We start from the raw sequence: 1,153,433 nt of genomic DNA, 5'->3' as shown, positions 1-1,153,433 counted from the left end.
TATTTATTTTATATGTACTTCTAAAATGCATGCTACTTAAGGGGAAGGGACTTTTGTTTTTGTCTTTGTGACCACAGCATCTGACACATGGCAGGTGGGTGATAAATGCTAGTTAGTCAATCTAACCATACTCCTTCATTTCATAGATGAGGCAACTGAGATCCACCAACTTTTAAAGTTGGTGCTTTGCCGATCAATCACTCAGGCTATATTAAATAGCAGAGCAATATTGAATGTAAATTTCTTGTGACTGCAAGTTCAGAATTAATACTGCCTTCTAAAATGCTTTCTTCTAATGTTACCACATTTGTTATTGTACAGGAGTCACCGACTTTTCATAAGTCCATTTGAGGTCTTCCTGGCAAAGATGGAGTGATTTGCCATGTCCTCCTCCAGTTCATTTTACAGATGAGGAAACTGAGGCAAACAGGATTAAATTACTTGCCGAGGTACACACAGCCACTTGTGTTTGAGGCTGAATATGAACTCAGATCTTACTGACTCCTGGGCCAGGACTCTATTCACCATATCACAGAGCTGCCCTATTACACATCAAAAAAATTTAAAGGGAGAAAGGGAAGATTTCTTTCTTTTATTATGATCTTTCCTTAGTGGGACATTCCTAGAGCTTTCCTATTTGAGATTTCTTTCAGAATTTCACTTCTAATCTAAATAAATTTCAGAAGTTATTTGTTCTTTCTTGAATAATATCCAGGTTTTCATGCTGATCATTACGTTCAGAGCCCCAAGATTCTTAAATTCTCTCTCCTTGACTGTTTTTCCAGGTCACTTTTCAAAAACTCCTTTAGAACCTAAACACAAAAAGACTAAAAAAAAAAAACAAAAACCGCTCATCCCCACATTTCCATGTACATAGCACAATATAAAAAAAGAATTCAATATAAAACCATGAATTTTCACTTAACACTCTTTACTTCTCTCTCTCTCTCTCTCTCTCTCTCTCTCTCTCTCTCTCTCTCTCTCTCTCTCTCTCTCTCTCTCTCTCTCTCTCTCTCTCTCTCTCTCTCTCTCTCCCTCTCTCCCTCTCTCTCCCTCTCCCTACTTCTATTTTTTAGATCTTTCTTGAGGTGAATGCCATCTTCCTTCAAAGGTCCCTTACAGCTGATTCGAGCATTTGTAATACTCAAAATGACTGGGTTGTTCAAAGTTGTTGTCAAAGCAATACTGGTATTAGTGTTCAATGTTCTTTTGGTTCTTTCTGCTTATTTCATTCTTCACTACTTCATGCATGTATTTCCATATTTTTTTAAAAGATAACTGAGCTGAACATTTCTTCTAGGACAGTAGAATTCCATCACAACCATATACCACAACTTGTCTAGCTATTTCACAACTTGGTTAGCCATTTCCCAACTGACAAACATCCCAGCAATTTCTACTTCTCTGCCACCACAAAAAGAGCTGTAATATTTTAGAACATATAAGCTCTTTTCCTTTCCCCCTAATTATCTTGGGAAACAGCCCTGTTGGATCAAAGGAAATAGTCAGTTTTATAACTCTGAGGATAATTCCAGATCAGTCTCCAGGCCAGTTGGATCAGTTCATCGTTCTACTAAGAGTGAATCCAATTTTTCTATATCCCTTCCAACATTTGTTGCTTTCCCTTTCTATCATTTCTGCCAATCAGATAGGTATGAGATATCTCTCAAAGTTTTTAAAATCTGCATTTGTCTAATCAATTAGTGATTTAGAACACCTTTTCATTTTCAAAGTGTTGAATTACATGACTATTTATAATTTTGATTACTTCACTGAAAAACTGCTGGCCACATATTTGACTATTTACAAATTGGGGAATGACTTGTGTTCTTATAATTTTGAAAAATTCTTTATATATGTGAAATATTAATGTAATTGATTATATTTTACACTTCACAATGCTCTCTTATCTATTCATAAAATGTTCTCCTCCATGATTTTCTAATTTTCTTATATCTTCCTTTATATTTAGAGCATATGTCCATTTTGTATCCATTTCACCAAATGCTAAATGGTGTAAGATATTGGTGAATGCCCAATTTCTTCCAGATTGCTCTCTGGTTTCCCCAACAATCTTTATCAAATAATAAATTCTTATCCTAAAATCTTACATTTTTACATTTGTCAAACACAAGATTATTATAATCATTTGTTACTGTGTATTATATGTCTTCTCTATTCCATTTGCCTACCTATTTCTTAGTCAGCATTAGATAGTTTTAAAGATTACTATCTTTTAGTATAGTTTAAGATCTGGCATTGCTAAAGTTTTTTCCTTTACTTTTTTTTTCATTAATTTCTTTGATATTGTTGATCTTTTATTCTTCCAAATGAATGCTATTATTTTTTTCTAGTTCAGTAAAATAATTTTTTGACAATTTAATTGGATAAATAGATTCATTTAGGAAAAGTTGTCATTTTCATTGTAATGGCTCTGCATAGTCATGAACAATTAATATTTTCCCAAATATTTAAACCTGACTTTATTTCTATAAAAAGTGCTTTTATAATTATATTCATGTAGTTCCTAGGTTTGTTTTGTTTGTAATTATCTAGTTATTTGAAATAGGGCATCTTTTACTCTTTTCTTGCAAGATTTTGCTGATAATATACAGAAATGTTGATGGCTTAGTTTATTTTATAACCTGCCACTTTGCTGAAATTGTTTCTACTAATTTTTTAATTGACTCTCTAGAATTTTCCAAATATATCATCATATCATCTGCAAAAAGAATTAGTTTCTTACCTCACTGCTCATTTTGATTCCTTCAATATTTTTCTTCTCTTACTATCATTGCTAGTATTTCTAATAAAATACTGAATAATCCTGATATTAGTGGGCATCCTTATTTCATTTCTGATTTGTAATGGGGAGCTATCACAAATAATGTTTGATAAAGTATCAAACTGTGCATATCCTTTGATCCAGCCATGTTACTACTGGGCTTATATTCCAAAGAGATCTTAAAGAAGAGAAAGGGACCTGTATCTGCAACTATGTGGCAGCCCTCTTTGTAGTGGCCAGAAACAGGAAATTGAATGGATGCCCATCAATTGGAAAATAGCTGAATAAGTTGTGGAATATGAATGTCATGGAATAGTATTGTTTTGTAAAAAATGACCAGCAGGAGAATTTCAGAAAGGCCTGGAGAGACTTACTTGAGTTTGATGCTGAGTGAAATAAGCAGGAGAATCAGAAGATCATTATATACTTCAACAACAATTTTTATAATGTACCATGTACTACTGAGAAAAAGATGTATTCCTTTCTAATCTCATTCAACTTTCTTCAGACAGCTATCATATCTAGCTTATCTAAGATTCTATTTACTTCCCCAACTTCTCATTTATTTTTTGGTTAGATTTATATAATTTTGAGAGGCGAGGGTTCAAGCTCCCACTATCATATTATTACTATCTATTTTTATTTATAATTCATTTAACTTCTCCTTAAAAAATTTAGATGTTATAGCTCTTGGTGTATGTAAGTCAAAGTATTAATATTGCTTCATTTTCTATGGCACCTTTTTCATAATTTGGTTTCTCTGGGGTAGAAAAGTCACTTGATTACTTGGTCTGGCACAATTTTAAAGGTTTTGCTGACATAGAAGTGTGGAGATAAATAGAGGAATAGGCAGCCAGCCACATTGGTTGGAAATTGTCCAGTCATTATATAAAAGGAACGACTCACCATAAGGTTGACCTTAAGGCGATAAATACACTGTGCATTTTTTTTTTTTTTTTTTTTTAATGTTTAGCTGAGGCAATCAGGGTTGTGACTTGCCCAGGGTCACACAGCTAGGAAGTGATAAGTGTCTGAAACCACATTTGTACTCAGGTCCTCCTGACTTCAGGGTTGGTGCTCTATCCACTTGTACCATCTAGTTGCCCCTACATTGTGCATTTTTTGAGACAAAAACTAATAAATTTAGTTTTAAAAGTATATTTCTTAGATATCTAACATCACAACATATTTTCTATTAAAGAACATATATTTTTATTTCATAATTTACCTATAGGTACATGAAAAGTATAAAAATAGGCAAAGATTATTTTCAATGCCACTTCTCCCTCTATGTTTATTTTTCTTTTACAAATAACCAGAAGAAAGTTATTTCTGAACAGAAATTATAGACAAAGAAGTCTTTCACTAACTCAGGAATCAAAGATTCCTATAAGGCAACACATTTCACATTTCTAGAAAAACCAAAGAATCTTTGCCAGAAGAACAACTCCCAAAAGCAAACAAAGTATTTTTTAAAAATCAGTACAAGATACTTTATTTTTAAGACCACAAAATGCTAGTCATTTTTCTTCACATAATGCAAGTCTTAAAACTGAATATCTTCAAAATTTCACAAAATTGTAAAAGTAAACTTATTTTATAATCAAGTTATTTTAATGAATTTTCATTTATAGTTAAAAAGCAATTACTCTTGATAATCATATATATTTTCCCATGATTTAATTGATAGAAATAAATCCCTTAATATATGTATACATTTAAATCTATTTCTTCTAAATAAAAAGTAACATATATAATAAGCTTACTAATACTAAAATAAAACAAGTTTAGACTTTGGGATATTTTTAACAAACCACAATTTTTTTTTTCTATGTATGTTTTGCATTTACTCTACCACCTAAATAGTTTCTCAACTACCACCTGAGTATACATAAACAAATGTGTCAAAAATTATATTTTTACTTCAAGAGGGCCATGTACAATAGGTTCCTCCACCTCTTTCCATTCATTTTCCTTCTACTTCTTTTCAGTTTGACTCCCAAACTCACTAGTCAACTACAACTGATTTCTCACTAGGAATCTCTTAATTGCTAAATTTAATAGTCTCTTCTCTACTATCAATCACCCTTCCCTGACCACTCTGCAGCAGTTTCAATAACCATCTTATCTTTGGTACTTTTTTTCCCCCAAGGATTCATGATGCTAGCTCTCTTCTTACCTAACTGCTCCTTCTGTCTCCTTGACTGATCTTTATTCAAGTCATGCCCATTAAATGTGTACCATAGATGGCTCAGTCCTGGGATCTTCTCTTTTCAATTTTTAATTGAGGTGATCTTAAATGAGGTCATTTTATCATTTCAAACAGATTTAATTAAATATCACTAGACTAAAAATTTTAAGACCTTATCTGGCCCTAATCTCTTTGTTGATTTCTAATCTTTCATCTCCAACTATTTATTGGACATCTCAAACTGGAAGTTCTTTAGAAATCTTTAAATGCAATATTTTCAAAAGTGAACTCATGCATAAAGTAATTAGGACTCCTAATTAACATTGATGAAAACATTTTTAATAAAATATTAGCACAGAATCAACAGTAATATATCACAAAATTATGCATTATGACCAGGCTGGATTTATACTGGAAACATAGGGCTGATTCAATAGTAGTAGAAAAACTATAAGCATAATTGACATATTCAGAACCAAAACAAGAAAAATCATGATTGTATCAATAGTTAGGCTTCTGTCAAAATATAACATCTATTCTGGTTAAGAAATACTACAAAGGGGGTAGCTAGCTCTGAAGTCAGGAGGACCCGAGTTTAAATCTGGCCTCAAACACTTAACATTTCACACTTCCTAGCTATGTGACCCTGGGCAAGTCATTTAAACCCAACTGCCTCAGTGTAACAAAAAAAAAAAAAAAATACTACAAAGCATGTGAATAAATTGAGCTTTCCTTAATATGTAAAAGCAAATACTAGAATTATCTATAATGGGATAAACTAGAAGCCTTTCAAATAAGATTGGAGATAAGGCAAAGATGCCTGTTAATATCATTATTTTTCAAAGGGCTAGTAATGCTAGCTAAACTAGTAAGACAAGAAAAAGCAATTCAGATAATAAAGTAGGCAAAGAGGAGGAAAAGCATCACTTTTGCATATGATACTTAGATATCCCTAATGTCTGCTAAAAAACTAATCTAATCAATAATTTCAGCAAAGTTGCAAGAAATAAAATAAATGCAAACAAATCACCAACATTTCTATATATTGACGACAAAATTCAACAGAATGAAATTTAAAACTATTTTGGCAAACATAAAATACTTGTATCTGCCAAGACACATACACAAAGGAATTATATGAATACTATCATAAAATAGCCTTTATACACATACACACACGAGAAAACATCTAAATTATTAAAGAAATATTAAGTGTTTGATGGATAGATCAAGAAAAAAAATCCAAAAACAATACTATCCAAATCAATTAACTTGGTGACACTATCAAAGGACTATTTTGTAAAGCTAGAAAAAAAAAATACCAAAAGTTACCTAGAAGAACAAAAAAGGGAATTTAAAAAAAAAAAAAAAAAAAAAAAAAAAGGAAGGAGCACTGCCATACTAGATTTAAAACATTAAAACCATGCCCACAAAGTCATAATTACCAAAATAATCTGGTACTAAATAAGATCTTGATCAACTGAACAGATTAAATACATATAAAAAAAAAAAAAAAAAAAAAAAAAAAAGGAAATGAGCATAGTAACCTAATATTTAATAAACCCAAAGATCCCAGTTAACAGGACAAGAACTCACTATCTGACAAAAACTGTTGGGAAAAATAGTATGGCAGAAACTAGGCACTGACAAACACCTAATGCCCTATACATCAAGATAAGGTTGAAATGAGTTCATGATTTAGATATAAATCATTAAATTTATTTACCAGATTAGAAGAACAAAGGACAGTTTACCTCTCAAATCTGAGGAGAAGGAAGGAATTTATGGCCAAAGAACTACAGTACATTATGAAATACAAAATGGATAATTTTGATTATATTAAGTTAAAAAGTTTTCATAGAAACAAAACCAATACAGATAAGATTAGAAGGGAAACACAAAACTGGGGGAAAATGTTTACATCCCAGAGCTCTGTCAAAGACTTCATTTCTAAAATATATAAAGAAGTGACTCAAATTTATAAGAATACAAGCCATTCTCCAACTGATAAATGATCAAAGGATATGAACAATTTTCAGATGAAGATATTAAAACCATCTCTCGTCATGTGACAAAATGCTCTAAATCACTATTGATCAGAGAAATGCAAATTAAGATAATTCTGGAGATGTAAGTACAAATCATTTCACACCATACCATGACAACTTCCAAATAGTTTCATGATTTAAATATAAAGAATAACATCAGAAACAAATTAAAAGAGCATGGAGAAAATTACCCGCAAGATCTATGGATAAGGGAAGAGTTTATGATCAAACAAGAAAAAGAGAAGTTCACAGAAACAGACAATTTTCATATAAAATTAAAAAAAGGTTTTGCATAAAATAAAATTATTTTCTTCATTTAAGAAGAGCAGGTGTAACTGCCAGGAGAGCATGTTACATACACCTTAGGATATACTTCATATCCTAAAGAGCAGGAAATGGTGGGAAGGGGACTTTCTTCACCAAGTTTGCTGATAAAAATCTCATTTCTAAAATGTAAAAGGAAACACTCAAATTTATAAGAATAAAAACCATTTCCCAATAAATAAATGGTCAAAGCAGATCAACAGGCAAATTTCAGAAGAAACAATACAAGCTGTTAGTAACCATACACTGCCCCACCAAATACTCAAAATCAGTAATAATTAAAGAAATGAAAATTAAAACAACTCAGGTAGTACCAACTCATCTGGTTTTTTAAATTAATTTTTATAATTATAACATTTTCTTTGACAGTACATATGCATAGGTATTTTTTTTTTTTTTTACACAACATTATCCTTTGTACTCCCTTCTGTTCCGAATTTTTCCCCTCCTTCCCTCCACCCCCTCCCCTAGATGGCAAGCATTCCCATACATATTAAATATCTTATAGTATATCCTAGGTACAATATATATGTGCAGAACCGAATTTTGTTGTTGTTGTTGTTGCAAAGGAAGGATTGTATTCGGACCAACTCATCTGTTAACAAATTAGCAATGATGAGAAAAAAGGAAAATGAAAATGCTGAAAGAATTACAGGAAAACAGAGATATTAACACACTTTTGATAAGAGCTATGAAATTGGTCTAGTTAGGACAGGAAGAAATTTATACCTATGCTCCATAAGCTATTAAACTATCCAATACCACTGAAAGATTCACAACCCAAAGAGATTTCTTAAAAAGATCAAAATGCACAAAAATTTTTATAGCAGCTCCTTTTGTGGTAGCAAAGAATTAGAAGCTGAGGGGGTGCCCATAAAGGTGAATTCAGAGAAACTCAGGAAGATTTGCATGAATTCATGTAAAGTGAAGTGAATAGAACCAGGAGAACAATTTACATAATGACAACAATATAGTAAAGGCAAATAATTTTGAAAGCATTAGGAACACTGATCAATGTGACGTCTAACCACATGATAAAACATGCTATCTACCTGTAGACAGAGAGGAAAGGAACTCAGAGTAGAACATGAGGAGTAAATTAAAGAAAAAACCTTTTTTCTTAGGAAAAGGAGAAAAAGGAGGGAAAGAAGATAGATTTTTAAAACTGTTTTTCAGGAAGCTAGGTAGGCACACAAGTAAATAGGATAGAAAAAATTCAAGCTCAAAATAAAATAAAAATTTTAAAAAGAAAATATTAAATACATATATTTGTGACTATACATTTCTAAGCATTCTCCTATTGGAAGTGTGGCAATAATTTAGACACCTCCCTAAGTTAAGACAACAAATCATGTCCTGATTATAGTCACTTATTTATTATATATTTCCAAGTTCTTACCTGCTGCTTGTTGCCTTTTCTAGTTAACATGACAAATGGCATCGTGTCGCCAGCCTCAGTCTCTCCTTCCCCGCCACCCAGTGGTGGGCCCTTCCTTAGTTGGCTTTTGAGGTGCAGTGGAATAGCGACATCTAGCTGGTGTACTTTAACAGACTCACCACTTCGTTGCTTAGAGAAAGAAAGTGACAGGCAGGAGATAAAGATGCTTAAATTTATAAAGTAATTCTGGGCAGTTTTCTTTTGTAAAACATAAAATAATTCAATAAGTATTTAGGTATGAAGGAAATAGAGATGAATGAAATGTCTGATGTGTAAGATTAATGGCCAAATTGGTTCAAGAAAGACAGCATGCCATAATGGGTAAGGCTAGACTTAAGCTGGGAAGAATCAGGTTTAAAACTTGCTTGACACCAAACTACCTTAAATAAGCCATTTAAATGAGCAAATGAAACCTCAGGTTACTCACTAAGACTATCCAGTCAACTGCTCATAGGTTGTGAAACAAACTTCAACACCAATGAAATAAGATTCTAGATATAGTGTGATTATTCCTATTTTTGCATATTTCGTAGACTACATTTAAAAAAGACTATTTTTACGAGGCTAGATGATATAATGGATAGGATGCTGACCCTGGAATCAGGAAGACACATGGCTGAATTTAGTTTCAGACTGACTGACTGACTGACTGAGTAAACCATCCACTCTGTTTCCTATACTGTAAAAGAGGATGGTAATAGCAGCTACCTCTTAGCATTGTTGTGAGGATCAAATAAGATGTAACTGTAAAACACTTAGCAAAACACTGGCACATAATAAGCACTACATAAATATTAGCTATTATTATATATCCTAGGCAATAAAGTAGGTCACAAAATCCAAATAAAAATTGTTTTATTATAGTTTTGATAAGCAATCTTTTAAGGTATGTCAAATTCCAAAAGGCATTCAAATTTACCTAAGAGCTGTTTCCCTCATTAGTTTCCAAAAATTTTTTCTATTCTGAATTCAAGCTTTTATAATTTTTAGATTTATTTTTTAAGTCAAGAACTTATCATTAAGAATTAGAAAACAGGGGTAGCTAGGTAGCATAGTAGATAGAATATCAGCCCTAAAGTCAGGAGGACCGGAGTTCAGATGTGGCCTCAGACACTTAACACTTCCTGGCTGTGTGACTTTGGGCGAGTCACTTAACCTCAATTGCCTCAGCAACCAAAAACAAATAAATAAATAAATTAGAAAACAAATAGGAAGGGTGCACAAAGGCTAACTATAGTTAAAAGAAGAAATTATTTTCAACAGTTTTAAACATATAATAAGTTTTGATATTTCAATTCACAATAAAATACTGAAAATAAAAGCTAATTAAACTTATATTCTAGATAAAAAGCATTCAGAAACACTAGAGAAATATTCTTTAAGATTTTAAATAAAAAGAATGAAAAGAAATTGAAAAAAGGTCAATTTTATGACCAAGAAAATAAATAAAATGTTTGGACAAGAATTTTAGGCAAGATTTCTTCATAAAACAAATGACAATCTCTAAAATAGGTCTGATTCTACATAATATATATATATATATATATATATATATATATATATATATATATATATATATATATAAAATATATATATGCATAGCATTGAAAGTGCTCTTTCCACAAAGAGCATATAGGAGTAAATTTTTCCCCCCAGTATAGAAATGGTATCTTAATATATTAAGTAATAAATGCACTTTTAAAAAAAGGGAAAATGCACCCCCTTCATGGCAAGAACCATTATGTTTTCAATGTATTAACTTATAATTTGATAGAGTGTATTAATTTACCATGTGACCAAAAGTATGTACTTGAGACTCAGTCCATAAATGCAATGTCTTAGAAATAAGGAGTTCTATTTTAATAGAAGTATATACAGTTTGCACTAAAAGTATGTATTGATAGATAATATTTTAATGCAGACTTCAAGGAAACTGACCTTACTAGCAACAAAGAAGGTGAATTTTTTTCTTTTTCTTTTTTCTTTCTTTTCTTTTTTGCTGAGGCAATTGGGTTTAAGTGACTTGCCTAGGCTCACACAGCTAGGAAATATTAAGTGCCTAAGGCCACATTTGAACTCAGGGCCTTCCTGACTTCAGGGCTGGTGCTCTAACCACAGCACCACCTAGTTGCCCTGAATTTTTTTCATTAATATGCGTACTTATGTAATTTAATCACATCACAAAAAGACAAGTTCTCCAATTATTAGTGTCACTATTTAATGAAAATTATTGTTTCTGCAAAGTCTGACTACGAAGATTCTTGATGAAGTACTACCTAGTATACTGAAAATACACTGCTCGCCCACATTCTTAAATTTGACATTTTTCCCTAGCTCATTTCAAATGAATGATTGGATTGGGAACAGTGTTAAAAATAATATCAGAATAGAACACAAAGTCTACTACAGATAGATGTTTAACTATATTCTATGATCCATTATTCAATGATGTGAATGTATTTAGTATTTAAGTATTTAGACATAAGATGATTTTACTTGCAGTGGGCAATCTTACATTAAACTACATTGTACTATGCAACATCCAATAATCTGAATGTACTTTTATTTTTTTAGGTATTTAGATAATAGGTTAATTTTATTCATACTAGAATTTCTTAGAAAAACAAAGCTAAAGTTAATACCTGAAGATTTTCCAGCATCATTTTATCTAGAGCCTGAATGAAGTCTTCATCCTCTGCACATGGGACATGTTTAAGTCCACCTCCTTTAATCATTACCTCCTTAGAGAAAACATAAAATTATAAATTTCAAATGTAAACTGCTAGATAGAAGAGGGTCATTTTAACTTATCTTGTATAGTGTTTAGAATAGCGCAATGAATAAGTGGGCATTTTATAATATTTTTCAATAAAGTTACGGGAAAAAGAACTGCATTATAAAGAAATGCTTAGCTGGCTATTACAGTACAATTGTTCATATTTTCTGAAAGGATCTGAAAGAACACAATTACACATCATAAATGCACACAGAACTCCCATGTCTAGCATTGAAATATCATGGAAAAGGATGGTGATTTACAAAGGCAAATTTCTCAGCAATACATACAGTGTTCTCTTCATCAGTTTCATTTTCCTTATTGGAATCTGTAAGGTAATCTGTATTCTCCTCCTCTTCTTCCTCTCCATCATCATCATCATTGTCAGAACCCTCCTAAAATTGTTTTTTAAAAATTATTTTTTAAGGTTAATACCATGGCATACCTGAATACAATTGTAAGGAGCCAACAGTGAACACTGATGTTATTCATGCTTTACAAATCTGATTTCCAACAGTTCTGAATAATCGATTATTGTCTTTGAGTTTCATTAAGCCTACTATGTAGACTGCTTACAATGGTAATGCAATGTTAGCTGGCAACATTTACTGAATACCAGTAGTTGAAAACTGACTTCATTATCTTCCATTGATCTAAACAATACAAAGATCCTTTGTAGGGCTTCCTCCTTGTTTTCAATAAAAAACAAGTTCTGTGAACTTCCTACAATTTTTTCTCCTGTGAAATTAATCTGAAAATGGGCTGATTTCTACATGGCATTACAATGGCAAAACATTTAAGACCCCATGATTTTGCTCAAGAAAGCAATTTGGTGTTCTAATCTATTATTTATCAGATTGAAACTATCAAAGTGATGCTAGAAAATCTCTCAGTTTTAGAGTGATTAAAAAAAAAAAAAAACTTAGCCAAATTAACACACCCCCTAAAGCAATCACATCAAAATATGATTTTTATCTTAGAATTTTTGCTATTAAAGATTTGAAAAGGAAGAAAGTAATTTGTAAATATGAATTAATTTACATATGCACAAGTACTGGCCAGGATAAGAACTTCACTGGGGTCATTCAGAACTGACAATGTCACATCCATAGTGAAAAAGGGCAGACTAAGCAACTTTACTTAACTCTAACAAATTTGTTATATATTTTTACTACATACAATAAATAATTTATAAAAAGTCCCAAAAATATTGCATGTAATGTCAGTCATAGTCAATATACTACATGGAAAGGAAGGAACATATTTGGAAAGGAATGTGATATAAAAACAAAATGCATCAATATGAATAAATTTGGAAAAAAAGACATTGTAGTGTATATTCAGGATTATACCAAAAATGTTAAAATAAAAATGTAATATCTGCCCCAACAAGTTCAGAGACCTATCTTCCTTCACCCCCAGCAATGCACTGAAATCTAGACAGACTCTTCTTAGGGAATAATTCCTGGCCTAAAAATGAAATCTTATTCAGTGATCATTTTTATATGCATACTACATACTACATACATAAACAACTAATTTTAAAAGTCATACTCAGGACCTGCAGGTAGAATATGATGAAGAAAATTCTTTTTTGGGTGAAAACTGGATTTGAGCACACTTCTGAGCAGGTAAAAATTGTTTTAGTTTACCCAATCATAGCTCTTCCTATTTTATTATTTCCTTCTCCTCCCTTTATATTATCTTCTGTAGTTCATGAGGAAGGTGATCATACTTGGTCAGTAGACGAGGGAGATGAAGCATTCTTTCTCTGTTTTCCTTTCTAGTGCCAAAGCTCCAGCATATTTATACATATATTTTATTTATCCAGAAAAAAATACCTTATGTGTCATTCTAAGTTTTTATCGTAAATCAAGTTTGCATCCTTAGAGTGATAGCTAAATACTAAATCACTCCCAAAATTATGAATTTATATACAGGATGCATTTTCAGAGAAGAAATAATGTAAGAATGCAAAACATCTTCACATAAAAACAAAGCAGCAAAATGCCCATTTATTACACTATCAATTACAGAAATGTTTTGCATAGCTATAAAATTTTAACTGGCTAATTAACTGCTTCTATTTCAAAGGAGTACTTGCACTAAAGAAAGAAAAAGTCAGAAATGAGATAAAGTTTTAAAATGATATTTATACTTGCTATAAATTAGTAAAGGTTCATGAAAACCCTAAAGGAATGGGCCACTGTATACTTTTGTATAATCACTTCTTTTAATTATAAAGCACCATATTAAAGATATGCTTCAAATTATGCAAAAGTCTTATATTACCTTACACATGTACAAACATAGATGGAAGGTCTTTATCATTTAACAGTAGAAAAATTAAGAGCCTTGGGTAGCCACCTCTGTTTTATTATGGTGGTCTTGTTGTCATTTATTTACTACTGACTTATTTCTAACAAAAGAAAAAAAAATCTAGCAAAAGAAGAGATTATTAAATTACTATTTATTAATTATTAAAGTATGAATGAATTTCAAATGACAAATACTATTAGATCTTTAACAAGATTATTAGGATCAGATTTAGTTCTGGAATAAATGTTACAATAAATTAAGTGTACTATAAAGGGACAGAAGAAGAAAAGGTCTATTATTTTTTCTTTAAAATTGATAGGATTTCATTAATGATATTTTTAATCACTTTAAAAGCTCTATAAAGGGAATATAAACTAATTTTTAAAAGATAGAAAGTATGGGAAATGTAACAAACTTTTGTCACCTTGGACATAGGCTTGGTCTATATATGCTACACTTCAACAAATGTACCTTTTACAAACTTGGCTATAAATAAAAGTGTTATCACCTCTTCCTCAGGTTCATTTACTTCACTTTCATTTCCAGATTGTTCTTCTGTCTCAGCTCCTCCTTCTTCCTCCTCTTCATCTTCTTCAAGGTTTTCTCCTTCTGTCATGGAATCTTTTGAATCTTTGTCATTCATAAGACCTTAAAATTTAAGAAATAAAACATAAATATGAGACAATTTTCAGGAAGTACTTCAAGCAAAAACATATAAAATATATTAAAAGAAGTTTAAGAAATATTTTGCATACATGAAATTCTTGTGTCTCCTCTATACTGCCATAGAAAAGGAAATATCCTGTAAATCTCTACAAAGTAATGTTAAATTGATCTTTTAACTATAATATATATTTTATATATAATATATATACATATATGTATGTACACATATATGACTATAATTTTTTATTTTAGTATGTGAATAAAAGAGATTAGAAGATTTAGAGCTGGTTTAGCAAAGAAGAAAACATGGGCTCTGTTAGGATTACAAGATGATAACTCAGATTGTCTAAACAATTCTCTAACTCAGAGTTCACACCTTTAAGGGAGTTTACACCTTTAAAAAGGAGTTCTGAAAAGGAGCAAATTCATTGGTTGAAGGAGTTCCCACAAGCGCCTGGGTTCTCACAAGCCCATTCTCTGTGAGGATAAAAGAAGGCAACATTGAGTCTGAAGAGTCAGTCTAGACTGGGGTATAGTTTGGACGACAGTTTGGAAGGAGAGAGTCTAGACTGGGAGAAGAACAAGATTCCCGGGAGAACTTCAGGGAAGCTTGAGAAGATTCAGAGCCAGGATTCAGGAAGAAGATTTGAGATTCTACCTTCGCTCTGGCTGGAGGCTCCAGAAGTCTCCCAAGAAACCTGCTCACAGAGGAAAAGATTATACAGAAAAGAAACTTCCTCCCAGAGAAGGATTACAGTTGAGAGTCGACAGGACATTTAGAGGTTCAATCCCCACTTTTGTCACACACTGCCTATCATCCTGGGCAAGTCATTTAACCTTTCAAAGTTGTAAGAGCAGCTAGGTGGCACAGAGGATAAAGCACCAGGCTTGAAGTCAGCAGGAGTCAAATTCAAATCTGGTCTCAGACTCTTAACACTTCCTACCTGTGTGACCCTGGGCAAGTCACTTAACCTCAAATGCCTCAGCAAAAAAAAAAGTCAAGGTTGTAGAAAAGATGGTGATATGCACTGGAAGAGGGAGTACCTCAACATAAGTCCCCATGTTAATAAAATCAAAGCTCTTATCAAAGGTTAAAGGAGGAAGGAACGAGGAAAAAACTAACAGGCAGGAAAGCAAGAGAAAAGAAGCTTCAAGTGCAAGTCATTAAGATAATTTCCTAACATGCTACAATTTTTTTTTAGATTCCCAGACGCCTCAAACACAAAATTAGAAATCATGAACAGATCCTCAGTTGCTAGTAAATTCAACCTTAGTACTATATAAATACAAATAGTTGGTGATGATAAAGTTGAGATTCCAGAAGAGAAAGAAGGCCACAAGTTTTGTTCATGGGATAAACCATCTTTACACTTCTTCTTCCTCTCTCTCTTTCTCCCCTTTTTAATAAAAAAAATATCCTACAGTCAATCTGATTCCAGTTTTTCCCACATCTTGTTATTTGTCAATGCGATGCAAATTTTACAACTTCCAAACTTTTCACATTACATTCTCATATTACCTCTCCAATTTTCCCATATTTGTCAAACATATTCTCTGCTCATGTCAATCTCTTAACTGTCCTATCACCACTGTCCCTGAGGTCATTGCTGTTTCTGTACGTTTTCTTATATTGTTCTTTAATTCTTTCAATGCAGTCCTGCCTCATCAATTCCTTGTGACCTACCATAATGCCATTTTGTCTACAAAGATGTGCCTGACAATCTAACAATCATTGCTCTTCTTCTCATTGAACTCATGGATCATGCAGTATGTGCCACACAACTTTCTACTGAGCACTTTTTTGTGTATTTCTCTAATTCGTGAACATTTTACTCATCTCCCCTAGTTAACTGTCAATATCCTCTAACAACTTTAGGGCAGAGATCTTGTCTAGTGCAGTACTTCTATATTTCCATAGTGACTCATACATGGTACATAAATACTGGATAATATATATTAGCAGAAAGGGAAGGAAGCATTTTTAGAGATTAGCTAATTTAGTTTTGTAACTACTAAAGGAAACTGAAGTCTAGAGAGGCTAAGTTGCTCAAGATTCAATAAGAATATGTGAGAAAAATTCAACAAATGACTTTTGCCTCACTGCCTTTTCCCACATCCTACATGGCTCCTCATTTAAGATGAATACTGTAGAAAACACTGCAACAAATACTGTTATATAGCAAAACAATTTCCATCATTATTTAGAATTTACCGAAATAACTACCTTAAATTCATTACAAATTTTTCTCTAAACATTATTTTCACAGGAAAATTTAAGAGACAGCTTATTAAATTACATGACTTTTATGTCCTTCCTCTTTGATACCAGATAGTTATTAGAACAATGATTTTATGCATACTAGTATTTTTGGGAGTAGAATCAATGATAGTCCTATAATGTTAGGACATTATAATAGGTGATTCTAAAAATGCATATGGTAAATACTAAAAAGTGATAATAACCACTGCTATTGAAATTCAGATACAGGTGAAATATTCTTGGACTGAAATGGTTAAGGCAAAGACTTCTCAGAGAAAGGACTTGGCCTGGCCTTTAATTAGTTTAGGTGAACCAAAATTTCGAATTGAAAAGATGGATTGGGACCCATTAGTGTACTTAGTATAGACTGTAGACAATGAAGATACACTGAAGATTCTTGACCTAAAAAATAAAAGGATCAAAGTGATACAAAGGAAAATTAATGCTAGAGATGGTAGTTAAAAATGGAGCAGAGAACAGAAACGGAAGATAAATAAATCATTAAGATCATGTTAGAACAGCTAAGATATAACTGGCCAGGAATCAAATTAGGGCGGAAAGGAAGGGACAGAAGCAAGAGATATTATGACAAAAATAATCAAGGTTAGGCAACTAGCAAGTGAAGAACAAAGAAGAAAATGAAATTCAATGGTGAACCAAACCTGACGTTTTCCAACCTGCTTTGAAATATTAAATGTGCCCCAATTATTGTGCCAAAAATATACATTATGTTTTCTATTAAAAAGATTACATAAGAATGCTTCTCATGAATGGTTATATTTCTAGTCTTAACAAGGAATTAAAAATATCTTTAAATGTAACTGCTTATAGCACCCTACTCTAACCCCAACTGTTAATGCTCTCTGTCACATGACAAATTATAAGATTTACTTACTGGTGAACATGTTGCACATTGCTAATAAAATGTTAAGTTTTCTAAGAATAAGATTAATTTTATTCTTGTCTTCCTATTCAAAAGGTCTAGCCAGAACCCTGTTCAAAGTGCCTTTCTTTAACTGAATTGAAAAAGCATAATTAAGATATTTGCATGTGGCACTATGCTAAGCACTGTAACAAAACAAACAAACAAACAAACAAAAAACCTTCTTAAAGAAGTTCCCATTCAAAATGGACAATTTAAAACAAAATATTTAAAAGATAAAAAATAAATAAAGAAAAAATAAATAGTTCTATGATTTTTTAAACTCTTCATATGCATTTTTTTGAGTGTTAAAACAACCTAATGAGCTAACTGAGGAATTGCTATACCTATTTTAACATACTAAACCCCTAGGAAGATAATAGCTAGATTAAGAAAAACAAAGATGTAAAAACTGGGCATTTGGGGGCATATATACCCAAGCACAAGTAAATAAAGTAAATACAAAGCTGCTGATTATTTTAACAACTAGCAAATGTTGTCATTTCCCCAAAAATCTTCAGTCACTCCCCATTGCTAATAAGATAAAATACAAATTCCTCATTCTGAAATTTTAGTCCCTTTACAATTAGGTTCCAATCTAGCTTTTCATCTTCATTTTACACTCCAACCTTTCACAATTTCAGACATTCCAAGCATATGCTGGTCTTCAATCTAATATGCAATCCATTTTGCTTGAATTCTATAGCTCTACCACTTAAAATCTTTTGGACCAAACATATATAAAAAGTTAAAAAAATTTTCTTTATCATATTTCTTCTTTGTATTAATATTTGTATAGATACACCCTTGTCACTCCATCCCAATTAACTGTAAATCTCATGAGTTCAGGGCCTTTAACCTTCATTTCTGTATCCCTAGCATCTGGAAAAGTGCCTAGTGAATAGCATGTGCTTAAGACTTACAAAACGTATAGAATATGGTACACAATAAAAATGTCATAAAAAGAAACAAAGTCAAGTTTTTTCACCCTTAGCAAATTGAATGAAAAAAGAGTTAATTTTTTTATCTGCATAAATAATTGTCTTACACATAAACATTTATCTGCTACAATAAATAAAAACATGAATTTTTAAGAATAGCATTATTATTGCAATTGCTTGGTGTAAAAATTCCTCTTAGAACTTATGAAAGTAAAGATAATAACAATTTATCAAAGAAAAGAAGTAGAAAACTTAAAAGATAATTTTAAGAATGGGATTATCATATAGAATCTATGTGAACTTGTAAATAATAAATATAACACTTGCTCAGTTAGTAGAACCTTAAATATTTTTCTCAATATCAGACACAATGGACTCAGGAGTTCTGCATAAAGAAACAGAGTTTACTATCAAGAACAAGCAAAAACAGCTTAAGAGAATAAAAATTAGTCTCTTCTTCACTATAAAAAGTAATTTTTTAAGGGATTTCTCCATGTGCAATAAAGGAAAAATACCAAATGACTTCAAGAATGAATTTCTTAGCAAGGTATCCTTTCTACTACCAGAACAAAAAAGGTTGTGACACTTGGCAAGGACTGAAAATCAGTAGACCTGTAACAGAATTTGAGATTTATTCTAATATTTGACAGTCCTAATTTAGCAAATTTAAATTTCCATCATACGATGAACTAGTTGGTCCTCTATATGGAGTGATAAGAAATAAAAAAACACAGTTTTAAAGTATTGTTATATGATAGAAACAAAATCTGTTTCATTCTCTCTGAGAATTTTAATGTGTCAAGGTCTATATTTAATTTCTCCTTATTCAAATAACTAATTAACAAAGAGCCCTTCTTGTAGAGTTTACAAACATGTTATTCAACTACAACAATACTAGAAAACAGACCCATCTAATAAATGAATCACAAAACAAAAAAATTAATTTCTCCTATATTCCCCTTGGTAAAGCAAACATTCCACAATAATGCATAGAAAGAAGCATTCTGACAAAGGAAATATATGAATGGTTCAAAATAATACTAAGCTCTTCTAGAAATTAATAATATTTATAAAGGAGATATGGTGGGAAGGGACAAAATGGTATAGGACTGTACTTTTACTGAAGAAGTGAACAAGTTCTCTCTACCAATGCTAACTGGCAGATACTTTTTAACTTGCATTCTTGTACTGTTGCTTGGGTTACTTACAAATTAAGTTATCTGCCTAGGATAAAAGCCAGTAGGTCTCAGGGTTGGTGTATGAATTCAGATTACCCTAATTTGAAGGCCAATTCTCTATCTAATATGCTACAATGTCTCTAATAAGCAAATAAAACTGAAGAATATAGATAAATTTAAAAAAATATTAAATAAGCAACCAAACATATGCAATGTTCATAAAGAAATGTGTTTTTCTTTATCAACATTTTCTAGAAATCCCTCAAGGTTATGGTCTTCTGAATTGTTATTAACTGAAATGAATGGAACCCCAATAAAGCATGCCTAACAACATTATACAACTCAGAATCACAATCATATCCCCCCCGATTTTCTTACCTAATTTTATTAAGAATTCTCGTTCCAAGTCTTGTACTTGTCTGATGGACTCTTCCAGAGAATTACAAAGTTTGATCTTTGGTCTCAACAGTTCTAATGTATCACTGATCATATAATCTATGTCAATAGGAAAAGGATGGTCTTTTGTCCAAACCTCCAAATTTTTCTTCCACCAAACATATCGCTAGTAACAAGAATATTAGGCTATGAGACACTGATAGCAGAGTTTAATTATAAATACAAGATAATTGAAAGTAAAAAACAAAATGTATACCATGAATCTATAGTTTACTTTTCATTACTATGAAATTAAAAGAAAAATTCTAGTTTGAAGTATAGTTAAAACATTATTAATACAGTGATCAGATTTAAAATTACAGCCTATTTGATAAAAGTTTTTTATTTTGTCTAGGATGTTTTGGTACTGAAAAGTCAATTAAAATATCAAAAAGGTGAAGAATTAAATGTTTAAATATTCATAATTCAAAAATAACAAAGAAAAGTCTACATGAACACAGTATAATAGGCACTAAAAAGCTCAAATTCCTTTCACAAATCAAATCATAATTCTACAGCCTCCTTTTCAGGGAATGAACAAATAGCTTTCATTTCTGGCCTAATTCCCCCAATTATTTCATTTATTTCACTTCTCCTAGATAGTTCTCTCTCCTTCTATGTTTTTGTCTTTAATATAATCAACTTTTAAAGATGTGTCTATTTTTCCTTGCTTAAGGTCAGATTTTGTTTGTTTCTTCTCTTTCCTGAGCCAGAGGTATCAATTTCAGAATACGAATGGGAACGACACTGCTAAAAGACTTTTCCTCCATCATACTACTAGTTGAAATGGTTTATTATTCTTGACATTTTGTAACAGAACTGAAATCTAAATTGTGACAGCTGTATTTTCACTTTTTAATAATACTAATCCTGATAAACAAAAAAAAAAAGTATTAAAAAAAATCCCTTCTGAATGCCCATCAACCGAAGAATGAAATATATGATTATGATGCAAAATTAACTGGAATATACTAACCAACTGAATGAATGACAGGGTAATAGGTAGTAGTTACAATTACTTCTAAAAATGACCACATTTATATTTTTAGAATATCTTATTAAAGAGAATTCTAGATTCTATTGCAAAATAAATTTGAAATTAGAGCAACTATCAATTCATATCATAAGAAGATCTATAGAAACCAAAGGAAAAATTTTATCACTTACATGCTATTATAATGGAAATTCTAATAAGGTATAGATAAAACTACAAATACAATATTTGCATATTTTTGTAAATCCACACAGATATGTGAAGATAACAGCAAAAAATAAGGAAAAATCAACACACTTTTCTGCAATGCATGTATAATTGAGTTTAAAGTATCAATTTATTGTGAGTACTAGAAAGTCATAATTTGTTTATGGTTAGCAATATATTCACTGATACATAAAACTAGCATTTTATCTGGTGTCTACCTGAAAATAAACGAGGAAACAATCAAGCTTTCGTTTGCTGGAGCCTCTGTCAAAGTACTGGCCACAGGTATCCAGAATAGTGCATACTAGCCTAATTCTGAAGAGATGTTCAGGAGGATCCAATGGACTTGGAGTACCATCAGAATTAACACCAAATGATGTAAAAGAATAGAGAGTTCTAAAAATAACTGCTGATTCCACCATGCGATAATTATAAAGTTCCCCCAAGAACTTGGCACTGCTGATCCGTCTCTGGTTAAATTTAGGCTGGTTTACCTTAAAAAACAAAAGCAGAAAACATTTAATATATAAGAAACATATTATGTTTGTAAACAAATGAAATTACACATAGCTTCAAAATTCAAAAAGCTGAATTACTGGCAGAGCACTATAAAGGGGGAAAGATTTCCTTATTGCTCCTATCTACTCCTCCCAAGTCTGTTCATTTTGCGGGAAAAGTATTATTTCCTAGGAAACTACAATTATGATGCTCTGGCACTGCTTAAATTATTAGAAGTATAAGAGCACAAAAGAAAGTTATAGCATCCAGGTAAAATTAAACTCATTCCAATTTCTAGAAATTAAAAAATGGCATCCTTTCTCCTAATTACTTTATATAGTTCCTCTGTAATCTAAAGGAACTTAAAATTATAAGGAAAAATGTTAAACAAAGTTCCTGAAAATATTTACCAATATTCATAAGTCTTTAAAAGTCATTACAGTGCTTTTTATGGAATGAACTTCTAATTTTTCTTCTTCCACTAATGTAGTTTCTAACCAGGTCATAAAATATAATTATCTTAAAAGAATAACCTGAAACTCAGAGAAGATTCGTGAACACATAGCTATAGAGTCAAAATCTGAATATGACCTCAAATCTTCCTCATTTCAAACATATTACATTGTGTTCCCTTGTAATGATATTAATCTGATTAAATAGGTAAAAGATATAAACACAGGGGATGGGGAAAAAATAATTCTAAATTAGAAACATTATAATAAAAATAGTAATTACAAAGAGAAATCACTTGATAACAAAAGCTTGCCATTACTTAAGAAGTTAAATCAAAATTCTATTTTTAAATTGTATAACTAAAGGATTTTTATTTTAATTTTCCCACATGAACACATTTTGGAGGCTTTCAGAAATATGCCTTTACCTCCATTCCTAGTCGAATATCTTCTAATACTCCATCCACAACATGAATTCCAACATCTTCCTGGTAAAGTACTAATCCTGCTAAGAGGTTGGCTACACAATGAATACTATTATATTTCACATTCCAGATGTTTATCATACAACAAATAACATAGTCTTTCACTTCTGGATCCTGCCAGGGCAGCTTTCGCATCTGCCTTAGTACCTAAATAAGAAATATTTGGTTTAAATTAATTGTAAAATTTAATACTCAGTGTTAATTATCTCATTTTGATTAACACAAAACAATTTTAATTTTCCATTATGGATCAATATCATTCTGAAGAATTACTGTACTTTTAAAAGGACTGCTTCTTCTACCGAATCATGCTTCTTCCTGACGACCACACAAATATCCACTTAAAAAGTAGGGGGATGGAGGGAAATGCAGAAGAGACTGCATAGTAAGTGGAATGAGTTTCTTCAGCACTTCCAGCTTTAGCTGTTTGAGAAATATCTTATAACAAAGTAATCACTACTTTCAGTTTACTATTATTTATAATAATAATAACAATAATAGTTATCATTCAGAATTATCATTCATATCACAATTTAATATGTGCCATGCAATGTCCTAAATGCTTTACAAATATTATGGCATAGTATCCAATAATTGGGGGAATCACTGTACTATTAGCACCCCCATTTTGTGGATGAGGAAACTGGGGAAAAGGTTAAGTAACTAGTCTAGGATCATAAAACTAGGAAGTTTCTGTATCAGATATAAATTTCTAGTTAATAACAAGAACATTTATTTGCAATTTTCTTTAATCTTTAATATCTTAACAATATGAATTCTAAAATAGCTTTCAGTGTCTGACATTAAGCACTACCATTGCTCCAACCATTAATATTCCCTTCCTTTTTTATTTTGAACATTAAAAATACTGACTAACTTTCAAAAACTTTGCAACATTCCCACATCATTATTTTCCCAGAAAGTTCAAATATTAATGTTTTAAACCTTTTTTTCATAAGATTGCTAAGTAACTATTATTATGGATAATAATTCATATCTATGTGTAACTGAATATGATGTGTTAGTTTTGTTAAACTGCCTTTTTTTCCTTTTTTCTTTTTTTAATCTGTTACAATGCTGAGAAGTGACATAAGGAGGGATATAACTAGAAATGAATGATGTGAAAACAAAAGTTAAACCAAAACTTTCCTATTTCTGTCAAGGTCAATGCCAACCAAGTGTTTCAGGTTTATAACCTTAGTTTTATCCTCAACTCTTTACTTTCTTTCATTCTACTTATCCAAGTAGTTGTCAAATCTTGACACATCTATCTTCAAAGAAGTACTACTGTTTTTCAGTTGGGATAATGAAATAATTCAGTTGCTCTTTCTGTGTGGACTCCACTTCATCCTATACCGTGGGCAAATTACTCTCATGCTCAGATTTGACCAAGTTACTCCTCTTTTCAATCAAAGATTCCTACTGCCTTTGTTTTTAAAGCCTTTCATAAGACCTGACTCCAGACTATCATAAGCCTCACTGCACATTACTCTCCTACATTCTGGAAAAAAAAAAAAAAAAAAAGTTATAAAGGCCTTTCTCTGTTCACTACATATATCGGCTCCATCTCCTATCTCTGCTTTGGTACTGCTGTCTCACATATTTAGAATACACTTCCTACAGACATCTGTCTTGGAGAGTATGGACCTTCCTCTAAAACATACCTCAAATATTATATACTACATGAAATCTTTGTTTATGTCTAACTGTCCACCCTCCCAAACTATCTTGTATTTAGCTACTTTGTATCCACTTATATTTATTCTTTCTAATTTATTGTATATATTTATATTATTTCCCCCATTAGAATGTAAACTCCTCAAGAGTAGGGATTGTTTCTACTTTTGTACTTCTATTTGCCATTGGCCATTGGAAAGTGAATAGTGATCAATTTTTCTTAGTTATTATTTATTATCTTAGTTTTTTTGGTTCTCCAAACTTAATTTTCTTTCTTTCTGCTAAATATTTCAAAACTTCTCAACAAAAGTTTAAAAAATTTTTAAAAATAATATTGGCCAGTATTTATTCCTAAAAAACTCTGTTATCGGTGAAAATAATGTCAGAAACTCAGCATAGACCATCTCACACCCCATGCCAAAATAAGTCAAAATGGGTACATGATTTAGGCATATAGGATGATACTACAAGCAAATTAGGAGAACAAAGGATAATTTGCCTATCAGACCTCTGGAGAAGGAAGAAATTTATGGCCAAAGAAGAACTAGAGAACATTATGAAAAGTAAAATGGAGAATTTTGATTACATTAAGTTAAAAGGTTTTTGCACAAACAAAACCAATACAAACAAGATTATAAGGGGAGCATAAAGTTAGGAAATAATTTTTACAGCCAGTGTTTCTGATAAAGGCAAGCCATTTCTAGTCATATAAAAAGTGCTCTAAATCACTATTGATTAGAGAAATGCAAATTAAGTCAACTTGGAGGTACTACATTACACCTCTCAAATTGGCTAAGATGACTAGAAAAGATAATGATAAAATGTTGGAGGGAATGTGAGAAAATTGGGACACTAATATACTGCTGAATGATCTAATGATTCTGGAGAGCAATTTGGAACTCTGCCCTAAGTGCTATAAAACTGTGCATACCCTTTGATCCAGCAGTACCATTACAGGTCTGTATCCCAAAAGATCATAAAAAAGGTCCCATAATGTGCCAAAATATTTGTGGCAGTTCTTTTTGTGGTGACAAAGAATTATAAAATGAGTAAGTGCCCATCAACTGGAAAATGGCTGAATAAGTTCTAATTTATGAAAGTAAAGAAATGTTACTGTTCTATAAAAATATAATGAACAAGCTGACTTTAGGAAGGCCTGGAAAGATTTACATGAACTAATGCTGAACCTAATTAGTTCAAAACAAGCAAAACCAGCAACAGCAAGACTATGTGAAGATCAACTGTCACAGACTTGATTCTTCTTAGCAGTTCAGTGATCCAAAGTAATCCCAATAAACTTTGGATAGAAAACTGCCATTTGCAACCAGAGAGAGAACTATGGAGACTGAATGTAAATCAACATATGCTATGTTAATACTTTTTTCCTTTTATTTCTTTTTTTTCTCTTGTGGTTTTTCCCTTTTGTTCTGATTTTTCTCTACCAATATGATTCATAAGGAAATATGTAAAAAAAAGTTAATGTACACAAATAATCAAAAGAACAAACAAAAAAACCCACCAGTTTTTACACATAATGGGGAAAATAAGAATTAGAAAAACTATCTGAAAAGTTTTAATTTTTAAGTATTACTGAAACAAGGTTTTTATGGATGTCTACATATCAGTAACAATAACAGCATCAAGACCAAAACAACAACAACAACAACAACAACAACAACAACAACAACAACAACAACAACCCAATATCATAAAATATCTTCAAATACTACCATAAGCCAGATGTTAAAATAAAATTTTAAAAAAATTAAATTTCTTGATTAGGACAATGCTAGAAACAAAACAACATCCTAAAACTTAAATATACATTCTCATGTTACTCTGCTCAAAGTATCAATTTAAAAAACCATCAAATTGAGCCCAAAACATTGTATTGCCACAGAGGAGAAAGCAAAGATCTCTAGTAATGAATGATTTTACAAGGATTTACCTTCTCAGTAGTAACCTTGGAGAGGTCCTTGTAAAGGAGCTTACGTATATATTCCTGGAGAGGAGGACGCTTCTTCTTCACAGTTTTTTCTGCTGGAGGCGGATTGCAATAATAATATGCATTCTCAACCATTGTAACATATCTTGCATCAAGATGCATTGCTTGTTTCTTTCTCATCATTTGTTCCTTGAAAAAAAAAAAAGTACACTTAAATCTTAATCATATAATCTCAGAATGGGAAGTAGAAATCATTTAGTTCATAATTGAACAGGAATCTCCTCTACAACATTTTTAAATAGTCATCTAGATTATGCTTAAAGACCTCATGTGATGAGGAATTTACTATCTCCTTTTTAGAAACCTGTTATAATTTTCCACATATCTTTGAGAAATAGGAAGGTGATTCTTACAAAAATCAGTTTTTTAACAGTTCATTAAAACTCCATGTCTTTATCAAATGAATTTGTATCATAAGAAATTATCTCCTCAACTTTGTAGTTCTGCAATTCATACTCTAAAGGTAGTACTTTACATTAATCCTGATTGAGACCAATGTTTTAGCTTCCTGATTATTTTTTTAAATTTTGTTTTGCAGAATAGGATCTACAAATGCTCAAAATAAAACAATCATTCCTCAACATTGTACTAATAGGAAATAAGAACTTAAGTTGTCTCTCAAAACAAGAAGTCTCTTATGAAATAAGGTTAATTACTTTGTCCTGAGATGATTAAAATTCGCAAAAGCAGTTTTTAAAAATAGAATCACATGGAGTTGGGTGGTATAGCAATGTGGATACAATCATTCTGGAGAGCAATGTGGACTTATGCCCAAAAGGCTATCAAACTGTGCACATGTTTTGATCTAACAGTGTCTTTACAGGGTCCATATCTGAAAGAGATAATAAAAAAAGGGAAAGGACCTACATGTGCAAAAATATTTGTAGCAGCAAGGAACTGGAAACTGAGTGGATGCCCCTCATAAGCAGAATAAGTTATGGTATATGAATGTTATAGAATATTATTGCTGTATAAGAAATGATTAGTAGGCTGATTTCAGAAAGGCCTGGAGAGACTTGCATGAACTAATGCTAAGTAAAGCAAGAAAATACTGTACATAGCAATGACAAGATTATGCAGATGACCAATTGTAATAGATTTGGCTCTTTTCAAAAATGAGGTGATTCAGGCTAATCCAATATACTTGTGATGGAGAGAGCCATCTGCATCCAGAAAGAGGACGATGGGGACTGAATGCAGGTAACAACATAGTATTTTCACCTTTTTTGTTGTCTGCTTGCTTTTTTTTTTCTTTCTCATTTTTTTCTCCTTTTTGATCTGATTTTTCTTGTGCAGCATAATAAATGTGGAAATATATTTAGAAGAACTGCACGTGTTTAACCTATACTGGATAACTTGATGTCTAGGGAAGGGGCTGAGAGGGGACGGGAAAGAGAAAAATTTGGAACACAAGGTTTTGCAAGAGTGAATGTTGAAAACTGTCTTTGCATGTATCTTGAAAGTAAAAAGCTATTACAAAAAAAAAAAAAAACTCACAAAAATCAAGAAAATCTAAATCATATGCAAAATTAGATGAAAAACCTAATGTCTCCTAATTTAAAAAAAGAGAGAGAGAGAAAACTGGAAAACTACAGCCTGAGATGAGCTGAAACATTTGCATATTGAAGTAGAAAAAGCTAATTCATATTGGATTACCTGAACTGGATAAACTGAAAGGCAAAATGCTTTCCAATTGCAAAAGGCAGCATTTCTCAAATAAAGATAAAATATGGTGATTCCTAGCATACCAAAAGAATATGCTTGTGATCTAAAAGAACCAAGATATCTTGGACCAACCCTGATAATTATTTTGACTTAAAACAAAGATTTCTTCCCCTTACCAAAAGAACACTGGTTCTCAGGTGAGACTCGGGAGATCTGAAAAGAAACCTTCCACAAGTTTCCAACAGGGTACATGCCATTTCAATATGGTGGTGGGAAAAGTCTGATAGAAGCATCTGTGAAAACACATTGTTATTTTTAATATTTTCCAATAAACTGAGCAATTTTAAAATTCTGTGCATTAAAAAAACCTATTTTAAAATTTTTAATTTTTAATCTTTAAACTTAAAATTTTAACCTTAGATTTTCTCACTGAATAATGTATAATAATAGTTGAAAGGAAAAGATAAAAAGAATAACATATTTCCTTTTTTAATAGGTTACAATGTTATTATTTATTTCTATATTTATTCTGAGATTATACATAAATGAACACTAGCAGCCTGCCTTATTATTTATTTTTACACAGCACTTTAAAGTTTTTATTTCCAAATAAATCCATCAAATCAAAAAGAATGATTATAACACTAACCTTTAAACAATGTAGAGTATCATTTTTAGTGAACATTTTAAACTTTGTAAGCTCTCCAATAAATCGAACAGTTTTGTTTTTTGTTTCAATATTGATTTGGTCTTTTTTTCGTACCTATACAGAAAGAAGAAAAAGAAATGTCTAACAGTTTGAAATGTGAATTTCTTCTGGCAGAAAAAAAGTCATTAACTGCTGTGGTCTCTCCAGTTTAAAAAAAAATTATAAATTCTTATTTTCTGATGTATGTTGGATATGCTTAATTTGTAGTTATTTACATGTTGTCTCACTCATTACACAGTGAGCTTGTAAGAGCAAAGATTATTTTCTGAATTTCTCTGACTCTCCAGTTTTAGCATGGTGCCTAGCACATAATAATTGCTGTTTGGAGATTGATATGCACTTATTAAGCTCCGACTATATGTGCCAGGCACCATGGTAGGCATTTTGCAGTAGTGCAAAAGGTAATAAGGGTCTAAGTAAGAGGCAATATAGTGATACAGATAAGAGCATTCCATCTTGAGATGGGAAAACCTAAATTCAAAATAGGCCTCAGACACTTACTAGATATGTGACCACAGGCAAGTCAGTTAACCTCTGTCTGCCTCAGTTTCCTCATCTGTAAAATGGGGATAATAGTATACCGTATCTCATAGAGTTTTTATAAGTCTCAAGTGAGATAATTACAAAGTAATTGGCACAATGCCTGGCACAGAGTGGCACTTAAAGATTTATTCTCTTCTCTTCTCCAATCCCCCAGCTTATGTGGCAGCTGTGTGAGCAGAAAAAAGGAGTTAGTCGTAAGATACTATGGAAGTAGAAACAGCAGATCTCATTGGATATTTGACAGGAAAGGAAGCTAAGAAACCAAATATAACAACTAGATTACATGGAAAGAGCTCAAGAGAGAGGAGAATCACATAAGAAATGTCTGACATGATAAAATGTTATCACAACAGAGAAATCTGAATAGTTTATAGAGAAAATTTTTAAAAAATTAACCTTTATAAGAAGAAATAATCTAACATCAGGTAAAGTTGATCAGATGCTTGAGGAATTCGGTTTTTCTAGGGTCTTTTATTATTGCTTCTCCTTTACTGATTGTCCATTTCATCACTCTCTTTATGTGGTCATTATTCCCTTGTCAGGGATGCATAATTACTGAATCTCAGGATTTGAAGTTGGAAATGATCTTAAAAATCACTTAGCCAAGTCCACCATTTTATAGATGAGAAAACTAATGGTGAGAAAATTTAAATGATTTTTCTAAGGTCACAAAAGCATCAAATGTGATAAAAACTGATTTTTCTTTTTCTTTCTCCTACATCACTTCTACTAGTTAGAATAGCAATTCCTGAGATATGAAGACCAAGTTAGCACCCTGGATACCTTAGAATCAGCCAGAGTCAGAATAAGCAAAAGTCCTTGGTCTTTATTCTTGGTTTTTAGGGGTAGAAGTGAAGGGAGTGGACACAGGATCTCTGAGACCTTCTTCTTCATCTTCTACCACTAAAGTGAGTCTGGCTCGTCTTATTCCACCCCCCTAGTCCTTTCCATAGTTCTCTGTATACACCAAAAGACTGAACCAGCACAGAACAGTGGGAAGGGCCATTTTCCAAGCATATGCTAATAGAGTATTGGCCAATTGGTAATTAGCCTTAAGTGCTTGGTTGTCTGACCTCAGTGCATCAACTCAGAGTTTCAGCCCTTTACACTGAGAAAACAGAGGAGTTTAAAGAGGGCAGCACCCACCAGGTGTAGCATCAGCTTAACTGTTACACTTAGAAGTTTTCCCTATAAAGATATTTGGAAAATTTAAAAGAGAAATATCTGAAATACATGGTAAAAATATGAGTGAAAAATGAAGTGGTGACACACTCAGAGTTTGAGAGTCTATGGAGTTTCTAATGCCTTTAAAAACTGAGTCCTGGGAACACTATGACTCCAGATATCTTAGCCACTTGTTGACATAAACATATAATGGAGCTACAAAGAATTCTGGGGCATATATTATAATCATGATCAGAATCATGGAGTCTGTCTTCAACCAACAGAGAAACTTTGCAGGGAGATAGCCCAAGATCTTGGAATTGGCAGGGAATACACTAAATGCCAACATTTCAGAAGATCCATCCATTACATTATTTAACACATAATAATTTAAGAATTTCTCAGGTTGAGTTAAGCAAAAGCTGTGTTATCTGAAAGATAATATTATATCAAAGAGATCATTAGATTTTCAAACTAAGCTTGTAGACACTATGAAATAAGTAGTAAAAATACATACATGAAATCTGAAATCTCCCTTCAGCATCGAACAAAGATCCTCTGCAACATCTGACATGCAAGGATGTAATGTAGCAACCAATCTTGCATAAAATGGTAATAAATCCAATCTGTAAAAATTATATATAGCATGTAATAAAAGAAAGGACATATCAGAATTAATTTCCTTAAATATTTCCTTATATGTTCACATAATTGTGATGAATATAAAAAGGAATAAATTAACTACATGTCAGCAAGTGCCACAAAAAAAAAGTAAATAATTTATAGAAATTTTTAAAAAGTCAGTCCTCTTTACATTTAAACACTCAAAGTTCTTTTGTGAAAGTTATAATGCTCTGTGGCATATATTTACAAATTTATTGAAAACATATTCAAAATTATTAATGACCTTAATGAAAAAAATACATAAAATCTTGAAAGTCTTAATATTTATCACTTAACTACTGGATGACTATATAGCCACCACTAGTTCTCAGATAACCAAACACTGCAGTAAAGAATAGACTAGAAAGCTTATCAATAGCAACACTTAAAGCTATTCAAGTTACTTATTTGGCAAGCTCAATTATCTGAAACATGGCTGAAAAACAGGAAGAAACAAAAGTCCTCTAAAGTATATATACTTTCAAACTGAGCATAAGCATTGCTTTTTTTGGTCTAACTGCACTTACTAATTAGAAGGGAGGATAGTGGGAAGATTGAGGCAAGTGAAAGGTCTATCAATGGAAAATGATAGTGACATTCAAAACAAAAACATTCCTCTTCCTTCAGCCAAAAGTCATGTGAGAAGACAAAATGTATATTAATTCATTAAAGTTTCTTTATTAACTGAGAAATTCTCATTTTGAGCCTGTTTCTCTTGCTTTATATACTGTTCGCATAAATTTTTTTCACTAATTGCCTGTCTCATAGCATATCAGATGGAGCAAAGCTGAAGCTGCACACTAATAAGAAATGACTAAAAATAAAGTGGGTAAAAGAGAAAAAAAATTATTTTTAAAAGCAAGAACAAAACTATAAGCCAATTACATTAAATTATGTTCATAGTGTAAGGCCTGAGTCATCAAAGGTTTACTTTTATCTTCTGTCTTTCTTTCTTAACTCCACTGTCTTAATCATTCTTAACTACTTATGCTTCGCATTGACTTCTTTGCATTTTGTTTTCCTGAGTCAGCTCACTGCCATTTTTACTTTGGATATCCTACCCATTGCTACTGCTTTTTGCTACAGACCTAGCTCAAACACAATTTATATTTCAAGACTTTTTGAAGGCTAGTCCAGCACTCTGACTCTCTGATAATATAATTAATGCTTTCAGCTTTGAAGAAAGGCTGAGAGAGTTCTCTTAAGTTTTACATTTGTGCACAGCTCACTGTCTTGAAGGGACTGCCACACATTATATATCCACATTAAAGGTTTTCTGGGCAAAGATTCTGAAGTAGATTGTCATTTCCTTTTCCAGCTCATCTTACAGATGAAGAAACTTCCTAACTCCAAGCCAAGCACTCCATCTACCACCTAGCTGCCCCAAAATATGGTTTCTCTGTTTTATCTCTTAATTAGGTATATTTTTGCTTTGTCTGAAATCACTGTTTTGTTTTTTTTTGTTGGAACACAATTTCTATTGAATCCACCAAGTTATTTCCAAGCAAATAGATATCATCTAAATCTGAAACTGATGCTTTCCCTTCCTCCTTTCCCCCAAAAAGCATTCCGTGTGTAAAAAAAATTAATGCTGTTAATGTATGTGTTTAATGCATTAATATACATGTTTAATGCATTCAGTATCTTCACAAGCTTTAAGTCTATTTTAGCTGTTTTACATTGCAAGTTTATAGAAAGCACAGTGTTTCATTTCATCTATAATATGTAATATGAGCTATCATAAATTATTGTAAATGTATAAATTATAAAAATACTGTTATGAATATGATAAATATAATCTTATAGTCTCATATTCTACGGGAATTTTTCATGAAAAATAGAAATCAGAAAATGCAATCTCAAAACATTTTTAAAAGATTAATTTCATAATTTTATAGGACAAAGTAACTCGGTATTTCATTAACAAGTAAAACATACTTGTTAAATTATCAAAGGTTTTCAGTTGTTCCAGTTAGTTTCCTAATGGATTTTTCCTTAGTTAATTAATCAAAAAACATGTATTTATATTTTCAAGGTTGGAAGGAGTTAACTAGCTATAGTTAATGATTATTTAGTTAATAAACATATACATAAAACTACAGAAAAAAAAAATCAAGCAATAGATTTTAGTAGGTCTGATGAGTTTATAAGTAAGAAGAAAAGGAGACGTATATTTACAATTATCTTCCATTCAATCATCTCCCTAAAACTATGTGAAGTTCCTTTAGGATATAAAAGCTACTAATTTTATCTCCATTCAAAATACCTAACAAAAAACAAATGTAAAAGTACATTATTACAATTCAATTAAAGAACACAAAGGAGTTGTTTTTTTTTTTTTTTGAAGAAAACAAGCAAGGATGATGTTTAATAAGTGAAATATGATAAAGAAAAGGCAGGAGTCAAAAACTATGAAACTGGCATTCAAAAGGCTCTCTTGGTTAACTTTAGATAGAAATTTTAAAATTTCTAATGCACTAGCACCATCAAGTGGCAAATATCTAGTATAAAAATGTCACTTCGGGTATTACTATTAGATGTCCAGGGTTTTTTTTTTTTTTTTTTTTTTTTTTTTTTTTTTTTGGTTGGTTTTCTTAACTAGGTGTTACAGATGGCACAGTTTATAAAGTGCTGGGCCTAGAATCAGGAAGACCTGAGTTCCAATACAACCTCAGACACTTACCAGCTGTATGATACTGGGCAAGTCACTTAACCCTGTTTGCCTCAATTTTCTCATCTGTAAAATGAGCTGGAAAAGGAAATGGCAAACCACTGCAGTATCTTTGCCAAGAAAACCCCAATTTGAGTTCAATAGAGTTGAATAGACTGAAATGACAACAACAACAATTTTAATATTTCCAAAACATAGATATGCAAGTAGAAAAACTTGCCAACATAAAAAATGCAGAGGACTCCCCTGAAATTTGGCTGGTAAAAGTGTTCAAGTACAAAGAAAGGAAACTTTCTGGTTCTACTTCTGAAGGGAACATGATATGTAATGGAAAAACTCTTTGATACATAACTGCTAACCTTGAATCTCCTGGTTATAAAATAATCAAACAAATAATAGGTAGTCATATTTACTAAATGACTTCACAAGGTACAAATCTGCTGTTTGAATAGATCTATAAAACAATTTAAAAAAAAATCTCAACAGGAATTTTTCTTATTTCACTAAATATGTCCCAATGTTATGTACAAAAATTTCAACATTAAAAAATTTAAATGTCAAGTTTTCTCCCTCCCTCCCTAAAATATGCAATGTTATATCAATTATACATGTAAAACCATGCAAAACTTTTCCACATAAGCAATACTACAAAAAAAACAACAACAAAAAAAAAAAAACCCAATAAGAAAAGTAAAGAAAAATTAAAAAGTATGCTTTAAACTGCATCCAGAGTTCATCAATTCTTTCTCTTGAGGCAGACGGCATTTCTTTATCATGAGTCCTTTGTAATATTCTTAAATCATTATATTGATCAGGGTAGCCAAGTTTTTCACAGTGGATCACTTTTGCAATATTGCTGTTATGGTGGTACAATATTTTCCTAGTTCTGGTCAGTTCATTTTGAACCAATCGGTTCACACAAATCTTCCCAGGTTTTTCTGAAATCATCTCTCTCATCATTGTTTATTGTCTTTATTTATGTGAAAAGTGTTTTCTACTTGTGATCAAAGACTTTGACTTGGCTCTGTCTTGACAGGAAGTCCCAAGTAATATGTTGTCTGCAATTATTTCAGATGGAATTTCTCTTTCTCTTCCTGTTGGATTTTGTTGGTAGTATACTGAAATACTGATGATTTGTGTAGGATCTTTTTATATTCTGCAAGTTTACTAAGGTTGATAATTGTTTCAGGTAATTTTTAGTTGATTTTTAAAAAAAATTTAAGTATACCATTATATATGCAAAAAGTGATAGGTTTGCTTCCTCATTGCCTCTTTTTATTCCATCACTTTTTTTCTGTTTTTGTCATATTGCTTTGGCTAGCATTTTTAGTACAATACTGTATTTGTACATATGATAATGGACATTTATCCCTAATCTTGTTGGAAAGACTTCAATTTTTTCACTGTTAAAAGTAATACTTGCTCTTAGTTTTAGATAGATACTATTTAACAAGGGCTCCATAGCTTCCTATATTTTTAAATGTTTTTAATCGGAAGGATATTTGTATTTGTTGAAGGGTTTTCCTGCATCTCATCATATAATCATTTTTTGTTGTTGTTTTTGTTATTGTCGTGGTCAATCATGTTAGTTTTCCCAATAATGAACTACACCTGCATTTCCAGTATAAATCTCGGCAGTTCATAATGTATGATCTTTGTGATATATATATTGCTATATCCACCATGCTAGTATTCTTTATAAAATTTTTGCAGAAATATTTATTAGGTAAATTGGTCTATAGTTTTCTCTGTTTTTGCTTTCTCGTTTCTATATTAAAATCATAGAGTGCCAGTCTCAGGTCAGGAAAAAAACCTATTTTTTAAAAGTACAAATCTGGTCTTAGATACTTCCGAGGAAGGCAAAAACATGATCCCTGCCCTCAAGGAGCTCACAATCCAATGAAGGTATTGTCATGTCAAAAAATACAGCTGAAAGATATTTAAAAGTGGAAAAGGGAGGGCAGCTAGGTGGTGCAATGTAATCAAATTAACCTATAGTTCATCTATTTTATTGGCTCTGCCCACTCCCTGTAAGACCAGGTCAGTTTTGCATATTAATTCAAGAGTTTATTGTTGTTTCTTAACTTCCCATTTTGATAAGCTCTTTTCCATTTTAGTGTTTAATTGGGGATTTGTTCTTTTTCTTATTTTTTTCAGTGACATCTCCAATTCTTTGATTTACTCTTTCTTTCATTAATGTAGGTATTTAAAGATATAAATTTCCCTCCAAGTACTGCTTTGGCTGCATTGCATAAATTTTTAAATATTGTCTCGTTATTCTCTTTAAAGAAATTATTGTTTTTAAGTTTTATTCTTTGACTCATTCTCTAGGGCTAGGTTATTTTGTTTTTAATTTTTAATCTTTACTTCCACAGTCCTTTCATGAATATAATTTTTATTGCATTTTATTGTCTCAGAAAGATGCACTTAATAATTCTGCTTTTCTTCCTTTTGTTACAAAGTTTTTATCCCCTACTATATGGACAATTTGGGCAGGGTGAAGGTGCCCTGTATAGCTAAAAAAAGAGATATGCTTGCTGTTTCCATTCAGTTTTCTCCAGAGGTCTAGCATATCTAACTTTTCTAATTTTCTATTTATCTCAACTTCTTTCTTGTTTATTTTATGGTTATAACTACCTAAGTCTGAAAGACTAAGATTAGGACCCTGTGCTAGTATAGTTTTACTGTCTATTTTCTTCTGTAATTCAGTTAATTTTTCTTGTAACAATTTGGATGCTATGCCATTTGGTGCATATATTTAGTATTGCTATTATTTTACTGACTAACAGTACCTCTTAAAGAAATATGTATTTTCCTAGCTTATCCCTCTTAATGAAGTTAATTTTTGCTTTTCCCAAGTCTGAGATGAGGATTGCTACCAGTTGCCTTTTTTACTTCAGCTAAAGCGCAATAGATTCTGCTCCAGGCCCTCTTTTAACTCTGTGTCTCTTTGTTTCAAGTGTGTTTCTCATTAATATAGTATTGCATTCTGGTTTCTAATTAAATTCAGCTACCTGCTTCCATTTTATGGATCAGTTCATCCCATTCACATTCAGTTATGAGTATTTCCCTCTCTTTTTATATTCTCTTTTCTTTTTATCCTGCCCTCCTCTAAAGTACTTCTGATTCCTGTTTTCATTTATCTGTCCTCTCTTTTATCACCCTCTCCCACTACCCCTTCTCCCAAATAGGATAAGATAGATTTCTATTACCAATTGAGAATGCAATTAATTAAGAATACTTAAATGGACTATTTCACAGACTAAAAATAAAGCAATTTTTACATAATGTGAATCTGCCTGTAGACAAGGAGAAGGGAAGACAGGGCAAGGAAAGTACTTTTCACCTTTGGAGAATAAGGGACAGCATACAATTCAACGACAAAGAGAGGTTGGCAACAGAGAAGCAAGAGTAGTAGAAGGAACACATGAGGGCTAGGGACAGCCATGTGGAAGCCTGGCCAGAACCAAGCGGAATACACAGGTGACAGACATATGGGAGCTAGAACACAGATAGAAGGACAGCAGACACACAGGGCCAGACACAGACATATAGTAGCCAAGCATGATTAAAACACAGACATGTCAAACCTGATGTGCAAATGGAGTGAAGGGGGCAAAGCTCTCCTTTCTCAGTGCCAGAAAACTCAAGCCAAGATTCAATATGCCTGAAAGTTTTTGTTTTGAGATCTTTCAGGTGGTAATCAGCGAATTCTTCCAATTTCTATTTTATTCTCTCATTCTAGGATAACAAAGTAGTTCTCCTTGACAATTTATTAAAATATGATGTCTAGGAATTCTCAGATGATGAAATTGAACTTCCAAATCACTACTGATCAGAGAAATGCAAATTAAGACAACTCTGAGATACCACTACACACCTGTCAGATTGGCTAAGATGACAGGAACAAATAATGATTAATGTTGGAGGGGATGTGGGAAAGCTGGGACACTGATACATTGTTGGTGGACTTATGAATACATCCAGCCATTCTGGAGAGCAATTTGGAACTATGCCCAAAAAGTTATCAAACTGTGCATACCCTTTGACCCAGCATTGCTGTTATTGGGCTTATATCCCAAAGAAATACTAAAGAGCGGAAAGGGACCTGTATGTGCCAAAATGTTTGTGGCAGCTCTTTTTGTTGTAGCTAGAAACTGGAAGTTGAATGGATGTTCATCAATTGGAGAATGGTTGGGTAAATTGTGGTATATGAAGGTTATGGAATATTATTGCTCTGTAAGAAATGACCAGCAGGAGGAATACAGAGAGGCTTGGAGAGACTTACATCAACTGTTGCTGAGTGAAATGAGCAGAACCAGAAGATCACTATACACTTCAACAACAATACTGTATGAGGATGTATTCTGATGGAAGTGGAAATCTTCAACATAAAGAAGATCCAACTCACTTCCAGTTGATCAATGATGGACAGAAATAACTACACCCAGAGAAGGAACACTGGGAAGTGAATGTAAATTGTTAGCACTAATGTCTATCTACCCAGGTTACTTATACCTTCGGAAGCTAATAATTAATGTGCAACAAGAAAATGGTATTTACACACATATATTGAATCTAGGTTATATTGTAACACATGTAAAATGTATGGGATTACCTGTCATCGGGGGGAAGGAGTGGAGGGAGGGAGGGGATAATTTGGAAAAATGAATATTAAAAAAAAAAAAAAGAAAAAGAAAAAAAAAGAAATATGATGTCTAGGCTATTTCTTTTATCATAGCTTTCAAGGTAGTCCAATAATTCTAATCTTTCCCTGATCTATTTTCCAGGGCAGATTTTTTCTTCCAATGAGATATTTTATTCTATTTTTATATATTCTTGTGACTTTGTTTTATTGTTTGTTTCATGGACTCACCAGTTTCCACCTGTCTAATTCTAATTTTTAAGGTATTATTTTCCTCAGTAAGCTTTTGTTCCTCCCTTTCCCATTTGGCCAATTCTGTTTTCTAAGGAATTCAATGTGAATTTTTGTACTTTTTTTCTATTTGGTTAATTTTTTTCTTAAGGAATTAAAAAAAAAATATATTATTTTTCTTGCTTTTTTTAAAACCAAACTGTTAAATGACCTTTCATGATTTTCTTCCTTTGCTCTCATTTCTTAACTTACTTTTTCCTTCACTTCTCATTTGATTTTGAAAATCATATTTTAGATCTTCCAGCAATCCATATGTGGCTTATGTCTAATATTTTCTTTAAGTCTTTGCTTAGAGCTCTTTTGATTTCATTGTCTTCTTCTGAGGTTGTGCCTTGATCTTTTCTTTCACTAGAGTAACTTAGTAAGGTCAGATTCCTTTTCTGTTGTCTACTCATTTTCCCATTCTATTTCTTTCAAACTTTATTTTAAAATTAGTTTCCAGTTTTTGAAGAGAGTGAAGGAAAGAAAGGACACTGTCTGAAGTTGTAGGGTTTTTTTTTTTGTTTGTTTGTTTGTTTTTTTGTACTGCTATTTTAGAACTCGTTCTGGGGGGAGGGAAGGTTTGGAAGTTTTCAGTGCTTCCACAGTGGTGTAATATCCAAGGAGAGGTGTGGTCATTGTTCTTCTGATCTCCATTATGGTCCCTAACCAAGAAAGGCTTCTAATCCTTTAAGATTTTACTCAATATTGCTCCTCAGGCCTGTATTCCTTTAGAATCAAATATATTAGAGCCAAGTCCCACAAGGCTTCCACTACTCCCTTGAGGCGTAACATATCTTTTTTTGCCCTTGAATTATGATCCAAAAGTGGGTTTAGGCAACTGAGTTGTCAAAGAACTCCAACATCTGATCCTGAGTCCAGTGTTAGCCCAGGGGTCCCTTGGAATCTTTCTGACCAATTACCAAGTCTCCTTCCCATCTTTTGCTTAAGAGTTCCCAAAGCTGCTGTTATTTCTGTTGCTACCTATCACCTAGTCTTTCCACTGGTGTTTTATTCACACTGGCTTCAAGATGAGCCTCCACTTCTGTGTTACAAATCTCTCTTTTCCAATCTCCCAAACTGCCTGGGGCTGGAAGAATGTTTCACTAAGATCTTTTACTGGTTCTGTCACTCCTAATTTTGATTTGAGGAATTATTTTAAAGTTGTTTGGAGGGAAATGTAGGGAGAGCTCAACTGATTGCTTTTTTCTATTTCATTATCTTAGCTATATAGCCCAGAAGTTCCCCAAACTGAGGTTTATAGCTGTTTGAAAAATCTCAGACTTGATGAGATGAAACACACTACAGGTAGAACGTATGATTTTGTAATTACTTATTTACCTCCTAAAAAAGAACATTTTTGAAAGACAGTACCCAAACTTAGATCACAGAATTCTAACAATGAAAGACCTCTTAAAGATGATTCATTTCAATATTCATTTGATAATGGCAGAAACTGAGGTCCATTTACCAAACCATTTTCCTTTGTCCCAATCATCTTCTCAATCTACTACCCAAAACAGAAGCCTTTTCTCTAGTTTTAACAAGTAGGCCCTGAAGACCCTATTTCTTGTTGAGTGAAGAGGTCACCTTTATCATTCTTCTGAAAGATAGTTCATATACCCAACCTTCCTCTTCCTAAGCTCTCCAGTTCTGATAATATGATCAAATAATCTCTGTTACTGCTCCTGGAAAGGGATGTGCCAATCTACTATAAAGTCTCACTTGCTAACTCTGTAACTCTCTGGAACAAAGGGTCCCTTCTTTGGCAATCACTTTCCTATATGTCCTTCCTTACTTGAATGTAACCTCTTCAGGGCAGAAGGACTGTCTACTTTTGTATTTACATCCCATTACTTTACACAATGATCAGCAGAAACTAAGCACTTCATAAATTAATTCATTCATACACTAATTAGTGGGTAAACTAATACTAGAGGAAGTATGCCATAATGGCAAAAAAATACTGAACTTGGAATCAGGATAGAGTTAAGGGTCTGAATCTTGCCTTTTATATTTACTCATTGTATAACTGAGAGCAAAGTCACTTATATTCTATGAACTTCAGTTTCTACATTGGTAAAATGAGAATAAAACTTGAAATACCTAACTCATGGGGCTCCTTAGAAGAAAGAAAATTATTATTCCTAGCAAAAATCTATAGCTATCTATTACTTCCATATATGCAAATATAAGAATTTTAGACATAATCAAAAGATTAAAGATTAGTTCAAATATAATCAAATGTATATGTAAATAACATAAGTGCATTCGTATAAACTAGGTCTCTCACTTTTTCAATGCTCAAAGAATAAACTGATTCCAACTGTTTCCAACAAGATCTCATATGAAAATTTAAAACTATGACTGAATAATAAGTAATGAGAATTTAGAACTCCATTCCATCTAAGTAAAAAATTTGTGGAGAAAAAAAAAAAGTAAAAAAGTTGTTTTTGGAGTTATCAAATCTCAAAATATGCTACAAAGCAGTTAATTGTCAAAAAGTATCTGGTGCTGATCAAAGTAGGAAAATTGAATACACTAGATGAAGCTTAAAAATAAATACATCGAGGGAGAAAAATTTGGGCCACAAGGTTTTGCAAGGGTGAAAGTTGAAAACTATCTTTGCATGTATTTTGAAAAGTAAAAGTTATTATTACAAAAACAAATACACCTATTAATGTGGTAGTATTATTCCATAAGCTTCATAACATAATTCAACAAGATTAATTCCTTAATTCCAGCTTAGGAAAGCTGGGGAAAATTTTGAAAAACAAAAAACAGATTTAGATCAGTTTTTTCACTTTATTTTATAATAAATTCCAAATGAATTAAAGGTCAATATTAAAAGTCCTATGAGAAAATTAGGGCTTCACTCACAATTTTGGAAAAGAAAAAAATTTATAGCCAGACAAAAGTTAAGAGTCAGAAGAAATGATACATTAAGATTAGAAAACGTTTATAATAACAAAATCAATATGGCTAGTTAGGGGAAAAAAATGAAATGGGGAGACATGAAAACTAATTTTTGATAATTTTAATTATTAATAAAGTAGTTTTCTCTTATTTAACCTCTAAATCTTTCTCAATTTCAAACCAGTACTCCCAGTTATCATCAATCTAATCACTGTCAAGTTGCAACCCAACAGATAGTTAAAGACACTTTATCACCCCTCCCTGAAATCCTTCTCTTCTCCAACCTAAACATCCTCAGTTCTTTCAACCAATTCCATATAGCATGATCTCAAGATTCTTCCCTACTTTGGCTATAGTATACTAGTTATTCTTCATTTTTTATCAATGTCCTATCTAAATGTGGCACCTGGGGGTACTGAAGATACATAACAAGACATACATTTTCAGATACCATTAATGAGGAAATTTGTTTCGCTTGACTATGCGTATTCATTGCAAAGAATTTGTTTTTCTTCCAATATTTAACAAAAAAACAATAAGAATCACATATAATCAAGACATCTTAAAGTAACATACTAAATTTATTATTGAATCTAATAGCTGAATACAGAGGAACAGCAAACTATACAAAGAGATTTACAACTTCCCAATATAAATCTTTTTCTTTTTTACTTTATGTGTGAAAATGTCTGAATTATTTGGAGCTGTTATACCCAGAACTTTTAAATATGAAACTCTAAAAATAAGGAAATTATGGCACTTAGAATTAAACACAACATTTCAGGTGTGCTCCTGATATTACATATCTCTAAATGGAGAATAAGACTGCATAGCTTTAATAACTGCCATATCATACTGCTGATTTGTCTTGAGCTGACTGTCTAGAAACTTTCCTCCTCTAAGACCCCTATATTTATGTGGGTTTAATCAGGGATTCTTTTTTTTTTAATTTTTTATTTCATATTTATTTTATTTTAAATTCACAGAAAACAAACATTTCCATGACACTACAATAAAAAGATGACTACACATGGCACTACAAAACTACTGTATACAACTTGCTATTTCCTCCACATATACAACAAAGTAGTTATCATGTAATGTTTTTCCCCTTTTCCTCCCACCTAATAAAAAAAATAATAAAATTTGTTACAGTGGCATTATATGTAATTTCAAAAAAATAAAAACTCATCAAAAACCATTTGTAAGCTATAATAAATAAATTAGGAGTGGCTAGATAAATTAAGACATTAATATAATAGATTATTCCTCATTCCTTTCTAGACTGAAGCCAGTACCTTCTTTATCTTTCCCCAGAAACTTCTTTTTCTTGGAAGTTCACTATAACCCTGTAATTCACACATTAAAATTAGCCCCTTTCTCTGTGGCTTCTCCCTCTCCTAGAACACCCACTGAGAGAGCATTTCCAGGGCAACCAAGTCTCATTCCTCTCCCATCAACTATTTCTTTGAATTTTCTGTGCCATTCAACTACTCTGAATACTTTAGTCTCCCTAAATTCCTTTTTTTGTGAACTCTTTGCCCTTTAGAAGGTAACCTCCCAGAGGACAAGGGCTGTCTTTGTGCTTATATGTGAGTTTCTGTGCTTAAACACAAGGTTGCTAAACCAAGAATTCTCAACTAAGATCCATTAACTTATGTCAATTAATTGCTTTCCTTTGTAAACCTATGTATTATATGCACTTAAAAACATTCTGAGAAAGTATTCATATATTTTACCAGACTTTGAAAGAGGTCTGTGACGCAAAAATAAAGTTAACAATACCTAGCTTAAGCAGACATTTTTGCCTATTCACTACGGTTTTTGTATTCATATATGTGTATGTGTATATATGCACATGCACTGCCTATACCACTATGCTTTTATATTAGTATTTCATTACCTAACTTTACTTCTATTTTCTTCTTATGCCTTTTTAAAAATCTAAATTTGATTTGATTGCCAAGTTCTCTGAATATATACATGAATCTCTTTAAAAAAAAACAACAACAAAAAACCTCATCCTTTCCTTCTGCTTTAGAAATGTTTTGTTTTGTGATTCCAAAATGCACATATTTCCTTACATATGTTGTATTAATTATTATAATGGGATAAAAGAATATCTTGACACATCCTAAATAACTATTTTGAATATAAAATGTTCCATCCCAAATTAACAACATCCACTATTTTAACAGATTAAGTTTTTAATAATTTCAAAATTTATCTTTCACTAAACATTATTGTTTGGTTACTGAGTTTTTAAAAAATTCTTAATATAAAATATCTCTGCACCAATGAAGAAGACTAACTCTTCTGCCACTATCAATAACAAGTAATACATGACAGTAATTTCATCCCTAAAGGAAAAAAAAAATTTTGTTTCAATTATATTCATGGTGAGGCAAAAGAAGTCCATTAATATGATTACCCCACAACTAAATGCAAGCACACTTCAAAGAAAATGTTATTATACTTCCTTGCAATAATACACAATCTTAAGAAAAATTTTAGGGGGGGGGGAAGAACTCCAATAAGGAATATGACAAAAGTATCAAGAAATTAGACAATAAGTACAAATAGAAACTGATTCACCTATAGTTATCAGTTTGATAAATGATTTGCATAGAATGTCTACTGGATGTATGTGTGTATATATACACTATTCACTATTCAAGATGTTATGAAGCATTTAATCTGGACTCTGGTAAAAAGCTATAGAGTAAAAGCAAAACGGCTATTTATCACTCACTATTACACTAATTGAGAACAAAGACAAAAATACAGATTACAGTTTTTAATAAACATACATTACTTTCCTTTAAATACTTTATCTTAAAATCACAGATAAATCCCTGGAGAAACTTTTTAACTTCTTTAGTAAAAACCATATGTAAGTGAAAAATTTTAAGGTGACTCTTAAAAATAAGGCAAATAATAAAACACATTAAAGAGTCAACACGAAAGCCTGAAGACTTGATAAATTCAATACACAGGAGTAGTATTTGGAAGAAAAATGAGAATTCAGAACATAATTCACCCTTAAGATTATTGAAACAACAAAAAAAGAACTTATCAAATTATTTTATTTTGTTATATCTACCTTTGTCTAGGAACTATGAAGAGTGCTCGAACCAGTTTCCTTCTATTTGCTTTTGTGTTCATATTCATGCAAAAATCCATTGCTGCCTACAGGGGAAAAAAAAAAAATCAAACTTTTTTCTTTTAAAACCTTATTTTAAATACAAAGAGCAGAAACCCAACCTACTACAAGGTTTCCAATGTTACATGTTTCACAAAGTTGATAAAATAAAAGTATTAAAAGCATATAAAAAACAATAAGGCCTTATACAGATGGCTCTTTGGAAGCATCTCTTAATGCCTTAAGGAGAAATGTAGATGATAGGAAAAAAAATAAGATATCAATAAATATCTAAATAAATCCTAAGAACAGGAAAAAAAAAAAAAGATTCCACAGGCCCACTGTAGTTCCAGGATATAATCCCTCCCCATGAAAATATAAACATAAATATATAATTTAGAAATTTAGCAGCCAACTAAAGTAAAAAGGGGCTTGTTGAGAATTTTAATCCTTTAATTATTATTTACCCAGGTAGTAAATAATAAATGTGAAAAATAAAATATGATGATATGAAAAATATGAAAATATGAAAAAAAGATGATGTCTAGCAAATAATTATAGGAAAAATCATAACAGTGATGTGAACTCAAAACCAGCTTATTCTGTCCCCCTAGTCAGGAAATGTTAGAGATCAGTTTTCCTAGACTGTCTTGTTAGCATACAATTATGTGAAGCTGCAACTCTTAATTTCATCCAGCTTCTACTGTTAATAAGTCTTAATTCATCTACCCAGGCCCCAAGCTCAAAGATGGTCTTGATTAGAATACCTTTAGATGAGTCTGGGACCTTGACCCAAGATTCCACTTAGATTCCTCCATAGCCCTCTCCCCAACTCCTCCCACATTCCTCCACTAATATCAACCCTGTCCCTCCTCCTCCTCCTATCCCCTGAGACTTTTAAGGTTCTTGAATGTGGAAACAAGTTGTTTAATCACCTATGATTATGCCTCCCCAGTCTTATTTGGTTAAGTCCGTAACCATGAGCTATTGCAAATCTACCAGTGATAAATGTTTGACCTTCATATTATGCTCTCCCAAATCAATTTCATATTTCCACTTCATTGGTATTCAACATATGAGAGTTAAATAGTAATTAAGATTTAGGAAGTTTAGAATATATGTAGTTTGGAAAAACTTATCATGAATCACAAAAAGTATAGAGAATGAAAGGTATATCTACTAAAAATAAGGGGGAAATGTACTCAGAATATTAATCACAGAAACTCAGTAGCTGAAAGGATTCTAGACAATGGAAACTTGGTAGCTCAAAATTCTACTAGATTACAATCCTGCAGTGTAGTTTTATCTCTCAATAAATCTACTTCTCTATAACATTTCCCCAAATATCTGTTATGAGTTCTAACATAGCTGAAAATATGAAAAGCTAGAAAAGGTATATTTAAAAAGTCTAAAAAAAAAAAAAAAAAAACCTGATAGATTTAGGGTTTTTAAAAAGGATTATAGCCACAAGCTATATTAAAGTAAAATTAACAAAGCAGTTTCCTCACAATTACCTGTAAGATATGTTGTTCAAAGATACTGTTTACAAATAAGAAAACAGAGGCCCCAAAATTATTTGCCCAAAGTCACATACATCTAGGTAGTGGAGAAAAAATTAGAATTCAAGTCTTCTGACTTCTTATTAGTACAATAATTGTTTCAGTACACTATGATGCCCCCAGATACTTCAACGGTCAAACTCACAGTGGTTTTCAAAAGTTCACATGTTTAATTCATTAACTTTATCAGACATGGAAACCTTAGTGTTTCAGACTGAGGGAGGGCTCTCAAATTTCTATGGTGTATGAAAAACCTCTATTCTCTTCATTGGTTCATGGTAAACTTAAAAACAATTCAAAAAGTAGGTCTTTGTTACAATAGTTTCTCATACTTTTTGAAACTCTTGACAATTTTCAATCAAAGTAAACTTCAGAAAAGTATAAAGGAAAGGAAAGCTAATAATTAGGGGAAAAAACCTGAAGAAGTCAAGTCAAAATGAGTACACTGTCCAATTCCCAGCTTCTTAAAACTATAGATCACTACTCTAAATGGGATCTTGTAACTGAATGTGGAGGTCACAAAAATATGATTTACTCTCAGTAAATGTTAGATTTGTATATCTATTTTATGTACCTATGTACCCAAATTCACATAAAAATTTCTCAGGCAAAAAGGGGTCACATGTGGAAAAAATTTAAGAAGCCCTGGTCTAATTTATCTGCATTTATCTAGAGGAAAAGGAAAAATAGCTGCCTTCTTTTACACTCAATCTCACATAGACATGGAAAACATAAAGGCTACTGCTGTATTTGCAGGAACTATGCAGGAGAGATTTCACATCTCCAGCCATATTATTCATATTATATTTTAAATTTTAATTTGGCTTCTTAAAACTGCAATTCCTATTCCTTCCATTAGACAGCTGAATTTAAAAAAATAAAATAAAATAAAAAGTGATCCCTGGCCTTAATTATGCTGTAATTAAATATAAAAACAATACAGCAATAAAGAAAATGTTGCAATCTTAGAGAACACTGTTTTTAAAAGTTAAAACAGTCACAATTTGAAAGGCTTCCCAGTACTCCCTCCCTACAAAAGAGATAATGGATTGTATAATCAGGTCATCTTGGTGCTAGTCTGAGTTCTGATATGAAGAACTTGGCCAACTGACTTAACCTCTTCTTCATTCAAAAAATAAATGCTGAAACTTCTCACAAACACTACTAGTTTAAGAAACTATGAAATGTCAACGTTCCACAACTATTTTCGGTCTCCCTCTCCCTATAGGTCATTGCTAGGATTAATGAAGCCATGGGAGACAAAGATGAGGTAGAACATGTTAACAATGATTCACTCTCCATAGTGTCACCCAGAATTTATTGGTGGCCAATAGCAGGAGCTTTTAATATCTGAGTCAGAATAATGTCACCTAACTGTAACAGTATGATTCTGCAATTCATCCAAAGCGCTATTTCTAGCATAATAAAATAAAGACAACTCTCCTTTAAGGTTTGGCTATAAGGAGGACTTAGTGAAAAAGAAAGAGCTCCAAATATACAAAAAATTCCCACTGGAAATGTAGCCTTTAAAAATCACAAAATCTGTTAAGAGACAAGTACTAATATAGAATCAATCTTTTTTTCAGTGGCTTTTACCACCATATTAAGTATAGGAAAAGGATTTTTTAAGAAATCACAAATTGTAAGTTTTTAGACTAAGTAGCTCTAAAGTAGACAGATATAATTTCTGTGGCATTCCAAAATCTATTAAATTATATAAAGCTAGTCAAATGTTAACAAATTCAATCAGTTATTTGAAGACACAATGAAAGATAAAAACTAATAAACACAATTCCACAAATGTATTGTACTGACAAACTCACTTTCTAGGCCTCTTAGTACATCATGTAAGAAAATATTTATATTTACATACACTACTAATCACAGATCATGATACTAGAGCTTATCTTCATGAACAGAGGTAGATAAAATTAACCATACCTTGTCTATGAGATCTCGATTGACACAATTCGGCAACTGTTGCAGGAAAGCATCTACTATGAGCTTTAGATGAGACCCAGTACTGGCTTCCTCATCTTCTTGTTCTAATTAAAAATTATTATTATAAAACATGCTTTTAAAAAACACAAAATATGAAAGAATACATACAAATTTGGTGTAAGAAATATCAAGTTTTAGGATTATTTTCTTAATCACTGAAAAGATTAATCAAGCCTTTTCTAATACGTGACCTTAGAAGTTCTAAATATCCCAAAGATTCTATAAATACCTCATTTCCGGTTTCAAATTCCAGCCTGCCCCATCCTGTATACAGTACATATACATACACATAAATGTACACACATATTATTAGAAAAAATATTTTTAATTTTAAAAATCAAAAGATTGATAAACTGCAAGATGTCAACCTGATAAAAAAAATTTAGAAATTACAGAATAAATTAATGTTTGTTATCACTAAATATAAAGTATTCAACCACAAAAAAATCTTTTGTGAAGAATTATTAAACTATATTTTTATGTTATGGCAATATTATTTTTGTTAGGTGGAATTTCTTTAAACTTATCATACTGAAAATTAAATTTTCAATTTAAGATTCATGCTTCCAAAGCTTTTATATTGTGATTAATTTTTGTGCTTTCTGAATGTTAACTGACCTTGACTGAAATGCAAGTAAAAGTAATGAAAATTCTTCAAGAACATTAAAGCAAAGTTTTGCAGAAAATAAATGTTCATTAATGTCTTTGCCATGCCAGAATAAAAAGAATGAGAAAAATGCATAGAAAATGTAGTACAACCATACAATAAACAATAGCAGTTTTTAAATTACATGCCATCCTTTTTGGTTCCGGTACTCAACTAATTTTAAGAATTTCAAATTTTAGTTTTCAACCTGATTTTTATTAGATTTGTGATGAACAGAATAAATTTTATCCAAAAATGTTTTAAAATAATTTTATTTTAAATACTAAATCAAAATAATTTCAATTGGTAGAGTTTTAACAATGCCAAATAACTATAAGAAACTATTTAACAATGTCAATGTTACTCAGTTTCACTCCCAGCATTATATTCATACCATCAGAACAAGAAGCAATTAAGTTCATTTTCAAATATTCATTAATAAAGCTGCAACTATTTAAAGTAATTGAAAATACATACCAATTCTTTTAAAGTAACAAATAACTTTACCCATTGACTGAACTGTACACAGGTTGTGCTTAACAATCAACTCTCCAAGTTCATGAAATTTTAACAATCAGCTCTCTTGAGCCAGCTCCAACATATCAATGGCTATAATTAAGGACAGATTTGAAAAAATACACTCCTCATAAGAATCTTATAATTTGAAATGAGTATGGTTTCATGATCAAGAATGAAACAATATCAATTTATAAATTCTATAATAAGTTTTGTAAAACAACTGCAGCAAAAGGAAAACATTTTACATTTTTTTAATGGAAAAAAAAGTCATCAAAATCAACAAATATAATGATTTATTTTTGTCTCAGTTTTTTTGCACACCACCATTTCCATTCGACAACAAATGTTTTTGGAAGAACAAGTAACTACAAAATCCCAAGAAAACTAACAAGTACAGAGGAGTTCAGAGCCACTGGTCAAGGTCAAGCCATGACCATAGAGGTTGACAATCTTTCACAGCTGGCATACTAAGTCTTCATGTATTAACTCATTTATGAGGCAATTGAGAGTTTTAAGTCCTACCTTTTGTGCTAGGACCCCTAAGTAGAATTATGGAAGGAACCTCTTATGGGAATATGCCCCCAAACCTCTTAATGGAACAAATGAAGAGTGAAAATTGAGGATCTTCTGTACTATTCAATTTCTATAATCCAACCCTAAAAAAAACAGTCCTAAAGACTTATTTATATGTACGCATAAGGTTATCAACCAATACCTTAGCAAATAACAAACATGGCTGGGATCAAATGACAACCTATCCAGCAGACAAATAGAACATGGATTATATACCCAAAAGGTAGGACGGACATACTTAGGGGAGATGAGAGTATTAGGCCATGCAATGAAAAATTAAATTAAATTAAACTAAATAAATAAATAAGGTAAGGATACCAAAGATAAACTCTGCCTACTCAATTTTACAGTTACTCAAAATCATCTTAAAAGTCATAGGTTACTGATCCCTGCCATGCATCATTGAAAGTCTACATACATACTATGAAAAACTTAAATTTATTGAAACAAAAAGTAGAAAGCTTACTTCTCTTTAAGTTTTCAAAAACAAAAACCCAAGAACATATCAAGTGGTTACCATTAAAAATTACTAGGTTCAAATGTAAATGTAATGCAGTAGAACATCATTATGACTCTGTCATATTTGACTTAATAATGAAATTACCTAAATCCAATTAAAAAAATTTACATTCAATTCTATTAACAATCTCAAGATATAACCATTTATGCATTTACATCTAAAAAAGTTTAAAAGATTATTAACAAAAAAAATTTATAAGCAATTAATATATTATCAATGAAAATGTATCATTTTATCTTAGTGAAATACATGTAACAGTCACAGGAGTACTATATTCCTTATCTCTTTTCAAGGACAGAAAATACTACTTGGCAGGCATTTTAAAAAATGAAATAATAACATTAGTTTTAGGTAGTACTTTGAGATTTGTAAAATGATTTGTATATGTTGATTTTTACAACTCTATGAAGCAGGTGCTATTATTACTTCCATTTTGCATATGAGAAAATTTGGGCTAAAATAGGTTGAGTGACTTAAGTCAGGGTCCCAGAATGGCACATTAAGTGTCGAAGGTCAAATGTGAATTTATTTCTTCCTGACTCCACATGCAAAAGTTTAACACTATCACTTAGCTGCTCCCATAAATAAAGGGGAAAACAAAAAAGTAAGCTCCCCATATCTCACTATCTAGTATAAACACTGTCCTCTTCCAGATTAAGTAGAAAAGAGCACTGATTTCTTCCATCCTTTCTCCAGACTTGCAAGAGTGCTTACTCCTTCCTGAGCACATATTCAATGCTCCATTCTTACCATCTAATTCATGTCAGGATAGTGTACAACTAAGTTATTACTGTCAATAACGAATCCCTTCAAATACTGTCATTTTTCAAATTTGCACAATATATTTCTATTGTGCTAGAATTAATTATCATGTTTTATAAAATTATAATTTCTAATAGTACAAATTCAAATATATGTGACAATTTTAGGGAACTGAATTAATACTTTCTTTATATTAGCTGATAATATTAGGTAGGACATTTTTAAATGTTAGCCAGTATGAAGATATGGCATCATGGATCTCATAGTGACCAAAGACTTACTTTCAATTTTCAATTATACAATTGCATTAAAAGTATTCCAGAAAAACATATCATAAATATGTTAGAAAACATAGAAATTAAAGTCAAGATCACAGAGAACCAGTGTAGCTTTATTAAAAAATAAACAAAAAAACCCAAACATCAGTACAGATAAATCTAACTTCATAACTGACAAGGTTACTAGATTAATAGAGAATACAGGAGCCATGGTTGACTTAAGATTTAGCAAAGCATTTGACAAAATATTACATACTGTTTTTATGAAAACAAGAGATATTGACTAGTGTATAGAGATTTATTTAGCCACAGGGTAACAGGAAAGATATCTAAGCAGATGAACATGAAGCATAATTTGTTAAGAGTTTATAAACAGGAAAGCTGGATCCTTAAGTCAAGTTTCAAAGCAGAACAGCAGCTTGGGGCCCTTCCCTACAACTTCCAACATTGTACTCCTTGTTTCAACTGGCAAATCACAAATGGATTGGAGACTGCAAGCCCCAAGTAAACTAGATATCTAAAGTTCTCCAACATCACATCACTAAACACATTTTGAGTTTCCCAAGTATAAAATAGGGGAGACAAGGCAGTAATTTATTATGAAAAGGAGCTGGGAATCTTAGTGGATACCAAGCTCAATGAATCAATTAAGACTAACTATGTGACAGTAAGAGGTACCTTAACTAGATTTGGGAGGTGATGGTCCTTCTGTACTCTGCCTTGGTTAGACCACATCTGGAGTACTGTGGGTCAGTACTTGGTATTGCTATAAGAAGAACATTGCTCTTCCCTGGATGCTCTGCAGCTTATAAAAAGGATGATGAAGGACATCAACTGCAAGCCATATATGAGGATCAGTGAAGAAACTAGGGATGTTCATTCTGGAGAAGAGAAGACTGTAGGTATAGGGTAGGTAGGGAGAGGCAAGCAAACAGGGGAATGATAGCTGTCTTAAAGCAACTGATGAGTTACCAAAGAAGAGGAATTAGACTTGTTCAGTTTGGTTCCAAAGGGGAAAAGGTAGAACAATGGATTTAAGTTGCAAAGAGGAAAATTTAGACTTGATACTTCCTAACAAATAGTAACACAAAAGTGGAATGGCTTGCCTAGGGAGATGGTGGGCTGTCCCTCCCTATAATTCTTCTGCCAAAGATTAGATCCCCACTCCAATACAGATTTTATTTGGCTGCCAAAATAATATTTCTAAAGTACATACCTGCCCATGTAAGACCCCTACATAATGAAATCCAATGATTCCTGATAAGCTCCAGGATAAAAAATTAAAACCTTTGGTTTAGAATTTAAAGCTCTTCATAACTTTGCCCTTTTAAACCTTTACAATCTTCTGACATTTTAATTGCCTCCATGTATTCACTGATGAACCTACTGTATTCTACTTAAAAAAACACAAGACTTTGCACTAGCTATTGCCTTCCCACCAGCAGTGCCAGGAATGCTCCACTCCCTCATCTCCAAATCTCAATTTCCCTGGGTTCCATCAAGATTCATTTCACATCTTACCTTCTGTAGGAGACATTTCCCAGTCCTTGTGGATACTAATATCTTCTGATCTCAAAGAGTGAGACATAATATCCTTATCTATTCTGTGTATCTCTTATATGTACCTAGTTATTTACATGATGTCTCCCCAGATTTTTGAAGGCAAGGACTATTTTTGCTTTTCCTTTTATACCTAGCACTTAGCAAACACCTGGTACATAGCGAGCACTTAATAAATACTCGTTGAATGATTCCTATTCAGGTACAAATTGTATTCAATGGCCTCTAAGGAGCCTTCAAATTCAGATTCTCTAAGTTAAAATGCCAACACTAACATAATAATGTGTATCTTCGCTATATATCTATCCAACTTAAGAATCATGTTCAAATAAATTTATGGCTAATTTGTAAATATTGGAAGCATGCAATTAAATTAAGTTCAGTATTTGGGGAATGCTGTCAAGCAGTGAAAAAGTAAAATGTCAATTAATTATAAAGTCCTCATTTTCCCATCTACTTCAATGATTAATATCAATAATTTGCATTCATGCAGACATATACAGCATTTTTATTATAAAGATCAATTCCCCCAAAGTAATCACCTAATAACTTTAGAACACAGGGTCAATAGCTGTAAGTTTCTAGTATCTCATATGCTAATAAAAGGGGTTTATGTACAAAAATATTCAAAAATTAAATCTAAATGTTTTACAAAAATTATGCTTTACCTTGTTCATCAAGAAGTTTCTTTGTAAGGTCTTCTGCTTCATCACCACCCTCTAATTCCAAAGTATCATCATTAATTTCCAGGTTCTCCAACTCAAGTTCCAAATCATCTGTATTTGACACATCTTTATTATCCTTAGGTTCCTTTGACTCTATTTCAAGAGACAGCAAAAGGATCTTTGAATTGTGTGTTACTAATTTCAGGTGTGCTGTGTAAAATAGGGACAGGGATGATCAAGACTGGACCTGTGATTTCATTGGTACAGAGAATTCCCTTTTAAGAAAACTCCTTCTACCAATACAGGTACAATGCATTCTCTGCAACTTAAAGTCTTAGAGAGTTGCCTAGAAAATGGAAGGATTAAGTGATGTGCTCGGAATCACAGAATCACTAGTTATCAGAGGTTGGACTTGAGAGATCTTCCTGGCTCAAAAGTCAGCTCTCTACCCACTATACCACACTGCCTCTCATGTAAATAGACAAGAATTTGATTTAAGTTATTTCATTTCACTTCTAACACTTAAAAAATATTCGTGTTCTAAAAACTTTTGCTACCACAAATCTGAAAAGTTTTTTAACATGATGATATTATAATTAGACCATCATAACACTTCACAAGTATACTTAACATTCCAGAAAAAAAGGTATTAATAAAAAGCTAGTTCTGTCTGAAAAGCAAATCAACCAATCAACAAGTATTTTTAAGTGCCTATCATGTTCCAGGCACTGGACTAGGCACTAGGGGATAAAAGTGCAAGGGAAAAATCAGACTGTTGTATGCCTTCATTAAAATTTCAGAGATGTTATTAAATGTGTGTTTATGAGTGTAAGTTAAAAAATATATATATTGGTTATCTACTATATACCCTTCTATTAGATAATATAAGGGATAAAAAATAATGTAGCTGAGGGGAGGTTTTGCAGGAAAAGAATAATTCCTGTTTTGGACATGTTGAGTTTAAGATGTCTTTAGCACATCTAGTTCCAAGATGTTCCTTAAGACAACTGGACATGTGGGACTGAAGGTCAGGAGAGAAATGTAGACTAAATAATGAGAACAGAGAATTTCCTGCTTGGAAATTACTAAAGCTGATAAGATTACTAAGTGAAATAATAATGAAGGAGAAGAGTAGGGGGTTTCAGACACTAATGGTTAACAGGCCTGGATAAAGTTCCCACACAGGAGTGTAAGGAGAGTCAGACAGGAAAGAGGAGAAACCAAAGGATAAGAACAGTGTTGAAAATTTAAAAGATAGTATCAAAGATAAGACAGTAATGAGCAGTGTCAAAGCCTGAAGAAAGGTCAAGAAAGATGAGAAAAGACCATTTGACTTGGCAATTAAGAGACCAGTTTCTGTGGAAAGAGGAAATTGGAAGCCAGTCCACTAATTATTTAGAAAAAAGAGAAAATACTCCACATTATTGCATTTTTGTAGACCTAGGATTTGGAAAGCAATTTGGAATTGTGTAATCAGTGATTACAATGACCATGCCCTTTGATCCCAAGATTCACACCATAAGGGGATCACTGATAAATAGCAGCCATATAACTCAGAGTACACAGCAACACATTTTTTTTTTTTTAACATGGCCAATTTGGAAATTTTCTTTTTATTATACATGTTTGTAACATGGGTTTTGTTTTTCTTTTTTTCTCATAGTGGGGATGGGTGGTAAAGGATTGGTTCATTTGAGGAAAAAATAATTTAATTAATTCATTAGTTTTGTTATACCCAACAAAATATTAATAATAGTACTTCTTGTGGTAGCAAACAATGGGAACAAATTAAATACCCATCAACTGGAGAGTGACTAAATATGCTATGGGTACATAAATGGAATGCAATGTTACTAAATTCCAAAAAGTGAAATGTGATATATTTACAGATGCATAGATAGATTTATTTGAGTGAAGTAAAGCCAAAAAAAATAATATAAACAGTAATTACCACATAGAATGGAAGAACCACAAAGAGACAAAAGTGAATGCTACTAATTACAAAAGAAAAAAAGAAAATGTTTAAAAAAAGAAAAAAAAAATTTCCTTTGCCAAGTGACACTTTTTGACCTAAGACAGGGATTAAAAAGGAAATAACAGTAAAAGACATCTTAGTTTTATGAGATGAGCCCCAGAGAAGAGAGCTCTGAGAAAACACTCCCAACTCTACTCTTTAGCAGAAATAAGAGGTCCACAGGAGTAAAAGACTGTATTTATTTTCAGAGTTTTTTTCCTGACATATTAATATTATTGATTAGTTTTACCAATATTTTTCCCTTCTCCTTTTTATTTCTTTAAAAAAAAAAAAAAAAAAAAAAAAAGGAAAGTAAGTAATGCTACCCAACATAACTAGTCTTCTTCTCAACATTAAGCCATAAAAGGGAAATGTATGATTAAGCTACAGGAAATGAACAGAAGAAGGGAGTTTTCTTTTTTGTTTTAAATAGTATTTTAAAATTTCTTCCCAATTACATGTAAAGACAATTTTAACACTTTTTTGAGTTCCAAATTTTCTCCCTCCCTCCCCTCTTCTCTAAGATGGCAAAAAATTTGATATAAGTAATAAATATATGTAATCATGTAAAACATTTTCACATTAAGTCAGCTTGTAAAAGAAAAAAATGAAAAGGGGAAAAAGAGGGAGGAAAAAAAGCATGAAAAAATTTAAATTGACAACAGTATGTTTTAATCTATATTCAGACTCCATCAGTTCTTTCTTTACATGTAGACTGAATTTTCCATCATGAGTCTTTAGACACCATCTTGAGTCATTGTATTGTTGAGAAGAATTAAGTCATCACAGCTGATCATCACATAATGTTGCTATTACTGTGTACAATATTCTTCTGTTTCTGCTCACTTCACTCTGCATCAGTCCATGTAAGTCCAGGTTCTTCTGAAATCCTTCTGCTTGTCATTTCTTATAGCACAAAAATATTCCATTACATTCATATACCACAACTTGTTCAGCCATTTTCCAATTATTTGGCACCCCTTTGATTACCAATTCTTTGTCAAAAGAGTTTTCCCCCCCTTAACAGGTGGCAGATTGTCTTTAGAGGCAACAGAAAAGGCACCAGTAAAAAGAGACTGAAAACTATTAGTTAAAAGTGTGGATAACAGAGAAGGCAATTTGCTGAAAAAAGCAAAGATGGAAGAGGATCAAGAATATATGCAGAGGATTGATTTCCTTTGCCAAGTGACACTTTTAATCTAACACGGGGATGAAGGAGGTAACAGTAGTAAAAGATATCTTAGTGTTATGAGATGAAGAGAAAGAGGAGAGCTTTGAGTGAATGGCCTCAATTTTTGAGGAGAAAGGTTGGCTTTCAAATGAGAGGATAAGGGGAGAGAATTTCTTAGAAAATCTGATAGGGCAGAGAAAAGTCATTGCAGAAGTAGAATAGTGAATCAATTAGAAAGGTATAAAAAAATTGCCTTGGTGCAATAATAATGAAGGCCTATTTAAAGATTATGTAACAAAAATTTGTAGTGGACCCAGTCACCATATTTTCAGAGTTTTCTCCAAATTCATTCATCAACATATGAATAGCAACAAAGACAGCTGACGGAGAGGAAATAATCCAAAATTGGGTTTTCCACAAAGGCACTATTGATAGGATGAGGGGATAAGTCATTTAAAAGAAGATGGTATACAGCTGAATTGGTACACCAAGATATCAAGATATGGTAAGGAACAGAGCACACTCAGTGAAGGGTTAATGGTCAGGAGAGAACTGAGGGTGAAAGAAAGAGAAATCACAGTGAGAAAGAAGAACAGGGATAGGGATAATAAAATAAAAAGAAATAGAGCTACATAAAAGATTATGATCTGATAAAGGAATATTATTAGCATTCATAAACACTTGGAGATTGAGCATATTGCTGTGTAGAATAAAGTGGAGGTGTAGAGTAGGTCATGGGAAAAGAGTAAATTATTTATTTTTATTTTTATTTTTAATTTTCAATTCAGGGACCAAAACATTCTTTTTTTTTTTTTTAACTTTATAATCATCTACATGTTTTCGTTTTTATTTGTGAAAGTGAAATGAGTAAATTGTGAAACTGTGAAATCAAGGTTCTTGAGGTACTGCTATATGTATATTGAAGGGTGTGTGGGAAGGAGTTGGGGAGAAAAAGACCTTGAGGCAGGTGCTGATCTCACAGAGTAAGGAAAGAGAGTATAGGCGGTCAGAATGTAACACCTACCAGAATCCCGATGGCTTGATAAATACTGACTGAGAAAACCCCAGTAGTGTAAAGAGAATGCTCTGAATAGACAATGGAAAACAAAAGGTGTTCTGGGAACCTCATCAAGCTGGAGAGTTAAAGAGTATCTCATTCTAAAGAATATCGTTAGTGATAATTCTCATTATCAAGAGCTAGCCAGGTTTCAATGAGTCCCAGAAGTGAGAAAGAAAAATGAAAGCAAATTTGTTAACTATGGAACAAGCAAACCAGAGTATGCTGGAAGTGGAAAGGAAGGTTTCTACAATAACAGCCAAGGATTTAGAATCACTGGAATAGAGCATGACAGGGAAGGAATATGCCAGTCATTGAAGAGTGAATACTGGCAGATTATCAGTGACTACCAACCTTGTGGTGATATTCAGATCTGTGAACCTCAGGAGGTCTGATTCCCAAGTGGGAAGGAATTCCCCATAACAGAAAGACAGAAGACAGCAATATGAGGTCAATCTGATCTAGAAACTATTTCCAGAACATTGGAAAAAGACTGGGAGCCAAGGCAAAAGCCAGAGTTTAGACCCAGGGCTGAAGGATACCTTGACAGTAAAACTCAGAAGAGGCCATAAGATACCTGGACAGCTGAATTTGGGAGGGATTGCAATATTTCCTGGAAAATCTCAGGGGGAAAGGACAAAGGTCACAGGAAGACTGAAGAACTATAAAGCATTGCCTGAGAAATCACAGGGGAAATAGAGGCCACAAGTAGATTGGCTAGATCCTGAGTAACAGCTTCCTGAGAAGTTGTGGAATGAAAAGAGAAGTATAAAAACACAGAACTGGAACTGAAGAAGGCACTTGTAAGGGACAGAAAAGAAACTGGAATACCCTGAATGGGATGGGAGGGGGGGGGGGGAAGGGAGAGAAGAGGAAAGGGAGAATGAATATGTATATATGCATGCCCGCGCATGAGAGAGAGAGAGAGAGAGAGAGAGAGAGAGAGAGAGAGAGAGAGAGAGAGAGAGAGAGAGAGAGAGAGAGAGTGAGTGTGTGTGTGTGTACTGCAGGAATAAGGGGAAATAAAACTGATAAAACATGAAGCCAAATAATAGGGACCTTTATCTTCTTTTTTTATTTGTCATATTACAACAATGTAAACAAAAAGAATCACCACCACAAAACAACTGAAAATTGATGCTGTAAAACTATAGAGAATATGCTTGATCCCTAAAGAAGAGCTAATGAGAAGACATCTCATTTCTTCTTTGAGGGTAGGGGAATCCCATGAGTATAGAATACCAAATATAGTGTCGAATTTTGTTCAATATACACCAAATATAGTGTAAGAGTTTTTCAATATACAGAGCACTTTTGTCAATTTTCCCCCTCTCTTTTGTAAAATATGTTTTTTGTTATAAAATGAAAACGGGATGAAGGGAGAGCCACAGTCCATATAACAATGAAATAACAAAAATTTATTTTTAAAAATAGCATCAAAGAATCATGCATAAAATTACATTTAAGAGCTATTGTAGTAAAAACAAACAAAACCCCCCAATAATAGTATAGAAGATATAGAGAGATCAAGTGGTAAGGCATTTCAGTAGATTAACGTGATGATGCTTGATTACTTAAGGAGGTGAAGAAAGAGTACATTTCAAGCAAGGTAGCACAGAGCCTACCCAAATGCAAGGAAAAAGGAGATGGAATATCAAGTATGGAGAATAGCAAAGAGGCCAGTTTGGCTAAAACTGAATGAAGAAGAACAATGTGAATAAAATAAAGCCAAGATTGCAAAGGGCTTTAAAAGCTTGACAAAATATTCATTTTATCCTGAAGACAATAGGGAACTCCTAAAATTTCTTGAACTAGTAACAAGATCAGATCACTGCTTAAAGAATTTCAGTTTGTCAGTTGTCAATCAGTTCAGTAACTAGTCACTATGAATCCTCTGTGCTTCAGAAAAGCTACAGAACAATGGGAATAAGAGTAGAAAAGTTGCTGGAATCAGATTATCAATGGTCTTGTAAATCAAGAAAATTTAGATGGGTAAAAAGTAACAACCTAAGAGTTATTAATAGGTTGCTATAAGTTCTGATCTTTCTTCTTCAATTTAAGGATTTGATGCTTTTGCCTATCACTGAAAACAAACTTTTGGTAGTGTCCATAAGAGTAGGCAAGAAGGAGATATATCTATTCAACTCAGATCAAGAATGCAGTACCACTAAAATGAAAATGATTGAAAGAGCTACATAACACTTTAACAAAAGGTGTTTTTTCAGTGTCATAATTCATTGCCATATTACCTCTCCAATCCCAATGGTCTCAAGAAAAAGAGACAAACAAAATTCAATAAAAGTCATATTTATATTATTATCGCATAGTAATATATAAATATGGTTATGGTAACCCAGTTTAGAATGTAAAAAAAAAATTCTTAAAGTCTTAAAAATCAGAAAAACTATTAGCCAACAAATATTTTAGAAAGTGACCTTGGGCAAAGAATATACTTTACAATTACAAAAACCAGAAACAGAAGAGTATGTTACTCTTCACTGAAATTTAGTATTTGGTAACTTTAAAAGCTGACAAAACTTAAGAGTCTCATAATGATATATCATAAAGATAATATTAATTCAAAGTTCAATATAATGTAATTTTTGTACTTAAAGTTTTCACAAAAGCACAGTGGTAATTTTCATTCACTATGATCCCTTTGTAATCATATTCCAATGGATGAGGCAACATGAAATGTTTTCCATATTGTTCAAGGAAAAACAGCCTCTCCTCTGGCCCTCCTTATCCTCACCCTGCTATCTGCTTTAAAAAAAAAAAAAAAAAAAAAAAAAAAAAAAAAAAAAAAAAAAATCACCAACAAAACTAAATAAAAAATAATGTAAAATTCTAAGATTTTGTTAATAAAATGCTAAGAATGAGAAACATTCTATGACATATTCCTCCTAGAAAAGAAATGTAAACAATGACATATTGATACCACTAAGTACTTTAAGGATATCTGCCCAATCACAAAGCAAACAAATCTCAAACATCACAATTCACTGAACCACAAAGTAACAATTTTTAAAATGTTGCTGAAAAGTCTGTCAAGGAAATTCAAACAGTATATCACAATCTACCGGCAAATCTCAAAACCTTTACAAAGAAATATCCACATTGTGCATCTATCACTTTGCAGTTTGTTACAAGCTCTAGGGGAATCACAGGATTCCCTGAATTCCCAGAAACAGTAATTTCTATTTCCAGACAAAACAAGGATTGTATAAATACATAATGACCCTTCTTAGCTTTGAGAATCAAGAAGTAATTCCTCACAAAAAGACTGAAGACTCCTCATACACAAGTATGATACTAAAAAAAAGCCTTGAGTTTAAATATAATAAGTTTATATACCATCTGTCACATTTTGAAGAACCATTCTTAGCAGAATCTTATATGTATTCATTAAGTCTTAATAAATACAATCACCAATTGGAGTATGTTCAAACCAATATGCTATTACCAAAAATCACAGTGTATTATGATCACCTCAACTAAATGACCTAGCTAACAAAATTTATCCCTATCACTTCAAAAATCTTAAAATTAACAAAATGATCTTAATTATAATTAAAATAACCCCAGGCAAAATATTTTCTGAAACAGATTTCTGTATATTTTAAAATTTATTTGTAATATTACCTTTGGAATCTTCTTTATTAGAGTCTTTGCTCTGATATGTTCTTTCATTGTCTTTAAACAAAATGGCTGGAACAAAAGCCTTCAAATCAATAAGGTTCTCATAAAAATTTCGAGCATCTTCATCCTCCCATATACCACCTTCTAAGTCATACTCTCCAGGTTTACCAGGTGTAAAGATATCAATTCCAGGGCCATGCTCTACAAACAAAGCACATATAGTTAGCACCACTGTATACATATTGAATGTAACAAAAAATGAGAATTTGTTTTACTCAATAAGCATTTTCATTTGAAAGCTGTTAAAATCATAACCAGAACATGCTAAGAAATATCCAAATTAATATCTCTTACTTAAGTTAAAGAAAAAAAAAAAAAAAAAAAGAACCAAACTTTTATAAGACCACCTTTTATTTTAAACAACAAAATCTGGGCATTTTTAAAAAGTTCAAAAACTTGTTTAAAACACTGGAAAGAAATACATAGTGTAAAAAAATGAAATGGGAGGCATAAGTAGTTTTTTTTTTAAACCAGTTTGCAAGTTTGAGAATTAAAAAAAAAAAAATTAGAAAGCTATGTGATATATTGGGTCTATACGAAAAACTTCTATGTCCTTTAGCAAACACCTTATAACATCTCTTCTTTACTGCTATAATATCTAATATCAACAGAACTAATCACATAGTTAATAGTCTTTATAACAAATGCCTATGTACTATTACTACCTCAATAAAAATGTTCCTTAAATGATGGAGTCTGTATTTCCAAATAGAATATTGATAATATCAATAATGTCCAGAATAAATACATGATTTGAGTCTTAAATATCACACTATTAAAAACTTAAGATGTAATTTATATGCCCTTCATAGTTGTAGGTAGAAGACAGATTTTTGCTCAAACAAGTGATAGAAGTAATGTAACAACAACCAAAAAGAAAAAAAAAAAAAAAAAAAAAAAAAAAAAGGCCACATTCTGCACAAATAAAATTAATGCCTTTATGTTAAGAAAGGAATTAGTAAAATGGAAAAGTCTTTGTATTAAATTTCTTGGAAGAGTTAAATATCCCAGATATTAAACACTTTTCTATTTTATTTATGTGTGTGGTTAACAGATGTAATTTTTTATTTTGAGGGTTTCTTTAGGCGCATCCAAGAAATGCTGGCACATCATCCCTATCAGTTTCTTTCGTGTAATTATTATTTGTATGACTTCTTTGGCTCCCTCATTATTCAGAATCATATAAGTCTCGATTTGGTTCTGTGCCTTTTATTTATGTTCATGAACAGAATATTATGTTTACTGCATTAAAGTCTTTAAAGGAGGTACTTACTATTTCTGCCTTTTTATACTTATTTGTAGTTATCTCTATGCTCTATTACCTGTTTTTGTAAAACTCTGATGCACTGTTGAGAAAAATGCATAATCTTTAGCAAGTTCTTTTTAAAAAATGCTCTAAGTCTCTTGAACTGTAATTTCTCCAGAAATCTGTCCAATTCTACATTTCCAATTTTGTTTTTCTTTCAGAAGATTTACTGAAAACTGATGGAAGGGAAAAAGCCTTGGGCTACCATTGCATAACTATGTCTTCTTGTATTTCAGTTTTTAGTTTTTTCCTCTATTTATTTAAATGCTAAGGCATTTAGGGCATATAAGTTTAATGATGATATTGATTTGTTGTCTGTATGCTTCCTTTCAACAAATGTAGTTTTTACATTTATCTTTCTATGATGAAAAAAATTTTTTTTTGCTTTTTCCAGTAAGAATGATTAAAACTGCTCTTTGATATGGAGTAAATTATTTTTTCCCCAGTTATATGTCAAGAAAAATTTTAGCTTTCAGTTTTACAAGATTCTGAGTTCCAAATTTTTCTCCACTCTTGTGAAAATGACATGCAGTTTAATGTAGTTTATATATGTACTATCATGTAAAATATATTTTCCTATTAGTCATAGTTGTAAAAGAAGACAGGTCAAAAAGGAAAAAAAAAAAACAGGAAAGAATAAAATATGCTTAAATCTGAATTCAGAGTCCATCAGTTCTTTTATCAGGATACAGCACTTTTCTTCATGAGTTCTTTACATTTTTTTTTTTTTTTGGATAATTGTTTTGCCGAGAAGAGCTGAATCATTCATAGTTATTCATCACATAAAGATACTGACACTGAGTACAATGTTTTCCTTGCTCTACTGATTTCACTAAACATCAGTTCATACATGTCTTCCCAAGTTTTTCTGAAATCTGTCGGTTCAACATTTCTTAGTACACAATAGTATTCCATTACTTTCATATATCACAGATTGTTCAGCTATTCCCCAATTGATGTGTATCCTCTCAATTTCCAATATTCTGCCACAAAGAAAAGGACTGAATAAATATTTTTGCATATATAGGTTCTTTTCCATTTTTAATGATCTCTTTGGAATAAATACCTAAGAGTGATATTGCTGAATCAAAAGATATTCACAGTTTGGCTGCCCTTTGGACAAAGTTCCAAATTGCTCCACAGAATGGCTAAATCAGTTCACAACTCCACTACCAATGCATTAGTGTCCCAAAGTTCCCACAACCTCTCGAATCTTTATTACTTTCCTTTTTTGTCATATTAGCCAATCAGATATGTGTGAGGAAGTATCTCAGAGTTGTTTTAATTTGCATTTATCTAATCAAAAATGATTCAGAGTACTTTTTCATATGCCAATAGGTAATTTTGATACAGAATAAATTTTGTTGAAAGTTCTCATATTTGTTCTATGTCTATAACATTTTAAGTATGTACTTGTAAACAACAGATTATGCTATTTCTTATGTAATCTGCCATTCTTTCATTTAATTATTTAATTCATTAAGATTTAAAGTTATAAAAGTTAAGTTTTCCTCCATTTGTTTCTAATACTAGGGTTATTTTTTCCTGAATTGAAATCTGTTTTTGTTTTTCTGTCTTTACATATAGCACTTTACCTTTTTACTAACTTTAGCTTAATAGACACAAAGAACTGAATTATTGGAGAAACTAGAGTTAAAGAGTTTTAGTATCTTCTAAACAAGATTTCTAAAGAATATAGGTAAATCTTAGAACATAAAAAAAATAAATAACTTATCATATATTAGAGCCCAACTTCTTAAACACCAGTTCATGACCCCATATAAGATCTTGTAACTGATTGGGAAGGAGGGGTGGTCACAAAATTATGATTTATTATCAGTAACTGTTTGATTTGTATGTCTACTTTATATACTTATATACCTGAAATTATGAGGGTCACCAGAAAAGGGAAAAAGTTTAAGAAGCCCTATATTATAACACAGAGATAGTTTAAATAAATATTAAAAAGGTAAACAGAGTAAACACATCTTTTAAAGGCCATGACATAATACAAATAATCATCAGTTCAGAAACACAAACAAAAAAAAGAAAAGGAATATGGCTTCCCATATTCCTAGCTATGTAAACAAAAGAAAATTAAATAAACACATGATAAGGTAAAGGACTTCCAAGAATTCCTCAAATGGACATGGGACCATAATAGAAGTCCACAAATGGTTTAATGTAGAAATAAGAATTGTAAAAACAGAATTTATAGCCCACACAGCAAAACTAATTTGTAGCCAAATCTCACAAAAGAAACAAAAGAAAATAAATGACTGGTAATACAAACACATAGAAGTGAAAGATAACCTAAAAGATGAAAAAAATATGATAATCATGCAAGCAAAACAATTAATTAAAAGAACTAAAGTTTTTCAAGAGAATATAACAAATCAAAAAAATCTAAGCACCATAACAAAAGTAATAGTACTAGAAAAATGATCAGGCCTTTTGAGTACTCAAAACAAAGGAACAATTCAAAGAATTCAGATTGCCTCTTTTCTTTTTTTTTTTTCTTAAAAAGTCTTTTCTGTATATAACATGTATACATGTAGTCTTTAAATTAAACAATTCCCAGGACAAACAAATAAATTTTTCAAGCATTCTGGAGAAGAACCTCCAATATAAAGGAAAGGAAATCTGAAAGACATAAGATTGTTTTGAATGCATCAGAAACCTCAGAATGAAATGGTTCCAAAGAGCAAAGGAGCTCGAGATGCTCCTCAAGATGTCATCATAAGCATAATTATTAATAAAAGCTTTATTTTTTAAAATTTAAAATATTTTAAATTTTAAAATATTTATCAATAAAAAAGACACATGAAACATTTTTAGGAAGAAAACCAAATGAGAATAATGATTTAATTTTTAAACACCCTAGACAACAGAAATACAAGAAAGGTACATAAATATAATAATAATAATAAAACAATAGTGACAAAAACTATTATCGATCATTTAGAAGTATCTCTCTAAAAAAGGACTAAAGATGGAAATAATCAATATTGGAAAAATCAAGGAAAAATAGTACCCTTGTACACTGTTGAGTATCTTTCCTTTTGTCCTTAAATATTTTTTGTTCTATGGGGTAGCTCTCTGGAAGGAGGAAAGGTATTAGTGAAAATTCTGATGAAGGAAAAAAAATAAATAAATCAATAAAAATCCGTTCTAGGGGGAAGAGAATGCAGTTTAGATAAATGACTAGTGAAGTTTTAAAAAGCCATTGTAGTGAAGTCAAAAAAGCTAATTCTAAAAACCTACCTCAAAAAAAAAAAATTCAAATGGGGTCATTAGCCCCAAAATAATTCTTGGAAGACTTCTAAAAATCAAATAAAAGAGACTAAGGAAAAATTAGGGAGGAAAAAATAAGAACAATCCAAGAAAATTGCAAAAAGTCAATCAAATGGAAAAAGAGATCAAAAAAAACTTAAAGTAATTCTTGAAAACTAGAATTGGGCAATGGAAAGCTAATGACAAAACACCAGTAAATAAAATTAAATCTAAAGAATAAAAAAAAAAAAAATAGAAGTGAAACATCTTATTAGCAAAAACAACTGATCTGGAGGATAAATCAAGAGACAATATAAGAACTGTTGGATTACTTGAAAGTTATGACCAAAAACGTATTAGTACACTGTAAGAAATTATTAAGGAAAATTGTCCTGAAATTCCAGAATGAAAGGGTAAATAAATAAATAATAATCATAATAATAATAATAAAAAAAAATCCAAACATTACCACCTGGAAAAAGATCCCAGGATGAAAATTTAGAGGAATATCATAATCAATTTTCAAAGCTCCCAGATTAAGGACAAAATACTATAAGTCACAAGAAATCACATAAAACCTAGCAGCTAGGTTTTGGAAAATAATATTTTGAAGAGAGGGAAAGAGGAAGAAGACAGGCAGGCAGGCAGGCTGGAAGGAAAGAGGGATGGAAGAAGGAAGACAGGGAGGGAGGAAGAAAGAAAAAAGGTTATTCAATGAACTGAAAAACTTTCAAATATTTGTGACAAAAAAAAAACCCAACTCAATGTAAAATTCGACATAAAAAGATTCAGAAGAAATATAAGGTAAACATGAATGACTAATTATAAGGGATTTACGAAGGTGAAACTATTCTTATATGTGGAAATATCAGTATTCTTAAGACTGTCATCATTACTTGGGTAGTTTAAAAGAAAGGCTTAAGCTGAGGTAAAATGGGTTAATTCTTTAAAAACTGGGTAGAGAGAAGTAAAAAAGATGAAATTATCTCATCCAAATGAGGTATGAAAGGAAGAACTAATGTAGAAGTGGGAGAAGAGGCCTGGTAGTGCTAGAACCTTCCTTTCACTGGAAACTGTGTAAAAGAAGAAATGATATAAGCATCCTAGAAGGCATAAAAGATTACTAAATTTATAAAGAAATAAGAAGACAAGAGTTATTGCTATTATTTATCCTTGTTCTCAAAGAGGATCATGACACCAAGATATACAAATGAAGTGGATTTAAATAAAAGAGGGCTGTATAAAAATCAGCAACCTCACTGTCCTTCAAAGCCATCTGGGTCTAAGGACAAGATATATGTCAGGACTATAGGATATGGCCCTGAATGCAATGGGAGTGCTCGGGATTTGAAAATTAAGGTCTTTTAACAGGTCTCAGTTTAACTGAGTTTGACAATCACAGTTTGGATTGATCTAGCCCAATCAATGATTAAAGCTAGGTAAGAAAAGAGTCGCAGAATAGTCTCCTTTACATAGTTTAAAAAAAAAAAAAAAAAAGGAAGGGGGAGGGAAAAGATCCTTAGGGTTTTTAGCTGTATGACCCAGGGAAAGGTCACTTAAATCTATTTGCCTCCATTTTCTCATTTGTAAAATGAAATGGAGAAAATGAAAACCATTCTAGCATCTTTGTCATGAACACTAGAAATGGGGAAAAATAAGGAAGGGGTAAGTAGATTAGGGCAAGGAACTGATTATAAGTAAATTAAAATGTGGATAGGTAAACAAGGCCAGAAGGATAAATAGTGAGGAAAAACAGGATGGAGGGAAATATACAACTAGCAATTATAACTTTGAATGCAATAAATTTATCCACAAAGAAAAATGGGTTAAAAATCAGAATCTGATAATACATCATTTGCAAAAAACATAACTAAATATGAGAGCTACATAGAGTCAAAGTAGAGTACAATTTACTGTGTTCAGCTGATGTAAAAGAAACAGGGGTAGTAATCAGGATATCAATATTAAAAGTAAAAAGGATTTAATTAAGAAATAAACAGGAAAAAAATTAAAAAAAAAAAAAAAAGAAATATACAGGGAAACTACACTATGAGTTACCAATACTATTTAATGTTGTTTTAGAAATGCTAGCAATAGCAATAAATGAAAAAGAAATTAAAGCAATCAGAATGGTAAATGAGATAATAAACTATCTTTTTTGAGCAGATATGATCATATGCATAAAAAATCCTAAAGATTAAAAATTAATTAAAACAATAATTTTTAGCAAAGTAGTATTATGTAAAAGAATTCCACATAAATCATCAGCATTTTTACATATCACCAGTAAAATCCTGCAAGAAGAAATAGTAAGAGATAATCTACTTAAAATATGGTAGAGGTAATTAAATCTTTTTTTTTTTTTTTTTCCTCTGAGGCTGGGGTCACACAGCTAGGAAGTGTTAAGTGTCTGAGATCAAATTTGAACTCAGGTCCTCCTGAATTCAGGGCTGGTGCTCTATCCACTGCGCCACCTAGCCGCTCCGAGGTAATTAAATAAATCTTAAAGCATATTTGCCAAAACAGACCCGGTAACAGTATGACCATAATTATAAAATTCATTTTATCCAAATAAAATCAAAGTTAAGTAACTGGAGAAATATTATTTGTTCATGGATAGGTAAAGCCAATACAATAGAAATGACACTTTAACTTAACCCATTTACTCACTGTTATTTCAATTAGCAAATAAATAAAGTTTACTGAGTCAAAACAAAAGTTACTTGAAAGAACAAAGTATGAACAATTTCGAAGAAATTAAATAAAAAGGTGTAAAGGAAGAATATTTGGCAGTATCGGACCTCACTATATGTTACAAGGCAGTAAATTACAAAACTACCTGGTTCTCTCTAAGAAACAGAAGAGTAGATTAGTGGAACAAAGTAGACATATGATACACTGTAGTAAAGGATCATGGTAACCTTGTGTCTGAGAAGTATAAAGATAAAGTTCTAGATGAGAATTCATTATTTGGTAAAAATTGTTGGGAAAGCAGGAAAGCAATTTGGCAGAAATTGACCATAGACCAATATCTTACACCATGTACCAAACTAAGGTCAAAATGCACACATGATAGATATAAAGAAAAATATCACAAGAAAATTAGAAGACCATGGAACATATTACTTATCAGATTTATGGATAGGTGAACGACTTATGAACAAACAAGAAATGGAGAGCACAGTGAAGTGCAAAATGGATAATTTCAATTATATTAATGAAAAATGCTTGTACAAATAAAACCAATGTAGTCAATATTAGAAGAAAAACTGAAAATTGAGAATACATTCCAAAGACAATACCTTAGATCTCATTTTTCAAATATATAAAGAACTTTTGTCAAATTTATAAGAATGAGTCTTTCCTCAGTTAATAAATGGTCAAGGGATATGAATAGGTAGTTTTTTTAATGAAGAAATCAAAACTATATATAGTCATATAAAAAAATCTCTAAACCATTATTGGTGAGAGAAATATAAATTAAAATAACTCGGAGACATCATCTTACAAGTTTCATATTCATTAAAATGATAGATGTCTTTCAATTAGGATAGCTAAGCAAATTGTAATGATAGAATACTACTATGCTAAAAGAAATGATGAGCTGGTTGATTTTAGAAAAGACATGGACCTATGAAAGATGTTAATCACCTCCAGAGAAAAAACTGATATGGTTTTGCATATACATATGTGTATGTATATATGTATACAGGTGTGTGTATACACACATACATATAAAAATAAAAAATATATATATTTGTGTTTAATTGTAGTCTTCTCTAGGGCAGAGTAGGGAGAGAGAAAAAAAAAATTAAAAGTGCCCCCCAGAAAACAAAAGAAAATTAAAAGGAAGCTTAGAAAAGCTGGATAGCTGAAAAAAAAAAAATGTATAGTATTTAGTAAACATAAATGGAAATGGAAACTTATGGTACTTTATACTGCATCCTCTATGTTCTGTTATATACTTGGAAATTTTTTTTTTCACTTTGCATTTAAGTTTTAAATGAATAAACAATTTCTTAATATTTTGTCAAGTTCAGAACAAAATATTTTAAATTTTAAAACAAGAAAAATTTAAAAGTATATGTCACATATTTAATACAGAAATCATCCACTTATCTAAAATGATCAGAGAATGAGCTGTTAGGAATTTTTATTTGGTATTTGTTAAAGTAGTAATCTTTTTAAAACACACTATTGAATTTCCTGACTTAGAATACAGAATATTTAATATAATTAAATTTTTCTTGATCAGCTCAAATTCATTTACTGTATTTTTTACACATATTACAAGTATTCATTGTTCAATAATATTCATTGATAAAAAAGGATGTATTAAAGGGCTAAGGTGTATGGAGTTGTTTGCCTGGTAGCAAGTAATAACAAACTATAGTGCCATTCTAGAAGTATGTTACTACTATGGTGCCGGAAAATTCTCAGGGATTATCAATTGATTATTATATTATTACTAAATGCACCTAAACTGCTATACCATTCTGATTTTTTCTTTTCTTTTCCTTTCTGATCAGTTTAAGGTCTCAAATCTTATCCCCTCTATCACTTCTGCAAAAACACTGTTACTACTTCTCTCTTCATATGCTTTCCCCTCCATTTATCTCTTCTATCATTCCCCCAAATTCTTCATGCTGCCATTAATGCTGCCTAGTTTTCAATCACTGAAACAAATGTGCTCCTCCTTTTAGTAAACCAATCATATTATTTTGTGTAATTTAGATTTTTCATCAAAGACAGAACCTCAAGTTCTCTTCTTTATTTCTGGATTTGGACCCATCCTGTACAAGAACCGAGACTAAAAACTTACTCCTACTCTATCTGATATAGAATACTGAGTGATAAAATAAAATAACAATGACAATTTTTTATCATTCAAAGGACCAATATATCAAAGTATGAATTTTTATATTAACTGCTTATTTAATAACATTAACTCTATGGCAAAATTCACATCTACATTAACAAGGCCATTTGGCAACTGTTAACTATAGATGTGTTTTAACAATAATTTATATGAAAAGATTTCTTCTAATAAAATTGAAAATGTAAATTTTGGTGTGAAAGAAGTAATTTTTTTTAAAACTCCTAGAAGTTTCAATTTGTGATCTCTTATTTTGAATAGCTCTCCCAGAATTCATTTTCTATTTTTCTTTTCCACTTAGTCTTAATATTTTATTACATCCACTGGAATTAACAACATGTTTTTCAGTGCCAAGTCTTTTGTTTGAATTCAATAAATTTTGTTATTAAAAAAGATCACCATTACAATATAGTTTATGACCAATATTCTATCAGGAATATTATAATGCTCACATTTAAAACCTCCCCTGAGGCTAGGGTTAAGTGACTTACCCAGGGTCACATAGCTAGGAAGTGTTTAAAATGTCTGAGACCAGATTTGAATTCAGGTCCTCCTGAATTCAAGGCTGGTGCTCTATCCACTACACCCCCTAGCTGCCCCTAAAACCTGTAATTTTTGAAATTTCCATTTGACTTTCATATATTATTAGTTATCAACTCTTGTCCTTTCCACAACAATAATATTTTGTGCCCTTCTCCACTGGTACCACCCAATTACCAAAGACAAAAAAATTACAGTATCACTAACAATATAGTAAAGTCAGAAATAAGATTCAGTTTTAAAAGAACTCATTTGCCCTAAATCCAGTTTTGGATAATGCTGAGTTTGAGAAACTGTTGTGAAGTTTCTTTATATCAAGTGAAAAAACAACTACAAAATGACCAGAAAGACTCAAACATTTTTGACAATGACTAATTACATATTAAATCTAATTATGGGAACCATTAAATGGAACCACTGGTTCTGAAGTCAGGAGGACCTACTTGAATTCAAATCTGACCTCAGACATTTACCACTTATTAGCTACGTGAACCTAGGCAACTAACTTAATCCCAACTGCCTCATTGCCCTCCTCACACCCACTCTCAACAAAAACCTAGTTATGGAACAGAAACAATTTAAAGAGAGCTTCGTAGTAGTGAATGTTAAGATAATTATCATCAATATTCAAGTACTTAAGGAACAACAATTCATTTTTCACAACTGTCTTCAAAAAGTCACAAAAATATATCACTTTATTTAAAATTTCTAGCTTTCCCATTTATTCTTAAATTCTACTTTCCTCACTTATCATTACTAAATCCCATAAAACATTAATGAATACAGGGAATTAAAGAAAACAAGAAGGCAGGCCGGAAATTGATCTGGAGAAGCTAACAATCAAAGCTTCAAGTAGTATTTTATACTTGAGACTGAAAAGAGAATTCAAACATCTTGAACTCCCCCATTAGGTTACTTAGTAACATTCTGATACTAAACTACATGATTCTTTTTAAATTCCCATAACAACCCCCCATCTCACACACACACACACACACACACACACACACACACACACACACACACACACACACACACACTTTTTTCTATTGTTTTTTCTCAATTCTAATAATGTCCTAAATCCTTCCTGAATCTGTATCTAATACTACCCATTAATATTAGTACACTAATATTAACAATTATCAGGTATTATATAAATTTAACAATACTAAAAGTCAATTTTTAGCAGTAGCCTATCTAAGCTTTCAAGCATCAACCCAGAAACAACTTTTTTCCCTAGTGTAAGACAGTAAATTCAAAGTACCATCTTTCCTCAGTGAAGAAATGGAGGAAAAAATTTAAGTATATGGATCATTTAATCTCTCTAAGTCTTAATTTCCTTATTTATAGAATAATAGATTAATTAATCTTTCTGAATCCAAGAAATCTTGAATTTGAGAGATCTAGAAAATAAGACAAATAGCCTATTGGTGAGTTTATAATGTGATTCAGAAAAATTCAGATAGATCAATGAACTAGTCCAACTCCTTTATTATACAGATAAGGAAGATAAGATCTGAAGGGATTATTCAATATTACAAAGCATGGAAACTAGAACCAGATTTCTGAATCCCAAACCAATTTACTTTGCACTATACCATCCTGTCAGTTCTCAACTGTATCAAGTTTTAATACTATTCACTATAGGAAAAACTCTGAAAAAGAAAAAACTAGGGATAATTTTCATTTGTAGCCAATAAACAACATTAATCCTAAAGAAAAATTAGTAATAAATAAATAGGTGTCAAAATTTGTTTATTATGATAGCTTACCCTCTGGTGTTGGTTTGTCCTGAGGAAGATCAGGCATATTTTCATCCAAAAGGTCTGCTAAAGACTGAGAATTTGCCAGTAATTTCTGATAAGACATAGCAAATTCTTCATACTGCTTATGTCGATCTTCACTCAGCTCCCCTTTAGAATGTAGAATACGTCTATAAACAAAGAATGAAGTAGTCTGTTAAACTTATCAAAACATGTTTGATCAAGAATTATATAAAACTGAAATTAAATTAATTCGTGACAATTTAAAATGTAGACACAAAAATTAGGTATCACAAACACTGGTAACAATATTTTAAGATTCAATCTACAATTAATCTTTATATTCAAAAATTGTTAAAAATGTTATCTTAATGTTGATTTCCTTAAAGAATGATAAAATAAGTAATTTTAATTTTTTCACTTAAGTTTTTAAAAAGTTTTTCCAATTACACATAAAGTTAGTTTTCGACATTCATTTTCACAAAGTTTTGAGTTCCAAATTTTTCTCCCTTCCCATTCCCTAAAACTGCAAGCAATCTGATAAGGGTTATACATGTACAATCATGTTAAATCAGAACAAAAAGGAAAAACCATGAAAAAGAAAAAAAAGAAAGAAAAAATTCATTTCAGAAATGAAAACTTTTAGAGGAAACCTACCATAGTAATTTAAATCCATAGTATTCTTAAAATATTCAACATCTTAATTATATACTAATTGATTCTATATTAAACATCTAGATTAATCACAGCTGATTTTTTAAAAAATGGCTTCCAAAAGCTACTCCTCAAAAGTAGTCAAAATATTAGAAGAACTAACTTCTCAAAAGAATTCTAAAACATTAACAACTCTATAAAATGTTGCAAAATACTAAAAGAAATGCAAATCGAAACAACCATTAGGCTTCAGTTTGTACCCATCAAATCAATGATGGAGGTATTGTGGGAAGATAGACATAATGTGGGCACATGGTTTCCATTTGAAAAATACCTTGGAATTATGCAACTAAAGCAACTATGAAACAAACTCCAAGGAAGTCATAGAAGGAAAGAAGGAAGGAAAGAAAGAAGGAAGGAGGGAGGGAGGAAAGGAAGAAGGAAAAAAAGAAAGAAGGGAAGGAGCAAGGAAAAAGGAAGGATGTAGAGAAGGAACTGTTAAGTGCAGACCATGTTAAAAAGCACTATCCTAAACAAAATACGAATATCATTTAATTTAATCCTTATATTTATATAATACTATTTCACTTATATTACTTATTTATATAATATTTACATGACATTTTATATTTCATTTAATCCTCTAATCCTTCCAACAACCCAGGAAGGTAGATGTTAGTACTGGCCCCATTTCACAGTTAAGGAAACTGAAGACAACTGACATTTAGTGGCTTGTCCAAGGTCTACTTACGTATCTAACCAGTGTCTACACCAGAACTCGGGTCGTCCTGACCAGATCTATAGCTCTATTCACCACTCTGCTTCCTCTAGCAGCAATTTTTGTGGGAGCAAAAAAACTTAGAAACAATGTAGATGCCCAATGATTTCAATCATTGAAAAATTTATGAATGTAATATAATTGTGCTGTTAGAAAATAACAAAAGGGATGATTTTAGGAAAAATTGAGACAATTCAAATGAAATGATACAAGAAGTCAAGAAACATTTTTAAGCACTAACTACAGACCAGATACTATACCAAGGGCTGATCTAAATGAACAACGTATACAAAAACAACTTTAAAACTTTTAACATTTCTGATCAATGCAAAAGCCCACTACTATTTCAGAGAACCAATACTGTGGATATAAAGGAAAACTTCTGGATGGCACAGGTACTTAATAAATGCTGACATTGACTGGAGTTCAAATTTGGCCTCAAACCTACCCTAATCATGTCACTTGACTTCAGCCTATTTCAAATTTCCTCAACCATAAAAAAGAAGCTAATACTAGCACCTCTCTCTCAGGACTCATGTAAAATGAGATAACATGAGTTAATATTTGTAAAAGCACTTAGCAAAGTGCCTATACCATATCAAGTGCTTAATATATGCTTGCTTCCTTTTTTTTTTCTTTTTCTTTCTGAGAGGTGACAAGATTCAAGAGGACAGATTGAGAGTTAAAAAAAAATATATGGTCAGTGCAAGAATTTATTTTATATGTTTATATGTAATAGGAGTTTTATTTTTATTTTTTCTCTAACAGGAAGAAAAAGGTGGAAGAAAATAGATCTTTGTTAAATAAAAAATAGAATTAAAAAAAAAAACAAAAAACAAGTACAGCCCCAAAGAAGAGTTCTGGGAAGACAATGTCTATTACTTGGCAAAGGTAAGAAGTGTTCCAAAGGTGTAGAGCACTTCACATATTTTCAGATTTTTTAAAGATGTATTAATCATCTTAATGTTTTTTCACTTAAAATTTTTCTTCAAAAAAAATTGTTGTACGGGATAGTTCTCTGGGAAAGGAAGAAAAGGGGACACAGAGAGAAATTTAGATAGTATAAAACCAAAAGATATCAATAAATTTATTTTTAAAAATATTACATGGCTTCTCATCCTTCTTTAATGTCCTAGTCTCATACCTCATTGTGGCATGAACACATCTTAAATTCTCAAAGAATATGCTAGTAAACACAACTTCCAGAAGCTAGATAGCTCAGCAGAATACCAGGCCTGCAGTCAGGAAAAACTGTGTTCAAATAGTTTCAGACACTGCTAGATATGTGATCTGTGGCAACTGATTTAACCGCTTTTTGCCTCTAAAATAGGCATAAGGATAGCATTTACCTCTTAGGACTGTTAAAAAGGTCAAATGAGATAATATTTGTAAAGTACTTTGCATAGTAAGTACAAAATAGGTGATATATAAGTTGTAGCTATTATTATTATTATTATCATGGAAATGATACTAAAATGGAAAGGTTTCAAGCAAGATCTAGGTGACAGATGAGTGGCCCATCACTAGCTTAATTCTGAAAGTTTTATTCCCAAAATGGTCAAAATGATGAACAGTTAGACCAGCAACTCTAAGAGACATTCAAAAAGTTTACAATTTGTACAAGTAAGAATATCCACACCAACTAAAATAAAAAGCATCTAACTTTCTGGCTTCCTCCAACTACTATCCAGTACAATATATTGAAGTACTAATCTATCCATTAATTTGTCTGAACTCTCAAGAAATGCAAATTTTACTAAGTAACACAAAAGAAACCTAAGCAATACAAAAGAAAATCTTTCCCAAAAAAATCACATATTATAAAGGCCTATTAAAATTATTTCTGCCACAGGTGGTTAAGATTTGTCTATGGCTGAACCTAATTATACAATCTAACGGTGCTATAAGATGTCTGCTATGAAAAAGGAAATCTAAGCAAAAAAGTTAATCATGTTTCATAACTAAGTATTTTCAAAAGCAATTTGTTTTTAAAGTACATATTTTTATCATTGGAGTTTTCAAAATGTTCTCAATAAAGTTATTAGCTTAATTTTCTTTTATTTTCAAACCTAGGCTACTAAAGTTAATTATGAGTTATTATGATTTTTATCAATTAAAAGAGCTTACTGATAGCATGATTTATTTGTTATTTAACTATACATATTCACTAATCTGTTACCTTCTTAGGCTACCCAAAATTGTACCTTTTTACTGTCTGAATATTTAAGTAAGGGTCAGGGTATTTTAACACAAAACATATAAGAGCACAAAATCAAAACTGGATCCTAATGTAACTATTATAACCAAGTATGGCCCCAGAGAAGAAATATGAGAAGATATCATCCCCTGCTTTTTTGAAGAGGCTGGGAACTATGGTCATAAAACATTAGCCTTTTTCAATGTGAGTTAACTGTTGAATGGGGATTTTTTGAATTCCACTGGTTTTTGAGGATGGAGAAAAAGTAGAGATATTTTTGGGAAATACAGGTAATATTAAAAATGATCATTAAAATCCCTCTATCTCCTAATTCAAAAACATACTTTTCCTTAATAAATCCTGAGATTTAGAGCCTATTATAAGGATGAAATTAATATTTTTTAATGTAATAATACCCAATTATTATTTCTGCTTTAGAAAATTCTCGAACACTGTAAAGAAGACTAGCCAAACAAGGATATGTAAATATAATAGAATTCTATTTCACCACAAGAAACTATAAGTACATTTGTATGAAATGAGACAGGATAGAATCAAATTAATAATATACATAATAATTACAATAACAAATGAAAACAATACTAGAAAAAAAGAACTTCAATTAACTGAAATGATTAATTTTGGCCTAAGAGTTATGTTGAAACATATGTCCCTTCTCTCAATAGAAAGGAGTATTACAGGTATTGAATATCACACACTCTATCAGATAGTTTATTTTGTTCATTTTTGCTTAAGCCTTTGGTACAAATGAGGCAGTGATCAAAAATGATAAAAAGGAATTATCAAATGTGTCAAATTAAAACAACCTGCAACTTTTATTTCTTCAAGAAGTCCTCACATTCTTGCTTTATAAAGGAATATAACAGGCACATCCAGTTTGACAAGATATATTCTACTTTCTGATTTTTTTAGGCACGAGCAGAAACAAGATGACTCCAAATTTATCAAAATAATCAAAGTTAACACTTTAGATGAAAATGAAGTTTTTTTTTAATGTCTAACTTCTTGTTTTTAATTCTTACTCAGCCTTTTGCTCTTAATAGAGTAAAATTTGTTTTCCATTTATTTAGATATCACACATATTTTCCATATCCCAGCTCTCCTATTAATTAAAATCAACAATCAAACCAAACTTCAAAAAACTTGAAGAGAAGCCAGTTAAAAACTAATGTGCTCAGTTCTCAGAGAATTGTTTTATTTCTTAAATGAACTTTTAACACTTTACAGTAAAGGCTCACTTGACAAAGTATGCCGACACAAAGAGCTTGAGAAGGAAGAACTGTTGGAAAAGTATCTCAAGGAAGCTTTCCAATTTACTGAATAAACATTTTCTTGGTGCCCACTAAGCACTTAACACTTTGGTAATGGGAGCACATAAGTAGTAGGTCTAATCCTACTGGAGTTTTTTAGTTTTTAGTAAAAATGAAATAATTATTCAATTTTTTTGAATTTAATTATATTATTGATCAACTAAATAACTGTACGATAGAATGACAAAGGCAGCAAATATATCCTTTCCATGGCAGCATATCATGTACAGAGCAATTCTTGATTTGTTTCTTGCTACCTGTAAGATTTCTGGATAAGCCACTTATTCTCTTGTATCTCATTTTCCTCAGCTATAAAATAAAACCTCTCAAAGCATCTCTCAGTTGTAAATATCATACATTTTTAGAGAATAGTAAGGGCAACACATACCTATAAGTACAAGGGAAGTCAATTTCAATCTAAAAATAAATTAAATTTTTATCTTAATTATAATTTTTCAGGACTATATATAACATAAAACAAAGTCATACAGTATTGGTGCCATTTCACTTGACGTGCAATAAAAATGCAAAATCAAATGATCTTCTATGATATAATATGCTCACTATTTGACCTCCTCTTCTACCTCACCTTCAATTTTAAGAGACTATGACTGAATTCATCAGAGATTATTCTGTACAGATTGCAATCCTTATATACCATAATCAAGTTACTAATGAGTTTATATGCCCCAAAAAATGCATTCTCTAATATAGCCTCTCAAAACTCAGCTAACTTAGATCTTTCATAACAGCTATCAGCAAACCTATATATAAAATTACAGGACCTGAGTTTAAACTCCACTGAACAATCTTCAAGATTGTAGTATTTCCATAGCTCAACAAGGCATCGATTTAGGACTTCAGTGAAAAAACTTATATAATCTGAGAGCAAGCAAGGAGGAGGCAGCATGTGATCTTTAGAATTGCAAGCTAACTTACATATAACAGAACTATTCTCATTTCTCTCTTAATAAGCCTATCTAAAATAAACAATATAGTCCTTAATTCTCAAATATATATATATTACAAAGATAATTCTATTCAAACTGTTCAGTTTATTCTTTTATTTGATCTATTTTGGTCTAATAAGAATATCATATTTATTAAGTAACAGTTTGTAGCAAATTCTTTATGAAACTTTTAAAAAGCTAAATAATGGCACTGAAAGAAAGGTTCATGAAAGACCTTCTACTTCAGACTAATAGACAAGATTACCGATAAAATTTAGAAGATAAAAATATTTAAGAGTTGGCAAAACTCTTGATTGCAAAAATCATCACCCTGTGGCCAATCTTATGCTAAATCCCTATTACTAGAATGAGCTAATACCTGAAACCTTTCCAACCTGATAGAAACTGCTGGAGCTATAAGATACTGGCACATCTTATAACCCGCAATCATCAAAACAGCGAGGCTTCGGAGTAGGCCTTAATAGAGCTAAAACATGTAAAAAAGTAACAGAAAGATTAAGACAGAAAAGTGAAAGGTACTAGAGAAAGCAAACAAAGCATAAAGAAAAAAAAAAGCGGAGGGGGGCATTAAAGCTCAGCTTCACTTCATTGGGGGGGGGTCCTCAGAATGTGGGAGTTTCAAAATTATGATTATCAGTAAATGTTTTACTTGCCTACCTATTTTATATAATTGTATACTTTGGTAAAATAAGATCTCAAGTGAAACAAATTTAAGAAGCCTGGCATTAGAGAATATAAGAATTTCAGTTCTTAATAAAGCTAAAAATATGAAACGAAAGATTTTGCCAAAACTATATTATGTTGGTCGTTGATTAGACAAACTCTTATAAAAAGAAAACCCTGGCAAGAAGATGGAAAATTCATTTTAGTTGTGACCTTATTAGTACAAAACACAGTAATAATTCTGAAAGAACTAGGCAGGGAATCTTTAAAAACAAAACAAAACAAAACAAAAAACCCTATTGCTTTTAGTTCTCTTTTTCCTCATTTCTCCAGAAATTTCTTTTAGAAATATTCTAATCCTTTTTGCCTCCATTTTAAAAGTAATTTGACTATAGCAATAAATGTCTTCCATTAGCAACATGGCAGTAGGAAAAATAAAGGATAGTGATGTTGTTTTTGCCTAAACAAAATGAAATTGTCATAGCAATCCATTAAAACTGTTCACTTTAAAATTTGATATATTAAAGCAGAAATTATTTCAAAGACTCTTTTAAATAACTTCCAAAAATGGTTTTTCACATATTCTCACATATCTTTTCTTTTTTCTTTCTTTCTTTCTTTTTTTTTTTTTTTTTTTGAGGCTGGGGTTAAGTGACTTGCCCACGGTCACACAGCTAGGAAGTGCTAAGTGTCTGAGACCAGATTTGAACTCGGGTCTTCCTGAATTCAGGGCTAGTGCTCTATCCACTGCGCCACCTAGCTGTCCCCTCCCAGTATCTTTTCAAACATACATATTTTATAATTATTATTTAATTATATGAATTAATTGTGTTAGGACAGCGATATTTTTGTCCTAGTAGTGATTAAAATCCCCCATATTTCAATTATTCAAATGACAAAATACATTTAGGCCTACTATGTTTGCCAAAAATATGAGATGAAAGAATTATTTATAGAATCAACAAGACAGAATTAAGAGAATTACAAGTTTTTCTACTCAGAAATTACTTAAAAAAATTTTTTTTCCAGTAAAAGTGAAAAATGTGTCCTTTAGTCTATTCTATTCAACTCTTATTAGTTCAAATTACTGACTAGTATTCTGACTTAGCCTACTAAAAATCCCCAGGCCTGAAGTTAACAGTAATGATACAAAGTGGAAGACAGTCAAGTATTATTCCAAGAGCTATATACTATCTATTTTCTAATGTTATGATTCTAACTACCCATGTGAACAAAGTAACTAAAAGTATTACAAGATGAAATATGGGCTGGATAAGAGTACCATCTGGTGAATTTACACATGATTCAACAGTCAAAGAATATGAAGATCAACATAAAGTTGTCTCTGGTAAAGTGCCACTAGGCTTTGTCCTTGGACCTAGCCAGTTTCCTACTTTCTTAAAGACAACCATAGAAAGTGTAATTACAAAAATCTATTGGTAGCACAGAACCAGAAGGGTGAATTAATACAATAGGAAGAAAGTTAATGCTACAGGACAATGCATTGAATTCACACCAACAATATTAAATTTAGGAAGAATTTGTGTAGAATGTTATACTTAGTTACAAAAAAAGTTAATTACATACCAAATTCAGGGTATGAGAAACCTAGATTAGATTGTTCATGTGGGGAAAAAAAGCTTTTATTTTTGACTCTTTAATGAGTGAAGAGTATATTACAGCTTCAGCTCATGTAATTAAACACATTAATCCAGAATATCCAGAATCCAAAACAAAAAGATACAAGGTATAATAATAGTCTGCACTGATGAACAGACATCTGGAATACTGTGCTAAGCTCCAAGAATATTTTAATGAATGGCAGTGTGAAGGATGGGGAAGAGGAAGGTGAGGAAAAGTAACCAATATGATAAGGGATCTGGAAACCATGTCCTAAGAAGAACAAGAAATGTTTGAGCTGGAAGAGAACAAAGAAGACATAAAAGCTATCTTCAAAAAACTAAAGGATTATTACTCTGACAAAGGATGAAATTTGTTTTGGGATGTACTAGAAAAAAGATGTCCATTTAAGTGTCCAAAGATGGACTGGACTATTGCCTTACAGATCACGTTCTCTATCAATGGAGTTATATAAGTAAAGATTAAATGACCCATTTTGTCAGGAAATGGGAATGATGAGGATAACTTCTAGGTCCCTTTCTTCCTAACAGTTCTAACAATTTTCTTTCCCTAAATTAATATCGTATGCCAATAGAAAGGATAATAAAAATGTAAAAGCAAGCACAACCAGAACAGAATAACTAGTATATTCCTGTTCAATATCTATATGTGTGTGTGTGTATATATATATATATATATATATATGTATATATATATATATATATATATATATATATATATATATATATATATATATATATATATATATATATATATATATATATATATAAAATGAATTTTGGACTCAGTGCCTTGACACCTAGAAAATAAAAACTAATTTCAATAATACTTATAGAGCAACATAGGATTTTGGAAGCATTGTGTCAGCACTCGAACCCAATGAGAACTTTTTCCAAAAATGATCTTTCATGCGTCTCTATATACAATTATAACAAATCTTATTGAATCGCATTCTAGTGGATAGTTTTAGAAACTTGGTTCCAATTTTCTCACTCTCAAATCCTCTAGTTGTGTGACCCTGGGCAAATCATTTAACTTCTCTGGGCTCTTCCCAATGTAAAATGGGGATAATAATAACACCAATCTCACAAGGTTGTGGTAAGGATTAAATGACAAATATGTTAAGGGGTTTACAGATCTTAAAGTACTGTATAAGCTGGAACAGTTTTGTGACCACAGCACTAATTACAGTACACTGCATATAGAAGGCACTTAATAAATGTGTTTTAAAGCGAATTTATTCATTGTTAAAAATCAATTTGTGGCTTATGTGGCCTCATTTTCTCCCATTCTTTAATATGAAAATTTGCATTTAGGTTCAAAATAATATAAGATGTAAGCTGTCACTAAATGAAATATAGCAATTATCTCTGATAAGGATCTGACATTCAAAAAAATTAGACAACTGACAGAAATTTAAAGGATAAAAAGTCATCCAAGAGATAAGTGAGTGATTAAAGGATATTAACAAGTTCTCAGAGATTTGCAAACTATTTTTACAACTATGTGAAAGAAGGCTCCAAAACACTAATAGTAACATAACCAATAAAATAGCAATTATGACAAAGAGAGGAATAATCAATGCTGTAGATGTTGCAGAAAGACAGGCACTTTGATGCACTGTTGGCAGAACTGTAAATGGGTCTAACCCCTAAGAAAAGAAATTTGGAAAGCAAAGTAACTCAAAATGTCCATAATCTTATACCTAGAGATTCCATCACTAGATATTTACCTCAAAAAATAAATGATAAAACAAAGATATCAAATACACCAAAATATTTATAGTATCACTTTTTTTTTTTTAAATAACAGCAAAGAACTGAAAACAAAGTCCATCAAATCAGAGGAATAACTAATTGAGGTGAGTTGTCATACATGAATATGATGGAATATTACTACACTGTAAGAAAACATGAATATAATGAATACAGGAAAACAAGGGAAGATTTCTATGAACCCATGCAAAATGAAGTTACGTAAAACCAGAAAAATAATATAGACAAAAACTTACAACAATGTAAATGAAAAGAAAAAAACAAAAACCAACAAGATTAAACTATAAATACCAAGTTTGACACCACAAAGAAGGCATCTTTCTCTTCTTCCTTGCAAAGGCTAAAGTCTATTGCTATGACACACTGAACATATTATACTTTTTTAGAAAATCCATTAGTTTGGTTAAAATGTCTCCCCCCTCCCCCTTTTCATTCTTTGCTATAGGGAATGACTCCCTGGGAGAAGAATGAAGGGGGCAGAATAGGCAATATAGGTGAAACAAAAAGTAAAGATATCAATTAAAATTAAAAAAAAAAAAAAAACTAATTAATATAAAATGTGACAATCAATGTCATTCAAATTTAACGTACTTAGTACAATAAAAATCTATATATGCATTTTGAGTTTCCTCTCAATATCTACAAAAGCCCGAATGTTCAAAGGCAATTGCTCATAGGATCACAGATTAAAGCGAGAAAGAATTTTTGGAGGAGTACTCAGTCAAATGACTTCTTTTTAGATGTAAGGATACTGAAAACCTGAAAGGCTAGTTAAGTGATTTGACTAAATTCATATGGGTAGCAAGTGGCAGAGGTTGAATCTGAACTGGTCTGCTGCTATTAAATTGATTGAAGCCTTATTTCTAAAAATACTTTGTATTTTCTTTAGCAACTACAGACAGCCCAAAACTTTCACTTCTATCCTGGCTTTCTTTGCAGTCCCTTTCTCATTAAAAGCACTCAACTATATCTCTTGTGCTAGTTCAGTGGCCTCCCTGGTCTATCCACAGGACCACTTAAAATCATAATTCCTACTACTGCAAACAATGGCGAGGATAGGAAAAGCCCTTCTTCCTCAATAATCACTTCATTGACAACTCCTTTCTTGCCTCTCCCACCAAAAAATCATTGTAGCTACACTGTCCACAGGTCATAGCTTGTTAATATTTTATAGCTCTGGGTATTGATGAGTCCAAACTTTGAAGTTTGGACCCAAATTAAAGACTTTCCTGTATATATCAGGAGGTATAAGTATTATATATTCTATTGGTTCTCCAGGATAATTTCCTTGGGATTTGGGAGGCTCCTCGAATACAGATGTCTACAAGGAATTTGCCTAGCAAATTAAGGAGTTTTTCCAAATCAGTGTCAAGGCACTGAGTCCAAAATTCATAAACCTGAACTACCTCTGTTCAGTTAAGCAATTATTCTGATTCCTTTTTATTGTGCCAGTATCTGACACTGACATGGATAATACAAAATAAAATAATTCAAGTAAATCTATATTATCAAGTGCAGTTAGGAGAAAGGGAAAAGGATATACAAAGAAAAATAAGAGCAAATAAATAACAGTTAAAGTGACAGAGAATGAAATGCTATTTCCAAATTTAAATGAGGGATTCCAAACTGAATAGAAATGGAAAAAATTAGTCACAAAGTAGAAACCACAATACTCGCCAGACTCTAAAACAAACAAAATCTCCTATAGTTTTATATTCAAACATGAGTTCTTTAAAAAAAGCTTAACATTTGGAAAATTTACTGATATTTTAAGGAATCACCTGCAAACATCCACAAGTTTTTTTTTTTCAGTGACATTGTGATTTAATATTTAAGTATGTGCTCCAAAATAAATTCTCAATTCCTGAGAAACATTTGAAAATCACCTGTTTTGTCTCTCAATATTCTGTAGCTCCCTGTGGTCCCTTTTGAGGTGTTTGGTCAAAGATGTAAAGTATTCTTTTAACAGGTTCTGGAAAGGCTGTTGCTTCTCTGGACTGATTATTTCACTAGGAGGAAAACTCAAATTAAACTTCTCTGCAGCACCTTTCACTTTCCTTGGTACCAATCCAGCAATATCATCCCCACAATGCCGGCAAAAGCTAATCACCACAGACACATGAGTGTGGGATTCACGGTCAGCATTAATAATGTTTTTCAGTTGTTCATAGATTAAGGACAGACCTTCTTTGTCAGTGAAAATCCCCACTATGGTCAATTCTGCAATGAAACGCAAGTCAGTTCTTAGTTTGGTAATGTTAGGAGTTTTCTCCTCTTTTCTTGCTTCAAAATGTTTTTTCCAAACCTGAAGCAGAGATGGGGCGAAGTCAGCATAGCGCTGGTGAAAGAGAGAGCACAAGTGCACAGCACAGTTCACATCAGAAATTTTTAGCTTAGCTTCCACAATAGAAGCAACAGCTTCTGCAATGTATTTGCTTAAATTGAGGCCATTAAAATCATGGGACAAGGAGTCTCTCTGTTGCTCCGTAATAGTTTTCAATTTCTTGACAAAAGCTGTATTTTTCTTCAAACTTGAGTCCAATCTGCTAAAGAAATTCTCCTCTGGTCGGTTGTCTGGTGCATTTTGGTTTTTGCTTCGAAGTTCCTTCCTTGCTTGATGTCGTTCCCATGCTTCCTGATGAAGCTGATGGGATTCTTCTTTCTCTCTACATAAAAAGAAAAAATATTTTACATTTGAGTGAGTAATTTATAAATTGTACATCATAAAAACAACACTCCCTTAATTCAAGGCCAGAAGCCAAAGCAAAAATTACTGAAATAAAATGGTAGCTTTATTTAACAAAAGCACTTGCATTAATGTTGATATTCTTTCCAAAAATGTAAATGTTAACTTTCACTATTTTGAATAATTTGAGAATTCTCTTATTTGATCAAATAGAGAACATATTCCTTTTACCTGCTAATAGCATTAATTTTGGGTGATAAGGCACTGTAAGGAACTTAATTAAATTCAAATTGATCTTAAGTTGGAAAAGTGAATAGTTAAAGCTAGGGGCAATTAAAAGACAAAATATCTCTGAAGGAAAACACTTGGCTTCAGTGGTTGGATTAGATAACCTTTAAATTCTTTTTAATCTATAATTCTATGCCTAGGTTTGGTAAAAATTGACAAGACTATTTTCCTCCACAAAGTTCTATTTCAATGCCTTTTCATGGCATAATTAGGTTCCTAAAGGCTGTGTAAGCCAAGTAGAAGATCTGTCTAATGAGAATTAACAGTGTTTTTCAAAAAATTCACAAAAATCTTCAATAAAATAAGATAAAGGCTAAGCCAACAATACAATACTATCATCAAAAAGTAATAAACTATTATTTAGATCCCATATGACCCCTGAGACACAGTTTCTTCATCCATAAAATTAAGTAGTATGGACCAGAGAATCTCTAATGTCCTTTCCAGATATAAATTCTATGATCAAATAATACGCTTAAGAAGTGAAACAGCATAAGGCAACATATCCCTTGTTAAATACAGAATTTTTTAAATTTGCTTTTCACATGAGTTGAAGACATTTATACTCTCAAGAGAATTTTTGAAAAACTAAGGCTATGTGCCATTAATAATACAAAGAAAACTGAAATACAAAATTCAGGAAACCCTTGAGATTCAAGAATTTGAATATTCTTAGACTAACTACTGCTGCTTTGAGTCCAGGGGCTAAGATGTGTTTAGAAAAAGTGCTAAGTTTCCTGCTCAAGAAAAGTTCTAAAGGTTTCTATTTTATAGAATTAGAAAAATTAAAAGATTAGCAGAAAATGAACTGTTTTACAAGTGTACAATTGTCCTCAACAGTTTTTCCTAACACTTGTCTATATTCAGAGTTCTCTACAATTTGTAATCTGGAAGCTTCTCCTAGTACTACCTTTCTCCTCCCACTAGATAATCTTTCCTTAAATCTCAAAAATGCTGAATTCTTTTAGTCTTCCCCAATTCTGTCTTTGGACCTCTTCTCCCAGTAATCCCACTCATTCACATGGCTTCATTTATCACCTATATGTGCCTACTGCACATATATACCTAGATATCTCACTTGAAATTCAAACTCAACAGGTCCAAACCCAAGTTATCTTTTTCTTTAAACCAGCTCTTTCTAATGACTTTATGATTTTCATAAGTGTTGATGCTGAAAGTAGACACTTTCAGTAACCTCAAAGTAAACCACTGACTTTTCCCTTCTTTGTTCTAAGATCCATTCAAATACCAATTCCAGCTCTGGCTACAAACCTCACCTCTCTATTTCCACAGCTATGAGCCTAGTTCAGAGTTTTTGATTATTTTCTATTGGTCTGATTAGAATAGCTTCAAAACAGCTTTTTCTACTCTCCTATCCATTTACATAGCATTATTAGGATAACATTTGTTAAGCATAAATATCTGGTCATGTCAATCCCCTACTCTAGAATCTACAGGGTTCCTTACTGCTTACCATTCAATTTCTTTTGCTTAACATTCAAAGAACTTCACATCTAACTTCCCATGCTTATCTTACATTACTTTTCCACAAAGGCTATACTCCAACCAAATACATTAACTCTGCCTCATCAAAGTTCTACTGTAGTAATATGTGCCCACTTATATATGATAACTGGTAACAAACTTTCCACTAACAATTCCCATAGCATTCCATTTAGAAATTAATACTCACATATTAGTATCATAATAACCCCCTACTTTAAGCAACTTGAAAACAGGGACCATTATAGTATATGAATTTTATATCTCCCCGAATCTAGCCAAGTATTGTAGATGTTTGTTTTCTGTTTTTCACTGATTTTGAAATTGGGAAAACTACTCTAAAAAGTCAATTTATTTTAATTAGAAAAGAGATGAATACAGTATCATACAACTTATATAGTAAGTTTCACCTTACTGTCCTATACAAAACACTATTCACTGTGACTTGGAATATATTAACTGAATAGATTCATACTTAAGAACAGAGTAAGAAACGATGATTTGTCAAATATGGCCCCAATTCAAAAGATGAAGTCAAAGCTTACAGTTAAGAAAAAAATTTCATTTTAATGACTTTAAACCTTGCTATTTCCCCCCAAAACAAGATTAAAAAACACCCGTGAACACAATTATATTTCTACAGTCCATTACTCTCTAAGATCCCTTGCTGTTCTGAATCTCTGATTCTATATAGAATAAATAAGACACTCCTTACTTCAGTTGGGCAGCTGCTTCTTCTTGCTGACGTTTCTCCCGCTCTTCTTGCTTCTTTCTCTCTTCCTCTTCAAGCTTCTTCTTTTCTTCCTCTTCTCGTCTCTTTAATTCTTCCTCAGCTTTCATCTTCTCTTCCTCTTTTTTCTTTCGCTCCTTATCCTCTTTTTTTCGTTTATCTTCCTCCAACTTTTTTTTCTTATCCTCAGGCACTTTAACTACATCTCTCTTAGTGGTAAGTTTGACATCATCTTTTGTTTTTTCCCTGCTATTTACTGATCTCCTTTCACTGCACTCTTTTTCTTTGTTATTTAATAAAGATTCTTTTTCTTCCATATTTGCTGGCTTTTTACGCTCAGCTGGCATTATGTTATCCAGGACAATCTGCAAAAATACAAAAATATTAGTGTTTTGAGTCTGTTAATGTAATGCCTTTTTCTTAACAATTTGTAGCATGATTATTTCCTAAAAAGGAATTATAATAAGTTTATTAAAATTTTAAATAAATATTACTCAATGTAAAACTAAAATGCAAGTAATAATTTTGGCCTATCACTAATACTTTTACCTGCCTTTCAGAGTTTTAAAATATTTTTCTTCATGCAAACATTTCATAAACCTTGACAAAAGTGGCTTACACACTATTCCTCAAAAGCTTGTTATACTTCCAGGAAAAAAGTACAGATGATTTGTCCAGCATTATAAAGAACCATGAAAAGACTACAAGATTCCCACCTTTTACTTCACTAATGTGACCAATAGATGATAGTAACTACTACAAGAAAAATTAATCTGAGTAAAACATTAAAACCAAATTTCTCCAAGCATCACAATAAACTTTTCATAAGACAGAATAATTTTTCCAGTTGGTATTAACCAGTGGATCATAACCTGGGATCTATGAACTTTAAAAAAAAAAAGTATTAGTAACTGTATTTCAATATAATTGGTTTTCCTTTATAATTCTATTTTTTCATACATTTAAAAACAATTGAGAAGGTGTCCAAGACACAAAAAGGGTTAAGAATTTGTTTTAAATGCTTCAAAGAGGAGAGGAGGCTGAAATAACTATAATGTGATGGCAAAAATCTATCCATAAGATATACTTGTAACACTGAAAAACAGCTTGGTATAATAAAGAGATAGCCTTAGAATCAGGAAAAATAAGGAAAACTTTAGGAAACCCTAAGTGCAAATTCTGCCCAGGACAAATAATGGCTGTGTGACCCTAGACAAGTCAATCCTTCAGTGCCCAGGCAACCATTCTTCAAAGTGGAAGCCAATTTCAGGTGCCTGTTTTTATATACATGGGGGGGAAAATGCCAAGATATATTTAAGGAAAAATATTACTAGTTTTCTTAAAATGTGCCTTAAAAGTGGCAAATAGAATTTTAAAAATGTTTTAAATACAGATTAAACAAGGAATAATGCAAATTGTTTATCAAATAACATATTTTCAATAAATGCTTATATTAACTTTGTTCTTCGTGAATTATTTCAGCTAGGGCCACCTGAAATAAATGTACTGTCAGATATATTTGTTTCTCCATACTTTTCTCATTCTTTCCTTTTCCTTCCAATTTTCTTGGTCCATATAATCTAACAAAGCTAAGTCTTCTAAATCCAGAATCATAATTTATTGTTTTGGGTTTTTTTCTTTTCAATACACATGCAAAGTAAATATACCAAATATTTGGAAATGCAGTTATCAATTCTTAATACTTCCAGTTTCACAGACATTTTAATGGGTGGTTCTAATACATTGTCCTAAAAGCATAGGATATTCAAGGCTCTAACAAATAAAACTAAAACATAAGTTCTGAATATGATTCCTAAGTGTATAATAAATGAAACTCAATTAGCAGAAACTTTTGTGCTTTGCTTCAATAAAATGTATGGTCTGACACCTGAGTGTTAGACTGAAGCAGCGAATATAAGACTATTTAAGAGCTGCATTTAGTTCATGCCAAAATATTTTAAAGATATTACTATTTCTACACTATTCAAACGATTAGAAATACCCTCTAACCTTTTGGATAGATCTTTTGTTAAGGATTTAAGAGGATGACAAAGGCAACAATTGTAAGCGTTAGAACATATTGGATACTGCACCAATGAAGAAACATTTACACAATCTCCTGATTATGGATCAATTATTATTATGAAGTAAAAAGCAACATAGTGTTTATCAGTATTTATTCATTCTAATTTTACAACCAACAGATACTACTTGATAACTATTTGAGAACAACTACCACAATTTTTGGATGATGAGCAAAGTACAGACACATTACAAATTTAGCATGTTAAGTTATAAAGATTAAATCTAGAGGTTATTTTTCTTCTTAAAAAACAATAAAATCTATCAATTACAAAAATAAATTCTATCAGTGGCATTTATAAAAGAGAAATGGTTTATGCTTTAATAGCTTTGCAAACTGTATGCACATTTGTACAGTATTAGAAAAAGAAGTTTGTCTCTTCAATCTTTAATCTCAAAAACATGGAACCAATCCTCTATATGCCTGGAAAGCACCACTCAAGACTGGTTTGCTTTTGTGTATATCCTCAGGGATTAACACAGTTGTAGGTATGTAATAACCATTTAATAAACACTTTTTCATTCATTGATCCTAGTACTGGAAGTTAATATTCAGAATGAGTCATTAGCAAATTTACCTACCATAAAAAGTTCATCTAAAAGTACAATTACCTATATAAGCCTATGGCCTACAGAATTTTTTTAAAAACAAAAAAGTTCAACCAAAGTCTTATTGTAACTGGAAGGGATCTTGGTAATCAACTAAACTTCAATTTTAGTCCAAGAGACAGATCCAGGGAAGTGAAAAGATGCTTAAAACCAATTAAAGGTGCCATACCAGAACTAGAACTTGTCTCTTCTCACTATATTCATTTGTCTACCACGTTTAGAAAGCTAAGTAAAAAAAAAAGCCCACTTGATTCAAACCAAGTATTGCTTTAACATTTTAGCTTCTAAGTTCAACTGTGCACTACATTACTTTTGATATAATACTGAAATTCTTTATTTTAAAATTCCATAATTCACTACTTTTATCAGGTATAAATGCTGGAAAAGCTTAAAATAAGTATTATAAATAATTGAGGTAGAAAAGTTAAATCCTTTTATTGAAACAAAAGAAAGATCCTGAAAATAAAATTGCATTGTCTGAGAGCTCTCCATTCACAAAGTCAGTTCAGAGCAGCAAAAAAAAGCATTGAAATTAGAACCGAGTTCAATTTCTCATTGTGCTTGTAATACTTGTGTGACTTTGTACATATTACTTAACTTGGGGCCTCAGTTTCCTTAGAAAGGGTTGAATTAAATGATTGTTCTACCTTGAAATCTCTGATTCCGGCAGTTGGTACCTTCTTTCTAATAAAGTATTTGAAAAAGCAAGATTTCCATTTGTTGTGAGAAGGCAACCTTAAGTAATGAAAAAGGCACTGGTCTGCAATCAGAAGACCCGAGTTCAAGTCCCACTCAGAGATACTTACTAGCTAGTTGTGTACCCCTGGGCAATGTCACTTAACCTCTCTATGCCTGGGTTTCCTCATCTGTAAAATGTGAATAATAATTTTTACATGAGGAAAGCACTTCAAAATATTAAAACGCTGTAACAAAGTAAGCTATTATCAGCCATGAGTAGGGAAGTCTTGAAAAAATCTTATCAATTAACTTTTGGAAGCTGTTACTTAGATAACATTCCCCCAATAGCACCACACCTTAGGAAGAATAAATCAAATATGAAAAGTATCATTTTCCTTTTAAAAGCTAATACATGGATTATAGATTAAAATATGAAATTATTAATCCACATTCTAAATCAATAAGAGAATATTGGTTTGTTCTTTGTACCCTTGTTTTTCAAACTTGCAGAATCTAAGAGTACTATTGAACACAAACCTAACAAATCAGCTTCTTGTCCATAATTTTTATGTTTTAAAGAATAACAGTCGGCAAAAGTTTATTCAAAAGGGATTCTGTGTGTGTGTATGTGTGCCAAGTTTCACCAGCATGCACTGAAACATGAGGGTCTGTAGAGGTAGAATGATCTAAACTAAGTTAACCAAAAATTCCAACACTTAGAAGAAAAAAGCCGTAATAGATAAAAAGAAGGATGAGTCCATTGGATTTACTTTCGATTCCGAGAGTTATTAAGTATGGCTCACGTTTTCCCCCTCATAGGCCAATGCCTATGGGGCAAAAAGGCTAAAAGATAAAGGCAGTAAAAGACTCTTCTGGGACAGGCAACTTGGCTGGTCTGCTGTGACAGATCCGAAGCCCACAAGTCCCGTGCAGCCCTTGGGAGGATAGGGGGGAAAGGATCTGGAGGAAGTTAAACCCAAATGTCACTTCCCCAGGAACCTCCAAACCCCCGGTCCCAGTCCCACCCCCACGCTGGTTCTGCACAGCCCCGGATCCCGGCTCTCCCGCTCCTCACCGAGCTCAGTCCCGGCAAACTTTCCTTCCCTTCCCCACTCTCCCCAAACGCGGATTTACTCGTGGCCCCGGGCTCCCGGCCCCAGGACATACGCACCTCCGCCCGCTCACACGTTCGCTGCACACCTCATGCTCACCCCGCCACCGATGCTCCTCGAAGCACCACCCGCCCCCAGCTACCCACCCCCCCAAAAAAACCGAAAATCGCCCTTCAACTCTCTCCCCAACCAGATCCACGCCCCCTAACTCCCTCGGACCTCTCCATCTCCAGCCCTCGGCCCGGCCCAAGCTCCGAGGGACACGCACCCCCTCCCTCCCCTCCTCCAGTGGGCGGGGGCCGGGAGAGGGAGACCCCGTCGCCTCCGTCCCCCGCCTCGGTCCCCACAGGGAGCTAAGGTATGGAAGGGGGGGAGGCGCCTCATTCGCGTCCCTCCCTCCCCCCCAGTCGCCCGCCCCAGGGAGCTGGGAGGGTAGGTTTCGCTCCCTCTACCCCGCGACTCCTGCCTCAGGGGCTGAGGACGAATGTGGAGAGGGAAGAGGTTCCGTTCCCGGCACTCACCTCTCGCCTGTTGTCAACATCAGCCCCGGGTTTCCCAGCACCAACTCCACCGCTCCTGCTCTCCTCTCTCCCCTCCCCCCCCTCACCTATCTCCCCGACGAGGACCCGCCTTCCCCTCAGCTCCCCCTCCCTCCCCCCGCCCGCTGGCCCTCCCGCCCGCCACTCACCAACGCGGACCCGAGCTGCGGGTGGGGGCGGGGCGGAGGGAGGTGGAAGGAAGAAGCTGTCCGCGTGATTGCCTGAACGAAAGTCTCCCGACCCGCCAGCTTGCGGGTGGTTGCTTACCACCCGCTCCTCGGTTCCGGGATGGCGATCCCCAGGTTCTCTACGGAAATACGAACTACCCCACCCTGACAAGTTCAGACCCCTGGCTGGGAGGGGGAGATAAGTGGGATTTTCAAACAGGCGGTATCAAGGACAGCTTTCGCTACCTCTCTCCACCCACCACCACCTCTTCAATGCGGGGCCCCAGCAAAGGAAAGGAGGAGCGTTCGGACAGCCAGGAGACAGGAAGTGGGTTGGTCACCAGGAAAGGGAGAGAGCAGGAAAAAGAAATGCGCAGGCGCAACTTCAATAAGGAGGGAGTGGGAACTGGGACATGAGGCCCTAGGTGGGAGGGGCTAAAACCAGTACGGTAGCATATTGGGGACAAAATTAACGTAGCTCGACGGGAACTTGAGGGTTAAACTTTGAAAAGGCAAAGTTTAGTGACAGTGGTAAACGAAGCATTTGGACTATGGGGTTGAAGCCATCCTTTGGAACATTGCAGATTTTGTAACAGATTTAACCATCTCTCGATTCGAAGGGAAAAGGGGTAATGAAAATAAAAGATGTTCGCCAAAAAAAAAAAAAAAATCCTCCAGGCTTCCTAATGGGAGCCTCAACTCTCTTGCCATTCTTGGAAAGAACCAAGTTCAGTAGGTTTATGAACAAACACTTCCCAGGAGAACTCCTGGTCCTATTGAATATGCCCACGTCACTCCCTAACTTTTGGAAACATTGACATCACCTAACCAGGCTCGCGTAGACATCAAGAAAGGAACACCTGCGTGATGGAGTGCTTTACGAAGGACCTTTCTCCGTTTTCAGTTCTTACTTCCCAAGGGGGGGTTCAGCCTTTTGCGTTTTGCATTATCGCGTTTAATTTCCCAACAAATCTTTCTTCTTAAAAGCGTAGATAAGTGATCACATTCTTCGATCGAAAATGAGAACATTAGGTGGAAGAGGAAAGGAAGACATTGGTCTATATCCGCTGTCCAATGTCCCACCAACTATGCTGCTTTTGGACTTCTTAGGATCTTTCCATCTTTAAGAAATTCGTCCGGAGGAAATCGCATCCTGCAAATCTGAGTACTCACTCTACCTCTCGCCTCTGACTGACTACGGGAAGGAGGAGGCTCATCATGGGCTTGTGCTCCTTCTGGATGTGCAGCTTCCTTGCGCGCACCCCCCAGTCAGTTGTGAATTCCTTAAGCACAGCCCAGGTGTGCAGATATTTGTATCCTCATCATTTAACACAGTGCCTTACATACTGTAAGTGCTTAATGTTTGCGGAGTGGCAATAATTATACTAAAAACTTTCCTGGGTAATATACTTTACAGGAAGTGTCTATGTCTGAACAAAATATCACATTTTAACTTAATAACTTTATGACCTCAAGGTACTTAGATTCACTGACTTTACAGAACTAAGGTAAAGAATCAGTGCTTCAAGACTGAATGAAGAAAAATATGGGGAGATTTAGGGGAACTGATACAGAATAAAGTAAAAAGAAGCAGAAAAGCAATACACCTAATGATTACTGTAATACAAATGTAAAATGCAACTGAACGCCAAACAATTAACAGGCTTAGATTGAAGAATTGAAAAAAAAAAAAAAAAAGCCTTTTTTCGATAAAAAAGTGAGGGAATATATATGTTTGCATATCGTCTTCCCCATTAGGTTGTTAGCTCCTTGAGAGCAGGAATAGTTTTTTTTTTTTCTTTTTGGGGGGTTTTCCTGGCGCTTGTTACACTGACAGCACACATTAGGAATTTAATAAATGTTAATTTATTATTCTACATTCAAACTCTCTCACCTTTTAATATTCGAACTTACAGCTAGAATGTAGAAAGTAAGTGATAGTGAGGAATCCAGGATCATTCCGGGCTATAAGTCTGAATAACTGGAAAGATGATGTTGTCTTCTTCTATGTTGATAAGGAAGATAGGAAAAGAGCAAGGTTTACAGAGGCAGATAATGAGTTCATTTTAGACATATTGAGGTAACTACTGGGCATACAGTTTAAGATGTCTAAAAGACAATTGGAGATTCAAGATTAAAAGAGAATGAAGATAGAGGGAAAAAATAGGATTTAGCAACTAAGACATCATTAGTAACTTTGGAGAGAGCAGTTTCAGCGAATGAGAAGCTCAAAAGGAAGGTTGTGTAGAATTAAGGAGAGAAAAAAAATGGAGTCATCTATTATAGACAGTTTTAACAAAGATCCTTAAGTTACAAAGGGCAGAAGAGATTTAGGACCATAGTAAAGAATGGAAGCATCAAATTAGATCTTTTTCAAAATAGGGGAGACATGGTCATGGTTGTAGGCAGTAGAAAATGAGCAAGTTGACAGGGAGAAATTGAATATAGGTGAAAGTGGGTATCACATAGAAAGTACTCTGTTAGAGAAAACGATGGAATGGAATTATTTAAAGTAGTATAGGAGATAGTCTTGGTAAAAAATAAGACCACTTAATCATATGAGATAGGGTTGAGGGAGGAAAGAATGGCAAAAAGCACCTGAGTGATAGGGGAGAAGGAAGGAGTCCATGGTGAATAGTCTCAATTTTTTTTTTCTATAAAATATAAGGCTTGGTTCTCAGCTGAAAGTGGAAGGAGTAATAGCCACGGGAATTTTGAGGAGGGATAAAGAGGTTGGGAAGAATTACTGTGGAGGGTAGAATAGTAGGTTGATAAGAGAGATATGATAGGATTGCCCAGTTAACTTCATATAAAACCAGTCAGAATTGTGAGATTTTCTTCATCTTCTTTCAGGTGAGAGTGGTCCGAAGCTGAAACTTAGCCAGGTGTAAGTAGTACTATAATAAGGGACCTAGAAATTTAAGTGAGGAGGACAAAGTGGAATTCAATTGGCTCACAAAAGAGCCAAGATGGGGGAAAAAAAGAAAGAATGGTTAGTGCAGAGAAGATAGCCTGAGAGATAATTGAAGAGAGCACTAGTAATTGGACTTTGTCCTCTGTGTGGATAAAAGTAATGTTTTGGACAGAAAGTCAGAGAACAGGTGAAAAGCCAATGATTATAATTGAAGAAGGAGATTTCAGAGGCCTTGAAATAGACAACATTTGGAGGCAATAGTAAAATTTAAGAGTATGACCATATTGTGTGGCTGAGGTAAAGTAGAAAAAGAGTAGCTCATGGGAAGTAAATAGTACAAATATTGCATATATTGTCAAAAGAAGTAGTTGTATTAGTTTTGATGAAACGTTTTGTGGTTTCTTTTAAAATCTTTCTTGCAAAGGCTGGCTCCAAAGGAAGAAGGATGGAAATTAGAAAAAAAAATGTTTAAAAAAAGAGGAATCAACAAAGGAAAGGTTTTTGTGATCATTAGGGAAGTGTCGGTGATAATTTATACCCAAGTTAAGCAACAGTATATTAAAATAGAGGCTGGAGACTGGGAGCCTAGGACACTAGCAATCAATCAATAAACATTAAATACTATAAGCCAGAAACAGTGCTTAACTAAGTTCTTTATAAATAAATCTCTCATTTGATCCTCCCTCCAACCCTTGGAGATTATTATTATATAAGTTATTATTATTATTCCCATTTAATAGTTGAGAAAACTGAGTCAGGCAAAGGTTAAGTGACTTGACCAGATCACAGAACATTTATTGTGGGATTTGAACTCAGGGCTTCTTTGCTCTAGGCCTAGCACGCTATACATTGTATCACCTAACTGTCACTAGAGGTGATAAATATTATGGAGGAAAATGAGGGTGATCTACAAGTGGCAAAGTCTGAAGACAGATCAGGATTTGGGAAAAAAAAAAAGGCAGTGGCTTAGATTTGACAAGAGAACATTGGTAACTTTGGAAAGAGCTGTTTCAGTTAAATGTTGAGGTTGAAAACCAGACTACCTAGAAGAAAGAACAATACAAAGAAAGGAAGTTGAAGAGGCACTCATTAAAATTGTCCTTCCCAAGGAGTTTAATCATGAAAAGATTTTTTTTTTTTGGGAGGGGGACAGAATATGGCAGATGTGATTATGTTTATAGGCATTAGGAAAATAGCCAGTGGATAGGGACAAGATAAAGATTAGTGAGAAATTTAAATGACTAATACAGTAATAAATTTTGAATGATTGAATATACATAACCTATGTTAAATTGTTTACTGTCAACTGAGGAAAGAGGAAGTGAGGGAGGTAGAGAGAAAGAAAATTTGGAACTCAAAACATTTTAATTATATTAAAATTGTCTTTACAGTTAACTGAGGGAAAATAAAATATTGTTTTTTTAAAGTGAGAATAGTTGATAAAGGGGAAATCTGTGAACAGAATGAGGTCACTTGCTCATGTAGATAAATTTGCCTTAGCAAGGCAAGAAGTAGGACAACCATGCTGTACATTTGTCAAGTGAAGGAACAGATAATGGCAGAAGGTATCTAATGATGTGAGAGAAAGGAAGAAGAGTGAGCTCTTGACAGATGAATCTTGCATTTAGTCCTGGTTGTCTTCCTTAGCACAACTTTTGCTTTCCAGAGTTGAATCACCCCTAATGGCTTAGTTCATTTTTCGAAATCTCTTTGCTCCCAACAGGTGTCATCAGATTGTTTATTTGCTATGTAAATGCAGTTCCTCCTAACTCCCAGCAGAGGTCTGAGGTAGAGCTCCTTTAGGAGGTGTATTTCAAACAAGGAAAATCTCCCAAATCGTTTCTGTCATAGAAAAATTTTATTTTTTATTTTATTAATCACTGGAGATCGTCTTCATCAGTAAGAGGGAAAATTCAGGAGTTCTATCTGACAAAAACCATCTCTACCCGCCCCCCCCCCCCATGATTCTAGTGATTTAAATCCAGAATGGGGAATTACACCTGTCAGATACAGATTCAGATTCAGTGGCTATACAAACCTTGCCATAAGGACAAAGGATTTTAGATCCAAAAGTGACATTAGAGACTCAGGAAGAATGCCTTAGAAGGCATTTATAACAAAACTATTGTAAATGATGGAAACTAGATGAATTTAGGCATCATTGATTTATGAAAATTAGCTAGACTAACCTTTTCAGTTAGTTGCTTTTGTTGTTCAGTCATTTTCAGTTGTGTCTTTTTGTGAGTTTTTGTCACTTTTTGTGACCCCATATGGGGTTTTACATGGCAGATATTGCTGTGAGCTGCCATTTCCTTCTCCAGCTCCATTTACAGCTGAGAAAACTGAGACAAAAAGGGTCAAGTGACTAAACTGGGGCAGACAGCTAATACATTTCTGAGGCCATATTGGAAGTCTGAAAAATGAGTCTTCCTAACTCCAAGATAGACACTCTATCCACTGCATCACCTAGTTGTTCTTCATCTTACCTATAAGGTAATTAAGGCTTTGAAAGTTGACTTGTCTAGAATTACATAGGCAAATAAATAGCAAAGCCAGAATTCAAATCTACTTTCTTTGACATTAAATCTAGTGTTCTTACATTGTACTAGGTCCTTTCTCTTCTTGACATCTAAGAGGAGCCACTTCCGACCAAAGGAATGTTCCTCATTTGTTCAGGAGAACATGCTTCAAGTCTCTCCTCACTTCAACAGAATATTCTTTTTTTTTTTCTCTTTCTCTTTCCTTTTTTTTATTTTATTTAGAATTTTTTTCACAGTATATATGCATGAGTAATTTTTAAAAATAATATTATCCCTTGTATTCATTTTTCCAAATTATCCCCTCCTTCCCTCCATTACCCCCCCCATGACAGGCAATCCCACACATTTTACATGTGTTACAATAAAACCTAGATACAATATATGTGTGTAAATACCATTTTTCTTGTTGCACATTAAGTATTAGATTCCGAAGGTATAAGTAACCTGGGTAGATAGACAGTAGTGCTAACAATTTACATTCACTTCCCAGTGTTCCTTCTCTGGGTGTAGTTATTTCTGTCCATCATTGATCAACTGGAAGTGAATTGGATCTTTATGTTGAAGATATCCACTTCCATCAGAATATATCTTCATATAGCATTGAAGTATACAGCGATCTTCTGGTTCTGCTCATTTCACTCAGCATCAGTTGATGTAAGTCTCTCCAAGCCTCTCTGTATTCCTCCTGCTGGTCATTTCTTACAGAACAATAGTATTCCATAACCTTCATATACCATAATTTACCCAACCATTCTCCAATTGATGGACATCCATTCATTTTCCAGTATCTAGCCACTATGAAAAGAGCTGCCACAAACATTTTGGCACATACATTCCCTTCTTTAGTATTTCTTTGGGATATAAGCCAGCAGTAGCACTGCCGGATCAAAGGGTATGCACAGTTTGATAACTTTTTGGGCATAGTTCCAAATTGTTCTCCAGAATGGCTGGATTCTTTCACAACTCCACCAACAATGCATCACTGTCCCAGCTTTCCCACATCCCCTCCAACATTCATCATTATTTGTTCCTGTCATCTTAGCCAATCTGACAGGTGTGTAGTGGTATCTCAGAGTTGTCTTAATTTGCATTTCTCTGATCAGTAGTGATTTGGAACACTCTTTCATATGAGTGGATATAGTTTCAATTTCATCATCTGAGAATTGTCTGTTCATATCCTTTGACCATTTATCAATTGGAGAATGGTTTGATTTCTTTAAATTAGGGTCAGTTCTCTATATATTTTGGAAATGAGACCTTTGTCAGAACTTTTAACTTTAAAAATATTTTCCCAATTTGTTACTTCCCTTCTAATCTTGTTTGCATTAGTATTGTTTGTACAGAAACTTTTTATTTTGATGTAATCAAAATCTTCTATTTTGTGATCAATAATGATCTCTAGTTCTCCTCTGGTCATAAATTCCTTCCTCCTCCACATGTCTGAGAGGTAGACTATCCTCTGTTCCTCTAAACTATTTATGATCTCATTCTTTATGCCTAAATTATGGACCCATTTTGATCTTATCTTGGTACATGGTGTTAAGTGTGGATCCATATCTAGTTTTTGCCATACTAATTTCCAGCTTTCCCAACAGCTTTTTTTTCAAATAATGAATTTTTATCCCAAATGTTGGTATCTTTGGGTTTGTCAAACACTAAATTGCTGTAGTTGTACCCTTTTTTGTCCTTTGTACCTAATCTGTTCCACTGATCAACTGGTCTATTTCTTTGCCAATACCAAATGCTTTTGGTGACTGCTGCTATATAATATAGCTTTAGGTCAGGTATACCTAGACCACCTTCATCTGACTTTTTTTTCATTAATTCCCTTGAAATTCTTGACCTTTTATTCTTCCATATGAATTTTGTTGTTATTTTTTCTAGGTCATTAAAATAGTTTCTTGGGAGTCTGATTGGTATAGCACTAAAAAAATAGATTAGTTTTGGGAGTATTGTCATCTTTATTATATTCGCTCAGCCTATCTATGATGCTACCTAATTTCTAAAAGAGAAATAGAACTCAAAATATACAATGAAGTATCTATTTTTTGAACAGACGCAGTTAACATAAAAATTTATTTTGCTTGACTATTCATACTTGCATCAGGGATTTTGTTTTTCTTTCTCAATTATTAGGACAGTCCAAAAGTGTATTTTGGTTGCTTAAAAATGTAATTTAAAAAAAGAAATCCTCTTATTATTTCTTATAACACACTAGTATTTCATCCCATTTATATACCACAACTATTTCAGGCATTCCCCAGTTTATGAACAAACCCTCAGTTTCCAATTCTTTGCTACTTCCAAAAGAACTACAAATATTTTTATGCTGGGGTTTGTTTTGCTTAGAACTAATTTCTTTCTTAAAGAACTATCTTATTTTTGTTCCCTCCATATCTTTTTTCCCTTCTATTATCCTGTTGAATAAAATATATTTCTCTACCAATATATATTTGTCTATTCTTCCCTTCTTTTATCAGTTCAGATCAAAATGAGGTTAACAGTCACATATTCCACACACCTCTTGATTCTTATTAGTCTAGACTTTTACTTGTATATCTCAGTTATGTCAGATAGTTTTCTCTAACTTTCATTTTTCCTTCCTAATGTATTCCTCTTCTTCTCTCCTCCTTCCTTCCCTCTTTCCTTCCCTCCCTCCTTCCTTCCTTCCTTCCTTCTTTCTCTCCCTCCCTCCCTCCCTCCCTCCCTCCTTTCTTCCTTCCTTCCTTCCTTCCTTCCTTCCTTCCTTCCTTCCTTCCTTCCTTCCTTCCTTCCTTCCTTCCTTCCTTCCTTCCTTCCTTCCTTCCTTCCTTCCTTCCTTCCTTCCTTCCTTCCTTCTTCTCTTCCTTCCTTCCTTCCTTCCTCTCTTCCTTCCTTCCTTCTTTCCTTCTTCCTCTTCTTTCTTCTTCTTCTTTTTTTTTTTTTTTTTGGTAAAGCAGCTGAAACTCAGGTTCACAATCTAGTGAGTGTTAAGTTTCTGAGCCCAGATTCAGCGTCAGATCCTTCTAAGTCCAGGACCAGTGTTCCATCCATTATGCCATCTCCCCCCCTTCCTTTCTTATTTTAAGATAATCAAAACTCTTTCTTGTTCTCTGACTTAAGGACCTCTGTCTATTTAGATATCCTCATCTCCTGAAGATGAGAGAATTTGAGGGTACACAAGTGTTGTCTACCTATATTAGAATATAGTTTATCCTTTATGATTGGTTATTCCTTTTTGCTTCTATTGTTTATCCTTCATCATAGGAAAAAAGACCATGACAACAGGGAGATGATGTCATGACATGCAAGTGAATTAGATTTAAATGAGGGAAGGCTATACAAGGACATCTTCCTTACTTTCCTATTCAGAACCATCTGGGTCCAGTGGCAAGATGTAGATCAGGATGACTGAGAGATGATCCTTTTTTTTTTTTTTTTAATCCTTTTTTTAAACTAAGTTTTTTTAAAATAACTTTTTATTATTAACAGAACATATTGCCTGGGTAATTTTTTACATTACCGCTTGCACTCACTTCTGTTCCCACTTTTCCCTTCCCTCCCTCCACCCCCTCCCCTAGATGGCAAACAGTCTTATACATGTAAAATATGTCATAGTATATCCTAGATACAATATATGTGTGCAGAACCAAACAGTTCTCTTGTTACACAGGGAGAATTGGATTCAGAAGGTAAAAATAACCTGGGAAGAAAAACAAAAATGCAAACAGTTTACACTTATTTCCCAGTGTTCCTTTTCTGGGTATAGTCCATCATTGATCAATTGGAGCTAAATTAGAACTTCTCTTTGTCGAAGATATCCACTTCCATCAGAATACATCCTCATGCAGTATTGTTGTTGAAGTGTATAATGATCTCCTGGTTCTGCTCATTTCACTCAGCAACAGTTCATGTAAGACTCTCCAAGCCTCTCTGTATTCATCTTGCTGGTCATTTCTTTTTCTTTTTCTTTCTTTCTTTTTTTTTTTTTTTAATAATAATCATTTTTATATACCAGATATTAGCATGGGTAATTTTACAACATTGACAATTGCCAAACCTTTTGTTTCAACTTTTCCCCTCCTTCCCCCCCCCCCCAGATGGCAGGTTGACCAATACATGTTAAATATGTTAAAGTATAAATTAAATACAATATATGTATACATGTCCAAACAGTTGTTTTGCTGTACAAAAAGAATTGGACTTTGAAGTAATATACAATTAGCCTATGAAAGAAATCCAAAATGCAGGCAGACAAAAATAGAGGGATTGGGAATTCTATGTAGTGGTTCACAGTCATCTCCCAGAGTTCTTTTGCTGGGTGTAGCTGGTTCAGTTCATTATTGCTCTATTGGAACTGATATGGTTCATCTCATTGTTGAAAATGGCCACATCCATCAAAATTGATCATCATATAGTATTGTTGAAGTATACAACCATCTCCTGGTCCTGCTCATTTCACTCAGCATCAGTTCATGTAAGTTTCTCCAGGCCTTTCTGAAATTATCCTACTGGTCATTTCTTACAGAACAATAATATTCCATAACATTCATATACCACAATTTACCCAACCATTGATTCATTTTTTCAGTTTCTAGCCACTATAAAAAGGGCTGACACAAACATTTTGGCACATACAGGTCCCTTTCCCTTCTTTAGTATTCCTTTGGAATATAAGCCCAGGAGCAGCACTGCTGGATCAAAGGGTATGCACAGTTTGATAACTTTTTGGGCATAATTCCAGATTGCTCTCCAGAATGGTTGTATTCATTCACAACTGCACTAGCAATGAATCAATGTCCCATAAACTAAGCTTTTTAAGAGTTCTCAGTTTGACTGAGGTAATACTCACTCAGTGACCCTTGTAATAAATGAGGCAGAAAATGGCCTCTTTTACATATATCCAAACACACACACACCCCTACATATCTAGAAGGGGAAGACCCTCAAGGTTTCTAGCCAGCACAGAAACTCCATCATGTCCGAAACAGAATTTATTTTCTCCCTTCTACTGAGTCTCTATCCCAGTTCATTTCCTCTTCTAAATTTTCCTATTATTTTTGAAGACATTACCATCTTCCCAATCACTCAGGCTCAAAAATTTACCAGCATTCTCAGCTCTCCTATATTTCTTTTGACTCTGTGTTTATCCTTCAGTGTTTCAGATATTCTTAAAAATCCTCCATTCATTAAAAGTTCATTTCTTCCCATGGGATTATATTTGTTTTTTCTGACTAAGTTTTTTTTTCCCTACAAACTTATATCTTTGCCTTCTGAGTGTTGTTTTCTAAACTCTAGGCTCTTTTATAGTGATTGTTACTAAATATTTTATGCAAGGAAGTCTGTACTGTAATTTGACCATGTAGATTACATGTGTCCATAGCCTGTCTAGATGTCATTTATAAGGCGTGATAAATAAGTATCTCTTGAATCTGTGCCCACTTTTTTCCCCAAGGGACACATTGATTCCTGCCAAGAGAAGAAGAGGAGGTTAGGCCAGAGAACTGCTGCTCTTCCTTCTTCAGAGAGAGGGAATTATATATCTAACCTCCTAAATATTATTACTTTAGAGGAAATAATTTTTAGGTTTAAGTTGTTCTTAATGGAAAAGGAATGCTTCAAGTTATATATCCAAGGTTTGACTCCCTTCCCACAAAGTTAGACAAAGACCACAAAATTACCATAGTAAATGGCAAATAAGCTCATTTATCCAAGCCAATAGCAAATAGAAATCAGAGATAGAAAGCATAGATAAGGAAAAATATATGTATGTATATGTACATATTAGACAATATATAAACTCTTCCATTGTAAACAATATTAACTCAACCAAGAGAGGGAACATTGAAAATCTCATCCATAGGGAAATTATCTAAAATCTCTAGTGAAATAAGCTAAAGATAAGGCTATAATTGAAATTATAATTTTATATGTCAGTATCTTCTTTGAGTCTTTCTCTCCTTCCAGGGTCCTGAAGACTGTGGAATTGAGTATCTTCTGGAACAGCTAGGTTGCTAGAGAAAGCTAGTGAAATAGCTAGGTCTGGAAACAGGAAGAGCAGAATTGAAATTCAGCCTCAGACTTACTTACTAGCTATATGACTTTAGTCATTTAATCTTTCTCTGCCTCAATTAACCCAATTTAAAATGGGGATAACAATAGCACCTATATCCTAAGGTTATTGTGAAGATTAGATGTGATAATATTTATAAAGATCTAAGCACAGTGCCTGGGCACATAGTAGGCTTACTATAAATTCTTATTTTATCTCTCCCTCCATGGCTGGAAACCCAAAGACCAAAGATCTCTTTTTCCAAGCCCTCACCTCTATTGCTCCTACAGATATGAAACATAGAATGATCAGTCTTCACCAATGAAGAGTGTTATTATGTAAATAAATTTTAGAACATAGGTTACATATGTGAATCCTTACTGTGTCTCCTTAGTATGTGAATTCTTTTTTTTTTCTAATACCTTACTTTCTTTGTGTGTGTCTGTGTGTGTCTGTGTGTGTGTTTGTATGTATTTTTTCCCTTTGATCTTGAATCTCTAGTTATAATGGCTCTTGACTACAATGATCCTATGAGTTTTCATTTTAAGATTTCTTTCAGGAGGCAACTAGTGGATTCTTTTTCCTTTATTTCTTGAAATTAACAGCTAGGTTCTCTCTCTCCCCTCTCTCTTTCTCTTCTCTCTTTCTCTCTTTGTTGGTCATGTCATTCATGTAATCTGATGATTATTAAATTATCTTTTCTTAATTTGCTTTCCAGGTCAGTTTTTTTCAGTTTTGGGATTCTGTTTTAATATTTCTGATTGTCCCATGAAGTCATTAACCTCTATTTAGTTTTCAGGCAGTTCATTGTTTGAACAAAGCTTTGTACTTACTATTCTGAGCTGTTAAGTGCTTTTCCAATTTTTCCTTCCCTAACTCAGTTCTTTTCCAATTTTTTCCTCTGGCACTCTCATATCATTCATGCATTTAATCATTCATGCATTTATTTTAACAAATACCTTTCATTTGTAAATTTATTTTAAAACATTTTTTACTCTTCTTTCATATCTTTTAAGAATATTTGTGTGTCCATGTATGCATGATGCTTCTGTGTCTTTGATCTCTCTGGTTTGTTCTTTCCTGATATTAAGTGAATGAGTACTGGAAAGGAAATGAAGTAAATTATAACCTTGTGAACTTGAAAAGGTAAGAAGACCCAACAACAATCAGAGATAGTCTCAGCAGTCTAGGGAAGACAGATTTTAGGCAACTACTTGCTAGACCCAGCTCAATAGCAAATGTTCTCAGTAGTTAGGATTCTGTGTCCTGCAAGTAAGAGAATGATTCATCCATCAGCTGTGCTATGCTCAGAAGTGAACTTATTGGATATTTTATAACAGGCAAAAATCTGAATCCTCTTTTCCAGAGAACCTAATAGTGTATGTGTGTGAGGAGAGGTATGTTCCAAATTCTTTCCTTCAGAAACAGATCTTTGTAAAAGATAATTAATGATAAACTGTTAAGTGAAACTGAGGATATAGGAAATGATGATTAATAAGGGGAGGAACACATCAGATAGCACAAAGCTTTTTAAATAGTGGGTCTCAACCCCATATGCAGTTGAATAATTGAATGTGGGGATGATGAAATCATGATTTATTATCATTAAATGTTTGGTTTGTATACATATTTTATATATCTATTTAGCTGGGATCATGTAAAAATTTCTTGGGTGAAAAGGGGTCTTTAGGGGGAGTTAGGGGGCACAGTGTATAGAGCACTAGCCCTGAAATCAGGAAGACCTGATCAAATTTGGCATCAGACATTTAACATTGCCTAGCTGTGTGACCTTGGGCAAGTGACTTGACCCAAATTGCCTCAGAGAGAGAGGAAGGAAGGAAGGAAGGAAGGAAGGAAGGAAGGAAGGAAGGAAGGAAGGAAGGAAGGAAGGAAGGAAGGAAGGAAGGAAGGAAGAAAGAAAGAAAGAAAGAAAGAAAGAAAGAAAGAAAGAAAGAAAGAAAGAAAGAAAGAAAGAAAGAAAGAAAGAAAGAAAGAAAGAAAGAAAGAAAGAAAGAAAGAAAGAAAGAAAGGAAGGAAGGAGGAGAAGGGAGGAAGGAGGAGAAGGGAGGAAGGAGGAGAAGGGAGGAAGGAAGGAAGGAAGGAAAGGAAGGAAGGAAGGAAGGAAGGAAGGAAGGAAGGAAGGAAGGAAGGAAGAAATGAGAAAAGAAGAAAGGAGGGAGGGAAGAAAGGAAAAAAGAAAGAAATGAGGAAAGAAGAAAGGAGGGAGGGAAGAAAGGAAGAAAGAAAGAAATGAGGAAAGAAGAAAGGAGGGAGGGAAGAAAGGAAGAAAGAAAGAAATGAGGAAAGAAGAAAGCAGGGAGGGAAGAAAGGAACAAAGAAAGAAATGAGGAAAGAAGAAAGGAGGGAGGGAAGAAAGGAAGAAAGAAAGAAATGAGGAAAGAAGAAAGGAGGGAGGGAAGAAAGGAAGAAAGAAAGAAATGAGGAAAGAAGAAAGGAGGGAGGGAAGAAAGGAAGAAAGAAAGAAATGAGGAAAGAAGAAAGGAGGGAGGGAAGAAAGGAAGAAATGAAGAACGAGAAAGAAAGAAAAAGAAAAGGTTTTTTGGCAGAAAAAGTTTAAGAGACCCTTGAATAGGGAATCATGAATAACAACAGAGAAAAGCCCCAAGCCCTTAGGATAGCTCCTAGGTTAAGAAAAGGCTAGAGGAGAGTAACTAGCTGTTGGCCTGCCAGGATGAGTGCAGGTTGAGACCTTGTACTGGGGTACTATTATCTCTTCCATCATGTAGCATAATGCCTTGCAAATAATAGGTGCATAATAATTATTTATTAATAAATGAAAGAATGTCTATCATGCACAAAAAAGAGGTAAGTATTATGTGTCTGAGGTTTATTTTCCGAGATGAAGTTAGAGTATCCTCCTTCTTTCCCCCCAAAAGCCCAGAAGTAGTTGAAAAATGTCTTAGGGTCATTTGAAATGCAGTGTTAGAAAAGGGAGTCCTCTGTCACTAAAGACAGATTCTTCAATACTGAATTCAACTGTATTTTGGGTACAAAATAGGAGAGACAAGTTACTTCAAACAGTATCTCAATGCTAGTACAAGATAAGGAGTTTGAATTCCAATAGGCACTGGACAAAATTGAAGGGTTTTGATTAGTGAGTTGATATAATCATATCTTGGCTTTAGGAGGGTTAGTCTGACAGCAGTGTGTACACAACTTCAATTATTCCATTTTAGGAAACCTAACAATTTTTATCTTCCTTTTCTATTTCTCTCCTTAGTTCCAGAAATACATATTTAACTGTCTTCCAAATCCGATCTCAGTATACTGTCCCCTCCCACTACTCTCCCACCTTTGATTTTACTGCCTCGGTACCTCTTCTGACATTACCTAGTTTCATTCACTTTACTAATTTTCTATTACATGAAATCTTTTAAAATCACTTTCCCCTATCTAGATAGTTCAGTGGATAAATCAGTGGGCTTGGAGTCATGAAAACCTAAGTTCAAATCCAGCTTCCAACCCTTACTATCTGTGTGATGATTGTCAAGTTGTTTAACCTCTTTTTGACTCAATTTTCTCAACTAAAATAGGGACAACTTTTTTTTTTTTTTTTTTTTTTTTTGCAAAAAATGGGGATCTACTTTCTATTTTTTGGGAAAATCACATAGGGAAATATTTGTAAAGCACTTAGCACAATGCCTAGAAGATAGCAAGTGTTATATAAATGCTATTATTATTATTAATTAGTCTAATCCCAACTTCATAACCTTCTTCTTCTAAACCACTCTATACATGTCATCATCTTAACCTTCCTAAAGCACAGTTTAGTAACTGTCCTATTAAAAAATCTCCAGTGATTTTCCTTTTTTTTTTTTTTTTTTTTTTTTTTTTTGCTGAGGCAAATGTTAAGTGACTTGCTCAGAGTCACATAGCTAGGAAGTGTTAAGTGTCTGAAACCAGATTTGAATTTAGGTCTTCCTGACTTCAGGGCTGGTAGTTGATCCACTTCACCCCCTAGCTGCCCCTGGCTTTTCTTTATTTATCTATAAAATAAAGCTTAGATTCCTTTACCTAATATTCAAGTCTTTTTGTGATTTTTTTCCTTTCCTAATTGTCCTCAACTTCTCACTTTAATTATTGAGTCCTCAGTTTGTTATTGATTTTCTTCTTCACTTAGAAGAGACAAAAAGGATTTCTTGTTGTCTGTTAACAATTAACTGCTGTGACCATTTAAAATGTCAACACAGAACCCCACATGACTAGACAAAAGTAACACTTGTATGTGAAATGAGGGCAGTTCACCATGGGTTGAGAGTGTAGAAATAGATATATTTCATTTCAGGAAATATCAGTCCATTCTATTGATTCTCTGACTTCAGGGTGCCCAACAGATCCAAAAGTGAAACAATACCTCAGGGATTTTGGGGTTCTTCAGATAAAGACCCCAATACCTTTTGTTGATGAAATATTGTCTAAAAATGGATAGATTAATATGTTTCCTGCTTAGCTATTACTTGGATATGGCTGGGATCAGGAGTAGTGTCTTGGGGCAGGTTTCTTTTCCCAAAAAGAGTGGATTACCAGACTTGGTGGTGTTTGAAACTTATACCTTTTTTTTTTTTTTTTTTTTTTTTTTTTTTTTTTTTTTTGAGCAATGGAAATTATCAGAAAAAAAGGCTGTTTTGTGAATGCAAAATATACTTTGGAGCAGTGGTCCTCAAACTTTTTAAATAGGGGGCCAGTTCACTGTCCCTCAGACTGTGGGAGGGCCGGCCTATAGTAAAAACAAAAGCTCACACTCTGTCTCAGCCCCTCAGCCCATTTGCCATAACGGGACGGATAATAAACTTCCTTAGTGGCTGCATCTGGCCCATGGGCCATAGTTTGAGAACCCCTGCTTTGGAGTATGGAGTGTGGGGGCATAGGACTAAATTGATGGGTGCCTGGATGTCAGAAGGGTGGGAATAAATAAACCTTTCTGGTCTGAACTGGCAAGTTCACTATTATCTCCTTTATTGAAAAAGTTTAAAATATATTGTCCTAGACAACTCAACTGTATAGTCTATAAACTTACAATTACAGTCCTCTCTTCAGAGTTTATTTTGCTTTCTAGCTGATTCCTTCTCTTCAGTCAGTCTTCATTTTCTTTTCTTTATTAGCTAATCTGTGGCAAGGTGAAAAGGATGCTGACTCAGGGATGGGGAGTTCAAATATTGCCTCTGATATTTAGTAGCTGTGTGACCTTCTGCTAGCTTACCTTCCTTAAGCTCAGGTTTCTTCATCAGTAAAAGGAGGTTAGTTGAGATGGTTTCTAGATCTAGGATTCAGATTAAATTTACAAAAGGGAAAAAAATCATTTTCTAGGCTACCTTTTTAATTGTCTTCCCATAAAAGCTAGCATTTATACAATTTTAAGATCTGTAAAGAACTTTGCATATATTATCTTATTTAAATCCCGTGAGATTATTATTTTTAATCATTAATATCGTTTTTACAAGTGAAAATAATTGTATCATTTTATAAGAAAAAACTTGGCGAGAAGGTTTAATGGCTTGCCTAGGGTCACACAATTAAGGCCTGAGGTCCAACCTAGACTGAGATCTCTCCACAACCATCTGGCTCCTTTACCTCCGATCTTCTTTTACTATTCTTTCCCTTTTCTCCGGGGGCCGAATGTGGGTAATGGGAGGAAGGAAGTCTTGTGGCTTTTTGTTTGGGGCTGAAGAAGTGGTACAGCTGGTGAGAAAGGAGGGCGAAAGAAATGAAAAGTTCACATTCCACTGGCCAAAGAGGAGAGGGCTGACAGGTTTTGTTTTGCTTTATTCTAAAAGAAAACCAAACATTCTTGGCGGAGAAAGTTCCGCCCACTTTTTCCCTCCCCTCCAGCTTCTACACAGAGTTGGTTCCTGGGGGAGGCGGGGCAGGGGCGGGCCTTCTCGGGGGGGGGGGCGGTCTCGTATGAGCCAATCAGGATCGGGGGCGGTGTCGGGGGCGGAGCTTCTTGGCCCAGGGACCCTCACATGGATTGCGCTTTAGCACACCTAGGGGTTCCGAGTCGCCGCTAGGCTAATTGGTCTCCCTCCAGGTCTGGCGGCTGGCTTCAGGACCATGGCCTACTCTGTCGCCGCAGTCGTCGCGAGGCGGAACCTCGGGTGGATCCCTCGACACCTTCTCCGCCGCGGCTACCAGACCGAGCGAGGCGTCTACGGCTACCGGCCGAAGCAGCGGGAGAACGGGGAGCCCCGGGGAGGCCCAGCGCGTCCAGCAGGTTTGTGGGACTGAGACCGGGAGGGGGGAGCGGGGTCGTTCCGGCTGTGGCTCCGCCTGCCCACACCCCCTCGGGCTGCTCGCCGGCCTTCCCGTTCTTCTCGGCTCTTACAGGGCGGTCTTGGAGCGAGGCGAGGCTCAGGGATGTGTCTTTGGATCAGGCTCCAGTCCCCTTCTCGTGCCAAAGGTTGGCGTGCAAAACGGGCGCGCCCGGAGCAACAGGGCCTAGTTGTCCGGCTATGGGGGAGCGTCTGAGGAGCCTGCAGCTGGGAAAGTACTCAGCACTGGAGGGAGGCGAAACCAAGGGAAGGAGAGATGCGGGCTTTGGGGAATCCTCAAAAACAGAAGAAAACAAAGACCTTCGTTTCCTAAGGTTTTGGGTTCCAAGACTTTGGGAACGTGGTCTAGGAGTGGGGGGAATCAGTGCCCAGAGGCCCCCGAGATCCGGATTGGGTGCCCTCGGGATGAATGAGGCCTCCGGGAGCAGGCTGATTTAGAAGGCTTCTGCAATGACTTGATGTTGCAGGGGCTGGAGTCAAGAAAGCCTCAGACACTGGCTGTGTGACCCTGCCTAAGTCACTTAGTCACTGTTTGCCTCAGTTTTCCCATCTGTAAAATGAGCTGGAGAAGGGAATGGCAAACCACTCCAGTATCTTTGGCAAGAAAACGAGGTCACGAAGAATCGGACACAACTGAAAATCGACTCAGCAACAACTTGGGATCAAAGGACAACGTGTATTCAAATTTTGGCTCCATCACTGGTGGACCTTTGAGCAGATCACTTAAGTCGGTGTCTTCATATAATAGAGGGTTTTGGAATAAATAGCTTCTAATCCTTTCTTCCCTTACACTTCTATCCTCCCGTGTTATTTTGTGTCTTACTAGATAGAGCATTGGACTTGGAATCAGGAAAAACTAAGTTCAAACCCTGCTTCAGACCCTCTTAGCAGTGTGACCCTGGGCAGGTGACTTAACCTTTATCTGCCTCAGTTTCTTCATCTATAAAATAGGGAAAACAGCACCCATTCAAAGAGTTTTTCTGAAGTTCAAATGAAATCATATTGGTAAAGAACTCTGCAAACCTTTAAGCTCTATAGAAACATTAGCTATTATTATTAATCTCATGCTTAGGATTAATGTAAATTTTCCCCCCTGCATTTCATACCCACATTTCAAATAGTTTCAGTGAATTTGTATTGTAAAGAAACTTGTACTAGATAATGAAATGCTCTAGAAACTCTGCCCCCTCTTTTGGATCCAAGTATCTTAGGGTGTCTCAAAAGTCTTAATACAATTTTTTTTTAGCTTCAATAGCTTGACATATATTTATTTATGTGTATGTCTATATACCATGTATACCATGTTACAAAAATCCTACATTTGGAACAAAAGGGGGTGCTAGAGAACATCTGTTCCAATCTGGATATTTTAAAATTCCTTCCACTAATTGTGAACTCATTCAGTCATTCCATAGCACAATTTGGAACTATGCCCTAAACGACTGTAAAAACCATTCATACTCTTTGACCTACCAATATCACTACTAGGCATATATTCCAAAAAAGATTTTTTTAAAAAAAGGAAATAGACCTATAACTACAAAAATATTTATAGCAACTTTTTTCTCAAGGTAATGAATTAGAAATTGAGGGGATGCCTATTAGCTGAAGAATGGCTGAACAAATTGTGGTATGTAATTATGGATAGAATATTCTTGTTCTATGGAAAACAATGAGCAGAATGCTCTCAGAAAAACCTGGAAAGTCCTCCATGAATTTGAGCAAAGTAAGATGTGCTATGTACAAAGTAACAACAATATTGTTAGATGATCAGCTGTGAATGACTTTATTATTATCAGTAATAAAATGATCCAAGACAACTCTAAATGATATATGATAAAAAATGCTATCCATATCCAGAGAATGAAATGATTGTTTCTGTAAACAGATTGAAGTATACTTTTAAAAAAAACATTTTTCCTTGAGTTTTTTTTTAGGGTAGGGGAAAATCTATATTTTCTTTCACAACAAGACTTGAGAAAATATTTTCCATAATATCACATGTGCCTTCTCAATGGGGGAGAGGAAAAAAGGGGAGAGAATCTGGAACTCAAGTTTTAAAAACAAATGTTTAAAAATGTTTTACAAGTAACTGAGAAAAAATAAAATATTAAAGTAAAAAAAATTCCCTCCACTGATGTAAATATGTAACTTGTCTATAATTTATAGTCATAGAGAATACCTTGGGGCATCAAGAATTCCAGTTTGGCTGGAACTTGGACTTCATAAAGGGGAATAATATGCTTATTAGCTTGGAAAGATAGGTAGGATCCAAATTGTGAAGATCATAAAATGCCAAAGTGAGGAGATAAAGGGGAGACACTGAAACTTCTTGTGCAAAGGAATGATATGATCAGATCTGTACCTTCGGAATACCAGTTTGGTTGCTGTATGGAAGATTGGGGAAGGAAAGACTGAATGCATCAGAAACAATTAGGCCATTGCAATAGTGTCTGTGAGAAGTGTGGGCTGGACTAGAATGGATGTGTAATTAAAGAGAAGAGGATCAAGAGTTCTTAAGGAGGCATAATGGACAAGACTTGGCAAGTGCCTAAAAATGGGGGCAAGGAGGTGAGTAAGAGGGTAAAGTCCACTATGATTCCTAGATTTAAAGTCAGTTGAAGTACTTTACTTAGGAAAGTAATGATACCCTGGACAGAGTAGAAGACCTGATATATAGAAGGCACTTAAATGCTTGTTGACCTGAGTAATGTTAAATAGTAGGAAATAAAATAGTAGGAAAGAAGAACTATACGATGATATTTCTGTTTTCAAGCAGTATAGAGTAGTCCAAAAAGTATTTCATTAAGTCAGTGAAGTAGTAAATTAACTGAGGCAGCACCTGTATCCCTGTCCTCTTACAATAAATCCTGCCTCCTTTCCTGAGCACTGAACCCATTTTAAAAACATTTGTTCTTATATATAGGGGAACAAAAGAAGGGGAGCAACTTCCCTACCTCCTTCCCTACCTACTTTCTTTCATTGAGTTTGATATATTGTATACTTGCAGATTTTAAAATGTGCCATTGGAAATCATAATTGCAACCTTGTATGATAGTGTGTGATAACTTTGAAAGATTGTGAGGGAAGGAATCAGTACTATGTATCATAGACTTTGGCTGATGTTACTTGTTTTTAAGATGAGTAACTTTCTTTACTTTCTCTATCTCTTCTTATTTTTAATGAAGTATTTTCATACTTTGTTAAAAAAAAGATAAAAGCTTAAAGTGCTGCTTTTCCTCAAAAAACATCTCTTATTGCAGTTTTCTTTAAAAAATATTCCTACTTGGAACTGCAACTTTTTCTATTAATTCTTATCCCTATTTGGATAATTACTATTTTGTGACTTAAATCTTCAAAAACAAAGAGTTTTTAAAGACAGAGGGATTATGTTACTATAAATGAACTTTTCAGACATAAATAGCATGGAGATAGGGAAAATATAGCTTGAACAGGGAAATCATATGAATTTAAATCTTTCTTTTCATAGATGATGAAAATGAGGCTTAGTGACTTAACTAAGGTCACATAGCTAATAAGTGTTTGAGGTAAGATTTAAGGTTGTCTTCTTGAGACCAAGCCAGCACTCTGAAAAATAATGTTACCTACTTCCTAACCCCCCCAAATAATAATAATAATAATAATTATTATTATAGCTAATATTAATGTAATGCCTACTCTCAGGCACAGCCATCGGATGGAGTATGGCCTTCATGGCCATAGGAATTCCTTTACTTCTTCCCTTTTCCTATCCCTTCTTACCTTTAGCCAGTTGCTTAGTCTATTATACTCTTTCTCAGATTCATTAGGTGAGACTTTAGTTTTCTGGGTGGGTTTCCTCCCATCCTGATACCCCAACCCAATTCTTCCATATTCTTCTTCATTCTTTCATCAAACTCTTATTAAGAACCTGCTGTGTGTAAGGCATTTTATTAGGCCTGAAGATATATGGGAGGGAAGGGGAGAGGAGGGATACAATTTCTGCCCTCAGGGAGTTTATATTTGAATATGTCATCATGGATAAGTATTTTACAAGAGTAGGGTATGGTTGGAAATCAATGAAGCATCTAAAAAGATTGCCTTAGAAATATTTAAAAGGGAGAGAACACTTTGAGTGGGAGGGAAACTGAAATTTCACAAGATGTACTTCAACTGACTTTAAAGAGATATAAGACAGAGAAGCAGATATAAAGATATAGTGCTGTATTTGATAGCCAAGAATCATGTGTAAAAACAAACTGGTCTTAACTCTAAAAATACCCAAGAATTCACACAGGTTATCACAATTACAATTTAACTCCAAAAATTATCTGAGCTCATATTAGGATTAATTCTAAGAAATAAAATAAAATAAAAAACAGGACTGACAGCAGTCATAAGCAAAAATTTTATTTTGTTAGGAGAAACTAGACACATGTACCAGAGCTTTCTTTAGATGGAGATCTACTTTAGTAAGGCCAAATCTTAATACAAATACCAATTACAATCCAGTGAGCTGTAGCCCTGACAATGAGTGGTAACAACAACAATGAAAAAAGTTTGATTCATAGCAGGACTTCATGACCAGAACATGTGTCTTGTAGGTGCTTGTCTGAGCTCAGGGACCTTTTGGGGTTTGTGTGAAACGAGCCTGCGATTTTGCGGCTTGTTTAGCCTAGAGTTTATTCATAGAATGAGTGCAAAGATTGTCATTATGCCAAGTTCAAGATACAGCTTGTTTGCTGCTAGTCCTTAGCTCTAGAAAACAGGGTGTTTCCTCATAGTAAAAACAGAGGGATGGTCTTGGCAGGGGGATCCTTCCAGAATATAGATAGTTTGGAGACATCTGGAATATAGTGTATGAAGAAGTATATCAAATCAGGTTCAAGCCAGTTCATGAAGGAGCTTGAAGATCAAACTAAGAATTTTGTGTATTTTCTTCTAAGCAGTAGAAAAACTATTAATATTTTTGAGCAGAGACAAAATTTGTGACTTAGGAAAATATTTTGGCTATAGGTTGGAGAAAGGATTGGTGCAGGATGATATTAGGATCAGGGAGACCAATTGGGAGGGGGATATTATAATAGTACAGATGAGACTGTTACAAGTGCCTGAAATAAAATGGTAGCTATGTGAATGGATAGACTTTGGAGATACTTTGGAAATACAAGAGATAGTACTCGGGAACTGATTCGTTTGGGTGGCAAGAGATAAGGGAAAAGGGAGACTAGAGAATGAGAGAGGACTCCAAGGCTGTGAATTCTGGATGACTGAAAAATTGAAGGTACCATTGACAGAAGTTTCAATTCAAAGGTGAGTTGAAGGGGAAAGATCACAAATTTCAGTTTGCATTTATTGAATTTTAGATGCTGACAGTGTGCTAAGATTACATGTATCAGGTAACATAATGGATAAGAATAAGCACTTCTGTAATAGTGCCTTCTCAGTGGTAAACACTTTAAAAATGTCAATTGAATCCTCCCAGCAATCCTTTAAGATAAGTGACTTTATTATCCCCATTTTACAGTTGAGGAAAAGGAAGAAGGCAGAGGTTATGTGACTTTCCCCAGGATCACACAACTATCTGAGGCTCTCTACTGTCTTTGTTGAATTATGTGGCTGCTTCCAAGTTGCAGGAGGAGCTCAAGGGACAATCTGAGCTGAATATATAGGTATAGATGGAACTGTAGATAATAGATTTGGGAGTCATCTGTGAGGAGATGATATTTGAACTTGTAAAAAGAGATAAGACCAACCATTCCCTACGTAACTATTAACTGTCTAGTGTACAAAGAGAAAAGATGAAATAGATCCTTTATTCTATAGGGGAAATAACATTTACACAGAGAAGTTATTATAGAAGACATATAAATTAAAAAAAAAATACAGGGAGGCCTAACAGATACAGGCAATACTAACAACAGAGGTGGTATGGAAAAGGGATAAGAAAAGATCTCATATGAGAAGTAGTGCTTGAGTTCAGCCTTGCAGGCAGTTGGAATTTTGAGAGGCAGAGATATGGAGGGAGGACTTTCTAGGCTTGGGAATGACTTCAAGAAAGAAACAGGAGAACGTTGTGGCTAGGAAAAATGAAATAAATAAGTCAGTTTTGCTGGAATGTAGAGTTTCTGATAAGATAGTCATAGGAAATTAATCTATAAAGATAGGTTGGAACCAGATTATGAAGAGCTTTAAATGTCATTTTTCTGGGTTTTTTTAGAGTCAAAAAAATTACTGAATTAAAAATTACCTTTTTAAAAATTATTTTTTTCAATTAATAAGCATTTATTTTTCTCCCTCCTATCTTCTATCTACCCACAACTGAAAAAAAGAAAATAGAAAACTCTTATAGCAAATGTTTCTTGTGCAGAGGAATGACATAGAAAGAAAAAAAGATCACAGCAGGAAAAAAGAGGCACCAAGGAGAAAGAAACTTAGGATAAATCCATAATTGTTAATTTTTTTCTTTAATTGATTTTAAGCTCAAGAACTATCAAAAAAACAGAATCAAAAGCCACAGAATGAAAAAATCTTGCACAAACCTTTACCATTATAAATGCTTTCATCATTATGATTATTAGAACCAAATTAAATGCCAACAAAAAATGTTTGCTTTGTGTCCCTTTTCAAATCAGTCTAGAATTCTACTAAATTTGATTTTTCTTTCTTTTCATATTCACTAATGTAAAGGTAGCTAGCATGTGGAAAATGTAGCAGCTAGTGCTGCTTTCTCTTCTTTTCTCTCTCTTTCCTTGTTTTGTGAGAGGTAAGGGAAAAGAAGGCAAGCCATTATAGCTGCAACTGCAGCTGATATGCCAATGGGGGAAAAACATTTCCAACAAGCACAGTGCAAGGATCACTATTGGAAGGAAGAAGAAAAAAGACAAAATATTCACAAATGTGGGAATATTTCACATGTCATGATCTTGACCAATAAGATAAAAAAACAAGTTTAATTAATGATAAGAGACAGAGGGTAAAGCTAAATGGGAATTTGTTTTCCATTGCTGAATGAGAACAGCAAAACTATAGAAATGGACAAGAGACTAAGGATGTAACCTATAGGACTTTTCTATTAAAAATTTCCATTAAAATTAATTCTGTTTGCCTTCTTGAATCTTTTAGGAGAACTGAGATCAAACCATTTTGGAGGGTGGGAGCTGGGAGAAATAAAGCAACAATATTTCTCTGGATGTATCACATATTCTCTAGCTCACGTCATCATCATTATTATCAAGAGATTGGGATATTGACCCTTCTACATTCATTACTATTATAAATGCTTATTGTTATGATTAAAAAGAGAGGTATTTATATCACGGAGCAACTTAGAATCATTGGAAAGGCTATACAGAACACAGCCTACTTTGGAAACCGTGGAATGTCTATTAATTGGGAAATAATAAGTTATATGAATGTAGTTAATGCTATAAAAAGGAAAAAGGTGAGAAACCTGGGAAGTCTTATGTGAACTCATGCAGAGGGGAATGAGCAGAAGCAGGAGAACAATTCATACAATAACAGAAATATTGTAAAAACCAAACAGCTAAAGACTTGGAAACTTTGATCAACTCAATGACCAATCACAATTCTAGATCACAAAATAGAAAATTTTGATTACATCAAATTAAAAAGCCTTTGTACAAACAAAACTAATGCAAATAAAATTAGAAGGGAAGCAACAAACTGGGAAAACATTTTTGCTCTTGCTAAAAATGCCCATCTTCTGACACAAAGATAAGAAACCCAAAGTATAGTTTGAGACATTTTTTGAATATGACCAATACAGGGATTTGTTTTGCTTGACTATATGTTAAACATATGTTTGTAAAAGGTATTTTGTTTTTCTTCCTTTCTGAAAAAAGAGGTAGGAGTGGGGCGAAAGAAAGAGAAATGGATTTTCATTGAATTAAAACAAAATTTAGTCTAGAAAAAGAATATAGTTTACTATCTTCCTATTTAGTGTTGGAGCCAGTTTATTATCCATCTGTAGTGGTTTATTTAAGATACATATGAATAGACTACCTCAGTATGTTGCCTATACAATGCCATTCTTCACATCTTCTAAAATAAACTTTTTGAATCTTCAGTATCTAATATAGTGTTTATAATAAGGGCTGTGGATTAAGTGATTCATTTCTTGACTTTCCTTTGTTAAGCCAAACAAATGAGTAGTCTTATTCTGGTGCTGAATGTAATCAATGCAATATCATTCATAAACAAAAGCCCCTAAAGGACTTCACCATCCATTTGGAAGCTCTCTTTCATTTGGACTCCATGAAAAATGACATAAGGGGTAAATACTTTTATTTTATGCCTTATTTGATATTGTTAATCAGAGAATTTTTGACAAGTTTTTTGGAATTGCATTTATTTAGGAATCATGTGTGATCTTAACTTATGTGTGAATACCTTGATGTAGAGAGCCTTTAAAACCCATTTACTATTCTGGGTCAAATTCTTATTTGTAATCAGTAAGCATGGGGGAGGGAAGATATCTCATTTGTGTGATTGTAAAGATGTGACCTGTTATACAAAATCTGAGGGAAGAATCTGGCTTTTCCTTAAGATTACCCATGATCCAAAAAAAAAAAGACAATAATACCCATGATCTTTGTGGAGATCTTTCTCAAAAAATTACCTTTTTAAAAAGGTAATAGGTCTGTATGTTTATAGTTACTATCTTTTGTGACTAATAATGTGTTTACCCAGACTTGTAATATAATCCTCTAGGCAAATCTTTTAAGACTATACATGGCAGATGACATGTCTTGGTGGAGGGAATTTACACCCTTTATTGGGGTGTAAATTTACTGAGGAATAAGTATATGAGACAGCTCAATAAGGTGGCTCAGTCTCGGCAATAAGAGTTGAGAAAGAGATGAAAGGAATTAGAGTAGGTAATGAGGAAACCAAACTATCACTCTTTGCAGATGATATGATGGTATACTTAGAGAATCCCAGAGATTCTATTAAAAAGCTATTAGAAATAATTTACAACTTTAGCAAAGTTGCAGGATACAAAATAAATCCACATAAATCATCAGCATTTTTATACATCACCAACAAAATCTAACAGCAAGAGATACAAAGAGAAATTCAAAATAACTGTCAATAGCATAAAATATTTAGGAATCTAGCTACCAAAGGAAAGTCAGGAATTATATGAGCAAAATTACAAAACACTTTCCATACAAATAAAGTCAGATTTAAATAATTGGAAAGATATTAAGTGCCTTTGGATAGGGCAAGCGAAAATAATAAAGATGACAATACTCCCTAAACTAATCTATTTATTTGGTGCCATACCAATCAGACTCCCAAGAAACTATTTTAATGACCTAGAAAAAATAACCACAAAATTCATATGGAAGAACAAAAGGTCAAGAATTTCAAGGGAATTAATGCAAAAAAAATCAAATTAAGGTGGCCTAGTTGTACCTGATCTAAAACTATATTATAAAGCAGCAGTTACCAAAACCATTTGGTATTGGCTAAGAAATAGATTAGTTGATCAATGGAAGAGGCTAGGTTCACAAGACAGAATAGTCAATAACTATAGCAATCTTGTATTTGACAAACCCAGAGATCCTAACTTTTGGGATAAGAATTCACTGTTTGACAAAAACTGCTGGGAAAATTGGAAATTAGTATGGCAGAAACTAGGCATGGACCCACACTTAACACCATATACCAAGATAAAATCAAAATGGGTCCATGATTTAGGCATAAAGAATAAGATCATAAACAAATTAGAGGAACATAGGATAGTTTACTTCTCAGACTTGTGGAGGAGGAAGGAGTTTGTGACCAAAGAAGAACTAGAGATCATTATTGATCACAAAATAGAAAATTTTGATTACATCAAATTAAAAAGCCTTTGTACAAACAAAACTAATGCAAATAAAATTAGAAGGGAAGCAACAAACTGGGAAAACATTTTTTACAGTTAAAGGTTCTGATAAAGGCCTCATTTCCAAAATATATAGAGAATTGACTCTAATTTATAAGAAATTAAGCCATTCTCCAATTGATAAATGATCAAAGGATATGAACAGACAATTTTCAGATGATGAAATTGAAACTATTTCCACTCATATTAAAGAGTGTTCCAAATCACTATTGATCAGAGAAATGCAAATTAAGAAACTACACACCTGTCAGATTGGCTAAGATGACAGGAAAAAATAATGATGAATGTTGGAAGGGAAAACTGGGACATTGATGCATTGCTGGTGGAGTTGTGAACGAATCCAACCATTCTGGAGAGCAATCTGGAATTATGCCCCAAAAGTTATCAAACTGTGCATACCCTTTGATGCAGCAGTGTTAATACTGGGCTTATATTCCGAAGAAAACTTAAAGAAGGGAAAGGGGCCTGTATGTGCAAGAATGTTTGTGGCAGCCCTTTTTGTAGTGGCTAGAAACTGGAAAATGAATGGATGCCTATCAATTGGAGAATGGTTGGGTAAATTATGATGTATGAATGTTATGGAATATTATTGTTCTGTAAGAAATGACCAGCAGGATGAATACAGAGAGGCTTGGAGAGAGTTACATGAACTGATGCTAAGTGAAAGAGCAGAACCATGAGATCATTATACACTTCAACAACAATACTGTATGAGGATGTATTCTGATGGAAGTGGATATCTTCGACAAAGAGAAGATCTAATTCAGTTCCAATTGATCAATGATGGACAGAATCAGCTACACCTAGAAAAGGAACACTGGGAAATGAGTGTAAATTGTTTGCACTTTTGTTTTTTTTTTCTACATTATTTTTACCTTCTGAATCCAATTCTCCCTGTGCAACAAGAGAACTGTTCAGTTCTGCACACATATATTGTATCTAGGATATATTATAATATATCTAACATGTATAAGACTCTTGCCATCTAGCTGAGGGGGGTAGAGGGAAGGAAGGGAAAAGTCAGAACAGAAGTGAGTGCAAGGCATAATGTTGTAAAAAATTACCTAGGCATATGTTCTATCAATAAAAAAGTTATAATAAAAAATATAAAAAAATAAGGTGGCTCAGTGGTTAAAGCACAGACCTGGAATCAGAAAGACTTGAGTTCAGATATGGCTTTAGATACTTAATAGGTCTGTGACTTTGATCAAGTCTCTTAACTTCTATTTACCTAAGTTTCTTCATCAGTAAAATGGGACAGTAATAGTACCTATCTCCCAGAATTGTGAGGATAAGCCCTTTGTAAACTTTTTTTTTCCTTTGCAATATTTTTACTTTTTATTTTATTTTTATTTTTATAGCTTTTTATTTACAAGATATATGCATTTTTCAGCATTGATAATTGCAAAACCTTTTGTTCCACTTTTCCCCCTCCTTCCCCTCCCCCCTCCCCCAGATGGTAGGTAGACCAATAAATGTTAAATATGTTAAAGTATATGTTAAATACAATATATGTAAACATGTCCATTCAGTTATTTTGATGCACAAGAAGCACTGGACTTTGAAATAATGTACAATTAACCTGTGAAGGAAATCAAAAATGCAGGCGGACAAAAATAGAGGGATTGGGAGTTCTATGAAGTGATTCATACTCATTTTCCAGAGTTCTTTTGCTGGGTGTAGATGGTTCAATACATTACTGCTCTATTGGAACTGATCTGGTTCATCTCATTGTTGAAGAGGACCACGTCCATCAGAATTGATCATCATGTAGTATTGTTGTTGAAGTATATAATGATTTACTAGTCCTGCTCATTTCACTCAGCATCACTTCATGTACGTCTTTCCAGGCCTTTCTGAAATCATCCTGCTGGTCATTTCTTACAGAACAATAATATTCCATAACATTCGTATACCACAATTTATTCAGCCATTCTCCAGTTGATGGGCATCCACTCAGTTTCCAGATTCCTAGCCACTACAAAGAGGGCTGCCACAAACATTCTTGCACATACAGGCCCCTTTCCCTTCTTTAAGTTTTCTTCGGAATATAAGCCCAGTATTAACATTGCTCGATCAAAGGATATGCACAGTTTGATAACTTTTTTGAGCATAGTTCCAAATCACTCTCCAGAATGGCTGGATATATTCACAACTCCACCAACAATTCATCAGTATTCCAGTTTTCCCGCATCCCCTCCAACATTCATCATTATCTTTTCTTGTTATCTTAGACAATCTGACAGGTGTATAGTGGTATCTCAGAGTTGTCTTAATTTGCATTTCTCTGATCAACAATGATTTGGAACACCTTTTCATATGACTAGAAAGTTTCAATTTCTTCATCTGAGTATTGCCTGTTCATATCCTTTGACCATTTATCAATTGGAGAATGGCTTAATTTCTTATAAATTAGAGTCAATTCTCTATATATTTTGGAAATGAGGCCTTTATCAGAACCTTTAACTGTAAAAATGTTTTCCCAGTTTGTTGCTTCCCTTCTAATTTTGTTTGCATTAGTTTTGTTTGTACAAAGGCTTTTTAATTTGATGTAATCAAAATTTTCTATTTTGTGATCAATAATGATCTCTAGTTCTTCTTTGGTCACAAACTCCTTCCTCCTCCACAAGACTGAGAGGTAAACTATCCTATGTTCCTCTAATTTGTTTATGATCTTATTCTTTATGCCTAAATCATGGACCCATTTTGATCTTATCTTGGCATATGGTGTTAAGTGTGGGTCAATGCCTAGTTTCTGCCATACTAATTTCCAATTTTCCCAGCAGTTTTTGTCAAACAGTGAATTCTTATTCTAAAAGTTAGGGTCTTGGGGTTTGGCAAACACTAGATTATTAAAGTTATTAACTATTTTGTCCTTTGAACCTAATTTATTCTACTGATCAACTAATCTATTTCTTAGCCAATACCAAATGATTTTGGTAACTGCTGCTTTGTAATATAATTTTAGATCTGGTACAGCTAGGCTACCTTCATTTGCTTTTTTTTTTATTAGTTCCCTTGAAATTCTTGACTTTTTGTTCTTCAAGATGACCTTTGCAAACTTTAAAGTTCTATATAAATACTAGCTATTATTATTGTAATCATTATTATTGTTATTATTATCCTAAACTGACCTGTTTATAAGCTGGATTCTCAATCTTGTTTCATTCTGGCCATTTTCCTGGCATGCCAGCACTCTGAGATTATAGCTGATGCTATTGGAATCCTAGAAATTATGCTGTACTTATTGGTATGATTGGTAAGCATTCACTATATCTAGCTGACTCCATGTTGTAACTGTGCTTCACCTTGACCACTGCCAGTCTACTATAAGCCTCTTCCTCTTCCATTTTCTTGTTCTAGGAACCATAATAGGCTTTACCTAACATCTCTGTGACTTTCTGGACAAAAACATCCTTTTTTACCCACCATTCCTTTATATATTGTTTTCCTCTACTAGAATGCAAGCTATTTGAGAGGCAGCTAGGTGGCACAGTGGATAGAGCACTAGCCCTGAAGGCAGAAAGACCTGAGTTCAAATTTGATTTCAGACATTTACCATGTCCTAGCTATGTGATCCTGGACGAGTCACTTAACCACAATTACCTCAGGGGGGAAAAAAAAAGTAAGCTATTTGAGAACAGGAACTATGTTTATGTATTTGTATAGTTACTATGTAGAGGGACTTAACTTTCTATTTATTTATTATATATCCTACAATTTTTAAATTATTTGAACAGAATCCCCCTCTTTCAAATATTTTTAAGATTGGTCCTACAATGCTTTTAAAATTATCATTCTCAGGAAAGATTTCTTCTATAAAAGATCTGATATGTTTTAGTTGTTTTCCCCCATCTTTTTGTCTTCTATTACTAAGATTTGGATCACTTTTTAAAATATAAACTATTTAACTGGATTCCACAATCTTGACAATAGGCATTTGGATACTATTATTTGTTTTGTCCTGTGCAGATTATTTGGCCAAACTCTTTTTGAGTAAACTTTGACCAAATTGACTAGCATTGTTGATTACTGGCATTTCTTATTCTCAAATTTGTTTGTTCATATCAAAGAGATCTTTCTAGATCTTTGCTATGGCATTCAAGGTGGGGAATCTCTGTTTTCTCTATAAGCTTCATAATAAAACATAACAGGAAATCAACATTACATTTTATTTATAGTCTGTTATTGTGCTACTCCTTCGTGGCAGATCATTTGTGTCTTTATTTTGTTAATAAATATAACTATAAGTCATATGTTGTTAGGACACAGGGCTAAAAAGATAAAGGCATGATTTCACTGTATTTTCTTCCTTTCATGGTCAAAACCTCATCTATACACCCTGCCAGCTGTCTTTAAAAAATACCCCTATTCTTTAGTCATGAAAGGGATTAGATTAGCAAAATGTGAAGTATAAGCAATATTAGTGATTCTGTCTAGATATCCTATTGACAATGCATTAACTTTCTAATCACAGATAAAGGCTGCCCTTCAAATTTACAGTATTCCAGCAGTTTTAAGTTTTATTTGAAATTGCACTGAAATTCTTTTGAACACCAGGCATATGTAAAATAAAAAGGATGTGTGTGTGTGTGTATAATAGAATAGAAGTGGAAAGGGGTAAAATTATATTTGTGATCTTATTCTAATGCCCTTCATTAAACATCACTGTATTGTTGACTAAGATGAAATTATTCTGACTTCCATCAAGACTTTGAATTACTCCCAAAATTTGCCTTGACTTAAAAACATAGTTGACTACAATTATGACACCCTCTTATGTAATGATGTTTTCACTGATTAAACTTTGATCTGGAAAGTTTGTGTACCTTGTACCTAACTATTAGTAATGTCATGTCCTTTGGCTCTAAGTGAACCTAATTTTCAAACAAACTTTGATATGTTAAAAATTTCAAATTCAGAATGGGGTGGAGAAAGCATGGATTTAATTCTTTACAGTATTTTTTAAACAAGATTTGGGATAAAATTTAGGCTGAAAATTAGAGGTGTAAAAGAGAAATAGATAAAAATTGCTATTTTGTGGTAACTGCTTTTAAAAGAAACACTGAATATGTATGTATGTGGGATATATGCAATATGCACAATGTAGAAAAGGAGGGATATTTTGCATGATAGGAATATTTTGGTAACATAAGATAAAAATTTGACAATTATTTCCCTAAAATGTAACAATATGGATCACAATTACTGATTTTTTTTTTCTTGAAAACAAATGTCTCTAAGAATCAGGCTATCAATTTTTTTTAGATTCTTGTTACCTTTCCAGATTATTGAAATAGCCATTTAATTGGTCTAATCCAGTCTTCTCTTTCCAATCCTTTCATTTGGTGGTTCAATTAATCTTCTGAAGCATGTTTGACTATGCCACTACTATGTTCAAGAGCTTTCAGAGGCTACTATTTTGCTCCCTGTTGTCTTGAGGATGAAAATATACACTTCTCTGTTTACTATTTAAAAGCCCTTCATATTTTGGCTCCTCTTCCTGGGCTTATTGCCTATTACTCCTTTTTCCTCTGGACATCTAGACCAAACTGAGCAACTTGTTCATGCACAACATTCAACTCCCCATCTTTGCCTTGGCTTTTGCAGAGACTGTTTCCCATACGTCTTCACCTCTGCCTCTTAGAATTCTAACTTCCTTTTAAAATGTATTCAAGTTCAGAGACAAGAGACCTTTTCTGATTTTCTAGCTTCTAGTGCTTTGTATGACTACATATTACAAAATAATATTAGGGCAATGGTGCTATTGACAAAAACTGAGCAAGAAAACTTATCAGTTAATTCGGAACTAGTGCATTTCACTAAATTCCCTTTCTCCCTTGCCAAAAAAAAGATATAGTCATTTTCTATGAGGTACCCTCCAAGAGCATTCCAGGAGAAATTCTGTTTCTTAAGAATAGTATTAATGTTGTTACTGAACAAAGGTAAGGAGCCCTTCAGTGACCCACTTAAGAGTAGTACCCTCTTTCTTAAAAAGTTGCCTGGATTAGGTTTAAGAGAAGAAAGAAATATTGCTTCAATTATGGAAATATCTATTAGTTCACCTTTGACTATCTGGAAAAGAGACTCATTAAAGGGAAAAATCAAAGTGGGATTGAGTGATTTTTAGGAAAGTGATTTTGCAAGGATATGCTGAAAATTATTTAACTATAGTTCTGTTTAATGAAGCAAAATTATAATTGTTTCCCACCTGGACTCTGTAACTTCTTTTTTAACTCTTATGTAATGTTGCCTTCTGTTAGGGAAAACTATAAATTGGAACTCATATGGCTTGATTAAAGAGACTTCCAGAGACATGCAGGGACTCTGTCACTTTGGGCTTTTCTTTGTATAAGCAGAAGTATAATCTAAATAAGTTCTAGGTAATGCAGTGGTTAGAATGTGGTGTCTGGAGTTGGAAAGATTTGCCTTCCTGAATTTAAATGTGACCCTAGGAAAGTCACTTTACTATTTTTCTCCAAATATCTCATCTGTAAAAGGTGCTAGAGAAGGAAATGGCAAACCAGCCCACTGTCTTTGTCAAGAAAATCCCAAGAGGGGTCACAAAGAGTTGGACTCTCCTGAAAATTGCTAAACAACAAATGAAAAATGAGTTCTAAAAATTGTTTCTAGAAGGCCTATATAGGCTGTAAGGTGGTATGCTGAATAGGGTGCTTCATCCTGAAGTCAGAAAGACCTAAGTTAATTTTCAGTCTTAGATATTTACTAGCTGTGTGACCCTGGGCATGTCACTTTACCCCTTTCTGCTTCACTTTCCTCACCTTAAAATGGAGATAATAATTGCACCAATTTCCTAGAGTTGTATTTAGTAAGTACACAGTTTAGTAGCTCCTCCATGTCTCAGTGCAGGCTCTGCACATATTTGCCCTAAAGATGAACCTAAGCCTAAAGATGTGACAAACTTTAGACAAAGACCAGTGTATAACCTTGAGGCACCAGGCCAGTTCTTTTTTTTTTATTAAAGTTTTTTTTAATTTTAAAAACATATGCATAGATAATTTTCAACATTCACCCTTGCAAAATTTTGTGTTTCAAATTATTCTCTCCTTTATCCTCATCTTCTCCCCTAGATGATGAATAATCCAATTTGTTAAACATGTGCAATTCTTCTATACATATTTCTACAATTATCACATTGCACAAGAAAAATCAGATCAATAAGGGGAAAATGAGAAAAAAAACCAAAATACAAGCAAGCAACAAATGAAAATACTGTGTTGTGACCCACACTTAGTCCCCATAGTCCTCTTTCTGGGTTCAAATGGCTCTCTTCCTCACAAGACCATTAGAACCGCAGGCCATTTCTTTAAGGTCAAAATATCTTGAGTAATTTGTCTTCAAAAACCTAGCCAATTCCCTGAAAAAAAATCAACTTGCTAGAGCCTCATTGAGTAGGCTGGCTACCCCTTACCCCTCCCCCCAATGCAGATATCCAGGATGGTTTGAAAGTCTTCTTGGCTGGCACTGATTCTTCTTTGTCTAGTCATGCATAAGTCCTTTAAGGCAGAATCTCTTTGGAATCTCACCCATGGAGAGAATGCTCTGCCTGGGACATTCCCAACTGGGACTCTGAAAGCTATGACCCAAGGATTCCCCAGCTATTTGAGTCAGGAATTGCTAATTCCCCAAATTGGTGATGTTTTATTTCAATATTGTTACTTCTATTTCTATCTTTGCAATCGTGCTTATCACAATATTACTATTGTGTTGTTGTAATTGTACTGTTCCATTTTTATTGTAATCATTAAACTATCTTAAGCTAAAAATGGTGACATATTGTAGGAGTGAATCCCAAACCTCATAATCCCTTAATCAGACAAGCTGCTGTGGGGATCAAATGAGATATTATTTGTAAAGTGCTGAGTACACTGCTTGGCAAATAATAGATGTTAATAAATGCTTGTTTCCTTACTTTCTTGTGCTTCTTGTGCATTTTCTTCCATACCCTGAATGTACTTTGTAGCTGTTTAGACTTATACATTTCTATGGCTTCCTACCCCAGAATGAGAGCTTCTTGAGGGCAGGGATTATTTTGTCTTTTTATACCCAATTCTATCATACTTGGCATGTAGTAAATGCTTAATAAGTGATTACCTGATTGACTAGTTAGCATCTCTTCCCCTTCCTTTTTTATTTATCAGTTTTGGAAATGACATTAAAATAAAAACTTTACCTTTCATTACTTAAGCTATCTCAGTTTAATAAAATCCAATGCATTTAATTAAGGTTTTGAAAAGAAGCATAGCAAAGGAGCTAGATAACTGGTCTTGGAGTCAGCCAGTCCTGAGATAAAGTCCTGTCTCTGATATACATGCTAGACAAATCATTTACCCTTTCAGTGTTCCAGGCATCTATGATATGTTGGAGGAGGAGAGTTTCCATTTCAATGGTTTCCCACATCAATGAAATCACTAAAAAGAAACAATAATAAAGTTTAGTTATAGAGAAAATTGGAAAAGAAACTGTTAATGTCAAACATAGGTAGAACCATTGCCTTTTTTAATAAATCAAATGACAATTATTTTTTAAATTTAATTTTATTGATATCTTTCATTTTTATATCTTCAAAATTTTTCCCACCATCCTCCCCCACTCCACACTCCAGATTGTTTTGTGGTGGTTGTTATTATTTTATTTACATTGCTGTAGTTTTTTTTTTCATGTATTGTTTCTTGGCCTAACATATATCACTCAACCAATTTATGAAGCATTTCTCTGTATTTATCACATTAATCATGTATCTTTTCATGTTTCACTGTATATATCATATTTTGTCATTTCTTGGTTGGTTGGTTGTTATTCTTAGTTCTCAAAGAAGACCAAAATGACACGATTATTTTAGAATCAAATTATGGTATGTCAAACTGTGGCAGATTAGACCAATATGAGCTTCAAATGCTGTACCTTAGAAAGAGCACAAATAGTCCATGTGAACATTTGGGATGGATTCTCTAAATTTGCACAACTCAAATTTCTTTTGAGTTATTTTGGTGATTCTTTACATGGTGCTTTCTTTGATGTGGGTATTCCATGCTGGGAAGTCCTGTGCCAAGGTTTCCCATGTCAGACTTTACTGCAAAGAATGCAACTCCAATGAATTGGCCAACCTTATTAGAATGCCCATTAGAATGGGCAAATATATATTTGCCCAAAAGACTATTTTAGAGAGAACTCACACTAGATAAGCACTCACATAAGACACTCTCAAGGTCTCTCTAAAGAATTTTCTTATTTCATACAGCACATTAATATACATCATTTCTTCCATTTCACAGTGTGATAGAATAGACTGACAGAGCTCAGGTGAAAAATTCCATTACATTCATGTAACACAATTTATTTAAACGTTTCCCAGTTGATGAGCATAAACTTTGTTACCACTTTCTGCTGCCACAAAAAGGTGTTATTATAATTATTTTGGTCTATATTGGGACATTTTATCAAAGATTTCCTTGGGATAAATGCCTCGTAATGGAATCTTGGCTCAAAGAATGTGGAAATTTTAGTCACTTTATTTGCATAATTCTAAATGGATTTCCAAAATTGTTTTATTGATTCACAGTTCCACCAACAATGTGCCTATATTCCCACAGTCGCTTCAACACTGATTATTCCTATATTTTTATTATCCTTGCCAATTTGTTGAGTATATTGTGAAAGTTTAGGATTATTTTGATTTGTACATTTGTATTATTAGTGATTTAGAACATTCTTTCATATGGTTATTAATAGCTTACAGTTCTTTTGAGAATTAATTGGTCATATTCTTTGACCATTTACTGAAGTTCTGGTCAATTTTTAAGGGCCTTAAAATTTGTGTATAATGCTATATCTTCTGTTTTCAGACAATCTTTAATAAGCTATGTTTTTTTCCTTTTATATTAGTTGATCATGGTCTTGCCCGTTTGGTCACAGCGTACTGTGAACATGGCCATAAAGCTGCCAAAATCAACCCTCTTTTTGCTGGTCAATCTGTGATGGAGAATGTATCTGAAATCCAAAGTCTTGTTGAGACTCTTCAGGGACCCTTCAATACCACAGGTAAAGTTCAATAGTAGTCATTGTTGGGCCGAGAGGCTCGTCAGCCTAGTATACTCATCCATCAATCTTCCATTTCATATCTATGCAGTTCATACTCTGCTTATTGAAACCAAAACATGAAATGGAGCTTTCAAAGGTAGTATTTGGGGAGGGAAGTCAAAACACTCTTTTATTCTAATAGAATCTTCTGGTGACAGTACTTCTTCATCTGAATTAAGATGGACTTCTTAGTACATATTTTGTGCTCATTCACCTTTCCTAAGTAAGTGGTGTTGAGTCAATGGAATGCAATACAGATTGCATTTTGAGGAATGATTTGATTTCTATTTTGGTTCACATGTTTTTGCCTACCTTACCATATTTTAAAACATTCTGGAGTGACACCCATCAATCAAAAGCAACAGCTGGTGATGTGTATTGGGTTAAAAACAGACACATTTATCAATATGATTGACACACTATTAAATCCATAAAAACTTATGATTTTATTGAGATAGAATTTAAAAAGTAAGGGAGAAAAGAGCCCAGGACAGAATTTTGTGGAAGACCCACAGTTAGAAGACATACTATGGATGTTGAACCAGTAAATTAGATGCAGAAGGAATTTTCAGACAGGTAGGAGTAGAGGCTGAAAAAATTAGCATCATGAGAAATTAGAGGAGAGAGTTCTGAATGAAATTTCTGAATGAAAAGAAAGGTGATCACGAGTGTTATGGCAACAGATAGGTCAAGAAGTATGAGAAGTGAGAAAAAAACTTATTAGATTTGTCAATTAAGAGATAATTGATGACTTTGTAGAGAGCAGTTTCAGTTGAATGGCAAATGCCAAAGCCAGTTTGCAAGGGTTAAGGAGTGAGAGGAGAGGAAGTAAAGGAAACCCCCATCGACAACTAAAATGATAAATATGATAAATCATAAATGATATGGCAGAATTCTAAATAGAAATATATAAGTTTGGGAAAGAATAGGTTTAGTGATAAAAAAATGATGAGCTTTTTTGGGGGGGACATGTTGAGTTTGAGATAAGGAAAGGACACAACCAGGTGAAAAGCATGCAACTGATAAGAGTTTGTAGAGGGAAAAGAGAAGAGGGTCTTGGACAATCTTAGTGAGAGCAATTAGGGCTGGCTATATAGACATGGGAGCTGAGGGTTTAGGGATAATTGAACTCATGATACCACTAAGGGCAAAAATTAAGAAGGGGAAGAGCTCATCCCACTCTGTGAAGTGGAATATAGATGATGAAGCAAGAAAAGGAGTAGGAAGACAGATGGTGGGAGAACCAGGGAAGAGCAAGATAATAGAATGCAAGAAAAGAGTAAGTTTCCAGGAGAAGAGGTTGAGTAGAAATATTAAAAGCAATTGAGATTTTTTAAAAAGTCAAGAAGGATAAAGACCAAGGGAAAAGCCATTGTATTTAGCAGTTAGGAAAGCATTGATAACCTTGGACAGAAAAATCTTAAATTATTAGCAACCTTGGATAGAAAGTCTTAATAATAAGCATTTTACTCAGAAGTTTGATTTCAAGTAGTTGAAGAGTTAGTGGTTTGTGAGGAAGTGGAACAGGAACATATAAAATTAAGAAGTCTTTCTTGAGACTTTCCAGTAAAAGGAAAGAGGGATATAAGTTGACATTAAGGGAACTTAGGTCCTAGTGAAGCAACTGAGTGAATCATAATAAAGAGTCAATCAGAGTCCACTTGAATTTGGGCACAATAAATTTGTAAAGGACCTAATTTTCATGTTCCTCTTCAATCATTCAGCAGCATAGGAATAGAAATAGGTGGTGTCAGAAGCCCAGAGTTAATAACTGGCAAGATGGAATGGTAGGAGAGAAGGAACCAAGGAATTCAAGGATAGAGGACAATGTCTAGTTGAATTTAGCAGTAATAAAAACTTTGAAGACAGGTCAGTTAGATTAGATTGGAAGAACATAAAGGGTTAGAAGCCAAGGAAATAATGGAGGAGGAGGAATGATCTACTGGGAGTGACCTTGCAAAAATAACTTTTATGGCATATGAGGGGTCAGCAGCCTATAAATAGGGACTCATTAATTTAAAGCCTGTAAATAATAGATATAAACATATTAGATCAATGCCAGGGTTCTGATCATTACGCTAATAGTGATGTATATGGATTTGTGTTACTCAATAAGAAGTCATAGTTAATAAGAGGTTTACAAATTGAAAAGAGATAATAATTCATCAATTAAATATATGCACAGCATCACTGCAAATTAAGACATCTGTAATAAACTAAAACTCCAACAATTTAAGAAAAATAAGTTAGATGTAACATTAATGTGATAGTATTTATGTAACTTGTGTAAATGAAAGGTATGAAGTATCCTAATATATTGATAATTGTATATGCATACTGATTACAAATTTAACAAGGACTAGAAAAGATTTAAGGTAATGTAATTCATTGAATTTTTTCCTACAATTGTTTAAATTCATTTTAAAATTACATTGTAAATGTATTGTTTTGATATTTAAACACATGATTCGCTGACTACATATCCATCAAGACCAATTTTTACAATACTATGCTTAATTATGTAAGCATTAAATTTGTGGAAATTCCTGCTGAAGACAAAATAATTCTGTGGGCTACCATAATAGCATTTTGATGAGTTCCATTACATTTTATTGAAAAACTTGAATTCTTCATTTAAAATAATAAACTTAAAGTGGAAATATAAAAATCTTAAACATTAACAAGTAAATGTTTATTCTAGCACTGGAGAAATATAGACTTTCTTTTACCACTATAACCTCTAACCACCAGGTTTTTAGTTTCACAAAGCTGGCATCTATTAAATTCTATTCACTTCAACAAATTGTACCTGTTGTATTCTAAGCTAAGAACTATACAAATAAGAGATTTTTATCAATGTTTTAGTAAAATCTAGTGTGCTTTGAAAGTTTATAAAATGGTTTTGAAAATTGAAGTTATTGTTATACAATATGCTTTAATTTGTAAAAATTATTCTCTTTATCACTTTTGATTTTTGCTTTAGGCTTACTGAGCATGGGGAAGGAGGAAGCGTCTCTGGAAGAAGTATTGGCTTATCTTAACCATATCTACTGTGGGCAGATTTCTATTGAAACAACCCAGCTGCAGAGTCAGGAGGAGAAAGACTGGTTTTCAAGAAGATTTGAGGAATTAAAAAAGGAGACCTTCACTACAGAAGAACGAAAACATCTGTCACGACTAATGCTGGAATCTCAGGTACAAAATGTCAGTGTGGAAATAGATATCTATGGTAAGATAAGATATCTATGGGTATTTATGGGTATATTGGAACAATGTAACTCATCTAATGCAGAAATATATAAATCTGTGATTAAATCAGTTGAAGAGAAGAAATTAAGTTTCTGTATTGATTTAACCCATGGTTTCTGGATTTTTTAAAAAGTGTATATGCGTGCACGTGCGCGCGCGCGCGCGTGTGTGTGTGTGTGTGTGTGTGTGTGTGTGTACTTAGAATGGTGTCAAAAAAACAATATACTAAATACTACACTTGTTTTAAAAGTTCCCCTACTTTTCTATGCTTCCTTCTAAGTTTTCTTTTGTTCTCTTCTGTGTATTTTTCTCCTCCCTTAGAGGGGCAACAATTAAACACAAATGTACACATACACACATATACAAACATATATGTATATGTATATATGTGTGTATATATGTTGCGTACATTTCTGTTTATAGTTTCTTTTTCTGGAAGTGGACAGCATCTTCCTTCATGAGTACTTAACAGTAACAACATTTTATAAGAAATATGGCAGAGGGATATATATGTACAGTGATTTAAAGGAAAACAACACTGAAATTCAGAATATGACTGATGATAATTTCCATCTCTTGACAAAGAAGTGGCAGTCTATGGTGTGGAATGAAGAATACATTCTAAACCATGGTTCAATATGTTTTGGGTTTTTTTTTTTGCTACATTTCTTTGTTATAAGTCCAGGTTCTCTTGCAAGGTAGAAGAATTATGAAAATGATAATAATATTTTTAAATGTCAATAAGACAAAGGAAAGAAAAGTATAGATATGACAGAGAAAAAAGCAACTCTAAACTTCTAAAACATCTTTTTCTAGTAAACTATATTTTTCTCTTCCATAGAAGGTAGTAGATACTGTGGAAAGATGGAACATAAACATGATATATAGTACCTGATCTCAAGAAGTTCTGTCTGTAAGCTTTTCAATTGTGTAGATGCTTTAGTGTGACTAAAATAGCTGATCTTCTGTTTTCCAGGAGTTTGACCATTTTTTGGCCACCAAATTTGCCACAGTAAAGAGATATGGTGGTGAAGGGGCAGAAAGCATGATGGGTTTTTTCCATGAGTTGTTAAAGACGGCAGCCTACAGTGGTGTGACAGATGTTATTATTGGAATGCCCCACCGAGGGAGGCTAAATTTATTGACTGGCCTTCTACAATTCCCGCCAGAAGTAAGACAAATACTCTTCCTATCTTTTTGCTAACATTGATTAACCTATCCTTTTTTAGATTGAAATGTCTATGCTTTGTCTTGAAAATCCAAATAGGCATGTATCAACTAGTGAAAAAAACTACATTCTGTTCTCAGTATTCAAGCCAAGTTACCTTTTATTTTCCTATACATTTGTTTTTCTTTGAGGGTATTTTGAAGCTTTGTTTCTCACAGGGATATTAAAATTAAATAGATGAATTCTAAACATATGCCATACAAAAAAAATCTCACATCCATTCATTGGTAAATAGTGTTTTTTTATCATATTTTAATCACCTTAATAATAAATACCTTTTAATACAAGAAGTTTTGTGATTTTTTTTTTACTGCGTCTAATTTATCTGCTTTAGAATTTTCTCAGAAAACTTTAGTATAAAGATTTAAATAGAAAGGGACATGACAAAAGTCTTAGGTTAATAAGTTTTATCCAATATTAAATTTCACTGGTTTTTCTATGACATATAATTGAAGGTAATTGACTTTAATAAGGATGACTAAGTGGCACAGTGGATACCAGGCCTAGAGTCAGGAAGAACTGAGTTCAGATCTGGCTGACTTTGGACAAGTCATTTTACTCTGTTTGCCTCCTTTCTCTACTTATAAAATGATATGAAAAAGGAAGTGGCAAATCACTCCATTGTCTTTTTCAGGAAACCCCAAATGGGGTCAAGAAGAGTTGGACAAAATTAAAAAATAACTGAACAATAAAAACTTTGATACCTTTATTAATTTAGTTTTTTTTAAATCCATGAAGCTATGCAATAGAAATTGTCTTAAAAGCTCTATAATATATTGTGACAAAGATTTTCTTCAGAAAAAAGAGACTTTTCTTAGAAGATTTTTTTTTTCATTTTAATTCTAATTTCCTGTACTCCCTATCCAGGAAACATGAAGAAACATAAACATATCCCTTATTTTATTGAGACTGATTCTCTACTAGCATTCACAGTTTTTCAGGGAGAAATGCTACTAAAATGAGGGGGAAAAGTTGAAATACTAGTATGAGCAATTATTAGTCTCAAATATACATTTAAATTCCTAGGGTCCCTTATAGTTCTGGTGATAGAGATTTCTTTGCTTTCTCCCACATCTTATCTTGGCTCATATAGTGGTGTCTCTTTCTTTCTTTTTTTACCTTTTACTCTTTCCTTCTCCTTCCTCCCCTCCAAATTAATGCTCATCTTCATGGTCCTATACTCCTCAGTTTGTTGCATCAAATCCTCCAGTATTGTGTAGCCATCTACAATATGGGTTTCAAAAACATCAGTTTTTTGTCTTCTTTCACTTTCACTTTTCCTTTTCTATCCTTTCCCAGTTACCCTCTAAACCTGTTATCTGGTATATTACTTGACACTAAATGTAATTTTATTCTTCTGTGAAAAGTAGAAAAAGAGGCAAATATCCCAGCCCTTGCTAGTTGTCTCTGATATAGAGTAGTTAATCCCAGTCTGTGGACCAAGGACTCCTGAACTATTAGGAAATAACATATTTACCCCAAGAATTGTCCTTTTAATCTTTTTTAGCTCTAATATGGATTATGAATATCAGTACTACTGTTATCACAGAAATCCCTGAATTGTTTTGATATTATAAATATTCAAGGGTTCCTCTCTGATATAGAGTGCCAATTATCTAGTGGTTAAATCCTACAGATTGGGATTGTGACTCTTGTCACTCAATTATTTAAGTACAACTACTTAAATATTTATGCCTCAATTTTCCTAATTGCAAGAGGTTGATGATTAATCCTTTCTCTCAACTGTAAATTTTTAATCCCACTTCGAAAGTAATCTTTGTTTTGCACAGGTCTAGTGAAGTTATTTCCTTAGTCAAAAACTTTGAGTGACTGCTCATTACCTTCCAGATAATATAACTTTCTTCCTCTGTCATTTAAGTACCTTCACATTTGAGTCCTAATCTAGCTTTCTAATATTTTTATATTTTTTTCATAAACTCTATTCTGTAGTCAGTCTCACTTTTTCTTAATTCATAGATTTTAATTTAAGAAAATTATTTCCTGCCTAAGTGGGGATTAAGATCTGATGAGTTCTTTTGCTTTTCAAAATTATTAAAGCAAAATTCTTAAAATTTGAATGCTTTCTCTTTGTTCCTTCGCTGGTGTCTACAAAAATTCACAGATGTCTTCATTCTTAAAAACCCTTCACTTGATTCTAACATCCTCTCAAGGCATTGTCTCATAGGTCTCCTTCCTTTCAGTCAAACTCTTAGAAAAAGTTATCTACTCCTTATTTTCTGTCTTATCTTTGACCCCATTGAAATCAAGCTCTTGACCTCATCACTCAATTGAAGCTGTCTGTCCAAGGTTCTTAATTATTCTTCATTGCCAAATTTCTTGGTCTTTTTCTCAATCCTTTTTAACCTCTGTAGCATTTGATGCTATTGACCCTCTATCCTCCTAGATACTCTCTTATCTCTGGGTTTTTGTGATACTGCTCTCTCCATATCATTATGGGAATGATATGATCCCTATATCATAAATTCATTAGACAATTCTAAATGAATGTTCACCTGTGAGTAGGCACCTGAAACTCAACATGTCCAAAAGTAGAACTCATTACCTGTTGCTTAATTCTTCCAAATTTTACTATGGAAATTTTTCCAAGTGGTACCAAGATAGAACTGATAAAAATCTGGGGCAGGAGTCGGGAAGAGCTGAGTTCAAATATGGCTCCAATCATATACTAGCTATGAACCAGAGCAAATCACTTAAACTCTGTTTGCCTTGGTTTTCTTAACTGTAAAATAGAATCAATAACAGCATCTTCTTTACAGGGCAGTTGGAGGATCAAATGAGATAATATTTGTAAAGCACTTAGCACAGTGCCAGGCACAGAGTAGGGGCTAATACAAATGATTCTTCCCTTCCTTCCTTTTCCCATTTACTTTGATGCTTTTTTGTGTATATTTTATATTTACTTTTCCCAAGTCAAAGATATCTTGATATGTACATTATTAAGAGGCTTCTATTTAAATATATTGATTTAAAATTTGGCTTTGAATATTTACAAATTGTTCTCAGCAGTGAACAGGTGAATTTGAATGCCCATTTTAACATCTGCCTACAAAGCGTCTTATGTATATAATGTATACAAATAGTCCAAAGCTGCCAAAACTTTTAAATTGAATAAAATTTCTTACTTCCTTGATTTTCTACTGTGATAAAAGTACAATTTTCTCTTTGTTCATTTGTTTCAACTACTGTACTTTGTTTACCCTATACAGCTCATGTTTCGGAAGATGCGTGGCTTAAGTGAATTCCCAGAGAGCATCTCTGCTACTGGAGATGTCCTTTCTCATTTGACTTCTTCTGTGGATCTTGATTTTGGGTCTCATCGACCTCTTCATGTTACAATGCTGCCCAATCCCTCACACCTTGAAGCTGTCAACCCTGTTGCTGTAGGTAAAACTCGTGGGAGACAGCAGTCACAGTTAGATGGTGACTACTCTACGGACAGCTCTGCTCAGCCAGGGGACAAAGTCATATGTCTGCAGGTATTTTAACATTTTATTTTGGAAGTGGATGGGCAGAGATCTAAAGAACTAGAAAAGTAGAATACTATGTTTAATGGGCTTGGATGGTGATTGATGACTGCTATCTTTTTGGAAAGAATTCTTCCTGGTCATTTAAACCTATCAGCACCAAATCTGAAAGCCAGACTTGCAAGAAACTAGTCCTGGTTCCCTGGAGGGATCTTTTAGCTGGATTTTTCTCATCACAAGTCTTTGGAATTTGTGGGTAGTCGAAGAGAGCCATCTTTGATGCTTTCAAGAAGTACAGATTACATTGTTTCCCTGAAAGTTAAATCTACATGCTTTTCCGAAGTCTGAAAGTCTTCTGGCAAAATGGTGGTTAGTTTATTTATTTATTTATTTTAAATAAGACTAACAGCATCAAAGCAAATTCAGTCATAACATTATACTGTGCTTCTTCCCCCCTCCCTTTTCATGTGGCCCAAGGAAAAAATATACTTTAGAGTAACCTTCATTTTTGTAATTTCAGGGACACAGTTAAGTTTCATTTATCATAGAATCTGTGAGACTTAATGATTAGAATTGAATTAAGAAGATTAAATGTTTTTGTTTATTTTGATCAAGAGGCTTTCAAATCTAAAGTTGATTGCTTGAGAAATCAATTTTAAAGTTGAATTCTAATAGATCTGGCTCCAGAAGTTTGTTAAATAATAAGCAATTTTGAAAATTATGGTTATGATTTTTTTCCAATCCAAAGGAGAGGCAAATTGGGGTATTGACAAATAGAAATTGAAGCAATCAGGTAAATTAATCAAATTACATGGAAGCAAAATATTCAGCTCATTGCTTCTGGTATAGTGATAGAGAATTGACATAATTAACAGTTTTGTTTCTGAGCCCAATCTTGCCATTACTGTTAGTTGTATGATTATGGATTCCTCTAAGATTTAATCTCCTCATCTGTAAAGTAGGGTACCACTTTAAGATTGTGGAGACCAGATAATTAAAAGTGTTTTGGTAACCGTAACAGATGTAAGTTAACAAAATTACTTAAGTAACCATGTTATTGACACTTGAGTGAAAATTGACTGTTAGAAATATGGAAAATGAATGGGCTGCCTGAGTTTGGTTAAGAAAAATAACATAGGGGCAGCTAGATGGCGCAGTGGACAGAGCACCAGCTCTGCAGTCATGAGGACCTGAGTTCAATTCTAGTCTCAGACACTTAACACTTCCTAGCTGTGTGACCCTGGGCAAGTCACTTAACAGTGAAAAAAAAGAAAAATAATGGGGTCAAAAAAGAAAAATAATGTCAATTCAAAGAACAGATGACAAATTAAATTGAATACCAACATTCTATTATTTCTTTTTTGTTTTTGTGTTATCTACATTTACAAATATATTACCCATGTTCTGTAACCAAGGGACTATCCCTTTTAACAGAGAATGAAAAAACAAAGAAGAAAAAAAGCATTTCAGTAAAACAGGTCAACATAACAGCAATATCTGATAGTATATGCAATATTCCTTTACCTTTTTTGCAGGGATGTTTCAAGGAATCAATAAAACATACTATTTCTATTAAACTGTAAGCAAAAAAAAATAGTCATTCAAATTTTCCTAGTGGATAATAGTAAAAAACATTATAATTTTAATATTTGAAATTTGTAAATATCATACTATTTAATATTTTATTATATTCAATATAAATTACATTTATAATATTATAGTTTTACAGTCTGTCAGATACTTTGCTTATATTATTTCGTTGAATCCTCCTAATAATTGTAAATGGTAGACACCAATGTTGGAATTAGCCCTTTTTTATAGATGAAGGAACTGAAGCTCTCAGATTTAAGTGATCTATCCATAGTCTTTCTGTGAATAAGAGACAAGATTTGAAGGTTGATCTCTGAAAACAGTATGTGTATGTATAAAATCTCACTTGACCTCTCACAAGAAAAACTAAAGCTTAGCAAGTGACTAATGTTTGAGGCTAACTTGCCTCATATATCTCCTCTTTCCAAATGTTTCTAATTCTATTTTAATTTTATATTTCTTGACTTGTTTTAACTGTATTATGTAACTTTGACTTCTTCAGAAGTCTCTCAACTGGAAATCTGTAGCATTATAGCTAAATCTTCTGACACTGCTGTTTTCTTTTTGCCCTTTGCTTATCTTCTTTTGAAAACTGTGGCATGTGTGTGTGTTGAGGAGGACAGGTTGAGATAAACTTGAAAAAATATCTTTAGAACAGAAAATACTTGCATATTTTTATGCTAAGAATCATAAGAGCATGACAAAATGATGGAAATTTAGAAACAGATGTTTCATATTCTCTTAGTAGATAAAATGAATAATCACTTCTGTTTATGTGTTTTTAAAAATAAGTCCCAGTGAATAGCAGTCTGATTCATTTTCCCATTATTGAATTCCCTTTTACTCCATTATCCTGAAAGAACAGTATCCAGCTGTGAGGAAGAAAAGCAGCTTCTTGGCCTGTGTGTCAGGAGATTAAGATGCTGGGTGCCTAAGAAGGCATCTATTCAGAGAGGAGAGTGACTGGTTACAAGCATTGTTTTTCCAGTGTTATTTAGGAGTATCAGAAAGAGAAAAGGCTCCTATCCCTGATTGGAGAGTGAAGGATCCTTAGTTGTTGTTGGTTTTCCCTAGGCCATTTTGTAGGTATGAAGTTAGCAAATGGAGAGTAGATTATTCAGACGGAAGAGAGGATTTGGTCAAAATAAGAAGTTTGAGAGTAGACAAAGAGATCGAAGGCCAGAAAGCACCACATGGCTCTTGACTTTGGGTCTTTTGTGTCATTATAAGTTGTACAGCAATGATTCTTTAATGTGTATTTGCTACTCCATTATCTTCATATAGTCTATACTAGTATCAAAAACAAAGTTACTATTAAGGCACATGTTTTAGTAGCTATTTGTAAATAGATTCACCTCTAAGTGATTTTTCTCCCATTTAAAATATCTAGGATTCCTTTTTTAAACATTGAACTGAATACCAAAAAATCCAGCAATTCCATAATCACAGCAAAACACACAAGGAGGATTTTTATACGAAATGATTAATCTCCATTTCATACTGAATGCTTTAAAACAAATTCTAAGTGGAGAGCTGATTTGATGCTTATATTTCCCCTAGAACTTCTATTCTCTTTTTTCTTTTGTCCATAAGATGACAATGGTTTTCCTATATCCAGAGTCCTTCCTTTGGTTTAGATCTATCTAGGACCCCATCTTCAGACAATTGTTTCAGAGAATATTTCGAGAATATCCAAGATTAAAATTTGGATGATTGCCATTCTTTCCCAAAATCCATTCTATCACCTTTCCTGTTTCCTAGTTTTTCATCCCAATCCACCTTCTGATGATCAAAATTTATAATGGTTCTGGTCTTTTTTTTGAAAGATTTGAGCAATCTAGAGAAGTAATGTGCTATATTCCATGTGATTTTTATTTCAGCATTAAAGGTTTTCAGATCTGTAATTTTTTCAATGCAAGTATTTCCTCTACTCATACAGATTGCAGTCCTCAGTAATAGAATAACTGGTATTTAAGAGTTGCTTTAACTAAAAAATTTCTTATCCTGTAGAAACAGAACCTCTTGTTAGAGGCAGCTCTGATTCAGTGAACACATACTTTTTGTTAATAAAAGGAGGTTCGTAGTATAGATAGGATAATCAACAAAGATATCTCAACCCTAAACATGGATATATGCCATGATTTTTACTGATCTCTCTCATTTCCATAAGCCGGAGAGCAGGGTTTGATGACTCATATAGTCTTGGGAAATTCACCAATACCTAAAGGCCTTGACTCTATATGGGTGGAGCTTTGTATACAATCTTTCCGGGACTAGAAAATCACTTTAGTATGACCTGGAAGCTCCATGGAAAGCTAACTCAGGGGAAGAGTATCTTGAGCCTTGGCCACCAGCACTAATTAAGTCCTAAGGACAGATTATTTCATTTCAAGGAAAATCTAGCCTAAATTATGTTGTAAGGTGAGAAGGAATCCTGATAGATAGTGGTCTTATCAACTCATTACACTTAGGTGTGGTAAATCTTGGACAAAAGATAAAGAGCTCCTTTTTGGAAAACTATAATCTAGGATTTGCTAGAATTTTCACTTCTATAGCAGAAACTTTAAGAACCCAAGGTCACTTCTATGCTACAATGAAGTATTAGAATAGGACTTCATGAAGAGGGTGAGGTTGATCATTAAATACGGGTGAGGTTGATCATTAAATACTTAAATTTTTTTTTCATAGCTTCTTATTCCTCTCATCAATCTTATTGCTACTATCCTCTCAATTATTTGCTTTCCCTTTACTTCTCCCACTGCTATGTTCATAGTACCAGTTGCAAGATAGGGAAAACTAGATGTCATCTATATGCATCTGATGTGAAAGAATGTTGGAGGTAGAAAGTAAGGAAAAGGAGTCTGAATGTTGTTGCTTTTAAAATACTGTCTAGTATGTTCCTTTTTGTCTTTCAAACTGTTCTATGCCTTCTCCAATAGGAACTCATGTGTCATTGTAAGCTCTGGAATATGTGTTTGAATGAGTAGGATGCTTTGTATAAACAGTGATGTAGAGGCAGAGAGAATGCATCAAGTGGTAATGACTCCTGGGAAACACCTTTTGGTCATAGCTTAATTATTGTGGAAAAATCTTATAACAATTAGATTTTTTTTTAACATTACTGTTTAAAAAACAAAAACAAACTCTATTATCTCCTCTGATGCTTAAATCTATTATGTTCCTTTTTTCCCCAAAAAATTTAGGTTCATGGTGATGCTTCTTTCTGTGGTCAAGGGATTGTTCCTGAAACCTTTACCCTCTCTAATCTCCCACATTTCAGAATTGGTGGAAGTATCCATCTAATTGTTAATAACCAGCTGGGTTACACCACTCCTGCAGAAAGAGGAAGGTCTTCCCTGTATTGTAGTGACATTGGTAGGTACTAGAAGGTGGCCGAGTCGATCATGGTGTTTGTATAGAGACTTGTAAAGCATTATTTCCGTGGGTATGTGATCTCTTCAATGTGTCTGCACTCTTCAGAAGGATATAGCTCCTGTTCTAATCACACTTCCTCATCTTGTGTAGTTCTTGGCTTTTTCCCCTACATCTCTATTGAAGACCTATCTCTCTTACATTTTTTGAATCTTCATTCTAGTAAGGAGTTCTTAAATATTTTTATATCAGGGACCCTTTGGCACTCTGGTAAAGTTTATGGATCCCTTTTCAGAATAATGTTTTTAAATACACAAAACAAAACATAAAAGATTACAAAGGAAATAAATTATGTTGAACTAAAAAATGTGATTTTTTTTTCCCATTTGTTTATGAACTTTCCCTAAAAGAGTCAACTCTCTAAGAGGTCTGTGTAGTCCAAATTAGGAAGTTCTGCTCTAGATGTTCTGAAATTTTGTGGATATCAGTACAAGAGTCAAGCTGTCCATCTATTATTTCTATTATACATTTTCTTTAGTATATCTGCTAAATGACTGGTCCTCCCTTTTTGATCATATACTTAACTTACAAAAAATATATTATAATTATCATGATTTAATCTACTTTATGCCCACCATCCATCTGTCCATTGTCCTTTTAAGTCACCTTAATTTTAGTTCTTGAGTGAGTACAGTATTCCATAATTCATAGTCATAATATCTCCAAAACATATTTCTGTTTAAAAGTTGTATGTGGGCATACACACATACACACACACACACACACACACACACATATATCAGAGAGCAACTTGGGATCACTATAATTGCTGCACACTTCTACTACAATTTGGTGTGGTCCTTTTTTTTCTATTCAATTTTGGATGTATCCAACTCCAATTCCAGTAGTCTAGATATTGCTACAATATATTTTGTACTGACACTAAGTTCAAAAGTTTGTCCACATATATCAGAATTTGGGCAATAGGTATTTATTAGGTCTCTTCATCCTTCCTTTTCTATTTTTTTAAGACATGGCACAATGGCCCACAGAAGTACTGTTAAGTTGACATTTGGCTTGAAAACTGAGAATATTTTTGAATCTATTATATAATTTTATATTCTCAGATAATGAGGAGAAACTTTAGTGTTTTGAAGCTGCCATTCACATAATGAGTTGAAACATCTTGATTAACTTTGAATATAATTGATCTGTGACTATATTAAACTTCAATCTCTTGCTCATTAGACTGTGAAGTCCTTGAAAAAATAAACAATGCTTAATCTTTCTCTGTATCCTAGTGCTTAGCACATAGTAGTCACTTATAAAATATTTATTGATTGGTGACTGAAAAAATATTTCTTCCATATTTGATACTACCTAGCCTGATTAATCTTGCCACACTCTCCTTCAGGTAAGATTGTTGGCTGTGCTGTCATCCATGTCAATGGAGATGATCCTGAGGAAGTGGTCCGTGCCACCCGCCTGGCTGTGGAATACCAGCGCCAGTTTCGCAAGGATGTAATTGTAGATTTATTGTGCTACCGGCAATGGGGTCACAATGAATTGGATGAACCCTTTTTCACCAATCCCATGATGTATAAGATCATTAGGTAAGATGATTAGGAATGTTCATTTAATATCCCCCATTGAAATACATCTAGCCTTCTATGTATTCTTTTTGTTTGTTTGTTTGTTTTGCTAAGGCAATTGGGGTTAAGTGACTTGCCCAGGATCACACAGCTAGGAAGTGTTAAGTGTCTGAGGCCATATTTGAACTCAGGTCCTCCTGAATTCAGGGCTAGTGCTCTATCCACTGTGCCACCTAGCTGCCCCCCAAAATCTATTTTTATATGTGGCATAGATTTGTGTAAGTTTGAAGAGGGCATATTGAAGTAATCTAAACTCATAGTCTTACTAGTTTATTAATTTTGCAATTCAATTAGTTTTTCTTTTAAGTATTCAGATATCTTTATTTTAGTACATGCATATTTAGCAATGGTATTGTTTCATTGAGTATGATGTTTTTAAGTATAATAAAATTTTCTTATTTGTCTTTCTAGTCAGTTTTTATTGTTGTCTCTTACAAGTCACGATTCCCATTCTTGTTTTGTTATTTATTTATTTATTTATTTTTTTGGTATTCATGTGAAGCATTGTAGGTTTGAATCTAGCCTGTAATTGTTAATTTATACAAATCTTCATTTTATATGTTACTTTGCAAGAAATTGTTGGGATTTATTTTCTAATCCACTTATTAGTCTTCCATTTTATGGGTATGGCTAGCCCACTAATATTCAAACTTATCACTGTATTTGTATTCCTCTCAGCCAACCTTGTTTCACTCTGTCTCTGTCTTTCTCTCTGTGTCTCTATCTCTGTCTCTCTCCTCTCTCTCTCTCTGTCTCTCTATCTCATTAAAAACAACAACAATAACACTAAATATCTAGTCTATAGATCTTGCTCTAAAAATCAAACAAAAGATCTAGCTGTAGGTAGCTAGCTATAGCAACCTAAATCTCTGCCATATATAGTTCTTTCCAAAGCACAGCTGAAGACATACATCTTTTTTATCTCTTGTTCAATATAGTATTAGATAACTTTATTCTATTTTACTATTATAATATTTTTATACTTTTCTTACCTAACTCAGATAACTGTGGTTAATGAGCTCCATTTCCTATTATGTCTCACATACTTGAAACTTTTTCAATTTTTTAAAATTTCATCTGTATTTCAAGAAATATTAAGACACTTTATCCTATTCTCTTGTCTTTCTCTACAATATTTTTGCCTATTTATTTGGATTAATGGTGTCAAACTCAAATAGAAATAAGGGCCATTTAACTATACATAAAGATTCCTGCAGGCTACATATTGACTTAGAAAACTACATATTAACATTATCTATGTTCCACTGTATTTTTATGTATTTTTTGTCTAATATCTTTCAATTACATTCTTTTAAGGCATTTGGGGTTAAGTGACTTGCCCAGGGTCAAACAATCACTAAGTTTCTGAAGTGAGAATTTGGGTCCTCCTGACTTCAGGGACAGTGCTCAATCCACAGTGCCACCTAGCTGCCTCTCTTTCAATTACATTTTAATCTGGATCAGGCCTATGTGCAGTGGGCTATGCGTTTGATGCTTCTCATCTAAACTTGTAACTGTTTTTTTGGTTGTCATGATGATACAGAGGAGTCACAATCATTTCCTTTTACTATGTTAATATTGACCCATTAGCTGAATCCTTTAAAAATATTTGAATTTTTCCTCCTTTTCCTTTTGTCTACTGAGTTTGTAACTAAAAAAAAAAAAAAAAAAAAAAAAAAAAACTGATCTCAACTCAGATTATTGCAATTAATGCTTAAAATCATAAATTACATTAAAAATCCATCTTTCTTCTCCCCCCTAGGAATATTAGTTGTCTTTTAGGATCAATTATCTTATATAGTACTAGTGATTTTTCCTTTGTTTTTCAACATATTATATTCCAACCTATTCTTTACTCTTTATTGTTCAAACTGCCATCTCTCAGTATGTGCACTATCTACCTATTTCCATAAATAACTTTTTTTGTTTAAATCTAAACATTATGAGTTTGGCCATTATATTTTTGAGTGACTGAACTCTAAAGTGACTAAACCAACTGGTTGTTGAACCATTATCCTGATAGTTCTTAGGTGTCCAGGAAATTTTCTCATAATATTTCATTTAGGCTCCTTGATCTATGAACAAGTATGATCACAGCAATGCCTGTTTTGTGTAGACTAGGCTAGCTTTCCTTTATAGAGGTGAAGAGGATATTTTTTCTTGGAATCATGATTACTTTGGTTTCTTTGTCAAAGACACAACCTATGGGAACTTGGTGTTGAATTTTTAAATTTCTTCTACCTTGTGATTTTCTGACTTGGTGTAGAATGTTACCATAATGAATACAGAGACAGAGGAGAGTAGCTTCATCCAACTTTAAATCTTAAATATAGTTGTTTTTATTGCATAATTATGGTTCATGAGTCTCTTTGAATTCTAATACTTTCTAATTTTCTAATACTTGATCTGAGGTTGTTTGACATGACTTTGTGATTAAATTCATTGTTGAAATGGGGTGTCTCTGTGTGAGTGCATGCATGTGTGTGTATGTGAGAAATGGTACAGAAGAAAGGGAGCTTTTGACAATTAGATAGCCAGATACAGAAGCATAACATCCTGTAGCTATAACTGCAATTGTTAGGAACACTTAAAGAGCTCTCTCAATGGGGTAAAAAGTTTCACTAAACTGTAGGCTAGCCCAGTGCATATTTAAAGAACTTGATTGGGTCTATTGAGATACAACACAATTAAGTATTCCCTGGATGTTATTAATAGATTTTGTAAAAGCTGAATGACAATGTAAAAATTGTAAAGAAAAAAGAAATTATTTTTATATATTCAGCAATTAGAAGCAGAGATTAATGTACTTTTGATTTTTAAGAACTATGGTCTGAAGATAACAGAATGACTTTTGGATCTAGTTTATGCATAATTTTATACTTGATTTACTTGATTTTACATGATTTTACTTGGATGAAGGACTAATAAGCTGCAAGTGTAATCTCTGACTTGAACCAGAGGTTTTATTGGAAAATGTGTCAAACCTTGCTGAGATTAGGTTCTATGGCTAAAGGATAGGAGCTAGAATGAGGATGAGGATTGGGATGCCCTGCTTGAAGTCCCTGGACCTGTCTTTTTTTCCCCTAAGGAATGCCTTCCTCCACGAAGGAGTCGAAGAGCGCGTGGGCTTTCAGAACTAATAAAATTGGGGTATCATTAGAGAATTTCAAACAACAAACTTTTAAATCATTAGCAACGTATGGTCTAATAGATTTTGTTAGTTGCAGAGTTCCATCAGTTTACAGAGAAAGGATTTACAGAGGATTTGTACCTGCAAAGTCAGCTGAAAAAATTAGAACAGGTAGATTGAATATAGATGTTTATCCCTCTTGAGGTGGCTTATACAGAGAGTTTTTCATACTTGGCCCTGAAGATGAATTTCCTCTTCAGTAAGTTCTCTTAGTGGAGAAAATCAAGGGAAGGGTGGGAGGGAAAATTTTCTAAAGATGTGGGTTTGATAGACTAGCCTTTTGCCCCACTCCCAATGACACCCCCTCTTTCTTCCCTGGCAAAACTTGGGTACAGTTAAATTCCACCTTTTGGGTTCAACTGTATTGAATCATGGCAGGCTTTATCCATGGATCTTCCTAACTAATCTGCTATAGAGGCCTGGACAGTATTGATGAAGTTTGAGCAAGAGATTGAAGTAGTCTCTATATGCTCTGGCCACACAAATACATGTTTTTGAGAATGATAAGAGGTAACATTCTGCCTTCTACCATGTTAGGTGAGTGGAAGGTGATGATATTTTTCTTCACAGAAAATTTTTATTATGACTTTGAAATAGGAGTTAATAATAAAAAGATTGATGGGTCAGCCTATGGGAATGATCATAATATTAAATCAGGATATCTGGACCAGATCCTAGACCAAACACTAAAGATTCTTCTGCCCAACCTAAATTTAGTATACCCCCCAAAACCTTTATTCCCCTTTAATACTACCCTTTCTTACTTGGTCATTTTTTAGTCATCTAAGTCTTTATACATAGAATTTAGGGACTGGTAAATAAGTTTCCTTAAAACAAGAACCAAAATTCTCCTAGGGATTGGGTTTTTGTACCTATAGAATCACAAAAGAGTAGGAGGTCTTATTCCAGCCACTGTGATTTGGAAATGGAAATGCACCAAGTAGAGAATATTGAACAAGTCTTAATGTACCTTTAAGTTTTAATTACTTCAAAAGCTTAAAATTGTGCTCAGAATTTTGCAACATACTAAATATAAAGAAATAGTGATTACTAGTAGCTCCACCCCAGTTTCTATTAAAATAAACTTAATAAAGAAGTTCCCAAAGGAACATCTCTAAGTAATGATAAATGTAAAACCCTTTGTTTGAGTATAAGTATGTAAAGGCTTCTCAATATATTATGGGCATGGGTATTACAGGTTCCCAGAAATTAGTGCTTGTACAGCTATTTAGTTTCTTTGTCAGCTATTTTCAGTCTTAAAGATGTTACATCTTCCTATATATCTTATTGTGATTCTAAGCCACTGTGGAAGTTCTTGTTATGTGATCATTTTTTCTTTTAAAGATTTTTAAAGTAGATTATGGTGTTGTTTTCCTTCAATTAATTTCACTTTGCTTTCTTTTACCCTGTAAATTTGCTTATTAGTGATATATATATATATATATGTAACATATATATAATATATAATAATATGTAATGGGATTTATTGGTGTTTCTTTTCTTAGATAATGGCTTCTATGAATTGCTGGTTCTATCTTCTGTGTTTATATCTTCTGTTTTGTATTTGGTATTTCTGTGGTTCCAGACTTGTCAGAACAGAGTATTCTTTTAGTCTCATTAAAATTGCTTTTTTTTTTTTATAAGACGAGAGATTCAAGACATGAAGTCAAAAGAGTCTCTTCCCTCATTTTATCTTGCTATTACTTCCAGGCAGCTTCTTCTATTCCTCTGAATGTTAGCCTCTCTGGTCTCACTTGGGGGTTAAGTCTTAATTTCTATGAGAGACAGATGTAAGGCTATGAGGCACAAGGACAAAAATTTACCTTTTTGTTTATTTACAGAATTTTAGAATTGTATATGGATTTCAGTAACCATCCAGTCCAATTAATACTGACAAAAGAATTCCCATTACTACACACATGGCAAATGATTTTCCCGCTAAGATTTCTTCTGTGAAGGTTTCCCTTCTTTCCACTCTTTGTTATTATTTTATCTATCACCTCAACCATATTGCTGAAATTTGTCCTGATGACTTTCTTAGAGAATTCTGCTACTTTTGTTACTTTTCCTTGCTTTCATCTTCCATGTATAAATTGTTAAAATTCTACTTTATCAATTAGTTCTGGTTTATATATACCCATTTCTTTAAACAGTTCACTTTTCTCCCTCTTACTGGAATGATTTCTACATGGTTTTTCAGAATTTCATTCCTTGAGTAACATTTCTGTAAATATCAGTCTTCTAAAATGTGCATGTCATATTATGAGCAGCTTTTCTCTATTTCCTTATTATGAACTATACAGTGGAGTAGTCACCTGTTCCTGTTTTTATTTCAGCTACTTTTTTAATCAAAATAATATGTCCTTTTGGGGCATCCTAAGGATGAAATTTTTTAAGGATGAAATTATCTTTAATGATGATATTTTGACAAGTAAAAGACTTGTCAGTTGCTTTTAGGAATCAGAGAGTATTACCTCCCAGCTGCTTACCTCAGCGGGGGGGTCAACTGGTTTCTCACCTTTACCAGAAGTCTCTGCTCTGATTATCCCAATCAGAGAGCTACCTCTTTAGAGATTCCACCACAGAGCACCCCAGTTACTCAAGTATGCGGCAACAAGTCTTTATTCTAACTCTTTACATAGTATTCCCTAACGTTCCCTCTAGCCTTCCCTTCTGGCGTTCTTCCTTCCCTTCTGGAGTTCCCATCTTTCTTCCTTGGAGTTCCCTCGAGTTCCCTCCTCTCACCTTCTGCAACCTCCTTTTTAATAGTCCCCAGGTCACATGACTGAGAGTGCACAAGTTTGAGCATGATCAGCAAGAGCAAGGAGGCAATTATTATTTCATTGATTTAGGGGACTCCTGAATGAGTAAATTCCACTTACCAATGCAAACCTGCAACTTTTTCTTCTCTTCAAGTGTTAGAGAATTCCTCAGGACACTGAAAGATTAAATGACTTTCCTTGGATTACATAGCTAAAAATGTATTAAAGGCAGGTTTTGAACTTAGATCTTCCTAGCTCTGAAATGGACCCTTTCCAATGCTTGTTGACTTGACTATCCTACTTTGTAATAAAAGACACTATTTTTATTTATCAAAAAAGTTAAAGATGACTAAATCTTTCAAAAATATAGCAACTAAGTTTTATTTTAAAGTTATCTCTACCTGTAACGTGCTGTCATCTCCAGAAGCTGCCGATCGCTCTCTGGGAGGAGATCTGCTCTGTCAACTCAAATCTCTTGGATAGATTCTTCTTCCTGTAGAGAACCGTTGTCTCCAGATAGTTGCTGTTAACTCTTGTCCAGAGAAGTGACTTCCCTTCCTGCAGAGAGCCGCCCGTCAAGCCTGATGTAGAGCAGAGACTCTTTCTATCTTTGGAGTGCTGTCCTCTTTTATCCTCCCAGAGAATGGGCGTGGGATAATGCAAGGGCTTCTGGGAAGAAGTACTCCAACCAATGAACTTGCTCCTCTTAAGCATGCAAGCTCTTCTCCAGGAAAGGCCAGAACTAAAGAATTGTCAAGTACCAACTTAGCATTTAGTAAGAACCTAACATCTCCCCCTTTCTTTTGATTTAGAACATAGGGTGGTCATGACCTTGAAACATAAATCCATCAGTAGGGGAGGCATTACACATAATTACATAGATTACATAAATCCATAGTAACACAGTAACATGATCAAATAACATGATCAAATAATCATAAATTGAAAATTTATAAATGTCCATAAGTCCATTGTCCATTAGTCTCATCTTGTGTTAGGAAGTCCAATGATTCCTTCTGGTTTTAAAGTTCTTTAACAGTCTTCTTATTAGCCGTGCTCTTTCAGTGTCAGATGTTTCTTAGATTTTATCCTTTGTTTTGAGGTCTTTCTCTTTTTTTGTCTCTCTCTGATGGACAAGGCGAATATGACTCGTTGGCACCCATTTGATTCCTTCTATTTACCACTTTCTAAATCTCTTCTCATCATCTGGCAATTACATTGGAGTTGTTTGCACTGGACACAGCCCTGTTGGTTTAAAAGACCTGTATTCTCCCCAAGTGTAATCCATTTTTGCAATCTGATTTCAAATTTCAAATGTCTTTGAAATGCTAGGACATACTTTAAAAAAAAAAAACTCTCCTCATAAACATTCATAGTCAATACAACAAATTCCCACACTGACCATGTCTAAAAGTGTTTGTTTCTTCATTTTTTTAAGTTCATCACTTCTCTGCCAGAAGGGAGAGGCAAATTGATACAATGCCTCTGCCCCTGCAACAATATCATTTCTCTTTTTATTTCTCTTTGCCTTAATCAAATTTCCTTACCGTGTTTTTTTTCTTTGTTATTAATTTTTATAATTATAACATTTTCTTTGACAGTACATATGCATAGGTAAATTTTTTTTTTTACAACATTATCCCTTGTACTCCCTTCTGTTCTGAGTTTTTCCCCTCCTTCCCTCCACCCCCTCCCCTAGATGGCAGGCATTCCCATACATATTAAATATCTTATAGTATATCCTAGGTACAATATATATGTGCAGAACCGAATTTTGTTGTTGTTGCTGTTGCAAAGGAAGGATTGTATTCGGAAGGTAAAAATAATCTGGGAAGAGAAACAAAACAAAACAAAACAAAAAAACAATGCTCACAGTTTACACTAATTTCCCAGTGTTCCTTTTCTGGATGTAGCTGATTCTGTCCATCATTGATCAATTGGAATTGGATTAGCTCTTCTCTATGTTGAAGATATCCACTTCCATCAGAATACATCCTCATACAGTATCATTGTTGAAGTGTATAATGATCCCCTAGTTCTGCTCATTTCACTCAGCATCAGTTGATGTAAGTCTCTCCAAGCCTCTCTGTATTCCTCCTGTTGGTCATTTCTTACAGAACAAGAATATTCCATAACATTCATATACCATAATTTACCCAACCATTCTCCAATTGATGGACATCCATTCATTTTCCATCTTTACCATGTTTTACCTCTCAATTTTCCTAGATTATCTTACATGAATGTATATTCTAAAAATGCAAAGCTTTTTCATTATCTATTTTGTTTCCTTGGACTAGAGCACACCCTGCTGTCAGAAATTCCATCCTACCAAGTTTCCATGTAGAGGTCAAATTTGTCTCCTGACATTAGAATTAAAATTAGAATATTCACTAACCATACTTTGTGCATTAAAGCATTGATTGCATTAATGCTTATAAGATGCATTAATTAAAGATGTATAAAATTTGAGGCCATGGGATTTATTGGTGTTTCTTTTCTTAGATAATGGCTTCTATGAATTGCTGGTTCTATCCTCTGTGTTTATTTCTTCTGTTTTGTATTTGGTATTTCTGTGGTGTAGACTTGAGTAGAGTATTCTTTTAGTATCACTAAAAACTGTTTTTTTTTTTTTTTTTTTTTTTTTTTTTTTTAGTAAGGTGAGAGATTCAAAACATGAAATCAAGATAGTCTCTCCCCTTAATTTATCCTGCTGCTAATTCCAGGCAGCTCCTTCTATTCCTCTGAATGTTTGCCTCTTTGGTCTAACTTGGGAGATAAGTCTTAATTTCTATGAGAGACAGATTTAAGGCTACAAAACACAAGGACAAAAGATGAAATCCAATTACTTGAAATTACTTAATACACACCTTATTTCACCTTGGTACCATTCCTCAAAGCCTTCTTTTCATGGGCTCTCAGATCATCCTTGGGAAGTGAACCTTAATTTATTTACCACAGAGAAGCAATGAATTATCATATAAGATGAAATGTAAGGTCTACATACTTTTGTTTTAATTTGTCACTCTTCTACAGAACCTTCTCTATATTTCCTTGGATTGTAACTTCTCTGCATCCTTAAATCTCAATCAGCCACTATTTGTGAAGCATGCACAATATGCCAAGCATCATGCTCTGGGGATACAATGAGTGAAACAATTCTTACTGGCAAGGACCTTATTTATATCCTTCTAATGGACAGAAGGTGGGAAAGTGGGGAGTGGGGCAAAGAAGGGGGAGTGACTACAGGTGTGTAAGTAAGTATGTATGTATATATACACAAAGAATAAAGTGAATAAATACAAATATGTACACAGAATTAAATATAAGCCAGTGTGGGAGGAAGGCCTCAAATAGGTGAAGGGTCTTGTAAGGGTCTTGTCATGGAATAGATGGTGAAATTAGCTATTGCTTATATCATCTATTCTTTTAAATAGAAGGAAGACAATTAAGCTGACAGTGAATTAACTGGGGGGGTTGGGGGGTGTAGAATCATTTTCCCTGGAGACATTAAGAAGAGGATGGATGCTTTCCCCTCAGAGTTATTTTTCAAGGTCCTATTAAGATCATATTAAGGAATTCACTAGCAGATCCTTAGGGTTCCTATCATCCATTCGGTTTTAGATGAATACTTTGAGTGCTTCCTCTCTCTCTGATTCCTAAATATTAAGCAACTGACAAGTCTGTGACTTTATTAAAGATAATTTCATCCTTAAATAGGTAGGACACCCCAAAGATATATATGCTATTTTGACTAAAAAAGTAGCTGAAGTAAAAATGGGACCTTAGGGATAGGTGACTACTCCATTGTATAGTTCATAATAGTGTAGAGAAAAGCTGCTCACATTATATTTTGAGAAGATGGACATAAAAGGGTTCTGAGTAAGGACAGAAGGATCCAATATGCCATATCATATTTGTTTCTTAAAATAGCAACATTTAGGAATATAAAACTTGGACTCTAATCCATATTAATTTATATATTTATTACTTATTTGTTTATCTATTCATTTCTTTCCTATTATATAAGCACAATTGGATTCTAGGTAAACAAGCTAGGTTATTCCTACAAATAACCACCAAAATCTTAAAAAAGATTTTAATTAACATTTTTTTTAGTTTCACATCATTCAAACTTCCCCCGTATACCTCCCTCTCCTTTTCCCTTGTAACAAAGAATCTTTTAAAAGGTAGAAGAGAACATATTAGTAATACCTATCAACATATCCAAAATATCTGACACCTAATATTTTTGACATACATTCTAATTCTTCAAAAAAAATGAAAGAAGGTATTTTCACATTTTTTCTTTGGTCTTAAGGTTGTTCTTCATAGTTTTGCAACATTTATTTTCATTTTTTGAACCACTGAAAATTTACCAGCCCTCAGGAATAAAAAAACAAAACAAAACTATTCAATCTCCCTCCAAGATATATTTAGAAATAGTAAGGTAAGTATAAATGCTTTTTTTGTTGCTTGTCTGGCAGAAGGGATTTATCCTGGTGAGAGCTATTTATAATTTTAGAGGCTTTCAAACTTGCTTATTCTTTTAATTTTTTTTTTTATCTCCTGAACAGATCACGAAAGAGCATCCCAGATACTTATGCAGAGACCCTTATTGCCCATGGACTTATGACCCAGGATGAAGTGTCTGAAATAAAGACCTCTTACTATTCTAAGCTAAGTGATCACCTGGCTAATATGACACTTTATAGCCCGCCTGCTACTAATCTGCAAGCCCATTGGCGGGGTCTAGTGGAACCTTCTGCCAGGATCACCACCTGGGACACTGGAGTACCCACTGATCTGTTGAGATTTGTCGGAGGAAAGTCTGTGGAAGTCCCTGAGGAACTTCAGTTGCACAGTCACCTTCTAAAGACCCATGTTCAGGTAGGTTTTTATCACTGAGCATTTATATGTCTGACCACTGTTTCATTTACTTTGTTCAGCTCATGTAGAGAATCTGTACTATTCATTTTTGAATAATTATCTTAGTTCACATTAAATCCACATCTTGCCTATCCCTTTTCTCTACTTTGATTCTGGAGATAGCACAATCAATTCTGGTGGGGGTTTAAATTAAACATAACCCATTTTTATTTGATTAGGCACATAAAAATTAAAAACAACCCATACAAAAAAGAGAAAAATGGCTTGATATATTTCTATATATTTATGATTAAATTTGTAATTATTGAATTTTCTGTAGACTTGAGAATTGAAATACAAAAATTATAGAAGGCTATTATTAATAGAAATATTTAAGATCAAACTGATGAAGCTAAATGTGATCCATTTCATTTTTTTTCTACTCCCCCTCCCTTAATATGCAGTCCAGGATAGAGAAAATAAAGGAAGGAATGAAGTTAGACTGGGCCACTGCAGAAGCTCTAGCCTTGGGCTCATTACTTGCTCAAGGTAAGACACATCTCTGGTTTATTGCTCAGTTCATTAAAACAAAGAGTATTTTCTTGTAAAATTTTATCTCTCTGATATATCCTTTTTTTCATTGACTGGAAGAATTAATTGAAATGTAAAAAATATATAAAATTCACTTCACTACTTGACAAATTGACCCAAAGACAGCAAAAACAGAAGACAGTATTAGAGAGCCTTTAAAGAAAAAGCAATCAGAGCTAAAAAATCTAGTGCTGAGACAATTTTTTAAAGTTCAGTTGCATTTATTGTCAATTATCAAACCATTATTCTATCATCCACCATCATCCTCCCTCAAAAAGAGAAAAATCAAACACTTGTAACAAATAAATATAGTTAAGTAAAACAAATTCCCATGTTGGTTATGCCTAAAAGTAATATTTAATTTTTTTGAAAGATCATTTTACAAAATGTATAGAATGTGTGATTAAGATTTATACTCATACTTCTGAACCATGTTTATATGTCTCTGTACGTATGACCATATCTCAGTTTTTTTTTAGCTGAGGCAATTGGGGTTAAGTGACTTGCCCAGGGTCACACAGATAGGAAGTGTTAAAAGTGTCTGAGGTCAGATTTGAACTCAGGTCCTCCTGACTTCAGGGCTGATGCTCTATCTACTGTGCTACCTAGCTGCTCCTATATTACAATTTTTTAATAGGCACACCTAGTATGTTGACTTAAAAAGGATTATGAAACTCAGTCTGTCTGCTAATATATTAACTATTTAGCATCATAATTCTTTATCTCTAAGAATAATATTCATGGACTTCTGATCTTATTTTGTCTTTTCTTTCTTGCTCAAGGTTTTAATGTTCGTCTGAGTGGACAAGATGTTGGTCGTGGAACCTTCAGCCAGAGACATGCAATGATTGTTTGCCAGAAAACAGATGACACATATATCCCTCTGAACCATATGGATCCTAATCAGAAGGGTTTCTTAGAAGTATGATGTTTCAGTTATCTGGTCCAATGATAAGCTTATAAACAGCAAATGGAGAAAATAGGGCACAAGAAAGGATGGTTCAAATTTTCCAAGTTTATAATCAAAAGGACATGTTCTGATAGCTAAAGAAATTTATACAATAAATTCTTTTATACAAAGAACTCAAAATTTATACAATATGTATATACAATCTGGTCTGGAATGTTGACAACCATTTACCATTTTGGGAGTCCACCTTAGCTATCTTGAAATCACTTCTAAAAGTCCAATTTTTACCTCAAACCTTTCCTTTTCAGTTTGTAATCAAGTAGTTCTTTGTAAGCACTCAGTATGAATTAGATATCTGTTTCCTTGGAGGAGTTGATAATTACATATGTCTTTGTAGAGACTGGCAAAAATGACATGCAAAGAAATGTACTATGCATTTTGGAAGTAATAGAAATAGATGCTATAACCTCTGTCTTTATTAGGGATTATTAGGTGAGGCAACATACATACATTATGGTGGTAATAATAAATACCAGGCTATGTAGCTTATGCTTCTTCTTCCTCCTAAAAGGAAAGAAAGCTGTCCAAGAGATTTCATTGGTTTGGGGTTTAAGGCTTGAGCCATGATTTTCCCATTGCCTAAGCATGAAAGAGGCCAGTCCATGAGGAGTTATTTAGTCCCATGCCTGGTATATTGTAGATGCTTAGCAAATGTTTATTGGGTTGACTTGAGTTAGTGAAAACTGGGTGGTATCCCATAGCTGTACAATTGCAACCTGCTGACTATATTTGCCTGACCAAACATATTTCTGTAAATAGATGAAGGGGACATGATTGTCCAAATTAGAGCTTGATCCTTGCTGGGTATCCTTTACATTCTTATAACTAAGGAAACTTCCTTCCTTAACTATTAGATGATCTTTGAATTTTGCTTTCTATTCCAATCTCAAACTTGGAACTACTAGATCTTCCTAAATCAGGCCTGCCCCATCAACAGACATGATGTATAGTTGTTTATGTTATTAGGTTATATATGTTATTAGGCTCCTACTTAGTATGTGAGCATATTAAATGCTAAGGATACAAATTCAAGTGGAACAATTTCTGTCCTCAGGGAGCTTATAGTCAGAATAGACATGTACTATTTATAGCCATATACAAAAATAATAGATACCAGAATCTCAAGATTACATAAGGCTTCGTGTCAAATGTGGCTCTTGAGCTAAGTCTGAAGAGATATCTAAGTGAAACATGACACAATACAAATTAAATTTAGAATTGTCTAGGCAATATAAGACATGAGATGTTATTAAATAGGTAAGACTTCCTGGAAGAAGTACATCTTGAACAGATTCTTTTTATGATGGACCCTTGCCATAAAAACCCTTCTCCCCCAACTACGAGCATTCTCAATGAACTTGAAAATTCCAAATACCAGTTCGATGTTACAACTGTAGATATCTAATGAAGAGTAGTCTTTTGTTTTATGATTTACCCGACTTTGTTATAATTATAGTAGCTTGAAAGCTTATGTACAGTGCTTATCCTTGTACAAAGCAGATAATATACCCCTTTACTTCTTATCTTCTTTCTTTCTCCCTTAACCTACTAAACAGCAACTTCCTTAAGTGAGAATAGTTTGAGGAAGCATGCAAAAAAAGCCTTTCTTTTGAGCTTCTCAGATGGTTCCTGTCTTTTATAATATTCTGAGGAAAATGCTTCACTCCTGACCTGTATGGCCATGTGTCTCTTATCTCCTCCTTTTATGTTATTTTTGCCAAATTAGGTGAGCAATAGTCCTCTGTCAGAAGAGGCTGTACTGGGGTTTGAATATGGAATGAGCATCGAGAGTCCCAAGTTACTGCCTATTTGGGAGGCTCAGTTTGGTGACTTCTTCAATGGAGCCCAGATTATATTTGACACATTCATCTCTGGAGGTTAGTAGTAACATTGGCTACTACCTGCTGGATATATGGCATTTTGCCAAGCACTAGCAGGAAATTTTTTGGATTATTAAAATGGATATACTTTTATTTTGTAAATACTATTTCCTGGAGCAGAAAATAGTACTATAGACTATTCATACTTCCCCATGCCCTGTTGTCATTTTCTATATTTAGGATTAAGGAGTTCATGTATCAGATGGTTGAGGATTGCTTTTAAATCCTTTATTGGTTAATCCTTCTATATATTATTCCATATTTCTTGCATTTGCTTATAACTTGGATGTGACTAAGGCATTATATTTCATAATATTGCCTTTCTTTGCTTTATACTATAATCAGCCCTTTATTATCCACTCTAGTGGAGATTTATACTAATATAAATAATTGAAAACTGCAAAAAATTGACTCCATGGTTTTAAGGCTATGATCAGCCACCTACCTAAGGAATTCTATAGCATATCCAAGCATATTAATTCATGAAAAAATGAGAATTCTCCATAGAGAGAATTAGAGCCTCGGTTTCTTCATCTGTAAAATGAAAGGGTTAGACTATGTCACTTCTAGGGCTCCTCCCAACTCTAAAGCCTGTGATACTATAAAATGCTCTCCTATAGTACTAGTCTGTTGCCCAGATATATTAGTCCTTGTGGCATAATTCCTGCATCCATTTACCTCAATGCCCCAAGAAAGTTTTTGTTAACCTTATTAATTTTAAGGATTTAGCAACTGAAATCTGTTGTGAGAATTATCTCCAGTCTCCTGATAACATGGTGATTGGCAATACCACTGAGTTATCATATCATAGTCACTCCCCATGTTTCTCATGGATAGTCTCCCCAGCTTTGGGAGGATGGAGGTAGTTCTGACTGCGAATCTAATGGGTAACAATTTCTGAGATATATGTATTTAAATAGTAATGTGGATAATTAGAAATTGATTATTTAGATTAATATACGTAGTAGGTATAATTACACAACATGTATTCTAATATGCATATACATGTATTTATATATAAACATTTTGTCTAAACTTGTAATTTCATCAGTGTATGGATCTCCTATTGAGAAACTTTCTCTACCAATGTGGATGGGCACCTTCCTTTGCAACATAACCTCAATTACCAGGGGTGCCAAAAGGTCCATCTAGGATTATATAGTCAGTCTGTGTCAGAAACTGAGCTTAACTCTAGGTCTTCCTATCTCAGGCCAGTTCTTTGTACACTCTATCTCTCGTATCTGCATATGCCATATAAATATTGGGGATACTTGACAAGAATCACCTGAAATTGACAGACATATGTGGCTTATCATTGGATTACTGGAAGGAATATTTTAATTGATGAAATCACAAATCCATGTGGGTGATGAGATGTCATCTACCTGCCACCAATATTTAAAGTAGATGACAAAAAAATAAAAGTGTCTAACCCTGTTTTAGGCATCTAGATAAAACAATAGAATAGTTCTTAGCCTGGAATCAGAAAGATCAGGCTCAAACGGTTATTAACTGAGTGATCTTGGGCAAGTCACTTAACTTCTATCTGCCTCATTTGACTTATCTGTATAATGGGGATACAAAAATGAAATTGTTATGAAGATCAAACAAATTAAAGTATGCAATATATACCAGTTAGTATTTTAGCATTTTGCAAACCTTAAAGTACTATATAAATTTCAGCTGTTAGTTACACTAATGTTTTAGGTTCTTTCTACTTAAGAACTTGGTTTAAGAACTATGTGTGTATTTCCTAGTGGTGGAATAATCTTCCTTGTTCCAGAAGCAAGCTTGTTTAACTTTGGATTTTGTTTAGTAGTTAACTAGGCTCAGTTCCCATTCGCTTTCCTGCTTGGGGTTGTTAGCTGATATCTCTACCAATGAGACTATTTTTATTAAGCTGCCACAGGACTGAGTACATTTAATAAATTAAACTAGACTGCTATATAAATTGCAGTTTTAATGAACTAAAATAATATTGATTTCTGGGAATTGAGGGGATGGTAGCATTTGTTCCATTAGTCACATCCATATGCACGTTGTTCTGCCAAGTCCAGTTCTCCTTTCCTGTATCTTTCACAGGTGAATCCAAATGGCTTCTTCAGAGTGGGATTGTAATTCTCCTTCCACATGGTTATGATGGGGCTGGACCAGACCATTCTTCCTGTAGAATGGAGCGTTTCCTACAGGTAGGTTTGAATGTGGATAACTGTCAAAAACAACAACAATAACAAAAACCCAAACAAACAAACCAAAGACCCAAATTTCAGGAGCTGCTTTTTCTCATAAGAATTTTTTGTTTCAATTTTGAAAACTGTTGAGTGCTGACAAGTTCTGCAGACTGAAAATTAATGTCACCTACCTCTACCAGAGAGGTGCAGAGAGAGACATGTTTTCAGGCATCACTAAGTGGGAATTTATTTTGCTTGAACTGTGCATTTTTATGATGAGAGTTATATTTTTTCATTTTTTTCATCATTGTAAAATTAGAGAGGGTCAATGAGAAGAGATTAAATTAAATGCATGTAAAATAAGTATTTTTAAATAATATATGAACATATAAGTAAGCAGAATGTCAAAATTATAATAAATGCTCTATATAATTTAATATAAAAGGGGGTTAATATGAGGTTGTTTTGAACAAGGTAGGGTCACTTCCTGCTGATGGCTTAAGAGACCTAGTGCAGATGAATACTTAGCCAGGGATGATTCTGAGATTCATTGGATTAGGATCTCTCTTGGTATTGTTGCAGTTTGAATACCTTTAATTCAATGTGCAAAGCAAGATTTTCAGACTTCTTTGGTTGATTGGTTAAAATGACCCAAATCACATTTCCCTTGCTCAGGCTGCTTTTCAGCCATGGCTGAAAACTAGAGTAAGGCAGCTGAAGAAAATAGACCACAAATATAATAGTTCATATTTGTGAAGCACTTGAAGGTTTACAAGACTCTTTTTTTAGATATATGAAAATATGATAAATATGGAAAGTCCAACTTTTACAAACACATACTTTTTGTCATTGCATAATTTTTTTCCTAATATTTTTGGACTGATTACTATTCTAACAACCTTTATTAAACTCACACTTTACTGAAGATTTTCTTCATTTGGTTAAAGATACATATTATTAATAGAAGTGATCTGTGGTAATCCATAGCAATTCAAAAAGCAGCTTACTCCCAAATTAAGCACTTTGCTTTCCTTTTTTCAGTTAACAAACTTTTCCCTACCTCCCCCCTTTGCTTTGAAGGGAAAAAAAAAGAAAAACCAAACCCTTAGTCAAGCAAAACAAATTCCTACACATTGGCCATATCCAAATATGTATCTCGTATCTATCAACTCTCTCAGGAGGTAGACAGCATTCATCACTGAGGGTTTTTTTTGTTTGTTTGTTTTTTGGGTTTTTTTTTTTTTTAATAGGAGTTTGTCTTTGCATTGATCAGAGTTCTTAAGTCTTTCAAAGTTTTCCTTTTGTAATATTATTATTATAGTACAAAATTGTTCTTCTGGTTCTGCTCATTTTACTCTGCACCAGTTCATACAGATTTTCCCAGGTGAAATCATTATTTTTATCATTTCTTATGGCGCAATAGTATTCTATTATATTCATATGCTATAATCTATATTCTAATTGGTGGGTGCTCCTTTAATTTCCAGTTCTTTACTACCACAAAAAGAGGTTTTATAAATATTTTATGCATATGCATTCTTCTTTCTTTGATCTCTTTGAAGCATAGATCTAGTAATGCTACCTTAGTTAAGAAGTAAGCACAATTTAGTAACTTTGGGGGGCAAAGTATCCTAATTCACAGTTCCATTAAAATCCTGTTAATGTGCATGGTTTCTTCTTACACCCCACCATCATTTGTCATCTTTCTTTTTTGTTAACTTTGCTGATCTGATTCTTTGAATTGTTTTAATAGTCATTTTTCTAATTTTTAGTGATTTAGAACTTTTTTTTTTTCATATGGCCATTGACTGTTATTTTGGATTTATTTCCTTGCAAATTGCTTGGGCTTATCATGTGACCATTTACAGTTGGAGAATAAGACCCCTTTCTTTTGAGTCAGGAGACTATGTTCAAATCTTGCTTTTGGTACTATTTCTATGACATTGGAAAAGTCACTTAAATTCCTCATCTCTAAAATAAAGATGTTGGAGTTGATGACTTCCCAGGTTCCTTTCCCCCTCACATCTATGATACTATGATATAACCTCTGCCTTTCATTTATGCTTGTCCCATAAAAGAAAAGTGAAATTTAAAGAGAAAAGCCCTTAAAGAATTGTAACATACTTTCTTTATAAAAACTGTCACCATTTGAATGTTAGTAGAGCAGGATGGGTATTTAGTTAATTTTCAAAATGACCAATAACTTTGAAATGTTTGCTTTTAAGACTTTCATTTCTTTCAAGTTTCATTTTTTTTGGTTGAGAACAATTAGTTGGGCAATCCACCTTAATTTATAATGTCTTTTCATAGGATTGGAGATAAAGTGAAACTTCAGTAAAATGCTCTTAACATTTTAGCCAAGCAATTGTCGGTGGCAATTGCCAGAATTCACTAAGTGCCAAACATTTCATTGTTGGCTTTAAAATTGTAAGTCAAGGTAGTTAGAAGAAAGAAAAATGGAATGAGGTGGGGAGAGACAACTGGATAGAGGACAAATGGTTAATGCTCTCTCATTTTCATGTCATTACATCAGAACTAATTTCAAGTGACCATTTAACAACAGGGAAATTTTTTTCCCTCTCATTCTTATTCTCCTTCTTCCTCCTCCAAGGCAGAGGGTGACTAAATGGGAGGAAAAAATGAGAATGAGTACATTAGTGTGTGTGGGGGGGAGTATATGGTGTATGTGTCAAGAGTGAGGAGGTGGGTAGGGGAGAGGGTGTCTTTTTTTTTTTTTTTCAAAGATAAAGTATGTCCTGTTAATAATGCTCTTGCTGTCAGTCCATTACATACATATATATTTATATATATATATGTAATTTTTTTTTTTTTTTTTGCTTCTTAGTTACTAGATGACCTAAAGATTGGAAACTATATTAGACTTTAGCTTTCCTAAATGTATACTAGCATCTGGGATAATCTGAAGGATTATGTACAATGTAGGGCTTTGTTTGAAGGAGGTGAACTTAATTATTAAAATTATCCTTATGATTCAAGTTCTTAAGTTCTTTCCTATTTAACACTTTATATTTACATGCTTTAAACTAGTGGTCTCTCCTATAAGTTTCCTGCAGTAATAAGGAAAGCTCCCAGAATATCTCCATATTTGATTATAATTTGCTTTTATAGACCAGATATGCTATTCTTAAGTCTTAGGCAATTTTTTTTTCCCTTAGGCAATTGGGGTTAAGTGACTTGCCCAGGGTCACATAGCTAGGAAATGTGTCTGAGGTTAGATTTGAACTCAGGTCCTCCTGACTTCACAGCTGGTGCTCTATCCACTGAGCCACCTACCTGCCCCATTCTTAGGCAGTTTTAAAGTTTAATTAGATTTATGTTATCTTTTGTGTATTTTCCACTTTTATTTTTTGTCCTCTTGTAATTCATGCTGTCTTAGATTCTCCACACTAGAAGTAAAACAGGAAAGAGGAGGTAGTTACACAGATCTAGAGGGAGATAGAAAAGGACTATAAAGAATTTTAATTGAAGCAGTGAATGCTTTGGGGCTATATTTTGAAAACCAGTTCTTTAGGCCAACATCAGCTTCTCTTTTCAGGGATCATTCCATATTATGGAAGAAAAAAAGAAATATTATTTTCCTCCCTTTTTAAAATGGAATTTGTAGTTGAAAATATTGATGGGGGCAGCTAGGTGGGCACAGTGGATAGAGCACCAGCCTTGAATTCAGGAGGACCCAAGTTCAAATCTGGTCTCAGACACTTAACACTTCCTAGCTGTGTGACCCTGGGCAAGTCACTTAACCCCAGCCTCAGGGGAAAAAAAATTTAAAAAAAAAAAGAAAAAGAAAATATTGATGGAGCAGTTTTTCATTTTACCATTTTCTTTTTTTTTTTTTTTTCCTTCACTTCTCAGATGTGTGACAGTGTGGAAGAAGGCGTGGATGGAGATAATGTCAACATGTTTGTGGTGCACCCGACTACCCCAGCCCAATATTTTCACTTGCTCCGAAGACAGATGATTCGGAACTTCAGGAAACCCCTCATTGTTGCATCTCCAAAAATACTACTTAGATTCCCTGTAAGTAGGAAAAACCTAGCAAACACAGTCTCCATTATTTCTTTACACTTATTGGCACACTTCCATTATTTTCTTTCCCAAAGTTAATTCATTTTCTTAAGGATTTCTAAAGCTCTCTGGAATTGTCCAGCTGATTTCATTTCTTTACATAAGTACAGAAATATACTTAGTTCTCAATTATTTGTGATGATGGAGAAGATCAGTCTGGATAAAATTAGAGTGATTAGTTAACTAGTAGGTTAGTTGGTTAACTATCTTAAGAAACTGCTTGCAAAATTCTAGTTCATGCATATATGAAGAAGTTCATTGATCTATTGATTTTTAATATTCTAGTAGTAGACTTGGAATATATTGAAGTAAGTAGGTGTTATGCAACACTTTTAGATGAGTTTATAGGGTTTATATGGGAAACAAACTATTTAAATAGAATCTTGTTTTAATAAGCAGAGATGTCATAAAAAAGGAAGGCTATTTTTCTATAAATTCACATTCATGTGCAAATTGATATCTCTTTCACCACTCAGAGGTAAGTGAATTCTGAACAGGGTATTGTTGTTTAAGCCAACAAATTTCTAATTGAGTAGAAAATCAAGTGTAGTTGAAAATTTCAAACAGTATCAAGGATAGTGTTTTTGTTCAAAGCCAGCACATAAGATAGACTGGACCATTTGCTTCTGTATTCAATATATTCTCTTTTATTTATAAGCCTCCTAGTTCTCTGAAAGCATCACACCTTTTCCCAGGATTTGCCATGGAATCAACAGGAAGGAATACTGCAATAGTGCTTATGAGGAGAGGTGGCAGGAGATGGGAAAGAAGTGGCAGCTATAGATAATTTTTTCCCTAGTTTTGGGAGTAAAGCTGATACTTATATGCCACCATTGATGTGACCCACACTTGAATTATTTTATTAATAATCATGATACACTTAAGTCCTTCCTACATTTTTTCACCCAGAGACCCTGTGCCTAACCAAATGCTCTTTCAGATATTTGGTTAAGATTAGGATAATGTTATTTAGCTAGAGAAGAATGCAAAGCTCATTAGATCATTAAGGAATCAAATTCCCTGCCTACTGAAATATTGTGGAAAGGTCATGCCAGAGATACTTCGCATAAAACAGAGAAGATTCTTCTTAGATCTTCCCATGGCTACTGGTACAGTAATGAAATCTATTGGAAGATGAAGTTAATTTGTGAGTAATTGTGCTGCTATTTCCAACATATAGGAAGGGTACTATTTAGCTAGTTTATTTAGTGGGAAGGAAAGCTAATTAACATTATGTTGATGGGCATAAGAGTGACTATTATTATACTGTTGTTTTTGGATTATACAGATTATCTGTTAAGGGAAAAATACTTCTTGGTAAGCCTTTAGAAAGTAGAGAAGAGCCCAGATCCAGAGTTCTTCTGGGCTAATTATTTTCTTTTCTTGTTTATGTTCTATGTATTCCACCCTGAGGGGTAGATGGGAATGGAACAATTTGGTTATTCTTGGCACCTTTCTTGGAAGTGGATGGGGTTCAACCACCACAACTGAGAGTTTGTGGTAGTATAGCTAGAGCTTAGGTTGTATATGTGACAACTTTACTAATGGTGCTGTTTTGAGTACTCCAGTTTGTTACATAACTCTTTTCTTAGTAGAAATACTTTTAACTATGTGGTCATGTTTGGGTCATAGACATTTTATTGTAGAATATTCATATATTTAGAAGTTTGCCAGAGCTAGCTAAAAGCAGTTCAGAAACCACTTGCCAGTGAGCATTTATACATTGGAAATCAACAAATGCTGTAAATCAAGGTTTAATTGATTGTTTTGTTGATTACCTAGAATTAAGAAAGAGATGGACAAAATATTAATAATGCAGATTAAATATAAAAGTATGTAATGTTTACATTAACCACCAACACTACCTCTGGAGAGCCAGATAGATGTTAAACATTTCCCAGCACAATATCACTTATATTCTTTTAGCTGGCTAAGATTTCATTTTAACTTATATCTCATGGATTAGAAAATTCAAATCTTCTTTAGATCAAAAGCATCTTAGTTTATTCTAACATAACTTATATTGCTGTTTTTTTCTTCTTCAGGCAGCTGTGTCAAGTTTTCAAGAAATGGCACCAGGGACAACATTCAAGCCTGTCATTGGTGATTCTTCTGTAGATCCCAAAAAGTAATTTGATTTCTATTATCTATAAAGTATTTTAATGAGCAGAAAAACCAGTAGAGGATAAGAAATTCAGAGTTACTGAGGTTTGGCAACAGGGTGTGTGTGTGTATGTGTGTGTGTGCGCGCACGTGTGCATGCACGCACGTGCATTGTTGTATTTTGTTTTAAATTTATTGTGAAAAAGAAATCTATTATCCTAAAAGAGTCTGCTAGCAAAAGAAATGAGAAAATTTCTCCTTTTTTACTATTACCATTTGCAGGAACAGGCATTTTAGAAAAATTAATTAATTAAAATAAAGAGCAAAATTATGATTTAACCCTTTTATAACACTAGCATTGTCAGAAAGGATGAACATCTTTGTTATAATCTAATGGCTTGAAGTTGGTCTTTTGTTTTATACAATTGTAATATTTTCTAGGCCAAGAATAATAATGTGTTATACTATTATTCTATTGTAATTTCACTTTTGTAAAACATGGAACAAATACAAGAGTTTTTCTAATTTAGGGGCTTTGGGAGAAGGGGGATATATATATATATATATACACCTATTTACATAAACATGATAAGTAAATGTGTATCATAAACATTTTATTAAATTATTATTATTATTCTGTCATTTGTCAAAAATGCTTATATAGTAAGTATTGGAGCTACAAACAGAAAAACAAGACAGTTCACATTCTAATAGCTAGCTATTAATAGCTTTTGTACTAGTATTTTGTACTGATACTTTTGCTAAGTACTAGCTTTTTGAGTAATTTTAATAAGGACATTTTGTTTTTTAAGAACAAAGTACTTATAAATACTTTAATAAATTCTCTTTGCTTTAAAGATATGTACCTTTCATAGCTTGCACTGAAGTTGCCATCCCACATCCCTTCCCCACTTTCTTGTAGGAATAGAAAGTAAAAGTCAGACTCATCTGTGGACATAAGCAAGAATAGATAATCTAGATCAAAGATTTTTAATTTCTGTTGTGTCCAAGACTGCTTTGACTTCAGTGAAGCCTATGGATCCTCTCTCAGAATAATGGTTTTAAATTCATACAATAAAAAACAGAATTATAAAGAAAACCAATTACCTTGAAATAAATTTGTAATTTTTTTTTCCTATTTAATTACTTGAATCACCTGAAATCTGAACTCCCTAATTGAGAACGCTGTTCTAGATAGAATCTGGTCTCTTAGCTCTCATTATTACTTACTAATGTATTAACTATTAGAAGTCAGGCCTCAAAAGTGTTTCTTACAAACACCTTCCATGATGATAAGAGATTCAACGCTGTATCCTGCTGTCTAAAGAGCTCCCAATTTCTGCCCCAATTTCTGCCCTTTTCCACACTTGTGCTCTATTGCCAACTCCACAGCTGGAAACACACTTGAGACAAGTTCTGCCTTTCCTACTACACTTATCCACAGCCCCCAGCCAGCTTTCAGCCTCCTTTGTCACAAAACCTAGTGCTCTTCTGTCCCTTTTCTATTACTATCACAATGCATGAGGTAGAGAGGTGAAGAATAATGGACAACAACTTGTACCTCCTGCTTCCAGCTAGGCAGCATCCTAGTCATCTGATGTATGGTTCTTTTAATACAGCAGGTAATCATTTCCTGGAGGAGGGAAAATTTTAAATAATGAAGACTAAAAATACAGCTGAGTATATGATAAGCGAGCCCATTTGAATGCTATCATATTGTTTTATTAGTTAAATATTTAAAACTTTTTTCTTCCTCTGAAGAGATATTATTGGTTTATACTTTAATCTGTAGTTAAGAAGCACTTATTTAATATTTATTATGTACCAGGTACTGTGTTAAGTGCTGGGGATGCAAAGAAAGACAAAAATAGTGGCTATGTTTAGGGGACTCACAGTCTCCTGCAAAAACAATCTGTAAACAGCTATGTTCAAATAAGATATACTGGAAGTAATTCTAGAGGAATATCTTCTGTAGTAAATCTTAAATTGTTGGGAGAATTTTAAAATTTAAAACATAAAGATGTACACAATGATAACAATAACATGAATCAAATGAACATGGATAGATAGCAACTGTCTATGCTAATAGTAAATATTAGCACCAAACTCTTGAAGGGAAGTCACACAAGTCTTCTTTCTGTTAACTGATAAACTTTTTTGAGGTAGGGAAGAGAATATATTTTGTAGAAGGTTTTTCTTTAGTGTTTTGGGGAAGTATCTGCTGCGTCAAACAAATTATGTCAACACCTTTCACAAAAACAAAAACAAACCAAAAAAACACAACCCAACAACAGTAAAATTTAGAGAAAATATACATATATTTATTTACATATATAGAAATGAATTTTTTCTTTTGTGCTCCTTTCTCCCCACTTACCCTTTTTCTCTTTCTACCCAACAGTGTTAAGAGCATAATTTTCTGCTCTGGTAAACATTTCTATGCTCTGATGAAGCAAAGAGAAACTTTAGGGAAGAAGAAAGATGAGGCTGCTATCATCCGAATAGAAGAACTCTGCCCATTCCCACTGGAAGCATTACAACAAGAGTTGAGCAAATACAAAAATGCCAAAGGTAAAGCCTCTTGGGAGAGCAGATTTGCAGGAAAAGCTGTCTGACTTCAAGTAATTTTCTTTCCCTTGTATACCCCTTTATGCCCCTTTATTTTTATGTCCAAATGAATATGAACCTTTCTAGGACCTCTCACAAGTATTTCCTGTTTGCCTAGATCCCTAAATTATATAAAGTACTTTCAATTTTCTACTTAAATTATATTTGCTAGAAATGTGATGGCGAATTTAAGCATTTTATCTTTCTCATACAGAAAACTTACTTTTTCAAAATTGTAACATTAGGTTATGGCTATACTTGCCTATATTTGTGACACGATGGCAGTAGAATTAAAACATAATAACATCTTGCCAAATTTTCTATTTTTTCTTCAAGCCTCCCACACCACCCTCTCTCCACTCCCTTTAAGCAGAAAACTATCTCTTACTTTACTGAGGAAAAGAGGCTATTTGCCAAGAACCCCCTTGTTAACTAACCTATTTCTCAAAATTCCATTACATTTTTCAAAATTCTCTACTCCTTTGCTACACACAGCTAAGGCCAACCTTTCCACTTTTAATTCCCTCTTTTTTGCCATTTCTGGAAGATTTCCCTTTCGATGTACCCCTTTCCCCTTCACTTTCAATGTCTTCATATTTACTGGACCCTTCCATGTTGCCTATAGACACACCCAGGTTGTCATCATTCATTTAAAAAATGGCACACTATCCCTTCAAACTATCATCCCTTTTTTTTTTTTGTCTGATTCCAAAATATCATTGTATATGGAACTGCCAATGAAAAACCCTAAAAGCATATATCAGCAACTCTTGCAATTTGAATTTTAGAACATTGAGCCAGACACTAAGAGGTTAAATGACATATCTATTCTCACATTACTAGTCTAAAAGTAGCACTTGAATCTAGATGTTCTTGACTCTAAGACTGACCTTCTATTCAAATACCATACTATTTGTATTAGCCTATCCCTTTACTCCCTTACATAGTCAATTCCCTAGAAAAAGACTTGTAAGTCTTCCATTCTGGATGACTTCTCTAAAGTATTTTATACTATTGACTACCTCTTGGATACTTTTCTTCCTCAGCTCTCAAGATACTACTCTCATCTGATTGTTCTCCTACCTATCTGAACCCTATTGCCCAATTTCCTTTTCTGTGATGTCCTTCTAATCATGAGTGTCCCTTCAAAGCTTTTTGTGGGCCGCCTCCTTGACTCTTTCATTCTCTTTTGGTGATCCTTAACTTCCATAGTTTCAATTATCATCTAGTGAAATATTCCCAAATTTATATACTTAGTTTTAATTGCATTTCTAAAATCTAATTGTAAATGTCATCTTCGCCCAGACTTCTCAAAGATAGCTTAACATGCTCAAAATTGATCTGTCTAAATCTGTCCTTCCAAACATCCTTATTTCTATTTAAGGGAACAATCATCCTTCTAGCCACTCCAGCTCCTTGGAGTCATCCTTAGCTCCTAGCATGGTGCCTGATACATAGTAAATGCTGAACAATTTTCTGTTGATTCATTCTTTAAATGATTCTTGACTCCTTTCCCATAATTAGTCTCTCCTGTCCATTCACATCACTATCTGCCTGTTTTAAATGCTCCTCAATCCCACCTCACACAGCTCTACCCAGGATTATGGCAGTAACCTTTCAAAATGTTCTTCATCCATCCACCAGAATATCTTCCTAAAGCACATATCAGTTCTCTGCTCTAGCATCTTCAGTCATTTTCTATTGCCTCTATAATTAAATTCATCAGCTTAGCCTTTAAAGCTCTCTGCTGTGCAGAATCTATTTTTCTTAAAATAATAGCTTTTTATTTTCAAAATATATGTAAAGATACTTTTCAACGTTCACGTTTACAAAATCTCATGTTCCAAATTTTTTCTCCCTCTTTTCCCCATTCCCTTCCCTAGTAATCCAATATGTTAAACATGTGCAATTCTTCTATACATATTCCCATACTTATGTGCAGAATCTTTAAATTTCTGTTTCAACTTAACTTGACAAACTTATTTCCTACTATTCTACTATGCACACTGTGAACTCTGGCCCATCTGATCTTTTTCTGTGCCTTGACTTGGTGTTCCTCTTCCTGCTTCTTACCTTTTCATAGCCTATCCAATGTAACTAAAATGTATTCCCTCTTTCTCCCTAAATCTTTAGCTTTTTCAAGGTTCTTCTTTTTTTTTTCAAGGTTCTTTTTAGGAGTTACCTCCTTCAGGAAACCTTTCCTGACCCACTCAAACCTCTCTACCCTCTGACTAAGATGCTGGTGTTCTTTCCATTCTCAAATAAATTTTGCATTTAATTACTGATTTATATATTGAATCCTCTAGTAGAATGTTGTTCTTTGAGGGCAATAACTGTAGCAAGAGTTGTTTTGTATCCTCAGTGCCTGGCATATCATCTTCCCCATGGTTAATGAATAAATTGAACACAGCCAAAAAAAATTATTTTCTAAAAAATAGTCATGAAACAACAAAAGAGATGTCACAACGTTCATGAACTTTACTTGTTAGAGAAACCTTTATTCTCTCCCTCAATTCTCTTTACTCTATGCAATTCAAATTAGTTGTACTATCCAGTGTCTAGGTCCTCAGAAAAGGGGAAAGAGATTGTTTCAAGCTGCAGTGAGAAGCTGTGTCTTACAGGTTGACAAAGAGGAGAGACAGAGAGGGACACAGACAGAGACAGACAGAAAGAGATAGGAGACATACACATAGAGATACATATATACACAGAAAGAACAACAACTCAAAAAGCTTTGCTGTAATAGAGCACCAACTTTGGCAACAGTTGAACTGTGTGTATTTTTTTATTGTCTGCTTCTGGGATCTTGTTGGGCAAGTAAATTACTGGTTTTCTCAGGGCCTTAATTTCTTTGTAAAGTGAGGAGTGAGGACTAAATGGCTTAGAAACTCCCATCTAGCTATATATAGATCTATATATATAGATCTATATATAGTTATATATAGATCTATATAGATCTATATATATATCTATATATAGATCTATATATATAGATCTATAATCCCAAACTCAAGAAGCTGAGACCACTTAAGAATGGGAACAGTAGTCCTTCATAACCATTGAGGGCATTATTATTTGCAATGAAGTTTGTAATGAGCCAACAAAAGATGACCAATGATGTCCAGTTCACCCTCTTTAATAAGTGGATAATACATTTTATAAAGATTTCCATTAAAATGATTAAAATAAGTGTTGGTGATTAAATGAGTACTCAGCAATCCAAGAAACTTGTCTGTCAAGAAAGAGCTTGGCAGTTCCAGTTAACTGAGTTTTTTCTGTAGTGCTATTGCACTATATAATAAGGACCGCTGTTAACTTTTCAGCATCACACAAGCAATAGCGTATCATTTTAGAAAGGGATGCATGTTTGTGGACATGATGAATTGATGGGAAGCTCTTTCCCTTGCAGATTTTATTTGGAGCCAAGAAGAGCCACAAAATATGGGTCCCTGGTTTTTTATCTCCCCAAGATTTGAAAAACAATTAGCCTGTAAGGTAAGGCTTTTGGATTTTGCTTTATTTTGCTCTGTATTTCTAGAGTATCTAGAAAGAAATTTAATTATTATTCACCATTTAAACTGTTTCTTAATATGTATATTTACAGATTCCAAGAAGCAAACTGGCATTAAAGATAGCTGACCTTGGAGTTAGAAAGATCTGGCTAGAACTCCTATTCCGCACACGTTCTGGCCTGTGTGGTGCTAAACAAAGTATTTATCTTTCAGTGCTTCTGGCAATTCTCCCAAGTTACAGAGCAGGGGCCAGTCTGTGGTGGTATTGGGAGTTTTCTCCCTGGAAATTCTCTCTGCCAACAAAATTACAGAGCTGCTCCTCCAAAAGAATTTCACACAGGCTAATCATTCTTTCAAACTAGAGGACTATAGAGTCATTTATCAAGCTATTTATGTGTGTATATTGGCAACATATCCGTAAACTCTCTGCTGCCTCTATTGTGTGATTGCTCAGGATTTCTTGATCCAGAAATAGGGTTCCTGAGCGCTATGGGAGCAAGGTGATCTAGGTGAACTGAATGACAATCTGTATTATAAATTGTGCTTGACTTTTGTACTTTAACAGCAGAGAAATGGGGAAACCAACAACTTTACTGCTTGAGGGCTGGCTTTAAGACTAGTACATGTCTAAGACCAAACTGCCTATCTCTCTATCTATCCATCCATCTATCTATCTATCTATTCTGAGGGAAATTAGAAATTTAAAAAATTAAAAATCTTCATTCTGTTCTGACAAGTTATTACTACATAATTATAGTATAGTATATACTCTATATGCAAATATAGCACATACTACATATGTGGCATAGTATATATAGTATGGTAAATATAGAGTAATTATAACTAATACTAATTATTAAAGGATTTTTAGCTTGGTTGGTACACATGTATTTTTAAGTCTAAAGTGAAATTTATTTATTTTTTGTTGAAGCAATTAGGGTCAAGTGACTTGTCGTTCACACAGCTAGGAAGTGTTAAGTGTCTGAGGTCAGATTTGAACTCAGGTCCTTCTGAGTCTAGGGCTAGTGCTCTATCCCTTGTACCATTTAATTGCCCCTGAAGTAAAATTTAAGGAGTACCAAACTTAAAACCAGACTCAAAACATTTACACACACAAAAGTACATATATATATATATCTTTATATATATATACATATGTGTGTATCCAGATTTGAACTCAGATATTAATACATACACATGCAAATACCTGTACACACACACACACACACACACAGAAACACATATATGGGTAGGTGCACATATATCCAGTAGCTAAGTGGCACAGTGGAGGGAGTGTTGGACCTGAGTTCAAATCCATCATCAGACACCTACTTGTTGTGTGAACTTGGACATTCTGTTGGTCACAGGTTCCTCGTTGTAAAATGAGCATTAGTAATAGCACGAACTCCCAGCACTGTTGTGAGGATGCTTGGCACAGCACCTGGTACATAGTAAGCACTATATAAATGTTAGCTATTGTTATGATTATTATATAATGTGAATGAATGAGTACAATTTAAGGATAAACAAGTGAGAACAAGTAGAATAAGAATATTGGCTCAGACCAATATTCAGAACCTGGATTCAAATCCTGCCTATAACTCTTGTCCTTTGGGTGACTTTGGATTTGCCACTAATCCTTGGATTTCAGAAATGAAGGGTCTGGACATTAGTGGCCTATGAGGTCCCTTCTAGCCTGTGCTAATATTAATGACATTGATCTAAAATAAAACAAATGAATCTAAAATATGCTTTTTTCTTTACTCTAATCACAGCTCCGTTTGGTGAGCCGGCCTTCTTTACCAGCACCGGCTGTAGGAATTGGAACCATACACCTGCAGCAGCAGGAAGAAATCCTCACCAAGACCTTTGCTTGAGGCCTTTTTCTGAAGAAATGCTACTTCCTTTTAGAAACTGCCTTAAAAAGAAGGGTCTCTTTTTCTAATTCAAGTTCCAGCTTCCAGGCTGTCATTTTCTCAGAAGTGGGACCTTACAAGGGCAGATGTTTGTCAACAGAGAAAACAGGATGGATATGTTTGTATATGAACTTTTTTTTGAGTACTTAATTTGTTTACAGTGACTATTCTATTTTGGCCTGGGATACACTCAAGCAAAGTTGAGAATCAAGACCTTTTCCCCCTGATTATCCCCCAAACTACTTTTATCCTAATTTTCGGAGCACGAATATGCATAGGATCAGTGATTTCATCAGTATTCCAGTCTGTCACTTAATAGAGAAGTCCTGGGGAGTTACTTGAAATATATAGGATGTCCTCAAAGTTTAAGTGCAATTTTAAGCTTTAAGACCTTAAACTATTAATTTTTTAATAACTTAAAACTGCACCAAATCTTTTGGGGACACATGAATAGAAATTGATATACTGGGTAAATGACCTGATCAAAACCACAGCTAATAAGTTTTAGAGACAGCATTTGAAATCCAGTCTACCTGATAGCAAGGCTAACACACTGTCCTTAACACCAAGTTGCCTCTACAGTTTTCTAGATATTACAAACAAAATGTTTTTGTGCTTGAGTCACAGAATATATTATCTGGATTCTCCATTTCACTTGTTTATTGTAGGCTTAGCTAAGTTTCATTGCTTTTTGCCTTTTTTTTCTTCCCACAAGCCTTCTGACGACTACTAATAGCTTTGGACTCCAGTGTGCACTAGAATCTGGGATGCTTTCTGTTAAAGGTATTTTTAAAAATGTTTCATCCAAGTGCTTCAGAAAAGCTAGGTTGGTCCTAATTAATATTCTTAAAGATTGGGGTGCTTTATTTGTCCAGTTATAGTTATCCTTTTAAATTAAAGGGTTTGTGATCTGTAAGCTACAATAATATTGCTTTTCCGATGGGTGGTTTGGGTGCTTCGAAGAAAATGACCTCTTATCAGAAAATGGCCTCTTATCAGAGCATTTCTCTTTCAAATTGTAATATTTGGAGAACCACTAAGAGGATATCAGTGCTTTGACTAAATTATCTTTAGGAGCTATTCATGAGGGAATAGTGGCTTTTTGGGTAGGGTATATTAAAAGTACTATTTTCTTTGATGGAGAAAGCTTCCTGATCCAAGACTCTCAAGGACTATTAGAGGTCATTGTCCTCTGAAGAATTCTGAAATGATATCTTGTACTAGAGGATTAACTAAGGTTCAGTCCAGTGCTGCCGGAACTAATTACAAACCCTTTCATAATAGAAGTTTTCATTGCTCCTGAGTACCTGTACTTCCATTACTGTTAACTAGCCACCCCAGAGGTATTAGAAAGATGAAAGGAACCTATTCCATATGTACTTTTTCTTCTTCTTCTTCTTCTTTTTTTTTTTGGCATATAATTAATAGGTACAGGTAAATTATGCTTAGATTTTCCTGCTTTGGCCACAGGTTTATCATTAATTATTATTTGCAACATCTAATAAGTGTATGTATTGATCTAATATAATCTTGTATACAATTGTAGTACAGATTTTCCTTTTATTCATTTACTCCTTAATGTTCCTTCTCTATGTAAAGACATAATTGTGCCAGTTATAAGTTGCTAAAATTTCAAAGGTCATTGTAAGGTGAGGCTTGTTATTACTGAGTTCCAATTTTAACTGGAGAAAATTAAAGCTATAACACCATCTGATCTTTTCAAATGTCTGCAGTTTTTGAGCAAAATGGAATGATTATTTAACCTATAAATATGATCAAATTAAGCCACTTTAATTAAGCAGCTTTCCCAACTTTCAATTTTATAAATTAATCAATCCCTCTTCATTTCAGGTCTCTATAAGTTCAACTGTGAAACATTAAAAAAAAATCACTTTTTTTTTTGCCATCTTGACCTTGCTTATTTCCAGTTATATTTTGGATATCCATGCAAGAAAAATGTCTAAAGAGTTTCAAATAAAATAGGTTTCTTTTTAATTAAACATTTATTTCATTTTCTTTCTAGGTATGTGAAGAATTTTAAGATAATTCTAAAATGCTTAAAATAAGCTATCTCATGCATTCCTTATTGTATTTATGTATGAGTTGAAGAAAAATTCAAATTTGCCAAAAAGCATTAAAATTGGTTTACAGCTAGCCTCTTGGGGTTTGGGGAAAAAATCATAAAAGAACTGTTGTTTGAATTGCAAAAATTAATCATGTAAAGCTGTTTACCAAAACCATTTTGTTCAGTGAATAAAAAAAAAAAAATCTTAAGTTCACAACTGTGAGAATTCTTAAGTTTGAATGAAATTAAATCTTTTACTTAAGATGTTGACCTTGTTTTCAGTTGTCACAAAGATACCTAAAAATCTCTCATAAATACTTTTTTAGACTCACTATATTTCATTATTTTTCAATTACATGTAAAAACAATTTTTAGCGTTTGGTTTTTTTAAATTTTGAATCCTAAATTCTCTCACCCATTTTCTTCCTTTGAGAATGGCAGGCAATTTGATAAATATTACATGTAAAGTAATGCAACACATATTTCTATATTAATAATGTCATGGGAAAAAAATCAGACCAAAAAACCTTCCCAGAAAAGTAAAATTTTAAAAGTATGCTCTACTCTGCATTCAGACTCCATCAGTTCTTTCTCTGGAACAGCATCATAAATACTTCTGTAAGGACTTCTAAAATTTTTAAAATAATGTGCATAATCATCTCCTAAATATTCCCTAAGCTATCTGGAACCATTTGCTTTTCTGTCTTCTCTTTGCTCCCAATACAGTCCTCAATTATATAAGAACACCTCTTTTTCAAGGTACTTTGCATTTGGTAGCAAATTAAGTCTTTTTCTTATCTATTTTTCTGCTATCAACCAGTAATATTATTTTAAGTTTTTAGCCCATTTCCATATTGTTAGTGATGTTTAGGATGTATATTGATGGGAAATTTAAAGTTCTTATAATTCCCTGTTCAACGATGAAATACTTTAGATAAATAGCTTGCAGAGGTATGGTGAAATGTATGCCTTTAGTTAAATTAAACAGATTTAGCTGGGGATCTTCTTAGTAGCTTTGCAAATCTATTTCAAGCCATCAGTTGCTATTTTCATTAAACATCTACTCTGTTCCAAGGATTGTGCTTGGTATTCCTAAATCCAATGAAAAAATAATGCTGGAGTGCATATTATACTTGAAAGAAATGTTCAGACCTAAAACGTGTGGGTTGTTTAGAGTGGACTAGTATCTTTTGTTGTGAGGGCTGAGTTCAATCTTTTTTAGGTTTAACTCATCTGTTTTTGGTATCCACCTATTATCCAACTCTCAGCTGTGACTCAAAGAAACTGTAGAATTCCTGTTGACCACACCCCAGTAAAGCTGTCTCAGAAAGTAACTTAATGACCTCAAATCCTTCAGTGAGTTAAATGAATGTCTACCCCAAGCAAAGTGAAGACTTCCCCTGGTGGAATTGAACAGATGAGAATCATTTATTTGTTCCAATGGCCATGAAGATGGCTAAAACAGGTGTTGTGCAGTACTTAAGAGCTTGGTCAGATAGCAAAGATACCAAGGTCATTCACTGCATTGTGGGCCATTGCCAGTGACCTTGACTTATATTCTGCCATTGGACATCAATGACTCAGTCTGACAACTGTGCAACTCTACCTTACTTAAATCTAATAAATCTACTCGCAAGACATCATCCATCATTGGGATATTTATCCCAATACCATGATGTCATAGGTTTTTTGAAAATGAAGGATGAACAACAACAGTTTTTTCGGTGTTCATAAATGTTGTTCTAGTTGAAATGAATATGATTCAGTTGGTTTGCTGAAGACAAACCATACAATTTTGTAATGATGATTGGTGATTCACAAAAAAGAATTCAGTGTTTTAGAATCTGTCTGTAGCTTTGAGCCTAGGCTACTTTCCCAAGGTATTGAGACTATGGTTCAGGAAAAACAAAAAAAAAAAAACAAAAAAAAAAACTTTATCAACCTTGTGCTTCTCTCTATGTTGTTCTGTTCTGTCTGATACTTCTCTCTCATCAAAGTAACAACAGGACTCAAGTTGGGGTTACTAGCAAAGAGTGAAGGCTCCTCTTCACAGGAACCTGCAGCTATAGCCTTATTCTTTCTCCAGTACAGTCATAGTCTGGGAGCTATGCTGTCTGAGAAAAAGGCTCTTTTTTTTTTTTTCTTTTTTTAATTTTTTAAGAATAGCTTTTTATTTTCAAAATACATGCAAAGATAGTTAACAACATTTATCCTTGCAAAACTCCGTTACAAATTTTTCTCTCTCCCTTCCCACTGCCCCACTCCCCCAGACAAGTAATTCAATATAAGTTAGACATGTGTACTTTTTTTTGTGTTTTGTTTATCATGCTGCACAAGAAAAATCAGATCAAAAAGGTAAAAAAACAAGAAAAATAAAGCAAGCAAACAATAATAAATAAGGTGAAAATACTATGTTGTGATCCATATTCAGTTCCCACAAGCCTCTTTCTGGATCAGATGGCTGTCTCCATAACAAGTCAATTGGAACTGGCCTGAATCACCTCATTGTTGAAAATATCTAAGATGATCAGAGTTAATCATAACATAATCTTGTTGCTGTGTACAATGTTCTTTTGGTTCTACTCTACTCAGCATCAGTTCATGTAAATCCTTCCAGGCCTTTCTGAAGTCATCCTGCTGATTGTTTCTTATAAAACAATAATATTCCATTATATTCATGTATCATAACTTATTCAGCCATTCCCTAACTGAGGGGCATCAGTTTCCAGTTCCTTGTTCCTACAAAAAGGGCTGCTACAAACATTTTAGCACATGTGGGTCCTTTTTCTTTTTTTATGATCTCTTTGGGATAGAGAACCAGTAGAGACACTGCTAGACTCCACTGTATTAATGTGTATGCACGGTTTCATAGGGCAACTCTTTTCTCTTGGAACTTGATCTGATTAATTCAACAACAACTGTCTCTTGTGTGTACAAGCTGAAAGAGTCTGGAAAATCTAGATACACATTCAGCCTTAGATAACTGACTAGCTGTTTGTAATCCTGGACAAATTACTTAACTTCTTTGACCCCTCAGTTTCTCCATGAAGATAACTGCACCAACCAACTATACCCAGCAAGAGAACACTGGGAAATGAGTGTGGACCACAATATAGCATTTACACTCTTTCTGTTATTGTTTGTTTGCATTTTTGTTTTTCTTCCCAGGCTATTTTTACCTTCTTTCTAAATCCTATTTTTCTCGTGTAGCAAGACAATTGTATAAATGTGTATACATATATTGTATTTAACATATACTTTAACATATTTAGCATGTATGGAATTACCTGCTATCTAGGGAGGGGGTGGAAGGAAGGAGAGGAAAAGTTGGAACAGAAGTTTTTGCAAGGGTCAATGTTGAAAAATTACCCATGCATATGTTTTGTTACTAAAAAGCTATAATAAAAAAGAAAGAAAAATAAAAAGCTTTAATAAAGAAAAAAATTTAAAAATAAAAAATAAAGTTATATGCAATGACTATGGATATTCATTAAAAAAAAAGATAACTGCACCTATCTCATACAGCTATTAAGAAGATGAAGTAAGATCATATATGCAAGGTACTTAGCAAATCTTAAATTTCCGTGTAAATGTGAGCTATTATTATTAATAATAAAATTTTGATAGGACAAAGTCTCTATGGACCTTATAATCAGTAGAGGAATGTGAAACATCATTTTAGTAGAAAATAATATATAACATGTACAATAGAATGATGTCAGTAAAATGCTATTTGAGGTTCAAGGTGGTCTGGAAGCTTCCTGAAAAAAGTGGTTAATTAGACTAGGTTTTAAGGGATAAATAGGAATTGTACAGGAAGAGGATCTCATGGCTAATAGTGGCTTATAGCATTAAAGGATGGCAAGGGGCAATATCCTGATAAAGAAAAATTGGGTCCAGGTCTGACTATGTCATCTTTATATTAATAAATTCTAGTGGTTATCTATTACTTTCAGGATCAAAAATAAAAATCCTCTGACATAACTTATAAAAAAGTCAAAGTCTTTTATAACATGTCCCTCTCTATCTTTACATTTTTTCCTACCTTGCCTAACTGAAATCCTTCCCCTTACCACACAAATACATACTATGCAATCTAATGATACTGCCTTGTTGCACAAGAAAATCTATCACCCTACTTTAAGTATTTTCACAGGCTGGCCTCCATACCTGAAATTTTCTTCCTCTTCCTGTCTTCTTCCTGGTCTTCAAGTATCAACTAAAATTCCATCTTCTATAAGAAGCCTTTCCCAATCCCACTTAATTCCAGTGCCTGAAATCATTAATATGTCTATATCATGCTTGTTGTCCATAGTTGTTTGAATTTATCTCTCCCCACCCTCCCCAATTAGATTATGGACTTCTTGAGTCTCTTTTTGTATCTCCAGTTTGCTCTTAGGACAGTTCCTCCTTCCCTTCTTTTGTCTTTCTGTCCACATAGGGTATTATACCCTTACCTGCAGGTGCTCTAAAAAAGCATTTTTTCTCTTTTTATACCTATGAACCCTCTCAAGATGTCTTGGGTTTACTGTTTAGATTTCTTTCTTAAAGACTGGGCCTTAAGCCAAAATCAATCTGATTCTAATTGGCTTCCAATAGATCCTAGGCCAAGCCCCATTTGGTTATTTTTGCTTTGGTCAGAAACCCTAAGAGTCTTCCCCTCCTAGATGCATTTATTCATTTAGATTTTTTTTTTTTTTTGGTAGATGAAAGATGGCATTTTTTTGCTTTAACTGCTACCTAGCTTTAATCACTTAAAGGGTGCAGCCTCAATCAAACTAGGTTTTTTTAAGACCACAAATTAAAAAGGCCAAGGTTTTCCCCTCATTCAGAGCCATCTCCAGTCGTTCTGATCTCGATCTGGCCACTGAACCCAGATGGCTCTGAAGGGAAAGTGAGACAGGTGACTTCTGCCCTCCTCACTTAAATCCAATTCACTTGCTTGTCAGGTCATCACCTTCCTGATGCCATGGTCCTCTTCCAGAAGGAAGGACAAACAACAACAGTAGCACAGAACGCGGCGAATAGCAGGCACTTCCTAGTGCTTAATGCCTTACAGTGATGGTGGGTACCAGTATGAGGACTATCGCTCCCTTGCAAGGGCTTTGTAGGGAGACCCCCATAAATAAAGACAGCTCAAGGAGATGAACAACAAATCGCCAGGCGAAACATTTGTAAAAGGATGACTTGGCCAAAATTGCCTTTTTTATCACAAAAAAACTATGGCTGTGCCCCCATTCCCTGGAGCGGATTCTACCGGGTGGCACTCTGGGTCAGCCAGGGAGGCCTTTTTTTAGTTCTCTTGCAAGGTTAAATTCTGATTCCAAAGTCCTCGGGGCCTTTTTTTTTTGGGGGGCCTTTAGAAAAAGATAACTTTTCAGACACTTTTAAAACCCAGAAAAACCCAATGTCAGCATTTAACCTCGGATCCTTCTGCTAGCTCTGCGGAGCCGGGGGCGATGGGGGTAAGAGTTCAGGCCCTTTCTTGGTGAAGAAGTCAGTCCTATAGGTGCCTGGTCATCACGATGTCAATAAGGAGCCCGTGTGTCTACGACTCTTCTACGGTGGTCGCTGCGGCATTTTAAGACCTAATAAAAAAAGAGCTGGGCGTGCGCGGACCCTATTCGGCAGGGGAAGATATCGGATATGAAGAAGTGGAGGAGGGGCGCGAGAGGAAGAGTTGATCTGAAAACTCTTCTAATTACCGACTGTGACCATGGCAATCAGAGAGACAAGGGGAGCTGCGGCGCTGGCGGCCTCAGCGACCCCCGGAGCCAATCCCAGCCTACCCCTTTAAAAATGGGCGGGTCCGGGGGCGGGGGGAGGTGAGGCCCGTCATGTGACGAAATGCAACCTATCGGCTTCGGGGGGGTGCGGCGAGTGGGTGGAGCCGGCGCGGGTCTCGGCCGGTCGGAGCAAGTCGGGATCTGAGGCCGAAGCTTTGGGACCGGCGGAGGAGGAAGGCGGCGCCGTAAGGCCGCTTGCTCTCCGCTGGGTGCTCCCAGGCGCCGCCATGGGCAGTAAGTACGGGCCCCTTGGGAGGGCCTCCTTGCAGCGAGGTCCGCAACTCGGAGGTGTCCGGGCCGGGAATGGAGGGTCCTGCGCCCGACGGGACGCGGTGGCCCGACCCCGGCCCCACGCCGGCCGCCGGGCTCTCCTGAGCTTGCGGTAGCTACGGGCCGGGACGAACTGGGGAGGCGTGGCGGGCGGCGCCAGCGGCGCAGGATGCCTCTCCGGGCCGCGGCCGTGCCCGCTCCCTAGGGGAATTGGGGTGGCGGATGGCAGGGCTTGGGAAAGGGGCCCTGGTCCGAGGTCGGCAGCCGAGCGGCCTGGAGGGGCCCACCTGGGAAGCTGAGAGGGGCGGCGGTGACCTCGGGCTGGAGGGCAGGATGGCAGCCACTGGCCGGGAGAGGGCCCTACGGCACTGACACGGGGAGGGGGCGTTCCGAGCTGGGGCTCAGGTACCGAGAAAAGGAAACCTGGCAGGAGCCTCCTAACTCTATTTCTTGCGGCTCCTTAGCAGCGGGTCACTCAGTCAGCACATTAGAGGGTGAAAAGCTCCCCGAGTCACGTATGAAGTCCTAGGGCTGCTGATACCAGACTCCGAGAAAGGAGCACAAGGAAGTTATTTCTCAAGTGACAACATTTATTTAATGTTGCCTCGGTGTTTAATAAGGTCCTTGAGTTCAGCTACTATGTTTTCTATATTTTTTTACCTCCCATAGAACCAAAACTACCGCAAACACTAAATATTTGACATTGATTGAATGGTATATCCACCGCAAACTTTACTAGTTTCTGCATGTTACAAAGTAAACTATGTAAGGACGCCAGGAGAAGGACAGTAGAATTTGCATTTATGCTTTACAGAGATACACACTAATGCTAAATAATGTGGATATGTGAAAAGGAAAAAGTATGGGCATATGGAGTGGTTTCCTGAGCAGAGTCTCTCTCTCTCTCTCTTTTTTTTTTTAATGTAAAAGAAAACTTTAAAAAAAATTTATCTGTGGTTCACATTTATATGCTAGTCCAACATGATACCTAGGTAACAAACATTTTCTCCTCTGAGACTTTACTGTGTCTTCCACCAATGAGTTAAGTGCTATAAAACTTGAAGATTGGGCTTGTAAAATTATATGAAAAAACTCTCCCAGTCATATTTAATTCCTAACTACAGAATATGGTTTTATGGCAAATACAAAATAAGCTAAGGAATGTGTTGAGAATACAGGTTCCAAAGCAGAGAAGGGAAATTATACATATTACTTAAGGTTTTATATGTTTCTGTACATTTTAGAATTGTATAACTGTAATAGAGATTGAGAGTTCCCCCTCTTTAGTTTAAGCATACTTAGAAAACTTTGCTTCATTTATCCTTAGATAACTTAAAAATATATAGAGAAAAGAAAATTCTAGTATTCCCCAGTTTTAGAGTCCTTGGAATGTCAGCCCTTCTAGTAAATTGTACAGATAAATTCTTAAATTCATTGATAACTTCTTCTACATTATGTTCCCTTTCATGTTATCCCATCTTTATCACTGAGGCTTCCCTTGTTACAAAGAAACCAGCAAAATTAGCAACATCTGTCTGTCTGTCTGTCTATGAGTCTCCTGAATAAATGTAATAGGGGAATCCACGGGAACTGATAAGTAGGGAGAAGAGTGCCCTGGGTTATACCTTTACAAAAAGAGTAAGTTAGGGATAATGATTCAATTTTTAAAAAGCAGCCAAAGGAGAAGTTCTGTGAAAAAACAGTCACAAAACTCACAGCAAGAGAATATTCAAGATAGTGGTCAGAAGAATCAAATGCTACAGTGAAGTCTAAAAGATCAGGGAATGAGAAAAACCATCACATTTGTCCATTAACCTGGGAGAGAGTGGTGTGGTTCAACAGCTTTTTCTAGGAATTTATGAGACAGAAGAGGTAGGATGTTAGCTTAGGTTGAGAGAATGATGAGAGTTAAGTGGAAGGAGGGGTGTGTGTGCGTGTGTGTGTGTGTGTGTGTATGTGTATGCGCATGCGCATGTACAGGAAGCTTGTGTACAGGCATTTAAGGATTAATTTTCTAAAAGTAACTTAATGAGAGGATGTTTGCTACATGGTTGGCATTTTAAATTACTAGTAAGCAATATAATAAACACATCTTTGACAAAGTTGGGATAAAAGTTCCCTTTCATTTAGCTTGCTGGGATTAAGTGGTGGCACAGACCGGTATTACTCTAATTATTTTTATTCATTAGTTTAAGAAAAGTAATAAAATTACTTATTTCTTACACTTGAAAATCAAAAGAAACATTTTCATTCTGTTCTCACTGCTGCTATCTGGTTGCTGTAAATGTCTGACATCATCTTTTGAAATATAAAATATATTTCAGTCACAAATGTTTTGTAGGTATTTTGTGTCTAGAGTACTGTATTAGGCCCTGGGAAACGTATAGTATTTAGTTACTACATAGCCTGTCTTTATCAAACTTCTTTTTAAGTAGGGGAATGGTTGAATTAGAGAAGATTTTTTTAAAGCAGGCAATAGTTTATGTGAAAGTCATTTACGGGTAACAGAATAGTTCGACAAACATTTATTAAATGCCTGCTTAGTATTAGGTAATATAAATACAAACAGAGATATGACACAGTTCTCTTCTCAAAGACCTTTTACAATGGAAGTACAAGTATCCCAATAACTATAATATAAAGGCAAGTGAGAGAAAATCTTATAAAACTTTTACTTGACCCTATAATCTTATTAAATAAATATCCCCTGCCCTTCTTTCCATTCACAACCAAACTCCTAGCAGAATTTTTAGAAAGGAGCTATCATTTGGGAAGGAAGAAAGGGACATCAGTAGCTAGCAATTTTGGCAAGGATGGGAAGGGAGTGGGAATTCTAATTCAGATCTGGCAGGAGCAAAGGTGAAGGAATGGAAGTAAGCACAGCAGGATAGTTCTTGCAAGTAAACTATAGAAAGGGGTATAACTTGAGATATGACAACAGTAATTTGGAGCCAAGTTGTGGAACACTTTGAAGAATACTTTTAAGCAGGAGAGTACCATACTCAGATTATTTTGGCAGCAGAGTGGAAGATGAATTGGAAAGAAGAAATCCTAGAATCTGGGAGATCAGTTAGGAACCTATTATAATTTAAGTGATGAGAGAAAGAGATCCTGAAAGATAGTGGTGTTTGTGAAATAATAGTAATAATAATAATAATAATAATAATTACTAGTATCTAGCATTTAAGGCTTTACGAAGTACTTTTATAGATATCTCATTTGATTCTCACAGTGACCCTGGGAAATAGGTATAACACCAATAGATAAGAACACTGAAGTAGGCAGAAATTTAATGAAATAATAATAATCTGAAGCTGGATTTGAAGTCAAGTCTTCCTGACTCCAGGTCCGATGCTTTAGCTACTACTTAGCACCACTTGTTCCAAGAAAGGAGAGGAAGTGAGAGATGAGAGAGATGGTGGGACTAGAACAAGTATTGGCACTTGGCTTATGGAAAAAAAGAAAAGAGTTGGATGACTCTGGGCATAATAAATGACATAAACAAATTTATGCAGAACAACATATATTCTAATAAAATTATAAAAATCTGCTTTACTGAACATCTTTTAGCCTTCTAGTTTTCTGTTGAAAGAAAAGATATATCTAAACAAATACTTTCAAACTGTATAAATACTGCCTTTAAAAGTACTGACATTAAATCTTTAGTTAGAGATTGAAACAATAATATTTTAAAAGAATGGGGCATTATTAATAACTCTTAATAGCATTGGGGAAATGGTTACTTGGAAGCTACTTACTTAAACTTAGTTGTGTTGATAGTTTCTCAACTGTCATAGAAGTAACTAGCTAATATTTCTGATGCCTATTTATGAGTTATAGAAAAAGTGCAAAATGCTATAAAGCTAAATTCTGGCTGTGGTGAAAGTGATTCCATTTCATTAACTAATGCTTATATTTGTAAGCAACAATAATACTTGAAAGTACTTTACAAAATCAATTTCATTTAATTATCTTTTCCCTCAGAATAGTCAAAATAAAATCTACACAGGGCCTTTAGTTTATAAATGGAAAAATCTTTGTCCAAGTTTAGAACTGTTCCGTCAGATTTCATATGACTATTTATTTATTTGTCTTTAGTAAATTTAATGTACATTACTTCATAAATCATGTTGGAAAAGAAATCAGAGCAAAAGGTTTTTGGGAGATATTAAAGGAGAGATTAAAAAAGAAAAAAGGAGTAAAGATTGCATATGTTGATTTACATTCATTCTCCATAGTTCTTTTTCTAGATACAAATGGCATTTTCTATCCAAATTCTATTGGAATTGTTTTGGATCACTGAACCACTGAGAAGAACCAAGTCTTTCATAGTTGATCATCACGCATTCTTATTGTTATTGTGTACAATGTATTCTTGGTTCTGCTTGTTTCACTCAGCATCAGTTCATGTAAATCTTTCCAGGCCTTTCTAAAATCAGCTTGCTCATAATTTTTTATAGAACAATAATATTCTATTATCTTCATATATCACAACTTGCTTAGCCATCCCCCAATTGATGGCTATCTACTCATTTTCCAATTCTTTGCTATTACAAAAAGCTGCTACAAACATTTTTGTACATGTGGGTTCCTTTTACTCCTTTAACATTTCCTTGGGACACAGACCCAGTAATGGCACTGACAATGTTCACAGGGAATGCACAATTTTATAGCCCTTTGGGTATAGTTTCATATTGCTCTCTAGAATGGTTGGATCATTTCCCAATTCCACCAACAATGCATTAATGTCCCAGTTTTCCCGCATCCCCTCCAACATTTATCATTATCTTTTCCTGTCATTTTAACCAATCTGAGCTGTGAGATGATACCTCAGAGTTCTTTTAATTTGCATTTCTCTATAATCAACAATGATTTAGAGCATTTTTTCACATAACTATAGATGGCTTTAATTTTGTTACTTGAAAACTGCCTGTTCATATCATTTGAGCATTTATCAAGTGAGGAATGACTTGTATTCTTATAAATTTGACATAATTCTTTATATATTTCAGAAATGAGACCTTTATCAGAATCAGCTGTAAAGATTTTTTTCCTAGCTTTGTACTTCCCTTTTAATCTTGTTTTTATTGTTTTGTTTGTGCAAAACTTTTCAATTTAATGTAATTAAAGCTGTCCATTTTGCCTTTCATAATATTATCTAGTTCTTCTTTGGTCATAAATTCCTCCCTTCTCCAAAGATCTGATAGTTCATACAACTTTTAAAAATGAGATGAGAAAAAAGCAACATTGAATTGCTTATACACTTTTTTTTTCTGCTTCTAATATCTAAAGCCTTATCTTTGCATTTATATTGGGGACAATTGAACAGAGAAGCTTTTGTTAACTTGTGTTGCAGACCACGACAGTAATATCTAACATTTTGTTTCAGTAATATCTAACATTTTGTTTCAATGATAAGCCAAAAGAAAAGACAGATGGCTTTTGCTTGCTGTCTTCAGAGCAAATTCAGTCATTAATTTATAAGTTGGAAATAATCATGAACTGATGGTGAAAGATTAAACCTTTGACATTTGGATTTAGAGAATGCTTATATTTAATTCTGTATAAAACTATAACTTCTATTTAAAAAAAAACACTGAAAGATACTGTAAAACTGTAATATACTCATAGAGTCATTCTTTTCTTTTAACAGTTAAATTTTTAGAAGTTATAAAACCCTTCTGCGCGGTTTTGCCAGAAATTCAGAAACCTGAAAGAAAGGTAAGTATATCTTTGCTACAATAGAGGATATTTGTATTTCTTGTCCCAATTTTTTAAGCTGTTGGTCAGTATTCCTTTTTTCTTACTATTTTGTGCTACTGTTTGCCCTAGTTTAATTAACCTTGATGATACATGTTCCTAAAATTATCAGTTCATGTTCTACTCAGGTAGAAAAAAAAGGCTGAAATGTAGACTAATTTAGATAAGTCTAGGCAGATTATCTTATGATTTTAAAAACTATTAAATTTTATTTAAAGTCATACAATTTTTACAAAACAAATGAGGCCTTTTCCCTTGGTAATGGGTAGCATTTGACAATATAAAAATTTATTAAAATACCTATTCTTTTTCTCTCTGAGACTGGTCTCTCTGTGTCATCAAGTCTGGAAGTGCAATACCCATTCACAGGACCAATCCCATTGAAAATTGGTTTTGGTGGTGGTTCATCCCTCTTTAGGTAGCTTGTTCTTGGGAGCTCACCATATTGGTAATGGATTTTTTTGTGTGAATGCCTGAGTAGCTTATTCCACTACAGCTCAGAATTCCTCAACCTGTCCAGCAACCTCAGCTTCCTCAATAGCAGGGATGTACCACTATACCCAGTCTATAAATGTTTATTCATCCTACTTTGGTTTTCCCATGAATAATAACTGGTAAATTATTTATCTTCTAAAGGAAATGTACTGTAAAATTTTTTTTAACAAGGCATAAAATAATAATGCTTACATGTAAAAATAGCTGGAGTTTAGAAATTCATGATTATCAATCTGGTATTCAAGCTATGATGGCTGAGTTTTATGGTTAAGGTAATGAAGTCTGCTATGTTTTTAAGATTTCAACGTATTGATATTCCAATAATTATTTTGTTTAGAAAACATAGCTTTGAAATTTTTCAGTTAAGTTGCAGGTGCAATAACAGTAATGTTAGGTGGAAAAGAAAACTGATATAATGATCCTAAATTGTAGCATTATTTAGTTAGATGACTATTGGCTTTAGTTTCTTTCATGCAAATAATGATAAAATATCTCATGTTGTATTAATGGCCCTTTTTAAGTGTGAGGAAAAGTTAAGCTTTGGTAAAAAAAATTTTTTTTGAATCACTGTCCAATAATTTGTTTAAAAAAAGGACTAAGGAAAATTATAAATAGGAATATTTTACTATAATTTTGCAAGTTTTTCTACTCTGACCTAAATTATTTTAAATTGGTTTCATAAATAGGATAACAGGATATCTCATTTGGAAGGCATCATTCATTTCAATGTGTAGTAGGATCTCTTCCACAGAAGGATTGGAAATATCAATTAAAGTGAACATAAAGATTATTAAAGTTAAGGAGCCAGAGTAGACAACTGGCAAAAGATAACAAAAAAATTTCTAGAAAATATGTTAAGAAAAAATTGTCCTCCCAGTGATCATAAAAAAATTCTATAGATTATGATCATAGGAATCACAGAGTCTAGTCTAACTCCCTCAGGAAAAAAAACAAAACAATTTGTCCATGTTTAAATAAACTGTTTGTCCATATTGAGTTCCTTAAAAATGATTTTTTATATTGGCTCTTATATGTTAAATTTTCTGTTAAGTTTGGATTTAAATTGATAGAAAATCCAGAAAATCTGAAAGTTTGTTGAATGTCCAATTTTTTTCCACTCAAAATTATAGATATCTATAGATTCAAAAAATATAGATATAGATTTTGTTGGATATGATATTTTTTGGCCACAGACCAAGTTCTTTTGATCATTGATTCTAGGACCTGTAGTTCTTTATTGTGGATACTGCTAAGTCTTGTGCAATTCTAATTGTAGCTTGAATGTCTTTGAATTTTTTTTTCTTATTTCTTGCAAAATTTTATCTTTGATCTGCAGGTTTTGAAATTTGACAGTATTTCTTCTGTGTGTTTTCCACAAGCATCTCTTTGAGGTGGTGATCAGTGGATTTTTTTCTATTTCTCTGTTCTATCACTGTAGAACCTTTTTTTTTTTTTGGAAATATTTCCTGCATTATGGATTATGGTGTTCAGGTTCTCTTTTTGGTCAGAACTTTCTGGCCAATAATTCTTATATTTTTTTCTTCTTGATCTGTTGTTTTTCTTATAAGATATTTCACAGTCTGTTCTATTTTCTCTCTTTCTCTCTCTCTCTTTTTTTTTTTTTTTTTTTTTTTTTTTTTTGCTGAAGCAATTGGGGTTAAGTGACTTGCCCGGGTCCCACAGCTAGGAAGTGTTAAGTGTCTGAAGTCAGGTCCTCCTGACTTCAAGGCTGGTGCTCTATCCATTGGACCACCTAGCTGCTCCAATTTTCTCATTCTTTATCAAATGTTTTGCTGTTTCTTGGTCCTTTATAGCTTCCCTGGCTTCCCCTTGCCTGGTTCTAAGTTTCAAAGCATTATTTTCATCTTTGAGACTCTGTACCTACCTTTCTAGTTAGCTAATTTTTTTCCTATAATCTTGTTTTTCTTGGATGGTTTTTATTTTTATTATTTTAGTTTTTTCTCAATGTCTCTCATTTGATTTTTAAATTTTTTTTTAAGTTCTCCTATAAATTCTCTTTGGGTAGAGAGCCATTCTACCCTTTGGAGTAGAAGCTTTTTTTTTTTTTTTTTTTTTTTTTAAACTAAAGTATCCTCCTCTGAAGATGAACTTTGGTCTTCCCTGTTCTCATATGTTTCTATGGTGGGGTTCTTTATTCTTTGTCAGTTCATTTAAAAAAAATAAGAGGTATTAGTGTAAGCATCTCAAATCGTGGGATAGGGGGATGATGCCTCAAGTTTCCCTTCATCTCTGTTCTGATTAAGAACCTCAAACTAAGAGCTCCACCTTCTTGCAAGTACCCACAGCCCGCAGCTTCCTTGTCCCAATGCCTGAGCTCACCAGGTGTTGGTACCTTCTCTCCTAGGGCTCGGAGTCTCAGCAATGTAGCTGAGCCTGGCATTCCTAATCAACTACGGTTCACTCAGTCCTCCCAGACAGAAGTCTCTGTGGTTCTTCTTGCTGAGGCTCCCCCCACACCTGGCTAGCCCAGCGGTCCCCATTTGATGTTTGTGGAGCTAGCCTGGAGGTGTTTGCACTTCAGACAGATTAATCAGCATCCTAGGGTCTTCAGATCTTCTTGGATTGTATCTGGCAGACCTCTGTTCTGGCCCTAGTCTTCTTGATTTTTCACCTGCTTATGTTTGCCTTGAGGTACATATTTGTTTTGTTTGTGGAGAGCTTGAAATCTACCAACCTACTTTGCCATCTTCCCCTTCATCCTTTTTAATTTTTTCATTTTTAGTGTAGTTACTATATCTCTGTTTATATGTTGTTATTTTGGTTATATTTATTTTACATTACATCCATTAATTTCCTTGTTCTTTTGCTTCTTTGAATTCATTTTTTTATTACCCCACATTGAAATTTTCACACAGCATAGTTTTTTTAAACCATTTTATAGTTGATTGACATCTACCACAAAAAAAAAAAAAGGGCTGTCATGAGCATTTTGCTAAACTCTGAACTCTTGTAGACTATGTCAGTGAATCAGCAGCCCTAGGCAAGTCCTACTAAACTGAAAATTTTCCAAGGACTAATTTGGTAATCCAACTGTGTGTCTGATTCTGAGAACTAGCCTTGCTAAAAAAGTGAAGCTCATCATAGGATTTTATTTAAGGTGAAGAGTTTCTAGGCTATACCACCTGTTTTAATCTTTTAGAAAAGATAAAGAGAGGTTGAAATCAAATTTGGAAAGGACTTCAACAGCTGTCAGCCCATTCTAAACCCCTACCTCTGTAACATACTTATCCAGCTTTTGTTTGAAGACAGGAAGGGTGAGAAATTTCTATTACATCCCAAGGCAGCATATTCCACTTCTGGATAATTCTAATTGTTAGGAAATGTTTCATTACACTAAGTCTAAATTGAATTTTTGTAATTTCCACCCATTGCTCCTATTTCTGCCATATATGGGTGGGCCAAATAAGTATAACCCACGTTCTATGTGATAACCTTTCAATCATTTGATGATAGTACTCATGTCCTCTTTTGGCTTCTTTAAGGTTCTTTTCTAGGTTAAATACTCCTATTTTCTTCAGTCAGTCCTCATATAACATACTTTCAGCACCTTTCTTCATCCTGCTTGGTCTATTCTTGACATTGTCTGTCTGTCAATTTCCTTGTCAAAATGAGATGTTTGGAACTGAATACAGTATCCTAGATGTGGTCTGATGAGACCAGGACTATTGCCTCTCTTAATATATCCTGTCACCATATTAGATATATTGGCTCTCATGTCACACTTAATGAGTCATTAAGCTTACTGAGGCAGTGGAAGGTTAGTGAAGGAATTACTCTGATGAAACCAAGCAAAGAGTTTTGAGCAGAAAGGGTTGTTAGAGGTTATTGAATTCAGCCTCCTTATTTTGCAGATGAAAAAACTGGGGTCTAGGAAGGGCAAGTAATTTGCTCATGATCATACAACTAGTAAATGTCTGAGATAGGTCTTTTTTTTTTTTCTCAATAGTATTTTATTTTTCCAAATACATGTAAAGATAATTTTCAACATTCATTTTTGTAAGACATTGTGTTCCAAATTTTTCTCTCTCTTATCTCCCACCTCCCGAAAATAGTAAACAATAGGATATAAGTTAAATGTGCATAGCCCATCTGAAAGGTAGGAAGGTAACTGAGTTGACTTAATTTACATTTCAGAAATACGTTTAAAACCTAGATATTCCTGATTCCAAGTTCTATATCCAATGCACCAAGCTGCTTCAGTTATAGCTCTGAAGTATGTTTAAAATATCTTAGAAAACTTAGGCTTCTAATTTATATCAATTCATTCATTATATTAATCACATCAATTCACTGGCCTTGCATTAGCAAGAATGAGTGAGATTGTTTAATATTTGTTCAATTTTTGGTAAAATTCATTGATAATTGGGCTTGAAGAGATGTTTTATGATTCATGTTAAATTGAAAGGTAAATTATGGCATAGAATGTATTTACACATGGATACAATAAATGGTAGTTGAAATAAATTATTATGAAAATTAATTATGTATTAGCAAAAATTTCTCCGTTTTTATTCATTTTAGCACTATGTTTTGTTTTACAGATTCAATTTAGAGAGAAGGTATTATGGACTGCTATAACCTTGTTCCTTTTCTTAGTATGTTGTCAGGTATGTAATTCTAATATTATATTTAATTGGTGATTGGTGATATTGGGTTAAAATCTTGGGTTGGATAGAATTTAAACAATGTCTTTCAATTAAAGAATCAAATTTAAGTTCTATATTTTTGAGTCAAAAGCATATTTTCAATAAATTTAAGTATTGAAAATTTATCAAATTAAAATTTTGAATAACTGAAAATAACCTTTTAAAATGTCATAAAATTTTTTTAATTGTCTTAAAACTTTTAAAAATATCTTAAAACTGGATTCATAAATATATTGAAACTTTGAGATACATAAAGGAATACAACTTTTTATATAATGAAAATGAAAAACAGTTCCTGTTTCCATGGAACTTACTTACTGGGGCTGAGGTAATAACATATGCAATACAAGTAAATAAAAGATAATTTGAAAAGAGAAGGAGCCCTAGTCACCAAGAAGATCAGAGAATGCTTCCTCTTACTCTACATATTATTAGTATCTGAGCTGAGCTTCAAAGAAGCCAAGGATTCTATGAAGAATATTTTAGGCATCTAAGACAATAAAAGAAGAATTTATTTTTTGTCTTTGAATCCCTGCCACCTCACACAGTGGTTTCTTTATTAAATTGAGAGAAAAGAGGGGGCAGCTAGAAGGCACATAAAGACCACCAATCCTGGAGTCAGGAAGACCTGAGTTCAAATCTAGCTTTAAACATTTAACATTTACTAGCTGTGTGACCCTCGGCAAGTCATTTAACCCCAGTTGCCTTGAAACAAACAAATAAGTAAATGAAAACTGAAGAGGTTAACTTTTATAGCTAGAATGCTCAGGGTGCAGTTGATAATAAAGTAGGTTTCAAATCTATGCTGGTAAAAGATTTTAAGTTATATAAATGAAAAAACTTTTCAAAAGCAATGTCACAGATGAGTAAGCCTTTGACATCATAAACTTACAGGTCCAGCCAGATATTAAAGTTTCAAGAATTTGCTTTTCTAAAGGAATAATTTTCTGATTGCCTTCATTCTAGATCAGGAAATTTCATTTTCTAGGATTGTTCTTCTGTACTCCTATAAAAAGCAGTTTTATCTTTGAGTTTGGGTTAGATTTATATAACACATTTTTACTATGTATTTAAATACTTCCTTTTATCTTATAGATACCGCTATTTGGAATCATGTCATCAGATTCCGCAGATCCTTTCTACTGGATGAGAGTTATTCTTGCTTCTAACAGAGGTTTGTGGTTCCATTGTTTCTCTTATTTATTTTTCCTTTCTGCTTCTGGTCATGAATTTTGGTCTAACCCCTTAAATGAAAGTGTCCAGTGGATTAGTTCTTGAAATACTTCTATTTGATATTACTGGTAAAGAATATATAACTTCTTAAGACTATCTTTGATAGCCTTTAACAAAAAAGAAGTTGGAATAGTGCCATCAGATTAGTACAGTAACAATCAAGTGAACATTGTTTTTGCCAAATTGACTAGGATCTAATTCTAGTATTCCAATGGATCTATGATTTCAGTGATGTTGATATTAGCAATAAAGATTGAAAAAATCCATTATTTTCTATCCATAAATTCCTAATATATTCACCCAGTTGGTCTTAGGAAACTGTTATGTTCCACAACATATAGTCATAGGACATCCCCAGAAGATATTGATATTAGAAAAACTCAGCCTTTTTTCTTTTTTTAATGAATAATTTATTTTGATTTTTAGTTCCAAATTTTCTCCCTCTCTCCATCCCATTTCCATCTATTGAATGTGCAAGAAATGTAATGTCCATTACACATATGAAGTCATTCAAAACATTTCCATGTAAATCATATTGCAAAAAAATTTAAGAAAAATAAAGTGGGAAAAATATGCTTCAGTCTGTATTCAGAGTTCATTAGTTCTCTGGAAGTGATTGAGCATTTTTTTCATTATGAGTTCTTTGGAATTGTTCTATATCATTGTATTGCTGAGAATATTAAAGTCATTCGTATTTGATCATCCTTGTAATATTGCCATTATTTTGTACATTGTTCTGGTTCCCTTTGCATTAATTCATTAGATTTCTCTGAAACCATCATAGTCTTCGTTTCTTTTAGCATAATTGTTGTATACTATAACTTGGTTAGCCATTTCCCAATTAATGGGTAAATCCTTAGTTTATAATTCTTTGTTGCTATAAAAAGAGCTGCTATAAATATTTTTGTATATATGGATTCTTCCAAAAAAATTTATAATATGCAGATTTAGTATGTTTTTTTTAGTATAATTTTATCACTCTTTGAACATAGTTCCAAATTGTTCTCTCAAGTGGTTGGACCAGTTCACAATGCTACCAGTAGTGTGTTAAGTGTCCCTATTTTTCCACACTCATCATTTGTCATTTTTCTTTTTTGTCATGTTAACCAATTTAATAACTGTGAAGTTGTAGCTCAGAATTGTTTTAATTTGCATTTCTCTAACTTAGTGAATTAGTGATATTTATTAATATTTATTAATTTATTTATTAATAACTTTGATTTCTTTTTGTGAAAATGTCCTATTCACATTCTTTGATTATAAACTACTGAGCACTTTTTTTTTTTTTTCAAAGACAAGCCTGGGGCTATTAAAATCATTTTTTTATTTCAAAAAGGCAGTCCAGCTCATTCTCTTTTTCCCATTTAATCCTGGCCCTTCTCATTATTCTTTTGTAATGTTTGTTCAGTATACATGTTGACAAATTAATTCTTTATTTTCTGTCTAATTGTATATCCTAATCTGGACAATTGACATTTCTTAGCTACTTGACTTCTTTTGGTCCTATAAGAATAGTTAGGTCAAATTCTTTTGAATGATGATAAAGCTCACCAAGGATGTTTTGCTTTGTTTTAGAGCTTCATGCATGCAGTTCTACAATTAGGATCTTCTGGACAAATTAATGCTCTGTAAGGGTTCCCCCTTTTCCAAGAGAATTCCCACAGAATTCTGTGACTATTGTGAACAATTTATATCTTCTTGTTTGATATAGTATTCTGAAGTTTGTTGAATAAGGTTCTCTCTATTAGATCTTTCAGGAAATCTTGCATAATTTTGATATACATGTGGAAGATATGATGGGTAAAGGAAAGTCTTTAAGGCAGTGTTTTCTTCCACGAAATCAAATACTTTTTATAATTAACAAAGAAGCTTGGTGAGATTTCATATTCTCTATTTTTCAGTCAAAGCTGTATGATAAATCTGTGGTCTACTGTTAAATGTCATTTGTGAAAGTCTGCTTATTTTCTCACGTTACTTTCATTAAAAATGCCTTGGATATGTATGTATTCTCACAAAAATTTCTTTATTGATGAGAAAGACATAGGGACTAGTAGTTGTTGATACTCTTTACATCTGCCTTTTTCAGTAAGAACAATAAATTTTTTTTTTTTCCACCTTTGGTTCTTACTTAAATATTTTGAGAATACATCTCCCAGTATTCTCAAAATTGTATTTGTATTTATTTTGGGTTTCTCTGTATATTCTTGGTCAAGTTTAGCTGATTGTTTCATCTTTGTTTCCTTAAGTGTCATTCCCTCTACAGGAATATCCAAGGCCATAGTGTCAAAATCCAAACATAGAATTTCCATTTTTCCATCCTTCATCTGTTTATTTTTCTCTACTGAGTTAATGTTAAATGTTCTCAGGATGACTTTTTTATTTAGGTAAATCACTAAACTTTTCTAAGTATTTTTCCTTTCATTGCTTCCCACTATTTTAAGAAGTATTATTCTTAAAATTTTCCACCATCCTTCCCTGTTTGCTTTTTACAAATTAACATATATTCCAAGTCATTACTACCTTTGGTTGCTTTACTACTTGTCAAGGAAGTTATTTTGACTGAGGCAAGGTTCGTTCAGTCACCTTCTTATGACGGTGTATTTATATCAATTTAAACTCATTTACAAAGATGAAAAATGAAGTAGCCTTTCCCCTAAAGTAGCTTACATTCTATAGCTGCCCCCTTTATCATATTATTCTAACAGCAAATTATCAAACCAGAAAGACCCATGTAAGACTGAAGGGCATTTGTTATTTTTCATTGTTTTTTTTAAAGTTTTGGGGGCAAGGAATCACCAAATCATTAGTTTACTAGTGATGCGCCTCTCTGTACTCTGCTTTCCTGGTCCTCAAAAAAAAAATATGGTCTGTTGCTAACACTACTCAGAATCTTTCCAGAATGGTATAAACTGCCAGATTTCCCTCAGCTAGCTTCGCCAGTGTCATTTATACAACAAAATGAAATATATAAATAGCATTTTATGGAGACAGTCACAACTCCAGCAATCACCTAGGCCTAAGAGCTCTGGAAGTGGCAGAACCTCCCATATACCTGTGCTTCTGTTTTCAGCTCAATCCTCAAAACCTCATTAAAGAGCTGTGTTTCCTCTGGAAAAGGGGCCAACCAATTTTTATACACAGGGTAGGTAAACCAACTTAGTTAAGATAACAGGCCATCCTGAGGGAGACACAGAAGACTGCCAGGCAGATGAAGTCACCACTACAACTTTAATCCTAATAGAGATGACCTAGACCCCTGAATCCAAGAGCCTTGGGTATAGCAAGATTTGCAGCACACATAAATCATTTTGGGTAGCTATCCCTGTGGAGATGGAGCCTGGCAGCTGCTCTTGCAAGTATGACAGCCACAACTCCTAACAATCTAGAAAAGTCCTTGACCATGTTTAATGGTTTAACATTAGAAACTGATTATGTTTTATTAGGGGAAGGGCATTAAAGAAGAGAAGCTAACATCTTTGCTTTTCCGTCTGACTTATAGCTGAAATAGTCCTAGGTGTTGCCTCCCTCATCTTTGAGAGCAGGAGCTGCCTTTTTTTTTTTTTTTTTTTTTCTATTTGCAATCCCAGGACTTAGCACTGTCCTTTGCACACAGGAAGCACCTAATATGTGTTTTATTCATTTATTCAACAAAGTAATATTTTGATGCTTCTTAAGGTGTTGGAGGTGACCCTAGGTTCTTGGAGATTGTAGAGTACATGTTTTGTATAGATCCTGACAAGCCAGTAAGATTTTGAGTGTGTGCAAGCAACATTCAGAGACCCAGTCTACCTAGACACAGAGAGGGCTATACCACCAAAAAAATTAAAACACAAATGGCAGCTTTTTGGGCTATAATTTATGTAATTATCTACTGATGTATAAAGGAATTCTGATCTGCATCTATAAAGACATGCTATATTGAGGAATCATTATCGTCATCATTGTCATCGTCATTACCATCATCATCATCATCAACATATATAGAGTTCTTGTAATGTGCCAGGCATTGTGCTAAACACTTTATAGTTATTATCTCATATGAAGCTTACAACAACCCTAGGAGGAAGGGGCTATTATTATCCCTTTTTACAAGTGAGGAAACTGAGGGAAATAGCATTTAAGTGACTTATCTAGTTAGTAAGTATTAGAGGCAGAATTTATATATATATACATATATATATAACATTTTTCAGAGTGCTTTATGATCATTTTGATTTAGTACATGAATAATGTGTAGAATATAACTTTTAAGAAATGAAATTGTATTCTTATCTAAAGAAATTCTTGAGCATTGACTTAAGTAAATCAAATACTATTAAATTGTGTAATAATGAAAATCATTCTGTGCTTTTTCTCTCTCCTCCATCACCACAAAGGAACTTTAATGGAATTGGGTATCTCTCCAATTGTAACATCTGGTTTGATCATGCAGTTGTTAGCTGGAGCTAAAATCATTGAAGTAGGAGATACTCCAAAAGATCGAGCTCTGTTCAATGGAGCCCAGAAATGTGAGTATTAAAGCTAAGAGATGTCAAGCTTAAATTTGAGGACATTTATGTTAATGGTTTTCTTACAGAATTTTTCTGTGTTAATGAGTGACATTCTCTCTCCTCTTTGTCTTCTTTTTTAAAAATCAGTATTTGGTATGATTATTACTATTGGGCAAGCCATTGTGTATGTCATGACTGGAATGTATGGAGATCCTGCTGAAATGGGTGCTGGAATCTGTTTACTTATAATCATCCAGGTAAGATCTTATTTCTTCATATCAAAATAACAAATCAGTTTGATAATTTTCTTTTCTTTTTATTTCCTTTTCAGGCCAGTGAGTCTTATCTCACAAGAAAATTTAAATAGACTTATACTATATATACCTAATCCATAGATTAAAAAAAAAGATAATTTGGGATGATATGGAGGGGGAAGTTGGTATACTACTTCTACTCTAGTATGTCTCTTAATAACTTTGGATAATTATAATTTAAGATTGTTCAGTTTTTTTGTTTGAAACGGCTTTTAAAAGCTATCTAGAAGTTTATATAGATTGTAATTCTTTTCCTACATGTGAATGTCAGTTTTCTACCTATGCCTTATAAATAATACTGATAATTTAGCTGATTTTTACAGGTTTAGGCTGCATACTTAATGTTAATATAGCATAGTGGAATTAATCTCAAATATCCCAGACATCAGAAATTTGAATGAGAATTTTTAAAATATAATTTATTAATTTTATAATTATAATTTTTTTGACAGTACATATGCATTTTTACATTATCCTTTGTATTCACTTTTCCAAATTTTCTACTCCCTCCCCTATATGACGGGCAATCCCATATATATTAAATGTGTTACAGGATAGGATGAGAATTTTCTAATGGATCACCAGTGTCTTAGATTTCCCCTCTTTTATTTATCTGATTAAGACCAAATCTTTTCTTATTTTAGGATATGGTATAAGATACATCCGTTTCTATAAAGACAGAAGGTTGAATTTTTTTTCATATTTTAAAATATAGACAATTAGTCAATTTCTTTAAAACTCAGTGGAGAAAATAGACTACATAAGAAACTATTTTGATGTCTTTTTAGGGCTCTTTATGCTTTCCCCTAATGTTTAAGATATTTGATTAAATGATTTAGAAATCAGTGTAATTTTTTGTTCCATTGGATTATTTCTTTTGTAGGAAGCAGTGTTTTGGAAAAATGTTTGTTTTATTTTAATTGATACTCAAATTGAACTGATCTCAACAATTTATTTAATTTACCTGTAATTTTAGTGAAGTTTTTGTAGAGTGTTGTAGAAATATGAAGACAACATTTAGAATTTTCTGCTTACTGGGTTGAATAGCTTAAATAATAATTCATTTTGTAGTTGAGATTCTTTAAGTTGTTTTAAAATAATTATAGTCAGTACTGAGATATGTAATAAGAATTGTATTTTAAGATTGGCAGAAACATAATTTTAAAATAGAGAAAATAGAGAAGTTTACAAATGTTATATTTATTTATTTAAAATATTGTTGATATTGCATTTGTATTAATTTTTTTTCTCATTGATAGTAGAGAAAAAAATAAGTAAATATTTGGATGGCTTGGGGTTACAGTTGTGACATAGTTAAAAATCTGGATTATAATAGACACAAAATTGGATCAGGGTATTTTTACACATAAAGCAAATGTAACTTTTGAAAAGTATGTGCTTTTGTTGGCCATAATGGCTATGTTAGGGTTAGGCAATTACCATAGTAGCAGAATCTCGTGGCTAATGATGACTTTCTTTGTGTCATTCTTAAAACTTTTCCTCCTCCACCTCTGCCTCATCTTCCTCTTCCTCCTCCTCATCTTCCTCCTTCTCCTCCTCTTCTCTCCTCCTCCCTTCTCTCTTCCCTTCTCCCCATTTTTTCTTTCCTCCCCCCTCCTCTTTTTTCCTCTCTTCTCCCTTTCCTCTCTCCTTTTCTAGTCTTTCCCCTTTCCCCTTTCACTTCCCTCCTCCCTCCTCCTTTTTCATTCTTCCTTCTTTCTCCTTCCTCCTGCTTCTTTTTTCCTTCTTTTTCCTTCTCTCTTTCTTTCTCTCTTTCTTTCTCTCTTTCTTTCTTCCTTCCTTTCTCTCTTTCTTTCTCTCTTTCTTTCTTCCTTCCTTTCTCTTTTTCTTTCTTTCTTTCTTTCTTTCTTTCTTTCTTTCTTTCTTTCTTTCTTTCTTTCTTTCTTTCTTTCTTTCTTTCTTTCTTTCTTTCTTTCTTTCTTTCTTTCTTTCTTTCTTTCTTTCTTTCTTCTTCCTTCCTTCCTTCCTTCCTTCCTTCCTTCCTTCCTTCCTTCCTTCCTTCCTTCCTTCCTTCCTTCCTTCCTTCTTCCTTTCTGCCTTCCCTTCCTTCCCTTCCTTCCCTTCCTTCCTTCCTTCCTTCCCTTCCTTCCTTCCTTCCTTCCTTCCTTCCTTCCTTCCTTCCTTCCTTCCTTCCTTCCTTCCTTCCTTCCTTCCTTCCTTCCTTCCTTCCTTCCTTCCTTCCTTCCTTCCTTCCTTCCTTCCTTCCTTCCTTCCTTCCTTCCTTCTTTCCTTCCTTCCTTCCTTCCTTCTTTCCATTCTTTCTTCCTTCCTTTTTTCTTCTTCCTTCTTGCAGCCTCTTATCTCACTTTTAGACTATTTGAATAACCTTCATATTGGTCAAAAGAAGAGGACTATGTAGAGTTGAGGTGATTCATCAAAGAGTCAAGATGCAGAGGATCAAAATAGAGAAGGAGAAGAAAAAGGAGAAGAAAAAGCTGACACATCTACAATGTGTCAGACACTGTCTAAGCATTTCACTCATTTGAGAAAGACAGTGTAGTCATTGAAGGAATGATAATCCGGGGAAGGAAGGAAGGAGAAAGAAAAGGAAGGAAGGAAAGAAAGAAGGTATTTGCAAAGCACCTACTATTTCCCAGGCACTTTACAAGTATCTCATTTGATTCTCACAAAATCCCTGGGAGGAAGATTCTATTATTCCCATTTTATAGTTGAGGAAACCGAGGCAAATAGGCTGATTGACTTGTTCAGGGTCATACAGCTGGTAATGTCTTAGATTGGGTTGGAATTCAGATCTTCTTGGTTCCAGGCCCAGTACTTTGGCCACCTTGCTTAGATGGAAAAATTGGAGGTCATAGCTTAGCTGTTGTAAGGATTGTTGCAAGGTGGAAGAAAGAGAAATGGAATGACAACAGATTATATTAAAAAAAGAAATTTCAGAGTTTATGAACATGAAAATTGAATACTTGTGGAAGGTGGCATGGCCATTTCTGTGTAGCTGAAATGGGGCAGAAAACAAGATCAGGAGAAATGAATGAATCAAAGGACTTGGAAGTGAGGTTGTTTGGAGAAGTATTTGTATGGATTTTTTAAGTCTTCTAGTAAAAGAGCAGGAATTAGGGAAGAGAGAAAATATAAACTAGGTTCTGAATTCAATGAGTGAGGGAGAGCCACAGAGATCAACAGATAAAACTAGTAGAATCCTGATTGGGTGACATCTATTTGTTTATTTGGAGAGAATCTCTATCATTTGCAAAATAATTAATCAAATCATAGTTCATGGCTTAACAGAATGTGAACAACATATAAAGATTTCAGAGAAACATTGATGAGACAGTCAGTAAACATTTAGTAAGTAAACATTTATGTTATTGGACCAAGACCCCATGTGAATTGATATGTAAGGAAAACAACATATAGACTACTTAAGTGGAAACTTAGGAGAAAAATACATTAAAAATTGTGTAGTTATAATCAAGATTGGCCGTAAGGAAGAGATGAGAAAATACATCTTACTAGGGAGATCTGGGAATAGGGGGGTATGCAATATCACATGTCACATGGGCTTTGAAGAATTGGTTGATTTTTTGCACAAATTTGGGGGGACACTGGGTTTTATGAATTTTTTTTTTTCTATTTTCATTAACCTTTGTTACAAGAGAAAACTTAACTAGGTAGGGAGAAAATATATAGTCAGAAAAATAGTAGACATCAGTACCACTATTTAAAAAACAAACAAACAAACAAATCACAAACAATTTTACCTTTACTCTGCCATCATTTTTAGCTACTCACTGATATCTCTTTTTCCTTTCACATCCAATCTCCTGAATCTATATTCATAGCTTTGCTCCCTCCATTTCTCAATCCTTTTTAGTCAGTTTTCCAACACTCACTCCCTGATATTTGCTTCTGACAATGCCCAAGAAATTGTTTGAATTCATCTTCCTTCTTCCCCTCACCCTGCTCCCCCCCATCCTAAAATAAGCAAGACAAAATCAACAAATCCAAAACTCATAAACAAGTGGAATGTAGTGGAGGAAGAAGACATAAATGGTTGTGTGTGCAGTCTTATGTAGTCTTACATTTTGTTATTTACAGAAGTTTCCATATCAAAAATTCCCCAACAGTGATTTCATTACAGTACTCATGATTGTCAATTTGGTTGCAAAAATATTATTTAAAGTTCTTTCCTTTAGTTTTCTAGCAATCTTCTTGCTACTTAATATTTTCTTCTTCTATGTAGTTGCAAACAGTGAATTACATTGTTCTTTTTGTTTGTTTTTTCCCCACTCTGCACCACTAGATCCTTATAATTCTTCACTTGAAAACATGATACTGTGGGAAGATGTGGCTTCAGGAATCAGAGGACCTGGCTTCAGATCCTGCTTTTGTCACTCTTTGTGTGACTGTGGCAAGTCATTTGGCTTCTCTCATCTTCCGTTTTCTCATCTGCCAAAGGGGGATTAGATGAGATAACCTTTAACGGTCCCGTTTAGTTAAAAATTTATGACTTTGTCATTTCTTCACCCTTTCACAAAGTCACAGATCATGTATACTCTTTACTTTCATTTCCTTACCTTAACACTCTTAACCCCAAGTGATCTTCTTGGCCCTTCCTATCACTTGAAATTTTTCTTTTGGAACATCTAGGTGGTGTAGTTCATAGAGCACTGGCCCTAGAGTTAGGAGCTCCTGAGTTCAAATCTAACCTCAAACACTTGACAATTGCCAACTGTGTAACCTTAGACAAGTCAGTTAACCTTCCATCCAAAAAAAATCTTTAAAAAGAAAAAGAAAAGAAATTTCTCTTTCCAAATTTTTTAGTGATCTTAGTTGATAAATCTAATGAACTTTTCTCAGTCCTTAATCAGTGTGAACAATGTAGCTTTTAATATTGGTGACCAACATCTATTTCCTTAAATTTTATTCTCCATTACTTTTTGTAACATGGCTCTCTTTTGATTCAATGTATCTGGCCATTCTTATCTCAGTTTTCTTTATTCGATCTTCATTTTGTTGGTAACACATAGTCCTATCCCAAATTATACTTTCTACCTTGGTGATCTCATTAGCTTTTCCTAGTTCATTTCTCTTTAAGCAAATGACTCCTAAATTTGCACTATCTCTAATCTCTTTTCTGTTCTTTTGTTCTTGTTGCCCACTAGATATCTCTACTTGGAATTTGCTTTTTAAATCTGTTTTCCACACTGTTACCATGATGCTATTCCTAAAAGGTAGATTTGATAACATCATTCCTTTACTTAGGTTGCCATTGATTAGGATTTCTTAATTTATTTTGTATATGAACTCCTTTTTGTAGTCTAGTGAAAGCTATGGATCCCTTCTCAGAATCATATTTTTAGACTATTGATACAAATGTTAAATTTCAGTTCGAGATTAGTAAAAATGAAGAAGTAATTTTTTTTCCCCTTCCAAGTTCATAGATAGTCTCAAGACCAGAAGTATCTAGGCTCAGATCCAAATATTGGCGCTGCAGCTTTAAGCAAGAACCCTAGACTAGGGCCAACATAGATTGCTAGAGAGGTTTCTCATCCAAGAGTTTCCTATATCTATGAAATCACAGGTCAGAGACTATAGTTTTAGAGCTAGAAGGGACATTTAAAAGGCCATTGAATTCAAGTCTCCTACTTTAGAGATAATAAAACTGAGACACAGAGAAGTTAAGTGATTTGCCTAATATCACACAACTTTCTGAGCTGGAATTAGATCCCAAATACTCTTGAACAATATCAAGAACAATGTCCTGTCAACTACTGATTTCTGTCCAATTTCATGTTTTTATTCATCTTCTCAGAAATCTTTAGTAGCCCCCAACTGCCTCTAGCATATGATATAAGCTTCTCAACTTGGCATGGAAGTCACTCCACATTTTTACTGTACCTTTTCAGCTCATTTCTCTTATTTTCTTTCACATGTTCTAGTTCAATTGGCCTACTTGCTATTCCTCATGCTCAGTTCCATCTCTGCAATCAGCTATCCTCCCAGCTCTGCTGAGTACTTCCTCTTCACTTCCAACTCTTAGAATTCCTAGTATTAAGTCAGGAGGATCTATATTCAAATGTGGCCTTAGATACTTAACACTTCCTAGATATGTGACCCTAGGCAAGTCACTTAATCCCATTTGCCTCAGCCAAAAAAAAAAAAAAAAAAAAAATTCCTAGCTAGTTCCAATGAGAAGGGAGCCTTGTCTTGACTCCTCTTTCCCAATTGTTAGTGCTTCTTCACCCTTGAAATAACTTTGTAGGACTTTGTATGTATGCTGTGCTCATTCCCCTTTCCCCTCCCCAACCCTAAGTTTAGTTTAACTTCCTTGAGGGAAAGGCCATTTTCTTTTTGTCTAGGATACTAAGTAAATGTCCACTGAATTCAGTGCTCCAATAGAGCTTGTGCTCCAATAGAATATGAGCTCATTTTATTGAGGATAGAGTCTATTTCTTTTGTCTTTATATCCATAGGGACAGCCCGATGATGTGTACTGTATAGTTAATAGAAAGAGATTAACAAGTGTATGTTGAATGGAATTGAATTCATGAAATAAAAACTGCCTGGTGAAGTGAAAGTAATGGAAACCTTGTAAGAAAGTAATAATGTCTACTTAGAATTTGTAATTATCAAAGAAGGATTTCTCAGGAAGGATTTTAGAATTTAGGCTTTAGGAAAGTATATTGGGAAATGTTTGTATAAAAATGCTAAGATCAGTGACTCTAAAAGGGGGAAGGATGGCTAAATATAAGCATGTAATTAGCATAATTTGTACAATGTAATTTCATATAATAATAGTAAAGAAAAAAAAAAGAAAAGGGGAGACATACAAAAAGACTGATATGACTGCCTAGGAAACTGACCTCATTAAAAAAGATGTACAGAAGATAAAAAAAGATGGGCACATTCCTAAGGTTAGCTATAAAAAAAAGAGCGGCTTGGAACTATAAAGATAGTGTTAGGAAAATGGAACAAGCTAAATAACTTAGTTTGTGGGGAAAAAAAAGTCTAAAAGCTATAAATAAGACTTTTTTAAAAGCTTGGTTTATAGCAAGAGAGGATAGCATTATTGCTTAGGGCATATGATGGTAATATTAACATTAGAAGAGACTTAAAACTGCAACAATAAGTGATAGGAAGTAGAATAATATCATTCCTTATTTTGTTTCTATTTTGTCTTCAGAGATGGAGCTTAGCTCTGGAAAAGACACAACAAATGTGGCAAAGTCTGAATTGAAGCCCCAGATAAATGAGGATAAGGTTAACAATAGTGTCTTTAAAAGAAAATTTTCTAGATCCAGATAAATCATACTCCAGAACTTTTAGTTATGATTATGCAAATCCTGTAGCTAATCTTTGAATATTCAGACTCCAGAAGGAGAAATTGTGCCAAAGATTTGAACAAAGCATATGTTGTAATTTTATAAAGGAGGAAAAATATTTGTACATTCTAGAACCAGTAGATTAGTGAAATTGACTTTTTGGTTTCCAACAAAGTTTGAAATTGAGAATTAACTTGTAGTTTTTTTTAACATGAAAAAATTAATAGTGATCAGTATGTAATAGTAATAGTGGTAGTAATAGCTGGAATGTATGTAGCATTTTAAGGTTTGAAAAAAGCTTTACCTTGTCATCTTAGTTGATTCTTACAACATCCCTGTGTGATATATGTTACTATCATCTTCATTATTATTATTATTATGAGTAAACTAAGACTGAGAAAGGTTTTTTGTTTTTTGTTGAGTTATCCATCTAAGTATCTAAAACTGGATTTGAACTTCTTCCCTAACCCTCAACTCCAGCAATCTATCTATTGTGCTACCTAATAATCTTATATGAAAATCAGTATGAATTCACTGAAAAACTATCATACCAAACTTGCCAGATTTAAAAAAAAATCTTTCTCAAAGGTAGAGACTAGTGGATCATAGAATATCATTTACATAACATTTTAAGTGCTTTACGTAGATTACCTGATTGAACACAAGAATGCTATTAGAGTTTATGGGGCTTTAGCATTTAGAATAGTCTCCCATGATATATTTGTAGTTTGTATGATAACGGCATGCTTATGCCTAAAGAGTTTTGATGAAAATTAATGTTGACTCCAAAGAATGTTAATTGCATGGTCCTGGGATTCTTATTTTTTGACTCTTGTCTCCTTAGGTTTTTTGTGTTGTTTTGTTTTTTATGATTTAGGCAAAGACTTAGAAGATATATTTATCATGTTTTTAGAAAACAGAAAAGTTGATCAAAATTATATAAAATCCTAAAATTTAGGAAGCTAAGGTGGAATGATTAATAAGATGAAATAAAGGGGACCCATTTTAAAGTCCTGGATTTAGGTGTATAAAAACAGGATGAGGGAAACTGGCTTTAATAGCAATTCATGCGGGGCAAAAAAGGTCAAAGATTACTCTGTATGACTTAAGTGTAATGTGGTTACAAGTTAGCATACTGTACAGTATTTAGAATAAGGGAGGTAATAATCTCACTATGTGCATTTCTAGAGACTTAAAAGAAATTGGAATTTTTTTTTAAAAGAGGTGATAAATTTGTTTGAGTTTTAAACAACACATATGGGATAGTTGAAAGAAATGGGAATATTTAAGCTGGAAAAGAGAAGACCTGCATATGGAGGAAGATATAAGATGATAGCTATATTCAAGTATTAGACAAGTTATTATATGGAAAGGAACTAATTTGTTCTTCGTAGTGTCAATGAAACCAGAACAAGGTTTCTCAACCTGAAGATTGTGAACTTGATTTTTTAAAAAACATTTTTGATAGCTGTATTTCAATATAATCGGTTTCCTTTGTAATCTTAAGTATTTTATTTTATTCACTTAAAAATCATTATTCTGAGAAAAGGTGGTCACTTCTAACCTTCACCACAGTGCCAAAGGTTTCTATGACACAAAACTAGATGGCAAATGAATAGAAATTACAGTGAAATAGATGCAGCTCTGTATAAGGAAGCATTTTAATAGGATGTCTTATAGAAAAAGTAAAATTTTCATAATGGAGAATGTTTAAGCTGAAGTTGGATACTTTCTAGAAGGAAATTCCTATATTGGATGAAACGTTCAAGATTATCTTCCATATCCCTTCCAAATCCTAGATTCTTTGGTTTTATGAATACAGAAAAAGCACCAGGAACAGCCATCAGGCTCTCTTTGCATTCTTTGTCTGGATTATTTAAATTTCCCCCCCACTTGAAATGCAGAAGCTTAATTTTCAGAGATTCCTTAGTTTAGAATTAGTTTAGAGGTTAGTACTCTTGTGATTTTATTATTTTTCCTCATTTGCAAAATGGGAAAATACCTGTCTTATTTCAACCTTATCTTTACAGGGCTTTTGAAAATTTGGAAGTCTTAAGTTTTAAATCTGAAGTTATCTTATGTTATTTGTTATTATAAATAAACTGAATTTGAGAAAAGGATGCATGTAAAATAGATGATTTAAATTCCTAAGAGGAAAAATAACAACTTATCTTTTTCCTGTATCTTCCCATTTTCTCCACAACTCTAAAAAATATATATAGCACAGTACTAATAATAGTAGGTACTTAGTAAACATTCTTTGATGTTAAATATTTGAGAGGTGGTCAGAGGCCTATAATTTCATTGCTGTATTTAACTTTGATGAGGAAATTTCTGATAGAGATTTGTTACTTGTTGATGATGCCTTGTCTGTAGAAGTGCCTGGGATGATGAGAAGTTGAGTGTCTTTGCTAGAACCACATTGCTATTAATGGTTAGAGATTTGAACTAGGTCTTTCTAATTCTATACTTACCTTTAAATCTGCTACACCAGATTGTCTCTTATGATAAGTTAGGAACAAATAGTAATCCTGGTTCAGATAGCTTGTTATATTTACTCATGTCAACAAACATTCAATACCATTGGATATATACAGAGTGTACCATGATGTATGCTGAAGGAGATATAAAGAATAGGTGATGGCGTTTATGTAAATTTGGTTGATGTAAATATTTTAGCAAATAAAATCTCAATAAAATTATTAAAGATTTCTGTTGCTCATTTAGTGCCAAAATTGTTTTATTTTGTTGTTTTTTTAAACTAGAAAAGAGACTCATATAAATTCCCATAGGTCTTTCCCTGTTTACATCCTTTGTTTTTGGTCTTTTAAAATTTTGAACATTAAGTCATTTTTGATCATTGAAATGGCTTGTTGAGAGAGAGAAAGACAGCATTTAAGGTAACTGTCTTTAAATGGCTTTGTAGTCCCCTCCTGTACCCTGCAAGAAGCTGGATAATAGAGAGTGAGTAGAAGACTTGAGAGCATGGAGCAAAGAAAATTGCATTTGACTGCCTACTGAAAAAGATTTTAATTCAGGTTTAAAGATACCTAAGATAAGCAGACATTATTCCCAACTCTTAAATGGGTAACCAGTGTTGGAGAAGAACTGATAAGTTCTATTACAAAGGCTTTGTCATTTGGGACATGTGAGATTAATTTTAAAGAGTAAATTGCTTTAAAATTTATGCATATTTTTAAAGAAGTGTCTTTCAAAAAAAATCCTAAGCATTTTTAATGTCTCATAACTGAAATTAGTAAATGTGGAGAGAAAATGGGTTCAATATTATCAAAGATACAGTGCAACAAAATGTGTAAATTTAAAAATTCCTATTTGATATTATTAGAGTTTTTTGGATGTTCCAGATACTCTAATGTTCAGAAAAATCAACTGGGGAGTTAGTCTCTGATGAGTCAAAACCTAATTCTAAAGCTGAACATGGGCCTATTAATATTTCAACAATTAGGTTTTAATATTAATCATGCCTGTACTTTGAAAATAGTCAATAGTATTCATCTTTTCTTCCCTTTTCTTGACTTTCTTGATTTTATTCTTGCTTCAGCTTACTTGCATTTCTTTCCCCACAGTTGTTTGTTGCTGGTTTGATTGTGCTGCTGTTAGATGAGCTGCTACAGAAGGGTTACGGCTTGGGGTCTGGTATTTCCCTCTTTATTGCCACCAACATCTGTGAAACCATTGTCTGGAAGGCCTTTAGCCCCACTACCATTAACACTGGCAGAGGTACATTGCTCAGGGACTGCAACTGCACGAGTTTTGCTGGATGTGTGCTGTAAATTATAACAGAGTATAGCAGTACATGCCTATGGACGTATTGGTTTGATGTCCTGATTAAAAAAGATGCTTGACTATCCAAAAAATCAAGAAGCAGATACTTCTGGAATGTAAAATATTAAATCAAGAAAAATTAGATGAAAATTTTATCCTCTGATCACTTGAAAATTCAGTGGTTGCAAGCAGATTTTTTTGTTTTATTTTGGCATTTGTTTTGTAATCTTTCTTAAACCCTTACTATAGGAATCTGGATTTCTGGGCTAGAATCTTTTATATATTAAGAAGTTGGCTAATTTCAGAATTCTCAGGGACATAAAAATGTGATGGATTGAATATTTTGAAATAATGACTATTGTGTTCATTATGTAATCAAGGAGCACTAATACTTTTGCTGTACTTCTAACTGGCTATGAATAGCAGCTGAAATTTCAAATATTTCTTTCTGTCTTCCCCTCCCCCCTCCATTTCTCCTCAACCCCCTTCAAATGCCAGTCCAAGTCCTTACTAGTTCAGTACTTGAATTCTGACCCTAATCTTAAGCAAATAGAAATGCTGGGTTTTTTGTTGTTTTGGGGGAATATTGGAGAAGTGAGGTGATAATTTAATATATTAATGTATATTTTTATTTATTTTGCTTTGCTGCTTCCTTCTTTCTAAGACACATTATCCCTTCCCTTCTCTCAGCAAACATTTAGTAATTAAGGAATCATTTTGTTTTATTCTATTTTTGAGTTAGCCTCAAAAATACCTTTAGTAAAATTTCAGATTTTATACTCAAACAGTTAAATTTGCCACTTTTATTTAAATGTTTCCTTGAAGAACTGGCTGTTTTACAAGAAAAACATTGAGAAATTTGTGTCATATTTTATATAAAAAATTGGAAATTGAAACTTACTTGTTTTGACCTTTTAAGGTAACATTGGATGATGAGTCTATGGTTAATTTTCATTTTGCTTCACCTAGGTACTGAATTTGAAGGTGCTGTCATAGCTCTGTTTCACTTATTGGCTACCAGAACAGACAAAGTCCGTGCTTTAAGGGAGGCTTTCTATCGTCAGAATTTGCCCAATCTCATGAACCTCATCGCTACAGTTTTTGTGTTTGCTGTTGTCATATATTTTCAGGTAAGTATATATTTCTCTAAGTGGGATATTGCATATTTTCTTTGAATAAGGAGAGTCAGTGTGGCATAGTGAATAAAGAGCCAGACTTGAGGACAGGAAGACCTGTCATAGAGTGATTATGTGACCCTGGAAAACATTTAACATCTCAGTGGTCCTGGGAACTTTCATAATTCTCCAGTAGAGAGAAGATGCCATTAATAAAAGGAATTTCTTCATCAAGAACTTCCCTATACCAATGACATTAGAGATCAGGTCCCAAAAGTGGAAAGAGTCAGTTCTTAGTCTATAAAGTTTATCTTAGATTATAAAATTCTAAATTTAGGGGCAGCTAGGTGGCGCAGTAGATAGAGCACCAGCCTTGAAGTCAGGAGGACCTGAGTTCAAATCTGGTCTCAGACACTTAACACTTCCTAGCTGTGTGACCCTGGGCAAGTCACTTAACCCCAGCCTCTGAAAAAGAAAAATAAAATAAAATAAAATTCTAAATTTTACTTAGAAAAATGTCCAAAATCTTTTTTACTGTTCCCAAATCTGATGTTATAGAAATCATTCTCCCTTTTCTAGCTTATAATTTTGAATCTTAAAACATTTGTGACAAGGTGGATTAAAAAAACATAAAGCTTAAATTGTTTGGGGAAGACTTGAAATGTTCATAACAGCATTGCACTTTCAATGATTGATGACCTGTGACTTCTTAAAGTTGTGTAGTTTTGTGAATTTTTTCCTTGATAACTGATTTTTAATTTAACTTTTACCTCAATTTTTAATTTCATTTTAGGGATTTCGTGTTGACTTGCCCATCAAGTCTGCTCGATATCGTGGACAATACAGTAGCTATCCCATCAAGCTCTTCTATACCTCCAACATTCCCATCATTCTTCAGTCTGCCTTGGTTTCTAACTTATATGTTATATCCCAGATGCTATCTGTTCGATTTAGTGGCAACTTTTTAGTTAATTTATTAGGACAGTGGGCTGTAAGTATTCTCTTATTTATGTTAAGTACTTTAAAGTTTAATCATTGACTTTAATCTTTTGGAGTGAGTTCTTGAAAGAATAGATGTTACTATAAATGTCAAATTCACCAACCCCTGTCAGAGTTTTTTACTTCAAAAAACCTGTTATATGTTACTTTTAATGCAGATTTTATTTTTGTCCTTAACAGAAAGAACTGTTTAGTATGTTTGAGCTAATGAAATAAGCAAGCAAAAATGAATACCTGTTTTGTAATCTTACTTCAAAATCTCACCTTTTATAACAAGGATCTCATGAAAAATTACTTGTGCAGAAGTATTGGCAATGGTTTGAAATGATTATGGTTCATTTTTTATAGTTTCATTTAAGTATTGCTGCCAGAATAGCAGTGAGGTAGGATGTAATTCTAATGCCTTCAAAAGAAAGTATGATTAATTAGGGTACCTTACTTTTGAGGCTTGCAGACAATAGTAAAGACATTTTTCTAGAAATAGAATCCAGTAATTTTAATATATTGGGTCCTTTATTAATAAGCTGAGAAGCCTCCATGTCACTGCATTTATTAAAGCATTGAAGGATTCATGTGTTTTTGCAGATTAGAAATCTAAAGACTTGTCCTTTTTGTTTCTGTTTTGTTTGGGGTATTTATCTTAAACTTACACACTGAAAGGTTTAAATTCCTTTGTGTGCAGGGGGGGTGGTAGTGATGAGGCAATATATCTATAACAGTAAAACATTAACTGTCCCAAATGTTGTAGCAGAATATGAAATTCCAGCATTTCTCCAATTACCAAGTAATATGAGTCTTATTATAACTATGATCTTTGATATGTGGTAAAATTCCATTGCTTTTTTTTTTTTATTGTATGTAATTTCCTTAGTATTAACTCCAGTAATTCATTCCTGTATGTGGTTTTTTTTTTTTTTTTTTTTGTTTAGTTTTGTTTTGTTTTACTGATGATTATTTCTTTAACTAAAATCTGTGACATTTAGTATTTAAAGCAAAATGTAGCCTCTTGTAAATGTATGTATATTGGTAAGAATGAATGTATTAATGGATCTTAAATAAGATAGCTCAATTGAGGAGAACAGATTAGTTCTTTCAACACAGAGAATTCAGTTCCTTTTATTGATTATATTATTGTGAGCTAATATATTTCCAAGTTACCTCATGGATTGTTCTTGTATAGATACTTGACTACACTTTTTTTCTAGTGTTAGTAAAAGGAAAGTAAAAGGTTTGTTTTCAAAATCCTCTGGATTTGCTAATTCTTGTTGTATGACATAATACTATATCACAAGAGGAGGAATGTCTCTTCTGGATGGATATATTTAATGGTATTAGGGAAGAGCAAAGAATTGTAGAATCAGGTAGATTAATCACTGTATGCAGAAATTTAGTCATACACTGTAATAAATTGTCCTGCCACATAAAGTATTGGTATTTACTAACAAACTTTGAGCTTCAGTTGGTCTTTTATATTTCCCATTGGTTTCATCATCATTTCAATCTTTTTACCTTTTATATGTGCTTATTAAAAATAAGATTTAATTTTTTTGGAAGTCATTGCAGGAAAATTCTAAATTTTCTGTCATCTTAAACCACATAGGGCATGTATTATTACAGTGATTATTTTTCCATAGTTAGGTACTTTCAACTATTGAGCTATAGTTTGCATCTGAATGTTTCAGTTATATATCGCTGTATCTAATTTATAATAGTTCACCCAGTAAATGAAGATGGGAACATGTTCTTCAAAGAGAAACTTGAGATTCTTAGATGAGAAACTGGAATAGTGTACACAGTGATTTTCATAACCCTTTTTAAATGAATATATCATATGGATTGCATATGAAAATAGATTTTTAGAAGCTTATTTTATATATTTTCAGTTCCAAATTCTCTCCTGCTCTTTCCTCCCCCATCTATTAAAAACACAAGAAAAACAAAGCTTATTTTAAAACTATGCTTAATTATAAATAACAAATTCTCACATTAACTATATCCAGAAATAAAAGAAAGAGGGAAAGAAAACATACTTCAGTCTGCATCAGTCTCTCCTATCTGGGAGGCAGATTGCATGTTTCATCATGAGTCCTTGGTAATTGTGATTGATCGTTGTGTTGACTAGAGTTCCCAAGTCTTTAACAGTCGATTGGTTTGACAGTATTGTTGTTACTGTGTAAATTGTTCTCCTGTTTCTGCTTATTACACTTTATTAGTACATACAAGCTTTTCCAGGTTTTCATGAAAACAGATTTTTTTTTTAGCCTTTGTAGCATTATTAAATAAAAATCCTTTGAAGAGTTGGCAAACGTCTTTAGAAAATTGAAGAAATCTTAAGAGAGTTTCAATTTCACCATTTACTTGCTTTTACTCATTTTCTCTAGGATGTCAGTGGAGGAGGTCCTGCACGCTCCTACCCAGTTGGAGGCCTTTGTTATTATCTTTCTCCTCCAGAGTCTATGGGTGCCATATTTGAAGACCCTGTCCATGTGGTTGTTTACATCATCTTTATGCTGGGATCTTGTGCATTTTTCTCTAAAACATGGATAGAGGTGTCTGGCTCCTCAGCCAAAGATGTAGGTATTTGGATGATTCTTTAAAACTTTTTGAAGTTTCTAAAATGTCTGCCAGGCTCTGACATTTGCTTTAAACGAATCTTTCTTATATCCTATAGGTATCTGATTAAATTATATTTTATATGTTGGCAGGTAGCTAAGCAGCTTAAAGAACAGCAAATGGTGATGAGAGGTCACCGAGACACTTCTATGGTTCATGAACTTAACAGGTAAAGCCAGTTAAAGACACTTAACCATTCAAGATTATTTTTGGATTATTTCACTTGGACAGAAATTTCTGTGTTCTATTCTCTCTCTGTTCACAGTCATGTTTTAAGTATTTACACTGTCTTTTTCCTTTATTTCCTAAAAAACAACTGAAAAGGAACAAAAATGCAAATAGCTGGAGATCACAAACATCTTAGATGATTTCTCTCATTTGCAGATGTATTCTGCCTGTTCTTCTCATAGTACTATGCACGTAGCAGGTGCTCAACAAATATTTGATAAATTAATTTAAATATTGTATGTCAGAGTATTAATTGATGAATCAAAAATCCTTAGTTTTGGTGTTAATTTTGCCACTAACTAGCTTTGTTACCTTGGGCAAATTACTTAACCTAGAATTCAGTTTCTTAATCTAGACAAAAAATTTAACCAGAGATTTGTAAAGCCCTGAAATTTTATTTGATCCAGTTTTCTTATGTAAGATATGAAGATGACAATTCGTGCACTAAAAATGAGTATAATGGGGGCAGCAAGGTGGTGCAGTGGCTAAAGCACCAGCCCTGAATTCAGGAGGACCCAAGTTCAAATCTGGTCTCAGACACCTAACATTTAGCTGTGTGACCCTGGGCAAGTCACTTAACCCCAGCCTCAGGGGGGAAAAAATGAGTATAATGCACATAAAAGACTTTGTAATCTAGCATAAAGCATTATGTGACTATAATCTGATAGAATTAATAGTAATATGTGAGTTTAAGAAATTAATGAAACATTTTGAAAATTCCCTTAACAACCACAAGATTTAGCTAATGTAACTAGATAGAAACTAAATACCTTGTTTCCACTACACTATACAAATGTTGGTTGCTAATTTATCATAATAGCCACCTTCTTTCTCTCCTTGACCCACCTAAGCTTCTTAACATTTTGAGGTCAATGGTTTTGCTTTTAAGAAAATTCTAATAGTCTCAGAAATATATTCGATTACTACCTGAAAGATTTGCTGTTTTTTTTTTGTGAGAAGTTTCTTTGTATTTATGTTTCTTTCATGATAGTCTTATGTTGGTAAAGCTACAACACATAAGAAATTATAGCTAATGCAGCTTTCCATTTTCTTCTTCACTGGTTGACAAAGGGCTTTTTTTCCCCCAGGTATATCCCCACAGCAGCTGCCTTCGGTGGTTTGTGCATTGGTGCCCTCTCAGTGTTAGCTGACTTCTTGGGGGCTATTGGTTCAGGCACTGGAATTCTGCTCGCAGTCACAATTATTTACCAATATTTTGAAATATTTGTTAAGGAGCAGGCTGAAGTTGGAGGAGTTGGTGCTTTGTTTTTCTAAATGCTCAAATATTTCATTATTCATGTGAAAAGGAAAATATTTTGACACATCATTGTGGTCAGATAATGCTGTGGTTTCTCCTTCCCCCTTCTTGTTTTAAAGTGCTAACTGCCCCATTTGTTTAATGGGTGATGAGCTATGCCTGTGAGCAGCATTAGTACCAGCTGCCTTAAAACTAAAGTTTACATTATTTGTTCAAAATATACCAATCTTCTCTATCTAGTGTTCCCTATAATGCTGGAAACTAGTGTATCTACCTTGTTTTGAATCATTATGATGAAATGTATCAGTTTGATATTGGTAGACACTTTTGCATACAACACTCAAGAATAGTAAATATTTCCCCAACTTGTGTTTTCAAATAAATGCAGTTCAAATTGCCACTTTCCAGTACTTTTGAGCTTATTTAATGAGTTCCTGAATACATTTATATCTAATCTATATATTTAGATGAATTACTTTTTGTACTTTTTAAACTCACAGTATCCACCTCACTTTCCCTCTCCTTATCTTCTTCCCCATCCACATGTACCCCCTTTTAATTGGCATGGTTTTATTGGATTTTGTTTTTTGGTTTCTGTCAAGATAACCACTTCTCAGCTCTGAAAATGGAAAAATATATAAACCAAAACATAATTCTGTCATTTTAAGCTACTGAGCCAAGTGTTTCCCCTTTGTATAATCCTTTCCAGTTTCTGATTCTTTCTCCTCTTTTCTGTGACAGCCTGTCCTGTCTTACTGTGTTGGCCATATCTTATTTCATTAAGTCACTTGAGAAAACTTTCAAGATGCTGTGCCCTAATTTTTCTTGTTTGTTTTAATTCCCAAAGGAAAGTTAACATTGTTTGAAGTTCAGGGGGAGGAGGGAGGGAAGAGGTGGAAAATGAGTAATTCATGCTAAGAATTTATGTATGTTGTTGCACTTTATAGCAGCAGCATGTAAACATTAGACAATAAACTTTTATTTAATAAATCTGACTCATTTTTTTTTTTTAAAAAGAAAACAAAGTACTCTTGTGATAAGTTTTTTGAAATAACATGTAGGATCGAATGCTTATGAATTTATGCTGAAAGGCATTATTTCAGTAAGTAAAAAAACCCAAGTTATTATGCTTAGAATTTTAATTTTGAAACATTGAAAAGGAAGATGATTAAATTTAAAGGAAGTTCAAGTTTACGTGATGAAAATAAAAGGTGAAGGAAAACTGTGTCACAAGAATAGTAGTTTCCATTTTTGATTAATTATCAGTATCATGCCCACAGTAAGGACTTTATAAATATTTATTGATCTTGAGTTGAAAGAGTTCTAAGATTTAAGGGTAAACTAAATTTTTTTCAAAATCATTTTGAAGTTTTTTTTTTCCAGAGCCCCATTTTGCTTCACCTTTACAAAGTATGAAGGATAGAAAATATTTTACTATTTATAATAGTTTTTGTATTTAGTCAGCAATAACAATCTTTTTTTTTTTTTTTTTTTAAATATAATAAAGGTACTGAGGGCAGCTAGGTGGCTCAGTGGATAGAGCACCAGTCCTGAAGTCAGGAAGACCTGAGTTCAAATTTGAGTTCAGATACTTGAACACTTCCTAGCTATGTGACCCTGGGCAAGTCACTTAACCCCATTTGTGTCATATATAGTAAAGGTACTGTTTTATTTAAGAACAAAAAACCAATTTGACCAGTAATACCTGAGGACTACTACTATTGGTGATTTGTGGAACAAATTTGTATATGCCATTGTCAGAAGAAATTGGAAAGAATTTCTGCTGGTTATCCCTAGGCAGGAAAATGATTGACTTTGGGGCATAAGTGCTATTTTAATCATTTTCAGCAACTGAAATTATGATTTTCTTAGGAAAAAAAAAGTACGAAATGGAAACTAAATGTTTGCCTAAGAAGATTCTGCTGACAAAAGCTTTTTGGACCACAGCATAAAATACAGTGATCTTCATCAGAGATATAGGTTGTGTTGAAAGCCTAGAAACTGGTTGATCTCAAACAACTAATACATATTCAGCACTCAACTTCTCTGTCTCTCTGTCAAAACCCCCATAGGCCAAGGGTGTAGTATGGGAGGCCCTCAGTGTTACCCCAGGGACAGTATGGAAGAAGGCAGTAATGAATCCTCTGCTTAAGAAGACCCAGTATCTCTAATGCCACTAAGATCAAATACAATTTCCTTTGTTTGGACCATATATAAAACTTCAAATCTGTTTCCAGCCCGCATTATCCAGAGTTACTAGACATTTCCCTATATCTACAATTCAGTCAAACTGACCTACTTGCTGTTCTTTTATATGATAATCTCTCTCCTGTCTTTGTGCCTTTGCATAGACTGTTCCTTTAATTACTCCCTCCTCACCCTCTACTCTTAATTCCCCAGCTTCTTTCAAGTGAAGCAATTGGATTAAGTGACTTGTCTAGGGTCATGCAGCTAATGTCAAGTGTCTGAGGATGGATTTGAACTCTGGTCTTCCTGACTCCAGAACTTGTGCTCTATCTGATGTGCCCACCTACTTGCCCCTCCTATACTTTTTCTAGGCTTAAGCACCTTTCTTGATCATCACTCTCCTCCCCTTCATATTCTTCCTCCATATTTTTATTTATTTTGTATATATTATATGCTTACTTTATATGTGTATGAGTTGTTCCCCCAGCAGAATGTAAGCTCTTCAAGGGCAGGGATTGTTTCATTTTTGGCATTGTCTTATTCCCCAATGTCTGGCACATATAGTTAATAAATGTTTGTTGATTTTTAAAAATACTCCTATATATAGTACGGATAATAAATGAACTCAACACAGTTAAAACCATCTTAATTGCGAAGACAAACAGGATTTCATGAGTGTCACGGAAAAAGTAGGATATGCCTTATTAGGAAGAGGGCAATTGTTTGAGAGTGGAAGGGTGGAGGTGTATGTATATTCTATAGTATTATTGTATGTGAAGATACTATTTAAGTTACTGCACACAAGAAAGGTATTTACCTGTGTGAAAATCTATCAGTCTAAGAAGAGACACATGGTAGAAGTCATTAAAAGCCCCATGAAAAGAAAGTTAGAAACAGTTTAATAGCAGGAATATACTAATTTGTCAGTCCAGCTAGAAAGATTCTTGATCTTCATTTATGTCTGGATGTGTTTCGATTTAGAGGCAAGAACTGCTGAACCCTTAATGGGGAAAGAAACCCAAGGAACTCCTCCATAGGAGCTCCTGGAATGTGGCCTGAGATTATATGGCCCTGCTGTTGCTTGGGTCTCTTGTGTCTGTTTTTTCCTATTGTTAGGTGAAGGAGACTGAAGATGGATGTTACCACCTTGTGATCTTCACAAGTTCAGGAGAGTAAGCCAGCAGAAATCTGGGAGTTGGAATCCATGCTCAGATTTGCTGAAAGTAAGCTTAGGAAGAGTGAAGTGCTGAGTGACTTGCCTGGCTCAACCCAGTGTCATCAATAAGCATTTACTAAGCTGCTATTCTGTGCCAGGCAGTGTGCTAAGTGCTGAGGATACAAAGTAAAGGACAAAAAAAAAAAAACAAACAAAACAAAAAAAACCCCAAACCAGTTCTAGCTCTCAAGGAACTCAAAATTTAATGAGAGGGAAAGCATGCAAACAGTTATGTACAAACATGATTGCAGACTCATCTAGTAGCTGTGCTTGCATGTAGAAGTGAATTTACTGGGATCCATGCTAGGATCCATGTCAAAAGTTCAAACCACTCTTCACTTGGAGTGTAGTGGCAAATGGGAGGGTGTGCCACCAGCTGTTAAGCGAATTGCTTGTACTTCTATTCTAAGTATGCCTTTGTTAAAGCTTATTGATGATAATTGGTTAGCATGGGTGCTAACATTGGGGAGGGCATGCCAGAATCAGGGCTTGAGCTGATAACATTAAAGAAATATCTCATCAGATTACCTATAGGATCCTAACAGGGCAATTTAGTCACACTTCTCTGGAGGAGAAGTCTAGCATCACTACAAATACAAAATGCAAACTCTATAGGAGTTTAGAAATCTGGAGTATCATTGGGGAAAGAATCATGATAAATAAGATGTGCTGAGCTTTAAAAGAAGAGGAAGAAACTGGGAGGGGAGGCTGTTCCAGATGAAAATAAAAGGAAGAAAAACAAAAAGGCAGAAATAGGTTGTTTTTTAAGGACATCAAGGAAAGCAGCTTGATTGGGTGGCTTCTCATCTCTTTCCTTCAACCAAAAAATATTTTTGAGTCCTTATTCTATGCAACCCCATTTGACCTAGGATTACAAAGTACCTTCTAATTGATCAACTCTTAGTCATTAAACTGCATGCCTCTTAAGTGACTCTTGGCTGAGATCTCACAAATAATAAAGGGCTATGTGGGTCTACGACGCCATGAGTCATTCAACATTCTCTCACCAAGATGCTTTGGATTCTGCCTTGTAGCCCAAGGGCAAAGTAGGAACAAAAACATATTTCTTTCACTGGTCCCCATTCAGCAAATTCAACTGTATTCAAAACCTTGGAGTCAGTTATGACATTACCCACATATCTCTCACATTGGAGCACTCATCAATAATTCATCTAGCTGAAGCAATTTATCTTGCTACAATCTTCTGAGGAGTCTCTTCCAGCCTCTGAAAGGGGTCTCTTCTACCTCTGTCAGTGTCTCATCTACCTACTCAAGGTGTGCTGGAATCAGTTCCTGTCAGCCCATACCAGCTCATAAAAGGCATTTGCTAAATTTGCAGCATGAGTATTTACATTTCAGAAATCAGCAAAAGAAAATATTAGTAATACAGATTAAACTAAAGTATGTTATGTAGGGAAGCTAGACAGCAAGTGGATAGAACACTGGCCCTAGAAGCAGGAGGATCTGAATTCAAATCCATCTTCAGACATTTACTAGCTACATGATGCTGGATAAGTCATTTGACACTGATTGCCTAAAAAAAATAAAAAAGGAGGAAGAGAGGAAGGAAAAAAGGAAAAGAAAAAGAAAAGTTTGCTGTATGTGTATTTCCCCCAGGGATCTATCAGCAAATATCTACCAGCAAACCACTTCATCTTGACTATTATGGCCTCACCCTAGTAAAGCTGGTCAGTACCACCTAATAACTATTGTTACAACTTTATAAGGTTGTAACATCTCCAAATTCTTCTCTCCAAACTTAGATTTATCGTCAGCATGCAGGTAAGTTATTGAAATGTGTGCTAGATTAATTCAATGCATTTAAGTTCATTTAAATGTATTTAATGCATATAAATGTAATGACACCCTAACTTTTCTCTAAAACAAAGGTCCTCTTCTCTCCACCCCCACATCATTATTTCCATGATACTATTTGCTTGTTATGGAACATAATAATCTCTGAAAAACTGAAGTTATAGGATGTCTTAAAGAATTATGGAGAGGGGCAATTAGATAGTTTACATTCTTGGAAGCCATGCAAAATAATGAAATCTACAGAAAGGACATTGGGTGGGAGCTCTATGGGACAAGTGGAAGGACATGGACAAGAGCTATGTGATATCAGAAGGGATGAGTAGATTGCAATTTGTACCACTAAGTGGTACATACATATGTACTATGTGCTAGGCACTTTGTTATCTTATTTAATTCTTAAAATAGCCTTGAGATAAATGCTGCTATTACCTTCTTTTTAGAGAGAAGGAAGCAGGCAAACAGATTAAAAGACATATCCAGTGTCTTCCTTGCTAGATAATAGTGTTCTACTGTGCCACCTGCCTACCTAGCTCCCTGCCACTGGGGAGGAGGGGGGCGGTAATTTATATCAACGATACCACAGAGCCACTGCAGTACTGTAATATTTGTCTCATAACAACTAGAAAATCTTCTACCTTTCTCTACATTTATGATTAATTTGTATAATATGAAGATTATTTTTATCTTTAAAGATCTTTAAAAAAACACTCATGAAACTGAACTAAGTGGTTCATTAAGAACATATCTAATTTCTTCCTATGAAATTGTTCTAGTTGAATACTCAATTTCCTATTGTGTCAGTTTGGCTACTTTATATTTTTTATCTCTGGGAAAGGCTTTAGTTTAAAAAGGATAAGGTCTCCCACTGCATCTAGGATCATTTCTAGTTGTCCTGATATGTATCTTGCCATTCAATCTAGATGACTCTGAAGGAGGAAGGGAGGCTAGGGACTTTGCTGCTGATAAAGAGTAATATTAAGTTTCAAATACAATTCACTGGCAAGTCACAACATCACCTTCTTGATGTCATTGGTCCTTTTTGAGAACAAAGGAGAAAAAACAACAAATATTCACTTAAGTTTTGTAATACAGTCCACTATTAGATCACTTGATTGAGTGGATTAGGAAATTGGAAAATTGGAAATTATTGTTTTCATCAGGCCTTATAATGAAATCACAGATGATTTCCTTAAATTGTTTAACTCCCAAACTTTGGTGATCACCAGATTCTCCTCTTGTACTTATAGTGATAAGTATACTGTACAGTAGATTAAGTATATTTCCTGATTATATTAGTAATCTCTCTTGTATTTTTGTTGTGAGGGCTCCTTTCAAATTTAAATTTTAAAGTTTGCATATGGTTTTACATACACACGTATATATATACACATACATACATATGCACACACACACATATAGTGTGTGTCCTATGTTATAAGATAAATGTTGTCCTTCATTCTTTTTTCTTTTTGGTCTGGACTTATAATTTCATTGGGTATAGGGAACTCCCACTTAAACATAATTTATAGTTTTAGAGTCACCTTGGGTAGTGAAAGATTAAGTGATTTGTCCAAGATTACATAAGTGTGTCTGAGGTAGGACTTAAACTCATGTTTTTAATGTCAAAGATGACTCTCTATGTGCTATAACATTCTACCTCTGAGTTTTATTTTAACATTATTTTATTTTTTGGCATCTCTTGCATTAAAGGTATTCTGAAGGAATTTTATCCCTTGTGAAGAATCCTTTGAGTTAGGTGATTCAGAATATTTCTTGGGTTATCGTGGATTCAAATCAGGACTGAATCCCCCATTAATCTCCATACCATACCATGCCAAATAACATGATTCCAAAAACATAAAGCATTAAAAAAAACAAAACAAACAAAAAAAAAAACCACACAAAACAAAACAGTGGGATAAGTAACAAATAAATAAGGTATGAAATATTCCCTTTAGGGGCAGCTAGGTGGCACACTGTGGATAGAGCATCAGCCCTGAAGTCAGAAGACTGAGTTCAAATTCTGAACCTCAGGCATTTAACACTTCCTGGCTGTGTGACCCTGGGCAAGTCACTTAACCCCAATTGCCTCAGCAAAAAAAAAAAAAAAAAAAAAAAAAAAAAAAAAAAATATATATATATATATATATATATATATATATGTTATTATATTATATATTAATAGTATTATATTACTTTAATATATATATAGTTTATATATATATATTAGCCTAGTACCCATACATAAATGTGCTTCATTCTCTGGCCCTCAAGCTGTAAACAGCCAATTCCCTCCATTTAATGTTCAATGTCTTATCTGTGAGCAGAGCTTAGCACATTGCCTATTGATATAAGTAGGCACTTTATAAAAGTAGTAGCCAGATTAAACTCACTCCAACTGTGTGTTGAGACTTAAAGAGCGTGAGACTTCTATCCTACTTAGTTTTTCTTCAGTCAACAAGCTAGAGAATACTGATTTTGGGAGCCTTGAAAAACCATTGAAGCCTCCTGCCTCAGTTCTTGTAGTCATCATAATGACTGACAAGCTGCTGTGATTGGATCTAGTTCACATACTTCTATATATTGCTGCTTATTCTGCTATTATCCACCTCTAACACTTAACCAGATTATCAGAGCTTTTAAAACCACATTTCAGAGCCCCTTTATTTAAATTCCATGCAGGGGGTATCACTATTCTATGTTTACAAGGCCAGAGTTTTTGGAAATTTAGTCTAGAAAATTTTCCCCAATCATTTTGATTCCCTTGACTCTAAGAATTGTAAGACGTGGAGTCCATGCAAATGCTCTTTATTCCTGGATCTTTTATATTTTTAAATGTCATTATTGTGTCACAAAGGTATCCTGGATGGGAATCATATCTATATCCCCATGGCAGTGGGGATGAAGGCTAAGGCAATGTTTCTTTATCTTTTAGAAATGAAGTAGTTCTGGCCATTAGGGGCTTCAGAAAACTCTGGTCTTTGTAATGGGGACAGTAAGCTAGTTATATATGTAGATAGTTATCATGACTGCCTATGAATTCCTGCAGGCCAAAGCAGTGGAGGTATGCAATGGGGCTAGTGACTCTTGGAATCTGGAATCATGGGTAATGGCAGTTAGTTTAGTACTTGGAGTTCAAACTTGAACTCCTATATATGAATATATATGAAAATATAGGGTTGGACACATATAGTTAACTAAATGAACAAGGGGTAGTGTTTTGATAGTACTGAGGTCATTTAGGTGGGGCTGAGTTTTTATATCCATTTTACTAGAAGAGTTCCCCTAGTGAAATCTGGATTATCCACCTAGAAAATTATCTATGGCAGTTTAAAAATCCCTCATATAGAACCTGGCACATGATAAGCATTAATAAGTGCTTGTTGTGTTGATCAACTGGCTTCCAGAATATCTGGGGTCCTTTAACTTTACTTGCTTCTTAATAGTTTCTTATTAAGTTAGGAGCAAGACCTGTGATTTCACTGATATAAGGGAACTTCCAGGTTAAGAAAGCTTCTTTTCTTAATGCAAGTTAGTACCTTCCCTGCAAATTTTATGTCTTAGAGAATTACTTAAAACATGGGAACTTTCCTTTCTGAAGTATAGTTCATAGACAGAGAAACTGTTTGCTGTCAATGTAGAGAGAGATTTGAAACAAAAAAGGAAACAGACCACATGATTTAGGTGGAGAAAGTACCATTAGATTGTGTCTCACCTTTCTGGCTTCTCTGATTTGCTAATCTAATAATTTTTTTTTTTCCCTCCTTGGTTTCAGAATTAGAGATTCCTTAGGAATCATAATTACAAAGTCTCAAGAGTTGGAAAAGACCTTAAAGATCATCTGGTCTAATCCATGCCTAATGTTTCCCTTTCATAATATAATTGACACAGTGCAGCCATAATTGGAAATTTCATCAATGGGGGTAAATCCATTTGAGAGGTGATCTGGGAGAAAACAAACTGCATGGGTAATGCAAAATCAGTGTATACAATCTGTTTATCAGTCTTGCTAATAATCCCAGGCATCCTGGGTTGGTTGTCTATACAGATAATTTACCCCAGAGGTTGCAATAATATAACCCCAGAGCTATACCTTAAGAATGAGATGTGAGGTTGGGAGAAGATGGGGAGGTTGCTTCCTTTAAATAAGCCTCTGTGGGAAGGAGGCATGCTTCCTCCTTATTGTGGTTTCTCTCTCCTTTGTGCTCCTTTATACAACCAAAATGGGGATAAATGAATGCATCCTTTGGAGAGGAAATACTTCTTCCCAGATTCTAAAAATTGGGATCACCCCTAACTCTTGTTGGGGATTTTCTGTAACTCTACCAAAAGTAGTCACCAGTGAGATACCCAACAATTCTTAAGGTAGCCTATTTCATTTCTTTAATTATTAAGGCATTTAGAACATTTGTCCCAACATCAAGCCTTAATTTGCCTTTTTGTAACTTTTACCTGTCACTCTGGTTCTGTACTCTTATCAAGATGAACCTTAATCTTATTCCTCTTTCACATGACAGCCCTTCAAACACTTGAAAATGAGTTAACATATTTCTTTTATATCTCCTTCTCCATTCTAAATAGCTTTGGTTTCTTCTACTGATGCTTGAGACCCTTCACCATTCTGGTTGCCCTTCTTCAGCCTCTAATTAGCTTATCAATGGTCTTCCTAAAATATGCCCTTATATGAATACAGTACCAGGAAGAGAAGAGTAGGACCATCACTTTTCTATCCCTAAATATTATGCCTGTCAATGTGACATAAGATCACCTTAGATTTTGGATCCTCCATATCATATTGCTGATTCCTGTTGAACTTGCATCAAACTTCCCAGCAGTTTTCCAGATAAAATGTTATATAGCCATTTTGTATCTCTGAAACAGATTTTTGAAATTTACATTTCAGCTTAATAGTTTTAGTTCAACTCTGTAGCTTATTAAGATTTTTGTTAAATGTTTTGCTTTTTTGGATCTGTCATTCAGTTTTAGTTCTCAGTTTGGTTCTCTGTGAATTTGATTAGCATGTCATCTATGTCTTTATCCAAGTCATCATTTAAATACTTAAATAACATATGCTCAAACATCTCTCTCAGATACAACACAAGAGATCTCTTTATAAATTGATAGTAAGCCATTAAGGAGTATTTTTTGGGTTTGGTCACTCAATTTCAAATCCATCAATTGCACTGCATCTCTCCCTCTTTCCCACCAAAATTTGTGTAATGCTTTTTCACAATTATTAACCTGGGCTAAAAAATGGTCCCTAAAATCCATGTGACTCCTTTCTCTTCAGTTTTAGGGAGTTCATTTTAGAGAAAAAGTTGTGAATTCAGTCACAATCACTCAAAGGCCCCAATTAGGAAAATTCCTAACATTTTTTTAAAAAGATTGAACTCTTAACTGTATATTTATACCTGTGTTTAGTTAACCCCTGACTCCTTTGTTATTGAAGCAAAATTGATTATACTAGCAACATTTGAGTGACAGAACTGCAGATTATAAAATGTTGTCTGTTGATAAGAATTGGAAAGCAAAGTTGGAGAGAGTTGATCTTTTTTGGGGACTTCCTTTACCTCAAGATAACTGGAGAGCCTATGATACACCTATCTTTGCTCCTCATGGATATGCTGGAAAATGCCCCATTTGCTCTAAGCTCCAACTATCAAAATGAATGGGATTTTAACTAATTGGATAATTTATAGGTGGCACAAAGAAGACAGCCAAGTTTTTTCAGTTTATCCAAACATGATTCTTATGCAATGTAAATAGAGTCTGGAGGACTTTTCCTACACTTATTCTAAGATCTATGATATTAATTGGTTGGATACTTTTTCACTTAGTTTTAAGTTAGGATTGAATAATCATTTAGCTCATCCTTACCTTTGATTAAATTGATCAAATACTGATAAAGTAGATGAAATTTACAGCACTTCCTTAATCTACCAATTTGATAAGCTTTTTTTTTTTTAACTTTTCCTGATTTTTTTGTTACTGCCTTTTTTTTTTTTTTTTAAACTGCTTACTAACCATACCATTAATAATGTGTTCTAGAATTTTTCCAGAAGGCAAAGTCAATCACATTGGCCTACAGTTTTCAGCCTTCGTTGTCTTCTTTTTTCCCCCACTGGCCACAATATTGACATTAGTTCATTAATTACACATGCCATTTTTCTATTATTCTGGGATAGCATTCATTTAGGACTAGTGACTTGACCAAGGATAGGTAGGTACTCTTATCTCCTTAATTATTTTGGATATGAATTCCCTATTGTCACTTTTTTTTTCCCTTATAGAGTCCAGAGAATATTTTCCACTGTCAAAGAAAATAGAAGCAAAACAGGAGAGGCATTCCTTGCTCTTTCTTTTCCTTTATTATGATCCCATGCACCCAGCGGTGTGCTGGGAAATATTTAAAAATTTGGTCTCAAAAGACTAAGACACATGGTTAAGTTTAATCTGAATTATTAACATTTTCTCATTCACTTTTCCTAAGTCTAGACCACCAACAAAAAAATAAATCAAATCCTGATTTAGTTTAAAATTTTTTAAAAAGTCAACATCCTAATAAAATAAGGAAAATTTCCCCCAACAGGTACATTTCTCTATGCCAATCCCACAAAATGTCACCAATAGGAAAGAGAATTCACATAGGAAAACACATATGGCCTAAGAACTTATGTCTAGGGAACTTGTCTCCAGGGAAATTAAAATTCTTATGGTGGCATCCCACTGGACTACCCTTCTACAACTAATACTATTGTTACTTTTCCCATAAATCTATTTTCTATTGGCTGGTGGTGTTATTGGCTTGCAGACAATATTCTGTTGGGCTCTTCTTGAGAGCTCTAAAGCTTCTGTTGCCGTCTCCTTTCAGGATCCATGATCTACCTACTGAATCAAACAGACCCTAGCATCAGTGGAGACTACCACTTACTTCCCCTACTCCTCTGCCCTTTGCCTGTCACCTATTTCATTCTGATTACTTTTAGGGAGTGGGAGAGGAAAGGAGGGTTGTGGGATGGGTGATGACTAGGCACGATGGTATAGCCTGGGCTTTTTGGATAAGACGACTCCCTGCCTCAGCACCGAGAACGTGGGCCATCCTAGGTGTATTGGGACTTAGGCCTTGAGTGTGGGGACTCACACTACTCTGGTTGGGATCTCATAGGAAAAGAAATGTTGGTTATCTACCTGACCTATCTTCACAGGTCAAGCAGTCTTAATATGTGCCCAAGTCAGGGATTTGAATTGAAGCCACCCATGGTACATTAAGTGAAGATCAGCACAAGAAGGCCAAGATGGGATCCTGAGGTCTTTCTATACTCTAGGTGAGTTCTTCTCCAACATAGCCCAGCCCAGCTCTACTCCCTCTTCTGATGGACGATACCTCAGCAGCAGTGTCCCATGTCTCCTATGTTACCCCAAATATCTTTTGTCCCAAAGTGTTTCCCTAACCTCTGCTTGCAAACTGGCTGTGTCTACAAAAATTGATTCTCAGGTCTTTTTTTGTATTAGCCACAGGGATCAGAAGCACTGATGATGGCTGCCCTAAGAAGGCCCCTTAGTACCCAGAGAGACCTCCTAACTTGTTATCAATGGGTACAGCTACCCCAAGTGTTACATGAAAGACAACCTCTCAGATGTAGAAAGAGCTCTAACTTGTGAATCAGGAAACTTGAGCTAGTGTTTGCTTTCCTACTTAATTCTCCTCCTCAGTTTTTTCCTCAACAATAAGAGGACTGATGGAAATAATCTTAGCTCCTTTCCAGCTCTAACATTATCTCAAAATTCTGGATGCTTTTTTTTGTCCCCTCAATCATAGACTGGAAGTATTTTGGGGAAAAAAGTATTTTATTTCTTATATATTACCCCCATCCCTCACATATACAGGATGGTGTTATGCATAGAGTAGGCATTAAACACCATAAAGTTTTATCACTGACAAATTTGTTTATTGATTGTCTACCATTTGCACAATCACTGTGATAGGAGCCAAGTAAGATGCAAAGATTGCTATCATTAAGGATCTTGTGATGTAGTGGAAGAAATAAAGCATGCATAGATAACCTAATCAGAAAGAGAGCAGGTGAGAAACATTAAATGAGACACAAAGTGCAATGAAAATTGAGGTAAGAAAGATTGCTTCTAGATGGCACTATCTTAGGGAAGCTTTAAGGTTATAAAGAAAGATGGGGTGAGTTTCAATAGGAAGTGATGGAGAAAAGAGCACTTCAGGAGAAAAGAGTATGGAAGAAGACAAGAACAGTCATTCAACAGTCAATAAGCATGTATTAAATGTATATTAAATGCCAAGTACTGAGCTAAATGTTGGGGATACAAAGAAAGACAAAAGATAGTACAGCTAATGGCAGAGATAAAATGAAAATTACTACAGAAGACATATGCACACAAGATATAGACAGAATAAATTAAAGATAAAATAAAGAGGAAACATGAAGGGGAGGGATTAGAAAAGAGTTCTAGTAAAAATGAGATTTTTAGCTAGTTTTTGAAAGAAACCAGGAAGTAATGATATGAAGGGACAATATTCCAGACATCAGAAACAGGAAGTAAAAATATCAAATTCAGACTTTTTGTGTGGTCTTTCTGTACAAACCAGCAAGGCCAGTGTGTATGGACCAGAGTACATGGCAGACAGTAAGATGTAAGAAAATTGGAAAAGGGAGGACAACATTCATGTTGTGAGTTTTTATATCAAATAAACAAGAGTAACATATTTGATCCTGGAGGGGATAGGGAGCTAATGGAATTATTAAGTAGAGGTAGTGATATGATCAGATCTATACTTTATGAAAACTAATTTGACAGCTGAATGGATGAACTGTGAGTGAGGAGATACTGGAGGCAGAGAGGTCAGGTGTGAAGTAATTAGGGTCTGTACAGGGTGGTAGTAATGTCAAGGTGGAAAGGGCCATATGTGAAATGAAAGTAAACAACAGGACTTGGTAACAGATATCTAAGTGAGTTAAAAGTGAGGAGTCAAAGATGATATCTAGGTTTAGATATCCTGGGTGACTGGAAGGTTCATAGACAATAATACCAAATTAAAAAGGCACCATTTTTGGGGGGAAAGATTAAGTTCAGTTTCATATATGTCGAGTTTAAGATGTTTATAGGAAATCCAGTTTCAGATGGATTTAGACATAACAGTGGATGGATTTTATTCAAAACTAGTTGACTATAAATGGCTTTTAGGTTTCTATATTTGTGTACTCCTTATTGAAAAATTTCAAGTGAGCCTAATACTTCATTGATAATACAATTTCATCAACACTGTGTGCATTCTATATTGCCTTTATTTTATGAAAAAGCTAATTTAAAATCTACATTAACTATGTTAATACAAAGACCAACCATGAAAGATTGGCTTCATTTATAAAAACATAGAGGTGAGTCTTGGTGAGTTTCAGAATTTCAGGAATGGCACTTCAAAGGGTTTTGCATTGGCATGTTTCAATGCCAAAGCATAAGAATAGACTCTGGCATCCACCTTGAGATGTTCATCAGCTACCAGGTCTACAGAAGACAAACAAAACTAGTGAGAATATAGACAGACAACTGTCCCACCCCATCATATTACTATTCCCAAAACTATACAAAACACTAAGCCTGGGAAGATGTTTAAGCGATTGAACAATTGAAGAGAGGACGAACATTGGTTCTCCAAAGGTTATAAGGATCTACAGTCCGATGGCATCTGTTTCCCTTGCTTTTGTTAAATTTTTTAAAAAAGTAAATCCTCTATAAATATGTTTCATAAGAATTATTACATAGATCTGGGCATATCAGACAGACCTCAGACACTTCATGGATTTACATAACCATCATTCTACCTTGGGCCTTCATTGCCCCCCTCTTAGATTTATTGCAAGAGTCACTAATTGGTTTTCTTGCTTTTAGTCTCTTCCCTTTCAATACTTCCTCTAAAAAGATGCCAAATTAATAAGACACCGCAGTGACTTTGTTACTATCCTGTTGAAAAAATGTTAGTGGCTCACTCTTCCTTTAGAATAAAATACAAATTTCACAGCTCAAAATTTAGATGCCCTTCCAATTGGCTTTTATCTACCTTTCTATACTTATTTCATTATTATTATCTTTACCTTTATTATTATTCTTATTATTATTATAAGTTCCAAATGGGCCAAGTCTACCTCTTCCCCATCTCCCATCAGGCTAGCTTCCATGTCAGGAAAAGTAATCTTTAGTTTTAGATGTCAACTCCTAAGTAAAGTCTTTCCTGATTACTGATCAATCCTTTTTAAATTACTCTGTATTTACTTATCTATGACAAAGCATTCAATGTCTTCAAGGTGACAGCCTGCTTCATTTCCCCCCCCATACATCTTCCTTGGTGCCTTATACACAGTAGGAACCTTAATAATGTTTGTTGAGTTGAATGATTCTGACTGGACCAAAGAGCAAGATTGCATATTATCTAAGTTAGGAATTCATCATCTTTCATTGCTAGAGCATCTTTTTTTTTGTTTGTTTGTTTTGTTTTGTTTTGTTTTGTTTGATCTAATGAATAAACTTATGGCTGAGACAGAATTTTCTTAAACTTACTCATAGAAGTATGAGGAGTATGGAGTATTACTGCATTAGGCATTGCTTATGGAGAATTATTTTATTTGAGGATGATCGCCTTTTAAATTTTATGTTTCATTTCCTCAGCTTTCTGTTTAAAAATAGGTTGCATGCCCTCTCCTATTTTTATATAAGGGCCCCATCCATAAGTTGCTTTGGAAAAGAAGGCCTTTCACTCCAACCTATATGGCAGAAGACCATTTTATGTTTGAATATCCAGTGAAGCAACAAAGAATTCAGAACCTTTAGGCTTAATAGTAAATATAAAAATCAATTACAAGTGGAAAAGATGTCCTTGATTAAGGTTTACCTTAAAAGAGAACTATCACAAATCTCACTGAGACAAAAATCATATAAAGAACAAGAAAGAAAACTACATATTTACTACATATCAAAGGTATTCTTTGAACCCATGAAAAACTGGGAGTCATAAATGCTGACTTGAATTTCTTCAAATAAAATATTTTTTCTTAAGTCTTTATTAAATCTTTCAGGAACAAATTAAGGGCTTTTGGGAAGTGGTTGAATAACAAAATTGCAAGTCGGAAAAGACCTCAGTGGCCTTCTAGTACAACTTATTGGAGGATTTTCTTAATTTTTATAAGACATTCAATATCATCTGTACAGAGTAATCCAATTCAATAAACATTTACTAAGCACCTACTATGCATCAGCACTGTGCTAAGTACTGGAGATACAAAAAGAGGGGAAAAAACAGTCTGCCCTAGAATTTATAACCTAATAGGGGAGACAACATGGAAATAAATTTAAATAAAGCAAGTTGTATATAGAATAAATAGTAATAATTAAAAGAGGGGAAGCATTTGGCTAAAGAAGAGAATCTGTGATTTTGTATAATGGGGGAATGATGAGGGTGTTGTCTAGCTCCAGAGTGGGCACCTGTTTCTCACTCCAAGTATATAGCTAGCCAAACGTCTGAAATCCTTAGCCTGATTGCTTTAATTAAGTGATAACTGGGAAATTCCAAAGCCATTTCTAGTTCAATTAAAGTTTTTTAAAAGTATAGAAATGGGAAGTCTTTGTAAATAGTGCCACAATGAGTTCCACACATACCTTTTATTGTTTTTCTTTAAAAAACAAAACCAAAAACAAACCAGGAAAAGTGAAACAAATTTAAAGAATGACATAAGAGCACTTAAAGGATGTAAGTTTAAAAAATTTTTTAAAAAAGAATATTCCACCTTAAAAAAAAAAGTTGATAGAAATAAAAAGTATGCATCTAGATATTATGTAATTCAATCAATATGAACATAAATTTATAGCTGAGAAGGACCTTAGGAATCATTTAGTCTCACCTTTACATTTTACAGATAAAGAAACTGAAGTACAGAGGGAATAAATGACTTTCCTGAGATCACAGACAGGAAGTGGTAGAGGTATGATTTGAACCCAACTCTGACTAAATATTCTACTACTCCCAAGCACTGAATTGGGCTAACTTCTCTGATTTTATAAACAAAGAACCAAGAATGTCCATCCATCCATCTGGGAATGGGAGTGGGAACACACATAGGTCCTTTCAATATAGCTGACAAAAAAAATCCACATGTGGCCAGTGTAGGATGTGTCTGCTGACAGGAATTCAGATTAAAGTTATTTTTGTTTTTGTTTGTTTTGTTTTTTAAAGAAAAAGGATCATACAATTAATTATACTATCCTATCTATGCAAAGGGTTCCAAAAATATTGATGCTCTGTTTCAAAGGAAAACAAGAAATGATGGTTAAGTGTAGTTATCAGATTACTATACATTTGACTTAAAAGAAGCTATACAAAGAAATTTTGAGATTCATGTTCAATAGACCCAGGTGTTTGAAAGAGGAGAATCCAGGGATATAAGCACAATTAGCTGGAAGTAAGAGTATCTTACCATCAATTCTCTTCAGTAGATCATTCTTTGGTAAAGAAACTACTTCCACAAATTCTTAAAAAAAAAAAAAAAAAAAAAAAAAATACATATATAAAAAGTAAACTCAAAAGAAGCAATAATTATACATATATATACATATATATATATAAATATGTATATATATTATATATATATGTATATATACACACACACATACCTATATAGCAACAATTAGGATAATGTAATAAAATGACTATACTTAGGCATGAGTAATCACTGGGAAATAACATACCTCCATCTCCTGGAAAAAAAAAGAACCCAAAAATCAGATTTTAAAAAAAATTAATAAAAACTATAGTGATACATTAGAAGATAATTTGGCAGAATTTGCCAAGGAGGAATTTAACAAGGGTCTCTATATTTATGATGGTATCTCATATCAGATCTTCCTAAATAACTCCTAAATAAGTATTTTCTGCAATGTGTCTCTACAAAAATAGTTAAATAAGCATTAATTAGTTAATTGAAATGGTGGTTGCTGAAATGCTATTACTATACCTGAACCAGAGAGATTGAAAAATCAAATATGAGTTAATAAATATGAATTTGCAATATGGTAAATAAACATATGTATTTTAGAGATAATGAGCTACACAAGACTGTAATATTTAAATACTAAACAAACAAACAAAAAATCTTTTCTAGAAAGAGAATCACAGGACAAGAACTTCCTAACTCCTCAGTGAAAGCTAATATCTGGAGCAAATGGAAGTGCAGCTTCTTATAGGAATTTTAAAGAGCTGAAACCAGTATCTATCTTATAACATGTGTAATTAAATTAGATTAAGTGAACAGAGACTAGGAAAACATTTCTAAATATTTATAATCCCCAATGTCCTGTGACTAAAATGGACTTTATTCTATAAAGAAATTTTGTATATATTATGAAACTGAAAATATGCAAAATGTGAAGTTGGTCAGATGACAACTAAAAACAATAAATATATTAAGATATGAGAGTTGTCTAAAATATTTTTATAAGATTTTATTCTTTTAAATGATTTGAAGCAGCTGGCATATTTCAGAGTTTAGTACTGTTCTATACATCACTTTAAAAATACATAAAAACTCACCAAGCTTTGGTTTAGGTCGTACATTTTCAGCATCATCTCCATTGATCATCACAGTCACTATATGTGTGGTACAATTTGACAAACCTGGGTCCAAGCATACAGCTAAGGAGGAAGAAGCAATGGGTTACATCATCATCATTATCATCTTCTTCCAAATGGCCCACCTCCTAAAATTTCAGTCATGATAGAACCCTTGAAACAATATTTCACTAGTATTTATAAGCAACTCTGGAAACAGTTATTTACTATGTTAGCCATAGTAAGTAGCAATAATTCTTGCCATTAGTGAAATGAAACTGTCTTCTGGTAGACTTTAGTGAAGAGTGTGAATGAGCAAAACATTTCACATTATATTTATATGCACAGTATATGGTTGTATTACTATGAAGTGGCTGCAGAAACTTGCACTAATAATGTGATCAAGGTATAAAATTTACTTCAGTAGAGTTGGGGTTGGTACCTTTAAATTAGGATGAGAAGGGAAAGACTGGCTAAAACCATGAGGCAAAAATATCCTTGAGTTTATCTGATTAAATCTTATCCTATACTGGTGAACAAATACAAACAGCAACAGTTGGAAAAAAACAAAACCCACTTTTGAAAGTTTTAGTATGCTGGCAAGTCTCTGTGAAGAACCAATGAGAAGGTAAAATTGATAGAATGGTTAAAGGGAAATGGAAAAGTCTCCCACCAATTTTCCAAGTTTTATTTGCTCTGTGAGACAGCCCTTCCCCAACTATCTATCTGTTTAGATATACTTATGGATCCTACTGGTTACACATTTATTTATAGAAAGCAGTTAATTTGTTCTGAGAATTTCTTTAATAATGAGCTTTTCTATTTGAATCTCTTTTTTAAAATTTTAAATTATTTAATTTAAATTTAATTTTAAATGTATTTAAAAAAATTTTTTTAAAAAATTAAGTTTAGTTAAATTTTGAGGTTAAAAAAAAAAAAAAAACAACCAACCCAAAACAAAAAACCTGTTCCTAAACATTTCAGAGATGATAACACAACACAAACCTGGAGAACATTCAGCAACATCACCTTTATAACCAGTTTCTTCCTCAAGCTCTCGAAGAGCAGCTGTCTCTGGGCTTTCATTGTCATCTATGAGACCTGTCAATTAAATTTTTGTTCATATAAAATTTCAGTTTCTAGGAGAACCTCTGATCCTTCCCATGTAATCCTTGGTATAGGGACTTGGGAGGGAGGGATAGCTCAGGTCTAGTCCTTGGATAGAAAGGAAAAGAAAAAAGTATGGTTTGACTAAGTTCCTATACATATCATCTGTTTACTTGAGTTTGCTTATTTCTCCTGAATAGTAATATACTCCATGGAGTCAGCAAAGCCTACTGGCAAAATCAACGAGCTAGTGGTTAAAAAGATGCGGATTCCACTCTTGGTTCTGACACTATTTTACCTTAAACACAGATATGTTGTGAACTGTCTGTTTCCTCATCTGCAAAACAGAAACTGCACTATCTGTCCTGCCTTTCTCCCTTATTGGGATATGGTAAGGGATCCTACAGGAGAGCCAATATGGCTGCCACCTGTAAGGGAGAAGAGAAGATAATGAGCTAAGAGGGTTGGTGAACATAAGAGCACCTCTATGGGATATGAAGGAATGAAATTTAGTTTAGAATAAAAGCATCAGGAGACATCTGGGACTAAGCAGGAACTAAACAATGAACAGAACCTGAATTTATACCCTCCTTCACTCATATTAACTTGGAGTATGAAAAAAATTTGCACTAAACAGAAAAAAAATGGGTATTAGAGAAAGTAATAACACCTGAAGAATCATGTTACTTTGTTGTTTCCCAATTTCTGAAATATAACTTGATTCAATTCAGTAAGTTTTTATTAAGTGGAAGACATTATTTCTAGGCACCAGAGGAATAGAGACAAAATGAAAAAAATAATTTTAGCCTAAAAGAAGCTTAGATTCTATAGAAGAGAGAATGTGATCCAGAGATAACCTTCAAATTTACAATATCATGTGCATTCCTTTAAACAAATAATAAAAAAATTAAAAACAAAAACCCAATTTTCAAAAGAAAAAACATCCTAAAGAACTATTTACTTTCTCACTAGAGAAATGCAAATTAAAAGTTTAAGGTACCAGCTTCCTTATAGCAATTTGACTCAGCAAAAAGAATAAATGAATAAATTTTAAAATTAATTGCTTGGGGGAAGGGGGGGAACTAACACTACTGGTAAAGAAAGCTAGGAACTGATTTTCTGGAAAATAATTTGGGAACATGAGTTAAAAAAAAAAAAAAATACCCAACTGAACCTTCCTTTTGACCCAGGAATGTCACTATTACAAACTATAGCTAATGAATATTATTAAATGAGGAAACAAAAAGACCAAATTAAATAGCAAGAAGCTATTATAATATTTAAGGCTCTATAATAAAACTGGAAACAACTCACTTATTCAACAAATGGAAACAGTTGTATAGAGTGAGATGTGCTATTAAAATGTCAAAAGAACTCCATGGATGGCTATGAAAAGTCCTAAATGGAATGATAGAGAGGAAGAATGTAGATTTGAGAATACAAATAATTATATACTGTGAGGGATAGAAAATCCTATCCAAAAACAACTACTCAAAGATCACTCATAGAAAAGCAGAATTATTTATTAGAATCTCGAGAAGCGGACCCCATCCTGGTCTGTGAGCCAAATTCACAGCAGAAGAGGGTCACTCCCTTGAAAATGTTCACAACTTTTATACATTTCAGACAAAGAACCTCCAAAATCTCACCCTCCATAAAACCTTATTCCCCTATTTAGTCAGTGGAATGCAGTGGAAAAGGTGATATACAACCTTTGGTCACTTAATGCCCTATTTGGACAATGGAATACTGCCTAGGCCTTCACATGACTGGGGCCTATAGGCCTGATTTAACAGTCTCTGATCAATGTGTACGTAATCTGTAAGTTCTTCACCATATCTCCACACATATACAAAGAAAAAAAGAACAAAATCTGATAATGTGTAATAGAATAAAAAGACCAGATGGGGACAAAGAAACGAACAACACATTATGTTGTTAAAAGTTAACAAATCTTCTTCCTCAATGGATGAGTGAGATAAACAACTAAAGCTCTTAATAACAGAATAAAGAACATTAAAAGAATTTATTAAACAAGCTAAAATGAAAAGTTTAATCCAAGTCAATAATGCTACCTTTCTATAATAAATTATAGAAGTATCTTTATTCTCCCTGATGTTCCAGAAACTGGAATGAGTAGTCTAGGTGTTACTAGGATGAAGCCAGGGTGAAGAGAAGGAAAGACACAAATCAAGTTTAAATGAGAAAATAAGAAAAATATGGATAAGGAGAATAGCAATAGGCTAGAAAGGATGTATTAAGTGGGGAAGTTGTGAAGATTATTACCTAGAAGGAATGCAGGAATCATATACCTTACCTTGATGATGGGCTGGAGGCACTCAAGTACCTTCCTACAGGTGGCAGTGTGGTTCTGCTTCCCACTTGCCTCCTGGACACACAAATATTCTAGTTTTGCCACAATGAGGCCAACAAAGAACTTCTCATCAATAGCTAATTAATTCCTGTGAAACAATAATACAGTCCTTTTCTTTTGATTACTCACCTGCTGGGAACTCTAAGCAGTAGCCTCCCATTGGGGGTCTGAACTGCTTCACCAGGACAATGCATTCATAATGAAGAGTTCTTTGTAATACTGGGATAATTGCCACACCTACCACCAGGAAAGAAAAAGGACAAGTGCCTATGAAAAATGTTACCTACAACTTTTCACCAATATTAATTTGTAAAACTGGTTAATTACTCTTGCTTTGTTTAGGTACCTTGCCCATTCGTGTCTCAAAAGAAATTTAGCAGAGTGGCTTTTAATAAAAGAATTGATTTAGTTTCCCCCTCCTTTTCTAAGTCTTTTGACCCCCTTGAATATTCTGTCAATAAATGTTCTCATTTATTGTTCATTCATTAGATTTCATATCCGGTTAATTTATTTTAAAGAATATTTTATCATATTTCACTTTTTCTCATCTAGGAAAATATAAACATAATCTTGACTGACAATTTATGAAGATTTTTTCCCCTACATTTGTCCTGATTCCCTGATTATTTGTCCTACAGTTTAGCCAAAACATTTTCTGTTAAATTAAACTTTGAATTTCATGAGTATTCTATGAGAATCTTACCCTCCCTTCCTATTAATTCTAGGTAATTTTCTTGAAATAGAATATTTAGGCTTTCTGTTTCTCTGAAATAACTAGAATTCCCATAAAATCTCTTAGCAATCCATATTCCAACTCAATTTCCTTGATATGCAAAGTTCTTGTATCATGTTCTTCCAATCTTCTTGTCTTTCGATTCTGTTCACTAGATTTTTCTCCTAACTCTACCTTTCATAATCATCTGTTACATTCAGAGAACCTATCTTTTCCATTGTATATTCTAAATTTTCCATTCTGTTATTAAAATTTAAAATAGTTTAAAATTTTGCCTCATGTTTTCTTTTACTTTTTTACTGTTCTTCACATTCATTCTTTTGGTATTTCCTTTACATTTTAGGGGCATCTAGGATAATATATGGTAGATCTTTTCTCTTCCTGGGGATTTTCAAGACAAATTTATTTTCTGCCTTAGTATTTGGTCCAACATACTGGCTTTTTTTTTTTTTTTTGCAATTGTTCACTTTTACATGACATTTGGCTGGCTTTTCTATAACATGCTTATTTTTAAGTAAAACTTATGAAAAAATATGATTTAATTATTTCCAGTACGGTGATTGAGAAACGGTGCCACGATCACCAGAAATGGTGGTAGAAGGAAGAACAAGTTTTGGAAGGAAGATTAAGTTCTTTTTTGGACATGTGTAGTCTGAGCCATTCAAAAGACAGGTAGTTGGTTACATGGGAATAGAATGGAGCTATAATACATAGATTTGGGATCTTGTACATGGAAGTGATGACTGCAGTCATAAGAGACAGGACATAGGCAGAAAAAAAAAAGAGTCAAAGATAGGCTGTGGGCATTCAGACTATGGTTGGAGGGAGAACACTGAAAGAAACTGAAGAATAGTCAGATAGAGATTTGTTCTCATACCATCAGCAGAAAGGCCTTCTTTCCTAGTGGTGCGTTTCACAGTTTCCCAAGTTCTGTTAGGAGAGGAAGGGGAAGAAAAAACAAACAAACAAAAATATTACAGTTGAAATCAGTAAATTAGCTGTATACTAGTCAGTTTTGCTGTTGCAAAACATGCATTTTTATCTGGAATGGTGGTCAAGAAAACCAGAAAGAGGCTTAGTTTTTCAGAGACACCTTGCAATTATGAAGTTGCCTTTTGAAAATAACCAAAGTCATTCCTACCAAGTTTAGTGAAACAGCTGATGATTCATGTGATACTTGAGATCAAGGGTTCTTAACCTAGAATCCATGAACTTCCCCCCCCAATATTGTGATAATTATATTCCAATATAATTTATTTCCTTTGTAATTTCCTATTTTTCATGCATTTAAAAGGATAATTATGAGAAGAGGTCCAAAGTTTTTAATTAGACTGCCCAGGAAGTCCCAGACACACAAAAAAAGGTTAAGAACCCCTGCTTTTGCTGCTAATTTAAATAGCACGCCTGCTGGCTGTTATGGCCAGAAAGTTTCATATCATTCACAGCCCAGAGGGCATTTAATTAGGGTCGTAGTTTATGTGTGAATCATGCTTTTCCGTTCACAAGCAATGGTGATGAGTAAGGATTTTGGTTTTGGACGGAAGTGACATTATAGAAATATTAAAGTCTCCTTGAAAATTCTGTTTGCCTACCTCTAGGAAAATATCTAAGAGAACTTTCTGAAGGACAGATATGAGATAGTATGATTCAGTTTAAAAACCATGCCTGAATCTATCACTTTGGTAGATAAAAATTCTTCACTTGCTACACATAAACACTGCATAAATAGGTCTCTAATTCAAAAAAATGAAGTGACTTGGAAAGGATTTATTTCTGACTTTAACCCTGATGAATAATTTGATGACCATGCACTTGCCTTGAGTTCTATGTAACATAATTATCTTTTATTTTTCTTCTTAGTAAGAACAGAAATTGTTACACAGAAAACTCAGGTACTAAAATAGTCATGCAAAGGGGAAAATTATGTCTTTACCATCACAAGTTTACCCTTTAATGGTCTCTCTTAAAATGAAGGCAACTCCAAGAAAGTCAACCCAGGAGCTGAATATAAAAAGCCAGATGGCCTAGGGATCACTCCCAATAGAAATAAGGCCCCAGGAATTTAGAATATTAATAGGGACCCTTTATATTATTGTGAGAGGAGTAAAAGACATATAGTTCTGTAGGGGCAGTCAGTTTCTCCATTTAAAAAAATACTTCTACCTCTATGTGCCTGTTGTCTGGTGCCTTGTAGCAGAAGACAAATCAGTCAAAGAGATCTAAAGAAGAGGCTACAAAATCATAGCACTGAAGTGAAAACCATGCATGATCAATCAACAATAAAAATAGGCTGCTCCCAACATTTTCATATTCCTGTTAGTAGGAAAAGAAAAGCCAACCACACAAAAATCTTTGGTAAAAGTAAATAGCAAGGGTTGCAACAGAAAAAAAAAAAAACAAAACCAAAAAAACCTTTGATACAGCTCTCACTGCTGCCTCCTAAGGTCAGTCTTAAATAGACTGAAGAAGAAGGTGCTAGGAAAAGCACTGAGGACTCCAGCCCAAATGCTCTAGGAATAAGGGGAAACAAGAGGGATAGTGTCATTTCAGCAATAACAATAAAGCAAACAAGCAATTACGAATGTATCTATGCCTGATAAACCAGTCTCCTTGTGATTAATAAAGAGACTAGAGTAAGAATGCCTGTGTAAGTAAAAAATTCATACCCGGAAAAATTTTGGAAGCTTGATTATATCTTAACTTAAATTTTCAACTAGTTTTTGGAGAGAAAAGTCAAGAAAATATTCAGTAGCCCAAAAAGCAGGAAAACTTGCTCCAGTTTCAAGTTCAGTTTGTTCTTCTATAAGATTATAAGTTATCTTTCAGCTGAAAAACAAACCAAAAAAAATTCTAGGATGCTAAGAATCCTGCTGTCTATGTTCTTTGTTAGAGCAGAGCTCTACTGTCTCTTTTCCCACCTTGTAACTATCATGAGATGTAGGGAAGGGCAACTTTGTAAGTTGTAAATATTTCCAGACAGAGTAGCAATGAAGAAGTATTTGTCAACATTAATTATGTCTCAAAAATTATAATTTGTCCCCTGTCTTTTTTTTTTTTTTGAGATAAGTAGGGTCAAATCACTTGCCCAGGGTCACATTAGTGAATGTCCAAAGCCACATTTGAGGTCTACCCTATCCCCTTTTTTCAAAAGATGCAAAAGAAGAGATTGTTCTTATCTTGGTCTTAACTTCCCTTGATGTGACTATGTATGCTCATAGTTTGGAAAAAGAAAAAGGGAACAAAAAAATCTTTTAAGTCCTTACATTTAGTTTTAAAAGTATTTAATACAATTTTTAACAAGGATTAAGATAAATAAATGCTTGTTGATCTTGATCTTGTTAAAAAGCACAAACTAGGCAACAGGTACTAGGCTCTGAAGGTAGAAAAAACAAAAGAATGAAACAATCCCTACTCTCAGGCAGTTTAATGTGTTAGAAAATGGATGATATGGTACAAAGTTCTGAGACCTTTTGCAGAAGTTTCACTACTTGGTAGAAAGAAACTGTAATTTTGAATGCAAGGAATTATACATTATAAGCATTTCACTAAATTTTCAAAAATTTTAATTTAGAATTGGTATAATTTTTTAAACTTAGTCTAAGATGATGATACTATTAGTTTAGACAGCACCAAACTTAACATTTTAAAATTTTACTATTTAAATGCTATTTTATGCTATAATAACAGAGAATAAAGTGAGATGTGAACTCAATAACTATTGTATGCTTTTAGAAGCTAAACATATCATTAAAATGATGTGATGACCAAATTACCTCTTATTCTAATATAAAAACACATTATAATGAGATAAGTATTTACAGATTTGTCATGAATAGAGATTCTTAGAATATAAGGACTGAACATTTCTTCAGTAGGAAAAAAAATTTTTTTTTACCTTGTTTTACCAGTGGGATCCATATAAGTTGTTTGTTCAAGCTTGACCCATTTTCCTTCTGTAATCAACTAAAAGGAGGTAAGAATAGCATATAGGAAAATTTCAAACCAAACAATATTTTATTGGGACAAAAAGGCTTCTTCTGATCACTTTTCATAGAAAGCCATTATAACCCTAAGAATACATCTTCTGAACAACTTTCTACTTATGAGTTTAAAGATTGTTATATAAGCTTAGATTTTAAGACAAAAATAGCATTATTTCTTGGGGGACCACTAAGAAGTTGGGAAAAAATGATAAGAAAGGTTCTGAATTTTGGGGCTTGGTATTTTTTTTTTAAAAATGTTCTTAAAAACAAAGAGCTGGGAAAGTTATATTGGAATGCTGATTATGGGCATACAACGATTTTTTACTGCCCACATATTTCACTTTGGAATTAAGATTATAAAAATCTAATTTAATTCTGTTATATTTTAAACTAAGGTGGTAATCTAGGTATAAACATAAGACATTTTTAGAGGAAAAAAGGCATTCTGGGAGGATACTAGATTCAGAGTTTTCAGATGGTTTCAAATTTATATACTAGAAACTTTCCAAAAGAAAACATTTGAAAAACAACAACAAAACAACCCTTCCCTCCAAACTCTCCTACCCCCCACCCAAAACACCTACTTACCCACACAAAAAACAAAGAACATTAACCATGTTGTTGGAATTCAGAGCTAAATCTGATAACTACTTTAGATCTTGAGTGTTCTAAAAACTGTAAACAGGGTTAAATAGGTTATCTACTTGACTCATTCTCACATTTAATCTTATCATTTAGAGAATGAGGGTAATGCAGGGATATGCTTATATGTTTCATTATTAATTGATAAAATTTCATTATTTCTTTTAACTTAAGTTTAAAAGCCCCATCTTCAGTTTTTCAAATACTTTCTTCCAACAGTAGTGATATCTTTATATTAAATCCCTTAAAGTTACTGAATATAATTTTAAACAATGAAATCAATACTTATTTACAATATTTTAGTTGTGAGAAAGATCATTTTATAGTCTTATTCTAAATGCAGATGACCTCTCTTTACTTCTGAGAATAGTCTTATACTATTTAATTTATTCACGATGACAATTTAACATTCTGTAAGCTTTTCTCAGATCCTCAATTTTAATAATTTCTATCCAGATTAATCCAGACAGAATTTTCTTTAATATTTCTTCAGAAAACAGTTAAGACAGAAGAAAAACCTTGTATTGGTCAACCTGCCACCTGGGGGTGGGGGTGGGAAGGAGGGGAAAAATTGGAACAAAAGGCTTGGCAATTGTCAATGCTGTAGAATTACCCATGGTAAATAAAAACTATAATTAAAAAAAAAAATCAATCATACTGAACCATGAAAAAAAGAATAAAGAGGTATTTCAAAGAATGACAATTACATCACTAATTCTTAGCTTTTCTCTTTTAAAAAGAGACAATAATTTACACAGACTCTAGGAAAAGCTACAAGGGTAATATAGGAATTATGGGCGGTTTTTTAAGTCTTATAACTCAGTAGATAGTATCCAAATTGATACTAAACTCTTAGGTTACTTTACTTAAAATGCATTCAGTCTATTACTAAAAAGAATTGAGAATTCTACTTTATCTGCCAAAAGATTCCAGAGGTTTATTTCATTTTTAGTTACTTATAGGGACAACTAATAGCAGGCATTCTACTGTTTTCATATTAATGCAACATTCGAGTTTTTTTAAAAAAATCTCTTTGGAATTCTATCTTCATGCATTAGGGCTAACCATTTAAAATACTTTTTTTTAAAAGTACAGCAATTAATATGGAAGTGAAGAAAAAAAGTTTTGTACCTCTTCTGTTAGGATAGACTCTTTGGTAACTTTATGAGAATCCACAGGTGCTTTGTTTTCCATTTTCACAATATGTGGTCCTTGCTGTCTTCTAGTAAGTTCACTCTATAACAAAACAATATTTCTTTAGGCTAAAGTTAGTTCAATTTTAGACCATCTCCTTTAAATTCTTTCTCCTCATTCAACGGCAAGGAAATTGCTAAAAGAATTACTCTTAAAACTACTGGAAAACTAATGATTGGCAGTTTAGAAAGAAGATAAAGACACAATTATGTTACCCAAATATAAGTACCAGACTGATAGCAGCAGATTACATAATATAAGTGAACTCAAAATTACTGAGAGAGATCTGATTTCTAGATTAGGAAAGCTTGCTATATAGTATAAACTCAACCTTTCTAGTTTAGTCTTAAGTTTCTTGCCAGGCCATTTTTTTTTTTTTTTTTTTTGGCTGAGGCAAATGGGGCTAAGTGACTTGCCCAAGGTCTGGGCAATGTTAAGTGTCTAAGAGCCTGACTTCAGGGCTGGTGCTCTATCCATTGTACTACCTAGCCACCCCATTTTTTAAATCGTTGTTGGCAGCAATTTATAGGACTGCCCAGTCAGATGATTTCTTAAAATTGCCAATTTTCCTGGAATTGATGTGATTAAAAAAAAATTAAACACCTAGACTGTTAATTACTTAAAAAAATGTTTATGGCAGATTTTATTGTAGTTTATTCTTATTGGGAATTAACTGATTCCCCAAAATTTTCTAAGTAAAGCATTCTTTCTGTCCAAATTATTCATATGCCTGAACAGCTATAATGTAATGTTCCACTTGCAAAAACAAAAAATTAATCCTCAACAGATAAGACAATTTTTTTCAAGAATAAGAACTCCCTTTTAAAAAAGCTGAACATGTCTATTTCAATTTCAAATAAATATTGATAATCAGCATTCAGCATTGAGAAGTGAGTAGCATTAAGAAAACGAGAGCTTTAACAGATATTATCCTAAAGTCTTTTAATTAGATTCTCTCATGTAGGTGGCTACTCCACCTTCTTCAGGAATGTAATCTATGTCAAGTCCTAGCTAGTGGAAAAATATAGGATATGGGCTGGCTAACTAAATATATCTACCCAGATAGTAATAGTTTTAGTAAGTTCAGATGTTAACTCATTACTAAAGAATTAGTAGGTGAAAAGTTTATTTTTAGTAATCGCTATTTAAAAGTAGAGTGTAGAGGGATTGTAATTTGTGGTTAATACATATACATCCAAATGAATCAAAAACATTTAAGTGATTCCAGATAATTTATTAATTATGGAACAGAAAAACTTGAATGTATAACTGATTGGAGATTTTGATTAAAAACATTTTGTCTGCTATATAAGCATTAACACAGGATAATAGGTGAGACTGAAATACTAAGAGAAGGAAAACTCAGAAGGAGAACCATTATGCACACATATCTGGATGATTACAATGCATCTATAGATTTAAGTCAGTTGGTCAGAAGTAGTGAAAAGAATAGTAGCTGCTCTGTTGAATTTTATAAGACAAAAAGCACACAATATATCGGCAAGTTCAGATGCTTTATAGACTAAAGCAGAGATTCTTACTTTTTTTTTTTTTCTATTCATGACCCTTTTTGCTTATGAAATTTTTATGTGGCCCTAGATATATAAAATCAGAGATTTACTGATTAAAAAAATCATAATTTCATAGCCTCCACATTTGGTTTCAAGACTGCATAGGGAGTTGCAAACCAGTTTTAGAAGCTGGGGACTTTTACACTAGTTTAGGCTTTTAACAAATCCTTGCAGGACTGTCTCATATAGGTAACATATAATTAAGGTTTTCAAGTCCAGATAAATGAAGGCAGAGTATCCCTGTCTGCCCCCCAAATAAGATCCTGACTTTTCTTTCTGAAAGGACTAGTTTTAAAGAAAACACAGACCTTGAATTTTTTTTTTTTAGTGAATATATCCACCCATGCACCACTTTGTTTTTATTGCTAAGTTTTTGGGACCTTTTCCAATGTCCTCATACATTTAGATCAAGACTTAAAATTTATTCAAGAAGTATTAAAATTTCTATATTGGGGGGAAGGATTGTGGGAAGATGGTGGAACTCGAAATTTCCAAGTGCTCCAGATTTCCCCCAAAAGAAAATTGCAGCTGGTACAAACACCACCACCAATAAAAAAGAGCAGGAAACAGAAAAAGAATGAACTCAATCAGAGAAAAGTTCCTATAGGAATAGGGAAGACTGATGTTCATTTTCAGAGGAGGATACTGAAGTTTAAAAAAGCCAAAAAACAAAACAAAACAAGCAAACAAAAAACCCAAACCCAAAGAGTAATGTTAAATGACAATTTAAAGAGAACTCAAAAAAGACTTTAAAAATCAAATAAGAGAGATTGAGGAAAAATTAAAAAAAAAAAAAAATACAACAACAAACAACAATCCAAAACCCAAAACAATGTAAAAACACTCCAAAAAAAACCAAGAACATTGTGAAAAGAAAGTTAACCAACTAGAAAAGGAAATCCAGAGTCTTAAAGCAAAAAAATGATTCTCTGAAAATAAGAACTGAGCAAAGGGAACCCATTGAAGTTACAAGAGAGTAAGACATAATAAAAAAAAAAATACAAAGAATGGAAAAATGGAAAAGAATGTGAAACATAGGAAAAACAACAGATCTGGAGAACATCAAAAAGAGAAAATATAAGAACAATTGGACTACCTGAAAGCTATGATCAAAAAAAGAATTTGGACACAATAATATGAGAAATAAAGCTATCCTAAAATGATAAAAGTAGAAATAGATGAACATATCTCCAGGAGATCCTACAAGGAAAACGGAAATATCATTGCTAAATTTCAAAATCCCCAGGTCAAGAAGAAAATTTTATAAACAACAACAAAAAAACAATTCATATATGCTGGAGCCATAATAACAATCACACAGAATTTATTAATGCCAACAATAAAAGACCACAGGTCCTGGAATACCACATAGTGACAATCAAAAGAACTAGGGCTGTGGCTGAAAATACTATATTAAGCAAAATATTTAATTTTCTAAAATGAGCATTTAACAGTCTCAAACATAAATTCAAAAGAAAATTTGACACTTAAGAACTGATATCAAAGACTAATTTTAAGGAACTCAATAAGGACAAATTGTGTCTTATATGTGGAAATGTAAATAATATGTTTAAGACTGACATTAGTAATTGGGTAGTCCAGAAGAAAGATTGGTATGATCTGACTCTAAAAAGCAAAACTATCTTTAAGAAAAGATACAATAGTAAACATGCTATATGGATGAGGTATTATAGTAAGAACCAACACAAATTAATTAGATGGAGGAAGAGGGCTGGTAGTTCTGAAAACCTACTTACATTGGGAATAAATTAAAGAGGAAACAATACATACACAAAACAATAAGAGACCCTTCAAAATTTGTAAAGAAATAAGGAGGGAGGGAATTGGATAAGGTGGAGTATAGAAGAGTGTGAAAATCAAAGGAAATGGAATAATTATGTGTAGATTAATTAAGGATAAAGAGGGAGGAAAAGAGTGAAACAATAAAAAGGGGAGAATAAAGTGGGTAGATTAACAGGAATGGAATAAGCAAAGAGGAAAAGATAAGGGAAGGAGATCCAAGGAAAGAATAGTAATAGCAAGAAAAGTTAACGGGTAGAAGAATTAAGAGAGATAGGAAATAAGAGATAAACACAAACAAAACAATGATAAGAAGTAGAATTAATTAGAAAAAGGAATAAAGGAATAAGCAAAGAGGAAAAGATAAGGGAAGGAGATCCAAGGAGAGGATAGTAATAGCAAGAAAAGTTAACAGATAGAAGAATTAATAGAGATAGGAAATAAGAGATAAACACAAACAAAACAATGATAAGAAATAGAAAAAATAGTAAGGATAGTAATCATTGATCTTAGACAAAGTAAAAAAAAAAAAAATTCAACCAAGAAGGAAATCTATATTATTGTCAGCCATATTAATATTATTTTAGATTGTATGTATGTGTGTATATATGTATATGTTATGTGTGTATGTGGATATGTACACACACAAATATATTTGTGCTTAAACTGCAGCCTGCTTGGGGGGGAGGAAAGGAAAAAAAAAAAGAATAAAATAAAAAGTGCACCACAGAGAACAAAAGAAAATCTACAAGGAAGCAAAGAAAAGATGTACTGTTATGAATACAGTGTCTTCTATTATTATATATGCTTTTTTGAAATTGAATTTGCTACATATTTTAAATCCTCCCTAATGTTTTTTTTTGTTTGTTTTTCTGTCTTCCTTTTTTCCTACTTTGTTTTTTCATTTGAGTTTTAAGTAAATAAATAAATACCACATATACACAAAGTAGATAAAAAGGTATTTATAAGGAGAGGGCAGGAGAATCAAAGTAGCTTTCTCTAGGAGGTGGCACTTGGGCTGGGCTTGGAAATAAACAGGATTCTAAGAGGAGGAGTACATTTCAGGCACCTCCTCTCTGAAGCTTTCTGTGATTATTCTTCTTACAATCATCTTTCTTCATAGGGAGGAATACATTTTGTAGAAAGGCATGGGGATGGGAAATGGCCAATTTGTCTGGAACATAAAGGGCTTTAAGTAATAATAGTAATGAACCTTGGAAAGACTAAAGCCAGATTGTGAAGAATTTTGAAAACCAGAATAGTGCATATTTTATTCTGTAAACAAGAGGGAGGTACTCAACCTTCTTGACAAAGAGAGTAGCACAGCCAGATTTATAAAGATTTGATTTAGGAATATCATCTCAACAGCTGTGTGGAAGGCATATTAGAACAATCAAGAATTTCTTCTCATCTTTTTTGGCTTCCATATAGCTTATTTCATAGATCCTCTCACTGATTAAATTTTCATATTCTTTCCAACTCCATAGGGAGAAAAAACCTTACAATTAGTTAAAACTATAATTTTTAGTTTCTTTTATCTGGGAGACTTACTTAGGCTATTTGAGAGGTGATAAGTGCTTAAGCTAACTAAAATAGATCTGTGTGGCAAGCCACATATAGATGGATTTGAATTTGGCAACTGAATGGATCAATTGAATGAAGGAGGAAGACTCATGATGATTCTGAGATTGCCAAATTCATTGATCAGAAGGACAGTATTATCTTCAACAGAAATGAAAGAGAAATGGTTTTGGAGGAAAAGTTCAAGAACTTTATTTTGCTATGCCCAAAGAGCTATAAAACTGTGCATATCCTTTGACCCAGCAGTGTCTCTGCTAGGTCTGTATCCCAAAGAGATCATAAAAAAGGGGAGAGGACCCACATGTGCAAAAATGTTTGTGGCAGCCGTTTTTGTGGTGGCAAGAAACTGGAAATTGAGTGGATAACCCTCAGCGGGGAATAGCTGAATAAATTATGGTATATGAATGTTATGGAATATTATTGTTCTATATGCAATGACCAGCAGGATGATTTCAGAGAGAGGCCTGGAGAGACTTACATGAGCTAATGCTAAGAACCAGGATATCACTGTACACAGCAACGTGATTATATATGACTAATTCTGCTGAATATGGCTCTTTTCAACAATGAGATTCAGGCCAGTTCTAATAGATTTGTGATGGAGAGAGCCATCTGCACACAGAGAGAAGACTGCGGGGTACTAAGTGTGGAACAAAACACAGTGTTTTCACTTTTTTGTTGTTGTTTGCTTTCATTTTCTTTCCCATTTTCCCCAATTTTGATCAGATTTTTCTTGTGCAGCATGACAATTGTGGAAATAGGTAGAGAAGAACTGCACATGTTTAACATATATTGGATTACTTGCTATCTAAGGGAGGAGATGGGAGGGAGAAAAAATTTGGTTTTGCATGGGTAAATATTTAAAACTATGTATATGTTTTGAAAATAAAAGGCTTTAAAAATAAAATTTTAAAAATTCTATTTTGGGCATGTCGAGTTTGAAAGGCTTTTGGAATATCCAACTGGATAGCTATATATAAGAGACCTGATGTTCAAGAGAGGGGTAACCTGTGCATTGAAGATAACGAACCCCTGGGATCCAGTGATATCATCATGAGAATGCAGATATAAATGGGCTTAATACAATTTAACCTGACAATTATTGAATTCTATTTTGTATTGGAGTACTGTGGGAAACCACAACTCTACCATTAGCAAGTATGATTTTTTTGGGGAATATTCTCACATATAGGATATTTTAAATCTGAAATCTTATTAGTCAATCTAGATGACTATTCCCAGTGGAAAATACTCCCTAGTACAAATAGAACTCCAACTATATCAAGAAACAAGTTGAGTTTGGGGATTAGAGGTATCAATGGCAACAGGGCAAGAAGGATAAGAAAAATCACTAAACTTTTATTTGTGATTTCCCAGAAGCTAAAGTTTTTCTTCCTTGTAGTAACCTGATAGTGGAGAGAAGACAGAAAATTCTAAGGTGCTAAGACTTGGTTCAGGAACAATTTCCTTGTCTCCACACTCAAAAATATAGCTGATTAGTATAGATACTGAATTGTTAAAAACTCATTTTCAGAGCTCTGCTCTATAATAATTTATACAATTGGGATTATAAAAAGCATTACCTAAATCCTTTTTATGCTCTCCAATTTAAAAACTGCTTTATTGAATGTCTGGGCTAAGTCCATTTATACAGTACTTTAGTGTTTATAAAATGTCATTATTAACCTAGTGAAGTATAGATAGTGTATTATTAATATTGCTATCCTCATTTTACAGAAAAGAAAATGGAGTTAACTGATTTGGCTTGATCACATGTTGGAGCTTTCCTAGAACCTTTTTTCCTCCTGACATACTGATATATACTTTTAATAGCATAGGATAGGGTTCAACATTATTACTGACTATGGAACATATAATCTGGTTGTTAAGATAAGTAACAATATAGTAGAGGAAAAACATAGAAAGCTTTAGGTGCTATGAATGCCAGATGAGTAGTGTAGACAATTAAATGCCATAAAAGTTTGAAGAAAGATCATTTTAATATCAAATAATCAGAGAAAGCTTCAGAGAAGATATGAGAAATGAAGTGATCAGGAATTAAACAGGTGAGGTGAAAGGCATGAACAAAGACTAAGAGCCACTAACATGCTAAAGTTTGTTTATGGGAAAAGCAAACCAGTCAAACTAGAAGAGTGGGGTCAAGTTTGGATGTGGCAGGAAGTAGTTGTAAAAGACTGAAATTTTTTTATACTATAGGGAATTAGTTTTTGAGAAGCAAGATGAAATAAAGTGTTATTTTAGGAAATTAATTCTGATATGTGATAGATTCTCCCTACTAGAAAATGTTTTCAGACTAGCAAGCCTTAAAATCTTATTCTCTTGGGAAGAAATAAGGAGAATAGAGGAATTTATTCATGTATTTCATTAGTACTACTGAATCATGAGTCTTTGTTAGACCAATGTAGAATTTAGAATCAAAACACTGGGTATGAATTCTGATACCACGTGACCTTAAACTTAAGCAAATAATTTCATTCTCCAAGCTTCAGTTTCCACATCAAGGTACAGTACCTGTGATTTTGCTAGTGCCAGAACTTCTGGAAAAAAGGAAAGCACCAATTCTTAGAGGTGACTAGAGTAGGCCTTAAACTTTTTCTACTTGCAACCTCCTTTCACTTGAGAAATTTTTACATGATTTGAATCTGAGTCAAGGTGTTTCTGGCAGTGTTTAGGTATGTGTAGTGCAAAGCGCACATGTATATTCAGAACTAAGACTGTAGTGAAGCTCATATTCATTACATGTTTGAGTTTGAATTTTTGGTCATTTCCTTCCTTTTACTGTTATCAAATTTTTCTTGACCCCCACATTCAATTACTTGACCCCATACGGATAGAAACCCACAGTTTAAGAAGCTTTGGTCAGACTTTGAAGTGACTTGAGAGTCACAATGACTTCCTCCTTATAGATGTCTTCACTAACATGAGCATAATACTTTACGTAAATGTAATTTTTTATACAATATTTTACAAAACTTACAAGTTAAAAATACATAATTAAAGAGTAACATACACAAAATGATGAGTAGTTTAGCAGACAGACTCTAACAATTTGAAGAATAATGCTAAGGGTTTTTTTTTTTTTGTTTTTTTTTTAAGAATCCCTAAGGTTGGAAATTAAGAAAAGCTTTTATTGAAAATGAAATGTTTAGACAAAACTTAAAAAAATACAAAATTGTATATAATAGCTATATAACTTGATATATTCTATCACCTAATGAGCAAAAATATACTTTTTGTGTATGAAATGACTTTATTCATAGAGAAATAGAGGAAACTACAAAAATTAGTGTCTGAAAATAAGAAGCCAAAATTTGTGAAACATAAATGTTCACAGCTATTTATTTGTCTTATTTCAGTTTAGGAAAGTTTAGCTAAATTCCTGTGTCTAGACTTTTAGATTCATTCTGGTCCATTGGTGAGACTTGCTTGGGAGCTCTGCTCATTTTCCAATAAACTTAAGGTTACAATGTATTAATTAATCCTAAGAGGAGCAAAATCCCAGGGGGATCGAAATAGGCATTTTGCAGTCAATGAACAATACAATAAAAGAAGACCTGGCTATTATCATATACCATCATCCAATTCTGGGGAAGAAAAAGAGATTTAGGATAGAAACAAAATTATGTTTTAAATCTTATGATATGCCTATCCTTTTGAGAAAAGAAGATAATTCATCACTTATTTAGTCAGACTTAATCTAATTGGGTCACTTCATATACTGACCTTAATGAATTGCATTTTTTTTTTTTGGTGGGGGGATGGAATCCATCATCAACAAAGCTACTGACCTCAAAGAATACTCCACAACTCATTTCTGTTCACATTTCTGTTTAACTGAATGATCAGTAAGCAATTCAAAAAGACAAGCTTATATAATATGTTCATATTTCAGATACTGAAGTGTAGAATGCAGAAGAAAAATGTCAATTTAAGAAAGCTAAGTCATACAACTTAATATATTCTATCTATAGCCTAATGAGCAAAAATATACTTATTTGTGTATCAAATGTCATTCTCTTAACTATTTTTCAATTTGACTAACAATTTAAATGCCAAAGATCTGGGGTTCAACCTTACCAACAGAATTGTGATAACTGATCATGTTATTGAATCAGAAGATCAAGCTTATGATCTACCTGAACTTTATTAGCAAGACATTTGATAAGAAATTTCAAAATATTCTTTCTTCCCAGCATCTAAAACAAAATAAAACACCTTAATTTTATTTTCAGAGACACATTTTCTCCCTCCCTTTCATCTTTTCTTCTCTTTCCCTAATAGAGAAAGCAAGAAAAACAAACCCATCATTTATAGTTAAGCAAAATAAATTACTATATTGGTTACATTAAAACAAAAAAAAAAAAAAAAAAAAAAAAAAAAAACCAACAGCAACAACAACAAAACCCTCTGAATCTGCTACACTTTGAGTCAGTGTTCCTGTATCTGGAAGTAGACAACATATCAAACTATTATTTTAGAGAATCTAGAAAAGTATGGAATAAGTTATAATAAAAATTAAATTGATTAAAAACTGGTTGAACAGCAGGATTTAAATAAAACCAACAAGATAATATTACGTACTTACTACATCCAGGAACTGTGTTAAGAATTGGGAAATATGAAATTTTAAAGTATTTTCCCTCAAGGATCTTACCTTCTAATGAGAGAGCTAACATGTACCTATGTCTTGCATTAGCTACTAAGATAATTAGGAATGTTCTCATGAAGCAAGTGAGTCTTGAAGGAAACCAGATATTCCAGGATACAGAGGTAAAGAGAACATTATCATGAAATGGGAGACAGTTTAAAAAAATGAAAAAAGGAGATAAGTTTGTGTGAGGAACAGTAACTATATCAGTAGGTCTATGGCTCTGTAGAGAATGAAGGGGACTATTGTATAAAAATATTAGGGAAAAAAAGTAGGAAGTAGCCAGATCACAAAGAACTTTAAATGCCTAATAGAGAAACTTCTATTTGATCCTAAAAGGATAACAGAAAGCCACCAAAGTTTGAGTGAGGAGTAACATAGTCAGAACTATGCTGTAGCACAACAGCAAGATTTGTGTGATGATCAATTATGATGGACTTTGTTCTTCTCAGTGATCCAAGCAATCCCAATAAACTTTGGATGGAAAACGTCATCCACATCCAGAGAAAGAACTATGGAGATGGAATGTAAATCAATACATATATACTATGTCCACTTTTTTTCTTATAGTTTTCCCCCTTTGTTCTGATTTTCTCTCCCAACATGAAGGAAATATATATATTTTAAAAGTATCTGTATAATTAAAAAAATTTACATGTAAATAACCTTTTATTAATAATGATAAAAAAGCCATTTGCAATCTGGAGGGGAAAAAGAACTATGCTGTAAAAAAAAAAATTCCTTTGACAGCTATGTGGTAGATTAGAATGAGGAGAAAGCAAGAGGAAGGGAACCAAATGGGAGACTTTCAACAGTCTTAAAAGTCCAGGTGAAAACTGTAACTGTTTCAATGTCAACTTGGCAAGAGGTCTCTAGTGGAGTGTCCACTGGCTATCTTACTTGGTTCTGTGCTATTTAACATTTTTATCAATGGCTCAAGGTCAGAGATGGCATGCTCTTCAAATTTGCAGTCAGGGAGGGAAAGTTAATATAATAGATGGAATTCAGGATCCAAAATGATCTTGACTGGCTAGAGCATTAAGCTGAATTAGATGAAATGATATATGGATAACCTATGGATACACCTAGGTTAAAAAAAAAAAAATCAACTTGGCAGGTATTGAATGAGATATGGTTAGGCAGTAATAAAAAAATAAATAAATAAATAAACCCAGAAGTTTTAGTGTACTATAAATTCAGTGAGTTAGCAGTGTGATGTGGCAAGCAAAGCATCTAATGAAATCTTCATCTATATCAAAAGCTTTAGTTTCTGGGAATAATAAGGTAATAGTCATTCTGATCTCTACCCTGCTCATACCAATCTTTTGGAATATTGTATTTAGCTCTGGGAGCCAGTTGAAGAAAAGCATTGGTAAGCTGGGAGTGTCAGAGGAGTAGCTGCAGGAACTGGGATGTTTAGCTAAGAGAAGAATAAGGGGACATATGATGGCTATGTTTGTGAATGTGAAAGGCTACTGTATCAAAGAGGGTTAAATATGTTTGTTCTGATCCCAGAGGACACAAATTAGAGCAATGGCTAGAAGTTACAAAGGTGGCCTTGATGTCAGGAAAACCTTATAGCAATGAGAGCTACCTATGAGCAGCAGGGACTGCTTTGAGACTTTACCCATACCAGAAAGCCCTTTTAAAATAGAGGCTGGATGACCACCCATTGGGTAGGTTATAGTGGGAGCCCTTAATAGAGTACAACAGCAGCAACAATAATTAGTATTTTATGGTGCTTTAAGGTTTGTAAAGCATTGTGCAGGTCATCTTGATTTAACACTCAAAACAACTCTGTGAATTAGGTTCTGTTTTTATCCCCATACTATGAGAAGGAAAATAAATGGAGAAGGATGATATGACTAACTAGCTCAGGGTCACTGGGATGGAATTTTAATTTCAGCTCTTTCAGTTTACAAGTAAGGAAGCTGAGATGCAGTGAGGTAAAATGATTGGTCCAAGACTATAAAGATAGTAAACAGCAGAGCTGGGATTCAAATGCAGGTCTTTCAAAACAAAATTGAGTATACTTTCATAATACTAAGTTACTAGGCAATTTTTTTTCTATTAAAGTTTTTTTAAATGGTTTTTTTTTTGGTGAGTTGATTGGGTCTAAGGATCACACAGCTAATAAGTGTTAACTGCCTGGGGCTGGATTTGAATTCAAGTTCTCCTGACTTTAGGACCCATATAGTATCTACAACACCATCTAGCTGCCTTGTTAATTGTTACTTATTGGGGGAAGTGCATGGAAGGAAAAAGTTAAGGACAAACCCTCTCCCCAGCAGAATATAGGAATATTTGATAAAGAATAGTTCATTAGCTCAGTCTGTCCCGAAAAAACAAGTATTTTGTTAACATACTAGTGAGAGATGATTTAATTATAAAGATGACAGAACATCAATGGTAGTGATTTGTAAAATAAGTATACTACTGTAATATGGACAGATGAAAACTGTGTACTACATTAGCACTGCTTGAGTTTGAATGCAAAGCAGGCAGAGTGGATAAAGTATTGGTTTTGGGAGTATACACCTTTCTTTAAATTTCAGTTCTGAAATTTGTGGCCCATGACAAATAATTAATATCCCTGGGCCTTAATTCTTTCATCTGCAAAAAGAGAACTGTCCCTTTCAGTAGATTTAATAATAATAAACAGGGATAATAACATTTCCTGGTTCAAAAGTCATCCAATACAATAAAGTATTTATTGAAAAGTTTGATGAACAGATTACGTTTCACTTTTATCTTAAGAATGTCTCTTCCACATACTAACTTTTCAAAAGCATAGTTTCAAGCACTTTACATCACATCCTTATTCAATAAAATTAATAACTCCTTACTACCTTTCAGATCAAATATAAACAACTTTGTTTAGAATTCTTCATAATATGGCACATTATTTCCACACATTCTACAACCGAGGTATACTGGCTACTTATTTTTCATATATGACACTTATTCTATTTCATGCCCTTTGCACTGGCCAACCTCCCTGCCTAGAAAACTCCTCCCCTCATTTCTCTTAGAATTCCCGGTTCTCTTCAAGACAGCCCAAGTGCCATCTTCCAAGGTCTCAACCAAATGCTGGTCACATGATATCCACGAGGTAGGTACTTGCTTTGAGGACTGAGTCTATTTTAGATTTTTCTTTGTATCCCTGCTATATAGCAAAATATACTTAATCTGTGGCAAGCATTTGATAAATACCTTCTGATTAAGATAATATAAATATAATTTTAAGAAAAGGTATAAATCATGTCAGTCATATTATGATAGGAAAAAAGACTTAGGGGCTCAAAAATATCATAGAACAGGAAACGTAGGCTCAGGAAGGACTGATTTGTCCAATATCACACAAAAAGTAATGAAGTCCCTTGGCCCCAATTGAACTATTATTCCTACATATTTGATAGACTACATTCATTATTACTTAAAATTGATTGCCAATTAATACTCCAAAGTAACAGATAAAGGATATAGAGACATTTTAAGAAACCCACATAATCACCAAACTGTGAATGTTAGTTTAATACATTAGCCTCTGGTTAACTTCTTAGTCATTTGAAATCTGATTAATTAAAATTTATTCTTTATACTCTTGATGTATGTAAAACACTCCTCTGTAGTCCAATATTATTAGCTTTAAATTAAAAGTTTTCACTTTTATTTAAATTAAAAACTTTAAAAACTTAATAAAACTACTATTCATTCACTCCAGTATTTACTGAGTAACTTTCACATTGTAAGGGAGAGAGGTAAGGGAAATGGAGGAATTGGAATTTCTAAACAAATGAGATATAATGATAATGTGCCAAGAGAGTTCATAACAATGAATTCATTTCCAAATTTTTAGTGTAGCAGAAATCTTTAGTTTCTGGAGAGGCTCCCCATGCCCAAAAGTTACCTTTTCTAAATCCAGTCAAATCGCGATTTTAAAGTTTTTATTTTGTTTCCATAGTTTTAAAATGACATTATTCCTAATTCACATAAAATAGTTTTTTTTCGGGGGGGGGGGGGGAGTATATGTAAAGTGCCGGTTCCTACTCACAAAATAGAATCGCGCTTCCTCTGTTCCCAAAAACATGGAAAAGCTGCGCCAAGTGACACAGTTGTAAAGCGCCTGGAACAGTTCCCGGCACCAGGGAAGCACAGGATAACGTTAGTTTATCGGAAATCTGAGTCACCCATACAGAACTTCCCAGAAGGAGGCATCCGAGCCGGCAGACTGCTTTTCAGTTCTGCATCCCTGAGGCCGTGCTCCCAGTCACACTATTTAGCAGTAAAATCTAAAGCGTAAAAGGAGCCCAAACTGAGTGCAGTAAATGGCTCGGGGATGGTGGTTCAGAGTGCAAGGACGGTGAGGGCTGCAATAAGAAACGAGCCTCTTCCCTCAGCATCAGCTTTTCCGGAGATCCCGAGATGTCCCAACCCGAAGGAGAACCTCACACTAGCGAATAGAAGCGAGCACTTTAAAGGGCATCCCCCCCCTACTCCGCTCCCACCGAGCCCCTTCCTGCCCAAGCTGCGGCAAGCTTCGAGATGGGCACGCACACCCACCCGCTTGGGACCCCCGGAGACGGCTCCGCGCACAGATTGGTCGGGAGGGAAAAGAATTACCTGCCCCGAGCTGTCGGGCGCTGGCAAGAGCGTCTCGGTGGGGAGGGGACGGTTGGAAAACGGCGGCGGGAGCAGAGGCTGCAGATGCCAGCGTCCGAGTCACAGCCACCTCTGGCCGTGAATGGAAGACTATGAGCGCGGGCTGCCTTTTCGGCACCCGTACAAACCTGTCTTTGCCACGGGGGGCCGGGTAGCTCGATGCTTTTCCTTCCGGGTCACGGTGATACCGAAGGACGCCAACTAGATTGTAAGTCTCTTAATCTTTTGCTCCCTCTTCAGCTTCTAGTAAAGCCTCCGACTGAAGTTGCCTGACCTTCCTTGGCCTCTAAAAGCGACGACACACCCCGGTCCCTTCCACTCCACGTGCTGCTTCCATAGCCTTTCTCTTCCTTCCCCACTTCCTCCCCGCTCCGCGTCACTGGACCGGAAAAGTGTTTCAACAAAACTGTCCGGTTGGCTTTTTGGGACTCCCGAGAGGATCGTTCCGGGCGGAAGGAGCCGAAGTGAGAAAATCCGGAGGCGGCGGCGGCGGCGGCGGAGAAAGCAGCAACATGAAGAAGGAGCAAGTGCTCCACTGCCAGTTCTCTGCTTGGTACCCGCTATTCAGGAGCCTCACCATCAAGAGGTGAGACGGGACGGGGGACGGGCAGGGACCTCAGCCTTTTCGCTATCTCCTTCTTCTCCCCACGCCCCCTAAGCGACGGAGAAGCTTCTCTCCCGGGGAGGGGAGAAACCTGACTTGGCTTCTGGTTAGGGCCAGATTTGGGGAGTGTGGAGGAGGGTGTGGGGAGGAAGGCCGCAGTGTTTTGTGTGAAAGATTAACGTCCCCAGACCTTGAGAAGCGTTTTGTCAGCTGTACAAGTGATGGGGCCTACACGGTGCAGCAGCCCCTTGCCCTCCCTCATCTACCTCGCTGAGGCCTGTGTCTGCCTTCGCGCCCTCGTCTGTAGTGCACTGGAAGTCAGCATTCCTAGTTCTCTCCCAAGCTTTGGCCTTCCGTGACTCAGTAAACGTGAGATAATAAAACTTGGCCGGCCGTCCTCCCGGGGCCCAGTAACATCATCTTGTAAAACCCAGAGCTAGCCAGGACCGAATTAGGGGGGTGGGGAGGGGGAGGGAAAGGACTCGCTTAAGGGAGAAATGGAACAGTCGTGGTTTTTCCGACTTCCAAAGCAAGAAACCTTTCCCAGGCTTTGCACGGTGGCTTACCTGCTTGTTCTTCCATTCCTCTGATGGCTCTCGCATTTTACAGACTTAGAGAATTTTAGGTTTGAAAGAGACTATCCAGTATTTGGTGGAGATGCGCTATCTACATTTATAGTCCTGCTCCGCATCAGGCATTATGCAAAGTGCTGGGCGTGGAAATTAACCAAAGACGTTGTCCTTTGTTAGGGGCTGGCTTCTTATTGCTATACAAGTTCACCTATAAGTAAGTAATGAATATATACAAAGTAAATGGAAGAGAGACCCACTGCTGGGAGAACCAGGAGAGGCCTCTGGGGGAAGGTGGCGCTCGAACCGAACCTTGAATGAGCCACACTACGTGTCACTCTTGCTCTGTAAGCTTCTGTTGCCTCCAGGATAAATTATAAATGCTTTTAAGATCCCATCACAGTTTGTGAAAAAGGGCTAGGATGGAGCTTTAGGACACCTTCCCTTAGAGAGAAGGACAGGGAGGATCAGTTGGCAGGAGGCAGAGAGCCCTATCACAAGACTGGAAAAGGATATGTGAACATAACCAGGCAGTAAAATTCAGCCTTCCCACCTTAGGTCAGGAATTGTTCACAAAGTTCTTCCACTAGAACAAATTTCCTCTTTTCCTTTTTTTTCCCCCTGAATATTTTATTTTTTCCTTCTACTTACATCTAAAAACAATTTTTAACATTCATTTTTAAAAATTTTAAGTTCCAGATTCTCTCCTCTCCTCCCTTTTTCCCTCCTTGAAATGGTAACAAAACAAAACAAAACAAAAAAGTAAAACCCTCACAAAAAAAGTGAAAAATAGTATGTTTTAATGAGCATCCAGACTCTGTAAGTTCCTTCTTTATAGCTGGATAGCATTTTCATGCTGTGCCCTTTGGAATTGTCGTGGATCATTGTATTGTTGAAAATAGCTAAACCATTCACAATTGATCATAGTACAGTATTCTTGTTACTAGGTATACCATTCTCCTGGTTCTCACATAAGGCCAGGTTTTTCTGAAAGCATTTTGTTCACAATAGTATTATACCACAATTACATACAGAACAATCAATTGTTCTGCTATTCTGTACTTGGTTGCTATCCATTCCTTCGGCATCCCTCAATGACCAATTCTTGGTCACAAGAAAAAAAGCTGCTTATAAATATTTTTGTACAAACAGGTCTTCTACTTCTCCACCCCCTCTTTTTGGAAAAAAATGGATCAAGGGATATGCACAATTTTCTAGCTCTTTGGGCAGAGTCCAAATTGATTTCCAAAATGGTTGGATCAGTTTACAACTCTGTCAACAGTATCACAATTTTCTCACATTTTCTTCAGTATTTATCATTTTCCTTTCCTATTAGCCAAATTGTTAGGTGTGAGATAGTACTTCAGAGTTATTTTAATTCGCATTTCTCTAATCTGTAGTAATGAATATTTTTTCATATGACTGTCTATAGATAGCTTTGATTTCTTTGCCTGAAAACTGCTTGTTCATATCTTTTAATCTTTTACCAATTAGATAAATTACTTATATTCTTATAAATTTGATTCAGTTTTCAAAATATTTGAGGAATGAAGCCTTTATCAGAGATACTTGCTATAAAAATAATTTCTACTTTCCTTCCAATCTTGGTTACATTGGTTTTGTTTGTACAAACCCTACTAAATTTAATATAATTAGAATTATCCATTTTACATCTTGTAATGCTCTCTATCTTTTGGTCCCAAATTTTTTTCTTATCCATTGATCTGACAGGTAAACTATTCAATACTCCCTAATTTGCCTTTGGTTTTACCCTTTAATGTCTAAATCGTGAGGCAAACTATACCTAGTTTCTGCCATGCTGTTTTCTAGTTTTGCCAGAAGTTTTTATCAAATAATGAGTTCTTGTCCTCAAAGCTTGGATCTCTGAGTTTAACAAAAACTAGATTAATATTGTCAATTACTGTTATGTATTATGTGTCTAAATCTATTCCACTGATCCACCATTCCATTGTTTAGCCTGGACCAGAGAGTTTTGATGATTACCACTTTATAATACAGTTTTAGATCTGGTATGGTTAGACCACCTTCCTTCATATTTTTTCATTAATTTCCTTGATATTCTTGATTCTTTTTTCTTTTGATGAATTTTAATTCTAAAAAACATTTTGGATAGTTTTATTCATATAGCACTGAATAAGTAATCTTTTCTTTTATTAATAGAGTGACTAGAATGATAGATGGGGGAATGTTGTATATATGTAGATGACTTAGATTTTCTGTAAAGCATATAATAGTCTTATATTCTTTTGGCTATGAGTAAAGGAGTAAAGATGGATTTTGAATTGGTTGAATTACCTAACTCATAAAGTAATCATTAATTATTTGATACCATCTTGGAAGAGGATTTTTTGGTCAGTGTTCCAAAGATTTGTGCTTGGTCCTGTGCCATTTAATGTTTTATACCTGCCATTTGACTAAAGGTATAGGTGACTTGCTTATCAAATTTGAAGATGATGCAAAGATAGGGGGGGGATAGCTGACAATGAATGTCAGACCTAGAATTCAAAAATTTCTTAGGAGGTTAGAATGTTGAGTTAAATCTTCTCAGATAACATTTAAATAATGATAAGAAAACTTCATAAAAGTCCTTCTCGATGTCTGATTTAAAAAAAAAAATCAATGTTATTTTCTTATGAGTTATGGATTCTCTATCTATTCTGCCACTTTCTGTTGAGAAAACAGAAAAAAACAAAACCTGTCACAAATATGTATAGTCATGCAAAATAAATTCTGGCATTAACCATGTTGAAAGAAAGGGAGGAAAGAAGAAAAAAAAAATGTTTTAAGACGCATTGTGAATCAGACTTTCCATCTGGAAGTGAATAGCATGTTTCATCATTAGGCAGTTGGAAATGGAATAGCCTTTCTAATATTTTTAATATTTATTACAAGAGAATAGAATTCCATCACATTCACATAGTTTAATTTATTCAGACATTCTTTGATGGGCATCTGATGTCAATTTATTGTTAGATTAATAGAATGGAAGCTAAGACATTGTAACATGCTATAAGGTTTTGGGTAAGGTTCTGGTGACAGATTGTTGTGAACACAGCCTCCTCAGTCAATATTTATCAAGTACATATTATATGCCAAGCACTTTGCTTAGGAAAAAAAAAAAAAGAGGCAAAAGACAAGTCTCTGCCATTAAAGAATTCATAATCTAATGGTGGCTACAACAATCAAACAGATAATTTATGTTCAGGATAAAGAGGAAATAATTAAGAATGACTAATTCTTGAATGAAGAAAGATTGGAAAAAGCTTTCTTTAGAAGACTGGATTTTAGTTGGAATTTAAAGGGAGCCAGGGAACCCAGTAAGCATAAATGAGGAAGAAGAGCATTCCAGGTATGGGGACTAGCCAGAGAAAATGTCTAGAGCCCAGAGATGGGAATGTCTGGTTTGTAGGATAGCAAGGAGACCCTGTCTGTGGTGGAAGTGAGGAGTAGGAAGATTGGAAAGATTTGGAGGGAGAAGATTGTTTGGTTATGAAGGGCTTTGAATGCCTAATAGGATTTTGTATTTGATCCTGGAAATGAAAGGGAGCCCCGGGAAACCTTTGAGTAAGTGGTGATATGGTTGGACCTTAGTTTTAGGATTATCACTCTAATAGCTTAATGGAGAATGGATTTAAGTGGGGATTACTTTAAGGTAGGCAGACTCACCAATTGTAATCTAGGCTAGAAGTGAGAGGGTTTGCATCAAAGTGATAATAGTGTCTGTAGAAAAGAAGGTGTATTCAAGTGATAAAATTGACTGGCCTTCACCCGAGATAGAGGGGGAGATAGAAGGGGAGATTTGGAAAGAAAGAATGGTTCTGTTTTAGATTGGTTCTTTTCAAATTGGTTCTGTTTATTTTCAGATATCTACTTGACATTTTGTTTGAGATCTCTAAAAGGCAATAGGAGATGTGAGGTTAGAGGTTGCAAAGAGGTTAGCACAGAAAAGGTAGATATGAGAATTGTTCACGTAAGAGATGATAATTAAAATTAAAGTTAGTGGCGCTAACATGATCATCAAATGAAGTAGTATAAGGAAGAAGAGAAGAGAAGAAAAGAGAACCCAAGATCCTAAAGGATGCTGATGATTAGAGGATATGATGTGAATGAGGATACAGCAAAAGAAAGTGAAAAGGTTCGGTTAGATGGGTAGGAAGAAAACCAGGAAAGATTGATATCCTGAAAAGATAGTATCAAGGAGGACAGGGTGATTGAAGGAAGATCAAGCAGAATGAGAATTGAGAAAAAGCCATTAAATTTGTTAGTCAAGAGATCATCAGAACTTTGGGGAGAGCAGTTTTGAAAGAATGACAATAGAAAAAGTAGAGGCGTTTGGCATATAGATGGCCTCTTTAAGAAGCTTAGCCACAAATGGCAGAAAAGATATATCTTTGTAGGTAGAAGGATCAAATGAAAATCTAGTTCCGTACAGAATTATTACCAATATCTTGATGACTAGTGAATTTTTTAGCTATGAAACATTTAACAACAACACAACTGTTCTCAGTCATGTGTACCAAAGGACCACATTTCATTTGTTCATCCCATACACAAAACAAACATTTGCCAAAAGACCACTATGAAGTTAATTTCTTGCTTCAATAAATATTGAAGAGAATGAGGTGGTGGAGAAATTTTGCAGTATACTCATTAAGATCTTCAACCTTATACCGGTACCCAGGGACTTCTATGATGATCATAGACAGCGAAAATAGGACTTGGAAATATGACTCAGGAATAAGAAGAGAAAAAAAAAACTTGCATATGCCACGTTACTATTAAGCTAAGCTTGATCATCATAATTTTACTTGTTGAGTTGCAAGTGTTCTGTCCACTTTGTTGTAGTTACTCTTCCTGGATCTTTTTGAGTAGTCAAGGACTCATTGTCAGTAGACTGTACTTGGAAATGAATTTTTTGGCCTTGGCAACAGCATAACAATTATTGACATTAATGTAGTGTTTTAGCATTTACAAACAAAGTGTTTCAAATTATCCTGTTTTATCTGATAGTGGCATTATACTTTCTGGTAAGATTGTTGAATATTGTTCACCCTTGTGCTAATTCTGCTATGTATCAAATACAGTATCTGTTATACTTTGCAATTTCTTAAAGTCCTGTTATGAATATTGTGCTCACATGTATTAGCATGTTTGGATTACTGCTTTCATAATTTTGTTTTATTTTGGATTAGGTAGTTGTGGTAATTAATATTCATGCTTATTAGAATAATATTAGAATAAATATTTAAAATGCTATATATATGATATATTATATACCATATGTGTGTGTGTGTGTGTGTGTGTATACACACAAATATCTTTTGCTTCATTAAACGTGACAGGGATGAATAATCCTCCAAAAACCATTGTTTATCTAAATGCATATTATGTTTATTTATCTTTCTAAATACTACCTTTCCCTTTCTTTTTTTTAAAGTGTCATTCTTCCACTGCCTCAGAATGTGAAGGATTATTTACTTGATGATGGAACTCTGGTGGTCTCAGGAAGGTAAAATATAACAGAACTTGCTTTTCAAAATTATCTTAAAATATTAGAAAGAGCAAAATCTTGATATTTTCCACTTCAAGATTTAACTTAATCTTGCTTCATTACTATATTGTCACTGTCGGGCTTTCACTGTTGGTTGTTTCTTCTTAAGAGCTATTCCTTCTTACTCTGTACTCTGTTCTTCCCCTTATCGGTACTCAGACAGCAACTTTCACTTTATTTCATTGAACAATATTTATTTCCCCTGTTTTCCTAATTATTAATTGTGTGACTTTGGTTTAGTTTCTCTATAAATTGAGGCTAGTAGTACCTTGCCAGCTTAAATTTATTGAAATTCTTTCAATCTGTGTGAACTTAGACTGTATGGCCACTGGCTTGTTGCCCATTGCAGTTTTGTTCCATACATTTTCTTCTGATTTAGGTAAAAGGAGAATATTAATCATTTCCTTCCTATTTTCGATCTTTGATGAGATGTGGTATGCAAAAGCAAGATAAAAGTTGGAGACTTATTAGTTTTGATAAAGCTCCTAATGTTTCTAATATATTAGAAATATATCAAAATTAGTTATTTCAAATAGAATTGGTTTTCCCTCATATATTTGATGATTGGCCCTTCAGGCAATATACATCTTAGTTGTATTTCTATGTGGTTTCTTCAGACTCTTATTAACTTGAAAATGATAGTAGCAAAACCTCATTAGCTGCAGAAGATATAGTGAAGTTTTAGGATGAGAGGTAATTCTTAATTTATTGGGTTTTTTTTAAAGAGTTTAATTTTATTATCTTCAAGCATAATACATATTGTAAACTAGGAAACAAAATGACTCAATAAGTAAAATGAACATTAAAAAAATGATGTGCCAAAGTTGAAAGCATAAAGAATTCTTACTTTCTAGAGCCCTTAGGAAAGATACTAATTTTATATTAGATTTATCTTAGAAAATATAGGAATTAATATAAAAAATTATTTTAGAATTTTTTCTCCCCCCCCACACAAAAAAGAGCTCCTTATGCTAAGAATTTTAGTATGATAAATGTTCAGGTATAGGGTTGTTATTGTTGTTGTTTTCTACATTTAGAATCTTTTGGGATAACTTTATTAATTTGGATCATACAAACTTTGAAAGAATGAAAATACTTCACAAATGAGGTGTTCTAGTCCTTAATAAATTAAATCATAATTTAAAAATACCATTATTATTAAGTAAGCTCTCCAGAGTGTTCTTAATTTCAGTTTCTTGGGGTAATTGCCTTTTTTCCCCCCACCTAGTGTAGTTCTCCACAATATTTTACTTAAGTCTCAGTAATATTTATCTTATCAATAAAATAATCATCTCTAAAAAGATGAAATTTTGGCATGGAGTCATACTCTGTGGATCAGTACAAAGTTAAAAGAACACATAAAATAATTAAAATCGAGAATTTATTTATGTTTTTATGTTATTATTTATATAATAAATGAAGTTAAAGTATTTATTAAACTCTTATTATGTGCCAATCAGCCTAAGTATCAAGTATGTAAATAGAAAAGTAGGATCCTCAAAGTTCTTCTATTCAGATTGGGGAGACAAGACACAGAATATATCAGATGCCCTTCAGGATAGATTGCAGGAGATAGAAGTTTGTAAGGTCATATAGATTTGTATAGGTCTTATAGAAAGAAGTACGTTGGTATGTGTGGAGGGTGAAGCAAGAGGGAGGGAGCATAGTAAAGCCTAATGGGCTCTAGGATATCTTGGTAGAGCATATAGGATGCGAAGTGTATAGAAACTGCATGCTAATTTCATTTGCCATGTGTTAAAAATAAAAATTAAAGTAATATAGAGTTATAGATACAAATAAACATAGAGTAGTTAGAGAATTGTACTTAATTAAGATTCTTATTATCACTGGACATCTTCTGAGAACAAAAGCTATATGCTCTTATTAAGAAAGCCAGATCATTTCCCTCCTTTGCCCTCGCCTGTGTACCAATCCCAAAACAATCTATGGACCCAGCAAGAGCTGCTACTCTGCGGTGCCAAGACCTTCACTTTCCCCCACTCCTCCCCATCTCCCTTTTATTGTAAATTATATTAATGTATTTTGTTTTCACATGGTAAAATATTAATATGTAATATTTTATATCCAGATTATATCATTCCCAGATTACCTACCTATTTTGTGAACTTTGTTGAAACAATGTAAGCCAGATGTGTCAAACTAATAATACAATGACTCAACTGAAAATGCATGTAATATTCCACATTTGTAGTCTTCCTCTACCTTTTTTTTTTTAAATAAATATTATATATTTTTAACATTTAAAACATTATTTGTGAGTTCTGAATTCTTTTTCTTCCTCTTACCTTTCTCTTTCCTATTATAAAGGCAAGAAATGTACTATCAATTTGCATATGAAATCATGCAAAACATATTTCTCTTAATCATGTTGGGAAAAAAAACAAGAAAAATAAAGTGAAAAATTAAGTTTCAATATACATCTAGACTACAGTTTTTACTCTGGATGTGGATAACTTTTTCATCATAAGTCCCTTGGAATTGTCTTGGATCACTGTATTGCTGAGATTAACTAAGTCATTCACAGTTGATCATAGTGAAGTATTGCTTTTACTGTGTATAGTATTCTCCTGGTTGTGGTCACTTTGCATTGTTCATCTAGATTTTTCCAGGTTATTCTGAAAGTATCCTGCTCATCATTTCTTATTGCATAATAGTATTACATCACAATCATATACTACAGCTTGTTCAGTCATTCTTCAATTGATGAATATTGTAATATTCTTCTCTAAAATTTAATGTTTTCTGGGAGCAGGTTTCTTGGGGGCTTCTGGAGGTAGCCTTCCTTTCAGTTCAGAAATCACCCCAAATGCAGTCAGGAGTTAAAATCCAAATCCTTTATTGTTTCCTTCAAAGTCTTATCTCCTTGTTTACTTCAAAGTCTTATCTCCTTCACTTGGCACTTGGCTAGTTTTCTGGAGGTCTTCCAGATCTTGGTTTCAGTGTTCTCCACAGGACAGCCTGCTACCACTTCTCTGTCTTCCTTAGTTCTGCCTGACTTGATATATGCTTTCTTAAAGGTGTGAATCTTGTAGAACTCTGGTAAGTACTAAATACATAATCATTGTCTCTATCAATTCCACTTAGTAATTCCACTTAGTACCTTGTTTCAAATTCTGGCCCATAACATCTCCTGTTTTCTTTTGTTTTTAGAACATAGGTGGTCATAACCTCCCTGACTTCTTAAGGAGGTGAGAACTGCAAAAAAGGAGGTGATCACACCTTCCCTGATTGCTCAAAAAAAGGGGTGATAATACCATAAAAAGAGGTGATCACTCCCTCCCTAACATCTCAGGAAGGGAGATGAAAACATCAAAGGAAATGGGAAATCAAATTATTAGCTGGTTTCTGAAGGAGCTCACTCCAACAGGTATACATAAATTTAATCAATATGGGAGGTATTACAAACATATAATTACATAAATTACATAAGCACATAGTAACACAGGCTAGTAGTGATGTAATAAATAACATGAATCAACATGAGCAATTATATATGTCCATAAGTCCTAGAAATAGTCCAAAGGAATCTATTGTCCATTACTTCATGTGCCAGGAATCCAATAATTCCTGCAAATTTTAAAGTCCTGCAATAATCTCATTTTATGTTAGGGAATCCAATGATTCCTGCAGATTTTGTTCTTAGGTCTTCTCCTTTGTTTCAATGTTTTTCTTTTTTTCTGTCTCTCTCCAGGTGCTCCTTGACACCCCTCTGATTCCTTCTCCATTTGTAGAGATACAAACAAACCCTTTCTCCCAAGCAGTTAACCTATCTAGTCCCTTCTATTTACCACTTTCTAAATCTCTTCTCATCATCTGACAATTACAGAAGCTGCTCACACTGGACACTGCCCTTCTGTTGAGTTAAAAAGCCTGTATTCTCCCCACTTGTAATCCCTTTCTCCCATCTGAGTGCTTTTTGGCTGATTGATCACATCAGAGTCCTGACCTTCTAAAGCAGTGGTCCTCAAACTTTTTAAATAGGGGGCCAGTTCACTGTCCCTCAGACTGTTGGAGGGCCAGACTATAATAAAAACAAAAACTTACACTGTGTCTCTGCCCCTCAGCCCATTTGCCATAACCCGATGGGCCGCATAAATGTCCTCAGAGGACTACATCTGACCCTCGGGCCGTAGTTTGAGAACCCCTGTTCTAAAGACTCTGGGTGTAAACTCATCTGCCATCATGCCCCACCTGTCTTTTGATTGATATCTTGAAGTTGGGCCCTGCCTCTCATTTCCATGGGTCATTCTATATTCTGAGGCCCAGTGGAAGCCCTCCTTCTTTATTGTCTCTTTCAAAGTCTTATCTCCTTCACTTGGGGCTCAGCTAGTTTTCTGGAGGCCTCCGGGTCTTGGTTTCAGTGTTCTCCACAGGACAGCCTGCTACCACTTCTCTCTCTTCCTTACTTCTGCCTGACTGCCTTCGCTGGCTTCTGAATCTCCTCAACTGAATCCTGGTTGAGGCTCCTAGCTTTTAAGTTCTGGCCCATAACAGAATATTCCCTTAATTGCTAATCCTTTTCCACAATAAAAAGAGCTGCTATAAATATTTTTGTACAGTATTTTTGTCTTTTTCTTTTATCTCTTTGGTATACAGACCTAGTAGTGCCAAACTATTTCAGAATTTTTTTTTTTTACTTAATGGAAAGTTATTTTTTTTCTTTCTTATCTTACTCCATTCAATAAAAGAAAAACAATTCTACCATATACATAGTTCAGCAAATGTCTTCACTTGTGGGGTAATTAATCTGTTCTTTATGCAAATATATTTATATACACATATATTTATGTGTCTTTATGCTCCTTATATCAATCAATATACTTTCAATAATATATGCATATATACATATATGTAAAAATACACATATATACACACATGTGTTTCATTCTGTATCCTAAATCTTTCACTTTTATGTCAAGAGATGGATAGTATGTGTCATGATTGATCTTTTGGGCTAATACATATTTGTTGTATTGATCATATTTCTTTTACAGCTTTCAAGATTGCTTGTCTTTAGATTGTTGTCATTGTTTCAATATTTTCCCCTCAGTTTGCTTGTTTTATTCTTCATTAGTTGATAGTCTTTAAAATTGTTAACTTTTATAATAGTTATTAATTTTAGTCTAAATTGTTTATTATCTGATTCTGTTTACTCTGAATCACTTCATACTTGTCTTTGCTTTTTAAAAATAATTTATTTCCCAATTTTTAAAATCACAATAATTTTCCATCATGTTCATCTACTTATTCCATATTTCCTTAATTGATGAGTATTCATTTAGTTTTTTGTTTTTATTTGCTACCACTGAAAAGAGATAATGTTTATATATATTTTTGTACATTTAGGACTTTTCAGATTTCTTTGTTCTCTTTTGGATATGGGTTTAGCAGTGTTTTAACTGGGTCCAAAGGCATTCTCATTTTAGTAACTTTTTGTGAATAAATCCAAATTGCTTTTCAGAATGGCTGTACTCATTTTTTAGGTCCACTAACAGTACATTAAAGTACCTATTTTCCTATAAGTACTTCAATATTTATCATTTTCCTTTTGTTTCATTTTTGCCAATCTGATGCGACCTGATATGTGGGACTTTAAAATTACTTTAATTTGCACTTCTCTAATTTGTAGCAATTTGAAGCATTTTTTTTCCTTCATGGTTACAGAGATTCTGGATTTCTTCCCTGCTTATTCATATATACTTAGCCATTTATCAATTATGGAGTGGTTCTTTTTCTTATAAATTTGAGTCATTTCCTTGAATTTTAGAAGTGAAACCTTTATCAAATAAACTTAATATGAAGATTCTTTCCCAATAAATTATTTCCTCTTTCATCTTAGATTTATTGAATTTATGAACTTTACTCCTGTCTATAACGCTGATAGGTAATTTTTGTCATGTTTGTTTGGTTTGTTTATGATCTGACTTTTTATATCTAGGTCCTGTACCCATTTGAAGTTTGTCTTTATATAAAGTTGAGATATTGGTCTAACTAAATCTAAGTTTTTTTTTATTTTTAATTTATTTTTAAATTTTATTTATTTATTTACAAGATAAATGCATAAGTAATTTTTTAGCATTGACAATTGCAAAACCTTTTGTTCCAATTTTTCTCCTCCTTCCCCCCCTACCTCCTCCCCCAGATGGCAGGTAGACCAATACATGTTAAATATGTTAAAGTATATGTATACATATCCATACAGTTATTTTGCTGCACAAGAAGACTCGGTCTAAGTTCTTTTATAATACTGTTTAGTTTCTTTTTATTAAATAAGAATTTCTTTTGAATTAGCAAGTAATTTTTTTCTCTACTTACAACCTTCCACTAAAAAAAAAAAGAAAGAAAAAAAGTATTGTAACAAATATGTGTAGTCAGACAAAACAAATTCCCATATTGGCTCCTATCAGTTTTGTTTATAAGAGAAATTAAATATGAGCTGTAAGCTTATGAGAGAAGACAAGGATAAAAATAATTAAGATTTAGGAAGTACTTGCACTGTAGTGATAGCATCTATACTGGATATGGATGCATCCATCAAAAAAAAAAATGAGCATATACATTTTTATTTCAGCTGGTCTTGAGGCAATGTTAGAATTCTTTCTCTACCCTAAGTATAGCATCAATTTCATTGAAAGTCTTTATATTGTAGGGGTAAGGAGGAAAAAGAAGGATGTCATTATTTCTCTAGTAATTAAAGAAAAAAAAAAGAAAGGAAAAAGCATTAATGTGGAAGATTCAAAAAGCTTTTTTCTCCTTCAGTTAATTACATAATTTAGATAGGCAATTTTACTACCTTTTCTTTTTCCTTCCTTTCCCTTGCCAGGATTTGTACAATTATTTCCTTTTATAGAGTAGAGAAACCTTCATAGAGGCAGGGCTCTTCTTGTGACAATTCATTATACAGTCTTTGGAATGACTATTAAAAAAAAACAAACAATAAAAATGTCGGGGTGCTGAAGGTGCATTATAGAACTTATTCAAACTGCTTATCACCTTCACTGTTCAAATTTTAAAATCCTGAATCAAGTGGAAAAATAAAGCCAAATCCATTCCATTTCCTTTCTTTCTCTCTCTCTCTCTCTCTCTCTCTCTCTCTCTCTCTCTATCCTTCCCATTCTTTTTCTTTCACCCAAACCTATCCTACTTTTGGCCAAAAAAAAAATTAAAAAATTAAAAAATCCATTTAAAATAGACAGTGTAGGGCTCAGTTTCATCATACTTTTGATCCACATCTTTCTGATCTACATCTGCTGGGAGTACAGAGAAGACCACCAGGATGAAGCCTTAAATATAAACTGAATATATACAGATTCTTACAGATGTCAGGTTCATACTTCATGATTGAGTTGAAAACAATTTCATGGATACTAAAGGATTCCATACTTAAGGAAGATATTGGAAAAAGAGGTTCTGGCCACCTAAACCTTTCCTTGTTAATGGTAATAATTTGATTGTCATGGTGCTGATAGCTTATTTCCAGAAAAGAGCTGGATGCAGCAATTGGAGCATCTCTTGCTCAAAGCCTAGAATAGTATGACATGTCCTCACTCTCAACTGTGGCAGTGAAACTATAGTTTCTCATGGTCATGATTTTTGTGAGGTATTCCATCTGTCCATGACCAGTAAGATTCAAATGGATAATGCCTTGAGGAAGGGAATAAGCACAGTGTAGAGAACATAATACCAGTGATAAGACTGGAGACTTAAGAGATAGCATAATGTGGATAGCAATATATAAGACTGTGGTACTGAAGATTTTTGACATGATCTGTGCTGTCTTTTTATTTTTAGGTTTGTCTAGAAGAGGGAATGGATACGTGAACATCATAGAGTTCTTTTCAGGGAATACATGGTGCCTACTCTAGAAAGTTTGGTGCAATCTCCTCCCTGTGTCCTCCCAGTTGGTGACAATGCCATGTTGACCAGGCTACTTTGGGGCCTGAGTACCTCTTTTGTTCTGGCCTTATCACCCACATAGCTGTCTTTTTAGCCTAATCCCATCATCATACCCTGATTTCTGGTATGTCGTAACAGTGGAGGGGAAGCTACCTTCAGGGGCAGCATCTTCACAAAATTAGCTTTGTACATTCACATCTTCTTTCTTCATTGAGGGCAACAACAATGAAGTTTGAAGTGTTAAGTTTAAACCTTTCATATAGAAAAGACTCTTAAATATTAAGAGTCCTAGAGTGGAATGAACTGAGGAGGAGAGTTTATAAATGCTAAGGAGAGTAGCTCATAACTTATTGCTCATGAATGGATTACATAGAAAGAGGCCAGAGGAGGAAGAAAAGGTAGGGAAGAATAAAAAAGAAGTTATGGTATGAGGGGAGCCAAAAGAGCATAATGTTACAAAAACCCCTGAGAAGAATAAAGATTATCAAAGGAAAAGCATGAAAGAAGAGAATTTGGTAGGGTGGAGGCTATTGGAGAATTTTTGAGGGAGAAATTTCAGTAGCGTGATAAAGATGGAATCCAAATCCCAAAGAAGTAAAGATTAAATAGGTAATATAATAGTAATAAATTATTCACTAAAGACATTTGGCAGTAAAAGGGAGGAAAGAGATGAGGGAAAGTCTTTAAATGGAAGATTGTATCTTTGGATCCTTCTCAATGACTAGCATGTACCCTGCATGCAGTTGGTATTCAGTAGATATCTTTTGATAATAATATTAATTTTTTACTTTGACATATTTAAAAAGTATTTCTTTAAAGTAGTATCATATTTTTCAGCTTATCTATCAAGTGCCTATGTGTTAGACATTGCGATGAATTTCGGGGAAATAAAGACCATGAAACCAAAGCAGCTTTTGCCTTCAAGGAGTTCACATTTTGTTGGAGGAAGTCATATACATACAAGGAGTACAAAATAGATACAAAATCTAAATCATTCTAAGATGGGAACTAATATTCCTTCACATTCTATTCAGTTATTGATATACTTTGTCACAACCATCTTGGTGCTGCCTTCCATCTATAATTTCATCCAAGGAAAAATTTAACACTTTGGGCAAACTGTGACATTCTTTAGCTCAACATTAGTCACTTTTTCAATGGGCATACAAAAGTTTGTTTTTTTTTTTTTGTTTTTTTTTTGTTTTTTTTTTTGCTAAACACATGTGTTTAATTCTCTAGGGATGATCCACCAACACATTCTCAACCAGACAGTGACAATGAGGGAGAAGAAATACAGGTTAGTTAGCACAAAATAATAGCAGTAGTTTTTGTAATATGCATGATTTCTGAAATTGTTTTTGATAGATATGAGATAATAAATATGAATTTCTATAGAAATATAGATTTTTACTATTGTTATCTATGATTTAAAATTAGTAATTGAAGTTGAATTGAGGAAATGAAGAAAATTTCAGCTGAAAATATTTTGGATGATATGTGTTAGAACAAGTTGTTTCAATTGCAGATATAATTTTGAGGTAGCTGTCCTGTATTTTGGAAGCCAAACTTTATTCAAATTAGTTTCTTTTATTCTTTCTTTCTCTTCAGTGGTCAGATGATGAGAACACAACAACACTTACGGTAAGGCCAATTTTCTAAGACTTAATTTTCTAAATTTAATAAACCTAGTAATATTTCATTTTTTCATCAGAGATTTATTGAACACCAAATGTGTGCAAGGTCCTAGAAAAAATTTCAGTGGAAGAACTACTTTATTGTTCATTTGCTACAATATATTTTGCTAACCTACTATTTGAAAAGTTTTAACTCAACTGTTTCTGAATTCCTACTCACTTGTATTTCCAGCTTTTCAGCAACATAAAAATTCCTTAATTGGAATCATAAAAAAATATTTTTCAAACACTTATTATCTCTCTTCTAGTACTCCCTTTAGTGGAACAGTGGAAAAATAAAGAAAAAAAAAAAGAAATTCTTACAACAAATATATATATATATATATATATATATATATATATATATATATATATAGTAGAAAAAAACATTTCCATGTTATCCATGTCCAAAAATAAATCTTTCATTCTGCTTAAGTCCATAAAGGAAGTAGGTGGCATGCTTCATCTTTAGTCTTTTAGATTGTATAATTTATGATTTCTGAACACATTTTTAAAGTCTTTATAATTGTTTTTCTGTATAATATCATCATTATCTACACTTTTCTCTTAGCTCTACTTTATTTTACATCAGTTCATAAAAATCTTCGCATTTCTTCTGTAACTATCCATTTTATCTTTTTTTTAAAGTAAGTTTTTATCAATGTATTTTGTATTTTTGTCATCATAATATTCTCTGATATCTTTGCCAGAGATATATATGCCAACCCATATAACATCATGTTTTTTAAGACAAAAAATATGAAAAAAATCAGCTTAACTAATCAGTACATCAATATTGAAAATAAAACAAAGTATGATATTTATGAACCTCTTACCCTCAGCAAAGGGGCATGATGGGATGGCTTTTTATATATCTGCTTTCAAGTTATGCTTATTTCTTATAATTTTGCAACATTCACTTGGATTTTTTATTTTTTTTGACCTGGGGACCTGAAGGGGGATGGGAAGGTTTTCTATTTACATTGTTATAGTCATGGTATATATTGTCTTTTTGGCTCTGCTTACTTCACTGTGAGTCAATTTAAGTACATCTTTCCAAATGTGTAGTTATCACTTCCATCATTTCTCACAGATAATAGTCTATTACACTTTTTATATTATAATTTGTTTAGCCATTCCCCAGTTGATAAATATATCTATTTAGTTTCCAGTTCTTTGCTATGGAAAAAGTACTGTTATATATGGGAACCTTCTTCTTTTCCTTTTCGGGGTATAAATCTAGTAATAAAGTCTTTGGATCATTTATGGCATTTCAGCCATTTTATTTGTATAAATCGAAACTGCTTTCTGGAGTGATTGTGTTGATTCAGCAGCAAAGTACTTAGTAGTGTGTGTACCTGTCTTTCCATTATCCCTCCAACATTGACTATTCCCATATTTTATTGTCTTTGTCAGATTGCAATGTATGAGGTGAAATCTCAGGGTTGTTTTGATCTCTTTTATTTCTGATTTAGAGTATTCTTTCATGTGGTTATTAATAGTCTGGAAATCTTTTTGAAAATTGTTCATATTCTTATAATTGGGAAATGGTATGTAACTGCTAATTGTTTGTTTCTTGAATAACCAAATCAGAGAAATTTGATACAAATATTTTCTCCATTTGACTACTTCCCCTTCTAGCTACATTAATTTTATTCTTACTGAAACTTTTTCATTTCATGTAGTCAAACTTATCTATTTTATCATTTGTAATTATCTTATTCCTTGTTTGATTAAAAACACATCTTCAGTCTGCAGTTGTGAGAAGAGTAAAAGTAAGAGCTACTTCTCTTCTAATTTTTTAATAGTATAATTGAATGTATTGTGGAATATGACATAAGATGTTGATCTTAGACTAATTTCTGCTAGAATGCTTTCTTATTCTCCTAGTAGTTTAGTAGTTTTTATCAAATAGATCTTTTCTAAATAATTACTGTTTTCTGGATTATTGAACACTGAGGCTGTTCAGTTCTATTATTAATTCTCTAAATTTCCAGTATGTGCCATTGACTTTGTTAATTTTTGTATTTTAAACCATACCCAGTTAATTTTAATGAACACTGCTTCATATTATAGTTTGAGATCTAGTACTATTTCTCTTGATATTTTATCTCTTTTGCAAAATGAATTTTATTATTGTATCAAATTCTGTAAAGTTTATCATTTATAATTTGGTATATAAGTATAATATCATTTCTAGCACAGTAATATTCTATTTTATATATATGTTATAATTTGTTTAGTTCTTCCTCAATAGATAAGCACTCCCTCAATAGATAAGCACTCCCTCAATTTTTAGCTCTTGGTCATTATAAATAAAAATAACTACTATAGATATTTTTGTGCATATGGATCCCTTCTGTCTGTCTTTGATTTCTTTGGATTATAAGACCTAATAATGGTTTGGCTAGATAAAAAGGTATGCACATTTTGATAACTTTCTAGCAGAGTTCCAAATTACTTTTGAGAATAGCCAAACTAATTCATAGTTCTACCAGCAGTATATTAGTATATTACCAGCTGAGCATATATACTACTCTTCTAATCCCTTTGTTTCATGGGTTGGTGTGGTACTTGGAGATTTTTGTAAGAAAGTTTAAATATTGCAAACCTGAATTAATATTAGACGCTAATAATTTTTAGTATTTTTACCTTTATGGATTGGTGGCTTTTAACCTGAGGCTTTTTTTTTTTTTTTTTTTTGGTATTTGGAACAACTCATTATTTCTTAGACAAATCTTTTCATTCAGGCTTATTGACTTTATCTGCCCAGTCAATTACACAGTAATGATCAGCTAAGTCCCCTCTTTAAGACTGTGAATTCTGAAAACTAATACATATCTTTTGGTAGGATAAAGACACTCTAGTGGAAGGCTACGAGACAGTATCCCTAGAATTTTCCAGAAAATTAACAAATAGTTACAGAAAAGAGAGCTGGCTTCTCTTTCTCTAGATAAAAGGCAGATCTCCTACATCAGTATATTGGATTAAGGGAGAACTTCCCAGGTTGTTTTTGTAGATCTTTATCCCTTGCAATCTTCCGCTGGCTAAGCTAGTTGTTGTCATGTGTGATGGACAGTTCATTTAATGGGTCTTATATCATAAGGAATAATCTCTCATTCAGTAATGTTGAGGAGTTACTCCAGGAACTGAAGGAAACTTATAATGAGCCACAAGATTAAATGGCTTAGGAAGAGTTAAGAGATAAGAAACTTGATCTTACTTCTCAATATACTTATCCTGGTTGAATGACTTAGATTTCTCCAACTTGTTGTAGATTAGAAAAATTGGGAAGGGCTATCTCCAGTCATCCTGATCTATTTCTGGCCAGTGGACCAGCTAGGTCTAGAGGGGAAAATGAGACAGGTGACCTTGCACAAGCCTCCCTCACTTAAATCCAATTCACTTGCATGGCATGGCATCACCTTCCTGATGTCATGGTCCTCTTCAAGAAGGAAAGATAAACTACAAATCTATAACTAATATTAGTTAAAACAGTGAAGCACCCCAGGAGATGAACAGGAGGTAGCATGTGCCAGGTGAATTAAACCATTGCTATCTGTTAGATTCTTACTAAGTGCTAATGAGATAATGAGATGATAGGTTCTTAGTAAGTGCTGCCTAGGTACTTAACAGTTCTCTAGTTCTGGCCTTTAAGGGGAGTTTTACCCCTTTGAACTTCTGGGGAGGAGCTTAATGTTTAAAAGGAGCAAGTTCATTGGTAGAAGTAATCTTCCCACAAGCCCTCGTGTTATCCCACACCCATTCTCTGGGAGCATAAAAGAGGGCGGCACTCTGGAGGAGGAGTCTACTCTAGGTCAGAGTTGGCAGATCCCTACAGGAAGAAGAATCTGGCCGAGAGATTGAGTTGAGACAGCAGATCTCTTCCCAGAGAGAGATCAGCAGTCTTTGGAGACAACAGAACATTACAGCTGGGATTCTTTATCAGATTTCATTGTCTGTATCTCAAACTTCTGAGTATCTTTAAACAACATTTGAGATAACGATTAGCACATCTTAGGCAAATCTGGACCTAGTTATTCCAAATTGTAAACCCAAGTAAGAACCTAATAGCTATCACCTTAACAATTACTTCCCCTCTTAGTCCCAATGAAGAGAGCCTTGGCCCAATAACCAAGAATAGCAATGTTTCCTCGATCAAGCACAATACTGTTTCTAGTCCTTATCAACAAGGGGGAACAATCTTAAGGAGAAGGAGCCCAGTATATTTGTCATGTCATATACTAACTGCCATGAGTGAACTGGTATCAAAGCGTCTATACTCTTCAAGAGCCACAAAAAGTGAATATTCAGAAAAGAGAGTTTTAACCAACCAAGTCTTTGGCACTCTCAAATGGTGCAATGACAAAAAGAAATGGAATTTTATCAGTAAAAATGTCATTTAAAAGATACACTACCCATTGTTGGTGGAGTTGTAAACTATTCCAACCATTATGGATAGCAATTTGAAATCATGTTCAAAGGGCTATAAAACAAGCATGCAAGGGTACACGAATAATTTATAAGTACATACCTTTGATTCCAACAACATTGAATCCCAAAGAGAGCAATAAAAAGGAAAAAAGAACCTATTGAAGCAAAAATATTTATAGTAGATCATTTTGTGGTGGCGAAGAAATGGAAATTGAAGGGAGGTCCATCAAGGGAAGAATAGCTAAAGAAGTTATAGTTTATGATTGTGATGGAATACTACTGTTATAAGAAATGGTAGCATAAGTAACTGGGAAAGACTTGGTTGCTTCGACTAAGACAAGTCCAAAGGACCCACCTACAAAAAAAAATAATTGATGGAAGTCTGAGTGCAGATTGAATCATACTTTTTTTTTATTATTAATTTTATAATTATAACATTTTTTGACAGTACATATGCATAGGTAATTTTTTATAACATTATCCCTTGTACTCCCTTCTATTCCGAATTGATATAATATTGTTTGCCTTCTCAAGAGATGCAGGGAGAAAGGAGGGAGAGAATTTGGAACTTGAAATCCTAAAAAATGAATGTTAAAATAGTTTTACATGTAATTAGGAAACATTTAAATAAATATGTATATGAAAATATTATTTAAAAGAAAGGTAGTGGTACTAGATAACCTCTAATGCCGCTTCCAGTTCTAAATCTATGATCCTATAATTCATTCCAAGGGTCAATATAATCTAGAGCATCAGCCACGCCCAACCTAATCTATGTGGATGGCAAGTATGACCAAAAATTAGAGTAAAATATTTGACCTTTTTGCCTGTTTGTTACTCTAAAGGACAGAGTCATCAGAATACTTTCCTATTTATAGCTACGAGGATGGGAAGCTTACTAAAGCCATATGCATTTATAATTCTGTAGAATAATTGTCAGAAGAGATTTATCCCACATTCCATCTCTCCTATCATGCAATTGGTTCTCTTTAGAAAAATTGTCATGATCACAGAACTTTTAAATTCCAAAACCCTTCAGAATTTTTTTATTCTTTTCCTGACACTCAGCTTTCTAGACAAGTTGTTTGTGGTGATGATACTTGCTAAATTGAACTTTAGGGAATATCCAATTAGATGTGGACATGAAAAGATAATCAGTGAGAAGTGGTATTCCAAGCTCATAAAGTCTATGTAAATACCAGCTCCTGCCATTCAGTTTATATTAAACCCTGATATCTTTTAGAGCAGGGGTTCTCAAACTAGGGCCCTCGGGCCAGATTCGGCCTGCTGAAGACATTTATGCGGCCCACCTGGTTATGGCAAATGGGCTGAGGAGCGGAGACAGAGTGTGAGTTTTTGTTTTTACCATAGTCCGGCCCTCCAACAGTCTGAGGGACAGTAAACTGGCCCCCTATTTAAAAAGTTTGAGGATGACTTTTAGAGCTTCATAAATTCTGTCTTTTAAGATAGTCTGCACCTATGGTATGATCCTTCATCATGAATTGATCTGCCTTTTCCTCTAACATATGCATATTAATAAATGTTTATAAATCATCTATTGTGGGGGGTAAAACATGTGAAAAGGAGTCCCTGCTCTCAAGGAGCTTACAGTATAATGAAGCAAAACAAAACAAAAAAATAAAAAACAGACTCAAAACTGGTGGAGGGAAAAGGCACATGGGTATGGAGGTGTAGTAGAGAAGTCAAAGGATTTCAATCAAATAGTAAATAAAGGGGGAAGAGATGTTGACATGGCTGCCCTTAAACCTTAAATAGAGAACTTGCCCTCTAGTTAGAGGGCAAAAGGTACTGATGAAGTATGAGGACCAGAGTTAATTGATCTTGCCAGAATGAGGCAAGGAATGTGTTATAGAAGTCAAAGGAATGTCATGGGTGGAAAAGAGAGAGATGGCTGTCCAGGACACCCTCTCTTTAAATGGACATTTAAGCATTAGCACCCCTTAATTGGTGGAACCTTTCAGACCTGACGTGAACAGTGAATTTGGAGTTCAGAGGGCTTGAGTTCATATCCTGCTTCTTACTATTTGCTTGATTTTGGAGAAAATAATAATTTCTCTGTGACTCAGCTTCCTTATCTGCCAAATAGAAAAATTAGGCTAAATGATATTTAGTTTCCTTTTTAGTTCTAATTGTATGCTCCTATGAGTTCCTGAGACATATAATAGGCCAGTAACATATACTTATGGCCCCCTTTAAAGGGGTGACCTTGGTATATTGAAGAATCCCCAAATCACAAAACATGTTTCTCAGCTTTTTAACTCATTCAGTGCCTATCACTGATTTGTTGAAATATTTAAAAGTATTTCATTGGATATTGGATGCTGAAGATATGTTTGATGAATTTAACAGTTTATCTTAACCTTATCCACATTATTTTTCATAAGTAGTACAGACTAATGGATTTATCTTGTGTTACAGTGGGTAAGACTTTCATAGATTAATGCCTAATACCATATCTTTGTGTGTTTTTATCTCATGAATTGACTTCAGGGAAGAAAATAACAAATAAATAATAAATAGAATAAAGAACTACTTGGGAGGCCCACTTGTTTTGATTGAAAAATCAGTCTTCAGTAAAATTCTGTATCCCCATATATATCCTCCTCAGAGGGATCTAAAGTGAATTGCACTCTCTTTCTGGCTAGGTAGTTGAGCAGCTACATGGCTCTGTTTAAAATCTTAAGTGCAATCACTTGAAACTTTTGTGGTTACATATGCAATATGATGTCTTTGGTACATTTGGCCCTATAAAGTACATGCTCTTAGTGCTCTCCCAAGAGTATGTTATGTTTGATATTTATTTGATAAATTCTTGAGGTATAGCTGTATCTGTCTTCATGTTGTTTCTAGGATGGAAGGTTAGCTCCTTGAAGATTTGTCTTTGCAGCTTTAACACTTGGCACAGTGCTTAGCATGTGATAAATACTTAATAATGCTTATTGATTGATTGATATACCAAGCAGGAGTCTTTCTGACAAAGTAAACATAGGTAATTATGTTAATGTTTTATGTGTGCCATCCTTCCAAGGCTATTCCCCTAGTTTCACTCTCGTTTTCTAGTTGGGTTTCTAAAGAGTGACACTCTTTAGAACTTTTAGAACTCTAGATTCTAAGGATATCTTGTGGGATTTTCACTTTTAATACTATAGCTCAGGAGGCTCTGTTCCTATGCATCCCATCAGTAATCAGCTGAGAGACACCCTTAATTCTTAGCTAGTATATTTACTAAGATGGCATAATAGGAATGGTAAATACAAAACATTTTCTTCATAAACTGGTAAATTCTTCCATAAACAAATCTAGTGTCTGTGGGAAGAGAGTACCCAGTAATAGAGTAATGGAGGAACACATGTAGGGGTTATGACCAAAATAGCTCATACTTTTGGAGTTGCAGGGGGCTTGGGAACCCTTTTTCTCTTTCTGTGGGATCCTTATAGAGGTCATTCTATATGCAGCTTATTTTCTGAAAAGGTTATTCCATAGATTCCTAGGGTCTTCCCTCTCCAGCATGAATTTCAGTTAGCAGCTCTTGAATTCTCTTAAATATGTAGCTAGCTCTCTTTTCTGTTCTCAGAAGAGGTCTTGCTCTCAATCTTGCCTTATATTCTCTTGAATTACTATGTAGTTCCTGGATAGAATGGCTCATTCAGGTGAGTAACTCTTGAAAGTAGATGTGTTCTACTAGATGTTATGTGGAGAGAAGTGTTCAGGGAAGGGAAACCTTCTTTCCTTTAAGCTTCTGTCTTACACTCACAAGAACTTCTTCCAAGGCAAACTACTTAAAGGCCCTGAAATGTGGCCCATTTTGAGCCTAATTAATGGAGCTGTCCCTTCTGACTCATCAGAGAGAGGTGTTCAGACTTTGTAAAGCAATCACTATTTGTTAAAACTTTGTTAACACATTAATATCTCATTTCCTTTCATAAGAATCTTTTCTTTCTAATCACCCTGCTACCCTCCACCATGGGTTTTTACAAATTTTAAGAGCACAAATCACTTGATTATATCATATACTTTTTATATGTAAAATGAATAAAAGTACAGACAGTTCTCACTTTATGTAAATTTGCAAGGTTGCATTTGAACTTAACTTTTCCTGACTCTAGAGCCAGTGTTCTTTCTACTGTGCCATCTAGCTGCCCTCTAATTTATTTTAAATAAGCATACATTTAAACTTCTTATTTATTTATTACATCTGGTCACTGTATCTGTAATATCATTGTGATACCATTTGTTTCTTTTCTCTTTTTTTCTTATCCAAATGTTTTTCTCCCTCAGGTTTACATTTTTACACAGCACATATCTTTTTGACATATGTTCCTGGCTTTTGTTTTTGTTTTTTAATCTCAGTCATGCTGTCTCATCTAAGCTGCAAGTGCAGTGGTCATTAGTGGACTGGTCCTCTTGCTTATTGGTATGAAAGCTTGGATGCATTATTTTTGGCCTGGGCTGATTGACCCTCCTTAAACATCTTGGCAGTCCTCTGCTCTCAAATGCTTACCATACTGCTTCAAGACCTAGTTCAGGTATTCCCATATATTTTGTGGTCCTACTGAAGCTCAAAATTATTGAATTCAAATGCATGACCAGCCTCAAGGGATTTTAGGCATGCATCACCATCTTTAGTGTAGACTATGATTTTGTTTATTCTTTTGTCTATAATTTTTTTAAAAGTTGTTTTTCTTTTCTTTTTCTTTTTTTTAAAATAGTTTTTATTGAAGTCCAATGTTTTTTATGTCACATTTTCTACATTATCTTTTCTCCCTTCCTCTCCCAGAGAGCCATTCTATAAACCCAAGAGTATTAAAGACAAAAAAATGAAAACAAGAAAAAGGAGAGGAAACATTAGCACCATGAATCAATACATGAATAATGTTCCTTCATTGCCATATTCTAATTTTGAGAGTCATCCTTGCAAGTCTCACTTGACAGTTAAAAAGTTGTTTTGATTTTATTTTTTAAATACCCTGCTGTATGCCCGGCACCATTTTAGATGCTGGAGATACAAAAAAAGGTTCCTTGTGTTGGGATCTTGGTTTCACAGTGTTCATTTACGTACAAAACATCTGAGTGTCCATGATGTTCTTTTTAGTTATTTTTTTCTGGTGAATTACTGAACACCATCATTGCTTTTGTTTCTTCATATTTATCATTCTTTGCAGGGTCTAGAAGTCTATCAAAGCTATTTGTGTTGTTTAGAAAATTTGCATTTGGACATAATTTCTTTTTTCCTCTCTCTCCCACCCCCAATCCATTTTAAAGTCTTCTAGATTAAAGCAGTTAGTGACCAGGCCACATTATTATCTTGTCAGATAAAATTTGCCTCTCTCTATATAAGCTCATTATATTGGTGCCTTAATCCAAGAAAAGTCCAAAAAAGCCAAATCCTTTAATCTGAACATCATCTTCGTCAGCAATTTAATTGTCAAAACCATCTTTCTTGTCCAGAGTACATCCTTTCAATCATTACTAATGATGAAAACATTACCTCTGTTCTCAGATCTTTCAGTTTTCTGCCTAGGGCTTTACAATTCTTAGAGAGTCTTTGGATATTCATTCTGATCATCGTTTTATCTTCATAATAAATTTCCCAAAGCTAATAGTAGTTTTTATAGATAAATTTTATAGATAAAATATTTGGCTTTTTTTTTTAAAAAAGCATTCTAGATGCATTTCTCAGGAAGAGAACATTTCCATCTCCCTATAGTCCACATGGATTTGGCTTTGCCAGTCTTATACTTGTATCACACAGGTGTAGAAGTGTATTTAGTAGTAATTAAAAATTTCCTGATAATTAGAAACCCATGGGTAACTGACTTTTTGTATGGCTTGATAAGATTTTTAGATTCTGGTTTGCTTATGAGGTATGAAGAGAGGCTTATACAATTGCAGGAGAAGTTGGAAGAACATATGGATTAGGATTCTAGTTGTGTCAATTACCACCTTTGTGATTTGGGGGCTTGTCTCTTATATGTAAAATAAAGGACAAGGAATGCATTTGTGATTTCATTTCCTTGATATAGGGAATTTTCAGGTGAGGAAACTACCAGTACAGGCTTGACACATTGTCTGCAAGGTGAAGATCTAGAGAGCTGCAAGATACACTGAGTGGTTAAGTTAGCTCCAGAGTCACACAACCTGTATGGCCCAGAAGTAGGACTTATTGGTGCTTGTCCTGGCTATTAGACCACTCCTCTGTCTACTGTTTTACGCTGCGTCTTATGGGATAGAATGAACATATTAAACTAAGTAGTTTTTCTTTCTATATTCAAGACCAGTGATCTTATTTAAGAACTTCCTGAAGCAACCAGAGAATCCTGTTCATAAGACCTGGACTTTTCTGGTTTGCTATGATCAGAGGAGGAAAAGTTATTGTTTTTTTGTATACATTGTTTAAAATTCCATATGTGTATTACTTTTGTGTAATATAGTTAATAACAAATAATAGTTATATCTCTATTAGAGAAATGTAGAACATTATTTTGGGATTTTTTCAGTTATATGTAAAAACAATTTTTAATATTTGTTTTTTAACATTTTGAGTTCCAAATTCTCTTCCCCCCTCCCTTCCCACTTCTCTCCTTGATGTGACAGTATATAATGTTATAGTATATATGTATACATATATATTATATGCATATAATATATATGTGATGTTATAATATATAAAACATTTCCATCTATTTCTTCTTCTTTTTTTTTTTTTTTCAATCTTTTGCTTTTCTCTTGTTGTTTCTTGATGTCTCATGAATTCATTACCTTTCACTTGCCCAGTTATAATTTTTAAGGATTTCTTTTTTTCAGTGAGCTCTGAGAAATCATAAGCATTCTTTTTTATCCTAAAACTGTGATCAAGGTTCCTCTTTGCTTGGGGCTGAATATTTTAGTGTACTTTACTGTTCCTTTTCACTCTGGAACCATGACCCAGAATTGCATGTAGGCAATGCAAAGGGTCCCCTGTAATCACTTTCTAACCAGTTGTCCAACTGCTGTCTGTGGTCTGTGGGCTGAGAGATCTGGAAGCTGCCACTGCTGATTCAAATGCCCCCAATACCTCCTTAGTTGGACTGTACTCCACTCTCACCATGGTGCAACAGACCTTTCTTGCCAAGCTTGAGTTGTCTTTGGATGAAAAATTTTTCTACTCTATCCTTTTGTCAGTTCTGCCCTGGAAAGGCATTTTGAGGAGTTATTTAAAGTTATTTGGGAGAGCTTAGGTAAGTCTCTGTTTTTACTCTTCCATGTTGACTTCCAGAACCTGCCTTGGTTTTTTAAAGTACAAGAATCACATATAACTTTGAGGTGTCACAAATGAATTATGGACTTAATATTAATATAGATCATTCTAGAAACTCATCCCTTCTTGATTTGCTAATAAATAAATGAAATTATTTTGACATATAGAAGTAATTTAAAAAATTTTTTAAAATATAGGTGTTGAGCATGAATGGTAGGTATAAAAGTCAGGAATCTAATTTAAAGTACCTGGGCAGAAGGAATAGTCTATAAACTAAAAGTTGAGTCTTTGGTTTCCCTTCACTAGAAATCCGTAAGAAAAAATTCATGGTGACCTGTTGGGTATGTTATAAAGAGAAGGATTGTATTAGATAGCTTCTAAGGTCCTTTTCAGCACTGAACATAAAGACTGTAGAGAAAGAAAAAGATGCTGCTGTGGTCTAATGATCAAGAATAGTAGAAACAGAAGGAAAGACATCTGTATTAACTTTCTAATTGCTCTCTTATCTAGTCATGAGTCATCTTTCTTAAAATCTGTTTCTGTGTGTGTGATAAATATTTTAGTTTCTCTAGCCATTAATTCTTTTAATATATTTCTTTGCTCCTTATTACTGCTTCCTACAGTTAGTTTACTTTTAAATTTTGTTGAAAATTTATTGAAATTAAATTTTGGGAGGATCATAACAGCCAAGCACAAAATGAGTAATTAGATGTTTGGTTTCATATCTGATTATGTATTTTTAAAATACTTTTGAATTCCATGATGAATTAAAAAAAAAAATATATATATATATATATATTTATATATATTTAGTTTTTTTGGTAAACGAGAAAAAACAGTTTTCCACAAGGGGGCAGCAATTGTAAAGCAAGCAAATTGTATGGTTATTTCTGTGGACCTTCTGCCTTAAATCATGTGTCTTCCCTTCCCCTATCCCTCACTTCCATCATTTTTTTTTAATGGCCTATTTACTGTTTTACGAGTTGATTTCCATATAGCCCCCTTTGTTGCTGACATAAAATATAAATACAAGGTGCAGCAGTAGCATCCGTCAACTTAATGTTCTTAAGGTGTTTGAAGCACATGTTTAATTGAGGTGAAACCTTAGAATATTTTATAATCTCTTGAGCATGTAAAGTATGTATTTTAAAAGCAAATAGCCAAAGAACATTTTAGCTTTTGACTAAGGTGCTATTTTTGATTTTTGTTTATAAAAATCTCTTCTGAAAATAGCAGTGTTTAAATACCATACTAACGCATCTTTTATTACTCATTTTTATAAAGTCTTTTGGAATTTATCCAAGGTGTGGATTTTTTTCCTCAAATGTAGGGTTTTATTTGAGTGGTTTTGAACATTCTGATGGCTAGCTTTCCCCAGCCCTTTGAAACATATGTGGTATTACATAAATCATTTCCCATTTTTAAAAAAAGAATTTTGGATGTACATATAAACAAATTTGTTAAGAGGTAGCAAAGTCTTTTTTTCTCAATTCAAAGATTTCTAATAAGTTTTTTTTTTTTTGCTTTGAATTAAATATTGCATGTTGATTTTTTTTCCATCAGTATTTTGCTAAGTGTTTCTAATCTTCTTTCTCTTATTCCAGAGTGTATCTTCATCATTGATTTTATTTAGTTTAATTAAAATTGATAATCAAGTGTTTTAAATTCCCTTTTTAATATCTGTTATTACCTTACTCTTAATACTTCTTATAGATTTAATGTGAATGACATGGCAAATTTATTCTTTTTCTTTAGGCACCAGAGTTTCCTGAGTTTGACATTAAAGTTCAAGAAGCCATTAATTCCCTGGGGGGTAGTGTATTTCCAAAACTTAACTGGAGTGCACCAAGGGTAAGACTATAGATTTTGGTTTTCATTGTTTAACATTCCTTATTTTATTATCTTCCATCTCCCAACTCCTGCCATTTTGCTACTTTGGTCTATCAGCTTTCTAACTCTAGGTACTTATGATCATTTCTCTGTTTAATATCTTTTTTTTTTTTTCCCTTTTCATTTGTTTGGGGTTTCATATTGCTTTGAGTCCATCATATATTATATAGCATAAGTTCTGCCAAGAAAGAGTTTCAAATTTTGTTTTCAAACTATGTTGGAATTCATAAGAATAGTTTCTGCCCTTTTTAAATCCTTAGCCATCTAGTTCATTGTATCGGGATATGTTTTTCCTTGAAAACAATAGAATTAAAATATCACAGATCTTAGGAAGAAAGGAATTTAAAGAGTGAGTTTTCTTTTAATAATTCTTAAGACTTAAGCAGATTGTCATTGTAGTTATAAAAGTTTATGAATGGATTTTTTTTTTTTTTTTTAATGTGAGCAGGCTTGTTTATTAATTAAAACTCATTAAAAATAGAATTTGTTGGGGGGAAAAAAGTGCCTTGCACTCTGATTGACTTAGTAGGCAATTGCCTTAGGAATGTGAAGCTTTGCAGTGTCAATTCTGCATCACCTTTGGTTTTTCCATGATGTTGGGAAATTAGGCTGCTCTGGCCATTTTTTCCTGACTGTAAAAAGACAATCGTATTTCTTTATTAATTAAAGGTTTTTTGTTTCTTTAAAAAAACAAATCTAGACATTTTGGTCACTTTATAATGACTTCCATTCCCCATTGTCCTCATCCTAATAAAATTTTCCCTTATAATAAACTACAGTTAAAGCAAATTGACAAATCAACACATTGACATTGTCTAGAAATATATACTTCATTCCATGTTTATAGATGTGCTTCATAATATGTAAATATTTATATTGTAATGCCAGAGAAACTGAGACAAGACAGAGATTAGAGTTTTTAATATTTTAATAGTGGAGAATTTGGACTAGCCACAGCCAGCCAGCTGAATAGGACTCTTGTCTCAAAGCATCCAGCATCCAGCAATTAATTCCAGAGACTTTTATAGGGCTCCAGCTATCAGGGAAATAAAGTTAATGGTAGGCAGACCACTGGGTGAGTGGAAATTTCAGGAAAGGTTATAATTCAGTTCTGACAGATGGAGATTAGGAAGCAAGTCTAGGGCAATAATAATGAGTGATACCCAAGCATTTGAGATAAGCCATCTGGAGTTTTATGACTTCTTGGGAATGTGAGCGTAGCCAGAGTTTTGAGGCCCCAATTCTTTCCGTCCCAGTGGGGCAAGGAAAGAGGGTAGCCACAATATTTTATTCAGGGTATAGCATAGTAATTCAGGGAAACTGAAATATTACAATATAAGTGAAATTATTCTAGCAGTGACATGAAGTATATGGAAGTATGAGGTTAAAAGTAGAAATAGGTGACTTTTGCAGTTATGTTAAGTGGGTAGAATTATGAGCCTGTATTGTGGTGATGGAAGTCAGATGTTGTAGAAACAGAATTAATGGTTTGATAACTTATTGGTTATGAAAGTGAGTTAGGATGAATCGACACATTGGGAAACATGCATAAGCAAATTATGTGCAATCAGAAAATATTAGCACAGTGAAGTCACTAGAATTAAAAGGGAGGGAGAAGCTTCTTGCAGAAACTGGGATTTTATCTGGGGCTTGAAGGAGGTTCTTTTTAAACCAGAAGCTAGCGATATTGGCCAGAGGCAGGAGATGGATTGTTGTGTGTGGAGTGTAAAAAGACTAGAAAGATAGGGGAAAGACCAGGTCATGAAGGGCTTTTAATGCCAAATATCAGATTTTATATTTGATCCTTAGGTGCTAATGATCTACTGGAATTTCTTAAATGGTGTACCTATAGTCAGACTTGCCTTTGGGAAGATCACTTTGGTAGCCAAGTAGAGGATGAACTGAAATAGGGAGAGACTTGAAAGGTGGAGAAACCAACTATCAGGCCTTTGCAGTCACCTACATCTGACAAGGTGAGAAAGGTGTACCAGAGTTGAAAGGTTATCTGATAGTGTTTTCATTTATCTATAGTAATACTTCAGGTAGTACAGAAAGTTGAGAGTTGATTATATTTGGAAACTGATTATTTTTTGTAATTCTCCTTTCCAAAATAAATATTTGCTATGTATTAAGACTCAGCACCTTGATAATCTTTTTTTTTTTTTTTCCATTTTTATTAAAGCTTTTTATTTACAAAACATATACATGGCTAATTTTTCAACATTAACCCCCACGCCCCCTCCACTAGGTGGCAGGTAGTCCAATACATGTTAAATATGTTAAAATATATGTTAAATCATACACACACACACACACACACACACACACACAGTTATCTTGCTGCACAAGAAAATTGAATCTAGAGAAAAAAACACCTGTGAAGGAAAACAAAATGCAAGCAAACATCAACAGAAAGCGTGAAAATGCTATTTGTAGTCCACACTCAGTTCCCATAGGCCTCTCTCTAGGTGTATATGGCTTTCTTCTTCACTGAACAATTGGGACTGGTTTGAATTATCTCATTGTTGAAGAGAGCCATGTCCATCAGAATTGATCATCATATAATCTTGATGTTGCTGTGTATAATGATCCCCTCATTCTCCTAATTTCTCTTACCAGTTCATGTAAGTCTCTCCAGGCCTCTCTGAAATCATCCTGTGGGTCATTTCTTAAAAACAATAATATTCTATAACATTCATATATCACAATTTATTCAGCCATTCTCCAATTGATGGGGCATCCAGTTTCTAGTCACTACAAAAAGGGCTGCCACAAACATTTTTGCAGAACCTTGATAATCTAATGGTCTTTAATTTTTAGATTGTTTTGCTAGCTTTATGTCTATTCTGTTATTTTTTCCTGAACATGTCCAGTAGACATTTATGGATTTCTGAGGTCCAAATGGAGCATTCTTTGTACCTTAGATTGTTCCATTTGCTTCTATGGAGCAATTAGAACTGGTATCCTAAATGTTATAATTCTTGCTCCAAGTATTTTAGCCACTGTTACATAGGGATAAAAGAGAATATAAAGAATTCTCTTTCCTTTGGAGGGAGGGACACTTGGAGTTTGACAGCCCATCTTCTGCAACTCATTTAGATCCCCTGGGATTTAATGTGCTCTCTTTTTATTTTAAAAACAACCTAAATGACCTAACAGTGGGAGTGTTTAGGTCACATTTGCTGAGGTTTTCTAAAATGTTTTTGTGACATAATTTTCGTTGAAAGGCCTCCTTATTAGCATATCTTAATACCTAGAAAAAGCTTTCTAGAGATAATTGCTGCAATTCAGTTCTTTAGAAATATTGAAATTAATTAAGAAAGCAATGACTAAAATCTGCCATCTAGTTTAGTGATCTTAACTTTCTTCATTTTGAAGTGTGATATATATTGATGATTGGGTATAGGCTTGAGTTTTATTTATAGCAACTAACAGAAATTTGTACTAAATGTGTTTGATTTTCTAGGATGCCTACTGGATAGCCATGAATAGTTCTCTGAAGTGTAAAACCCTCAGTGACATCTTTCTACTTTTCAAGAGTTCTGATTTTATTACTCATGACTTTACTCAACCGTAAGTAGGGTTGTGGTTCTAACACATGCCTTATTATTCTTCAGGTGAAATCCTATTACAGTAAGTCCTACTTTTACAAATAACAGTTCTATATGTAATAAAGCTATCTTATCTGCCTTGAGAAAGAGATATACTAAACTTATAATTTCATCGATGTCAATCTAAACATTTTTAATGCCTACTATGTGCCATACTATACTATACACTGGATATACCAAGAAAGGGAAAAAAAAACAAGTCAAGAAGCTTATGATCTAATGGACAAGACAATACACAAAAGAAAGGTGAAAACTGAGATGTGTGGGGAAAAGGGAAGTCACTCTGCAGGGCAGGATGGAGAAGTCCTGAGAAGTGCCCTTAGTGTAGAGAATTCCTACATAAGAAAACTCTTTTTTGCTTGTCTTTTGTCTAAAGACAGCATGGGGCTTGACCCACTAAGTAAGTTCTTGATCTTATTGACTGTCTGCCCATCTACCTCTACTAAAGTAAGATTATACTGTCTTTTCAGTATTTAATCTGAATAGTTAAGTGACTTATCCTGGGTCACATACTCAAGAAATGGAACTTGAATCTAGGTCTTCTCGATCTAAAGCCAGACACTTACATGTCTCATGGATAGTCTTTTAAAATCATGCATTGTTGTTCTTGTTTAGATTAAATACATGCAGCTAATATTCCTGTATACTAAAGATTTTCTGTGGTTGCTTTGGAACAGTCTATAGTTAAGAATCCTGATTTTGCCCTATTTGTATTATAAAGATTGAGGTAATTGCTGTGTTGAGCTCTTGACACGTTTGTCCTACCTTCATATTGCAGTTATTCTCTAGTTCCCTTTAATCTCTCCAAGTCTTGAGTAAAATTTAGCTAACCCTATGTACATAAAGTACCAAACAATCCCAGTCTTGGAGCACATGGGAGAGAGAAAAATGGAGCTAGATATGTGTATACCTCACTTTTCTGCCTACTCAATTAAAAGTGCCTGATTTCTTTTGCTGATTCACTCCATAAAACCTCAACAGCTATGTTTCATCTTTGGGACTTGTATCATGGGTGTTTTATTTTTTTAGAAATGTATTCATTTTAAGAAAAACCATTGTAGCAATAGGCTATGATATTTTTCATAAGGGAATTTTACTTCTGTTAGTGCTCCTAATGTATTTCATCTGATCCAACAAGTACTAAAGTATCTGCTATGTGCAAGAAACTATGCTGAGTGCTGGAGCTACAAAAATGTTGGGAAAACTGTCTACCACTAAAAACCATATGTTTTACTAGGAGTATATAGCATGTAAACAGATATGTATATATGTAATACTTTGAGAAAGGGGTTATACTAAGAGAAGGAAGAGAATCATGAAAGGCTTCCTAAAAGAGATAACACATGAACCGAGTTTTGAAAGAATCCAAAGAATCTTGGAATTGAAAGGGAAGAAGGGGTGAATTGTAGTCATTGAGTGGCAAAGAGCCTGGAGGAGGGAGATGACATGCTTAGTTTAGGAACCAGTAAGTAAGTCAGTTTGGCTGAACATAGAGGTGTATGTATTTTTGACATTTGGTTCTTTTAACATTATATTTATGTTTATATGATTTTTCTTAAGAATTTTATAGCTTTTGCTTTAAATCTGATAAAGCAGCATTTTTATTCCAGGAAATATGTTCACTATAAAAAAAAAAATCTTGATTTGGTAATTCTTTGTAATGCTTAAATGACATCTTAACTCTTCAATTGGCCTTTAAATGAATTGTTGGAATTGTTCTTTAACTGTTACTTTTTTAGTACCTGTAATTTGAATGGAGACAGAGCATTAAACTTATAGTCAAGGGAAACTTGGGTTTAATTTTTGCCCCTGACATTTATTAGATATGTGACCATGGGCAACTCATTTAGTTCTTCTGTGAGCTTCCATTTCCTCATCTAGAATACCTTCTTTCCTCCTTTGCAAACAAAGTATAGCCATTATTGATTATCCAAGATTAAGTGATCGATATTATATTAAATATATTAAGTACTACAATTGCATCTTCATCTCTTTTTTGACTATATATCATATATATATATATATATATATATATACATATATGTATGTATGTATTTCAATTGCTATTGTGGTAGAATTAGAAGGGAGAGGAAGTGAAATCAGTTGTTAAACCTGAAACTATAAATTATATGGATATTTACATATAGAATGTCAGCTGTCATAAATGATTAGGAGTTGGCTATGGCAAGTACATAGTTCAGGTTTTGTAAGGCTAGCTACCTAGTTATTCTCTGCTACTAATTGTTTTTAAATAACAGAAATAGATATTGATGATGCCTTCAGTACTTTGATTCTAGTAAGCAACATTTGTTTTAAGTTTGTGGTACAAAATTTTATATATATGTGTGTGTGTGTATATATATATATGTATATATGTATGTATATGTATATATGCTTAGCACCATATTTCAGTGGTGACCCTGAGGGAAATGATTTTTAGAAATTTCTCTTAAAGTGCAATCCATGTCTCACTGTTTCAGTGCTTATGATACCTTGTGCAGGATATTGAAAACTGTATTTTAACTGCATTTTTAAACCAGCTGTAAGTCATATGGCAAGAAGCTTACTGATAAATAATTGTCTTAATTTTCATAAAATATGTTACTATGAAAATACGTACTTACTAAAAATGCTCAATAACGTGGCTAATAGGTTATAATTGTCTTAATTTCCATAAGATATGTTACTATGAAAATACATAATTATTTAAAATGCTCAATAATGTGGTTAAGAGGTTATGATTGTATTAATTTCCATAAGATATGTTACTGTGAAAATACATATTAAAAATGATCAATAATATGGCTAACAGGTTATTTTAGTACACAGAATTCTATTATTTGCTCTATTAAGTAATAAGGAGATGTTTCGTTATGATATGATAATCAAGAACCTATATATTAATTGATTATAAGTTGTTTATTAAAACTATAATCATAATTAGTATTTTTCAACTTTAAAATATTTTGCAAATATTAACTAGGCATTGGTATAGTTGAGTGCTTTAGTGATAGGGATGAAGAGAACAGAATTGAAAAACTAAATGATTTACATAATTTAAAAGGTGGGATTCTGATATCTTGAAAGTGAGAGTTCAGGTCCCAGATGTGATTCTAATTGATTGACTGCTGTTCCCAGTGCTTATTCCTCTTCTTTAAGGAAAAATTGCAAAATGCTACATATTATAAAGTTGTTTTTTATGTGGTAAGAAAATTTCTCAGCAAAGAATGTCTACCCATAGAATATTGTTAGTGTTTTCACTGTAATTGGATCCTTGAAGTATTTTTTGATGTCTGTTTAATTCTGTTTGACTTTGCAAGTGTGAATCATACATCTTCTTGAATACCACTGAGGAATCTCTGGGCATCAATGATTAATACCTTCTAATGAAGGCACAAGGCAAGCCACAAAGCCACAAGGCTTAGACTTGTTTAAGTTGAGAAAGCATTTTGGTGAAATCAGCCAGGTAGAAATAAAAGAAAGGAGGAAAGGATTTGTGAGTGCCTTGTAGTAAATGAGTATTGACTGATAATGTATACCTCTTCTGTGCTTTTGGTCAAAATCTTGTTGCTAAAAATCATGAGCACCTACCATGTTTCTCTAAATTCTAGAGTGTTGGGGAATTTCTAATATATTCAGAAAAGCATTTGCTGACAATTTTTCATAGAATTTCATAGTCCTTTTTTTAATTGAAAACAGACTATTCTCCTACTTCTCAATTTTTTGTCCTGTTTTCAAATGGATTGAGTATTGTGAGCTTTATATTTCTAATGTGTTGAATTGTAGGTTTACTATATTTGTATCTAAGGATCCTTTTAATATTTGCTTTTATTCTATATATTATGTAACATTATCTAATCATAGTTTTGTTACTTTTTTGGAGAGTTAATAACAGGCTAGATTAAATACAATTATCTTGCCAAGAACCTTGAGTTTATAATTTGGAAAAAGGATTTTCTAGACTTTTAAAACTATTGAATCTTATGATTTTAAGTCATTTCTTATTTGAAAACAGCATTTGTTGGCCTTTTTCTTAACAACTAAAAATTTACATTCAATTCAAAATGCATTTATTAAATACCAAATAGCTTTAAGTCCTTATGCTAGGCTTTGGAGACTTCCTCAGTATTTCTGCTTTTTTGCCCTTAAATTGTATATTTTAGCATTGAGCGTATAACCTAATGATAATGTAAATATTTATTGAATATTTGTTATTAATTTATATTTGTATGTCAAAATTGGCAGATGTCTTCAAATGAAATAAATAAATTTCTTTTTTGAAAAGAATATTGATCTTTTTTCATTGGAAGTTATATACTAGTCTTTCTGGGGAACAAAATGAATCAAAGCAATTATGGAAGTTCATTTGTTGTAATGCTGCTTTCAAAGATAACACATAGCAAGCCTTAAGGATGGCTGCTCAGGTTCTTATTATTATGTGGCTTTTAGACTTTTCTGGAATTTATATTTAAAGCTTTTCCTTGCCTTTCTGAGACCAAAGCTGAATTTTATAATCTTAGCTTATAGAAGTAGAAATTGAACTCTTCCTACTTTGTTAATTTCCCTTGGCTTAGTTAAGAGTTGAGCATAGATTTATTGGATTTTTTTTTTCCATTGCCATTGCATTTTTAAAAACCTTATACTAGTTTTTTATGTTCAATAATTAATCCAGATGTAATTAATTCACCTTACTTTACAAGGCATTTTATTTTATCTTTCAGGAAAATTATGCTAGAAGTATTGTAATTTCTGATAGACTTTCTTTTTTGTGTGAACAAAATATCAACAGAATTAAATAATATTTAGCCAGTAAAATACCGAGTGTAATATAAACATTGTTAAAAACTTATTTTCTTTTGATGAACCAGAAGGACCATTTTGGAAAGGTCTTTATTTAATAACAACCTGTTGCATGTATGGTTTATTCCCTTTGGATTTTTCTGCCGCTGATAACCTATGCGTTCCAAAATAGTCCAAAATATTGGAAACTTATGACCTGTGGAAACATTGTTTTGTTTACAATTAAAAACGAAGATTTATTAACCTAAAAGTTCTATTATCATTTACTTCAATTGGTATTTCAAGTCCTTTCCAGTTTCAATGTACATTATACTTCTTCAGATACCCTGCCCTATAGGAGCTGAATTGATCTTCTTGCTGCTCTTCATGTATAGCAGACCTTCCATTTCCATGCCTTTGCATGCAAAAAGATGTGCTTCTCCACATCTGCAATATATTTCCTCACATTTGTTGCTTAGAATCCCTGATGTCCTTCAAGGCTTCTGGGCTAAGTCTACTATGAGGTCCTTTCTCTTTCCCTCTTCATAGAAGCTTTCCTTTAATAGTGTCTTTTTTCTTTAGTAAGGTTAGTCTGTTAAACTCTTCAGTGGCTTTAACCTGCTAGTCAATGGCTTACTCATATCTCATGGCATATTCCTTTAATGGTTTCTTCCAAATCCCTTTCTGTGGTAACCCTATTGCTGTCTCAAATCTGTTTCATATTTACCACTCTTGGTGCCTATTTTGTCTATAACCTCTTCTAAATAAATGTATTTTTTGGCTAAGGGGGGAAAAAATTCTGTTGGCCACTTTCCTCATCATCCAGCATGCTTTCCCCAGTTACTTTGTATCTTTTTGTCTCCTGCAAGGAGTATAAGCTCCTTGAGGGCAGGAATGGTTTCTTGTCTGCCCTTATATGTGCAGTAACTAGCACAATAGCTGGCATGTAGTAGGGATAAATAGAGAATTCTAGCATCTTCTCTTAGAGAATGGCTTAGATTATTGAAAAAGGTTATGTTTCTTGCTCAGGTTCACCTAGCCAATAGGTGAACTTTAAGGCTGTGCTTTACAGGCTTACCTTCTGTGTGCTTTAACATGGTGCCTTGGCACAAAGTAGGAATTTATTAAATGCTTACTAATTAATTATGATTTACCAAACCAAGCCTTGAAAGTACCAGAGAGAAGCATTTAGGTGTGAGTGCAAATAGCTGAAGTGAAGATCTCTCATAACCATGGATTAAAGTAGATTAAACCTATAAGCCTAAATTTCAGTTTCTTGAAAATCATGTGGTGAGGGGGGGAAAGAAAATTTATAACCTGTCAACATTCCAGTTCCTAATCAGAGAACACAACCTATATAGCCAATCAGAATGTATATGAGGGGTACTGAGGGTGGGTCTGGGTTTTTTTTTCTTGGGGTACCTTGTATAAAAGTTGCAAGTGAGCACTGGGGGGGCGGCTCTCTCCTGGTTCCAAACACATCTTTTTTGCTTGGAGTCTGGATGATGGCCCGGCCGTCACGAGGTTCTAATAAAGCTTTTGTTCTATACTTTAAGACTCCCTTGAGAGTTTAATTTTGGATAAAATTGTCCCACACAGGTGGGAAACTTTACAGGGAAATAATTTCCTTCTCTGCCAGGGAATGCCTGTGTTGCTTAGGTAAACAAATAGAAGAACAAACAATTTAAAAAAAAAAAGAAAAGAAAACCTTTATACTAAGGATATTATGTGGAATTTTCCAAGTTTAGAGGAAAAATTTATAAATCTATGCCTTGATTTCTTCTTGCATTAGATCTTTGGTTTAACCCATATGTGAAAGGATGTCTATTACAGTGTCTCCCAAGTAACCACTTGAAAGTCTGCCTGAAGACCTTCAAAGAGAGGCAACCCACCACTAGACGTTTTTTAATATCATTGTATTGGTGAGAATAGCTAAGTCATTCACAATTGATCTTCTTACAATAGTACTGTTACTATGTATATAGTAAATTTCACTTTGCCTCAGCTCATGTAAGTTTTTCAAGGTTTTTCTGAGAACATCTGCTTATTTCTTATAGCACAATAGTATTCCATTACAGTCACATAGTATAAATTGTTCAGCCATTCCCTAGTTGAAGGGCATCTCCTCAATTTCCAATTCTTTGCCACCCAGATAAGAGCTGCTACAAATACTTTTGTACAAATAGGTCTTTTTTCTTTTTGTTTTTAATCTCTCTTTGAATACATTAATATTGGTATTGCTAGGTTGGAGAGAATGTGTGGTTTTATAATTCTTTGGACATAGCTGATAAAAATTTTTATGATTTGCTTCTAATTCTGCCCTCTGGGATTAAACAGAATGAGGAAAATCCTTCCACACTTCAGCCATTTAGGTATTTGAAGACAGCTGTCATTTTCCTTTTGAATCTTCTCTTCTCCATGCTGATCTGCCCTACTTCCTTCACTTTATCTCATATGACACAGACTGAAGACTTTACTGGTTGCCTTCCTTTGTAAATTCTAATTTTTTTCAATTTCCTTTTTTAAACTGTTGCACCCAGAACCAAACATAGTTTTACAGATGAGGTGAAGACTTCAGCTTTCTCATAATATCAGCCTCACATAATAACAGTTTTTTGGTTAACACATCACCCTGTTTGCTCATACATAATGAGATTGTAGGTCACTGAAACATCCAGATCTTGAAGGAGGTATATATACTTCTAAGAAAGTAAGATGCTTCCAAGAATTACTCCTATCCTAAAATGGAATATTGTAAGTTTTGATCACTAAAATTTGTTTGGCAGAGATTAATGACTCTTTTGAGATACTAAAAAGATAATTTCTATACTGGGTATGAACTTAAATTATATGATCTTATAGTTCTTTACAGATCTTAAGATCCTTTGATTCCCTGTGTACTATCATAGGAAACAACTCCTTGTTCTCATTACAATTATTACTGAGTAAGTTTACCTCCTAAAGAAAATTACAACATAGTTGAGATAATAAAATATATATAAATAAATGTTTGCTTTAAAAAAATAATAGATGATATGCAATGATAAATTTTTTAATAGTTATGTGTCCAATCAGATTTCTGGTTATTTTATTAATATTTCAACAAAATATTACTCTCTTAATTGATAAATTTAGTATGTCAGCTTATATAAAGTGGCAGCAAGCAAAATAAAGTAGAAATACTTTTCTTTTAAAGGTTTATTCACTGTACTGATGATTCCCCAGACCCTTGTATGGAATATGAGGTAAGGAAAGCCTTCCTTTTTCTTGATATACCAGTGTCTGGTACTTGGTAAATAATGAAAAAAATGTTTATTGAATTGAATTTGTTGGAAGTGATTTCAGCATCAAAGTAAAATTTAATGCCTTTTTTTTTTTTTTAAAGAAATGAGAACTTAGAATTCTACTTCTTCATGTGTATTATTCTACTCACTGTTACATAAAACAGTATCTGTGTCAGTGTGACACCTCAGATTTATCACTCTGAATCTTTCTTCTGAAATCATGATAAAAGAATTTGATTGTAATCAAATAAGTACATTAATAAGGTATAGATACTAATATTTTACAGGTTTACTAGTATTTTTTAAATATTAATTATACTAATAACTTCAACTTCGTGAACAAAGCTTTTAACTAATAAAAGTTTTTATTTTAGCATGTCTTATTGGATTGGGCAATTAAGGCATATAGTTCAAAACTGTATAATTATTTATTAGGCCATTAAGCACCTACTGAATGATAATGGCTCTGATGATAAAAGTTATTTTTCATTTTTTACTAATTTCTTCTTTCATCTTCCAGATTTTAATAGGTCATTGCATTGTTAAGATTTTGCTAGCATATTTTATTCTTAAGCTTGGGCAGAAATATGGCAGTATCTTGTTGGAACATCAAAATTGAAATAATAATAATAATAATAATAATAATGATAACTAGCATTTATATAATATCTACTAGGTGCCATAGTGTGGTACATGAGATGTACTTTATAAATATTCTCATTTATTCCTTGTGGTAACCTTGGAAGTGAGGTGCTATTATTATCTCCATTTCACAGATGAGGAAACTGAGACAGGCAGAAGTGGGCAGACTTGCCCACATTCATATAGCTAGTAAGAGTCTGAACCTGGATTTAAACTCAAATCTTCCTGACACCAGGTGCAGTGTTATATCACTGCACTTTCTATAGTATTTATAATTTAGACTTTTAAGGATTTTTGTTATTCAATGTATTAAGGACTTTGGAAATGCTGTTTAAATGGTCATTCAGGTTTTTACTTTTAATGTTTTAACATGTCAGTTATTGATATACATAGGAACTTCTGTGACCTGATATTTTTATATTTTAAAATTAGACAACTTATTTTTCCTTTGAATATGTTATTTATTATTATGCTATATCAGCATCATGTATGCTAATAATATAGTATAAAATATTATATATGCTATGTGCATTATAATCAGAATGTGTATTTTCCAAAGCATATTTTAAAAATGTAACAATGTTTAAGACTTCATTGTCAGTGTAATCTACAAGATTTTTTTTCTTCTTTTATTTCTTCTTTTTACTTCTTCCTGAATCAGTCTTTTTGATAGATACTGAAGACTCACACGCTCATATTATTAACTTTTTTTTTTTTTTTTTTTTTTTTTTTGGAGAAAAAGAGTTAATAGATGCTAGATATGACGTGATGAACTAATATAACATTATAGAATTATAGAAAATGAAGTAGATTACATTATAACAAACAAGAAAAGAATTGTAATTGGCATGGAAATTATCTTTGAATCACCTTGTTTATGGTTTGACCATTGACTTGTCAAATCTAGAACTGAATGAACAAAAACAAGAAGAAAAAAGAGGAAAATTGGTAGAATAACAAGAACAGGTACAAGCCCACATCTAGAAAACATACCTGACCAAATCCTAATTGGGAAAGTCAAAAAAAAAAAAAAAATCACACTAAGTCTTTTTTTCCCACCCAGGTTAACATAGGGAAATAGACATTAGGAAGGTCTTTGGACATGGAAAGGGAGTTTGATCAGAAACTTGAGTAGTAGTTCTACACTGTAAAGGACTTTGTCCTAAAACAAGAGGAAATTCCAGATTCAATGCAGAGCAGCTTATACTTATACATAATGTAGAAATGGGTGCCAGTTGGTATATCTATCACTGCTTACCTATTTTTGGATCACAGATCTAAGGCAGATGCCCTGTGATGGCAGGGCATAGGGTTGGCATTACAGGCAAAAGAGTACTCATAGGTCTTGAATTAGTTACCTAAAGAGGAACAAGTCCTGAAGCAAGCATCAAGTAGGTCAGGGTCTCAATTCTAGCTTCAAGATCAGTCCTCAGTGAAATAATTAGGGCAGATTCTTTGAGCCAGTAGAACTCCTCTACTGGGTAGTAGTGGCTGAGTTCAGCAACATTCTATTAGAATTTCAAATAGGCTTGTTTGTCACAAACCAAAACCTAGGTGGAAAATTTTTTTTTTAAATAATAAGCTTTTTATTTTTCAAAATAGATACAAAGATAATTTTCAACATTCACCATTGTGTTCCAAATTTTTCTCCCTCCCCACCTTTCCATTCCCTAGACAGCAAGTAACCCAATATAGGTTAAACACGTGTAATTCTTTTAAAAATACTTCCACATTTATCATCTTGCACAAGAAAAATCAAATCAAAAGGGAAAAAAAATGAGAGGGGAAAAAAAAAGAAAGCAAACAACAATAAAAACAGTGAAAATATTATGTTGTGATCTATAGTCAGTCCCTCATAGACCTCTTTGTAGATGCAGATGGCTTTCTCTATCACAAATTGTTTGGAACTGGCCTGAATCATCAGGTAAAAGTGTTGAAACCTTAGCTTGGGGGGCATTTATTGGACTTTGCCTTAGATCAAATGAGCATTGAAAGTTTGTGGGTCCCAATGGTGAGCTGTTCCTTTGATCCTGAAATAACACATCTCTCAATACCTCATGAAAGCAGCAATAAGATAAGGTCAGATCCCCACTGTTGCTCCAGAAATGTGCAGAGGTTTGCCTTCAAAAAAAATAAAGTCCAATAAAAAATAAACAAATAGTAAAATCTAAAGTTAGGGAGTAGGCTAGAAGAATAACCAAAAAAAGTATGAAAAACTTATCATGATGACAGAGAGCTTTAAGACAAAATCTAAGAAGAAAAATTAAGATTCCAAAATATCTACATGCAAAGTCCCAAAGAAAACACAGTTTGGGCACAGTCTTAAAGGAACACATCTTAGAAATTAGAATGGACTAAATAGAAGCTAGTGACTCCATAAGAGAAGAAGAAATAGTAAAACAAAGTCAAAAGAATGGAAAAAATAGAAGAAAATAAAAATTATCCTGTGAGAAAAATAACTGACCTGGAAAATAAGTTGAAGAGAAAATAAGAATCAAAAGGATTGTCTAAATGCTTTGACTATTAAAAAGTCTTAGACATCGTATTTCAAGAAATCTTAAAAGAAAATTCCCAGCTCTCTTAGAAATAGAGAGCAAAATGGAAATAGGAAGAATCTACTGATCATCACTTGAAAGAAACCACAAAATGAAAACTCCCAGAAATATTATAGCCAAAATTCAGAGCTTCTGGGTCAAAAAAAATTAAAAAAATAAAAATGCTGGAAGCATCTAGAAAGCCAGAAAGCCAAAGTTTAAATACTGAGTGGCTACAATGAGGATCACAAACTGTTTATATCTATCAGCATAAAAGAGTGAAGAGTTTAGAATATGGCATTCCAGAATATAAAGAATATGAGCCTAAAGCCAAGGATAACTTAAGCAGCAAAACTAAGTATAATGCCACCGGGGGAGGGGGAAGGAGGAAGAGAGAATGGATCTTTAATGAAATAGAAGACTTTCAAAGCATTCATGATAAAAAGACCAGAGCTGCAAAGAAACTTTGAGGTACAAACTCAGCAAACAAGAGAAACATAACGTGATTGTGAACAAGCAATCACAATGGACTAAACTTGGATAAACTGCTGACATTCTAATATAAGGTGATACAAGTGTCCCCTTTGGTATCTTGGTTCATAGAGTTAATCTAATTAGCATGAGAGTGGTTCTTTTTCTTGATCTTAAAAAAGAAAAATGCAAAGGAAGAAAATACTGGGAGAAGAGAGGAGGAAGATTAGAGATATTTGTCTCATATAATAAGGCTGCTCAACTAGAACTCTATGTAAACAAGAAGGATGCAAAAAGGGCTTGACTTTTCTTTTTTATCCTCATCCAAACTGGTTAGAGAAGCAAAGAACATAGACAAAGGTGGGGACAGATATACATTTCACTCTATAGGAAAATAGAAACAAATGGGGAAAGTGGAAAAGGGAAAATTAGAGAGGGTGTAGATTAATAGAGAAATGAGTTACAATTAAAACACTCTTAAATAAAAATGTACAAAAGATGCATAACTCTTTTTGCAGTGGCAAATAGTTTGAAGCCGAGGGCATACTTATCAATTGGAAAATGGCTGGAAAATTTGCACTATATCAATGTGATTAAATACTATTGTGCTATGAGAATGATAAAGATTTCAGAGAAACCTGGGAATACTTATTTAAATGATGCAGTGAATTGAGTGGAACAAAAAGAACAATTTATACAGTGACAATAATGTAAAGATAAACAACTCAGAAAGACTTAGGAGCTCTGAAAATTATAATGACCAATCACAAATCTAGAGAAATCAAGATGAAATATGTTTCCTATCTTTTGAGAGGTAAAAGACTTGAGTAAAGAGCAAGGCTGATTTTTTTTTTTTTTTTTTTTGACAAGGCTAATGAGAAAATTAGTTTTACTTTACATGCTTGTAATAGGAGTTTTATTTTTTCTTTATTTTTCAATGGAAAGGGGGAGTGGAAGAGAAGGACTTTTGTTGATAAAAGTAAAATTTTTTTTTAAAAAGAAAAAATAACAATGACAAAAACATAAGGCATACAATTAAAACTGAGTTATTTTTTTCCTGAGTAATTTTAAACCAGCTGTTGTATTGCCATTCAAAAAATGGAAAATAAGCAACAAAAAAATTGTACTGACACTGATTGCAATCAATCTTATGCAGAAGTTTAACCTGCATAAGTTAATTGCCACAAGAGACCAAAAGAAACAGAAATCACCTAAGAACATCTGATTTACTTGTCAGAGTAAGTTGCCGTCAAAGAAATATCAATTTAGTGTGTAGACCTATTTTTATTTTTTGACAACCCGTTTGTATCTTGACTTTTTTTTTAAATAATAGACAGTTATGAGTAATATTGCCTTATAAAGCAAGAAAAAAGCAATGGAGGATAAAGCTAGTTTAAAGGAAGCTTGTTAAGATAGCCAAAGTCATCCTAAGGACTGATTGAAATTGAAAGGAGGGCAACAAATAGAAAAAAAGTGTGGACCAAATATGCAAAAATCATTATAACAATTTTTTTCTCTTAACACATAAATCCATCATATTTGAATCATAGCCTCACACTCTTTGTTTTTGATGTTAGAAATGTAGAAATAGCACTAAAGAAAACAAAAGTGGGAAAGCAATCTGATTGGACCACATATATGTAGCTTGTGGGTGACACAATTATGAGATATATAAGAGGTAGTTAATCAAGGTAGTTGAAGGAAGAGAGGTTTTGGAAGGCATGGAAAAAACCTTGTACCTCAATAGTATTGAAAAAATATAACCAAGAGAATATCATTTATTATGGGCCTATATGCTGACCCTTCCTCCCTTTTATATAGAATCTTTTTGAAAATCATCTTCCTACATCACTGTAATGGAAGAGATGCATGCAGCAGAGTCCAGGTACAAGAAACATTCTCTGCAGATGATGAGATTCTTTAGATGTTAATATTTGTGGATGCCTTTATAGTTATTAAATTAAAATCTGTGATGTTACAGAGTGTCCTGAAAGAGAACTGTGAGCATTCAAGAGTTTGACCATTGATAAAGACCCAGGGGATTGAGTATTACCCAGATTAAAGCATGCATTTTAATGAAAAACTTAAAAGAGCATGTCTGTCCGTTTGCATACCTGGGACAGATTTTACAGGTAAATAACAAGACCTAGAATTGAATAGGTGAATAAGGATAAATTGCTTTTGGAAAATTGTTTAAAAAAATTATAAAAAAAAATACCCCTAAACTTCCCATGAAAATGAAGGCTCCCTCCTTTTTAAAATACCATCATTTTACTCTTGTTGCTTTATGACAACAAAACATGTTATAACAAAGTCTCTAAAACATTAAAGGTGATTTTCACAGAGAGAAATGAAAAGGCACGTGGACATAATGAAGAACTTTGAAGAATAACTGGAATTCATTACCATGTAATGATAGGAAGAGAAGATGTACTAGCTTTTTGACAAGAGCAAGGGATGATAGGCACCAGGTTCTTCACTGATATCTTTGTGATGTCAAGAGAAAGCAAGAAGGATCTCCAACACTTTTAGTGGCTCCTCTGTGGTGAACTTAGGGGGGGACAGGTGAGAATTACACAAAATGAGTTCTAGTCTGCATTGTCCAAGAAAGTTTCAAATCAAAAAGATCGCAGATTCATTTGAGCAAATGATACTTTTAATTTTAATTGTCAAAACTTTAAAAGCTAAAGATTGGGTTTGTTTTGTTTTGGTTTTGATTGAGAAAAGGTTTCATCCTTTTGCTATTTTTAAAAATAACTTCCTTGAAAATAATCTTATAAATTATCTTGTGTCTTTCATAGTACCTAGAATGGTACCAGATATACAGGAAAGACTCAGTAAACATTCATTAAGTGAAGAATCACAGATTCTGACTTGGAAAGGACTTCAAAATAGCATTTAGGACATCCTGAACAAGAATATGCAGTAGCATCCCTGACAAATAATAATCATTCAACTTCTGTTTGAAGGCATTTAGTTTAGGGAAACCTATGCTATTCTACTTTTGGAAAGCTCTTAATTTTAATGATTTCTCTTAATTCAAGACTAAATCTGCCTCTTAAATTTTCACCAGCTACTTTACTTTAAATTTTAGACCTTTGGGCCAAAAATAAATAAATAAATCTAATTCTTTTTCTATATAATGACCTTCCAAATACATAAAGATCATTATCCTCTACCATGTTTTCTCTGATCAGACATCAAGTATTTTTAAAATCCATACTGACTCTTCCTTCAGCAATTTCTTAGATGTCATAGTGACTAGTAGCCCTCTTGCAACCCAGGTTTCTTTCTGGATGTGCTATGACTTTTCAGTGTCTTTTTTAGAAAAAAATGTGGAATCTAATACTGAACACAGGTCTCTAGATGTGATCCAACAGTATCCTATCTCCTGAAGGCATTACTTTTCTTACTTCAGCATAGGATCACATTAGCTTTTCTGGCTGCATTATCACATGCTAATACATCCTGACTTTGGCATCCATTAAAGGTCTCAGGTCTTTTTTCACATTCTAGTCATACTTTACACATCTTATAATGATACTTTTTTTTAAGTCAAGTATGAGGCAGTTTATTTCCTTATCAGGTTTCAAGTCTGTTTAAATTATTAATTAGGCCTTTTGTTCTGGCTCATTGTAATCTTTTTATCAAGATTTAGAGGGGCTCATTTCTAGGTTAGTGAAAGATTGGTGAATTTTCTAGCTATAGCAACTCCGTAAGACTAAGGTCCATGCCATTGGAAGAGTAATACATACACTACTGAAATTAAAATTCAAATATTCAAGTATCATGATCATTATTATTTTTGGTATTAGTTTGATGGGAATGAATAGCTTCTTTGACATTGCAGTTCCATGACTTATTGCCATTTTATTTGCCTGGTGAAATTGTTGTTTGGCTAAATGTGATTTCTACATGATTGTAAAGACCTTTCTTGACAAAGACTAGTACATGGTTGTTATAATCTCTTGCTAATCATTACAATTTTACTTTTTTTTTTTTTTTTTTTTTTTTTTACAAATTAGTGTATTTCATTCAATGTTCTGATCAGAAAACTGGAAGATGGAAAAAGGATTATTGTAAATGTTGATTAGTATTTTTGTGTCCCTTGAACTCAGTCCCAAAGTTTATCATTGTGTTATGTTAATAATAACAGTTCACATTTAAGTAACACATTAAAGTTTGCAAAAAATTTTATCTGTGTTATCTTATTTAAACCTCATAGCAATTCTGTGAAGTTGGCTTAGGGACATTCCTCCCATTTTAGATATAAACATTGTGGGGCTCAGAGAGATTAAGTGACTCACTTATAATCATAGTCATTCAATATCAGAAAAAGGGTGAGTTTTTTTTGTTGTTGCCATTTGAGCCTTAGGTAAGATAATTTTGTTTACTTTTTTAAAAAAAGTTTTCATTGATATCTCTTGTTTTTATGTCATCTATATTTCCCAATTCATCCCTGGTACTTTCCCTTTCAGAGAGTCATTCTTTTTTTTTTTTTTTTTTTTCCCTGAGGCTGGGGTTAAGTGACTTGCCCAGGGTCACACAGCTAGGAAATGTTAAGTGTCTGAGACAAGACTTGAACTTGCGTCCTACTGAATTTAGGGCTGGTGCTTTATCCACTGCACCACCTAGCTGCCCCTAGAGAGTCATTCTTTACAACAAAGAATAAAAAAAGAAAAGCTGTTAAGCAAAATATCCAAGAAAATGAAGATATCTGACATTAGTCCATAATATTATGACATTATTTTCAGTTGTCTTATTTTTTTCCCTTCCATTTTTGATGGTGTCATCCTATATATTATTTTCCTGGTTCTGCATTTTACCATATTTATCATATTCATAATTTCTTAAAGTACAATAACACATATGTAGCAGAATTTAAGTCATTCCCTATTTGATAAGAATCTGTTTTGTTTCTATTTATATATGTAGGCAAACTCCTAGACTAGTATTTTATTGTTGACTTTCTAAATTTTTTTTTTTTTTGGTACCAAACCATAAAAATTCATGATAAGTATGATATCTACAGTGTTTGAGGTAGAGCCTGTGAACAGTTTTCCTAAATTTTGAGGTGAGGGAGCATCAGATGTTGTGGAGAAAATGTTTTCCATTTGTGATGGGGGGGCGCATTTTTCATATTACTTATATAATGTTTTAATAATCTTTTCCCATTTTTACTAAATGATCTGACAGGCAGTTTGATATTCTGGACAGAGAACTTGCCTTAGAGCTAGTAAGACCATGGTTCAAATCCTGCCTCTGGCACATATTGATTGATTTTATGATCCAGGACAAGTCACTTAATCCCCCAGTACCCTCAGCAATTTTCTGTATTAAAATTGCAAAAAAGGTATCATTCTGCATTGATAGGGTATCATTCTGCATTGATAGAGGTAGTTCCCTATATCAGTCACAGGTCAAGTCCCTTGTCGCAGGAAAAGACCATAATACTATCCTATACATCCCATGTCAAGAATATCATGATTCTTTGGATAATACCACTCTTCGACCCTATATATATTCATACAAAGGTAAACATTTGTAATTCCTCTTCACCTTTTCTTATATGATGACACATTTTTCTTCTCTTGGCAGCTTGTTCTTCGAAAATGGTGTGAATTAATTCCTGGGGCAGAATTTAGGTGTTTTGTCAAGGAAAATAAGCTTATTGGTGAGAACACTTTTTGATTTTTTTTTTTTTTTTCAATAAAATGACTTTAAAAAACCAAACTTTTTGTGTAATAAGTTACATGTAACTATAGAATTGGGAGTTGAAAGGTTAATTAAGTTAAAGGATTGGAGTTAAAATATTATAAGTAATTACAGATTTTGAGGCATTTGATACATTTTTATTATTTTTTAATTAGAAAATTCCCTGTCCTTACTCTTTGACCATTTATTGATTGAGGCTTTTACTCTTATGGATTTTAATGTTACTTGTTTATTTTGGAAATGAGAGATTTATCAGAAATTTGCTGCAAAGATTCCCCCCACCCCCAATTATTTGTTTCCCTTCAAATTATATCTCATTTGATTTTTGTTTACCCTGCCCCAGGCTTTCTCATACTATAAATACACTCTGTCTCCATAACCCTTTCTCTAATTTTTAGGTAATACCCAGAACCAGTATTTAAGGAAAATACCCAACATGTTAACAATCTCATTTGATTGCATTTTGTGGCAGGGCTAATTAATGGTTTAAAAATATTTCTTATGTCACTTAAAACCTATCTCCCTACAATTTGGATTCTTGGAATCCCAAAGTTAGAAGGGATCTCAACTATGGTCAAATCCAGTATCTTTTCAAAACTTAAGTCCTTTCTACCATCTTCTCAACAAATATACATTTATTCAGCCTTTGCTTGGAGTCCTCCATGGCAGAAAACTCACCTTCCACATCAAAAGTCTGTTCCACATTTTGGCATCTTAAATAATTGTTCTTTGTTTTGAGAATAAACTTAAATACCATTCATTTGTACTAGTTCTGCTCTTTGAAAGCAGTACTGAAATCTCAGTATGATGTAGCAGTAACTTAAATGGCTACAATTTAAAGATATACATTGGTTCTAGTTCTACTCTCATGAATTGCACAGGATAAGTATAATTCTTCTTTACCTTGACATTCCTTCATATATTTGAATAATAAGAAAGCAGCAGCAATAATAACAATATTAGTTGACAATCAGATGGCACTTAAAAAAATTCACAAAGTAAATCTTGTGGTATATATTGGTATTACAAGTATTATTGTCTTGGAAATGACAAAATTGAGGCATAGAGAAGTTAAATATTTTTCCCAATGTCACACAACTAATAAATATCATCCAGGTTGGGATTCTATTTCCTGTTTCTCTTGCTTCTTAAGTTCAGAATTCTGTCCACTATGCCCCAATGCCTTTAAGGTCCAAGATTCTAGTAAGAAAAATGATATCAACTTCCAGGAACAATGCAACCAAAGGAATAGTTGGTCTAGTACAGTCAAGGTTAAAGAAAACTTTATGGAGAGGCAAGCTATTGATTACATTGATGAATTGGTTTTACACAAAATATTAACTTTGTGCTTAAATAATCAGTTCCCATCTTACTTTGTTGAAGGTTCTGTAATTGAGGACTCTAACAGATACATTTTTTCCTAGCTTCATAAAGATAATCAGAGAAGTTAACTTTTTAAATTTTAAAAAATACTTCAAACAGACATAATATTCTTATCTTGAATATTCTTCTGTAATTAAATAATGGAAAAGTACAAATAACACATGTTTGTTAGCCTACTCTTTAAGTTATTTTTGAAATTCCATTTAGTCAACTTCATCCTGCTAAAAGCCTAATTGAATAGAATAATAATAATTCTTTTAAAAATCCAAAAGCAGTTTATTTGTGACAAACAGTAAAGCATCCTCTAGCCCCTCAGCTATACAGGTATACAGGTGCTTAATAAATGTATGATGAAAAAAGTACTTTATTGCCTGGTATATTCTCAGGTATCAGCATTCCCAGTTTTAACTTTTTCATGTCATGGTTTCCTTCAGCATACCACACTTGCTCTGATTTATCAGTGTTCTCTTAAAAAATAAAATCTAAAATATAGCACATTTCAGTGGGATTTAGTGGAAAGAGTATTGGATTCAAATCTAGCCACTGACATTTACTTTTTTTGCATTGCTTCTTGGTGTCAGCAAGAGTTTCTCTAATATTACTAGTTGCAGACCAGTTGCTGAAGGAAATGGAAGGAAATTTCACTCTGGGACTTCCCCACATAATAATAGTTAACATTTATAAAGCATCTACACTGTTTCAGGTACTGTGCAAAGTGCTTTACAATTATTATCTTGTTTGATTCTCCCAACAACCTTGGGAGATAGATGATCTTGCTATGCCCATTTTATAGATGGGGAAACTGAGGCAAAAAGAAGTTAAGGATTTGTAGAGTTACATAGTTAATAATTGTTGAAGCCTTATTCAAAAATGCATTCTCCTAGGATGGCGGCAAGATGTAACACTCATTTTTATTTATTTATTTTTTTGCCAGCCTTAGGAGAGAAATTCAGGAAGTTAACTCTTAGATGCTAAAAATCTACTTTTTAGATACCCTGTTTTATAAAAATTCTCCTGCTTTATAAAATTAAAACTGTAGAGCTAAGTGTTCACCAACTAGATATTGTAATGACATTTTTACCAGGTCAGTTCTCTATAGAACTTACCTCGTATCCCATACCTGTCATATGAAGTGATTGGTGTAGAGACTTAGACTAGAGATATATACAAGATATATTAAGATGCATACCAAGAGAAAACCTGTTACTTTGAATACATGATCAAATCACTAATGGTTCAGGAATCTAAAGTGCATTGATATTGGCTAATGCCAGACAATAACTTTCTCTAACAGTAGATTTCTTTTCAAAGAAGACTTATTCCAGTTTTCTGAGGTTGAATTAAGGTCTAAATTTATATTTTGTAAATGAATACTCATGTAGAAAATATTACAGGAGTCCATCTAAAAGCGCTGGTGATGTACAGCAGAAGGGCCAGATTATCATATCCTTGTTGGCTGATCCACCTCTTCTGGAAGATGTCTTTATGACTCCAAGCTCTGCACTCTATCCACTGCACCACCTAGTTGTACTCTGTCCTGATGCAACAAAACCAAAAATGAAATAGTATCTGCCTCCAGGTTCATATTTTAATGAGTGAGAACTAACGTGTATCTGTATGTGTGAGTATGTAAAACATGTTATATAGACAAAATGAATTCAAGAAAGTTTTGGGAGGGAGTACATTAGCATTTGAGGATGGGGGGTGGCTCAGAAAAGGCTTTATGTAGAAAGTTTAACTGATTCTTGGAGGAAATCAAAGGCTGCTAGTGTAGATGCTCAAGACTGGAGATGAGATGTGTGTGCAGAACCATGAGCTGGCTAGTATGTCTGGATTACACAGTGAGTAGAGCAGAGTAATATTTGTGAAGTTTGGAAGGAGCAAGATTGTGAAAGAAAGTGCCCACATAGAGGAGTTTAATATACTCAACAGGAAGTCTTTGTTTTCAGATCTCATCTGTAACTCCAGTTGTACAATTTTGATAACTCATTTAATCTTTTGAGCCTCAGTTTCCTTATCTGTGAAATTGAGAATAAAAAGTATAGCTGCCTACTTTATAGGGATTGTATGAGACTTGAGTGAGGTAATACCTGACTTTAGACACTGAATAGCTGTGTGACTCTGGGTAAGAGTTAAGTAGACTTTGGTTAGGATCATATATCATCAATATCAAGTTTTGTTTTTTTAACCAAATGTAATAATACCTAGAATAATAATACCTAGAAAAGAGCTAGGAGTAGTTGGATTTTACATAGTACTTATCACATCTATATTGATTTCAACATCAATGCAAGTAAAGAAGATAATGACATTTATTTTTCAGTCTTATAATAGCAAGAATTTAGATTCAGGACTTACAACACAAAATACTCTGCTTAATGTTGAAAAATTGAAACAGTAAGCCATTTTATTTCACTTTTAGCATATTAAGTTGTGCCCCTGGTTACACTCCAGTGCAATTTGGGGGAGGTCTGAACAGATTGCAGTATATTAGTTAAAGAGTGTATGCTGTAATACTCTAAGGAATGATGGACAATGAAAATTCAGAGAAACTTTGGAAGATGAATATGAAACAGCACCAGGAAAATTATGTCCATGAAGCCACAATAATATAGAAAGATGTCAGTCTTCTCCCCATCAGTGTGTAAATGAACTCTAGAATACTGAAGGAAAAATTCATCTACCCCATCTTTGTAAAAAGGTAATAGATTGTCAGTGTGGAATGAAGTACATGCTGTCAGGCATGACTAATGTGGTATTTTGTTCTGTTTAGCAATACTTTGTTATATAGCAGTCTTTATGGACAAGAGGTAGCATTGGAAAGTGATAAAAATAAAATTGGTATAAAGACAGGAAAAAGACTAGAAGGTGCATGAAGAAAATTTGGAAAGGTATTTTAAAGAAAGAAATCCCTAAGAAGAAGAGATGGAAAATTTGAAGATGAAGTTATGTTGGATGTGGAAAATAAATTTTAGGGCATGAAAATAAAATACACATTGGAGTGTGGGTAATTAGGAAAAAAGATATATCAAATACCATGTGACCCCAAAGTCTTAGTGGAGTTTTCAACTATTAAAGCTTTAAGACTTTTTGGTATAATGTATTGGTCAACCTGCCACCTTGGGGGGGAGGGGAAAAATTGGAACAAAAGGTTTGGTAATTGTCAATGCTGTAAAATTACCCATGAATATATCTGGTAAATAAAAATTATAATTAATAATAATAAAAAAAGACTTTTGGTATATCTTTCACTTAAGAGAGCTGAATTATAAAGATGGAAAAGCATGGTAAAGGAAAAATGAGAAGTTTTTGGAATATGACATATGAAGAGGAAAATTTAAATCTTTCCCATGAAGAAAGAGGAAAGAAAAGCTATTTTAATTTTTACAAGATTATTGAGAAATCAAAAAATTCTAATGAATGTTGCTTTCTTACTCTGAAATTTTTAGAAACTTCCTGTCCAACATTCCCACTCTGATATTCGAAGCTTTTTACAGGTTGTCCCTATTCTACTTTTATAACTTTATCATCCTTAGCTTTCTTTCATGTACCTATACTTCTGCTAAATTCTGTTACTAGCTATAATCCAGATAGGCCTCTTTGCCTAAAATTGCCTTTTTTTCTCTTCTTCTTCTTTCTCTTTTTAAATTATAGCTTTTTATTTACAATTTATATGCATGGGTAATATTACAACACTGACAATTGCCAAGCCTTTTGTTCCAATTTTTCCCCTCCTTCCCCTGATCCCCCTCCTCCAGATGGCAGGTTGACCAATACATGTTACATATGTTAATTACAATATATGTGTACATGTCCAAACAGTTATTTTGCTGTACAAAAAGAATCGGACTTTGAAATAGTGTACCATTAGCCTGTGAAGGAAATCAAAACTGCAGGTGGACAAAATTAGGGGTATGGGGAATTCTATGTAGTAGTTATCTTTTCTTTACTAGGAATTATCTCTCTGATTTTTACCCATCTTTCAAATCTAAGTACATGATATCTCTTTCCCTTGTACTTGATACCTCCCTTTTTGTGTTACAGACATTTGGGTGTATCATCATCAGTTTTCTATTTACTTTTGCCTATCTCCAGGTTATTTCTTCCAAGAAAAACTTAAAAGTCTTGAAGATCCAGTGTCCTGGTCTTAATATTTTCTAGAATGTCTTGAATGTAGTGGTCATTTGATAAGTACTTGCTAAATGTTTGAAAGTATAATTCATAAAAGTAAAGTTTAAAAGTTTGATTTTGTAAAAAAATTTTGGTAATAAGCATCATTCTTAAAATTAGATTTTTTTCTATAGATATTAAGTAAAAATAATATTTTTTCTTAATATTTTACTATAAAAAGATAAAATATTTTCAAAAATAAAATTATATATTCACTTGTAGGATTTAGTATAAAAATGCACTTGTCATATTCTTGTACAACTGTTAAATTATAGTAAAAGGGCAGAAAAGTTCATTTATTGGGCCCACTTTAATGTTTGATACATATAAAATATCTGTTTCTAAGTGAAATTTTATTTTATTTGAAAAGAATTTTATGTCAAATATTTTCTTGGCAGGTATATCCCAGAGGGACTATACACAATACTATGATCACATTTCAAAACAAAATGAAGAGATCTGTAGATCCATACAGGATTTTTTCAAGAAACACATACAATATAAATTTTTAGATGAAGACTGTGAGTATCTGTTATTTTCATAATAGAAAAATGTTTTACTTTTTTATATGTTATGAGACCTTTATATCATTGTGTGATTTAGGTGCTTTTGCTGTCACAGACTCTCAGTGTTGAAAGAGAGCTCAGAAGCCACCTTGTACTATGACACCCACTTATGAATTCCTTTAAAAACATACCCAACAAGTCATCTTCCCTTTTAGTAAGGGGGAACTGAAGTATCTAATTCCTGTCCAGGCTACTCCCTCTGCCCAGATACTGCCCACATACTCCAGATTGTATGGGCATGCCTCCAAAAAAACCCTCTACTTATCAAACCCAGAGTAGATCGAGATTTCTTTTATATTGAATATTTCATTCTTTAATATTTCTGAAGTCTGTTTGTACTTTATGGTAGTTTAGATCTTTATTTTTTATATAATTTGTATTTCTCTTACCACCTTAAATGAGATTGTAAGCTTTTATTAACTTAGATAAGCTTTAAGACCTAAAGCCACATTAAGACTTTTGGGATATCTCGTATATTCCATAATATAAAACAAGTACATATTCATTTATTTGAAGAAAGCAAGGTAGATTGGCAGTGTTTATGCTATTAAATATACATCTTAGTGCAGAACTTAGTATCAGTTTATCATTTAAATTAATACATATTTAAGAATCAAAGAATACACTTTTCCTGTTTTTGTTCATACTTTCTCTACTTGCCAAAGTTAGTTTCTCTGCTACTGCTGTGATGATAAATTACATTAATCCTTCCCTGAACGTGGGTAGAATTTATTTTTTTTTCCACCTCCAGATATTACTCATATCACTCCCCAATCAAATAAATGGGTGCCTATTCCAAGAGTACTGTTTGGTTAGTATCAAATTGGAATCTTCCCCATAGCCTGTGATGTGTATAAGGGACAAATTGAATATGGTAAAATTAGTGTTTTTCATGAAACTATAAATTCTAAAGTATGATAGATGAAAAGTCAGAAAAAAAGGAAATGATAGTCATAACAAGGAAGTGTATTTTGATTCTTATAACATTTAGTTTTAAGGTTTTAAAGGGAAAAAAATATTCTCAAGATCGAGGAATTTTTGCACTATTTCACTATTTGGTTGAATAATGTTTAGAATTTATTTTGTTTTTAAATGTAATTTTTTACCATTTAAACCTGACTTTATTTCTTTAAATTGTATTTTGCATAAAGATTAATTTGGGCTGTTTCTTTTTTTTTCTTTTTTTCTTTTTTTTTTTTTTTTTTTTTTTACAGTTGTATTTGATGTATACCGAGATAGTATGGTAAGTTAATAATTTATTGTGATTTGGAATCAAGATTATCCTTACAGGTAGATAGGGTAATGTATTTTGGGCAAAAAGAACTTCCATATTGAAATATCTCTATCACCAATCTGCCTCAGTGCTTGAAATATTAGTATTAGATATTTCCTTTTGTGGGTCATGAAGTCTTTTCATTTTTCAGAGTCTTTTACTACAAAACTCATTATCATTAAAAATCTTAGTAAGAATTAGTTTAACACCTGGCCAAAGAGATATTTTTCTTTCCTTCCCTCACAAGAGGCCTGATCCTATTTAAAGTGATTTGATATATCTGAAAATATGCTCAACAAGGTAAGTAATATTTAAGCCAATATAAATCATTAAGCCTTTTTTTTTTTTTTTCTAGAATGAAGTTTATACATTTTGTTTTCAGTTAAGTAAAATATAGTCTTAGTATAATTTGAGTTATTTATACCTTTGAACTCATTTAAAATTAAGCAAGTCCGGGTCCCATCATGGACCCTTAGCAATCTTTCTAATTGAAATCTTGCTAGTTTGGGACAAAGAGAGAGTGCTTCAGATAGAAAACTGTGGTACAGATAAGGGCAGCGTATTATTTTTAAAGGTCAAGATAGATAATTATGATAGAGGCTATGGAGACAAAGTAGTATCTGGATCAGAATCAGGATTAAAAACCAAGATCAATAAAAGCCAAAGGAAGAGTAGGGAGTTGTGGACTAGGGAAGGGGTCAGGAGACAAGAAAGAGTGAGGTGAGTAGTTTTTATGCAAAAGAAACTATAGGTCATTTGGAGAATTAGTTGTTTTGAACATACTACATTTAATATTCTACCAGTAGGTTCCTATACCCTAGAGAGATGATGAGGCCCTGCTAACCTTGCTTTTTAGTCTTCTCAAATTGGCTTCAGCCAAAGAACCTCTTTGTTATTGTCTGTGGCACCAACTGTCTCTAAGCATATGTATTGAGAGGAGTTGTATTTCATAACTGTTGTGTGTTAATGCAATGTTCGATGTGCAAAGCTTTTAAATGGAAAACTAACCACTTTTTAAAAAAATTTCTGCGTTGGTTTCAATTTTAAGTCGTAAGATCTTTTCATAAGCATTTAGGTAAAAGTTTATGCAATGTTGTCATATTATGATAAGCATCTATACAATCAATCTGTAATCACTTATTAAATGTTTACTACATTTAGGTAGGTCACTGTGCTAGGTAATGAGGAAACAGGTCTTTAAAAGGAAGCTTACATTTTATTTATATGCCATATATTCATTTGGATAGATACAAACTAAATATAAGATATTTTCAGAGGTGGGGAGGGAGTACCTGGGGGAATCAGAAAAAAATGCTATCTCAAATACAGCATGGAGATGAGAGATGGGTTGATAGGAAAAGTTAGGAGGTCTGTAGAGCTGGGTTATATAGTACATGGAAAGGAATATTGCAAAAGCAGGAATGGGGTAAAAAGGAAGGAACCAAGATTGACAGATCTTGAATTGTCATATAAAGAAAGAGATCTTGAATTGTCATATAAAGAACTTTTTTTGATCCTGGAGGGTAATGGAAGCCATTGCAATTTATTAAATAAGTGGATTTTCATTATCAGGATTGCCCTTTAGGAATGCCATTTTTAAAAAATATATATTTCAGAAAAATTACTTTGGCAGTTGAATAAAGGATAGATTGAAGTCAGTAGACTGATGAGTGAATTAGGGATGTGTGAAAGGATTGCCCAACAACAGTGAATACCCAGTTGAGGTTACATAAGAGAAATTTATAGTGGATCCATTCAGCAGAATTTCATAATTTTCTTCACCTTTGTTCAGCAGTATATGCATAGGAAGAAAGTCAGTGTGTGAAAGGAGTGCTCCAAGGCCTAGGCTTAGCAGAGCAAAATTGGCTAATTGATAAAGGAACAAGGGATTCCAGAGGGCAATATATATATTTTAAGTGGCCTGTTGAGGGGTCATGATGAGGAATGGAAAAGGGTTAAGAGATAATGACTTTAAGAGAGAACTGAAAAATTAGGGGTTAAAGGTCACAGGCCAGGTAAAGAACAGGTTTTGGAGTTGGAAGGCAGAGAGAAAAAGGTAGAGTGACAATAAGTTGTGATCAAATAAGGCAATTTTAGAGCTTGTGAACATGGAAGTAGTATATTTTGGGGTGATAATCAAGAGGATGAGAGTGTTTGTGTATGGATGGGATAGGGTGGAGGAGTAGGTCATATGAAATGAGTAAGTTAGAGAACTGAAGTTATGGTGATAGAATCTAATATGAAACAAGAATTAGGGAGAAGACATAGATTGTGGGCCAGGTGCTGAACTTATTGGGAAAAGAAGGGAACTGTCTTGGAGGTTAATAGACAACAATTGCCAGCATTTTGATTAGATGATAGTTATAGATTGAATTAATCTAAAATGAGAAAAGTTTAAAGGGAAAGTTTACAGAGAAAACCTAGAAATGGTCATAAGGAGTAAGGGGTTTTCCACTTTTCTCATTTGAGCCTGTGAGTTGAAGGGTAATGAATGGTAAAAGTGGAGCTAGTAGTGGAAAGAGTGGCCAGAAAGGCTATTTTAGGGGGGCTAATTTGTAATGAGAGTCAGAAGATAGAATGGGAAATGCAAAGATTTAAGATGAAAGCAACCCCAATAGGCATCAGATGTCTATAGAACAGACATTCCAAAGAGCACAGGGAAAGTGTGGGTGGCTTTATTGTGGGATGATGAAGGTTTGAGGGAGGTAAGAATAAAGGATCTGACTATGGGATTGGGATAATAGGGTTTGAAAGGTGAAAGGTGAACAATCACTAGTTCAGAATTACTGGAATGAGAATGATTTGGAACAGTTTCTTGGAGAATAGGATAATTAATCAGGTAAGAGAGAAGTAGAAGTATAACTTTGATACAATGAAATTAAGAAACACAAATTAATAATGGATCTAATCACAATGGTTTTATGATTTTCTTCAATTCTGTTTAGCAGCATTTGAATGGGAGGAAGATGGTTGGACCAATCCAGAATTGAGTTTGCCAGCTGAATGTATATACGTGGGGTGCAGGAGGAGAAGGAGTTACGAATGATCTCAAGGTTATGAACCTGGGTGGCTAGAGGGATGATGGTACCCTCAGTAGTATTAGGGAAGTTTGGGAGAGGGACAGGTTTTTGAGTTTTGTTTTGGATGTGTTAAGTTTGAGATATCTACTGGATGTGCATTTCTGGTGTTGAGAAACTATTGTTTAGGAGAAAATCTAGAGCAGGATATATAGATCCAAGAGTCATTTGCATAGAAATAGTTAAATTCATGGCAACTGATGAAGTCACCAAGCAAGAAACTTCCTTGAGTTTCATCTACATATTGGAGGCATCATATGTATGATCATCTAGTAATAGACAATTAGAAGCATTAGTTAGACAAGGAGAATGATAGATTTTATTGATAAGGCATTTATTATGTGCTACTATGCTAAGAGCAGAGTATACAAATCCAAATAAGCAAGATAATCCTTACTTTTAAGAACCTTATATTCTAAAGGGGTAGATAACACCTAAAGGGGAATCAAGAAGTAGAAGTACTAAATGTCAAAGAAACCCAGAATAGAGAGAATTTATAATAGAAAGGATGATTAACAGTGTCAGAGATTACAGACTAAAGGATATTATATAGAGAGACCTTTAGAAGTGGTAATTAAGAAAATTATCTGAAACTTTGGAGAAAGCAGTTTTAAGTGAAATTAGAAACCAGATTGCAAAGAATTGAGAAATAAATGTGAGAAGAGAAAGTAGTGGTAGTGAGTATAAGCAGCTTTTTTTCCTAGAAATTTAGCCTAGAAATGGAAGAAAGTTAAAGCTTAGAGGGATAATAAGGTCTAATGAGGTTTTTGTGGGGTTTATTGTTGTTTTTTAAGAATGCAGAATACTCTACATTTGTGGACAGTGGAAAAGGAACCAATTTAAAGGGACAGATTGAAGCTTAAGGATAAAGAAGGATGAATGTGAAGGGTTGTAAGAGGAGAAAGCCTAAGACAGAGCATTAGTTGGTAAAACAAAGAAAGAGAGGTCAAATAGCCATGAGAAGTAAGAGAGAACAATGTCATGGAAGCTAAGCGAGCAGAGGTATTTAGGATGAGAGAGGTCTTCAATTCAACAAGAATCTGTTAACCACCAAATATGTCCAAAGCATAGAATCAAAAGACAGGATCAGAAGCTTCAGAAAGACCAGATAAAATGAAGAATGAAAAAAAAGCAATTAAGATGAACAGTTGAAATCGTTTGTAGCTTCATAGAAGAGTCAATTAAATTTTGGATAGGAAGCCAAAATATAAAGGGTTGAGAAGCAAAGAAGTTAAGACAAGTTTTCCTGGGAGTCAGGTTAAAAAATGTAGATAGGGATAATAGTTTAAAATGAGATGGAATAATAAGAAGTTTAGACGAGATTAAGAAATTTCTATCTTTTTGATCATAGCAGTTTTGCTCCCAATAAAATATAAAGTCCTTGAGGCAGGGATTTATGTTATTTTCTTTATATCCTAGTTATGTTGCTTGGTATCTTGTATATAGTAGATGCTTGATAAATGCTTGTTCATTGAATGAACCAAGTATCTCCCTAAACAGTGTGTTCCATTTTGAGGCATCTCTTAACTATTAAGCAACTTTTTATTATAATGAGCTGAAATCTGCCTCGTTACTTTAACCCATCATTCCTAGTTCTCTGCTCAGGTGCCAAGCAGAAAAGTCTACTCCATCTTCCACATGAAATTCTTTCAGTTGTTTGAAGATATCTATCATATTATTTACTCCTCTTCTCTAAATATCCCTATTTCTTCAGATGTGACCTTGAGTGAGTCTTAAATCCGTCTAAGTCTTAGTTTCCCCATCTGTAAAATGAGGGGTTGGACCAGATAATGAGATCCCTTCTAGCTCTATCTTAATGATCTATGGTAGGTAGTAGGTATGGCCTATTGGGCTGAATATCATAAGATGAAGAAATGTATGTAAAGTCTTAGATTGTCTTATTTTTCTTATAATTTTTACTTATTTTTATTATTATTATTGTTATTGTTATTATTATTATTTTTTACTAATACTTTTGCTTTTCTTCTGGTTCTTTTTTTTCCTACTTTCAAAGATTGGGTGATATCTAAGGTTCTATCTTTGGCTCTCTTTTATTCTCTTTATCATCCTTGGAGATCTCACTCACTTGCATGGCTTTATTTGTCATATATATGAAAGTCTGTACCTCCATTTCCAGTCTCATCCCTGAGCTTCATACCAGAATTACTAATTCTTTGATGAATATTTCTACTTTTTGATCCATTGACTGTTCAAATACAACATGCTCAGAACAAAGATTATCATTCTCTCCCAAAATTCCTATTTTTTACTTTGCCATAATTTTTTTTAATCTTTATTTTATTTTGTGAGGCAATTGGGGTTAAGTGACTTGCTCAGAGTCACATAGCTAGTAAGTGTAAAGTATCTGAGACTGAATTTGAACTCTGAACTGAATTTAAGGGCCAGTGCTCTATTCATTGCGTCATCTAGCTGCCCCTTTCCCATTACTTTTAATGGTACCATTAGTCACCCATTTGCAAAACCTTGTTATTCTCTTTAACTTTGCCCTTTCACATCTGTTCAGCTGGCAAATGTGGTCAGTTCTCCACAGCATCTTTCGTATATCTATATATTTTTATTTTTTTTTATTTTTATTTTATTTTATTTTTTTTTTTTTTTTTGAGCCTAACAGTGTTAGCTGTTGGGATTACAAAGAGGAGACTCAAAATGTTCCCATCCTCCAAGAAACTAACATGCCAATGAATGGTTATGATATGCATATTTAAATTAGTATAGTAGATCAAATGGGTGGCATCTGGGTGCTGGGCCAAGGGGTCAGGAAAACTTCTTAAGTTCTGTTCAGGTCTGGCTTCAGATATAGTAGTTGTGTGATCTTGGGCAAGTCACTTTACCCTATTTTTTCCTTTTTTTTTTTTTTTTTTTTTTTTGATTAGAAGGAAGTGATATGGTTATACCTCCTTTCTAACAAATTTCTTCCTCTCTGCAATTCCTGTTTCACATTATTTGTCTTAACACCTTAATTTTACAGATGTATGTCACATTGCTCCATACCACATAAATGCAATACATTACAACCACATTGATCCAGCTATGGTCTTCTTTGCTCATGATCTTCCACCTCTGTGCCTTTGTTTTTATTGTACCCGATAGTAAAAATGCTTCCTTTATCTTAGTCTCCTACCCAGCTTTCAAGAGCCAATTCAAATGCCACTTCCATAAAGCTTTTTCAAACTGCCACTTCTCCTTTTTGCTTCTCTCATTCAGAAGCAATTTTTTCCTTATGTTTTTGTCACAATCTGTTCTGTTTTATTACTTGTGTCCATGTAATATCTTCCCTACCAAATTTTAAGTTTTATGAAAGGGTAATTTGTAATTTATCTCCTCTAATTTTAAACATGGGAATTTCTGTATAGTAGATATTTAATAAATGATTCTTTTTGAACCAATAAGACTAATTTCTTAAAACTGTTCTTAGGGCCAGCTAGGTGACATTATGGATAGAGCACCAGCCCTGACATCAGGAGGACCTGAGTTCAATTCTGGTCTCAGACACTTAATACTTCCTAGCTGTGTGACCCTGGGCAAGTCACTTAACCCCAACTGCCTCAGCAAAAAAATTTAAAAAAAAAAACAAAACCTGTTCTTAAACAGAATGAAACACTATATAAAATGCAAAATTATGTTTTATATATTATAGGTTATTGTAGAGGTTCTGTGAAAGAAAAGATTGATCATAGCTAAGTAGTTAGAGAAGGCTTCTCTGTTTTCAAGTGGGATTTGAGCTGATACTTAAAAGTTTTATAGATTTGGAACAGTTGGAAGGAAAAGAGGGGGTTTTCAAAGATATGTAAATAAGATAAATAAAAGCCCAAAGATTATAATGAATTTGGTGTGTTGATGAAGCAGTGAGACTTCTAGCCTGTTTATAATAGAAGTAATTTTGAGGGAATAGTGGGGAAAAAAATGCCTTCTCTTCTCTATTTATCCTAATCCTACTCATCCTTTAAACTTTAGCCTAAATCCTTTTTACTGCAGGATGCTACTGCTGATTACTTAGTACTGATTACCTTCCTTTTTGTAGAACTCTTATAGCAATTTTGATGTGTACAATATAATTTTTCAGTTTATACAATGTCTATGCCTTGTGTTTTATATAGTAGTGAGAATAAATCCCCCTAATTAGCATAATAAATAGATGAGAATCATCTATTAGAGGGCCTTCAAAACAACTTTAGGATTTTAGACTTGATGGTAGGAATTAGGAGACATTCAGTTTTTGAGTGATATTGAGAGGGGGGTGATGGAATTAAAACATTATTTAAAGAAGATTAATCCTTCTGTAGGGTAGATTGCCCGAAGACAATTCCCAGTGTGTTTTATACCCAGAGAGTACATGTGAAAATATTTCAAATCTCTATTCAAAGAAAATTGCAGAAAGTTAACCTTTAAGTTTTTATGCTTGATTAAAAGTGGTTCACTGTTTTTTTTTTTTTTTTTTTTTTTTTTAAATTGAGGTTATGACCTTTGAATCAAGAAACAAATCTGCCAGTCATCAATGCTATCTTTGGTATTTAGATTGGCTTATCTTCTGGCATTATTTTTGCAATGTGACATTCTTTTTTATAGATCTCAGTAATGTTACAGAGCTAATTAAATAGAATAGTTATTACAACAGGTAGGTAACAGGCAAGATGGTTGATTATTCCAGGCCATTTGTTTTGTATTTTTTTATATAGATTGCTACTTGTTTTCTTACATTTGATACCTAAAGTATGAGGAAGACATTTTACTAATAACTCAGATAGCCATAACATTGTTCTATACAACTAAATACTGATAAACTTCAAAAATAAGTCTGATTCTTCCGTACTGAGCATATATAGAAATTGTGTGTTAGAGGTATAGATTTACTAGAGAATGCCTTTTGTAGGAGTGGAGCAGTAATAAGAATTTGGTCCAACCGATGTAATGGACAGCCACCCATGAGAATGTCTGTTTTATTGTTTCTTAGGAGATTTTCCTTAACTTGTTCCTGTCATATTTGGTAATTAACTCAGCAGTTTACCATTTAAAACTTTCAAAGATGATCAGGAATGGGGAAAATATAATAAGAGAGTAGCCAATGTTTATTGATAAACACAATATGAACTACACACTAAAAAATTGAATTAAATTATCTAAATTAATAAGAAATACCAATAAATCAAAAATACAAAAGAAAAAAAGAAATTTTTACTATATAATATATGTTTCCGTAATCTAATCTATTACCCTTAGTTCCTTGATTGGCTTTCTCAGGTTTATCCAGTTTTCTGTCATTCAATTCTCTGTGAAAGAACAGTGGAGAGACCTTTGGAGCTGCAAATGGATTACAGGATATTAATAACAGTGAATTAAGCTTTAAAAGCACCCCAAAATATCAGAGCTATATGACCAATAAAGGAGGTGAGGTGAGCTGATCACATTGCAAGAATAAGGAGTAGATAGGCAGACTATGCTTTAACACATTTTACAATAAGGTTGCCAATTTGTCAGTTGAACCTCCTAGAGGATTTCATTTCCGAAGAGAATTGAAGATGTAAATAAGTTTTGATTCTCACATATAGAATAAATACCCACAGCAACCAAATTATACATCCTTCAGAGTACTAAGTATATATAGCTATGTTCTATTAGGACTATACCCAGAACTTGTATTCAATAATCTATATATTTACTTTTCCTCGTTGACACGTTTTACCTCAAATTAAACTTCTTTTTAGCCTATTTCAGAAATATTTCTTCTTTGAGTCCAGGAATCTACTAACAAAAATCTTTATCTTCTTCAAAATCAGAGGACTCTGCCATTTCCTTCTGTTGGATTTTATTTCCCTCATTTAGACAAGAGCAAATCTTATCACACAAAACCAACCTAAAGACCATCTACTCATATAGATTACATATCTTCAGATATTAATGTTCATGATTATATATGTGACCAACACCCTGAAGCCAACCTTTTGGTAATGAGTCTCCCCTGATTTATCCTTCCTGCTCCTTGGGTTACAAACACAAAATCCATTGCTAAGCTTATTCTTGAATCTTTTCCTGCTTAGCAGATTCTGTCAGGTCAAACTTTTAGAACATGGGGCTACCAATACACCATAGTGAAAATCAGTTTTCTTTGTTGGGAGTATAACTTCCATGGAGTATATATGTTGATAAGCAGAATTGTTACACTTCCATGTATGAAGAATACCCTCACTTTTTGTAACAAACTCTTGGTGTTATAAAAGATGGAGAACCCTTTCGTAGAATAAACAATCACTCTCCTTTCTGCCAGATTTTCCTGAGACATTCTTGATACTGCTTCTTATCATGGGGTGTTTTGGTTGGGCTTCTTTATAAGATGTTTTTTTTTCCCCTTTTCTTTTAGGGTTTGGACCTAAAACTTAAAATTAGTTGCAAGAGGCAGGAAAAAAAAAAAAAAAAAAGTTTTTCAAGGTCCTTTTTTTATACTACTATCAAAAATGACATTTTTCTTTGAACTCTATAGTCATGGGATCAAAGGTATCTCAGGGACCATCTAATCCTAGTTCCCCCATTTTGTGGTTGAGGTGAGCCCATCACCACAGCTCAGTGAGGTGAAATAACTTCCTAAAGCTGCAGGGTTAGCATTGTATTACATGTAGGATTTGAACCTAGGATTTCTGACTAGAGTCAGTACTCTTTCTTCTATACCATTCTTTCATTTTTATTTAGTCAAATGGACTTTCATAAAAATATAACTTTTTTTAGCCAAGATAAAGAAGTCATTTGAAAAGTATTAAAATGTTTTAAAGCCATCTTTTGCTTTAAATTCATCTGTAATTATTAATATATTTGGTAAATTTCTTCTGGAAAAAAAAGGTATATGAAAAAAGGACATTCTGATTCACTGACTTCTGCAAATTAAGGCAGATTATAGACTTTAGTAAATGCTGTATAGCTTTGTTATTTATTAACTTTTAGTATCTCAATATTCTCTCTGCTGTAGGGCAAAGTGTGGCTAATTGATTTTAATCCATTTGGTGAAGTAACAGACTCACTACTATTCACATGGGAGGAATTAATATCTGGAAAAAACTTAAAAGGTGAACAAAATGAAGGAGAGGCTCTGGAACAGGTAAGAAGTTTTACAACAACAATAATCTAGGAGATATTCTTTTAAGTGATTAAGTGCTTGCCTAAATTATCCTTGGTTATTTTTGTGTGATATCCTCTACATCTTGTGTAATCAAATAAACTTAATTAACCATAACCTTGGAAAAGCTTTAGTCTAAAGTAAATGCTATAAGTACTTATTCACTAGACACAAATAAGAAGGGATGCTTGCCAGGTAAGTAATGAGAAATTTTTCTTTCACCATTTATATGGAATAATTATTAATTTGAATACATGTATTTATTTACTTTAGACATTGTTTTTCATGAATTAAGGATTTGAATAATTATTTGAAATGTATGATTTCACATCATAAATGTTTCCTGTTTCTCTCTTGTTCTTGAAATATTTGTAGATTTCTTCCCATACACATCTTTTATTTTATCTCAGCCAAGCTCTTCTAATCTTTTTTTTATCAACTGCTCATAAAATGTTTTAGAACGTACCACAAAACCTGAGCTCAAAGTAGTAAAAAGATATATCTTAATTTCTCTTTCTATAGTTGTTCAGAACAGAAAAATATTCCATTTTTTCTTGTCTTTCCCTTCAGTTTTGAGAAATTGCATGAAGAAGAATATAAGAGAATCATTCATGAGAGCACTCACTTAAGAGATTCAAATTTATGCCCTTGTGATCTTCTAAGGTGAAAGATTGTTGTATTCCATCATTTTTCTTTTTAGCTTTTGTCTCTCAGGAACTGCATCTCCGTATCACCAATAAAGGTGTCACAGGCATTTCAAGTTCAAACTGGATAAATCTCCTCCCTCTTCCCCCAAATCCAGCTTTTTTAATATTTCTGTGAAGGGTACCACTAGGCCAACTTCACAGCTTCTGAGTCAGCATGGCTCTTCATTAACTTCACATATCCAATCAACTGCTTTGTTTGATTTTTTTCATCCACTTTCTTGAGAATCAGTTCCTTTTTTTCCATTTGTGCAACCATCTCACTAGGTTAAGCCCTCGTCATATCTCTACTGAACTGTTGTAATAGAGTCTGCCTTAAGGAGGGAAGGAAATAAACATTTATTAAGCATCTCCTATGTGCCATTCACTATGCTAAGTGATTTACAGATATATGTTTTATCTTCACAACAACCCTGTGAGATAGGTACTATTTTGATCTCCTTTGTACATTTGAGGGAACTGAGGCAGAAAGAGGTTCACTGATCTAGTAGGTGTCAGACACCAGCTTTGAGCTCAGGTTTTCCTGCTTCCAGAGCCTGGCCCTCTATCCACTGGGCCAATCAGTTGTCTCTGTTCTTCAGAAGCATGGACTTGAGGGAAGTCAGAGGATTCAGTAGGTAGAGATGAGGAAGAAGAGCATTCTAGTTACTTGGGATAGCCAGAGAAATGCCTGGACTTGAAAGAGAAAGTTTCTTGTCAGATGATCAGAGTCACTGCATAGAAAAGTTCAAAGTGAGGAGTAAGAAGTAAGAAAACAAGGCTGTCAGAGCTCTAGGTTAAGGAGGTCTTTCAACACCACAAACAGGATTTTGTATTTGATCTTGTAGGTAATTGGAAACCATTGAGGTTTACTGTGTCAAGGATGACATGGTCAGATAGATGCTTTAGGGAAATTGAATTGGAGTAGGGATACACTTTAGGTGCAAGGTGATGGGGTTCTGCACTAGAGGGATGGCAGCTTCAGAGGAGAGAAGGGGGGTATTAGGAAGATGTTGCAAAGGTGAACTGGGCAGGTTTTCATAACCAGTGGGATATTCATAATCTCAGTGCCATGTGTTCTAAAAAGAATTTTAAAATCTAAAGACCTAGCAGAGGAGATTAAAATCATGTGGAAATAGAATGAAATGTATTTCATTCCTGTTGTTCAGTTTGCTATCACCTCTAGGGCTTTACTATAGTATGTATGCTTAAGTGAACTTATGAAAGGTGAGCTACAATAACCATTTAGCCACAGCTGTTTTGTATAACTTTCCAGTAGTTAGAAGAAGTTATATCAAATGAGCATAGCAGTATAATAGCTTGCTCTATGACTGTTATCTCTATGAACCCTGTTTTTAAAAAAAATGAGAAAAATGAGGTAATAATTATGCCATTTATTTTTAGAATGGTTTAAAATGCTTTTTTAAAGCTTTTACACATATGCATCTCTCCACCCATTTTCTCACTAGAATTCGTGTCATATTTCCATCTTCCAGCTTCCCTTTTCTAAAGGCATCAGACAATTAACAGTCATGTATTTAGTTAGCCTCTTCTCTGTGTTAGTACTGTGCAAAGCTCTAGAGATGCAGACTAAAGTAAAGCTATCCCTCCTTCCAAAGAGCCCACATTCCAAAAAGAAAACAGTCTGCACCACAGATACATAAAAAGCATCTACATAAACAGTCAACATTTGGTAAGACATGACTATGTAACAATTGCTATACTAGATGCCAAGGATACAAAAAGCAAAGCAAACCAACCCCTGGCCTCTAGGAGCTCCTTGGTTAGTCAGGGAAAACATGAACCTATATAGGTTTGAGTATGCAAGATAGATTGAAGGGGATATTTTTTAGATGGTACAAGCAGCTGGGGTACAAGGGAGTAGATGCAGATCAAGAAAGTCCTGATAGAGACAGTGGCACTTGAGCTAACTCTTTGATGAAAAAAGATCAAAGGAATGTACCTGACTATGGAGGACTGTCAGTGCAAAAGGCTCAGATGTGAAGAGACAGTACTAGACTTAAAAGTAGGTTGGAGCCCAGTTATGAAGGGCTTTAAACAACACTCTGGGGATTTGGATCCTAGGGGTTATGGGGAAATACTGGAGCTTATTGAGCAGGAGAAACACTTATACTTTAGGAAAAATCAATTTGCCAGCTTTGTGAAAAATTGATTAGGTGGATACCTAAGGGAGAAAAATTGGAATTGGAGTTCTGAGGTCTTTCAAAGTTGTTTTCTTTTATATTATTATAGTCATTGTGGCATTTGAACTCCTGCTTATTTCACAATATCCCAATTCATATAACCCCAAATTTTCTGAATCTTGACTATTTGCAGTTTTTAGGTGCTGTGATTTTTTTATTACATTTGTATCCAGAATTTGTTTAGCCATTTCCCAATTGATGGGCACCCACTTTATTTCTAGTACTTTGTTCCAAAAAAAAAAAAAAAAAAAAAAGAAAGTTGCTATAAATACTTTGTACATGTACATCTTTGTTTCTTTTTGGAAGTAATAATGCAATTCCTCCTCTCCGTCTCCTAGAAGGCCTCCCCCAGCCCCAATGCCACCTTATACAAGTATTCCTCAGGCCCCAGTTACTCTTTATTTTGTATATAGTTATATTTGTATTATGTTGCAGAAAATCACATAATTTTTCTCAGCTTCACTTTCTTCAGCTGTAAAAATGGGGGTGATAATTATACCCATCTCATAGGGTTGGTACAAGGAATCAAATTAAATAATATATGTAAAATGATTTGTAAAACTCACAATGGTATTAAGTAAGGGGATTATACTGGGTAATTGCTAATGTTACTTTTTCAGCCATAGTAGCCTGTGATGTTACATAAAAAGAGAAAATGGATTCCTTGGAATCCTTTTTATTTCAGAGTTTGATTTTCTCTTGCTCTTAATATGACATACTTTAAGATGGAAGACAATGAGGTACTAAACTTAAGATGATTACAAGATTACTAGTTTAGGAGGCTGGAATAAAAGTGGTACCATTGAAAGAAACTGGGATGGAAAGATTGATTTTTTTTTTTTTTTTTTTTTTTTTTAATTTTTTTTTGGAGGGAAGGGAAGGCTTGAACTGTTTTTTTTTTTTTATGAAATGAATGAACTGAACAATACAAATAGAGCCTTGTCTTGGCACTTGAATTTGCAATATTTGTATAATCTTTTCTTTTTAAAGGATTCTCCAGCTTTTCGTTGCACAAACAGTGAAGTTACAGTACAACCGAGTCCCTATCTGAGTTACCGGCTACCTAAAGATTTTGTAGACCTCTCCACTGGTGAAGATGCTCATAAACTAATAGATTTTCTAAAATTGGTAAAGTAAATAAGTTTTAAGCAAAAATTTTTTGTTTTCAAATCTGCTTTAAAAATGGTCATATAATGCATAACTTTTTAGATTGTTATTAAGTATCTAATTTAGTAAATTTTGTGATTCATATTTTAGTGCTAAGCAAATAGAAACAAGCTTTCTCTTCCCATTCAGCTCAAGGGAGAATTTATCTAATGAATGTTAAATGTTCCTTTCATTTGAATGCTCTGCTCTCAGATTAATTTTTCACAATACTTGCACTGCATATGTAAACAAATATATAATATACAAATAAATTCTAATGTTAGGTTGTCAGTAACTCTATATACTTACCATTGTTACTAAAGAGCATTTTTTATGTCCAAGAAATGAAAAATGGAAAGAAACAAGCTTGATTTGCCCAGGAACCAAAGCAATAAGATAGTACCATTTTTTTCCATGACAATTCCTAACTATATACAAAGCCAAAGTCTCTAGGAGTGGGTGTTCATTTGCAGAAAGAATTAATTGAATGCTATAGAAATCCTCATTAAAATGTACTTTTTAATGTATTGTTTGTTTCCTTCTACAGAAAAGAAATCAACAAGAAGATGACTGAGAAGAACCATAAAGTTGAAGATTTAAGTAAAGAGAAAATCATTGAGGCTACTTCCCAAGGCTGCATAACTTCCTACCAATCTAAAGAAAAAAAAAAACAATTGCTTTTTGTATTCATGTATTCATCTAGAAAAAAATGGAGAGACTTTGTTACCATATCAAAATAGCATAATAAATAGAGAACTTCAACATAGGAAAACTATTTTGTTCTGATGATATGAAATATTTTTATGATCTAATTGGTCTTTTTTGACTGAGCCTGTCAAGTCAAATTAAGCTAAGCTTCTTGCCGCAGTAGTTCTGTACCCAGTAGGTAGGTGGATAAACTTGTGATATTGTTATGCAATATTGAATGCAGACAAATTCGCCTTTTCTTTTTGGAAATAATCCCAGTTTGCTGTATAATTCTCTTCCTTCTTCCTTCCCTCCCTTTCTTCCTTCCTTCCTTCCTTCCTTCCTTTTTTTTTTTTCCTTCTTTCCTCCCTTCTTTCGTTCCTTTCTTCCTTGTTTCCCTCTCTCACTCCCTTCTTTGTATCATCTTGATGTTCATTTTTTTGAATCTAGCAAATCTCCCATTTCACCAAATTATCATTTTTTTTAATCTTCATTTTAATATAGCAAAATCAAATTATGATATAAAGTTAACTATCATTTGGGAAAGATATTCTCTGATTTTGTTTTAAGAATTATGCGATTTCAGTTCTCCTACTGGATAAACCCTTATCTGAAAGTATATTTGTTATTTTGGGAACTGAGGTTTATTATTTCAGTGCTTCATTGACCTGAATGCCACAGCAAAAGCCCATCAAAGTGAGTGCTTCCTATTTTCTCAGAGCACATCTTATACTTAATTTTGTTAAAAACACAAAAAATGGAGGTGGAGAGACTAGAGAGAGTTGGAAAGAGAAAAAAAGTAAATATTGTCATTCCCCTGCCTTCAACCCTCATACTCACAAGACTCTGTGATTTGAGGCAAAGAATGTCACCCTTAATACTTTAGACAGCTGTCTAGAACTATATAGGTTTAGTGAACTGGTGAAGAGAGTCTCCATATCCATATCCAGAATATAATAAATGAAATTCCAGGCCCTCTTCCATCCCCTCTTTGTAGTGCATTGCCTTAAGAGAACAGTGCACAGCCTCATTCCTAGGATGGAAAGACAGTGTGGTAGATAGAAGGCATCATTCCTGTCTGCTCATTCCAGATCTGATTTATCCTGTTTTGCTTTTACATTGTGAATCGTTATCACTTTCAGGTTATTGCCTTTGCTAGTTCTTTGTAACCAATAGATGTTGGTTAGTAAGTAAAAGAACATACCAGATGTTCTTTTCTGTTTGTTTAAATTGCCCCAAAAGCTATGTTAATTCAAAGAATGAGAAATTTGGTGTGCACAAGATCAGACTATATTTTGAATAAGAGTTAGAATTCTTGTTCGTTTAAAAATTTGTACTATTCTTATTCCTTTTACAAGTAAAGAAGCTTTTGTTTTTTTGGTGCCCTAGCAAAGTGCTGAAAATCTCTCACTATGAGGTTGAATTACCTGGAGTCAAAAGATCCTGTTAAGACCAGACAGATGCTTTCAAGAACCATGAGATAATGTACCCCTTAAAATCAAAGCTCCCAAATCAATTGGAGGTAGGAATTTCCTGTGGAAACTAGGCAGTTTTCCCAGAGCTGGGAGGAATTTTTCTAATCCAGGTCCATTCTTCCCACCAAAGATGAGGGGGACACAGTTCTATTACATCATTACTAAGTCTGAAAGCCTCATGACATGGGTACTACTTCCAAAGATACAGATAGAAACCTCTTCAAAAATCTTAGGAGTTGTAATCAAAAACCTTACCATTTTAATCATCCAGAGATGAGCCTTTCTCTTCTTGGCTCAAGCTAGTCCTTGGATGACTGACATAGAATCCATCATAGGGGCTTTCCTCAAACTCCTAGGGAGGGTCTTGCCAGAACTTGCATTGCTGGTAGAGTTCCAAAAAGCTAGGGTCATCTGACTCTGGAGGAAGCAGCAAAGGAAGACTTTATTAAAGAAAAGAAATATAGTCAACCTGAACAAATTGTCATAGCTACTACACCTAACATTTCATAATATTTCTTTAACATAATTTTAATTTCAAACAGTTCTATGTAATTTCCAAATAATATAGCCTTATAAATTCACTGAATGTTAGTTCTGGAAGATATTTTAAGTCATTTGCTTTGGTCCCCTAATTTTACAGAGAGAAAAACTGAGAATTAGAATGGGAGTCCAAGTTTGGACCAGAATGTGGAACCTCTCTGACTGAAGGGCTTTTTTTTTTTTTTTTTTGCACTATCAGGATGCTATTTTCAAAGATTATCTCTTAAATGGAAAATTGACCTAAGCATAAAAATATTTTGTCCTTTAAACGCCTACTAGCTCCCAAAAATGATAACTCTATTCTTCAGTCATTTACAAATCAGTTTCAAACTGGATAAATTTGAAAAACAATGTATTTTGACTCTGCCCAGTACCCTCTAGGAATTTACTGCCCTATAACTGTCCCCAGTCTCTAATTATGATCATAGAGACAAACATACTCATATATGCATCATTCATACCCAAACTAAGTTTTTTGGGTTTTTTTTTAGCACCTAATTGGAGGGGACCCATTTCCTTTGCCCTCAGACTATATGGCTAGAGAGTTCTGCAACTCCCAACCTTTCTCTTCCCCTCAGAGTTTTGTAGATTTTTTTTCTAGGATAAGCGCACTAATTCCCAAGCTGCCTAGGACAAGGGTGTGCCCAGGATGAACAAATGATAACAGTTCATATCCCTAAGGGAGTAAGTATTCTTGCTAGCCAAACAAAGCTAGCCAAACAGATCCTAATGGGAAGATTACTAAAGCTACTGCAGGGAGATTTGTCAAGGGGAAAGATTTTGCCCTTTGGGAAGAAGCATTTTACAGATCTCATAGCTCAGAAGAAGTTAAGAATCCTGAGCCCTAGTCCTCCTTTGCAAGGCAGGACATTGACAAAATGCTTCTTTCTTCATCCTGGCTTTTCAGTCATAAATTGGGAATGACAGTAGTAGTAGGAAGGAAGTTGGATTTGGAGTCAGCGAAGTTAGGTTTGAATATAGGATGTCACCTTGGACAAGTCTGTTAACCTCTTTGGGCCGCAATTTCTTCATCTGTGAAATCAGCGTTGTTCTACATTACCTTTCATCTCTTCTGATTTTCATAACTCTTGAGAGTCTGAGCAGCTAAAACCCTTGGAGGCTTAGAATTTTAGATTATACTTTTTGTCATTTTAAATAGCATCATACCCTAATTTTTTGCAGTGCTCTGGGCCTGTGCTTAAATTAATTATGATTACATTTCAATACCTCTTTTTTTGCCCCAGTAATCTTATAAGATTGAGGAGACGCAGCTGCATCTTTATCAGACATGTTGGAATAAAGTGTTTATCCATGTAGGTGATAGTATGTAAGACAGCTTTCTGTTTTGATTTTATTTTTGATTAAAAAATGTTGATTCTTCTTAGAGACATGTTTCTATGCTAATTTGGGTCTTGGTGGCTTGTTTACCTAATATAAAACCTCATGTGAGTCTAGTAAAGGTTTTTTGTTTTGTTTCTTTTTAATTATAAAACCTTATGGTGTGCTTTTAGAAAAGAACAAATGTTATTTGTGTATACATTTCAAATAGGATTTAAATTTATTATTATTAATAAATACAAACTTTTAAAAAATTTAAAGGGACACATTCTTTTCAAAGAAATATGGGGAAAAATATTTTTTTACTTTATTCTTTGATATGCCTATTCTTATATTCTCATCTATTCTTGATAGCTGGAGACAGCATAGTATAATGTAAAGAAAACTATTTTGAACTAACTAGAAATTTGAGCTCATTACCTAGTTACTGATTCTTTGTAGTGAACTGGACAAAATCATTAGGCTTTTTGAAATCCCAATTTTCCCCATCTGTAAGTGACTGAGGACCAGATGATATTACAGAACATTTCTCGTTCTGAATTCTAATGTCTGAAATTTAGCCTCGACTTTAATAATATGGGCACATATTCCTGCACAAATATTTAGCTTTTGCCCTTTTAGTTGTCCTTGATCTTAATAATTTCATTTAGAAGTGGAAATAATAGTTTATATTTTAAGAAATACAATTATTGATTCACATTTTCTTAAAGGACTTGTATCTGAAGCATTATAGGGACAAGTTTTTCTAAATAGTTGTCCATTATCACTTCATTTGTAGGTGTGTCTCAGCTCAAAGGTATATAGATTTTTAATGTGAACTAAGTAATCCTACAGTCACAGAGTACATAATTATTCATTATATATGCAAATTATCAAGATGTCCAGAACAGCAGTTTCTCATAGGTATGTTAAAAGCAGAGCTTCAAGCAAGCAGTAGTTGCATTAGGTTTTTTCTATTAAACTATTCATTCATAATCTTAGTGTTGGAAGGAACTTGAGAGTTCATCTAATTTAAATTTTGTTGTCCTTCCTTTTAGAAGAGGAACAAAATGACATCACTATGTTAGAATTGAGTTACAGTGTGTCCCACTATAGCTAATCAGACCAATACAGGCTTAGCATACTCTCTCACAGGTTGGACACAACTGTAAATTGATAATCCATAATTTTACACGAAATTTTATTCTCACAAAAGTATGGAAGACCAGAATATCTGTGTTCATCTATTCTTTATGCAAGACAGTATAGTGCCAGGTGGGATATATATATATATATATATATATATATATATGTGTGTGTGTGTGTGTGTGTGTGTGTGTAGTTATTATTATTATTTTTTACCTTGAACTCTGTTTACAGAGCAGAGGATGTTAATATTTTTAAACTCCAGAAGCAGAAATAAAGTTTTTTAATATAGTTATTTTCATTAAGTGCTTGGATCTTCTTTTGGATTTCTTTTCCTGTGTTTTGCATTTGCTCTTTTTCTCCTCAAGTGTTTTGGGATATAATGAAACTAGATGGAAAATCATATTCTACTAAATAGTACTGAAATGATTAGCCAAAGTACCATTGACAAGAGATGAGCTTGCATATTGATCTCACTGACAAACTTGTTACATTAGGTAAAATGTTAATTGTTTTAGCTGCTAATTTCCAACTTTTAGAACTAGCACTCATATTACTTTCTTCATTCCTTTCCTGCCTGCTACCCCTCCTGTTTAGGTTTAAAACAATTTATATATATACACTGTGTAATTGCATGGTCAACAAATACTAATTGGGTGCTCATTCAAATGCTTTTCATACAACTATTTCACATATTAGGAGTGTCTGATTAAGGGATTATATGGTTCAGATTTGCTCCTGCAATAAGTCACTATATTTAGCATAATAAGATAGTTTAATGATTAATAAGATAGTTTGATTACAACAAAAGTTAAATGGCACAATTATAACAATAATAATGTTACAAAGATAAGCAAAATAGCAAAGAGAAAAATAAAAAATAATATTGAAAGAAAAACATTATCAATTTGTTTCCTCAAATATCTGAGTCAAATAAATTGGGAATCCAGAGTCACAGTTTTCAGTGTCCCAATTGGGAAATTCCTAGGCGGAGCTCTGTCTTCATGTATGAGATTCCAAAGACACTGACTTTATACAAAGAAGGCTTTCAAACTATGCAGGACACCTGCATTGGGGAGAAAGAGGGTAGCCAGCCTCCTCAATGAGGCTCTTTTCAGTAAACCGGCTAGATTCCTGAAGATAAATTACTTAAGATATTTTGACCTTAAAGAACTGGCCTGAGGCTTCAAAGTTATATACACTGGTCTTCATCTGAAGTCTATCACCTCTCCAGACTTAAGTTCATCTTTAGGGCAAATACGGGCAGAGCCTGCCCTGAGACATGGAGGAACTTCTATAGTATGTATTTACCAATCATTTGGCCTCAAGGTCCGATATGTTGACATGTTTGTGCAGAGGGATCTAAATAAAACATCATACCTATGGTGATTAGTATCAAAAGTGATTAAGAGGCTTCGATTAATTTGCTGGCAACTATATGAGTTGTTCATATATTCGATGTTCATTGAGAGCTCTTTGATTTTTCTCTAATAATTGTAAAAGTTTATGAGAAGTTAGACTGGAGATCAAAGGTTCCAGCAATAGATATACATAGGATAGAGGCAATGGTTTGGGTGCCCAAGACAAAATACATCAGCATATCAGGGAAAAAGTACAAAAAAAAAGTACACCCTGCCAGTGGAGGACGTTTACCTTTTGTAGACAACCAGCAAAAGGAGTAGTTTGCCCCACAGAATTTAAGTCAGTTTGATTATTAGACAAAAGGCTTAGATGCTGATTAGATACTTCATATTGTGAAAACAGATTTGAGATAAAGAGTAAGATCACAGAGATTAGAGGAATGGTTCAGAGGACAGGGCTCCAACTGTTGAATAGAAGTCCTTTATCAGAAAAAATATGATCAGCTAAAATACAATGGGTTGATTATATTGATATACTAACCATTAATATGCAGTAGAACAAAATATGAATACAATACAATTGGAATAATATGAAAGTGACATATAGTAGCAGATCTTATCTGAAAGTGAATTATTAATATATATATATATATATATATATATATATATATATATATATATATATATGACACTCTAATACAGTAGGGATTTTCTACTTTGGTACTTATTCAATGATCCTTCAAATTATTAGAAAATAAGCCTTGTCATAATTGAACATCTCCTTCAATAGTCTTTGAGCATTCTCCTTTTGTATTAAACTAATGTGTTCTGAAGGGAACATTGTGTCCAACTAGATACATTCTATGATTTGACAAATGGCAAACTGAATTGTTAGTGGTATATCCTTTTTCAGTAATATTTACCCAAATCTTGACCCAATGTTTTTCACCCTAAGTCCCAAATACATTATAACAAGGGACCCACTCAGACACTGGATAGTTTGTTGTCTATTCACCAATCAGTTCCAGTTCCTCCCCAAATCAATGGAACCCAAAGTCCTTTGAGAGCAGAGGCAATAATCTCATCTTCTGAAACTACTTCCTACTGAGAATGAGCATAGAGCTGGGTCATCCTACAGGATCCCATTTTGGGGGGATGGTATGCTGGAATGATTGAAGCATCCAGTGGATTGATTCAGACCCCCAAAGCTGATCAATACAACTGTAACTGACCAAAATCTAGAATAAAAACAAATCTAACAGAGGTTAGAATAGTATGAAATAGGAAAACTAGTCCATAAGGACTGCTATAAAGATGTAAAGGCTGATATAGGTTGGCCAGCAACTTTTCATGTTTGTATCATAGGACACACAATACAAATGTTAAAGATGTTTCAGCTTTAGTTTCAATAAACAGTAAAATAGGTCTCAGACAATTGTGTTAATTGTTCTTGCATTATTTTGGAAACCTTTAAGGGCCTTATTTCCTATAGACACAAACATCTAGTAACAGATGACTATTCATTTACCTAGTTTTTTAGGATATAATGACTACATATATTCAGACTGAAAACAGCAGAGTATTACAATTGAATTTTGCTCAAGGTTTCTGTTGACCATTTGCTCTGATTACAGAAATTTGCTATAGGAGGAAAAAACAAGGGGATGATTATATTGAAAAAACAAAAAACTGGTCCTTCAGCCTGGGAACACACACATGACAGGATAAAGCACTCTTAGCTCAATTTGATAACCAACTATAATAATTCCACCTTAGGAATAATTAGGTGGATTCTTATTCAAAGAAACAACTGGGAAACTGAGTCAGAAAGCTCCCACCTTTAGTGGAGGCCAAGGTTTTCCTCCCCACTCTTGTCCAGAAACCGACCTCTACTTCTAACAGTTCAAGATCATATTCATGGTATTTTTCTCAAGTGGATTACTGACTTAATAATTCATCAATCATTCCCAAATTTAAGACTCCAAACAATATTAGTTACAGTACCAAGAGATTTCATCTCAATAGCAAGTTTCATCAATCAGAGGCTGGTGAAAAACAAAACCTACAAATCATTGTATATAACCTAACACATGTGCTTGCAAGACACAGTCAAAACTAAGTGCAGAGATATATTTATTAAACAAGGAGACCATTATGCACTTAAATAAATATTAAATAATTTTGCTGAAGACAGATGAAAACCTTGGTAAAAAAAATCATTTTCAGAGAATTTATAGTTCTAATAGAGCTCTTAAAAGTTTCTTGCTTATGTAGTTTAATCTTTGATACAGCATCACAAATGATTTGCCTTAAAACAGCCATAAACTTGAAAAAATAAAACAACAAATATTCCTTTATTAATACTGTGCAAACGTAAGCTATTCTTTTAAACAATAAAAGTAACTAATGTTAAAGGAATCTCATTTAATCAGCAGGGGGTTCAAAGCAGGGGAAGTGTTCTAGGATACATCCTCCTTTCTGTAAAGGGTTAGGGAGGAAAGGCTATTCCAGTTGATCCAAATCAGGTAATTCTCAAGCCCCAATTACAGATAATTTCAAAAAAAAAAAAATCAAAAGTTTTCAGTAATGATAGCCAAATTGATACCTATATTTTCTTTCTTATATAGAAATTTCATATTCCATATCAATTTATAATCCAATACATGTTAGTTAGTATATACATATAGTTTTATGTTTTTAAAATCATAACTTCACAAAACAAAACTTATACCTTATACAAACATGAGGCTTCATTAGATTTGCTATCAGAGAAAACCTTGCTTAAATAGAGATTTAAATTTCCAGTAGTAATGTATTTCAGTATTTGTGCACAAATTTCTAAGATTTTGTGCCTAAAATAAACAAATTCACAATTTTAGCACATACCAGTTAATAGTGGTTATTTCATACAATTATAATAGTAAGAGATTTCATCACATAAAATGCACAACTCATTTTGATATCTAAGAGGATGGTCTTCCAGATAAAGATTTCTTTAAATTTTACCCTCACTTTTCCATACACAATATTTACCAATCTTAGCTAGTTTTAAACATTTTTTAAACAAAATTTTTGTTACACTCTAAATTTCAGTTCTGCAATTTTAGAAAGAACCATTAATTTTTGATTCTTTTTCCCAACCCACATAATTTTTTTTCTCTTTCCTCTATGAATCAGAAAAAGAGTAATTTCATGATAATGCAAACTAGGCTGGTTTTTGCCATGTTTTAAAAAACAGCCAACAGTTTTTCTGATTCCAGAATTCCCAAATTTTCAGATTCTTTTTATTTAGCGCATGCTCTTCTCATTCCAACACACTAACTTCCTTACTCTAGTGTGATCCTTCTCTTATCCTTCCCTTAACTTGCTTTTCACCATCATAACTACATTCACTTTTTTTTTTTTCACCTAAAGATATCTTCTCTATGCATTGTGTGATTTGAGGAAGCAGATTGGTCAATGACTCCTTCAATCCTTACAGAGGCCTGTTTTTTTTATCCTACTATTTCTGCTAAACTATTGTAAAGCATATTTCCTCATCACTGAGCATCAATTTCTTTTTTTTTTTCTTTTCTTTCTCTCTCTTTTTGTTTCTCTTTCTTTCTTTCTTCCTTTCTTTCTCTTTCTTTCTTTCTTTCTTTCTTTCTTTCTTTCTTTCTTTCTTTCTTTCTTTCTTTCTTTCTTTCTTTCTTTCTTTCTTTCTTTCTCTTTCTTTCTTTCTTTCTTTCTTTCTTTCTTTCTTTCTTTCTTTCTTTCTCTTTCTTTCTTTCTTTCTTTCTTTCTTTCTTTCTTTCTTTCTTTCTTTCTTTCTTTCTCTTTCTTTCTTTCTTTCTTTCTTTCTTTCTTTCTTTCTTTCTTTCTTTCTTTCTTTCTTTCTTTCTTTCTTTCTTTCTTTCTTTCTTTCTTTCTTTCTTTCTTTCTTTCTTTCTTTCTTTCTTTCTTTCTTTCTTTCTTTCTTTCTTTCTTTCTTTCTTTCTTTCTTTCTTTCTTTCTTTCTTTCTTTCTTTCTTTTTCTTTCTTCCTTTCTTTCTTTCTTCACTTTAAGAATCAAGTTCACCTTAAGAACTTGATTGCAAGTCCTGTTTGTGTTGCCAATTTGTCTGATTAAGAAATTATGAGGTTTGCATTAGCTTCTGCAATAACTCACCAATCTAAGCTTAATAAGATAGTTTCATGATTAAAATATAAGTGGAATAGTACAATTACAACAACAAAACAATATGACAATATCAAAGAGGGAAAAAAAGGAAAAAAATAATATTGAGAGAAAAATATTACTAATTCGAGGAAGCACCAAACTCCAGAGTCAAATAACTGGGGAATAGCAGGTCACTGTTTTCAAGATCCCCATTGGGAATGTTGGAGGCAGAGCTTCCTCTCCATGGCTGAGATTCCAAAGAGATTCCTATTTAAAGAACTTATATATGACTTTAGACAAAGAAGGCTCACTGTCAACCAGCAAGACTTTCAAACTATCCTGGACACCTGCATTGGGGGATGGGGGGAGAGGGAATAACCAACTCCCTCTATGAGGCTCTCTCCAGTTTGCTTTCAGTGAACTGGCTAAATTTTTTTTTTTTAAATTTTTTTTTTATTCATTTTTCCAAATTATCCCCTCCCTCCCTCCACTCCCTCCCCCCGATGGCAGGCAATCCCATACATTTTACATGTGTTACAATATAACCTAGATACAATATATGTGTGTAAATACCATTTTCTTGTTGCACATTAATTATTAGCTTCCGAAGGTATAAGTAACCTGGGTAGATAGACAGTAGTGCTAACAATTTACATTCGCTTCCCAGTGTTCCTTCTCTGGGTGTAGTTATTTCTGTCCATCATTGATCAGCTGGAAGTGAGTTGGATCTTCTTTATGTTGAAGATTTCCACTTCCATCAGAATACATCCTCATACAGTATTGTTATTGAAGTGTATAGTGATCTTCTGGTTCTGCTCATTTCACTCAGCATCAGTTGATGTAAGTCTCTCCAAGCCTCTCTGTATTCCTCCTGCTGGTCATTTCTTACAGAGCAATAATATTCCATAACCTTCATATACCACAATTTACCCAACCATTCTCCAATGGATGGACATCCATTCAACTTCCGAACTGGCTAAATTCTTGAAGATGAATTACTCAAAATGTTTTGACCTTAAAGAATTGGCCTGGGGCCACAAGGTTATACACTGGTCTTTGTCTGAAGTCTATCTCATCTCCAGGTTTAGGTTCATCTTTAGAGCAAATATGTGCAGAGCCTGAACTGAGATATGGAGAAACTTCTATAGTATGTATTTACCAATCAGAATGGGGATAGGGATTGGACCTATGATTTCACTTCTATAGTCAACTTTCAGCTGAGGAAGCTCTTTTTGCCAGGGCTGGTTGGCACTTCAGCAGCTTAAGAGTGAGGAGAATTGCTTGGAACACACTGAAATATTTAGTGACTACCAGGGTTACACAGCCAGCATATATGCTAGATGCAACTTGAACTCAAATCTTCTTGCCTTTGAAGCCAAAATTCTATCCACCATACCATTATGTTTGTCTGCTTTCATGTAATAACTAATTATAAATGCAATTTATGTCATTACATGATACAGATAGGTATGATAGATAGCAGATGTTCCACAAAACAGGATGACGTGAATAAAAATTATGATTGCTAATTGATATGATGCTCTAGTTTCCCAAAGATGACATTACATTTATTTTTCTAAACATTCTATGAAATACCTACCATACTGAAAGTATTAACTACATATAAATAGTTTAAAGCTGACTTTACTTTGTAGATGGTTATGAACAACTTTTGTATAGTCTTAAAACATATAGGGAAAGAGAAATAGCACCAGAGGGAACCAGTTTGTGTGATCATTACAGTTAGATCCAGAAGGGACTCTAGTGGTTCTCTAGTCCAATTTCTTCATTATTCAGATTTTTTAAAAAACTGAAGATTAGAGACAAAATGACTTTCCTAAATTTAAACTTTTGGTCACTTAGATCAAACCTAAGTCTTCTGATTTCAAGTTCAGTGTACTTTATACTACAACATGCTCTAGGGTTCATCTCTGCCCTCACCACATCATGTGGAAGTGTTTCAGTTATAACTTCACCCTGACCCTAAGGTCATAGAATCACATAGATTTATTTTTTTTTTAATTTTCAATCAATGAAATCAACAATAATCTACCTCACCTTCCTACTTCTCCATTTCCCCCACTGAAAAAGAAAGGAAAACAAAGCCCTTGTAACAAGTAGGTTAGATAGATTTATAGCTATAGGAGAACTTAGACATTTAGACCAAACCTCTCTCAACAAATGAGGAAACTGAGGTATCCAGAGGTGAAGTAATTTGCCAGAGTTTTTTTTTTTTTTAAAGGAACCCAATCCAGATCATTTGACTATAAATCCAGCACAGAATATTTTCAACTGTGTCAGTGAAATGAATGAATGTGGAGGGATAGCTGGAGGCATAATGGGAGTGAAATGTTAAAACATGGTACTGGTGGGCTCTGATTGCTATGACGATGAGCTTAGGATCACATGTTTTGGGTTTTTTTTTTAAATGATCATGAGATATAAGATACAAATAGCTTCTTCATAAAATGTAATTATATTTGAGCTACAAATATTTTTAATTTTCCTAATTACTGCTTTTGTTAGTCTCTTTATAGTACAAAAGCTATCATACCTTTTTTTGTCAACAGTGTGAAAACTGATGTGATTTAAAATATATTGTCTAACTACCACAATTTTTTTCCTTTCATATTTCAGACTTGTTTAATGTATAAGGATACAGGATCATATATTTATAGACTAACTATTCAAATAAAGAATTGGAATTCAAAGTTGTGAGTTTTTTAAAAAAATATTCTTATTATATTTGGGGTATTCAGCTCCTTTCCCACCTCTTTTTTATTAAAACTTAGTATTTGAAATTTTTGAGATTCAACTTCTTTTTATAACCTATTTGTCAAAAGCAAGTGTAAAATCAGAATCATGTAATAAATACTTAAAGCAGTACCTTTTGCAGGGGGTTAGAATAGACATTTGAACATAGACGGATGAAAAAATAAATAAAACTTGAGGCAGAATTGGGGTCTTCTTGGGACAACCCTGAGAAGACATGAACAAAGACCCCAGAAGAGGATTAACCTGTGAGAAGTGCAACTCCAAGCTAGCTTAGCACAAATAGCAGGTGGGGAACCCTGAGGCTAGCTGGGTTTGGCTGCAGCCTCAGCTGGAATCACAGGAACTTTCACCTCCCAGAAAGCATAGGGAGTTGGGGTTTTGAGTGCCGGGAGCTGATTAGGATCACCAGGCCTAGTTCTGCTGAAGAGTTGTGGCCTGGGTGAGAAGGAACCAGGACAACCTGGTGAGGGCAGAAGCTATGGGGCAGGGACACTGCTGGCTGCAGTTGCTTGCAGGAGGATGGCGCTTTCAGATAAGATAAGAGAATTGAAGTGAAATTAGAGGCACTATCTCTCTCTCCCCCTCCCCCAGAATTAAAGGTGCTTACATTAATAGATCTCATTTTTTAAAAAATGAATAGGTAAAGAACAAACCCAACCATAGAAGCTTACTGTAAGAACAGGGAATACCAAGGTTCTTTCTTCAGAAAGAAGAAGAAAGAAAAAAAGGAGGAAGAGGAGGAGATAATTTGGATGCAGGGGAGAAGTTAAGCAGTTAAAAAAGGAGATACAGAGTCTTAAAGAAGAAAATAATTCTTTGGAAATTTGAATTGGGCAAGGGAAAACCAGTGAAGCCAAAAGAGACCAAGAAATTACAAAACTAAATATAAATAATGAAAAAACAGAACAAAATATGAAACATAAGAAAATACCATATCTGGAGAACAGATCAAGAAGAGAAAATATAAAGAATAACAAAACTGCCTAAAAGCTGTGATCAAAAAAAGAACCTTGCTACAATAATGCAAGAAAAAATTTTTAAAAATAGTCCTAGAGTGATACAACATGAGGGAAAGATAGAAATAGAAAAAAATCCCCTCATTGTCACCTCAAAGGTATCCTACATTAAAAACATATAAGAATATTATTGCTAAAATTTGAAACCTCCAGATCAAAGAGAAAATTCTATAAGAAACAAACAAACAAAACAAATGTTGGAGTTACAGTTAGAATTGTACAGGATTTATCAGCAGCTACAATTAAAGATTACAGGCCCTGGAATCATATATATTAACAATAAAAAGCTATATATATCCAGCAAAACTAATCATAATATTGAATTAAAATAAAATAGACATTCAATGAACTCATAGACCTGAATGCAATAGAAATTTTACACATAAGAGCCAACACAAAAGATTATTGTCAAAGGGATTCAACAATAGCAAATTGTTTTTGTTTTTTACATGGAAATGTATACCATTAGTTTGACATTAGTAATTGAGTAGCTCAAAGAAAGATTGGGGGTGAGCTGGTATGATCTGATTCTAAAAAGCAAAACTGTCTAGGAAAAGGTAACAATAGTAATTATGTTATGAATGTGGTGCAGAGGAAAAACTGACACAGAGGAATTAGATGGGGGTAGAGGGATGGGAGTAGGTTAAATAGGGATCTATCTATCTATCTATATATACATGCACATATATAGGGAACCAAACATATATACATATATATGTACACACACACACACAAATACATAACAAGATTCAGAAGAATTTATTAGAAAAAAAGTAGATAGGGTTAGTAATCACTGATCTCAGACAAAGCTAAACTTAAAGATGAAATCAAGTAAGAAATCTTACATTATGTCAGCCACATTAATATTGTTTTAGATAGGTTTACATATGTGTAAATGCTTATATATGTATGTACATGCATGTAAGCATATAAGTATATATCAATATATGTATATATCTGAGTGTGGATGTGGGTGTGAATATATATTTTTGCCAATTTAGTAAATGTGAGGTGAAAACTCAGAACTGTTTTGATTTTCATTTCTTTATGTGAGTGATTTGGAACAGTATTTTTGTTAGTTTTCTTTTTTTTTTTTCTTTTCTTTTTTTTTTTTTTAGAATCATTTCTATACTCCATCCATTTTTCCATTGGAGAATGATTTTTGGTGTCATTTTGCATGGCTTTTCTATAAATCTTGGATACCAGACCTTTATAAATATTTTATGCAAATAGCTTAAAATATATTTCATTGCTTTATAGTCATTTCTCTTTTAATTGTTTATTACCATTACTTAAAGCTACTATTGTTTTATCTTATGTGAGTTGAAACACCAAAGAGCAACCAATGAATTGACAGTGTATTCTTCATTGTACTGCTTTCTTGACCGAAAATTTAGCAGCCATGGCTAAAAACCATCTAACCAGTTATTTCAGCCAACCTGTTCAAAACAATACCACAGATCTACTGTTAACTCTATAAGCTGTGCACACTTTTTTTTTCTGTTAACATTAAGTAAGAAACATTGAGACAATGATAAAGGAAAAGAAATTATCATTGTGAGGTCATGTGTTTGTCCTTGAATGAATGCATCTGCCTCTTGAAGCAGATTTGTATCCCCTGAGCCCTGCACAAACAGGATGGTGATTCTCCTGCATGTAATAAGCCCTTGGCCCATCATGTTAAAAATTTTTTTTAATAATATAAAATATGGGGGCAGCTAGGTGGCGCAGTGGATAGAGCACTAGCCTTGAATTCAGGAGGACCGAGTTCAAATGTGGTCTCAGACACTTAACACTTCCAGGCTGTGTGACCCTGGGCAAGTCACTTAACCCCAGCCTCAGGGGGAAAAAAATAATATAAAATATTCTTGCTTTGAATTTTTACCTACATTAATTTGGGCAAGTGAACTAACTTATTCTTTGGGCCTTAGCTTTCTTTCTTTTTCTTTTTATAATAATAGCTTTTTATTTTTCAAAATACATGCAAAGATAGTCTTGCAAAACCTTGTGTTCCAAATTTTTTTCTCTCCCTCCTCCTTTTCCCCTCCCTTTCCCTTATTCAGCAGGTAATCAATATTGGTTAAACATGCATTACATTAAATATTTTAAAATTCAAAATGAAAACTGGGGCTTTTTAAAAAAATTAAATTGCACTTTTTCCAATCAGTGAAAATTTGCACCCTTTGTTCCCCAATGAGAAAGGAAAAAACCCACTACAAACATATATAATTAAGTAAAACAGATTCTTGAATTGGTATCTGGATCTTTGATTTTTATTGATATAGGGAAATACCCCTTACCATCACAGAACAACAAACTACTTTGGAACTTGCAGACTTGGTTTCATGGACATACTGAGAAGTTAAGTAATTTGCCCACTATCACACAGCTAGTATGTCTGTTTTGAATACATGTCTTCCTGACTCTGAGGCTATTTTTCTATGGACCATAATACTTCCTGTTAGCCTCATCATGGTACCTTTAAAGACATTACTGCTCTAGCCACTGTACTACTTGTCTGTCCTCTCAACTTTTTTTTCAGTAATAAGCCATCTACCTCTAATAACTTCATAGAAATTAATATTTCTTATTTAAGGTGTTTCACAAACAATTTCTTCAGCTAGTAGGAGCAAGATAAGATATATTTCTTTATCTCAGAAAATGTGTTTCTCCTGTGTGATTGAAGGGTAATAACAGAAATCTTTGCTGCAAGAATCCATTGATATTTAGAAATAATTCTCTTGGCAAATGCTAATTTTTTTCAACTGCAAAGATTAAGTTACCTAATCATTCTAAGCCAGTTTGATCTAAACTGTATAATACTGGCTGTAAATCAAGAAATGTATGGTGTATGTTTTTTTTAGATATGCTTTAATTGGGTCCCTGTTAAGTGACTATCTCAAGCTATAAAATTATAAGGCAAGTACAGATTTGTTTACATATTCAAGGAACAGTGATTTGTTTGCTCAAAGATCCTTCCATATCTATGACATATCCACAACAGAATAGCCAAAGGAGATTATCATTTGATATAAATGTGTACTCTAATGGTAAATCTTAACCATGTTTCTCTGCCTTTTCTCACCTCTTGTAGATCCCAGTTTTGAACTCTAGTTCCCATAATTCAGTTCAATTAAATACCTGTTACCATATACATGTACCATGTTACATGTAAATACTATGCAAGGCACTAGGAATTCAAAAGCAGAAACAAAATGGGTTCCCATTTTCAAGAGTTTATCTTTAATTGAAAAGCTTAGTGTTCACGGACAGTTAAATATAAGGTAATTTTAGGAAACAAAAGTATGAACAAGTACAGGTTCAAGACAGCCTTGACAATAATATAACATCAGAGCTAAGCTTTGAAGTATTTTCAGAGGCAGTATTGAGTAGGAAAGAGTATTTCCAGTTTATGAGTGGGGGTGCTTTGCAAAAATATATGACATTTCATGTATAATCCTTTTCTGTTCTAGAGTCTAGACCTGAAATGTTGGTTTGGGGGGCATATGCAGTTCAGATTGGCAAGAACATAAAGTATGAGAATGTGCATAAATCTGAAAGTGAATATTGGAGTCAAATTGGGAAGGATCCTAAATACTAATCTGAGAAGTTTATATTTTAACCTAATGGTTTTAGAGAAACATTGAAAGTTTTTAATAGAAGAGTGACCTGTGATTTGACCTGTGTTTTAAGATTACTTTGGTAGGATAGATTGGTGGGAGTATACTTTGAGCTGGAAACTAATAATTAGGATACTATTTACAAAAATGTAGGCAAGAAGTGAGGAAGGCCTTAGCTAGGATAATGGCTATGTGAATAGAGAAAAGGGGATAGATAGAAGAAGAGACACAGTAGTAGAGTTGATGGATTGGCAATTGGTTGGATATGAGATTATAGATTTTCATTGTCACTTTCCTGTAAATAGCCCTTGGCTTAATTACATGGTAGAGCATTGTTGGTTGGACTTCCATTCAATACCAAGAACAAAATGATGTTGATTCTGGTATATTCTCCACCCTCCATCACACACACCCCAAAAAAGATTAACCCACCATATAAGCAACTAAGAAGACAAAAACAACAGCAGGAAAACCAGAAGGGATCACAAACAAAAAAACTTTGGAAGTTTCATGCAGAAATGTATTATATGCCTAAAAAAGAAAAACAAGCTCCATGTGCAATGGAGATTCACAGTTTCACATACAATCCTTTCATATTCTAGAATGTATGTAGGGATGTTAATTTTGATTAGTTATTTTGTAAGCTCAAAATTTTAAAAACAATTGAGGTGATACAGAAGAACAAGAATTCATACTCCTTTGCCACTTTCCTACTTTCAATTTTTAAAGAACTTCACAATCTTTGTCTTCTTTCTGTTCTTCCTCTCGCTCAGTCCCTCCACTTAATTCTTTCCATTTTTATTTTTCTCTTGGTCTTTTGGTAAGATAGCTTTGTTCTCCATAGTTCACTCTTCCCATGTGGTTTTTCTCCCAAGAATTTTAATTAAAGTGGGTCCCCTTCTTGCTAAGTAATCAGCTTTCATGGATGGGGTGTGTGTTCGGCCCCAGACTTTACTAAAGGCTTCTGCAGATGCCCGTGTTTCACAGCTCACATGGGTTCAGTTCTGTTTCCCTTTGTGTTCAGAATTGAAGAGCAGTTTTGGATAAACAAGGTCACCTCTAGAATAGCAGTAGCAGAGCCTGGCGGCTGGCATGATTCCCTACTGTATGGCATGTAAGTAGACAGCTGGAGCTCACGCCCAACTTTTGTATCTCATTTTGGAGGGGGTGGGTGTGTGGGTGGGAGGGAGTCACTTAAAAATCCCTTTCACTGATAGATTTCCTCTTTTAAAATGCTTTAGTCCCAGTGGGCTGATAAAAATGTTTATTGCTGTTTCCCACGCTTACCAACATTATAATTATAATGGATTTGGCCCTAGTATCAGGAGCTTATTATATAGTGCAGTTCAATTTCATAGAATTTAAGGGCCAGAAGGAATCTAAGCTTCCTCACAAAGATCACACAGAACTTCTAGTCCTGTCTTTGATTGGATGAAAATATAATGTCTCAAACCTGCCTTTGTTCTATTCCTTTTTCTTGGGAATTTGTTTTCTTTTTCTCATACTTGAGTTGAGACCATAAGACATATACTAGGTTTATTTTGTTGGTTCTTTCAAATACTATTATGCCAGAGCATTTCTCTCAGTCCCATGAAGAGAGAACTATTTTACAGTCCAGTGTGGAAGCAAAATGAACATAAATAAAACTATGGAAAAGAATTGCAGGGAGATGGCTGAATAAAAGGTTGAACCTGGTCTCAGTATCCCCCTTACTATATCAAAATAGCAAGAGTTGCATCCCTCCAAATCCTCCAAAAAACAAAAGAAAAGAAAAAGAAAAAAATCTACCACAAGGCTGGTATTCCTATAGGGGGGAAAGAAAGGAAAACAAATTGGCTTCTCTGGTTCTCAGGGCTGATGTCACTACTGTTCCTGCTGTAATTTTCCAGTGTAGCAAGGATTCGATTAGATTTTCTACCCTTCAGTGGTTGGAAGTTTATGAATTCAACCCAAGCAATCCGAATTAGAGAGAGCAGAGAGACTTTGGATGGGAGAGGGAGCCCCCAGGGTTCGACCTACTCAGGGGGACTAGAAGGAGAGAGTCTTCCTACAAAAAAGGCTAAATAAAAAACTGAGTATAAAACTAGTTTCTCTACCCTGCCTAAGCACCCCAAACAGCTAAACAAATGAAACAAACAATAAACAAATGAAAAGGGGAGAAAACCAAACAACAAAAAAGGAAATAACTAGAAAGGCTTTTAGACAACATGGACGAGAAGTTGGATTTAAATCTAACTCTCCTCCATCATCCTCCCCTCCCCACCCCCCATCACTTTAAGTAATATTGTCTTGGTTTTTTGTCTGGGATTACACAGGCAGGAAGAGTGAAGTTTCTGAGGTCATATTTGAACTCAGGTCCTCCTGACTTCAGGGTTGGTGCTCTATCCACGGCACCACCTAGTTGCCCCTGAGTGATTTTTTAAAAAGGCTTTCATACCATAACTAAATGTTATAGAGTGAAAGATAATTTATTTGGAAATCTCTAATGGGAGAAAAACTGCAATATTCCAATATCCCTCAAATGATAATGGAGCAACTGCAAGAGAATCTATAATGGCTCAGAAAAGCATTAGAAGAAATGACAATTCAAGTTGTTAAAGAGTAAATATAAAATCAGTTAAATACAAATGTCAGAGAAACTTTCAAAAACAGTAGATTCCCTTAAAATAATTAAAAAACCTTAGAACTAAAAAATACAGAGGTGGAAGAAAAAATTGACAAATATAAGCATGATGAGATTACATAGAATATGTGAGTGTTCTATAAGGCAAAGCAACTAAACTAGAATGTAAAAACTTGATCTAAGGGGCAGAGATATGAAAGCTTCAAAACCTTATTTCAGGAAATCACACAATAAAATTCCCAAAAGTCCTGAAAATACAGTACAGTCTGGGCAAGTAAAATCCACAGAGAAGCATCCCAAGTTTAACTCATCAAAATATATCATAAACAAGTTTTAGAACTCAAAGTTAAGCAGTAAATCTTTCAAGATAGAAGAAACTCTTTAGATATTAAGGAAAAAACAGTCCCAAAGCTATTTCATGTTTCCCAAAGATTGAAGAAAAAAATTGAAATCTGCTGTTTTGAAAAATAAACTGGCTTGAAGCAAAAAAAAAAAAAAAAAAAAAAGCATTTCTTCTATGTTGATCTTAATCAACAATGCAGAGAAAGTTAGACTGTCAGCAAAAGGGGATATTTTGACTTTCCATCAGAAAAAAATCAAGAGTGACATACTGAGGAAAGGTAAAGTGAATAATTGCTCACCAATCAGAATTCATGGTCATGGGAGCAGTAACTCATTTCTGGACTTACATGGAGGCTACAGATGCAGGTTCTATGACATGGAGACGATCAGAATGTTTGGGAGCCAAAAAAAATTAGTTGTCATTTGCATTAAGAGAAGCATAGTTTCCACGCAATAGTCTCACCATACTCTATTCATCTTCTATCTGCATTACTGTAGTTACTATGGTTTTAGAAGGATATTGGTAAATTAAATGAAGTTTCTTAGAAAATCTGTGAGATAGCTTTGAGAAGAAAAGACTCAAACTGCTAGTCTGAGTTTTTTTTTAAAGCAAGCAAAACCATATTGTTCTTATCAAAAAATTAAAAAGAATTCACAACAATTATTGTATGCATATGGAGTAGCTTTGTATGTTAGAATATGAGTTCTTTCAGGGCAAGGACTACATTTTTCATTTTCCTTGTATCTCAGTGCTTAGCAAATGCTTATAATAAATTTTAATAATTGTTTGCTGATTGGTTATCAAAAATTGTTTTTGTGCAATCACATGTCAGTGAAATTACTATTATATTAAATGGATGAATGTGTTTAAAAACATAAAATATCCAGACTAACAACTAGATTATTTAAATTACTCAATATAAAAAAAAAATGGGAATAATCCATAAATGAATTCCCAGAGGAAAAATAAGCCAAGATCAGATGGAGTTACAAGTGAATTCTATCAAATATCCAAAGAAAAAGTAATATATATATATATATATATATATATATATATATATACACACACACACATAAGTATATAAACTATTTGCAAAAATAGGAAAAGAAGGAATCATTTTTATTGTTTATTGTTAAATATTGTTAAATATACTCAATAACTTTTTTAGGGCAAGAAAAGGAAAAAAATGAACTATAGACCAATATATCTTATTAATATCAATGAAAAATATTTTTTCTTATTTTCATATTATTTATTTATTTTTAACATTCATTAAAAACATTTGAGTTGCATGTTCTCGCTTCCTTCCATTTCAACTTTCCCACACTCCTTTTTTTTTTTTTTTTGCTGAGCCAATGAGCCAATTAGGGTTAAGTGACTTGCCCAGGGTCACACAACTAGGATGTGTTAAGTGTCTGAGGCCAGATTTGAATTCAGGTCCTCCTGACTCCAGGTCTGGTGCTCCATGCACTACACTACCAAGCTATAGCTGGTAAGGAGGTAAGCAATATGCTATCAATCAGACATGTGAAGTGGTATCAAAGTCATGCAAAACATAGTAGCCATGTGCAAAAATATTTTTTAAAGGAGCAGGTTACAACTAAAAAGTTTTATGTATGTGTATGCACATTTAGATTGGATTGGATTTTATAACATTTTATATATATATATATATATATAACTTTGTATTATACGCATATATATTTGGATATATAAAAATTTAAAGATATGCACTCACAATCTTCAGATTGGATTTAGACCAAAAATTCAATATTAGTTTAGTATTAGCAAAACTATGTAGACAGACCACATTAATTTTTTAAAAATCACACATTTTTATCAATTGATACAGAAAAAAAACCTGACAAAACAAAAAACTTTTTTTTTTCTTTTTAAGATAAAAGTTCCATAATTAAATATCCCAGAGTTATAGTGAGACTCCTCTCTTTCTTGTAGCCATCTTTGCCAATCCAGATCCTGAGAAGTAGGGCAAAGATTGAACAGCAGCCTGAGGCCATGCTTTTTATTGTAGCATTTATGTATTTCCTAGTCAGTTAAGAAATATAAAACTGTGCTGCTGTTTTTATTAGGTTACTATCTTTTTAAAAATTAATTTTATAATTATAAAATTTTTTGAGAGTATATATGCATGAGTAATTTTTTTATAACATTATCCCTTGTATTCATTTTTCCAAAATTTCCCCTCCCTCCCTCTACTCCCTCCCCTAGATGACAGGCAATCCCATACATTTTACATGTGTTACAGTATAACCTAGATACAATGTACGTGTGTAAATCCAATTTTCTTATTGCATGTTAAGTATTGGATTCCGAAGGTATAAGTAACCTGGGTAGGTAGACAGTAGTGCTAATATTTTACATTCACTTCCCAGTGTTCCTTCTCTGGGTGTAGTTGTTTCTGTCCATCATTGATCAACTGGAAGTGAGTTGGATCTTCTTTATGTTGAAGATATCCACTTCCATCAGAATACATCCTCATACAGCATTGAAGTGTACAGCGATCTTCTGGTTCTATTCATTTCACTCAATATCAGTTGATGTAAGTCTCTCCAAGCCTCTCTGTATTCCTCCTGCTGATCATTTCTTACAGAGCAATAATATTCCATAACCTTCATATACCATAATTTACCCAACCATTCTCCAATTGATGGACATCCATTCATTATCCAGTTTCTAGCCACTACGAAAAGAGCTGCCGCAAACATTTTGGCACATACACATCCTTTTCCCCTCTTTAGTATTTCTTTGGGATATAAGCCCAGCAGTAGCACTGCTGGATCAAAGGGTATGCACAGTTTGATAACTTTTTGGGCATAGTTCCAGATTGCTCTCCAGAATGGCCGGATTCTTTCACAACTCCACCACCAATGCATCAGTGCCCCAGTTTTCCCACATCCCCTCCAACATTTATCATTATTTGTTCCTGTCATCTTAGCCAATCTGAAAGGTAGTGGTATCTCAGAGTTGTCTTAATTTGCATTACTCTGATCAGTAGTGATTTGGAACACTTTCATATGAATGGATATAGTTTCAATTTCATCATCTGAGAATTGTCTGTTCATATCCTTTGACCATTTATCAATTGGAGAATGGTTTGATTTCTTATAAATTAGGGTCAGTTCTCTATATATTTTGGAAATGAGACCTTTATCAGAACCTTTAACTGTAAAAATATTTTCCAAATTTGTTACTTCCCTTCTAATCTTGCTTGCATTAGTATTGTTTGTACAGAAACTTTTTAGTTTGATGTAATCAAAATCTTCAATTTTGTGTTCAATAATGATCTCTAGTTCTCCTCTGGTCATAAATTCCTTCCTCCTCCACAGGTCTAAGAAGTAGACTATTCTCTGTTCCTAATCTATTTATGATCTCATTCTTTATGCCTAAATCATGGACCCATTTTGATCTTATCTTGGTATATGGTGTTAAGTGTGGATCCATATCTAATTTCTGCCATACTAATTTCCAGTTTTCCCAACAGTTTTTTTCAAAAAATGAATTTTTATCCCAAATGTTGGTATCTTTGGGTTTGTCAAACATTAGATTTGTATATATAGATGTACCTTTTTTTGTCCTTTGTATCTAATCTGTTCCACTGATCGACTAGTCTATTTCTTAGACAATAACAAATGGTTTTGGTGACTGCTGCTATATAATATAGCTTTAGATCAGGTACACCTAGACCACCTTCATCTGACTTTTTTTTCAATAATTCCCCTGAAATTCTCGACCTTTTATTCTTCCATATGAATTTTATTGTTATTTTTTCTAGATCATTAAAATAGTTTGTTGGGAGTCTGACTGGTATAGCACTAAATAAATAGATTAGTTTGGGGAGTATTGTCATCTTTATTATATTCGCTCGGCCTATCCACAAACACTGAATGTCTTTCCAATTATTTAAATCTGACTTTATTTTTGTGGCAAGTGTTTTGTAATTTTGCTCATATAATTCCTGACTTTTCTTTGGTAGATGGATTCCCAAATATTTTATACTCTCAATATTTGTTTGGAATGGAATTTCTCTTTGTATCTCTTGCTGTTGCATTTTGTTGGTGATGTATAAAAATGCTGAGGATTTATGTGGATTTATTTTGTATCCAGCAACTTTGCTAAAGTTGTAAATTATTTATAATAACCTTTTATTAGAATCTCTGGGGTTTTCTAAGTATACCATCATATCATCTGCAAAGAGTGACAGTTTGATTTCCTCATTACCTACACTTATACCTTTAATCTCTTTCTCGGCTCTTATTGCCGAGGCTAGCATTTTTAATACAATATTGAATAGTAATGGTGATAGTGGGCAACCTTGTTTCACTCCTGATCTTACTGGGAAAAGTTCCAGTTTATCTCCATTATATATTATGCTTACTGATGGTCTTAAATATATGCTCCTGATTATTCTAAGGAATAGTCCATTTATTTCTATATTCTCAAGCGTTTTTAGTAGGAATGGATGTTGGATTTTATCAAATGCTTTTTCTGCATCTATTGAGATGATCATATGGTTTTTATTAATTTGATTATTAATATGGTCAATAATACTAATAATTTTCCTAATATTAAACCAGCCCTGCATTCCTGGTATAAATCCTACTTGATCATAGTGTATTATCCTGGGGATGATTTTCTGAAGTCTTTTTGCTAATATCTTATTTAAAAATTTAGCATCAATATTCATTAAGGAAATTGGTCTATAGTTTTCTTTCTCAGTTTTCGATCGACCTGGTTTAGGTATCAGTACCATGTCTGTGTCATAAAAGGAGTTTGGTAGGACTCCTTCATCCCCTATTTTTTCAAATAGTTTATATAACATTGGGGCTAATAATTCTTTAAATGTTTGGTAGAATTCATATATAAATCCATCTGGTCCTGGGGATTTTTTCCTGGGGAGTTAATTAATAGCTTGTGCTATTTCTTTTTCTTAAATGGGACTATTTAAGCAATTTATCTCCTCCTCTGTTAATCTAGGAAGCCTATATTTTTGGAGGAAGTCATCCATTTCACTTAACTTATCAAATTTATTGGCATAAAGTTGGGCAAAGTAACTCCTTATTTCTCTAATTTCCTCTTCATTGGTGGAAAGATCCCCTTTTTCATTTGTAAAACTAACAATTTGATTTTCCTCTTTCCTTTTTCTGATCAGATTTTCCAAAGAATTATCTATTTATTGGCTTTTTAATAAAACCAACTCTTGGTTTTATTTATTAATTCAATAGTTTTTTTACTTTTAATATTATTGATTTCTCCTTTTAATTTTAGTATTTCAAGTTTGATTTTTGGTTGGTTGTTTTTAATTTGGTCTTTTTCTAGCTTTTTAAGTTGCAGGCCCAATTCTTTAATCTTCTCTTTCTCTATTTTGTTCAAATAAGCTTCTAAAGATATAAAATTTCCCCTTATTACCGCTTTAGCTGCATCCCACAAATTTTGGTATGATGTCTCATCATTGTCATTATCTTGGGTGAAATTATTAATTGTTTCTGTAATTTACTGTTTCACCCAGTCATTCTTTAAGATGATATTATTCATTTTCCAATTACTTTTTGGTCTATTTACCCCTAACTTCTTCTTGAATGTAGTTTTTATTGCATTGTGATCTGAGAAGAAGGCATTTATTATTTCTTCCTTTCTGCATTTAATTTTGAGATCTTTATGTCCTAATATATGGTCAATTTTTGTATAGGTTACAAGAACTGCTGAGAAGAAAGTATACTCCTTTCTATCACCATTAAGATTTCTCCAAAGGTCTATCATACCTAGTTTTTCTAATATTCTATTTACCTTTTTAATTTTTTTTATTTGTTTTGTGGTTTGATTTGTCTAATTCTGAGAGTGCAAGGTTGAGATCTCCCACTATTATAGTTTTGCTGTCTATTTCTTCTTGCAACTCTCTTAACTTTTCCTTTAGGAAGTTAGATGCTATACCATTTGGTGCATATATGTTTAGTATTGATATGCTTCATTGTTTATGCTACCTTTTAGCAGGACATAGTTTCCTTCCTTATCTCTTTTAATTAGATCAATTTCTGTTTTTGCTTGATCTGAGATAAGGATGGCAACCCCTGCTTTTTTTGGCTTTACCTGAAGCATGATAGAATCTGCTCCAACCTTTTACCTTTACTCTGTATGTATCTCCTTGCTTTAAGTGTGTTTCCTGTGAACAACATATTGTAGGGTTCTGACTTTTGATCCAGTCTGCTATCCACCTCCGTTTGATGGGAGAGTTCATCCCATTCACATTTACAGTTAAAATTACTAATTCTGTATTTCCTGCCATCATATTATCCCCAGATTATGCTTTTTTTCCCCTTGACCCCCCTGAACCCCTTCCCCAATATTTAATTTATAGACCCCACTTGTGATGCGCAGCCCTCCCTTTTTAGTATCCCTCCCCCTCCTTTTAAGTCCCTTCCCCTTCCTTGTACCCTTCCCTTATTCCCCTTTTCCTTTTCCATTTTACTCTCTCCCTTTTAATGAGGTGAGAGAGAATTCTCTGAAAAACAAATATGTCAATTATTTACTCTTTGAGCCTACTCTGATGAGAGTAAGATTCACACACTGATTCTCCCCCTCTCTAAATTCCCTCAGATGTGGTAGATTTTCTATGTCTCTTCCTGGGATGTAGTTACCCTCTTTTTATCACTCCTTCCCCTTTTTCTGATACTATCCCCTTCCCTTTACTACTTCCTTTTTTAATATTATATCAGTAAGATCAAATTATCCATGCGGACTTTCTGTATATCACAACATAGATACAATTTTCAAGAGTTCTTTTTACCTTTTTCTGCTTCTCTTCAGTCTTGTGGATGTAGATCAATTTTTTTGTTTAAGTCTGATTTTTTTCTTAGAAACAAATGGAATTCCTCTGTTTCATTAAATGACCATCTTCTTTCATGGAAGAAAATGCTAAACTTAGCTGGGTAGTTTATTCTTGGTTGCAGTCCTAGTTCTTTTGCCTTTCAGAATATCAGGTTCCAGGCCCTTCGATCCTTTAATGTGGAGGCAGCCAGCTCTTGAGTGACCCTTATTGTGGCACCTTGATATTTGAATTGCTTTTTCCTTGCTGCTTGCAATATTTTTTCCTTTGTTTGATAGTTCTGCAGTTTAGCTACAATGTTCCGTGGAGTTCTTTTATTAGGGTCTTTTTCAGAAGGTGTTCAATGAATTCTTTCAACACCTATTTTCCCTTTTGTTTCTATTATCTCTGGACAGTTCTCTTTGATGATTTCCTATAAAATAGGCTCTTTTTTTGATCATAGTTTTTGGGAAGTCCAATGATCCTCAGATTATCTCTCCTAGATCTATTTTCCAGGTCTATAGATTTTCCCAGTAAGTATTTGATGTTATTCTCCAGCTTTTCTTTTTTCTTTTTTCTTTTTTTTTTGTTTTGTTTGACTGATTCTTGGATTCTCAATGAATCATTCATTTCCATTTGTTCTGTCATGATTTTTAATGAGTTATTTTCTTCATTCACATTTTTTAGTTCTTTTTATATATGCCCAATTGAGTTTTTAAATGAATTATTTTGCTCTGTTGAATTTTTTTCCATTTCACTGATTTTTTAGTGAGTTATTTTCTTTTTCCAATTCAGAAATCCTACTTTCTTGAGAATTTTTTATCTTTTACAATTCAGAAATCCTACTTTCTTGAGAATTTTTAACCTTTTCTAATTCATAAATTTTGTTTCCCTGCATCTCCTGTGAATTCTTTATTTTTTTCAACTCAAATTTCAGGACATTGTTATTCTCTATCATATCTTCTCTTTCCTTTCCCCATTTTTCTTCAAACTCTCTTAACTTTTTAATAGTCTCTTCTAGGAGAGAGTTATGTGATGGGGCCAGGTATCATTCCCCTTTAGGGTGTTATCTGGAGACTCTCTGTTGTTAGCCTCCTTGGGGTTGGATACCCGCTCTTTCTCTGTATAGTAGGTGTCAATCATTCTCTTCAGCTTCTTACTCATTGTTAAAAATCTATTGGGGTTTGCCCTTGGGGTAAGAAGTTTATTTATTTATTTACCAGCTTCCTCCCAGATGGAGGTAGAATGCAATAACCCTGTGACTGGGTTAAGAAAGAGCTCTGGGAGAGAGTTCCCCTCCCTCCTCCCCAGAAATGCTCAGAGGTGATTAGTATGGCCGCACTGTGAGGAGTACCCAGTGAACGATCCCACTGTGTGGCCTAGTGACTGCCCTGAGGTTTAAGGCTGAAAGTCACAAACCCCAGCCAATGCCTCCTGTGGGGCCGTGGATATCAGCAGCTGGCGTGAAAATCCCTTGTGCTCAAATTGAAAGTGTCTACCTGGAAACTGAGGTCCCTACTTCAAAGGTTCCGCTTCTCTGGGAGTTCTGCTTCTCTGGGAATTCCTCAGCTGCTAGAATTCCACTGCCTCAGGCTGAGCCCTGCACTATGTGGATTAGAGGCTGCCTCGGGCTGTGTCCCCTGCTGTTCAGGCTCTTAACTACCCCAAGGAGAAGCCCCAGGCAGCAGAAGGCGGCTGTACAGCCATGCAGAGATCTGTTAGGTCACTTCTGGATTGGGGTGGTTTTAGGATCTGGCTTTATATTTTAAAGTGGCTTGATTTCTCTTCTGATACTGCTGTTTTATAAGCAGAGTAGAGCTATAAGCCTGTGCCAGATTCCTCTATCTCAGTGGCTTCTCTGATCCCAGAGTTCTCCCCAGCCCAATCAGCACAGTGTGTTAGCACCTAACCTTGTCTGTGCTGGCTTTTTTTTTTTTTCTTCCCCTCAGAACCAACCTTTTCTGTTGAAATTCCAGATTCTCTTCAGCTGGTAAGTTGTGCTTCTAATCCTTGTGGTTTTTATCAGTCCAGCATTATTTTTGAGGCTGATTTAACTAGTTGGTAATGAAGGAAGAAGGGAGCTTACAAATTCATGTGTATCTTCTCCGCCATCTTGGCTCCGCCCAGGTTACTATCTTTGTGACACTGATAATGACAATATGGAAAAGATGTTCCAAATGATAAATAATTATAAAGATACAAATTAAAGCAACTTTGAAGTTTTACTTTGTACCCACTGGGTTGACAAAGATGATGAAAAAAGAAGACAATTTTTGGAGGAGCTTTGGTTAAACAGGATACTTGAGCGTATTATTGGTAATGTTGTATTCAGATCCAGTCATTCTGGGAAATAATTTAGAACTATACCCTAAAAATCATTATATTGTGCATACCCTAAGATCTAGAGATTATACTACCTGAAAAAGATCAATGAAAAAGGAGATACTCATTTAAAAATATCTATACTAGTTCTGTTTATTGTAGCAAAGAACCATTAGATTTAGAATTAAAGAATTAAAAGATTTAAGTTTGAATTCTAGTCCTTATGCTTACTAGTTATGTGGTTATATATACACACAAGTTATTAATCTCTCTGAACCACTGTTTCCTTTCCTCTAAAAATGAATTAATGCTATCTGTGCTACTTTCCTTATAGGTTATGAAAAAATGCTTTGTAAATCCTCAAAGCTGAATATAAATGTGAAGGTATTAGGTGTCCCTGAAACATAGTTGTTTGGAGCTAATTCTAAATGTTCCCTTTAGTCCTTTGCCAAATAGGTTACCTGGGAATTAGTCTGAGCAGGTACAGGCTGGTTTTACATTTTTCTTTAGATTTCCTAAGAAAGAAATAAACCAGTCTTCTTTAATCTCATTAATTGTTTCCACAAACCACAAAAAAGATAAAGGAGGAAGAAAAATAATAGCTTCCAAATTCCTTTTACTCTGATTTGGAAATTAGTTTTTAAAATTTGAGGTGAATAAAGTGAGTTTTTGATGCCCAGTGTGGTGGAGCATAGGGATAAAAATCAAAGGAGCAATAGTGACAAGATGTCTGAAGGATGACTTTATGTCCATGGAAACTTTTGCAAACACTAACAAGCCAGGGATAATGTAAGAAAAGCCATGTCAGAATCCTGGAATATTTTCTCCCAAACTGTCACCTGAAACTTACTTTTTTAAATGGGCACTATACTTTGCTTTTCCCTATTTTTCTTCCCTCCTTCATAAGGAGTAGCCATACAGATGAAGAAATAGAAGATTTTATATGTATGTATATATATATATATATATATATATATATATATATATATATATATATACACATATATATATATATACACATATATATATATGTATGCACATATATACATGAATGTGTATATATATATGTATATATATATATGTATGCATAGTAGATAACTTATTCCTGATTGCAGAGGGATCGTACATTAATCAGTATTTGAAGAGGAATTCAAACCCATTTCTTCTCTCAGTTTAGTTTTACCATTGTCTTTAAGCAAAATAAACAAAAAAAAAATCAACTTTTTAAAAATAGCAGTCACAAAGATGAATGATTTGGAAAAAAAAGTAGAATCAAGTAGAAATCAAGTAGAAAAATGAACTAACTTAATTTTCAATGAATGAGTATATATAGAAAATAAAAAGGAATAAGGAGATGGGACATCAAAACCTGATTGCTTGCATGATGTCATGGGTTGTGGCCAAGAGCTCATTTTTAAAACCATATTGAGAAACTGGAAATTGCAGGAATGCCCCATTAATTGGGGAATGGCTGAACAAGTTGTGGTACAGTCATGGTGGAATATCACAGTACCATAAGAAATGATGAGCTCAGTAATTTTAGGAAACATGGAAAGATTTACATAAAATAATAATCAAAATATGTAGAACCAAGAACATTGTATACAGTAAAAGCAATATTAAACATGACTTTGAGTAAATAAGGTATTTTGCCTGTGGCATTTTATTAAAGTTTTTCTAGGTTTATATCAACCATTTCCCACAAAAGATGAGAAAATATGACCCAGATATATTGGTAACTATGATGTTTTGATTATTCCAATTTTTGTCGTATTTAGTAAACGTTTTATGTTTAAGAGTTAACACTCTGGAAATTTTTGGATCATGTGACAAACAAGGTGGTGGACTAGGCACTTTTTTTTGACTCTTTATTTCAAAATTCTGCAAAACAAGAATTAGGCCCAAGAGATACAACTATTTCAGCTGTCTCAGTCTTGGAAATCAACAAATAACACTTCAATGATCTAGGAATCCAGTAGTTTAGAATCCTTTCCAAACTACAGCTCTAGACCCCTAATTGATGTATTCATTTGTTTGTTTGCCAATCAGTCAGGTAACATGAATGGTCCATTAGAAAGACATTTTTATTAAAATAGCAATGATTGTTTTAGAAGGGAGAGCCTAAGCATAGTAATTAGCTACTTCTTTGTCTGAGTCTGTATCTGTCATGATTAACACCCTAATTTCCTTTTATTGTTCCCATTATTTCCTCAGTCTTTCAAAAACTGTCTCTTCCTTCACTATGATTTGTAACTTTCTGTCCACTTATGTTTTGATCTATGTATTTTTCTTTATTCTCACCTCTCCCAATGAGACTGGTGAATTATTCTTACTCTTCTATTAGGTGTGGGTTAAAGCTGGGAGTTAAGGAGTACATGGAGAGGAAAAAGTCTAGAGACTTGTTTCCTCAACCTTATTTTAGTCATAGGATCAGTTCAGTGATGTAGGAGACAGAATGTGAGCCCCTGAATTCAAAACCAACTTCCGACACTTTTATGACCCTGAGTAAGACGCTTAACCTGTTTGCCTCAGTTTCTCATCTGTAAAATGAGGTGGAGAAGGAAATGTCAAAATCCTCAAATATGTCTGCAAAGAAATCCCAAATGGAGTCACAGAGAGTGTGACTTACTGAACATCACCATCAACAAGAACAAGAACATTTTAAAATTGGAAGGGAAAATTTAAGTCATCTAGTTCACATCTTTCACTTTGTAGAAGAGGAAACTATGACCTAGAAAATTTGTCCAAGGTCAGAAAGTATTGAGTGGGAAAGCAAGTGGAATATGAGTCCATTTTGATGAGATCCTGGTTTACCAGGGGGAAGGGGCTAGCAAAAATAGCCTGACATATTGATAAAATTACTTCCATAGGCAAGCAGGGAAGGGCATTGATGGGGATTAGTTTAGTCTTATAGACCTACGCTCTATGGAAGTCCTGGGCAGCCCTACTCTGCTATGTTCAGTCAGAAATCCGAATTGTATCTAACCCTTGAAATTAAATTTCCCCTACAAATCTGTCTATGGTCCACACCATCTTTGCTGAATCCTTTTTGAGTTATAGCTTGCAATGGCACTTTTTCTTGTGGTGTCTTTCCCCTCTCCCTTTCCCCATGACTCATGGTGTCTTAATCCTTCTTATAGATAACTTTAATTATTTTACATTGTCAAATCCATTTTAGTATTTAATCTGTCAGATAAGGGCATACTCCAATGGGGTATTCCCTTTCTCTTGGATCATTGTGAGTTCCAGTAGGAAATTTGTCTTTTCCATTGTTAATTGTTAAATGCTCTCCTGTCTCTATTTCATATTTTCCATTTCTGGTTTTTATTGTATTGTGCCGAAACAGATGTGAGAAAAGACCCAATGGAATTTGTTGTGGAGACTTATTATTGAAACATGAGCATGGCTGCAAGGATCCAAGCAAGTCTTAATGGAGGAAGCATCTAGTTTATAAGGAGTAAGAACTGCTATAATATAGCTGATATTGCTATAAGCAACAGTTGTACAGAAGAAAAAAGCCAGCCTTTAGTTTCTTATCTGGGAATTACCAGAATGTCCTTAGGCCTCATGCTGCCCCAAGATGTTCCAGGGAGTTAAAAAAGAGGAGAGTGATAGAAAATAACCCCTGAAGGCCTAAAAGAAGTGGGGAAGCTTACTGCCAGCAGGGGGATTGGGCATGAGATGTTGAGTTTGTGCTCATCCATTGTGCACAAGGGGTGCACAATGGGTAGAGACTTATCAGGGATTTTTGCACAGGGCCAAGAGAGGATGTCTCATGTTGTCCTTGAGGACAGGTGTCATGAGGGTTATGGTGAAATAGAAGCTTTCCTTTCAGGCCCTTGGGGTTTCTCTGTATTTTAAGTTATCTAAGCTCCCAGGGTTAGGCAGTGGTTAGTTTAAATGTTGGGGTGGCACTTCAGTATCTCTTCATTTTGTCTATAACCTCTTCTCCTGAATAAGTCTACTTTTTGCCAAAGAAAATAGCCATTGTACACAGGAACCCAAGCATTTGGTGTTGAACCCTGAACCCATCATTCAGTTAGGAATTGTTCTCCTTAATCATATTACTTACTACCTATGATTCTAAATCCAACTCACTTTCCAATATGTCATGATGAGTCTTTTTTCATTTACTTAAAATTAATCTCTAATTTCATTATCTTCCCTCTGCAAACGTTTTTTTTTTTTTACTAGAGCTGCTGGGATTCAGCAAAATCAATTTTTTTGAGTATTAATCTTTAATTTCTTTCCTAAAAATGTTGTTGAATAAAGCAGACTAGCAGAAGAAAGGAAAGCAGAGGGTTAAATAATCTCTATACATTCATTAATCTGCCTTTAAAAAGCAGAAGCCCTACACTCTGTGTCCCATCTGCCTCACCTAATTTAATCTTCTTCCTTTGTTCCATTTCAAAATCCTTTGCCAAGATTTTTTTTTTCTGTTGTTGAAATCATGGCTCTCTGAAGCACTTCTTCAGAAATCAATGACTTTTTTGTTTGGATTCTTGATTCCAAAGCATTGTCTTTGAACTGACAGTTTTTGTTCTAACCACATCCTGATTCCCCTTTGCTACTTGGACTTTTCACCTAATTGATATCTAATTGGCTCTGACTTCCTCAGTCCCACTTTCCAGGCTATTCTTAACAATTGCTCAGTTAGATAGATGCCAGGCTAAATGTTCTTCTTTACCTCCACATCCCTTAAAGGCATCTAAACACAGAACCTTCTAGTAGTACCTCCTGCTTTTTATTATTTATTTTTCTTGGGACAATGCCTTCTTACACATTCATCATTATCACTGCTATTTTATATTTGTTCAGTAAGTCCAGCCACACAAATTAGCCTTGAGTTATGGAACAAAGGAACTAAGGCTAAAAGATTACTGGGAACTAGAATGAGTCATATTTTCAATTCAATAAGTAATTACTGATTGACTGCTATTTAGAGTGTTGATGCTTACTATCCTCAGATTCCATGAAATTCTAGTTGGGCAGAAAATTTAATGTCTGAGTTTTAGTAGAGAGTTGGCTTACATGATCTTTAAGGGTCATCTAACATTAAGTCTAGAGTGATCTTTAAGATATATTGTTTATCAACAGATATGTATTGAGTTCCTACTATATATAAGGCTTTATGCTAGGCTCTGTAGTATCACCTTAAAGGAAGAGCTTATTCAGTTGTATGCAACTCTTCATGAGCTATTTGAGTTTGGGGTTTTGTTTTGTTTTTTGGCAAAGATACTGGAGTGATTTGCTATTACCTTCTCCAGCTCGTTTTACAGATGAGTAACTAAGGCAAACAGGATTAAATAATATGTTCAGAGTCACACAGTGTTTAAGTTTGTATTTAAATTCAGGAAGATGAAATGTACTGACTTCAGAAGACCCTGCACACTACTTACAGCACTACCTAGCTGCATCCAAGAGAAAGGCAGATATCACCTTAATAATTCAAGGTAGCAAATATTAAACATTGACTGTGTATGGAGCACTTTATTGATTCCTGTGATATTCTACTGGGAACCCCCTCCTCAAGTTAATATCAATCTATTAGCTCTTTGGGACAGTTTGTTTAACTTACTCTGAATCTACTTTTAATTGTAATGTCTTATGATCCCATCTTTCCCAGAATAGCACCAGCAATTTCATTAATTTTTTGGTTGACACATAGGCCTATGGGGTGAGTAGCATATTGAAAATTGTCTTAATGAGCTAAATAATATACTTAGTTTATGGACATAAAGAGAGGTAACATGACACAGAGCTAGGTATACCTAGATTCACATTCTGCTTCTGACCCATCTTGGTTGTGTGATCTTGGTCAAATCAATTAACCTCTTGGCAACTCTCTCAGATTATAAATTGCAGAGAAGGTATCAACCTGCAATGGGCAAGGAGCTCTGTCCTCTGGGAGCTTCCTATAATAATGAAATCAAAAGTCTAATATTTATCACGTCCCTTTTATAATTCACCCCACAATATACTTTTCCTATTTTCTGTTTAAAAACATTGGTGCTCATATGTTAAGAAGTTTTTGGTAAATGTTTGTTCAGAATGATAGATGGTATATTTGTTCCTTTGATTTCTTTTATCCAGAGATGCTATATTTTTATCCTATGTTATATAGTTGGCCCCTGTATGCTATTAATTTGTAAAAAAACAAACTTGTTGATTTATGTATAGAAATTTCTATATGAATTATAGAGCATCTGAATTATTTATATATATATATTACGTTGCATTATATAATGTTTCTAAAAAGATATATATATATATATATACACATGCTATATATATAAACTCTCTCTGTATAAATATGTACACATACACACATACTTATACACATAATCAATTGATATGTTGGCCAGATCAAAGAGGAGAGAATTTATGGAGGTCAATGTGTGTATATCAGATTATTGAAGTGGGATTTATGCCTAACTTGACTAGGGTACATGGTTCCATCTACCTTTCAATCCTGAGTCTTTGAAGACATTTTGTCTGATACATTGACAGTCAGAATCCATAAAGATATTGGCAGAAAGAAGAGTTAAATCTAGTAAGATAAATAAGGACATCAAATTAGAAAGGATCAGGATGTCTTATGCTTTGGTCTATGTCTGTTTCTTTATTCTCTGATCTTCAGACAAGACTTGGTGGTAATGGAAAGAATGCTCTGCATGGAATCAGAAAGACCTGAATTTAGAGCCTGCCTCAGATTCCTAGTCACTTCACCTCGGCCTCAGTTTCCTCCTCTGTAAAATGGGGATAATAATAGCACTTATCTCCCAGTTGTGAGGATCAAATGAGATTTTATTTGCAATGAGATTATATAGTATTTAACAGAGCACCTGGCATGTAATTCTTTATAAATGTCAGCAATTATTACTATCGATTCTAATAAGATCAATAAAGAATACATTTGTATCATTAAGAGGTACATAATATAGTAAGTCTTTCTCTGATGCTTTATCTCTTGTGTGTGTGTGTGTGTGTGTGTGTGTGTGTGTGTGTGTGTATAAAGCAATAGGGTAGGTGACTTGCCCAGGTCACAGAGCTAGTGAGTGTTGTGTCTGAGGCTGTATTTGAACTCAGGTCCTTCTGACTTGAGGGCTTGTACTCTTTCCCCTGCATCATCTGGCTGCCCCCCCATTTGGTACTTTTATATTGACATGAACCTGCATTTTTAAAGTCTATGCCAAAGGAGAGAAAGTTCTGGCCCATCTGGCTATGGGTTGTGCATTTGTTGCCCAAGGACCAGTACCTGCTTCAGTTCAGGGTGATTCATAATCAGGCTGACTTCAGGTTCAGCCATAGCAACTTTTAAAGGATTTCTTGTAAATCTTGTAAATTAGAGCAGCAAGAACCTTAGATCTCCTCTGAGTCAATTCCTTTAAGGCCACACAAATAAGTAATAGGAACAAAATTGGAACTCAACTCCATTAACCTCAAATATGGCCTCATCAGTATGAGTTGGGGAAGTTTGGTCAGAATAATTGGTTTGAAAACAATCTGGCACTTTTAGTGGATGGCAAAGTTAATAGAAGTCACCATGGTAGCTAAAAAAAGTTAATACTATTCTAACACAATGGTGTTGTGTTTGTCTTTGTCACACCACATTTATAGCTCAGATTCAGTTATAGATGCCACATTTTAAAAAGAAAGTTGATTTCTCTTAATGATTTCATCAATTTCTACAGACAAAACTATGATCTCTGTGCAGATGATACCACACACATACACAGATACACACACATACAACATATCTGTATTTATATATCATGGATGTGTGTTATTTCTCTCCTGAGTTCCAATCCAATTTACATCTCCATTTCTAGCTATTTCTACTCAGAAGTCTCTTAGGTATCTCAAATTCAACATGTTCAAAATAAAATCCATAAATTCACTTTTCCTTCTGACTTCTCTATGTCAGAGTACCATAATTTTTCAAAATTACCCACGTCTGCAATCTCACAATCATCTTTGATTTTTCAATCTCACCAATCAACTTGTTGGTTCTGCCTCTGAAGTTTCACATCTGTCTGCTGGTTATGATATTCTTTGAAATTTTCTTTTTTAGGTGTTCCTCTTTGTCTTTACTCTTTCTGGCTTTGATCTGAGCAAATTTTAATTGTGATTTGTTGAGTTATAATCCAGAATTTTTTTTTAAAGATCATAGTTTTCAGGATGACCAATCATTCTTAAATATCTCCTTAACATTTTTTTTCCCTCAGGCCAGTTCTATTTTATGTCAGATTACATTTTCCCCTATTTTTCAGTCTTTTGATTTTGTGGGTTTTTTAAAAATTTGATATTTTTGTTGTTTGTGCAGTCACTGATTTCTGTTTGATCTATTCTAATTTTAGGGAGTCCCATTTCTTGAGTAAGGTTTACTTTTAAGCTGTATATTGTTCTTTCAATTCATTTCTAAGTAGTTCTTTCATTTTTTAATCAATTGCTTCAGTACATTAAAGGTGGCTCTGGTGATAGAATCCAATCTGAATGCTCAAAAGTAGATTGAAAGAGCTACTGTCTCTTCCCTTCAGAAAAAGAGTTCCCATCCCCTCTCCTGCTATCCTATGTCTCCTGCACACAGTGGAAGTGACTAAATGAGATACTGAGTTTTGTGATCACATCATTAATGAAGAATATTGCAAAAGGGTATCTGTTATTGTACACTCATTTTAGTCTTGTCTGACTTCATGATCATCTGGGATCTTCTTGGCAAAGATATTGTCAGTGTCGCAGTGGGGATTCTTGGTCAAGCGCGAGCAGGGCTAGATGGTCTCAGAGTTTCTATCTAACTAATGTTCTAGTTCTACAATGGCCTATCCATTCGACTTTAACATTTTTCTCTTGCACTTACTTCCTTATTTTTACTCACATGGCTACAGCTTTAGTTAATAGGATATAGATTTTGCACTAGTGAAGAATTAGGGACCATCTGAACCAGGTCTTCTTACTCCAAATCCCAAATATTTTCCACTGTATCACCCTGTGTCCAATGTTTTGGCCTTCATTACTTGGACTATTTTAACACCCCGATAACTGCCCCCCACTTCTTATTTCTCCAATTCATTTATCTAACAGCTATCAGAATAATCTTAAAGCAGAGACAAGTCAACCAAATCATTCTCCTGTAACAGTAACTTCTAGAATGAAATATAAATTTTGTAACCTAGATTTAAAAACTTTTGACAACTGATTCTAATGTACTTTTCTAGCCTTATTTCAAAGTTTTCTTTTTTCTTCTCTCTGTTATTTTATTTTCCTGCCAAAGTAATACAAATCTCCTCTTCTGAGTGCTCACAGAGGTGGTCCCCTATACCTGGACCAAATTCCTTCCTCATCTTGATCTTAGAATCATTGTCCTTCAGAACTCAGTTCAGTTATCACGTGCTCTATGAGGCCTTCCTTAATCCTTCCTTCAATTTTCCCTGAGCACATTCTGTATATGTCTTCTATGCTGACACCCTACTTTTTATTAAATAGCTTTTTGTGCTCTCTTCCTCTCAGTGTCAGTCAAGGAAGAAGCACTTGATAAATACCTACTATGTGCTAAAGCACTATGATAGGCAGTTACAAGTACAAAAAAATAAAACCATCTCTGCATGGATTATGTCATCTTAACAATCATTACATTCTTAATGTACCTTTGTTGGGTTAACTAAATCAAATAAAAGGAATCAATCTAAGAAACAACAATATGAGCTAATGACAAATACACAGAGGTAGAGATAAAGAGGTCAGAAAAAGAGACCAAGCAGACTGTGATGTGTTGCTGGGGACAGTGGGAGAAAGGTCAACAGCTTTTCTTGGAATCCTGGAGCCAGCTCAGTAGTTGTTTTTTGCAACTTAAAAAATTTTTCTAGCTAGACTAAATGTTTCTATTCTGGAAAAAAACACTGGAGATCCTAGGGACAAAGTTAAACTGTTTCCTTATCGTAGTGTCTTTTAATCCTTTTTCTTTTGAGTAAGTAATTCCTTAGGACATTTTCCTAAACCAAGGGGTATGATAAATCCTCAAATGAATTTCTGATCTTAAGTTGAGTGACTGGGAAAGCAATGGGGGTTCAGGCAGTTCAAAACAGAAAAGAATAAAGAAGAGTCAAACAGAGCTGAAAAGAATTTAGAAGTTAACAAAAAGATTCTCAGCTGAGGTAAAAAGTCAGAACTGATCTCAGTAGAGGCAGCTATACTTCCTGACTGAGGGGAAGAGGTGTTATTCATTGTCGGTGACTGAGAGGAACCTAAATAAGAATATGGGGTTTCACAGCTATTGGCTAAGTAGGCTGATAAAAAACTGGGGTCCTCTCTTTTAGGAAAAATTTAGTAGCTAGAAGACTAATTGAAGGTGGCTCTGGAAATAGAATTTCAGCTGAAAACCATAGTTGTTGCCTAGGAAAAGGCTGAAAGAGAAGGCTGTGTAGAGTCGTAACTGCCCTACATCTCCCACCCCAAGGTACACAGTAAATAATAGAAGTACCTAAATGGGACAGTGAAAGAATTATGACCACATTATCCATAGTGAATGGATATTCATTTAATCTGAATAGAACTAGAATGCATAAAATACATGGAAGGGAACAATAAAGAAGAGTGATTGGTGGGGAGCAAAAGTCTAAGAGAGGGCAGAATAAGTGGGCAGAATCTGTTCTGCTTTGATTGTGCTAAATGTAAGGCTGCACCCTCCAAGAGAATACTGTGATACTGAAGAAAGAAGGGTCCATGACACCTTGGTTTTTAATAGGTTTTATTAGGGTTATTTGGGGGAGCTTACTCATAAGAGGTAAGTCCTGGGCAGTAATAGGATGAAGTAATACGTATCCCTACAGCAATCCCAGGTGAGGTCAGGCCAGGTATTATATAGAAGCAGACCAAAGGCAGATGTCAGAGGTGACCCAGGATTCCAGGCAAGTTCTCCCATGGGAGAGTTGGAGCTTTTTTTGCTGTTTACTTTCATTCAAGTGAGTTTACATTCTTCCTTGGAGCCATAAGTCAAGTTCCCTCACTCTGGCTACTACTGTATCCCTCATGACCCACTTATACATTTTTTCCCATAATATCTTCTACAAGGCCGCATGATTGGTGCACCAGTGGTTTCATTAACACAGAGGAATCAGAGGATCTTATCAAAGAACTACATTGGAAATACAACTCACAACAGCAATATAAGCACAACTAGAAAAAAACAATATGATCAATAAGAGAATTAGCACAATTATTACATTTTTTCACCCATCCTACCCCTACTGCCTAGGAAGGCAATAGAATAATTAATGGCATTTGTTGATTAGTGAGAGAACTGGTTTCTAAACTTAACTTATTACAGGTTAACTGAATTTTTGAGCTAAGAAAAGACAAATTAAAAAGGCTTGGGCAATTTTATAACATATTGAGTGTGATACAGAATACAACCAACTATAAAATTGAATTAGAATGTTTTGATTTTCTCAATTTCCCCTTTTTTAAAAAAATAGGAGACATCATAATTTTCTCTGACTGGTCAATGAAAAAACAACAAGAATGGTTAATTATAGTATAAGCCATCTAAAGCCATAGACTAAATTCACATGACAACAATATAACTAAGCAAACTCAATATAAATATATAATAAACTAAAAAACCCAAATGACCATTTAACCGCTGCAAAAAAGTTGGTGAAGGACTTAAAAATATTTTAGACTACCTGGAGCTTATGTTTTCTGTATTATCATTTTTATTATATCTGTTTATCTGAATGAGGTGATTTTTTTTGGGAGGGAATTGAGGATTAATAAATTAAAATTACACTCCAATACTTCTGTGGCAGTCTAAAAAGTGCTTGATGTGGAATCAGGTACCCATCTGGATTAAAAATCTAGTCTCAGATACTTGCTAAGGAAGTCACTTAATTACTAACTGCCAAAGTTTCATCATCTATAAAGTAAAAATGATAATAATAGTACTTCAGTCCTAGAGTTATTGTAAGGTTCAAAGACAGTATTTGTATATAATATATTTTTATATTAAATCTATTTATAGAAGTGCTTTTCAGTATTTAAAGTAGTAAATGTCATCATTATTAATTTTCTTAATGTGAGTAATCCCTCCAAAATGGCAGATTACAACCAATTGATGATGCCTTCTTATCCTATATAACTCTTGGTCCATATAATGTAATGAATCCTCCACCAAAACACACCTAATTTTCTGGGGACTTTTATCCATATCACTTGATATTATTTGAATACTACAGTAATGTATGGGCTAGCTATGTGTTATCTCTTGCTGTATACATATAATTGGATTACATTTATATGCTGATTTGTTATTTAGTTTTACCATGCTGTCATATATAGCATTTTCATTTTTTATTTTTTAAAGTTTTACATTTTAAACAACATTTAAAAACATCAAAGGCATGTATAGGCAGAAATGAAGATGATCCAGTTATATATATATATATATATAGAGAGAGAGAGAGAGAGAGAGAAAGAGGTAACAAATGGCTAGTCCATGTACTACTTTGGTACTTAAATAATATCAAGTAATCTAGAAAAAGGTCCCAGAACAATATAGCAGTTTAAAGTTTGCAAAATACTTTACAAATATCTCATTTGATCCTCACAACAATCTGGGAAAATTGACTATTATGTGATAATAGTCAAAGAAATTGATTATTATCACATCCATTTAACAGTTGAGGAAACTGAGGCAGAAAACGGTTTAGTGAATTGGCTAGGGTCGCATAGCTAAGTTTGGAACTCAACTTTTCCTGCCTAGAAACCCAGCTTTCTATTCATTATATCACTTGGCTGCCTCTGGGTAGCAAGACCACTTGAGGTTTGAGCTTGCTAAAGCAAATCATCTGTTACTCTGTTGGTCACCTTAGTGGCTGCAGAATTAAACAAGATCATGGTTTGTGAAATTTTCCACGAGCCACTGAGAGCTTATTAAGAGAGATAATCCTCCCTCTGTGCTTCCCATGAGAACCTCAGGATGTACAACTGGCTTTTTAATCTTCTTAATTAAAACAATAGAAAGAGCATGTGTGGTAAAGTGAGAATTCTGCCTTTGGAATTCAAGGAGCAAGCTTCAAAGTCTGCTTCTCTATTATTACCTATATGATCTTGGGAAAAGTCATTTAACTTCAACAGTAAAATGAATGAGTTGGACTATAAAGGCATCATAGCTGATCTCATTTTTCTCAACTGTAAAATGAGAGCATAAAGTCCTCCCCACATTAAATGCGTTCCTATTTAAGCATATGGTTATTCTCTGAGCCCAAAGGTAAGTACAACTACAATCCCAACATGAAATTCAAACATGATAGCTGACAGAACTTGCTGAATTTATATATTTTTATCAACTTTTCATATAGTTTTTTAAAAAATGAAAACATTTGAATCCCTTCTTTAACAAATTGAAATATTTTTCCTCCTAATTGTGATATTTGTGGTGGGTTACCAAGTTTCTTCCTGATTTGTAATTTTCCAAATCTAGTAGAAACTAAAACATTTGTGCTTTGAACTAGTCCTGATATATTTAAATACAGTAATCATTTAATCAAATGGCCGGGAAATGGTAAAGATTTTATTGAAAACCTTGGAGGAGTTTGCCACAAGATGGCAGCATGAATTTGATGGCTGTTGGAATGACTAGATTAAAAATGAAAATACACTTATTATTCACTCATCCATTAATACCTACAGTGTATGGCATATGTGTGTACATCTGTCATCTGTTATATATGTTTATTTCCATATGCATACATTAGGATCTTTGTGAGTCTTTTAAGGTCTAGGACCATGTTTTCTGTTATCATGAGTTAGTATAAAAACTACTGAATTTGAAGTCAGTAATATGGATTCAAATCCTATCTCTGCCACTTGATAATTATGTGATCATCAGCAAATCACATAAGTTCTTTGTAACTCAATTTCTCTTTCTGTAAGATGAGGACAATAATAACTGCCTGAAAAATCACAAATTCTGCTTACTTGTGCTCTATAATGTTTGAGGTTCCTCCCCCCACTATGTCCTATCCACTATGTTCAGGTCTAAGACTATTAGATGGGGCTTAGTGCCAAGAACACTGGATTTGAAGCCAGAAGATCTGGAATGAAATTTCAGCTATGTTACTTATTGCTTTTTAATAGGGGGTTGAGAACTGACTGGCCTTCTGGGATTTATAGATTAGAAAAACTTGGACTTCCAGCCCTGAGAGACTGTTGTAACTTTGATCTTGATGTTGGATTTGAATTATGCCCAGAGGTAAGTGTTAAAAAATGGAGATGCATTTCAAAATGAGAAAAGAAATGGAGAGGAAGAAGCTAATATTACATTGGGGGAGCAGCAGCAGTTGGGATTGGAGTAGCCTCAGTTCTTTGCCCAGGATAATGAGCTGTGTTAAGAAGAGTGGCTGCCAATGGACTATAAGTGATCAGAGAGAAAGAGAGAAGATCTGACCTGTCAGGGAGGAGAGAAATTGTGGAGATCTTTCAAACCTCTGAAGGGATCTGGGAACAAAGAATGGGGTCTGAAGCTGCTATTTACAATTGCCCCTTAAGGTCTGAGGAAAGTTCCAAAAGTTCTACCCTTTCCCTAACTTCGCTTTCTAGTTCCTGCCTGATAAGACTTTTTTTAAAAGTTTTTTTCTTCTTTATTTTTTATTTATACTGTTGTCTTCATCCTGGTTTTGCTGAAAACATCCATAGTCAATCATGAAAACCTGCATTAGTTCATGCTGAATAAAGTGGAATGAAAGACTCCAAGAGTTAGCTGAAAATATGCAGAATTTAAACAGGGAAGAGATATAACCCAATCTAAATGTTTCTTAAAAGGTGCTTCTATTGTTGTGATTTTATTAATAACTTTTTATCTAATATAAACTCAATAACAATAATAGAGAAAGCAGCTTTTCAGGCCCGAGGGCTATTATATTCCCTCTAGGCTGAGTGAGTTAATTATAACAAGGTGTGTCTGGTTAAAACTCTTAACATCTGTGTGTGTGTGTGTGTGTGTGTGTGTGTGTGTGTGTGACACAAAGACAGAGAGACCAAGACAGACAGACCCAGAGAGACAGAGGCAAAGACATAGAGACAGATATGATTTGATCACATGAAAGAAGAGACCAACATCTTTCACTAATTCATTCTTAGGAATTGGGAATTGAAAAAGCAACAACAATTAATGTTTCTTTTCTAAATAAGTAATAGATTAATTTTTCATGTTCATCCAGCTGAACTACCTTCTAAAATACACCAAAAAGGGATTTTTAAAATAACATTCATTAAGACAAATTAATACATCTTTTTTTGCTAATTTATTTAAAAATTCTAAAATAAACCTTTTTTAAAAAAAAGTTAAAATGTTTAAACTGCCACTTTGGGAGACACGGTTGTTGACTTCCTAACAATAGACATTGGTATCTCAGAAGGTAGCTTTGTAGATAAGGTTCTGGGCTTTGGGTGAGGAAGAGCTACATTCAAGCTCTCTGATACTTATTAAAAGTGTGACTTTGGAAAAGCCTTTTAACCTCTCTCTGTCTCAGTTCTCTCTGTAAAATGAGGAGGATGGACTTAAAAGTTCCCTTTAAGTTCTAAATCTATGGACCTATAATTTAGATCTTCTTATAGCTGGAAGGTAACTACAGCAACACATGGTGGTTGCCCATTGCATAAATTACTCCTATGTGCATGTATTTAGACCTGTTTGTGTTTCATTTTCTATCTGTAAAAGGAGAACATTTAAGTAGATAACCTTTCAAGGTTCTCGCAGATCTAAATATGAGAACTCATAGGTAAAATCAAGCTGTAGGGAAGCACCAGGCAAATATATCATAATTCTAATTGGAGGGCTGGGAGGTGTAGCATGAAATGCCTTCCAAAGCTTTCCTTTATAGAGGATTCAGAACTTTAATTCTCCATTTCCTACTAGCAGTACTACTTGGTTTCTCTTGAGGCTACATCAAACATGAAGCAAATAGCCTGCTTCCTCTTCTGTGGGTTTCACCCTCATATCTCTATCTTTCCAAAGTTAAAACTCTAAAGAAAAATTTAAAAGAACAAAAAAATGACAATAACAAAATCTGACCAAGAATCCCCTCTATAACACTTTTTATAAACAATCACCTAGCATCCTATTACAGATCTTCAACTACATCTTAAGGTAGCCTACTCTGCTTTTAGATATCTTTGACTATTATTATTATTATTATTATTTTTAATCTAAGCCTAAAATTTGCTTTTTGCAATTTCCAGCCATTACTTAAAGACTGCAGTTCCATCTGGTTCTGAGTCTTCTCTTCTCTGGATTAATTTACTGCCCCTAATTCCCCCATTCCCCTCAATTTCTTTAATTGATCTTCAAATGGCATTACCTAGAAGTCTTTCATCATCCTGGTTATTGCCACCAGGGCATTCTCCAGCCTGTCAACATTCTTCCTAAAATGAGGTACTCAGAACAGAATATAGTTCTGTGGAATTGAAGTTTAGAGAGAAAAGCCTATGTAGGGCAGAGGACATCAGGATAATTACTTCTCTAGCCCTGAGATTATACTACAAGTACCCCTTCCACATCTCAACTTTTCCCATGATGATTTTGATATTTCTCAACTCAGCATAAAAAATTAAATGGGAATTTGGGGGGAGTTTTGTAGATGGTGCAGATGATACACAAACGTTAGCAGAAAAAGTTTAGAAACACAGAAATGCATAATGTATATATATATATATATATATATATATATATGTAAATTTTATAGTAAAGTATCACAAATACCTTTTAAAAGAAAAGAAAAAATTCAGACTTCTTCTCTGATACAAAGGGAGGGATAAAACATTTATGTGGATCATCTAGATCATGGGGACACCCTATGCCTAAAATTTTGAAGGGATAACTGTATAGACCTCTAAGGTTCCTTCCAATCCTAAATTTATAATCTAATAATCAAATAAATTCTATGCTTCTCAAAGCAAGCTAACATTATATTAAATTTTGGAGGCACATATTTGTGCTTTTTATATCTATATTGAGTCCACTAGAACCTCCAGATCATTTTCCAATAGATTATGGTAGAGTCAAGCTTCCCATTATGGATTGTGGCTGAAAGGGACCTTAGAGGTCCTTTAATCCAGCTTCCTTATTTTATAGATGAGAAATAAGGCCTGGAGAAGTCAAATGACTTGCCTAGAATCACATAGTTAATGGGTGTTTTACTCTTGTGAAGGTAATTTCTTGATGACAAATGCAAAACTTTGCATTTATTCCTACAAAATTTCATCTTATTACATATGACTCAGTATTACAAACTGTCAGATTCTTTTTTGGACCTTGCCTCTTATTCACTTGAGGAAATAACACTACTTTTTAAACTTTATTTTTTTAAATAATAGGTTTTTATTTTTCAAAATACATGAAAAGATAGTTTTTAACATTCATCCTTGCAAAACCTCGTGTTCCAAATTTTTCTCCCTCCCTCTTCCTCTGCCCCTTCTCCCAGACCTCAAATAATTTAATATTGGTTAGATGTGTAATTCTTCTGTACATATTTCTTCATTCATCATGCTGCACAAGAAAAATCAATCAAAAAGGGAAAAAATGAGAGGAAAAAAACCAACCAAGCAAACAACAACAACAAAGGTGAAAATATTATGTTGTGATCCACATTCAGTCCTCATAGTCCCCTCTTTGGATGCTAATGGATTTCTCCATTACAAGTCTATTGAAATTTGCCAGAATCACCTCATTGTTGAGAAGAGTCAAGTCCATCGCAGTTGGTCATCACATAATCTTATTGTTCCTGTGTACACTGTTCTGTTGGTTCTACTCACTTCACTTAGCATCAGTTCATGTCTCTCCAACTCTTTCTGAAATCATCCTGCTGATCATTTCTTATAGAACAATAATATTCCATAACTTTCATTTACCATAGCTTATTCAATCATTTCCCAACAAATGGGCATCTACTCAGTTTGCAATTCCTTGACACTACAAAAGAGACTGTTACACAATTAACACTTCTTTATCTATGTCCCAAGAGATTGCACTATATTTTATTTACTGAAATATCAAATTTTTTTCTTTTACATGTTTTTTCAACAGCAAGATTTCATTCTGAAATAGATCAAAATAGATAGCTATGATCAATTGACTAAAATTGCTACCAAATTGGAAGACAGGATATAGAATATTTGTAATGTATTAAAGTCAAAGGAGTGGACCAGATTACTCATTATGTCCATTAATTGCTGTGTTAACTATTCTACATCATTGTACATTAAAAAATATGCCATCCAGATCTCTATCCAAACTTTTGATGAAAACTGGAAACAGCACAAAATTAATCAGAGGTTCCTTGGGAACCCTACTAGAAATTTTCCAAATTGATATTGAATCGCAAATGAATATTCTTTGCAGTTCCAAATCTATTATTGTTGCTATTATACAGTCCACATTTCTTCATCTTTTTTCCTTCCAAGAATAGCATGATGAACACATTTATCTGCTTTGCTAAAACTTAGGTAAATTCTATTTCTTCCTACCAATTGTTTCACTAGAACTCTGTCCAAAAGGAAATGAAATCAGTCTGACATGGCTTTATCTTGATGAAATAATTCTATGATCATTATTTCCTTTTTTTTCAATGTATACTTCAGTAAAAGATCTGTGATTGCAGGATATATTAGTAAATGTTTAACAACTAGCTCTCTGAAAATGACTGGATGCGCTTAAGTTTAATCTTCATTATTACTATTTTCCTAATTACTTTCTGAAATCCAAACAGTTAATAAAAAATAATCATGACTTGATTTGTAGAGTTTGCTATTTTCCAAGGTGTAAATGCTCACAGTGAAAATTTAACAACTGGTTCTCAGGAATACAGGCTGATTCTAGCAACACCCCTGTGTGATTTCATCATCATGGGAAATTTCCTTTATGGGAAGTCCTGCAAAAATTTCCAGGGAGAATTTCCTGGGGACACATAATAAGACCCAAGTATGACCTTAAGCTATCTTATAAATATTAGCTATCATTATCATTATTCTTGAATCAAATTCTATAGTATACATTATATCATGCTTCTACTTTAAAATTTCCACTAATCATTCCTTTAATGATAAATTCTAGAACATTTCCAGGCATCGAAGTAAAGCTCCCTGATCTATAGTTTTCATTAACTTTTTTTGAAATTGAGGCATTTGCCATTCTCTGGTACTGTGGAGTGTCTCCCATTTTATGTAATCTTTCACAGTTTACTGAGAGTAGCACAGTAATGACTATTAGCAATCTTTTCAATACTCTGAGATGTAGTTTTTATCTGGGGCCAGTGAACTCTTCAACTCTTTGAACTCTTCAAAGACAGTGAGACTTCAAGGACTCACAGTATCTTCCTACTTATTTGAATATCATTTCCTTATTAGTCACATTTATTTTCTCCTTTCCTTTCCAAATATCATTATTTTTGGCAGATATAGATAACAAAGACTCTTACTACTTTCCTACTTATTTGAGTATCATTTCCCTATTACTCATAGTAATTCTCTCTTTTCTTGTCCAAATATCATTCTCCTTAGGAGAGAGCGAGAGCAGAAGAAAAGGAAGAATTGAACAGTTCAATAGTTGAATCTTCCTTGCATTATTCTGGATGTTTATTCCATCCACTTTTCAACTTGGCATTTAAAGTCTTTCATGACCAGCCTCCAGCTTACCTTTCCATGTTCATTGCATCATATTGCAAGCTCCCTGAGGAAAAGGACTTGTTTTTACTCTTTTTTGTATCCTCATTGCTCAACAGTGCCTGGACCGGAGTAGGCACTCAATAAATGTTAATTGATGATTAATTCATTGATTGTATACCATTACCCTTCACAGAGGAAATATTTCTCCTAAGCTGGCTCAACAATCTCCAGCTTTACCTTGTCTGTCCCATATGTTCAATACATTTTCTTCATCTTTCCCTCTGAGAATTGTTGTCTTTTTTTAAGTCCTTTTGCCATCTTTTATAGAAAGTATTTCCTCATTTTTTAAGTTATTAGCACTTGTATGTTGTTTACCTGTTGTATCCCTTTAGTAGAATACAAACACTCTGAGGATGGGGACTATTTTCTATTTGGTCTTTATAGGCCTAGCATCAATAAGAGCATCTGACATCTGTTATTAAGATGCCTTTGATAAAGAAAATCTGCATGTCCACTAAAATATTTATGGCAGAACCTTTTGTGATAGCAAAGAATTGGAAGCAAAGTAAATACCTATTAAATAGGGAGTGGCTAAACAAAGTGCCGTACATGAATGCAATGAGATATTATTGTGCTTAAGAATGATAAATGTGATGGCTGGGGGGGCATGGAAAGATCTATATGAAATAATATAAAATGAAGTAACCAACACCAAGAAAACAACTACACAATGAGTTCAACTATGTAAATGAAAACGACTATACACAATAAAATCCAAAGTGATTTTGCAAAATTATAAAGAATAAGAATGATTTGAAAGAAGAGATAAGAAAAGATACTCCCAACCCATGCCTCTGTAGAGGTGGGAGGTCCACAAGTATTGTACATTTCACATATTTTCAAATTTTTTTTCAATGTGATAATTAATTACAATAACTTTTCCTTTTTTATCTCTACAAGTACCATTTATGTATTGGATGATTCTTTGGCGGCAGGGGGGAAGATAATGGAAGAAATTATGATAATGTTTAAAAAAAGACATCAATAAAAACTTAAAAAAAGAGAGAAAACAGAGAGAGAGACATACATACACACACACACACACACACACACACACACACACACAGAGGAGAGAGAGCACTTGACATATTTAGACACTTAACAAATACTGTTTTCATTGGATCAGATAGGAATCCTACCTTGACCAGCAGCCCATCATTTATATTTCAGTCATGATACAGGAATCAATTCTATTTTGAGTATGATACTGAAATACTCCAAATCTCCAGACTTGTCTATGGGGAGAAGAGCAGCTGAGTTAGACAAGCCTGAAGTTATACCATACAGTACTTCTCCTGTCTCTGAGCACTTAGAGGATTGAAGGATATTTAGGTTTTATAGAGTTGTCATTCCCTTCACACTGGAAAATTGAATTATTGTCTTTCTCAATTAGATGTTAAACTTCAGAGCAACCAGATTATTGAGAAATTATGTGGGAGGCAACTTTTTAAAGTCTTTAGAAGACAACTGAAGATAAGGAAATACAGTAAAAATAAAATTGGATTTTGTTTTTTTGGAGGGGATGGGGCAAGGGTGGTGTGGGAGGATAAATAAAGATGTAGTTAATCCTGTTTCCAGGTAGCTAAGTAAATATTTGCAAAGCACCTACTGCTTCTCTGGATCTGAGGCAAGTGCTCACTGGTTCTATTATAACTGGAAGAGTTCTTATCTCTATCTTCAAGCTGGCACTGGGAAACTGAAGTGGCTAAAACTGAGTGGGACATTTTAGGCATGACTGAAGTCATTGGCTGAGTGAGAGATTGAACTGGCTGGAAGTTTCTAGCTGAAAATTATTGAATAACATACACATAAATTACCAGAATATTTGTGGGAATTTATTATTTTTATGGGATATAACAGTAAAAATTATAACAACAACAAACGCTTAGAAGGCACAGTGGATAGAGTGACAGATTTGGAATCAAGAGCATCTGAGATCAAATCTGGCCTCAAACACATAGTAGCTCTGTGACCCTTGGCAAATCACTTAAGGTCTCTCAGTTTCCTCAATTGTAAAATGGGACTAATGACAGCACCTACCTTGCAGAATTTTTGTGAAGACCAAATAAGAAAATACTTATAAAGGGCTTTGCAAACCTTGAAATTCCATATATTAAAAATAACACTATGTAGCCCTTATTATGTGCCAACCACTGTCCTAAGCACTTTACAAATATTATCTCATTTGATACTGATAAGAACCCTAAAAGGTAGGTGTTGTGGTCCCCATTTTATAGATGAGGAAGCTGAAGCAGACAGAGGTTAAGCAACTTGTCCAGGCTTATACAGCAAATATCTGAAGCTGAATTAAAAATCTGGTATCCCTGACTCCTGGCCTGGTGCTTCATCCATTGTGCCATCTACCTGCAGATATATCCTAGCTCTGATTGATGATATTTGTATTATATGTTACTACAGGTGGCCAGGGGGCTTAGTGGATAGAGTTTTGGGCATGGAGTCAGGAAGATCAAAGTTACTATCTATTTCCAGATATTTAACTAGCTGTGTGATCCTGGGCAAGTCACTTACTGGTTCCTTGCCTCATTTCTTCAATGGTAAAATGGAGACAATAATAACACCCACAACTCAGGAGTGTGATGATCATATGAGATAATATTTGCCAAGGGTCCAGCAGAACACTTGGCACATAGTAGGCACTTAATAAATGCTTGCTCTCATACATCTTTCCCATACTTTGTGATTCTATTCTCTTTTCTTTCTCTTCAGATCTTGCCCTGCAAACTCTTCCTTTCCTTCCAAACCTGAGATAGAAGTTGCATGAAAACAGATATTAACTCACAATAAGAAGGAATTTCACAACAAAGTGATATTGAAACAAAACAGTATGTTTAAAAAAAGATGCTGTTGGGAAGCCTCCAGTCCTTGGAGATCTCCAAATAGAGGCAGGATTCATCCTTTCAACAACATTTATTATGGGACTGTGGTATGCATAGCACGTTGCAAGTTTAGACAAAGCAGTTTTGCCCTCATAGAACTTAAACACCAGGGGAGGAATAAGATGCAAACATAAGACTATAGAAGAAGCAAAATAATTAATGCTGCTGTAGTACAATCTATGTCTGGATAAATATATGTGACATGAATTTTGAAAAGAACTCTGGAAAAAAGAAGAAAATATCATAATTAAGGGAAGATATTTCTCCTGTTACCCAATTCAGCTTAACTTGGCAAACAGATAACTGAAGGTATGAACATCATCTCTATGTCTAGTTACTCTCTGCAAGATGATGCCCACTTATGCCAGCAGAAGTGGATTCTGATTTACTAATCCAGAAAGGGATGCTGTTACAGAGAAACCCAGATTATAGGACATGTTCTTTTTATATTTATTTGTGATGCTTCTGTCCCTTGGGACAGGTGAGTGACACAATGGATATAGGGGAGAGAGGAAGTTGGAAAAGACCTGGATTTCTTAACTATGTCATCCTGGGCAAGTCACTTAACCCACAGTTTCCTCATCTGTAAAATGACCTGGAAAAGGAAAGGGCAAACCACTCCAATATCTTTGATAAGAATATCTCTTTTTAAAGTGGGGAGGGGTCATGAAAAATCAGATGCAATTTAAATAACTGAACAATAACACACTTGTCCCTATCTCTCCCCTACCTCAGGGCTTCTTAAAGTTTTTCCACTCACGACCTTACTTTTCCTGAGAATTTTTTATGTGATCTCAGATATATAGGCATGTAAAAAGGTATACAAATCAAACATTTACTGATAAGAGACAAGAATTTCAGGATCCCCACTTTTAGTTATGATACTCAGTGAGGGGTTGTGAATGACAGTTTAAGAAGCGAGCTCTAGCTCACAGCATTTGTCCAGAGACTGTTTTAGGAAAAAGTAACTGAAGGACTACAGTGTTCACTATCTGGGGTGGGAACTAGCTACATTGTAACATGATGCTTTAGGGAAATTTTTGGCTTTAGAACACAAAACATAGAAGTGTAGATTTGAAGCTGGAGGAGAACATAGGAGAACTAGTCTACCTTGATTTTACAGCTGAGATTACTGAGGTCCAGAGAGTGACCAGTTCATGGTCATGCAGATAATAAATGGTGGAGACACAGTACTCCAAATACACACCCACCCAGTGTATTTCTGCAGCATGTTGCTTCTCAGAAACATTTTGTACCATCTGCATTTGTATTTTCTTACTACCTCAGTGTTCACCATTTGAAGTAAACGTTTGACTTTACCACAAACATTGAGATCTAAGTGATTCTTAGTTGAATTGAAATTAGGGTAGTTTCCAACTGGTAGGGACTGAATCAGAAGGAGTAATGAATCCCCAGCCCAGAAAAGATTCTCTGACTAATAGGGAAAGCAGTACTGGTTGGACTGCCCACACCCCTATTACAACACTAATATTATACCAGAAAGTAACAAATGCATGGCAAAACAAGGTATTCTGAGAGGTAGGAGAAAGTTGTGAGGAAGGGGTGGGATCTGATATGAGGGACCTCTTGCCCAGGTTACTTCAGAGAAGATTCATACTTCTGGTAAGGAGTAAACATTGATTTCAGAGGATCCTTTTAATTTCTTAATTGGAAATTTTATGGTTCTATTGTGAGATATGTATAATGAAAATGTTCTCAGCAAGGGTCATCGCTCAATTTTAAGGTAATTTAAAGCAAAGCTTCTTAAACTGTGGGTCACCACCCCATATGGTAATTGAATATGGGAGTAGTGAAAATTTTGGCAATAATAAAAGGTATCAAATATGCTGCCAAGTTTTAATCCTTTGTAACAAGCACATCAATCTCATTAGTCTGCAAATATGCTTTCATTAATAAAATTATATATATACCAAAGAATTGTTTTAAAATAAATTTCTTTATGATTTAATGTCAGTAAATGTTTGATTTGTATGTTTTATACAAAGTTTCTCGAAAAGAGGTCACGAGTGGAAAAAGGTTAAGAAGTCCCAATTTAAAGAGTGTTAAATATGAACTGTGGTTTATATTGTCACACAAAATATTTGAAGGTAATTTATTGTGATAAGGAGGTAATTATACAAAAGGCAGATTATTACCATTGTTGGTCATCCTCTGTGATTGTTGGCAGGATCTTTTAAGTTTTAACAGGTGATTAGAATAAACATCCTGTCCAGATTTTAAAGTTACATTTTTAAAAAGCTCTATAAGTTGTATCTTCCACAGCCTATTTATATTATTAAACCAGAATATCTATTTTAGTCCTTTTTTACTGCCATTCATTTTTGCCTCCCAAGCAAGCCATTTCCTTACTTCCAAGGTTGGATGTCGTTTTGTCAGATAGAGCTCATTCCAATGATGAGGTCTAAATTAGCCCTCTGGATGCTTAAAAGTCAAAATTTAGTGTGAAAAGTTTCTAGTGCTGGCTGTCAGAGGTGGGACCTTTAGTGGAATTTGTGACTCATAGTCAACTAGAGACCAGAAGCTTAATTTGTACCTATGGGACTCCTAATTACACAAGCCCTGAATATCTGCTAAGCTGGGAAACCCAGCACTTAAACTTCATTTTGACTAACCTGAGAAACACATGTTTCTGACAGGGTACCAGGGTACCGGAACACCTGTTTGGGAAAATGTCAACTTCCTAGTCTAAGAAGCTATTTATACTGACAATGCTCTGGGCATGAAATCCCAATTATGTCACTGGGTTCTTTGTAGGTCTACCCATCGCAAAACAACACTCAGGGTTGAGTTTTTGAAAGTGGATATAAAATTTATACCATTGTAACTGATAATCTCTGAATTTGAGCTAAGAAGGACAGAATGGTGGCATCCACTAGCAATTTGTGCCAATACTTGTGGAATAATCTCCACCTACCCCCAGAACATATGTGTGTATGTATGATACACACACACACATACACATACATATATTCTAGTTATGACACAAATTTTACAATCATCATAAACTGTTTTATTTTGTTATAGGCAGACATATAAAGGATTCCATGATATATCTGAGGTTTCATGCCCAGAATATTGATCCAGGGATGCTGCACACAGTTATTCGTCATAGAATATACAGTCTCTAAAAATTTAAATTAAATTAAAATAAAAAAGTAAAAATTAAATTAAAATTAAAGGTCACTGAAGAGGTACATGGTGGTCATCCCTGGGTTCCAACATATTATGAAGGAAGAGCTGTGTGAGAGAAGTGCTATAAAAGATATTTATCTTTCTACTGATATATCTATCAATCAATGTGTCTACTGAGGTACATATCTAAATACTGCCATATCTATTCATCTATCAAAGTATTTATTGATATATCTATCTATCAATGTGTCTATCAATGTATCTATCTATCTCTGTACTTAAGTATACACTTATAATCCTGAAAAAAAATTGGAGAGAGAATTTGATTTGAATTGAGATCTTAATGTTGGCCCTAAGTATTTCACAATTTAGGATAACAACAACAATAGTATTATAGGATTTAGGGCTAACCTAGCTACTAGAAGTGTCAAACACACAGTCTGAAATATTCCTGAACCAGATTAAAATGTTATTAGGATCTTTTTTTTTAACAAAACAAATAAAAATACAATAGAATTTAAATAATGTTAATATGTGAGGTTTTAAATGACAAACAGACCTCCAGAAAAGCCTGGAGAGACTTACATGAACTGATGCTGAGTGAAATGAGCAGGACCAGGAGATCATTATATACTTCAACAACAATATTGTATGATGATCAGTTCTGATGGACGTGGCCCTCTTCAACAATGAGATGAACCAAATAAGTTCCAATAGAGCAGTAATGAACTGAACCAGCTACACCCAGCGAAAGAACTCTGGGAGATGACTATGAGCCACTACATAGAATTAATTCCCAATCCCTCTATTTTTGATCTCCTGTATTTTGGATTTCCTTCACAGGCTAATTGTACACTATTTCAAAGCCCGATTCTTTTTATACAGCAAAATAACTGTTTGGACATGTATACATATATTGTATTTAATTTATACTTTAACATATTTAACATGTATTAGTCAACTTGCCATCTGGGGGAGGGGGATGGAGGGAAGGAGGGGGAAAAATTGGAACAAAAGGCTTGGCAATTATCAGTGCTGTAAAATTACCCATGCATATATCTGGTAAATAAAAAGCTATAATTAAAAAATAATAATAAATTTTTAAATGATCACAAAAAAAGTGAGGTTTTGGCAGGGATTCCTACATGCAGTCAAAGGACTTCCTCTGTTGCATACAATCCATATCATCTTGGCAAGTCATTTAACCTCTTTAGATTGAAGCTTTGTCATCCACAAAATGACCAAATCACACTCACTGTTCTCAGAGATTCCTTTTGGCTCAAGGTGAATGATTCTGTAAAGCTAAGAGAGAGGAAATAATTTGTCTTGGGTCACACAGAGTCCAGGTTTGTACTTAGAAAAAGTCAGTATGGCAAAATAGATAAAGCATTGAACTTGAACCAGGAAGATATGGGCATGAAATATGTTTTAGACCTTAAAGAATTATGTGACCCTGGCCAAATCATTTAACTTCTGTGATTCAGTTTCCTTATTTGTAAAAAGGAGGATAATAATGGCTTTGGTGAAACAGATTTAAAAAGTGGGAAGGAAATCTGTCAAGCTTTCTATAAAAGATTATTTCTCCCTTCATGATAATAGAATCACCACCACTTGTATTCTAAATTTATAGCTCCTTACATGCTTTATGAGGAAGACCCTAGAGAAAACTAAAGATGAAAGGGTAATGATTCTTAACTTAGAACCTAGGAAATTGCTTTTTTTTCCTAATTTGATAAATATATTTCATAATAATTGAGTTCATGTATGATACTATATATTTTATTTTGTATATTTGAAAACATTATTCTGATAAGAAAGAGGTCTGTAGGCTTTATAAGACTGACAAAGGGGGTAGACATAATACCAAAAGTTTTAAGGATCCCTGGGCTAGACCAGATATCCAAAGAAGGTCATGATGGAAATAATTCATTTTGGAAGGCGATAAAGGACTTATTATTAAGTAATCTGAAAATTTGATGATACCAAATGTTTGAGAAAAAACTTTACTATTATTATCCTGGGAAAAAAAGACAATTGAAAGAATATCAGTAATTATTATCACAATATCCTACTTTCCCCATATCTATAAAATCTTTATGAATACATCTCTAAGCCATCTTCAATGAAGGCATGAAAAAGGAGCAGATAACTTTTTTGTAAATGACATTGTAAATGATCAACAGATAATATTTTTACTATCACATAATTAATGGCAATGTGTAGAAATATGATATTCTATTGTATTTATTGTTTGTAGACCCTAAAAAAAAGATTTTGGGGCAGCTAGATGATGCAGTGGAAAGAATATTGGCTCTGAAGTCAGGAGTACCTAGGTTCAAATCCAGCCTCAGACACTTACTATCTGTGTGACCCTAATCCCAATTGCCTCACAAAAACCCCAACCAAACAAAAAGCATTTGACTCAGGAAAATAAGATACCACTTTAAAGGCTCTAAAAATGTGCTTTTTATGCATATGTTCATATCATGCAAGACTCTTTGAAAGATACAATAGTTGAGATGAATTTCTTTGATAATTCTTTGATTATTAATATCAAGTCAGTCATAAAACAGGGACATAACAAATTCATCAAAGTTGTTTGCCACTTTTGGAGGATGTATGCTGCAAAGTCCAAATGAGTGAGATTCCCTATTGATGGTCAAGTTCTTCAGTTGTTCCTCTTTTGAAGGTAACACTCTACAGATTATATCAATATACAAAACGTTAAAGGAACTCATAAATGAATTCTCTAATCATTCAAAGTAATTCACTCTAATTATGTATACAAGAAAGCCAAATCATCAAGAATGTTTATTATATAGATTATAGAATCATATGATCATTTGAACACTAATATTCATCCAGTATCCAAAATATAGTAACTAAAGCAATTAGAGGTACTAAAAATCATGAAACATGAAAGTTTATTGATGGAATTGGAAATGATATTGGAAGGTTGGGTGGAATGAGGATGGTGTTGGTTTTGTTTGGGTTGAAAAAAAGCAGAATTAGGAGCTATTGGCATAAGTTGGCAAGAAGTAGATTATTAGCTTGACATATATATATATATATATATATATATATATATATATATTTTTTTTTTTTTTTTAGAACATACCTATGCATTTAGAACTCTCAAGAAAATGGAAGGGGGCTGTTTCTGAAAGTGTTATGTTTCATCTGGAGGTTTTAACTGATGATTGTATGTAGAAGATAATTCCTTTTGTAGAAGGATTATGCGTAGAAGGAAAATTCCTTTTCAGGTACAAATTGGATCAGAAAATTTTTGGGATCGCCTTTGATTCTGAGAGATTATGCTTCCCTTGGTCTTCCTTCAGGAGAAAGCCCTGCCTTTTTTTTTTTTTTTTTAAACAAGTCAAAAAAGTAAGTTTAGAAATAGAATATAGAAAACTGTTTAGGAATGTAAAGTAAGGAAGATATTTTTAAGGAGAAGAATGGAGTGGGGCTTTTTTGTCTTTCTTTAAGGAAATTTTGAAAGATAGTTGAAACTATTAAAAAGAGACTAGTAACTTGAGATTATTCTTCTATAACAGTGCTTGTCACAGAGAACCTTAATAACAAGTAGTTTACTCCTTTCTATATATTCTTTATTATTATTATTCTTTATTAAAGCTTTTTATTTTTCAAAACATAAGCATGGATAATTCTTCAACATTAACCCTTGCAAAATCTTGTTTTCCAATTCCCACCCCTCTTTCCCCTTACCTCCTCCCCTAGATGGCAAGTAGTCCAATAAATAAATATGGTAGAAATATATGTTAAATCCAATATATGCTTATATATTCATACAATTATCTTGCTGTACAATAAAAATCAAATCAAACTGGAAAAAATGAGAAAGAAAATAAAATGCAAGCAACAACAAAAAGAGTGAAAATTCTATGTTGTGAACCACACTCAGTCCCCACAGTCCTCTCTCTGGGTGTAGATGGCTCTCTCCATCACAAGACCATTGGAACTGGTCTGAATCGTCTCATTATTGAAGAGAGCCACATCCATTAGTATTGATCTTCATATAATTTTGTTTTTGCTGTGTACAATGATATCCTGGTTCTGCTCATTTCACTCAGCATCAGTTCATGTAACTTTCTCCAGGCCTTTCTGAAATCATCCTGTTAGTCATTTTTTACAGAAAATGATATTCCATAACATTCTTATACCATAACTTATTCAGCCATTCTCCAATTGATGGGTATCCCTCAGTTTCCAGTTTCTTGCCACTACAAAAAGGGCTGCCACAAACATTATTGCACATGTGGATCTCTTTCCTTCCTTTAAGATCCTTTGGGATATAAACCCAATAGAAACCCTGCCTTTCTATATATTCTTGCAAAAGAATTTATTGACAGTGTTTGGCACACAAAAGTACCTAATGAATGTTTGTTGACTGATTTTGGAAAATTGGTCATACGATGAGGTGGGTGGTATTGTCTTAGGAAGTATCTACACAGTCAGTAGAAAGTGGAAATGAATGGTAAACATTTGGATGACTTGAAACCAGAATATGACTTTTTTTTCCCTAGAGGATTCTACTCCAAACTAGAGCAGATCCCACCTAGGAACTTCAACATCTAACATACATCCCAGGAGCTCCCTTAGAATTGTTTTGACCTCCAGACCGTAGAAGAGCAGGATATTTGTCTCCTGCCATGTCCTTTTGCTATCACACTACCTTAAAGTCACATAATTCACTCTTAGTCCTCTGAGTTGTTGTGAGAATCAAACTACCTAATACTTATAAAGTATGTAGCATTGTACTTGGCATATAGTAGGAGCTTAATAAATGTTTCTTCCCTTCCCCCTTTCCCATGTGCAGTTAGTTGACTTAAGGAGGGATGGAAAAGTTGTGCTATGTGGTTGCTGGTGAGTAATACTGGAGACTTGGCAGAGCTAGGTTTGGAGAACACAGAATGAGTTATTTGGGCCACACACCAGTGTGTGTTATTTCATTTTCCAAAAAGGGGAAAAATGAAGATATTACTTTTACTTGAGGATTAATCATTTTCCACACCAAAGTCAAACTTTGTGGGGCATGATTAATACATGAAAAAGAAAAACAAAGCCCAGCTGGTAAGAGAATGAAGAGAGAAGTTACTTTATTTTAGACTTTGAAAAATGAAAATAGTTTTGATAAAGATAAAATGGTGGGTTTCTTACAGCCCAGGAAGAAAAAGCAAATATGTGATGGCAAGGTCTAGTTTCAATTGTTTTTGTTTTCCTAGGGAATTTTTTTATAGGAAAGAAGCTGGGGAATTGGGAAGACCAAATCTGCGACTGCATTATTTCTGGGGACTCTCAATATGGCAGCTCTCTCTAGTCACACAGAATGGAAATTTAGCTATAATTTTATGGCCTTAGAGAATTCCCTGGGGTGCAAGAAGTTAAGCTTTTTCACTTATGGTCAGTATATGTTAGAGGGAGGCCTTGAACCTAATCCTTCTTGACTGCAAGGACAGATACTATGCAGAGATATATAGTAAAGAGAGACAGCATATGTAAAGCATTTTATAAATCTTAAAGTAGATAAGTATACTATAAAAGTGTCCCCTGTTTACACCACTCTCACTTCATCTTCCAAATCTTTGTTTATGTATTCCCTAGTGGCAATATACTTTTTATTGCCTCACTAAACCCAACAGAGTCTTCAAGGCCCAGTTCAATTCTCATTTTCTCCATTGAATCAAGGTTTCTTTCTTTCTGATTTTTCTCTCTTTCTCTCTTTCTTCATCTCCCTCCCTCTCTCTCTCCTTCCTTCTCTCCCCTCTCTCCCTCCCTTCTCTCCCTCCCTTCTTTCCCTCTCTTCTCTCCCTTCCTCCCTTCTCTCCCTCCCCCCCCCTCTCTCTTTCTTTCTTCCTTTCTATTTATTTCTCTTTTATTTAGTATTTTTATTTCTCCCAATTACATATAAAATGATTTTTTTACATTTGTTTTTAAAACTTTAAGTTCAAGATTCTCTCCTTTCTTCCGCACACTTTCCACACTGAGAGGACACATATGAAGTTATGTAAAAAAATTACCATAAAAGTCACGTTGCAAAGAAACTGTAGATTTCCCCCCCCAAAAAAAAAACCCACAAGAAAAATTAAGTTAAAAAATGTATGTTTCAATCTATATTCAGATACAATCAGTTCTTTCTCTGGTTATAGATAGCATTTTTCATTATTTTTCATCATAGCTCCTTATAATAGTCTTGGATCATTGTATTGCTGAGAATAGCAAAGTCATTCATAGGTGACCACCCCACAACATTGCTTTTACTATGTACATAGAACATTTTACTTTACTTAAGTTCATGGAGGACTTTCAAGGTTTTTCCTGAGAGCATTCTGCTCATCATTTCCCTTTGAACAATAATTATCCATCATAATCACATGGCACAATTTATTCAGCCATTCCTCAATTGATGGGTATCCCTTCAATGTTCAATTCTTTGCCTTGAGAAAAGAGCTGATATAATTTTGTACATATAAGTCCTCTTCCTTTGTTTAAATCTCTTTTGGAATTTATGCCTATTAGTAGTATTGTAGGGCAAAAGAATATGCATGCTATAATAGTCCTTTGGGCACAGTTTATATCTTTTGATCATCTACCAAGTGGGATATCTTATTTTTTATAAATTTGACTCAGTTCCCTCTACATTTGAGAAATGAGTCCTTCATCAGAGAGAAAATTTCTTTTCCCAATTTTTATTGCTAACTGTATTTCCCACTAGTTTATCCTGTTCTCTTTCCTTTCATCCTGTCCTTCCTCAAAAGCATTTTGCTTCTTGTTAGGTTCTTACTAAATGCTAATGAGATAATGAGATGATAAGTTCTTACTAAGTGCTAAGTCGGTACTTGACAATTCTCTAGTTCCGGCCTTTACTGGGAGTTTTACTTCTGTGACCTCCTGTGGAGGAGCTTGCATGCTTAGGAGGAGCAAGTTCATTGGTTGAAGTAATTTTCCCCAGAAGCCCTTGCGTTATCCCACAGCCATTCTCTGGGAGGATAAAAAAGGATGTCACTCAAGAGATAGAGAGAGTCTTGTCTTGGCCAGACTTAAGGCAGCTCTCTGGAGGAAGAAGAAGTCTCTCCTCTAGACCAGAGAGCGATCGGCAGTTTCTGGAGATGACAGCACGTTACAAATTGGCGCCCAACATGGGGCAAGGACTTTTGCTTATCCTGACAAGGACTTATTCTGAGCCCTTCAGAGGAGCTAGACCGGACCATTGCAGCTTCTGACCACCATTCTCCCAATATGCCTTTTCTTATATCAACCTCTGCCATTCTCATGTCTCTTTCTCCTTCTACTTTGTTGTAGGGCAAGATAGATTTCTATACCCATATTGGGCATGTATGCTATTTCCTTTTTGAGCCAATTCTGATGAGAGTAAACTTTACTTACTCCTCCTTCCCTCCTCCTTTTCCCCTTCAATGTAAAAGTTTTTTTCTTGCCTCTTTTATGGCAAATAATTTATGTCCTTCCACCTCTATCTTTCCCTTTCTCCCAGTACATTCCTCTCTAATCCATTAATTTTGTTTTTTAGATACTATCCCTTCATATTCAACTTACATTTGTGTCCTCTGTCTATATATACTCTTAACTGTCATAATAATGAGAAAGTTCTTATGAGTTACAAATATCATTCTCCCATGTAGAAATGTAAACAAATAAATCTTATTAAATCCCTTATGATTTCTCTTTTCTGATTATCTCCTTATACTTTTCCTGAATCCAGTACTTGAAAATCTAATTTTCTATTCAGTTTTGAGCTTTTCATCACAAATGCTTGAAAGTTCTTTATTTCCTTGAATATCCATCTTTTCTCCTGAAGTATTGTATTCATTTTTGCTGGGTAGGTGATTCTTGGTTGTAATCCTACATCCATTGCTCTCTGTAATATCATATTCTAGGGCCTTCTATTTTTTAATGTAGAAGCTGCTAAATCTTGTGTTGTGCTGATTGTGATTCCACAATTAAATTGTTTCTTTCTAGATACTTGCAATATTTTCTCCTAGACAAGGAAGTTCTGGAATTTGGCTATAATATTCCTAGCAGTTTTCATGTTGGGATCTCTGCAAGAAGGTGATTGATAGATTCTTTAAATTTCATTTTTTATTCTCTGGTTCTAGAATAGCAGGATAATTTTCCTTGATAAGTTATTGAAAGATGATGTCTAGACTCTTTTTTGATGATAGCTTTCAAATAGATCAATAATTTTAAAATTATCTCTTCTGGATCTATTTTCCAGGTCAATTTTTCTTCTAATGAGATATTTTACATTGTTTTCTATGTTTTTATTCTTTTGCTTTTCTTTTATTGTTTTTTGATTTCTCATAAAGTCATTAGCTTCCATTTGCTCAATTCTAATTCTTAAGGAATCATTTTCCTCAGTGAACTATTGTATATCCATTCTCATTTGGCCAGTTTTGCTTTTTTTAAGGCATTCTTCTCTTCATTAGCTTTTTGTATTTCCTTTTGCATCACTCTCATTTCTCTTCCTAATTTTTCCCCTTTCTCTCTTACTAGGTTTTCAAAATCCCCTTTGAGCTCTTCCCTGGCCCAAGACCAGTACTCATTTTTCTTGGAGGCTTTGTATGTAGGAGCTTTGACTTTGTTATCTTCTTCTTTTGAAGAAATTTTGATCCTTATCACCACAGTAACTTCCTATGGTCAGAATCTTTTTCTGTTGTTTGCTTATTCCCCCAGCCTGTTACTCTGCTTTAAGCCTTTGTTAAAGTAGGGATCTTTCCTGCTGACCTTCCAAGTTGTCTTTGGTATCTTTGGGTTGAGAAGTCTGGAAACTGCCAGTGTTGTCACTGATTCAGAGGCCCCAAAGTTTGTTCCTACTTTGCAGGGGCCCTGGGATCGGGCTGGGGCTGTGATAGTACAGACTGTGCTAGACTCCAATACTAGTATGACAGACCTTTCCTGCTCTCTTTCTAAGTTGTCTTCAACTGGAAAATTGTTCTGATCCATCTTTTTGCATGTGCTGGTCCTCTAACATTTGTTTAGAGTCATTATTTAAAAATATTTGGAGGGGTTTGGGCAAGAGCTTGGCTGAGTCCCTACTTTTGCTCTGCCATTTTAATTCCACCCTCTCCATTGAATCTATATTGATCTCTATTCAAATTTTTATAATATTGAAAATTTATTTTATAATATTTATAATATTGAACCTATTTATATAATACTCTGATAGATCTATGATCTCAATGATGTGCACATTTCCTTTATCTCTAAAAATTTAATCCATTCACATATTAATGGTGTAAAATTCTTGTTTGCATGTTCCTGCAAATCTCCCAAGGATCTACTCAAAAATCTAGAGGCCTTCCTCCTGTTATTTTAATGTTTTGTGGATTCTAGTATAACTCTTGGGCTACCCATCTGTTTCCCCCTTGATTTCACTACATGATTAGTCCATTGCCTTTTCCAGTCATAATTCAACATATATTTATTATGCTCTGATTACAGGCAAATCACAGTTCTGGAGTCTAGATTTACAAAGATAGAACCAAACAGTGCCTTGCCCTTAATTTCCTACTCTACACATCTGTGTGTAGAGTGTGATGTCTTTTATGTTACTTCTTAAAAGTAAGTCATCATTGGTAATAGTCTGCAGCCCACCTACAGTTACCATGTGTGACTGTATTTCTATTGCTATTTTCGTCACTTGCAATTTTAATTCTTGTGAGATGGTGGTTTTTCATGATTTATAGCCATGTAAAATTTCTGGGAAAATACCAGTGTCAAAAAAAATCAGATTTTGCCTCAGGAAACAATTTAGGATCATTGGAATGTCTTACAATTTCCCAAATATGCTTTACCACATTTTTTTACTGTCCAATTTAAGATCTTCTGGAATCCTCATGCAAGATGAATGTGCTGATTGACCATTAAATAAGGATTTTACAAAGTAGTTTTTTAGGGTCACCAGGATTTTTTTAATAAAAAAATTGGTGATATACTAGACATAAAGATTTCATAAATAGATGCATAAATTGTTTGTTTTATGTTTTTCAAAAAATAAATGCACAGAATTTTTAAATAAAGGAAATATTTATAGAAATCTTGATTCTCTGTGGATGGGGAGTTCTTGTTTGCAGGTGATAGAGTGTTGATTTCATCAAACACAAAGACATTGCATAAATTCCCAGAAAAGAACTGTAATCTGAAATGATTATAGAAAGACTGACTTGTTCATCTACTTGTTAGAAAAACACAGTGGATAAAGAATACCTATTATTTAGATTTCAACCAACATTTGGATGGATACTTTGTGTAGCTTGTTCAGTAATATGTATATCTAGAATATATACTGAACAGACAAAGAATTAGGTCCAGAATTGAAAAGGAAGAGAATGGGATGGATGACTTTAGGAAAAGTACAAAACTTTCTTTTATTGACCTTAAGATTTCCATAAAAGCAAAGCTTATCTATATTAATTTAATACTGGTGTTTGCTAAATGACGGAAGATTTGGAACATCTTTGCCTGCAAGGAACTAAAGATGAGTATAACACAGAAGGCAATGGAAAGGTTTTTGATGGGTATAAATAAGTTGCAACATATAGCCAGTGAAGATCTCTGAAAAAAAGGAATGATGATATTATCAAAAAATGAAATTATTTTTAAAAAGTTGACTGATCATTTTGCTAGAACAAAAGATGACAATAATCCATTTATATTTTTCAAATTTTGGGAGAAAGTGAGGAAGACCTTAAGGGAATGGATGGACTTGGAGTTCTGAATTTTTGGAAGAACCTGGACAAGAATCACACAGGAATGAATGAGAGGTTGTAATCTGTATTTGAGAAGAACTCCTAAATTGAATAGATCACAGATCCATTTGAGTATTTGGGAGAGAGCAGATACATTTTCTTTTTAAAAGATAATCAATAAAGGTAATTTGAACAAAATATGCAGATTGATAGGGAGCCTAAAATGTGATATCCTAAATAATGAGTAGGTCACAGACTGAATCAATAAAAGTTATGTTAAAGATTATGTTAATAAAGCAACAATACATCAAAATTTAAAAGATTCAGCTAAAAAATCCTTATAGAAAACTATATATTCCTTAATATTTACTAGCAAAAGAGAAAAAGGGAGGACTGATGAATCGAGGACAGAATTTTTAAAACTAGAAAATAAATTTAAAATCCTCAAACAAAAACCCAATAACTTTTTAAAGCCAAAGATAAGGGTTTATATATATATATATATATATATGTATATATATAAATATATGTATATACATATAAATATATATATGTGCATAAAGTTGAACTAATAAAAGGGCAAGTTTTTGGAAAATGTTCACTAAAATTGATCAATCATTAGCTAGTAGCAGAAACAACTGTATTCAATCTAAGAAAATATAGTATGGGAAAATAAATTAGGACACTCATTGATTTTCCATTACTTAGTTTATGAAATAACAGAAGAAAAGGAGTAGGAAAGAGAGAAAACTATGTTTGGAGATCTTAAACAAAGTGTTGAAAAAGCCTATCAGGTTTGGTGGAATTAAAATTCATGTTTATTATCCTTTGAAAGACACATTAAGAATGAGTTAGGGTAACTCAGATGTATGACATTTGGCAGTTGAAGAAGGAACCAGTCATGCAAGAAGAATCCACTGCTTGAGAGAGAAGCAATCTTTCTTTTTAGGTAGCAAGAGGAAGATTTTTTCTACCCTTTCTAATCCCAGTGGCCATCATATGCTGGACATTTTGCATCATAATTATTAATCCAGTAGGAGCTTTTACTCAGTAGGGAGTGATCAGAAAGTCAAGGTACAAAAAATGCTGAAGATGTAATTCCCTGAGTACAGAGAAGAGAGACTGCTGTGAATTACTTGAGAGTTAAGCCTGTGAGTCAAATATCACACTGGATAGAAAAAGATACTGGAAAACCCAGACTTGTTGAAGAAAAATATTATAGCCAAGAGCACTGTAGATGTCACAGGAAGACAAAGGACAAGACATTGAAGTCTTGCAGTGTCAAAGGGATGAGGTCTCTTGGACACATGAGTTCCCTAATGAGTGTATCTTTTACCAATGTATTCTGTGTAGATATCCAATCTTCCTATTTACTCACTCTTTGTGTGGGAAAGTATTCTGTGGGTTTATAGATAAATTGTTTCATAGCTAACTTTTCTTATTCTGTCATCTCAGTAAATTCTTTTGCTTTAAGCTAACTATACCTAGTTGCTGACTATTAAAGGCAAGTGTGACAGTAGGGCCTTGTGAACCTTTAGCTTTAGGGATATAGAGTACCTTGAACCTGAGGCAGTGTTCTCCAGGGAAACCAGAGGTTGGTCTGAGTGTGTGGAGTTGAGGAGGTAGTCAGAGAATATGCTACATATAATATAAACAAAATGAACAAAATGAAAGGCTTAAGCAACCCAATTTCAGAAAGAGAAATTGAAAAAGCCATAAATGAATTTCCATGACAAAAAAACTATAGGAATAGATGGACTTAAAAATTAATTTTATTAAATACTGCCCTATCAAGTTCCTTCTATGAGATCAATAAGATTCTAATACCCAGTCCACAGAATAAAGTACTAATAGCAAAAAGGAAAATTCTTTCCTTGGAATCTTTAGGGCAGTTCCCTGGCTGAAATCAGAAATAACCAAGCCCAAGTTAACTTGCATTCTCTTCCAAGGCTTCAGAACCATAACTCTGGAGAGTTTTAAGTGTATCTCATTGGAATTCCTTGGCTGAGTCAGATAGCAGTCAGGCTTGAGTTTTCCCAAGCTTGTGGCTGGAATTCTGAACCTAGGTAAAAAGAGAGCAGCCTCAGGATGTTCCTGGTGGGTCCAGCTCAGCACTTTTAGCCAAATAACAGCTTGAGCCTGGTCCATTTCCAACAGTGACAGCAGCCAGCCTTAGCCGAATAGACTAGAAAAGAGAAAATGAGAGATAAAAGCAGAAAAAAAACGTAGAGACAGAGATGAAAGACAGAGACAGAGATAGAGATAAACAGAGGCAGAGAGCAAGACACATACACAGAGCAACAGAGCACAACCTAAGAGCATTCCAGGTGGAGCCCATAGCAGAGAGAGCTCCTAGAATCCTATGTCAAGAGGGAGTCCACAGGTAGATCACAGCACCAGAGCATCTATGAGCCTTTGAAAGAGTGGCCTAGTCTTTCTCACTATACCCAGCACCAACTAATCTACCTTACCATTCACTTGCAGATCCTAACTAGAGCACATGTAAATTATGTAAATAATTTCATAATGTAAATTATGAAAGCTGTAGAGAATGGTTGAAATGACAAGTTTTGTGGGTGATCTTTTTATGATTAGTTCTTTTTGGTTATATCTGACTCTTCATTACCTGATTTCAGATAATCTTAAGAAGATACTGGAGTGCTTGCTATTTCCTTCTAATGGAGTGCTCATTTTACAGATGAAGAAACTGAGGTAAACAAGTTTAAATAATCAGGATCATGCAGCTTGTAAGTTGTCCAAAACCAGATTTAAACTCATGAAGATGAGACTTTCTGATTCCAAGCTCAATGTTCTATTCACTGAGCCACCTACTTGGGTGATCTTAGGAGAAGACAAATATTGTAAGGATAGGAAATTATGCTGGGGAGAAGAGGATGTAGGAGAGAAAAATCACTATTGCATAGATCAACACCTCAAACATATATTCAACATAACCAAATGAATGGATAACCTAAGTATCAAAGTTCATGCCATAAACAAATTAGAGGAACAAGGAAATCTTGTTCTTGGATCTATAGTTAGAGAAAGAGTTCATGACTAAGCACATGATAGAGAAGAATAGAGATCTTGGAAGGTCTGTGGGGAAACAAGTATACTAATGTATTGTTTGTTAGTAGAACTGTTAATTGATCCAGCCATTTTGGAAATCAATTTGGAACCAGAAAGTTACTAAACTGTGCAAAACCTTTGATCTTATATCATTATTAAGCCAATGCTACAATATATGGAAAATTTATAGCAACCCTTTTTTGGTAGTAGCCAAAAAGGGAAACTAAGAAGGTATTTTTTATAATGGAGAATGAACAAATATATTGTAGTGTATGAATCTAATGGAATATTATTGTACCACAATATCTGTACAACTTCAGAGGAAACTGGGAAGGTGTCTATAAATTGATGCAAAATAAAGTGAGCAGAAACAGAACAATTATACAATAACAATAGCATAGAGAAAAGCAATTCTGAAAGACTACTCAATTCTAATCACTGCAACATAACCTGGGCAAAATCGTTAATATAATTGTTAATGTAATGACAGAAAATTGTTCATATCATTTTTAATATGGACTGCATCAATCTCTTGTTGCTGTTGTTTGTCCTTGGTTCTGGAATATGACCATAACATCAGATAATGTCATGACACACAAATAAATAGAATTTAAATGAGAGAGGGCTGTGCAAGATTACCAGTCTCACTTTCTCTCCAGACCTGGAGTCTGGGGCCAGGGGCCAGATATAGATTAGGATGACTTAACCTCTTAGTCATTCTAACAATGTCAAAATTCTGGTAATGTTCTGACATTCCTACACTTAAGATAATAAGACAGGTTGCTCTTAAGCCACCTTAAGCTTCCATCTTGGAATCTTCAAGCCCCTACCTCAGAATCTTTCCTGCTAAACAAAATCAGCTCAAGCCAGATTACTTCAGTGACATTCTTTAAACTTCAGTTTAAAGAATGTTTAAACTTTAAATTCTTCAGTGACAATCCTCTGTTAGGATTCATGGAATGAAGGACAAAACAGTCAGAAGGAAGTGGTTTTTCTTGCTCAGATTATTGGGGAAAGAGGTGGAAGAAAGGAATTGGGGGTGGCTGGGATCTTGTGATCAAGCTTTGCTATCATGTGCTGCCTTCTCTTGCTTTCCTTTTAAGGGGATACAAGACTTTTTCATGGCCCTCAAGTTTGGGAAACCTACTAATCATCCCCCAGGGTGATAGTTTTGCTATCTTGTTATCTCAATTAAAGACACTTTATTCCTCAAATCAAGATTTGGATTTATTTCAAAACTAGACAAACTTAAAAGAATGAAGAGGAAATGTGCCACTCATCTCCTGACAGAGAGGTGATGATCTTAAAATAACAGAGGAAGACTCACGTTTTAAAATATGGCTAGTGTTGAAATTCTTTTTGCTGCTAATTTATGGCTGTACTGAAGGATTTTTTAAAAATGCATTATGTAGAGGTGGATAGTGGGAGTGATAGATTAATAAAAAGTACTTGCTAATTAAAAAGGGAAAAAAAAGAGACTAACAAGCATTTTCTGGGCATGCTCAGATCACTTCATTTGGACCTATGTGGGTGGGGTAGCCTCTGATTGATTGTGCAGCTGAAAAGGACAATTTTTAAAATGGCCAGACAGAGATATCTTCCTTTCCCCCAAATGCTCCTTCCTTCGGTCTCCAGAGGTTGAACATGACAGTTTATCCGTATGTGTGCACCATGAGCTGAACTGTTGAGAAGGAAGGGATTTTCTTATTTTTCTTAGATGTGAGAAGTGAGCCTGGGGGTGTTTGTCTTGCTCTGTTCCATTTGTCCTTTTCAGTTTTAGGTATTAGAGGTGATCCCTACTGCTCTGGGAATTTTATCCATGGTGATTTTAGAGAAAGAATTGAAGGTGGGATGTTGCTGTAAGATCTCCTAGCAGGGATGCCCAATGATGTAAGGTTACCTGTTCCAAGGTGGTTTTGGACTTGGAAATTGGGACTGTGCTATATAGTAAAGCTGCTTAAATTGTGGGTTGCCAGCCTATATGAAGTCTCCTAACTAAATGTAGGGGTCATGAAATTATGTTTTATTATTAGTAAATGTTTGATTTGTATGCCTTTTTTATGTACTAATATTGCCTGGGGTCACTTAAAATTTCTTGAGTTAAAACCTAGTGGAAAAAGCAAGTGGAAAAAGTTTAAGATGTCCTTCTATATAGAAACTGACCGAAAATAATTCTCTTCCTCTCCCTAGAGACTGAGGTAGCATGGAGAGAGAGAGATTATATCTCCTTTGTGTTGTGGAGTAAGTTTGCATAGTTGTGATTATACTCTTTGAAGTGAATATTCCTTTGTGAAATCTAATTTGGTTGTTTGTGACTTAATGGAATTAGAGAATAGGGGACCATTCTTACAATGGGGGAATGCCATTTGTGGGGGCTGAAGCAATTTCAGAGCCTAGACATCCCTAGATCTACTTAAGGATGTAAGAGAATTCTGGGGGAGGTGAAATATAATCTAAGGGCCTTCAGGCAGTGAGGGCCAAGATAGTCTGTTACAAAATTTAAAGAAAGAAAGAAAGAAATCAGATCAAAAGCAATAGATTCTATCTAAAATCAAGATCTAACCATATTTGTATAGTGAACATTCCTTTATATGGGGGCGTGGGTAATAAAAGATTACTTTTTCTGCCAAATAGCTCATTCCTCTATTCCTATTGTATAGGACATGAACAAGAGATAGTGGGAAGCTTTTGGGGGGATGATAATCTTTGTGAGAAAGAGCACCTAAGGACATAGTATCTTCTGTTTGAACAAGTCTAAGTAAATTCCCAAACCATAGGATGAGATGGATTCAAAATTCAAAAGTGAATTCTATCAAACATTCTAAGAACAATTGAGTCAATTAAGAAGAATTAAGAAAAGAAGGTGGCTTTTTATTTTCACAGACTCTTTCCTACCATTTACCTGACACACAGTAATTACTTAATAAATGTTAATTATCTGCTTGCCTGCATGTAGACTATCATCTACCTCCTGTAGTTTTTAGGAGATGAAAGTGCAATATTGTAATAGGAAAGGTATTCTGAAAGGAAGGCAAGATAGTTGAGGTCTTCAGTGTGCTGCCTAAAAGCTTAGAGCATTCTCTAGTCTCCAGAAAAAATTTACCTAGGTAAAAGGTAATCTAAGAAGTTATATCCTAGAAGCCAAGATGGTGAAGAGAATCCAGGGAGTTGCCTGAGATCCTCAGTTTCCCTCAGAAACAACATTAATTCTAGCCTCTAAATGGATTCTGGACTAACAGAACCCATAAAAAAGATGGAGTGAAACAATTTTCTAGTTTAAGATAATTAAGAAGAACTTCAGGAAAGGTCTGTCTCACTTGGGTAAAAGGGGAGCACAACCCAACACAGTATTTGGCCAAGCTAAAAGAAGGCTCTTTGAAAGGAAACTTTCAAATTTTCTTGATAAAAAGTTATCTTATGAAAAATGTTCTAAATCAACATTGATTAGAGCAAATTAAAACAAAAATTAAAAACACACATCAGATTAGCTAATATGACAAAGAAGGAAAATGATAAATGTTGAGAATATGTGGAAAAGTTGGTCCACTAATGCATTATTGTGGAGTTGTAAAGTGATCCAATTATTCTGGAGAGCAATTTGGAACTATGTCCAAAAGGCAATAAAACTGTGCATACTATTTGATCCAGAAATACTACTATTGGGTTTGTATTCCAAAGAGAAGAAAGAAAAGGGGGAAAGGATAATTTGTTCAAAAATATCTATAGCAGCTCTTTTTTATAGTGGCAGAATTGAAAATTGAGGGAATGTCCATAGGGGAATGGCTGGACAAGGTATGGTATAAAAATGTAAAAGAATACTATTTTTATATAAGAAATGATGAACACACAGATTCAGAAAAACCTGCAACAAATTACATGAACTGAGGTTGAAGGAAGTAAGCAGAATTAGAAGAACCTCATACACAGTAACAGCAACATTGCACAATGATTAAACTCGGAATGACTTAGCTCTTCTCAGCAATGCAATGATACAAGACAATTCCAAGGGACTCATGCTGACCTCATTCAGAGAAAGAACTAGAGAGTCTGAATACAGATTGAAACATTCTATTTTCATATTTTTGTCTTCTCATGGTTTTTCCTTTTCATTCTGATTCTTCTTTCACAGCATGAATAATGTGGAAATATGTTTAACATGATTGTACAATTATATATATAACCTATATCAGATTGCTTGGTATCTTGGAGGAAGGGAGAAAAATTTGGAACTCAAAATCTTACAAAGATGGATATTGAAAATTATCTTTGCATATAATTGGAAAAAATAAAATGCTAATAGGTTAAAATATATTTTATTTATTTCTGCTCTAAATAATATAATTTCTTTAAAAATAATTTTACCTTTGAATCATTTCTTTTATAATTCTTTTACACACATGTTTCTTCTTCTGTCTTATTAATATAATTTGTGCCTAAGCCATGTCTTCTTATCTTGAATTGGTATTTAATTCCAGCCTCAAAGTTGATATGATAAATTGATAAGTCTCAGGCAGCATGCTTTAATAATTAATAGAAAATTGCATGATAGGACAAATTGGAGTTATAAGATTTGTATATTAGTGTACAGGCCTGGATTCTTCTTCCTTTCATTGTCTTTAAATTTGAGCTTCCTATTTGCCATGTATTTATATTTCTAGCAGAGTGAGCCCTCAGAAGAGCATTTTGGCTGCTTAGAACTGATCCTCTCATTTAGGATGGTAGAGACAAATGAAAAGACATAGAAAGTAATGGAAGTCTGTGAAAGGTGGCTGTATGGCCCCAAGTAATCTGCTTAAATGTTAGTGACTGAAGCCAAAACAAAGATTGGCTCACGCCACATGGATGCCACCAAAGACAATTGAGCCAGACTTTTCATTATTCAGTCATTTTTCCTTGGGAGCATTGGAGCACTAGTCTCAAAGTTCAGGGCCACCTATTTCAAGTATCTTACAGAAAAAGCACACACAGAGGTTAGGTGGCTCAAGATACAAGAAAAGAGTATGGAAGAGGCACAGTTAATTTCAACAGGTAGAGATAATAAAAGACTGGAATTTTAATATAGGAAGTAGCTTTTCTATCTAGAGGGGAAAGAATGATGTTATCTAAAGTTTCATTTACAAATTTATATTTGGGACATTTATAAAAATATCACCCAGGGCCAAATCTTATAAAACTATGGGGAAAAATTCCTATAATGCCTCAGCAGCATATATTCAGCCATTGGACAATGGCCAGGTCCTAGATGAAGTAGCTAGAAGTGGCCAAGTGAAAAATTATAGCCTTCTAGAGGGAAAGCCAAGCTGTTCCTAGCTACATTTTTTCTCTGTGTTCCATCTTCAGGACCGTTATCCTGGAGATAATATAGCTTATATACTAACATCTGTTACAGAGGATGAAATACAGAAATTTTATGAAGAATTTGACAAGAAATCAGGTTCTGAAGCCAATTCTCAAAGAGGGCTTACAAACATGTTTTGAGATGAAACAAATGTGTTGCCTCTCAAGGGTATTTAGGACAATACTCATTCAGGCTTACAAGTTACGATATAATTATTAGGAAAATCAATCTCATTACTGTATACAATTGACTCATATACTCTGTTTTCTGAGAATTTTTCTTAGTTATAACTTGAAGTTTAAGTCTTTGCTTTTGAAAAAAAGAAAAGAAAGGGATGAATAAAAGAAAAGAGAAATCAACAATGATTTATTGTGGTTTTTCAGTTATTTTATTTATGTCTGACTCTTCATGACCCCATTTGGAGTTTTCTTGGCAAAGATGCTGGAATGGTTTATCATTTCCTTCTCCAGCTCATTTTGCAGAGAAGGAAACTGAGGAAAACAGGAATAACTGACTTGCTTGGGGTCACATGGCTGGTAAGTGTTTCAAGATGTTTTGAAACTCAAGAAGATGAGTCTTCCTGACTTCAGGCCTGACAATCTGTTGTGCCATCTTGTTTCCCTAAACAGCAATGATAACTAACATTTATATAGCACTTAACTTGTATAGATACTCTGCTAAATACCTTACAGTTATTATCTCATTCGATTCTCACAACTCTAGGAGATAGGTGCTATTATTAGTCACATTTTACAAATGAGGATAAAAAAGTCAGCGATTAAGTGACTTGCTCATACAGTTAATAAGTATTTGAAGACAAATTTGAATTCAGGTATTCCTCAATACAGGCTCTGCTCTCTGTTCACTACACCACTTAGCTGACTAAAAGAATACATACTGTGTGGCACTTGGTGATTCAAAAAAGTGAACACAAGAGAAGATATCTAAAACATATTAAAAATATGGTTTGGATTAAAAACTGAAAGAGACCAAAGGGTTGTAGACTATTGAGAAACCTAATGCTTGTATAATGTATCACAAATAATGTCCTTTAGAAGAGAATAAGAAGGGACTGAATGTGTTGACCATATAATGTGAAAAATAAAATCAACCTATATCTTAGCAGGTGGAGAAGAATAATCATTCAATAAATGAATCAGAAAGCATTTAGCAAGCACTGTTTATATGCTCAAAACCAGTGAGACTGAATAGTCAAGAAAGATTGCTTAGTGGCAAACATCAGTAATTGGGGAAATGGTGGTACCCTTAACAAAAATAATGAAGTTAGGAAAGATGATGGAGTTTGGGGTTTAAAGATAAGAAGTTCAGTTTTAGATATGTTGATTTTCAAATGTTTGGATTCGATATGTTGACTTTGAAGTGGACAGTTCATCAGGTAGTTGGTGACACATCACTGAAGCTCAGAGGAGAGATGAGAATTGTATATGTAGATTTTAGTCATGCATAGAGATGATAACTGGGGCCATGGAACTTGATGAATGCACTAACAAAATTTTCCAATGAAAAACTCCACATTGTTCTCAGACAAATTGAAGTTTAGTCATACCTTTCATATCTTGTACTTGTGAAGCTGACTGTCAAACCACTTGTAAGAATTAATTCCTATTAAATTTCTTTTTACTGAATTCAGATCAATGCTCAAATCTGTCAAGATATTTTTTACTTCTGACTGTCACTTAATTTGACAGCTATTTTTACCTGTTTCATGTCATTTGAAAATTTGTCAATTGTCAAATTGTCAAGGCACTGATAAAAATGTTAATGGTCCCAGGTTAAGCACAGAGATTTGTGGTACCCTACTGTATACATTCTTCAAGTTAACATAGAATCACTAATGTTCTCTTTTGTGGATGCCCATTTAACCAGCTCCAAAACCTATCTAATTGTATTTGTTGTCTCATCCTCATCTTTCTGCCTTTTCCATGAGTATAATATTTGCTAAAATCTAAGTAAGCTATATCTAAAGGATTCCACTAATCTACATGTCTAGTAACTGTTAAGAAAGGAAATAATCTTACTCTGGCATAACCTGGTCTTGATATCTCTTTGTCACACACACACACAGATATGAAAAAAATAGGTATATTTCCTTTTATAGTTGTTAACATTCTCAAAGCAATTTTGATGACATTGGCTGAGAGTAACTTGTAGCAGCAATAAGGATGATGAGAGACAACCATGCTTGAAAATATCCCCTAGGAACAACTAGGAACTTGGGAAGAACACTGAATTCCACTATCTTCTAAGAGAAACAAGGGAATACAGAAGGAGAAAATCCTGCTTGTTCAACATTATGACATGAAATTTACATAACCTTTAAGACATAGTTTTCCAATCATTCTTTTGTTTTCCCCTTCCTCTCAGTAAAATTTTCTTTCTTGAATTCTCCATACTGCAGAGCCTAGCAATGAAAGTTTGTGCCAGAATATAGATGGTATCACGAAGTGGTTTCTTCTCCTACAAATTTGGGGACTATCAAATGGAAAAATGAGTGAATCTGGGCTCCCTGAGAGCCTGACGCAACAATTACTTATGGAAAATCACAAATCAAGAAAAATCCTAATATTAAGTAATCCAAAAAGGAACTCAAAAGACATGTGGTAGGTTTAATAGACTCTAGCCAATATTGCATTAGAGAGGTGGCACAAAATAGTTCATCCAAAAAGAAATATGAATGGAAAAGAAAATGATCCAGTCATGTAACAAGAATGAAAAACAATAGAGTGACGTATTCTTTGCTATATTAGTGCCCTTAATATATTAAAAACTCCAGAAGACCTTGAGTACATTGGATGGATTCTTTATGGAGAAGTTAGAGAAATACTAATACTGAGAATCCCCAGGATAAGCACAGTGATGTGGCACAGTGGAAAAAGTCAAAGAAGCTGGATTTGAATTTGACTCTGTCATTTAGTTGCCTGTGAGGCCCTGATTGAGTCACTTAATTTCTCTAGAACTCAGTTTTCCCATCTGGAAAATGAGGCAGGTTTGACTAGATGATCTAGATGAATGATAAACAGAGGTATGATGGGAAATGTTTAACATGGCTTGCTAAGAAAAAACACACACATATACACGAGACCTTTTTAAATTTAATTCACATTTTCTCCATCACTTTCTTAAGTCTGAACAATTAACAAAACAATAAATCAAAACCTGATTTGTTTAATACCAAGGTATAGATGCCCACACTGAAAACTCTCACTGGGGTATATGAGCTAGCTCTAGTACACTACTGCTTCTAAGGTTTCTTCCATATTCTTATGATTGCATAATGCCATGGAAGGAATGCCCATGCTGATAAAAGCACTTGGGTTAGTAATGCAACGTACAGATGTAATCAGTACATATGCAATCTAAGAGTTCTGTTTTCTTCATTTTGCATAATGTCATATTGATTTTTGTCTAATTTTCATCTTTATTTTTCTTCATTGCAGAATAGCGTTGCTTCATTATGTTGGGGCTCCACAATTTATTCACTATTCCCTCAACAGTTGGAAGACATGACTTCTTATAGTTTTTAACAGTCGATAAATAACACAGCTGTAAACATCACTATACAGGTAGCTCTTTTAGAAAAAAATTTTCTTTGGATTCACTTAGATGTATGTTGAACCCTTTTCCAACCCTCAAATTCTGTTATTTTATGAGCTTATTACCAAGAGTGGGATAGCAAGGTCAATGGCAGGATTATTTTCATGACTTGGTGTTGATTGCCTTAAGGTACTATAGAAAGATAATACCACTGTGTATTGCTATCAGCAGTATATGAATATGTCCTTTTCTCTAGAATCCTGTCATCTTTATTTGTTTTGTTTCGTTTTATTTTTTGCCAATTTGTGGGTACATGATAGGTACTCTAGTTTATGTGGAATATTGTGTAAATTTCTTGTGCTCCAGGTCTTTTCTGAGTTAACTATTTTAGTAACAGAATTGTTATTGTTGCTATGATGATTGAATCAAAAACAGAATTTTTGTTGTTTAGTCAGTTTTCAATTGTACTCAATTCTTCATGATCCCATTTGGGATTTTTTTGACAAAAATACTGGAGTAGTTTGTCATTTCCTTCTCCAACTCATTTTACAGATGAGGAAACTAAGACAGAGTTAAATAATTTGCCCAGGGTCACACAGCTAGAGACCGAGACCAGTTCTGAATTCAGGAAAATGAATCTTCCTGACTCCAGGCTTGGCACTCTGTCTATTGTGCCACCTAACTACCCCAAAATAGAATTAGGTAATATTAACTTATATTCTCCAGATATTTCCTTCACAGCACTTCTGTATTTCAGAAAAGACAGTGGGAGTTTTCTCTTTGAAGGATCTATCTAGGCTATACAAGATTTTTCACAAGACTAGCTTGACCACAAGAGCAGAGTGTTGTGATGTTATGGTTAAAGTGTTAACAGGAACTTGAATGCTCTTTTTAAAGGTGGGGGTGGGGCTTGGGGTGATGAAGGAAGACCACTTCAAAAGCAAGTTAGACATTTGCTTCCTCTTCTAGCACAAGTTCCTGGGGTGGAGAGAGCTAGTTAAAAACAAAAAGCAAAAAGTCACTTCTCTTCTTTCCCCCTGAAATATATACATTTCAAACCTGTGCTGAACTCAAACTTTAGAGATGTAGACACCTTGTCAAGAAATCTCTCCACAATAGGAAAATTTCATGCATTCAATTTTGCCTGGCACTAGGGAAACTGCTTTCTTTTGCCTCAAGGATCAGTCTAGATCCAATTTCAGATGGAGTAAGCCTCCAGTTTTGTTTTTAGCATGAAGAAGAGGTTAAGACAGAAAATAACCCAGCTTTAAAGCAAGATTTTGATTTGGAAATATATACACACATGCACACATATGTAATATATGTACACTACATATGTGTACATATCTCTACATGGCACACACACATATATATATCTATACACATATACACACATAGACATTATGATTGCAATATAGCTTAAAATTACATAAAGACTTAGGACAAACTGTATGTAACACAAATTTGTCAGGACCTAATTTTTTTCCCCATGTAGAAATCTCCCAATTTAGAAGCTCTCTCTTTGATATAGATTTGAAACTCATCTGTAATTTATAATCTTATAGTTTCCAGACATTTATAATCTATATAAAATTGCTTCCTTTTTTAGAGAGGAAGAAGGTAAGGGAGGGAGAAAAAAATGTGGAAATCAAATTTTAAAAAAAGGAAATTAAATGTGAAATTACATGTAACTGGGAAAAGTACTCTTTTGAAAGGGAAAAAAAAAGTTGCCAGAAACCAAAGTTGCCAGGACTTCTATTAACTCCTGAGGCTCACAATAGTCTTGTTATAGGTCTTGGTCATAAGCCTGGATGTACTGGGGAAGGACTTAAACCCCACTCTCTTTTAGACTTCAAGACTAACCCTTTATTTAGCAATCCAACAGATTCTTGGGGAATGTGAGTTTACTGAACTCAGAGGAAACATATCAGAACACAGGTTTACGATCCTGAAAAATGGAGATTCTAGCTCCTTCTGAAGGACCTGAAAAAATAGTAAATAATAATACTATAATGTAGAATAGTTTCTCATTTTTTAGAATATTTAGAATCAATTATAATATACCATGCTTTGAAAAGAGACATTGCTCTATGGAGGTACGTTTTTTATTTCTTCAGTTTACTAAGGATGAAACAAATTTGTGCTAATTATACACATAGAAATTTTAGAGCATTCATGCCTATGACATTGATTATTATTTTAACTAGAAGTCCTTGAAAATGTGAAATGAAACACACACACACACATACACACACACACGATTAGACTATTGTCTAACATATGGTAATCTCTCTCAATAAAACCAGTTTGTGAGGGGGTGTTCTGACAGAATGCCAAGCCAATCCTTTGACAAATTTTCCATATAATGTTAGGTGGAAAAAAGCTCTCTGCCTTTATGGATGCAGAGAGATTTTCCTAGTGGCCATAGTGATAAGTAAAGTTGGGAACTATTACAAAAGCCAATAAAATCATGAAAAGGGTAGTAAATATATCCATTAAGATCAGGAATTGTTTCACCAAAATATGAACACATTCAGAAACTGTGGATTTTATGACAAGCTTATTGAATTTATGGGAGATCTGGAGGGGATACAAAAATAATATCTCACAATTTCTACATAGGACTCTACCTAACACATCTCAAAAATATTGCTTTCAATCATCTTTAAGGAATTTGGGGAAGATGATTTCACAATAATAGTTCATGATCAATATTTTCCAGTGAATCTCAATTGGTAAAGTCAAGATTTTTTTCCTAATGTCTAAGAATGACATGTGTACTTGATTAAGAAAACCAATTGTTCTATATTAGTCCAAAGCATCCTAGCATTTGATTCCTTTCCCTCCAAACAAAAAGCAGCTGTAAGTATCTATGTTTTATACTCACATCCCTCCCCTTCCTCTTTTATCTTGTAGAAAGAAAATCACATTTACTGATAAAACAATCGCTTATATTTTTATTATTATTATTTATTTTATTTTAAAATAGAACTTATAACACAATATATTGTAATAGAATATAATTATATATTATACTATACATAATATAATTATAAAATAATATTATTATTATTTTTATGTCATGTTTTTGAGGGGAAGGGGGTTAGTGGAATCTACTATTGATTGATTCATTGTCTCTATTTTTCTAGATGAAACTTCTTAACCTCAGCACTTTCAGTCTAATGAACTACTCCCCAAATCGCCTCTGTCTCTCCCCCACCTCCCACATAGGGAAGATTCATCAATATCTATGTTGAAGAATATCTTTGCTGCAATCTAAATCCCTTTCTTTTTTTGCTGACCTCACAAGTGGAAACAAAAGCCAGTTTTAATTTACAATGTAGAAGTACTCCCTGATTTCAGAAAAAAACGAAAAAACTAGAAAGGCTTACATAAAATGAAGTGAAGTGAAGTGAGCAGAACCAAGAGAACATTATATGCTTTAATAGCAACATTGTTCAATAATCAATTATAAATGACTTATCTCTTCTCAGAAATACAATGATCTAAGACAGTTCTGAGGAACTCATGATGAAAAATGTGATCCATATAGAAAGGCTGATGCATACTGAATATAGATGAAATCATACTATTTTCACTTTATTTTTTTCATGTTTTTTCTTTTACAACATGACTAATATAGAAATATGTTTTACATGATTGCACATATATAAGTTGTACCAAATTGTCTTCCATCTTAAGAAGGGGGAACATGAATGAGGGAGGAAGAAAATTTTGAACTCAAAAAATTTTTTTAAAAGTTAAAATTTGTCTTTACATGTAATTGTAAAAACAAGATATTGTTTTTTTTTAAAAAGTATTCCCTGATGACCTATAGACCTACAGGCCATTGTCTGGATGGGTTTGAATGTCCTTATAGGGAAGACAGGTGGCACAGTAGATAGAGAAGTAGGCCTGGAGTCAAGAATAACTGATTTCAAAGATAGCTTTAGATACTAGCTGCATGACTCTGGGCAAGTCATTTAACCCTGTTTGCTTCAGTTTCCTACTTTGTAGAATGAGCTGGAGAAGGAAAGGGTAAACCACTCCAGGATCTTTGCCAAGAAAACCCCAATAGAGTTGAATAGGACTGAAATGACTGAACAAACACAACAAAATATGGAGTTGGCTATACTTCAGGAACAATTGGGGTAAACTCTTTGAATTTCATCTGCTCATCTTGAATGTATGTGGCTTATAGAAAAGCAAACAGCATAATGGAGGCAATGATTGGCACTTAGGATTCTAAGGCCCTTTCCATTCAAGTTTCATTTGTTCTCTAGATTGGCTTTATCGTTTCCTCTTCCTGTGTCTGGTCTCATGGTCTCTCTCTTTAGATTTTTCCCCATCCCTATCCTTTTTTTCCCCCTCATTAAGTCAAGTGATGACATTTTATGAACTAAAAATCAGGGCACACAATTGACTTTATCTTGCAGCCACAATTGTGAAATGTTTTCTATTTATCTGTATTTCAGATTTTAACTGATCTAGCTCAATTTCTCCTTTTAAATCAGTGTAGTTTTGTAGTTAACATGTCCATTTCTCTTTATAAATATAACTTGAAACCTACATATATTTAAACTACGGAAAGAGTTATAATTATCAGGGTAACAAATGGGAAGTGTCTAGTTACACAGATCAGAAGTTGCCCCTCTATCTACCCTTCCTTTGCATTGATGTTTCTAGGAAAACATGACTGATTCAAGCACAAGGAATATCCTAGAGAGAAGATAGCTTAGAGATCATTTCCAGCCTATCAATTAATTTTCTGTAGGATGAAACTGGGATCCAGAGACTTTTAGTGACTTATTCAAAACCTTATCAGTGGTATGAAAGTTAGGACTAGAACTGAGTTCTCTTAGTTCCCAGATGGAACTGTGCTGGATGTTTAATAACCAGCTTTTCAGGGGGGAATGACAACAAAAACAAGCTATGCTGCACATAGCTATTTGCAAAAGAATTCATGTTCTATTACAAGTTCTCAAAAAAAATGCCCTTGATATATTAACAGATTATTCTCATAAGGATTTTATAAGATGAAAAATTGAGCTAATAAAATTGTTTCAGAAAAAGTTTAAGTAAAGCAAATATTTTTCTTTACTTAAACACTTTAGAAAATAATTGACAAAAATAATCACAGATGGATTATTCAAAATCCAAGCACTGCTAAGTGGCACAATGGATAGAGTGCTAGACTTACAGTCTCCAAGACCTGAGTTCAAATCCTGCCAAAAACACTTATGAGTTGTCCCTTGACCTCTCTCAGCTTCAGTTTCCTTATTTATAAAATGGTGATAATAATAGTACTGAAATTACAATAGCACCCACCCATGGGATAAAATGAGATGAAATTTGCAAATGTTAGAGTAATATATAAATGTTAGCTGTTATTGTTAAAATGTGGGTAGTGTGTACATGTTAAGATTGTACAAGATTATTTAAGAGATATCACAGATTACATCGTTTCATGGTCTTTTACCAAAATCAATCAAATAATAAAAGTAGGGATAACATTGCCAAAGTGTTTACCACTGTAATGGATGAAATCTATCATAGGGATTAAATGGAAGAAGGATTTCCATAGATAGTGAAGCCCTCAGTTTACTTCTATTTACTGATACTTTTTTTCATTACATCCAGTTCAGGAATGCTAAGAGTTTCCCAAATGGAACCACTTAAAAGTATCCTAACAACTCACAAATGAAAAATGAGGTGGATAAAGAATGTTTGTTGTCTAGATTGCGAAATTCAGTTGTATGGACAGCACTTGGTTGGATTGGTTCATCAGTATATATGTTTTGGATTACAGCAATGAGCTCAGCCCAGAATTAAATAGAAGGAAGATATGGACTAGATTACATTGGAGAACATGTTTAGGAACTTCAGCAATTCCAAGTATCTCCCTGAAATAAAGGTCCATTTTTTTAAAACACCAATATTCTGGTAATATTCTGGTTCTAATACTGTCAATCATGAAATGTTAGGTTCTTACTAAGTGCTAATGAGATAATAAGATGATAGGTTCTTACTAAGTGCTAAGTTGGTACTTAACAATTCTCTAGTCCACACCTTTTGATTCCAGCTTTCAGGGGAGTTTTACCCCTTTGAACTTCTGGGGAGGAATTTGCATGTTTAAAAGGCCACAGGTAACCCTAGAAAACTTCTAAATTTAGTTCTCTATACCATTAATTTTCTAATTTTTGACAAAGATGCACTGGTTCCGGCAGACAGGTTTTATAACCCACCAGAAGGGCAGTGTCCAGTGCGAGCAGCTCCACTGTCCTTAAATAATCACCAGGTGATGTGGAAAGACCCAGAAAGTGGTGAATGGAAGGGACCAGATAGGTTAACTGCTTGGGGGAAAGGGTTTGCTTGTATTTCTTCAGAAGGAGAAGGAATCAGATAGGTGCCAACGAGTCATATTCGCCTTGTCCATCAGAGAGAGACAGAAAAAGAGAAAGACCTCAAAACAAAGGAGAAAATCTAAGAAACATCTGTCATTGAAAGAGCATGGCTAATAAGAAGACTGTTAAAGAACTTTAAAACCAGCAGGAATCATTGGATTTCCTAACACAAGATGAGACTAATGGACAATGGACTTATGGACTTTTATAAATACTCAATTTATGATTATTTGATCATGTTATTTGTTACATACTTCTAGCATGTATTATGTTACTATGTTACTATGTGTTTATGTAATCTATGTAATTATGTGTAATGCCTCCCATATTGATGGATTTATGTTTCAAGGTCATGACCACCCTATGTTCTAAATCATAAGAAAGGGGGAGATGTTAGGTCTTACTAAGTGCTAATGAGATAGTGAGATGATAGATTATTACTAAGTGCTAAGTTGGTACTTAACAATTCTCTAGTCCACACCTTTTGGTTCCGGCTTTTAAGGGGAATTTTACCTCTTTGAACTTCTGAGGAGGAGCTTGCATGTTTAAAAGGAGCAAGTTCATTGGTAGAAGTAATTTTCCCACAAGCCCTTGCATTCTCACACACCCATTCTCTGGGAGGATAAAAGAAGACACCATTGAGCAAGGAGAGAGTCGACTCTGGGCCAGAGTTGGGACTGTGGCCTGGAGGAACAATTCTGGATTGGGTCAAGGAGAAGATATCCTGTGGATTCTCAAGTCCAGCAAACCCATACTTTTTGGAGGGGAAGAAGAGGACAGAGAAAAAGATTCACAGAGAAAAAAAACCTTCTCCCAGAGAAGGATTACAACAGGACCTTTACATTTTGGTGTCCACAATGTGGAGCAAGGACTTTTGCTTATCCTGACAAGGACTGATTCTGAGCCCTTCAGAAGAGCTAGCTCGGACCTACTTAGTTGCCAAGAGAATGGCCTCTTTGGGTTATAGACATTAAGGATTGTTTCTATTCTATCCCTCTAGATAAGGAGGATATGAAAAGATTTGCTTTTTCAGTGCTTAGTGTTAATTTGGCTGAGCCTTATAAAAGATATGAATGGACAGTTTTGCCACAGGGAATGAAAAACAGCCCTACTATGTGCCAAATGTATGTTGCTGCTGCTCTTGCTCCAGTAAGAAAAGCATTTCCAAAAGTAATATTGTTACATTATATGGATAATAATTTGGGATGTGCACCTGAGGAACAAATGTTAGAAGCATGCCTACAAAAAACCATGAAAACACTAAAGTACTACAAACTGCATATAGCTACAGAAAAAATTCAAAGACATGCTCCTTTTCAATATTTAGGATATGAAGTATATCCTAAGACACTCACGATACAAAAGCTTTCTTTAAGAACAGAGAAGTTGAACACCTTAAATGATTTCCAAAAATTAATAGGAGATATCCAATGGATGCGTCCAGTGTTAGGCTTAACTATCTATCAATTGCAACCATTATATGACATTTTAAGAGGAGATAGTGCTTTAAATTCACCACGCCAGCTTACAAAAGAAGCACATGAGGCTTTGAGAGAAGTTGAACTGGCTTTATCCAATGTGGTTGAAAGAGTCACTCAAAAACCCTTGGAAATATCAGTTTTTGCTATAAAAGAGGTACCCACAGCAGTCTTTCATCAAGGAGACAGTGTGATTGAATGGGTGAACCTCCCAGCACAGCCAGAACAAAGCCTTACTCCTTACCCAGTGCTTGTGGCTAGAATTTTATTAAAGGCCATTAAGAGAGTAGTCCAATTATCTGGGATAAGTCCTGGAAAAATATACACATTCTATACTCATGCACAAATTAATGTATGCTGTGAGACCATCCCAGAATGGCAGATTTTATTGGCCACAGCTCCAAATTTTGCACATGGATCTCCATTAAAGATAATCCGGCTACTACATAATTGGCGATGGATTTTTGAAGAAAAGGTTTCTAAGATTCCTCTTAAAGGACCAACAATCTTTACAGATGCCTCCAAAGAAAATATTTGTGCTGTATACTCTCATGATTTAACCATAAAGAGAGTAGTCAGGACTCCTTTTCAGTCCACTCAGCAGAATGAACTGTTTGCTATCATGCTAGCTCTTACTTGTTACCCAGGAGACGTAAATATAATTACTGATTCAGCCTATTCAGTAGGTGTAGTACAAAGAATTGCCACAGCCCAAATAAAATTTGCAGCCTCTAATATTTATCAGCTCTTTAAGGAACTTTAAGAGCAAGTGAGAAAGCATCCAGGCAAGATTTATATCTTGCATGTCCACTCACATAGTGGACTTCCAGGTCCTATTTTTGATGGAAATTCAAAGGCAGATAGCCTTTTAACTATGTTAGCCAGTACTCCTTTATTTCAGGAAGCACAAGAATCTCATTCTAAATATCATCAAGCTGCTCGAGCTTTATGTTTACAATTTGGAAAACAAGAGAGGAAGCTAGGAGCATAGTAAAAAGCTGTACAGCTTGCCCTCCTTTCCACACTCCTACAATGAAACATCACAGTCTCCAAGAACTTAGAATTGCAGATCGAAAGTACATAAATGCACACTTTGTTTTCTGATCTTTGCTCTGCTCCCTCCTTTCCTCCCAGTGCTTATCACACTGCCTGGTACATAGTAGACAATAAATACTTAAATATTTAATGATGGATTGAGAGGTGCCTAGTATGCTAAAGGTAGCTGCATTTCAGGCTTGTAGGGTCACATATTTAGAATTGGATGAACTTTAAAGGTCATCTCATCAACTTCCTCATTTTACAGTTAAGGAAACTAATTACCGACAATGATTATATGTAAGACATGGCTTAAGTGAGGTCATCTGAGAGATGTAGGATGTGAAATACTGGTGAGCCACTCATAGCAAGAATGAAAGGTGACAGATAGAATGCTTACATATTGCAATTATAACCACATAATGTCAAAACACCCATAATCTGGAATTATACCTAAAGAATTATAAAACTGTCTATATCTTTTGGCCCAGCTATACCATTACTAGATCTATTTCCAAAAATGATCAGGGAAAAAGGAAAAGAACCTATATATTCTAAAATATTTATAGCAGCTCTCTTCATGGTGTCAGAGAGCTGGAAATTACAGGGATGCCTATCAATTGGGGAATGGCTGAACAAGTTGTGGTATATGACTGTGATGGAATATTACTATGCTGTAACAAAGAATTAGCTCAATAATTTTAGAAAAACATGGAGAAATATGCATGAAATAATGAAGAATGAAAAGAGCAGAAAACCAAGAGAACATTGTATATAGTAAAAGCAATATTGTTTTTAAGAATAAATTTGAACAGATAAGTCATTTTGACTATTATAAATACCCAAATTAATTATAAAGGACATACAAAGGAAGATAGTGTCTGCATCCAGATAAACAACTTGTACATATACACACACAGAGAGACATACACAGACACAGACACAATACTATCTTTAGGGTGAAGAGGTGTGTGGCAAGGCAAGGAAAAAAAGAAATTTGCAATGATAACTTTACTATATATTCAAAAGGAATGGCAAGTTGTAAATAAAAGAGTTGCAGTTTAATTTGCAATCATCTGTTAAAAATCATACTATGTTATGGAAATGTTCATTCTATAAATTAAAAATAAAAATACAAGATCAATGAAAAGACGTTTATAGCATTGGGTAGATAGCTCATGGAGAACTTATGGGAATTCAGGGAACATAGAAAGAAAGACATGGGCTGGATTACCTCAGAAAAAATGTACAGCAACTCCACAACCTCAAATCCATCCCTGAAACAAAGGTCTAACTTTGTAAACATGGGCTTTGAGGTTCAGCTTCTATTTCTATCACTGCCTATATGACCATGAACAAGACATTTAACTTTCCTAAGCCTGAATTTTCTCCTCTATAAAATGAGAAGGTTAATCTAGGTGATCCCTAAATTATTTGGGGCTCAAAATCTATGATTTATGCTAAGCTGCACTTATTTTTTTTAACTTAAAGAAAAGTAAACAAAAAACAAGGACATTCATTTTCAAGTCATCTTGTGAAAGGCTCAGGGAACAGTTTTTCTTTAGTGCAGGAATCAAATCAGTGCCTTTGTTCTAATTAGCAACCTATTTTAACCAAAAGAAAAAAAATGAGAATATTCAGGGATTTCACTTGTGGCAACCACGGACATAAATGATTAATCATAGAATTTTAGTACTTGGAAGGAATGTTGATTATTACCCTAGGTCACCGTATTGTATAGGTAAGAAAAGTATGTTCACATAACTGTAAAGTGGCAGAGCCAGCTCTCAGGTACAAGTTTCTAACACTTGGTCTTGGATCTATTGATTTTTTAAAAAAATTAAGCAAAAGTGTTTTTCTATTAACAAACATTTATTTTCTCCCCCTCAATAATACATACAACAGGAAAGTAAATTAAAACCTCCCCACTGGTGAACAAATATGCATAATCAAACAAAACAAATTTCTGCACTGGCCCTGAATAACAACATATGTCTCATTATGCATATTGAGTCTATCAACCCTCCATAAGTGGGTAGCATATTTCATCATCTGTTCTTTGGAGTCATAGTTTTCCAAGGCCCAGAATACCATATTTAGATGGAATATTTCATTATTATTTTATTAGCTAAATTCACCTGTATTCTACAACTCATTATCACAATCTTACATTCTGGCCTTTAACTGCAACTTTCCTAAGTGGATAATCACTCTAGTTGTATACCCTTGATTGGAAGCTCCTTGAGTTTCCAAACACAATAAAATCTACTGATGTAGAAATTCCCCATATGACTGCTTTCTGATGGTGGTTTGAATCACAGTAAAACCAATCCTAAAAAATGACATTTCATACTGCACTCCTGGAGAATCAGATAAATGAACTAAGTTTCTTTGTATGAAATTCATTCTCATTCCAATACTTTTTCTGTCCAGAACAGGGAAGACTGATGATCACTGTTCTTGTAAAATGGTTTGGCTTTTTCTAAATGTCATTTGAGATTTTTTATAAGTTAACACATGAACACTCTCCATCCCTCTTTTTTTTTATTAGGTCCAAGTTCAGAATTCACTACTTTTTTTTTCAGCTCATTGACTGTTATTCTCCCTAAACACCAATCTACTCTCTTTCCCCTCCAAAACATAGGTACTATGTTTTCTGATATACAGGCCACATTTTTATTTATAACAATCCATAATTATTTATCTTTTACATGTTTACAAGATGAAATGAATGAATCATTGCCAGCTGCTTATCATATGCTATATTATATTGCAATCTAATCATGCAGAGTATTCATCTTGTTTCATTAATAACTGAATTGTAGGTTCCTTAAAGGCAAAGGCTAAATCTTCCAGGATCTAGAAATCAAGAAGACTTGAGTTCTAATCCCACCTTAAATATTTACAGAATTCTCAATTACAAAATATGAGGTTGGATTTAATGGCTACTAAAGTCCTTTTCAACTCTAAAATCTCTGATCCTCTGATCTATGATTTTTTATATCTTTGTATCAACATAGTTCCTGATACACAGTAGGCATTGCAACAACCATCTATTTATTATTATTTATAATTTATAAACCTTAAGAATACATTTTATCAATGTAGTCCCCTCATCAAGACAAATATAACTCAATTATTCCTTGTTAGATAGTATTCACGAGTTACTTTTACCACAAAACTTTATCTGGTAGCCATACTTCTGATGATAAGCTTGTCTAAATTTAGTTATGATAGGCTGACTATTTGTACATTTTATCCACTTCTCATGTTACATGTGGCAATTTACCCCTTAACCACTTTTTGACAAAAGAGTTTTAATTTTTCCAAGAAGTATCTTAAAGCCTTAATGGAAATGTGTTAATCCACATGCCTTAAGTGTCAACTGGTCTGGAGAAAAATTAGGCAACAGATTTAGGGGAAATTCAATATTTCTTTGCTTCTCCTTTTAAATTCCCTATAGTAAGTTTTCACTGGAATCTGTGACTGAACACTGAGTATATTAGTTGAAGGCAGATATTGTATTCTCTTAACCTAGTAAAATGGAGTAAGGATTAAGGAATAGAGACTTCATTTTATTTCACTTGAAAATAAATAAAGTCAATTTTCTTTAGAGTTAACTCCAGGAGTTAAAAGAAGAGGGAGAAGCAGAATTATTCTTAGAGATGTTTTGGAACCTAGACTAACTCAAGTTGGGAGGTCTTCCCCTTCTTCTCTGTTTGACTTAAAAATCTTCATGTTCTGGCCCAATCTTTCCAACTTTGGTATAAATTACAGACCTTTCTGCATTCTGTTGGTCCAGCCAGCCAGATCTTCTTGTTCCTCTTCTTATGTAACATCATGTCTCTTATCTTTCTACTTTTGCACTGGCTGTCCTCCATCTCTGGTAGACTTTCACTCATTATCTCCACATTTTAAGATTTATTGTTTCTTTCAAAATTCTGCTTAAAGTGTCATCTTTGTTGATGTACCCAGCTGCTGTTTTTCTTCTAACCAACGTATCTACTTTCTATGTATTTATATAGGTATGTATTGTCTTCATGAGTAAAACATAAGTTCTTTGGGGGCAGGAACCAATTTATATCTCCACCACCTAGCACAATGTTTGACACATGGTAGTAGTCACTTAACTGCTTGAAATTGATTAATCAATTCATTTTAATGTTTTTACTTTATGTTAGGCAATAAAGAGTAACTTTTCTGCATTGTCATAAGGGAGGAAGAAGGCTAAAACTCATAGGAAGAATTCATCTCATGCATTCAGTATCCTGATCACTGTAGTGATGAGAGTTAGGAAAGGGGGAACCCCTTTTGGATCCGTGCAAGGATAGTCCTGTGATGGTACAGAGTCCCCTGTAAAGGAATTTACAGGCCCAAAAACCTAGACTGATAAAAAGGTTTATTGTAGGGATTTGGAAGTAAAGTTTAGTTAGTAAAGTTGAGGGTAGAGATAAAGGGGCATCAGAATAAGTCCAGTGGGCAGAAACCCTTGACATGACTGACATAAGGATGCCATGCTTAGGACTTCTGCAAAGTATGAACTCCAAAATAGCCTCTTTTATAATGCGGGCTCTTGGTGATCTTAAAGGTGGGTTGAGTCCCAGGCTCCTGGTGGGTTTTTAGATAAGGAAGAAACTGTTTGTGGGGGTTGGGGAAACCTAAGCAGATAGTGGGGAGCTAGGAAAACCCAAGCCAGCTCAGATCCGGTAGGGACTGGGGAAAGCCAGGATGTCTTAAAAGGACCTCAACCCCCATCAGTAGCAGGAAAGAGAAGGGGGGCTAAAATATTCAGGCTAATCACTCTGATTTATAGTACAGAAATGAATCTTTGAGGTCCACTGATTACCATAACTACCTCTAGTCACTGTCATACTAATGAGTGAATGGCACAGTATAAAGTGGAGTTACAGTGAGGGTACTTTTCAATGGGCCTTTACTAACTTTTATTAATATATATGTGTATATGTGTGTGTATATGTGCATGTATATATATAGATATAGATATAGATATATAGATATATAGATATATATAGATATATAGACATATAGACATACATATAGATAGTACAAAAATGTACTGCTCTCTTTGGCTTATTAGTATTCATTTTGTGCCATCTCAAATTTCATGTAAATATTTGAAATCTTCAGGTAGTTGGCAAAAAGGAGCATGAAACTTTCAAACCATCTCTAATTCATGAAGCAAAGTTGTAGATTTATGAGCTAGCCAACAAATGAATCAATAATCAAGAATTTATTAAGTGCTTACCATATGTCATGCACAATTCTAGGTCCATCAAGAATATAAATACAAAAATGAAATAATCTCTATGCTTGCTCTTCCATGATTCCACACTAGGGATATCTATTTAAAAATGACAGGATAGGAGCTAACTGAAAAGACATGGTTAGATTGACATAAATGTATCCCATTAACTAAAATAAAAATTCAAAGCACATGCTCCACTGAAGGAGGATAATGGGGACATTTTATGATGTAAAGAATAGTTTTCTTCTTCTTTTCCTTCTCTTTATCATCCCCATCCTCCTCCTCTTCTTCCTTCTCCTTCTCCTTTTTCTTCTTGGGAGCATGTGCTTTGAATTTTTTGGCATGTAGTAAGATTTGGACAGGGATTGGGCCTGCAATTTCATTGGTATAAGGAATGCCTAGATGAGGAAATTCCTTTTACCAATGCAAGTTGGCATCTTCTCTGCAATTTACAGTCTTAGTTGCCTGGAAAACAGAAAGGTTGTGACCTGCTCAGAATTACATAGCCATTTTATTTCAGATGTCGGAATTCAATGCAAGTCTTTCTTGTTCTTATGTTCTTATGTGAACTTTATCTACTATACTGCCTTGTTGGCACATAATAAATACTTAATGAATGCTTTTGACTTATCTATTGATTGATAATGGAAAAATAGATGGTAGAGAGCCTTATAGGTAAATAAACATCTAATTAACTCAACATTTCAATAAATGACATATATCTAATTAAAATCAGAGCAATTTACATCCCTGTAACTCTCCAAATTTTTGTAAGACATGCAATGAACACATCCATCCATTCATTCTGCAAATATTTTGCATGGTCCTTTCTTTGTTTAAGGTCCTCCTGAACTAGACCTTGTGAGGAATACAAAAATATAGAAGAAGAAAAAGGTGAAGAAGAAGAAGGAAGAGGAGAAAAACGAGAAGAGGAGGGCAATGAGAATGAGGAGAAAAAGAAGAAAACTATTCTTTATATCACAAGATGTCCTCATTATTCTCCTTCAGTGTAGCATGTGCTTTGAGTTTTAATTTTGGTTAATGGGATACATTTATGTCAGTCTAACCATGTCTTTTCATTTAGCTTCCATCTATTTTGTGACCAATGACAATTTTTTAAAAAATGGTTATCCCTAGTGTATGATCATGGAAGAGCAAGGGTAGAGATCGTTTCATTTTTTTGTATTTGCATCCTTATTAAACATAGTATTGTGCCTGACACATGATATCTCCTTTCCTTCAAAAATTTATGACATGTCCATAACTCTATGAATATAAGACAGTATGTGATATGCCACACATGATCGAAGATGGGATAATGAGTGACAATGCTTCTGGTGCTCCTACTGTATCTGTCAGTTCATATTTTACATATTGGGGAGCAATTGCAAGTTGATGGTTTATTATGGGATCTCTTTTGCCACAAAGAGGCTTTGGTGAGAGTGGAGGAAGGAGGGAGAGAATGACTGTTACTTTCTTCTAACTGGCTGATAAATTCTTGCTACAAAATTTTTATAATTTTGTTCCCCCAAGGAAAGTGAGAGATTTAAAGAGTAGGTTGGTAGTGATAGTAATTCAGCATGGAAAATACTATGAAATGAGTAGGAAGATGAAGCTTCAAATATGGTCTGTTCATTTATATATAAAAGACAAAGTGAATGAAGGAGAGCTCTTGGTCAGATTTCAGCCTGCATTTGAATGAACACCCCATGGAGTTTATTAAAAAATATGTATAATTGGAGCTGATAGTAAGCTGAGACCAAAGTTGAAAAGGAGGAAGAGAACAGACTGGATTGCTTCAAATTTCTCATGAAAGTAAAGACTCATCTTTTCAATATGAATACAAATTAGAATCATCAGCATTACCTTTGAAAATGAAAAATGAATATCATGTGGACAGCAATGGAAAGATGCATTGTGGATGTGCGTAAGCTGCAACAACAACAACAAAAAAAAACAAGGAAGAACTCCAAAAAAGAGCTAGGTGATTCAGTGAATTTCAAAGCATTGGATTTAACGTCAGGAAATTTTCAATTCAAATTCTCTCAACTACTTGCCAGCTGTGGGATCCTGGGCAAATCACTAAGCTTTCTGTCTTGATTCAATTTTCCCCTCCCAAACAAATTCTTTTGTGATAACAAACTAGGCTATGTTTTATCTCAATTCTTACCTAATTTTAATCACTGGGTGAGTGTTAGACAAACTGAGACCTGAGAAAGATTTTAGTTTAAAAAGGCCAAGGTTACCCTCTGTATCTTGGACCATTGCTGCATATTTTGTCCTGCCACTGGATTCTGATAACTTTGGAGGAGAGAGTGAGGCTGGTAACTTTGTTTAGCACTGACTTACTTAAATCCAATTCACTTGTAAGTGAAGACATCACACTCATAACGTCACTGGGCCTCTTTGAGAGCAAAGGATGAACAAAAGTTTGTAAATCAGGGATAATATCACACAGATAATATCTCATATAAACCTCACAGGGCTGTTTTGAGCATCAAATGAAATAATATATGTAGAGGAATTTGTGAACATTAAAGTGTTAGATAAATAAATGACAGCCATTATTTTTAAAAAGAGTGAAAAAAGTCATTCAGAAATCATATGGCAGGGGCAGTTAGGTGGCACAGTGGATAGAGCACCAGTCCTGAAGTCAGGAGGACCTGAGTTCAAAGCTGATCTCAGAAACTTAACACTTCCTAGCTGTGTGACCCTGGGAAGTCACTTAACCCCAACTGGCTCAGCAAAAAAAAAAAAAAAAAAAAAAAAAAAAAAAAAAAAAAAAAAAAAAGAAGAAGAAAAAGAAACAGAAATCATATGGCAGGAAGAAAAGATGGCTTAGCTATATGTCAAGAGCAAATATGACACTGGTTGTATTCAACTCATGTGTGGGGAGAAATTGAGGAAGATCTTCATGACATTGGATATCTCTATGACAAATTTTGGGGAGAACATGGAGATAAGGGCTACATGAGGATAGGTAAAATTGGGTTGAATTTTCATCGTTGTAGGAAACTCCTTAATCAGGGACCCATTTACATATCTGAATATCTTTTATAATGGCTCCTCAAATTTTGTCTCTCTTTGTTTCTAGAATACTAAGTTATGTTCATTAGAAAATTCTCTCTTCTTGCTTTAATCAGTGCTCACTCTTCTGACTGAACTATTTAAAGAAAATTATTTTCAGGTCTCTAATACATTAAGTACTGGAGAATCAGATTCTAGAGATGAGACAAAAAACAAAAAACCAAAACAAACAAACAAAAAAACCAAACTTGGTTAGCCAAATGCACTACAAGAGAAAAAAAAATTGAATGGAGTGAATATTAAGGCTAAGACTAAAAAAGTGATGAAATCAGTTTTTCACCTATTCCCTACCATTGGGTCTTATGACTTGAATCTCTTTGGGTTATGTTTCTCTAACATTTACCATGATTAGAGTGCAAGCTTCTTAAAACTAGGAAGAGACTGTTTTATTCTTTGTATTTGTATTCCCAGAATTTATAATATTTTATGGCATGTAGTAGATGCTTAATACCTTCTTGTTTATTTAGTAATTAAAAAACTGGATTTTCCCCCATGCTACTGTCAGTATAACCTCTTACTTCAAGCTAGATCATTCTTTAGTTTTGATTCTGCCATTCCTCTCACTAATATCTTTGCATTTACTAGTTGAGCTGAATTGATAGACACACTCTTGAGCCAATTAACAATGGATAACTTTTCTTGTTCAAGGTGAAAATCTAACCACTTTTAAAAATCATAGTGACAAGTCATTGACCTGTGTTGTGCCCTTTCCTCACAGTGTGACTCTTAAAAAACTTAAGTTTATAAATGAAAATTACATGGGCATTCAATAATATGGACCTTTTCATTTTCTTTTTTTTAAATTTTCTTTATTTATAAATTTTTTGACAGTATATATGCATGAGTAATTTTTTTATAACATTATCCCTTGTATTCATTTTTCCAAATTTTCCCCTCCCTCCCCTTGATGACAGGCATTCCCATACATTTTACATGTGTTAAAATATAACCTAGATACAATATATGTGTGTAAATACCATTTTCTTGTTGCACATTAAGTATTAGATTCCGAAGGTATAAGTAACCTGGGTAGATAGACAGTAGTGCTAACAATTTACATTCACTTCCCAGTGTTCCTTCTCTGGGTGTAGTTGTTTCTGTCCATCATTGATCAACTGGAAGTGAGTTGGATCTTCTTTATGTTGAAGATATCCACTTCCATCAGAATACATCTTCATCATATTTTCATTTTCAAACTAAAGCAAGTATATGATTATATACCCTACCCGCTTGATATATGGGTACATTTGAAATATTAAAAGAAAACAAAAGTTCCTGAGCAAAATAAAAGGTAATCTCTTGAAATTTTGTGGAATGCTTAAAGAGTTATAAAATTGGCTATACTCTTTGAACCAGCAAAGCCATTATTAGATTTATTTCCAAGATAATTAGGGGAAGAAGAACCTATATATTCTAAAATAGCTCTCTTTCTGGTGATTAAGAACTGGAAATTGCAAAGATGCCCATCAATTGGAGAATGGCTAAAAAAGTTGTGGTATATGATTGTGATGGAATACCAATGTGTTGTAAAAAAATATGAGCTCAGTGATCTTGGGAAAACACGGAAAGACTTTTGTGAAATAATGAAGAGTGAAATGAGCAGAAATAAGAAATTATTGCATACAGTAAAAGCTATATTATTTTTAGAATGACTTTGAGGAGGGAAAGGGACTCAACGGTGCAAAAATGTTTGTGGCAGCCCTTTTCGTAGTGGCTAGAAATTGGAAATTGAATGGATGCCTATCAACTGGAGAATGACTGAATAAATTATGGTATGTAAGTGTTATGGAAAATTATTGTTCTGTAAGAAATGACCAACAGGATGATTTCAGAAAGGCCTGGAGAGACTTAGATGAACTGATGCTAAGAGAAACAAGCAGAACCAGGAAATCATTGTGCATGGCAACAAGAAGACTATATGATGATCAATTCTGATGGAGGTGGTTCTCTTCAACAATAAATTGATTCAGACCAGTTCCAGTTATTCAGTAATGAAGAGAAGCCATCTACATCCAGGAAGAGGACTGTGAGAACTAAATGTAAACCACAACATAGCATTTTCACTCTTTCTGTTGTTGTTTGCTTGCATTTTTGTTTTCCTTCTCATGTTTTTTTTTCTTTCTAGATCCTATTTTTCTTGTGCAGCAAGATAACTGTATGAATATGTATGCATATATTGGATTTAACATATATTTTAACATGTATTAGAATACTTGTCATCTGGGGAGGGGGGAAAGGAGGGGAAAATTTGGAACAGAAGGTTTTACAAAGATCAGTGTTAAATAATTACCCATATATATGTTTTGTAAATAAAAAGCTATAACAATAATAATAATAATAAAAAGAATGACTTTGAACAAATAAAGGACATATGAAAATGATGAATTGGTTGATTTTAAAAATACGGAAAGACAGACTTCTGAAGGAAGATGCTATACATAGGTGGCAAGTGGAAATAAGCATAATATGTTCTTACATATATGTGTATGTTTTATAGTTGTCTATCTATATGTATGTATGTATATATATATATATATATATAATTGTGCTTAAATGTGTGTATAGGTATATATATCTATATATCTATCTATCTATCTATCTATCTATACACACACATACACATACACATACACACACACACACACACACACACACACACACACACACACATATATATATATATCTTCATACTTAATTGTAACCTTCTTTGTGGGGAGGAGGAGACGGGCAAGGAGAAGCCATTAAAGTAATAAGAAACCAAGAAATAATAAAACAAATAAAAAGAAGGAAAAATAGAAGATTGTGAAACATAAGAAAAATAGCTGATCTGAAGAACAAAGAACAAAAAAAAATAAGACTAATAGGACTAGCTGAAAGGCATGATTAAAAAAAGAAGCTTGATATAATAATACAAGAAATAATTAAAGAAAATTTCCTGTACTTCTGGGGGTGGAGCCAAGATGGTGGAGTAAAGCCAGGAAGCTGCTTGAGCTTTCCAAGTTTCCCACAAAAACCATATGAAGTCAAGCCTCTGAACAGAGTCTGATGAAATGAAACCACTCTTCAACTCAAGATAAACTGGAATCATTTCAAGAAGTCACAGTGGGGTGAAAAGGATGTTGAGCCCATCTCAGAAAGACACTGGAAAGCTGATGAGAAAATCTTCATCACAGCAAATTAACAATTAAGACCTCTGAATACAATCCTTCCTTTGCAACAACAACAACAAAATTTGGTTCTGCACATATATATTGTACCTAGGATATACCATAAGATATTTAATATGTATGGGAATGCCTGCCATCTAGGGGAGAGGGTGGAGGGAAGGAGGGGAAAAATTCGGAACAGAAGGGAGTACAATAGATAATGTTGTAAAAAAAAATTACCTATGCATAAAACAAAACAAAAAAAAAACAATATAGTTAATATTTCTAAAAAAACAAACAAACAAACAAAAACAAAAAAGAACAATTAAGACCTTCAGTTCTAGCTCAATAGAGGAGTAAATCAATGGGGCAGCTTTCAGTCCCAGATCAGAAGGCAAACTCTGGGAAACCAGGCTGTTTTCTGAAAAGAGCAGGAAAAGCCACCTCCTGCAAACACAAGGGACTCCTGTGCTCAAAGCCAAGGCTCAGAGCTGCATAAGAAGCTTGGGACAGTGCCCCCTTTAACCAGAAGCAAGTGTAAAAGGTAAAAAAAAAAAAAGAAAGAAAATAATCAAGAAACAGAAAAGAACCTTGACCATAGAAAGCTACTATGGTGATAGGGCAGACCAAAGTAACAATTCAGATGAGGACAAAATGTCCACAGAAGAAGTCTCAGAGTGATATGAATTGGTTGTAAGCCCAAAGAGGCTTCTTGGAAGTGCTCATAAAAGACTTTAAAAGGTAAATAAGAGAAGTAGAAGAAAAAAAACGAGAAAGGAAATGAGAGGTATGCATGAGATAATCAAGAGCTTGAAAAAGGAAGAAAACAAATTGTCAGAAGAAAACAACTCCATAAACAGTAGAATTAACCAAATGGAAAAAAGAAATACAAAATTTAACTGAAGAAAATCACACATTAAAAAAAAAACAAAAACTAGGGCAAATGGAAGCTGATGACTTTGTGAGACAGCAAAAATCAGTCAAACTAAAACAAATGAAAAAATGGAAGAAAAAGTGAGTTACCTCATTGGAAAAACAGCCAACCTGGAAAATAGATCCAAAAGAGACAATTTAAAAATTATTGGGCTGCCTGAAGCGTATGGCCAAAAAAAGAGCCTGGATGGCATTCCTCAAGAGATCATTAAGGAAAACTGCTCCAATATTCTAGAAACAGAGAGAGAAATGCTCTGAAAGAATCTATTGATCATCTTTGGAAAGAGATCAAACAAAGAAAACCCCAAGGGACACCATTGAAAAACTCCAGAACTATAATCTCAAGGGAAAAAATACTACAAGCTGCCAGATAGAAAATTCAAATATCAAGGAGCTACAGTCAGGATTAACAAGGATCTGGTAATTTCTACAATAAAGGATTGAAGGGTCTGGAATACCATGTTGTGGATTACAATGACGAATTAACTACCCAGCTAAACTCAGCATCACCTTTCAGAGGAGTCAATGGAACTTCAATGAAATGAGACTTTCATTCATTTCTATTGAAAAAAAAAATAGAACTAAACAGAAAACTAAATCTACAAACATAGGACTCAAGAGAAGCATAGAAAGAAAAATACATGTTATTTAAAGGTTAAAATGTTTACATCCTTAGATGGGAAAACAATAACAATAATTCTTGAGAACTATATCTGTCACTGGGGCAGAGAGAGAAGGTATCACATGGATTGAGGATATGGTTGTATATGGACTCTGATGACATCAAAGAAAAAAGCATTAAGGGGTGGGAAAAGGTCTATACTGGAAAAAGTGGAAAGGGAGGGATAAAGGGCAATTAGTTCACATGAAGAGGTGCAAAAGACGTATTATAATTGAGGGGGAAAAGGGAGGGAGATGAGCATTTTCTGAAGCTTGATATCATCAGTTTTGGCTCTAAGAGGAATAATTTAATCATTCAGTTGGACATAGAAATTTATTTAACCCTATAAAAAAGTAGGAGGAGAAAGAGGAAAGAAAAGGGAGGGACAGGATAGAAGGGAGAGCAGAAACACTAGGGAAAAAGGTAAAAGAAGAGAGGAAGAGATGATAGAAAATAAGATAGATAGAAAATAAGATAGTGGGTAGAGTGGGTTAAAAAAAACCCTGGCTGTGTGACCCTGGGCAAATCACTTAACTCCAACTGCCTCAGCAAAAAACAAAACAAAACAAAATATTACTAGGAGAAGAGGGGAGGGGTGATAGGAGATAGTGGGTGGGGTGGGTAAAAAAAAAAAGAGAGCATGACTAAGGACAGAGTGGAAAAAAAGAACAAAGGTATATATAGGGGAGAAAATAGGATGGAGGGAAATACAGAGCAACTAATCATAATTGTGAATATAAATGGGATAAACTCTCCCATGAAATAAAAGCAAATAGCAGAATGAATTTAAAAACAGAATCCTATAATTTATTGTTTACAAGAAACATATTTTATTCAGAGAGACATATATGGAGTAAAAGTAAAAGGCTGGAACAGAATTTAATATGCTTCAGCTGAAGTTAAAAAAAAAAAGAAGGGGTAGCAATTCTGCTCTCAGATAAAGCAAAAGTAAAAAATAGATCATATTAAAAGAGATAAGAAAAGAAAGGACACTATAAACAATGAAGTAGTAACAATACTAAATGTATATGGACCAAGAGGTAGAGCAACCACATTCCTAGAGAAGATTTTAAAACCAGTTTACAGAAAGAAATAGATAGCAAAACTATACCTCAACTTTCTTGTTTCAGAATCTGATAAATCTAACCACAAAATAAACAAGAAAGAAACTAGGAATGCTAATAGAATCTTAGAAAAACTACATATCATAGATCTCTGGAGAAAATTGAATAGGGACAGAAAGAAATACACCATTTTCTCAGCAGTACATTTTACCTACACAAAAACTGACCATATATTAGGCCATAAAACCTTACAGTTAGATGGGAAAAGGCAGAAATAGTAAATGCTTCTTTTTCAGACCATAATGCAATAAAAATTATATTCAATAAAGGGCCAGGGAACAACAGACTAAAAACCAATTGGAAATTACATAACCTAATTCTGAAAAATGAATGAGTCAAACAACAAATCATGGAAACAATCCATAATTTCATTCAAAAGAATGACAATGAAACAAGAAACCAAAATCTATGGAATGCAGCCAACGTAATTCTTAGGGAAAATTTTATATTTCTAAATAGCTATGTGAATAAAGTATGATTGTGCCTGGAACTAAAAAAACTAGGAAAAAAACCCAAATTAATCCCCAATTAAATACCAAATTACAAATTCTGAAACTCAAAAGAGAGATTAATAAAATTGAAACTAAGAAAACTATTGAACTAATAAATAAAATTAAAAGTTGGTTTTATGGAAAAGCCAACAAAATAGATAAACCTTTGTTTAATTTGATTAGAAAAAGGGGAAAAAAAACTAAATGCTCGGTATCAAAAATGAAAAGGGTAAACTTACCACCAATGACAAAGAAATTAAAGCAACAATTAGGAGCTATTTTGCCCTGTTTAAGAGCAGTAAGTCTGACAATCTAACTGAAATGGATGAATGTTTACAAAAATATATAATTTGACAATACTAATACAAGAGGAAATAAATTAATAAATTACTTAAATAGTCCCATTTTTGAAAAAATAAATTGAACAAGCCATTAATGAACTCACTAAGGAAAAAACCTCATAAGCCAGGTGGATTTGCAAGTGAATTCTACCAAACATTTAAAGAACAATTAATTCCAGTACTATGTAAACTATTTGGAAAAATAGGTAAAGAAAGAGTCTTGTCAATTTCCTTTTATGACGTAAATATAGTACTGATACCTAAACCAGGAAGAGCCAAAACAGAGAAAGAAAATTAGACCAAAAAAAAAAAAAAAAAGAAAGAAAATTACAGACCAATCTCCCTAATGAATATTGATGCAAAAAATTTATTTTATTCTAATTTTTATTAAGGCTTTTTATTTTCAAAACTTATGCTTGGATAATTTTTCAACATTAACCCTTACAAAACCTTATGTTTCAATTTTTATCCCCCCTTCTCCCAACCTCTTCTCTAGATGGCATGTAATCCACTATATGTTAAACATGGTAAAAATATATGTTAAGTCCACTATATGCATACATATTTATACAATAATCTTGCTGCACAGAAAAATCAAATCAAAAAAGAAAAAAATGAGAAAGAAAATAAAATGCAAGGAAACAACAACAATAAGAGTGAAAATGCTATGTTGTGATCCACACTCAGTTCCCACAATCCTCTCTTTGGGTGTAAATGGTTCTCTTCATAACAAGATCATTGGAACTGGCCTGAATCATCTAATTGGTGAAAAGAGCTATGTCAATCAGAATCGATCATCATATAATCTTGTTGTTGCTGGATACTATGATCTCCTGGTTCTGCTTATTTTACTTAGCATCAGTTCATGTAAGTCTCTCCAGGATTCTCTGAAATCATCCTTGTGATCATTTCTTATAGAACAATAATATTCCACAATATTCATATACCATAATTTATTCAGCTATTTTCCAATTGATAGGCATCCATTCAATTTCCACTTTCTTGCCACTACAAAAAAAGGGCTGCCACAAACATTTTTGCACATGTGGATCTCTTTCCCTCCTTTAAGATCTTTTTTGGGATACAAGACCAGTAGAAATACTGCTGGATCAAAGGGTATACACATTTTGATAGCCCTTTGGGCATAGTTCCAAATTGCTCTCTAGAATAGTTGCATCAAGTCACAACTCCACCAGCAATGTATTAGTGTCTCAGTTTTCCCACATTCTCTTCAACATTCGTCATTATCTTTTTCTGTCATCTTAGCCAATCTGAGAGGTATATAGTGGTACCTCAGACTTGTCTTAATTTGCATTTCTCTGATCACTAGTAATTTGGAACATCTTTTCATATGATTAGAGATGGTTTTAATTTCTTCATCTGAAAATTGTCTGTTCATATTCTTTGATAGAAAAATTTTAAATAAAATATTAGCAAAGATTACAACAACTTACCAGCAGGATAATACACTATGAACAAGTGTGATTTATACCAGGAATGCAGGGCTGATTCAATATTGGGAAAACTATTACCATAATTGAATATATCAATAACAAAATGAACAGAAACCATATGATAATATGATGCAGATCAATAAATCTCAAGAGATGCAGAAAAAGCTTTTGACAAAATACAGCACCCATTACTATTAAAAACACTAAAGAGCATAGGGATAAAAGGAGTTTTCCTTAAAATAATAAGCAATATCTATCCAAAACCAACAGTAAGCATTATTTGTAATGAAGAGAAGCTGGATGCATTCCCAATAAGATCAGGGGTGAAACAAGGATGCCCATTATCACCACTATTATTCAACATTGTACTAGAAATATTGGCTTTAGCAATAAGAAATTAAAGGAATTAGAATAGGCAATGAGGAAATAAAACTATCACGCTTTGCAGATATGATGATATGCTTAGAGAATCCCAGAAAATCATCCAAAAACCGACTGGAAACAATTAACAACTTTAGCAAAGTTGCAGGATATAAAACAAACCCATACAAGTCATCATCATTTCTATATATTACTGATAAAGCCCATCAGCAAGAGATAGAAAGAGAAATTCAATTTAAAATTAGTGTCTACAAAATAAAATACTTGGGGACCAACCTGTCAAGACAAACCCAAGAATTATATGAACACGATTACAAAACACTTTTCATACAAATCAAGTCAGATCTAAACAATTGGAAAAATACAATTTGTTCATGGGTAAGCATAGCTAATATAATAAAAATGACAGTTCTGCCCAAATTGGTTTACTTGTTCTGTACCATATCACTCAAACTGCCAAAATTATTTTATGGTATCAGAAAAAATAATAACATAATTCATCTGGAAGAACAAAAGTTCAAGAATATCAAGGGAATTAATGAAAAAAATACAAAGGATGGTGGCTTAGCAGTACCAAATCTAAAACTATATTATAAAGCAGCAGTCATCAAAACTATTTCATAGTGGCTAAGAAATAGAGGGATGGTTCAGTGGAATAATTAAATAAACAGGACACAATAATCAAGGCCTATTCTAATTTAGTTTTTGATAAACCCTCAAACTCCAGCTTCTGGAATAAGAACTCATTATTTGACAAAAATTGCTGGAAAAACTGGAAAATAATGTCAGAATCTCAGCATAGACCTACATCTTATACCCCTTATCAAAATAAGGTCAAAATATCCATGATTTGGGTATAAAGGTATAAAGTATGGGGTATGGTATAAAGGATACCATAAACAAATTAGGAGAACAAAGAATAATTTATTTATCAGTTCTTTGTCGAAGGGAGCAATTTATGACCAAAGAATGAGAGAACATTATGAAAGGCAAAGTAGACAACTCTGATTACATTAAATTAAAAATGTTTTGCACAAATAAAAGCAAGAGAAACAAGATTAATAGGAAAGTACAAAGCTGGGAAAAAATCTTTACAGCCAATGTTTCTGATAAAGGTCTCATTTCTAAAATATGTAAAGAATGGTGTTAAATTTATAAGAATAAGTCATCCTCAACTGATAAATGGTCAAAGGATATGAACAGACAATTTTCAAATAGTGAAATTAAAGCCATCTATAGTTATATAAAAAATGCTCTAAATCACTATTGATTAGAGAAATGCAAATTAAAACAACTCTGAGGTATCACCTCAAACCTTCCAGATTGTCTAAAATGACAGGAAAAGATAATAAGTGTTGGAGGGGATGTGGGAAAACTGGGAGAGGTCGTGAAATGATCCAACCATTCTGGAGAGCAATCTGGAATTATGCCCAAAGGGCTATAAAACTGCATATCCTTTGACCCAGCAGTGCCATTACTGGGTTTGTATTCCAAAGAAATCATAAAGGAGGGAAAAGGGCTCACATATGCAAAAATGTTGATAGCAGTTCTATTTATGATAGCAAAAAATTGGAAAATGAGTCGATGCCCATAAATTGGGGAATGATGATTGTGGTATATGAACAAGTTGTGGTATATGAAGGTAATGGAATATTATTGTTCTATAAAAATGATGGACAAGCTGATTTTATAGAAAGGCCTGAAAAAATTTACATGGACTGATGCTGAGTGAAATAAGCAAAATCAGGAATACATTGTACACAATAATAGGAAGAATGTTTGAGGATTAACTGTGAAAGACTTGGTTCTTCTCAGTAATTAAGTGATCCAAAGCAGTCTTAATAGACTATGGACAGAAAATATCATTAGTTTCTAGGAAAAGAATGAAGGAAACTGAATGTAAATCAGCATATCTTATGTTCATTTTTTTTGTAATTTTTATCTTTCCCATGGTTTTTCCCTTTTGCTTTGATTTTTTCCCCACCATTACTAATAAAGCAAGATGTATTAAAAACAAAACAAAACAAACAACTTTGCACTCTCCCAAAGTAAGATGTAAAGGATCAGATTAAATCTTAGTGTTTTACCCAAAATGTCTATTTCTCTTATTCTTTGACTTATTGATGCCATCTACACCTAGAATAGTATTAGAAAATTTCTATATATGTATCATAGCCCACATCCAAGTTTCTCCAAATGTGGGCAATAGTATCATCATCTGTTATATAGGAATTTATGTGGAATAAAAAACTACCTTTTGAGACAGAATATTTGCATTCAAACCCTGCTATTGACAATATTTTTGGGATCCTGTAAGTCACAGGATTGTGGATTCCCACTCCCCCTTTTTTTCTGAGGCAACTGGGGTTAAGTGACTTGCCCAGGCTCCACACTTCCTAGTGTTAAGTGTCTGAGGCTACATTTGAACTCAGATCCTTCTGACTTCAAGGCTGGTGCTCTAACTACTGTGCCACCTAGCTGTCCCAGATTCCTAATTTTTTTTTTATCTGTAAAACAAGACTATTGGGTGGTGTCCTGTGAGAGCCATCATAGTTCTACATTTCTAATTCAATGAAACTAATAAAAGGTGTCATTCATTTAAGATAATATCCATTCCTTTGGAGGATTTTGGTACTGAAAGGGTGAACATATATACATTTTTATAAAACAATAAAGAACAAATTTAAAGAAAAAAAAAGAAAATTGCTCTGAAATTTTAAAACAAGAGATGAAAATAGAAATAGAAAAAAGTCCACTGACCACCCCTTGAAAAAAAAACCTAGGATGGAAACCTACCCAATTTTTAAAACCTCCAGGTTAAGCAGAAAATATTATGAGCAACCAAGAAAAAAAATTCAAATATGGTGGAAATGCAATTGGAATCATGCAAAAGCTAGCATTGACTACCTTAAAAAAATTGAGGTTTTAGAACACTATATTGAAGAGCAAAAGAACTGAGATTGTGGCTAAAAATATCAAACCTTGAAAATTTAAGTATAATCCTGAATGAAAAAAATATTCAATGAATTGGCATACCTTCAGGATTTTGTCACAGAAAGACCAAAACATAATAGAAAATTTGACATTCAAGATTCAGGAGAAATATAAGGTAAACACCAAACACCAATGACAAAGGACTCGATAAGGACAAAATGTTTACTTTTTATAAGTAAAAATGTAAACTGTATGTCCAAGTTTGTTATTAGTAATTGGGTGGATCAAAAGAAAGATTGAGGTAGAGCTTAGCATGATGTGATTCTAAAAAAGCAAAATGGTGTAGGAAAAGGTAAAAAAGAGTAATTATCTCATACAAATGAGATGCAAGAGGGATGACTAATATAGAGAAATTAGATGAGGAAGAAGACTTTGCAGTTTTGGAAACTTACATCAGATATGAGTTTAATATATACATTTAGAAGGATATAAAAGACTTCCAAATTCATAAAGAAATAAGAGAATTAGGGAAAAAGATAAGGGAAGTGTAGAAGAGTATGTAGATTAATGAGAATGGGATAAAGAGAGAACAACATATACATATATGTATGCATGTATATATGGGTGTATATATATATATACATATATATATATATATATATGTATGTATAAATGTCTTTTAAATCAGAAAGAAACAAGAGAGCAAGGGAATAGGATGAGGAGAGATAATAAAAGAGGCATCCTTGGAGGGGGCAATATATTAAAGAATATATTAAAGCAAGGTAGCAGAGGAATGAGAAGGGTTGGAATAGAATATGAAGGTTAGTGGGGAAAATAGGAAGGAGAAAAATATACAAGTAATTGTAGCTTAGAATGTGAAGAGGATGAATTTACTTATAAATGAAAACTGAAATCAGACAAAATGTGAATTCAACAAAATGTTGCTTTTAGGATGAGAGATACAAAGACACAAACATAAAATAAAGATCAGGAATAGAATTTATTATATAAAAATGAAGTGGAAGTAATCGTGTTCTCACACAAAATTAAAGCTAATAGATTTAATCAAAAGAGAAAAATAAGGAAGCTACATTATATGTCAGTCATATTAATACATATTGTTTTAGGTTACTTAAAATAGACAGTATAAAAAAATCTATTAATATACCTGACAAAACTGACACAGGAACTATACAAATATAAACAATAAAACACCTTTGATACAAATAAAGTTAGGTCTAAATAATTGAAATAATATTTATAGTTCATGGGTAAATACATCTAATGTAATAAGAATGACTTACTAACATTAAAAATTATCTTACTGAGTTAGAAAAAATAACAACAGAGTGCATTTGGAAGAACAAAGGGTTGAGAACTTCAAGGAAACTGGGGGAAAACATGTGAAGGAACTAGAGGAACTAGATTGAGTAGTATCAGATCTTAAGCCATATTATAAAGTGAGAGCATTGTTGAAATATAAAGTGAATGATTTTGATTATTTTAAATTAAAATTTTCTTGTACACATAAGAAAATATATACAGCCAAGAATGAAAGGAATGCAGAAAATTAGGGAAAATCTTTCATAGACAATCCCATACATAAAATTTACTTGGATTGAAATATTGCTATGGAATAGGAAATGATGAAATAAAGAAAGATTTAGACTTATGAAAGAATATGTTATCTACCTTCAGAGAAACAGATGAAAAGCAGAAAAATCATAGTATAGTTTTACATACATTTTTAAGAAAGAGAGAGAGAGAGAGAGAGAGAGAGAGAGAGAGAGAGAGAAAGAGAGAGAAACACACAGAGACATAGACACACACACACCACAGACACACAAAGAGAGAGATAGTATCCATCCACGCTTACTTATAGCCTTATGGGGGATGAAATGGGGAAATGAAGTAAAAAAAGCATAGCACAAAACAAACGAAAACCTGCAAGGAAGTAAGAAAAGATGAATAGCTTTGAAAATAATGTGTACTACTTATTATATGTTTTCTTAAAATATAAATTTGTTGCTTTATATTGCAACCTTTCATATTCTGCTTATTTTGTTTTTAAGTTTAAAATAAATTTTAAGAAAAAACTTAAGAAAAAAAATTATGAACTTGATGATTTAGGAAAATTTTAACTTACACAAAATAATGAAGAGCAAAATGAGCAGAACCAAGAGAATATTGTATATTGTAACAACAATTTGTTTTGAGAACAATTTTGAACAATTAAGTCATTTTGACTGTTATAAATACTCAAATTAATTATAAAGGACCTATAAAGAAAGATGCTATCTGCAACCCAAGAAAGGAATAATATGGTTATATTTTTATACGTATATATATATATGTATATGCATATATATGTATATATAATATACATATATGGATATATACACATATTTGTGTTTAATTTAACATAAGCAAAATTATCCATTTTACAATGCAACAATGCTTTCACTTTGTAATATGGTTTAAGGATACTACTGAATGTATTTTCTTCACATCTTTTCCCCCTGATTTCCTTAGAGTTCTGGACCCTCTTTAGGATGGGGTAGGGGGAGAGGAACAAGAAAAAATGATTTGCATGATAACTTTATTCTATATTTAAAGAAAAAGTAAGTTATGCATAATAGACTCAGTTTCACATGCAATAAATACTCTTTTATCTATTCTATTTTGTTATGGAAATATTTGGTTTATTAAGTTCGGAATAAAAAAACCTAATGCTTTAAATTATTTAATTTTTATATTTATTTATTTAAAACTAAATACAAAATAGAAAAATAAAAAATAGAAAATTAAAATTAAAAAAAAATCCCTCAAAATAAAACATTGTAATGTGCCCAGCAGAACATCAGGGAGGATTTGAATTATGTAACAATACATTTCCATGTCAAGAAAGATATATAAATGATATATTCATGACTGTTCCTCTTTTCTTTGGTTCCTTGTAAGTTATTCTTTTGTTCTCCACTGTGCACTTTTTATTTTATTCTTTTTTCACCTTTCATCCCCCACTTTCCTCAAATACACATATATGTACATGCATACATATATTCATACTCCACAGTCATACACATATCTATATATACACATATCTACATGCATACATACATATACACATATATGTATACACATGCATTTATACATGCATAAACATATATCTAAAATAATATCAATATGGCTGACATATAATATAGCTTTCTTTCTTGATGGAATTTTAAAATTTGACTTTGAGATTAATGATTACTAGTCCTATTTTTTTCCTAATAAGTTATAAATTAAATTTTTAAAAAGAAAATTTGGGGGCAAAGACAGGTAAGAATAATAAAGGATAAGAGCACATGGTTGGGTCATGACTTGTGTTAGTAAGAGAGTACTCACATAGATGAAGTCACAAATCCATTGAAATATTAAAAGATTACCTGTCAAAGAAAAATCTTTATTTAAACTATGAGGAGTTATTGAAGATTTTTGAATGGGAGAATTTTTGCATCTTACACTATGAACAATAATTATAGCAGGTTTCATTCCAATGCTGGTCTTCTCAGTATAGATGCTAATTTGGTAACAATAATTTATATCAAGAACCTCATGAAGTAAGGAGATCGGTTTGAAGTAACTCCATTTTGTAGAGTAAAAAAGTATCTACATAGAGATAGGGACTGGATCAATGATTTCATTCCCTCCTTCAATGCAAACCCCTCCATCAAATAATCTTAGAGAGTTGGCTGGAGCAAAGCTTCTTAAACTGTGAGTTGTGATCCCATATGTGACTAAATATGGGGGTCATAAAATTATGATTTATTATCAGTATATATTTGATTTGTATATTTATTTTATGGAACTATCTACCTGGGGTCATCTAAAAATTTCTCAGGAGAGAAGGTTTTGAGAATGGAAAAATTTTAAAAAGTCCTAGGCTAGAACACTGTGAAATTAAATGACTCTCCCGGGGTCATACAACCAGTATATCTGAGGTAGAACTTGAACTTAGGCCTTCCTGATTTCAAGAAGCAGCTCTTTAACCATTATACCACACTGCCTTTCATTGAAATGCTATTCCTAAATGGAACTAAAAATAGAAGGAATTCTATTTGGTTCATCTTATGTAAATGGATGTAATAAGGGTTTATGAGTTGTGATAGTAAAATAAAAATAAATCCTCCTCAAGATGTTGTACTTTCCCTTTTACTCTTTCCCAGCAGCCTGTTGTTTCAGGATTTTGGAGGGGTAAAGAAGAGAATGGGTATTTCAGAGCATATCACACCTGAAGAGATATTTTGGCAATAGAATTGACAAAGAAGACAATGACTCTTCATCTTGTTAAGTATCTCACAAATTCCAGCTGCTGGGTTTTTTTGTTTTTTTTTTTTTGTTTTTTTTAGAATGAGAATTTTCCACACATAGGAAGGAATATTATCACCAAATTTCAAAACCTCCACATCAAAGAGAAAATTTTGCAAGAAACAAGAAAAAAATTCAAATATTTTTGAGCTACAATTAGAATTGAATAGGACTTAGCAGCAGCAACAAAATAAAAATAAAATAGAATGAGAGTTTTCCTCTCACACCCATTCATAGAATAATAAAACTTTAGGATTTCTGCTAGCATGGTTCACAGTGCCTGAGTTATATCAGAATTTGGGGATCCTTGTACCTCTTGCCGTGGGGGAAGGAGGTAAAACTGATTTGTCCGATGTCACCCAACAAGTTAAGTGGCTGATGGAGTCCCTGGAGAGACAGCTCCAGTGTACCATTCACTGCATGTCCCTACGGGGCTACCATTAATTTCAGGGTGAGTCAGAGGCTTACACAGCACATTGAGAATAATGGAAGGTATGGCTATCTTTCCAAACTCTCAGTAGTCTGGTTGGGGAAAGAGAGAGGAAGTTTTTGTTCATGATGTCATTCCAATCAGAATGTGTCCAGACGCCCAAATATTTGATTTGTGCCTGGTTGCTAAGAGACCTCCCACTGGGACACAGATGCCTGCGGGCAGGAGGGCGGTATTGGCAATGCTACAGATTTCTGCCAATTTATTTTGAAACCAGAAAACCTGGAACTTCAGCCTCCTCAAGGCAACCATGGGGATAGGAGAGATCTGAATCAGCCAAATAATAGAAGAAAAAAAAAGCCCACTGACCTTCTGTCAGGAAAGTATAGGAACATTTGAGACAGAATTATTATATTGGGATTATTTGTTTAAATGTGGAAATGCACTGGAACTGGACCCAAGGAGCTGGAGTTTTGTGCTTGGTAATAAAATGAAAATCTTTGAAACACAGTCAGAGATGTTGATGTCAGATTGTAAAGTTCTAATTGGGCGTTGTAAAAGCTGCTCTGCTTTAAAGTCAGAATGACATGCCCAGCTTTTTTGGGGGGTCTTAATTGCTAGTGACTTAAGCCCTTTAGGGGAATAGGTCGAACAAAACCATGTTCCTTATTGATAAACCTGTAAAGGAGTGTGTGTACAACAAAGCTGGAGAAAGCCAATTCTTATATTTTTCTTCTTCTTCCCTTCCCTTCCCTTCCCTTCCCTTCCCTTCCCTTCCCTTCCCTTCCCTTCCCTTCCCTTCCCTTCCCTTCCCTTCCCTTCCCTTCCCTTCCCTTCCCTTCCCTTCCCTTCCCTTCCCTTCCCTTCCCTTCCCTTCCCTTCCCTTCCCTTTCCTTTCCTTTCCTTTCCTTCCCTTCCCTTCCCTTCCCTTCCCTTTTTCCTTCCTTTCTTTTTTTTTACTTCCCAACAACAACAAAAACAAACAAACGAAAAAAAAGTCTCTCATTATAGCAAACTTAAAAAGCTTTCTCAATAATTTAATTATTAATTAATTTTTTCTGAGCACCCAGTATGGACTAGCAGAATGGAATAGCATTTCTAGAGAGTTGTGATGTTCAAGACATGAAAATAAGATACACAACCTTTCCCTCCTCGTGTATTTTATGTGTTTTCTGGGATTACACACACACACACACACACACACACACACACACACACACACACACACACACACATATATATGTTTGTAAGCATGTTGCAAAAAAAGGTTCTGCAGGAGATTTCTAGATTGGATTTGAGGGTTAGTCTTCTTTAATCATTCTCTTAATTTATCCTTAATTGATCATGACCCTAGAGTTTAGGATGATGAAGTCCTTCATAGATTTGTAGATGCAAAGAAATGAAAGGGGGACTGTGGACAGACAGGATGATAAGCTTTCCATTCTCAAGTAATCAGGGAAGGCTTTCTGGAGGGATATTTCTTATTAAAATTAAAGAGAGAGAGAGAGAGAGAGAGAGAGAGAGAGAGAGAGAGAGAGAGAGAGAGAGAGAGAGAGAGAGAGAGAGAGAGAGAGAATCTTGTGACTATGTGATGGGAGAATATTCCCAAAGTAAGAAAATAACTTGAAAGAAGATACTTTAGACCGGAGAGTTTTGGAATACCACCTTGCATTATGTGGTATTTTCATAGTAAGAATTTAATAACTATTTTTGGACTTGAACCAGTCAAATAAAAGGAAGTTTGATTGGACTGGAGAGTGAAGGGAGAGGTTAGATTGGTGGAACACCTTGAAATTCAGAATGAGTAGCTTGAATGTTAAGAACAGTTAAGGAGCCACCAAAGAGCCAAAGCAAATAGTAAAGATGATTTTGGAAGGTGATTTCTATATTGCAGTCTAGAAAAGTGAGAGACTCTCACAACAGAGAGAAATCAGAGAAATTGCACTTTTAAACTCCAGCTTTGAAACTATGTGGCAAAGAAATAGAAATTTGGATCTTTTCTTCTTCAGCTAATCTTAGCCAAGACAAGCAAAATATCAATTGTTTGCTCTCAGTTGTGATGTCACAAAGTTGCATCATGATGTCACAGGCAGGATTTCTCAGGAACCTCCCCGGGAATAGTGGTTCACGTTTTCGAATACAAATGTCTCTAGCAATGAGAAACATTGGCAGGGGAAGGGAGGAGATGAATCCAAGCAAGATAAATGCGGCAGACTGAGGGCCAAATTCTAGATGGAGATTTTGAATATTTCACAGGATATTTAGCCAAAATCTGTCTCTTGGTTTTTCATAATGATAGATGACAAAGCCTGTATTAAAAATAGATCTCCTTGCAATGTTGTTTCTGGCTGGTAAAGCTATAGGCGTGATTCCTGACTGGGGAAGTTAATGGGAGTGGGGTAAACCCAGGGCAGGAAAGCCTTGGACCCCCCCCCCCCAGAGAAAGAGAATTATTAGATAACAGCTTCTGGAGCTCAGTGGAACTTGGATCCAGACTTCTGAGTATTCTTCTTTTTTATCTCTAGTGCTTAAGTAAATTTAATTAAGAGCAAGGCTCAAGATATGACTAGTCAAATAAATAAATAAATAAATATACATATATATGTATATATACATATATATTTTTTTTCTGGGATGTATTAACTGAAGGCCAGCTATTCTATCAGGGTGAATGCCTGCATGTTGGTGTTAAAAACACTCCAAACTATCAGTCCCAGTTTATAGCTACCTGGAGTTCAATTTAATTTAATTCGATGCAACAAATAAATGTTAAATGTCTATTGTGTTTATATCAGCAATCTATGTTCTGGGAGAGCTAGTCCTCTGCATTCAAAGCACTTAAATTTTATTAGTGAGATAAGGTAAATGACTAGAAAACATTATACTCATGTATAGTGCACATAATACTATAAATGAGGGTTGATGCTTTTGAAAGATATAAAACAAATTTTGTGAGATCAGAATAGGGAAAAACTTGCCACTTCTTGGGAAGGAAAGATTTGCATTTGGACTAGATTTTATAAGATGAGTAGGTATCTAGTAAGTAGAAAAAGATCATTGTAGGCATAAAAATAATGTGAGCTCTATTTGAAATTTTCTTAGTAAAGACACTGGAGTGGTTTTCCATTTTCTTCTCCAACTCATTTTAGAGATGAGGAAACTGAGGCAAGCTTAGCCAGGATCATGGAGCTAGTAAGTGTCTGAGGCAATATTTGCCTTTAGGTCCTATTTACTCCAGGACTAATTAGGGCATCACCCAGCTGTCCTAAATGTCTTGGAATTAGAGTTAGAGGGCATCTTCAAGGTCACCCAGTCCTTTTTGCAGTTGAAGAAAGTGAAATTCTTGAAGATTAAGTCATATGTTCAGGGTGACACAGGTAATAAATGTCAGGGTCATGAATTAAACCCAGGAACTTTAAATTTCAAATCTCATACTCTTTCCATGTCAAAGATCTAACAGTTTTTAGGTCCTTTTGAAGGCTTTTTGATTTGTCAATAGGGAGGTGATGAAGATTTCTGAGCAGAGAAATAGCATGATCAAATTTGTGATAAGAAAAATCAGTTTGGCAACACGAAGGGTTATTGGAGGGTGGGAAGAACAGAGAGAGGAAGACTTAATAGGAGACTATTATAATTGTCTGGATCTTGGTGATGAGAGCTTGTGGTAGGATGCTGACTGTGGCAATTGATATGAAAGATTGTATGGAGATAGGCAACTGATTGGCTATGATGTAAGAGAAGGAATAATAATTACTCATGTTTAAATAGCACTTTAAATGCATTAACTCATTTGATCTTCACAAACAAGTTTGTAAAGTAAATACTGTTATTATCTTCATTTTACTGATAAATTCTTAAAAAGGATGATAGAGTGTGAGTGCCTTGACAAGTCTACATAGCAAGTATTTGAGAAAGGATTTGAATCTTGCTTTTTCACTACATGGTAAATGCTTTAATCCCAAATCCCGCACTGTCTTTTAGTCACCAATGCCAAACCAAACCAGATGAATGATAGTGCCTTGGGTGGAAAGTATAAAATTAGTAAAAGAATAGATTAGAGAAAAAGAAAGAGAAAAAAATTCCTGTGTGTTTTCCTGTAGACAGAAAGACAGATTTGGAATTCTGAAAGAGTCAGGGCTAGAGATATGGATTAAAGACTACCTATGTATAGATAAGAGTTGAAACTATTGTAGAAAATGAAATTGCCTAGGGAGAGAGAAGAGAAAATCCAAATATAGACTTTTAGGGAACTTAAGGTACTGGAAAGAAGCCTAGGGAGACATATGAAATGTTTAGGAAGGAAGGAGAATCCTTGTGGGATGTATGAGATTATGATTGTTTAACTGTTTGCTTAATTCTTATGACATTGAAGGAAGCATGGGATTATGGCCTAAGAATGCACAAGATTGCAATATGTAAAAATGATTTCTCTGTTGTTTTGATATAATCAGAAGACCGATCAGAACACTAATTGTGATCCAGGTTTTCTCTGAGTCTTGAACCTATGCTAAAGTATAATGACAAAAATTTTTACCTCTAAAATTTTTGTTTTGTAGTAAATATATTCTGGCAGCCGTTACCTAGCACTTGAACTCATAGAGCAGATGTTTCTCCCATAAAATTATCGCTATTTGAGCAACGTTTAGAAGAACATGCAACAGAATAGGCTCAAGGTGTAGGGTAGGAAAATCAGTGTTAGGAAGGAAAAGTCCTAATGTGTGCCTGGAAGAAAGGATGAGTGGGTGATTGTGTTAAGAAGGTTTTTTGTGAATTTGCGCAGAGAGTTGAGGGAGCTCCAGATGGATCTTCTTAGTAAAGCAGATTCAATTTTCATATTCATTCATGTGCTACAAATGTGGTGGTGGGGATGCAGCTGGAGACTTAAGAGAAGGAAACTTGGACCAGTTGTGGTGAGGAATGAGATAAATCGTTGACAAGAGTAGAAGTAGAAAGATCAGTGAAGGCCCAGCCAAGGTTGTACACAACAAATTTGTGTAGTGGAAATCAGCTCAAAGGGATAGAAGTCCTGGGTTCAAATTCTGGTCTTAACACAATCTCTGCGATCTCAAATAAGTTACTTAATCTTTATGGGATGCACTTTTCTCCTTTATAAAATAAGGGGTTTGGGCTGGATGGCCTCTGACATCTCCAGCTTTAGATATGGAAAGTCATTCCCTTGTTTTTGTGACAGCCTCTCTTCATTATACAAGTGCTCTCTTTTCTGATACTCTCATATTTTTGTATTCTTCCAGTAGCCTTCCTTACCAGTAATCTACACATCTATTACATGCAACTTTGCTGATTGATGTTTCTGTGCCTATGACATCACAGCTGGGGAATCAATCAGACCTGGCTGAGCAAAATGTTGCCCTTTCCTTTATCCCATTCCTTCCTTAAACTTCACCTCCGTAGATCTGTTGTGACTTGTTGTAGGATGTCATAGGTAGGTTGGTCTAATATGTGGAGTGCATACTTACCCCAAGCAAAAGGATCAGCAGGCATATGTTATGGAGCAGACAAGACATCAACTCTCTCCCTATCAGCAGGAGTGACTGGAAAGTTGGAACAGAGAGCATCAAGGTCAAAAAATATACTGTTCAACAGGACGATACATTGCACCCAAAGCCTGGACCTTAGATAACTTGTCTCCTTCTCAACTCAGATTGGATGCTTGTCAATTATGAAAACCTGAATAGTATGCAGTTTTCCCACTACAGATTCTAGCTTAATCCTTGCTCCCCTCCTCATGCATGTCAGTATCTCCAATTAAGTCACATAGGCCAAATAAAGATTGTGTTCTTTTGTACATTGGTCTGCCTGATTTTTCTGAAAATTTCCCCTTAAGTTTCAACACAATAGGCTTTCTTAGTTTTGTTTGAATGAGAGAGGAGTAGGATTGAATGATGGGGGCCTATGGAGAGAGAATGGAATTTTAATTCCATTCTGTTCATTCTGTAAAAGGGTGAGAGGCATATGGGACCAGACAGGGCCACAGGAAAGGATTAATATTAAGGACTCAGAGAAGTATTGGAAAGCTTATGAACTGATACAAATGAAATAAGAACCAGGAGAACAACAAACAAAACTTATTGTTTGTCCCAACACTTTTGGTAGCGCCTCATGGGGCTCTCTTGGCAAAGATAGTGGAATGGTTTGTCCTTTCCTTCTCAAGTGGATTAAGGCGAAAGAGGTTAAGTGATTTCCCACCCACAAGGCTAAGGAGCATCTGAGGTCACATTTGAACTTAGATCTTGCTGTGCTCACCAGGCCAACCAGCTGCCACTAATATGTACAACTTAAACGATGTAAATGGAAGAATAAAAAAAAAACTCTTCAGTGAGCTGTCCATAAAAAAAGAGAAGAGGTAATTCACTTTCCTTCCCTCATTGGAGAGATTGGGGAAAAGTATGGGTGAAGAACATTACAAATGCTAATTATTTTCTTTCTCCCCCCTTCTTTTGAATTTTATTTTATTTTATTTTTTAACAAGGAATGATGCAGATGAGAGCAATATATTCAGGTTTGGGGATAATGGGAAAAGATAGCAACAAAAGTTAAAAATCTATATTAAAAACAATAAACAATAGGATTGGGTGGAAACTGAGAGCCAAATGCTAACCAAAGTCATGGAAAGAGTTGAGAAATTTATGGGAGCAGCATTTCAGTGATCAAACACACACTCCAGAAAAAGTAAAGCTAAATTAATCTTTTCTTTCAGATTTGTTTTTACTTTCCTATTTAGGTTTTTTTTTTTGATAGATTTTTTTCCTCTCACATTTCCTCTGTTTTTAGCACAACATAGAAAAGTAGAAAAATAGTAATGGTCCGGAACAGCACTTTGGTATTTGAAAGAACCGTTTTGTTTTGTTTTTTACTGAAAAGCTATAAATCATTTGACTTTAATGGAAAATTGTTCTCAGCCTGTATGTCTTATTTAAGTATTAAAATAGATGCATGCTTTTAGTTACTATTGAAGAGGTTCAATATTAGAAGAGTTAATATTTATTTCATCTAATGCTTTTCTTCCAAGGACACCAACCATACTTGAGGTTGTTATTGCATCCATTCTCATATGTTATCATTATTTAAAGGGCCAAAAAAATCCTCAGTTAAGAAACGAATATCAGATGCTAGTCAAGAAGTTAGGTCTCTTGATATCAAATTAAAGAAACATTTATTGAGCACCTATCAGTACCTCCAATACAAAGAGACAACAATTTAACAGCCCTCCCCGACTTCAAGGATCTTAAATTCTACCAAAGGATAACCACAGACACACAAGAGGCCCTGATCCCAGGGCTATGCTCAAGGAGATTTATGTAGATATTTGGTGAAACTACCTCTGGAAGTTCATGTTGAAGTGGTGGAATGGAGGAGCTTAATTCTCCATTTCAGATCATATGCAAATATTAAGCGACCTTTCTGTTCACTTACTATGTGTGTGTGGGGAAAGTCTTTTGTTTGACTGCTAAGTTAGAACTGAGGCCCCAGTGAAGAAATTCTTTTTCCTTCCTGTTGGTCACTAGGTGTTAGAATGACTGTCTTTCTCTCGTGAAGGGGGTGGAAGATAAAGATGCAACCTCCTCTTCTGTTTTACTGGCCAACTGGTGTAGACTCTTGTCACTGGACTTCTGCAACACTGATCTTTTCAAAGCTCAAAAGGTCCTGGACCAAGGAGAGAAGGAGCAAAAAGGAGATTGCCTAGTTATAGACCCAGGCTTGCCTGGAAGGCCAGGTGCTCATGGTGGGAATTTGGGGAACACTGTGGTGTTTATGTTTTTGCTATATCTGCTCCATGAATATTCCTTTATAAAATTGAATTGATTTTAACAAGTTAATCAATGCTGTTGAAAAGAGAGCAGTTGTTTAAATTGATGGTGATTTGCTAACCAAGTTGTTGGTACTAAAGCATCCAAGCTAACTGGTGATTAGCATATGGGTTCAGCTGATAATATTCAAAGAAACCCATAACTCTTCTGTGGCATTCCCAGAACCTTGAGGGGACTTTTGAGGCAAGTAACAAGCCTCTGTGGGCCTAATTTTCCTGTGAGTTAGTAGGAGAACCACCAGATTCTAGTTGGAGTCAGGTAAGTAGTACAGAGGGATAGAGCTAAGTCAGGAAGACCAAAATTCAAAATCAACCTCAGACACTTCAGAGCCATGAGATCTTGGGCAATAAGATCTTTGGAAAATTACCTCAGTTTTTTCATTTTTAAAATGGGGCTAATGATATTGCCTATCTCATGGGATTGTTGCAAAGATCAAATAAGAAAAATGTATTAGTCAATTTGAGAAGTGCTTTTGAAGTGCTACAAAAATGCTAGCCATTGTTACATTGCTTACATAAACATCAAGTAATTTTAAGAGCAACTTTAACAACTTGGGGGTCAGGAAAGTTCTAAATAAGGTATCATCTGAACTGTGCTTTTAAGAAAGCTAAGGATTTTATGAGGTAAAGTTGAGGAGAGAGAGCATTTCAAGTATAAGTGAGAGTTTCTGCAAAGGCATAAATGAGGGAAACAGAGTGTTCTACACTAGGAAGGGTAAGTAGTCCAATTTGATTGAAATGCAAAATACATGAGAGAAGTTATGTAAAATCTCCCTGCAAAAATAATTTGGAACCAAATTGTGAAGACTTTAAGCATTAGGCAGAATGTTCCTTGTAAACATAAAAAACCCCAGCTATTAGTGTTATTTCTCATTGTTGTGGCTGCTACTATTGTTATCTTGGAAGTGATAGGGAGCTATTGAAGGTTTTTGGTCATGGGAGTTATGTGAGTCAGACCTTTGTTTTGGGAATATTGATTTTGGAGCTAGAGAAAATAAGATTTAGTAAGATCAGTTAAGTGCCTACCCGATAGTCCAGAGGTAACAAAGATATGAAGTAGGATAGTAAGCTTCTGAATGGGAAGAAGAGGGTGGATGTGAGAGACGTTTTATTGGATATAGAAAATGAACAAGAACAAAGAATCAGAGATGAATCTGAGACTCCTAACCTGGGTGATCTGGAAAGATGTTGATAACTGCTACAGAAAAAGATTTTTAGGAAAAGGGCTTTTGTACTCTTCCCAAAATACCCCTTATATTTGTATTCTGTGAAGAGTCCTATTAACTGGAAACATTCACAGTGATGCTTCATGTAAGTTCATTAAAACAAAACAAAACTCTATCTAACCTGTCTCCCCATGCATTTCACTGAAGCCTTTGTATAAAAGCTTAGGCGTGCATGTCATCCTTGTCAAGTTTGCCAACAGACTCTTTGGATTGGCTTATGTTTTCTGAAATGGGGCACCTGCAGAGTTATTAACTTACTAAGCAGCTATTCATCCAATCTCATGGCATGGGGGTTATGGCTTTATTGACTGTCAATTGGTGTGGAGGAAAAATTCCCTAAGTTGAGTCTGATGAGGAACTGTTGTTTTGTTTTGTTTTTTATAGAGAAACACAAACTTTATTTAAAATTACATTTAAAGTTTAAAGTTATTAAATAAATTCCAATGAAAAATATGAAAGAGTACATGAAGTCTTCATTCTAGAGAGAATCCTGACTCTGACTTGTGACCTGCCTGAGCAGAAGTGAGTGTTTTCTTTTCTAAAAGGCAGTGGGTCAAAAACTAATTTATGTTTTTATATAAAAAAATTTTACTTAGTGCCCATGGAAGACTGGCATTTGTAGGGAAGGCAGGCAGCTGGAGATCTCTCCCTTGCTTCCTGCTGCAACAGCCTCAGGTTCTTTCAAGGTTTGAAGGTCTCCAGCCAATTTTTCAGTGTGAATTAGATAAATTGTGTTCCTCTGCTGCCATTTTATTCATTCTTCTGCCTTGGAATGACAACAGGGACTCCTGGGATGGTGGGTGGACTGTGTTGGTGAACTCGGGTTAATGAGATTATCTTTGGAGCTTTCCCTAAAGTTATGGACCCTAAACTTTATTTTGTTGTTATTTTTATTGTTGGCAGATAGGTGGCTCCGTGGATAGAGCATTGTCCTCGGAAACAGGAAGACTCATGTTGATGAATTCAAATCCTGCCTCAGATACCTTTTATCTGTGTGATCCTAGGCATGTTACTTAACTCAGTTTGCCTCAGTTTTCTCAGAAGCTGGAGAAGGAAATGCAAACTACTCCAGTATCTTTAGCAAGAAAACCTCAACTGAGGTCATTAAGAATCAGATACAACTGAAAGGAAATTGTCTTTGGATTGAAAGTTATGTCTATAGATTTAGTGATTCTTTAATGGACAGTAATTACACTCTAAGACAAGTCATCTAAAATTGGGAGAGGAGGATTAAAAAAAAAATTTAACATTGTTGCACTGGAAATTTCTTCATTTTCAAAGTGCATGATATCTCTGGAGTTATTCCTATTACTAGAAATTGTTAGACTTTGAAAAAGTTTGGAGCATAAAAAAAAAAATCAAAAGAAAAAGAATGTTTTACACTTGGAAGATTGCATTGTGGGAGTTCACAGAATTATAAAATTTGAAATTTGGAAGGGACATCACTCATCACCTAGTCTAATCCATACAAGAAAGAAAGCTCTATTATAATATAGATGACAAGTGGCCATCCATCTTCTCCTTGAAGACCTCCAAGGAGGCACAGCCTCCTATCTTTTGGGGAGGCCCATTCTTCCACACTAATTTTTATGAAGTTTTTCCTAATCTCAAATCTGATTTCGCTTCTCTGCAACTTTTCCCCACTGTTGTGAGTTCTATTCTCTGTAATCTAGCAGAGCTACTCTGCCCTTCCCCTTTACTTGATAACTTCAAAAATTTCAATATGATTATCAGGTTCCCTGGGGCAGGCAAAGTTGCACTTAGCTTGGAGTCAAGAGAATTTGAGTTCAAACCTTAGTTCAGGTTTGACTTGTGTGACCCTATCTGCTTCCTCATCTGCAAAGTGAGCTGAAAAGGAAATGGCAAGCCACTTCAGCATCTTTGCCCAAAAAACCCCAAATGCCATCACTGGAGACTTAGACATGGGTGAAATAATGTAACAATGACAACTGAGTTGTGAAAGCCAGAAAACTGAATACAATATTCCGGATATAAGCTGATTAGGGCAAAATTTGGTGGGAATTTATATATATATATATATATATATATATATATATGATAGTCAGTATCAGACTATCCTATAGCCATTCCTCTATATACTATTATTATATATGCTTTGTTTATCAATATTTACCATTAAAATATCTTAGTATTTTTATGAAAATAGTTTTGACATCATGAATCTTCTGAAATGGCTTTGGGGACTTCCAGAAGTTGGGACCATATTGGGAGAACCACTATTGAAGCCCATTGATTCTTTTGAATACTGACTGTAACTGAGGCAGCTAGGTGGCACAGTGAACAGAATGCTATACCTGGAGTTAGGAAGATCTGTATTCAAAACCAGCCAGAAATACTAATTTTGCAACCCTGGTGATCATCTAATCCTGGTTGTTTCAGTTTCCTCATCTATGATGAGGATGTATGAAAGGATATAATAATAGCACTATCTTCCAGGGTTTTGTAAGAATCAATTGAGATAATATTTGTAAATCACCTAGCATAGTGCCTGGTACCCAGTAGATACTATACAAATGTTAACTATTATTTTTATGTCAGATTCAACATTTCGTTTAAAAGGTTTTTTTATACTAATATAGTTTTTATTTTTTCAAAGTATGTGCAAAGATAGTTTTCAATACTCACCTTTGCAAAACCTTGTTTCAACTTTTTCTACCTTCCTTCCTATCTCCCTCTCCCATACTATAGCAAGTAATCCAATATAGGTTAAACATGTGCAATTCTTCTAAACACATTTCCTTATTTATCATAGTGCACAGGAAAAATCAGATCAAAAGAGGGAAAAATGAGAGAGAAAAAACAAGCAAGCAATACATGTTAACTATTATTAAAATTATTGTTATTTCAATGTGTTAGTTATCCATTCCAGATTTTTGTAATTTGAAAAATTGGTGAATCTAAGTCCTTGATAAAATATCAGACAACACTGAGCTAAATGCATATCCCTGGGATATTCCTGGAGAATTTCTGTCAAGTTGACACTGAAACATTAACATTTCTTTGAATCTGCCAGTCCAGAAGTTCTAATTCTATCTAATTGTATTTAACACCTAATTCTTATTTTCATTCTTTTCCATAAGAACAGTATGATATTTAATTTTGCTAAAATCTAGATGAACTTTATCTCTGTATTCCTTATCTCTTAGTTTAGCCTTCCTGTGTGAAGTAAATTATATTAATTTAGCATAACCTAATGATGAAGCTTCTTGATGAAGCCATGTTGACTCTTTATAATCACCAATTCTCTTTTCACATGCTCAACAACTACTTTTTCAGTGTTCCATTCTAGAATTTCCCCCAGAACCACAGTCAAGGCCACTGGCCTGTGTTTTGTATAACTTGTTTTCTTCCTTTAAAAAAACTGGGATAATATTTATTCTTTCTCAAGCTTGTAGTTTTCTCTCACTTTTGAGGATGTTTCATATATCCTGACATGGCTCAGAAATTACACGTGCCAATTCTATTATGGAATAAATATGTAGTTCATCATGCCCAAGTCACTTGAATTTATCAAGCAATTAAGCTCATATTGATTCCTTTTTTAAAAACCTATCTTCAATATCAGCTTTCTATTAATCATTTTTAATGCTTTCATTTTTCTCTCCTTTGTAGAGAAAACTAGAAAAATAAGGATCAAATATCTTTAATGCCCATTATCATTTTCCAATCCTATTTTGGATCTTCCTCTTTCACCTAATACAACTAGAAAATCTCACTTTTTCCTGTTGTTCCCAATAAGCTTCTCTTGCCAGCCTTAGCTCGTTGTGAGATTTAGCAATGCTGACATTTTTTTTAAAACAGGATCATGTCAAACTCTTAAAATTTGCCCTATATGCTATCCGGTCTTGCTTCTATCTTCTATTCATTTCTTTTAAATGTCTCAGTTGGCTAGTACCCACATTAATCTCTTCTGACAAATCTCATTTTTCTTTCTCCTTGGGGTTTTCCCACCATTGTGTCTTTAGAATTTCATTCATGAACAACTTCCAGTCTTCCTGGGCTAACTTTCCCTTGTAAATATTTTAGTCTATTGATTCTTCTCTTTCAAAAAAAATCCTTTGAAATTTGTTTTCTAGAATGGAGTATATCATATTATACTCTCTTGTATCCCAGTTTGAGGGAATGATTGTTCAACTCAGGATTTCCATTATTTCTACTTGAGCAACTAATTTTTCCTCCTTGGTTAGAAGCAGAAACAGAATTTCTCCTGGGTTTGATTGCCTTCATCCATTAGATTGGAAACTCAAAATTGCCAATAGAAAAAAAGATGATGTGGAGGGGAGGTCAGATCAATTTCCTTTTGCAATTATTAGAGGATGTTGTAGTTGCTTATTTAGGCCTAATTTCATAGAGATAATCAATACAAAATTAATGATGTTTTAATACAGTGTCCAACTTGGGAGGAGAAATATAGTTCTTCCCTGGAGAACTGTAATCAGGAAGGTATAATGCCTTCTTGAGGAAGGTGTACTGCTATCTCTATACTTGGCTTTCAACTTTTAGTGGTATATTATATCATACCTGTTTCTTGGTGCCCCTATCTTAGGCTTGCATATCTATTCCCTTCTGAAGGTAGAGTCATTCCCACTGATTATTCTCGGTTTTGCTACCCCTTCCCAGCTGAATTTTCTCAGGGCCTCCTTTTGTCCAACACAGCATGTTACTCTGTAAAATGTGAAATGATCTTAATTTTTGATAAATGTATCTGTGCATGTTGCCAAATGCATGTCATAAAGTCATTTAGGGTAGGATCTAATAAGAATTTACAAGAGTCTACTGCAATGTCAAATGTTAAAGAGGAGAAGTCTAGACTGGAATATAAAATCTTAGCATTTAAGATAGTTTAATATAAACTGAGACATTTACCTCAGATTGTAACCATACATGAGTCTCTTAGCAGTTTGAAAGTAAAAAAATATACAAAGCTGTAATTGGTGATTTAGTGGTCATTATGATGAACAATTTTAGCCTTGACTCAGCCCACTGATTCCCTCATTTTTCTTCATTAAAACAGACTACATAATGCAAAACATTTTAACCATTTTCTCATCTGAGTCTGCCAAGTTACCTTATTTTTTAGTTTTTAAAGCGAGTTCATCAACAGGTGAAAACAATCCAAATGTTATTAAAATAGAATTGATGGCAAGGTAAATGTAATATTTTCTTATGGATAGATTCTATATTTGAACAATCATTTGTTTACAAGAAGAGAACTGAGTGGTGGGATAGTCCAATCACTTCTGCCAACAGCTCTTGCTCTATAAGAACTAAAACCCACAGTAACAAAACAGTGTAGGCTTCCTTTGGGACATAGGAAGAGTTTCATTCCTAGAACTCTGAAAACAGTACTTGGTTTTCTGTGGAGCTCATTTATTTATTCTGGGGATCCTTAAACTTAGTAGTCACTAAAAATCTTAGTCTCTCCCTTTGTAACAGTGCTGCAAGGAGTCTTGGTTGCTAATTTTGACTCAGGTAGAATGAGTTTTGCTACTAGAAGCCTATCTGGAAACATTAACCACTTTAATAGACTTCTTCTCCCTGAGGCTTTACAGCTTACACAGATAGGATCCAAGGGACTTGAGCTGCCGAAGCTAAAGCTTTTAGCAAGTAGACAAGTAGCAACCCTCACAAAACTATTCCTTTGACCTTGTAAAGTCTTATTTAAAGAGCTCCTCATGGATGGGTAGGGAAAAGTGCTTTGGCCAAAATGTTTAATTAGATGGCCCCATGTAGACACACCCAAAGCTTAGAACCTGTTCCAACCTGAAGGGCAAGAGTAGCAAAGAGAAAAACATCTTTAACCAGTTCCCTTCTAAGTGATACCCTTCAGTTCCACCAAATGGGTTGGTGGCTGTTATGCAGACTTCTCTCACAAAAGCTACAAAATGCATGAGTTAATTGACATCATAGACTTTGTACTTAAGTTGCCTAATCATCACAATCCTGCAACATTATTCACTTACTTTTCTCTCATGATAATGAATAACAACTTTAAGCTTGTGGGATCAACAGAAATATTGTCAATTGAAAATTCTTTTCTAATTTTTTTATTATTATTTTTGAAGTTTTTAAAATTCTGATTTTGATAGCAACAAATCTGAGTACTTCCATATATAAAGAAAACCAAGAAAAGAAGATTGTACTTGAAATTATGAATTTCCATCTTAAAAAAGGAACATGATTAATTCAATGCATTATTTCTAAACCACTCCCACTTGTCTGCCTCCTTTTAAGAACCATATTCTATTTTCTTGTATTCATTTTATAAAATGTTACATTTTTTTCTTTTTCTCCCTTCCTTCCTTATCTTCCTTCCTGCCTTTCTCTCCCCCTCTCTCTTTCTCTCTCCATTCCTTATGTTCCCTTTCCTTTTTGTCTTTCTTTCTTCCTTCCTTTCTTCCTCCCTCTCTCCTTCCCTCCCCTTCTTCCTTCCTCCTTCTTTCTTTTTTCCTTCTCTCTCTCTTTCTTTTTTTCCTTCTCTCCCTCTTCTTTTTCCTTCTCTCCCTCTTCTTTTTCCTTCTTTCTCTCTTTTCTCTCTCTCTCTCTTTCTCTCTCTCTTTCTTTCTTTCTTTCTTTCTTTCTTTCTTTCTTTCTTTCTTTCTTTCTTTCTATATTTCTTTCTTTCTTTCTTTCTGTCTTTCTTTCTTTCTGTCTTTCTTTCTTCCTCCCTCCCTTCCTTCCTTCCTTCCTCCCTTCCTTCCTTCCTTCCTTCCCCCCTTCCTTCCTTCCTTCCTTCCTCCCTTCTTTCCTCCCTCCCTCCCTCCCTCCTTCCCTCCCTCCCTCCCTTCCTCCCTTTCTCCCTCTCTTCCTCCCTTCTTCCCTCCCTTCCTCCCTTCCTCCCTCCCTTCCTTCCTCTCTCCCTCCCTCCCTTCCTCTCTCCCTCCCTCCCTCCCTCCCTTCCTTCCTTCCTTCCTTCCTTCCTTCCTTCCTTCCTTCCTTCCTTCCTTCCTTCCTTCCTTCCTTCCTTCCTTCCTTCCTTCCTTCCTTCCTTCCTCCTCCTTTTCTTCCTTTTCTCATAAAACCACAAAGCTCCTCTTCATCCCAAATTCCACCTCTCCAATAAAAAAACAAAACCAAATCCTTGTAATGATAAGTAACTCAAGCAAAACAAACATACACACTGATCATATCTCAAAATTTGTATTTCATTCTGCATCTTGAAACTCCTATATCTCTCTAAGGTGGTGAGGAACATCATCGGTCCAGAATAGACTTTTTTGTCTAGTGGCAAATGTTAGCAGGTTGAGTAGGTTCTTTCAGGCTACTTTAAAAAAAAAAAAAAAGATAAATGGATTAAAAAGATTCAAGATTGAGAAGATGACCAGTAAATAAATTTCTTTATAACTATAACCTAAGTCCACCTCAAATATGAGCTCTTAAAAGCTATACCCAAGTTCAAGGTATACATTGGGTACCATATATTCAAAATCACAATTTGAAAACTCTCATTCATAGTCTGTTGCTGGGGGGGGTTAAGATGGGGAACATTGTCAGAGACAAAACCCCCAGAAATTCCAAAGAAAAGCATTTAATGCTACAGATTAGCAAGGTAAAAAAAATTTACTTTATAAAAAACCAAACAAAAATAAAAACAATAAAAATCCCCAATCATCAAGGAAAACACTCTTCTATAGATATTTATACCATTGATGAAAAAAGGAATATGTATAGCACATATAACTCAAGCACTGAGGTCTCTTTGCCATCTAAAACAATCCACACTGCCTCTTGTTGCTTTCTAGTAGAGCTATTGATTTCATTAACTAGACTCTTCCTCAATGTCATTTTCCCCTCTCTCCTCACCTATGGAGAAGTCAAATAATATGTCAATTATACACAGGTAATCATACAAAATTTATTTCCATATTAGCCATATGGCAAAACAAAACAAACAAGAAAAAACAAGAAACATAAAGAAAATGAAAAACATATGCTTCAATCTAAATTCAAAATTCATTCATTTTCTTTCTGGAGATAGATAGCATTTTTTCATCATAGATCCCATGAAATTGTCTTGGATCACTGTCTTGATCAGAGTGGCTATGTGTTTCACGGTTCATCCTTATCACAATGTTGCTGCTACTGTGTACAATGTTCTTTTTTTTTCTGTTCACTTCACTTTGAATCAGTTCATATAAATCTTCCCTGGTTCTGAAACCATTCTGATCGCCATTTCTTATAGCACAATAGTATTTCATCATAAACATTTAAAACAACTTGTTCAGCCATTTCCTAATTAATGGACATCTCCTCAATTTCCATTCTTTGTCACCACAAAGAGATTCATTATAAGTTTTTTTTTATGTATAAGTCCTTTTCTTTTTTCTTTGACTTCTTTGGGAAATAGATCTAGTAGTGGTATGATAAGGTCAAAGAGTATTCACATTTTTAGGGTCCTTTTGGTACTTGAGTTACCTAATTGTTTTTCCATAATGGTTAAACCAGTTCATGACTCCACCAAGAATACATTAGTGTTCCTATTTTTACACATTCCCTCCTGTATTTTTGAATTTTTTCCTGTCATGTTAGGCCTTCTAATAGATATGAGATAATACCTGAGTTGTTTTAGTTTGTATTTCTCAATATAGAATATTATTTTCATGTGACTATTGACATACTTGTTTTCTTTGTCTGAAAACTGCCTAATCCTACCTTTGACTATCAATTGAAGAATGCCTCATTTTTTTTTTATAAATGTGTCTGTTTCCTATATATTTGAGAAATGAAGTCCTTATTTAAAAAAAAAATTACTATATAAATACCTCCTTCCAGTTTCCTGCTCTTCTTCTAATTTTGGCTGCATAAATTTGTGTAAAAGTTTTTTTTAATTTCATGTAATCAAATTATCAATTTTACTTCTCATGACCTTTTCTATCTCTTGTTTATTCATAAACTCTTCCTTTATTCATAGATTTGACAAGTAAATTTTCCAAGCTCTTCTAATTTAGCTATACATTACTTTTCATGTTTAAATTATTTACCCATGTTAACCTTATTATGGTATACAATTTGAGATGGTTACCTAAACATAGTGTTTGGTATGTTAGTTTCCAATTTTCCCAGCAATATTTTTAATGAAATGGCAAGCTCTTGCCCCACAAAGTTGGATCTAAGGGGCAGCCAGGTGGCGCAGTAGATAGAGCACCAGTCCTGAAGTCAGGAGGACCTGAGTTCAAATCTGTTTTCAGACCCTTTATGCTGCCCAGCTGGATGACCCCGGGGAAGTCACTTACCCACAATTGCCTATGGAGGAAAAATGGGATTTAGAAGAAAGGTTGTGATAAGTAGTGATTGCTAACTTTTACATTGCTGTTTCTTTGATGATCCTCCTTTATACCTTCCTTAAGAAATTATAAAAGGATTAAGAAAAAAGTGATTGGAACAAGCTGACCAAGCATGTTAGTCACCAAGCATTTAATAAGCACTTATTATGTGACATGGGGTAGCTATGTAGTACAGTGGATAGAGCACTGGGTTTGGAATCAGGAAGATTCATCTTTATGAGTTTGTCTAGCCTTAGATCCTGGGCAAATCTCTTTTCCTCAGTTTCCTCATCTGGCAACATGAATTGGAGAAGGAAATGGCAAATCATTGTTCTATCTTTGCTAAGAAAGTCCCTCAAATGAGATTATGAGATGTCAAATACAACTGAAATGACTGAATATGACATAACATGATGTGACATGCCTGTGCAAAGCATTGGGAACACAAAAACATTCTTTCCTTCAGGGTTTAATTGTCTCTTCTCCCTCTACCCATCAGGCAATAGCCTTCTACTTGACTTGAAAACTAATACTATTTGTTTGGTGCCCCATTATTTCCTAGTTATCATCTCTTACAATCTTTCTATGTCCTATGTCTTCATCTAAGTTTTTATTTTGCTTTGATGTTAAAAGATAAAATGGCTATCCTTGCTCAACCTCCATTTGTGCCTTTGAACCCATCCTATTTTCCCTAGAGGCTTTCCTCCACTGATTATCTTCAACCTCTTTCTTTTTTTTTTCTGGCTTCTTTCTCATTTTCTAAAGCACATTCAGGTTTCCTTTATGCTATCCTAAATAAAACAAAACGTCTTTCTCTTCATCCTGCCATTTTATCAAGCTATTATCCTAGATCTCTCCTCCCTTTTGCCACAAATCTTCTAGAAACAACAATCTAAACTGGTTGCCTTCATTTTCTCACCACACCCCTATTCCTCAATGCCTTGAAAATACTTGCTTACTGACCGATTACTACTCTACTAAAATTGCTTTCTCCAAAGTCACCTCTTAATTGTAAAATGAATGACTTTTTTCAATTTTTGTCTTCCTTAGTCTTTCTGCTATCTTTAACACTGCTGCACACTTTCTGCTTCTAAATGTTCTCCAATCTTGACTTTGGTGACACTATTCTTTCTTGGATCTTTTTGTAATTGTCTGATATCCTTTTTTTGTCTACTATGTTTTTTCCATGCTGCTCCAACTACCAAAGTTCCTGAATTTTTTCATCTTTTTACATTTTCTCTTGGTGATATTATCCACAATACTTTTTAAAGTTTCACAAGGCCCAGGTATCAAAAGGAGAAAGGTATAATCACTTTGTATGAGAAGTACCTTCATGACATAAAGGACATGGGTATATTAGGAACTTCTTATTTATCTGGTTTGTTTGCTCACACTTATTGTAATTCGAGGCTTTAATATGTGACAATCTTCAAATGGTTATATCAAGCTCCTCTTACAAGCACTCAGGCTCACAAAGCATTCCACACAGAAAAAAAATTATTTACATGGAAAAGATTCAGAAAGAATTTGTACTATATCCCATTGAGAGGTTTCTCTTTGGCTTCTTCCTTCTGTCTGACTCTCCCTTTTCTAACCTCAGACACCTATATAGTCTCTGTGACTTATCTACTGTCCTGGGTGGCTCTGCACTGAGGGATAAGCTCAAGGTGACTCCTTTCTGTTGCTCATCCCCTCTAGTGACTCAATTATTGAAGTAGTTTCACTCAGGCAGCTGTCTATTCCTTTGAGGCTTCCATTCCTGGAAGGTGCTGTAACCTTTTATTGTCATGATAGTTATCCTCTGTCCCCCAAAGTTGTTGCTTACTATATTTTCAGAATCTAACTCCCTCAAACAACCTCCCAGTGAAAGGAATGATCACATTGATAGCTCAGGCAACAGTTGTAGCAACTTATTTGCTTTCTGCAATGGGGAGGGGAGGAGAATATTCCTAGAATATTTGAAACTTTCTATTCTTTTACACCAGAGTTTCAAACTGCATTTTTATACACAAACTATTTTCTCTTTTATTTATATGCATATTTCTTATTTGCCCTGTTTGATGAAATCTATCTCCTACTTCTAGGCAATGTAGATTGAATCTGTTCAACTTTTCTTCTTCTTCCTCTACTAGTAAGTCATGCAGCTTATATTTATTAAGTACCCACTTCCAAGCACACATAGGGTTATAGAAAAATTTTGTTTTGTCTTAATTTTTTTATTAGGAATTTTATACACTAGCAAACTTTTTAGTATAGAAATATATTATTTATATATTATGTACATAATATATAAATATATTATAGTTTAAAAGAAATATGTTTAATATCTCATAAAATCATCTTGTTTGTGCCTCCACTGAGTCTTGTATTTCCTTCTTAATTTTAATTAATGTTTTGTGGAGATCTTTCCTTTTCTTCTTTTCTTTTGCTTGTGTCACTAACTCTTGTCACTTCCCAAAGAAAAGCCCCCTTTTGTAACAAGAAAGATAAAACAAAACAATATATTGACCATTTCAAAATATGTTTCTTTTTGCACCTCCAAGTTAAGAAGTTGGTGACTTGCTTCATTGCCAACCTTAGAGGATCATAGATTTAGAATTAGAAAGGATTTTTAGAAGCCAACAGGCTTGATACTCTTTTTTCACAGAGTTACTTGAAGCTTAGAAATATTAACTGACTATTTAAGGTAAAAATTAAAAAAAAAAAGAAAGAAATAAGAGTCAGGAATAAGAGCCAGGTTCTCTGCTTCCAAGACCTGTTTCATGGTCCCATTTTGGAACCTGTTTAAGTGTTGCTATTCCGTAATGAATGATCAGGGTTTTGGGTCTTTCAATGTTGTTTTCCTTAGTATTACTGATGTTTTAAAATAATTGTAAGTAAGAATCACTTAATTCTTTGTACTAATATTCTCAGAACCTAACATTGTATCTGGAACTTTGTAGGCATTTAATAAATATTTGTTGATTGATTGATTTTGCTCGTTTCACTGCATTAGGTTGTAAGTTTCTCTGAAATCATGAAGCAGCTAGATGGCACTATGGATACTGGACTTGTACCTGAATACTGGACCTGGAGTCAGGAAGACCTGGGTTCAAATGCACTGTCAGATATTTATTGGAAATATCTGTTTGACTCTGGGTAAATAATTTAGGTTCAATTTCTTTATCAGCAAAATGGGAATGATAATAGCTCCTAACTCTCAGGGTTGTTGTGATGATTAAATGGATCAATATTCAACATCATAATTTTTTAAATATAAAAGTCATATTTCACTATATTAAGAAGCCACTATATGTTTAGCCATTCCCCCAATCTTTTTCCCCTTAGTTTTTTTGTAACTACAAAAGCTGCTAATGTAACAAGTTGTCTTTCTGTTTGCTTTAGTACCTCGCTAGAATTATGCACACTGCATCTTGAAAGAAGAGACAGAGAAAAAATGATCCTAGGGACACCGGCATCGATGATTCAGAGAGGGACATTCCTACCATAATGTTGAAATTTCATTTCACTACTACAAATAATTATGGATAATTATGTCTGAACTTGGAATGAGTGGTAGGTATTCTCTTGAAGAAACAACAGAATTGAACATGGAACAATTGTTAGTTTCTTGAGAAAGGAGCATGACAAGGCTTATCTATTTAACTTATATGCAGAGTACACCATGTAAAATGCCAGGTTGTATGAATCAAAAACCAGAATTAAGAATCCAAGAGAAATATCAACAGTTTCAAACATGCAGATTATACAACTTTAATGATAGAAAGTGAAGGAAAATTAAGAAGCCCCTTGATAAGGATGAAAGAGGAAAGTATAAAATCTGGCTTGAAGCTTAACTGATTCTATCACTTCCTGGCAAATAGAGGGAAACAAAAATGAAGCAGTATCAGATTTTATATTCTTGTGCTCAAAGTTCATTGCAGACAGAGACTGCTGCCATGAAATTAAAAGACATTCAGGTGCAGATAGGTGGTACAGTAGCTAGTATACTGGTGCTGGAATTAGGAGGAACTGAGTTCAAATCTATCCTTAGACACTCGATATTTACTAGCTATGTGACCCTGGCAAGTCACTTAACTCCAATTGCCTCCCCAAACCAAACCAAAACAAAAAGTTCATCGAAAGGAAAGATGTGGCAAATCTGGATAGCATACTGAAAAGCAGAGACATAAACCTGTTGGCAAAGGTCCATGTAACCAAAATTAGAGCTTTTCAAGTAGCAATGTATGGCTGTAAAAATTGGGCTATAGGAAAGTGGAGTGCTACAGAATCGATGTTTTTGCATTATGGTGCTAGAGAAGACTTTTGAGAATCCTTTAGATAGTAAGGAGGTAAAATCATGTCAAATACTGAAGATGAAGCTTAAATACTTTGGTCACACAGTAAGATAAGACTTAATGTTGGGAAAGATTGAAGGCAAAAAGAGAAGGAAAACAGTAGAGGATAAGGTGAATAGGTAGTGTCATGAGAACAATGAACATGAGCTTAGAAAGATTTTGAGAATACTGGAGGATAGAAGGATCTCGTGGGCTATGGTCCATTTGGGTCATGAAGAGATAGATATAACTGAATGACTCCTCAACAACAAACAACAAAATTCTCTTGAAGTTAGAGAGCCAGTTTGCTCCCTCAGCAAGGGAAGGGAAGGAAGGGAGGCTTCCCAGAGGTGGGAAGAAGTGGCAAACGTGAAAGGAAGTTCCAAATTCTGAGTTGCATTACTAGAGTTATAAAGCAGGAAGTATTTTATTTTCTATCAGACAGGGAAAACTCTGACTTCTTTCTCCCTTGCCAGAGACAGCTCAATCACAGAGAAAGAATTGCCTCAGAAAATGGTTTTAGCCTAGTCTGAGAAAAACACTAGACATAGGTCTTCGGGGATCACCAGGAAAGTTAGAAAGATGCACAATCACAGCCCCTGACCACATCTGCTGGAGCAACAGATTAAGTAATTTATCTATTTGGTCTTTTAAATGACTATCAATATAGATTTCTGAGAGATAGTGTTCACTGGAAGCTATCTACTTTTTTTTCTCCTAAAAAGCTTTATTTAGGGTTCCATTTTGTCTTTTGAATAAATTGTGTGTTTGCAAGGAAAGTGAAGTCAGCACTTGGGGTGTTGTCTGGTTGAGATTTTCTAGGTGGAGGTTATGACCTAATCCCCTAAAGCATAATCCCCTTTATATATTGTGATAGCCTTGTACACAAGGGTTATTATTACTATAATCTACTCTAATATCTCTCTCTCTCTCTCTCTCTCTCTCTCTCTCTCTCTCTCTCTCTCTCTCTCTCTCTCTCTCTCTCTCTCTGTATGTATGTATGCGCGTGTGTGTGTCTCTGTCTCTCTTCATTAGTCCAGGAAACTACAAGTAATAAAATTCCTTCTATCAATGCAATACAATTCTTTTTCAATTCAAGCATCAGGTATGGTTGAGGGAAAGGGAGAAAATAAGAGGGGAAGTGACTTACCAGGGCCCATATAACCACATGGTCATCATGCTACCTCTTATTATATAATAGGATAAAATATGCCTTTAGTATGGCACTTAACATCCAAACAATCTGGTTCCAACTGATCTTTTTGTACTTAAAAACAAAAACAAATTCCCTTCATATTCTCTACATTCTTCCAAACTAGACTTCTTCCTTATCTCCTATGTTCTCTTGTCTTCCTTTACTTGTGAGGGTCTTTGCCCACATCCAGAATGCATTCTTGAATTCTGTTGAAATATTTCTCTAAGAAAAAAAAAAAAAAAGAAATATTTTCCTAACTTCTAAGCCTGAGTCAGGTACCATGTCTTATATTTAATCTTTCCTGATTACTTACCCCCAAATAACTATGATTTTTCCCTTCTATTTCTCTAGTATATCTTTTCTATATATCTCTTGATTCATATCTTACATTATACATATCTTAGTATATGCCATATTTAAAAATAGATTTCAAGCTCTTTGAAGGCAGGAACTATGTCATTACTTTCATTTTTTGCATTCTTAATATTAGCCCACTGCCTTATACATAGGATCATAGTGCTTAGGGGGTTCTTAGAGATATAGTCCAATGCCTGCTTCATCTGATCTTACAGAGTAAGGAAACTGAAACTCAATTTATTAAGTGTGATTTGCCCAATGTGAAACAATGTTTAGCAGTATTGCCAAAAGTTGGTTCCAGTTCCTCTAATTTTGGTAGGAACTTAATATTTATTTGTTGAACTGAATTTCAATGATTTAGTTAAGTGGGCAAAGAACTTCTGGGAGACAGAATTCTAATTAGTACGTGTATGTTTGGCCGGAAGGGGGGAATATAAAGAGTATAGTAAAGGCAGAGTTTTGGCAGCTAGTCCTTTTCTTTCAAGAATAAACTGGGCCCAACTATTATGAACCTATTGAGTAAATCATCAAATGCCCTGAGAAATAGTTCAGTCTTAACTGGTACAAAAGTAAATGATGAAGAGTTTTGATTTGCAAAAGTTTAAACAGTCTCAGAGACTTGGATCTCTTCTATATCCAAATGTCACATTCCAAGGTACAGATCTTCCATTTTGAAAGGTAATGAGAAATGTACTGTTGGCTAGTGAATGAAAAATAAACATAGCATTAAGAACAAGGTTTAATTTATCTTTTCACATGTCTCAAAATCCTCTTTAGTTTTCCTACTCCTTCCCTTCTTTCTCCCCTTACTCTCTTTTTCCTCCCCAAACCTTGTGTCTGATTTTCTAAAGCCTTAAAAATCCACTTAAAGTGTTAGTTGATGAAAAATGATTTGTATATTTATATTTGAGCTGAAAAATCCTCTTAGAAAAGGAAACATTTTCAGGACTCAATATTTATTCAATTGTAGAATTTTCGGCCCAGATGGGGAAGAGAGATTGGTGATTTTTTTTTTTTTTTTGAAGAAAGAGGAGAGGTTTCAGGGTTAAACTCAAATATAAGTGATCATTTATTTTATCTCTTCTCAAGACAGCTCGATGGTAGAGAACATTTCAGCTCAAATCAGTAATATGTCTTATGGCGTTTTTCTTCTAAGAAACTCTAGATGTCTTAGCTTTGTCCTCCCAGAAATTCATCCTCAGGCATTTAAACACAAGCATTCGTATAACAGAAAAGGAAATAAACCTTTCTTCCTCTGGTGTCAGCTGAGGTCAAATTTTCCTTTGGACAAACCACTTTATTAGCTAAACTGTGAGATAAATTGATTACTGGGCAAGATGGGTGAAATTATGCAAGTAGTTGCCTTTATTCTCAGATTTAGGGTTATCCTACATTTTACACCACTTTACTTTTCATAGTAAATGAACTCAAAGGCGTGTAAGGTATCCCATGGTTCTTCCCTCTTTCCCATTATAGTGTTGCTCTTATTGTTCCTGGCAAACTCTGTTAGACATTTAATAAATGATTGTTTTTTAATGTATGGAGGTAAGTATTAGAGATGAGCAATGTCTGTGTGTTACATGGTGGTAGGAAGTAATTGCCTATAGGAAGGAGGGGAAAAAGAAAGAGATAACTAGGGTGGGAAAAGGAGGAAGTATGGAAATAGGAAAGTGAATGGGAGAGAAAAAGAGAATAAAGAAGAGATAAATAGAAAGAAGAAAGACAAGAAAGATGTAGAAAGTGACAGAGGACATAGATAGTCTACTTTTGATTTCACTGAGACAAAGTATTTGTGACAAGTAAAGGATGGAGTAGTTATTTGTTTATTTGTTTGTTTTTGTTTTTGTTTTTGTTTTGTTTTGTTTTGTTTTTGCCCCCTGAGGCAATTAGGATTAAGTGATTTGCCCAGGGTCACACAGCTAGACCTTGTTAAATGTCTGAGACCAGATTTAAACTTAGGTCCTCCCGACTTCAAGGCTGGTGTTCTATCCACTGTACCACCTAACTGCCCTTGAAGTAGTTTTTCAAAGTCTTTATTTTATGAAGTAATAATGACTGTTTGCCTGGGAGATTGGTCATGCTGGCAGTATGAAGGGAATGAGCAGTACTTCAACCCAGAAAGCTGGATCTTTTGAAAAACATTACTGAACTGCTCTAGCCAGGCTGGTCAGTTGATCCCTATCTGTAGGGCCAGATATGTTTATCCTGTCCTTTCTCAGCATCTAATGAATTGATGCTTAGTGCAGGATGGAAATCACACACACATATATAATATCTCTCCTTTAAAGCCCAACTCAAATGTCTTCTCCATGAAGCCTTTCTAAATCTCTCCAAGTCAATGATGATCTTTTCATTCTAGGTTCTTATATATCACTTTGTACTCATCTGATGAAAATATAATGTAAGTTGTATATATGTATGTATAGGTATATATGTCATTTTTCTGCTGTTGTTAGTCATTCAGTCAAATCAGACTCTTGTTAACCCCATGAACCCCATCATGCTTGAAGTCTGTCCAAGTTCATAGTTGTGTTAATGACACAATCTAGTCATCTCATTGTCTGCTGTCCCCTTCTCTTTTTGACTTCATTCTTTCCCAACATCAGGGTCTTTTCCAATGAGTCCCATTTTCTCATCATGTGGCCAAAGTAATTAAGCTTCAGTTTTAGTATTTGGCCTTCCAATGAATAGTCTGAATTCATTTACTTAAATATTGATTAATTTTACCTCTTTGTGGTCCAAGGAAATCTCAAAAGTCATCTCCACACCAAGATTTCAAGTGTATGGGAGCATCCAGCTTTCCTTATAGTCCAACCTTCACAGACATATGTTGCTGCTAGGAAAAACCTTAGTTTGACCACATGTCTTTGTTATCAGGGTGTCAGCTCTGCTTTTTAGCATGCTGTCTAGATTTATCATATATTTTCTTCCAAGGTGCAAGCACCTTTTAATTTCATGACTGCAGTCATTTTCTGCAGTGATCTTTGAGCCCAAGAATATAAAATCTGGTACTGCTTCTATTTCTTCTTCCCCTATTTGCTAGGAAGTGATGGGACAAATTGCCAAGATTTTAGGTATTTTGTCCTAACTAGGATTACATTCAAAGAATCCCAGACGCTTTTTTTTTTATTAGTTTTTATAATTATAACATTTTTTGACAGTACATATGCATAGGTAATATTTTTTTTTTTTACATTATCTCTTGTACTCCCTTCTGTTCCGAATTTTTCCCCTCCTTTCCTCCACCCCCTCCCCTAGATGGCAGGCATTCCCATACATATTAAATATGTTATAGTATATCCTAGGTACAATATATATGTGTAGAACCAAATTTTGTTGTTGTTGTTGTTGCAAAGGAAGAATTGTATTCGTAAGGTAAAAATAATCTGGGGAGAAAAACAAAAAATGCTCACAGTTACACTCATTTCCCAGTGTTCCTTTTCTGGGTGTAGCTGATTCTGAACATCATTGATCAATTGGAATTGGATTAGCTCTTCTCTATGTTGAAGATGACCACTTCCATCAGAATACATCCTCATACAGTATCATTGTTGAAGTGTATAATGATCTCCTAGTTCTGCTCGTTTCACTCAGCAAGAATCCCAGAATCTTAGTTAAGAAGGACATTACAGAGTATCTAATTCTATGCATACTTGAATAGGAATTCCCTCATGACACTGGTAACAAATGATCATCCAATTTCACCTCAAAATCCTAGAGTGGGGAGGGAATGTAGGGAACCCACTGTCTCCTGAGAAAGCCTCTTCCACTTTTGGATAGGTCTGTCAGATGTTTTTCAATATGTCAAGTCTAAATTTGCCTACTCCAAGTTCTGTCCCTTGTGTCCAAGGAGAACAAGTCAGAACAATCAGGATTACTGCATGAACATGTCCCCCTTATGGATGAGGTTTTTGCTGAGAAATGAAATCATAGCGAGGAAGGCTGTTGCTTAGCCCTATCACTCATAACAGCAATAAGAACAATTACTACAACTATAACTAAAACTACTACCATGGCTATCTGTAGGAAGCTTGGTGATATGAAGAAAAATAAATCCCTTTCCTAAGTAACTTAAAATCCATCATGGGATATAAGACATGTACACGAATAACTTCATTTTAGGATACAATTAAGTGCAAAATAAAGGTCAGAAAAAGTGATATGAGAGTTTTAAGGAGGGAGGTATTACTTGTAGCAGTGGGAATAATGAAAGACTTCATGGATGAGGTGATGAGGTAACCTTGAAGGAAGATTTTCTTAGATGTGGGGGAAGGGTGGAGGATAGGAGATAAGTTCTAAGATATGGCCTGTACAAATGCAAGGAGATGAGTGAGAACAAGATGAGATGAAATGGCTAGTATTTTAGGTTAGCTGGACAGGACAGTGTGTGATAATATATTGCTCTTCAGCCAGCCTCTACGTTTCTTACCCTGGGCTCTGATTGATGAATCTTATTTTCCCCAGTTCTAGGCAGACCATATCATTTCCCAGCCATCTCCCTGCCTTGGGTCCTACCCCATCCTATCTTTTTGAACTTTTAACATTGAGAACAGTAATCATATCAACTTAACCATTCTTGGTGGGCACTTATTCAACTTCAATCATCATTCATCTTGACTTCTTTATCAAAACATTTCCTTCCAGTTAAGTGTTATCTTTCACTATAGAACTGCTCTATTAGAACTGGACCAGAATCAGCCTCTAAGTTGTGGGTTAGCTGGCTACCACAGACTAGAGACAAGATATTCAGGTATCAAACAGAAGTTGAATTAATTTCAAAGAGAGGAAAACATTTACAAGGGGAAGTCCTCCTGAGGAGGAGGGCTTACCATGCTGGGGTAAAGTCAGGGCTTATATACATGAAAAACCACAAGTGGACTGGACCATGACATAATCATTCTTAGGTCTTGAGTAGTGATTCTCAAGGTATTTTCATGCATGGACAATGCAGGCATTCTTAGGAACAGTCTCCAAACTGTCTTACAAGCACAGAATAAGAGATAGTGTGGCAGTACCTCGTTTGGTTCAGATTGTGAGTATGTTAAGAGATGTGGTGGATCAGTTGCTTCTGGCTCTCAGGTTCCTTGGGAAAATGGGGAACTTCTTCAGTGAACACCTGGTGATTGTCAAAGCAATCAAAATACTTTACCAGAGGGTAAGGTCATCTAGAGTGCAAAGGATTGTTATGCCAAGCTCAGGGCATAGTCTGCTTGGGTATCTCTAAAATATTTTTACAGATATTTACCAAATGCCCCCCAGCAGTACCTGTTTTGCTTAATTGTATTTTTATCCTCAGTGCTTAGCACAGTGCTTGGCACAGAGAAAGTGCTTGATAAACGCTTTTTATTTATCCATTTGGCTGGAAAATCATTCTGCATCGAGATTAAGATAGGCCTTTAATGTCAATCTTAAGAATTTGTCTTTCATTTTGCATGCAATTCTGAACATTTTTAAAGGAGGTGATAGACAAGGTCAACTCTGTATATATGAAAGATTACTCTCACAGAAGTGGAAAAGGGAGATTAGACAGGTGAGCTGGTGGCAGAAAGCCTAGTTAGGAAGTTTAGCAGTAGTAGTAGTAGAGTGATAATAAGGATCTGAACTAGGATGATGGCAGGTATGAGCTGGGGAAGAGGGGGTTAGATGAGGAGGATAATGGGAGAGATATTGCAAATGTCAAATGAAAAGAATTTGCGGGACTGGGAGTGTCCTGGGGTGGTAGTGGGGGAGGGGAGGAGTCAAAGGTGGTCTCAAGGAATTTTAAAGCCTGTGTGATTTGGAGAATGGTGGACTTTGAGTAGCAATAGGGAAAGACCAGGGAGGACCAGGTTTGGGAATGAGGAGAATAAGTTCCATTTTGGAAATGTTTGGGGTGACATAGTGAATATTCTGAGTAAAAACTTATAGCAGATAGTTGAAAATACAGAACTAGAACTCAGGGGTGTAAGATTATTTGATGGGAGATTTTTTTTGGAAAGGGAGGGGAAAATGAGAATCTTAATGTAGTAATTGCAGATTATCAGGCAATGAAGCGGCTTTCTGCTAAGTGGGCATGAAAGAGGAATAGATCAGATCCAGAAAGTGTACTGCAGAGATAGCATGATAAGTTGAAACATCTATTCTAACTTTTGAGGCAGGGATATCTCACCTTAAATCCATCTTTGCCCGTTACTTGTACTTTTCATATCTCCTTCCCCCATGCACGCGCACACACACACACACACACACACACACACACACACACACACACACACACATATTCGAGGAGGACTGCCTAGCAAAGTCTCCGATAGGAAAAAAAAAATTGCAACACTCGACTTGAGCTGACTGTTGCGTAGCCAGGGAAATCCCAGCAATTGGGACGGAAGATGGATGTTTGGGGACACGTGGAAGGGGAAGAGAGGGGCTGGGGTGTCTATCCTACTCACGATCTTGAGCTTTTTGTAATTTTCCTGGCTTCTGTCAAAGCAGCTGGTGTTGAGGAGGTGTTGGGGGTGGGCAGAAGGTTGAAGGGAAGCCGGAGTGGGCAGGGATGGGGGAAGACTCGCACGTGACAACTACTCCATACAGGGTTCTGGGCTGCGGTAGAGCATTACCGTATGCCCATTCCCGGGCCACCCCTCCTCTGTCTTCCTCATTCACCTCCTTGCACCCAGCAGCATTATGCCTGAAGTCTTGCTCTTTAGAAAGCCTGGCAAGGCTCTTCTTTTTGCCCCTCAAAACTCTGCTCCAATACTCTTAATGTCTATCTCCTCCAGCTCCCCTCACTAGCGTCCCTCCCCCCACCCCCTCCTCATTATTTGACGTGCGCGCGTTTTTGGTGCAATGCGAATTATCTCTAGTCGCTCAGTCTGGAGGGATTTTGACAGCCGGGGAAAGCCGGGAGCCGGCTCAGTCTGGGCTGTGGAGTCGAACGCCCACTTACACCTTCTCCACCATCACTTCCTCCTTCTCCTCCCATTGCTATAACAACGAGCTACAGCCTGCAAACCACAAAGTGATACTGATACAAGCCAAACAACCACCACCGCCACCAGCAGCAGCCGCCGCAGCAGCAGCTACAGCCCCAACCAAAAGACCCGGGTGGAAGGGAAGGGGAGGGCAGGGGAGCCGTGTGGGTGTGTGCGCGTGTGTGCCTCCCTGTCACTCAGTCCCTGCCCGGCCCTTCGCCTCCCTCGCATAGCACACGCACTGTGCGTGCCCACCCTCTCCGCCTCCTGGGTGCCAACTTCCAGGGCACTTAAGCAGGCGGACACTCGCTGCTCCTCCTTCTCTTTTCCCTGTGACTGAGAATAGAAACTCCCATCTCTTCTCAGCCGGTGTTTCCCCCCCACAAAATAAATCTTCCTACAGAACATCCCTTTTAGCGGGTCCCCCACCCAGGGCTTTTCTGAAGAAATGAAATAGAGCAGGGTTTCCCTCTCGTGCCTCTGAACCCCTTTATTGCCCTCCCCACTCTAAGGAGTATCAGAGTAGCCGGGACAGGAAGCTCGGAGCCCCTCCGGGCCCGGGGAGACCTGGGTGGGGGGAATTCCCCCCTCTGGTTGGGACCATTGTAATTGGTGGGTTTTTTGCAGGGGGAGGAGGGCAGGGCAGGGCGTCTAAACCCAAGCTCTGCGGAGTAAAGACATCCCCGAAGGCAGCAAACCAGAAAGAGAAAGGGAGGGGAGAGTGGGAAGAAGGAGGGAGGGAACCAGCGAGGGAGCGAGGGAGGGAGAGAGGGAGGAGGAAAAGGAGGCAAGAAAAGTAGCTGAAAGTGGGGGTCTGCAGCAGGCGGTAAAGGAGCCGTTTGAGCAGCGGCAACGGAGACGGCGGCGGCGGCGGCAGCGGCGGCGGCAGGAAGTCTGTGCCAGAGAGGAGCAGAAATAAGAGACCCTGAGAGACTGAGGCAGAAAGAGTGAAAGAGGAAACTGCAGAAGAGGAAGCACCGCTGCAGTTGAAAGTCTTTTTCTGGTTCCCTCTCTGAGCATCTCCCTCGCACGCACGCACGCCGGCAGCAGCGGCAGCAGCAGCAGAAGCGGCGCCCGAGGTGCTGGTATTGGCGGTGGTAGTGGAGGAGGAGGGGGGCTAGTCTGCTCTCCATCCATTCAGGACCTGCACATTTCACCTCCACGCCCGCTCTCCTCGAGCCCCTCGCCTCCCCTCCCTTTTTGATTCCATAGCCCTACGCACTCCCTTCTCCAGCCCCGCCGCACCACCCCCACTCTCCCTCTCGGTCGTCCCTCCACCTCCCCCAGACACTCGGCTGCCATGGCCCGGGAGAACGGGGAGAGCAGCTCCTCTTGGAAAAAACAAGCCGAGGACATCAAGAAGATTTTCGAGTTCAAGGAGACCCTGGGAACGTAAGTAGGGACTGGAAGGAGGGAAAAGGGTGGAGGCGGCGGCCGTGGCCGTGGCTGTGGGTACGGTGGCGGCTCCCACTGCTATGCACCGAGCCGGGATCGCAGTGTCCTCATTGTCCCGCTCGAAGCTCTGCAGATTCTCCCTCCAACACCCAGACGTGTGTGTCCGTGCTCCGGGAGCCCGGCATACGTTCCCACCCAGGGCTGTGGTGTGAGCTCGTGGCTTTCAGAGAATAGCTCACCCAGAGGTTGATTCCCTCCTCCCCCTCCTAATTTCTATCCATCTTGGTGCCCAGGTCTGAATGTGGTGAATATTTACATTATGCGTACATTGAATATTTACACAGTGTGTTTGTACCTATATCAATGGATATGCTGTCCAAAACACAAAGAGTTCGAGAATGATAGGATTTTGTAATGTCACTTATTTAGATAATACATGTGTAAAGTAAATGTTTACATGTACATGACATAATTGACAAACACAACAGCTAGTTATTTATACAGCAAGTACTGGGTGTGCTTGAATATACTCATGTTTATAGCATCAGATAATTCTACTGTGATCAGGGTCACATGTGGGCAGATCTTTACGTCTATGTGTATCTATGTAGATTATAGTATGCAGAGACACTTGTTTATCTCAGTAGCTCCTAGCAGTGTCACTGGCAGTTCAGTTTGACTTCTATGTTATATCCTAAAGCTGACGGACACAATTAAAAAGAGCATAAATAATTGGAAGACACTGGATGTTTTTCCCCCCCAGCATTTTATGTAGTTTAACCGTTGCTGATGCATCTTTCATCTTAGTTAATATTGGAGGGGTTTGTTTGGGGAATCAGATTGTTTGAAAGAGATAATAGCAAAGGGGAACTGCACAAAGTGCAAAGGCTAATATGAACAAAAGTTATCTTCTTCCCCTTAAATTTCTACATTGCATGCATGTGTGTATGTGTGTGTTTGTCTATGGAAAGCATGAGTCTTGGTTGTTGTAGAAGAAGCATAGCTATTAAGAGAGGCAAGAAAAGAGGGAGTCTGGAACTGTCATGTTGATCAATCAGCTTGTTCTTTGATGCTCTGTTTTTTTTTTTTTGTTTTTTTTTGGCAGTTTGAGTTTGAATATGACTTGCCTTCAAGCATAGCCAGTGTCTAGAGCAGCTACATATATTTCTTATTAGCAGAGGACAAAATGAAAAGAAGTTGTGAGATATTTTCATATCAAGTACTTTAGATTCTAATTCCAGCATCTATCTCCCTGATGCTTCTTCAGAGAAGATTGTCATATGCATTAAGTGTGGTGGTGGAGAAAGAGCAAGTTTTGATTGGGTTTGAATCCTGATTCTCTCTACCATTTAACTAAATGGTATGATTTCAAATGACTTATTTTAATCCCAACACATCTTAGTTTTGTTACCTTTAAAATGGTGATAATAATAGTTGTCCTACCTGTCTTAAAGTGCCAGAAAAATCAAATTGGATGATAAGAGGGGTATTCAAAAAGTCACAATGCAGTTTTTCAGCCCTTAAAGCTTGAAATTGCACTGACTTCTTGAACAACTTTTTTTCTTTTTGACCTGTAAAACATTACTTAAATTGTATAGACTATATAAATGCAAAACATGGTAATAATAGCAAACACTATTATTATTATCATTATTGTTAGGCAAGCATATATTTCTGCTTTTAGGTCTACTTAAAAATAAAAGAACTTGGGCTTTGATGGAAAGGGGAGCTTTTTGCTGTGAGAAATGAGCAGTAGTGGACTAGTTTGGTTAAAAAACTTTTGAAAATACTTTTGAGGTTTATTCAGGTGCTTCTGTTCTAACTCAGCTACTCAGATTACTGGGTAATAAAAAGCTTGCCATTGCTTGTCATCCTAGGTATGTGATTTTTGGGCTTCAAGAGGATGGATTTGGAAAGAGTGAAATCATAGTAGGAGGGTCCATTCATTAAAGTGGCATGTTTGCTCTTCTCAGTGTGATTTGTTCCTCAATTCATTCCTCAAACCTGCCACTTCTATAGCTTACTCTAATTTTCCCAGATAGGTTAATGTAGTTTACTTTAGCTGACTTTTTTTTTTTTATTGGTAGGTGAACATGGTATCTTCATCTCTGCAATGGCTAAAAGCTGCTGAAGATTAACCCAGGTGTTTCACTGGGTTACAGTGAACAGACTTCCTCTGTTGCTGTTGCTGCTGCTGTAGATCTGTTGCATGTGATTCCATCTTTATGCTAGAATGAAGTTTATATTCAGTAGCTAAAGAAAGTCAAAGAGCCCTACATGAGCAACTTCTAGGACCTATGACATTTTAAGAAAGCTCTCTACATGGATCTCCATTGTAGATGCTAAAGAATTGAGTTTTTAGAAAGAAAAAAAATGGACTTCGAGAGGCATGGTAGAGTCGGGAATAGAGAGTCTGATTAGGAGGAAAGACTTGCAACCAAATCCTACCCCTCAGTTAATTTCTATCAGAGGAACCCTAGATAAATAACTTCCCCTCTCTGTCTGAGTTTCCTCAGTAAGAAGTTGGGTCCAATGGTTCCTTTCAATTCTCAGGCTATGAGCCTATAATCCTTTGGAAGAATATTTGCATCAAGTTCCCCTCGAGGACTAGCATGATGGAGACATGAGTTTCAATTCTATTTCCATTCTATATCCTAACAATGATAAGAACAATTAAAGAACAGGAGTCTATTAATGCCAATAATCTAGAAAGTCTTGGACTTCCTCCCTCCCTCCCTCCCTCCCTCCCTCCCTCCCTTCCTTCCTTCCTTCCTTCCTTCCTTCCTTCCTTCCTTCCTTCCTTCCTTCCTTCCTTCCTTCCTTCCTTCCTTCCTTCCTTCCTTCCTTCCTTCCTTCCTTCCTTCCTTCCTTCCTTCCTTCCTTCCTTCTTGGCTGCACTTTCATAATATTTCTGGGAGAGTTGAATGGCCATTATCTATTGTCCCTTTTTGCCACTCCTACATTTTTATTGAAAAGCACAGATTACTATGAAGATACCTACCTGACCTAAATAATTCAAAGAAAAGATGAGAACTTGCCATTCTAACTTTTATATTCAACTTTATAGCTGACTGAGCCAGCTTACATCCTTTGTGAAGCTGAGCATTGAATGACAGAGGGCAAAGAGGAGAGCCATAAGTCCATTTAGTTAAATTGAGGTTCATTTTTAAAGGGGGCATAGGGAAAGGGCTTGATGTTTTTTGGTATATGTCACATACAGTTGGAGCTGAAGGATGAACAGAAACTGAATAAGATAAGGGTAGTCTAGCAAAAAAGGGTCTAGAAGAAAACTTGGGTGGATTCTGGAATTTGTTGATGATTATACAGTGAGTCAGGACTTATGTCAAATATTTCAAAACCTTTCATGTTTCAGGTTAACCTCCTTTAAGATGAGGATCATAACACTTAGCTACCTTAGGGAATAAGGTAGTGATATTTATTAATATTTATTTATTTGTGGAATGTTTCTAGAGTCCTGGCACAATATGAAAGTATATCAATATGATAAAACAGTAAGCCAGGAGTAGCATTTATTTATGTGTGTGTATTTGCCAAATCTGCTATCAGTCAGCTGCAGAGATCTCTTAACAGCTTCTGAAAAAAACACTAGAATCTATTATTTGGAGCCATATAGATATAGAAAAAAACATTGGTAGTTTGCCTAGTAAGAACTCCTTATTCATTAAAGTCAGCATCATCATTGCCATTTATAACACACACAAGTTTAGAGAAAAAAGATACCAGTAATGGCCATATCCCACACAATCCTTTTCTGCAATTTAAGATATATTTTCAGTTAGAAAGTGATGGTTCCTAGTAATAGTATTACTTTTTGCAGTTTTTAGTGTAGACTCAAAAAACAAATTGAGGAGACATTGTAATGAAAATTTGGTTAACTGGGCAATATACTGTGGTCTAATAGGAAGGGACAGTAGCTAGGTGTAGAAATGAGAGAAAGCTGGGTTCTTATCTTGATTCTACAATGACAATGTGTGACTATAGGTGAATCTTCTCTGGACCTTTGAGTCCTCACAAAAAAAAGATTAATTGTTTTCAAGGACCTTTTCAGCTATAATGTGTGTGTGTGTGTGTGTGTGTGTGTGTGTGTGTGTGTGTGTATGACTTACTTTTGCTGTAAATACAGCATGCTTTGGCGATTTCTTTAACAGCCCAGTTGCAGAATGAAATTGACTCAGACCAGTGAGTTCTCTCTTATGGACATGCTTATATGCCCTGCTAGTGGCAGAGTGAAACTATCAATAAGACTATGAAAATTCATCCTTCTTAACGGCACTAGTACTGGCCACAAACTTTTTCAGTCAAGGGACACCTGCTGAATGATATGCATAAAAAAGTAGAAATAAAAATTTTAGCATAAGGGGTTGTCTTGCTTGCTGATATCATATTGATGTAACTCATCAGAAAAATTCTAGTTGCATCCACTCACTGTGTGATAATTCATCTGTAAAGCAAATGGGAGAATTGCCTGAACCTGATTGGAGTGTGGAGTGGGGGAATTGAAGAGGGAGGGAGGCAATACAAAGTTTTTGGCAAATCTGGCAGACTACTACAATAGTTATTTACCCTGGAATCATTCAGCATTTCAAGGTCATTGAGGGCCTTTTGAAGTGTTATTTCAAGAGGAAGCACTTTCAATTATTCATTTTCTGTTTTCTGAGATGTGATATGAATTCAGTCATTCAATATTATTGAACAAGTGTTTACTGGATGCCTCTTATGCCCAGTCATTGTCTGATGGTTTTGTACACACCTTAGTTATTTATGGATCTTTTAATTTTGGAGATGTATTATTTCAAAGCTATTGAAAAGAATTTCCCTTCGAAGTACCCATTATTGTCAGTACCTCCTTTCCTTAGATGGACTTTCCTGTGTTTTATAGTGTTTTAAATGAGATCATGTATACAAAGTACTTTGTAAACCTTAAAACCTCATATAAATGTTAGCTATTTTACTAAATATTACTATTACTTTGTGCAGAATAGCCTTTTTTCATTCTCTGATGCCAAGAAATTCTGCGCTGTTTATTTGGACGAAGGTATTTTAAATGCGCTCTTTTCTGTGACTGAGGGGAAATCATTGTGTTTTTGATATGTCCCACAAAGGATTGAAATGTTTGCAGCAGGAAAGATTGTTTTGCTACCATTGAAAATGCCTTCACTTGCCTGCAGGGATGAATGTGGGGGGAGCTGTGTCACTTGCTACACTAGCATACAACTCTTCCAACTGATTTGGGAATTTAATTCCCAAAGGTTAAATAGAAACAACACAAATATAAATATGGCTACTTTTTCTTCTTCTTGATAATATGTATTTGAAATGAATGCCAAAAAACAGCCCCCAAAACAAAAACTTCCTACTGAAGAAAACAAACAGTCTCTTTTGTGCATATTTGTGGAACTCTGGGAAAAAGAACAGATCCTGTCGAGATGTAGTTTTCTCTGACAGTGACTAAAATGAGCTGTTATCTTGAAAAATTTGTGCAGTTAGATTTAGGACCTTAACACACTGAAAATGTTTGCATTTGTGTGGGTGGTTACTTCTATAAGGTCAGGGGAGAATCTTAAGGGTTAATTTGGTGAATTTTTTTCTATGACTATGTCCACAAAGCCCCTTAATCTCTCCTTTCCCCAAACAAATCTTCTTAAATCCCCATCAATCTTTCTCCTCCTCCTTCTCTGTGGAAGATTAGTCTCATATTAGAGGTAGTGGATGTAACCTTATTGGTCAATCTTTGCAGCCCCTGGCAGTCAAAACTGCTCACAAAGCATAGCAAAGACCCATGACAAGTGGAAGTTCTTGTCTTCCCCCTCATTTAGATTTAGAGAATTTATTTCCAATTCTTTAAATGAAGAGAGACATTCTTGTGGAATAAGGGCATTAGTTTCTTGTGTGTAGAATCTATGAATCCACTTTTTACTCTTGATTCCAGTTGCACAATTTGATGTCCATAGGGTGGCTAAAAACAAAGGACATCTTGATCCAGAAATAAATACTAACAAGATACTTTGATTCCAAATAATGTACTAGTATGTTGATTTTATGTTCTGATGATCTAAGGAAGTGCTGTCAGATTCATATGCAACCCACACTAAAAGATTCCTTATATACATGTTGTGTTAGAAAGCCAAGTAAGATCATTATCTATCTTCTATTTTATTTTTATTTGTTAAATACTTTTCAATTACATTTTAATCTGGTTCTGGCCATATAGAAATACATACACAAATTTTTAATATTTGCATATTGATTATCCAGTTTGGTTATTAAATAGACTCCACTAAAATTAGCCAAAACCCAGACTAGATATTATGGCATAGTAGAAAGGATCATGCCTAAGAATTCAGAGCATCTGGTCTCAAATTCTATCTCTCATAGCCACTCCCTTTATGAAAGTATATGAAAATTTTTTACCCTCCCTGGACTTCAGTTTCCTCCTAAATCAAATGAGAAAGCTAGATTAGATGGCTACTTTCTCTATGACTTAAAAATGAAAATTACAGGCCACATTACTTTATGTTCTACCAGGCCAAATAGTCTGCAATAATCATTTACAGTTTTGACTTCTTTCCTGATATCTCAACAGACTGGAAAAGATGTAGAATCCTTCTCATTGATTTCAAACAACAAAGAATCACTCCTTACAGAATCAAATGAAATAATATGTGCAAAGTACTACATAAATACCAGTTATTGGTATTATTTATTTTTATTCTACAGAGCAGCCAGTTGATGCAGTGGATAGAGGCCTGGAATTAGGAAAACCTGAGTTCGAATATGGACAAACAAGTCTCTTAACCGCAATTGCCTCAGTTTCCTCATTAGTAAAATGAAAGACTATTCTAATATCTTTGCCAAGAATATCCCAAATGAGGTTGCAAAGAGTCAGATATCGCTGAACAAGAAGAATAGCATTTTTATTTTGGCTGCAAATGAGTAGTAGCAGGTAGGTGCAGAAGTGGGGGAAAAGATTATCATATGTTGGAAGTGGATTTAGAGGGATTGAAGGGACACCGAAGTTAGACTGGGAATACTTTACCTTGAAAGCAAAATCAGACTTCTGAAACCAGAAACATTCTTCAGTCAGTTAAGAACACATGTTGAATATTCAATGAATATAGGCCATTCAGCAGAACAGTTGTATTCGAAGAGTGTCAAGCATTTACCATGCTGTGTGCAAGCATGTGCTCCATTTAGGTAGTCTAGTATTAACAAAAGAACCCATAGTCTAAAACTTTCCAAATGCTCTATTCTGTTTTAATGTGGCCTATTTTGTCAGCTATTACAGGCTTATGACCTGGCCTCCATTCTCTCTATACCTATACTGGCTTCCAAGGCTGTTTTTCTTTTTGCCCTGTCTATAAGAATTTATACAAGAATGTTTTAAAATAACTTTTATTCCAAACTAAGTAGTCGTCAACAAAAACAAACATTCAAATAAAGGCATTTAAAAAACTATAAACTCCAAACTATTTATATGTATATAAATTTTAACAAAACAATAAGTAATATCTCCTCCTGAGTCTTCTGCTGATTTCTTTGTCTTTTGCACATTTAGTAGATGTTGTTACTATTTAAAAAGTATATTTCAAGTGAATATTTATGTTCTAATCTTTCTCCCCTCTGTGCCACTTCCTATGCTTTTCAATACCCTTTGTTGTCTTCATATTTGTCATTTCTTATGGCACAATAATATTCCATTGCATTAATATATTCGAGCATTCCCCATTCCCCACTTTTTCAATTTTTATATTATTAACAAATATTTTATGAATATTTTCCTTTTAGTAATGTTATGAGGGAAAAGTACTAGTTTGAGGTGTTATTGGATAAAAGTTTTGTAAATGCATCTTTCTTAACTGTAATTAAAGTAATACAGGATCATGGAATTAGAGTTGAAAGATGCCTTAAAGGCCATAATCTGATCCTTATTTTGTATAAATGCAGAAACTGAGGCACAGAGCAATTAAGTGACTTGACCAAAGTCACACCAGTATCCAGCATTTCAAGTCAGGACCTCCAAATTCAATTCCATTACACATAATGCACAACCACTTTGTCTCCCTTGGTACCACTATGCCTCCCCTTCTCAAATTAAATACCTCTCCCCTCTATTCAACATTCTTTTAATGTTTTCTCTTCTTCCTTCATGATCTATCATGTTTTAAATAGTTATTTAACTCATTTTTAATAACTTCATATTGTGATTTTTTTAATGATTTTTACTAAAATATGCCATATCCATTTTGTATGCTAGAATACATTAAAATAATGTCATATACACAGATGGAATTATTTTTATTTTATATTTTTATTCTTTTTAAAATATCCCAAATGATTGATTAGTTTTATATAATTTTGTAAGGTAAGTATAGTAAATATAGGTTACTTATGGATTTATGGACTTCATGAATTTGCAATCTTTGGCCTATATTTTTCTTCTGCATCCTTTTAAAATAACAAACTGCTGTTATTTTGTTTCAGTGTTCATTAGCATCTTTGTTAGAGGGTACACAGAGGGAAAATGCCATTCAGATCTGGAATCAGTCAAAATTTCTTCTGGTTCAGAAGGCCTATCCCTAGTTTCCTTGACAAAAAACAATAGAGAGTTATTATCCTCAATCTGAGACTCAGGGAGGCTGTGATTTTTCCTAAGTTATACAGGTAGTTAGGATCAGGATACCAAAGTAAAATTTCATTTATTTAAAAATTTTTCTTTTGGTTGACCCTATATTCAAGAAATGAAAGGAAATGTTTTTCCCCCTCTTTTCCTTAGCTTTCTTTTTCTATCCCTTGTTTTTTCTCATTCATCATTGAAAGGTTCTTTGCTTTTGGGCTCCAGAGCTAAGGCTAGTACTATTCATGCTATCATTTAATCATATGATAGGCCAAATAAATGGTCATATTATTGGCCAACCTGAGAACAAAACCATTCTTATAATATTATTTTTATGAGAAAACCTTTCCTCGATTCTAAACACCTAACTTAAAAATGATTGAATCTTTTGGAACACAATCCCATTCCTAAAATGGGTTCTGTCTGTACATTGCAGTAATGTGCAACTCAGATTACTTTTGCTTAGAACAGCATAATTATCTGATGAGACAATTTACCATCATGGTTAGGATAAATGATTTGCCTCTTTAGCCCCTTCAATTCCATCAGCTTCAGGAGGATGAAGAGGTTCTGTATGTAATGGCTTTAATGAACCAGATGGTAGTGAAAGAGTATTGATTAACCTTTGTAAAAATAGATTGCTGTTCTTAGGAGGTGGGATTATAGTCTTTAAAAATCTTGTTTCTATGAATTTAAGTGACTCTTTTGGAGCAGCTAGGTGGTGCAATGGAGTCAGGAGGATCTGAGTTCAAATTTGAGACTAGTTGGGTGACCCTAGGTAGTCATTTACCCTCCCTCCCTCCTTTGCTTCTGTCCCTCACCCACCCAAAATGACTCTTGTTGTATGGCCAGGGGATTGCATGATTTGTCGGTAATAAGAGCACAAATCTAGACTTAGCTTACACAATCATATTCACACACATTTTGATGTATCAAGTTTTGTGATGGATTTTATCCGTTTTTTTTTTCAGGTATTTCAAGTTGTTATATATTCACACTTTGCTGTTAAAAATGAGGATTTACTTCTGAATAATTGAGTAGGTTCCATTTAAGTAATATGCCTTTTGACCAAAGAAATTTCTTGATAAAATTAAACTAACTGTTCAATCAATCTTATGCAGTCTAGCCAAGAGTGACTTAGGCTGTACAGATTTTTTTTTATTAGTAGAGGTTTCTGATTCATCTTCTGTCGAATCTGTCATTATGAATAATCTGTCATTGGTCCTACCAAGCAGGCAATGGCCTGAGAACCTAATAGGAACATAATAATAACCAGGCAGTTTGCTTGATATTCTTAAGTTGTAGGGTTTGTTGGTGGTCTATGATTGGAATGTACTTATGAGAAAAAGGAAGAGAAGAAGATCAAGAGTCATTGTGAGTGATTGCTAAGAAAAGCTTTCACAGTTGCTGAAAGTTGGGGCAAGGATTAGCAGAAAGATAATTTGTGTCAAGGAACAAATTTTCTGGGTATAAAGATAGACTGAATTAAATCTTTGCTGATGACCAAGATGATGAGGAAGGAGGAAAGCGTGACCCTTTCTCCTTTTTCTCCCTCTCTAGGGAGGAGCTAAATGTATGTATGTACTATTGATTTCCTCTTCCATTCTCATCTGAGCTATATGAGAGGTAGTCAAGGTTTGGAAGCTCTATTCTTTTCCAGATGTTTTCTTTTTGTCTTAAATTGTTACTCTGTGAGAAAGTTAGTTGACCAAAACTTAGTTTGTTGGATGTGTTGATTAATTCAAGATAATATTAAGAGGAACAAGAGGAATTCTCTTTTCAGAAATGAAATCTTGTCCAATAAGACTGGATTGGGAGGAGCTAGAGATTCAGAGTCCAAGAGAGGAATCTAGCTTTATCTTCTATGCTCTAATCCCAACTCTATGAGACTAGAACCTATGTCTTTTTTTTTTCCTTTTTGTAAAAAAAATATGGTGATCCAGAAATGGTGGCTGTGGGGAAAAGAAAGATTACCATCTTCAAGGTCAGAAAGGTGTAAAGTGTCTGGATTACCTCAGTACATTTCAAAGGCATAAGGAGAAACAATGGCATTTGTAGCCCTGCTACAGAGTATTCACTGTGCCTAGGTATAAAGCTTTTCTACCACCATCTGAATGAGCTGTCTCCTAGAAGTTAGACACATATTAGGCTGGATGGGCAGTAGCTCTTTCACAGGCTTGATCATTGCCCCTATCTAGGTTATCATCAATATCATTATCAGCAGCAGCAGCAGAGGTGGTGGTGGGAGCGGTTTATTCATGATACCTCTTGTGTGAAGACTTGCCAAAACCTTTTCAGGGATCCTCATCCACTTTTGGTGTCCACCTGTGACTCAATTCTCACCTTGGACTCCCAGAAGCTATAACATGTACAGCAGCCATACCCAGTAAAAGTCTTGGCAGATGGGCTATGAGGGTAACTGATGTGTCTTAAACCAGTCAATGAGTTAGGGGGATATTTACCTCAATCATGTGAAGACTGCCTCAATGGGCAAATGAGAACAGTTTATTTATTCCAGTAGTCATGAAGGTGATTAAATAGGTGTTCAGAGCTTGATCAGACATCAAAGACACCAATGCCCTTTATTGTATCCTGCACCTCTATGAGTTGTCTTAGCTTTGTCCTGACACTTTGATGATTCTGGAAGAGAGAGTGAGACTGATGACTTTAGTAGTCTGCCTCATTTAAATCTAATTCATGCTTGAATCAAGATATTACCTAGTGATGTCAGCAGTTCTCTTCAAAAATGAAGGATGAACAATAACATTCATCCTTATGAAATGTCAGGATTGGGCTAGATTCTGAAAGGAATTTTACACAAGTTATGGCTCCTCTTAAATATAACTTACATGAAAAAGACAGAGGAAGGAGATAAAATAGAAAATATTTTTTTGTGTGTATCTGTGTGTGCTTGTTTGTGTGTCTGTCTGTGTGTTCGTGTATCACTTAAGTAAACCATAACCCCTTGACTTTATCAGTGGAGAGAACTCTTGGTGGAGAACATTTCTACCAATACAGATAAGTACCTTCTTTCTTACCTACCATGTTCATTTCTTATTGTTAGATAAAATATATTAAAAATATAAATTAAAAATATATTTTATTAATATATTTTGCTCTTGTACCAATTACTTATGTAGTCCCCTTCCTGTATTATTTGTGCTTTATGTTACAACAAGGAAAACCAGCCAAAATCAATCAACCCAATATAGTGACTGGTGATACATTAAATATTATGTAATTATAGTCCCCTGTCTTTCTAATAGATGAAGAAGGTTTTTTGTTTTTGTTTTTGTTTTTTGTTTTGTTTTGTTTTGTTTTTACATTTTAGCATCTGTTCTCTGGGACCAAGATTGGTAATTATAGAGTTCTATTTCCTTTTAGATTTGTTTCTATTTGCATTATTGAAGTCACTGCCTATACCATTCTCTTGGTTCTGATTTTTTCCCCTCTTTGTATCAGTTCATATAAGTTTTACCAGTTATTTCTGAATATCTCATATTTATCATTTATTGCGCTATAATATTCCTTATGTTTCTATACCATAATTTATTCCATAACTTCCCCTTCAGTGGGCACCAACTTGGTTTCTAGTCATTTGATGTCACATGAAGAATTGTTCTGAATAATTTAGTATATATGGGGCCTTTCTGTTTTCACTCTTCTTGGAGTGCATGCCCAGTAGGAAGATTATGTGGTCAAATGGAATAAACATAAAATAATTTTTCTGGCATGATACCAAAATGTTTTCCAGAAGACTTAGACTAATTCAGAGTTCCACTATTTCTTGGTAGATTTGACTGGACATAAGACACAAGGAAAGAATTTGAAAATAACTAGGAGAAATGTGGCCCAAAGTATGAAAGCATGAGAGCCTGAAATATTCAGCAGTACCAAATGTATTTTAGTAATTTTTGCCTCATGTTATATAAAAAGATACTCTTCTATTGCAAAAACAATTCCTTTTCTTTCCAAGTCATTCATTTATTTTCAAAACATAAAACCATTAACTTCCCTCCTTTTTATGACTTAGCTTTGTCCTGAGTCATCTCATTCCAGACATCTACCATTTTGGTAACTTTATGAGTGCATTACTGTTTGTAATATTGTTATTATGATTACCAGTCCAGAGAACTCTGACAAGCAACTGCACAACAATAGCATTATGAAGAAATCAAAGCCTATTAACAATAGTAATAATCTTCATAATACCTAGAAAATAAATGATGTTAGTGGTTTTCTTGTTTCACTCATAATTTCTTTCCTATTTCTTTTCCCCTTCTATAATTTCCTTGATAAGTCTCCTAAAATGAACAATGAATATAGAGGGGAAGAGAGATATTTTGTATAAGATGAAAACCAGGAATTCTGTGAAATAAGTCTTCCTTTCTGTTCTTGTTATCTCTTTCTTTTGTCATTCCACACTTTATATACCATTGTGTGCTAAATAGGTGAAAGATGACTTCAGCAAGACCAAGACTTTGCAATTCTTGTAAATTTATATTGTGCTTTTTCTGTGTATGTGATTAGTTACTCACTTGATTGTCCTTGAGGACTGGAACTATATCTAAATTATATTAATTTATATTTCTAGCTCTCAGTAGCTAGTACAAGGCATTGAATTAGAGTAAGAAATATTTTTATTTTTCTCCCCCATTTTCCTAAAAAAACTACCAAAATGTTATACTAAAAGTCTTCCAGAATCTCTCAGCAAGGAAATCAGTTTTATTCAATGGTAGAGTAGAGATGTATGTATGTCTGTCTACATGTGTGATTTTAAAAGTGTTGAGAAAACTCTACCTACCTTGATTTCTCTAAATAGTTCCCATACCACAAAATCTTAAGCAGTAGAGGGAACTTCAAAGGTCACTTGAAGCATGAATCCTCTTTATAACATCCTTGACAAGAGAGAATACAACTCCCTTTCTCCTTTTTTAAGACTTCCAATAGCAGGGAACTCATTACTTTTTGAGAGAACTTATTCCATTTGGGGGCATATTCTACACTGCTGCCTAACAATCCACAATTGGAAATTGATTGCTTTGTGAATGATCATAATATCCTGTATTGTAAAAAGGAACAAAAGGGATGGTTTCAGAGAAACCCCGGAAGACTTGTATGTACTTATACGATGAAATAGAGTAGAATCAGAGCAGCATATTCTATAAGATAAACAAATTTAAAAGACTTAAGAACTCTCATTGATACAAAGCCCAACTATGACTCCAGAAGACTGATGATAAAGAATGATACCTGATAGATTCAAGGTGTAAATTAAGACATATACTTTTTTAAAAAACGTGGCTAATATGGAAATTTATTTTTCTTTACATATGTAGATGTTACAAGCATTCATTGAGAGAACTATGCTTATTAATTGAAAAAAATAAAATGAAAATAAACAAAAAGAAATAAGAGGTTTTGTCTTCATTTGTCATAGATTTGTCAATGGGTTTTAAGGAGGGAGGGAAGAAATATCATGAAGTCGCTGGGTGCCTTAAAGAAGAGGTAATATTTGTATAATATAGGAAAGGGGGAAAGGGAGGAAGGGATATTGAAAGGGAAAATTCTTGACTTAAAAGACAAATAACTTCTTTTTCTATTTTAGTTTTGGTCACACTTTGGCATAGTTGTAAATATATTCAACTTTTAGAAATAATAATAACACAATGTAACCAATAATATTTTAAATAGTATTATTTAATACTTTAAAGTTTAGAAAGTGATTTACAGATATTATTTTGTGTCAAAAGAATTTGTTGGAAAAATATGCTTTTATCTCCATTTTACAGAGGCAGTAACAAAATGTGACTTACCCAGAATCATATTGCTAGGAAGTATCTGAGGTGGAAATTGAATTTGAATTTTCTCAACTCTGAGACCTACTCTTTTGCCCTTCTGGTTCCAAAATAAAACTTAGTGTACTTTTGGATTAGCTGGGTCCCTTTACCAAGCTATTAGTGGGAATAATCAAAACTTATCTGTATTTAGTTATGTCCACAAGCACTTCGGTTTAGTTCCCTTCCTCTTTGGGACTGTCACTTCCAGATTATTCAGACTGATCCTGCCTTAGCTATTATTGCTAATTGAGACATATTTACCTCCTTTCATCATTCTATCTTAAAACAGTGTTCCTTCGGTTTTGTTTTTCTTTTTGGAACCCTCTTCAATTTTTCTGAACACAGAAACTAAAACTCTGGGTGTGGCCACAGTTTCAAACTGAGTTCCTTTTCTTTGGAAGATGTGATAGGATTGTACTATCACATCGTACCACCTCCAGGAAAGGTTGATCACCTGACAGTTCATTAGATTGACTCAGCTTTTGATGCTCAGCATCTTTTCATCTCCCTTAGTTGCTTCTCTCATTTGATTGGAGGGCTCCAGGGCAGAGCAATAAACTCTTCTCAAAACCTTCCTTTATAGATGGCTCAGAACTTTCCAAGTAGCTCTTCATTTTCTATCAGTAACTCTTCTTGGGTGCCTAGCATATAGTAGGTGCTTAATGTCTGTTAAAATTTATTGCATAGGCTCATTTGATAGAGAAATTTCTGAAGCTCCCAGAACTTCCCCTTTCCTCACTCAGATTTCCCCAAATCAGACTTACCAAATTCTTCCCTATTTTCCTGTCTAAATTCATAGACCTACCTTGTTTCTGCCCCTCTCCTCCATTCCCAAATATTAGAAATAGACTGAATCTGTTACTTTAATGACATAGGAAACTCTCAGGTGAGTCATTGATAGAAAATGAAGAGTTACTTGGAAAGTTCTGAGCTGTATGCACTCTTAATAGTTGCACCACTAGCTCTTGCCTCATCATGTCAGGGTAGAATTTTTCTTTACTTTTTTAGTTTCTTTCTTTCTCTTTTTAAAATAGCATTTTGCTTTTTTCAATTGCATATAAATTTTTAACATTCATTTTTAAAAATTGAGTTCCAGGTTTTTCTTCCTTCCATCCCTCCTCCTTAAAATGGTAGCTAATTGTATATAATTTATATATGTGCAGTCATGTGAAATGTATCTCCACATTAGTCATAGTGTGAAAAACAGACCAAAAAGGAAAAAAAAAGAAAATAGTGAAAATAGTATGCTCTGATCGGCATTCAGACTTCATCAGTTATTTTTCTGGATGTGGATAGTATTTTCCATAATGAATCCTTTGAAATTGTCTTGGATGATTATATTACTATGAAGAGCTAGGTCATTCGTAGTTGATCATCATATAATGTTGCTATTACTTTAGACAATCTTTTCCTGGTTCATCTCATTTCATTTTGCATCAATTCCTACAAGTTTTTACAGGATGTTTTGGAATCTGCCTGCTCATCACTTCTTATAGCACAATATTTCAGTACTTTCATATACCAATTTAGTATCTTTCTTTTGAATACTTTCAAGAGTGCCACACATTACACATTTTAAAAACAAATTGCCATAATTTTCCTCCTTAGGAGCAAGTATGTTTTCATTTCTTCTGCCTGTATTGATGTAGTGATGGGACCAGTTGCCAGCCTTAGTTTTTCTGTTAAGCTTGAATCCAACTTTTAAACTCTTCCCTTTCTCATCTAGAAACTTCTTAACTTTTCTTCACCTTCTGCAATTAGAATGCTATCATCTGTATACCTAAGATTGTTGTTGGCATTTCTCCTAGTAATTTTAATTCTCTTTTTTGATTCATCCAACTTAGCATTTAAGTTATATAAATATGGTGACAATATGTAGCCTTGTGGTACTCCTTTTCTGAATTTAAATCAATCAGTTGTTCTACTTTTGGTTCTAACTATTGCTTCTTGGCCTGCATATAGGTTCCTGTGATGACAAATAAGATGATCTAGTCCTCTCATCTCTTTGAGAACTTGCCACATTTTATTGTGATCTATACAGGTTTTAGTGCAGTGAATGAATATGGTTTTCTAGAATTCCCTGGCTTTCTCCATAATCTAATGAATATTGGCAATTTGTTCTTTAGTTCTTCTGCTTCCTTGAAAATCAGCCTGTTCTTCTTTAATACTTGGTTCACATATTCTGATGGTTAGCTTGCAAAATCTTAAGATAATCTTGCTGGTGGGTGAATTTGAATAATTTGAGTAATTTGAATATTTCTGCACACTGCCCTTCTTTAGGAGTGAGATGTAAACTGATCTTTTCAATCCAATGGCCACTGTTGTGTTTTCCAAATTTGCTAGTATATTAAGCAGCACTTTAACAGCATTATCTTTTAGGGTTTTAAGTAGCTCAGCTAGAATTCCTTCACCTTTATTAGCCTTGTTGTTAGCAATGTTTCACATAATTTTCTAGAATGGCTGGCTCTAGATGAATAATCATATCATTGTGGTTAGCAGTGATGTAAAATATACATATATATATATATATATATTATTTTTTTTTCTGAGGTTATTGGGGTTAAGTGACTTGTCCATGGTCACACAACTAGGAAGTTTTAAGTGTCTGAGATCAAATTTGAACTCAGGTCCTCCTGATTTCAAGGCTGGTGCTCTATTCACTGTGTCACCTAGCTCCCCCTTGCTATCTGTTCTTAATCTATTCGCTTCTAAATCCCTATCATTTTTGTCCTTTATCATGCCCTTTTTTGCATGAAACTTTCCCTTGATATCTCTAATTTTTTTTACTTATTCTGTTGTTTTCTTCTATTTCTTGTACTTGTCCTCTGCTCTTTCCTAGTAATATATTAGAAACCACCTGATCTGAGGGGCTCATTTAACAATCTTTTGTTCTTGGTATTTTCTTGGCAAAGATACTGGAGTAGTTTGCCATTTTCTTCTCCATTAGACCACCTTTTATATGTTCATTTTGGTTTTCCCTGCATAGCGCAGTTCATCATTTAATTGAGTAAATGCAAGCTCCTCTGCCACAAGAAGGCAATGATCAAGGGGACTTATGAAATCTTAGCCTAGAAATTGTTACCAGTTAAGTACTTTCTCTAATCTCAGCACATTTGACAGTTTAAATCCAATTTACCTTATGTGAACCACCATGTCTTAGTGATGTAACCGAGAAGGAAGTAATTATAGAATTTTAAAGTAGGAAAGTACCTTAAAATAATTTGATCCAATATCCCACAGGAAAGGAAATTGAGGTCTAGAATGATTTGCCCCAGGAAACATAGTTAGTGGTAGAATTGCGCCTATAATTCAGATCTTTTGCCTTCAGTCATAGGTTGTCAATCTTGGGACATTGTCTTTAGGGTGGTTTCATTTATTTATTGCCCATTTCCCCTGAGCCCACTGTTGTCGTTTTCCTTTTGCAATTATAATATTTGAGAGAAGTTTACCCAAAAAGATGTCATCATGAGATGTGTGGTCTACTTGTGTAGGCCAAATTTGTTATTTTTCAAAAAAGTCAATAAAAAGTTGTCATTATTTTGTAACTAAATATTTTAAAAGTTTCTTTATATTTCTAATAAATGGAAGATAATAAAAATAGTCCAATAAAATTTTATAATTATGAATATTCATTCTATTATGAAGTATATATCAACAGGGAAAGTGAATTAATCCATTCAATAATCATCCTTGATTTTTTTCCCCCAAACTTCTGTTTTTTCCATCCAACTCTTCAAGATGATCTTTTCATTTGTTATAGTTAACTTTTTTAACAATGAAAACATTTAGGAACCATGTCTTATATTGATTTAGCTTCCAGATATATGAACCAAGATGTCTAAAATCCATCCTGAGATTCCAATTTTAAGTTAAGTTGATTATGAAGATAGTACTTGACACATTCCTTTGAACTCTTGGGTCATTTTATGAGTATCTATGGTGGGAATAAATTTTATTACCTTAAGATAGTAGGAAAAAAAGTTTTTTAACTTAGCATAACTGATTCCATTTTATTTTCAGCTTCATTTTGTAACTGAGCTGTTTTTAGTAAGTTTTTGTTTATTAAGTTGTTTACTGAGTGGTTTTTCTATGAGCTCCTTTTCAATAATAAGATAAGTACCTGTGTGGTATGATATATTCTACAATATATGTACATTTTTAAACAACTGATAAGCATATGAGGACCTTCTGATAAAATAGACCACCAATGAAAAAATATTATAAACAACTTTAGAAGTAATTCTGAAGTAAATTACCAATCCCATCAAACTATTGTATGTAAAACAATTTAGGAACACCCACAGCTAAAGGGATAAAAAGCCCTCCTGAGACCCAGGCTTAAGTCTGCTTCTAGGGCACAACTGCATCTGTTGCCTGCCTTACCTATCTATACTTGAGTCTTATGTCTCTTTCCCTTCCCCTCTCCCAACCCAATCCCATTTTGGCTTGAGGATAGGGTTGATTGAATGAGACTTGCAGATGATCACTTCTAGCTGGGTAGAAGCAATCTTGTTCAGTCTAGTAAGAAAAAAAATCTATCCAAACCTCTAAAACTTCATAGTGGTGAGGTGTGTGCTAGTTACATCATCATTCTTTCATTTGTGATTTTTCTGAAGTTATCTGGCCTTATCTCTCAACAAGAAAGCTGAAATTTCAAACACTTGTATGATATTGAACAATTAATAATCTTAGTGTAATGGGGGTTGACCAATGAGAAGTCAATCTTCAGGATTAAACTGGGAGGGCTTTGCCTGAAGCTATCCCTCCTGGTCATGTTTGATGACTTCCAGATAGGGGAGCTTTTTCATCTTGGAATTGAGTGTGCCTATAAAAGATCCCCAATTTCATCTCTCTCTCTCTCTCTCTCTCTCTCATCCTAATTCCTTCTGCTAGAAGTTAAATTGAATCCCTATTTTTAAATTTTTTGCTTATTTCATTGTCACTTTTTTTTTTGATTTGCCTATTTAGTTAGAAGCCTACAAGAACTTATTTATTTATTTTTTTCTCAATAGGATTTCCTTTTTCCAATTACATGTAAAGATAGCTTTCAGTATTCATTTTTGTAAGATTTTGAGTTCCAAACTCAAACCATTTTTAAAAACAATTTTGACGTGTTAATAGTATTCTGTAAATGGTTCATTTTCTTGCTTACAGTGTCATTCAAATGAGGTAAATTTGGGTGTGGATTTAATTGAATTCCATCTGTGGCCACAGTGTAGCTTTGGTAACAAGGAGAACTGGTTAAGAGAATGGTGATGAATCAGAGTAAATTCCTCATCACACATACAAACAATTCCAAGACATATAATGACAGTCTGGAAATCTGTTGTCTCTGTATAGGAAAGGCAAGATCATTTTCCTGTTTTTGATGATTAATATAAAGGAAGAGAATGTCAGGGCTGACCTGTGGTATTTGGTGCACAAAGTTGGAAAGGAGAAAATAAAAAAAAAAGATTTTTCATTACAATGTTGTAAAATAGTCTACAGAATTGCCTTGGCCCAGAAGAAAGAGAAGCATTTTTCTATTGGTCATTCTTTGTACTTTTTATAGTCTACGGGTCTGTTCCATGAGGTCTCCTGGGGCTCTTTTGGCAAATAGTGGGTGGGGAGAATTCTCTCTGGCCTAGTTTAGGTCAAAATTCTCTTCCTCAAGTCTGACCCTGACAGAGTGATTAATATAAAATAGGGTCTGCTTCAAATTAAGAGGCATAATGATTTTAGATATAAAATGTAACATTTGAAGAAATCAGTTACACTTGTAGCCATTTTTATTTAATAATTACTTAAGTAGTTTGACAACAGAAAGGAGGCCAAAAAAACCCCTCTTAAGTTTATAGAGTAGAAAAACAGAAGTACTGCTGTTTTTCATTTGATTGTTGTTCTTGTAAAACAATGATTTTTATTGTGATGCACCATCTAAGCTAATATGGTTTTAAGAAAATTTCTCAGCCAAAGTTCCCAATAGCCAGTAATGGCATAATTGTCCAATTTATGTTGCTCCTTTGTCTCTGTTAGCCCTGAAATTAATGATGTAGAATTTAAATAACAGCAAAAATGTGTCGGGTGCCTTTGAGGTGCGAAGTAACAAATACATTTCTTTACTTGGTCCAGCCTAGCTCCCTTCTTTTGCCCTTTGGGTTTGCAAATGGAAAAAAAAAGTTCAATTATGTCTCATTCTTCATGACCTCATCTTACAAAGAATTAAAAAAAATATTTTTTCTATATTATTTTAAAATAATAGTCAGTCTTCACCTCTATATTTACTATTTAAACTGAAGGATATATTTATTCCTGTTTAAAAAAAAGCCACTAACACTAGAGATCATTGAGATAAATGGAACTTTCTTTAAAATAGGTAGTTTCTATCTAAAACTAAGAACAAACATCTGTAATGGAGAGAAGTCAGAAGCCTTTACAATGAGATTAAAGGTGAAGCAAAGGTGTCCATTATCCCCATCACTATTCAATATTATTCTAGACATGTTAGCTATGGCAATAAAACAAGAAAAAGAAATTGAAATAACTATATTTTTGACAAGATGATATGATGGTTCATCTAGAGAGCCCTAGCATAAAGAAAACTGATGAAAATAATTAACATCAGTAAAGTAGCAGGATATCCAATAAAACCATACAAAACATCAGCAGTTCTATATATCATTATCAAAACCCATTTGAAAGATGAACAGAAATTTCATTTAAAATAATATGGATAAGATGAAATCTTTGGAAGTCTATTTGCCAAGATATACATGGGGACTATATGATCATAATTTCAAAGCTCTCTTCACACAAATAAACTGAAGGATGCAATAACTAAACATATTGAAAAGAAAACCTCAGAATATGGTAGTCAATAAAATCTTTTATAAATGACAAAAAAGTATGAGAGCCTTGGTAAATACTTTATCATAAGACCAGTCATTTTGTCAAATTAATGTGGGCTATTCGATGAAACAGGTGGACATAAAACAGGTGATTTAGGGTTTGACTTGAGGGACATGAGTTAACTTTTGGCTTAGGAGTTTTCATATTCTTGTTCTTGGCACTAGCACATTCATTTGGAGTTGGAATACATTTACCCTTGTATTAGCCAGGTACAGATTTCTAACCATAGTAGTTTGCTAAGAACAACTGCTCTTTTTACTCTGTCTTATTTGTTAATATGACCAAGTGTTTTTATTCATTCCTAAAATAAGCCAATTGTGTTGTGAGCACAAGGCTTATTAATCATATGTACCACTCCTGGCTTTTTGAGTACTTAGGATTTACCATGAACATGATGTCCAAGTGAAGAGTTTAAAAACATGCACACACGCATATCCACACAACTTAATCATGACTTATGGGATGTATTCTTTGCACATTTATGCCATTATCTAGGCTATTTTTCACTCTTTATGAACTATGTATTAATTTGGGTATAATAAAGCCTTTATCTGGAGCTATAAAGGAGGCAAGATTTTTAATCATCAGAAAAAAATTATTTTAACTACAAAATCACTACCAAAATAACTACCAAATCACTTTGCTAATCCCATTTAATCATGCTTTCATTCATGCTTCTTTATAGGTAAGGGTAAGTAAGGCAGACTAAGTTGTTATTCCAGCCAATACTTTGGATAGTATGACTATGTTTCTTTCCATTTTTTCCTTTAATCTTATTTTGTCAAAAGTTTTGACTAAGGAAGTAAATTACTTTTAGATTTTTTAAAAATTAAATTTAAAATAATTGTTAAAAATTAAATTTTAAAAATGTTGGTTAACAATTTATTTTTTCTCTTTTTTCCTTCCCTATAAGAAAAAAAGAAAAAAAAACAAATTATTTGTAATAGTTATGCATAATCATGCAAAATAAATTCCTGTATTGATAAAGAGCAAAAAAAATATGTCTCATTCTATGCCCCTGAATCCATTTCTTCTCTCTATCTGGCGCTGGGTAGCCTGCTTTATCACAAGTCTGCGGGAACTGTGGTTGGTAATTGCATTAATCTTAGGATTGTTTGTTTTCACAGTGTTTTTGTTATTTTATCAATTGGTTTCCCATTGTCGAGAAGAATGTTTGATTTTGAAAATTTGTTTAGACTCTTTGGAGTTCTTAAGACCATAGTCTTAAGTGAAATAACTTGAATTCATTCAGGAGGACACATTGATCATTTTCTTTTCCATTTTACTTGTTATATTCAATGTATTGCATCTACGTTTATGTACATATGGCAGATGGCTCATTAAGGTGGAAGCTATGGTTGGTTCTACTATGTGATTATTTTGCAGAGATATGAAATTCATGCAACTAAAGTAGAGATTTAGCAGTTATGTGGTTAAGCTTAAATATCAACTACCTGACCTCTCTCCCCTCTTTCCCACTTTTTATTACACTGTGAAAACAATAGACAAGTTGCTCTCAATCAAACAAATCTCAAGGATACAAAGATAGGTTTGAAAGCAACTCTTGAAGATATGTCATAGAATCAAAAAAAATGTTAGATCTGGAAAGATATCTTAGAGACCATCTAGTCCCATTTCCTTATTTTCCAGATGAAGGAAATGAAACCATTGAGGTGACTTGATTTGTCTGAGATCACTCAGTTAATTAGTAAGTGGAAGATGGTGGAAATCATTCTCCTGCCCTTGACTCAAAACTCAGGGCTCTTTCTATGGCTTCATATAACTGTGGTGTTGTCTACTGTTATCTAACTTTCTGACTCTTTGTGATCCTATTTTGGGTTTTCTTGCAAAGATATGGGAGTAGTTTGCCATTTTCTTCTCCAGCTTATTTTATAGGTGAAGAAACAAACTGAGGCAAACAGGTTTAAGCGACTGTCACATAGCTGTGAAGAATCTGAGGCTAGGTTTGAACATAGAAAGATGAGTCTTCTTGATTCTAGGTCAGGTACTCTATATTTGTTGCTCTGTAATATCACTGTGTATTTAGCCTTACATCCCTATACCTTCTATTTTAATCTAGAGTGCTGTATAATGATTCTTGATGATCAGAGTAAAGATACTAATAGGAGGCAAGATTTTTAATCATCAGAAAAAAATTATTTTTAACTACAATGTGTTAACATGACTGAGCCAATGTAGACAGATTAAATGTTCTTTTAGTGCACTCTACTTACTGTATAGAAAATGTAATAATAAGATTTTCAGCAACAAGGATTGAAACATAAAGGGCTTTCTGGTTAACCTCAAGTTAACCAGAAATGTAAATTAAGTGGAACATCAGTAAAGTGACAGAAATGTTATGTTCTTTTATGCTACAATCTAGTTACTTGGCTTTTTAGACCTAGACATGAACCATGACTTTAGCAGAATCACTGAAAAACTTAACTATCTTAATTTCAAAGGCCTTTTTTAAAAACTGTTTTTAAAGAACACATTTTAAACACTTTCAAATAATTTAAAATTATTCATAAATTCAAAATATGACTATCAAAAATACCCAAAGTAACTATAAAGGACATATGAAGAAAGATGCTATTTGCATCCAGAGGAAGAACTGATAAATAGAAGTATATAATATTTACATTTATATATATATATTATTTTTATAATATAATAATTTTACAAATATATTGCCTCTTTGTGTCTAATGGTAGCCATTTCTAAAGAGGGAAGGGAGAAGAAAAGAATGATGGAAATACATGATAATTTTGTTGTATATTTGAAATGAATAGCAAGTTGTGTACAGTAGATTTGCAGTTTCATGTACAGTCTTACTTTTTTATTGTACTATGCTATGGAAATGCTTCTTTTATTCCATAAAGTAAAAAAAAAAGCCCAAAAAAGTGCTGTTGTAAGAGTTCTGAGCCATTCATAACCATCCTTAATCATTCTTGCTAATTGGAGCTGTTTATATGATAGTCATTGAAGGTGACCAAACCAGATGATCTCAGTCACTAGGCTGTGGTTTTGGGTTGGAATTACTTGCTTCTATAGACTGTAGTAATTTTTGGATTTGTGTGTTGTGCCTTGCAGATGAAGCACAATTATAGTAGTACTTTCAAAATGTTGTTTCCTTGTTTAAAAAAAAAGTTTCTCATGACAGAAATAATCTTGGCAAAAAATGGGATTAAAACTGGAGAACATTTTAGTTAGGGAATTGGTACAGAATCATAAATCAGATCCTGAATAAAATCACTCATTTGATAGTGGACTGAGAGGGTGACAGTCCAGGGTGTTGTCAAGTTGAATTTAATGAGATGTCCTCAGCTCTGTCTTTATTTTTCTTGGAGTTTATGTCACCCTGACAGCATTAACTCCGGGTTTCATTACAACTGTCAACATTATGTCTTCTTGGACTTAAAAAAATACTTGAAATTTCATTTTCTGTCACTGTCATTTTCCTGTCTATTAAAAAAAGTATTTGCTAGGAGATGGGGGGAAAAGGAGAAAATTATTTCCACAATAAGAAATGTAAATATTTGGGGATCTGCTGGGAGAAAATTCTTATTTACTATTCTCTAACCCTACCCCCTAAATTTCAGGGTTCTAGAAACAGTATAAGGAATTCACCAAAGAGCTTCATCCTCCCAAGAGTGATTTATGATTGTTGCTGTTGTCAAGGAAATGTGTACTTCTCTAGATCACTGAGATAAAAACTGATCACTTACCTTTTTATGAAAACATATTATGCATTTTTCTTAAGTAAACACCATAAAATAATTTCTAGTTGCTGACACTTAGAACCGAGACCCATAGAAATTGTGATCTTGCTGGCCCAAGAAAAAATATTAAGTTTGCTTCTATGTTGCTTCTACTTTCCTATAATCTTGTTGCTTTGGGGGCCCTTTTCACAGGCTTACATTCTCAATTGTTAGTTCTACACTGTATGGCCTTTTTTTGCTGCTAGTGACAGTTCTTGCTAGGAGCAAGACATCTTAAGAAGTTTCTAGTTCAATAGCAATCTCTCCTCGGGAGAATGGTTCTGTCTTTTAGAGAAAAAATGTTGGCTAACATTTATATAGTCTTTAAGTTTTGCCATAATTACACGTATATGTATACATAGATATACATGCAAATACATGTGTATCTTTGAATATATATATATATATATATATATATATATATATATATATATATATATATATATATATATACACACACACACACACTCATGTGTGTGTGCGCGCGCGCATGTGTATGTCTTATTTGAGCCTGTGAGAGAGAATCAACTATTCTCCCCATTTTCCAGAGGAGAAAACTGAGACTAGGAGAGGTTAACTATCCCACTCAGGATGACACATCTAGTAGATACATAGGCAGAATTTGAACAAAAGTCCTGACTCCAATTCCAGTGTACTCTTGGGGTTGACTTTTGGTGTAGGAAGCAGCCCAAGGGACCTTGCTTATCCTTAGAATATTTCTAAATTCTATTATTCTAATTCTAAATCCTTTATTAGTATAGAAACAACTTAGGTCAAATGCAGTGGATAGAGTACTGGATTTAGAGGGAAAGGATCTGGATTTGAATCTGAGCTCTTGAAGTTTGAGTTATATGACTTTGGCCAAGTGGATTTCAATTCTGAGCCTATTTTCTCATTTGTCAAAGGCAATGGCTGAACTTGGTGATCTCATATCCCTGTTAATTCTAAATCCACTTTTTCTTTTTCCCATTTCTATCTCCTAGTTTCTATAATTTAAAAAAATAAACAGTAGCAAGGGAAACTGGTTGATGTTAGGCACAGGGATTGAAATTGAATGGAAGTGTTCTTGGAACACACTATTATTATATGCCTTTCTTCCCCCAGAAAAAAGTCCTGGATATGGCTATTGACTCCTTTGTCAAGAGCTATTAAGAAAGAGGAGGACGTTAACTATTATAATTTCAGAGCTTAAAAAACTTATTTGATGGGCATCACAAATTAATACATTATTAAGAATATACCATTGGAAGGATTCTGAGCACAATTCATAACCAATTCTATGATTTGCCCAGAGCTAAAGGTTCTAACAAATTTTTTTTAAAGCAGGGTAACAACATAAAGAATGGATCTGTTATGGAAAAAAAAAATCACACTGCTAGAAGTCATGAGACAATGCTTAAATGTGATTTTGTTATCATAGCCCCAGAGTCCCATTAGTGCTATTTCAAAAAGTCTGATGCAGAAGGAAGATAGTTGATTAAAAAAAAAAAAAAAATTGGAGACTGGTGGAAGGGTGTGGTTTTCAGTTGAAATAATAAAGTGTTTTCATTAAATTTGCATAATTTATATACCGGACTGATCATGGCAAACTACTTCCAATATCTTCACCAAGAAAACCTCCAGTGGAATTATGGAAGGTTGGACATGACTGAAATGACTCAACAATAAGTAAATATGGCTTGTGTTTTACCCCACTCAGAGTCGATACTGTTTGTTAACTTTTGTGTTCCAAATGCATCCCATTATATTGATTGTGAGCTCCTTGAAGACTGGGATTGCCTTTTGCTCCTTTTTATATTCCCATCTCTTAGGACAGAGCTTGATGTTTAATAGATGCTTTTTGTGTTGTTTTGTTTTGTTTTTTGACAGACAATTATTTTAGTAATTTATTAAGTGCTTACTGTGTGCTAGCAATCATGTGAGATATTGGGAATAAAAATACAAAAATTCAAACAGCTCCTGCTCTTAAGGAGCTTGCAACACACACACACACAGATGAATATAACGTACATGCAAAATAATTTTGGGAGAAAATACAACAGACTTGGAGGTATTGGGAAAAGTAGCCTATAGGAGGCAGTATTTGAGCTGAATCATGAGGAGGAAGGGGGTTTCAAGAGGCACAGCTGAAGAAGTTTAGTATTCCCATGAAAGAAGGAGTGAGGGAACGTAATATGAATTTATAAAGTGCCCACAAAATGCAAGCTTATGCAAAGGCATAGAGGAGATGGAATGTTGTGTAGTAAAAATTTTAGTAGGGCTGGTTTGAAACTAGAAATACACAGAACATGAGCTGTAGTAATGTGGAACCAGTCTGAAAAATTAGGCTGGAGGGAAAGAAAGGAAAAAAAAAACAAAACAATAAGTGTCCATTATGCACTCAGAGATGTGCTAAGCACTTTACAAATATTATTTCATTTGATCTTCATATCAACCTGGAAGGTAAGTGCTATTGTTATCCCCATTTTACTAAGGAGGAAACTGAGGCAAAGATTATGCTGCTAGTAAGTAACTGGAGAAAGAATTGATCTTCCAGGTGCAGCACTTTATCAACTGCTCTGCTTAGGTATTAAATATAAAATGGAGGAGACTGTATCCTATTTTGGGGCTAATAGGGAAGGACATTAGGAATATTTGTTTAGATGATGGATTGAAACGTGTAGAGGCCGGAGGCAAAAAGCCTTACTAAGGAAATAATGACAGGTGTCTGTTTAAACATTTAAGGCCCCCTACTTTCTCTGATTTGGGGAGAATATCATTTCCTGAGGATGGATAAATGAAAGCACTCCTTCTTTAATCCCCTTAAAATCAGCAGCATAAAATTTAAAAGTTGAAAAGGACCTTAGAAAAATCTGTATTCAGCTACTGATTCTTTTTTTTATAGTTTTTATTTACCAGATATATGCATGAGTAATTTTACAACGTTGACAATTGCCAAACCTTTTGTTCCAATTTTTCCCCTCCTCCCCCCCAGATGGCAGTTTGACCAATACATGTTAAATATGTTAGAGTATAAATTAAATACAATCTATGTATACATGTCCAAACAGTTGTTTTGCTGTACAAAAAGAATCGGACTTTGAAATAGTGTACAATTAGCCTGTGAAGGAAATCCAAAATGCAGGCGGACAAAATTAGAGGGATTGGGAATTCTGTGTAGTGGTTCATAATCATCTCCCAGAGATCTTTTTCAGCTACTAATTCTAATACTAACTATATTGGGGAAGTCAGTTAACTTATTTGAACTTGTTTCCTTTTTTTGTAAAGAAGATGGGAATAAATTTATTTGCATGCTTAATTTTATGGTATTATGCTATGTAAAGCATAAGAGCTTTGTAAACCTATATAAATATGGGATTATTATTATTATTTAGATTATTATTATTATCTAGTTTAGCACTTGGAAATCATTTAAGAGTAAAATGCTCTTTTTTGATAATATTCTTAGACTACAACTTTTTGTGGAGCCACATTATTTACATATTACATATAAAATATGTTTTATATATAGTCAATATATATGTTGGAAATATTTTGCTCTAATTTAATCTATTTTGTTTTATACATTTTTATTATATTTTAAAATTTAAATAAATTAATTCAACAGAATAGAAAACCAGATAATCATTATTTGTTGTCTTTGGAAAGCCCTTTAGCAGCAATGCAAGGTGCTCCATGAAACAGTTAGATGGCTCAGTGAAAAGTATAATGGACTTGGAGTCAGGAAGACCTGAGGTAAAATTTGACCTTAGATGCTCTCTTGCTGTGTGACCCCATTTGCCTTAATCCACTGGAGAAGGAAATGGCAAAGCATTCCAGCATCATTGCTAACAAAATTCCATGGATGATATGGATGTGAGATGGTTCATGTATCACAAAGAGTCAGACAGGATTTAACAGCAAGGCCTTTCACAGTCTTAACTCATTAGCACATTAGTACAGTGAGTTTATTGGATTAGATGATTTTCACCCTGGAGAGCAGAAGAGCTTGACTCTGGTGGGTAAGTTTTGGGATTTTAAAGAGTAGAGGTAGGAGGAAGAAGATAGCAAGGCAGAGGAAGGCAGGAAACAGAAGAGAGGTTAATAGTCTGCCTTTGGTTAGTGGATCCTAGACCAACTGATAGTCACCTCCCAATCTAATGATTCATTATACTCCCTAAAGTATTCCTGAAGTCAGCCAACCTAAACTTTTCTACATTTGTTCTTAAAGGAGGATTGGCTTCTGAGCTGCTCACTCCTAATCTAGGACAACTGTACATTTTACTGATGAAAAACTGGAATTGAGGAAGGTTAAGAGACTTTTTAGGATCACTCAGCTAGTTAATGGCATATTGGAATACAAGTCTTTTTTTTTTTATTATCACTACAACACACTGCTTGTCACTCACAGAAAGCTGTCATGGAAGAGAATGAAGGGGAAGCATCCATACAAATGAAAGAATTGTCCCATTTCTCAATAGCTATGTGTGCCTCCTTCAGAATAGATGGGAGAGATAGTGTGGAACAGCAATGAGTGAGACTTATTGAGTAACTGGATGTCCATGTTAAGAGTGAGGAAAAGCTCTTCACAGCTGAATTTGCAATAGCATGTGGGAGTTGATGGAACGGAGTCTCATATATATATATAGGAGAAAGATTACTTTGAATCTGCTTATTAGAATAGTTTTGTGTGGGCAGGTAAATAGCAAATATAGCTTTTATGTTTCAAATGGAGAAACTGAGGTTTGAAGGAGCAAGTTACTTTTCTGAATAATACAGTTGAAACAAAGTAATTTTATTTAGGTTAGAGTGGGAATTTGACCTAATTATAATAACCCTTATAGCACTGGCATAAGAATTAGACCTTGCTTCCCTTTCCACATACAGCACATATAATTCTGCTGATTCTCTTGGAAGCTCAAGGGCCAGTTTTAGTAACGTGCCCTTTTCCTGGCTGGACAACATCCAGTTATCTCAGGCAAGTGTGAATGTCTGTGGGTTTGAAAGTTTTATTTATAAGGAAATCATCTCTTTCAACACTGATGTCCTTGTCATCTGGTGATTGTCCAAAGCCTTTTTCTTTTTTGGTAAGGTGATTGAGAAGGTGATGAAAGAAACACCAGCTCTAGGTTGTCATCCATAGTCTTCTGATTTTCTGGTAGCATTTTCAATTGGTAGAGGTCAGAATCAGAAGATGGTTGTGGAGAAGGTTACAGTTGTTTAAGATCCATCTTGAGCTATGAATGGTTGACCATTTCCCATACTGATCTTTTTATCTGTATCAGTGATATAAGATAACTAAATCTAAAATCTAAATCTAAATTTAAATGAGAGCTCTATAGGTAGCCACTGTAACTATATACAAATAGGATCTGATTAATGCAAATAATGAATCCCATAAAGTGACTATTATTTAACTCTTATTAAGTGATGTTATAGTTATATATAAAGTTATAATTAGTTGTAATTATAATTATATATAAAATATAGCTATTGCTTCTAATCCAGTGCATGTATGTGGTGTAAATTAAATAATTCAGCTACTTCACAGGATTCCTTATTTGTTAGTATTTGATTAGTAATGAGATTTTGTTTATTTGAAACCAATAAAACATGATTTTGGCAGAACATGTCTTGATAGCCAAGTGGGTTCCATAGTAGTTTTCACTAATTATAATGAACAAAAATCATAATGTCTTAGGTTTGTAGATAGGAGATTAGAAATCAATTGTGTGATGGTATGGAATACAGCCTGTTTCATAGTGACTCCACTTCTTATATTTGGGGTGTTAACAAGAAAAAAAAAGCTGAAACAGGATATCACATTCCTTTAAATTCAACAAATTCAATAAACACACTAATAGTTTCCTATGTGTCATGCACTGTATTAGGTGGTGAGGATAAAAATATGGAAACAACACTGTTCTTACTGCCAGAAAACTTGCAGTTTAACAGCATGCCCACAAATAAATACAAAACAAAGTAGAATATGAAAAGGACAAATGATGGAGCCAGAAAATCAGTCAATCAATAAGCATGTAACTCCCTACTAGGTGCCAGGTACTGTGTGAAGTGCTGGAGATACACTGACAAAAGTGAAACAGCTCTTATTCCTAATGGCCTTATATTCTAATGGGGTAGATGATATATATATAAGTATATATAGACCATATATAAAATGAATAAAGAATAATCTGAGAACAGAGAGCGCCAAAAAACAATGTACCATAAGAAATAAGAAAAGGATATATGATTCCTTTTATTAAAGGAAAATCAAGAAATGTTCCATGGGAGTGATAGCTCCTGAGTTGAGACTTAAAATGAGAGGCACTTCATCAGGAGATTGAATTTAGGACATAGCCTCTTTGAATACAAAAAGTGAGAGGAAAGGGCAACATTTAGGGACTAGCTAGACTAATTTGGTGGAAATAGAGTTTGCAAAAGAGACTAGTGCTAATTAAGATATGTTGATGATGGATTGAAGGAATTTACAAGCCAGGCTGAAAAATGTATATTTTGTCTTAAAGATAATAATAAAGATTATCAAAATGTGGTCCAGAGAATCCTAGGAAATCTCTGAAACCTTTCAGAGAGTCTACAAATTCAAAATTCATTTTTATTTCTAATATGATAAATATCTATAAGTGTAATCCACATAAGCAAAAACTCTTTAGACAGCTCTTCAATAATGTTTAATAGCATAAAGGGATACCAAGAACAAAAGTTTGAGAACCATTCTTATAGATGATAGGGATCCACTGAAGGCATATGAGCAGGGGAATAAAAAGATCAAACTTGTGTATTAATAAGTTTATTTTGGTAGCTGTGTGAAAGATGGATTAAAGGGAAGAGTCTGCTGGAAGATTAATGATTAGGTTATTATAACAGTCCCGATGAGAGGTGACAAGAGCCTGAACTAAGGTGGATATAATGTGAGTGGAAAGAAGGGAAAATAGATGTCAGACCAGGCAGACAGAAACATTTATTAAGCACTTATTATGAGCAAAATGAAAGACAATGTTAGCCATCAAAGACCTTACAGTTAAATGGGAAAGATAATAAATAAACAAAAATTGAAAGCAGAAGAGAGAGAGAGATATTCATCTGATGACCATGGTTGCAAAATCCTGAGTCAGAAGCAGTGCTGAAAAGATAATGAAATATGGTTTATTTATGAGTATGACCTCCTCAAAATGGAGACCTCTGAAAGAACCCATGAGTAAGACAGTGAAGATTGGAAGGAGGGATGTTCTAAAGTGAAAAGGCAGCTAAGTTATAGTGGTGAAATCTTGAAAGTCAGTAGCAGAGTTGTGAAAAGAATGAAGGAGTTGGTCTTGATCACTTCCAAAAATAGAGACCTTGGGAGGAAAAAAAGAATTAATAGTACCTTGCAACTGATTGGATATGGGAGGTGAGTGAGAGGGTAGTGTCAGAGAGCAAACTGAAATTTTGAGCCTGGAAGATGACTTATCTCCATTAGCAAACCAAAGCTTGCCCACCTCAGGCATTTTCTCATTTTAATAAAAATGGGAAAGTCTCCTCTGCTTCTACTTTACATATAAGGAAACTGAGGCAATGGTTCATAAAACTCATTAGTAGTCCTAGCCAGGACTACAATCTAGGTTGTACTAATTTACTCATTTCCAAACTATTTCTACTCCATTAAATTTAATACAGAGTTCTTCATTATTTGAGTCAACCAAAATACTGTGCTATGGGTAGTTGACTTTGAATGAAAGGGTACATTTGTGGGGTTTGTAATAACGCAGAGGCTTAATAGAGATAACGAATTCTGAGGCTCTTTTCTCATCCATTAATTAACAGCACCAAATGAATGTCTATTGGGGTGCTGAGTACTCTATTGGGCAAATTTAGGCATAAGGCCAGGAGCTGTTCTCAATGAATAGATTGACCTAATTTCTGCCCATTGACCCACTGACTGCTTTTAAAGTGGTATTGATGGGGGCTTGATCTTTCCCTCCATCTCCATTTCCTCCCAACTATTTTGTCTTCAGATTGTGACAATTTCTGAAGATTGTAGCTCCCAGACTCCTTTGTGCCCCAAGAGGATTTTGGATGCTTAGTTAGCTAGGCTCCAACACTGACCACATTTCACTCTCCCTCAAGAGAGCTTCCCTGGCTGAAAATTGGAGTAGAGTCTATACTCTTTTAGCTTAGTCAGGCTATTTTTTTGTCTACTGATACGTGTTTCTCCGTAAAGTAGAGGCTGACAAGTAATGAAATACAGTTCAGTACCATTTACTTGCATGTAGAATGCACAATTCTTATCTTTACCGACTGGCTTGTTTAAAGTTCCAACTAAATCCCTGTGTTCTATAGGAGGTCTTTCCCAATTTATTTTACTTTTTAAAATTTAATTTAATTGTATACATTTGTTTGTTGTCTTCTGCTGTAGATCTTGAGCTCCTCGAGTGCAAGTATTATCTTTTGTTCCTTTCTTGCTTAGCACTATGCCTGGTGCTTAATAAATGTTTTACTTAATAGCTACAGTTTATATAGCACTTTAAAATTTCCAAAATATTTTAAATGTATTGTTTTATTTGATCCTCAAAACAACCTTATGAGATACATGTTATTTTTCCCATTTTATAGGAGAGGAAACTGAGGCTGAGAAAGAGTAAATCAGAATGGTCAAACATGCATCTATGGATGCATGGGATCCATGACACTCCCAAGTGTCCTGAAGGCTACTCAATGGCATATGGGATGTCAGGGAGAAGACAGAAGGAGAAGAAACCCACAAGTAAATTAATATTCTGGACATTTGTTGCAGGGAAATCTTGAAGTAATTCTTGGTTTGTTATCAAATATAAAATTAGTAAATATTAAAAAATAAATAACAACACAATATAATATAATGTTAATATGTGGTGGGCCAGATTCTAGGGGTGGGCCAGATTCAACTACGTGGCACAGAAAATTGTATGTCAGGCCTGACTAATCTTTTTGATAGGTTCAAATCTTTCTTTAGATACTAGCTATGAGACTGGGAAAGTCGGTTAATCTTGTTTACCTCAGTTTTTTCATCTGTAAAATGACCTGGAGAAAGAAATGATCCTCAAGGGGGATCACAAAGTCATACATGACTGAGACAATTGAATAATAATAAAGGGTGGGCTTTTAGAGATTCTTAAATATGCTTTAGTGGCTCCTGGGTTTTTGTTGTTATTGTTGTTGTTGAGTTTGACCTCTTTAGATAACTAACTTGTCCAGATAGTAAATATAAGAACTGGGATTTTAATCCGGGTTTTATGACTTCAGAGTCAGAAATTCTAGATTCACATATCAGATCCTCATTATGGGTCATAGTCTCCAAATTCAGTATGACCTGGTACTCTTGATGTTCAATGTTTTCCCAGTTTGGGCTGTCATATGTCTAGTAGGGCTTTTTGATGGATTCTTTTTGTGGCTAGTCCATCAAAGACCAGCTTGAATATCTTGGGATAGCAGGGGCATTCGACTCTAACATCACCCTTTATTTTAGATCTTTGTTCCATGTTCCAAGGATACATGTCATCACGTATGTAGCCATTTCTTCTCCTGCTACCTCTTATGTTCCAGTGTCCTGAGAGCTATTTAATGGCATCTGGGATGTGAAGAAGACAGGTAGAATGAGGAGAGACCTATAAGTAGATGAATATTCTGGACATTGGTCCCAGGGAAATCTTGAAGCAGTTATTGGTTTGTTATCAAATAAAAAAAAGAAAATGTATCAGATGAACAATCTCGAAAAATGTACATTCAGTATAGTGTTTTAGCATGAATATAATTTTACTTCAGATATAATCCAGTTTGCTTTTTTTTTTACTTTCTTAATTCTTTTGCCAGTTTTCCAAATGCATTTGGAAATTTGTGTTGACCTTTTTTTTTTTTTTTTTTTCATTCCATTTAAAGTAGTGAATATTTTCCTGTCACTTCTTGAACTGACATGAATAAAATATTCCTTTTTCAGGATGGTAATTTTCCAATGTGCCTCTTAAAAAACATGTTGGTTGGCTTTAGATGCCTACTAAAATTTTCCTGTTGTGCAGAGACTTGAAATTCTTTCCCTCCAAAGGCCTCATTAATTTAGTATAAATGGGACTAGTTTAAATGTCTGATCCCCATTCTTTTCATGCTTAGACCAGATCTATATATCACAATGGAAAGTGGAGAGATGGTGATTTAACATTGAGTTAAGACCATAGAAACTGCCAGTTCCCATGACTAAAGACTCAAAAATGGATTTCTCTCCATGAATAATTTGATTTGACTCTAAGATTTATACCTCATAAATTCAACTTTAAACAGAAACTCAATGTGTTAAATGATTCTATATCAACAATAGCTCTTATTTAAAACAAATATATGTTAAAATATTAATGGATGATTAATATGAATAATACAAGGAATATAAAGCAGTAACCCTAAATATTATAATAGTAAAAAAAAATAGAATTTGATTTCAAAGTATTTAAGGAAGCTTCTTTTTTTAATTAAAGCTTTTTATGTTGAAAACATATGCATGGATAATTTTTAACATTAACCTTGCAAGACCTTGTGTGCCAATTCCCTTCTCTTTCCCTCACCTCCTCCCCTAGGTGACAAGTGATCCAATATATATTAAACATGGTAAAATATATGTTAAATTAAGGAAGTTTCTAATAGCAAAAAATAACAACACAAGGTTTTCCTTTACATAAAAATTGCAGTGATTATAGCAACGTTCTTATAATGTGAAATGTTAGAGTTATGCAATCTTATGGCCTACATATGTTCCAGAAATCACAGAATCTTGAAAGTTGGAAGGGACCTTGGAGGTTAACTAATTTAGTTGGTATCTTATTAGGAATCCCCAAGAAATCATCTGACCTTTAGTTGAATACCTGGAGTCAGAGAGATTTGACTGATTTATAAAGTAGTCTATTTTCCTTCTCGATTATTGTAATAATCAGAAAGGTTTTCTTTGTATAGTACCAAAATCTGCCTCTCACTCCCACTTTTTGGATCACAAGATTTCATGTAGGAACAGATCGTTGAGATCCTGTAGCCCAAGTCTAATTTTCCATATGAGGATATTGAGATCTGGATAGATGAAGTGACTTTTTAGACTCATAATCTAGTGCTTTTTCTGCAGCATCTTGCTCTTCTCTTCAAGCTCTTTCCCACAAATCCAAACAGAATAAAGCAAATCTTTCTTATGAGAGAGACTTACTCATTCTAAGGCTTCTTTGGGTTAAATATTTCTAGTTCTTTCAACCCAACATCACATGGTAATGATCTCCAGTTTTCTTCCTGTCCTGGTCACATTTCTGTGTGTCAACTCCAGTATCTCAGTGTTCTATCTAAAACTGGGTGCGCAGAACTGAAAAAAAAAATAGATTAGACGTGATCTGCCTGCTATTAGTAAGTACTAATCAACTTCCTTAGATGTGGACACACTATTTCTATTGATGCAACCGTCACCTTTTTCTGCCATTCCCTTGAGCTGTAGTTCCTGATGTTTCCTTCCTTTCACTGCCAAATTCCTAGAAATTGTTATGTACACTCATTGCCTCCACTTCCTCATTTCTCATTCACTTTCAGAGCCTCGAAATATGGCTTCTGACTCTGCTATTAAATGAAACTGTGCTCTCCAAGGTTATCAACCATCTCCTAATTGGTATTATCTTTTTCCTCAGTTCTTAACTTTCATAATTTCTCTGAAGCTTTTGATAATGTTGACCTCTCTCCTATCTGTCCATTCCAGTCATCTCTGTTGGATCATAATTCATATTATAATCCAAATCCACAAGGCAGATAGATGGTAATGTAGTAGATAAAGCAAAGGAAGACCTGATTTGACTTCAGATACTTATTTGCTGTGTGATGCTGGACAAATCAGTTAACTTTTGTTTTCTTCAGTTTCCCAATCTATAAAATGGTAATATTACTAGCACCTACTCCCCAGGGTTCTTATGAGGATCAAATGAGATAATATTTGTCAAAATGCTTAACCTAGTGCCTAGCACATAGGATAAACTTTAAATGCTTATTTCCTTCCCTCTCATGTTTCATATACTATTCTCTTTGTCCATATACCTTTCTTTTATTATTATGAACTAAGCAATCATCAACAAACATGGATATTGTAGTGAAAAGAACAGAGTGATTGCTTACAAAACAGTAAACTTATGTATTTTAAGTGTGCCCCAAAGGGCTTAGTGCAGTTTTATGCTACTAAGCTAGCTGCTAAGTTTAATAAGTAAGTAATAAAATCTCCCCATTCATGTACTCTTATGAAATTTTTGTTTTCTTCTCCATATTTTAAATTGTTTCATTGGTATTTTTTTCTTTTTTTTGGTAATTGTTATTTTCCATTCTCACTCAACCCCCATCCACCATTAAATCCCTCCATTGTAACAAATAAGTAATGTCATGTAAAACAAATCAACATTTAGATCATATCTGAAAATGTTATGGGCGATGGTCTTCATCATCAGTCTTCTAAACTCATGTTTGGCCACTGCATTAATCTGAAATCTAAATTCTTTCAATAATTCTTTCAAATTCTTTCAATTCCTTTCCTCTGCATTATTGTGGTCATCATGTAATCTTATGGTTCTGTTCATTTCACTCTGCATGAATTGCATTAGTTTATGAAAATCTTTGGTTTTTCTGAATTCATCATCCCATTTTGGAGACTGGAAAACTGAGGCAAAGTGGAGCGTGTCCTTTCCATATATTTTCAGTAATTTTTTTTTATTTCTAGTTTTTGGAGAATTTTCTTCCCTTCCCCAAAATAGTCCATGTTTAATTTTAGATGAAAGATTCATCCATAGAAATTCTGAGTATTTGACAGGCCCCAGAACTATAGACAACTGCTTAGTGATGGTAGAAGAATGGTTTTTTTTTTCTTTCCATGAATATTGTCTATTTTGTTTTGCTTACTTGTCTTTATATTTGCTACTTCTCTTTTTTCCTTTTATTGTGAAATTTAAAAGTTAAAGAAGTGATCCCCTAATTCTCAAGTGTCTCAGTGAAAGAATTACATTCTTTATTACATAGAAATTTATCTTAAGTACATAGAACACTATATAATTTCCTCTCCACAAATGCTTAGAAATAGAAAAAATAAATAAAGAGTTCCATTTAAATTTGACTTCCTTCATCCCAATTTTAGAATCTCCTCTCAAACAAATAGTACACAAATGGATGGGATTCTCTATGCCTTAAAACCTAATTCATATATTAAATAAAGCTTCCCTGATGTACTAATTGGAATGACCCTTTCAGACTTCCCATAGCACTTGGAACTTATATATCATTAGAAAATATAGATTTTTGTGTATAGGCCATATAGACCTACTAGAGCACAAATTTCATGATCACAAGGGCTTTTGTAATTTTTATATGTCCTCCAATGCCACACATACAATTAGTTCTTAATGCTTGTATCTTGTTCCCTGGCTTTCTCTACGATCAAATATGAATTCCTTTGACATTTAAAGTTTAGCAGTGTCTGGCATATAGTTAGCTTTTTGATGGACTAACTGACTTGAATTGTCATTATTTCCTGTAAGAGGACAGGAACTCTCTTTATTCTTGTAGTCTTGCTTTTTTTGGTTATCCCAATCACAGCTGAATACCCTTTTAACTGATATTAAAAAAACAATTATAACTTTGATTTAATCATGATCAATATTTGCATCACCCAAGCATTCTGACTCATCCCTAGCTTTGTCATTGTAGGTTTCCCAGATGTAAAAGCTAGTCTCCCAAGTCACCCCTTCACAAGATAGAGTTTCCTGTGTCTTTTCTAGAGCACAAGGTTATTCATGTTAGTTGCTCTTATTGATCCTTGTAGTTGTTTTCCAGTGTTTAGGGTTTTAACTGGACTGTCATCTTTTGAAATTGAATTATAGTCTTAGGAAGAAATGGATGTAATGCAACATCCTTATGGCTGGTAGGCAGCTGTGTTTATATAATTTTCAGGCAAATTAACTCTCATCTCCTCTATTGTCCACAGTCACACTCACCTGCGCTATCCATAATCTCAGTGTTAATTAACCTTTACAAAGAAGTGTATTAAGAGGATTATTTTACAAAATGAATTTTAGTGTGAGTACTTTCTGAAGTTCTAAAAGTCTTAAAAATAACATTTTTTACATAACCTTTCCTTTTTGATCAGGGTAATATCTCTAGTCTGAATGATAGATTGTCACCTGAAACAACTACTACCCTGAAGACTATGGTCCTAGGTAAAGAGTTGAGTAAAGTGTACCGGATCAGTATCAGAGTTATTCTTTTATTATTAGACCACAGCATGAGTATAAGAGATAATTTATATTGATTGGCTTTCTAAAAATAGTATCTTATTCTTTCAAATCCATGCAAAAATAATTTTCAACATTCACATTTGCAAAATCTTCTTTTCCAAATTTTTCTTCCTCTCTTCCCTCCTTCTTCCTCTCCTAGAGAGCAAGTAATCTGATATAGTTAATCATGTATATATTTTCTAAATATATTTCCAGTCATCTTTCTGCACAAGAACAATCAGATCTAAAGAGGAAAAAACATGAGAAAGAAAAAAAAAACAAGCAAACAAACAATAACAACAAAAAGCAAAAATACTATTCTTTGATCCACATTCAGTTTTCACAGTTTCTCTCTCTGGATACGAATGGCTTTTTCCATCATAAGTCCATTGGAGGGGGAAGCTAGGTGGCGCAGTGGATAGAGCACCAGCCCTGAATTCAGGAGGACCTGAGTTCAAATGTGACCTCAGACACTTAATACTTCCTAGCTGTGTGACCCTGGGCAAGTCATTTAACCCCAATTGCCTCAGGAAAAAAAAAAAAAAAGAAAAGTCCATTGGAATTGCCTTGAATATTGATTGACTTTTAAAAGGGATTTTTTAAAATTAATTTTATAATTATAAAAAATTTTGACAGTATATATACATGAGTAATTTTTTTTATAACATTATCCCTTGTATTCATTTCTCCAAATTTTCCCCTCCCTCCCTCTACTCCCTTCCCTAGATGACAGGCAATCCCATACATTTTACATGTGTTACAGTATAACCTAGATACAATATATGTGTGTAAATCCCATTTTCTTATTGCACGTTAAGTATTGGATTCGGAAGGTATAAGTAACCTGGGTAGATAGACAGTAGTGCTAACAGTTTACATTCACTTCCCAGTGTTCCTTTTCTGGGTGTAGTTGTTTCTGTCCATCATTGATCCACTGGAAGTGAGTTGGATCGTCTTTATGTTGAACATATCCACTTGCATCAGAATACATCCTCATACAGTATCATTGTTGAAGTGTATAGTGATCTCCTGGTTCTGCTCCTTTCACTCAGCATCAGTTCATGTAAGTCTCTCCAAGCCTCTCTGTATTCATCTGGCTGGTTATTTCTTACAGAGCAATAATATTCCATAAAATTCATATACCATAATTTACCCAACCATTCTCCAGTTGATGGACATCCACTCATCTTCCAGTTTCTAGCCACTACAAAAAGAGCTGCCACAAACATTTTGGCACACACAGGTCCCTTTCCCCTCCTCAGTATTTCTTTGGGATATAAGCCCAGTAGTAGCACTGCTGGATCACAGTTTGATAACTTTTTGGGCAAAGTTCCAAATTGCTCTCCAGAATGGTTGGATTCTTTCACAACTCCACCAATAATGCATCAGTGTCCCAGTTTTCCCACAGCCCCTCCAACATTCGTCATTATCTGTTCCTGTCATCTTAGCCAATCTGACAGGTGTGTAGTGGTATCTCAGAGTTGTCTTAATTTGCATTTCTCTGATCAATAGTGATTTGGAACACTTTAATATGAGTGGATATAGTTTCAATTTCATCATCTGAGAATTGTCTGTTCATAACCTTTGACCATTTATCAATTGGAGAATGGTTTGATTTCTTATAAATTAGGGTCAGTTTTCTATATATTTTGGAAATGAGACCTTTATCAGAACCTTTTAAAAGGGATTTTTTACTTAAAAATAAATTAAGAATCTACAAACAGTTTCCCCAATAATTACAGAAAATATTATCCCTAATCTCAATGCTGCTAACTTTTTTTGAGGCTCAAAACAGCTCAGTTCCTATTTATCACTAGTCCCAACAAGTTCATGTCCAAAGGTGGGATCACTGCCACATGAGTCCTTGATTCAGCTTTCATTGTCATGGCATGGGTCCAAAAAATTTCTCCTTGCTCCTTATGACATTGATGCTGGACTAGGAGTGGTAACTCTTAGCCTAGAGAATTCTCTTCCTGCACCTACATCAAAAAAGAAGAAGCAAAAAAGCAAGAATAGAGAACTGTTCCTGGATCATGTGGCCTGACAATGGAAGAAGACTCCAAGACCTTTTCCCTTACCTCACAGTCTCTCACCAGATTATTTGAGTGTAAGAGTTTACTATACTCCTCCAAATATGGCAAAGAGGTCCTGTAAAATAACTTTCAAGACTTTAAAAGATTTACAATTCTGACTACATAACCATTCCAAAAATGTCTCCTCCCATCCTTATGGTTAGCCAACCACAAGAAATCACAAAATGTCTATTCATGCTCCATGGTTCCTCTGTATTTTCCATCAGTATGACATCAATAGTTTCAGGATTTAGTGCTGCTTTGTAGTTCCTGCTGGTGCTGCTCTTACTTGAGTGCACAGTTCTTGTCATAGTTTACCTGTGACAGAATCCCCACTTGGAACACCAGGTCCTTAGTCTCAGCCTTTTCATAACTGAATCAGTGATTCCTGTAGAAAAAGGTTGTCAAGACAAATGAAATCTAATATGTGTGATTCCAAATGACTGAATTAAAGTATCCAGGGATTCACTGATAGCTATTATTGCCAATTATACTTATTTAATGGACGGTTAATTATATGCTCAGAGTACAGATCCATGGGACCTGAAAACCACTAACCCCCAATATAATTTTAAGGAACTTTGTATAGTCTTTAGTTTCATTTGCAGGATGGAAACCATGGAATTTTACAGAGGGCACAAGGGAAAGGCAAAGATGTACACGTCAAAGAACTAATAGCAGAAGGGGAAGAACTACATCAGGTAATATCATAAACTGACAAGCAAATACTAGGGGATTTACCTGGAATATACAGAAGGAGCAGGAACTAACCAGATAGGACTAGAGCTATAATTGATGTCACAGCTTAAGTAAATAAGAGTAATAAAGCTGAGCCAGAAATTCTTCTATCAATAACCAGTTAATTTCCTGAGCTGCAAACTCTAGCTAATGATGTTGTTTGCTATCTGAAGCAAATGATGGCAATACTAACATTTTCTTATGACATGCCTATCATGACAAAATTTTCAGGCAGTATAACTATATACTCAAGCACACAGAAGTAAGGATGAAATCCAGGCCTGGAAAAACTTTGATTAAATCCTTTTGATTAAATCACCATGCCAGAGATTCCCCTTCTATAAAACTTTCTTTAGAATGGTAATTTAAAAACCTATATTTTAAAAATAATTCTAATGATTACCTGGATTGAGGTTGATTTCTATTTCCCTCTTTTTTCTATTTTATGAGAGATATTGAAGAAGTTGGGAAATGTGATGTGATATAAAATCACAGATTTGAAATCAAAGAACCTGTCTTCAGACTTTGGCTTTGCTGTTTAATAACTAATTTACTCCCAATCACTGTCTATTTATTTTATATCTACAATTAGTGAACATGTTGTACTTTTAAAAAAATAGAATAATATAGAACAGAATATATGAGAATAATATAATATATTTAATACATTGAATAATATATGACCCAGCTAGGTGGGTCAGACAACAGAGGACCTCCAGTCAGAAGATCTGAGTTAAAATCTTTCCTCAGAAACTTACTAGCTGTGTGGCCCTGAACAAGTCATTTAACTAAGTCTCAATCTCTTCATCTATAAAATGGGTGTAATAATAGAATTTGCATTCTAGAATTGTTATGAGAATCAAATGAGTTTATATATATAAAATGTTTTGTAAATCTTTGATGCTATATAAATGTTAATGGTGATGGTGGTGGTGGTGCTCATAATGATGATGCTTCTAGTAGATACTTAGTGGATTCCTATTTCTATTCCTCAGTACCTAGCATAATACCTAGTACATAGTGCTTACTGAATGCTTATTGATGGACTTGTGACTTTGAGCAAGTCATTCTACCTCGCTGATTTTTGGTTTCCTTGTCTTTAAAATGAGAGGATTATGTTAGATAGCATCCGATGTCCTTCTCAACTCTAAATCTCTGTTCCTGAGAATTGTAATAAAGTTGTGTCTCTTTAGAAACCTTAGGGAATTCTTTTTTTTTCTGAATAATAGTTTTTCCCCCCCCAGCAACTAAGGGTTAATCTTTGAATTCCCAGATCTTTAATTTTAACCCCACCTCGCTTTTAGAATGATGGCTTTTCTAAATGTATTACTTTGACAGAGTATAACATTTTTTTTAATCATTAAAAGAATATCATTAGGAATATATGTTATCTTGGCCTGTCTAGCTACAGTTTGAGAGACAAATGAAGATATCTTCAAAGACTGGGCTGATCCTAGAAAAACTTGTTTTCTTGAAAATGTCCCTGACATCAGTCTGCTCTTTATTTATGTGCCTATTTCTTTTTAAAAATGGCACGGATCAGTCACATCTAGCTATATGACCTCATAGGCAGCATAACTTGGCTGGTTTGTTGAAAAACTAATCAGCAAGTCAAAACCTGGAGCAGCTTTGTCCCCAGTGATTTTCTATGCCTTCAAAAACAACAACATTCTTCTCCTCATTGTGGCCATTGGTATCTCCTACTTGTCAGCACCATTCAAAACATTGTCTGATTTTTGCATCACTAACATAATTGACTCCCCTTTGTCAGCTTATACCAACTCTTCTTTCTTGTTATTTGTTTGTGGTGTGTGAAAGAAAAGTGCTCCTCACTACTGTAGGGATTTGTGCTAGAATACTTTAAGGTGAAATTCTTCCTCAAAAGGTGATGCTTTTCAGACATGATAACAGTTTACAATGTACTCTTGTCTCTCCTCAATGACTGACTAGGAAGGGAATTTCTTTGATATGAGTAACATTAAAAATCACATCTTTTATGTAATAAAAGATTTAACGTCTTGCAGAGTGTTTATATTATTTATCAACTACCTCATGGAGCCTCTTCTGTGGGAACATTTCATATTCTAGAAAATAAAAAACAAATATGACAATACCCTAGTACATCATTTGAATCAATTATATCTGACTATATTTGCAAATATATACTGGATAACCATTTATTATATATAAAACCACATATGTATTTATGTTATATAACATATAACTATATTATATATAAAAATATATGCTATATAACTGATTATATTTGCATATATATCATATGACCATATTGTATAAATTATATATTTATATTACATATATATAGAAAACATATACTATATAATATATTAGATATAATAATGCACATAATACGTGATATAATAACAACATATTCTATATAACATATATAAATATATAATATGTATATAATGGTTATATTTGAATCAGTAAATAACACTCAGGATTGTAAAAATGGCTAATAATCCTACTCCCTATTCCATCTTCCTCAGGATGAGTAAGTTATGCAGTTGTATAATAATAGAATGGCTTTGAATTCTGTTGTTTGTCCTTTGTTCTCAAAGAGGACCAGGATATCAGGGAGGTGATGCTATGATGCCATGATAAATCCAAGTGAATTGGATTTATGTGAGGAAGGGATTTGCAAGGTTGCTTGTCTCACTTTTCCTTTCAGAAATATCTGGAGCCAGTGGCCAGATTTAGATTAGGATAACTGAGTTCTAATCATGCTTCCGTCACTTACTACCTGTCTAGTAAATGGGCAGATCACTTGACTTAGCCTCAGTTTTCTCATCGTTAAAATGGGGATAACAACAGTACCTGTCTCACATAGTTATTATGAGGGTCAGATAAGGTAATTTTTGTGCTTTGCAAATCTTAAAATGCTATATGCTAGAGATAAAAGTAATTATTATTTTGATATTTTTAGGCAAACCTGTGGTTTTAAAGAAAGGCAATGTGGCAAAGTGGAAAGAGTAATCAACTCCCACTAATTCTGCCATTAACTGATTATGTGACCCAGGAAATGGGTCACATTATGTAACAAGTTAACATAAAGTGGTTAGTTTATGAACCAACTAATCCATGAATCAATAAAGATTTTTAAAGTCTTGGGAAGTGCCAAGAAGATAAAAAGAATAACCAAAAAAACCAAACCAAAACAAACCAACCAACATCCAAACCAAATTCTGGCTGTAAGGAATGTTGATGGATTGTTTGCCCTTGAGTAGTTTCAGTTCCTCTCTCTTTGAAGTGAAAGGATTATAGAAAATGACATCTGAGGTCCTTTCTAACTCTAAATCTATATCCTTATGATCCTATATCTGAGTAATACAGTAGTTCTGTCTCTTTGAAACTTCTAGGGAATTCTTTGTTCTGCATAATAGGAGTTTATATCCCAAAAGAGGATACAAAACATATATAAAGGATTGCAAACAATCTACATGGAGAGAATAGCTGGAAGGTAATTTTAAGAAAAGGCAGTGCTATGAGGAGACCTAGAAAGCTTCCTGTGGAAGGTGGTATTTGAGGCAAGTCTTGTCTAAAAGGATGAGGTGAGGAGGGAGAACATTTATTTCATTTATACCTAAAAGATATAGGGAAAAGGTATAAAGGATAGGTACTGCAAAGTTAGGGAGATGGGAGATGTCTCATCATGGGTGAAAAAGAACAAATAGACAACTATAGATCAGAGAATGGATGAAGGGGAATTATATGTAAGACTGGAAAGAGTAGGAAGGGGCCACTTTTTAAAGAGCTTTAAATACCAAGTAGAGGAGTTTTTATTTGATCCTAGATTTGAGAGGGAGCACCTGGAGTTTGGTGAATGGGGGGAGGGGAGAAAAGCAATTTTACAAGGGCAAACCTGCATATTTGAAAAATCACTTTGGCAACTGCATGCAGTGTGGATTGGAAGAGGGAACAGATTTAAGAAGGAGGACAAATTAGGAGGTTTTCGCAATTGTTTAGTCAAGAGGTGATGAGATCGCAACCTAGGGAGTGACTGTTCAAGGCTAAGGGAACTAAATGAAATCTGTATTCTTCAGTTCTGACATTTAGGAATCCTCTCTTTTCTCTGGAGATACAAAAATCCATAGAGGTCTCTTTATTCATCCATGATTTACCTTGTACTTCTTAAAAAATAGGTAACATCTGCCCCTGGGGCTCAGAAGAACATGGAGGGGGAGAGTAAGGCTCACTGAACCTTAGGGCTGTTGTCATTACTGCTCAGAAGCTTTTTAAAACAGGTTGGGATCCGTTTCCTTGGAATGAATATATTTCTCCTAAGAGTTAAGTATCACGTAGAAGAAAAAAAGAATTTTGTAGACTTGTGGATTCCTGGAGAAAAAGAAAAGGGATAGATTGTTTCATAAATCAAGTAAGATATAGTATAGTTAGATAATGAGGGAAATCTATAATTTATTTTTCAGCACAGAGATCCATACACAACTGATATTTTGTTTTTAGTAAGACAGCCATGAAAGACCTCCAGGGAAGGCTAAATTCTGATCTTTAGGCCTTGAAAAGTGTACAAACAGTTTAGAATCCCTTCCCATTCCTTCACTCAAATTCCTAGCACTATTTTTAGCCAGTTCTCTGCCCTGTTTCTAGGCTTATATTAATGGGCAGTGACAGTTTCTGGGGACACTAAACCTGTGGAGATGGGGTACTTGTGGACTGGCTGTGTGTCTGTGACACATCCAGAATGTTCCCATTGATGATTAACGTCTCTTTTTTGAAGATCTGAATTCTCAATGAAGTATGCTATCGAAAAAGTTAAAATTACATATTTTATCAGATTGATTTCAACTAACATATACATTTCTTACATCAACATAGCCCTTTGTTGATTCATTGAGCATTTGGGCCATTTTGTTTGCTGACATATCTCCCCTGGGATGGGCTGACTTCATCTCTTGGTACTCTATTTGTTGTTTTCTTATTCCATGAGTAATTTCTCATTCCAGGCTCTAGCTGTCTGCTTGGTACAGTGCCAGAATCTTCAACTTGAAAGTTTCTGGCTTTAGTAAGAATTTAAACTTTATCAACATGATTAAGACAGTCGGCTATCTGGAAGTTCATGCTAAGAGTATCATCTTGTGCGGTCTTGAGTGTGTGTGTGTGTGTGTGTGTGTGTGTGTGTGTGTGTGTGAACGGGGTTACATAACTTGTCCAGAGTTCAGAGCTGATAAGTGTCAAGTATTTGAGCTTGTATTTGAACTCAGGTCCTCCTGATGTCCGGACTGGTGCTCTTAAGCACTGAGTCACCTAGCTGCCTCCATGTTGTGAAGTCTTGCAGGAGTATCTCTGCCTTACTAAGAATCAGATTCTTTCTGGCTTACCCAATTCTGGCTGTACAATTGGGATAAGTCACTAATTTTATCTGAGCCCATTTCCTTCTCTATAAATTAGAGTAACATACATGTATTCATGACCCCACAGGAACATTCTGAAGAAAATACCTTTAAATTCTTAAGGCACTGTGCAATTTGAGATGCTGTTATTATTTGTTCTTTTTTTTTTTTAAATCTTTATGATGGAGTTCAAATAGAAATGGTCCAAGTTGCTATTCTGTTTAATAAAATGTTCTGTAGGGTTTTTGTATAGGTGGGAAGAATAACTATTTTCTTGTAAATGAATAAAATGATTGTGATATAAGATCATCTATGAATTCAATGAAAGCATCTTTGAGAAAATTCTACTGACAGACAGGAGGATTGTGGTATGACATGTTCCCAAATGACTTTGATTTCTTGGAATTTGAATATCTAATAGAGTTTTATCATCATCATTATTATTGGGCAAAAAAAACATTTGGTCTAATTCATTCTTTGGTGGTTCCTGAGAGAAAGAGAAAAGTACTTTGTAGGGTTATGGTGTAAATATTGATGTTTTGTTGACTTGCCAAACTATTTACTTTAACTTCCCAAGTTTATACCCTGTTTTGATAAGAAATATTTTTATGTAAGATAAACCCTTTTCTTCCAGTCAATTGTAATATCCTTATTCTGCTGCTTGAAGCTACCCTTGAAAGAAGGAGGTCTATTCTTACAATGAAAGAAAATAATCCTGATATCTTATGGAATTTCAGCAAAAATAGAACTTTTAGAGGTATATGATACTAAATATAAATATATATGTTTGCTTTATTTATATGTATTATTTCTTTTGTTGAAACATGTAAATCACTTAACTTTTCTATGCTTCAGTCTCTTTATCCATAAAATGAGGAAGTTGTACTAAATGACCTACAAGGTTTTGGCTCTATGATTCTACCATCCTATGTACAGTGATATTTGTATCAGCTGGGACAAAGAAAAATAACTAAGTAATTGGCCTGTAATAAACTTTTTTACATCATTGAAATATTAATATAATGTAATTTTGCTAAAAATTATTTTACATTATTTGATGAGATAGTAAGATTTTTGTACATATTCAGTTCTTTGAAATAAATATATATATTTTTATCAAAGTGGATATTAAACACACCTTTAATAAACAATTTATTTGTCTAAGCCTCTCTTTGATGATAACCCTTCCATTTTCAATGGGTCTCAAATCACATAACTTCTGGCCAACAAAGTATGTTTACCTCTGCCTTTTTGATAAACTTTTCAACCTTTCATGCAAAGTCATGATGAAATATCCTTTCTTCCTTTGACAATTTCTATAATTTTACAGTTATTCTATTTTTTAGTTTATCAACATATTTAGATCAACTGGAAGTAAAAGAAATCCTCAAACTTGGATCTGATAAAGATGCCCAGATTTTATACATTTATTTAGACTTTGGCAATAGTTTTGGCAAAAAACTTAAATGAAAAAGTGAGTTTCATCAGTTAAAAAAAATCTGTTTTCATAATCTTCAATCTTCAAGTCTTTGTGTGGCCTTTCCAATGACAGTAGTTTTTTTCTTAATAACAATTGTTGGCAGATTTTTGAAAAACTGGTCTTACAATTCTTTCTATTTCAAGAAACCTATTCAACAATTTCAAGAAACCTCCTGTAGAGGAATCAGTAACAGCCTGTCCACAGATGCCAGGTCTTTTTGAATGCCTTTGCTTTTTTCCTGAGAATTAATCGGGCTATTTCACAGCAACAGTCTTGTCAGTTGTTGGTGCTGTTTTTGTTTTCAATCATATCTTCCTTTGTGTTTCTATGGCATTGATCCTGTTTCACTGTGGGTTTGAATGATCCTTGACTTCTCCACACCAAAAGCCACTGTGATAGCTCTAAGAATTGTTGAAGTGTGCTTTTAATGTTTTTGTGCATTTCCTTGGAGTAATATCTATCCTTAAAACCCATAGATTTGAAAACACAACAAAAGAGCAATAAAATACGTGTTTAGTATGAAATACAATTCTTCACCAACTTAAAACAAACTAATAGTAAAGAAACCCATGCAGTCTGCATTCATGTATTCCAAGAAAATGCAGTAGAGGTATATATGCATGGCTTTTGCTGTAACAAAATGAAACCATATCAAAATTATTGCTTGTCCCAAGTTATTCACACACTGCTTTAGTTACCAAGTGAGCTAATTTGGATGCCTAGAAGAAGTTAATGTATCACCTGGCTCGATAATATGCCAATTTATTATAGTATAAGCATTCTGAGGATGCAGATTGCACCTTACATAAAGTGTGTGTCTCAGTCATGCCCCACCCATGGTAGACAATAAACATTTATTAAATTGAACTGGCTGACCAGTTTATTTACCCTGGATCACACATCCTCAATGAGTGTCAGCCTTTCTTCCTCTCTAGATTATACTCTAGGAAATGACAAGCCACTCGAGTGTCTTTGCCAAGAAAACCTCAAATGGGGTCATGAAGAGTCAAACGGGACTGAAATAAGTTATGCTTGGAAGGAGTTGCTTTTATATACAAAGGGTCTTTCATTTTAGTTTTTAAGTTTAGGTAGCACCAGCATTGGGCAAAACTAAGAAGCTCTTTGATGTCTTCACCAGGGTAGTTCTAATCTCCCTTTGCTTCTTGACAGTACTTCTTTTACTGTCCTGTGTCCTCATGCTATTTCAATATTTCAGAAATCACTTTCTTAAATTCATTTATATTATGGCATAAAGTCATACTAAAGTTACTTTTATTCCACCATAGACTTACTTTTTAAAAACAAGTCTATTTTTCTCAATTATATGTAAACACATTTTTTTAGCATTCATTGTTTAAAAATTTCAAGTTCCATGTTCTCATGCCCTCCCTTTCTCCTTTCCCTTCCTTAAGAAGGAAAGCAATTTGATTATACATATGTAATGATATAAAACATTTCCATATTAGCCATGTTGCAAAAGAAAACATAAAAAACCTACTCCATAACAATAAAGAAAAAAATTAAAGTATGATTGATTCCAAGCAGCATTCAGACCCCATAAGTTCTTTCTCTGGAGGTATACCACTATAGACTTTTCAAGGTATTTTGCTTCTCTGAGTCTCAGTTTATTCAACTGTAAAATGAGAATAATAGGAACATCTAGCTTATAGATTTGTGATTATCAGTTATATATATATGTGTATGTGTATACATATATATATATATATATATATAAGATATGTATGTATATATTTGCAAACATAAAACACTATATAATAGGTAAGCTATGTTTTTAACCTCTTCAAGGAATGTTTGGATTTTTCACTTAGAATCAAATTTTATGGGAAAAGTATGATGCTCCTACAATGGAATCACTGCATTTTCTAGTCCATGGGGATCCATTGTGGAGGGCCTAGGTTTTTCCTGTTTGGCAAGCCAAGGGGTCAGGTAAACCTCTGAGAGAGAAATTTTTCTCAGTCAGAAGAGTTCAAGGGAATGGTCCCAGGAGACCATATGCCATTTGAACTGAGTTCCTGAGCCAAATCCCTCCTCTTCCATCTAGGGTTGAGAGATAATCAAAAGTAGTCTGTCCCCTGAGAGTCCCTTTAGGGGAGACAGCCAGAAACATCAACAGCAATCTATATGTGCAGTACATATAATAACCAAATGACAAACCAATTCAGGCAAAATGTAAAGCTGAGGACTACCTTGTGGAGGAGAAATCCTGGAGGGCAGGATCCCCAGAGAATGACTAGAAGCTATCGAACTTAGATTTGACAGTGGGTTTTTGTTGTTCAATCCTGTCTGAGTTTTGTGACCCTGTTTGGGTTTTCTTGGCAGAGATACTACAGTGGTTTGCCATTTCCTTCTCCAGCTCATTTTACAGACGAGGAACCAAGGCAAACAGAGTTAAGTAGCTTGCCCAGTATCATACAACTAGTAAGTGTCTGAGGCCAGATTGGAACTTAGGAAGACGAGTCTTCATGGCTCCAGGCCCAACTGGTGCCCTATCCATTGGGCTACCATGTTGACCAGACTGGTGGAATTCTCCCACAATTAAACACTTAGAGTGGAAGACTAAATGCTTGTTCTCTGGGTGTGATAAGTTATTAAGATGCTATAGAGAATGGTGTGAGGAAGATTGTTCTTTTATATTAATATATTGTAAAGCTCTTTGAGAGGAGAGAATATTTCCTTCTTTGTATTTATGTCTCCATCACATAGCTTCTGTCTGGCACATAGCAGGTACTTAAGAATTGATTGCTAATTGAATAAATACTGGGCAGAGTTTATATGTGGCAGTGAGAAGTACTTCCTCCCTTCCATATCTCCACCTTTTAGTGCAGTGGCCACAGATGATTAGATCTCAGTACTGAGCTGCAAGGAAGCTGTGATCCTGCTGTGTCATTGATCTGAGTTGATTCAGCCCTCTTTGGGTAACTTGTTGGGTCTCCAATCCCAGAGGCTTATTATATTCGTGCCAGACTTAGTCCTGACACCCAATCAGCTTTAGCCCTTTTGTAGTTTATAATTCCCAGATCCCAAGCAGTCATCAGCCTAAGTTTTGACACTGGATGAGAAGAGGCTATATTATCATATAACTTTGGTACAAATATCAACATAGAAACATTACACACATTAGCCTTTTGATTTGATTTTTATTAATGATTTATTTTTTTCCTAAGTGCAAATTTTTATATGTGATAAGATTAAAAGACTAAAATGAATACTACAGGGACCATTAGATTCAATTCAGAGGGTCTGGGTTTAAAAATCTGACTGCCCTCTACTATCAGTGCAAGAAAGAAGTTAGCATAGAAAACGTCTTAGGTACATTTTGAAGTTTTCTTTGGGTCATGGAACCAGAGAAGAGCTTAGATTATTTTAGTTTGTATGATGGCATTGGGGATAAGCATTAAACTTTTAAATTAACTCTATGGTACCTGATGGGTACCATACAGTTTTCTCTGATAAAATTGGAAATGAAGTCTTTCTGTTCTACCTACATTTTGTATAGAATTATTGAGATAAAGCTGACTAGAGTGAAGCAGACATTTGGACTGTGATATTTTTTTCTTAACAGAAAGTAATAGAAAGGTCCCTAAAAAGTCATATAATTATTTTCTTTACAAATATTTTTATTGATGCTTTTTGTTTTTCATCACAGTCATTTCTGGAAAAAGCTGTCTTCACTCCCCACCCATCCTATTCCATTCTTTCCAGATTGAACCCTGCCTGGTAACAAAGAAAAACAATTAAGCAAAGCTTCCCAACTCACTGATTACATCTGACAGTATAAAAATTATTCTGCTCTATTAGTCCTCTGCCTCTCTGCTATAAGGAAGGAGACCTGTTTCATTATCTGTTCTCTAGGGCTATTACTGTTTTTTTTCAATTAAGAAGCCATTTATTTTTCCTTGAATTTCAAAAATAATTAGAAACAGTAATGTATAAAATAAACTCATAGCTTTTCAGCCATTTTCAGTCATGTCTGACTCTTTGGGACCCCTTCTGGGCAAAGATACTGAAATGATTTGCCATTTTCTTTTCCAGCTCATCTTTACAAATTAGGAAATCAAGGCAAACAATGAGGCAAAGTGATTTACCCAAGATCACACAACTAGTAAGTGTCTGAGGACAGATTTGAACTTAGGAAGAAGAATCTTCCTGATTCAGAGCCCAGTACTCTATCCATTTTGCCAACTAGCTGTTGTATCCCTTTGTCACTTTTCTTGAAATGCAGTTGTATTAATATTTGGGTAAAGAAACGAAGTCAACAAGTATTTATAAATATCTGGCACTGTGATAACTACTGGAAGCCAAACTGGTCATTCAAAAGATGATTAACAGTTGGAGTATATGCTCTTATGAATATCTCCTCTTTTTAAAGACACAATTTTGCCCAGATTAGCTAGGCAATTGTCTTCTTTCTGTAATGAATTTGTATAGAAACAGCTCTGCTTCTCATTCCCTTTCTTCTACTCCATAATTAATTCATATCTACATCTAAGTCAGCTGTAAAATTTGAGGATTCCTTTCATATGTACCTAACAGGATCTCATTTCCATTAATTTTGAATTTCTTTTGAAAAAAAAAAGGCTTGTTTGTTCACCATGATTTTCTCTATAAATCTACATCTAGCCTCCCAGCTTGAAGTCAATTACCCTTTAGATGTTTACAGATTTTTCACTATGTTCCATTATTGCAGTCAGATCCAGCTTTCAGATCGTTAATTTCTCATTTTTTCATTTATTTTTGAAGATTAGTGCCACATTATGCCAAAGCTTTTCTAGTTTATTGATAATATTTGAATACTCTGTGATTTTTCTGAAATAATCAAAATGACTTTAAAATCTGTTTGTCAATTCTCCTTTCTTCAAATACAGGATAGTCAGGCATGTTAATATCTAGAGTTACAAGAATTCAAGGACCCAGAGTCAAGAAATGAATTCAAATCCAGCCCCAGTCACACTGATCCTAGGGAAATCACTTAACCTCTTTTTGCCTCAGTTTCCTCATCTATAAAATGGGAATAATGATAGCACCTACCTCCCAGAATGATATGAGTATTACATGAGAGAATATTTGTAAAGTGCTTAAAACAGTGTCTGGACCATAGTAGGTACTTTATAAATGTTAGATGTTGTTTATAAAAGATTTAGAATAGTTCCTGGATATAGTAAATATTGAAGTATTTATTCAGCTCCTCTTCTTACTTATTCCTCTGTACTCTAGTCTTTATTATTTCTAATTCCTGCAAATTTCTGTCCCCCTTCTTAAAAACAGAATTAAGACCTTACTTTAGAATTACTAAAATCTATCTAGTCTTTCTCCCTATATAGTATTTGTAAATATGTAGTTGCATTGTGATCATCATTCAAGTTGACATTTATAAATGTTTACAGAAATATATAAAGTTTACTTCCTAAAACAAGAAAGACTGTGAAGTTGATAGAATAAATATTATTTCCCTATCTCAGAGGTAAAATTTGAATTCAGTTCCTCTGCAGTCACTGCTGTTTTCTTCTGCTATATCATACTGCCTCTTCTAGTAACATTCATTGACTGTATATAAAGTGTTATAAAGGATACCAATGGATAGCAAGTAGAAAAGAATATACTCTCTGTCCTGGCAAAGCCTGACAAAATATTATTATGATACACACTGACATTGATGTGAAGTAGTAAATTTGCAGTCTCTGTCAGTCTTATTTTAGATGGACATCATTGTAGATTTAACTGCTTATGGAAAAGTTAGAATTTGCAAATCTTTGCCTCCAAGGAGCTTTTTCATATACATGCATTTTAAATAGAATAACAAAATCAATATTTTGTCACCAACTGTGAAAAATGTCTTGTTTTCTGGATTGCCATGTACATAATTAAGTAGATAAATAGATAAAATGCAATAAACAAAGAAAGTAGTTCCTGAAATCAAAGAGAATATATTCAAGAGAGGAAGTTAACACATAAAGGAAACTGAAAGGGGATTGGAGTTGGGGTGGGGGACAGGAAGGAAGATGCTCAAGTGATGAGTGAATCCTGGTTCTGGAGTAGATAAGGTGAAAGCTATCAAAGCTAGGTATCCCAGGGGTGGAGTTCAAAATTTAGGGAGGGGAAGGGGACTGATAGAAATAATGACTGATGTGGTGGTTGCACTTAGAAAAAAAAAGCAAGCATAATATAGAAAGTAATGGCACTATATGAGACTTCCTCAGAACTCTCAGAGACAGATTTGCAGTGGGATACTATTAACAAACCTAAAATTCTCTATGTGTTTGTTAGTAGCAATTTGATTTAAAATAATCCTATTACCCCAATAGAATCAAATTGGCACCCTCAGATTTGGTGAAGTTTAAGCTATAACATGGCTATCAACATATAGAATTATCTTACATCCTTGAAAATGTTTCTTTTGGAAAGATTGAGAGTAATTTCAGAGCAGAAACAGATTTCTAAGTACTAAGGGGAGTGCTTTTTTCCTCCCTTTTTGGCAGTGGTGAGGAGAACTAAAGCTATTTGTATTGATCACCAACCATGATCATTGTTTTCAGCTATGTGAAACTATCAGCTGCCATTTTAAAAATTATTCTTATTTTTTTTCTTTCACACTGTACTTTCCCAGAAAGTTCCTCCCTTCTCTGCCATGGATGGCTTTGCTGTTAGCCACCAGAGCAACAACCCTTTCTAGATTTTGTGCCAGAAATAAGCCTCATTTGGGTGTGTCTGAATGGTTTGTTGGTGTACACCCTAGACTTCTGCTGCCAGTGGTGTGCAACTTTAGGCTGTGGAAACATACCTAAGTTTATTCCTTTAAGATGAAAAAAAAAATTGTCCAGAATGGATTTTTTTTTCAGAGTGGATTTTTATTTAAAATGATGTTATGTTAGCTAACATCAGGGTAGTGGACAGCATGATCTCGAAAATTTCCTTCCCTGCCTGATTTTTAGCGAATGAGATATAGGGGGAAAGGAAGGGAGGGAGGAGAAGAGGAAAAGAGAGTGAGCAGGAAGAATTGGAAGAGGGAGGAAAAGAAGGGGTAAAGAGAAGCTGAAGGAGGAGAGAGGAAGGAAAGAAGGAAGGAGAGAGAGAATGAAAGAGAGAGATTAAGGCACAGAAACATCTAAAGAGAGAGAGAGAGAGAGAGAGAGAGAGAGAGAGAGAGAGAGAGAGAGAGAGAGAGAGAGAGAGAGAGAGAGAGAGAGAGAGAGAGAGAGAATATCACAGAGACAGTGGGAGATGTTTGAACAGCGTTTCACTGTCATTTATTTGGGGAGAGCCAAGAATTTTTCCATGGATGTCACTGTGCCAGAGAAAACAGGTTCCAAAGAAAGAAAACATAGGCGGTGCTCAAGGTGGCAGTGAGTTGTTTAAAGTGGCCTGGATCCATTTTGCTTGTTGCTCTATGTACAGTGGTACCAGAGCAGGTGGCCCTGGGGCTTCTGAGAGGAAATAAGGGACAGGAGGAGCTTTGGGGAGATTTCAGAGGTGGGAGAAACTATAGAGATCATCTGGTCCAAGTTCTCATTTTGCAGATGGCTTGGACACTTGCCTGAAAACTTAGGCTGAGTTGGTTGCGAATGCCAAATTAGTTCTGCACCCTGATCTTTTCATAAATGAAACTCCTGGCTGGGTCTCATAGCTTATATTGCTTGAGAAGTAGTTCTAGGCTAAGCAGACATGGATAAACTCCAGTGTAGTGGCTAGAAGAGCAAGGAAGTCTGTTATTCTAATGTTTAAAAATCCCCAAATCTCCTACAAGATTGCACAAAGTTCTGGGGGTGCAGCAGTGAACTGGTTGTTAGATAGCCACTGAGTAGTTATTCATAGCCTTTGACCTAAGAGAACAGTTGAAATTTTCATGTGATCAGAAGAAACACATACTTGCAAAATTACAAAGCTGAATTGAGGGGAAAGGCAAATCAGAAGTTTAAAGTGCTTTAAATTAACAAAGGAAGACTTCCTGGAGGAAGTCCAATATTACTGGTTCTGGTGGCTGAGTTGACCTTGGCCTATTATTGCTATAATGATTTGATAATTCACTATAGCATGATATTGGGTTGACCTTTGAATCAGAAAGTTCTGCCTCCAACATAAAGTTCTGAGACCCTAAGCCAAAAAAAAAAAATCACTGGACAAATTTCTAAGACTTACTATTTCTAACTTGGCATCTGTAGACTTGTTTCTTTGTTTTCAATATTTAACTGTATTTCAATATAATTGGTTTTCTTTGTATTTTATACATTAAAACATTATTTATTCTGAGGAGTTCCTAGACCTTGCCAAAGTGTCTAAAAAAGGGCTAAGACCATAATTGCAGAGGAATTGGTGCTTCACATCAAATAGAGGGAGTTTCACCACTTGGAAGTTCCTATAACTATATAATCATACTAATAAGAATGGTTGCTCAACTGGGGTAAAGTCTCAAGCCATTTGAATGTTGCTTTCAGTGGATAGCCACTAGGCACCCAAGTAAGTGCCATTTCATTGCATAGAGATTTCTCACCATTTGGGCAGGAGTGAGGTATTGCTACTTTGGGTGTGGCGCTGTGACAATTCATTGCTCATAAAGAGCTTCAAAACAGATTTTCCCTTTCTTTAACCTTTTCTGCTCTTTCTCTTTCTGACCCAGAATTTAAGCGATGCAAAGGCGATTTTTGTCAGTTCCATCCCACTGCCTTTAGGTACAGTTTAAATTAAATCATTCCAGGCAGATGAAAATCCAATCTGCTCTTTAAAACCCTGAGAGAAAATTTCATAAAATATTGAAAAAGGAGTCTTTTCCCCAAGAATTTAATAGTCATGATCTTATTATTTGTCTCCTTTGGTAAATTAAATAGTAGGCAAACGCGTTCCCCCTCTTTTAATGATAAAGCAACTAAGTTTAGTGAGATGAAACACCTTAGTCCAGATCACTTTCTAGGGTATTTGTTGATGTCTAGTCCTCATTTATTTGTAAAAATGAGAGTTGGGCACTGTTAAGAGCAACTACCTGGCTGATGGATATTATAAGAGCTCTGGAGTCAGGAAGACCAGAGTTCAAATCCAGCCTCAGACACTTCCAAGTTGCATGACCTTAACCCTGTTTGTCTCAGTTTCCTCACCTGTAAAATGAACTGGAGAAAGAAATGGCAAACCATTCTAGTATCTCCGCCAAGAAAAGCCCAAATGGGTCACACAACTGATTAACAAACAACAAATTCCCAGGACTAAATGCTGGGACCCTACTCTGGTCCTTCTTCACTACAACATGTGGTCTTTCCTTGTACATGAATATTTTCCAAATTTGCTGTGAAATTTGGGACAAGCAACCAGACATTCAAAGTTATTACATGATTTTTCCACAGCTTTTCTCTCCTATAACATGCATGGAACACATTAAAAAGTGAGTCAAATTCATGGTTTTTCTTATATGTACGATCAGCTAACTCCCCATTGTGCCTTACTAATGCAGAAGGAGGCCAAAAAATGAGTCAGTGTCAGATTAAGAACAAAACAAAACAAAACAAAACAAAACAACACCAAAACCGATACTACAGTTTCTAATGTATCTGATCTAAACTAAATAGGTTGGAAAAAATCTGGCTTTTTGCCTCTGTGAAATTTCATTTTGTTATTGTTGGTAACTTAATCCTGTTTCTTACAATAAATGTAAGAAATTTTTATTATAGGTATTTCACCTGAAAAAATTAACCTGAATATACTTCATTTTCTTAGTAAATTCAAAGAAAAATGAAGATTAAACATGTCCCACAGTTTATAGTCTTTTTTCCCCCTCCCAGTAAATACACAATATTGGATAGAATTATTTTTCTTTTCCATCCCCAACGAAAAATTGTCTCTCTCCCACTTTGATTTTAAAATCTGAAAGTGGTTAAGATTTTGATCTCTGAGCATTTAAATTTCAATGAAATAGCAGCATTTTGCTATTATTGAAATTAATTATGATTATTATGACTGTAGTAATACTTCATTAAGAGCTGTTTAGGGTGTTGTGGCTAAATGAATTTTCTTGATAGCTAAAGTATATCCATTTAATTATTGTATGTTTCTACCAAAATTAACTGCTTTTGATGGAAAAATGCCCCCAAATGCACTACATATTTATTTGTATTAGTAAATAGGCTATAAAGAGACAAATTAATGTGGGTGGCTTTTTTTTTTTTTGAAGGAGTGAGATGGCTTAGCATTATCATCATGAACATCAGTTATTGTAATGTGATAAAATAATGCTGTTGAAGTATTTGGGGAAATCAAAGGGCTCCAGAATGATGTGCATTTTTAGCTTATGCTTCTTTTGTCCGTTCCTTCCTGCCAGAATACATGCTGTTAGCAGCCTTTCTCTAACCTCCTGTGACTATAACCTAAAAACTAAAAGTTGCCAAAAAATAGCAGAAACCAAGTTTGATTTTATACTTTTATTTTGTAGCAAAATTGATTCTGAGTAAAGTGCATGTGCTCTGTGAATCCCCTATTATCTTCCCTGTTCAGAGGCCTGTGGACTTAATTTTGGATTTTTGGTTATATTTCCAAAGATTGCATCTTTGGAGGAAGGAAGAAAGGAAGGAAGGAAGGAGGAAGGAAGATAAGGAAGGAAAGAGGAAGGGAGTAGAAAGGGAAGAAAGGAAATAAGCATTTATGATATAAAACACTGTGTGCCAGGCACTGTGCTAAATGCTAGAATAAAATACAAGCAAAAAAAGATAGTCCTTTCCTTTGAGGAGCCTATATTCTAAATGGGAAAGGGAAAGGCCACACAAAAAAGGGAGCTGAAAAAGGACCTTGTTTTTGCTGAGTGCCTGATTTTGAGTCCAGAAATCCAGAAACAGATTTCTCTTTTGGGAGAAGGGATGAAGGCTTGTGACTCTTTGCAATATGGAATCCCAAGAAAGAATTCACAAAGTGGGAAAAGGTTGAATTGAATTGAATTCTATTTTATTGAATATTCACTCATGTTATTATTTAATTTTTCATTGAGGACAGGGGCCATACCTTATCCTTCTTTTGCATTGCTATAGTACCTAATACACTGCCTCATACATAGTAGTCATCAATAAATTTATTTGTTGATAGGATTACTAGCCGACTTTTTAATATAGTGACTCACTGTGATGATGAGATGACCCTAAATTCTGAAAGGTTATGTTAGGCATGTACATCTTGGGTAGATTCTACTAAGCTAAAGAGATCATTAGAGCTTTTTTGTCTTTTGTTCTAGAAGGGGACCATGACATCAGGGAGATGTTGCCATAACGTGTGAGTGAATTGGATTTAAATGAGGGTGGGCTAGGCAAGGTCACCTGCCTCACTTTTTTCTCTGGAACCATCTGGGTCCAATGTCCAGATATACATTAGAACAATTGAAAATGACCTAGATTCTGTGGAAGACATTGTTTTTTTTTTGTTTGTTTGTTTTTTAAACTAAGGTCTTTAACAGATCTCAGTTTGACTGAGGCAACTGTCCATTCAGTAATTAAGAAGAAAAGTCATCAAGTTTAGATATGGCAATGTTCCAGCTAAGTCTGGGTAAACTCATCCCCAGGTTAACCACCACAAAACAGCAGCAAGTCATGATACTGTCTTCTAAGGCATGAAGAGGTTGTATGTTATAAGGGTAGAAGAAATTCATATGCTGGTGAAAGCATGAGTCTTTTGAAGTAAGTTTTGTCCTAATATAATATGAAAGTTATATTCTTTTCCCTCAGTAGAATTGTTAACTAATTCACTTAATGAGAGAGAAACAAGCCCCATTCGTAAACTTTAGCAGGATTTCCATCTGTATAACAATGTGACAACTTCCTTCTATTTATTTTTTATTTTTTGGAATGTACTGTTAATGAAATAATTACACAATGATCATAAAATAATTCAGTGGTTCTAAGTGTATCTCTATTATTTCTAGAATATTATCACATAATGAATACCATCATGTGGAAACAAATTCTTTCTTATAAATGGCTACTGCATTTGAAACCCAGTATGCCAATTGAATCAAAGTACTTAACCAACTTGAAAGAGAAGCTTAGATCTTACTTATTACCTAGCAAAAACACCTACTATAAAGTCCTAAAGTATTTCAGATCACAGAAATGATTTATCAAGTGGAACAAACATTTTGGTGTAAACAATTTTCTCCATGTGTCTATAAAACTCACAAATTAGGGAACTGGGTAGACAAAATATTCCTTATTTTCAGCAAAGCATTTGATATTATGTCTCATGTAATTCTTGTAAACAAGATGGAAAGATGTAGAGTGGATAATGATAGGCTGAATCCTTGAACTCTTTGATGGGTGAATGCCATCTGAAAGGAAGGGATCCAGTAGAATGTTTCAGGAGTCTGTAGTTGGTCTGGTGTTATTTGACATTTTTATCAATGACTTGATTGAAAGCATAGGTGACAAGACACCCTTACCCGATTCGCAAATATCACAAGATGGGAGGGATAGATGCCACACTGAAAGATAAATTTGGGATTCAAAAAGACTTTTACAATCATGAACATTAAGTTAAAAATAATAAGATGAAATGTAATGGGGATAAAGGTAAAGTCTTACACGAGTTTAAAAAAATCACCCTTACAAGTAGCATATAGATGGTAGGAACTTACATGAAAATGTTGGTGTGGGAGGCCTAAGGGATGTTTCAGGAAGAGAAACACCTCTGGTGCGAGGGCTTACTGAATCCTGTTCATTCACTTTGATGTCCACATTTTTTACCTAGCTCTCCCCTGTGGCCTGAAGAAGCTGTAGTGTAGTGGCCAGATCTCATAAACCACTACATTGAGGCAGATGGGCTAACCCTATTGAGGGTAACCCACAGACCTCAAACCTATTAGAGAGGTAGGGGGTTGTCTACCCCAAGCATGTGAAGACTTCCTCTCGAATGGACAGATGAGAACTATTTGTTCCAATGGTCTTGAAGGTGATTGAAGCAGGTGCTGTGGAGTGCTTAGAGATGGGTCTAGGAGACAACCCAGTCATCTATTGCATTTTGACTTTTTGTTTTGCTACTGGATTTCAATCACTCTGGGAGAGAGAGTGAGGCTGAAAACTTTATGCAATACTATCTCACGTAAATCTAGTTCACTTGCAAGTCAAGACATCACTTTGTGATCTCTTTGGTTCTTTTCAAGGACGAAGGATGGACACCAACATGAAGAAGACCTGAGAGATCATTAATTAACAGGGTAATAATAGTCTTAAAATTATATTAGGAGACATAGAATGTCCAGGGATAATGCAGTGACAGACCATGTCAAGAGCAATACATTGAGTTCTTTGCAACATATTTTAGGAAGAACATTGCTAAGCTCCCAAGTATCCAGATGAAGGCAACTAAATGACAAAAGACTTCAAGTTCCTACTAACATGAGGATTGCTTGAAGGACCTAAGGATGTTTAGCCCAGAGGAGAGAAGACTTAAGAAGATTACTATGTTGCTATATGGAAGAGATATTAGACTTTTTCTGCTTAGGATCAGCCCAAGGAGTAGAGCTAGAAGCAATGGGTAAAAGATTGAAAGATGTGACCTGAAGGTTAACATGTAAGAAAAAAATTAAATTATTTCAGCTATTCAAGGAATAGCAAATTGAACATAATAAGATTTTACAGTTTCATGTGTACAATCATCTTTTTAAATTAAATTATGTTATGGAAAAGCTTGTTTTATTCCATAAATTAAAAATAAAATAAAGAAAAATTAAAGAAAAAACTCAATGGACAACTTTGTATGTGTACACACACACACACACACACACACACACACACATACTCATAGTTTCTGTCTCTGTCTCTGTTTCTATCTCTCACTCTTGCTTTCTCTCACTCTTTCTCCCTCTCTCTGTCAGTGGGTTTTGCTGTAGAGGGAATTCTTATTCAGATATAGGCTGAACAAAGTCTCTGGAGTTCTTTCCAAATCTGATATTCCATCTGAACAACACTCTGGGATCTCCAATATTCTACATACATACATGCATGAGAACAGGGACTGCTTTTTAGCTTTCTTTTTACCTCCATTGGTTAGCATGGTGCCTAATACACAGTACTCACTTGATGAATATCAACTGACTGACTAACAACAATTTATAGGCTACTGGCCTGAAGCCACTCCAATAAAATCAGAGTCTGGACTTCTATATGCACATCTTAGATACATACACGCAAAGCTAACTAATTTTACAGGAAAGTTTAAGGTGAAAAAACAACAGGATATGGAAAATAGTTTTCATAGAAATATCACATTAAACTGGGATGGTCAGAGAAAGGTTCAGGAACGAGATGGACCTGGAGCTCACCTTTAAAAACTAGGTAGAATTTTAATTGACAGAGAGTAGGGTGGTGGCTATTCTGAGAAAATATACAGGGACTGATGAATGACCCAGAATGAAGGCAAGACAAGATACATCTCAGAGATAGCCAGACACCAGTTTGCCTGCACTGAAGAGTTCATGTAAAGCAGGGGTGGGGAACCTTTTTTCTGCATGGGCCATTTGGATATTTATATCATCATTCCCTGGCCAAACAAAATTATCAACTTAAAGAACTAAAGCAGTGGGAGGGTGTTTTACACACTTTAAACTCAACATCATTTGTGTTTACTTTAGCAAGTGATTTTGCCTGCCTTATCTGTCCTAAGGAGCCTGAAGTTCCCTACCCTGGATCATTGAGAAAATGGCTGGAAAACTAGTTTGAAGCTTAGAACCTTTGAATTTTCAGGTTAGAAGAGTTTGCAATTGGTTTCTGTCCCCTTAAATCAAAAGAAGTCAAAGCATAATCCTATCTCACAACAACAATAGTTCATTGCCTGTGGTTTATAGAAGAGGAAGTTGAAAGAATGCTTAAAGTGTGAAGCAGTGTCCCTGACTAGGAAGTTTTAACCTTTTTCTTAACAATGCACATGTATAATTTCACAATATGCATCTGCCAGAATTTTTCAGTTGGCTGAGAAATGTGGCTTCAGAGTTACTAATTTTCATAATGTCTTGCACATGTGTGTTGGCTTGATTGAATTACTGATTTCTTCCACCTGTGCAACCTTGGGCAAAATCTCTTAAGTTTTCTTAGTTTAGTGTTAGCTTCTTCATTTATAAAATTTGGGGTTGGAAGATCCCTTCCAGCCCTGTACCCTCCTACAATCTGTTCTCATTGAGCTTCCTCTTATGGTAGATCACATGCACTGGGTATGTATTACTTAATTATAATTACGGTTTTTTTTTGTATTTATAATACCATCTATTTTTGCTTGTCCCAATATTGATATCTCCTTTATTATATTTATCAACTAAATTCTGATATGGAAATGATGATAATGGCTAAGATTGGTGATTTAGAAAACCAGTTTTAATTGATGCCATGTAACTGAGGAACTACATACATACATATATATACATATATATAAACACACATATTTGGACATATATATATATGTATATATATATGTCCAAATATGTGTGTTTATATATATGTATATATATATATATATATATATATATATATATATATATATATAATACACATACATGAGAAATATCTATTTGCATATATATATATGTATATGTATATTCTGCTACAGGACATCTACTTTAATTTCTTGTCTCTCTTCCAGAATTTTATTCTCTTTTTCTTTTCTTAAAAAAATTATTTTATGTTATCATCAAATTTATTAAAACTGATACATACTTCCCTTTCCCATTTCTTTCTTTAAAGATTGGCATGGATCTAGGGCTGAAAGGGATTTGAGAATTTAGCTGGTTTAACTCCCTCTTTCTATAGATGAAAAGCTGAAAAAGCCATCAAAGGTGGAATTTCAACTCTGGTCCCTGATTCTAGAATCAAGGCCTTTTCCACTGTTCCATATTGCCTCCAAAATACCCACCTACTCTACTTAGGGCATTTTAAGAATTCTAAACAATTTATTCCATCTTTGTTCTCCTGTCTGACATTTAAAAAATGTAGACCTTTAAAATAGGAATACTTTTTTAAAATTAATAATTTTTATTTACCAGATATATGCATAGGTAATTTTACATTGACAATTGCCAAACCCCTTGTTTCAATTTTTTCCCCTCCTTCCCCACCCCCAGATGGCAGGTTGGCCAATACATGTCAAATATGCTAGAGTATAAATTAAATACAATATATGTATACATGACCCAACAGTTGTTTTGCTGTACAAAAAGAATCGGACTTTGAAATAGTGTACAATTAGCCTGTGAAGGAAATCCAAAATGCAGGCGGACAAAATTAGAGGGATTGGAAATTCTATTTAGTGGTTCATAATCATCTCCTAGAGTTCTTTTGCTGGGTTTAGCTGGTTCAGTTCATTACTGCTCTGAAATAGGAATACTTCTATTAGGAAGTATAGGAAACTTCTACTGAGATCATCATCATCATGATAATAGTCGATATTTATATTTATACAGTGCTTACCATATGCCAGGAATTGTGCTAAATGCTTTACAATTAATATCTCATTTGATCCTCACAACAACCCCAAGATATAGGCATTATTGTTACCCCCATTTTACAGTTAGGGAAACTGAGGCAAATAAGGATTAAGTGTTGTGCCCAAGATCATTCAGCTATTAAGTGTCTGAGACTGGACTCTGAGTCTTTCCTGACTTCAGGTTCAGTACTCTATCCTGGGGACTGAAATGATGTGACTTATCCAGGGTCAAAGAGCCAGTGTCGTTCAGAGGAAGGGTCTTTCTGAGTTGGGATCCTGCTCTCTATCTACTATGGGATGCCTGGAAACATTTTCTACCTATTACTTTGTATCACTAACAAAAGAAATATTAATGTTTAAAAGTAATAATGTGCTTAAGTTTTATGAAAAAGTAAAATTTTAAAAGATACTTCTAAGTAATGATTGTTCCTTTCTTTTGTTCAACTATGAAGTCTTGGTATATTTGTTGTTATTTTCAGTCATATCTGACTGGTGACCATTTGTGGAGTTTTCTTGGTAAATACCTTAGTTATTTAAGTCATAGATAGAAACTGAGATCAATTCTCAGCACTCTCAGCATGTTGATTAACAATTTATTTAGAAAATGCTATATGGTTCTAACGTGGAACCAAGACTTTTCCTGTGTGCACTGAGTTAATTTTTAATATATGATCCATTCTGTTTCAGTCATAATTTTATTTATTTATTTTTTTTTTTTGATGACCCAATTGGGGTTAAGTTACTTGTTGGTTACATGGCTAGTAAGTGTCAAGTATCTGAGGCTGGATTTGAATTCAGGTTTTCCTGACTCTAAGCCAGTGCTCTATCAATGGCACCGTCTAGCTGTCTCTTTACTGGTATATTGAGGATAGTTTCCTGAATGCATATATCATATATGCATTTTATATATATATATACATATGTATATGTATATATATACATATGTATATGAATATATATGTGTATATATATATATATATATATATATATATATATATATATATATATATATATATATATATATATATATATATATATATCTTTCTGGGAATACGTTTTAAGCATTTGGGGAGAAGAGTAGGAGATTACATGAGAAAATGAAGACCAAGAAACAAGTTTACAGGATAATAATTGCAAAAATAATAATTATAATTATATATAATAGTAATAATGACTCATGGGCTCAATAGATTGAAACTTATGGATCCTTGGAGGCCCACTAATTTAATCCCCTTATTTGATAGATAAGGAAACTGAGGCCTGGGGAGATTAAAGCTCTTATTCCAATTAGTAAACACCATTGAAACCTAAAAACTCTGACTCCAAAACTATTATTATTCCCCCTTAGCATTTTGCAAAAATGCTTCCCCAAGTGCTAGACACACTGCTGAGATGTCCCTTACTCACTAGGAGAATTTGAACAGTAAGTTTTACACTCTATCTTTGCAAGAGATTAGGTCACCTATTTGGCATATGTTATATAATTACCTATGTGGGAAATATTTGTTGTATTAATAAGGTCTTTGATCCTTCTCTGTATAATATGTTATGCTACACAACTGTGTGCAAAAACAAAAATGCCCTCAGACAAGGAAAAATGAGAAAATATGACTGCCTTTCTACATAAATAAGACTGTTATGGAACATCTGTATGCATGAATGTATGAGCATTCATACCAGAAAAGCTGAGCTGATATGGTTTAGATCTTTGGTGGCAAAGCTCTTAACTAGGATGATCTTTTCTTTCCTTAATCTAATGTCCTTTGTTGGTCATTAAATCTTTGTGGGTCATTAAAATCTTCCTAATCTTGCCCCTGTCTTTCCAGGTAAGTTCAACATTATTTCCCATTTTAATGTCTCCTCTGCCTCCTAGCCACACTGACCTTCTTGCTGTCCTGCACCCTCCATCTTTGTGCCTCTGCAGGAGTTGTTCTTCTGCGCCAGGAATGTTCTCCCTTTTCATCTTGGAATCCCTAACTACTTTCACAGCTCAGCTCGTGCCACCTCCTACAAGATTTCCCTATCCTGAAATGACTTTCTTTGTGTCTACTTTCTATCTATTTCATATTTACATAACTGGCATTTAGTAATAGCTTGCATTTATATAGCACTTCTTGGTTTGTGAAGTACTTTGCAAAATATGATTTTAGTTGATCCTCACAACCTTGGTACTATTATCAGTCCCCCATTTTATAGACAAGGAAACTGAGGCTGGGAAGTCAAAGACTTGGTCAGGGTCACACAATGAGGTAGGATTAAAATAAGGTTTTCCTAGCTCCTGACTCCTGCCCTCTATTCATTTTATCTTCTGGTTGACACAAATACAGCTATTATAGGAGGCAGCCTGGGAGTCAGAAATAACTATATTCAAGTGGTGCCTTTGAAATATACTGCCTGTATGAGCTGAGCTAAGTCATTTGATGTCTCAGTGACCCAGTCAACTAATTCTTAAAGATTAGAAGTTGAAGATCCTGTCCTGATCATCACTGGTGAGGAAGTGATTGCCTGGAAATTCTAACTCTGAAATCGCACGTCCAGTTAAAATAATGTTGTATTATTTTTTTCCTCCACATTTTCCTCTAATAGAATATAAGTTTTTTGAGACCAGGACTTTTTTCAGTTTTGTTTTTGTTTCTCTGAAACAGTGTTTAATAAATGGTAGGCACTTGACAAAATCTCTGTTGAATTGAACCATAGCTTTAGAACTATCAGTGCTTCTTGTAAAGGGGCAAATGGAGATTAAGCAGGAAAATTTAATGGATTGTCAACTAATGGTTTAGTGAATACAGCTAACAGCTATCTGGGATCCTTTCCCTTTGGGATTAAATTTCAGGATATAGAATAAAGGTTAGCCATAAGGAAGGATTTCCTAATCCAAGTTTTCTGACATACTCAAAAACATTTCTTCTAGGAGACTATAGAATACCCTTCCCTGATGTGGATGAAGGACAGGTTGGTTATATTTCCATTAAATAGGGTTTTGATATGGATGCCTTTAGTGGCAGGGAGATTGAATTGAGAGACCTTTGCCAGTTTTGAAATCCTATTATTTCTGAATTACATTATTTTCCTTATTAATCTTTCCCTTCCCCTACCACTACCCAATAAACATCCCTTGTAACAAAAAGTAATTTTCAAAAAAGGATGGGAAAAGGCAGTTCAGAAAAAACAATTGTATATCTATTGAGTCTCAAAGTGTATACAATATTCCACACCCCATGAAAAGAAGGCAGGAGAATATATTTTCTCATTTTTTCTTCATTATTAATCTTCATATTATTATAATGACCTCTTGGTCACTATAATTAATGTTTTTTTTTCTTTTCTTTTTTTCTTTGAAGGTGTTTCTTTAAAGAATGTCAGAATTCATCTATCTTCTACTTTCCCGATGATCTCATGGCGATAATTCTAAAATAGAATTGGGGCAGTTTTCACATTTGATAGTGTACTGAGTCTGAAAGCTTTTTTGGCCATTATAAAGTCTGAATGAATCTATGCTTATGAAAGCACTAACTTTCGACTTTGCTGAAAGAGGTACAAGAACTGCAGGCTCCCTAAAGGGTTCCTGCTATCTAGAAGTCAACTTATATATGGACCTTGTCAGACTTTTAGTTAATTCTTTTTCGGAGCTTACCCAAATTTGGTATTCCCTTTTAAAATCTGGATTTCACCTAGCTACTCAAAAGATGGTCAGGCTCCACAGTGGAAGGGTAATCCCACTGCAAAGAGGATGGGGAAAATCTTATCATGGTCCAAGGGATTAGAAATTCCTGTTTGAAGACAGAAACCCTTAATTTATCTTATTGTGACTTCCTCCTGCAGAGAACCAGCTGTTTCTTAATACGATTTTTGGTGCTGGGGCAGATGGGACCAGACTTACTTGATATTGGCTTTCTGGGGAATAAGCACCAGGTGCAAGATCAGATAGCATCTCTACCAGACTCTGAATTGCCCTCTTTAAGATACACATCGTTGAGAGATCAGCAAAGTGCAGAGAAACCCCTGACTCTCCCAGCAGGAAGTGTTCTCTTTTCTTACCTCAGCTACCCTTATGCTTAACACTTTCCTGCAGACTTGACTGATTATTCCCCTTAGTACCAGGTACCCTGTTGCAGACTGCAGGACCTAATTACCAACATTTCTCTTGCCTTGATTCCAGGCTCCAGGTGCCTCATTTTTTTTTCATCTTGGAAATGTTTTTCCTCTCCATCCTCAAAGTTGTTTATTCAAGAAGAAAATCTTGAGTTTCTTTGCAGTTTTCCAATTTTTTTCCTTTGGCTGATAACTCCCAATTCTATAATTTTCTAGTGTATCAATCAGAGCAGCAAAGGCAGATTTTCCCAGCAAATTTTTCCCTGAAGGGGAAAATTCAAGGGACTGAGACATTAAATTTGTTTGGATTAAATTTGATTTCAAGATCTTAAGTGGGAGGCATATGTTCTTTTTTATTTCCTTGCCTGATGCTGTGTTTATTAGTATTCAGTAATGCCTTCTTTCTCTGTCCCTTCTCTTTTTTCTTCTTTTTTTTCCCACCTTCCTTCTCTCCCTTTCTTCTTCTTTTTTTTTGGCCATTTTCACTAAAGGATTATAGATTTAGAGCTGGAAGAGACCTTAGAGATCATATTTTACAGATGAGGAAACTGAATCCCTGAGAAGTAAAGCGATTTGACCAAGATTATACAAATAGTCAGAAACAGAATTAGGATTTGAACTGGAGTCCTCCAATTCTGCAACTAGAACTCTTCTTTTCCCAACATAATACTTATTCTCTTTGATCCTTTTGATGTTGTCAACTTTTCATACTGAATATTCTTCTTATAGCTTCAAAATTACTTTTCTTTTTCTCCATCACTGGCTACTTATCTTTTCTTTCTTAGTTCCCTAATGTGTTATTTCCAAGAAAATGTCCTGGATATGTAGTCTTTGTTTTAGGGTATGGCAACGTGGAGGAGAATGGGCTTCTTCCTTCCTTCATTGTCCCTATGCCTCAGCTTGTGGTTCTTGGTAGGATGTGGGTCAGCTTCCCTCAGCCTCTACCCCACAGTCCAGTCAGGGCTTGAATGACCCTGTTCCAGAACAACTGCATACTCTATAGGACTGTCCTTGTGCCAGCACATAATCTCTCTCTCTCAGCTGAATTGGCCCCAGGAAAAGCATTTAGTTCATTATTTAATCTCATTCATAAAATGAGGACAACCATATTTGTCCTAACCATCTCATTGGCTCTTTCCAGGGAAATGCTCTGTAAACTGTGAAGTGCCACATAAATGTGAATTATTATAGTTATTGTGATTATGCATTGAGTAATGTGCTAAATGCTATCAGGGACACAAGAATTTTGGAACATGATTCCTGGTATACAAGGAATTTATAGGATTTTCCCCTTGTTTCCCAGTCTCTGCCACTCCATTCAAATTGCAGCCTTTCTTCTTGTCCTCAGTACCTGGGACTTTCTTCTGATATGTGTTTTTTATTCCTCCATCTGGACTCTTTTGATTCCTAAAGTCTTTTGGAGCAAATTGCCTTTCTCCCTGCCAGCTTCAAGCTGCTTTGCCTGGTTCTAGGTTTTTCTCCTCACAAAGACTTTCCTCTAATTCTTGATTCTCTAATGTGACCTGGAGAACCAGAACTGTTTTTAAAAATATAAATCAGTTATTATTAATAGTTTACACACTTTGCCTCAAAAGTCTCCAATTTCTAAGTAGATGTATTAACTGCAGACAGGCTTTTAAATGTCTTTTAGGGAGGGTAGTGAACCAATTTATGAAGGAACACTTAATAGTTATAATAATAATGACAGTACATATTTATATATTTACCTAGCTCAAACTGGTAAATGATTTTAATTATGATTTTTAAGTTACACAAGTTTTTTTTCAGAGAGGTCTGCTAATGTTAACCCACTTGACAGAAGAGATTAAAAAATATAGCTTTCTATGTCTTGAATTCTGATCCAAGCAACAAATTAATTGGAGAGTTGAAAATGCCCTTCAGTTTTCAGAGCTGAGTTCTGGATCCATGGTCAGAATTTATTGCACATTCTATGAGTGAAGCATATCGCTCTGCTATGGAGAGATTTGGGAGAAATAGAAGATGTTCATCCTGCATTTGTGAATGTTGGAGAGGGCAGTACCCGGGGTGGTGCTAGTTAGGGAGTGTGATTGCAGGTGAGCTGAGATTGTCTCTATACGCCTCCTCAAATTTATCATTTACTATATTGCTATTTGAGCATTCTGGGCTTTAATTGTGAATATTTCCCAGAGCTTTGTCCCCTAGGTCCCTCTCTCTGTACGTTCTCTTGGTGACATGATTCATTCTCATGAGTTTACTTGTTGTCATGCTGATGATTCCCATAACTGTAACTAACTCAAATTTCTATCTATCAAGAGCTAGAATCTTATATCACCAACTGATAAATGGTCATTTCAAAATGGTTATCCTGGAGATATCTTATACTTAACATTTCTAAAACAGAACTCCTTATCTTTCTCCTTTACCACCACCCCTTCCCCTTCCCTTTTCCAGTCTTCTATAATCCTTCTCAAGTTAGAAAGCTACTTCCTTATTTCAAGTCTTTATCTCTTCCCACTAGATTATGGCAGTGGATTCCTAAAGCCCATGGAGAATAATTGACACACCTCTCAAAGAGCAGACAAAGACGTCTCCATTTTCTCACACTAATTCCCAACACCTGTACAATTACAAAATTCTCTTTTCTATAGCTTACATTTCAAAAAGTTGTCCTACATTACCTCTCAGAGGATTCCACTGATTCTAATCTTTCCAGAACTAGCAGGAGTTTCTGTTTCCACAATCAAAAGAGATCTTTTCTTTGATAGAGGGCAATGAATTATCTCAACTTTTCCCCAGGTTCATTTCTTTTTTTAATTTAAATTTCAGTTTTTTGATTAAGCATTTTGTTTCTCACCTATCCCTTCCCTGATCTGAGGAAGGGGGGGGGGAAGGAAATTTCTGCAACAAGTATGCATACTCAAGCAAACAAATCACTATATTAGATGTGGCCAAAAATATGTGTCTCATTCTTGATATTTAGGTCATCACCTCTTTATCAAGGTAGCAGCCTTTATTGTTAGTTTGTTCTCTGAAATCATTATGTTCTTGAGTCTTTCAAAGCTTTTATTTCTACAGTGATGTTGTTAAAGTATAAATTGTTCTAATTCTGTTCACTTCACACCCCATCAGTACTTATATCTCTGCCTTCCTTATGTCACTCAAATATTTCATTATATTCCTATGTCATAATTTGTTCAGACATTCCCTAGGTGATAGATACTGCTTTCCTTCTTCCAGTTATTTGTCATCTTCCACTGGGAGCTTTTAAGGATCATGACAGTCATAGCTTCAGTGTCCCAAATGATTGTTTAGTGATGTCAGAAGCAAACTCGAAGGTCCTGAGATGGGATTGCATTTACTTCCTGGCCTCTGCTTCTACTTTATGTCCCTTTTGGATTCTGGCACAGGACGTAGGAAGAAAAATTGATTTTTTTTCCATGTTGTATTCTGGGCCCTCTGCAATCTAGATTCACATGTATATTTCCAATTGCATTCAATACTACTCCTATTCATATATTCCATGTTCCCATTAACTTAGGTGGTTCAATATTCCTCAATCATGCCTTTCCATTTTCCCACTTAGAATTCTTCCCTGGATCTGCAAAAGCTTTCCCCTGTGTTTCTTCACATAGTAAAATCTTGTTTTCTTTCAGGGCCTGGCCCATGTATCCTTCAATGCTCCTCTTACCTAGATGTTTCCCATCTGAAAACCACCTGGGATTATTGTGAGATTCCAATGAAATGTTTGTAAATTGCTTTGAAAACTTTTAAGTTCTGTTTAAATGCTGGATGTTACTTTTGGATCTTCCTGACTCCAAGTTAAGCATGTTTCTCTCATGTCACTCCATTTCCTTGGGGAGAAAAGAAAAGTGATGAAATGGAGAGGATTTAAATTAAATTAAATCATTTAGAACATAAAACAAAATCAGATTCAGTAGAAATGGCTTAGTGGGAAGGATAGAAGATAGGAGACTGAGTTTTAGCTCTAGATATCTCAGAGATGGAATAGTTCCAAATAAAAATGATGTCTTATGCTGATTTGGGGCAGCTGGGCAACACCATAGTGCATAGTGCACTGGGGTGGGAATCAGGAAGACTGATCTTTATGAGTTCAAATCTAGCCTCAGACACTTATTAGCTGTGTGACCCTGGATAAGTTGCTTAATCCTGCCTGCCTCAGTTTCCTCATCTATAAAATGAGCTGGAAAAGGAAATGGCAAACCACTCTAGTATTTTTGTAAAAAGTCCCCAAATGGGGTTACAAAATAAAAAAAAAATGCCTGAAAATGATTGAATGATAGTAACAACTTGTGCTGGTTATTTGTTGAAAGGAAAGTGAAGATACAGGTAAATTATAATATTGGAATTTGTTACTGTTCAATGAGTCTTCAGCTTAGTTCAAGAAATATACTGGAGCTTTTGTTTCTAGTTCCTTTTGGAGACATATTTACTCTTGGGATATTTGGTTCAATTCCTCCCTAATAAAGGAGAAAGCTATGTTCTGTTCTTACTGATCCATCCTTAGTCACCATGGATGACTTCATTTCTAAGGAGAAAGTAGTAAGCATTTCCAGAAACCTCTGGAAAAATTTCTGTGGAATTGGCTAAAGAAGTATTTGAATGCTGTAGCCAGGGGACTCTTCCCACCCCCAACCTTTTCCAGAGGAGTTTTTTCCTCTTCTCTTCTCTCCTTTCTTCTTTTCTTTTCTTTTTTTTAAATAACTGGCAGGATAGAATGCTGACAGTGAAATTTCATGGGATATTCTCTTCCCTGATGGAAGTAGGGGAGGGGTTTGTAATTGAGCTTTGAGGTTATTGAGTCATTTGTTGAGAAAGCCTGTCCCTGTTGTAGCTAGATAGAAAAAGTGTGTTTAAACTGTAGGTGGTTCAAGTGACATGTTGTAGCACCCTTATAAATGTGTCACATGGATTAATTTCAAGTTTCTCAAGTGTTTACTGAAATTTAAAACAATGATTCAGGAAGCGGAGATCCTTTCTTTTTGCTTTAGCCCTAGCCATTCTTGGAAAAACAATCCTGATTTGAGAAGTGCCAAAAACAATCCTTATTTAAGAGGCCCCATGCTTCTTTACCATCTGTCACATGAGGTAGATTGGCTTATGATTTCTAACACTCTTGGTTAAAGTGCAGATTTGGCTGTTTTCTAGACCATATATTCCTATTCCAAGCCATTCTTTTTTCAAGTAGTCAATCTCACTTCAAAAAACTCCTAACTCTCCTAACATATAGGCTGCGTTGTCCATAAAAGTTTCCAAATAAGCAGTTTTCTTTGTGACAATGTCCATATGTCTGTTGTGACTTGCTGTTTCATTAATTGGTAAATTTGTGATTTTTTTTTTTTTTGAGATTTTTGTCAACTAACATTAGGTTGCTCTTATACTCAGAGTTAGTTAGAATTTCCCTGTTGTTTGGATAGTTTCTGGAAATATTGCCCCTGAACTGTAAATTTCACTTGGCAGCTTCTGAAAGGAGAGAAATGGTGGTTATACGATTAATAAGGCTAGGCACTAGACCTGTGCTTTTATTGCTTAGAGGAAATTTTAAAGTGAGAAATTCCTATTAAAGTCAGCCTAGTCTTACAAATATACTGAAGGCACAGAAAGGGTAAGTGCTTAGACTGTCACACAGCAATTTTGTATCACAGGCTGGATTTGAAGTCCCTTGTTTTAAGGTTAGGTTTCTATCCATTGTTACCCTAGATCTACATATTTAAAATGCCACCATAAATATGAAAAATGAGTTCCTCATAGAGGCAATATCCACTTCTTTCCCCTATTTTTGCCTTTCTTCATATTTTCCTATCTCCCTATACAAGCATAGTTTCTAGTTTTAGTATCCCAAAAAAATTCTTTTGTAATTAACCTTGAAAAATTTTTTTCCGTAAGTCCTCTTATTGGTTGGCTTTCAGTCCCTTGAGAACTTTCTTCTTAGTTTCTCTAATGTTCGGTCAACATTTTTACTCTTGTTTAGAAAATAGGACATTAATGGGAATACCAGGAAAAAAGTGGAACTTTTTCATTTCTTTTTTTCCCTTTTGAAATTCTGCTAAGAATCTAGTCTTTCTGTCCAGTAGATTTTTTTTTTCATTGAAAATTTTTTAAGTTTCTAGCACTGAGCCATTCATCACATCTTAGAATACTGCATCGATTTAGGGACCATGCCATGAATCTTTATCTACTATTGTTGGGACAAAGCTTCATTACCACCTCATTTTACAGATGAGAACACTGAAAATCGAAAATCACTTTATTAAGGTCACATGAGTAATCATGAGAGGGCTGAGTTTGGGATCTTTAGGACTGTTATTTTATTTTTGAAATTTGCTTCTGGTGGTTGACAATGTCCCCAAATGAGGAAGAGACAGATTATTGTTTATTATGTCTTTCATTAATATTTAGTGCATGCTCACAAAGTGGGTAGCCATTATGAGGGCTAATTAGAAACCAGAGAGTTTCATTATTGTTCTAGAACTCTTGGTCAGTATATTCTTGTGAACTTTTTTGCAATAAATTAAGCAGGAATTTAGATTGAATTGAAAAAAAAATTGAAATATAGATCATGGGATCCTTTATCTTTTGTTTATTGAGTTGGTTTGTTTTTATTTTTTTATTTTATTTTATTTATAATTTTTGTGACAGTATATATGCATGAGTAATTTTTAAAATAATATTATCCCTTGTATTCATTTTTCCAAATTATCCCCTCCCTCCCTCTACTCCCTCCCCTAGATGACAGGCAATCCCATACATTTTACATGTGTTACAATATAACCTAGATATAATATATGTGTGTAAATCCCATTTTCTTGTTGCACATTAAGTATTAGATTCCGAAGGTGTAAGTAACCTGGGTAGATAAATAGTAGTGCTAACAATTTACATTCACTTCCCAGTATTCCTTCTCTGGGTGTAGTTGTCTCTGTCCATCATTGATCAACTGGAAGTGAGTTGGATCTTCTTTATGTTGAAGATATCCACTTCCATCAGAATACATCTTCATACAACATTGAAGTGTACAGCGATCTTCTGGTTCTATTCATTTCACTCAGCATCAGTTGATATAAGTCTCTCCAAGCCTCTCTGTATTCCTCCTGCTGGTCATTTCTTACAGAGCAATAATATTCCATAACCTTCATATACCATAATTTACCCAACCATTCTCCAATTGATGGATATCCATTCATTTTCCAGTTTCTAGCCACTATGAAAAGGGCTGCCACAAACATTTTGGCACATACAGGTCCCTTTCCCCTCCTCAGTATTTCTTTGGGATATAAGCCCAATAGCAGCAATGCTGGATCAAAAGGTATGCACAGTTTGATAACTTTTTGGGCATAGTTCCAAATTGCTCTCCAGAATGGTTGGATTCTTTCACAACTCCACCAACAATGTATTAGTGTGTCAGTTTCCCCACATCCCCTCCAACATTCATCATTATTTGTTTCTGTCATCTTAGCCAATCTGACAGGTGTGTAGTGGTATCTCAGAGTTGTCTTAATTTGCATTTCTGTGATCAGTAGTGATTTGGAACACTCATATGAAAGAGTGGATATAATTTCAATGTCATCGTCTGACAATTGTCTGTTCATATCCTTTGACCATTTATCAATTGGAGAATGGTTTGATTTCTTATAAATTAGGGTCAGTTCTCTATATAGTTTGGAAATGAGACCTTTATCAGAACCTTTAACTGTAAAACTATTTTCCCAATTTGTTACTTCCCTTCTAATCTTGTTTGCATTAGTATTGTTTGTACAAAAACTTTTTAGTTTGATGTAATCAAAATCTTCTATTCTGTGATCGATAATGATCTCTAGTTCTCCTCTGGTCATAAATTCCTTCCTCCTCCACAGGTCTGAGAGGTAGACTATTCTCTGTTCCTATAATCTATTTATTATCTCATTCTTTATGCCTAAATCATGGACCCATTTTGATCTTATCTTGATATATGGTGTTAAGTGTGGATCCATATCTAATTTCTGCCATACTAATTTCCAGTTTTCCCAACAGTTTTTTTCAAATAATGAATTTTTATACCTAATGTTGGTATCTTTGGATACCAACTAGATTGCTATAGATGTACCCTTTTTTGTCCTTTGTACCTAATCTGTTCACTGATCGACTGGTCTATTTTTTCTAGGTCATTAAAATAGTTCCTTGGGAGTCTGATTGGTATAGCACTAAATAAATAGATTAGTTTGGGGAGTATTGTCATCTTTATTATATTTGTTCGGCCTATTCAAGAGCACTGAATGTCTTTCCAATTATTTAAATCTGACTTTATTTTTGTGGCAAGTGTTTTGTAATTTTGCATATATAATTCCTGACTATTCTTTGGTAGATGGATTCCCAAATATTTTATACTCTCAACATTTGTTTGGAATGGAATTTCTCTTTGTATCTCTTGCTATTGCATTTTGTTGGTGATATATAAAAATGCTGAGGATTTATGTGTATTTATTTTGTATCCTGCAACTTTGCTAAAATTCTGAATTATTTCTAATAGCTTTTTAGCAGAGTCTTTGGGGTTCTCTAAGTATACCACTATGTCATCTGCAAAGAGTGATAGTTTGATTTCCTCATTTCCTACTCTAATTCCTTGAATCTGTTTCTCGGCTCTTATTGCCGAGGCTAGCGTTTCTAGTACTATATTGAATAGTAATGGTGATAGTGGGCAACCTTGTTTCATTCCTGATCTTACTGGGGAAGGTTCCAGTTTATCTCTATTGCATATTATGCTTACTGACAGTCGTAAATATATGCTCCTGATTATTCTAAGGAATATTCCATTTATTCCTATACTCTCAAGCATTTTTAGTAGGAATGGATGTTGGATTTTATCAAATGCTTTTTCTACATCTATTGAGATGATCATATGGTTTTTATTAATTTGATTATTAATATGGTCAATTATACTAATAGTTTTCCTAATATTAAACCAGCCCTGCATTCCTGGTATAAATCCTACTTGATCATAGTGTATTATCCTGGGGATGATTTTCTGAATTCTTTTTGCTAATATCTTATTTAAAATTTTAGTATCAATATTCATTAAGGAAATTGGTCTATAATTTTCTTTCTCAGTTTTCAATCGACCTGGTTTAGGTATCAGTACCATGTCTGTGTCATAAAAAGAGTTTGGTAGGACTGCTTCATCCCCTATTTTTTCAAATAGTTTATATAACATTGGGGCTAATTGTTCTTTAAATGTTTGGTAGAATTCACATGTAAATCCATCTGGTCCTGGGGATTTTTTCCTGGGGAGTTGATTAATAGCTTGTTCTATTTCTTTTTCTGAAATGGGACTATTTAAGCAATTTATCTCCTCCTCTGTTAATCTAGGAAGCCTATATTTTTGGAGGAAGTCATCCATTTCACTTAAGTTATCAAATTTATTGGCATAAAGTTGGGAAAAGTAACTCCTTATTATTTCTCTAATTTCCTCTTCATTGGTGGAAAGATCCCCCTTTTCATATATAAGACTAACAATTTGATTTTCCTCTTTCCTTTTTCTGATCAGATTTACCAAAGGTTTATCTATTTTATTGGCTTTTTCATAAAACCAACTCTTGGTTTTATTTATTAATTCAATAGTTTTTTTTTTTACTTTTAATATTATTGATTTTTCCTTTTAATTTTTGTATTTCAAGTTTGATTTTTGGTTGGGGGTTTTTAATTTGGTCTTTTTCTAGATTTTAAAGTTGCAGGCCCAATTCATTAATCTTCTCTTTCTCTATTTTGTTCAAATAAACCTCTAAAGATATAAAATTTCCCCTTATTACCACTTTTGCTGCATCCCACAGATTTTGGTATGATGTCTCATCATTGTCATTATCTTGGGTGAAATTATTAATTGTTTCTATAATTTGATGTTTCACCCAGTCATTCTTTAAAATGAGATTATTCAGTTTCCAATTACTTTTTGGTCTAGTTACCCCTAACTTCTTACTGAATATAGCTTTTATTGCATTGTGATCTGAGAAGAAGGCATTTATTATTTATTCCTTTCTGCATTTAATTTTGAGATCTTTATGTCCTAATATATGGTCAATTTTTGTATAGGATCCATGAACTGCTGAGAAGAAAGTATATTCCTTTCTATCGCCATTCAGTTTTCTCCAAAGGTCTATCATACCTAGTTTTTCTAATGTTCTATTTACCTTTTTAATTTCTTTCTTATTTGTTTTGTGGTTTGATTTGTCTAATTCTGAGAGTGCAAGGTTGAGATCTCCCACTATTATAGTTTTGCTGTCTATTTCTTCTTGCAACTCTCTTAACTTTTCCTTTAGAAAGTTAGATGCTATACTACTTGGTGCATATATGTTTAGTATTGATATGGCTTCATTGTTTATGCTACCTTTTAGCAGGATATAGTTTCCTTCCTTATCTCTTTTTATTAGATCAACTTCTACTTTTGCTTGATCTGAGATAAGGATGGCTACCCCTGCTTTTTTTGGCTTTACCTGAAGCATAATAGATTCTGCTCCAACCTTTTACCTTTATTCTGTATGTATCTCCCTGCTTTAAGTGTGTTTCCTGTAAACATCATATTGTAGGGTTCTGACTTTTGATCTAGTCTGCTATCCATCTCCGTTTGATGGGAGAGTTCATCCCATTCACATTTACAGTTAAAATTACTAATTCTGTATTTCCTGCCATCATATTATTCCCATCATATTATGCTTTTTCCCTTGACCCCCCTGAACCCCTTCCCCAATATTTAATTTATAGACCCCACTTGTGACTCACAGCCCTCCATTTTTTAGTATCCCTTCCCCCTCCTTCCAAGTCTCTTCCCTTATTCCCCTTTTCCTTTTTCCTTTTCCTCTTACCCCTTTTAATGAGGTGAGAGATAATTTTCTGAAAAACAAATATATCAATTATTTACTCTTTGAGCCTATTCTGATGAGAGTAAGATTCACATAATGTTTCTCCCCCTCTCGAAATTCCCTCAGATATGATATATTTTCTATGCCTCTTCCTGGGATGTAGTTTCCCTCTTTTTATCACTCTTTCCCCTTTTTCTGATACTATTCCCTTCCCTTTACTACTCCCCCCTTTTTTTTATATCAGTAAAATCAAATTATCCATACGGACTTTCTATATAGTCACAACAGAGACACATTTCTCAAGAGTTCTTTTTACCTTTTTCTGTTTCTCTTCAGTCTTGTGGATGTTATTCTCCAGCTTTTCATTTTTTTTTTTGTTTTGTTTGACTGATTCTTGGGTTCTCAATGAATCATTCATTTCTATTTGTTCCATCCTGATTTTTAATGAGTTATTTTCTTCATTCACAGTTTTTAGTTCTTTTTGTATATGCCCAATTGAGTTTTTAAATGAATTATTTTGCTCTATTGAATTTTTTTCCATTTCCCTAATTTTTAAAAGAGATTTATTTTCTTTTTTCAATTCAGAAATCCTACTTTCCTGTGATTTTTTAAAATCTTTTCTAATTCACAAATTTTGTTTCCCTGCATTTCCTGTGAATTCTTTATTTTTTCCAACTCAAATTTCAGAACATTGTTATTCTCTATCATAGCTTCTCTTTCCTTTCCCCATTTTTCTTCAAACTCTCTTAACTTTTTAATAGTGTCTTCTAGGAGAGAGTTATGTGATGGGGGGCAGGTATCATTCCCCTTTAGGCTGTTATCTGCTGACTCTCTGCTATTAACTTCCTTGGGGTTGGATACCCGCTCTTTCTCTGTGTAGAAGGAATCAATGGTTCACTTTAGCTTTTTACTCATGGTTAAAAATCTTTTGGGGTCTATCCTTGGGGTAAGAAGTTTATTTATTTATTTCTTTACCAGCTTCCTCCCAGACTGGATGGATGCAGCGGCTCCTGTGCCTGAGCTAGGAGAGAGCTCTGGGAGAGAGTTCCCCTCCCCCTCCCTGGAAGTGCCTCAGAGGTGATTAGTATGACTGTGCTGTGAGGGTTGCCCAGTGAAGGACCCCTCTGTGTGTCCTAGAGACTTCCCTGAGGTTTAAGACTGAACAGTAAAGGCGACACAAAGCCCAGCCAATGTGTCCCGTGGGGCGTGGATATCAGCAGCTGATGTAAAAAGCCCCTGTGCTCAAACTGGAAGTGTCTGCCCAGAAACCGGGGTCCCTATTTCAAAGGTTCCGCTTCTCTGGGAATTTCGAGGCTGACTTCCACAGCCTTCAGCCAAGCCAGGCCCTATGTGAATTAGATGTTGCCTTGGGCTGTGTCCCTGCTGTTCAAGCTCTTAACTACCCCAAGATGAAGCCCCAGGCAGCAGAAAGCGGCTGCACAGCCTTGACAAGATCTGTTAGGTCACTTCTGGATTTGGGTGGTTCTAATATCTGGCTTTATATTTTAAAGTGTCTTGATTTCTCTTCTGAACTGCTGTTTTATAAGCAGAGAAGAGCTAACAGCCTGTGCCAGATTCTTCTATCTCAGTGGCTTCTCTGATCCCAGAGTTCTCCCCAACTGATCAGCGCAGTATGCTAGCACCTAACCCTGTCTGTGCTGGCCTTTTTTCTTCCTCCCCTGGGAACCGACCTTTTCTGTTGAAACTCCAGATTCTCTTCAGCTGGTAAGTCGTGCTTCCAGTCCTTGTGGTTTCTATCAGTCCAAGGTTATTTTTGAGGCTGATTTAACTAATTGGTAATGAGGGAAGAAGGGAGCTTACAGAATCACGTGTATCTTCTCCGCCATCTTGGCTCCGCCCCAAGTTGGTTTGTTTTTAACACATTTTTTTTTTTTTTTTTTTTTTTTTATGACCAGAGGTTTTTGGTGTAATAATCACAGAATTTCAGTGGTGTAAAAGACTTCAGGAAGCATTTGGTCTAACCCTCACCCAAGCAAAATTTCTCTCTACAATATATCAGACCTTTGCTTTGAGGGGATCTCTCTAGCTCCTGAGCTTCTTTTAGATAGCTCTTATTGTTACTGGGTGTATAGGATGTTCCAGAATGACTGGCACCTCTGGTATGAGAGTTTTCTGAACCCTTTGCCCTTTTTAGGGCTTCTCCAGCCTTTGGTGTCCACCCAACTCTTGCCTGTTGCTTCAAGAAGCTATAGCAGCCATCGTGGCCACACCTTGGCAAACTTGTGGCAGAAGGGCTAAGTCGGGTTTCAGTCTTTAACCATTTGGTGAGTTAGGCTGATATCTACCCAGCATGGGAAGACTTCCCTACTTGAATGGGCAGCTGAGAACAAGTTGTCCTAAGGCCATGAAGGTGGTTGAAGCAGGTGCACAGCATTCAGAGTCATCTCAAATCATCTTGACTTTTGTATTCAGTAGACTTCAAAACTCTGGAATAGAGTATGATTTCATGCAACTCCACCTTACCTAACTCCAGTTCATGCACACATCTAGATATCACTGTGATATCTTTGATCCCCTTTGAAAAAGGGCAATTTTGACAGCTTTCCCTCCCTCATACCCAAGCTAAAATACCTCCCTGCAACTTGTATTTATTATTCCTAGTCCTAATATCGATATATATATATATATATATATATATATATACATATATATATATACATATATATGTATATGTATATATGTATTCCTGATTGAAACATATGCTAAATGAAACAGAAGTGCATTTTTTTTTTTGAAATACTTTTTAGTTTTCAGTTTAAGTATAGGAATCTATTAAGTGATTAAAAACATGGAAAACATGTTTTTATTTTAGCTAAGATAGTCTTGAGAAGGTTAATTTTGTTAACACTTTGGTTTGAGTTTTTTGAAGTCTCATGCAAGCTCTCCCCTCTAATATGAAATCTGATCTAAATTAGAGGAAAGATTGGACTAGATCATATGATGATAGGATTTAGAGTTGAAAGGGACCTTGGCAATTACCCAGCCCAACACGTTAATTGAGACAATTGAGGTCTGGAGGAATGGAGGGATGTATACAAGGTCATCAAGGTAATAAATAGCAGATCTAAACAAGGCAAACTAACTCCAGATCTAATGTTATCCAATTACCTCCTTGGGGCTTTTTCTATGATGCTTTGTTTGACTAGAGAGCATATCTACATCACTCCTTGTTATTGTCTTTGAATGACATTAGATGTCTATGCATTATTTAGCTTTGCCTTTCTTCACTAAATTTCCCTATGGTTGTCTTTTGATTTAGTCTTTTAAAAGTTTCCTTTCGCATTTTCAACTACTTTTTCTTTATGTTTGGCTTCCTATACATAGAGATGGCCAGTGGGAAACTTTCTGAAATAAAACTAATAGCACATGATTGCAGGCAATTATAGTCAAGTTCCTTTTTTCTGTGATTTAGTGAGAGAATCTAAAAATGAACTTTCTGGAAAAAAAACATAAATCTTTAATTTGCCAAAAGAAAACCTGATTTCTTTTGAATAGTAGGGAGAACATAAAACATCATTTTTATTCCTTTTTATTAATTGGGATGTACACAAAGCTGAATCAAATATAAAATAGGCCCATAAGCATTATTCATAACCTCAGGAGCCACTTGCATTTTTGAGTTTCTATTTAAAAAATAATTGAATGTAATTGGGATTCAATAGCCCTTTCTTTTAAACATGTACAAAAACATGTCCATTAGAATTCTGGTTTTTTGTTTGTATTTTTTTTTTAGTCATCTGTCTAAAAAATGCCTACCTTCATTCAGGGAATATTATATATTTAAAATGTTCCTGTTCTTTTTGATTATAGAGGTTATTTTGGATGGTAGTCCTGAGTTTCTTTTTTGTTTGTTATTATTTTATTATTATTGGCTGTTTAGGAGAAATTTTCAGTTGTATTTTGGGAATAGGAAAACTGTACTTCATCTAGTTGTCTGAAAGGAAATTATAAAAATATGTGAATTCATTCAAAAAGGGCCAAATTTTAGTGATCATGAGTGGTGGTAGAAGTCCTTGGTCTTAGTTTCTAGAAGTAGATCCAATCCTATATCTTTTCCTGAAGGTGTTTTCTGATTATGTCTAAAAAAGCTGTTACTTTTCTCAGGAATATTGATATTTTACCAAAGTTTAAATTCTGAAAAGTACTTAAAAACTGAAAGAAATGAATTTGCAATGATGAAATTTCAGGCTGGTGTAGAAAATATTTTTGGACATTTCCCAGTGCCCTACAAATTATCCTATGTAGGTGTGATGTGGCTGGTAGCAATTCCTGCTGGAAGAACATTTGGTGTTTAGAATTGGACCAGAAATCTGACCAAGTTGCAAGTTTTTCAGGTATTTCATGAATAGACTTAAATAATTCAATTCAGGAAACATTAACTACTATATGCTAGACACTGGACTCAATGTTGGAATTAGTAATGGGAACTGAAAAATGACAAAACTCTCAAGAAATTTGTAGTGGGGAATGGGAACAAAACAATACATTTACACAAGGTAGAAGATACGGGGAAAAAAAAGAGAGATCTTAAGAAAATCCTTTAGGAGTATTTGAGGAGGAATGGAACAGTTTCCGCTGGTACAATGTAAGTGGGTTTCATGGAAGAGCTGTCTAATTGGATTGAGCCTTATGGGTAGCAAAGCATTCTGATAGATAGGTTGAGAAAATAAATGTATTCTGGACAGTTTAGGGGCATAGATAGCATGGAAATGAAGGAAGGCAGGTCAAGATTGGGGTACCACTACCAGTTTGCCTAGAATAGCCTGTGAGGAGGAGTAATGTGAAATTAACCTGCTAAGCTTACTGAAATAGGTTGGAGAAGAGCTGGAGAAGAGCCAGATTGTAGGGCACCTTAAATTGCAAGATGAGTTGGGTATCATTCAAGCCTTTATTGAGCATCCTCACTCCACACAGCTACTAAATGGTGAAATAGATGGAGCACTGCATTTGGAGTCAAAAAGATCTGAATTCAAATCTTGCCTCATACACTTAGCTTCTGTTTGCCTCCATTTCCTCATCTGTAAATTGGGGATACTATTAGTATTAGCATTGTTGTGAGAAAAAAATATGTATAAACTGTTTTGTAAATCTTGGAGAATGATATAAGTGCTGCCTAGTATTATCATTCCAGACAACATCCTAGATTTAGAATTGGAAGAGATTGTAAATTAAATGGAAGGAAGGATCCTTTTCCATTTAATTTAGAAGTCATTTAATCTAATCCAGTCTTTTTACCAATGTGGGGCGGGGGGGGGGGGGGAACTGAGGCCAGTGGAAATTGTGACTTGCCTAAAGTCACACAAACAGTAAACAAATGCCAGGCACAAGGTTTGTGCTTGTTTCCTACAGACCTTAGTTGTGGTTCCTCTGCTGAATATCAGAAGATTCTGAAAGGCCTTAGTCTTTAAATTCTATTTTCTTTATTGGCTTAATAAATTTTATTTTTCCACTGACCTTTCCCTACTTTCTTTTTTATATAAAATCTTTTTTTAAGGAAAAGGGTGGAAACTTCAGTTTTTCCACATAAATTTTTTAAATGCAGAGCATATACAAGACAGAAAACCAAAAAAAAAAAAATTGGAGGGGAAAAGCTTATGACAAGCGCCCTTGAAAACAGAGCATATATATCAGGTATCCAAAGTATCCCAAGCTAACTTATTTAGTTTGAGGCAGGAAATTTTCCCAAAGACTTGTTGGGTTTTTTTAGACTTGCCCTTAATGATTGTATTCATTAAATTTGTTCTGTTTTCATGTAAAATGTATGGGATTGCCTGTCATCGGGGGGAGGGAGGGGGGGTAATTTGGAAAAATGAATACAAAAATAAAAAAATAAATAAATAAAAAAATTTGTTCTGTTTTCAGTAATAAAAGGAATAAAATCCCTTTCTTTTTATGTAATAGTCATAAATCATGTCTTGACAGAAAAAAATGTGACATTACTTATTTTTATTTTCAGTGGAACTCAACTGCCAGTTTTGTTATCATCTTGCCTTATTGTAGTTTTCAGGAATAAAGTTTACATATATATATGCACACACACACACACACACACACACACACACACACACACACACACACACATATATATATATATGTATATATATATATATATATATATATATATATATATATATATTTTTTTTTTTTGGAGAATCCTTTCAAAGGTGAATGAAAGGTACAGCTGTAACACCATCCATAGTCATCTTGTTGGCATTCTGTCAAGGGTGAATGGTAACATTTTGAATAGTATCATTTCTTTAGAGTAATGAAAGGAAACAATTCTGTTTTAGAGACTGTTGTTATTGTGGATGTCATTGTTGATTTCTGAGGCTGTTTACTACGTCTTAACAGATGTTCTGCAAATAGGAAGCTTGCTCTTTATTTGTGTATTATGCTCCCCATATATTGTGCTGACATTCTCGGAACTTGAGGTTTTTCAAGTACATATGATAGCCATGGACATAAATTTTGCCCTTTTGTACATCCTGGCCCTTTGCCTTGATTTTCTGTGCCAGTGTTTCCCAGCCTTTCTGGAGTCTGGTCATCTTATAAATGTTGGTTTGATTTCATTTCGGCTCATTTTAGCTCTCCTTATAAAAGTGCTGTATGCCATGTAATTTTTTTTTTTTTTTTTTTTTTAGTTAACTCATATTTTGAAATGTCTGTATTTGGCGTCCTTTTAGAGATTTATGACTTTGGAGATGATTGGAGCCAGTAAAATTAGGACTCAGTAGCCTAAAGTCTAAGTAGCCAATGAAAATATATTGGTTGACCCAGTACCACTAGGTCTAATAGACATTTTTTGCGAGTCATATTTTCCTGGCTAACTTGTTCCAATTCATTAGTTCATTTAGTTTTCAAAGATTTGGTCTTATGAAAGGTACTTAATTGTTTATGTTAATCCAATGCCATATTCCTCCTGGAAAGTCAGCAAAGTATCAAGAGGTGGCTAGGATTTTTCCTTTGTAAAAATGTGACTACCTCATTTATGAGCTTGAGGAGGACAGACAAGCTTTTTGGTAATATGACAGCTCAAATCTAAAGTTAGAACTTCAAAGATCACAATCCTACTACCCGGGATTCTCTTTCATCAGTGTTGTCCTTTTTTTTTAATTTTGCAGAATTGTCCTCAATTTCTAGCATACAATTGTTTGGAGAGAAATTAGATCAGCAGTCCAGGAATGATTTAAATTTTCTATTAAAATATCCAAAAATCCAATGAAAAGTTTTCAAATAATCTGGAATATCATGTTCTGTTCTAGAAAAGACATTGATGAGCTAGAGTAGATCCAGAGGAGTATGATCCACATCATTTTAAAATAAAAAGAAAGAAAGAAAAACCTAGAAACCATTCTATATAAGAGTTGACTTAAAGAGCAGGGGAAAAGAAGACTTAAGTGGAACATTATACTTGCTGGGCAGGCTCTATTCAGCTTACTCTTTGAAGTTAGGTTAGGTATTACACAAAATAAGACATTGATTCAACAGTTAACAAATAAAAGAGTATTCAACAAGAATGTAGCAGTACTTGGTATGGGTAGATTCATCCCTCCCAGGTCTTCTCCTTTCCTTGACCTTATAGTTCACACATGGCAGACATGGTGACTTGAGCAACATTGGGACTTTGTGCCAAGACTAAAGACTTGATTCTTCAGTGTGGGATTTATTAAAACTTGTGACTTAGAAAACTAAACAACTGGTGACCTCTGGGTCACCAATCAACTTTAGAGCTATGTCAAGAGAAGGGCAGCTGGAGTCTTAGTTCCTTAAGCCGGTCATATTGAGGGCACAGCTTAGTCACTTTTAGGGGACAAAACTAGCCTAATCCATATGAAGGAGGCAGAATCCTGGTAGATAAGGATGGATCCTATCACAGATGTCTTTATATATTTAAAGGACTGTCATGTTGATGAGGGATTATACATGCTTTGTTTGGACCCAGGGGGTTGAATGCAAAATAATGAGAGAGCTGCAGAGTTGAAGATTTTAACTTGATATAAGGAAAAACTCCCTAAGAAATAGATATATCCACAAATATAATCCTCTTGCCTCCAGAAAGAATGGATTTAATGGAAGTCCTTAAAAAGATGCTGGATGATTTTATTAGGGGTATTACACAGCAATGGTGACAAATTTAAGTAGAAAGGAGGGACTATGGATCCATTAGGATCTTCCTGGTTCACATATTGCCTTAGTTTTAAAATATAATATCATCTGTGCTTTATTGTATTTTTATTTTGTTGAATATTTCCCAATTACATTTTAATTTGGTTCAGACTGCACTTGGTGTGTTGTGGGTCAAATATGAAGGGAGTATACTTGACAACTGATGTAGGATTGCTTAATGAGGCATAGTAGGTTGGATGGTTCTGTCCCTATCATTCTAGAAAACTAAAATTATTTTCTTTCTCTTCCCTTCTTCCTCTCCTTTTATGGCATTTTGTTGTAATGCTCAATCAACAAATGTCTACTAAGCCTAACTATATGAAGTATTTGTTTTTATAGAGTTTGTACTCTATCTGGAGGAAGCATGTATCTGTATAAATAAATATATTATCTACCTAATACCCAACTTAGTGGAGTGAAAGAAGTATGACCACGTGGAGAAGAAGTCAAGAAAGTCCTTGTGGAAGAATGGCACCTTAGTTGAGTTTTGAAGGAAACTGGTAATTCTAAGAGGTAGAATTGAGAATGGCATTCTTTCTTAGATGAGGAATTGGTCTATGCAAAGGCAGAGATAGAAGATGGAATGTTGTATATGAAGAATAGGAAGTAGCTTAGTCCAATGAAATGCAGATAGCATGGAAGAAAGAAACTTTGAAAGCATTGAAAGATTAATATTCAAGATATTTGCAAAAGAAACTACCAAATGTATATTTTAAAATAATATCTAATATCACTACTACAGAAAAACATGCCTACTTTTTCAGCTGTATATAATTTCTGTGATCGTCATTCCAAAGGTATATTGAAAATATAAGAAGGTAATAGAAAATTTTTCACAAGTAATTTCCTATAATGAACCATATCTTTAGGGTCACAGAATTGATTAAAAGGTATATAGAAAAATACTAACTACTGCTCTTTGTTTTATAAACTATAAAAAAGCATTTGACTCGGTAGAACAAAGCGTCACTTTAAAGATTTGTCTCATTCATATAAAAGCTGCAATCATGATGAAAATGTCAATGAGTGATCCTAAAACAAGAAAACTTAAACTGGCCAAAGATATTCACTGATCTCATGGAAATTATACACAGGGAACAGGGATATTCTGTAGACAGTGAAATCTTTTGTATTCTCCTATTAGTGAATAATATTACCTGAAGAATCCCTTACTGAGATCTGTAAGCAGTTGAAAGATCAACTTGGAAATCCATATTGGCAGAAATAAATGGATGAAGAATATCGGTTGTTCAGATCATGACATATAGTTGGATGGATATCCAAGTAATATATCATATATCATTTCCCATCAATTTCCATCCAACTTAGACAAGCTTTGAATGAAAACAATAAGCTGAACCCATAATTTAATAGGAGGAAGAATCACCATTTTGCATCTGGGAAATTGAGTAGCAGTTCCAGCATTTTCCAAGATTCTCTAAGACACAAAGCTGGCACAAAACAAAACAAAGTTAAAAAAAAAAAAGAGCCAATAATGCTATCAGACAGCAAACTATGAAACAGCACAATCTCTGAAGAACTGACATTATAGGTGACTCAGAGAACAATGGAGAGATACATGGGGAATGTAAAAAAAACCCTGCAGTATGTTATCAGTAATGGCACATGCAAGAAATGTTGTAAAATGTCATTTAGGGAACAGATGAATAAAAGAATAGATGGGTGGAATGTGTATAAAGAGCAAAAGATTACCAATGAATAGGCCATGCTCTGCTGTTGCCCATGGAAGATTAATACCCTGGAATGAAGCCTCCAACTTATTGTCTAGAGCCTTTAAAGAACACTCAGGGGAACACCTTAGAGGGAGTACTCACATCAGTAAGATTACAGATCCATTGTAGAATTGATTTATTGCATACAATATGACCTGTACTACCTGAGGGAATATCTACAATGAGCAAAACAAAGTGAAGATCTGGCATCTATCAGATTACCTGAATTAGAGCAGGCAGCCAATTCAGGTACCTTTTTCCTTATCAGTCAAGCCCCATTTACCTCATTAACTGTCTTCAAAGCAAAGATGATCTATTTAATTCCACACATGTAGGTAGAATAGTTTAGTTGAAGAAATACTGGATTGCAAAATAGGAGAGCTGGCTTAGGTTCTGTATTTCAGATTCATAGATTTGTTGTTTGTGGGAGTCAGAAATAATCTAGTGTAACTGTCTCCCATTGCCGATGTGGAAAATGAGACTTAAAGAGGTCCTATGACCACACAACCTCCTCTTTCTCTGAGATTTTTCCATTGCTTATGTGTAAAATCTAAACCTCATCAAGGTTTTATTTACTCATCTCTAAAATGAGGAGTTTAGAGGATATTAAAGGCCTCTTTCAGCTCTGAGTTGTTATCTAATAATGCTTCTTTTATCTAACTCATTAGATTGTTTGGAGGAGAGTTCTTTACATACCTTCTACCATCTTGGGTTTGATTCAAGTTCAGAAGTGAATGACTAGATTGCTAATTAGGGGGTTATATGACAGGGTAAGAGTTGAAAGCAAGGGATCATTCCTATCTCAAGTTATAGAAACCAAATCCAAAAGAAAGTTTGTCCTCATTATTCTGTAAGTGCCAGTAGTGAATTATACCACTTAACTAGAGAAGCATTATGGATAGAACTGTTCTTGAAGACCATAGAACCTGATTTCAAGTCTGGTGAATGGGGGATTCTGGGCACATCACTGAATTTCTCTATGTTCTAGGCAGTGGAAATTATAAATTATAGAAAAAAGACTGCATTGGTAGGAAATAGTTCTTTACCAATGAAATCACAAGTTCAGACCATATCCCATTTATCTCTTAATTCAAGGACAGGTAACAGGTTCTTGAATAATCCTTTGGATTTGTCAGAGCACTGTTTTTACTAGAATGGCTAGCAAGGGTCATTACTTCTTGGACCCACAAAATCACAGATTTTCAAAGTTAGAAAGGACTTGAGACTAATTAGTCCAATCCATCCCTGAACAAGAATCTTTTCTCAAATTGCCATGTAGCCTTTTCTTCAGGACCTTCAGAAAAAAATACCTGAGGAGCTTATATTCTACTCCAAGGTTGATACAAATCATAACCCTCCCATGACTTTCTATTCTGTTAGGTGGTTACATCTTCCATTAATCCTCCACAAGGGGCCCACTCAATATATTTAAGAGATTCTAGATCTTGTGGCATTGCTTGGATAGGCTTACCTTTGGTTTTCACTCCTTACTACACGACATGACTTTTTTCTCTCTGATATTTCTCTGATTATATGCTTAATGTTATTTTTGTTACACAATTCTTTCTTGATACTATGTATTTGTCCTACTTCCATGATGTGTCTCTTCACTGCTTTAGTCATTATTCATTGGGATTTGATGAGTTGTATCCATTAAGCACTCATGTAAATTCTCCCATTGCATTCAAGTTTGTCCCTTTGCAACTTCTAATAGAAGCTCTAATAATCAGAGTAATGTATGAAAACCAGGCAGCAACAGAAGAAAAGAGGTAGGGATTTTTCTTTACCTAGATTGCTAATCATTAATGGTCATCCCAATTGACTATAACCAGTTCTGTTATTTGCAGATTCACCAATGACACTGGTTTATTCTTTGACTACACTTTCCTCACCTGTAAAGTATGTCTGTCCTATATAGCAGCAGATTTTATTTTTATAGGTTCATCAGTTTCCTCTTCCTTACAGGGCTATTGTGAAGAACAACTACAGAAAAGAATGTAAAGGGGCTTTGAAATCTATAAATGTAAGGGATGGTTGTAGTTGTCTAATCTCCATGTATTCTGTTTTTATGCAACTCGCCTCTGTTTCCTCTGAAAGATTTTGTGGATGGGAGTCTAGAAAGAGTATGTGTTTTGGCCTTCCTGGCCAAAGATGGGTTTCCATGGTAGCTACAGTGGGATGTTTACACTAGCAGAGTGCTACATCTGGCTCAGACAAACAATAGCTGCCAAGCAAAGAAATTCATTTAGCATGGGTAGATTTGCTTCTTCAGTTGCATTTTCAGGTTTCTAACAGGCTCACTTGGTTTTGAAAACTTTGTGGGGCAAACTCAGGATCTTAGTTACTGGACTCTATTTCGTATTTCAAACTTCCGCTTTTTCTCTGACATACAGAATGACAGATGTGCACAGAAAAGAGGGAGAGAAAAAGAACTACATTTCATAGATGCCATATTTAGGAATGTAGTAAATAACAGGCATCCAGAATTGGTGATCCACCCTCATTCGTGTTATTCTTCTCCTGGAAACTAAATAAAGTAACCAAGTATAGTTGACAAATTGCTATTTGGAGGTAGTATTAAGTGGGGAAAACCTCAGATTCAGTAGTACCTATGAGTAAGGAAAAGGGACCTCCTGTTGGAGGTTGGGGATGGGGCAGGAAAATTATCAGCTACAATTAGTACTTAAAGAATCTTGCAAAAAAGACTCGTCTTTTTTTTTTTTTTTTTTTTTTTCCTGAGGCTGCTGTCTTAAGCCAGGCACCTGCAATTGGTTAGCAGTTATCTATTCTAATGTGCCTCAGGAAATAAAAACAGCCTTGTTTTGTTATCAGAGCATTTGTGGAGATGGGTTACATTATAGTTCTCCAATTTGTGCTTAGTATTATGCATTGTTTTGTTTTCATTCACGGTGGACTGTGGTAAAATGACTTTTACCCGAAATTATTATAGGACTCATGAGCAATGTTGACGAACCAAATTATTTGATGTGGGATTCATGACATCAATAACCAGTAGCTTAAAGGACATTCTGTTATAAAATGAAATCCAAGCTCCGGATGGGAACACATGAATATCTATTGTAAAGGAGTTTTCCAAAGAGATATTGGTTGTAAAAAATTTATTTTCTTGGATGTCAGACTTACACGGGCCTTTGGGGGAAGAGAATATTTTGTGTGTATATGTAGTGAGCCCATAAGATGTCTTTTCTAGCATTAGTCTTTCAAAAATACTAATTATTTAAAATGATTGATCTGATTATAGTTTTCTGATACTTATATGGTATACTTCCAATATAAAAGGAAAATGACAAATCTGTCAAATTGTTTCAGAAGTTTAATTTGACAAATAATTTCCCTTCTCTCAACTTTGCCTGCCCACCTTTGGGTTATTTCCTTGCCTTTCAGGAAGGGAATGACTGATTTGTGAAGTCAGGTGGGGATCAGTGCTGCAATTACTTTCACAAGGCAGAAGATGGCTCTTTGGGAGGAAAAGAGGGAAAGTTTTTGGCTCTGGTTTGGAACCAGAGAAGATAAATGTACCACATGAGGAGTGTTATCTAAAATAAGCATACTAAAGATCACAGATGATAGATTTAGAGCTGGAAGGGACCTAGAGGTTATTAAATCTGGTTACTGACTTTACAGCAGGTTTACAGCTTCAGAGAGGTTACATCATTTGCCCAGGTCACATAGCTATAGTAGTAAATTCTGGAGGTGGCATTTGAACCCAATTCCTTCCTGACTGCAAGCCCAGAATTCTCTTCACTAAATCAGTGATGCCCAATATTTTTTAATTCAACATTTCAATAACAAAAACATTGTGACCTCCAGTGAAATTTAATATACAACTTGTTTTGTTCTTCAATTATTTACTGCTATAAGGCACTATTAAATAATTTTTTGTACAAACCCCTTCGACTATCATCATGATTTCTCCAGGGGTTTGAGAAAATGAAGTGGGAACTATTGCATTTTGCCATGTTATTTATCATAGCTATTCAAATAGATCCAGGAGAAAGGTCATGGTAGGAAGTAAAAATAAACTTGACTCTTCTCTTGTTCTTCCCTTTCCTTATCATTCTGTTCAGATAAGTCATCTCCTAGAACAAGATATCCTCTAGTTTGATAGACTTTTGAGTAAGGAGTGGCCAGATTATATACATGAAATTAGTCCCTGTCTTTTTCATTCATCCCTTTCCCATTATCTTATTTCTTTTGAATCAGGGATGCTTTTCAGAAAACTGGGGGATGAATTGTCAATTGTCCTCAGATGGTAACATTATTTGAAAGTAGAGACTATAACTCATCTACATTTTTCATCTCCATATAACATCCTATTAACATGCACAGTAAAAATAGGCAGTGAATATTCACAAAAAATAAAGTGAATAGAAACAGAATAATGAACATTAACTGTTCGTCTGACATTCGTCTGACATTCTAGTGTGTGGCAAATAGAAGCAAGACAAGCAATTGGGCAGGAAAGGGAGAGTAACAGAACTATAGTGTGGAAGGTATTTTGAACCATTTGGAGAAGACAAACAGTAGTAGTGGAAAGCAGTACTTTTAGACATCTTTGAAGTCCTGCTCTACCACATACAGATAAATTCAAAGGTAGTTGTATTATATAGTTGTAAAATACTTTTGTCCCTGAGGAGAAAAAGCAAAACTATCTAAAATGCCTATTGGGCTGAAAAACACTTAGTTTTCTAGGAAACAAGAGGATAAAGTATCCAGTTTTCTTTTTTTAAGTGGTCTTAGAAAAGATATAGAAATTTCAGTATCACAAATAAAGTTTACTGAATACTAAGTCATTTTCCATGTGTCCTTATGGTCCTGATTGTTTTCTGCTGTGTGCCAGAAACATTGTGCTTCTGTTAGGTAAGGGCTTACAAAGGTGGCTTCATCTACATAATATTTTTCTGTTTGTTTTACAAGACTCTAGTATCCATTTGGGAAATAAAATGAACATTTTTTCATAAACAAATTATTCTATCATAATAGCTCACCACATATATCCTGAATAATTTTTCCAGAAGAGGATAATATAATAAAACATTTTTGAAAAAAATTGATGATGCTATAATATCATTCAGTTTTTGGAATTCATCTTCAAAACAAGTGCCTTTTGGTTTACATAATGTTTTATTTTATTTAGAGAACAAATTAGTAGAAATAAGTTTTAGGAAATTTGGAAAATACATTCTAAATTATTCTTTCATGAAATGATGGAGTATCATTTCTTTCAGGGCTTTACAATTCCAGATGGATTTTTTTTCCCCATTTGCTTACATTGGTTTTGTTGTTGTTATTGTTGTTGTTGGCCAATTATTGTTCTTTAATATACAACACTTTCTTTAATGCACACAGATTTAAATTGTTCTTTTTAAACTCTGGGAATAACAATGTTATGGTTTATAGCTTAACATTTATTTTAGTCGAACTCCAAGATGTGGCTACATGAAACAAAAAAAATCCAGATACTTGAACATATTAAGATAACTGATGGAATGCTTTGGTTTCATCAAAACATTTAGCATTATATGGACATAGTCACTATCTTGATGACTACATTTGTCTACTGGCTAAAGAAATAATTTTTAGTTTGAGTGCCTTTGAAATCTCTTGTTTTTTGAATTTGTTTTGTTTTTGCATTTTTCTAATGACTCTGCTTTTTTCCTTTTATATTAAACACAAAATCCCAATCCTCAAACCAAAGGAAGAAACATAAAAATATATGTCTAAGATCTATGATACATTGTGTGTCACAGAAGTACTGTTGCAGGCTTAAAGGTTAATTAGTTTAAGAGTTATTTTAATAGTTAATAGCAATTAAATGTTAAAACTGCTTTAAAACTTTTGAGATACCCAATCTTAAGTTCTCTTTTGTATCCAATATAATATCTGAATGAATTATTGAATTAGATTGGGGGTGTTATAGTAACTCATGGGACTTGAATTCCCTTGAGGAGTAATATGGAACAAATAGCTAATATTTAAGGCCATATTAATGAAACCCTGAGCTGGTATAGCTGAAGTAAATTTGGGATGATTATGACACTATTAGGAAAATCAGAAAATGGAACTTTAGCTAGGAAAGTTAGAGAAAGTTAGAGTATATATATATACTGACCTGTTGCATATTTCCTAGTCCTACCTGATGTGGTTCACGTTGTGCAATTTGTCTAATTTATTCACACCCATTGTAGGATGGCCATGAAGGAATGGCTCTGACTGAATTAACCATTTTTATTTATTTTTTTGCCATTGAGGATAAAAGAAATCCACTCCTGTGCTGTGTAAAAACTTTATCCCTGACTTTCCATTGCAGCCATTCTTTGCCTCCTTCCCTTTATTTCTCATGTGTCTGTGTCTCTGTATATTTTCCTACTTTGTTTTCCAATTTGTTTATTATTAGGCCTAGTGTTTTTGTATTACAAAATAGATTGTAAGGTTTACAAAGTACAAATGAAGGATCCATTGATTGATTTTTAATTATTTGTTTGCTTTGTTCTCATTTTTTGCCAAGTCTGTCACCATATCAAGTAGAAGACAGTAGAGAGAAAAAGTTAACAAAAAGGAAGATCACTGATTTTTTTTTATTAAACAAAAAAACAAAATCAACAATGAAATCCCTATCATCTATCTATCTATAGGTGTGTGTGTGTGTATATATATGTATATATACATATATATGTGTGTGTGTGTTTGTGTGTGTGTGTGTACATATGTATATGTATGCATGCAGTGTGGGTAATTCAGCAAATAAAAGATCCTAATATAAGAAAGTACATTTGTTCTCATGGATAACTTGAAGAGAGAGGATTAACTACTTGACTTTTGGCTCTAGAAACATAAATCATATTGAAAAAGAAGGGAACAAGTAAAAGAGATGGTAGAATGGCATTGTGCTATTCTGTAGTTACACTCATATGAGGAAATTCCAGAACAAAAAAGAGAAAAATCTGGCAAAGAATTTGGGTGAAGATCATTAGAGAAACAGACATGATTCATTTTGAGAATCTAGGAAAGATCACTTTCATAAAAAGGAATTATAGAGGAAGTTCTGGAAACATCATGAAGTTGACATAATACTCTAGTGAGGGGGATGCCAATTAGGCAGATTTTTAATGGAGCTTTCTTCCTGATAAAAGAAAAGTGACCAATAAATTAGTAGATTACTTTAATGATTAATTTATTATTTAAAAGGAAGAGAAAATGATGAGGGGAATTAATTCTATTTTGGATCAAATTCTAATCAATGATGAACTGTTTGTTGCAATTGAAATAATAGGAACTTTGGGAATAAGTGATCACTGTATCATAGAGCTTTTATTAGAGAAGATAAAAACATACACTATGCATATGCAATATAATATGTATACTAGATTTAAGATAGATTGCAATGTGCTCAAAGAAAAGACAGGGAGGACTTAATAGGCTAATTTTTTTTTGCAGGGGAAATTAGTCCAAAGGGAAAGAATGAAATACTGAGGTGATAAGCAGAAATTCTTTGGATGAAGAGAAAAAGAGAAGCTACCTAGAGAGACCAGTATAGCTTAATTGTATAGAGAGCTCATAGACAAACCTCTTTTTTCAAATATATAGAAGATAGAAGGATGGGCAAGTAACTGAGAATGAATAAAAAAAATTAGCCTAGTATTATATAAAAAGTATCAGAATTTCTAACCAGAGTTAACAAAAAATGGCAAAAAAGACACCAAAAAGAGTTTTGATAATCTTTTAAGTTAGGGGACAAGAGGAGAAGGAAAGAAGGGATTAAACCAATTTTTGTGGGGGGTAGATGAAATCACAAGGAAAGAAGAAAATGAAAAGTTTAAAAATTTCTTTTTTTTTTACTTTTCTTTCAAGGAGAATGATCTTTGAACTGGAAAGTTAAACAAAAATTAGTAGGAGTGGAAACCCAAGATAACTGAGAAAACAGTACTTACTACTTCAATGAGTTCAAATCACCAGGCCCAGACTAATGGCACTATTGGGTTCTAAATAACTTGTAAAAAGAACTGAAGAACTGTCAGTGACCTTTGCACACTATTAGAGAACAGGGAAAATTCTACAAGACTGATAATGATAAATGTCTTGAATTTTTTAAGGGGAGATTTACGATGGATTGGCCTGGACCTCAATTATTTCTGACAAAATTCTAGTACATTAAAGGGATGGTTTGTGAGAAACTAGAAAGAGAAATTTTGATCATTGAACTAGAATAGATTATTCAATAATGGGTCATATGCTCTACGTTATTATTAATAAGAGAAATGCATATTTAAAAAACTTTGAGATACCATTTCATACCTATCAGATTGGCTAAAATGATAGAAAGGGAAAATGACAAATATTGGAGATAGGGAATCTTAATGAACTGTTAGTGTAACTATGAACTGATCCAACTATTTTAGAGAACAATCTGAAATTGTGTCCAAAGAGTTATAAAACTGTACCCCGAGAAATACCCCTAGTTAGTCTATTTCCCAAAGTGACCAGTGAAAAAGAAAAATAATCTATGTTTTAAATTTTTTATAGCAGTTTTCTTTGTGGTGGCAAAAAACTGGAAATTGAAGGGATTTCCATAAATTCAGGGATGATTAAGTATGTTGTGGTATATGATTGTGATAGAATACTACTGTGCTGTTAGAAATGATGAGCAAGTTAGTTTCAAAAAATATAGAAAGACCTATATGACGTATTAAAGGGTAAAATGAGCAGAACCAAGAGAACATTGTATATTCTAGCAGCATTATTGTTCAAGGAGTAACTGTGAATGACCAAAGTATTCTGAGTTAGATGAATATCAAAATCAAATATATAGGACCTATAAAGGAAGATGCTATTCACTTCTAGAGAAAGAATTGATATATAGAAATATATATTATATGGTTTGCACACAAACACATATATGTTCAAAAGTTAGTGTGGTTTTGGAAGGAAAAAGAGAAACAGCTTGGAACTCAGAATATAACAAAAAAATAGGTCATTCTAGACTAATTCTTTTTTCCCCCTTTCTTTTATTCCTCAAGATACTCAGTTGAGTAGAGAAAAGTTATAGACTTAATGTGCTTTGATTTTGACAAAGTCTCTTATGATATTCTTGAGGACAAGATAAAAAGAAACATAAGCTAAATACTAGCATATTTTGGGGGATAGGAGGATGATTCAGAATTAGTTGAATAGCTGGGCCCAAAGACTAGTAATAAATGTCAACTTATGTCAACTTCAGAAAAAGTCTTTAGTGAAGTACCTTAAGGATCTATGCTTGATTTTGTACTATTTAATACTGTTTTTCAGTAATAAATAATATACTTATCAAATTTGCAGATAGCACAAAGCTGAGAGGAATAGCTACTGTGTTTGTACTTGGGATACAAAATTATTGGGCTGTATCAAGTTTAAGATGTGTATGTGTGAGTAAACATCAGGTTTTCTGACAAATCTAGGATTTTGGTAGACCACAAGTTCACTAGAAATGGCTGCCAAAAATGTAATGCAATAATATTCTATGAAGAGAAGCATAGTGTGAACTAAGAAAGCACCAGTACTATGCCCTGGTCATATCAACTTTGAATATTATCTTAATCCTGGGTACCACATTTCAGGAAGAAAACTGATATGGTGGTGTGTGTCTCTGAGGGGGCAATTAGGATGGTAAAGGTTTAATCAAGTCTTGTAAGAATCACTGGAAGGAAACAGGAATTGAGAAGATTTGGAGGGGATATGGTAGCTGATGTTTGGTATTGTAAAGACTTTGATGGGCAAAAGGATTTTAAATGTCTTCCACTTGGGCCCAGAGTACAGAATTAGGAGCCATCCGTGGAGGTCTGGGAGAAACAGATTTTGATTTCTTATAAGGGAAAAATTCCAAGAAATAGAATATTGGGAAGGAATGGGTGATTCTCTCTACTGGTCTTCATGCAAAAGGCTAATGAATCATTTGTCAAGTATGTTGTAGGAGGGATTCTTATCAGAGGATGGTTTGCTCTGAGGTATCACCTTATATCTATCAAATTGACTAATATGACAAAAAGGGAGAATACTGAATGTTGGGGATGTGGAAAAACTGGAGCTAGAGAAGAAAATGGAAAGTCATTTCAGTATCTTTCTTAAGAAAACCCTTAAAGGGATCACAAAGAGAGAGAACTGATATTATTTGAATAGATTGGAGGATAGTTTCACTTTCTTTCATTTTTTAAAAATTCAAGTCTTGTACAAAATGACTGTGGAAATATTTTACAGTTACACATGTATAACCTATATTTTATTGCTAACTATCTCAGGGAGGAGGAAGAATAGGAAGGGAGGGATAGACTTTAGGATGCAAAACTTTAAATAAAAATATTAAAAGTAATGTAATAGTAAAAAGAATCAATAAAATATTTTTAAAATAAAAAAATAAGCTTGATCTTTTCAAATATGAATTCTGTAATTTCTCAGGGCATCTCTGTGAGAGAACAGGGGTGGATTAAAAAGAAAACTAAGTATATTGAGATCTAGTTAACAAATTTATTTTAAAAAATTAATTAGTTTAATTTTTACAAAAATTTTATACATAGGTAATTTTTCAGCATTGACAATTGCAAAACCTTTTGTTCCAACTTTTCCCTTCCTTTCCCCATCCCTTCCCCCAGATGGCAGATTGACCAATATATGTTAAATATGGTTAACAAATTTATTAACAAAATAAATTCGCAGATCCAGATTAAGAATTCCTTTCTTTTGTGGTGACAATGAATTGTAAATTGATGGGAGGCCTGTCAATTGGGGAATGAATTAGCTGTGGCATGTGAATGTAATGGAACACTATTGTGCTATGAGAAATAATGAGCAGGAAAATATTAGAAAAACCTGGAAAGACTTAAATGGACTAATAGTGAGTGAAGTAAGCAGAACCAGGAGAATATTGTACAGAAAAACATCAACAGTGTCTAAGGATCAACTATGACAGACTTGGCTCTTCCCAGCAATACAGTGATCCAAGTTAATTACACAAGACTTGTGAGGGAAAATACTATCTATACCCAGAGAAAGAACTATGGAATACCAATAGCAATACTAATAAAATATACTGAATACCAATAAAAGCATACTATTTTCAGTTTTCAAAATTTGTGTTTTCTCCTTTTTTCTTTCTCATGGCTTTTCCCTTGTTTTCTGATTCTTCTAATTAATATGGAAATATGTTTTAAAAAAGTATACACGAATGGCTTATATTGGATTGCTTCTTGTCTTGGGGATGAGAGAGGAAAGAAGAAAAATTTGTTGCTTGAAATCTTACAAAGAGGAATGTTGAAATGTCTTCATGTATAATTGGAAATAATACTATTAAATAAAAAACTATCAAATAAAACAAACAAAATCAAGAGATGGGAGAAAGCTATATAAAGTTGTTAATCGAGACTTTATTCTCAATTTTGTCCAACTTTTTGAATATTAGTACCATCTGTTAGAGGAAAACTGAATGGGGGAAGCAGTATGCAGCAGAGCTCAACAGTCATGAGAGAGAGCTACCCACAATCTTGCCAAGATGCAGGGGCAGAGGAGAACTAATGAGAGAAGAATTGATTACCCAAGAGTATTCATGCAGATGAGTGAGCCCCAGGCTTTCCCCTTTCTGGGGTTCTATCCAGATTAATACTGTAAATTATAGGAATGGTATAAGATCTTGGGAGAGAAGGCAGCTTTCCATAGGAGAGATATTTTCAGTCTTTCTACTCTTAAGGGTGAATAATTTCTGTGCTTTTTATCTTATAACTAAAACTTAAACTTAGCAACTTATTTTATGATCTGTGCCCTCATCAGCCTGGATGTTGATAAAGGAAATTGGTAGCTCCCTTTGGGATAATTCTAGATACTGAATTTCCTTGGTTTCTCTTGGTTAGGGATGAGAAGTCAAAGAAGTTAGAAGTACCCAAAACATACCTATATCCATCATCTGGGGAGGGAGTTTCTGATAGATTCCATACAAATGAGTAAACTGATCCTCAAAGAGTTTTAATGACTCACTACATGCAAGTTAATGGTATTCTGAACTTAAATCTAGGTCTCAACTCCAATACTAAAATATTCCATATTATATCTTCTTGTATAGTTTTGAGGAGGTAGGTCACTTTTGAGTTACCTCCAAGTCTCCATCATCAGACTTGACAGGCCACAACTTAAAAAATGAAGGTTTTGTAAGCTACCTACCACATTTGAGCAGTCCTGGATACTTTCAAACTTCTCAGGATGTAATAAAAGCTTTACTTTCTAGATTTGATATTCACTGCAGTGGAATGCATAATGCATGCTGTGATGAAGAGACCACATTTTTTTTTAATCTAGAGGAGATAGTTACTGATATTTATAGAGCATCTTATTGCCGAAGAGCTCAAGGTGCTGGAAATAAACATTTACTCCATTAATTCTCACAGCATCCCTTGGGGTGAGGTGGAGTGGACATACTATCTATTGCTTTTCTTATCAATTCTTCTTCCAGCTTCCCTCTTCTACTTTAATTTTTTAAAAAAAAAAGAATGTATAACTGATATGGAATAATATAGAGAAAACAAGAAGGAATAATAAATCATTATTTCAGTCACATAGCATGTAGAGTACCAGAATTGCATTTCTATTCAAGCAGCAGGTGTTTACCTTTTTTCCAACTAAGAGACTCCCCCCCAATCTCACTTTTCGCTTCTTCTTCTCTCCTGCCCCTCCTATTCTTCCTTCCCATCTCCAGGGGAAAATGTTTGGATAGTAGAATTTTTTTTCCTTCTTAGCAAAATAACGGGGCTTCTCTTTTGGCAGAAACATTTTTCCAGATTACATGTGATCAAAAGAGAATGATGGAGAAGAGTTAACAAATTTCCCCCTCATACGGATTATACATGAGTTCATATATTTGCTCAGTTAAGATATTTGATCATCAAGGAGGTGCAAGGTAATATAAAGTGTACTTGATTCCAAGAGTGAAATAGTCAAAATGTTTTCTGCTACAAAAAATACAATTCTGTTCAACTGCAGCATTCCATGAAATATGATAAAGAAAGCAATAAGTACGTTTAGACTTCTGAATGAAAATAGAAGAAAATATGATAAAGGGTTCAGTTTGTTCATCACAAATATCTTAGTGGGTAGGGAAAATCATAGAATCATAAAAGTAGAGAATTTAGAAATTAGGAAAGGATTTTAGAAATCATCTAGGTTGGAGGACTTAAATCTTTTTCATTTGTGTTTCACAAAGCCTTTTGGAAACTGGCAAAGCTTATAAGAGACTTCTCAGAATACCGTTTTTAAACAATAGCAGGAAATACTAAATTTTAGTTAAAGGTTAATGAAAAACATGATATAAATTTCCTCCCCCAATTATTAGTATAGTGCCTGGCATATAGTAAACAATTAATAAATGGTTTGTTCACTTGATTCTCCGAAATCTATCTGTGGACTTCAGGTTAAAAACCCATGATCTAGTCCAACATTCATTTTTAAATAGGGAGAAACTGAAGTCCAGGCAGGCTAAATGTGTAAACACTTCCAATGTCACCTAGAATAGGACTGGGTTTTAGGAAATTTCAGATGAGAGGCTCTCCAGCTTTGGAGAAATTCCAAGCTATAATTCTTGAGGGCATTCTAGCACAAAGGGAGAGAAAAACAAATGTGAAAAATATATACTTTCTTCTTTCTGTTCTTAATTTTTGTTAGGTTTTTGGGTTTTATAAAATGGTACTCCATTGTACCCAGTTCCTCCTGCTTGTTTTCTCTCTTGGCTGACTTCCATTCCTGTGCTGGCTATGTATGATGGTCAGAGAGAGAGCCTTTAAGATCCAAGTTTCTAGGGAATCTCACCTTCTGCTAATGGCTTAGCCACAGAACAACTCTGATTTTGTACCAGCTTAAGATCCAGAACTTTGGAATCTCCACTCATCTACTTCTCTTACCTGAAGTGGTTTAAAATAGGAACAGCAGAAGTACTAGACCAGCTAAAATTTTTAGACATTGAGCTTTTATGACCATTCCAAGACATCAGCTCTTCAACTGCTTATTTTTCTTTATAACCATTCCCTCGTTCCTCTATTTCCTGATTTTATTGTCTCTTATTTACTCCCCTTTTTTTCAGTTAATAATAGGAATTTATTCTCAACACAATTTTCCAATTTTATCACCTAAGAATCATGACATTATAGCATTAGATATCAAAGGCAATTAAGAGATCTTTTGATACCAGGTATGTTACCCTGGCATCCTTGAACTTTTTTCCCCCCAGTGGTTAATAATTAGCATTTATATGCTTCAAGATTTTCAAAAGAGTTCATAAATATTATAAAATGAAATAACAATTGTAAAGTGTTTAGTACAGTACCTAGCACAAAATATTGTTCAGTTATTTCAGTCACATGTTACTATTGGGTTTTCTTGGCAAAAATACTGGAATGGTTTGTCATTTCTACTCCAGCTCAGTTTACAAATGAAGAAACTGAGGGAAACTGGTTCAAGTGACTTGTCAGAATCACACAACTAGTAAGTGTCTGAGGTCAGATTTGAACTTGGGTTCTATTAACTTCAGAGTCAGTACAGTAGCCAGTGAGTCACCTAGCTGCCCCAGCATAATATAAAAATTAGTTGTTATTGTTATACTTACAACAACTCTGGGGAGGAGGTGTTGTTATTACCCTTCATATTATAGATTAAGAAGATGAGGCAGGCAGAAGTTCATTGATCAGTACAGTGTCTGAGGGCACATTTGAACTTGGTCAGAGTTCAAAAGCAAGTCCAATGCTTTATCCACTATGTCACCTAGATGCCTCTGATCTTGTGTTTTTAATTTTTTTGAATTGTGTGTTTGAATATTTTAGTTTTCTTTTTTATCCTATGTATTTTATTTTATGCATAAAACACTATTCTGAGAAAGGGTCCAAAGATTCTATAAGATAGCCAAAGAAGTCTTCGACACAGAAAAGAGTAAGAACTCTTGATCTAGAATAATTTCAATTTTCCCAAGAAGCTACCAGAAACTTCAGGGAATTTTCTTGCTTTAGTTGAATTATCTTGTTTCCAGTGGGAGTTAAATAGTCAGTCACAAAAGCAGTAAGTGAAGAGCTGAGCTTTGAACTAATGTTCTCTGATACCAGATGTGTCATTAGTGAAGGGAAAAGACAAATGAAGGAATATTTTGATTGGAATAAGACCCAAAGAACAAAGCATGAAATAATGACCTTTAGGGGGAAATTATTTCTACAATAGTCATCCCACCTTCTTGCCCAAGGGATAACAAAGATGAGAGATGGAGAGTTGTCATTATCCTGCACTCTAATTATAGAGAGCCAAAGTTCTTGGAAACATAAGGAAAGTCAGAGTTTCTGGCAGCCAAATTCACTTATTCTTCCAAGATATCCCTGTGAAGGTTCAGTGCCAGCTTCAGCTCTGCTGAGAGATGTCACTCAGAGAAACCAGTTTGAGGGAATATGAATTCTGTTACAAGGGGACCACTGTCCACCATGAAAATAAAGGCTGGCTCTCTTAATGACGCTCCTACAGTCTTTCCCCAGGTCTCCAATATGAAAAACATTTTCCAGGAAATGACACATAGAGTGAAGCCCTGGCATGTGGTATTCTTGAGCTGTTTTCCAGGCTTTGAACATGTGTCAAGAGATTTTCAGTAGAAAGCATATTTTGTAGCTGCTTTGTCGGTAACATAATGATTTCCAGCATCTTTCCTATGCCCATTTGAGGGTAGCATGGGGATGTGGTGTTAGGGAGTGGATATTAACTTATTTTTGGTGACTAGACAAATCATTTTTCTTAGTAATGTCTTCCTTCCTTTACTCCATTTTTTTCTTTTAAATCATTTATTATCATCCGGTGTAGAGATGCTTTTCAGATTTATGTGCTGTGAGAAGGGAAGATGGACCCCTGTGAAAGTAATATTATAATCTTTTGCACATTTTTAGTGCTCCCCATGTAGGCATTTCTAAGATAGAATGAAAACAAGCCTGAAATAGTATCAGCAAGTGTAACAGAGATGTGAAGCGTATTTTTAGCAAATATGGCTAAAGCAGATTATTGCTATGAAATTGAAATGGGAGGAAAGGCAAAATACTGGATGAGGGTTCAGGATCATATCAACCTCTCCACTGTCCAGTAAGAGCTGCAAGATTGATATGATCCACAGAGGTTAATTCCTGCCAGGGGCTGATTCTTGAAGTACTTGTGACTTACTGAAGGGTTTCTTTCTCTGCTGGCTCTCCCATTCTTTGCTCAGCTACATTGGAAATCAGTTGTTAGGGAAGTGGGTAAGTCATAGCGATTTGTGAATCTGATGGAAGATACAGTAGGCAGTTCCAGGTTCTAGAGATTAGGCTGCTTGTTTATAATTTAAATTATATTACACATACTAGGATTGATTAAGTGGCTCTGGTAAAGTGTAGAAAAAATGCTGAATTCTGGCATAGGACTTGGGTTCCAATTCTGCACATTACTTGTGTGACTTTGGTCTTTTAACCCCATTGGTCCTCAGTTTCCTCAGTTGTAAAATGAAAGAGTTGGACTAAATTACTTCTGAAGTCCATTTTAACTCTATCCCTGTAACTTAATTATAGAAAATCAATTTAAAGTCTTTGAGTTAAACATAATGGAAAGTTAAGTTATATAAGAACTTTGGGAGTCTAGAGCTAGATTTATTCCTGAAAATCCTGTGTTATCATAGCCAGATAATTTAAGTTCTGGGTTCTTATTCCTCACCTGCAAAATGGGTATAGTAATCCTTCCTTGGCATTTCTCTTTCAGGGATTTATAAGTTTATAGGATTTAGAACTAAGAAAAAAAAACCCTGAGTTCAGTTAGACCATCTGATTAATTTTACATATCAGCAAATGGAAGTCCTGTTACAATACAGATGAGATGTCAGTTAAGGATATGTTGAAACTTTTGGGGAAAGAAGATTCTAATATATATATATATAGTTTATCTGATTGGTTTTCTTATTAACTTGGGTTTGAGGAAGTCACAGTATACTAAAAAAAGACCCAGATACAAATCCTATTTCTGGCTAATGCTGACTTGTGATCCTAGCCACATCATTTCATTTCTTGGTTCCTTGGAAAATTCTCTAAAACTATAAATTGAAGATCAGGTCCAGATTTATATTGGTAGAAGACATTTCCTCCCCTGGAGGTTCCCTAGTCCAGGGCTTCTTAAACGTTTTCCACTCACAACTCCTTTTTTGTCCAAGAGATTTTATGAAACCCTGGCTTTATAGGTATATAAAATCAGTATACAAATCAAACATTTACTGATAATAATTTTATGACCTCCACATTCAGTTACGAGACCCCCATATGAAGCTGTGACCCTCAGTTTAAGAAACTGGGTCCCAGTCCAGTGATATTATTATTCTGGTTTAAAAACAAATTTGGATTTAACATATTATAGGTATATAAATAACAGTTACTTAATAAGAGAATATCAGCAGAATTCAGGATAAGATGGGTCTTTTTTGAGGTATTCTCAAAGTCTGTCTCTGTGCTTTGATGCTTTCCCTTGTTGGTGAACAATAGGGACATAATCAAAATCAGGCATGTGCTAAGTAACCAGAGCTTGAGACCAGTGGTTCCAATAGCAAAAGTGGTGAGCCTAGCTTACTCTTGTTATCCAGAGACAAAGAAAGAGAATCAGGCACCCTGCCAGGTATTTCCTGTCCTCTATGAACAAATGCCTGTATGAAGGCATAAACCATGGCTTCCCATTCCCTGATTTGATCATTTGGTCAAAAGATATTTTTAAAGGAAGAAATCTAAACTATCAATAAAGATGGAAAAAGTACTTCTAGTAATTAATAATTAGAAATATGCAAATTTAAACAATTCTGATGTACTGGGTATTTATACCCATTAGACTGATGAACATGGCAAAAAAATGGAAATTATTGGCAGAACTGTAAGAAAACAGGCACAATAATGAACTGTTGGTGATGGGAACTATCTAGTCCAGGCATTGTGAAAAGTGATTTGGAACTCTTCCCCTAAAGTCATTCAACTGTTCATATCTCTGACCTAGTGATACTAGTGATACCTAGTGATACTCCAAAGAAAAGAGGAAAAGGAACCATACATACCAAAAATATTTATAGTAAATCTTTTTGCTATAGCAAATAACTGGAAGATAAAAGAGTATTCATTAAATGGGGTATGGCTAAGCTAATTTTGTATAGCCAGGAGCTCAAGTCCTTTTCCAAAAGACTCTTCATCAGTGGAGATTAATTACTTGAAACTCAGTACTTCCTTGGGCAGAGTTAGTCAGGACTTGGGGGGAAAAGATTCTTATTCTTTTGGCTTCCAGCTTTGAGAGAAGAAACACATGGATCCAGATTCTTTACAGGCAGAATTTCCTGAAGGGAGAAAGATTCTGAGAAGAAGGATCTAGCACCATGATCATGTCCCTATCCTCATTATACCACCCTAAAGACTTCAGGGCATTTCCTGTTGGTTGAGCTGAGATAATCTTGCTTCCAGTGGAAGAGGACAATTATTTTATGTTTTATACAATTTTTATATCTTTCCTTTCTTTTTAACTTTTCTGGTTTTTTGTTTGTTATCAACTTGGAGAAAGAAATGGGTTGCTTATTCAATTTTTGTAACTTGCATTTGGTGGGAAGAAGTCAAACCCTGGAAATCTTTGTCTCTTTCTGTCTCTGTTTTTTGCCTCTTTCTGTCTTTTTGTATCTTTCGCTTGGAGTTATTCCTTTCTCAATAAAGGTAGTGAGCAGAAGCATAGCTTGAACCTAAAAATTATTTATTCTTTGAACTTAAATATTTAGGCAGAGACAGCCAAACTTCTGGTATCCACTAACTGAAGAGAGCAGAATGGCCACCTTCATGACCAATCCCCTGTTTTCTTCCTCTTAGAAATAAAATATTCCTAGAAGAATAGAGATTCATGCCTCCTTGGGAGCCTTATCTAGACAAATTCATGTGAACACAACCTGCACACATGATATGACTATAATAGAATATTATTTTACCATAAGAATGATTAAATGGGTGGTTTCAGAGGAACCTGGGGAAAAGTTGTATAAGCTGATGACTTAGAAAAAGGAGTAGAATTTGGAGAACAATTTATTTAATAATAACATTGTAAACACTTAAGAACTCTGATCAATGAAATGAATAAAGACATTTTCTCATTCAGGGTTCTCTATATTGAGAACAACAACCAAACACAATTCCAGAGAACCTGTGATGAAACATAATACCCACCTCTTGACAGAGGAAGGGAAATAAATTTTCCTGGACATAGTCAATGGTAATTTATTATGCTTGATTATCTTGTTTAAATTGCTTTTTTTTTCCTCACTGGGAGCAAGGTTAATGGGGAAAAAAAGGGAGGAAGGGATAAGGTTGAAAAAATAATATAAAAGTAAAAAATAAAAGAAAGAAAAAGAGGAGCATTGAAACACATTTTTGAAATGCACAGTAAAGAACAGAAGGAAGGCCAGAAGGAATAACAGATAAGCAGAACAGCTTTTGAGAAATATGTTGAATTTATTATGTACTTAAAAAGGAAAGCAACTTCTCCATTACAGTTTTGAAGTTTCATGTCCATCCTTCTCTTTCTGTTCTACTGTATTGTTGTTAAAATTCAGACCAAAAGAAAAATGGGAAAAAATAAACCATGGGTTAAAAATACTTTAGAAGAAGATCCCAGATAGCTAGGTTAATTTATATGTGAGGGAGTGCCATAATGAGGTAACCATCCAAGGAAAAGCTGAGTACAGGTGCCCTCTGAGTTCAGACTTGTCTTCCTCTGCTAAGTGTCATATACTTTAGAAGTCTTACAAATGTGCTCTATATCTGTAATTGAGAATGGCATGGCTGGGGGGGGGCAGCTAGGTGGCGCAGTGGATAGAGCATCAGCCCTGAATTCAGGAGGACCTGAGTTCAAATTTGATCTCAGACACTTAACACTTCCTAGCTGTGTGACCCTGGGCAAGTCACTTAACCCCAGCCTGGAGGGGGGGGGAGAGAAAAAGAAAAGAAAGAGAATGGCATGGCTGGTCTAATCAATATGGCCAGTGTAAGCAGAACTCAACAGTCTTCTCTACATAGCATTTCAGGCATGATTGCCAGCTGAGGGGTACAGTGGGAAAGAGCTCCACATGTGGAGTTAGGAAAACCTCAGACATTGTGATTTCTGTTTGTTTCACTTGTAAAATCAGCATGATAATAGCACCTATCTCCCAGTTTTATTTTGAAGATCAAATGAGATAATATTTGTTAAGCACTTAGCACAATGCATGACACAATAAATGTGTTTTTTTACTTGCCAAAATGCTTATGCCAAGTTCTGCCAAATTGATTGGCACCCTTATAATTGGTATTATATAATCAGCCAATCCTTGCAAGGTCTATGATGATGCAATAGTAACTCTTATTAATAAACTGCATTTGAGTTGAGGAAGGTACTTTCCTAATAACAAGCCTGTGATTGCGTGTGACTCATTTATTATCCCAATTTTACTGAAACTTGGAGAGGTAGTGTAGAGCAGTGGATAAAAAGCTGGTCTTCATCTGAGCGGGAAGCCCTGGTTCAAGTCTGCCTCTGACATTCACTTGACCCTGAATAAGGGATTTAAGCCCCTCACTCTTTTTTTTTCCCCCTGAAGCAATTGGGGTTAAGTGACTTGACCAGGGTCACACAGTGGTTAAGGCCAAATTTGAACTCGGGTCCTCCTGACTTCAGGGCTGTTGATCTAACCACTGCACCACCTAGCTACCCCCCAAGTCCCTCACTCTTTTAGACCAACAGTGTTAAACTCAAATTGAAAAGAGTGGAAAGAGCTATAATGTAATAAGAATCCCTACAACCTGCATATTGACTTAATTTTAAATTAATTTTATCTATTATTTAAATTATTTATTATTTGTTAATTAATTTATCCTATTACATATTAATTATTATTGATTTAATTATTATTTAAATTAATTTTAATTTTTAAAATTAAATTTAAATTAATTTTAAAATGTAGTATCACTGAGAGCTGCTAGTGATACAGAGGATAGAGTGCTGATCCTCAAGTCAGAAGGACCTGAGTTAAAATCCAAGTTCAGACACTTAACTCTTACTACTTGTGTGACCCTGGGCAAGTCACTTAATGTTAATTTCCTTGTGAAAAAAGTAATATTATCAACATTTTAAATTTATTTTGTTAAATATTTACCAATTACATTTTAATCTGGTTGGGGCCAAGGTGGGATGCTTATTTGACATCTCTGCTCTAAGCAATTCTCTAAGACCAGAAGCTGTAGAAAAAGTGCTGACCAGCATTCATTGAGGAAGTTTCTTCAAATAGGAATTTCTTAGATCAGTCAAATTCCTGAGCCCTCTCCTATTCCTGTCCCTATCCTAGAGTGGATAATTTACTTGCACATGACCACACAAATGATAAGTTTCTGGGACCTCTATGATTTGAACTCAGATCTTGAGTCCCTAATCCCTGTGATCTTTCTAGGGGCATGGACACCCCTATTTTCTGGGTCTCTCCTGCCAAAGTTACTGAAATTCAGGCCCGAAGACATTAAGCTGGGACTGACATCATTGTGGACAGCTTTTAGACACAGCACATTCCTATAAACCAACGTGTATAAGGTGAAATCCTAAAGAAACCACTGTGACTATTTTCAACTGTTTGGACATGTTCTATGTCATCAGTAGAAATGGTGAATGAGTAGGTAAAGACAACAGAATTAAAGGATGGATCTCTTTTAAGCATAGCTGAGTAAATGGAGAAATGAAATGTTAATTGGCAAAAAGTGGGGATTGTCTGTCAACCTCTGGATTCCTCACTGCATATTTATACAATTGTGTCTTAGTAAGTGGGCCATAATTTTCAGAATACTTAAAACAGTTGTGCCTTCTTTTAACAGGTTCGGCTTTATGGAATCTATATTTATAAAACAGGGATACTAAGGGCTAATTATTCATACTGCAATAATCTTCCTTTACAAAGGAATTTAAAGGTTCTTTTAAATAATAAGTCTCCTTTATTTCATAATTCAATTTATAAAAATTGGATTTGTACAAACCTTTTCAGACACTCATAAATTATCTAAACTGAGAAATATTTGTATCTTTAACCTTTAATGATGTGTGAGTAATCAGTTTTCTCATTTTATATAGATTATTTTTTTTTCATTAATTTTTATTTTTTATTGAAAAAAAGAAAAAAGTTACAAAATTATATTAGACTAAATTCCTTCTAACAGATAGTATTTCTCTCTCTCTCTCTCTCTCTCTCTCTCTCTCTCTCTATATATATATATATATATATATATATATATATCTCCCAGACTACTGTTATACTGTGTGTACTGCATATATATATATATGTGTGTGTATGTATATATATATATATATATATATATATATATATTCTGATTTATGATATGTGTGTGTGGTTTGGCTTTGATTTTATAGGATTAATAGAAATGATTATTTAATATCATTAACTATGTAGTGACTACAATCAGGTAATCTGAGGCCATCCTAATAACATACACATCAGAAGCAAAAATCTTGATTCTAAAAATAACTACAGTTTTTTTCTTTTAGGACTAAGAAACTGAACTAATATGTAGATGACAAGATGATTGTCACTTTGCTCAAAAGACAGGACTTAATGTTCCATTGGACCTTTGGCAGTACCCAGCAAATGTCAGTGATGTCACAATTTGAAAATCTGACTTTTCTGCAAAGAAATTGGCTCTACTGTAAGAACTACCTCCTTCGTGTATTACTCATCAGTTTGATGAGTTGAAGGATTCATGGCCTCTCATTTCTTGAATTTAAAATCTGCCATCCTGGAATTTCAAATCTTTTCCTTCTTTTAGTGAGTGTGAGACTAGGAAAGGATCCATTGGCTTATTTAGTTTGCCATGGAAGTCTTATAAAAATCTTGTTGAACACTTCCTTTCCTTCCTTGCAGAAATAGAGGAATTATGGGTGAGGAATGGTATATATAATGAGAAATGCAATTTCTTTGTGGATTGCTTTTGCTTAACTTTTTCTCATTGGTATAATGAGAAACAATATAGTGAATAAATAGCTGACTTCAGGTCCAAGAAGGCCTGGGTTCAAGTCTTCTCTTCTGGATATGTGACCCTACCAGGGATTCTCAAACTACGGCTCTCAGGCCAGATGCCGCCTGCCATTTATGCAAATGGACTGAGGGGCGGAGACAGAGTGTGAAGTTTTGTTTTTACTATAGTCCGGCCCTCCAACAGTCTGAGGGACAGTGAACTGGCCCCTATTTTAAAAAGTTTGAAGACCACTACCCTACACCCTAGACAATTACTTTGTTAGCCTTTCAAGACCATAGCTTGAGAGAAGGTGTTGACCTAAATTAGTAGAGAAAATTCTCTCCTGGGAGCTCCCTATTCCTTTAAAGGAGGTTCATTGGGTGGGTGATGTAGAATATCCAAAAATGATTATGATATATGAATAAAAAGGTTAATACATTTTTAAATTTCGTGTCCAAATAAATAATAAAAGACCACAGTTACTAAGTAGGCAAGTTTCTATTGGGTGATTGAGACTTTCTATAAGTCCTCATTTGCCAGTGTGAGCCTTGAGCAAGATATACACAAGACCAAAAGCCCTGCTCTGTGAGTTTTGCATCCTTCTAATTCTTGCCTTCTCCTTCTCACTTCTGGAAATACCTACTGTGTCATTTTATTGAAACTTGCTTTAAAATCATTTCCTCTGAGGAACTAGTAACTGAGAACAGATTAAGTGTTACCCTTCTCAAAGGTATTTGCATTAAACAAGGAAAAGAAGGCGCTTCAGAGTTCAATCTTGGTGTTATTAAAGAGTAAAAGAGGACTGTTATCATTTTTTTCTAGTATCATCTAGACATTTTTGCCTAATCTCCTGAAGTCACAGTGAAATCACCTTTCCCCTACTCTGCTGACAGATAAGGTTAGTCCTGTCAGTCATTCCTGAAAGCTCTGTCCAGTGGTTTGCTCTACTATAATCTGCTCAGCTTCTGTTGAAAAAAATCATCAAATACTAGCCAACACTCTGCATATTTAAGGATTAAGCAAGGGTCAGGATATTTCTTATTAAAATTAAAAAAACCCTGATTTTCATTTAGATTATTAGACATTAGACATTTGGATTATTTAGATAAGAGCAGGTTTGGAATGAATCTTAATGAGTCTGTCTTAGTTATTGGCTTTCTTAGAGTGGCTAACCAGGCTTTTTCTTTTTTCCTTTCTTCTCTCAAAATACAGGACATAAGAAGAATCTTATTATTTGAGTCTTTATACGATTTTGGATATTTTTTCCCACACCTTGATTTTTATCATCCTTTCAGTCATTTCCACTCCTTTGCATATTTTAATTTCTGTACATATTGTCTCTCTCAATAAGATGCAAGCTTCCTGAGGGCAGGGTCTATTTCATTTTTGTCTTTGTATCTTCAGCAGATAACATAATGAGAGGAACATAGAAATCATTTAACACACGCTTACTGATTGCCTGTTTATTTCAGGAATATCATGTGAAGTTGGCTCAGACTGATTATTTCTGGAGAAATTATTTAACAGAAAAACTTGGCCCTATGAAAATAGATATGCCCATAATCCTATTGGTGCCAGAAACTTAGACACCTATGCAGCAGCCTTCTGGTATTCAGAGGAACAGCAATGTGTGGTTGGATAGGATATTCCCCAACTAGATAACAGAGGACAACTGTAGAAGATGGAGTGGGATGTGCTCCAGGTTCTGGAGATCTTGATGGACAGGGGAAAACGTTACTGGGGCGATAGGCTTTTTGAACTGAGAATGGCACTGTATAGATGAGTTAACCCATTCCCTTCATTTAAAAAAAAAGAAATTAAAATCTAGGACAGCAAAAAATCTTGCTTGAGGTCATATGTATTTAGACCCCTTGACTGTCCTGATTTTTTTTTAAATGTCATGTCACTTCTCCTGGTTTCTGGTGATAATTAAGAAGTTTTACTGAGCTTAAACATTTGTATTCCTTTAAATTAATGCCGTTCCTTTCCTCTCTGATAAAACTACTATCCTCAGAATACAAGATCTGTCAAGGAAGGAATCATTAGTTGGGACAGAGAGCTGTTAATAGTGGCACATTGGGTGTTTTGCTATTATCTCTGTTGAGACAAAGAATGGGAGATAGCCATTTCAAAATTAATTGGTAGTGGTGGTGGTGGTAGAGAGGGAGAGGTGATAACTGTTGTGAAACAGCTGTTCTCCTTAAAGCTGTCATCAAACTTGTAGTGAGCATATTTTAATGCCATGTATCTAATTGTTTGAGTCCTGGCCTGCTAGATTTATCCATTTAGAGGAAGTTTTTAAAAATTAAATTACATTTTTAGGGGCTTACATTTTGAACTGTGAGTTGCTTTTTTCTCTCTCTACCCAGTATTAGAGGTCACTATTTGACATACACAATCTACATACACATAAGTATGTATACAAATACATATACACATACATATATGAATGTAATACCACACTTTGCTTACTTCCATTTATCAGTTCTTTCTCTGGAGGCAGATTGCACTTTCCTTTATAGATCCTTTGTACTTGATTTGAATATTTATAAAACTCAGAATAACTTGGTTTTTCAGTTATTCTTAGTAAATATTGCTATTACTGTATACAATATTCTCTTGATTCTGTACATTTCAGTTTATTATTTCCATATTTTTACTAAAATCACCCTGTTATTATTTTTACAGCATTATTGGATGGATACAGTAGTCTATCACATTCATATGCCACATTTTGTTTAGCCATTCCCCAATTAGTGGGCATCCCCTCAATTTCTAGTTTTTTGTCACTACAAAGAGGGCTGCCATAAATATTTTGAGAACATATAGATTCTTTTCTTTTTTTCCCTGATCACTTTGGGAAATAGACCTAATAATTGTATTGCTGGGTCAAAGGGTATTCACGGTTTTATAACTCTTTGGGCAGTATTTCAGATTGCCTTCCATGGTGATTGGATCAATTCATAGTTCTGCAGTATATTAGTGTCCCCGTTTTTTACAAGAGAAAATTTTGAGGGCATTGAAGGCACACATAAAATATGGGTCTCTCTGAGGTACAGAAGGTCCTTATTTTATCCTTTTAAAAAAAGCACTCTGAGCCTTTGTGATGGAGAGATATGACTATTCATGTTTCAAATACAGAATGGAAAGCAATAGGTAGCAGAATGCTTCTATGTAATTGTAGACACTTTGGAAATGTTTATTAATTGGAATAGGCAGCAGCAAATCATTTTTCATGGCCCTCACGGCACTGATCCAGATTCTTTGAACAGCAACATTGTCACCTAAAAGACAGAATTTGTTACTGAGAGAAAATACCTTCAATTCTTGGTGAAGTAATAGATACAGATTTATGAAATTTATCATTCTGGGCAAAGCAATAGCCAAAGGGAGGACAAAGGTTAAGCTTTCTAGTGGAAGGAGTGAGAAAATGACCTTTTATAGTGGATTCAGAAATGATAAAATGCATTATTTTATGACACGAAATGACAATTGTATCCTTAAAGCTATGATAATGGGGAAGGGGAGAAAGACATTTTGAACTTAATTCCTCTCTAAAGTATGTGTGAAGAAGTCCATTCCATTATATACATGTCTGGAACAATATAAGCAATAAATGCTCTCCCTGTTTTTCTCCTCCTCGCTCTTTTTCCCTTCCCTCTATACTACCTACCTGCCCCAAACTTAGATTATAACCATGACCATGGTTGCTGGTATTCATGGTCCAAAGAATTCATCAGAATGCGTAAGGGGATTGTATCAGTGAGGGCCCTACTCAGATTAAGTAACTTGAATTTGTGGTGGACCCAGTTGACATTTCATGGATTTCTCCAGCATCTTGGGAATGGCAGCAGAGAAGATGGATAGTGGCAAATGACTCAGGATTGAAATTAGCAGCACATAAATGAGAAAATATTTCCTGAAGGCTAGCAACCTTCATTGGATTGTTAGGACTTTCATGTTTAGCATTTTGAATTCAGACTTTGGAAGAAAATCAATATTTTCCTCTATTAGATTCAGTCCCTGTCTGTTTCCTGGCTTACCCATAGGGATGATCTATGTATCTGAAATACATTTTCATAAACCATGTTGATTGTATTATTTTGGTAATGGAAAAATCATACACTTGGGGATTGCATAAGTACATAGGGGAAAAAACCACAACAGTTGGAAAATTCATAGGCTCTTTTGATTTCTTATTGCGGAAGGGTTAATTAGATCTTTTAGTACGAAGAATGATGAATATGACATCAGCCATCTTATATCTCTGTTTTACAGTTACACATTTTTATGAGTATGGTAGGTAGAAAAAAGGATTAAAGGTTAGCAGCTAACAAGATCATCTTTGCTTTTTATTGGAAGCATCTAATTTGAGGTTTATGAGAACAAAAAGAGTATAGATTTTCTTTTTAGTATGTGTGGTAAAGTGGGGAGATAGTGAAAGCAGCTGATCTAATATTAAAATGATAAAATCATGATACAATGATAAAATCCCCTCTTTGTCTTAACATATGGGGAATAGGAAAAAACAGCAATAATGCATGTCTTTTTATTTAATAATTTTATTTACCAGATATCTGCATGGGTAATTTTACAACATTGACAATTGCCAAACCTTTTTTTCTAATTTTTCCCCTCCTTTCCCCCCGGCCCAGATGGCAGGTCGACCAATACATGTTAAATATGTTAAAGTATAAGTTAGATAAAATATATGTATACATGTCCAAACAGTTGTTTTGCTGTACAGAAAGAATCGGACTTTGAAATAGTGTACAATTAGCCTGTGAAGGAAATAAAAAATGCAGGCAGACAAAGACAGAGGGACTGGGAATTCCATGTAGTGGTTCCTAGTCATCTCTTAGAGTTCTTTCGCTGGGCATAACTGGTTCAGTTCATTACTGCTGTATTGGAACTGATTATGACATCCATCATAATTGATCATCACATAGTATTGTTGTTGAAGTATATAATAATCTCTTGGTCCTGCTCATTTCACTCAGCATCAGTTCATGTAAGTCTCTCCAGGCCTCTCTGAAATCATCCTGCTGGTCATTTCATACAGAACAATAATATTCCATTTCATTTATATACCACAATTTATTCAGCCATTCTCCAATTGATGGGCATCCACTCAGTTTCCAGTTTCTTGTCACTACAAAAAGGGCTGCCACAAACATTTTTGCACATGCAGGTCCTTTTCCCTTCTTTAAGATCTCTTTGGGATATAAGCCCAGTAGTAACACTGCTGGGTCAAAGGGTATGCACAGTTTGATAACTTTTTGAGCATAGTTCCAAATTGCTCTCCAGAATGGCTGGATATATTCACAATTCCACCAACAATGTATCGGTGTCCCTGTTTTCCCACATCCCCTCCAATATTGTGAATAATGCATGCCTTTGAATGTAGATCAAACGTAGTTGATCTTCAGTACATATCTACTGCAATATGGTATAATTGAAAATGACCTGGATTAGGATACTTGAGATTTCAGCCAGTTTCCTTTCTCATTATAACCAAGTGGTTAAGGTACTTGTGAAATACTTTTTGAATGGATTACTGCTCTTTAAAATGGTTGGCCACAACATATTTTATCACTGCCTGTGTGACCTTAATGTCCCTGATCTCAGTTTCCTTTTCTGTAAAATGAGGGGATTTAATTGGATGGCCTCTAAGATATCTGATAGCTCTAAATCTGTGATTTTATGATCCTTTGCATAATGTATTCAAATGGTGTTTATCAGTTCACTCTCAGTTCTAGTACCCTCTACATAGGAAGGATGAATACTATAAGAACATTTAACTCAGTTACTAAAAATTCTCAATTTATTGTAAAAGCAGCTCATTCATGGCCAAGTTGTAATCTTCTGTAAGTATGCATTTGAATTATTTGATTTCCCTTGATTTTTGGTATCTAAGAAATATATACTTTTGTTAAGAAAAGCATAATTAAGAAGGTAAACTTATTTACCTCCCTCCAGAGGAAAATAAAGCTCTAGAGGATTACAAAACTAAATATAACTGCCTGGGATTATCTAATATTTTGGATTATATACTTTACCTCTATTTTTCATTAGTGTGGTTCATGCCAAACTTTGTTGCCAAGTGAATATCTTGGACCTAAAATTCCTTTTTGGCTTGAAGAAGATTTATTCCTGGAGTTCAAAGTCCTGTTCATCAAAATCCTTAATTAGGTTTAAATAAATTTATGATCATTAACATAATAGACTAAAAGGTTAGTCTCATTCTCTGACAAGCTCAACCAAAAGCAAATTCTGTAGCAAAAAAGTGAGCAAAAGACTCACTTTAGAGTCTCATGGATTTGTCAGAACACAAAATTGCTGCCTCAGTTAAATTCTGGCTTTTATTAAAAATAAAAATGTTGTCAATGTATTTATAGTTTCTAATTGTCAGTAATTATTTTTCTAAAACATCTCCAGATGGAGTCAAGTAGTCTTTTTTTGTTTGTTTCATTATTTTTTTTCAGAGTATCATGTGAACTAATAACCTTATGCCAATTTAGGATGGAAGGATTAAACTAATTCTTGATCACCTCTTGAGACTATTCTAAGTGATGTCAAGGAATATTTCCAGTTCACTCTCACACTGGCAAAGCTTTGCCAGTTATCTAAATACCTTTCTATTTATTTTACATATCTTTATTTTGTTAAAATCAAAGGCAGATTTCCTAATTTAGTAAACAAAATATTGAGCCATCCAGGAAAACCACATAAGTTTAGATGTCTTTGCTGCTGTTTTGTTGTATAAGTTTATCAAAGAATTTTGTGTAGATTTCCATAAATTCTTATTTTGATGAAAAGGAAAAACGTACAAATATTAGAACATACAAAAAACTTGATCCAATAAGTTATTTGTTTATATATTCATTCATTCATTTGTTTATTTTTTTATCAGATTTCAAGTGATTTCAAGGGTATAGAGCAGTAGTTCTCAAACTTTTTAAATAGGGGGCCACTGTGCCATGGTGACTCTTTCTAAAAAATATTTTCTGGTAATGAAATCTAGTTGTAGCTGAATTTGCTTTCTGGTTTCAGCTTCTATCTCCCTCTCAGAGTTCTAGGTATACCTTTGGAGGGTTGAGATGTCTGTTCTGTAATAATGTCGGCTAATATTTGAATTCTGGGAATGTTTCTCCCACTGTTAGCCAGTAGGAACAGAATTCCAGTTTTCCTTTAAGGTCATTGCAATGGTTAAGGAAAGACTTAACAAGATCTTAATATACTAGAGACTGAAGAGGAGAGAAAGAAATGAAGGTGAAAGATGTGGAGGTGGATCAGAAAAAAACTTAGCATAATAGAAAGACAACAAATACTAAATAGCATAGAAAAACTAATAATAACTTCCCCCCATCCCATAATTGATATGTATATAAATTCTGTCAAGCATAGAGTACTGACTGGATCTGGAGCTGTGGATACAAATTTGACTTCAGACATTTACTAGTTATGTAACCTTTTGCTGCTTCAGTTTCTTTAATTGTAAAATGGGCATAGTAATAGGACTTACCTTCCAGGGCTGTTGGAGTAATTAAATGAGATAATATTTGCAAAGTGTCTAGCACATAGTAGGCACTTAATTAAAGGCATGTTTCTTCTTTCCTTCTTTCTACCACAATTTTTTATGTTTGTCAACAGGATCTAAAATAAGGCTTCATTGTAGACAACTGTGTAATATAGTTGTCCTAAATGTTAATAGATTAATTGCCATTTGCAGAATGTTTCTATCACACCTGCAACCTGTTATTGAAATTTTAACATGTATTAGGAGTTTATAAAGACCTTGAATAAATACATTGATTAAACTGTAAAGTGGAAATGGGTGAAGAGAAGCTCGAAAATTGGGAATGGCGAGACTGAAACATGTCTAGATTCACCAAACAAATTTGGGGAGGGAAGGAAAAGGATGAAAGAGGGCAGCATGGGCAGTGAATTGGTGTAGTAGATAGAACCGCCAGGCTTGGGGACATGGAGAATCATCTTTTTGAGGTGTGAAATCTGGCCTCAGACATTCAGTAGCTGGATGACCTTGGGCAAGTCACTTAACCCTGTTTACCAAGGAAATGGCAAAAACGATATATACAAATATCAAATCATACAAATAGCCTGACTTCGGTGTTATTGGGCTATCTGTCTATCTAATTCCAATATCTTTATCAAGAAAACGCTAAATGGAGTCATGAAAAGTTGGATAAGATTAAATCAACATTACACTAACAATAAAGACCATGAGAAAGAATTATGAGTTAGGAGAGAAACCAATAGGAATGAGAGAGAAAAGGAATTTTTGTCAGAATGGTAGAAATTTCTGTGAAAGCTAGGAATCAGTAGACCCAGAGTACAGAAACTCAAAACATGGTCCTGACAGGGTAGAATCCTGAAAAGCACGACCTAAAGGATTTGGCTCCTCATTGACTAGAGGAGGGGGAGGTTGGAATATCATAACAAATAAAACAGAACAAAAACCCACAGCCAACTAAATTAACAACCGTGACAAAACAACTGAACAAAGACAAGAGTTCTTGGATGTATTCAGAAAAAGGGATCTGGGAAAGCAATGGGATGGATTCTAGGAGTACTTGTTTATGAGTAAAATTAAAAAAATACTGAATTTGGAGCCAGTCCCTCTAACACTACCTGTCCAATATCCTAATATTGGAAATCCCTTTACTTCTCTCACTTTCCCTTTCCCCATCTATAAAATGACTGGGCCTGGACTAGTTGATCTCAGAGGACTTTTCTAGCCCTGAACTGATAATCTCCTAATCTATGATGCTAATTCTAATTAATACTTATCTCCAAAATTAAGGATTACAGGATCCAATTGATTTTCTTTGCTTATAAGTGCCTACCTACATGTAATTTGCACGTGTGAACTGTAAAATATGTTTTAAAAACTCCTGGAAAATGATTTCAGACTGTATTAACAGTGTGCTTATAATAATAGTTAACATTTATATAGGGCTTTAAGATTTGCAAAGTGCATTACAAATAAATCTCATTGAACATATGCACTAAGGAGGGTGAGTACTTTCTCAAAGCTAGATGTTTCAAGAAGCTCCCAAATTCTTGGGTGCTTACAGTATAGAAGGTAGGTATTTTTGTCACATGTTCCTACATAGAGACTAGCATAGTGCCTTTTAGACAGTAAAGTAGTTCTTTAACATTTATTTGTTGAATTAATGGGGCTATTCCCATTAGTTCTTTCTTGATTTCTGAATTCAGGGGTACCATAAATTAGTCAGTAAGCATCCATTAAATGCTTAATGTGCTCCAGACATTCTACTGAACAATGAAAGGTAAACTCATGGTCTCGACCCCTCAGAGAGATCACAACTTAATGGGAAATATAGCATGCAGATAATTGTATCTTTATAAAATAGACAAAATGTAAATGGAAGGTAATCTTAGGAAGAGGCACTAATAGTAGTGGGGGTGTAAGGTGAGGGGGAAAACTGCTATCTAGTTTTTTTTATTTTTATTAAAGATTTTTATTTTCAAAACATATGCCTAGATAATTTTTCAACATTGACCCTTACAAAAATGTGAGTTCCAAATTTTCCCCTCCTTCCCCCTACCTCCTCCCCTAAATGGCAAGTAATCTAATATATGTTAAACAAACATGTTAAACATGTTAAAATATATGTTAAGTCCAATATATGTATACATATTTATGCAATAATCTTGCTGAACAAGAAAGATTGGGTCAAAAAAAAAGAAAAAGAAAATAAAATGTAAGCAAACAATAACAAAAAGTGTGAGAATGCTATGCTTTGGTCCACACCCAGTTCCCACATTTCTCTCTCTGGGTGTAGATGGCTCTTTTTATCACTGAACAATTGGAATTGGTTTGAATCATTTCATTGTTGAAAAGAGTCACGTCCATCAGAATTGATCATTGTATATTCTTGTTGTTGCCATGTATAATGATCTCCTGGTCCTGCTCATTTCACTCAGCATCAGTTCATATAGGTCTTCCCAGGCTTTTCTGAAATCATCCTCCTGATCATTTCTTACAGAATAATAGTATTCCATAGCATTCATATACTATAATTCAGTCATTCTCCAATTTATAGGCATCTACTTAGTTTCCATTTCTGGCCACTACAAACAGTGCTGCTACAGATATTTTTGCACATACAGGTCCTTTTCCCTTCTTTAAGGTTTCTTTGGGATATAAGTCCAGTAGTAACACTGCTGGATCAAAGGGTATGCACAATTTGATAACTTTTTAAACATAGTTCCAAATCATTCTCCATAATGTCTGGACTTGTTCACAACTCCACCAACTATGTATCAGTGTCTCAGTTTTCCCACATCCCCTCCAACATTCATCATTATCTTTTCCTGTCATCTTAACCAATCTGAGAGGTGTGTAGTGGTATCTCAGAGTTGTCTTAATTTGCATTTCTTTGATCAATAGTGATTTAGAGCACCTTTTCATATAACTAGAAATGGTTTTAATTTCTTCATCTAAAAATTGTTCATATCTTTTGACCATTTATCAATTGGAGAATGGCTTTTATTCTTATACATTTGAGTCAATTCTCTATATATTTTAGAAATGAGGCCTTTATCAGAACCCTTAAATGTGAAAATGTTTTCCCAATTTATTGCTTCCAAATCTTGTCTATATTAGAAAAATCTGCTATCAAGAAATGATTGTGTATAGTCAATATTCTAATCAAAGACCTATGTTTAAAGAACATTCAGAGAAACTTTGAACAGAGCATAGAATACTTGAGGATTTTATTATCTGAGATAATGTTCTCCAAGAATTATATTTATTTCTTTATTTCTTTTGATTAGTGAATAAGGATAAGCAGATGGGAAAAAAAGACAGAATCTCCTGAGCCCTTAGTACAGCTTTGGGTCATTAAAAATGTGTGCAGAGAAATTTTTTTGAAGGACTATTTTTCTTTTCTTAACATTTTTCAAACTGTGGTTCAGTTTTATTTTTGTTTGTTTTTGGTAGTTTTAATAGTAATTTAAGTATTTATTGTAAAATACTAAAAGAAGGTAAAACTGTTGGTTGTAGCATTGTTTTCTTTCAAGAATTAGCTAACAAAAGGACTTTAAGAAAAAAAAAACTCTTTCATAATAGGATGCTGTTGGTGAGCATCATTTTGTTGTGCTACAGGTGAAGAAATGACATTCACTCACAGAATATTTCCCCCTTTCTTTTGGACTCTTAGTGTAGTGCTTTTCTGTTTCTTTTTAAATTTTAATTAATAGATAAAAGCAAGAGACACAAAGAAAAGAGCCAGTAAGGTAAAGATTGCAAGATAGATTCTTTTATGTATTGTGTTCTCTTTAGCAATTTTGACGCTTGCAGGCAACCCAGATATGGTTATTTAGTGAGCAACTAATAACTTGAGCTATGTAAGAATATTTCTATAAGCCTTATTTCTCTTCCTGTAGTTTATATTCTCTTTTATACTGATGATAATCTTTCTGGCATTATCTTTGCTGCCTGAAATCTATTCCTACATCCATATTTCATGATTTTCTTACCTTCCAGTTGTTTCTCGAAAAAAAAAAAAGTGATGTGTCAGTGCTGATAGTAAAATCAAAAACTTCCATGTAGGTGGCTCTGAGGCATTCTGATTATTATTCACTACCTCTCTTCCTCCCAAGGGTCCTTTTCAAGTCCCTTAAAAGAGGAAATTGATGTCTGGGGTGGTGGTATCCTATAGAGGTTCATAGTCAGACTGAAGCCAGAACACAAACGAAGAGGATATTTTCTCAATTGACTCAGTAAAAGTATACTTTAAATGGGAGTTTTTCACTTTGGTGCGAGCAGATTCAGAAAATAGAACAATAATTCCTTGGTCTGACAAGATGATTTTTTGCTTTTCTGTGTTTAAGGGAAAACCTATTTCAAAGGAAGATAAGGATGAATTAGGAGCAATGTAACAGAACATATCATGTCTGTTAGGGGTTAGTGCCCATTGTTATAACTTCTTCCTTTGCTTTCTTGAGAAAAGTTGATTTGTCCCTCTGTCTGGTATAGGAAACTGAGTCACAAAGGGATAGGGCAAAAGGATTTACACAGGATCATCCAGTAACTTTAGTGACAAAGTCAGGATGAAATGATTCTTTTTTTTTAATACTTGGAAGAATAAATTTTTAGTGGAGCAAAAAGGATAGTGGCCCTTACTCTTTCCTCTATTACCCTAGGATTAGTGATCATCATAGTTCAATGTTTAGTTCTCACATTTAAACATCAGTAAAGATAGATGATCTATCCAGAATTACCTGAAGTGTATCTGTTGGACTTCAGAGACATATTGCTTCACATCTGGGAATGATCCTGGGATACCTTCTAGTAATAACCAAAATGTAGCTGTAGGTTACTTACTCAGGGATTGAAAACTTGTATGGGATGGAATATTTTCCATAAATCCAAAATTATTCCAAAATAATTTCCATAATTTCTCCTATTTTTTTTCCATTGCATAGCTGATGGACATTGTGGCATAATGAAAAGTAGTCTAGGCTTGGAGTCAGAAGATCAATGTGTAAATTATGCCCAATAGCTGTATGAAATTTGATAATAGCTCAGTTTTTTTCATCTTAAAAATAGTAGTAATACCTATACCAAAGCTTCTTAAACTGTGAATCACAACCCCAAATGTGGTCATGTAACTGAATGAGAAAGTTGTGAAATTCTGACTTATTATCAGTAAATTTTTGATTTGTATACTTATTTTATATATCTATCCACTCAGTTTTACATAAAAAGTTTTTAGGCAAAAAGAGGTCATGAGTGGTAAAAGTTTAAGGAGCCCTTGCTCATATTGTCTATCCTATAGAGTTGTTTATGAAGAAAGTACTTGATAAACCGTAAAATGTTCAACAAATGGGAGTTCTTTAATCTTCTAAACAGAACTCTGACTGTAGGGACACATGGCAATTGGTTTAGTTAATTAGCCAATGCATCTTCTTTCTAGGAAGGTATATTATTTATGCAGCCATTAAAACTCAGAAGTTTTTAGAAACTTCTTAAAACCATTCTCCAATTGATAAATGGTCAAAGGATATGAACAGACAATTCTCAGATGATGAAATTGAAACTATATCCACTCATATGAAAGAGTGTTCCAAATCACTACTGATCAGAGAAATGCAAATTAAGACAACTCTGAGATACCACTACACACCTGTCAGATTGGCTAAGATGACAGGAAAAGATAATGATGAATGTTGGAGGGGATGTGGGAAAACTGGAACACCAATACATTGTTGGTGGAGTTGTGAAAGAATCCAACCATTCCGGAGAGCAATCTGGAATTATGCCCCAAAAGTTATCAAACTGTGCATACCCTTTGATCCGGCAGTACTACTACTAGGCTTATATCCTAAAGAAATACTAAAGAGGGGAAAGGAACCTGCATGTGCCAAGATGTTTGTGGCAGCTCTTTTTGTAGTGGCTAAAAACTGGAAGATGAATGGATGTCCATCAATTGGAGAATGGTTCGGTAAATTATGGTATATGAAGGTTATGGAATATTATTGCTCTGTAAGAAATGACCAGCAGGAGGAATACAGAGAGGCTTGGAGAGACTTACATCAACTGATGCTGAGTGAAATGATCAGAACCAGAAGAAGATCACTATATATTTCAACAACAATGCTGTATGAAGATATATTCTGATGGAAGTGGAAATCTTCAACATAAAGAAGATCCAACTCACTTCCAGTTGATCAATGATGGACAGAAACAACTACACCCAGAGAAGGAACACTGGGAATTGAATGTAAACTGTTAGCACTACTGTCTATCTACCCAGGTTACTTATACCTTCAGAATCCAATTCTTACTGTGCAACAAGAAAATTGGATTTACACACATATATTGTATCTAGGTTATACTGTAACACACGTAAAATGTATGGGATTGCCTGTCATCTAGAGGAGGGAGCAGAGGGAGGGAGGGGAAGATTTGGAAAAATGAATATAAGGGATGTTATAAAAAATTACTCATGCATATATACTGTCAAAAATTTATAATTATAAAAATTAATAAAAAAGAAACTTCTTAACAATTACATGGGTAGTGTGTATATATATATATGTATATATATATATATATATATATATATATATATATATATATATATCCACTTGAAAGCCCAATTGTAAACTCTTGTATTTAAAAACATACTCTTGGGAACTCAGGGTAGAATAGTGGAGAAGGGAAAGTTATTATTTGTTTAGCCAATGGTGATATAAAATGGTAACATGACATGGAATATGAAGTTGGAGCCTGGGCCCAGCTCTGACACTTATTAGTTATAACTTCTTCAGATTGATTTTCAATAAAATGGGAGAGTTAGACTATGTGATCTGACAAAATGGTATTCTTCAGATCTAAAATTTCACCATTCTGTTTTTCTGCAATCTCATTCTATGAATCAGCAAATAATTAGTAATATATATATATATATATATATATATATATAAAATGTGTGTATATATATATATATATATATACACACACACACATATATATATACATACACACGCATATATATATACATACGTACACACACACACACACACACACACATATATATATATATATATATATATATATGTGTGTGTGTATTGGAAAGTTTCCCAGGTTTATCTTTGGAAGATATATATATATATATATATATATATATATATATATATATATATATATATATATATTGATACCAATGTTGCAGAAGATACTCTGCTAAGTAATATTGTGTACATAACATGGTTCCAAGAGATTATTAATTAGTAAACTAGTGATTGTACTTTTCCCAGGCCAGGAGTTACCTCAGGGAAGATGTCACCAAAGCTAAATATTTGTTAAGTAAAGGTTTTTGGTCTTTTTCATAATTTATATAAATCATTTAGTTTTCAATAATTTTTATGTATTTTAGTCAACATTTATCAAGCATCTACATTCTAGGCACTGTGCTAAGATACTGGTGATACAAAGAAAAGCAAAATATAGTGTCTGTCCTCAGGTATCTTACAAAGAAATAAAGGCAATGTATAAAAGGGAGAGAGGGAAAGAGTACTTGCCATGGAAGCATGATGAATTCTTGAGGAGTGCACAGGGTGGGAAAGGAAAAGTTGGCTGGAATCCTTCCTTAAATGGAGGTTCTAGGAAGAGAATTCTTTGTTTTATAGTTTGAGGAAATGAGGGACTCTGGGGGCAGAGGACACTGTGTACATATGTCTATATGTATGAGTTCTAGGACTGATATAACCTTGATGGATGAAAAGGTTAAAAAAAAAAAAAGGAGTTAAGAATATTTAGACAATTGATCCAAATGGAATTTAGGGAAAGAAAACAAGTTCAAATCCCAGGCATGGCAATAAGCGTAATTTATATAATTTTGCTATATGATTTTCCTACTCTTTTTTAAGGACTGTCTCCACATCTCACCAGACTAGAAGTACTAGGGCAGTCATGGCCTGATTCTATTTGTTTACCTTTCTGACCTTAGATTGTTTGCCCCTCTTTAGATAACCTGATACTTCTCTTTCCCTCCCCTGTGCCAGGGGTTTAACACAGCAATACTGAATTTCATGTCTATACCTGATCATTTTTTTCCCATTGCAGATCAAAACTCTAGAGTTGAATATGTTTGTAAACCTCAGCTGACCCTGCAGCCTTTCATTACTACTCTCAGATTACCAACTTTTTTATTGAATTGTTCTTTTTAAAATGGTATCTTGAATTTATCGTACATGAATACATCAGAGACAAAAGAAATTCATTGGATTAGTAATTTTTGTTTTCATTTTTGTCCAGAGCCCGTGATTTCATTGCTACAAAGAGTTTCATCCTAATTAATTCAGATTAGCAACTGTTCTACATTTTATAGTCTTAGAGCTGCCTGGGTTGCTGAAAATAACAGCCAGAGGCAGGATTTGAACTCAGCTGCTTTCTCCCTGGTGCATCATTCCTTATAAATGTTTCTAGTCTAGTCTGTCTTCCAAGTTCTAGTCACTAGATACTTCACAGAATCATAGAATTTCATTGTTGTAAGTGAATATCTAGTCTAAAACCTCCTACCTTCTCCATTGTAATAACTGACAAGAAGTCATCCAGACTGAAGACTCCCCATTTGCACTTGAATTTCCTGTCACGTCAAACTTACTTTGTGTAAAATTGGTGTTGTTATTATTTCCCCCGAATTGGCTTCTATTCCTGCCTTTGCTTGTCTTATCAAATCCTAGTTGCATAGTCTTGAAACATTAGAGTAATCTTTGATTCTTTCCCTCCCTGGATTCACATGACCAGTCATCAAATCCTATTCATTCTTCTGCACTGTCTCTAACTTTAACCTCTTCCTTTCCATTTTCATTACAACTGCCCTACTTATCTCCTCACTTTTGGGTTACTTCTATAGCCTCCAAACTGATTTTCCATTCTCTGATTTCCTTTACCTTGATCTGTACTTTCTTTTTGTCTTTTCCTTTAAAACCTAGTTAAAATGCCTTTTTTTTTTTCCAGAATCTTTATCTAATACCTTCAACCCCTTGCTGCATTGGTAAATACTTTGATATGTTGCTTTATTTGTATCTCCACTAGGTATTTAAGTATTATTTTGTACTGCAGTGTATATGAGACAAACACCTTTTATCAACTTACTGAGTGGAAGGATCGTGTCTGATCCACATTTCATATCTCTGCCAGTGTGATTATTAGCACAGTATTCTACACCAAAAATGGCTTTAAAATATTGAACTTATATAAAAGAAAAAACTTATATGAAAGAAAAAAAAAGCTAGTCAGAGTTTGACTAGCTTGCTAGATATTGAACTTCATTCCTGGGTCCTTTTCTTCCCTCCTTTTCTTCTTAGAATTTGGTACTGAGCAATTCCAATAGTCTTGGGATGGAAAAGTCCATCCGCATCCAGAGACAGAACTGTGGAGACTGAATGTAGTCAGAAGGATAGTATTTTCATCTGCGTTTGTTTGCTTTTTCTTTTCTATGTTTTCCCCCTTTTGGCCCTTTTTATTTCTTGCACAACATGACAAATATGGAAATATGTTTAAAACGATTGCACATATTTAACTAATATCAGGTTGCTGTCTTGGGGAGGAGAGAGGTAAGAGAAGGAAGGAAAAAAAATTTGGAACACCAAGTCTTACAAAAAATGAGGGTTGAAAACTATGTTTTTGGAAAAATAACTGTATTGAGGGAAAAAAGAATTTGGTCCCCGGCTTTTCAGAGCTTTCCTTTGACCAGTTCTTTTCATCATTTCTCTTCCTAATAAATTCTGGGTGGCAGGCTGCTCAAGGTGCTTGCTTTCCATGGAGTTTTTTTCTTTTTCTCTATGAACTCCTGGGATTTCACCCTGTGCTCTTGCTTCATTCAAATCATGATGTAGCCAGGTGGCTGCATTTAATGTATTTAAATACATTCAATGATATGTGTGAGCCAAAAAAGAACTCTTGGGAGATGGGTTTGCAGCAGTGTAGAGGGTGTGTATCTCCAGCAGTCTGGCAAGCTTTGTTGCTTTTAACTAGGGAAGGAAGGAAGGAGGGAGGGAGAAAGGAAGGAGAGAGGGAGAAAAAAACAGCTGAGTATAGATACTTATGAGATAATGTAAGCAAGAGTGTGCAGTGGATAGGGAAAATAGGAAGAAAATTGGGGGGATAAAGGTCTTATCCAACAGAGGTAATTAAAAGCAGAAATTTATCTCTATCTTCCCTTTATACTTTATGGGGGGAAAAGTTAGATACTGAAATTAATTATAAAGAAGAGACCAAATCTTCATCTAATGATATTACTACACTTGTTGTCTGCTTAAATGTCATTTTCCTCCTTCATCATTTTTTGTATTAACTCTCTGTTGTAGCCTTCAAAATAGTTTCCTATTCTCTGGTTTCTACAGTCTGATCTGACTTAGTGACCTTCATGTGCTACTCTGCAGAGTAATGTGTATGAAGATGATGGGGTTGGCCTATATAAGTGTTTCTCTAAACAACTAATCCTTTGGTAAGCAAAATAATTGTATTAAACATAGTGGGTATTGTTTAAAATCTACTGGAGGATTGGTAGTTACTGTTTGGGGTATAGGATTGGATTTAATCATTGGAACAACTATGAGAAAACAAAGTAACCCCATTTCCAGATCAGATATGGGAATGTTTACAATGGAAATCCTGAGAATGGCTGAAAAAAAAACTATCTTTACACACAGAAATGGCCTGGAACTCTATGAGAGCCTGTCCTCTGGAACTCTTATGGTATAAAAGCAGAAGGAATCCCATTTTAGACAATATCTACTTCTGTCAATGTTATATAGCCCACTTTCTTGCAGCTCAGTCAGTAGGTCAACAGCTATTGATTTCTTACTGATTTTTAAGATTCTGTAGTATATTATAAAAATTATATTTAACTGGAAAATATATGAGAAATATATAACAGAAAGAGCTTTGGATGAAAAAACTTGGGAGACATGAGTGTGAATTCTAGATCAGATATGGACTATGAGCTAGCTCAAAGGATTAGGAAGAAAGTACTTTAGTAAACCTGACAGTATTATATATGTGATCTATTTTACCACCATCCCCACCACCACTACTGAAGTCCTGGGCTTGGAATCAGGAAGATCTAACTAGAATTCTAATTCAGAAATTTACAAGAGGTATGACCCTGAACAATTCATTTTATGTTGCTGTCTGTTTTTTCTTCTGAAAAATGAAAGAAATGGATTCTAAAATTTCTTCCAGCTTTAAAGTTATGATCATAATAGAAAAAGAACAAGATAAATGATGATTAAATGATATTTAGAAAGTTGTCTCCATCTTAAGATATTTATAATCCAATAGAAAGATTCATATCAAATTTCTAGTCTAATCTTTTTTTCTCACAATTTTGCATGGAATTATTTAATAAATGTTGATTCTGAACAAATCATAGATGTACTTTAATAAAGCAAGAAAAAAGTTTGTGCTCCTCACAAATTACCCTTTGTATAAGAAGAGATGAAGGAACAGTCTGGTAATTTTCTCAATATATATGCAGAACTAGTAGAATGCTCCCTCCTTGAAGATAGATGCTTTAATTTAAAAAAAAAAAATTATACCCAGGACAGTACCTGGAATATACAGAGACATAAATACTTGGTTAATGTTGAATGTCAATATTTTTAAACTAGATAAAGTTTCATCCACATCAGATATGTATGAAAGCATTTCAGTTAGTGTTTCTTTTGGAAAGAGTTTAAGACAGAACTTTAAATAGTTTAAATTAGTAGCATAATCTTAAATAAAAAGGCTACCGATGGCTTACATAGATATTCCTGTGGGTTGCATTTTGATTAATTTTAAAATGTAATATTATCTATGCTTTATTGTGTTTTTATTTCTGTAAAAATATTTCCAAATTGCATCATAATTTTATATGGGTTACATTTAGGATAGTTGTGGTTATGTATGGCCATGGACTACATGTTTGGTACCTCTGATTAAGAACACTTAAATTTATCTCCATAGATATAGAGAATTAGACCATTATCTTAATTTTCTTTTACATCTCACTTTTTTTTAATGGACAGGATTCAGATCCTTTCAGCTGAGCACAGCTGAGCAAAAGTCTTTGAAGCTAACCACAGAGGAAAATAAGTTTCTACTAGGGAAACTTTTTGCTTTCCTCATTTTATGAAAGAGTTACATCTCTTTCATTTGTCTGGCAAATATTGCTCTTCCGTTTAAAGACTTAGTTCTTTATCTTCTTCCTTTCCTACTGTCCTTATTTCTTTTCTTTTTTCACTTCATTAATTTGTAGGTTATCAGTTGCATAGACTCAAGAAAGTGGAAATATATAGCAGCTAGGAAGACCTTAGGGTTATGGAGAAATCTGTGGCTAAGGAAAAAGAGAGACTAGCAATCCTATGGATATACTAGCTTCAGTCTGAAATCTTTGCACCACAAATGTCCTTTTAGGAAATGCCATTTGGGAATAATAGATTGACTTTATTTCTAATATTCTTTTGCCCAATGCAGCACTATCTTCCCTTGCTACCAGATTGCAGAAACTTTCAGAGGGCATCAGAGTAATGGCCTAAATTTAATCTATAGCACATAAACTAACAAGCTGCAGGCTAAAAGTGAGTGTTATTTATAGCAGACTGAACATGATAGATAGAGACATGTTGATTTCCATGAGGGCAGAGACCGCCTCTTAATGATCTTTGTGACTCCTCTAGGTTTAATTATCCCTCCTCTCCATTGCTTAGTATAATGATGTACATGAAGTAGGTAGTCCAATGAATGATTTAGCTGGAATTGTTTAATATTCTGGAAAGACCATGAATTCAGAGGTAGAAGAGACCTTGAGATTATTTAGCCTAAACTTATTTTGCTGATGAGAAAAGTAATCTCAGAGAAAATGAGAATTCTTACCTTTGATCACATTGTTCTAAGATACAGAACCAGGATTTGAGAATAAGTCCCATGACTCCTAATCTATCTTCTTACTACTGAACTTGGAATATAATATTATATACAGAAGTATTTATACAATTTTTAGTTTATTTATAGGATCATCATAGGTCTTCAAAGCTGAAGGAGAAGAAATTTAAGAGGGAACATCTGGGATCAATGGTTAAGGAATTTATTTCTCAAGTTAAAAAATTATTAAAAAGATAGCATATTTCAAGTTTCCCAAGAGTATGTATACAGGATTTAGGGAATACTCTTCTGAAATGGAAAATCAGCTCTGAAATCCACTGGATTCAGGTTTTGAAGCAAAATTCATTTATAGCTGGAAGAGTTCCCTTAATCCAACTTCCCATTTTACAGATGAGAATAGTGGGACTCAGAGAAGTTAGTGATTTCCATGAAATGGAATTTGATCAGCTCTCTTTCTAGTAGACCTAGCATGTTTTCTTGATACTTTTCTTCTCATACTAAAGGCCACCTTGAAATCATCAGTGAAGAAGGAAAATAAAAGTTAGAAGGAAAACATAATATAATGGATAAAGTATATCTGAGGCTATGGAGGAAATGAAGGGTGTTTTATGGAGGAGGTTGTCCTTCTGACCAGTTTGTTGGTTTGTTGTTTGGGAAAAACAAAAAATTAGATAATTAGCTAATTCTGCCAGGGTTTTGAGATTTATAGAGTTTATTATTCCAGGGGATACTGCATAAGGAAGAAGTATTTCAAGATGTCTGGTCTTTTTAAGCAGTCCAAGTGGTGATCACAGTGTTCCTATTACCCAGGGTTTTAGTGTCTATTGGAGGAATGTACTGCAGATAAACATTCTTTCTTATCTAAGTTCTAGAAAGGGACTTTTTTTCACAGTGAAAGATAGCAAACTAAAGGGTATTGCATAGCAGTAGAAAGTAACATGGTACCAGGGTATGGCTTAAGGAAACTGTTTATAGAAATTGAGTATAATTGGAGAGGAGGAATCAGTAAGTCAGAAATGTTTATTGTGGAGCCACTATTTGCTGAACTCTGTATTAGGCTTGTTCTATGAATGCATGTTATCATTTCCTTGAGTGGTATGCAAACCCTATGCTGAAAACAATGATTAGGGACAAGCTTTTGTCTCATTTTTCTGGACATGATCCATAAACATCCAACTTCTCTTGGACGCAGATTTCTGTAGAGACAATTTCTCTACTGTAGAAAAAATGCATCAAAAATGCCTTTTCTTTCAGAATGTTTTGCATAGTGAAATATGAGATCTCAATTTCTGGGTGAACTTCTTGAGATGTAGAACCCAGAACCAAACACAGTCTTCTTTTTGTGGTTTGACCAAGACAGGGTATAGCAGAACTGTCTCCCTATAGATTTTAGCTCTCCCTCATACATTTGCACTGGGTATGTTCCTAGAATGCTCTATTCACTCACTGCTTTCTTTTAATTTCCTTGACTTTCTTCAATATCCAGTTCAAATCCTGCTTACTATAAGGGGTCTTTCATGATACCCTCAGCTGTTATAGTATCCCCCCTCAGACTGTGTGTGTTATTTTATACATAAATTGCTATTTATATGTTGTCTTTCTCCATTAGAATGTGAGCTATTTGAGGGCAGAGACTGTTACTGTCTTTCTGTCCCTAGGAGTTAGTTGAATATTTGAATGTAGTAAGAGCTTGATAAATGCTTATTGACTGATCTTGCTCAATGAACTTTAGCAAAATTTTGGTAAAAATATATTTGATTATTTAATTTTGCTCCAAAATATTTCTCTATGTTGTTTATGATATAACTAAATCCAAATGAAACATCCAGGAACCATGACTAATATTTGACAGATTATCAATTTGTAATATTATTACATGCCCTGTTTTTCAATCAGCTGTGGACCTTAAACTTACATTCAAATAATGGGATATTTTCAAGGAGTATCATCTTAAGATCTATCCAAGAACTGGGAATTTCTGAAATAACTAGGTCCAAATATCTGGTTGTTTATCCACTAACAGGCCAGGGCAAGGTATAGCATTGAAAATACAAAATCGTAATGGTAATAATGATAGTGAAAACTATAGAAATGAATAGTAAAATGACAGCTAGATGGCACAGTAGATTGATGGAGTCAGGAAGACCTGAGTTCAAAATCTACTCTTAGATTGTGACGCTGAGTGAGAAGTTTTACTTCTATCTAAGTTTCCTTAAATGTAAAGTAGTGTAGCAATTACACCTATATCACAACGTTGTTGTGAGAATTGAATGAGATAATATTTGTAAGGTTGTTTGCAAATCTGAAAGTGTGATATAAATGTTAGCTACTGTTGTTGCTGCTTGCTGCTACTATTACTATTACTACTGCTATGACTACTGCTGCTACTACTTCTACTACTACTATTATTACTATTGCAGTTACTGTTACTACAGCTACTAATACTACTATTACTGTTGCTGCTACTATTACTACTGCTACTCCTCCTCCTATTGCTACTATTACTACTACTACTACTACTACTACTACTACAATTACTCTTACTACTGCTACTAAATACTGCTACTATTGCTACTAAACAATGCTACGATTACTGCTATTACTATTGCTGCTGCTGCTACTCCTATTATTACTACTACTGCTAATGCTGCTACTATTACTACTGCTATGACTAATTGCTGCTACTACTACTGCTGCTACTATTACTACTACTACTATTATTTCTCTTTCTCCTCATCCTACTATTAGTACTACTACTACTACTGCTCCTAAATACTGCTATAACTACTGTTATTACTATTGTTGCTGCTACTACTACTACTATTATAACTACTGCTATGACTAACTGCTGCTGCTACTACAACTACTACTACTACTATTACTATTACTACTATTTCTCTTCCTCCTCATCCTACTATTACTACTACTACTACCACTACCACTATTATTCTTCCTCCTCCTTCTCTTCGTACTATTACTATTACTACTACCAATAATACTATTACTACTACAACTATTACTATTACTACTACTATTACTACTATTATTCTTCCTCCTAGTCCTACTACTATTACTACTACTATTACCACTATTACTATTACCACTGCTACTAAATACTGCTATGACTACTGATATTACGATTGCTGCTGCTACTATTACTATTATTACTACTGCTGCTATTATTATTACTGCTACTAATGCTACACTATGACTATTATTACTACTGCTATTACTATTATTACTCCTCATCCTACTATTACTACTACTACTACTGTTATTCCTCCTCATCCTACTACTATTACTATTACTACTACTACCAATATTATTACTACTACTACTACTATTACTATTACTATGACTACTACTACTACTACTACTATTACTATTACTACTACTATCACTACTATTGCTACTACTACTACCACTACCACTAGTACTACCACCATTACCAACTACAGGAAGAGATAATTATTGATATGTGTTCATAAGCAGGCTTTCATCCTCCTTAACTATAGAGCTACTTGGGAAATCAAGGCTTCTACATATACATCTATTTCTACATATACACCATACCAGATCTCTTTATCTCTAATTGAAATGAAGTGGTTTGAACCTTCAATAGACCTTGCTGAAAACGGCTTCTTTTGGAATATGTTGTCTTTGATCTCTTTTTTAGTTCCTAGGTTTCTTTTTTGCCCAATGTGGCTTCAATCCAGCAGACACCTTCATTAGTTCTCCATCTCATTCAAATGCAATCAGTCAATGTTCCAAAGACTTGCTTCATGAGAATGCTCACAATGAGATTATATATTCTGAGCCCAAGCATCATGGGGAATATAGCTCTTCACCCTACCTATTATAATTGTATAGAACCAACTGGTGTTCTATAATGTTGTTTTTCCAAATTGAGTGAATAATACTAGCAAATAAGTGGTTCTTATGTTGCTGTTCAGTCATTTTTCATTGTGTTTGACTCCTCAGGACCCCATTTGGGGTCTTCTTGGCAGGTATAGAGTGCTTTTGTCATTTCTTTCTCTAGCTCATTTTAGATGAGGGCAAACCAAGTTAAGTGACTTGGATAAGTTCACATAGCAAATAAAATCTGAGGCTACGTTTGAATTCAGGAAGATGAGTCTTCTCTTTATCCATTTTGCTATCTAGCTTCTCTTGCACTATACTTTTCCCTCCCTTGAACTTGTGATTTTCAGGTTTAGAGGCAGTTCCCTGTGAGGGAATTCCTGTCATTGAGTCACTTCTAGTCTTAGTTGCCTGAGGCACATAGAGTCAAAATGATTTACCAGTAGTCTCAGAACCAATAGATAGATTTGAATCCAAATCTTTCTGACTTCCAGACCAATTTTATAATTATTATGTCACACTGCCTCTAATGGAATGTAATGACATAAATATCAAAATCATTTACTATATTTTGTCAATACCTTCAATTCAAAAACAGCTGTAGTGTAACCTGTATACTTCAACACTATTCCAGCAATGTATTCAATTTCACTAATGCAGAGGGAAAAAATGATTTAAAATTTTTCTCTTAATGATTTTCACCTAAGTAGCTTTCTGTGCCTTGGGGTTTTGAAGATGATCAGTGCTACTGTATAATGTAGTTGTATGATGGACTTGGTTGTTTTTCACAGATGGTTGAGGGTTGCTAAATAGCCAGGTAAATTGGGACCTAATCCCCTAAACTGAGATAATCAAGTTATGAATATAAATAGGAAAAATAGCCTTTGCATATGTTTCTTTGTATTAATTGTATCTTTTTCAGCTGATACTCTTCAGTCTGAAAAGAACTAGAGAAATTGTAGGCAAGTGAAAATTAGGGTAATCCCTGAATGTAATCCTGAGTGCATCTTCATAAAGGAGTAGTAGAAATAATACCGGATTTGAAGAAGGAAGACCCAAATTCAAATTGCATCTCTGATAACCACTTGCATGATGTTGGACAAGTCACAACTTAAGTTTCTGCCCTACTAAAAAGATGGAATTGGATCTTTAAGTTTCTTTTAGTTCTACATCCCGTGATAATAATAATGGCTAATATTATTTAACTCTTTAAGGTTTCCAAAGCACTTTACATATATTGTTTCATTTGATTTAATCCTCACAAAAACCTTGAACAGAGTAATATTATCCTCACTTTATAGATAGGAATCTGAGGCTGAAAGAGATTTAGGGGCTTGCCCTAGATCACACAAGTATTAAGTGTATGAGGCAGTATTGGAACTCAAATATTTTAGATTTTACACCTGAAAATCTATTAGACTACTTAGCAGCCTGCCCTATGATACCTAGAACTATAGGTCATGAATAAGATTTTTGATATTCAAGAATGATTATTTTGGAGTGCCTATCTTTAACTCCCTATTATGAATTCAGGAGTTATTTACATTCTGAACCAACCACATGTAACTAGAATTGCATTACCTCATTGAATTGGCCAGAATCTTCAGTTATCTATTCTCCTTGGCAATATTTTCTTTGGCATAGATACTATAGTAGGTGCACAAATGTATTTACAGTATCATAGTTCTTTATACTCAGTGAAGAACTCTTCCGTGCCCTTTGCCCAGCTGAGCAATGTCATTTACCCATGCAGATGAAGTGGTCTGCGTGAAATCTCTCCAATCACCCTGCAATTCAAGGTAAGCAGCTCGGTGGAGATTCAGGCTAATGATCTGAAATTAATTGAAGAAAAATATGCTGGATGTGGTGGGAAGGGAAATTCAGAGGTTTGACATTTTCTAGATTACGAGGCATTCCTTGTGTGTAGAAGGCTTTGGGAAATGAATGCAAATTCATGCAGATCTCCTGTCATGACAAATGGTGAAAAGCCTTAATTCAGCAGTGTGTACACATTAAAAAATATTCCTTACAAGAGCATTTCTGTTCTGAAAGAGAGGGAAGGTCTGTGTATGGTTGGAATTTGCAGAGATAGAGAGAGACAGAGACAGAGAGAGACAGAGACACACACACATACACAGAGAAAGCCAGAGACAGAGAGAGAGACAGACAGACACAGAGAGACAGACAGACACAGAGAGACAGACAGACAGACACAGAGAGATAGAGAGAAACAGAGAGAGACAGAGAGATAGAGAGAAACAGAGAGAGACAGAGAGAGAGAAGAGACAGAGACAGAGAGAATAGAGGATTGTTGTTAAAGAGGATTGTGTTCTAAATTCAGGCCCTTTCTCCTCAGTACAATCAACTCTTGCTCATCTACTTCATTATAATACTTATTTAATTGTTTTTATGGGTAAATAAGCCTGACAGATTTCCCCAACAAGGCAATATATAAATTTCTTGAGTTTAGGGCTGTTTTCTACTTTAAAAATATACAACAATACATATATATGTAAATATATAATCACACATGCATAAATATACACACACACACATATATGTAAACATAGTGTGAGATGCTGTTAACCTTTCCCTCAGTTTCCCCAACTGTAAAGAAGGGATACTAATAGCACCTAACTCCCAGGGTTATTGTGAGAATGAAATTAGATAATTTTAAAGTGTTTAACACATTGCCTGGCATATAGAAAGTGCTATATGTATTTTAGTTATTATTAATTATTTAAAACATTATTCTGTTTTAAAAGTTCATGTATGACATTCACTTTTTTCCTCTTTGAAATTGGATTGTTAATGCTATTTCTTATTCTAATATTTTGAGTATTTTATATTTTTATAAATATATTTTATTTCATTTAAATTATAAGACATGAGGACACAAAACATAGTAATATATAAACAAAAAATTACTCAAAGGAATTTAGGGTTTTTAATAGATGACAAAGAGAGTTCATACCACAAAAAAGGTACTTATGTACAAATCCCTAAGGTAACTTTGATAATAACTTTCAAAATTTACCAACCCCACAATTTTTTTACACTATTCTCTGCCAGACATAGAGATATAATAAAAGCAAGAGCCTTTTATGCATTTGGATTATGTATATCATCTTTGAGAATTTTCATCACTGGATGATGAAGAACAGGTTGATGACTTTTGGAGTCACAATAACTCTTAAAGTCTCTCTACTAGGTTATAAAACAGTTGGCATCTGAATTGGTTAGTCCATACTGATGAAATCTCAGATTATTTTACTAGTAAAGGGTAATGTTTTCTACAACTTATTTCATGTAAATGAGTGTTAAAATTGACAAATGGGTTTTGACTGGCTGCCTTACACTTTGACTGGACCAGAATAACTCCTTTGTGCACTTCACTACCTTCATCTATTACAAGAGAAGTAAAGCAGGATTATGTAGAGAAGGAAGGCTGTAGTAATAATTGTAATGAAGGCAACAATCTAGTTCTTATTCTTCGATTTCCCACAGACCATTTATAAAAGTAAAGTCTGTAGGCAACTATAGAATAAGAAGACAAAAAAGAATATAAAATTGGAGATATTCTAAACCACTAGTCTTAGATTTAGGCTAGCCCATTATATTGTGCTTACAGAGATCTCTGTAATAATAAATAAAAATAAAAAATGAGTTGGAAAGAGGAGAGACATATTGTGACCTATTCAGAGTAGAGTTAGCAGAATCAGGAAACAACGTATACAATGACTACAGACATGATAGAGTAGTGTGATATATATTTTGGTGACTTATGTTCCTGGAAGAGTTTTAATCATTGGTCTGTGCTGCAAAGTACCTGAGATCTTGGGCATAGAGAACACCAAATGGAGAACACTTGGTAATGGTGCCTCTGTCACTAGATTACCTATTTATGAGTGTTTTTGGCAACATCACCTTATTCTGTGCCTTAGGTCATGAGTCTCTCTAAACTGAGGAAAAATTGAGTTCATTTTTTGGTGACATTTTTAAACATAATATATTCTGTACTTATTGTCATATCTAAGAATGGGAAAAATAAGCATTAATTAAATACCATATATCCAATACTACTTTAAAAATGTTATCTCATTTAATCTTCAAAACAACCTTGGAAAATAAGTGCTACTGTTATTCATACTCTATATTTGAGGAAACAGAAATTAAGCAACTTGCCCAAATTGACATAACTCTTATAAGTGTCTGAGGCCAAATTTGAATTCAAGTCATCCTGACTCCTAGTCCAATGCTCTAACTGTTGCACCATCCAGAGATGCCTCTAAAATATTATTTTGGTTGCTTAAATAAATATTCCTGAGTATCCAATGTCACAACTTGTTTTCCTGCTTTTTTTAGAGCTTTCTTCTAGGGGTAGGCTCATTATAAAGATTAAAGTAGCTTATGAGATTTATTAAACACCCAAGGACAGTTGTCATCATGATGGCAAATTTGGCAATTTGTTTATTTTAGAGGGGAAAAAACCCTCAACATTTTGCTGGCTCAGACGATTTCAAATTGTACAGAGAACATGAGGGGGAAAAACTAAACAGAATTGAGCAAATATTGACCCTTTTCATAATAACTGGACTAAAAAAAATAGACTTTGTTTAACTTTGCTTTTCTTTTATTTTTTCCCTTGAGTGTAATTTAAATACTTCAGTGGAAGAGACTGGCTGATGTTGAGCTCATATGGACATCATATTGACCTGGCAGAAGTCTGACATTATTACTTCCCTTAATATAAATGAGAAAGATCAGAGCAAAGCTTTACTTCTGATAGGCATTCCTTCTGAAACCAGATGGTTTCTAGTTGTAATTTCCTAGCCCAAACTATTCTATAAATTAGTCATAAAAAAAATAAATTGGTCCCCACCCCCTTGCAGGCTTAACACATGCTCCAAGTATATAGCCTGTTGTGTTAGCTAAACCATTGTCTACTGTGAAGCTGTCCTAGCTATTGACTGTATTTTCATTGAAGTCCTATTGCCTTTGGATGGGCATGCTGCTGACTCCCTGAAAACCCTGTCAATCATTTCTTTTGCACTTACTCTGTGTCTAGCACTGTGCTAGACAATGTACTGGCTTGGAAATCACATGTCATACTGAGGTTCTGGGATGAGAGGGATTGTATATAAATACCTAGTTTGTAATAAAGAAAGAAAAAAAAAACATTATATTATTATAGCCCGGGACTTTTTGCCTCTATTATATGTTGAAATCACTAGTTAGGTAAATCATATAATAAGCTGGCATAGTAGGACAAGATCATTAGAGAACAACAGATATGAAATAAAAGTCCAAATAATAAGCTTGGATGGGTTGTGCATATGTTTTCTTTTTTTAAAATTTTTACAAAAATTTTATGCATAAGTAATTTTCCAGCATTGAAATTGCAAAACCTTTTGTTTCAACTTTTCCCCTTCTTTCCCCCACCCCTTCCCCCCACCCATGGCAGGTTGACAAATACATGTTAAATATGTGAAACTATAAGTTAAATACAATATATGTATACATGTCCAAACAGTTGTTTTGCTGTACAAAAAGAATCGGACTTTGAAACAGTGTACAATTAGCCTGTGAAGGAAATAAAAAATGCAGGCAGGCAAAAATAGAGGGATTGGGAATTCTATGTAGTGGTTCATAGTCATCTCCCAGAGTTCTTTCCCTGGGTGCAGCTGGTTCAGTTCATTATTGCTCTCTTGGAACTGATTTGGTTCATCTCATTGTTGAAGATGGCCACGTCCATCAAAATTGATCATCATATAATATTGTTGTTGAAGTATACAATGATCTCCTGCTACTGCTAATATCACTCAGCATCACCATGTAAGTTTCTCCAGGCCTTTCTGTATTCATCCTGTTGGTCATTTATTACAGAACAATGATATTCCATAATATTCACATATCACAATTTATTCAGCCAATCTCCAATTGATGAGCATCCACTCAGTTTCCAGTTCCTGGCCACTACAAAGAGGGCTGCCACAAACGTTCTGTGCATATGTTTTCAAATAAAACATTTCATTTTACTTAGTCATTCTAATTGAGAAAGATATACTGTTTGCTTACAATATTATACATTGATTATTTACTAGCATTTACAAATAAAAAATCATTTGTCCAGGAAAGCACAGTTTTAATACAATTAGCCATTTAATCATACCACTTCAATTATGAAGCAAATGAACAATGAAATGTATCAGAGATGTTGAAGATCAGAGGGAAAGCCAAATATTTATGTATGTATTATATATGTCACTCATAGACACAGAATTTAAGCTTTGGGTTCACATGGTTCAAATTCAGTCCGAAAGGATTCTTAATAATCGTATTCATTGGGTGGTATCCCAACCATCCAAATAATTGCACTTCATTTTGGCACCACTCAGGGTTTACCTTAGGAATATCAGATATCGTTGTTCAGTTTTTTGGGTTTTAAATGCTAGATTTAAGTCAGAGGATATGTTTGTATTATTTTATTCTTTGTGATTTGTGACTTTGGCTGCCATTAGCTTTCCTGGATCTCCATTTTCTCATATTAAAATAAAAGTTTGAAGTAGAAAAATTCTTAAATCCCTTCTTGCTCCAAATTTATGAACCTATGATGATTTAGCTTGTGTCCATCTCTATAATCCAGCCATCAAAATTCATTTGTTAAGCACCTACTGTATGCCACAAACTTTTAGGCAGTAAGGGTAAAAATATAAAAGCAAAACAGTTCCTTTCCTTAAGGAGCATAATTCTACTAGATGAATGTCATTCATAAATAAGTAAATACATGATAATACAAACAAAATAAATATGAAGCAGTGGTGGGAATGGGGTAATAAAGATTGGGTTAATCAGCAAAGGTAGCTTGAAGGAGGTCTTTGAGTAGAGTTTTTTTTTTTTAAAGGAACTGGTTATTCCAAGAAGTGGAAAAGGAGGAAAACATTATCAGTCTGTGCAAATTTGTGGAGTCAGAAAATTGAATGGTATATACAGAAATAACAAATAGGCTTGTTGGCTAGAGTATAGCATGCTTGAGGAGGGGTGAGGTATAAATAGCTTGGAAAGATGGGCTGAGCCAGATTATGATGGGCTTGTCAAACAGGGGAATTTGTGTAAGTATCCAAGGGATAATTGAGAGCCTCTGAAGATTCTTGATTCTTGGCCAGACCTGTGCTTTAGGATTATCAAATTGTCAGCAATATGGAGGATAGATGGGATAAGGGGAAATACTATCTAGGAGATTATTGTGATATCCAGGTGAAAGGTAATGAAGGCTCAAACTGGGGCAAAAAAAAAATATAGAATTTTACTCCTATCTTATCTACTTAATTCCTGTGTAATTTTAGGCAAGTCCTTTTCCTTCTGGATGACCTTTGAGGTCCCAAACAATTCCATATTTATGATCACAGTATTTCGAAGACCTACTATTTTTACTTGTATCTACTAAAGCTGTCAGTAAACATCAAGCACATGTTATATGCCAGACACTGTGTTTAATACTGAGGATATACAGAAAGGCCAAAGACAGTCCCTGGTGCAGGGAGCATCCATAAGGAAAGTAAAGGGTTTGATAATGGCTGTGGTTCCAAACTTGAATCACCTGGTTGCCAATTCTATGGTATTAAGCCTTTCCTAATTGAGTTAGTCTGGTCTTCAAACAACAGATCACTTGAAGCTCATGGAGGAAGCTTTTCCAGATTGGTAGAACTGTTAGAATTTGTTCTGTACTTGGCAAAACTTTCAAGAATCCATAATCATCTCTATGACACAATGAAGCAATGGTTTAAGACTTTTAATTAGGGGAGGCATGTGTGGGGGATAAGGAGAATTTAGTAAATGGAACTATGACCTTAAAGTCAAGAAAACCTGAATTTCAATCTTCTCCCAGATGTTTATCAGCTCTGTGACCCTGGCTAACTTCTCAGCCTCAGTTTCCTCATCTGTAAAACAGGAATAACAATAGCATATATCTCACAAGACTGCATTGAGGATTAAATGAGCTAACATATGAAATGCTTTGTAAACCTTAAAATACTCTATAGATGTGAGTTATTTTTATTATCTTTTATACTAATATGGCATATAATATAAAATAGAAATGTCTAAATTTGTAAACCTTAAAGCACTCTATAGATGTGAGTTATTTTTATTATCTTTTATACTAATATGGCATATAATATAAAATAGAAATGTCTAAATATTCACATGATGATATCTAATTTTATTATAACAAAAATTCATACCTAACTGCATTATCATTTAGTTCATATGTCTTTATATTGTCCATAAAGATACTGTGAAATATTTTGATAAATGCCTTTATGAAATCCAGGTTTCTACTCTACCAGTTAAAAAGGAAAATGATGTCAATCTGAGACAACTTGATTTTAATGAACTTATACTGGATTCTAGTGATTTCTATTTCCTCTTCCCCTCTCCCCCTCCCCCTCTCCTTCTTCCCCTCCCCTCTTCTCCCCCTTCCCTTATCCCTTTCTCCCTTTCCCCCTCCTCCTCTCTCCCCCTCCTCCTCTCTCCCCCTCCTCCTCTCTCCCCCTCTTCCTCTCTTCCTCTCTCCCTCTCCCTCTCTCTTTTAACTAAAGGCTCACAAACTAATTATATAATTTCCCAGAAACTAAAACTTAACCTATAGTTTTTAGAGTCTACATTCTTTCCTTTTTTGAAGATTTGGACAATATTTTCCTCACATTTGACTTTGTAGTGACTCTCCCATCATATGTGGTTTATTATTGAATACTGAACATGGTTCAGCAATCACATCTGCAAGGCTGTGTCTTCTTCCCCCAAGTATTTAAGCAAGGTTATCAAAACAGATGAAGATAGCTGCATATTCTTTTATTTTCTCATAACTCACCTCAGATTTCATTGACCCATTCACCAATTTTGTTCTTTTTTTCCAAATCTGATGATCATTTCCTATGTGAGAAAGAAAAATCAGGGAAGAAATATTCTTTTAAGACATTTCTCCATGGTAGAAATTATTAGGCCCTTATTATGTATAAAAAACCTGAGATATGAATAGCACAGGTGAAAATAAAATTTGAGACATTGTACAAGTTATCTTTTCTATAAATTACAGCTATCCCTTTTACATCAAGACTTTCACTGTTGCAATTTAGATATATCTTGGGTAGGCATTAAGAAATTAAATGGAAATTTTGGGGAAGTTTTACAGAAGCCACAGATGACATATGAAGGCCAACAGATGACCAAAAAAAAGTTTAGAAACTCAAATGCATAAAATCTATCCATAGTATTATATAATCACAATCTAACTTGAGTTATAATACCATAATAATTCAGACTTCTTGTCTGTTGGAAAGGAGGGCCAAAAATTTTAATGCAGATTTTCCATATTGTAAGGATGCCGTAATTTGGATGTGAAAGGGATAATGATTCTCGAAATTTGCTTTAGCAGGTGATAAGACCATAGAAGTAGAGTTGGAAGAGACCCAGTCATGATGGAGGTGGCAAAGGTTTTAAGCTATAATTAATTCAAATTCACTAATACTTTTGAAACACCTTTTAAATGTTTTATCTGATTTCAAAAAGTATATTTAAAAAGCTTATATTATAGTCTGAGTATCCAGTGTATAGAATATTTATCTCAAAATCCTCTTTTGCTGATTTCTCAAATAATAAAAAATGAGATGTAATGAGCCTCATCTCGATTTCTCATTAAATAACCATGCAGTGCTTTGTGGTGAGGAGTGTGAGAGGGTGGCTTATGGCGTTTGCTGATTGTTGACAAACAAAAAGACAACCTCATGTAAGCAATGTCACAATTGAACATTGTGAATGATGTGAAAAGTGGAAAAACCCCCGCTCAGCTAACATACACATAGATACACAATATAGACTTCCTCTAGGGGGAATTGTTAAGTAGCATAATGAAAGTGTGCTGCTTTTTTTCTAGCTGAAGACTATTAAATATGGATGAGTAGAAGATGAAATGGCATTTCCTCCATATTACATAAAGATAAATAAACTCTATTTATCACATGTTGCATGGAGTCATGACTTTTAAAAAACTGAAACAACTTAAATACCAACACGATTGTAAACACGGGGTGAGTGGAGAGAGAGAGAGAGAGAGAGAGAGAGGGAGGGAGGGGACACACACAGAGACAGAGACAGACAAAAACAACACACACAAAGACAGATAGACACACAGACACGCAGAGACAGACATAGAGACACACACAGAGACACAGAGACAGACAGACATAAAACACACACACACAGAGACAGACAGAGAGATTGATTAAGATTGTCTGCTAAATATTTGGTTTCCAAGGAAACTTTATTTTCCTGAGAAGGCTTTTAATATTGATTCAAGAACAATTGTCAGTACACAATGGAAATACTCTCTCTCCTTTGTAAAAAAAAAAAAAATACAGGTGAACAAATAGTTGGGATCTAATGTAGATTAGCTTAAAAAATAGTGTTCACCAATAGTTTGCTAAATCTCGCTTAATTTTTTTTTTAACCACCATCACATCTACATCTCTTGAATTTGTTTTCTTTGCTACCTTTGTTAGGTCTTCATCACTTCCTTCTAGATTACTACAGTGACTTCCTAATTTGTCTCCTTGCCTCAAGTTTCTCACCACTTCAGTCCAATCTCCACACAACTGCCAAAATAATTTTCCATAAGTGCAATCCTGGATGTGTCAACCCTTTACTTAATCAACTCTAGTAGCTGCCTATTGTGTCTGGAATGAAATACAAACTCTTCTGTTTAGCTTTTAAAGCCCTTTATACACTTGTTGCAGCTGACTTTTCCAACCTTCTTGTACATCATACGTTATTTCTCCTCCCACATTCTGAGAACCAGCCAAAATGGCTTTCTCAGTGTTCTTCAAATATAACATTCCATTTTCTTTGTGCCTTTGCATTAGCTGTCCTCCATATCTAGAATACCCTCCCTCCTCACTTCCACCTCCTAGAATTCCTTTCTTCCTTCAAGACCACTTCAAACTCCACCTTCCACTTGAAGCTTTTCTTGAACCCTTTAATGGCCAGTACTTTTCTTCTCAAATATTTCATACTAATTACTTTGTGTTTATTTGTAAACAGTTTCTTTTTATGTATTCTGTAGATACTTGTAAAAAATACTCTCTCTTTAAGGTATTGCCCTTTTATAGCAGTTTGTGACTAAGTGAAGACTCGATCTGTTCAGAAGCCTAAGAGAAGCAATCTTTCTAATATAGATTTTTGAGAAAATTGTTTTTAGAATGGACAAACTATAGTATACTTCTGAGATAGGAAAATAAGCACAGCTATATGATAAAGGAATAATCATTATTTATATGAATGTTGATAGTAAGTGAACATTTTGTTATCTGTGAGCAAAGGTGAGATTGCTAGAGATGAAGAAAAAGAAGGAAACATTTCCAACTTCATTAATTAAGTTTGAGTCTGAAAGTAATGGATATCATAGCTGTTGTTGAGGACATCATACCCAGGGATGTATTAGTCAAGTACAGCATGAATTAACTCAGTTTAGCAGGGGAAGCATCTGTTCAATACAGAAGCTAATTTAGTCAAGGAATTTTCATGGACAGTTCGTGAGACAAGAAGAGTACATTAAAATTTATAATTCCAGAGTTGTGAATTACTCTGAATATTTTCATCACACATGTGCCTCACTGATAGATTTTTGTAGCTTCACCCTCATTCTCTTTTACAGATATGCAATGCATTGGGGTGATCTGAGTTTGTGTGTGGATTGCCATATTTCTATTACTTCTATATTTGCTTTCAAATTTGAGTATCTAGAAAATTATTTTGCTTTACTCCTACATAACCTTTCGTTATGTTTAAGATCATTAAATGGATTTTTATCCTTGGAGGCTCCAAAGTTGAAGTACTGAGTGTATTTTTCCCACAATAGGATTACCCTTATTGTGTCTGAGTGAGAGTCCGAATATAGTATGTGATGGTGGTCCTTTTCTGAGAACTTAGTACTTTCAGGATGAGTATGAGTGCAGGTTGGAGTAATGAACAAGCCCAGAGAATGAGTAGATATCCACACATACCATCTGTGAGAGAAATAATCATTATAGTAACAGTGACCACCCCATATACTTGTTAAGTGTGCTCTATGCTCTTTTAGAGAGCAAACTTGTAAGTTAGGATTGTCATCCCTTATATTTATATCCCTAGGACATGGCATAATACCTGCCACTTAAGTGCTTTGTAAATGTTTGCTGATTAATTGTTTAAATCAAATGCTAGAAATCTGGTGTTTTGATAGGTTGTTGCTCTAATAAATCATTTTTGAAAGTGTTAAATGAGTCTTTACAGCACATTAGAGAAAACTAGAGTCAATAAGAGTTTGTTCATTAGTCCTCAGGGGATGCAGGCTGGGCAGAAGTTCCCATATATTTTATGCCAAGCTACTTTTTTAAACATGTGAACTAATTTTTGTGCCCCATGCCGCTTCTTTCCTTTTTGTTTTTTTTATTATTTTATTTTGTTTTTTATTAATTTTTATAATTATAACATTTTCTTTGACAGTACATATGCATAGGTAATTTTTTTTACAACAGTATCCCTTGTACTCCCTTCTGTTCTGAGTTTTTTCCCCTCCTTCCCTCCACCCCCTCCTCTAGATGGCAGGCATTCCCATATATATTAAATTTCTTATATTATATGCTTGGTACAATATATATGTACAGAACCGAATTTTGTTGTTGTTGTTGCAAAGGAAGGATTGTATTTGCAAGGTAAAAATAATCTGGGAAGAAAAACAAAACAAAACAAAACAAAACAAAAAAAAACCGCTCAGTTTACACTCATTTCCCAGTGTTCCTTTTCTGGATGTAGCTGATTCTGTCCATCATTGATCAATTGGAATTGGATTAGCTCTTCTCTATGTTGAAGATATCCACTTCCATCAGAATACATCCTCATACAGTATCATTGTTGAAGTGTATAATGATCCCCTAGTTCTGCTCGGTTCACCCAGCATCAGTTGATGTAAGTCTCTCCAAGCCTCTCTGTATTCCTCCTGTTGGTCATTTCTTACAGAACAATAATATTCCATAACATTCAATTACCATAATTTACCCAACCATTCTCCAATTGATGGACATCCATTCATCTTCCAGCTTCTAGCCACTATGAAAAGGGCTGCCACAAACATGTTGGCACATACAGGTCCCTTTCCCTTCTTTAGTATTTCCTTGGGATATAAGCCCAGTAGTAGTATGGTTGGATCAAAGGGTATGCACAGTTTGATAACTTTTTGGGCATAATTCCAGATTGCTCTCCAGAATGGTTGGATTCTTTCACAACTCCACCAACAATGCATCAGTGTCCCAGTTTTCCCACAGCCCCTCCAACATTCATTGTTATTTGTTCCTGTCATCTTAGCCAATCTGACAGGTGTGTAGTGGTATCTCAGAGTTGTCTTAATTTGCATTTCTCTGATCAATAGTGATTTGGAACACTCTTTCATATGAGTGGAAACAGTTTTAATTTCATCATCTGAAAATTGTCTGTTCATATCCTTTGACCATTTATCGATTGGAGAATGGCTTGATTTCTTACAGATTAAAGTCAATTCTCTGCATATTTTGGAGATGAGGCCTTTATCAGAACCTTTAACTGTAAAAATGTTTTCCCAATTTGTTACTTCCCTTCTAATCTTGTTTGCATTAGTTTTGTTTGTGCAGAAACTTTTTAATTTGGTATAATCAAAATTTTCTATTTTGTGATCAATAATGGTCTCTAGTTCTCCCTTGGACACAAACTCCTTCCTCCTCCACAAGTCTGAGAGGTAAACCACCCCATGTTCCTCCAATTTATTTATGATTTCGTTCTTTATGCCTAAATCTTGGACCCATTTTGATCTTACCTTAGTATGTGGTGTTAAATGTGGGTCCATGCCTAGTTTCTGCCATACTAATTTCCAGTTTTCCCACCAGTTTTTGTCAAATAATGAATTCTTATCCCCAAATTTGGGATCTTTGGGTTTGTCAAACACTAGATTGCTAATTTTATTCACTATCTTGCCCTGTGAACCTAACTTATGCCACTGATCAACTAGTCTATTTCTTAGCCAATACCAAATGGTTTTGGTGACTGCTGCTTTATAATATAGTTCTAGAGCAGGTACAGCTAGACCACCTTTATTTAATTTTTTTTTTCGTTACTTCCCTTAAAATTCTCAACCTTTTGTTGTTCCATATGAATTCTGTTGTTATTTTTTCTAGGTCATTAAAATAGTTTCTTGGGAGTCTGATTGGTATAGCACTAAATAAATAGATTAGTTTGGGGAGTATTGTCATCTTTATTATATTCGCTCGGCCTATCCAAGAACACTGAATGTCTTTCCAGTTATTTAAATCTGACTTTATTTTTGTGGCAAGTGTTTTGTAATTTTGCTCATATAATTCCTGACTTTCCTTTTGTAGATATATTCCCAAATATTTTATACTATCTACCGTTATTTTGAATGGAATTTCTCTTTGTATCTCTTGCTGTTGGATTGTGTTGGTAAAGTATAAAAATGCTGAGGATTTATGTGGATTTATTTTGTATCCTGCAACCTTTTTGTACTGTAATTGTGGTTTCCTTTATGTCTTGGTATTAATGACTGGGGAATTAAATAAGATGAGAAACCTAAAAATCAGCAGCCTAAAGGGATTCTAGAGAAGAGAATGAGCATAAGGTCCAGCATGGATGATTTTGAACTAAATGGTCAAACTGAAAATTTTCTGTGTGGCTATTCCCAAGGAGTCAGAGTAGGCTATTCAGTACCTTTGTCAGTACAAAAGTTATTGCAGGGCCAATATATGGCAAATAATTATGGTTATCCACTTCCTAGTGTGGTGCCAGAAACCCAGAAAACAATGATTCATTGTTTATTAATGATTATTTATCAACAAATATTTATCAAGGATTAATTGATTACAAAATGGAAGCATATAGAAGCAATGATCAGTCTGCTCCAACTCCAGCTTCCCAGAGTTTGGTAGGACTTCAGTATATGTCAAGAACCATAAAGAAAATCCAGGCTTCCTAAATCAGTACATTGAAATGTCTGTCAAAACTAATCTGTAGTTTTTGTATCATTCTGGAAAAAACCATTCAAGGGATTCAGTGATTCTGGGGTGAAATGCCAGTAGAAGCACCGGACTGAAAGCCAACCAGCAGAAATGAGGAATGGGTCAAACAAACAGGACACTAGGATTATTAGGAGGAAAAATATGGGCAAGTATGTCAGAGCATGGTTCTCTTTTGAGAGAGAGATGGATGATGTTGGCAGGTTGCATCTTAGGGAGCCGTCTCCAAGGACAGGGCCCTCTCTAAAGCTTCTTAAATTGTGGTTCACATCTCCATATGGTATCCTGTAATTGAATGTGGGGGTCATGAAATTATGACTTTTTATCAGTAAATGTTTGGTTTGTATACCTATTGTATATACCTATATACCCAGGGTCATATAAAAATTTATCCAAGTGGAAAAAGTTTAAGAAGCCCTGTTCTATTGAACAAAATAGAATTCAGAGAATCAGATTTAAAATTAGAAGGGGCTTCAAAAGCCACTTATTCCAGCTCTTTCATTTTATGGTTGAGGAAACTGAAGCCCAGGACTCTTTGTGCCTTGTGCTCAGTTGCCAAACTAGTAAGTGTCCAAGGTAGGGTTGAATCTCATCCTCTGACCCCGATACCCTTTTCCTTGTTCTGTACTGTGTTAACTTCCCCTATATGGTTGGTCTACCTTGACTCCTGTCCCAGAGGGTTTAGTTGTCCAAATTTTTCCTCTTTAAGGTATTTTCAACTATAAAATAGCCAGTCACAAATCATAGATCTTGAAGTTAGCATTAAAGTGACCCTGGTCTAGGAAAGAAAATAGGCAGTGGTGAAAAAATTGTGGTCCTGAAAGGTTCTAGGGATTAATGAGATAATACTCTGGAGGTAGAAGAAGTTAAGACATCTGGTCTGTACCCAGTTAGGGAAAGAGTAGAAGCATGAAGGAGCACAGCTGGTCTCAAACCCTATTAAGTTATATAATCCTTTCACCCACCTCTCTTAATTATTCCATTTACCTCTGGACCTTTGTGGCAGGAGTTTTTCATACATTATACTGACATTAACATGATTTTTCCTATTTTGGACATTGGTGAACAAATGTTTTTCTATGGAAGCCTGTTACATTTCAGAAGAAAGAATGCAATATTGGGAATTGGGAGACAAGTTTTAATGCTAGTAGTGATATCATCTAGCTTATGATCCAGTTTATAACTTATACTGCATCATTGTCTTTTCTGCGTCTATTTCCTCATCTCTAAAATGAGGGCCTTTGAATAGATGATCCCCAAAGTTCTTCAGCTCTAAATTCTTTGAAAGCCAACTTGTCAATTGGGTATTTAAATATTCAGTAAGTTGGACTCTCCAGCATCTCTGTCCAACTCAGCTATATCTTCTTTCTTTTTGATAAGTTTATAGCTGCAAAAGCAGCATGGAGAGTAATACCAGTATTAGTAAATATCTAATTCCCTTTCTCCATGGTGGTTTCTCATCTGTATGCAGAACACTTGCTTATAACATATTGTCTGGGAGCAAAGTCTAATTGTTGAGAGCCCTGTGAAAAATGATAAGCATAATGACTTACAGCATCTACCATTGTGAATAACAGAAGAGCAGGAGAAGCGAAAATGAATTCTAAGAATTAGGACAAAGCAAAAGAATGAAACTTCACAGAATATAAAGACGTGGTGCACTGGATGCTTTCGGGATTCTTTCCCAACATTCAGATGTACAAATATATAATGAGGAGTAATTACTGTCACCTGAAATTTCTTTTTTTTCCTCCTCTTATGTCCTTTATTAATGCCATTTCATCAGAATAAATCATAAACTGAATTATTTCTTCCCAAACTGGCAATGTGCCAGTTCCACCATAACTTTGAAAATAGTCACAAAATTATAGACCTAGAGCTGGAGAGATTTTTGAGGGCTATCTGAGTTTTCAAATCGTTTAACTGAGATTGTGACGTATCTAACATTTCAGTGGTAGTAAATTCCAAGGTTTTAAGGTCTCTGATTCCCAAGTTGGGTGACCTCTCCACATAGCACAAGAATGGTATTTTAATAAGTAGATTTTCTTATTTTTTAATTTCAAGGTAAAAGACAGAGTAGATAAAGAGATAGTCAGGAGGATCTGAATTCAGGTCTAGCCTCTGACACAGTGACTGTGTGTCTTTAGTCAAGTCATTTTCTTAATTTCTCTAAGTGGTAGCAAATATAGACTTGCCTTAGTCGAAGGAGTTTGCTCACCAGAGAGTTCCCTATTCTAGTGAAATCACAGATTTAGTCATTGGCCTAATGACAAGGAATTATAATTTCAGAATCTGAGAGAGCTTGCAATTTTAATTTCTAAAAGTCTGTCTTTCAAGTAAAATACTATATCCAGTGCCATAACTGACATTTCTCAGTTAATTTTTGATTTTCACCTGAAAACTTAATTTTCTTTTTAGTAGATTAACTTACAGTTAAATCCTTCCCAGGATTTAGAAAGAGAATGTCTGACTTCCCTGTTCTTAATTTCCTTTTGTCTCCATTTTAATAACTAGAGGTGTTTTTTTTTTTTTGCCCCTGTACCTTTGGAGGAATTTTTGACATTTCAGGCATGTTGGTTATGGGATCTTCCATCTAGATCTGTACCTTAAAAGTCATGTAGTTTAATGCCCTCATTTTACAGATGGTAAAACTGAGTTTTAGAGAGAGAAAATGATTTGCCCAGTATCACATAGATAGTAAAAAGAAGAGGAAGAATTCAAACTTAGATACTTTAATTCCATATTCTTTCCATCTCACTGGGTGGCCTCCCATGATAAGTTGAAATGAATATATATTTAGCTCTTCTGACTTTGTTTCCAAAACTGACTTCCTCTCTTGCTTCATCATTATTTTGTTGTTGTCGTTCACTTATTACAGTTGACTGTCTGTGACTCCAATTGGGATTTTCTTGGCAAAGACACTGAAATGGTTTGCCATTTCCTTTCCTACTCATTTTACAGATGAGGAAACTCAGACAAACAGATTGAAGTGACTTGCCCAAAGTCCCACAGCTAGTGTGTGAGGCCAGATTTGAACTAATGTAGGTGAGTCTTCCTGATTCTAGTCCTGGTACTCTTCATCATTATATATAATGATGAACTATTTGGTTTAATCTGTTCTTAACTCTACATTCACAAAATTCAGAGCTGGGAATCAAAGAAAAACTCAGATACAGAAAGGTAAGTGGTTTATCTAAAATCACGTAGTGCCTTCTACTACCTGACTGTTATCCTCTGTCCTGGCTGTTTTCCTGACTGGGAGATTAATTTCCCAGAAGTACCCCATATTCAAGGGAAAGTTGCCTGATTTTCCATCATTAGGAATTTAGTAGAAATAAATCCTCTGTTAGGAAAGGGTTTGAACTAAATGATATCTGAATTTTCTTCTAAAGATTGGCAGTCTTTAATTATTGGCTTTAAAGGAGTAGTAATCTAAAGTTCTATGGTAGCAGGGTAGATAGAATGCTTAGTCTGACATCAGGAAGATCTGAGTTAAAATTTAGCCTCAAATACTTACTAGTTGTATGATTTGGGGCAAGTCACTCAACCTTTATCTGTCTCCATTTTTTCAACTGCAAAATGTATATAATAATAGTGCTGGCCTCCCAGATTAGTGGATTGAATAAGATAATTTTTGTAAAGAGTCTAGCACAATGTCTGACATATAAAGGTGCTTTATAAATGGTCATTTCCTTTTCTGCCCCCTTTCCCTTATGATTTTATGTATTTTCTTTATGCTGTGTAAAAAGTGATCAATGATTGTCCAATGCCAAGACTTCATAAATTAATTCTTGTTATCTTTGGGTTTACTATTTTATATCCCCAATTTCATTGTCTTTACTTTCCTCTTAACATATATTAATCTATTCCCTCTCCTTTAACCTTTCCCAGTATCTACCCCAGCCTCTCCTACTAAGGGGAAAAATAAAGGCAACATTTAGGTTCATCATTTCCCTCATTTTAATATATACAGGAGAATGATCCATGCTTTTATAGACATCACTTAAAATGTGAAATATAGTATGTGACTGAGGCTGTGAATGCAAAGACAAAACCAAAAATATCACTATTCTTGGAATTTACCTTCTATTGAGAGGGTATACCATTGCCAGAGATAAATAAACACAATACAATTTGAGGAGGGAGAAAACTGCAGCAACCAGAGACATCTGGAAAGGCATCATGTAAGAGTGTCACTTGAAGGAAAATGATCTAAAATAAGTCTAGAAAGATAAACTGCTGTTGAAATACACGGGAGAGCTGTTGTAATACACTGGAGCCACCTGACAGTGGCTATTAGAGATCGAACCGAAAATGGATCTCTCTTGTGAGAGGATAAGACAAGGAGACTGAGAAGGAGTTGCTGTTCTCTGATCTCTCTGACTGAGAAGCCGTTGTGTTGTCTGACCTCTCTCCTCCTCTTTCTGCCTCCAATTTATCTCATTCCCAGTCTGAGACACCTGTGTCAGAAAAGGCTGCCCTGAAGCTCCTTCAGTTGTTATGGTTCACAGCTGTGGAGGCTCTTGGAGAATTGACCTGTCCCTTAACAAACTGGATTTGGTTTAGTGAAGTTATTTAAGTGTGCCATAGTAACACATTATCATTTTGTCAGAGGTAAGAGGGAGCTACTTGAAGTTCTTGAGGACAGGAGTGACACAGAACTGCAAATTGGGAAGATGGTGCTGGCAGTTTTGTAGGGAATAGTTTGGAGAAGAGAGAGACAAATTAAGAGGATCTTGCAGTAGCAGAGATGACATATGATGAGGGTCTGGATTACGGTGGTAAAAGTACGAATGGGAAATGGGATATGGATTTAAAAGATATGGTGGAAGTAGATTTTTTTAAAAACTTAGTGACTTGATGTAGGAAGGAAGGAGAGTAAAGAATTGAAGATGACTTATGAATGTGGGGTATGGAAGGATGGTGATATCTTCAAAAGAAACAAGGCAGTTTTCATAACGAGCAATATTTTCAACGTGGTGAGTCTGAAATCTCTCCTGGAAATACAGGTAGAGTATTGCCACAATACAATCAGTTGATTATCTGACACTGGAGCTCATGAAATCAGAATTTCAGAACCATAGAATTTTAAAGATGGAAGATATTAGAGATTTTCTGGAACAATATCTTCATTTGGCAAATTAATTGAGTCTCAGAAAGGTTAAATTACTTCTCCTCTGTCACATGGCTAGTTAGTGGCAAAATCATGATGACTTCCTCTCAGTTTATTGCTCTTCCTGTTAAAATTTGCATGATATTGTATGAGATGCTTCATCAGGGATATGACATACACTGGGGTCTTTCATTCTCCTTTTATTTGCAGTTCATCTTTCTTAAAGAAGCATGTCAGTTTACTTGTTTGTGTTAATTATTCTTGAGATAGAAAAAGTACTATTTTTCAGCAGCTATCACACAGACTATAAGAAACAGAGATAGACTTGCTTTGAATTATGGTGGGTTGATGTGTTCAGTTATAAAAAAAAAGTAGAGAAAAATTCAATATAAATTGTTCTTGGTGTTTAGATGCCAGGAAAGATGCCAGGGATTCTTTAGTTCTAAAATTTCTATGATGAATCCAGATGAGTGTTGAGACATATTGATTTGTTCCTGTAAGTAAAGTCATGAGAGGGATGGGGACAGGAGTCTGCTTTGCTACTAGTCAGTGAGATACCTGATTTGATGAAGAACATTTGTTCATTCAGGTCTTTTGCCTGAAATGTTTCATATCAATGAACATATCTATGAACAACTTATGTATATATACATAATAAATGGGAAAAATGGGTGAATAATTATTGGTCATTTTGTTTACTGTTTGTGGCTTTAGTGGATTTTGATGATTTTAGTATACATTTTAATAGTTTTCTCTGGTAAATACAGAAAATATAGGCAACCACTGGACCTGAGGGGAAACCTCTTCTGATGAAAGAGGAACAGTATCTAAAGCACAATGTAAACATAAGGCCTGAGCCAAGTCTGGAATTAGAATTTGTCCACAATGTCAAATTTAAGAAGCAATTGGGAGTTCTGAACCAGAGAAGTCTGAATGGAAATCCAGAGGTGTACTGAGAGCCTGGTATAGGATAATTCTCTACCTTTGTTTTGATGGACTGACATGATCACTTACTTTGGGGGCTCATCAGCTAATATCCTCGTTCCTTCATCTCCAGTCATGTTAGTGAAGTGTTTGGTTTGGACACCAACCACTCAAAAGACAATTCGGGGAAGTGTAAATGAATTAATATTTAGATCCTGAGATCATAGATTTAGAGATAGAAGGAATCTCAGAGATGTGCATTGTCTATACCCTCTTCATCTTACAAATGAAGAAATTGAATCCCAGAGAGACTGTAATTTTCCTAAGATCACATAGGTAGGAAAAGTCAATGTTAATATCTGAATTCAATTCTCTTGACTCTGAAGTCAATGCTCTTTCAATTTTACCATGAAATGAAGGAAGACAGTCTTATTCTCATTCCCTGCTAGCATTTTCAGATAAAGGATACAGTGGAAAGAATCCTGACTCTAGGGACAAAGAAGCTGAGATCAAATCCTACTTCTGTTGCTTATGACTTGTATAACTTTGGACAAGTCCCCCTTTCTATTGTACTCAATTGTAAAATGAAGCATTAGGTTAAATAGCTTCTGATAGCTATTATTCTAGAAGTCAATGAAGATTGGTGGTTCTTTCATCATGAAAAATGCTATTCATACTTAGAGAAAGAACTGATGAATTTGAATGCATATTGAAGCATATCACTTTTACTTCCTTTATCTTAAATATTTTTTCTTTTGGTCTGTTTTTTTCTTTCACAACATGACATATGAAAACATGTTTTAAGGGATTACACATATAAAATCTTTATCAAATTGCTTATCATCTCAGGGAAGGAAGAATTGAAGGAGTCAGGGAGAAAATTTATAAGTCAAATTTTAGAAAAATGAATGTAAACATTTGTCTTTACACGTAATTGGAAAAAATAAAACGTTATTTTAAACATAAAGATGGGTGGTTCTGAATTCTTGGGCTTAAAAGACTAGTAAGTAGGAATTGGATATCCATTGGGTATACCATATATGGAGAAGGTTATAGACTAAATTGCTCAAGGTTCTAATTAGTTTACTGGTGTGAAGGTGCCTCTGTTCATGTTTTCTCCCAGGTGATGTATCTTAGTTGACTATATCAGGGGAGGTAAGAAATAAAGTTTATTATGGCCCAGATAGTCCCTTGAGATGTTAGATGCCTCTTCTAGTAGTGTTTCCCAAGTGGTTATCACAAATGCATCAAATATGGTTTCAAAAGGTGTTCAAGTAAAACTGACAAACTTTCTGTTCTCATAGTTGAGGATTCCATTTTTAATTGTTTTTAATGAGTAAGGTTTTGTGGATTGGTAAAAATTTGAGGTGTAAATTGGGCATGGGGATCATTTTAACTAGTGGTGGAAATCTCTCAAGGTGTACTTCCTCCCTCCCTTCCTATACATTGCCATTCCCTTGAGGCCTTGTTTTTTTGTTGTTTGTTATTTTCAGTCATGTCCAACTCTTTGTGACTCCATTTGGAGTTTTTTTGGCAAAGATACTGGAAAGGTTTGCCATTTTCTTTTCCAGCTCATTTTATAGGTAAGGAAACTGAGACCAACAGGATTAAATGGATTACCCAGGGTTACACAGCTAGTAAGTGTCTGAAGCTGAATTTGGACTCAGAAAGATGAGTATTCCTGACTGCGGGTCCTGCACTCTATCTACTGTACCACCTAGCTGCTCCATTAGATGAATGCGAAGTGGTACTAATGGTTAATAGTAACATTATTCACCAAGATAACGTAATTTCATTTTCATAGTAGTTTTTTTTTTTTTTTTTGGTTACTTTATGTACCATTAATTTAGAGCTGGAAGACAATTTAGAGTTCATCTAGATTTGACACCCTCATTTTATAGATTAGTGTACTAAAGATTTGGATTATGTCTTGCCCAGAGTTACAGAAGGAGGTTGTTCTGATATATCAGAAGACTGAATCCTGCTAACATATTGATTAGTGACTATAAATGCTTAGAATTTTAGATATTGTAATTAGCCAATTAAGTTTAGATATTGTAATTAGCCAATTAAGTGGTTATTGGGGGCAGAAAACTCTTCAGATCATCATACTCCATACCACTTAATATTTCTCAGAATGACTAAGATGACAGGAAAGAATAATGATAAATGTTCGAGGGGATGTAGGATAACTGCGACACTGATGCATTGTTGGTGGAATTGTGAAATGATCCAACCATTCTGGAGAGCAATTGGGAATTATGCCCAAAGGACTATAAAACTATAAAAATCCTTTGATCCAACCTACTACTAGGTCTATATCCTAAGGAAATTATAAAGGAGGAAAAATGATCCACATGTACAAAAATGTTTGTAGTGGCAAGGAATTGCAAATTGAGTAGATGCCCATCAGTTGGGGAATGACTGAATAAATTATGGTATATGAATGTAATGGAATATTATTGTTCTATAAGAAATGATGAGCAGGCTGATTTCAGTAAAGCCTCTAAAGACTTATATAAATTGATGAGTGAAGTGAGCAGAACTAAGAAAACATTGTACTTAGTAACAACAAAATTATATAAGGATCAACTATGATGGACTTGGGTGTTTTCAACAATGTGGTGATTCAAGTCAATTCCAATAGACTTGGGATAGAAAACGCCAATCAAATACAGAGAAACAACTGTGGATTAGAGCCTAGTATTTTCACATTTCTTTTTTTTGGTTGTAATTTGTTTACTTGCTTTTTTTTTCTTTCTCATAATATTTTCTGTTTTCATAAGATTTTTCTTCCACAATATGACAAATATGGAAATATGGTTAAAAGGATTATACATGTATAACCTCTATCATATTGCTTGCTATCTTGTGGAAGGGGAAGATGAGAGGGAAATATTTGGAACATAAAGTTTTACAAAAAGGAATGCCGAGAACTAACTGTACATGTATTTTCAAAAAATAAAATACTATTTTTAACAAATCATCCTAACCCAGTGCTATGATGTACAGTTGGGTCTAGTTTTGCCCATTATATCCCAGATTGTAGAAGCATTCCTTCTGTCAATAGCCATAGCGCAGTATCAAAGGGGAGAATCGCTGTGTTCCTTATCATGATCATCTGTTTTGCCGGAAGAGAGACAGAGATATTCTGGAGGGCTAGCCATGTGTTTCTGTGCTTTAATAAAAATCTTCTCTATTCAGAGATACAACTTGTTCCAGAGAAGTTGAGCAGCAATACAGCTTAACCATGAAGCTCCTGGATTCATAGATCAGTTTTTTCTCATGAGCTGAGATGGATGGCACGTCTGTAAGGTGATAGGAGTATACAGTGGCTAATGCATTCACCCACATTAGCTGCCTTTGTGATGAACCATGCCATGGCCAAATGGTCACTCATATCCCTCTGAAATGTTAGCTCCTTAAAGGCAATGACTGCCATTTTTTACTTTTATATTCCAAGTGCCCAACATACAATAATGCACAATATGACTATTTGGGAAATAGAAGAGCTTGTGAATTGAATTTGAAGATTAAATTAGTCCTATTAATCAGAAAATGAATCATAATGAGATATGTGAGCAGTTTGAAAAAAGAAAGAATGAATAGATGAGGGACAATATAAAGGGTAAAATTTAAATACACTCAGGTTATAGAGATTATAATACCACAGATTTAGAACTAGGAGGAATTTTAGAATCCATTCACTTAATTTTACAGGTGAGGAAACTGAAGCACAGGGAAATTAAGTTACTTGCCTATGATCATACAGCTAATAAGTATCTGAGGACTGTGAACTGAAAGAAAATTCTCTTATAGGTTATTAATATATCTCTGTGTATATATACTATTTAGGAGAATAAGGACTGAAAAGAAAATCATCTTATTTTAAAATGACCAAGAAATATAGTTTTAAAAAGACTAAATACAATTCAGTTCAGCTTTGAAAATTATATTAATGTGACATATAAGGATCATGGACTCTCTAGGAAGGACCTAAAAGATCATCTTGTTCAATCTAGCTCACGTTAAAGATGAGCGAACTGGGACTCAGATTGTTTATTTATTTTCCTATTTGGTAGCAATTTGATATTGAATCCTTCATAGAGGCTTGAGTTTCTTGATGCCCACTTTATTATTCAGGGCTTTTGCAGAACTGCACAGAAATCAGAAACTATAGTCAGTAAAAAAAAGTTATTAAGTCCTTATTATGTACTAGGTATTGTATTAGGTTATAGTGGTTATAGGATTGTTTCCATCCCTGAAAAACAACTTTGAATTTAGAATTTTTATGGAATTTTTATCCTCTTAACTTCCTTTACCTCAAAGACCTCAAATAACAATAAACATGTCCCTTGTACCCAGCCCACTCCTTTATCTGGTATGAATTGTTTGTGATAGGAAACTGTCTTTCAAAATACTTTAGTGGTCCTCAAACTGTTTGGTCTCAAGATCTTTTTACATTCTTAAAATGATTAATGGTGTCTCCCCTTTCCCAAGACCTTTTGTCAATATGTCTTATCTCTATTGATATTTGCTTATTTTTAGAAATTCCAGTGATTATGAAACTAGTTTTGGACTTGCAGATCCCTTGAAAGAGGCTCAGGGATTCCCAGAGATTGCTGGAGACCATGATTTGAGAATCACTGAAATTGTTTGTTCTTCTGGGATAATGATGTTGAGCCTTTTTTTTTTTTTCAGATTTCAAGCCTTTTTTTTTTTAAGGAAGGAATAGGATTTAATTCCATAATTATGTTTTCAAATGTTTAACATATTGAATAAGAGAGAATTTAAAATGTAGTTAATAGATCTATATAAACATTCTGGTTACTGTGCATTTTACCCAGATAAGGAAAATTTACAAGCCAAACTGAGAGAAATTGGAATTATTATTATCAAGATGGGATGAAATAAAATACATTCCATTTCCATCAGTTGTGACAGAGCAGAGATAAAGAGAAATCATATGTGAACAGAAAAAAATAATCTCATGAATTTCTTTTGCTTGATAGAAATTGACTGTTTTAAAGAGGACAATGCATTTTTATTTTAGCACAAAATATTTTTTAAAAAAGTAAACACTTTAGAGAAGCATATACGTATATATGCCCACATACACATATACACACATGTACTGTTTGAACTGAAAATGGCATGTTTTATGACGTTACAGGAAAATAATTTTTATGTTTTTTCATGTTGATGGAAGTTTCACTCACTTATTTCAAATAAGAGTTCCTCAGAGGTGAAATTTGATGGTTTAATTCATCACATTTGATTATAAATCTGTTTTCCTGACCAGAAAATTTAAACTTTTGGGCTTTCTCATTGGATAACACTAAAGAAAGTGGCAAGTAGTTGGCACAGTGATAACACCTTCCTAGCTGTGTGATCCTGGCCAAATCACTTAATCTCTTTCTGCTTCATTTTCCTCAACTGTAAAATGAGGATAATAAATAGCACCTATCTCAAGGGTTTTTGTGAAGATTAAATACAATAAAATTGTAAAGTGATTAGTACTGTGGGTAGCATATAGAGATACTATATAAATGGTAGCTATTATTGTTATTTTGATATAATATGCTTTTCTGGAAAAGGGACATCTTTATTTACAGTTTTTTCAGTTCTAACTACTAGACTGCTAGGTGACATAATAGCTAGAAGACCAAGCCTGGGGTTAGGAAGATTCATCTTTCTGAATTCAAATCCAGCCTCATTCTTTTTTTTTTTTTCATATCTAATAGTTTTTATTTACCAGATATTTGCATAGGTAATTTTACAACAATTCCCTCCTTCCCCCTCCCAGATGGCAGCTTGACCAATACATGTTAAATATGTTAGAGTATAAATTAAATACTATATATATATATATATATATATATATATATATATATATATATATATATATATAAAACCAAACAGTTGTTTTGCTGAACAAAAAGAATTGGACTTTGAAATAGCGTAGATTTAGCCTATGAAGGAAATCCAAAATGCAGGCGGACAAAATTAGAGGGATTGGAAATTCTATGTAATGGTTCATAGTCATCTCCCAGAGTTCTTTCTCTGGGTGTAGCTGGTTCAGTTCATTACTGCTCTGTTGGAACTGATTTGGTTCATCTCATTATTGGAGAGGGCCTCATCCATCAGAATTGATCATCATACAGTATTGTTGTTGAAGTATATAATGATCTCCTGGTCCTGCTTATTGCACTCAGCATCAGTTCATGTAAGTCTCTCCAGGCCTTTCTGAAATCATCCTGTTGGTCATTTCTTACAGAACAATAATATTCCATAATATTCATATACCACAATTTATTCAGCCATTCTCCAATTGATGGGCATCCATGTACTTTCCAGTTTCTTGCCAACACAAAGAGGGCTGCCACAAACATTCTTGCACACACAGGTCCCTTTCCCTTCTTTAAGATCTCTTTGGGTTACAAGCCCAGTAGCAACACTCCAGCCTCATTCTTTAGCTATATGACTTTGGCCATGTTACTTAATTTTTTTTGCCTCAGTTTTCTCATATGCAAAATGAGCTGGAGAATGAAATGGCAAATCACTTCAGTATTTCTGTCAAGAAAATCCCAAATGGGATCACACAGAGAATCAGATATGACTGAAAAATGACTTAACAACAACAAAAAGCTACTAAGACATCTCAACAATCCATTCATAAGCGTCTCCTCTTCTCTATTTAAGTGACTCTTAAGTTTGGAATTTTCCCTTAGGATCCACATAACAGAACTTGATAGGGTTTTGCTTGGATTACTAGCTTTGATGAAATCCAGCTTGTATAGGCTTTTCCTTGAGAATTATAAATGTTCTTAGTTTGTATACTGAATTATTGGACAAAGTCTATAGTGGTGCCAGGAAACTTTTTTTCCCCTTAAGGCTACTGGCTTCGTTCTTTGGCATAGATCTGTTGTGTTAATTATGAATTAGGTTTGCATCTCTGAAAAGCCTCGGGACATATAGGATCATAGAATTTGGAATTGAAAGGGATCTCAGAGTTCATTTAATCCTATATTCAGGTTTTATAGATGAGGAAACTGAAGTCACTTAGAGTAACTTAGGAATAGTTTTGAGTCTGGGAAGGACCTTAAAGGTCAATTAGTCCAACCTTCCTTATTTCACAAATGAAAAAAATGATGACTACCAAGAGCACATAGGTGCTACCATATTTGCCAGTTAATAAATATTCAAGTTGCTGAAATGATGTCTGGCCAGCTCAAAGTGAAGAGACAATTTGGTATTACATGTTAAATTGGATTAGTGTAGAAACCTAGCTAATTCATGTAAAATAAAGACAAAAATAAAACCAAAACTTTTGTGAGCTTTTATGCAGATTGAATTTACTGATCCTGTTGAGCAGACACTTAGGAAATTCTTCATCAATTTGTATTGTTGCCCCCATTGTAAATTATAAATGTCCTGAGAACAGCAATTTCTTTTCTGATAATTCCCAAAGTTAGAATTCTGCTTTTGTCAGTCAGTGTCACAAACATTTATTGATTTATAAACTTCAAATATTTATTGAATCATACATAATGGCCAATTATTTTGGCTCCTTGGCTATCAATATTTCCTTCTCTAGCTCCTTTTACAGATGAGGAAACTGAGGCAAACAGTGACTTTGTCCAGGGTCACACAGCTAGGAAATGTTTGAGGTTGGATCTGAACTCTAGAAGAAGAGTCTTTCTGGCTCTAGGTCCAATGCTGTAATCTATTGTGCTCATCTAACTGCCTCAGTAAAATGTGATGTTTACATAAATTCATAAAATAACTGGTTTATGACTACAACAAGTCATTTATCTTCTCAGTGGTTTAGGCAACTTTCTAAGACTCTCACTTGTAAAAGAGGTACCCATCTCCATTGATGGAGAGAGTTTCCTCCCTGACAGTTCCTTTTATCTGAGAAATCACAGTTCCAGCCCTATCTCTGTCCAAGCACATACAGAAACACAAATAAATCGCTGTGTTGCCAAATCGAGGCCATGTCTGACTCGTTTTAATGAATAAAGATAATATATAATTGTCCCTTTAATTATATGTGAATGTGTGCTGAACAGTTTAAACTGTTCTCTTAAATAGGTTAAATCTACCTTCTTCCATTCACTCATCTTTGAGGATTCTACTCCATTATAGCTAGGGGCACAGTGGTTAGAGTGCTCTTCTTTGATCCAGAAAGTCCCAAGTTTAAATGTTGCCTGAGATACTTAATCTGGATGTCATTTAACCTCTGCCTTTACTCAACTATAAAATAGGGCTAATATCAGTACTTAATTCTCTGGGTTGTTGTGAGGAACAGATAAGATATTTGTAAAGTACTTTTGCAAATTTCAAAGCCAAATAGCATCTGCTCTGCATTTTTCAATTATTCTCACCTGTCCTTTAAACTTTTCATGGTTTTACATTTGGAATTACTGCCTGGTTAGTTTAAAAAAGGTCATTTTTATACTATGCAATGATAGAATTTAATTGTGCTCAATACAGAAAATAAAGTTAATAAAATAATACAATTAATTTGCATGTTAAAATTTCTTTTTAAAAAGCATGGGAAAAGCAACTGTCCATTAACAGCTTACTCTGAAATAAGAAACCTAATAACTTCAGTTCTTTTGGTCTTTTCTTGTTTGAGAATATCTTAGTTCATCCAAGAGCCTTACTCAGTTCTTGCCTCTTTCTTTCTATGATGACTAAAGGAAAAAAGACAAATAGGATGTTACATTTTCTATACCCCTTTCTCCCTTCCCAATTAGTTCTCTCTGGGAAAATATAATTTCTTTTTAACTGGTTACTTCTCTATCTATAGCTGTGTGTGCTTGGTTTTAAGGTTAACTTCAAATTTTGGTATATTTTCTGATCAATATTTCATTATACAAACTGTAATTTCATTTAGTAACAGCTAATTCCAAAGTATGATTTAAATTCAAATCAAACCATCTTCCTCTTGAAAAATGGTTATAAAAATTGTATTGTCATTTTACTTTTAGTTATAGATATTTCAGTCTTCTTTCTCCCCCTCCCTCTCACCTGCTGTTCTTGAAGAGGACCATGATAACGGGAAGTGAATATGTACAATCATACAAAACAAGTTTGTGAATTAGCATTGTTAAAAAAAAGAGAGAAGATAAGTGTCAATCTGTACTCTGAGTCCATTGATTTTTTTTATCTAGAAATGGATAGCATTCTTTTTTTTTTTTTTTTTTTTTTTTTTTGATAGCATTCTTCATCATGAATCCTTTGGAATTTTGGTGGATCATTGTGCTGATCAGAGTTAATAAATCTTTCAAAGTTGATTATTTTTACAATATTGTTGTGACTGTGCTAATTATCTCTTGGTTTTTCTCATTTCCCTTTGTATCAATTCATATATGTCTTCCAAGGTTTTTCTGAAACCACCCTCTTCATAATTTCTTACAACATTACTACATTGTAGTAGTAGTAGTCCATTAAATTCATATTCTTTGACTTGTTCAGCCTATCAGTGGGAATGCCCTCAATTTCTTATTCTTTATCATCACAATTTTTAAAAAATCTATTTGGGGTATTGACCTAAGTATTTCTGGGTCAAAGGATATAAACAATTTAATAGCTTTCAGGACAGTTCCAAATTGCTTTGCAGAATGATTGGGCTAATTCACAGGTTCACTAACCTTTTGTTTGTGAATCTATTTTTTTCCACAGCTTCTCCAGCATTTATCATTGTCCCTTTTTTACATCTTAGTAAATCTGGTTGTAAGGTATTATTTTGATGTGCATTTCTAATTATAGTGAATTTGATTATTTTTCAGATGGCTATTAACATTTCTTACTCTGAAAACTGCCTATTCATAACCCTTGACCATTTATTAATTAGGGAATGATTCTTAATCCAACTTTGACTTAGTTGCCTATACATTTTAGAAATAAGAGACAATGATGTTTTTAATTATACTCTCAAACAACTTTTGTTAAAAGTTGAGAACCATTAATAATAGGAAGTTACTTGTTCTAAGAAATCTCCAGGTTTAGCTTTCTATAATTTTGGGGCTTTTCATGCCATTAACTTGTTCTTTGTTTTCTTCCTAATGAGGGTTGAGGGCTATTTCTTCCCCATTATTAGCATCATTAGTAATATGAACTTGGTAATAAATTTTGTTAATTTTTTACTAAATTAATCCAGTATGCAATATAATGTACCATTATGGCAGTAATGTCAAATTTGAAAGTAAATAGATCCCTGTAATGACATGTTGATGAATAATACATTTACACACATGTTGCAAATCACAAATTAAGAATATCTATGTTGTTTTATATTTTTTAATTTATTTTGTTAAACATTCCCTGGTTATACTTCAATCTGGTTTGATGGTATTTGGGACTTTGTGGTTGATTTGAATTAATCACCTCTGCTTATGATATCAAAGAGTAGCAAACTAATGTTTACTTACTACCCATTGAAAAGCTTATCCCAGTTATTAGAGATGAAATGACAAAAACAAAACATTTCAGGCCCTCAAAGAAATTTATTGATGAGAAATAGTATGTGCACACACAGAAAACTAAATGCAAACTATTTAGAGGTTCTTTTATTATTTTAATAAGAAAAGTTTATTTTTCCCCAATAATAATTTTAGCAAAGTAATTTTTAGCATTCATTTTTTACAAGATATTGAATTCCAAATTTTTCTCTCTCCTTCCTTTCCCTCCCCATTATTAAAATGGTAAGCAATTTGATATAGGTTATACGTGTGCTATCATGTAAAATGTATTTCTACACTAGTCAAAGTTGTGAAAGAATACACAGATCAAAGTAAAAAAAAAAACAAACATAAGAATTAAGTGAGTGGAAAAAAATCATTCAATCTGCATTCAGAGTCTATCAGTTCTTTATCTGGATGTGGACAACATATTCCTCTATGAGTCCTTTACACTTGTTTTGGATCATTATGCTTATTTGACTTTGTATCAGTTCATATAATTCTTTCCAGGTTTTTCTGAAATTTGCTTGTTCATAATTTTTTATTGCACAATAGTATTGCATTACATTTACATACCACAACTTGTTGAGCCATTCTCCAGTTGATGGGCAGCTCCTTGATTTGAAATTCTTCGCTACCATGAAAAGGGATGCTATTAACATGTTTGTACATATAAGTCCTTTTCCCTTTTTGATGTTTTTGGAATGCAGATTCAGTAGGGTCAAAGGACATGCATAATTCGTGTACCCTTTGAGCATAGTTCCAAATTGCTCTCCATAATGGTTAGATCGGTTTACAACTCTCTACCAACAATGCATTATTGTCCCAATTTTCCCACATTTTCTTCAACATTTATCATTTTCATTTTTTGTCATCTTAACTAATCTGATAGGTGTGAGATGGTACTTTAGAGTTATTTTAATTTGAATTTCTGTGATAAAAAGTAATTTAGAGCACTACTTCATATGCCTACAGATAGATTTGATTTCTTCACCTGAAATTGTCTATTTATATGCTTTGACCACTTATCAACCAGGAAATAGCTTGGATTCTTTTAAACAATTACTCAATTTTCTATACATTTGAGAAATGAAGTTTTTATCAGAGATACTTGACCATTGCCTATTTGCCCAGGGCAATGCTGAAGTACATGAAGTTTTTCAGAGCTAGTGTTTGTCACTCCCCTGGCTAGGCTGAGGCATATAACAAGTCCTGGTCTTAGTCTGGAGTTTTGTTTTGTTTTTTCAGTTGTATCTGACTTTTTGTGACCCCATATGGAATTTTCTTAGTAAAGATGTTGGTATGGTTTGTCAGTTCCTTTTTAAAATAATTTTACAGATAAGGAAACTGAGACTAATAGGATTGCGTGACCCACCCAGGGTAGCACAGTATTAAGTTCCTAAGGACAGATTTGAACTCAGGAAGATGAGTCAGTAATCATCTTCTGCTTTAATACAAACTATAATATAAAATTGGAAGTAGATACTTAGTAATTTTTGTATTAGTAAATAGACTTGTTGCAGAAAGTAGCACTTGAACTGAGTTTTGAAAGAAGCTAGAGAAGCTAGGTGATAGAGCATTGGTCTGGAAATCAGGAAGACTCATCTTTCTGAATTCAAATATGGCCTCAGACACTTATTAGCTATATGAGCCTGGGCAAATCACTTTACCCTATTTGCCTCAGTTTCCTCGTTTGTCAAGTTAGCTGGAGAAGGAAATTGCAAACCTCTGTAATATCTTTGCCAAGAATACTGTACATGGGGTCTCAGAGAGTCAATGATTCAACAACAGCAACAACAAAGGGAATTGGAGGGGGAGAGAACATTCTTGGTGGAAGTACAGTTTGTTCAAGATGGAGGGAATGTGATATACTAGAAGCAGCAATTAGGCTGGAATGTAACGAGTATGAAGTAGAATAATGTTCAGTAAGTCTGGAGAAGGAGGCTGAAGTTAGATTGTAAGTAAGGATGAGGATGATCACTAGTATTTATAGAGCATTTTTAAGACTTGCAAAGAATTATATTTGTTGTATCATTTGGTCCCAGGAGGGGAAATACTATCATTACCCTCACTGGGAAGATGAAAAAACTTAGGCAGATAGGTCAGACAGCTTGGCCACCATCACAGTGCTAATAAATGTTTTTTTCCTGGATGTAAGAGGGAATCCCTGGAGCTTTAATAGCAGAAGAATGACCTGGAAATTGAATTCTCCAAAAGATAAACCTATCCAGATGTCTGGGATGTGAAAAAAGTTATCTTTGTTGGTTAGTCATTTTCAGTCATATCTGACTCTTCTGGACCTCTTTTTGGGTCTTCTTAGTGATATTGCAATGGTCTGCCATTCTATTCTCCAGTGTGAAAGAATTAGAATTCTTCTCTTCCAGAAGAAAAGAACTTGCTCCTTTTCTTTAGCTCTTCTACCAAATTTCCACTTCTTATTTAAGTACTAATAGAATCAAAGATTCATAGAATACAGAATTGGAAAGGATTCTGGGAATTATCCAGACCAGAGATTCTTAATCTTTTTGGCCTCTCTGGCATTGTGGTGAAGAAGGTTGTTAATCATTTCTCAGAATAATATTGTTCATATATAACATAAAATACTATACATAACTGAATTGAAATATAGTCAACTAGTATTTATGAAATACCTATTAGGGACTGAGCTATATTTTGACTACAGTTATCAAAGTAATTTTTTTTTTAAAGTGAGTGGATTCCAGGTTAATAACCTGAAGTAGATCAACTTTTCCATTCCACAGATTATGAAATGGAGACCTTGAAAAGCCAAATAATTAAGTCACTCAAGATAACACAGGTCATAAACAGGATTTGAACCCTGTTCCTCCTGACTTGGAATTTTGAATGAAATAACAATAGTTTTAGATCTTTATAAGTCTTAACTTAAAGAGATAAATGGTTTATTCTACAAAATATAGCTAAGCAAAGTTTGATGATTGCCAACTGAGTTTATTGGCTTTTATATTTAGAGGCAGACCTAGATTTTCCTTAGAGGGAAAGAAATATCTAGTCTTTAAAAACTTTACTGCTTTTTTTAGATGCAGAAAATGTTTTAATTATTTTAAATTATTTTATTTGACCTTTCTCATATTTTCTCATGAAGATTTCACTTAGGTGTAAATTCTAAGTTGCTATTTTAATGGTTTAATTCAGAATTCAAATAAATCCTGTCACAACTTAAAAATTACAGTTCTTAGAACATTGGGATTTCTATTAGATGTGTTATTTCATTCATCTTTTTTCTCTAATATTATACTTTCCCCAAATATAATGAAATAAAAAAAATCAACTCTACTTCCCTATCTCCTACCAACTTGCTTATTTAATAGATTGAGTAGTGGGAGGAGGAAATTTTTGACAAATTTGTTGTTTGCAAGTAAGCCACATAAAGTGTGATGACAGGATTATTTAAAGTATTGTAGGAATCCAGGCAATTTAGTATATGATTTAATTTATCTCTGGTTGGACCTAAAGAACTTGATTGCTTCAGGGGGGAACTCATAGTTCTTTATGCATAAGATTGAATAGAAATGAAGAATATAGTAAGAAAAATGAGGTAATTTGCTATTTTACTTAGCATTAACTACAACTTTATTAAATTATTGTGTGTATTTTTTTGATTCAAAGTATGAGAAAAGTGGAAAACATTGGCAAGAGTTAAAAGGGGAATCCCAAAGATAATACATATAGTTATGTATGGAAAGTGAGGAGATTGGATTCATTGGCTATTTAAAATATTTTCCATGTGATTCCATTATTCTGAAATTGAACTTAGTGCAACCTACTTTGGTGTAATCTATTTCTGAGTTTATTTTCACCAGTTTAAAGAACATGAGTGTTCTGGAACTGTAGGCTTTTCTTCAAAACATTCCCATGATTCTATATTAACAATGATAATTTATGCCAATAAATTTGTTTTTTTTTTAATTTTTAAGATTGGGTAGCTACTACAAAAGATAAGACTTTAAAAGGATTTATGAAAGGAGTGATTCAAGAGCTTCTCCACTTATTTGAGCTAATATCTGTCACTCTATTATTGTTATTTGCCTTCAAATACAGGATGGGTGATAAGGTGAGTTAGAGAAAGCAGATAGGTCACGGGACTAAAAAAACCCACCTTGGACATTTCTTTTCACTCTGGCTCTCCAATTTTTTATCAGTAAAAAGAGAGGTTTGGAAATGATAGTCTGTAAACCCTTTCTTCATCTGCATGATCTGTTGCTTCTTCTGCCTGGGAGAGCAATGCCAGATTCTTTTGGCAATGACATTTGACCTTCTGAGCTTTGGACAAATTTCAATTTGAGCAATTTCTCTTTTAGTCTTCCCCATTAAAAAGCATCATTGCTCAGGGGCCAGAATGATTTTTCTAAAGTGTCCCCTATTCCACTCAATAAACTCCAGTGATTTCTTATTATTTCTTTGATCAAATATAAAATACTCTGGCATGAAAAAATCTTTATAATCTGGTCCATTCTCATCTTTCTATTTATTACTCATACCCATGTAATATACATATATATTTATATTACTCATCTTCATTAAAGTTTAGTGTAAATATTTAAGACAGGCTGATCCAAATACCAAATTTATTTCTTTATACTTATTGGCACATATTCCTATCATGTCTCTCCTCTTTATTCTTCCTTTTAGTTTCCCTGGTTTCCTTCAAGTCTTAAAATCCTATCTCCTACAGACAGTTCTTTCCCAGAAAGGGGTGTTGCTGGTGCCTTTCCTTCTGAGAATATATTCTATTAAATCTGAGTTTTTCTTGTATAAACTTAGGTTCGATTATTTTTTCACTTAAATGTGAAATATTTTCACTAAAATATGAGCTCCTTAATGACGGGAATTTTTTTTGCCCTTCTTTGTATGTCTAGTAGTTTGCACAGTGCTTGATCTATAGCAAGGGTTTAAATGATGCTTGATTAAATTTAAAAGAAGTATTCTACATATGCCAATCAATTAACCACTACTAATATTTGAACTTACAAATATTTACAATGTCATTATAGTCTTATATTTCTCAGAGAATTTACTGTTTTTATGTTTTCTATGGTTGGATTCCAGACACAGTGAAAAGGTTTATTGTTACTTTCTAGCTGACTAAAGGAGCCCCAGAAGTTTTGAGAGGATCCAGTGTTCTTGTTTATTTTCTGTTTTAAATTTTTTTCTGGATTTTTAAAAATGCTTTTCAAAAGTGAATCAGTATTAAAGCAAACATTCAGCAGAGGTGGACAAGAAATAGTAGTATAGGAGATTCAAACGTATTGTTTCAAAGACAAGAACATTCAAATAATATGTCTTTCTCTGTGGATGTATTTGTTTGTATATATTTCTTTCCATAAAGAACTGGGAAGGAACTCACTTCCAGTTGATCAATGATGGACAGAAATAACTATACCCAGAGAAGGAACACTGGGAAGCGAATGTAAATTGTTAGCACTAATGTCTGTCTGCCCAGGTTACTTATACCTTCGGAAGCTAATAATTAATGTGCAACAAGAAAATGGTATTTACACACATATATTGTATCTAGGTTATATTGTAACACATGTAAAATGTATGGGATTACCTGCCATCGGGGGGAGGGAGTGGAGGGAGGGAGGGGATAATTTCGAAAAATGAATTAAAAAAAAAAAAGAACTGGGAAGGATGGGATGAAGTGCTTAATTTAGAATGAAAAATAATTAAAACTAAAACCAGACATTAGGCTTGAAAGAATCATTGTAAAACACAAGTATGTTTTCTGTTTTTTTCATGTTTCTAAATTCCTTTTCTCTCCTTTGTTTTTCTTGACAGTGGTGCATTTTCTGAAGTGGTTTTAGCCCAAGAAAAAGCAACTGAAAAACTCTTTGCAGTAAAATGTATCCCAAAGAAGGCACTAAAAGGCAAGGAAAGCAGCATAGAGAATGAAATTGCTGTTCTGAGAAAGTAAGTACTGTAGAATTCCATCTCTTTGATCCCTTTGGATTGCTGGAATTACATGGTTGATCTCTGAGACGGAGAATACCTGTGTTAAGGATGTAGTTTGGGTTTAGCATCAAAAAAATTGAGATTGGTGTAGGTACCAAATGTTGGGATTCAATCTTGTGAAGAATTCATACTGGCCATCCTCTTTGGCAAAAGGTGGGTTTAGTTAGAAGAGGTTACAGACAAAATAAAGACATTCAATAGATACCAGGAGTGGTAATTACGAAATAGAGTTGGGAGAGTATATAGTTAGCAAGGAAAGGGGTTTTTAACAATTAATGATGGAAAGTACAAGTTCCTGAGTGAAACTTAAAATTAACCAGGAGAAAGAAAACATTCCATGAAGCTGGTGTATATACCCTTAGTTGGCAGGTTAAATCCTAAAAGAGCTATTTAGCACCCTAAAAGAGTTAGTTAGGTATAAGGAGAAAAGAATAGAAGCATGGTGGGTGATGAGAGGAGAGATACCAGGTGGCATAGGGAAGGAGGGAGAGGAAAGACATCACAAAACAGAGTACTGTGGGTGGGCTATAACCTAAAAGAGATTCAACAAAGATGGCATCAGCTATCGACAGATTTACAAGGGAAATTCAACCTTAGGGGTTTGACATGGAATTTTCACATATACATGTAACAATATTATCACAATTGAAGAAATGATAAATAATGAAAAATTCAAAATCAAGCCAGATTAAAGGATAAACAATGAAGAAAAAATACCCAAAGAACAATGTGTATGTTTGTGTATATGTGTATGTGTGTGTATACATACATACAGAGAGACAGAAAACAAAAGGGTAGAAGGATATAAATGAGTCATGACAACTCTTTTATACTGTTTTGTTTAAATCTTCTGGGGAAGTTCACTTTGGTTTAGGCTTGTTCACTTTGTGTTTCTGTTTGCTATGATAAGAGAAAACATATTGGTTAACAAAAGACTTAGCATTCTGACTGCTCAACAATATAACTGTCAAAATGCTATCACTTGCTATCTCTGAATATCCCCTCTTCCCTAGCATTTTTTATTATTAATGAAACCAAGGGTAGGGAAACTAATTTCATTGACACAAACCAATACTGACTTCTTAAGTCCACATCTGGGTAGATACCAAATGGAAACTTATTTACTTTATTTATTCCCCAAACCAATTACTGACTCAAGCAAAAATTTAAGTGATATGCTTGATTTAACAGAGAGACAACCAGGTTCTGAATTCAGGGCAGGTGCTTATGGTAATATTGACCCTCTAAATACTCTATCTAGGATGGTACAAAATACTCGGAAGCAGCCTCTTTCTCATCATCATGAAGATCATTGGCCATATCCAAATATGTACTACTTGCTTTTTCAGTTCCTGCCACTGGGAAATGAATCACTTAAATATATGTTGATATCCTTAAATTTTTCATTAAAATATCATCTTCCAATTTCATTATAGTATACTTAAAATGGTTTGTTTGACCAAATTATCTTCTAAACAGTTATTTAATTTAGACTTCCATAGGTCTTTGGTAGAGAACTCAGACACCCTAGAAACCAAACAAATAAACAAAAAACCCTATGAGCAATTTGTTCTCTAATATGGAACTGACATACCAAATGTTTATTCTTTGAGTCAATAAAGGTCAGAACATGTTATACTGTCATGATTAACATACTGTACAGTCTCATACTTAAGGCAGCTGAGTGTAATTCAAAGGCTGCTTTTAACCAAGAAGAAAAAACATGCTTATCCATAATAAATGTAGGGAGGTCTCAATGTGTTTTGGGTAGCTAGAACATTTATTTTAAATTTGCTTTTTAGGAATTGACTGATTTTCTCTAAGAGTAGATCTCCAAATCCAGCAACTTTGTCATTATTTAATTTTTAGTAATTTTTTATTTTCATATCACATTCATTTCTGACTATATGCCTCCTGCCCTCCCACTTTTAATAACAGAAAAAAAGTAGGGCAGCTAGTTGGTGTAGTGTAAAGAGAACACCAGCCCTGAAGTCAGAAGAAACTGAGTTCAAATCTGATCTCAGACACTTAGCACTTCCTGGCTGTGCGACCTTGGGCAAATCACCCCAATTGCCTCAGGGAAAAAAAAAACAACTGAAAAATAGCAAAGAAAAGGAAGTTCAGCAAGCCTAATCAATATATCAATCAAATCTGATTCTATTTAGAATGTTTCACAATACAGTCTCTTACTTCAGTGAAGAAGTATTTTCTCCTCTCTTCTTCAGGGTCATGCTTGGTCATTATAACAGTATTAAAATAAATAGCATTCAGTTTTGGGAAGGGTGAAATTATTTTTTTCCATTTATAGGAAGTCACTGTGCTTACTATTTTCCTGAAAACCCAGTAACTTTTATTGGTTTTCATAAATAGAAGCACCTTTAAATTTTCATACCATTTTTCTCCAAAAAGAAGAGTATTATTACAATATAGTAATTTGTTTCTCTAACCCCTGTCAAAACCTGGTGTAAGAGGGTGGAGAAATGGGGAAATAGAAAGAGGGTAGGAAAGGGGAAATAGTGTCAGGCAACGGAATAAGCTTATTGTGTTGTATTAGACTTTGGCTAAAGGGAAGTTTTGAGCCAGGGCTTCTTAACCTTTTTTGTACCAAGGATCCTTTTAGCAATCTGCTGAAGGCTATGGAGCCTTTCCTAGAATAATATTTTTGAATTCACAAAACATATAAGATTATAAAGGAAACCACAAATTAGTAGAAATAAAGATGAAAGTTTTCTTGGACATCCACCCTCTCTCAGATCTATCCAGATCATCCCAAGGTCTTTGGATCTATGTTAAGAAGTCCTCCTATTTGGGGACATGAACATCTTGCTTCCATTCCTGCTTCTATTTGGTTTAACTGACACCCGTAGTTTGTCCTAACCCTTAATGATGAGGTTCTCGGTAATGGGTGCAGTTGGCAGAGAGGGAGTAGAACATTAATGGAATTGCTCCTTGGGGCAGGAACAGAAGGTCACAAATAAAGATCAATTTGATCTGATAGTCTTACCCTCTGGAGAGGTTATGGGTGGCCCCACCTTGCTATGTTTGGTCATTCCCAATTTTTTATCAAAATTTTTGTTTTGATCTTTTTCTATCACAATGTATTACTGCTGTAAATAGTTTTGTATAGATAATATTATGCCTCTTCTTCCACAGAACTCATATTGATTTTTCCCGTCTTCAATCATATTTGCTCAGAGTTGTTTTAATTTATATTTATGTAATATTAGCTATTTTGTTTATTTTTATAGTCAAAGATAATTACTTTCCTCTTCTAGAAAAGTTGCCTTTTAATAACCTTTAGTCACTTCCTAGTGGAAAATGGTTTTTAATTTTAGTGATTTATTAATTTCCCTTAGATTTCAAATATTATACTTTGATCAGAGATGTTTAAAAAATATTTTTTCACAGTCCATTTTTCTTCTTATTCTAGTTGCAATACTTTTATTTCTGCAAAATCTTTTTATTTTATATAATTAAGAGAATCTATTTTGTCTTTTATAATAGCCTCTGTCACAACTTACTAAGACTTCCTTCCTCCTCCCCTATCCACAGTTGGGAAAAATATAATTTTCTATTTTTCTTTAAATTATTCTGATGTGACTCTACATTTATATTGTTCATCCCCTTGCAACTTTTTAAGTTATTATGCAGTATTCCCAGGAGATCCTGATGAATAATAAATTCTTTTCCCAATGATTTATATACTTGGGCTTATTGAATCATATTCTTCTACTATGTGTTTGCTTCTAACTTTTAGTTGTCTAATATGTTCCACTTTCCATTTGTTCTACAATTGGCTTTAATCACTAGTGTGTTCTGAGTAAACAATGGGATTATCCTTGTATCTAGCTATACATGACTCTTCTTTGCCAATGCTTATTCCTTTAATTTCTGTTTTTCTTATTATGATAGGCAGTACATTTAGAATTATATCAAACAATGAATAATAGGAGTCATCCTCATTTCATTTTAGTATGGTGCAGTGGAGAAAGAGTGATGGATTTGGGGTCAATGGACTCACAATCAGTCTCACCTCTGTCAATATCTTTGTGACCTTTAGCAACCAGACCTCTAACTCCAAAGAAATGCTCTGTTCTTTCTTAGATAACTTGATTTTTTTTGTGAGTTAAATTTAAGGTCATCTCTTGGGGCATCCTGAGGATTTTCAATAATTCTGATACACAGAAGTTGTCTTGTCTGAGTTCTTTTTAAAAGCGTTTTAATTTTAAAATATATGCATGGATAATTTTTGAACATTGACCCTTGAATAGCCTTGTGTTTCATATTTTCTCTTCCTTTCTCCCAGCCCACCCCTAGATGGCAAGCGATCCATTATATGTTATACATGCTAAAATATATGTTAAATCCAATATGTGTAAATATATTTATACAATTCTCTTGCACAATAAAAATCAAATCAAAAAGGAAAGTAAATGAGTAAGACAACAAAATGCAAGTGAACAACAACAAAAAGAGTAAGAATGTTATGTTGTGATCCACATTCAGTTCTTACAGTCCTCTCTCTGGGTGTAGATGGCTCTCTTCATCACAAGATCATTGGAAATGGTATCAGTCATCTCATTGTTGGAAAGAGTCAAGTTTATCAGAATTGATCATCCTATAATATTAATGTTGTCATGTACAATGATCTCCTGGTTCTGCTCATTTCACTTATCATCAGTTCATGTAAGTCTCTCCAGGCCTCTCTAAAATCATCCTGCTGATCATTTCTTATAAAACAATAATATTCCATAACATTCATATGCCATAACTTATTCAGCCATTATTTAACTGATAGGCATCCATTCAGTTTTCAGTTTCTTGCCACTACAAAAAGGGCTGCCACAAACATTTTTTCACATGTGGGTCCCTTTCCCTCCTTTAAGATCTCTTTGTGATATAGGCCCACTAGAAAGACTGTTGGATCAAAGGATATGCACAGTTTGATAATTTTTTTGAGCATAGTTCCAAATTGATCTTCAGAATGGCTGGATCTATTCATAGTTCCACCAACAATATATTAGTGTCCCAGTTTTCTCACATCCCCTCCAACATTCATCATTATCTTTTTCTTGTCATTTTAACCAATCTGAGAGGTGTGTAGTGGTGTCTTGTATGAGTTCTTGAAATATAGTATCTTTGCTTTTGATTTCTTTTCTCAGAGAACAGAATTCTTACCTTGATTTGCTGAGATGTTATCTACCTGCTTTACCTTCAACTATAAGGATCTCAATTCTTCCAATTGTATTGTTTTAAATTTTAGTTTCATTATTTGTATGCCACTTTTGCAATTTTGTTTTCAATTTGGCCTATCCTATTGTAATATTGGAGAAACTGAGGTAAGACAGAGATTAGGGTTTTAAATATTTTCATAGTGGAATATTTGGGCTAACAAAGCCAACCAACTGAACAGAACTCTTGTCTCAAAGCATCCAGCACTCAGCAAGCAATTCCAGAGTCTTTTATAGGGCTCTAGTTATCAGAGAAAAAAAGGCAAGGGGGGGGCAGAACACTGGTGAGAGAATTTCCATGAAGGAACATAACTTTTTTAATTCTGACAGGTTGGGGGTCAAGAAGGCGGTTAAGCAAGAGACAGAAATCTGGGCCAAAAAGATAGTGAGTACCATCTAAGCAGTTGAGATAAGCCATCTGGAGTTTTATGACTCTTTGGAATGTGAGAGTGGCCAGAGCTTCAAGACCCCAATTTGTTCAATCCAAATGAGGCAAGGAAGGGCAACAATTCCACTCAGGGCATATTGATTCAGGGAAACTGAGGAATATCACTATTCCTCCAGTAATTAACTAACTTAGTAAGCTTTTCATTTATTTATTTAGCCCCATGTTCACCTTTTTATTTTTGTTCTGTTTCTTATTGTCTTACTGCAGTGTTCTTTTCTTTCATAGAACTTTTCTACTTTATTTTTACTCAATAATATTTCTTCATTGCAGTGCAGATTTTTCTCTTATTTTTAAAGTTTTTTCTTTTCCTTATAAGGGTTTCTTCTCCTTTCTCTTCTTTGCTATTCTTTTTATTTATTATGTTATTTATTTTTTTAGGTTACAAAGGGGAACTGACTTTATTTATTACCATTCATTTAGCCATATTACCAGAACTCTTCTGTCAATCTTTAAAGGAATGAATAGCAAATACATGACTTCTGAACGATAAATAGGAAGAAACATTTTCTGCATCAGTTTTTTTTTAGTCCACTCCAAATTGTTTCTATGTGAGTCAAGAGGCATTTAACACATAGAAAGGAAGGTGTTAGGAGCAAGAGCTACCTGGGGCAAGTGCGGCTAGTTTTTCCTTAAGAGGTATTGAAACTGTTCTCAGGGCTAAATGCTTGAACCATTGGCATAACTTCCTAGAAACTTGAATACAAAAGCTAACCTGTGATAAATCAGGAGCTCTTCTTTCTAACCTGATTCCTTTATACCCCAGCTTCTTAAACTGTGGTTCCCTCACCCATATGAGATCTCATACCTTAATGTGGGGATTATGAAATTGTGACTTGTCAATAAATATTTGATTTGATTTGTATACTTATTTTATATACGCACCTGGGGTCATATAAAAATTCTTGTGTGAAAAGGAGTCATGAATAGAAAAACATTTGAGAAGACCTGTAGTTTATACTGCCATAACAAATACATAGTCAGGGAAGCAATGACCAGTTGAATTGATACTGTATCCTTGCTTCATATCACTATTGCCAAGAAAATCTCTTTTTATTAATGGCTAGAATGTTTCCTAGTATTTCATTTTGTTCTAACATCAAACCTGAATCATCAGATTGATGTGAATCAGCCTAGTTAGAGGTAAAAGAATATGAACTTGTATGTTTCTTTAGCACTGATGTGAAATCAAGTTATAAGTACTTTTTTATATTTTTTGTAACTAAATATCCTTAGGATTTAGTTTATTTTGGTCTTGGATAGATTTGTCATACTCTGAATGCTGTTTTTTTAAGCAAATAATGTTATAGTGAAGTTACAGTCAATTTCTCATCCAATTATAGCTATTTGAATGGTTGCCCATCCTCCTACATTGCTGAAATGTGAGAGATTTACTTGTTTCACTGTGAATAATGTACTCTACTTAGATGTTGCTAATGCAACCTTAGGATGTCTTTGTATGCTCTGAAAATAGTCCCCAAATGAATTTTTTATTGGTTAAGTAGATATTAGAGCACAGAAAGAAAAAAAATGGTGATAAGTATTGTGGCAGGCTGTTGCTATGCAGCAGATATCCAGGAGATTGGCTTTTGCATTCTATGAGCTCAGGCTATATGATTAGGTGTTCAGGATGCTGGTTGGTTCTCACAGTCCTGTGACCCAGGCACCGCATGTACTGTGAACTTCAGTGTGAGGTCCCTTGGGCTAGGTTTTGAAGCTGATAAGTCTGGTTACATTATTTACTTAGAATTAATTTGTCCAGTACTTTGCCTCTAAGGTACTATATAAAGCAATTTTCAGCAAGTTAAAAGGGAACTATGAAGCATAGGGGCAGGGGAGGAGATACATGGGTTCATAGAGCTGGAAAGATTCTTAGAGAACACTTCAGAACTCATTATACTGAGGGGGAGGCTGAGGTCTTGAGGGGTTAAAAGGGAAAGTTCTATACTTATCAAGCTACCTCTCTTTGTAATACAGTCTCAATTGCATACTCTGTTGGGTTTGCTCTTTTAAAAATATAGTTGAAGTTTAATTTGGTAGAGCTGTCAGTCACAGTGAAATGATCTGAGTCTGCTTAGTGTTTTTCTAGTTTTGACTCTCAGAGTATGAAAATTTTCTTTGTTGTATGTTAGCACCATTCACAGGTGTGTGCATATGCCCACAAAAGGAGACCCCAACTTTTAGTCCTGATCAATAAAATTGTCTATTTCATTTAACTTTTTGAAATTTTGTTTTCTTTTCAAATCACCTTTATTTTCAAATATGTCCTTTCTTCTGGTTCTTCTCAGAGAATCATTTTTTTTTGTCTTTCTTTTTTATTATTTTTCATAGTTTTTATTTACCAGATATATGCAGATATATGCATTTTATAGCATTGACAATTGCCAAACCTTTTGTTCTAATTTTTTGCCTCCTTCACCCCTCCCAAGATGGCAGGTTGACCAATACATGTTAAATATGTTAAAGTATAAATTAAATACAATATATGTATACATGTCCAAACAGTTATTTTGCAGTACAAAAAGAATCGGACTTTGGAATAGTGTACAATTAACCTGTGAAGGAAATCCAAAATGCAGGTGGACAAAAATAGAGGGATTGGGAATTCTATGTAGTGGTTTATAGTCATTTCCCAGAGTTCTTTCGCTGGGTGTAGCTGGTTCAATTCATTACTGTTCTATTGGAATTGGTTTGGTTCATCTCATTGTTAAAGATGGCCACCTCCATCTGAATTGATCATCATATGATATTGTTGTTGAAGTATATAATGATCTCTTGGTCCTGCTCATTTCACTCAGCATCAGATCACGTAAGTCTCAGAGAATCATTTCAAGTAACAAGGGGGAAGAGAAAGACAATAAGTATTTGTAAAATGCCTGACATTGTGTTAAACACTTTTCCAAAACTCTAATTTGATCCTCATAAAAACCCTGAAAGGTTATGATCCTCATTCTCTACACATGGGAAAACTGAGGCAAACAAGTTAAGTAACTTGCTCACACAACTATTAAGTACCTAAAGTCAGATTTGAACTAAATTTTTCCTGACATCAGTTCCATTGCTTTTCCATTGCACCATCAGCTACTATTAACAAGGAAGCAAAAGAGTTCAGCAAAATCATTTCATACATCAGCTAAATCTGACAATGTATTTAATATTTTATACTTGTGGTTCCTCACCTCTGTCAAGTACAGAAGAAGGCAGCACATTTTTCACCTTTTATTTGGGACTAGGTTTGATTATAATTAGTTATAATTACAGTGTTCACTTTCATTTGTTGTTATTTGTTCATTTTATATTGTTGTCATAATGGTTTGTATTGTTTTCCTATTTCTATTTATCTAACATTGCATCTGTTCATATATGTCTTCTCATTTCTATATTTGTGATGATCATTTTAGACAGTACAATAACTACCATCATGGCAATCATAGCACATAGTAGGCACTTGATATAATTTATTAATTGATATCCAAATGTGGGTGGTTAGTAACATTTATTTTTTTGTTTGAATTTAAAAATTATCACAACTATAAACAATTCAATGTACAAAAACAAGAGAGTATATTGTATAAGAAACTGAATATTTTAAAATATGCATATATGTATAAAATTTTAAATAACATAAAGAATTACACAATTGGAGAAATATAAATTAGATGAAAGGCTTGTGTTTGGGCCATGCCAAAATAACAAAAATGTATTACTATCTAAACTAATTTATAGATATACTGCCATACCAGATGGTTTGACCAACAAACCAACCAGTTTTTCATGTGAAAGCACATAAAAATTATAGCTTTTTTCATCCTGGAAATTAATCTTCAATTAATTGCATCAGTTTTTGTTTTTAACAATTATGTCACACTATTGATTCATGAGCTTTCTGTCCAAAAGCAAAATAAATGTTGAATTAATCCTTCCTTTTCTCTGTCATCTTTATCATTGACCAATCTACTCTGAGCAGCCTTCTGATCTTGTTCTTATTTGCAAATATAGCTTTAAAAATACTTTTTTGTTTTTTTATGTTTCACGTATGGTGTATTATACTGAGTTTGAACATTCCTGAGCATTTGAGTATTATTCTCTTTTTTCCCCAAAATTAACAATATGATCTTTTTTTAAAAATTACTTTATTTAAACTTAAATACAAAATTTTAAAAAAAGCCAACTACATAGCAGAACCTGAGAAGATTCAAAATATAAAGAAATAACTTACTTTTTTCATGAAAGCCTATATAATAAATACTCCACATTGTGTTCATTTTCTTTGTTTCCTTGCAGGTTTTCTTTTGTTCTCTGCAATGCACTTTTTTACTTTGTTATTATTATTATTATTATTATTATTATTATTATTATTATTATTATTATTATTATTTGTTTTAGTTCTGGGGCTCTCCTCCCTGCCAAGGTTATAATCAAGCACAGATCTGACCATTACTCTTATAGGATTATGCTGTTCTTTTATATTCATCTTCAATTACTTATCCCTCCTTCTTCTTAAATCCATATTTTTAAAGTCTAAATTACTTGATGACTTCCCTATGCCACCACATCCATCTCTGATAAGTATGTCATGGGTTTTCACTTTCCAGCCATCTGCTCTCACAAAGTCTATTATATAGACTATGCCTAGCATTCTTCTCTTTATTGATCATGAACTCTTAAGATGCCAAAACCAGTGCTTTCTAATGTTTTTTAATTCACCTACTTTGTCCTGCACCACACTAGTACATGAAGAAAAGCTCAGGTTTTAATGTTTGTGTGTGGCGCTCTATTTGGTGCAGTACAGAGGAAGGCAGACCAATCGGATCCTTGTCTTTGTGGAACATAAAATCCATGTCAGCCTGGATGTTTGTTTAAGTTATTTAACCATAACATTGTAATTATCTTTTCCTCTAAATTCTCCCAGTTTGGACAATGAGTTCCCAAGAATTATTTTGAGACCATCACCCAAAAAAAGGATTTTGATTTAGGACCATTTATTTTTGACTCTAGTTTTGACGTTTACTTGTTTTGATGGCATTCTCATCTGGAACATATGTAGAACTTTTCCAAAGCTCTATTGAGAAGAGAATCCTACTGAGCAATTTTGATTTACTGTTTTCCTATATTTGGAGTATATGGCTGCCGTATATGAGAAGTAACAATAGCCTGGGTTTTGTTTGGAATCAGACTGGGTTTGGAATCAATCTGGTTCAAAGACTATATTTTAGCACTTTTATTTATCCTCATCTGATAGCATGCCTGATATTACCTTAGGTAATTATATCACAGGATTGTTTTGGGGTTCAAATGGGATAGGATCATAGGAAACAACCAACAAGGTAGAAGAGTAGAAATTTTCTTCTATCCTCATGACTTCTTAAAAATAAGTTACTTGTGAGAGAAATTATAATTATTTCCACAGGCTCAGACCTTAAGAATGCTAGAAAAGGTAATAAATGAACAACAGAGAAGGCTAATCCCCAATATGCACAATAAGTGCCCCCCCACATACTTTTGTCAGAGTAGCACAATAATACTTATATATACTTGGGCTGTGAGATCTATTCAACAATTAGATTATTGCTATTATAATCTTTTCTGGCATATCCCACTACTCTTGCCCTCAGACCATCATCTCTCACAATGAGCAATAGAATTCAACTCTGCTTCTTTTGCCAATCCCTCCTTAAGGAGGCTATGGAAATATAGGAAACTTTTCCCAGGGTAGCACTTAGCCAGAGGACTAAAGAATAGAGGGAATTGGCACAAAGCACCAGTGTGTTTATAGAAATGGGTAGCACCAGGCCTGATGGAAAGGGGATGACATACTGAGTAACTAAAGGGAGTTGGCAGAAAGAGCCTGAAGTGCTATTAAAATTATTCCCTGAGGCAAGCAGAGAAGAGTACTGATGGGGATCAGTTCAATTTTGTAGTCCCACTCTCTGTGGAGTTTGTGGAAAAACCCACCTTGTTCTAGTCAGTCAGAAATCCAACTCAAACCCCTGAAGTTAAATTTCCCCTATAAATCTGTCTGTGGCCCATGCCATCTTAAAAAATATATATATATTTTTTGCTGAGGCAATTGGGGATAAGTGACTTGCCCAAGGTCACACAGCTAGGAAGTGTTGAGTGTCTGAAGGCAGATTTGAACTCGGGTCTTCCTGACTTCAGGAGTGGTGCTCTATTCATTATGCCACCTAGTTGCCCTGGCCCATGCCATCTTTGCAGAATCCTCTTTGGGTGAGTCAGTCATGGTGTTTTCTGCCTTGTGGGATCTTTCCCCTCCTCTTTTATTCATGCTTTATATTGTCTTTCCTCTTACCACCCCCCCTTGCCTCATAGTATCTTTCTCCTTCTTATAGCTAACTTTTTTGGGGTACTAAATTCTTCTATATATTTAGCCTGTCAGGTAAGGGTATAAGTTCCATCTCATGGAATTATTTCCTTTTTCCTGGTTAATTGTGAGTTCCATTAGGGAACTTGTCCTTCCTATTATTAATTGTTAAACTCCTTTGCTTGCTAACTGTATATTCTCCGAATTCTATTTCATATTTATTATTCCTGGGGCCTATTTGACCTATTCATTTTGTTTGTAACCTCTTCTCCTAAATAAATTTGCCTTTTGCCAAAAACAATAGCCATTGTGAATTCTTCACGTTACTGAACACCAACATTTGGTGCCTACCTATATCATCTCATCTTTTTATGCTGTACCTCAAATGTATCATTTAATGGGAACCCAGAAAGTCTGAAACACAAAAGAGATACTGACTGAAGCTAGCCCTGTTTGTCCAGAAGTCACTTGGAGTAGAGACTGAGGGATAAAAGGCGAATTTCTCAGCACGGGAGGAAATTGGGACAATGTTATGGACTGCTCCTCCATTGAAAAGAAAAAATTCAGAAAGTCAGCAATATCAGAGGCAATAGAATAAATAACAGACTGAAATTATCCAAGATTTCTTGAAGAAAACTCAGTTAAAAACCTTTAACACAAGTAGATTTTTTTTTTTGGTCCTTCATTCTTGAAGAGCACATGGCATCAGGGAGGTGATGTCAGGACATGTCAATGAATTGGATTTAAGTGAGTGAGGGCTGTGCAAGGACGCCAACATTACTCTTTTCTCTGGAGCCATCTGGGTACAGATCAGGACTGAAGATGACCCTGGGTGCATTGGGAAACCTTGGTTTTTTTTAAGCTAAAGTCTTTAACTGGTTCCAGTTTGACTTAGGCAACACTCAAATCAGTGATTAAAGCTAGGTAAGATTTGAGGCAAAGAATAGCCTCTTTTATGTAGTTAAAAAAATTTCAATTGAGAGAGGAAGACCCTTATGGTGTCTGACCAAAGCAGAAATACAGAAAAAATTGAGGTTTTATCAATCAAAAACATTACATTCTTTTGGGCAAAGCACCCACAAGTTAGGGTTTGATACCCTAAGTGTACAGAAGGGAAAGGAACAAAAGAGAAAAGGAAAGGGAAGAAAGAGAGAGAAAAAAACCCAGAAATCATGAACAGATAAACCAACAGGGAAGATGCTAATAATAGGTGGGGAGATAGCCTCTAGAATATCTAAATGACTCCAAATATTTCTGAATAAATATCACATGACCAAGGAAAACCAAAATTCAGCTAAGGAGAAGTAGAGGACCCTGTGAAGAATCCTAAAATCACATGGGACCACAGCAGGATGATCTCAAATAGTTCAAGATAAATCAAATCATGCAAGGAGAATTTGTGGCCTGCACATGAGGAGTAATAGATAAAAGAGAAAAAAAAAAAACTTGAATCCATGGTATTAACTCTTAGCAAAGAAACAAATGCTAATGTATAGAAGCAAAATACAATCTGAAAGGGGAGAAGAGGAAAGCAATAATGTTAAAAGAAAATGTAATTTTTATGTAAGACCTTCCTGAGTTCATATCTGGCCTCAGACACTTATTAACCATGTGACCCTGAGCAAATCACTTAACCCTGTTTGCCTAAGTTCCTTCTTCTATAAAATGAGATGGAGAAGTAAATGACAAACCATGCTAGTATTTTTGCCAACAAAACCTCAAATGAAATCATAAATAGTCGAATGTGACTGAAACAACTGAACAACAATAATAAATATATTGCTCTTGAAGATGGAATGGGGAACTGGGAAAGGAGTAAGCATTAATCAGGTACCTATTAGTGACCAAACACTATGCAAAGCATAGAACAAGTTATGGCTTAGACCTCCCACAAAAAGACAATAAATTTTTAAAAATGAACACTATAATGAAAGAAATAATACGAGTAATATATCAAGTTGCAAAGGGACCATAGAGGATATCTAGCTAGATCTTCCATTTTACAAGTTAGAAAACTGAGATCCAGAGAAATTAAGTGACTTTTCCAAAGTCATACAGGTAATAAGTAGCAGATCTGGGATTTGAACTCAGGTCTTGTAACTCTTTAAGTGTTCTTTCCACTGAATTACACTATATATAAAGTCTTTAGCCAGTCTCAAAGTGCCATACAAATACCAGTTATCATTATTATTGCATCATTATTTTGACTTATTCATTACTTAGATTAGTAACACTCAAAATTTTAATGACTTTGCAATATTGAGTTGTTATTATTATGATGATTCCCAACCTTATTCTATAGTGTATATTGGGCATTAGTCAAGGATTAATGGGAGTAACTATCAGGTAAACAAATATACCAGCATTACATGTTTCCTTCTCCAAGGGAACTACTAGAGATTTCCTGTTCAGATTTCATAGAACAGATTAAAAATGATTCATTCAGTTAATGTCCCATTTGTATTTACTCTTTCTGTAAACCAGGGTGATTTATAGATGAGGAAGTACTTAGTCTGACTTTCAATTTGTCTCAGAGTTCTCTTCTCTCTAGCTAGTTCCATGATTGAAGATTAGAGGGCTCCAAAGCAGAAAAATTCTAACTTTCCATTATATGCCATTCAAAACCCATTCCTTTTCTACCCATCTAGTTTTAGACATTATTCTCTGCCATGTACTTTCTGGTTCAGAGAAACTGTTCTATTTGCTGTTCTTCACCTGAAGACCCTTCATTTTCCTTCTCCGTGTATGTGTTTCCATTGACTTTTCCCTTTATTGGAAATGCTCTCCTATTCCAACTCAACTTCTTAACAATACTAGCTTCTTTCCAAATTCAGCTCAATCCTACCTTCTGCAGTGGGCATTTTCTTATCCTTCTTGTATTTTGTACTGAAAACATTTTGTGACTATTGACAGAATTGAACATAAGATTCTGCTTCTCCCTCTACTACAGAGGTACCTTGGCGCAAGCATGATACCTTCAGTATAGAGAAATAAATTGTGGAGGTAGCTCTCCAATTTTTGCTTTTCTTTGAATCTTCTGAACTCACATAATTCCTGGAACCTGGTATGTGTTTAATAAATAATGCTTATTGACTTGAGGGAGAGTACCTTAAACGATAGAGCTATTTAACAATGCTTTGGATTGCTTTATAGACTAGTGAGATAACTAAATGATACAGTGAATAGAGTTAGATTTGGAGTCAGAAAGACTCTTTTTGAGTTCAAATCTAGCCTCAAATATTTCCTAGTTTTGTGACCCTTGGCAAGTCACTTAACCCTGTTCACTTCAGTTTCCTCATCTATAAAAAGAGCTAGAGAGAGAAATGGCAAACCATTCCAGTATCTCTGCCAAAAAAACCCTAAATTGAGTCACAAAGAATCTGACATGACTGAAATGACAAACACTATAAAATGGTGAGCTCCCTATCATTGGAAGTGCTCAAAGTGCCAGGGGTGCTATAGAAGGGATTTTTGCAAAAGACTGGTCCAGAGGTTAGATTAGATGAACTTTAAGATCTAATCCAACTCTTAAGATTTTTGTGATCTAAAAGTCTACAATAGTTTAAAATCCTCTTAGGTACCATAGGCATTCCCTAACTAACTGCCAATTACCCCAAAATAGCAAAAGCTTTAACACCAGTTATTCTACAATCCAAACAAATTTTCCACAAATGAATTGTAATTTGAGGATGGGCCACTTGCTTCAGTTCTCAATGAGAAAACAGCTGGTTGCATTAAGTAATAGCTTTGAGAGAGAAGCTTTTATGTAGATTAATTTATTTAAATCTGGCTTGTTTCTGCTCTTAGATTTTATTCTGATGACAAAAGCCCAACCCCATTTAGTTGTTTAGATCAGTGCCAAGCACTAGTTTATTGTGTTTTTTATAAAAATGTGTGCCTCTAGAAATTAATTTATTTAGTCTCTCAATGATTAAAAATGAGACAAGCTGGTCAAGCTGTACTAAGGTTCCCTTAAGCATCCAGATAGCCCTTCAGGATTTGTTTTGCCCAAAGAGAAAGACTTAAAATAAGGTGCCCCATCTCTAGAATGAGAGAAGTCAAAAGTAACAAACAGGAAGCATTTATAGGAAAAGAGCAATAAGTAATAAGGATTTGGGACACTATATATTTGCATAGAGTTTTATTGTATTGTATACAAGCAATTTTTTTAAAAATAGTACTTTGTTTTAGTTACATGTAAAGATAGTTTTTGACATTCATTTTGTAAGATTTTGAGTCCCAAATATTTTTCTTCCTGCCTTGTGAACAATTTGATATAGGTTATATGTTAAATATTTCGGGAGGGGGGCAGGTTAGTTATATAGGGCAATCATCCTGAGTTCAAATGTAGCCTCAGATGTTTACTACCTGTTTGTCCCTGGGCAACTCATTTAATCCTGCCTGTGTCAGTTTTTTTCATCTATAAAATTATCTAGAGAAGGAAATGGCAAACACTTCAGTATCTTTGACCAAAACCAAAACAAACTACAAAAAAAAAAAAAAAGCAAAAAACAAAACAAAAACAAACAAACAAACAAAAAATGAGATCATGAAGAATCCATACAACTGAAAACAATTAGATAATGACAAAAACATTGGGAATGGGGCAGTCCAGCTGCAAAGCCAGCTATATTATTTCTAAGCATATTATTTGCTGCTCATTCTTCTATAGTATCAGAAAGAATTGAAATTCATTGTTACTATTCTTATCACTCAGTATATGATACAATGCTACTTTGAAGATTTTTATAGCAATTGGGGGCACTTGCAGAAATACCTTCATACTTAGTGTTTATTTTCCTGATATGGTTTTTATCACTTAATCTAGATCTACTCTTGAGGACTTTAGTGCTTGCAGAGAGATTGTTGGTGTTTTCAATTCCTGTAACAATTTTTCTGAGTATTTTTCTTTTTCTTTCCCCACTAAAATGTAATTTATCAACGATCCACTAAGATGATTCCAATAATACCACTCCAGCCAACAGAAACATGTGCAGCTCTTACAGCAGAGAATCATAAATAATCAGGATATTGAAACAATACTGATCTATGTTACATGGGAGATTAAATTATAAGGTTTTTGGGGAAACTGAAATTTCCTAATATAAAGAAGATAAGACATGTTTCATCTTGGAAAATATTCTTAGGGGAAAAAAGTATTTCAGCAATACAAGTCTTTCCTACTCCTTTCCCCTTACTAGTTGAGATCTAAATGATTTGTTCTCTATAATACTGATATTATTTTGTCATGGGTAGCTATATAATTTTTTATTGAAATATCATTCGTGACTAAATAAATTATCTTAATCTGTGATGATATTGATATATATATATATATATATTAAGATAATTTATTTAGTCACGAATGATACTATATATATATATATATATATATCACTTGATAAATCAATTTCAAATTCTTCAAATATTATTTTTTTTACTAAGGATGATTTAAAATATTATTTATCATATTTTAGTCATATAATTGTATATCCTTAAAAGTTAGCTTTTAAAGTTGCCTAAAATGGGGCAGCTAGGTGGTGCAGTGGGTAGAGCACTAGCCCTGAATTCAGGAGGACCCCAGTTCAAATCTGGTCTCAGATACTTAACACTTCCTAGCTGTGTGACCCAGGGCAAGTCACTTAACCCCAGCCTCAGGAAAAATAAATAAATAAATGAATGAATGAATGAAGTTGCCCAAAAGATTTGTAGAAAAGTCTTAGATGAGCCAAACATATGATGATGTAGAACCAGGATTTGGAAATGTCTTGTAAATTTCTATGGCCTAGAAAAGCTGGTGAACTTTCAAAGTTTTATCCTTTTGGATTTAACTAAAAGTATCTCTTCCCCTCCCTCTCTTTTTAAATGATTTTTTTTTATTTTTTAAGTATAGCTTTTTATTTACAAGACATATGCATGGGTAATTTTACAGCACTGACAATTGCCAAGCCCTTTGTTCCAATTTTTCCCCTCCTTCCCCTCACTCCCCTCCCCCAGATGGCAAGTTGACCAATACATGTTACATATGTTAAAGTACAAATTAAATACAATATATGTATACATGTCCAAATAGTTATTTTGCTGTACAAAAAGAATCGGACTTTGAAATAGTGTACAATTAACCTGTGAAGGAAATAAAAAATGCAGGCGGACAAAAATAGAGGGATTGAGAATTCTATGTAGTGGTTCATAGTCCTCTCCCAGAGTTCTTTCGCTGGGTGTAACTGGTTCAGTTCATTACTGCTCTATTGGAACTGATTTGGTTCATCTCACTGTTGAAGATGGCCACGTCCATCAGAATTGATCATCATACAGTATTGTTGTTGAAGTATATAATGATCTCCTGGTCCTGCTCATTAAATGAAATTTTAAAATGTCACTATGATCTGAACCTGTTTTATATGTCCTATAGAAAGCCAAACACTTAATGTGTATGTTTATGTAACAAGAACAGTGTCAAAAGAGATGCATAGGCATCTTTTCTTATTGAAATATATCGTCAATAAATGAAACAGATTTTCCAGGTAATATAACATTTCCTTAGGTTTTTGTTACTTTTCCTCTAAAGAATTTAAAATACTTTTAAAAGTTATTTAAAATTTAAATTTAAAATTATTTCACTTATCCTCACTGAATTTTAAAAATCAGCCAACCAGATTTTATTAACCATGAATCAGGTTCAGAGAATCAGGTTTCATTCCATTAGAGTGGAAGGGACCTCACTGGAGGCCAATAGGGTCAGCTACACTCCCAAAAAAGCCAGAGCCAAATTAAAATGTAATTGGGAAATACTTAACAAAGTAAGTCAAAAAAGAATAAAACATATTTGTAGTTGGTTTCTATTAGTCAGTTAATATCTGACTCCTTGAAACCCAGTTGGGATTTTCTTGGTATACTGGTACAGTTTGACATTTCCTTCTCCAGCTCATTTTACAGATGAGGAACCTGAGGGAAACAGGGCTAAGTGACATGCCAGGGTCACACAGTGTCTCAGGAAAGATTTGAACCCAGAATGATAAGTATTCCTGACTTCAGGTTTGGAATTTTTTCGCCATACCAAAGGACTCGTATCTGCTAGATTATTCTTTGACACTGCTATTGACTTCAAATGAAACTAGTCTCATTATATTATCAGGCAGTTGCAAAGTAGTGGAAAGAGTCAGAAGACCTAATTTAAGTCCCAACTCTGCCATTTGCTCAGTCAATCTTTTATACCTCTCTAAATCTGTTTTCCCAGATCTAAATTGGGGATAGCAATGATGATACCATTTACCTTACAGAATGGTAATGTAACTTTTGTAAAACATAAGGTACTATTATCATTTATATAATCAAGGTCAATTATCATTTTATATAATCAAGACAACAGGGTAACCTGAATTCAAGTCCTGAAATATAACAGCTGTGTGACCTAACTTCCCTCTGTGCATTAAGCAGCTCTCTAAAATTTTAAGTTACCTTAAAGAAGGTACCACTCTATATTGTAGAGAGAATTCTTCACTAGAAGCTCTCTATTCTGATGAAATCATAAATATAGGAAAACAAAATGAAAGAAAAGGGTAGAATCATGAAATATTAGAGTTTGGCAGTCCCTTGGAGATGATTTAGGCTGTCCTCCCTAATTCATTTTGTAGATGAAAGAAATGATGAACAAGAAACAAAGTGGTCACTTGTTCCAAGTTCCAGATTAGTTTTTAGTAAAGCTGAGATCAGAACCCTTACTTCTTGATTCCCACTTTGAACTCAGTTCACTAAACATTCATTAAATACCTACTTTATGCAAAGTTCAGGGAGGAGGGCAGGAGAAATTAAAAATAAAAGACTACAGAAGTGCAAAAAAAACTTATAAGATGTTTAATGCTTCAAGATAGAATATATTGAAAACAAAGAAAGAGTCCATACAAAACATAGAAGGAAAATTGAAGAGGAAAAGATCACTTTGGAATAAGAGGTTTGAGAGAGCTTCACAGAGGAGTTGGGTTTTAAACTAGATTTTAAAGGAAGAAGGAATTTCAGGGAATAGAAATATGGAAGGAGTGTGTTCTAGATTTGGAAAATGGCATGTATACAAAGAACAGGGGAAGGCAGGGAACTCTACGGAAAATCTAATGGGAAGTATTAAATGTGTGGAGGGGAACAGAATAAAATATCTGAAAGCCTTGAGTGGCAAAGTTGAGGTGTTTTTGTTTTGTTTTGTTTTTGCAGTGAGGCTCTACTAAAATCTATAAGCAAGGGAGATGATCATGCCTTTGTATAAGGATTACTTTGGGAAATGATGCATGATAGGTTGGTGGGAGGAGGAGTGGTGGCAAGGAGATTGTCTAGGAGTCCATTGCATCAAACTAGGTGAAAGGTAATAAGGACCTGAACTAAGGTAATGGATATTTGAATAGAATGGAGGCAGATGATGCAAGAAGATATTGTGGGGGTAGAAGCTACAAGATTTGGCAGCTGTTGGCATGTGGGAGTTTAAGGAAGAAGAGTCAAAGGATATTTTTGATATCTTTTTTAGGATATCTTAAGTTTGAGTAAGTGGGAAAATGCAGATTGCATCAATTGAAATAGAAAAAATCAAATGAAAGTCAGATTTTGGAGGGAAAATGACAAAATTGGTTTTGGACATATTGAGTTTTGGGTGAAAGTAGAGTTGTAAAACAGGAAAGAAATATGACATTGGAGATCAGGATTAAGGGTGGAGAAGTGGAGGAAGAGTTCAACTGCTTATTAAACACCTACTATTAAGCATCTAGCCAGACACTATGCCAAGCTCTTGACAAATAGTATTTCTTTTGATCCCAACAACACCACTGGGGAGATAGATGTTATTATCCCCATTTTGCATTTGAGGAAACTGAGACAGACAGAAACTAAGTTACTTACTCAAGGATACATAGTTAGTAAGTGCCTAAGATAGGATTTGAATTTGTGTCTTCCTGTACCACTGAATTACCTCCAGGTTGTATATAGAAATTATGACAGCTAGCATTTTCATAGCATTGATTTCCAAAGTACTTTACACATATTATCTCATTTTTCCCTTGCATCTCTGTGAAGAAGTGTTTATTATTGTTTTTATATTATAACTGACAAAATTGAGGCTGAGAGGGTTTTAGTAACTTGTTATGTGTCTGAGATGGAATTTGGATTTTGGTCTTCTCTACTCCAAGTCTAGCTTTCTATCCACTGTGTCACCTGACTGCCTCTAATGCAATGTCTATGCAGAATTAGGAATTATCAGCTACAGGTAATAATGGAAATTAAATGGGTAAACCATTGCTCTCTTCATTACATCATTCTCCTCCTCATAAGAGTGCCATTGGTAGAATGCAAAAAGCATAACTTTTCCTGGTCTTTAAAGGTCCCATGGCACACTTTGGCAAGAGCATTTGGCCCAGTAGCTTGGCCAAATTCCAATACGGGAAATTGCATTTGGTTTTAGAAATTCCCTTGACAATTTCAATTAGATGTGCTGTTCTTTCTAACTTCCTCTCTCTAGCCATGATGCAGTGCTGTTGTGGCTCCTTTGATTACTATCATGTGTTCTGCCTGGGGTGGTTCCATATTAGGATCAGGGTGTATAAAAGCAGGAAGGTTAATTATTATAGGTTGTGTTCAGAACTAAATATTAGAAATACTTGATTTTAATCTGACATGAGACGGATGACGATTCAGTCAGTTCTTTGTCAGCAAAATAATAATTCCTAGTCTTACAATCTAAAGTTACAAGCTAGTTTGATCTTGCTTCTGAGACTTGGCCCTTTGCCTGAGTATGGCTCCTTGTACATTCTGATATGTGCAAGGCCTGATGCCAGGTCCTGGTGTTTGACACTTTGCTCAGAAGTTACTCTAACAAGGACAATCAATCAAAAAGCATTTATTAAGTACTTACTATGTGCCAGACATTCACATTTATTAAGCACTTACTATGTGGCAGACATTCTTAGTTTATATCTTCATGAGATTTCCCAAGAAGGCTACTGTATTAGTGATGAATCTAATATAAAAAGATGTCATATTTAAAAAGGAACAAACAATTACTATTATCAACTAATTTTCTATACATTGCCATATGAGTCTTTTCAAGTTAAACCCTCTGACAATCTGCATATAGTGGATAGAGCAGCGGGTCTAGGGTTAGGAAGACCTGAATTCAAATATGACCTCAGATACTCAGATGAGATCCTGGGCAAGGCACTTAATCTCTCTGTGCCTCAGTTTCCTAATCTATAAAATGAAAATAATAGTTCCTTCTTTCTAGGATTGTTGTGAGGATCACATGAGATAATAATTATAAAGTGCTTACATGATGCTTGGCACATAATGCCATATAAATATTAGCGATTATCAGTACACAGATATTTCCATTGAAAATTTGAATTTTCTCTGCCCCTCCCTGCAATTTAGTATTGTAATTATAAATAAGTCAAAAGATTCCCCCCATATACAGAGGGCAGTTATTACACCACCAGCTGGGGAGAAGACATATGTAGACAACATGTGTTGTGAAGGAACACGCATAGGGTGGGCATATGCAAAAGAAAACTTATAGCCAGGAAGCATGTATGATAAAGACAACTCATGTCTCCAACTTTTTCTGCTAACTCCCATGCAGAATTTTTGGGTGAGCTGACTTTTTTCTTCCCTAGAAGGCATCTACATTGAGCTGCCCTCTGCTGAGATTCTTTGCTATGTGTTCCCCTCTCCATAAAAATAGGGATGGAAGTTCAACTTTTTATCCTATAGCACTGGATTCAACAGTATTTCAATCTTTTGGGAAATATAAGTCAGTTGGCTGCACCAATTTGGTCACAAATATTTAGACCAGTGGTCCTCAAACTTTTTAAATAGGGGGCCAGTTCACTGTCCCTCAGACTGTTGGAGAGCTGGACTGTAGTAAAAACAAAAGCTCACATGCTGTCTCCACCCCTCAGCCCATTTGCCATAACCTGGCAGGCCGAATAAACGTCCTCAGCAGGCCGCATCTGGCCTGCAGGGCCATAATTTTAGAACCCCTGATTTAGGGACTGACTTTTGAACTGTTTCTGATTTGCTTGCTATTCTCTGATCCCAAACTACTCCCTTTTGGTGACAAAATCACTTGCAACTTCTTTCCATTCCTGTCATGCCCCTTGAAGCATTGGATATTTCAAATCAAATGAAATTCAGTCCTCTCCTCTGCATCCCCTATAGAATCAATCCATATTTTGTTCAGGAAAAGCCAAATTGATCAAATTGCATTGTTACTCTATCCAGACCTGAGCAAAGTAATTCGACACAGATGATAGACAGTGAATCTAAATCATGCTAAAATATAGAACTAATGTGATGCACTGAAATTTTTTTTTTAATTTTTTATTTTATTTTATAATTATAACATTTTTGACAGTACATATGCATGGGTAATTTTTTACAACATTATCCCTTGCACTTACTTCTATTCAGATTTTTTCCCTTCCTCCCCCAACCCCCTCCCCCAGATGGCAAGCAGTCTTATATATGTTAAATATATTACAGTATAATTTAGATACAATATATGTGTGTAGAACCGAATTTTTTGTTGCACAGGAAGAATTGGATTCAGAAGGTAAAAATAACAGTTTACATTCATTTCCCAGTGTTCCTTTTCTGGATGTAGCTGATTCTGTCCATCATTAATCAATTGGAATTGGATTAGTTCTTCTCTATGTTGAAGAAATCCACTTCCATCAGCATACATCCTCGTACAGTATCATTGTTGAAGTGTATAATGATCTTCTGGTTCTGCTCGTTTCACTCAGCATCAGTTGATGTAAGTCTCTCCAAGCCTCTCTGTATTTCTCCTGTTGGTCATTTCTTATGGAACAATAATATTCCATAACATTCATATACCATAGTTTACCCAACCATTCTCCAATTGATGGACATCCATTCATCTTCCAGCTTCTAGCCACTATGAAAAGGGCTGCCACAAACATTTTGGCACATACAGGACCCTTTCCCTTCTCTAGTAGTTCCTTGGGGTATAAGCCCAGTAGTAGTATGGCTGGGTCAAAGGGTATGCACATTTTGATAACTTTTTGGGCATAGTTCCAGATTGCTCTCCAGAATGGTTGGATTCTTTCACAACTCCACCAACAATGCATCAGTGTCCCAGTTTTCCCACAGCCCCTCCAACATTCATCGTTATTTGTTCCTGTCATCTTAGCCAATCTGACAGGTGTGTAATGATACCTCAGAGTTGTCTTAATTTGCATTTCTCTGATCAGTAGTGATTTGGAACACTCTTTCATATGAGTGGAAATAGTTTTAATTTCATCATCTGAAAATTGTCTGTTCATATCCTTTGACCATTTATCAATTGGAGAATGGCTTGATTTCTTATAAATTAAAGTCAATTCTCTGTATATTTTGGAGATGAGGCCTTTATCAGAACCTTTAACTGTAAAAATATTTTCCCAATTTGTTACTTCCCTTCTAATCTTGTTTGCATTAGTTTTGTTTGGATGCACTGAAATTTTAAGGATTGAAATTCCTTAAGGATGAGAGTAAGTGGTGGCAGCCTTACATAGGCAAGAATTCTGGATGCTTATTTGTATATACATTTGTGTTTCCTTTTATGTGAACATAGGTCCCTTCCTCTTTGATTCAGAATTTGGCACCATGTATACTTGTTAGTGGATCTTGTAGCCCCTATTTTATTGTGATTTTTCTTTGTGGTTGTTATAATGCAGTTTCTTATTCATGAACCTTGTATGGGTTCATTCTATTTGTGTACATGGGCATACAACAGGGTAGAGCCAATGAGAAGTTTTTCCTACAGTATATGCTTACACTCCAAGCATGCTTGAGCTAGAATATATTTGTATGTATGTCTGTTGTGGACTTGTCTTCTCTTTTTACATCCTCTGTGGAAGGTTATTGAAATGGGCTGCTAATTTGACTTTGATTAACAGCATATCTGGATGAGTGTTTAATGAAACACCTTCCTGAAGAAAAATGTAGCTTTTTTTTTTTTTTTTTTTTTTTTTACTTTTCAAGGCATTAAAGTGTGTGTATGTGTGTGATTGTGTTGATTCAGAGAGTAGAAATCATGGTTTTCAAGCCCTTAGGCCATTTATTTTGGGAAAAACAAAATGGACAAGATAATATAGTTTCTTTATTTAGGATGAAGTTGGGAGGAAAAATCCCAATTACAACAACTTAAAAGCAAAGAGGTTTCTTTTCATCATAAAGACTAAATGGCATTGGATTATAGAATGAAAGCTTCACAGAGGAAACTGAGCTTATAGGGAGCTATTTACCCCAAGAAATATCTCGAATATTTCCTCAATAGCTGTGCTGGTGTGATTGCTAAACAGATGGATCTCGCAAGACTGCAAAGCTTTCAGAGAATATTTACACAAATTCCTTCATACTAGGAGAGAAAAATCCAATCCAGGATTCACATTTTAGTTGCTTTTTCCAAGGAAAGTTTCACTTATAAAAAGACCTAAAGGTACAAGAGCCTTGTTATGTAAAAGAAATCCACCAATAATCAAGAATAACAAGGAGATTTTATGTAAGAAGGCCTTTCATTCTGTATAATGTCAAGTGCTGTGGTTTACAATAAAATCTCATTAGTCCAAACCCCAGTAATTCAAGGTACTGAATGGGTTGGTTTATATTTGTGCCTGCTGAGCAAATGAGTCCCTGTTAACAAGATTACAGGGAACTATATGATGACACACTTTTTAAGTAACCTTAAAACTGCTTTTATAAGAACTATTTGCCTACAAATAATAGGAAAAATAAAATGCTGATCTATTTATTAAATATATCTGGCAGGATCACCTGCTTGGTCACACTTACATTGTACAAGTTCATAGTTTTGTATGTATTTGAGCAAATAAAATTGTTTGCTTCAAGACTTCAAGGATCTGAATTTTTATATTTCCTCACTGAAGAGGGCCCCAACATTTTTATAACTTAATAGATGGGCAGCTAGGTGACTCAATGAATGGAGTGTCTGGGTTCAAATCTTCCAAAGTTCTGCTCTGGTCTCAGACACTTAATTTTATGTGCCTCAGTTTTCTCATCTGTAAAAATGAGCTGGAGAAGAAAATGACAAACTGCTCCAGTATTTTTTCCAGAAGAACCACAAATGGGTTTCATAAAGAGTCAACAATAACTGAACATAGTATAAAACAGATATTGTTCTTTGTAAGTTGCTAGAGTAAAGAATCTAGGGGCAGCTAGGTGGCGCAGTGGATAGAGTACCAGCCTTGAATTCAGGAGGACCAGAGTTCAAATGTGGTCTCAGACACTTACCACTTCCTAGCTGTGTGACCCTAGGCAAGTCACTTAACCCCAGCCTCAAAAAAAAAAAAAAAAAAAAAAAAAAAAAAAAAATCTAGTACCTGTCAGAAAATTTGTTGGTCAGAGGGATTTTGGAAGTCAATTAATTTTAGGAACAAACAGAAAGGGATCTTCAATGTCATTGAACCTAACTCCCTCATTTTATAGATAAGAAAGCTTATGGGACTCAAATTTAGAGCTCCTGACTTTAAATCTAGATCTTACCACTCTGCTTCACTGTATGGTGGCCTTCTTTGACTAGTTCTGGGATATTAGTCATGGACCCCGTCATCAAACCCACAACCCAAAACCTTCCAGCTTGGTACAATGTGCTGCAGACTGTGCACCATTGGTTTAGCCTTCATGAACCTGATATCACCTCCATGAATGAGAAAGCATCAGAATAAGACTTGATCAAAAAATAAAATTACATTTTCTTTTAAATATTTAATAATTTAGACTTTTCAATTAGCTCTTCTAGAATTACTTTTGATTACTAAGTTTAAAATCTGTTTAACATCACATTAGACACATTAGACCTCAAAGAATCTTCCATCTTCCTCAAAAATCTCACTCTATCTACTTAATGTGATTAGGAGTATGATGAGGAAGAAGGAAGGAGAAGATGGGATAGCCTAAGTTATTTTGATTAGCAGATCCTAAAATAGGTTGGGAAGCTATGCTTCTTCAAGGTTGAAAGTGGAAGGCTGGTAAACATCAGTCTTGTCTGATCCCACCGGACAATTCCCGACTCTTAAACCTGACTCAGGTGTGGGCTTCTCTGATCACATCTCTGGATTATCGGGTTCTGTCCTGGTGGTCCTGTTCCTCATCAACCATTGATTGCACCTGTTTCATTGGGAATCCCTTGTCTTGCCTTGTTCTTTTCCAGATCTGACCTGAAATAACCTTTTCCTTTCTTGCCTCTCTGCCCACTTTTCAATCTGTGGATCAGTGATAAAAACAATAGCCCCAATACTTCAGCTGGACAACTCAATAAATAACCATTTATTAGGCAAAACATTCATGTGCCAAGCACTGTGCTAAGAACTAAGAAACTGCATTCTGTACCTTTATAGCTCTGGCTAAATTTCATTTACCAGCATCTGCCTAGGAAATCTTTGAAGAGTAATGATGTCATTTTAAGTCTTCAAAGCCTGCTTTTCCATTTACCCTCATAAGATTCCAGGAAATACCTGGTTTTCTGGGTTTGTGGGGGAGTATGACATGAGCCTTCGAACTAATGGTCCTCTAGATTTCTAATGTTCTGCTTATTACACTAAACCACATTTCCTCCCTTCTATAAAACTGAAGTACTCCCTTCTTTGAGGAATCCTCAGAGCACTTTGTAAATATGACCTTATGAGTCACAACAAATGCCCTTGTGAAATGACTAGTTCATTTCCATCTGAAAAATATGAAAGCTGGACCAGATATTTAGAAACTAGCATATGTCACAAATTGACTTGTTTACAGAATTAATTCAGGAACCAAGGAGTAGATATTAATTCTTGGAAGGAATGTGTAGCATTCTTTAAAAATATGGAACACATAAACGTGTGTGGTATGTCAGAGAGAAATCTTTATTTCTAAAAAGATTCTAGTAGTAGAAAATTATTTTTGTTGGGAAAAATAGTATCTCACCTGTAAAATTAGGGGTTGTAATAAATGATTCTAGGATCCCTCAAACTCTACATTGGTTATTATTCTTTATTACCACTTACATGCTCCTCAACCTCTTTAGTGTGGCTTTCCTTCTTACCATGTTACTGAAAATGTTCTCTCAAAAGTTGCCAGTGCTTCCCCAGTTAATTCCCAATTCAGTAGCATTTTCACAATACTCATCCTTTCTTTGGAGCAACTTACTCCTTGAAATCTCTTTTCTCTTTAACATTGCTCTTGCTCACAGTGATTCTCTTCTTTCTTTGCTGGATGCTCCTTTTCTACTTAGACTAGTTTTTCCTTCTTGAAACCCATAAATGTGTGCATTTGGCCAAAGATGTGCTAGTAAATGTTTAACAATGCTCTTCAAGGGAAAAAAGTATCTAGGACACAGTTGTATTTATTTTAAAATGTATTTTGTTAATATTTTATTTTCCCCTAGTTACATATAAAAACAATTATTAACATTCATCTTCTAAAATTTTGAGTTCCAAGTCTTTTCCTTTCCTTCTTTTCCTCCCCTGTCATTGAGAAGGCAGTTAATTTGATATAGGTTATACATGTACAGTAATGTAAAACACATTTCCATAATTAATTGTAAAAGAAAATGCAGACCCAGGGAAAATTCCCAAGAAAAGAAAAGATTTAAAAAAAAAAAAGTATGCTACAATTCTCATTTTGACTTTCTTTTTCTGGAAATGGATAATACTTTTTATCATACGTCCTCTGGAATTGTATTAAAATCATTGTATTGCTGAGAATAGCAAAGTTATTCACAGTTGATTATCATACAATGATGCTGTTACTGTGTCCCATATTCTCCTGGTTTTGCTCATTTTACTTTGTATCAGTTCATTTAAGTCTTTCCAGGTTTTTCTGAGAGTATCCTGCTTGTATGCCATACTTTTAAGTTTAATCTGCATTATTTTCTTCATCCCTTTAAGGCTAGACAATCAACAATACAACAAATCAAATTATGATTTTAGTGGTTTCTTATTTCTAAGGTGCTTATAATAAATATTTAGCAATTGGCACACTAAACAATAAGAACTGCATATTCTTGGACTATGTTCCCCAAAGAATTGTCCTCTGGCTTTTTCTTTTCCCAAATCTATTTCCACTTTCAGTTATCCCTGTTAATCATACAATTACTATTCTGAGTCTTCTGTCTGGAGACTTTCCCCAGAACTCCCATTCTATTCTATTTCCTTACTAGACATTGTAAAGTTAGAACTCCGGATGCCTGCTAGATATAATGTCCTGGATGTTCTACCAGCACTTCAATCTCACAAAGTCTAAAACTGAGTTATTCATCTTTCATCTTAAACCATTTCAAAACCCTAACTTCCCTGTTTGTTTTCTGGTCTATTATTCACCAAGTCACCTAGGTTGAAGACTTCAATTATTCTTGCAACTTTCTTCTGTTTTGCCCCTGAATACTTATCACTTACCAAATCTTGTCAATTCTTGCTTTAAAGTATTTTTACACTCAATCATTCTTTCCATTTGTATGACTAGCACCTTATTTCAGTATCCAATTATCTCATGTCTGGATTATTGATCTCCCTACCTTTGATATTTCCCTATTCTAATTTATCTTTCTTCTAGATGAATCTGCCTCTATAATTTCTTTGGCTATGTAATTCTGACATCTAAGACCTTCAATAATTATCCATTTTCTAGTAAATAAAATCCAGTCTCCTTTACCTATCATTCAAAGTCTCCCGTGATTTGGCTCACATCTACCTTATTGCTACGTCAAACTGGACCATTCATCATTCTCGCTATATATTTTTAAAATCATTTAAAAAAAAATTATTACTATTTCCATTTTTACATTGCCCCAAATTTTCCCCTATCTATTCTTATATCCATACCAGAGTGTCATTCCTTATAATGAAGACTCTTTCCCACATATATTTTTCTAGCTCTGAACTTTTGTTTATACCTTTATCTATGCCCCAAATACTTCTTCATTCCCTCTATTTTCTATTGAAATTCTATTCATACTCTGAGGCTAGTTAAAATTCTATCTCTACCCTGGAAGCCTTCCCTGAGAATCTTGACCCACAACAAAACCTCCCTCCTCTAAATTCTCCTTGTTCTCTGTAACATTCATGTTACCTCATCCTAGATTGCTAACTTCTCACATGCAATCTTCCGGAGGGCAGTGACTGTCTCATCTTTGTCTTTATATGACCAGCATCTAACACAGGATTTGACATATAATAGGTGCTTAATAAAAACTTGTTGATTTCTTCCTCTTATCAATTCCTCTGGAGGAGAGAAATATGTATTGCATGCCCACTATATACAAGGCACAGTATTAGATTTGTCTTCCTCCGTATGTGTCATTGTTGCATACATATATACTTAGTATATGTGTGATTAGGGCAACTAGGTAGCACAGTGGATAGAGCACTGTGCCTAGAATCAGGAGAACCTGATTTCAAATCTAGCCTCAGATACTTACTAGATGTGTGACCCTGGGCAAATCACTTAACCGTGTTGCCTCAGTTTCCTCATTTGTAAAATGAGCTAGAGAAGGAAATGGCAAATTATTCCAGTATCTTTGCCAAGAAAACCCCAAATAGGTTCCCAAAGGATAAGACACTATCAGAAGTGACTAAGCAACAATAAATATATAAGATGAATGAATGATCAAATGAATAAATAACTTTGGGCTGAGCTACAAAGGAAAGAAACCTCTCTACAGATCTTTGCTAATTGAGGCTTCCAGTTTTAGAAAAGACTTTTAATTTTCTCTAGTACTGAAGCAGATCTACATATAAAGACACAGTGTCTAAGAAGAAATTTGTTGGTTTTCTTATCCTAATCTAGAATTGCACAATGGCAGGTTAGCTAAGCACATCATCTAATCCTTTTCCACTCAAATAAGTTTAGAAATACCCTTCCTTTGTGGGCTAGACCTCTGGGGCTTGTTATTTAAAATGGTTTAAGTTAAAATCTGCTTGTCAAAATGATCTAGGACATTTCATAATATGCTTTTTCTGAGTAGGAAATATAGAACCTAGGGACAATGAATCTAAAGTAAGCTGAGGGTGTTTTCTTGAAAACACAGCTTCCCTCAGAGCCTTGAGTCTACCAATGTTGATCTGCCATCACCTTGGCTACCTAAATGTGAGTTCAATGTTTGTGAACCTGGATGGAGGTAGGGAATTAACTCATGTTTAAGCTTCTCTGAGAATTGAGAGTACAGTAGGAAATTTAATTTGTATACAGAAGCCTCAGTGTTCAAAGAGGAACAATTAGCTTGATCAAGTTTCACTTTATGCAGGCAAACCTTAAAGTAAATTGTCCTTGACAGATTATGTCATCGACTTCTCCCCCATAAGGGTAAAAAGCAAATCCTGGAGTACTGGGTTGAAGGCTAGTTCCACAAAGAAGAAGATGGAGTTAGATTCAGACCTGATAAATATTTAATGATGCTGTGGGCTATGAATTCTTCTAGGTATTAGTGGAGAGACATATTAATTTATATTAGATATCTTTATTCTTGTTCTTAATAGGAGATGATTCAGAAGTGATTCTCAAAAGATGTGGATGGGCTAGAATTAGAGGAGAGAGAAAAGAAATTAATATTCATTTATCTTGGAGAAAATTAAGGGAAAATTCATCATAGTCTTTGTTAGTAAAAGCAAGATAATTTAATGGAAGAATATTGAAGTGAAGACAAGAGAAATCTGGGTTCAGATTTCAGCTCTGCTAGTTATTGTGTGACCCTGGGAAATGTCTCTGAGTCTCAGTTATCTCATATGTAAAATGAGGTAATTACCTGATGATACTTCATATGAAGGCTCACAGCACTATTGTAAAGAAATCGTTGTAAGCTTTAAGACACAGTATAAAAGTATCATCCATCAATGAAGGATTATTAATTATCTTTTATGTGCCTATATTGTACAGGGCACCCTTTTTAAAGCACATAAATAGTTAATAAAATTTTATTATATATAAATTATATATATTATATATACAAATAGTTAATAAAATACTATTAGTTTATGGGGGAGAACTGGGTTTGGAATTAGGAAGATATCTTCCTGAGTTCAAATGTGACTTCAGGCACTGTATGGGTAAGCCTGGGCAAGTTACTTAACTCTGTTTGCCTTGGTTTTCTATCTGTAAAATGAGCTGGAAAAGGAAATGGCAAATCCCTGAAGTATCTTTGCCAAGAAAAGCAAAAATATCATGAAGAATCAGATATGACTGTATGAATAATTTTAATTAGAGAAAGAACTTCCTGAGGAGATTGGTTAAGCAATAGAATGAAAGATCATATTGGGGGAGGGTATGTCTCTTCTGAAGGTCTCCAGAAAAGATCCTATTAAATGGTTTGAATGTACTCTACAGAGGCAGAAGAGTGGATTTAATGACTTCTCAAGGTTTCTTTTCATCTAATTTTATAGTTATATAATTAATTATTTCCTTGGTACTTAATGTTTATATCTGAAAATAATGAGAGCTTTCTATTAAGATGCTTATGGATATCTTTTTAATGTGTCCACTCACTTTGGAATTTTATGACTGTGATTCTGGGTAGCTAAATTTGCCCTAGTCACCGTGGTAGGTAGGTAGCATGAGATATAGTCTTATGATCCACTCTGGCAAGGAGCAGGAGGAAAGAAGATAAGAACTAAAATATCCTTCCTGGGAAGTTCCCTCAAAACTGAGTCATTTTCATTGGAAATAATTGCCAATTTGAATCTCCACAATCTCACAGTCTCCCCTGGGCTCACCATGTGAACTAAATTGCTAAAGCCAAAAGATTCTTGAGTAAAGTTTATATTTTCTTCACCAGCTGCTTAGCTATGTGCTGGTACCTCAGGTTTTCTGGACATTTCAAGTGGAAAATAATGAGCACAGGACTAGGAAGTGCAATAGCAGGAAGGTGGTTTTGTGAAAAAAAAAAAAAATAACTTCTCTCTTCTCTCTGTACTCCAAAGATAAAAGGTGAATGTGGCAAATGTCTGAGTTGGGGATGTGATTAAGCTCAACAGAACCACAAATGTCCACAGACTCTCTTCCTCAGGAGAAAACTGGCTCAAACAGCTGTTTCACTCAGTAGATCCCCAAAGGCAGATGCCTTACTCTTCAACCTTCTTAGAGACAGCTAGGTGGTATCTAACAGAGCCTGGAGTTGGAGTGAGGAAGCAACTAAGTTCAAATTTTGTCTCAGATCTTTAATACCTGTGTGACTTTGGGCAATTTGCTTAACCTCTGTTTGCTTCGATTTCCTCTTCTGTAGAATTGGGAGAATAATATCACACAATTCAATTATTGTTGAGTTGTTGAGAGGATCAAATAAGTTACCATAAGTAAAACACTTCTATAAAGTTTGAAATGCTATATAAACATTAGATATTCTTCTAAAAGTGTTATACATATGATAATTATTGTTAATTTATTAGTATTCAAAGTATTATGCATTATTCAAATTCATTAAACGTATATATGCAATTTTATATAATATGTAATAATTAGATATTATAATACATAATATACTACATGTTTGTCATATGTAAACATGCCATATATAATTGTATATTATAGATAATCATCTTTTATATGTGGTTATGTATGATACATTTAATAAAATCAAATGTAATATTATGTTATTAAAATCTACATGGCTATCACATGAATCTAGAACTTCTGTGCTCCCTTTCTCTGATTCATCTAATTAACATCATCCTTCATTCTCAAGGATCACATTACTAACTGTATGGCTACCCATGTTTAGGAATTTTTATTTATTCATTTAAAAAGTATTTATTGAATGCTTATAAATGTGCTGATGACCCATAGTGTTTTTCATACTCCACATATTTAGTGTGTATCTGTATGTGTAACTGTAGTCACTCTTTGCAGGACTTAATATTATTTCTGTCTCTGCTTCTTCAGTTTTAGAGGATAGCAAACAACAAATATTGTCAGAAATTCTGCAGAAATTCTGCAGGTAGACCACTCTTCTAGTTGTTTAGGATGATAATTAAATGCAAATATTGGTGGAGATGTGAACTGATCCAGGCATTCTGGAGAGCAGTTTTATAGCCTGTGTGTGATCCAGCAATGATAGTTCTGTATCCCAAAGAGATCATAAAAGAGAGAAAAGGACCCTTATGTATAAAAAATGTTTGTAGCATTTTGTTTCTGTGGTGTCAAGGAATTGGAAATTGAAAGGATGCTTATCAATAGGGGAATGGCTGAATACTTATGGCATATGAATATAATGAAATATTATTGTTCTATAAGAAATAATGAGCAGGCTGATTTCAGAAGTCTTGAAAGAGTCACCTGAACGGATGCTGAGTAGAGTGAGCAGAACAAGGAGAACATTATATATAGTAATAACAAAATTGTGTAATGATCAACTATAATAGACCTAGCTCTTCTCAGCAATACAGCAAAACAATTCCAATATACTTGGAATGGAAAATGTCATTTTCATCCAGAAAAAGAACTATGATGACTGAATGCAGATTGAAGCATATTATTTTCACTTTCTTTCTTTCCTATCTTTTAAATGACTATATATATATATATAAAACCTATATCAGATTGCTTGATATCTTGGGGAGAGGGGAGGTTAAGAAGGGGGAGGAATTTGGAACTCAAAATTTTACAAAGATGAATGTTGAAAACTATCTTTACATGTAATTGGAAAAATAATATCCTATTAAGTAAAAAATTAAATGCACATAATATTAATACAAAGTAGAACATTATGAGTGTCTTACAAAGGTCCAGAAAAATAGTAACTATGCATTGTACTGAATTGAAATGAACCTAAACATTGAACAAAGGAGATATCCGTTCTCCCATACCTCATTAATCCATATACTGTGATTCCTTCTTAGTCACCAATGCAATGCTATCGCCTACTGAAGAAAATTTTAATTCTTCAGTCTGGTCCTCAAGGTCCTTCATATTCCATGAATCTTATATTTCCTTTCTCATGTTATTTCCCCCCATACAGTGTTCACTCTAGTCCAGTGGGACTACACTAAAATTTTTTACTACTCTTCCATGTGTCTGTTATGACTCTTATCTCTCATTTCATTAGTTGCCAAAACATTGCATAAATAAGAATTCCTCAAAAGACCCAATACAGTACATTTTTTAAAAATCTGCAAAGCAAAGAAAATAAAGATAAGATAAACATTTTTATTCTTAAGTAAAATTATAAAATCTTTTTAGTGCATGTCAATTGACTTGCTTGGTCTTTTTAATGTAAATTTCATACTCGTCCTTCAATCCTAATTTAAATACTACTTTTCCCAAGAAGCATTCTCTGTTGTTGCCTATTCAGAACAAGTTTCCCCTTATAGTTCATATAAGACTTTGTTTTGTTCCTCTTTGATGGATTTTTAGAATGTTATGATTTTTATTACTATTAAAATTAGAAATTATAAATAAAATTTTATTACTATTATTCCTCTCCCTCCTCCTATTACCATCACCGTCACCATCCACCATCACCACTATTATGAAGAATTTTTATGTTTTCTCCGTTATTATATGTGAGCCATAGGGTCAGAATTAGTTGTGGATTTAAAGTTGAAATGGATCTCAGAGTTCATCTAGTCCAGCTCACACTTTTATAGATAAGCAACCTGAGGCCCAGAGAGTTGAAAATTGACACAAATAGTAAGTGGTAGAATCAAGATCTTAACCCAAGACCTCTGACTTCAAATCTAAAGTTCTTTTGTATCTTTTAAATTTTCTATGGGATGAAATAGAGGTTGTCTTCTATACAAAACATTTTGAGCCAAGGGTCCCTGTTTTCCCACAATTGTAGCACCTTGACAAGAACTGCCTTTGGAGATTTTCTCACAGAAAACTCCAGGTAGAGCCAAAGACAGAAAATGATCTCTTTTGCATCAAGCCTGAAATGTTTGCCTTTATACTAGGAGGAAGGGCTCGGGACCATCTATTATAATAGGTGCTCATTACAATATTAATAATTATATTATAGGCATTGTAGTGGACAAAGTGTTTGGTCCTGAGTCAGGAACATTATAATTCCTTAGATTTTGAGGGACCCTGAGCAAGCCACTTGATCCTCTTTGCTTCAGTTTACTCTAGGATCTTTGCCAAGAAAACTCCAAATAGGATCACAGTGATATGTACATAACTATAACAAGTGAACAACAGCAACAAAAATATTTGTTAAATGTACCTGATATACCCTCCCCATCAGTTTTTTATAATTCTTCAATTATAATTAAATTATAATTCAGTTACAGTTAGAATCTTGGAGGCCATCTACCTGATCCCAAAACAAATTTCATATATATATATATTTTTTTCTTTCTTTCTATCTCTGTCTGTCTGTCTATCTATCTATCTATCTATCTATCTATCTATCTATCTATCTATCTATCTATCTGCCTATCTGCCTATCTGCTAGGTGACACTGTGGATAGAATGCTGGGATTAGGGTCAGGAAGTTAAACTTTAGTTATGGGCTAGACAATGGGTTAAGTGCCAGACATATTTAAAAGTGGGAGGGGAGGGGAACAGGGGCTGTTACCATTGCCCTTACCCTCAAGGACCTCATGTTCTAATGGAGAAGACAGCATTTAAATAGCTTTGTACACTCATACATTTACATATATATACACATACATATACACATATACACACACATATATATACACACAGACATGTAAATGTAGATGCATAGCACACATATTTAATAACTTGCATATATATAGGGATTTGCAAAACTCTATACATATGTTAACTTTGATAATTTTATATCATTTGACATATATGTATATAATTTATGAGTATATTCATATTTAATTGTTTATTACACATTTAAGCATGTTTATATGCATAAACACACATATATGGATATATAAATACACATAGATATCTTCAGAAGGTATTTTCAGAGAGAAGGCACTAGAAGGAAGGATAAGAAACCATCTCTTATAGAAAAGGTAAGATTTGAACTGATCTTCAAAGGAGGTTGAAAGATTCCCATTAACATTGAACTTGCCAAGCAGAATATTCTAATTTTTTGGACCTCCTTGTACTTCTACCTTGTGTGAATTGATAGTTCTATTCCCTCATGACTTTTCCAGGATCTCTCATAGGCTGCTCTTTCTTTTTAGTTCTTCTTCAAACTGTTTTTTCCAGGCTCTACGGAACCATTGTACTTTGGTGTTAGGTAACAGATTTGCTTCCCCCTCCCACTGCTAAATGAATCAGTGTTTTCAGATGAATTAATTGGTGTGAAAAGAGAGTTTCCTTTTTAGGAAAAAAAATAACAAATTCATGAAACAATCCCAGATAAAAGCCTTTCAAGAGCATGTTATCCTCATCTCCCCCTCAGAGTGGATGACTTGCCTACAAATTATTAGTCTAGAATGGGGTTGATTGAGTTTTAATGGTGTGGTCAAGGCTGAACATGGGAAAAATTATGAATTAGGTAAAATTTGTCCATGACTTTCTCCCATCTCCTTTAAAATACCATTTCCCAAACTCACAAATTATAGGTCATAATAAATATCAGAAATCACAGGAGCTAAGGCTGAATGGAATCTTGAAAATCAAGAATAAAAGAATCCTCTCATCAGAAAAGATCCGTAAGGTTGTGGAAAAGAATAAGGAAAAAGGAAGGGAATAAGCATTTATTAAGAATCCTACTATGTTCTAGGCACTTTACAAATATTATCTCAATACAAACTATAGCATCAAACAACAGAAATTCCTAAAATAAAATACCACATAAGAGATCATTCAGCCTTTGTTTGAAGACTGGTAGCATATAAGGAACTCATTGCATCCAGGTTCCTGATTATTGTGAATAAGGTCACACTATTTGACCTATATATCCATTAAGCTGGAATAAATTTCTACATTTCACATAATTTTATTTTTGAAGAATATGAATTTTCTAATAAAATACTGAATTATTAAAAAACTAAACAAGATAAAACAAAAAAACAAAGAATATGAATTCAAATACATGTTGGTGATTTCAAAATATATGATATGCACTAATTAAGACCTAGAATCACCTCCTGAAATTTGTTGTTTCACTTTTAGACATTTCTACATCTTTCACCATTTGCTCCTGTTCTGCCATATGGGGTCAAATAGAACAAATCTCACCCTTTTCCCACAAGATACTTAAAAATATTAGATAGCTCTTATGTACCCATTCTAGAGGTAGCTTAAATTCATTGAGTCTCAGTTTCCTTGTGTGTAAAATGTAAACTATAGTTCATAATATTTGAACTTTTTCAGTTTTGGGAAGAAAGCACTTAGCAACTCTTAAAATGCTTATGTAAATGTGAGTGCTATATAAATGTGAGTTATTATTAATTATGTTAAGTTCTCTTCTAGCATCATAATTTTATCATTTTGTATCTTACAAATGTCTGTCCCATCTGTAGTGCAACTGCTCTCATTTATCTTCTTAGATGGAATCTTGTAAGGAAGGACAGAGTGTGCAAATATACCTCACTGGGTTAAGATTCAACAAGATAAAAAGAGTTGGGAGGGTGAATCCATTTTAATACTACTTGAAATAAATCTCTGAAAGTTAAGGTACAGATAAAAATATGATCAGATGCATAGACTGATCAAACAAAATGACATGTGAAAGTATCACCTCGAACTGGGGATATACTAGAGACAATTTGAACCTGCTTTCAAGAGTTAGTTGTTAAATTTACAGTGCTTATACTTACACCTTGGAAATTGTAAAATGCAACAAATCAGGACTTGTTTTATAGTTTCATTGATTGTATAAACTCAAGAAAGTGTTGAAGAAAATATTAATAATGCATATTCAACTTATAAGTGTATCATGCATCCTTTTTTTCCCCTTCTGAGAGGACTGTGTGTTAAATTGGGAGTGTTTGGCTATAGGTATCTCACTCTTACTAGAAATTTAAATTGGACTTAAGTCTCCAAGAATTTCCTTCTTTGAGAAGGAGTTTTGGTACTAGACAAACAACATGTTTAATCTTAGTGAGTATTTTTTTAATTTAAGGCTTAAAGAAACTGAGGAATCTGTCATTTTGTCTTGTGGTCTGGCAGAAAAGTAGCAGCAAAACCCTTTCTACTTTACTGTACAAGATGAAGATAATTAATTTGCTGTCCTGTGATGTGTCAGGAAGAAACAAAAGCCCAGTTTTTCAGCAAGAAAAGGAAAGAAAGGGAGATGAGGGTAGGGGGGAGGGAAGAAAAGAGAGAAAGAGGGGAGAAAAAAAAGAGAGAAGAGAGGGAGACAGAAATATAGAGAGACAGGAATACACACACAGAGGAGAAGGGGAGAGACAGAGATATACATACAAAGAGGAGATAGATAGAGGGACCCTCATTCAGAGAAGAGGAAAGGTAAGAAGGAATAGAGGGAAAGAAGAAAGAGGCGAGTGGAAAGGAGAGAGAGGAAAGGAAAGAGAACATTTCAATTTTAAGCATCTCTTTTGTGTAAATTTCTTCATCGGGAACAAACTGCAAAAGATAATCCAAAATTGTTTGCTTTTTGAATAAATTTGACCTTTTCCTTGCAGATGGTAATAGGCTGCTTGACAAGACAATACTGAGTGACCAGTACTTTAATTTCTATGATTTGCTTATGATTCTCTTCACTTGGAGAAAATTGAACCATTTCATGAAAATGGCAATGGTGCTAGAGAAAGTACACAGTAGAACTGCCAGTTGGTGAGATTTGGTTAAACTCATTTCTAGTACCTTCCTCTTGTTCCTCAAGATTCTGCTGCCATATCTCATAGAGGACTAGGGGAAGCCTGTAGTCTTTGAGGCCGGCCTTTTCCAAACAGCAGGTAGCTTCAGATAGCAATACAACCTCCTCAGATTCTCCAGTGGGAACTCAGCAGGAAATTGAATTTGTTAGTCATCACTATTCCTTAGAAGCAAAGACTTTAAAGACAAAAAACCTTTCCTAGTAATATATGTTCCTAATCACTCAACCATTTTTTTCCCTCTCAGGCCAGAGCATCCTGTTAAAATAGGATAGTTATCAGTGTTCTGGCTTAAAGCTCTCCTTTTTAAATGTGCTTTTCCTATATAGTAAAAACTGATAGTAAACTTTTCATTTGACTTCTTGGCTAATCAGATCTTTGTGAGAATTGGGAGGGATCTCAGAGCAGTGGATGAATATTCCCTCTCCTCTCCATTTACAGATGACTTTCTTCAATGTTGAAGTAGGTTAAAATACCAAATACCAGGATCAACTGCCGGTCTTTGAAAATTTTGGTCATCAACAGTAAAAATCAAAAGACTAGTTGTCCATCCCCCAGAAAACCTTTCAAAAGACTGATGAGTGTGTTATGATTTCTTTTGTGGTGTTTTATAGTTTACTTTCAAAAAATATTATACTAAAATTTCACTGTACCACCTTTCACTGTGATGGGTAGAGGGCCTGCTCTGTCTTAGACCCTATGTGGAGATTTAATTGGAGAAATGCAAAAGATGATTAATGTAAAGGGTCTCACTTATAAACATAATGCCACAGCTTGAACAATGAATGAGAAGAGGATAATAGGAAGAAACTATTTGTTCAAAAATTTTCTCCCTGACAGAGAAGGATACTTTTTTTAAAAATCAATTTATCAAATATTTATTTTTTAAATTTATATTATATGTATCATATTATATACTAAATTTATTTTTAATTTATAGAATAAAACAAGCATTTTCATAACATAGTAGAATAGGAAAAAAGATGCTGTACATGAAATTGCAAATTTATTTATTGATACATATGCCTTTTCTTCTTCCTTTATATATGTCCATATATATGCTTATATATATATATGTATTTTAATAATGTATTTATTTTCCTTTTCAGATATTTATGTGTGGATATATATGTACATATATATATATTCATATTACTTTTCCTCTTCAGTTATATGTATATATATATATATGTATGCATATGTGTATTATATATAAATAGATATAAACACACATACACATATAAGTGAAGAAATAATATTTTATATACACATATTCAGCTTATCTCAGATGTTTTCTTTATTTGTTTCTTTTCTTTTTAATTTATGGAATAAAACAAGCCTTTCCATAAATAGCAGAATGGTGGGGGGAAGATGATTGTACATGATACTATAAATCTATTATATATAATTTGCCATTCATTTTACATATATAATAAAGTTATGTAAATTTATTTTCTTCCCTCCCTCCAGAGGTAGACATGTAATATATAAAATTATTCTATGCCTACTTCTATTTATCAATTCTTTCTCTGGATACAGATAGTGAGCTTCATAGAGGAAGGTATTGTTCTGAACCTTGGAGCTACATTGATATAAAACAGCAAATTTCTTTAAGGAACCCTATAATATAGCTGTAAGAATGAGATATCTCCCTTCCCCCAAGTCCCTTATATTTTAAATTGAGAAATTATTATGTTCATAGATGCCAAATGGAGGAAACTGAGATGGTGAAATAGGGAAAGAGAATTCTTAAGAAGGGCTGTGAGGTCAGTCCTGAGAGAAATTAGTTAAGATTTTTGTGGAAGAAATTGTATCTAAGATGGGCTTTAGAAGATGAAGGCTTGATTGGCAATAACAAATTGATAAATGTGTGAGAGAATATTTTAGGTATGGAAAATAGCTTTCAGAATGAAAAAATAGAATATGGATCACAACATAGTATTTTCACCTTTTTATTTTGCTTGTTAATTTTTTTTCTTTCTCATTTTTCCCCTTTTGATCTGATTTTTCTTATGCAGCATGATAAATGTGGAAATATATTTAAAAGAATTGTACATTTAACCTGTATTGGATTAGTTGTTATCTAAGGGAACTGAGGAGAAGGGAGAGGGAGAAAAACAATTGGAACACAAGTTTTACAAGGGTGAATGTTAAAAACAATCTTTGCATATATTTTGAAAATAAAAAAAAACTGTTATCAAAAAAAAAAATGAAAAAGATGTATCCAACAGTCACTCTCAGTGTTGTCTCCCACTATTAGGTATAATGCACATTAGGGGCAGGTCTGTTTTTGCTTTTGCACTTGTATTCCCAGTTCTTAGGATAGTTCTGGATATATGGCAAGGATTTAATAAATGCTTTTCATTTATTCATTCAGAATAGATTGTCTAGGAATAAATCATTCCTTTTTGGTTGGAGAGTGTGTGTTTGAAGGAGAGTACCATGGACTGATGCTGACTGGAGCGAGATTGTCTTAAATGCCTAGCTAAGAGTTTGGGAATTATGCAGTATGAGTAGGAATGGATGGCCTATGATTTACCTCATCACGCAGACTGCCTGCACTGATAAGATGAGAGACAGTATTTGTGGGGGAGATTAGGGATTGGGAAGGTTTGTTGCCATTACATATTTCTGAAAAAGGTAGTGGTATTGAAGGTAGATTTATGCATTAGAAAGATTATTTGCTATTGAAAGGAAGGGTAGATTATAGAGGAGGAAAACTTGGCATTAGAGAAAGTGACTTACAATAGTTTGGGTAAAAGCTTTAATTATGATAGTGCTTGCATAAATGCAAGAAATATTTTGGAGATTGTACTGATAAAACTTATAATAAAGTTATTGGATGAGGAAGTGAGAGAGGGGGAAAGTTAAGAATCCTTTTGAGGTTTTGAATTTAAATGAGTAGGGGAAGAGTAGTGGCAGCAATGAATATTATGAATGAAAAGTTAGGGGGGGTTAGGAAAAATGGGAGGTTTATTTTGGGATTAGAATCTGAGATATTGGGAAGATATCCAGATAGAGATATCCTATAGGTGTTAGAGATATAAAGTAAGTGAGATTATATAAGAAGGGGGGGAAAGAAAGGAAGGAAAGAAGAAAAAATAATATATACTTTGTTTGCTCCAACATGAAAATCCTGCACCTGCACTGTTTTTTTTTTCCTCTTCTAATTCTAAAAGGAAGGAATGGACTCTTTCCATACGTATACTTTTGGAGATGGTTTTCATGGATATCTGGGGTCACTTGGTAGTCAATCTTCTGGGGTTGAATCTCTGCACTTAGTTGGGCTGGTCCTTAGGATCTGAACAGGCTGTTATTACTGAAATCATACATGAAAACTTTCTACTTAGTAAGAATGAGCTTTTACTTTGCTAGCATGTGCATCGGGCACTTCAGATCATTACCACCCCATGATGTCTCTTAGGGCAGTAGTAGAATTCAATAGTGAATTGAAGAAACATAACTATTAAAATTTAAGAGAAGATGCATTTATAAAAGACATCCTGCTAGATGTATTAGAACGGTAGAACTAGAAGGGATCTTAGAGATTATCTATAACTTTGTGTTGCTGTTCAGTCATTTTCATTTGTGTCTAAGTCGTTATGACCCCTTTTAGGGTTTTCTTGGAAAAGATATGGAAGTGGTTTGCCATTTCCTTCTTCAGTTTATCTTTCAGATGAGAAAACTGAGACAAACAAGGTTAAGAGAATTCTGTGATCTTTTGTCTAATTAGGGTCTGAGGACAGATGAATTCAGGACCTCCTGCCTCCTGGCTCAGTATTCTATCCACTGTGTTACCTACCTGTCCTGTAAGGATACAAGGAAATGCTTATTAGCAGATGGAAAAAAGGATAGAGCATGGTATCTATGGATGCCAAGTTGAAGATAAAGGATACTCATAGGAAAGTTTATGTAAATCAGGGAATTACTCAAGACTGAGTCTACTGCATTTACTATAGCCCAAGAATCAGGTACATCATCCCACTTACTTGCCTCAAATATATACTCAAATAAAATCTCATGTCTTTTTTCAGTTTAACTGCTACCAATGTTCCTATTTTGTACAGGTGATTTAAAATATGTAAATATATTTATACACATTTGTGTATCTATCATTGTGTCTATGTATCTATTATCTATCATCTGCCTTTTTCAAGTCTGCATACTTTTTTTTGGTTAAATTTCTATTCTTTATTTGTATTTTCTGAATTGTAAAGATTTGGGATTTTTTTTGAATATCGAATATCTTAAATTGTATAATCACTATGACTTCCCTCACTGTTAATATCATAGAGCACCCTACTAGATATAGGGGATGGTTAAACTACTTTATTTTGTGGTTGACAAAACAGACTCAGAAAGTTTAAGTGATTTGTCTTTGCATAGGTGGCAAGTTAAAGAATAGGATTCAAACTCAAGGTCCTGAGGTCTTCAAGTTTGGCATGATAAGCCTTCTTTGGGGAATAAGGTTTTTTTTTTCCTTTTAAAAAAGTTCAAACTAAACACTAACACAAAAATTCTGAATAAAATAAGCATTTCCATATATAAAGCAATATAGAAAAAGAGGGGTTGAACAGAATCTGAGTCTATTTTATACGTGAGTCTATTTTATATGCACTGATTTTCCTTTTATGTATACAATAAAGCCAATATGTATCTTTTTTAACCTATATTATTTCCTTCTGACCTACCTTCAATTCTCTTCTATGCATAAAAGAAATGATTTAAAGATCTACTTTTTTCTTTTCTTTTTTTTTTTTTGACAAACCAATCACTAGCTTTGTTTTCTCTTATGCCTTCCCATCCCCAAACTGAAAAAAAGAAAAGAAAAGAAAAAAAAGCCTCATAACAAATGTATATAGTCAAACAAAACCTCCCATTGGGCATGGCAAAAAAGCATACATTATTTTGCACATTGAATCCATGCCCTCTGTGTCAAGAGGTAGATGCTATGCTTCATTATTGATCCTTGGCAGCTGTGGCTGGTCATTTGATCAGATTTCTTTGTCTTACAAAGTTGTTTCACTTAATAATATTGCCATATAACTTGTTCCCTTGCTTATGCTCACTTCACTCTGCATCATTTCATATAATTTCCCCTAAATATCACTGAAACTATCCTTTTTGTAATTTTTCATGGTGAAATAATATTCTGTGATATTCTAATACTACCATTTGTGGAGCCAATTCCCAATTAAAAGGAAATGGGGCTAGCTTGGCATTACTTGTTCTTAATGAATCCCTGTGGGACCCTAATGATATCTAAATCCTCCTTTAGTTTCTTATAAACCAAGTATTTAATAATCCTTCCTTGATTTTTGCTGATGATTAACATTAGGCTTACTGTTATATAGTTTCTAGATGCTAGTCCTTTTTTCTCTTTTTGAAGATCAATTTTTTTCATTTTCTTTTCCTCTATGATTTATCAGATATTATTGACTGTTTCAGTGATCATTTTACATGTTTCTTTAATCTATTTAGTAAAGCACTTATACATTCATTTAGTAATTTATTCAAAGATACTTTCTTAAGCCCCTACAATAGATAGTAAACTGAGGTGTACAGAGAGATAGATATGTAATTGGGAAATCTTTTTTCTTATATCAAATTTAAGTTGTGGTGCATGGGAAGTAGATCTTGAGACCTTACTCTGTGGTGAGGAAGGACAGAAACCCAAGCTTCCTCTCATTGACTGACTAGGGTGGAAATTGAGGCAAAGAATCTCCTCTTCTTTCATCTAGTCCAAAAAAGCATCTAAATAAATAAATCTGAGAGGTAATGCAACCAATACAAGTATTTATAAGCAAAAATAGGATAATGGTAAGGGGAATCCAGAATGTTGAAATTCATCTGTCTTGGAGATTTGAGCTAAGTTCATGACTAAGAATGTTTCCTCACTATTTCCTAATATCTTTTGTGTTTCACTTTCTTCTCTATGTTTGGGCTACTCTGACCACTTTGAAGATCTCTCTGCTGAAGTTGGAAATGAAACTGGAATTAAGCAATTCTGCCTTTTCTTTATTATCTGCTAATATTATCTTATCTTTCTCAAGAAGTGGGGCTGAACCTTTCTAACTCTTTTTGCTTTGACTATAGCACCTTCCTCCTTTAAAATCCCTTTCCCTTCTTAGCAGTTGTCTCCAGTTTCATTCATTATAAGTTCAGGCTCCCTGACGCAATTCTTACTGGGAGTATGGCATCTTGTCTTAATATTTAATAACATTTTACCTCTTTTAACCTTTTATATTGGGTGAAGTTTTGTACTATCTCCTTTCTTTCAAAAATGATTATGAAGTTATGTGTGTGTATATGTGTGTATGTGTGCTTGAAAGGCGACCTGTCTTCTAATTGTTATTATAAAAGATGATCTCACCTGAAAAGGTATCTTAGCATTTCTGTTGAAGGGAGTATTTCTTCATTCAGTCAAGCCAGCATTTGTGTGATTTAAGGATAGGGAAAAAAACCTTCAAATGCCACACAAGCCACCCAACAAACACAAGCATCTAAAGATGTGGCAACCAGTCACATTAAAGGAGTTTATTTCCCAATCACACTTAAAATTAATGGGTGTGAGCTTTCTTTGTAGGAGCTGCTCCTTTTTAAAATCATGTTTGGGAAATAGTGATCTTAATCACCTTTTTTTCTTTAAGCTTTGCCAATAATCATTGGCCCTTATCTCTCCTAAACTTCTTCAAACAACAGAAAAAGAATATTAATAACTTACATTCATATAACTCTTTTAAGATTTGCAAAGTATTTATAACTATCTCATTTTACTGCCACAACAATCCTATGAAGATTTTACATAGATGGAAAGTGAGACTGAAAAATGTTTAATGATTTACCCAGGTGATGTACCCCCAACAGCTCCCTCCCCCAGACTAGCACTTTCTCTGTTTTGTCATTGAGCTACCTCTGGAGCCAGTGACCTTAAAAGGGTCATTTTCTTCCTTTTTACTTCTGGTTTTAATGTTTGAGGATTTGTTGAACACTGGAAAATGCATTTGTTGTAATGGAAATATTTCCCTAAGGAAAATTAAAGGTTAATTTAAATAATAGGCATCTTGTTCCTTGGGGAATATAAAGGGATTTTCAGAGAGATTTCTTAGCTCCTACAGGGTGTTACAATATCAATAAAGCTTTGCCCCTTGGCTAAGGAGATGGTTTCAGGCCCGCAAATTCTTTTGAAACACTTTTCAACTCAGTCTGTGACAACAAACTTTTGGGGTCCCCTATCCCAATCTCAACAGCAGCCCAAAGTAGGAAGATTTTTTTTAAGAGCATGCTTCTCTTTCATTTGACCTGGATTCTGCAGTGACCAATTTCTCCGCATGTGAATGACTAAAGATTGTGGATGAAGATGACTATAGGATGGATGCCATAGTTAACATCATTCCCATTTTATAGATAAGTAAACTGATGCTTTGAAAGGTTAATTGTTCATAGTCACACAGAAGTAGTACATTTCAGAAATAGGATTTATTCCAGATCTTTAGGACTCCAAACTTAACACTCTATATGATAATAATAATAATAACAGCTAACATTTATATACCATATACTATGTGCTCTCATATCAAATACTATACTATACTATACTCTCTCTGTCTCTGTCTCTCTCTTTGTCTTTCTGTTTCTCTCTCTCTCTCTCTCACATATATATATATATATATATATATATATATATATATATATATATATATATATATATATATATATATATATATATTGTGTGTGTGGTGTGTGTGTATGTGTGTCTTTTTCATGAGGCAGTTGGGGTTCAGTGACTTTTCTAGGATCACACAGCTAATAAGTGTTGTGTCTGAGGCCAAATTTGAACTCATGTCCTCCTGATTTTTTTTTACTTCAGGGACAGTGCTCTATCCCACTGCAACAGCTAGCTGCATCTACAAATATCTCATTAGATTCTTCCTACAGCTCTAGGATGCAGGTTCTATTATTATTCCCATTTTACAGAGAAGAATATCAAGACAAGCAGAGCTTTAGTCACTTACTTACAACTAGTGAAAGTCTGAGGTTAAATTTGAACTCAAGCTTTCATGATTCCTTGTCCAGCGCTCTAGCCACCATGTTACCTATCTGCCCCTAAACATGATTTCATCTTCCTCTAAAGAAGATGCCCCAAAGACCCAACCCATGTTTTGTGTCCTGGGGATGAAAGGGTGTTTGGGATGTTATTCATCTTACTTGCTTGAGGGTGTGGGAGCAAGCCTTGGGGAGACCAGAGCAGTGGTAGATAAAGCATATCATCTCCCTAGGTCTCAGTTTCCTCATCTGTAAAATAAGTTTGTTGGACACGATCAGCCTTGACCTTTCCAAGTGAAACCAGCAGGCATTTATTAAACACCTATTTTATGCCAGGCAGCTCTCAGTTTCTGATCCTTTAGTTTTAACTGATTCCTTTATTTGACCTTAATTACTTGGGAAACAATGAGAAAGTGAACTTTGTGAGAGCTTAACTCAACAAACACATTTCCATTAGTGATCCCTGATTTTGAACTTCACCCTGAAGGGTCTGCTGCCCAGCCCTTCAGTTCAGGACTGCTTGCGTGCTTCTTTGTGGCCATTCTGACAATGTTGCAAACTGATTTCTTTACTTGTTCAGCACGGTCTGTAAACAGGAAGTGAGGGGTTTTCCTTTCTGTCACAGAGGAAAGACTACAATGTTGCTTTTCTCTTCCATCATACCATAAAGAAGGAAAGATTAGGGACTCAAAAAAACAAAAACAAAAACAAAACAAAACAAACAAATAAACAAAAAAACTCCAAACTTCAAAAACTGACTTTCTTGGGAACAACTTGATATTCAAACTCTCCTATCTTTGATATCTCCCTGAAATGTCAATCACTTTGCCAGCCCTAACCTAGATCCTCTGTACTTGCTCAAATCTTTCTCCCTCATAAAGCCTTCCATCATTCTGCCTGATTAGATATACCTCTATCCTTTCACAACCAAAGTCTTTGTAGTTTTGCTTATAAAAAAGTTTTATTCTCTTTTATATGATTTGTATACTTAGTTTATTCCTTTCATAACACTGTAAGCTTCTTGAAGGCAGTTACCATGTCTTACTTATTGTTGTATTTCTCAATTAATTTCTGCTACAGTACTTGGGCAGCTAGATGGTACAGTAGAAAAAGTGCCAGATCTGTAGTCAGAAAGACTCATCTCCCTGTGTTCAAATCTGGCCTTTAAAACTTTCTAGCTGTGTCACTCTGGACAAGTTACTTGTCCCTGTTTGCCTCAGTTTCCCCATCTGTAAAATGAATTGGAAAAGACAATGGTAAACCATTTCAACATCTTGCCAAGAAAACTCCAAATGAGGTTATGAAGATGTAAACACAACTCAACTACCGAACAACAATAGCACTTTCCCACAGTATAGGTGAATAATTCCTTGTTTTTGTAATGAATGACTGTAGTATAGATTCAAAAGTGCTGAATTTGGAATGAGATGACTCAAATTTGCAGCCTTACTCTGATGCTTATTTCCTGTGTGACCCTTGACAAGTCAGTTCATCTCTAGAGGGTTCATTTTCTTAAGTAGCAAAGTGAAGAATTTAGACTAGATATCTAAGGGAACTTCCAGACCTAAATCTCTTTTCCTAGACTGGTAAGGTGACTTTCAGCTCTAAACACATGGTGCTGAGATCCTTTAAAGTTTGTGATAAAACTTGTTTAGGAGTTGCATAGGCTTGGGAGAGATTGCTACCTGCATCAAGGGAGTACCCAAATTGATGAAAGCACAGGATGCTCAGAATATCAGAAAAAAAGAATAAATGGATATTGACAAAGCAAGAGAAACATTAGAGTCTGCATTCGTTCTCCTAAAAGAAGCTAAGGGGGAACCCAGAGCTCCTCTACAAAGTGTGTCTACTGTTTGAAGTACCATTAGTGTCTCACTTCCTTTCTTTAATCATTATGTCTACTGGTGGGGGGTTTACTGCCTGCTCTGCAAGTATCAAAGGTGAAAGGAAATTGATCAGTTAGTGCAAACTTATGCTGATTGGACAACTTTTCATCAGTTTTTAGTTAATTTCTTAGAAATTTAGCTTCTTGAGCCATTTACACCCAGAGAGAGGACTGTGGGAACTAAGTGTGGATCACAACACAACCTTTCCACTCTTTTTGTTATTTGCTTGCATTTTAATTTTTCCTCATTTTTTTCCTTTTTGATCTGATTTTTTTTTGTGCAGCAAGATAATTGTATAAATATGTATCCATATTTTGGATTTAACATATATTTTACCCTGCTTAACGTATATTGGATTACTTGCCATCTAGGAGAGGGGTTGGAGAGAAAAGGAGGAAATAGGAACATAAGATTTTGCAAGGGTTAATGTTGAAAAATTATCTATGTATATGTTTTAAAAATAAAAAGCTTTAATTTTAAAAAAATTGAACTCCTCATACCTGAAATGATTTTCTTAACTGTCAAAATCTTATAGAAAATTTCTAAATAGAGCAGAATAGAAATATAAAAATAAAGCTTGAATGGATTGATAGTCTGTATATCTTATCTCTATAATTTACATTATGTTAGTACGTCTACAGGGAAAAAAAGCATCCTTTAGTAGTAACTGCTAGTGTCTACAGAGCTCTTGAAGGTTTGCAAAATGGTTTACATATCTTATCTCATTTGACTCTTATGCAAAAGTGAATTGTTATGCCCATTTTACAGATGAAGAAAATGAAAGTCGAAGATGAGTGACTTGCTCACAACTAATTCCTGAGGCAGGATTTGAACCAGGATCTTCCTGATTTCAAATCCAGTACTCTACCTGCTGAGCCACCTCACTGCTCTATAAAATAGAATGAATAACAAAAAGAAAAACAGGTTAGGTTGGAGGTGTTAACATATGAAATTTGTGGGCTGAGTACAAGCCCTTGCAGGGAACCTTCAATTTTAGGCTGAAATGCCCAAACTCTTAAACTATGGGTCATGACCCCATGGGGAATTGCATAATTGAATGTGGGGTCACAAAATAATGGCTTATCATCTGTAAATGTTTGACTTGAATATTTATTTTATATATCTATATACTTGGGGGGGTATAAAAATTTCTCCAGTAAAAAGGGCTAATAAGTGAAAAAAAGTTTAAGAAGCTGTGGACTACAGAACATGGACTCAAATATTGACTCTCATTTATTTTCTGTGTGATTTGGGGAAAATCAGGTGGCCTTAGTTTTGTCATCTTAAGGAGGGAAAAATGGTTTCTACAGGTTCTTTTAGTGCTTAATCTAATTCCTATGAGTCCTAAAAGTATGTCATGAGGCTGAAGAATACCCTACTAAAAATGGGATCTTTTTAAAGGTTCTCAGATCTTCTGTCTTCCCTGAAAAATTAAGAATAATAATCCTACTCTCAAGGTGGAATTTTCATTGCATTTCCCATTAGAATCCAGTCTGGGAAGTGGAACAGGAAGAAAAGACTTAGGAGAGAGGAGAAAGAATCAGTATTACATGGTATCTAAAAGCTCTCTTTATCCTGGGGTTGTCTGCTTCTCTTTAGAGATTTAGCTGTAGACTTCTCCAGCTAATCTTCAGCAAATTAACTGTTTAATGAACATCATGTAAATGACACCCTAGATGGATAATGCCTAAACATAGCAAGTCTATTCTTATTACATTTACAAAGATTAAATTATTTTAATATGTGTGATAAAATCTCTGCATTTCACAAATTTATAGAAGCCTAAAAAAGTCAGTAGGGGACAAAGAAAATACTAGGAACCTCCAAAATATACCATACTATTGCTGTCTGGTCATTATAACAGAATATTCATATATCCTGTAAAAATAGATAAGTATCACTCCAAAAATTAAGGGTTGGGAACTTCTGACTTCTGAAAATCTTTTTATTCAGTATGTCTCATTGACCAACAATAAACATTTGTTGTCATCAGTTCACCTGAATCCAACAAATACTTAGTAAGTACCTACTATTTACTTATAAGAGGTTATGTTTGAGATTAGGCATGCAAAGCAAAAATGATCTAAAATGGTCTCAAGAGTTTACCTTCTATTTGGGAGGTGGTATTTGTGGTAAGCTATAACACGGACACAGAAGAATAAGTGCCATGCACACATACATATATAATATAAATATCCAGTACACATCCATATGTACACATATATAAATTAAATACACATTAATTTAATGGTATGGGGGTGAGAGATTTGTCAACTAAGGTGATCACTTACTTAGCACTACTGTTGTCTTTATATTTTTGGAGTGATTTGATCCCTTCACATAATCTTCCTGGGTTCTAAAATTATATCCTTGGAAATAATAGGTCCTTAAATATGGACCTAACCACAATGCCTAATATGTGACTTATTGATATAAGACAAACCATGGAATAAACCAAAGAATAATCAACATTCCATTTCATAACTCCCCCATCCCCAAATTAAGAAAATCCATATTTGTCCTTTGTGAGGACTTATATTAAGATGCCATGCTAACAAGTTAATAATTGCAACCCTCTTTTTATATAATCATGATTTTGAAATTGTGTGGTTCCTATCTTTTTTTTAGACAACTAGAATAAATTTATTTGAAGACTTACAAAGTGATTATATAATGTCTAAGGCATTCCCTTTATTTATTTAGTCATTTATTCTTTCTTTGTTTTGAGACTGAGTCATTCTATTTCACCTAAGCTGGAAGAGCAGCATCCACTCATAAAACCAATTCCACTGCTGATTGGCATGGATGGAAGGGAAGTAAGCATTAAGTGCCTACTATATGAGTAGTTCCTCTCTTTAACATCAAATTCAAAAATGACACTTGACCCTAATTTGCTTAACTAAAAACCCTTTTAGTCAAGAATTATAATGTCTATTATCTGTTATGGGCCAGAATTATTGGTCAATTTCAACCAACAATCATGTAAATAATGTAAGAAAAGTGAAATGCTATTTAAAAAAATCTCAGATCATGTTTTAGCCTCTTCCTGTAGGATGTGTGACCTTAACTAGTACTATATATGCAAAGTAAACTTCTTTTTTATTTTAAAAATATTCTTAAATCCTTGTCCTGAGCTCTTGCTGTTTATATATTTAAGGGGAGGCAAGTTTTAAATTTTATTTTGAGATATTGAAATTTGATTGACCCATCTTCAAGAATAAACTCAATTTTTCAGTTAGAGAAGGATCATTTGGAATGAAGTTTGAACGGAGTCTCTTACACAGGATAAAAGTGATTTCCCCCTCTTTCAAGAAGAGAGTTTTTTTCTTTTTAAATCTATTATATATATTTTAACATTTTTAACATTTGAGTTTTGAATTCTCTCTCCCTCTTACCTAATTCTCCTCCATTATAAAGAAAATTATGCAAAACATTTCCATATTAGCAAATGGTTGATATGCAAGAAAAAGAAAATGAAAAAGAAAGGCTTCAATTTGCCTTCAGATTTTATCAATTCTTTCTTTGAAGATAGATACTATTTTTCATTAGAAGTCCTTTAGAGTCATTATATTGATCAGAACAGCTAAATCATTTATAGCTGATTAGCATGTAATATTGCTGTTACTGTGTACCATGTTCTCTTAGTTCTGCTTACTTCATATAAGATTATAGTTCATATAAGATTTCTCGGATTTTTCTGAAACCATCCTGAAAAAGTCCTTTTGTAACTTGGACCTTTATTGTGCATAAAAGTGAAAAAAATCTGTGAGGACTCAAAAGTATAGAAAAATCTCTCTACATGTGGGTAAAATTTGAGTTCAAGTTTTTAATAACATAATTGAGGAGAATAAGAAGTATAATGGAGCAGAGTTATGAAGAGATGAATTCAGTTCTATTTCTGAGAAATAGTTGCTCTGATATCTTGTTTATTTAACTTCTTAGTGCCTCAGTTAACTCTTTTAAACTCTGTTATACAAGAACTGCCAATCTACATGGATAGAGGGAATGCCCATGCCAATTGATCAGTCAATATTTATTAAGTATCTACTATTTGCCAGGCACTGTGCTAACCCAAGGACACAAAGTTAATAAAGACAGCCCTTACCTGTAAGTGGTTTTCAATCAAAGTGAGAAAATAACATTCAAAAGGAAGATGAAAATCAGGGAGATAAGGGAATGAAAAGGGACATGAGAAGTCCCAAATTAATGTAGCCAAAGAAAAAAGTTCTGGATTCTCTCCTTAACTGGAAACTTTGGAGTTCATGGTTCCACCCTTTAATCAGAGGGACTGAGAATGATGGGTTGGAGTATTCAAGCTGATAAATCCTGTAGGATAATGACATTTTCTTAATAATGAGCTCTCAATGGCATGCTGGAAATATGAAAGAAGTCCCCAAATCATGTAGCCAGGTGAAAAATAAAAAGAATGAAATCACAAATCTAAACTCTTCTCTGCCCATCCCCTAAAATGGAGGACAATAAGTAATAAAATAATTACTTGATATTAGCAATGTTCAGTACTTTCTTCTCTCTCCCACATATTTGTAGTCTAGAAGGAAGCCTTTTAAGAAGAAAATTTCTTTTGGTTTTCTTTTTTTTACCTAAGGAAGATGCAAAAAATAAACAAAAGAAAAGAAAGACAGATATTAGAAATTCATTTTTGGCTGATATTTTACATCTGAGAGGCATTCATTTCTAGCTGGGAAAAGTCCTTAGTAAGATAATTGAAACAGAAAGTTAGACAGTGTCAGCCAAGCTCAGTCAGGTTCAGCCCCTCATAGTATAACTTTAGTATTCAGCTTGATGAGCTATGATAAACTTCTGGTATGTCGGTGGCCAAATATGACTAATGCCCATTCCAATGTCACCTTTGGACCTTTAAAAAAATTCTGCCTTTTTAATTTAACTATACCTCTGTTCGCATTCATGTACACAAATATTTGAGAATTGAGCACAAACGAGTATAGTTTTAAGCTTTTAAAATTCAATATATACCCTGCTTATACTAGCAGATATGATTTTCTGTAAACTAGGTGCCTTCTCTATAAAGTGGATATAGTAATTACTCTTTACTATTTCCTTCTCATAGTGTTATTCTGAGAATGAAATATGATCTCATATGTAAAGCATCTGGTTAACTGCAAAGTGCCATAAAATGCCATTTTAAATAATTATTATTCTTCCATACCAGCTATCTATTTGGCATTCAGCATGGGCACAGGCATGAGAAGAATACCAGATGTGACCACTACATTGAAAAGAATGGTAATCATATGAGTGGGAGAAAAAAAAATGACCAGCTTAGGCAAGGGGTAAATGAGGACTGACTTCCCAGTCTCCTCTGCAAAGAGTCCTTACAGATGTTGCTGTGATAACAGCCTCCAGTTAGTGTCACTCACCTCATAAGAATGCTACAAAGAAAAAATAGTTCAAGTATTATTATCTCCATTTTATAGATGAAGAAAATAAAACTCAAATCCAGTTTTAGATGCTTACTGAGTGACCTTAAGCAAGTCACTTACTTGCTTCAGTTTCCTCATCTATGAATTAGGGTAAAATATCAAATTTGTAAAGTAGTATCACATATCTCCCAGAATTGTTGTGAAGCTAAAATATGTTAATAATTGTGAAGTGCTTAGCACAGTGCCTGATACATAGTAAGTGCTATTATTATTATTAATGCCTTCTTGGGCTTAGATAGCAAGTGAACATCAGAAACTCTCTTCTTCTAACTATAAGCCCAAAGCTCTTTTCACTTCAAAAAGGACAGGAGGAAGTTTAATAATTTGTTTCTCTTCTCATCTAAGAGAGAAAACAGAGGGAAATTTAATAGTTTCTTTCCCATCTCAGCTAAGAGAGGAAGGCAGAGAGAGGCTTAGTAGTTACTTTTTGTAGCTCGCACCATCCCCCACTCCTTCAAGTTAAGGTAGATGATCTCCACTGAGAAGAATGAATTGTCAGGTTGAATAAAAGAGAGGCCATCTGAAACATAGCTTGAGAGGAAGCATTCATTAAGAAAGGATGAATGGAGGAAAAAAAAAAAGTTTTTCTTTCTTCACTTTTCTCGTTGACCTTTGGATTCTCCTCTGTAATCTATCCAATTTATATTATTTGTGTATTTGTCACACCTCTTAAGCAGCAGGGACTGCCTTTCTTTAAAATACAGAACCTGGATTGCTGGATTTATCTTGGAAGATAATTAATCTGTGTTTGAGTTGAATTAAATCTTCCAGGTAAATAAATAATTGGAATGTAAATCCTAAGGGTGATGGATGTTGTCCACAGGAAACTGGCATCACTTAGCAGTACCAAAGATCCCAGTCTCTGATAAACAATCAGATGAAGAATAGAAACAAGGCAGGTTTGTTGTCCCCCTGGCAATACTTGCCAATGGGAGGCTGGATATTTGGTTTCTGCTTGACTGAGTTTCTGCCCCACCCAAGATTGAAGGTTTGAGAGTGCCACTGCTGATAGAATCATCTTGTTTGGTTTCTCTGTGGAAAGTTCTCCTTTATGACTCTCAAAAGCGGTTATTTTGGCTAGTTAAGGAGTAACTTAAAGGATGCTCCCTAATTATCCACATCTTACTTGTTCTATGAAAACAGGGACCAGTTAGTTTTCCACCTACACATTTTGTAGGAAGGATTGTGGGAATTAGTGAAAGGACACTTTCAAAGAGCTCCAGATTCAGTCACTCAGCAAGCAAGCACACAGTAAGCATCAACTATGTGCTCGTAACTGGGCTGCATGTCACATGTTATATGTTTTATATTACAAAGAGGGGAATAACGCCCATATTTATGTGGTACTTTAAGGGTTAAATGCTTGAGATAATGAATGCAAGAAAATTCTTTCCAGTTTTACAGATGAGAGACAGAGTGAGGATGGGAATAGAGCACAGCCTTGAAAGAAATTTAATTAAGACTTGGGTTCAAATGCTCCTTCAGATATATACCGCCAGGACCCTGGACAAGGCATTATGAAAGCTTCATGCATCTTCCTTAAGAATAGAAATTTATACACAGAAGGGAGTTTTCTTTTTGGAATTTCCTTAAACCTTTGAAATCTTAGATTAAGCAGGTTTTGGGATGTGAGTGGACAAAACCTGTGAGCTTCTGACCCCCAAACAAATGAGCTTTCTATTACTCCACACAGCTTCTGAGCTAGAAAGTCACATAAGATATCAATCCTGCTCTTAACATGATTTCAATGGGGTTCTTTGTCAGAAAGCCACACAACTATGAAGACTGTTTTATTCATTTGTGACTTGACAAAATATGCATGATGTATTTTTTTATTATTGGTTTTGGTCAGACCTATTATTTTCTTAAATGCAGCTAAGTGAAGAAATGGATAAGAGTTCACACCTCCTAGATTCAGGAGGTTCTTCTGTGAGTTCAAATCTGGCCTTAGACATTTACTAACTGTGTAACCTTGGGCAGTCATTTAACCTTATTTGCCTTAGTTCCATATTTGAAAAAAAAATAAACTAGAGAAGGAAATGGCAAAACACTCCACTATCTTTGCCAAGAAAACCTCGGATGGGGTCATGAAGAGTCAGGCACAACTGAAAAATAACTGAACAAATATTCTGGCTCCAACTTTGTAGCATTTTACTTTCTTTATCCCCTCATGCATTTTAATTTAATTCTATTAAGAAGGCAGCTTGATACAAAGGAAAGAACAGCAAATTTGCAAGTGAAGCACTGAATTCTGGTTTCAAACTCATTTTCCTAATTATTATCTATGAGACTGGTCAAATCACTTAATATTTCTGTGTACCAGTGTCTTATCTGTAAAATGAGGTGAGTGAGCTAAAAAGCCTCTAAAGTACTTTCTATGTCTAAATGTGATGATTCTATTCTGAAAATTATATAATTCAACTAATATTAAGTGTCTCTCATGTTTAGAGTGCTATGCTACCTACTGCTCTCAACACAGATAACGCTGAAACACAATATTATGGCATGAGTACATGAAAGGGCTACATAAACGAACATTAAGTGCTCTCTAAGGTGGAATCTTACTAGAAAGGGAGGGATTCTTGGGGGACATGACATTGGGCAAAGGCTTTGACAAACAAATGGGAATTTAATAGGTGAAAAGAGAGGCTACTCCAAGCAAGTGAATGCAAGTCTAGAGTCTCACAAAAGAATAGTTTGACTGGAAAATTAACTATGGGGTGGGGAGAATTATAAAATAAAGAAAAGGAGCACCAGCCTATGGGATGCCAGGCATTGTATTATTTACTGAATAGGCAAAAATTTTCAGCAGAGTAATGTGGCTATTTCTATGTGTAATAACATCAATCTGAAAACAGAATGGAGTAAGCATTGGAAAGAGGAGAATAAGAGGTAGGAAAACCTGTTAGGCATTAGTTTAGAGGTGATTTTAGTTAGATAAACATTAGATGACACTAGTTTAAATAACTATAACAGTATGGTGGTGGAGGGATTCAGGAAGACAATAGAAAGATATAGTATGGAGGTGGAGTCCTTAGGACTTTGTAAATGACAGGGTTGAGAGCTTAGGGAAGAATCAAAGATAACCCTAAAGTTTCGGCAATATTTTATTTAGTTCCTCCTGAACACTAAGGCATTGTGAGAATGATGAAAATAAGTACTATGCAGTCCCTGCCTGGAGGAAATATACAATTTTTGTGGGGATGAATAATCCAATGACAATGGAAGGTCAGAACTGGGCATATATGCAAGGGACTTAGGTGGAGGTGTGAGCTTTCAATGGCCAATATTCTATTGTACAACATGAATGTCTATGTACAGTGAGAGAAATATAAACAAAATTGTGAGAGTTAAGAGGAAGATTATGTCTGACTTCCTTGTTTCTGTCAGAAGTATCACCATCCTTCCTGTCACCTGGATTTGAAACCTTAGAGACAATTCTTTTAATAACTGATTAGTTGCCAACTCTTGTCTTTTTTCTCTTATCCATCCCCTTCTTTTCACTCAAACAACTACCATATTAGATTAAGACCTTAAAATCTTACTTAAATTGTTACTGCTTTTTTTTTTGGAATTCTGTCATTTTAAAATTAATTTTTATAATTATAAATTTTTTGACAGTATACATGCATGAGTAATTTTTTATAACATTAACCCTTGTATTCATTTTTCCAATTTTTCCCCTCCCTCCCCTAGATGACAGGCAATCCCATACATTTTACATGTGTTACAGTATAACCTAGATACAACATATGTGTGTAAATCCAATTTTCTTGTTGCATGTTAAGTATTGGATTCTGAAGGTATAAATAACCTGGGTAGATAGACATTAGTGCTAACAGTTTACATTCAATTCCCAGTGTTCCTTCTCTGGGTGTAGTTGTTTCTGTCCATCATTGATCAACTAGAAGTGAGTTGGATCTTCTTTATTTTGAAGATAACCACTTCCATCAGAATATGTCCTCATACAGTATTGTTGTTGAAGTGTATAGTGATCTTCTGGTTCTGCTCATTTCACTCAGCATCATTCATGTAAGTCTCTCCAAACCTTTATGAATTCATCCTGCTGGTCATTTCTTACAGAGCAATAATATTCCATAACCTTCAGATACCATAATTTACCCAACCATTCTCCAATTGATGGACATCCATTCATCTTCCAGTTTCTAGCCACTACAAAAAGAGCTGCCACAAACATTTTGGCACAAACAGGTCCCTTTCCCCTCTTTAGCATTTCTTTGGGATATAAGCCCAGTAGTAGCACTGCTGGATCAAAGGGTATGCACAGTTTGATAACTTTTTGGGAATAGTTCCAAATTGCTCTCCAGAATGGTTGAATTCTTTCACAACTCCACCAACAATGTATTAGTGTCCCAGTTTTTCCACATTCCCTCCAACCTTGATCATTATTTGTTCCTGTCATCTTAGCCAATCTGAAAGGTGTGTAGTGGTATCTCAGAGTTGTCTTAATTTGCATTACTCTGATCAGTAGTGATTTGGAACACTCATATGAGTGGATATTGTTTCACTTTCATCATCTGAGAATTGTCTGTTCATATCCTTTGACCATTTATCAATTGGAGAATGGTTTGATTTCTTATAAATTAGGGTCAGTTCTCTATATATTTTGGAAATGAGACCTTTATCAGAACCTTTAACTGTAAAAATATTTTCCCAATTTGTTACTTCCCTTCTAATCTTGTTTGCATTAGTATTGTTTGTACAAAAACTTTTTAGTTTGATATAATCAAAATCTTCTATTTTGTGATCAAAAATGATCTCTAGTTCTCCTCTGGTCATAAATTCCTTCCTCCTCCACAAGTCTGAGAGATAGACTATCCTCTGTTCCTCTAATGTTATGATCTCATTCTTTATGCCTAAATCATGGACCCATTTTGATCTTATCTTGGTATATGGTGTTAAGTGTGGATCCATATCTAAATTCTGCCATACTAATTTCCAGTTTTCCCAACAGTTTTTTTCAAATAATGAATTTTTATCCCAAATGTTGGTATCTTTGGGTTTGTCAAACACTAGATTGCAATAGATGTACCCATTTTTGTCCTTTGTACCTAATCTGTTCCATTGATCAACTGGACTATTTCTTAGCCAGTACCAAATGGTTTTGGTGACTGCTGCTATATAATAAAGCTTTAGATCAGGTACACCTAGACCACCTTCATCTGACTTTTTTTTTTCATTAGTTCTCTTGCAATTCTCGACCTTTTATTCTTCCATATGAATTTAGTTGTTTTTTCTAGGTCATTAAAATAGTTTCTTGGGAGTCTGATTGGTATAGCACTAAATAAATAGATTAGTTCAGGGAGTATTGTCATCTTTATTATATTCTCTCGGCCTATCCACGAACACTGTATGTCTTTTCAATTATTTAAATCTGACTTTATTTTTGTGGCAAGTGTTTTGTAATTTTGCTCATATAATTCCTGACTTTTCTTTGGTAGATATATTCCCAAATATTTTATACTCTCGACATTTGTTTGGAATGGAATTTCTCTTTGTATGTCTTGCTGTTGCATTTTGTTGGTGATGTGTAAAAATGCTGAGGATTTATTGTGGATTTATTTTGTGCCCAGCAACTTTGCTAAAGTTGTGAATTATTTCTAATAACTTTTTATTAGAATCTCTGGGGTTTTCTAAGGATAGCATCATATCATCTGCAAAGAATGACAGTTTGATTTCCTCATTACCTATTTTTATTCCTTTAATCTCTTTCTTGACTCTTATTGCCGAGGCTACCATTTCTAATAAAATATTGAATAGTAATGGTGATAGTGGACAACCTTGTTTCACTACTGATCTTACTGGGAAAGGTTTCAGTTTATCTCCATTACATATGATGTTTACTGAAGGTTTTAAATATATGCTTGTTATTATTCTAAGGAATAGCCCATTTATTCCTATACTCTCAAGCGTTTTTAGTAGGAATGGATGTTGGATTTTATCAAATGCTTTTTCTGCATCTATTGAGATGATCATATGGTTTTTATTAATTTGATTATTAATATGGTCAATTATACTAACAGTTTTCCTAATATTAAACCAGCCCTGCATTCCTGGTATAAATCCTACTTGATCATAGTGTATTATCCTGGGGATGATTTTCTGAATTCTTTTTGCTAATATCTTATTTAAGATTTTAGCATCAATATTCATTAAGGAAATTGGTCTATAGTTTTCTTCTCAGTTTTCGATCTACCTGATTTAGGTATCAGTATCATGTCTGTATCATAAAAGGAGTTTGGTCGGACTCCTTCATCCCCTATTTTTAAAATAGTTTATATAACATTGGGGCTAATTGTTCTTTAAATGTTTGGTAGAATTCACATGTAAATCCATCTGGTCCTGGGGAGTTGATTAATAGCTTGTTCTATTTCTTTTTCTGAAATGGGACTATTTAAGCAATTTATCTCCTCTGTTAATCTAGGAAGCCTATATTTTTGGAGGAAGTCATCCATTTCACTTAAGTTACCAAATTTATTGGCATAAAGTTGGACAAAGTAACTCCTTATTATTTCTCTAATTTCCTCTTCATTAGTGGAAAGATCCCCCTTTTCATTTGTAAGACTAACAATTTGATTTTCCTCTTTCCTTTTTCTGATCAGATTTACCAAAGGTTTATCTATTTTATTGGCTTTTTCATAAAACCAACTCTTGGTTTTATTTATTAATTCAATAGTTTTTTTTTTTGTTTCAATATTATTGATTTCTCCTTTTAATTTTAGTATTTCAAGTTTAGTATTTGGTTGGGGGTTTTTAATTTGGTCTTTTTCTAGATTTTTAAGTTGCAGGCCCAATTCATTGATCTTCTCTTTCTCAATTTTATTCAAGTAAGCTTCTAAAGATATAAAATTTCCCCTTATTACCACTTTAGCTGCATCCCACAAATTTTGATATGATGTCTCATCGTTGTAATTATCTTGGGTGAAATTATTAATTGTTTCTATAATTTGCTGTTTCACCCAGTCATTCTTTAAGATGAGATTATTCAGTTTCCAATTACTTTTTGGTCTGTTTACCCCTAACTTCTTATTGAATGTAGTTTTTATTGCATTGTAATCTGAGAAGAAGGCATTTACTATTTCGGCCTTCCTGCATTTAATTTTGAGATCTTTATGTCCTAATGTATGGTCAGTTTTTGTATAGGTTCCATGAACTGCTGAGAAAAAAGTATACTCCCTTCTATCACCATTCAGTTTTCTCCAAAGGTCTATCATACCTAGTTTTTCTAATATTCTATTTACCTTTTTAATTTCTTTCTTATTTGCTTTGTGGTTTGATTTGTCTAATTCTGAGAGTGCAAGGTTGAGATCTCCCACTATTATAGTTTTGCTGTCTATTTCTTCTTGCAACTCTCTTAACTTTTCCTTTAGGAAGTTAGATGCTATACCACTTGGTGCATATATGTTTAGTATTGATATGGCTTCATTGTCTATGCTACCTTTTAGCAGGATATAGTTTCCTTCCTTATCTCTTTTAATTAGATCAATTTCTGCTTTTGCTTGATCTGAGATAAGGATGGCAACCCCTGCTCTTTTGGCTTTACCTGATGCATAATAGATTCTGCTTCAACCTTTTACCTTTACTCTGTATGTATCTCCCTGCTTTAAGTGTGTTTCCTGTAAACAGCATATTATAGGGTTCTGACTTTTCATCCAGTCTGCTATCCGTCTCCGTTTAATGGGAGAGTTCATCCCATTCACTTTTACAGTTAAAATTACTAATTCTGTATTTCTTGCCATCATATTATCCCCAGATTATGTTTTTTTATCCCTTGACCCCCCCTGAACCCCTTCCTCAATATTTAATTTATAGACCTCACTTGTGATGCACAGCCTTCCCTTTTTAGTATCCCTCTCCCCTACTTTTAAGTTTCCTTTTCCCTTTTCCTCTCCCTCCCTTTAATGAGGTGAGAGAGGATTCTCTGAAAAACAAATATGTCAATTATTTACTCTTTGAGCCTACTCTGATGAGAGTAAGATTGACACAATGTTTCTCCCCCTCTCTAAATTCCCTCAGATGTAGTAGATTTTCTATGCCTCTTCCTGGGATGTAGTTTCCCTCTTTTTATCTCTCCTTCCCCTTTTTCTGATACTATCCCCTTCCCTTTACTACTTCCCTTTTTTTAAATATTATATCAGTAAAATCAAATTATCCATGCGGACTTTCTGTATATCCACAACAGAGATACAGTTCTCAAGAGTTCTTTTTACCTTTTTCTGCTTCTCTTCAGTCTTGTGCATGTAGATAAATTTTTTTGTTTAAGTCTGGTTTTTTTCTTAGAAACAAATGGAATTCCTCTGTTTCATTAAATGAGCATCTTCTTCCATGGAAGAAAATGCTAAACTTATCTGGGTAGTTTATTCTTGGTTGCAATCCTTGTTCTTTTGCCTTTCAGAATATCAGGTTCCAGGCCCTTTGATCCTTTAATGTGGAGGCAACCAGATCTTGTGTCACCCTTATTGTAGCACCTTGATATTTGAATTGTCTTTTCCTTGCTGCTTGCAATATTTTTCCTTAGTTTGGTAGTTCTGCAGCTTAGCCACAATGTTCCATGGAGTTCTTTTTTTTAGGGTCTTTTTCAGAAAGTGTTTGATGAATTCTTTCAACGCCTATTTCCCCTTCTGTTTCTATTATCTCTGGACAGTTCTCTTTGATGATTTCCTGTGAAATAGAATCTAGGCTCTTTTTTTTGATCATAGTTTTCGGGAAGTACAATGATCCTCAGATTATCTCCTAGATCTATTTTCCAGATCTATAGATTTTCCCAGTAAGTATTTGATGTTATTCTCCAGCTTTTCTTTTTTTTTGTTTTGTTTGACTGATTCTTGGGTTCTCAATGAATCATTCATTTCTATTTGTTCCATCCTGATTTTAATGAGTTATTTTCTTCATTCACATTTTTAGTTCTTTTTGTATATGCCCAATTGAGTTTTTAAATGAATTATTTTGCTGTGTTGAAATTTTTTCCATTTCACTAAATTTTTTTTAGTGAGTTTTTTTTCCAATTCAGAAATCCTTCTTTCTTGAGATTTTCTTCTTTTCCAATTCAGAAATCCTACTTTCCTGTGATTTTTTTAACCTGTACTAATTCACAAATTTTGTTTCCTTGCACCTCCTGTGAATTCTTTATTTTTTCCAACTCAAATTTCAGGACATTGTTATTCTCTATCATAGCTTCTCTTTCCTTTCCCCATTTTTCTTCAAACTCTCTTAACTTTTTAGTAGTCTCTTCTAGGAGAGAGTTATGTGATGGGGGGCAGATATCATTCCCCTTTATGGTGTTATCTAGAGACTCTCTGCTGTTAGCTTCCTGGGGGTTGGATACCTGCTCTTTCTCTGTGTAGAAGGTGTCAATCATTCTCTTCAGCTTCTTACTCATTATTAAAAAATCTGTTGGGGTAAGAAGTTTATTTACTTATTTACCAGCTTCCTCCCAGACCTGAAGTAGAATGCAACAACCCTGTGCCTGAGGTAAAAGAGAGCTCTGGGAGAAAGTTCCCCTCCCTCTTCCCCGGAAATGCCTCAGAGGTGGTTAGTATGGTTGCGCTGTGAGGAGTGCCCAGTGAAGGACTCCGCTGTGTGGCCTAGCGACTGCCCTGAGGTTTAAGGCTGAACAGTGAAAGCATCACAAACCCTAGCCAATGGATATCAGCAGCTGATGTGAAAAGCCCCTGTGCTCAAACCAGAAGTGTCTGCCTGGAAACTGCAATCCCTACTACAAAGGTTCTGCTTCTGTGGGAATTCCACTGCTGCTAGAATTCCACTGCCTTAGGCTGAGCCCCCCCCACTATGTGGATTAGAAGCTGCCTTGGGCTGTGTCCCCGCTGTTCAGGCTCTCAACTACCCCAAGGAGTAGCCCCGGCAGCAGAAGGTGGCTGCACAGCCGTGCAGAGATTGGTGTTAGGTTGCTTCTGGATTGGGGTGGATTAAGGATCTGATTTTATGTTTTAAAGTGGCTTGATTTCTCTTCTGAACTGCTATTTATAAGCAGAGAAGTGACAGATTCCTCTATCTCAGTGGCTTGTCTGATCCCAGAGTTCTCCCCAGCCTGATTGGCACAATGTGCTAGCACCCAGTCCAACCCTGTCTGTGCTGTCCTTTTTTATTCCTCCCCTTGGAACCGACCTTTTCTGTTGAAATTTCAGATTCTCTTCAGCTGGTAAATTGTGCTTCTAATCCTTGTGGTTTTTTTCAGTCCAGCATTATTTTTGAGGCTGATTTAACTAATTGGCAATGAGGGAAGAAGGGAGCTTACAAATCCACATGTATCTTCTCTGCCATCTTGGCTCCGCCCCCCCCTCCTTAAATTGTTATTGTCAATCAGTTTGTGTTATCCCATTTGGAGTTTTCTTGGTAGAGATACTGGATTGGTTTGCCATTTCCTTCTCAAGTTCATACTATGATGAGAAAACTAAGGCCAATAGAGTTAAGTAACTTACCTAGGTCATACAGCTAGTAGGTACTTCAGGCCAGATGTGAACTTAGGAAAATGAGTTTTTCTGACTCCAGAACAATCTATCTACTGCCTTTCAGTGGTCTCTTAATTGGGGGCTTCTAGACCCCCCTTTAATCCATTCCCTGCTCAGTAGCTAGAATAATCTTCCTGAACTACAGATCTAGCCAAGGCTGTCTCTTTGCATATATTCCAATGACTTCCTATTGCCTCTGGGATAAAATTCTCAATTTAGCATTTACATTTTTGAACAAAATTACTCCAGCCTACCTTTCCAGATTTGCTTCACATGATTCCCCTTTATTCTTATGTTTCAACAAGACTATCTTATACTTTCTTTCTTGAACCTGGTATTCCAGATTCCATATTTTTGTACTGACAGTGTCCCCATGACTAAAATGTCATTTCTCCTTACTTTCAACTCTCAGAATCCCTAGAATTCATCTTTCTTCAGTACTCACCTCAAGTATTACTTCTTAAGAGACACCTTTCCTGATTTTTAAAATTAATATTCTTATACTCTTTAATTGGGGAGAGAGGGGGGAGTTGAAAGAGGAAGGTTTGAATGGAATTGGAACCACATCTGTTATTTGCCTGTTGAGAAAATTCCCTTTATTGATAAGCATCAGCCCTGTAGTTTTTAGTCTTAGAAAGAAATTTGGGACTACTGCAAAGCCAGGATTTCTTAGAGAATTCAAACCTAGGTCATTCTGATCCTGAGGACTATTAAGTATGTCATGCTACTTCTTCCGCAAAATCATCTTGTGGTTATCTATTTATTGTTTTCCTCAGTAAAATGCAATTTCCCTTAGAACAAAGATGTTTTGTGATTGTATATTGCCATTTTCAATGCCTTATATGCTGTCTAGTATGCAATAAATGCTAAGAAGCTAAATGACTTTCTTACTGATTTAAATTGTCTGAATGCTTTTAGAATATAGAGAGCTTTAGGCTTAGGAGCTTCAACGTCAGTAGGCATTTGAAGGATTTTGATATTTTTATTGCTGATCTTTGGGAAAGGAATAAGTTTTAAAAAGCTTATTTATTATCTCTTGGGTGATACTTTGACAACTATAGTTCTTTTTTCTAGAAGCATTTTGTTAGTATAGCAAGTTACAAGCAATGCTCCTGTCCCCAATTTACCTCCATTTCTGCAGTAATATATTGGTTCTAGTAGGTATGAGATTGTGTATAGATGGCATAGATTTCAAATGAGACTACTTTATGGAATCAGGGTAATCCACATACTTATATGTCTTAAATGAAATTGTTGAAGTTTATTCTGTGCTTTGTATGATCTCTGGCCATTTGAAATGCAGCGTGCTCTAGTGATAAGAGTTAGAAAAACATAGGTTTCTTTGTGGTCTTAATTGGAATATTGGATTGCTTTTGTGGCTTACAACAAGCATCTGAATGGCTATGTGGCTTGTTTCCACCATATGCATAATAACTGCCTTTTATTTGGCTCATTGAAATTTTCTTGCTAGAGATACTTGGAGGCATGTAGGTATTCTATTATTCACTACATTTCCTTGATGAGATAACTGAGGCTTAGAGAAACTCTGCCATCTTCTTGAAAGAGGAAAGTCTTTTAAGCTCTCTGGCCTCAGTTTTCTCATTTTTAAAAAGGATTTGCCAATCATTTAAGTAATGGCTGACCCAGTTGTGGGGGCATAAATATAGTAAAATAATATGGTTCTTTAAGAAGTAATGAAACACAGTTCAAGAAAAACTTTATGATATTTTGATGAACTCCATCAGAATTAAGTAAGCAGGGCAACAGTTTACATAATAACAATGACATTGTAAAGATAATAGTTTTAATTTAAGAACTCTAATGAATGCAATGGACAATCATGGTTCTAAAGGACTGATAATAAATGATACCTGATGCTCACTTTCTGACAGAGAGAAATGATTGACTCAGAATCCAGAATGAAACATTTTTAAGGATGTTGCTAATGTGGGAATTTATTTTGTTCAATTATGCAATATGACTGTGTTAGTTTTTTTTTTTTTTTTTTCAGTAGTGGTGGTGATGAGTTGGAAGATTAAAAAAATAAATTTTTATTAAAAACAAAAAAATTTAAAAAATAAAAATTCAAAGATAAGTATGGTACATTCTCAGACATAGCCAATATGAATATTTGCTTTTCTTTGCTCAATTTATTTATTACAAGTTTGTTTGGAGGAGTAAACATTAGGAAATGACTGATGGAAGAGGAAAGGGGAAAGGAGAGGAGAGAGAGAGAGAGAGAAGCATTGATAAAACATTTTTAGAAAGCTTTCTACAAATCAAATGAGTGGTTTGGATTAGATAAATTCTGAAGTCTTTTTCAGCTCTCAGTCTCTAAAATTGAAACTCTGCCTAGTCATGTAGGCAAGTCTCAATGATCTGCAAATGTCTAATTTACTTTGGTTATTTCTCAAATCTGTCCCCTCTCCAATTCATCCTTTATAGAGCTGCCAAGTTATATTTCTAAAACATCCGTCTGATCCTTTCATTTCCATGTTCAAGAAGCTCCAAAGGGTTCCATTTTGCCCCTATGATCAAATATGAGCTATGCTGAATATGTAATGCCTTTTACAACCTGACTTTAGCATAATTTTTTAGGTTTATATACAATGATCCTCTTCCTGTATTCTTTAGTCCAGTCAAACTGATATTCATGGTGTTTCTCGTTTTCTCATCTCTGAACCTTTGTATATGACTGGAATATACTCTCTCGTTCTGTCTTCTAGCATCCTTGTTTCCTTCAAATGCCACCTTTTTTGGAAGCCTTTCCCAATCTCCCTAGGCTTTCATCCCCTGTTACATAGTACCCTCATCCCCACATGTTCTTCTATACCAATTAAGGTCAAACATCTGGGTAGATTATAAACTAGCAGAGATTGAGTAGGGTTTTTTCTTTTTTTTCTTTTTAATTCTTTTTTGCACAGTGCCTAGCACATAATAATGCCTCCCTCTTGAAATCAACTTGTATTTACTTTTTGTGAGTATATGCTCTCCTTCTTCCCCTCCCCAATGTATTGGTCTTGAGGGCCTCATTTTCATTTTTCCTTCTCAGTGCCTAGCACCATTCTTGGACCCTTAGGAGATACTTGAAAATGCTTCTTAATTACTTGATTCAAATCCAATTAATTCTAACCCAATCCCTGCCCTCAAGGAGTTTATAATCTCATTAAATATCTAAAACCTTAATTGGTGTATTAGAATATATGTAGTGTATAAGAGTTATTATTTAATAAGGTCTATGTTTAAGGGATGAGGGCTAGCTGAAATAGAAATAGGTATACCACCAACTAAATTTCAAAGCCAAATTTAAATAAATCACCCATTTCTTAATTCCATCCTATTATTGAAAATAAATTTCTAAAGCTGTTTAATATACAGACTTCTAAATTCTAGTAGCTAAGTGGCTCTTGAGAAATTTTATGAACTTTTTAATATGAGATATTTCAGGTACACCTTTGAAACTCATTATATTATATGTGTTTTCCTTAGGAAACTTAGTTTTCCTGCATCTTTGAATAAATGTTGTCTCACATGAATGGATAAAACATTTTAAGTAAAAATCTGACCTCTGTATTTATTCAATGGATCTGAAATAAAAAAACAAAATAAAACAAAACCAAATTTGAGAATAATCCAGATACATCATTGAGCTTCCTTTCCAAATACAATCCTTTGACTCTTAAACACATCAGCATTTGTAACAGAAGCTCAACATTCCAGAGGATTTGTTTAAGTAAAGAAGGCAAATATTTTTTTTAAAGAACTTGAGAAAGTGTACCATTCATCTAAACTAATGCTTAGCTTACTAGTTGTACAGTTTATGTGAAGAGGTAGAAGTCTGGCCATTTAAAAATTACACTATTTATTTCCCAAAACAAAATTAAGTGTCTGGATCTGTTGTACAAATATAAAAATTGGGGCATATAGAATCTGCCTGTTGTGCTAGCATTAATCAAAGTGGAATGAGAGCTAAGAATGCTTTTAATTACCTTATCAATTACTTTATTTGATCCTTTACATTGCCAAATATCTTTGTACAAAATAGTATTTATGAATGCAAAACTAGACTATTTATTTGAGGATTTATATAATCTCTCAATTTTCTCCCTCCCAAACTATGCTTCTAACTTTCTGGACCTCAACATTATGCCTCAACTGCAGTCTAATTCTGGAACCTCTCTCAGCACTCTTTCTTTATTCCATCCTTCAATCCATGTGATCTTCCTATTCTGGAATATTCTTCTACTCTAAGAGCCCTCTTCTCATTTTTCCCAGTGGTGAGTTCCTTCAGGGTCCTCCATTTTGAGGAAGAGCCTAATCCAACCAACTTTCATTCTTTTTCTGGTTGTGTTTTTTATTTTCCATACTTCAATACAATGTCCAGATACTGATTACTTTCTCCTTTCCTCACCTCCCCCCAGTTTTCAATTCCATTTTATATGATTTTTCCCCTTTTAGACTGTAAAGTCAATGAGAATATGGACTACCTTCTTTTTTGCTTGTATTTGTATGCCCAGCACTTAGCTGGCTTTTCCTGAGGCATTTGTATTATTTTCTGGTCCCTTGCAGTAATGACCACAGACAGCAGGTAACCCACCCCTCAGCAGTGATGATTCCTTGACTCTTCTAAAGCTGTGGGCGTACCCCACCCCTATTAAATGTAAGAGAGAAAGGGAACTGGGATCACTAGCAAGAGGGTGGTAAGTTGTTTGGATTCAATCTGGTCTCTTTGGCCATCTCCACTCCTCATTAATCCAGTTTCACAAACTTGCCTTTATTGGCCAATCTATTGACTAATCAGTTGACAAGTATGTTATAAGCATTTATCATATGCCAGATACTGGAACTACAAAGATTTAAAAAAAAAAATGGTCTTACTATTTATTTGTGGGAGAAAGCATGTACCTATATAAGAAAACATAAACAAAATATAGAAATAAATACTGGAGCTATAGTTTAATTGATAAAGGGAATCCCTAAATGAAGCAGCTCCATCTACCAATACAGGTCAAGATGTCTACAATTTTTAATTTATTTATCCAAAATCATATAAACAATGTATGTCAGAGGAAGGACTTAAATCCAGGTTTCCTGACTTCTAGACTGAATCTCTATCCATATAACATTGTGCATGTATGTGCATATATGTATATAATATATACATATACATATATATATATATACATACACGTGTACATATTGAAATATATAAAAATAAATCTATAAATTAAATTTGGTGGGGGAGGGGAAGGTAACAGCAGCTAGGTCTCTGAGGAAAGACCTTAGGTAGAGAAAGATAAAGCTTTAGTTGATCCTTAAAGAAGCTATATATGCAAATAAGTAGAGATAAAGGGAGAGCTGCCTTCCCAGCTTGGGGAACAGCCAGTGATAAAAGTTTGGAGGTGGGAAATTAAGTGTCATATGTAGGGAACAGCTAAAAGACCAGGTGTCTGAACTGGTGAAGGAGGGTAATATGTAACAAGATTGGAAAAATGAGTGAAAGCCAAGTTGCAAAGGACGTCAAATGCCAACTAAAAGAATTAGTAATTAATTTTAGAGGTGATAATTTATCCCCAAAGTGATCAGATACCAGGGAAATGATTCATGCTAACAAAATTCAAAACAGGCTAGTTCATAAACTAGATCTAATTTATTAATTTCCAATTATCAGGGAGGATAATAGATACCCCAGGGCACTATCTTGTGGTGAGGAGATCCACTCAGGAGACCAAATTATAGTCTTGTTTAGTGATCCTAATACTACTGGAGTAAAGGGAGATGGATATTCTTAAATATATATATATATATATATATATATATATATATATATATATATATATATATATATATATATATATATTTCTATTAAGCTGTATTTGTTTATTGAATTCCCTTTCTTCATCCTAGGGATATTTCTGTCTAGTTAAATGATACAAAGAGGGCACCCTCTTCTGGACAGGACTTGAGATACACCCACCTCCCTCCCTCCCTCCCTCCCTCCCTCCCTCCCTCCCTCCCTTCCTTCCTTCCTTCCTTCCTTCCTTCCTTCCTTCCTTCCTTCCTTCCTTCCTTCCTTCCCTCCTTCCTTCCTTCCCTCCCTCCCTCCCTCCCTTCCCTCCCTTCCCTCCCTCCCTCCCTCCCTCCCTCCCTCCCTCCCTCCCTCCCTCCCTCCCTCCCTCCCTCCCTCCCTCCCTCCCTCCCTTCCCTCCCTTCCCTCCCTCCCTCCCTCCCTCCCTCCCTCCCTCCCTCCCTCCCTTCCTTCCTTCCTTCCTTCCTTCCTTCCTTCCTTCCTTCCTTCCTTCCTTCCTTCCTTCCTTCCTTCCTTCCTTCCTTCCTTCCTTCCTTCCTTCCTTCCTTCCTTCCTTCCTTCCTTCCTTCCTTCCTTCCTTCCCTCCCTCCCTCCCTCCCTCCCTCCCTCCCTCCCTCCCTTCCCTCCCTTCCTCCCTCCCTCCCTCCCTTCCTTCCTTCCTTCCTTCCTTCCTTCCTTCCTTCCTTCCTTCCTTCCTTCCTTCCTTCCTTCCTTCCTTCCTTCCTTCCTTCCTTCCTTCCTTCCTTTTTTCCTTCTCTTTCTCTCCCTCCCCCCTTGTTTTCCCCATTTGTTAGCAGAGCCTTCTGACATTATAATGCCAATTCATGTTATAATTTCCAAGATCACGGCTTCCCTTAGGTTAGTCGTATTTTTGATTTGTATCTAATAACAAAGACTTTCCTGTCACCACCTGATGAGACTTTAAGGAAGCACTTAGGGACTTGAGGGACTTTAAAGGAGGACCAGTTTAATGTGTAATAGATATATAGATCATCTCTGAAGGTGGGGTTACTTCATTTAAGAAGTTATGGATAATCTCATCCATTTTATGTTTATTCTTATTAGATTCAATTTTTTTAAATGACATTTTCTTAGATTATGTCCAAGTTCTGGGGAAAGATCCAATTTGGAGTGTGAAGTTGTCCTGGGATTTCACATCAGGTAGATAGTTGTTCATGACCCACCTTATTCTTAGTGCATATTTTTATGCATATTTTTCTGAAGTTCTTGCTTCTGGAAGCAGCATGCAAGGAAAAGAAGTGTATTTGTGTGTGTGTGTGTGTGTGTGTGTGTGTGTGTGTGTGTGTGTGTGTGTGTGTGTATGGATGTGCATAGATGAACAATCGGTCTAGTCTTTCATGACTTATCATTTCTCTAGATTTCTCAACTTCTTTTTGTAGGAATTTTGGAAATTTCCCTCCTTTACTGTGATGATCAAATTACAACAACCAGCCTCTTAGATACCAGACAGTAAGATGTTAAAAAAAAATAGGAAAGGTCTCAAAGTTGTTATATGGTCTTTGGTCCAATTAGTTCTTGATCCATATAGAGATAAATGCACATGTATGTATGTTTATACACACACAAACATACACATACATATAAAAAGAACATAGGATTCTATATCCTATCAAGTGTCCTAAGTCTCTGTTCTCCATTCCTGAGACTCCCTAACTAAAGGCCACCCATTAAAGTGAGTGGAATAAGGGCTCTTAGTGTGAGTTCAGGGATTTTTAAAATAAGGAAATTTCAGTTTCACCTATTTGCTACAGTTTTTACATTTGGTAGCAAATTCCTCTCCAAATGAGTAATTACATGGTATCCCAGTGTCTCCTTTAGAGGGGGGGAAAGAAGAATACTTACATAGAAAAATTACAGGTACAAAGGAGTTTATTAAGAGATAATTTTTACAATTGGTTGAAAGTAGAGAGTTCTAGAATCCTTTAAATCTGCAAACCAAAGGAGAGTGATAATACTGTAAGTCTCTCACTATGGTTTGCTGTTTTTTCCTAATGTGTAGGAAAAGTATTATCTCTAACATTTGTTCCAGATACTCTTTTTTTTTTTTTTTTTTTTTTTTTTTTTTTGGTGGGCAATAGTGATAGTGTTGCAAGATGGTGTTGAGGAGCAAGGGTTTATCTATTAACTTCACTTCTAAATCGATACCTTGAGATCTTTAAATAGTATAATTGGTTATGGATCAGGAGGATATGAGATTGTGGGATATGAGACTTAAAGTCAACTCTGCAAACAATTTTATCCGTGATTCCAAATGCTATGGGGCTGTTTGAGCCCACGTGGACATTTATCTTTGAATATTTTTACTGGGGAAATAATGGGAGGTCTTCTTAGCTTGTTTGAAGGGTAAACATTATAGTAGCCAGTTCTAAATTCCCCAGCCAGTGATGGTATGATGGCATCTCTGTAGGATCAGAAGCCTCTGATAGGTAGTAGTTATGGCTTTTTTTTTAACCTTGGGACTTTACATGTGAAATGCTAACTCAGATTTTATAATAGCAAGGAAGAAATATATTTCTGGTGTTCAAAGCTCTTAACAAGGCCTTAATTATTAATATAGCCATGCAAGAATGTGGTTATACATGTATATTTTCTATAGAAAGCAATAGGAATTCGTTGATATTTCCCAAAAGAAAGCTAGCACTTGTAGTTCCAGAATTCAAGGAGGCAAACATATCATTATACACATAAAGGAAGGATCAAAACATAAGCCAGACACTATGAAATGAATTGTGACAGTAATATTTGAGTAGGCCCCAAATCATTCCCTAGCTCAGAACAAAACTTGCTTCCCTGGCTAGCATGGACCCTCCCCCCCTTATAATGTGTCTTCCTTTATTGAGATTTTAACTCCTTTAAGTCAGAGACTGTCCTATATTCTTTCATGGGTGTTTCCAGTGCCATTCATTTGCTCATGGAAATTGAGATTCTAAAACATGAGGATGAGGAGGAAATTCATTCCAGGCATGAGAGGCAGACTGTGAAAAGTCAAAAGAAAATCTAGCATCATATACAAAGAGTAAGAAGCTTGGCTAGACTGTAACACTGCAAAGGAGTAATGTGTAATAAGCCTCAAAAAGTAGATAAAAGCTAGACTGTAAAGGATATTAGATGTCAAACAGAAATGATTGTATTTTATACAAAAGGTATAGGGAATTACTGGAACTTCATGAGCAAAGAAGTGACATGGGGGAAGTGTTGATTTGGCAGCTGTGTGGAGGATTGATTAAAGAGGGAAGATACTTGGTTAATAAACTTGCTTTTGATTTCTGAAAAAAAAAATGGAATGTGTTTATTATTAAAGGAATGGGCATCTAGGTGACTCAATGGATAAAGTTCAGGGATTGGAACCAAACTCATTTTCCAGAGTTGAAATCCAGCATCCTATTCTTACCAAATGTGTGACCTTAGACAAAGCACATAACCTTGTTTGCCTCAGTTTCCTCATCTGTAAAATAAGCTGGAAAAGGAAATGGCAAATTACTCCAGTGTTTTCACTAAGAAAATCCCAAAAGGATCACAGAGTGCTGGATATAACTAAAACATGACTTAACAAAATTACTAAAAGAATAGTTATTACCTAACCAAAAAAAAAATGGTGGCTGCATTTGTTACTTCATTTGTACTTGGAAAAAAGAATAGTGCTCTAATTAAATGTTTAATAAGTATTTAATAATATTAAGAAAATAGTCCTGGTAAGAGGTCATGAATCTGAACTAGAGTGGGACTAGAGTCTTAAGCCATAGACCACATCTCCTCCAAGATTAAAAACAAAAAAAAAGCCCTTGTTTTGAAGGAGAGTATAATACACTATACAAGTCTGGGAAATGTAGTCCTTTTTATTTTGTTTGCATTTGTTATAGTTTATTTTATGATGTGATCATCTTTATTGTACATATTGCTACATATTGGCTCAAAAATGTAGGAGAGATGAGGAAAAATGACTATAGATTTATCTTTCAAATCTAGTGTGGTGTATATCTTGTCTTCTCAAGGGCAGTGACCATGACTTACCTTTTATACCCAGTGCTTAGTACATGTATCAGGAACATAGTAAGTACCTATAAATGCTTGTTGACTGGCAGGTCTTAATAATTTAATATTTTAAATGTCTTTAATGTGCCAGGTATATTTGGGGCATAAAGTTTAAAGTTATTCAAAGATTCTGTGGAAATGTCAATGTATACATAGTATACATAGAAGTAAAAAAAAAAAATATGTCTAGGGATCTAGATGGTGCAGCAGGTAGAGGACTGAGTCTAGAAAAAGAAAACCTGAGTTCAAAGCCCAACTCAAATATTACTGACTTTATGCCTCATGACCAATAATATAGCCTCTGTCTGCCTTAGTTTCCTCAACTATAAAATAAGAATAATAATTTCATCTATTTGTCAAATGAGATAAAATTTGCAAAGTATTTATTTAGCACAGTGTCTGGCATATAGGAGACAATAGATAAATGTTTAACTTTTGTTGTTGTTAATCTCATTTGTGCGGCTCTTCCCTCAAACATTAGATTATCATCCTAGGTAGCTCATAAGTGCAGAGCTAATGGACCTTCCTTAATTTCTCTTAACATTTCAAGGTTACTTATGTAGTATGAGGATCAAATGAGATAATAATATAACATATCTTGTAAACTTTAAAATGGTATGTAAATAATATGATGATAAAGATGGTGCTAGTCATTTTATAGCATCTCTTTCACTTTTGCCATGTCATCAGTCTATATTTTCTACCATAAATTTCTTCCTATCATCCTATATAATAATAATAATATTTATGTGGTGCTTACTGTGAACCAGACACTGTATTAAGCTTTTTATAAATATTATCTCAGTTGATCCTCATAACGACTCTGCCAGGTAATTAATATTACTTTTCCCCCATTTTACAGAGGAGGAAATTAAGTCAGACAGAAGTTATATGTCTTGCTTAGGGTCACCTAAGCAGTAAGTGTCTGAGTTCACATTTGAATTTGTTTCTCCTTACTTTAGGCATGACAGTCTATCCATTGCTCCACCTTGTTGCCCTCGGGGTTGGCAAACTGATTTATTGCCCCCTTTTATATGGCCTATCATGTAAAAATATTTTTTACATTTAAAAATACAATACAATAGATTGGATACACTTCCGGCCAAGATGGCGGCGTGGAGGCAGACAGCTGCTTGAGCTCCTCGTTTTCTCTCAGAACTTACTTCATGACAAGCCTCTGACTTAATGCTCGACCCAGAAAGAAATCCACAAATTATCACCAAGAGAAGACATCCTTGAAAGTCGCCAGAAAAGGTCTGTGTTTGTTCGGGGGAGGGTCAATCAGACTGGGCGCAGACTGAGGGCAGACAGCCAGAGCAAGACAGGCAGCTCACACAGCTCAGACATGAGGAGGAGGGGTGTGATCTCTGCCGTTTCTGCGAAAGGGCTTTTGCCCCAGTGTGGATGCTCCGTCTTGGCAGCAAGCCAGGAGCAGCAGAGAGGGTGTAAACACCGGAGGTGAAGATTAAAACCCCAGAAAGCCAGCGTCTCTCAGAGCCCGGCCACCCCCAACCCCCACCTGGACTGACTCGGTGCGTTCTCAGAGCCTCAGAGCGCAGACTCAGTACAGTCATTGCTGTTCTGTTAGTGGCTCTCTGCTGCCCTACCCCCAGTCTGTAGAGGAAGCCCATTAATAACATCCAGCCCTATCCCCCGCAAAACAGACCAATTGTTTCTCTTGTCAGTTTGTTTTCTTTGATTCCTACTCTGACAAAATGAACAAAAAATTCAAAAGGGCTCTAACCATTGACAGCTTCTGTGTGGAGAGGGAGCAGACTTCAAATGCTGAGGAGACTAGGAACAGAATGTCCCCAGATGTATCCCCTGGGAGGGATATAAGCTGCTCCTCAATACAAAAGAACCTCATAGAGGAAATCAAAAAGGCTCTCACAAGAGAGCTGGAAGAGAAATGGGAAAAGGAAAGGGAAGCTTGGCAAGAGAGCCTGGAGAAGTCATCCCATGCATTCAAAGACAGAATGGATAAAGAAATCAAATCATTGAGAAACAAGATTAGTGAGCTGGAAAAGGTAAACAACTCCAAGGAAAACAGGATTAGTGAGCTGGAAAAGGTAAACAACTCCAAGGAAAACAGGATTAGAGAGCTGGAAAAAGAAATCAGCTCTCTAAAAAATAAAATGGATAAAATGGAAAAAAATTCCATAGAAGATAAAAACTCAATTGGACAATTACAAAGAGATATAAAAAAAGTGAGTGAAGAAAATACATCATTGAAAATTAGACTGGAACAAGTAGAAATGAATGACTCAAGGAGAACCCAAGAGGGAGTCAACCAAAACCAGAGAAATGAAACAATTGAAAAGACTGTCAAGTACCTTACCAGAAAGACAACAGACCTGGAAAACAGATCCAGGAGAGACAATTTGAGAATAATCAGACTCCCTGAAAAATGGGAGGAAAAAAAGAGCTTGGACACCATTTTCGAGGAAATTATCAAAGAGAACTGCCCAGACGTTTTGGAAACAGAGGGTAAAATAGACATTGAGAAAATTCATCGATCACCTACTGAAAGGGACCCTAAAATCAAAACGCCAAGAAATATAGTGGCCAAGTTCAAGAACCATCAGACAAAGGAAAAGATATTAGAAGCTGCTAGAAAAAAACAATTCAGATATGGAGGATCCACAATAAGGATAACACAGGATCTAGCAGCATCCACATTAAAAGAACGCAGGGCCTGGAACATGATATTCCAAAAGGCTAAGGAACTTGGTATGCAGCAGAATAACTTACCCAGCAAGAATGAGCATCGTTTTCCAGGGAAGAAGATGGACATTTAACGAAATAAATGAATTCCATCTATTTTTGATGAAAAAACCAGACCTACATAAGAGGTTTGATCTTCAAATACAGAACTCAAGAGACTTCTAAAAAAGGTAAAAAGAAATCTTGAGAACTATACTTCTGTCAAAAAAATATGTAAAGAACATATGTACAATTTGTCTTAGAAACTAGAGGTGGAAAGGAGATTATATCATAAAAAAGTATAAAGTGGTGGTACTACATCTCATGAAGAGGCAAAGGTAGCCTATTATATCTGAGAGAAAGAAAGGAGGGAGATGAACATAGCGTGTATCAATAGACATATTCGATTTATGGTGAAACTTCTTCCACTTCATTGAAAAGTGAAAGGGAAGGAGTAAGCTAAGGGGAAGGGAATACAGTAATTTCGAGGAAAAGGGGTAAAATAAGGGGAGGATCTTTAAGGTGGGGGAGGGATCCTAAAAAGGGAGGGCTGTGAAAAGCAAGTGGTGTTTACCAGTTTAATACTGGATAGGAGGGTAAAAGGGAAGGAAAGGGGAAAAGCATAAGCAGGGGTTAATAGGATGGCAAGCAATATAGAATTAGTCCTTCTAACCATAAATGTGAATGGGGCAAACTGCCTCATAAAGAGGAAGCAGTTAGCAGACTGGATTAAAAGTCAGAATCCTACTATATGTTGTTTACAGGAAACACACCTGAAACAGGGTGAGACATTCAAACTAAAAGTAAAAGGGTGGAGCAGAATCTATTATGCTTCAGGCAAAACCAAAAAAGCAGGAGTAGCCATCCTCATCTCAGATCAAGCAAAAACAAAAATTGATCTAATTAAAAGAGATAAGGAAGGGCATTATATCCTGCTAAAGGGAAGCATCAATAGTGAAGCAGTATCAATATTAAACATGTATGCACCAAGTGATGCAGCATCTAAATTCTTAAAAGAGAAATTAAGAGAGCTGCAAGAGGAAATAGATAGCAAAACTATAATAGCGGGAGATCTCAACCTTGCACTATCAGAATTAGATAAATCAAACCACAAAATAAATAAGAAAGAAGTCAAAGAGGTAAATAGAATACTAGAAAAGTTTGATATGATAGATCTTTGGCGAAAGCTAAATGGAGACAGAAAGGAATATACTTTCTTCTCAGCAGTTCATGGAACCTATACAAAAATTGATCATATACTAGGGCATAAAAACCTCAAAATCAAATGCAGTAAGGCAGAAATAGTAAATGCATCCTTTTCAGACCATAATGCAATCAAAATAACATTTAATAAAAAGCCAGGGGAAAATAGACCAAAAAATAATTGGAAACTAAATAATCTTATACTAAAGAATGATTGGGTAAAACAGCAAATCATAGACATAATTAATAACTTCACCCAAGAAAATGACAATAATGAGACAGCATACCAAAATGTGTGGGATACAGCCAAAGCAGTAATTAGGGGAAGTTTTATATCTCTACAGGCCTACCTGCATAAAATAGAGAAAGAGAGGGCCAACGAATTGGGTTTACAACTAAAATTGCTAGAAAAGGAACAAATTAAAAACCCCCAGACAAACACAAAACTTGAAATTCAAAAAATAAAAGGTGAGATTAATAAAATTGAAAGTAAAAAAAACTATTGAATTAATTAATAAAACTAAGAGTTGGTTTTATGAAAAAACCAACAAAATAGACAAACCCTTAGTAAACCTGATTAAAAAAAAGGAAAGAGAAAAAGCAAATTGATAGTCTTGAAAATGAAAAGGGTGAACTCACCACTAATGAAGAGGAAATTAGAACAATAGTTAGGAGCTACTTTGCTCAACTTTATACTGATAAATTCGATAACTTAAATGAAATGGAAGAATACCTTCAAAAATATAGCTTGCCCAGATTAACAGAGGAAGAAGTAAGTAGTCTAAATAGTCCCATCTCAGAAAAAGAAATAGACCAAGCTATTAACCAACTTCCTAAGAAAAAGTCCCCAGGACCAGATGGATTTACAGGTGAATTCTACCAAACATTTAAAGAACAACTAACTCCAATTCTATGTAAACTATTTGAAAAAATAGGGATTGAAGGAGTCCTACCAAATTTATGACACAGACATGGTACTGATACCTAAACCAGGTAGATCGAAAACTGAGAAAGAAAACTATAGACCAATTTCCTTAATGAATATTGATGCTAAAATCTTAAATAAGATATTAGCAAATAGACTTCAGAAAATCATCCCCAGGATAATACACTATGACCAAGTGGGATTTGTACCAGGAATGCAGGGCTGGTTTAATATTAGGAAAACTATTAGTATAATTGACCATATTAATAATCAAATTAATAAAAACCATATGATCATCTCAATAGATGCAGAAAAGGCATTTGATAAAATCCAACATCCATTCCTACTAAAAATGCTTGAGAGTATAGGAATAAATGGACTATTCCTTAAAATAATAAGGAGCATATATTTAAAACCTTCAGTAAACATCATATGTAATGGTGACAAACTAGAACCTTTCCCTGTAAGATCAGGAGTGAAACAAGGTTGCCCACTGTCACCATTACTATTCAATATAGTACTAGAAACTCTAGCCTTGGCAATAAGAGCCGAGAAAGAGATCCAAGGAATTAGAGTAGGAAATGAAGAAATCAAATTGTCACTTTTCGCAGATGACATGATGGTATACTTAGAGAACCCCAAAGACTCTGCTAAAAAGCTATTAGAAATAATTCAGAATTTTAGCAAAGTCGCAGGATACAAAATAAATCCACATAAATCCTCAGGATTTTTATACATTACCAACACAATCCAACAGCAAGAGATACAAAGAGAAATTCCATTCAAAATAACAGTCGATAGTATCAAATATTTGGGAATATATCTACCAAAGGAGAGTCAGGAATTATATGAGCAAAATTACAAAACACTTGCCACAAAAATAAAGTCAGATTTAAATAATTGGAAAGACATTCAATGTTCTTGGATAGGCCGAGCGAATATAATAAAGATGACAATACTCCCCAAACTAATCTATTTATTTAGTGCTATACCAATCAGACTCCCAAGAAACTATTTTAATGACCTAGAAAAAATAACAACAAAATTCATATGGAAGAATAAAAGGTCGAGAATTGCAAGGGAACTAATGAAAAAAAAGTCAGAGGAAGGTAGTCTAAGTGTACCTGATTTAAAGCTATATTATAAAGCAACAGTCACCAAAACCATTTGGTATTGGCTAAGAAATAGACTAGTTGATCAGTGGCATAGGTTAGGTTCACAGGACAAGATAGTGAATAAAAATAGCAATCTAATCTTTGACAAACCCAAAGATCCCAAATTTTGGGATAAGAATTCATTATTTGACAAAAACTGCTGGGAAAACTGGAAATTAGTATGGCAGAAACTAGGCATGGACCCACATTTAACACCAAATACTAAGATTAGATCAAAATGGGTCCAAGATTTAGGCATAAAGAACGAAATCATAAATAAATTGGAGGAACATGGGATGGTTTACCTCTCAGACTTGTGGAGGAGGAAGGAGTTTGTGTCCAAGGGAGAACTAGAGACCATTATTGATCACAAAATAGAACATTTTGATTACACCAAATTAAAAAGTTTCTGCACAAACAAAACTAATGCAAACAAGATTAGAAGGGAAGTAACAAATTGGGAAAAAATTTTTACAGTTAAAGGTTCTGATAAAGGCCTCATCTCCAAAATATACAGAGAATTGACTTTAATTTATAAGAAATCAAGCCATTCTCCAATTGATAAATGGTCAAAGGATATGAACAGACAATTTTCAGATGATGAAATTAAAACTATTTCCACTCATATGAAAGAGTGTTCCAAATCACTATTGATCAGAGAAATGCAAATTAAGACAGCTCTGAGGTATCATTACACACCTGTCAGATTGGCTAAGATGACAGGAACAAATAACGATGAATGTTGGAGGGGCTGTGGGAAAACTGGGACACTGATGCATTGTTGGTGGAATTGTGAAAGAATCCAACCATTCTGGAGAGCAATCTGGAATTATGCCCAAAAAGTTATCAAAATGTGCATACCCTTTGACCCAGCCATACTACTACTGGGCTTATACCCCAAGGAACTACTAGAGAAGGGAAAGGGTCCTGTATGTGCCAAAATGTTTGTGGCAGCCCTTTTCATAGTGGCTAGAAGCTGGAAGATGAATGGATGTCCATCAATTGGAGAATGGTTGGGTAAACTATGGTATATGAATGTTATGGAATATTATTGTTCTATAAGAAATGACCAACAGGAGAAATACAGAGAGGCTTGGAGAGACTTACATCAACTGATGCTGAGTGAAACGAGCAGAACCAGAAGATCATTATACACTTCAACAATGATACTGTACGAGGATGTATGCTGATGGAAGTGGATATCTTCAACATAGAGAAGAACTAATCCAATTCCAATTGATTAATGATGGACAGAACCAGCTACATCCAGAAAAGGAACACTGGGAAATGAATGTAAACTGTTATTTTTACCTTCTGAATCCAATTCTTCCTGTGCAACAAAAATTCGGTTCTACACACATATATTGTATCTAAATTATACTGTAATATATTTAACATATATAAGACTGCTTGCCATCTGGGGGAGGGGGTTGGGGGAGGAAGGGAAAAAATCTGAATAGAAGTAAGTGCAAGGGATAATGTTGTAAAAAATTACCCATGCATATGTACTGTCAAAAAATGTTATAATTATAAAATAAAATAAAAAATTTAAAAAAAAATACAATACAATAAAAGTTAATTTTAAATTATAAAAATCCGTATTTGCCTTGTGGGCTTTTATTTCATTTCACTGCTTTATATCACATAATTATTTTTGATATGCTGCAGTGTGCATATCACTTACTACCTTTTGCCTTTTCATTACCCTTTGGATCAATCAGGCAGTCAACTAGAATTTTATAAGTACTTACTAAGTGCCAGATATTGTGATAAGCTCTAAATATATAAAAACCAAAACAATCCTTTCTTTAGGGAGCTTGTGGTGCTTTTATGACTGGCAGAAACTTGAAATCCTTAAGAATTTCTTTTCAGTTCCTTTAAAAACAGTTGAATCCTCTTTCCTCCTCCTATTCAATTCTAATGCCAGCAGATTGTCCATTTGCAGTGTCTGATCTAGATACTTATGCTTATGAACTAATTGGTTGTGTATCTCATCATATAACAGGGTCTGGACAAATGGCGTTCTTGATCCACTTGATTTTTCCTGTGTGGGTGGTCAGTTGCTTCCCAGCGGTCATAGATGTCATTTAGGGCTCTCTGAAGCATTCCAGGACTTGGTGCAATCAGCACAATTTTAACTGCCGAGAGAGGCATCTGGAGGGCATCTTTTAGGAAATTTCTCCTTGATTTGGACTCTGAACTGCATTTGAACTGATCTTTCAATTCCTTATATATGACTTTCCATTGGCTATTCTTCAAACCTAAATTTTACTAATTTTACTTCTTTATCCTGATACAATGAATTTCTTTCCTTCTTCAAGATATGACTCAAACACCATCTTGTACATCACAACATGCAGCCTGCAAGTGCAAGTGTAACCTGAACCAGATGTATTTGGGAACTATTTAGCATAAGTAATGAAAAGTACAACAAAGATAATATTAATATATGGTTTTTAAGTTGATCTGCAACCTGCAGGAATCCTTAGGTACAATTTAGTGGCCCTGGTTTGTCTCTGAGCTAAAGCCTTTACTGATTCCCCCAGTTGTTAATGTGCTCTAACACATATGGTCTTGTATTTAATTACTTTGCATTTGTTTCCTTTATATTTATTCTGAAGAGATTTGCATATGTACTAGTTGCCTAACCCATTAGAACATAAACTCCTTGGAATAGAGGTTATTAATTCTTTGTATTTCTCTCTCCAGCACCTATTACAACTCACAGCAGATGCTTAATAAATGCTTGTTGATTAACTGATCTCCATGACAGCTGCCAGAACCTTTAGGGAACAAACATCTGCCTGTCATGCATTGGTTGATATTAATAATACTAAAACCGTAGTTCTGCAACAAGGTGATCTATATCACTTTATATTTCAAACATAATTTTGACCTTGCTAGAGGAGAAGATTTAAGATATCTTTTAATTCTACCAAATTAGATGCTTTTTTTGCATGATCAACAAACAATAAACATGGTAGGATGATGTGCTTTCTACATCTTTTCAAAAAAGTTTCTGGTAAGTCTGTGATCATTTGTGGCACAACAATTGCCAGGGTTTGTCCATTCCTATCTAAAAATGTCATCAAGGATGCCTTCCATATATGTATAGATTTCTCTCATGAAATTGTATATAAGTGGGAAAATAGGCATTTAGTTCAAAAGTTAATCATGTTTTCTCTATTGTTCTATTTGGACTGGGTGGGTGTAGGAAGGGTAATAAAAAGGCCCAAAACTGAGTTGAAACCTTTCCTCATTCTCCCAAATGTTAATATGCGCTCTCTCTCTCTTATGAACTTATATTTAATTGTTTTGTATTTGTTTCCTTTATATTTATTCTGAAGAGATTTGAATATGTGCTAGTTGCCTAACCCATTAGAATATAAATTCCTTGAGAATAGAGATTATTAATTCTTTGAGTTGAAGATAAGAATCAGTTCCTTAATAGCCTCACAGTGCTATTACCATCACAACTCTTATTGGCACTTGATCCAATTAAGCTACTTTTCTCACCTTATTTTGGTTGTTTCTTTGTTTTGGTTGTTTTTAAGGACTGTTTTTGCTGGACTGTGTTAAGTTGGTATAGTATTATCCCCATTTCACAAATGAGAAAGTAGAGGTTAGGTTCCTTATTCAAAGTCATAAAGCTTGTGAGCAGCAATATCTAGATCTCCTGATAATTAGTGTAGTACTTTCTGTACTTATTCTGTATTTATGAAGCTCAGGCTTAAGGGGTATTTCATCTTTGCAAAAAAAAGTTATTTTTTCAATCATCTTTCAGTCTTGTGAATGTGTGTGCTATCTTACCAAAGATATTGTTTGCCATTTCCTTCTCCGATTCATGTTATAGATGAAGAAACTGAGGCAAACAGGGTCAATGACTTGCTTAGGATAACATAGATAATAAGTGTCTGAGGCTGGATTTGAATGAAGGTGGTTCTTCCTGACTCCATTCCCAGTCCTCTATCCACTGTGCTATCTGCTTTAAAAAGTAGTGTGTGTGTGTGTGTGTGTGTGTGTGTGTGTGAGAGAGAGAGAGAGAGAGAGAGAGAGAGAGAGAGAGAGAGAGAGAGAGAGAGAGAGAGAGAGAGAGAGAGAGAGAGAGATGATCTTCTATAATGTAGAATAGGGAGGGAAGGAAGGAGGTACATCAGAATTTAAAATACAACAAAAAATTAAATTAACTTTAAAAAGAAGTTTATTAATGCTTATTTACCATGATCCTATTATTTTATGAATGAGGACATTAACTCTCAAAAAAGTAAACTGGCTTTTCCAAAACCATAGCATTTGAATTCTAAGTTCATTGATCTTCTCACTACTACATATTTCTTCTCCTAAAACAGGTTTAAATTGAAATCAGGGAAACATTTATCTTCATCTAGGAAATCTCCACTGTGGTTTCTAAAAGAAAGACATTCAAATTCATTTCTACCTACCTGCTTTGCTTTTGTGAACCAAACAAAATGAGCTCAGGCTCCTCGCCCTTTAAATTTTTTAAAAATGTTTTTGGTATATTGTATTTATTGTCTTAGGTACTCACACCTATGTGCTAAGTAAGTGTAGTTTGTGACAAAACCATTTGTATAGCTTTTTCCCTCTCAGCAATTATCCCTGTTTTATCAGTAGAACACAAGGTTTATTGAAACCTATCACCTCCCAGTAAAAATGTCATCTGTTAAGGTGAACAGGAAGATACACATTTTCACAGACACAAGTGGACAGAAGACAATTAGAACTGAATTACTAATTGAAAAAAAAATCTGATGTGCAGAATAATCACTGAGTGATTCCATTGAGTGCTTTTTTTGCCCATTTGGGGCAATAGAACATACATCTTTTCTTTTTTTTTTAATAAAGCTTTTTATTTTTCAAAGCATATACAAAGATAATTTTCAACATTCACTCTTGAAAAATCTTGTAAATTTTTCTCCCTCTCTCTCCATAGATAGCAAATAATCCAATATAAGTTAAACATGTCCAATTCTTCTAAATATATTTTTACATTTATCATGTACAAGAAAAATCAGATCAAAAAGGGAAAAATGAGAAAGAAAGAAAAAACAAACAAGCTAGCAAACAACAACAAAAAGATGAAAGTACTCTGGTGTGATTCACATTCAGTCCCATAGTCCCCTCTCTGGATGCAGTTGGCTCTCTCCATCACAAGTCTATTAGAATTGGCCTGAAACACTTCATTGTTGAAAAGAGCCCCATTCATTACAGTTGATCATCACATAGACTTCTTGTTGCTATGTACAATATTCTTTTGTTTCTACTCATTTAACTTAGCATCAATTCATGCAAGTCTCTTCAGGTCTCTCTGAAATCCTCCTACTGATTGTTTCTTATAGGACAATAATATTTCATAACATTCATATACCATAACTTGCTCAACCATTTCACCACTGATGGGCATCTACTCAGTTTCCAGTTCCTTGCTCCTACCAAAAGGGCTGCCACAAACATTTTTGCACATGTGGGTCCTTCCCGCCTTTTTATGGTCTTTCTTTATGACCCAGTAGAGACACTGCTGGATCAAAGGATATGCAGAGTTTGATAGACCTTTGGGCATATTTCCAAATTAATCACAGTTTTTCTGGTCCCATCAAAATGAAAAGGGATCAATTATGGGACTGGCAATGGATCACCTTCTAAGGAAAAGTTCATGTAAATTCAAAGTAGGTCTTCATCAGAAGTAGGGTCACCAGGGAGACAATGTAATATGGTGACAAGAGTTAGATGACCTCATCCCAAATTCTTAGTGACATTGGGCAAATTCAAGTTATCTGTGCCTCAAATTCTTTATTGATGAAATGAAGGGTTTGGAATAGATGACTTCTAGCTCTAGACAGATGATCATCAACCATCTGCCTAGAGATACTAGGGGTCACATAGGAATGAGGACTGGACCTGAATTCAGGAAAATTTGAATTTAGATCTGGCCTGACATATTTACTTAAAGCTATGTGAACATGAAGCCATTCAGCTTTGGTCTGCTTCAGTTTCTTCGAGAGTAAAATGAAAATAGTAATAGCTTCTAACAATATCAGGGTTGCTGTGAGATGGTATTTTCAAAGGGTTTAGCACAGTGTTGAACACATTTGGAGGCACTTAATAAATGTTTGTTTTCTTCTTACTAAGAAATAGAAAAGTTTTGAAATGATTTCTAATAAAAGGAGGACCCACATTTATAAAGTAATACATCTTTTATACTTGTGTTCAATACACCATTCCCCCACTTAAAAGCAATGATCTGTTATTTTTACAAGTATTATATGTTTATATTGATATAATAGTTGACACATATATTGTCTTTTAAAAAAGCTTAAATTATGTTCTCTTTTTCTTCCAATATTCCTGTGAAGTAAATAAGTACTTCTGATACTAATATACCCATTTCTCAGAGCCTCAAAGAAAATGCAAATTTAGGGCAATTAATGACTTGCCCAAGAGACAGTCACATAGCTAGTTATGATCAGAAGCTGATGTTTCAGATTTCCAGTCCAGACTTCTTTCTACCATACATCCTTATCCCATGGCAGTTCATTTCTCAGAGTCTTTGTTTCCTCCTCTATAAAATGGTTGCATTGCTTCCTGCAAGGTATGTTGGGAAGACAACTTATTATAATTGTAAATCACTTTTTAAAGATGTGGTACTAATATTTGTTGATTATACCTGAGAACTTTCTAGCATATTTATCTCTTGTCTTTAAACCCAGTTTATTAGAGATAGAAAAAATGTGTACCGTGCTTTATATAATCTGCAAAGAGTTACATAACTGTGGGTTTTTACAAATTAATCTCAGCTTTGGAGAAAAACATGAACCACTATTTATACTATTCAGATAAGAATTTGGTGGCATTTGACTGATGAAGAAACCTGTGCCATAGAATTAGTGTGTGGTTTTTTTTTACCTCTAAAAAAGCAATTTTTTCACTGCTGGGAAATGAGTAATTTATTTTGAAGCATAAAGAACATTATTGCTCCCACATTTTTTTAGTTATTGAAATAGGGGCTGTTATTTTCAATCACCTGAGCTTTCACGTCACTGACTCATCAGCCACAAAAATATAAAGCAGGCAAATAACAAAGGTAGAAATATGAATAAAAGTTAGTTGTCAAGCAATGTTATTTGTAGTTGTTCAGGTCCTGTTCTTTTAAAAACAAAAATCAACCTGACATGAAGGATATGTCATTCCAAACCATTAATTTTGTTTTATAACAGCAATAATCTAATTAAAGTATCTTATTGTATAGTTTTGTTTAGTTAAAATATAACATTTCATTTTTTGGCATGTTATTTGTTGCTTGCCATTTCTACTTTCTGATTCTTTCTTAAGGAAAGTATTAATTTTATATAGACATGAAATTTCTGTGAAGCTCATGTCCTTCTTATTCATTCTTAGCTCCTTATTAATCATATTTTCCAAGACATCCTTTTCTTTTTTGCCATTTTTTTCAAAGCCTATTTTTACATCATTGAGTATCAAAATCTATGCTTATTTAGTTTGAAGTGTCTGGGTAAACTCTTCAGATAATCAAATCTAATACAATCCAAAATCTATATGAAGAACCTTATATGTGCCAGACACTATGCTAAGAGCTAATAAACAACTATTTAATAATAATAATAGTAAAAGTTAATAAAAAGATAGTCTCTACCCTCAAAGAATTTAAAATCTAAAGGAGGAGACAATGTACAAAAGGAGAGGGGAGAAGAGGGACAGACACCAGGGGGTATCCAGCCCTGTAAAACCAGACGGAACAGCAGTGAACTGAATTGAGAGTCCAGTTTCTGCTCTCACAGCAAACACTGAGAGGAATTGGGTATTGTTGCCCTCCAAATAGAGGGAAAAGGAGTTGAGGGACATACTGTCAATCAAGACTTTAGTTAATAGCATGGTGAGGTATTTAGAGGTGATGAGCTTTTCCATGGAGCTCAAATCATACAGAGCAGCAGATGTAAAATGAAGTTAATTTTATTGCCTCTTTATTTTCATTGATAAATTAAGGGATCCAGTATATAGAGTGTGGGAGCTGAAGTCAGGAGAACTTGAGTTCAAATTCTGTACTTAGTGTGTGATCCTAGGCAAATCAATTGACTTTTTCCTTAGTTGTAAACAGATTAATAACACTTCTTATCTCCAGGGTTGTTGTTGATAAAAAGTGCTTAGCAAGGTCTAATTCAGGACCTCATTATTTTGATTGGTGATTGATTATTCTAGCCAACTATTTCAGGACTAGGATTAGCTATGTTCAACTTTACTACCTACTTACTCTCCAATTATGTTCTCTACAGCCTTACCAAATATTCTGCCATTATTTGGCATCCTTCTCCATCTTCCCCTACCCTATCCCAACCTGTTTTCTTCTTTCTTCCTCTTAGCCTGTAAACAATAATTAAATCAGTTTACCATTTCTAAAGAGTGGCCATAATGATCTCCTACTCTGTATGCACTTATAATCCAATGAAAGTATAGGCCAAAATTATCTTCCTTGGCTTCCATTTTCTTTAATTGTTGTAACCCCCAAGTAGAATATAATTTCCTTGGGAACTTTTGTATTTGTATTTCTAGTGCCTAACAGTGCCTGCCACATAATAGGAGCTTAATTAAATGTGTGTTGATTGATTTGTTCATGAAGTTTGTATTTGTAGTTTTAATACCTACTACATAGTAGGGGCTTAATAAAAGCTTGTTGATTGATTAGTTGATAGAACTTTTTAAAATTTGTATTCTAGTGTTTTTCACATAGTAGGATCTTAATCAGTGCTTGTTGATTGATTGGTTGATAACTTTTGTATTTGTATTTCATAGTAGAATCTTAATAAATGCTTGTTGATTGATTAGTTGATAGAGCTATTTTTCACTGTGATTCCAATAAACAAATAATTTATGAGAAGTATCAATATGATATTGACTTGTTTGCTGCACGAAAGCCAGTACTTTCTTTATGAAAAATTTAAGGGCAGCAAAGGGAAATTATGATCCTGATTTTCAGCTCTCTGACTGCTATGGCAATCAACCCTTAGAATGGATAAATTTGAGAACTCAGCATATTTTTGGGCATGCCTACAAATGCATCAGATGTCTTCAATAAAAGACTACAGATATCAATGTATACTTATCAAAAAAAAATCCATAATCTCTATTGATTATTAGCTTTTCACAGTTGTCATACCTGATTGGTGACCTGAAAAAACTTCCCTCCCTCCATTTTTTCTTTTCAGAAACAAAATGTCCTATTATTTGTCACCTTTGCAGATCCAATTGGTCTTCCTCATTAGAGCATTGAAATCAGAACTGAATCTGACCTTATTAAATAAAAAACCCATCTTGAGGTTGTATTTTTTTTCTCCCACTGCTCTGATGTCAATTGCTTTACCATTAAGTCAAACTCTCAATATAGTGAGTAGAAACCATTACTTTTGAGTGAAACAGTTGCCATGGTTTCTAGCCTTTAGTAGAAGTAGTTGGGCATTAGTGATCTTACAAAGAATACCTGCTATTATCTACCTTTCTATCTACTGTTTCTCTTCTTTGCTGCTTTTTATCATCATTCTGCTCCCTTATTAGTTAGTATTCTGTTTTTACAGAATTATTATCCCAATTACTTTCAATTATTACCCAGACAGTAGTTCTGAAATATGTAGAGATATGTGTGCATGTATATATAAATATATATGTATATTGCATATATATATATATGTATACATATACATATATATATATGTATGTATATATACACATGTATACACACACATTACCAGATCTGATCGCTTTTCTAAGTTTCGGACCCTCATCTTTAACTGCTCACAGGATAGTTCTTCCTGGATGTTCTAGCCACTTCTCAAAATTGTGTCTGGAAATATAATCAAATTTTATCCCACGCTACCTCACTATTTTTGTCAGTCACTCATATCTAAAACCTTGGAGTTATATTTGACCCTTTTCTCTTCCTCACCTCATGCCCAATTGGTTACCAAGTTCACTCAGTTTTTCCTCCAAAATTTCCTCTAAGAAATCCCTTCTACTTACTACATAATGCTATCACCCAGCCGTAAGGCCCATAACTATCCAGCTGGACTCCCAATTGTTTGTTCCAAAAGTCAGCTACATGACTGTGAGATTAGCATTGTTTTTGCTTGGATCTATCTGGTCATGTCACAATACTCCAGTGAATATCTTCTATGTTTAAACATACTTTAAAGTTCCTGGAACTTAATTTCTGACCTCTCTTACCTCTCTAGACTTTTCATATGCCTTCCCCACATGTTTACTGACATTGGGATAAGAATTGATAGTAGAGAGTAAGAGATATGAGAGTAGGAATGATACAAAGACCAAGGTCCCAGTGGAAACAAGGGCACAAGGAGATGCAAGGGTTCTCAAACTATGGCCCATGGCCCACCGAGGACGTTTATGTGGCCCACCAGGTTATGGCAAATGGATTGAGGGGCGGAGACAGTATAAGTTTTTGTTTTTACTATAGTCCGGCCCTCCCACAGTCTGAGGGACAGTGAACTGGCCCCCTATTTAAAAAGTTTGAGGACCACTGAAGAGGGTTTCAGCTTTCATGAAGAAGAGGGCCACCTTGTGCTTTGAGGCAAAAGGGAAGAAGGAAGGAATGGGTGAAAAAATAGAAAGACCTTGAGATTTGGAGGATGGAGGATGAAGAACCTCATAGAGATGGGCTCAATCTTTTTCAGTCAAGGATGAAGTGATTTATCCACGGTGTCAGTGGCATTTAGGATTTTAAGGAGAGAGAAGTGAAATTGCAATAGGAAATAGGGTAGGGATTCAATCATAATTTAATAGTAGAATATCTATACAAGAGGGAAAGTCCAGTTAAAGGTAAGTTGTATTTGTCTGTATTGGCTCTAGGCAGGATTTTTAAAATATAGCTGTTCTTAGCAGCTAACAATAGGAGACCTTCCTATTGGATATCACCCAGGGTTCACAAATAGCAAAAAGACAAGGGTGCAAGGTTATCAAGAGTGGAGGATAGTTCTTTATGAAATATCACAAAAGAGATAATGGACTGGGGAAATAAGGAGGGATCAAAATACTGGCGATCACAGTGAGTATGAAGATGAAAATTAAGTTGGCTGAAGATCCAGTTTCCATACCTTCTTGTTATAACATAAGCTCCTTGTAATTAGGGAATGTCCCATTCACTTATTTGTATCACCAGAGCTTAATAAATTCTTATTGATCTTTTGCTATGTAACCTCAAGCAAGATAAGTAAACTTTCAGAGTCTCAGTTCTTTGTTATAAAGAGATTCTAATACTCATGCTTGCCTACCTTATAGGATTGTTCTAAAACAAGTGCTTTATTGATCCTAACATTGTAGAAATATTATTTTTCTAAATCATTTCAAATTTCCAATTGGTGCCTGTGCAGTTTTGTTCTTACAGGTTGTTACTATTTTCTTGATTTCCAGTTGGAAGGACCAGAAAGTTATGGTAAGAAATGTGCTGGAGGCTGAAGGAAACTGTCATTCATTTCTCCTCCCAAATGATTTCCATTCAGATCATTAGAGATTGCAAAGGCCAGGCTTTAGTGACTGATTAGATTTGGAAAGTGATAGCTGACCCTTGTATGCATCAATCAGTAAATCAAGATTCATTAAGTACCCATCTGTGCTGTGTGTTGTATAAAAGCAAATTAAACAGACACACTTGCTGCTCACTAGTATCTCACAATCTGAGCAATCTCATGAAGTTATCCAAAGAATGCTTCTTGAATCCAGTGCAATTGAATAAGCATTGATTAAATATAGACTACATAAATTATTGCCAAGTGTTGTGATATAAAGAAATGTAGAACACAACCTCTACCTTCAAGGAGTTTGTAATCTAAAGATCAGATAAAATATTCACAAGTTAAAAATGCTACAAAATAAGATCATAGACTCAGAGCAGGAGGGGACCGTCAGGGCTATCTAATCAAACCCTTTCAATTTAAACATGAGGAAGAAGATTCCCAGTGTTAGGATTCCCAAGTTAGATTGCTAAAGTCACACAGGTAGTGAGTGGTAATACTAGGATTTAAACTCAGATCTTCCAGTTCAGGGATTCTTAAACTTTTGTGTATGTGTCATAAGCTTCTTTACCTTCCAGTGATCCTTGTGAATTCCATCAAAAAATGTTTTGAAATGCATAAAATAAAACACATGGGATTGTCAAGAAAAACAATTATGTCAAAATATAGTAATCAAAATGTAAAAACTAATAAGTTTATGGACCCCAGGTTAAGAATCCCTACCTGAAACTCAGTCCAGAACTCTTTTTATAAAACCCCAAGTGAATAAAAGAAATAAAAAATAACATGAGATTTCAAAATAGAAGGAGAGAAATTCTTACTGGAAAAGAAAGGGTAAGGGAAGAAAACATGTTTTTGAGCCAAGTTGCAAAGGAGAAATGAGTTAGGGAGAGCCTATAATCTGGAGGTTTAGCACCCAGAAGCTATTAAATGTCTGAGGCTGGATTTGAATTCAGGAAGATGAGTCTTCCTGATTGCAAGTCCAGGACTCTATTCACTGAGCCAGCTTTTTAGGGAATACTGAAGACAAATAAAATCTGCTTTTGTCTTCTGTCTGATAGTGGTTTTACACTTTTATTTTTCAAAATATGGCATATATTACTTATCAGAAGAGAACTGCAGTATAAGATACCATATCAAATTCTTTTGGCCAAGCTGCCCTGGGGTGGTTAAATGACCAGTCTCATCCACTCACTTGCCAATTATATAAGTAAAATTCCACATGAGACTTTTTCTTCTCATTACCATTACATGACTTGATATGTTCCTGAAGATATATATAAAGATATATAAATTATAAATATAAGATAAATAAAAATAAACAAAAGTATAAAGACATATATATAAAAGATATATAAAGATGACTTGATTGCATGAATGAATGAATGATAAAATATTAATTTGACATTTTTTGTGCTAAGTATTGGGGATATACATGTAAATAAGACAATCCCTGACCTCAAGGAGTTTTCCTTATAGAGAAGGAAGATACCACATAAAAATGAGCAAAGGAAGGAATATTTAAATGTTGGCCTGGTGTGGAAACAATTGGGAGGAGATGTAGGCCTGGCTGAAGTATAGACAGCATAGTGTAACTGATAAGCTGGCAAGTCTATTTTCCCTTCCTCCAAATCTCCTCTTCCCAATTTTATGAAGTTAAAAATATTACATAATTAAATATTTAATCCTTTGGCTTAAGGCCTATTAAAATGCACATATCCTTTGGAGAGATAATGCATTCCACTGTTTAATTCAGTAAATTAGTCGATTACTTGTTAGCATGAGTGATTTATGATACTTTATTGAGAGAGGATTTGAAGGGTTAGTAGATAGTGACACTTAGGGAAGTCAAAATGGCAAGGTTGGGAATTCTAAGGAACCCGGAATTTATGTGGATAGCTAGATAAATAGAGCCAGACAGACAAGGAGACAGAGGCACACACTGTGAAAGAGTGAGAGACAGAGAGAGAGACAGAGAGACAGAGACACACACACAGAGAGAGAGAGAAGAGAGAGAGACAGAGAGAGACAGAGAGAGACAGAGAGACAGAGAGACAGAGAGACAGAGACAGGCAGGCCTGGGACTTTCTATGAAAAATCTTGAAACCTTTAAAATTCTCTTCCTTGATTGGCCCAGCATAGCCTTAGAAGCCTGTCTTGGAAATCAGAATTCTAGAACTTCATGCACAAAGTAGATAGAGGTATCCAGCTATTAGTATCACACAGGTATTTTTTATTTCTTGAATCTAGCAGACTAAGTACTTTGACTGCCTTGTGTCAGGATACCCTTTCCTAACAAATCCTTTAAGGAGAGAACTTTTCTTTTGGTTAATAAATAATGTGGATTGTTTTTTGAAATGAGATTCTAAGCTTTTACTTCATCTGAGGTAAATGCCTAGAAAGGAATACTTGCCTTTAGTGTCTGGAATAAGATCTCTCAAAGTGACTGTTGACAGAACAAACGTCTAAAAGAGTCTCAGGCTGGTTTTGCTTCACGTGACCTCAGAATACAAGCCAATCTGAGTGCTTGTGAATCAGAAAAGTTTACCACAGTGAGACAAAAGCTGGACAATGGCAACAACAACAAAAACCAAAAACACGTGGAATTGTAAAGCTGAAAGTGGCTTTTTGAGGTCATCTAATAATGATAGCTAGCATTTTTATCTAACTTCAAGATTTTAAGATTACATTATTTTTTTCATGATATATCAAAGAACTTTCTGAAGTAGATGCTAATATTTTCCTCATTTTAGAGATGGAAAGACTGAGCCTGAGAAATATGATGATTAGGGACATAGAGTACATGTCTGAGGCAGGAGTCAAATTCAGGTCTTCTTGACTTCAAGATCAACACTTTATCAACTGCATCCCTTAGTGCCTTACCAACCCTTGCCAGTTCCAGAAGAAGTAAGTAGTTTGCCCAAGATCTTGAAAGTAGTTAGGGGCAAGATTGAAATTAAAAATTTAGACTCAAATGACTTACATTCAAAAGATAAAACATGGATCTTTGAAAAAAAAATACCCCACAACTGAAGGCAGAATTGTGACTTCAGAACATGAATATTGCTTAATTTACTAGGCAGGTAACTTTTAAACATATTTTTCCATATGTTAACTCTCTTATACTATAAAGATGATAGTGATGTTATTAAGATAATTAAGAAGATAGTTATGGCATGTCCAAGATGAAAATTACACACACACACACACACACACACACACACACACACACACACACACACACACGTAACAACACAGACAGTTAGGTGGCAGTCTGGAGTCAGGAAGACCTGAGTTCAAAAACAGCCTCAGACACTTAGTAACTGTGTGAGTCACTTAACCCTGTTTGCCTCAGTTTCCCCATCTGCAAAATGAGCTGGAGAAGGAAATGGCAAAACACTTCAGTATCTTTGCCAAGGAAACCCCAAATGGGATTGTGAAGAGTCCAACAATTCTAAACAACAACAAATATAGCATATATATAGAATCAGCACAAGGGACATACTTCACATTTTCTCCTTCCAAAACTCACGTCTCTTATTCCCACACTGAGAAGGTGAGAACTACATGTTAAGTAAACACCCAGGTTTTATTCACAGAAGAAGCTCTTCTCTTCCTGATTTAAGATCATGCATTCATTGTGTAGGAGGGCCTGGATTATAGTGATTACAGATTGGGGCCATGCTTTTTACCTTGTGATTTTTTTTTCACCCTTCAAGTTCTGAAAAAAAAAAAATCAACAATCAATAGGCCTTGTAGTACTGGCTGATTCCGAGTGCTGGAATAGCTGACTTGTTTTAATGCTCTGTTTCTCTTGACCCAGCAAAGGCATAATGACATAATGGATGGGAAGCTATCTTTGAAGCCAGAAAACAAAAACAAACCCAGAATTAAAGTCCATCTCAGGCATATATGAAATGTTTGATCCTGGGCAAGTAATTTGACCTGTAGGTCAAGAATGTCAAATTCTACTAAATTATACATAAGGATCCCTATGGAACACATCTTGACGTAGAAAATCATGTATTAATATTATCTATGCTCTATTTTATATTTATTTACTTTGTAATATATTTCCTAATTACATTTTAATCTGGCCCATGCTGGGGAATGTTGCTGACCACCTGCTAGCTATTTGGTTCTTTTGGTGTAAGGGATAAAGAGATGAAGGGATAAAGAGATGAACTACATGTTTGGAAGACCTGAGTTTATGCTCTGCCCCATCACAGACAGGTTAGGGGACTTTAGGCAAATTACTTATTTCAGCATCCCATGTAAATCTCTAAGACTACAAGTGGTAAAAGAATTTCCTCACCACTGAAAGTCCCCTTTACCAATAAAATCACAGGTGCAGATCTATGTTCTTCCCCTGCCCTCCATCTAAGTATCATATCAATTTTTCACTTATTCTGCCTATAGACTTTTCATTGCTTGTTCAGTTGAATAGCTGTTTGGTCACTCCATTCTATTCTCTCTCCTCTGCTTCTGAACATGCTGAAAGATGAGTAATCATCTTGGCTATTAAAGAACATACAGGAGAGGGCTTGAGAGGGGAACTTCTGCTAGTAGAGAAAAAGGAATGGATCCATGTTTTATGGCATTTTTTTATCCCTTAAGATGCTGGGGTCTAAAGCAGAAAAGAGCTGGACTTCCAAAAGATGTATTTAAAAATCACATTTTTTTTGTTCATTGTTCTGAGTTTGAACTAAATGATTTCTTAAAAAGTGTGTGTATATATATGTGTGTGTGTGTGTGTGTGTGTGTACGTATGTATATGTATAAACTTATGCAATATACCGAATTAATACATGCATACATGTGTGAGTGTACATGGATATATGTGTGCATACATACTTATATGTGTGGGAAGAGAGAGGAGAGTGAGACAGGTTGTTTTTATATCATTTAAATTTATCCTTTTGTAATTGACTTTTTTTTTGCACCTTCTCTGAGTTTTAGGATTTTACTCAAAACCCTATTACGTGCTCCTTTAACACATAGCTGCTTAAGTGGTAGAGATATTTCTGACTGAATATTATACAATCATAATTTAGTAATAAAAACAATTGTATGGTTTGGGGGATTTTAAAGTCTAATTTAGGAGATAATTTTTGTGGGTTGCTGTGATGGTAATAGGCTTCTAGGAAGGTTTGTTCTTTGATAGAATAATTTGTCCTCTGGATGGGAAATCATTCTTTATTCTTAAAAAATGTTCTATTTTTTATTTATTTCTATTTATTTATTCTATTTATTTAAAAAATGAAGTCAGAAGGACCTGAGTTCAAATGTGCCTTCAGACATTTAATACTTCTTAGATGTGTGATCCTGGGCAAGTTACTTAACCCCAATTGCCTCAGCAAAAAATTTAAAAAAAAAATTGTAGAAGGACTGTTTTTTCCCCTAACTCTGAAAGCTTCTCCATCTTATTTTGGGTATCACCTTTCCTAAGATCCTCTGAGGTTTTTTTTTGGTTGTTATTGTTGTTCTCACATCTGCCCTTGATTGCCTGTTTGCTTGTAGTTCCAGCTGTAGTGAGCTTTCACCCACATCAGGATACAGGACCCATAATCTCCTGGCTCTTCAGTTTCCTTTGTCAGGAAATAAGAGGAGCTATCAGGCACCAGAGAGACAGTCAGCCAAGCAAGCAGCTGAAGATTAACGTGATTATTTCTTTCCTAGAGAAACCAGAGAACAAGGAAATTAGAGTTGCTAAGACAGGTCTATAATAAACACCCTATATAGTGCACATCTTCTCAGTCATACATTCTCTTTCAGGTGCACAGAATAAATGCTTTACCCGTTTATCTTCCTTCTTGCCCACTGAACCTGGCATTTGTGACATTCTCTTTCTTTTAGGACTGCTACATTGTTAGAAATCTCTCTCTCCAAATTTTCTTCTAAATCTCTTCCACGGGTCAACCAAGAAATTGGCAGGGAGATGGAAAAGATCTCTTTAGAGGCACAGGCCCATGCTGCAGAGGGTAGAAGTTCTCAGGGGCTCTCTCTTTTTGGGGGAAGGAACTAAGTATAACAGCTAATAATTGTAACAGCTAATGTGACTTCTCCTTTCACTTGTCCTAGTATCAGTCCCCTTATCCTCGAATAAAATCATTCAACTGACAAACATTGATTCTGTGTCCAGCTTAGGTACTGAATAAGCAAAGACAGGACTTGACACATGGGTAGGCAAATAATCAATGTTTATTGATGATTCACTGATTAAAAAACAAACCCACACTTATCCTCAAGAAAGTTGATGTTTCAGGGGAGATGACTGCATAAATAAGTGTAGTTAAAATGTATGCAAAATAAATGCAAGTCATTTTTCTGTGTAAGGTTCACTAGTAACTGAGGCAATCAAAGAAAGCCTCATGTAAAAGGCGATTTCTGATCTGAATTCTGAAGAAAACTAGAGATTCTAAAAGGAAGAGAAGAAAATGGATGCATTCTAGTATGCCACAGAAAGCCAGTCAGGTTGGGTGCAATGCATTAAGAAGATAGATGTATAACAAGACATGTAAAAGTTAAGTGAATTGAAGCTAGGTCAGGGTTGTGGATTCTAAATGCTAAAGAGAAATTTGTATTTGATCCTAGGGATAATAGGGAACCTCTAGAATTTACTGAGTACTGGATATGCACTTTAGAGATACAGGCTTTTAGATCATGTTTTCTTCATAATAACCCTGTGAAACAGGTAGTATAAGTGCTGTTATCTCTGTCTCTGTCTCTTAGAGTTGAGGAAATAAAAGATTAGGCAGGTTAAATAAATGAATTGCCTAAAGGCATGAAGAATATCAGTGTAGAGACATGATTTGAGTTCTAATTTACTGTATTGATAATGAAAAAGAATGAAGGAAAAAAATCTTCCTGACCCTAGAAGAGCCCCCGTTTTTCCCATTCTATTTTGGGGATATTATCAGAGACAAAGAAAAGAGCAAAGTGAGGAAATCCTTTATAGCTCAGTTTCCTTTCAAGACAGTCCCTCTCTGGGGGCAGCTAGGTGGCGCAGTGGATAGCGCATCAGCCCTGAATTCAGGAGGACCCGAGTTCAAATATGTCTCAGACACTTAACACTTCCTAGCTGTGTGACCCTGGGTAAGTTACTTAACCCCAGCCTCAGGGGAAAAAAAAAGACAGTCCCTCTTCATACTTCCTCATATTGCCCTAGAGCATCTGCCCTAATACTCAACTAACAACCCACTAGGGCCCAATCCTTGTCCTATTGTGTGTGATTCTTGGTCAATTGAATTGGGTGAATGCTCACTCCTGGCAACTGGGAAGGTGTTAAAATAACCTTTTATGTCGCTATGTTTAGGATACTATATAAATATACAAATAATATACAAATACTTAGGGTGGAAGAAGATATTTCTTCAGTGTGACATGATAAATTTTGTCCTAAATTGTAATATTTGAATGCATATGCAAAAACATTTTTGGAACCCATTCGTTTGCAAGTTGGAAACTACATGTTCTTCAAACTCTGTTTTCTAGAGGATATAGTTATATGACATGTTATTGTAAAGATAATCATTGATTTCAGATTCCTTTGTGATGTATTTTTATTTTTTTTTTAGTTTTCCATGTTTCCATTATTTGCTAAATTTAGTGAATTTGTTTACTCTTGCTTGAGTTAGTACTTTGAGTTCTTAAAACACTTCCTATTGCTTTTTTAGTCAGGGAATGACCTAACTCACATAACAGGAAAATGTCACTTCTTTTTCTGGCTTGGTCATTTACCCGGTCTGTTTCCCTTGAGTTCATGTTCCCTGATGCCTTTACTGATCTGGGGCTTCAAATATTGTGAAAATGCATTGATAATGTTGTAGGACTTGAATGGGGACCTGAAATCTTTTAAGACATATGAGTAGTGAAATTTTCCCAACTCAAATACTCTGTTCTTTTTATCTTGGACTTAAAGATGTAAGATGAAGATTCTAGGACATTCTTGCATTTTGTCTTCTGGGCATTTTACCCACATTCTTCTCCATTGATCTAAACCAGAGATTGAAAAGAGGTATGAGGAAGAAATTTTGTGTGAAGTATTCTTATTTCATTTCTGTACTTTGAAGATCTATAAAAATACCCTCTACTACTATGTATTATAACCCCAAGTATAACTGAGTGATGGTCACTGAAAGATGCTGCAACTGAAAATTTATCACAGTGTGGTCAACTGGTATAACAGATATATCATTAATCACCAGGCTCATATCCAAAGCCTTTCTAGTTTAGCAAGCTTGGGCTCTACTGTTATAATCTTCAAGAATCCAACTAATCAATCTGGAAGCATTTATTAATGTGTCAGGCACTATGCTAAGCTCTCAGAATTAAGAAAAAAATATAAAGACCATTAACTCAAGGTTAATAAATATTTTATAAAGGATCAAAATATACCTATATATGAATAAAGAAAAAAATTTAAAATAATACAACATAATTTTTTGGGGAGATGAAGAACTCCAACAATTAGGGAGAGTCAGGAAAGGCTGCATATAGATTGTGGGGTTTGAGATAAATTCTCGATTAAAAAAAAAGGATCCTAAGAAGTGAAGATATGTGGGAACATATTCCAAATATGGGGAATGATCAGTGCAAAGACATGGGAACAGAAAGAGTGTCATTTTTGACAAATAGCAAGAAATAAAGTCTGGCTGACTCACATTTATTAGAAGGGGCTGTATTGTATAAAAAGTTGGAAAGGTAGATTAAAGTCATGTTAGGGAACCCTTTAAAATAAGAGCATTGATATTTTATTCTAGAGATAATAAAGAACCACTGTAGTTTATGAATATAGTCAGAACTGCATATTAGGAGAATTATTTTAGGTTTTGTATGAAGGATGGGATTGCAGTGGGGAGAGATGTTAAACATGGAGCCCAATTAGGAGGCAATTGGAAGAGGTTATAGACATGAATATTGAGAAAGATGACACATGAGAGATATTATGGAGGTAAAAATGAAAAGATGTGCATTCTCTTCTATGCTACAATGGGAGATCCTTTAGTGAAGGAGTCTCATTTTACACCACCAATATTCTTTTCTCTCTCCAATAGACTGGCTTTTAAGAAAAGAGGTAGATATTCTGGAAAATCCTAAGTAACATCCAGTAACAATGATGATGGCTCAAATTTGCATAGTACTTAACAATTTACAAAAGTCTTTCTTGCAACCATAGCTAAATTAGGTGAATTTATTGTTGCCTGAGTTACTATTTTGGGTTCTTAGAATACTTCCCATAACATCTTTCATCAGGGAGTAACTTATTTCATGTGACAGGAAAGGATCTCTTATAAGAAAGGCATTGTGATTATTTTTATCCCCATTTTATGACTGAGGAAAATGAGGTTCAGAAGGATGGGAAATGTCCAAGTTCACATAGCTAGAAAGAAATGAATGTTATGACTCGTGGGCGAGGGGGACTACTGTCAGAAAACCTTTCTCCCCAAAATGTGATAATATCCCTGCCTTTCCTTTTTCATTTCAATATGTACATGAACACATGTCTATAGACATGGATGTTTGTTGTTTTTTCTTCTTTCTCCCAAATAATTATGTACACATTTGTGTTTGTGCATATATATAATAAATATATATTTAAATACACATACTACTTTTTTCTTCAGATATTTGTACATATAATACACACATATATTTATGCTTGCATACATATAAATGCATGTACCCTTATTACTTTTCTTTTTCAGAAATGTATATGTACATCTCTATCTATGTCTGCTAACTCCATATTCCTTTTCTTCTTAAGTTATATGTATAAATATGTATATATGTATATACATACATATATGTATATACATATATACATATACACAAATGTACACACAGGTAACTGAAGAGGAAATACATTTTATATGTATACACAAATATACAGGATATTCCAGATCATTTTTTAAACTTTTTTTAAAATTTATGGAATAAATAAGCATTTCCATAACATAGTAGAATAGAAAAAAAGACTATTGTACATGAAATTACTATTCCTTTCAAATATAACAAAAAATTATCATGAAATTTTTTTTCTTCCTTCTACCCTCCCACCCTAAAGATGTTTACCACTAGATATAAATAGGTGTATACGTGCAAAGTTATTCTATACATACTTCTATTTATCATATAGTATGATGTGAGCCCTTCCATTCCACAATGAAGAATCCTTAAGTGAAAGAGTTTCACTTTACACTACCAATATTAATTTTTCTCTCTCCAGTAGACTGGCTTTTAAAATAATAGGTAAATATTCTGGAAAGCTCTATGTAGCAGGAAGAAACAATGACAATAACTCACATTTATATAGTGCTTTTAAAGTATCTATCTTGCAGTCACTGCTAAATTGAGTGAATTTGTTTAGTGTTGCCTGAGTCACTATTTTGAGATGCAGAAAGTGTCTTTCTTCATGTATCCTTTATAATTAATTTGGGGATTTATAAAAAATAAAATACTTTTTTACTCAAAATCATCTTTAAAATTATATTGCTATAACTGTATACAATGTTTTCTTGGTTCTGCTCATTTCGCTCTTCATTATTCTGGGCACATATTCCCATGTTTTTCTAAAATCATTGAACTCATCATTTCTTATAGCACAAGAATATTCCATCACAATTGTATATCACAACTTGTTCCAGATGTTTTGGTACTATGATAAGTTCAGAAATATATAGGTATTACAAATTATGCATATACATATAAATTATATATGTATATATAAAAAAATTGGAAGGCTAATTACTAAAAAATTTAAAACACTGATATGTCTCTTTTACAAATTCAACATTACTATCATATTGTGTTATATACAATCCTTATCGTTGATTTTTAAACTTTATACAAACTTTCTTCAACTGACTGAACAGGATTGACTGAAAGGATCATATTTATAATCTAAGCCTTAAAATCATCCAGACAACAAGGTTTTGATATACAGATTTTTTTCATGACCTTAAAAGAAAAAAAAATCTCATGGAAATAAGATCACATGACTGAGGATAGCTGAACAAGAAGTACACTGTTATTCATTGATAAGTCTGAAAAAGTGTCATTCAGAAACATGAATGTCTAATAACAAGGTACTAAAATATAAAATATATTTTAAAAGTAAAATTTTCAAATTATTTTTGTGCATATTTGTGATATAGATCATTCAAAGATTATTTAAACTTTTAACTAGACTAAGACTTGGAATATCTTGTATAAACACACACATGCACATATATGTGTCAATGTACACATACATGCATTTGAACATATTGCCTTCTATTGTCTTTTAAAGATCAGAAATTCTCTTGTGTTTATTTCATGTAGCAAATTTCCACCTCATCCCCAGATGTCTAGCATTAACTAACAGTACATGAAATTTCACTTGAAAGTACTCTCTTCTTCTTCAGAATAATTTCTACCCCCTTTTCCATTGTTGACTTTTAAGATAAGCTTCTTTTTTCTTTTATTAAGGAATTTTTGCATGAAGAACTTTCTCATCTTACCTTCAAGATAAAGGGTTGAATTTATATACAGCAAATTTTGCATAGATGAATAGATTTTCCACCCTGATCATCATTTTGCCCCCAGTCTTAAAAACCAGAGATTACATTCTAGACCTTTTGCATGATTTTTTCTTCATTTCCCATATTCCCTTTCTTATATCATCATAGACTTGGGCTTGTGTTTCCTTAGTGACAAGTTCTTTCATGAAATTTGTTTCTTTTTCATTGATCCAATCTTAAAAACCAATGGTTCATTTTCTAAACATGCGATGTTTTCTTTTTCATTCTAATATTCAAATGCTTCTTTTCTACTTTTATCTGAGGTTTGTTTGAGCAAGAAAATTTTTCTGTGACGCTTTAATGACTTTATTAGAAGAGTCTCAAAGGTCCAGAAAATATTTATTTGAGCAATTACTACCCATCTTCTCAATTGCAAAGCAGTCTAATATTCATGTTGCCTTTGATTTTGTTATTATTCATATTTCAAATTATCTTGTCACAATGATTTGGTGTTATTGCTAATTCTTGGCACATGATGAACAAGACTTTAATTTTAAATCATCATTACCACTTTATGTGTAAAAAATAAGGATAAAAAATCAGACCAACAGCAATGATAACAGATTTTTTTCTAATGAAAACTTGATTGATTATTAGGGATTATTTAATACTTTCCAGGTACTATTTGTAAATATTCAGCATGTAAGTATTCAGTAGTTTAGTTCCACATCTGAGAAAATGAGAATGAGAACAATATAAAATGATTCTAAGGAAGATATAATTGTGCATTTACCTTTTCTCTTCCCTACACTCTTTGTAAACTGAATTCCTTGCCAGCAGGACTATTTGCCCTGCTGATGAATTCTCCTATGCATTGCTGTTTTCCACTGTTAGAATGCAAACACATTGAGAGCAGGGAGTGTCCCATTTTTTTTCTATTTGTATTTCCAGCATGTAGTATTTGACATATTAGAACTTAATAAATTTTTTTTGGAATTTTTCTGGTTTGGGAAAATATTTTTAAATTCACTTAGACTCTGGTACTGTATGAATACCAATTTGCAAAACTGAAAAGAGATGTTAGTCACCAGGTGCCCCTTTGTAACCCTGTGCCAGACATTTAACTCTTAGTATTTCCCCAGTCAGGAGAGCTAGGTGACATAGTGGATAAGACCTGAGTTCAAATCTAAGCTTAGATTCACAGTAAATGTGTGAGCTTAGGAAAGCCACTTTACTTCTGTTTGCTTTTGTTTACTGAAGAAGGAAATGACAAGCCACTCCAGTACCTTTGCCCAGAAAACTCTATGAACACTATAGAGAATTGGATGTGACTAAACAATAAAATATAAATGTTTATGATAATTACACAGTAACTGGTTCTTGTATGATAATAATTCTTAATTAGATTGGGACAGTAAGGTGACACAGTGGTTAAAAACACTAAACTTGGAATGATTTTAAATATCCTGCCTCAGATGCTTACTAGCTGTGTGAACTCAAAAAATTCCCTTAACCTTTCTTCAGCCTTGGTTTCCTCATCTGTAAAATTGAGATGAAAATAGTATCAATCCCCCAGGATAGTTATGAGGCCCAAATGAGATTAAAATGTACATAGTACTTTGCAAACTTAGGTTCCAGTATTTATTAATTAGAAAGTCAAGCTGATAAAGCCAATTTTTCATCAGGAAAAGAAAAAGCAGGTTGTTAACTGGCTTTGAGGGGATACTCCTAGCATGTCATTAAAGTCGGGAGAAAAGACTATTGAGAGTAGAAAAGGTAAAAGGGATCAGGAGTTGGATTCATTTGGACAAACAATTGCCATTTTATATAAACAAATAAGATTTCAAAGCAAGAAGGTTATACTAAAGAGTCTCTGTAAGGTAAAGCAGGAGTTAAACTGAGAGTCGAAGATATGGTTTCCGCACTATTAAGTAATAAGAAGAGAATGTCATGTGTTACAAAATGGACATTAAGCTCTATGGGGAAAATTTCAAGGCAGAATGTACTCATGCATAAAGAATTGAGATGTCAGGGAAGAGGCTTTAAAACATGTTAATCATTTTAGAAGGTGCTCTTTCTAAAATGTATTGCACATTTCCTTCTTACAGCATGCTGAACATAATTTAACTTTTTCTTGCTGACTCAGGATTCTCATTATGGGTCTCAGTTATTAGAATTGTTATGCCTTGGAATCAATTAACATAGAATAACCAGACTGAAACTACTGGGGATTCAACAAAAAGACTGAGCCACAGAAATAGGACAGGGGAAAGGGGAAGGGTGGAAGGGTCACTCAAGCACCAGACATAGCAGGAAGTCTTCAGGCATGGAGGTCCAGCAATAGAAAACAGATTGATGTTTCAGCAAACAGATGGAGTATGGCATTATAACTGACAGGTTCCAAAAAACTGAGGAACTGGGAGTAAGCTGTGACTGAGATGCAAGTCAGGTCAGAAGCAGGTGAGAGGGACAGGAGTCAGACTGCAGTCATTACTATAGTCATGTCTAAGAGAAAAGAGAAAGGTTCTGAAGTGGGGGGGGTGGTAGGGGAAGTGGACCAAGCTACTATTGACCCTTATAATGCATCCTCACTGCATCGCCTTTTGCTATAGGTTGTATTTTAAGACTTTCAGAGGTTGGTATATAATCCTTGGAACAATCACTGACAACATAAGAGAGCACAAATAGAGAAAGAAAAGTTATTGGAATAACCAGATTCCTTAAAGACTCTGCTCAGCTACAAAAAGAACCAACAAAAGCTGCCTTTGGAGCAACTCTAGGCAAGTCCTGGGATATCTTAGAATTGAATTTTGATGTCCTTGTTTAGATATCAGCAGTTATCATAGCCTTCTTGCATTATTGATTAATCATTGTTCTCCTAATTGTGAAAACATGTGGCACCTGGGCTTCGGGAACAGATGTTGAGACTATTTCTAATGCTTAGAGAACAAGGGAACTAGAGAAGAAACACAGGGAACTAACTGATCCATGTGGGACATGGGCAAGAAAAGTGGGCTTTATCATTAGAATTGGAGTACAGAGTAGAAGCATGGTCACCAGATAAGTGCTCAGTAATTAAAACGAGATACAAGGCACAGGAAGGCATCATGTGATAGCTTGGAAAAGAGTGTTCTATGAGAGGAAGAAATCTCGTATAGTAGAGTAAGTTTAGATTTGGAATCAAGAGAGTTATATTCCTGCTTCTAACACTTACTAGCTATTTGACCTTATTCCAGTTGCATCTTCTCAAGACCTTGTTTCCTCTTCTGAAAATGAAGATGTTGGATAACCTCTGAAGTACTTTCTAACACTCATTCTATGATTTTCTACTCTGTCTTTCCCAATCTTTTCTCCCAAGGTCAAGCCAAATCATTAGGCCTTGCAGCTGCTCCATAACTATAGCTATGGGAGGTAGTTCTGTAGTCAACTTGCTACTTGATAGTTCCAAGGGGATGAGAGAAAGGAAGTTATCCCACAAGTCTGAACATATGGACTCTTGGATCCCAGTCTTCCTAATCAGTGTCTCCCACCTGTCTCCCAACTCCTCCACTAGAGAAAAAACTCCCTAATGGCAGGAATTCTCCTCTCTAAAAGCCCCAATTGCTATAGTTTCACAAACCCAAGATTGATATGAGTATCATTAACTAAACTCCAAAAGGTTCCCACTGTGGACAAACACCCTTCAATCAGAAGCCCTCATTTGTAGCTTTCCCATTCTGAGGGGAGAAGGAACCAGCCTCTGGATATATCAGACAACTCTGCCATTTTATGGCAAAATTTTGGCCAAGTTGACATATCAGGAGGCAGGACATACCTTCATGATCCATATTTCAGAAGGTCCTTATCTGCTTTTCTGTTGATGTCCAAAAGAATGGCAAAAGCAACTACATCCAGAAATCCCCTTCATCGTCCTTTCCTCATGAGACAAATGATTCTTGGATATTCCGGTGAAAGTCAATCCATTTTGAAAATTCTTACATTCACTTTTGATAAAAACATGAGAGGAAGACACAAGTAGAATCATGTTCAGGGTCTCCAAAAATCCCTCACTATTGTTTAGGAAAAACATGTGCCTCAGACTAGCTAGACTATTGATGGCTTATACTGGTCCAAATTGCAATTCTTCTCTTTGGATGTATATTTCTTTTGCGTTAAAGACTATCTAACTTTCACCTTAGTATCTTCAGTAAATAAGCCCATTTTTGACACATGGCCAGTCCTTAATAAACACTTGTTGAAGGTCAGAACAGAGCCAGCAAAAACGCTTGATTGATGCTGAGTTACTATACCACTCCTGGTCTAATGGAGCATCTAAGTGGTGTGGTGGATGGCATGCTGGACTTGGTAAGATTCATCTTCCTGAATTCAAAGCTGACCTCGGACACCAACTAGCTGTGTGCTTCTGGGCAAGTCACTTTATCCTGTTGCCTCATATGTTAAAAAAAAAAAAAAAGCTGCAGAAGAAAATGACAAACTACTCTAGCATTTTTACCAAGGAAAACTCCAAATGAAGTTTGGACTCCTAAGTGTTGAATAAATTTGAAATGACTGAAGAATAACCAGAACAGTAACACTGACCTAGCAGATCTTCTTGAATTTCTCCTGACTCATGACAGAATTAGTTCTAAAATGAGGGACAAGGCTAAACCAATAGGAGAAGGTTAAATAGCCCTGCCTGAAGAGGTTAGAGGGGATTGGGGAAGGGAGCACAGCATTAAGGTGAGGGGATTCTGAAAGTTCTCTTCTGTCTACAGCTGCTAGAGTGCAATTCTCTTCATTATAATCAAGGATGTGCTGGGGGCAGCTGAAACAAGTTGAGAATCAATTGTTACATTTCAAGAATGACCATTTATAAATCAAAACTCAGCACACATTGCAAACTAGGCTTGATTTATTGTTTTATTCATTGTCTAGACTTAAGTGAAGAAGAAAATTTCAATACTGCAGATTGAACTTAAAAATGTGTCCTACAAACTTTTCTCCCTCAGAAAATTGGTTGTTGAACATGTATCAGTATATAGCTGCTTGTAACTATCTAAAGATATAGAAGAAAAAAAGCAGGCTTTGGAAACCACGTCAGGTTTGTACCCAAAGTAAAAGCATCATTTCCTTTACTTTTATAATAAAATTAAATCTATTTCTTTGTCAATCTATGTCAGTGCAGCTCTTTTAGCATAGATAGTGGGATCATTTAAGATATGACTGAATGTAATTTTATTAGTGTTGGAAACTCTTGGATAAGAAAACTACCTTTGCAAGATCAGTGTATAGTCCTAAAGAATTGCTTAGAGCACTTAGAGATTAAGTGACTCAAGAACCAGGAAGGGTCAGTGGCAAGACTTGACACTGCCCCCACCAGGTCTTTTTGGCTCCAAGGATGGTTCTCTATCTATTACTTTCCTTGTAGTCAGTTGGTTAAGTGTTAGTTTCTTTAGGTTTGATGATTGTTTGGCTTTCTCTTCTTATTTTGGCTTTCACTGAAATGCCTAAGGAGGTTTACATGATATTCCTAAATTCATTGTTAAGGCAGAGCTAATTTTCTGGGTTCCCATTCTCCCTCTTTTTATCCTTAACCCACCCTCCTGCCTTTTTCTTGATAAGAACTAATATCTGTTTCCTGTTAGAATGAATCAAAACATAAATAAAATGCTAAGTCTAAGGATTGTGCCAAATGGATGAAACTTTGGCAGTAAAAAGTCTCTTCCTTTCATTATTTTATAGTAAATAATATAATTCTGTATTTTGCCGGAGAATTGAATTTATCCAAGATCTCTGACCTAAATATTGGAAATCCCCATTACCTTTCTTCTCAGAAGTGTCGTTTTCTTAGGTTCCCTTCCTGACTTCTGCCATCATCATTGTCTTTAGCTTTCCTGATCTTTTCCTCAGGGGGATTTAATGCTGAGAAACCTTCCTGTCTTGTGCTTCCCTTGTAAACCAAACATTTCTGGACATGGAAGCTGCTTAAGAGTTTCTGAAAGGAATCAATGCTTTTCATATAAATATGCAATTATCTCTCTCATCAGTAGTGCCAAGTTTGATGCACAACTTCTATAGTTGGGAAAACTATCTCTGAAATTTTTTTTAAAATAATTATGAATTCATATTCATACAGAATCTGCAGGAGGAAAAGTTAAATTTCCATTTATGGAGCAGAGTGACTGATAATGACTTGACTTGGTGTAATTGGTAATTTGCTTCTTCAAAAGGTAGGGAAGCCAAAAGACAGAATTCTATTCAGATTCATTGCTTGGTGAGGGTTGGATGATTAGAAATTTTGGGGGCAGTGTCTACTTCCTTTTAGAAATTGGGTCAGAGAAAGAGAAAGAAAGGTTTAGAGGAAGGAGATTAGAATTCCTTGAAATGAGTTTGAGGTTTTCCTAACTCTTTTCTCTGTTAACTTATCTGCTTGTATGTTATACATTTGAGAGGTTTTTCCCCCTCTAGATATCTTTGGTATGTTTATATCTACCCTTACTCCTTCCCTCTCTGTCTTTGTTTCTTTGTCTCCCTTTCTCTGTCCTTCCCTCCCTCTCTCTGTCTCTCTCTCTGTCTCTGGGTCTGTCTCTGTCTTTGTCTCTCTTTCTCTTCCTTTCCTTCCCTCCATTTCTTTCCCTTTCTCTTTCTCTTTTGTATTTCTTTTCATTCACCTCCTCATTCTTCTCTCTTGAGTGACTAAATCTCCTGGGATTGTCTAAGCCTGAATCTTTGACCTTAGTAACATGAAGATGGGGCTGTAGATGGAAGGAGACTAGGACTATGTTTCAAGATTTTTTTCCCATCAGCTTTGATACTGGCACTGGCACTGGCACCTTCCCAGTCATCCCTTTTCCCCTCTGCTCTCTTTCTTTTTTATAGTTGGGCAAAATCTGCACCTACCTCTTCTTTGCAGGAGATGGAGAGAATGGAACAGGTTTTGGCAAAGTCATTGCAGCCTTGGAAGATTCTAACTCAGTACCAGGCACTAATTAGGAGGCAGCATATTTTCAGTTTGCCAGAGTCCCTCTCCATTTTCTTCTTTTCCTTCAAATAGCTGGACTAGGGAAAGGGGGGAATAAGGGGGTTGTATAGGAAGGGTTATTGTGGTAGGGGGGAATTTTAGCCCTGGGACTTTTATTGCATGTGCCTGTTAATTTGTCTTCAGAAGATTTTGAAGAGAGAGATTCATGGAGTATCCTTTAAATACTAGATTTCTCTAGTGTTAATTCATTAAACATTTTACCTTGTCAGAGCTTCTTTCTTCTTCTTTCATGGATTTGCCTTATATTAGTATACATTTGGCACATAATTCCTTTTTTGGAGGGGCTGGGAAGATAGAAGAGGTTTAGAGAAAATAACATTTTCTGTCTTTCTAGTCACATGACTGAAAACCCTAGCAACATTCCACTCAAATTGTAAAGGGGAAGCTAGCCCAAGAGAGATGGAAAGCTTTCAAGAGGTGAAGAAAGAGGTGAAGAGATTGCAGAAAATGCATTAACCAACCTAGATTTAGGGGAGGGAAAGAACATTTAGAAGATAGAACTAAAGAAAGTTATAGAAGGTGAATACAAGAATATTGACTTAGTTGATCCCAGAGAGCAAAACCTGGATCAGTGGGTAGAAGTTGCAGAGACAAATTTAGACTTGATTTAAGAAATGTCATAGTGGGCTATTCCTCAGTGGAGATCTTCATGTAAAAACTGGTTGATTTCTCCTTGGCTATGTCAAAAAGAAAAAAAAAATTCAAGTATAGGTTGTAACAGCTACAGAGATTGTATTTCTGAAGTCTAATTCCAAAAGAAAATAATCTATTAAATTCTTCAAAAAGAAATTTATCCTATTATCTGAAAAGTCCAAGTAAATTTTAAGAGCTGCCCTGAAATAATCCAGAAAAAAATTCATAAATGTAAGTAAGAATTCATGGTCTTTCTTTTCTCTAAAAGATGATCATTTTCTCAGTGATTTTGCCATTTACATTGAATCCTATAAAAGGCCCCACATATAAGCCTTCATTTTCTTCAACCTTCCTTCCTCTATTCGTTCATTGTCTTCACTTGATGTTTCATAAAGTGCCTGAAGATAGTAAAATGGAGCCAACTTTTCTCCATCCTTTGTGTGGGGAATGAGTGCTCATCTCTATTTGTCGTTTACAATTAGAATGCATATAACAAAATTACAATAAAATGTTATATATTATATATAAATAACAAATAAAAGAAAAATGATAGAAATGGCATTACATTCCTTTCAATCATTCAAGTATTTAATTATCTATCTTAGGAACTAGAAATACAAATACAATAATTGAAAATGCCTAATATTGTTATAGGATTTCAGAAACTTTCTTGTTTCTTTCTAAATCTGTGGGACATTATAGCAATAGGCCTTCTTGCTCCTCTTTATTCTGTTCATTAGACCCTCTAAAATAATTTAATTTTAATATTAAGAAACACATTTTTAAAAGATTTCAGAAATAAAACTCCTTAAGTAAATTTTATCATTAAATCTTTTTAAGGATATTTTGTCAGTTTATTAATATTACTTCACTATCAGATTTAATTTGATTTTTTTACACTATTTAAAGGTTTCTGATAGTTTTTATATATAACCAATTTTTGAGTAATCAGAAAATAGAAAACAATCTGTCACCAAATACAAAGGAAATTTTGGTAAGGAAATTTATTATTTGACTATTTCCTAGAGGAAAAGGATATTTCATTTACATATAAGAGAAAAAAAAATTAACCCTCCCATCAAATGTAGTTGTTGAACTAAAACATTCATATAATTAATTAAAAGTGAATATTTTCTGAAGATTGTGTAGTAATTTCCTGAAACATAGGTAAGATTTTTTTGCACTTTTTCTTTAGTTTTATCAGTCTTATAACCTCTAATTGTGTGACACATGTGCCTCTAAGGAGCCCTTTCTGCTCTGTACACAATTACGGAATGAAAATCATTTTCCCAAAGTTATTACAAATGAATATTGTTATAGATTACAGAAATGTAGTTAACTTTTTGTATCTGTGGAAATCTGGAGAAAATTTAAAAAATTAATCAAGTCCAGATTTTTCTGGTCATTTTCGTTTGGTGTGAAAATTGTTTTATTTAACAGTCCAAATACCACCATGCCTCTTTATCTTTGTAAGAGATATTTAGACAATTTTCTTCCCCCCTCCATCTCTTATTTTATTTTCCTTTTTGATGGTGTTCCATTTCCGATGGAATCTTCACCTACTTGTATATCATAGATTGTTAGAGATCATTCGAGACTTTTAAAAATGAAGTCATTAGGTCAAATCATGTTGAATTGCTGTGAGTCTTTTAATTAGGAGACACTTCATATTTCAGACTTCATGAAAATTGAGTATCCAGAGTATGTAACTATTTATAAAGAAAACCTTTTATCTTTGGAGTCTGGGATATACTCCTGCATGACATCCTATTTCTTGTATCACTTGATAACTTTAATTTTTTTTTTCAATTACTGAAAATTTATTTTATTTCTTTTCCTTCTCCCTCTCTCCAGTGGAGTTGGGGAAGGAAAACTCTTCTGATAAATGTTTAGGGTCAAGCAAAACAAATTTCAAAATCTGCTATTTCCAAAAAAATATATATGTCTCAATCCAGATTCTGAGCCTACTACTTTTCTGAAAGAAGGTGAGTAATATGAATTGCAATAAATACTCTGGAATCATGGCTGATCAATGCATGAGTTCTTAAGCTTATCAAAATTTCCAAGTGTAATGCCATTACTCATCCTGGGAAGGCTGAAGCCAATGGACCTCTTGAGGTTAGGACTTCCAAGCTGAAGTAGAAATGTTGTCTATCAGATATCTACACTTAAGTTTAGCACCAATGTGCTGAGCCTCTAAGACTGGGAGGCCATCTGGATGCCCCCAGCTCGAAATGAAGCAGTTAAAATATCTTTGGTGAACTGGGTAGTAGTACAAGTCAAGATGAGAAAGGGAGACCAGTCTCAAAGAGAAAAAAAAAGTCTTTTATAGAAATTTCTCTTTATAATGTCATTGTTATCATGTAATTTTTTTCTCTTGGTTCTATTCATTTTATTCTTCATCAATTCATATAAACTCTTTCGATATTTCTCTTTCATTATTTCTTCTGGATTGATAGTTTTTCATTATATTTGTTTGTTTGTTCAATTATTTCCCAATTGAGGGATAACTTGTTAGTTTCCAATTCTTTACCTCCACAAAAAGGGCTGCTATAAACATCTTTTGTACATATTTGTTTTTTCTTTTGTTCTCTGTTCGGTGTCCCCCTTGATATTTATCATTAGAAGTTTGCCCAGCAATTTTATGATTTTAATGTATGCATGACCGTATTTATACTTGGTCAGATTCAATTTTTTTACTGATTTTGTTTTTGTACATTTTCACTTTTTTATGTACACCAGAGAATGTGATGTTAAAGGCCAGATGAGGTGTCTCCATTGTCATTGATGAAAAACTTTTGTTAGTGCAATATTGACAGGTCTTTTTTTTCATTTTAAATCTTTATTTTGTTGTCTTCATTCTAGTTTAGTTCTTAAATATTTTAATTGGGTCTTACAACAAGATTTCTACAAATATGGTTTTCTCTCCATTGCTTTTTGTTGTTATGAGACCAATTCTGCTCATAATCTTCCAGTATCTCTTTTTAAATATGAAACTGTGACCTATTGTTTTTTAGAAGGTTCTTATTAAATTGAACAAAACAGTACCAGAACTGTCCTGTTTGCTTGGGTTCCTTTTTGAACTTCCTTCTTTTCTCTTCTATGTATTTTAAAAATATTTTATCAATGCTCTTTATTTCAGCACAACTGTATTCCATTACATACAATTTTTGGACCCTTCCCTCAGTCTTGTTCCATAATTCTCCTCCCACTGATAGCCCAAGGCAGCATTGCCATGGCTTCTTTGTCATTTGCCCTGTAAATTGATCAAAACTTAATGAGTTGAAGTTATTTTTGACTCTTTTGACCTCTTTTTGTGCTTATTTCTTTACATCCATTAAGCTTCCTTGGAAAATAGTGATTTTTGTGATCTGTATCTGTCTCTTCCCTTATCTATTTACCATTTGCTATGTTGATATTTTGTTACTGTGATAGCCCTGTGATCTCATCAATATGAGTATTCTCTCCCATGATCACAACTGATAGACATCTATACTTTGTGTGTGATACTTATTCATGTCCTCTCCCAAAAAAGTTTTATTGACCTTATAGAACAGTGAATACAACACTCATGACCTCATAGAAAAGTGCATGCAGTTTTACACATCCTTAGTATATCCCCACCCTCTTTCTAAAAATTGTTTTTGCAATGAATTTCTCCTTCTCACCTTTATCCCTCTGAAATGAGAAAAGAAAAACAAACTTCTTGTTTCATGTATGCAAAGTCAAGCAAAACAAATTCCCTCATTACCTGAATACAAATATATTTGTGTATATATATGTTTATGAACATATATATAGTTTGTGTGTGTATCATTTATTACCTTAAATTCATCATTTCTCGTTAAGAGGTAAATAGTATAGTATTCAATTTAACAAACATAAATTCCTACTACTTATGTGCCAGACACTGTGCTATACACAGGGAATATAAATAAGAAAAAATAGTCCCTGCCCTCAAGAAGCTTACAATTGAATGAAGAAAATAATGCAAAAAAAAAAAAAAAAGTTGAAGAGGGGGTGCCCCCAGGGGAATAAATAACATGGGTAGTTGGTATTCTCTGGGTGGATGGTATTCAAAGAAGTCAAAGCTAATCATAGTTGCTGATGAAAAATGGAGCTTTTCCTGGAAAGTTCTGGAAGTTCTAAGTCTATCATATAAAGAAAGGTTTTGGAAGACATTTATTATTCTATCTTATAGCCCTCTAATTAGAAGGGAGAAACAACTGGAGGTAAAGAAGATGTATTGAATTAAATTAAAAAATTGTTCATCTTTAAAATGATATTGTAATTAAAGAAGATCCAACTCACTTCCAGTTGATCAATGATGGACAGAAATAACTATACCCAGAGAAGGAACACTGGGAAGCGAATGTAAATTGTTAGCACTACTGTCTATCTACCCAGGTTACTTATATCTTCGGAAGCTAATAATTAATGTGCAACAAGAAAATGGTATTTACACACATATATTGTATCTAGGTTATATTGTAACACATGTAAAATGTATGGGATTACCTGCCATCGGGGGGAGGGAGTGGAGGGAGGGAGGGGATAATTTGGAAAAATGAATAAAAAAAAATGATATTGTAATACAAATCTGGTTCTACTTGTTTTACTCTTAAGTCACTTCATATAAATCTTTCCATGTTTCTGTGAAATTGATTTCCTCATTTTTAAAAACACAATAGTATTTCATCATTCCTGTAACACAATTTATTCAAGCAATTCCACAATTGATGGGTATCTTCTGAGTTTCCATTTTTTGCCACCATAAAAAGAGCTGCTTATAAACATATATTTTTATTTGTAGGACTTATTTTCAAAAAATTATATTTTGGCATATAACTCTAGTAATGATATATTTTTTTCCTGTATAATTCCAAATTGCTATTCAGAATGGTTGTACCCATTTATAGGTCCACTACAGTACAATGTGCTTGTTTCCCTACAGTCCCTCTACTTGTTTTTTTTTTTAATTTATATAATAAAACAAGCACTTCCATAACAGAATAATAAAAAGATGCTTGTATATGACATTGCAAATCTATATGCATAATTTGTAATTCCTTTTAAATTTTAAGTTGCTCCACTTTTATCATTTCCCTTTTTTGTCAGTTTAGCACTCTGATAAGCAAGAGGTTCAGTCTCAGAATTGCTTTGATTTGAATTTCTCTAATTAGTAGACTGAAAGCAACTGAAGAACAACAAATTAGTAGTGATTTGGAACATTTTTTGCCCATAGAGCTGCAGATAACCTGGGTTCATTCTTGAGAAATAAGTGCTTATTAATTTTCCACAGAGGATCTTCCATACATTTTAAGTCCTCTCTCTAAATATCTTAATATAGTATGGGCACCAATGCAAAATATGCCTGTTTTGGTAAAGTACCACCAGGGTTAAAAATACTTCATAATTTCCTAGAGAAAGATTGTTCTTATTTCTTTGTTATTTAACAATGGGCTTAGTTCATTATCCATGGACAATCTCTGTCCAGGATTTATGTATTTACGAGCCTTTTTGTAGACTGTAACTGCTTGTGGACATTTCTGAATCATTAGCATTTTTCATCCTCTTGGTTTTTCTATGTGGATAGTTAGGCTAATTCTTTGAAGTGATTATTGATCTCATTTCAGAGACTCAGCGTTGTTTCAGGACATTATACAATTAGCATGATGTGGTCTGCAAAGAGCATCTGGAGGACTTATTGCTTTTGAAAATATGAAAAAATCAAATCCCCTGCCTTATTTGTCTCTCCTAGGAAAATCTGTGACTTCTGTTTTCATTTGGATAAAGCATAACTTTTGTTTTAATTCACTACAAGGATGTCAATATACTAGCAGCATACTGACTCATTTGTTTTTTGACAAAGATCCCACATTTAAAGTACCAACAATTAAATTAATATTCAGCACCCAGAATCTGTGTGATTCTTTCTCCTACTTTTCATTATTGTTACTGAAGGAGCAAAAGGATTTTATGCAGGGCTAAAGGCTATTTTGTACTTTTCTATGCTTCACAGGGTCATAAAATATTGTTTGAAGGAAATTTCTGAAGAAAATTATCAAACTTAAGAATTATTGTTCAAGTTAATGCTTTGATAAAAGAAATAGTAGGAGATGGCACTAAAAATAGTTTCAGAAGAAAAAGATTCATTAAAAAGAGTAGAAATTCTGGAAAGAGTTAAGATAGATGGAATAAGGTCCTAAAATATAATTGGATTTTCACAGTATTTTTTTCTTGCTGGTCCTGTTCAGTCTCTTAGTTCTTCTTGAATAGCATGTCTGAGCTTTGAAGGACCGAGTATCCCCTTAAGCCTTCTCTCATAATGAGTTTCTTTGGAATGTTTTCATGACTAGCTTGAAAAATACAGCAGAGTACAGCTAACTCCCAGCACTAATAATCTTCTTGCATTTTTTTTGTCAAAAAAAAATAAATAAATGACATAGGAGAAAAATTCAGTAAGATAAATTTAAATGCATCTATTAAAAAATATTTAACAAGAAGGGGGGAGGAGTACCAACCTTTTATCACTATGATGATAAATACAACATATTCGGAATTAATAATAAGGCAATGTAATAATGAGTACACATTAGGTTAATAATATGGGTGAAGAATGTATCAAAGAGATAGTTTGGCTTGACAGAGTACTGGCCTGAGAGTTGGAAAGGCCTGGATTCCCTATTTGGACATATTGATTTTTGTCATTGTTGTTTAGTTTTTCAGTCATGTCTGACTCTGTGACCCCATGGACAATATGGGGTTTTGTTAGCAAAGATACTAGAGTAGTTTGGCATCTCCTTCTTCAATTCATTTTTAGATAAGGAGGCTGAGGCCAGAAAGATTAAATGACTTGCCCAGGATTATTCAACTAGTAAGTGTTTGAAGCCAAATTTGAACTCAGGTTTCCCTCTCAATCCACTGTGCCTCTTAGCTGTATGATGCATGTAAGGATACTTTGACATTAAACGATCTTAACAATTATCCTTATCTACTCAATTATTTCTTCATTTCTGATTGTGTAGCATGGTCTAAAGTGAAAATTAAATGGTTAACTTGGTTTCTAGTTGTGTTTCTGCTTCTTGCCTTTTGATTTTAGCAGTACCTGGTGAAGTATTTTATCTATCTATTCTGTCTTCAAGTTATAAGCATAGCCTTGGTTTGAACTTGAAAATGCTAAGTACTGCTAATAAAGAAAGTAGTGTTTGGATCTTTTTGGTGCTATAATTGTTACAAAATCAAAGTCTCCTATGGATTGGTTAGAAGGGAAAGGAAAAGATCAGGAAGGTCTCTGAAGTGGAAAATGGTCCAAGTTTATGGGCTTGTAAATCATAGAATCATAGACTTAGAGGTATAGCACATCAAACATCTTGGAATCCAACTTCTTTATTGCATAGATGAAGAAACTGAAATCCAAAGAGAGAGGTGGGGTGATTTGCCCAAAATAGACTGTAGTGTAAAATGTCAGGGTCTGGATTTAAACCCAGATTCTCTGACTTCAGATCTAGCTCTTTCTGATATGCAATACTGCTGTGACAAAAAAGTTATGTGGATAGCACAATATGAAATTGAAAAGAGGTCCAATTTATATTATAAGATATTGTAATATGGGAAGTTTGTTAATCCAAAATCTTTGTAGGTCATGAAAAGATTTTTTTAATAAAATGGATATTTTACAGAGTCAGTAGGCAAGACATTTAACATTTGGCAGTGTAATGTTTGGTAATGGAAAATGTTTGGTAATTGGAAAAGTTTCAGTCGGAAATCAGGTGCTCACAAATATGGAATACTTTATTTTTGTTCTATCTTTTCCCCATCCCCCAAATGAGTAAAATATCAATTCTGTACTACAACTTTTCAGTTACCTAGTTAACAGCATTATGAATTTGAAATCTTTCAGGGTTTCTTTCAGATTTACTACAATTACTTGCTGAGAGAGTCTGTTTTGTTAAAATCCAAGGACTTTCCATTTTATTCTTGATCTTATATAGTTGGGAAAAAGACAGACTGGGGAAATATAATGAAAGGTAGATTTAGAAGTAAAAGAAATTCATTAAAATGTAGAAATTTTAGAGTTTAAATAGAATAACTTTCTAAATATGATTGAATCATAAGCTTTTTCATTTTGGAAATTAAATGAGATACAGTATCCAATTAACGTCCAAAGATTGATCTTATTAGTAGAAGAGTTAGGATTCACTATATAGAATCAGAAATTTAAAACTGTAAGGGTCTTAGTGGCCATATCACTTTTACAGACAAGGAAACTGAGGCCAGGATAGTAAAATGATTTGTCCAAAGTAGTACAGGTAGTAAAGAGTCAATCAAGGAATTAAACTCAAGTCTCCTGACTTGAAAGTCTATATTCATTGTTTTATATCACTTTTCCTATTTTTTTCTGACTCAATATTTTATCAAGCATATACTACCTCTCACACACCATTTAACAATCCTATGTAGATTGCCACCATTTCGTTTATTTTTCCCTAGATCAGGAGCTATATGTCCATTGAAAGACCTTTGAGGACCATGCCATAGACTATGAAGTAGTGAGTGATACTTCTCTCAATGGTCCTCTGGCAAACTTTAAAGATGGATGATGTTGACCATTAGTAATCAAATCTGTGATCTTTGCCTTCTATCTCCATCACCCCTCCCTTCCTCTTGTACTGGCTCGGGAGTCCATTTCATTTTTGTCTGCAATACTTCCTCACCACATTTGAGAGAGGATCATGCAAAGCAAAGTCTCCTGCATGTTCATTCGTTGTCAGATAACATCAGATTCGCAGGGTGGTTGGCTGAAATACAGAGTCCAACACCAGTAACCCCCCCGCTGCCAAAGCACAGATGGCAAAGCGTAACTTTGAAATCTTTATGCAAGGATCCCACAAACTGCCAGTACCCATCAGATCGCATTCACCTCCCCCAGAATGTGACTAACTCCCACTAAAAGCTTCTTAAATCAAACGCCACATTTCCAAACAGGAGCTTCTGCTGCAGTCTGCCTTTGTAGAATGAGGTTAGCAAGAACACCTGACTCTGTCTTCCACACACTTTCCAGAAGGCTTGTCTTCCCCTACACTGTGGGTCTCTCCACCCTCCTCCGCCCCACCCTTCCCCCTTCTTCCCCCTCCAGTGTTCTTGGGCATCTCTTTCTAGAGATTTATCATGTTGCCAGGCACTCTGTCATCATCAGATTGCAAAACCTACACACGAACAGCACTGTCATTTTCAGAATCCAATCTTCTAGTAGACTTATCTAGCTGGTGTGCTTGTGCTAGAAGAAGGGGGTGAGGAAAGCAGAAAAAAATATATTTTAACTTCTATTCATTGTGGCCTTCTTCCTTATTTTAATACTGAGTTTTAGGAGCTTTTTTTAGGATACAAGATGGTCAGAAAGATGAAGATATCTTTAGCATTCAGGTCTAGAAAGACCTGTTAAGTTCGTCTCTGTCTCTCTATCATCTCTCCATCTTTGTCTGTCTGTCTCTCTCCTCTCTCTATTTCTCACTGTGTGTATATCTCTCCTCTTCTTTCCTTTTTTCCTTTCTTCTTTTCCTGTATCCATTTTCATCTTCCTCTCCTCCCCTCTTTCTCTTTGAGGGTACTAGAAAAAGGCTGGTGATCTACCCAAAGCTTGGCCATCTTGGCAAGTTGTATGTGATATCAGGAGTCAGAAGTACTGGATTTGAAGCATATCTTCACCACCCACAGTCATGTTTCTTGGTTTCTTGAGATCATTCTACAAGATGGGAGTAATTATATGTGCTCTAGTTACCTTTTGTAAGACTTAGATGAGATAGCTCCAGGGCTCTATGTAACTTCAAAGCCTTCTATGAGCATATTCTCATAAGTCATCTTCTGGAGAGGAAGAGAGGACTTTTTTGCTCATAATAATAATTGGCTTCTGGTCAGAGAGGTTTTAATTTCTTGAGGATCAGCACTGAGCTCAGAAACCAAAAACAAAAAACATCAGTGCCTACAGAGAAATTGGGGATCCTCCAGGAGAGTCACCTTTGCTGCAGGCCCACCTATCTCTGTTCCTCCTTGCCACCTTGCCTCTGTATCAGTAACAGGTAGAAGAAAAGCTAGCTTGGATGTGCAAATAGTAGGCATGTTGGAATCCTTGCTGTCCTGTGGCTAGAGCATCAATTCTAAATCATGGGAGCTGGTCTCTGATACTACTCCCATTGTGACTGCTGGGCACATCACTTAATCCACCTGGGGCTCGGCTTCTCATTTTTAAAAAGAGGGAGTTGGACCAAATGCCATCCAAGGACACTCTTAACTCTGGATCTACGGTCCTAACCATCCTGTAGCTTTCAATCATGGTACTTTCAATCCCTAAGGGAATCAAAGGGAATGTTACCTCCATATTGCAACACAGTGCCCCTTAGCAGAACACTCTCCCAACTTTAGATAATAACAAATTAAACCATTTATATTTTGTTGCAGTTGGTTTAGAAACAAGATATGACTACAGTTTATCAATTTAGCGGCTAATGAATTGTTACTCTCAGTGAGAGGGTGGAGGGATGGAAAGGAGTGTCCATTTCCACTGAGCTATTGCTTTCTCCTCAAAATACTTTTCACCATAATTAATAGTTACACCATCTTTCCCTCCTACTTGAGTGCTAATCTAAGCAGGATGCCCCTAGGCTGACAACTGGTATTTCCAGTATGTCCCCTCTTCTGAGGAGGAGGTTGGCTGTACCAGACACTCAAAAGAATAGCCGGCTCTCTCTCACTTTCTTACCCAGAGATGCCTGTGTTCAATGAGATGCCAGTTACTCATCAAAATGTTAAACATAGTCACAGTAATCCTCAAACTTATCCAACCAAGGAGTAAAGTTATTTTTTCCCCTTTTTTTTTCTTTTGCCCTTCACATTCAGCAAATTAAAATCCCACTGATTTTATCTTTGAAAGATTTTTTTTTTATTATTGTTGCAATTTCCCTTTCCTTCCATTCCCAGCACCTTTCACCTAGGTTTGTTTTTGTTTTGGAGGATAAGAAATCATAGATTTAAAGCTGGAATGGATTTCAGGGGTCATTTAGTTCAATCCTTTTGTTTTGCAAATTTGCAAATTGAGTCTCAGAGAGGTAAAAGGGCTTACCTGAGGTCAGGCAGAAGGTTAATTTTTGAACTATATTGTCCTTTAGTCATTTTCAATTGTATTTAACTTTTCATGATCCCATTTCGGGTTGTTTGGGACAAGAAGACCTACCCAAATTGACTACTCAGAGATCACTCATATAAAGCAGAATTATTTATTAGACTCTCGAGAAGCAAACCCCATCCTAGTCTGTGAGCCAAATTCACAGCAGGATAAGGCCAGAGCCTTGAAAATGAGCTTTTATACATTTCAGACAAAGAACCTCCAAAATCCCGCCCTCTATATGTTGTGATTGGTCACATAAGTCTACTGTACTCCTAGTTGGTCAATGGAATGTATTAGACAAGGTGAGATATATAGCTTCTTCGGCCATGCTGGACAATGGAATGTTGTTTAGGCCTTATCTAAAATCACGTGATTCTGGAGAAGCTGAAACTAAGGCCTAATTAGCTTGTTCTACTTTAGTAAACAGTCTCTGATCAATATGTGCTGTAAGTTCTTCACCCTTTTCCCACACAGGATTTTCTTGGCCAAGATACCAGAATGGTTTGCTATTTTTTTCTCTAGCTCATTTTGCAGATGAGGAAACTGAGACAGACATGGGGTTAAGGGTCACAGAGCTATGGCCTGAGGTCAGATTTGAACTCAGGAGATTTGAACTCAGGAAGATGAGTCTTCCTGACTTCAGGCCCCATGCTCTATTCACTGAGCTACCTAGAATTTGGTAAAAGCTTCTAAAATCATAAGATTCATATTGGGACACTGGAAACTTATGACCTATAAAACCATAGCCTGATTTGGCCAGGGTGGTGGTATGTATTATGACATCCATATTCAATTAACATTTTTTTTTGCACTTTCTGCAAGGCAAAACATGCTGTTCTTTGTAATCTGTCTCTAATCTTTATGCATGGAGACACTTGTTCCTACTTTCACAATAATGAATAAGGAGTGGTGCTTATTAGATAGATAGATAGAGATTATCTGTATTTTTAAGAGCCACTCTTTTAAACTCACAACTCATAAACACTCTGAAAATTTGTAACATGTAAAATATCTTGAAAAGTTTATCTCCTTTGAAATATTTGACTTTCTGAAATCTATTTCTGACCTGCTTAAACAACATTACCTAGTGTTATGCACAAAACCTTAAAGCAGTGGTCCTCAAACTTTTTAAATATGGGGCCAGTTCACTGTCCCTCAGACTATTGGAGGGCCAGACTATAGTAAAAACAAAAGCTCACACTTTGTCTCTGCCCCTCAGCCCATTTGCCATAACTTGGGTGGCTGCATAAACGTCCTCAGCAGCTGCATCTGGCCCATGGGCCATAGTTTGAGAACCCATGTGCTTAAAGTATACATCTTGACTAATGAAGAGGATGAACCATGCTTTGCAAGAATCAGAAAAAGTTCATAGTAGAAATTCATTTCCTTTCCCAAGTTTGGAAATGGAGCTGCAATAAATGCTCAAAATGAGTCTTCTTCTAGCCCTTTTTTCTTCTTTTTCCATTTTCTCTCCATTTTTTCTTTTGCCTATTTCTTTTCTCTTTTTATCTTAGACTATTTTCCCTGTTCATCTCTCTGTCCAGGGGCATATAATTTGCCTACTTTGAGCACACATAGGCAGTGGTGCTATTTTCTGTTCTTTTCTCACTAATGTGAGACACTAATGTGTCTCTGAATTGCTGTTCTTCTATGAAGGCTGAGTACACTCTGCTCCAAACTTTCCAACTGAATTTGCCAACTCGGGGTACCTAGCAGGATGATGGCAATTTGAATTCAGAATTGTTGGGGATTTAGTTGCTCAAACAGAGAACCTGTTGTGCTAACTTCAGTGTGAGAAAAGGGCATTTGCCCAGAACTTAAGTAGTATGACATGAGAGGTATGGGAGACAGTGATAAACAGTTTTTTCTTAGATTTTTTTTTGTTCATTTGTTGGTTTGTTTACCATAGGATCATGCATTTCCCAGTCTTTCCTCTTCATTCTTGCTCTAATAAAATAGGAACAGGGCTAAGGAAGATAGGAGAATTTGCTTATACTCTAATTTTGTTTTGTTAGAGAATGAGACATGTTTATGATGAAAGCCTTGTAATAAAGTATGAAACAAAGTAATATGACCAAGGAACTACTCTTTAGGAGATCATAAAGTAGTATATCCTGGGTTCCTACAGGGCGCACCCAAGGTGAAACCAGAGAAAATTTTCAAAGAGATTCACTTCAAAAGTATTTTTAGTTCTGTAACCAGAGAAGATAATAAACTATGCAATGTGAGAATTAATTTTTCTCCCAGGGCAATAAAACTTGCAAACATTTTGAGACTAAAGGGTGCCTCAAAAAGCAATTCATTCTCCTCCTGTTGTCCATTTTGTATCTATTGCTCTTCCTGGTTTGAATTCCAGATTAAAATGCCCTTCCTTGCTCATCACTTCTTATCTCATCACCATGCAGTCCTAGCCCAAGTTTTGATTGACATCACCTTTCTTAATCTCCTTTCCCTTCTGATTAGAGGACTGAACTATGGAATACCAAAGTCCTCCCAATGCCTTCTTTTATGGAGGGCAGAAATTGTGCTTTTATATCCCTCCAGTTTGTATCTGGGGCAGCTAAGTGGCACAGCAGATAGAGTATCTAGCCTGAAGTCAGGAAGATTCATCTTTCTGAAATAATAATCTGGTCTCAGACATCTATTAGCTTTATGACCCTGGGCAAGTCACTTACCTTGTTTTCCTCAATTTCTGCATCTGTGAAAAATAAACTAGAGAAGGAAGTGGCAGACCAATACATATCTTTCCCAAGAAAACCTTAAATTGGGGTCATATAGAGTCAGATGTGATTGAACAATAACAAAGCACTTTGCCATCTACTGCTTTGCCATTTTTCAACCCCAGAGAATTAGAAACCCCAAGCTATGTACTCTATTTTTCCACCCTCCCTCCCTCCCCCATAGTCTATCTTGTTTTCTCTTGTGTAGTGTTTCCCCCATTAGATTGTAAGCTCCTTAAAGACAATAACTTTTAAAAAAATTATTAATAGTATCCCCAGTGCTTAGCATAATGCCTGGCACATAATAGGTTCTTTATAAATATTCATTAGATTGGATTGAGTAAGTCTGCACTGTTCAAGATACTGAATTACTTACTCTATTTTTAAAAAGCAGTGGGGAATCCCAGAGAAGTAAAGAGAATTTTGGGGGAAGAAATTCTGGGGAGTGGGAGTGGGGAGGCAATGAAAAGAAAACTCATTGCCTATTCATTTTTATTAACTTTTAATTGGCTATATTATTCATAATTTTAATGATGATAGCTTACATTTTATATAGTATTTTCTCTACAATAGCACTATGAGATAGGTATGCCAGGTGATAAAGTAAATAAGCGTATAAGACCACCTGAAGTAAGGCATATTTAAGTTCAAATTTAGCCTTATTGCATTCAACCTGCAAATTATTAGGTGTATCGTCTTGGGCAAATCACAATCTCTCTCTCAAGTTCCTTATCTGTAAAATGTAATTAATAGCACCCACCTCCCAGGGTTGTTCTGAGGACCAAATGAGATATTATTTACAAAATACTTAGCAGCACACAGTAGGTCCTGTATGAATGATCATTCCCCTTTCTTATCATTCCTATTTTACAAATAAGGAAATTGATAGATGGCTTATTGGGACCCAGCCCTAGTTCATATATTCTCTAGAACAATGTTGATTCTAGACTTATAAACCTAACCTCCACCTCCATCTCATCCCCCAACTATACTAGGTTAACCAGAATGCCCAAGCACCCTTCACTATGGGACTCATGTTTCTTACCTCATCATAATCCCTAGTTTACCTTGGTTGCTTCTGCCCCATCTAAACTTGTATTTATTAAGCACCTTAAGTATAAAATGTATTTCTTTTCCCACTCTTTCCCTTAAAAACAATTGCCTCTGTACAATCAGGCAGTAATTACTTGCTGAATTTGAGCAGAACTAGATGACCACTAAAGCCTGTTACAGCTTTGACATTCATTCTGAGATTCTATGAATAAGTTCGTTGGATGATTTTTTGGCCATCTTCCTGCATTGTTTTGGATTTAGAATTATATATTTCCACTCCAAGTGAAATAAATATGTTAAATGAAAGGAATTCTTTTTTATCTGGAATGATCTTTGTTTTATAATGTTGTGTAATAGAAAATAGAGTTATACATTCAGTATTCAATAATATATATCAGAATCTATCTAAATTCTGAGAGAGTCCCAAATAGCATCATAATAAAGGAAACTGATTATATTCCAATTCATTGTCAATGTTGGCATTCTTTCTGAGCTGGTTGTTTGTATACAGTCATAAAATTGACTTATTAGAGCAAATATCATAATATCAAATTTGAAGAATAAAAATGAGAATAACTGGTTTGTAATTAAACAAACTCTAATCTTACCTATTTAAACAAACTAACCAACACAGAACATTGGAAAATGGGTAAAAGAAGATATATTAATTCAGACTATCACTATATTCTAAGGAAATTCACAGCATCCTAGATTTAGAAGCCATAAAATTCACCCTTCTAATTTTAGAAATTAGGGTAAGTGGCTCACCCATAGTCACACAGCTAATGATCTAAGGCAGCATTTGAACTCAGTTTTCCTCAGTATACTCTGTACGATGCTATGTCATTTCTCCAATGTAAATCATTCATCACAAAGAGGAGACCAGAAGAGCCTAATCACTTTTGAGGGCTTCAAAGATTGATTTTTTTTCTTTAATTTATGAACTAAAACAAGCATTTCCATAACAGTACAATAAAAAAGAAGATTGTACATGAGACTACATATCTACTATGCACTCTTTGCTATTCCTTTCAAATCTATAATAAATTATCATGTACATTTTCCCTCCCCCCCCCACCCATGGCTACCATTAGACACAAATAGGAATAGATGTAAAATTATTCTATACACCTATTTACAAGTTCTTTCTCTGGGTGCAGATAGTGTCTTTTTTCACATGTCCTTTATAGTTAATTTGAGTGATAATAGACAAACTTAACTTGTTTGCTCAAATCAAAGATTGATTCTTAAAATATCTGAAAGACATAATGATATGTCAAATACTGTGGAGGGGAAAGCATTGATGCCATTACTACTGAAAAAAAAGAAAGAAAATATAATTGAGAAAAAACTAATAATAAATAAACACTAATGATATTCCTGCTTTATTAATATTTCCAACTTTTTTGAGAATAACTTTTATTATTATTATTATAGCTTTTTATTTATAAGATATATGCATGGGTAATTTTATAGCATTGACAATTGCCAAGCCTTTTGTTCCAATTTTTCCCCTCCTTCCTCCCACCCCCCTCCCTCAGATAGCAGGTTGACCATATGTAACATATGTTAAAGTATAAATAAAAACTATATATGTATATATGTCCAAACAATTATTTTGCTGTACAAAAAGAATCGGACTTTGAAATAGTGTACAATTAACTTGTGAAGGAAATAAAAAATGCAGGTGGACAAAAATAGAGGGATTGGGAATTCTACGTAGTGGTTCATAACCATCTCCCAGAGTTCTTTTGCTGGGTGTAACTGGTTCAGTTCATTACTGCTCTATCGGAAATGATTTGATTCATCTCATTCTTGAAGAGGGCTACGTCCATTAGAATTGATCATTATATAGTATTGTTGTTGAAGTATATAATGATCTCCTGGTCCTGTTCATTTCACTCAGCATCAGTTCATGTAAGTCTGTCCAGGCCTTTCTGAAATCATCCTGTTGGTCATTTCTTACAGAACAATAATATTCCATAATATTCATATACCACAATTTATTCAACCGTTCTCCAATTTATGGGCATCCACTCAGTTTGCAGTTTCTGGCCATTACAAAGAAGGCTGCCACAATCATTCTTGCACGTAGAAGTGCCCTTCTCTTCTTTAAGATCTCTTTGGGATATAAGCCCAGTAGCAACACTGCTGGATCAAAGGGTATGTATGCACAGTGTGATAAATTTTTGAGCATAGTTCCAAATCATTCTCCAGAATGGCTGGATGTATTCACAATTCCATCAACAATGTATCAGTGTCCCTGTTTTCCCACATCCCCTCCAACATTGTGCATTATCTTTCCTTGTCATTCCAGCCAATCTGACAGGTGTGTAGTGGTATCTCAGAATTGTCTTAATTTGCATTTCTCTGATTAATAATGACTTGAAGCATATCTTTTCATATGGCTAGAAATAGTTTGAATTTCTTCATCTGAGAATTGTCTGTTCATATCCTTTGATCATTTATCAATTGGTGAATGGCTTGATTTCTTATGAATTAGAGTCAATTCTCTATATATTTTAGAAATGAGGCCTTTATCAGAACCTTTGACTGTAAAATGTTTTCCCAGTTTATTGTTTCCCTTCTAATTTTATCTGCATTAGTTTTGTTCGTATAAAAACTTTTCAATTTGATATAATCAAAATTTTCTATTTTGTGATCAATAATGACCTCTAGTTCTTCTTTGTTCATGAATTCCTTTCTCTTCCACAGGTCTGAGAGGTAAACTATGCTATGTTTCTCTAATTTATTAATAATCTCATTCTTTATGCCTAGATCATGAACCCACTTTGACCTTATCTTGATGTACAGTGTTAAGTATGGGCCAATGCCTAGTTTCTGCCATACTAATTTCCAATTTTCCCAGCAATTTTGTCAAACATTGAGTTCTTATCACAAAAGCTGGGGTCTTTGGGTTTGTCAAACACTAGATTGCCATAATTTTATTATTTTTTTAATTTTTTATTAATTTTTATAATTATAACATTTTCTTTGACAGTACATATGCATGGGTAAATTTTTTTACAGCATTATCCTTTGTACTCCCTTCTGTTCCAAGTTTTTCCCCTCCTTCCCTCCACCCCCTCCCCTAGATGGCAGGCATTCCCATACATAATAAATATCTCATAGTATATCCTAGGTACAATATATATGTGCAGATCCGAATTTTGTTGTTGTTGTTGTTGCAAAGGAAGGATTGTATTCGGAAGGTAAAAATAATCTGGGAAGAGAAACAATACAAAATCAAAAAAAAACCACAATACTCACAGTTTACACTCATTTCCCAGTGTTCCTTTTCTGGATGTAGCTGATTCTGTCCATCATTGATCAATTGGAATTTGATTAGCTCTTCTCTATGTTGAAGATATCCACTTCTATCAGAATACATCCTCATACAGTATCATTGTTGAAGTGTATAATTATCCCCTAGTTCTGCTCATTTCACTCAGCATCAGTTGATGTCTCTCCAAGCCTCTCTGTATTCCTCCTGTTGGTCATTTCTTATAGAACAATAATATTCCATAACATTCATATACCATAATTTACCCAATCATTCTCCAATTGATGGACATCCATTCATTTTCCAGTTTCTAGCCACTATGAAAAGAGTTGCCATAAACATTTTGGCACATACAGGTCCCTTTCCCTTTTTTAGTATTTCCTTGGGATATAAGCCCAGTATAGATTGCCATAGTTATAGATTATTTTGTCCTGTGAACCTAACTTACTCCACTGATCAACTAATCTATTTCTTAGCCAATACCAAATGGTTTTGGTGATCGCTGCTTTATAATATAGTTTTAGATCAGGCACAGCTAGGCCACCTTCATTTGATTTTTTTTTCTTTAATTCCCTTGAAATTCTTGACCTTTTGCTCTTCCAGATGAATTTTGTTATTTTTTCTAGGTCATTAAAAGTTTCTTGGGAATCTGATTGGTATAGCACTAAATAAATAGATTAGTTTAGGTAGAATTGTCATTTTTATTATATTTGCTCTCCCTATCCAAGAGCATTTAATATTTTTCCAATAGATTAGATCAGACTTAATTTGTATGGAAAGTGTTTTATAGTTTTGATCAAATAGTTTCTGATTTTCCCTAAATATTTTATACTATCGGTAGTTATTTTAAATGGAATTTCTCTTTGTAACTCTAACTTCTGGGTTTTGTTGGTGATATATAAGAATACTGATGACTTATGTGGGTTTATTTTGTATCCTGCAACTTTGCTAAAGGTGTGAATTATTTCTAATGCTTTTTAGTAGAATCTCTGGGGGGTCTCTAAATATACCATCATATCATCAGCAAAGAGTGATAATTTGGTTTCCTCATTACCTATTCTAATTCCTTTAATCTCTTTCTCAACTCTCATTGCCAAAGCTAGCATTTCTAATACAATATTGAATAGTAATGGTGATAGTGGGCAACCTTGTTTCACTCCTGATCTTATTGGAAATGGTTCCAGTATATCCCCATTACATATGATGCTTATTTATAGATGCTACTGATTATTTTAAGGAAAAGTCCATTTATTCCTATACTCTCAAGGTTTTTAATAGGAATGGATGTTGGATTTTATCAAATGCTTTTTCTGCATCTATTGAGGGATCATATGTTTTTTGTTAATTTGGTTATTAATATGGCCAATTATACTGATAGTTTTCCTAATATTGAACCAGCCCTGCATTCCTGGTATAAATCGTACTTGATCATAGTGTATTATCCTGGGAATGATTTTCTGTAGTCTTTTTTACTAATATCTTGATTTTAGCATCAATATTCTTTAGGGAGATTGTTCTATAATTTTCTTTCTCTGTTTTCAACCTACCTGATTTAGGAATCAGTACCATGTCTGTATCATAAAAGGAATTTGGTAGGACTCCTCCATTCCCTATTTTTTCAAATAGTTTATATAGCATTGGGGCTAATTGTTCTTTAAATGTTTGGTAGAATTCATATAGTCCTGGGGATTTTTTCTTAGGGTGTTGATTAATAACTTGTTCTATTTCTTTTTCTAAAATGGGACTATTTAAGCAATTTACTTCCTCCTCTGTTAATCTGGGAAGCCTGTATTTTTGGAGGTAGTTGGCCATTTCACTTAGGTTATAAAATTTATTGGCATAAAATTGGGCAAAGTAACTCATTATTTCTCTAATTTCCTCTTCATTGGTGGAAAGTTCTCCCTTTTCATTGAGAATTACTTATGTAGATATCAAGGATATCTTGAATATAATGTGGAAAAAGAATAGATTTTTGTAAATGACTTTCTAGCACAAACTATATAGTTACTCAATTGACTATTTCTTATTGTTGTTGATATAAATATGGATTTGATTCAACAGAGCAAAAGTTACAAGACTTTCTGGAAACAGTATGTTTCTCAAGTGTGTGTTAAAATCACACAAGTTTCCTTGAAAAATGTAAGAATGAGTACCCCCTGGATATAAATATCAAGAGAAGGCTCAAGAGATCTATGCTCACCAAAGGTGTTTGCTTATATCATAGAAGATATCTAGAGCAAAGTTCAAGTTAAAAAGAGATTCATCCAAGATAATGACAAAGTCTTTCAGATGTTCCTGTTTGTAGATGACATTAATTTTGTCTCATCAAGCCCCAGAAATTGCAAAGCCCACTAAATGAAATGGAAATAAGTAGGAAACTCAATGAATAGAGCTCTGGGCCTGGAGTCAGAAGATGTGAATTAAAATCCATCCTCTGACACTTACTAGTTGTATGATTGTTGCCTTGATCCACTAAAGAAGCAAACCACTCTAATATTTTTGCCAAGAAAACCTTATTCAGGGTCAGGAAGAGTAGAACACAAATTAACGATTGAACAAGAACAAGTAATTGAGTTACTGAATGGAATTTGGTAAAGTTTCCAATAAGAAAATAAAGTGAAATGAAGGGTGTCTATTTTCCAGATGCTGATATTCAATTAGTTGTTGAGTCCACAGGGCTGGACCATCATTACCTCTATATTTGATAGACACCATTGGTCAATAGTGAACTGAGCCCAGAATTGAATTAAAAGAAAAAGATCAGAGTTTGATTATATTTAAGAAATCTTGTGCATTCTCAAAGCATCTTCCTGGTACTAATATGTGGCTATGAAGCCTAGAATTCCATATTCTACAAAGAATTAAGATTACAGGTCACTCAGATAGTCATAATAGAGAAAAATGGTAAAGGACATAATTTCGTTATACTGCCACTGATAAAGAGCAAAAGACAAGTGGTAGAAAGATGACTACCAAATTAATGAACAGAAAAGTAAAACAATTTCATGGTGATAGAAAGGAGTAATTGATGAGTTGCTCTACAGTACAAAGAGATCCAGAAGAAGGCCCTCAGCTTTTTGGATGGCCCCATTATGTGCCAGTTTGGGGAGGCATAGATAGGAGTCACACACAGTGAGAAGGCACAAATTGCTTACAATCTGTGCTATTGAAGGGAGCATCCACATTGGTGAAATCGTACTTTCATCCATGTGTCAAAAAGTAAACATATGGCAGAGATAAGAATTCAGCAAGAATCAGTAATGATGTCTTCTATATGCACTGTTTCTTATCTGTGTCATCAGTGAGATCAAAAAGTCCCAGGAGATTGACCTGTTGTTTTCTTGTTCTTGTTATACCGTTATTGTTAAAATTCCTCATCCTTCTCAGAAGTAGCCTAGAAAATTCCTAAATTCTGCTATAAGAAATAATCAATATGTTTCTTCAGATGAGGAAAAGTCAACCATTTCTGGTACATCTTTTATAATTCTAACTGTAGAATTATTAAAAATCCTCCCAACCACAAGGCAAATGACTGTATCTTTTTCTCAAATTCTGAGCGTATTTTCAAAAAACATTTTACAGTGTCAACATATTATCTTGGAAGATAGTAGGATGTGGAAGAAAATATGAAAGTCCTTCCCTTTGGTATATGTTAGACTTGTCTATATTTAGCTGGGTTGTTTCTGAGGATCCCCCTCCCTCTTAGGGACTTATAGGAAAAGAAATCTAGTGTTCCCAATATTTCTAGACAGAATTAAATCCCCATCATAATCCTAAATAGATTGAGTTACCTTTGAATCTGGCTCAGTACTTCCTTAGGACTAAAAATGATTCAGGTCTGGTCCACACTTCTTGTACCACTGTTACCAAAGTGGAGCTCTTAATCTTGTCCAGAGTTGTATTGGCCATTATGTGGGACTTGACTTATGAAAGAAAGGAAGGTGTTGGAGATTGGTGGAAGAAATTTTTCAGGGAAAATGTCTACTCTATTGCAATCTACTTGATGATTGACTAACACATACTCTGTGCTGTCAAATATCATCATTTCTATAAGCAAGATTCCTATAAAACAGACAGGGCATTGAATATTGACAGGCAATGAAAATCCTTGCTTGAGGGTTCTTATCCACTTCCAGCATGCTTTATTTCCTGGTCTGACGTTTTCTTTTCCTTTCTTTTCTTTTAAGTCATCTCATCTATAAAATGGGAATGACACAATACGCCATCTAATATCTTGTAGTATATGATGGAAACTTTTTAAGGAAATAGTATTCCTTGGAAGGAACAAGTTATAATTTTAAAATCATAGTAGCATTTATTATCATAGTAAATTTGACATTTCTCTCAAGATAGAAGTATAAATATGTCTAATAAGAAAGAAAAAAGATTTCACTTCTCTTCATTGTAATTTGGTTGATTTAGATGAAAATGTAGCATTTTTCACCTTCTATGCTTCCCATAGATTGCAGTGCCATCTGCTGGTAAGAAGAAAGTGATTAGCATCTGTTAAGTTCTAAACATTCATGAGAACTCTTAATAAATTCAAAATCTGAGAGGGATTTTATTGGTCACCTAGTAAAAACTTCTTCCATTTGTAAAATAAAGAGACAGAGGAAAAGGAGTTTAGTTGTTGATGCTGCAAAAGAGTGCCCTTGGATCTCAACTCTTTGCTATTTCTCTTGGCCCTTCTTATTAACTCCCTTCCCTTCAATGCTTTTCTGTGCAGATGGCTTCCAAATCTATACCTTCAACCCAGTCTCTCCCTGGAGTTCTGTACCCATATATATTCAAATATCTGCTGAGCATCTGCCCTTGGCTATCCCATAGAGACATCAAACTATGTTCAAAACTAAACTTGTCAAATTTTCTCCCCTTGCAATTTCCTGCTTCTGAAAATGTTGTCATTCTTCTCTCAGTCACCTAATCCCCAAAGTCAATTTTTTTTTACTTCTTACTCATTTTTTGAATTCAATTAATTGCAGATTGTATTGATTGTACCTCTGTGATCTCTCTCATGTCTTATCTCCCGTTTACTCTCAATACCTTCCTAGTTCTGACACTTATTAATTCTTACCTGGACTATTGTTTCAGCCTTCATCTATCTCCTTATTTCTACTTCCCCCTTACTGGATATTGAGCCAGAATTAGAGTTTCACACTCATTTGATCTAAATGCTTTATTTATTTATAGTATTCAGACTAATTTAAAGAATAAAAAATATTGTCTTCCTGCTTCACTAACCTTCTTCTGATTCCAAGACACAGAAGATTCTCTGACAAAATAAAGTTAATAATTAGCCAAAGTATACATGGGAAGGTATGAGTACATTGCAACAGGTTACTAACTAGAACTGTTCCTGAGAAACAGTATAAAACATATCATTAAGAGGCATATGACCAACCTAGGAGGTAGGAAGGGCAGGTAGACTAGGAATAATTGATAGGCATTCATATGTATTCAAGAAATGCTGACAGAATTTGAGAACAGCCACTAAGATTCTGTGACATGTGTTTGAGAATCAAATAGGAAAGGTGCACAGGATTAGTGGACATGGATATATTGTGGTCTGTGTTATTTAGAGAGAGTATACATGTGGAATTTTATGCTTCCTTTTCTCCTTCAACACTGCCATCACTCAAGCACAGGCTCCTATTACCTCTCAGCTAGACTATTGTGATAGCTTGCTACTTAGTTTCTCTTCATTCTGGTCTATCCTCTGTCAGATTGATCTTCCTAAAGTCCAAGTCTGATCATACCACCTCCATTTTCAATAAACTCAAGTGGCTCCCTCCAATTGTCCTTAGGATCAAACATGAAATCCCCTGATTAGTGTTAAAAATCCCTTCTATCTTGGCCCCTTCCTATTGTCACAGTCATTTTATACCTCCCTCCTCCCTGCTGCGATTTAGTAACACTGGTCTTCTTGCTGTTCTTCACACATTATGTTTTGTGCTCTCCATTTCTCTTTTCTACCTCATGGCTATTGTGTATTCCTTGAAGACTCAGCTAATGTCCCCACCCTCTGAAAGAAATCTTTCCTAAGCCCACTTAATTCTGGTGCTTCCTTCTATTGATTGTTTCCAATTTATATCAATAGTTTGCTTGTGCTTTCTTGTTTTCATTTTGTTTCCCCAGTTAGCTTATAAGATCCTTGAAAGAAGGGACCACACTTTTTTTGTTTTTCTTAGAACAATGCTTAACACAAAAGTAGGTATTAATAAATGCTCATTAATTTGGTCATTAAAATGTTTACTTAGGGCTGATTTTTTTTTTACTATGGAGCTTTATCGTTTAAAAGTATGGCTTAAAAAGCAGAAAAAACAAAAGTAATATTACAGCTCTAGAAAACTTTCTCTCATCCAATTTTTCTTGGTCCAATTACTCCAGTGTAGCCCCAAGTGGTTGGTCTATCATTCATAGTAGATGAATGATCATGTGCTTTCCTCTAAATCTTCTCCCAGATGGAAAACTTTGATTCTTCATGACTCTGAGAATCTAATTTTGGAGTCTTTTGTGTTTTTTAAATAAGAATGTGTGGAAGTGCACAAGTTAATGTAATTTTGCTTTGAAGCAGGAAAACTCCATATGGTTCTATATTAGGTGTGGAATAGTGTTGTCAGGTGTCTTGTAAGTAGAGGATTGTTTTTAAACTGAAAAGGGATTAGAGGAAAGGTAGAAAAATCGGTGGAAAAAGAATATTTCTGTTCAAGACAAAGAGATTGTTATCTAATTATTAGATGGTTAATTATATTATTAATTATAATTATAATCATTAGTGACTATTAATAAATTATTATTTAATTATTGGAGTTTTGTAAAAAAAATGGAATGGATTGCTTTAGAGAGTAGTAAGTTTTTTTGTCTTTCAGGTCTTCAAGTGGATATTACCAATAGAATTCATGGTTTTTTGATAGTCTTTGCATTAAATGAGCTATTATGAAGCTATCTCCAACTCGACAATCATATTATTTTATATTGACTTATGTTGTTGAAAAGTCATTCATTTATTAAGTATTTATTTAGTAATTATATTCAGACAACTTGTGATCAAAAAAGTTTAGTTAGGATATAGACCCTATCTTCACTGAGTATAGAATTTAATAAGTGGATAAAACACAAATAACTATAATATGCAGTATAACCTGCAAAGTACATTAGAATGGGGTAGGAAAAAGCACTGTATCATGTTTGGGGATAAGAGGTATGGTTGTCTTTGTCCAGAATAGAATCAGAAAAACTTTTCTAGAAGGAGTGGGTAGAGTAGGGTTTTTAAGGATAGGTGTGAATTCAGTAGGAAAAGAGGAAGATACTCCATACTCAAGGAACAATGTGAGAAAAATTGAGGAGGAGGGAGAGCATGTGATATGTTCAAGAGGCTAGAGAGTATTCTAGTTTAGTAGTAATTGTGGGGGGAAATGTAAAGGGCATTGAATACAGGAAAGGCTCCTTGTAGAAGGTAGAAAATAGAACTATTGAAGAGTTGGATTGATGAAAGGATTGTCTTGGACCATTATATTGCTCAGAATAGCTAAATCATTTACAATCTTCATTGTACAATATTGCTGCTGCCATGCATGTTTTTCTCCTAGTTCTGTTCACTTCATTTTGCATCATTTGATGTAATTCTCTCCAGGTTTTTCTGAAATCATCCTTATCATTTCTTATAGCAAAATAATGTTCCATTGCAACCATATACCATGGCTTGTGTAGCCATCCCCCAATTGATGGGCATCCCTTTGATTCTGAGCATTGGAATGAGAATAAAGAAGTTTGTTGTATTAAGCTTCTATTTCCCCATAATTCAACTAGGAGATGAGGTTCTGTACATCTAAGAAGAGATGATTTGAGGAGAGAAGAGGTTTGGAACAGCTGTTGTGCAAAGGATGATAGTATAGATCAGAGCAGAATACAAAGTTTGCTGTGCAGCAGTAAGTACCTTGGTGAGATTAGAAAACATAAATCTGTAGTAAATACAGTTGTCCTGGTTGCTTGATTTTTGGCATTAACATTTAGCATGAATAGAAAAGAAGAAGGTGGATTGTAGGATTAGTTTGGAATTGGGGCTGGTGAGAGGATCAGGGGAGCAAAAGATTCAGGGCAGTAGCTAATTGTATATGGTTGTATTGGAACATAGGTTAAGACTGAAGTAAAAGAAAGGAAAAAATATAGGAATATGGTATTAATGAAGACTAGATTTTGGAGGATGATAGTGTCACATGAATATAATGTCCTACACATATGGTCAGGGCTGACCAGTCAATTTTCCCAAATATAATACTAAAACTTTTTAAATCACTTGATTTCCCCTAGAAAAAGTATCTCATTGGAGCCATGGTGTCCCTAAAGGTCTGATCTCTGGTCCTGAGAGCTAAATGTCCTTTTTGACCTAAGTGAAGAGTGAATTTGAAGGGACTAAAGGAAAGAGTTTTGTGTGGGATGATTTTGACTCCATTCCTTTCAGGTTAGATAAAAGTGAGGAAAGCATAGACCCCCCCTATTATTCTTCACATCAACCCCAATGATCAGTGATCAAGTCAACTAAATAAATTAGCCTGTATGAGTGCCACATCTCTTCTCCCTGTTTTTGACCCCAGGTTTTTCTTAGTATCTTTATTCCCTTATATGACCAGAATCCCATATTTTAAATATTATAATCTATTTTTAAGAGAGGGGGGAATTAATTTGATAGTGTGTAAAATCCCAGGAGAATATAACATTTTACCTAGACAAGAGAAATTGTTTGCCAAAATTCTGGAGCTTTTCTTAAATAGTTCACTGTGTTACTGGGTAGGATGCTTATTTTGACAAATAAGATGTTTCCCCATGACGAAAAAGCATTTAATGGTAATGGCACTGAGGACTCTAGCCTTGATCTCTTACCTCTTCTGTATCTTTATCCTCAGGGTTGTGTTTTTCAAACTAGGGAACATGACCCTGGAGAAGGGCCTGGGAAGTTCTCCCCAAACATCTGGGCAGCAGATGGAAGGTAGAAAAACCTCTCCTCTCTGTGACCCTGTCAACAGGATCAGGACTGCCCTTGTCTCTTCTTAGCCACCATCTGCTGCTCCAGCTACCCCTCCCTTCCAAGCACCTTGTCCTGATCTGCTCCTTCCTGATTAAACTGCATTCCCCTCCTTAATCTCATACATTCTACTCTCAGCTTGAAAAGAAACCAATGATAGGTGTTCACCTCTGTGGAATAAAGAAAAGGGCTATCTTTTGCACTCTGAGCAACTTATAGATTTTGCCATATCCCATCTTTTTTGATGGGCTGCAGAGTGTCAGAGTTGAGAGAATCCAGAGACTCACTGATTAGACTGAACAATACAGCCTAGATCTTGGCACTGTGAGAAGGACTGGGCTGGGGGAGAGAGGATGCATCCTCTCAATAAAACATCCAGAATTAAACTGTCTGAGATGCTATGACACTATTATCAATTCAATAGCCTTTGGCATGGTGCTGGGCTGTGCTTTTGGTGATGACTTTTTTTCTTAATGATGTCATTTTCAAATGGATCCCTGGCCCTGGCAGAGGGTATCTCCTTTTGGCTGAGTCAGGGACCATGCAGAGAGTTCTCTGCAACCAAACAATCTGCTTTTTGTCTTTAGGCTTTTTAGCTCCCTCCCTTTTGCTCACGCAGTTCCAGGGTAAAAGTTGAAGGTGATTTTAATTTTACAAGCTTAACAAACATTTAGTAAACACTTTTCTACATTCAAAATTCTGTATTTGTCCTTATAAACATATGCTGAACGCACAGGCAGTGGCTAATGCTTTTTTATGCCTACTGGGCCTGGGAACTTTACCAAATGAAATGAAAATTAAATGCCATTTTCTGTCTTGTAAAGGTGCCCTTAGTGATATGGTGACAGTCCCTTTGGTGGCACTTTTACAGTTGTCAGATTTTTGCTTCACTTGGAAATGTTCTTTTAGAAGGAAAGTGTGTGGCTTAAATGAAAGAAGAAATATTGTTTGAGAACTTAGTATGTGCCTTGAAAAAAGGGAGATGGTCCCTGCCTTCTAGGTGCTGACACCCTAATTAGGGAGACAACATATAAAAAAGATGAATTGCAGGGCTGATGCAGAGTTGGAAGTCCTAAAAGTAGAGAGAGCAGCAGGGCAAGTGTCAGGGCCAATAAGTAGTTAGGTCTTATCAATTAGTAAGACTTGGAGAACCTGGGGGATGCCTGCTTTCTGGCAGTCCATAATTGGTTTGATCCATAGGGTTGTTGCAGTACAAGTGTCCAGATCTTTGCTGTTTGTACATATCTAACATCCTATTCCTCTTTGTTTCACAAGTTGTCCACTGAAAGATCTATGCCCATGAAATCTTTCTTGTAGCAATTTCAAATATTCCTTCAGTAGTTGAGCATGAAAGCATCCATGTGCTAAAGCAATCCATCAAAAAATGACCTTCTCATTAGCCCATTGCATTTCCTCCTATGCTGACTATTTTTGGTGTTTATTTATTTGTTTATTTTTATTAATGCTTTTTAATTTTCAAAAGATAGGCATGGATAAGTTTTCAACATTAACCATTGCAAAATCTTGTGTTCTAATTCCTCTCTTCCTTCCCCCTCCTCTAGATAGCAAGTAATCCCATATGTGTCAAATGCAATATATGTATGCATTTATACAATTATCTTGCTGCACAAGAAAAATAAAATCAAACCGGAAAAAAATGATAAAGGAAATAAAATGCAAGCAAACAACAAAAAGAGTGAAAATGCTATATTGTGGTCCACACTCAGTTCCCACAGTCCTCTCTCTGGGTGTGGATGGCTCTCTTCATCACTAAACATTGGAACTGGCCTGAATCATCTCATTATTGAAAAGAGCCACGTCCATCAGAGTTAATCATTGTATAATCAAGTTGTTGGGTACAATGATCTCCTGGTTCTGCTCATTTCACTTAGCATCAGTTCATATAAGTCTCTTCAGGCCTCTCTAAAATCATCCTGTTGGTCGTTTCTTACAGAACAATAATACTACATTACATTCATATACCATAAGTTATTAATGCATTCTGCAACTGATGGGTATCCATTCAATTTCTTGCCACTACAAAAAGGGCTGTCACAAAAATTTATGCACATATGGGTCTCTTTCCCTCCTTTAAGATCTCTTTGGGATACAAGACCAATAGAAACACTACTGGATCAAAGGGTATGTACAGTTTGATAGCTCTTTGAGCATAGTTTCAAATTGCTTTCCAGAATGGTTCGAATACCTTGACTTTTAAGACAAAGTAAAACATCAACATGGGATAGCTTGGTAGTTCAGTGAATAGAGCACCAGGCCTGGAATCGGGAAAATCTGAGTTCAAATCCAGCCTCAGATATTTACTCAGTCTGTGACCCCAGATAACTCACATAATCTCTGTTTGCTTTAATCCAGTGGAGAAGGAAATAGTTTATTCCAGTATCCTTGTAAATAGTCAGGGATGTGCTGTGAACATTTAATAACTGACTCTCAAAATAATATCTGCACAACACACTTTAAAGTTTAATAGGCATTATTAACAGGCTCTCCATCACTTTCAGTCTAGAAATAAAAAAGACTATAACACAAGTCCTAATTTATAGTGTTTGCTGATTTCTGAAGTGGAAATATTCATAATAAAAATCTAGCAATCAGCTATTGCAAGCCAATTAGATTTGCCTCTAAGATACCCTGCTATATTTGCTACAAAAACAAGGACACAATTCTTGCCTTAAGAAGCTTACAATTAAGTAGAAAGAGAAAGGCGTGGGCACAAAAAATAATGCAAATAAGATATGGTAAATGTATAAGAGCAGTGCAAATTGCTATGAGATCAGATGAGAGTGAAGGAGGTGGCTTCTAATGGATGAAATAGGGAATATCCAGGGAAGTAGCTAAGTAGCTTTTGATCTGGGCCGTATAGTGTAGCCAAGATTCCAATAATCAAAGACAGAGAGAATAGATTCCAGGCACAAGAAAAATTAGGATGTTAAGATAGGACAGGGCTCTTTGACGGACAACTAGTCTAGTTTCTCTGGAATATGAGTGATAAGGTATGGAATTGTATCAGATAAAGGTGGAGAGGTAAATTGGAGCCAGATTGTGGAATACCTTCTATAGCATCTTAAATAATTTGACCTTAATTTGGTGGGGAAACAGAGATTCTGGACTCCCTTTTTCTCCCCACTGACTCTGGCAAAGTAACACTTGTCAATCTGGTGAATTTGCAGCTGGCTCATTCAATCATTTGAATAATTGTTAGGCATGAACTGGCATGAATGCCTTTAGTAGAATACCATTTACTTTGTCTATATTTCTGTTAATCTTTGTTTTCAACCACTTGGATAAAATCTAGGAGGTAGTTACATAAATTTGCAGGTGATGTGAGACTGGGATAATGAATAAAACTGAGGATATAATCATGATCTGAAATGCTCCCGATATACTTAAAATCCCAGCCCATTAGGCACTACTGAACAAGCTAAACCATAACAGGAATAAAAATAAAGTGTTACATATAGATTAAAATTCTCACTTGTTCAAGTACAGTACATAATAGAGAATTCTGATTTAGCATCAGGTAAAAAGTGCTTGGGGCTTTAATTTACCACAGGCTCAGTATGAGCCAATAGTATGATGCAGGTTGTTTAAAATCAAGACAGACAAACAAACAAACAAAAAAGATCTACTTAATATGTTCTATTACTAGAAATACAATTCCCTGGCTCAGGAAATCATGCAGGTATTCCTTTTCACCTTCCACGACTGTTTGGAATGTGGGCAGTCCCAAATTAACTGATATTTCCTGGCTTACTCACTGACTCATTTTGTTAGATCAATATAACATTTTTCTGATATTACTAATATAATTCTTCCTCTGGTGTCTCACAGTAAACATTTTAAAGTCAATTTGATGATAAATAAAATTGGCATTTTCTAGTAGACACAGGTGAAATGTGAATTTAATATAATTCCCTCTGTTTCAATTTATCAGCAAATTGTATTAACTAGGAAAACTAGTAACAACATTTATTTCATCTTAATTCTTTTGGGATCTACTTGGATGTAGCATAATTGATTAGACTAGGTGATTCTAGAGGGAAGAAAGAAGAGAATTTAGAAAAACTTCCTCCATTTCCCCTAATTAAACAATGTAGTGTTCTTGCTGTTAAGCATCAGCAGCCTTTAGTGAAGATGCTACATCAGCTGAATAGTCTGAAACTGTGGAGCAGTAAAACCTCAAGAGAGAGGATTTTCTGTGAACAATTAATTAGCACATTGGCTAATGAAATGTTTCTTTTCTGGAAATCTCAAGGTTCTGAGCTCAAATGGCATTTAGGAGGGGATTCTTCTTAGTCTGTAAGCCCTTTTAGATTTTTTTTTCTGTCCTGCATCCTGGCATAATAACAAGTATATAGGAGCCTAAGCAGATACTTGATAGCAATGAGGGGTCACAATAGTGACCCATCAAGGGCAGCCAATGCTCATCAATGTGTAGGTCTCTTTTTCCTTATTTGGCACCTAATAGGATATAGTTTGTTTTCTGCTTCATGTGATGGTTTTGGTACATGGACTTAGATTTATGATGTCTTTCCCTCTTCTATGTCTCTCCTTATCCCCCACCCCGCTTTTCCCATTCCCAATATCTAAATATGACTGGGATTATTGAAATAAATTAATAGAATTCTGAGGGAAAAAATACATTTAAGATTGCTCATATATATGTGTGTGTGTGTGTGTGTATACACACACATACATTTATGTACACATACAAATAAAGATATATATATATATACACATATATACACAATTTGATCTATTTCATACAATCAATAGATTCAAGGAGTTGTAAAAACTATGTAGGGTTACTCTCCATTTTACAGATGAGGAAATTGAGACCCAGAGAGATTAAAGAGATACTTGAGGTCACATAAGTTTTAAATGGCAAAGCTAGGAGATATAAAAGTATAAGAAAGGTACTATTAGCTGCTAGTAGTAGAATTGTGGTTTTTTCTTTAATATGGAATTTTGTTCATTTAAAATTTAATGACAAGTTGCTTTAATTTTTTCTCTCTTTTTCAATTTTTAGAATTAAACATGAAAATATCGTTGCTCTGGAAGATATTTATGAAAGCCCAAACCATTTATACTTGGTTATGCAGCTGTAAGTACAACATTGAATATTGTTTTTATAGTAATAAACTTTAGAAGTGCTCTGACACTTTCACCAACCAGCTTTTGCAGAGAGGTTTCATCAAGGACGCATTTATATATACTTCATAGCATTTAAGGCTTTTATAGAAATACTAATTTGTCTTATTTTAGAAAGAATATCCTATTGTGTTTGTTTTTAAGACTGTGGGGAAGAATGGACCACATGTGACTATTATGGCATTGTAATGTACCTTTTCCATTTTTTCTTCCCTGAGGTTAACTCTCTAAATGGAGAACTCATACCTATCTTGGGGAAGTACTAACAAGAGTCAAAAAAAAGCCTTTTCATTACATACTTTTGCTTTATAGTTAGATTGGAAATTATCAGGCTGTAGGAAGAGGTAGAAGAATGAAAGAAAGAGCTGAGAATTCAAGTACAAGATGACATATCTAGAAAAAAGATCAGATTTTAAAATTCTCATTTGAAAGTGAGATCTATAGCCTACAAAAGCTTTCCAATAAATATTGCATCTTGGTCAATTGGAGCATCCTAGTGATATTATGGGAGATAAGAATAGGAAAAAAAAACTTTCTCATTATGTTCTCAAAGGGAAATGTTGAGCATGGTGTTCTGCAAATGTCTATAACAGAGTTTTGTATAGTTTCCAATGATCAATTTAGGTGTATGAATTTTTCAGCTTCCGAATTTCTACAGAATTTTAGAAGAATTAATGTTAAGGTTTATTTACTTTTATCAATGTACTTTTTTCCATACAGATGTTTGCAATTTAACTTGGGAGGATGTATGTGAAAATAACTGCTTAGTACAGCATTTTCCCCATTTCTCATTAGCATTTAAGGACATGCTTTATGTCTTTGTATTAAAGTATTTGAGGGGAAAAACACTTGAGTGGGAATGAATAAATTGGGAGGGTAGTGACATTTAAAATTAAAATGAAGTTTTTGTCATTTGGTGCTATGGTTAAATCTTTATGAAAATAGATATTTTATTTGAGAATTAGAATAGCTCATTCCTGACTATAAGATTCTCATAGAAAAGGCAAATAAAGGAATTGCTAGAATTGGGTTTATTATTTGTCAAAGACAACAAGAAACATTTTATGGGAGACTTGGTAGACTGCTGTCTTAGAATCTAGAAGACAAGTTCAAATTTTGACACATATATTTTGTGGTTATGAGACACAAAATGTAAAGATTGTACTCCACAGCCTCTCAAGTCCTTTCCAGCTCTGAATTTATGATCTTTTAATTCTTGCTGTAGTAAAAACAAGCAAAAAGTTGACCATGTAGAAATTATAGCTTTATTTTCATTAACCTCTATTTGAAATTTAGCATTTTATTAAATTATAATTTTAAAAGCATTCTTTTCAGAAGAGGGGCAAAGACCTTCCCAGATTGTCAAAGGAACAATGATTCAAAAAATTTTAAATCCCTGATACAGATAATTGAAACTTTGTATAAGACATCTTTTGGGTAAGACAGTGGGGAAAAAATAAAAACAAAAAATAAGGCTCTAGAATATGAAATTAACTAGGCAAAAAAGACTTGGGCATTTTGAATGTCTTTGACATGGTCACAGAATTGTTGAATCCAGAACCCCTGACTCCAAAATTACCTATTCCCATTTTCCAGCACACCATCTTGCTTCTTGATTCTCCATTTTTCCTAATTTTTTCTATGGTACACAATTCCCACAGCAACCATATCCCTCTCAATTTAAGTCCTCCATTATGGGGTATATTTTTTCTTATTTACCTATTGAGTAAAACCTCAACTTTTTTTTTCTTTTTTTAATTAATTTTTATAATTATAACATTTTCTTTGACACTATGTATGCATAGGTAATTTTTAATTTTTTTTTACAACATTATCCCTTGTACTCCCTTCCGTTCTGAATTTTTCCCCTCCTTCCCTCCACCCCCTCCCCTAGATGGCAGGCATTCCCATACATATTAAATATCTTATAGTATATCCTAGGTACTATATATGTATGTATATAAAAGTATATATATATATATATATATGTATATACATATACATATATATATATGTGCAGAACTGAATTTTGTTGTTGTTGTTGTTACAAAGGAAGGATTGTATTCGGAAAGTAAAAATAATCTGGGAAGAAAAACAAAACAAAACAAAACAAAACAAAACAAAACAAAACAAAACAAAAAATCAATGCTCACAGTTTACACTCATTTCCTTTTCTGGGTGTATCTGATTCTGTCCATCATTGATCAATTGGAATTGGATTAGCTCTTCTCTATGTTAAAGATATCCACTTCCATCAGAATACATCCTCATACAGTATTATTGTTGAAGTGTATAATGATCCCCTAGTTCTGCTCATTTCACTCAGCATCAGTTGATGTAAGTCTCTCCAAGCCTCTCTGTATTCCTCCTGTTGGTTATTTCTTGCAGAACAATAATATTCCATAACATTCATATACCATAATTTACCCAACCATTCTCCAATTGATGGACATCCATTCATTTTCCAGTTTCTAGCCACTATGAAAAGGGCTGCCACAAACATTTTGGCACATACAGGTCCCTTTCCCTTTTTTAGTATTTCCTTGGGATATAAGCCCAGTAGTAGCACTGCTGGATCAAAGGGTATGCACCGTTTGATAACTTTTTGGGCATAGTTCCAAATTGCTCTCCAGAATGGTTGGATTCTTTCACAACTCCACCAACAATGCATCAGTGTCCCAGTTTTCCCACAGCCCCTCCAACATTCATCATTATTTGTAAAACCTCAACTATTAAGACTTCATGATCATTCAAATGTGGTTTGAGCTGAAATTTTATCTTTGATCATTCTATGAAATTTTTTTGCCAGGCAAATTACTAGTATAAATCACATGGGAGAAGAGTAGTGTTTAAATTTCTTAAGATAGACTATCTTTTAGAGTCAGAAAAGTCTAAATTCAGATCTGACCTCAAACACTTACTAGCTGTGTGATCGTGGGCAAGTCACTTAACCTTGTTTGTCTCAGTTTCCTCATCTATTAAATGAGGAGAATAATAGTATCTACTTTACAAGTACGAGGTTGTGATTTGTTCCTCATCACAACAAATGAGATATGTGCAAAGCATGTTGCAAACTTTAAATGCTATCTATTATTTTTATTATATTTCAACCAAGTATCTATTTATATATAATTCATAGTTATTACACTAAATATTATTATGCTAGATAATGAATTTCTTCATATATGTAATGTATATATGTAATACATATGTACAGCTAGATACCCAGAGTACTGAATCCTGAAGTAAGGAAAACCTGAGTACGAATTCAACCTCAGACACATCATTTAATTTGTCTCAATTCACTCACCTGCAAAATGGGGATAATAGAAACACCTGTCTCCCAGGTTATTGTGAGGAACAAATGAGCTAATATTTGCAAAGCACTTTACTTTGCAAGTCCTAAAACATAAAATGCTACCTATTATCATTATCATCATTATTAATTAAAAGCACATCCTCAAAAGATTTCTCTTTCACTTCAGTTTTTCAGCCCAGATCTAATTATTAAGTGTGTTAGAATGTAATCAAATAAAAATGCATTAGTATGTAATAAAAATAAATTTAAAACATTTTAATGCAAACTTTTTGGTCACTTAAAAAGGTCAAGCGATCCACTTCCTCCTTATAATCTTTTTTCTACTATGCTCCTGTAATTGCTATGAATTACTGGTATAGAAATTACTGAAAGTAACAGCCCTAATGTTCATATTTATCATGCCACTTAGAAGGCATAGAGACAATGCTCTGGGTAGATAGTCTCTTTTCTTGTCAGCTTTAATAGTGTTTCTTACTTTCTTTCAAGCCTGATCTCAGTTCCCTACTAACTCGGCCTGGCTCTGGGGCAGATGGCTTCTTTTGTGGAAGGCATTAGGAAGATCCAGGTTTCCAAATCATTGTGGTGAATTTAAATTTCATGCTGTAGGACTGTATGTCACAATATTTATGTCTGGGAGGTTTTAGTTTCCAAGACGCCATCTCTTAGTTGCTAAAACTCAGAACTAATATGAGAAACATAACCCCCCAATTACCTTTTAAAATTGCTATTAAGTGGTTTAAGTTACAGAGGCTGTTATCTGTGTTGCTGAAAACCCAGAGGTTGTTAATTCTATTTTAAGTGTTGTTTTTTTTTTATTTTTATGATTCTATTTTTTCAGTTTTCTAATTTTTGTTAACAGTATCCCATTATTGTCATTAACTCATTTAGGATACTCAGTTCATAGGCTTGGAGTTAGAAGGAAGTTCCTTCTAACTCCAAAACCACGTACTCCAGCAATCCCCTCATTTTGAAAATGAGATACCTGCTTCCTAGAAAGGGAAAGTTACTGGCATCATTTCATATAGGTGAGATTTGAAATCCTGTTCTTGGTACTACTGTAAAACAAGGCTTAAAAATGAAAAGATTTGTTCTTATTAATGATAGCTAGCATTTTATAATATTTAAGGGCTTTACATATATTATTTCATTTTATCCTAAAAATAACTCTAGAAGATAGGCATGCTATTATCATCTCTGTTTTACAGATAAGGAAACTGAGGCAAACAGAGGCTTAAGTAGCTTGTCCAGTCACATAGCTAACCACTGAACTCAAATCTTCCAGAATCTTAATTTAGTGCTCTATCCACTGCATCAACTAGTTGTTATTCTTGGTTGTGATTAGTGGTGGTGGTAGTATACGTGTGTGTGTGTGTGTGTGTGTCTCTGCATGCACATGTATTTTATGAATCATATACTGTTAGAACTGAAAGTGACTTAGAAATCATATTTTTAAAATATTATAAATATATTTCAATGTAAATGGTTTCCTTTCTAATTTTATGCATTTAAAAATATTATTCTGAAAAAGATTCCATAAGTTTTTCCAGACTGCCAAGTAGTCTATAACACAAAAAGAGGTCAAGAATCCTTAATGATATACCCACCCCCCAAATATGTTACAGATCAAGACACTGAGGTATTTGGCCCACCAACAAAGAGCTAATGAGAAAGAGATTTAAACCTGAGCATGTTCAATCTAAGCCCAGCACTCTTTGGCCCAACTACAGAACATTCTGGTTCTGATATATTTAGAGAAAATGTGATGGATTAATTTCATATGTCAATTTCTGGGGATATTATATCCTAAATTTTGAGATGTACCTGAATGTCAAAAAAGATGCTTTTGATCAAAATATTACTTTCTTTTTAAACAACTGATTATATTTTAGGGGAAAAGATTTTGGTCTTTTGCTATAAATAACAAGCTTTATCTAGAAAATTATTATATAAATCCACATAAATCCTCAGCATTCTTATATATCACCAACAAAATGCAACAGCAAGAGATACAAAGAGAAATTCCATTCCAAACAAATGTTGAGAGTATAAAGTATTTGGGAATCCATCTACCAAAGAATAGTCAGGAATTATATGAGAAAAATTACAAAACACTTGCCACAAAAATAAAATCAGATTTAAATAATTGGAAAGACATTCAGTGCTCTTGGATAGGCCGAGCGAATATAATAAAGATGACAATACTCCCCAAACTAATCTATTTATTTAGTGCTATACCAATCAGACTCCCAAGAAACTATTTTAATGACGTAGAAAAAATAACAACAAAATTCATATGGAAGAATAAAAGGTCGAGAATTGCAAGGGGACTAATGAAAAAAAAGTCAGAGGAAGGGGTCTAAGTGTACGTGATCTAAAGCTATATTATATAGCAGCAGTCACCAAAACCATTTGGTATTGGCTAAGAAATAGAACGGTAGATCAGTTGAACAGATTAGATACAAAGGACAAAAAAGGGTACATCTATAGCAATCTAGTCTTTGACAAACCCAAAGATACCAACATTAGGGATAAAAATTCATTATTCGGAAAAAACTGTTGGGAAAACTGGAAATTAGTATGGCAGAAATTAGATATGGTTCCACACTTAACACCATATACCAAGATAAGATCAAAATGGGTCCATGATTTAGGCATAAAGAATGAGATCATAAATAGATTAGAGGAACAGAGAATAGTCTACCTCTCAGACCTGTGGAGGAGGAAGGAATTTATGACCAGAGGAGAACTAGACATCATTATTGATCACAAAATAGAAGATTTTGATTACATCAAACTAAAAAGTTTCTGTACAAACAATACTAATGCAAACAAGATTAGAAGGGAAGTAACAAATTGGGAAAATATTTTTAAAAGTAAAGGTTCTGACAAAGGTCTCATTTCCAAAATATATAGAGAACTGACCCTGATTTATAGGAAACCAAACCATTCTCCAATTGATAAATGGTCAAGGGATATAAACAGACAATTCTCAGATGATGAAATTGAAACTATATCCACTCATATGAAAGAGTGTTCCAAATCACTACTGATCAGAGAAATGCAAATTAAGACAACTCTGAGATACCACTACACACCTGTCAGATTGGCTAAGATGACAGGAACAAATAATGATGAATGTTGGAGGGGATGTGGGAAAACTGGGACACTGATACATTGTTGGTGGAGTTGTGAAAGAATCCAGCCATTCTGGAGAGCAATTTGGAACTATGCCCAAAAAGTTGTCAAACTGCATACCCTTTGATCCGGCAGTGCTGCTATTGGGCTTATATCCCAAAGAAATACTAAAGAGCGGAAAGGGACCTGTATGTGCCAAAATGTTTGTGGCAGCTCTTTTTGTTGTAGCTAGAAACTGGAAGTTGAATGGATGTCCATCAATTGGAGAATGGTTGGGTAAATTGTGGTATATGAAGGTTATGGAATATTATTGCTCTGTAAGAAATGACCAGCAGGAGGAATACAGAGAGGCTTGGAGAGACTTACATCAACTGTTGCTGAGTGAAATGAGCAGAACCAGAAGATCACTATACACTTCAATAACAATACTGTATGAGGATGTATTCTGATGGAAGTGGAAATGTTCAACATAAAGAAGATCCAACTCACTTCCAGTTGATCAATGATGGACAGAAATAACTATACCCAGAGAAGGAACACTGGGAAGCGAATGTAAATTGTTAGCATTGCTGTCTATCTACCCAGGTTACTTATACCTTCGGAATCTAATAATTAATGTGCAACAAGAAAATGGTATTTATACACATATATTGTATCTAGGTTATATTGTAACACATGTAAAATGTATGGGATTACCTGCCATCGGGGGGAGGGAGTGGAGGGAGGGAGGGGATAATTTGGAAAAATGAATAAAAAAAAAGAAAATTATTATAAATGTTGAAAATCAGGGTAAGAACTGAATACAGCTAGGTGAAAAATGAAATACAAAACCATGATCATAAGTATCTTGCAGTAATTCTTAAGAGATTAGCTAAGTGATTTGTCTTTGACTGTACAAATGATAATTTCTTAGCTCCTGATTTCACTATTCCACAATAGCCTGCTGTTGAGATATTGATCTGATGGGACCTTCTCCAAGGCCCCTTTCAATTCTAGGAATTTGTGACTCTGTTTATGAAAAACTTGCTAAATAATAACTGATGTGCCATTCCAATGTGTCAGAGAGGAGCCAAGCCGAATACCTTAGAATTCTTTCATGATCCTAGCCCAGAGCCTCACACTATTGATATAAGTTTTTTAATAGCATTTACAATTTGGCACTTTGTGCATATTTCTAAGTGAAATTAACTTAAATACCGTAAGGAATATTTTTAATATTTCTGTGCAACTGGATACCACTAATATTTGAATAACCAGTTCAACATGAAGACAAATCCTTTTTTTAATTGTGTCAGGAATGGAAGAGAAGTGAACATTTAAGCAGCTTCCAAAAGCAAATGTGGTTCATCTACTCCACAGGCTTGTTGTGCCAGAAATTGTTTTCGAATAGTTCACTGTATGTGGGGGGTTGCTGGTGCAGCTTTCCTGTTGATATTATATTTATAAATCATACAATGTGTTCCCAGAGCCAGTTTTAATTAGAGCACACATTTCTACTCCCAGTGGAAAGCGTTTTGCAAGTAACTAAGCCTGGTAATAGAGGGGAAAGGGATGTTTCTATACAAGGTACTATAATGCATTTACATATAAATTAGTAATTTTGTATTTTATAATAAAAGAGAGGAGGAAGGGAAGAAAAGGAAATAATAGATGCAATGGAAATTCTTATGTGCCATGCACTGTGCTAAGGCAGTGTGACATATGGAAAGACAAATGGACTTGGAACCAGAAAACCAGGGTTTTAGTTAACTTTTTACTGCTCCAAACCTTCATTTCTTTCTCTTGTAAAATGAAAACTATAGAATGTTTAAGATTTTAATTTGACTCTAAATTTTACAGACCTAGGAGACCAAGTTCCTCTGTTATGTATGGTTCTCTATGTGACTATTGGCAAATCATTAGGGTCTCTGATAATCAGTTTTCTCATCTGTGAAATGGAAATAATCTTTCATTTTATCATCTTCACACTTTTGTTATGTGAAGAAAATGTAAAGTGTGAAGGTTTGTGTCATCGTGGCTTATAATCAGTGCTTCATGTCCATAATAATGTTGGTATAACTGTCATCTTCAAAGGTTGTCTTCTTGGTACACTCTGTTAATTTCTTTGCTCTGAGAAAGACTTTCACTAATTTCAACTTCATTGAATTAAAAAGCTAAGAAAGATAAAGAAGAATGAATCTATTGGCAAACTAGTCCTTAGAAATACACTAATTAGTGTATTTCTAATTAGTGTATTTCTAAGAAACTGACAAGTAGCAGAAGAGATAAATTCTCTTTTATGGATTTAGTAATTCTAGGAAATTCTGCAGTCTTCATATATTAATGTTCTGTTGGTACAGATTGATTTGTTTGAATTTTTTGATGAACAAATATATATATATATATATATATATATATATATATATATATACATACATGTATACATATATAGAAAAATTTTTAAAGTAATCAGTGACACAAAATGAAATACCAATGATGTGGTCTTCACATCTCCAGGTCTCTAAAGAAGGAATTTAGGATCTTCCAGGAAGCACCGCTATAGTGATGGTGAAAGGGCTATTTCAGAAAATAGTGAAAAATTACTTGTCTCCCTGATTTCAGTGTTTTCCCTTTTGATTTATCCTTCACACCACTGCCAGAGCAATTTTCATAATGTATAAATCCAATTATGTCTCCCAGCTCAAAAACCTTTAGCTTTTTTTTTTTTTTTTTGAAATTCTCATTGCTTACTGAATAGAATATAAAGGTTTTAAGCTAGTTTTTCAAGGTCCTCCAATTCTAGCTCCAACCTACTTTTCCGACCTAATTTGCATATTACTTTCCTAATCTTGCCTGGCTCTTTTCATTTGCTGTAACTTTGCACACTGACAAATCCCATACTTAGAACAGTTTCCTCATATTTTACTTCCCATTGAAAATTTTTCCTACATTTCTATTTGACAAATTCAACTGAACCAGCACTTATTAAGTCCACTACCATATACAGAGCAATAATCATGAATTCTGACATTTGAAGAAAAATCACTTGAGTAGAAGTGGGGAGTGGATAAAACCTGTCTAGGGTATGGCCATACTTATGTATGATTGAAGTTAAGTTGAGACAGAGCATAGAAGTTGAGCAACCTCTAGCATTGAAATAGAGTATTTAATGGAGGCAAAATTCATTGTAAAAAAGAAATCTATGAGTCAAGTACTAAATCTGCTGGGAGTTAAGCTTAAGGGAAGAAATTGCTTTGATCATGTTGGGTTTATGTTTCTGATTGGATAAGCAGGAGCAGGCATTTGGGGATGTTAGGCTGTTATTCAGAGTACAGATTAAAGCTGGACATCAAAATTTAAGAACCATAATGGAGCATTTGGAAGCAGAAACAATGACTAAGGGAGAAAGTTTAGACAGAGAAAAGAAGAGCATCTGGGAAGATCCTGGGATATGCTGTTTTCTAGTTACTAAATTGCTAGATTACATTACATTGGATCTGTATACTTTTCTTATTTCCTCTACTAGAAAAGGTAGTGTTGCATGTAAAATGTATGGTATTGCCTGTCGTCGGGGGGAGGGAATAGAGGGAGGGGGGGTAATTTGGAAAAAATGAATACAAGGGATAATATTATAAAATATATATATATATATATATATATATGTATATATATATATATATATATAATAAAAAAAAAAAAAGAAAAGGTAGTGTTGTTCAGTCATAGCTGACCCTGACCCTTTGTGTCCCCATTTGGGTTTTCTTGGCAAAGATGCTAGAATGTTTCGCTATTTCCTTCTCCAGCTCATTTTACAAATGAGGAAACAGAGGTGAACAAGATTAAGTGACTTGCTCAGGATCACTCTAACTAGTGAGTATCGAAGTCTGGATTTGAACTCATGTCTTCTAAATCTAGACCAGATTCTCTATCCATTGCACTACCCGGTTGCCTCTTGATGAGGGCATAAGCTTCTTAAAGGCAAGGATCTTGTCTTAATTATTTTATCCTTATGTCTCTAGCATCTGTTATAATGCGTTGAAAACAGTAATAGTAAAAATAATAAGGAAGTCAATTTATTTATTGCTGTTAGCTTCTTTTTCTTTTCTTTTCTTTTTGAAAGCTTCCAGATATACCTCTACAAACCTTGTTCTCCAGCCAAATGAATCACTGTCATCTTTATGTGCCCTTTAAATTCCTGCCCCTAAGCTTTTGTCTTTGCCCTTTTCCCAAGAAGGTTCTCTTTCTCCTTTTATTTTTCTTTTCATTCCTTTTCTTGAAGATTCATCTAAAGTCCTTCCTTCTTCTTTTAGGAAGTTTTCTCCAACCTCGTGAGCCCCACAACAACCTCTCTCCTCTATATTCATTCTATGTACCACTTATAAAGACGCATAGAATTTTTTTTTAAATTGGAAGGGATATTCTAGACTTTTATACATTTCCTTCCTCATTTTAAAAATTTTAAAACTGATGCCCAGGGAAATAAAACAAAGGTCCTAGGTGACAATAATTCAAACCTAGAACCTAATCCTCTTGACTCTCAATTGAGTGACATCTCATTTAGTACTTACCTGGCATGGAATATTGATGCTTAGATTTTTTACATATTAATCTTTCCAACAATGTTACAGCTTCAGAGACTATTATCTTGAGAATATCAAAAGTCTTTTCCTCTACCTCAGCAAAATTAGTGCCTTAGAATTTTTTTAATTTAAAATTGTGATTTCCTTGGTCCAGGATTCTACCAATAAGGAAACTTCTTTTACTAAGGTAGAGCAGCATAGCACCTGCTTTGCAACTCAGTGGTCTTTGACAGTTGCCTGGGTCATTGGGAAAATAAGCTATTAGCCCAGCCTCATCCTCACACTTCAGTCTTCCTGACTGAGAGACAAGCTGCTCTTCTCATCATAACACAGAAGTTATTAAATAACTGTTTATTGAAAATGCCAAAGATAATGTTGATATCAGGGGCATGTAACTGTATGGAAGATTGGAGATGTCATGGCTATGACTAGACAAGAATTTGGGGAACTGCTTGAAGCTACCATTTATCAACCTGATTCAAATGGTTCATTCTCCTACCCAAGGTCCTAAAGCAAACCATTCTAGTAAAAATAACCCCATGCCATTTTTTCACTGTTCCAAAGATTATTCTTTCATCTTCATCACTCCTCTAGTTGCCATTTTTCAAACTTTTGATCACAATAAATAAGAATTAGAAGTGGAAAATATTATACCACAGCTAAAGTTATCTTTTCCTTACAGTGGAGGTCTGGCTACAGTATAAAAAGTGTGAGATTTTATTGTGGTGGAAAGTGACATTGAGATCAAAATGTATTATGTCAAGAAAAAAACAAAATCAAGTAATTTAGAGTGATATGAGCCTACTTTATAAGGTGATTGCAAGTACCTTAGTACACATTCTTGAGAAATAACAACCATAGTGTTGACAAGACAAATGCCCAAAAATCAGAACCTGGTTATAATTTTTTTTCTCAAAAGTGTCACAGGTAGTGACACTGAAGGGGTTTTTGTGATGCTGGTACTTTGGTGGAAGAGTATGGAGAGTTTGGGACTTAGACTCAGGAAGAGCTGAGTTCCATTTTTGCTTCAGACACTAACTGTGTAACCCTTGGCCAAGTCATTTGACCTCTGTCCTCATCTGTAAAATTGGAATGGTAATAGTACCTGCCTTTCGGTGGTTATAAGGATAAAGCCAGATAATATTTGTAAAACACTTTACAAACCTTCAAGCATTATGTAAATGTTAGCTATTTTATTATTGTTGTCGTTGTTGTTGTTGTTATTACAAGTAGTATTCCTGGAACTTTCTTGTTATTTTGCCATATAGCCAGAAAGAATACTTTTAAGTAGTAGAGAGTTTTAATAGGTCCCTGAAGTTGTATTTCTAGGGGTGTGTGAGGTGGACATAAAGAAAAATCTCAAGGACAGTGCTAAAGCTGAACCTACTGAGCTCATGGGATTAACCAAGGAATATCAAACTAGTAGTGCTAGCATCAAAACTAGGGCATTTTTTTTGGTAATATCATCTGAATTGTTTTTTCTTGGGTTGGTTTTAGGATTATAAGATTTATATCTACCAGCATACTAAGAAAAGTATTTCCCCTATTCTTGTCCCTCAATCCCTAAGATTAAAAGTTTGATTTACCTGAGAAACATTATGCACGATAATAATTCATAATAATTCATACTACTACATTATCAACACATGCACACACATAGGCAAAATAGAAGAAATGTGACATACTATCCAGACCCAAGATATAAATTTGTGAAGGATCTGTGATTTCAGGAACATAGGGAACTCCCAGTGTGGAAGTTCCTCAAGCAATTCAAACAATACCTTCTCTAAATAAATAAGTTCTAGGGAAATTGCCTGAAAAACACAGAAGTGACTTAGATAAGATCAAAAAGTTATTAGTAAGGATATGTTGCTTCTAATGTTCAAAAACTACCTCATGTTATTCAAAATTACACATGTGTTTTAGAATTATTCCCAAAACAGCATCTACAAACAGGATCTGATAACTTGTGATTTACTTTAAATATTTTGAATTTATAATCTTTCATATTTATACCACTTTAACTTCCAAATATATCCTTCTTCCTGCATTACACCAAGAGGGAGCTCTTCTATAATAAGGCATTAACAAAAAAAGAAGTAAGGAAAGCAGTCCGGGATGCAATTAAATAAAACTAATTGGCTGATCAACCAAGTCTGACAGTATATTTCATGATCCACACCTGTAGCTTCAAATCTACTCAAAGAAAGGAGTGAAGGATATTTTTTTCCATCTTCCTTAGAACCAAGATTAGTTGCTAAAATTATGCAACATTCAGGGTGCCTAGGGATTTTTAAAGCTTTGATCTTTTAAATTGATTTTAAGGGAAATACTATGTGTCTGCTCCCCTTAAAAAGAAAAATGATAGAATTACAGATTCTTAGCCCTGGAAGGGACCTTAACCTTAGCAATAATGATTGTTGAGTATTATAATTTTTCTCAAGGAGCTATTGACTGAATGGAAGTCTCAAGATTCATTCTTTGAGATAATCATCGCAGTTAAATGAGACACTTGCACTATTATTAACTTTTATAAAATATCTGTCTCCCCAAGCAGTTCAATTTTTTACTTAACCAATATTAAGTTGAACCAGGTCTCTCATTTATAAGTGTGAGCTACTGAAATTCTATTTTTTAGAAATTCTGTTTTAGTCATTGAATTATATATTTTTGATCCCAAAAGATCATATAGATCCTATATGTGGCCATAAGCCATGGAATGCACATTTGTTTTTGTTTCTTGTCCAGTGGCTGGTGAAGAAAGGGGTAATACATGGAGGGGTAAAAAATGGAATAATAGGAATGGTTGAAATGAATGGGTTGTTATTTATTTTTGAGGATATCAAGTGGGAATCATAGAACTTTTGGGGGTTGTGTGAATCAGGAGGGTCTACTTGTTTGGTATCTTTATTCTTCAATTCTTCTCCCCCCTCCCTTTCTCTCCCTCTCCTTTCTTTCTTCTTCTCCCTTTCCCTCCTTTCCCCTCCCCCTCAAGAAGTTTAAGTGATTCCCTATTTCCCATAGCATCAAATACAAATTCAAGTTTAATACTTGATCACATGCTTCCCATGTATATGCCTCATTATCACTATAGTCTAAATTTGTGACCAATCTTCCCACCAAACATTGTGTCTATTTCTTGGAGAATGTGTCTCAGACTTATGTGAGAGGAATATTTTGTAGCTATTCATTTTAATAGGGCATCTTAGTAAATGGCTTTGCTGTGAATTAATTGTGCCTGTTGGTTTATTGTGAAACAAAGCACGTCAGCAAGCTCTAATGAAATATAATTTTAGGAATGGGTACCCAAAGTACTTCTCTTCAGCTTGAAGGCAGCAGCCACCCTCTGGGACTCTAACCTACAAGTACAAGTGCTAGTTGGAGGAGTATCCCATAGGAAGTTTTATATCAGTTTATCACATTTTTGAAAAATCATCTTTTTGAGATAAGAGCCATAATGATTCTAGAGTTCCTTTCCTCTTGGATTTATTGATTCCATTCCAGGAGAAAATATCACACAGTTTGACAAAATGCCTCTTATTTACCATAAAACCTCTTGGGTTATCTACTTTTATTTTGTTTTGTTTTGCTAAGGATTTTGACAGCTGCTTTTTCTTCAGCTGTACTTTCTTCATTTTACTTCATTTCTTTGCTTTTTATCTGTAGGAGTATAAAGATCCTCATTTTTATGATAAATTCCCACTGACTCCTCAGTGTATGACTGAGATGTCAGCATCTTTAGGATTTGCTAATTCTTGCAGCATGTGGGAGATGGTTGAAATATTGAGGATGATTCTCTAATTTTAACTAAATCTTGGTCTCTCACAATCAGATCTGTAAAGCAAACCAAAGGATGTATATGTATATTTAATAATGTTGCTAAAATCTCTATTGTATTTTTTTATTTAAAAAAGACACTGCTTCATTCTAGGACTATGAGTGATACTACTAGTATACAATGAGTAAGGAGGACTGTTTTTGTCAAATTTTCAGGGTAAATAAAGAAGGTGATAATTTAACTTAAGTGAACTGAGGCACTTAACTTAGATACTAAGTTGCCCTAGTGCCAATAGCTACAAAATATTCCTCCCATGTAAGTATGAGACACATGCTCCCACAAATAGACAAATGCTTGGTCGGGAGATTGGGCACAAACTTAGACTATAGTGATAATGGGGCACGCACATGGGAACCACATGTGGCCACATGTTAAACCAAGGAATTTGTATATGATCCTACAATAAATAGGGAATTACTTAAATTTCTTGATCGAAGGAGAGAGAGAAAGAGAGAGAGAGAGAGAGAGAGAGAGAGAGAGAGAGAGAGAGAGAAAATTGAAGAGTAGACACCAAAAAAAATAGACTCACCTAATTCTTACAACCCCTGAACAATTCTAAGATTCCCATTTGATTTCCTTGAAAATAGTAAGGAATCCATTTAAGCCACTCCTACAGTTCCACTTTTACCCCTCCATGTATTCCCCTTTCTTCACCAGCCACTGGCCAAAGAACAAGAACAAATGTTATAATTAAAATTTTAAAGTTATAGTTTAACTTATAAGAAGTTAATTTACAGTTTAAGCTAAACTATATGTGTGTACACGTATATATACACAATGCATACACATATGGGCACATATATGTATGCCATATGTATATAAACATGCATCTAAACATGCATGCATACATGCATATAAACATACACACACTTACTTGACCAGGATCCCATAACTATTATATTCCAGAGGATAAACTTGAACCCAGGACTTTTTGATTTAGAGGCTAGCCTTCAATTCTCAATATCAAGTTACCTTTTGCTTGAAACAATCATAATCTTTTTTTTCCTAGTTTGCACCTTTTAAAAATGACAGCAGCATAATTTCACATCCCCCATCCTCAAAATGCTTTCCCTTCTCAGCTCTGGCTCTTGACTTCCTTGACTTTTTTTAATTTAGCCTAAAATCTCACTTTCTAATTGCATATATTTAGCCTATAGTGGGTTGCTTGCTGTTATAAGGAAGGGGAAGAGAAGGGAGGGAGGAAGAAAAAATTGGTGTACAAGGTTTTGTGAAGGTGAATGTTGAAAACTATCTTGGCATGTATTTGGGGAAATAAGAAGCCATTATTTTTAAAAGGCTGAAAAATTAAATAAGCCAGCTAAAATCTAAAAAAATAAAATAAAATAAAATTCCATGTTCTACAAAAAGCCTTTCCCTCTGAGATTATCTACAGTGTAGCCAATATATGCATTTTATTTGTACATAATTGTATGTTATCTTCCCCATTAGGCTCCTTTAGAGCAGGTATTGTTTTTGTCTTTATATCTTCAGTCTTAGCACATTGCCTGGCATATAGTATGTATTTAATAAATGCTAAATGATTTTACTTGATTTGAAGATTCAGTGTCAAATTCAGAAGCAGACTATTTTCTGACTATTGTACAGTCGTGCCTCACTCTTTGTGACCCTTTATTGGCTTTTCTTGACAAAAATAGTATAGTACTTTGCCATTTCCTTCTCCCGAGTTAAATAACTTGTCCATTTACAAGTAGTAAATGTCTTAGACCACATTTGAACTCAGGTCTTTCTGAATCCAGGCCCAGCACTAGTTTCACTGCTTCATCCCCACTTTATCATGATTAAATGACTCACTAATGATCCGTTTACATGACTTTGAGGTATGTACTATGAATAATTTGCTATAAAAGAATGAACTTGCCTTCCCAGAGTTTACAGGTCAGGCTAGGGCCTCATACTGAATAGAATCTCTATTTGATTTAAGGGTAGTTCAAAGAGTGTATTGATGTATTAGGTTTGTTACAGCTGTTTGACAGAATATGCTTGAGATGTTTGCTTTTTCTCTGCATGTGGAATATGTCTTTCAATCACTATTTTCTCTTAGGCACCATGACTTCAATTTGGGTACTAATCTGGCAATTTGGAAAAGTAATATATGTGTGTAATAGATATGGTAATAAAAATGTCAGCAATAACTGAGTCAAAAAGCACATACTTTATTTTCTTTATAAGCTATTGTTAGCTAAGTAAGCATAAATCACTTAGTTTACTTTAGCTTTTTTACAGAAAAGATTTAATTTATGGAAAGATTTAAATAAATATTAATTGCTAGGCAAAAAAAAAAAATTGCTAGTGCTTTGCAGGTAAATTTCAAATGCCTGGAATGCTTTGCCTACTTACCTTCATTTTCTAGCTTTCCTGCTTTTCTTAAAGTCTTAGCTAAAATCCCACCTTCTGCATGAAGATTTTTCTAGTTTCTCCTAAATGGTAGTGCCTGGCCTCTTATATGAGCTCTGTTTTATCCATCTCAGCGTAAATTAACCCAGATTGAGAGTAACGAATAGGCCTCAAACCATTGGTGACTTAGGTGGATATATCTCAACCTTATCTACTCTCATGAGTTCAATTACCAATTCTATGTACTCACAAATTTATACATCTCTTTCCAACTTATTCCTGAATTCTATTCCTCATCTCTCAACATCAGCTGTTCATCTCCCCCAAGGGTCCCCTTATAACCTCAAACCCAACATGTCTAAAATGAAACCTCATCTACCCTAAACCTGCCCATCCACAAAACTTTTCTAATCTATTTATGGAACCATTGTCTTCCAAGGTACATAAAATCAAAATCTTGGCTTCATCTTAGATTCTTCCAAACTCCACAATCTATCAGTTCCAAAGTACAAAAAGATTCTACCTCTGAAATATCTTTTGAATTGAATCTACCTTACTTTTCTGCTCACACAGTTGCTACTCTGTAGGAGATGGTATTACTGATTTCATATTACTCCCCTTCCCTCCTTCCTCCATCATATTGCCCTTTCAGTTTAGCCAAACCAAGTTACATTAGCTGATCTTAGCATACCATATGCTGCCTACATAGCATTCAAGTTAGCCTTTTCCCATACCTAAAATGCATCCCTTTTCATTTTTCTCTTTCTTCAAGTCTCAGCTCCATGAAGCTGTCCTGGATAATTCTAATATCATCTGAAATGTTGTTTTTCAAATTATCCTGCATCATTTTGAATGTGTTTCTCTTTGCCCCATCACACACTATCTTGTCAGTGTATTAATCCAAGATAATGAGTATCTTAGAGTTGGAAGTGGCCTCAGATGAATATTCTCCAACCCTACCAATGAATCACTTCTCAATAGAACATCTAACCTCTTTTACTTGAATGCTTCCAATTCATTTGAGGAACTTGATTGAACTAATGGAAGTTTGTTCCATTTTTTTTTGAGAGGAGAGGTATATGTTATGTTCAAATTGTAGGAAACTATATCAATCCAAGATAGTTTTCCCTTCAACTTCTACATATTACTGTTAACATCTGGGACTGAGACTGTAGCAGCTGGTTCAATTCATGCTAATGTAACAATAATTTTTTTCTATGGACCCAGGCTGTCATGAAAAATCAGAGTTAACAAACATTTATTCAGTCCCTACTATATACCAGACACTGTCATAAGCAGTGGGGGTACAAAAATATAAGACAATCCCTGCCCTCAAGGAGTTTATAATCTAATGGAGAGGGGATCCTTTTTTTTTTTTCTTAATCCATCCAGCCAAAAAGCTAGGAGGAAATTCCCTTTACTAACATTTATTAGCAACTGCTCTGTAATCTTCAGAATTGTCTAAGGTACTATGTGGTCCAAGTCACTTGTTCTGATAGTCTGTGCTAGAAAATAAGGCTCCAATGAGGGTTACCCTGGTTTCAAGGCCAGTTTATCTTCAGCCACTCTGAACTGTCTTTTTCTTATATATTAGTGATAAGGAAAAAGAAGCTGAACAGGTTAGTGTAGTGTTCAGAAAACAGAACTAAATATGTAGTTCATGTACTTAGGGAATAAAAAATATACAAACCCCATAAGACCACACTTCTCCAGAGGTTTTAAACATAAAGCTGTCAGTACTACTTGAGAAAAGTGACACAGATTCTTCTATAGTTATTTCTCTATTGGAATCACCTCTAGCCTTGCTGTCTCATGGCTTTTGGCTCTAGTAGCTGACAGAATTGATGGTGTCACCTTTGATTCCAAAGGGAAAAAAATTACAAAACTGACAGGTCCAATTGATCACCTACTTTGGATGAGTGTCTGTATGTGTAGACGCACCAGCCTGTGTGTCTTTGTTTAATAAAATAAAGCATCCCTAAAATAACATTGTAGATTTACTGTCTTTATCATGAGACTGCATTAAAAATGCATCTGTATCATTTCATGCATCAATCATTTCATTTCCTACTTGCAGCTAAAGCTTCCCTCAACTGAATAGAAATGCATCTGTTGAATATAGCAGACAACTATCTCTTTTGATAATCTGACAATATAATTCAGTGAAACAGCAAAGTTATATTTCTTCTGGTGGAGAAAATTGACATTAGTAACTCCAGATTTATGCCATGTATTTACCAGACTGAAAAAGTATTTTATTAATCCCATGTTTAGAATACCTAATAAATACCCCCAGAAAAGGGAGGGAAGAGGTTAAGAGGGACAGATTTGAAGCAGGACTTATATGAAACATATGCTTTTGCTTCTGAAAGGCAAATGGCAAGGCTGTACATGAAAGTCAAGACTTTTACTTCAAAGTCATATAAAATCCTAAGATATAATGCAGATAAAAGGAAAGGAATGAAAATTAAGTTATGATAAGCTGAAATAGATGATAGATCTGGAAAATGTCTTTGAAAGTATTGTTTCTTCCCAATCTTCCTCTCCTTATAGGTGAAATACCTGATTCTGAGAGGTCATTTCTCTGGCTTGAAATTATAGAGGATAGTAAGTGGAAGAACTGAAGTTAGGGAAAAAGAACTCCTCATTATTGCTTTTAAAATTGTGTTAAATACAACAATCATCTACTAAGACTACTGTATACAGATTGTTGTGTTAGTCCTGGGGATGTAAAGACAAAAAAGGAAATAAATGCTGACTTCAAGGAGTTTTTCTTTATGATCGTTATGATTTAGTAAAATGTAAAGTAAGAAAAAAGTGAAAATCTTTCTCAAGCAACAGGTTAATATACATACAATGGTCTTCAGCATTTATCTGCTTCAAACTTATCACAAGTGTAGTTTGAGGAGAAAAAAAATGCTTCAGCACTTGGCAGTTGCTCAGCACTCATGACCCTTGATTATCATCTTGGTTGAGCAGTAGGGAGGTGAGGTTGGCCAGATCTACCGCCCAGCCATCGCCATTGCTGCTATTGCCCTCAGCCACAGGCAGCTTCTCCCCAGCTAAGGCTGTGTTGGGCAGGTCTATCAGGTTGCAGATCAAGATGCTGTAGTGGGCAGTTCCTGCAGGAGCAGCAACAGCAGGAGCAGCAACAGCAGGAGCAGCAGAGACAGTGGCAAGGGATTCGGGACTCCTGGCAGCCCCAACCTTCAGATGGCACACAGGACAATAGTTACTGACGCCATATCCCAAAGGCAGCACTCCCTCCTCCTCCCAACCCCAGGAAGCTTGGATGGCATGGAGAGGGGAGGGAGAAAGTAAATTGGGTCAAGAAGGGAGGAGTCCAGCTAAGTTGGACTGAGCTGGCTTGTTTCTCCCCAGCTGGAAGCCCCACTTGACTCTCTGAGGGATGGTTAAACTTTTCCCTTTATGGGGAAAATTTAGCACTTGTTTTGCCACTTTTCATGCCTTTTGGAGCCAACTAATGACAAGTACTGAGGTAACATTGTAAATGCTTTTGGCAATACAAATAAAAGAAAAAATACCTAGCACTAAATTTAATACTGTAGCATTATTTTTTCAGTACCTTGAGAATGCTGGTGAGAGGCTAAGTTGATAACACACACATAATTATCATAAACAAATTATGAAACATTCTAAAATTTTGTTAGAGCCATAACAAAGGAAATGAAATGTAACTTTCCCAGAGGCCTTTAATTGCAACAACGAAGAATAAACATAAAATTCAAGGCAGTGTGGGAAATAGCTAACTCCTGGAATGCCAAGTGTGTTACTGCTAAATGGTTTGCTTTGCTTTTTTGCTGCATTGTGACATGTGAAATTCATAAGCACATGATGACTTCTATGGACCTCAGTTTCTTTGGCTGTAAAATGAGGGCACTGAATTATAATTATTTCTTCCATATTATAGGGAATGGGGACAACTTCATGAGATAGAATGTCCATGTAAAATATTTTGGCCTTTCATTTGTACCAGAAAAAAAAGCCTAATTTTTTTTTCTTTTTTATTATATGAGTGTTTAAAGTACTTTTTAAAAATAAAATCTGATTTAAGTATTTGGTCGTAAGCTATATGGAGGTGCATGTTAAATAAAAATATTGTATGAAAAATAACTTTTTCTGTGTCATCTGCTGTCATTTACATGTTGCCTATGTTTTCTTCAAAATTACCCCCAGATTTTCATTAAATTTCTTTGGATCTTTTTGTTGTTGTTGTTGTTGTTTTCAACATTTACTTTTATAGGATTTTGGTTTTCAATTTTTCCCCTCCTTGCCTTTCCTCCTCCATCTCCAAGATGGCAAGTATTCCTATACAGATTATATGCCCCACTTAATTTTTGTGCTGATCCATGATATATCAAAACCACAGTGGGGAAAGTTGCAATGTGGAAGGCTAACTGCATCTCTAAGGTCTTTTCCAGCTCTAAATCCTATTATAGTATTACTTACCACATTAACTTGGGGTAGAGTTTGTCTTATTTTTCTTAAAAAAAAACACCTCTAGGGTTAGCAAATAAATAAAAGAAAACATATATAAAAGTACAGAATCATCCATGTAGAAATTCAGTAGGTCAGTTAGTAATTTTTATAGTTATCATGCAAGACAGCACTTGACTTTGAACATTCTTGTGACTACAGTTTGATTTGCTTTTAAAGTATTTTTCTGTGGAGAATTGCCAATAATTCTTATTGTCTGTTTTATTTATTCTTTTTTGTAAATAACAAAACTAATTCCCATGCACTTGATCCCACTGAGCCTTTCCTTGAAACAAAGAAAAATAGTTAATGAAAACTTACTCCTCTTCACTTCATTGGACAGCACATAATAATATTCTATACCTGAAGTCTTTCTGTTGAAAGAAAGGAAATGAAATCTATTTTTTTGGAATTATGATTGGCCATTACAATTAGTGAAGTCTGAAAGCTATGACTCATCTGTTTCCCCAAGTTGTACTTACTTTGTTCTGTGTTCTCCATTGGTTAATTATTTTCCCAATTTCCTCTGAGTTCTCTGAATTATTTCTGTTTGTCATTTCTTGGAGTGTGATATTATTCAATTTTATTCATACGTTACAATTTATTTAGTATTCTCTAATTGATGGCCACTATTTGATTCCAGTTTCTTGTTATCACTGTGGATTTCTTAGAATTGAGGGAGACATTGTGCTCTATTCTTAACAGTTTTGGCTGGCTTTACCTCCCTTTTCTTCTAATTGTCAATATGTTTCTTGTTCTGTTAGCATCTTCTTGTTGCCAACTGTGCTTCCTAAGCTTCAGGAAGGAATTGATAGATAGACAGATAGATATAGACGTATCTGTATATATACATATATGTTTATATATGTTAAGATATAGGTATATGTACATATGTATTTATATATGTATACATACATCTACAACCTATATGTTTATGACAACAAATAATTCTCAGTACAATTGAGAAAAAATAACTGTTTTGGTAGGAAATTTTTGATAGTTAAAATTTTATTGAAATATTTTTCTTTAGTTACCTATATTTTCAAATATATAATTCCCCACATATCAAATAATAAAAAGGGGGAAGGGGAAATATAGCAAAAATAGCCAACATATTATTCAGTTTATTAGATAATTACCTATCTTGTTCCATCATCTGTCTTTGGTATCTTTGCCAAGAAAACCCCAAATGGGGTTGTGAAGAGTCAGATATGACTGAAAAACAATTCAACAACAAAATCCATTATCTATAGAGTTCCAATAGTTCTTCCACCCTTAAAAAAAAGAAAAAGGAAATGTATTGTCATATATATTCTTCGAGGTCAAGCTTGGCCATTGCAATTTCATAGCATTCAGTTTTGATTGCTTTGTTGTTATTGTTTCATTTGCATTGTAATAATCATTGGGTATATTTTCTTCTTACTTCACTATGCAATAGTTCTAGTGCTTATCTGAATTCATCATATTTATCAATTCTTACTTGTAAACTGCAGCAAAATGGACTATAATTTGTTTAGCCATTCTCTAATTGATGGAAATGTAGCCATTTATAGTTCTTTGCTGGAAATGCCATTATAGATATTTATGTGTATATGGACTTTACTTTTTGTCACTGATGTTTGGAGTAAATAGTATAGACACTCAAGTCAATTTTTAACACTCTTCCAAACAACTTTCCAGAACTGGTAGTCCAATTCTTAGTTCCACCAACAGTGTATTAATGTATCTACTTTTCCATAATCCTTCAGCATCAACTATTTCAATCTTTTATTATCTTCTCCAATTTTCTAGGAATTAATTGTAACCTCATAGGTGTTTTGATTTTTTCTCTTATTTTAGTGATTTAGAAAAACCTTGTGTATATCTATTATAGTTTGTAATTCTTCTGAAAGCTGGATGTGCATATCTCTGACCATATATCAATTTGGAAATTACTTTTTATTTTATATATTTAAGTTGGTTTATGTGTTTATTTTGATTCTGGTATCTGATATCTAATTGTTATTAAAATTTGAAAGTACAACAGTTTTTGACAGAGGGAAATCCATACATAGATCTTTAGTAAATTGTATTAAATTAGCACTGTGATATAGTTTTTCCTAATCCAAACTATGCTTCAGTTTTGCTGGAGAATACAAGTCAACAGTTAAGAAGCTGGAGGTATAAGAAGGAGGAATTAGGAAGATGTAAGAAAGAAATTTTTTAAATTTATAGATTTCTTAAGAAGTTTTATCACCTTTGGTAATAAAAGATGGACTTTTTTTAAGGAATAGTCAAAATTTGATTTGGACAAATGCCAGTTTACAGCTCAACAAATAGAGAAGACAAGTGGGCAAAGAACTGTTTAGGTGAAACATTTTTACCAGTCATCATTCTACAATCCATTTGGAAAAAATCTTCATACCTTTAGGACTATATTTTAAGGATTAAATTAATTAAAATGAGGTTATAATGGATGATTTTTGAGATTTCTTCTATTTAAATTCCATGGCCCTATGAATGAATTTTAAAAAACATTTATTAATGAATGAAAAAATATTTTTATGTGTAAAATAAATATTGTGATCATTGCTAGGAATACAAACCAAAACGAAAGGCAATCTTTGCTCTCAACGAGCTCACATTCTAACAGGGGACACAACATAAATAGGAGTTTTTAGCTTCTAAGTTAAATTGAAAAGATTCACAGTCCTCAGAGTACATTCCTTAATGTCTGTAAAAATCATTGATAGAGTTACATTATTTTCTGACATTGAACCATTTGACAGCAACAAGGAATTTGATTGTCAAAAACATCTTTTCAGGTCTTCAGGAACTGTGGCTACTGCAGAGATAGGGGTGGGTAGTATAACTCAAAGAAGCCTCTGCAGGTCACATCTCCATATGGATTGATTCCTCAGTGATGGCTGTCAAGGATGAACTTGAAGCAGAGACAGAGATCTGAGAGGTTCAAAGTGTGTGGAAGGGGAGAGGAGTGCTGCTACTTGCCAAATTTCTTGTGTTTACCTGCTCAATAGTAGCACTAAGTCAGTCTTTGGAGTGTCAAGGAAATAATACAGCCTGCTTGAGAAGGAAAGTAATTTTTGAAATCTATGAACAAGTGATGCTTTTATTTTCTCTTTCAACTACACAGTAATCTTACTATACTGTTTCCCCCCCCAAGGAGAAATGTACAATAAAAGGGGAATTTTAGTAGTGTTGAAGGATAAACAGTTTGTTGAAGGTCACTAGTTTAAAACTGCCACAGAAATAAAGTGCCATAAGATATAAACATATTCAATATTATAATAAACCTAAGAAATAGTTTTATATTTCAACAAAAATGGTCATAATAAAAGAAAGGATATCTTTTTTCTAGAGCAATATAAATTCTACTTACTATCTATTGGCCAAATTCAAGTTGTTTGTATTAATTGAGCTGAAAACATAAACTGGCTAGTAAGTAGAACAAATTGATAATAATGACAATAATTCTAATAATTGCAAATTTTCTTTTTTTGGTAGGGAAACGAAGGTTAACAGTTTATAAGGACAGGTCAATTTTCTTTAAATACTTTAAGTCAGGCAGAACTGAACTCTTCTCTGCTGTTGGCCAACTTAGTTAATATTCCAAGCTAATAACCTGCACAATCTTCTTCTGATGTATGTGGGAATTATGCATAGGAAATGAAAGCAGAGCATATAATAAGATGGAGATTATTTGTCCCTTTTCTTTTTCCCTAGAATACAACTAGCAACTTAAATGCTTTTGGGCAGTTAATAAACAAAGAAAACAATAATACCCGGGGGTGAATTTCAATACAGAAATGTTGCTAATCTGTTCTTATTTTCTCTCATGTTAACACACCAAAAAATCCATAAATTGCACAGAAAACTTAAAAGAGAGAGAGAGAGAGAGAGAGAGAGAGAGAGAGAGAGAGAGAGAGAGAGAGAGAGGAAAGATACTGAATTCTGATTAGCTTCTTGACATCTTGATGTTATCTGCTCTGAGGATGAACCTTCTAGAACACCAGACATCCAGAAGTTATATCCTCAATGACTCAGTTTGCTTAGCTTTGAAATTTGCACTCTAGTTATCTGGTACTCAGAGGTACCAAAGGTAACTAAGGACCCAAGGACCAACCCAGCTCAGTGTGGAAAGAAGTATCACAAATAAATTGGCCACTAGGGGATTCACTCTTTGGCCATTAGGCACAAAACAATTAGAGAATTCTGAAGCACTATATAAATTTGATTGTAAAAGTTACTATATTCATAAGTTAGAAGAAGCTTAGGATCTGAGAATTGGAATCAAAGTTTCAGTTTTGATGCCTATGATTAAGTCACTTAACCTAGGACTTCTTAAACTTTTTCTGCTTTCAATCCCTTTTTACCCAAGAAATTTTTGTATGATCATATAAATCAAATGTTTGCTGATAATAAATCATAATAAATAACTCCCTATTCAGTTACAAGATCCTTTTTGAGGTTGAGGAGTTAAGCTGGGACTTAACCCATCTTGGGCTTTATTTTTCTTATCTTGAAAATGTAAGCAGTGCTTGCACTCTTCACCTCACAGGATTGTGGTAAGAAAAGTGCTTTGTAACCCTGAATATGTTTTAAGGTTTGTTAATATAAGTTATTAATAGATGTTTATGTTTATTATGTTTATTCCAGAAAGAGAAAGGAGAAAAAGAGGGAGAGAAAGAGAGGAAAGAAGGAATCCAGGAAGAAAAAATAATAACCTTGAAGCCAAGTTATCCTTATCTATGAGTCAGTGAATTCAAACTTCCATAGCTGACAGCAAGGAACCATGTTTTTAGCACCAGCCATCTTCTGGCCATCTTTCATGACACTGTGTAATTCTACCTATCAACTCATCTCACCCCTTCACTTTGTTCTGGGAATAATAATAATGAAAAGAACATTATCATTACATCTAGAAATTAACTCCCTGGTCTTTCCACTTCTATCTCTGTGATTTCCTGACCACAGAATACCTTTCTCTATCCACCATTGCCATATTCCTGTTAGAATCTAAATTCCTTGAATATAAGGTTTGACCCATGCTTTTATGTGTAGCCACAGCACTTAGTAAATAGCAAATGTAATTTATTCATTCACAAGGAATCTGAGGGATGTGAACTATAAAATAAGGAGTTGCTGTATTTGATGTGAATTTCCCCAAATAAAAGGAAAATAAAGAAATTTCATAGAATTCTAGTGAGAAAAAGATGGGATTAAGGGTCAAACTGAGACTTTGAAGAATCCTTTCTCAAAACTTGAAAATCTATGCTGTATGCAGGCATTGTAAAATGATAACTATAATTTATATGAACAACCAGGGGGGAGGGAAGAGGGGAGAGGGCTAAAGTTCTTCTCTTTCCTCATACAACTTCGCTGATAGATATAAAATGGGATTTATGAATAAAAAGTGAAGTTAAGCTTCTGTCCAAAATGGTGGGGAGTGAAGAATGCTATACTGGAAATAAAAAGACCTAGGTTCTAGTTCAAGTTTTGTCACTAATTACCTGTGTGACCTTAGAAAATCATCTAATTCTCTGATAACTAATTCAATTTAATTCATTGACAAAATGAGGGCATTAATCTATATTATCTCTGAGCAACCTTAGCAACTCTAAAATTCTTTATTTTCCCAAGTAGGGAAAGCTGGTCATTTCCTCTAGGCTGATAACTGATCAAGAAACTGACAAGCTGAGATCCATCTACTTCCCAATGTGATTAAAATGAATGAATAATTGATTCCTTAACATTGAGTTGCAGATCACTGTGATGAGAGAGGGCAGAGGGCTCTGCAGGCAATCGGAAGCTTATTCATTCTGTAGAAAATAACCTATGTTGAGCTCCCTAAACAGCCAACAGATCTTTGGCCAGAACTATTTGTTCATCAGGACAGAGTTGTGTACCTTTGGATTTGTAACTGTTTACTAAAAGTCGAGCTGATTGAGCCAAGTTTTTCTAATTAGAAATTTCTCTAGTGAAAGTTTCTGAGTGTTAGAGATAGAACTAGGCAGATTATATAGACAATCTAGGCCACCACTCTATTTTATAGTTGAGGAAACTGATTAGTCCAGCTTCTAACAAAGTCATTTTGCCACAACCTGATTATTGATTTTTGTGCCAGTTCCTCTTGGTTCATTAAATGTCATTTTAACAGGAACTCACATTTTATGGTTTACAAAAAAACTTTCTTCCCAAGTTAAATAGTCTTATCCCCATTTTACAAACAAGGAGATTCATTTTTACAAGTTAAATATTACACATATGGCTAGTACGTAGAACAACTGGAGTTTCAAGTCCCATTGTTTTTTTTTTTTTTTACTACACCACAAAATCTAAATTGTTTTGTCTTTACATTTTGGCCTAATTGTAGATTTGCTATGCATCCTTTACTGCTAGGTTTTTAGTTAAAGACTTTTTCCACTTATACTTCAAACTTGTTGGAATTCATAAGGGTCTTTCAATTTCTAATGATAAGAGTAACAGAGTAACTATATTTCAATGTATTTGTAAACCTATGCCTCATATATTATGTATTTAAAAACATTATTCTGAGAAGATGTCCATAGACTTCACTAGATTGTTAGCTGGGCCCATCACAAAAATAAGCGTGAGAGCCACTGCTTTAGTCTAGTTGAGCTAACCTCTCAGTGGCTAGTTTGGGGATGTCATTAGGCATGATCTGCAAAGATTGTTTGCAATTATCCGTTATGTACATCATTAAAGAATAGTCAGATTTCTTCTAAATATTGGGGAAGTCAAAAGCAGCTTTCACTGGTCAGTCTTGATTTGTACTCAAAATTAAAATTTGGTTTTCATTTCTTGAGGTAATCAAAGAATCTTCATTGTTATTAAATAAACAAATTATGCTCAATATATTAATGTATTTAACTCCTTTACAAATTTATGTTGCACAATTAATATCATCCTTGCATAAATATAAACAGTGTCAGAGTTGATTAAGCTGAAACTTTTGGTGGATCTGATTCACTGTCTCACACCTAGATTTCACAGCAAGCAGCAGCAGTAAACTTCAAAGTCCTCACATAGCATAAAAAATTTTAGAATGTTAGCAGTGCTCATTAGGAGTCCAGAGGTTATATCTACTCTTCTCACTACTTTTTTTGAGCAGATAAGAAACTAAATTTCATAGAAGTTAAATCACTAAGGTCATTTTTATTGTTGCTGAATCATTTCAATCATATCTGGGGTTTTTTTTTTGGGGGGGGCAAAATACTGTAATAGTTTGCCATTTCATAATATGAATATGATTTAATATGACAGAAGAAATGACAGAAGACTCAAAGCCTAGAAGAGCTTGATAGGAATCATCAGAACTTGTGTTCCAATGGCATTATGTTATAGAATATGGAATTGTTTCCAAGCCAGTTTGAAGCATTTGGTTGGGTGGTATCAAATATAATACTAAAATATAAATGATCTGAATGAACCCCCTTATAAAGAAGAGGGTGGGAGATCATTGATCATTATATTTTTTCTCAATTCCATCAATTTCCTATAAGAGATTCTTAAAAACCTAAGCCAAGATAAAAACATAAACAGATTAGAAGTTAGCAGATAGTGTAAATTTCAGCCTTTCCTATGAGAATACAAGAGAAAGAGGCATATCAAGCACTTCTGCTATTGCTTTTATAGCTCCATGGGTGTGCATGGAAAGGCAAGTTTCTATATGCACTACATTATTTGTAGTAACACTTTTTGTAATGGCATGAAACTGGAAACAAAAAGTGGGCATTCATTGATTAGGAAACAGCTGACCAAGCTATGCTACATGAATTTTATAATTTTATGAGAAAAAGTTAATATGAAATTTAAAAGTGTTTTATATGTACGCATTTAAAGTGAAAAAAGCAAAACCAAAAGAAGAATATAAATAATGAATACAATAATGCATTTTAAAATAAAAATTTAAGAAAATCAGAATTTATGGACTACTTGTCATCTAGAGAAGGGGCTAGGGGAAGAGGGGAAAAATTGGAACATAAGGTTTTGCAAGGATTAATGTGGAAGAATTATCCATGCATATGTTTTGAAAAATAAAAAGCTTTAATAAAAAATAAAAGAAAATCAGAATTTAGATTAGATGGAAAGACTAATGGTAATACATTTTTCTCTTCTTTTGGTAGAGAGATGGTAGAAAATAGGTGCAGATTATTGTATACCCCGTCAATTTTGCCTTTTTTCTGTTGTTATAAAGAATTGTTTTATAAGGGCTATGTTGAGAACAGAAAGTGATAGAAAATGAATAGGATCAATAAAATATTAAACAAAGAAATGAGAAGCCAGGCTGACTCATGATTTCATATGAATATTTTAAAACTAAGAGTTTAGGAAGAATTAGAACAAGTATACAATATATAACCAAAGGTTGTGAAAACCTAAGGCTTGAATTTACATACCCCAGGCTTCACAAATTAGATGAGTTGTACCCACAACAACATGCAGTTGAACTGAACAATTTTGGTTATGTTTTGTTACATCAGACCCTGAATAGATCTTTGAATCAAATGATGGTAATGGGTGTTAAGTGTCTTTCACAGAATGAAATTGAAGTGGTTTCTATTAAGACTGTCTAACATGCGCGGTCCAGATGCTTTTGGAGTTTATTCAATTTATGTAAAATTATATTATGGGGAAAAGTCACTGGAATAAAGTCACTGAATTCTTCCCACAGAGCCAAAAATAAATCATTATTCTCTAGATCTTCTTAGCCTCTTTGAAATATGTATACATATACATGCATACATATACACACATACATATATGTTCAGGCACATATCTTTTATAGAATCCTAATTTAGGACTGTAAGGAACATTAGAGGTTATTTCTTCCAAATCTCTTATTCTGCAAGTAAAGAACCTGAAATCTATAGAGGTCAATCCCTAAAATTATTGGTAGAAAATGACCCAAGTCTATTGACTACACAGTTCTCTTCACTGAACAACAAACTAGCCCCTCTAAAGAGGCTATTGGCTTGTAATTCTTTAAACACTGGAGCTCTACATACACTTTTTATTTTTAATTTACACAATTTTAATAAAGTTACCTTAAAACAAAAATTTTTAAATCCAACATAATCCATGTAAACTCAACATGACTTACATAAAAATGTTACTGGTTAGGTTTAAAAGAGTCTAAAAGAAACATTTCAGAAATTCAGAAAACTTCAGAAACATTTGCTAAAATCAATTTAGAAAGATTAGCGGCAAATGAAAGCATTGAACAAGAAGGAATCTGTAGGCTTTTAAACTGTGAATATAGGATATGCACACTACCGAAATGTCTACATTGAGAACATAATGTACCATAACAGAAAGTTACATATTACAGCAGTAATGAATTGAACCAGCTACACCCAGCAAAAGAACTCTGGGAAATGAGTATGAACCACTACATAGAATTTCCAATCCCTCTATTTTTGTCCACTGAACTTTTGATTTCTTTCACAGGTTAATTATACACTATTTCAAAGTCCGATTCTTTTTGTAGAGCAAAATAACTATATGGACATGTATATATGTATATATATGGACATGTATATATGTATATATATATATATATATATATATATATATATATATATATATATATATATATATATATATTGTATTTGGCTTATACTTTAACATATTTAAAATGTATTGGTCAACCTGCCATCTGGGGGAGGGGAAAAATTGAAACAAAAGGTTTTGCAATTGTCAATGCTGAAAAATTACCCATGCATATATCTTGTAAATAAAAAACAAAAAAAAAGAAAAGAAAGTTATATATTATCCAGATTCAAACCTATGAAACCATAGACACGACATCATAAAATTATGTACTTGGATGGATTGTTCTAAGTTATCTAAGTTTTTCTCTACCTGAAGCATGAGTACTTTTTATAGCTAATCCAATGAGTGCTCAATCAGACAAGAAACTCAGCTACTTTATAATATAGTCATTCCGTTTGTTTGTTTTTAAAAATTCTAAGCATTAGGAAAATTTTCCTTTTATAACTTTCCCTTTATAACTTACATCTACTGTCCTAATTCTGCCAGAAGAAGGCTATTTCTTCTTCCATATGTTAGTCCTTTTAATTATATTTGAAAACTGGGATCACATTCTCTTTAAATCTCTTGACTTTGATAAAAATGAAAAATGTCTCTTAACATTCATAAAAATGACAGATTTCCTTATGATGAACTCTGTATCAAAACAGAGAATCTGGTAAGCCAGATATCCTATATAGTCTACATTGTATGACTAAGATTACTGACAGAATTCTAAAACTATAGAAATTCAAGTACTTTGAGAATATTAGGTGAGGCATCTTTGTGCATCTGTTACCTTTTAATTTTTCAGAATAAAATTTGCTTTACAATTGATCCTATGCATAATTTATCCCTTATCGTATACTTATAACATGAGTTAAATGTCATTTATTGTTCCTTATGTTCCATAACATTAATCCCATGCAATGATCCTATAGACACAGAATAATACCCCTGTACAATTGCTAGGCTGAATTGAATTATGTTTTAGATAGTTTTAAGTCCCTGTTAAATAGTCCAGAGTTGATTCACCTAAGTTACGGCTTGCTTTATCACTTGAGTTCCAGCTACCTTCTAGGAATATATTAGTCAAACAACATATTTCAGTTTATCAGCTGAGTGCTTGGCCTTTTATCACAAATACAATTGAACTTCAGATAATTCCAGATGCTCATAAATTCAAAGGAAATGAAATTGTTTAGGAAGTCTGTTCTGTAGAAGAAACTGGGAAAGAGTACATTTCATTCAACAAGACTTGAGGATTTAATTTACTTGCAAGCCATTAAGTTCTGCTACACTTTCTCTACCTTTCAAACAAATACTTCAACAAAATGACAAAAATGTAATAGTCTCTGTAGTCTAGGTTATACTGAATATGACAACATGTACATAGAGAAATATATGTAGAATGAATATTATATCATGATATATCATATACAGAAATTATCTTTTTTCTCACTTTGGCTCCCCCAAATCCCTACATGGTCCCACTCAATGACAAAATAAATACAAAGAATTTAGAAAAGTTGGGCACTAGCTATTAAGGGAATAAAGTAGGGGAGAGGGGATCAGCAAAAGCTTCATGAAAAAGGTGGAGTTTGAGCAAACTCTTTTATTGACTTAAAAAAGACATACTGAAATTTCATTGGTATAGGAAACTCATCATGAGCAAATCCCTATTGCCAATGAAGAAGAAATTTGCCAATACCTTCTCTACAATTTATGCCCTTAGGGATTTATCCATAGCATGAAATCATAAAGTCAATATGTGCTAGAGTTAGAACTGTGCACAACTGTTCCTGACTCCAAAGCCAGCTCTTTATCTACCATACCACACTGTCTCTCTTGAGCTTATTCTTTAAAAAAGAAAGACATTGGGGCAGCTAGGTGGCTCAGTGGATAGAGCACCAGCCCTGAAGTCAGAAGGCCCCAAGTTCAAATCTGGTCTCAGACACTTAACACTTTCTAACTGTGTGATCCTGGGCAAGTCACTAAATCCCAGTTGCTCAGCAAATAATAATAATAAAGTAAGATAAGTAAGACATTCTTTGAGATAGGAGCTGAGGAAGGCATCCACTTTAGATATCGCACTGGACATTTCTAGCACAAAAGGATGTGTGGAAAAGCAATACCAGTATGGCTGGACCATAGAAGACAGAGAAGGACATAATGGGCAATGAAGGATTCTCTGACTGTGCTGAAGTACCTAGAGACTGAGTGCCTATATACTGATCCTAGAGTGTAATAATACAAATATGTTTAATATAGTGTTTGAAATCTTTTTAATAGGTTGCCATTTGCTCCTTCTTTCTTAAAAAAGGAGATTATTCAGGGTTATGCAGAATTAAGCTAATACTGTAACTGTGTGGACAGCTAAATTGATGCAGTGAATAGAGTGCCAGGCCTGAAGTCAGTAAAATGTATATTCTTCAGTTTAAATCTGGCCTTAGCTATATGACCCCAGGCAAGTGATTTAACCATGTTTACCTCACTTTCCTCCTCCGTAAAATGAATTGGAGGAAATGGCAAACCAGTTCAGCATCTTTGGCAAGAAAATCCCAAATAAGGTCATGAACAATTGAACATAATTGAAAAACTATTGTACATCAACAACATAACTGTGTTAGGAAGCAGAAATGAGAAAACTAAATCTCTTTTGTAGCATCATGTCATTCTGTTTTAACTGGACTGAGATTTGGGCTAGGTAATTTTGATTTTGAGTCTTTTAAATTGCTAATCCAATTGGCATCATGTTCTCTCCCATTTTCTTCCCAAAGTTATGAGTGTTTCAAAGAAGCAAAAAAAGGTTGAAGGATTGAGGATAAAGAAAAAGTAGCAGTATCTGGAATAGGCTGTCCTAAGTCTGCAAAGAACAGGAAATTAATTGCTAGAGCCTGGCCAAAAAAAAAAGTTGAATGGAAGGGTGAAACAGTCAGTCAAGAAGAAATAACAAGGTGAATAGATAATTTTACTAGCATTGGCAACATTCCAAGAACTAAAAGTCAAATACAATAAAATTTATCCATCTCCAAAGTTTATCTTTTCTCTGCTTTAGACTGCCTAAATCAATATATTCAAAAATGTGTTGCTCTTGGAGAGGCTTTTGGCATAGTAGATAACATGTTGGGTGTACAGTCAGGAAGCCTTGGATTGAATATTACTTCTGACTCTTAACTGGCTAGGTGACCATGGGGGCAAGCTGCTTACCCTTTATGAGCTCAAATCACTTAAAATATGGGATAATATTTTCCTGTGCAATATGACAAATGTGGAAATATGTTTGGAAAAACTGCACATGTTTAACCTATATTGGATTACTTGCTCTCCAGGGAAAGAGGATGAGGGAAATGAAAGGAGAAAAATTTGGAACAAAAAGTTTTGCTAAGGTGAATGTTAAAAACTATCTTTGCATGTATTTTGAAAATAAAAAGCTATCATAAAAAAATTTAAGTGGGATGATAATATTTACTGTACCTACCTAAGAGTACTATTCTGCATTTCAACTGAGATACCACATGTAAAACATTTTGTTGACTTTAAAGCATTACAAATATGACAATCATTATTGTTGCTAATGGATAAAGGATTTTCAGCTGCTCATATGCTAAATTTTATGTATGTTGGTTATTTCTTTATGCAGAGCATTGCTATCATTATATCACTGAAATGATTAGTTGATCCTGTTATCTTTGATTTGGATTTACTCTATTTTGTCTCTTCAAGAAATGATTCTCATCTCAATGACAGTAATCATTTGGACTACAGCATGAGAAAAAGGGATTACTCTTAACTTAATTACTGATTCAGTGGCTTTTTGGAGATACAAGTTTAATTCTACCATCTGTGAGAGGAAAATGAGACCATCACTGGGGTATCCTTCTCTGAGATTACATATAAATGTAAACTTAAATGACCAAATCTAGCATTTAATACTCTCCACACCATAGGAGTGCATAGAGTGGATACATCTCAGCACAACCTGGATGACCATAACCATTGGTTCTTCCTCTTGAAATGAATGTTAATGGTCACAGTTCCTTCAGGGTGTGATGGCCACATCACACCCGCCAGTGCTTGGCACATAGTAAGTTCTTAATAAGTGTTTGTGTATGGATTGATTAATTAGAGGGAGGCAGCTTGGTATAGTGGCAAAGATCTGGTTTTGAATACTAGCTTTGCCAATTACTAACTATGTGACTTTGGGCAAATCACTTTCCATAAATCTTTGGGTCTTAACTTCCTAACTGTAAAATGGAAAGTTGCACTAGTTAAAATATTCTTTATGGTCCATTCTAGCTCTAATGATAAGTATTAATTCTTGGAGTGATGCTTGGAGACTCACCACTTACAGATGGTAACAATTTATACCATGTAATTTATTCAGACTTGTAGGATCATAAAACATTAATGTGTGGAGATAGAATTTTGATTCGGAACTAGAAAGGATGGGCCTAAGGGAACATCTAGGCCAACCTCCTGATTTTATAGCTGAAGAAACTGATTCACAGAAAGATGTTCAATGGCTCGCAAAAGATAATACAATGAATTTATTCAGATTCTGTGAAAAGAGTGTACTCTGGGCCAAAAAAAAAATTAGAAATCTAGACTGATTGAATTGGAACTTATTTACAAAGAAGCAATATGTAGTTTCATAAAATTTTCATTTAGAAAGTGCTTTAAAGTTTGAAAAGCATTTTTATGTTATCTCTTTTGATCATCCCAATAATGCTTTAAAATTATTATTATCCCCATCTTACAGATGAGGAAACTGACTTTCTTAGGAATCTACACTTAAGTGTCTGAAACAAGATTTAAAGTTAGGTCTCCTTTACTCTAAAGCCACTATTCTACTCACTATCTTGTCGTTCAGTCATTTAAGCCTTCTTCGTGATCCCACTTGGGGTTTTCTTAGCAAAGATACTGAATTTATTTAGCATCCTTCTCCAGCTCATTTTACAGATGAGGAATTGCATCCAAAAGTGTTAAATAATTTCCTAATGCTAGAGCTGGCACTCTATCTACTGCATTACCTAACTGTGCCTTATTCACTTTACCATTTTTCTTAAAAGACTAAGCATATTCAAGAAAGTGATTATGGAAGAGGCATAAATGTAATATGGGAAGATGTTATAGAACTATGTTTCTAAACATTTGGTAAGTCTATAGGAACTTAGTGAGTTGAACTGTTTTATTTTTTAAAAAACATTTTTTATAAAGTTATAGACCCGGAAGTGATTTGTAAGAAAACTGAGACCATATAGATTAAGTAAAGACTATTCCAATGGTGTTAGAAGGTTTGACATTGATTGCAAAGCTGTCAAGATTTGGGAGAACAGGTAGTGAGGATACAGAAACCACCAATCAAAATCACCTAAACATAGTCCCCCACTTGAAGCTGTTGTTAAAAAAAAAAAAGCAGGTACCAAATCTTTGAGAACACGAAGAACTGATACATGAGGAGGAGGAAAGGGATATATTAGGAAAGTGTCAGCCCAGGTAAAAAGCCTTATACCTCTTTTCTTTCTTAGTCCTTCCTCCTCACTGAGTCACTTTGTCTGGTGGGGAGGGGGGAATTAGATGAGAACCTGGGGGAGGGGTAGAGTCTCCAGGGAAGAGCCCACACTGTGCCTGGAATCTTTAAAATTATATAAATGTAAAGAGTTTGGCTTTTTTTTTTCCAAGTTAGATTTGTAAAGATGAAATGTATTATTGCTTGGGGGAAATCTTGGCTGTGAAAACATGGGGAGAAATGTGAAGGGAATTGTTACATGATTGAGGGGAGTGTGTGTGTGTGTGTTTTGAAAGGGAGACAAACTAGGGGAGAGAACAACATCTTTTTCACTTTTCAGTGTCAGGAGCCAGATTATGATGGACATTAAATTCCAATTAGAAAAGATTGTATTTGCTTTTATGGGTGAGAGAAAACACTGGAGTTCAGAAAAATCACTTTGGCAACTGTCTAGAAGCTAGGCTGAAGAGGGGAAGGACTTGAGGAAAGGAAAAGGATTATTAAAATAGTCTTTCAATAAAAGTGAGAAGTAATAAGAGACTGAGCAAGGGTAGTTGGTCCACATGAAAAGAGAAAAGGGGGGAGGATAAGAGCTATATGAATTAAGTCAAATCAAAACAATAAATATTTATTAAATACATACTATATGCCAGACAATGTCAGTCTAAGACCAAATTATGGAAGAGACAGAATCCTTAGGAGATGTGATCTAATAGAATATATTGGTTGAGTGAGAACTAAGAGTTGAGGTTGGTCCCAACATTAAAAGATAGTAAGTATGACTAGAAGAATGGTGATCCTATTGGAAGAAATAGCTGAGATAGAAAATTAGGGCATCTTGAGGAGTCAGTAAGCATTTACTAAACTCCTACTAAATGTTCCAGACTTGTGCTAATTGCTAAGGCAAAAATAGTTTCTGCCTAAAGCATCTTATAATTTATATATGTGTATGTATGTACATTACATATATATATATATATATATAAATATATATATAAATATATAAAATGGGGGAGGGGGTGTGGAGAGAGAGAAAGAAGGATGATAGGAAGCAAAAAAGAGAGAGGGGATCCAGGACAGAACCTTGTAGTTATACCCAAAGTTAGGGGACAGAACAAGTAGCTTGATTCAACAAATTAAGAAAAAAATCTGAATTAGACTTTGAAAATGAAATGGGCTATTCCATGAGAGTAAGAATTTACAATTATTTGTTAGTGATGATGTTTGAGGGATTCTTGGAGCAAAGTGGAAGACTAGATCTCAAATCTTAATCAGCTCTTAAGATTCCATTATTATTCTATATTTAGCATGAAGAAATTTATGGGGTTAGAAAATGATGAGGTTAAAGAAAAGGCATAAGAGTTAAGAGGAGGAATGCTCGTGTCTATAGTCTTGGTTCTTAGTTGCCTTTCTTCTAAAGATTTTTCACCTAGTTCAGCTTATATAATTGTATGGTCCCTGCCTCCCCTGTAAAATCACTGAATCTTTGTCAAAATGGCAGTGTATAGTATAACCAATATAATAGTATATCATATACTATATATGTAGTATATACAATAGTATAGTCATATAAATTCTATATTTGGACAAACTCTACATTTGGATTCCTTAAGTGGAATTGGTTGTGCACCATCCAATATGGAAAATAGTCTTATTGTGGGAAACTGCATAGTGTATCTAAGACTGACTAAAAGTATCTATCTCATCTATAAAACTTTCATCTTTCAGGAGGCTAGGTGAGATGTTTCTGGGAAAAGTCTCAAATCTATAACCCAACTGCCAGTGCAAAAGTAGCTAGTATTTGGCTTAAGAATATTTGGAGGAATCTGAAATCAGAATTTAAATATAAAGATTAAAAAGCTTCTAGACTGTTGAATTAAAAATGCTTTGTATTTGTATAGTTCCTTTTATTTTATTGAACATTACTAAAACTGAACTCATTATCTCTCTCCCTCATTCCCTCCAAAGATCCTTCCCCACTTTCTAGCTTTCCTATTATTGATGAGGGTAACATTATCCTCCCAGTCATGCAGGCTCACAGCTTAAGCATCATCCTTGATTTCTCTCTCTCACCCTATGTTAACAGTCAATTGCCAAGTCCTGTCATGTCTACTTTCATTAACATCTTCTTATATATAATCATATTACTCCTTTGACTCTGTCACTACTATGGTCCAGGCCCTCATTTCCTCATATGCAGACTATTACAAAATAGTTTTCTAGTGAATCTCTCTGCCTCAAGTTTCTCCCTTATTCAGATCCATTTTCTACTTAACCATCAGATTGATTTTCCTAAAATTCAAGTCTGACCCATCGTCTCCTCCATTTAATAAACACTAGTACCTTCCTATTACTTTCAGGATTAAATATAAAATCCTCTATTTGGCTTTTAAAGTCCTGACATCCTATATTCTTCCCATCTTGACAGTCTTCTTATAACTTACTATCTGTCACATACTCTGAGCCAGTAACTCTTGGGCATCGTTGCACACATTACTCTGTCTCCTTACTCTGTGCATTTTCACTAGCTGTCCCCCATGCTAGGAATTCTCTCCTCCCTCCTCCTCATTAGCTTCTTTCAAGTTTCTGGTAAAATCTCATCTTCTACATTGTTATTCCCTATCCTTCTTAAAGGTAACAAAGTAGCACAATGAATTGAGTGCTAGGGCTTGAGGAAGGAAGACTCATTTTCCCTAGTTCAAATCTGGTCTGACATACTTCCTAATAGAAGTCACTTAACCTTGTTTGCCTCAATTTCTTCCTCTGTAAAATGAACTGGAGAAGAAATGGCAAACAACTTGCCAAAAAAAAAAAAACCAAAACCAAATGGGATCATGCAGAGTTGGACATGACTGAATGACATGCACAGGACACTGATCTAGGTATGGAGATACAGAGACAAAATGAAAAAATACTCCCTCCCCATGGGATACAATGAAAGACAGAACAATAGTCTTTGCTCTTGAGGAACTCAAGGTCTAATGGTGAAATAACTATATATGTAGATGATATAGAAAGGATAAATTGGAGATAATCTCTGAGGAAGGTGCTAACATTAAGCAGGATTCTTTTTGGTTATTTTACAGCCATATTTAACTCTTTGTAACTCCATTTAGGTTTCTTGACAAAGACACTGAAGTGGTTTGCCATTTCCTTCTCCAACTCATTTTACAAAGGAGGAAACTGAGGCAAACTGGATGAAGTGATGTACCAAGGGACACCAAGTGTCTGAGGCCATATTTGAACTCAGGAAGATGAGTCTCCCTGACTTAGGCTATGCACTCCCCTCCATTGTGCCACCCAATTACCTTTAAGCTAGATAAAGTAAAGGTTATTGCAGAAAATGAGATTTTGGTAGAAACTCAAAGGAAGCCAGTGGATGGAGATGAGGATGGCAAACAGGGCTAAGTGACTTGCCTAAAGTCAGATGGCTAGTGTATGTCTAAGGCAAGATTTGAACTCAAAAAGATGAGACTTCTTTACTCTAGGTCTACCACTCTGGCTACAGAGCCTTCTAAGTATATGCTTATTAGATTGGATTGAAAAAAGGGAAGAATTTCAACAGGGGGATATTTGGCATTAGTCTATTCCAGATTTGTATTTGATACAAAGATTAAGAGATGATCAGTTGTAAGAAAAGAGTGGAGAATGATGAGAAACCCAATTTGGCCAGAATATAAAGTACACATAGAAGAACACTGTGAAAAGGCAGAAGTAGATTCAGTCAGACTAGGAAAAGGCCATCCATTAAAAGCAAACCTCTCTGAAGTCATGGGAGCAGAGCAATATTACATAGGCGCCAGTGTGAAAGATGGTTGGAGGGAAGAAAGATGGAGTTAAGTAGACCAATTAGGAAGCTATTAAAATAGTCTAGAAGAACATTTATAAGAACCTGATTCTAGTGTAGCAACAGTAGGAACAAAAAGGATGGAACAGATGTGACATATATTTTCAGGTAATATCAACAGACTTAGCAACTGATTAGATGTAGACATCCGAGAAAAGCAATCAAAGATAACTGATACTATTCACAGAATTAGGGAGGTTAAAAAGGAGAGCAGTTTAGGGAAGGAGCAGGAAGAAAGATGTCCAAAAATGAACTCTTATTGAGCATTTATATATGTAGCACATCCCACAGTGCCTTGTACATAGTAGGTAGTTAATAAGTGTTCGCTTCACTGAACTGAATTGCAAGCATTTGTTTCCCTCAATTTAGTGTTTTAATAGCCTGATGTAAATGCAAGGTTCAACCCCTTCAGTTTCTATCGCCCAATTTACATGCTGTCATCATCCTGTACTAAACTAATTGCAAAATAAATTTCTCTTCTTTTCATGCAGTTCAAAAGTTATAGGTTGATAAAATTAGAAAAAAATGTGCTAAGCAGCAAAAAATAAAGCAGTAATATGTTTTCACATTAATTGAAGATTTAGTCTCCTTTGAGAATCCAGAAAAAGTGAGAATAGAGAATTGTAAAACATCTATTAAGATATTATGTGTGGGGGAAAAAATTAACTTTGGTCAGAAACCAGCCTGTTGAGGTAAGTATTTGTTCCAAGTAAAGGGAATCTCCAATTGTATGTGTTACTCTTGATTCTTTTCTGTAATCAGAATTACAAATCTGTAGCCTATATATACTCACAGGATCCCTGATCACTGAAAACTTCCTCTATTTTCCTCTCTGTCTTTGTTGGTTGTGTCCTAATAAAATCTTCTGGAGTAGTGACTCCATAAATGGCTGGCTGGTTCTAATGGCAAAACAGACAGCTGTGGCCCATTTTAGTCACTTTGGATGACGTGGCAAATGCTAGTTTCTGAGAAAATCAAAGTTCTACCCATGATAGCATTACAGGATTACAGGATCCCTCTTATAGGGATTACAGACAAAGACAAGTTTTTAAAACACACACACACACACACACACACACACACACACACATCCCACCACCACACCACACCAAAATCTGAAGAAGAAAAGACAGCATTATCTTTGCCATACAACTCCATATAATCTATTTTTGCACATTTTTATAACCTGTATTGTGTGAATATAGCTAACAACCGATCAATTTTCTGAACTGTGGTTCATAAAGTGACTTGCTCACTTCTCTCACAGATCCCCTCACTCCCAACCTTTTGAGATTTCTAGTTAGAGAATATATGCACGATCACCCTTACCCTCACTGCCATATTTTTCATACTTTCCCTTATCACATCCTCTACCCCCATCCTCTACCTGGGCCTGTTTTCTGATATTTTGTTTGGTTAATAGGTTGATCTAAAATAAATGACACATAAAAGCAAAGATTTTGTAATATCAAAGGAAGCAATAAGGTTCTCAGGTGGAATGAAATGGGAGAAAGTCAACCTAAAGCAGTAGGCTTCAAAGGTTGATTTTTGTCCAAAATCAGTGTCAGAAAAGCAAGAGTTATTTTTGTATGTTTTTGTTTACTACTACTGTGAAAACAACCACACACACACACACAAACACACACACACATGACCTCATAGCAAGGTTAATAGGTAGAATACAAGTGAAGACTAGTGAAATTAATCTACTACTACATATTATAGGGACTACAACTAACTGTACCTATAGGTTTCCCCTACATGTTGATTTTCACCTCATTGGCTACCAGGGAACATAGTATATCTCATTAGCAGGTGTTTTGTTATTAAACAGGTAGAAGCTTTGTTGGGAAATGCCCAGATGCTCTTACATATAGTTTATAGGATCAAAAGTCCAATTTACTCGTTTTTATGGATGAAGATACCAAAGAACAAAGACAAAGTGAATTTCTGAGATCATTTAGCTTATTCCTAACAGACCAGAGACTAGAACCCTTTTAAAGTTTACAGCTTTATATTTATTTTATTGACAAATATACATTTAACTCAATGAAAGAAAACATTGGTATCTAAGTCTTGTTGAGAGTAGTAAAAGAGAAGAGAATTAAAGAAGCTCATGAAAAGTAAAATGGATAATTTTGATTACATAAAATTTGGGCACAATGAAAAACAATTCAGCTAAAATTGGAAGAGAAGCAAGATGTTGGCAAAAACCCTGTAGAGCAAGTTTCTCAGATAAAATCTCATAAGATATATAGGGAACTGATTGAAATTCATAAGGATAAAAGTCATTCCCCAATTGATTAAATTGTCTGGGCATATGAACAAGTAGAGGAAAAAAATCCATTGTATTTATAAACATATGAAAAAATTGTAATTCATTAATAATTACAGAAATGTAAATTGAAACAATTATAAGATATCACCTCATATCCATCAGTTTGGCAAAGGTGATAAAAAGAGTAAATAACAAATTCTGGAGGGGCCATGGGCATTAATGCATTGTTTATAGAACTGTGAACTATAGTTCAGTCATTTTGGAAAGCAATTTGAAGTAATGTTCCCAAAGCTATTAAGCTTTGTAAACCCTTTAAATTCAACAATACCAATATTAGATTGACACTATGATATAATCAAGGAAAGAGATTAATGACTAATATTTCAAAAATATTTATAGTCATTCTATTTGTGATGGCAAAGAATTGGAATTTGAGGGATCTGATGGAAAATGCTACCCAAGTTATGGCATATAAAAATTACAGGAAATGAAAGGAATCATTTTGAGAAAGTTAGGAAGACTTATATGAACTGATGCAAAGTAAAATAAGGAGAACAATGTATACAATAACAACAATATTGTAAAGATAAATAAGTGAAAAACCTAGGAACTCTAGCACAATGATGATTCACAGTAAAATTGAATTTTAGAAAAGAGTAGTATGACAATTATATCATTTTGATGAATACATAATTTTAATTTGGATACTGCTTTGAAGAATTATTTCTTGTTCATGATTTTAAGAAATACAATATACAAATTGAAAATGATTCTTTAAAAACTTAAAATAGAAATAAAATGAATAGAATGTCAACAATTAAATTTACTCTAAAGGGAAAAAATTTCAGATCCAAATGTCATCTTTTAGGTTAGCTGAAGGAAAAAAATTTATATTTTATCTTAAAGGATAAAAAGCAATTTGTTTCTTTTAGAAGCCATAGGAGATATCCCCTGTGTCTTCAGGTTCTGCATTGAATATTAGATTCTGGGCATAGAAGATTTTTCTTTTGAAACTGTTCCATTAATGTTTTCTGCCTCCCTAGTTATCCTTCTAATAACATCAATAGAATTCTTAATTTTTCCTTAGCCAAAGATTCTCCAAAAGGAGAATTCTAGGATTCTGCTTAATTTTTCTTACTATACAATAGATTAACCATTTAAATATGTAGATCTTTTCTCATCTAATTAATGAGAATTTGGACTTTCTTTGCTATATCCAACAAAATCCCATGGTTAAATTTAATCTATTTAAGATTAGAATTGTATAACATTGATAACTTTAATCTACTTAAGAACTTTTAAAAACTAAGTACATAAGAAAATAATTATTGATGTTTGAATGGTACTTCTAAGAAAAGGTAGAGTACTTATCTTACACAGAAGTGTTTAAGCTGCCAATTTGACTCCAATTTGGAGAATTGTTTTTTTATCTTGAGAAATTACCTTTTATCTTAAATTATGCTAATCCATTCCAGAAACGAAATGTTCTCCTCCTCAACCACCCTGCTCCTAGTAAAATATTAGTTTCTTATTGTCAAGGATTATTATTCTTGACTTTTTATTTTCAGCATTGTGTGTGTCTTATCAGTTTAGATGACTGAGTTTTAAGATTATTTGGAGGGAAAGAGAGGTTGAAGAAGTACAGAAAATATAATTCTTCAACAGATTTACAAAAATTAAATCATTTAATAGAATTATTAGAGAAAGGATACAAAGCTATTTGAGTTCCATTGAGTTCTTTGAGCCTCAGAATTCCTATTTCTGGAGTAGATACCAGGTTTGTCCAACTGGACAACCAGGTGAAGAGAGTGCCACGCCTAGAGCATGAAGATGCATCTTCCTGAGCTGAAATCTAGCTCAGACACTTACTGGCTCTGTGACCTTGAGCATGTCACATAACCCTGATTCCCTCAGTTTCCTTTTCTGTAAAATGAATTGGAGAAGGAAATGGTAACTTCTTCATTATCTTTGACAAGAAAACTCTACATGGAATTACAGACACACATGAATGAAAATGACTTGGGCAACAACAATTGAGAGAACTTTGCAAAGTTTGGGTCAAAGATCAGAATGGACAAGAACAAGCCTACTTTGTTGCCTTTCCCTATGGAAATTCAATGTCCTTTGTATGTAATGATCTCTAGGTTGGGGATTAAAAAGGAGCTTCATTCTCAGCCCACTGGGCATATACATAAAACAAATCATGCTATTACTAATATATGTGTGTGTGTGTGTGTGTGTGTGTGTGTGTGTGTAAAAGGATCAGATACTGAGTCAGAAGAAGAATGTATATTATACCAGCCATCACCTCAACAGAAGGTCATTGACTACCTCTTGGCAAGGCATGGATACAAATAATTCTGTTCCAAAGACTTTATCCATGACACAGTCCAAAAATGGCACTTTGTTATGCTATATATAGTCCATTACATTTATGTCTAATAGGTGCTTGATAAATGTTTATTGAACAGATTGTCTCTTTTAAATATTAATTTAATAATGTAGCCACCAATTTAATCTCACTTCTTTTTTCCTCTCCCTTAGTCCGCCTTTCTCTGCTCCATCCTCCAAATAAGTGCTAAGATCATCTTCCTGAGGTTCAGTCTGATCATGTTATCACTTTGCTCTAAAATCTTCAGAAACTTTCTAATACCTTTAGGATAAAAGTTCCTAACCTTCTTTGTGTTATAAACCCCTTTGGGCAGTCTGATGAAGTGCATGAGGAAGATTTTAAAATAAATTAAATTAAATACAGAAAACTACAAAGGAAATCAAAGGTTAGCAAAAATATTCAAGTTTTCCATTTAGGTTCATAGATCAGAGAAGAAATCAATCCATGAATTCATCTGTGGTCCCCATTAAAATCATTTCTTCTGAGACAAAATACAATTTCCCGAATCTTGTATTTGAGATCTTCTACAAACTTCAGATCTTCTAAAAGCTCCAAAATATCTCTAAATTTTCATTTCACAATATTTTTCATAATAAATCATTGTAGCTGAACTATTGCCTATTTCCCAGACTTGACATTCTGAGTCCCATCTTTATTCCTTTACATGGGCTATGTGATATATAGTTTCCCTTTAATTCCTTTCTCCAATATTCCCTTAGATTATTCTTGTCTGGAATGAAAGATAGTATTGATTGAAGAAAAAAATGATAGGAGTCACCCTAGAGAATATGCTGTATGAGCCTAAGTTCTTCTGGGCCTAGAATTCCATGACAAGTAATAAGATTTACAAGTATTCATAGGGTCTAGGAATGACAATTTTTTGTTGTACTTTTTATTTTTGTAAGTTGAATAATAAACTAACATTTATATAAAATCAAGTTCAAAGCACAGTACTTTTACATTATCATTGTCTTATCAATGCACTTATGGTTTCTAAATAATGCACTTAACTTGAATTATATTTTAAAGATCTTTAAAAAGCATTGGGATCTATTTTTAGAATTTTTACAGCTTAAATAGAGGGTGGTTTTGGAAATCACATGAAAAATTACCTGCTAAATTTCCATGTCTGTGCCAAGTTTCTGGTTCATTTTTGTAGCAAAGTTAGCAAAAGTTGAGAATGGAAATGCTGACTCTTAACCCCTTATACTGAAGGTTTGCCAGTTGGTACCTATATAATTAAGCTTTCACCCTGAGACCTGGGATTTCCTCATAAAAGACCATTATCTCTAGGTAGGCAGGTTGGGCTGGTGAGAAAAGCTGATAAGAAGACAACATTAGGGGATCCTTAGAAGAAAGATCTCTAAGACAAAGAGTTCAACACGATTTTTAAAACAGGTACAATTTCTAAAAACAGTAACTGTCCCCAGTTTTTCCAAACAAGAGGATAGCATCTATTTCCTCCTTCAAAGAGTAGGTTAGAGCAAGAAAAGGCATTTTAAAAGTAAAAGAAATTCCCATCCTTTGCCAAGTCATTAATGATCTTTGCATAAGAACCTCAAAGAAATACCGTGTGTATTAATCAATAAAGAATTTTTATTAGCCATATTCAAAAGATACAGTATGAAATTGACTTGACTGAGTGGGACTATTTTATTGTGTACCCTCAAACACATTGAGTGATTACAATACCCTGGAAAGATTGTAATCTGTGTCACTAAAGAAAGTCTCCAACTTGATTATATCCCAGAATTGTAAACTATTTATTGGCTGGTGATTTAGACTTTGTTTCTACTTATATGGCTCCTTCACTTTCTTCTGTTACGATGACAGAATATAGTTAGGAGAAAGAAAGAGTAAAAATCTAAAAAGAGCTTGACAGGCTAAGCTGTTGAGACAAATTTAATAGCTTGAAATTTATAGGGAAAAATGTCAATCCTTTCTCTTAAGTTAGAAAAAAAGTTTGCATTTCCAAGGTGGGTGTAACATGTTTAAACAGCAGTTCATCTGAAAAAGATGTGACAGTTTTAGTGGACTGTCACACATCAATATGAACCAAAAATATCAGATCTGTTCCTCAATAGATCAACCAGGATGATAGTGTCTCTAGATCATTTCAATTAAAAAAACTGAGAAAAGATTTCTGGAGGATATGAGAACTGAGCTACTCTTGAAGGAAGGTAGGATTTGAAGAAGAAAAAGAAAGATAGGGTATAAGAAAGTTGGCTGGAAAGAATGGATGCATAGAAAGCACAGAAAATTGGCTGCAAGGCTGTTGGTAAAGACAAATCTTGAATGTATGAGAGCTACCTTCAAATATCTGAAGGGTTTCTAAGTGGAAAAGGGGTTAAGCTTTTCCAGAAAAAGAAAAATAATTAGGAGTTATAAGATTGTATTTACCTATTTTTATATTTTTTTATTTTATATTTGTCATATGTGTTTTACATATACTTATTATTCCCTTTAAGAATGTAAGTTCTTTGCAAATAGGAATCATTTCATTCTTTGTACTTGTATCCCTTGGGCCATAATGAAAAATGTCCTCACAATTAGATCCATTCAAAAAATTAAATGGACTACCTTCAAGTGGAGAATTTCCCTTACTTGGGTTCTTCAGCAGGCAGGCATGATGGCAAGGGAATTTTTGTTCAGGTATGTTTTAGACTAGAGGGCATCTAAGGTCTCTTCAATTTCTGAGATTCTGTGAATTTGTGATTCTGGCTGCTTTTTTGCTTGGTAAAAGTAATTTGCTTTCTGTGAAATGGAGTGGAGAAGAGAGGAGGAAAGAGTTCTAAACATGATTGCAAGGTAAACATGTTTTCCATAAACTACCATCATTCACTAGCATAATTCAACTCGTTTTTTTCTTTAATGCTGATAGGGGAAACAAAAATGACATGTAGACATATATTAGAACCTTCCCAGAATGCAGACTAATTCAACTTTTATTGGATCAATTCTAAATGTCATTATTTTATTTTTCCTACACCATAAGAATATTCCATTCTTTCCTAGTTACACACTGTACTGAACCATTAGTTTCAGCAACAGAATACACAGAAAGGAAATCTTGTACTCAAGAGAGGGATTTTAATTAGAAGGCAATCAAGCCACCAGATGGCTCCCTGATGTTTTTAAATCTCCACTTGGTTGAAATAAATTGACTTTCTCTGAAAATATTAGCTGAGTAAATTTTCAATAATTCCCTGAAGCCTGAATGTGAAGTAGGTTCTCCGTATTTGTAAGCTTAATTTGTAGGCTCAGGGGGTGCAAGTTGAAGAGTTTTGTTTTATTTCTTTAATAATGATTTTTTAAAGACTAAAAGAAAACCCTATAAATGAGTTAATAGACAAGGCTGCCAAGACATATTTCACCACACGCAATAGGATTTGTCATCTCTGTTGTTTTTGTTTAAAATATGTATTTTCATTCCAGGCTTGAACTGCCTGGTATCTTATTCCTTACTTTTCCTCCCCTCCAGCTGCTCCATGCTAACTGAATTCATGCCCTTGGAGGCTCATAATTGGGCCTAGCTCTGAAAAAAGACAGTAGTGGGTGTTCTGTTCTAGCGTGTTCAAGGCAGAACACGATCAGAAAGCAGTGTATCATTTGGTCTTATCTGCTTTAAACCCTAACACCACCAAAACAACTACATCTTCCCTTCTTCCCTTTACTCCCCATTCTTCAGTGCCCAGTTCAATTCCCATATACTCCATAATATTCCTAATTAGTTTATAAATTCTTTTAGGTCAGTTATCTTATTTTATTAATTTTCTTTGGACTTCTAATTGGTGCTGGACATACTGGTAGAAGATAAGACCCATTTGTAGTCTTGCAATTAGGAAATATTTATTGTTTATGGGATATGGCTAGGAGAGGGGAAGAATCATGATGGAAGCTTAAATTCAGAGAGAAGGACCTCTGAGATTGTCTAGTCTTTTCCATATTCATCTGACAGATAATAAAACTAAGAGAAGGGAAGAGATTTAACTTGATGGGGTGGTAACAGCTAATTGTGACAGTTAGGACTTAAGACCAAGATTGCTGCCTCTTGAGCCAATCTATCTTTTTATATACCAAACTATCTTGTAGTTCCATGAATACCTCAGTACAGTACCTTATGTTAACAGATCCTCTTGTTAACATTTTTACTTGTTACTTATTGATAAATAGACAGTCTAAATATTCATTGATTAACTGAACTCTATCACTCATAGTCACTTTGATTAACTGAACTGAGATGGGCAGGTTTTATCATTCCTATTTTATAGATGAGAAAACTGAAGACCAGAAAGGTTGAACTATTTGCCTTTGGTTTTTATTCATTTGAATTTGGAAAAGCCATGTAATGCAATTGCTTCATTTTATTGATGAGTAACAAAGCCAAGAGTTTACATGAAATTTCATTAATCACATAGCTAATAAGTATCAGAGACAATATTTTAACCTAAGTCCTTTTGGTTTGAAGTACAATTCTGTGTCTATTACATACTTCACTCCTCCAAAAATTTAAAATCTCTCTGTCCTAAGCCCTAACATGAACTAAATTTGTCTCAGAAGAATTATAGTATGAGTTAAGAATAGTAAGAATAGTAATAACAGCAGCTAGCATCTATATAGGTCAGCTAGATGGTATAGTATATAAAACAGGAGGCTTAAAATCAGGAAGATTCATCTCGCTGAGTTCAAATCTGACCTCAAACACTTAGTAGCTTCTTGACTTGTAAGTCGTATAAACCTCTTTGTCTCCATTTTCTCATTTGAAAAATGATCTGGGGAAGGAAATGGCAAAGTACTCCAAAATCTTTGCCAAGAAAATCCAAATGGAGCCACAAAGAGTCAGACATGACTGAAAACTGAACAACAACATGCACTGACAATTGTATGTTTATTTTTCAGTAAGGATTATGGCTAAATTCTTAGCTTAGTAGTCATACAGAAAATTATGTTCCATGTTAACAAAATGGAAGCAGATTTCCAAGTATCTGCAATGAACACACTATTACAGTGATTATAAATGATATTAGAATATTAGAAAGGCAATGTAAGACATCCAATAAATGCTGGCCTTGGAGCCAGGAGATCCCAACTCTTTGTTACCTTAAAGTAATTCACTTTTCAACAATCTTTGCAACTATCTACAAATATAAAACATTGGCTTGCAATAGTAGAGGCCAGTAGAGGCCATGGAAGCTCCCTTTATCAGTCCTCTTCCCAACCCTATGAATGACACTATCATTAATTAATACTGTTTATCAATACTGTAGGAAGTATTGGGAGTTTGAAAAGAAGAGATGCAAAGATTTGGATTGTTTGGGTTTTTTTAGTGGTTCTTAAGGTTGTTTATTTTTTTAAAAGACATATTAATGAATATTATTCAGCGCTTATAGTTGGGAGCAACCGTTTTCATATATTATCTCATTGGAATCTCACAATAAACTTGTGAGATTGTTAACAACTATAGAGAAACTAAAGTCCAGAAAACAATTACTTTTGCAAGATCTCCCCACTAGATAGAGCCACTCGCAGAACTGAGATCCTCTGAATACATAGCCAATGCTTCTTTATATCACACTTTGTTTATAGGTAAACTAATTTATGAATATATACCAGAAGGCCGAGGCTTCAGTCCCAGTTCCCAAACTCAACTAGCTAATAAAAACCAAAGGCAAATAGTTCAATCTTTCTGATCCTCAGTTTTCTCACCTATAAAATAGGAATGATAAAACCTGCCCATCTCACAGAGTTCTTGCAAAGATCAAATGAAACAATATATTTTAAAGTATTTTGAAAAGTCAAAAAGGGCTACTGAAGTGTAAGATGTCATTATCATCATCACTATCATTATAAAAGTTGAAAGCATTAATATCTCTCACTTATCTCTGAAATAGTCAAATGAATTTTCCTCAGAATTTTATTCTGGCACACTGGGAGGTTCCTTTTGACAAGAGAAAAAGGGCAATAATTATGAATATAAATTAAAACATAATCCCAAATTCTAGCATCTATGTGTATACATGTATGTGTGCATTCATATATACATATGTATAGGTTTGGGGTTTTTTTTTGGAGGCAGGGTTAAATGACTTTTCATGGTCACACAGTAAGTTATCTAAGGACTGATTTGAACTCCAGTTTCTACCTGCATCCTTACTTCAAATAAAACACATAACAAATCAAGTTTTTAAAAATATAGCTAAGATTAGCATCATACAACATGTCTGTACCCACCCCCAAATAGAATCTATATATTTGAGTGAGCTATTGCATATTTTCTCCATAGAATCTACACTGCTTAGTGGGATGATTGTATATGTAGTGTATGTGTGTGTGTATGTGTGTGTGTGTGTGTGAGAGAGAGAGAGAATAGTGTTTATCTTCTATCATATCAGCTACAATTCAAGTGTATTCAAATCCAAAACATTATATTTCTTAATAGATAACTAAAATTACAAATTGTATGTGGTATGTGTTGTTACACTTTTTAAAAAATAGTAATAAATATTGAAAATATCTTTATGTGTATTTGGAAAAACAAAATAGTATTGAGAAAAAAAGTGGTTTGGATATCCTATGTGTTGTAAATATAAAATAACTATGATCATGCCATCCTATTTTCCCTTCCACCTCCACACAAATTTTATTTTCTAAAATTTGTATATAAATCACCTAATCTATAATGATGAATCTAATTAGAGACTTTTTAGATTGACTTTCTAAAATCAACAATTTTTCTCCCTCATCTTCAGACCATTTATTCTAAATACATTCAGAAGGGTTTTTCTTTTTTTTTATAGCTTTTTATTTTTCAAAATATATGCATGGACAATTCTTCAATATTAGTCCTTGCAAAACCCTGTGTTCAAAATTTCCTCCCTTTCCCTACACCTTCCCCTAGATGGCAAATAGTCCAATATATATTAAACATGGTAGAAATATATGTTAAATGCAATATATGTATACATATTTATACAATTATCATGCCACATAAGAAAAAAAGAGAAGAAAAATAAAACTCAAACAAACCACAACAAAAAGAGTGAAAATGCTATGTTGTGATCTACACTCAGCTCCCATGGTTCTCTCTCTGGGTGTAGATGGCTCTCTTCATCACTGAACAAGTGGAACTGGTTTGAATCATTTCATTGTTGAAGATGGCCACATTCATGATCAGAAGGATTATTCTTAGCTGAAACTTTATATTTTGGATTTGTCATAAGCGTTGCTTTGCCATTAAATGATTGAGTAGTATTTTCTCTTGGTCTATAAAGTGATACTTATGACATTTTAATATTGTAAGGGAAGTACTGCAATCAAATAGAAAACAGATATACGTACATTAATTCGATCCATCCCTGCTGCATAGTGCAATCATAACTATCTAGCCCATACCATGAGGACTAAATCCTGTGTTTATATATACATTGTAAAATGGTTTTTTTAAAGGAGTTATATTTCCAAACCCTCTACTCTCATTATCCATCTGACTTTTGGTAGAGTTGTCCAGTTCAAACTGTTATGTGGAATTCTATTGAAAAATCATAGATTTATCTAAGTGTGTGAATATGTGAATGCCATGGATATAGTAAGAGTATCAGTAGGATAGACAACAACAGGACCTTGACCTTTGCTTCCATTCTAGCTCCAGTTCTGGCAATTCCTCTCGATGATTCGTTGAGGTCACTCAGATAAACCTGATTATATTTATTTCCCTTTACCAGAATGTAGTGATTCATGAAAGTCACAGAAGACCTCTGCTAGTTACAACAGGGATTTCTGAATACCTGTTTCCTACCCAGTATTTTACAATCTGGAGCAAAACCTTGGTCAAACATACCTCTTGCATGTCCCCCAGGTTTGTTTCACTCTCTGTTATTTCCAAGACTTATAGTTATCACAAGCTATAAAACCATTGAGTTATTTATTGAATGTCCCAGCTCCCTAATTTACATTATAACTACTGTTTCCCTAAAAGTCTACTTCACAGGCCATATATAACAGAAATCTTCCTTAAACTAATGCAAAAAGGTATTAAATGCCATCTTTGCTTTCTACATTTTCTCATGTGTTTTTGAGCATTTTTATTTGTGGTTTTGCCTTTATTCATTTGGAAGCCTTCTGTTCATATTTTCTATATGAATAGAGCTCTTAGTCTTATCCTAAAAGGACTTGGCAGAAATAGGTCAGGAATGACTAAATGGAATCAGTAATGGAAGCTCAAGTAGCACATGCCATGGGTCCAAGAAAATAGAGAGGGTCCAAAGTCAAGAAGATCAATTAAGACAGGTGCTGTGAGAATATACTTCCAGGAAGACAAGTCTCAGGAGGTCAAAGTCAACAAGGGAGACACTACTAAACTTTTGATGCCTCTATGCCTTTCTTATATTCCTTATTGAATGAGAGTATTGGTGGTATCCAGAAGTAGGTCAGAGGCCAGTAATTATGTCATTTTTCTAGTTGGAGGTAGGTTATCTCACTATTTCATATCTTCTTATAACTAGTAGGTATTAGTCTGCTTTTTTGGCCGTCAATGGGAATATTATCATTATCAAAATCTACCACTTGAGGAAATGGAGGAATATTCAGAAAGGGGCTATAAAATACAAGGATTAAAATGACTAGGTTAGTCCCAAGAAGCAACTTGATTTTGATTGGCTGGTGGTTTAACAGTCAATTGAAAAGTCATATTGTTTGGAAGCCATAGTATTTTTAGACCCCCATATGAGGTAACTCATATAACATATAAAACTGTTCTTTTATATATAAAATATATTTAAAAGGTAAAAAGAACATGCTCCCTTAAAGAAACCAAATTTTAAAATATGTTAAAGCTTCTTGGGAGTTACAGAGCCAAGTGAAAATGCAAGATTCTTTTGACATCCAGATAGTAAAACTTTGTTTAATTAAATAAATCCTTTGAATGCTGATTAAATATTCATTAGAAAGTAGAAGTTGATTGGTCACAAGTTGCTTTAAATTGACATGGCTAAATAAGTTCCATCAAAATTGTAAGAAGGCAGTTATGACTAGCATTATTGCTACCTTCGTATTTTCTTTCCAAGTTTTCTTCAGTGAACTGTAAAGAGAAAGAATCAAGCAGCAGAAATTTTGCTGTTCTGTCTGCTGACAAAAGCAAAAAAAAAAAAAAAGCCTTACAAAAACTGTTTTCTAGGCTTCCTTAAGAAAAAGAAGCAAAAGGGAGACTTCATGCAAAATAGTTATAAGATTTTTTGCTTGGTTGTTTTTATACTTAAGACTTAAAGGTAAATTCAAGAAGATCTCTTCCCAAGACAGATTAGCTATCTTTCTAATGATCTACTGAACTTAGAAGCTATTCTGAGAAGGAATCTCCTCTATATTATATGATTATTCTTAACTTCTACTTGAAGAACTCCACTCATGGGGAGGTCACTACTGAAGGATAAGAATTACTTTTTATAGGGGAAAAATGTCATTGGCTAGATCATGCACTACACAAAGACATAAGGATTTAAAAATTATACTGATAATAGCAGCATGTTTCATGTACCCCCAACCACAATTTAAGCAATTAGCAAGAAGCTCCCCGTCCTGATACTTGCATCAATCAAAAGACTAAATAGGGCTTGGAATAACTAAATCAAGTTGGAAAGGCATGAATTCTTTTGAGCCATTGGATAAAAAAAAGGGACATTAATCTCTTGCAGAGCTAAATTCCCTCTTTGCTACATGTGATTTACAAGCTTGAGCTCATTTTCCCCCTGGTTTTTCTATACTTTCTGAGGGAGGTGAATGATATTTTGTGCCAACTGCCCCTATTATACTACTTTTCTAAAAAAAGTAATTAACTCTGTGTGACCAATTGATACATGCATATTGATGTGGGGTCATGATCAATAATTTTAGGGAAAAAAATCCTAAATCTTCAAGACTACCCCCCTAGAATTCTGAGGTAGAAATAGTGAGCCTCCCTATACCAAAGTAAATAGGTTAGGAAATAGTGCTGGAAAGGATATTAACACATCTGTGATTTTGCTAATATAAATTACCAATGAGAAAATTTGTCTACAAATACAGATTAACAATACTTTGCAGTTGTGTAGTCATATAGAATTACTTACAGTATAGCTAAATTAAATGCAGGGCTAATATTCCTTGTCCAGAGTGACACAGACAGTAGATCTTAACATTCCCTGAATTGTTCCATGATATGTAAAAATTATAGAAAATATTCTAAAATGTTATTTCTGTCATGAAAAAAATGACTTCACGTTAATGTTCGTGTTAATAAATGCTTTCAAATTAAATATCAATAAAACAAAAAAAAACAAAAACAAAAAACAAAACAAAACAATTAGAAACTTTGTAGAACTGATGCAATACCGCCTATATTTCCCTTTGGGAGCAATTCTTTGAGCTATATCTTCTTATCCTAGCCTGATTTCCTGAAACTGGTTAGTTTGAAGCAAATGTGAAACAAACTGGTTAGTTTCTTTAAAATAGAAAAGGATTATAAAGTGCTAAGTTTCTCCCTATCAGAGATTAGAGAGATTGAAGCCACTGCCTCCTATACAAATGAAATCTCCAAAACCCAATGAGATTAAGTAACTTTTCTCAAGCATCAGAGACAAAATTTAAACTCAAATCTTTTCATGGTACTACATTGCCATGGTACTATATATTAGCAGAATCACACTCAAAAACTTGGTCAGTGGTGTGAGAAAAAAATACAGAGATCTAATAAAAATAGAAGTACAGTTTTCTACATGTTAAATTATTGATGTTTGCTTTTCATTTTCCTGAGTCATCAGAGACCATTGGCAGGACAAAAGTCCTGACTGAGATACAGGAAATGACCTTGGGATTTTTGATATTTGACCAAGTTCTAAGTGCTCCACGGTGCTGGAACAAATTGTTCTCATCCTCTTCTGTTGGGGAAAGTCTTCTTGTACTTGGAGTGGGATATTCTCCTAACTTACTGACAGGTATGAGGTCGGTCAGTTGCCTTCAATTGTTTTAACTCATCTGCTGAGACAGTTTATCAGGGTATGGACCAGAGCCATAAGTGAGAGCTGAATGAATCAGGTGAATACCAAAGGCAGATGAGCAGACATGAAAAGGCCTCAGCAAGCCCTTGCAGCAAAGGTGCAAGTCCTAAAATAGTTAGGAAATGCATAAATACTATAATAAATAACTGCAGATTGCTGTTTGATCTGAGTTCCCTTGGACCCTGGCTGGCAAATTTTCTCAAAAGTTGGGCATAAAGAAAATGGATAATTTTGATTGCATTAAATTAAAAAAAAAAGTTTTGCACAAACAAAACCAATGCAGCCAAGATTATAAGGGAAGTAGAAAACTGCTTTAAAAAAAAAGTTACAGCTTGCATTTCTTATAAAGGCCTCATTTCTAAAATTTAGAGAGAACTGACTCAAATTTATAACACAACAAGCAGTTCCCCAAAGGAATTGTTATTGATTAGAGGAATGCAAATTAAGACAACTCTGTGGCACCACTTCATACCTCTCAGATTGGCTAAGATAACAGGAAAAGAGAATAATGAATGTTGGAGGAGATGTGGGAAAAGTGGAACACTAATGCATTGATGGAGTTGTGAAATGATTCAACCATTCTGGAAAACAATTTAGGAATTATGCCCACAGGGTTATAAAGCTCTGCATATCCTTTGATCAATCCAGCAATGTCTACTGCATGTGTATCCCAAAGAGATCATAAATGAGGGAAAAGGACCCACATGTACAAAAATGTTTGTGGCAGCCCTCTTTGTAGTGGCAAGGAACTGGAAACTGAGTAGATGCCCATCAGATGGAGAATGATATATGAAAGTAATGGAATATCATTATTCTGTAAGAAATAAGCAGACTGATTTCAGAAAAGCCTGGAAAGGCTTATCTGAACTGATACTAAGATGAAGTAAACAGAACCAAGAAAATAGTGTATACAGTAACAACAAAATTATATGATGATCATCTGTGATGGACTCTTTTCAATGAGTTCAATCAAAGCAAATCCAAAAGACTTGTAATGGAAAATGCTATCCACATCCAGAGAAAGAACTAAGGAGACTGAATGTGGATCAAAGTATAGTATTCTAATCTTTGTTGTTTTCCTTTCTTGTGTTTTTTTTTTCCTTTTGATCTGATTTTTTTTTGCACAGCATGATGAATATGGAAATATGTTTAGAAGAATTGCACATGTTTAACTTATATCAGGCTACTTGCTGTCTCAGGGAGGGAGGAAGAGGAGAAGAAAAATTGGAATAGAAGGTTTTGCAAAGGTGAATGCTGAAAATTATCTTTGCATATATTTGGGAAAATAACATTAAAATAAATAAATAGTTAAAAAAAAAAGTTAGGCAGGACAAACCCCAAACTTCTGGAGCAATAATCATGGTGGGTACTGTGAAGATCAACTCTTCCTTTTACTTTTAGTTTTTTATTTAAAAAAAATTTTTATTTAAAGTTTGGAATTCCAAATTCTGTCTCTCCCTTTCCTCGTTCTTCCATCTCTGAGAAGTGAGCAATCAAATATATGTTACATATGGGCAATTACATAAAACATTTTCATATTAGTTATTTTGTATAAAAAGACTTGAATAAAAGGAAAAAATGAAAGTGAAAATAGCATGCTTCAGTCTGTATTCAATTATTATCAGCTCTTTCTTTGGAGGGGCATAGCATGCATCTTCATTAGTCCTTTGGGATTGTCTTGGAGCATTGTGTTTTGTTGAGAATAGCTAGCTAAGTTGTTCATGGCTCTTCATCAAACAATATTGTTGTTACCATGTACAACCCAACCCTTCTTTATACCACAGCTCTTGCTGAATCAGAAGATAAAACAACATATATGACCCTCTACACTTTGGATGGGACCTGTGATTTGTTTGTAAAAGTGGGCATCTGAAGGGTTGGAGCTTGTGACTAATTGTGAAGTGGTATAGTTTTCTGCATTCTTGAAATTTCTCTTAGGAGGAAATTTGGATATGATCAAATTCAAAATTCATTCAAACTGTTTCCCATATTAGTCACAAAACAAAATAAGCATTATCACATAACTATATTTTTATAAATACCCATGATGCTGGTACATTTCAGTGATAGTGAATGAAGCAACAAGGTGACACAAGGAATGGAGCACCAGACCTAGAATCAGGAAAATCTGAGTTCAAATCCAGTCTTACATAGTATATAATTTTGGGCAAGTCATTTTCATAAATACTCATACATTTATTGTTATAATCTCATCTGAAATATTATTCCTGGTAGTTGGTACCTGCAGATCTTTTGAAGATACCTGTGAAATATATGCAAGCATTAAAATATTGCTAATAATATTAACCAATCAGCATAGACTTTCTTATCAGCTCCTTGGCAGGGTGTAGAATTGTGATTCTCTGCAATTTGGACATCAGCCTTATATGGAAGTGTTTTAAATTGCTTAAAAATTAAAGTCATCCTTAATCCCTCCTTAAGTAGTATGGATTATAACTGGATAGCATACTGTGAGAATAAATATAATGCCTCTTTCTCTTAAGTATTCCATAGTCATTATAGTAATAATGCATGACCAGGGAATTTGCTTCTAAAAATCATTAGAAGGACATGTTCTCCTTGTGCTATTGACTGCAGCATTAGTTGATAGAAATTGGTTCTTCTCATTGCCCTGAAAGCTTTTATTTATTTGTTGCTGCTCAGCTTTTTTTCCCTGCAGAACTATTTGCCTTGAGTGATTAAGTCAATGACTACATCCAGTTATTTGTTTCTCTATTTTCTCCTTTTCAAATCTTTTGCAAACTTGTGCCTGAAGAAAATGGGAGAAAAGATTGTGGGACTCAAAGGATAATCAGCTTTCAGAAAGCAGCTCAAGTGTGTCGAGGGGAGGACCGCAACTGATATAATATATGAAGCAAAGGGGAAAAAAACCCTTAAATCATCCAGAAGTGCTTTTTTTTTTAATGCATGGAACTTTTCTTACTTTCTTAGCAGAGTTTTTAGTGCTTTTTAAAATGGCACTTTATGTAGTCATACCAGGATGCATCTGACATTCTTGAACTAGTGGCAAGACAATGTCTTCCCCTTTCTCACTGTCTGAATCTCTGATCTGGAAGGAACCTTGTAGATTCTTTAGAAAATCCCTTCCCTTTCCCTGTTAATGTCTAGAAATTTAGACCCATACAAATTTAAGGCCATACAAATACCTAGAAGATGAGTGCTCCACATCCCCATCGCACTATACTTTCTGACATCAAACATATGTTGAACTTCACTCTAAGCTTCAGTTTTCTTTTCTTTTAAAATGAGATAATCTTACTCTCTTATTTGCAGAACAATAGAATACATGGTACTTTAATATTTGTAAACTACTTTACAAATATTATCTCGTTTTATCCTCACAACAATCTTGGGAGATCAGGGCTCTTTTTATTCCTTTTTTACAGATGAAGGAACTGAGGCAGACAAAGGTTAAGTCACTTTCCAGGGTCACACAGCTAACAAATATTTCAAGCTGGATTTGAACTGGGGTGTTCCTAATGGCAGACCAAAGCTCCCTATCTACTTTTCCATGTAGCTATCTTCTATTAGATTATTTTCATGGCTCACGACCAACTGGGAGAAGAGCACCCCACCTCTTTGAACATCTCAGAAAGTCAACCCCATGCTTCAAAGTCAAAAGGAAGAGGCTCAGCTGAGGGGTTGGTCTGTTTCTCAGACAACTGGCTCTGGGCCAGTAAGGGTTCTCAATTTAGTAATGTGTCTTAGATGGCTAGAAGCCTACTTACTCCCTTCCCTATCCAAGCTTCTAAGTGGCCACCAAGAACGTTGACAGCACTCTTGGAGGTTGGGAAGGGTACCCAGAATGCACCTGCTACAAATAGCCCAGGAGTCTGGCTTTATTCAAGCTATTTGGTTAGAAACTGGGAAACTGTCAGACAAGCTTACTGTGTACAAGGGATAGAGATTGTTTTTAGCAACAGTGGAATTGCTTTAGTCTATTATGGTCCCTTGACCATTGCAAATCTATGACTTCTGTTTTCCACTTCTTTGTCTTTGCTTCCATTCTGCCCCAAATATAAGAAATCATAGTATATTATTGCAGATAATCATAGTAATCACTAATACTGATGTCAACTTCTGTTCTTGGCAGACCAAAGGGGTTTGCAGTGCTTCCAGATGTACTTAAAACATGGCTTACTTCCTCGTTTGGAAAACTTAAAGCTGTACAAGCTGCTGTCTCCTTGCTACTCCCAGCCTATAATGATGTGGGTCTTTCACTGAGCTCCTCCAAACCAACAAGAGTTCAGAACTCCAAACTCTGGCAAGCTTCAGTTTATTTCCACAGTTCTTAGGCTCAGACTCATTTTCATTCTGGCTTTACACCACACATGGGAATCATTTCTGTTGTCAATGAGATGTCAGTAGCATTTTTAGAGATTGGCAATGATTACATTCTCTTCCCCTACCCCCACATTGCATAAATCATATCCTTCCTAATCCAGAAGTTCTGCCCTCTTTATGCCATCCTTTCTGTTACTTCCCACTATCCATCATTCTCTTCGGTTGTATGCTCCTTGGGGTGAGTCGTAATGTCTGTTTATTGGTTCAATGTTCGGTCCAATGAAGAGAAAGTTTGTGGTAAATGCTTTACTGATTTAAGGGCCTTCCAGTGAATTAATTATGTTCTGTTTACAAAAAGGGGAATGTATAGTTGCAGGCATATGTAAATGAAAGCACATTTATAATGATTTTGGTAGAAGGGAATGGATAGAGAATCAATCTCAAATTTAGAAGGACCCAAGGTTGAATGAAGTCTTGCCTCTGATACATACTGGCCTTGTGACTCTGGGTCAATCGCTTAATGTCAGACCATCCTCAAGGATGATAAGTGGTAGAGAAAGTGCCAGTCTATATTAGGAGAGGGATTTCCTCATGTGGGAGTTCCCTGTATCAATGAGATGGCCCATCCAATGCCTTTTCCTCTGTGTGAAATGGAAACTTAATCCATACCATTTGGTAATTATTATATTTATAAGCATTTTTTAAAGTATATGGCAGAGATCATAGGACCAGACTTTAGTATGATTTGTTATCAAGGATATTTTTATTTGGGCTACTAGCTGAGGAAGTTGATTTCTGAGTTGTTCTAACTCAGAGGTTGTGTGATTTAATCTTAGAGGTTCCCTAAATTTTCAAGAGTTTCTGATGTAGAAAAATTCACATCCTATGCTGAAGAGAATTAGGCAGGTTTCTGTTTCTCAATTCTCTTAATGAGAACCTGGGACATTGGGTTTCTCCTGGACTGTTTCTTCTGAAGAGATGCTACTTTCCAGACATTGTCAAAGTTCAAGTCCTAAAAGGACTTAGGGACCTTCTAGGAAATAATTCTTGGGGTGGGTTATATGAGGAAACACATCTGGTTACCCTTGTCATCCTGGTTTTGTTATCTCTTTGACAGTCATTTAGCATAAAACTCCTGGATATCAAGACTGGTCCCCTTGACCTCCTCTTGAACTAGCAGGAGAGGAAGGCAATCAAGTGTGGATTGAGAAAACTGTATTCCCTTCTTCCTGATTATCCTGTTATTTTCTCATTCTGTGAGAGCACTACTTGACTACATATCTAGCTCTGTATTTGTAGAAATAAAAGAATAAATGCAAAGACTGGCTCTTTCCCTTTTGTGGGCTTGCCCCCTCCCCTGCTGAAGCCTTGGCAGCAGGCCCTCCTTTCTGGGAGTGGATAAAGAATAGATAAGCTGATTTTGATTGAAATGCTCTTGTAGGCATTCTGAAAAACTGTTCAGCAGAGCCAAATAACTGAGTAATAATGCAGATAGCTTTTGTTTTCTGCAGTGATATCAGTGAGAGAGCGCAGAAAAGACAGCTTAAGTCTGCAGTGAGCTAGGGAAACTGCCCTTTTGATCTGCAGAGGTCTGGGGACAAAATGCCAGATGCAAAGGCTTCTGCAGAGCTTTCTGCTGGTCATTTCATGCAAGGGGCCTTATTTCATTACAGACCTGGGATTTTAACATTTTTTTAATATTTATTCTCCTTCCCCCTTCTTTCCCTTTTTCCCTTTAACTTGTGTTCTGCAGGTCCATCTATACCCAATTCTTTTTTTCTCTATCATTCCCCGCATTTTATAGAGGAAAAGGACACTCAAGACTGAGTGTCCAAATGCTCTAAGTCTAGTCTAGACACATCATTAACTAACCATGTGATTTTGACCATGTCATAACCTTTTAAAATTATGTTTCTCAACTACTTGACACAGTATATAAGTAAAACATTGGATCTGGAATTGGGAAGTCCTGAGTTCAAATATGCTGTCAAACATTTTACTATTTGTATTACTCAGGACAAAATCATTTCATCCTAGTCTGTTTCAGTTTCCTTAATTGTAAAATGGGAATAATAGCACCTACTTCCCGTGATTGTTGTGAGGATCAAATGAAATTTTTATAAAGCACTTTGCTAAATAAATGCTAGCTGTTAGGCAGTGACTGGCTCCATTTTTTAAAATAATCCTGTTCACAGGATAGTTGTAAAAAGAAGTATTATGCATATGAAAGAGCTTTGAAATATAAAAAATAAAAACATTACAACTAAAACTAAAAGTATTGTCATTGTTGTTTTTTCCCCTATGTCTAAAAATTTTTCAATCCTGGCTATGCTACTGTGGTGTGACCTTGGACAAATCACAGGTATTCTGAGCATCAGTTTCCTTATCTGCCAAATGAATTTGTCAAATTAACTTAGACCCTTAAATTTATCATCTCTAGAAAAATAAGAGGAATGAACTTTTTTCCTCCAGTATTAAGACCTCTACAGGTAGAGTGAAACCATTTGCTTAGACTATTGCCTTAAATCATTTTTGTGCCATTGTTTTGTGACTGGCTGTTTGTGGCTGGCTATTTTCTGCTGAATGCTTTCAGCCTGATTTGCCCCAAAGCTGTTGTTTTCTCATGTTGGATCTATTCCAGTTGAATCACTGAAGAACTGAGGACCCATGAGCCAAGAGAGATGAGCACATTGGTCAGTCTTTGACAGAAACCTCAAACTAAAGCCGTAACCATGCTGTCTGAACCACAGTTTATGCTTCCAAGAATGGGTTTTGGTTTGTTTATTTGTCTTTTCTTAGAAAAACACTAGCATTCATCAAAAGGGAAGTCAAGGACATTGAGAAAACAATCATACAATTACTCAAGAATTATAAGCTGTTTTGAAGAAATTTAAGATAATTGTTAACACCTGAAGCCCCAAGGGAGAAGGCCTTCACAGATCATTCTTGGGGATCAAGAGTCTCTCATCGTGGGAACTGCTCTCCAAAACACTGCATTATCAGTTGCTTTAAATAATTAAATCAGTAAAATGTTATGCTTGTGCCCACAGGCTTTTCGGCAGAGGAAGCAATTATATTATAGCTAAGAAATCAGTGGACTCTGATTCCTTTTGAGATCTCCAATTCTTACAGATCTTTTTCCCCTTCCACTTGATAATAATGATAATAGGTAATTATTAGCTAATAATCATGCCTAGCATTTATACAGGCTTTAAGGTTTACAAAACACTTTATATATATTATCTAATCTTATCCTTTCAAGTGGCCCATGGATACTATTATCACCACTTTACAGATGAGAGAACTGAGGCAAACAGAGATTAAACATCTTGCCAGTGTCACACGGTTGGTTAAGTGTCTGAGGTAGAATTTATTTAAACTTGTCTTCCTGCCTCCAGGAGCAGCTAGGTGGTGCAGTGGAAAGATATGATAGGCTTTCAATCAGAAAGATTCAGTTCAAATTGAGCCTCAGACCCTCAGCAGTTTATTTAACTTTCTCATCTGTAAAAGGAACTGGAGAAAGAAAGGATGAACCATTATAGTGTCTTTGCCAAGAAAAACCCAATCAGAAATGACTCGGTAACAAATTCTTGACACTAGGTGCAAGTGTTCTCTCTATAGCTCCACCTAAGCTGCTTTAATGCCCATCAATCCATCCTCCTTTTTTCAGGCTGACCTGAGTCTCAAGCAATCCTGACAGATGAGTTTCCGTCCTATCTTTCCATTCTCTAGCCTTGCTCCACTGTCTCTTTGCCATTAGGGAAGAATTTCATTTGCAACTGTTCATCTAATTACTGTCCCATGTCTCAACTCATGCACATCATATAAGCTAATTAGCCAGCTGATAAGTCAAACCTAGAATATTTTATCTGGATGATAAAGGAACTACTTTTTCTCTGGAAGTTTTTAGATAAAGTTAGGTGGTTAGCCAAAAGGATTGATTTAACAGACTGAACAATTTCATATCTAGAGAGCCTGGCTACATGACCCTAATAGCTCTAGTGTACACTGTTCCTAGGATCATACATTTAGAGTATGAGGCTATGCTAAAGCCAGCTTGTTCTGACTCACAAGAGTTGATTGTTAAGTTTTCAGTGTTATCATTTACATGTTGGCAACTGGCAAGTGCTATAGATAATGCTTGACATTGTTTTGTTGATTGCCTAGACTAAGAAATTGCTAGAAAAAATTTTAATAATACAAATTAAACTCAAAAGTGTTTGCATGTATTTTCCCTCCCACAGAGCTTAAGATTCTCATAGACTCACTGATACTTCTGAGAGTCTGTAGGCTGCTCCATTATCTTTTGAATAATAATGTTGAAAGAAACACTAAAGGTGGCTTGGTCCTACTTTTAAACCAATGTGTGAATCCCCCTACTTTAATATCAATAAATCAAAAGCATTTATTAAATGACTTCTAAATGCCAGGTTTTATTTGTACTATTCTCTAATGAATGGTCATCTAATCTCTATACTCCTCCAGTGATATGGAACTCATCATTACATGATATGATTCAGGCCATTATTGAACAGATCTAATTATTTGGACAGTCTTTTTCTTCTGCTGAGCTGAAGTCTGCCTCCCTTACATTTCGATTTATTGATCTTAGTTCTTCTAGAGTTACATAGCCCTCTTTTCCATAGTAGTTCTGGTGTGGTGCAGCTTCTGGCAAAGATGTAACAATAACTCTAAGATCACCTAATCTTGGGAATGACATAGTTGGAAATGATAAATTTCTTCCCATAGGTTATCTTGTTCCAATTTACTCTATTATGACTAGGATGCTCTGGCTACATATATCACTAGCTGTCAGATAATAGCCTTTTGGTCCTGGATAACAGAGTTTCTGAGACTAACGAGCAACAATAATGAGGTGCTTAAAGTTGACTCAAGCGCAGAACAAAGTTGGGTATCTGCCACTTGACTTAGCGATGATTTCTCCTCCTTTTAGCTCTGTCCAGAGGATTAGGATTATTGCACCTGTGCACAAAGTCAGAACCAGAACACTCCTCAACTCTACCTCTAAGCTATAAAATTTAGCCTATCAGTTAAGTGAAGCTTCTGGTTTCTCTTTTTCCTGTAAATTTATCTTCTTGCCCCTAGTTCTTTGCTATCTTCTTTTAGAACTTAGCCTGCTTTAATTGACATTACAATTATAATAAACTTTTCCCTTTGACTTGGAGATGGGTCAGAGCCTGCTAATTCTTTTGAGATACCTTGCAACATTAGTCTGGAACCCTAAACTTTTTGGGGTCCCCCTGAATCCCAACATTCCTTTGAATATTCATTCATGCTATTGTTTCCCTACTAAAATACATCCTCCCAGAAGTGATCATGGTAATCTAGATGTAGACAACCCACATAAAATCTAAATCACACGATCATGTAATAAATTATATAATCTAAAATCACATTAGCATTTGTTGGCATCTTGGAGACATACAATCTTATCCACTCCTCTCCCCCAACTCTTTGTCTTTTGGCAAAATCTCTTTTACTCTGTAGTATATTCTTATGTGGCTCTCATTTCCCCTATATTGATCACACACTGCATACATGCTAGTATACAGAAAGTAATCCTGAGACCTATCCCTAAGAATTAGATTTTCAAGTTGAGTCCCATAACACACAGGAAACATATCAACATGTACCTGATTGTAGATCTCAAAAGGGATTCATCACCTATATTCACTGTACCAGAGACAGATAAGTGGGTTTAGGCTGAACATAAGAAATTCAAAATAAACACAAGAAAGCACATACAAGAAATTACAAGGGTCACACTGGTGCTCACACAGTCCCAATATTTTGTTTATGAAACAAATCTACTTCTCCAAGCTTAGGGACTGTTGCCATCAAAATCCTGATTAAGTCTACTGGGAAGGTTATATTCACATAGTTCCTGCTATAAACCATCCCGATTTTATTAAGTAACTGTCCCCAAAATGAGTTATAGTAGAATAACCTCATCTTCCATTTTGACATTGTTCCTAGTTTGGTGGAACAGGCTCAGTGTTGTATATCTACTTTACCTGGCTTTTAGCAAGGCTTTGGATAAAATCTTCAAAGCTATCCTGCATTAAAGTAGGCACCTAATAAATGCTTACTGAATTAAATGGAATTAAGCTGATGAAGCAAAAAATTTATTCACAATTAGAGCAAGGCCCAAGTGGAATGGGCTTCTCACTGTACTTTAAAGTGAAGGTTAATTTGACTATTTCTTGGGGTGCTGAAATAGGACTTGATTAAAACAAGAATGGGAGGATAAGGATGATCTAAGTCCTTAGAACTCCCAAATTCTGTGATTCTATCAATTAGGGAAAAAAACGAATAGAAAATAAGAGTTGTTTTAGTCCTTCAACTGAACTAACAAGTTGTGGCAAGGTAGATACCCATCAGGGACCTGTTTTAATGAACAGATAAAAATAAGTTGTAATTAGAATATAAATCATCATTATGTAAATAGATTCTTTTAGAATCCTTTAAGAACAGTTTGTTCTCTTAAATCGATTAAGTCTACTTAATCTTGATTATGCTAAGCATTTTCTTGACACTTATTCAACCCTTATTTCTTAACAGCAGTTATTTGCATAGTTATTTACTTGTATAAATAATGGCTTATTCATCAAATTTGCAGATAACAAAGTTAAGAGGGACATCTAAGAATCCAAAAAGATCTGGACAGACTGGAGCATTGGACTAAATCGGGGTGAAATTCAGCAGGGATAAATGTAAAATCTTGCACTTGAGTATTAAAAAAAAACCCAATTTCTTAAGGATAAGATGAGGAAAGACATTAGACATCAGTCACTAAAAAAATTAATGAATGTATTTCAAGCTCAAGAAGAATGGTCAATGTGTGCATAGCTTCCAGATAGAAGAATATGATGGTTCCATTGTACATTATCAATAGATCACATCTTGGTGAGGTTTGGTGCAGTACAGACAGTTGTGGGAATGCCTTCTGTTCGGCGCAGGTCCAACGCGAAAAAATCAGGAACCCAAAAAATTAGATTGACAAAAAGAAGTTTATTGGCACTGAGAAGTCAGCTTTTGCTAGGATGCTGACTTCCTCAATGAGATCCTGACAGAGAAGTAAAGGTCTAGCAGAGAAATCCTGGCAGAGAGAAAGAAAGAGGGGTTAACATTGAAAAGAGAATGTCTTCTCAGCAGGCAGGGGTTCCTCGCAGGCAGCTATGCCAAGAGAGAGAGGTTCCTTGACAAGGCATGGTCCTGCTTTGGGCCTCTGTGAAGAAATGAGCCCCCAAATTGCTCTTTAAATAGAAAATCTGAGGCTGAAGTTTCCATTGAATGAGATTATTACTTCAATGTTGTCATTGCCCCAGGCTTAAATTTCTGGTTGAATGAGACCACTTACTGGGAGTGGTCCTGAACCAATTTTCAGCTCAATTGAGGTTGATAGAAATATCAAATCTAGATCTCCAGCTAAATGGTAAATTTCAGCTAAGTAGGAGTGGTCCTGAGCCAATCTTAATGAAACCACTTAACTGCCCCAAGGGTGGGTCCTTGTCAGGAGAGTTTCAGGGCTCACCCCAAAGATAAAGGAGGACACTTTCAAGGAGGACAGTTTCAGGGTTCCCCATCAATCTGGGATGTTCTGTTCAGTTCTGCCCATAAGAAAGATATCAACAAACTGGAAAGTGTGGGTTTTTTTAGGGGGTGATGTTTGGACAAATAATTGCATTGTTAAGAAATTTTTGCTGTAAAAGTGATGTCACTTTTGCAGGTCAGGAACTTATTTCTGCATTACATGGAGAAATTCCTGGGTCTGAAGGAGAGGGAAAGACAGAAGGGAAAGAGAGAGATGGGAAAGAGAGAGGAAGGAGAGGGAGACAGAGACAGAGAGGGAAGAGAGACAAAGAAAATAGGAGTTGGGATCTTGGATTTCATTACTGAAAACCTGCCTGAAGCCTTTGAAAGTTAAAGTGATATAACTATTTCATTTAAAAATTCCCTGATTCAGATCATTTATACATTAATGTCAATATTGTAATGATGATCTGTGAAAGATTTAGCTATTAGCTATTCTGATCAATATAAGTCAAAATAATTCCCAAGGGATCAAGGAAAAAAATGCTCCAGAGAGATGACTGATTAACTTTGAATGCAGATTAAAACTTAACTTTTGTACCTTATTTTTCTTTCTTTCTTTTTGTTGAGGGAGAGGATATGGCTAATATGGGAATATCTTTGCATGATTTTACATGTATAATTAATATTGTTTTCTCATTGAGTGAGGGAGGGGCAGAAGAGAGAATTTGGAACTCTAAAAATAAAAAAGATTGTTAAAAATAAATGATATTTTTTAGAAAACGGAGAAAAATCCCTCATTAATTGAAACATATATGTATATATCGCAAGCTTTCCATATTTAAATATTGTTATACTAAAAAAAAAAAAAAGAAAGAAAAAAAAAAACTTAAGTGCCTTCCAGTTGAGAGTTCCAGGACACCATTCAGAATGAAAACATTATATGATTATTATATACAATATAATATACAGTAGAATACGTATTGTATCTTAAGATTCCTAATGGACAGTAAGCAGAAAGTTAAACCATACATAAGGGGGGAAGATAGGACTCTAGCTAAAGTATAAATAAAGTACAATAAAGTATAATTTTGAACTTAACACCTAATTTCTTTTTTTTCTTTAATTTTATTTTCAAAATATATGTATGGATAATTTTTCAATATTGACCCTTGCAAAACCTTTTGTCCCAAATTTCCTCCCTTCATTTCTCTTTTTCCTCTCAATGGCAAGTAATCCAATATATGTTAAACATGTTAAAATATATGTTAAGTCCAATTTATGTATATATATTTGTACAATTATCTTGCTGCTCAAGAAAAACCAGATCAAAAAGGAAAAAAATGAGAAAGAAAACAAAATGCAGGCAAGCAACAACAAAGAGAGTGAAAATGTTATTCTGTAATCCACAGTCCTCTCTGGGTGTAGATGGCTCTCTTCATCAGAAGATCGTTGGAACTGGCCTCAATCATCTCCATATTGGAGAGAGCCACGTCCATCATAATTACTCATCATATAATCTCAGTGTTGCTGCATACAATGATCTCCTGGGTCCTGCTCATTTCACTCAGCATCAGTTCATGTTTCTCCAGGCCTTTCTGAAATCATCCTGCTGGTCATTTCTTACAGAACAATAATATTCCATAACATTCATATATCACAATTTATTCAGCCATTCTCCAATTGATGGGCATCCACTCAGTTTCCAGTTTCTTGCCACTTATATAAAGGGCTGCCACAAACATTTTTGCACGTGGGAACTTTTCCCTCCTTTAAGATCTCTTTGGGTTACAAGCCCAGTAAAAATACTGCAGGCTCCAAGGGTATGAACAATTTGATAGTCCTTTGGCCTTAGTTCCAAATTGCGCTCTAGAATGGTTGGATCAATTCACAACTCCACCAACAATTCAACATGCAATTTCAAAGTGATTTCAAAAATAGGTGAATTTTTCCCCCAACTCCCTTTCTCTTTCATCTTCTTCCCCTTTCTTGTTGTTCATCATCCATTCTTGAAGAGGAAGAAAGACCTCATGAAGGTGTTGTCTTGGCTTGTTCATAAATGAGATTTAAGTAACGCAGTGCTAGGCTAAGTCATGAGTTGTAAAGTCCAGACTAGCTCTCTGGAGGACCTCGGGATCAGCCTGAGTCCCTGGTCTTAGTGGAGGAGTAAAAGAGGCAGGAGGACCACGTGTCTGGTCAAAGATGGAGTCTGGAATATGGCATCTTCTCTTGTGTCTGTGGATGAGAGCTGTGGCCAAGAGTTCTGTTTCTGAGGCTCCCTTAAATACCTCAGTATGTTTGCATCACCCTACTAAGTACTAAGTATATACTTTACTATAAAGTAAACCTTGCTGACCAAGATTTAAGTAAACCTTTTCAGAGTTCCTGCCCTTTACAATGAGCCTCAACTCTCTCCTCACTCTTCCTTAACTCCTATATCCCTGTTCTCAAATTATCTGCAGTATCAAAGAACAACAGAAAGTGTCAAATTTGGAGTTGTACCATTTGGACTTGAATCTTGCCTTTGTTACTCATTTTTTGTGTGAACTTGGGGAAGTCACATTATTGAATGTGGGCATAGGCATTGGGAAAACTGTGGCATATGGCATAAGGCACATGGGAGGAAGGGCATAAGATGCTTAATGAGCAGAACAAGGACCTGAGCAGAAGCCCTTTTCCCTTAGTCCTACTTCATTTTAGAGACTTGTTTCTGAGACTACCTTGATTTATTTGGCACAAATCTTGTCTGTGCATTGCAGTTTGCAAGTTCCTTAGACTATGAACTCCTTGAGAGCAGGGACTGGTTTTGTATTTATTTGCTTATTTTTCTTCTCCAGGGCTCAGTAGAGTGCCTGGCACAAAAAGGCATTTAATAAATATTAACTTACTGAGAAGCCAAGCAAATAGCATGAGGATCCTAGGAACCTGAGGGAAATGCATACCAGCAAGAGACAAGGTGCCCCCCCAAAAAAAATTGGGGGAAGGAATGCAGCAAATAAGCTAATTCAGCCAAATTCACAGTTTTTACCTAAGCTTTTTGGGCTTGAGATCAATTATTTTGAAATAGGTAATAGGTAATTGAATTATCTATAATCCACAAAGTTAAATCATGGTTATGTTAACTGTCATATACCACAAAATATTTTTTCAAATATTTTCATTCAAGTGTTTTTATTAAGGTTTTTTTTTTTTATTTAAAAAAAAATAGGTAACTAAAGAAAATGCTAAATTTCAATTGGAAGATGATAAAAATAAAAATGAATCCTCTTCAAATCCAAGTTCATAAACCCCTCTGGAATCTATCCATCATCTTTTTGGAAGGTGCATAATCCCAGATTAAGAATTTCTGTTTTGGAGGGTGAGCATTTCGAATAACCAAAGTCTATGCAGTAGCAAGGACAGTTGTTTTGCGTCTTTTCTCAGTTTCATTTCATTTTTTAAATCATTTATCATTTCTATCACAACAGTAACATGCCTCCTACCCAATTACCCAAATTCCATGGAAAGTGATTTCATCTCATTACCCACTCAGAATATTGCTTAGAATGACAATATACTGAACTACCTAGTGATCAGATAATGGGAAAGTCTCCAGCCTCTGGATATTTTTATGCTAGCAATCATTTCACTTTCTTAGATTTTTCAAAACAGCATTTACATGTGTTATTTATTACCCATTAATTCTTACTTACAGAATGACTTACAGAAAAGGCATTCAATTAATTTTTTCTAACTGTGTTATGCCTACGAAAAATCTTTAATTTTATCTATTAAGCCAGTTTACACTATTTACAAGCAATTTTATAGCTTCAGCATCTCAAAGAAATTGCTTTCATTTTTTTCATGGAAAGTATGGATTTTAAAAATGACAACAATATGAGTGTATTCCTATCTTTTTATCTTCATCCAAGGTGGCTAAGCTGTTTGAAAGAAATTCAGGTTTTGATTTGTATTTACTAAGACATTCTCAATACATACATAGCATATGGTTATTATTTGCTTTCTCTTTAGATTTTACAGTTTCCTCAATTCTTAGTATGCAAAAAGCATGTTTAGATACATTCTTACCATTATTATTCAATATCCCTCTATCCCTCTCTTTATTTTTTAAAAAATATTTTATTTTTACCAATTACATGTTTAAAGGATTTTTAATATTTAGTTGGTTTTTTTTTTTCGTTTTTTTTTTTTCCTGTTCAGGATCCTTTGTTTGGTTGTGGCTTTCAGGTAGTCCAATGATTTTTTAATTGTCTCTCCTTTAGCTATTTTCCAGGTCATTTGTTTTTCCAATGAGCTATTATTTTCTTCTATTTTTTCATTCTTTTTAGCTTGTTTGATTGATTCTTGTTGTCTCATGGGATCCTTAGCTTCTATTTGCCCAGTTCTAGTTTTTATGTGATTTTTTTCACTTCGCTTTTGTATCTCCTTATCCATTTGATTAATTCTACTTTTATAATTTTTTCTTCAGGGTATTTTTTTGCATTTGGCCAATTATACTTTTTCCCCCCTGAGGCAATTGGGGTCAAGTGACTTACCTAAGGTCACACAGCTAGAAATTAAGTGTCTGAGGCTAGATTTGAACTCAGGTCCTCCTGACTTCAAGGCTGGTGCTCTATCCACTGTACCACCTAGCTGTCCCTCCCAATTTAATTTTTTAAGGAAATGTTATGTTAGTCAACTCAATGTTTTTCTTCCTTTTTCAAGCTATTGATGCTCTCTTGTATACCTCTCATTTCATTTCCCAATTTTTCTTCTACATCTCTTATTTGATTTTTAAAATCCTTTATGAATTCTTTCAAAAAGGCTTTTTGGTCTTGAGATCAATTCCCATCATCCTTTGAAGTTTCATGTGTAGATATTTTGTCCTCTTGTGAGTTGGTGTTTTGGTCTTTCCTCTCTATAGTAGTAGCAGTAGTCAAAGTTCCTTTTTATTTCCTGCTCATTTTCTTTCTTTTTCCTATTTTGTGACTTTTAAAGTTGAACTCTGCCTTCTGAGACACATGGGACACTGTTCCAAGTTTCTTGTGCAGCTTTGAGCCTTGGTTTTGAGCGTAGGGAGCCCCTTGTGTTTGGTGTCTTGCTCACACTGCTGGGGATAGCTTGGTTTCCCCAGCTGGCAATTTGCCTTCCATGCTGAGATTAGAGGCTATCCCACTTGTCTTCTCTGCTACTATTTTACTGAACTGAGACCAAGGGTTTCAGTTGCTGATCCATTGTGATTAAGACCTTCGTACTGGCTTTCCTGGACACCGTTGTTAGCTGGGCTGCACACTCCTTCTACCCCAGTGAGACTGGTCTTTTCAACCTATTTTGTTCTAGAAAGTCATTCCATCCCTTCTTGAGCTCTGTGGTCCTAGACTCTGTTCAGAGACTTGGTTTCATGTTTTTTCCAAGGGAAACTGGGAAAGCTTAAGCAGCTTCTTGGCTTCATTCCACCATCTTGACTCTTCCCCCTAGAAGTCTCTTTTTCTTTAAATTTTGAGTTCCAAATTCTAATCTTCCCTCCCTGCCCTTTCCTTTCCCTGAAGTGGTATTATAGGTTATACATTATGTGTAATCATATGAAATATTTCCACATAAGTCATTTTGTACAAGACGACACAATGACAGCAACAACAACAAAAGAATGGAATAAAATTAATAGAATGTTTTAGTTTGTATTCACACAGTATCAGCTCTTTCTCTGGAGGCAGATAGCATGTTTCATCATTAATCTTTTGGGATTGTCTTAGATAATCATAAATACTGAGATTAGCTAAGTCATTCATCATACAATATTGCTGTTACTGCATAGGGTTCTTCTGCTTCTCACTTTACTCTGCATCAATTCGTGTTAAGTTTTTCCAGGTTTTTCTGAAATCATCCTGCTTGTCATTTCTTATACCATAATAATGTTCCATTACAATAATATGCCATAGCTTGTTTTGCCATGCCATTCCATAGTTGATGGGCATCCCCTCAGTTTCCAATTCTTAGCCACTATAAAAAGAGTTGCTATAAATATTCTTGTGTAAATAGGTCTTTATTCCCTCCCCTTTTTTCTCATCTCTTTGGGATACAAACCTAGTAGTGGTATTGCTGAGTCAAAGGGTATGCATGGTTTTATGGATCATTAGACATAATCCAATTTCCCTCTGGAATGGTTGGATCAGTTCACACCTGATTTCCACCAATAGTCCTCACTTAATTAAAAGTCTTAATTAAGCACTTAAGCCCCTGCCTTCATGGGACTTATACTCTAGTAACAAGTTTACAACTCAAACATAAGATTCTTTAAGTGGTACAAAGGAATTATGGAAGGTCAAGGAAAGAAAGATTGTCTAACTGAAAGAATCTGTATATGAAGAAAGAAGCATTTGAGCTGGACATTAAAGATGGGCAAAATTTCAATTCCCCAGACCCATTAAAGTTTAGTTTTGTCTCATTTCCATATGTATATCTTGTCTCCTTGAGAGCAACACTTGATGTTTTTATTTCCAGCACTGTGATGGGCATGTAGCAAGTGCTTACTAAGTGCTTTAGATTGACCATTTCCTCCATCAAAATTATTTGTATATATATTTATTTATCGGTGTATGTGGTTTATCTTTGAGGGGACAGTTTGATTTTTCTTTGTATATACAGCTGTTATCATTGTGTCTTGAATATAGCCAGTAATAATAAATGCTTTTTAAACTTAATTTAGGTCAATTGAACTAAAAAAAAAGAAAGAAAGATGGGCAAGATTTCAAAAGAGAAGGGATGTGATTGAGGGGTAAGAAGAATACTTTAGCATAGAAAGTGGGCATGAACGAAACTATGGAAAGCAATGAGCATGTCTATTAAGATGCAGCTAGTGGTGCAATGGGTAGAAGACTGGGCCCTGGAGTAGGGAAGATCTGCATTCCCAATTTAGCCTCAGATATTTACTAGCCATGGGATCCTGGGCAAGTCACTTACCCTCTATCTCATTTTTCCTGAACTGTAAAATGGGGATAATAGCATCGACCTCCCAAGATGATTGTGAAGATCAAATGAAATAATACTTGAAGCATTCAGCATAGTGCCTGGCATAGAGTAGATGTTATTTTTTAAAATAACAATAAAATTGTTCCCTTTCTCCCTTTGCCAAGAAATAGAAAATGCTGCAGTTTGGCAATAGCATAGCAGACACAATAGGGAGCAGGGAGAACTATTACTGTACAATTAAGCTTGAAGTTATAAAAGATTGTGCCATTTACTAATAATGTGTGGAATTTTTTTCTGTTTTTTTTGTGTTTTGTTTTTATATTATATACATTTCTAGATTACTCCAAATTTGCAAGAGGTTCTCATTAAAAACATTTTTATGAAGGAAAACAGTCAAGTAAAATTAATAGTTACCTCATCTAAAAGAGGTATAACATCTCTCATTTGTAGCATCCCTGCTCCACTCTCTTTTTTAAAAAATTAATAGAAACCTATTTTTTCTCCCTTGCACTTCTCTACCCCATTAAAGAAAAAAGAAAAGCAAATTTCTTCTAACAAATATGCAGTCAAACAAAACAAATTCCCTCAATGGCTATGTGTGTATAGATATCTCTCTCTTTATAGTAAAATATACATATGTTCATATACATATATGTATACACACATATGTGTATCCTCCGCAAAATGTCTCATCCTGAACCCTCAATTCCTCACCTCTCTGAAATGGATAACATGTTTTCTCATCAGTTGTTGGAATTATGAGAGATCCTCATATTTCTCATAGCTTTACATCTATATGATTTGTCCTTCAAACAAGGTAGTGGAAAAGGTAAGACAACAACTTATAGGTTGGACTGATTCACAGAACCTATTTGAGTTTTTACTCCTTTTATTTCATCTTTGAAAATCCACTCTGTGTCCCAGAAACATTGACCTATAAAAGCTCAGACACAATAGGAGAATGATCTGAAATAACGGAGGCACTTTGGAAATGATCCTTAGATCGTATATGAATGTTTTTCCCAATTTCCAGCAAAAATCAGCAGGAACTCTCATGTAGCCTTTGTGCTCTGTGGTATTTTACAGTGTATCCGGCGGGGAGCTTTTTGACCGAATAGTGGAGAAAGGATTTTATACGGAAAAAGATGCCAGTACGCTAATCCGCCAGGTCTTGGATGCAGTCTACTATCTCCACAGGATGGGAATCGTTCATAGGGACCTCAAGGTAAGACCATCATTTCCTCGCATGTCTCATCCCTTCTGTACTACCATTGTAAGAGGAAATGGCTCTCACTGGAGGGTGAAGACTTTTTCAGTGTAGTGATAAACTGAATGAAATCTATAAGTTTATAAACTAAGACCACTTGCTGTTTCATGGGATGTAATTCCCATTCTCTTAATTGGCTAAGTAGTAAAATGTCATACTGCTTATCTCATAATTAACATATTCACATTGTAGGTGTTCACCATAGTCTGTAGATTTTTAAGACCACTACAAAGCATTTCACATTTATTAAGCATCTACTCAAGTAGCTGGGTGGCTCAGTGGATAGAATGCTAGACCTGTGGGCAGGAAGACCTAACCTCAGACACTTACTTGCTGTGTGGCACTGGGCAAGTCATTTAACCACTACTTCCTTAATCCACTAGAGAAGGAAATGGTAAGCCACCTCAATATCTTATGCAGGCACACCTAACATTGGTGTGCTATGGTCCATGGGTCTCCAAGAGTCAGATGTGATTAAACAATGTGCCAGGCACCATGCTAAGTACTAAGCAGTTTAAGGGTCTGAATATAAAATTGTGATTTATTTAAGATATGGAGCAGCTGATGAGGGAACTTCCTGTCTCTCTTTATCCATCCAAGATCCTTCCCTTACTAGCTGCAGCAGTATGCCCCTTTTGTGTCTTAGTTACAGCATTAGGTTTCTTAGGATTCAGAAGGATTATCACACCTTCAAGGGTTTCTTAAATCCTTCACCGAACTAAATAAACCCATCCCTTGCCTGTATTTATTTTCCTCCCATCAGATTGGGTTTTCCAAGTTCAGCAAGCAGCTTTTAAAAGCCAAGTTAGTAGCCATGTAGGAGTACAGTGAGTGGGCTGATTATTGGTACTTATTTAAAATAATTTCTAAGGAGAATAATAGACCATATCATGGTGGGTAACATTTATTTCCTCTTAGAAAGACAGAAACATTGGCTGTATGGGATATATATTGTATTTTACTCCCACATTGCCCTTATAGGGAAGTGTTTCCAATTTGGATTGGATTGAACAGAAGCTTTTAGACCATCAAACTCACAGCATGTAATTGCTGAAAGTAGAACACTGCCATTTTAGAGTCCCTTTGTAATCTCAAAAAAAAAAAAAGGCTTTTGACCTCTGTGAAGTAGGATAAGAGTGGGTTATGAAATGTTCATAAACTTCTAAGAGAAATAAACCAGTCTGTTTCCTGATTCCAAATTCAAAGTTTATAATCATACAAAAGAGGTAACAATGTTTTTCTTCTCCAGCCTTTAAAAAAAATCCCATTTTACATGGTTTTTATTTCCCAAAAAGTTGTTAGGAAGTAGAAATTATCCTATTTTAAAAATACACGTGGACAAAGAAAGCAAGTATTTATCCATTTCCTCCTGGTGATTTCTTTGTAAACTCAGGTTAGGAAAATATCTAGAAAATTGAATTGACCAGGGGTTTTATTCACTTAAAAGCAAACCAAGCTCCAGCCATTGCAAAAGATACCTTCTGGTGCTCTCATTTTAATGGGAGAGTAAGAAGAAAAGTAGCATTTTTTTTTCATTGAGTCCCTGATAATTTTTCTGGTATAACATTCTCCCTTTCTTTCCCTCTGCCTCAAACAATTATGTGTAATTTGCACAGGATTATTTTATTCTTCCCTAGAATCTACTACCTAAAAAGCAGACTAATTTTTATCAACAAAAGCAATGAATAAAAAGAACACTGACTGGTACCATTGTGGAAATCATGAAAGGAAAGAAAATCTAATTCAGCCCAGAAGAATGTTAGAAAGTTCATTCTGAAGTACAGATTATACAAGTTGCTCCCTTTGATATTAGTGTGAATGGGTAGCATCACTTATACCTCTTAATAAATCTCACTTTCCCATCTCTCTCTGTGGCAGCTCCAGAAGCAGAAAAAACACTTGGGGATGGAAAGAGAAATAGTGTCAGATGGCAGATAATTAATTATGCTTCTTCCTCCTGATAATTATCATGATCTCACCATTTGAAAAACAAAGATACAACTGAAAGATGATTTTATTGTCTGATGATTCCCCTTTCAGCTAGCAAAGGAATTGAATTAATCTACCTATCTCACTGTATTATCTAAAAATGCGTAATTCTATTTATTCTACAGGCCAACCCAAAGAAAGATCTAGTTTTCAAGCACATTATACATTTCATAATTTGATGGCCTTGTTTAATCTTAAATTGTTATGAGCAAGAGATTACCATGTTTGGCCTCACATATTAGATATTGTCTTCTGTCAGATTTATCCCAGTTGTATAAAATATGTTTATTTTTCTTCATCTTTCCCTATGTTAGCCTGAAAACCTTTTGTACTACAGCCCAGATGAGGATTCCAAAATCATGATCAGTGACTTTGGGTTGTCCAAAATGGAAGGTAAAGGAGACGTCATGTCTACAGCATGTGGCACTCCAGGATATGTGGGTGAGTAGACTCATGGGTCATTATTCTAGGAATGTATATGTGTGTTTGGTGATTTCATGATTCCCATTAAGTATATAAAGCCAATTTGTGACCAACTTGGGGGACAGAAGAAAAAGACCACAGTTTTTTTTTAGGGGGGGGTATTGCCAGTAGATACCTATTACCACCAGGATCAAATATAAAATTCTATGTTTTTTTAAGTTCTTAACCTGTCCTAACATTTCTAATCTTCGTACATGTTACTCTCCTCCATAAGTCCTTAAACTTTTTCCAATCATGACCCCTTTTCCCCTGAGAAATTTTTACTTGATCCTGGGTATATAAAATAGGAATATAAATCAAACATACACTGATAATAAATCACAATTTCACAACTCCCACATTTAGTTATTAAAACCTCATGTGGAATTCACAACCACAGTTTAAGAAGTTTGGCTCTATGTTATGGTAACACTGACTTTCTTCCTGTTCCTCATACAAAACATTCTATCATTTCCTAATTCTGGGCATTTTCACTGGCTGTCTTCTATACCTTGAAGGCTAGGTCCCAGGTAATACCCCGCTTCCTGCAAGAAGCCTTTCTTGATCCCCTTTAATGCTACTTCTTTTCCTGCGAGATTATTGCCAATTTATAAATCTTGTTTGGAAAGAGTCGTTTGCATGGTGTCTCCTATGCTAGACCACAAATCCCTTGAAAGTAGGGCCTATTTTGCCTTCCTTTGTATCCCTAGAATTTAGCCATTCTCGTTACCCATAATTAAACATAGCCCTTATGTTTAGCACTCAGTAGACATAAATGCCATTGACTTGACATAAGTTCATATTTGTTGTCCAGTTGCTACAAGGGACAACATGGTGAAAGTATAGAGCAGATAATATAACATATAAAGAAGCTGGAGATTTGGTTTGGTTTCTCAGCTCATCTCTGCCCTTAGCTGCCAATATGACCTTAAATATTTCATTTCCCTACTTCATGCCTTGGTTTCTCCATGTGAAAAATGAGAGGATTGAATCAAATGAACTCAAGATCTATCCTATTCCAATAGTGTGTGATCAAATCAGATATGCAGTTGTTGTTATTCAGTTTTTTTGGACTTTTCACAACCCTTTTTGAGGTGGTCTTGGAAAAAATACTGAGGTGCTTTGCCATTTCCTTCTCTAGCTCATTTTACAGATGAGGAAACTAAGACAAATCAGGTTAAATGACTTGCCCAGGGTCACACATCTAGGAAATGTCTGAAGTGGGATTTAAAATTAAGCCTTCCTGACTCCAGGCTCTGCAATCTATCCACTGTACCACTTAGCTGCCTGCACCATTAATTAATAATGCCATAAATGCCATAATGGCATTGGACTTAATGGACTCCAATGTCTCTTTTATCTCAAAATCTATGATTCTGTGGAGGCTTTCAAAGGAATACATGTAAAGCCATTTGGAAATCTTCATAGGATCATAGATTATATCCAAGGTCTACATGTTTCAGATGAGCAAGGTAAAGTGACTTTGCCCATGGTCTCAGGGGGATTTGAACCTAAGGCCTCTGAACTTAAAAAAAAAAAAAAAAATATATATATATATATATATATATATATATATATATATATTTTATTGAGATGATGATTCCACTTGAAGAAATTTTAGAGCTGAGAGAAATCTTAAAGGTCTTCTCAATTCATATCTCTGTTTTATTATCAAGGAAATTAAGGCCTAGAGAGATCCAGTGACATGTAGATAGCAAACCTAAGATTCACTCACGGGTTTTCAGATTTCAAATCCAATGCTTTACCCACTCTACAACAATTATTCAAGTCCTTATATAATAAAGTCTTGGACTGTGTCAGACACATAGTGATGTTGTTTTTGATGTTTCCCTTTGGGGCATTTCATATGTCATATCCAATTATTTTTTTTTATGTTGCTGAAACTTAATGGATGGAAGACAAGGAAGAAAAGGAAATGAAGTACAGGAAGGAAAAGAATGAACAAAGGGAAAAAATAAAAAGGCAAGGGGAACAGAAGAGAGATAGGAATGGCAAAATTGAGATGATACCAATTGCCTGGATTTGAACCCCCAGTTCACTGCAGAGCCAGTTATTCTCTCCTTTTTAAAAGGGATCTTTTCTTCTCAATTGTATGTATTGGATATGACATGTAGGGAATAACCCTACTGATCATTTAATAAAAGTTATTGCTGGCTGCTCCTCTGTAAGCCAAGAAATATCTGTTTTGCTTCTTGGCATATTTGTATCTGGAACAATAAGATAATAGAAGTAGCTATATCATGAGGGCTTTGGGGAGAGGGTGTATGTGTGGGGGAGAAAAACAGAGATATCATGAGGGCTTTGGGGTGTATGTGTGAGGGGGAGAAAAACAGAGAGAGATCTGAACAAACCAGTGGCAAGCAGGAAATAAAATGAAATGTTATCTAATCCCCCAGGCTCCTAAAAGGAATGAGAAGTGCTTATTCTACCTACACTGAATCATAGCAATTAAAAAATGAAAACCTTATTAAGTCATGTTGTACAGTCACTCTGCAAGTATAGATTTTCTTTTCCTTTTTTTTAATTTAACCTCCATTTATTGATTATTGCAAAGTCTTTGGCACAAATCCATATCATGTTTTAGTTATTTATAACAATAGAGATCTAAGTAGATTGAGAACACTAGAGGGTTTGATGTTTACATGGAAAAGAAAAAACTATTCTCTATTTAATAGTGTAACCAATAAAATAATTTCAAGAATAATTGGCAGAAAATGTTTCAGGATTTCTTTATTTCAGTGAAGCTGTCATACATGATCCAATCCAGACCATGAATCTATTTTGCAATATTGTGCATCCATCCAGTTTTCACCTTTATATCTTTAAAAATATGACCAAATAGGTCTAACAAAGAATATCTATGATTTTATGTTGCATCATTTTTTGGATGCTTGAAGATATTTCTTTCCATGTAAGTTTTTGGTTTTTTCTATTTTGACTAAAGAACCGGGGGGATTATGACCATAATTTTAACTCTTCCAAGATTCTAAATAATCAAACCATAAGGTTTTCTTACTCTTCTATCCACTCTTTGGTGCCGCTGAAGTGGAAGGACCCATGTTTGGATTCTGCTCCCATTCTCAGTGCCCTGAAGACAGTGGAAAGAACTAGTATGCTGGATTTTTTTTTGGCGGGGGTTAATAAGGAGGACAGAGAGAAATATGAATGTTCTATTTAATCATCATCTGATTTAAATTTGCTGAGTACTCACAAAGTACACAGATTTCTATTGAACACTACAATGGGATCAAGATATTAGATTAAGGAACAAATGGTTCCTACCTTCTAGGATCTTCCATTCCTATGTCATTAAATCATGTAACACATCTAAGAATGAAAATTTCCCCCTCTTCTAAGAAGAAACACTTCCCCAGATCACATTCATGTACCTCCAGTGCCTTCACTGCCGCATGGCAGTGGATATGTAGCTGGTTAAGTCAGAAGCAGACTTATCTGACTGAACTGGTCAGAAGTCACAATAGCATTGTGACAATCCATAATCTGGACTGAGGTATGTGGTGTTCTATCAGAACAGCCTCATCCCCACCTGGAATCCAGAAGGAGTTATATGAAAATGAAAGAGGCATTTACCCCCTTTATGGTTTGGGGGAAGTTTACTATTCCATGCTTAGAACATGAAGAAGAGAATTAAGGTAAATTTTTACTTTTTACAATTAAGAATAGCTAGCATTTATATAGTGCTTACTATGTGCCAGGAGGGCAATTAAGTGGTACTGTGGATAGAAAGCCAGTTTTGAAGTCAGGAAGACAAATCTTCTTGAATTCAAATCTTGCTTCAGATACTTATTGGCTATTTCACTCTGGGCAAGTCACTTAACTCTATTTGCCTCAGTTTCCTCATCTGTAAAAAGAATTGGAGAAGAAATTGGCAAACCATACCAGTATCTTTGATAAGAAAACCCCAGATGGAGTCACAAAGTGTTGGACATGACTGAAAAATAACTGATCAAAAACAACAATGTTCCAGCCATAATGCTAAATGTTTTACAAGTATCTTATTTGATCTTCACAACAATCCTAGTGATGAGGTAAGTGGTAGTCAGAGAGTTGTTAAAAATCCCCTTTTGTTTGGTGCGGAAGTTCAAAGTAGAAGAATTTACAAACCTGAAGAGTTTTAGGTGGCAAAAATGGAAATTTATTGTTGGATAGGAAGCCAGTTTTGCTAAGACACTGACTTCTTTAGTAGCAAAATCCTAATGAAATGGAGGCTGGCACTGAGAAGAAAATGCCTTCTCAGCAGGCAGGATCCTAGAAGCAGAGCAAGCTGCTTTGGACCTTCTGCAAAGAGTGAGTTCAGAAATTGCCCTTTAAAAAGGAGTCTTGAGGCTTCAAATTTCAGGTTGAAAGGAAAGCCAAAGTTCCCAGGCCCAGATGCTTATCAGTATCTGGCCCAGATCTCCAATTGGTATTAACAACACTTCAAAGGGGTGCTATTTGACCAAGATTTCTAATTGAATCAAAGGGTCTGACATCCCTAAAAGATAACTTATCTAGGGAGATATGCTTTCCCAGGAGGGCCTGAGGGTGAAAGGGACCACAGTTTGAGTGATAATTTTAAAGGGAATACAGTTTCACTCCCCCTTCACTAGGAATTAAATGCTATTTTTATGCTCATTGGTAATAGATAAAAGAAAAGATACCAATATTGATTTAATGATTGCATGTAAAAATTTAAATAATATAAATCAATTCCTGGAACATGAAGACCAAAAAACTTAAAGAATGTCTTAATTAATACCTCTCTTTACCAAATAGGGAGAGGTGGTGGTAAAAGAGCATGTGTATTTATAAGCTTATTAATAAAAATTTACAGAGAAAATCATGGTAGCTTATGAACAATATGATCTTGTAAAGAAAAGAAGCAATGGAGAGCAAAAATAATTTTATAAATTAATTTTTATAAAAGCCCAACTGAGCAATTATACCCAGGATTAAAAAACAAAGGAAAAATATGAAAAAAATCTGCAAAGATTTTTATGTCATTTTTACAAATGAACAGTTGAGCTATCCCTCTTGGAGTGTAATATCATAATTCCCAACATGCTTACAAAGGACACAAAAATTGCACTTAAGAAAATGAAAGAATCAAAAGCAACTAGAGTGGATTCAAGTATGCATAGTAGAGGCTTATGCTGAAGGCAATAATTGTGAGAAGGTTAAGGGATTAATCCATAAGGCAGAAGGATGAGAAGATACCCAAGGCATGAAAAAAATCATAAATTTCTTAATTTAAAAAAAAAAGATGACCAGGAAAAACTACTATATGTGCCTTTTCCATTTTTATAACGTTTTGTTAGAATAATCTACACATGCATTGAGGTCACTCTTGATGAATGTATTAGCAGAAACAGTTAAACTTTCACAAATAATATTCTCAGGCAGGCCATATCTTTACCAGCTGTACAATTAACTACCAAGTGTCACTGTTTATTTTTTATTTATTATTCTTAAGTACTTTATTCAATATAGTAAAGCACATCCTCTTCAAATAAGATATCTTCTACCCACACATCAAAAAATTCATGATTCTTTGAAATATTTAACAATAGAATCAATCTTGTTCACTGACTTTCTGATCATAAAATAGGCAAGGCATAAGACAGCAATGTGACTACTGGTCAAAGGTGATTAGATCTCCTAAAGGAGATCTAAAATGAAATCCAGGTTGAAGAGGAATATCCTACAAAGTAAGGAGGCTCCTGATGCTTCTGTTTGAGGATGACATCATACTAGTTGCCGTCAAGTCGTAAAATACCACCAAACTTCCTGGAAGAAATCATTTGGCCTAACTATACAGAAAGGAAAAATGAAGTAGATGAAGAATACTTATGGATGGGATTGTGGAGATAAAGTTGATTAAACAATTTTTAGATTGTCCATCAGTATATGTATACATATACATGCTGGTGTGTGTGTGTATGAAAATCCATATTACATATATTGTTTTATGTATATATTATGTATAGTATGTCTATATCTAAGACAGGCTGTATAAATGGATGATATGTGGGTATCAGAATTAAAAAGAAATAGGAAAGCAGATTGGATTGCCTTCAGGAAATTGCAAAGGTCTTTTAATGTTCTCAGGCTTCTCTAAGAAACAAAAACCCATGTTTTTAATATCAGTTGTCTTCCAGTATTATTTTACACCTGGGTGAAATGGAATGCAACAGTCTTTGGAAAAAGAAAACAATTATGAGAGGTGAATGGAGAGATTCATGGTGGGCATAATAGCAGGCTGCAATATATATCAAACAAGGAACTTTAAAGAAGGGGAGTAAAGTTATCCGCAAAATGGGAAGTGAAAAAAGAAAACAGGTTGTTCACATGACAAAAACAAAGTATTCAACCTGAGTGCCCCATTGCTAGCTTTGCAATGTCAGGAAAAAGCAAAGATGGTTGGAAGGACCTCCTGTGACTATTTTATAAGAGGAAATGGACTAGAGTCACAATCTACATCACTATAGTGAACATCTCTATTGATCACTGATCCATTTGAGTCCATTGAGTTTTTGAGTATGCTTTCATCTATAACATTTCCTTTAGAGTCAAGAATAAATTTGAACATAACAGAAATGGTTTTCTTTGCCAACCTAAAGCAATACATAATTTCAACGCCTTTGAAATAATTGTTAAAGCATTATGGTAGTTTTTAACTGGAAAATAGTTTTATATTTAAATGACTCTTTGAGTGAATAGCTAATCATTTGAACAAAACATACAATATTAAAAGGGGAAAGGGAACATTCTCCATAGCTTTATGTCCTTACTTTTCTGTTTTTTGTTTTTGTTTAGAAGACATCAGAAGTTTTATAGATTTGAATCTTGCTCTTTTAAATTTATTTGTACAAAGTATCCAGAACTGATACATTGAGAAATTATCACTACCTTGTATCATCTTGTACCATTAAAATGAACTTTTTTTTGAAACCATATGATTTTTGCCTTATTGAGAAATTATCATTACATATCATCTTGTACCATTAAAATCAGCTTTTTTTTTTGGAAACCATCTGATTTTGGCCTTAGTCACTCAGTGAGCATTTATTAAGCACCTACTAAGTTCCAAGCATTGCACTAAGCAATAGGGATACAAAAAGAGGCAAAGGACAGCCCTTTTCCCCAAGGAGCTCACAATCCAATGGGAGACAATATCCAAATATATTTAGAACAAGTTATATACAGGATAAATAGGAAATAATTATCAGAGGGAAGGTAACTATAATTAAAAGAGGTTGCAAAAGGCTTCCTGTGGAAGGGGGGGTTTTAGCTGAAACTTGAAGGAAGCCAAGAAAACCAGGAGGCAGAGATGAGGAACAACAGTCAGAGAATACAAAGGTTCGAGAGATGGAGCATCTTGCTTATGGAATACTAAGGAAGCCTGTGTCACCTGAATCTAAGAGTACATGAATGAGAGTCAAGTATAACAAGACTGGAAGGCTGGGGCAGGGGAGATTTACAAAGGGCTTTGAATAGCACAGACATTTTATATTTGATTTTTGAGGTAATAGAAAGCCACGAAAGTTTACTGAGTAGGATAAGGGTCCGGGGCAGTAACATGGTCAGATCTGTGCTTTAGGAAAATCACTTTGGTAACTAAAAGGAGGATGGACTGGAATGGGGAAGACCTGTGGAAAGCATACCCATAATTATCAACAGGTCTTTGTTGAATATTTATGATGTGCCAGGGACAGGTTGGTTTAAAATATATTCTGATAGCATTCTTGACTCCGAGGGGCTTACAATCTAGTTGGGGGCATAAACAAAAAAGAAATGCTTAGCGATACAATTCATTTTCCTGTTTCCAGTCTCTTCCTTCTGCATCAAAAGTGCCACATCTTTTTGTCTCCTGTTTTTCTGTCTCTTTCTTCCCATTTTCTTTGCTTTGGAGAAACAAGCATGAAGCTATCAGCTTGACTCAGAGGAATTCCTACTTCTCTTCTCCCCAGGCTATGATCCTGGAGTAATAAGAAAGTCCTTTCCCCCATCTTTAAAATTCCTTTTATCTTATTCCTCCCAAACAAGAACAAAATGCAAGTTTCACTTGATACTTTTGTACAATGGTGAAATATCCCTATTTTGGAGAACCATAGTTTCATTGAATATCATCTTATAGATGGGTATGTTTAAAAAAAAAAAAAAAGATAATTCATGCTCCATGAATTGAAGTTAGATTAGATGACATCTATGGTCTTGTCTAGTTCTAAAATTCCAATTCTATGAGATCACTGAGGTTGTAAAAGAAGGCCCAGCTAGGAATCCAATAAAAGATAAACAGATAAGACTGAGGGGATAAGGGAAACTAATCTCTCCATACACTAACTATTTTTTCTTGCTGTAGTCACATATAGAAGAAACTAGACTTGTACATATTTGATGCCCTATTTAATAAAATTTGAGAGAATATTTCCCCAAGACAAACACATTTTAAAGAGATCATGTAAAACCAAAGATACAACTGTGGTAACTTCTTATATTCTCTATTCAGCTATCTTAATTAAAATAGCTTGCATGTTCTCCAAAAGTCACTGAGAATAAAAAAAGAAGACACTGAGAAGCTTCAGTTTTAAGTTCATATAACTGAGAAAGAAGGTGAGAAATATAACCCCTGTGGAGTAGCAGATTGATAATCTGTTTCTACTGCTGCTCAATGATGCTACTAATATGTGAAGAAAATTTCCAGTGTTCTTCATCAGGTTTTTCTGGGTTGAGAAAAAAAAAATTGGTATTCAACTCAAAATATTTAAGAGCTTGTCAAAAACACACCAAAAAAGCTTTCCTGAAGGATGTGTTGTCTTATCGGCAGGATATTTCCAGGGCCCCAAACTTTTCAGGAGAAAAGACAAGTTGTTGCATAGTCTTGAAGCCAACCCAATTTCTCACCTTAGATTGAATAACTAAACCAGCTGGGTTTTTGTCTTGCTAAATAATCATCCGTGATTAGAATCACATGCTTAGCAAAATAATTTTCCCTTAGAAAATGGCCACACTTTTGCATTTTGCATGTTTTGTAATGACAGTGATTATGCATAAATGTATAGAGCTAATTTCTCTCTTTCCCTCTCTGTCTTTTCTCTACCTCAGTTACAACAACTTCCCTCAATAATTTAATTGTAATATTTCACAGGTGATTTTATTCTGCTTTTATTATAAATTTGGCCATTATCATCATGAACAACAAAAACCATGCAGAATAAGAAATAAAAATACTCTAACTCCCTGAAAAGATTATATCAAAAATGTTCACAAAGTAGACCTGAATGTTTTTTAATCCTTTTTTTAAGCTGTTTTTTTTTTTTTCTTTTTGTAATTAGTTTATCAGATCATGAATATTAAGGGACTTCAGAGATCATTTTGTCCAATGCCCTCATGTTACAGGGGCTGGGGAAAGAAGCTGAAGAAATGTTAATTAACTTATTTACAAGGGGAGAGCTAGATGGCGAAGTGTATTTAATATATATAATCCTCTGCTTGTGTTAACCTTGCTTTTTATCACTTCATATGAACCTTTCCATATTTGTATTTTTCATATTTGTTGATTTTTATAGCATACTCTTCCTCTTTTTACATTTACATATCATAATTTATTCAGTCACCAATCAAACAAATAATTTTGGCCATTCTTGTCCATGGCCATCTATAAATATTCCATGGGGTTCACCCACTATCCTACACACCTTTCTCTCCCATCTCGAAGCATTGTGAGAATAGTAATTTCACATATTTCATATTCTTCAGAATACTTTTTTCCCCTAGTGTAATTCCTTCCCTCCAAAGTTATTTAAATCAAATTCTTCTCTATTCTGGACAGAGATAAACTGTTGGTCTATCCTTTTAGCAGAGTGTCAACATTAAAAGCATTTTATCATCCGTTTTCTCCCCAACAGAAACCCTAACATGTCAACACGACCCAACAGAGATCCTATGCTTCCACACACAGAAAGTTAATCTACTCAGTTTGGGTGCTTAACTTGAGGCATGGCTGCCTTGAAGTTAGCTGGAGGGTTCTAGAGTCAATCCTCACTTAAACCTCTGTATCTTATTGGCTCCAAGTCCATGCTTTTTTCCATATAATTATTCAACAGAATATCTCCATGTACTGCTACATGTATCCCACTCTCTTATATTTCCTACATAGTGAAAAATAATCAAATCCATGATATCATTGCCCCTAAAAAAAAAAAAATCTGAAAATCTACTGTCCTATGGCTCTCCTTGCAATCCCTGTAACTACATAGACCAAAACTTCTTTCTCTGGCATTCCAAAGTGTATTATGGTTCTATCCCTCTGTAAAATTTTAAGTTCAATGAGGACAAGAGATGTTTCACTTTTATATTTGTATCCAAATGTCTAGCACAGTACCAGAACACAGTAACATTTAATAAATGCTTGCTGATTTATAGTTGCTCTTGCTCCTAGGCTTGGATAGAATCACAATTGGCATCTCCCCAAACATACTCCAAGTTGGACACTGGGCCTTTATATTTTCAGAGTTACACCAAGGGAATCTAATACTCTTGACATATACCCCCTTGGAGACATTTTTTTAAGGAAGATTTTTTCCCCTTATACCAAGCCTAAGTATACTTCCTTGCAACAACTTCTCCCCCCTTTTTTTCTGGTTCCCTCCTTTAAGACCAAGCAGAATACCTCTTCCACAAATGGTTTTAGACAACTGTTACCTCCTTCCTCTTCCAAACTTCTCCTTTCCAAATTTAACTTTCTTGGTTCTGTCAACTATTTTCACATGACTTCATTTTAAGGTTTTTTTTCCCCTTTTTAACCACTCTGGTATTAACCAATCTCTTTGGATGCTTTCCAGTTTAGCAATTTCCTTCTTTAAATGTCAGACCTAGAAGTAAAAATAACTCCAGGTTCTGACCAAGGTGGGATACTGAAGTACCAGTACCTTCCTTGTTGTGGGTATCATGTCTCCTAAAGCAACCAAAGTTTTCAGTACCTCATTACTCTGCTAACTACCATTAAAAGGGAATCAAAACTAAAAAATATAAAAAAATCAGATAAACTATTGTTTAGTCATATGCCTCCTCATCCCCATCTTGGATTTATGAAGTTGACTTTCTTACTCCACATGTAAAGACTTTATATTTATCCCTAATTTGTTGTTGTTTGATCATTTCCCATCATTTCTTACTCTTCATGACCCCACTTTGGGTTCACTTGTCAGAGATATTGGAGTGGTTTGACATTTCTTCTGTAGCTCATTTTACAGATTAGGAAACTAAGGGTAAGTGTCTTTTCCAAGATTACACATCTAGGAAACTATCTGAGAACAGATTTTCTCAGGGCTTCCTCATTCCAGGTCTGGCATTCTTATCTATTGAGCTACCTTAACTGCCTTCTTATCTATTGAGCTACCTTAACTGCCTTATCCCTAATACTTTGTCTTATTAGATTTAGTCCAAAATGTTAGCCTATGGGGATCATTTGGTTTGTGATTCTGTCTCATGAACATTAGAACTCCTTTGTTTTCTGCAAATTTGATAAGCATCCATTCCTTCTCATTCTAGGCAATTGTTGTCAATAGTTTTCTATTCTACAGGGGCAAGGCATTGGGAACCTTCCTCTAGAACTTAGGAAATATGGATAAGAATGGATCACATAGTTAATTATGTTTTCATTAGTCTTTGCTCTTGTTACATGAGCGAGCTTGTCTTTGTGTGTTCATACAACAAAACTCTCTGATGACATCCTTATGTTGATGATATCAAACTCCAAGTGAAACTGAGCCATTAACTTGCTCATCAGGATCTCTGAAACTACATCCTGCCTTAGAAAACCACATATTAATATCTATGTTTTATTTTATTTCCATTATGTTACCAAATATTTTAATCTATTCAGGTCACCTTCAGGAGTATTGTGGGCTACATATGCCTCCCCCCACCCCCAACTGCATATATGACACCTCTGTTTTATACTACTTTTCTTATGATAGCTAAATGGATAGAACACTGGAGTTCAAATTCTGCTTTAGATACTTACTAGCTGGGTGAACCTGATTATTTAACCTGCTTGTTTATTCAACTGTAAAATGGGGGTGATCGAATCAGATAATATTTGTAAAGCATTTAACATAGTACCTACCACATAGTAGATAACTATATAAATTTTTATTCCCTTTTCTTTCCATTCCTTAGCATTTCTTGCTGACTCCCGTTCATTGCAAACTATAAGAGATATATTATTCTTATAGAACCATGCCTTATTTTTGTAATTATCTTTTTACCTTTTTTCTTTTTTTTATCTTTCCTTGCTTCCTCCCTCCCATCCTCCTGTTTCTCCTCCATCTCTGTTTCTGTCTTCTTATTTCATTTAGTTTTTAGGTACAGGGGTCACCCAGAGGCCTGACACCCCTCTTTAATTGGCACTGGAAGCTTGGCCTGCTCTGTTTCCAATTTGCTCCTCCTTCAGCAACTTATGCACCCCAGCTTCTAAGGGCTTATTATATTAATATTAATTTTGATGTTAACTAATTGCAGCTCAAAACTCCTGATCTTGAAAGATCTATCAGCCTTACTCTTTCCAGTAGCTGGAGTGACAAGCATGTACTACTATATCTGGGTTTTCAATTCTATTTTTTTTTTAAGTAGTTCTTGGGGCTAAAGTTAGATGGCATAATGGATAGAGCACTGGCTCTGGAGTTGAGGACCTGAATTCAAATCCAATCTGACACAAGCTGTGTGACCTTGGTCATACTTAATCTCATTTCCTCTTCTCTCCCACCCACCACCTTTCACCCCTCCCCAAATGCCCACCAAAAAAATGGTCTTTATATGTATATAAATATTCATTTGTATAAATGTGTGTATGTGTATATTAACTATTCAGGTTTCTCAGTGGCTTTGATTATCTGTGAAACAAAGAGGTCAGACTAAATAGTTTTTCAGCCCCCTTCCAGAATTTAGATTCTAATTCTGTCACTTAAAAGAGGACTGTGGAACAGATGATGAATGATTATACCAAATCTGTTGGCCAGATGATCTCCATTTCATCTCAGAAACTCTGATTTCTCAGAACAGAACAAGGAAATATTGGCTGAAATAGATTTGTTACCCTTTTATTGACTTTTTGGTTTTCTTTGCTAGGTTAAGCCATTGCATAGTGCTTTCTCATGAATCTATTTTATCCAATATTTTCCACTTAGTTCAACAATCACTGTGATTAAGGACAATTCTTGTCCTCAAAGAACCTATTTATGACTTATTGATTTGCAACTCTATTGATCAATAATAAACTACTTTTGTTCCCTACAATCTCTGCAAGAAAATATAAATTCCCAATCTCCTTTTCTGGTTTTATTATCTATAATTTCTTTCCCAAAAAGGGAAGTTTTTGTTGTTGTTCTTGAAGATTAGGGTTCAAATCCCATCTGAAACACTAGCCATGTGAACCTAGCAAATCACTTGAACTCTGTGCCTCTGTTTGTTCAGTCATTTTTCAGTTCTGTATTGCTTTTTGGGACCCCATTTGGTGTTTTCTTGGCAAAGATAATAGAGTAGTTTGCTATTCTCTTCTCCAGTTCATTTTACAGATGAGGACGCTGACGCAAATGGAGTTAAGTGATTGCCCAGGGTCACACCAAGTATTTGAGACTGATTTGAACTGAAAAATGAGATTTTCTGATTTCTAGCTTGATGCTCTATCTACTGAGCTTTCTAACTATCTGTGCCTTAGTTTGAGCATCTGTAAAAAAAATCTAGCTCTAAATTTGTGATCCTGTGACCCTGTTTCCATATGTTTCAACTCTGATTCTTAGTTTCTTGACTTAGCTCAAGCACCAGTTTTAAGATGAGGCTTTTCCTAATTCCACTAATTTTATCCCAAAAAATTAGCTTTTGGGAAGTGTTCCTCCTCAAAAAGTATACAAAGTACATTCACTTTGTATATACTCTGTATATACTTGTGTCTTTCTTCCCTCCAAAAAACATAAGCTTGGAAGATCATTGATTCTGAGATCTTTGTTTCCCAGTTTTGAGCAAAATGCCTGGGACATGGCATGATATTTGTAAAAATCAACCTTTTCAACTTTCAAAGTGATTTTTGGTATTCTCTTAGTGTCCCTACCAGTTTATCAAAATCTTCCATTTCTACTTATTTATTTATTTGTTTGTTTATTTATTTATTTATTTTTTCTCTCTAGAATTTTTGAAGAGCCCCAGAGTTACTGTAACTAGTGTACTTACTTACATTTAGAGCATAGGTGGCCAGTCTTGCCCTTAGTCCTCAGAAAAAGGAATGCTTACAGTATTAGGTAATAGTCATGTTGCTGTTACAGTTTGTATTACAGAGGAATATTATACTTAACCTTGAAACTGAATCTATGAGAAACCCTGTTGCAGAATCACTTGATGCACACTGTTCTAAAACCTCTCATTAGAAACGTTCTGTTTCTGCCTTCCTACTACAATCTCCATCTCTAGCACATTTTGTAACACCAGCTACCCTCCCATGTTCTACCCGTTACTGTCCTCACCTTCCTTCTCACCCACCAACTACATTTTAGTTTCTAGAGTATGTAAATAGCTATCCACCCTTTGGGTTGGAAAGGAAAATCTAACATGGTATGTTTCAATATGGCAGTGTCTTTCATGCTAATGGTAAAAAATTCCAAGAAACCATTAGGCTGCTAGGAAATAAGAGTAAGATGAATTTTGGCTGTCCATCTTAGCCAAATGTCACCTTAAATGAGTTCTTGTAGCAATCAGAATTATTGAAAAAATAAGGGGAAGAGAACTGTACTAACAGAAGGAGAAATTTAGCGGTCCAAGACATCATCTATCCCTCTTAATTTCTGTCACTCTCAAGTTATCAGCCAAACCAAAAGAAAAATCAATCATTCCAGAATTATTTTCCTTGCCAGTAACCCTGATAATATCACTCTAAGAAACTATGCAGAATGGCAATATCTTAACACCCTGTCTATGGTAAAAAGCCAGTAGCATTTACATTTTTTGTGCATTAAATGAAAAATGCCTTTTGCCTACATTAAAAGTTCCTATGTTTCTGGGAACAAAACTGACCCAAACTATCCTATCTTTATTCATGTGGAAAACTCCTCACTATGGCCCTTTGCTTTTAGCTCAAATGAGAAAATGTATATAAAATGCTTTTCAAACCTGAGAGGGTCTTCTATAAATGTCAGCTCCTTGAATACTGTCTCCTTCTTGTTAAGAACAAATTCTGCCCTGGTTCTGTCTAAAGTCTTACATTCACCAGAAGAGAATTTTGCTTCCTTTGATACCTAGAATTGATTTTTGAGTTCTGAAAAGGGAATTAATTATACATTGCTATGAGAAGGTCAAGCAAATATCATCTTCATCTCCTACTTTCTTCCCCAGAGCTCCTTTTTTTTCTCCTTATGACAGAGTTTGGTAATTCTATCTAGCAGTACTGCTCTCTGACTCAGATGACATGCATTCACATACATCCATTAGCAAGAGTACGGTGGTTCTTCTCAACATTTAGCCAAAGGGCCCCAGAGGAAAAAAGGATTGTGCCTGCACTCAGAGAAAGTCCCAGTAACCAGAATCTTATAATAATCCTGAAAAAATATTTAGAATATTGCATACTTAAAGGTCATTTGCAATAACTCAACACTTTTTAAGAGTTATAATACTTTCCTCCACTTAGTTTCTAATTTGATTCTTTGGAATAGGAATGACTCTGGGCTTTCTCTTAAACAAAGCTACTGAAGCATAAGTTCTAGTAAGTCATACCAAGCTGAAAAAGCTTTTAGTGTTGGCTTGATAATGTCCAATATTCTTATCATTCCAACCATTCTACTCTCAGTATAAAGTTGGCCATAGAGTGATGAACCACTCTTAAAAACTGTCCACAGAGGTACAGAAAAGTTGTGATCTACATTAGTGAAAAATGTATCCACACCAATGGATTGTGAATGCTTTAAGGATAGAAATGGCAATGCCTTATTTCTAGCTAAAAAGAACCTTATTTTGTTGTCCTTTAAACTCCATGAAATTAACAGGTACAGTTGATAGGAAAATGAAATATGGGAGGATAATAGAATTTTGCAGTGTCACTAAATGAGTGGTTGCACAAGGTGTTGGCCCCATTCAGATAATTTAATTTAATGACTATATTTTATATGTGTAGAATATTCTTTTTCAAAGCACTTTTGCATCTTTCAAAAAATCCACATTAACAAATCTGCTTATTAGGCCATCTGCCTTGCTCTCAAGATGTTTTTCTCTATAAATTCCAAGATATATGACAAATAATTAATATTCCATTATTAACAATTAACCAAATGTGTTCTCTATGTGCAAAAAAAAAAAACTATGAGAGAAACCTACCTTAAAGATTCACTTGTGAGGGGCAGCTAGTTGGTGCAGCAGATAGAGCACCAGCCCCTGAAGTCCAGAGGACCCAAGTTCAAATCTTACCTTAGATACTTAACACTTCCAACTGAATGATCCTGGGGCAAGTCACTTAATCCCAAAAGCCTCAAGGGAAAAAAAATATTCACTTGTGGGGGAAGATCATCTTTATACAGGAAGTTGATGATTTGATATAGAAGAAACAGTATTGGAATGAAATTCTGGAGAGCCATTCATATTTGTTTAGTATAGGAAAGATTAAATACAAAGCACTTCCACCATAATAAATCTATGAATATATTAATTTTTATTAAAAACTTATTGACCCATTTTATAGGCAAGGAAGGTTATTCAGGGTCCTGTAGCTAATAAAGGACAGAACTAAGTTTTTAATTTAGACCTCCCAAATCCAGGAGTCCAGAGCTTTTTGATATGCAATACTATCTTCCATGTAAAAACAAGATGCCTTCTAGTTCAACTTATACCTGAAAGAAGACCTTGCTATGACATATCTGGTATGTGGCCATGAAGCCTGCCCTTAAAGGGGACCCATCCTCTCTGAAGTCAATCCATTCCACACCTGCACATAATCTAGGTGTTAGGAAGTTTTTCCTGACATCCAGCCTCAATTCATCTCTTTGCAACTTCTAGTCATTGCTTATGGAGGGGAAGCAGAAATAGTCTAATTTTTTCTCCAGAGGAAAGATCTTATAATATTTAAAGATGTCTATACTTCTCTTTATCAGATTAAAAATGGCCCCAAATCCACAATCCCTTCAGTGAAGCTTCATATGATGTGTATTCTAGGTTTTTCACCATCCTGGTTGTCTACCTGTGCATTCTTCAGTTTATCAATGTCCTTAAACAGAGAACTAGTTTCCAGGAGAAAGAAATGGCAAACTATTCCAGTATCTATGCCAAGAAAACCCCAAAAGGGATCATGAAGAATCAGACATTGACTAATTGACTAAACAACAACAAAAAATGTAAAGAGAATATATTTTAGGGTAAAAGGTCTTTACAAAGGATCTCTATGTTCCCATAACACTTGGAGGCCTGGAGAGACTCTTTTTTAAAGAAAGAGAGCCTCTAAAATTCATATATCTAAAAGGCCAGATGCTTCTTGTCTGCATAGTCCTGGCAGCATCCCAGATTTAAAGAGGAAAGGTTACAAAAGGACTCACGTGTGAGAGATGATAGAATATAGAAATACTCAAATTATGGGGAAAGAAGAGAAAGTGCTCAAGAGAAAAATAAAAGGAAAAGAGAAAGAAACACAAATAGCATCAAAAGAAAGTAATGTGGGGAATAGAGAGATGAAAGTGTTTTCTGCTGGAATTAATCTTTTATGGTTCAACTTGAACTCTTTTTGAAGTAAATGCCCTTTTGACTTATTTTTAAATATTATATTTTTAAATATTATTACACAATTAAACTATTTTTCATAACTGAATTCTAAACAGTATTTGGAAGTTTCACAAGGAAATGGAAGATCATGAATAGTGGATTTGAATACATGATGAACCTAAGCAGGTTCTAAGAACTTTAACAAACATAAAATAAACTTGAGAGGATGAAGTCAGATTGCAGAGAATCTTACATAAGCATCTTAGGAGTTTGGATTTTATCCTGGAGGCAACAGGAGCCCCTAAAGATTTTTCTGAGCAATAACATGAAAACTAACATAATTCAAGTTGTGCCTTACAACCACTCTCTAGGTCAATATTTGGTGAAGGGATCACAGAGGGAACAGATCTGAAACAGGGAGACTCATTAGGGGGCTACAAGAATAAAACTGGCAAAAGGTAATAATGCCTGAACTAAAGGGCTAGCAATGTGAGAGGAGAGAAGAGGAGATGGAAGAGATGTAATCTGGAAGTAGAACTGGCAAATCTGATACTTGGATTAGGCATGAGGGGAGGGCAGAGAGAAGGAGGAGGGTGAAAAAGAAGAATTAAGAGAATTCCATTTTAGCTTGAATTTAACCCAACCTTGAACAAGGAAGATGGACCAAATAATATCTTGAATTACCTTCTATCTTAAATTCTAAGAAAGATATCTGCCCAAGTAGTGTATCTACCCCATACAGGACAACCTCTCTTTCCTCCCTCTTAAAACCAGATCTGTAAGAAGCATGAGTTCCTATTTCACTTAATCATTTCACACCCACCTCCACACATTCAATTCTAAATTGATTCTTCTTACCCATCTGTCTCCTTCTTTAGATCCTATTTACTTTTTTTTTCATTCTCAGATTTTTGGCAATAGCTCAGGTCTCTGTGTCCCAAGGAGTTGTTTATTTTATCTTACCCATATTGATTGTGCTCTGCCTGTTTTATTTTTTAGCTTCATAGACATTGTCAAGGCTTGCTTAGGTGCCTGTAGTTTTTTTCACAGTTAGGGCTTTCAAAATGGTTTAATTTTTTAAAATCTAAAACATTTCTTCCCCTTCATGTTTTTGCCTGTTCTGGCCCTTTCTTTTTAATATTTTAATTCTGTTGATAACTATTAATGACACTGAAAAGCAGGTCAAATCACAAATTAGAATCAGTTCTCTAGGTGTCTCAAGCATCTTTTTGGAGATTAGCAATAGGATGCATGGACAGCTGATGCTCTCTAGGTGATTTTTCTCAGGAGACAAATGGCAACTGGTTAGCACATAAAAGGGGAAGTGGTTCTAGCTCAAAGCAAATATATAAATGCATCAAAATGACTTCTACAATTTTATGACATACTCCTTAACAGCAACCTTCACGATAAAGCAGACACAGCTTGCTTAAAATCATGGTACTAATGGATTACATATGATGTCCATCCTAAATCAGTGAAGAGCAAATATTCAAGGAGTGTTCCTTTGCTTAGAAGGATAATTGAGCTGGTGTCCATGCACTTTTAAAAAATAATTTGGCATCTACATTTCATCATAATTGTTAATATTTGTAAAGCTATATATTATTTCATTTAAAATACTCATTTAAGAGGTATCTATAAGTTTTATCACACTGCCAAAGGGATCTATGACAAAAAGGGAGGGAGAAAGGAAAGGAAGAAGGAAAAAAGGGAAAAAGAAAAGGCTGACCAGGCAATATTTGGTTTAAAAAGAATATGAGTAGGTATTTGAATGGATTTCAAACTCCATAAAGGTCAAACAGTGTGATATGGAAGTCACTTTGATTGATCTGAGGCTGCACTAAGAAAATATATACCAAAAAGAAAAAAAAAGAAAAAATACATATACCTAGAACCAGAGACGTGTTCATTTCTGTTTTGTTCTTTTTTTTCTCTATTTTGTTCTGACCATGTTGAGAGAATTATATTGAACTCTGGGTGCTGTATTTTAAGAGATGTAGATAACTAGAGAGCACCCAAGAGTGGGGCAATCACAATGGTGGAGGACTTCAAAATGATTGAATAATAATTGATGGAAACAGGAATGTGTAACCTGGAAACCAGAATTAGAGGAGATGCTATAGTCACATTCAAATAACTAAAGGGCATTCATGTAGAAGAGGCTAATTGAAACACCAAATTTGAAACCAGGAGCAGTGAGTGGAAATGCAAAGGGGCAGTTTTAAGGTTCATATAAGGACAACTTCCTAATCTGGAGGTCTTCTCAAGTGTCACAGGCTGGCAGAGAAGAAAGTGATTTTCCCTATCTAGAGATCTTGAAATAAAAGGTTCAACATAAGTTGGATGTGTTACAGAGTCTATGTTTGCCCATGTATACTAGATGGGACTTGAAGCCCCCTCTTTTAATCCAGAAATTCTGAATCTGATGAATAGTCAACATAAGTGACCAAATAGTTTTGAATTTAGGAATAGAACCAAATTCTTCAATTTACCCTGGGCCTCAAAGGAAAGGGTTTTGCCTACTAGAAAGAAAAAGATAGAAACAGAAATACAGACAAAGACAGAGGGATAGAAAGATGCATAGAGATAGAGACAAGTACATAGAGAAGTTTTCTTCTATACTATATATGAATGGAAAGTTATTCATTATCTTGCATTCTCTTTAATGTGGTATTTCTTCCCCTCTCTTCTTCTCCCACCCTGTAACAAGACAGCTGATTTCCAGGCTTTTAGCTACTGTTCATTAAGCCATTTTCTTACCCTTTCCTCAGTAAAGAAAATATCTTGCATAATTGTTTCAAAAATAAAATGAAATGATTCTGAGTTTTTTGAAAAATCCCTAAAGTTTTTCCTTAACTAGTCATATTTGTGCCAAATTAGTACAAAATTAACTTGGTTGATGGAAGATTTTTCCCATGAAGTGGAATTTTCCATTGGACAGATCAGAGGTAAATGAGTGTGACAATATTAAACACAATTAGCATATTCAGTAGTCCAAAATGCCAGTGTTTCATTCAGATAGAATTAAAATAAAGTCTGAAAAAGTGGCAGTCTTTCCCTTTCACTTGTCAGTATGAAGTTCCAATACACAGTTTTAATGTTACATTGATGATAGTATGATTTACCTAGTTGGAAGACTTTTATTCTAATAATTAAAATAAAATTAGCCTTTGTAACTATCAAATACCATGCAGGATTATGAAAAAAACATCATGGACTAGTAGGAAAGCTTATTCAGCTGCATAGATAGCTTTGGGCAAGTCTCATTTCCCTGTTGATATTATTTGGATTTTTGTTCCTGTTCATTCACTTTTTTTAATCATGTCCAACTCCTCCTGAGTCCATTTGGGCTTTTTTTTGGCAAAGATACTGGAGTTTGCCATTTTCTTCTCCAGTTCATTTTACAGATGAGAAACTTCATGAAGCAAAGCAAGTGACTTGCCTGGAGTCACACAGCTAGTGTTTGCAGCCATATTTGAACTCAGAATGATGAGTCTTCCTGACTCCAGGCCCAGCCCTCTTTCCACTATACCAACTAGCTGTCCCAACTACCTCATAGCTTGCAAAGTGTTTAAAAATATTATTTCATTTGAATCTTATAATGATGTGTGGCAGATATTATGATTCCTTCCCATGATAATAATTGGCAATATGTCCACTTTCCAAAAGGCAATATTTAATGGTTCAGAGGTAGGCAAATGGCTTTCCATTCTCTGATCCATACCAAACATTGCTTCATTTGCTCCAAAAAATATAATAAACTTTGGCTATGTTTCTATTTCTTTGACACTAAGAGAATGGAAGTTGAAATTTGTGTTTATTTCATCTCCTTGAAGTAGAATGAAGTAAAGAAAGAATAGATGATTGTATAAACAGTGATTAGGGCAAAGATAAGAAACTGGGGAAAGATATATTCCCAAACTAAGGTAATTGCCACTGATTTTAGTAGTACTACAGTCCAATCTCTGCCCCCATTCTCTTTGACCCTTATTCCCATGTCCAGCTGAGGCAACTAGGTGGGCTTAGTGGATATAGTACAGGTGGAGTCAGGAAGACTCATCTTCATGAGTTCAAATCCAGCCTAGTTGTGTGTCCCTGCACATATCATTTAACCCTGCTTGCCTCAGTTTCCTCATCTATAAAATGAGTTGGAGAAAGAAATGGCAAATTACTCTAGTATTTCTCTAAATATTTTGATATTATCATAGAGATAATGGAGTAACTTAGAGGTTAACAGTTGCATTAAGAACACAGGATCATAGAAGGGTCTTTTATAACATAGATAATGAGTAGATGAATCAGAACTTGAACCCAAGCCTTCCAGCTCCAAATCCAGACTAACTACCTCCTGATTCAATAATCTAAGAATAGAAGAGGTGACTTTGCCCATCTGTTTCACAAGCATTTATCTAGCATTATTTGTATTTTTCAACATTGTATTAGACATTAGGGGTAAACAAAATAAGAGGACAGTCATCATCCTCAATGAGTTTTCAGTTTAGCTGGGGAGACAACCAAATTTGTGAATTAATTTGCAGTTTGACTCTGGTCTGTGCTAAGAGCTTCTCATGGCATGAGTGATAATGTTAGCTAAATATTCCAGGTTAGACTGAGCAGGACATTCTAGGTGGTAGCATCTCTATTAGTGAGGATATTTCTAATGAGCAAGTGAAGATTTTGACCAACGAAGGAATTGTTAGTAACCAGGCAAATTTGGCATAAAATAAACAGGTCAAAGGCTTATTTCCAAAAAGGAGTATCCTTTCTTCCTCCAATAATATAGTGAAGATGTAGAGGACAAATGTTGTTAAGAGTTATTAAAACTGGCCAAAAACTTTAGCAAAAATCCTAGGTCTTAATGAAAGTACTCTAAAAGGATAAGGAATGAAAGAAGCAAGCATTTATTATGCACTTACTATATTCCAGGCTTATATGCTAACTACTTTACAAATATTATCTCATTTGCTTCTCATAACCATCTTGGGATGTAGGTGCTATTGTTATCTTCATTTTACATCTAAGAAAATTGAGACAGAAATTCAATAGCTTACACAGGATTATATAGCTAGTCAGTTATAAATAGAGCCAGAATGGAGCTGAGATCCTCCTGACTCCATTCTCAGTGCTCTATCTTCTGCACCACTACCTGGCAAGAAAACTGGGGGATAGGAGTGAGAAGGTAATGAAAAAAACCCACATTTAAAACAGCCAACATGAGGAACAAGGTATATCAGAAACAACAGAAGAGCATTTGACCTAGATCTCAAGCTCAAAAAAGAACTCCTTAGTATGTTTATTAACATTCAATCATGAAACTGGAGCATTTGAATAATCCTGCTACATGCAACTTTGCCCCCAAATTAGATTTTTTTATCAATATTTTAATGTGTTAAAACAAAGAAGATTGTAAAATATAGGCAATCAAAAATTCAAATTAGGTTTCCTTTTCTGACTTATTTTCACATATCTCTTTTGATTATGACTAGGATCCTCAAAAATTATGTGACCCAACATGACAAATATGGAAATATGTTTAAAAGAATTGCACATATTTAACCTATATCAGATTACTTACTATCTTGGGGATGGGAGAGATAGGCAAGGGAGGGAAAAAAATTTAGAACACAAAGTCTCACAAAAATGAATGTTGAAAACTATCTTTACATTATTTGGAAAAAATAAAATACTATTGAAAAATTTAAAAATTATATGTATGACCTAAATCTTACTCTGACATCTATGAATTTTTGGCAAGAGTATGTAAGTGATTTATAAAATTAACATAGTTACCTGATCTAGAAGTAGCCAGGAAGGAAAATGATTATGATTCTTGTGCAAAAAAGCACAGAAGAAAATTGCACACAAGACAGTTGTTATAGAATATACAAGGAGTGAATGTGAAATGAGGAAAGATCATGTTAGACTGTGGTCTAATACCAGAACTTTTCTCAATAGGCAGTAGGGAGTCCTTGATATTTATTTTAGCAAAGAAGTAATAGAATTGGATTTTTACATAAGAAAAAATTAGTCTGCGAATTATGAAAGATAGAGTGGAAATGGGAACATTGGTTATGAGGGTGGGTTTTTTGTTTTGTTTTGTTTTGTTTTGTTTTCATCTAGAATGGTGGCAATATAAGAGAAAGATAGTAATGAAAGAGGGTGATAATGAATGCCTTTACTACAGTAATCACAGTGGGATTTTTAGGGGCATATGGCTTTTGAGAAATGTTTCGCAAGTAAAATCAATAATTCTTGGTAACCAATTGGATAAGAGATAAGGGAGAGGGAAAGTTAAGGAATGATATAGTTGGAAGAATATACGTGGAAGAATGGATGACAGAAAACGTTAAATTGGAATAAAGGCTAGTTGAGGAAGAAAAGAATAATCTTGATTTTGAAAATAGTTACATTAGGCAGTTGGAATTATAGATATGGAGCTTAGAAGATATATGAGAACAGTAGATATAGATTTGAGATCCTCTTTTTATGGAAATGATCACTGAAGTCAAAGTAAGGAGTAAAGAGAGAGGGATGAAGAATGGAGAATGGAGCCTGGTAAGACATCCTATATTTCTTTTTAGTTTATTTTTAATTCACATTGTTTTATGAATTGTGTCAGGAGAGAAAGTCAGAGCAAATGGGAAAAACCATAGGAGAAATTTAAAAAACAGAAAAAAGAAATGAACACAGCATGTGTCGATTTACATTCAGTCTCCTTCGTTTTTTCTGGATACAGATGGCATTTTCTGTCCAAAGTTTATTGGGCTTACTTCGGATCATGAACCACTGAGAAGAACCAAGTCTTTCATAGTTTATCATCACACATTCTTGCTGTTACTATGTCCAATGTATTCTTGGTTCTACTTGTTTCATTCAGTATCAGCCCATGTAAATCTTTCCAGGCCTTTCTAAAATCAGCTTGTCCATCATTCTTTTATAGAAAAATAATAATCCATTACCTTTGTGAAGACAACCTTTTTGAAATATTTGGTAATGAAGGGGTGATTGCTTACTGGTGATTCCTGGGAAAAATCAACTAAGTTTTCTATTGTGGGGAAATCCAGTCTCTCCTTCCCAGACCTCCTGAGAATCCCAGATCAGTATGCAAGCACTATTATTACAGCTGCTTTCATCTTTATCCAGATGCCTTCCCTCAGGCACATGGCTAATGGGAGTTCCTACGCTAAATCTTCAGCTTGAAGCACCCAGTGCCTCTGCATTGATGTGCTCACCAAGCATTTGGGTTATACCTTGTTTTGTTTTCTCACGCAACCCACAACTTCTTTTTTGACATGAAACTGGAATTTTCTAATTTACCAGCTTATTTGCTCATCTCCTGACTGTGTTCCTGACTTCTGAAGCCATCTCCTCAGGGAGGTAAAACCTGATCCAGCTTCAGTTTGATGAGCTTGCTAGGCAGACATTTGAATTTTCTAATCTGTCCCAAAGATGGGATCAGGGATATGTGGCCCACTAGAGAATTAAGCCAATTCTTATGTAAATGCAATCCTCACTTCCAGCACCATCTGTCTGCATGTTTACATGGCCTATTGGGTTAAAGCTTGAAGATGGCAAGATAATATGAATCATAAATTTCTCTCAGATTTAGGATATCTCAGATCTAATGTCTCTTCATTACTCCACTTTAGGAAATGGGGAGACGTGGGAATAGATCTGGGATTTCATTGGTTTAGGGAACTCCCAATGAGGAAATTCCCTTTCCCAGTACAGATTGACCTCTGCCTTGCAACATATAATTTTTAGAGCACTAGCCATTAACTTAGAGCCCATGATGGGGCAGCTAGATGGCACAGTAGATAGAGTACTGGCCCTAGAGTCAGGAGGACCTGAGCAAAAGTGAGAAACTGAGGAAAGTTATAACCACAAACTAGGAAAAGGACTTGACTTCTATGGGCTTCAGTTTTCTCATCTGTAAAATGGGGATATAACATGTGCCATCCAGGGTTGTTGGAAGGTCTGAGTGAGACGATACTTCTAACACACTTAGCACAATGCCTGGCACATTATAGACAGCACTGAAATGCTTATTCCCTTATAAAATCCCTTTACTAGAATTTACTTTTATTATGCCTTTCTCCATATGCTAATTAGGAAAAGAAAGGTAACCTAATATAGTGAAAAGAGTGATGGCAGGAAGGCCTGGGGTTAATATCCTGCCATGAGTTCTCCAAGTTCCAAGTAGTCTCTAAAATAGCTCTTTTAATCATGGATCCCTTCCCAGAATGTTGTTCTTAAATACAGAAAATTAAAATATATAGAGTTGCAAAGGAAACTGATTATATTAAATAGTTATCAAAAATATTCTTTAAAAAATAAGTTCAGATTATTTGTTTGTTTGTGTAAGTGTTAAGTAGCACTCGTCTGGAATGACTTAAGCTGTATTTGAAGTCAGTTCTTCCTGAATCCAGGATTCCCCATACCTCTAACCACTGAGCCACTTAGTGCTTGCCTCTGATAGCATACTGCCAGTTTTCAGTTATTCAGGAGATGATCTTTCCTTTGCAGACAATTTAGATTTAATGCCTCTGTTTCTTTTTCCCATTTACTTGCTCTATTAAGGAGACACAGAGCAGAGAAAGAAGGTAGAACATTAATGATAGCAAATTTTGCTTCTTGTTTTAAGTTGATCCTTTCTACTTCAACTTCCTCATCCATAAAATGCCAGGGAAAAAGGAAGAGAGAAGATGGGAGAATTGGATCAGATGAACTCTGAGGTGGTCATTAGTTCTATTTCTTTTATTATAGCTTTTTATTTACCAGATATATGCATGGGTAATTTTACAGCATTGACAATTGCCAAACCTTTTGTTACACACACACCCTCCCCCAGATGGCAGGTTTTGGTCTTCAGTTCTAAATCTATGCTCTTTCAAAATTGTTTTCTTTAAGAAATATTTTTATTATTTGTACATTGCATTTCTTTTTTCATTATCAGAAAAAAAAATTTTTCTAACTCCATACTGAGATGTGCAAGAGAATGAAGCAAACTTCTCTTGTGACAACTAAAAAGGAATAACACTTTCCCCCTCTGGAAGCTGAAGAAATGATCACTCCTGTAGGAACAACAATAGGAAAAGTTCTTGCTTTTTATTGGAGTTTTCATATTAAAAATGAACTAGATCACCATTCATCAGGGATTCTTTGTCCTCTCTCCCATAATCCTTTGCTTTTGTCTAAGACTGTGCCCTTTGCCTGGAATGGCCACCTATCCTCCTTTTGGCAAATAAATTAAATATTTGTTGAAGCCCAATTCAAATGCCATATCCTTCAGGAAGTCATCCTTGATCCCCCTGATCAGGAAAGACCTTTATTTCAATATTACCAGTAATCATTTATTGCATGCCTATTATGTACAAGGCTGTATGGGAGGTTCTATGGATGCAAGATGAAACAGGTCCTTTCCTTTTCCTCCAGACTTCCCAAAGTACTTTATTTTGTAATTCTTCAATGCATTTAGTATGTATTATTGTGTTTTAGTTATCTATATTGATGGTATCCCACTATTACACTGAATATTATTGTCTTTTGTCTCAATTGTGTACCCTACTCAGCATCTGAGGAACTGTCAATCACAGTAGCCAATAAACTGTTGGTCATCATTGGTCAGAAATTCCATAGCAAAAGACTTTGGGGTCTGGGTGAGGAAATGGGAGGGAGGGAGACGATCCTGTGATTAAGACTTGCTTCAATGCCCTTTTAGACTCTGGATTATAGCAGTTGGCTGAAGGGTAGGGCATGAAACGATGAGAATAAATGATTAACTTTTAAATCCCCTCACTGAATGGCCATTTTTGAAGAGTAAGATTGGTCGCTTTAAGACAGAGGAATAAGATTAGATTGATTACATTTCTCCTATCTCAGAGGAAAAAAAAAAAGGAAACTCAGTAGGTTAGATGACTTCTCTGAGACCTTAGAAAAGGACTGAAGTAGGAAGCATGTAGACTCTTCATGAATCAGATTGACATTCTAACTGTGAAATAGAAAACATTCTCACTCTCATCATGAGCCTTGCCCTGGGCACACAGTAGGAGCATAACTCATGAAATCTTTGTGGATTGACTAATTTGATTAATTGGACTCTGCTACTAAAGGCCTTCACTCTTTTATTCCCCTTCTAGTAAATACAAATAACAAGTGGCTCCAGCCATGCCTGCCAGCCTATTTTCTAACCAATAGAGCTTTCTGATGCCACAAATGCAAATTGTAAAACCTTGTCTTGCACTCCTAATTTTTACTACTTAGTGTTTTTATTTCTTTTCCTTTTCTCATACAACAGCTCCAGAAGTCCTGGCCCAGAAACCTTATAGTAAAGCAGTTGACTGTTGGTCCATCGGAGTGATTGCCTACATATTGTAAGTATTTACATACTATCCCAGTCACCAGGAAAGATATTATGGAAAAGTTAGTAAGAATTTTACCCAAAATAGGGGCAGCCAGTCCTGAAGTCAAGGAGGACCTGAGTTCAAATGTGGTCTCAAACACTTAATACTTCCTAGCTGTGTGACTCCAGTCAATTGCCTCAGGGAAAAAAAAAAAAAAAAAAAAAGAAGAAGAATTTTACCAAAAATAGAAAATGTTTCTATCATATCATTCTACATAGAAGCCACATTTGCCCTTGAAATCTAGTTGGTATAAAACATGAATATAACCCATAATCAGTGTTATTTTTCATAGTAAACAGTATAGCATAGCTTATGCAGTATGGCATAATATATGTAATATAGTGTTGTGTGGAGAGCTAGAGTTGACATTGTAAATATTCAGTTTCTCAAACATTTTGAATCCCATCTCAGACATTAGCTATAAAACTCCATATCTCATGTTTCTCTTCTATAATATGAAAGAGGTTAAGCTCAATGACCTCTAAAATTCCTTTCAATCCTATATCAATGATCCTGATTTTTTTTTCAAACAGCTGACTTTTGGAGAGGTAGTAGGTATATCTTGAACCAATATTATTCTCACTGTAACTTCATGAAATAAAGTGAATATGTGCATGTCATACTAATAACATTTGTTCTGAGTCAGTTGTTTTGTCAGTCATGTCCAATGCCTCATACCCCATTTGGGATTTTTTTTAACAGAGATACTGGAGTGGTTTCTCACTTCCTTCTCCATCTCCTTTTACAGATGAGAAAACTGAAGCAAACAGCTAGTTAAGTATCTGAAGCCAGATTTCAACTCAGGTCTTCCTGATTCCAAACCCAGTGCTCTCTATCCATTGTGCCACTTTGCTGCTTTAATAATACATTTGCATAGCTCTCTATGGTACATGGAGTGTTTTCCTCATAAAATTAAAATAATACAATATAGTAAAAATATATTTCCCATTTCAAAGATATAAAATATTTAGGAACCATAAAGTATCAGATAAATGTTAGTTGTTATTATAGATATTATTGCTATAGGAAGGATTGGTAAATTACTTCAATGGGATCCTCTTTTAAAAATCCATCTAAAAAGTTAATGTAACAATTCCAATTTCTTTCCACTTTTATTTTCAAAATCTTGTTTTGGAACACCATTCTGAGATGAGACTAAAATAAAAGTGCATCTTGGGCCAAATATTTTATACAATTGGTTAAAAATGAATTTTCTTCCCAAATTAGGGTCCCTGGCAGAAATAGCAGGCTGCAAAACATTTCCCTGGAACATGTGGGGACTCAGTCAGAGAAAAGGCTGACTGCTCATTACTCTGTTCCCCCCAGATATTGTTCAGAGACTTACTCCCTTGACATTTAATTTTTTCCCTCATTTTCTGAAAGATTCATTGTTTTCCCCTGGCATTTAGTAGTTTATCTTACATAACTGGAAATCTTATTACTTTTGTATCAATTCAGAAGGGCAATGCATGGAGCTCCATCCAAACATGTCTATTCCAATCTACCTCGCTTGGGTCAATATGCCCTCCTGAGATAATGTGTTAAGACCATCCTATTCAATTAACTAGGAATAAAAATGATGAAAATTATGTGGTTTCTCAAGAGCAGGGGGATGGGACATAGACGCAAATATGTTGCTCAGATTAATGAAATGCGGTAAAGGAGAAATACACACAAAGCACCATAAGAAAATTTGAGAAAAGAGAGAATTTTCAAGCAGGGGAAGACTTCATTGAGAAGGTATCATTTGAAATGAACTTCAAAGGTAACAGAAAGATAGTTGGAGTTCACTCCATGTAACTAGACTGACCTGTGTCAATACATGGAGGTGGAGTGGGGAAGCTGAAATAGGATAAGGTTTTGGTATTGATTTAAAGTCAATGGGGCTGTCATCTTGGAACGATTTGCACGTTAGAACTTTATGGTGAATGGTAAAATGAAAAGAACTTTCAGGCAGTAGAACAACCAGAGGAAGTGTTTTAGAACAAAAAGGAAGCAGAAGGGAGAGAAGAGGGTGCACATGAAGAACCTTCCACAACCACTAACTTCCTTCCTTCAGTCACCTACTGCTCTAACCTGTGCCAATCCTAGAGAACAAATATGACTATGTGTAAAGTGCAGGCTTGGTGGCAAATCTACCTTTAGATATTTATTATCTGTATTACCCCTGGACAAATTGTTTTAGCCTCAGTTTACTTAACTATGTAATTGTTGGTCAGTCATTTTTTTTTTTTTTTTGGTCATGACTCCATTTAGGGTTTTCTTGGCAAAGACACTGGAGTAATTTGCTGTTTCCTTCTCCAGCTTATTTTACAGATGAGGGAACAGGCCAACAGATTTAAGTGACTTGTTTGGAGTCACACAGAGAGTAAATGTCTGAGGCCAGATTTGAACTTCTGGGGGAGGAAGGAAAGGAAAAGAAAAAGAAAAGGATAAAGAAGAAAGGAAAGGGGAAAGTTTTGAAAAAGGAAAGGAAAGGGGAAAGGAAAGGGAAAAAATATATGGAGCTGAGAGAAGTATGATGAAGGTAATTGGTCTAAGTCTCTGTGAGCTGATATCGTACAAGGAGTATAACTATAAACATTATCTATATTGTTAAACAGACTCCTATAGTTGGATAACTAGCAACAGTGGATGTATGCATTCCAGGTCTGAGGCATATCATAAGGCACAAAGGAGAGTGAACATGGCATAGCAGAGTATAGACCTTACAGACCTCTAAGTCTTAAAATTGGACCAGTCAAACTCGCTAGTCTTCAATCAAATCACTAAGGCAAATAATAACATTAAAAATGAACGAAGGCTCAATATCAAAGATGTCATGCTCCAAATCCTTTACCTCCACCCACATATCTATTCTGCCTCTTTTTAGTAGAGAACCTTCAACTATAGATTAGTGTTCTAGTTCTTGTTGTGGGCTGTGACCAAGAACAGGTTTAATTACCCAAGGGATCCTGCCTTCCCACAAGAGTTATCAAAAAGTCCTACATTATTAATATCAACTGGAATGGGAAAGAATTCAGACAACTTTTTTGAGAAGCAACAGTATTATTTTCATTTGATAAGCCTGTCATGTAGCTACCAGACTGTAGCAAAAAATGACTGTAATACGCCCCAGTATCCAATTGGCTCCTTTTCATGCCTTTTCCCTCTATGTAAACATTGCTCGTTTTATCAGCATGAATAACTTGCATAACAGTATGATATAGCTCTATTTTTGGTCCCTACACTAATTGCCATATTAGCCATCATTTAGAAAGACAGATTTCCCTCCCCCTCATCCCCCACTACCATCCCCACCTTCTCAGGAACATTTGTCTTTTAGCACATTTGATGGGTCCTTCTTTCATACCCATATATCATGCTTTCACATTCTTTTAGAGAAGCTTTGGAAACTTGCCTTGAAATCAAGATCTAATAAGTTTACATGAACAAAAGTTAGAGGTATACCAATCAAGTGCTAATGCCTGGCCTAGGCCGATAGTATTCCCTCATAAGAGACTCGATTGCCCAGTCCCAAAATAAAATGGGAACAGGTACCTGTTACCTGATCAAAACTTCATGTCCCTCTCTCCCTTGTCATCTTACTATCTTCTCAGGACCCTAAAGAGATAATGATGATGTAGCAAAGCTGTACCTCTGGGGCACAGGGAGATTCAAAAAGTTGTTTTCTTTGGCCTTGACTAAGGGTGACCTTAGGAAGATTCTCATTCCCAAAGAATCTTTTGAAACAGAGAAGTTAGAGGTATTATAACAGAGACCAAGAAATCAGTCTCGAGAGACTGGAGTTTCATATTTGAATATTTGTTTCAGGCATTGTTAACATGGAGTCACTAAAAGTTATTATTGATGGGAATCTTAGAATAATATAGTCTAGTGTCCTGGTTTTATGGGTGAGGAAACTGAGATCACATTTTTTCCCTTGGCTCCTCTTTTGATTCTGTTATTCAGCTTCTGTCTTTCATTTATTTGTCTAGAAGAAGCCACAAAGTATTTGGGCTTTTTTTGGTAGTGAATTCATCCATTACTGATCACCTACATTGCACAAATCTTCTATTCTGTGCAGTATTTATTTTTTTTTATTATATATATATATATATATTATAATATTATCCCTGTATCATTTTTCCAAATTACCCCCCCTCCTTCTATTCCCTCCCCCCGACGACAGGCAATACCATACATTTTACATGTGTTACAATATATCTAGGTACAATACATGTGTGTGAATTCATTTTCTTGTTGCACAATAAACATTAGAATCCGAAGGTATATGCAACCTAGGCAGACAGATATTAGTGCTAACAATACATTCCCCTCCCAGTGTTTCTTCTCTGGGTGTAGCTACCTCTGTCCATCATTGATCAACTGGAAGTGAGTTGGATCTTCTTTATGTTGAAGATTTCCACTTCCATCAGAATACATCCTCATACAGTATTGTTGTTGAAGTGTACAGTGATCTTCTGGTTCTGCTCATTTCACTCAGCATCAGTTGATTTAAGTCTCTCCAGGCCTCTCTATATTCCTCCTGTTGGTCATTTCTTACCGAGCAATAATATTCCATAACCTTCATATACCACAATTTACCCAACCATTCTCCAACTGATGGACATCCATTCATCTTCCAGTTTCTAGCTACAACAAAAAGAGCTGCCACAAACATTTTGGCACATATATGTCTCTTTCCGCTCTTTAGTATTTCTTTGGGATATAATCCCAGTAGTAGCGCTGCTGGGTCAAAGGGTATGCTCTGTGCAGTATTTAGAGTAAACCTCATAAAGATTGATATATTATTGCAAGCTATTCCTACCACAAGCCTCTTTTGCAAAGTGTAAGGATTGGTCTAAAAGATCTGGAAGGTCCCTTTGAGCTCTCAATATATTTTCCTCTATAATCCTATTATCCTGTGATTCCATATTTTCCTAATATACAGCTTAAATTGCTCTTTAAATGGACAGAACATGCAATTCCAACTTTTAGGTTTCCATTTTTCTTAGAACTTGGTATAAATAACATATTACTGGATTCTAAACAATTGACAACTAGCTATTCACAATTTATCTGTTTTCTAAGAAGGATAATTACAACTAAGTGCCCTTGGAGAAGAAAAATAATAATAGTTACAAAATTTCACTAAAATGATGGTTTCTAACAAAATGTTATCAGTATTAATCTATTATATCAATAAGAAGAATTGACAGGCAATCAAAATCAATGAGAATTTATTAAGTGGTATGAGTATACCAGGCATTGGAGATACAAATACAAAAGTCCTTGTCTTCAAAGAACTTCCATTCTATCCAAAGAAGTATGATGCTGAACATTGATCTGTTTTTAATCACTATACTATGCATTACATCTGGAAGGCTCATTCACATCTCAGGATATTCTACCTGTCATCAAGAGCATAGGGTCTGATCCTCAACTTCCAAGATACAGAACTCAATTTTATGATTTTTCCAGAAGACCAATTTCTATTGAGTTAATTTATACTAGAAATGGATTTATAAACCCAAGTTCCAATTTACTAATCTCCAATGAGAAATATGACCAAATATTTTTGTCAGGTTGTTGTACATACTCACTTCCCCTAGAGAAAACCCACTTGAGAAAAGGGATTATTGCATTAAGATTGCTTATAAAATAATGAATCAGGGCAAAGGTAATGAGATGGTTGCAAGTATTTTACCCAAATGTAGTAAAAGATTCTTTTCCATCAAAGAGATATTCTGACCAGGTATCTGTGTCAGTTCATTAAAATACCCTCTCCCTTGTACAATACTGAGGTAACATTACCCTCACCAATCATGCAGACTGCCATTCTTCCATTTCCCCTTATCATTTATAATTCATCACTGCTAGACTTCTAGGTTGAGAAGTTCTATAATTCTCCCTAGCCAAATGCCCTGTAGATCTTTTGTCTTTAGTCAATAGAGGAACATCAAATTAATCCTCCAAATAAACCCGATTAATTTCCTTATGTAATTAAAGCTCTTTACAAATTGCATTAGAGTGATACTTGAAGGAAATTTCAAGTTCAAATATGAAAAAATTAATCTATCCAAAATAACATCTCTGAACTGTGGAGCAGTGGTCATTAGGTAGATGAACTCAGAGCCAAGAAGACCTGAGTTCAAATCCTACCACTAATGTATACTAGCATAAACCATACATCCCATGTAACATTACACTGCCTATATCTTACAAGTCCAAAGTTATTTGAATTTTGTCTTCTCCTTTAAAATATAATTCCATGAGATCAGGGTCTATGTTTTTGCTTTTTTCTAGATCCCTAGTGCTTACCATATTGCCTGGCTTGTGTATTAGCACTTAATAAATGGTAGCTAAAGTGGATAGAGTGCCAAACTTGAAGTCTGAGTTCAAATCTAGCCTCAAACATGTACCAGCTGTGTGTCCCTGGGCATGTCACTTAACCCTGTTTGCCTCAGTTTCCTTATCTGTAAAATGAGCTGGAGAAGGAAATTGGGAGACTATTCCAGTTTCACTGCCAAGAAAACTCCAAATAGGGCACAAATAAAAAGTCAGAATGAAAAATTATTAAACAGCAAACAGTTGTTGACCGATTAATTGACTGAACACATTCCTGAACACATTTCATTGCCTGTCAGCGTTCTAGGCAACTCTCTAAGACTTTGAGCTGCAAAGGCCTATCCTGATAGAGGCAGTTTCTCTTATCCAAGGGATTCCTACACTAATGAAGTCCCAGATCCAGGTCCTCTCCTCCAGACTCAAAAATAAGGGAGATGGAATTAGACTACATACAGCAAACCATATAATCTAACAACTCTGAGTTCTAAAACTGTCCCAAAAAGAAGGGTAAGAGAAGAGATGGGGCAAGCCCAGGACAGAAAATAAAGAGGCGACTTCCTTCCTTAATGAAAATTCATGATGGAAGTAAATGCTAAATCTCAGTTAGAATTAAAATAAAGATGCCCTTTTTTCCCCATCCAAGTTCATGTTGTTGAGTTGCTTCAGTGCGATTCTTTGTACTCTCTTGGCAAATATGCTCACGTGGTTTGCCATCCTTTCCCATCTTATTTTACAAGTGAGGAAACTGTGACAAGTAGTACATGGTCACACAGCTACTAAGTATCTGAGGCTGGTTTTGAACCGATTCCAAGTCCAGCGCGCTGTGCACTATGGAGCCACCTAGCGGCCCCATCCAAGTTCATAGATCCTTTCCCATTCACTCATGGACCTCCGGAGTCCCAGGTAAACAATCCCCTGCTTCCAGAGCAAAAGGAACAGCCATGGCCGCTGAGAAGTTACCTGGAGAAACCAGAGGATGATGGTTACCTATTACTGCCTTCAGAGAGGCAGAAAATGGACTTAGGGATGAAGGAAATGGGAATGCACTTACTGGTCCTCCAGCAAAAGGAAAAGGGAGAAAACGCACCTTCTCTGGTGGCAAAGAGGCAAGTCTCCCGAGTTCTGGTCCAAAACCACCTCCAGAAACAGGACATTGCGCGGTCCGGTCCATTGCTTTCTATAACCTGGTCCTGCCCGCCACCTACAGGTGGAAGCAGAAACTGCACTTTCCAGGCTAAGTCCCATCAATTCTTAAGCTCCTGGGGCTGAAATGTCCAGCTGTGGTTCAGGACCCCCATGGCACTTCATAACTAAATGTGGGGTCACGAAAGTATGATTTATTCCATAATGTTCGATTTGTATGTCTGTTTTACACACCTACATACCCAGGACGGCATAAAATTTTCTCCGGAAAAGAAAGTTTTCTGGCAGTTCAGCTTAGGTGATACTACTGTATGTAGTCTAATTCCATCTCCCTTATTTTTGTGTCTGGTTATTTAAGGAGAGGATCTGAATCTGGGATCTCATTTGTATAGATGAGGGAAACAGCCTCTACCTGTTGAAGTCTGCAGATAAACATCTTAGAGTTGCCTAGAATGCGGAAGGGTAATGGGATTTGTTCATAATCACACAGACAGTCATTACCCTAAGGAAAAAAGTTTAAGAAGCCCTGAGTCTAAAGCTAGGTGGCGCAGTGGATAGAGCATCAGCCCTGAAGTCAGGAGGACCTGAGTTCAAATCTGCACCAGACACTTAACACTTCCTGGCTGTGTGATCCAAGGCAAGTCACTTAACCCCAATTGCCTCTGAAAAAAAAGGGGGGGGGTATAGCTTAGAGGTGGAGCATTTGACTGAAGATCAAGAGTTTGCATGTTCTTGCAGACTCAAAAGGCAGATCCATTTAGGATCAAAGGGATCCTACCAGAAGCTGTGCTGTCAGACTAGATGATGTCTAGGAGTCCTCATGGCTCTGTACTTTTGAGTTTTTATAGATTGTTACAATAGTTTTTCACCATTATACAATCATACAAGAAGAGAGCTTCAAAGCTAGGAAAACCCAGGTTCAAATCCTACCTGACAATTTGTGATCCTAGATTAGTAACAATCTCTTGGTGCCATAGGCAATTCTCAGAGATTATAGAATCTATGTTGGTCAACCGTATTTTCATGATGACATCAGGGAAGAGGAAAGAGGGAAACAAAATAAAAATGAACCACCTTAAGATGGATTACTTTGGAAAGGAACCCATTCAAAAGGAAGGTGGACTAAAACCTAGGGAACTCCTGGTTAAGGAAATACCTTCTATCAATGTAGGTCAGCAAGTTCTCTGTGATTTATTGTCTTAGTTGCCTAGAACAGGAAATTAAATAATTGGCCCAAAGTCATATAATCAGTGTGTGGTACATTTAGGACATGATCTAAAGTTTCAGGGCTTTAGGGACAGCTTTCTACTCACTGCTACCCATGTTATATGTATTCTGGTTAGTTTCTGTTAGCTTATCTACTCTTTGTGATTTTACTGGCTGCAGGTTTGCATGGTTCTGCCTGTGACATATCGCTTGTCTGCTGATCCTTAGAAAGGATAGGAATGCTATGAAAAGAGAAAAGGGATAACATTGAGTTAGAAATGCCTAAAGCCTGGCACTCAAGGGTCAATGTAGCATATTTTTCCATTAGTCCTCCCTGACATGGGATTGACCTATATGTATGCTATACCCCTTGCAAAATCACCTGGATTTTGCATCCCATTGAGTATTGTGACTATAGTAACGTGTGCACTTCTAGCCCTCACCTCTTCCCCCAACTTTGGAATGTACCAAAATTATTCATCATGGATGACCTGGTAGCAGGCAGGTCTGTATCATCAGGGTATCTCATCCCCTTTGACTTCACTCCCACTCTGTCCTTTTCCTTCTGTGCTCTAGCCATCCCAGACCCAAAGTGTCAAGAAATTTCACTGTAGGTGCCCTCCTATCTACCTTTTCCTTTAGTTCAAGCTTCTTAATTGTTCACAGGGCTTAGATGAAATGGGAGTCCACAACTCCCTTCTCTCAATGAGATGGTGGATTCCAAGTCTTATTGGATTACTGATTCCTAATATCCTCTAGACCTTATTCTGAATGGTAGAGGAAGAGGACACCACTTTATACATTACTATTTAATAATCTGTTGATCATTTACTAATTTAAGTGGGGCATGAGGCTAAGAACCCAGGATAAGCCCCTCTAGGTTATCTCATTTAACAAGTTTTCCTCCTGCCTTTTATACTTGTTAATCCCTTAATGCTATATCGCATCTTTTCATTCTCTCTACTTCTGCACTCTTAGGACTTAGAGGCTTTTCCAGCTGGCCTACAGAATGGTCTCAAATGCTTTTTTTTTTTTTGCTTCTTTCATTCAAAATGCTTTCATCTCCTACACTCCTGATTTCTTTCCCACAACTATCTCTTGGAATTTGCCACATGAGAAACAATTGAAAAGATTGAGATGGTTTATCCAAGAGAAGAAATTTATAATGTAGGGCATGGTAGATGTCCTATGGAAATGATTGTCATTTGTTTCTGAAAGCTACTAAGAGAGAGATTTCAGTATATTAAAATAAACAGCTTTATAGCACCATCCAATAGGGGAATTACTTGCAAGGAATGAATTCCTCATCACTGACATTGATAAGGCAGAAGTTGAATAAACTTTGTTAGAGAGTCTTTTTTATAGAAGGCATTCCTCAAAAAAAAAAAATCGATTGGGAGGTTTATTATTACCCCAATCACTATTCTCTCTGACTTTCTAAAACACTTCTCTCTAGTTAGCAGAAATAATAGCCAACATTTGTATAACTTTTAGTTTTGAAGAGCACTGCACATGTTTTCTCATTTGATCGTCCCAATAACCTTGGGATATAGATGCTATTATTATCCCCATTTTACAGATAAGGAAACTGAGGCCCAAGTGAGGTTAAGTGACTTGCCTAGCATCATACAGCAAATGACTAAGGGAGGATTTGAACTTGGCTCTTTTAGACCCAATTTATCGGATATGGGGCAAGCACAGTGGATAAAGTGCTGAGTCTGGAGTAAGGCTCATCTTTCTCAGTTCAAACCCAGTCTCAGATACCTATTAGCTGTGGGATCCTGGGCAAGTCACCTTGTTCTGTTTGACTCAGTTTCCTTATCTGTAAAATGAGCTAGAGAAGAAAATGGGAAGCCATTCTCGAATCTTTGCCACCCCCCAAAAAATTTTTAAAAAAATGGCGTTATGAAGAGTCAACAAAAAGCTTCCTATACTGTTGACTTCCCTTTTCGAATGTAATTTCCTTGGAATAAAAAGCCTCCTATACTGTTGACTTCCCTTTTCGAATGTAATTTCCTTGGAATAAAAAGCCTCCTATATGTATTGACTTCCTTTTTAGAATGTAAGCTCCTTGAAACAAAAAGCCTCCTATATGTATTGACTTCCCTTTTAGAATGTAAGTTCCATGACAGAACATACTATCTTTCTTATATTTCTATCCCAAGCACTTAAAATAGTACCTCGTTAATAAATGTTTTATTTATATATTCATTCATTCATTCAAAGTTCTTTTCCTTCTAGTTAACATTCTCAAAAAATGTGAGTGGATTTCAAACATACTATTTTAACTTCAATCACTGGGTGATAGAGGAAGATTCCACATTATACATATATATATATATATGTGTATGTATTGCTATTTAATAATCTCTTGGTCATTTACTAATTTAAGGGTTAGAGTTAAGAGCCAAGATAAGGCCCTCTAGCTTATCTCCTGCAACAAAACAAATTCTCCCTTTTATGGCTCTCCATGAATATGAATTGTACTTTCTGTTCTTCCCCAGAGACCCTAGAAAGGTCATTCTCATGAAATATAAGGGAATTTATTTCATTACATTTAGAATCTAATTTTAAGATGAGGCTTTAGAGTTTTGACCCAGTTCTGAACTTTTGATAAAGAACTTCTTGGGGGAAAATGTGATCAGAGGGTTATGAATATTTATTAAGCATATGCATGCTTTTTTTATATTGTAAAAAGCAAGCTACAAAACAGAGTGACCTGTCTTTCAATTTTTGTCATCTAAAATGCACCAATTTCATTAGAGAGGAAAGCTGGGGTAGTGGAAATAGAACTGGATTTTGAACACCACCACTTACCCCATTTATAACCTCTGTGATCTTAGGGAAGTGACTTCGAACCCTCTGGACCTCAATTTCTTTATAAAATGAGAGAATTAGACTTTGGGCTCTTTTGTGATCATCTCTATAGAAGATATACAGAGCATAAGGAGCTGTATCAGAAATGATATAAAAGCAAGAATCGAGGTCATAACAGGCACATAAATAAGTGATTTCCTCACTCTTGATTATAGTGGGTTTTAAAATAAGTATGGGGCAGCTAGGAGGAACAATGGCTTGAAATCAGAAAGATGCATATCCTAAGTTCAAATCCAGTCCCATACACCTAACTAGTTATGGGCATCTAGGGGGTAGTAATTTATTATAAAATGAGAAGAAAAGCAATCCATTCCTGTATCTTTGCCAAAAAACCTCCGCAAAAGGGGAACACAAAAAGTCAGATACAATTGAATAACAACAAAATGAAGTGAAATGTGAGTAAGGATCAAGTTAGGGTAACAAAATGGGACAACTTACATTCAGTCAGTCAGGAAAGGCTTCCTGGAGAAGACAGGAAAATAGAGAAAGGAAAACTAGCTAGATTCCATTACTTTCTGCTGCAGACCACACTCCCTCTGTACTATGGACCACACCCGGGCAGGACACAAACACCATTTTCTGGTTTCTACCTCACTGACATTTATTTAGGAGAAGGTTTTTTTTTCCTTTTTTCTTTTTCCAATAAAGTACAGCATTGTGAAACTTTTCCATTTTCGATGATCAAAAAAGAAAAAAAAAAAAAAAAAAAAGAACCAAACCCAGAATCCAAAGCAAAACCAGCCTTGAGAGACCAAAGCCTGCAGGAAGAAGGCTAAAAATTATTTCTGAAATGCCATTATTCCTTAAACAAAGACTTAGCTGCTTAAGAAGTTCCAAACTTCACTAAAGAAAAGACTATCCCTCAAGAAAACAAAGCTATGGTTCAAAGATGTCATAGGAATCACTTCATTGTTTTCAAGTCATCTCCTAATTCTTGGTCTTAATCACCCCCAGATTGTTATATCTGTACCCTGTGGTGCTTTAGTATGAAAATTCATTACTCATAAAAGCTAATTTTAGCTGGTTGAATTTTAGCTAGGTTTTTTTTTTCTCCCAATATAATTTTTGGTTATTGTGAAGCCTACTCCTGCCACCGAATCCTGTTTGCCCTTCATTAAACTTTCAATTCCATTGTTAGAAAGCCTTGCATTTAAAATATGGCTAAAGGTAGCTTCTACCATCCTTTCTTATATGGGATTTGACCCTCCATAAGGTTGGCTCAGATTCCTTGGCTCTTATAGTGATATCCCCTTCATTTTACATGGAATTGATTGAAGCTACTGGAAGCAAAAATGAATTTTTTTTCTTTCTTTTTTTTTTTTTTTTTTTTTTTTTTTTTTTTTTTTTTTTGAAGAGAGAAATTGTGCTATAAACTGGAAAGAGCCCTTGGATGACAAAAGCACAGTGCTTATTTCAGCTTGATTGTATTTCATCTAGTCCAGCCCTTTTCTTGTCGTAGAATTTCAAAATGATTTTACTTAAAATAGCTTACACTGCTAGTTTCAAAAGGTATTTAACTCTTCTCTTCCCCCTCCCTTATCTTCTCCCCCTACCCCTACCAGCTCATCCCCCCTCCCTTTGCCCCCCCCCATTTAGAATAAATTATGGATGGAATGTTTCACCATACCTTATTTTCCATCCCATCCCCATTTCTTTCCAATTCAGAGGCTTTGTTCCAAGCCTAGAAAAATGATATAGAGTATTTATGGGCTGGATTCAGTCAGCATATTTTTTTCTGAGAGTCTATTAATTCTGTTCTCACCCACATACCATTTTCTAAGCTTGCAAAAAAAGAGGTTACTAAATACTTAATCAAATATATGATTACAAATGTAATTAGGCACCCTTTTTAATTAGCAGAAGATTCACTGATCATCTTAAAATTTTACAAAGCTATGCAATACATCTAGTCCTTTCATATACATGGAAAAGAACAGAACCTTGTTCTAGCTGCTATATTGGGTTTGTAGATAAAATATAAAAGGTTCATCACTCTGCAGAGTGGAGCTTTATGGGATAATTCATAGCGAATTCAATTTCAGTCAGTATTTATCCAGAGCCTTCTGTATACAAAGCAGAAGAACACATGAAGATAAAGCAGAAGATATCATGAGGCAACATGATAGAGTGAGTAGACTATAGAACCTGAGGTCAGAAGTCCAGAGTTTGATTCCTAGCTCAATTTTTATAGCCATGAATGACCATGTGGCTGTCTATGCATGGACACCAAGTTGGTGTATTCAGAATTGGAGAATTGGAAGATCCTCCATGGTCACTACTGTTACTCATACTTGTAGGAAATTCCCATTGTAGCACACTAGAAACAAGGATATCTAGTCTGTTTGAAAGTCTCCAGTGAGGGAGAACCGAGTATGGGTTTCATGGCAACCCTTTTATAGAGGTCTGATTGTCAGGAAGTTTGTCCTGACATCCATGCACCCAAAATTTACTGTTGTAACTTTTACCCATTGCTCCTGGCTCTGGCTTTTAGGGCCAAACCAGACCAATGTCATTCCTTCTCCAAGGGACAGCTCCTCAAATACTGAAAGGCAGCTCCCACCATCCCTTCCTCCTCTTCCTAAACCTCAAAAGTTCCTTCAATCAGTGCTGCTGTGTCAAGAGCTCCAGAACTTTCTCCATCCTATTACTCTCTTCTGGATATTCTTCAAGCTCAAAACACTGTGCTCTAGATGAGATTTGATGAGAACAGAGTAGAAATGAATTGTCTCCTCCTTATTTTAAGAAACTCTGCACATACATACCAATGTAGCCCCAAATTACATTATCTTTCTTGGTTTCCATATCATTCTGCTGATTCATGTTGAGCTTGTGGTCCACTTAAACCTCCAGATTTTTGCCTCAAACTGTTTAACCATGACTACACTTAAATTTTATTTTTGTTTCTTAACCAAAGTATAAGTTTTGGAGCAGTGAGATGGCAAAGTAGATAGAACATGGAGTCAAGACCACCTGAGTTCAAATTCAACCTCAGTTTTCTCATCTGTAAAATGATCTGGAGAAAGAAATTGCAATCCACTCTGGTATCTTTGCCAACAAAATCCCAATTGGAGTCAAAGAGAGTTTGATGTGACTGAATAACAATAGAAGTCTTATATGCATTTCTATTGAATTTCTTATTTCTAAATTCAATCCAATGTTCTAGCTAGAGGGTTCTTAAACCTGGGGTCCATGACCTTGTTTTTCAAACTAGTAGGATGATTTCATTTTGATATATTTGGTTTCTTTTGTAATGCTATGTATTTTATTTTTTTTAAAAAAATACTATCCTGAGATAGCTCCCTAGCTTCATTAGACTGCTAAAGGAGTCCATGACACACAAATTAAATTAGAATCCCTGCTCTTCTCAGTCAAGATCTTTTTGGATCCTGAGGCTGTCATCTAAGATATTAGCGATCATCTATCTCTTTTTTCCAAGTTATTCATTAAAACTGTTCTCCACTGGAGACCTCTTGCTATAATCAAAGTGAATCATTATCTACTATTTTTTGAGGCTGGACTTTCCACCAGTTCTGAATTCCCTCCAAATGGAAATTGTTAGGGCATTATAGAGGTAATTCCTGATGGATTGTGGGTTGGTCTAGAGAATACAATGTGATACTGTGGTCAAGTCTTGGATTTATAGTCAGCAGGTCTGTTTGCAAATCCCAAACTCTGGTATTTTACTTCCTATATAATCTTCAACAAGTTGAAGTCCTGGTTGCTAATCTGGAAGAGGTTAGAATAGATGAATTCTAAGTTTCCTTCCAGTCCAAATCCTATGACTTCCAATGTCCAATTCAGAGACTAAATGAAGTACTTTGAGGCCTAAGATTGCCTAATTTTACCTTTGTGATTTATCTAATTAAATAGATGCTATGTTGCTTTTTAGTCACTGTTAAATCTAACTACTCAAGAGGTTTCCTCAATAAAAATAGATAGAATATTGTTATTTCTAGTTTGAAGAAGGCCTGAGCTATTCCCTGTATAAAACTTTATTCTGGCTTTATTCATGGAAGCATTAGGACTGAAAGATAATTTATTGAACACCTCTCTCCACATGTGGGAGACTGAAGAGACAGTACTTAATCACCGTGAAATAAAGCCCTCAGGCAGAGTCTGTCACAGGCTTCCATCTGGGTCTTAGCTATTCCAAAGTTCAACTCGGGTAGTCTGGTTTTTAGTGCTTTTTAAGCTTTGGGAGTTAGTAGAGAAATGTTGCTTCATTTTCACAAAACATAGAAATGTGGCCTATAAACCACCTATGATTCACACCTTCTACCCCTCCCTCTTGAAAAGCCTTATTGGCTTTCTATCTGCTATTATATTTCTGGTGTAGGGGACCTAGATAGATCATATTAAGGGGATAAGGCAGAAAGAATAAGAGAAAAAAAGATAAAAATTGGCTTTTAGAAAGCAATGAATGATATAATTTGTTGAGTCATTTTAGTCATGTCCATCTCTCTGTGATCCTGTTTTGGGTTTCTGTGCCAGAAATACTGAAGTGGCTAGTCATTTCCTCTTGCAGCACATTTTTACAGATGAGGAAACTAAGGCAGACATGGACAAATGCCTATATAATTACAATGATTAAACTTTACTCCAAAGAAGAAATATATAAATATACTCTCCCACTCGACTATGTAGGTGGGGAATCACAGTTATCAAATATGCACAATATGAAAGTAAAGAAAAACTTCCTAAAGAGGGCTTCTTGTGAGGCAGAAACTATCACCTTCTAAAACAGTCAGTAGATAACATGTTATATTAGCTGAACTCTCACTCTCTTTCAATCCATGATTCTGTAATACTAAATACCTTTTTTAAATTCTTTTTTTTTTCAATGAGCAAAAGTCTATATCTTTCCCTCTTGCCTCCCCCTTGGAAAAGAAAGAAGTAGAATTAAAAGATTGAAGTTTTAAAAATATAAGGTACTTTAGGGGTCATCTACACCCCCTCATCTTTATAGATAACTCTAAATAACTAAATCCCAGAAAGATTAAATCACTTGCAAAGGTTATATAGGTAGTGAGTCCCGAGATTGGATTTGAATTCACCTTCTTTGACACCACATTCAGTGCTTTTTACACTGCTTTATGCCAATCTGATAATTCCGAGTCATGAAGTAGAGGTTTGTTTTTTTTATCATATTCTGTTTATTAAGGCATAGACAAGTATAATTCATTTTTAGAAATACGCAAATTTTTTTAAATGTTGGTACCTAAAATAATAAATTTTGGTTGTCTGTGAAAATAACTCATGAAGAAAATCTAATTTTCCTATGATCTAGATAAATGAACTGTTAATGTAGTTTCTTTGAATCTCTAACAGTTCTAGGCAATGCTAGACATTTAATAAAAAACTAATTTAATTGATTTGACAAAAGAATACTTTAGGCACACTTAGTCATACATCATCCCCAGTGGGAGTAAAAACTAAATAAATGCTATTTGACATACTGAAGGTATAAATTATTTTCACATAGACAGAATTTTTTCCACTAGAAGTACTCAATCAAAGCACAGATAACCTTTTTAGAGGCAGTTAGGTGGCACACTGGGTACAGCACTGGGCCTGGGATTAAGACCATCTGAGTTCAAATCATCAGACATTTAGACTCTATCGAAGCAAGTCACTTAATTTGTGTCTGCCTCAGTTTCCTCAGATTGTTAAATAGGAATAATAACAGCACCTACCTCCTTACACTTTTCACAAGGTTGCTGTGAAGATCAAATGAGATATCATCTGTAAAGCAATATAATTAACACACTGCTTGGTACATATTATTAAGCACCTACTATGTAGTAGTACACATGACATACTTAAAAGAAGCCTCATAAATGATTCCTTCCTTCCTGTTATAGGAGTTCCACATTAGATAAAAAGTTGCATGAGATGATCCATCCAACTCTAAGATGCAATGATTTTTGTATTTTCTAAATTGTGTGGTACTAACCACATATGGTTAGCAGCAGGAGGGTAGAGAAATGAGAAACCAGCTTGAGCTAAAGCAGATTGGGCTTAATGGAGAGTTAGGACTCAATCTAGATAATGAATCAGAAGTTGAATTGGACAGAATGAAGCACCTTTAAGCAGCACCTTTTACTTCTATAGGATATTTAAGGTAAATATGTAATTAGAACATTTTTCAGTGTTTCTATTTAAAAAGGAAATGCTATGTGATCCATGCTGACCAATTGCTTCCTTATCTTATCATATTTTTATGAGGCAATTGGGCTTAAATGACTTGCTGAGGTTCCTTCAGCTAGGAAGTATCTGAAGTCACATTTGAACTCAGATCTTCCTGCTTCCAAGCCTAATGTTCTACCCACTGTACCACCTAGCAGTTTAAATGAATGTTTCATTTTGCAAGTCCATCTGGATTCCCCCCCCTTTTTTATTCTCTGAAGGAACAGAATCTCCTTTTTAAAAAAAGCAGAAGTTTGTAGAGAGATGGTCCAGACAACGGATGCTCAAACTATACTTAAAATGGCAATTTTTCTTAGTAGACATGTTAATTCCTGGGAAGAAAAAGCAAAAAACCCATGCCAACTAATACTTGAGGGAAACCCTTCTGGGGCAAATCAAGCATGTTTTCCAGCAAGGAAAAATAATTTATTGTTTATTTTTCTGACTTGTTTGCATATACATTGAGAAGGTAGACCCAACACTTTGTACCCAAGTTATTGTTTTTGCACAAAGCCAAATATCATACCCTAAGGAAATGTAGCTTAAGCACTGAAGCATTGAAAGAATTGGCAGCTTTTTATTTCTTCAGTTAGGATAGCACTGCATCTTTCTTTTAATTTATGCTAAGCTGGATTCATCAGTTTAATACCAAAATGTTCATTATAGGCAACATTAGTGGAAATAGAACTTTGGCTGCTCACTCTTGGCAGATGATAATTATGTCAAATGAATAATAAGGTATGATTATTATCACCAGGGTATGTGCATCAGAGAACAATAATTGGTTAAAAGAATTTTCTCAACTTGTGTACTTATTCACAAGGCCTTCTGTTCTCCATGAAGGAATATATTTTGTTAGTCTATGCAGTCTCATCAGAATGGATAGAAAGTATTATTGGAATATCTTAGTCTACCACTGAGTTAAAAAGTAGTTCATTTAAACAATTTTCAGGTTGAATGAGAGAGAATTTATCCAGAACGTATCTATATCCCTTGTGTCTGAGACTCTTTCCTAAGTCGCTTTGGGTGACTTGTCATTTATTGGGCTTATTTTCCCCTCCTTTACCCTACATAAGTGGAATCAGTATCTTTCAGTACCAGGAGTGGCTTTTAAGTTCCCTTTAAGCATATTCAAGCTCAGAGGTTTAAAAAAAAAGAATTTTGTACATGATAAAGGACATAAAAAGGATTCACAATTGAATGTAAGAATGAAGAGGTAAAGAGACATAGGATATCTTCAGGTATAACTGGGTCAATCCTAGGTTTTCTTGGGGTAAGACAAAGGGAATAAACATTTATTGAGCACCTCCTATATATACGAACCTGTGCTAAACTGTTTTCCCAATGATATTTCATTTGATCCTGGAATCAAATGAACCCATAAGGTGGTTGCTATTAATAATCCTTATTTTACAGTTGAGGACACTGAGACTGGCAGGTTAAATATCTTGACCAGTATCACACAGCTAGTTAGGGACTGAGGGAAATTTTGAACTCATGTTTTCTTGACTTCAGATCCAATAAGCACTCTATCCACTATCCCCCTTAACTACTTCTCTCAATTTTAAGACAGAGGAGATATGAGCATGTAGGCAATGGAAAAGAAACCAGCAGAAAAGAACAGATTAAAGAAAGAAGGAATGACTATTGAAGCATGGTCTTGAGAGGGTTAGGTGAAAGAGATGAGATAAGGGCATATGTGAAGCTTTGGCAGAGATTGAAACAAACCAACATAAAAGATAGGGTGGACAGAGTAGGGGGTTTGAATGTGGAAAACGGAGCATGAAGGAGTTCATAAGGGAAGTTTTACAAAACTACTTTTTCAGCTTACTTGTTTCCTATCAAACACTCTACAATCCAATCAAATCAACTTCTTACAGTTCTCCATACATTTCTGATCTCTATAATTTTTCAGTGACAGTCTTTCTCCCCCATGTCTGGAATGTATCCCCTCCTCACTTTTACCTCTTAGAATATCTATCTTACTTCTTCAGCTCATACTCCACCTTCTATATAAAACATATCCTGATCTTTACCACCTAATATACCACCCCCCATCACCTCTCTATTTTCCTTATACCCATATAATAAGGCAAACCTACCCTGTTTGTTTCTAGTAGATCCCATGTGCTAACTAAGTACTTCAGTGATTTGCAGATGATTAAGCCCCTGGTTGCTTTTGGCTGACCACCAAACAGTGCTGAAAGACTGCAACATTTAGGTATTACAAAACAATGCCTTTTTTGACCACCTAGCAGGAAGGACCAATGACACAGTGGACCTTTTAAAAGAGAATGACCACCCAATTCACTCTCTTCTTTAAACTTTCCAGTGGAGCAAGTAGCTGGCTTTGACACCTTTATATACCTGGAACATAGTAGGTACTTAATAAAATTATGTTGACTTGACTATATCCTTATATGTCTGCTTTGATAGAATGTACATTCCCTGAAACCAATGACTACTTTGTCCTTGTCCCCACTGCTGTTTGTTGATTGAATGAATGATGGTGCTTTAGTTTGGGCAGCCTGATTTTTTGATAAACCTAGTCAGCCCAATTTTGTTATTTCTTCCAGCAGCGATCTTGGACTTGGAGCAGAAGGGGATGAAATGGATGATGGAAGTAGTTGAGCACTGAAGATTTACAGGGCAAGAATAACAGAAGGACAAAGTGGCAAGTGATTCTAGAGTGGAGGATAGTGCCTCCTTATAAAGGTTAATTAAGGTGTCAAGACTAGGAAATAAATTAAGAACAGGAATAGTAGATTGCAGAGGACTGAGTGACTGGAGAGAGAGATAAAGGTGAAAAGTAGGTTCACAAGGAGCCGGTGGGAAAGACAGGAATTTATTCAAAGAAGTGAAATTCAGTTTATAATCTTGGTTTCAAGTGAAGAAGTTCTATATTGTGATTATTATGAATATGAATATATGTTGACATTCTTATTAGATTATACAATCCTCTATAGTAGGATAGGTTTTATATCTTTTTTTAGCTTCTTTAATCCTGATGAAATAATCTAAATAAGTGCTGAAAAAAGATACAAGAAGAAGATATGAAGATGAAGGATACAGTGAAGGATTCTTCAATTACTCTGTAACATTTATCTATTGGACAAGAGACTGAAAGCAGTTGCTTTTCACATAAATTCAACTATAATTAACATGGAGCCAGCTGAAACTTTATTTTTATTATTTCAGAAAATTTACGATTTCTCCAACTTCATTTATGGACTGGGGAACTAAGTGATTTTCTTTGTTTAAATACTTCTTAAACCAAATTTCCAGTGACTTTAGAGACCTGTTATGATTCTATTATGGGCAGGACATTGAGCATCATATTGCTCGAGATAAGATTATTTTATAGTTTCTGGTTGATCTGTGGCTATTTCATGGGTCTATTACGTTAGTTCTGAAAGATCTGATAGAAAAAAAACAGCTTAGAAATGTTTATAGACAACTCCTTGTCTCTGAAGGATACAGAATACACAGGATGAAAAGCAAACAAGCTAGAAAAATATTATGCTTGTTACATAATAACTTAATATAATATAATTGCCATAGTAAACTAACAGGGCCTCTTAAGAATTCTTATGTTATTATAGTGTTATGGTTTCCAAGAAAAAAATGTACATTGCAGAATCACTCATGATTGGCCATTGTGGAATTTTATATTAACATGCATTAAAGATCTTTTGCTCTGTGGAATATGACAGACACTTTGTGTAAGCTACAGTAGGTAGAATTCTTCTCCTAGAGAAGAGAACCACCTAGTTAGTGCTAATAGACAAATGGCATACTCAGTCCAAATGCCGATAGTATTTTTTATTTCTTTCCTTAATGGACATAGTTAAGAACTACATCATCTAAAAAGAAAGTTTATTATTAACAAGTATTTATTTGATACCTCCTAAGTGGAGGTGCTAGAAATGCTCAAGGTGCTTACATTCTGTTGTGGAAAGATATACATGTAAACCATAGAGTTATTGTAACTGATATATAACTGATATAGTTATTGTATCTTAACTGATTTGTATAAACTGGTATGACCTTGGATTACTCACAACCTCTGTGAGCTCATTTTAACTATATCATAAGGGAAGCAAACTAAACACTTGTGTGCTTGAGTCAGCTTGTCCCAGCTCTCAGGAGTCAACTGTCAAATTTTCATTGTCAACATTTACTCTTGGAAATTGACAAATGTTATAAATCAGGGCTTGATTCATTGTTTTGTTGACTGTCTAGACTTAAGAAATTTGGATTGAGAGATATTAGGAATCAGGAAGATGGAGAAATAATGCAGATTAAATTTTAAATATTTAGAATTAGGAAGATGGAGAAATAATGCAGGTTAAATTTTAAAGTGTGTATCCGTGTGTACTTTTGGGTTTTTGGGAGCTGATTATTAAATATTACCAGCATCCCTGACAGTAGAAATCCCTTAAGATTCTTGTGACTTTGCTTTAGGTAGCAATGCCATTTGGGAAGGGGTTGAGATCAGATGTCGAATAAACCACAGTCATGATAACAAATAAAAATAAACAATGATAAACTAAGTCTGGGACAGTGGACTTTTATGAAATTCTCTATAGTATGTTCTTCTGATTAAAGGCAAAAGTAGACAGAGTGATAGAATTGGGGTCATAGAATCTGATTTTAAATTCAATTTCTATTACAATCTTGTGATCTTGGTCAATCATTCCTCTAGACCTCATTTTCCTCATCTGTAAAATGAAAGAAATAGACTCAATGGTTCCAAGATTCTTTCCAGCTCTGCATTTGTGATTTTCTGATCTATGATTTTACATAAGGGCAAAAGGAATCTGAAGCTATCATCTCTTCCACTCACTTGCCTCTAAGCAAGATTACATAGCTATTTCTCCTGTATCATTTTGAAAGGGAGAAGAGAGACCCAAGTTTGGTGGGTTACCCACACTGTTGTTTTAAGTCTTTTAAGTCTTCCTTAATTTCTCACATAATGTACTAGTTTCCAAGTCATATGTCCTTTTCCACTGCATCTGCCCTCTAAGTTAGAGACATTACTATATAATACAGAACTAAAGCCAGAATACAGAAGCAACACATTAAGATATTTAATACAAGAAGAATCTTTCCTAGAATTTTCCTAAAGACTTCTCTTTGGAAAAGAACAACAAATAATGAAATGAACCATAATAACACATTGAGAAACAAAACCTCACTTATCCAAAATCTGGGCATTTTTTAAAAATGGATTCACATTTCCTTATGTCTGCCTTTCCCATTAGAGATACTTATATTATACCAAATGCTCATTATGGGAAATTTTTAAGTATCAAGTCTCCCTGGTCCTGGATTCCTTTGGCTGACTAAAGCTTACATCAATATGTGCTTAGTGGTTTCAAAAGCATGCTTTTCCCCACCCTACCTCCTCTTTTTCTGACTCCTTGTCTCTTTCTATCCATTTCTGTCTCTGCCCTCCACCACCTCAGCAAGGAACAACAAATGATCTGAATTAAAAATTTCGTGGCACTTGCTCCCTAAATAAACATTGCTACAATAAATGGATTTTGACTCTTTTCAGGCTACAGAATAACTTGCAATCAATAAAAATGGCTTTAGCCTTTCTCCTCCTTAGCAGTACCAATGTAGTGATGTGCCTTCTGACTACATGAGCCTGAAGAAGTAGAGTAACAAAAGTTGTATTTCAAATCTTTAATAAATTTCTTATTTGCCCATAGCCTAATTCCTTGGATGCCAAGGGCTTGTTGATGCCTGCTTATTTGTTTCATTAAATTTAGACTGGGGCAAGCATCTTTGATAAAGCTGGGCTTTACAGAAAGATTTATGACTTAGTGTCTGAGCCTGCACTCCCACTGGCTATAAATCTCCAGATTTTCAAATCTTTAAACTGTTTACTCCCCAGCTTCCAGAATTAAGTCCCTCTGCCTTTTTCCATCCGGCCACCACTGACTATGTCCAGTCCACTATAGATTCAAAACCAGCAACCAAGATGCTTGTCCTTCCCTATATTGTGAACCTCCCACATACCCAAAATAAAGTTTTTACAGCTAGCTTTATAAACAATGTGGGGAGAGGGATAAAAAAACACAGATTATTAGAACTAAAAAAAGTACTTTAAAGATCACAAAATCCAGACCTCTCATTTTATAAATGAATAAACTGAAGCAAAGGTGGTAGGTTGTAGGTTGTCTAAAGCAATGTAGCTAAATAATAGCTAAGGGGAAATTAAAACTTAGATTTTCTGTTCTCAATTCAGTGTTCTTTTCATTGTATTGTAATACTAATTTATTGTATTACTTAATAAAAGAAAGCACCACATTTCCAAATAGCAACATAAGCAGTTACCCCTGAAACTTCTTGATGGACTGTTTGCATTCAAAGATGATAAAAATAGAAACAATGGCTATTTATACTTGGTCTGAGCCATCAAAATTCAAACAATGAGCAAGTGAGGCTTGATCTGGGACCTATTATTGGCCAGTCAGGGAGAACTAGAGTGATTTGAGTTTAAAGGAGCATAACACAAGTTAAAGTAGCATACTCAGGTAGTTCCAATTAAATCCCAGTGGTCTTTATCAAAACCTGTTTTACCAGGTTTCTTTCAAGAAATCATGAATGAAAACTGCCTGAGACAAGAGTACTCAAAGCCTTTCCAACCTGATAAAACCCATTAGTCCTTGTATTCTGTTAACCCAGCCTTCTAGAATCCAGTGTAATCCTTATTCATGGTTAGGTAGAATTTCCAGAGTAGGATTTCCATGGATAACAGACCATTTTATACTGAATCTGAGTATATGCCACTGATATGTATTAAGTACCTACCATGCACAAGACATGGTGTTAGGGCTTGTGGACCCAAAAACAAAAGAATGGAAAAATAGTTCCTTTTTCCTCAAGGAACGTTCATTCTCTTGGAACACACATATCAACAGATAAGTAAACACAAGTTAATTTAAGCAGAACTAGAAAAATGAGGGAAAGCTACATGTTAGTAAGCAACTGAGCTGAGCCTTGAAAAAAAGCTAGGGATTCTAAGAGAAGGTGGTGTAAAGACAGTGCATTCAAAGCATGATGAGAAGCCTATGCAAAGTCATGGAGGTGGAATATGGAAGACTAAGTTCTAGGAATGGCAAGTAGATCACTAGAGCAAAAAAAAAAAAAAAGAAATGGAATTATGACAGGGAATACTATGAAATAAATTTGGAAAGATAGACTGGCACCAGATTGTGAAGCATATCAAATAGCAGAGTAAAGTCCATTTTTTATCCTAGTGAGCCACCAAGGATTCTTGAGGGCAGGAAGCAGAATATGACGTGGTCAACTGGGGCTTTAGGAAGATGATTTTGGCAGCTCTGGGAAGAATAGATTGGAGAAGTGAGAAACTAGAAGAAGAAGAGATCATGCTCTGGGGAGATCATGCACTTAGCTTTTGGAAGGCACACCTTAAGACTAGATCATCCTGATTGTTGAGTGCTGCAAGCTAGCTTAGCCCATGTGCTGGATATATCTGGCTAGCTCCAGACCCACTTACTTCCCATCCCTGCATCCTTCTATGTCCCCTTCTCTTCTTGATAACTGCTCTTTTTTCACATACTCCCCTCTCCAGCCTCTGATCCTTACTCTTGGAATTACCACTCTTTCTACTTCTTGTTACAGAAACCAGTATTTAACCATTACTGATGCTTTTGATATGGCAATCAACTTCCCACTGATTGCATTCACTATTCCTATGACTTCCCAGACCAAAACACACTTCTCTGGCCACCCTTCTCTCCTAAATATGTCATTTCTTCCTTTTGAAACTAAGCTTCTCAAACACCCGGCATACCTCACTTTTGTATTTATTGCCCAACCTTTTCAGTGCAGTGCTTGGCACAGGCAAGTATTTAATAAATGCTTTTTATGCATTCATTCATTCAATGTTTACTTGCAATAGTCTGGGCAAGAGGTAAGGAAACACTGGCTATGTGAGTGGAGAAGAGTTGACAGATCCAAGAGACGTTGTAGAGACAATATTATTAAGATTTAGAAACTAATGAAATTCAGGAGTAAGGAGATTGAAGAGTTTGGGATGATTGATTCTCACATACCAAAGAAAATTTGGTTTGAAATAGTTCAGATTTAACGACAGGTGCTATTTTCCAAAGCAATATGGGACAGCTAGATAGTGCAATGCATAGAACATCGGCCCTGAATACAGGAGGATCCAAGTTCAAAGCCGGTAGCAGACATTTAACTTAAACAAAAATAAAAAAAATTTAAAGAAACAAAAGGTGACAATATTAAAGTTATTGATAATCCCTAGAACATTATTATTAAGAAGTAAACCTTAAGCCTTCAAGCAGGGCTGGTGGGTTCAAGTTTAACTCTGTAACCAATATTGAGGTTGCAATCTCTATTTCTTGTTTCTACAATCACTAGAGTGAAATGAAGCCTACAAACAAGTATGCAAATGTTCCAGTCCACAATGCTAATTTTTAAAGGAATTCACTTTTTACTATGAGATATATAATTTTTAAAACTAAGTTTAATTATCACTCTTTTCTATTCACCTGGTGGAAAATATTACTCATTTAGGCCCATTGCTATTGGGGGAAATATATATATATATATATATATATATATATATATATATATATATATATATATATATATATATATGTATGTATGTATATGTATAATTTTTTAAAGAATCTGAAGCTATTGGAGTTGGAATAAGTGCAGAAGTCATTTAGACCTGCAGTTCTCAAGTATGGAATCTCAGGGCCCTTTGTACTCATACAAATTATTGAGGATCTTCACAAGAGCTCTAGCATGTGTGGATGATTTTCCACTTTGTCATATTAGAATTTAAAATATTACCAAAAAAGTTTCTGACTTTGGGGACTCCTGGGGTCCCTGCACCAGAGACCTGTTAATCTAGTCCATTTCCTGGGTAACATGGGAATCCTCTGTGCAACATAACCTGACAAATGACCATCTGGTCAGTCCAAGAACACCTTTGATCGTGATTATTCCGTCATATCCGACTCTTTGATTCTATATGGTATTTTTTGGCAAATATACCCGAATGGTTTGCCATTTCCTTCTCTAGTGAATTAAGACAAACAGACCTTAAGTTACTGGGCCAGGATCACAAAGCTAGTGTCTGAGGGTTGTATTTGAGAGGGTGGGTTTTCCTGTCTTCAGGCTCATTAGCAACCTTGAGCAATTGCCGAAATTGAGCTGGCTCCTTCGGCAGCCCATTCCTCTTCTGAACAATTCTCATGCTAGGGAGTTCTTATACAATATTCACACCTAGAATGTCAGGTTCAATTCCAACTGTTCTACTAAGAGGGATTTTACAAACATTGCAACTTTGTGCTCCCCACCAAGTCAGGTAGCACAGCAGACAAAACACTGGGCTTAGAGACAGAAAGATCCAAGTTCAAATCCAGCATCAGACACTTACTGGCCAAGCAAATAACTTCTGTTTCAGTTTCCTCAACTAGAAATATGAGGATAATAATAGTACCTATTTGCCAGGGTTGTTGTGAGGATCAAATAAGGTAATATTTGTAAAATGCTTAGGATAATATGTGGCACATAGTAGGTCTTTTATAAGTACTTCTTTCCTTCCCTTCCAGAGCATGCAAAATTACCATGATGCTAAATATGTACTTTTTTCTAGTATCAAACACCGAGACTAATATCTTCTTGCTATTTAACTAAAATGTAATTTGTATTAATACTTTTGCCCATAGGATACATGTAATACTTCCTGAGATAGTGACTTTAAGCATTTTTCAATCAAATTTTTTTAAAGTTACTTTCTTATGGTTAAAATATAAAACCAATCTTGTTTGTGATTCAGCTGTTTTAGGCTCTTGTTAACCCTGTGTCTTTCAGGCTCTGTGGTTACCCTCCTTTCTACGACGAAAACGACTCCAAACTTTTTGAGCAGATTCTCAAGGCAGAATATGAATTTGACTCCCCCTATTGGGATGACATCTCAGATTCTGGTAAGTAGCCAGTCTTCCTAAGGGTGCAGCATGCATGATCCCCCAGGCTAGTCACCTGCTACCCTTAGCACCCCATCATTTCTGAGGTTCTCATTAAAGCTCCCATGCTCTGTGCATGCTCAGAACCTCCAGAAGAATCTGAGGGTAGTCTTGGCTGGTGGTATTTACACCAAAGTCAGTGGAAAAATCATTGCTAAGGATGTACTGATCTAGTTTCTAGACTTGCAATTTTCAAATAGAGGGCTTCAGATCCCTTTTGCACTCTTAAAAATTATTGAGGATCTTCAAAAGATCTTTAGTTACCATTGAAATTTGTCATATTAGAATTTTAAATATTATGAAAAAAAGGTTCTGACTTTGGGGGTCTCTAGGTTACCTGCAGCAGATTTTGGGAACAGCTCATAAAATGCCTTAGATAAAGTAACCAAAGATCTACGTAACAACTCCCTTCTCCAAGAATTCCAGTGATAACAAGAGAGCTTACTTGCTCCTACTTCACTAACAAATAGCATAATTATGCAGAACTTATTCAATTCATATAAACTGGCATCCAATATCCAATCAAAATGCATTTGTTGAGTGCCAGCTGTATAAGACGATAAACTAAGTTTTATCCAGAGTCCATGGGCAGAAGATAAAGTAGAAAATTCTAAAAAAAGTTAGACATCTTCCTCTAGGCACAATCTGATACATAGCAAACACTTAAAAGTGTTTTACCTACAATGAAAGATTGTACTTGATGAGCCCTAGGGTTTTCTCTTTTGTTGTTTTATTATTTGGTCATGTTTGGCTGTTAGTGACCCCATTAGAGTTTTTCTTGGCAAAGATCTTAGAGTAGTAGAATAGTTTGCCATTTCCTTCTCCAGATCATTTTATAGATAACACTGGGGGCAAATAGGATTAAGTAACTTGTCCAGGGTCACAGAGCTACTGTCTGAGGTCAAATTTGAACTTAGGAAGAGTTTTATTGGGCAATGGTATAACTCAAATGCTTGGTGCCACATTTATTCTCTGTATCAAAAAAAAAATGGGGAGTGAGTTGGCAAACTAGAATCTGGGGGCCTAATCTGGCCTGCCTTTGTAATCCACAAATTATTAGTATTACTCCAATTTAAAATAAATGGGGAGGGGGGCATACTACCAAACAGCTTTGTGTTTATTATAAAGCATGAAATATTAGATAAAACTTTGATAGATGTTCATTGTCTTTTAACAGCTAAAGATTTCATTCGGAATTTGATGGAGAAGGATCCTAATAAAAGATATACATGTCAGCAGGCAGCTCGGCACCCCTGGTAAGAAAAATCATGCAGCTTAAGACAATGATTGTCAAATTCCTTTTCACTACAGTAATAATTGGGAGATCTCAATTATGAACCCCATAGGTTACTATCACACTTCATTATAACCAAGATTTTCAATCTTCTTCCTAAGCCAAATCCTGGCTTCCTTTTCCCCCTTCTGTAGATGTTAACAAGGGGCTAATTGACCAAAAATAGCAAGAGAAGCAACATCTACTCCTTGGACAGCCATATCTTAGCATTAGCTTACATTTATAAAGTACTTTCCTTATAACACTATAAAGTTGATTGATAGTATATGGCTGTTCCTATTTTGCAAATGAGAAAAGTCAGACTGAGAAAAGTCAGTGACTTACAGTGGCCACATAACTAGTGTCAAAGCTGGCTCAAACCCATCTTCCAATTCCTCACAAAAGATGACTGTACAGACATATATTCCCTGACTTATATAGTCCTGACAAATAGAAATCTGAATGAAATCAGAATAGATTTCTTTTTTTAAAAAGACTGCTATTCATTGAACAAAAAGGATTTTTCACTCTTATGATAAGTTACTTTAGGATTCCTTAAATAGTATCATAGTATATTTAATATGGGCGTATTAACATATATATATATACATAAATCTAAATGATGTATAGCTTTAAAGTACATATCTCCCATATAGAATTCCCTTTTAATAACATATTTATTACCTATATCAATAGGCTCTGGCAGATTCTGGCTAGACTGAAAGATTTCAGATATGGACCAGGTGACAGACTGTCCAACTTTCTGAGAGCCAATATAGCTAAGTATAAAGATTCATTACCAGCAGTCTGGCTACTAGGCTATGAATTCTTTGACTCTAGTGATTTAAGGGGAAAAAAGAAAAGCAAAAAAAAAAATCTTAAAGTCCTATTTATCCATAATCTTTCCATAGTTATGATGCTAGAATGGTTAAAAAGAAAAAAAAAAGGAGTAGAGGATTCAAATTAATTTTAAATCATTCTTAAACATTGACAGTTGAAACTAAATTCCTTTGACCAAGGACCAGTGAATCCTTCATTACTATAGGAAGAACTTAACCACATCAAATTTTTTGTTATAAAATGATGTCAAAAACTCACAAGTTCTCCTCAAAGAGGTAAATGAAGGGATCTGATAGAGTTGTTTCCATCATGTACCCAAAAGTAATGAAAAATATCAACCCATGGATCACTTAGTCATCTCATTTGCAGTGCTACTGATAAGCAAAAGCAAAAAGATCATCATGGAAATAATTGCAATTTACATTTGAATCTTTAGTAGAGAAAAACTGGAGAACATCTGCAAAGAACTTAACTCCAAATGAAATCAGCAATGTAAACCTTCATACTTAATGATTTGGTGAGCAAACATAGATATTGAGCAAGATTCTCATCCCCAAAAAGAATTGGAAAATATGGTATAGGATTAAGAAATGAACCAAGATTGGTGGTACCATCTATGAATCCCTGATATTAGGAAAGCTGAAACTGGTGGATCTCTTGAGTTTGGGAGGCTTGAGTTTCAATGGTCTAAGTCAATCAAGTGTCCTAGTGTACTGTTAATTGGAAGATCATGGACAATGTTGAAAAAACAACAATAATAAAAAAGAAGAACTGATCATATTTTACTAAAAAAGAAATAATCAATACCTGATATGACTCTTCAAATTCAAATGTTTGTTATTGGTCACATCATTTATTGATTAGAGTAAAAGCCAAAATTGACCCACTCAATTTTAGAATTAGATTATTTAATTTCCAATTGGTTTTTAGTCTATCTTTCCTTTCCCCTTTATTGAATATAATTTTTATTTCATTATGGTCTGAAAAGGCATTATTTTCTGTTTCTGCCTTTCTGCATTTGATTGTGAGATTTGTATGCCTAAAATGTGGTCAGTTTTTGTGTAGGTGCCATATACTGCCAAGAAAAAGGTGTATTTCTTTCTGTCCCTATTCAATTTTCCTCAGAGGTCTATCATATCTAGGTTTTTCTAAGATTCTATTAACCTCCCTAGTTTCTTTCTTATTTATTTTGTGGTTAGATTTGTTTGATTCTGAGAGGGGAAGGTTGAGGGTCCCCCACTAGAATAGTTTTGCTGCCTATTTCTTTCTGTAACTGTCTTAAAATCTTCTCTAGGAATTTGGCTGCTCTACCACTTGGTGCGTACACATTTAATATTGTTACTATTTCATTATTTATGGTACTTTTATGATGCACTTTCCTTCATTAACTCTTTTAATAAGGTCTATTTTTACTTTTGCTTTATCTGAGATCAAAATGAGCAAAAGTCAAAATTACTGAAAAATTAGACATGGAGAAAAAGTAGCTAAGGAATGAAATTAAAGTAGTTCTAACCTAAGCTATGGAAATAAATCACTAACTGGAAAAAATAGAAAACCAATAAAAGACATGATCATTTCTTAGACAAGCCAAAATGATCATGTGACATTTGTTACAACAAAAAAAAGTCAAGTAAGTCCCCACACTTCTCCATGCAGCAAACCCTTGATCTTTCAGCCACATAGAAAGACATGGTAGTCAAGGGGCAACACTGTTTTATGGTACTTGATCATTTCCAAACTGATTGCAGATATGAAAAGGAGAAAATAATCAGCAGTACTGATTTATAAGATTAGCTAAAAAGAATGAGGTGGGAACATACAAATAATTTACATGTCACCCAGTCAAACCAGACCATCCTCAAAGTATTTAAAGATGCAACTGAAAAGAGAAGAAATAGAAACAAAATAGAACAGATTTTTCATCACTTCTATGGAATCCATTCTCATCATCAAAGATGGTAGAACCATTATTTTTAGACTCAGCATCCAGTTGCCAGAGGAGGAAGTAAAATTGGCACTTAAAGAAGAATGATAGTCAAGAAGAATAACTGGACCTGAACAAGTATATACAGAAGGAATCTAATCTAGAAACAATACGATTATGAAAGGTACTGAAAAATAAATTTTCAAGATCTCAAAGTAGGGGAGACAAGAAGAAAATGAAGAAAAGTGCATATGGTAATATGCACTAAAATGGTATCAATAGCAATTGATCCTCATGTTGATCCTGATTTCTCATCTCTAAAAAGTCTAACCTTTTTATTTACAATTATACCTTAACATTATTTTTTTAATTTGGAATTTCAAATTCTGTCCATCTCTTTATTCCATCCTCTATCATTGAGAAGGCAAGCATATAATTCTATAAAGTATAAGAATTGTCTCCACATCCTTGAAGAAAACATGCTTTCACAAATGATTTTATGTAACACAACACATTTTCCTTTACATAGTCCACAGAATCACAGAATTAGAAGAGATCTCAGAGTCCAGAAAGAACCCTGTCTACAACTGGAAACTTTGCTGAAAGATTTCTAATAAGGAGGAACCCTCTACTTTTCCAGATTCTTATCCTCTTTGGTCAGTCATTCTGTCTTCCTCCATAAATCCTTTCTAGACTCTCCTACAACTTCATATAAATTACCTTCCTCCTTAGATACATCATATCCTATCTCCTGTCTATAATAGTGTCTATCATCTTTAAACAATTCCATTTCTGTCTGAATCCCTATTGACAATGATTACCTATCTGAACTCATTCCCCAATGATTCCCACCTAGTCAAACCACCAGCTTCTCAGTGACTCTGAACCCCAGCTGTCATATTATTTAAGCTCTTATTTCCATTCATCTCTTTCCTCATTTCTATTCCCCCTCAACCCAACCTCTTATAAATCCTATTGCAAAGATACCCAACCCTTCTACTGTGTTTCTGGAATCTACTCCATAGGTAATAAACTTTTAATAAATATCCTAATTTTTTCCTTTCTTCTTTTTTTTTTCTGAGACAATTGGGATTAAGTGACTTACTCAGGGTCACAACAGCTAGGAAGTGTGAAGTGTCTGATACCAGATTTGAACTCGAGTCCTCCTGACTTTGGAGCTGGTGCTCTATCTACTGCACCACCTAATTGCCATTTCTCCTTCCATTTTCTCATTGAGACATAACTTCCTTCTAATAACTCAGCTTTCTCAGGTAGCCTTTCTAGCACTGGTTGCATATTCCCTCATACTCCTCACATATTGGGAAAAGAGGGAGCTCATGATGCATAATATCACTTTTCTTAGTAAATTAAGAATAAAGTCATGTTCTAAGATTGAATTAAAGAAGAAGAGCAGAATTAGGATCTCAAGGGAACAACTATAGTGGAGAGCAAGATAGTGACTTAAGCAAAATGCAACCAAGAGGCCCATTTGACATTTTATATAAGACTCAAGCATTGCACTATACAAACAAACAAAATCTACTCTTAGGGTAATATTCAGGAAATTGATATTAAAAGTAGGGCAAAAAGACAATTGGCCAACTCAGTGATGGGGGATTCATAAAGAAGGAACCACCCAACGAAGGAGCACAGGGACTAGAGATTTGAGAGCTTCTCATCTCTCATTCTTCTCTGGCTTGTTCACTGGACTTTTCTCTATTGTAGTCTCTGGAATAAAGTAAGAAGCAATCAAGGAAATCATTCCATTGCTTTCCAAAAGTTCCTCCCAATATAACTCTTCCTCAATACTCAGACTAGCAAAAGAGTTATTAGATGGCATTAATTGAAGTGCTGTTCAATATTTCTTTGAGAGTTGTTAGGAATTCTCAACTCTGCCATTTCTAGCTACATGACCTTCTAGCTGACCCTCAGCTTCCCCACATGTAAAATGGAAATATAATATATATATATATACATATATATATACACATATATATAATGTACTTCATAGGATTACAAGAAAAAAAAAACTTTTATAAGCCACAAAATTCTACATGCATAAGAAAAGGGAAGAAGGAAGATGAGGAAGGTGGGTTGGAGGAAAAGCAGGAAAGACTTAAAAAGTAGCAGGAAGCACTAAGTCCACCATTTATGTCAAAACATCAAAATGTGATACAGAAATAACATCTACAAACTGTAAAAGCTAGAGATTAAAGCTAAAACATATGTGAGGAAGAATGTCCAACTTGAGTGAAATGCAAGGACGTACACCCACAGATTGAAATGGAATGCTAGTAAAACCAAGGTCCCAGAAAAACCAAAACCTAGAAACATTTGTAAAGGTGACAAATGAGAATAAATCTGAAATGTATCTATAAAATTATCCCGAGAAGTTGGCTCTCATTTGCTTCTAGCTCAATCAGATGCTTAATTCTTTAAGCAAGTACTAACTTAGTTTGAGGGCAACGAAGATAGAAGACTCATCTTCCTGAATTAAAATAAGACTTCAGCCATTTACCAGCTGTGTAACCTTGAGCAAGTCACTTAACAGTTCTCTTTTTTCTTTAGTTTCCTTATCTGTAAAATGAGCTGGAAAAGGAAATGCCAAATCCCTCCAGTATTTTTGCCAAGAAAACCCAAAATGGGTGAAGAGGCAAACACAGCTATAAAATGATTGAACAGTAATCCCAGTTTGAAATTAGCAAGAAGAATTTCTGTATTACTAATCAATCTGAACTTTTTTCACATCTCACATGTATCAGCAACTCTCCAAGACTACACATAGCAGAGAAGATGCCAACTGACATTGGTAGAGAGAGTTTGCTCATCTGGGAATTCTTCATACCGATGAAATCACAGACCCAGTTCCTAATTGTATGCATGTTAGCCACATAAAGAACTCATATAAAGTAGGACACATGGAGTGAAAATCAGTTCCAAAGAGTTTCAGACCATATTTCTGATAGATAGGTGCTGATGTTTAAAACATAAAGACAGAAATGCTTTCCAATTTCTCCTTACCCAGTCTATTTACTTTGGAGCACAAGGATCTAGCCAGTATTAGTCAGTACCCATCCTACTCAATTCCCCAATTCTTCTCCTTTGCTGAACAATCATTTCCAAGAAAGAGTTGGCCATGGAAAAGTTTCATTTGGCAATCCACTCTGAGGATGTGACTTATGAAAACAGTACAGGAGGGAAGACTCAACAGTTCTCTAGAGAACAAAAGCTTACTGGAGATTCCTGGAGCATCCTGCAAATCCCTCTGTTGTTCTTGCCTTTGGTGGGCTTGGTCATCCAAACATTCTGTTTCTATTTTACTAAATTGTTATCTGAGAAATGGAGCCAAATGAAAGTAGAGGAAGGGAAATCTGGTTAGCTGCAGTCTATTTCGGCATGCTTTTCTGCCAAGGCACTTTCATCTTGACCTAGAAAGAGTGTTGCTGAAAGAAACAGGGAATTTTATTGAAGCATATTGCCTTTGGCAAAGCCTGAGAACTGGACTAAAGCCTGATACTCCTACAAGACTCTTGGTAGCTCAGAAAAGCTGGTATACTAACTTTCTCATCTTCCAGCACAGCTTTTTACATGTGAATAATGCCTAAGTATTTCCCGTTTCCCTTCCTCTATTAGTCAACTAAAATAGTTACTTGAATTTCAAGTGTTTTTTTTTTCCCCTCTAACCAGAGCATCCTGGGTCTAGGGAGTTGAAGGAGGTGCTCACATACACAATTATCTTCCTACCAAGACATATGTTGAATGTCTTTGTTAAAATAGTTACTTGAATTTCAAGTGTTTTTTTTTCCCCTCTAACCAGAGCATCCTGGGTCTAGGGAGATGAAGGAGGTGCTCACATACACAATTATCTTCCTACCAAGACATATGTTGAATGTCTTTGTTTCCTCCTCCAGTAAATGTTACTCAGGAATTATTTGGGAAGTAGCCTGTGCCATCACTCTAGAGTTATACTCATACTAGTTTTAATGCCATAGTATCTGTCTTCTATTTTATAACCATTTCTAAGAAAGAGTTGGCCATTAACAAGTTTGAATTGGCATTCCTCTCTAAGGATGTAACGTCTTAAACCACTTTTCTGTCTCCAGACTGTACCCAGAGCAATGGACCCAATTCTCCATCTTCATTATCTAATTGAAAGATTCAGTTACATAATATTCATGATATTGTATATTACCTTTACTCCAACAACTAGAATAATGGAGTGTCAAGTTGTATTTACTCAAAATTAAGAAAGGTTTGTAATACTGGTGACTAAGCGTGTGTTTGATTTATTCATTATAAAATGGGATTATGGGTTTCAATGTGGCAGAAATATCTTCATAAAAACCAGGAATTTTAAAGTTTTTTAAACTTGTACATTGAAATAATTACTTATCAAATATTAGAATTATGTTTAGAAGTTTTCCAAAATATGCATAAGATAGACTGACAAAATATAGAGGTAGCATGATGGCATCAACAGGGAAGACATGGGATCACATATGGCTCTAGTTACTTCCTGGCTGGACCACCCTGAGCATATTACAACTTCTTGAACTGTTTCTAATCTATAAATTAAGAGAACTGGACCAGGTAGATATCTTCTTAGGTCCCTTTCAGCTCTAAAATGATAAGGCTATGAAAATGAGGTATTATGATAAGTAATATTACTGATTCTCCTAATAAACATGAACCTGCATCCAAATCTAAAATGTTCTTCAAAGTAGTTACCTTAGGAAAAAATACACTTAAACCAATAGTGCTGCTATTGCCCAAAACATTTTTAGAACACCTCTTGCAAAGTTGTCATCAAACTCAAAGTCCCATTCTTTTGACTGGATGCATATTTCAAGTCAATATGCACTTGACTTTACACTTTGGGGTGGAATTAATTTTTGAAAAAGGTATTCAAAGCTAACTCTAATGAAGAAAGGTATTGATCGAGTTGAGTAATACCATTGCATGGCAAAAATGCAGATTCTAAGGATGTAGCAGAGATCTTTTTCTGACCACTTGTCAGATTTCCTTACCATCTCTGGCTTTAGAGCTCTCTAAATCACTGCTGATGCTGCTGCCAACGCACAGTGGCTGTGGTCACTATATAGGCTCTGGGCCAGCTCCCACCCCAGTCTCACAGATTAGTTGTCTTTGGTTGTAAAAATGTGTCACACTGACCTTTTATTGTCTTTGTCATTCCAGAATTTGATTTGAGGTATTATTTTAAAATTGTTTGGAGGAAAACATTGGGAGAATTTGGCTGCTTCCTCTACTCTGCTACCTTAGCTCTCATAGTATACTACTCTTTTTTAGTCAAAGCCCTCCTTGTAAATTCAATTTTTGTTTCCCTAGCTTTACCATAATGGAAAACCAATCTGCAGGGCCCACTTCTACCTTCTGTCAGCACTTCAGAGTATGGTGTAATGGACAGAATGTGCCATTTTTGTAAACTACTTTAGCTTGTTTCTTCATCTGCAAAATGGAGAAAATATTATTAGGACCAACTTAATAAGGGTTGTTGTAAAGACCAAATGAGATAATATATGTAAGGTACTTTATGAACTTTAAAGTGCTATCTAAATTTATACTATTTTTTTTATTTTTTCAATACCTGGTTAGTGTTTTTTCATTCCATTCCATAATAATTGTGTTTGCTTAGTTTTTTAAGGTTTGCAAAGCACTAATCAATAATGCTTTATATTCATGTCTGTTAACTAGTTTCTCTTGGCTCTTTGGAAAAGGGGGTTTTCTCTTTGAACCTTCTCTACTTTAAGTTATTTCAGCTTAATTTATTTTAACACATTTATTACCTATTATTAAGTGCGTGTAAGTAAGGCATTAGGTCATGTTAATGGAAAGCCAAAAAACAAATAAAAACTCTCCTCTCAAAACCTTATTGGAGCATACAAGATGTCTACAGAAAATCCATAACTGGGTGCTGGGAGATGATAATTATATGATCCCCTGTGCTAATGCTGGCCCCACAACAGAGTGACATTTGGCGACTACATTGCCTATACCCGCTTTCAGGTCATAGTTCCAGGCTGATAAGGAATACTAACTGTCCCAAGGGATCAGAGGCCTTGAGGAGCAATGTCATTTGCTGTCCCAAGGAAGGAGGGACTCTTCCTGCCTAAGAACCAGAAGTGCAGAGCAGAAGAGCTCTTTTTCTAAGATCACAGCATTTTTTGCTACATTTTCAAAGATTTAAAAGATATCATTTCTGTTTATTTTATTAATAATGCCAACATTTAATAAAAGAATGATCATTTGACCATCTCTCTCAGACCAAAGACAATCAGGGTGATGATCTCTTAACTTCTATACCATTTTGGAAGAGGAGTGTTCCTGAAGGTGGCAATCAACTCTGGTGAATAATTAATGACAGAATGAATATTATAATTCAACATGCTGAATTTTAATAATGTAATTTACTTTTTAGTTAGCCCCAACCTTGGGCAATCAAAGATGATTTCTGGGTGCTAAGCTTTGAAGGAAAAAAAAGGATTATAAGAGAAAGAGATAGAAGAAAAAACATTCTAGATCTGGGTGGGGACCAGTGGGGGTTTCATGGGGACTGAAGATGACATACTGAGTGAAAAAAACAGCCAATAGTCCAGTTTGGTAGAAATGTAAACTATGTGGAGACAAGTAATATGAAAGATGGCTAGAAAGGAAGGTTGGAGCCAGATTGAAGAGAACTTTAAACCGTCAGGTGGAATAAATTTTTGAGGGAGTAACATGATCAGATAGATCTATGTCAGAGTATTTTGATAGCTGTGGGAATAATAAAAACAAAGTCAAGAAGAAAAAGTAAGAGGAGAACATGAAATATCTCATTAGAAAAAAAAAAAGGCTGATCTGGAAAACAGATTGAAAAAGAGATAATTTAAGAATTATTGGACTGCCTAAAAGTCATTATCAAAGACAAAACCTACACATCACATTTCAACAAATTATAAAGGAAAATTGACTGAAATTCCTATAATTACAGGTAAATATCCAACAAATGCCTATGGAAACATAGATTAAAATTCAATTGAAACTAAATAATCTAATCCTAAAGAATGAGTGGGCCAAACAACAAATCATAGAAACAATCAATAATTTCATTTTAAAAAATTAACAATGGGACAACATACCAAAATTTGTGGAATGTAGCCAAAGTACTCCTTAGAGGAAACTGTATGCCTCTAAATGCATACAGTAATAAAAGAGAAAAGAACTGATCAATAAATTAAGCATGCAGCTAAAAAAAAATCCTAAATAAAAGAACAATTTTTAAATCTCCAATTTGTAAAGGGCTGAAGCTCTTAAAAGGTGCGCTTGAATCAGACAACCTGAGCACTTAAGTTTAATTACCTATTGGACAATAACGCTATTAGCATGTTTGGAATTTCTCTTCTCTCAGTTAATGCTGGCTCAATGATTGGAGTTAAGAGAATTGAAGGTAAGGATTGGGGGGGGGGGGGATGAAGGAAGAGAGGCAGAGAACTTCACTTGGCCGCAGAAGGAGGAGGAAAAGTGTGGAGATTCTGGACTCTAGAATCAAGGAAGGATCCTTGGCAAAACTCCTAGCAGTTTTGTCCATCCATCTCCTTCACTTCTCCCTCTGCAGACTAAGGACTTTTGCTTATCCTGTTCTTGAGGCCTCCAGGGACATAGCCTGGACTTTACACCAATTAAAGACTAAAAAAGAAATTAGAGGGGGCAGCTAGGTGGTGCAGTGGATAGAGCACTAGCCTTGAATTCAGGAGGGACCTGAGTTCAAATCTGGTCTCAGACACTTAACACTTCCTAGCTGTGTGACCCTGGGCAAGTCACTTAACCCCAGCCTCGGGGGGGGGGGGGGGGGAAAGAAATTAGAAAATTAGAGGAGACATTAATAAAATAAAATGTTAAAAAAATTGAACAATTTTGAACAAATTAATAAAACTGAGTTTTTATGAAATTAAAAAAACAACAAATAAACCATTATTTAAAAAAAGGAGAAAAACAAATTACTGGTATCAAAATGAAAAGGATAAATGCAACATCAAGGAAGCAAAATTAAAGCAATTTGTGGAGTTAATTTGTCCAATTATACACCAAGAAAACTGGCAGTTACTGTGAATATTTATAAAACAAATATTTATAAAAATATAAATTGGCCAGATTAACAGAAGAAGAAATAGAATATTTAAATAACCCCATTTTAGAAAAAGAATTTGAATATGCCATAAATGAACTTTCTAAGGAAAAATAAAGCACAAGGACCAGATGATGAATTCTGTCATTTAAGAAACAATTAATTCTAATATCATATAAACTATTTGAAAAGAATAGATAAAAAGAGAATCCTACCAAATTCATTTTTGACACAAATATGGTTTTCATACCTTAACCAAGGAGAGCAAAAACAGAGAAAAAAACTATAAGCTAATTTTTCTAATGAATATTGATGTAAAAAATTTTAAATAAAATATTAGCAAGAAGATTACATTACTGTAATCATGAATATACTGTAAATATTGAATACTGTAAATCATGAAAGTCATATGCTATGACCAGAAAGGATTTATACCAGGAATGCAGAGCTTGTTCAATGCTAGAAAAGCTCCAACATAATTGACCATATAAATAAGAAAAAACAAAAAAAAAATCTTGTAATTATATCAATAGTTGCAGAAGACTTTTGACAGAATATCATATCCATTCCTATTTAAAACATGGAATAAATAGTAATAAATGGAGCTTTATTTAAAAGAATTTATGTCTGACTAAACCTGAGAAGAATATAATGATTGCCTCATCTGGGTGAAGTCTGAAATGAGGTTAAAAGAAATGGGGGAAATTTAGATTCTCCCCCAAATCATGGGTTATTAATAATCATTTATATCTCTCTGATAAAAAAAAATTTCCAAATCCCAAGAACTATTATTGAAAACAGTAATATAAAAACCTGAAGTTTGGGGGACAGTGTTTCCTAGCCCTTAGGAACACAATCCAGCTTTAACATTAAGTTCAGAGTCAACAAATAGACTAGATAAAATAAGCAAATAATGAAAAAAAATAACTTGACCATAATAATACTATGATGATGATGGGTGGTAATATCAAGATACTAACTCAGAAGAAGATAAAGATGCCAAATTAGCTACAAGAAAAGCTTCCAAGTAGGAATAAAAGGGGAAGGGAAGTGAATTATACACAAGCCCAACAAGAATTTCTAGAAAATTTAAAAGCTTATTTTAAGAATCAAATAAAAGTGTTAGAGGGAAAAAGTTGGGAAAAGAAATGAGAGAAATGCAAGAAAATGATGAAAAAAATAACAACTTGGTTTTTTAAAAGGCACAAAAATATTGAAGAAAATACTACATACTACCTTAAAAAACAAAATTGACTAAATGGTAAAATAGTTACACAATTTTTCCCTGATAAAAACTTCCCTTAAAAATAAATTGTATCTAAAACCAAGAGAGTAATTTCAGATAATACTAGGGATAAACTAGAAATCTTCCCAATAAGATAAAGGGCAAAGCAAGGATTCCATTATAATCACTATTATTCTAAATATTATATTAAAAATGCTAATTATGTAATGACCAAAAAAAAGAAAAAAGAAAAAAAAAAGAAAAAGGGAAAAAAGTAAGCAATGAGGAAACAAAACTATCACATAGTATACTTAGAAAGCCCTAAGAAATGAACTAAAATTTAGTTGAAACAACAATTTTGGGAAAGTTGAAAGATATAAAATAACTCCATTTAATACACCGGCTTTTCTATATATTACCAACAATAATCAGGAAGAAATAGAAAGAACAAATCAATTTAAAGTGAATTTTTAAAATATTTGGGACAAAGAAATTATATTATAAACTATGTTAATATATTTCAAACTATATTACTAACACAGTAACCATCAAAAACAATTTGGTACTGTCTAAAAAACACAGGTTTTTTACAATAGGTACACAACACATAATAGTAAATGACTAAAGTAATCTAGTGTTTAGTAAACTAAAAGATCCAAGTTTTTAAAGCAAGAACTCAGCATCCGGCAAAAATTGCTGAGAAAACTGGAAAGCAGTTTGACAAAAATTCATCATAGACCAATCTCACACTGCATACCAAAATAAGGTAAAACTAGGCAAATGACTTTGTTATAAAAAGTGATAACATAAATAAACTAGAGTATGGAAAAAATTTACTTGACATATCTATCGATTAGGGAAGAGTTTTTGAGCAAGCAAGAACTGGAAAGGATCACATGAAGCAAAACCAATAATTTTGATTACATGAAACTAAAATTGTTTTTGTATAAACAAAACCAAAGTAGTCAAAGTTAGAAAGAAAGCAAGGAGATGGGGGAAAAAATTTTGACAGCAAGCTTCTTTGATAAAGGTTTAATTTCTTAAATATATAGGGAACTGAGCCAAATTTATAAACTCAACTGACAAATGGTCAAAGTATATAAACAGACAATTTTCAGAAGAAAAAAATCAAAGCTATCAATATTCATAAAAAATGCTCTAAGTCACTAGTGATTAAAATAATGCAAATTAAAGCAACTCTAAAGCATTGCTTCACCTTTCAGATTGGCTAACATGATAGAAAAAAAAATGATAAATGCTAAAGGGCATATGGAAAAATAGGTAACTAATGCAATGCTGGAGTTGGGGAGTTGGGAACTGGTCTGGCCATTCTGGAGAACAATTTTTAATCATGCCCTAAAGGCTACAAAACACTGCACACATACTCTATGATCCAGCAAAACACTACTAGGTTTATATTCCAAGGAAAACAAAGCAGAGGGAAGAGGACCAATATATCTAAAAATATTTATAGCAGCTCTTTTTATGGTAGCAAAGAATAGAAAAATAAGGACATACCCATCAATTTGGGAATAGCTGAATAAGTTGTGGTATATGATTGTGATAAAATAAAAATTGTAGGAAATGAAAAGTTAGATGGTTTCAGAAAAATCTGGGAAGACGTAAATGAACTGATGCAAAATGTAATGAGTAAAACCAGAAGTTTATTCTACATAGTAATAGAAATATGATAATAATGGTCAGCTCTGAAAGATTTATATATTATGTACTCTGATCAAGACAAGACAATCCAAGGTAATTCCAAAGGACCCATGATGAAAAAATGCTATCTACCTCCAGAAAAAAAACTCATGAATTCTAAGTACAGATTTAAAACTACTTTTAAAATTTTCTTTGTTTCTTGATTTCTATTTTTTCTACAACATGGCTAATATGGAAATGAAAAAATAAAAATATGCTACAAATAAAGAAGTAGGGAAAAAACTTCAGTAACTAAGAAGCAGATTGTCTCTTCCTCCTCTCCATTCAGATTTGAGAAAAAGGGAATATGAGGCATGCCTAAGAAACAGAGCAAGACTGGGATTATGGTATTAGTTCTGTAAGAGAAAATATTACTAAAGAAGAATTTTTCTGTTTCAGGATTGCTGGTGACACAGCCCTTTGCAAAAACATCCACGAGTCAGTCAGTGCCCAGATTCGGAAGAACTTTGCAAAAAGCAAATGGAGAGTAAGTCATTGATATTTTTTCTTTATTAGCACAAATAAGGAATTAATAGAATCATTCACTAATGTATCTTGAGAGAGGGAATGAATAAATAAGCAAAGGAATGAATGAACAAATGAACTCTGGAATAAAGACACTAAATCATGAATTTTTTGCATGCTTTAATTCTGAATTAATTGAATCATAGAATGTTATTCTGGGAAAGACTTTAGAGATGACCTGCTGTTTGACTGATGAAGATATTGAGTGTCTTCACCCCAGTGGAGTGACTATCACAATTAATTGTTGACTAAGCCTGGATGGGAAACCCAGTGTCCCTTTTATTATGTCTCAATACCTCTTTCTTGGTCTTTAATGTATTTAACCACCTTACATAAAATCTATTGGGTTAGAACTAAAGATTTCTTATTTAGAGAAGAAATGACCAAAATAATTTAGATTAAAAATGTATATCTTTTCAAAGCTTTAAAACCTCACTTAAGTGACTCCTAATTTCCAGAGATAATAAAATCCCACATTTGCATACCATGTTTATTTATGATTCTATGAGATAATTATCCCCATTTTACCAATAAGCATTTTAAGAAGTGAGTGACTTTCCCAAGACTGCATATTTAGTGGGTTTTTTTAAAAATGGGATTCTATCCCAAGTCTCCAAGTCCACTGTTTTCTTCACTGAACTTAAGGGCTTCTTTATAAAAAAAATAAATTATGAAAACCCTTGAGGAAATAAATAGCACTGTCCAAAAGGGATGAACAATTTATTTCAACCATTTCCCTTTGGGAAAAAATCTAGCAACTTCTCAGATTTTCAGAGGTAGTCTGTCTTGAGAATGGTCCCGACCCCTGATTTGTTCTTTCTCTTTCTTTTGACGTCTACTATTTAAGGGTATCACAATATGCATTAGTATTTCTTTCATAGTGGGAAGAAGTGATTTGGGATGAGAGAACAGGGAAAGCCTAAATCAGTCACCTGGAGTCAGTCGGTCATGAGCATTTCTAGGAAAAAGCTTGAGGTGTGATGAAAATCAATTATCTAAGCTTATCCTGTCATGTCTTCATGTCAGTGACTAAAGAGATGGTTACATAGATAGTGTTTAGGTCAGAGAATGTTGAGGAGTAGAGAGAGAGGGAGTACATAGTTTCCTCCAAAATAGAACTTTTATATGAGCAAGCCTAGCTGCTGGTGCCTTCTTGGTTCCAAGAAAACCCTTTTTATTTATTATCTCAGTCTGCTTCTATGCTGGACCTACTTTCATGAAAGGGAATGCTATTTTTAAAAATAATGATATTGATGCTTCAAGATCCTACAGATATTCCTTCCACCGACAGATTTTTCTCTCTTTATGACTTAGTAATGGTCTTTGGGAATTTTACTTTCTGGCCAACTTGTAGATGTATTTCTCCAGACTTATACAGATTGGTCCTTGAGCAATAAATGGACCATACATCACCATGCTTATACTTGGAGCTTTTCTAACTTGGTAGAACTTTCCAGGGGCAGTTAGGTGGTACAATGGATAGAGTGTTGGGTGTAAAGACCTGAATTCAAATGTGACCTTAGACACATATTAGCTGTGTGACCCTCTGCAAGTAACCCTGAGTAAACCTAAGTTTACTTGACTGTAAAATGAACTCAACAAAGAAATAGCAAACTACTCCAAAGAAATCCCAAGTAGGATCATGGAATCAGACATAACTGAAACAGTTGAACCTTCCAGAGCCTACACCCCAAATGTACAGTCTTTGACAGCCCAGGGTCATCTCTAGCCACTTTGAAGCAGAAGAGTACGATCTTAGTGCAAGATGGGATCCACAATGGAAAATATAAGACTGTTGTAAAAATATGAAATTCTAAGATATGACAATATACTATATGTTTTGAATATGTCATTTACTTATATTCTTAACTCATATTTATGAAAAAGAGAGGTTTCTATCACTAAAGTGACCAGGTTAGATTATTCATTATACATATCATGGAAGGGATTTACATAGCAAGAAAGAGTTGGGCAAGGGGACCTCAAATGTGTACCTTCCATCATTTAACTCTAATAATTTAATGTAATTTGCATTATCTCATGAATGCCATTGTATATAGGGGATGTTCCTTAAATAAAATAGTCTTTCAAGCCTAGGTTTACATTTAATCAGAGTGCCTGATCCAGAGAGCTTCCTGACTTCACTTGAAAGCTGGTGAAATAGTTGCTTTTCATCCTGACAGACTCTTCTGTAAATGGGAATGATTTTAGATGGAGAAGCAATGTTTCACTCTCATAAACTTCTTTCCTAAAATATCATGAGAACATTTTGACTTCTGAGAACTCTGGAAAACTAGCAATAACTAGTGAAATTAAAGGACCAAAATTGTGCCTTTTCCAATTAACTTAGTTTATTCCTTGTGCTTTTTTTCTGTCTTCCTTTCTCTTTCTAAATCTCAGCAAGCATTCAATGCCACAGCTGTGGTGAGACATATGAGGAAATTGCATCTCGGCAGCAGCCTGGACAGTTCAAATGCAAGTGTGTCAAGCAGTCTCAGTCTGGCCAGCCAGCTCCCTGACGGGACAGCCCGAAAAGATTGTGAGTGCCCATCACAAGACACCTCGGCTGCCGCTACTTAGGGATGTTCTGGTGGGGCGAGGATTCCCAGTCAGCAATCATTTTCAGGAAATCTGAATCCAAGTTCATCTCAGCCTACTTGTCTCTCTTCAGCTTTTAAATTAAAACAAATGTGGTTCATGCATCATTTTTTCTTTATTTTATTAGATAATGTACAAGTGTGTGTTTCTCTCTACACACATACAATCATACAGTCACACACCACATACATACCCCTTCTAACTTAAACAAGTATTTCACTCTGAATTTGTTGATTGGAACTCAGAATAGTATGAATAATGGCTGCATTACTAGTGGAGACTAATGGAGTCTAGTGGAACTTCAGATATAACAGAACTAGTACTAATAATAACCTGCTCTTTAAACCTTTTCATCTCTCTGAACACTTATGCCTGGCAGTTTCTAAATTTTAGAGGCTTGTCTTATAAGTTACAATAGCAACAGCATGCCATTATTGAGCTCTTTATGTCTACCTTTCAATAGTATAAGGATCAGACTTTTTCCTGCTCCTTGACTTCCCAAGTCATCCATTTACCCAGTTTCTTCACTGAAGTATGGTAACTATGATTCAGTTACTCAAACTACCCCATGGACAAGTGACTTCAAGGGCACTAATTCCATGTAGTTGAAGTGACACATAAGAAATAGTGTGCCTTAGAGGAAAACGCCGAGTTCCAGTTTTTCCCCTCACATTCCCTGCCATGTGACCCCCCTCTCCCATGTTCCAGACATTTTCCTAAGACTCTTAGGTACAGAGAAGGTGCTGACCTGGATTAGCAGGAGGACTTTCCTCATGGGGAGTTCCTTACATTTGTGAAATTACAAGGCTGGGGGGAAAAAACAGTTGCATAAAGTACTTGCCATCATTCATTTAGCTCAGGTTTAAAGTCCTAAACAAAAAAAGTCTACTCCATATGTTCCCTGTTAGGACTGCATCTACTCTCCCGTTATAAGCCAAATTGCTGCTTTAGCCTCCTACTTTGATCTCTGGAGAAATGAAGTCCTTTCCAGGGCAATTTCTTTTGGATCTTGGAGATTCTAATTGAAGCAATTTGACTGGAGATTTCCCTACTTCTTCCAGCAATCTTCATCCTTCCCAAGAGCACCAATGAATAACTAAATTGGGTCCCAATTAATCCATCTGGAAAACAAACAGTTTAAACTCTGCTGCCCCTTTCCATTTTTATCTATGTAAACAGATAATGAATTCCCATTAACCTAGAGTTCCAGGGGATGAGGGGAAAGGGATGAGGGTCTTACAGAAATTCCAACCGAAGACTTGGGGTTCTGAACCTGTCTCATGCTTAGGTTCAACATACAACAACGGTAATAAATTTAATTGCAATCTCATGGACTTGTGATGCTGTTTTTGGTTAACATTGTTCATTGTCCTTTCTGGCTTCTCTTCCAGGCCTGGCATCCTCCACACTCTGTAGTTTTATTTCCTCCTCTTCGGGTGTCTCTGCAGTAGGAGCTGAGCGGAGACCAAGGCCAACCACTGTGACCACAGTCCACACTGGCAGCAAGTGACTGTTCCCAGAGGTGGAGGCCGGGCTGGTGGGGGAGAGGGAAGAGCTAGGAAAGAAGGCCCCACCAGTGGCCAGCAGGACGTGATCTCACCTGAGTGATTTCACCTTGCATGGTGCCCCTTCCTGCACAGGACTGGAAGACGAAGCTTTTTTTATGGCCATATTTTATACTGCAATTCTGAAGTGTTCATTTCTCACGAACTTCACAGACTCAAGGGGAGCCAATTTAACTGGTTGGATCTGGTGCTGTATATACGAGTCTAGAGATGCTCTAATTGAATGGACCTTCACATTCCTCACCCCCCATTCCTCCGTCATTTACTCTCTTTTCTCAGTGTAGGTAACAGTATATGTTGTATTTTTTTCATTAATGACAAAAAAAAAGGTTTCAACTGGATTATTTAAATATTGGTAACTTCTGTGCATTAGATATTTCTTTTCTTTTTAAGAAGAATTTCCTTTTAAGTCATACATGAAGCTCTTTAGAAAGTAGAGATTTCCATTCAACCCCACCCACAGATTATTTTTATTCCCAGGGGGATTGAAAATGATTTTCTAAAAATCTACCAAAATAGGATAGAAGCTCTGTCTCCTAGCATAATTGTTCACTTGACTTCGAGTTCTCCTTTTTATTATTTCCCTTCTTAGGAAGGGCAGCTCACTGCACAAGGCAACCCAGCCATTCAGCATTTGGGGTTATTCTCTCCTAAGGAGGCTTTCTTAGAAGTGTGCTGCCTGTCATGACCCTTTTCCACATCAACCATCCCAGAACACTCAATAAATAAATCAAGAAGCAGTAGCCATGACATGATTTAAGTCATACAGAACATGAAGCCTATTCCCCAGAGGCCTGAAGTTTAAGAAACTCCCTTGCAATGAGGAAAGGGATATTTTTCCACACCAGACTTCAGGAATGAATTCAGGTTTTCTGGGGAAAAAAGCTCTTCTCCTGGGGATGACCTACAGAGCTGGTGTTTCCATAGCAACTTTACAGGATAAACTTGCTCTGGTTGACATGCTCATACATCGAAAAGCCTTCCTTACATAAGAAAAACTACCACAATTTTATTGTTAAAACCTACTGCCCACACGCAGCTATCATTTCTCAGAAGAGGGGTGATATTTAAAAGCTCTGCCCTCTGTCTTAAAACTATGCAGATTTAAAATTCTCTCTTTCAACTTTTTGGAAAATATTTTTCATTATCAATTGAAAATCTCTCATAACCCCAGCTCATAAAAGTTGCTACTCCAGCTCTCCAAATTATTCCCATCTGGATTGGTGGGAAGAATCAAGGGAGAGTTCATTTCACTGGCCACATTCAGTACACATTTAGTGGAAAAAACAAGTGACAACACCCATATCGGCTTAGTGAGTTGCAGCTGGCCCTTTTAGGCCAGTCACAGAATTTATAGAATTAGAAGAACCAAAGACCCATCTATAGGTATACACCACTAGCAAGTGCAGAGTAAAAAGGGTGAATTTGTTCTTCAAGTAGACTTCATGGATGCTGTTTAGAGGAAGCCCGAGATAAGTGGTTCAGAATGCTGATTTTGCCAAGGATGGCATCCTGAGCACATAATAGCATCAGCATCTAGCCAGTCAGAGTATCCAATAAGATGTACCAGATGTAAACAATCCACCTACTTCCCTGGGAATTAACTCTTCTGGCCTTTGTCCTTCTACCCTCCTCATGTATAGAAAGATAATCTTTCAGAAGTCAAATGAATTTTAAAAAAATACATTTGTACAATTAGGTTTCCTAAGGTTATTTTCCCCTCATCTCCCTACTTTTGTCAGTCTTCAAACATATTTTAGCTACATACACCACAGAGTTAGCATACACATGCTTCTTGCCCTGGGTCTTTGAAGATGGCACTACTGATGAGGAAATACACAAGTCAGCATGATTAAAAAGGTGGATTGGGGCAAATCCTTTAGCAATAACAGTTTTTGCTATTGCTTTGATGCCCATCATTCTCTGAACTGCATGGGAAAAAGAAAGCAAGAAGATTGCTTATATTTGGAAAGTCAGAAAATATATTAACTTGGTTTTTTTTTTTTCAAAAAAGAGTATCACATGGGTTGGAAAGACAGTAATAATAATTGTGTGCAGCAGCTGTGTTCAGACAGTTTCCAACTTAAGAAGGAAAATGATCTTTGTATCATACATAGTATTCAAGAAAAGTCCAGTGTTTCACCATGAAATTAATAGTCTTCACCTGCATGACTAATGGGTAACATCAAAGCTTATGTCATTCATGATTGCAAAATGATAAATGATACTTTTCAAGGGATCCTCCCGGCACTACAGTGCATGCTTAAAAAAAAAACAACACAGCCTTATTTAAAAAGCAAAATTTGAATTCTATATTCTGGAAATTACTCATGACAAAGATTTTTCTTCTCCTGGAAGAAATTTATGAGATGCATGTTATACAAAGAGTGCATGCAATTAATCTGAAATAATGACATGGTTGGAAGATGCAAAACAACTAGAAAGATTTTTTTTAATCTCATTTGTGGATATATTCTTCAAGTTGGATCATTTCTCTGACATAATTCAGTGCTGCTGTGATTTCTCTATCTCAAGTCAGCACTAGTGTATTCTGGAGTCCAGAATAACCAATTTAAGCATCTTTTCTATGTAAAATGTGACAATGCAGATTGGATTTGATATCCCCATACCTTGCACCCAGAATAGAAAAGATATTTCTATTGAAATGTTATGCTTTAAGAGAGTATGTGGACTATTAAGCTTCTCAGTTGGTAAAAGAAAAATGACTGGTTCTCCTTGAACAATGAATGAAAGAGAATTTGTTAAGCACTTATTATGTATTAGACACCATGTTAGACACTGGGGCTATTACAAAATGGGAAAAGCAAGAATTTTACTAGGGATAGTCAACCTAGACAAGAATTGGAGTTGAAAACATGCTGTGGTGGACTTTTAAATGTGAAAAGGTTGTCTTATAAAAGAGAAGTGAGACATATTTTGTATAGCTTCAAGAAGTCCAAACCAGAAGGAATGGGTGAAAGTGATAAAGATATAGATTTAAGCTCGATGTGAGGGAAAACTGCCTAGCAGAGTGGCCCCAAAGAAGCAGTCTTGTCAATAAGGGTTTATTAAGTGTTTACTGTATGTACTGCAGATAGAAAGGCAAAAACAAGAACTTGTCTTCAAGGAGTAGTTTTTATTCTAGTGTGAAACAACATGTAAACAACTAAATGCAAGATATACAGAGTAGATAGTAGGCAAAAGGAAAGATGCTGCTTAAGACTGGAAATCATCAAGCAGAGCCTCAGTGGTCATTTGTCAGGGATGGGTAATTGTGATTCTTTTTGAGGACTGGATTGAACAAAGAGTCTCATGATTTTATGACTCTGTGATTCTATTTTTACTTGGCTTCAATAGGAAAGGATATTTTTGTGGCATGATTTTTAGGATCTTATTTGTAAAACAATGGGTTTATAATTACAACTAAAGACAATGCAGTTTGATCAAAGCAAAAAGATGGAGAATAGATGGTATATGATCACTGGCTTCAAAGAAACCCAGCTAATGTCTTATTTTATTGGATCTAAGGTCCACAATTTGGCTCTTTTAACTTTGTATAGCAAGTGTTTCTTTCTATCCTTTTTCCTCCCTTTCTGTCTCTCCCTTCCCCCACCCAAACTAGAGGAAATATTTTGAATTGATGTCTAAATATCTTGCCCTGGTTGTTTCTATCTACTCTCCCACCCACTACCTACCTCCCATCCTTTCCCAGCAGTTTTGTTTCCCTAAAACACACTTCTGTCCAAATTCTGCCTTGTAGAACTAACACTGAGGAAGATAGAAAGACAAGCTCCTTAGATAGTATTTTGGTTTCTTTTCCCAAGGCAGCCCTTTTCTCACTAGTAAACTCTCTAGGGCTGCTCCCAGCTTCTCTACTGGAGCATCTCCTTCTCTTCCTCCCAGATTTCAAGTGGATTGAAATCACAGTGATTAGTTTTGTTAGAGGCAGAGAGAAAAAGAAATACAAAGCACCAATGGAAAGCATGTAACTTTGAAAGGCCCTTGAGAACTGGTTTTGGTTCTCTGCCTAGGTAGAGTGGCTTCTTAGCCCTTCTGGTACATAAGTAAAGAGATAGATAGAGGACAGCCTTTTCATTCCATGCTGTGACCCTGGGCAAGTCACTTAATCTTTGTCTGCCTCAGTTTCCCCATCTGTAAAACGGGGACAATAATAGAACCTACCTCCCAGGGTTGTTGTGAGGATAAAATGAGATAATATTTGTAAAGTGCTTTGTAAACCATAAGGCACTATATACATGCTAGCTAATATTATCATTATTAGACAACACTGAATTTTTCACCCTCCGAATTTCCCCATTCTGACATAAAAGCAGGAATAAGAGCTTTCCTTAGACTTTTTCCCCATTAAAGTGGTCAATGCATCTGGAGGAGAAATAAGAAACCTCAACATTTTTAAGTGGTTCAGATCACCTGGTATTTTCCCACTTCTAGGACATCTACAGTGCCTCTGTCAATGAAGTCACTTCTAGAGGATTTCTGTTAGTGATGTTAGTGGCAGATCAGGAAAAGCCCTAGTCTCTCTACATTTGAATATTCAGTTAAGATGAAATAAACTTATCTACTTATGCAAGAGAATTCTTAAGTACTCACATCAGCAACTGCCCAAGAGGGGGTTGTTGGAAGGATCTAAAGCCTAGCCTCAATTTTCTGATCTAACCTATAACTTTTGGCCCTGTTCACTTTGTACATCCCTGAATACCCTGTGTGATACCAAGTAAAGCATTATCAGGAAAGAATCTCTTCCCAGAAAAACTCTATGAACCCCAAGGGTGTAAGGACCCTGAAAGAGAGATCAGGGAAGATGTCCCAGAGATCATTTCCCCCCAAAAAAAACTGAGGATATTACAAAGAATTTGACTTTTGATGAGGAACACATTGATTAAAACAATAAGAAAGAGCAAATGAATTTGGTCCTACTATACTTGTTATATAGAGCACTGTGGTCCAGCTAGTCTGGTTCTACAAAATATTCCAGTAAGTGAATTTATACTGAAATTCTTTTCTTAAATATTTTAATGCAATAGAATTAGGGTTATTCCTCATACCTCAACTTCTGAAAGGAGCTTTTATCCCTGAACCTTTAACCTTCATGTGATTTATTCTATACTCCCAAAACAAAAAGAGATACAGAGGTGTTTTATTTGGGTCTGATGCAGTATCCCAAAAGGCTTTATGCATTTTAAGTTTTTGTAGCTTTAATCTGAACTAAGATTGGTGGACATTTGGTACCAGTTAGAAGGTCAAGGACAATTCAGCTCTTCTTTTCTAGCATTTTCATATTTAGAAAGAGAAAAGGACATAGAAGATCTCCTAGGTTAAATAAAATGCTGCTGAAGAACACAATCAGCATCCTCCCATTTGAAAACTGGACGGAACTGGAGTGCATGTCATTTAAACTGTACAGCCTCTTCTTTTTCCCTGCAGAGGTGGCCTTTTCTTTAAACACATTCCAGACCAGGCACTGTTCAGCTTGTCTTTGGAGGAGGGCTTAAGAGCATATAGATGTCATCAGTCATTATTGTTGAATGTCCGACCCTGAATGGAGACTTAGAGATGGTATTAGCTGGAAAGATCTCAATCTTTCGATTGTTGTGATTGAAAACACTGAACTGCAAGAGTTGATGTTTGGGGGGAAACAATTCTGGGATTATGGGAGAGGGGAAGAAATAGAAAAGTTTTCTCCTTCCAGAAAGTAGCCAAAGGCTTTCTTCATGGGCTGCAGCCATTTCAATGTCTGTCAAAAGGGAGAATGAGGAGCCTGCATGTAAACCCTACTTTCCTTGCGGTTCCAGCATATATTAATTCACAGCCCAGTCACCTGCAAACCTAGCATCCCTTGGTATGCACCAATCTGTTTGGCCACACCATGAAGTCCTCTGTGCATGCTGGCAAAGGCTTGATCTTTCTTATGCTCTATTTAATAGGTGGCACCAAGACTAAGCCAGAAAGTCATTCGGTTCATGTTCTATTCCTTCCCTTCTCTCCACATTGAGAGCAGTTCTTCTGGCCACGTTTTAGGGGGGACTCTGTTTTCAGCAAACCCAAGGAGCCCTATCTTTGGAAGCCAAACCCTCAGCATGTGACGCTAAATTTGGTCTTGTAGACTAAGCAAATTGTGGAATGGCTTCAGTTCCTGTATCTTTCTACACCAAAGGGATGAACTCTTGTTACAATGACCCTTTGTAATCCCTATTGCCGCTTCTGTATTTGCCATAAAACAAGTTTTTAATTTTTTTGTCTCCAGGGAACTTTGCACATTATTGTATCTTCCAATTGCTTATTGTATTATTTTACTTTTGGGTGATTTTATTTTCTTCTGGGACAGGAAATAAAGATTGTGTGGGGAAAAGGTTGGGGCCCTGGACACAGACATACAGGACTGCTGTGTCTACAAGTTCCAGATGTAAACTGTGTACCAATCGTAAGGATGGTTGTTATTTCCTCCCCACTCCCTATCCCTGCCTGCCTGCCCCATACCCCTGGCAGGGCAGCAGTGACCAAAGCATGGTGCTAACCCAGATAATGATGGCCATCTTGGTTTGGGAAGGAGTCAGAGGAAAAGAAAATGCTGTTAAGAGTGTGCTGCTTATAAGCCTTGGGTTGGATGGCAGAAATCATCAGTGCTTTCATACAAAGAATGCTCGACTTTGTCTAGCAAGTGATCCAGAAATATCAATTTTCTTTTCTTCTGGAGACGCACCCACACAGTGACATTGCGACAGCGTCTTCGCTGGGTCCCAAAGGCCAGGGTTTCAGAAAAACATTGTTTCCTCTTTCAGTGTTTTAGTCAAGAGGCATATGGCGTATATTCTGTCCAGAGTCAAATTTGCAATAATTTCCAAATTGGCATCTGTTGCTACATGTAATGTAACTGGCCCTCTCTCTCTTCCCCCTAATGCAAGCATGTTTTCTAAAAGCTTACTACTTTGAATTCAGGAATGTCCATGTGCCTATTATTATCAGGCTTGTGATTGGTTCAATTTTTGCTTGTTCAAAAGAAGGGAAATTGTGTATTTACTCCATGCATGTAATAACACTGCAAAAAGTTTAACCTACATAGGTTTGCGAAACTGCAAAATTGTTCATGGGGCTATGTAGCAAATGATTCTCTGCCTTGACAATCATGTATACATATCAAAATTTCTATCATAATGATAAAGGGATTGATGACTACTTGTTTTCCTCCAATAAAGATAATTAAATCACCAACAGATGATGTGGTTTGTAACAAAGAACAGAATAAAAATGTTTCGGCCTCGTGGCCAGCTTTTTGACATTCTATCTTCCTTTTCCCCCAGTTCTTGGTTGAAGAGAATAAGTTACTTGGAAATGTGCTTGAAGCACAATGAAATTCAAAGAATCTGAATATTCATTTCACTTGCATAAGGTATTAAGTTTTATAGGGAAAAAAACTTGCTTTTGTAGTTCTTGTGGATTTCAAATTATTTTGCTAATATACATATATGATCATTTTATTCTTATACTCAAAAAGCTTCAGTGGCTCCCTGTTGCCTATAGGATAAAATATGAATTCTTTATCCTGGTATTTTGGGTCTTTTCTATTCTAACTGGGGTGGGGGGCAGATAGGTGGTACAGTGGGTACCAGGTACCCCAGGCCTGGAGTCAGAAAGATTCATCTTCCTGATTTTGAATTTGGCCTAAAACACTTAACTATCTCTGTGACTTTGGTTGAGTCACTTAACTGGTTTGCCTCAGTTCCTCATATGTTAAATAGGCTAGAGAAGAAGATGGCAAAACACTCTAGTATCTTTGCCAAGAAAACTCTTAACGAGGTCATGAAGAGTCAGACATGACTGAACGCCACCACATTCTGGCTCCAACTTTGTAGCATTTTATTGCACTTATCGCCTCACATATTTTAATTTAATTCCATTAAAGAGGCAGCTTGATGCAAGGAAAAGAGCACTAGATTTGGAATCAGAGAATTCACATTCTTAACTACTAACTGTGAGATTGATCAAATCACTTAGTATATCAGTGTCCCAGTATCTCTCATCTGCAGAGCGGTTGTGCTAGATGGCCTCTGAAGCACCTTCTAGGGCTAAATATATGTTCTGATGATTTCATAAGTTAACTAATATTTATTAAACATCTGTTATGTTCAGAACACTGTACTACCTAGAAGAAACTCCTATCTTTAATGAGCTGACAAACTATTTCATATTAGATAAACTTCTTGAGAGCAGACTGTCTTTTGCCTCTTTTTGTATCCCAGGACTTAGCAAAGTAGGTATTAAATAAATGTCTACTGAATTGAATATGGCACATAGACAAATTCAATTTCCATTCAATGTAATAAACATTCCTTAATTATCCTCAGAGCAACCTAGACAAAATAATCTAGGAAAATTTGAGGTAAAAGAAAATAATTTCAGCCAGGGAAGAGAGCCAGAGAAACCGTTTGTGGAGGATGATCTTAAAGGATTTAACAAAGATAGGAAAGGCATAATAAAAAGGGAACAAATTCTAAACACAAGAGAGAGCCTGTACAAATTCATAGAATTAGATACTAAAAGGGCATCTCTCTGTCTGTGTCTGTGTATGCGTCTGTCTGTCTGTCTCTATGTCTGTCTGTCTGTCTGTCCTCTTTCTCTCTCTCTTTCACTCTCTCTTTCTCTCTCTCTCTCTCTCTCTCTAGAACTTGAGGGAATCTTAGAAATAACAAAGTCTTCTTCTTACAGATGAATAAACTGAGGCCCATAGAAGGTAAGGGATGACTCTCTATCACCCAGGTCATAGAGCTTGTCTGAGGGTTTCTGATCTTAGATCCAGAACTCTACTTAACTCATGGGGTAATTGTGAGGAAAACACTTGGGAAACCTTATTGAACATTTAAAAAGTGAGTTCATTGATCATAGGTTTTTTGAGTTAGCAAGGTCTCATAACCCAACTAGTCTAAGACTCATTGTACAGATGAGAAAATGGCATGGGGAGGAAGAGGTTCAGAAAAAATAAGTGATTTAAACAAGATCACTCAGGAAATAAATGGGAGAATTGGACGTGGTCTAGGCCTCTGATTCCAAATGTAATGCTCCCTCCACTATACCTTAATGTATGATACTTTGTCAAATAGATCAAGCTCAGGACTTTTAAGTCATGAGATGGGTAGATTCCTTCCTCAGACACTTATAGAAACATTCATTATCATCATCATTATTGCCTGTCACTTAATAGGTGCTTGATAAATGCAAGTTGACCAACTATATTGGTGCAATATAATAAGCAATCACATATGAATGCATTTGTTCCTGACATGAGTCAACATAAAATAATAGTAAATATATTTTAATTTATATTTAATTTTCCATTATATTTAAATTTATATAAATATGTTATATATTTATATATATATATTTTTAAATAAATAATAAAATAAAAAATAATGATAAAACCAAAATATCCACAATTTTTCAAAGCATACATTTTCCCCTGAATTTTAATGCCAACTGACAATAGCATATATGAAGCAGGCAGGTTGGGGAGAATTTTCTATTTAATAACTAAAGATAAGCTACTATTTTATTCCTAGGACCGGAGATCACAGAATCTTACAGTCAGAAAGGGCTTCAGAGGCCTTCTACACCAAACCCTACTCAGCAATAACCTGCCTTACAACATTCCCTCTAAAGTGATCATCTTGCTTCTGTCTGGTCAAGTTATTCTCAAAAGCATTTCTTAGCACTCACTAGGTTGCAGGTTCCAAGGGATACACAGAAAGGCAAAAGACAGTCTCTACTCTTGAGAAGCCCACATGGAGGAGATAACATGTAATCTACTATGTGTATCAGAAATATAGAGGGTAAAATGGAAACAATCTCAGGGAGAAGTCACTAGAATTAAAGGGGACCAGGAAGGGCTTTGACTTCCCGAGGGAGAAACACCATCTCCCAAGTTCCACTTTTGAATAGCGTTTGCCAACTCAGTGGGCAGCTAGATAGCTCAATAGATAGAGTGCTGGGCCAGCAAAACTCTTCCTCCAGAGTTTAAATCTGGCCTCAGACACCTCCTGGTTTGTGACCCTGGACAAGTCAGGTAATCTTTTTGCCTCAGTTTCCTCACCTGTAAAATGATCTAGGGAAGAAAATGGCAAACCATTCCACTATCTTTGCCAAAAAAAACCCACAGTGGCTCACAAAGAATCAGACAGGACTGAAAACAACTGAACCCAGTAAAGGTGATTCAATTAGCACTGATTAAATACATATCATGTGCCAGGCATTTTGCTAGGGACAGTACATACAAAGACAAAACAAGAAACCATTTCTACATTCAAGGAGTTAATAGTTCTGAGTGTGACAGAAAGGCGAAATGGAGACATAGTTAAATAAATACAAAACAATTTGAGGTGGGAAAGAATGGAGAAGAATTTCAAAGAATAGGGAGTATTTGAGGCACCTTAAGTGAAGGTAATAATCCTGAGAAAGGGAAAAATGAGGAAAGAGGGGTACCTTCCAGACATTGGGATATGGAAGGAAAATTTAAATTATAATAGCTAGCATTTATGTACCATATTAATGTTTGCAAAGTGCTTTCATATATTATCCTGAAAACCCTGGGAGGTAGGTGTTAATACTGTCATCATTTTACAAATGAGAAAACTGAGGTAAACAGTGAATAACTGACTTTCCTAGGGTCATAGACTTAGTTAATGTCTGAGGCTGGATTTGAATTCAGATATTCTGAGATCCAAATCTAGTGTTCTATCTATTGGACCACCTCACTGCATAGCATCAGCTTGTGTGCATTGTTTAGTTTTTCTTTACATTGATGTAACTTCTATCCCATCGTTCCAAGTTCAGCCTTTTGAAGCCAATCAGAATAAGTCCTTTTTATATCATCTTTCATAATCTTCCTCAATTTTCTCTTCTTCAAGCTAAAAATCCCCAGTTTCCTCAGATAGCCTTTGTATGGAATGGTCTGTCTCCAGTCTCCGTAAGCATTCTGTTTGCCTTCCTCTGGTCCTGATTGATTACTTATTAGGAGTCCTTTCTAAAATGTGATTTGTAGACCCCAACACAGTATGACTAGGCAATGGGTATGTCACTTACTTGCTTCTGGACTCTGTACCTCTCTTTAATATGGCCAAAAAGTATTGCCCTAGGCTTCCTGCTTTAATAACACACTATTGGGGCTTGTGGTACTCTAAATCCACCCTTCCTCCATACACCTTCAGTCTTTTTGTTTTGTTTTGTTTTTTGCTGAGGCAACTGGAGTTAAGTGACTTGCCCAGGGTCACACAGCTAGGACGTGTTAAGTGTCTGAGATCACATTTGAACTCAGGTCCTCCTGACTTCAGGGCTGGTGCTCTACCTATTGCACCAACTAGCTGCCCACACCTTCAGTCTTATTTTTAGACAAACAGCTGTCTTACTTCCCCCATATTGTACTCATGGAAATTTTTACATCAATTTTACCCCTTTTTAAGACTGGTAATTCCTATTAAATTTCATCTTCTTAGATTTAGCCTAACATTCTAACCTGTCAAGGTCTTTGGGAGATCCTGGCTGTCATTCAACACATAAATTTATGTCTCATAAATAAAAGTTCTTTTCCATGAAGTTTTCCAAGACCCATGTAGATAATTTTTTTAAACCTACAACTCTATTTAGTGTATGGCACACAGTGGTACCCTGCCATATTTTTGTTTTTGTTCTTCAGTTGTTTCCATGTATTTATATCTCATCTCTATATTTACAGGGTAAGTAAAATGAAAAATCAGACAACAGATTTGTCTTTTACTATCTGATATATGAAGAAGGAGTTTTATGGAATATGAATTAAAGAAGGAAAAGATGGGAGATCACTTAGAAGGTTGTTGGAATGGTTCAGGTGAGAAATGACAAAGAGCTGCCTTGGGATATTGACAATTTGGGAGAAGAAAGGAACAGATGTGAACAATATTGTTGATTTACAATCAACAAGAGAAGAGGATAAGTGAAGACAGAAAAGTCAAAGATCACTTCAGTGTTTGAAGTCTAGGTGACCTGGAAGATAGACAATAATACCAACAACAGACATAGAGAAAATTAGGGGGAAGTAAAAGTTTTAGAGGGGGAGTGCAATGACTTCACTCTTGAATATATGGAGGGTGAAGTCCTAGCAATTCATCCTTGTGAAAATATCCAAGCGAGCAAGTGAATAAGTAGGACTGGAACTCAGGAATGATACTGGGACTGGCTTGGGGGTTATTTGTGTGAAGATGATCACTGAGGCTGCAGGGGTAGTTGAGATCACCAAGGAGGGTATAGAGATTGAATAGGATGGAGGACAGAGCCTTGGGGAGCATATCCCCTTGGGATGCAGAAGCATATACCAATGAAAGAAACTGAGAAGCTGCCAAACGAGTAGGAAGAGAAACAGAACAGTGTTGTGGGAGTAAAAGAAGAACGAGGGTGTTCATCTGTGTCAAATGCTAGAAAAGCTGAAGGAAGATAAAGACCGAGAAAACACCAGTAGACCTGGTTAAGAAATCATTATTGGCAGTACTGAGAGCACATTCCATTACCGTGGATTAAAAAAAAATGAATATGAATACTGAGACATGCATAGAAACTGATGCCAAGTGAAATAAGCAGAACTAGAATGAGGACAACAGTGGCTACAAGGTAAATGGAAAGAAATTCATTTGGAAGAATGAGAAGGCAGTAATATCAAAGGAATTAAAGAAAAAGTATAAAGGAAGGAAACTTAGCAGTACCAGCTCTTAAACTATATTATAAAGCTATAATTATCAAAAAAAAATGCTCTGGTACTGGTTAAGAAATAGAAAGGTAGAACAAGAGAGGAGACATACAATTTTAACAACAACTAAGTGTGATAACCTTGTATTTGACAAATATAAAGACTTAAGATTTGGGGATAATTTATTATTTGGTAAAAATTGTTGGAGAAGCTGAAAGCAATATGGCAGAAACTGGGCAGAGAGCAATATCTTACATCATTTTTCAAGATAAGGTCAAAATGGATACATGACCTGGTTATAAAAGAGAGATATTACAAAAACAATTAAAAGAACATATCATATTTATGGATAGGTGAACAATTTATAAATAAACAAGATAGAGCAAATTTAAGTGTAAAATGGATAGTTTCAATACTTTAAATTTTAAAAGGCTTATAAAACAAATGGAGCCAAGAGCAGAGGGAAAGCAGAAAATGGGGGAGGGCAGTGTTACAGACAGTTTATCAGATAAAGTTATTATCTCTCAAATATATAAAAAACTTTGTCAAATTTATAAAAATACAAGTTATTCCCCAATTGATAAATGGTCAAAGGCTACAAGTGGGCAGTTTTCCAATGAAGAAATCAAAATAACCAAGAGCAAGAGAAAGGGGAAGGGAGGGAATGAGAGAAGGAAAGAGGGGAGGGAGGAAGGAAGGAAGGATATACAGATAGATAGATAGATAGATAGATAGATAGATAGATAGATAGATAGATAGATAGATAGATAGATAGATAGATATGTCTAGATAGATAGATAGATAGATAGATAGATAGATAGATAGATAGATAGATGTGTGTGTGTATATATATATACACATACACAAGAGACATCAATAAAAATTTAAATAAAATTTGAAAGTATATTCTATTCAACTGGTTGTTGCCTGATCATGATCTATATTCTTTCAACCCAATGTATTTTTGCATGAATCATTCTCCATGCCTAAAAAATACATTTTCCTCATCTCCACTTATTGAAATTGTCCTTTTTAAAGTGTCAGCTCAACTGTCACTTTCTCTATGATGAGTTCTCTTATCTTGCACATAGTAGGCACTTAGTAAATATTTATTCATTGATCTACCAACCTAAATGAAATTCGTCCTTCCTGAAATTTTCCTAAAATATTTTGGATCTTTTATACACCTATACAAATAAATGCATATATATGTATATATATATATATATATATATATATATATACACATACATATGGATATATATATACATATATATATATATCTCCTAGGTATTTATGTGCATGTGTGTATATATGTATATGTGTGTGTGTGTGTGTGTGTGTGCATGAACCCATCTCTTCTGACTCCAGTCAAACTCTTTCCATTACATGATTTTTCATAATTTATATGAATAAAGGAAAATTTAAATTGAAGAAATAAGATATGAACACACCTATTTATCACAAAGTCCTTTTCAGCCTAGCACTCCCCTACTTTCTCAGCTTCATATTACTTCCTTCCACACACATTATAGTACAGCCAAACTGGCCTTTTTTCAGCTCCTTGTATAGGACATTTCATCTTTCAACCCCATGCCTTTGCACAGCCTGTTAACCATGCATGGAATGTACTTCCTCCTCACCTCCATCTCTTAGAATCCCTTGTTTTGTTCAAGGTTCAGCTCAAGAGCTATTTTATACATGAAGATCAGTCTAGCTGCAAATGACTTGCCTTAAAAAAAATCATCTTATATTGATATTTATGATGAATATACTTCTATAAGTACATGTTGATTCCCCAGCTAGACTATAAGCTACTATAAAACTGGAAAAACTTCATTTTTGCCCTTTGTCTCTGGTGCCTAATAAATTGCTTGGAACATAATGTTTAATAAATGATTTTTTGATTCACTGATTTATTGATGGAGAGGTCACACCAACATGATAAAATTTTAATGCCACATCAAAATACCAAAGGGTTATTTTCTAGAATTAGATAAGCTAAAAAGAAAATTCATCTGGAAAAATAAAAAGTTAAAAATCATGGAAACAGTGAACTAAGTAGGAAAGAAGGGGACTGATCAGTTACAGCCACTCATTACAGCAAACTACATGAGGGTTTTCTGTGTGAGTTTGAAGAGTTTTTTTTTACTTTTTATTTTCAAAATATATGCATAGTTTTCAAAATTCACCCTTTCAGCGCCTTGTGTTTTAAATTTTTCTCCCTTCCCCTCATCCTCACCCTTGGAAAGCAAATAATCCAATATATGTTAAACATGTGTAATTCTTCTATACATATTTCCACAATTATACTGCACAAGAAAAATCAGATCAGAAAGAAAAATTCAAGCAAACAATAACAAAAAATTGAAAATACTAATGTTGTGATCCACACATGGTCCCCATAGTCCTTTCTCTGGATGCAGATAATTCTATCACAAAACCATTGGAACTGGCCTGAATCACCTTGCTGTTGAAAAGATCCATAGTCTATCAGAATTGATCATTGCATAATTTTGTTGTTGCTATGTACAATGTTGTTTTGGTTCTAGTCACTTAGCATCAGTTCATGTAAATATTTGAAGAGTTTTAAGATAAGGAAATGATGAATTTTTCCTACCCATTTCAATTTTTGCATTATGTAATTGGGGGATAATACCATAATTCAGTCTGCACTTATGACAGGAAAAAAAGAAAACCCATACATGAAACAAAATTCAAATGGAATTTATTAAAGATTACTATTCAGCTGAAAGTCCTTCAAAAGGCTGGATATAGGAGAATGGGTGCTGGAACCCTTCAAATTTGCATCTAGTTTGGGATGAAGATGTGATAGGTCCCCAAGATTACTTCCCATTTCTTTTAATTCTATCTGTGATATTAGGGATGCTCCCTACTTTTCATGGGTTCCAAGATGTAAATAGATAAAAAAAAAAACAAGGTACCTATTGTCACTTCTTTCAAATCTGTTTTAGAATCTTTGAATATTATTGTTGATTGATGGGGATCAGAATCAAGAGGATATTCTCCATTTTACTCAAAGTCAGTTGACAAGCAAATTTATTTTTATATGGATTAAAAGAAATCACAAATCAGATACCATAAAATTAATCACAAAAGGCAATTTAATGAACCTTAGAGCCATCTTGCATCACTATTCCTCAAAATACAAAGCTTTATGCATTAGAGGTATTTGGTGCGCACACACACACACACACACACACACACACGTAATTCAGCGGGACATATTAGATAAGTAAGATCTAGAAGTAATCAAACACAATATCAGCTACTAAGGTAAGGTCTCCCTATACTCCTCTCCTCCTTCTCTCTTCTCCCAAAAAATTTTTGAAGAAATTGGAAAGCAACTTGACAATAACTAGTGAGGTTAGGATCATACCAGCATCTAAACCATATGCCATAATTTGTTCCAAGTACATACATGACCTAAATATAAAAGGTCACGTCATAAAATAAATAAGAGGAGAATGAAAGGAAATAATCTTGTATAACTCTGCAATGAGGAGAATTCTTAATCAATCAATAAATGGAGGCACTCTTATGAGCTAAAAATAGGCATTTTGATTACACAAAATTGAAAAGCTTTTGCCTGAACACAATCTTCATCCAAAAAATATCTCTGACAAAGATTTGATGTCTAGGATACATGTGTAATTGATACAAATATATAAGAACAAGAACTAATTCCCCACCAGTTAATGATCAAAAATTATAAATAATGTTCCAAAGAAGTGAAAGATATCATCGATGATATAAAATAATGCTCTGAATCATTACATATATGAGAAATAAACGTTAAATAATCACTAAAAATTCATTTCACATCCTCCAGATTGACAAAGATGATAAAGGATGAAAATGGTCAGTCTAATGCTTTGTTTGTGGAGCTGTGAATTGGTCCACACACTCTCGAAAGTAAATGTAATTACACTAAAACAGTCATTGAACTATAGATATCTTTTGACCTACTGATATACCATAACCAGTGGTAGGAAGGTAAAACAAAACAAAACCCAGAGAAAGATCCCATATATACAAAATATTTATGTTTCTATAAGGAAGGAAGGAATCTCCATGAAGCCCAGCACCAATGGAGAGGGCTTCCAAGGAGAATGACAATGGGATGGCTGAGGCAGAGAGGAAGAGAGGGGGATAATAGGCTACCTAAGGAAATGAGAACCAGCCCAGGTTGGAAATGGAACAAGATAAAGTTTCCCTACTAACTAACTGTCAAATAGAGCCTCGAAAGGGTGCTACCCTTCCAGCCTGAATAAGATGGGGAGACACAGACTAAGTAAAAAAAGTAGTGATGTTTTTTTCTTCAATTGCTACCGATTGGGAGCAACCACCAAACTTCCTAATCCATTAACTGGGACATTGAGATTGCTTCTGTAAAAAAAAAAAAAACCTGATTCTTAAGGAGGATCTTTGTATTGACTGCATTGTTTAATAGCTTTAGTATTCAGCAGGCACACAGTCCATCAATAAGCATTTTATTAAGCTTCTATAAAGTGCCAGAAACTCTTCTTAGTGCTGAGGTTACAAAGACAAAAGTAGACAGTCCTCGCTCTTGAGGAGTTAGAATGCTAGAAGACATTAAGTATAAAGGTAGGAAGACCATATCATTTTAAAAGTCAAGCTGGTAGCACTGATCGTCTGAAGCACAGACCACTAACTAAATCAGTCAGAGGGATGAATTGGGTGTGAATAACATCTAGAAGTAGTCCCTTGAATCAAACAATCATAGGTTTTAGACTTTGATTTAGATGTTCTCCAAAGCCCTTGAATCGACAATCATAAGTTTTAGACTTTGATTTAGATGTTCTCCAAAGCCCTTCAATCGACAATCATAAGTTTTAGACTTTGATTTAGATGTTCTTGAAAGCCCTTGAATTGACAATCATAAGTTTTAGACTTTGATTTAGAGGTTCTCGAAAGCCCTTGAATGAACAATCATAAGTTTTAAGCTTTGATTTAGATGTTCTCAAAAGCCCTTGAATGAACATCAGTAGCATCATACTAGAAATATGTTGAAATCTATTAAGGACTCTGTGAGTTATCTATAAGAGAGCAAATCATAGGACCCAGTGGGGCAAACCACTCCAGTAACCTTGCCAACAAACCCTGAAAAAGGTCATAAGAGTTATATATAACTAAAAAAAAATGACTAAACAACCACAAGCACCCAGAATTAAGTGTCCACAAGTCTAGTGATGGAAGTCTCTAAATAAAACACTGAAAACAAATCACTTGCAGGGGAAGAGAACATTTTAGCCTGAATCTCCTCTCCCTCCTCCTTTGGCCAGAGGACCAGAGAATGTATTAGGTTTTCAAAACCACATCAGACACACTTAGGAAGAGCAGATTCAAGACTCATAAGGAGGCCAGCAGAAAAGTTAAAGGGAGTATCTTGATACGTTAAATAAATATGGCAATTTGATTTATTCAAGTGACTTTCATATAGGTTTGTTGTTATTATTATTGAGACATATATACATATAAAATAAGCTTAGTAGGACATGTGTGAACAATTGGGGACTGGAGAGGAGAGGTAGTAAGAGAAGCCTGGTATTTTAAAAGATAGTATTAAAACAAAACCAGGGATTCCAAGACCGGGAAGTGACACATACATTTGTATATTCAGGGCAATACTAACAGACCTGAGTGTCTGCCCAATGGTAGCTTCCTTCTGTAGGGAAATCCCAGCCTGGACTATGTTTTTTTGGAAACCACCGGCCATTTCTTTAATCATGTTTGTACTTCCCACACTGGGAAGACTGAAGTCTGACAGCCAAGCATTTCCTTCGATCCAAGTTGGCAAATTAACAATTGGACAAAACTTGGAATGAATATTTTTGATAGGAGAATTACTTTATTTGGGTATGTATCAAAGAACTCATGGAATAAAAATTGTCTCACTTAGCCAGAACCAAATGAAATCATTTTGGCCCCTAAAGAACTTCAGGCAATGAGCCTACAAGAGATTTACTATATTCTGTCTCCTTTTTCATCTCCCTTCAGCAGGTTTTCATGAGAATCTAGGGAAGAGCAAAGCAGAACAAAGGATGACTTTCTTCCTACAGGAAGATACTTTGATTCTTAGTTTCTTAGCCTATTCATGGTGTTAGGAACTATGAAGGATGACCAAGAGGATGAAGGTACAGCATGGAATAAATATGAGTGTGAACAATGTAAATTTTATAGATCAAGCAAATTTTAGAGATTGATTTTATAGATCTATAAATTAAAGTTTATAGATCAAAACTGGTGACCCAATAACTTTTCAAAGTTCCTTTCAAGGTTATATTGGAAAGGAGATTGCCTAGTGAGTTCTGACTATAGATTCAATAAAAATCAGTGGAACAAAACTGTTAGAACTGGCACTAGTTAGAGACGATGGTATAACGGGTAGAAGACTGTCTTTAGAGTTGGCACAACTGGGCTCAAGTTCTGCTTTTGACTGATAATGAGCAAATACCTTGACTTCTTACACCATTCCCTTAGGAGGGTCTCCAATCTGCAGAACTGTTTCCAATATGCATGAACAAAAGGAGTTTGCTCACCAGGGATTTCCAATGATAATGAAATCTTAGATCAAAGGAAAACCAATTAAAAATTGGAGAGTGCTCTGTCTAAGCAGCATTAAATTATTTTTTATAAGTGTCCATTAAATCAAGCCACAAATCTATAGAAAATTGTTCTAAAACAGCTCCTGAATTAAAAGACTTCTGGATGTACATGGTTCTACTTATATGTACTATTCCCAAAGACATATATAACATTATTCCTGAAGGCCAATCATTATCTTTAAGAATATTCCTTTTTGTAAGATATTCCTTCTTGTGAATGTCTAGTCATTCCCTGTAGCTCAGATTTATTCTTTAGCAAACAACATAAGTTCAGAGTGGACAATTACAAAGGTAGTTTGTGGTGTCATGAAAAATGGATTGTCCTGGAGTCTTGCTACTCACCATATAAATTACTTGATCTCTGTTTTTTTATCTGAATTATGATAGTATTACTCTTTATACTTCATTTCTTCTGAGATTGCTTTGAGAAGACTCATGGTATTGTTGGGAGTTCTCCTAATATCAGACCGAGTACAAAACATAGGGAACACAGACTGATTAGGAAATCAAAAGATGTCATCAAACTTGGCTCCACCACAGTCTATTAACATTTTGGAAGACTTTGTTCATAAGATCAACACTCAGCTCCACAGAGAATTGTACCCAACTGTTGTAAGATTTTTAAAGTTTGAATTAGCTATCACAAAGGACCCATGTGTTTTAAAAGCCAAATATAAAAGAACTTTAATAATATCTAAAAGCAGCAAAGAATAAACCTTTTGTAATAACAAAAACAGCATATAAGGATAATAACTAAACACACTACAATTATTAATAAAATAATCAGAATAGATGAAGAAGAGAGAGAAAACATCACCAATTCAGGGGAGCACCGACTCTGATTCACTGTAGCTGGGGAGTCCCGTGTTCAACCTATGCCCTGAACTGGGAACAGTTCCGAGGCAGAGCATCCTCTCCATGGATGACACTCCAATAAGCCATTTCAGAGCAGGGGCTTTTATGGGGTTACAGACAAAGAAGGCTTTGGGCCAAGGATTTGGAATATGGATGGGCCAGAGGCTTTGAGCTTCAGCCCACGTTCTTGGCTATTGACTATGGGAATACAGATGTGTTAGCTCATCAAGAAGATAACCATGAGGGGCTGCAAGGTTGTAATTTAATAAATTACATACATGGGAGATTAGCCATTTCTCCCAAGGACTGTCCTTGAGTTTCAGGAGGGGCTAGTTCCTGCAACATAGATAAGCAGCCAACATATACATGATACATTCCTTGAAAAGTCAAAGTGAACTTTCTTTGAGAAGTCAAAGGACAAAGTGAACTTTCCTTGAGAAGTCAACTAAAGGAGAGAGTGAACTTACTCAGGAATAGGGAATATTCCTTCACCAACACAAAAGATGTAGAATTGGCTTAATCGCCTGCCATTTTTGCAACCTCAAGAGTATACATTAAGTTGATTATTGTCTGGTGGGAAAGATCTATTAATAGTTACCATACTCAGGTACATTTTTTAGTATTATATTGAAAAATGTGTGCTGAGCACTCAGAATGTGTAAGATATGAATAATATTCTTAATACACAATTCTTCTGTGTTATAATATAATACTATTAATTGGCATTTTTAATTGTGCTTTGAAGCACAATTATACAATGAAATACTTTATGTTCATTGTATCATGGATACTCATAAACAATCCTTTAAGATAACACTATTATTATCCGCTATTTTATAGATGACGAAAATGGGTCTTGTTTAGTTACATGGCCAAAAATGTTGGAAGAGAAAAACCAAATCCAGGACTCTTTGTAATATATTACATGACTTCTATAGAATTTTTATTAGACTTGTAATATCATTTATATAGGTGATTTCTTGTGAGAAAATGTCTTCTCTCAATTCAGATCATTACATGTTATGCAACTTTTTAAAAAATGTATTTTATTTTCAATTCACAGACCAAAACAAGTATTTCCATAACTGTGCAATAAAAAAAAAATGATTGCACATGAAACTACCAATCTACCATGTATAATTTGTTATTCCTTCCCAATTCCTTCAAAGTTATCAGAGTCTTAATTACCTGGGGGCACTGAAAGATTAAATCAATCCATCAACAAACATGAAGTGCTTACTATGTGCCAGGCATTGTGGTAAGCTCGGCCAGGATCACACATTCAATATATCCACAAAGGCAGGACTTGAATCCCAGTCTTTCCTTCTTCCAAGGCCTGCTCTCTACTCATCTTCTCTACTCCATTTCATGCTGCTTTCAAAAATCTTCCAGAGGGTATGAATTAAAACCAATCATACTGCCTTCTGTGTATAGAGATGTATACCTGAATGACATAGACATGTGCAGACTAAATTCCCCTACAAATGGTCAAGTAAACATTTCCCAGTAATCTGTAGGATAAGCTGATCTGGAATTTTTTTAGGGTTCCAGGAAACAGCAGTAGCTTTCTATCTCACATAGGAACTCCACTGAATGGGAAGATATGATAGGCATTTAACTTGATTTATGAAAAGTGTGAAAGGGCTGGAACAAAAGCATTAGACTTTTCTCCAAGATACTATTATTAACACTCTATACATAATTTATTTTTACAGTTCTCACTACTTGTGTGAAAAGTAATTTGCTATCACTGGAATAATTTCACAGATGAAGAACTGGAGCATCAGAGATAGATATTGAAATTTAAGGATCTTCAACAAAACATTCTTGAAAAGGGAAAAAAATATATGTCATAAAAAGAGCACTAGATTTAGGGGTAACAAAAAAGCTATTCTATATCCTAGAAGAACAAATCAAAACTTACATAAAGCGGGATGTCATGATGCAACTGACTGACTCAATTAACTCCTTCCTCTAGCCTAAGTATACATAAGACATATAGAAAGTAAATATAAGGAGGAAGAGCCAAGAAAGTTATTTCTTCAATTAGAAGCAATAACAAAGTTGAACTTTCCCAACAGTCCCCTCCAAACAACTTTACAACAATGCCTCAAAATAAATTTTAGAGTTTCAGAGCCAACAAAAGATCAGGGTGGGACTTTTTTTCAGCCTAAGGTAATTTACGTAGTAGGCAGGACAGGTCTATGATACAGGGACAGGGGCCTACCAGGAGGTGACAGAACCAGCAGTGGATGTTGAAGACAGCCACTAAGTGGTGGCAGCAACAACACAGCAGCAGCAACTTGAAGAACTCTTAGCTCAAAGACAGTAAGAGTCAAACAACTGATCAGAAAAGGATTACCGAGGACCTTTTCCTGGTACTAAATGCAGCTGGTACTGATTGGTAACTCTATTGCCCATACAGAGTTATGAGTCACAGTTTCCTAAGCAGAGAGGAGCACTTGTAGTTTGTCACAAGAAAGCAGGGGATCAAGAGAGCAAGGGACCAAAGTAGAGAGGAACACTAGTGTTTGGGGCTTCAGGAGAGCAGGAGTCCTTCCTGAGTAAAGATCAGAATACACACCAGGAAAATAGCAATCACTTCTCTGTAGATCATACCACCTTAGAAGCACTGTGAAAATAAATGGGATGAACTCACCCATAAAACAAAAGCAGATAGCAGAATGGATAAGAAATCAGAATTCAACAATATGCTGTTTACAAGAAACATACTTAAAACAGAAAGATACACATAGAGAAAAAGTAAAGGAACTGAGAAGAATCTATTATGCATCAAATGACATTTTAAAAAAAAGGAAAGATAGTAGTTACAATCACAGACAAGGCAAAGGTAAAAAAATGGACTTAATTAAAAGAGACAAAGAGACTACATTTTCATAAAAGGTACAATAGACAATGAAGTAGTAATAAAACAATTTACATCAAGTTTCTCTGATAAAAAGCCCTTTTCCTCAAATATGTAAGGAGTCAAATTTATAACTAAATTCCCCATTCAATAAATGGTCAGTAGAAATAACAGTTTTCAGAATAAATCAAAGCTATCTATAGTAATATGAAAACATGCTTTGAATAACTATTAAGAAGAGAAATTCAATTTACAACAGTATTGAGGTACCATCTCACACCTTTCAGATATGACAAATTCTGGAGGGAATAAAGGAAAATAGGCACTCTAATGAACTATTAATGGAGTTGTGAGCTGATCCAACCACCCAAGAAAACAATTTGAAACTAAACACAAAGGACTATAAAACTGTGTCTATCCAGAAATTCTCCTACTAGGTCTGTATCCTAAAAAGATCAAAGAAAAACTATCTATAGGTACAAAATATTTACAGCAGCTCTTTCTATGATGGCAAGGAATAGGAAATTAAGGGAATACTTGTCAATTTAAGAAATGGCTGAGCAAGTTTTAATATATGACTGTGATTATTATGAAAAATGACAAGGTGGGATAGTTTCAGAAAAAAAAATGACAAGACCTATAGGAACTGATATAGAACAAAGTAAGAAGAATTAAGAGATGGTTGTGCATAGTAACAGCAATGTTATAATGATAATCAATTATGAAATATCTGGCTATCCTAATCCAAGGAAATTTCAAAGGATTAATGATTCTACTCACCTCCAGAGAGAGAAAACTGATAAACTTAAAGTATAGTTTTCTCATTTTATTTGTATTGTTTTAATTTGGTTAATATGGAGATCTATTTTCATATTTCATGATTTTACATGTATAATTGACATCATATTGTTTGCTTTCTCAGTGAGTGGGGGAAAGGTAGGAAGGAGGAAAAGAATTTGGAACTCAAAACTTAAAAAGAAAAAAATTTTAACATAAATAATTTAAAAAAAAAAGTAAATATAAGACAACCTTAGAGAAAGGTACTAAAAGGTTGGTTTCAAATCCTGTTATTTATAATACCTATATATGATTTTGGTCAATCACCTAATTTTTCTGGGCTTCAATTTTCTCCTTATAAAATGGGTATATTGGACTAGATGATCTCTCAAGATAAGCATTTGAAAAAGTAATTAAATTGAATCGAATGAATTAGTGTATTGCAATCTCACCACAATGAAAATTCTATTTTTGGCTAACGACGGAATATAAATTTATGCAAAATTGACCTCAGAACATACTTCAAATGCATCCAAACTGGACATTAGGAGAGATTTTGCCATCCTTGCTCTATGTTCAGTAATCAAACCAACATTAATATTACCCCTGGAAAGGGCACAAGCCTGTGGTATGCTGGTGAATGTTTAATAACCTGCTCTCTTGGGGGAAAAAAATGTATCCAGAACACACTTAAGTTTCATCTGTATTGTCAATGTTTTCTCAATCACTTTTAAAGCCTAGATTAATCAAGTCTTGATTTACACCATCTGCTGATTTTTAAGATGTTCACATTGGAAAATTTAACAATTGGTTCTCACAAACTAGTATAAGCTGGCTCTAGTAGAAAGTGGCTTCAGTATACCCTTGTTCTGCAGCTTAATGCCTATTCCTGTGGCTGCCCCAATCAAAAATACCATTCCTTCTTGGGCTACCAAGCTCCTATATGTACCATCTCCTATTGGGATGCAAGATCCCTGAGATCAAAGATTGCAGTGGAAAGCTAAACCAGAAGTTTAAGTTTCAAATTGCATCTCTGTCTCCAGTATCTGCATGGTCTTGGGCCTCAATTTCCTTATCTGCAAAATGCCAAGATTTGAACTCTAAGTCTCTCCCCACCCCATATTTAAATAACTTTAATAATAAATTTTTATCTTTTATTATTACTAATATCTTTAATAATAAATGTTTTTATTTTATGGTACAATTTCATCTAACTTTTAAAAAAACTACACTATTTTTCTCAAATGGACTCTCACCTTCCAAAGTCTCCTGATATCAACAATTGCCATTTTTCCATATTTCTCAACTTTCTACTAAAGAATATAGAAACTGATTGATTCCTAGCTTCTTGCACAGTATCTGACACATAGATAATGCTTCATACATGCTTCTTTTATCTTGGCCAGGGTAATGTTCCATGCAATGCCTCAAATAAAATTCCTGATGTGATCTTGCTTCTCCCTAGCCAGGGAACCAAGTCTCTCTCTCTCTCTCTCTCTCTCTCTCTCTCTCTCTCTCTCTCTCTCTCTCTCTCTCTCTCTCTCTCTCTCTCTCTCTCTCTCTCTCTCTCTCTCTCTCTCTCTCACACACACACACATACACACACACACACACACACACACACACAAAAGAGCTATAATAAAATTTTAAAATCACTCAGCCAACTACTTTGGCAGTTTTTTAGTTATCATGGGATGGGTTGGATGTCAATATGGGGAATCCCAGTGTGGAAATTCCCCCACTGGAGTTCTAGACCACCAATTTTTCTGAAACAGTTTGAGAGAGAGCTGACTGTGTGCGGTTAAGAGGTTAAATGACTTTCCCATGATCACATAGCTAGTATGAGTCACAGAGCATCTGAATTTGGATCTCCCAGATTCCAAGACCATTCCTATACCCATTATGCTACTGTTTCTCACTTAAAGAAGGTTGATTACACGCTTGCATACACATACAAACACTTTCCCCAATGGCACTTTCCTCTTTCACTGACATCCAAAACTGAGCAAGCAAGTTCATTATTCCCCTCCAAAACTGATTCTAAGACCACTGATTTCTTTTCAAGAAAACCTCACTGATTTTCTTGTCTTCTACTGGTCCCCCAGAGAGGGACTGTATTTAGTATTAGCTCATCCTCATAATATGTTTCCATCAGCAAAAGCTGACTCTTTCCAGAAATGCTTAATAAACCAAAATTGGCTAAAGGAGCATCAGGGGAAATGCCATTCACCCCATTGACACCCCCTTGCTTTTAAACCCATTTATTTTGGATTCTTTCTTTTTTAGCTTCCCAGCCTCCCCAGTCTCCAAACACTGCCTATGCCTAGGAGGTATATATTTTCTTCCTAATCACATAATGAAATTTAAATAATTCCACGAGCATTGCCAGATCATTGTCTAGGCAGTTCTACGTAAACACACGCAGAGGAGCTGGCTTGAGATGTGAGACCAGGGCAGTCGATCTGGTTCCAATCATATACAAGAGTGCACCCAGCTGACCCCCTCTCTAATGAGGGCCAGCTGTTCCCAGGCCCTGACATGCAAGAACAGCATATTTTCATGCCCACCTGGCCAAAAGGAGGCTGTTTCACATCACACCTGGGAGAGAAAACCAGGTCTGCAGAAGGCAGGTTGGACGAAGAGTCTACCTCTTGCCAGCTGGATGGCAAACCCCGCAGTGAAACAGTTTCCCACCAGCAGGGAAGAAGAAAGGGAAGGTTACCTCAGTAGCTCCCTCAAAAGAAGGAAACACCCCATAAAGAGAGCTTTCTTGGAGCTGTGAAGGTCTAGACTAGGTGAGAATGCCATTTCAAGGAGGTATTTGTTATTTGTTTGTTTGTTTTTTAAATTTTGGAGTGGTCCTATGATTTTATGTGGGCAAAGAATCCCCTGGTACCTGCTGAGTAACTTATAACAGTAGCTGAGACATTGAGAGTTTAAGAATAACAACTAAGATTTATGTTTGCATAAACTTAAAGATTTTCAAGTCATTTTAATACATATTTTCATTTGATTTCTTTAAAAAGGCCTGTGGAGGGAGTATTTTAGAAGTCTGTTTTACAGACCAGGAAATTAAGTTCAAGTTCAAATGACTAGCCCAGAGGAGCATAGCCAATATGTATCAGAGGACTTACTTCAACCCAGATCTTCTTAACTGCAAGCCAGCTCTCTTGCTGTTAAATCATAGTACCTCTCTTCAAGAACATAATTATAGGTAACCTGACTCCTATTTATATGGCTATATATAAATATGTATCAATGCAAAAAATATATAATAATGAAATATATAAGGATATCATAAATGTACCCGTATAAATATTTTGAGTATATGAAACATTTTATGAAATATTATAAATATAAAATGTATTTAGATAAATGTATTATTGATACATATCATTTATAAAATGCGTATCCATATAAAAATATATATAGCTACACACACTTATATGCATTTATACAATATGGCCTAAATTCATAGTGATTCTCCTCTTTGAAGAATAGTAATGGACTCATGCTTACGCTCCCAAATCATAGAGCAAAATTTGCTAATGATGGGCTAGGGGTACAACTCCAGCACCTACTCAAGGAAAGGTCCCTTTCTCCTTTGAGGCTCCCATTGTGCCTTCGTGTCACATAAAAAGAACTGCCTAGCAACATAAGGACAGAATCAAATATAGATGCTTAGAAAAATAATATAATCTTTTAATGGAATAAATTTGAGAAAAACATAAATGGAAGTCATACGAGAGCTCTTAGCCTTTTAGCTGGCTTGTTTTGGTTGGAGTGACAAAGCACCTATAGTAACATGTACTCATTTCTCAGTCTGTTCATTTAGATGGAAACCATCTCTCCTGGTCTAATGGAAGCAAACTGTAGATATAACGGCACCTATCTGCTGTTGTTCTAGACTATATGCTTCCATGTGGAGATACCCCCTTTCCTTTCTTCCCTTCTTGTTCTCTTCAGTATTCCACAGTCCATCCAGTTGGGTTGGGGAAAAAGAACTGTCATTCCCTCCCCATTTGAGGGTTGAGTTCACAGTAATTTCCTTTCTTCCCAAATTGGGAAGAATTACAAATTGCAGGGTTGTTTATGGCCAGTCAAGCTAGATCAAATAAAAGCAAAAAACATATTGAGGATACGACTTCTAGATCCAATGGAGTACCTGAGGGGGGTCACTAGTTGCTCCCTGGGCTCTCACCCCCATTCCAGGTATCTTCTTTCTGAGATTTCTGCTTTACTTTTTCAACTTATTCGATCTGATGTGAAGCAGATGTGGAATCCCTGGATGTTCCTGGGGAAATTACTTGTTTCTCATTTGGAGAAAGTTCTTATGTCACTAGCTTGAGTCTTCATGCTCTCTAATCTGTGCCTTTGTGGTCTCATTCATGCTGCTCAAAGAGAAACAAAACAAAACAAAACAAAACAAATCAAAACAAAACAAAACAAAACAAAAAAAAAAAAAACAGGACTTCGCTCAACTCTTAGAATTTCCAATTTCTTCAAAGCTTAACTCAAATAACACCTATAGAGGTATTTTTCCTGGTCTTGGCCCCACCCACCCCCTTATAGGTGGGTTTCCTAAAACCCAACCCTGAAAGTTGCAAGGCATCCCTCACCCTAAGAATTAGTTTAGATTTAACTGAATATGTTTTGCATATATGTATATGCACATGTCTCCATTGGTAGATAATAAACTTCTTGAGAGGGTGTTTCATTTCTTTTTTTTTTTTATTTTGTCTTTTGTGTGCTTGGAGTGCAATAAGCATCTAAGGCCTGTTGCTTCATTTATTTTCTTTATTTCCAGCAATTAGCAAGAGGCATAAGAAACACAAATTAGATTCCCTCTCTCATGAGAAATACACCTGTGCTTAGCTAGTGATACTTAGCTAGCTTACTGATAGCAGCTGGCATCCATGCTTCCCACTTAGCAGAGCAAATGTAACAAAGAGAGAGCCTGAAGTTTCAATGATCTTGTGATGAGAGCCATCTGCACTCTTTTTGTTGTTGTTTGCATTTTGTTTTCTTTCTAATTTTTTTCCTATTTGATCTATTTTTTCTTGTGTATCACAATAATTATAGAAACATGTATAGAAGAATTGCACATGTTTAAACATATATTGGATTACTTGCCATCTAGGAGAGGGGGTCAATGTTGAAAAGCTTTAATAAAATAAAAAAATACAGTGAAATCAAAAAAGAAGAGAGAACCTGATCTCTTAGGAGAGAGGCTGAAGAGATGCAATTTGAAATAAAATATGATCTACAAGTTGAGAAAAGATACTTCTTACCTTTCCTGGTAGAATAATAATAATAATAAAACATTTTTATGTCTGGCAAAGCAATCTTTGCATATTTTCTCAATCTTGGTGAGTGTTAAAACTATCATTACTCTAACTGGGAAAACATTTTTTTAATAGTCAAAGGTTCAGATAAAGGCCTCATTTCCAAAATATATAGAGAATTGACTCTAATTTATAAGAAATCAAGCCATTCTCCAATTGATAAATGGCCAAAGGATATGAACAGACAATTCTCAGATGAAGAAATTGCAACTATTTCTAGTCCTATGAAAAGATGTTCCAAGTCATTATTAATCAGAAAAAAATGCAAATTAAGACAACTCTGAGATACCACTACACACCTTTCAGATTGGCTAGAATGACAGGGAAAGATAATGCGCAATGTTGGAGGGGATGTGGGGAAATTGAGACATTGATACATTGTTGGTGGAATTGTGAATACATCCAGCCGTTCTGGAAACCAATTTGGAACTATGCTCAAAAGTTATCAAACTGTGCATACCTTTTGATCTATCAGTGCCACTACCGGGTTTATATCCCAAAGAGATCTTAAAGAAGGGAACGGGACCTGTATGTGCAAAAATTTTTGTGACAGCCCTCTTTGTAGTGGCCAGAAACTGGAAACTCAGTGGATGCCCATCAATTGGAGAATGGCTGAATAAATTGTATAGGATGATTTCAGAAAGGCCTGGAGAGACTTTACATGACCTGAAGTTGAGTGAAATGAGCAGGACCAGGAGATCTTTATATACTTCAACAACAATACTATATGATGATCAATTCTGATGGGTATGGCTCTCTCCAACAATGAGATGAACCAAATCAGTTCCAATAGAGCAGTAATGAACTAAACCAGCTACATCCAGGGAAAGAACTCTGGGAGATGACTTTGAACCACTACATAGAATTCCCAATCTGCCTGCATTTTTCACAGGTTAATTGTATGCTATTTTAAAGTCTAATTCTTTTTTTACAGCAAAATAACTATATGGACATGTATACATATATTGTATTTAATTTATACTTTAACATTTAACATGTATTGGTCAACCTACCATCTGGGGGAGGGGGTGGGGGGAAGGAGGGGAAAAATTGGAACAAAAGGTTTTGCAACTGTCAATGCTGAAAAATTACCCATGCATAGATCTTGTAAATAAAAAGCTATAATAAAAAAGTATCATTACTCCATTTTACAGATGAGAAAACAAAGATTCAAAGAAGTTAAATAACTTTCCCATGTTCACACAGGTAGTAAATGACTGGAGTGGCACTTATCCTATTTTCAAGGCCATCTTCCTATTAGCTATGCCACGCTTCCTTTAAAGAGGATTTTATATGTTGGATAAAATTCTACAATTCTTTATTTTTGAATCAATAAAATGGTACAGGAGTCTCCTACTCCCTCAACATTCATATTCTCACAAAATCAGAATTTCAGAGTTGAAAAGAACCCCAGAGGTCACCCAAATCCAACTTATGTCCAAAAGGAATCTGACTACAAAAGGACCAAATGAGCAGTCATCCAGGAGATGCTTGAAGATTTTCATTGAGAGGGATGACAGTGCCTCCTAAAATATTGCTACTTCCTTCTGCTTCTTTAGAAAATCAGAATAATCCAGTGATTTTTTTATAGTGTTAAATATTTTAATTTAGGCTCTACTCACTTTGCGTAAGATATTTTACCTTTTGGGGGGTTTCATCTGTAGAGGTAGTCAGCCAATTCTAAAATTCCTTTTATGTCCAGACTTATTTTTTCCTTCCTTTTCTATTATGTTCAATAATGTTTTTCTTCTCTTTCTCGCCCATTTTAGATACACACACACACACACACACACACACACAAACACAAACACACAAACACAAAAACACATACACCCTTACCAATTGGTTACTCACATAGTCACTGCTAAGTCCCATTGATGTCTCTTACCGAAAAAGGTTGCCTCTTAGATTAAATGTGCAAATCTGGTGAGTGAAATGAATCAAAAGTCATAGCTTAAAGCTTAGAGACCATCTAGTCAAACTCCCTCATTTTACATATAAAGAAAGTGAGGTCTAGAGTAGTAAAGAGGCTTGACCAAGGTCTTAGTAATAGACCAGTTCCTCTAACTCCAAATCCAGTGCTCTTCCCCACTATGCAAGGACAAAAGGACTAAGGTTGTTGATCATAGAAAAAAGATCTATGGATTCTCAAAACTCAAGAACTATATACAAGTAATAAACATAATTTATGACCACGTTTGCTCCTAGAAAATGGTGCATAATGTCAGAACATTTGTTCCCCATCCTAAAGGAATTCCAGGTTTAAAAGCCTCACAGTACTTCCCACATACTTTGGGGAAGAGTTTTGATTTATAATCCTTTGGATTAGCAATTTTCAAACTTTTTGATCTCAGGGTATCTTTAAATTATTAAGGACCCCAAAGACTTTTTGATTCCATGGATTATTATCTGTTGATATTTGCCATCTTAAAATTGAAATGGATAATTTTAAATGTGTATTTATTCTAAAATAATACTAAAAGCATTATAACAATATAAATAACATGTTTTGTGAAAAGAAGTATATTTTCCAAAACAAAAAAATTTAGTGAAAAGAATGGCATTTATTTTCATATTTTTGCAGATCTCTTTAAGGTCTGGCTTAATAAAAGACAGCTAGATTGTCATATCTATTCTTGCATTGAATCCATTGCAATATGTTGTTTTGGTTGAAGTATATAAAGAAAATATGGCCCCATACAGATATAAATTTGGAAAATGGAGGAGAAAGTATTTTAATAAGCAAATGGCATCTTAATATTATTACAAAAATATATTAAGCAGATCAAATAAGGCTAATAACGAAGCAAGTCATCAATGAAGGTAGGTAGATAGATAGATGGACAAATTAATGAATAGCATAGCTAGGAGATAAAAATTATTTCTCCCATTCAAAAAGATGCACACTTTCTGCACACTTTCCCACTTAATCATGCAATGACACTGTAAGTGATGGGGATGAAGAGATAAAAATAAAAGTCTTTATCTTCAGAGAGCTTACATTTCCTAGAGGGAAACAATATGCACAAAGATAAGAAAATTTAAAAATAAAAAATAATTTCAGGGAGAGGAATTAGTAATTAGAGAATCCACATAAGGCTCCTCAAAGGGGGGATAAAACAAGCTGACTTGAGAAGGATATTCAAATAGGGATCTTATGAGATTGGAATAAAAAGGGAATGCATGCCAGACATGGGGATTAGCATGTGCAAAACCATAGAAATAGGAAATACAATGTTGCGTGTGCAAGCAGGCCAGTTTGGCAATAATATAGAGTGAAGGAGTCAGCCACAAAAGTCTGCAAAAGCATTCACGCTAAGATAAAGTTTTGGAATTGCTTTTCCTCTTACTGGGCCCTGGTTCCCTCCTACTAGCAATAATATTTGACTTGGGGTCAGAAAATGCCTTTCAGTCCCTGTCCCACCCCTCTCTGCTAGTTAGTTTATGTTTCCTCCAATTATCCAGGATTCCACCTAACAAAACTGCAAAGGAGCTATCAGGAAATGGAGTGATGGCATTCTTTTGAGTAAGATCCAGTTGCCATTTGAATGTATATGGGGCAAGACTGGAAAAAACCAAATGAATCTTCCAAGTAATCTCACTACTTCCTCTGCCTCTTCTTCTTCCTCTTTTTACTCTGATCATAAAGAATCCCTGGCTACCTAAGTGAATATCTCACCCCTTACCTGCAACCATTTCCATTCTTTCAGCCTCATTCAGAATTGCTGTTCCCACACTAAAACTTAATCCAGCTCTGCCCATTCTTTTGATTGAAAATTTGTCATTGTTGTCATTAATGAGTTGATTCAGTCGTGTTCCACTCTTCATGACCCCTTTTGGGATTTATTTGGTAAAAACACTGGAATGTTTTGCCATTTCCTTCTCTAGCTTATTTTACAGATTAGGAAATTGAGGCAGACAGGGTTAAAGGACTTGGCCAAGGTCTCACAGATATTAAGTGAGATTGGATTATAATTTATGAAGATAAATTCCCTATTGAATCTCTATTATATTGCTTCCCTTCTTCTTAGATGTTTTAATCTAATTCTCCTTTTATCTTTTGTAACTTATAAAGAGTTACCTCCCCCTAGAAAACACTTCATCCTTAGCCATCCTCTCCCATTCTGAATATATATTTTTTTAATTTTTAATATACATTACTTTAAGAATCATTTTGGAAGAGAAAAATCAGAACAAAAGGGAAAAACCATGGAAGATATTAAAAAAAAAAAATAAGTGAACATAGCATGTATTGATTTCCATTCAGTCTCCTTAGTTCTTTTTCTGTATGCAGATGGCATTTTTTAAAAGAGTCTATTGAGATTGCCCACTACTGAACCACTGAAGATCATAGTTGATCATTGCACATTCTTGCTGTTATTATGTACAATGTATTCCTGGTTCTGCTTGTTTCTTTCAGCATCAGTTCATGTAAACTTTTCCAGGCCTTTATAAAATCAGCTTTTTCCTCATTTTTTATAGAACAATAATATTCCATTACCATCCTATGCCACAACTTGTTCAGTCATTCCCAATTGATAGGCATGGATATACCTTTTTTAATATCCCATCCCCATCCTAACAGGGGATCAGGAAGACAAGAAAGAGAAATTTTTCTTTCTCCTTACTGCCACTTCCAGACCCTCTCTCTGCCATCATCAATCACTTAGCAGGCTCTTCCCTTCTGAGGTCCAAAATATAGGTTGATATATTTTAAAACATATCAATGTTACTGTTGTAGCAAATGATGTGGCTTAGGAGAAGCAACAAATGTTGCAGTTCAGTCATGTGAAGAATTCACAATGGCCATTGTCTTTGGCAAAAAAAAGTTTATTTAGAATAGGTTACAGGCAAAATGAAGATTTACAATAGATTCCAGGAGAGCACATAGCAAAGAAAGGGGGTTTTAATAATTAATAATGGAAAGGGCAAGTTCCTTAATGAAAATCACAATTATCCAGTAGAAAGGGAACACCCCATGAAATAGGGGGATGCCCTTAGCTGACAGGTTAAATCATAAAAGAAATTTAGCACCCTAAAAGAATTTGCTATAAGGAGAAGTAGGTTCTAAGAGGAGAGACACCATAAGGTACAATGGAATTAGGAGAGATACCACACGGCACAGGAGAAGGGTAAAGGAAAAGACCCCACAAGAGAGTGTCATAGTGGACGGACCCAAGGAGGTTCAGCAAAAATGGCATGTGCTATAAGCAGATAAATAGGGAAAATTTAACCTCAGGGATATGACTAGGATTTTTGACAGGACATAGCAAGGTGAGACTGCCCACAACTCCCAGAGAGGGTGAGCCTCAGGGGCTTGGATTTCTGGCTGGATGACCTCCAGAGAAGGTGGGAACACAGAGCTAAACTGATCTCTATCAGAAACTTCTCCCTGCCTGCTCAGAGAACAATTCCACCAATGCTGTAGTTTCCTCTCTGCTAACCACACCCTTCAGGACTTCATCAATAATTAGCTTTCCAGTTCAATATCTTCCTCACTTCCCAAAATCTTTTCCTCAGGCATCCTCAACCATACATTGTAGTGAACACACCAATAAACAAATTGAATGAATGAATCAATGAATCCCTACAAATAAGGAAGAAATTAAGGATATTGTGAGAAACTATTTTTGCCCAATTCTATATAGGTAGATACTTGGTCAGTGCCTAGAATCCTGGATTATGTAATAGCTAATAAATCACTTAACCTCTCTCTGTTTCAGTTTATTCATCTATAAAATGGGGATAATATTAGAAGCCACTTCTCAGGGATATGGTGAAGATTAAATAAAATAATATTTATAAAGTGATTAGCACAGAGCCTGGCATTTGTCACATATTTTCTTTTTTCTTATGTACCAGCAAAACCAACAACATAAATGAAATAAATATTAACAAAAATATAAAACCTTCAAATTAATAGAACAAGAAAAAGAGAACTTAAACCACCCTGTTTTGGAGGGAAAAAAGTGAACAAGCCATAAAAGGACTTCCAAAGGAAAAAAAAAAAAAAAAAACCACAACCCAGGGCCAGATGGAGTCTAAAACAAATTCTATCAAACATTCAGAGAATTAGTAATTCTGATATTAATATAACCTTCAAAAATAAGAGAAGAAGAGATCTTAAAAAATTCCTTCTATAAAATAGATATGGTTTTAATATATAAGTCAAGAAGAGTCAAAATAAACAAATAAAACTATAGGCCAATATCCCTAATGACCATTGATGTAAGTTTTACATAAATTGTAGTAAAAAGGCTCAAACTACAAATCACAAAGATTATACTCTATGACCCAGCTTGGATTTATGGATAAAATGAAGAATTGATTTAACACTAGAAAAACTATGAACTTAACCATGTTAATAACAAAATAAACAAAAATAACGTGATTGCTTCAATAAATGCATTTCCGTTTTCAAAAAAAAAAAAAAAACTACCAGAAAATGTAGGGGGAAAATAGCCTTTCTTTAAAATGAATTAGGAAAAAAATGGCAGAGTTCCTCTCAATAAACAACTCCTAACAGATCTAGAAAGTGCAGTAGATGAATGTTAATAGGGAAATCCGGAAAAACTCACTTTCACTCTTTATCCAGCCACTTGGGCATAAGGAACCAGAAAAGAAGGCATGTGGACCCTGGGGACTAGGGACATGGCTTTGAGTTAACACTTTAGTGACAAGACATAGGCTGTAACCAAGAACAAAAAACGTTTTACACCCATTCTATAGCATCCCTAGTGCCCCCAGAGGTACTTTAATGGGTGCAAGTGCAAATTGACAACTTTGTACCTACTATCCAGTTCCTAGTTGCATATCCAAGGCAGAGTCAGAAGGGGACCCAGATCCTAAAGTAATGTTCCCAGGTCAGGAAGCCTGGAGCAATTAAAGGAGAAAGTAGAATTTCAGAAGCCAGCAGCAATATTATGGCTCAGGCTTCAGGCTCAAAGCAGAGACTCCCTTCCAACATCTTGTCCAGCCTGAAGAGGAATAACCAGGGTAGAAATCCCAGACCAAACAAAAGCCTACAAATCTGCCACTCTGAGCCAACAGAGCTTTTCAGTGATAGGGCTGAATCAAGCAACAGTCTTCTCTTGCTCAGACCTAAATGCATGTCATGAATTTGCATAAATGGAATGGGGAGAGGAAGGGGGGAGAACAGGCAAAAATCAGACAGCCCCAGATCAGACTATTTGGGAGCACTGAAAGCTTGCAAGTCCCCAAATTGTTCCTAAGATCCTGGAACAGCCCAACACAAAATACCACAAGAAAGCAGTAATAGGACCAGCCCAGACCTTCTCTCCAGAAGATCCCAGCCCTAACATTAAATCTCTTGAAGAATGGGCAAACAAAAAAGAATACCATCACAACTATCTATCATGGTAGCAGGGAAGCACAAGACCCAAGTGTAAAAGAGTACTCCAAAATATCCAGCAATATTTCCTAAGGAAAAAACACAGCTTGGCCCAAAATTATCTAGAATTATTTTTTTTAATGGAGCAAGAATTAAAAATATATATTTTACATATGGAATAAGAGTGCATGAGGAAAAATGGGAAAGAAAGAAATGAGAAGTGTGGAAGAAAAAATCAAAAAGGGAATTAACAATTTGGAACAAGAGGTAAGAAATCTTATCCAAGCAATAAACATCCTAAAAATTTGAGTGAATCAAATACAAGACAAAGAATCCATGGGACAACAAAAAATAGTAAAAATAGAATAAAATGTAAGATATCTCATAACCAAAAACAGCTAACTTGCAAGACAGATAAAGGAGAAAAATTATTAAGAATTACTAGACTTTCTGAAGTGAATGTAAATTGTTAGCACTACTGTCTATCTACCCAGGTTACTTATACCTTCGGAAGCTAATACTTAATGTGCAACAAGAATGGTATTTACACACATATATTGTATCTAGGTTATATTGTAACACATGTAAAATGTATGGGATTACCTGTCATGGGAGGAGGGAGTGGAGGGAGGGAGGGGATAATTTGGAAAAATGAATACAAGGGATAATATTATTTTAAAAAATAATAATAATAAATAAATAAAAAAGAATTACTAGACTTTCTGAAAATCATGACCAGAAAAAGAACCAAGAAATCTTAAAACTGCCCAGATCACTTAGAATCAGAGGGGAAAATGGAATAAAAAGAATCTCATGGTTACTTCCTGAAAGAAACCCCCAATTGAAAAATCCCTGGAAAATCATAGTCAAAACTCAGAACAATCAAATCAAAGAAAGGATACTGTAAGCAACCAGAAAGAAAGCATTTAAGTATGAAAAAAACAGAGTCAGGATCATATATAATTTAGTATTCACCATCTTAAAGAAGTGGAGAACTTGGAGAATGATATTCCAGATGATAAAGGACATGAGTTTACAGTCAAGAATAATTTACTTAGCAAAATTGAGTATAGTACTACAAGGGTTGGGGGAGGTGAATGGACTACTAATAATAAAATACAGGTCTTCCAAACATTCTTTATGGAAAGATCGGTGCTGCAAAGAAATTTTGTAGTACAAGCACAAGAATGAAGAGAAGCATAAAAGATAAACAGAGATAAACAATGATAAAGGAATTGATATGGATAAACTGATTATGTTTAAATATGGGAAGATGATACTATGTTCCATTCATCATTAGGGTTCATAGAGGGAGTCCAATTAGGCAAGAATGGGGTTGGGTCTGTTACATCTTGATCGTAAGAATGGCAAGAGAAGGGAAGAGGAATATATTGGAGAGGGAATGGAAGGTTAGGGAAAAAAATCTCATATAATGAGGATCTACAAGTAAGTATCTATACAAACAAGGAGAAGGTGGTAGAGGAATGAGACTGACACCTGAACCTTACTCTCACGTGAACTTGGTTATAAAAAGGAAGAATATACACACATACATACATGCATACATACACACAGAGCAATACTTTTGACTTATTAGTAAAATAAGAAAGAAAAGGGGAGAAGAGGAGAAAGGAAATTAAAAGGTTTATAAAAGGAAGGATTAATCTTAAGTAAAACAAATTCTAGGAATGTACAAAAATCTTTTTAGCTCTTTTTTGAGATGGCAAAGAATGGGGATCTAAAGGAGGTGGCCATTAATTAGAAAATGGAGGAACAAATTATGGTATATAGATATGACAGAATATTTTGCTGAACTCTTATTAACATAATAGACAACTATGATTCCTTAGAAGACTATTGATGAAACATGCAACCTATCTTCTGAGGAAGAGGCAAATGACTCAATGCAAAAACTGAGACAAATATTCTTGTCAATGTCAAAATTTGTTTTGATTGAGTATACATGTTTCTAATGGGCTCTGTTTTTCTTGTGTTCTCAATGGACATAAGAAAAGGGTTTGGGGCAGAAAGATGACTAAGTGGATCTTGGATAATTAAAAAAAAAAATTTTAAAGGATGAATAGTATTTATCTAAAACAAAGAGCTATAGTTATATATAATAGAGACAAATTAAAATCTGTTCCAATAAGATCAGAAGTGAAACAAGGGTGTCCTTATTTAGCACTTCTATTTGATCTAGTACTAGACATGCTGGCTATAGCAAAAGACAAGAAATAGAAATTAAGGTAATAAGCACAGATAAGAAGAATCAAAATGATCACTTTTACAAATGATAGTGTACTAAAAGATCTCTAAAGATTCAACTAAAGTTAGTTGAAACAGCAAACATTATATATATATATATATATACATATATATATATATATAGATCGATATATTTATCTATCTATATATATAATATCCATAAATTGTAAGCCTTTCTACATAATACCAATGAAATCCAGCAGGAAAAGAGAAATTCTATTTAAAATAATCACAGAAGGTATAAAATATTTGGAAATCTACCTTCTAAGATATTCATAAGAACTATATAAATACAACAAAAAACCAATGTTTATAGAAAGAAAAACAGACTTATAATTGGAAAAATGTTCATTGCTTCTGGGCAAAATGACTCGATATAATAAAATAATACAACCAAAATAATTTACTTATTCAATGCCATACTAATAAAATGATCAAAGGATTACTTTATAGAACTAAGAAAATAACAATGAAATTAATAGAGAAGCCCCAAAAAAGGGTAAAGAAAAAAAAATCTCAAGGGAAAGAATGAAAAAAAAAGTGGGGGAAAAAAGAAGCTATGTTACAAAGCAATAATTCTTAGAACAGTTTAGTTCTGCTTTAAAAACAAAGATCAATCAGTAAACCAATTAGGTATACAATATAGAAAAAACAATATATCTGGAAACCTAGAATTAAATAAAGACAAAGACCTCAGCTACTGGGATAACTTACTATTTGATAAAACTTGTCAGGAAAATTTGAGAGCAGTTATGTAAAAAATTAGATTTAGACCAGTGTCTCACACTTTATATAAAGATGAGCTCCAAATGGATATGCAATCTAGATATAGGTCATATCACAAACAAATGAAAAGAAACAAGGAAAAAAATTATCAACTATATTTATGGATTGAAGAAAAATTCATAGCCAAATGTGGCCAAGAGATCACAGAACAAAAAGCATAATCTTGATTACATAAAATCAAAGGACTTTTTACCAAAAAAAAAAAAAAAAAAAAAAAAAAAAAAAAAAAAAGTTATAATTAAGAGACAATTTAACTGGGAAAAAATATTTGTATCAAGTTTCTCTTTTAGATGTCTTATTTTTAAGATATCTATAGAACTTACTCAACTTCAGAGGAAAAAGAACTATTCCCTAATTGATAAATGGTCTAAGGACATGATCAGACAGTTCTCAAGGGAAAAAACTTAATCTATTTACAACTGTATTTAAAAATTGCTCTTTGAACAATGCAAATTAAAGCAATACTGAGTTTCTAATTTATATCCATTAGATTGGCAAAACAATGACCAAAAATAAAAAGAAAGAAAATGACATGGTATAAGGGCTATGGGAAAACAGACATATTGGTGCATTATAATCAGAATTGTGAATGAGTTCAACCTAGCTATCCCAATGCTGATCTTATATCCAAAGAAAGGGAAAAGGAAATAGAAGTACAAAAATATTTATAGAAGCTCTTTCTGTGGTGGCAAAACATTGTATACTAAATGGGAAGCCCCAATGGCAGAATAAACTGATATATTAAAGTGTTGAATACTATTGTCCTTTAAGAAATGAGAAAATAGATGATTTCAAAAAGTGGTGGAAAGACTTGTATGAACACATGCAATGGGTACTAAGCAGAAGCAAAACAATTTATGGTATCAAAATTATAAAAATGAACAATTTTGAAGACTTTTATAAACTGAAAAAGAATGAAATAATCAGAACTAGGGAAACACTTCATACAACAACCAAACCATACAAACAATTTTGAAAGCTGTACAAACTATGAACAATGCAATAACCATCTGTGATTCCAAAGGAATGATGATGAAACATATTAACCACCTTCTGACAGAGAGTTGATAGATTTAGGATATAAAATGAGACATCTAGGTATGAATGTGTGTATTATATGCATATATGTATGTACATAAATATAATTATATAAATATGTATATTATGTACATATTTTGTGTGCATGTATGTATAAATATTATTTTTATTTGCATATGTGTGTATAAAATCAATGATGGGATTTGTTTTGCTTGACTATACATATTTGTTACAAGGAATTTGTTTTATTTCTCAGTGGGGTGGGGGGTAGAAGAGAGAGAAAGCAGATTTCTGTTAAATGAAAAGTACTTAAAAACCGAGAAATTTGGATAGGAAGACTTCCTGCAGAAGGTGACATCTGAGTTTACTCTTGAATGAAGAGGAGATGTCATAAAAGGGATGATGTGGCAGAGAGGAGGACATCCCAAGAAATACAAAACTCAGAAAGGGGGATAAGAGCACAAAAAACAGCAAGGTGGCTGATGTTCCTATAGAGATGAATAAAATGAAGTGAGTAGAAGTGAATTAAAAGATGAGAAAACTGGAAAGGTAAAATGAATAAAATTAAATGTCAAACAGGAGACTTCACATTTGACCTTCAAACTATCTTAATAGTGAAAATACCCAATAAGTCATTGAAAATGGGTATTTGAATTCAGAAGATTGGGGCCTGCCAATCATTGGCTTACAGATAATTAAATCTGTAGAAGCTATTGGGATCACCAGGCAAAATAGTATAGAAGTATCCTTTCTATTTATACTCCTTATCATCTGCTACTCTGCCTGTCTTTTTGGATAAATCCCCCAAATTAGTCTCAGCAAATTGCCCTATCTCTCTGAACTTTGATGTCTTCATTTATGAGGTGAGAATAACAGTACCTATTTCACAGGACAGTTGTGAGGATCAGATGGGGTAATTAGTAAACCAATAAAAAGCACTTACCTTGTACCAGGTGCAGGGATGGGGGGTGGGAGGGAAAGAGAATTAAAACAGTCTCTGACCTCAAGAAGCTTATTAGGGTCAATAAAAATATCAATCAACAAATAACCATTTATTAAATCCCTATTATGTACCTACTGTGCTAAGCATGGGGAATACAAAAGGAAGCAAAAGATAGTAACTGCACTGGAGGAGTTTATAATCCAATGGATTATACAGAGTATGGTAAGAGTATTTTGGTGGTGGGAAAAGGTACTAACAACTGGGACAGTCTCATGTAGGATGGGGTGTTTGTTGTTGTTCATTCTTCATTTTTGAGAAGATAATGACATTATGAGGATAACGTCTTAATTGACTTTAAATGAGGCAGAACTGCAAAGTCATCAGCCTCACTCTTCCAGAGTCCTGAAGTCCAGTAGAAAGGCAAAAGTCAAGATAGATGATTGGTGATGATTCAGGATAGAGTGGGTCACCAAAAGCATAATATTTCTTCCAGAAGTAGTTAATATTTGAACTGAGCTTTGAAAAAAAACTAGGGTTTCTACAAGATAGAGATGAGGAGGGAATGCATTTCAGGAATAGGGATCTTCCTGTAAATGCATGAAATTAGGAAATGAAATGTAGAAGGTATTTTGTAACAGGAATAGAGGACCACAGTAATAACAACTAGTTCTTAAATCATATTTCTTCTTACATCTGAACACCTCCAACCTCAAGATAATTGACATAAACAAAAATATTCCCTACTTTTTCTTTCATCTACATCTTTCCCACTTCTTAGTCCCACAAAGAAACTTCAGTCTTACTGGAATTCATGGTAGGATCCATCCTAAAATGATAGGAATTTGAATGGAGCACCATTTTGCATTTGAAGGGAAAGAAGTAGATATACATTTTGTCTTGGGAATGGACTGAGAGCATCTCAGCAGTGATTGCAGGAACAGCTTCTCCATGGTCTTCAAGTCATCCTTTGTTGTTATCTTCCCAGAACAGAAAGACCCTAGGGAGTACTGTGGACTAATCCGTCTGATCAGACCAGGCTGTCTATCCATGCTTCATTTAACATATACTCAGTTTATTTCCCCTTGATTGACTATATTCTTTAAACTAGAAGATTTATGATTTTTGGTTATCTCTTGTGAAAGAATGTAGTCCACAGATTCTTTTTATTGTCATTATTTAAGGCTTATGTCATGCTACCCCATTCTCCAGTCCTGAGTCATCTTAGTTAATGTTCACATTCGGTCGTATTAAATTAACACCAGAGTTAGCAGAACTTAGCAGGAAAAGCACATTTCATTTACCAATGGAGTGACTGTAAATCATTTTCTTCCCTATTTCTGGGCTGGAAATCAAGCCAGGCAAAGCTAGAAAAATTATAGGATCAATGGAGACTCTTCTTGTTTCTCAAAAAGCCCCACTGCATTAAGCCCAAAATGGCAACAGCCTACTTCTAATCTCCACAACTGCTAAAATCTTTGCCCTAAATAATAGTTTACATTTCTGGAATGCATTGTGAAAGGCAGCATGGTATAGTAGTGGATAAAATAATGGCCACAAAGTTAAGTCAAATTCTTTTTCTCTTCTGAATTCTGTGACTTAGCTTCTTAATGCTCCAGGTAACCTCAAACTATAATCGAGAGAACAGGTGACAACGTGCATTGATAATAGGAATTTCCTCTTTGGGGAAGTCTCTACATAGATAAAATCACAGATCTAAAACTCCCCTGAGTCCAATTCTGAAATAACGTCCATATAAAACCTTGGGATTTACAAATCACTTTCCTGAAAACATTCCTATAAAGTAGATATTATGAGTATGTAAGGGTGTATAGTGTAGTCTTACATATATAGATATATAGAGATATAGATATAGATATAGATATAGATATGCAGATATATATAGTGTATGTGTGTGTGCATATGTTTATAGATATAGATGGATATGGATACATATTCATGTTTAATTGTTGTCTTCTCTAGGGTGGGAGAGGGTGAGAGAGGGAGAAAAATAAAATAACAAGTATACAGCAAAAAACAAAAGAAAATCTAGAAAAAAGCACAGGAAAAACTGGGTAGCTTTGAAAGCAATGCATTTGATTGACAAGAAACAGAACCAAGGTTTTCACTCATTTAATTGATTGGTTCTGATAAAAACTTAATCACATTATGAAAATAAAAATGTTCTTATGTGATGTTATATGTTTTCTTTTTGGAAAAAAACATTATTTATGCATGATAAGCTTTAGAATTTATTTCTTTTCATGTTAAATCTAGAGGAAGATTCTCTGAGGAACGGGGAGCAAAATAATCCAAGAATTCTTATCTAGTTCAATTCATGACTGAAGATACATCCAAATTTGTACATTTCTTTGAACCTCTTTGCTATTCTCCTGTTTGTTTGACCTACCCAGAAGCCTTTTTTATCTGTACTGAGCCTTCTCTGAGGATTGTAGCATACTCATATGATATTATTCCCTTTACTCCCCCAATGGTTTGAAATAATATTTGACATTATATTTAGTCAGGTTTTGACAGTCTCCCTGCTTTCAGATCTGTCTTCTCTGAGACACTGGGGAATGTGAGAAGGACCATCAGATAAAGACCATTAGAAAGCCACACTCTCAGCATAGCTGAGTTAACAGACACCACAGGGCACCCGTTTTCTTGGATGAGAGGTTCTATCCCAGAGTGAAGTGAAACTGTATGTGTCTGTGTATTCTTCCTCTTCTTAGCTTTCTATTGAGTAATTCTGGTGAAGTTATGCTATGGTGTGTGTGTGTGTGTGTGTGTGTGTGTGTGTGTGTGTGTGTGTGTGTGTGTAGTGGCTATCCCCTTGCCTAGTATATATCAATATCCTCAGTTTCATCTCTTATAAACCCTAGTTCCTTCAAAGTATTATGCCATACTCCCTCTCATTTTGTCTTAGTTATAAGACATAAATTGCTAGCATATAATAATTTGTTTCCAACTTGCATGTGGAATATCAAAATCCACAGATAATGTCAGAAATCTATTTAGTAAATTCTCAACACTTGTATACTTTAACATAAACTATTTGAAACAGTTTTACTCACACTCAGTGCACTACCTTCCAAGGGGTGGCTCAGTGAGATTTCCAAGGCCAATTCAACTTTATGGTCACCTGGAAAAATGTCTTGTGCTGTTAGACATTTCACACAAACACACATGAATTCACTCTACATCTTTGTCTCTCCAAGAGCAGCTCCAAATAGAGCACTCCACAGCAATCTCCAATTCATTGCTGATTTTATTCCCCACTCACCTTTCCATATTCCCTTTTCAACTTTAACTCTAACCAATAACTCCCTATGGGGTTCTCTTGGCAAAGGCTAGAGTGGTTTGCCATTTCCTTCTGCAATGGATTAAGGTAAATAATGATGGTAAAGTGACTTGCCCAGAGTCACACAGCTAGTAAGTGTTTGGGGCTATATTGAAAGTCATACAGATGAGTCTTCCTGACTCCAGACTCAGTGCCCCATCCATTGAACCATCCATGCTCTACAATAGGTTCTCTCAAATGGTATTCACTACTTCATGTAGCCACACATTTCACTTTTGAAAATCTTTAAAATTACTACGGATTGTTTTTTTCCCTTCCACAAAAAATCTTTGCAACTTCTCTTGCTACTAAATCTGTCTTCTAAGACCAAGTCAAAACAAACAAACAAAAGTAAAATCTCCCTCCTAGTCATTCATATACCTGAGACAAGTTGAGACTTTGCCTAGTTTGTAGTTCTCCCCCTTCCCAAAATAGTCACCCTTTCTCGAGCATATTCTAGGTAGTCACTGTTTGTTCCAAAGTGCTCTTCTCTTCTGTGGTTACATTGGCACTAGAAACAATGTAGAGTGGTACATGTTCTGTAATTTATAGCTGCCCAGGGCATGGAGAAGTTAATGGCTTACCTAGGATAACATAGTCAAATGTAGGACTTGATTCTATATCTTCCTAGCTCTAAAACTGGCTCACTATTGACTCTTTCATGCTGCCAGAAGGCAAGATATTGGCTGTGATATCAAATGGATACTGCATAGCTTCCACAAGGATCAAGTCAAACAAAGCTGACAAAATCCCAATAAAAAAGATGTGAATTTCCTGCTACCATATCTTCTTTCAAATATTCAAAACTTATAAATGAGTAGGCTACTACAAAATATGTCTTTCAAATCAAGGCAAATTATTCTTTCACATATCATCTGTAAGTCATTCTTTGTGGCTTTATGGCTTGTAGATTATATACCAAAAAAAAATCTGATAATGTCAAAAGAACACTGCCAATAAAATCAAAAGGGTGCTGAATACTGGCAAAAAGCTCTTTGACAAAGGTGCCTTATAGAGTCCACTTGAACCCATGCTGGAGAACATGGTCCTTCTCACCAAAGAAAGTCTAAAGATAGAGGGGTAGGGGAAGACAGGGTATGAATGGGAGAGGGTGCCTGCCATATAGGGGAAGGGAAAAGGTATAGAGGAGGGGAATCATCTCTGTTTCTTCATCTGTAAAATTAAAGGTTTGTACTAGGTAGCCTTGAAAGTCCCTTCCAGCTATTAATCTATGATACTATGAACCCCTTCATTTTCTTTCCTTCTTTTTTTTTTCCTGAGACAATTGGGGTTAAATGACTTGCCCAGACTCATACAGCTAAGAAGTGTTAAGTGTCTAAGACCAGATTTGAACTGAAGTGCTCCTGGCTTCAGTGCTGGTTCTCAATCCACTGCACCATCTAGCTGCCCCAAACACCTTCATTTTCAAAGAAATAAAATAAAACCTGGAAAGTAAGTAGCTTACTAAGATTCCATGAGTTGTAAGAAGTGGAATTGAGATTCAAGCCTATTTTCTAACTCTAAATCATTCCAGTATAGCACTCCAGAAGTGATCTGACCAATGCAGAGCTCTCTCATTTAGTAAACTATATTTCTATTGATGCAAACTACAATCACAAATTTGATTATTTGGAGGTTTGAGTTTTCTGGTTACTACATCATGCTGTAGACTAACATTGAGATTTCAGTCCAATAAAATTCCAAAATTTTTTAATAAAAGACTATCATAGGCTTTTCCATTAAATCAATAAGATACAACTATTATATTGCTTATGAAGAAGGAAGGAAAGAAGGAAGGAAGGAAGGAAGGAAGGAAGGAAGGAAGGAAGGAAGGAAGGAAGGAAGGAAGGAAGGAAGGAAGGAAGGAAGGAAGGAAGGAAGGAAGGAAGGAAGGAAGGAAGGAAGGAAGGGAGGAAGGGAGGAAGGGAGGAAGGGAGGAAGGGAGGAAGGGAGGAAGGGAGGAAGGGAGGAAGGGAGGAAGGGAGGAAGGGAGGAAGGGAGGAAGGGAGGAAGGGAGGAAGGGAGGAAGGGAGGAAGGGAGGAAGGGAGGAAGGAAGGGAGGAAGGGAGGGAAGGAGGGAGGGGAAGGAGGGAAGGAAGGAAAGATATAGGAAAATATCTAGATAGATAGATAGATAAAATAAAGAAAGCACTTAGTAAGTGCTTATCATATGCCAGGCACTATGCCAAACACCTGGGATACAAATACAAATAAAAGGACAGTCTTTGTCTTAAGGAAGTTTATATTATAATGAGGGAAAACTATACTTACAGGAAGGTTGGAACAGGAATGTGTGGTGCAGGGATGGTAAGAACTGGAGTAATGGCCTGGTTATAAGTGAGATACGTTGAAGACTTGTCTATTTGAGTTGGAGGATGCAGGGGCAGAATTTCTAGAGGTGTCCAGGAAAGTGTAGTGTTAAGTTGAAGAATAAGTGAGGGCAAGTGAGGAAAAAGTTACAGAGGAGGTAGATCAGCAGGATTGTACAATGATGGGCATGAGAACAGAGTTTGTTCTGCCTTGTCTAGAAGTTCTAAAAGAAACAGAGATGCAAAATAAAGCCTGGAGCTGGGAGAACATCTGTTTTGGCAATCTCTTAGGCTTGAGATATGTGTTGCCTGCACTTGGAAATAGAGGATGTTTGTGTTTACCACAAAAACCCCTCTAGTAATCTTCTTCTTTGCCTTTATCCCCTTCTACCCCTCCTTTTTTCACTAAACTCTTAATAAGAGGAATTTATCTTTGATTTGGAAACAAGAATTGAGCTGAGAAGCCAAGATTAGAATCTCTTTCTCCCTCTTTTGTCTCTTTTCCTGTCTCTGTCTCTCTGTCTGTCTGTCTCTTCATCTTTTTCGTTCTCTCTTCTGTCTTTCCCCTTCTTTCCACTCTTTTTCACTCTTTCTTCTTTTCCTCCTCTTACTCTCTGATTTCCCCCTCTTTCCCTCTCCTTTCTCCCTCTTTTCTTTTTTCCCCTTTTCCCCTCTCTCCAGATGTTTTCTTCATTCTCCAGCAGCCTAATGAATGAATACAGATCCCTTGGGTGCCCTTACTGTATCTTAGAGCCAAGCAGCCATGTGGCCCTCTGAAGCTCGCCAGAGAGTTAGAACCAAAGCTCAAACAAACCAGTCATGCTGCCTTTGTATGATTCCCACTCTGGATAATTTTCTTTGCTTGACGAATGGGTAAGGGGAAGGGGGGGGGGGATACACATGAACATTAGACTGGGAAATCAAGAGATCACGGGATCAAAGATTTAAAGTTGAAAGGGACACTTTAACTCCTTGGTTTATGTGTGTGAATGTGTGTATTAAAGTGACATGCCCACAGTTACATAGGCAATAAGTAGCAAAGCCTGAATTCAAATCCAGTTCTCAGTCCCAATCCAGAATGCTTCCACTGAATTCCAACCACACTTTTACCACTTATAACCAGATATCAGATCTGCACCTCCATCATAATAACCATGGCATTGCTTTCCCAGGATGCTAGAAGTCACTGACCTCCTCAGAATTATCCCTTTTTCCAGAAAGCCTTACTACAGCCAACTCAGTATGTGACCTTATGACAGTTGATCACGTTAATCTCCAGCTTCTACATCTATAAAATGAGAGAAGTGGACAAGGGAATTTCTAAAGTCTCTGCTCCCTCTAATAGTCTGCAAATTATAACATTTTGCAAGTCTTCATCACTTCTACATACTCTGTTAGAGAGAACTCACAAGTCAAATGTTTCCTCATCTTCTGCTCTGAAACAGTTTCACTCTGTTAGGAAGTCAGAAACACCAACAAGAAGAAAAAAAGGTGCTACTTTCTCCTCCCAAACATACTGTGGTTAAGCCAGCTAAGTGACAAGGATGAACAAATCCAACACTGTGATTGCTTGAGGCATTTGGAAGAATGGGATGGTTTCTCTGGCATCTAGAGACATATTGCTAGTTTATTTATTTTCACATACTCCTTGGCATTATTAAATAACTCCATGGGTGTGTAACTTGCTTGCCAAACTAGACTTCAAACTCCTGGAAGGCAGATACTATCTCATACATTGTCTTCTATTTAGTTAATTTTTATTTTTATCAGCAAAAATCTATTTTCTTTCCCTCTTACCTCCACCCTTAACATTGCATAAAGAAAGAAACAAAAACAAAACCATGTAACAAATCTGCATCGGGTCATGAAACAATTGCTTTCATTATTTTTATGGTACAGTAGCATTTTACTATATTCACATACAAAAATAGATGGGTACCCCCTTATTTTCTAGTACTTTGTCAATAGAAAAAATTGCTATAAACATTTTGCAGCTCTGGGTCCTTTTCCTCTTTCTTTGATCATTTTGAGTCCTATTAATTATATAGCTGGTTCAAAGATTATATATAATTTAGTCAGTTTAGGGGCATAGTTTCTCTGTCTCTGTCTCTTGGTGTGTGTGTCTCTCTCTTCTCCCTGTCTTTCTCTGTATTTCTCTATGTCTTTCTCAGTCTTTGTGTTTCTGTGTCTCTGTTTCTCTCTGTCTCTGTCTCTGACTTTGTCTTGTTCTCTGTCTCTGTCTTACTATCTCTCCATCTTTCTCATTTTCTCTCTCCTGTCTTTTCTCTCCCTCCACTCTTTTCCAGAATGACTAGACTAACTCATAGCTCTACCAACAATGCATTAATGTGTTTCTTTTTCCATATCCCTTCTGACATTTCTCATTTTCCTTTTTTGTAAACTTTGCCAATATGATGGATATGAGGATAAAACCTTAGAATTGCTTTATTTTGTGTTTCTCTAATTATTGGTCATTTTGGAGCATTATTGACTATTGATGACTTGGATTTCTTTCTTTGAAAACTACTTATCTATATCCTTTGAACCATTGTTTTAAACATTTTACATGCCCTACATTATAGTTCTCCAAATACCATTTATTCCTTCTTCTTCCTTATTTATGCTCCAATTTCTAATATCTCTTCATGAACATTCCCTATAAATCTTTTTTATTCTCCCTGAGATCTTCATAAGGCAAGACCTCTTTATTAGTCAACCAAGAAGCATATTTTTAAGCTCCTACTATGTGCCAGGTACTATGTTGGGCAATGGAGAAAGACAATGAAAATCTCTGCCCTAAAGAACTTACTTTCTAGCAGAGGATACAACTTGTACATAAGATAGCAAAATGCTCTGTAATTAATAACAGCACCTATATGGTTTAATGGATAAAATGCTGGGCCTAGAGTCAGTAAGACTTAGCTCAAATCAAATTCAGATATTTAATAGCTGTGTGATCCTAAGTAAGTCACTTGAAGAAAATGGCAAACCATTCTAATATCCTTGCCAAGAAAACTCTAGGCTCAGGACTCTATCTACTGTGCCATCTAGCTGCCTTATGTATATTGTCATATTTTGTCATATATTGGCTCATTCTACACATGAGCAATTAATATTTCTCTAATTATTAGGACTATCTTTTTCTCCATAAAGAGTTTTTTATGGTTGCATTAGTAAAATTCCTTTATATGTCCTAGTAGGTACCTTTTGTAGTCATGTTTGATGGAATATGTCTATATCTATCTATCTATCTATCTATCTATATAGACATATATATATATATAAATATCTTCCTGGTGTATTTTTAGCATGCTATTGTCCAGGGGGGCCACAAAGAGTCAGACACAACTACATAACTGAACAACAACAAAAGAGAATAATAATTCATGTTGTCCTTTATGGTTTGCAAAACTCTTGACTCATAACAACCCTATGAAATGGAAATCTTAGCCAAGAATTAGAAGAACATATCTATCTATGTCTATATAAATCTCTTTCAATATCTTCCTAAGAGATTAATTAACATACAGAAATAATTAAGATTTATATAGATTTATTTTATATAATATAACCTTAATGATATTATCATTTCAATATAATTTTAGTTGATCTAATTTTTGTTTCCTAAATAAACTACTGACGGGAGTTGATAGCAAAAATAAAAGCAGAAACCACCAATAAAACATAGCAGACAAAAGTGGAAAGTCCCTAGAGAACAATGGGAGTTTCAGGAATCAGGGTCCATTGTGATTGAGAGAAATGCTAGCTATGGACTCTATAAAAGCATTCATCTACCAATCTCAGAGAAGTATATTTAATAGGAATTTCATAATGATTCCACAATGGGAGAAAAAGAGACTTCCAAGAGTAGGAGTCAAGAAATATTCCTTGACTACATTCATGGCATTTAAGTGATCCCACTCTCCTCAAGGAAATTGTGTGTACAAGGGAAGGGTATGCTCTTGGGTTGGGAGTAATGTTTTATAAATATTATTCTTGCAATATTTTCTCAACAAATGTCCCTTTCTAAGAACTAATATAGTCCTGCTCACCATTAAATATTGGGATCACATAAGATAGAGACTCATGAGTGACAGTACTAAAACTCCAACTCTTCAGAGTTATCCTAAGAATATGAGATTAAAAATAATATTATATCTTCTGAAAAATACAAGTATAATATGAGTTGGGAAAACAGGCACAAAGGGGATTGCTATACACACAGCATATATATGGGGCAGAGACAGACAGAAAGACAGAGACAGAGAGACAGAAAGAGAAAGAATTGGAGAGAGAGACAGAGACAGGGAATAAAAACATATATAATAGAATGTAGCTTTGGAAAATAAGTTACTCATCACTAGAATAACCAGGAAATATATTCTTCGGAAAGGGGTGCTTAAGAAATTAGTTATTCCAAGAGGAAGATATGAAGAGGGAGAATATTCTGACTGTGTGTGGTATATGGGATGGTGGGGAAAGATTAGCCTTGAAGAAAACATTCTAGACAGGGGGCGGAGAGCCAGTTCCAATGTACAAAAATGGGACGTGGAATGTTATCTGTAGGTAATAACAAACAGGAGAGTATGTCTGGATCAGACAGTCCTCACCCTATTAAAACAATTTTATTTACCATTACTAGAATATCACCATTCCTATACCTTCTTCCTAGAGCCTGTGTTTCCCTCCATTTCCCTCTCAAAGGCACAGGCTAACTTCTTTGGAAAGTAAGCCATACACTGTCCTAGCAAAATTTGCCTCTGGGAATAGATTATCTTCCACTGCTGTCTCATGGGACTCTACAGGGTTTTTTTGGACTCTGTCATTGTCTAGGACAAAAACAGCAACTTTTGCTAACCAGTACCCCCTTACTTGGCCCAAATACATTTTCATAACTGTGATCTATCCAAATTATGACATGTATAAGCAGAACCATCAGACAACTTTAAAGAGTAGAAAATTTCATGCTGCTAATTGATTCTACCCTCATCTTAAATAACAATACACTACAGGAAGAAAAAATTATCTAGAAGAGAAATTACATTCAATGTAGATAACATACCTCCTTTTGAAAAAAAATTATGATATTCAAATAATTTTAAATTTATATATTATTGGTAGATTTTTCAAAAGCATCATATTAATCATCCAATAGAATGCAAACTCCTTGAAGGCAGTGACAATTTCATTTTCTTTCATCCTAAGAACCTAATACAGTATTTTTCACAATGTAGCCACTTAATAAATACTTATTGAAGCTAATAGAATCATTACAAACCATAATGAACCAAGTATTATTAGTTGTTTTAAAGAAACATCATGCCAGAACCTCTCCCATGCTCACTTTCTTGAGGCAGTTTAGATGGGGGTTTCTGGGAAGTATGAGGTTGGAGCAGTGATCTACATACCAACAACATCAATCTATAAACATTTTTATGTCATCGAAAGCATCAAATCATGAAATTATGATGATTTTTGTGAATCATTCTAGTGATGCAGTTGTTAGAGAACTGGCTGCCTTCAGTATCACCTCTCTCTACCCCCATTACCTCTTCCTTCCCTGCACATGTTAGCTTTGTGTTTCTGGGAGAGTTCCATAATCTCAAAGTGTTTTAAGTGATTTTCCTAGAATCATGCATTAGGTAAGTCTCAGGACCATGATTCCTCATCCCACATTTATACCACAATGCCTTATATGCTAGAGTTTTTGTTTTTGTCTCTCAGATTGAAATAAATTAATAGCAATTCTCCAGGAAGTAAGAGATTTTACCCCTTCTCCTACCTCTATTAATAGCAATGTTATTCAGGAAAATGAATAAAAGTTTCCTTTGCAGGTGCATTTCCAAAGATAACTGTGTTCTAACCAAAGCCATCATTTTCCAAATGAATAGCTCCCTGATAATTAGATTTTAAAACTACTTTGTTATTTTAAGTGTTTCTTCTTCCTTCCCCACCTTTATCATCCTTGTTTACATGGTAGATGTTATAGAAGAGATAGGGTGTCATTTATATACATTGCATTTCTGGATTGGCTTTAGAATTCTACATGGACATCTTTCAGATCTCTTAGTGTTCATGATAATATAAGGAGATGCCTTCCCTTTTCACATAGATGAAGAGAATTTTAGATCTGGAAGGAATCTTACTGGTTCTGCAATCCCATTCCTTTTTTATCCCTTATGGAGAATAAGCCTCATGCTCCTTCCTTTTGGTGGTAGGTAAGGCCCTTCCAGGCCTCTTACCCTGCAGAATGGACATGGGTGCTTTCAATAGTTAGATGAGCAGGGAATCTCCAACTATAATTCTAAGTAAGATGGAGGACTTCTTGGCTTTATCAGCCACCCTCCTCCTGCATCCTAAGGTCCTCCAAGATACTATACCCTCCTGATCCTTGCCTTTGCCATTTGACCTGTCAATATACCAAAGGAATTCTGATTCTGCCATCCCCTCGGAATCTGAACTTCCTCATATGTGTTGTTTTCCCCAATTATATGGTGCATCCTCAAGTGCAGGGACTGTCTCAGTTTCTGTTTGTATCCCACTGCTTGATATACGGTAAGTGCTTAGCAAATACTTTTTCATTCATTCACATGTTGTGATCTTGCAAATATAGCTGTGAGAATGAAATCTAAGGTGAATTCTAAATCTAAATCACAAAAATGGTCCTACCTGTATGTGCAAGAATGTTTGTAGCAGCCCTCTTTGTAGTGGCAAGGAATTGGAAACTACGTGAATGCCCATCAATTGGAGAATGGCTGAATAAATTGTGGTATATGATTGTTATGGAATATTATTGTTCTGTAAGACATGACCAACAGGATGATTTCAGAAAGGCCTGGAGAGACTTGCATGAACTGATGCTGAGTGAAATGAGCAGGACCAGGAGATCGTTGAATGCTTCAACAACAATACTCTATGATGATCAGTTCTGATGGACATGGCCATTTTCAACAATAAGATGAACCAAGTCAATTCCAATAGAGCAGTAATGAACTGAACCAGCTACACCCAGTGAAAGAACTCTGGGAGATGACTATGAACCACTACATAGAATTCCCAATCCCTCTATTTTTGTCTGCCTGCATTTTGGATTTCCTTCACAGGTTAATTGAACACTATTTCAAAGTCTGATTATTTTTGTACAGCAAAACAGCTGTTTGGTCATGTATACATATATTGTATTTAATTTATACTCTAACATATTTAACATGTATTGTTCAACCTGCCATCTTGGGCGGGGGGAAAGGAGGGGAAAAATTAGAACAAAAGGTTTGGCAATTGTCAATGTTGAAAAATTACTCATGCCTATATTTGGTAAATAAAAACTATTAAAATATAAAAATAAAAAAATGGCCCTAGATTGTTCCTCCATTCTGCCAATTTTTATATCCACCCTGTTCCTGAGGCAGAAAAATATTGACCACTGCCACCAAAGCAGACCCCAATTTCAACATTCTTATCAATATAAAGAGACCCTAATTCTTATCTCTTAAACTCAATGTAATTTGAGTCCCTACAAAAAAAGTGATAGACTTCTGGATCCTTCTCTTACTTAGCAGACATCTCTTTCAGCCCCACTTACCTTGTCTTTAATTTGTTTGAACCTAGAACTTTACAATTAGCCTTTACAGAATCATTCTCATCACTACCATCAGCATTAGATAGTATCTATGACTCTATAAGTAGCATAGCAAGTGGGCAGATGCAAGCATTGCAGTCAAGAGGAACTGAGTTCAAGTCCTGTCTCTGACACATAAAGATTGTGTGATCAGAAGCAAGTGGGAGATCCTCCCAGTGCCAAAGGCTATCGTCTAACACTGGTGCAAATGAGTTGTTCATCTGCATTGGTAGAAGGAATTTCCTGCATTTTCTTAATGTTGTGATGAAAGGCACTGCTGGGCAGTCCAGCATGATGAATATGGCATACCTTATTCTATAAACTATGATTCCCTCAATGCAACCTCAATGCCTGAGGCGGTGTAGCTAAGTAAACGGAAAGCCATTTTCAAGGTCAGGAAGATCTTTGACAAATACAGTCTGTGTTACCCTGAGGGCAAGTTGTTGAACCCTTCATTGGCCCTAGACAACTTTCTAAGACTACTTATTAAGAAATACTTGCTAATAAGTATTAATAAAGGGAATCTTCTCCCTGGGAGTTCCTCCTACAGTGAACTCTTGAAAGGAGCAATTAACAACAACAAAAATCAAGCTGGTCTTTTTGGTTACCATAATGCATTTGCCCAAGTCTTAATACTTTACTAGGAACTAAAAGAAATAGTTGGCCAAATTTTCTATTATTATTTTCTTATAGCTAAATGAATAAGAGTTCTCAGCAAGTTTGGCTTCATTTGAGATAAAGTTGACTTAAAATTCCTTGATAAGGATCCAAAAAAGCCAGGGGTTTTATATTTGGCTCAAGGTGGGGGAAAGAACTGTGGGAATAGGTGTGGCTTTGTGGAAAGAGCATCAGACTGGGAGGGAGGGGCAGAGTTTCCAATCCAGCCTCCTCTACTAACAATCTTGCCTTCATTGAGCCCCTTCACTTCTCTCAGATTCACTTATGTATAAAATCATGACTTTGTGCAAGAACAATAGGATTATGCAGTTAGAAGGGAAGTCAGACTGAAATGGCGGCCAGTAGATATGATCCATCAGGATAGCAGAGCCCCAGGGAGGAAGTTCCAAAGGTGAAAGGACTGAAACCTCCAGGATGTGGTCTCTACCAGTTATAAACACTTCTCAAATAGCTATATAGTAATCACATGCATAAATATCTCTAGAATAAGTGGAGTTCAAGCAACCCTCAGAAGAGGAACAATAATTTTCTTTCTTTGATCCAACATAAACAAGGAAAGTCCATGTCTGATTTGTGGGGGGAAACTACAGAGCTCAAGAAAGCCTAGAGATGTGTCATTGAGAATAATGGAAGACACAGCAGAAGAATGAATATTGAGACCCAGTGAAAGATCAATGGAGAGATGTATGAGTGGGGCAGACAGGCAGATTGTGGACTGAAGAATATTTCCAAGAAAGGACACCATATGAAAAACAGAAAAATGATCTTCAGGGAAATGGAAAAGATGGTCCAGTCACTTAAGCAGAGTAAGACAATGAATAATTAATGTTACTGGAATGTAAAGACAATCAAACTGTCCTAAAGCTCTTAATCTTATACACTTGGGAATTCTTAGAGTGATAGGAGTTGAAATCTTGCATTCCAGCTGTCAATTTGGACCTCCATGAGTAACAGGACAAACAGGAGGAGTTAGGACCATCTCAGCCCATCCAGGCAGCCCACACTGGGCCCTAAAAGCCTTGAGTGCCCTTCTGGAAGTTCTGCTGACCTCATAATAAGGAGTTGGCAATTTAGAGGCAGCTTTGCCTTCTCAGTCCTGAGAGAGGCAAGGAAAAACTCACATCATACATCTATGACCGAGACTTTAGTTTTGAATGCTTTTCCTCCCAAGGAAGAACAGCAGATGTAATGGGGAAAAGACTAGAATAGGAATCAAGAGATTTGGGGTATAGTCTTAGCTTTCTCTGAACTTGCTGTTTGATCTTGGGAAAAAATCAATACTTTTCTGAGCTTCAGCTTATTCTTCTAGTATAAGCTTATAAGATTATAGGATCATAGATCAGGAGGAAAAAGGATCCTCAAAGGCTATATAGCTCACATCTCTCCCCATTTTATAGATGAAAAAACTGAGGTCCAAGAAAATAAAATTACTTTCTCAAGGTCCCATAATGAAGTATCAGTGATAGGATGATAAAACTTGTTTTAAGACAGCAGTTATCCTATATGATCCTATCCTTATGATCAACCACCAGAAACAGGCAAACTACACATCTTTAGGGATTGAAAAGACTGACAGGAATAACTAGTAATCCACTCACTGACAATGATCCTTGAAAGATCATAGGGGGCAGCTAGGTGGCGCAGTGGATAGTGCACCAGCCCTGAATTCAGGAGGACCCGAGTTCAAATCTGATCTTAAACACTTAATACTTCCTAGCTGTGTGACCCTGGGCAAGTCATTTAACCCCAGCCTCAGGATAAATAAATAAATAAATAAATAAATAAATAAATAAATAAATAAATAAATAAATAAATAAATAAATAAATGAATGAATGAATGAATGAATAAATCAAGTGAGAGAGGCTAAAGAACTAGAAGTGTCAAAAGTCAAATAGGTGGTTTTTTGTTTTGTTGTGTTTTTGTTTTAAAGGAGAAAGTGAAGTCTTTAAACTAGAGGTCACAGGATTCAATCTTGATTCCTTACCAAATTCTAGGCACTCCAGTGGCCCTAATTACTTTTTTAGTTGATAGGTCTACCAAATTTTCTCATCTCCTCTTTTTTAATGTGTTTTTCACATCTTCAGAACCATTGTAATACATTTCTCTCAATGTTCAAATAAAAGAAAAATTGTATAGACAGGACTGGGCACTCCTCCTATATAACTGTACTATCCTAAGTCTTTCAAGTGCTGCATTTGTGCCTACTTATGCCCAACAGATGTGTAGAAACAAGTTTTTTAAATCAATTATCAATTATAGTGATCAATTATCAATTAATTCATTTTATTAATTAATTCACTTTAAATGCCCTTTAAAAATTCTTTAAAGAAATCCTATTTGCTATAAATTGTATTTAAACAATACCATATAGTTTTAATTATTACTAGCTCATAATTTGAGATCTGGAAATGCTAATACTTCCTCTCTACTCTTTTTTTTCATTATTTCCCTTGATGTTTTAGACCTTTTGCTTCTCCAAATAAAAATTGCTATTACTTTGAAAAATAAATCATCTTTGCAAAATGAAAAAGAAAGCATCATTTCTTAATTCAATTCAGCTAAGGTTACTAAGCACCTACCATATGTAAAATGCTATATATACTTGTTTTGTTTTATTTTGTTTTTGCTAAAGTAATTGGGGTTAAGTGACTTGCCTAGGGTCACACAGCCAGGAAATGTAAAGTGTCTGAGGGCAGATTTGAATTCAGGGCTGGTGCTCTATCCACTGAGCCACCTAGCTGCCCCTAAAAACATATTTTTTTGTCAATTGAATTTTCTTAAAACAAAACAAAATTGATATGGGACTTGCAACAGCTCTCAAACAATTGAGTGGATTTAATTCTTTGGAATTTCTATCAGAGGATTTCATATTTAAAGAGGGAATCAGAGGCCATCATCATTTACATTTACATAATGCTTTAAGTTAACAAAGTATTTTCTATATTATTTCATTTTATCTGATCCAACTCATCATTAAGCAAAAATTTCATCTTATCTATACTTGACAAGTGATTATCCAGTCTACTTGAAAACTTCCAGTCCAAAAGAACTGACCTCCTTCTAAAGCAGCTAGCAGCCCATCCCACTCTGGGACAGCTTTTATTTTTAGAAATACCACATATCAAGAATGAATTTTTACAACTTCTACTCATTGCTTTCTGGGGCCATGAGAAACAAATCTGATCTTTCTTCTATGTACCAGGCCTTGAAACAGCTATAGATAGTTATCATGTCCCACTATCTTCCCTTTTCCAGGAAATATTTAGTATCTGAAGCTCTTTCAACTAAAGACCTTTTAGCATGATTGCAAGGTCCTTCATCAATGCTCTCCAACCTTTTAAAAGTTCTTCCTAAAATATGATGACAAGAACTGAACACAAAGCTTCCAGTGTGGTCTGATCTGGGTGACACAGGATGAGATTATGACCTCCCTAATGCTGGGTTATCAATGTCTCTCTTAAAGCAACTTAAAAGCATATTAGTTTGTTTTTTTTTAATTGCTATGTCACTATTCACAGATGATGACTTTTTAGTTTGCTATCATGAGAGATGAAAATTATATAAAAACAAAATAAATCAATAAAAATGAACTTTGAGATAAATAGGAAAAATAGAATTCTCTAACATGAGAAAGCAAAGATATGAATCCATTGGACTATTAGAATAAATTAGCTTAAGAGAATTAAGGTCTTGCAGGGGTTTTTCAGGGGTAGGTTAATTTTCCTGCAAGAAGAAAGGGAACAGTGAAGAGCAGTGTTAGGCCTCTAAGTGACTTTGCAGAAAGAATTATGGATTTGGAGACTGGAAGACCCCAGTTTAAATCTTACCTCAGTCATTCCCTTAGACTCAGTTTTTTTGTTTATAAAAAGTTGATAATAGTAGCACTTACCTTACAAGGTTGTTGAGGTCAGGTGAGATTCCTCATGTATTTATCCCTTAAGTATTTGCCCTCTGCAAACTTTAAAACACCATCTTAATGCTAGTTGTTACTAAGGAAGTATAGTCATGGGTAGCATGGGGTCATTGGCCACTTGGGAAGATGTTGGGTCACCCTGAGCTTTGCAGTTTTGACTAAGTTTGGATCGGGTCACAACTTTTTCTTAAATTTCTCCACTGCCTCAATAAATGACTTGAAAAGATAAAAGTTCTGTGATTTCAAAGCATGAAGAAGGAAAACAGTGAGCAAAACAGTAAAGTGAAGAAACTCCCAGCTGAGTTCAGTCAACCCCACAGGCTGTAATGAATAGCTCCTGTGGTCTGCTAGCTGTGCAACCAGGTGCAAGGCCCGCAGTGGGCTGACAAATGAGTTGGTGACAAGCAAGATGACTTGGGGTTAATGTGTGCAGCTGCATAGTGGGAGGGATGGAGGCTTGGTGGACTTATGGGTGGAGAGATTAATTTCCCAAGTGGAGCCCCACTCACAGTTGAGAAAATGGAAAACGACCTAATGCCTTTAATCTCTGCTGAGCTTGGCTAGTGTCCAGTGAATGCTAGCAGGCTCAGCAGAAAAGCTATCTAAATAGGAAGATGGAGCCTCCAACAAGCTTTGTGGTTACAGAGCCCTATGATTCTCAATGTAATTTGGTACAATTAGAGTTTAACCAGTATTGATTCACTAAAAATCCCTGAAAAAGAACTGAGGGAAAAGGCAGGAAATTGGTTTTAGGATGACTCCTCCTTTGGGATAAAAAGGAAAAAAGTTCCATGGGATGGCACAGGCAATTTGGCACAGGCCAAAGGGGGTGAGGAGTCAGGATGAGTCCAATTAAGAACTAAGTAACTGGTCTAATGAGAATTTTACTTTCTCATATTATTGACTTGTTTTATTGTCTGTTGAATTATTCATGGAATTCGGTATTTGGAGTCTGGGAGAGTGTTGTAGAAAAAGGGATTGACCTGGGAAGTCAGAAGACGTGCCTCTGAAACCTGCTTCTGCCATTTCCTAAGCGTATGACCTTGGACACAACCCTCCTTTTTCTCATCCATGCTTGTCATTTTGATTGATTGATTATAAAATGGGAAGAAAAATAATTCCAAAGCGAAATCGTTTCATTTCTTGTATTTGTATTCCTAGCACCTAGCACAGTGCAAGGCACAAATAGTAACTTAATGTTTGTTGATGAATTATTTAAGCTTATTGTGAGAGAAACACTTTCTAAACTACATGATCTCTTAATTGTGAGGAGAGGATTTAGAAATAGACAGATATTTGTATTTTCAAGATAGAGATGAGGTCTTTAGAGAATAATGAAGAAAGTTTGGGCAAGGCTACAATCTGGCTAAATGGGAGTAAAGGCTTTGACAAATTTAGAGATCAAATTAATTTTTTTTTCCTGGCCTGGCAATCAGAGAAAATCCTTTTCAAAGATGGTATACAGAACTAGCTCTGTAGCTTTGCATTTATGTGATGGATCCTTCAGGATCTTCTTTGGCAAATTTTCTATTAGGTACGAATAATTTTGGAGGACAATCTCAAAATCACTTCACCTTTCCATGAGACACAAGTAAAATCATCTAATTCAAGTTCCTTTTTTTTTTTTTTTTTTTTTTTTTTTTTCTTCTTGTATATGAGGCCCGGAATGTGACTTACCCAATTTCACACAAAGAGTGAGAGACAGCATGGTATGATGGAAAGAGCACTGAATCTGCAGTCAGAGAACCTAGATTCATATCCTTCTATCACTCCCTCTGTGACATTGAATAAATCACTAAACCTCTAGTCAGAGAAAAGAGATCTCTTGGGTAGAACCAATCTTGGAGATTTCCTTGAGCGTGAGTCCAGTTCAACAATTTCTAGACTTGTTTCTAGACCGAGGCAAACCCAAGGAAAGGGTTTTCAACAAAAGAAGGAGCAGCCTCTATGATTGTACCTGGTCTTTATGATCCCGGTGTGAACTCTGGACCTTGGTTATATTGGTATATAAAATCTTAGATTTAGAACTAAATTGAACTAGCCATTTTACAGAGTTAAAGTATAAAGGGATTAGCTGACTTGTTATTTGGATAATAAATGGCACAAGATAGGATTTTAATTCAGGTCCTTTGAGGCCAAACTTTATGATCTTTCCACTGCACTGTTTTGTCCCCTGCGTGAGGGATACCATAATGAATCTTGCTCAGGTCAGTCAATGAAAAGCCAGTTAAAAAACTATTTAGTAAGTGCTGGCTATGTGCCAGGCATGGTGCTAAGGATTGGGGATATAAAAAGAGGTAAAAGATAGTTTCTGTCTCAAGGAGCTCACAATCTAACAGGGAAAGACAGCGCATGAAAGAAAGCTAAAAAGAAATGGAGGAAGATACCTGCCACAGAGGCTTTATAATGGATCCAGGTAGGAAATGAGGAGATGGCTGACCTGGGTATCATCCTTAAATGGAGATTGTGGAAGGAGCTCTTTGCTTGACCCTCTAATCAAAGGGGTAGAAAGTACTCAGAGTGCTGCTGAGTCCCAAGAGAGATGTGATCTTACAGAAGGATGAGGTTCTCAGGGGCATTATGGGAAAATCCAAAGTTTAGCAGTCAGGTGCAAAGTGAAGATTCAGGTAATAATGAATCAGATCCCTCATTTCATAATCAAGGAAAGGGATGCAGGGAATGTTCTTCAATTCCAGTGCTAATCTCTCCACATCCTTTCCTTTCTCATCCTGTCCCATTTTTCTCTCTTATGAATGCTTCTATCCCTTGTGCCTCCCATGAACTTTTGTATCTACTCTTCATTATACTTACCTGTGGAACTCTCTTTTTTCTGTCTACTAGACTGTAAATTCCTTGAGAGCAAGACTCATGTCTTATTTTTCTTTGAATCCTTTTTAGCACCTCGTATAGTTCTTTGCATGTGTAGCATCCAATAGCTATAATCCAAAGCCTAGGTCTTAGAATCTGGGTTCATCCTCTTTTCTGAACCACTCCTTATAAACCCTCATTTTCCTTTGAAGTCCCCAGTGGTTAATCAGGTGATTGAGGCAATTATGAGGAACAGTGGATTTAACACTGAGTCTGGAGGTAGGAAGACTATTATTCAAATTTGACCTTAGATGCTTTCAAGCTGTATGATCTTGGGCAAATTATTTAATCTCTATCTGTCTCATGTTCTTAACTATGAAATCAAAGCACCTACTTTCCAGAGTTGTTGTGAAGAGGAAATGAGATAATTTTGGTAAAGCAGTTTGGCACATAGTAGGTGCTATATAAATGCTAATCATCATCATCACCATCATCATCCTATCATAAGTCATTTACTTAAAATAGATTTCCAAGTAAACTAAAAGGGATTAATTGGTGTAGAAAGCACTTCCATCATTTATTCTACAAAACCAGTCTAGATCTTAGATTAGTATATCAACACTAAGTAAAATAGATGGATCCAGGTCAGTATGTAGCAGAAACATAAAATGAGCACAGGGCTTCCCTTAGAGAGACTGGTTCTCTGTGAAGATAGGCACTCTGCCAATTTACTAAGGCATCTTTAGCCCCATTTGACAGATAGGGACACTGAGGCTGTAATTTGTTGCGTAATTTGCACATGGTCAGCTGGCTTTGAGGCATAATTGAGACACCAGACTTGTGACTCTCAGTTATGCCATTCTGTCCCTTGGGTATGAATCAGATCAGTCTAGCACTCTTGCTGTGAAATATTAGGTGTATATAAACCAAACTTGCTTATTTAAAACATTATCATTATCCTAATGGCTTCATGGAAGACTAAGTATCTTAGTTGTTTTGTTTTATTGACTTAGCCTTCATATAAGTGTCTTATTAGTCTTCATATTAAATAAGACTGAAGTTATTGAATTTGTTAACTATTCCTTGATGCCATATTAACCCTTCTTTGTCAACATAGGGACAGGGAAGTGGGGAGAAACAAGCATTTAAGTTCCCAGTTCTTGGAATGAACCATTTTGTCACTATAGACTTGGCTCAGAACTATGGATACAGAGAAGTATATATATTCAATAAAAGTGGATCATCATAATCATGTGGCCAGTGACAAGTCACACCAACAATTTTATTGCAAAGTTTTTGCCTGATATTCTAGTCTCAACCTAAAGAGAAAAGGCATCTAAAGTTATACTATGTTTAGCTTCTATTGTTATTCCAATTTGTACTTGCCTGAAGCTAGAAGTCTTTTCCTTATCTATGTTATTTTCAATACTTCTGTTCTAGACCTACTCCCAAAGACTATTTAGTCATGAAGGGTGTGGCTAGATGCAATGAGAAATTAAATCAATAAAATGACACTTTCACCCTCTGATTCTTACACTTTCAGTTTCAGTATACTGTGGTCCATAAATTCAATTATATATACATTTTAAAGTGCTTAATCAAATCAACAAGGACTTACTTTTTTTAAGTAAGTTTTTGATATCACCATTTTTATATCACCATAGTTTCCTCCAATATTCCTCACCATCCTCTGCCATGCTGTATAATAAATAGCATATTTTAAAGACAAAAAGAGGGGAGAAGAATTAGCATAAGTGATATATATATATTTGTTTGTTTGTTTTTTAAATCTAGCAATATTTGTGGACCTTCTGTCTCTGCCAAGTTGTGGGTTGGGAGTGTTTTCTCATATCTCTTCTTTCAAGTTATGCTTGTACTTTGAAATTTTGCAACTTTCATTGCTGATATATATGTAGTTATTCTTTCCCTTTTACTTATTGTAGCCATTGTACATTTTTTTCTTGGCTTTATTTACTTTACACTGCATTAATTCATGTAGATCGTTCTATGCATTTCATTCATAATTTCTTATGGCACAGAATATTCTATCACATTGAGGTATTGTAATTATAATTTATTTTGTCATTCCTCAACGGATAGACATCTACTTTGTTTCCAACTTTTTGCTATAACAAAAAGTGTCACTATATGTTTTTATGTATATGAGGACTTTCTTACCAATTGCCTTCTTGGGTTATAATACCAGCAATTGAATTTCTTGATCATAAAGTTACATATAGTTTAGTTACTTAATTTGCATAATTCCATATTACTTTCCAAAATGTCTCCACCAGCAACGTATCCATGTGTCTGTCTTCCCATAACTACTCCAGCATGAACTATTCCCATCCTTGATCATCTTTGACAATTTTCAGGGTGTCAGCTGAAACTTCAAGTTCATAAGCATTTATTGTGTTCTATGTGCCAGTTCAAAGCACTGGGGATAAAGGCAAAAATTGTTCCTGACTTCAAGGACCTTAAAATTTAATGGGGGTGATACCATGCAAATAATTGTGATATAATTATAATAATTATACAAAATATACAAAGATATATACATTGCAGATAATTCTGGAGGCATTTACATTAAAGATTGAGAAAGACTTCTTTGAGGAAGACGGGATTTTAGTTCAGACTTAAAGCAAACTGGAGAAACCAATATACATGTGCAAGATATTATGATAGGTACTGGATATAGGAATAGGGATGATACTTTTGCTGAGACACAAAGAAGAGAAATAAAAGGGTAAAATGAAACATTAGGATTATCTAAAATATTGATGGGGAGTTGAGAGAAGCAAATGGAAGAGGAATGCTGAGTCACAAATTCAGTCAGAATTGGGATTACCTGGAACATCCTCATTGACCAAAGGAGGTCTTCAGACCACACTTTAAGAAGTGCTAGATTAGATAACCTCATAGTAAATTATACTTTTATAAAATTTCTACTATAATACTGAACTAGATGGCACTGAGGATGGCACTGAACATGGAGTCAGGAAAATTCAAGTTCAAATTTGGCCTAGCTATGTGACTCTAGAAAAGTCAAAAGAAAACTAAACAAGTCACTTAACCCCAATTGCCTCAGCAAATTGTCAGTTTGGTGAGTGTGTGTTCTAAAAATTGGTCCATTCTAGTCTCCTCCAATATCCACATGTTTGCCAAATCTTGCCATTTCTATGTCTGCATCTCTGGCATCTAGCTACCTCTCTCTATTCTCATAGATATTCAATTTTACCTTTGCAACATCTCTTCAAATACACTCATTCTCTATTCTGACATTGCTGCTACTCTAGTGCAGACCCATAATCACCTACTGCATTAGCCTGCTGGTGGGTCTGCTGCTTGCCTCAAGTCTCTCCCTAATCTGATCCATTTAGCCACTAAAGTGATCATGTCACTTCTTTACTCAATAAACTCCCATAATTCCTAGTGCCTACAGAAACAAGTACAAAAGGCTCTATTTGGCATTCAAAGCCTTTCATAAGCTTATATTAAAGGCAGAAGCCTTTCTGGTTTACTTATCCCTTACTCTCTGACATTTAGTCTTTGATTCAATCCTCCTGGCTTTTCCACAAATAAGACATATGATCTCTCAGCTCCTGGTATTCTCTTGGGCTCATGTCTGAAACAAGTTCCCTCCTCTGCTCCAGCTATTGACCCTCCTGACTTTCTTTACATCTCATCTAAAACCCCATTATTTACTATAATCCTTTCTCAACTCCTCTTAACTCCATTAACTTCTTTTTGTGAATTATTTCCTGTTCATTCTATATATAGCCTTCTTTGTACATAATTGTTTGCATGTTTTCTCCCTATTACATTGTAAACTTTTTCAGAACAAGGACTATCTTTTGCCTTTTTATAATCCTAGTGCTTGAAACAGTGCATGGCATGTAATCATTTAATAAATGTTTATTGATTGATTCTTTGATTTATTAAAGTCTCTCTCAACCTTTCTTATAATTATTTTGTTTATTACATATAATTTATTCTGTATATATACATACATCTATATATTCATATATGTTATCTTTCCAGATAGAAAATAAGCTTCCGAAGAGAAGAAATTTAAAAAAAAAAAATTTTGTCTTTGAATACTCAGTACCTAGTTAATAAATATTTCATTGATTAATTGATTCTGAGAGCGGGGTCTCTCTCTGTGTGTGTGTGTGTGTGTGTGTGTGTGTGTGTGTGTGTGTGTGTGTGTGTGTATTATGGGAAGTGGCATTCTGGTTATTGATTATATGCAATCATACAGATTATTTCATTTGATAGAATATGAGCTTCTTAAGAGAAGATACTTTAAAAAGAAGATTAAAAAAAACTGTCTTTGATTGAAAAATGAGTAGATTCCCATCAATTGGGGAATGGCTGAACAAGTTGTGGTATATGAAGATAATGGAATATTATTGTTCTATAAAAAATGATGAAAAAACAGATTTTAGAAAGGCCAGAAAGATTTACGTGAACTGATGTTGAGTGAAATAAGCAGAACCAGGGATACATTGTACACAAAAACAGCAATGTGATGATCAATTATGAAAGGTTTGATTCTTCTTAGTGGTTTAGTAATCCAAAGTAATCCCAATAAACTTTGGGCAGAAAAAGCCATTTGCATCCAGAAAAAGAACTAAGACCAAATGTAAATCAATATATGCTATCTGTTGCTTTTTTTTTTTCTTTAATTTTCCTCATGATTTTTCTTTCTTTCTTTCTTTCTTTCTTTCTTTCTTTCTTTCTTTCTTTATTTTTTTCTCTGATTTTTCTCTCCCAACAAAAATTAAAGAATAAAAAATTAAAACTTTTGTCTTTGTAAACTTAGTAGCCTGGCACATAGTAAGTACTTATTAAATGTTTGTTGATTGATTCTGAGATGTAGCTTATTTTCCAGAAAAACCCATAAATGGGGAAGAGAGAAACATTCCTGCTAAATTCCAGATAAGGGCTATGTCTCTATGTCTCTCTTCTAGACACATCCTAAGGAATAAAACTATGAAACACTAGGTTTTTCAGTGACATTTACTCCCAGAAAAGAAATTCAAGGTAAAAGATATTCAAGATAGAGACATCTTCAGAGGGCTCAGAATCTGGGTGGATTTATCCTTGTCCAATAAACCTATCTGCCTAGTACAAGGAACAAATGGGACTCTGAAGAATAGCTTGGACAGGTTGTCAAGGAGGGTTTTGGTCTTTCCAAGAAAAGCCAGGCTCCAGATAGTATTTGTATTAATCACTGAACATCATTGCATAATGAACTCTCGTTAGGAGGAGCTCTGACCAAGGCTGATGAAGTCATTCCAGTTTTCCGCTCAGCAACTTGAAATGAAAGGTTCTTTGAGGCATTTTGAGCTGTCCTCCCAAGAGCTCAGTACTCAAGTACTGATAACATTTTTTTTTTTTTTAATCAGCAGCCCAGTTTTAAATTTGGCCTATTCCCAAAGGGAAAAAATGAAATTAAGAAATTATTTCAAGAGCTCTAATCAGGAAATATTCCCTGCAGCGGGAAGGTGATTGCAAACTAGAAGGCTCAGGAAATGGTGTCACTCCCTACTTAAAGTTTTTCCTGATTCAACAGTTATTAGCACTTTCTCATTTTTTGAATTTATTTTTACTTCTTTGTATTTACATACCTGTACATGTGTTTTATCTCCTAATATAATGGAAGAATCCTGAAGGCAGGGACTTAGAAAGAATTTTAGAGATAGAATGGTTTAAAGATGGCCCAATTACCTTGTTTTACAATTGAGAACCACCAGGCCTGGAGAGAAGTGATTTGCTCATGATCCCATATGCAGTAAGTGGATGTGGCCATTTCTTATTTTGTCTTTGTATCCCCAGTACTGGGCTTAAATGTTTGTTGAATTGAGTTGAATTGATTTGTCAGACAAAAAAGGAGAACTCTCAGTTGGAGAATGATTGTAGCTATCTAGCACTGAGCTTACAGGATGATGTCCCATGTTTCACTTAACTGTCTGATTTTTGACATGATATCTATCTACAAAAGATCTGCTGCACAATAGAGAGGATGAAGTAAATGGTAGCCCAAGGGGACAAAGTAGGTGGGATGAACACATACAGAAATGACTTTCCTTTTTCAGATGGCTTTCATGTACTCTGCCTATATTTATATATATATGCATATATATAAACATATATATATTACTTGCATGTTTTCTCACTCATTAGATTTATGTTCCTTGAGAGAAAGAGCTGGGGTCTTTTTGGTTTATTTTGTTTTGCTTTGATTTGCCTTATTCCCTCAGCTTTCAAAGCAGTGGCTGACACACTGATACTCAGTCATTTCAGTTGTGTCCAATTCCTCATGTTCTCATTTAAGGTTAATGATATGAGAAAGATAGTATGGTACAAAGATATAAGAATAGTTTGCCATCTCCTTTTCTAGCTCATTTTATACATGAGAAAACTGAAGTAAATGGGATTAAGTGACTTGTCCAGGATCACACAGTTTGTGTGATATTGGAACTCCATGAAGATGAACCTCCCTAACTCCATGCCCAGGACTCTAGAGCTGCCCTGGCTCCCATGTAGGAAGTGTTTAGCAAATTAAATGCTTTTTGACTAATTGACTTTAACAGATCATTGCTTTTAATCCACTCCCCACATTTAACAGATAAGGAAACTGAGTCCCAGAAGGGTTAGTAATAAAGGTAGCATTTGAATCTTCCTGCTTTTCCCACTCTGCCATACTGTAGTCTTCTCGGTCTTGCCAGGATTCTGCCAAGCCAGGTTTGAAAAGATGGAATATCTTTGTAGGATCACATGGCATCCAGACAGCAACAAACAGCAGGAGAAAGATTTGAGTCATGCTTTAGAATTAGGGTTTGAGAGACACCCAGTTCTTCTACAATCAAAACAATGAATAGCAAAAACACAAAGTCAGAGGGCCAGATTTAATGGGGAAGAATGTTGTTAAGTGATCTGTTCTATTCTAAATAGTACTTATTCACTGAAGAGACAGCCAACAGGGAAAGGGAAGAAGGAGGCAAGGGAAAAGCCCAGCATCATTTAAATCACTGCTCAGGAAATTAAAATCCATGGTAGGAAAAAAAAAAAGAAAAGAAAAGAAACCATAATTTAAGTCACTGTCTGTCTTCAGATTTAAGTATAATCTATTCCTCTTTTTGTGAGATTTTTAAAGAAGCTATCTCTTCATTACCAGACAGTTGGTACAGCAAAGTGCTGTTAGAAACATCTGTCTGGCCCAAGGACTATTTAGCAATCACAATATTTTTGGAAAGTAGAATTGGGCAGGGGAAGGGGATAAACTTATGCAGCCTGAGTTTCCAAAAGGAGAAGTTTGAAGCTGGTGAAGCTCTAAATTTCTCTGATATTTGAGTCCCTGTGAGCAGTTGAATTAGAAATGCTTGAATTACAGTGTACAAAATCCATTTGATTATTGGCACTTAATGTTGCTCTCTCAGATGGCAAAAATAACTTTCTCTTCATTTTTTACCAGTCTACAAGAATATTTTTTTGAAAATTCTAAGTTTTAATTTGTCAATACTTTTAACTTATCAATTGTGATCAGAATAATTACTAGAAGAAGGTGATCTAAACTTTGGACTGCTTCGATGATACTGGTGGAGGCTTGCATTGGAAACAAATCTCTTTATATATCATGGCTCTCATCACCCCTTCCCTACCCCCCTTCATTCCAAGGGTGTGTTCATGGGTAGGAGCTAAATTTCAGCAAGTGGAAGTGCTTTCTCCTAAAGTGAATGTTTTCTAAATCAAAGTATCTTCTACCTCTACTGATTATCCTCCCTCCCCACCATCAAAATACCCTTGTTTTTGGTCCAAGTACAAGAACTCTTAGTTTTGATTCTGATTCTGTCAATTTTTTTTAAAACAAATGTGTGTATGGGGTGCCTGAGACAGACAGACACACAGACACACAGAGAGACAGAGAGAGACAAACAGAGAAAGATTACTTTTGGGCAATGTCTTGATTTGCCTGATATGAAATTGGATTTAAGCAAGGCAGAATTGGACAAAGTTGCCAGCCTCACTCTTCCAGAAACACTAAAGTCCAGTGAGAAGACAAAGTCTCTTGAAGATCACTAGAGATGGCCCAAGATGTGATGAATAATCGTGGCATCTTTGATGTCTGACCAAGCTCTAATTGCTACACAACACCTGCTTCAGCTGCTTTCATTGGCTATTGGAAAATATTGTTTTTTATGCACCCATTCCACAGAGAGAAGCTTTCACATGTTCGGGGCTTATGGAGTATTCAGGGAAAACTAGCACTTCTGACCAAAGGGCTTGCTGAGCCATTTTCACAGCTGTTCACCTTTGGTGTCCACTTGACATCCAGATTTAACCTGTGGCTCTAAAAAGCTGTATTATATACAGCAGCCACACTCCAGCTGTTTAGGCAGAGAGGCTAAACCAGCAAAGGGCCTCAAAACTTAGTGAGCTAGGGAGATGCCTACCAAGCACTTACTACACGCCTATTGACTGACAGCCTGGTGAAGTTTTCCATTCCTTCATATCATTGACTTTTCTGAGAAGCACTCAGTGAAACTTCACCACTCATCCTGCCCAAATTACTCTGTTGAACGCTGCTAATGGCACATCAGTCATGGTTTGGCAGAGGAACAGGTTGCTAGAGATGTAATATCAATCCACTGCCACACTGATGCAGATGACAATTGAGGAAAAGTTAATTCTGAGAGGCAAACAGCTATAATCAATTAATCGATCAACAAATATTTATTAAGTACCTAATCTGAACCAGCATTTTGCTGTAACATTAAATACTTAACTTCCCCCATCAAAGCTGGGTCAAAAATAAGGGGGAAGAAATTGTGATCAAAAAGAATGAAAGGGACTCTCTCTATCTTTGGTCCATGAATTCCATAATAATGTTTTCAGCATCCCCACAAATTTGAGCTAGCCACCCAAAATAAGTTACTGTAGATAGATTGATCATATCTGAATATACAATGGATAGTGTAAAGAATGTGGGAGTCAGAAAGACTTCAAATACTGCCTCAGACACTTGCTAGCTATGTGATCTTGAGCAAGTCACTTAGCTAATCTATGCTTCAATTTTTTTTCATTTGCAAAATGAAGCAGTTATATTCAATGGTCTCTCAGGTCCTTTCTAGATCTATGATCCAATGATCCCATAAATAGAACTGACATACTCTTCTCGGGCATAAACAGTATAGGGAATACTCTGGGCAGACCAGTTACTTCTGCAGATTTATGCTGAGAAAAATTTTCCACTCTGTCTTAGATTTGGGTAACTGAATGCTTTGTATTAGCCACCCACTTCCAAGCTAAACACAGGAGTCTGACATTAACTTCAGGCAAAGAAACTGCCTTAAGGAGCCTTAATGTCAAACCAAACAAAAAACTGCATTTAAAAAAAAATATGTCTGCAAAAATCCCATGGTGTTTAGACTACAATTTCCTTAAGGGGAGCTCAGTGCATCTGAGCGACATTTAAAAGTCAGTCCTCTATCAGCCTTCAGGTGACACAGAAGGAAGATGAATGCTTTTCGATGAGAAACTCAAGTCAAAGAGACTAAATGTCCTCTCACAGCATCATACAACAACCATGAATATGGATTGGGGAAGTAAACTCCATCCTTTTTTGTCATAGGATTTTCACATCTAATGTTTTTCTCCTCTCCTCCTCCTCTTCCTCCTCCTTCTCTTTCTGTCTCTCTGTCTCTGTCTCTGTCTCTGTCTCTCTCTCTCTCTCTCTCTCTCTCTCTCTCTCTCTCTCTCTCTCTCTCTCTCTCTCCCCCCCTTCTGCAATTCAACTTCCACATAGCTGCCAAAGTACAAAAAGTTTACCAAAACCCAAGTCTGACAATGTCATGTCCTTGCTTAACAAGCTCCAGTGGCTTCCTGCTACCCCTATGATCAAATGCAAATTTCTCTATTTGATGCTTGAAGCTTTTTATGGGCTTGCTCCAAAATACTCTTTTGGCCTTATTATATGTTACTTTGCTTCATATGCAATTCAATTCAGCCAACCTAGCCTCTCTTTTTCTCCCACACTATTTTCTATGTCTTGACTCTATATTTTTATAATGGTGGTTCTCCATGCCTGAAATGGTGTTCAATACCTTTTCACCTCTGCCTCTGAGAATTCTTGATTTACTTCAAGGCTCAACTGAAGCATCTCCTTTCATTTAAATGTATTTAAGAGTATTATTCTAAGAAAATATCAATAACCGTCCTATCAAAGGAGTCCATAATACACAAAAAGTTAAGAACAACTGTCTTAGAAGATGATTGTTTAGGTTTCTGTGGCTTAAAAAAATCACTTTGGGGCCTATCTTCTGGAAATGGACTTCTCTGATCCTAACTAGGCTGGTCCTTGAATGATAGACCTGCACTCCAAGCTTTGCTAACTTGGGAGGCCACCATCAGAGCTTGGGCCCCATTGGGGAAGCCTTCAAGAAACCACAGTTATCTCCCTGCCAGGATGAGGCTTTGGAGTTGAAGCAAGACTTTAATGGAGCAGATAGAAATGTTTATGTTATTTGTCAGTCTGCTTCATGAACACTGCAGAATATAAGTAGCTCACAATTCCCTTACAGAGAATATGAAAAATAAAACTAAGGGAAAATACCCGACAACCTAACAAATTTCATTTTAGTCACTTATTCCAAGTTCTTCCCATAATCTCTCTCCTAAACTTAGGCAAGATGCAGGGGAAAAAACTGATGGGGATTTCACTGTTTTTCCTTTCCTTCTTGGGCTTGATGTCTGGTAGAAAAGGTAATGAACAGGAAAACAGCAAAACACAGGCTTCAGGGAGGCAGGGAGGGAGGAGAAGCAATGAACTCATTCAGAGTATTCCCCAAAAGAAGAACTGGCTCTCTCCGTCCACACAGTAGGTGCTTAAGAAATGTTTGAGGAACTGAATTCTCTTTTGGTTAGTTGGCTGGCTAACAAGCCAGCTGGAAACTAACAAGCAGGAGTGTGAGAGCCAATTGTTCAATCCTCAGTGTAAGCATTAACACTTGATTCATTGTTTTACTGATTGTCTAGACTTAAGAAAGTGATGCAGAAAATTATACACACACACATACACACACATATGGCAGTTTGTTAAACATTTACCAGCACACCCCTGCTGACACAGAATCTCAAGACATTTTTAAGGGAGTGGAATAGGAACCATTATTGTTCATGTAATTCAACAGAGCCAAAATTTTAGAAAACAATCAGCTCTGCACTTGTAGTAAGGAATTGTTTCCTCCGGAGGACTTCTTTGGATATTTATAACTTCAAACAAATCACTTCATGTTCTCAGTTACCCCTTCTCTGAAAATGAGAGCATTGGATTTGTTGAGCGCTAGACCTTTCCAATTGAATATCTTTGATCCTATTCAGATGCTGGATGACAACCATTGGTCACTGGAGAAACTGTTCTTCCTAGCCAACCAGATTTACTGTGAACAATTACCAGGAATTAACAATCAGCTCTCAAATTTTTTTTAATTTAATCAATATTATTACTAACCATTATTAAGTCTAAATAGTTAACCAATCAATCAATCCAGCTCTAATTGATAGCATTTTCTGATTTGCAAGGTACAAGTGGAAGGTGGCATGGGGAACAGAGTTCTGGGACCTGAATTTCAAATTTTACCTCAGATACTTATTAGGTATGTGACTCTAGAAAAGTCTTTTAAATTTTTTTGCTTCAGTTCAGTTTCCTCAGCTGAAAATTGAGGTTTTCAATAGCATCTACCTCAACGATCAAATGAAATGACATTTTAAAGCACTTAATACAATCCCTGATACATAGAGGTGCTTAATAAATGTTTTTTTTTTCCCTTTTCCACACTGAAAATTGAATAATCAGCTTTCTTGAGTCAGGAACCAGTTTCACCTCCATAGACACTCATATTCTTCTGTTATGGACCAAGACACAGGTAAGATCTCTCATTGTGGGAAGAGACATAAAAGGAAGAAATAGGAAAATACACATAGGTTTTTTTTTCTTTTTCATGCCCTTTGATTATCTTGATTTTTCTGATAGTTCCTTTAAAAGCTGAATGAAAAGTCTTCATACTATGTTACCAAATTCTAGCTGCATGATGATTGAAAAGAATGTAAATGAATGAAAGAATGAATGAAACAGCATTCTCATTAAGCACTTACTATAGGCAAAGCACTGTATTAAAAACTTTGTATACAGATAGGAAAGCAAAACAGTCGCTGTCTCAAAAAGTTCATATTCTATTATTGTTCTGTAAGAAATGACCAGAAGGGTGATTTCAGAAAGGCCTGGAGAGACTTACAGGAACTAATTAATGCTAAGTGAAATGAGCAGGACCAGGAGATCATTATATTCTTCAAGAACAATACTATATGAGGATCAGTTCTGATGGACGTGGCTCTCTTCAACAACGAGATGAACCAAATCAGCTCCATTTGTTCAATATTGAAGAGAACCAGCAACACCCAGTGAAAGAACTCTGGGAAATGAGTGTGAAGCACAACGTAGCATTTCCACTTCCTCTGTTTTTGTTCACCTGCATTTTTTATTTCCTTCTCAGGTTATTTTTACCTTATTTCTAAGTCTGATTTTTCTTGTGCAGCAAAATAACTGTATAGATATGTATACATATATTGTATTTAACATATACTTTAATATATTTAACATGTATTGAACTACCTGCTATCTAGGGGAGGGGGTGGGAGGAAGGAGGGGAAAAGTTGAAACAGAAAGTTTTGCAATTGTCAGTGCTGAAAAATTACCCATGCATATGTTTTGTATATAAAAAGCTATAATAAAAAATAAATAAATGAAGTTCTCATTTCTAAAATATAAAAAAAGTTTCATATTCTAATGGAGATTATATCACATACTCCAAACCCATGTTCCCAAGTTTCCTTCCTGAATAAGCACTACCCAAGAACAGGAAGGAGATTGCATATTATTGAAATAATTGTTCTGGTTTGTAGATACATAGTGGGAGCTTTAATTTCTTTTTTCATGCAGATTTGGCCTTATTTATAAAACAGATAAGAACTTCAGTTAGTCCTTGAACATTTTTAGAGATACAAAAGCAAATAGGAAGAAGCAGTTGTGGGATATGAATCTCTTAGCTTATGTCCTTCAAGAGGGGGTACTGGGAGCAATGAACTCCCCATTCAACGAGGGTCTAGAACTCTTACTATTCTTGCTGACTGACCGTATGACTTTGATCAAACTACCTGAATTATTCATAGCCACATAATGGAAGCTATAGCAATACCCAGCCTCTGTAGGATATTTCTAGGGAAAGTTGGCTCATGTGTATAAAATACTCGGTGATTCTAGGCAAGTGGTAAAATAATCACATACTAGTTCTATTAGCAGATGACAAAGCCTGGGAGTGGAGAGTTGACAATTCACAATAATAACTTGTACTTACACAGTTGCTCTCAGCATAAGAGCTCTATGCACTTTTCAAATAGTGATTGATGAAGTAGTGTGTCCCCTGGGAGTGTCAGGTAAAGGTTGGCACTAACCATTTTTGCAGGTGCAGAAATGGACATCAATTTTGTTAGCTCAGAAACTAAGCCATGGAGAGAGCCATTGGTTGAAGTCAGGAATTCTGATCCTTAATTCCCTCTACTATTATTCTCAGTTTCCCCACTGATATGACACTTCCAATAAAGTCTAGGTTGCTTTTTTTCTTATGTAAAGATTGAAAGCCTAGAGACTTTGTGATCCCCCCAAAAAAACCACATCATCTTAGAGCTGTAATTACTATATATATTTATTGGGAAAAAAAGCACAAAATGCCAAGTATCTATTAGGTCCCTACATCCATACCTCATCAACCAACTGCTAAAAACCACCCATGAGATTCAGTCAATTTAATATAATGTCCCCAAGAAGAAAAAAGATAAAAGTAATGGGAACCTAAACCCCCTCAACTGACTCTTTTGAGAGTGTTTGTCCTATAGAGGAAACTTTGAATCAATTGATGAACACTGAGAAATATTTTGGCTAGTCTTGTGGAAAGAAGTGATTCCATTCTGATAGTCCAAGTCAGAGGCACTTGACTATATCTGCATCTGGACAATACTCTAGAGAATGGAATTCCCATTGCAATTTTCATTTAGAATGAGAAAGACTGTGTTGTCCAGGAGACAAAATTTTTCTTGTGGTAGGAAGTAATTTATCTCATAACTTCCACCAGTGACATAACCAAGGACTGAAGAAGCCACATGCATGGTGAGGTAAAATGACCCCCTACTCAAACAATGACCAAGAATCAGCTATAAGTCTTGCATTTTAACAGCATAATGGAAACTTCATCAAATATGCATAAAGTCAGCACCTCATTATCTAGTAATTCAGGCATTTTTCAGGCAAAGAAATTAAATGAATAAAATCATAGAAATGTAAAAAATACTTGAGTTCACCAGCAGTAATTAGCCCTCTGGGGAGACATATAATGTGATCTTATGTAGATATTGAAGGACATTTCAAATGAATGTGTGAATATATCTAGTAGCAGTCATCAAGGAATGAAAATTCTCACACAAAAATCCTAAGAATGGGAATAAGGTGGGAATTGATATTTTACTATGTTGAAAGGCCCTGAAAAAACCATCTCGAGCCTAAATGGATGCTATTGGGTTAGCATCTTCTTTTCATTGAAAGGAAGAATCCCCATGAAGCAAACAAAAACAGAATGAAATCACAAAGATGTTGTCATCCAATCTCTAAATTGGGGGCACATAGAACACTGCACTAAATGGAGCCATGTGTATATAGAATTCTTAAATGGAAAGACTGTGATTTTGTTGTTATTGTTATTGCTGAGTAGCTAGGTGCAGTGGATAGAGTGTTGATCTCTAATCGGAAAGACTCATCTTTCTGAGTTCAAACCTGGCCTCAGATACTTTCTGGCTGTGTAACCTAGGCACATCACTTAATAATTTACCTCTGTTTTCTCATCTGTACAGTGAACTGGAGAAGGAAATGATAAACCAGTCTTGTATCTTCGCCAAACCCCAAATAAGACCACTAAGAGTGAGATATGACTGAAAAATGACTGAGCAACAACAGACTGTTGTTGTTTTAGCAGACCTATGATTTCATCAGTGTAGGAAACTCCTAGTAAAAGGACTTTCACTACCAAAGCAGATCGGCACCTTTCTGTCATTTGGAGTCTTCGAGCACTGTCTAAAGGTACATTTGCACAGGACTGCCCAGCATGGCATGCCCACATCAAAGAAAGCACTGTGCCCTATGAGCCAGCAGGATTGAGATGCACAAACTTAGCGCTATCTCCACTCCAAATATTCATAGACTATTTGTACCCAAACTGAGGTTGATACTTCTGAGTTTGTATTGTCTAATCAGTCACACTTGGACACATTGCACCTTAACCCCAACATAGTGACATCATTTTGGTTCTCTTTGAGAATTAAGGACAAAACCCCATCAACCAAGCAGAGGTACTGAGAGGTGGTGAGTTGTCCAGCACTAGATAGCCACACTATATGGCAGGTGAGACTTGACCCCAAGTCTTCAGAACTCTTAATCTGTTCCGCTGCCTCAATCACTGATTTCAAAGTTCTGGTTCAATAAAGGGTCTTAACTCTTATGCCATACTCATGTACCCCTAGATTAGTACAGGTATCCTCAGCTCATTAGCAGCTGATATTAGAACTCACCTGTGGTTAATCTCAGCCAATTATCCACCCATATCCTCTGCTTAGTCCCTTACATGCAGTGGAATCATTAAATTTTAGTGAAAATTCAGAAAGAAATAATCTTACTGCTATGAAATGATATGAGAGTGCACGTGTATGTAATTGTAGGCATAGGACATGGGGACTTAAACATGTTTACTCTTCCACTTAAAGGGTGAGAAAATTAGGCACCAGGATGTATGTATATACTCTGCAGTTACAAAAGTTATCCCCCATACCTGGAATTCACTCCCTCCTCCTTTGAGCCTCCCAGAATCCTTAACTTCAACTCAAATATCAACTTTACTCAATTCCCTGTAATTGCTTCTCCCTAAATACAAGTGACTTTGGATGTACCTATCAAAAAATATGCATTATGTGCCATGACTTCTGACACCCTGAAGGTAGGAACTATTTAATACTTGTTTTTGTATTCCTATTTTGTATTCTAGAACAGTATATCTAGCCTGTCCAGTGACAAGTTAGGGTCATAGTGGGGTCTAAAACTCAAAGTGCAATGTTTTAATCAAGGAAACACATTGATTCTTCTCTGAGTTAAGGATAAGACTCATTATCCTGATTTTTTTTTTTTTTTTTTTTGGTTAGTATAGAGATTGTGAAATATACTTCCAAGAATCTCAGCTAGAAGCAATCACAGATGCTAATTAGTTCTGCTCACAAATCCATTCTAACCACTTCCCCAATAAGTGATCATCCTCAGTTTCAGGTTTAAAAAGAAAAGTAATTAATTCTATATGTGGGATGCAGTAGAAGATGAGGCAAGATCTGAAAGTATGCATTTATGCCTGGGATTTTGTTTGCCTGTGTCTCAGAGGACTGTAGAAATCCATTCTGTCTTCAACGTGGCTAGACAATGGCAGGAAAGCCATATATACAGAAAATCATCTGATGAAAAGTATTTTCATCATCATCATTATCATCCATGCTTAGAATGGATGCCCTTTTCTCCATCTCTGCTAACTGAAATAATTTTCTCCAGAAATAGTGGTTGATGCCCATAGTCTATGCTGTCAAAGAGACTGAGCTTGGAAATCAATTATGTTTGAGAGTTCTGAACTTCGTAGGAGGGTTAAATCTGGTCTAGTTTCCTTGATAAGTCAAGCATAAATATGGTATCTGTGCTGATAGGTATTGGGATCAGGATGATGAAGAACTGTTGCATTTTCAGCCTTAGCAAGGTAGGGGAATCCAATTCAGAACAGAGAAAGGAAAAGGAAAAGCGGAAGAAAAAGGGGAAGAGAAGGAAGGAGAGAAGGAAAGAGGAAAGGAAGGAAAGAGGGGAAGAAGGAAGGAAGGAAGGAAGGAAGGAAGGAAGGAAGGAAGGAAGGAAGGAAGGAAGGAAGGAAGAAAGGAAGGAAGGAAGGAAGGAAGGAAGGAAGGGAGAGAGGGAGGGAGGGAGGGAGGGAGGGAGGGAGAGGGGAGGGAGGGAAAGAAAGAGAAAGAAAGGAGAAAGAAAAAAGAAAAGAATTCTTTTACTTCAAGGCTGAACTCAGGAACTTCTTATTCCATAATCTCTCCTGATTCTTCCCAGTTAGAAGTGATCTGTTCTTTTCTGAATATTTCACACTACTCTTTTAAATCTCCCAAATACTTGATCATATTTTAACTTGTATAATAGCTAGTTGTGTGCGTTATTAACTCTGAGGGCATAGAATGGCATTTTTCACTGCTATCTTCCTGGTACTTATGTACCTTGTACATAACAGATGCTTAATAAATGTCTATTTAATTGGACTGAATTGAGGAGAGGAAATCTAGCAACCCACAAGTAAGGCTAATTCTGTGTTCTGAGGATAATGAGGCTATACCAAAGATGTAATAAAAAATATCTTCTATGGGATTTAAAAATATATACATATATAAACTACCCTAATTTTCAATGCCCCTTTGATACAAAAGTGTGATACCCAAGCTCCACTAACTTGAGGCTGCCCAGCAACCTTTCTAGCTCCCAATGGTGACAATTTAAGAGGCCAGATCACAAGAGGACTGGTCTTTTGCGTACAGTGTCTTGAGTTACACTTTAAGGTAGCCAGCATGAGAGTGCTCTTGTTTAAGGGAGTTGATATGAGGAATCTGGCCCCCTGGGGAGGACAGCTTCTCACTAAGTTTGCGGTTCATCAGCTCCATGCGACGGCTGTTCTTCTTCGCTTGGCGCAAGGATCTCTTGACCTTCTTCACCCTATCTCGAAGCTGTTTGTTCCGTTTCTCAAGGGTGGCCACTTTCTGCAGCAGCTTCTTCACATGGTCTTCCTCCTCAAAGAGGGCCTTCTGTACCGATGAACACATGAGCTGCAGAAAGGATAGCAAAGACTGAATTAAAGAGGATTTCCAGAAGCCTTTTCCCAAGAAAGAATATTCGTGGCCCTGTATTTTAAAATAACTACCTTGGCTTGTTCAGGGTCACAGGCAAGTAAATGACAGAGAGCCAGGTTCAAACCTGAATCTCTTCTCACTTCAAGTCCCCTGCTCTTAATAATAGCTCATATCATACTCCTCTTGGCAAATCAGACTTGAGTTTCAGAGAATAATTATTAAAAAATTGAATGAGGGCAAGACTTGATTTGAAATTTATTTAGAAATAACCATGTCTTACTTAGGTTCATTTTATCATATGTGTTATACATCGGTGGATGCACACTTTTTGCTGAGACTGGAGTCAGGGAAACCAGGGTTCAAATTTGACCTCGGACACTTACTAGCTGTAAGACTTTGGGCAAGCCACTTACCTGCTGCTTACCTCAGTTTCCTCATCTGCAAAATGGGGAAAATAATGATAATAACACTGCTTTCCCAGTGTTGTTGTGAGTATCAGAAATAATAATTGTAAATGTACTTAGCAAAGTGCTTGGCACATAAGTAAGTGCTACATAAATGTTAGCGAGAATTGGTTATCATCAAACTATTATTTTTTAAAAAATAAAAAGTCAGTTATTAAGCATCTACTATATACCAAGTACTAAGGTTGGTACTGAGGATACAAATAATAAATGAAAACAGAATCTAATTTCAAACTCAACACTAGCTACCAAACAGAGACTTTGGGAAAAGAGGGAAATAAGAAGAGAATAAACCAAAAAGTAGCCCTACTCTGAATAAATTTGATCATGTTGAGCTCTGATATGTTAGGTTTTCTTAATATTATTTCTCCTTAATCTTTCAGGCCAGTTAAAAAGAAATATTCTACTGGCTTAGTGGAATCAAAGGAAGAGAATGAAAATGGAGGAGTTCACCTCAGAAGATGTAGGATTTGGGTCTGTTAGAGGGATTTCAAAGAAAATAGTCTGGGGTTCACCTGTGAATAGTCTTCTTGCTATCCCTTGAAACTTTATAGCAAACAAGCAATATTCCCCAAATGTTAGGAGTCCAACTTGAAAGGCATCCAATATCAAGGGGAAACTACTGTGAGCCAATGGGACAACATGTCCAATACTGACCTCTCCTGGCTAGATTGAGGCCTTTCTCCAGATGAGAAGGGAATGGCACTTCCACCCCCCACACCCATATCCAATTTGGGCATTTGGGGTATAACTAAGGCACTACACTTTGGTGGGTTCATAGAGGTTCTTCTATTAACATATTTTCCTGCTTGGATTCAACTAATTGGTAAGAAAGCATTAGAAGGACTATCAAATAAAAGTAGAAAAATTATGGGTTGGGGAATTTTAAGAGGATGAGCAGAAGGCAATAGCATAACAGAATTTTATATCCAAGAGACACTCAATGATGTTTTAGAGTATTCTTCCAAAGCTACGTTTTTAGGCACATCAATGAAAAAATAAGTATTTATCTAGCATTTCTCTTTTAAGGACTTCAAAACACTTTACAGAAAGTATGTTGTCTGGGGCTGTGCTCCCCATCTTCAAGGAAGATCAAAGAACGTAAGTTTTAGTTGCAGCAGAATTAGCAAATTTGCCATAAGAACGAACTTCTTGACTTTCTGTGAGATTGATATGAACAATGTTTTGTAAAGTACTTTCTAATCTTAAAGCACTATGGAGGTGCTAGTTCTTATTATTCTTATTAATGATGTGGTTGCTATTATGTGGATAACAACACAGAATTTCACCTGTCTGGTGAGATCTGGAATTTCCTGACACATAAGTGATTACCTCCCCCTTTAAAATCTGCAAAGAGGCTGAATAAGAAAAGAGCCATAAATCTGTTCAGTCCATTAGTCAATGCTGCCAGCTACAGTCGGGGAAGCTTGGTAGTACAGTGGATATAGCACCAGGTCTGGAGTCAGGAAGACTTATCCTTCTGAGTTCAAATCTGGCCTCAGATGCTTACTAGCTGTGTGATCCCGGTAAATCACTTAACTCTGCCTCCATTCTTCATCGGTAAATTGAGCTGAAGAAAGAAGTGGCAGACCACTTCAGTATCTTACCAAGAAAACCCCAGAAAAGGTCATGAAGAGTCAGAAATGACTGAAATACAATTTGAACAACAAGGACTTCTTACTCATATTTTAGTTTTAAGCAGGGTTACTTCTCTAGTTAAGTTTGTGGATTCAAGAAATCTACATTAAAGAGGACATGTTGATGGTGATCATCAACATGGTATACTCTAATAATTGAATCAATGGGAATAATATGATCTGGCAGTCAGGGAATCATTACTTCTTTCACTAAGTAGTTGTGTGACTTTTCCTTTTTCTGAACTTCAGCCTCTGATATCCTTTCCAACTCTAAATCTGTAAAAATTTTATGATTCACTAAGTGTCTAAATTAAGAATTTGGAATCTAACTCATCATCTCAGAAATATCTGCTTCTCCTATTAGAGGAGGGTGGGAATTATTGGAGGGCAGAAATTATTCAGGGACAGACAACCTCTCAGTTCATCTCTTACCAATTTCTCTCTTTCTCTCTCTTTGAAAACAAATCTTTTCAGAAAATTTTCCCTTTTTTCCATCTAAAGGTCATTTTTCCATCTAGTTTTGCAACTTTTTTTTCATTAAACCCATTGGGAAAAGGAAAAAGTCAATGAGTGCTATAACGAATAATGCTGCATTTTCTTTGGAAAGACACCAGAAAAGAAATACACAAAATAGCGCAATAGCACTGGCAGCGGCAGCAGATTGCTACTGTCCAAAACCCTTGGCTCTTTTACAGACTTCTCCCAGTACTTTGATGACAATGGAACTTTTCTGACTATGGAAAAGAAGTCATCCCCCAGCCTGAACCAGTTATTTAATATGAAACATCTCCCTTAGGAAGAAATGAATGGCCCCTTACAGAGGCTACGGAGGATTAGGGTAGGAGACCATGGTCTCTTCCTTTGGCCAAGTGAGTAGGCAGCACACTCCTTCTTGTGGGGCTACCTATTCTTAATCCTTTGCCATTCTTATTGCCATAGACAACGGTTTGAGAAAGATGCCAGGATTGGTGCTTAAGATGCCAACACACCAAGTAAACTTCCGGTGACCTTTCTTTGGTCACCAGTGTATACTTTAATAACAGGACAAACCCATGGAAACTTCTTCCTTCCATAATAATTTAATGGCTCTCTATTTACTCTCTGAATTTTCCAGGCAAGCCCGCTTAGGTTATTGGCAAGTTAACAACTTTATCCATATGGACATCGATGAATGGATAAATGAATGAAACATTTGTTAAGTGCTAACTATATGAAAATGCTATGCTAAGTCCTGGGGATAAAACCAAGTTAATATTCATTCTTCAGACCATCTATATTCAAGAATTTTTATCAACTATTTATTCATTTATCAACAAACATTTATGTTGGACCCTCACTATATATTTAGCACTGCTTCGTATTGTTTCCCTAAGAAAATAATACTAGTCTCTAAAAATAATCAAGTCTAAAGTCAGCTCATATCATTATATGCTCTTGGGCTGAATAGCAATGCATATGGACATACAAAAGACATGCTATGCAACATGTAATCCCTTGTTCTTATGGCACATATGATTAACATAAAACAACAAAGCCAATATTATTATACACATAGATCATTTTCTGAAATCAAAAAACTGAAAGATAGAGATTATAAGCCAGGAAAAAACAGAGAGAGAGAGAGAGAGAGAGAGAGAAAGAGAGAAAGAGAGAGAGAGAGAGAATGAGAAAGAGACAGAAACAGAGAGAGAGAGAGAGGTGGGGGAGGGAAAGAGAGAGGAAAGAGGAAAGAAGAGAGAGAGAAGGAGAGAGTTTTTGTTTAACATTTTGCTTCAGATATTTTCATTTAATTCAATTCAATTCCATAAGCATTTATATCTTCTCTGTGTTAGGTACTATGCTGAACACTAAGTTAAAACAAACAAACAAACAAAAAATAAACAGTGCTTTCCCTTGGGAAACTAAGCTAAGATTGACAGAAAAGCAAAAGACAGAAAAAAAAAATTGGTTAAAAAATAAAGAAAGAAAAGCATTAGGGAAAGAAAGAACAGTGGGAGGAGTTAGAAACAAGAAAGATAAATATGTAGGTGGGACAAAAGAATACCTGGCTCACCAGGACCAGAGAATCTCAACCAATTTAAAGTGATGATATTCTCTACCCAGAGCTTCTGCTCATTCCTACCACTTTTAGAGCTATAATCTACCTGATTACATTAGTCTTCAGTTGGGCTGATAGGCTATAACCTAGAATATGGAAATTTCTTGAAGGTTCTATTGTTTCTACCTAAATTCAAAATCTGAAATGAAATGAGAGGAGACTCCTGGGTCAATAAAACCAAGTATGTCCAAATTGTTTTTAAAAGGAAAAAGATTGACAGTTCTAAGTGGCCACTGACAAGGTAAACTTAAAAAATTCTACCATATAAGGAGATAAAGTCATAAATCTAACAGTTATAGCTGTAGAGGATACCAGAGCACCATTGTTTTCCTCAATCCCTTCCTGGATTCACCTTGAAAAATTCACTGATGATAAGAACCCATCAATTAAATCCAACTCACCTTGCACTTTTGCATTTTGCTCCAACTAGAGACTATGATTTGATAATAGTCACAGGTAATAATGTCACAGTAAAAATTTAGAACATCACTTTTAAGATCATTCATTTATATAGTCATCATTCTATCAGCCTAATTACCTCTAAGAAGTTCACAGATTGTGAGATTCCTAAAACTCAGGATGAGAGACCAAGATTCATCACAACTAAAACAAATTCCAGAACTTATTGTTAAAGGGATGCAAAAAAAGAGGAACAGAGATAAATTCTCAACACTCCATTTCCCACCCCCAATAATAATATCATATAACAAGAACTAATGTTAAGTTTTAAGGCATTTTCTTCTAAGAATTCTGTAAAATGGGGTCCTGTAGAAATTCCATTTAGAAAGCGTCTTGATAGATGCTTTTCTAGCTTTACATTTTTCACCAAGATCATTGCTGACCTCCCTATTACTTTCTCCTACTTCCTTAACATGGGTATCTCCTTAATATACCTTAGCCTTATCTCATGCCAAACCCATCTTCTCTTTCAATCGAATATTTCTTTAATGACATATTTCACTTCTATTCTATTTAGAAGTTCTTTATTCATTTCATATTGCTGCCTAATTGCACCCACAATGAGTACCTTCATTGCCCTGTGTATAATATTCGTTTTCAATTATTCAGAGACTGTTGTTTTTTTATTTCTCTCTGCAATACATCAACATTTGTGCTATAAAACATTGGTACTGAAAAGATGAGTCTTATTTTCAGAAAAAGTTTAGGGGTCATTAAAGAAGCTTTGAAATTTCTGGAATGCATTAGAGACTACTCTCCTTTGGTTTAAATCTGGTTTAATTTGTCCATTTGTACAGTTTGACTCATATATTTGTGACAATGATGGGCAAGCTCCATAAATTGTGCAATGAATGCCTATTATAACCTTGGCAATAGACATTCTTCATCTATTTGGCATTCCCTGTGTGTATGGCAATGCCAAAATCTTTTGAATGATTATAGATCTCTGTTAGGAGGTGTTTCAGTGTTTTGAAGTTTGAGGAAATCAGCCCATTGTCATCCATAAATAGGAACATCTGGAGAAGCTCATCATCCACAGAAAATCCCACATTAACTCAGATGATGTTCTGGTTCTTCTCCTTCACACTGACAAAAACATGTCATTGGTGATCATAAAGTTCACCTTTTTCAGACCTGGTCTCATTTTTTTTGTGTGTCACTAAAAGAATTATTTCTGTTGTTCTACCTTTTAAAGTATCTTGAATTATTTATATATAAGGGTGGGCTACATCTTGTTAGAAGATAGTCTTTAAAGGAGCATTTTGCTCTACTGAATTAAAGGTCTTTTCAGAGTCAACAAGGAATAAGCAGTCAGAATTTGTATAGTCTACAGTGTTCGGTTAATTGCAAGATAGTAAAGATGTGGTCTATTGTAGACTATCAATTACAAAAACCTCCCTATTATTTCCTAATATTATCACTGATGATGCTCTTATAATGTGCATGTGAGTTACTCTTTTAAAAATTTCAATACATGCATATATTAGTCTTTAAAAATTTACAAAGATGGGAAAGAAGGCCTATTAGGTGTGTAATAATGTTCTCTTGGTTATTTTTGGTTTCTCATAAGGCCTAAGTTTTTCCACAATTTGTTATCTTTCCCTCCACATAACTTGCAAATTGATTCCTTAATGTAGTTGTAGTTGTGTTATTTCTAGCATCAATCTCATTTCTCTATTTGATCCAGTCTGGTTGTTTTTACTAGTTTTGGTTTTTTTAGTATAATTTCTATCTCCTATATAAGCATATCCAGTACTGTGATATTAGTGTCCAAGCATGCTTATTCTATTATCTTTGTTGGTGAAAATAGCTTAGTATTTAAAAATTATTTACAGGTATTTTCCAATTTTCTTCTTGTATTCTTTGCACTTTTATATTTAAATGTCTTTGAAAACACTTTTTTTTTTAAAAGTTGGATCTTTGTCCAAGCTTCCTTCAAACTGGCTGTCCTCCACTCTTCTCTTTGCTTTATGAGGTGATAGTACTCATGATCATCCATCATCCTTCTTATTAGCTATTTGTAAAATTATACAAATGAGTTATATTCTTGTCTTCAGATACCACCTGTTTCTACTTTGCAAGTAAAATCAAGTGTTTATTGATTGAGGTATTTCTTAAGCTCTTTGTATCTATTTGGCAACTATTTTATATTTCTTAATTTCTATGTAAAATTACAATCGGTATTGATGCTATTTATGCTGTCCATTAACCGTTTTTGTTTTTTTTTTTTTTAAATTTTTTATTTTATTTTATAATTATAACATTTTTTGACAGTACATATGCATGGGTAATTTTTTACAACATTATCCCTTGCACTTACTTCTATTCAGATTTTTTCCCTTCCTCCCCCAACCCCCTCCCCCAGATGGCAAGCAGTCTTATATATGTTAAATATTTACAGTATAATTTAGATACAATAATGTGTGTAGAACGAATTTTTTTTGTTGCACAGGAAGAATTGGATTCAGAAGGTAAAAATAACAGTTTACACTCATTTCCCAGTGTTCCTTTTCTGGATGTAGCTGGTTCTGTCATCATTAATCAATTGGAATTGGATTAGCTCTTCTCTATGTTGAAGAAATCCACTTCCATCAGCATACATCCTCGTACAGTATCGTTGTTGAAGTGTATAATGATCTTCTGGTTCTGCTCGTTTCACTCAGCATCAGTTGATGTAAGTCTCTCCAAGCCTCTCTGTATTTCTCCTGTTGGTCATTTCTTATAGAACAATAATATTCCATAACATTCATATACCATAGTTTACCCAACCATTCTCCAATTGATGGACATCCATTCATCTTCCAGCTTCTAGCCACTATGAAAAGGGCTGCCACAAACATTTTGGCACATACAGGACCCTTTCCCTTCTCTAGTAGTTCCTTGGGGTATAAGCCCAGTAGTAGTATGGCTGGGTCAAAGGGTATGCACATTTTGATAACTTTTTGGGCATAATTCCAGATTGCTCTCCAGAATGGTTGGATTCTTTCACAACTCCACCAACAATGCATCAGTGTCCCAGTTTTCCCACAGCCCCTCCAACATTCATCGTTATTTGTTCCTGTCATCTTAGCCAATATGACAGGTGTGTAATGATACCTCAGAGTTGTCTTAATTTGCATTTCTCTGATCAATAGTGATTTGGAACACTCTTTCATATGAGTGGAAATAGTTTTAATTTCATCATCTGAAAATTGTCTGTTCATATCCTTTGACCATTTATCAATTGGAGAATGGCTTGATTTCTTATAAATTAAAGTCAATTCTCTGTATATTTTGGAGATGAGGCCTTTATCAGAACCTTTAACTGTAAAAATTTTTTCCCAATTTGTTACTTCCCTTCTAATCTTGTTTGCATTAGTTTTGTTTGTGCAGAAACTTTTTAATTTGGTGTAATCAAAATGTTCTATTTTGTGATCAATAATGGTCTCTAGTTCTCCCTTGGACACAAACTCCTTCCTCCTCCACAAGTCTGAGAGGTAAACCATCCCATGTTCCTCCAATTTATTTATGATTTCGTTCTTTATGCCTAAATCTTGGACCCATTTTGATCTAATCTTAGTATGTGGTGTTAAATGTGGGTCCATGCCTAGTTTCTGCCATACTAATTTCCAGTTTTCCCAGCAGTTTTTGTCAAATAATGAATTCTTATCCCAAAATTTGGGATCTTTGGGTTTGTCAAAGATTAGATTGCTATTTTTATTCACTATCTTGTCCTGTGAACCTAACCTATGCCACTGATCAACTAGTCTATTTCTTAGCCAATACCAAATGGTTTTGGTGACTGTTGCTTTATAATATAGCTTTAAATCAGGTACACTTAGACCACCTTCCTCTGACTTTTTTTTCATTAGTTCCCTTGCAATTCTCGACCTTTTATTCTTCCATATGAATTTTGTTGTTATTTTTTCTAGGTCATTAAAATAGTTTCTTGGGAGTCTGATTGGTATAGCACTAAATAAATAGATTAGTTTGGGGAGTATTGTCATCTTTATTATATTCGCTCGGCCTATCCAAGAACATTGAATGTCTTTCCAATTATTTAAATCTGACTTTATTTTTGTGGCAAGTGTTTTGTAATTTTGCTCATATAATTCCTGACTCTCCTTTGGTAGATATATTCCCAAATATTTGATACTATCGACTGTTATTTTGAATGGAATTTCTCTTTGTATCTCTTGCTGTTGGATTGTGTTGGTAATGTATAAAAATCCTGAGGATTTATGTGGATTTATTTTGTATCCTGCGACTTTGCTAAAATTCTGAATTATTTCTAATAGCTTTTTAGCAGAGTCTTTGGGGTTCTCTAAGTATACCATCATGTCATCTGCGAAAAGTGACAATTTGATTTCTTCATTTCCTACTCTAATTCCTTGGATCTCTTTCTCGGCTCTTATTGCCAAGGCTAGAGTTTCTAGTACTATATTGAATAGTAATGGTGATAGTGGGCAACCTTGTTTCACTCCTGATCTTACAGGGAAAGGTTCTAGTTTATCACCATTACATATGATGTTTACTGAAGGTTTTAAATATATGCTCCTTATTATTTTAAGGAATAGTCCATTTATTCCTATACTCTCAAGCGTTTTTAGTAGGAATGGATGTTGGATTTTATCAAATGCCTTTTCTGCATCTATTGAGATGATCATATGGTTTTTATTAATTTGATTATTAATATGGTCAATTATACTAATAGTTTTCCTAATATTAAACCAGCCCTGCATTCCTGGTATAAATCCCACTTGGTCATAGTGTATTATCCTGGGGATGATTTTCTGAAGTCTATTTGCTAATATCTTATTTAAGATTTTAGCATCAATATTCATTAAGGAAATTGGTCTATAGTTTTCTTTCTCAGTTTTCGATCTACCTGGTTTAGGTATCAGTACCATGTCTGTGTCATAGAAGGAATTTGGTAGGACTCCTTCAATCTCTATTTTTTCAAATAGTTTACATAGCATTGGAGTTAGTTGTTCTTTGAATGTTTGGTAGAATTACCGTTTTTGTTATTGATTACTTTGTTTGAATAATTCAGAATTAAATTTTCCCAATAATCCTTTCATAGTTTTTCTCACTATTTGCCTATCTTTTAAATTTATACTAATTTTGACCTTTACTCTAACATACCAGTTGTATGACTCTATATAGACAACAGATTTAGGAAATGAGTTAATACTGATTCAGTGACATTTTTTCTTGTGTATTAAAATCAATATCATGATATTATTTGCCACTTGTCATAACAACAATTTATTATTATTTACATAATAATGGTATATATAATATGTAACATTATATATGCTAATATATAATTGAATATAGAATAATAAGATGTGTGATAATTCATTTTTATTTGTGTATTCATAATATAAAAGCATATTTCTGTCTGATCTATAAGTCTGGCCTCTCTCATTTCTTGTCCTCAATAATTCTTTTTAATATATTTTTAAACATTTTTATCAATTCTGACATTTGTATTAAAGTCATTGAATATTAAAGTTTATAATGACTATATCTGCAAAATATCAAGTCTTAAAGAAGACAAGAAATAAGTGTTTATTAAGCATCTACTATGTATCAGGCATTATGCTAAGCACTTTACAAATATCTCATTGATCCTATGATGTAGGTACTATTACATCCCGATTTTACAACTGAGGTAAAATAGAAAGCAAAGGACCCATCTGTGTTTACACTGCTAATGTCTGAAATCAGGTTTTCCTGATTGCAGGCTCAGTGCTCTGTTGTCCACTGTACAACTTCTCTACCAAATAGAATTCCTTAATATGATTTCTATATATCTTCATTCTCTCCATTTGATGTTCATAAACTGCAATCATTTTTACTTCAGTCTTAAAGAAAATACTCATCATTATCACTGCAATATGAGATGACCAAATGTCCTATTAAATAGCGTTCCTTGTTTTGGGAATATGATAAAACACACCATCTTTTTTGTTGCTTCTTCAAGTGAGCCATCCTTCCAGTTAGCTACAACTTTTCTTTTGGTTTCCTTTATAATTATAATGCTGGGTTTTTTTTTTTAATGACATGATTTTACTTCTCCATTGGCATATTGACTCACTGCTCATTATTCAAAGAGCTCACGTTTAAAATATCAATTGTAAAATTAAGATTTACAGATTGTCTGAAAGTTTATGATTCCTTATTCTCTGATCCCCTTTCCTACTGCCTTCATCACTAATGAAGTGGAAAGGGACTCGCCAGGACTGCAGGTCATATGTTTTTTTTTTTTCCCTTTGTTTTACAGATTGCCAAAACCAAAGGACTCATTATTATGCAGCCATTCTACTGGTGATAAGCCTTTCCATAATCTCTATTATAGCAAGCTTGGCTCTCAGAATACAGGTTTATACTTGAAACTTTTCCAGTATGGTTTAACCTTCCAGAGCATAATTTCTGATGGTATAGACTCACAAAATTTAGGATTGAGGATATTATGGAGATTAATAAAAATCTGATGGCATGATTTGTTCTTTATAGAACACATGTAAGTACAAAGTTATCATTGTATTACTCATAAAACATTCTTTCAATAACATATTCTAGATTTTTGCCAGTAACAAGTCAAATTCACTAGCCTACAGTTTAAAAACTTCCCCCCCCCTTTTTAGAACCAAGATAACATTACTCATATCCAGTCCCAAATCACCTTTCTTTTCTTCACAGTTCTGCATAGATTACCAGTATCTTAATAAATGTACCTGTAAATTCATTTAAAACCCTGAAATGAAGTTTATCTGAACTGATGAATTAAAAGACATTTAAGAATACTAAATGACAACTCTCTTACTACTTTTTCATTTGTTATAGATTTTGAGTTGGAAAAAATTTTAATTCCATCTCTCTCATTTTGCAGATATGTTAATTGAGAGTGAGAGATAAGGTGCTTTGTCCAAGATCAGGATGACTCTTTGACACCAAATATAGCCTTCCAACATCACACTTCAGTTTTTCCTCTTGCTTTCAATTTCCTATTAACCATTCTTGTTTCATACTTCCCAAATTAAAGCCCATTGTTCCATGAAAAATAAAGGTAAATTGAAGCACAAAGTTCTGAGTATGATCAATTTACTAGCAAAGCTCACAATTCCTCATATATTGGATAATAACCAAGGATATTCCTGGCAGAATACAGAGCATTCTTTTTTTTTTCCCTGAGGCAATTGGGGTTAAGTGACTTGCCCAGCTAAGAAGTGTTAAATGTCAGAGACTAGATTTGAACTCAAGTCCTCCTGACTTTAGGGCTGGTGCTCTATCCACTGCACACCTAGCTGCCCCTGGAGTATTCTTCTGATCTAAAAAAGGAAATAATCACAATACCTATTCATGATTTAGTGCATATTTGTAGAATTTATAGAAATAGGGAGGTAGGTTGATTTGCAGCATTAGGGTGGTAGGCAGTCCCAGTTCCATGTGATTTTAATTAAATCAGGCCTTGTCTTTTTCATTGGTTTGAGTCTATGATTAATGAAACAACTCATTGATATACTATGAGAACATCATGGAGTGTCTTACAAGTTTTCGTGAGTCTAAATGAGTAATTAGCTTACATATAAAAAAGGGGAACTTTAACTTACCCAGAAAAAAAGTCTTACAAAACAAGAGACTTGGGCTCACAAAGAGTGGAGAAAGTAAACTTAACTTAATTAAGTATAATAATTCATGGCAGGCCTTAGCTAAAACAATTCTCAGTTTGCATTTCTTGCCATCACTTTCCTTGATAAAGAAAACAGAATGAAAATAAGAATTGAGTTCTTGCATCTTTCTGTCATTCATTATTACATCTACCCAAATAGCGATTGACCATTTCTTTGATCTTTCTCTTGCTTCAAATAAGATTTTTTAAATTCTATTTACCATTCTTGGCATACACTTCCAGTCTTTGCTCATTTTGAGACTTGGCATTTCCAAAGTTATTATAACAGGACTGAGCAACTATTTTATATTCATCTTCCAGTAACTTTCCTTCCTTTTTTTCTGTACATATCTCTCTTAACAACATTTTTTTCCTATGACTTCCCCCAATGACAGATCTCTCTTTCTAGTTGGATCCATATTTTCTTCATTTTTTGGAATAATTTTTGTTTGTGTTTTTGTTCTTGAGAATATCTCATCTTTCTTGAGCTTTATTTCACCTATAAAATCTTAGGTAGTGGAAACCAGCTAAGTCTTTCTCTGAAGTCTTAGAACTTTGCTCCCCTGGCCTCTAAGATCAAACTCTTTTCAGTGTTCCCCTCATCTAAGACAAATGCTAGGATAACTTGACTATTTCCTCCCATAGGTTCCATTATTCTTACTTCAGCAACTAGTTCCTTCATAAATTGGTCATAATCAAGTCCAGCAGAAATGTGGTTTTTTAAAAGTGCTGACCCTTTCTTTAGTCATAGTTTTGTGAATATTAAAAATTCTGAGATTATTACAGGACTAGTTATAATACTATGTGAAAATAAGCTTGCAATATTTTAATGGTTCTATGATTTTATCAATGTTCTTATACATAGATACAGAATAGGAAGATGTTAGACATGAAAGAATCTTAGTGATCATATAACCTCATGTTATAGATGAGGAAACTGAGGACCAAGAAAGTGTCAGACATCTCAGGGGCAATGAGTTTTTCCAAGAGAAGCACCAGAGCTAAATTTGGTAAGAATAATAAAATGACAATAATACTAACCAGATCTAATAAAAATATGGAAATTATGCCATCTTTTTCTTTTATGCCTTTACAAGTTAGCACCCCCTCCTCAAATCCACTTCTTCAAATATTAAGCTTCTGTCAAAGCATAGTTAGGCGACCTCCTCAAAGACCTTTCCTGATTGCTCCCAGTTCCTTATTCAGTTATTAAGAATCTCACACTTTTGAAATTATTCTGTTACTTTGTATAGTTTTTGCATTTATTTATATACATGTTGTATCTTCCCATTAGAGAACAAGCTCCTTGAGGGAGAATCATTTCCTGTTTATTTCCATATTACCGGTGCCTAGCACAGTGTCATATACTTGTAGCATGACTTGTGTGGTAAATTGAATCAAAGCCACAAAATCAAGATTAGACAATTCTCTTTCAGTTTTTCTAGTGAGACCAATTGAAATATTCCTATTTGACTTGGCACAGGGTTCCCTGCCCCACCCTGAATCTCAAAGGGGTTTGCCCCTCTGGTGCCAGGAGTTCAAAGGAGGGGAACTCCACAAGCCCAGAGCAGGCTGTGGCAGGAAGAATTCCTACTTTAAAGGAGATTTAGCATAGAAAAGAAACAAACCGAGGTTAGGATGAATGGGAAGGAAGAAATAACAGTGATAAGGTAGTCCAGACAGATGGCTTATCAGGAGTTACTTTTCTTTCTTTTTTTTTGCTGAGGCAATAGGGGTTAAGTGGCTTGCCCAGGGTTACAGGCTGGTCACAAGCATCTGAAAACAATATTTGAACTCAGGTCCTCCTGACTTCAGGGCTGGTGTGCCATTTAGCTGCCCCAGAAGTTACTTTTCAAAAGTTAAGGAAGCTGAAATATTGAAAACTGCTGGAGAATCAAATATATTCCCTTCCTACATTAAGGCTGAAGTGCCACAGAGGAAATTTAAGGTTTGGTTTGTCCCAACTGAGAAGAATTTATGAAATCTAAGAACGATTCTTTCCATTTCAGATACATTTCCCATCCCATTCCTAACCCATCCCATCCCACACATGCCTCTGTGATGAGGGCTAAATTTATATACCCAATCATTAGTAAATGTTTAACAACCAAATCTCTATGAATTTGTTTTAAAATTGTACATAAAACACATTATTAAGTTTAATATGAATTATCAACATTTTATCCATCATTTTTTAAACTAGCAATCAACAAGACATTAAACCAAACCCACGAGTTGTCATTTTGCACTTGCCAATTTTGGGAATATAAATGTTCCCACTGAAAATTTATTCACTGGCTCTTTCAAGCAAGCTCTGACACTTCCCTGTATCCCAAAGATTTGATCCCACACCCATTTCTCTACTATGTAAACAGAGTAGAAAGAAGAGGGCTATGCTGGGATATCAAGGGCCAAAAAAAAAAAATTAATGTCCAAGCAGGTAAGGTAGAAATATGAAGAAACATATTTTGTGGCTCTATCTAAAAACTTTTTTGAGATTTATTAGAGTATTGAATCCTGTAAGGAAAAAGAGAAAGAGGAAAGGGGAAAGAGACTGAGTCAGAAATAGACAAAGAGCAAGAAAGACAGACAGACAGACACAGACTCAAAGAGACAGAGAAAGAGAGACAGAGACAGAAGCAGAGAGAGAAAGATCACACACACACACACACACACACACACACAGAGAGAGAGCAGCAGAGACAGAGAGACAGAGACAGAAAAACAGAGAGATGGAGATGAGAGAGACAGAAAGAGAGAAAGAGAGAGAGAGTGAGACAGAGAGAGAGACAGAGAGAGAGAGAAAGAGAGAGAGAGAGAAATAGAGAGAGAGAGAAACAGACAGACAGAGACAGACTCAAAGAGACAGAGAAAGAGAGACAGAGACAGAAGCAGAGAGAGAAAGATCACACACACACACACAGAGAGAGAGAGAGCAGCAGAGACAGAGAGACAGAGACAGAAAGAGAGAAAGAGAGAGAGAGTGAGACAGAGAGAGAGACAGAGAGAGAGAGAAAGAGAGAGAGAGAGAAATAGAGAGAGAGAGAAACAGACAGACAGAGACAGAGACAGAGAGACAGAGAGAGAGAGAGAGAGAGAGAGAGAGAGAGAGAGAGAGAGAGAGAGAGAGAGAGAATGAGAATCCTTAAGTGAAACATTATTTGGTGCTGACCATCTTCCAAGTTCTAATAGAGTAAAAGATTTTCAAAGAGGAGTGAGAAGGAAAGAGAATTGGATCATTTTTTAAGCTTTCAGCAAATTTGCCTTCAGAAAGGCAGTGTGTAGTGGGAAAACTTCTATCCTAGAAGCCAGGAAATGGAGGTTCTAGTCCCAGTTTTACCATTAAATGGGGTTTGTGATCTTGCATAAGTTATTTAACTTCTCTACACTATAGCTTCCCTGTCTGTGAAATGAGACTAGATAACTGCCCAGAGTCCTTCCCATTTGTAATTGTATCAATTATGCAAAGTTTCCATGGAACATCCAGGATCACTTTAGGAACAATCTATAATAATCTTGGGATTCTCTCCCAAACTGATGCTCTTCTTAGAAATTAGGCTTACCATCTTCTTTCAATGACTGTTGATTTGAATGAAATAGCAAGTTACTGTGTTAACTGATAAGATATCTCAGTTTCTGTAGCCCATTAGTCTTCATTTCTCATATTTATCCTCCTACGACTATTTGAAAGAAAGGCTAAAAGGTCTCTTTGATGACTTTCTCATGTAACCTTTGAAAAATAGAAAGACCACAATATTTGGCTTCAGACTAAATGGGTTTGTGAGTATGGGAAAGTCCCTTCACCTTTTGGAATCTTCAATTCAATCCAACTCAACAAACATTTGCTTTATAAAGCACTGGGTCTAAATTTTTTCATCTTTGAGAGGACTAGATTAAACTATCTCTAAGGTCCCTTCTAGCTTTACCATAACAGAATCTAAGTCAATAAAGAACTCAGAGGCTCTCAACTCTAACCTGAATAAGAATCTCTGATATTAAAAAAATTTCTCAGAGAAATTTCAACTCTGGAATAAATAGAGGAAATTGAATTCAATGAATCTATATTCATGAAAGACTACAATATAATCTTATGAACCCCAAAATTGCAAATATTCCTGCTTAGAGATGAAGTTTGGGAATTGGGGTAGGGGGAGGTTCTGCCCAGTCAGAACCATAAATATAATTATCCCATCTGGCTGAGGCTTGCATCACTCTATGATCTCAATTTATTGTTCCTTCCTCATGTCCTGTCATTGGGTCACTTTTCTTTCCAGAGGGAAATCTGCTGCCCCAGGGAAATTTAAGCCACTGCCTGAGCTGACACACATACTGGTCCAGTGGTACACACTGAGGTTTACCTGAGAAAATTCATAGGCTGAATTTTGTAGCCTCAGATCAGACCAATCACAATAAGCCACTGGGAGCCCCTGATGTTAATAATACGGTCAGAAAACAGAATCCTTGGTGGATTTGCCCTTAAAAATATAAACCTTTATCTGTCAGTGCCCAGGTAACACCTCCTAGGACTTACCCAAATTAACCAGCCACTCTAATCCAATGGATTAACATTCATTTTGCTTTGCTCTCATGAACCATATCATAGGTTCAATTCTTTGGTTCAAGTGACCTGGAAGTCAAGGTCCCTGATTCCTTGCCTGCATAAAGGGCCTTCAAAGCCAATCTGTGTTTTTCTTCTTTTGTGCCTGTCTGCTTTCCTGGCATTCTCACTACTGGCTAAGAACCCCAAAGGACTGCTGCCACTGGCCCTGCTGGAGAATGTGAGTGAGATTTATAAGCTGTGAGTTCATATTTACTTCCCATTGACTAATGACTTGTCCACACTGCCACATCAAATGCCCTGATTTCAGCTGGAAGTCCGTTTATTTGAAAAGAAGAGAGTGGTTTGGGGACATGTTAGGTTATTTGTTGAAATGCACATCAAGAGCCAAGATGTGGGTTTCAGGGGTAGCTCTTCTAACCCCATCTGCACTTCATACCCATAACTATTCTGTTTCCCATTCTTTCTTGAATAGAGTTTGAATGAATTGAATTTGATTTCCCATCTTCATTCCAGAATTAAATTTCAAAGGGAAATTTTAAAACATCAGATTACCAACTGAGCCTGAAGCAGAGTGATATTTCTGCAGATTCTTGTGGATTTTTTAAGGATCATGGGCCATGCTTTCTGTTGTGACAACTTGTAAAAGGTCTACTTAGGGTCATGGGATTTTTTACAATTGTACAAGCCTTTAGAAATCGTCTAATCTAATCCAAAATTTCTTAATTAACCATTTTTGTGTCATGGACCAATTTGGTAATCTGGGGTAACCTATGAATTCCTATCAGGATAACGTTTTTTTTGTTTGTTTTTGTTTTTAATTCATAAAACAAAATATATGGAATTAGAAATAAAACCAATTATATTTAAATAAAATTACTAACATATTAAAGAAAAATTATTACAGTTAAGAATCCCTAATGCTCTTAACCTTTCATTTTACAGATAAGAACATAAGATTGGCAAAAGTGAGTTGACTTGGCCAACGTCAGGCAGCTAGTTTATGCCCACATCAACTAACTCCAAAATCCTGTGTTCATTTCACTGTACCCACCCTGCTTTCTATGCCTTTTCCACTCTTGATCATTTAAATTGTAGGCAAGGATGTGCTGGTAAATATTTAACAATCAGTTTTCAAAAAAGAAAAATATATGCAACACACATTTTTTAGCTTAATCTATATTTTTTGCATTTTCTCCACCACTTTCTAAGTCTGGACAATCAATAAAACTAAAGCAAACTCTGATTCACAGAATTTGCTAATTTCCTACATGTTTCATTCCCACTGAAAATTTAACAACTGGACAAGTAAAAGCTGACACAGGTATGCCTCTAGTATTCAACAGAAATGATCTGCAAATGACATTTAGAAGTAAGATATTAAAAGTTAGGATAACAAGATTACATGACAGTACATGATATATTTTCCTTTCATAATGACATGTGAGAAATGGTTCCTGATGATGAAAAGGTAAACTGTGTCCTGAGGCTATGAGAACTAACATCATTATCAACTGAGAGGAAAATTGGATTTGCCATTAAATGCTACTTATAGAATCAACTATTTTCTATCTTTTAGTTTTAAGAACCTCAGAAGATTATCAGGCCTAATCCCTCCTTCCTTTCAATAAGTTATCACTTCCATTTTATAGGGGAGACAACTAAATCCAAAAGCAATTAAATGACTTGCCTGAGATCACACTGTCAACAACCTAAGCTAATAAAGTTTGTCATTTTTTGTTACAACCCAGGAAGGTACAGTCTTAATAAATACTTGTTGATTGATTAAGCTCTGTGCCCTCTGGATAGCTCCAGATAAAGCCACTGACTGCTTTGTAATAATGACTATGTCAGGATTACAAAAGGGAAGGTCTTGATAAGGACTCTTTTTATTCCTATTAATGTACATGCCCAACTGCTTTCCATAGTCACATCCACAATCCTTTTCACACATTAAAGTATATAAACTTGCCTTATTCCACAAATTTAGCTATTCTAAGCTGGGCATCTGGGGAGTTATCTTTTTATCCCTTTAGGAGGTTTAAGATACACAACATTATAAGTTCCTAACTCAAAATATGCTGAATTTTTAATCAGGAGACCTGGATTCAAATCCTAGTTCTATAGTTCACTACTTCTATGATGTTGAGCAAGTCAGTTCATTTCTCCAGGTCTATGCTTGTTCACCTGTAAAACAAAAAGATTAAACTAAAGGGTCTCTAAAAATCCCTTTCAGCTCTAAGTCCAAGTGTTTTCATTCATCTCTTAGAAAGCAGGAATGAAACTTAGCACAAAACTATCTACATAGTTGGAGAAGGAAATAACAAACCACTTCAGTATCTTTGCCAAAGAAGGAAACCCCAAATGGGGGTCATGAAAAGTCAGATGCAACTGAAAATGACTGAACAACAACAAAAATCTACATAATAAGTTCTCTTCAGAAAAATCAGTTGTGATAGAATTCCATCAAAGTCTACCACTAGAATAAAGATTTTTGTCAATCTGTTCATGTGACTTCCAAAGGTTATTCCATTACCTTCTCAGGGTTATAAAAGCATGATATATTTCTTTTTCAAGTAAAAAAACTAGGGCTGCAAGAGACAGAAGCTTGATAAAAATCCCTCAGTGAGTCAGGGAGAGAGAAGGATAAAGAATCTAATAGCCAACTTCCAGGTCTTTATCTAAACACAAGATGAGTGATGCAACCACAAAGAAAAAACCAGCCAGCATTGTACAATATGAAAAGACCAAATAGCCATTTTATGGGGACCTTCTCCTGCAACTATAAAGGAAAAACCAGCCAGCATTGTACAACATAAAAAGAGCAACTAGCCATTCTTAACAATTTGGTTTCCACTGTGTGGATATTTAGGCTAAAATATTTTGAATAATTATGAATTTCATGTAATAGGCTCTGTAGTATTCCAAGGCTTGATTCAAACAATACAATGCCAATTACAAATTGTAGCATAAATAGGATGCCATCTCTTCCATTTGGATTCAGCAACAGGCATCCTCCATCAAAAAGTACATGCTTCTACTTTATTCTTATTTGATATTCAAAGGGCCAATATGCTTTTAACATACACATGGGAGACACTTTGCTGGAAAAGAGTTAAGATGATGTTTTGCTCTACCAAAATATGTGATTTATATTGGATTACTTGCTATCTAGAAGAGGGGGAGAGGAAGAAGGGAGGGAGAAAAATAGTTGGAACACAAAGTTTTACAAGGTTAATGCTGAAAATCTATGCATATCTTTTAAAAATAAAAGGCTTTAATTAAAAAAAGATAAAATATATAGTTGGTGGAAGTATGTTGCAATATATTACCAAGAAGGAATTGTACAGGAGAAATTGAATAATGAATAATTCAAAAGTAATGAAATGCAAACTCTTAAAGGTAGCCTTGAATCTAGGTCTAATGAAAATGAAGTTAAGAGAGACATTAACAAAAAATTGGCCATTAAGCCAAAAAAAAAAATTAGCCACAACAATTCATTAAATCAATAACTAAGGTATGGAGGAGATTATGTAAATATAAATTAAAGAAGAAACCATCAGGATAGAGTCACATTTTTGAAGGATATTGATAATTTACTTAAGGATGCTTAGAAGACATAAGACTATGCCATTTGAGGATTGAATGGGGGAGGAGAACAACAATTTAGATTGGAAAAGCAAAGAGTAGGGGAACAGGAGGTACAAGATAGACATCTTCAGGAATTTAAAGTACTGTCATGCAGACAAAAGATTAGAAACACTTTACTTAGTAGCCCAGACAGCAAAGTTAGAAAGCAGAAAAGATTTATAAAATCTTCAACTATATAGATGATCAGTTGTCAGAAATACTGTAGAGGGTATTCCTATGAAGGGTCAAATTAAACATCCTTCACTATATTACAGCTCTTCAAAGTAATGAAATAGGTCCCAAGGTAGCAGCAAATAGAGTCATAATTGAGTTATACCTTACTTTAAGTGATTGGTGATTTCAATGTGGGTACCATCTACAAATAGTACAATATGTAACCCATCTGAGCCATCTTATCTTGTATGATTCTTCCTCATGTCTTTCTATAAATTGCTCACATGAGGGCCACTTCACATACTGGCTAGGCTTGGAGGAAGAGGAACATAGCTTATCCCTAAATTACTTGATATTGCAGGGACATTAACAACACCTCCCTCAAGTGTTTTTAGCCAGGTTCAGTGTCCAGGGAGTGGTGCTTTTGTTAGGAGTAAGAAGAGATGATCTATCAATAAAGTCCCTTTTAGCCATAAGATGGCTAAATGCTAAATATAATGCTAAAAATAATCAACCAAGTAAGTCTCCTGAAGGGATCAAAATTCAAGCAAGAGCTCTCTCCTCAGGGCCATTCCTGGCCCTGGTCCCAGCTGATAAGGATCTTCCCCATTCACAGGAGACTAACTTTATATCAGTGCTTGGCACAATGTCTGACATATAGTAAATACTAGATAGTTGTTTTTTGAATGACCGACTACTTTCCTCCTTTAAAAATGTTTTATTGATGTCTTTTGTTTTCACAGCACTTTTCCATTTCCAAACCTCTCTCTTGTCTTCTCCTCCCTAGAGAGCTATACTTTATAAAAATAAAAAAGGGGGGAGATAAAAAAAATTAAGCAACACATCAGCAGAGTCCAACAGTATGCTCAATGTTTCATACCCACAGTCTCCCATCTCTGCAGAGAAGAGAAGGTGGGATATTTTCTCATCTCTTCTTGAGGACTAGTAATTTTTATTTTGTGTCGTTAAATATTTTTGTTTCTAGTGTTCTTTCTAATACCTTATAGTAGTTATAATGCACATCTTCCTGGTGTTCCTTACTTTATTTTGAATAAACTAGGTAATATGGTGCCAGACCCACAGTCAGGAAGACCTGAGTTCAAATGTGAACACAGATACATATTAGTTGTGAGATTCTGGGCAAGTCACTCAACTTTTATTTGCCTCAGTTTCCTTGTTTGTAGAGAATAATAATAGCATTTACCTTTTGTGACGACCTAATGAGATAACTGTAAAACACAGCACATTGCCTAGCATTTGATAAATGCTATATAATGCTAGATATTATTTTCACTATTATTATTAATTTACATATCATTCTATGCAAATTTTCATATATATCATGCTCTACAGTACAACACTGAATTCCATTCACATACCACAATTTATTCCACTATTCCCCAACCAATGGGTGTCCATTTTGTTTTGAGTTCTTTGCTGCTACAAAAAACACAGCTATGAATATTTTGGTGGAAAGGAGACCTTTCTGTCCTTGACTCCCTTAGGGATTCTAGTAATCAAGCAGAGGGTCATCTGAGTGAACAGTATTGACATTTTAATCACCTTCTTAGTATGATTCCAAACTGCTTTCCAGAATGATTAAACCAATAATATTGCTACCAACACTATATCAAGGTGCTTGACTTTCCACAGACTCCCGTAGCCATCTTTTGTTATCTTTGCCATTTAGCTAGGTATGGAATAAAAGCTCTAAATTACTTTGATTTGCTTTTTTCTTATTAGGGATGTGGAACAATCTTTCATATCTTATAGCTACTTTCATGAAAATCTATTGAATCAAACTTCACAGTTTGGATTTTTATTTTTAAGATGGAAAGGGATAGAAATGAGACAGGGTGGGGCTAGTTATACAGGAATGACTTAAGAGCAATAAGAAGACCTCACTATAAGCACCCCTCCCTTAACTTCACTTCCATCTAGTAAATAGCTACTCCTTCTGTATACTCAATTAAGAATGAACTCACCAGAAAATTTGAATCTAGAAGGATATTTGTCCCCACTTTAAAAAGTAGACAGTGAATCAATGGCAATGCCTAAGAAAGCAACTACTTTCTTACAATCTTCACAGTCCTTGGCAGCCAAAGTCCCTTTATGAAGATAACTCTATTTCTCTATAGCCTCAGGCCTATTGCTGCATGTATCTGGCCATGACATTCAACATGAGGGGCTTAAGCTCATGTGTTTCCTCTGACAACTCTGTCTGTTAGCTCCAAAAAACAAAACAAACAAACAAAAAAATCCCATAAAAGGTTGTTGATTCAAATTGGATGTGTTCTGGGAGCCAAATGGGCATTTCTAAGTGCTTTGCTGACAGATGGAAAAGCCAGGCCTTTTCTTGGACTACCCCAAAGCCATGGAAACCCTGATTAACTCTATCCCATTCTGCTTCACTGCTTCCCAACTTCAAGAATTCATGACTGCATCCATGTAGGCACTCCTTCCAATAGTGCAGGTTGTTATTCCTCTCTTAACTCCTAGTAGACTATTTCATAAGGTTCTGTGTCCAAGAGGAAAAAAAAAACAAAAAACAACCCAAATCATTCTCTGTAGGGTAATTCTCTGAGAGTGAACTTCTCTGAACTTAGCTAGATTGCTCTTTGGATGGCAATCAATCTGTCAACCACATATGAAACCTTTCTAACTTGGAAGAATCAGCCAGATTTTGTATTCAGTGGGTATTGCTCTGGAGAATTCAGAATTACCTTTATTCCACATTGAGACAGTGAAGCAAGTCTTAAACAACTCTGTTTAATTTCTTTTTCAATATGCCAGACTTCCACCCTTACATATCTCTTCTTGCTTCTCTTCAATGTATTGAATTGTACTTACTTCTTTCTTGGTATCCTCAAACTAATTTGGGTATAATTTATGTATTAAATTTAGTGTTCCCTATTAAACAGTTAACTCAACAGAAAAAAAAACAGGCTTTTTAGTTCTTTAATGTCCCCTCCCTTCATAAAAACATGGCTGAGGGAAAGAAGGAGTATAAAGATATAAAAAACTTCCATTTTTTTTCTCCAAGGCCATAGGTCTTATTTCCACTTGCTTGGGAAGAAAGGGTAGTTAGGAAAGGACAATTTCCAAATGTGTTACCTCAGTACAGGATTAATTCCACCTCCCACCTCTTAAAAAACACCACCACCAAACCCTAAAGAATTCTAAACTCAATGTCAGATCTTCTCCAAACATGTTCCTTACCCAATATTACCATAGAGATGCTTCTCATCCAACACTCCATCTGATTTCCTTTGCCCATTCCATAAACACTATCAAGTCCAAAAAATCTTTACATAGATTTATTCCATACAAAATAAAAGTTAATCCATACAAAATAGGAAGAATATAATAAATTTCAGAGAGCATAAAAATACTATAAACATTTGACCCTATGGTCTGTTTTAACCTTTATTTAACAATAATTGGCATTTATATAGATAGTACTTTAAAGCTTGCAAAGGAATTACATATTACCTCATTCGATGCTGACAACAATCTTATAAAATAGGTTCTACTATTATCCTTATTGTATGATTGAAGAAACTGAGGCTAACAGGTTAAGTCTTGCCCAGTATCACATAACTATTAAGTGTCTAAGGCTAGATTCCAACTGGTTTTCCTGATTAGAAATCCAGTGTGCTAGAACTATTTCATCTAGCTGCCCTACTTCAATATACTTAGATTCTTTCTAATTCCCTGAGGAGTCAGCTCACATAGGCAAAGATTCAGTGCCATCTTTTGTTTTCTTTTTTAAATTTTTATTTATTTATTTTAATAAACATTGTTTTATAAATTATGTAGGGAGAGAAAAATCAGAACAAAAGGAAAAAACCACGGGAGAGAAAGAAAAACAGAAAAAAGAAGTGAACATAGCACATGTTGATTTACATTCAATCTCCATAGTTCTTTTTCTGAATTCAGATGGCATTTTCTGTCCAAAGTCTTTTGGGATTGCCTTGGATCACTAAAACACTGAAAAGAACCAAATCTTTCATAGTTGACCACAGCACATTCTTGCTGTTATTGTGTACAATGTATTTCTGGTTCTGATACAGTGCCATCTTGAGCCAGGAAAGATTTTTCCTCTCCAATTCTTTTGCTAGAATGGTCATTTCACTTTTTCCTAGAATTCTGTGCTAACTCTGGTTTTATTTAGTCTTTTAATCCCTTAAATTTATTCTATTGGTACATATTTATTACCTGTACTCCTCATTCAACCAACACAGAGCACACATCACTATATGGTTAATGCTTAATACTCTCTCTATGTATGTGACCCCTCTCCATTTACTTCTTGTCCTTGAATTTCATTGTCATGCATAGATTTTCTAATTGCCTACATTATACTTGATATGTTTGCTAGTAACACTTAGGGTGTAGAAAAAATTGGACTCTGATTCAATCCCATAAGCATTCTATTGAACATCCATGTCTAATCTCATTTTCTTGGCTGACATTTGTAGAAAATACCCATTCAGATATAGTGCCTGATAGTATGGAATGTACTAAAAGATGTTGACAGAATTAGCAATTTACAGCCTGGAAAGAGAATGAATGCTGAATTTACACACCATGAAGGAAAGAAACTTTTTTTTTTGTCCTGATACTTTCCAAATGTTGAAGAGACTCATGAGGTTTTACTCTCCCTGATTCATGATTATAATAAGAACAATCAACTTTAGTCGATTGTATAAGGAGTGAGGAAACTGTTTAAATACTTTAAAAACTGAAGAACATTTTAAAAACAGTCCAAGCAGATAAAATGAAAAATGATATGCCTTCCTAATTTCTCAACAGGATATATGTGTGTAGAGGGAGAGTCTACAATTTTGCTCCATTAGAAAAGGAATAAAACCATCACTGAAGGATATTTCCCACATTAGGAAAGGATTTACAAGATATTTTACACCTATCAATATACCCACCCAATGGACACAAGATAAGTGAACACAGCTTCTGATTATGGGATCAGAAGAATACTTTGCCAAGATTATCTGAAATTAGTGATATATCTCTTCCCCCACATCTGCTTCCATTACACAGCAGCAATTTGCAATGAGACTGAATACAGTCATCTTTCTCTCTCCTGTAGTTAAGCTTTGTTTAAGATCCATTTATATACTCAGACTTATGCCTTAGAGAAGATGATATAGTCAACTTTACTGGCTTTTAGATATCATTTGTTAATAATATTCCTTTTTTGACCTGTTAAAAACACTTATTGACTTCATGTAATATGAGCAAGTTTTAAAAAAAAGTCCCTGTATTTAGGACCACTTATGGGGCCAAATAAACATTTGTAAAGTACCCAAAAATACAAAACTCTGCTAAGAATCCCATGGGGGAATATGAAAAATTACCTTATATTTGCCTTTAAAAAACTTAACAACCAAAGGAAGGATCGGGGGAGAGAATAGAATCACAGCATGTACTTGGATAAGAGAAATTATTTTATCTATATTTCAAAAAATAGATTTTTATTCCTACATTTTATATTTATAATGCCTAGGTCCCCTTCTTATATCCCTCTTTCTCCCTCCCCAAAATCCACATCTTAAAAATTGTTTTAAAAGAGAAAAATACATCAGCAAAACTACACATTATGTCCCACAAAATACATTTTTTACAATGTTGAAAATATTTTTTAATTAGTCTGTGATTCACAAGTATAGAGAAACCCTAGAAGAGAACTCTCTTTAGTAATAAACGTTCAACACTTTCTCTGGATTTTATAGTCTTAGAAAGTTGTCTAAAGGACTGAGAGCTAAAGAGACTTGTCCACAGTCATATGACTAGGATGTATTAGAGTTTATACTTGAACAACTTCCAAATTGTTTTTCAGTTTTGTCTGATTCTTTGTGCCTCCATTTGGAGTTTTCTTGGCAAAGATAGCAGAATATTTGTCATTTCCTTCTCCAGCTTATTTTACAGGCAAGAACCGAGACAAACAAGGAGGTAGAGTGACTTGCCTGGGTTCACACAGCTAGTAAGTGTCTGAGGTCGGATTTGAACTCTGGTATTTCTCATCCCAGTGCTTTATTCACCAAACCACCTAGCTGCCCATCTTATACAGAACAAGTACTTAATAAATATTTGTTGGGTTGAGCTACATTGAATATTTCCAACTTTGTCCTAAAGCACTCTCAGAGTAAATAGGCCAAGAGCTGTAAATAGTTCTGCATTTATGTACCTCAGTACTTTGGGGTGTCTTCTTATCTGGCCCACAGGAAAATGAGGAGAGTATCTTTTTTTTCTCCCACAGACAATACACATTTCTATGCATTTGTAGACATGTCCATCACAAATGGACAGAATTACTTGAGTGGATGTGGGACTCCAGAACTCATTTTCTAGTTTGTTTTTTTTTAAGGAAAAACAAACAAAAGACCAGTCACTTCTCAATACAGAAAAGAGCACAAAAAAAAACCACAAGACTATGTCGTATGAGGACTGAATGGGAAAAAAAAAACACCAATGTTTATATAGAAAAAAGAATAGGGGAACAAGAGGTACAAGATAGATGTCTTCCATATTTAAAGGCTGTAATGTGGAGAAAAAAATCAGAAACACTTTATTTAGCCCCAAAAAGCAAAGTTAGGAAACTACCCAGAAGCAGAAAAGAGTTGTTGAAAATTTTCCAACTATAGTATCATCAATTGTCAGAGATATTGTATAGGATATTCCTATGAAGGGTCAAATTAAACATCCTTCACTATAGTATAGCCCCTCAAGGTAATGAAATAGGTCCCAAGATAGCATTAAATAGAATCATAACTGAGTTATACATTACTTCAACAGATTGGTGATTTCAATGTGGGTACTATTTATAATACCGTGTTTCCCCGATAATAAGACACTGTCTTATTATTTTTTTGGGACTAAAAAACACCAGAGGGCTTATTTTCAGGGGAGGGCTTATTTTATCCTCCATCATGCCCCTTTTATCCTCCATCATGCCCATTTTAGCCTCCATCATGCCCCTTTTAGCCTCCATCATGCCCCCTGAGTGCTTATTTTATTCTCCATCGCTTACTGAACTTACCGAGTTTTTAGATGGTCCTGTCTCAGCTCTACTCCGCGGCGCTGCTCTCAGTAGCGCCAGCAAGCAAATCACCAGGGAAGAAGAGGATGACGCGCTCACTGCTGCAGCTCTGATTGGATGCAGCTCGGAGCGCGACGTGCGTTTCACCCGGGAGGGGAGGGCGGCGCTGCTTACTGAAGGTACCGCTACGCAGCATATAGCGCAGGGGATCACCATGATGACCGTTTTCATAGTAAGTTCGATAGGGCTTATTTTCGGGGGAGGGCTTATTTTAGCGGAATATTAAAGAGTATGTGGGTGTCTTATTTTCAGGATAGGTCTTATTATCGGGGAAACACGGTAGTAGAATTTGTAACCTGTCTGAGCCATCTCGTCTTGTATGATTGTTCCTCATTTCCTTCCTTAAATTGCTCACATGGGGACCATTCCACATGCAGACTACTGTTGTAGAGAGAGGAACATAGCTTATCCCTAAATTTCTTGATATTCAATGGACAATCCAATAGGCTATCCATTGGTATGACAATCTGGCTACACAAAATCCCTTTTCCTTTTTTTGATTGTAAATTTCTTTCTTATTTCATTCAACTACTCTTTATATTCTTCCATATTAATTCTTCATTGATAACATGTTGGATTCTACCAATACCAACCATATACCTTTCTATTGCTCTTTGGCTGGTCTACACCTTCATTGGAGATTGTGATATCTCAACTCAGCCAACTGTGTGATATTAGAGAAGTCAATTAAATCTTTTGGGAGGGGACCACACATTACATCTTTTAAAATGAATAGCTGTTACTCATTTCTGATAGCAATAAACCAAGTAGAGTCTTACTATTATGCCTTCCCCAAGTGTTCTCAGACAGGTTAAATGTCCAGAGAGTGGTACTGTCTTAGAGATGAAGCTCTGATGTACTTAGAGAATTTGGAAGAAACCCCATTCTATGGGATTCCTTTGGATGTACCTCATTCTGCAGCATTTGCTATAACAGATGTCCTAGATAGATTCATGTTTTTGTTAGGAATGAGTCCCTTTTAGCTGGAAGATAGTATAATGCTAATAATAATCAACTAAGAAATAGTCTCTTGAAGTGATCTTATTGAGATATTTGATCAAAGTTCAAAAAAGCAAGAATACTCCTTGTGAATTGAGCTGTAAATAGTTCTGCACTTATATACCTCAGTGCTTTTGGTTTCTCCTTTTCTGACCCTCAGGATAATGAGAAGAGTATCTTTTTTTCTTCCACAGACAGTACAAGTTCCTGTGTGTTTGTAGATATGTCCATCACAAATGCACAGAATTACTTGAGTGGATGTGAGATCCCAGAACTAATTTTCTAGTTTTCTTTTAAAAAAAAAAATCCAGTCCCTCTCAAGAAGGAAAAGAGTGCCCAGGAGCTAAAAGTCAAAAGCACCAAACATCTTCTCCATTAGTACTATAATAATTCAACACAAACCATACAAAGTAGTACACCAGTGGGCTCTGGCTACCCATAAAATAGCAGAAACTAGTTGATTATATTATTAAAATAGTTCATTTTAGGAAGTTCTATGTCTGTGGTTTGAAGGAAGAATCCTAGAATGCATTCTGAAGAGAAAAGCCTTTGCCAAGCCATTATTTATAACTGTGTAACCATGACAGCCAATCTGTTCTATTTAGTTCAGCTTAACAATCTCCACCACTCATGATTCAGGGAAAAGTAGGCTGAGTGGAACAGCCTACTTGTATGCAGTGTTCAAAGAACAGAGGTGCCCCTCTATGGGCTTGTTTATGACTCAGTCCTTTGTTTTGTGACAATGAAAAGAGTCCTCAGAAAGGCTTTGCTGCTAAAGTGAAAAATCTAGCAGAAACTTTAATGTTCTTCTACTCTTCTCCCACGTGTACGTGTGCTGCACCATAGGTGGCTTTCCTGTTTGTCATTTATGCACACATGCACAAGATAAGTGACCCCCAAGGAGAAGAGTTCACTTTTCTCTCCACTACCACAATCACTATTGCCAGTAGCCACCACCGCCATGACTGCCAACAACCACCACCACTACCCCAACAGCCCGACGGGGATCCCTTGATCCCTGCCTCTCCTCTCCAAGGAGGAAGGGGGAAGATGCACAATGGACAATCATCTCAGGGTTGTAAGCTTGGTCATATCCTTGACTCCTTGTCTTCACTCACCCTACATATCTAACTAATTGCCAAATCTGGCTATTTTTAATTTTCACAACATTTCTCTCACAACTGACCCCTTTTCATTCCTTCATGGCTCTTACTTAGTTTATTGCAATGGCCCCCATTGGTCTCCTTGCTTCATATCTTAATTTTTCAGTCAATTCTCCCTTCAGCTGCCAAAGTGATTTTCTGAGGCTGCAAATGTGAGTGTGTCACCCCTACTAACTCAACACTAGTGGCTCAGTATTTCCCCTGTTTGACTTTTAAACCCTTCACAACCTGGCCCCAATCTATATTTCCAATCTCATTGAAAACTGCTCCCCCTCTATAATCTATGATTTCTATTTTTCACACTGGACACTCAGTCTTCCATAAAGATGCTCTTTCAATGGCCATCTCTGTCCTATTCTCCTCACTTTCACCTCAAAGAATCCTTATCTTCCTAGAACACTCCACTTAATCCCCACCTTTCATAAGGAATTTTCCTTTGTTCCCAACTTGCAAGGATCTTTCCTTCCAAACTACCAAATATACCAAATTTACTGCTGTAAATACTATTATATGTACTTTTTTTCTTTATGAATATAAGTACCTTAAGTGTAGGAACTGTTTCATTCTTTGTATTTGTATTTCCAGCACTTAGCACAATGCCAAGCAAAGTTGAAGTTTAATAAATGCTTATTGATTGAATGCTGATCGATCTTCCTGAACCCTGGGAAAAAGTATAGAAAACATCTGGTTTTTTTATATCTGATGCCCTAGTTAAGTTGTATGTGGCTGAATCCTAGAGAAGGAAATGATACCCTTCTAAATGTCTTCTCCTAGGAAGGGGGCATGGCAGTGGCCTGTGATTAAACTACTTGCAGACACTGAAGATGGATCTTTGGTCAAATTTAGGTATGTATTATTGTTTGTCAACCTTTATTCTAGGAAAATCCAGTTCACTGTTTTTCTTCCTCTCAAGTCCTTTGCAGCAAATATTTAAAATCACATTAATCTTTCAAACCACTTCAGGCAAACAATCATTTATAGGCTATTGTTATAAGGACAGGGACTATTTTAATTGAAGCTTCCAATGAAGGAGGTAATAAAATGATCAAGAAAGTTTAATTTGGGGCAAAAGGTATCTTAGACAATTATCGCTAATCCACTTAGATTGTGACAATATGCATCTTAACCAGATGAGAGTACTTTAATTCGTATAATCAAGGCCTGGATTCCAACAAATTGACTTTAGAATAAGTGTAAAAATTCCTTGACCCATTTATATTTGATATCAAACTACCAATACCTACTGATTCGGTCCAATTAGTCACCCAACTGAAAAGTAGACTATGATAAACTTAAAATGGGGCTCTTATAATATATTTAAGGGAGCTTCTTTGAAAGCCACTAGATAAACTGGAATGAGAAATTCTGTTTCAATAGTAAATAGGCTAAGGGGCATAGTTCCATTCTGCTAAGCATGGAAGTAGATTTGGAATCCCAGATTCTAATATTTAATTTCTTAAAGATGGAAGCCTCCAGCCAACTCTTGAGAAGGAATTGCTAAAGGATCTAAGAGGATGGGGTGAGGACAGAGCTTCAGCCTCAGGTTCTTCTTCCCCATCCCTACCTCCAATTAAGCAGGAGGAAAATCCTAAGAACTTCAGAGAACCAGAGGATCTGAAGTGTTCTTAAAACATCCCAGGGCCATCTGTGGCTGGTGGCAGTGTCTGCATTGGGAGCTAAGGATAAACAGACATGATGAGAAGAGGTAGCTTCTACATGGAGCCCAACAAAAAAAGTTACACCATAAAAGGACTTCTGGGAGCTGAGTCTCTTTGCATGTGTACTTTCTAAGCATGAGCACATTCTTTTGGACTCTGAATTGGTTTAGAGAGGATGTCATAGACTTGGGGGTGGAGGTAGGAATGATATTTTGTACCAAGTGTTCTTACTATTCCATTTCTATAAATGTCCCTTTCTGAAGGCTAATTGAATCAAGGTGATTAATTTATATAGTTGACATCAACTGATAACCAGAGAGGAAGCATATCATTAGGAGATTGTGATCTCTCAGTCCCTCAGAACTAGCTCTAGATTCACATGGGTTCAACCTACTTGAGCTCTGGGACTGTGACCTCGTGTAAGTGGGAATTGGAAGACTGAGTCTAGGGTTTGTCTTGTATGTGAGTCAGGCAGTGAACTTAGTACTGGGGGCACAAAAACAAAAGTTGAGACAGTCCCTGTCCTTAGATAAGCCCTATAGAATTTAAATTTTACTGGAGGATGCAACACATTCACAGATAAGTGATTATGAAGATAGTTACAAAATAAAAAGAAGTAATTTTAGTTCAGGGAGAACTGAGCAGTCTTAGGATCAGGAAAGACCTCTTGAAAGAGGTGGTGATTAAAAAGTCTTGAACTGAAGGTAGAGGTTCCAAGAGGGAGAGGGGAAGAGGAGGAATACACCAGATATGGGAAGAAGGGGTGGGAAACAGAGGAGAAAAGAAAAGCCTATAGAAAGAATAAAGTCATGTAGATAAGAAATGGAATGTCATACAGAGAATATAATATGGCAAAGATTAGCCAGACCATAAACTTAAAGAGGGGGAATAATGAATAATAAGTCTAGAAATATAGTCTAGAATCTAGAATTTAAATGCAAATAGAGGAGTTTGTATCTATTCTATAAATAGTAGGGAGCCAGGAATGCAACTTGAGACGTATTATAGTGAGGGCTGTGATTTAGAACTATCAGTTTGATAGTTAAACCTACGATGAACTGAAGATCAGAAAAAAATAAATGCAGGGGGACTAATTAAAAGCTTATTCATATAGTCCGAGAGAGATGATGGGGGCTTGAATTAGAATGTTTGTGGTGTAAGAGAAATGAAAATAGACTCAAGAGTTCCTGGAGAGGGAGAATTATCCAGATTTGGAAACTAATTGGATATGGAGGAGGGCTGGTAGGAATGACAAATTGAGGCTTACTCTTAGATTGCAAAGCAAGGTTAAGTGACTTGAAGGGTGATTGTGCCTTTGACAAATAGAAATGAGAGAAGGATGGGCAGTTTATGGAGAAAAATAATGAGACTGGTTTTACACATGGTTGAATTTTAAGATTTTTAATGAACATCTAAGTAGAGGAGTCTATCAAACAATTGGAAATGTGAAGCTGGAGCTCAGAAGAAAGATGAGGACAGGATATAACAATAGGTGAATCCAACCTATAGCCACCTTTGGAAGTTGCAGAGGAAGTGTTGACCTGCACTGGTAGAGGGAGTTTCCTTATTTGGGAATTCTCACTAAAATCACATTTCTAGTTCTTAACTCTCATATATTAACGATTCCAAACATGTAGAATTTCATTCAACAGATTCCAATTAACCTACATTTTCTTCCCTCCAGGATTCCAAGAGGCTGCTTTTTCTTCTCAATTCAAACCCACCCCAGAATCCCAGAGCCATTATTTTCCAACCCAGAGAAGACTTAAAAGTCACTGAAATTTAATCAACTTGATGTATACTTGGATACCATCAATCTTGAACAAAATGCACAATCCAGAACAGGCAAATGAGATGAAGAAAGGATTTTTTTTTTAGGAACTCCCAGGGAATGTGACTGAAGAGCATTGCCAAGACTTAAGTAACTGTCTAATTTCTTCCATCCTCCAGACACCAGACACGCTGAGACATAAAGGAGACATAAGGAATGCAGGTGTGTACACCCTGGGCCCCAGGCATGTTGCAACACTGCTGAGTAAGCTACAGAAACTCCATTCGAATAAACCTTAGGACTTAGAAGATACTCATGGCAACTGTTGCCCAGAGCCCATGATGTAAAATAGATTGGTATCACACAGCAGCATCTCTGTAGAAGATACAAATTAAAATAACAGTCTTTATGGTACATATGCCAAGCCAAAAGCTATACCACCATAGTTTAGTAAGTATTCTTTTAAAGCTGTTTCCTAGGGGGTAAATAAGGGAAGGAGGATGCAACTTATAGGCTCTGTGATCTTAAGGGAGTCCCTTCTTCTCTCTGAGATCTGTCTTTTTACATGGCCTGTAGGGTGCTCTTCATCTTTTTAATCTCATGATCCAATATCTCCAACCTTCAGAAGAATGCAATAAAAAATATAGGGATAAACACAGAGGCTTGCTCTGACTGACATCATTTCACAATAGCAACATTAATACAATAAAAACATATTTCACCATAAAGTTGTAAAACCAAGCTATAAAGATGTCAAGAAAACCAATCATTTATGAGATTATTCCTAGGGAGCTACTTCAATTCCATTTTACCTAATATTTTTGCAGCACCAATTTATGGCATTGGATGAGCTAAACCTATATAATTAAATGAAGGAATCACAGATGGTACCCAACATTCTTATCACTCACTATACCATGCTACCATCCCCATCTCACTCCCGTCCTTTAGTTAAAGGGATGCGATTTATATACCACATAATCCTCAGTTTAGAGAAAAAAAAGAAAGAAAAAGAAAAAAGTATAGGCGACAGAATATAATAAACTTAAGGGGACTTCTTAAGGAGTAAGACAGTCCCTACCTCTGACACTGGTCAAGATTACAGTTAAATCACCTTAAGGAGATGGATATCAAGCTTCTCCAACCTTTAATAGGAACCCATCCTAGGATGGAACCTCAGTTTTCTCATCTGTAAAGTTAAATTAGATAATCTCTAAAGTCTGTTCTAAATATAAATCCTTTCATGCTATAACTTTGTAACTTTCACCAATTGGAAGTTCCTGTTTTCATTTAAAGTACTTTTAAAAAGTGCTCAGAATAGTACAGTCAGAGGTCATTTAAAAGAGCACTTGAAGGAATTGAAGATATTTAGCTAGGAAAGAAGACATAACAGTTGTCTTCACATTCATGAGGGGCTGCCATCTGGAATAGAAACTTGTTAGGAGTTTGACTGCTTATTTATCATTGGCAATGTTATAATTGTCAAGACATTCAGATAAATTCTAGTCAATTATAAGGAGGAAAAACAAAATAATTTGCCCTTCCTCCACAACAGTGGGCCCCCACAAATCATGCTGACTGAATTAAGAGAGCAGCTTTCTGTTATTAACAGCATAAGGTCAAGAAAGGATCCATGGCTTATTTCTTGTGGAGTCTGATACCACTGGTATAGGTGTATAGTTAAGATTATTATTGAGCATTCTACTTTCATTGTATAAGTTCATATTTGATGGTTTCCTATGCTAATAAAATATATTCCCCTAATGTTTTTTCCTTGAATTAACAAATAAAACTTTTTTCTCCTATTTTCCCCCACCTCTCTATCTTGTCTATCTAACTTTTTTCTGTTTCTGTCTTTCTTTCTGTGTCTCTATCTCTCTCCCCTCCACATCTCTGTGTCCTTGTCTGTCTGTGTCTTTCAGGAACTGAGAAGGGGTGACAATGGACCATGTTACTTGAGCATAATGCTATCTTTTTATTGCTGGCAGGACCCATATGATCTGAGTAGTAATCATCCCCCCAACACACACACACACACACACACACACACACACACACACACACACACACACAAACACACAAGTAACGACCAGATCTGATAGTATTTAGAATGAAAAAAAGTGTAACTGTCTCCAAAGGAAGTCAGTTGTGATAGTTGCAAGAAACTGAGAGACCTCATAGGCAAGAGAAAAGGAAGATAATCTATGACACATGCACATTATCTTTCACAACTGAAGTAGACCCATTCAGAGGAATTTAAACCTCAGAAACAATGCACACCATGTACTCCTGTTGTTTCTTTTCTTTTTAATTCTACAGGTAGAAGAGACAAGTGGCAAGTTTGAATCTGTCACCATGTGGCTCACAAATTCTAGATATGATATGTCATTGGATTTATATAAACAATCTAATGCTAACTTTCTTTCCTTAAAATAATATTCATGCATATTTGTATTCTTAAAGCTAGAATTAAAGCACATTTTCAATGTATAGATAATTGTTTTTAAATAAATTCGCTATTTGTATTGAGCTAGAAATTTCTCTAACATTCTATGTGCAGTCTAATTCTGTGGGGTTTATAAATAACTTTCATCTTTCAAGAAAACATGTTAGGATTTTTGAGAATTGAGTACATTGAGTACTCTGTTGGCCAAATGGGAAAGTTCCCAAGAAATTGGGGGTGGGTACACTAGGAGAAATGCTAAAAGGCCTAGAATAGAAACTGAAACCCAAACAAGTGAATCCTGAATTTTAATAATATTCATTATTAACATATTCTCAACAAATAGGAATCCTGCCTTCTTTTAAAGTCTAAAAAAAGGTGACTGGAAAGCAACTTTTGGTAAATATTTTGTTTATGTTTTGTTTCTTCAGAATCACCTTATATAGCAGTTATTGCAAGCATTATCCCCTTGTTTACAGCTATGGAAGCTGAGGTTCAGGAAGATTAAGACACCATGTTATAATTTTCAAAGGAATGCATACTTATTAAAAGCAATATGCAGAAATAAAATTGTTTCCATTAACTAAATATCATTCTGAAAAGAAAAGTTGTCCAACTTCCACTATGACCATATTAAGTTTTCTGATGGGGGAAAATGCCATTAAAATCCCAGTCTGGTTCAACCTTTCTGTAAGTGTTGGCATCTCACCACCTGAATCAACACAGCTTTTCTTATCAGCTGACAGCTACTACAGCAGCTGGCCAATGTGTCAATTATTAGCTGAACATCTGGGACCATTTTCCCCCCTGGTGAGCATGTTGTGATTTTAATCACCTTTGCACATATAAAACAGGGAAGTCATCAATTATCATGCTGTCTTCTGCTGTAGTCAGACCATATCTAGAGCACATCTTCCTGAGCTCAAGTCTGGTCTCAAACTAGCTTTGTAGCCCTCAGCAAGTCATTTAATTCTGTTTGCCTCAGTTTCCTCATCTGTAAAAAAAATGAGCTTGAGAAGGAAATGGCAAACCACTCCAATATATTTTCCAAGACAACTCCAAATGGGGGTAAAGAGTCACACACAACTTAAAATGACTAAATAAAAACATTAGTTGTGGGGGGGAGAGAAACAACTTGATATGGTAAGAGCTATCCAAAAGTGGAAATGATTGCTTCAGGAGGCAGTGGTTTGCTTTGCTGAGATACTGGCTCATCACCTAATTCATTCATGAGCCAGCTAGCTAAATGAACAGCCCAGGGGATTATTAACCAGGTACACATTGAATTAGATGGCTTGAAGTCCTTTCCAAATCTGGAATTCTATGATAGCTCTTACCTTTTAATGGAATTAGCGGAATTTTTATAGCAGGAGATGGAGATGCCAGGTAGTGGCTCAGGAGAAGCTTGGCAAAATGCAGTTTAAGGTAGAGCACTGATAATATCAATCCATTCCACACTACAGACAACATTTGAATATCCAATAGGAGTCAAAAACATTTTTAAAGCCCCCAAAATAAGACATTTTAAACATAAGAATTATGTAGTTGAGCAGAAATAACCAGTGAATCCTATTTAGAGTTTTGACTATTTACTTTGGTATTCAAGAAAAACAGTACAAAATGCTCCCAAGACAGCAATAATTAAAGCACTTTCAAATTAATTTTTATGATACATTTAGGGATGGTTAAGAGAGATCAGGGTCCTCAAAACAAAAGCTCTATAGAAAGAGAGATCATCCTGAATGGGGAAAGGGGGTGGGTATAAAGTTTTGAAGAAGTCTTACTATATAATATACAATTAAAGTATTAATTTTAATTTAAATAAAATGAATAATTATTTAAATCAAAAGAGTATTCCTATTTTAATAGGAATTATTATGTACTATGCAACACACTTCTGGGCAAACTACTACACAGAAAACTAATAATTCTTTTTTTTTCTTCAAAAATATTTTACTTTCCCAAATGCATGTAAAGATAGTTTTCAACATTCATTTTGTTTCTCAAAATATATGCTAAGATAGTTTTCAACATTTACTCTTGAAAAAAAACCTGTGTTCCAATTTTTCTTCTTCCCTCCTTTCTTTCCCCATTCCCTACACAGCAAGTAATCCAAAATAGATTTTTAAAAATGTGTAATTCTTCTAAACATATTTCCATGTATATCATGCTGTACAAAAAAAAAAAATCAGATCAAAAAGGGAAAAAATGAGGAAAAAAAAAACAAACAACAGCAAAGATGAAAATATGTGGTCCACATTCAGTCCCTGTACCTTCTTTGGATGCCAATGGCTCTCTCCATCACAAGTCTATTGATTGGCCTAAATCACCTCAATGTTGAAAAAAGCCACATCCATCACAGTTGATCATCATATAATCTTGCTGTTATTATGCACAATGTTCTCCTGGTTCTATTCATTTCATTCAGCATCAGTTCATGTAAGTCTCTCCAGGCCTTTCTGAAATCGTCCTGCTGATCATTTTTATAGAAAAATAATATTCCATTATATTAATATACCATAAGTTATTCAGCCATTACCCAACTGATGGGCATCTGTTCAGTTTCCAGTCCCTTGCCACTACAAAAAGGGCTGCCACAAACATTTTTGTACATGTGCGTCCTTTTCCCTTTTTTATGATCTCTTTGGGATACAAGCCCAATAGAGACACTGCGGGATCAAAGGATATGCAGCTTGATAGCTCTTTGGGCATAGTTCCAAATTGCTCTCCAGAATGGTTGGATCAATTCACTCAACATTCATTTTAATAAGATTTTGAGTTCCAAATTTTTTCTTCCTCCCTCCTTTATGTCCCTCTCCTCAAAACAGAAAGCAATCTGATATAGGTTAAACATGCACAGTCCTTTTAAACATATGTTCATATTTGTCATGTTGCACAAGAAAAATCAGACCAAAAGAGGAAAAACTTGAGAAAGAAAAAGCAAACCAGAAAAAAATATATGAAAATAGTATGCTTCGAAGCATGTTCAGTCTCCATAGTTCTCTCTCTGGATGTAGATGTCGTTTTCCACCCCAAGTCTATTGGAATTGTCTTAGAATCACTGAATTTCTGAGAAGGGCTAAATCTATCATAGTTGATCATCACATATTCTTGCTGTTACTGTGCACAATGTTCTCCTGGTTCTGCTCACTTTACTCAGCATAAGTTCATCTAAGTCTCCCCAGCTCATCATTTCTTATAGAACAATAATATTCCACTATATTCATATATTATAAGTTATTCAGACATTCCCCAACTGATGGGCATCCAGAGTCCAATTCCTTGTCACTACAAAAAGAGCTGCTACATTTTTGTACATGTGGGTCCTTTTCTCTTGAAAGAAATAATTCTTACTAAGTTAGTGTTAAATTCAATTATTTCTGCCAACTAAAGGAGTACAATTGTCCTCTATCAGTGCCGTGGTTAAACCTTTAATTACACTAGGGGGAGATGGAGGAGGGAAGGAGGAGAGACAGAGTAACCAGCTATATAGGACATAAACTGCATAGATAGGCAGCTTACCTTCTATCTGTCTTACTCTTTCTTACACAAATAGCTACCATAACCAGAGCCAGCTGAATAGTATAATGGGAGTCAGGAAGACGAGTTCAAATTCCATATCAGCCATTAGCTGTATGACCTTAGGCAAGTCACTTCATCTTAGCCCCACTTTCTTCATCTGTAAAATGGGCATAATTAAAGCACCTACCTCACAGGGGTTGTTGTGAGAATCAAATAAGATACTATATGTAAAGTGTTTTGCAAACCTTAAAGTACACTAAAATTATTATGTGGTGTGTTGGAAAGAGTACTAGATTTGGAGTAAAAAGACCTTGGTCCAAATCCCAATTCACTTCCTTTCTACCTGGGTTACCATGAGCAAGGTCCTATCCCCCCCCTACGGCTAAGTTTCCTCATCCTCAAAATGAGATGGGAGAATGGGGGCCAATCACCCACTCCCCTCCTGTTTATCCAAGCATATAAGTAGTAAATACTCGCTATCATTTCAAGACACACAGAATATGTACAGGGAACCAGCCAGCCCGTGAATACTGCCATGGATGACAGAATGAGATCTATTTATATGCTTAACACGCCTCGTTTCTTAAAATCTCTGTTCTCTGAACATTTATCTTCTGCCCTCTTTCTTACACAAATAGCTACCATAACCAGAGCCAGCTGAATAGTATAATGGGAGTCAGGAAGACGAGTTCAAATTCCATATCAGCCATTAGCTGTATGACCTTAGGCAAGTCACTTCATCTTAGCCCCACTTTCTTCATCTGTAAAATGTCCCTTCTCTCCAAGAATAGAATAAACATAGGACTGTGTTGGTAGCGTAGGTGTGGTAGAAAGCCCACTCTTATACTCAGGGAGGGGTATGGGAGGGGGAAGGGCGGAAGATGTTGAAAATTAAATGTTGTCATCAAAGACAGAGAAGGAAGGAAAGATAAGGATCAAAGGCCATATAAGCTTCTTAAGGACTTAGAGAAAATTATAGTTCTACATTCTACCCATATTTTCCTGCCCCTTCTCCTATCCCTCCAAAACTTTCCTCTTCTCTAAAAAAGAAAACATCTATTTTGATAGAGATAGCACTTCATTATTCATGTTAATAGAAAGAACAATCTTAACTATTTTAAACTAAGCCATGCCTTCTATTCTTTAAAAAAAAAAAAAAAATGGCAATAAATTCCTCTCTTGAAATCCCTAAAAAAATAAAATAAAATAAAACTAAGCAGTGACTAAGCAGCCAATAGGTTTATGTTATGCTAGTAGTGATGAGTTCTCCCTAGTCAGTGCTTTATGTAGGTTTCATTGACCAATAACACTGTTTTCAAGTTTAAAAGTTTTTCCCTCTTCTTTTTTGATGATGGCCTGGTGGTCAGGCAGATCATCTTGCACCCTTTTCCTAGATTCGTTGAGCTAACCAGGTAATGTCTTAAGAGGCCATCTTAGTTATATCTAATTTCCTGCTTCCTTTTCTTATCATCTAAAGCTTATTAAACTCAAATTATTTAAAAGTATTTTATAATCATAACTTGAGAAAAATGGAAGCATAGCATTTCATTCCCAAAATGCCCACTTTGATTTGTCTCCTTACCTAAACCTCATCTTCTTGGCACTGAAGAAGGAAATAACAAACCACTCCAGGATCTTTGCCAAGAAAACACCATAAAGACGAGATCCATGTGATCATGGAGAGTAAACTTTACAACAACAAAAATCTCACCTTCAACACTGGAAAGAAAAGAAACAGAACTGGTGGAGTGTGTGTGTGTGTGTGTGTGTGTGTGTGTGTGTGTGTGTGTGTGTGTATGTGTGTGTGTGTTGAATACAAAACTTTCCAGAGTCGGTGTACAAAATTTTTAAAAATTATCAAAATCTTATGGGATATCTCCTCTGTCTTGGGAAAAACTTTAACGCCCTGGCTTAAAGGAATATTCATTCTCTCAAGCAACTCATTGCCTTGAAAATAATTGAAAGTGATTAAATCAGAGTCTATTTACAATTTTCCAAAAAGAAATCATAAACTCTTTCTCCTTCTAATGAGTCCATGAAATCTCAATTATTTGGCTAATTCTATGATTTCATGAAAGAGAACAAAGATAAACACAGGACAGATCAATGAGGGAAGTTGGAAGACTTGAAGATAGAACAGATACTCAAGTGTAAAGCAACTTAAAAGTGTGTGTGTGTGTGTGTGTGTGTGTGTGTGTGTGTGTGTGTGTGTGTGTGTGTGTGTGTAGGGGGAGAATAGATAATCCTCCACTTCATTCCAGCTGTCTAATTCTACTTCTGAATTAATAGATCAGATGTAGAAAACTGCAATGAATATGAGATTCTCGACAAATGCACAGAACCCTGCTGTTTTATGTTTTACATGGAAAAGAAAATAGCTCAAAATACCTTAGACTATTTCAGTTACAGAAGAAACAACCCAGAAAGAAAAAAAAAACAAGCATCTGGAAAAATAGTAATTAAAATACTTTTTCTGGACCAAACTCTTGTTTTCTACTTCTTCTGGGAATGAGATTTTATAGCTGAGGGATAAAAAACAAAGTTTCTATTTGGGAAATGTGAACTGAGCTCTCAGTTGCTAAAGGAAAAGGGTGATGGGGAATCACTGCCCAATAAGGAAATGTGTATACATGTACATAATTGGGTACTGACCATCCCTCTCTCTCCCATCTCCTTTCAACAAATATTTATTCATCTGTGAATCATTGTAAAGGATGCAAAGATGTTAAAGAAACAGCTTATACTCTCAAAGAATTTATTATCTGGCTGAGGATTTGGAGTAGGCAGTGATGGCAAATACATATGATCAAGATTATAGATTTAGAAGTTGAAGGGCAAGTAGAATACAAATAACATATGATAAATGTTACTAGCGGTTCAAACAAGATGTGGGAATTCAGAAAGAATTTCTTCCTACAAGAGCTATTTCCTGATTTCCTCACATCCCATTACTAGTCCTCTTCCCCCAAAATTATTTTTATTAACTTCAAACATATTTTAAATAATATATTTACATGTTTCTTCCCCAATGGAATCCTTACTCAATATTCTGTCAACACCTCAAAATCAACATTTTCAAAATGTAACTTATGATCTTCCCTTGTTTCAATGTTCTTCCATAGTTCCCAGGTTTTTAAGATATCACTCTGTTCTGTTGCCTAAGTTTCTTCCACCATCACCCTATATGGAATCAGTTGAATCAAATTTTGATTCCATCTCTACAAAATCTCCCCAAATTCCAGTTCCCTCAGTCCTCTACTCTCCTCTCATGTACTATCTACCCTAGTTCATGCCCTTGCCATCTCTTCTGCAGACCACTGAAACAGCCTCCTAATTGAGCCCTGGCTTCTGCTTTCTCCTCCTTCAATCTATCCTACACATAATGATCAAAAGCATCTTCAGAATTATAAGAATGACCACACTGCTCCTGTGCTCAAAAACTGATAATAGTTTCCTCTTGACTGAAGGATAAAATATAAATTCCTTAGCTTGGAATTTAAAGTCTTCCATTCCTTTACAGCCTTACTTCCCATTCTCTTTTTGGCATATTGTATTCCAGCCAAAATGAACTAAAAGTTGTTCCACAAACTCAACATTCCATCTCTTGTCTTCATGCCTTTTCAAAAATTCCTGGGATTATCATCATTATCATCACAGCTACGATTTTTACATCTACCTATCAATCTAATTTCACTTGATCCTCCCAACAACTCTGTGAAGAAGGGGCATTTACTACTCCCATTTTATAACTGAAGACACTGAAGAAGCAGAGATTAAGTGATTTTTCCAAGAGTCAAACAGTGAGTAAATGTCTGATAGGTGATTTAAATTCAGGTCTTCCTGATTCCAAAGTCAAACTCTCTCTCCATCACTCCAAGATACAAACCTCAAAGAGACAATGTATTCTTCTCATTTTCACTTCTTAGAATCTTTGTCTTTTTCTAATCCTTCATTTTGGCACCATTTACTTCTTTAAGTCTTCTCTAATCTCCCAGTTGCTAAGGTTAGGTTTTTTGCCTTCTTAATTTTCCTTGTACTATGTATATTTCTCTGTGTATGACAAAAAAAAGTGAATCACTCATAAACTGCAACCTTAATGGGGAGGACTGTTTTGCTTTTATCTTGGGGCTTAGGGAATTTAGTTCAGTGCTACTATATGGAAAGAACTTAACAAAAGTTTCTTGAATATTATAGATCACTAAGGAAACAAAGCTCCAATTATGATGAAGGCAGATATTTAGACAAGATATATAATTTTAATGGTTCAAGCCTCAAGACACAAATTAAATATTTTTAAATGAATGCTGCTGGTATCTGTGAATTGGTTTAGCCAGTCTGGAAATAAATTTGGAAATATGCACAAATGATTACTAAAATGTTCATGACATTTGTTCAGTACTGAACTATATCCAACAAGGTGACTGACTTCAAAAAAAAGTCAGTCTTTTGACTAAAAAATATTCATAGCAGTATTATTTATAACAAAAGCATGGGAACAAAATATGTATCTAACAACTAGGAAATTACAGAACAAATTATGGTATATGGATAAAATGAAATATTATTGTTCCATAAGGAATGACATATATAAAGAATTCAAAGAAACTTGGGAAGATTTGTAAGGAATGATGCAGAATGAAGAAAGCAGAGGGGAAAAAAAAAGGCATACTGACTCTAAGGATGTAAATAGACATAAACAGAAGTAAATAGAGTTGCCATGGAGAACCTTCATCAAACACAACAGTCCATGTAGGTAGAATAAGGCCAAAGATAAGGATACATATATAGTATTCATTGCTAAACCTTCACTCAATATCTTAGGGTTATTCAAGATGTCACATCAACATATTCTTGTTCTATTCTCTATTTGTACCACATAATTAAGCATCTTGTAATATCTATAAAGAGTGTGTATATATATATATATATATATATATATATATATATATATATATATAAACATCTCTTCTTATACAATTCCTGTTCATTTTAGCTTTGTAACATCTCTTCCCTATACCCCCCTGCCTATCTCAAATCTCTTTGCAATATCCCCCTCCCCTCTGCAATTCAATAAATTCCAATGGCTCCTGATCACCTCCAGGATCAAATAAAAAGATCCTCTTTTAATATTCAAAACCTTAATAACTTGCTCCCTTTCACCTTTCCATACATATCTTACCCCTATGTAGTCCACGATCCAGTACCACTGGCTACATTCCATTTGAAGACCCTGGGTATTTTCACTGGCTATCCCCCAAATTTGGAATATTCTCAGTCCTCATCTCTGCCTCCTGACTTCCTTCAAATCCTAACTAAAATTCCATTTTTATGAAAAGTCTGACCTGATTTCTTCTTTGCCACTGATTTCAATGACTCAGAAGAAGAGGGTGAGTTCTGCTTTACTTAAATTCAATTCATAGACAAGTCAAAATATCACCCAAAGGTTACCCCCAAGATGAAATTACTCCTATCTTAGTAGATAAAGAATGAATTAGTTACTGACTAAAGAACTAAAATCAGATTACCTGTACAGTCAGACCATAGCAGATTGGCTAAAAAACCACTTACTAACTATAATACTTAAAGACCCTCATCATGAGCAAGTTTAGGCTCCATAGAGTAAGATGTTGAATGTAGTAAGGGAAACAAGTGAGAGAGGTGACTGGTACCCACAGATATACCCAATTTCTACTGAATGCTAGTGACCATAAAGGACTTGTATGTCATGATGTATCATTGACTGCAGGGGATTCCCAACTGACAAGTGGTCTAAATCAGTGAGGTTATTCAGGAGAGGGAAACGAAGCAGCTGAAGAGGCAGAACTGGAAGTAGCTTCTTTTATATCTCATTTCTCATCAAGTTTTGAATTTTAAATAACTGCTTTTTTGTGTCACCATTGTTTCTTGGGCAAAATTCATATCTCATACAGCATATAAAAATGAAAATTCTTTTTGTGTTAATGACCATCAAATGACCACCTGAGGCACAAAAGTCGTAGATTCTTCCTTGTAAGCACATTTTTTCCTTTTATTATGTAATATGACAGGGACATGCACCTAGTAGTTGAACTTCAACTGGCCTGAGTAATCATACTTTAATTTGGGGAGACTCCTGTTGCTGAGCTAGGAAACAAAAGCCACACACATCAATTTTCTCAAGCAGACAAAATTGGCATTTCTACTGGCAACATATCCAAAGGGTACCTAGGTCTCCTATTATAAACCCATGGAATTAACCCCCTGGGAAATGCAGATACAGCTGAGCCAGGCAGGCTTGATTGGGAGCTTAAATTCTCACACAGGCATTAATAACTAACCCATGCCAGACAGTCTTTCACCATAACTGTGTATTTCAATACATTAAGAAACATACTGTATGTACCATATTTATAGTAATGCCATTGGCTCCATTAAGCACTTATAAGCTGACACATTAAATACAGAAGGGAAAAGTAATAACAGGCTCAAGAGAAGGATATTGCTGTGTATGCAAACTGTCAAGAAAACAGAGTGAGATAATATGTGATTAGAGGGATTTCATAGGCTCAAGAAAATACACATACACACACACATTGGGGTCAGCAGGGTTCATTGTGCATGTGCTGGAAGGAGGGCAATGAAGGAGTTTTCCTGCCAAGACTGACAAGATTTTGTTCTGGTCTTCCCCTTGGTGAAACAGTTGAGAGAAAAGGGATTGTCTTGTTTTTCTCCTCTACTAGCAACTAAGGAGCTGTTTTTGTTCACTACTCTCCCCTGGTTCTCCTCCTACCTCTCTGACTGCTCCTTCTCAGTTTCCTTTGCTGGATCCTCCTCCAGATCACACTTTCTATCACAAGGCATTCCTCAAGGTTCTGTCCTGAGCCTTCTCTTAACCCTCTATTGATGATGATCTCATCCGCTCCCATGGATTTAATTATCCTATGTATGTCAGTGAGTCTATTCCTTTCCACAATGAAATAACTAGGAAAAATGTTAGAGGGAATGTGGGAAAACTGGGACATTGTTGGTGGTGTTGTGAACTGATGCAACTATTCTGGAGAGCAATTGAAAATATGCCCAAAGAGCTATCAAACTGTGCATGCCCTTTGATCCAGCAATGTCTCTATTGGGTCTGTATCCAAGAGATCATTAAAAAGGGAAAAGGACCCACATGTGCAAGAATGTTTATGGCATCCCTTTTTTTAGTGGCAAAGAACTGGAAACTGAATGGATGCCCATCAATTGGAGAATGGCTGAATAAATTGTGGTATATGAATGTTTATTGTTCTGTAAGAAATGACCAGCAGGATAAATACAGAGAGGTTTGGACAGACTTACATGAACCAGGAGAACATGGTACACAGCAACATCAAGATGATCAACTGTAATGGTCGCAGCCCTTTTCGATAGTGAAGTGACTCAGGCCAGTTCTGATAGTCTTGTGATGAAGAGAGTCATCTGCATCCAGAGAGAGGACTGTGGGACTGAATGTAGATGGCAACATGTATTTTTACCTTTTTGTTGTTGTTGTTGCCTTGCTTTTTGTTTTCCTTCTAGTTTTTTTTTTCTTTTTTGATCTGATTTTTCTTGTGCAGCATGTTAAATGTGGAAATATGCCTAGAAGAACTGCCCATGCTTAACATATATTGGATTACTCAGGGGTGGGGGGAAGAAGAAAGAGAAAATTTGCAACACAAGGTTTTGCAAGGGAGAATGTTTAAAACTAGCTATGAATGTAATTTGAAAAGAAAAAGCTAAAAAAATAAAGTTTACAAAGCATAATTTAAAAAATAAATAACTAGGAAAAATGTTTCTTGTATTATGAAGGAGTAAAAAGCAGAGGCAGGGGAGTTATAGGGGGATGATAGGACCAGGAACCACATAGAAAGAAGCAGATTGTAAAACATGTAAAACAAGTGATCCTAAATGCTGTTTTAGCTCTTTAGTGAAGCCCTTAGCACCAGGACCATTCAGGAGCATTTTCTCCTACAGAGAAAGACTGAACCCATCTTTCCATTACTAAAGTTGTGATTTTAGAATAGCCTGCTTCTAGGTTTTGGGGACACCACTCTCTCTTGGTTCTTCTACTTAACAGCTATGTTCTTGGCTGGATCTTTATCTAGGTCATACTGTCTAGTCTTAGACATCCCTCAGGCATCTGTCCTGAGCCCCTTTACTCCTCCCTCTCACTACTTCACTTGGTGATCTCATCAGCTCCCATGGATGATCATATCTATACCAAGGATTCTCAGCTCTACTTATCCTGTCCCAACTTTTCTATGGACTTCCAGGATACTACCATCTTTCCACTTCCTAAAGTTTAAAACTTAGTTTTTCACCATACTTAAATGCTATTATAAATTCATTCTCTAAATATTTCCATTCCCGTCTGGCCTATTAGGTCATTGTTCCCTATACACACAATCACTTCCTCCTCTGCATATTTATTCAAGCTATGTCCACTACCCATCATACTCCCTTTTTAGGGGAGAGGGGATATATTGGTTTTGACATAACAGATATTTCTCAATAAAAGGTAAAGCAACCCCTTTCCCTCCTTCATTCTCCCAAAACAGTTAAATAAAGCCACCTGAAAGAATATGTGTATGTATGTAAACATATATATATGTGTAATTTTAGGTATGTATGTATAATATATGTCAGTTTCTACTTTTGCAGTTTTTAAATTATCTGGGAAGATGGAACCTTTAAATAAATCTTTAACCAGTAGTGGGAGGCTACCCCAAATAAAGTGTGGTATAATGGATAAAGAGGTTGTCTCAATCAGGAGGATCTGGATTCAAGGCCTGTTTTTGATACAGACTAGCTGTGTGAACTAATCAAAATGCTGAACAATGACTTCCCTGCATTAGTGAAAAGAGTTCTTTACTGGGAACACCACACACCAATAAAATTATGGTAGGGAAGGGTTCTGGATCTAAAAGAATGAACAAATGAATTCTTTTTCTTGCAGCCTTTTGCAAAAACCATTTAGAATTAAGTAATAATTCCACCAGCAAGAAATTAAGATGCCTATATAACACTGAATTTTGCCATATTTGCCAACTGAATGTGTTTAAGTTGATGTATTTGTGTTGTTTTCATTTGGATTTCTTCATTTACTGAGGATTTTGACAAATTTTTTCTGAAGATTATTGATAGTTTTCATTTGCTCTTTTAAAAACTGTTCGTACCCTTTTGATCACTTGCTTATTGGGTAATGGCTTAGTTTTTATAGATTTTTATAAAATATTCATAGATTTGGATGTAAGTCTATTGTGAGAGACATATTTAAAACAAAGATTTTTCTCCATCACTATCTTTTCTGCTAAGTCTAGCTACTTTAATTTTGTCTCAGCAATAGTCTTTTTTTAAATTTAACATAATCAAGCTTATCCATTTCATATGTAGCTCTACTTCATCTCTAGATAAAATTCTTTCCCTTTCTACATTTTTGAAAAATAACTTCAGAAATAATGTAATTTTTAAAAATGTGCATCATTTATTTATGTAAAATTTACTATATAATTGTCTGGTATAAATTTATTTTCTACCAAAATATTTTCCAGTTTACTTAGCAGTTTTGTGAAATCAAGAGTCCCTTCCTGAGTGGTTTGTTCTCTGAGTTTATGAACCATTTAATTGCTGTGTATATCTGCTTTTAAGACTTGCTTATATAATCTATTTTAAAACTCTAATTTTTAACTGTTTATTCCATACTGGTAAGTTTTAGTCATTGGTGTTCTGAAGCATATTTTGAGATCAGATAATGTCATATCCTTTCCTAATTTGTCCCTATGCTTTTCCTTAATGTTTCACTTTTTATTCTATCATAATGAAAATAGTGTTAAAAAATATGAATTTAAAACCCAGCCCTGACACTCATAGCTTATGTTGCCTTTAGCAGGTCATTTATCCTCTCAATTTCCACCTTGGGCACTCAGATTCCTTACATGTTAAAGACATCCATTGCTGCCCTGGATTACCTCTAAACTCTGTTCCTGCCCAAATGTCATATCTTATAACCCATATGATCTTGTTCTTATTTTGTCTAATTTGTCCATCCTATCAATAATTTGATTAGTTTAGAATTAATAATAGTATATATTTTGAAGTGACTCAGTCATAGATATTTAATTTCTTTCCAATTCTTTGCATTTACATTATTTATGGGAAACCAGTTTATATATGAATTTTTGTGTGTTTATTAAAGTGATTTCTTGTAATGAATATTATTACATTAATAATCTACTTAATGTTGAACAATCCTTGTAACCTTGGCATCTGTGCTTTTGGATAGATAGATAGATTGTTACAGATTCTTTAAACAGTTCTCAAAACAAATGAAACCAAAATTTTAGGTAAAAATCATTAAAAAATATTGGTCTGCTTTGTTTCTTCTTGCTTTAATTATCAGAACCACATTTTTGTCACAGAAAGAGCTTTGGGAATATATACTTATTTTCTAATTAAGAGAATAGTTTGTGGGTATAGAAGTTATTAACTCTTTACATCTTTTGATAGGATTCATTCTTAAATATATCTGGGGGTAGTTATTCAGTTGAAGTCATGTCCAACTCTTCAAGATCCTATTGGGGTTTATTTGGCAAATATACTGAAGTGGCATATCATTTCCTTCTCCAAAAAAACTATAAGGACCAACCAGAAGATTTTTTTTGGAAGTTTACTTATGACTCAATCAATTTCTCTTTCTGATGATGAGTTACTATTCTATACATTTTCATATTTTATTTTTATACATATGTATAGTTTAATTTTTCAATTTTGTAGCATGGAATTGGATATGATATTTTTTGAAAATTTTCTTCATTTCAATTTTCATTTCACTATATTATAAGTCTACCCTTATCAGTACAGAGACAGGCAGCATGGATGGATTCCATTTTTGAGTTGCATGTCCAATTCACTCAGGACATCTCAAGATCTTCCTGCTGCTGCTGCTGCTGCTGCTGCTGCTGCTGCTGCTGCTGCTGCTGCTGCTGATTTGCTCCTCCCCACCAGGACCTTTATAATAGGATTTAAGTTAAACTTAATCCATTTATATTTGAAGCTGTCACTTTTAGGATCTCACTCAGTTGATTTGTGACCAGTCTAAGTAAACAAACTAGCCCAGTTAGCCCAATTTTCATACTAGTTGGCCTTAGACAATAAAATATGTTTTATATCTAAATCCAATACATCGAGATCATCTCATAATCTTCTTCCTTTAATTCTCTTCACCCCTCCCAAGCAAAACAACCTTCCCTGAACATTTTCCCTATATTTATAATAATATATAATATTCAAAATAATAGCTCCCTTATAGGATCAGTGGGATATAAGATAGTGGATAGAATGCTGGACCTGAAGACAGCAGGACTCATCTTCCTGAGTTCAGATCTGGCCTCAGATACTTCCTAGCTATGTGACCCTGGGCAAGTCACTTAAACCTATTTGTCTCAAATTTCCTCATCTCTAAAATGAGCTAAAGAAGAAAATGGAAAACCACTGCAGTATCTTTGACAAGAAAGTGGGGTCACAAAGCCTCATACATGACGGAAAAACAACTCAACAACAACAACAACAACAATAACTCCACTTTACAGCTATGTATACTTTCCCAAGAATCAAAAGAAATGGAATTCATTTACTGCATTGTCAGAGTCTCTAACCAATTTAATTGAAATCTCAAATGTAAACAATGGGACCAAAGTGTTCTCTGGATTTAAAAAAAAAAAAAAAGTTGTAATAGTTTCCAAATAGATAAGGTTTGGGTTGTCCACTTATATATATTTGTTTGCTTTTCTTTTTTCTCCTTTTATTTCCTTCATGATCCTACTATGCACATCTAGGAGAAGCCAGGCAAAATTTACAATGTTTTGTGTCTTTACAGAGAAAAAGAGTGTGTGATTCACAGATGGGATCCCAAGGAATATTCTCTCATTCCCTTATTTTTATATTACTCTCCCACTAAAGAAAGAAAAGAGGGAGATGAGGTGAATTCATATTTCTTGAAGCAGAGAGACCACAAGTCTTTCCCTTGAGAAAAGTAAAGTAAGGCTACTAATTATCCAGGGCTAGATACCATAAAAAAAGTGAGAAGTAGATTGAGATTTCTGCCCCATACCTGTCACTGTTTAATCCTCAAACCAGAATAATGAGGGGGAAGGTCAGCCTGAGTGACCTAAAGGGGGAAAGGTTAAGAAATGGCATTCAGGAAGCTACAATAGCTGAACTGTTTATGCCTCAATTTATGCAGAACTCCCAGGGGATATAAAGGGCCAGACAATGAGATGAACAATTCATCAAGTGCTTTTTTAGCACTGTTTTAGATTCAACTGGATAATAGAAAGATTGGAGCTAGACTTGAGATTTCATTAGCATAGAAGTCTTCTGCATGAAGAAATTCTCTCTGCAGATATAATCTGGCAAATGCTCTGCAACTCCCATTCTTAAAGAGAGCAATGTGGTATCAAATAGAAATGGAAAATGGAGCCACTAAACCCTGTAAGACATATATTGATTTAGTTTTAAAATGTAATGTTATCAATATTTTAATACATTGTTTTTATTTTGTTAGTTACTTTCCAATTACATTTTAATCTTCTCTGGGCCAAATTTAAGAGTGTTGACAGCTGACATAGAGAACTTGTTACTGTCCAGTCATTTCACTTATGTCCAATTCTTCCTGGATCATTAGGGTTTTCTTAGCAGAAGTACAGCAGTGGGTTTGTCATTTCCTTCTCCAGCTCATTTTATAGATGAGGAAACTGAGGCAGAGTCAAGTGACTTGCCCGAGATCACACAGTTAGTGTCTAAAATTGGATTTAAACTCAGAAAAATGAATCTTCCCGACTCCAGATCTGGCACTTTATCCACTGCACCACAAGAGCCACATAATCAATATATGTCAGAGGTCAGAGGCCAGACTTCATCCCAGGTCTTCCATTTTCTCCAACCATTGTTCTTTACCGCTTCTCTTAATGTCAGAGAATACAAAAGCAGAAAATACCCCTCAGCCTTTAAAGAGCTGATGGTTCAGTTAATTCAAGAGCCAGAGTCAAAGAATATCGGTCCCATGTGACTAAGCAAATGTTCTCCCTCTCATAGGCAAATTGCTGTCTAAGAGACTAAGAATCCAATGCTGAGGCAAAGTATTTTTCTCTTAAGAACCTTCAGTATGGGTCTTTGAAGACTTAGAATTCTAGAGCTGGATGGAATCTTAGACTAGGTCACAGATAATTGGGGCAGGAGAACCAAAGATACTGCTCAAGGCCACAAAGGTAATGAATGGGCAGTCTTCCTAATTTCTAGGGCTTTCCCCACTAACCCATGATGCTTCCTCTTTTGGCTTGGATTAAGTGCCTTTCTTTCATGGAATATGAAGTCCAGCTAGTCCTATCTTTGATTTATCTTTCTGGCCTCTCAGAGGATGACATCTTATATTATTCTCCAGAAGGAGAAGTCGAGGTACTCAAAAGTAAATGCTCCACGGACATTTATCACCTATGTGATTGAAGTAGAATTAGGAAGAATGGAAAAATATATTTTCTATGATTTACCACAGCCCTATGAACCTCCGTCAGCAATGGGAAATCACAAACACTAACAGATAATGTGCCTCAGTGGAAATGGCAATGAAGTTGGAGCTGAAGGACCTGGACTCAAATTCTATTACTGCTTTTTATTACCTTTGGGATGCCCGATAAACTCTTTAAACTCTCGAGGCTTTGGTTTCCTTATCTATAAAATGAAGGGGCTGGGAATGATGACCCCTAAATTCTATTAGTTCTATGATCTGATTATTACTCCATTATACAGCCTTCCCCAAAAAAATCCATCATTTGTTACGACGACCTATTTTCTAAATGACAACTTCTTGCTAATACATTAAGTTTTATTGAGATGCAGTGAATCACATTTCTCCAAAAAAAAGTCATCTACTAGAAGCTCTGAGATACTAGTTTCAAATGAAAATTTGATAGACTTCAACTAGATACTATGGACGGTTTCTTTGTCTCTCTCCCTCCTTTCCTCTCCTCTCTTTCCTCCTTCCCCCTCCCTTTCTCTCTCCCTTCCTTATACATAGGCTTATCTGTTCTACTTGTACTAAGACTCCAAGAGAACACTATCCTGTGGAACTTGTGACCTGTGAATCTTGCCTAAGGCTGTTGCTTTCTATGGTCTTTTTTTTTTTCCATCAGAATAATCTATTTTATAACTCACTGTTAATGAGCTGCTAACTCAGAATCATCCCTTTCAAAATCCAGTTGGTTTGTGAATTAAGCTCTTTGGCATTCCCCTAGAGACAATGAAATTTATGTTTTCTCCCTTGGCTATCAACCACTTCTGTGGTTTTAATTATCACTCATATGCAGATGACTCCAAATCTCTTTTCTAATGCCAACATTACATTTTCCATACAGAGATTTCACAATGGCACTTCCATGTCATAATGTTCAAATATGAAACCATTATCTTCCCCAAAAACACTACTTCTGTCTCTAACTTCACTCCTGAATTACTGCAGTAGCGTCCTGGTTGGTCTTTCTGCCAAAAGTCTCTCTCCACAACAATCCATTTTCCATTTAGCTGTCAAAGTATTGTGACATAGCACTGACCATTATCATATTCCCAATACAATAAATTCCAATGGCTCCTGATCACCTCCAGGATTGAATATAAAATGTTCTGTGGAGCACTCAAAGTCCTTGATAACCTTTCTCTCTCCTTTCTTCCCAGCTTTCTGGTTTTCTGATCTCTTATTCCCATGTACTCCATAATCCATTAACATTGATCTTGTTGCTGTTTCTCATTACACAAGACACTCTACCTTGAGTATTTTTATTGCCAATCCCCTATGACTAGAATTCTCTTCCCCTCATATCTGCCTTATGGATTCATTCTTTGACTTCCTCCAATTCTTGGCTAAAATCTTGTCTTTTATAAGAAACTTTTTCCAAATCTTCTTAATGTTTGTGCCAGTTTTTGTTGATTATCTCCAATTTATCTTGTATACATAGTATTAATATATAACTTTTTGCATGTTATCTCTCTCATTATATTGTGAGTTTGAGAATGGAAACTTTTATATTTAGTTATATTCACAGCTTAGCACAGTATCTGACACCGTTTATTAGTTCATTATTAATTGAATGACTGATTTCACTATTTCTATCAAGTATATCACTGTCTTCCTAATCACATGGGTTTGAAGATCTCCTGTGATAAGGGGTTCCACTATCAACTTAGATGCCCTATTCTGCTTTTGAATACCTCTGACTGTTAGATAATTCCACACACACACATTAGGTCTAAATCTGTAACTTATTTAATAGGATAATGGATTTATAATTGGAGTGGACCTCAGAGGCCATTTAGTAAAACATCTTCATTTTACAGAGGAAGAAAAAATGAAATTTTGCATAAAGAAAAAGAATTAAACTTGTGAAGGATATGAAATTCATTCCTTTTCATCTTTGAACAGTGCGGTTATAAAAAGAAACAGAGAAACAACTTGTGGGTTTTTTATTAAAGCCAGTTTAAGCTAGTTATAAAGAAATAATTTTCAGCTGAATGATGATTAAAGAGAGATATAAAAGGTCTGAATAGATAATTGAGAGAATTTTTTTGTGAAGACCTAGAAATGACTATGATTGCATGTCATTATGGTCTCTTGACTCATTTTTATGTAACTGTTTTTAGAGCATACAAGTTGAAAAGTCAAGAAGTGATAAATCAACTATTTGGAGAGTGTATAATGATTAAATAAAGATTATTGTTGGCATTACTAACATTGTTTTCTTTTTTCCTTTTTTTTTTTTAAATTGGGTTATTATGCAGGTAAAAGTCAAAGACACAATATTCTATGGAGAAGTCTCTAGTAGAATGACATCAGGATTGGTCCTTTGCGCACTTCTTTTTAACATTTTAATCAATGATTTGAATGAAATTTTGGATGGTACACTTATCAGATTTGCATCTAACATAATGAGACAGATAGATAATACTGTGTTCCATAGAATTAGCATTCAGAAACCCTTGGGAATCAACATTCACAGAAATGGAAAGAGTCTTTGCTTCCATCTACCATAGTCTATAACAGAAGTATCCCCTCTATAACATGTGCAATAAATCATCCTTCAATCTTGGCCTAAAAACAACTAATGAGTTGGAATCTACTGCTTCCCAAGTGCCTTCCAATTTTGGTTAGCTCTAGTTCTTAGAAAGTATTTCCAGAATCAAGCATAAATCTGGCCTTCTTTGCAACTTTAACTTATATTTTTTCCTATTTCTGTCTTTTGGAAACAACTCTGATCTTGACAAATTTTCAAATACTTGAAGACAATGATCATCTCAGATGCCATTCTTCTCTTCTCTAGTCTAAACATTCCTATTTCTTTCTAATGATTCTCATATTCTTAGCCAGCCTAGTTGCCTCCCCATAAAAACTGTCTAATTTATTAATGTCCTAACTTGATTGGGAGGTGTAGAGAAGAATTGTCAGACTTGCACAAACATGGGAAAAAGAGAAGGTAAGGGAGCCAAGCATTTATTGAGTACCTACTACATATCAGATAGCACTAAGCATTTTGGATATTATCTCATTTGATCCTCAAGCCTATTCAAAACATACATTTATTAACAACCAACTCTATGCAAGGCTTAGATGTAGATGCTGAGGATATAAAAGCTAACATCCCTGATATCAATGAACTAACATTCTACTGGATGATATAAGCCTAATTTTACATAGGCTTTCTTTATTAACATTTCATACTATTCACTCATTGAGATTTCAGCCATTAAAACCCCTGAATTCAAGGCTGGTGCTCTATCCACTGAGCCACCTAGCTGCCCCTAGACATTTTTTTTTACAGCAACAGCTGTCTAATCATAGACAGCTTCCCTTCCCAAACTTGGTGATTTTCCCCCCAATACCTAGATATATTGATCTTTGTGACAATTTCATATCATTAGATTTAGTTAGTTCTTTTGAATCCTGATTTAGTCATCATTTAGTATTAGTTCTCCCTCCCTCTCTCTCTTTCTCTCAAAGGCATCTTAGATTGGAGAAGTGAATAAAGAGCTGAACCTGAGGACTTAGGAAATCCTGAATTCAAATCTACACATACTAGCTGAGTATGTTATTTTACCTCTGCCTCACTTTCAGTGAGGGAAGGGAAGAAAGGAAAACACTATATGAAATCTAATTTTTAAGTGCATCTAGTTTGCCTAATGTGAAGCCTGCTGTGTTCCTTATCATGTGGGCAAAGTAGACTCCTTTGATTGACTGCCTTGGTTTTTAAGTCTTTTAAATGAACAAAACTGAGTTTTTTTATTCCTTCCCCCCTCTTTTCAACTATGTCTTTTTTGGTCAGTTTTTAAAATGCAGATAGTCAATCAAAGGAGGTTACCTCCAACCATTTGATAAACATGTCAGGCTTCATGTTAGACAGAGTGGACATATTCAAAAGGCTAGTTTATGTTACATAGATAAAAAGATATTAACTTTTGAGAGATCTATCAATTAAAAGAAAGATATCCATTGAGAGAGAGTCTTATGCATGGATTCAGGAGATGGAATGTATTGTTTGAGGAACAACAAAGGGAAGGAAGGAAGGAAGGGAGGAAGGAAGGAAGGAAGGAAAGAAGGAAGGAAGGAAGGAAGGAAGGAAGGAAGGAAGGAAGGAAGGAAGGAAGGAAGGAAGGAAGGAAGGAAGGAAGGAAGGAAGGAAGGAAGGGAAGGAGGGAGGGAGGGAGGGAGGGAGGGAGGAAGGGAGGAAGGGAGGAAGGGAGGAAGGGAGGAAGGAAGGAAGGAAGGAAGGAAGGAAGGAAGGAAGGAAGGAAGGAAGGAAGGAAGGAAGGAAGGAAGGAAGGAAGGAAGGAAGGAAGGGAGAGAAGAAGGGAGGGAAGGAAGGGAGAGAAGAAGGGAGGGAAGGAGGGAAAGAAAATGAATGTTTGCAAAGTTTGTATACTGGGGTCTAGGGGAGTGTCATTCTTCTTCTATGCAATGATATGTACGAGGTCAAAAAACAATGATGAGAGGTTGCTAAACAGGATTGCCTCATGCCATTTTTTCCCCTAAGTCAGGCATTTTTGGAGAGATCCAGTTCTGTGATACAGCCAAAAAGCTAATACAATCTCAGGTCACTTTAGGAAACACAGTGTCCAGAAAGAGAGTCAGTAGGGGGTTAATAAAGAGCTAGCTTCAGAGCAAGGAAGCCTTGTGTTCAAATTCCACCTCTGACCCAAGCTCACTATATGATCTCTGGGAAGATATTTAATCTCAGTACTTTAGGCAATTCTCTAAACCTATAAATTGCAGAGAAGGTGAAAATCTGAGCTAATAAAGGAAATTCCTCACTAATGAAATTAGAGATCAGGTGAAAGTTTTTAGAAAGGAAAAAAAAAGTGATTAATCTAGTATATTTCTCTGGTCCAAGTCTATCTGGAGGATTTTACTCAGTTGTGGGTACCACATTTTAGGAAGAACCTTGACAAACTGGAGCATAGCTACAGGAGGGAGATCAAGATAGTAAAAAAGATTGCAAACAATTTTTACAAGAACAAGAAGGAAGTGGGAGTGTTTAGCCTGAGGAAGACAAGAGTAGGAAAGGAGAGTGATGATTGGTATCATTAGGTATTTGAAGCATTGGTGGAAAGGGATATAAGACTTGTTCTGTTTGGTCCTGGAGTCTGCCTAGAGGGCAGATTACTATGTGTAAAAGTCACCAAATTTTACCTTTTCTACTCAGTATAAAACAACATCTCTAGCACTCCAGAACTAGCAGCTTTTTTATCTCTGTCTCAAAATACAACCTTTCAGATTCCAAGACAAACTATTTCCTAAACTGGTTACTAGCTCCTGAATAGGAGGGGGTGTTTCAAGATATCCACCTTTTGGATGAGGAAATGAAAGCAAGTGCAATCAAGCCACAGGAATTGGCTGAACTGGATGACAAACATAAGATTAAGTTCCTTTACAAGTGTTCCAGGGGAATGTGTTCGTGCCCTATCAGCAGGTAAATTCCAAATTTCAAAACTTTACCTCTCCCTGCAAGCCCTGTCTCTTCGAAACAAAGGGTCAGAGTAAATCAGCCTTGGATCACTCTCCCCTATACACACATCTAGCAGGTGACAAGAACAATGTGTGGGGAAGAGAAAAGGATTAAACTTGGCATCACAGGACCCAGGTTCAAATACTAGCTCAGTCACTTCATGTTTGTTTGACTGGACAAGTCAACTTAATCATTTTGGGCTTCAGGTTCTTTATCTATGATAGGAGAGGATTGGATCAGATAATCTCCGAAATCCTTTCAAGCTCCAGTTCTATGATCTTATGGAATCTAAGTAAAAGAAACATCAAGGGCATTCTTCACCAAACAATGACAAAATACAATTGGAAAAATCAGTGTATATAAATAGGGCAATATTCCCTCCTTTCAAGCAGGTGGGAATACTGACATGCAACATTAATGTTATTTTAGCTACTATATGTCCCTTCTTCTCCATGCGCAAAAGCCTTATTTGTCCCTTTCTTGCCACCCCTCAAAACCAAGGACCAGCAATATCCTCCATAATGAGTTCTATCTGAGAAATCATGTGCTTCCAGCACCCATTCTGCTCATAGTTTTCACTTTTTTATTATATGCTGAACTCATCATCTGACCCATTACCTCTTTATTTCCCTTATGTCATACTATTATACACACAGAAGACATTCAAATCTGATAAACTTGTCAATGACTTAGAAACAGGAACCTGGGCATAAATTTCATGATGGTTGAACGGAAGCTATATTAATAACTAGAAAGATCCTGGAGGAGTGGGATAGTCTTATACATGGATTCAGGAGATGGAATATATTGTTTGAGGAACAACAATCTAATGTCACCAGATTCCAGACTATGTGGGAAGGACTAAGATGTAAGACTGGAAAGGTAGGAAGAGAAGCCAGGTTATGAAGGAATCTAAGAATCAAATAGAAGACTCTATATTTGGTCCTGGAGGTTACAAAGTCACTAAATTTTTTTACATGGATGTAGGAAGATGACCTGGTCAGGCCAGACCTTTAGGAAGATAATTTTGACAGCCAAGTCAAAAATGAACCAGAGAAAGGAGAGACTTGAGACAGGTTTTGAGGGGTGACAAAGAGTATTTCAGTACTCAAGGTGTATTATGATAAAGGTCTGGCTAAGGTGATAGCAGTGTTAGAGGAGGAAAATGGGTTCTTCCTATATACCTGTGTATAGAGAACTGTGTGAAAATAAAATTGACTGGACCCAGTAAAAGAATAGATATGGGGAGAAGCAGTGAGGGAGGGCAAGGAATCCAGGATGATATCTAAATTGCAAGCGACTGGAAGGATGGTGATGTACTCCAAAGTAAGAGAGAAGTTAAGAAGACTGAAGGGTTTTAGGGGTAAATATTCACTTCAGTTTGGGGCATGTTGAATTTAAGATGTCTTAGAAACAGCTAAAATGTCAAATAAGCAGTAAGACATATATGACTGAAGCTCTTTAAATTTAGATGTCTTTCTATCTCTAAAATTTCATGGTTCAATATAACTAACTCCTGTAATACATACATTTCCACAATATTTTTCTTTAGGCAAAGACTTCTCTAAACTATTTACTTTGAAAACTATGGGGTGGGTATTCAAGTGAGTACCAGTTTGATGCTGAGCCATACATTGGAGAGAAAAATTATTGATACATAGATCAAAGTCACAATAGGAGGATGCTTTAATCAATCTTCTTTGAGTTAGATCTGAGATTCTTCCTAGGAAACCTTTTCCAGATCTTCATATTTTGTAGTATTAAAGCGGCATGGAAGAGAGAAGGTCTCCTTTTTGAACTTTGAGCTTATATTTTCCATAGATGGTAATTAAACATTGACTTGTACTTTTGAAAAGGTAATTCTTGAAATAATTAAAAGTATGTGTCTAGTCAGCATACTGGATCATGCATCCGGGTTGGAGTCAGGATTGTTGTTTGTCCTTCATTCTCAAAGAGGACCATGGCATCAGGGAAATGAAGCTATGACATGCAAGTTAGATTTAAGTGAGGGAGGGGTGGGCAAGATCACCTGCTTCACTTTCCCCTCCAGAGCCACCTGAGTCCAGTGACCAGATATAGACGACTGGAAATGGCCCTGGGTGAAATGGGAAACCTTGATCTTTTAAAACTAAAGCCTTTAACAGTTCTCAGTTTGACTGAAGCCCACCTACCCATTCAATGATTAAAGCTAGGTAGCAATTGAAGCAAAGAATCTCCTCTTTTGCCTAGAGTTAAAACCTGACCTCAGAAATATCCTATTTATGTGATCTTAAGCAAGTCACTTAATTTCTGTTTGCTATTTGAGAAAAAAAATTGCCACAGAATCAAAAAGAGTAAGTCAAAACTGAAACAACTGAAGAACAGCAATGCATATATACACATATATCATCTTAAAGTTTGCAAAGTGCTTTTCAAATATTTCATTTGATCCAGACAACAATTCTGAGAGACAGGTGCTATTATTATTCCCATTTTATTATTGTTGTTCATCTTTCATACTCAAAGAGGACCTATGTCATCTGTCATGATGTTGGAAAGAGACAGTAAGGGTCCAAGGTTGGATTTGAATTCTAGTTCCAAGGTTCTATCCACTGCATCACCTTACTGTCAGAAAGTTTCTTAGGCTCACCAAAGACAGTCAAGAAAGTTTGGGGGTTGTTTCTGGCTTGGTTTGGTTTTAATAGAATAAGAAAATATTCATCCAATCATTCCCCCAAATGGCATTGTCAAGGACTCATATTTTCATACATAGCAGTACCTAATTTAGGTACAAGTAATATTTTAATGCTTCACATTATAAGGAGACTCTAAGTTAGAAATTGTCTGGATCTCTAAGGTTTGATACAACCTTGCATAGGAGGGTTTAGTTCAGTTAGAATCATATTTATGTTTTATTTAAATCATATTATGTCAGAGCCAGAAGGTATCTTAGCAACATCTAGAACAAAGGTGCTTAGCCTGGGGTCTGTGTGCAACTATATTTCAATATAATTGATTTCCTTTGAAATCCTATGATTTTATTTTGTGCACTTAAAAAACATTATTCTGAAAATAGATTCATAGACTTTATCAGATTACCATGGGTCTATGACCAAAAAAAAAAAAAAAAAAAAGATGAAAAATCCTTAATTTAGACCAATTACCAACATTCATTTTGCAGGTGAGAAAACTGAAGCCCAAACTTGTATTGTGAGCTAAGGCAGTGACACAGCTGGGAAAGGAAATTAAGGTTCCTAGTCTTTTGAATGGGCCACAGCTCACTTCTTTTGAAAGACTTCTCTTAATGATGTTAGTTTAAGAGGCAAAACCAAAATCAAAATATTTTTTTCTTCTTACTTTACACAAATGTTAAATAAGCATAATTATAATGTTCTCAAAGAACAAAGCAACTGAATTTGGATCACAACATAGTATTTTCACTTTTTTTGTTGTTGTTTTGCTTTTTTTTTTTCTTTCCTTTTTGACCTGATTTTTCTTGGGCAGCATGATAGATGTGGGAATGTCTAGAAGAATTGCACATATTTGGCCTATATTGGCTTGCCTACTGTCTAGGAAAGGAGGATAGGAGCAGGGCAAAGAGAAAAATTTAGAACACAAGGTTTTACAAGAGTGGATTTGGAAGGTTATCTGTATGTATTTTGAAAATAAAAAGCTATTACTTGAAACAAAGAATCACATCTTAAAAAAGAACAAAGCAAATTAAAAGTGATATTTTTAAGATTTCTTTGTATGTATTATTTATCGACCCTCCCCAAAGTTTTTGGTTTAGGGATAGATGGGATTTTTTTGATAGGGGAGGAAAATAGAAAGCAGACAACAAACAATTTAAAGGCTTAGTTTCTATCAGGAACTATGCTAAGTATTAGGGATGCAAAAAAGTTTTGTTTTGTTTTGTTTTTTAAACAATCCCTCTTTTTTTAAATTTGTTTTGTTTTAGGCTTTAGTTTGAAGGTTGGGGTTTTGCTTTTGTTTTGTTGGTAAGGCAATCAGAGTTCAGTGACTTGCCCAGGGTTACATACTAGTCAGTCCCTACTTCCAAGGAACTCACATTGTAATGTGAGCTGATCTAATGGAAGATACTATATGCATTCAACTATGTACATACAGGATATTTACAGAGGAGACAGAAGGTAATCTCAGAGGGAAGATAAAAGTATTAAGGATGGCTAGGAAAGGCATCTTATCAAAAATGTGGTTTTAGCACAGATTAAAAGGAAGCCAGGAAGAAAAAGAAAGATCCTGAGTCATAATCACGGGGCAAGCCTAGGGTTCAAGGTTATAAGGAAATAGAAACACTCAGTTGCCCAGTTCAGGGCTTATCCTGTTTATTGGTCCAATGAACATGACTGTTGAGCTTGGAGTTTTTACAGTGTGACATTCCAGTTCAGATCCACAGTTGAATAAACACCTCAAGCTCTGCAATATTTGATGTCTCCGTTTCTTTTGTTCTGAGCTTTGGGGACATTCCTACCACAAGAATAAATTATGCACCAGAATGTAGTTTTTAAAAGGCATGCAGGGGAGCTTTGGTGAAACTTTGTAGGGAATGAGGCTAGAAATAGTAGAAATGGTTAGAAGGCAAATGAGGGGTTGAATTATGATGATAGCTGAAGCCTACTCTGTGAGTCAACTGTAGTGAAAAAATAATTATTGCTGCAAGCTACCTATAATTCCAAAGCTCCACGAGTCATGGTGGACATAGTGGTCTCATCGAATCAATTACAAGAACTAGATCCTTAAGACTCCCATGTTCTACCCTTTGGTAAAATAAAAACATGAAGTGTCATCACTAGTAGGTTTTGCAGCAGTCAACTATCTATCTGCTCCCTGAAAAATTGTTAATCTAGGGGATGCTGTTTTCAAGTTCAAGTTAAACTTCAAATCACTGTTTCTTAACAAGGAAAAGACCCAAGTTTTATATCTAAGGATTGACTGTCTTCTCAGCAAATAACTAGTTCTACGATGAAAACACATGGTAAATAACAAAGCAACAGAAATAAGAAAAGGAGAAAAATATCTACCCGAGCATACAGAGTGAAGGAGCTGTAGAAACTGCTGTCTCCTCTCATGCCATCTTCTTTCCAGATTTTTATTCTTTCTTCAACAACCTGAAGTGGGGTTGACATCACTCATCTTTTAGATTGAAGCTGGAAGCCAGAAGCACCCAAAGAGACTCCAGAGACTCCAACTAGTCTGAAGAGAGAAGACCTCTTCTTTCTTGAATTCTTTTCAACTAAGTCACAAAGTATCTCCACCCATGATGAGAAAGTTCTCTTTATTTCTGCTAACTCTAGTTACACTAACTACTCTAGTTATAATAAATATATACATATATATCTTTTATATGCCAAAAGTTATAGTCTTTTTCATTTATCATTCTTCTTTCAACATCCCTATTGCATTAGATACTGATCATCCTTTTAACCTGAAAATTCTATCCTCTCTGTATTTTCATGACATTTTCTCCAGGTCTGCTTCCTAACTCTCTGATGGCTCCTTTTCCATCAAATTTGCTAGCTCAGCATCCATATCACGTCACTTAACTGTGACTATGCTACAAGGTTCTATTCTAGGCCCTCTTCTTTAATCTCTATACATTCTCTCTCTTAGTAGCCTTACCAGTCTCAAGAATTTAACTATCATCTCTGTGCAAATGGTTCCCAGATCAATATAACTGGGCTCAGTCTCTTCTGAGCTTCTTTCCACTTCACTAACTGGCTACTGGGTGTTGCAGAGACATTTCTTACTCATTATGTCAGTTATCTTTCTCTCTAAACCCTCTTCTCTCCCAAACTTCCCTAATTCTGCTGAAGTCAACACCAGTCTTCCAATGTCTTGAGTTCATAATTTTGGTATTATCCTTAACTCTTTACTATACTTCACTCCAAATATTCAATCAGTTGACAATTTTTGTCATTTATACCTTCATAAAATCTTCCATAGCCAACCATTTCTCTCTATTTCCACAACTATCACCTGAACAGTATGAATCGAGAAAATTCATATTAGTTCTTGCCTAGATTATTTCAATAGCTTCCTAATCAATCTGCCTGCCTCCAGGATCTCTTAGCTCTAGTTCATCATACACATTGCTGCCTAAATATTTTTCCTTAAACACACATTTCACCATTTCATTTACCTACTCAATAAATTCCAGTGGCTCTCTATTATGTAGAAATAATGTAAACTCCTCAATTTAGCTTTTAAAGACCTTCACTGCTAGGACCCAAGCAACCTTTCCATCCTCATTGATCATGATTCCCAACACTTTGCAATCCATCCAAACTGTCTTTTCCTCATATAAAATGTTCCATCTTTTGTCCCAGAGCCTTCTTAATAGCCATTGCCCACATATAGAGTGTTATCCTACTTTACATCTACCTCACAGAATCCCTTTCTTCCTTCAAAATACAGCTTAAACACCATCTGCTATATGAAACTTTTCTTGATTCCCTCTACTGTTAGTGCCTCACCTCCAAAACTACCTTCTATCTAATTACTTTGTATATATTCCTTTTATTCATTTTATACTTATTCTGGATACATTTATATATGTATTTATTGTCTTTCTCTTTAAAATGTAAAACTTTCAGAGTAGTAACTGTTTCATACGTTGTACTTGTATTCCTAGTCCGAACACAGCACCTAGTATATAGTAGGTGTTGAATAAATGCTTATTGATTGATGGATTGATGGGCAACATTAGCCTAGGAAAGCTCTTCAAAGAGCTTCTTAGTAAGAATGCAATGGGAAAGAAAAGGCAAGTGAATTAATTTATCTACTAGAAGAATGACATCTCTGGGTATACTTCCTTGAAAACAAAAGTCACAAGAAAGACCAGAGAAGAAACGAGGGAAAGAATAAAGCCCTCAGACTCAAATAGTCATAGCTCAGGACTCCAAAGGAGATCTATTTATAGAAATGGTTGATGTGAGTCTTTGAGGAAGAACTTGGCATCAATAACTTAGGACTTCTTAAAATGATTTTCTTTTTCAATCCAAGAACTATGGTTTAAGTGTATTTTAGCACCCCATAAACATTCTGCCTTGAGCACAGAAAAAGTATGGAGAGCTGAAGAATTCCACCAGGCAACATTTTCAAGGGACAGTTTTGTATTAGAAAGTTTGTGGAACTTAAACTCATCACCCAATGGAAATAGCATAACTTCTGGAAAAGATCTGTTTTCAATCCACTAAAAATTTGATTTTGTCACACTCTTTCCATTTTAGTCATCTTCCTTGCTGTTTTAAAGAGTGGTCCATCACCTTGTCTCCTCCAAATATGCCATTCCTGGTATATCTTATTCTCTTTTTCAGTGTTTTCCATTGTGGTCTTCTGGCTAAAAGGAAATAATCTGGAAACTTTGAGAAAAGTTTCCTATACTATTTTTTTGTGCACTATGAATGAAAAATGTAAACATCTGACAAAATAACTTATTGTTTAGACTTGTATATAGTAAGATTCAAAGCAAATGGATTAAAAGCCTCACGTTTTGCAAAGATGATTATTAACAAACTGCAGTTGTTCAGGGGTAAATGAAAGCAATTAGATAAACAAGGAAAAATAAAATAACCCTATTCCAATTTGGAGTAAAACCTCTAGGATGCATCTATATCTTCATCAACTTACTTTTTAAATAGAAGGAGCTGGTAAGATAGAATCTAATGTCAATGACTTAGAATCTGAAACTCCCACCTCTTCAGTCCTCCCTACCCCTGAGTCTCTCTCCCCTCTTGCCTCCAACTGATTAGAAAGGTTGGAGAGTAGATATGGGGAGCAACTCCCAGTTCTTTAATTCAAGGATTGCTTTTTTTTATGTTATCTTCTTCCTTTAGATTATCAGCTCCTCAAGAGCAAGGACTGCTTTTGTATTTGAATCTCCAATACTTAGTACAGTCCTGAGTATATAGAAGGGGTTTAATACATGTTTTTCTGACCAACAGATACAGAACTTCTTTTTAAAGCACTCTGCTTTATTAATCTTTTTTAAGTCCTACAAGTAAACATTGATTCAATTCAATTCAAACCAAACCAATATATTTTCAAGTGCCTACTACACAGAAGCCACTATGCTATATGGATAAAGACACAGAGATGAAAACCCTCTCTGGATCTCATTTTCAGCATTAGGAAATCAAGTAAGCAACAATTACTTTTCAGCCTTAACTCTTATGATCCCCAAACCAATATGTCCCTTACTTCAAGGAGCTTCTAATCCAGTATGATTTAGACTTTAAAAAGTAAAATAATTTCCACACCATCACGTTACACATAATATGTACTATACCCACATGCCCCGATGACTCTTTGAGAAAGGCCAAATTTGTGCTGGCAGAATGCTAAATGCAATCAGGATGGCATGGCACTAATATAATCACAGAGCCTTCCTCCTAGTCAGACATTCTGAAACTCAATGACAAAATCAAGAACTGCATGCTCTGGGTAAAGTTTTTCATTAACATCAGTTCAAAGATGAAATGGAAAGGTTATTTTTAGTTGTTGCTACAAGAAGCAAATGTTCATCCATCCACACACACATTTTAGTTTCTAAAGCATTTAATTTTATTTCTTGTGGAAGTTTTTTTTTTATAAAAAGGATATATGAATTAAAAAATATACATAAACTCCTCACTAATTTTTCTACAATCCAAAATGGTTTAAAAAAATCCTAAGCTTTTTCTTCTGTTAAGAGCAGTCAAACTGCTTTTTAAAATATTTCTACAGCAGAATACATTTTTAAAAAGAAAAAAACACTATCTGTGGGAAACTTGAAACAAGGAAACTATTTCAAACACCACTACAGACAAGATTTCATTTAAACACATTGTTTAACAGTGTTCTCATCTCTAATAGTAGTTTGAAATTTTAACTCAAACAAACAAGGCTCAAAGTCTAACTTGGAGGAGGGAGAAGGGAATGGTTGAGGCTTTGGATGTAGCTGTCCTCAGTCTAATGTGTTCAGGCTTCAGCAAAGTTTCCAACCCTCTTTCTAGTTGTTGTGAGGGCTCCAAGTACTTTATCTCCTCTATACCAGGGTAGTTCTATTATCCCAGACAAAATTGATAGTTTGTTTGTTTTTTGGGGGGGAGATCCTCTTTTTCATATGTATCAAATTGGTTTCCTATTTCTAAAATTTTAAAAATAGGGAGACACTAGGGAATGACCAAAGAAAGCCCCAAATGTCCAAGCACAAGTCACAAAAGTTTCCTGAAAAGGACAAAAAGGATAACATAGAGGTACTAGGCAGGAGCAAGGTGGCAAGGTCCAGGTCATAGTCAACCTGCCTATTTCTCAGAGAAGTTTAAAAACAAGAAGCAAAAGATAGCAACTGACTATCAGAAACGGTATTTTGTTTTTATTTTGTTAGTTGTTCTAGCATATCCTTTAAGCCAAGTCCTAAACTCCGTTGGTATGAGACTTTTCCTTCATGGATAAAGATCAAGGCCCTGTAACTTCTTGAGGGATATAGAATTCTTTCTCTTTCTAGAGAGGATTATCTAGAGCTCATCCAAGGGGAAGTTCCCCAAAGTTTCTAGTATAGCAGTCTGAATATAGAGATATGACTGAGAGTTCTTGCTCATCTAATAAAGGCTTTTTTTCCTAGGTCATTCTGCAACTTGATTTGGGACTGGCATTTTCTATTTTCCCTCTCTGAAAGCTGGAAGCCAGAAACCAGAAACCCCTGAAATGACTGCAGAGACTCAAAGAATCCTTGAAGAAACCTGAAGAGATCCCCTCTCTTCCCATCTCATCAATTCTGCCCTGTCTCTCATTCAAGCACAGGGCACTGATTTCCATTTATGAAGAACAAGTCCCTAGTGTACCAATGGGCTTTGGGACTAATGTTGCATTCCAAATAAATCATGGCCGAACACATCCTAGATTCTTTATTTCATATCCTTTGCCACCAGAGGCAGAATCTGACAAATTTATGAATCGAGATGCTATTAAATGATTTGAGAGGTTTTTTTGTCTGGGTTATTACATTGTCATGGGCTGGTATGTAAAGACATAAAGTGCATAAATTCAATTACATCATTTACCCATGGGTATTAATGGCTATGATATTTTTTTTAAAAAAAGCTAAAAGTACTTTAGTAGAAACAAGAAGTCAGTTTTAAAATTACACGTATAAACAGGTGGCCTGGAAGAAACTAAGTTTAAACCAACATTTATACCATATACCATAATAAATTCAAACTAGGTATGTTGACCTGAATATTAAGGATCATCACCCACAAAAGAGAGAGGGAGAGAACTAGATCAAGAATCTTTCACAACTATGACTAAGGAGTGAATTCTTAAGCAAAGTTTAGAAGCTAGGCAGCAATCAACAATATTCACCATCTTCTGGATGCTCTCTTTCTTGAGATTTGTGACTTGCCTTGTTCTTGATTCTCCTTTCTGTCTTATTAGTCTCTTTCACTAAATCATCATCCATTCATGTGGGTACTCCCCAAGGATCTATCCTAAATCCTCTTCTTTTTTCCCTTTCTAACTCTCTCGTTTGTTGATCTCAGTAGCTGGCATAGGTTCAATCATTATCTCTACATAAATGATTCCCAGATCTATTTCTCCAGCCCTACTCTTTCTCCTGACCTCCAGATATGGATCACCAACCTATTAAATCCTTTGATGTCCCATAAGCATTTCAAACACAGCACGTTCAAAATAAAATTCATTATCTTTCCCCCTCCATACTTTCTCCAAAGTTCCTCAAAAACTAATGAGAGTACCACCTTCTTCCAGTCACCCAAGTATTCTTGACTTTTCTCTCCCTAGTCCAAACCCTTAACACCTCTCACCTGGATTATTGTAATAGTCTTCTAATTAATGTCATTGTCTTAAGAATTTCCATATGCTAATCCATCCTCCATACTGCTGCCAAAGTGATTTTGTTAAAGTAGAAGTCTTCTCTTGTCATTCCACTACTCAATAAACACCAGGGGAGAAGTGGAATAAGGGCAAAGGAATAACCATTTATTAAGCAACTACTCTGTGCCAGGCACTGTCCTAAATGTTTAACAAATATTATCTCATTTGACAAGGCTCCCTGTTACCATTAGGATCAACAAAAACATCTGTTTTTCATTTAAAGTGCTTTATAACCTTCTTAACTCTCTAGTCCTTTAACATATCACTGCATTCCAAGCTTTCTGTGGTCTAGCCATCCTGGCCTACATCCTATTCTTCACATTCAATACTCCATGTCTAGTCATGTGAATAAAAAGATAGAGGACTAGAAATTTTCTCTGATCCCCATAACCTCTCAAACTGCTTCAATACAGAAATTATGTGCCCACAATAATGCAACTTTAACTGTCCTCCATGATCTAAAACACCCAGAATCCAAAAAAAGTTAAACAGCAACAACAATAATCTACTATTGCTCACTGACCCAGAGCTCACCCAGTACCCTTCTCCTACTTCCTATATTATAGGTATCAAGGCTTCACCAGCAGGTCCAAGGAGTCAAACCCATTATGGTCCTCTCTCTCTCTCTCTCTTTCCAGTGCCATAGATATCATGGTTCCATATAGTAGAAGTTTGCTGAGGCCTCAAAAAATATCCAGAGCCCTTCAAGAACAAAAGCCCATTGGGTAAGACAATTCAATAGCACAAGAGTGGCAGCTCTCCGAAGTACCTCTACATAGCCAGAGATCTAAAGAAAATAATAAGGAAGCAACATACTAAAATTTCTTGGATGTATCTATAGCAATCCTCAAGGGAAAAATCATATCCTTAAAAGCATAAATTAAAAAATAATAATAATAAGCAATTAGTGAATTGAATATGTATTTTTTTAAAAACTACAAAGTCAACAAATAAACCTAAAATAAGCACAAAAGAGAAGATAACAAAAATTATAGGGAAATTGGATAAATTGGAAATCACTGAAATGGTAAAACTAAAAGATGATTTTGGCAAAGACAACTATTTGCAAAAATAGTTCTAGAAATACAAGAAATAACAAAAAGATAACAGATCCAAGACAAGACAACCAATACACCCCTAGCTAATTTGATTACAAAGAAGAGACCAAGAAATCAAATTATTGAAATAGCAATTGAACAAGGTGAAATCATACCAGAACCAAAATAAATTACAAAGAAAAAAAGAACAAGCAGAACATATTATGTACAGGCATATGCTAACACAACTGGAAACAAAAAGTAATAGAGGGATATCTTCAAAAATACAAAATACCCAAAATATTAGAAGATCACATAAAGATCTTAAATAATACAATCTCAGAAAAGGAACTAGACTTAGCTATGAGCTACCAAAGAAAACATCTACTGGTCCTGATGATTCACTGGAAAATTCTATCAATTTTTTAAAGAATAATTATTATCAATAGTTCACACATTTTTTTAATCTCAAAAATTGTGAAAGACAAGACCTCCCAGAGTCCTTTCATGAGACAAATATAATCCTCAAACCTAGACAAAGGAAAGAAAAATACAGAAAGAAAAGTATAGGACAATATAATTAACAAACATTGATTCAAAAATTATAAGCAAAATTCTGTGAAAGACACTACAAAGATTTATGCAAGAAATCATTCATTATGACCTATAGATTTACATCAAGGGTGCAAGCATGATTTAACATTAGGAAAATGGCATAACCATATTAAAATTCAAAATATTCAAAAACCACATTATCCATCTCAATGAATACAGGAAAAAGGCTTTGACAAAGCACAATTTTTATACTAAAAATTCTACAAGGTCTAGGCATAAAAGAACCTTTTCAAATATCATTAAAAAAACTTTTAAAACCAAAAGCAAACATCATAGAGTCAACTAAGTAACCAATAAATAGAGTACTAGGTCTAGAGTTGGAAAGACCCAAATTCAAATGTGACCTCAGACCCTTAAACTAGCCATATGATCCTTATTGGCACAGTGTCTGGCACATAGTAGGTGCTATTAAAACATTAGCTATTATTATTATTCATATATAATAGAGATACACAAGAACTTTTGCCAATAAAGAGTAGTTGCCTACTCTCTCCAGTATTACTTGATTTAGTTCTAGGAATACAAAAAATAACAAAAAGACAAGAGAAACCAAACTAAAGGTGTGTGTGTGTGTGTATGTGTGTGTGTGTGTGTGCACGTGTGTAAAGAGGAAATAAAAAATATCCCTTTTAGCTGATAATATGTTGTTTTACCTAGAAAAGCCTAGAAACTCAACAAAGATACTGAGACAATTAGTAAATTCAGCAAAGCTGAATTTCTATATTTCTATATAATTACAACAAAATACAAAAAGTAATAAAGAAAAAGAAAATCTCATTAAAAATAAATACAAAATGCACAACATATCTGGCAATCTACCAAAACACAGAAAAAAAACTTGTAGAAATCCATTTACAAAGTGCTCCTTAAAGAAATAAAGAATAACTTAAATACTTGGAAGAATACTTGATGCTCATGGCTAAGCCATGCCAGTATAATAAAAATGATAATACTATCCCCCCAAAGTCTAATTTAATACTACACCAATTAAATTAACCAAGGTGATACCTGATAGAATTTGATATAATAGTAACAAAATTCATTTGGAAAAATAAAATATCTAAATTACTAAAGGAAATTGCCAAAAAAAAAAAAATATATATATATATACATATATATATATATATATATATATATACATATATATATATGTATATATATATATATATATATATAGGGTATGATTTGTATAGTACTTCTAAATCCCAAATTATATCATAAAACAGCAATCATCAAAAACATCTGACATTCATATGAAAAGATGTTCCAAATCACTACTGATCAGAGAAATGCAAATTAAGACAACTCTGAGATACCACTACCCACCTCTCAGATTGGCTAGGATGACAGGGAAAGATAATGCACAGTGTTGGAGGGGATGTGGGAAAACTGGGACACTGATACATTGTTGGTGGAATTGTGAATACATCCAGCCATTCTGGAGAGCAATTTGGAACTATGCTCAAAAAGTTATCAAACTATGCATACCCTTTGATCCAGCAGTGCTACTAAGAGATCTTAAAGAAGGGAAAGTCCAAGAATGTTTGTGGCAGCTCTTTTTGTAGTGGCTAAAAACTGGAAACTGAGTGGATGCCCATCAATTGGAGAATGGCTGAATAAGTTGTGTGTAACGTGCCCTCCTGGCAGTTACAATTACTAGTCTGTCCTAGACCCAACAGACTACCTTTGACCACTGACCTTTGCAGTGTCAACTCTACCCGGCTTGCCTCCTCTGAGGCCTTCAAAAGTCTCTGGCCACGATTTCTTGAATCCCACTTACAAGGCAGTCCTAATATCCACAGAAATTACTTCTGGGCCTCAATCTCCCAATTCACTGTGTCCGCCTATTTAAAGGGCTCTTACAATTCCCTTCTCTTGTTTTGTGGGAACCGTACATCTCATCAAGCTAAACTTTTAGCACCAGCTATAGTTCACTTGATCCATGAGATGACAAAGTGTTATGCCCAAGGAGGTACAAAGCAACAGATCAATAAACAGAGGTATGACAATGAGAACCAGGCTCAACAGTGGCCCAAGTGTTCAACCCATTCATCAAAGTCATACTCGAGATAATATGCCAAAGAGATTGGATGTCAATGAGGTAGGACGTCAACACTGAGGTGGGAAGTCAACAAGGTAAAACATCACAATTCTAGTTAACAATTAAATATCAGTGAGGTAGGTTGTCACAATTCTAGTTACATTTATCACAATTCTAGACCAATTCTAGTTTCTTACAATTCTCTGTTGCACTTGTCACAATCCTAGAGCAATTCTAGTTTCTCACAATTCTCTATTGCACTTTTCACAATCCTAGAACAATTCTAGCTTATCACAATTCTCAATTGTGGTATATGAATATTATGGACTATTATTGTTCTGTAAGAAATGACCAACAGGATGATTTCAGAAAGGCCTAGAGACTTACATGGACTGATGCTGAGTGAAATGAGCAGGACCAGGAGATCGTTGTATACTTCAACAACAATACCATATGGTGACCAATTCTGATGGACGTGGCCCTCTTCAACAATGAGATGAATCAAATCAGTTCCATTTATTCAATAATAAAGAAAACCAGCTACAGAACTATGGGAAATGAGTGTGAACCACAACATAGCATTTCCACTCCTTCTGTTTTTGTATGCCTGCATTTTTTATTTCCTTCTCAGGTTATTTTTACCTTATTTCTAAGTCCGATTTTTCTTGTGCAGCAAAATAACTGTATGGACATATATACATATATTGTGTTTAACATATATTTTAACATATTTAACATGTATTGGTCAACCTGCCACCTGGGGGAGGGGATGGGGGGAAGGAGAGGAAAAGTTGGAATAGAAGGTTTTGCAAGGGTCAATGCATATATATTGTAAATAAAAAGCTATAATAAAAAAAATCTGGCATTAATTAAAAAATAGAACACTACAATGGAAGAGATGAAACAAGGAAGAATCAGAAGCAACAGAATTCACTAACCCAGTGTTCAATAAAGTGAAAAACATAAATTACTTATGAAAAACTCTTTATCTAATAAAAACTGCTGAGCAAGCTGGAAAAGTCTGGCAGAAATTAGGCTTAGGCCAACATCTTACAACATATTGCACAAAATATTTTAAATGTCCCAGGTTGGAATTGAATTCATCTTCCTGACTTCAGGTCCAGCATTCTATCTACCATACCACTTACTACCTCAAAGCAAAGAAAGTCATTGACAAAAAGAAAGGTTTATATATACACCCAAACATTTATAGCAACATTTTCTGTGGTAGTTAAAAAAAAAAAACTAGAAATACAATAGATCCCTTCAATTGGAGAATGGATAAATAGGTTGTGGTACATAGATGAAATGGACTATTACTGTATTTTAATAAATGCCTAATATAATGCATACAAAGTAACAGAAGACACATTAATTGATACAAAACAAAGTATGTGAAACTAGAAAAACTCACTCTATATATGTAAGTATGTATGTGTGTATATATACTTACACACACATATATATATGTATGTACACTATATATATATAAATCCCATATGAAATGTTTCTTTGAAACTCTTCTATATGTATGTATATAATCATCAATAAATAAATGTAAGAAATATCTACTATTTGCCAAGTACTGTACTAATAACTGGGAATATGAAAGAAGTCCCTGCCCTTACAAAAAGATTTCAATCTAATGAAAGAGACAATATGGAAACAAATAAATACAAAGCAATTTATATGCAGGAAAAATAGGAAACAATTCATATAGGGTAGACACTAAGATTAAGAGGGGATAGGAAAGGTTTCCTGTAAAAGATGATATTTTGGTTGGCACTTAAAGGAACAAAGAAAATCAGTGTCAGAAGAGGAAGGGAAGGGAGGGGAAGTATTAAGAAAAGAGTGCACTCCAGGCATGGAATACATACATACATGTATGTACATGTGGCGGGAAGGGGGAAAGGGAGAGATAGACAGTGAAAAAGAGAAAAAGGGAGGAGGGGAGAGAGGAGGCAAGACAAAGAGAGAAGGAAGAAGGGAGAGAAGGGAGAGAAAGAGAAAGAGAGAGAGAGAAAGAGAGAGAGACAGAGACAGAGACAGAGAGACAGAGAGAGAGAGAGACAGAGAGAGAGACAGAGAGAGAGAGAGAGAGAGAGAGAGAGAGAGAGAGAGAGACAGAGACAGAGACAGAGACAGAGACAGAGACAGAGACAGAGAGACAGAGACAGAGAGACAGAGAGAGAGACCGAGAGAGAGAGAGACAGAGAGAATACAACAGTATAACTTGGAGAGAACAAGAGGAAAAAAAACTGATACCAAATGCTAAGAAAATATGATGATCAAGCTTGGTTCCAAAGAAGATACATTTTGATAATTGTGGGCATTGTGTGCACAGATGCATATATTGTAAAAATATAGAAAGAGAGACACATATACAAATATACATATATATACACACACACATATCTATCTCTATCTATCTATCTATATTTTTTGCTGAATTAGGCAGGGGTTTTAATCCCTTTTTTTGTTTGTTTGTTTAAAGAAATAACTCCAGGAGGGGGAAGAGAGTAATACATTGAAATATACAGGTGATATAAAAACAAAAGATAATAATGCAATCTGTTTTTTTAAAGAAATATAAAAAATAATTTTAAATTTCCTTTTTTTTCCTCTTCTTTCCCAAGAATGAGTCATGAACTTTAATATATTAGCCAGATTTGGTTATTTTGCCATAAAGCAATGCCTAATTATGGTTCATCAAAATTGACAATTACAGTGCCTTCAGGACACAGTGTGAGAAGTTAACCAAATGTTCTTTTTGAACAAGATACATGAGAATTGATGTTCAAATAATGAATTTCACTTTAACTATAATTTGTTTAGGGCCTAAGGACAAAAATATTTAATTAGCCCCATAAAAGGGGATACATTAGTTTTTAATAATACCAAATCATTAAAAACAAATCTCCCAGCACTAAAAGTGGATTCATCATCACAGCTTTCTATCCTGTGCTTACTGTAGCAGAAACTTCTTTTGAAACTCTTCTTTCAGATACCTTTCAGGCCTTAATTGTTCAGTCTCTCTTAGATGATAAACTTTCTAATCATAAGTAGGTATTATTTTAATACATTCTTCTCTCAGCATTGGTACTATTTGTCAACAGTTATCCCCCACAACAGAAACAAATCAGGCAGGTTTAGTTAGTGCTTGACTAGAATACCACTTGGAAGTACTGAGCCTTTTGGAAGGATTGTCCTTGATTTTAAACTCCCTTTCACTTCCAATAATCAAGTTAAGCTCGGGAGAATGAGGTGGTTACCTCCCCTTCAGGCTGCTTCTGACGTTTTGAGAAAAAAAAAAAAGAGACTGAGACCAGAATCACAGAGTCAGTCCTTGTTGGAGATTAATACAAAACTAGGTCTTCTTACCATCTAGGAGATGTAACCTCTATGCAAAGCATCCCTGACTATTATGTGTATTGCCACAAGTAGGAAAATCTGCTAACATTTGAGTTGTTTAATAAATAGAACTATTTATTGGAAGTTTCAATTCTAAGTTATTAAGCTTTTTGTGATGTCTGCCAGGCAAGGAAGATAATTAAATTAATTCTTTTGTTGTTTTAGTGTCCTATTTTTCATTATTAAGCATCCCTCAACTATTGAAAGCTTTTCAAAATGTTATGTTACTCTATCACTTTATGTTTATTTAATAAGCCAAACAATTATGAAGTATTGTAATTCAAGGGAATCTTTCCATATATAAAGTCTCTTCTTTATTAATGGAGATTCTATATACTACATAGGAATTATGGGATAATTAGTTAGCTGTGAGCATTTGAACTTTACACCTCTGACTGCTCCTTCTTTGTCTTCTTGTTTAAACTTCCACTTTGCCTCAATCTCTGATTAGGTGGTCCCCAAAGCATAGTCCTTAGCTTTCTGCTTTTTCTTTTCAATACTGTATTAGTCAGTGAACTGACTCTCTTCTATTGTTTCAAGTATCACAACTATATTGACAACTTCTCAAACTGTATCTCTATTCACAACCTCCATTCAGAATCTTTAACTGCTTGCAAAGCAACTCTTCCCATCACCTCAAATTTATACAGTGCATGCTCCATTAAAGTGGCTGAGTGAATGATGTCCCACATGCCTAAAAATCCAGTAGCAGTTTTAGTAATAAAATAAGAAGAGACACTAGAGGGTGGAACCAAGATGGTGGAGAGTAGAGAGGTCTTTATCTCTAGTCTTCCTGGCACCTCACAGAGCAACACCTGATCAAGCCTCTAAACTGGTTTTGGAGTGACAGAACCCCCAAATATTTGGAGTGTAACAAATTTCCAGCAGAACATATTTTGGAAGAACTTCAGAAAATGTTTCAATGGAGATGGGGGTGGGGAGGAAGGCAGCCAAGCAGCACTAGCTACTCTGTCCTGGTTCAGAAGCCACTGTATCAGCAGATTATCTGTAATACATCCAATGCAAATACAAAAAGCAAATAGTGAGCCTCTGAATCCTGTAATAACACAGGTCTTGGCCATGGACATCCAGCACCAAAGGAAGTCATAAGCTACCAGCCCAGGGCAGGTTAAAGCCACTGTCAACTATAGAGGTAGCTTGGGACAATCTCTCCTTTGCCCTAAGAGCAGACAACAACCTTTAAAAATGAGTAAAAAAGAAAAAAGAACTCTAACCATAGATAGCTTTTATGGAGACAGAGAACAGACCTCAAATCCTGTGAATGCTAAAGGCAAATCATCTCCAGATGAAGCTCCAAAGGGGATATGAATTGGGGCCCATCTCTCAAGGCTCTCTTGGGAAGAATTCAAAAAGATTATTAAAAGAAAGTTAGAAGAAAAATGGGGAAAGGAAATGAGAACTTTGCAAAAGAGATTGGAAAAGGAAACTCAGAAATTATCTGAAAAAACCTCCTTAAAATAGATTTAGTGAAATGGAAAAATCATATAATTCCTTACAAAACAGATTTGACAAAATGGAAAAAGCATATAACTCTTTGCAAAGTAGACTTGAAAAAGAAACCAACTGGTTGAAAAACAGAATTTGTGAAATGGAAAAAAATCCAATGAACAAAACATCTCATTTAAAAGTTCAATTAACCAAATGCAAAAGAAAATAAAAAAGCTAACTGAAGAAAATAATTCACTAAAAATCAGAATTGAACAAATGGAAGCAAATGACTCAATAAAACTTCAAAAATCAGTCAAACAAAACAAAAAAAATGAAAAAATAGAAGAAAATAGATTCATTAGAAAAATACCTGACCTGGAAAGTAGATCCAAAATAGACAAACTAAGAATTATTGGACTATCTGAAAACCATGATGAAAAAAGATCCCAGACATCATCTTTCAAGAAATCCTCAAGGAAAACTGCCCTGATGTCCTAGAACCAGAGGGTAAAATTGTCATTAAAAGAATTTGCCTATCGCCTCCTGAAAGAGACCCCAAAATGAAAACTCCAAGGAATACTGTAGCTAAATTTCAGAATAATCAGATCAAGGAGAAAATATTGCAAGCAGCCAGAAAGAAACAGTTCAAATATCAAGGAGGTATAATCAGGATTACCCAGGACCTAGCAGCTTTCACGTTAAAGGATCAAAAGCCCTGGAATATGACATTCTGAAAGGCAAAGGAACTCGGATTGTAGTCAAGAATCAACTACCCAGAAAAAAAAATAAACATTATCTTTCAGGGAAAAAGATGGAGGTAAATTTCATTTATTTCTAATGAAAAGATGAGGGCTGAACAGAAAATTTGATCTTCAAATACAGAACTCAAGAGAAGCATAAAAAGGAAAAAAGAAAAGAAAAAAAATAACTTTCTTTTAAAAGCTAGAAAGTTTATATCCCTATATGGGAAGATGATATGTTTAATTCTTGAGATCTGTATCTCTGTAATGGGTACTTATACCCACTAAGTATAATTTGATTTTATTGTGATGATATAAAAAAGAGCCTCGAAGTGAAAAAGGGAGTATACTAGAAGAAGAAAAAAATGAGTTAAAATGGGGTAAATTACATCTCATAAAGAGGCAAAAATGACCTATTACAATTAAGGGAAAGAAGGGGGGTGGTGAGCACTATGTGACTCTTACTTTCATTAGATTTGGCTCAAAGAGAGAATATCAGGCATATTTAGCTTTGCAAAGAAACTTGTCTCACTCTACAGGGAAGTAGGAGGGGAAAGGGGAAAGGAAATGGGGAAGCTAATGGAAAACAGAATAAAAATAGTAGGGAAAAGTTATAAGAAAGGGAGAAGGGCTGTAAAAAGGGAGGGCTGTTTGAGGGAGGTGGTAGTCAGAAGCAAAATACTGGGGAGAAGAGAAAGGGGAAAAAGGAAAAAGAAAAGTGTAGGTTGGGTAAAACAAGATGGTAGGAAATTTAGAGTTAGTAATTTTAACTGTGAATGTGAATGGGATGAACTCTCCCATAAAACAGAAGTGAATTGCACACTGGATTAAAAGTCAGAGTCCTATAATGTGTTGTTTACAAGAAAAACATTTAAAGCAGATGGATACATACAAAGTAAAGGTAAAATGCTGGAGCAAAATCTATTATGCTTCAGCTTAATAAAAAAAGAAGGGGAATAATCCTGATTTCAGATTAAGAAAAAGCAAAAATAGATTTAATTAAAAGAGATAAGGAAGGAAACTACATCTTGCTAAAGGGTACCACAAATAATGAAGTAATATCAATACTAAAAATGTATGCACCAAGTAGTGTAGTATTCAAATTCCTAAAGAAGTTAAGAAAGCCACAAGAAAAATTAGACAGCAGAACTATATTAGTGGAGTATCTCAACCTTGCTCTCTCAAAACTAGATAAATAGACCCACAAAATAAATAAGAAAGAAATTAAGGAGATAAATAGGATTCTCCAAAAGTTAGGTATGATAGACCTTTGGAGAAAATTGAATGGAGACAGAAAGGAATATACTTTTTTCTCAGCAGCACATAGAACCTATACAAAAATTGACCATGTATTAGGACATAAAACCCTCAAAATCAAATGCAGAAAGACAGAAATAGTAAAGAATTCTTTTCAGATCATGATGTAATAAAAATTACATGCAATAAAAGGCCAGGAGAAAATAGACTAAAAATTTTAAAACTATATATTGTAAACTAAATAATTTAATCCTAAAGAATGAGTGCGTGAAACAACAAATTATAGACACAACCGATAATTTCATCAAAGAAAAAGACAATAAGAAGACAACATACCAAAATATATGGGATGCAGCCAAAACAGTTCTTAGGGGAACTTCTAGATGCTTACATGCATAAAATAGAGAAAGAGAAGATCAATGAATTGGGCATGCAATTTAAAAAGCTAGAAAAATAACAAATTAAAAATCCCCAATTAAATATTAAATTTGAAATTCTGAAAACAAAAGGGGAAGTAAATAAAATTAGAAAGTAAGAATTGAATTAATAAACAAAACTAAGAGTTGGTTTTATGAAAAAACCAACATAATAGATAAAACTTTAGTTAATTTGATTAGAAAAAGGAAAGCAGAAAATCAAATTGTTAGTATCAAAAATGAAAAAGGAGAACTTTCCAGATGAAAAAGAATTAGAAAGATAATTAGGAGCTATTTTGTCCAACTATATGTCAATAAATCTGATAATCTAAGTGAAATGGATGAATACTTACAAAAATATAGATTGCCCAGATTAACAGAAGAGGAAATAAATTATTTAAATAGTTTTATTTAAAAAAAATAAATTGAACAAGCTATTAACCAACTCTTTAAGAAAAAATTGTCAGGGCCAGGTGAATTTATATATAAATTCTACCAAACATTTAAAGAACAATTAATTCCAATACTATGCAAACTATTTGGGAAAATTGGGAAAGAAGCAGTCCTACCAAATTCCCTTTATGACACAGATATGGTATTGATACCTAAACCAGGTAGGGTGAAAACAGAAAGAAAATTATAGACCAATTTCCCAAATAACTATTAATGCAAAAATCTTAAATAAAATATTAGCAAAGAGATTACAGAAAGTCATCCCCAGGATAATTCATTATGACAAAGTAGAATTTATACCAAGAATGCAGGGCTGGTTTCAATATTAGGAAAACTATGAGCATAATCGACTACATCAATAACCAAACTAACAAAAATCATATGATTATCTTAATAGATGTAGCAAAAGCAAAAGCATTTGATGAACTTTAATACCTGTTCCTATTAAAAACACTAGCAAGAATGAGAATAAATGTAATTTTCTTTAAAATGATCAAAAGCATCTATTTAAAACCATCAGCAAGCATCATATATAATGGGGAAAACCAAAACCATTTCCAATAATATCAGGGGTATCATCATTACTATCCAATATTGTATTTGAAATGTTAGCTTTGGTAACAAGAGAAAAAAAAAAGAAATTATAGGAATTAGAGTAGATAAGGAGGAAACCAAATTATCACTCTTTGCAGATGACATGAAGGTATACTTGGAAAATCCTAGAGAATCAACTAAAAAACTAGTAGAAAGAATTCACAACTTTAGCAAAGTTGCAGTATACAAAATAAATCCACATAAATCATCAACATTTTTATATATTACCAACAAATTCCAGTAGCAAGAGTTACAAGGAGAAATTCCATTTAAAATAACTGTAGATAATATAAAATATTTGGGAATCTACCTGCCAAAGCAAAATCAGGAACAATATAAACACAATTACAAAACACCTTCTACACAAATAAAGGCAGATCTAATCAAGTGGAAAAATATCAAGTGCTCATGGGTAGACCAAGCTAATATAATAAAAATGGCAAGGCTACCTAATTAATCTACTTTTTCAGTGCTATATAAATCAAACTCCCAAGAAATTATTTTACAGAGCTAGAAAAAATAATAACAAAGTTCATCTAGAAAAATAAAAGGTCAAAAATTTCAAGAGAATTAATGAAAAATGTAAATGAAGGGGGGTCTAGCTGTACCAGACCTAAAACTATATTATAAAGCATCAGTCATTAAAGCCATTTGCTAAGAGAGTAGTTGATCAGTGGAATAGGTTAGATTCACAGGACAAAATAATTAATGACTATAATAATCTAGTGTTCGACAAATCCAAAGATCCCAGCTTTTGGGGAAAGAATTCACTATTTGGCAAAAAATTTTATGGGAAGATTGGAAAATATTATGGCAGAAACTAGGCATTGACCCATACCTAACAACCTATACTAAGATAAAGTCGAAATGGTTTAATGATTTAGACATAAAGAGTTATATATAAGCAAATTAGAAGAACAAAGGATAATCTACCTCTCAGATCTGTGGAGAAGAAAGGAATTTGCTGCCAAAAAAAGAATTGGAGTACTTTATTGAATATAAAATGGGTAGTTTTGATTATATTAAGTTAAAAGTTAAAGTTTAAAAAGTTTTTGTATAAACAAAACCAATAAAGACAAGATCAGAAAGGAAGCAATAAACTGGGAGTTCTGACAAATGATTCATTTCTAAAATATATAAAGAATTGACTCAAATTTATAAGAATTCAAGCCATTCTCCAGTTGATAAATGGTCAAAGGATATGAACAGTTAATTTTCAGATGAAGAAATTGAAACTATTTCTAATCATATGGAAAAAGTGCTCTACATCACTATTGATCAGAGAAATGCAAATTAAGACAACTCTGAGATATCATTATATACCTCTCTGATTGGCTAAGATAACAGGAAAAGATAATGACAAATGTTGGAGGGGAATGTGAAAAAACTGGAACACTAATGTATTGTAGTGGAGTTGTGAACTGATCCAACCATTCTAGAGAGCAATTTGGAACTATGTCCAAAGGACTATCAAACTGTGCATACTCTTTAATCCAACACTGTTTCTACTGGGCATAGGGAAAGGGATCCACATGTGCAAAATTGTTTGTGACAGCCCTTTTTGTGATGGTAAGAAACTAGAAATTGAGTGTATGCCCATCAGTGGAAGAATGGCTGAATAAGTTATTGTATATGAATGCTATGGAATATTACTTTTTCATAAGAAATGACCAGTAGGATAATTTCAGAGAGATCTGGAGAAACTTACATGAACTGATGCTAAGTGAAGTGAATAGAACCAGGAAATCGTTGTACATGACAACAGCAAGATTATATGATGATCAATTCTGATGGACATAGCTCTTTTCAATAAGGAGATGATTCAGGCCATTCCAATAGTCTTGTAATGAAGAGACCCATCTGTGCCCAGAGAGAGGACTATGGGAACTGAGTGTTGGTCACAACATAGTATTTTCACTCTTTTTGTTGTTGTTTGTTTGCATTTAGTTTTCTTTCTCACTTTTTTCCTTTCTGATCTGATTTTTCTCATGCAGCATGATGGTTGTGGAAGTATTTGTAGAAGAATTACACATGTTTAACATATATTGGATTACTTACCATGGAAGAGAGGGAGGGAAAAAATTTGGAACACAAGTTTTACAAAGTGAATGTTGAAAATTATTTATGCATGTGTTTTGAAAATAAAAAGCTTTAATAATAAAAAACTATCATACAAAAAAGAAGAGAATCTAGAAACACCTACAATTACTTAATTCAGTGAAGACTTTCTTCTCTGCTTCCTACTTTTTTTTTTCCTTTGGTGGCCCCTTAAAGGGTAGGAGCAGTAATAGCAAAACTGTGGCACTGTTCACTTTTGAGTTCCTCAGTCTGATTAAGAGTCCCTTGCTTCCTTCAATTGATTTGTCAACATTCCTTTATTTAGCATCTACTATGTGTCAGACACATTGCTAGGTGCTGAGGGTACCAAATGCAGTGAGAAAATATTCCCTGCCTGCCTCTAGGGAGTTAAACTCTAACAAAAAAAGAAAATATATAGATATTGATATAGGTATAGGTATAGATACACAAATACATCTATGTGTGTGTATTATGTAAACACACACCCACACAAAGCACACACAAGAAAGATATAAGGTTACATTGCAGGGAGGAAGGAGAGAGAGAGAGACAATAGCAGCTGGAGGAACCAGGAAAGGCATCCAGAAAAAGACAGCATTTGAGCTGTCTTGAAGGAAGTTTATATCAGGTTATTCACTCGAACTGTGCTTGCAGTGCTTAAAACCCCAAGCCTTTTTTGGACAAACTGTTAATCAGTCACACTTATCCCATCTTGTACTTGTGACAATGATACTGCAAACCCAAATAGACTTTACATGTATCCCTATTAAATTTTATGTTAATAGATTTGGTTTGCTGAGTTAAGCTGCCCTCTGGTTAGAAGATTTTATTCTACTTGTTTTTAAAAGTCAGAGCATTTGGCCTTTTCAGTTTCTTGGCCTCAGACACTTACTAGCTGTGTGTTGGAGGAGTCATTTAACTTTCTTTGCCTCAATTTCCTCATCTGTCAAGTGAGGATAATAATAGCAATTACATCACAGGATTGTTGTAAAGAACAAATGAGATAATATTTGTAAAGTACTCAGCACAGTGTCTGGCACATAGAAAACAATATATAAATACTTGTTTCCTTCATTTGTTCCTTCCTTCCTCTAATCCTGAGGGGCCTCTTACTTTCTCTATGATCCTTCAATGATCATTAACAGTGCCTCTGGCACATAGAAAGCAATACATAAATACTTGTTTCCTTCATCTGTCCCTTCCTTCCTCTAATCCTGAGGGCCTCTCACTTTTTCCATGATCCTTCAATCTCACTGACATTGCCTCAACAATCATATATATCAGTTCTTTCAGCACCATAGATCATATCTGGACAGAGTGAATTTGATTAATCAAGGCTAGCTTATTCTTTCTCTACCTAAGTTGCTCAGTGATTTTATTTGTGTCCAACTCTTCATGACTCCATTTGTTTGTTTATGGGGTTTTTTGGCAAGGATATTGGAGTAGTTAAACATTTCCTCCTTTAGCTCATTTTACAGATGAGGCAATCAGGGTTCTGTGACTTGCCCAGGATCACACAACTAGTGTCAGATTGTCTTACTGACTTCAACACTGGCACTCTACCTACTAGACCACCTAGCTGCCCTTTCTAAGTATTAACTCCTAAGTATCAGCTCCCTAACATTTTTTGCTTTCCCTTTTTCATCCCAAGGATCATCATTGTCTGTGGCAGAGAAACCAGAAATAAAATAATAATTGAACAGTTCAACACTGTCATCATTTCATCTACTCCAAACTCCAGGATCTTTTGATCTTTGACATTTCTCTTTATACCAATATAGGTTTTTTTTAAATGCTTTTCTTTGTTTTGTAGCTTCCTTTGCCAGCCCCTAGGTTCATTCTGAACTGAGCATTTCTAATATTCTCATTCAAGTCTGTCAGACTTTTGTACTCACCCTTTCTTAAACACCTAAGATGACTGAGAAGATCCCCTATACATCCTCAGCAACCCATTTAAATAGCTTTAATTTTGCTCTTCAATTATTTATTTTTCTATCTTCAGAATTTCAGTGTTTCCATTCTCACACACAAATCACTTAACTTTCTCAGGATCCCTGATAGTAACAGAAGAAGGAGAATTGGAGTGTCCATTTCTCTTTATTTTTCCAGGAACATATCTAAAACTGAATAATCTACAGAAGAGAGGCTTGGGAATTTCCCATAATTCTGCTAAGGGTTAATCTTTCTCCTATCCCCATTCTATTTTCACATTTTAAAGGCCTCAATTTATGAAAACTACATGACCTCTTCTTCAAATCATTAGCCCTATGAACCACCTGCTTCTGTTTCTTAATGTCTTAAGGATCATCAATAGAAATCATGATAACTGTTCCTTGTATCTCAAAATTTTCTTTTGATAATCAAGCAAGAGCGTATTTAGATCTTGGATTAACCTTAGAGACCACCTCACCCAATTCCCACAAGTTACATTTGAGGAAACTGAGACCCAGAGAAGTTAACTGATTTGCCCAATGTCATCATTTCCCATCAGCTGCACTGTTTTTGGATTTCTCATCATGTCTTCATGCCCCAGAAAAATCATCATTATCCTGCAAGACTGAATCAGCCTGAGTGAAACTAAGTAGCCTCTGCCCCTTTGACCGGCCCCTCTAACTAGAAAGCAGAACCATGTGCTCCAAGATCTCCACTTAAGGAAGAGGTCCATTGCCCAACAGCTACATTGCTTTGGGATTTCTTTGAGTACCTTATCATGCTCCCAGACTGGTTATCTTCTCCTCAATCCCTTTTTCAGTTGTCTTTTCTGTTAGTCTGTAGTCTCCCATTAGATTACATGATCGTTGAGGGCAGGAAATGTCTTTCTTTTCATTTGTATTTATATGTCCAGTGCTTAGCAACTGACACTTAGTAGGTGATTGATATTTTTAATTAATTTATTATTTAACTAACTTATTTATAAATTTATTGTTTTATTTTATTATTTATTTTTATATCATCTTTATATATCATTTATTTATATTTGTATGTTTTATTTATATTATTTAATGATATATTTGTGTTATTTATTATTATTATTTTAGTTTAATTTATTGATTTATTAATTTACTGACTTCACTAAAACAGAAGCAAGACTCAAGCTCAGATTAGCTCCCAACTCAGTGTATTTTCCACAGCATTATGATGATAATGGACTTGAAAATAATTTGACAACTATAAAGTACTATCCAAAGAATTAAACAAGGAATTGTAGACCACCACTTTCTAAAGAATGGAAATTGACACTCATCAAAAAAGGCAATGGAGATATATATGATGAATGTAAGCAGGCTATAGTACTTTATCTAGAACCTCCCACTGTACATAATGCTAGACTTTTTTGGCATGCTGATATCGGGAAGATCTGATTTCAAATCCAGTCTCAGACATTTTCCAGCTATCTGTTCTTTGACAAGTCACCTAAGCTCTTATGTTTCAATTTCTTCAGTTGTAAAATGGGGATAATTATCCACCTACTTCAAATGATTGTTGGATGGATAAAAGAAATTTTGTAATGTATTCTACAAACCCTGAAGCCTTATTATCTGCTATAAAGAATAGTAGCATATGTTAAGTTATTTTACAAAACTGTTTTCCTTCCCTTTTTCTGTTATATTGGATAGCTCTCTGAGAAGGCTAAGAAAGAAATTAAAAAATATGTAATATAAAAATAAAACATATCAACATAATTTATTTTTAAAAATAAAATTACTAGCTTCTGTCCAGTCCACATAGTTATCATTGAGGTAGGATATCTCTGCAAAAATGGGGAAGGTCTTCATCACCGCCAGGTACAGCTGGTGACCAGTTAAGGACAGATAGGTAAATGAAGTAGCAACCCTTTTCAAACACGAGTCCTGCTCCCATCCCAGCTTTTACCATCACTCCTGTGAAAGAAGGTCAGACATTACTACCAACTTCCACACATGGGGCAGACAAGCCAGAACCACTGATGCAGCCAGGCAGAGCAGGCAACCTGTGCCAGGGAAGTGAAACTACAACTACCTTAGCAGCTTGATTATCATCTTCCTTCATAGCTTAATGGAGATAGGGAGGGTCCTGAATCCAAGATCCTTGGAAATAGCAATACTTCCAGCTCAGTACATTCAGACATCACTCCAGGAAGATACAACCTGGCAACTGCTCCCACAAATGCTACAGCCACACCTACTTAAGACCCAGAACAGAAAGTTCTTGCCACAAAAATCCTTGGCACCATCAAATGGCTTAACACCAGAAACATATCATTTTCTCAGAGCAAATGACATTAAAGAAGCAGCATTATAATCTACTTTGTCACAAAGAACCATGGGATCTTTTCATCTTACTTGCAGCTGACACTTTCCAAATATAGTTTCATTTGTATCCCCAATGCTTAATGCACTGTTTCGCAAACAGTAAGAACTTAATAAATGATTCATTCATTCAGAGAGAAAATGTACAGAAAGCCCTTTTAGTGGAGGTTAAATGTGGGATAGAATTAGGAAATGAAAAGGCAGTGTTTTACGGAACCCAGTGAGAGGAGGCAATTGCCAGTACAATGAAGTTGTAAAAACCTCACACAGGCAGAGGGCAAGGACAGCCCTTCAAACACTCCCATCTGGAATTTCCATTTGGGAGAGGGACCACTATTCAAGCTTAGCCAACATGATTGGCACACATCACTGTCCAAAGTCCATGAGCAGAGGGCAGTTCAGGCCAGGTCGAAGGTTTCCAGCTGCCTCTAGAATGACTATCCAGCTTGGTGGTAAATGCTTGAATTCCTCTTTCCTACAATATTTTAAACATTTGTTTTTATAGTCATGGTATACATAGGCTGCATGAAGTTGACGACAGTATAGACGGCTACTTTTGGCTAACTATAATTATGTAGCACCTGGAAGTCATATGCTCAGCTCTTTGCTCCACTGTCGTTCAGCTTCGAAATAACATCTGTGTGTATGTATATGTGTAGACATGAATGTGTGTGGGCACTTGATATAGTGGCAAAAGCAATTGCATTTGAAGGTTAAGCACCTGTGTTTAAATAGCAGTTCTTTTACTTACTACCTGTATAATCTAGGGCAAATTGTAAACTTTCTGAGTCTTAGTTTCTTCAAAGGGAAAGTGAAAAAGCTGGATTAAATGATTTCTTGATGCTTTCCTGACCTAAATCCAAGGGATCCTATAATAGTTCACATTTCTACAAGTGAAGTTAACAAGCATTTATTAAGCACCTATTATGTGTCAAGCACTCTACTAAGCACTGGGGATAAAAAGAAAGGCAAAAACAGATTCTGCTCTCAAGGAACCAACATTCTGATGAAGACAATATATAAACATATATACAAGAATTATATAAGGTAAACTGGAAATAATCTGAGAGAGAAGAAATCAGGATTAAGGAAGATCACAAGATGTTTCTTGTAAATAAAATTTTAGCTGAGATGTGAAGAAAGCTGAGAAAGCCAGAAAGCAGAAGTGATAGAATTCTAGGCCAGGAGCCAGCCATAGAAGATGCACAGAGACTAGAGAATGGAGTGTCCTATTGGAGGACCAGCAAGGAAGTCAATCTCACTGGATTTTAGAGTACTTGGAAATGTTGTTGTTGTTGTTGTTGTTCTCGAAGAGGGCCATAACATCAGGTAGCTGATGTCATGACATGTAATTGGATTGGATTTAAGTGAGAGAGGACTGTGCAAGGTCATCTCACTTTCCTCTCCAGAGTCATTTGGGTCCAATGGCCAGATATAGATCGGGATGACTGGAGATGCCCCTGGATGCAGTGTTATAAGTTATAATGTTATAATTATAAATATACATGTAATTATAATTATATATATAAAACACTGGATGCAGTTATATAAGTTATAAGATGTAAGAAGACTGGAGAGATAGGAAGGGACCAGGTTATGAAAGGCTTTAAAAACCAAACAGGTACTAGATACAATAGGTAATAAGGAGAGTTTATTGAATAAGGGAGTGACATGTTCACACTAGTACCTTAGGAAGATCCCTTTGATAGATGAACATAGGATTAACTGAACTGTGGACAGATTTAGTGCAACTGTCTAGTTGTGCAGTGACAAAAGGGAGTATCAAGACAGAAAGGGGATGTGTACTAAAAATGTAACAAAAGCAGAAACAACAAGCCTTGGCACTTAATTGGCTATGGGGAGTGAGAGGGAGTGAAGAATTGAGAATGACACCTAGATTTTGAGTCTAGGTAACTAGGAGGATGATGGTCGTACAATAATGGTGACATTAAGAGGAAATTGGAAAGAAAGAAGAATTTGGAATCTAGGAGGAGAGGAGAGAATGAGTTAAATTTTGTTGAGCACATACCTAGAGGACATCTAATAGGACAGCTGGTTAGTGCAGTAGATAAAGTACAGAGAGACTCACCTTTATGAGAGCAAATCCAATTTCAGACACTTACTGTGTGACACTGGCCAAGTCCAGTCCATTTTGCTGGAAATCTTTGACTGGGCCTGAACTGCCCTCTGTTCATGGACTTTAGACCTCTAGTTCAAGATCTTCTATAGGCAATTAGAAATGCAAGACTGGAAATCTGGAGAAAAAGTAGGGCTGGATGAATAGATCTCAGAATCATAAGCATAGAGATGATAACTAATTTCATGGAAGCTGATAAGATCATAAAGTGAAAGAGGGAGAAGAGAAGAGAAGAGAAGAGAAGAGAAGAGAAGAGGAAGAGAAGAGGAAGAGAAGAGAAGAGAAGAGAAGAGAGAGAGAAGAGAAGAGAAGAGAAGAGAAGAGAAGAGAAGAGAAGAGAAGAGAAGAGAAGAGAAGAGGAAGAGGAAGAGAAGAGAAGAGAAGAGAGAGAAGAGAAGAGAAGAGAGAAGAGAAGAGAAGAGGAAGAGAAGGGGAGAAGAGAAGAGAAGAGAAGAGAAGAGAAGAGAAGAGAAGAGAAGAGAAGAGAAGAGAAAGAGAAGAGAAGAGAAGAGAAAGAGAAGAGAAGAGAAGAGAAGAGAGAAGAGAAGAGAAGAGAAGAGAAGAGAAGAGAGAGAAGAGAAGAGAAGAGAAGAGAAGAGAGAAGAGAAGAGAAGAGAGAAGAGAAGAGAAGAGAAGAGAAGAGAAGAGAAGAGAAGAGAGAAGAGAAGAGAAGAGAGAAGAGAAGAGAAGAGAAGAGAAGAGAAGAGAAGAGAAGAGAGAGAAGAGAAGAGAAGAGAAGAGAAGAGAGAGAGAAGAGAAGAGAAAGAGAGAAGAGAAGATTCAGAACAGACTGTGGGGGAATATCCATGGCCATTGGGCATGACCTGGATGAAAATCCAACAACAACAGCAAAGTGGGTCTTGGAGTTGAGAGGATCTGTATTCAAATCCAGCCTCAGTTTCCTCACAGGCTGGAAGTTTCATGGGTTTTGCCTAATAATCTGCATTAGAGCAAAATAAAAATAACCTATAGTATCATTTTATAAGACAAATGGAAGAAAACAGGTTTCCCCTCCTAACACACAAACAAACAATTCATCCAAGCTAGAAGTTTGTGGGGGTTTTTTTGTTTTTTAATTGGGAAATGATGGGCAAAACAACACTGAAATAAAACTCGCCTGGTTCTGTTCATCATGTGATTGCCACCCCAGCAGATGGTTGAAGGAAGATACATATGTCCACTTGCTGAACTGTTATATGAGCTACTACTACCAACGTCATTAGAGCTCACAACTCTGATCTCTCCTAAGCAACCAAAGGTACAGTGCTAGAATTTGTGACAGAGAATTGTAATATCTTGGGTTTAAATAGCACATTTTATAATGGAAGCTATCTCAGGGTATTTCACATGTGTCATTTTCATAATATCTGAGAAACAAATAGAAGCTCTAAGTTAGAGATTAAACAAAGGTTTTCTTGATGTAAATGTAGGAAATAGAGGCACTGCTTTAGAAGGATGGCCCTCTCAAGTTTAGCCACAAAAGTAGGAGACATATAGTACAACAACTGATGCAGATGGATGGATCAAGTGAAGGTTTGGTTTTTTTGGTTTTTTGTTTGTTTCTGAGGGTTAAGTGGGAGGATCACACTGAAAATTGGGCAAGAATTCCAGGACTTTTAGCCCCTGATATAGTACCCTCCCATTATGTGTCATGGTGGTGAATACAGCACTAGACTTGGAATCTGGAGACTTATGTGGATTCAAATCATGCCTAAAATACTTTTTTAGCTAAATGGTGCTCACTTATCTTAGCTATGTGACTATGAATAAGTCATATAATCCCTAAGAGCCTCAATTTCTTAATTTGTTAAAACACACACACATAAGCAAGATCATAACACTTGTCCTACTTCACTGTTTTGTTGTGAGAGAAAATATTTGTAAGACAAACTGCTCAATCTACTATTAAGTGTGAATTATTGTTTTATCATTATTTCAAAGAACTGAGGACATTATCTAGGTCTCCCATTTCTGCTACCTCATCTATACTTTCCAGTTTCCTCTAGATAAAGAACTGGGCCTAGAGTCAAATCCAACCTTAACCACTTACTAGCTATGTGATCATAGGTAAATGTTATTTAACCTCCATTTGTCTCAGTTTCCTCAACTGTAGAATAAGGATAATAAATATCACCAGACTCCCAGGATTCTTGTGAAAATCAAATGAGATAATGTTCATAAAGCCCTTAGCACAGTGCTGGCACATAGTAGGTGCTTAATAAATGGTTTCTACCTTCTTTTCTTCTAAAAAAGCAATAGAATATCCTGCCTTAACATACTTTGTAGCAGATATAGCCAAACCACATACTTTCTATCCATTACTTGTAACAGCCATTAACATTATAACTTTATGAGACCCATTCATTAACTTTCTACCTATATCTATCTTGTAGTAACAATGTGGCAGGTACCACTTGATTCCAGTGACTCTCTGCCTGCCCCTCACCAAGATAAGATGAGCATGAACACCCGCAAAAGGCTGGTGCAATGTTCAAACCAAATTAATGGAGAGGTCTATAAGAAGGGAGATAGATTTTAGAAGTAGAAAGCTAAGTTAAAAGGGATAAAAAGATTATCAGTGCTAGTAACTATAGGACAGATAATTTCACCCCACAGAGTTGTGTGCTTCCAGGTCAAGAATCCCTAACCACAAGAAAATTTATCTACATTTGATTCTTGAACCAATTTCTGTCCACACCCTTAAAAATGTATGCAAATAATCACAAGATCTAAAGGCCTGGGCGCCTTGTCAGCTTGGCAGGTGTGCAAATGAATTTAATTTAGTTGTTTTGCTTCCTGAAAGCCTGATAATATCACAGGATCACTGGATTGGAAGTAGCTTTGAAAGCAGTCAGTCAACCCACATCTAGAGTACTCTGAATATACAGTCTTTATCCTCTTGCCTTGAGGTAAGACATGCTGCTTAGAACAGATGAAAATTCAGATAAAATAGAATTAGAGACTCTTACAGTTAGATAGACCTCTGAGGTCACTTAGTCCAATTTGTATTTAAGTAAAAATCCACTATAAAACCCCAGCAAGCAGTTAATAACATATGCATAAATAATTTTTTCAATATTGACCTTACAAAAACTTGTATTCAAAATTTTCCCACTCCCTCCCCTAGATAGTAAATAATACAATATAAGTTAAACATGTTAAAATATATGTTAAATTCAATATATGTATACATATGTATACAATAATCTTGCTGCATAAGAAAAATCAGATCAAAAAGGAAAAAAAAATGAGAAAGAAAACAAAATGTAAGGAAACAATAACAAAAAGAGTGAAAATGCTATGTTGAGAACCACACTTAGTTCCCACAGTTCTCTCTCTGGGTGTAGATGGCTCTCATCATCCAAGATCACTGGAATTAGAGAAGAAGCTATTTTAACTTACATCCAAGTCTTCTTACTATCTCTCCTACCAATCACATCACTCCTCAACATATCCCCAGTTTCCTAACAGAAGAAAGAAGAGAGAGATCAGGTCTTAGTCTTTGAAGACCTAAGTAACCCAATATTTCACAAAATTATATAATAGCAGGATATAGGAGCCATTACAGATTTTATCAACACCAATATTTCATCAGTTTGGGTACTCACATTTTATCAGTACCCTCAATTGACTCTACCCTCTGACAGGAGGATTTCAGGTCAGGGCAAAAAACTCCTTCCAACATTCTCATTTAATAAAGACTGAAACCCAGCCAACTCTTCCTTTCCCATCAGCTTTTCTGCTTGATTTTCACTCCATCATCATCATGCTCCTACACTGGTGGTCTCTCTCCTCTTTTTTCCATTTTCCTTTTGGGTATTATCTTCCCCTATTAGATTTTAAACTCCTTGAGATTAGGGATGGTCAATCTATTTTTATTTTTACTTATATCCCCAGCACTTATCATGATGCCTGTATAGTAAGTGCTTAATAAATATTTATTGTATTGTATCATAGCAGCCCAAATTTATTCCTAAACAGTGATATCTAAAAATAGCGAGACTCCAGGTTTCATTAGAAGAGTGTAAGAGAACTTTTGGATAGTTGATATTGTTGGAAATGTTCCTTTATATTTTCTTTTTTCTTTTTCAATAAGCATTGACCCAAATCTACTCCTGTACAACTTTAGATCATGGTTTTATCCATCAAGGCTAAGAAGGGCAAGGCTAATCTCCTTTCAATATGATAGTTATTCAAATTCTAGAGAAGAATTATTATTTTTCCCTATTTTTGCTCTCTTTTTTTCAGAATAAGTATCCCTAGTTCCTTCATCTAATTCTAGTAAATGATTAGGTCTAGTATCCTCATCATCTTAATCACCCTCCTATAGATGTTTTTCGTTTTATCCATAAAATATTGTACCTAAAACTAATCATAGAATTCCAGAAGTGGTGTCATTAAGGGAAGATAAAGTAGGACTGTCACCAATCCTTATCATAGACAGTTAACACAGCATAAAATTGCACTGGCTTTTCTAACTGCCAAGTGAGGAAATCTAGGAAAACATGGTAAAACATGCCAGAACTTGGACTCTAAGACACAGCTTTCAAGAATCCAGGTCAGTCCAGGACAGCACGTGGAAGGTATATACATTACAGATATGAGTAGACAGCAACATAAAATAAATTTTAAAAACTCTAGAGAAAGTCTAGAGAAAGAATACTGTAAAATGTCATTAAAAATATTGTATATTTAAAAAGCAAGAAAGAATGATTGTGTAGTCTATGCTTTTTGTTGGTATCTTTGAAATGTCATCCAAAAAAAAGTCATGAAAAGATCCTAAGATATTGGGTCACACACATGCAAAGTGGTAAACTTATGGGAGGGTTTTGATTTGAGTTAATAAAAGTTATGTCCATTTTAATAAGATTAAAATACCATTCAAATATGATTCCATTAGAATGTGAGATCCTTGAATGCAAGGATCATGCTTTTCCCTTTTTTGTATCCTCAGGGCTTAGAACAGTGCCTGGTACATAGGAAATAATAAATCCTTGTTAACTGATTAATTGAATTGATGATGGTTTATTTACAAGAATCCCAGAGATTCAATGAAAAAATATGTAATTTAAAACTTCAGTATAGTAGCAGAATATAAAACAAAGCTACAAAAATTATCCTTCTGCATTCTATTAACAGAACCGAGTAACAAGAGAGAGAACTATGAAATCTATAAACTGTTCAAGAATTAATCTGCCAGAACATATTTAGGACTTGTAAAAATAATCATAAAACACCCTTTATTGAAACAAAGCAACACTTAAATAACTGGAGACTTAATCATTGTTCAGGACTGGACCACACAAATATAACTAAAATAATGATACCACATAACTTAATCTACCAATTTAATGATTAAAACAAACTTCCCAGGAGTTATTTAAAAAAAAAACTAAACAAAGCAATAACAAGATTTATTTGGAAGAGCAAAGAAGGCAAGAATCTCAAGGGAAATAGCCAAAAATGACTAAAAGCTATAAAAGATAGAAATAATCTGTTTTGTAGGCACCATGGAAATAAAGACACATTAATATATTTATAGCATATACTCTAAAGCTAGTCCCCTAAGCCCCATTCACACTAACCAATAGGGTCCCAGAGGTCACTTGGGAACTTCCATGCTACAGGGGCAGTCTGAGGGCCAGGAGGGTGTCATTATAATGCTATACATCCAAAATTTCCCTGAGGTGCTCCATATCTCCTCCATAACTATATCAAGTGAGTCCACCAAACCTAATTAGCTTTTAGTTAAAGGCATTTACTAAGGTAGCAAGGAGAACTTTCCCCTCAAGAATTTATGACACTCTCCTATTAGTTCATATGGAATACAGGGGAAAGTGGGCTCAAGCTTAGAAAGTATATCTAATAAATGTGGCATAGCCCCAGACTTCTAGGAGTCCTTTTTCCTCCCACTTTATAAGGTACTCCATAAAGTTTCCCTTAGGGAACAAATCATAAACGTCATAATAAGGAAAATCAAAATTTCAAGTTACACAAATGGCTATAGAAAGATGTGTGGTGGGTATTTGTAGGCTACAATACATTGTTTTTTGCTGTTGAATACAAACTAGAACTCTGGATAGAGTTCTGATTTGGGCTTGGAGTCAGGAAGATGAGTCTTCCTGAATTCAAATTTAGCCTCATATAGCTACTCTGTGTGAATCCTGGGTAAGTCACTTACCCCTGTTTGCCATCCTTATCTATAAAATGAACTGGAGAAGGTAGCAATTTATTACAGTATCTTTACCAAGAAAAACTCAAATGAGGTTATAGAGTTGAACATGACTTTATCATATTGAAATGTGATATAAATGACATTATCAAAAACATGAATAAAGCCAGTTTATAAATATTTATTAAGTTCCTGTTATGTGCCAGGCATGTGCTAAGTACTAGAAATACAAAAAGAATAAACAGTCCTTGCTTCAAGGATCTTGTGATCCAATGAAGATTTGGGCTATTCATTTACCCTGAGTGAAAGATGACAAATGATCAATCCAAATATTCCACTTGGTACTCACATCAAGTAAAGCCTTCACTAAGGATTTATGGGAGGAAATGGACAATAATTACAGAGAATGATAATTGATAGACTAATGACAATCTCTATCAGGGAAGGAAATATACTCATCAAGGAGAATATAGATCCATTAAAGTATTGAAGTATAATGGACTGGAAGTCAAAAAACACAGGTTCTTATCTTAGGATCTACATATGACTTTGGACAAATTACTTAAAGTACTCCTGGGCTTAGTTTCTAAACTGCTTTTTTTTAAAAAGTGGCAATAATATTGAATGTCTTACTTCACAAGGGTTTTGCATGGATCAAATAAAATGCTTTTTATTTCAATTTTGCCTAGAATTGGTCCCAAGCCATACTCAAAATTTACTCTAAATATATCTCTATATGGCAAGCAACCAATAAGCCCTGCTGTTTTGAAAGTAGGGAAACCAAACCACAAAACTTCTTGATTTTCCCAAGTCAATAAGAAAAAGAACCTCCAGATTCTTCCTGGAAAAGCCAACTCTCAGGAGCTCCCTTCCCAAGATCAAACAAACAAACAAAGGCTCAGAAAATACCCACTAGAATACCATCTGGCCCCATAAAAAAACTACTTTAATTTTTTTTCTTTCTTTTGCCCACTTCAATTTGCACATAACCTTGTCATTCTCTCTTTATTATAAGACTGTAAACATAACTGTGAACCTAGATAGCATTCCATCTATTGGTTGCTTGATAATATTACCATGAACATTATATAATTTTAAAAATTCAAATTTTAAATTTAAATTGAATTGAATTTTAAATTTTAATTTTAAAAATTCAAAACCCAGGATCACAAGATTGTATGTTAAAAGTAAATAGGTATGAGGTTTCATTGTTTAAACAAATAAAAATGACAACTCCCTTAAAGTGAATGGGATTAAATTTGATTACCCTGTCAGAGGGTTAGGAGTTTATAGATTTAGCTAGGTCCATGGATACAGGTGTGATCATGCCAGATGGCATATCTGACTTAAGAAATAGACAGAAGAAGTAAATATGGAAGATTCCATGAACTTGACAGAGCTCTCTAAAAAATCTAGTGAATATTAAATAGGAGTGGAGAAAAATAAGGTGATTTCTTCCCCTGATTTAGAATCATTTTGATCTAAAATGTTTTTATCACTTAAAAGAAACTTATATGTGCTTTTGCAAAAATATAGTATATGCTTTTATAGAAGGCAGCTGAAATCATTGATCTAGTCTCCAAAACTCTATGTGCATTTTGGGGGACAAGGGAAAGATAATAAAAGGGAAAAATAATTTTCCCAAGAGAAGATTCCATGAGCTGAAGATATCAACTGGAGGAATGCAAATGGTGGCCATTTTCTGACTCCAGAACAATAAGAGGATAAGATATTTTATGTTTAATACCATGCCTTGTGGCCAAATATCTTACAAACTTCTCATTTCTAGTTGCAAAGCTCCTGAAAGGGGGAAGGAAAGGTCAGCATAAACAGCTTCTTTGTCCGATAAGGACAATGAAAAACAAAGAAAGAATTCCTTGAAGCAAGCAACTCAACAAAAACAATGGAGACAGAAGCTGATATTGTTGCACATTCTCAGCCTACATTTCCTTTTTAATACACAATATGAATGTCATGACAATTTCTGTGCCTTCTCTCCCTCTCATCTTTTTTTTGTGTCCCCAATTTCCAAGGTAACTAAACAGCACTGTAATTCTCCCCTGAGGAAGGTAGCATTGGTCTGGTAAGCTGCTTCTCTTAAGGAACAGGGGAATTCCTCAGCTGTGAGAATTCAACTGTTGTCTGCCTTTTTCATCCATACTAGATAATAAATACATAGCAAACTAATTGCTATACAAAACTAATATGAAGATTGTTGCTAAATCGTTTCAGTCACATCCGAATCTTCACGACCCCATTTGGGGTTTTCTTGGCAGAGATATTAGAATGGCTTGCCATTTCCTTCTTCAGCTCATTTTACAGATGAGGAAACTGAGGCAAATAGAATTAAGAGTCCCATGACCAGTAAGTGTCGAAAGCCAAATTTGAATTCAGGTCTTCCTGATTCTTGGCCTGGTAATCTATCCACTATGACACTTAGCTGCCCCAAACTTGAAAAAGTTCTTATTAAAACAGTCGTCAGAAATCTCTAGAATAGGAAAATATCAGATGGCACTCACTGTTTGTTAGTGCCCTCAACAATTCATATTTGTTGAACACACATAACATGATAGTTGCATTCTCTCTTGTTTTCTTGATTTTACTTCATTTGTTCATTTATTCATTCACTCAACTGCTCCATTTCTATGCTCCTATGCAAGGGCCAGCCTTCTACATTTGGATGTTGATCTCTTCTCTTAGTGCATTTCTAAATTCATATATCAATTACTGGGAAACTGCTTTTAAAATCTTCTCTAAGATTTCATGTTAGATGACAGCATAATAAATTCAAAAGAACTGTCTAAAAATCCTTTGGCTGTCTGGAATTCTATTGCAATGAGTATTGCTTGAGATAAGCAGACCATCAAAAGAGGGTTTCAAAATCTTTTTGCTACACAGATATTTTTGTTGCAGTGATATTCCAACTGTATTAAAAATCTAGAGGACCAAATAAGATAATATGTGTAAAGCAATTTGCAACTCTTAGATGCCATAGAAGTGCTAATCATTATTATGAATATTGTTGGTATCATTACTACTACATAGAAAATAGGACTATGGAATATCTTCTAAAATATAAAGACTTATTATCTATAAGTTGTTGACCAGTTTTATATTTATCATGTCCTCTACAAATGTAACAAAGTGGAACAGATTTAAATTGCATTGTAAGAATTTAGTTGATATGTTTATATATGTATATATATAAACATATTATATATACAGGAAGATGGGGCTAGGAATATAAATTGTCTAATAGTGGAAGTTGCTATGAAATCCTGGAGTGAATTAGCTAGTCTCAAATAGAGTCACCTCAGTACACCTAGAAATAGAGAACTATCTTCTATGATCTATGTCATTAATTAACTTGTCTTTAAGATAAAAAAAGTAAGAATAGAATAGTTATAAAAAAAAATCTTTCCAGATCTTTAATTATATGAATAGGAGGGCACACTTAACCTAAACTTTGAAGGAATCTAGACATTCTAAGATGTTCTAAGATAAGACTAGATAAATATGAGTATGTGTGTTTATATGTATGTATGTGTGTGTGTGTGTGTGTGTGTATATATATATATATACATACATATATATGCCATATGCATAGAGTTATATAGAACATATAAGATCACTAAAAGAGTAAGGAAAGAGAAGGCCCAGGATTGAGTCTCAGGTAACACAAAATCTTAGTGCAGAGGAAAGGAATAATGATTCAAGAAAAGAGTTTGAGAAGAAACATGTAGGAGAAAAACTGAAACAGAGACAGAATCAGAAAGACCAAGACTAAGATAGAAAGTGAGAGCAGTTTCATAAAAATTGAAGGAAAAATTAATTTGTCTAGCAAAGAGGTAGTTAATTATTGTCAGTACCTGCAGTAAAATACAGCAAGGTGAAAGTTGTGGAAAAGCCATTAGATTTAGCAGTTTAAGAGATGACTTATAGTCAAAAAGAAGACAGTTCAAGTCAAGTGATGGGGCCAAAAGCTATATTGGCAGTGACTGAGAAGTAAAAAGAAACTAAAGAAGTAGAATCAGCAAGGATAGAAAGGAAGAAGAGATTAGAAAGTGCTTGGGAGAATGTCAAGGTCAAGTGAATTTTTTTTAAAAAAAGATGTGAGAAGCCTAAGCATGTGACCACAAGGAAGAACCTTGTAAAATGGAGGTTAAAATGTTAAATACTAAATATATTACCATATGCAATATTATATATCATACATAAATTTATATACATATGTAGGTAAATTATTTGTATAAAAATACAAATACTTGTAATACCTATCACAAAATTATTCATGACTAAATAACACATATTTATTAATATTATAGGAATATGGGATTTAGAGATGACAGAAGCTGTTCAACTCCATTTTAAAATGACAAAACAGAAGCCTAAAGATCACCCATTGCTAGGATGTGAATGCAGGTGATCTTCCCAAATCAGCTCCTTTGCCATCATGCCATATTAGGGTCAGAAATCTACAGCTTGAATGGATCTCAGTGTTCATCTTGTACACACCCTCATTATAGATGAGAACACCAAGGGAGAGGGTTGAGATAACAAGCATTAATTAATTAGGCATTTACTAGTTGCCAGGCACTGTGCTAAGTATGTTACAAGAATCTGAGATTTGAGGCCATCTGATCTAAAGCAATCTGAGCTAATGTGTACCTGAATAGGAATCCTTCCTACAACATAACCAACAGTCTTCCAGAATTTGCTTAAAGATATCCAGTGAAGTGGAAAAGTCAGTTTTTTTCTGAAGCAGTCCATTAGAATTCTTTCCTTATATAAACTTACATTTGTTTCCTATTAGCTTTTAGCCATTGTTCCCGATTGTCTTCTGGCAGAATGAACTTTAGGCTACTAATGTGACTCAGACACTTATTAGCTGTGTGACCCTGAGCAAGTCACTTAAATCCTTCTGCTTCTGTTTCCTCAGCTGCAAAATGGAGATTATAATAGCACTTGCCTCCCAAGGTGGTTGAGTGGATCAAACAAGAAAATATTGATAAAAGGCTCATTTTATAGATAAGGAAACCGAAGAGTTAAGTGATTTGCCCAGGTGTAAAGTTCTGTTGTCTCCAGAAACTGCCGATCACTTTCTGGGAGGAGATCTGCCGTCTCAACTCAACCCCAGACTAGACTCTTCTTCCTCCAAAGAGTCGACCCAACTCTGTCCTAGAGTAGACTCACTCCTTGTTCAATGTTGTCTTCTTTTATCCTCCCAGAGATAAGGGCTTGTGGGAAAATTACTTCAACCACTGAACTTGCTCCTTTTAAAGGTTGTGTAAACTCCTTTTCATATGTAAACTCCTCCTCAGAAGTTCAAAGGGGTAAACTCCCCTTAAAGGCCAAACCAAAGGTGTGAACTAGAGAATTGTTAAGTAACGACTTAGCACTTAGTAAGAACCTAACATCTCCCCCTTTCTTTTGATTTAGAACATAGGGTGGTCATGACCTTGAAACATAAACCCATCAATATGGGAGGCATTACACAAAAGTACATAGATTACATAAACACATAGTAACATAGTAACATAATACATGCTAGAAGTATGTAACAAATAACATGATCAAATAATCATAAATTGAGAATTTACAAATGTCCATAAGTCCATTGTCCATTAGTCTCATCTTGTGTTAGGAAATCCAATGATTCCTGCTGGTTTTAAAGTTCTTTAACAGTCTTCTTATTAGCTACGCTCTTTCAGTGTCAGATGTTTCTCATATTTTCTCCTTTGTTTTGAGGTCTTTCTCTTTTTCTGTCTCTCTCTGATGGACAAGGTGAATATGACTTGTTGGCACCCATCTGATTCCTTCTCCATCTGAAGAAATACAAGCAAGCCCTCTCCCCCAGGCAATTAACCTATCTGGTCCCTTCCATTCACCACTTTCTGGGTCTCTCCACATCACCTGGCGATTATCTAAAGATAGTGGAGTTGCTCGTACTGGACACTGCCGAAGGGCAGTGTTGGGTTATAAAACCTGTCTGCTGGAGCCAGTGCATCTTTGTCAAAAATTTAAAAATTAATTGTATAGAAAACTATCACTAAATTTAAAAAAAGCAAAATGCAAACTGAAATAGACATGGATAAAACCCAAGAGACCTAGGCTCCACACAGGTGTGGGACAGCTGGAGGGGAGAGAGAATGGGTGGATGAGGGAGATCTATACAGTAAATGGTTTATGTTACAGATGGCTGGCAGTTTAAAGAGTCTCTTCCCAGCACCCCTGCTGCTCCAGCCCAAAGAGGGCAAACCAAGGGAGAAGAGGAGAAGAGGAACATCATCAGGGTGCATGCAGGGTCCAAAGCAGCAGGCTGGGCTTGCTCAAATAAGTCCTCGTTGCTTCTTATAATCTTCTAAATTCAGGGATCTTCTTGGAGCACCACTCTTGGCTGGGGGAGCCTTTGAAGTGATGGCCAGTGTCTTTGATTCTGAACTGGGAACTTGCAAGTAGATCTTCACATCAAAATCATGCACTTTGAACAGGTCCTCTGAGAGGTCACTGGCTGACTTAGAGTTGATGTCTTTGTCCTTTCCTTGACTCTTGTTCATCTCCTTTGGGGCATCTGGTAGTGCCCCAGAGCCATATTTTGCATTCAGCTGAGCCAGGATGGCAGCTTGAACAGCAGGGTCTCTGGAATTGGAGACAATAGTTAGTTTGCAGTGCCGCCTAGTGAAGGGGTCCATCTGTTGATTTTTCATGTTGTGACTTTCAGCCACAAGGGCATTCTCAGACTCAACAATGTTCCATTCCCGATTTCATTGGTTAATATAACTAATGGCAGAAATATTCTTTGTTTGTTGACAATTTGTTTAGCCTTGCCTTGGTCTCCCAAATCTCCTGCCATGGCCTTCTCCTTCAGAAGCTACGGTTTTTTCATGGCATAGTTGGGTGGAGTTTTTCTGAATCTCTCTTTCTCTTTTATAATCTCTTCGATATCCTGATCATTGGATTTATAATTCAAAGCGTCTTTAGTGGATACTTCCTTCTTGTTGATTTCATCCAAGGTAGGTAGCTGCATGCCAACAGAAAACATCGCTTCTTTCCATTTCATAAATTCACTTTCTGTGAACTCTTGGTTTGAGACAAACTCCAAGCGGAATACTCGCTGGTCATTGACATGCCTCAACTGCAATCCTTTATTTGTCCTAGTGCCACCCAACTGATAAACCTTGGCTGTTTCCACCACACCAGTGATTTCAGCAACCTGATAGACATGTTTACTGTTGTGGTTCCCAATGCCAATTCATACAAAACATCCGGTGACTGTCTTAGCAAAGAAAGGCATGTGACACCACTGTTCCAGCTTGTGCCGAGATAACCGCGCTCAGTTCAACTCTTCAGACAGAGAAACTGGCTGGGATTTTGGAGGAACCTTTTCCTTTTCCTCTTCTTCATCAGATGATGTTGTCCTAGATGAATGACCTATCTTCTCACTGGACTTATTGTCATCATCATCAGAGTAAACTTCACTTGTTTTTAATGATTGTTTTTTTGACAAGCAGCTCAGCTGTTCTCTTCTTCCGTTTTTCTCTCTCTGTTTTAAGTTCTTCCATGGCCTGAGATTTTTTGTCTAGTTTTTCATCCTGCTTGTAATGCCGCTCCTTATTATGGGACATGACCTGGGGCTCTTGAATCTGTGTAAGTTTTTTCTTCTCTTGTTCTTCTTCTTGTTTTTTTCTTTTTTTCTTTCTTTTCTTTCTTCTTGGCTGTTTTTAATTTCTTCTTAAGTTCAAACCTTCTCTTCAGCACCTCTCTCTTTTCTATCCTGTTAAACAGTTCCTGTTCTCTTGCCTTCTCTGTTATTTTTTCTAAACGGGCCCTATCTTCTTCATCTCCCATGAGGTCTTCTCCATACCCATCATGGAATTCCTCATCCTCAGAAGAAGAATCTGAATCTGAGCGGGAGGAGGAACTGTTCCTGTTGGAATCAGACTCTTTACCATCTTCAGGGCCTGAACCCTCAGCTGAGCTGTCTTTGTCAGAGCTACCTGAGGAAGCAGCTTTGTCTGTCAGTTTTTTCATGGTTCCCTTCTTCTCTATCTTCCCAGGTTTTCCTTTTTTCTTATTTTTTGAACCTCCAACTGTGCACTCATCATCACTGTCTGATGTTTCAGAGTCCGAAGAAGCTGCAGGCTGACTAATAGGTTGCTCCTCCTCGGAGTCACTACGTTTCCGTTTGGCTAGGGACAAGAGCTCCTGATCCAGGTTCTTGTCACTGCTGCTGTCCTCCGTGTCCAAGTGGATCACAACATGGCTTTTCTGCTTCTTGACCATGGTGGCACCCCAGCTCCCACACCGGACGCAGCTGCCCAAATTCCCCTCTTGCCCACCAGCCAGTGCGCTGCTGCCTCCACCACTGGACCCACACAAAGGCGATCTCTCGCACCAGCCCCAACCCCTCCCCTCCGAGGCACGCCAAAATGTAATATCCTGATTGTCTCTTAATTATAATTCTTCTCTGGGAGGAGGCTTCTTTTCTTTGTGAATCCTTTTCTCTGGGAGCAGGTTTCTTGGGAGGCTTCTGGCGCCTCCAGCCAGAGGGAAGGTAGACATGAGAATGGAATCTTGACTCTGAATCTCCAAGAGTGTGAGAAGTCTTCTCCTTCACCTTCACCTTCACCAGATCTTCTCTGGGAGGAGATCTGCTATCTCAACTCAATCCCAGACTAGACTCTTCTTCCTCCAGAGAGCTGTCCCAACTCTGTCCTAGAGTAGACTCACTCCTTGCTCAATGTTGCCTCTTTTATCGTCCCAGAGAATGGGTGTGTGAGAACTCAAGGGCTTGTGGGAAAATTACTTCAACCAATGAACTTGCTCCTTTTAAAGGTTGTGTAAGCTCCTTTTCATATGTAAACTCCGCCTCAGAAGTTCAAAGGGGTAAACTCCCCTTAAAGGCTGGAACCAAAGGTGTGAACTAGAGAATTGTTAAGTACCAATTTAGCACTTAGTAAGAACCTAACACCCAGGGTCTCACATCTAGCAAGTGTCTGAGGCCACATTTGACTTAGTAAGAGGAGTGTTCTTGATTCTATGCCCAGTTTCTATCCACTGCCCATCGTGTTGCCTTTTAACAAGACTACCACTTTCATAATCTTAGTCACTATAGTTTTCTTGATTTCCCCTAAAATGGTAAATACCCTTTTTTTTGGCTGTCAAGTAAAACTGTTAACTCATATTGAGCTTGTGGTCCCCCAGATTCCCAGATCTAAAGGTCTATAGTGGCCAGGGGAACTAAAAAGATGCTTATATACAAGGTCACAAGATAAACTCCTCAGGGCAAGGAGTATTATGTTTTTGTAACCCCTGTGCCCAGCATAATGTGTGATACAACAGGTGCTTTAAAAATGTTCATTGAGTCAATCAATCATTAAGTGCCTATTACTTGCCAAGAACTGTACAGAATGCTACATACAAATAAAAGGAATGAAATATTCCCAGATGAAATGAATGAATTGATGATCAAACCAAGTGCCGGTGGCTGTGAGAGCAGAATCTGGAGATCAGGAACTGATTTTTCCAAGCAAGTTCTTTTGAAGTAGAAAGAACTCTTCAGGGGAGGGAGGGGCTTGCTCAAAGCTGCCATCTAGGACTTCTCTTGATCTCTGGTAGGTCTCTGTGGGTTCTACCCTTGTGTTGCAAACCCTTCATATATGCTTGATGATTGATTGACTGTAGAGGAATCACAGCATATTACTTGAAGGAAAGTTATGTTTGGAATAGTTTTGCAGCCCCAGCTGGAGAAACAGTCTAAAAGCTGCTGTTCAAATGTTCAGGGACCAGTCACTACATTCCAGAAATGTGGCTTATTGAGTTGTTGAGATTCTCTGACAGTTTCCTGAACATCTCTTTGCAGAAGAGAATATAAAATTGTGAATGTGGTAGGACACAGAGAAAAAAGAAGAGGAAAATGGACTTGGGGGTGGAGAGTGGGGTCAGGACCAAAAAAAAATTGGAGCATTTTAAACTTTTGAAAATCTTAAGAGAGATATTCTCCTCCCATCCATTAAATTTCCTTTTAGAGAAATATAGTTGAAATAAAAAAGAACTGTCTATGATGAGATGACATCTGCTATTCTAAGACTTCAAAAAAGAAGGGGGAAAGGATTTCACAACCAGCTTTGTGAATTGCAGAGGCATAAGACTACAACAGTAGATAATGGTGAGCTTAACACTTATTCCTGGGGAGATAATCACTTAAATTTTTTTTCCTGCTCTTTAATCCATTCCACCTACCATCTATTCCCCCCCCCAAAAAAAAAGGAAATTATGGTTAACATTTATATAGCACTTTAAGGTTTGCAAAATGCAGTACATATGCTACTTCATTTGATCTCAAAAACACTTTGGCAAGTAATTAATATAATTATTCCCATTTTACAGATGAAAGAGGTAAAGTGATTTGCTCACACTCATTGAGAATAGATAGGTAGGTGATATAGTGGATAGAGATTGGAGTCAAGAATACCTGAGGTCAAATCCAGCCTCAGAGATTTATTGGCTGTGTGACCCTGGGCAAGTAATCTTGTTTGTCTCTGTATTATCTCCATAAATGGCAGAGGAGTAATAATAGCCCCTACCCTCCTAGGGTTGTTAAAGGTAATAATGACAATGTGCTTAGCAAAGTGCCCAGCACATAGCAAACATCATAAAAGTGTTAACTATTAAACAGCCTGAGTCTGAGGCAAGATCTTAACTGGGGTCTCCAAATTCCACACTCTATCCACTGCAGCACCTGATGCCCATGCCAGGAATTCCGTCCATCAATGAAATCACAGATTTAGAGAGAAAAAACGAATGTAGGTCCATCCTCAGAAAGTAAAGCTTCTTTATTTGTATTTCTTCTAAAAAAAAAAAAAAAAAAAAAAACACCAAACAAACAAAAAAAACTAAAAAACTTTGAAGGTTAATCCTCACATGAAGTCTTCAAACAAAATCTGGAAGACTACTTGTCTCTGGTCTTTCTTTATTTCTCCAATGCTTAGCACAATGCCTGACACATAGAGGACACTTAATAAATGTTTGTGACTGACAGACTTACTGGTCCAGCATGCTGAAGATTCTTCTTCAGCTAAGTGTAAAAGTGGATAGAGTCAGGAATCAAGTCTGGAATCAGAGAGACCTGAATTCAAATCTAGGCTCAGGTATTTGAGCAAGTTATTTAACCCCTGTTTGCTGCAGGTTCCTCAACTATAAAGTGGAAGGTGATAATAGCACTTATACCCAGGATGTTGTGAGCATCAAAAGAGATAATATTTGTAAAGCTCTTAGCTCAGCGCAAGGGCAAATTGTTGATGTTAACAAATGCTTGTCCTTTCCTTTAGTGTCCACATCTGAAAAATAATCATAACATAACTATCTCCAGGGTTGTTGTGAGGATCAAACAAGATATTTGTAAAGCTCTAAGCACAATATCTGTGCTAATTAGGCACATGGTTGGTGTAATATGCTTTTTTCCTTCCTCTTCCCTTATAGAGGTTGAGATTGATGGCCATTGAGATCCACTCTGAATTACAATACTTAAAAGAAAAAAAAATGACATTGTAGAAGATGACAGACTGATAAGGATTCCAAAAAAGAATATGGCTGACATGTTAAGCTAATATGTTAAACTAAGATTCTTTCCATTCCCATTCTATCCCAAAAGACAACAGTTATTTGAAACATCCTAGATAGTAAATAACAATGGGACTCTGATGATATGACTAGGAGCACCACTGTCAATAAGGGGTACTACTTAGGTTAAAAAAAAGGGGGGGGGTTTAAAAATTCAGTCATGAAAATTAGCATATTCACGAGGAGACCTGATCCCTGATTCTGCTTTCTGTTGTTATACCCTTTCAGTCATATCTAATTCTTCATGACCTTTTTGGGGGATTTTCTTGACAAAGATACTGGAATGGCTTGAGATCTCCTTCTCCAGCTCACTGTACAGGGAAGGAAACTAAGACAAATAGGGTTAAGCAACTTGCTCAAGTTCACACAACTAATAAGTATCTAAGGCCAGATTTGAATTCAAGAAAAGGAGTTTTCCTTCATTCCAAGCCTGATACCCCACTGACTGTGCCACCTAGCTGCCCATTCTATTCTAGTTTGAGCTTTGTAACTAATTAGTTATATGATCTTTAGCAGCTTAGCTATAAAATGAAAAGAGTTAGATTACATAAGTTCAAATATCTCTTCCCACTCTAAAATTCTATTACACTAGACTGCCCAAAACACAAAGCATTTGCAAACCTAGAAAACTGGTGGCATTTTAAGGCATTTCCTTCCCACTCTATTCCCAAATGACCATTGATTCTTGGTACTCTCTACTCTTTACCTCCACATGCTATACTACAGCTAAGCTGGATTCTTCCCTATCTCCTAAACACACCCTGAACTTTCCCACCTCTGTGCCCTGCTTACACTATTTTCCATGTCTAGAATGTTTTCCTTTTCCCACTCAAATAATATATTACCCACTAGCTAGTTTTTTGGGTGATTAGTTGTTATTATTGTTGTCATTTTAATCATGTCTAATTCTTAGTGACTCCATTTGCAGTTTTCTTGACAAAAATACTTGGAGTGGTTTGCTCTTTTCTTCTCCAGCTCATCTGAGGAAACTGAAGCAAACAGGATTAAGTGACTCAAGCAGCATCACATAGTGTCAGAGGCTAGACTCAGGGAGCTGAGTCTCCTGACTTCCATCCACTGCACCTCCTGACTGACCTTTGGGTAATTAGACTGGTACTTAATCAGTAGGCATAACCCATTTCCAGAAATGTACTCAGAAGGCTTATTAGATCCTCAAGGCAGTCAATAATCATTTATTTAGAATCTATCAGGTGCCAGACAGTGCTAAAAACTGCTAAAAGCCAAAGACACGCCACACTCTCATAAAACTCCTTCCTAATCTAATGGGATAAACAACAAGCAAGTGAAAATATACAAACTATATTCAGGAAAATAGAAAATAATTAAGAGAGTGAAGGAACTAGACTTAAAAGGATTTGTGAAAGACTTCCTGAAGAAGGTAGGATTGTAACTGAGACTTGAAGGAAGCCAGAGAACCCAAAAAGCAGAGATAAATAGGGACAGCCAGAAGAAAGCCCAGAGCTGAGAGAGAGTCCTGTTCATGCAATGGAAAGAAGACCAATAAATCAAATAGTATGTATAAGATGTTAAGAAGACTGGAAGGGAGAGAGATGTAGGTTGTGAAGGTCTTTGGATAAAAGAGGTTTTTGTTTTTGATAAGGAGGCAATAAAATTTAGCAGATATGGTGGTGGTATGTTTGGACCTGCTCGAATTTATGCTCTACTAGCATAGCCTTCTACATATCTAACTCAAATGCCACCTGCTATATGCAGGAAGAGCAATATTCTAACTTCTCTCCCCAACAAGGTTAGACTAATTTTTCCTTAACAAGTATTGAGATATTTCTTGAGACTTGGGTTGGCTCAGGGAAAAAAGGAGCTTAGACTGTTGACATCACTTCTGGATGTACAAAGCAGCCACAAGAGTGCCAGTGCCCTCCCAAACACTTGGCTGATGAATTTTAGTCAATGAGAGTTTTGAATCTATTCAAAGTTTCCCTATGCCATGAGGATCTTCTTGCTACATCTAAACAAATCTCCTTTAAGTAACTGTTGAATGAGTGTCTCATTTTGTTTCAATATCAAACCAAAACTGCCAAGGACTTGCCTGAGTTTGGTCTAGCTCAGAAGATCTCTCTAATTTTCCCTCTAAGACTGTACATAACTTTTTCAAGTCTACATTTTGGATTACTTTGCAATAGGTATGCATTGTTATGTTCTATGCATGTTTCTTTCCTCTATAAAATGACATCCTCCATAAGTACAATTTTATCTTTACCTCTTAACCAATACCTAATAAAGGGCTTTACTGGTTGAATTTTCTCAAGAATTCCAATTTCAGCAATGATATCTATCCCCATGACTACCCCCAGGCTATATTTTGATCAACCAATTCTTCTTGGTTCAAAGAGTAGATCTCTACTATATAAAACTCTTTCTTTTATATTACAGAGTTCTCTCTATCTAGATATGATTCTTCCATCCCATATTGGCAACAAAGACATATCTATTACCACAGCCCAAAGGTCATCACTCAGAGTGCAAAGAAAGTGATTAACAGCAATTGGAACCTCACAGACTTTCATTCTGACTATCACATTTTACTGAAGCATCATGTGGCTCCAATATTTTTGTTCTTTTAAAGGTCAGACTGGGTCTTGGTCTCAGTGGACAATCATGTAGAGCGAGGGAAAAATATATATCTCTGTTTTGACTGTTGCACTGAACAGCAGGAGAGACGAGAAGAAAGGAAAGTTCTTGGCTAAGATGAGGAGAAACTTGCCAGAAAATCTGGTGAATACTCTAGCTTGCCAAAAATATCCCCCAAAGTCCCATTAACACTATGACACCAAACTAGAAAAGTACTGAGAAAAGCTTAGTAACACCGCCGATATCTTGGCTTGTTTTGAAAGAGAATTTGTGTTTCCATTTGTCAAGGTTTCAGGTGAGGCTACTCATAAGTGGAAAGGAGCATCAGTGGTATGGAAGGACTGATGTTTAAGGCTGGGCATTGCAATGGTTCATTTTCCAAAAGGTTTCTGCAGAAACTTTCCCAGCAGATTGAGCTTCTAAATCTCCCAGTTTTACTTTGGGGTTCCAAGTTAAGCTAGACCTTTGAAATAATAGTGGGGGGGAGGAGGAGGAATCAGAGAAAGAACTAGGAAGAGAAACAGATTAATTGCCTGAGTTGAATGGAAACTCAAAAGCAGCTCACAGCATACAAAATAGAAAGTACAACAGATTTGGCATCCTTGCAGAGTTAGTAATCCAAGATGTGGTATGTGAAACAAGTAAGGGATTTATTCCAAATCTATTGCCATTTTTTAACCTAGTCTTGAAATGTATTAAATTTGCTACCGATTCTTTCTATTCAATTCAACAAATACTTTATAAATCCCTACACTGGGCTAGGGATTTAAAGATAAAAAAATGGCAGTCCCAAGGCTTCAGAAAGCTTACAATCTGGTAGGTGACAAGTAACTATAATAAATTAAAATATGCCAATATCAGTGGCCTGAAAGATCTGAGGCAAGGGGGAATCAAAGAAGGCTTCATAAAGGAAATAAAATCCATCTGATCATTGAAGAAAGAGAAGAAATATGATCCTTTTACCACTAGGATCAAATATAAATTATTCTGATTGGCATTTAAAGCTCTGGCCACATTAAGCTGGCCCGTTCCTATCTTCCCAGTCTTCTATGTATTCTGTGGGCCAGCTATAGCAGCTTCCATGCTTTCCCTCAAGCATGACACTTCCTCTCCAATCTCTGCATCTTTGGATGTCTGCACTCCTTGACTGAAATGTTCTCCTACCTAAACTTCAACTTTTAGAAGCTATAGCTTCCTTTAAGACTCAACACAAAAAACCCAACATCTGCAGGAGGTTTTTCCAACTGGCCTTAGCTGCTAGTGCCTTCCTCTCTGTGGCTCCTTTGGATTGATGGAGATGTTAACTCTCTCATTAGAATGTAAGTACTCTGAAGGTAGGGTCTGTCCCCCTTTTTTCTTTGTGTGTGTGTGTGTGTGTGTGTGTGTGTGTGTGTGTGTGTGTGTGTATGTGTACACAGACACACATACATTATAGATGGCATATGGTAAGCATTTAATAAAATTATTATCATTAATAAAATGATTAATTATCTAGTAAGAGCATGGAGAAAGTTATAAGCACAAGATTCCAGTATATACAAATGCCTCCCAAAAGAGAGAAAACAGGAAGAATTGGGTAATAGTGAGCAGTACAATTTGGCCAATCAATTAGGAAATATGTATTAAGTATCTACTATATACTGAGCATTGTACTAAGTGCTGGAGCTGCATAAAACAGTACCTGTTTTCAAAAGACTCATAGGAAAGACAATATGAAAACAAATAGACACAAACAAGCTATATAAAAGATAAATAGGAAAAAGTTAATAAAGAGAAGGCCCTGGAATTAGGAGAGTTTGGGAAAGGTTTCCTGTTTAAAAAAAAATTGTGGTGGGGGAGAATTTCATATTTACATGAATTGATGCTAAGTGAAATGAGCAGAACCAGAAGAACATTCTACACAGTAACAACAAAACTATGTGAACATGAACCATGAAGACTTAGCTCTTCTCAGCAATTCGGCAATCCAAGACAATTCCAATAGACTTGGGATGGAAAATGCCATCCACATCAGAGAGAGAACTATAGAACCTGAATGTGGGTTAAAGCATAGTACTTTTACCTTTTTGTTTGTTTGCTTGCTTTTTCTTTTTCATTATTTTTCCCTTTTAGTCTGATTTTTCTTGCACAACATGACAAATATAGGAATATGTTTAGAAAGATTGTACATGTTTAAGTTACATTAGATTGCTTGCTGTTTTGGAGATAGGAGAGGTAAAAAACCCAAGGAGAAAAAAATTGGAACACAAAATCTTACAGAAATGAATGTGGAAAACTATTTTACATATATTTGGAAAAAATAAAACCCTATTAAAGAGAAAAAAATGAAATTTCAGTTGGAACTTAAAGGAAATCAGGGAAGTCCAAAGTAGAGAAGAGAAGAATGTTTCAAGCATGAAGGACAGCCAGAGAAAATGCCCAGAGCAGAGTTGAGAGCATTATCTTGTTCATGCCACAGTCAGGAGGCCAGTATCACTTGATCAAAGAATATATGTCAGGAAATAAAGTTTAAAGAGATTGGAAAAGTAGGAAGGGGGTAGGTTATGAATGTCAAACATAAGAGTATATAATGAGATTTTTTTTTTAAAGAAAGCTGAACAGGTAAGTTGGAGTCAGATTATGAAGGATCTAAATGATGCCAAAAATCTATATTTTATTCAATAAGCATCGGGAAGATTTATAAGTCACCAAGTGATACAACAAGAAATGTGAATTAGAAAAACTACTTGAAAGTCACTGATTTTGAATAGCAATTATCCTCAAACTTTATTGCTACTTTGGTCATCTATATAAATGGGGAGGCATTTTTTTTTAATCATCTCATATCTTACTGCTAGAATTTTTTTGCCATATGATACAAAGAAATCTTTTAACTCTAATAATGCTACTTCTATTATTTCCCTTTGGCCAACTTTTCCCTTGCCTTCCTATTTTCAAGTAAATCTCTTACAATCCATACTCTATATTAGATATTCCAATTTCAGTGGCTGTTTCTTCCTAGCTAAACTTGTGGGAAGACTCCAGAGGTCTCCAAACCCACAAGCCAAGAAACTATGCCTTTGAAAATAATTTCCTAGAAGGACAGGAGGGGAAAGAGTTACAAGTTTTCCTTTTGGTCTAACCATCATGTTCTTTAAGTTTTTGGTTAAGAGAAGTCATTAAAGACTAGAACTACTTTATTGTTTTGATATTCTATGAAGGTGGACAAATTCTTACTCTGTTGTCCTCCTGGATTTCCCAGTCACTGGAGAAAGTCACAGGCTGCTGTCCATGAGTACAGTTGGAAAACTGGAAGAGACTGGAAAACATTCTTCTGTTTTCTTGAGTGTCTGGAAAGATGGCATCCTGGAAATTGACTCCATGAGGCAAGAGATTATAATTTTCATCCATCCTGGAGCAAAAGCAAAACAAAACCAAAGATCTATACTGAACTCTCACTGGATACCATAGTTTTATAGAAACCATAGCAACCTTCTATCTTGGAAGGTTTTAAAAGAAGCATACTGATAAGGCAAAAAGTAAATATTTTTAAGTTTAGAAGTCTCCTGAGAGACTTTAGTTCCTGCAGTTTGCTTGACTGTGGTGGTTCTCTGAATCATAAAATAAGAAATTTGCAGTAGAGATAACAATTAAGAATCAAAAGTAACACTACAAAGAAGTAAATTCACATTTTAGACCAAAGTGATAGGGCAAGGTTCATTGACCAATCAGCATATTCACTTTTCATTTTTATGAAACTTACCAGAACCTGTTCTAATCTCTACAGGTCTCAGAATAACAGGAGGAAGAATAATCTGTATGTAGCTGTTAATATACTTCAGAGCAAGTGAGCTCTGTGAAATGGGGATCTGTCACTCTAGCATTTAACTTACTGTATTTCTGCACTAACTTTTTGTAAATATTTAAGAGCAAAAAGATGAAAGAGTTGGCTGACTATAAACTGTATTTCACAATAAGATTAGAAATATGATATTTCCCGACAGGTCTGCACCTTCCCTCACTTTAAAAATGGGTTATTGTTTGGTCCTATTATATACTTTTCTCTTAATGAAAAATCATAGACAATTAAAGTGTCTCTATAATGAGAAATGTGCTGCAGTCTTTACTGGCACTCCTGAGAAATTTTACTTAGTCTAGAGAAACAATTCAAGCCAGAACCATGACATGCTGTATTCTAAACTTAGAAATTCTGGCTTAGATGTGGAAAACATGTGTTACAGCAAGCTCAATGTGGGGGCACTTAGTGTCTCCATTCTCAGAAAGATGCTGAAGTCTGGGGAGCTAATAAGTCATCTAGAGACACTGCTTGTAGTCAGTACCAAATATTTTGTATTACATACTGCATTGTTATGGCAGTATAGTAATTATTACTAACAGCCTTGAATTTGGTTTTATTGACTCACAACTTTAATCCTTAAGTTACTTTCAAAAGTATTTTCATGATTCTCAAACAGTCCAAAGGATTGGACTTAGAATCAGGAAGATTTGAGTTCTACATGAGTTTACACTTATTAGTGTGATACAACAGTACATTTATTGTGGGAAAGCCACTTAATTTCCAAGCCTGTTTCCTCATCTGTAATATACAAATAATAAAAGCAGATGCTTTATAGGATTGTAGTGAGGTTTCAATGAGATAACATATTATTTTGCTAATTCTCTTCTATCAGCTTAAATTACCTATGACCACAAAATTTCTATTGTCAATCTACTTCCTAAATCCTTGACTCTAGGAAAATCTATAAGGCAAAATGTGTTTTTTGTGTGTTTTATTCTTCTAGATTGATTTATAATTTTTATAGAACTTTATAGGATTCCAGAAGCCTAGAATTAAGGGTGACTTTTTTTAATAGAACTTTTGGCGTCCTGAAGTGAGTAGACTTTTGATATTTTTTAAAAAGAAATGTATCATGTATTGGTCAACCTGCCATCTCTCTCTCTCTCTCTCTCTCTCTCTCTCTCTCTCTCTCTCTCTCTCTCTCTCTCTCTCACCAAAGATGAACAATTGTTGTAAAATTGCCCATGCATATATCTGGTAAATAAAAACTATTAAAACAAAAAAAAAAAAAAAAGAAAAGTATCAGTTAGTAAATATTTATTAAGGGTACCTAATAGATACAAAGAAAAGTCAAAGTCAATCCCTGCCCTGAGGAGCATACAATCTAATAGGGAAGACAGCAAGCAAATAACTATCTCATTTTTTTCTCTCTCTCCATATATATGTATATGGATATATATAAATTTTTATATGCATGAGCATATATATGAATATACATGAGCATACACACATCAACAGAAGAAAGGTAGTAGAATCATGGAGAACAAGAAGAAATGTTACTGATCAGCTATAATCAACTGATACAATTAAGCTTTCTTGCTAATTGCTTACTTTAATTTTTTTTAAGTTTTTCTCCAAACTCATATGGACTAATAAAGTGAAAATTCTCTCCACTAGAGCAGGAAGGTAACCCCATGAAACCTAATATGTACTTGTTAAGTGCTGAATATGCACCTCGGCTCAGTGTTAGGTCTTAAGCATACACCATCAGTATAGGAACAGTCCCTGCCCTTGAGGGGCTTATATTCTAAGGGAGCATGAGAGAGAAAGACAACAGGTACACATGTTTAGGAAGCAATTTGTGATGGTGGCGGAGAACACAAGTTGAATATGAAGTTGTCTAGGTCATCAATAAGTGACAACCATGGTCCAATAACTACTATACCAAAGGCAGAATCGGAAACTACATTTTTCTGACTCCAAGGCTGGCCCATTCTCCTCTCAGATAACAGGTTCCTCAATCCCATAAGTAAAACATGAAACTCTGGGAAGAACCTAGCTATATATACTGTAGAATTCCTATGATTTCTGTCTAGAGTGCACCCTGATGCGTTCTCACAGAAGCTCTCATTGCAGGTTACTAACAGGCAGGTGGGTTTAAAAGTCAGGAAGACCCAGTGTTTTGATCCTACTCTAAATACTTAATAACTGTGAATCAATAATGGTGTGGGCAAGTCATTTAACCTCTCTCAAACTAAACTCAGTTACCTTGTTTTATTTGTAAAGTGGGGATAATAATAGCATCAAATGCCAAATAAAACAATTCTTGTGAAGTGCTTTGCAAACTTCAAAGCCCTATATAAATGTTAGCTATTATTATTAGGAACGTGGATATTGTTCTAAACCCAGAAGCTGGGGTGCACTTGTATTAGCTAAATTTCCCACTGTTTAAATTTTCAATAAGTTTTTGCACCTCAAAAATCGACAAATGCCCCAAATCAGGGTTTGATTTATTATTTTAGTTGGTGGTCGAGGATTTAGAGGATGGAGAAAATGTTCATTTGGGAAGATTAAACTTTTAAGTGTATCTCGAACGCTTTTCTTTTCCCTGAAGAGCGGTTATTAAACTTTTGCCCCCATAGACTTGCCTGGAAGGACTTCAGAGATCAATCTAGCTCAGTCTCCTCATTTTATAGACTATAAGAGTTTTAACAAAGGACACACAGTTTAAAGACTGGTAAGAAATAAGTCAACTGGTAAATTCTTCAAACTTGGGAAGAGCAGGATTCTAGATGTACTTTCAGTCCTTCCACCATTCCTTTGGCTCGTTAGCAAAGACCTCAGTGACAGTGATGTTGAGTGTATGTGTGTGAGTGTGAGTGTGTGAATGAGTGCGTGTGTGAGTTTGTGTGTGAGTGAGTGTGTGTGTGTGTGTGAATGTGTGTGAGTGAGTGCACTGTGTGAGTGTGTGTGAGTGTGTGTGAGTGTGAGTGTGTGTGAGTGTGTGTGTGAGTGCGTGTGTGAGTTTGTGTGTGAGTGAGTGTGTGAGTGTGTGTGAATGTGTGTGAGTGAGTGCACTGTGTGAGTGTGTGTGAGTGTGTGAGTGTGAGTGTGTGTGAGTGCGTGTGTGTGAGTGCATGTGACTGTGAGTGCGTGTGAGTGCGTGTGTGAGTGTGTGAGTGTGTGTGAGTGTGTGTGAGTGTGTGTGTGAGTGCGTGTGTGAGTTTGTGTGTGAGTGAGTGTGTGTGAGTGTGTGTGAATGTGTGTGAGTGAGTGCACTGTGTGAGTGTGTGTGAGTGTGTGACTGTGAGTGCGTGTGAGTGCGTGTGTGAGTATGTGTGAGTGAGTGTGTGTAAGTGAGTGCACTGTGTGAGTGTGTGTGAGAGTGTGTGAGTGTGTGTGAGTGCGTGTGTGTGAGTGCATGTGAGTGTGAGTGCGTGTGAGTGCGTGTGTGAGTGTGTGTGAGTGAGTGCACTGTGTGTGAGTGCGTGTGTTTGTGTGAGTGTGAGTACATGTGTTTGTGTGTGAGTGTGTGAATGAGAGTGTGAGTGTGTATGTGTGAGTGCATGTGAGTGTGAGTGTGTAAGTGCGTGTATGTTTGTGTGAGTGTGTGTGAGTGCGCGTGTGTGTAAGTGTGTTGTGAGTGTGTGTGTGTGTGTGTGTGTGTGTGTGTGTGTGTGTGTGTGTGTGTGTGTTGCTCTAAAAGTGAGAGAGGAGCGCGAGGACGCGGCTCAGTCACACTCCCCGGGCAGGCGGCCAGGGGCAGGGTCCGGCCGGCTGCGCGGCGGGCGCTCGGCTCACCTGAGGAAGAAGAAGTAGGAGTAGTCCTGCACCACGGTGTGGGAGTGGCAGGAGAAGTAGCCCAGGCCGGTGAGGTTGAGCCTGGAGCCCGCGGGCACCTCCAGCATGCTGCCCCACGCCTGGTCGCACAGCATCTCGATCTCGGCGGAGTAGAAGAGGCCTCCCTCGGAGGCGGCCTCGTACTGCCACGGCAGGTAGTTGTAGAGGCTGTACATCTCCCGGTGCAGCGCCAGCACCTTGGCGTACACGATGATCTCGGCCAGCTCCGCCCGGCAGCTCTCGCTCAGGGGTCTCCAGTCGGACGGCAGCTGGCAGCCCAGGCTCGGGCTGAGCCGCTCGCCCAGGCAGACCAGGGCAAGGAGCAGGGCGGGCAGCATCGCGGAGGTGGGAGCGCCTGCAGCGCGCGCTCCCCGTTCCCAAAGTTTCCCGAGTCCCGCGCGGTCGGCGCCCCTCTTCCAGCGCAGGTTTAGCTGACAGCGGGCATGCTAGTGCGAGCGCATGTAGGGGACCGGGGAGAAGAGGGCACAGGGAGCGTGGGGCTGACCCGGACCGGAGACAGGAGGGTCAGAGCCACGGCGGAGGAGCCCGCAGCTGGGCCGGCTCTGCCTGAGTCCGGCTCCTCTCCGGGCTCCTTCTCCGTCAGCGCACCGAGCTGGCCCCTGCACACTCTGGAGTCGCTCCGCCTCAACCCAATCCATCCCCTGTCCTATCGCTTTAAAAGGGTCGCCAGGACCCGGCTACCCCGCCTCCTCTTCTCCGTGACTTCTCGGGGGCGTGGGCTGAGGGGGGTGGGGAAAAAGCAGACCCGCCGCTGCGGCGGTAGCCCCGGAGCCTGCCTTTGCTCCGACCCGGGGGGCTGGAGGGCGCAAATTGGGTGGGGGGCGGGCAGTGGAGGCCACAACGCGGCTGCCAAATAGCTGTGGAGGACCTGATAGATACTGGGCCA

At 34.8% G+C, this 1,153,433-nt stretch overlaps 7 protein-coding genes and 1 pseudogene across 18 annotated transcripts in view; 4 read left to right on the top strand and 4 right to left on the bottom strand.

Moving 5' to 3' along the window:
* UPF2 (UPF2 regulator of nonsense mediated mRNA decay) overlaps positions 1–94,255 on the bottom strand; it is a 183,913-nt gene extending 89,658 nt beyond the window's left edge. For 3 of the 7 annotated variants that reach the window (XM_074268650.1, XM_074268645.1, XM_074268649.1), the window contains exons 1-19: positions 93,991–94,075; positions 88,974–89,353; positions 85,668–86,447; positions 73,781–73,941; positions 61,957–62,154; positions 54,076–54,225; positions 48,490–48,593; positions 44,951–45,036; positions 31,200–31,308; positions 28,916–29,029; positions 28,443–28,559; positions 26,545–26,730; positions 22,863–23,066; positions 21,703–21,978; positions 20,227–20,410; positions 14,390–14,529; positions 11,853–11,957; positions 11,429–11,527; positions 8,748–8,915 (exon numbers count right to left, since the gene is read on the bottom strand). In XM_074268650.1, the coding sequence (XP_074124751.1) occupies positions 8,748–8,915; positions 11,429–11,527; positions 11,853–11,957; positions 14,390–14,529; positions 20,227–20,410; positions 21,703–21,978; positions 22,863–23,066; positions 26,545–26,730; positions 28,443–28,559; positions 28,916–29,029; positions 31,200–31,308; positions 44,951–45,036; positions 48,490–48,593; positions 54,076–54,225; positions 61,957–62,154; positions 73,781–73,941; positions 85,668–86,447; positions 88,974–89,335 (3,543 nt within the window). In that variant the 5' untranslated portion in view covers positions 89,336–89,353; positions 93,991–94,075. Of the gene's footprint in view, positions 1–8,747; positions 8,916–11,428; positions 11,528–11,852; positions 11,958–14,389; positions 14,530–20,226; positions 20,411–21,702; positions 21,979–22,862; positions 23,067–26,544; positions 26,731–28,442; positions 28,560–28,915; positions 29,030–31,199; positions 31,309–44,950; positions 45,037–48,489; positions 48,594–54,075; positions 54,226–61,956; positions 62,155–73,780; positions 73,942–85,667; positions 86,448–88,973; positions 89,354–92,485; positions 92,588–93,528; positions 93,553–93,990; positions 94,076–94,157 lie in introns of those variants that run through there. The other 4 variants (XM_074268647.1, XM_074268648.1, XM_074268646.1 and 1 more) reach the window with 4 other exon arrangements.
* Positions 94,256–111,592: 17,337 nt separating this feature from the next.
* Positions 111,593–179,176, top strand: DHTKD1 (dehydrogenase E1 and transketolase domain containing 1). The gene is made up of 17 exons (XM_074268644.1): positions 111,593–111,892; positions 131,749–131,904; positions 134,927–135,138; positions 136,169–136,363; positions 139,648–139,917; positions 144,699–144,870; positions 146,282–146,480; positions 157,049–157,361; positions 157,805–157,889; positions 158,714–158,853; positions 160,628–160,778; positions 162,864–162,970; positions 166,826–166,990; positions 169,084–169,166; positions 171,543–171,712; positions 175,158–175,243; positions 177,036–179,176. The coding sequence occupies exons 1-17, from the start codon at positions 111,733–111,735 to the stop codon at positions 177,135–177,137; spliced, it is 2,766 nt and encodes a 921-aa protein (XP_074124745.1). The 5' UTR covers positions 111,593–111,732; the 3' UTR covers positions 177,138–179,176.
* Positions 179,177–185,103: 5,927 nt separating this feature from the next.
* Positions 185,104–220,552, top strand: SEC61A2 (SEC61 translocon subunit alpha 2). Of its 2 annotated transcripts, XM_074268642.1 has the most exons (12): positions 185,104–185,261; positions 190,951–191,018; positions 196,115–196,180; positions 197,315–197,393; positions 201,829–201,960; positions 202,090–202,199; positions 213,151–213,304; positions 214,319–214,479; positions 215,258–215,455; positions 217,845–218,040; positions 218,173–218,245; positions 219,393–220,552. In XM_074268642.1, the coding sequence occupies exons 1-12, from the start codon at positions 185,255–185,257 to the stop codon at positions 219,577–219,579; spliced, it is 1,431 nt and encodes a 476-aa protein (XP_074124743.1). In that variant the 5' UTR covers positions 185,104–185,254; the 3' UTR covers positions 219,580–220,552. The 2 variants fall into 2 exon arrangements, with proteins under 2 accessions (XP_074124743.1, XP_074124744.1); XM_074268643.1 differs by lacking the exons at positions 185,104–185,261; positions 190,951–191,018 and adding an exon at positions 193,918–194,204.
* Positions 220,553–227,690: 7,138 nt separating this feature from the next.
* On the top strand, positions 227,691–336,070 carry CDC123 (cell division cycle 123). Of its 2 annotated transcripts, XM_074268636.1 has the most exons (15): positions 227,691–227,844; positions 231,986–232,105; positions 262,961–263,306; positions 269,352–269,423; positions 278,622–278,679; positions 278,991–279,023; positions 292,503–292,598; positions 296,104–296,210; positions 304,224–304,272; positions 313,557–313,632; positions 319,625–319,747; positions 321,007–321,035; positions 331,119–331,247; positions 335,143–335,280; positions 335,846–336,070. In XM_074268636.1, the coding sequence occupies exons 3-15, from the start codon at positions 263,233–263,235 to the stop codon at positions 335,870–335,872; spliced, it is 1,011 nt and encodes a 336-aa protein (XP_074124737.1). In that variant the 5' UTR covers positions 227,691–227,844; positions 231,986–232,105; positions 262,961–263,232; the 3' UTR covers positions 335,873–336,070. The 2 variants fall into 2 exon arrangements, with proteins under 2 accessions (XP_074124737.1, XP_074124738.1); XM_074268637.1 differs by lacking the exons at positions 227,691–227,844; positions 231,986–232,105; positions 269,352–269,423 and having other exon boundaries at positions 263,170–263,306.
* On the bottom strand, positions 234,077–264,019 carry NUDT5 (nudix hydrolase 5). Of its 4 annotated transcripts, none has more exons than XM_074268638.1 (9): positions 263,891–264,014; positions 248,375–248,479; positions 246,514–246,581; positions 243,496–243,548; positions 242,015–242,122; positions 239,410–239,505; positions 238,387–238,488; positions 237,275–237,328; positions 234,077–234,314 (listed from the first exon to the last, which is right to left on the bottom strand). In XM_074268638.1, the coding sequence occupies exons 1-9, from the start codon at positions 263,924–263,926 to the stop codon at positions 234,205–234,207; spliced, it is 732 nt and encodes a 243-aa protein (XP_074124739.1). In that variant the 5' UTR covers positions 263,927–264,014; the 3' UTR covers positions 234,077–234,204. The 4 variants fall into 4 exon arrangements, with proteins under 4 accessions (XP_074124739.1, XP_074124742.1, XP_074124741.1 ...); XM_074268641.1 differs by lacking the exon at positions 263,891–264,014 and adding an exon at positions 262,849–262,984; XM_074268640.1 differs by lacking the exon at positions 263,891–264,014 and adding an exon at positions 262,682–262,821.
* A 143,219-nt stretch (positions 336,071–479,289) lies between the features above and the next one.
* CAMK1D (calcium/calmodulin dependent protein kinase ID) lies at positions 479,290–954,749 on the top strand. Its single transcript, XM_074268635.1, has 11 exons — positions 479,290–480,002; positions 655,125–655,256; positions 799,749–799,823; positions 876,075–876,213; positions 878,559–878,685; positions 906,758–906,833; positions 934,494–934,606; positions 935,823–935,901; positions 950,130–950,217; positions 952,656–952,794; positions 954,245–954,749. The coding sequence occupies exons 1-11, from the start codon at positions 479,911–479,913 to the stop codon at positions 954,361–954,363; spliced, it is 1,179 nt and encodes a 392-aa protein (XP_074124736.1). The 5' UTR covers positions 479,290–479,910; the 3' UTR covers positions 954,364–954,749.
* Positions 954,750–1,030,435: 75,686 nt separating this feature from the next.
* Positions 1,030,436–1,153,191, bottom strand: CCDC3 (coiled-coil domain containing 3). The gene is made up of 3 exons (XM_074268634.1): positions 1,152,488–1,153,191; positions 1,148,125–1,148,299; positions 1,030,436–1,034,694 (listed from the first exon to the last, which is right to left on the bottom strand). Exons 1-3 carry the CDS (start codon positions 1,152,862–1,152,864, stop codon positions 1,034,419–1,034,421), a joined length of 828 nt encoding a protein of 275 aa, XP_074124735.1. The 5' UTR covers positions 1,152,865–1,153,191; the 3' UTR covers positions 1,030,436–1,034,418.
* LOC141543428 (RNA polymerase-associated protein RTF1 homolog) lies at positions 1,134,254–1,139,127 on the bottom strand (annotated as a pseudogene).
* Positions 1,153,192–1,153,433: the final 242 nt, after the last annotated feature.

This window comes from Sminthopsis crassicaudata, chromosome 5, assembly GCF_048593235.1.
Source record: "Sminthopsis crassicaudata isolate SCR6 chromosome 5, ASM4859323v1, whole genome shotgun sequence".
Lineage (NCBI taxonomy): Eukaryota > Metazoa > Chordata > Mammalia > Dasyuromorphia > Dasyuridae > Sminthopsis > Sminthopsis crassicaudata.
This window is presented reverse-complemented; position numbering and strand designations above follow the sequence as displayed.

Bases quoted from the DNA above. Each gene is read 5' to 3' on its own strand.
- NUDT5 (XM_074268638.1), bottom strand. From the start codon at position 263,926: ATGCGAGAGCCATCAGAGGAATGGAAGAACAAGCAG. The intron at 243,549-246,513 runs GTAAAAAAAAAT...CTCTCCTAACAG, and splicing joins GATCCCACTGGTAAAACAAG to AACTTGGGAAACTGTGAAAC. The intron at 239,506-242,014 runs GTGAGTAATCAA...TTTAATTGACAG, and splicing joins CTGCTTAGAGTTCCCAGCAG to GTCTCATAGATGACAATGAA.
- SEC61A2 (XM_074268642.1), top strand. The intron at 191,019-196,114 runs GTAAGTATATCT...TTTGTTTTACAG, and splicing joins TTCAGAAACCTGAAAGAAAG to ATTCAATTTAGAGAGAAGGT. The intron at 197,394-201,828 runs GTTTGTGGTTCC...ATCACCACAAAG, and splicing joins TATTCTTGCTTCTAACAGAG to GAACTTTAATGGAATTGGGT.
- CCDC3 (XM_074268634.1), bottom strand. From the start codon at position 1,152,864: ATGCTGCCCGCCCTGCTCCTTGCCCTGGTCTGCCTGGGCGAGCGGCTC. The intron at 1,148,300-1,152,487 runs GTGAGCCGAGCG...CTTTTGCTCCAG, and splicing joins TCCTACTTCTTCTTCCTCAG to GATGGATGAAAATTATAATC. The intron at 1,034,695-1,148,124 runs GTAAGAATTTGT...TCCTTTCTGCAG, and splicing joins AAATCCAGGAGGACAACAGA to CTCATGTGTTCATCGGTACA.
- DHTKD1 (XM_074268644.1), top strand. From the start codon at position 111,733: ATGGCCTACTCTGTCGCCGCAGTCGTCGCGAGGCGGAACCTCGGGTGG. The intron at 135,139-136,168 runs GTACAAAATGTC...TCTGTTTTCCAG, and splicing joins GACTAATGCTGGAATCTCAG to GAGTTTGACCATTTTTTGGC. The intron at 175,244-177,035 runs GTAAGGCTTTTG...CTCTAATCACAG, and splicing joins AAAAACAATTAGCCTGTAAG to CTCCGTTTGGTGAGCCGGCC.
- CDC123 (XM_074268636.1), top strand. From the start codon at position 263,233: ATGAAGAAGGAGCAAGTGCTCCACTGCCAGTTCTCTGCTTGGTACCCG. The intron at 321,036-331,118 runs GTAAGTTAATAA...TCTCTGCTGTAG, and splicing joins ATGTATACCGAGATAGTATG to GGCAAAGTGTGGCTAATTGA. The intron at 335,281-335,845 runs GTAAAGTAAATA...TTCCTTCTACAG, and splicing joins TAATAGATTTTCTAAAATTG to AAAAGAAATCAACAAGAAGA.
- CAMK1D (XM_074268635.1), top strand. From the start codon at position 479,911: ATGGCCCGGGAGAACGGGGAGAGCAGCTCCTCTTGGAAAAAACAAGCC. The intron at 655,257-799,748 runs GTAAGTACTGTA...TTCAATTTTTAG, and splicing joins GAAATTGCTGTTCTGAGAAA to AATTAAACATGAAAATATCG. The intron at 935,902-950,129 runs GTAAGAAAAATC...TTTCTGTTTCAG, and splicing joins CAGGCAGCTCGGCACCCCTG to GATTGCTGGTGACACAGCCC.